Source organism: Sminthopsis crassicaudata, chromosome 3 (assembly GCF_048593235.1).
Source record: "Sminthopsis crassicaudata isolate SCR6 chromosome 3, ASM4859323v1, whole genome shotgun sequence".
NCBI lineage: Eukaryota > Metazoa > Chordata > Mammalia > Dasyuromorphia > Dasyuridae > Sminthopsis > Sminthopsis crassicaudata.
The window spans coordinates 391,033,876-392,187,308 of NC_133619.1; the positions used below are offsets into that span (position 1 = coordinate 391,033,876).

Sequence of the window (1,153,433 nt, forward strand, 5' to 3'; positions counted from 1 at the left end):
AAGGAAGAGAATTCCATTGCAACCATTGACATCAATATCTAGGAAGTTCTCTATAACCAATAGTACTCCATAGAAAATTAAGTCCTACCTTTATCCTTCTTCCCTCTGGCTTCTTAATGATCCAGTATTCCACTTTGAAACATGCCTACTTTTTATTAAGAATATATTGTTTTCATAAATTGTAGTCATATATAGTTGCATTCACATAGTTATTCATAAGTATCATTGCATTGTACAATATCATTGTATTCATACATAGCAATCAGTAATTACAACAATCAGTAGTAAATAACTATTTATTCAACTCTTATCTGTGTACCAAATATTGTGATATGTGCTGGGGATACATAGGAAAGCATAAACCTGGTCTCTGTCCTTGAGGAGCTTGCATTTTAATTGAAGATACAAAAAATACACATATAGGGGGAGGTGATGTGTGAATGGAAGACAGTCTCAGAAACACTAATAATAAGAGTGAGAGGAGAAATAGGAAAAGCTAAATAAAAGATTTTATATTTGATTATTGTTGTAGAAGGAAGCAATGAATTTATGTCTATGCATAAGGATATTAACCATCTTAGACACTGGTTTAAAATCAACCAAAAAATCCCCTCTTGTACCATATTTCCCACTGTGTCCTATTTAGTACTTTGTATAAACAAATTCTTTTTTAAGTTCAGTTTCTACCCATTTCAAACATTATAATACATTTTATAAAGTTTGCCTAAACTGTTGCTTGGGACAATTAGATGGTGCAGTAGACAGAGCAATGGGTCTAGAGTCCAGGAAGGCTTGAGTTCAAATCCAGCTTTAGACACTTGCAAGTCACTTACCTCTATTTACCTCCACTCCCTTATCTATAAAATGAGCATGAGAAGGAAATGGTGATCCATTCTAGTATCTTTGCCAAAACAACCTAAATGAGGTCACAAAGAGTCAGACCCAACTAAACAACAACAAAAACTATTGCTATTTTGATGACACCATCAAGTTCATTATATTCTTGATGCTAATAATAATACATCTTTATCCTTGTTCTCATGTTACTTCATACCTCTGCTTTGCTTCCCTGACTGGATTATCAACTCTTTGAGGGCAGGGAACATATGGTCTATTCCTTCACACTCTCAATATCATGCAAAAAAGTGCTTTGCACATAGAAACTGCTCAGTAAATGATTTTTTTTCAAATTTTGGTTTGGTTTAAAACATTTTTTAACAAGTTGGTCTTCTGTATTAGGGAAATCAGTTTTGGAGATAATGTAGTTATTTCACTTGGCATAAGATTTCCATCACAGGCAGCCCATTCAGTTTTGAGAAAGTGTAAACATCTTGATCTGAGCAGGAAATTCAAATTTGGTTAGAAAATGTTAATGCAAAATAAACACAGCAATAAAGATATCATTATTGCAGGGCAAATCTATGGAGACTCTGAAAATCCCCCAATCATATAACAGCATAATTTCAAAATAATTTTAATGAGCATCTGTAGGGATTGTTATAATGCTTTTTTTTTCTAAAGATTTTGTAACATGACATGAATTCCCCACTGAAGTGAACTTCATGTTAGTATCCAATTCAAAACATTACAAAAACGATATTATTGCCTAACATCTGTCTTATCATTTGATGATTCTGTTGTAAGATTATGATTAGAGAAGTTATTTCAGCAGAAGGCAACAGAGACACTGATGTTGCCATTATCTTCAGAATATTTTTCCTGTTTGCTTCTCACTCTTCAGACTTATGGTTACCAAGTTGAAGAATCATAAATCTGGAAAAAAAAAAAAACCCAAGAGGTCATTTCATCCATTCCATCTATTCCTCTGTTTTCAGATTCACACCTCAACCAATCCAGAGATGATTGTCCAGTATCCAAACATTCTAGTCAATAATTCAGACTGAAATTCTAGGACTGGTGAAAGGAATGATTCTCCACTGAACCTTTCATATTAGGAAATAAATATAACTTTCCCCTCGTCCAAAAAAAGTCTTAGTTAAATTAATTGGCCCTCATATGATTGGACATAATCTGTTTACCAGTATAACAATAAAAATCCCTAATCTAACCCTCAGAAGACAGAGAAAAAGCTGATCAGTCATGATGTGACTTTTTCTCTACATTTAAACAAATTTCTGAGAAAATCCTGTTAAGTAGACCAGATTTCCTGTTTCAATCTCTGTCTGTCTCTCTCTCTCTGTCACTCTGTTTCTCCCTCCCTCTCTCCCTCTTTTTTTCCTTGTTTCCCTCTTCCTTTACCTTCCCCTTCCCCCCCCCCAATCACACACAGGGATAGATAAGAATATCCCTGGAAAAATATAGATTAACTTCTGAAAGACTGATGGCATGTACATGTGGACCATTCCCTCAAGTAATAAGGACCAAGAGCATCTACTGGATTCAGAGACTGCTAGAAGGCCATTCTATCACTTCCTCTTAACTCTACTCCTCACCAGAAAACAAAAAAATCATGCTTGATGATAATTACTTGAGGTCCATCAGGACTTGGAAACTCCAAATCAGTGACCTCTTCTACTCCAGTCTTGGTCTTCTCAGGTGTTACAATACCCCTTCATGGGAGAAACAGATGACTCAGTTGTTCCAAAGAGGTTGGGCTGTTCAAATTAATTCCTAAAAGTAATCCCATGACATAATTGCAGAAGGGGTACTAACTAGTTCTTGTAGAACATTTTCTTGACAGGAATTCACTACAACAATGAAATTCCAGGTTTGGTCTTTACTCTCTTTTATAAACGAAAAAGCTTATGATGAGAAAAAACATCATATAATTTACCCAAGAACCCAGAAGTTAACCATATTTTTTTTTTTTTGGTCATCATTATATCTCTCCCGCCACCCCATACTAATCACATTAGATTATATACTTTTCATGTAACTAGGGAAGAAAACAAAATAATAACTTAAAAAAAGATTACATACTTCTTTAGGTTCATCTAGACACATCTGTTTTTGTATCCCCAGTACCTGAAACAGGATCTAGCATATACATGGAATTGGTAATTTTGTCCTTATAAAAAGCCCCCAAGAGGAAAATTCCCTTTACAGATGCAGCCTGTCTATGACTTAGCAAATAAATCCTGGGAAGTTGCCTGAGGCATGTAAAGGTTTAATGACTTACTCAGGAGCACATAGTTTAGTAAATGTCCTCTATATGAGAAAGCATCTATCCAACCCTGTTTCTATCCAAACTCACTCAATCTCTGATTCCCCAAACTATGTCTTTTTGCTTATAATTTAATTCTAATTATCCAGCACATACTAAAAGTATAGTAAATCTATTCTAATCACAGAGTGGGTGCTTAAGTACTCTGCTGTCCTTGATTCAAGTACACTTTTTCAGAGTAAAGGATTGGACCTGGAATCAGAGACTCATCTTCCTGCGTTCAAATCTGATCTCTGATACTTATTAGCTGTGTGATTCTGGGTAAATCACCTAACTCTGTTTAATCTCAGTTCCTCATCTGAAAAATGAGATGGGAGAAGGAAATAGCAAATTATTCTACTATCTCTGTCAAGAAAATTCCAAATAAAGCTACAAAGAATCAGTCACAACATAAATAAGTGAACAACAATCCAGCACAAAGTGGATGTTTACTATTATATAAATGAGAGAGAGAGAGAGAGAGAGAGAGAGAGAGAGAGAGAGAGAGAGAGACAGACACCAAGAAATGGAGACAAAAGAGTCATCCTGGTCTTTGTGATTCCACTCTTCTCAGCTCTTGGCACTTAATAAAGGAAGCTTGAATTGGAGCACTGTTAAAGTGGCTGAGCTGGCCCCAAATTCAGAAGATGTAACTCTTAGTCATCAAGGTCATATCTAAAGCTTAGTAACACTTCCTAGAAGGAGAATTTCTTAGGATTTATAGCCATATGGAAGACCTCCAAATAATTTATAAAGGAAATAATTGTCTGCTGCTCTTCTCTGCTTAGTCTGACTTTTAAAAAATACTTATGGAGCTCCAGGTGAGACCTAGTTGTTTTGTTGAGTCATTTTAGTCTAACTCTCCAAATTTTTTATTTTGGGTTTTCTTGGCAAAGATACTGGGAGTGGTTTACTGTTTCCTTCTCGAGCTCATTTTACAGATGAGGAAACTGAGACAAGCAAGGTTAAATAACTTGCCCAGGCTCATACAGATACTAAGTGTCTCAAGCCAAATTTGAACTAAGGTCCTCCTAATTCCATACTCATCATTCTATCCACTGAGCCATTTCATCCAGGGCCATCTAAATGAGCTAGAGAAGGAAACAGCAAGCCACTCCTGTATCTCTGCCAAAGAATCAGACATGACTGAAACAAACGGAGGTTAAAGTATAAACCACAAAACACAGGGCCATGCACCGTGGCATAGACTATGCAGTCTTTTTTTAGATATGACTAAATCTCTTATAAAAGCATTAAAAATTAATGCACTAATGTACTATTAGAATTTTGCTGTTCATTATAGTAAATGATGCTTTGTTTGAAATTTTTAAATAAAAATAATTTCTTCAAACTTCCCAACACTTTTCATCTAAGCCAATAAGAACCCTTGAAATCATATCAGCATAGGAGAAAACTCAGATGGAAAAAAGGTTTTTTTTAATGCAAATCAGTATAGAAATTTCACAAAAACACAGTAAAAATCCAAACCAAAGTGCAACTATGGTTATTATTTTATTTTCTGAAAGAAAAATTGAACTAAGAATGGTGGTACAAAGGATCATCAATCTCCTCATAGGAAAAATGGCACATCCTGAGATGCTGCCGTATTGATAGGTATTATAAATCAGTCTTGTTTTGCTCAATCATTTCAGAAAATAATAGATTTTATCCCATAGGCTTTCTAGAGACCAAAATGCTCATGACTACAAAGAGCTCTGTGTGTGTGTGTGTGTGTGTGTGTGTGTATGATTTTAATCCAGATCTGTTTCCACTGGCATAGTAAGCTACAAATAGGATATATATTTTGTTAAAACACACACATATACATATATGTAAATATGTGGATTAAAAACTCCAGGTCTAGCACTATCTACTGCACCACCTAGCTATCTATATAGATGTGTATTTATATATCTACATACATTGACAGACATATAGATGTATACACACACACATCTATATAGAAAGGTAGATAGCACACCAGACCTGTAGTCAAGAAGATATGAATTCATACCCTTACTATCTGTATGATTCTGAACAACTTACTGGACCCCTATCTCCCTCACTTTTTTCATCTATAAAATAGGTTAATAATAGTATCTACCTCCCAGGTTGTAGGAATCAAGTGAAATAATATTAGTAAAGCACTTAGCACAGAGCCTACTACACAGCAAGTGCTATATAAATGTAGCTTTATATAAATTAATAATAATGAAATTAATAATAATTTACATATAGATCTGTTATTTGGGGCCTATATATGGACCTTCCCCACATGGAAATCCCACCTACTTAATGCAGATTAGGAATTGTTCCATAATATTTTTATCTCAGTGACTTGTCTGAGGTATTGAAAGTTCAAGTGACCTGCTATTTTCAATCATTTGCTAATCACGAAAGCTCTAAACCTAGCTCTTCTTAACCACCAGCTTGGTCCTCTGTTCATAATGCCATGCTGCCCATGATGAGATATGTGTATTTGCATATGTAGTTATTATTGTACATTCATGATAGATAGTTTCCATATACATATGTATGATATCTACCTACATGTCTATATAAGTATCTATATAACAATCATATTCTGTATATTCTATAAAAGGTTTTACAAAGTACTTTGTAAAGTTAATTCATATTTATACATGCATATACATATATTTGAATATGAGGGACAGGAGAGAAAATTTATCAAACAGATACAATTGAAAAGCATATTCTTCAGAGAAAATAAACTCCAGGTCTAAGTCTAAAGCACAAAAAGTGAATTCTAGTCTTTAGCAGTTACTGTAGTTAATGTTTTAGTTCTTTTTTTTTTCATTTGAAAATGAAACATTACTTAAAAGTATGTACCCAATCATTGGCATAAGTAAGGAGAAAGGAAATGGAAAGCCTATGACATAACTTGATTCAAATACTATGTTGACTTTAAAAATCAATTTTAATGGCCTAAATCCATAACCAGAGGGTTCATGGAATTATAAATTTACATGACTTTCAGGCAGTGGTTTCCAAATTGTGCTGTATATATTCCAGTGGGTATGGAAAGCAATTCCCTGAGGGACTGAAGAAAATGTTAAAACAAAGGAGAGCAACATAGGGAAAACCTCAGCTGGTTTTCTTCCCCCTATTTATGCCAGAATAGGAAAGCAGGCTCTCCATTAACAAATATTTATTGAGAACTTTCTATGGGTGAGACCCTTTGGACCGACAAGCAGGAGGCATTCATTCACCATGATCCCTGTCTTTCACATCTCCCTTTCACGCAGTAACAAAGCATATGTTATATCCCTTGATCCTATGCTTCAAGGACCCTCAGGGGGACCCTAATTGCAAGAAGAACAGGTAAATTCTGCTTCCTAGGAGCAAGGACTCTTCCAGGATCAGAAAAGAAGATATGTGAAATATATGCTCTAGTATAGACAGGAATCTGCAGCTAAGGGCAATCCAGGAGAAGGAAAATGGTTCCCAAAGATGCAAGCATCTTGATGTTCTCCTGGGGCTTTCATTCTATCTTATCCCCAGGATGACGAGGGAGGCTCACTGATCTAGGAAGGGGTGAAATTAGGAATGCCCAAACAAAATCAATAAAAGCAGGAAGCACAAAAAGATTAAAAAAAAAAAAAAAAAAAAAAAAAAAAGGTTAACTGCTGCTATAGTGTGTTTCAGGAAGGTTGCTCCCAAAGCAACAGTTCAAATAGTTCAATCACATATAGAAGACAGTATCTTTATGGACCATCTTTTTCAGCTATAATAGAATTAAATATTGAAGATAGAACCAAATATAAACACCTCTATACCATACAGTTTTAAACTAAGATTTTCAAAAGTAATGAAATAAATGCACATTTAATATATATTGTATCACTTGCTGTCTAGGGCAGAGGGTAGAAGGGAAGGAAGGAAAACATTAGAACACAACATTTTGTAAGAGTAAATGTTGAAAATTATTTATGTATATATTTTGAAAATAAAAAGCTTTAATTAAAAAAGCAATGAAATATATTCATTGACTTTGTTTTCACTAGTTATGTACATATATGCATATGTATGTATATATATGTATATATATACATATATATATATATATATAATTTTAATGAGAGCAGGGTTCTTTATGCCATCAATCCCCAAGAATGTAACTATTAAAAAGATTTCAATATTATTTATTTCATTTTAATCTTTTAAAAAATATTTGCATATGCTTTAGAATTTATTATATTAGTTTGGCATATGCAATTTACAAATATATACATATTGGTGATGCTTAATCAAAAATGTTTTACTAATGAGAGTACATATTTTAAAAGATTTGGGAGAGTGATTTAGAGGACCGAAGGTAAAGCATGCCTCTTGCCTCTTGTCAGAAGCAGTGGACTATGAGTGAGGCATCAATACAAAAATATATAGCAATTCTTGTAATTGCAAAGAATTGGAAAGTAAATTTTTAGAGGATAGATGACCAAATTATGATATATTAAGATAATGGAACACTATTGAACTGTAAGAAATTATGGGGCAGCTAGACAGCATAGTGGATAAAGCACTATCCCTGAAGTCAGGAGGACCTGAGTTCAAATCCGGCCTCAGACACCTAACACTTCCTAGCTGTGTGATGCTGGGCAAGTCACTTACCCTCCATTGCCTCAGCAAAAAATAAAAAATAAAAAGTTTAAAAAATTATGAAAGAGACAATTGCTTTGAAATCTGGGAAAACTGTGTGAACTGATTCAGAGTGAAATAAACAGGAGAAGATTTATACAATACAACCATGTGATAAAAACAAAGACTTTGAAAGACTTAAAATCTCTGAAGAATAGAATGACCAACCATGATGCCAGAGAACTAATGAAGAAACATTATTCATCTACTCACAGAAAACGTTTAATTTGGTTTGTTTTCCAATGTTGTGGTGGATTGAGGATGGAGAACTAATTTTTATTAATTAAAAAATGAATTAAAAAGAAGTGGAAGTAATGTTTTAAAAGAGCATTGAAAAAGAATAATGGATATAGGCCTAGAGGGGATCTCCAAAGTCATCTAATTGGATCTCTCATTTAATAAATTAGGAAACTGAGCCCAGAGAATTGAGCCCAATGTAACATGGTTGCTGTCCTTCATGCCTGAAAAGACAAAAATGACATTATTATGTTGGGATAAAGGTAAAGTGTGTCTAACTATGGCTGATCAGACTAAAAGAAGCGTGAAAGGATCCACCATAGATAGAAATACAAATATTCATATGAACATTTGGAGTGGAAATTATCTAAATTTGTGCATCTTTTAGGCAACAGCAATTCTGTTTTGCTCATAGACATCACCATGTTTGATGCTGGTTAGTCCTATGCCAATATCTCCTATGTCTCACAATTCTCAAGAGTGTCCATTTGATGCTTCTTCTGACATCCACATGGATTCTTGCTTTATGTGAGTTCTTCAAAAAATAATATTTTAGGCAACCATATGTTTGGCTTTTGAACAAGAGTTGGGTTCTCTGCAAAATAATTTGAATTTGAATCTCAGTTCAGCTCAAGAAAGGACCTCAGTGGCAATACTTTACTTTGCCAGGTGATCTTCAGAATCTTCTTAAGACAATCAAATGGAAATGATTCAGTTTCCTGGCATGGAACTGGTACACCATCCTGGATTCACAAGCATGAAGCAATGAGGTCAGCATAATAGCTCTGTAGAGATATTTATTTGGTAGACAGCCTAATACTTCTTCTCTACCACTGTTTCTTTTGATGCCTGAACTAACTCTGGTAATGCATACATCAATATCATCCTATGTATAAATCTTTGGAAAGTATACTGCCAGTGAATTTATCCACAGCATTCAAAATAATCTCCATTTGATGAATCCAATGGTTCCTCTTAAAGTTGGTGCAGTTCTGGCCCTTCTGTATTCTTGGTGTAAATTGTCAGGGGAAAATTAGTATAAATAGAAGGGCAGTGATCCATAGTCTGTTGTATCTCAGCTTCAGAGAATGCATTGAGTACTCGATCATCTGCCAACAAAAAGTCACACACCAACTCTTCCTCTACTTTGGTCTTGGCTTGCAGCCTTTTCATTAATCTTCTTGAAATTCTTGACCTTTTGTTCTTCCAGATGAATTTTGTTGTTATTTTTTCTAGGTCAGTAAAATCGTTTCTTGAGAGTTTGATTGGTATTATTTGCTCAAACTATCCAAGAGCATTTGATATTTTTTTTCAATTCTTCTGGGATTATAGGGAAGTAAACACTATATTACCATTACCCAACCCTTTTTGAAGCCACACTGACTCTCAAGTAGACAACTATCTTCCAAGAGAAGGATCACTCTATTAAGGAGGGCTCTGTCAAAAAAAAAAAAAAAGATTGCCAACAAATATTAAGAGAAATACCCTCCTGTGATTGTCATGGAATTATCTATTTCCTTTGTCTTTATAGAGATGAATAGTGGAAGTATCATTGAACTCCTGTGGGATAATCTCCTCTTGCCATGTAAACTGGAACATTTCAGTCACCTTTTGTATGAACATTGGACCTGATAACTTGTAAATCTCAGTTTGGATAGAATCAACACCAGTCACTTTGCCACCCAAGAGGAACCTAATGGCATTCAAAATTTCTTCTCCAATTAGAAGTTCATCTAGAAAGGGATTAAATTCAACCTGAGACTTCAGCATTGCTTGATGATGGTCTGTTGCAAACACTATGAAAATGTTTAGCCCATCATCCAGAATCATGTCCTTATCACTAATCAATATGGATCCATCAGCACTGAGTAGTTGAGATATGCCATAGGTGTTTGACCCATAAATTGCCTTCAAAACTTCATAGAAGCATTTTAGATATTACTATCAGAATAAAACTGAATTTTTACTTCTACCTTGTCACTTCACTTGTGCTTTAAATGCTTCCTATTTAGTAACAGACAGAAAATTCTGCTGGTATACCCTATGGAGTTGTTGGGGATTTTTTGTTTGTTTGTTTTCTTAGCAGCTCCTGAATTTCCCCATCATTTTTATCAATCCAGATGTTTGCAAATATTCTGGTCCAGCTGAGTAAAAGCAATGCTTTAAATCAAATCTCTGAAAGATGCCCACTCTTTTTTTCTGCTACATTGTAGTCAGCTTTCCCTGCAAGTTACCAACAAACTATTCAACCAGAGGGAATGTAAACTGTTGCCATTAAGCCTTCTGAAAGTCATCTTGTGTAGGGACTGCTACTTTTGTTCGATGTGAATGGTTAGCTTGGACAGGATAAGTCTATGTTCAGTCCAGCATTCAGTACCTTTGTTATTCTCACATGCTACTGTTTCTTCTCCTTATAATGGCATAGTCTATTAAATGTTGATGTTTGCTGTGAGGGTGCATCCATGAAGTTTTATTTCATTTAAGTAAATAGAAGAGAGTGTTGGTAATGAAAAGGGCATGAGATGCACAAATCTTCAGTAATAAGTGATCATTGCTGTTGTACCTGACTCTCCCTACCATGTATAATAATTTGTGTCTCCTCTGGCATTAAAATCACCCAAAAGTGCAAGCTTGTTCTCTTTCAATATATTGATGATTAGGTCTCGATGTTACATTAAATATTTCTTTGACTTCATCAGGGTTCATCATGATGAGAGTTTATGCACTGATGATGGTAGCATGGTGCTTTCCTGCAAGTGGAAATCACATTTTCACGATCCTGACATTAATTCCTTTTATGAGGCATATAAGTTCATTGACTAGATTAGTTTTGATTGCAAAACCAACACCAGCTTCACAGCACTTCTCATCACTGTGGCCATTCCAGAAAAAATGTATCCATCATCAACTTCAGTAAGCTGGTCTTCTTTTGCCAGCCTTGTTTCACTCAGGACTGCTATTTTGATGCAATACTTGCTGAGTTCTCTCAGAAGAGCTGTTCATCGTTCAGGTCCACAGAATTTTTATTGTTCATGAACATGAGCACATTTCACGTACCAATGATGAATGAAATCATCAAATAAAAATTTTTATACCTTTTTTGTGTTTCAACTTCAAGATAGGATCCCCTCCTGCCATAGTAATCAGGCCAGGGTTAGATTAGGTGAAGCAGACAATGTTTATAGCATCTTCCTCATCCCAGGAGGTGAGCAGTGCAGTCCTTTAAAAAGGCTTCCCAGATACCCAGGCAGCTGTCAAATCCCACTGCTACTTCAATCCAATTGACCTTATGACTTGGGCCACCTGTGTCCAGGATTTGACTATAGCTGCCAGTGTATTCTGCACCTGTTGCTTTCTCACTTGCCTGTCATCACAAGACTTTGAGATAGGTAAAAAAAAACATGGTAAAACAGTATGGGTTATGTCTTTTGACTCAAACATAAATTGGATTAAAGTGAGGTAGAATCACACAAAGTTGTCAGCCTCGCTTTCTGTTCCCGAATCATTTCATGTCCAGTCACAAGATGAAAGTCACGATGACTAGAAATGGCTCAGAATACAGTTCATGACCTCGGCATCTTTGATATCTAATTGAGTTCTAAGTACTCCCCAGCTTCTGTTTCCTTTATGTTCATGGTCCATTGGAACAAATTGTTCATATACAGTTATTCTACTAAGAAAATATTAATATACTTCAGGTAGATACCTCCTAATTCACCAACGTACTACTTACATAAGGAGTAAGGAGTAATTCAAACCAATGGTTTGAAGCATATCAATTACTCTTAACCTGGTTTAAGCCAGTCTGCCAAATGGTTTCTCAGAGTGTAGCCACTGCACATGCTAAGGCTGTTTAAAGTCACAGGTTGAAGTTGAGTGGCAAGTGGACATCAAAGGAAAACAAACCTGAAAAAAAAAAAGGCTCAGCAGTCCTTACACGAGGGATACCAGTCCTCTGTGAACATACATACATCTTGTAATTTCCACATAGGTTGTCAAGTAACAGAGAAAGCTCTTCTGGCTTCAAATCCAAAATTCTGTCTCTGAGTACCTGGTTACCATCTAGAACCAAAAATGCAATTGCAACATGCAAAGAAGAAGTTTACAGCTAATGTCTCAAAAATAAACTGCGTGCTTTTGGGGCATCAAAAACAAAATTAGAAAATCCTGGCATATGAGATACCAAGCTGGGCAGGATGGGAAGGGCTGCCAGTATTTAAATCATTTAACCTCAGTTTCCTCATCTGAACAATAGAGATAATAAATAGCAGCTATGTCCCAGATTGTTGTGAGAATAAAAATGAGATAATCTTTGTAAATTGTTTTGCAAACTTTAAAGCATTAAAATGGCATTATTATTATCATTCTTACCTATCTAGAAGCTGCAGGTGGATAGCTGGCACCAGATCATGGCCTACATATGGAAGATACAAATCAAAATCTAGATGAAAAAGAAACTGAAATTGGGTACCCAAGAGGGGACAGAAAAAACATCAAATTTGCTCCAGTTTGAGGGCAGTTTTTGCCTGTACTGGATATAAGGTTTAGATTCAAAAGCCACCCAAATACTGCCACTATTTGAGCTTCAGATATTCTAAGGCCACATAAGCCACCTTTAGAAATATTTTTTTAAGGAAGAGAAATGACTCAGTATTACTTAGGCTACTCAGAGGCATGAACAGAATCTCAAACCAGTGGACTCAAGGACATCCACACAGAGAGTGAGGAAATTGTTATAAAATGAAAGCAGATCATCACAAAAGCATCTGGGTTATTTGTCCAATAACCAAGTTGATAGTTAGCAACTCAGAGATGATGATCAAGGTAGCCACTCCTGTGGTCCAATGATTCTAGCTGGCACACAGCTAAGATTTGCCTTTGTGGAGAGATGTCACTCAAATAATAGCATGTATATATATATATATATTTATATATATATATATATATTTATATATATATATATATATACACACACACACATATATACGTATATATATGTATATACATACATATACGTATATATGTATATATATATACATATATATGTTGAAATACATACATTGAATTGTATTTCAACATATAACACTATAGAAATTGCACCTGTCTGTAACTAAGCAATGTCTAATTCTATGATAATAATCATAAAATCATATTTAGAGCTATAAACATACCTTTAAGATCATCTAGTCCAATATCTTACTTTTCAGATCAGGAAAATGATATCCAGAGAGCAAGTATCTCATCCAGGTAGTTCCTTCCCCTATACCCTAGCAAGGAGGTTAGGGGCCAGCCTGGGGCAAATGTCTAAATTTCAGGAGATGCATGAATAGCAGCTTGATGCAACTTCTGGGGGAGATGGGGTTGGCAGCCTCAAGGAATAAGGAAACTAGACAAGAGCTGCTGATTATGCTGCTAAGAAAAAAATAATGGATTGAAAATAGCCTTTTAAATTGAAAAACAAGAGAGAAAGCTAGGTGTTCTCTGCAACAGCAGTAATAGAAGGGGAAAATAAGCATTTATTAAACACCTATTCTGTGCTAGGTACTGTGCCTCACCAAAACCCCAGAAAAGATAGGTGCTATTATGATCCCCAGTTTACAGTTGAGGAAACTAAAGCAGGCAGGAATTAAGTGACTTGCATAGGATCATATAGCTAGTTAAGTGTATGAGGCCAAATTGGAATTCAGATCTTCCTGATCCCAGATGCAGTGCTTGTAGAAGCAGTATTTGGGGCAGAGGTAGAGGCAGGAGTGGGGGAGAATTGGAAAAAAGCAAAACAGATGCCCCTCTACCAAAGTCCCCAAGTCTTTTTCCTGAATTTTTCACTGAGTAACTGTGATTAGTATTATAGTGTGAATAGGAAGGGATGGTACTGACCTAGATGCTGAGAAGGTTTCACTAAAGGGGCTATTTCAACTATCCTATCTTGATTATGTCTGCCGCAATAGAACTGTTGCTGCTGTTACTTTGCTGTTGTTTGTTGTTAAATGCTTTACCTTATTGCTTACAAAGAAACGTGGCCAAATATTGATGCTCCCAGGAGCTTAGACTGGATTGGGACTGATCCATAAGGTTTATTCAGAGAGAAGAACTAACAGGATTGAGCCCAAATCTGTGAATGATTTTTTTGCATATACATTTGACAACCAAAATCTTTCTTTCATGACTAAAAGGAACCCTGGGAGATTGAGATCTGAACTTGGAGTAGATACACCCAAGTTCTAATCCTACCCCCTTAAAACTTGTTAAATTATTATTATTATTATTATTATTATTATTTTGTATTTTGCAGGGAGGAGATGGGGTTAAGTGACTTGCCCAGGATCACACAGCTAGTTAGCTAATCTGAGGTCACCTTTGAACCCAGGTCCTCCTTACTTCAGGAGTAGTACTCTATCCACTGTGCCACTTAGCTGTCTTCCCTTTTTTTCCTCATTCATAAAACAAAAAGGCTGAATTTGGTGGTCTCTAAAGTCCCTTACAGTTCTAAATCCATGATCCCTTGAGACAGGAATTGGTTTTGTATACATCAATACAAGTGGGTTATGTGCAAAAGGAAGAATTTCTTGATAGTGAGAATCAGTAAATACTGAAATGATTTCCAAAATCGCTTATTTTCTTGACTAGAGAGGTGAAAATGGGGGGAGGTAGATTTAAAACAAAGATGAGGTTTTTCATGTGTTTGGAATGATGGGTAAGATATGATTATACTGAAGACAGGATAATATGTTAATATTCTTTCTGGTCTTGGTATTGCAGAGACCATAATTACATAATTAGTCTAATAAAATCTCTCTCCTTAAAGGTAGTGGGCAAAAGATAATCTGCATAGTTGATACAAATTACAACAACCCTTAAGATTTCTAATTGTGGCCCATGTAGGAAAGAAGGCAAATTGTGCTATTCCACACAACAAGTGCCAGTTGCAAATCCTGAGCACTATGTGTTTTAAATAGCCAGTCTATGTGCAAAAAAATAGTGTGTACCATTTCCTACAAGGAATATAAATACATCTTCAAGTAAAGAGGTCACAAACTCTCAGTTTATTGCATGCCTTGAAAAATGGCTTTTGGAGGAAGGGAAGAGACAACTGTATGATGGGTGTGAAGGTGCATGCTTCCTGTTGTGCAATCATATTTTTTCCTGCTCCTAAAATGTAGCAATAAGATTGCCCTCATTTCTTTAGGGTTGGCTATCTCAAATGAGGGCACTTTTTTTTTTTTTGACAAGAAGCCTTACCCTAAAGATCTGTATACTTCCAGCTGTTGACCTTCCTCAGCTGTACCATCAAAAAGGAGTATTTTCCCAGGCCTGTATTTGATTTCAACACTCAATTATTTTCTCCAACCTCACCCACATGCCAGTACACGTCCAATAAAGTGTTGAAATTTTTTCTCTTTAGCTGTAAACACAGTACAAATCCAACTCCCACATAAACAATATCTGCTGCAAAATCATGTAGCACCCACATATTTGTTTAATGAAACAAGGCCCCAAATGGAAAAGTTACAATTGCATTTAAAGTTTAGATGCCTAGGGACAATTTTGATAGTGTTTAGAGGTTGATAATTGTGGGGAACAGGAGAAATGAAAGATAAATATTGGCAGTGACTGAAAGAAAATGAAAAGGCTGTATTAGAAACTGTGAGCAATGAACAATAAAGGGTATGATGTAAAAGACCAAGGATTTCATGAGTATTTAATGTATGGGTACACATTATACTCAAATGCCAGGTGCCTCCTGCTATTCATAAGCACAACCACTTAAGAAAAGAAGTAGTAAGTTGTATAACTGGAAAAGAATCCTAGAATAGCCTTGCATTCACAAAACTTTCTTCTAAGTCAGGGGTTTATACTTAACCTTTTTAAAGTCTTATACCTTTTTCTGAGCCTATCTCTTCTCAACATAATGGTTTTAATGCAAAAATAAAATACACAATGTCTTACAAAGGAAATCAGTTTTATTCAAATTCATGGAACATAGGTTAAGAATTCTTATTCTCATGCCAAGTACTCTTAGAGCTTGGGGACTTCTAGGAAGAAAAAGCTAATATAATAATAATGTCAGATCACTTTTAAATATATTTTAAGATTTGCAAAGCACTTAAAAGTTTTCTCATTTTATCCTCACAACAACCCCGGGAAGCAACTGCTATTATGGCATTTTCAGATGAAAAAAAAAAAAAAAACCGAGGTAGATATGGTTCAAATGATTTTTCCCAGGGTTAAACAGTCGAAGGCAGATTTGAATGCAGACTTCAAGTTCAGCGGGCTAGTGTTCTATCCACTCAACACCAAGGATAACTTGTTTTCAGTGACTCAAAAAAAAATACATGGGAAAGATCATATGAGAGTAAAGGAAATTAAAACATTTATTAAGTCTCTGTTATATGCTAAGCTTTGGACTGATTCAGTGTTGGGAATATAAACACAAAATTAAAGTGGTCCCTCAATTTTCCTACAATGAAGTTTCCACTGTCACTTCTTCCCTTCCTAGCCCATTCATTAAAGCCCAATAGTTTCTAAAACCTGTAGGATCAAATAGATCCTCTGTTATTTGCAATCTAATCTCATCTACTTTGTCTCTACTTTATTCAGTGTTCCTATACCATGACACCTGCACTTAAATATTTTAATAGTCACTTCTCAGGAATATTTCATCCATAATCCCTGCCTCCCCCACCTCTTTTATACCAAAGTCTTCTGTTTCACCTCGATAGCTCATTCTTAGCTACCATCCACCACTGGCTTTCTTTGTTCCTGCTGCATTGTATATTACTGGAGAAAAGCTATGAAATCCAGGTGATTTTGTCCTTTATATTACTACCAATTTATTGTGTGTAATTTCAGTTGAGTCTTTTCAGTTGCTCAACAAACAATGATAATGATGATGATAATAGCATTTCTATGCAGTGCTTTAAATTTTGCAAAACATATTATAAATTATCTCCTTTGATCCTCCCAACAACCTGTAAGATAGGTGCTACTGTCACACCCATTTTATAGAAGAGAAAACTGAAGGTAAGAAGTAAACCTTGCCCAGGTTCACAAAATCACTAAGTCCGAGTCAAGATTTGAATTCTTATCAACTTCTCTCATTCCGACCATGATTGTTCCAAATTTTTCCTTATTTCTCGTGGCCTTAACCTTACACTTAGAGCATATGACTTAGCCAATTATTTCACTAAAAAGGTAAAAATCATGTTACTTGAACTTCTTCAATGACTTTCTTTGCTTTAAACCTCAAAGCTCTTCAGCATCATGACTTACTCTTTTTTTCCTCCAGATTCAGATCTGGGTTCCACAAGTCAGTCTTTTTACCTGTTCCCTTCATTCCATATTGCTTTACACTTCTAGAACATCATTCCCCTAAAATCATCTCACTCCTCTCACGTCTACTCAAGTTTTCCTTCACTAATAATGATTCCTTCCAACTTGCCTACAAACATGTCATCCCCTCAAACCCTCCAAAATACCTTTCTTTGACCCATCTACCCTTTCCAAATGCCATCCCCTCTCTCTTTTCCTTCACTGTCCAAATTCCTGAAAACACTTTCTACAACCTCACCACTCATTGTCTTCTCACACCTATATAATTTATCTTCTATCCAGGAGTGTGCAGGAGCCAGTTCATAGTGACTCAGGAGTCAGTATGGTTGTAAAATTTTCAGTATGAGCAATTATGCCTCAGAAATCAGCAAATATTACAGATAAGTGTTTGATTTATTGTTTTTTGATTGTCTCAACTTTTAAAAAATGACAGAAAAAATGTTAAAAATGCAGGTCACACTTAAAAGAATATGGGATGTACTTTTGCCCCCAAAGACCTGATAGTTAAACATTCACTAGCAAATTCTTGCTTCTACCCCCCATCACTCTACTACTGCTCAAAGGTAACCAATAAACTTCTAATTATCAATTTAGATTTTTTTTCTTTGTTATTTTCATTCACTTTGGCATATCTGTAGTATTTGGCATTTTAGCCTTCCCCTTTGTGTATACTCTGTCTTCCTTTAGATTTAGAAGGAAAACAATTTCCTGGTTTTCTTTCTCCACCTCTAATCACCCTTTTATGTCTCCTTGACTCACTGCATGATCTCTTTCCAACCCTTTAAGGTGCACATTCCCCAAGTGTTAGCTCTTGGCCCTACCTACTGTCCCTTCATAATCCCACTCACTCCCATGACTTCAACTCTCACTTGAACAAAAATGGCATTGAAATTTATGTATCAATTGCCAAGTCCACCTCCTCAATTTAGTTTGTATTCACCCCCTTTCTCTCTACTTATATTACAACCCTAATTTAGATTCTCACAACCTTTCACCTGGATTAATGCAACAACCTCCAATTGTTCTCCAAGAATTTATTGCCTTCCCTCCCCAGTGTATCCTCCATTCACCTGCCAAAATGATATTCCTTTTGTTTTCTGAAATTTAAAAATATTTTCCCAATTATATTTAATAATAATTTTTAACATTTAGATGTTTTGTTTTATTTTTTATTTTGAGTTCTAAATTTTCTCCCTCTCTTATCTCTTTTACCCCTTCCTTGAAAAAGCAAGCAATTTAATAGACTATATTTGTACAATCTTGCAAAACATATTTCCATTGTAGTCATGTTATGAAAGACAAGACAAACCAGGAAAAAATAAAGAAGAAAGATAAAGATTTAAAAGTATGCTCTAATCTGCATTCAGATGCTATTATTTCATACTCTGAAGGTGGATAGCATTTTTCAACAAATGTCCTTCAGAATTGTTTTGGATCACTGTATTGCTGAGAATAGCTAAGTCATTCACAGTTCATCATTTTACAATATTGCAGTTTATGTGTACATGTTCTCCTAGTTCTGCTCTCTTTATTTTGCATCAGTTAATATAACTCTTCCTAAGTTTTTTTTCTAACATTATCCTGCTCATAATTTCTTATAGCACAATAATATTTCATCACAGTCATATAACGCAGCTTATTCAACCACCCCCCAATCAATGGACATACTCTCAATTTTCAGTATGTGCCCTCATAACCTCTGCCTCTTGGAACCCCTAGTTCACTTTAAGACCCAGCTTCTATAACCTCCTCCAGGGACTTTCCTTATTTTCCGAGGAATTAATACCTAATACCTTGTTTTTATTTTGTCTATCTCCTGTGTTGCTTTTTTTTAATCCATGAATTTATTCTATTCCCACAGGAGCATGACTTAATTGAGGTCAGGTACTGTATTGCTTTTTATGTCTATATTCTCTGTGCCTAAAACAATGCCAAGCACATAAGAGGTGCTTAAAATGTTGTTCTGGTTGCTGTCTTGTTCCCAAACCAGTCTCTAATTCTGTATACATCAGCCTGGCTTATCTCTAGAAGTTTTTTGTTTGATGAACCTTGATGGCATAAACATGAATTTTTGGCATTCTGGGAAATATTGTTTTCCTTTGTGGTGAACATATTCTTCACTTCCCACTCACTCCCTCAATCCTGTTGAAAATAAACTAGGAAAGAAAAAAAATGCAAGGAAGGACTTCTTTATATCTATTCTTGTATTTACATGTTCACTAGCACCTATACAGAATTAAAAAATGAAATTCACTCAGTCCGTAAACATTTTCTAATTGGCTAGTATAACATAATAAATGATTATTGAATTGAATTCTATTCATTTGTCTTGTTTAAAATAGGACATACATATTTAACCTATATTCAATTACTTACTGTCTGGGGAGGGGAAGAAAAATTTGAAACACAAGATTTTGCAAGGGTGAATGCTGAAAATTATCTTTGTATTTTGAAAAATAAAAAACTATTATTATAAAAAAATAAACATCTTGAAAAAATATGAAATACTCCAGATATCTGCAGGTGCTTCACAGGCATGTGCTGCAAATGAGGTGGTGTCATTTCCTTTTTTTTTTTTCTTTTTTTGATGAGACAATTGGGGTTAAGTGACCCAAGGTCACATAGCTAGTATATCTTAAATGTCTGAGGTCAAATTTGAAATCAGGTTCTCCTGAATTTAAGACTGATGCTCTATTCACTGTACCATCTAACTGCTTCAGTGTCATTTATTTTCACAAGTCTGACCATCCAAAATTAGGTATTTGTCTGGCACCCCCTAGAGCAAAGCTTTTTAAACTGTAAGTCACAACTGAATGTGAGAGGTTACAAAATTATTATTATTATTATTATTATTATTATTATTATTATTATTATTATTATTATTATTATCAATAAATGTTTGTATACCTACCTTAAATACCTAATATACTTAGGATCACATAAAAACTTGGGTAAGGTGGTCAGGAGTGGAAAAAGTTTAACGAGCTCTTCTCTAGAGCAGTGATGTTGAACTTAAACAAAAACAGATAACTGGGGACTGAATATTGACTTAGAAAAACATGAATTAACATTATCTGTGTTGTATTATATTTTTATTTTATTAACATTTCCCAATTACATTTTGATCTGGTTGAACAGCACAGAAGTTTTGTGAGTGGCCATAGTCTATAGGCTTTGATTTTGACACCTCTGCTCTAAAATAACCTGTATTTTTCCAGCGTAGAAGATTATGGCAGAAAAGAAAGAATAGTGGACTGGTAATCCTCCCTTCACCCCATCACCACCAATTACCAATCCCTGCAAATTCTTCCTAGCAATTTAGAATCATGAGAATTTGGACTATTTGTTCTGTGAAGTTGTTTTGACCCTGCCCAGGAAACTCAAGTATTCAGTTCCCTAAACTTCCCCCCCTGCCATCATCACCAAGAGATTAGAAGGAAAAGAGCATGGAATTAGTAACCAAGACTATGAAAGCCAGACTAGATGATTGGAGTCCATATGCCAGAATAAGACAGAAGTGTAACATGCCCTCCTAGCAGTTACTATTACCAGTCTGTCCTAGGCCCAACAGAGTACCTTTGACCACTTACCTTTGCAGTGTCAACTCTACCCGGCTTGCCTTCTCTGAGGCCTTCAAAGGTCTCTGACCACGATTTCTTGAATCTATAGTTTAATAACCAATAACATGCTCAAGAACAGCCATGTGTAAACTTAAAAGCCTTTATTATACCTACTCACCTAATGCCTTGACTTAATTCCCTGACTTGTTAACTCCCTAGTGAACACCTGGTCTGAAGACCCATGTGTTCACTACCAAACTCCTTACCTCTTGGCTATCCATCAGCTTGGCTCAGCTACCCCAGGCTAGGGAGCCAGGTTAAAGAGAGAGACTTGCTGCCTGCAGTGGGCTTATAAAGAACTTGTGAGGTCATACACACAGCCAATCAGCAAGAGAGCCGTCACCCATTACGAAGCTATTCATTATGGCCAGGATCCTACCCACAGGATCCTACCCACAGGGTAATCCTATATCCACAGAAATTACTTCTGGACAACTCAATCTCCTGTTGCACTGTGGCCGCCCATTTAAAGGACCCTTACACAGAAGGAATTATGGAAGTAACTTTTTTTTTTTTTTTTTTAATGAGCTAGGTATCTAGAGCAAGGGAATCAGGCACATAATGGAGGCACAAATCAAGATAGAAGAAATTCATATGTATCAAAAAGCAAGCTAAAGTCCAGGAAGAATATAAGAATTTATTTCTTTGAAATAAATTTTATTTGAAATGTATATGCATATGTATATATGTGAATATGTGTGTATAATCACATTTATATTTATAAAGATTATGGGGGAAATTAAGAGGAAAGAAAGAGAAAATAATTTTTTTCATTAAAAAATAAATCAATCTTCTTTTAAAAATTCAGGTAGTTAACACCACTTTCCTTCCTTAACCTTCTCTAACTCATGGAGAGAGAGTTGGCATATAAAAGAGTAAGAAAACTAGGCAAAAAGTTTAGGCTCCAACAAAATGGAGATCCTGATAAATTCAATCAAATTCTGTTCCAACAAAAAAGCTTCTTTAAAATTAAGGTAACTCCTTACCTTATTATAGACCCAGGCCTTGAGATTCATAACCCACAAATGAGATGATATTGTGGGTGCTCCTGGACAGGGGAAAAGAAGGAAAAGACACCTCAAATCAATATTCTCCTAAAAACTGAGGAACATACAGCCTCATCTTTCTAATGCTTTTGACATCTGGACATTAGCCTTCAGCAGATAGAGGCAAGGCATCCAAGCCAGTAATTAATAACCAGCAAGAAGTTAGCCAAGAGTAGAAAGAACTCCTAACTTTCTGAAGGACAATGGGTTAGAGATTTCATTTCAAGTTTTTTGCTAAATCAAAAGTCTATTTGATTAAGCTTTATCAAATACTGGATAAATATATTCAGCCAAGTCATAAAAATAAGTACTGGTCCATTTAACTCAATATTTAAAGATGTTAGAAAATTTAATAAACATAGGAAATAATCTTTTAAAAAACAACTTATGCACTCAGTTTCTTCTTATAATTCTATTTTTGATCAGTTTACATGAGTATCTCTTTTGTAAGAACATTGAGGACAATTGCTGACACAGGAAACAGTGAGACTAAATCAGTCCCTCAGTCAACAAACATTTATTAATGCTTTACTAAGTGGGTAAAACCAGGAATAGCATAGCTAAGAATGGGTGGGCCCTATGCAAAATGTATGATATTGGGTAATCTGATGATTCTGAAAAAAAAATTGCATTTAACATTTCCCATTTGAACTTGGAGAAAAAAGAGGATCTATTAGATATGTAATAGCATAGACAAAGAAAAGGCTATAGGCAAGATATTATGTAATTACAATAGAGAAGTGACATCTGGACCCAGTATTCTGGATGATTGGTGCAGAAGCATATGGGGTAAAAGTTACCCATAACTGATTGAGATAGAAATTTAGCTAGACAAGACAACTGTACTGCAAACCATCTGAAAGTAAGGTTATGGGTTCTTTCACACACCCAAACATGGTGGCATAAGGTGTACACCCAAAAGATTTACTCCTGCCTTCTTGCAACATTCACATCATATCTTCCTTATAATTATTGGGCTATTACACACTGACTTTGTCTAGGATTGCAACCAATATCAACTTGCATGTGCTTTTATGATTCATCACGTTAAAGGCTTAAAAATCCATGGCTAAAGGAGGTAATACATGAATAAAAAAAGAAAATGTGTATTTCTCAAGAATGTTCCTGCAGAATCTCAAACAAGTTAATTGGAAATGACAAATAGTCCCATACCACTCTGGGACCAATTTAGGGTTAGGGTCTGAAAAGACCTGTTCCAGACATCCTGTTAATGTAATGTTAATGGTACTACAGGCCTATGACAAGTAGAGAAAAAGAAAGAAAAGAGCAAAGAGAGGGGGGAGACATACAGACAGACAGTGACAGACACAGAGACAGAGACAGAAACAGAAAGAGACAGACACAGAGACAGAGACCAAGAGACACAGAGAAGGAGAACGGGAGGGAGAGAAAGAGGAAGGAAAAAGTAAAACAAAGGCTAATCCTGATACTCAAAGTAATATTTGTTTTCATTAATATTTTTCTACCTGAATTTTTAATTATATATTTAAAGTTCTTCCTTAGGTAGAAATCACCTAAAGGTAACCCCTTTTCCTTACAGATCATATCAAAACAAACTTGCTGAAATTGATGGGGATAGTATTTCTTAAGCTACTTTGGTAAAAGTTTAATTTCATATAGATTGCAAAATATATCTGAAATAAAAATTAAATGTCTTCCATGTTAATGAAATATGAGATGCCTTTCCATTCAAATATTTAACTTAGACATGAAATTCATTTGATTTTTTGTTTTTGTTTTCTACCACTACCACATACACACACCACCACCCAACGCCCCAAAGCTTACAACACAATTTCCAATTAACCACAATACTTTGAAAGAATAATGAAATACTTTTTTTTCACATTCACTGGGGGAAAAAACCGATTAGTTTTGACTTAAGGTCATACAACTCAAAAGAGTCATGACCCTAAATCTTGATGTTTCTCACACAATTTTTACCTGTAGGTATAGAATAATGTCCGCTGTGTGAAGTTTCTAAAGCATTTTACATGCATTATCTGATAAGATCCCCAATGTAATGTGACCACTATACATATTTTTCCCTTTTCTGACTCTTATAAGAATGATCCTTTTCCCTCTCATCTCTAACATGAAGGGAACAGATCATTTGATATCCTGTTTAGTTCTAGGGTTATGATACCTTTATCCCTAATCTGAAGATGAGAGAACCGACTCTGACAGGGTTAGGAGTTACCCTTGGACATGCTAGTGTCTGAAGCAAAAGTCTAATCTAAATCTCCATTATATAAAGAGAATGAGTTAAATTTGTGCTGACTCCAAGTCATATCCTAAAAATGTGTTTGTTGAATAAAAACCCATCTGAGTTAGTTTATTGGCATTTGCCTCTCTCTACTAGAAGTGAAACATAGAAATAAAGTCCAATTAATTGAAAATTTTGGTTAATTGAGGGCTTATTGTACTATAGGGAGAAAACAGACTGAAAAATGAAAATATGGATTAGGTAAGAAATCAGGAAGATCTATCCTTAAATACCTTTTAAGCCAGTTCTATAGACATACGCATGTCTTAAATTTCAAATGCTCAAGATGTCAATTTTTTTTTCCCTTAATTATCTGATGGAACAATCTTCAGGCTCTACAAAGTCCTGAGGCAATTTGATTCAAATACACGTGACCTGTGTCTAGTGAACGAAAGCCAGTTTCATGAAATATTTAAGTATTATTTTCTACCTTGAAAAGCAGCATGACATAGCAGAGAGTGGGAAAATTTGGGACTTGGGAAGACTTGGTTTCTAATCCTAACTTTGACAAATTTAAGTATAAATATAATAGATACATCATTTAACTTCTTGATGGTATAAAGCATAAAATTTGTTTGGGGAACTATATATTTTATGTGTGTTCAGGATAATTCTTCATATGTGGCACACCATACCTCTGAATAATCTAGTTCCCTGAGTTGAACCTCAAAAAAAATTATTTTAACAACCTACTTGCATATTCAAATCAGAATGCTTGACAATAGATTTAGTTGTTTTTTAAAAAACTGACCATAGTTATACCAGGGAAAGAAAAAGAAAGAATAAGAGAAAATAGAGCAAACGTTCGGGGTGGGGAGTGGAGAGGGGATAACCTTCTCAGGTACACTTCTGTTTGGGCTCAAATGATTCACTTTGTTAGTCAGCTAAACAGATTAGATAGCCAACTACTTAAACATGAATAAATTGGAGATTGCAAAGCTCTTGTTTGGATGGATCCTGTACTACTTCATCAGTGACAAGATTCAACTTTTCACCTTTAATGATCCAAATAAAAGGAGAGGGAGGAATGGAACCCTTCCATTTGTTTTCTTAACACCAAAGGCAGACTTCCATACTATATATTGAGTCATTCTTCAGAAAAAGATTCTTTAGAGATGAAGCCTTTGGGATATCTTCCTTCCCCTTCCAACCATTCCACCCCCATTCCACATGAAGAAAGTAAGAAGTAAAAATGTGAACCCTAGATATGTTTTCCCCTCCTTATCAAGACTATGGCATTGAACAAATAGACAGCTTCTATCTAGCATTATAGAAAGGATAGCTCACCTAAGTCCTTTTTATGTTCATTTTGATTTTGTGTTTAACTAGGGACCATAGTGAATCGAAAGCTGGACCTGGAGTCAAAGACCTGAGTTCAAATTTGACCTTAGACATTTGCTATGTGACCCTGGGACTTACCTCCCAGGGTTGTAGCAAGACCACATAATAGACACACAATCAATAATTCTTTACTTCCTTGCTTGCTTGTATTATAGACTACAGCAATAAGCTGGGTCTGGAATTTGATACTACAGAATCTCAGAAATGGAAGGTAATTCTGAAAACAATTAGTGCAACATGCACCTGAATGAGAATCCCTTCTTCAACTTACCTGAAAGATAGTAATACAGTCTTTGCCTCTAGTTTTCTCATTCTACTCCAAGGGGAATTTATTCTACTTTTGTATAAATTTAATTATTAGGATGTTTTTCCTAACCTCAAGCCTAAATTTGTATATTTGGAAATCCTATACATTACTACAAGTTTTGCTCTCTGGAGACAAGCAGAATAAATTTCATTCTTTAGTGTGTCAACCCTTAGTCATCTGTTCTCTGGGAGAAAGAGAACATGAATGGACTGGATCTACCTTCTGTAATTGCATAGCTCATCCAATATTCCCAATTTCTCACAGTCATAATGGTCTGTTGTTAGGATTACTAAGTGAGAACTGAGGTTGTCTGGATAGTGACAAGGTGAGAATTCAGGTTTTCTGGACAATTACAAGGTGAGAACTCAGGTTGACTTGATAGAGGGGGCAAGCTCATTGGCTAGGGTGGTTCTTCCCAGAAGCCCTTGCATTATCCCACGCCCATTCTCTGGGAGAATAAAAGAGAGGACTCTCAGAGAAAGAAGAAGACTCTCTGCATTACATCAGGCCTGACGGGGCTCTCTGCAGGAAGGGAAGTCACTTCTAAGGACAAGAGTTAACAGCAACTGCCTGGAGACAACGGTTCATTACAGGAAGAAGAATCTGTCTGAGAGATTGTAGTAGACACAGCAGATCTCTTCCCAGAGAGCGATCCAGCAGCTTCTGGAGACGACAGCTCGTTACAATTGGCGCCCAACGTGGGGCAAGGACATTTGCTTATCCTGACAAGAAGAGCTAGTCCAGACCTTTGCAATTTGGCGCCCGAACAGGGACAGACACAGTCCTGATTCCAGTGGAAAAGCTTCCAATCTAGATCTCAGTCTCTCTGACCCAGAACCGTGAGTAACGAGGAAACTTTGTTAAAGATTAAGTGAGCGTGCTAATAGATAAATAAGGAACTTAACTTGTTAAGGGCTAAACCAGGAATCTCTTATAGCTGAAATGGGGCAGATGTTAGCTATATTCAATCCCTGGACCTCAGCCGACTCAACCTCAGCCCCAGACGCAACCTCAGCTCCATTCAGGAGTGGTACTATAGAGAGTATAATCAAGATAATTGAGGAGCAGAGTTTACTTGTAACCTGGGTACAGATTGCTAAACTCTTGGCTGCATTAAGACGCACATCCCCTTGGTTCTTAGAGGAAGAAAAGATAGATGTAGATAAATGGAAGCTAGTGGGATATGAAATGAAAGAATTTCAAGCAAAAAATGGGCCTCGTTCAATTTCTGCAGAAGTATTTTATATCTACAACATAGTTCAATTAGCCTTAAACTATCAAGCAAGTTGTAGGAGAAGGAAAAGTTCTAAAAATGAACAGAGGAGGAAGTGTGAGGAAAAAAGGAAAGATCAAGATCTTTCCCTAGAGCAAGAGGATTTAAATGAGGAATTATGGTATGATTCTCTTGAAGAAGCTTCAACCCTGCCTAGAGAACAGATTATTGACAGGCCCACATCAACCCCAGCTTCAGAGATGGAGGAAGAAAGAGGGGAAGAGGCAGAAACACAAACTGAATTGCCTGTGAAGAAGCCTAAGCCTATGACAAGATTAGAAAAAGCATTGGTTAAAGCTAAGAGAGAAGGACAGGATATAAGTGATTTTATACATGCATATCCTGTGATTGAAAATACTGACTCTGTAGGTAAAAAAAGGAGAAGATATGCACCTTTAGATTTGAATACAATTAAGGATTTGAAAAAAGGTTGTACCCTTTATGGGGCTACATCAGCTTATGTCAAAATGTTACTAGATGGTTTGTCTTATGAAGTCCTAACCCCGAATGATTGGAAATCCATAGCAAGGACATGTCTGGAGCCTGGAGAAAATTTATTATGGCTTGCGGAATTTCATGAATTATGTAAAATTCAAGTCAGATGCAATTTGGAAATAGGAGTTAACACACAATTCACTTTTGAGCACTTAGCTGGTGAAGGTCAATATGGAGAGAATTCGGAACAGATTAATTATACTATGACAATATATGAACAAATTGCTAAGGCTGCAATAAAAGCTTGGGGTGTCCTTCCTGGACAGAAAGATCGTGGAGAGGCTTTCACTAAAATACAGCAAGGTCCCAATGAACCTTTTGCAGATTTTGTGGGACGTTTGCAAACTGCTGTCAAAAGAACTATTGGAGAAAATTCAGCTACAGAAATAATGACCAGACATCTGGCTAAGGAAAATGCCAATGAGATTTGCAAAAGAATTATATGGGGATTAGACAAAGATGCTCCTTTAGAGGAGATCATAAGACGCTGTGCTACAGTGGGAACAAATGCTTTTTACACCCGGACAATGATGAATGTGGAAAGACAGGGTCCCTCCTGGCAAGGGCCTTCTAGAGAAACTCGGCGATGTTTTCAATGTGGAAAAATTGGGCATCTAAGAGCTCAGTGTAGATATGGAGATACAGTGAGAAGACAGGGTGAGAGAAGACCTAAAACTCCATGTCCAAAATGTCACAAGGGCCTCCACTGGGCCTCCGAATGTAGATTGACACAGGGAAATGACAGGTGGGGCCCAGCTTCAGCCCCCCAAGTGGGGCATGATGGCAGCCGAGGTTACATCCAGAGAATTTTAAGACATGATCAATCAGCCAAAAGGCAATCAGATGGAAGAAAGGGATTGAAATTAGGAAAAATAGAGTTGTGTGCAGTAGAGACTACCGAGATACTCCCTGGAGAAGTGAAATCTGTTCCTGTTGAGCCTATGGATCCTTTGCCTCCAGGCACAGTAGGCTTGACCATTTCACCTTCTGAGAGTGCCTACAAAACAGTGTCCATCCATACACTGATGTGGGAGACTGGAGAACGTGTATCTAATATCCCAGTCACTAACACAGGCAGACAACGTGTGATTTATCAACCAGGAGAAGTAGTAGCATCAGGCTTATTGTTACGGACCCCTAATAAGCAACCTAGTGATAGTCGCCTAGATTTTGACTCCAATGAACAAAATCCAGGAATATATTGGACAGCAGCTGTGACAGCTGACCGACCTATGCTTACTATTTATATAAACGGAATACCATTTGAAGGATTGGTAGACACGGGTGCAGATCGTACAGTTATTAGAGGTGCCAATTGGCCCGGTCACTGGCCAAAGATTAAAGCAGACACCTATATGTCTGGGGTGGGAGGATCAATAGCAGCAGAAGTTAGTGCTAGACCTTTGAGATGGGTATTTGAAGGAGAAACAGGAGCTTTTACTCCTTTTGTGGTTGAAAAAATCCCCATCAATCTGTGGGGAAGAGACATTTTACAGCAGATAGGATTACAAATAAGCACTTCGGCTTTTTAGGCAGGGCTGCTGTTGAAGGCCTACCTGCACTTTCACCAGTTCCTATTCAGTGGAAGACTGATTCACCAGTGTGGGTAGAACAGTGGCCCTTAAGAAGTGATAAAATTCAGGCCTTATTAGACATAGTGCAAGAACAACTTGACCAAGGACACTTGCGGCCTTCTCTAAGTCCTTGGAATTCCCCAGTATTTGTGGTGAAAAAGAAATCTGGAAAATGGAGGATGATAACTGATCTAAGAAGAGTAAATGAACAGATGGAAACTATGGGAACTCTTCAGCCTGGACTTCCATCTCCTACTCAGTTGCCAAGAGAATGGCCTCTATGGGTTATAGACATTAAGGATTGTTTCTATTCTATTCCTCTAGATAAGGAGGATATGAAAAGATTTGCTTTTTCAGTGCCTAGTGTTAATTTGGCTGAGCCTTATAAAAGATATGAATGGACAGTTTTGCCACAGGGAATGAAAAACAGCCCTACTATGTGCCAAATGTATGTTGCAGCTGCTCTTGCTCCAGTAAGAAAAGCCTTTCCAAAAGTAATATTGTTACATTATATGGATGATATTTTGGGATGTGCACCTGAGGAACAAATGTTAGAGGCATGTCTACAAAGGACCATGGAAACATTAAAGTACTACAAACTGCATATAGCTACAGAAAAAATTCAAAGACATGCTCCTTTTCAATATTTAGGATATGAAGTATATCCTAAGGTGCTTACAGTACAAAAGCTTTCTTTAAGAACAGAGAAGTTGAACACCTTAAATGACTTTCAAAAATTAATAGGAGATATCCAATGGATGCGTCCAGTGTTAGGCTTAACTACCAATCAACTACAACCTCTCTATGACATTTTAAGGGGAGACAGTGCTTTAAATTCACCACGCCAGCTTACAAAAGAAGCACAAAAGGCTTTGAGAGAAGTTGAACTGGCTTTATCCAATGTGGTTGAAAGAGTCACTCAAAAACCCTTGGAAATATCAGTTTTTGCTACAAAAGAGGCACCCACAGCAGTCCTTCATCAAGGAGACAGAGTGATTGAGTGGGTGAACCTCCCAGCACAACCAGAACAAAGCCTTACACCTTACCCAGTGCTTGTGGCTAGGATTTTATTAAAGGCTATTAAGAGAGTAACACAATTATCTGGGATAAGTCCTGAAAAAATATACACATTCTATACTAACGCACAGATTAATGTATGCTGTGAGACCATCCCAGAATGGCAAATTTTATTGGCCACCGCTCCAAATTTTGCACATGGATCTCCATTAAAGATTACCCGGCTACTACATAATTGGCGATGGATTTTTGAAGAAAAGGTTTCTAAGGTTCCTCTTAAAGGACCAACAATCTTTACAGATGCCTCCAAAGAAAATATTTGTGCCATATACTCTCATGATTTAACCATAAAGAGAGTAATCAGGACTCCTTTTCAATCCACTCAACAGAATGAATTATTTGCTATCATGCTAGCTCTCACTTATTACCCAGGAGACGTAAATATAATTACTGATTCAGCCTATTCAGTAGGTGTAGTACAAAGAATTGCCACAGCCCAAATAAAATTTGCAGCCTCCAATATTTATCAGCTCTTTAAGGAACTTCAAGAGCAAGTGAGAAAACATCCAGGCAAGATTTATATCTTGCATGTCCACTCACATAGTGGACTTCCAGGTCCCATTTTTGATGGAAATTCAAAGGCAGATAGCCTTCTAACCATGTTAGCCAGTAGTCCTTTATTTCAGGAAGCACAAGAATCTCATTCTAAATATCATCAGGCTGCTCGAGCTTTACGTTTACAATTTGGAATCACAAGAGAGGAAGCTAGGAGCATAGTAAAAAGCTGTACAGCTTGTCTTCCTTTCCATGCTCCTACACTCCCTCCAGGGAAGAATCCTCGTGGTTTGAGACCCAATGAAATCTGGCAAATGGATGTGACCCATTATAAATCTTTTGGTCGTCTATCTTTTATTCATGTCGTGGTAGACACCTTTTCAGGATTCACATTTGCAATGCCAGCAGCAAAAGAGACAGCCCGAGTGGTCACTGAATTCCTTATACAAGCTTTTGCAATTATGGGTGTGCCACAAGCAATAAAAACAGACAATGGACCTGCATATACGTCCAAACATTTTACACACTTTTGTGCACAGTATAAGATTTTACATACCACGGGCATACCCTTTAATCCTCAAGGGCAGGCAATAGTAGAGAGAAGAAACAGAGATATTAAGACACTCCTCCAAAAACAAAAGAAAGGGGGAGCCACAGGTAGCCCTAGGGAACTTCTAAATTTAGTTCTCTATACCATTAATTTTCTAATTTTTGACAAAGATGCACTGGCTCCAGCAGACAGGTTTTATAACCCACCAGAAGGGCAGTGTCCAGTGAGAGCATCTCCACTGTCCTTAGATAATCGCCAGGTGATGTGGAGAGATCCAGAAAGTGGTGAATGGAAGGGACCAGATAGGTTAACTGCCTGGGAGAGAGGGTTTGCTTGTATTTCTTCAGCAGGAGAAGGAATCAGATGGGTACCAACGAGTCATATTCGCCTTGTCCATCAGAGAGAGACAGAAAAAGAGAAAGACCTCAAAATAAAGGAGAAGATCTAAGAAACATCTGACACTGAAAGAGCATGGATAATAAGAAGACTGTTAAAGAACTTTAAAAACCAGCAGGAATCATTGGACTTCCTCACACAAGATGAGACTAATGGACAATGGACTTATGGACATTTATAAATTTTCAATTTATGATTATTTGATTATGATTATGTTATATACTTCTAGCATGTGTTACATTACTATGTTACTATGTGCTTATGTAATTTATGTAATTATCTGTAATACTTCCCATATTGATGGATTTATGTTCCAAGGTCATTTATGTAATTATCTGTAATATTTCCCATATTGATGGATTTATGTTTCAAGGTCATGACTGTCCTATGTTCTAAATCAAAAGAAAGGGGGAGATGTTAGGATTACTAAGTGAGAACTGAGGTTGTCTGGATAGTGACAAGGTGAGAATTCAGGTTTTCTGGACAATTACAAGGTGAGAACTCAGGTTGACTTGATAGAGGGGGCAAGCTCATTGGCTAGGGTGGTTCTTCCCAGAAGCCCTTGCATTATCCCACGCCCATTCTCTGGGAGAATAAAAGAGAGGACTCTCAGAGAAAGAAGAAGACTCTCTGCATTACATCAGGCCTGACGGGGCTCTCTGCAGGAAGGGAAGTCACTTCTAAGGACAAGAGTTAACAGCAACTGCCTGGAGACAACGGTTCATTACAGGAAGAAGAATCTGTCTGAGAGATTGTAGTAGACACAGCAGATCTCTTCCCAGAGAGCGATCCAGCAGCTTCTGGAGACGACAGCTCGTTACAATTGGCGCCCAACGTGGGGCAAGGACATTTGCTTATCCTGACAAGAAGAGCTAGTCCAGACCTTTGCAGTCTGTCTTCTTATCATTAACATTCTATTGAAAATACTATGTGGATAAGTCATGAAATACCATGGTCCCTTAAAAATGAACTAAAAAGAATTCACTTGGCAATGAGAAGACTGGAGCTGTTTCCCAGTGGGCTTTACTACAGGGGAAAAAAAGGTATAACAATATTACAAAAGACATGAACAGGGAAAGTAGACTGGTCATATAGGGAGAATAAGAGAGAATATGTAGTCAGAACAATGGTATTCATGGTTATTAAAAAAATGAGCAAAAAAATTTACAAAAAGTTGGATAAAATCTCTATGAAGATGTTCTAGGAGGGAAAAACATTAATACGAAGAGATGAGAAGACAAGAAAAAAATTATTCTCTATCCATAAAAGGATACTTCCTGCTGATGAAATTACAAGTCAAAAACCAGTAAGAAAGAACAGTTGGGGAGAAAAAAATCAGTTTGCAGTAGGCTGTAGCTGCACTAGTATTATTTTTATTTGTTGATTTATCTAGCTCACATCATTTTGGTTTTCCATATATCAGGATCATTTTGCAAGGTGAGAATCTCTCTAGCCTCTTTCCCATATCTTTACATAGCATATAATACTCCACTTTGAAAGCTGAAAGAAGGACCTCCTTGGGTTCTTTCCTACATGGAAAGAGAATTAAGCAAAATTTCCATATCAGATATACAAAGAGAATATTTATTATCTATAAATTCACATGTAGTATATAATAAGAGGATAGACTAGGTCTCTTTTTAGTGGTTTAGCCATTAAACCTCTTCCTGGACTCTTTGGACTTCTGAAGCTTAAGGATTGGTACTTTGTCCCCAGTGATATAAATTTGTCATGTGCAATTGAGTATATCCATATTAACATTCCTTGATCTCATTATTGTTTTAAGGTGGGAGCATCTAAGAGCCAGTAGGAATTAGATTATACTACCTACTTTCATCAAACCAATAACTAATACATTCTCATTAGGTGTATTAGCTCATAAGGATGATTTCCGAGAGTGAGATCATAGCATCAGCTAATATTGATTGGTCATATGTGTTACAGCCTGTCTCCTGTGTTGTGCATCTCTCAAGTAGTTTAATAAAGAATTATCATCAGAAAGCATGCATTAAATGAATTGAATATCTCAATCCTAACTGCGGAGTATTAATGCAAGAGGCAGTAAACAGAAGATGATAATCAACTATTATCTGGCTCTTATTTACTAGCTACCAAGAGGTAAGAATAATAACAATAATAGCAATAAAAGATAATCTTATGATAGCTATCTTAATTATATTAATACTTTATCACCAAAAAAATAAGATTGTTGTTAGACATTCGTAAACAAGCTAATAAACAGGTCAAAAACCTACAGAGATACTTTTGGAATGAGAAAACACTTCACCAAGAAATAATAGTAAAGAAATACCTCTAGACTTGTCTAATGTAGTTGAAATAGGTTTACCTCCAAATGAAATTTATAAAGTGGCTAAAACTCAAGGGTGGAATTAAAACACCCTCAAAAGGTAACATCGACATGAAGTCAGCCAACAATACACTGAGGAAAAAAATCAAAGATAAAATGGCTATAATGCAGGGTTTAGTTTGGTTTTGTTGTTTTCATTTAAGTGAAGTTTATGATGGCAATTCATTTCCACTGGAAATTACATAACATATCCTTAAGGCACTCAGTCTTAGTAATCAATGAAGTTCATGCAAGGAAATGGCAAAAACTTTGCAGCACATCACCATAATTACTGAATTCCTAATTAGACAGGAATTAGCTGATAGCTAGCATTACACAAAGAAGCTCACTACCTTTTATAGGCAGATCAACTCCAAATCCCAATACTTCAGCTACAGACAAGGACAAAATACTCTTTAAAATTGGCAAATGATAAACTATCCTAGAATTGAACTATTACCAGAGACTAAATTATTGCTCGCAAACAGCTGGATATAACATTGATCCATAAAAATTTAAGAATGGCCTTTTATAGACTTAACCATACCAAATATTCAAAATCTTTAAGCTATATTGAACAAAGTTCCTTAAAAAATATAGAGATTTAAAAGGAGAAATCAAAATCATTTGGGAATAGGATGAGATAAATTCTAATAGTCCTGTATGATATTAGAAGTATACCAAGGATATATTCAAAGCCCAAAATATCATCCATAACATATAGGTTAAAAAAAAAAAAAAAAACAGTGACATCAGCCAGCATGATATGCATTGAGTGTACAGTAGATACTTCATATACCCTGAGACCACTATAGTAGCTGAAGCCTTTCCAGAAACTCTAAAATGCTGACAAATTGGTCTCCACCCATACCACTGTTTGGGTTAGTCAATATAGTGCATTTGCTCCTAAAAAGGGAAGTTACAGGCTTGCCCTACTTGAAACAGTCATGATATTTAACCTGACACTGGAGCAAGTGTTACTCCCTTCATGTTGGTTCTATAGAAACTCAAGATACTGTGGAACAAATCAGAAATACCAATACATACTTAAAACACTTCAGTGCATATAACTCCTAAGGTGGTCAAAGCACAAGTATATATGAAATGATCTAAAGATATGAATGTTTTCTTTAGGCACAATTACTGTATCATAACAAAGCTGGAACCATTTTTCTAATTATGGGCCAAATCTACCACATCTCTTTGTGTCAACATTGACCTCATACAACAAAATATCACATCAGGCAAATGAGGATAATCACAAGAAATAACTTCATCTCAAAATCCAGATTAAATTAAATTAGACTTAATCAAGGAGTTATTAAAATGTAAAGAGGGAAAGGTTGAAAAAATTGGACATTAAAAATTTTCATATAACACGAAATCTAGAATTTTTACCTAAAAGCAAAACAGATTTTAGGAATCCCAAGATTTAAATAAGTTGGAGAAAAAATGGACATACTTAGACTGGAATTTGAAAAGATTCTGTGAGCTTTATGGCACCAATCCAATGAGCAAAGCAACTATTCCATATTGAAGTAATTTTAAGAAGCTAGCATTTGTTATATCCATCATAAATAAACACATTATTCTACAATCTTTGACAGAAAGTCAATTTCAGTATCTACATACAACAATAGATGCAACAGATGTTACTATTTTAAAAACCATGGAAAGAAAAGTGGAACTATGAGATGTTACTATAATAATCATAGAAGGAAGAGTGGAACTATGAAAGAATCTAGGTATCAAATCTCATTATTGTGGAAATGATAAGAAAATTTATTGAATATCTGAGGAAAGGTATTTCAAAACTACCTCAATATCTAGGTGATATGTGCAAAAGAAAATCTGAACACAGTAATGGTCAATTAAAGGCAAATAGATATTTACATAAAGGATAAATAGATGGGAGAAGAAATATGTGAAAAGGAATATAGAAAACAAAAGTATTAGAAAATCCATATTCCTTTAATTAGCAATTGAAAACAAAATCAAAAGATTAAAGTAAAACAGTAGTGCAAGGAACAATATTTTAAATTTGTAACAATCAAAAACTACAGTGGCTTGAAATACAAATAAATCAGAGAGAGAGAGAGAGAGAGAGAGAGCCAAAAAAGAAAATAAATGAAGAAGGATATAAAAAGTTCTAGTTATCTATATGTGGTCATAAGAAGGCCAACACAATGAAAATATGTGTTAAATCAAATGCAGAACAGGAAACTTGTGCACCATTAATGTAAGGAACAAAATAACAGGTATATCAAAGGAAGGACCCAAAAGTCTAGCATTGCTACAAAATGGAAGGCATTTTGAAATATGCCTCAAAGTTGTCAAATTGTGCATACACTTTGGCTCAGAGATATTACTACTCAGCTAACAACTCCAAAGAGATCAAAAAAAGAGGAAAAGGAACTCATGTAAACAAGTATCACTTTTTCTAATGGCAAAGAACTGGAAGCTAAGAGAGTACCCATCAATTGGCGAATGACTGAGTAAATTATAGTATGTGAATGTAATGGAATATCATTTTGACATAAGAAATTATGAAAGATATTGTTTTAGAGAAGTCTGGAAAGACTAGGTAGAATGAATGAACAGAATCAAGAGAAACATTTACACAACACCATTTTAATGACAAAACAACTTTAAAAGATTTTAAAACATTGAGCAACCACAATTCCAGACAACCAGTGATAAAGCATTCTACTTACCTTCTGACAGAAAGCTGAAGCATACAAGATGCAAAATAAAATATATATTTCTGGCATGGGCAAGATGGAAATTTGTTCTGCTTAACTATGCATATATTTATAGGTTTTCTCTTTCTTTTTTCCCAGTGGGACAAAGAAAAAAATGCTTCTTAATAAAAATAATTATTTTTTTTAAAAGAAAGGCAACAATGTTTTTTAAAACCCATACTTACCAAATGTTTCACAGTAGCACATGAAGTATTAGCAAAGCACCATACTAGCTTCCTCTCATTTATACAGTCCATCTTTTTCTTTAACAGAAGACTTCACAAATAAATTAATCAATCAACAACCATTTAGATGCTTATTATGTTCCAGATACCATTTTTGGTACTGGAGATACAAAAGTAAAAAAAAAAAAAACAGCCCCTGTCCTCAAGGAGCTTATATTCAGAGGGCTGAGGGCATGTACATAAAATGGAAATTACATAAAATTACATAAAATGGAAATGTACATAAAATGGAAAATGCCAAAAAAAATTACTTGACAAATATTTGGTAAGAAAGAAATTATCAATTAGAGGAATTAGGAGAGGCTTCAGATGTAGAAGATATATGTTTCTTAAGCAGATTTTTGAAAAGAAAACAAAATTCTATAAGATGGAATTAAGGTGAGAAAACATTTCAGGCATAGATAAATGCCAGTGCAAAGTCTAAAAACAGTAGCTGGAGGGTCCTCTATAAAAATCAATAAGAAGGATAATCTGATTCTCAAATCAAAAGACAAGATCATCAGTGACTCTTACAAAAATAGGTCAATTACATGTTTGGGTACTTTAAAGTATATATAAAAGAAATACAGTTTATAAATTTATAGATTTTAAAGAAATAGATAAACTAAAGAGAACTAAACTAAATTAAAGTAGAACTAAAAAAAAAACAAGATATTACATAAAATAGAAGAAAATAGTGTGCCAAAAAGGCTCAGAAATAATTTGATAATTATTTAATAAGTCATTTCAGTTCAGGATAATAATTATATTAGTTTTATTGATCATAAAGCCTTTCATTTGGGTTCTACACTAATATCTGATTCACATAGTGAAAACAGATAATACATGAACCAAGCAAAATGATAATGTCCAAAAGGAAAACTCATGAAAATATGCTACTGACACAATAATGTCAAGAGCTATTGAAATGAACCATGGCATCTTTCAGGGAAGTGGTATAAACCTCTGATGGTTCTGCCTATCCTGAAATCAATTATTACAAATCCTGAACAAAACTAAGAATAGTTTCCAGGTCAAAAAGGGAGTATTCCAAAACAATTTATCAATTATTTAATGTAAATGGATCAAGCTAAATGGCTCAAAAAAAAAGACACATATTAAGACATCTCCTAGAGGAATTTTCTCCCAATTTTAGCAGATCCAAATGAAATTCTGATAAGTATAAAAGTCTTAACATACGCCCAGAATTGAAAGGTAATGGCTTTGTGCTTGAATCTAGAGGCTTAATTGAACCAAAGAACAAAAGTGATATTTACAAATACATTGGTCTCCTTCATATAAGATACATCATACACAAACTTATTAAGTTTAAAGTCAAGACACTTATTGGCATCCTGAAATCAAAGTAAATTGAAACAAAAAAATCTCATTTAATTTAACAAATTTTACAAAACATAGGAGAAGTTTAATGTTTCCTTATCAAAAAGGAACAAAAGTAAATAAATTTTCTTGGAGTTACAGATAAAAAATGACAAAAATATTTTTTTATCTTTGTACTATATTTTTTTACATAAGCAGACATTAATTTACCAAGCAATGATAAAGACTGGCAATATATATATATATATATATATATATATATATATATATATATATATATATATATATATATATATATATATATATATATATATATACATGACATTGTATTTGCTAAGTGTAACTAAAGTGATTTGCTTTAGGATGTTGACTATAAAACACATATCCCATCACTTGCCTATTCTTATCCTTTCTACCTCCACAACATCTCTTATATTCCCTTCTCTCTCCTCTCACATAACCACATCACCCAAGTTCAATCGTTTATTACTATTTGCTTGGACAATTAAAACAATCTCCTAATTGATCTCCATACAACCTATTCTCCACACAGGATTTTACTAAATTATAGGCCATGATAATGTCACTCCCCCACAAAATAAACTCTATTGACTTCCTATTGCTTCAAATATAAATACTCTAATTGACATTTAAATCTCTTTACTACCCAGCCCTAACCTACTTTCCCAGGATTATTATACATTACTACCATTTATGTTTAGCCAAAATGGCTTTATTACTATTCTTAATACATGACATATTTATATGAGTCTATACATTACCTCCCCAGACAATTCCTCTACACACCCAACCTTCAAACCAAAACTACTTCTTAATGAAGCCCAGCCAAAACTTCTCTCTGATATCTTCTCTAACTGCCTTCCTTGTGCCTTTTAAAGCCATTTATCACATTTGTCCCTTGTATTCATACCTGTCTCTCTTCAGATCTTTATGTGATTCTATCTTATTTCTCCTAGTTTATTAGGGCTTAAGGATCAGGGAGCACAGCTTATACTTCTCTCAAACCTCCACAGCATCTAGCTCACTGCTAGTAGGTGTTCAATAAATAGCTGCTAAAAGGAAGACCACAAGATACAGCAGAAATAGTACTGAACTTGGAGTCAGAATATTTGACTTCACATTCCAACACCAATAATGATTAACTATTTCAAAGAATAATGACTACATATCCCATTTCAGAGTATTATTCTTTGCTTTTTCTGAAAGTATTTTAAATAGTTGATGGTGACAATTAAACAGAGAAAGTCCCTGACTGAAAAAAACAGTAATATCTTTAACCATATAACTGAAAATTGATACAATTAGCTTTATAGCTTTCTTTCTTTTCTTTTTTTTTCTCTGAGCCAATTGGGGTTAAGTGACTTGCCCAGGGCCATATAGCCAAGAAGTATTAAGTGACTGAGGTCAAAATTGAAATCAGGTCCCCCTGACTTTAGGGCTGGTGCTCTTTCCACTATACTAACTAGCTGCCCCTAGTTTTATATTTTTCATTTGAAAATACCATCTGAAATGTGAATGAAGTGGGCTTCTTGTAATAACACCACCTCAAAAAAATGATTTCTTTCTATGATATCATACCCTCACTTTTTGCTAGGTCTCAGAATTGAACTTTGGGCATTGACAAACATTCTATAACAGAGTATGGATTTCATAGTGTGATCAACTAAAAATAGGCAAATCCTCCTCTCAGATTCTAATAACTATCATCAAATGATTTAGCCATTACATGCTATTTTTTTACTCTTCTCAGACATTCAAAAAAAAAATTATTAGGAACTCAAACACAATGGAGCCAATTACCATTTGGAATTTACTCTCTTATTTGGTGTTGTTCATCCATTATTTTTTAAGAGAATCAATGATATCACAGGAATGACTTGAAGTGAATTGCATTTGAATGAGGCAGAGTTGAAATGCCAAAATAAAAGTCAAGACAACTTACAATAGCTTGAAATGCAGGAGATCACCTTGGAGTTTTCAATGTCTCACCAAGCTCTAAGTGCTTTATAGTGCCTGCTTCCCACTGTCTTCATGGCCTCCCTCCCCGCCCCCCCCCCCAAAAAAATATGGTACATTAATGTATTAACTAACATAATGCTGACTCAACTGGAAATTGCCAGTCACCCAGTTTTAGTACTTACAACAATCCAGAAATTTTCTTGGATCCATCTATTAAAGAGTTATGTAATTCAGAAAGTCTTGATCAATCAGCCATAGCCAGAAACCCAGTTAGTACCTAATCCAGTTGATATTCATGAAGTAGATTTCCTATTTATATATAGGAATACTGATGATTTATGTGGATTTACTTTATATCTTGCTATTTTGCTAAAATTATTTTCAATTTACTTTTTAGTTCAATCTTTGGTATTTTCCAATTTTAACATCATACTATGATCTAGTTTAAACCTTTCATGTGTTAGATGAGGCACAGGTAGGATTTGAACACAGATCCCTAATTACTAAGTCAGTGTTTCTTCCATTGTATCATAAAACATTGCCTTCAAAAGCACAAAAAAATTCATGTATCTAAAAATAAACCTCAGATGGACAATGTCATCTTGTGTTTTCTTCTAATTACAACTTAGACTTCATTAAACACTTCAAAATATATATATATATATTAAGGGTACCTGATAATCACCCTACTTCAACAATTCCATGCTAAGCACTGGACATTACTGAAGTAAATAAGTCGTTGTCCTCTAAAAGGTCACAATCTAATAGCCTCCTCTCTCCACCCCCCCCCAAAAAACAAGAAAAAAGAAGTTTTCCTTCCCCCCCTAAAAAAATATGTAATACAGTTTTTGGCTTTGTTGTTTTCAATGTTTTAAAAAGTAAGGAAGAAGAAATGAATTAGGCATGAGTTTTAGTGTAAATGATTGGGTAAGAGAGGTTAAAATGGGGGGCAGAAAGGGAATATAGGATTTTTTAAATTACAGATTCTAAACCCATATAATAGGAAACTGTTTTGAGGTTTGACTTGATTAAAGTAGACTGTGAATTTCCACTATAATTGATAAATAATCATAATGCACAACAGCAGAACTGGGGACTTCACCTGTCCCCACATAATTATCACCCCTCCCTTGAACTTTTCTTCAGTCGGTCAACAATTGACAGCTATACAATAGCCTGCTGCAGCAGTTAAGTGATATAGTGGGTAGAGTGCTGGATCTGGTCTAAGCTCAAATTCAGCCTCAGATATTTATTAGCTGTATGACCCTGGTCAAGTCACACTGTCTTCCCTCAGTTTCCTAAATCATAAAATGGTTAAGGAACTGTAAAATCATAAAACCTATTTCATAGGATTGCTGTGAGGATAAAATGAGATAATATTTGTAAACTGTTTATCACAACACCCAGCACATAACAGCCTCTAATAAATGCTTGTTTCTTTTCTTCTTTTCCTTCCCTCATTCCATTAAGGCACTGTGATATGGATTGGGGATATAAAGAAAAGTAAAAACCAGTACATGCTCATTCTAATGAGAGAACAACATGAAAACAATATGTTCTAACAAGATATGTACAGGATAAATTGAGGATAATAAAAGAGTGATCTGGAAAGATTTCCTATAGAAAGTGGCTTTTAGCTGTGACTTAAAGAAAGCCAAAGAATAAAGAAACAGAGATGAGTGAGAGTTTTCCAAGTCTTACAGAAAGCCGATGAAATCGCATGGAGTTCAGAAGAGGGGTTCTTGTGTGAAGAATAGTAAGGGTGTTATTTCATCATATAGTACATGAAGGAAAGTAAGATATAAGAAGACTGGAAAGGTAAGAAGGGGTCAGAGTCTGAAAAATGTTAAAAATGAAGTATTTTATATTTGATCCTAGAGGTAATAGGGAGCCACTGGAGTTTATTGAATAGAGGGGTGATATGGTCAGGGTGTAAGCCTTTTTTCCCTTCTTCATCATAAATTTCTCAGGAAGTCCGCATTTTACTAAACCTTACCCTCTATCAGTAAACTACAAAAACTATTAGATCTGCCAAAAAGCCTGAGTATTTTTGTCTGTGCTCCTGTCAAGGAGTATGTCATTGTCTAATTGTGTGCTTTCCCCCAGAGGCTCCTGATAAGGGATTTTGAGAGGTGCAAACAGAAGGAACAGCTTCACACCCTCTAGCTCCAAGTCCCCTGCTAACTGAGCAGGGGGCTCTGGAATACTGCAAGGAGTGGAGGAGGCAGAGGGGGGGATGGATTCCTACAGCTGTTATCAGATCTTCTTTTATCAGGATTCTAGGGTTCCTGAGCATCTCTCATAGAGGGATGGCAAGGGATAAGGAATGAGGTTCTTTGAAGGATTTTAAAAGAAAGAATTTAGAGAATGTTGTTTATATACAACCATCATTTTGGGACAGTGGATACCACCTTGATTGGTTTCCTTTTAGGGCCTTCTTTTTCTCTTTTCCCAAAGATGAAGAAGTAACATCCACAGAATCCCAACTAGCAAGAGAAAATCTAATTTCTGCCACTTACTTGAGGTCTCCAGGAGTGGCAGTTTCTGACTTTAATTCCAGTGTTATTTTTTTTCCAGTGTTCTGTCTTCAAACATGAACATTTAAAAGATATCTACTTCTTCAAATTTGAAATTAATAGTCATTGTTTTAAAGTATCCTGTCTTCCTGTATCTAAAATGACTGTTAGCCTGAACATAGGAGGGGGCATGGCTCTAACAGTGTGGTCTCTCCTTCCCTCCTTCCTTCCTTCCCTTCCCTCCTTCTTCTTCTTTCCCTCTTTCCACCCTTCCCTCCCGCCCCCCCCATCTCTCTCTGTCTCCCTCTGTTTCCCTTTGTCTCCTTCTCTGTCTCTCCCTCTGTGTTTGTGTGTCTGTCTGTCTGTCTGTGTGTGTGTCTATGTCTCTCTCTGGCTCTCTCTCTCTCTGTGTCTCTACTTCAGTCTCTCTCTCTGTGTGTCTCTACCTCAGCCTCTCTCTCCGTCTCTTCTCTCTTTTCTCTATCTCAATCTCCACTTCTTTCTTTCTTTCTTTCTTTCTTTCTTTCTTTCTTTCTTTCTTTCTTTCTTTCTTTCTTTCTTTCTTTCTCTTTCTTTTTTTCTTTCTTTCTTTCTGTCTTTCTTTCTGTCTTTCTTTCTTTCTGTCTTTCTTTTTCTTTCTTTTGTGAGACAATGTAGGATGGGGAAATGGGGGAAATTAAGTGACTTGCCCAGAGTCACAAAGCTAGTAAATGACTGAGGCCAAACTTAAACTAAGGTCCTCCTCACTCCAGGATCAGAGTCACCACCTAGATGGTCCCTCAGACTGCATTCTAAAACAAAATAAAAATAACTGTTTTTATCAGCCACATCTTCACTTAGGGTCATCCTTGGACAAAACTGGCAAGTTTTGTTTATTATTGTTTGTTATTGACCTTCTTCTATCCCCTTTGAGCCCCCTACTACCTTCCTGATATTAGATGAGGGGGAAAAAGTCCTACTGAGACTTCCACTGGTTGTCATTGTTTTCTTCTTACAGATCTTTATCCTTTTTATTTTCTTATTTACTCTAAGTTACCAAGCCCACAGGCCCTCACCACTGCTATCATGTATCATTGTAAAAGAAGATGAGCCAAAGAGGGCAATTCCCTATTACATATATACTGAGCAGACGATGTTTATTTTTTCCAATTTCTCAAATGGAAAAGTTTAAATATGGTAGCACTGGCTTCCTTTGCTTATACCTTTCAAAAAATCTACACATCTGGAATTATGTAATTAGTTCTCAGAACCATATTTCATAAAGGACTTTAATGGGCTGGAGTAATTGCAATGGGTAGGAAGAGGAGAGGAAGTAAAGGGAGATGAGGAAATTAGCCAAGATGGTAATAGAGAAATTTTTTTTTTAATCTCAAATTAGATCCAATTAGATCAAATAATTATGTATTAAGTATCTAATTTGATCCAGTAATGGTACATTAAGTGCCTTCTACATACAAGAAACACAGTTCCAATAGCAAAAAAAGTCCCTGCCTTCAAAAAACGTACATATATATATATATATATATATATGCTACATAAAGTGATATTGAAAGAACTACAAATCATTTTGTTTTGTTTTGTTTTGTTTTGCAGTGGTAGGATTATCCTCATGTATTTAAAAGAGGGGTGAGGGAGTAGATGCCCATCAATTAGGGAATGAAAGTCATAATATTATTCTTCTATAAAAATGATAAAAAGATTAATTTTAGAAAGGCCTGGGAAGATTTATATAAACTGATGCTGAGAACCAGTAATACATTATAGTTACAGCAAGATTGTGCAATGATCACCTATGAAAGACTTGGTTCTTTTCAGAAGTTCAATGATCCAAGGAAATCTCAATAAATTTTGGATAAATAATACCATCTTCATCCAAAGAGAAAATAATGGAGACTGAATATAAATCAACATATGCTATGTTCTCTTTTTTTTTTCTTTTTTCTTTTTTTTTCCTCATTTTCCCTTTTGTTATGATTTTTTTTCCAACATGATTCATATAGAAATGCATATTTTAAAAATGAATGTGCATGTACAACCAGAAAAAAATAAAACAATAAAAAATAGGGGTGGGGTGGGGATTCTAACCACCTGTCTGAATACTGTGGAGGAGACAATAAAGGCCAGGCTGGATGACCTTTGAATTCCTTTCCAATTCTAAGAGTACAGACTTACATGATCCTATCTAGAATTATCCCATTGAATACCTAATTAAATTCTTTCTTTCTTGTCTCTGGTTGCTAAATAAAATAGTGATATAGAGAATAAAGGAAGAAATTATATCAGTAAGAGAAGAGAAATAGTTGCCTAATTGTCAAAAGTAAGTTCCTGATTTTTTTTCTTGCCAGTTACCATTGATCTCCCCAAATTTAGACAAATGCAAAGAAAGAACAGGCGATGCATGGATTTCATTTTGAAGCTTGATATATATTGGGGGATAGTCACCTCCATAATTTATGGGACCCAAGAAAATTTTTACACGTTTTAAAATCTTAATTGCTAGGATAAAATTTAAAACATTTATCAAGAGGTTGAATTGGAAATATTTACTGATAGGAATAGCATCTAGGTTTCTGGCTATTATATTGTGATCATCTCTCAACCATCTCACCTGCCTGGCAGATTGCTTTGCTTTAAAATAAAAAGAAACATTACCACATGTCTATTTTAAGTATCCTGAGACTTAATTTCTGAAATCTTCTGTTCTTGAATTCTATAATAAATCCATTCAAAGATGCACATGTGCATTAAGAAGCAGACAAAAGATCCCCATTTTCTTTTCTCCCCAAAAAGCATTCTTTCAAAGCAAGAAGAAAAAATTAAAAGAATCTCAGCAAACTTTCTAACACACAGGTCCTAGGAGCACCACATAGTAGGTGCTTCCTTAATATTTGCTGGTGATATCTGGGGTTAGTAAAGAAAAGATAACTCCTTTTATTAGAAAATAATAATCCTTAACCTCAAGTTCACTAAGCTTAAGAAGTTTCTTCTTTCTGTCACTCTCTCAACAGAATAAGAATGAGCATCTTATAACATGAAGACATGAAAGAATGCAGTGATCTAGAAATTTCTACTTTTTTATTGTTTTTATGCCTTAATCTATTTCAGATTCAAATGGTGCCCTCTTGGTTATAGTTTCTGTTCTGCCATGGTATACCTCTTTCCTCTTCAGAGTCTCCAGAATCCAAAGAATGTATGTATAAAGTAAACAAATTCAGGATGCAGGTTATTTATATTGCTATAAATCAATTAACAAAAATTGCCTACATTTTAACAGTTAACTCCTAAGCAGTGCCCTTTAAGTAATAACTATTCTTGTGTTTTACACCTCTTTGCTCCCTGTCTGGAATGCCTTCCTTCATATTCATTGTCTATTAAGATCCTACTCAACTCACTGGACTCAGTTTGATTTTCCTTCTCCTGAAAATCTTCCCTGACTCTCTTAACCTAATGTGAGCTATCCTTTCTGTATGTATTTAGGACTAACAACACTCATCTGAAAATTAATCTTATATTATTACAACATTTTTTCTATTATTTTCTTGAAGTGCTACTTAAATATTATGCTTTTATTTAACTTTTTACCTATTTACATGTCATCTCCCCATCTTTTGGATCCAGATGATGCTGGAGGGGAAAGTAAGGCAAGTGAGTTTGCAGAGCCCTATCTTACTTAAATCCAATTCACTTGCATGTCATGGCATAACCTCCCTGATGTTATGATCCTTTTCCAGAATGAAGGACAAACAACAACAACAATAGCATAAGTACCTATATGGCTCCCTCCATTTCATACTATAGGTAGGAAGAAGGCTTTCAAAAAATACAGATCACTAATATGCTTTCTCCTCTCACCTTTCCTTTCCACTTAATATCTCCTAACACTCTTTACCTTGTAAAGAGATACCATAGTGGACAGAGTGTTAGATCTGGTACAATTGAAAACTTTTAGAAGCTTTAAGAACACCAAGAGTTTTGAGTCCCATGTATTCTGCAAACTTTAGAGTACTATATTATGAGTTTATGTTATATAATATATTAGATTATTTGACATATCATGCCTATATTATATTACAAGCCTATATCATTAAGTTGTTAGCTCTTTAGTAGTAGTAGTAGTAGTAGTAGTAGTAGTAGTAGTAGTAGTAGTAGTAGTAGTAGTAGTAGTAGTAATAGCAGCAGTAGCAGCAGCAGAAAGCTAGCTAGAAGGAGCTATTGCCAGGACTCTGATTTGTAATTTTTTTGTCTTTTTTAGTTCTTTGCCTTGGCATTTTAACCTACTCCTACACCTTTATATATCACTTCTACATAGCTAACTATCTCTAGTATATAAATATCAATACCTAGTCCTAACATCTTAATATCTAGCCCATCCCAACTATCTGTTGGGTATTTCTGTTTATACATCTATCAGAACTCCGGTTTCAATGAGTATAAAATTGTGTTCATCAAATTCCCCCAACTCTCCAAAACCAGCTCTTTTTCCTAACTTCCTTATTTCTATTAATGGAACCATAATTCTCTCAATCACCAAGACTTGAAAAGTCAGTGTCATATGTGACTCCTCCCTCTCCCAAGCCCTCTCTTCAACCTCAAATCACTTGCCAAGTCTTGTTGGTACTATATACCCTTTCTCCTATATGCTTTCTTATTACCATTGCAGCATACCATTTTAGATCCTAATTATCTCTCACCTAACTGGTCTTCCCACCTACAATTTCTCCCTGATCCAACCCATCCTACACATTATTATCAGAGTAATCCTCCTAAAGTATAGCTCTGATTATGTCATTATCTGACTCAAAAACCTTCAGGGTTTCTCCAGTACCCTATAGAATAAAGTCCAAATTGCTCAGCCTGCCATGCCTTATCCTCAACTATCTTTTATTTTAATTGCCTGTTATTCCTGTCCACCAAGTCAATAATCCAACCAAACTAGCTTTCAAGGTTCAACTCCACTGCTTTCTCTTCCAGGAAATTGTCCTTAATTCTCCAGACCAAAAGTAACTAATTACTTCTTGCTCTCAACTAAGAACTGAGAGGTAGCCTGCAGTGAATAAATCTAGTCATAGACTTAAAGGCAAGGAGACCTGAGTTCAAATCTTAGTTTTGACATAATAGATTTATGGTAATGGATGAGTTATTTAGTTTTTCTAAGCCTTAATTTCCCAATTTGTTAGACATTGTATTCATTTAAACTGTTCAGTATGGTGGTTTTCTCCTATCTGTCATAGACATCTGGAACACAGGAACTACGTTTTGTTTATATTTAGAGAGTCTATATAGCATAGTGGGGAAAAAAACACTGAATTTAGAGTCAAGAGAGAACTTGATGTGAATACTGCTTTGGACACTCATATAAGACCAGAGGCAAATCATTTAAAGTCTGTGAACTGAGGAAGCCAAGATGCCACAGTAGCAGGAAGCAGTATAGAAAAGAGCTCTTCCTTCCCCCAAAAATTCTTCCCCAAATAGATCTAGAAAATACACCAGATTGCCCTCAGCCTTAGTTTCCACATATGAAAAATGGGGATAATAATATCACCTCCCTCATAGGGTTGTTTTAAGAATCCAAAGAGATAACATGTGCAAAGTATACTATATGAACATTACCTATTAGTTATTCTAAGCCTCCAATGGACTTTATATTTTACTCATAGTTATTTGTATATCTGTTTCTTCTCTTCCTTCTATATTGAACTATAATATTCATGAAGACAAATATCATCTTTTTCTTTGCATCCTGGGCATTTAATAATTTCTTTCATAATTCTATGATTTCTAGAAGGAGAAAGCAAGATAAGGCTGGAAAAAAATGGGATCAAAGCAAATCATGTGGGCTAAAAATAATTTTTAAAGACCAAAGGGTTTTGAAATTTATTTTACAAAGTTGATTCCTATTGTGTCCTATCTTCTGCCACCCACAATGCAAGAGCTTTTTAAAAAATACAATCCTTATAATATGATTTATAAAAGCTCTATTACTCTGTGGGAGATTTGAAATTGGCATTGGAAACTAGTCTTGCTTCTAAACTTGGCAAGTCATTATTCTTCATTGGACCTCAGTTTATTCCTGTGAAAAAGTAAAATGAGAGAATTGGGCTGAGAGATAACTAAGATTTTTCTAGTTCCGACAGTCTATGATTATGAATTGATACCTTAAATCCTCCTCAGTCATTTCTTCATTCAGCTGACTACACTTCAGATAACATGCCCATTTTCACACCATGATACCTATTTCTTCTCCCTCCATATAGCTCTCCTTTATGTATGAAATTTCTCCAAAACAACATAAGCACTTTGAGAGCAGGGACTATTCTCCTTGCTTGTTTTTGTAGTGCAATGCTCAGCCCTGTGCCTGAGAAGTAATCACTTAACAAATTTTGTATCTATATAATTCAAGTTCTGATCTTTCTTTTTATACCTTCTCTCTAACATTATACAGGTTCTAGATTTCAAGAAACAACATTTACCATCTCTATCATAGGTCTCATTCATTAAGTAATACTAATAGGACTACTTTAAGATTTACACAGAGTTCTATTCACCACTATCCTGTGATGATGAATAAACTGAGGCTCGAGATTTTCCCAAGGTCACCTAATTATTAAGTATCAGTTAAGACAATAGTGCCAGCCATCACGTTACAGGATTTGACATAAAGAAAACTACAGTGATACATGAGGCCTAAACATTTTGCATATATTAATAATGACTTATATCACCTCAAGAATGATCATTCATGTCTTGCTATCTTCTTTATTATTAATGAACTAAATGACCTTATTTAAGACAGGCAACAGTGAATGGCAAGGAGATAAATATTTTACATTTTGCATTCATCGTCTACTCTTCATGCAGACAAATTTCACCTTATAAATATCTCATGTTATTTATTCAATTACTTCATTACATACACACTTTCCCACCTGAATGCATATAGGTAGGACAGCACACATTGTTCTCTTTGTATTGTACTTGAAGCTCAGAACACTGAGGAATCATTTGAACACACTCTCCTCTGACAGCTTTACCAGTATAATAGTACACATTGGAGAAAAGGTTCACTGTGTACTGACATAGCAACATTAGCTCAACTTTCAAAATTTGGGATACAATTAAGTTCTATCAGTTAATACTAGCTTTTCCCCTGGTCATAGGGGATAGAGAGCTGAACCCCAAATCAGAAAAATTCTACCTCCAATGCTTATTAATTAGGCAACCACAGGCAAGTCACTTACTCTTTCTGAACCTCAGTTTCTTCATTTTTAAGAGAGTAATAATATCTAATTCACAGAGTTCTGGTAAAGATGAATTATCATAATAAATACATTTTGTCTCCTGTGAAGCACTATATAAATTTCAGTTATCATTGTCATCATCATAATCAAAATGTACATTTCCTCTCTTTCTTATAAATCCAAACAACAAAGGCACTAGCTAGAAACTTCATATCACTTATGTTCTGCAACAGTACTTCACAAACTTAATTTGACCATAGAACATCTTGAGCTTTAAGATATACTGACAGAAACAAAAAATGCTGGAGATGATGAGATTAAGGAATACTCAAGGGAAGAAGGACAGAGGAGAATAGGATTTTTTAAGAGGAAATTTGGACAATTTTCATAGAGGTATTCCTATTGTATATAGAGGTAGTATAATAATAATAATAATTATACATATATATATATATATATATATATATATATATATATATATATATATATATATATATATAGGGAATATGAGGCCTAGCTTTGAGTTCTGCCTTCCATAATTATTCTCTGTATTGTTACTGTTTTTATTGTTAGGTCATTTCCGTCATGTCTGATTCTTCCTGACTATGCATATTGTAAAGAGACTTATAGACTCAGAGGTCTCTCTCAGACAGTCAGGAGTCACATTGCCCTTTGATATCACAGGGTGGTCTTTCAGAGAGCTACCCAACCCACTTTTTAGACATGAAAATACCACTAATATAGATACAGTTCACAGAGCTACTATTCCTATTGCACAAAATACCCAGTTGCTCTATAGGATATAGGGAGCTGCTATTAAATTCATTATTATTATTATTTTTTTTTTTTGGCAGCTAGGTGGTTCTGTAGATAGAGTGCTAGGCCTGGAGCCAGGAAGACCTGAGACCTGAAACGCTCACTAGCTATGCAATCCAGGGAAAAATCACTTAATCTCAGTTTTCCTTAATCCACTAGAGAAGGAAATGGCAAACCACTCCAGTATCTTTGTCAAGAAAATCCCATGGGCAGTATAGTTCATGGGGTCATGAAGAGTTGGACACAACTGAAAAGCAACAGACCCATTTAATCCAATCCTCCTGTTCCGAGCCTAGTAGAGTGTTTGGGATGAGACAGAAGCTACCTAAATGCATGCTAACTTATCTCATCATTCATAGCTAGTGTTCTAAGAAAGGTGAAACAAGGATAACCCACTTCTCCTTAGCAGGGCTCATCTCCATAGTGTTTCCATTTAAATGATTTGCATATTCTTCAACCTCAGGTAGACTTCATAGGATTGTATGCTATCACATGACAGACCAGTTTTAAGACTAGAAATATGTAACTGAAATGCATGAGAAAGCTGATAATTCAGGTAGAGTGCAGTAGAATCAATTCACTATACCCATGTTTTCTACACAAGAAGAGAGTCAGCTATTTGATTTCTGTTCCTCCCTTTTTTAGCAAGGTATATTTTAAATAGCTTTATACTCTACCAGTAGCCTCAATCTTTCATTTAAGTATTAAGGAGCAGAGACAAGACAAAGGGATCTGTCCATAGTTCTTTGCTTTAAGTGTGCCATATGCTGTTTCCTTTCAAATACTCCAGAGTACTTCAAATCAGTCCTTTTTGATGCATGATATTTTAACTCCTTTCTCTATATGTAATACATAGCTCTCCCCCAATCCTGGAATGTACCCTCTCGTCACCTCTAACTCTTAGAACTCCTTCTATCTTCTATTCTTCTAGTAGCTTCCTTCTATCCTCAGCTCAAATACTACTTTCTATATGAAATGACATCTGTCATCCCATTGCCTTGGATTTATGTATTTATTTTGAGTATGTTCACATATGCATATGCATATTCCCTCCAAATAGAATGTAAACTTGGAAGTCGGGGATTGTTTCATTTTTTTTCTTATCCTCAGTGTCCAGCATTTGGTAGGTATCTAATAAATGTATTTTTGATCAGTGGTATAATAGGATATAGTTCAGGTGCAAATACCATCAGATGATTCAGTTGATACAACTTCCCCAGATTCACATGAAGCCAAAAGACTGGGGCTGGGGCTGAGGCTGACAGGTCTTTAATGCCTCCCTCCCACTTCATATTTAATTTAGCTAATGGGAACCAATTCCAGAATGTCTCTACATATACCAGAGTCCCTCCTTTATATGTTATCACATATTATACACCTTTAAATGTAAATAACATATTTACATGTTACATCTTGGAAACAAGCTCCTTAGAGTCCTCCACAGGGAAAGAATATATCAAGCAAGCAAGTTAATGAGATCTGCACAAGCACCAGACCTCTATTAGAAATATTAGCTTGAGTCTCTCCTTGCCTCAATTTCCTCATTTAGGGAATTGTAAGAATCCACTTATCAGTGGATTATAGATCTAAAGCAAAAGAAATTGTATATCATCCCATCTAATATTCTCCTTCCTAAGAAAAATTGAACTTGATCACTTTCTAGCCCAAGAAAGAAAAGACAAAAAAAATTATATGAACCTCTAATTGGTTCTTAGAACTTGTCATATGAGTTTTAGTAATTAAAGATTTGGTTTTTAGTATTTTTAGATTGTTTTTGTAAACAGAATTGTTCTCTTAGGCCACAAAAAATTAGCTTCTCAGGGTGACTAATTCCTAGGTCAAGCACTGGGAATCTCTTATCTTAATGAAATTTTGAACAAGGAAATCAGGATTTATCTACAGTAAATATCCCTGAGGTCAGGAAGACTAGGGATTATAATCTAAAGAAGGCTATGGCAACAAAAGATACCAACAGAAAGCATATTTCCTCTTAGATGGCTTGAACTAAAGTAGACAGAAACCAGTAGAAAAAAAAAAAAAGAAGAAGAAGAAGAAGAAGAAGAAGAAAAATAGAGCTAGAGGATATAGAGCAATAATTATAATAATAATTCACATTTATATATTAAGATTTACAAAGCACATTATTTCATTTGATAAGAGGGGAAAGCTTCCCTGTCTCTTTCTTTTTCAGGCATTGGGTTTTGTTGTTTGTTTTTTTAATATCAGTCATTTCTACATATCAATTTCTCCCACTTACCCAATAAACCTTCCGTTATAACAAAGAAAAGGAAAAAAAAATTAAAACAAAAGGATACAGTTACCAGGTTTGCCAGCAAAGACAATATTCCTCCCCCATAGTCCCTCATCTCTGCTAAAGGAAGGGGTAGGTACATTGCTTCATTTTTTTTTCCTTTGGGGCTTCTTTATCCTTCCCACCTCCCCAAATATTGCTACCACTGACAAATTGAAATCTAAGTACTTCAATACTCTCAAGAAAGAATGAGAAATGTGTAGCTCCTAGTAAGAAAGGAATCCACAAGCAAATTCCCTTTTCTATATCCCCTGCCTTCTTTCCTGTGGATGATCTAACATGATTATTCTTTTCACTGGATAGAGAGGTAAACATTTCTTTGTCAGGTATCCACCCAAGATTGACTCACAAATGCTCTGTTTATAACTGCTGATTAACAGTATTGATTATGAACAGATTTTGCAGGTGATTTACAATTGTTTGGCCTAAGATTCCCTGAGCAAAGCATGGAAAAACCATAAAATTTGGGCTATATATTTATCACATCTTAGTAAGCTAATCATGGTAACAAAAAAATCCTACCTTGTCGAAAAGGATTGGTTTAATGGACTTGGGAAGTCCATGCTTAGCTGCAGGCTTCCTTCCTAGCTTCCTGTCCCTGCCTAGACACCAGTCAAGTCAAATTCTTTAAGGGAGGGGTTGGAAGGAGTCCAGATCAAAGTATTTAATTGGCAGTTTCTCTCTCTTTTGAAGGCTTTTTAAAAGTCACTATGCAAAAGTCAGCTTTGCTTTGGGTCTCACTAAACACTGCCTTACCTCCAAGGCTGTTGCTAGGATATAGAGGCTATCACAGCACCTTAGATACATAAAAGGAAGGAAAAGATTGCTCCCTTCCATTTCATCTCTTCCTTATGAAGTCATTCCTATTTTTGTTTTCTGTCTTTCTCAAGGTCAAACTGAGAAGAAAGAAGGGAATTACCAGATTGTGTATTGACAAAGAACAAGGACAACAATGTGACCAAAAGTAATAGAAGATGCCAGTGGCCATCAATCTGACTTAACAGACATGCTCTTTAAAACATACCAGCACCAGGAAGTGGGAGTGCCACAGTCTCCCAAGGCCTGAGGTTTACACATTAGTCACTCCTTTTAATTTAACCACAGAAATCCCTATTAAAATTAATTTGGAGGAGAGGTGGAGAGTTAAACATATCAAGACATTATCCCCTATTAACACTTTAGCTTGATTTAGTTGCTTATACAGAGTATCCCAAAAGTCTCTAATTATCAATCTTCCGGTATCAAGGCCTTCAAGAGAATGAAAATAAGCAGTAATATAAACGTCAGGATGGGAAAGTAAGGCAAAATAAGAGCAAAGGATGAAATACTGATGGAGAAGTCAGAGGAGAATTGCCTTGTACAAAGATAGGGCAGTATACAGATACTAGGTATCTGAGGAAGAGAGTAATCAGAAGCCTATGGGGGAAGAAAAAAAAAAAAAGAAATAGAAACTCATCTATCCAAACCCCTTTATTTCAGAACTAAGGAAAGCAAGATCATAAATTTATAACCAAAAGTGACCTTATAGAACGATTGAGTCAATGCCACATTTAGACCCAATGTTCACCCTGAATTAAGAACATTCTGGCATTAGAATTGAGCCTCTCATACCTTCTTCCTTCTCTAAAAGTCATGGCTTTTTCCTTTGTTCTAAGTGAAAAATGTATATCCAATTCACAGCAGATCAGGGTGTTAAAGGAAAACATCCCAAAGAGCATAATCAAGTACCTGGCCGTACTCATAGATATGGTACTTCTCATAAGAGACTTCCAGGTACTTTTGTTAGTATGTATTCCTCTCAAAGCCCCATCAAGGATACATTGAGAGTCCTCAGGAGAAGCCTGTATGTATTGCTAAAGATCAATGGATCATAGGAAGAAATCTTAATCCTTTAATCTAACACTCTCCTTTTACAGTTAAGAAAGCTGAAGTCAGGTAAGCTAAGTGACTTCTTGTCCAATATCATACAGGTAGTATCAGAGAAAAAATTTGAATCCAAATCTTTTAATTCCAGAGTTTTTGACTCCATACTTTGCCATTTATATTCCCATTATACCATATTATCTCCACTAAGATGTCAAAAGAGACTAAATAGAATCTCTGGGGATCAATGACAAGAGCCTGTTATTATTGTTCCATAGTTTCAGTCAAAATGATTCTTCGTGATCCCTTTTGGGGCTTTCTTGGCAAAGATGCTAGAGTGATTTGTCATTTCCTCTCCAATTCATTTTACATATAAGTAAACTGAGGCAAACAGGATGAAATGGCTTGCCTAGGGTCACACAATTAGGAAATGCCTGAGACCAGAGTTGAATCTTCCTGACACCAGTATCAGCACTCTATTCACTGCACCATCTAGCTGCTAGAAATTGATAAGTACAAAGAAACAAGTTAAAGCAGAAAAATTACAAGCTTAACCAAAGTGGGATAGATCCATTTACTAATCTCTTAGATCTAGGCAAATTAACACTAAACAATTCAACATAGTACAGTGAGAGGTATGTTTATACTTCCACCAACCACTACCGTCTTCCTTACTTGTGGCATATAGAAGGTACATCTTTCCTAAGTATCACCTTGGGAAGGTGGAGGGTAATAGAAGACAAATAGAAATCACTATGCTTTTCTTTATAAATGAAGATTGGACTTCAAGGGTAAATGAGGAGTCAAGCTCAGGCTTTTGAAAGAGGCTCTCTCAAGTAATTAGCTGGTTACAACTGAACTAAAGAAAGAGGAACTTATATTGACAATGGAACTCAAAACCATGTTGTCTGAGCATAGAATGAACTGGCAATATTTAGCTTAAGAGGAGAAGATTTAAGAAGTTGGCACAAGGGAATGAGAAATGACTAATGATATCTGTCTTTAAGTATGAAGATCTCTCATATGGAAGAGAGATTTTATTTCTTCTACTTGACTCCAGAGGTTAAAATTGAGATCAATAGCCAAAAGCTTCAAAAAAGGTAGATTTGAGTTCAATATAAGGAAGAACCTCCTAATAATAATCACTCCTTCTGAAAACAGAATTGACTGCTACATAAAGAAATGTTCAAGCTAAATGACCATTTTCTGGGAAGTCCTAGAAATGATTTATAATAAAATCATTGAGATTACCTTTTAAGAAACCTTTCAAAAGTAAGATTTTCTATCTAGCCATCCTAAGCATTGACACAGATGTCAAAAAGAACCTAGAGTCTATCTGAACAGCACATCAATTTACATAGATTTGGTCAATTAGCCATTTATTGGGCCTAGCATAGCTGCATGACTTAATGGATCATTGACTCCTAAGAGTGAAGATGTATCTAGCGCCAGCTCAGTAGCTTTGGGCACAGTGTTGATTCTTTGGGCTTTCCCTGTCTACAAAGAAGTAATAATGATACCTTCTCCTGTTTCCCTTGCAGGGAAATAGGAATGATGAGTTGCACAATGTCTGGAAAACACTTTGAATTCCTCAGAATGAAGGCTTATAAATATAGGCTATGATTATCATCATAATCATCATTATTACTTCTATTAAATATATCCATCTGATTTTAGGGAGCTTTCACCAAACACCAATAGAAAGAAGGTGATTACCCTCTGGAATCTAACTATTTGTTAGTAAGCTAGAAGCCTACTGAAATAGACAATGCACAGAGTAGCCTACCCCCTCTGAAAATATTTCTCCAATGAACCGTGTAGTAAAAGTATGGTGGGGAGGGACTACAACGCTTTACTGTCCCTGGTAACACATCTGGCCTGCTTGGTATATTGTAGTCTCTCAAGAACCATAGAAAGATCAGCAACCCTTCAGCACTTTGACCACACCAAGACTCAAAGACCAGATCTCTTTTATTCACAAGACTGGAAGAATAGCTGCCAATAACAACCACATCACTGAAACCTTTCCAAAACCTCAAAACAAAGCTCTATGGTTTTAATTAATTTGTTTTCAGAAACTACAATAACAAGACCCTTCAAATGAATGCATACTCTTAAGAGTATGAGACTTAGAAAGGACTTTAGAAAGTATAGCTTCCAATGTATACACTTCCCATAGATTTCCCAGGAGCTTATCTTGAGTTTACTCTTTAATTTCTTTTTTATGACTAGGTCATAAGTCAGGGGTTAGTAATCTATCTCATAAGCTAAAAATGATCATTCAACCATATCCCTCCCTAATCCAATAAATATTTATCTATCATCAAATGTAATAAAGGCACTGTACTAGGCATCAAGTTACAAAGCCAAAATTAACAAAATTTCATAGAGTCATCAAGTCAAAGTAAACAAGTACTTATTTTTTAGTATTGTTTATTTTTATATTTTCAATTACATGTAAACAAAAAATTTAAGATTTGTTTTTCTTTTTTAATTTGAGTTCCAAATTCTCTCCATTTCTCCCTCTCCTTGAAAAGACAAGCAATGTGACAAAGATTATACATGTGCGATCCTGCAAAACATTTTCATGTTAGCCATGTTGCAAAAGAAGACAGAGGAAGAAGAAGGAAGAGAAAGAGGAGAAGGAGGAGGAGGAGGAGGAGAAAAAGGGGAAGAAGAAGAAAGTTAAAAAGTAATAAACATTACAGGAGGAAGAAAAGAAGAAGGAGAAAAAGAAAGAAGAGAGGAGAAGAAGAGGAAGAGGAGGAGAAGGAGGAAAAGGAGGAGTTAAAAAATAATAAAAATGTACTTACTAAGTACTGTGCTAAGTTCTGGGGATACAAGAAAAGGCAGAAAACAACTTCAGTTCTCACAGAATTCATAGTCTAATGGAGAGACAACATGCAAACAACTTCATACAAACCTGATCTATATATTATAAATAAGAGAAAATATCAGAGGGAAGACACTAGCATTAAAGGAGGTTGGAAAAACTTCTTACAGAAGGTGGGATTCTATCTGCAACTTAAAAGAAGCCAAAAAAGCTCAGAGAAGGCAGGAGGCCTTTTAGGCATGGGAGAGAGCAAGTAAAAATGCATTAAGTTGAGAGAGAGCATATCTTGTGCAAGAAATAGTAAGAAGGCCAAGTGTCACTGGGTCATAGAGTTTGAGTAGGAGAGTAAAGTCCAACACTAACTAGGAAAACATTAAAATAGGAAGATACCTTACATATTACCTAATTCAATTCTTTCCTTTTGAAAGCATATGAGAGAGAGAGAATATGTGGGGGGGAAGAGGAAAAAATAAGATGACTCATCCTTTTGAAAGCTTTCATAAGCCCCTTGCATCAGGAGTTGACAGTGAAGGCACACTGTCCCATACTAACTGGGAATTAGCACAGGTCAGGGCACACACTCCCTACAAAACTGCTATCAGGAATCACCATCCTTTCCCTGGAAGTACATCAGAAGGAAACTTGGCATACCACTTTTAAAAGATGGTTAGTAATTGTCATTTCTACTTATCACCCCAGTCTCAGAATCCCAGGAAGTAGAATAGCCCTTATGCCTTCAGGTTCTTATACAATAGCATTCAGCACAGTTGGTTGCCTTCATCATAGAAATTATGTAGGGGCTGAAAACTTTAAAAGTTATAGATCAAAGAAAAGCCTCTGTTTTTATAATGATTTCTCTTTTCAACTCTTGATTCTAGAAAAAAGGGAGAAAAGTAGAGCTTAAATTATTTTCTAGTATCTCAAGCAATGCTGTGGCAAAAGGAGAATGGAATTTTTTTTAAAGCACCATAGGAAATTACCTGGATTGCACAAGGACTTTTGTTTTTGTTTGAATTTAAATGCCCTAAAATATTCAAACCAAAAGTGGGAGAAGGGACTGGTAGTTCACAAAGTTAGTTGTATTACTGGTCAAAAATGTTTTGTACCCAGGTTTTGGTTATTTAGTGGCCTATTCATAAAAACACAAACAGGTATCTTATGTGGCCAACATTATGTCATGCATTTTCAAGTGATAAAAATGGTTACACAAGTTGGGTCTTTGAGGTTGTCGTCACTTTTCTTATCTGCTTTTTTCTTTATGTAACTAAGCAAGTGCAGGAAATCTAGCACCTCATACAAACATGCACACATGAGGTAAAGGTAGGGGCTGGTAATTCTACCATACCAATGAAGGTAATGGTGAAAGTGTTTGTTAGTGTAAGATTTTGGAAAAGTTAAGTATACACTTCACCTCTTCACCAATATTTAGTTATACATCTGTTCAATTAAAATAGCAGCAGATTCTGTCACAATTTACTACATTCTCTGTAAAGCAGTATGATTCAACTGGATTTTTTGTTTACATTCTCTTTAACATACTTTATTTATCTATTAGAAGTATTAGAACAGTACCTTTCATGAAAAGCCCCTGCCTACAAACACAATAAAAGAATTCATTAAAACAATAACATTAAAACAGGACAACAACAATAAGAATGAATCCAAGAGCTGGACCATATAACTACACATCTTGGATGGCCATTTCAATCGGTCAGTAAGAATTTCTTAAGCAACAATTATGTGACAGTGCTATGGTAGTCACTGGGAATATGAAGCCAAAAGAGATTGCCCTCAGAGATTACATTTCAGTGGGCAAGGCACTACACTTTAACCTCAGAGATATTAAGTAAGGAAATTATCTTTTTTTTTTTTTAAATTCCTCTATTCATCTAAATTGCACATGGTGTCATCTGTCTCCTCACTTGCAATCACTCCATGTATCCAAACTTTTGTCAGATCTTGTCATTTCTACCTTCATATCATCTCTCAAATCTCTCTGTCTCTCTGTCTCTCTCTCCAGTTACATAGTCACTATTTTGGTACAGGGTCTCCTCCTCATCTCTCACCTGAATTATAACAATACCCTCCTAGTTCATCACTCATGCAGTGAGAGAACTCCAGTTTATCCCTTAGCTGCCAATGGGATTTTCCAAAAGTCCAGATCTGACCACATCATGCCCCTTCTCAATTAACTTCAGTAGATCACATGCTTGACTTACACTTTTATAACCTAGCCTTGTCTTAATATTTGAGTTTTCTTAAACTTCACTCCTCCCTTTTAACTCTATTTTCCAACATAGCAGTCTTCTTGCTAATTTTCACCTATGTCTAGAATAATCTCCTTTTTCACCTCTGCCTCCTATCTTCTCTAGCTTCTTCCAAGACTTAAGGTAAAAGGCACTTTCTGTCCTTCCCCTAGCTGTTCTCTCTTAGGTTACCTTCCATTTACAAGGCATATTTCTGATAGTTATGTGGTTATTTATATACTGCCTTCACCATTAGAATATGAGCACATAATACAGTTGACTGACTGACTTCTCATCCTCAACCAAAAAACAATAAATAAATCAAAGTCAAGACAAAAAAAAAAAAATCTGATCTTGATTTTGAGAGATGCAAGCCAATAAGAACTTTCAGAGAAACTATCTTTTACTATCTAATTTCCAAAATGTAAATGATCACGCTGAAAATTTAACAATCTATTCTCCTAAGTCCATTTGAACTGGCACTAGCACACACTTCTGCCTTTACTCTAGCTAGATCAGACTCACTGATGTCTGAGTAGGCAACCTGTTCATAATATTCCCTTACCTGGAATATTCCTCCTTTTCCCACTCATGCCTAACTAAATCCTACCCATTTTTGAGGCTCAGTTTGAGGTACTCTGTGGAAGCTTCCCCAATTCCTCTCAGCTTAAAGAAGTTGCTAGCCAAAACCAGGAAATCATTGTACACAGCAACAACAAGATTATATGAGATCAATTCTAATGGACATGACTTTTCTCAACAATTAGATGATTCAGATCAGTTCCAATGATCTTATGATGAAGAGAGGCATCTACACCCAGAAAGAGGATTGTGGGAACTGAGTGTGGCTCACAACAGTCTTTTTGCTCTTTTCGTTGTTGTTTGCTTGCATTTTGTTTTCTTTCTCATCTTTTTTTCTTTTTTATATGATTTTTCTTGTGCAACATAAGATTTGTGGAAATATGTTTAGAAGAACTGCACATGTTTCACAAATATTGGATTACTTGCCTTCTAGGGGAGGAGATGGGAGGAAGGGAGGGAAAAAAAATTTGAAACACAAAGTTTTGCAAAGGTGACCGCTGAAAATTATTCATGCATATGTTTTGAAAATAAAAAGCTTTAATTTAAATAAAATAACTCTGAACTCCCTCTCCCAAACTCTGGACTCCCTTGCTATACATTTCATCCATCTTCTAAATATAAACTCTAGAGTAAAGAGATCTCCTTCACTACCTAGTATTTACCTATATACAGTAGGTGATAATGATGAAAAGAAAACTTTTCAAATTGTACAACTTAAGTGCTTACGGTGAGATTTTATTTTATTTTGTTTTTTAGAATAAGTCTATTGATACTTCCTAAATTCCTCTATCTTGTGGGTATTTCTTTAAGAACTGATAAGAATAGTACATATTAGAAAAAAATGATTGCCTTCTTACAAAATTATTATATGTGAAATCTTGATAAACAATTAAACTATTCTCAGTCACCAGGGACTGAGATACTTGACCCTCCCTGTCCTGTACCTAAGCATATGATTTGAACCACCTTTAGTCCTAAGGGAGTCTGTTGTTGTTTTTTCTTTCTTTCTTTCTTTAAGTAAGATTCAGTGATTTAACTTATAACCTCATCAAAACATAATACAGTTTTTAAGATTAATTAGGGATGTTACATTTCACCATACCTTTGCACTGTCCCCAAAACTCCTGATACAAGTTTTCTGGTCAAATGATCAGTGGGAAGGCATGGCTACAGTCTATGTAAAAAAGATGCAGGTATTTTGGTAGATTGAAAACCCAATGAAAATCAACAGTGTGACTTGATGGCTAAAAAAGCTCATGTAATTTTAAGTTGCTTTGGGAGAAGCATAGTATCCAAAAATGAAGTAAGTCAACTCTTCTAAATTATAGAGGAGTTGCAATCTGGCTAGGTGGAAGGATGTCCCTCTTCAAGAATTCATTACTACACTAAAACAAAATTCTTTCCTAAATCAGCACATTAGTAACTGGTCCTTGTTTAAAATTGTAAGCTCCATTAACACAGGAACTGTCTTATTGCTCTTTTTTTTTTTCCCCCAACCATGCATCCCCATATTAGGAACACAATTTCAACACTTTTTAAAAATATAAACTATTAACAATAATCACACCTCTGCATGTCTGTTTTACTTTATATTTGAATTAGTACTGAGGTTAAAAACGACTTATCAGATGCTTTTCACAGAACAGTTTCCATATGTATCAAAAGGCAGACAGCAATGTCTATGGGAAAGGAGGGGAAGGGGAACTGAGAAAAGAAATGGGCATAAGAAGGAATTATTGGAAAAGCTTAAAAATAAACTTTATCTCCTTTATGTTTTCATCCTGGACAAGCTTGGCCTTTCTCCTTCTACCTCCACCTACAGAAATGTACACACTAGCAACTAACCTGGTGACCACACCCTCAATACTAATGTCAGCTATTTGCATGGCAGTCAGAAGCCAGAAGAGGAAGGGCAGATTCCCGAGTTCCAGTTTCAAAGCTGTTCTCTGTTTACACCTGTGAGCAGCTCACCAGGCCAGCTCTGCACGTGGAGAAACTGCTGGGAGGGAGGAAAGGAAAAAAAAAAAAAAAAAGCAACTTAGAAGGGGAGGTCCACACCTTCTTCCAAGTTGGATTGTTGATTTAGAAAAATAAAGTTAAGAAGTGATCTGTGGAGTCAAGGGCAAAACCAAAGAAGGGCCTTTAGCCAATTTGTTGCCAACTACTGCAGCTGCTGGGAAATGAAGAGACCAACCCCCTTCTTTCCTTTTTTTATGATTCCAGCTAGAGAGTTGGTGCAGTTAATTACTTTATGATAACATTCCCTCTTTTCCATTTCTGCATCTCAGGAATTTTATAAATTCATGTTATATGCAGCCCAAAGCTCCCTGAAAACTAATTTTATAAGGACATAAATCCATCCAAATTCCAGCTTACTTATAAATAGCTTTGTTATTGATGGTATGTAGCAAACAAACAGATATCTGTTCACAATATGTTCTTACATTGTTCTGCCCTTTCCCTAACTGTTCCCTTTTATCTCCTCTTATTCCACTATTCTTTTTCTTCCTCCCTACCCATTTCTGCAATAAGATATTTTCTATCCCTGCCTGATCTTACCCCATTACCTATTTGCCTATACCTATCTCTCAAGACTAGCTGTAGTCTTTCTTAGGTACTCATAAGACAGATTTTTCCTCCTAAAGTAGAGAGACCTAGACCACAGCTGTGATTTAAAAAAAAAAAAAAAAAAAAAAAAGACAAGACACAAGCATTTCAGATACATAATAACAATCCAATCTGGCTAGGAAATGTTTCTATCTACAAGAACCTTGCCCTTCCCCTCTTAATAAACAATGTGACCAGGAATGTCATTTATCCCAGCCTCAATTTCCTCATCAGTAAAATTTCAAATACTTAATTGATGAATAGCAATCCAACCAGACTAGAAATAAAGATTGTATCTTCTAGAGCCTGGCTCTTACTCTTAATATCAGTGTGAACAGGAATGGGTCATTTATCTAAACTTCAGTTTTCCTATCAGTAAAATGGAGATTATGATACTTAACATAATCTACTCCACAGGGTTGCTTTGAGAGAAACTACTTATAAACCTTAAAAGGATAACCGTTAAATGGGAATATTTGTGATTGCTCCTATTTGCAGGATAGATTTCTTAGAAGTTGGGATTAGGTCTTAGTTTTGTAACCCCCCTCCCCTTTCATTTCCTAGTGTAGTGTATTTAGGGGGAAAATAGCATTAAACTACTATTTGGTGATTTGAAACACAAAAGAGAAAAAATGCTTGGCTCCTACCTTTAGTTAAGGTACAAAATGCTTAGGAAAGCATCATAGGGGATAAAGTGCTGGGCCTAAATCTGAGTTCAATCCCAGTCTGATTTTAGCTATGTGACAGTGCAAGATTGTCTGCCTCAGATTTTTCAAGTGTAAAATGGGAATCATAATAGCACCTATCTCCCAGGGTTGTTGTGAGGATTAAATGAGATAATTTTTGTATAGTGTTTAGCATAGGGCCTGGCACATTGTAGGTGCTAAATAAATATTTATCTCCTCCTTTTCTTATTTCCTTTTCTCCATACTTGTTCATGGATACAACATAATGTAACAGAAAGATCTCTAATTTTGGAATTCAAGGACTCATCATTTGGAAATCAAGTCTCATCCTTACAATTTACCAAATATGTGACTTAATTTATGTCCTTTGAACTTTCTGCACCTCAGTTCCCTCATTTATAAAAATGAAAGGATTGGATTTCACATACTATCTAGAATATAGTAGGTGTTTAATAAATGTTGATTAAGTGATAGATAATCTCTAAATACCTCTTCTGATTTTAAGTTTACAATCATAAAGCAAATGGAGAATAGCTCTATAGTAATACACAAAGTACCCCAAAAGTCTTTGTGCAGTTTCAAAGTTCAACAAAGCTGTACTAAAACTTTTGGAACACTTAGTATAATCAAGTAAGTCTTACTGTGACCTGCATTTAGGTTTTGATATGAATAGTCAGGGAATTCAAACCTCTGAGACAATTAATCACTAATCTTTTCACTGGGGTCTCTACTATATACAAGATGTTATTAAACACAGAGAGGAGATGCAAAAATCTGCCCTCCTCATGGAGTTTAGAATCTAGTTGGAAAGGCAAAACATAATTCATGAGCAAGAATTAGTGGTCTATAATGTATTGTTATGACAGATATTCAGAGTAAATTATATCTGCCTCCAGAAATGGTACCCCAAACCTGCCACTCATAACCTTTTAAAGGACTATATGGTCTCAGGAGGATGGAAACTGTGGATGGCTCTTTTTAAAATTCATTTTCATAATAAACAATTAAGTATAAGTTATGAAGTGCTCCATGACCAAAAATGGTGCCCCCTTTAATTAGGAAAGCCATCACCACACACAATCTCCAATCTAAAGATTAGGCTCATCAGCTAATCAGTATATAGTGACATTGAGCATATGCATAATTTTCATTATTACTGAAAATTTAAAATCCTATTAGTGAGTGAAGATTCCTGTAAGGTTTGAAGTCAGCCATTGTAAAGGATCCTCCATGAATCGGTGTCCTAATTGCTATGAAAATAATCAATTCAGCACTTAACAATTTAATCACAAGATGTTTATTTTTAGATTCTTACCCTTAACTATGCTCAGAGAACTGTCTGTCATATTTCCCTTATTTTTTTCCAGGAGTTGATACATATTGGAATAAAAATGAACCCAGAAAATGTCAGTAAACAATTCTTAAAGGAAAACCTTCTCTTCCTCCCCAAAATGATTCTTATAATAACTAGAAACACAAACACAGATATCATTATATTTTAGTAATTGTCATAGTGACAATGCAATTCTAGACAGCTGAATACAATATTTTAAAAAATATTTTCATGCATTAAAATATTTTAAATGTCATTAGAATCCTCCAGTCGCTCAGAAAGGGACAGTCAGTACACTTCATGTTATAGTGACTCCAAGGATAAAGAAACTCAGACTTTTTGAAGTTTTCACATTAATATAATCTATATGTGTAAATATAGGCAGCAAGTTTTACAGCTCAAAGATTTGTAGCCCTGGAAGACATTCCCACAATAGATGAAAAATTCTCAACTTCATTAACTTTCAGAGCTCATAAACTGCTTTGAGCTCCTTCTAAAAAGATGCTATATAAACACAAAGTATTATTATTAGATGGCATTGGAATTTATTAACAGCTTATTTAACTGTTTGTGTCATATCTTAGCATGTCATTTTTGTCCTGACTTGTGCATATCTATATATAAGGCTAAAAATAAAACATTTGATTTTACTGGTCCCAAGAATGGTTTTCCAATTTTAAAAAATTTAATTAAAATGTAGTCAACTCTCAATTTTCCACAAGTGAATTTTCCATTTTGTGGCCTATTTGCTGCATGCAATATGGAACTTCTTTGCCTTAAGAAGAAATGCACTGAATTGGTTCCCTTCAGTCCAGTATCCCATCTCCAAAAATGAAATTAACAGGGCATTTTTTTAGATCCATTGTTTTAGCATATACATATTAGGGATATATATCCAAAGCTTCTATATTTTCCCTAAGCTTATTTTGAAGCTATCATTTATGAATTTATCTGAAGAAGCCCTTCTATTAAAATTATTACTCCGGATATGAAATAGTATTTTATTTTCCGATCAAACATTCAATAAATATTTATAGATAAATGCTACTATGTACATGCAGGGTACTGACTAAGTATTAGAAACAGAAACACAATTACTGTTCTCAAGGGTACTACAAGGGACTCAATTTGGAGATATTAGCTAGATAGATGGAAATAAATAGTATATTGTAGGTGCTCAATAAATGATGCAATTTACCAAAATCAAACGAAATGATAAGTAACACCAGAGTTCAGAGAAGAAGAAAAAAAATCACTGTTTGTGGAAAGATCCATGGAGATATATCTTGAGATAAGCTTTAAAGAATGGGTAGATTTCTGATGCATAGGGAAGAAGAGATCATTCCAGGCAAGGGGAGTTCTACTTAAGAAGCACAGAGGAAGGAATGTGCAAAGTATGTTTGGGAAATGATGCATAAATCACTGCTAAAGTAATGAAGTTTGTGTAGGGGATTGGGGAGAGAAAGTTCGAAAGGTAAATTGGAGTGAGATTGTAGAAGGATATGGAGAGTTATAAAGAGTTTGAACATTATCCTGTAGATTTTTAGCAATCACAGGATCCAGAATATCTCACCATGACTTTGACTATTACTTTCTCTATGATAGCAATCCTGAGTCACCAAAAAGCACTATAACAAATAAGATCACATGATTATAGATTCAGAGTTAAAAGAGGCCACAGTAGTCATATAATCCAGCTCCTTCATTTTATTATTGCTAGTTAAAAGCATTCATAGGGCAGTTAATTGGCATGGTGGATAAAGCACTGGGCTTGGAATCCAAAGATATCATTTTCATGAATTCAGATTTGACCTCAGACACTTACTAGAGGTGACTCCGGACAAACATGAACTGTTTGCCTCAGTTTCTCCTCTGTAAAATGAACTCAAGAATTTCCTCAAGAAGGAAATGGCAAACTATTCCAGTATCTTTTCCAAGAAAACTTCAAAATGGAGTTTTAAAGAGCCAGACATGAGTAAAATGAACAACAAATAAGCATTAATATGAGACCAAAAATAATCATTTTTGGATACCAAATCATTATTGCTTGTACAGCCAAAAGAAAACTGTACAGGACTAGATTGGAAAATTAGACAATTTTTTTCCTATGTGTACTAGACTAGTGAACTCTGACAAATTCCTTCACTTCTCTGAAGCTTAGTTTCAACACCTGTACAATGGACTTAATGATACTTGGTAAGACTTGTAGAGAAAGTGTTGCATAAGCCTTAAAAGTTATTCATAAGTGTTACATTATTATTATATGATAGCTTCCTTTAAATATCTAAAAAAAACCTAAGTTGTCTTTTCTGTGGGCTGAAATTTAAATATTACTCAAAATTATTTGTTTTCCATACCTTTCATCTTCCTAGTCACACTCTAGCTTGTCAATGCCCTTTTATAAAAGTGGTGCCCAGTATTGAACAAAATTTTCCATATGTGACTGGAACAGAAGAGAATGGAGTTATTAACTCCTTAGAGTTCTGCCTGCCACTTTGAGCACTCCATTTCTTACAACTTATGGAGCACCTCCAAGGAAATGACGATTCTGTTCAGTAAAAATCACGAACAACTTTTGCCTTTAGATAGCATCCTTTTCCAAAATATTATTTCCCATCAACCCTTGTGCAATTCCTATCTAAGACTTCTTTCCTCATCTGTAATACAGGAATTATATTGACCTACTTTCCTGGGCTATTTGAAGGCATAGCTAATAAAAGTTGTTGTGAAGCACTGTCCAGATATAACATGTTCTATAAATGCTTTATGTTCAGTAAGCAACATGGATGAACATATCATGTCTGAGGTTTAAGAGTCATCCCTCAAGTGCTTTTATATTAAAAGATATGATTTCCCCCCTTTTTATTTGATAAATTCTCCCTAGCCCTCTTTCCTCAATCATTACAGTTTGGAAGCACCAACCTGAGTTTCCAAAGCCTTCTCTTCTATTGTCGCTTGGGGAGTTTTGGTTATGTTGCTTTGTTTTGTTTTTCTGTGATCAACAGAGCAGAGATGATTCAAATTTCTCCACAAGTGAGAGTTTATGGGACTGTAGAGAGTTAAGAATGCAATATGACCTCATTTGGTGGGGGAGGGGATAATTTTATTTAGTTTATGAGTATACATCCGTGTGTGTGTGAGAGTGTGTGTGTGTGTGTGTGTGTGTGTGTGCGCGCGCTCGAGCGTGCGCCATTTGTGTGTATGTTTTCCCCATATAGGCTTCTGTGGGTGTGTTTAGCTGGAGGTCAGATTGCTCACAGCTCTGCATTGGTGACAGCTTCTGAAGGCAGATCTGGACATACAAACAATGAATTCAATATGCTTTTTCACATAGACAAGTCAGAAAGAGTTGAACTGATGAACAGTCCCAGGTTGCCAAGCATTTCATATTAGAATGTCTATAGCTTCCCCAAAAGTGTTTAGCATGGTTAATTTTTCCCCCATTACTGATATTAATAATGATAGCACTTAGCATTTCTAAAACACTTTTCATCTTCAAAGCACTTTATGAACATTACCTAATTAACTAACATTTACTAATGTTAATTAAAGTTGCCCTAGGCTCACAAATCTGGAGAACTTTTAAGGAAAAAGAAGGAAAAAAAAGAGAAAGAAAGAAAGAAAAACAGAAACAAGAGGAAGAAAAGCTTGCTAGCCAGGCAGGTTTTCCAAGTTTTCTCAGATTGAATTTTGATTCTCATTACCACAGATTTTAAACAGTCCTTGAGATAACCTTAATAGGCTTTGCTTGCTTGCCAGTAGTTAAATATTGATGAATAGTATAGCAAAGGGCAAGACCTAAGACAAGGAAAATCTTCATTCTTAAGTTGTCTCTAGTAATAGGGGAGTTTAAATACCAATTGAATCTGTTTTCTTTCAATTGAAGAACTCCAAGACACTAGGCCACAAAAATCACTTTTCAAAATCTACCACCCCAATGCAGGTACATGTACACACACACACACACACACACACACACACACACACACACACACACTCTGCCCAGTGGCGTCAGAATTCTGACTCCCTGCCTTTAAGTGCAGTGAGGTCAGTATTCTAACTCTAGAGTCTGTTTAGCTACTATCTCAGACATTTTAATGTATCTATTGAATTTCCTTTTTATTAACCTTAGCAAAAAAAAAAAAAAATCAGTAATATTATATCCCAAGATCAAATAAAACATCCTGTTTCCATAATTCCTAGACAGAAAAGCCATATAATCAAATGAATCCATTTTGTTGCTTATTTCTGAACATTATACTTATCTGAATTCATATTTGGAAGAGAAAGAGGGAGGCAGAGTCTAGGGCCTCTTAAAAGTCACAGTTTTCATTCTCAAAATGACTGAACAAAATATACAGCTATGCTTGACTGGAAGCTATCGCCAAGACTTTGTTCTAGTCAGAACACGTCCATGTTCAGTTCTGAAGTGTTCACTTTAGGAACTTGCAAGTTTAGAATGTTATCATGAATAGTGCTGCAGTCTTACATAGTCTCCTCTTAAAATGTTGGTTTTGAATAGGGTGTATGTGGAAAACCCGATAATAATGGCCAGATTTATCTTCCCCAACTCCGCCTCCAAACCAAGCAGCTTACATTGGTGCTATGGTGTCTCTACATTTTCATCCATAAAATAGATCTTCATTACATTATAGTAAAATCATTTATACATGCATGTTTCCCTCTAGATTTAGTTACTTTAAAAGTCTCTTTGGCCTGAAAGTGATCTAATCTTCACTCCTCAGTGATTCTCAGAAAGGAAACCTCTACTATAGCAGGGTTGGCGGTGGTTACTCACAGAAGCCTATTATTGATTAGCTGAAATAATGTGTGCAGTTTATCTCTGCTGAATTTGATCTTTTCACTGGGCCCCCAACCTCTATGTAATGAGAGCCTGCAGGCTAGTGCTTGGAGAATATTTATCCACTGAAGTCACTTCCATGTGCCTATTACCAATATGTCTGACTATAAAGATATCACTCCATTGTTTCTCCCTGAAGAGTGAATATTGGTTATAATAAAAGATATAAGAGAGAAAGCTCAAGTCAGGATCCAAAAGCCAATGAAAAAGATGTTCCCCACAATACTACTCTCAGCTCCAAACAGTTGGAACTTTTTTTTCCTAAATATAATTTTTCAGCTTTTACTTTTCAAAGAAAACATATCACATTCAATTCATTGTTCTTTTAAAGGTGGGGTAAGGAAAAGGTATTATTCTAAAATAGATCCAATTCAGCACTTGGAAAATGTCCAATAATTTACAGAAGATACACATAAGTTATGAAGAATTCAACATGCCAAATTAGGATTGTGATGATCCCTTAGGCCCCTTCCTAATATGCCCCTTCAGAAATGTAATAAATAAAAGAACCACAGGAGAAATCAAAAGGGAGCATATTTTTGAAGGGAACCTTAATAAAACTTCCTTTCCTTGAGTCTGATGCCAGGTGCCACTTTTATTTGATGGCTTGAAGCAGAATCACCTAATGACCTGGAATGATCACAGAAGTATTTCTTTATTTTGCCTTCTGCCACTGAGGTTCTATTGCTCCTAATTGCATTTTGTGAAAGCTCCCTCCATGATGAATATAGAGTTGGAGGGAGGGAAGGAGGCTGGGAAGCTTTCTGTGCTACCTTAATCCTTCACTGAGATTTATTCTCCACTGATGAAAAACTCATTTTCTAACCCCACCTGCTTGCTGAATCTGAAATCTGTGTTACACTCCTGATAATTGCTCTACATAATTCCAATTTCAAATTGCATAAAATCTGTCCAAGCTACAAAAAGCTTTACCAGTCATAACACAGTGAAAGTTCCTCTCAAATATTCTTCCAAGGGCAGCAAATGAAAACATTCTTTACATATCACATAAGAAATTAAATGATGCCTGTTGTTGAGTTATTTTAGTCCTGTCTACCTCTTTATGACCTCTTTTGGGGTTTTCTTGGCAAAGTTAATGGAGTGTTTGCCATTTTCTTCTACAGCCCATTTTGCAGATGAGGAACTGAGGCAAACAAGAATAAATGACTTGCTCAGGGTCACACTTCTGTGTAAGTAAGTACTTCTGAAGTTGAATTTGAACTCAGGTCTTCCTGAATTCAGTGGTCTATCTACTTCACCACCTCACTGCCCATTTGATGCCTGAAAGCATTTAAAGAATTTCTGTGTCCAAAAGTGTGATGAATCAAATAAAAATTCCATGGAATTTGAGATTGATTTTGTGGACATTCAAGATGGTATCTATTATACAATACACTTGTCTTTAATGTTTAAAATGACATAGTTGTCATAACTATTTAATCACTTCTGAAAATGTTCTCCCTTTCACTGTCATGATTTTATAAAAGAATCAAGTGTATCATCAAAAATTGTTCCTTTTGTTTGTTGATTTATTTTTGCTTTTATAGATGCATGAGGAAGTAAAGGTTTTCAGATTAGGGGCTGAACATTGCAAAATATGGTGCCTTTTTTGGATAAACATGGCGAGAAGGGCCAAAAACCTAAATGTAGAGGAGTACATAGGTTCCTGCATTTTTCTTTTTTCTTTTGGTTCTAATTTATGGAATGAATCAAGCATTTATATAACATAATATAATAAAAAAGATGATCATACATGAAACTGCAAATCGACTTTGCACAACTTGTCATTCCTTTCAAACATACCTCAAAATTATCATGAAATTAGGTTTTTTCTTCCTTCCCCTTACCCTATTGTAGAGATTGTTATTAGATTCAAATAGGTATATATGGGTATGTGTGTGTATGTGTGTGTGTGTATTTACACATGTACATGTAAAATTATTTTACATATAGTTTGAGTTACTAGTTCTTTTTCTAGATGCAGATAGCATCTTTCATCATATATCCTTTATTTGGACTATGTATTTATTAATTAGTTTTATATAGACAAATGGCTGAAAGTCATTCTTAAAACAATATTGCTATTGCTATATACAATATTCCCTATATTCTGATCATTTCACTTTTCATTATTCCATGTGAGTCTTTCCATGTTTTTCTAAGATCATTGAGTTAATTATTTCTTATAGCACAACAGTATTATGTCACAATCTTATACCACAATTTCTTCAACCATTGTTCACACAGGGCCCTTCACCTCCTATGTGAATCCTTCCTGATTGTCTCAATTTTACTTCCCTCTTCCTTCCCAAATTATCTTGTTTTTATTTATCTATGTGAGCGCAACACACTGTAGCAATATTAGAGATCTATCTTCAAGTCCCACCTGACACATGCTGATTATGTGAACATGAGCAAAACATTTAATGTACTGGGTTTATAGACAACTCTGTAAGACTACAGTATTTAAACTGCAGAGAAGATGCCTACCTGCTTTAATAAAGGAAAATTCCTCATCTGGGAATTTCCATTATGTGCTATGGATGTATTATATTCCTCAGTTTCATGTTCCTTGAAGTCAAGAGCTATTTTCTTAGTTTTTTTTTTTTTTGTTTGTTTGTTTTGTTTTGTTTTTGTTTGTTTTTTTTTGTTCCAGCAACTTCCACATAATAGATGTTGAATAAATGTTTGCTAAGTTGAATTAAGTTGAAATCTAGTCTTCGTTCTAACCTTAACTTGTCATGTGACCTTCAGCATATCATTTGACTTTTCAGCAATCCAGTTTCTTCATCCTAGTAAAATTGGAGGGTTGCCCTAGGACATTAAATCTCTATCCAGCTCTAAAAGATCTTATCTTTGATAGAAAGTTGATCCCAGTTCCTAGGCTATATAAATTTGGGATTAGAGGTTCAAGGGGAAGAGAAACATCAAGCTTTTATTCAGAAACTGGATTTTTCCATAACAGACAAAAGAAAGAGGCCATTTCATTTTCAGGGAATAACTAGATATTATGTCATTTTGTAATGATCTTCCTTAAAGATGACTACATCACAGACATTTGCCAATTATGGTTAACTAACATAACATCAAAAAAAAATAATAAAACAATCCATAACATTGTGAAATGAGGCAACCTTGAAGATTGAGTTTCATGTTTCGCAAATGGCCTAAATTAGAAAATCTCTATAATAGCTGCAAAGTTTCATTTGTATGTTCTGAACATATCTGTTAAAAAAAAAAATGTGTATCTGTTCAAATTGGAGCTATTCCTAGCACAATGGTGTGAAGTAACCCAGGGCTAAATAGGACTGATCACTGCAAACTCTCAAAAATCTCAGGAACACAAATGATAACTTCATGGTAGGTCTTGTGATAATAGTTTTTCAAGATTAAAACATAGTCTCAGTGTTCTCCTGGCAAGTGTAAATGCATGAAACAAGCCCAATGAATATAAGAAGCAACAATGTGTTGCATTTGAAAGAATGTGATTTTTAGTTCTAGCTAACATTTGGCTGGAAATTAAAATCCACTTTCCAGAGGCTACTGTTATTCTCTTCTCCCTTGTTAGGATGACCATAAATTGATCAATGGATCATGATCATGGTGATAAGAATTAGTCTCTCTCTAACATTTTTTTAAAATAGCCAAAAAAAAAAAAAAAAAAAAAAACACCTTTGTGTACTGTACTCTTCATTCATACAAATACCCTTACTTACCAAGTTTCTTATTGATCTAGAACCCAAACAAGAACAAATGTCCAAATGTCATGAAAACTAATTATTATTACTATCAGAGGAATCTAGTAAAAGCCAGAAGTTAAAATGATAATAAGCTAAAATTAGGAAGACATATTGGCCAGATGGTCTTTCCCTGTCTCTTGTTATGCTTGCAAATAAGAAATGCCAGAAAGACTAGAGTCCCACAAGTTTCATAATGGAGCTGCTAGTGTTTCAGCAACACACCCGTGCAACTGCTATCAAGCAATCTTTGCTAAGTGCTTATCTCTGAACAATTTTTTTGGAAGACAAAAGTTTATTATGGTATTTGGATGGATTTTCATTGGGAGAAGGGTGTTTTTGTTTTATTCGGCACCTGAGTTGATACCAGTCTATGGACCTCCTGGTGTGGAAACTCCGTCCCATATAACTTCATCTTAGAAGACTTGTCTAGACTTGAATCAAAGTTCTGCTACCTTTTCCCAATATGACTTCATCCAAGTTGCCCAACCTCTCTGGGTCTGTTTTCTCATTTGTAAAAGGAAGAGTTTGAACCAGATGACCTCTTATATCCTTTACATCTCTAAATCTATGATCCTTTAAGTTATAAATAGAAGATAATAGGTTCATAGAATGTTAAAGGTGGAAAAGAATTCAAAGACCAGCTAGTACTAACTCAATGGTATATGGATTTGTTCTATGATTTCCCTAACTGTAGGGAATAAAAACAGGCATTTATTCTCTGCTAGAACTTACCTAGTAAGAGTGGGCCATTTACTAAAATAGACTCATGAATTTAGGGATGTCTTTTTTAGAGTGGTTTTAAGTATTAAGTATTTAAGTATTAAGCCAAAACCTTCCTCTTCTAACTTCTACTACTGGTTCTTGTTTGTCCCTCAGGCACAATGGAATGAGCCCTCCAAATAGGTGAAGGCAAAGATTGTATTTTCTCTTAGTCTTTTCTTCTCCAGGCTAAATATTCTCAGTTCCTTCAATTAAAACTAAGAAATTATTTCAGGTTCTTGTCTGAACCCACTCCAATTTGGCAATGTTTTCCCTAAAAGTATCAATATATTCCAATTGTAGCCTGAGGGGGTAGAAAGTACTACTCTCTTTCTGGATACTATACCACCTTTTAATAAAATTTATGATTTCATTAGTTGTTCTGGAGATTATTTTTGATGGGGAGCTACCACAAAATATTCAACTCAAATGTTTGATGTCCATTAAACTGAAAAATCAAGTGCACATGGTTTCTAAACCACTTCTAAATGTATTCAATATCATTTTGTTCAATTGAGCCAAGCATTTGTCTGTTGAGAGATTTTACTAACTTAGATACTAACTTTGGAATATAATTTACAAATCACTATAATTTAGGATTTAATAGGCCAAGAGGGCAGAGAAGGGTTCCATTTCCGTATAGGTCCTTTTCTTCATTTTTTTTCCAAATAAAACAATTCTTCACCTAGGCTAATTTTGTGAACCAACATTATATTGAAGTTGGAACTAGAATGAGAGTCTGAATGAGTATTGGATGCCATTGACAGACATTATTTGTTTGGATTTTTAAGATACAGTAATATAGTAATAGTTTTCTTATATAGGGAATATTCCAGTACTAACTTCTTAGTCAGAAGTTTCATTATCAAAGATAGAACTGATAGGAGAAGAATCAGAAAGTATTAAAAAGTATCAGAAAAGAAGGTTTATGTTAGAAAATAATATTAAATAATAACTAATATAACATTCAACTTGACATTAGACCTAAAATATGTTTCTTGGAACAGAAGATGATGAAGGGTTAAATTTAGGGGAGAGATGTCCTATCCTGCAAATAAAGAAAAGATGGGAGAGAAAAAGAATCTGCTTCTGAGACTTCAGGTTTTAGACAAGGCTGTGGCAGGGAATAAATATTCTTTTCCCAAAGTTGCTCCCCTAGAAAAATATTATAGCTACATTATAACAAGCTTGCATTTCATTCCCTGCTTCCCTGGGGGATCAGGCAGCTGACTCAGGAACAGAGATCAATGGACAGTGTCTTCTCACAGTCCCTGGTCAAGCCATTCTAAAGTAATTAAGCAGGTTTACTTCTAATTTAAAGTCAATCTTTACTTCCAATAGCCACTTCATAGCTCCAACCACCATTGTCTGTCTGTCTGTCTCTGTCTTTCTCTGTCTCTCTGTCTCTCTCTCTCTCTCTCACACACACACACACACACACACACACACACACACACACACACACACACACCCTTCCCCCCCCCCAGCTTTCCAGTGCTAGAAATTCCCTTTGTAGGAAATATAATAAGTTCATCATTAGAACATAAACTCTTTGAGGTCAAGGTGTATGTTTCTATTCATCTTCTCACTCCCATTCAGCTCAGCACCTTATTGTAGAATCAGAATGAGAAAAGTTTCATTCCATAATTAAATATAAAAGGCTTAACATACAAATACCTCATTGAAACAATACACTAATTGAAACTCTTTCATGCTACAGTGTATAAATTAATGGTGTTCAACACTTAGGAGAATAAGAGAAGGACTGAAGAGGATGAGAAGGGCATCAGACAACTAAAGCAAGAGGAAGGAGAAAAGATTCTAAGGAATGAAATCCAAGATTCTACAGTGTTATGTAGATTTTTCTTTCTTTTTTCCTTTTTTTTTTCTCTTGTTATATTCTATTGGATTAAGATAAATAGTAGTTGGGAGCAATTTTAGTCATATGCAGGAGCCACTTTTGGTTTTTCTATCACATAGCTTCTGTGTTGCACAAATGAAACTGAAACAATGAGCTACCAAATATCAGAAAGAGTAGAGCTTTTTTTTTTTTGTTTGTTTCCCTCAACACCTCAACCTTTCTGCTTCACATGTTATGTAAGGTCTCAAGAAACTCTATGTAACATGCCTTAAGAGGCTTATTGTTTTTCAAAGTCTGTAATAGTTTATATATAGATCTTTAGAATTTTTAAGCAGAAATTTGAGGTCTTTTTTGCTTTTCTTTGAATTCTCAGCACTTAACATAGTACCTAGTACATAATAGTCAATTAATAAATGCTTGACATTAACTTATCAAGAATTTTATTCCCAAATCTTTTCTTAATGGAAATATTACTGACATTCCAAAAAAAGAAAAGAAAATCTACTTCCATTCAACCCCTCCCAACTACCTTCCTAGTTCTTCTAGTTATTAAGCCCAGCAAAAGGAAGAACAATTTCCAATGGGACAATTTTAAGGAGAAGATTGTGAAGGCTACGTTTTGGAGAAAAGTGGAACAATCAAAATGCACCTTTCTTCTTGAAACACAAATGGCTACCAGCAGATAGCAATCTCAAGTGGTACTTTTCTATAAATCACTCTAATTTAAACACCCATGGTTTGCAACTCCCTTGGCTGGGGCAGGCAAAAAAAGGTTACAGCTTCACTGAAGGCACCTTTGAATATCAGTTGGTGGGAGGCCCAGATGGAAATTAGGTAATGCACACCTGATCTGTCAGGCACCAATTACTATCTTGTTCATCACTTGCCATGGTATACTGTGTTCAGTACAATTCCCAGAAACTATATCATAGCAACAAATAACACAGCTTCCAAAAGCAGAGAGAGGAAAAAAAAAAAACCTGCAGTCACTGTCAGCTAAGCATGAGTTTGAGCATGTATAAGTACATGCGAAGTACAGCCTTTTAATCTCAAGCCATATCTTCTCTTAAGCTATTTAAAGCTTGGGTTTTGTTCAATATGAGATGTTGCCACAGTAAAGAAAATGTCAACTTCTCTCACAGCAGTTGAGAAAGAAAATAGGTCTCCTGTCTAGCTCCCAGGAATCCGTTCCCTCATGACGACAAGAAACATTTTTTGAAATATCATATACACTAATACATTCATTGGCCTCATATGATGGCCACATATTTTTCCTTCTAGTTGGAACCTTTTTCCATGCTTTCAGTTAAAAACATAAGGCGCAAGCAGCTCAGGCTTTGTTCTTTATCATGCAAATAAGCTGTCAAAAATGGGGAAGAGTAAGCTGGCCATCTAGCCCCTCAATTCCTAACCATATTCATTTTCTATGACCAGTCCATTGCCAACCTACTGGTCTTCTGCTAATTAAATTTAATTCTAGTCACAAGTCACTAGTTGATGGCTTAGCTATCACTGGGACCACTGAGTCCTCTGGCCCAAACCACTGATTACCTTTTGGCCAGTTGGCAAAATAGAAGCACTATCACTCCTCTTATTCAATCATCTTCAGGCTAGTGGTGTGAAAAGACTGTAGTAGACAGAGGATTTGGGTTTCAAATTCCCATCCTGCTATTCACTACTTGTAAAGACACTAAACCTGTCTGAGACTTTTTTCCTCATCTGTAAATGAATAGAGTATATTAAATGGCCTCCAAGTTCCCTTCAGACTCTAAGGCTATAATAAATTCTCATCTGTAGTATCACTGAACATCTATGATATGTAAGTGGACAGGTTTCCTTCTACAAAAGCCAGGTCACACAGTTTCTAAAGGGTAATACTCAAGATCTCCAGGCAGCAAGGATGGGTTTTAAAGAAAGGTTAAGATTCTTCTTTGGTCAGCCTACTCCTAGGGCAATTTCTAGATAGGACTTGTTAATGATTTATTCTATCTAAGAACTATGTGATTGGTACCTTCTCCCTCTTTTTATATTGCCACCACCATAATTAGGAAGCAGAGAGATTGAGCCTGCTCTTCATTTTTTTGTCTATTTCAAAGGCCATCAGGTCTTCCCAAAAAATTCAAAACCTAGAGATCAACTTTCTTTCCCATAACTAGACAACAGAAATAGTCTTCCATTATCCTGCTTCAGAAATCTTCCCAGCATAGTAAACCTTCCATATCCTTTATCCTAGTGGCCCCTTCCATGCCACAATGGGGCACTGAAATAAAACTTTAAGTATTGGGTGACAATTATGAGACTTGAAAATCATGAAATACGACAAAGTACCTGTAATCTTAATGAAACAATTTCCCAACTTCAACTTATGAGATTCCTATATGAGGGGAATATATGAGCATAGGACATTATATTCAGGTAGTCATTCAATAAACATTTAATAGAGACAAGTATTTTGCCAGACACTTGATATACAAAGAAATGAAACATTCCTTCCACTCATTCCATTCACAATTCATTCCACTTATATTCCCACTAAAAGGATACAGTATATAAAGAGACAGTAGTGAATCCATCAACCAACTAGTACTTTTGAGGGCATACTATGTACTAAGCATTGGAGATACAATGATAAAAACAAAATAGCTCCTGCCCTCAAGGAGTTTACTTTGTCCTAGAGGGATACTTCTACACAAATGAGTAAATGCAAAGAATCTACAAAATAAAAACTAATTTTTGGACAGGAGAAGCATTAAAATTTTCAGCTTGAGCTGAGTCTTGAAGAAAGCTCCTTTTTATTAGAGATGAAATGAAAGTGCATTCTTAGGATATAGGACAGTCTGGACAATGACAGAGAGGCCAGGGATAAAGTGACACAGAGAACAAATCCATTTTGGATAGAATGGAGGGTACATGAAGAGGAATAACATGAACTACATCTGGAAAAGTAAGCTAGAGGCTGAATGTGAAGACCTCTAAACAGAGGATTTAGGTTTTTATCCTAGAAGTAATAAAGATTAAAAAGTAATAAGATTCATCCACATGGCAATGGTATGATCAGACCTGTGCTATCTGAAAGTTACTTTGACAGACATGTGAAGAATGGGTTGATATAAGGAAGACACTAAAAGCAAGTTAAGAAGCTATTCCAGTATATCAAGCAAAGGGTGATGAGAGCCTAAGGAATGTTTATGGCTAGATGGGTGGCAATATGGATGTAGATTCAAGAAATTCATGGATATAAAACTGATAAAGACTTGAAAATTTATTGGATATGGCAAATAGGGGTAAATAAATAGCTAAGAATAACTTTGAGGCTACAGATCTGGAGGTATAGAAAGATGATGTATTGGAAAAATTAAGAGGAGAAAGAATGGAAATGAGAACAACTATAGATATGTGGAGCTTTCAATAATAACCAGATATTCAGGCAGAGATGGTTAGAAAACAGTTGCTGGTGTAGGACCAAGATTAGGAAAGAGAAGAGAGCTAAACTCTCTTTTTGTAGATACAAAAGTTATATGCACAGAGATGATAAGAAATTAATAAAGCTGATTAGATTACTAGTACAGAAGTTATACAAAGGAGAAATAAACTCAGAGCCTGGAGGCTATTCACACTTGGAGATCAGGATATTGATTATGCATAAACTATTAAAGAAGACTAAGATGAAGCAAAGACAGAAATCAGAGAAACCCATAGAGATAAGTGGCACAAAAAGCAAGAAAAAAAGTTTCCACCAAAAAAAGAGTTGGCCAACATATGTCGAAAGCACATGGGGAATAAGAAAGATTAGGACTGAGGACAATTGATTTAGCAATATAGAGAGAACCTTAGAAAAAAGCAGTTTCTGTTGAGTGATAGGTTCAGAAACCAAGCTATGAGACACTAAAAAAAGTGACTGGTAGGTGGGGCAGGAGAAATAGCAAGTATAAATAGCTGAGTGGTGCAATGGATAGAGTGCTATAGCTAGGGTCAAGAAGACAGAAGTTCAAATCTGGCCTCATATATCAACTGTGTGACTCTGGGCAAGTCACTTAATCCCGAGTTTCCTCATTTTACAAAGGAGGAATATAGAAATACCTAATTCCCAAGGCTGTTGTGATGAGAAAATGAGATAATATTTGTAAGTTGTCTTATAAAATTTAAAGGCATTATGTAAAATATCGATTATAAACAATTTCATATCTCTATTTCATAACTAATAAGCAAATTCAGGAAATACAATGTGATGTAAGGAAATGGAAACCTTGCGTTTAAAAAAAAATCATTTTACTTATGCTGAGGTAATTGGGATTAAGTGACTTGCCCAGGGTCATACTGCTAGGAAGTGGCAAGTGTCTGAGACCAGATTTGAACTTGGGTCCTCAACTTCAGGGCTGGCTCTCTATCCACTGTGCCACCTAACTACCCCTGAAATCTTGCATTTTTTAAATCCAAAGTGTATTCAGATCATTTGTGGCTTAAAAACCATTTTCTAACAAAAGGGTTTGGCAACTGTCAATGTTGTAAAATTACCCATGCATATATCTGGTAAATAAAAACTTATAAAAAAAATAAAAAGCTTTAATAAAATAAATTTTAAAAAAAATTTTCTGTGTTGAAGAGAACTAGTTCTAACACTATGATCAGCCAAAGATGCTACTCTCTTGCTCCTAAATGATAAACCCTCATACCTAACTTGTTAAAATGTAATTTAATTTGATTTGTATACTATGTTGACATTATAATGCTTTGTACTGGCTAAGAAGTCTTGTATGTATGGGAGGCTCAGAATGAGTTTAAATGTCATGCATACAGGTATAATGGTCCTTAGACTGATTTAGCTATAGTTACTAGTGTGTTCCAACTACAGTTATAATGCTAATAATAATGATGATTCTTATGATCACTTATAAAAAGTCAAGATGAATATTCAAATGTAGGAGACTTTTTAAAAAATTAATGACTGGAGCTAAACACATCTTTAGCACAGCTCTGATTCTATTAGCCTCTTGATTCTCAAGCCCTAAATTCTAGTTTTACTCATATGTCCATGGATAATCTCTTAATGAGATCTATTTTTGAGATGTATTTCTAAATCTTATTATTTATGGTATAATCTTACATGGATCTCCAGGTAAGGCTCCAAAACAGTCTTTTTACCTCCAAAAGTATCGCATAAAAGTTGAAATCACAACAATGTGGGTCCTCATCTTCCCCTATTCCCAGGCTCACTAAGTCAAATGAGAGAACAGAAGTATAGGGCAACAGCTAGTATTCTTAGAAATCACACATATAGTACCATGAAGCAATTCTAAAGACATGTGAAAGAAGGAGAGCTTATTAAATTATTTCAGCCTGGCTGCTGGAACATGTGCTGGTTTTGTGTCTGGCTGAGCATAGCCCAACAGATGAGAATAGGCCAACAGCCTGAAAAAAATTAGGTTACAGGCAAGGAGTCATTTTAATAATCCAGCCCAAAAGCCAGGCTAATTCCAAATCCAGGGATCTTTCCCCCACCCTACATACTGTATCCTGTCTCTAGAATTGTGACTATGGGAAAGATCCTCAGATAAGGTGAAAGGAGGACTTGGTGACTTCAAAGAGTCCTTCTAAAACAATCTATGATTCAATGATTCTAACCATGGAAATAGGACAGCTAAGTAGTGTAATAGTTAGAATACCATGCCTGAAGGCAGGGTGACTACTCTTCATGAGTTCAAATCTGTTTTCAAACAATTGTCAGATGTATGATCCTAGATAACTCACTTAACTCTGTTTGCATCAGTTTCCTCATCTGTAAAATGTTCTGGAGAAAGAAATGGCAAACATCCAGTATCTCTGCCAAGAAAAACGCAAATGGGGTCACAAAGAGTTGTAGACAACTAAAAACAACTGAAAAGCACTCAAAAGGGTAATATATATAAAACGTTCTCTTTATCAGAGCCTGACAGACTAATGTTTCATATGAATAGTGAGGGGAGAGGGCAAAGGATTTAGTTGGGTCTTTATCTTGGAAATTCAAATTTAAACTATGAAAATAAATCTGTACTACATTATGTTTCATAAAATTTAGATCATAAATACAATGAGCTAATTCTTAGAATGGGTTTGTGGAAACATAATTTTTCAACAAAACTATATGATAAGTACTGCATAACATTCTTCCTTTCATATATGACATTTATAGGGAAACTATAACCTGTCAATTTTATAAAATAAAAAAAAATTCAAGGTCTCATCAGGTTTCCCAAATTAATACATACATTATTCTTTCTTGAAATAACTAGTAATAATGAGACTGACAACAATGTCAACTGATAGGCAGAAATAAATGTTAATAGTAAATAATAGGAGGTTTGAGTGACTAATCTGATAAGTGGTCAGTTCATTATTAAATATATTCAAATTATGATCACTTTTGCTTTCCTATACAGCACTAATACTGCTATTTTTTTGGGGGGGAATGAATTGTCAAAGAAGAAAGAACCCCACCATAGAAACATACTATGGGAACAGGGGAAGACTGGAATTTATCTTCAGAGGAGGACAATGAAGTTAAAAAAAAAAAAAAAAAAAAAAAAAAAAAAGCTTCTACCCCAAAGAGTAATATGAAATGGTTCCCTGAGAGATAAATTATAGAAGTCAAAAAATAATTTAAAATCAAATGAGAACATTTGAGAAATGAGAAAATAAAAACCATCCAAGAAAAATATTATGAAAAAAAGTTAGTCAACTAGAAAAGGAGATACAGAGTCTCAAAAGATGAAAATAACTCTTTGAAAATTAGAATTGAGTAAGGGGAAGCCAGTGAAGCTGTAAAAAACCAAGAATTTACAAAACAGATTATAAAGAATAAAAAGTACAACAGAATATGAAATATAAGAAAAACAACAGATCTGGATAACAGATCAAGAAGAGAAAATATAAAAATAATTGGACTGCCTGAAAGTTGTGATCAAAAAAATGGTCATTGACACAATAATGCAAGAATTAATCCAAGAAAATTGTCCCGGAATGATAGAACATGAAGGGAAAGTAGAAACAGAAAAAATCTACTTATCACAACCTCAAAGATATCCTTTGTGAAAAACATATAGGAATATTAATGCCAAATTCCAAAAACCTCAGATCAAAGAGAAAATTTTGCAAGAAACAAGAAAAAAAAAAAAAAGAAAACTACAATTAGAATAGTAATTTATCAGCAGCCACATAAAAGACCACAAATCCTGGAATCATATCTACCAATAATCAAAAGCACTGGGCCTGTGGCCCAAAATATCATATCCAGCAAAATTAATTATAATACTGAATGAGAAAGAATGGACATTCAACAAACTTGCAGATTTTCCAGAGTTTCTATCAAACAAACCCAAACAATATATTTAACATATAAGAGCCAATATCAAAGATTAATTTCAAGGAACTCAATAGGGACAAACTTTATATTTTTTAACATGGAAAATGTATAACATATGTTTAAGACTGACATCAACAATAGGGCAGCTCAAAAGAAAGATTGGGGCAGAGTAATTATACCATATAAATGAGGTACAGAGGAAGAATAGACACAGAGGCATTAGAGGGGGAATTCCTCATAGTTCTGAAAACTTACATTGGACTGGGCTAAATAAGCATCACTACATACATACTATGAAAGGTAAAGCACCTTCCAAATCTATAAAGAAATAAGGGGAGAGGGATAAATAAATAGGGACGCAAAGGGTGAGGGAAAACAAGGGAGGGATCCATAGGTGGAGAAGAGATTAAGTATTAGCAAATGAGGAGCAGGATTAAAGCAAAGGGTCAGCAGAGATAGGAATTATACTTGTAGGAGTGTGTGTGTGTGTGTGTGTGTGTGTGTGTGTGTGTGTATCTACACATGTATATATAAATATATTCTTCCTTAACCACAACCTTCTTGGGAGTGGGGGAATGGAAAGAGGGAAAAGAATAAAGTAAAAAAAAAAAAAAAAGTGAGGCATAGAACAAAAGAACTATTTACAAGGAAGTAAAGAAAAGATGGACACTTGTGAATATAATTTTTTTTTCTACTTCTACATATACACACACACACACCCTTTCTTGAACTGATATTTGTTGTTATATTTTGAATCCTCCCTGATGTTCTGGCTGAGCACATGACAATGTTCTTTTTTGTTTTCTTTTATTTTGTTTTGTATTCCTTTCCTGTTTTTCTTTTTCCTTGTTCTGTTTCTTTAAATAAAATTAATTTTTAAAAAATAAAAAAGGCCTATGAAGGACTCCTTAAGTATAAGAAAGGAACAAAAAGCAGAGTTTTGAAGATAATTTCCAGCATTAGCTATATCTTCCAATAGCACTACTGAGAAGTAGAGAGAATAATTTCATGTGTTTATTGTTTAATTTTAAAAAAGCATTTGTCTCAGTAGAACAAAATGTAAACATAAAGACTCTCCTCAAAGTGTATCATATGCATACTACTAAGATTGCACAATATTCATACCATGTATGACTACAGAGAACTTTGTCTGATCCACTGAGTATCAATATTAATCAGACCATATGCAGAGGAAAATATGGTCAGCAAACCTGTTTACTACTGTTGTGGAAGATTTCCTACATAAAATCTAACTAGGGGATTCTCTATTAATGAAGATTCTCCAGGTAGTCAAAGATGACACTGTGCTGATTATATCAAGTCCAAAATATTATAAGACTTTTTCAATGAGATCTATAGTCACTCAAAAGATATCAAGTTAATCATAAGGACAAGAAAAAAATTGAATGCAATTGCCCAAATAATTATATGAACTTTGTATAATTCATTAGTACATAGGCTATTTAGGATTTAACCCATTATTTGAGTTTATCAGTAAATGTATCTTGAATACCTAGGTACATGCAATATAACAGATAATGAACAGGGTCCAGAATTATGACAAGTAAATTATGTTGGTTGATTATATACCGTTTCCTTCCAGAGTTACAGGACAAATAAATTGTGTCCATTTGTTATATACAGGCCCCTTCTCTGCTACCAAAAAAAAAAATTAAAAATTAAAAGCTCTACCAGATTCTACAAGTTACATTAGATATACTTCTTTTCTCAGATAAACCTCTTCACTTGCTCTCTTCTCACCCTTTTCCTAACCTCCTGAAATCTGATCATTCAATACAATTATCTTCTCCAGAATTACAAACGATCTCTTAATTGCCAAATCTAATGACCTTTTCTCAGTCTTCATTCTTTTTTTTTTACCCTCTCTGAAGCATCTTATATTATTGTCCATCTTCTCTTTCTGTATTCTCCCCCCTAGGAGTTTTTGTGACATGTTCTTTCTCAGCTCTTCTCACCTGGCTACCCACTCTCTCCTCAGTATTTTTCCTTAATGCCCATTAATACTGAGAGTTCTCCAAGATTATGGAAATTCTTATCTTGTATCTCTTTACTTTTCACATGGTCTTTAATGATTATACTTATACAAATGATTCCCAGATCTATATTTTGAATTCTAGCCTGAACTTTAGTCCCACATCATTAATTGCCGTGATAATTAGAACTGGATTTCCTTTGAGCATCTTAAACTCAACATGTGTAAAACAGAACTCACTCCTTCCCCAAAAATATACCCATTTTCCATTTTCCAAACTTCCTTTTTCTATTGGGGGGGTGCAACAACTCTTCTGTCAACCATGTTAGTAAAGTCCATCTCATACTTGACTCTCCATCCTTATTCTCAATCATCTTATAATTAAATTATTTGAGAGCTATTTGACAACATTTATTGCTTTTTTCTTCACAAAATCTCTCAGCTGCATCACCTTCTTACAACCCACAGTCTCCACCCCAGTTGAAGTCCTCTTCATTTCTCATCTTGATTAATGGAATAACCTTCAAATTTATGTTCTTGCCTCAATCCCTACTCCAATCCATCCATCCATCCTATTCACTATCAACAAAATGGTCTTCTAAAGTGCAGCACACACTCTCTCTCTGTGTCTGTCTCTCTGTCTCTCTCTCTTCTCCCCTTCCCTCTCCCCCCCAAAATGTAGCAATAAATATTTTCACTTTCTTTTGTCACTTCATAAATCTGTGCTTTGCCCACTGGAGACATTCAGTAAATCCTGTTAACTGATTTCTCTAGTTTCTTCTCAGAATGACCATTACATAGGGCTAGGCTCCTCAGTTATTCAACATTCAGGCAAAATAATTATTGATAAACTTCTAAACTTTAACTATATGGGGTCAAAAATATATGGACTATTACTTTTTTAGACAATAAAAATCCCCCAGTGAATCACACACACAGACCACATAAGGGCAGCAACAAAAAAACCCAGGAACAAAAAGTACCACTCAACATTTAACTACCTCTGAATCATTCTGAAACACTCCAACAACTTCTCCATAGAAATTGACTATTTCCCAACACAGTAACATCCTCTTTTCCTCTAATTAATTAAGTTCCCTATCTCACTAGCAGAGTACTTTGTTGATCTTTTTTTATTGTCAAATGGGGGGAGAAGGTAAAGAATACAACTGGTTTCAACTACTGCCCACTGATCCAAGTTTTCACCTCTCCAAAAAGGACAAGAGGTCTTTTTATCTACCTTTATCTACCTTTTTCATGCGCTTCCTATACTCACTCACACCTAACACACACACACACACACACACACACACACACACACACACACGACACACACCAGAAAAAACCTTATCATTCAGGTTTCAAAATCTCATTCTCATCTGAAGAGTCTGGGATTCTGAACACTTCTGATTAAGGCATCACATTGTCCCCAGTAATTCATGTGGCTTGATAATGTCTTCCAAAGCACAGACAGTTTCTACCATAACAATCTGTTTACTTTTCTTTTCAAGCAACACACATAGGCACCTCAAGCGTTCAGTTGTGTTTAGGGATGATTTTTCCTTATTTATAATTAGCATGGCATACATAGATAGGAAGGGAAGAAGGAAGGGAGGAAAGTAGGTAGAGAGACAGACAAACGAACTAATTCTTCTTTTCTACAAATCACACAGAGTTGCTGGTCTGGCATAGCCTAGAATTTCTTCTCCCAACAATTATCAAATTAATCAATCTTCAAGCAAGCTTTCTCCAGGCCCTGCATAGCACATAAGTGGTGTTCAGTAATGCCAAGTTTATACTAAGTAAGACTGGTGTTAATTCAAGTCACTAGGAGGTGAGTTTAAACCCCCACACTTCAGTAATTTTATTACAGCCTTACTTAGCCTTGATAATGAGTAGCTCCCTGGGACTATCTACATAACAGAACTAAAGGAGGGACTTCAGAAGCCTGGAAATAAGTGAGTGGCCCCCACACAAACCTAGCCAAGATTGGAAATTAGAGCAGTCCTTCAGCCTAAAGAGGAGGCAAATCATTTCTTCTTGCTGTTGCTTCCTCACATGGAAAAGGAGTCACTTCACGGGAAGACTGCATAAGTTCAATTAATTAACATGCATCAAAAACACAAACTGCAAACCACTTTTACTCAGCTGCCATGTAGCAAATTGGCCAGTAGTCACTATTGTTTGGTTGGTAGACATTTCTCCAGCCCCTCCATGCCTCCTTTTTGCCTACCCCCCACCCCTTCCCTGAATTCTCCACTTTCCTCCCCCCAAACACAAATACACAGGCACACAAGCACCCACTCACGTCCTGGATTTTAGTTTCCTATTTTAATTTTTTTTCTTGGCTTTGCTGGCAACTGTTGCAGCCTCATGTTTCTATACTCAAATGCCCACTAAAATTTCCATTCACCACAAAAGATCCCAAGCATCCATGCCAAAAAAGCACATGTCCGACTTGCGGATACCCAGCCAAATGATTCTACATCAAACTCTGTTTTACTTTCCCTGCTCCACAGTACCTTCTGTGACTAGACAAAAGATGATGGAAACTTCATTCGAGTACATCAGGCTCTGCCAGGCATATTTCCATCTGTCCTATTGAAGACTGCCAAAAAACATTTTTTGAGTTGTTTTTGTTTTTTCACAAAGTTAGTCAATCTAAAATCTTCTCAGACAGAAGTTATTTGAGGACTAGGAAGTGTTGTGCATCCTACCTTGATTGACTACTTGGACTCCACAAGGCACACCTGACAGAAATAGAAGGAGTAAAAGCAGCTGATTCTCACACAGTGCTAAGAAATGGGTTATATGAAGATACTTTAGAGATGGGGGTAGGGAGAACTTGGAGGAGTGCCCCAGAAAAAAGGTTGGTGTTGCCTGAGTGAGGAACAATGATTCAATTCAATTCAACACATTTATTATACTGTCTGCTATGCACAAGATATTATGCTAAGCTCAAAGATGGAAAACACAGTTCCTTCCCTCAGGGAGCTTGTCATCTCATAGGAGAAACAGAACCCATACACAAATGGGTAGGGAGTAGAATTCCTTTAGGAAAAAAAAACCATTATTAAAAAGAATTCTGAATTTTGAATAAGTAGCAGAAATTGAAACTAAGACACAAGAAAATGATGCTGAGAAAAGAAGGCTAAGGCCAAGTGATAAAAGTAATATTTCCCCAAAAAGTGCTGATTCTCTAAGAAAGAAAGAGGAAAATACTCTTTTATCCATTATGGACAAGAATAAATAAACGTTAAATCTCCCAAGAAAAACAGTGAAGACTATAAAAGTGCCAATGTGAGGGGTGACCCTCTCCTGTACAAGAGATGATAGACCAAAAATAAAGTTTTCTTCGGCTTTTCTCAGCTTGCTGCTGTACTGCTGATCCATGCCAAATCAATCTTTCTGTCACTCCTACTTTTCATTTTCCCTGAAGATTACTAACTATTTCTAGAAATACCCTTGGTATTCTATAAAACCTTTATTTTTAATCGCTTTTTCTTATTTTTCAGACAGATAAAACAGGGGATAGAGTACCAGGCCTAAAATCAGGAAATTCAAATTCAGTCTCAGACATGTATTAGTTCTATGAGTCTGGGCAGATCATTTAATCTCCTCCTCAGATTCTGATATTTGGTAATGATAATAATAGTGCCTACTTCATATGTTAATATGAGGATCAAATTAAATAATAATTGCAAAACACTTAGCATATATGTATACATATATATATATATAATAGGTGTTATATAGGTAAGGTTAATATACATAAGCTTTTTTTTTTCTTGAATATGTGAGGGGTCAGTGGTAGATACTTCAGTCAGTTAACAAACACTGAGGCATTACTTAACAGTAGGCCCCAAACTTAAATACTAAAACCAAGATTTTCAAAAACAAGGGTCCTTCACTCAAATCTAATTTTAATCAGGAAAGCCAGAGCACAAAATAGTTGAGGAAGTGAACTGGCAAAGCCCACTGGAGAGTCAGTCTGTACAAGTCAGAAAAGTTCTAAACAATTTGAATCCAGGAAAACTGAGTGGAGGTCCATTCCCCACCCCAGAGAACAAAATCATATGAGGTTAATTAAGTTCCCTTGCTTAAAAAAGTGTAAATAAGCATTTACATCTACTGTCTCTATTTCCCACCCCAATCCATTCTTTAATTTCCCTATGATTTAGCTTTCTTTCTCATTACTGAAAGTAAATTCATCTTTCATTCAGCCAACTTTGTCTAGTATCTACTAAGGGTGAAATATTGTATATGATGCTGAAGAAGATAAAGGGATGAAAAAGAATCCTTGAGTTCATGCAACTTAAAATGGATCACCACCTAATGACCAATATATCAGTTGGTCCTCATTCTTTTTGCTCTTTCCATAGTATTTGATCTTGTTGGCCATTATCTTTTTGAATGTCTATCTTTTTTGTCCCCTTTGACAAAAGATTATCCAAATCTTTCCTGGATTTCTGTTTTATTTCATTTCCTTTTTCTGCCCATTCAATATAAGGGAGCTATGAAGCTCATCTTTTTTTTTCTCTATACATTTTCTGTCTCAGGAAACACATTGACTGTCACAGCTGCAAATACTATCTCCTAATAATTCCAAATTTATATCTCTCTTGAGTCCTAACCTCCCATCTCCACCAAATTTGTAAAGTGTCCATGTAGATGTCCATGGACATATAAAATGTAAAAAAAAAATGAACTCAACATGGTCCCTCTCCATCAAATTGACTTCTCATTTCAACTGATTGATCAATTAATAGAGTCAACTAAGTAATAAGTACTAGGTTAAATCTGAGGATAATGAAGAAGAACAAAACAGCTTCTGCTCTCCAATAACCTACCTAATCTTTCCTAAATTCCTTATTACTATTAAGGATAACTTCCTTGTCTCAGGATCAAAATCTCAAGGTCATCTTCTTCACCCTTATCTCCCATATCCAATTAGTCCCAAGTTGTACCTCAATTAGAGGTGCCCCCCACTGCTTCTGGCCTATGCCTATGATAATCCACATTTCATACCACCACAGAGTGAACTTTCTAAAATTGTTCTTTGATCTTATCATTCCCTAGTCAAAAATACCCATAGGAAAAAGTCCATATATTTCTTTAGCAAGGCCATTTACTATCTGGCACCAACCTACCTTGCCAAATTTCTAATCCTCCTCTCTATGAATTCTTAGTCTTACCCAGGCTGGTATTGTGATTGTCTAACTCCCTTCTGTGCCCTTCATCTTCCCCTTAATTTTGTAAAGATCTTGTTTATGTCAACTATGTTTCTTTTTTCATGATACATTTCTTGTTTGGACATCACTTCCACCTCTGCATGTGAAAAACCCCTCTTTATCCTTCCAGACCAACCTTAAGGCTCACAATTCCCTGAATTGTTTGCTGACCGTACAAATTCACAATGCCTCCCTTCAAATTCCTGCAGCTTTTAATGTTGATAACATTAGTTTGACACCTAATTACATAATGATTTAGGATGGTTTTTATTTTTAGCTATTTTGCTTTTCACATGTATTTTTTTTTTCTCTCTCCAAATAGATTTTAAGCCCTTGATCTCTACTGTTGCTTCCATGTCTTTATAACTTCCATAAAGGCCTAGTATAGTGTTTTGTAAACAGTAAATATCTGTATTTGAATGAATGAAATGAACGAATAGGATTGAGGGGCTACACATCTGGTTCCCATTTTCCTGCTATCTTACCAGCGCCTCAATGCAATAGTCTTTCAAACAGACTACATAAATTTGCTTGGAGTCTTTTGCCAATTTCTCCTGATAAGAAGAAATAAGCTTCCTCACTTCCTAGTTGTTGGTAGCCACTTGATTTCTGTCAACCATAATCATCGGCTCATGATGAAACTCTCTTTCTTAGCACTTCATCTCACCTCATCTGTTATGTGGGATCTCTAATCCATGCCCTCTTCAGGATCAGCTTTGTATCTCTATAAGAAAATGAAATTTTATCATTCTTCTCTACTGTTTACTTCTTTAATATGACCTGGTATACTAGACTTCAAAATCTCCATGTTTAAAGGGTTGTGAGGGTAATAAAATTGTTGCTAAACAAGAAAGATTGGCAGGACATTAAAATTGTTGCTGCTTTTGTCCACCAGCAAAATTTTCTCAGTCCCTAAGGAGATGATTTCCTCTCTGTTTACTGATTAGTTTAAAACACATATATTCTGACATCCTGCCTGATGCTGGGGGCAAATCTAGGAAGTGTCCTAGATTTAGAGCTGGAAGAATTGCTTGAGTCCCAGCTTGGGCACTTGTGATATAGGGAAAGTTACCATCCCCCTTTGGATAAAGTTTCAATCCGACAATTTGGCACATATTAAATACAAGGTTACTGGAATTGATTATTAAATTATTAGTTTGAACACACATCTCAGATATCGGCAAATGCTACAAATCAGAGCTTGATTTATTACTTTGTTGATTATCCAAACTGAAGAAAGTGATGAAGAAAATGTTACTAATACAGATTAAATTCAAAAGTGTATTTTGCCAATTTTTTCCCTGAGAGTTTTGTTAAATATTTACTAGCTAATTGTTGAAGATAAAATAAAACAAAGCTCCCAGTGCCCTTGAGGAATTTTCAATCTATTTAGGGAATACAGGTAGGAAAAATTGGTTATTCAGGTAATTGAAAAAGAAGAAAATACTAACAATGGAGAAGGGATTGGACTAGATCTCTAGGATCATTTCCAGATCTAACATTCTATGACCTCATAATTAGAATTATAACCCCATATTTTAGTTTACTGTTATCAAATAGTTTGTGGTACAGCTAGCTGGTATAGAATCATGAAGATCTGAGTTCAAATTCAATCTCAGACACTTACTAGCTGTAACCAGAGTAAGTTACCTAATATCTGTTTATTCAGTGTCCTTATCTACAGAATGGAAACAATAACAGTACTTCAGTTCTAAATTGTTATGAGGATCAAATGAGATAATAACTGTTAAATGCCTGACACATACATAGTAAGATTGACATAAATGTTGTTATTGTTAACTTTGGTTCCAATCTTGCCTTAGCATTTTACTACTTATAAGATTTAGAACATGTCACTTTCTGATTTCTCCTGTTTTCTCCTCTATAGAGTGAGATTTGACTAGATAATATCTATGATCTCTTCCAAATTTAATCTTATATCCTTCCTTCTTAACCTTCAGATTTATAAGGCCTTTTTTGACTTTTCTTGATTTTCTTTGGCCTTGACCTTCACACAAGCAAAAATAATTGCACCAGGACCTCATTGAAAAAGTTAGCTTGACAGCAAGTCAGGATGACTATATCCCATAATCTCCAACAAAATTATCCCTTCAGTCTAGTCTACTCTTGTACTTTAATCATCTAGGTTTTATATATCTCTCCATTTTTCCTAGTCTACCAGTTTACTCTTTTGAAACATTCTATGACTAACTATAGTTATTCCTTCCATATAGAGTGGGTTAGGGGATGGCACCATGATCTGAAAAATCCACATAAAATTTTTTAGTTCTCCCTTCATACCAGAGAAGAAGTCTGAATGATTATGATATTAAAAGATAAAATTTCGGTATTATACAATATTATATATATATATATATATATATATATATATATATATATATATATATATATATATATATATATATATATATATGTATATATTATTGATTTCTAAGTTTCCAAACTTTTTCTGTCATCTACTGGCCTTCAAGTGTCTTCTATGGATTTCTCAGAACTTTCCCAAAATTCCCATTTAATTTCTTGTTCTGACCCATAATATATCCAGATTACAATGGGGAAAGTTGTGATGTTGAAAGGATAACTGTTCAACCCTCTATCATGTCTTTGAAGACAGATGATTAACAAGCATTTATTAAGCATCTGGTTACTCTGGACATTTTAGAAAATGGAGGTTCCAAAAGGAAATGCTAGACAAAGGAAGGGGCTGAAAGGATGGCATGAAGCTCCAGGTTATGAAAGCTACTATGGCTTGGTGGAGAAATAATTCTGGAGAGTCACACCAGAGAGTAATGAAGTAAAAAAGTCAGACAGAAAGAAAAATCCCATGTGTGCCAAAATGTTCATTCACTTAAACATTTTTGAAGTTTAGAAGGGATGACAGTGAAGGCTGAAATTAAATCAAGGAAGGCTTCATGAAGGAAATGAAATTTGGGCCAGAGTGATAGTTTTTGTGACCTAAACACAGAGAGAAATAAAAACATAATAAAAGAAGAAAAGACCTTTGTATATTAGACCAGTCTACAAATCATTGACTTTGATTTGTATTTGTAACTGCCAATGGCCATTATGTGGCTTGGGAGAAGCTACAACTTCTTCCTCTTTCCATTTCCTTCTCTTTAAAATAGGATTATCTGCTTTGCCTCTCTCCTTATGGGGAAGCTGTTAGGATAAATGAGCAAAGGTTTGTGCTTATGAAGCATCTTTCTTCAGAGAACTTAGAGTACTTTGCAAAGCATACTTATTAATATTCATATAGTGGTTTATATGTTTTTCAACCTTACATTTGCAAGTTGTGTATCTATATCCAGCAAAGCTTCTAATTCTTCACTAACTCCTTTTCAATATCATTCTTTTGTTTATATTAAAAAGTAAAAATGTTCTGCTTAAAGATGTTTGTGTTTCTATTGCTCAGAGTCAATAATATCATGTTTCTTGCATTTTTACCACAAAAGAAATTTGTGCAAGTATATCAACTACAATGATACTCCCAAGAGTGAATGAAGATATGAACTTATGTGACTATCTATAAATCTGGTGAATTTTGTTCATAAAGCTTTGAATTTTCCAGAATCACAGATGTGTTTGCTAATTATAAACATGCTAAGCAAAACCCTAAAATTGTGTAAAGTTAGATAGATATTTATGTAGATATTTATGTATTTACCATATATTTATGTATATATGTGACTATATTTACTTACATATATATATTAAAAATCAGCATGGTACAGTTGAAAGAGCTCTGGCCTTGAAGCAATATCCTTCTCCTAATGCTTACTATCTCTATGAGCTTAGTCAAGTCACTTGGACCTTACTTCTCTAGTCTATAAAATGAAGTATTTCAACTAGATAGCTTTTGAGGCCTCATCTAACTCTGAATCTCTGATCTTATGGTTTTGTGGAAATCATTGAATTTTCAAGATGGCAAGGGATGCTGAATTCTGAGTCACAATTTCTACTTTTTGGCACCTACTAGTTATATGTCAGTGAGTAAGTTTATCTGTCATTTCAAACTTCAGTTTCCAGCTATGGTTTGTGGATAGTAATGTATTTGGAGTCAGGAAAAACTGGGTTTAAATCTAAGAAAACAGGAAAAGATAATAATGAATGTTGGAGGTAATGTGGGAAAAAGCATGACACTAATGCATTGTTGGTAGAGTTGTGAAGTGATCCAACCATCCCGCAGACCAAATTAGAACTATGCCCAAGGGGCTATCCAGCAGTGTCCTACTAGGTCTCTATCCCAAAGAGATCATAAAAGAGGGGAAAGGGCTCACATGTGCAAAAATGTTTATAGCAGCCCTTTTTGTAGTGGTTAAAAAACTGGAAATTGAATGGATGCCCATCAGTTGGGGAATGGCTGAATAAAATATGCGTGTGATAGAATATTATTGTTCTATACAAAATGATGAATAAGCTGATTTCAGAAAAGCCTGAAAAAACCTACATGAACTGATACTAAGTGAAATGAAGAGAAGCAAGAGAACATTGTACATAAAAACAACAAAATCATGTGACAATCAACTGCAATGGACTTGGCTCTTTTTCAACAATGAGGTGATTCAAAGCAATTCCAATAGACTTATGATAGAAAGTTCCACCCACATTCAGAAAGAGAACTATGGAGACTGAACATGGATCACAGTATACTATTTTCATCCTTTTTGTTGTTATTTGTTTTTTTTTTCTTTCTCGTATTTTTTTTCCTTTTTGATCTGATTTTTTTTTTTTGCACAATATGACAAATATAGACACTGTTTACAAGAATTACACATGTTTAACCTATATCAGATTGCTTGCTATCTTGGAAAGGGGAAGGGAGGAGGAGGAGAGAGAAAAATTTGGAACACAAAATCTTACAAAAATGAATGTTGAAAACTATATGCACATGTATTAAGAAAAATAAAATACTATTTTTTTTAATCTTGCCTAAGTCACTTACCAACTATATGAACCCAAGGGCAAATCATTTAAAGTCTCCCAATTTCAATTTCCTCACAAGTAAGGAAATAGTTCAGTCATTATGTTTGTGTATAAATGTATATATGTGTGTGTGTGTGCACGCGTGTGCATATGTATGTGTGTATATATTACTCCCATAAATCTTAAAGTGCTATACAAATAGGAGATGTTATTATTAGTACTAATGCCATAAGTCTTACAAGGTTATTATGGAGAGAACACTTTGTAAACTTTGAAACATTAGATGACTATGAACTGCTATTTTTACCTAATTGACCATTCCCCCCCCCCCAGGCTGGGGTTTAGTGACTTGCCCAGGGTCACACAGCTAGGAAGTGTTAAGTGCCTGAGACCAAATTTGAACTCAGGTCCTCCTGAATTCAAGGCTGGTGCCCTATCCACTGCACCACCTAGCTTCCCCCCTAATTGACAAGTATTATGAAGAAAACATTTTGTAAATGGAATGGTGCTCTCTACAAATTTGAGCTATTGTGGGATTTGGAATCAAAAGTCCACGTTTAACTCCCAGATCTCCCTTTTCTACCTGTGTGAGCCTCTCTGGACCACGGTTTTCTCATCTATAAAATGAAAGGGGTTAGATGATCTTTAAAGTTCTTTAGCTCCAAATATATGGTCTGTTTTCAGTCAATAAACATTTATTAAAGGCCTACTGTGTGGTAGGCACTGTGCTAAGGACAGGGAATCCAGAGAAAGGTCTCACAACCTAATAGAGGAGGCAGCATTCAAATTAGCTACAATTACAAATAGAAATAAGCTGTATACAGATTAAATTAGAAATAACCAACAGAAGAAGAGTATTAAAATTAAGAGGGATTTGGAAAAGCTTCCTTTAGAAAGTAGAGTTTTAGCTAAGACAAGAAGAAGCCAGAAGACAGAGATGAGGAGGGAGAACATTCCATTCCTCAGGAAGAGCCGATGAAAATGCTCCAGAGTTGGAAGATGGAACATTTTATTTATGGAACAGCAAAGAGGTCCCACTTTAAAGCTGAGGAAACTGAGGTCCAGAAAGAAGTTAAGCATTTTATATAAGTACATTAAGCAATTTGGAAGTAGAACCAGGTCAAGAACTCAAATCTGCTGACTCTGGTCTAGCGCCCCAGCCCAGTATGGTGCTGCCTTCCCCTCTGCTCCATTTGCACACTAGCCAACAAGAACTGGCTAAAGTCCTTAAACTGAGAGGTAGTAAGAAGGCTGCCTACTCATATCACTCTACCTGTTTGGCTCTGGGCCAATATCACAAAACAAAGCTTCTTGCAGCAACTGAGAAGAAACAATTTGCATAACTTACAGCTATGTTAGAGTGGGGCTCTTCACGCTGTCTCGGAGCAGCATACGTCTTGAGCTTTAAATAGCCAAACCCTGACATAGATTTAAGAGAAGGGCTCTGAAGACTGTTACATAAAGCTGAATACTTAGTATCACCATAGAAAAAGTGCAAGGTCCTCTTTCTTTACAAGCTCACAGGAAATGACCTTAGTTAAATAGCTAATTGAAGAAATTTCAGAGTGACATTGTCTCCAGATGAGGCTAGCCTCAATCATAGGGTATAATTTGCTGTTACTTGAGGGTCCCACTTGCCCTAAATTATATCCTCTCCCAACAGTCTGACTGGGGATTGCTCATCTCTCATCCTTGAAGTGAAATTTCCATCGAAAAAATCACTTCTTTGAATGAGACTACAGAAGTCAAAGCATTGTCTCCAGAAGGCTATTGTTAAACTGAAAACCTGATAATAATAGCAACAGTCAATAAATATGGTTCTTTACAGTAAACAAAAATCTTTTTAATTTCCTTATGTCTCATGAATGATGCAGGGAAGAGCTGAAACATTGTCATTTGGAAGCATACCTGGAGTTCTTTACAGACTCAAGGAATTTTAGTAGCAAAATAACTTACCCAGTTGCTTTGTTCCTCTACAGAGGAAGTTTCATTCCCTTTCTCCCTTAGTAACCCTCTAGAGGACATCCTTCTGAAGGTTGACATGCAGAATCGAACTTGTTCTGTATGGTTTGAGGTTTTGTAAAGCAATAAGGCTGTAAGTGCTATAATTATTAACCATCAGAATGAAATGGAAATGCTAGGCTACGTATTATATTCTGTATGTCATAGCACAAAGAAGGTAACTATAGTAAAGGAAAATGCCATTTCCATACAGTTCTTTATGCCAGTGTCTCTCTGACATAGACATCAACCAGGGGCTTTCAAAAAACCTATACTTGCTCCTTGTGACAGTTTCAAAACTGACAGCATTAGGCTCTCCCAGTGACCACAGATTTTCTCTTATTCTTGGTTCTCAATCACCTTTCATTGTTAGTATCTCATTATCTTCTTGACCCTCTCTCTCTTCAACTTTCATCTTAAACTCCTAACCCCAATCTTCAACAAAAAACATAATTCAGGTAATAAGAGGAATTTGTATAGGATTTTTTATATAAATAAAGAAAAGTTATGAGGAAAATAGGCATGAGGGAAGGGGAAGATACTTATATTAGGGGCACAGCTACCTCCAAACGAATCAGTGCCACAAGTTAGATATAAGCCAAAATAAAACGTGGTTATTTCTGAAGTAATCAAAAGAACAGAGGCTACTATCATCATTTCCTATATTCTTAGCATATTTAACTTCTCTACTTTTTTTTTAGAAAAGAAAATAAGACGGATTAACAGGATCTAAGAGACTTCCAGGGTGAATTTGCTGCTTGATGAAAAAATTTAAGAATCCTTGTTCAGTGAAAACTGAAGAGGCAGTACTTTGGCATCTGAAGCTAATATAGATTTTATAAAATATACAAATTTATGACTGCCTGTTTAAAATGTCAAGGAATAAAGATCACAAACACACACCTCAAATGTAAACCCATAATTTAAACAAAGCCCTATTATGGCATGGCATAGTAGCAGTGATATGACTTAGACTGCTTTACAATCTAAATGAAAAGTCAGCTTTAGCTAAAAGCATCAAAATCATAATAATGAAATGTTACCACTGAGTCAGAAAGCACTTTTTCTCCTCAAAAAGACAGATGCATTAAAATTTAATTACTGTCTCCTGATTCTCTACCTCCAGACAGTCTCCTTACTCAATTGTCATTCTGGAAAGATATGCCCAAAGTCATCAGAGAATGTACAAAGTAGATTCAGGAAAGATACTAGGGTTCACACTGACACAGGAGTAGAATGTATTTTAAGGGCTCTTCAAAGAAACTTCCAATAAGCTTCACCACTTACAGAAGTAAGAAACCTAGCTGGCTAACATAAAAGAAATGTTAGAACAAGATAATCCCTGTCTAAATAGTATTATGCAAGAAGACAAAACTTCTATGTACACACACACACACACATACACACACACACACACACACACACACACACACACACAAATGTTTTAGAAGCCCCAATTCTTTGCTTATTTTTATTGCCTTTGAATAGGTTATGCACATTTGGCTTTTGAAAGTTTCTGAAATAAATGTGTGGTGTTCCATCAGACAGTACATTGATCCAAGACTTTTTCCCTAGGTTAGGTAGGTAGCAATTCTTTTCTGGAGTGTGAAAGCCTCGCAGCAGCAGCAACACAGCATATCTCATCTCTAATTTATGACTGACTAACTGAAACTCCTCACTGTCAGCAAACTGTGCAGTGTTTACTGGTTTGACAGCGTACACACATATGGTAGAAGCCAGATGGACCTTTCTCCCCCAGCTTTGAGCAAAGGGTGCCTCATTAGGATTGGGATTCAGCAGATCTCCAAGATCTTTAAGCAAGGTTTTCCAGACTAAAGACGGAAAAACAGCAAGCTAGGGGGAAAGAGAGAGGAAGAACTCTCAAAATGAATAGAACAAGACAAAATTGGATGGACTTCCTCTTGTATTCCTCAGCAACATTCTGAAGGCTATCAATTTTAAAAAGATGGAAACTATATTTCATCAAAAACCCCAAGTGGTTCTTTCCAAAAGAGAAATCTGAAATAGACTTTGTACTTCCTCTGCTCAGGAAAAAAAAAAAAAGTTAGGGAAAATACATTAATGGGTTAAGCTTCTAAAGCTCATCTCAGGATTGGGAAATAATATTCAAGAAGGGTGCCAACAAACTTTGAAAGGAAACTGTAGTGACTCATGCACTTACAAAATCTAGAAAGAAGAACTTTTCTAGAACTATGGAATGACCAGAGAACCATGAAGGGATAGAAAATAGAAAAAATTCTTTATGGTTCAAAAGTCAATTAAAAGCCTATACTCTAAGACCAGTGGTCCTAGGACTAATGGTATTGAATTCAAATAGAAACTAGAGGCAACTATTCCATAAATAACTATCCTTGCAGGCTGCATATTGACTTCGTTTTAAAACATTCTATTAAGTATTTTTTATTGTATTTTTATTTGGTTAACTATTTTCCAATTAGATTTTAGTTTAGTTCAGGTATATTGCAGAGTATTGTGGGCTGACTATGGCCAGTCGGCCATGTTTTACACCTCTGCTCTAGACAAGCTTTAGTTGTATTATAAATTGTTGGGGAGGGGATGGTTCATAATGTCTATTGTCTCTACCTTTGCAATATGTATGGTAGCTTCCTGTCTTTCTATGGTAAGAAAAAAATTGCCAGAACCAGAGAGGTTAAATGATTGATCCAAAGTTCACATAGCTTGCTATTGGTTGAGCTAGGATTAGAAGGAGATTTCCTAAATCTTTACTCGGGCCTCTTTATATTCCAACATGCTCATCAAAAATATATTGACCCCCAACTTCCTCTTAAATCATCAGTCAAAAGGTGTTCTTTAATTTTTCAACAGGCGATTCTCCTCCCTCACCCTTTTTTTTTTCTGGGAAAGATCTAAAGTTTTTATTTGTTGCCCTCCCAGCTGTTAAGCCTAGTTAGTATAAGGGTTCTTCCAGAAATCTTTTTGCTCTTCCTTAGAAACAATTTGGGCAGGAGTTCTATACTGAATAACCCAAAATCTTCAGTGCAAAAAGGAGCTTTGTGACTAGAAGGGTGTTGGCAAAGGAACTGAGGAATGATGGGTTCTCAATAAGGGAAGGCCTCTCACCAAACTCTAAAAGTAACAAACTAGTCTGTGTTTCAGGTTTCACACTCTGTAACTCTTAATTCACAGTTTTTTCTCAACCTGACCCATCTGGATTTTCTGAAAGAAAGTCTTGCTTAGATCTTAGATGCATCTTTAGAAAGTTCAAAAGCCTCTTTGGATCTTAAGGGTTCATCTTCTAATCCTGCAATTAGAATATATTAAGAATTCTTAACCAGGGATCTATGAGCTGTTTTATATATATATATATATATATATATATATATATATATATATATATATATATATATATATATATATATATATATATATGACAGAGAGAGAGAGACAAAGACAGAGACACAGAGAGAAACACAGAGAGAGAGACAAAGAGAGAGAAACTGAAAGATAGAGAGAGAGAAGAAAAGAGAGACACAGAGACAGAGAGAGACAGAGACAGAGAGAGACACAGAGAGACAGAAAGAGACAGAGACAGAGAGAGAAAGAGAGACAGAGACACAGAGAGACACAGAGACAGAGAGAGACAGAGACAGAGACAGAGAGAGAGAAAGAGAGACACAGAGAGAGAGAGAGACAGAGAGACAGAGAGAGACAGAGTGACAGAGAGAGAGAGACAGAGACAGAGACAGAGAGAGAGGAAGGAAGGGAGAAAGAGAGGGAGGGAGAGAGGGAAAGAGAGATCATTGTATTTCAATGAAATAAATATTCTCTATAATCCTGTGTATTTTATTCATTTAAAAACATCCTTTTGAGAAGAGGTTCTGAAAGTTTCACCAGAAAGTCAAAGGTGTCCAAAACAGATGCAAAAATGTTAAGAACCCCTGGTCTGTGCTGACTGAACACAATAGAGTTTCTTTTCCCTGAAGGGAAACAGACAACTACTATGTGTATTGCAACAGAAATATTATAGATGCCATGAACAGTTTTTTCAACAATTTATAATGTAGCTAAAGCTGATCCAGAGTACAGGCTTTTAATTGAATGTTGGAAGATAAAGTATCTTTTCTATCCTCTGTCCCTCTATGAAAAGTAATTTAATCTAATGCTTATTGTCAACATAGTGCAATTTCCAATTTCAGCCATAAGACTTTTTTGCTTTCTTTTGAAATGTTCTCTCTCAAAGTGACTGAGGAGAATACTCAAGGGTAAACCAAAGAGAATTGTGGTATTTTTTTTTATTCCTGTTCTCTTTCCTCCTTGCTAATGGGAACCTTTCATCTGATTTGAAACAGGGTGCTGATTGTGAGTAAAATTTCATGGGACAAAAGCTCAGATTGCAACGAAATAGCCATTCACCAAAGAGCAACCAAATAGAAGAATTCATTGATGGATTCTAACAAACAAGGTTAGGCTAGAGGTTGGATAGGAGGAAGGGCTGAGGCTTGGGTTCCCCTCCTCTCATATATTCATTGTAACGAATGAGGTAGTTCAAGAATGTCTTTTTGTCAGATATGATGCTCCAGGATCTACAGATAATGTGCACCAAAATGGGAGGAATGAGTGATGAAACTGTTGCAAATCTAGGCTAGAACTATATATATCTGAGCTATACACTAAAATTATCACCCCCCAAAAAAAAATAAAATCAGAGATATTGATATAATTTTTTTCCCATTCAAGTCATACTTAAATTCTTTATTATGGCATCTAGGAGACCCTGATTTCTTAACAGCTACCAGAATTGAGCTGAAGTTCTGGTAAATTTTATCATTCTAAAACCATCTGAGCCCAGCGATGAATGTTCAAGGACCAGCCTAGCTAAGTGCAAAGAAGATCATCTCCAGGTTAGTCTGAGGATGATAAATTGTTGGCACAATAGCAATTCTCAAAGGCCGTCTACTGAGTTATAAAGGGATTACAATTTACCTCAGTGAGGTAATCCTGGAGTGTAATCCTTCCAGTGGAAGGAATATTCACTCCAAGGAAAATATACTTCTTGAAATCAGATAATAGGACGCTAGATTTGAAGCTGAAAGGGATCTAGGAGGCCCAACATACATTCCATTGCACCATAAGTACTGAAATAAATTTAAAATTATACTTTTTGAAGTATTTTTGTTTGTTTTCTCATTCAGTCCTCACATCCACCTGGTAAAATAGTCAAAAGGTATTATCTCCATTTTACATATGAGGAATCAGAGACCTAAGAAATTAAGTGACAAGTGACTGATCCTGAGGGTCACATCATTAGCTAGTGGTTGAACCAAAATGAGAACCCAGGCATCCTGAATTCTTTCCTCTTTGCAGTCCACCAGACTGCCTGTGCTGAGAAAATAATACAAACTGCAAGGCTTAAAGTCTAACATAATGCTAATGGAATTCAATGACAGAGGATCAAAAGCAGGATATTTACAGTATGATTATGGACATCTGAAACATAGTGAAAAGAGTTCACTGAGGCTAAACTTCCCTGCTCAGCAAACCAGCTTTCAATGTATCTGTGGTTTACACCTTAGACAGCCCCAATCCCTGAGAATGGAAATGAAGAGAAAATGCAAATTCTGATGTGTGTTACATCCAGAGTAAATGCAAAGGCAAATTAAGAATTAAAGACAAATGCAAATCACTTTGCACATAAAAGAAACCTATGCAAAAGGAGAGGAATGAAAAGGCTATGACAGTTATAGATGGATCTCTGAAGAGGAGCAAAGTGGTTGTACATCCAAATTCAAGAGTTTTTTTAAATGGTTAGAAGAATGAGAACAGCTGCTGGGGGTGGGGGGGGGAGAAGACAGCGGGGAGAGAAAAGGCAGAAACTGCTGTTAACAGTAAACCAAGCTACAGAGCAAAGCTGTGAATCTCATCCTTTTTGTCAAGGTGAGGACAAAAAAGCAACACAGAATAGCCAAGAGTTCTCTTACTAGGAATATTGTGACAGCCATTAGAGATTATGGGGTTCTGGACTACAACTTTAAGAGCCAGGATCAGCAAAACTCTTTAACCCTAACCAAAGTGAGTCACTGCCAGACCTGGGGGATTGTGGAGATGAGAGGAAAGGTGGGCAAGGAAGAAAAACAGAAAGTGGAGAAATGGAAGATGAAAGGGAGAAGGGACAGAGACTTAGAGAGTCCTCAAATTTTAAGAATAGGAAAAAATTTATAAATTATGTCATCCAATCTCTGTATTTTACAGATGTGGAAACAGAGGCCCTCAGAAGCAAAGTGACTTACCAGTTAGTCATAGAGCCAAAAGTAGAATCTAGGTCTCCTACTTCCCAATACAGGGAACTTCTGATTCCACTAATAACACCAGTAAAGCTCTTTAAGTATTTTGCAAATATTGTTTCATTTGATCCTGGGGAGGGAGGAAGCTATTAGTATCCCTATTTTACAAATGAGGAAACTGAGGTCCACAAAAGTTAATTGACTTGCTCAAGATCACAGTGCTGGTGTGTGTGTGTGTATGTGGCCAGATTTTAACTCAACTCTTCCTGACTCCAGATCCACATCACTTAGAACTTAGCACAAGCCTTTATGTATAGTAAGTACTTAATAGAGCAGCTAAGTGGCTCAATAGACAGAACCCAGGGTCTACAGGCAGAAAAATTACCTTTCTGAGTTGTAATCTAGACTCAGATACTTGTCTGAGTGACCATGGATAAGTCACTTAACCTTGTTTTCCTCAGTTTCCTCACCTGTAAAATGAGCTGGAGAAGAAAGTGGCAAACCATTCTTGTATCTTTGCCAAGAAAACCTCAAATTAGGCCACAAAGAGCTGAGCACAACTGAAACAAAAAGTACTTAATAAATGCTTATTGAATGAATGAACATTAATCAAAAAAAGATAGAATACCCACAAAATAATTGCCATAGGTGCACTTACTGGCACAGAACTATCATCACTCACTTCTTTACTAGAATTAACTATGCTAACCTACTCATTTTCTTTAGAGTACAATGGAAAGACTGATTTGGAATCAGAAGGTTTGTTCCTACTCCTACCATTTATTATCTACATGCAGGTACTTTAATTTCTGTGGTCTTCCATTTCCTTATGTGTAAATTGAGGCAGTTGTATTAGATGGCCTTTCAGGTCCTGCCAGTTCTAAATTTGTGATTCTATGACAAAGGTTTGATGATTTATGGTCAAGTTTACATAGTGTACCAGCAGAGAATTGTTGGACTAGATGATTTTAACATCATCTTCACTATGCAACAGTATTGTTTAAACCAACCTAGACCTAAAATTAAGTAAAATGTCAGAGACAAAGAATATCTATGAGATTATACCATATAAACAATCCTCTTAGTAGGAAATTTGCAGATGATGCATAGCATTTCTTCTCTGTACAGAACATTGACTTGTGTCTCCTTTTCTTACCTACCAGTAGTTTGGGTAAAATTATGAAAAGCAGGCTCTATAGATACCTTTGCTTTCTGAAGCTACTTCTTAGACCAAGCTCCAATCTGAATTTTTGACTACATCACCAACATAATTGACACCTTAGTTATGCCTAGTCTTATCAAAAATAATGTTTTCTAAAAAGTCAGATTCAACCTAAAAAAATTAATCATGCTTCTACTTGTATTTTGGGTATGGCTAATGTGGAAATTTGTTTTGCTTGACAATGCATGTTTATTACAAGAGATTTTTTTTTCTTTTAAATTGGAGGAGTGAGAAAAAAACAAATGCTTATTAATTGAAAAATAAAATTTAAATTAAAAAAATTAAAATTAATCATGAATGACACAGAGTGAAAGAATTTCAAAGCCTGCGTCTCTAGCAGATAGCAACATGTCTTTCAGGGTTGGTTTATTTATTTAATAGAGAGAGACGCCTTTTTTTGTTGTTGTTGTTCCTCTCCTGAAGCTATTAAAAAAACCAGTTTCAGGAATTATCCAAGAAATAAAATTCAAATTGTTTTTGAGACAGTCAATCCCTGAAGAATGTCCATACAATGAGCTAAGCAGCCTGAAGAGGAGGGGTTGTAACCTAAAACCTGCAGGAATGCAGTTTGGTTTAAGGTCCTTACCTGTTCCTTTCTCCCTAACAAAATCCGGGAACTGAAGAGAATAAAAGTGGTGAATGTTATATAAATAGTGTATGACATTTGCAAAGTTTAAGAAGGGTCTCTTTACTCCTTTGCTTCTTTTCCCAGGTATTATATTTAAGCAATGAACCCCAAGGCTTTAGTATTCAGATACCAGACTTCAGGTCAGATTACTGATGATACTCAGGTAGATCAGGAATTTCCACCCTGTTTGTTCCTTAGAGGGAAGCAGGGCCTTAACCAGCCACATTTTGCACAGGCATTTGCCCCAGAGCAGGTTGATATGGCATTATGCTTGAAAGTCCAGAGCACTAACTACTTAGCTACTTTGAACAAAGGAAAGTACAGTTTGCCTTCAGATTTCATGTGGACCACCAAGACAATTTGTAAATAGTGCTGCTTAAAACTTGTCCAACTGTCCATGAAGACTTCTCATTAGCTGCTACTCTCTCGAGGGGGTGGAATAGAAGAAAAAAATGGGGACAAGATGCTCTTATTTCCAACTTTGTGAATAGAACTCAGTGTTTGAGGGTAAGGTGGGTTAGGGGTTAGGTTTCCTAAACAATAGAGACAGACTCTAAAGAGAGGTCATCTAATCCATCCCCCTGTCTGAAAGTATTTATAACAGAAAAGTTTTCATTTATCTAGCCTTTGCAGAGATCCATAACCATTATAATTATACTCCTGAGACCCAGTTCTTCTTAGTACCTGTACTCCATTCTGGTCCCTACAATTTGAGGCTGTACTTTTGTGCCTAATAACATCTCGGGTTTTCTATGGAATAGATGGGGAAATTGTGACAACGATCCTTAGCTTATGTATGGGGGGGGGGTGGCAAGAGGGAGTGGGTGGGAAGGAGGGAGAATAACTTATAATTTACTGTATCTGCTATTAATCACAGACTTAAGACCTCAAAGGTCATCTGATCCAGCCGTACAAGTCCATGTCTAAAACCCCAGGGAAAATCTCTCTGACTAATAGTAAGCCAGCTTTTTTTTTGTTTGTTTTTTTAACATTCCCTCACCTTTCTACCTATTAGAATCTCTAGCTTCCTTAAAGTGGCTAATCTAGGCTTGTAATTTCATTGGTACAGGGAACTCCCAGGTGAGAACATTTCCCCTGACAATTCAGGTCAGCATCTCCTCTATAACATATTTTTAAAATTTTACCTACAAAATGAGTGACTTACCCAGGATCCCATGGTAAGAATGTGTAAGAGACAACTTTTGAACCTGAGTCTTCTTGGCTTCAAGGCCAAATCTCAAACCAATAACTCAAAAGCCACTTTCTTCAGAAGGCATTTTCCATCTGCCCCAGTTACTAAGGCTTTCCTCCTTTAGAATATACTTTCCCTTTACTCTGTATGTGTTTGAATATTAAGTCCTTTAATAGTAGTGACTGTTTTTATTTTATTTTATATTCCCAGTACTTAGTAACATATTTGACATAAAATAAGTGCTTAATAGGTGCTGGTTGATTAGTTGATTAGAAACTTACTATATTTGGAGGAAACCCATTCCATTTTGGACAGCCCTAATTATTTAAAAAGTGTTCTTAATACTAACCCAAAATCTATATTTGGGTTTAGGATTTCTATCTATTTGTCTTACTTCTGGCTTCTAGAGGTTAAATTTAATCCCTCTTTCAAATTACAGTCTTTCAGATATTGGAAGACAGCTAATAAGTCCCTGTAGATTTTTTTTTTCCCTCTAGACTAAAATATGGTTCCCTACAGGACATGTTTTCAAGTTCCCACAAGACTTTGATTACCCCCTTTTAACTTTCTCCTCTTTATCAATTTTCTTCTTAAAGCATGAATCTTCAAACTTTTCACATACTTGTTTTAGATATCAATTCTAGTAACAAAACCTAAGATCATATTGGCATGTTAGTAGTAACAATCTGTTGTTGACTCATCCAAGGCTTGTAATCAATTAAATTATCTATACATTTTTCATGTGATTTGCTAAATCAGTTCTCCCTCTTAGTCCTGATACAATTATATTTTATCTAAAATATAAGACTTTGCATTTTTTAATCCATTTAAAATTTCCTTTTGTTATATTTATCCTGTTGGTCCACCCTCTCTGGATCTTTTAAAATCCTGATTTTGCCATCTAACATTAGCTAAACTTCTCAGCTTTGTGATCTTAAAATTTTGACAATGATAGTATCTGTCTATATTCAAGTCATTGTTAAAATTTTTGAAAAGAACAGAACAGAGGACAAATCTCTTTGGCATGCCACTAAGAATTCATTAATCAAGACACTTTGATTAGGACCATTCAACCAGCTATGAATCCATATAATAAATCACTCATCATCCAACCCACATTTCTCCTTCTTATCCACAAGGATATCATGAGTGAACACCATCAAATGTCTTATTGAGGGACAAGATTTAGACAATCAGGCAACAAGTATTTATTAAGCATTCACCATGTACTAAGATATTCACTGAGAATAAAAGAAAGGTACAAACAGGGTTCCTATCTTCAAGGAGTTCACAGTTCTAATAGAGACCACATGCAAAATAATAATATATAAATAATATAATAATAAGAATATATAAATGCCGCTGAGGAGAAGGAGGAAAGGCAATGGTAATAATATATGCAGTATAAATTCTCAGAGGGAAGACACCACATTTTCAGACTTTCTCCATCTAGTAACATCATCAAATAAAAAAATGAGATTATTTTCATATGATTTGTTCAGAGTGAACCCATGCTGGATCCTTCTAATTATGATATCCTTTCCTTGGTCAGTGCAGTAAAGGAGATTAGCAGGTTACAGATCTATACTGCCATGTCATTAAGCGAATGAATACACTATGGAGGGAAACTCAAATACAAAGCAAGAGAGAACCAGAGAAACATCAAGAGATAATATTTCTGAGCCAGGTTCAGAGTCAGAAAACCTGACTACCAGAAGCTAACAAATCCAGCAGTTAAAACAGGGAAGACAGGAACATATAGTCAGAGATTTACATGTCAGGACTCAAAAGGCAAAGGGAATCAAACTGAAACAGGAAGAGAAAACAACACAGGAGGTAGCCAGTCAGATGACAATTTGCTTCACTCAGGAATCTGCTGGAAGTAGCATCATTTTGTGACTAGTGACATGTTAACCACACCCCCTACTTAACTGAAGACATTGCAGCTGTGGGCTCAGACACTAATCACCATTTCCCTTTCTAAGTACTAACAAACCAACTGTTTAATAATCTCTTCTAAAATTTTGCTGGGCTCAATGTCAGGCTCACCCATAGGATCTACTTTTTTCTCCTTTTTGAAAATGGGAGAACATTTGCCCATCTTCTGCCACATCTCTCTTTCTCCTTGTTTTTTTTTCAGTGCTCATCAAAAGCAATTCAGCAACTCTATCTACAAAGTTCTTTCAGTTATCTTGGGATGTAATTCATCTGGGTCAGGAGACTCGAACTCATTAAAGCAGCTATTTGCTCTCACTGTCTCCGACACTTATCATGGACTTCGGTTCCCTCTTCTGCATGTTTGTTCTTTTATTTCCAGTTCATTTTCTTTTTCCAGATCATTCTCCTCATTAAGGAAGACTGAAGCAATTGCACTGGTTTACTCCTTTAAAAACTCAATTACAAACAGCCCATAAAGGCAAGCCTTTTTCTTCTGTTCTCTTGGTTTCCTTCAAAGTTCATCTCAAATCCCACATTCCTCATGAAATATTTCTAGACCTCCCTTAATGTTAGTCCTTTTCCTCTGTAGATTATCTCCAAATTATTCTGTATATTTCTTTTACATAGTTGCCTTCATATTGTCTCCCCTTTCAGACTGTGGATTCCTGAGAGCAGAAACTATTAGGAAGATTTTTTTTTTACTTTATTTATAACTCCCAATGTTTAGCATAGTGCCCAGTACATAGTAGGTTTTTAATACTTGTTGATTTGATTTTATTTGACTTCTTGAGGGAAAGAATTGTCTTGGTCTAAATTTCTATCCCCATCTGTAAACAAAGTTCTGGTCACTGACTGACTGCTCTGAAAAAGTAAACCAATGGTTCTCTATCTAGAAATAAGCAAGACCAATGCATTAGGTGTATCTGATATCACTTGATAGCACTTTCCCATTCCCTACTGTGAGTACTAACTACATTCTTTTTTTTCTTTGCTTCTTTCTTTTACTCTTTCCTTCCCTACCACTTTTATCTCTCACTTTCTCCTTTTTCTCCTTGATGGCAGTAACATTCATAGATCTGTGTGGAGTATGAGTGGAACATGCTGCTGAGGGAAGGAGGAAAGGCAATGGTAATGCACTCTCGAGGTATGCCCATCTAATACACAATCTATGCTCTCCTATGGTAGCAACCATAAATGTCTCCTAGGCCTGCAAGTGGCAATCTGATGTAAAAAATGTTATTGGACAAAAGGCAGATAAATTCAGGTTTCAGTGACCATTCTTGATTCCAGAGAACAGAAAGTAAAAGTGTACTTTCCTCTTCTCAAGTGAAAAGTTAAGAATGGGAGAAGGGAAGACTGTAGGTGAAGATTAGTACCTGTACAGTATGACAAGATTAATTTGTTGATTAGATTTTACTTAACATTTTCTTTGTTATAAGGGAGGATTTGGTAGTGCAAAGATTGTAATGCAAAAAAGACACTAAGCTATTAAAAAGAAATTAGTTTTTACCTTCCTCCTTGTTCTTATATGAACAGGTCTTATCATTTGGTGATCAAGTAAGTTATGACAGTATTCCAGGTGAAATTAATCCAAAAGGTCCCTTCCAGTTTAAATCATATGATCCTTTAAGAAATTAAAGTTGGTATCTGTAACAGCCACAAGATATTCAACCAAGTACTCTCTCCTTTGGGAAGTAGTTGGGCTGAACGCCTAAGCAAGCAAATGTCCCTTCAATTATCATGACTTCTATTCTTTACCCACCATTAGCTAGCTATGAGACAGTTACATAATGGTACTAGAGCCTATTAATGCTATCAATACAAACAGACCATCCTTCCCAACTTTCCAATACAATTCTGCAGAAGCCGGTAAAAAGAGCAGGCATAAACCTTGACTTCAATAAATGTATTCCCTGAAGACAAAATCTACCCATTGTACCAGAATACCAGGACTAGTCTAAGGTTCCTAAGCTATAACATCTCTCATCCTGGTAAATGTAAATGATAAATTACATTTTATTTATATTTTCTATTTAAATTGCCCTTTATGACACAAGTTACATGCTTTTTCCCACTTGATGGTCATCATAACTATGTGAGCTAAGGTCTCTTAACCATTTTTGTTTCATGAACTCCCTTGGCAGCCTGGTGAAGACTATTAACCTATGGATTCCTTCTCAGGATAATGTTTTAAAATATCTAAGTTTACATAGGAAATAAATTATAACATATTGAAATATAATTATCAAAATATCTTTAAAACAAGTTCAGATCAGATTAAAAACATCTGCTGTTATAGACACCATTACACCCATTTTCCTGAAGAGAAAAAAGTTTAGAGGTATTAAATGATTTGCCCAGGTTACACAGCTACTAAGTATTAGAGAAATTATTTGAACCATGAGACATTCTGACTCTAAGCCCAGTACTCTTTCCACTCTGGCAAGAAAATTATCCTACACCAAAGAAAAAAAAAGTCAGAGGCTTAGGTTCACTTTATTTATTTTGGCATCTGACACTTGTCAAAGTGAATAAACAAATGTGTGTTGTGATCAGAGCACCACAATTTGTTTTCCCTTGGAGTGGGGTGATACTCTCAATTCTGAAATCTCTGGAGGAAAGACCCCAAATTAATATATTAAATGGAATCATTCAGTGACTTTCCTAATTACAGTAACTTATTTGCAAAATTTGTCTGCATGGGTGTCCTGTTCAACACAAAGCCCAGGGTAAATGGACCCTAACTTTCAGGCATCTGGAACTCTTTGAAGTTCTTTCCTCAATATTCATTTCTTAGTGCAGCTAAATTCATTCTAGGAACTTACATGGAATTCTATCGTATCTTGATCATCCCATGTCTTTTTGTCTCAAGTGCCTCCTACTTCTCCAATAATTGTTGTAAAAGAACATTCCTTTGAAACTTAGTTTCTTTTAACTTTCCTGAAAGTTCATAAACTCTAATCTCAACACTAATACACAATCTATGCTCTCCTATTGTAGCAACCATAAATGTCTCCTAGACCTACAAGTGGCAATCTGATGTAAAAAAAAAGTTATTGGACAAAAGGCAGATAAATTCAGGTTTCAGTGACCATTCTTGATTCCAGAGAACAGAAAGTAAAAGTGTACTTTCCTCTTCTCAAGTGAAAAGTTAAGAATGGGAGAAGGGAAGACTGTAGGTGAAGATTAGTACCTGTACAGTAAGACAAGATGAATTTGTTGGTTAGATTTTACTTAACATTATCTTTGTTATTAGGGAGGATTTGATAGTGCAAAGGTGGTAATACAAAAAAGACAACACTGAGTTATATACGACTGTTTTTTCCCTAGTCAAAATGAAAGGAGATCAAGTTTTGGTTTGGTTTTCATGTTCAATCTTATTGCTAACAGCACTTCACACACACACACACACACACACACTCTATCTTAAAACAAAATCAATCTTAACTCACTATGATTTTTTTATATAAATACATGCCAACAATGTAGCCTTTTAAAGAAGGATGTTGAATGTACAAAAAATTCAAAGTACTAAAATTAAAAAACATTTAGGATACACTGCTCTAATGAATTCAGGGATAGAAATTAAAATCTCTGAACTGAAGCTGCTGCAATCCATATTTACATTTCCAAGATGACTCACCTTTGAATTGTCACTAATTTACATATTTCACCTATTCTTTCAAATCATGAGGTCAAGAAATGTCTTTCTTACTTCTTAATACATTGCTCAGCATATTAGCCTTAATACATTGTTTTAGCTTATTGGCTTCAGAGACACTTAGTAATTCCAAAAAGGGTGGGATATAGTAGATATCTTTCCAATCTGTCTGTATGCCTAGATCACAGTTTCTAATCTATAAACTTGTCCCACCTTTTTGCATCTTGCAAAAAGAGCCACCAATCTATAATCTCACTTATACAAGTTTCCCTTCTTATAAAACCTCACAGGCTGTTCTAAGTAACTTTGACTACAAATTATTTTTAAAATAAGATGTTTGGGTCAATGAATATACAAATGGCTCATACCCCATACCATTGGGGTTCAGACATGTTCTCAATCATTAAAAAGTTCTCTTCTGTCCCTAGGGCACAAGGAAGATAGGGAGGAAAGGATCCTAATATCATAAATCTAGAGCTGGAAAGAACCATATAGTCCAACCTGCTGAGTTTACAGATGATGAAAGGAGACTGAGTGCCCAAGATCATAGAGGCAAAGTCTGAAACAGCTCAAATGCAAGTAAGGAATGGAATGGAAGGAGAAGCATTTAAACCATACTCATTCTTAGCACCTCAAAAAAAAAAAAAAAAGAAAAGAAATCATTCCAAGTGCTTACAAATTCAGTTGTCAAACCATTTCATAATTATTTTAGAAATTCTAGTCTTCTTCAGATTCCTGCCTCTACCACATCATTCTTGTGAGAAAGTATTCTTGTAGAATTAAACTTCTTGTCTTTTAAAGAGTCAATTTTGAAACCAAAATACCTATAATACAATGTTGCTGGTCCAAAACCATACTGGGATTTAAGGGAGAGGAGAGTAGCTTGGGAGGAAAAGGAGAAAGGAAAATGATTGGGTGTGGAATTTTGAATATATTGCAAGATATTTTTCAATGTATGCTTTGCTTTTTCCAAACTTTTCTTTTTCTTATTTTTAATAACAAATTAGAGATATTTATTCTGGACAGGGAAGGGAGAAGAGATACACTGAGAAATGTAGGTGATGTGAAACTATAGGTTATCTATAAAAATTTACTTTTAAAAAAATACAAGATTAGTAAGGGAAATTTTGATGAGAACCAGAAGCTCACCAGCCATTAACTCTTTAGACACCGAAAGCTAGCAACTTTCCAACTACTTTTACCTTCTTTCAGTCTATGAAAGTGTCTCTACCATCATTCTTTCAAAGAAAGGGCTTTTTGAGAACAATAGATCATGAAAAAATTGGGATTTCCCACATCACGATGAGTACTATCTTACTCATCTGATTCCACAGAGCTAATGAAGTACATAGGCACTCCCTTCCCAAAACTACCAAAGGAAACACAAAACCTCACAGGTAAATATAAATTTTCCTATAGAAAAAAAAATACAGTACCTAGGATGGACAAAAATGATACCTCAAGCATGGAAGGACCAGGTTTATTCTAAACAGTCAAAACCTTTAAAAAGAATATATCCCAAGAATGAAGTGACTAGTTATCATGAAAATAGATTAAATTACACATATGGCCATCATCCACTGAGAATCTACTGTGTGCAACACAACAATGAAGTGACCAAGTGCCAATCAAATGAATAACAGTATGTCTCTTTCACCTTATTAGACACTCCAATTCTTTTAAAATGCAGAGTCTAGGTGCCAAGTAATAAACAAGGACTTTCCTGATCTTCTGTTAACATTATTTCCTTCCTGATATTGCTTATTATTACTTTGTATGTGCTTTGTAATTTCTTATCTGTGTAGAATTGCTTCACTTGCCCCTAGTAGAAAGCAGTTCCTTTTTTCATTTCTATCCTTTTTCCTAGAGTCTAACATGATATATTGTGATAGTAGATATTTAGTTCATTTTATTGAATCAAATAAGACTCAGACCCGTACAACATTAAATTAAATGTAGAAAATCATACATTCTGAAATAGAGAGTAACCCACGAGCTGAGAGAAAGGAAGGTCTCCTGCAGGAAGATCAAGGAAGTTTTCATGGAGAAGTTTCCATTTGATCTGGATCTGGAAGCATACATAGGCTAGGAAGAGATTTGAAGAAGGGGTCTTGGGAAAGAAAAAAAATTGGCTTCAGAAAATGGATGGAGGTGGGAGGCTGTGGCACAGAAAACATGTTTAAAGAATAGCAGATTATTAAGCGTGACTACACCCAGGAGTTTTTTTTTTGTTTTGGGTTTTGTTTGTTTTGGGGTTTTTTGAGGCTGGGGTTAAATGACTTGCCCAGGGTCACACAGCTAGGAAGTGTTAAGTATCTGAGATCAGATTTGAACTTGGGTCCTCCTGAATTCAAGGCTGGTGCTCTATCCACTGCGCCACCTAACTGCCCCACACGAAGAGTTCTTAATTAACTTTTTATGTGTGTTATGGAATACTGATAATGTAGTGAAGACTATGAACCATCATCTCAGAAAAATGTTTTAAATTCAGAAAGAATACTTAATAGTAAAAGAAAGTCAATTATATCAAAAAACAAAAAAACAAAAAAACAAGTTCACTGAAACCTGGTTAAAAACCACTGGTTACAGAGCTTAGAATACATGAAAGGATTTAAGATAAGGCTTGAAAGGAAGATGTGGTCATACAACTATAAAGAGTTTGGACTGTTTTCCAGCTAGCAATAGGAAAGCCATTGAAAATCTGAGCAAGGAAATGACATGGAGTTGTGATTTAATATTGTTAGAACTTTATTCTCAAAGAAGACCAATGTTATCAGGGGAATGACGTCTTGACTTGCATGTGAATCGGATTTAAGTGAAGCAGTATAGAGCAAAATCATCAGTCTAAGTCTCTTCTCCAGAGTCCTCTGGGTCTAGTGGCAAGACATAGGTAAGAAGAACTGGATTTGGCCTCTATTTAGTGGGAAATGTTGACCTTTTTAAGCTAAAGTCTTTCCCAGGTGTCAGTATGTCTGAGGCAACACCAATTCAATGATGAAAGGCTAGGTAGGAATTGAGGCAAAAGATGGCCTAGTTTGTTTGCTCAAAAGAATCAGTCTGGGAGGGGAAGACTTCTGGCCAGAACAAAAATAATTGATACTTAAACTCAAAATATGGATCCATCAAAAAAAAATGAGCAAGTGAAGCTGAAGATCTTTTATTGGCTAATCAGTGAGAGTTGGAGGGGAGGGATTTGTGTTTAAAAAATGTGACTTAATAAGATTATGGCAGAATCACTGTTGAGAATAGAGTAATTGGAGGAAAGACTGAAGATCAAGTAAGGCTTGATGGGAAAGAAGGCTATGGGAAAAAAATCTACCTGATAGATTGTAAAGAAATGAAACCATGTGTTAAAAATGGAAATAGAAAGGATGCACAAGAAGCTGGAGATTTGACAGGGCTAGGCAGCTGAGTGTGTGAAGAAGGCAAAAGGAGAGGGAAAAGTCAAAGATGACTTTGAATTTTCTAGTTAGATAACTATTTCTCCCAACAGCCCTATAATCTTTCTAGAGAAATTAAGAAGAGGAATAAGTTCAAGTGGAAGTTTGAGTTCCATTTGAATCATACATATATCATTAGGATGTCCAGATGGAAATGTCCAGTAGTAAAATGGAATTGTGGTCCTAGAGCCTAAGAAAGAGGTCAGATATTGACATGGAACTATCTGCAGAGAGGCAATAGTTGAAGCCATGGGACTGGATAAAATCATTAAAGGAGAGGACCAAAGATAAAGTCCATGGGATGTTTAAATTTAAAGCATGGAAATAAGAGAAAATATTAAGAATGAAAGGACAATGGGAGGAGAAATTGAGAATACAGAACAGAAAAATGGGAAATGAGAATACACACAAAACCTTAGAAAGTAGAGTTTCAAAAGTAATTAATGTCAAATATTACCAAAAGAATAACAATAATAATTTGCATTAATGTAGCACTTTAAAGTTTACAACATAATGTACAAGAACCTTTTTCTATTTCTTCCTATTCAGTTTTGCCTTTTTTCAATTCTGCCTGATTTTCTAATATGTGAAGATCTTTTTGAATGCTGACTATGTTTTTGAATCCAATGTTTTGAATTTGTGTTATTTCAGAATTTAATAAACATGCCAACTAATGTCTGTAATTCATTGACCAAAAACTATTAGTCAGGTAGAAGAAGCACAGAATCCTGGAGTACTCTACTAGAGACTTCCTTCCATTTAGATAGCAAATATTTCATGACCACTCTTTGGATTCAGCCATTCAAACAATTCTGAATCTTCCTATGCCACATTTCCAGACCCCTCAGGAATGATCTTTTCTTGATGAAACCCTGTTGGACCTTCATGATAACCATTTCCTTCTCTAATATGTTCACTAACCATTTCTTCCTTCCTTTATCCTTTCCTTCCTTCCTTCCTTCCTTCCTTCCTTTTTTCTTCCTTTTTTCCTTCCTTCCTTCCTTCTTTCCTTCCTTTCTTCCTTCCTTTTTTCTTCCTTTTTTCCTTCCTTCCTTCCTTCTTTCCTTCCTTCCTTCCTTCCTTCCTTTTTTCTTCCTTTTTTCCTTCCTTCCTTTTTTCCTTCCTTCCTTCCTTCTTTCCTTCTTTTCTTCCTTCCTTTTTTCTTCCTTCCTTCCTTCTTTCCTTCCTTCCTTCCTTCCTTTTTCTTCCTTTTTTCCTTCCTTCCTTCTTTCCTTCCTTCCTTCCTTCCTTCCTTTTTCTTCCTTTTTTCCTTCCTTCCTTCCTTTTTCCCTTTCTTCCTTCCTCCCTTCCTTCTTTCTTCACTTTGAGTTATGACTCTTGGTATATCTTCTTCATTTCTAAATATAATCTCTTCCCCTGTTCTAATTTTGGAAAAGAAAGAAAGAAACAGGCAGAGAGACACAGACAAACAGAGACAGAGACAGAGAGAAGGAGAGAGGGAGAGAGGGAGAGAGAAAAGGAAAGAGAGAGGGAGGAAGAAAGGAAGTCTGTTCAACAAAATTAACCAATATGTCAACTGAGTGTCATGGTACATGCAATGTCCATAGTGTTCCACATTTTCAAGGAGTGGCAAGAATACTATTCCTTTAACATGTTTTAGAATTTTTCTAGGAATCAAAAATGAAGCTTTTGCCTATAATTTAAAGATCATTTATTCCCTTTTTCCCTAATGAGAACATTTGCCTTTCTCCAGTCCTATAGCAACACTACCCTTCTATCTTCCAAATATTCCTTGAAATAGCTCAACAATCTCATCTTCAGATTCATCTCATTCTCTAGAGGATAGTTCTGAATCTAATGATTTGAATTTCTCAAGAACTGCTAAGTGTTAACTTATTATCTCTCTCTACTTATCTTTGAATTCACATTTCTATTAACCATTTTTGTTCTATCCTTATCAAGCTAAAGATTATCCTTCTTGATAGAGAAAAATGGAGCTTAATAAAAATGAGCAGTTCTTCCTTCTCTCTTTTGCTTGCTATCAGTGTCTCTTCTAACTCAAGTATAGGCCTCTTTTTTTTTTCTTTTTCTCTGAGTGTGTGTAAACCACTTTTTGTTATCCTTAACTTCCCTCAATTTCCCTGACAGCCTCAGTTCATTCTGTGTTTTAACTTAGTTCAAGGAGGAAATGTCAGGCTAGATGTAAATTCCCATCAGCCAAAGACCAAACAGAAGATGTAATCCAGAGTTGTTGGGTTTTTTTTTTTTCATTTTTTACTGTTTCTCATAGATGACAATCTATCTCTTCTCTCTATGCCTTTGCCCTCATCTTACATTTGTTTACAGGATAGGAGAAGGCAACCAGAAATGCTACATATTTTGCTATTATAGAAGGTATTTTATGTTCTAGCATCTGTTTCCATCAAGACATTCAAATCTATTGGCAAGCTTCCTCAGTCAGTAGATAAGTAGGGAAGTAGCAGGGAAGGGCAGTTTAACTGAATCTTTCTTAGGACTCTATGGGAAGTTACTTTAATTACTCATTGATTATGGAGTCCTGACTCCAAACTACTTCATCCTTGAAAAATAAAAAAGGTCATAGTGTTTCTACCACCACTATTCCTCCCCAGGGTAACTTGGGTCTGCCAAACTATCAGGCTTAGCCATTCCCACCAGTCTGGCTGACCACTGGGTCCAGCCTCCCTACATGCTAGAACTGGCCCAGGCTATGAGTGAGACAGCTGTGGCAATACTACCTTCTTCCAAGTTAATAAATAGAGCCAAATGTCCCTTTTTCATCCACTGCAGGCCCAAATTCCCACCCTTTTGTTGTGGTAACAATTGCTTTAGGATGACCAACCTATTGAAATCTTGAGCTTCTGCATTTTTCAAAGCTTTTACCATAATGTATATTTTGGCCACCACTATGACCCAAATGTGAAAGAAAGTAGTGATGAATTCAAATCAGTTTAATTAAACAAGCATTTATTAAGAAATGATTATTTGCAAGACACTCTACTAGGGGCTAAGATCATAAAAACAAATGGAATAATCCTTATCCTCAAGGAGCTTGCATTCTAATGACATCTAAGACCACAGTTACATAAATTTAGAGCTAGAATGGACTTTTGAGATTACTTAACATACTACTCCCCATAAACTTTTCAATTGTCTAATCCAAGACCCCTAGAGATGAAGTGACTTGCCTGGGGTTACATAGAAAAAAAAATGATAAAAATAAGATTTGAACCCAGATTCCCTGGCTATGATCTATTTAAATGGAAACCAAAGCATTAGCTCTGCTCCTCTCTATAGAACCAGTCAATTTCAGCAAGAATAGCTGCTAGATATATTACCTGAGCCAACTACATGGTGCAGTGGATAGAGTGCAATAGTCATAAAGACCTAAGTTCAAATGCAACCTCCACGATTTCCTTACTATATAACCTTGGGCATGTTATTTAACTCTGCCTCAGTTTCCTCATCTGAAAAATGAGCTGGAGAAAGAAATAGCAAACCATGTCAGTATCTCTGCCAAGAAAACTCCATGTGGGGACAAAGAATCAAATGTGACTAATTAACTCAACAGCAACATGTTAACTCTAGCAAGACTGAGTCTCAGAACCAACAATAAACTATAATAAAAAGTTGGGTTTGGGGCAGCTAGGTGGCGCAGTAGATAGAGCACCAGCCCTGAATTCAGGAGGACCGCAGTTCAAATCTCAGATGTTTAACACTTCCTAGCTGTGTGACCCTGGGCAAGTCACTTAACCCCAGCCTCAGGGGGAAAAAAAAAAAGTTGGGTTCACAAAGTCCTAGGAAAATCTTCAGTTTTATCTGAAAGCTGATAAGCTAATATCTCCAGTATAGTCTAGCTATATGTTTAATAGCGATCTGCATAGATTTCTGAAGCCAGTAACAACTTTTAACTTTGTATTTCCAATGGGAAGCTTCATATCTATGGCCAGAAGTTCCCTGGTACAGTTTGATATGTGATTTTTATTTTCTTCAGTCCTTATTGTGCTGACTTAATAAAATGATCCAATAATCTTTTCATGCCTATTCATTTATGCACTTCTCAAACACAGGCATCCTAGGTGACTGACTTAAGAACTTTAAATGTTCATAACATTCCAATTGATATGAATATAGCCCCAAATTAACTTCCAGTCTTCTTGTTGATTCCTCAAGGATATCATATAAAATTGCTTGGATTAATATGGATCTGTTATACAGCTTTATTTTATTCCTTTGATGATAGGAAATGGTAAGCACCTTTACTCAACTGGCTAATACATGAAATTTAATTATTTTCACTAGAAAAACTCAGCATCTGCCAATGTCTAGTCTAAAGAAAATAAACAATCTACTTTTGGGGAATGTGAGAAAACACAATGTATTCAAATTGTTGGTGTAGTTGTGAAATGATCCAACCATTCTGGAGAGCAATTTGGAACTATGCCCAAAGGGCTATCAAACTGTGCATACCCTTTAATCCAGCAGTGTTTCTACTGATTTTATATCCCAAAGAGATCTTAAAGGAGGGAAAAGAACCCATATGTGTAAAAATGTTTGTGACAACCCTTTCTGTACTGGCAAGAAACTGGAAACTGAGTGCATGCTCATCAGCTTGAGAATGGATGAATAAGTTATGGTCTATGAATGTTATGGAATATTATTGTCCTATAAGAAATTATCAGCAGGATGATTTCAGTGAGACCTGGAGAGACTTACATGAACTGATGCTAAGTGAAATGAGCAGAACCAGGAGATCATTGTAAATACAACAACAAGATTATACAATGATCTATTCTGATGGATATGGCTCTTTTCAAGAATGAGATGATTCAGACTAGTCCCAATGATCTTGTGATGAAAAGAGCCATCTATACTCAGAAAGAGGGCTGTAGAAACTGACTGTGGATCACAACATAGAATTTTTACTCTCTTTGTTGTTGTTTGCTTGCATGTTATTTTCTCATTTTTTTTCTTTTTGACTTGATTTTTCTTGTGCAGCAAGAATATGTATAAATAAATAAATATAATGCATATATTGGATTTAACACATATTTTTGCCATATTTAACATATATTGGATAACTTGTTTTCTAGGGGAGTGGGTGAAGGTAAGGGGAGGGGAAATTAAATACAAGGATTTGCAAGGGTTAATGCTGAAAAATTATCCATGCATATCTTCTGAAAATTAAAAAGCTTTAATAAAAATGTTTTTAAAAAAGAAAAGAAAAGAAACAATCTAGAAAGATGAACAAATATAATTAAGAGGTCTTGGTTTTATTTCCTTTTCTGGTCAACAAGCACTTTTTAATCACACTACTATATGCCAGACACTAAGTGCTGGAGGACACAAAGACTCTCAAAAATTCCCTGTACCATATTATAAAGTTCACTTGTGATTCTGAAAGAATAAAGATTGTGATGTTGAATAAATCATTATTCCAAAAGTATTGTCTCTTGTCAATGATGGAGAGCACAATAATTTTCAGAGTCAATGTTCTTACAAAAAAACTTTGTATTTAAGGGTGTTAATTATGATGCATTTCTCAGAGTTCTAAGACAAAAGTAGAAATGACCCTTGCCCTCACCTTAAAACTTCAATAAGAATGTCAATCTAACCTTGAGGAACTGCTGTTGGTCTATAAGGATGGCAAAACTCTGCCTTTTTATGTACCAGGATATTTTGTTGATACTGGATTAATCCTTAGGGACCTTAGCCTCTAATGAGAGAGGGCTGTACTCCTCTTTTGGTTATTAAATGTACCACCACTCTCCCAAACAATTCAGGATGATTATAATTATAGCTTAGATTATAACTTGTGACTAGGGTTGTCCCAAAAAGAGGAATAAAAAAGTATTCAGTATACACTATGAATCAATTATGGGAGTAATTATGGGGGTAATTTATTCCTATAAACAAAAGAAATTCTAAGCTTAAAAGATAAACAGCATGCACCAAACAGGATTTAGTAACTTTAATCTATAACTATTTTTACAATTTGCTGAGAAGCTGATACTTAAATCTCATTAGAATACAAACAGTTTGTGGGACGGTTACTTAGGAATTTTACATTTCACTGCTATTCTATATTGTCCAAATAACTACTGGAAATTGTCTGAAATTAAAGCATTCTACCTTAATTAGATCAATCCTCTTATCAATAGACATTATCTCCAAGCAACAACTGTTGGAGACTTCTCTTCCCTTATAGTCATTCAATTCCAACCCAATGGGACCTCATGACCTCTAATATTCAAAAGTTGTTTCCAAGTCTGAATATGTCCATCTCAGGATAGGTACCTATTCACCTCACTCATAAGACCAGGAAAGAACAAAAATGAAAGAGGCCATCCAAATCCAGGCTCAGACTGCCTAGGAGATTTTAAATATCATGTGCTTACAACACTTAAAATCCTCGAATTATATTATAAAATTGTAATCATCTTTTAAAACTATTTGATACCAGATTTTTTAAAAATAAATCAATGCTAGATAAATAAAAATTGAACAGTTGAACTTAATGACATAGTGTCCCAACTACTACCCAAGGACATAACTCCTTGGGGTAATAACTTCCTATTTAATAAGAACTGCTAAAAAAGTTGGAAAGCCATATGGCATAAATTAGGTTTAAACCAACAACTTATATCATTTTCTACAAGTTCAAAACTGATGTAACCTAAAAATCAAAGTAGATGGCATTAAAAAATAGAAGAGAATAAGATCAAGATTAGATATTTAAACTATATAGGGAGATAATTTAAATATCTAAGATCAAGTGCTATTCCCAAAGGAAAAAGTGGTCAAAGAACATGAACAAACAATTCCTATTATAAACTATTAACAACTATATCAAAGTTTACTTCAATTCGCTAATCATGAGAAAACTACAAATCAAAGAAAACTCTGAAGTTTCAATATACAGTTAGTAAAATTGGCAGTTGACCAAGAATAAAAATAGTCAACATGGCAAAGGTGTCAGTGAGACAGGTTTACTAGTTCTCAATAGTGGAACTGTGAATTGGTCCAACCATTCTGAAAAGCAATTCAGAATTATGCTAAATAAGAGATCCCACTGGTATGTCTATAATCCAACAAGGTCAAAAAAAAAGAAAGTTCCAAAATATTCAGTCTCAGGACAAAAGGCTAAAACTGACAGGTAAAATGTAATAAGGTTTAATGTAAAGCCTTATGTTTAGGTTTAAAGAATAAATAATTGCATAAGAACAAAATGAAAGAAATCTAACAACAATAATTCAAGTAAAAGAAAATTTGGGGCATTATGAGGTCTCAGTTGACTATTAGCTTGGTGATGGAACATAACAAAGGAAAGCATTGGGAAAGACAAGATTGGTTGAGGATGGTTGGAGGGGAAAACCATAGCAAGAAGACTGCAAGAATTACTATGATACCATGGTTTCCAGATAGAAAAGAGAAGGTAGAAGGAGCTACAAATAGGGTCCTAGTTTCTAGGTGATCAGAAAAGTATAGTTCAAGAGAGGAAATAGTTGATATAAAGAAGAGCATATATGAAAGAGCACTCTGAAGTTCATGTTTAATTCTGGGTGTATAAATTAATTAAAATCATTTATTAAGCATTTACTCTATGTGAAACACCATGCTAATTGTGGAAAATATAAATAGAAAAAGCTATATGGAACCCCCTCTTAGGTCTTTTTGGAAGAGATAACAGATAAAAGAAATTTCAACTGTATAACTAATGGAAAAAGGAAATCATAAGGATACAGTAATGGTGTGTTATGCAAGGCCCAAAGGTCATTAATATAACAGTGTTGGGGGAACTGCAGAACAAAGAAGCAGAGTTGATGGTAAGACCTTATGATCCTTTATCTCATCAGAAGAAATGAGCTTTTGGCTTCCATCTTATATAAATGCTACGAGCAGTTAAGCAAAAAAGAGATAGGTCACCCTTGATAGCAGTTTTCTTTCAGTTTGTTCATCTTGATGGATTGTAAGATGGTCCAAGACTTAACATGGGGTGGGGGGGGGGGCAGTGAGAGGAGACTGCAGAGAAGTAAAGACATCCCCAGTGGAAATAGCTCTTCCAACTGCATAGCCTTTCCAGATTATTTGAATGGGCATTAATGTGCACTGAGAAAGGGAATCAAGCTACTTCTAAGATTGGAACTACATCACATAAAAAACATCCAAAATTTGGAGAAGAAAAGACTTAGGTCTTAATGCAAAAGACTGTCACTAGGAAGAGGGATTAGACTTATTCTGAATAGCTTTAGAGAATAGTTCTACAATTTATGAGTGGAAGATATAAAGATGCAGCTTTTAGGTCAATGTTATAACAATTTTCTAAATTAGAAGTATCTAAATGGGATGGTATGCAGTGAGTTTCAAGTTACTCACGTATTTAAGCAGAGATTTAAATTGTTAAAGTAAAAGATGACCTAGTTAGGGATAGGACATTGAAGCAAATATTCCCAAAGATCCAAATAGTTGTAAGATGCTATAATTCATGAGGTCCAAGAGCTTCACAATTTTTAGGTTTTTCAATATGCTTTTTTGAATCTTAAAGAAAAGTTCCTATCCATCAATCACTAGATCTTTATTAGGTGATTTGTGCCCGGGGTTATGGTAAGTACTATAGAAAGAGGGGAAAGATGTGGGGTGACAGTATCCTGTCTGTGTCATTTTTAGACACTTCTAATTTTCTTTTCCTGAGTTAAAATCTGGCCTCAGACACTTAGTAATTGTATGTCCCTGAATTTAAGTCACATAACCCTATTTGTTCAGTTCCTCATCTATAAAATAAGCAGGAGAAGGAAATGGCATCTATCCCAGTATCTTTGCTAGGAATATGGTCAAGAAGAGTCAGACAGGATTAAAACATCTGAATGACAACAATATCTAATTTAGAAAGTTATCCTAATATAGATCCAAGGTTTGTCTCTCTAAATCTTCTACTCAGTGATACTGGAACTGTCCTCCAGACCTCTGCAGAGTAAGCAATCCTTTTTTCAAATAGCCCTTTCACACCAAGATCCCTCTAAGTCTTCACCTCTCCAGATTGCCTTTCTACTAAACCATAAGTTCATTTTCTGTTAAGGAAGAGACTAAGCCATTAGCATAAATTATCATGAAGTTCCATGGAATAAAAAGATGGTACTCACTAGGATATCAGGTAACAATTCCAAATGTGTTTCTTTCTCAAAGAGGGTCCTTCATGGGAAGCCAAAGGTCCTATCTTAGGGATATATGAATTAAGGGAGATACACAAATTTTATGTACAAGATATGAAAGATAATATGAGATTATTAATTGGAAGAAAACACCTAAGAACTATTTATCAGGGACACTGAACACAGATCAGAAAGCAAAAAGTCAAGAATAGATTTTCTTCCCTAAGGGTTTTTTATTCATCAACACAAACCAGAGACTGACATTTCTCTCCCTCAGCCCAAAAGATGTAGTATTTAAGATCAGTGATGAATAACTCCACAGTCTCTAGAATATGAATAGGGCCTGGATCCAGCCATAGAAAAATGCAATGTTTAAGAGCAGTGATAGAATAACTAAAGTTTCTAGAATCTGAACAGGGCCTGAATCCAGCCATGGAAAGACACTGATGGAGCCACTATTGCAATACATATACTCTAAACTGTATTGGTCCAAGGATACCATGTAGCTTAGTCTTTATGTATGTCATGAATGAATTATGTTGCACTATATTTATGTAATATATTAATTCAATTTTAGCATTCCCTGAAATTCTGTTGGCCATGAAATACTATTTCAGTCAAAAATATGTTGCTTAATAAAATTAAATAACATTACTCAAACTTGCACAAGATAATTAATTTAAATTCCTCCTATGATCTCCAGGTGAGAAGAAATGATTTTTTTATTTTAAATGACAAATTCTAATTTCATGAATAGATAAAATGTATATTAACTTAAATATGAGTAATTTCCAGTTTATGGGAATATTTTAAATTTAAAAGTTGTTAATAAAATGAATTTCAAATCAAGGTCATGAAGACCCTCAAAAAATAACAAATAAGTCGTATCTAGAAAATGCACATTCATATTAACAGTTACAAATATTCAATCAATCAACAAGGAAGAAAGGAAGAGACTAGGACCTGAACTTAACATAGGTGGGAATGAGATCCAAGAAATGCCTCATGGAAATAATTTTAAGGTAAGCTTTGAAGGAAACTAAAAATTCTAAACAGCACTTAACACAGGGCTTAGTAATAGTGAATAAAAGATGGAGGCATATATTCTGAACCTGAGTACACACAACCTGTGCAAAAATATGGAGAATAGAGATAAAACACATGCAAATGAGCAAGGAAATGTATACAGTTCCCCAAATGATCTGAATTGGTCATTTAGGTAGATTCAAGTTTCCTGTTTAAGTTCAAATATCCCTGTTTTACTTTAATGATTTATGTGTAAACTAGAACAAAACACTAAATATTGATAATTTTTCCTTTGAAAAGTAAAAAGAAAAAAATTTCCATATAAGCAGCCCTAGGTACTAGGTATTTGATAAAGATAATGTAATTTCCATCCTTTCATTTCTGCAAATGAATCCATTATTATTAAAATGTAAAGAAATTAATGCATTTTAAGTTAAATCAATATACATTTGCTATAACTGACATACAATCCATTTTGAATTGAACACAGTGTTTTTGAAAACTAATAAATCTTTGCAATTTAGGAGCCTTAAACTGTTGGCTCAGAACTATATGTAGTGGTTATTAAACATATATGGGCAGTGATAAGAATAATAGAATTCTTTCAGGAGTCTGACTATGCACAAGTAGTTATAAATGTCAGAATGAGATGGAGATAGAAGCAGAAGGACAGTCTCAGATCTTAGGGATTCCTGTTACTTGAAAGGTCAGCCTGACTCTATTCAACTATCTCATAAGAAATTAAATTTTCTCTTGTCTCTCTTTATTAAATTTTATTTTATTAGAAATTTTTGGATTCAATCTATCAGTCAAAATCTATAATTTTGCATTTTAATTTTGTCATGCAATCATCATTTAATGAGTCTAATACTCTGTTTCTGGTAGAAGCACAGAGAACATTTAAGCTCCCATAATATCCACCTCATAAAGTCAGGGACACATGCTAAAAATAATCTTACTTTTCCTTAATAACCCATAAAACATTCAACTAGAAGGGATTTTGTAGATAAAATCTATTTCAAACTTCTTATTTTTGTTTCTAGCTGAAGAAAATGACCCAAAAACAGAAAGGTTCTAGAATCAAGGGCAGATTTAGAATCAGAATTTAGGACTCCTGACTTCTATTTTCTTTTAGGTCATGCTTTGAAAAGGGGAATGTAGTAATATAAATATTTATAATGAGAGAGAGAGAGAGAGAGAGAGAGAGAGAGAGAGAGAGAGAGAGAGAGAGAGAGAGAGAGAGAGAGAGAGAAGAGAGAAAGAGAGAGAGAGAGAGAGAGAGACTGGAAGGCAAGCAGGCAGTCAGACAGACAAACATAAAGACATACAGAAGAGAGAGACAGAAAGAAAAAGGAGGGAAAGATAAAGGGAGAAAGAGAGAAATCCTTCAGTTCAATAAGTTTCTTCATCATCCCATTCCTCAAAGACAAACTCATATCACAGAACAATAGGACAGAGCAGTTGAAAGTTTTCTCAGAAGTCATCCTAAAGGTAAAATCTATATTTAATTTAGAGTTTGAGCTACAATGCCCCCCAACAAGTGGCCATGCAGCCTCTGCTTAAATATTTCCATTCAAGAAGAACTTACTATGTCCCAAGATAGCCAATTCAACTTTGGGAAAATTCCAATTGTTTTTGTCTTCTTATACCCAAATATCATTTGGTTCTCTGCACTTTCTATTGATCCTAGATCTACCCTCTGAAATAAAACAAAACAAATCCAGTCACTTTTCCTTACAGCAGATCATTCAATAATGATGATAGTTATTATCCCCTCTGCTCAAATCTTCTCTTGTTTCTCTTTATTCAACTCTATTTTGTTAGACATTTTTGGATTCAATCTACCACTCTATCATTATGCATTTTAATTTTGTCATGCAATCAATGAACTATTCTCCCTGACTCACATCACCTACAAATATAATGTTGTTTGTCCTTCATTCTCAAAGAGGATCGTGGCATTAGTGACATGCAAGTGAATTGGATTTAAGGGAGGGAGGGCTGTGTAAGATCACATTTCTCATTTTCTACTCTGGAAACATCTGGGTCCAATAGCAAGATAGAGAACAGGATGACTGGAGATGGTCCTGGATGCAATGAGAGACTTTGGCTTTTTTAAGTGAAGATATTTAACATGACTCACTTGACTAAATCCAACACTCAATCAGTGATTAAGACCAAGTAAGAAATGAGGAGAGAATGGCTCCTTTTACCTAGTCTAAAAACAACATCATTCTGGGAGGGGAAGACCATCAGAGTTTCTGGGCAAAATAGAATATTGCTAAATAGCAATGGAAAATAGATAATAGCAAATGAGTAGCTAGTTGTGAAGTGGATAGATTGGTATGCCTGGAGTCTAGAAGCTCAGAATTCAAATCTGCCCTCAAACACTCCTGTGTGACCCTGAGCAGGTCACTACTTGCTTTCTTCCTCAGTTTCACCCAATGTAAAATGGACATAATAATGGGACTTACTATCCAGGATTGTTATGAGAAGAAACTAATAAGAAGATGGGAAGAATAGCTCACTGATTAGATGACAGAATTAAGATCTCCAAAGATCCCTCTTTCTATTGCCCCTAATCATTTACTGCCCTTACCGAAGGATAGATATCATCAGCAAGAAAAATCAAGATTTTCTCAGCTCTTCTATTCTAATGAGAGAGAAGCTTCCAGCAGATAACCAAGTAGTTGATGTCTTTTATCTTTCTTATGTCTTGCCTCCACTCCAGTTTTAAAATCAGCTTCAGAAATTCCTTTTTATTCCATCCAGTTCCTCTTTTGGTTGGCCAAGTTTTGTAAAATCCACTCACCATAATATAACTTCTGTTTCCTCTTTCTGTCAACCCAAGTACTCTCTACCAAGCTTTACCTCTCAGGCTTCTGAATTATACAATGGAATTTAATTTAATCTTTTTGAATAAAATTTGCCTTCTACCAAGGTACTCAATCCTGGGTCATATTTCACCAAGTTTCCAATTATAGGCACAAAGTCATATTTATCTCCATTGTGTTAGCATACTAAAATTGGATACTAAAATTATAGAAATGTTGCAAACTGTGTTGGTGTATACCAATGAAATTATAAACCCTCAACCTTGCAAATGCAGTAGAAAGACCTGCATTTAAATCTTACTTCTGAGGCTGACTACCTGAAAAACCTTTGAATAAGTTATTTGCCTTCCCTGGGTCTCAGTTTCCTCAACTGTAAAATGGTAGAATTGGGCTAGATGTCTTCTGGGTTCCATTCAAGTCCTAGGATTGTGATCCTAATTAAAGATTTTTTTCCATTTAATTTATTGCTCATATTCTGTATAATTTGTAAAGATACTTGAGTAGTATTAGTTATTATTTTTGCATATTGTCTCCTATGAATAACTAGGCATTTCAAATACTTTTTTGTCCTCATTTTGCTCCAATAAAAGAATTGATAGATACTGTACATAACAAATACCAAATAAGTTTAGAAAGAATAAAATTACCATATGTCGATGCAGAGATCAGAGGTGGGCAGATGGGACATATTGAGGATGTTAGTTATTCCTAAACTATATGCCTGACAATAGAGATATCATCAACTCATCAGAGCTAATATAAGAAATTTTTAATGAACAAGAAGAAATAATGTTAATGAGAACATGGTATGCAATTAAGAAGATTTAATCCTGAATTATTTAAACAAGCTCTTGAAAAGAAAAAGTGGAAAATTGATCACAAAAATGACATTGACTACAGCTATAATAATTTTACCCACAAGTTAAACAATATAAATTGCTTGCTACAAGTATTCTTAAAGAGCCGAGAAATCACCTTAAAAACATTTGGCTTATTAGAGAAAGATGGCTGCCAAAGGCAAAGCCAAACTTTAAATTCTAGTTATTATTATTATTATTACTACTGTTATTATATAAATTCACCTATAAAATCTTATGATGATGGATGGTAGATAATATCATTTCATAAAATATAGACCTTTAGTGAAAGGTAATACAGGTCTAAAGAAAGTTTGGCAAGATGTCCAGCTAAGCAAAATTATCTAAAGGACATTCAAGAATAAAAAAGGAAAAAAGAGTTCAATTTTAAAAATTGAAATTATCTGCTAGAATTAATGTAGCAAACACTTTTCTCCATCAAGGAAGGTAACACCTTCATATGTGGACCACAGTCTCCTAGTTCCTGAGGTGCTTAGAGGGAAGATAAAGATGGCACTAAAAAGAATAAAGACAGGAAAGGCAGGTGTGTGAAATCAAATTGAGAGAAGAAATACATGTTGGAGGCAATGCAATTATGAGGGCATTAAAGAACCAGTTTACAAAGTATCTAAAGACAGAAAAGGTACTGAAGTCTAGAACCAAAAAAAAAAATAAAATAAAATAAAAAATTGCTTAATGATACAAAAAATGAAAGGACCTGAGAAAATATCAAGTACACATGCTAATGTCCTGTCTAAACACAGGCCTTGTGAATTCAAGTTATCTGTACATAAACTGAGGACATTGTCTATAAGGAAATTAGTAGGGAGTAAATAGGGCATACCAAATAATAATCAATAATGCACACACATATATGTACACAGTATACATTTGTATCCCTTCCACATCACAGGGGTTAGGGGCATGATACCCCATAAAATTTTTTGTCTTTCTTTTGTACCAAGAAATCTTATATTTTTTCTTTTTCTTTTATGAGATAATAATAATATACAAAGCTCTGCATAAATTTTATGAATTTCTGGATTTCTAAACTTTTTTTAGCAATATCACTGGCCTTTGCATGTGATCTGTGTCTTCTGAAAAACTCCCAAAACATCATAATGTGGAAAAAATCATAATGTGGAAGGCAAAATTGTATGTGTCTGTCTATCTATCTATCTATCTATCTGTCTGTCTGTCTATCCATCCATCCATTTATCTGGATGGATGGATGTACATACTTACACATATATATAAACATATATATGTATGTATATAGATATATATGATAGATATAGTTTCACAGTTGGCTAAAAGATGATGGATAAGAATAAATCAACTAAAAAGGCACATTGTGTCCCTTCCATACTCAACAAACTTTAAGGGCTTCTTTTTTCCTCTAGAATAAAATATAAACTCCTCTGTTTAGCTTTTAAAGACCTTTACAATCTTGCCCAAACCCATTTTTCCAGTCTCATTATGCTTTACATCCCTCCCACACTCTGAGATCCAGCCAAATTGGTCTTTTCTCTGTATTATACACAATATTCATTTTCTACCCTGGGTGCCTTTATACTTGCTGCTAGGTGGCTCAGTGAATAGAGCACCAGACTTGGAGTTAGGAATATTTGAATTTAAATGTAGCTTCATACTCTTTATAGCTTTGTGACCCTGGCCAAGTCTGATAACTTCTATTTGCCTCAGTTTCCTTATATATAAAATGAGGACAATAATAGCACTTACCCTACAGTGTTGTTGTGAGAATCAAATGAGATAATAATTACAAAGTACTTAACACAGGACCTGGCACATGGTAAATAAGTGCTATATAAATATTAGCTATTATATTATTATTTTTTGTTCCCTGGCTAGAATATATTCTTTCCTCACCTCCATTTCAGAGAATCTCCTTCTTCCATATATATATATATATATATATATGTTTAACTTATATTTACCTTATATTTAACTACTTTGCTTCTTTTCCCTTTTCTTTATGTTTATTCTGAAACATAGAACACTTGATAGAATATATATTATATATATATATATATGTATTTATGAATATCTTACATCTGGTAAATATACCATACACATGCAAATATACATCCTTGTTGTCTCTCCTATAAAACGTAAATTCTTTGAGTTTAAATTTTTTTCATGTTTCTGAACACAGAGGAGTTAAATGATTGATTTTTGATTGATTGATTTGATTTTTGTTATCATGGAAATCAGTCATTTCAGACATGTTTGACTCTTCATAGCCTCCTTTGGGGTGTTCTTGGCAAATATACTGGGGTAACTTTCCATTTCCTTCATCAGCTCATTTTATAGTTGAGGAAATTAAGGCAAATGGGCTTAAGTGACTTGCCCAAGGTCACACAGCTAAGAAGTGTCTGAGGCCAGATTTGAAGTCAGGAAAATCAGTCTTCCTAACTCTAGCACCAGCATTCTATCTGCTGTAACATCTATCTACCCATTGATTGAATGTTAAACCCAACTGTATTTATTGTTAATTATAAAAAAGCATTTGACTCAGAAAAACAAAATACCACCTTACAGACTCAAAGCAATGTGTCTCTTAGCCATTGTTAATGATCATGAGAGATTTCTTTGAAGATGTAATAGCAGAAATAACCTTGCTCAAGGATACTATGTTAATATCAAGAGGCATAAAACAAGGATATGTTTATTCAACAAAAAATATTACCACAATGATGGAAGTGATCCAGCCTAGTGTCTAAATCTAAGAGGAAATCCTCATAGTGAGGCCTTCCATATGCTTATGTCTTGAGACAACATTGTGTTAATAGCATCAAGCCCTAATATATTACAAAGTCTCCTAGAGGAGATATATAATTACTTAAAGGAATTTGGCCTACAACCCACATAGAAAAGACAAAATGAAAAAAAAGATTATCTAAACTGCCTAAGTTTTAACTTGCACCTGAAGGGATACCCTGTAGAGTTTACTCAATACTGTGCACATCTGAGATAGACAATTTAAACGGATAATAAGCTGAGTTTAGAATTGAAAAGGAGAAGAAAAGAAGGATGGATTAGTCTAGAAAAAATGTTGAGCATTTTTTCTGACCCTAACCTTCCTACAAAAGCAAAGATCTATCTTCTAAATACAAATATTTTACTGCTATTGCTTTATAGCATCAAGACTTGAAATACCATTGGCCCCAAAGAATTAAAGTTAAGCACCACACAAAGCTCAATGGAAAGGTAATTGGTAAATATAAGAAAACTGCAATATATAACTAACAAGGATTTCCAAAGTAAAGCAAGAATAAATAATTTCATCAAAGAATTATATAAATGAAAAAAGAGGATGGTCTGATCAATCACTGGCAAAGGAAGAGAGGATAAATAAACTACAATGCTACTAATAGGACACTCGATTTCAGGAGAAAGCAAGGAGGGCCTTCAGCTTATTTGCTGGATAAACCCCCAATGGAGAACTTTTCAGAGAAGTTAGGGTGCAGTACAGAATGAACAGGCAGAGATAACTTTTGAGCTGCATCATTTAAGGAACATCCAAATCAGTAGAATCACAGATCCACTAAGTCATCTTTTTAGATAGTGCCTACAAAACTCTGATTTCAGACATTATTGAATTTAACTAATTTGCTCTTTTGTCTTCTATTTTTAATTTGAAGCCTTGACCAGAATCACAAGTCTTCAGGAAAATTTGCTTCTTCCCAGAACTACTTCTCTGGCCAAAAGCCTGTCTTAAGGCCTGGACCAGAAATCCAAAACTTGTTACTCTGTATCATCTTCTTAAGCAACTATTTTTATGCCATATTTTCCTTTGTTTTTCTAAAGTGCTTATTTATTATCATATCAATATGGACTATAGATAGAGGTTTCTTAGTTAGAAAGACCAATTCTAGCTGTTGAATCTGTTCTACACTCTAACCTCCTGAAACATATTTGAATTTTGTACTGCTTCCCCAAATTTTTCCTTTCCTGTTTTATTTAAATTATTTCTCCATTCTTTTTCCTTTAAAGAAAAACTTGTTGTTCAGTCTTTTCAGTTGTGACTTACTTTTGTGACCCCATTTGGGGTTTTCTTGGCAAACCTATTGGAATGGTTTTCCGTTTCCTTCTCCAGCTTATTTAACAGATGAAACTGAAGCAAGAATGACTAGCTCAGAGTCACACAGCTAGTAAGCATCTGAAGTAGGATTTGAAATCAGAAAGATGCCTTCTTGACTCTAGGCTCAGAGATCTATCCACTGTGGCAGTTAGACATTCATGCATAAAGTCTGGAGTAGACAGTAGAGAAGAGTTCTTGCAGCCCTTTTATCTTTGCTCTTAGTAGAGAGTTGAACCTCCATTTTTGTGCACACATTGTTGTAAATTGATTCTGGAATAAACGCAAGCATATTATAATCTCTTCAAGTCTCTAGAACATTTATATTGCTTTCCATACCTTTCTGAAATGGAGATTCTCAGATTTCAACTAACTCTCATAGTGGCTGTGACAAATTGCTTGTTTGCTGCACCTGTTCACTATTCAAAGGGCTCTGGTGTCAGGGACTGCTGAGGAAAGATTTGGTTTTGTTTTCAAATATACCTATCTATTGTTCTCTTGTTATCTGCCTTTGCTTGCCCAGATATATCTGATCTTCAGCTAACTAATTCTTCCCAATACCTTAATACCATCAGTAATTTTGCTCGACTCTTTTCTGGAAAAAAGTCTTTTGAAGAAATTCAACATCTTTATTAATTCACCATATGTTTATGAAATACTTATTTTATGCCAGACAATGTGCAAGGTACTAGAAGTTCAAAGACAGGTACTTCCTAATTCTTCCCTTCTTTTTTTCTCACTACTAGACAGACATTTTTGTCTGATTTTCACTGTGCAGCCATCGATCATTCATATTCTGCCATGCTGTGAAGGAGGGACAGAGGGTCACCAAGAAGGCTGAGAATTATGTGATCCCAATAAGCCATCATCATCTAATCCTATCCTTTCCTTTGACAGATGCAGAATTTGTATGTATAAATGTTCTACTAATTTATTCCATGAGCTTATTCATATTTTCTATAATACCATTTCTCAAAATGGAGAGTTTTTTAAATTATCTATTAGCTGATTTAAACAAAATTGCCTCCTTCAAATTCCAAGGAGTTCCCCCCACCCCGGTTTTAACATTCAGAGTTTGGAAAACAAATCCCTATTCACACTCTTCAAAATCTTCACATTATAGACTTCAATCCTATCCCTTTCTCAGCCTTCATCTTTCTTATGATTTGATCCAAACTGGAGACTTCTGAGGGTTTGAAATGTTTGGAAGCCTTCTCTTTCATTTCTAGCCAAGACAAAAATAGAGAATGACATTTTGCTCTCAAGAAACAAAGTCTATTTTCTTAGTAGTTGAGACTACTACATTAGATGGATCTAACAGATCAAGGCTAGAAGTTTTCTCAGAGGAGATAGCCTAGCACCAGACCCCAGTACAACTCCAGCATGGCTTCTGTCTCTGAAAGACTACTCTCTAAGACAAGATCAGCAGTCTCTCATACATGCGATGCCAAGTTGCTGCCTCCTGTTTCTCTAGTGTAAGTGGGGAAGGAATTCTGCCAGAGTAGACAACAAGAACTCATAGACAAGAAGTCCCTGTGTTCAAAAATATCTGCATCTCACACTCTCCTAATTAGAGACTTGTCATCATCCTTACCATCATCACCTCCTCTTCTTCCAGGCTTCCCCCCCCCTCCCCCTCTCTCTTTGCCCCATAGCCAATCAGTTTGCCAAATATTGTCATTTCTGCCTCTAAATCATCTCTAATTCAACTCCTCACAATTTAGGTTGTCATCATCTCTTACACAGATTAACATAATACCCTCCGAATTGGTCTCCCAGCCATGGCTTTCCCCAACTTCAATTCATCCTCCACACAGCTGCCAGGTTGATTTGTCTTTTTAAAATTTCTTTTTAGTGGCAACTGTATATGTGTAAATTAAGGGTATTTGCTGGTAAGTATCTCAAGCCAGATTTGAACTAAGGTCCTCCAGGGATGGTGCTCTAGCCACTCTTCCACCTTGCTGCCCTTAAATGGATTTTCCTAAAACTCAAATCTGATTCTCTCTCCTCTCTCTCTCTCTCTCTCTCTCTCACTCCTCTCTCGTCTCTCTCTCTCTCTCTCTCTCCTCTCTATCATCGTTCTCAGACACTCTCTCTCATCTCTCCTCTCTCTCTCTCTTCTCTCTCTCTCTTCTTGTCCTCTATCAACCTGTCTCCTCTCGTCTCCTCTCTCTCCTCTCTCTTCTCTCTCCTCTCTCTCTTCTCTCTCATCTCTGTCACTGTCTCTCTCTCTCTCTCTCTCTCCCTCTGTCACTGTCTCTCTCTCTCTCTCTCTCTCTCTCTCTCTCTCTCTCTCTCTCTCTCTCTCTCTCTCTCTGTCACTGTCTCTCTCTCTCTCTCTCTCTGTCACTGTCTCTCTCTCTCTCTCTCTCTCTCTCTCTCTGTCACTGTCTCTCTCTCTCTCTCTCTCTCTCTGTCACTGTCTCTCTCTCTCTCTCTCTCTGTCACTGTCTCTCTCTCTCTCTCTCTGTCACTGTCTCTCTCTCTCTCTCTCTCTCTCTCTCTCTCTCTCTCTCTCTCTCTCTCTCTGTATATACAGAGAGAGAGAGAGAGATGTATATATATATATATATGTATATATACATATATAGATAGATAGATATAGATATAGATAGATAGATAGATATAGATATAGATAGATAGATAGATAGTGCCTACCATGGTATCTGAAATATATTAAGTCTTTAATAAATATTTATTGACTGATTCTTCATCTTCCTCATAATCAATTAGAATTATATATAGGAACATGGCATGATGGGATAGGAATCAGGAAAGGGTCAGTTCCAGTCCTTCTGTTACTAATTGGCTGAGTAAGCATGAGTAGTTCACTTTAATTCCTTCATTTCAATTTTCTCGCCTATAAAATGAGGATATTATAGCACCCAACTCACATGGTTGTGTTGTTGGGAGGTTCATTTACCTTCAGCTATTGTTATATATTTAAAATTGCAAGGGCTTTTCAAGTTTTTCTATCAGAGGTTTTAAACATATGACTCCAAGCCAGTTGGCCCACAAAACTCCAGAGGGGAGGCTGAATCAAATTAAAATGTAATTGGGAAATGTTTAACAAAACAAATAAAAATACAATACAGCCTGGATAATGCTAATTTTGTAGTTTTCTAAGTCACTCTGAAGCTTGCATGGGGTCCATTTGTATTTGAGCTTGACACTGTTTTAGATCAATAAGTTTAGACACTTATTTGAAAGTTGAGGAAATTGAACCCAACCCATCCCCAAATGCAATAATTTTCCCAAGCTCCTATAGGAAGTGAGGTAGGATTTGAACATGAGCCATCTTACTCCGAGGTCAGTTCTCTTTCTATTACACAAGAATTCTTAAACTGGATTTTGTGAATTTGTTAAATAGATATATAGATACACATATCTATATATACATGTGTGTACACATGTATGTATATATGTATTTATACAATGCATATATCCATGCACATATGTTTATCTATTTAATAACTGTATTTCAATGTAATTGCTTTCCATTGTGAACCTGTGTTTTATTTTGTGCAATTAATAAACATTTTTTCTCAGGAATCCATAGATCAAATGAGATAATATACTTCCTTAGCACAGTATTTAACACATAGTAGGGAATACATAAATCCTTCCTTTTTCTTATAGGTTTCTGAGGGATTCATGACACTTACACAAATTAAGAACCTCTCCCTTACATACATTCTACTTATACTCATCCAACCCAAATAAATAAAATATCCAAATTCTGCACTACAGATTGTTTGTTCTAGCCTTCTAGTATAATGATTGTATTCCTTTCCCTTCTACAAGCATTTTTTTAAAGATTTTACTCATAAATGAATTTTCTGATCACCTTTCATAATAGCTTTAATGTTTCCATAATAACTTCCCACATTATATAATTCCAATGCTTAGGAGCAATATGGAGTAACATAGAAAACATTGGATTTGTAATCAAAAAGACCAGGGTTCAAAATCCATTTTAGGTACATAATCTCGTGTAAATCATTTAATCTCTTTAAGTATCAATGTCCTCATGCATAAAATGGGAATGACATTCCTACCTAATTCACAAATTTATTGTGAGGAAAAAAAATCAGATTAATGTTATTCATTATAGATGTCAAGACCAGTAAGACATATCAATTATAAAGAAATTTTCTGACACTGATGTGGCTGAAGACAATAATAACCTGATCTAGTACTATACAGAAATCTGCATTCAGTCTGCCCCAGATTGTGGTGCTTTTAACTTTGTCACCAAAATTGTAATCACTTAAATCATGCCAGTTAAAATAGGAAGAGGAGAAAGAAGGGATGGAAGAAGTAGCACTTAATAAATGCTTATTGAATTAAATGGATTCCATATTATATCCAGTAGTCTTTATTTTCATTGCCTGATGCCTAATTTTAATGATGTGACCCACCTCATGATTTAAGACACTACTGTTATATGAATTGCATTCTGATTATTTCAAATACAACTGTCCTTCAAAAGATTATATTCTCTTGTTCTTTAAGGATAGTCCAGGAAGGCTACAAATATGCTACTATGATCCTCTTCCTTTTCTGAAACTATCACACAGAACTCTGTGGTAAGGTTACTGAACTTGATGTCAGAAACCTAAGTACTATATCATCTGCCTCTCTTCTACTTACTTCATTCTAAACAATTCCATAGAAGTCTTCATATATGTTTCTCAGGATTTCTCATAATATTCTGCCATATTCATATATAGCATTTTCTTTGTCCTTCCAGTCAATCAACTAGCATTTTATTTTTATGAAAGCTTTTTATTTTCAAAACATATGCAATAGATAATTTTCAACATTCACCTTTTGTACAACCTTGTGTTCCAATTTTTTTCCCTTTCCTTCCCCCCAACTTCTCTGTAAATGGCAAGTAATCTAATATTTAAACATGTGCAATTCTTCTATACATATTTCCACATCTATCATGCTGCACAAGAAAAATTAGATCAAAAAGAAAAAAATGAGAAAGAAAACAATATGCAAGCAAACAACAATAAAAAGGTGAAGATACTATGTTGTGATCCTCACTCAGTTCCTAAAGTCCTCTCTCTGAATGCAGATGGCTCTCTTCATCACAAGATCATTGGAACTGGCCTGAATCACCTCACTTCAAGAAGCATTTTCTAAAGAACCTACAATATGTGTCAGGTATATGTCAGGTAATGTGTCTGATGACTTAGAGATACGAAAAAGGTTATTATTATAATTATTATCAAGTGATGGGCACCCATTTTGTTATAAAAGGCTTTTTCCCTTATGTTTAATATAATATATTGGAGAATCAGGGATCCAGAGGTGGATGGGACATCAGAGTCATGTAATTTAAACTTCTGCTTTTTCAGATGAAGAAACCAAAGCCTGGAGAGTTAAGTATTTTTGCTCAGATATCAATAATATTAGAAATTTCTTGAGAATAATTTCACCATTTCAAAGGAAATTGGATTTAGAATAGAAGATAAAGATACATTCATTTGGGAAGCTATTTTAATTCAACATACACTCTGACACTTTGGAAGGAGGTTGTCACTGAAGCAAATTCTAATTATGCATGGACCTATAGGGCAAATGATTGATTTAATGACTTCACACACTGTTTACAATCCATCAACTCATCATGTTTTTGTAAACTCTTTTAAATCTTGTTTCACAAAAGGAAGGAGAGCAGTAGAGCTAGTGTGATAGAAAGAGTTGGTAAATGTTATCTGAAAACATCCACCCAAGATCTGTATATACTCAAAACTAACTCTGGGGCCATTTTTCTCATTTCTGTTCTGCTTTCCCTGACCTCCTTCTTTCATTCCCTTACCAAAGAGTTTCAAACAACAATTCTATATTTCTGCCAGTTTCATGTTACTATTTATGCAATTCAAAATCGAACTGAAATTCTAACTGGTCTGAAAATTGAAGTGTCTCTAAAATACACATTAATACAGAGAGAAAAAATTGAAGAGAAGGAGAAAAACCAGAATATTACCTTTTCTCTAATCATCACAACAACACAGTATAGTCCTGAACCTGGGGTAGAAAAGATCTGGACCCAAATCCCATCTCTGGCTTTTGCCAAATGTATAACCACAGACAAACCATTTTAATCTCTCTCACTTTCTGAATATTCGCTAAGAAAAAAGTCATAAATTATTTTGGGGGATTGTGATCTATGTTGGTGGAGAGATTTATCACACTGGGATTTCCAGTATCAATTAAAGCACAAGTCCTAGTTATATTATCACTATATGACACTATTACAAGTCTTCAATTTTTCTGGACTCTCCTCAGGTCAATAAGATTCTAAGAAGCACTCAAGGAAGGAGAATGAAGATTTTTCTGAGTAAAAAGGAATTATGGGACATATAGCTGAAAGGGATTAGAGGTCAGAGTTCTTTTTTTGACAAGTTTTACTAGACTGGTAAACTAGAAGAATGATATAGATACGGTTTTCCTAAATCTTCGTGGAACACTTGTTAAAATCTTATCCATATTCTTATATACACACTCAATAAAATGTAGAGGCTAATTCTATGGTCAAATATAAATTCCAATTTATATTGCAATAAATATAATCCCAATTTATATGCAAACAGTTGTTTGCATCCTGGCCCCTTTCTACTTTTCCAGCCTTCTTATGTGTTACTCACCTAGAGATTCACAAAGATGTAATTATTCTGGAATAAACAGACAAATAATAAGGCAGATGATAGAAAGATTTATAACAATTTCTGCCAAAGCATTGGCTGCTCCTCCCCCCAAAAAAACTCTGGAATTCATAATTTGGAATTTGGAAAGAAGAAACTAACTAGAGATTGGCCCTTAGACAGAATAGATGATTTGCAGGTAAGGGTTATTGTTGGACGTTGGGGACTTCCAAAGGAAAACAAGGAAAGAAGGGAGAAATGGTAAAAGCTAGTGTTGATATTAACTGCAGTTTACTTTAAAATCAAGAAAAATCACCTCTATATACATGTAGAAACTGGAAAGTGTGACTGTAAGTTTTTCTCAAAGCATTCCCTCTAGTAGCAGTGACACTGAGAGGAATCCCTGCCATACTTCTGCTTATTTGGAGATTTAAAAAATTCTCTTAAAGAATACAGTTTCTAGATTTAATATTATTTCTCATAAACCACCTGTGGTTGACTCTGTTCTTATGTTGCCCGGTGACTGTTTGCTTGCAGTAAGATGGTACCATGGAAGCCCTTTAAAAGCCTATACCTTTCCTAGTTAAAGGATGGAGGCTCAATTGCCCACCCATTGATAGAGCTTTGCTCTCTGAGGACATAAATAAAATCATTTCATAACTATCCTTTTAAATGAAGAATGATTAGGAATGCAAATTATCTTTAATATAACTACTCAAAAGACAATAAATAACCAATGTTATAAATAAGTAGGTGAATTAACAGGTAAGGGATAAATACATATTATTTTTGTTGATAGATATTAAGTGCTTATTATGTACCAAACTGTATTAAAGAGCTAAAGATAAAAATATAAACAAGCAAGCTCATCCTTGCCTGTAAGAAACAGAGATTCTACCAGAGGAAGATTATAAATTAAGGAGCATCCTTGGGAAGGAGAGGAAAGGTACCCTCTCAAGTCAATGCAGCAATCAAAGAAAAGTAGGTAAATTTCAGAAAGAATATAATAGAGAATGAGATAATATGTAGCTGAGGTCCCTACAAAAAATGGTAGTTTGGAATAAATTTGAGGAATTTATATTCTCATTGGTATGCACCAATACAGATTGCAACACTTCCATAATTTTAACACCCAGTTTTAGTATACTAGCATGAAGGGGATAAATATGACCTTGAGCCCATAAGTGGAAACTTGGTGAAATGTGCCCCAAGACTGAGTATCTTGGTGAAAGGCAAACTTTACACAGATTCCACTGTGTAATCCAGAAGTTTGAGAGGTGAAGCTGGGTAGGAAGCACTTGAATTAAGGTTGACAGAGAAAGGAAACAGCAGTCATATTGTGGTGAGTGAATATTACAAAGCCTGGCCAACTAGAAAGAGGAACTAAATGAAAGAAAGAGGAATCTCCAAAGGTGATTTTAAAATTGTCATGGAGGCAAAACATAGGAAAGAGAACTACTTGGTTATCTTCTAGAAGTTTCTCTTTGTTTAGACTAGAACAGCTGAGAAAGTTTTGATTTTTCATGCTTATGATATCCTTCAACAAGTACAAGAAGTGATGAGAGAAAGAGAGAGAGAGAAAGAGAGAGACAGAGACAGAGACAGAGACAGAGAGACAGAGAGAGAGACAGAGAGAGACAGAGACAGAGACAGAGAGAGAAAGAGAGACACAGAGAGAGAGACACACACAGAGACACACAGAGAGAGACACACAGAGAGAGAGACAAAGAGAGACAGAGAGAAAGACAGAGAGAGAGAGAGAGAGAGAGAGAGAGAGAGAGAGAGAGAAAGAAAAAAAGAGAGAGAGAGAGAAAGGGAGAGAGAGAGATCCTTAGGGATCTTAATTTTGTCATCTAGTCAGTGAGTTGTTCCTTCCGGTTTCTTATCATTTTTTTCTCATAACAATACTGGCAGGTAGGTCCTATTATTAGGCCCATTTTATAGTTAATGAACTGTAAACTGAGGAAGAAAGTCCTCCCTCACTTAGATACAACTCTCTTGTGTGTCCTCCCTGATATCATGGTTCTCTTCCACAAAGGACAAACAACAAGAAGTATTTATTTAGCATATTGCCCAGCATATAACTTAATGAATGCATGCTGACTGACTGCCTAATTGACTGATAATAGTACAATTAGTTGGAACTAGAACTGGTTGAATGGGCAGATCCCAAAGAGAATTGATGGATTGAAGTCAACTTAAAAGAAGAAGATCTCGCTTAGAAGATTCCATTTCTCTGTACTTGGCTTTATGCTGTAGAAATTTTTAAGCCCTAAAATAAAGAGGCATGCCCCACCAAATTTGTAAAAGGACAATCCAAAGCTTGGATAAATACTTAACAAACAGGGAGGCAAAATCGTATCCAAAGAGATTTTGCAGAATCAAATAGGACAAAATTTAATAGGGCTAAATGTAAAGTCTCGCAACAGTATTCCTTGTTGTTTGCCCTTTCTTATTAAAAAGACCAGTAACATCAGGAAGGTGATGTCTTGACTTGCAAGTGAATCGGACTTAAGTGAGGAAGGGCTGTGCAAAGTAAGCAGCCTCATTTTCTCCTCCAGAGCCATCTGGGCCCAGTAGCAAAACATAGATCATAAAGATGGCCCTGAATACAGTGGGAGATCTTGGTCTTTTTTAAGTTAAGGCCATTCCCAGGTCTCCATTTGTCTGAGTCAACACCCATTCAGTGATCAACAATAGTATTCAACAAGTTTCAGTAACAAGAAGGGAAGACATGGCTAGTGAGCAAGTTATTCAAAAAAAGATATGAGGTTTTGACCACAATCTCATTGTAAGTCAATGGTGTAATATCACAGCCAAGAAAGGGAATGCGATTTTCAGATGATTTAAAAGAAGTATCATGACAAGTCCTAGGAAAGTGCTAGTTACATTGTTCTCAGTACCTGTCAGATCACTGCTGAAATACTGCGTTCAGTTTTTAGGTTCTATATTTTTAGGAAGGACCTAAATAAGTTGGGTAGTGTTCAAAGAAAAGCAATCAAAATAATAATTTTTATTATTTATTATGATATTTATAATAATATAATAGTTATTGTTATTGTCATATCACTTTTATTATGTTTCAAGTCCACTATATTATGTACTTTGCAACTGTTATCTCATTTGATCCTCACAACAACTATGGGAGGTATATTATTAGCCCCATTTTATGGAAAAGGAAACTGAGGGAAAGAATAAGTGACTTGCCCTGATTCACACAAGTAGTAAGTGTCAAAGAGACTAGAATTCATGCTCAGAGGAGCAATGGATTGAAGGAACTAGTAATATTTAGCCTAGAACAAAGATGACAAGGTAACAAGGTAATAGATCTGTTGTCTTCAAGTATTTCAAGAACCATCATGTAAAAAGGAATAAATGTGTTTTGCTTGACCCCAGAAGATGGAATTAGGAATAATGGGTAGAAGTTGCAAATAGGCCAAATTAGGCTTTAGATTTAGAAAATCTTGCTAATAATTCAAGTTGTCCAAAAACATTGGGTTGTTTATGGATAGAGGAGGTCTTTCCCTAGTAGAAATCTTCTAGCAGAAGCTAGAAAACAACCTGGCATGTATGTGGTGGAAAGGATTCCCTATTGGGTAAAGGTTGGTATGGATGACCTCTGACAGAATGCTGGAGTTAGCTCCTACCAATTAGTGAAAGTTAATTGCTAAATTTTCAGTAAAGCCATTTATATCTCAATAGGCAAATGCTACAAATCAGAGCTTGACTTATGGTTTTGTCAGAACTTCAGAAAGTACTGGATAAATAAAATGTTAATAATGCTGATTAAATTTGAAAGTGTGTCCTTTTTTTTTTCACTCCCAGAGTGGCAGTCACTAAACATTTACCAGAAGTCTCTCTACCTTGATCCTGAGATTCTGTAATAGTACAATTTCTTCAATTATATAGATGAGGAAACCAGTTTCACAAGGAGGAAATGACTTCCCAAACTCACATAGTTACTATTTAGCAGACCTGATATCCAAATACAGGTCTTCAGGCCCCAAATTTACTGCTCTTCCCACTATACCATAGTGTTATACAGTCAATTCAATGCCTAAGACCTTTGACTCTAGCTAAAAATTCCTTCTCCCCAAATCCTCCCTGAATTCAGGAATGAGAGGGAAGGAGCTGGAAATAGACATGACCTTTATGGATCTTTGGGGACTATCAACAAGATTGCAAATACTGGCTAGCACTGTGCAATATTTATATAAATTCTATAGTTCTAAATTAGCATAAGGTTAAAGCATCATACAGACACAGTTCCCAACCACAAGTACTTAGCCTGTGACCACTTCTACTTTCTGCTAGGCCCTAAAGTCTAATTTTGCTCTAAATACAAATTCTTATCTTTTAAAAACATTCCCAAAGGTAAAAATGATTATTCATGCACGTATAAAAAAATCACTAATTGCTTTCTTCAGTTTTTTGCCTGGGTCAAATAGATTTTTCCTGTGGGCCTTCATGGCCTCTTGACAAGTAAATTTAGAAGAAAAGTATAACCAATCTTCTGGGTGGCCACTTGCTATTCCCCACATACAATAATGTCTCCCTCCCCCCTGCCTTTGCTCAGATTATCCCTCAAATTTGGAATTTTCTCTGACTTTATCTCTTGAATTCAATTCAAAGCTCAATTAAGGAGGCTCTCCTACAAAAGGCTTTTGCTGATCTTTTCCTCTCATCAACCACCCACCCTTTATTAGTATAATTTTCACTACAATTATTTTGTATTTATTTTCTACATTTCTATATTTGTATTTATTTCTATATTACCATGTTATTCTATATTATTATTGTTATATGTTATATAATACATCACCTATACTATATATTATATAACATTGGGCAATTATATATTATTACAATTATAATTGCTATAATATTCTATATTAACATATTTATGTTAGTGTAGTTCCCCACTTCTAGCAGATTATAAACTCCTAGAGGGTAAAGACTGCTTTCTTTGCTATCTTGTTTTGGTATCCCCACCACTTAGCACAGGGACAGGAACAGAATAAATGCTTCTAGAATTGAATAGTCCCTCAAGGCAGGGAATTGGCTTTAAATGATCTCTCGAGGTCTCTACCAACCCAATTACAATTCCTTAAGAGCCTTTATTGTGTTGTGGCTAAGAGGAAGAAAGTGATAGTGGACTAAAGAAAAACATTTAGCTTTCACCTCAGGAAGAACTTCCCAATAGCATAGAAACTAAAAATGGGAATGTGCCTTTCTTGAAAATCTGACTACAACAAATATGTCAGATATGTAGTCTAACTTGGCATCAGAAAGCTAGACCAGATGAATCTTACTTAGAATGACAGTTGTTTATCTTTCGTTCTTGAAGACCATCATGACATCAGAGATGTGATGTCAAGACATACAAGTAAATTGGATTTCAAGGAAGGAAGGCTCTACTAAGTCACCTCATTATTTTCTCCGGAGCATCTGGGTAAAGTGGCCAGAGAGAGATCAGGACAACTGGAGATGGACCTGATACAGTGGGAGAGCTTGACTTTTTGGTCTTTTAACAGGTTTCAGTTTGACTGAGACAACCATCCATTCAGTAATTAAGGCTTTTGAATGGCAAATGTACCCTTACCAAAAGACTACTTTATGGAAAATCAAGTGTTCATGTCAGAAAAAGTAATCCAAGGACACCCTCAAGGTCTCTCTTTAGAATTTTAGAATTAGTTGCATGATATGGAAGACACTGGCACAGGAACACCAAGCATGGTGTGCCCTCATCAGAGAAAGTGCTGTGCTCTAAGAGAAAAGCAGAATTGGAGAAGCTCAGAAGAAATGTGAGATATACAAAATCTATCCCAAATGTTCATAAACACTATTTGTGCCCAATCTATGGCAAAGCATTCTAAGTTCCTATTGGTCTGGTCAGCCACGATCAGCCACAATCATCACTTGACTAACATAGTGATATCATTTTTGGACCTCTAAGAAAATAAGGGACAATCACCAACCAAGCAATTAAGGCTAGGTAAAGAAGGTTAAGCAAAGAATAGCCTCTGGGAGGGAAAGTCCTTCAGGGTTTCTGGCCAAAACAATTACTTCTCACTTTCTCTCAGAATCAAACAGGACCCAAAGAGCAAGTAGGCTTGGGCTGGGACTTACCGTTGGTCAGTCTCTGAAAGCCAAAGTGATTTGAATTTAAAGCAAGGTCCTTAAGAAAGAAATTTAGCCCTTGAACCCCAATATATTTTGTGAGATTTCAGCGCTCAAAATTTGCATTCCTATGGGCAGAGTTGGGAAGGATCTGTCTAGTTCAAACCTCCCATTGTATAAATGAGAAAACTGAGGCTGAGAGATAATGTAAGATTTAACTTTTCTTTTCACACCAAGGCTAATTGTCTTTCCCTTACATCGTGTTTCATCTGTACTTCTCTATACTACTTCACTTAGTGATCTTGTCAGCTCCCACAATTTAATTACCATCCCTATCCGATGAGTCTCAAATTTACCTTTCCTTGCCCTAGTTTCACATCTCCAACTGCCTTTCAGACATATAGTAGACATCTTAAATTCAATTATGTTCAAAACAGAATTTATTCCCTTTCCCCTTAAACTTTTCTCTGTACTACTTTTTACATTGCTCCTGAGGACACCACCATTTCCCAGTTCCTTAGGCTCACACTGAGGTCATCCTGGATTGCTTATTATCTATCATCCCTCATATCCAAGCTGTTGCCAAGATCTGCGATTTCATTTTTGCAACATCTCTCAGATATGTTTCCATCTTTCCTCTGACATTGTCACCACCCTGATACAGACTCTCTTCATCTCATATCTGGACTATTATAATAGCCTGCTAGGATCTTCCTGCCTCAAGTTTCTTCCCACTCCAATCTAGACTCCATTGAACCACTAAATGATTTTCAGAAAGCACAGGTCAGACCATTTCACCCCACCCCCCAACTCAATAAATTCAAATGGCTCCCTATTAATTCTCTCTGGTATTCAAAACCCTTCATAACCTATCCGCTTCTGTCACCTTTTGCCCGAATATGTACTTTTCAATCTACTGATACTGGCCTTTAGGAAAAAGATACCTGGTCTCTTAGTTCCTGGCACTTCCTCCAACTGCTCCCAAATGCCTGGAATGCTCTTCCTCCTCAAATCTGCCTATGGTCTTCCTTGGTTTCATTGAAGTTAAACCCCTATATTTTGCAAGAAGGCTAAGCAACCCCACTTAATCCTAGTGATTTTCTTCAGTTGATTGCTTCCTATTTATCCTATCACTTATTTGTATATATTTATTTTCATATTAGCTGTCTGTCCCATTAGCTTGTCAACTTCAAGAATTGTCTCTAGTCTCTTTTTGTATCCCTAGTTCTTATCACAGTGCCTAGCATACAAAATGTTTATTCTTGTTTATTCTTTGTATCCTCAGACCTAAGATGTTCAAATAGTAATTTTAATTTTCTGACTACATCTATTTAGGTGGTGATTTTAGATAGATTTTTTTTCCATTGTAATCACAAAACACAAAACAGGTTCAGTATACAAATTTCCTCAATCCACTGGAGACCGAGTCCTGACTTACCTTTCTAAATTCATTTTTTCCTTCTTGGAACCATGAAATGAATTCTTTGCTTGAATGAATATTCCCAGCATATGTTGTTGTTTTGTTTTATTTTTTACCCTTTGCTATTTCAGTTTGTAAATTTTGTCCTTAACATGTTCAAACTGCGTGCTTACTTTCAGAGCTAAATCAATTATAAAAGGTTCAGCTTGATCACTTCAAACCACAATTTTGCAAAAAGCCTTTGCCCCAAACTCTTAACTTAATCAGGCCCCTAAGCCTTAGAACCACCAGAAGTGCTTACTCTCCTTTCATTGGCCTATTGAGTTTAACAAGATTTCTTGGATCATTACTACATCTATGTTCAACAAATATGATATAAGTCAAAGAAATGACAAATTTCTATAGCCCTTTAAGGCTTATAAAACTCCTTGTTTTTCAGTCTTTTCAGTCATGACTAGCTCATAATGACCTGATCTGAGGTTTTCTTGGCAAAGATATTGGAATGGTTTGCCATTTCCTTCTCTAGCTCATTTTACAGATGAGGAAACTGAGGCAAACAAGGTTAAGTGACTTAAGGTCACATGGCTAGTACACATCTGAGGCTGCATTTGAACTACTATCTTCCTGACTTCAGGCCCAGTACTCTGTCAACCTAGCTGCATCTCCAAAGCTCCTCACAATGCTCCTTTGAAGTAGTTAGTGAACAATTATCTGCATCCTACAAATGATAAAAGATTATGATATTTATGATGGGAATATCTAATATTTTGGAAACCTGGGTCTCAGTTCCTACAGCAATATAAACTTTAGGTTACAATGCATAGGTGTATGTGTATGTACATATATGTGTATATATAATATTTATTATAATCAAGGAACAAAAACAGAAAAAAAGACAATGACATTGCTCCCCAGGGATTAATTTTGTTCTTCTGTTTTTCCCCCTTCTGTTTATTTGCATGGAGTACTAAAAAAAAATATCCCCAAACTAAGAAAATGACTAGCCTAGTGTTCAGAGAGCTCTTGGAAGCTTATTGTAAGGGCAGCTTACAAATTGATGCTAATACAGTGCAGTTTAGCAATTAGACATTAAACAGGGAGCCATGAGGAATTTCTAACACTAAATCAAAGTGAAAATTCTGACTGAGATGTTACCCTTGGTGAATACAACATAAAGGCTGAAAAAACAGACTTAAGCCTGTAGGCACTATTTAGCTAGAGAGTCCCCTGAATCTAGGATATCTGTGAATTAGAAGATGCCCCATTACTTTATTAGATAAAATTCTATTCTGTATGTACAGAGTGGTTTCTGTCATTTTTCCATGTGCTCATTTGATGTTATCTGCTCCCTCTTAGTCCCCGCACTCCGCACTCTCTCACCAGGTTAACCTACTTAGTGTTTATCAAAAGCAGTTTATTTGTTCCCACCTGCAGATCACGCTTTTACTGGTTCTTATTCAAACAGAAAGCTGGAGGAGTAATCCCAGCTTTGATACCTCTTTGTCACTAGCAGTTTATGTCAGCTTTCTAGCTTTCATAATGTCCAACCTTCTTGAATGCCAGAACTTTTAAAGGATTCCTGACTGCTTGTCTGGCTTCCGACCCACTGCCATGCCTTGACCTCTGCTACTGATATATCTCTTGTCTTCTTGCCTGACTTCTGACCACCTGCTCCATCTTCATTGCCAGTGTCTAGACATGCCTCAGTGTCCAATTGTTCCTGGGTCTAAATACTTCCTATCTTCTTACCAGGCATAACCTGACTTTTTTAATTCAATAAGTTAAATTCAACAAATATTAAGCACCTACTATGTGCAAGTCATTACACTAGGTTCTAGTTCCCTGCCCTTATTCCATTCTCTGCCACAACCAATGGTCCTGGAATGACAAAAATCAATGGATATCAACTATTGATTTGGTTATATTTCTTTGGTTATATACTTTGGTTACACTATACCATTTTGACTTTCTTTTTCATATAAAAAAGTTTAATGAAGGCGATATGTTTTGAAAAGATTTTAACAGGTTTTTAAGACACAGAACTTCTTGCGTGTGTGTGTACATGCATGCCTTGCAAAGTTAATTCAAGGCACATTAAATACTTGCATTGCATTTATCCATTGATGGGCTCAATAGCAAGATTATCCCTGCTATCAGGATTTTGTTAAAACACATACATACACACACACACACACACACACGCACGCGCTTGTGTTATACTCCTCAATCACTGCATCCATACTGAGTTCTACTTCAAAGATATGCATGTTTTAATGGATTTAGGTTGAATGAATTAAAAAAGAAAAAAATTGAAAAATAATCTGTATGACTAGTGCAATAGGATTTCAGCAGGCAGCAAAAAATGAAGTTAATGCATTTAAAATTATCATTTTTGCCCATGACATAATCAATTTCTAAAATTAGATTTGCTTAACCAGTGTACTCAATCACCTTAAAAAAAAACAGTTGTTAGATTTTTTGGGAGGGGGTGTTTTGTTCTGTTTTTTGTTTTGTTTTGTTTTGTTTTGGCAGAGAAACAAGCTTTTTAAAAAATCAAGAAGCAAGTTTTTCTACAGCCATAATTTTCCCAGATTTAAACTTTCTTAACTTGTCAAATGATATGCGTATTTCCTTACAATGTGTCCTGACAACTAGACTTAGAAAAGGGTCTTTCTGTCTCCCCCAATCAATATTTGTCTTGCCCTTATCTTGGAAAAGAGTATATGTGCTGAGGCCCTTGTCAAAAATAGAATGCAATTGTTCACTTTGACCATCACATAAACACATAAAGTTCAAAGATAATGATCTTAGGGAGACAGAGAACAAGCAACCAACATTAGCTCACTAGTTAGCCTTTCAATAAATAGTAATTGCTTCACTAAGGTAGTTATCCCAGTCATTATATAAATATACCTATTGGAAAATAGTGACAGAAAATGTTTGTATATTACTTCTTTTCCTTGCTATTTAAAGGTATTCCAATAAAAATAGGATCTTTGTTCCTTTGTAGTCCATCTGTTCTGCATCTCTTGATGTACCTGAATTCATCTTATATCTTAAACACCTTCATAGCAACCAAGGCAGGAAATAAAGAGCAAACCCTTGATAGACAAAAATTCAATGTTCATTCATGTGTTTTAAAATATAGAAGAAATGCTTTTAAAACAAACTATTTAAAAAAACATTATCCATGATAAATTATTGACTTCAGTACTGTTCATCCAAAGACTTTAGATAAATATAGTGTTTCAGAAAGAAGTCAAATTCTGGGAGATTTCTTCAAAAGACAAGAAGAATTTAAATTCTCTCCAAAGCAAATTTAAAAAGTATTGGTCTTCCCAGAAAGTAAGTCTAGCTAGATTAAACTATTTTATAATGTAATATGAACTCTCCATTGACCTGGCCACTGATGCACTCTATATTTACTTTGCTTCTGAATTTGGCACTACTAAAACTTACAGTGCTCCAGAGAACTTTATAAACTTTTGTTCTTCACCTCTCTCTAAGGTGGGAGACTAGAAATTGACTCTAGAAATACTCAGCTCATAGACAACCCCAGGAACAAAGGCATTTTGAGTATAATGTTCTGTTATCTATCAGGGACTGACAGCAATAGTTCATTTTATAAAATCTTCTTTAATTCTTATCATTTAACCTCAATGACTTTTTAATTGACTCTGAATGATGATAGGAAGATAAAAGACCTCATAACTAATCTCATAAGCCACCTCGAGCCTCAACTTAGAGCTTTGTTTGCAAACTTCACACTACATATAGCAGCTCTGAGAATTTCTAATCACCCAAGAACGCATAAGCTATAAAGTAAAAAGGGTTTAGGAATTTTTGAAATCCTGGACCCTGAAGGGCTAATGTTTCTGATTGCTTTAGAAATGTTGGAATTGTTGCAAAGCTAACAATGTACTATGTTGGGGTTGACAAGGACTGACAGTTGATACTCAGAGGTACTTTATTATATTGTCTTTTTCTATCTCTCTAAATGCAACTGACCTCTCTTTATTCAATAAATACCTTCTAACTACATCAGTCCCTCTTTAAAAATTCACTATCACATGTACAGAAAAAATTTAAAATACATAAGCAATAATTAAAATGTAAGTATGTCCTTGGGGCAGAAAATGGCTATCTCCATTAAGAATTTCAAAGCTAACAAATATAGCTATAATAAGCCATTAAACCACATTGTAACCAACAAACATAGGTATGAATCATTGTGTCATGTATGAGCACAGGGACCTGCCTGGCAGAGAAGCCCAGAAAGTAACCTGAACAGGTTAAAATTAACTCAGTAAGTAATAGGATCCGAGAGGGTGACAGGCATAAGCACGTAGAAAGAAATAGATAAGCTATGGGACAGCTGAATTGTACAAGCTGCTTTCCTGAGATGAGAAACCCAGGATGAAACCAATTTAGGGGTAGAAGCCTGAGTTTGGTGCATACAATGAACTTTGGAACTCAGGCATGACTTTATTTTGAAGGTATAACGTATTTCCAGTTGGAGAAACTAGAAAAAAAATAGAAAATGGAAGTCCACTTTGAATTGAAACAAAGACAAAACTGAGCTAGAATCCTTACTCAGTTAGAAAGTGTTGTTAGTTAAAACATTTGGAAAAACAATGACTTTTTTTCATGGAGCTTTTTTTGAATTCTAATTCTCTCCCTGGCTCCCGCCCTTCTCCCAATCATTGAGAGGGCAAATAATATTCATTCTGCATGAGAAGTCAGTGAAAATATATTATATTAGGCATATTTCAAAAACAAAAATTAAAAACAAGAAAAAAAACTTAAAGTGAAAAAATATGCTTCATTCTGTACTCAGAAATCATCAATTCTTTCTCTGGAGCTAGACAACATTTTTCAAAATGAGTCCTTCAGGATTGTCTTCAACCACTGTATAGATCAGAATAGCTAAGTCTTTTATAGTTGATCATCATTTCAATATTGCTTTTGCCATGTACCATATTCTCCTGGTTCTGCTCATTTCACTTTGCATCAGTTCATATAAGTCTTTTTTTTTTTTTCTGAGGCAATTGAAGTTAAGTGACTTGCCCAGCCAGGATGTGTTAAGTGTCTGAGATCTGATCTGAACTCAGGTCCTCCTGACTTCAGGGCTGGTGCTCTAACCATTACACCACCTAGTTGCTCCTCATATAAGTCTTTAAACTAACTTCTAATTACTCTTATAATTCTATCCCCATCATTCCTTCAATTTATGAAAGACAATTTAAAAATTATCATACTGTAAATAAGCCAATCATTTTGTATTTACTGAAAAGCTATTCTTTATTCAGAAGACTTGATACAAGCACTATAGTAAAAGAATGGGAAAAAATGGGGAAAAAAATGGGCCCTGCCCTGAAGAAGGTTTTACTTTAGATGGGGAGATAGTCTTTTTTTTTTAATAGTAATCTAAACAATAGTAATTTATATTAAACTGTATGTGAGTAAATTAAATTATATGTTTATTATAGTTCAGAATAGTGTAGTTCAGCGTGGGGGCTAAAAAAAGCAAGGAAATCTACCCTAATGTAGATGTAATGTAATGGGACTTGATCAGGGATTTACTTCAATATAAGTGAGAATGAGTGAGAAGGAAAAGAAACTTTACAAGTGAATGTAGCTCCAGAAAATAGTTGGAATGAGTTTGATGTGTCTATAGGACAGTGAAAAGACTGGACTGACCAGTGTGTCAAGTTCAAGTTGGGAATAGTAGTTGATGACTGAATAGGCTGGAACTAGAGGATGCAGGAGTTTGAAAGCCAAACAACAGGATCATTTAAATTTATCGTACTGAAAACCAGGAAGCATTAAAGGTTTGGGAGACTTGACAATGGTGATATTGAAGGGAAACTAGAGTCACTATTAGTCACTTCCTTGCATTGGAGAGTAAGAGAAAAAGCACCATCAAGAAGATAAGCTAGGAGGTAACTGAAAATGATTTGAAGCTATGAGATACTTTTTTTAAACATGTATTTTAATTTTCCCCTAATTACATGATAAAACAATTTTAACATTGAGTTTTGAAGTTTTAGATTCCAAATTCTTTCCTTTCCTCTCTTTCCCTCCCCCTCCTTGAGATAGTAAGCAATCAGATATTGGCTATATATGTGCAATCATGTAAAACATTTCCATAACAGATATTTTATACAAGAACACTTGAATAAAAGAAAAATGAAAGAAAGAAAATGAAAAATTGCCATGCTTCAGTCTATATTCAACAATATTAGCTCTTTCTCTGGAGGCAAATAGTATAATTCATCACTAGTCTTTTGGGATTGCCTTGGATCATTATATTGCTGAAAAAGCCAAGTCATTCACAGTTTTTCAGCAATGTTGCTGTTACTGGTTATAACATTCACCTGATTCTGTTCACTGCATCACATCATGTAAGTCTTTCCAGATTCTTCTGAAATCATCCTGATTGTCATGTCTTTTAACAATAATATTCCATTGCAATCATATGCTACAGCTTATTCAGCAATTACCCAATCAATGAGAATCCCTTTGATTTCCAATTCTTAGCTATCACAAAAAAGCTTCTACAAATATTTTTGTACAACTAGATCCTTTGTAGTGAGACATTTTAAAGGAATAGGATTTGACAACTGAGTGAATAAGGTTCCAGCATCATTTTAGATATTTTGTGCTAGCAATACAATCTCTCAAAGCCTCAATTTTCTCCTCTGTGAAATGGAGAGAATAATAGCCCTGAGTTCATAAGACTCATTGGATGAGAATCAAATGAGTTGATGTGAAAAGAAGTTTGCAAACTTCAAGTGCTATACAAATCTTATTTATTGTTATTTTCATTATGTACAAAAACAAATTAATGTTTAGAAAAAGGAAGTAAACTGCCTAAGAAGTCATAGTAAATTAGTTGAAGAGTATAGTACTAGTATCTGAGCATCTGAACTTCTTCCCAGTCTAGTATTTTTTCTTATTTTAGAATGCCTTTTCATTTGGTTGTATCTATTAGAAGCAAATTGTTCATCAAAATGGAGTGTGTGTGTGTTTCTGTATGTGGATGTATAAAGTCTTACTGTAATAGTACATATCTATGTACTCTGAACTAATTTATCTTTCTCAAGAGGTTGGGGGATAAAAACTGAATTTTCATTTGAAAAAACATTTTAATTAAAAAAACTGACTCAGAAATTTTTATGGAATATTTGCTATCAAATGATATAGCCAAGTTTTAACTTGTGAGCAAAGAGTAGATGTTCTTCTGATTTTTCTTCTTCTGTAAAGTACTTGAAACTCTTTCATGCTGGAGTGCCCAACCCCAGGGCAAGATGGGACTAGAATAAACATTTTCACATAAACAGTACTAACCATGTTCACAATCATTTGCTCAGCAGGAAATCAAGTGAGTGAGGGCAGAAATGGTAGGCAGTCTGAATGCACAATTTGGGAAGAATGCATTTGAACCATTTCTCATGTGGGTCTGCAATATTTGGATTCTAAATGGCATCTTACCAACCTGTAAGTCTCAATAATTGCTTGATTTTCAAATACTGCTCTCATAGTTGCTATGCCTACCTAAAGATGGCTTTTGCCATATGAGCTTGAGGTTCTGAGAAAAACATGAAATAGTTTTCCTTTCGAAAATGTCCATATCTCAGTACCAGTGTTTCTGAATGTTTATATTGTCAAGAGGGAAGCACTAGTAATAAAACCCTTGGTTGCACAGAGGTGCCTTCTTGCACAGGCTGTTCCAGAGATCGTCAGTTTTATTTAATGGCTTAACGACTTCAAAATTGCTCATTGTTCAGCTGCTCCTAAGCCTGACTGATCTCAGCTTTTAATATGCCTTGTCTAATTTTTAGGCCCATCAATTCATACAAGGAGCTCATCACTACACTGAAATGCTAATACTTGTCACATTCTTCAACTGCCTCTGAAAGACCTTGTTTCTGTGTTCATAAATCTCTTTAACATTTCAAGTTTTTTATTTTCTTGTCCATTGATTCAAAGATAGAAGGAAGATATAAGGGCCTTCTTCTCTAATTCATTTATAGGAGAAGGACCTCTTTTAATACAAGAAAGAAAGATTTTTAAAAGGGAAGGAAGGAAGGAAGGAAGGAAGGAAGGAAGGAAGGAAGGAAGGAAGGAAGGAAGGAAGGAAGGAAGGAAGGAAGGAAGGAAGGAAGGAAGGAAGGAAGGAAGGAAGGAAGGAAGGAAGGAAGGAAGGAAGGAAGGGAGGGAGGGAGGAAGGGAGGGAAGGAGGGAAAGAGGAAGGAAGGAAGGAAGGAAGGAAGGAAGGAAGGAAGGAAGGAAGGAAAATGAGATGTCTACTCTTGTTGGTCTGAATGTCTGTTTCTTTTAAAATATTACCAGTCTTTGAGAGCAAAAGGAAAGTCATAACTATATAGATAGAGAGATTTTGATTTTTATACTTTATCTCCTCTTAATTACTCTTCTTTTTCCTGATCTGTAACTATAGTCTTTCCTAAGGATTATTCCTTGGACTACATCTGTCCATCTATATTCTGTTCCTCAAAGACTTCTATTTTCATGGCTCCTGATATTACCTTGAGGCTATTTCTTTCAAGGACTTATTGTTTAATGGACATCAATACTCCGTACCTGAATTTCGATTCATCCCTAAGTTACAGTCCTAGAGAGTTGCCTGGCAGGGGAAGATTGAGTAACTTGCCATGAAATATGGAAATCTTCCCTTTGTCCATCACACAACATTCCACTGTTCTTCCCTGTGTCTTTGCCCTAGCTATCCCTCATATTTGGAATTCATTATTCCCTCATAAAATCCCTTTCTCTATTTTAGCTGAAGCACCATCTTTCACATGGAAGTTTTCTTGACCTTGGCAAATTGTCTTTGCTTCCAAAATACTATGTATATATTTTTATTAATTCAGTTTATGTCTACACATATATTTTATGTGTACATGCATATATGTATGTGTGTGTATATGTTGTCCTCTTCATTATAATATATGTCCTTGTGAATAGAAATTGGTTCATTCCTTGCACTTATATCCTTAGCACCAAGTATAATGCTGGGCACATAGTAGACAATAAATACTTGTTCATAACTTGTTTGAAATGTCAGAAGCAGAATTTGAACCCAATTTAAATTGCTTATAAAATTGTGATATAGAAATAAGCACGACCAGTATTTGGGTACTCACCAGAAAAGCAAGGATTAAGACTTCAATCTTATCATTACAAAGAGGCATAGAGGTCACGAGGGTAAACAACACAGAAAATATAAAGAAAAGAAGAGAAGGGTTTCCAGAGGGGAATGGCATAGGGATAGGGTTAACATGATAGAGAAAGGCAGGCAGTGAAGAGAAAAGGATGGAAGGGAGAAGAGGCACCAAGAGTAAGCCACAGTACCATGGATTAGAGCTAGTACCACTCAGCAGCATGGACCCATTAAAGATGAAAAAGAGTGGGGGGTGGGGAGCAGAAGTTTAGGGTCTCATTTCATAGGGTTTTCAAGGGAGACAGATTAACCCCTTAGCCATACCATGTTGGAGTTAATTCATTAATATATCCATAACTTCTCAAAATTGTCAGTAAAACTTAAAGTTAATGTATCCAAATCATCTCAAATGTATCAGCATTACTTGCTGTCCTGCTGGTCTTAATGCAGATGTTTGGAGGTTATCTGAGGTTTTTCAAATCACAGGATCAAAAGGCTATGACAGCAAGACCTAGATGGCTTTCCCTGATTTAGCATATATTCTCAGGAATAATATGGTTAAAATATGACACTTTGCAAATTATGTTCCTTTATTCTTTGGAACAGTTTGTATGTGATTTCTAGGTTCCCCTTTGCAACCTTACTTTCTACTACTGTTACTTTATACTGGCAAATTATAAATACACTTACTATACTAGTTAGAATTGGGAGGAGGGGATACAGATGAGATTTTATCACATAAATCTTCCTGACTTCAAGTCCAACTCTCACTCTACTTCTTCCCACTTATTTTCTTCTATGCTAATGATTCCTGGATGTATATCTCAACTTCTCCTTTTTTTATGAGCCCAATTTCACACTCTTTTGGAACATGTTCAGTCACTAGGGGAAAAAGGGTAGGAGGAAGAAGTTTCCTCTGAAAATCCTCTGATTGATTTCTGAGTCAGAAGAGCTAAAGACACAATGGGTTTTTTTTATTTTATTTAATATTTCCCCCCAGTTACATTCAAAACAATTTTTTTTACATTTGTTTTTAAAATTTTTGAATTCTATGTTCTCTCCCTTATCCTCACCCATAATTAAGAAACCACATGTGAAGTTATGCAAAACATTTCCATAAAATTCAAGTTGTGAAAGAAACCATAAATAATAATAAAAACAAAACCCCTCAAAAATTAAGTTAAACAGAGTCAGAGACAGACAAAGAGAGAGAGAGAGAGAGACAGAGACAGAGAGAGAGAGAGAGAGAGAGAGAGAGAGAGAGAGAGACAGAGAGACAGAGAGACAGAGAGACAGAGAGACAGAGACAGAGACAGACACACACACACACACACACACACACACACACAGAATGCTTCAATCTGTATTCAGACACGATCAGTTCCTTCTCTGGGTAGGAATTTTCATCATAAGTCCATCAGAGTAGTCATGAATAATTATACTACTATGAATAGCAAAGTTATTTACAGCTGGTCATCCCAGAACATTGATATTATTTTCTGTACAATACATTTCACTTTGATTCATAGAGGACTTTCCAGAGGGTTTTTTTTTCTGAGAGCATCATGCTCTTCCCATAGAACAATAATGTTCCATCACAAACACATACCACAGTTTATTAAGCCATTTCCCCAAATGATAAGCATCCTCTCAATTTCCAATTTTTTGCCTTGAGAAGAAAGCTGCTATGAATATTTTTGTACATATTGATCAATTTCCTTTTTCCCCCCAATTTCTTTTGGTATTCATACCTAGTAGTGGTGTTGTTAAGTCAAAGGATATTGGGCATAGAACATTTTTTTTAGTATTTATCAATTGGGGCATGGCTCTTATTTGTTTTTAATTTCTCTTAAACTTCTCTCCAAGAGAAATGAGGCCTTATCAGAGAAACTTGCTTCAAATTTATTTTAATTACTATGAATAATATTTCCCCTCTATTTATTCGTTCTCTCCTTTCACCCTGTCCTTTCTCAAAAGTGTTTTGGTACTGATCATTCCCTCCCCCAATATGTCTTCTCTGTTATCACCCTCCCTCCTTCCTGTACCCCATTCCCCTCTTATTTTCTTGAAGTATAAAGCAGATGTTTATACCCCTATTGAGTATATTATTTACTTTTTGAGCCAATTATCAAGAGTGTAAGGTTTATTCACTCTCTCCTTTCCCTCTTTCCCCTCCACTGTAAAAGCTCTTTCTTGCCTCTTTTTAAATGGCAGATAATTTTTAAATTTTATTATTATAGCTTTTTATTTACAAAACATATGCATGAGTAATTTTTCAACATTTACCCTTGCAAAACCTTCTGTTCCAACTTTTCTCTTTCTTCCCCTAGATGGCAGGTAGTCCAATACATGAAAGTATATGTTAAATCCAATATATGTATACATATTTATACAATTATCTTGCATGGCAGATAATTTGCATCATTCCACTTCTCCCTTTCCCTTTCTCTCAGTACATTCCTCTCTCACTCCTTAATTTCATCATTTTTGAAAAAGATTTTATCCCTTCATATTCAACTCACACCTGTGCCCTCTTCTAATTGCCATAATAATGAAAAAGTTCTAATGAGTTACAAGTATTATCCTCCCATATAGGAATGTAAACAGATAAATCTTATTAAGTCCCTTATGATATCACTTTCTGGGTTACCTCCTTGTGATTCTCTAGAGTCCTTTATTTGAAAGTTAAATTTTCTACCCAGCTCTGGTCTTTCAGCACAAATGCTTGAAAATCCCCTATTTCATTGAACTTACACTTTACAACATGAAGGATTATAATCAATTTTGCTCAGTAGATGATTCTTGGTTCTAGGTAATCTTAGCTCCATTGATCTCCAGAATATCATATTCCAAACCCTCTGGTCCTTTAATGTAAAAGCTCCTAAATCTTGTGTTATCCTGACTGTGGCTTCGCTATACTTGAATTGTTTCTTTCTGATTGCTTGTAGCATTTTCTCTTTGACCTGGGAGTTCCAGAATTTGGCTATGATATTCCTGGGAGTTTTCATTTTGGGATTTCTTTCAGAAAGTGATTAGTGGATTTTTTCAATTTCTATTTTACCTTCTGATTCTAGAATATCACAACAGTTTTCTGTTGAGGGACAGGTCAATTCTCCAAGAGCCTCCACAGCTGTGGATCATAACATCTGAAGGAGTTGCAGGGCAGCCTTTGTTGACACAGGTGTTGAAGACAGGGTATGAGATAAATTGGAGGCAGAGGGAAAAGGAGAGAGGTCAAACAATGCAATGGTCTCTCAGTGAGAGAGGTCAGAGAACAGCAACTGCTTCTCAGTCTCCTTGTATCGCCCTTTCACAAGAGGAGATCCATTCTGGGTTGGATCTCCAGCAGCCATTGTCAGGTGGCTCCCTTGTATTCCAAGAGCTCTCCCATGTATGCCAACAGTTTTCCTTGAAAATTTCTTGAAAGATGATGTCCAGACTCTTTTTTTTTTAAATCATGACTTTGAGGTAGACCAACAATTTTTCAATTATCTGTCCTAGATCTATTTTCCAGGTCAGTTGTTTTTCCAATAAGATATTTCACAATTTTTTTCTTTTTTGGGGGGGGGTTGTATTATTGTGTCTTGATTTTTCATAAAGTCATTAGCTTCCATTTGCTCAATTCTATTTTTAAGGAATTATTTTCCTCAGTGAACTTTTGTATCTCATTTTCCATTTAGCTAATTTTGCTTTTAAGGCATTCTTCTCATTAGCTTTTTGTATTTTCTTTGTACCACTTTCAATTCTTTTCCTAATTTTTCCTCTATCTCTCTTACTTGATTTTCAAAATCCTTTTTGAGCTCTTCCATGGTCTGAATCACATTCTTATTTTTCTTGGAGGTTTTGGATATAGAGCTTTGATTTTATCTTTTTCTGAATGCAAATCTTCCTTGTCACCATAATAGCTTTCAATGGTCAGGAATTTTTTGTTGTTGTCTACTCATTTTTCTAGCCTATTACTCAGCTTTTAATTCTTTGTTAAATTAGGGCTCTGGTTCTGGGGTGGAGGGTACATTGTACCAAGTTTTAGGGGTTCTATGCAGCTATTTTCAGAGATCCTTCTAAGAATCTGACCACAAGTCCTCTTTTCTGCCCTGGAGCTTTGAGGAGTGTCATGCCCCACTGTAGCTGTAAGATCTAATTGCTAAAGTGTAGCTGGGGCCCCAAGCTGTGCTGGCAAGGTCTATACTGTTACTTCACTGGACTCCCACCCCGTTGCCATAGACCCACTTCGCTGACCTTCCAAGTCTTCTCTGGTGTCTCCAGGCCGAGAGGTCCAGAAACTTCCAACCCTGCTGCTGATTCAGACGTCCCTCCTCACTCATGCTGGGGCTCTAGGCCCAGGCTGGGTCTGAGTTGACACAGCCTGCATTGGAATTGCATGTTGAGCTCCATCCCTGGTTCCACAGACCTGTTCTGCTGACCTTCCTGGTCCTTTTTGGTGTCTTCAGATTGAGAGGGCTAGAAGCCAGCAGTACTGCCATTGATTCAGATGTCTGGAGCTGGCCAGGGCTGGGGTTGGGTCCACTGTACTGGCTTGGACTGGACTCCCAACCTGATATCTCAGATCTTTCTACTGACCTTCTAAATTGCTTTTGACTGGAAAATGTTCCGCTCCGCTTTTTTGGCTGTTCCAGTGTTCTAAAATTTGTTTAGTCAATATTTAAAAGAATTTGGAGCAGTTTGGGGGAGAGGTTGGGCGAGTTCCTGCCTTTACTCCACCATCTTGTCTCTGCCTCTCCAATGAATTTTTTTAAAAGAAGAAATAAGTTCTCTTTCCTCACTGAAACTTCAAAGGTAACAAGATACTATTTCAGCAATGACTCTTTGCTATCCTGGCAGTTGGTGGTAGATGTCATTCCTTATGTGGAGCATGAGTTCAACTAGCATGGGTATTGGCACTTTGCCTTTTCTTCTGTTGTATTTCCTTCTTTTTAAATCAGATTTTCTAGCATCAAAAGCTTGGGACAAATTGGAACAGTATAAGCTGGCACCTCCTGCATCCCAGGCACCTGTGCAGCAAGAGGGAGAAATTACAGGAATGTATTAGTAGAAAGGAAAATTAAACGTTGGATCCAGAAAGATCCACTGCAGAAAAAGTGAAGTTGACTTTTGATAGGATTGTAGAGGTAAAATATTAAATAACTAGTTGCCTTGAAAAAAAGTTTCACATCCCAAAGAGGCTTAGATAATAGCCTCCCAGATGATTGTGCTAATAATAATCATTCAGCTACTAAATTCTGTTCAGGTCAGTCAGTAATGCATAATATGATTCTCTTTTGCTTATCATGACTTTCTTCAATTAAGAATGGGTCACATGTCCTGCCCCAGATAAGTTTTGGTACACTGAATACCTATTTCACTTTCCTTCTTCTTGAGGACACTCTAGATTAGTGCCCAAAATAGATTTGTCTCTGGAGTAGTCAACTTAAGAGTGATGAGCCAATAAATGTGAAGCTAGGGGACCCAATCCCCTGCAGAGAGGTCAGGATTTCATAGACAAACCTGGACAAATCTTGATTGTTAGGTTCTTACTAAGTGCTAAGACGGTACTTGACAATTTTCTAGTTCCGGCCTTTCCTGGTAATTTGACTTGTGAATTCCTGGGGAACAGCTTGCGTGCTTGGGAGGAGCAAGCTCATTGGTTGAAGTGGTTCTTCCCAGAAGCCCTTGCATTATCCCAGGCCCATTTTCTGGGAGGATAAAGAGGGCAGCTCTGGAGGGAAAAAGTCAGTCTCTGCTTTAGACCAGGCTTGACGCAGCTCTCTGCAGGAAGGGAAGTCACTTCTCTGGATGAGAGTTAACGGCAACTGTCTGGAGACAACGGTTCTCTACAGGAAGAAGAATCTGTCCGAGAGATTTGAGTTAACACAGCAGATCTCCTCCCAGAGAGCGATCAGCAGCTTCTGGAGACGACAGCACATTACACTTGATTACAGATAAAGGGCAATAATTGGTGAGAGTTGCTGTTGGTCTTGCTCAGCCAAATGGTTGCTACTATGCCATATTTCCAGCTGTTATATACATGAGTTATCATATTCCCAATACACATGTTCAAAATCAAACATCCTCTTCCCAACTCTACTTCCAAACCAATCCTTCTTTCTAATTTCTTTATTTCAATAAATTACACAAATATATTCCCAACCATGGAATCTTGAAATCTTAGTCTCACTATATGCATGCTTTTTAAATCCTAAATTCATCAACCAACAAACATATTGTTAGTTCCCTTGTGCTAGTTTCATATTATTCCCATTATAATTAGTGTTATTGTTTTTGATAGTGGATTATGTTTAATTTTTTATTACAAAGGATGTTATAATGAGGTAGTGAGAACACAAGATCACTGGGATCTGTTGTTAGGGATCTAATTCTGGATCTCTACTTAACGTTTCTGTGACCTTAAGCAATTACTCTTTCTATGTCTGTGCCTCAATTACTTGGCCTATAGGGTATATGGGGTGCTCAGGGAGGACTAGCACCTCTGGGATAGGGGCTTCCTGAGCCCTTTTCAAGGCTTTTCCTTTACTTTTGGTCTAATCTTTTACTCAACTTTCACCTGTAGATCTGAGAAGCTATAGCATATGCAGTGACTTCTCATCCTGGGAAAAATCAGGTGAACAGATTAGGAAAGTAAAGGGATATTTATCCCAAATAGAAAAAGACTTTCTCTGACAGAATGGATGGATGAGAGCAATTTGTCCTAAAAGCCATGAAAGTAACAGAAGCAATCTCTATGGAGCAGAGGACTTAGACATCAAAGACCAAAGTCATTCACTGAATCTCAGACCATCACTAGTCATCCTGACTTTTGTCTTGTCACTAGATTTGGATAGCTCTGGAAGGGAGAGTAAAGCTGATAATTTTGTACATCTTTGCCTCACTTAAATTTAATTGTGCACAAGTCATCAACCCATGATATCACTGATCCTCTTCATAATGAAGGATGAACAATGAATCTCACTGGAAATTGGGTTGCTTGGACTACATTATCTATGATGCATCTGTACATATTAGTTCTGAAACTGCCTTTATCAAATTGCATAATCTTCTGTAGGTTCCTTTGTCTCTATGAAATTCAGTTTCCTCATCTACACAGTGAGAGGATTGGACTACATGAACACTAAGGTCTCTTCTGGCATATATACAAAAATGTTAGAGCAGTAAGGCTTCTTACACATCATCTAGTCTAATATTCTCTTTTTTACAAATAGGGAAATATTCTGAGTTTCAACTTATTTGCTCCATTTCACAGGCTCCTACTTAGTCAAAGCTTGTATGACTTTAAGCCTAGATTAATGCAACAACCTCCTCGCTGGCCTTCCTGACTCAATCTTTTCCATTTTCAATCCATCTAAGAGACTACTACCAGATACTCTTTTTAAAATTATAGTTTTATCATGTCACTTCTTTGTTCAGTGAATCTCTGTTTCTCAGTTCATCAAGTTTAGGCTAAATTTCAAGAGTTCCTCATAATCTAGCCCCACCCTACCTACCAATCAAACCTTATCTCTCACTGCTGCACGGCATATTCTCTCAACTGAAATATACAGTCATATCATTAAATACCTACCCCATTCCCTAAGAGATGTTGAAATATAGATTGTCACAAAATGAAAAATTGTTTGATGAAGAAATAAGGAAAAAAGGAATTCACCTCCACATATTTATGGGATATTACTACGTGCTTAAAAATCGAATAATTAGTAGGAGGGCATAAAATTATTCCAAAAAGAGTTTAATAATAATAATAATAATAATAATGACAACAACCAACTATATAGAGTGCTTTAAAGGTTTTGAAGTATTTTTATATCTTATTTCATCATATTCTCACAACAACCCCATAGAATAAGTGTTGTCATCATTATTTCCATTTTAGAGATAAGAAAACGGGCTCAAAAGTTACTTGTCTTGTCACTTAAGCTAATATGTGTGGAGCTAGCTGTACCTGAGTTCAATCCCATCATTCTATCCACTATGTTGAACTAACATTTTCCCTAGTTGACTCAGCTTCTGTCGTTTCATATTGCTAAAGTTACACTTATTCCTTCCATTATAATGGTTCCCTATCACCTCCAAGATTAAATATAAAATCCTTTTTAAAAAATCAGATCAATTATAAATTTTTTTAACTTTCAAAGCCCTCCAAAACCTGGACCCTTCCTACCTTTTCAGTCTTCTAAGACCTTGAAGACCTACCTTCCCCATATTCTATGATCCAGTGACTCTGGGTTTCCTTGTTACTCCTTGAATAAGACAATTCATTTCCTGGATATTCTCATTGACCCATTCCTGGAATATTTTCTTCTTCATCTCTGCCTCCTGGCTTTTCTGGCTTCTTTCAAAGCTACCTAAAGTCTCATCTGCAAGAAGGCTTTCCGTATCCCCCCTTCATGCTAGTTACTTCCCTCTGTTGATTATCTCCAATTTGTCTTGTATATATCGCATTAGTACCTTGCTATTGCATGTTTGATCCCCTTATATGATTTCCTTAAGTACAGAGACTGTTTTTTGCTTTTCTTTATATCTGCAACACTTAGCATAGTGCCCAATTCATAGTAGATACTTCATAAATTCTGGTTGACTAATTGATTGACTTTCCCAAGAGAGTGTCACTTACTAGAATACCCTCCAATAAATACAGTTTTATACTACTTACAAAACTGTAATGAAAGCTTATGAATCTTTACTTGTACAAGATTAAGTAGTAATAGGCAGTTTTCCCAATCCATTCTCCTTTATATCAGGTCTATGCTCATCACTGCTACCATATATAGTCAAGGAGAACTGAATTTCAAGGTTGACTCTATCATTTATTGACTAGATAACCTCAGAGAAGTCCTTTTTATCCCTTTAATATTCTGTGTACCTTCATCTATAAGAGGGAAAAAATAATATTTGTACTTCTCAAGATTTTTGTGAGGTAACTATAAATTACTATGAAAATGTGAAGATGATGATTATCATCAATGGTAATCCTTGGCAATTAATTATAATTAATTGACATCCTAAGTAATTATCAACCATCACAGATCATGGTATCCCTGAGGAACTTACCTGAAATATAGAATGTGGTATCATTCTGAACTATATGGGTTAGGCTGTAGCCTAATAGAAGCACTGTACTATCTTACACTCCAAGTGCTTGTTATCTTTAATAACACCTGTTATGATTGGGGCCCTTTGCAAAAAATTAATGCTAATTCAAAATTGGGCAGTGTTTCTTATAATTTACCTCTGAGAAGAATGTGGACTGAGTAATAAATACATTTTATTAATAGAAAACCAGGCTAGAATTATATTCCAACTCCAACATTTCCCTGATCTGTGTCACCATTCAGAAAGCTATACCTCTAGGAAGAATTATGTAAAATATGTTTTAACAAATGATTGGAGTATTTGGAGAAAAGTCCTCCAAAAGCAAGTTGAAGGGAAAGTAGCCAAATAGGCAAAGGTTGATATCAGTATTCTCATTTTCCCTTTCTGTACACTTTTTTTCTCTTTCAATAACCCCTTTGCAATCATTAGGCCTTAAGTCAGGAAGATTCATCTTCCTGAGTTCAAATATAGCCTTAGAAAATCAATAGTTGTGTTACATAACCTTGTTTGCCTCAGTTTCCTCATCTGTAAAATGAACCAGAGAAGGAAATGACAAACTCTCCAGAATCTTTGCCAAGAAAACATCCAAATGGAATCATGAAGAATTGGACATGACTGAATCATGCAATCATGGGCATTTTGTGTTGCCCAAAGGACAAGGTAGAATAGAGGCCATAGTGTTGTACTATAATTCAGAGCTCAGTTCTGTTGAGCTAATTGGATGACCATAACAAAAGGCTTCATTTCTATGTGTCTTTTTCCTCATCTATAAAATGAGAAGAGAGAAAAGATACCTAACTTTGGAATTTTAAATTATGTAAAATATTAGCAGGATTAGACTTGTTCTGCTTGGATATATAAGCAGGATTAGGAACAATAAATGGAAATTACAAGGAAGCAAATTAAGGCTTGATTTAAAGAAAAACTTCCTAACATATAAAACTGTACAAAAATGAAATGTGTTGATTCCTCATTCACTGGAGATCTTCAGAGACTGAATGACCAAAGGACAGGTATTTGTTGGATGAGTTGGCCTCCCAGTACTGAGATCCTCCCAGTAGTGCAGTTTTCTAATTCTGTGATGATTTTTGTGATCTTTTGCAACTCTGACATTCTGTGATATTCCCTCACACATTAAATTAGTAACTTAACCTTTCCCAGAGTATAAGCATTTTAAAAGTGGGCAGCAGGCAAAAGATAAAAATAAAAAAGGAATGAATTTCTAATAGTAAAGGATGAACCAAAACTCTCACAAATTAAAATATTTTGACAACTGACTATTTGTTTTACTTACTGATCAGTTTGCTCTTGTACCTAGATCCTTAGAAAACTATATAAACCTCACTGGTTCTTAGATCGGAGAATTTTATTTGGTTCTTATTCATCCTTTGGATGTCTATGCTCAGAATTATGCCACTTAGACATAAATCAAAACACTAGCTCTTCTTGATTTCCTATCCAGGTTCCCCTTTTTCCTTATCTTCTGTGAAGAGAAAGGTAATCTTAAAATAAACTCCCCTAATGCATTTTCATGAGAAGCTCTGAGATCAGCATACAGCATTCAAAATGGAGGGTGAGATAGGTTTGATGCACCATATGGAAGGTTATCTTGTAAATTCTTACATTGCCCCTGGCAGTAGCATGTTTTCTCAAAAGTTTCAGCAACTTTGAAGTACAAGAAATAAACAAAATATTCATTAATGATTAATGCTAATTGGGGAGGCAAATGTGTATTTGGGGGGCAACCAGAGTTTACAAATCCAGAGTTTTAAATAAATCAACCATAAGAGACCATAAGAGAAAGGAGGCAGTAGAACCAATAAAACTTGGGGAGTAGACCTAAAATCAACTGTTATTAATATAGTACAATGGAAAAGCATAGGATTAAAAATTTGAAGATGTGGGTTTGAAATCCTTGATGTGCCACTGAATGTCTACATGACTACAGTAAAGTCACTTCATTTGTCTGTACCATATTTTCCTTATTTATTACATCAACATTTCTCATATATATATATATATATATATATATATATATATCCCCTTTTCTCCATACACACAGTCCCCACATTAGTACAGGCCATCATCACCTCATACCAGGGCTATTGTTATAGCCTTCTGTTGATTTCCCTCCCTCAAATCCATTCCCCACTTAGCTCCCAAAGTGATCGTCCTAAACTGCAGATAAGACCTTGTCACTTCCCGTCCCTCCAATTAATAAACTCCAATGCTCCCTATTATCACCAGGAAGCTCTGCTTGGTCTTTAAAGCCCATAACAACCTGGTACCTCTTTATCTTTCTAGTCTTCATACACTTTACTTTCTCATACATATTCTATGATCCAGCCATTCTGGCAGCCTTATTGTTCTTGAACACAATACTTTGTCTTTTGACTTCAAGACTTTTCATTTGCTGTCCCACTTTACCCCTAAACATGTTTAGAATGTTCTGCCCTCTGCCCTCTGCCCTCTATCTCCTAGCTTCCCTGGTTTCCTTCAATACTCAACTCAAAGCTCACTATTATAAATACCCAAATTAACTACAAAAGACATATGAAGGAAGACGCTACGCGCATCCAGAGAAAGAACTGATAAATACAAGTACGTATAGAATGATTTTACATAGATATAGATATAAATATAGAGAGAGAGATACATGTGTATATACATAATTTGTTTGTATACATAAGACTAAAATAGATTTTTCTATCCCCTTAAGAAATTAAAAAGTTTGAGAGTAAAATTGTACTTTATACTCTTATTTATAATTGATAGTGTACTATCATTGTACTATCAGTTCCAACCAATTCCAAGATGTTTTTGCTTAACTATTTATAAAGGGATAATGCAATATAATAAACTTTGCAAACAGCAAAACACTATATTGACGTGAGCAGTATACTATTAATCAAACAAGCCAGATTTTATTAAAACTTACTATGTGCTAGCACTGTATTAGTCACTAGGGATGCAAAGGCAAAAGTCAAACAATTTCTGATATATCCTAGGTAGACAATATGTATATCTATTTACCAAATAAATATGAGGTAATTTTTGAGGAGCAGTGAGGATTTTTAAAGATTCATCAAGAAAGACCTCATGAAAAAGTAGTGCTTAACTTTAGCTTCTGTGAAGAGAAAGGTAAACTAAACTAAATTGGGTTGTATACTAGCTTGAGAAGTAGGGGGAGGAAGGGAGAAAGGGATAAAATTTAAAACTCAAAACTTTTAAAAAGTGTTTTAAATATTGTTTTAACATGAAAATAATTAAATCTTATTTAAAAACAAAGAGAGAGAAGTAGAGAAGGAAGGAAGGAAGGAAGGAAGGAAGGAAGGAAGGAAGGAAGGAAGGAACGAACGAACGAACGAACGAACGAACGAACAAAGGAACGAACGAAGGAAAATAAAAGCAGTGCTTAAGTTGATAACAACAGAAACCAGAGAATTTTGAGGCAGAGTTTGGGAAAGAATGCACTGCAAGAAAAGGGGACAGCCTTTGCAAAAGCACAATTAGGAACAATGTTGGACCATTAATGGTTGGATCATAGAGGTTATGAAAAGGAGAAACACATAAGAGAATGCCTGAAAAGATAGGTTAGAAATAAATTATAAGGGCTTCAAAGGCCAAACAGAGGAGTTTGTATTTGTTCCTAGAATCCAAAAGGAATCATTGGAGCTTCTTGAGTTTGGAAGTGGTTCAGTTAAATCTGCAGAGATTAGGTACCATTTTATATTTTTGTTCATACCATGGATTGTAATAGCAAAGACAAACTTTATGCAAGTAAAAAGTAAATATCAAATTGTTTTAACCATATGCTGTATAAGTAGTTTTCTAGCAATTTGAGGGGCTGCATAAAAATATTGTAGTGATTTAAGAAAAACAGAGATCAACAGTTAGGACTCCCAGATCATATTTCAGCTCTTTAGAAGCCCATAAATCAATAGATTTAGGACATTTCAGAGAGTGAGTTTAAATAAAGTATACAAATTTTAATGACAGGCAGAAAAAAATCGATGTTGGCAAAAGACTCTGGACGACGAGGATCAAGATTTTTAAAGTTGTATTGTGAGTTCAAGCCAATAATAATCTATACCTAATTTTAACCCACAAATTAGATCTAGAAATGTCTATTTTAAACATGCATCAACTACTGTCTATGTTAAGCATTTCTTATTACTTAAAGAGCTTAATTCTTTCTTCTTACTACTTGCCTGATTCTCCCACTACAGAGAGGAAATAACCATCAACACCCTTGAAGGGAGGCTATCAACATCTTTCTGTGAATTTACACAACAGGAAATTTTCTAAGGCCCTGCTTCATTCTCCTTCTTTTTAAAAGTGATATATAAGATCTATATACATCAGCACAGTATTTATACGTTATCCTGGCCCAAAATTCCCAAAGGAAACATAGCCAAGGTGAGTCAGGGACAAAGCAATTCATTCCTTCAAAGGGGATGCCACTGATGATTCATTTCCATGTGCTCAAACTATTGGTCCAAATTCCATTGTCCTACCAATCCTTCAAAGTTCAGTTCAAATAAAAATACTCCCACACACAATCCCTCTATAAATAGTGAGCACCTTTCTTCTCTTTATTGCCTGAACTACACAAATTAGTATTTGATCATATACATTGTCATATTATACTCTCTTTTTTCCCAGTATATATAAACCTTGTATTTCAGACTGTATATAAATTCTTTGAGGGCAAATGCATCTCATTTTTATTCACTGTGATTCCATATCACCTAATACAGTTCTGGATACATAATAGGTACTCACTTATGCTAATTGGCCTGACTAGTGCAGTAAAGTATTTGCTATACTGATTCTCAAATGAAAGCAGTTATGCCTCTGTATCAATAGGGTTAAGGAGTATGAATGAGCATTCTCCAGATGTTTTTCTACAGCACATTCTGACCCCATATAAATAGTACTCTGATGGGAAGAAGACAGTTGGGCCAAAGAGAACAGTGATAAACGATTCAGAACAGCAAGGCTCCTTAGAGATTACCTAGTCGGAAACCCACGTTTTACGGATCAAGAGCCTAAAGATAAAAATGGTAAATGGATTCTACTTGTTTGATTTTTGATCACAGGAATGTAACAAACCAAATAGTATCTTAATATTTAAACCAATAACAAATCCCCAGAAGCTCCCCAGTGGCAGTGACAGGAGCATTTGACTTGAGTGGGAATCCCTGGAGTCATTGACACTAATTCTACTTCTTGTTTGGAGGAACTTGAAAAAAGTCCCTTTCTTCCTGAGGAAGTCTTAGCTTTCTCGATTATAAAATGAGATTATTTGACTTGTTTGTCTCTAAGATCCTTTGAAGCTCTACCATTCTATGTTGTTGTTCAGTCATGTCTGACTTTTTATGATTCCATGGACCCCCCAAACTGGGGTTTTCTTGGCAATGATAGGGGAGTGCTTTACCATTTCCTTCTCCGGTAGGTTAAAGCAAACAGGATTAAGTTACTTGCCTGGGGTCATACAGCTAATACACATTTGAACTCAGGTTTTTCTTATCTACTGAGCCACCTATCTGAAAGTGAAGTGACTTGCCAAAGGCTAGTTAATATCTAAGTTAGTGACTATTAAAGGCAGAATTTGAACTCAGGTCTTCCATTCCAAGCCCCAAAGTTCTATACATTGTAAACACCGTGCTAAGCACTTTATAAATATTATCTTATTTAATCCTCATAACAATCCAGAGAGGTAAATGCTGTTCTCATCCCCATTTTAGGTCAAACCAATCAAACCAGTCTAAACTTTGAAGGAGAGAAAAAAAAAAAAGGAGAATTTCATCTAATAAAGACACAGCTGGAAATACAAGGAGGAAGCAAGTGATAGAGAAGAAAATCTGAGACTTTCTGTAATAATGATAAAACGAAAGGTGAAGAGAAAAGGAAAAGAAGAGAATAGCACAAGAGGTGCTCATTTACATTCAATCAAAGCAACATTAAGATAATAATAATCTTTCTCTCCCCAGTCCTATACACTTTCTAAGGTTGTATGTTTTCAATTTGTGTTATTTCTTTCATAATATTCATAGACTTCAAGGCTGTTCTTGATTCACTTTAACTAATTATCTCCTGGTTAACGTTAGACAAAAAAGGAGGGGGACTACAATGTAATTTTCCCATACCTGAACCCTTTCCACTTGCCCACATCCCCCTGGAAGCAATTAACTTTGGGGGTGAGGAGGTGTATAGTGGAGGGTTCTTTCTTTTACATGTCTATCTTTACTGTAAAAAACTAAATATGGAACTAAGAAAGTAGGATGGGGTGAGGAAAGGAATTGAAAATATCAGTAACCTTTTGTTGACAGCCTATGATGTAGAAAGTAAGATAAACTGACCGGCCATACACAATCAGTATTGTGCCAGTAACAAGGAGTACTTTTAACTTAATCTCACAAAGAGTACAATTTACTAGTTTTTTTTGTAAATTTTCAATAGCCAATTCTACTGCCATCAGTAGTATAAATACAATGTCACAGGCACACAAAGTGTAGAGTTACTTCAGTCATTTTGGAATATCATTAATACATTTATAACTAACCTCTACTATAAAATTGAGAAACTATTCTTATCTCTTTGATCAGTCATTTACAGAATCTCTTCTATGTATCTAACTGTGCCCTTTTGTGTCTAATATTAGTTTTATCTGGTAATGAATTCATCAGACTATAAGCTCTTTAAGGGCAGGAACTTTTTTTTCATCAACTTGTGTCTCTTCTTTCACTTAATACCCTACAATGCTAAATGCTAAATGAATGTTTGTTGAATTGAATGAAATTGAGTCATGCTGGTGAAATCCCCAAATAAAACTCAAGTATTTTTTAAATGCTTGTTACTTTACTGAATCTATTAAACAAATGATTTCTGTTCCCTAGTAATCCTCAATCTAAGTAATCACAGTAAAAAGAAATTTATAATCATTGAATTCTAGAGCTAAACGACAATAAAAATCCTCTAGAAAACGTGTCCATTCACAGATGAGAAAACTGAAGTCCAAATGGATTATAAGTTGCCAAAATTCACACAGCTTATTAGTGGAGAGTGAAAACAGGGATCCATCCATGTCCCCTGGCACCTGCTACAGAGTTCTTTCCACTACACAATGTTTGTTTCCCCAAAGATTCGTTTAATATAACCACAAATTTAAAAAGTAAGAGGGAGGAATTACCAAGTCATTTGTATTTGTGACACAATTTCAGAAAAGATAAAATAATAAATACTTGAAATATCATTTCCTTTGAGTTATTGAAAGGTTTGTATTTTTCACACTTTAATAGCATTTTTATCACCCCCATCATCCTTATTAATATTTTTTGAACACCAGTAATAGCAAAGAATCCTTATTAGGGTTTTTGGAGAATGGTAAAGATGCAATCCCTTAATGAATTTTCCATTTAGGAAAAGATGAGACAGAAAATAATATATGCAAATTAATAATTGAAATGGTGTCCATAAGAATTATTTCCAAGGATGGAGATATGCTGAAAAAACTTTTTTTTTAATTCAACTTGGCAGAGATTTGTAGAGGAAGTGTTCTGTGCTCTGAAGAAGAGAAAGAGGGACATGAAATGGTTTCTATATGGAATATGGGAAGAAGTTTCAAGAGGGCTTTAGTTATGGATAGTGTAGGTGAGCATATAGTAGTGGCTGAGACTTGCTCCAACCCTGTCACTAAATAGCTTTCACGAGGGCAGTTCACTTAACTTTTGAGGGCCTCAGTTTTCTCATCTTTAATTTGAAGACTTTAAATTGAAGACTAAGGAATCTCTAAAGACTCTTCTAAGCCTAAATGCTATTTTCCTGTGAATAGGGGATAGAAGCATAACAGCTTAACGTTTGTGTATGGCTTAAGTAACCAAGCAACAAATATTCACTAAGTGTCTACTCTGTGTCAGATACTGGGGATACAAAGACAAAAGAGAAAAATCTGCCCTCAACGAGCTTTCTTTCTAATGGAGAGACATTGTACATACATACAAGGTTGGTACAAGGAATCCTGGGAGAAGGTAGCACTAGCAGCTCTTCACTTTCCAAATCTTGATGAGAGAAATTGGAGTTGGAGCCAGAAAACCTATGTTCCCTTACATCTTATTTGTGTGACTTTGGGCCAGTCCCTTAGCCATTTTATGCCCCAGTTTTCTCACCTGTGAAATGAAGACAAAAATACTCAATAAGATTTTTATCAGTCATCAGTTGAGAGTTGTTCACTACAGCCTATTCCCATAAGACTAGAGAACAGAAACAGTATTATTTTTGGTAGGACGATTGACATTATAAGGAATAATCAAATAAGTATTTATAGAATTATTAATACCTGGATATTTAACAAATACTAATTAACTAATGAATGACTTGCAACATAGCACTTTTATTTTTAATAAGTTCCAGAACCTTTAGTTCAAAACAAAACTATTTCTAATTTGCATGCTATTTGGCATAAATTTGCATATCATACTTCAGAAATCATATCTTAAAATATATAAAATAATATGCAATCTAGCGTAATTGCATGCTAACCCAATATAGAAGAAATATGTAATTCATTTTAATCTTGTACCAAATTGGGAAATAAATACCTATCATTGTAGGACAAGGTATATATGATGAACCAGAGGTAAAAACATAAAGCAGGTAAAGGGTGCCTTCAACCTCTCTAACTTGCTGGCACCGTAACCCATTCACCTTCTTAGGCTCAGTTCCCAAAGGATTTAGCTCTCTGCTCAATTAATTCATTGAATCCTCTCTTCTGCTGTAGCCTTTAGGCATTAGCTGATAATTCCCTCTCAGGGGTATTTACATTTTAATATAAAGAGCTGGAAAATTAAGAACCCCCTAAAATTACAAAAGAATTAACGTTTAGAGGAAGACTTTCTGGCATCTATGCTGCTTTATTTTGAGACAAATAGGAAGCAAGATTTTTTTGTGGCTGTAAATTTTTTTTTTTTTTTTTTTGTGGCTTAGAATTAGAAAGACCCAGATTTGGGTATCTCTGACAGAGATATTCAACTACATGATCGTGGGCAAGTCACTTAACTTCTCTATAGGCTGGGCAACAATCTAAGCAGAAAAATTTTAGAGTTCTACATCTGTTGAGGAAATTTACATGGTGAGACTTTCCAAGCTGGATAAAGTCACAAATCTGGATTCCTTCCTCCCCGCCTCCCTCCAAAATGAGCAAGAAACTCTGCCCAACAATTTCCAAATTACATAGGCACTCATTCAATTCAATGATACTACTTTGCTAATTTCTTTCCCCAACATCTCACCACAACTACCAGAGAAATTTTCCAAAAATTTTGTCAGAGGCTCAAGAAGTTTTATTTTCAAACCATGAACCTGTCCTCTTTGCCCTGGAAATAAAGAGCACTGAAGAACCCCTAAAAATAAATAAACCCTATATTGTTCTGGACAGCATCTCCCAGTTTGCACACAGAAAGCAAGAAATGATGCACATCTGGGCCATTCTCAGAAAGCTTCAGAAGGACCCCATAATCACCAAATCAGAGGCTACAGAGAATAGGGTAAAGGGCAAAGTTCATGTCTTGCTGAGTGGAGGATAGCATAGTAAGATTTGGGTTAGAGAGGCTCTGCTAACAACTATGAGTGTCAACATTCCAGGGGCAGGCTGGACAGCTTCTTCAGGAGTCTAGATAGATTTCATCTTTGACACAAAGTGGAAAATTACGTTATCTCTGTAGTCGATTGAGCTGTTGACAGAAGACAACTGTTGGTTGTTGCCATCTCTCTCTCTCTCTTTTTAAAAGAACTTGCTAAGCTTATTACTGGAAAGAGCTTTATTCCATAGATTATTCCATATGCCCAAATATAACAGTTACACTGGCACATTTGAACTCCTGATTTCAAAAAATCTACATGGAGATAGATACATTTGAGCAACCCTTGTGTCACATCCTGTTCTCTCAATCCGGTTTTTGACATTTTCAGAAGACTCCTTCAAAGGGCTAAATAAACGGGGCCAGAACTCAGCCTTTTTCCCTTTAAACCCTCTGTCTCTCCTTCTAACATGTTCTTCATCAAAAATGCGCTAGAAAACAGTCTAGTGCACTTAGAAGGTGTCATTTTTCAGTTTCTCACTGAAATGCAGGTTGGCAAATAGGTTAATTTTAACTTCACAGATTGCAAGGTGTGTGAATAGAACAGCTATATGGAGAACAAAATAGAGCTGAGAAGAAAGAGAGGCTTTGAACTACTAACTGGCATTATTTCAAAGGTCAAAGAGGGGACTAGAGGCCATTGCTTCCTGTTCCAAGATTATAAGAGCTCACTTAGGATGATCAGTTGAGGAAAATGTAAAGAAAGAAAGGAATATCAGAGTTTCTAATTGGTCCACTGATCCAGGCCATAAACCTCTAACAAATGCACTTTCTTCCCAAAAGTCAAAATAGCTGATTTTTTTTTTTTTAACAGAAAGCAAAGAGTAGTTGAAAGAATAATCGCCCGAGAGTCATCAGAACTGGATTCTGGTCCCAGAGCTATCATTAATTAGCTGGAAGACATCAAGAAATTTATTTTAGCCCTGTGAACAACCATGTATTTTTCTAAAAAACTAAAATCTCACTAGATCTCACTAGATGTCCAGTGAGACCAAACCACAAAATGCATAAGAGGGAGAAAAATGTATTAAGTGAAAAAATAATAACTTGGAATCAGATTGTAAGACTTTAATTGCTAAGGAGAAAAGTTTGCATTTGATCCTCGAAACAATAGGGAACTACTAGAGAGTCCTGAGCAAAGAAAGGGAATGAACATTTTTTTAGAACTTAATGTGCCAGGCTTAAGTGTTAAATGCACGATCTTCATAACAAACAGGCAAGGTAGAAACTTTTATTATCCCCTCTTTACAGATAAAGAAACTGAGGCAAAAGAGATTAAATAACTTGCTTAAGATAACAATTTTTAAGTGGCCACGGCTGGATTAGAATTCAGACAAAAAAAAAAAAAAAAAGAATTTAATCAGAACTAAACTTTAGGAATGTCACATTGACAACTTTTTAGAGATTGAATTGCAGAAGAAAGAGACTGGAGACATTGAGATTATTGTAATTGTCAATATAATTCTATAATCTAGACTCAGAATTAAGTATTTATGGATTATCCAGCCTTTACCACACTTTTAACTATCCATTAATTAAATTTTTTAGGAAAGTTAACAATAATGGTCAAACAAATTATGATGTATAAGTCCAACAGGTTTTTATTATTATCAATAGCTTTATAAAAATTAAGTTCATAATCTTTCCTTAAAATAGGCAAGTTCAAAGGAATAATAGGAAACCTAAATTAGCCTCTCTGGCACCTGACTAGCAATTTTGAAATAAGGATTTATGGAGAAAGTAACCTAAATGAATAGGTAGAAGTAATTTAAAAATATATATTTGCTACCTGGTTCTTTGGATTATTCCCTGAACTTCATAAACATAGGTAATTAAGCTAGCTATAATTTAACTATGTTTTCCCTTGCTCTTTTACCTACCTAATTCATCTGATCAAGGATTACATTTCTGATCTTAGATGAACAAAGTCATTCTGTGTGAACCATAACTGGTTCTGCAAGTCACATTTGATGAGTGCCTTCCCTTCAAAGACCAAAACAATTAGAGCTTACATTTTAGATGAAATAAAATTTTAAGGCCAGGTATGCATGAGACCAATAATTCATTTCTGGGCCTCTTTAGTGACTTGTTCATTCCTGCTGTGCACCTATCCAAAGGGAATTTCTTTATTCCCATTGGTAAAACTTACTAGAAGAGTCCCTCAGGAAGATGCCAGATTCTTTCCCATGAAAGGGCTAGAGAGTTTTACTCATTTCAAGAGTTAATCTTTTTGTATTACCCTAGTATATGCCTTCTTGTTTAATAGAAGAATTAAAAATACAACATAAAACTTGCACCAGTTATGCTAATATATTACAACTGAACAACATTGTATTTATTATTATTTAAATTGCCCTAGACCTTTAACACTTCTAGATAGTTCCATCATAACTCAAGTGTCCTCAGCCCCAATTGCCTTGTGGCTGCATTTCCTATCATTCTTATTGGACATAAGGAATGAAGGAATGAGAAAAGTTTAAAAAAGAAAGTCACTCCAAAGTTTCACATGCAAGTGGATAGAAGGATGACTCCACTTATTCATTTGTTCTTTCATGGAAACAAGAGGGTACATTGGACAAAACACTTTGTTTCTAATCCCAGGTGAGTCATTTATTCTCTAAGCAAGTTGACTTAACCTTTTCAAGCTTCAGTTCTTTCATTTATATTAAAATTTGGGACTACATGATCTACAAAATCCCTTCCAACACTAAAATCTTACTCATTCTACAAGTGTTTTAAAATAGGAAAGATGGAAGGCAGGGCTTTCAGTTCTAATCTGACTCTGTCCCATTTATGCCATTTAATGTTTCCTCTCCCAGATCTGACATTCCATGGTATTCTGTATGTTCTAACAATATTTACATCTAAGCAACAGATCAAGAATCAAAAGCCTGGAAGAGCCTATGAAAGTATCCAGTCTATTCCTCTCATCATTTTGTTCCTTAATCAATCAACCAATAAATAAACATTTATTAAGAGCCAGTCACAGTACTAAGTACTAGGGATATAAAAAGGGACAAAGATAATCCTTGCCCTCAAGAAGTTCATGTTCTAATATCACTTTGAAAAGATAATTTTTCAAACCTCTCCATATAAGGAAGAATTTAAGAAGATCTTGAGATTAAAATGGAAAACCTGAAGATTATCTTTTGCCTAAATTTGTCAAGCAAATAGAATGAAGGTGGAGAGAGTTTCCTTGGAGAATCACAACTGGGGAGAGGCACAAAAAAGAGAAGGGAAAGAAATATTTCTTGTCATTGTTGTTATTTTCTAATTAGAATTGTGATTCCTTAAGTGTAAAGACTGGTAAAAAAGTTCTTCTCCTAGAGCAGATCATCACTTCTGCAGCCTTAGAGCATTGCACTGAAATGTTAAGTAATTGGCTTAGAATCACACATTCAGTGTGCACTAAAAGCATAAACCCAAATATTGCTGATTCTCTAAGACCAGCCCTCTATTTGTTATGTCTGCCTGTCTTGCATCTCATTGAAGCTTCTTTCATAAAATTCCCATGCTTTCAAATTTAACTTGAAATAGGCTGGTGTTATTCTAGGGACTGACCCCAGGTCCAATGTTAATTAAACAAAGCCTTTTCTAGGTATCAAAGTGTACTGAGCTACTGAGTGTGCCCCATACAAAGTCCCTGTTGGCAATTGAGAACTTCTTAGGAAGCATGGCCAAGGACAGAATGGTAGTGTGGATGGCAAGGGTGGGGAGAAGGAGGCAGATTAGAAGTATTAAGATTTGAGTTTAAATATACCCGATACTGGTTTTATATCCCTGGCATTGTTCTTCATGTAGGGAAAAGAGAAGAACAAATTGGTTTTAGCTACTGAAAGATGGGCTAACTTTAGGAGGGATTAAATCATCAAGTTCATTTGGGAGCTTTATTTGCCCCACTTGAAAAATTAAAGCAATAAACCCTGCTTATTTTCTATGTGAGAAAGTAGGATGATGAGACCCCTTCCACATTCCTTGTTCTTTTGAAAAAGAAGGAACATCCATGTAATTTAATATTAAGTAATATGTAAAGTACCAGAGAAATTAGCTAACTCATGTAAAAGAATCTTTATTAAATGTCTACTAAATACTTAGAATTGTGCTAGATAGTATAAGAGATACAGAAAAGATTAAGACCTAAACTTTGTTCTCAAGATACTTATCTCACATGTGAAATAGCTGAAGAATTCTATGAATTGTCCATGAAATTCAATATTAAGTAGTGATGAATGATTTATATAATGGTCAGTGAGATATGATCTCTACAAATTATAAGACTTCTGAGACTCAATGACAGTGACCATGAAGACCAAAGTCTTTAAAGAGACCAGAGGATTTAAATTCGGCCTTGAGTAATGGCTGAGATTTGAATATGGGAAAAGGAAAGGAAACAATATTCCTCATAGGGAACAACAAGAATAAAAGTATAAAACCTAGAATCATACTGGCAAATTGTGGGAACCTGACAGAAAATTTCTATGGAAAAGTTATTAGAGAGGTGGTTGGACAGGTAAAATGTAGCCTTGAATATGATAGTCTTAAGAACCTTAACTTCAATTATCCTATGTTCTTGATTCATGTAGATCCATGTGAGCATCATAGAATTTTTAAACTGGTAAATATCAGCTATTTGGATCACCTCATTTTACACATAAGGAAACTAAAGCCCAAATATTTGATAAGGTCATGCAGCTAATTAAGTAGACTTGGGACTAGAATGCATATCTCTTGACTCCCAACCTAGTATTATTTCCATTATGGCATGATGGTCATGAATTCATACCCAACCTTCTGTACCTGTGTAATTTTTAATCTCTATAGAACAGTGTTGGATTGAGTGACTCCAATGCCCTTTTCAGCACTAAATCAAGAATTCCAAAGTAGAAGTTCTATTCTGTTTTAGAAGTTCTGGTTCGGGTAAATTATCCTGATAAATTACATAAGTAGAGACTGAAAGCAATTAATCTGAAGACAAACACAATGATCTTAGAGGAACATGATAAAGACTTGGATTAGGATGATGGTAAAAGAATTAAAAAATACAGAAGAATCCAAGAAATGTTGTAAAAGAAGAACCAACAAGACCTGTGAACCAATTGGATGTGGGTTGTAAAGGAAATAGATTATTCACAATTTGATTCTGGAAAGCCCCATAGAATTATAGCAATTCAGGCTTCGAACATCATCTATAGTAGGAGTCTTAACAGAGGAGTCTGTGAACTTTTTTTATAACTATATTTCAAAATAGTTGGGTTTTCTTTGCAGTCCTACATGTTTTGTATTGTACATTTAAAAATAATATTCTCAGAAGGAATTCATAGGCTTTCATCACATTCTCAAAGGGTCCTATGACACAAAAACGGTTAAGAGCTCCTGAACTAGCAACCCCCTCATTTTGTAGATTGAACCAAGAAAGGTAATATAACTAAGTATTGGCAGAAATGAGTCTGTATATTTAAAAAATTTAGAGCTCTATGTCAAATATCTTCTGATACTATATTTTATATGAAGTGTTGTTAAAGACTATTGGGTTTTATTCTTCTGAATGTGAAGCTACCATACGGGGAGGAGGGAAGGAAAGGTTTAATATTTGATAACGAGAACTATGCCAAAAACAAAATCAAACCTATTGGAAAAGAAAGGTATAAATTAGGTTCCAATACTGAGAAGAGGTAGGGGAGGAGAAGAAAAAAGGAAGAAAGGAAGGGGAAGAGGAAAGGGAGAAGAAAAGGAGGAATAAGAAGAGGAGAAGGTCAAGATGATGATGATGACAAAGACAACAATGCTGATGAAGGCCAGAGAGGACAGCACTGGCAATTAAAGCTTAAAATCCAATTGAACCAAACCTGTTCCACATGTTTATCTGCATTTTCATGTCTTCAAAAATCTTCCTGAAGAGATGAAATTCATGACATATTTCTCTGTATTTCTCGGTTTTTCCAAGTATTATTTCTCAATATTCTTGTATTATCCTTTTTGCATTTTAAATGTACAGTATAACTGCTGAAAAACAATGAAACATGCAAATAAGGATCCTGAAAATGTTCTTTGAAAGGTAGTGTAAAAGGCACTCAATTTCTCTTAATGTACTACATTATCTTTTAAATATACTTTTCTTTGCTTTTTCTTCCTTCCACCTGCCTCTGTCATTCTGCCTGCAAAGCTAAATACCCCAATAGAATTTTTTGTGGAAAAAAGACACTTTTACAATTTGAGTTATTCATTTTAAAGCCTAAGATTTTAATGTTCTTTTAAGAAAAACTGGCAGATACTTCTGTGACACTTTCCCACCATTCCTATTTAATAGCTATCTAACATCAAGTTGGTATAGCTGCATTGCAGATAGAGCATGGTTCTATTCTATTATAGGACATGATTCTGCTACAGGACATCCCTAGATAAAAGTTATTTTCCCAATGAAAACTATGTCTAGTTAAAATAAATCTCCTTAAATTGGATCATAGTCAGTTGGATTTTTTTAACCATTCTGATCAACATTTTGGATTGCCAAAAGGTCAGTTTGATTATACAAAACTTAAATAATTTCTAAGGTAGTAGATAGAAATAGCATTAATAGCTCCTCAAATGTAGGAGAAGTGATTAATTTCTCTTTCCATCCTAAGTACTTAAAATATGGAGGTGACCCCATTTATGGTTTTCTCGGCAAAGATACTGGAATGGTTTGCTATTTCCTTCTCCAATTTATTTTATAGATATGGAAATTGAGGCAAACAGGTTCACACAACTAGTAAATGTCTGAAATCAGATTTGAACTCATGAAGATGAGTCTTCCTGATTACAAGCTCAGTTGCCAAAATCATGGAGGATATAGAGAGCAGAATTCAAATGGAAGAGATTTCCTTTAGTTGGTGAGGTCCTTCATGATTCAATCATACAGCACCATTAAAAGGTTGCACAATTTTTAAATGAACCTTCATTTCAAAAAGATTTTTTTTAAAAATTTAAGTACTACTAATTTCCTAAAGGCAATCCAACCTGTTCCATTAAACAAACCTTCTGTTCTATTCTGAGCCCAATATATTGTCCATCTTCCCCATCTGTCCTACACTGATGGATGAGCAGTATGGATTGTTTATCCAGTTATTTATCACAGTCTAGACAATAGTCTTCATCCACTTAGTATCTGCTTTATAGATAGTTAAGCCAAAAATATTTTGAGTGATTGTGCTTCTCATTTAGGTGTCTTCAATGTACTTGGATTTGACATAGTCAGTATAGTGTCATCTCTAAGCAGCTGGAGGATCTCACTAACTAAAGGAAATGTCTCCCATTTGGACTCTGTTCTCTACATCCTTCAATTTTGGCCAACAACATTGGCATGAATATTTCTCCCTGTTTTATGCCTTGATTGATATTAATAATCAGATTGTCTAAGAAAAATATGTGTCTAGGTCATATATTTAGGGAATCATGTCATTTTGATGTATTCCATAATAATTTTTGTGCCTTTTCCCAAATGTTTGAAATTCTTCACTCTTGCTGGGAATTGATCCTTCAACATGCTCAAAATTATGTCACCTTACCCAAGGACATCTTGTGACTTGTTCTCATATAACTATTCTCATTTTGTTTTCTTTAGTTCCAGAACTGCTTTCTTATTTAGGATACATTAGAATCTATGGTCTTACTACCCAGGTATAGTGATTATAATGAAACTTAAGAAAGGAGTTTGTTATAGAATTTTTTTTACAGATCTTTTCCAATTTTTTTTCTGTTTCTTTTTGTTTTTTTTTGTTTTTTTTTATATTTATTTTTTTTTATTATATATATATATATATATTTTATAATATTATCCCTTGTATTCATTTTTCCAAATTACCCCCCCTCCCTCTATTCCCTCCCCCCGACGACAGGCAATACCATACATTTTACATGTGTTACAATATAGTCTAGGTACAATACATGTGTGCGAATATCATTTTCTTGTTGCACAATAAACATTAGAATCCGAAGGTACATGCAACCTGGGCAGACAGATATTAGTGCTAACAATTTTCATTCCCCTCCCAGTGTTTCTTCTCTGGGTGCAGCTACCCCTGTCCATCATTGATCAACTGGAAGTGAGTTGGATCTTCTTTATGTTGAAGATTTCCACTTCCATCAGAATACATCCCCATACAGTATTGTTGTTGAAGTGTACAGTGATCTTCTGGTTCTGCTCATTTCACTCAGCATCAGTTGATTTAAGTCTCTCCAGGCCTCTCTGTATTCCTCCTGCTGGTCATTTCTTACCGAGCAATAATATTCCACAACCTTCATATACCACAATTTACCCAACCATTCTCCAACCGATGGACATCCATTCATCTTCCAGTTTCTAGCTACAACAAAAAGAGCTGCCACAAACATTTTGGCACATATATGTCTCTTTCCGCTCTTTTCTGTTTCTTTTTGGCCCAATGTCATCCGTAAACGTATTCTTGATAATTTGATTTAGTTGGATCTGCTTCAAACTTTATTTTGTTTTTCTTTTCATTGCATCTTTTAGTGCTTATAAAACAGTATTGTTTATAATATTTAAACCTCATACTTCATAATATTTCACAAAGGAGTTTATATTGCTATTGCCTGCTATCTCTCTCTACTTGGAAAAAATACTGCTAACTTGAAAACACTTAGCTAAGATGATTTCTAGACTCTTTTGTCTCCTTTTGATGAAAAATTTCTATCAATTAAAATTCTTTGTTTCATACTTTGTACTTCTATCCTGATTGTCTAGAATAGTGCCTAAAATATGACTTAATAAACATGTGTTGATTGATTGGTTGGTTAGCTTTGGTAAACTGCCATAGTCTTTTTTTTAATCTGTTCTTTTATTAATTTCCCTTATTTTTGGCATAAACTATTAGTTTGTTTATGTAGAAGACATGACACTTTTCTCAATCTATTTGTTTCTACTTTTATTATTTATCCTAATTTATTATTAATTTGGATTCTTTAATAAGTTAGTATTGGGGCAGTAGAAATGACTCTCACCAGATGACAGGTCATTTCCTTTCTTTAAAACATGAAAAGCAATTTTTTGTGATACTATTTGTTGTTTTTCATTTCCTACACCTCAGAAACTCTCTTCTAAAGGAAAGCAATCCCCATATGTGGATGGAAGGTTTCTATAGTTTGGCCTCTCTTATTTATTACTCCTGAAATATAATCTTTGATATGTTTTCCCCAGCTTCCCATATGTTAATCTTTATTTTTAAGTTACTTGGTAATAATATGTCTTAATTTAATTTTAAGGTCTAATTGATTTTTTAAAAATAGAATTCTCTTCTCATTCTATGTATTAGATGTAAGTACATAAACAGCAACTGCACTTGATAAGTACAATGACCAGGATTTTATTAAGCATCTAATAAATGTAATCTTATTGATTGATTGATATTCATATTCTTTTTGCCTTTGCTTAAAAAAGTATTGCATCAAAAGACATCATTACTCATTAAATTATGTTTCTTCTGATTTTTATGAACTCAAATCTTTTTTTTTTTGCCTCCCCAAGAAAAACCAATAGAGCAATCCTTTCATTTAGCCATGATTTCTGTCCTTTGATTTCATTCGTAGCAAGAATGTCAACATTAGTATTATTCAATCCCTATACTTTTATATACTCTCATTAATCACTGGATGCAAGTCTCAACTTTAGTATTAATAGCTAAATTAATGCTTGTAGACATACTAGAAATTGTAAAAATTTTAGTATCCATTGTTCCCTTTTCTGCTACTCTACTACCATCAGAACACACATGGATAGGGACCACAGAAATCTAAAGGCATTTTACATTTTTATTTCATGGGATGCATAGCCAAATAATTCATCAACAAGTGGTGATTAATCTCCTCATTCTTAGCTATATGGATCCCCAGAAAGCTGGCATAATCTATGTCAAGGGATATATTCATATACAATATGGTAGAACTTCATAAATTTTGGCTCATAGATTTTCCACTGGAATGGACCTAAGAATTCATCTACTCAGAGAGACAGAGAGAGAGAGAGAAGAGAGAGAGAGAGAGAGAGAGAGAGAGAGAGAGAGAGAGAGAGAGAGAGAGAGAGAGAGAGAGAGAGAGAAAGAGAGAGAGAGAGAGAAAGAGAAAGAGAGAGAGAAAGAGAGTAGGAAAGAAAGAGTAAGACAGAAATAGAGAAAGAAAAGAAGGAAAGAGAAAGAAAGAAAGGGAAGGAGGGAGGGAAAAAAAGAGGGAGGAAAGGAAGAAAAATAGGGAGGGAGGAAAGGAAGGAAAGAAAAAGATAAATAGTATGCTTCGATCTATATTCAGATAATATAAATTCTTTCCCTGGAGAGAAAGGGAGGTGAATAACCTGTTTCATCATGAGTCCTTTGGGATTGTTTTTCATCATATTACTGAAAATAGCTGTCATTCATAGATCTTTTTTGTACAATCTTACTGTAACCATGTCAATGTTCTCCTGGTTCTGCTCATTTCATTTTGTATCAGTTTATGCAAGTCTTTATAGGTTTTTCTGAAATCATCTCACTGGTTATTTCTTACAGCACAATAATATTTCATCACAATCATATATTACAACTAGACATTCCCTAATTGTTGGACATCTCTTCAATTTCCAATTCTTTACCATCACAAAAAAGCCTATATAAATATTTTTGTACATGTAGGTCCTGTTCCCCTTTTGTAAAAATCTCTTTGGGATTTTAAACCCAGCAGTGGTATTGCTGGATCAAAGACTATACACAATTTTATAGCCCTTTAGGCATCGTTCCAAATTGTTCTCCAGAATAACAACAAGCATTTATTAAGCAAGTACTATGTTCCAAGTTCTTGGCTAAGCACTCAAAATACAATGAAAATGGGTGGGGGGAGGGTGAATTCTTGCTCTTAAGGATATCACAGCCAAATCGGGGAGACAAAGTGAAAACAACTATGTACTAAAAAGCTACATATAGGATACATTTAAAATAATCAACATAGAAGAGATGTTAGCACTAGGAGGATTGAGAAATTCCTTCTTGCAGAAAATAAGACTAACAAATGAAGAAATCTAATAGGAGGAAATAAAAGGGAGAATTCCAGACATGGATGACAGCCAAGAAAAAGGCCCTAGGTGAAGCTATAGAATATCTTGAGAGGAAGAGCAAGGAAGACAGTGTTATTGCTAGGTACATAAGTAAAAAAGGGGAGAGGAGATTAAGGTGGAAGTATTTGAATAACAAATAGAGGATGCTGCATTCACTTCTGAGAATGGGAAGCTTTGGAATTCATTGAACCACATGCAACAGCCCAGAGAAGAGATGGTTTGTGCTGACTGAGAAAGTGGGATAGTCTTCAAGAATATAAGATCTTAACAGTTAAAGCTACCTGAAAATGGACTGGGCTGCCCTGGGAGGTAGTAGATTTACCTTTGTTAGTTGTTCTAGAAAAAAAGCTGGATTACTCTTGAAAGGGATGTTGTAGAGCAGAAACATCAAATTCAAATAAAACAGTTGTCACTAAATGATACATAAGGATCCCTCTGGGCAGCATATTAACTTAGTTTTAAAGTGTAATTTATGTTTTCTTGTATTCCTACTTATTTTGTTAAATATTTCAAATTTTTACTTTAGTCTGGTTCAGGCTGCAGTTAAGAATGTTGTGGGCCAACTGGGGCCTGTATGTTTGACACCTTCATTGTAGAAGTCCTTCTTTCATTGCTGAGATCCCTTCTAGTTTGGAAATTTCTAGTAGGAAATTCTGTCCTACAATGTATAGGAAGATATCTCATTTTATTTGGTGTTTATGAAATTCAATTTTTTTTTTCTGAGACAATTGGGGTTAAGTGACATGCCCAGGGTCATACAGTCAGGATGTGTTAAGTGTCTGAGACCAAATTTGAACTCAGGTCTTCCTGATTCCAGGACCAGCATTCCATCCACTTCGCCATCTAGCTGCCCCTCAAAGTTTTTTTAAATGAAACTCAAATCAAATAGATTTGATAAGAGATGGGCTCTTCATGAATAGTAAAAATCACATACACACACACACACACACACACACACACACACACACACACACACCTTAATTCAGCCACAGAAAGCAAAGAAGGGAGAAAATTTCTTAGCCTAAATATTTGAACCTTGGCTGCTGATAGATCTTCAATTCCTATGATCCAATGATTTTTTAAATGACCAATCATAAGGACCTTATCTTCTCCTTTGGGGAGTGTGGCCATCTCAAACTGACATTTCAAATGCCTGAAGACAGGAAGGGAGGGGTTTAGCTAGAGGTCACTGCTCCAGGGTTGACTAGATCAAAATGCAATGTTATCTGGTTCCCAGGTTCTGTTGGAGATCCTCCAAGTTGTCAGTAGCTCCACCTACACAAAACTATTAACTTTATACATAGAAGCAGAGCTAAAATACAGTGTATAGGTACATATGAAAAGGTATAACCTTTGTCTGGGTTGTCTTAAGTCATAAGAAATTAAACTATTAAATGAGCTAAATGAGCTTAAGTCCTGAGTCCAGAACTTTCTCACATATGTAAAAAATCTGATTCTCCCTCTTTCCTGCTAACTTCTATCAGCTTACATCCCTGTCTATAAACAAACCTTTTCCTAAGCACCCCTAGCTACCTAAGAATGAAATCATTGTCTAAATTACTCAGATCCTAACTCTCCTTTTGATAGATAAATCTTAGATAGATAAATAAATCTATCAACAAGTATTTATTAAGCTCCTCCAAAGTACCAGGCACTGTGCCAGTCATTGGAATTAGGAAAACAAAAGTGAAAGATTTCCTGCTCTTGATTAGTTTACCTTCTAGTAAGAGAGGGGAGACTACATATGTGTGTGTGTTTCCATATGAATATATATAAATACACATACATATATATATTTATATATACTATATAGAAATAGAACATGGCCACATATAGTACAATTCATTGGGATACAGAACTAAAAAAATTTAATAGAATATTTGAATACTTAATTACAAAGTAAAGATGTTTTTATCCATCAAACTAAAGAAATTAAAAGTTAGCTAATCTTATTTTTTTATTAAGAACTAAAATTTTTAAATGTGAATCACAGAATATATTTTTTTCACACACAGGGTATGCAATAAGCCCACCTATGATATATGTGACACAACTAGTATTCAAGTCCCAGGAGGCAGTCTCATGTACACCATGAGTACACCATGTGTGAAGAACAGTATGAAGGTCGATTTGGCTAAACCTTAGTGTGTCCAGGCCAAAATTTGTGAAAGATATATTCCTCTTCTGTCTTCTGCCTCTCTTTATATCCCTAGAACTTAATACAGTGCCTGGCACATAGTATACAAGTAGCTTGATAAATGTGTGTGTTGTTGTTGTTGTTGTTTTTTATTAATTACCTAAATGACTGACTAAACAGCAATTCTATATTGATGCAAGTATAGTGCATGGAAAAAATGGTAGATTTAGAAAGGGGATCTCAATTCAAATTTTCTTCTTACTCATGTTAACTCTTGACTATAAAATCATGGTGTTGTACTAGGTGTCCTCTAAAATCCTTTCTCACTCTAAATATATGTTTCCATGATTCAACTTCTAAGAAATTCTCTTCTTTCTTATAACTTGCTGCTATATATTCTATTCTCCCTTTAGCCTTTCATCAGATACGTGTCAGAAGATTTTAGTCTACTGTCCATCCAGGTCCTAGAGACCTTCTTTCTGAAGTTCATCAGCACATGATTCTATTGACTTAAGTTTGTATTAAATGTACAGCAAGTGAGATTCTGACCTCAAGAATATCTAAAAGAATAGAATTAATGCTAACTTCTCTCTTCATGGTTTTCCTTATCTTGAAAACGGGCATTATTTGATCTTGTTATTCATTTTACCTAAGACTATTTTTTCTTCTTTTCAAAATCAGATCTCTCAGTTGAATGACTCTCCACTTGTATACCCATCCCAATCAATCAAATCTCTTTCACCTCACTTACACCTCTACTATTACTGAACTAAATGATTTCTTAATCATCTTAATGATCCCCTAATTTCAAATCCCATTGCTATTTTCTCAAGCTGTTCCACCCATTTAGAATTCCCTTCCTGTATTTATCTATTGACATCCAATCACTTTTTTATCTTTCTCAATTGTTTTTAATTTTTTCAAATGCATATAAAGATAGTTTTCAACATTCCTTTTTGTAAGACTTTTTGTTCCCATTTTTTTCACCCTCTTTTCCTAGTCTCCTTCCTCTTCAAGACAGCAAATAATTTAGGTTAAACATGTGCAATCCTTTTAAACATTTCCATAACAGAATCAGCTACATCCAGAAAAGGAACACTGGGAAATGAGTGTAAACTGTGAGCTTTTTGTTGTTGTTGTTGTTGTTTGTTTTTTTGTTTTTCTTCCCAGATTATTTTTACTTTCCGAATACAATTCTTCCGTTGCAACAACAACAACAACAAAGTTCGGTTCTGCACATATATATTGTACCTAGGATATACTATAAGATATTTAATATGTATGGGAATGCCTGCCATCTAGGGGAGGGGGTGGAGGGAAGGAGGGGAAAAATTCGCAACCGAAGGGAGTACAAGGGATAATGTTGTTAAAAAAAAAAAATTAAATTACCTATGCATATGTACTGTCAAAAAAATGTTATAATTATAAAAATTAATTTAAAAAATAAATAAATAAATAATTTTAAAAATAAAATAAAATAAAAAAATAAACATTTCCATATTTGTCATGTTGTCCAAAAAAAAAAAAATCAAACCAAAAGGGAAAAAGCCATGAGAAAGAAAAAACAAACCAAAAAACTATGCTTCAACCCAGTCAGTCTTCATAATTTCCTCTCTCTGGATTCTATCCCAAATCTATTGGAATTGTCAGTATTGCTGGAAAGAATCAAGTTCATCATAATCTTGTTTTTACTATGTACAGTGTTCTCTTGGTTCTGCTCATTTCACTCAATATCACTTCATTTAAGTCTTTTCTGAAATCAACCTGCTTAATCTTCCTCAAAACAATTTTCACAATGACTTAAACTTGCTAAACAATCAAGAACTATTTGTTCAATTAATTAGCTTATTAAGAGTGGGGGTTTAATATCAATGTATTATTGTCTGTTATATTTATAGTATAATGTAGTTTTATTATATAATGTTAACATAATTAATATAAGAGAGGGTTTTTGCTGTCATGGACAGTAATTAGTATAGGTATATTCCTTTACATAGCAAATGTAGTTGTAATTCTAGATTCCTCTTCTTATGCTCTTGAAAAGTCGCTTGCAAATTAAGTTTTTGAAAATCAAATCATATATTAAATTAACTGGAAGACCTGCCTGCTATTAAAGGGAATGATGACTTAAGTTTTTTGGCAAATGTAAAGAATTCCTATACAAAATGAATAATTAATCTCTAACGTGTCTATTTTATAAATCAGGATTTTTGCATGGTACTTTGTTTCCTCTAAAAGGCACACATTTATTCATTTCTCTTTTTATCATTTTTTATATCCTAGTCAATTAAAAGAAAAATTCATACTTGCCTACAACCTGATTTCTTTAGCATCTAGATTCTAGGCTAATTTCTTTCAAACCCGGGATATACTGGTTCCTTGCAAATTTATGTCATTGTATAATATGAACAGAAAGTCCATATGAAAAACTAAGGTACAAAAATGTGAAAATGGAGATTTCACATAGAAATGTTCCTTATTCAAGAATAGAAATATGTTCCCATTATGATTCTAAATAGTATGTGATCTGAACCAAACATAAGACACAAACTCACTCACATCTGGGTTCAGCCACGCACTATTTACCAGTTGGCTCAGCTGGGCAGAATCATTTTTCCGGCTGCATGCAGAGTCATAGGGTGGAAATCTGATTAGCCCTCCATTTAATAGAGCCCAAAGCTATTAATAATAAATCCATGGGAAATAGTTTAATTAAAAACTTGAAACTATTGTCAGACAAAAATCACCTAATATAAAAATAATTTACAATGCACATCCTAATTAATAATTTACCTCCTAGGGTAAAAAATTATCAAAAGTAATTACAATAAGAGCATAATATTTCTTTAAAAAAGATAATAGGATAATACTAAGGAGCTAAAGTAATCCCTAAGCAACAAGTTCAGTTACTGGCTCCATCATATTTTGTTTAAAAATATAAATTATTTAAAAAGTAATATATTTTTAAAATATAATAATAAAATATAGTGATTACATAATATTGTTCAGAAAATTAAATATATGGCTTTAAAAGTAAAGCAAATCTTAAACATGTTTTTTGCATAGTTCCATATTAGAAGGATATATATATATATATATATTTATTTATATATTAATTTTAGGAGATTTAGGAAAGAATGATCAAATGATTAGGGCTTAGATAAACTATTTAAGTTGACAAATTAAGTCACATTAAGTTACTAACCTGAAACTTCTCTCTGATTAAGCCATAGGCAGCAAGGGAGACTACACAATGAAAAATAGACAGCTTTTCCTAAAGAAGGCTAGAAAAGAGAGTTTTAGGTTGATCAAAGAGCTTTAACACAAGAGATGTTTAGAGTCACTATTCCCATTTTGGAGCATTCAGATAATAGATGGAAAACCACTTCTTTCCCAATGTGTTTTAATGAATAGATTACAGGCTTTAAAGTCAGGAAGACCCATATTTAACATTCAGTCTTTATATGACAATAAGCAAGTCACTTCACTCCTTTGAGACTCAGTTTCTGTAAGAATAAAATGGGAAAAATAATGCCCATTGTACACATGCCACAGGGTTGCTAGGAGATTCAAAAGAGATAACTGAGAATAAGAAAGATCTGAAATCCCATTTCTCCACAAGTTTTTGATTAGTAAAGAGGAAGAATCACCAGATAAACAGAACTATTACCTCACATGATGGTATTTGAAGTAATCTGTCCAAGAAAATAGCTCAAAGTGAGGGAAAGTGTTAGTACTAGATTCTACCAAGGAGGACAAACAAAAGTCATTCCATTGTCATTTTCCCAAACTTAAACTTTCAGAGAAAAAAAATGGCTGCTATTGAAAAAAAGGAAAAAAAAAAAAAAAAAAAACAACACAGTTCTCTAAGCCTTGTTTTCAGAGCATAAAAATGAAAACTGTAACTGGAGAACTGGACAGGAAATGTTCCTGTGTCTCATGCCTACAGATGCATTTAGTGTCATTTTGAGAGATTAGTCAGATGAATGAAAGGTTGGGCTATGTACACAGAAGCCATTGACTTGTGGAAGGGGGATGTAGCTGCATGGTACAGTGTAATAACACTGGGTTAAGACTAAAAGAAATTTGGATTCTAGTCCCTGATCTTCCAGGAAGTATTAGTGTGACTTTGAGCCAATTTTCTTACTTTTCTATTTCAGCTTCTTCATCTTTAAGATATAGGTGTTGAATTAGATCTTCAAATACTTTCATGGAAGCTCTAAATATCTATGATTCAAGGAAAAAGGGGAGAGAGAAGAAAATGGAGACGAAAGGGAGGGAAGGAAGGAGGGAAAGAAGGAAGGAAAGAAGGAAGGAAGGAAGGAAAGAAGGAAGGAAGGAAGGAAGGAAGAAGGAAGGAAGGAAGGAAGGAAGGAAGGAAGGAAGAAGGAAGGAAGAAGGAAGGAAGGAAGGAAGAAGGAAGGAAGGAAGGAAGGAAGGAAGGAAGGAAGGAAGGAAGGAAGGAAGGAAGGAAGGAAGGAAGGAAGGAAGGAAGGAAGGAAGGAAGGAAGGAAGGAAGGAAGGAAGGAAGGAAGAAGGAAGGAAGGAAGGAAGGAAGGAGGAAGGAAGGAAGGAAGGAAGGAAGGAAGGAAGGAAGGAAGGAAGGAAGGAAGGAAGGAAGGAAGGAAGGAAGGAAGGAAGGAAGGAAGGAAGGAAAAGAAAAAAATTATTTTATATCCACAAAGCCAAAAGATACTTTCTTTATTAACCATACCACTCTTTCTTACTCTGAAACTGAGAGAAACTTGATAAAGCACATATGTCCTAACTTTCATTTTGGTAGCACTTTCCTCTTTGCTCTCCCCTTTCTCTTTATCTCATTTCTTCACTCTATTTCCTTTTTTTTTCACCAACTTTCTATTTGCCTCCGAGTATGGTCAGCACTCATTAATTATACATTAAGACATTGCTTAACCCCACTAATGGTTCTCATTGTTAAAAAATTTTTCCAATCCCTGACCTGGAGATGTAAATATTCACTATTGATAAGGTTATAGACATGTCAACAATTTCTTATACAAATATTTTCCCTTTTTTGCTGTTGTCGTTTCTACATTGAGTAGACAAAATTCTTACTCTGAAGCCCCCTTGTGATTTGAGCATGATCCTGGGCTCCAAAAGATAATGCCAACAAACTTTTAATATCAATTGTCCTAGTACCAGCTTTGCTGAATTCTTTTAAATTCTGATAAGCTCACTACCAGAATATAGGGTACCAAGAAATGAACTGGGAGGAGAGAGGGACACCTCAACCTAATACACACCTCTCGCTAAAGAATAGAAGGTTGCTGATTTATATTAGTAAAGCTAATACCCAAATGGATAAAATCTGAATATCAATATTGAGAAGGCTGACTTTAAGAATCTTTTCATAAAAAAGAAAAGAGGCCCATTACACACAAAACTTTTAAAACTTCGTGATACTAGACATGTGCAGACATACATCTTATAGGAACTTAAAGGGCAAGGCTCATAGACATAGTTGGCTTTGCCCCAGGATTTAACTCAATAGCATTACTTATATAAACCTTGATTTCTCAACCACATGGACAGCTGAATCACACTGTACCCATATTACACCTGCCAACATTCTTTGCTGAATAACAACTACATTTAATAGTGTGCAGCAATTCGGAGAAGTTGGGGGGGAAGGGCTCCTTGATAATCTGAGTACACAAGAGGCAGCATCTTTCTTGTAAGATTAGTCAGATGTAGGGGAGGTTGGGCAGCCTTTCAAAATTAGAACTGAACATGACAGATAGTGGCTAGCATCAGGTGGGAAAAGTTACACAATGTTCTGGGAGTCTGGCGCTGATACAGTGCTGGCTAAGCTGGTACACTCAGCCGGTGCAGGATGCTACCAGGACATTCAAATCAAGCTCTCTTTCTACAGTAACAAAAAGGACATAATGTGATGCTGGTTTCACAAATCAAACTTCTATTAAAATTAAATCTCATTTATAAGGCCAAGATAACTTAGCCTTAATTAAAAAAAACAACAACAGCAAAATCTCAGTTTCCCTCCTCATCTATCTTGTTTTAGTCTTCTAGGCAAAGGAAGCAGTAACATGAAATTATCACACTCCATTGCAAGCCCCGCATTGTTTGTTACTCTCCTGAACTAAGGTGATAGGCATCAAAATATCAGCATAACACTATAACCCCTAAAAATGTTAAGAAGTAAATTATGATAGCATTTCATCAAATTCTCTACATACTCCTGTGGCATTTTGCTATGATAGATTGGAATCATGGCTAGATCTAGTTGGAGATTTAGTAGAAGAGTCACCAAAAAGAATTCTTCAGACAGAACCATTCCTTGTTGAAGAATAGAGAAGGGGAAAAGAGGAGAGGACAGGACAGGACAGAAGAGGAGAAGTCAGAACAGGATAGAAAAGGAGAGGACAGGAGAGGACAGAACAGGACAGGAGTGTAGAGAAGAGGACAGGATAGGACAGAAGAGGACAACACAGGAAAGAACTGTAGAAAAGAGGACAAGACAGAAAAGAACAGGGCAGGACAGGATAGAAGAGGACAGGACAAGACAAAAGAGTTCAGGAAAGGACAGGACAGAAGAGAACAGGACAGGACAGGACAGGATAGGACAGAAGAGGAAAGGACAGGGGAGAAGAGGAGAGGATAGGACAGGATTGTAGAGGAGAGGAGAGGACAGGACAGGACAGAAGAGGACAGGACAAGACAGAAAAGAAGAGGAGAGGTCAGAATAGGATAGAAAAGGAGAGGACAAGATAGGACAGAAAAGGAGAGGACAGGAGAGGACAGGATTGTAGAGAAGAAGACAAAACAGGATTGTAGATAAGAGGACAGGACAGAAGAGGACAGGGCAGGACAGAAGAGCAGAGGATAGGAAAAGACAGAAGAAGAGAGGACAGGATAGGATAGGAAAGGACAGGACGGGACAGGACAGAAAAGGACAGAAGAGAACAGCAGAGGACAGGGAGAGGTATTTAGTCTGGGGGCATTCTGCCTAGCTTTTGGCTAGCTACCTAAAAATATTTCAGCTGTCCCTATCAAGAAAAAGGTTTAGACTATCCTAGCAGATAGGGTTTGAGATGGGCAATTAGTGTCTTTGCAGAGATGATGTCCAGAAATTGGTAATAGGGAGCAATCCTCAGAAATAACTACATGTCTATTGCCAACAAAGCAAAATCCAGTTAAATGGGTATATTTCTCTGCTGGTGTCCACTGGTCACAGAGTGACTACTCAGCTGAGCATTGTTCTATTAGTCTTATAGCAGAAAATATGCCAAGGGGATGCCACATTCAGCAGAAACGAGATCTAGTAAGAGCTGCAGGTTAATTCTACCAGAAGACTACAGTGTTCCACATACATAAGCCTCCATGCATGTGCTGTGACCACATATATTCCCTGAGTGGACACTTTTCCTAATCACAGAATTATGTTTTATGATAGAATGAGATACTGGCTTATTGGAAATATTCTAATGAAATTTTTCATACAATACTATTTCACTAAAACACTGCTTTGAATTTACTCTGTCCTATGGATGACTTTAAAAAACAACTTTTAAAGAATAACATAGGTATCAGCTTATGAGCTATGGTATTGAGTGGATACAGACCCACAGGATACCTTAAATCTAGGAGAGTCCCATGTGTGAAATAGAAGTATGCTAGATGCACTTAGTCTCAACCTAGGATAAGAATTAAAATCAACATCTGAATTTATGCCCAAGGAGGGAATTTGAGTGAGTCAGCAACGTCTCAACCCTCTAGAATTATCCATCATCCAGATACTTCACCTCTCATCATTTGACCACCCAATTCCAACCAAACATACCTGTCCCTAGATCCTGCATTGTTTGGAGCACTGGGTGAAATTATAGTTAGAAAACTTTCTCTTCTTCCACCCCAAAACTATGTGATTCACAGTAGAAGACAATCTTAACAAAAACTCCTTTCTGCTGATATTATTCCCAGTTTTTTCAATCCGCAACCCACTTCCACTCCTCTCAAATTTCTATTGCCCTCCACTCTTCTACTATAAATGAACCTGCTTAATTGTTTACCAAACTCCTCTTCCCATTAGGCCTGCTTCTTCCACATACTATTCCATTTTCTTGTACTCACAGGAACTTGGATCCATCTCCAGAAATCCTGTCCATATTATATATATATATATATATATATATATATATATATATATATATATATATATATATATATATATATATATATATATATATATAGGGCCAATCAATCAATCAATAAATATTTAAGTGATTTCCATGTATCAAGTACTGGGATTATAAAAACAAAAAGTCTTTGTTTTAAAAGACTTTCCCTTCTCATGGGAGGAGGGGGAGAGAGAGAGAGAGAGAGAGAGAGAGAGAGAGAGAGAGAGAGAGAGAGACAGAGAGAGAGAGAGAGAGAGAGACAGAGAGAGAGAGAGAGAGAGAGAGAGAGAGAGAGAGAGACACAGAGAGAGAGAGACAAAGAGACACAGAGAGAGACAGAGAGAGACTGTGAGAGGCAGAGAGAGAAAGAGAGACAGAGAGAGAGACAGAGAGATAGACAGACACACAGACAGACAGAGACAGACAGAGAGAGAGAGAGAAACAGAGAGAGAGAGACAGAGACAGAGAGACAGAGAGAGACAGAGAGAGAGAGAAAGAGAGAGAGAGAGAGACAGAGAAAGAGAGAGAGAGACAGAGACAGACAGAGAGAGAGAGAGAGAGAGAGACAGAGAAAGAGAGAGAGACAGAGAGAGAGACAGAGAGAGAGTGACAGAGAAAGAGAAACAGACAGAGAGAGAGAGAGAGAGACAGAGAGAGACAGACAGTCAGAGAGAGACAGACAAACAGAGACAGACAGAGAGAGAGAGAGAGAGAGTTGGATGGACAGACAGACAAACAGACAGATAGATGAAAACTAAGCATACATATATATATAAGTAGGTAGATAGATGATGAGCAGGAAGATTTCAGAGAAAACTGGAAAACCTTACATGAAGTGATACTGAATGAAGTGAGCAGGACCAGGAAAACATTATACACAATAACAGCAATGTTGTGCAATGATCCACTGTTAAGTTCTTACTAAGTGCTAATGAGATAATGAGATATTAGGTTCTTACTAAGTGCTAAGTCCGTACTTGACAATTCTCTAGTTCCGGCCTTTACTGGCAGTTTTACTTCTATGACCTCCTGGGGAGGAGCTTGCATGCTTAGGAGGAACAAGTTCATTGGTTGAAGTAATTTTTCCCAGAAGCCCTTGCGTTATCCCATGCCCATTCTCTGGGAGGATAAAAAAGTGCAGCACGTGAGAGATGGAGAGTCTTGTCTGGGCCAGACTTGAGACAGCTCTCTGGGGGAAAGAAGAGTCTCTACTCTGGACCAGAGTTGCGGCAACTGTCTGGAGACAAGGGCTCTCTACAGGAAGAAGAATCTGTCCAAGAGATTTGAGTTGAGACAGCAGATCTCCCAGAGAGCCATGGGCAGTTTCTGGAGACAACAGCACGTTACATATTGGTGTCCACAACGTGGGGCAAGGACTTTTGCTTATCGTGACAAGGACTTATTCTGAGCCCTTCAGAGGAGCTAGACTGGACCATCGCAATCCACCATGATTAATTTAGTTCTCAGCAACACAATAATCTAAGACAATTCCAGAACTCATGATTGAAAATATAAAGAACTGATAGACTCTGAATATAGATCAAAGCATATTATTTTCACTTTATTTTTTTCATAGATTTTTTTCCTTTTGTTCCGTTTTGTTTTGTTTTGCTTTGTTTTTTACAATGTAATCAGTGTTTGGCATAGTTGCACATATTTAATCTATATCAAGTTGCTTGCTGTCCTAGGGAGGAGAGAGGGAAAAGGGAGAAGAGAGAGAAAGGGGGAAAAGTTGGAATCCAAAATCTTATAAAGAAATGAATGTTAGAAATTCTCTTTACATAAAATTGGAAAAAACAAAATACCATTAAAATAATTCCTTGAAAAACCTATATGTGCAAAAATATCAGTATTTCTATGGTGGCAAAAAAATTAGAAACTGAGCAGATGCCCATCAATTGGGGAATGGCTGAACAAGTTATGGTATATGATTGTGAGGAAACACTATCATGCTAAAAGAAATGAGGGGGGTGGTGTTTTCAGAAAGATTAGGAAACATTTATTTGAAATGATGTAAAAATGAAGTTAGCAAAACCAGGTTTAAATTTTACACCTTCACAGCAATATTATATGATAATCAACTGAGAATAATTTAGCCATTTTAAACAATACAATGATCCAAAATGATTCTGATGGACTTATAATGGATGATGCTATCCACCTCCAGAGAAAGAACTGATAAAGTCTGAATGTAGTTCAAAGTATACTCTTCTTTTTTACTTTTTAAATTTTCATTTGTTTTTCTATTCTGGTCTGTGTTTTCTTTTGCAACATAGTTAATATGGAAATATTTTTGCATGACTGCACATGTAAAATCAATATCAAATTGTTCACCTCATGAAGGGGGGAAGGGAGGGAGGGAGAGGATTTGGATTCAACATTTTCAAAAGCAAACGTTCAAAATGTTACTACATGTAATCAGAAAAATATTTTTTAACAAAAAAGACTCAGCTCAACTGTTAACTCCTCAAAAGACCTTTCTTAGTCCCTTAGCTGCTACAGCCAGAACTTCTAAAGTTGTTTTCCTCTTTGTGTTTGTAGTGTATAATCTAATCTATCTATAGGTCCTTTATATAGAATATATATGTATTTTATATATATATATACATACATACATTCATTCATTTACACTTTGAGTCAGAGATTTTTTTTTCATCTGTATATTTCCAACTCTTATCATGTGTCACAAATGGCAAACACTTAATAAATGCCTTCTTTATGGTTGATTGGAGAATTAAATCTATGCAGAAATATCTAATCTCTGCTTAAAATAAATAACAAAAAGTAGAGACACTAGGAAATAGAAAGACAGGAGATCTATCACATCTCTCATTCTTTTATAAAAAATAGTCCTATGACAAAATATCCCTCCACTGCTCAAAATCATGTATTGGTTACTGCACTATAATGCTTGACTGGGTCAATATAATGTATTAAATTTCATTTACATATCTATATTCTCTCTTGTGAACAAAATTAAACAAAAATATAGACTGAAGCATGGTGTGTTTTTTTTTCTGATCAAGATAGCAATTTATAAAGAGGGCATGGACCTAGTAATAAAGTAGATCAATAATTAAATCCAATAGCCAAACGACTTCAAGGCTTTTATATTTTGTGGAGAGTACAGAACAAAAAATAGGACATGGTGATGAGGAAGAAGTTGTAATTGGCTACAAAAGTTTATCCTGAATGGCAAAATTAATATGACTGGTTACAGAGCTGAGGAATCAGGGACAATATGAATAGTTGGAAATTGTGAATGAAGGGTTAGCAATAATTCTCTCCTTTACTTCTGTGACTAAGAAATGTTCATTGTTTGACAGTTTACTACTTGCAAGGTAAGAGATAATAGACCAGACTTCTTTGTTCAGCAAACCAGATGTGCTTGAAGGATAGTTTGGTGATATAAAGATATTAGACGAAATTTCTTGGAATTCAGTTGCATTCCTCAAGAATGATAGATTTCCTTAAGACAAGAAGAAAACAGTGATTAACATATTTCTCAATTTAATTCATTACAGTCCAGATGAATTTCTGAATTACATTCAGAGACAAAGAATCATCCCTTAGTCAGTTAGAGGGTAAAATCACTCAATTGTAAACAGAATCAATTAAAAATAATACAGAATCAATATGATCATTTTACTCCCTGTAATCTACTACTCTTTCCAACTAATAAAGCAAAAAAATAACAAAAATGTAATTACAAACACATATAGTTAAACAATAAAAATTCTCCCACTGGCCATATCCAAAAATAGAGGCTGGCCCAGTCCCTACTCCTTGTTCGTCAGGAGGTGATTCATCTTGAATCATCTAAAACTTTGACTGGATATTTTGTTGATAAGTATTTCAAAGTCTTTATAATATTGCTATTATACATTGTTCTGCTGGTTCTAGTTACCTCACTTTGCATCAGTTCATATAAGTCACACCATGTTTCTTTGAAATTATTCCCTTCATAATTTCTTAGTAGTACTATAATATTAGTATATAATTACATTATATAATAATATGATAAATAATAGTATTCAAATACATACATATACTATTATTTATATAGATATAATTTTTATGTAGATAATATGTGTGTGCATATATATCATATAGTCTTGATTTCTTTACCTTCTGGAACATAAATTGTCTGATCTGGGTTCTCGATTTGTGGAAATTCACTAATCTGGATTAGCTCTCTTGTGGACTTGGGATTTTATTCATTGAAACAGGAAGTGCAATTTTAGACAGTGATTTTTCACTAGCCAATGGAGGATTAAAATGCACCATAATGCAAGAACACATGACCTATAGAAAGTTTTCATTTGTCAGTAATTAAAGTTTCATAGATGAAAACATGTGACTCTTATGAGTATGAGCAATGAAGAAAATCAAAATCAGCAACCACTGAAGAGATCGATTCACAAATCATCTTGGAGGTCCAGAGAGCTGCCAAATAGAAGCACCTAAATAAGGAAATCAATGAATTCATTTCAGCAAATAGATATGTTTTTTCCAACACAAAATGACTATTAATATTTTTCTCATCTATGTGGAATTAGAGCCTAATAAATCAAAGATATATAGTTCCCTCTCAGTAATAATTTTACCCCATGGGTATAAGATTATTTTCTTTCCCTCTATCTTCACACTCTAATGATCAGGATCAGTACTGATGATTCAACTGAAAATACATGGCACTTGGACTTGATATGGGAATTTATATTTAAAGAACTATTTTGTGGACATACATCACCCTTTCACCTGACCAGAGCTCAAATTAACTATCATGGTGGGAAAGACACCCCACCATCTGTGATTTTAATGAAAGAAGATACCAGCTCCTAAGAAGCAGCTAATACTCCCTAGAGCAGCTGTGCACTGTCTCCAAAGAGAATTATGGGAGATGCACTGCATGCATGGCATTACTTATACGAATTTGATTAGATACAGTATAGCAACCCAAAAATGTGGACTAAGAACACCATCATGTCAGAAGTTAGAATTCCTATCATATTCACAGCTACACATACATTCTGGATTCCAAGAGCAATAAGCTCCCTCCTCACCTGTTTATCTAATTTCAACAGAAATGATGATAAATTATTTTGTATACTGTAACCAGATGACATAATATAGATTTTTTTTAAAAAAAGGAATTAGTGTTTGAGCATAAGAGTCATAATTCTTGCCTGCCCCACCCACCCACTACCCCAAAGAGGGTTTCTCCTTAACTCCTGAAATTCCATTCCTTTCAATTCACCAAACTTATATAAGGTATATCCAGGCAGAGCTGGGGAAGGCATAATACTTAATATCAGAATTAAGGAATGGAAGAAGGGGAGGGCTGCAACTATCTCTTTTAAAAACTATATGTCTAGAAATGAACCAAAGGAGAAAGAAATATAACCAGATTTAAAAAAATAAAAATGTTCCAAATATTTTAATGGGAATATTATTAAAAGCTACTTGTGGATAGCTAGCCAAGAAATTTAAGAGGTGGAGGGGACCTTGAAGATTATTTACTCCAGAGGTTTTTCACCTGGAGTCCAGGGACATATTGATGTTGTTTTTTTGAGATACTGATAAATGTATTCCAGTATAATTGGTTTCTTTTGCAAGCCTATTTTGTCTTATGCATTTAAAAGTGTTATTCTGGGAAGGAGTTTATATGCTGCACAAGACTGCCACAAAGGACCATGACACAAAAAAGGTTAAGAATCCTTGATCTAATCCCAACATGTTAACTAATTGACAAATAAGGAAACTGAAGCCTGAGAGTTCTCACAGCTAGTTAGAAGCAGAACTGGGATCTGAGACCTAAGTTTTCTGATCTTAGGCTAGTTGACTTCAAGTTTCTTTGCAATGTTTAACTAAGTTGCCCAATAACCTTGTGACAAAGGGCTTTCTCTGTATTAGGGGAAAGCCATAAGTTATAAGTGAAAAAAAAAGAGGCAAGTCTCTCATATTAGAGGACCAATTACATCACTAAAAGAAAGAATGCAAATCTTCCTAATTTGCACGATACAAGAAGAAGCAGATGTGCAAACACAGATCCTTTGAGATGTAATTGAAGATGCACAGAGTATTTCTCGAATTGGAATCCAACTCAAGATGTACAAGCAATCTTCTTCCAGGATTGTGACACTTTCTCAAAATGACAAATGTGTTGACATAAAGCCATAAACACAACTGACCAGCATTTTCTAAGATGATTTTTACTCCTTAATGCCTTGAAATAACAAACACTATTTTAAAAAAATTTAAAAATAACTTGCAGTGCAGTATTTACTTGTTCCTGTTGAGAACGAAGAACAGAAATAGCCACTTAAGGAGTCTCTGGCATAAGAACAGTGTGCTATATTTTAAAATAAAATCATGACCAATTCTCTGCTATCGAAAATGAACTCTGTGAAACACTTGCAAATCAAGAAAATGCAAATGAAGGAGGAGCTTTCACTCCAGCAAAGATAGAAAAATGAAATTTTTATCTGTGGATATTCTTTGGAAGTGGAGAACTGCACTCCTGCAAGGATGTGGAATATATTATCTATGTATATACAGGTCTATAATAAAGTTGAGAATTAATATTTAACAGCTTTGCTTTGCAGGGGACTTAAAGTGAGTGCCCTGTGATGAGAATTTCTTTTAAGTGTCACACATATCAAAAACAAATCAAAGTTTTAACTTAAAAATCAAAATAAATATGTATGTAATATGGGACACATGTTGGCTAATTAAAGTTAGCAAACAAGAAACAAATTACCATCTTCACTGATGGTAATAATTTACTTTCACTATCCCATTTTTGTGTAGCCGATAAAGGGAACCATCCATAATATATTGGTGTTCTAAATTTTTAAAAAGGTAAAAAATTATAAGAAATTCCTTCATACCGATTCTGACTTCATTACTTATCCTGGTTGGTCCACTTCCTGTCATGGCACAACCTCAAAGGATTCTATTTATGCCTATGAAATAAATAATACACGGAACCCTTTATGAAGGCAACATAAACTGTACCACTAAAAATGTCTTCTTATGTTATCAAAAGGACTTGGCCTAGGACAGCAGAACTCAGTAAACAGCTGGTCACATGGCTTACACAAATTAAGCTAAGAGGTCATGTTGTAAGGACAGAGAGAGCCTGAAAAAGCTCTAGGAAGACATCGGAAACTGAACCAATAACTAAAATACTACTATGAGCTCATGCTTCATTTTGGTACACACAAGCAGTAAAGAGAATTTTGGTACTATTTTAGATACAACTATGCAAGGATGGTGAGCTTGCTGTCTACAAAGAAGCTTATCTTTTATAAGTCTCTGAACAACTTTCAGAAGAATTTGGTCCTATGAAATATCATATGAGGAAAATGAGTGCTTGTCCTAAATCGTAATGCTGGTGGTATTTTAATATAAATCATCCCTAGAGATTTAAAATTCTTAAAAGTAAGTCCTCCCTTCTATAACATTCCTAAGCAACATTCTAACCTTAAAAAAAAAAAAAACTAGTATACTCATAGGCAAAAAAAAATTTTTTTGAATGTCAGAAAATTTTTCAAAGAGCTGATAACTATTATGTTGAGCAATAAATCAACAAGTACTCATAAGTACTTACTACAAGACAGACAAGAGAGTTGGGTGTACAAACACAAAAATAAAATAGTTTCTAACCTCAATGAGCTTACAATTCTATCAAGTGAGATAATGTGCATATGTGCATGTACATACAAAATCAATATAAAATCATTTTGAGTGTGAAGGTATTAGAAGATGGGAAGATCATGGAAGACTTAATGATGGCAATAAACCAACACTAGATCGACTGAGAAAATTTAAAATTATCAATTAATTATTCCAGTGTAGACAACATCCTAAATATACTAAGATTAATATATGCAGTCACTTCAGTTGGCACAATGACAAGAGCATGGACCTGGAATCAGGAAGATTTGAGGTCATATCTCACTTACCCCTATTTGCCTCTCTTTCCCCATATATAAAGTGGGGATTATAATAGTATCCATCCAGCAAGGTTGTTGTGAGGATCAGATGATATAATATTTGTAAATCCCATAGCAAGCTTTAAAGATTTGTATAAAATGCTAGCTAATAGCAATAGTAGTAGTAGTAGTAGTAGTAGTAGTAGTAGTAGTAGTAGTAGTAGTAGTAGTAGTAGTAGTAATAGTAGTAGAAGCAGCAGCAAGTATTAGTGGTACCAGTGATGACAGATGGTGATGATATTATTGATAGTAGTAGTAGTGATGGTGGTAGATATCTGGATAGTTGGTCATAAAATGAAGAGAAAGACAAATTATTGAATAACAATACTTTTAGTGAATTATAGTACTTGTCATTAAAAACAGAGAAGCATTATGGCATGGTAGATAAGGAGCAAGCTCCTACCATATACTAAATATAGAACTCTAGGTCATTTAGCATGTCAGGGTCCCCAGACAATTCTCTAAGGCTATAAGTTGCAGAACCTCAATAGATCTACATTTTAAAATGGAATTTCCTTATTGAAAATTCCTTATTAATGAAATCACAGATCTTCCCTCTTGACCTCCCTCAGAAGGTATGCTAGAGTCAGTGTTGAACAACACACCTTGGAAATTATCAAAGGCCAAATCAGGGCTAAATGTATTGTTTGGGGTTTTTGCCAACACTTAAGAAAGAGATATACAAAATGTTTGTGCTGATGAAACTTAAAAGTTTATAAATATACTTTTTTGTAAAGCAATGGCATTATAATCTGCCCAGGGTCATACAGCTAGTAAGTGGCAAATGTCTGAGGTCATATTTGAATTCAGGTCCTCCCAATTCCAGGATAAGTGTTCTATCCATTGCACCACTTAGTTACCCTAAATATATATCTTTTTCAAAGCATGAGTTGTCAAATATTTACCTGCAAATCTCTGTTCTCATCACCTCTCCCACCAAAAGACATTGTAGTCCTTAAATCTTTCACCTCTTTAGGATAGCAAGTACTGATAGACAACAGCTTCAAAATCTAATATGACTTCTATGAGACACAACCTCAATACCCTATGTTTTGAAACTTAATCTCTAAGTATCTGGCCAAGGTTGGGTTCAATCCAAAAAGTTTTAACTAAAACTAGCAAGAGATAAAGGAAGGAACTCAAGAAGAAATTATCCCTTTCCTAAGGTGTTCCTTAACCTTTTTTCTTTACCCAAAGATGTGCCATTGAGTCACTGTTGCTTCTAGAATCTCAATGAATAACCTGGGATAAAAGTGTCAAATTTCAAGCTGTTAATTCAGAAATTATAGCCTCTTCAGTGAATCATTCTTACCAGGGTAATCCTACCTTGAACATCTCCAGATCAAGTGAGGAAAATATGTATAGTTCAATGAACAGAATAGAAAGCTGAAAGTAGATCTAACTTTATAGCCATGGCTCTGACACAAATACACACAGATATATATCTGTGTATGTATGTGTGTGTATATATATATACATATATATGCACACACATGTATACATGTGTGTATGTGTAATCTCTGGCAACTTCTTAACCTCAATTTCTTCATCTATGGGGATATATATCTCTAAAAGACCTTCCAAATCCAAACTTCTATGATTTTAACCTTAGTTTCCCCTTCTGCAGAAGGGAATGATAATTCCTACCTTATATATTTCACCTGGCTGCTTTTGAGATCAAATATGACAATAATGTTAAGATGCTTTGAAATTAGAATGTGGAAAAGAACTTGGCATCTTGAAATAGAGTCTGGCTTGGGCTTTGAGCAAATGGCTGAATTGCTAAGATTTCAGGGAAATTCAGTAATAGGTAGGACATTATCATTGAGTAGTTTAGAGTACCCTAGAAATTACCTCCAATATCTCATTTTGTTCATTAATGCATGTAAATGAAATTTGCTTAATAATTTGTACTCTCAGTGCATTTCAAATACTAGTTCATTGCTTTTTTTCTGAGGGAAAGGGAAAAATCTGCAATTTTATTGATGCTTCACTCTTGTCACTAAAAACTATGAAAGAAAAACTATTACAATAATACCATTCTAGATTTTGTACAATGACTAAATAAGAAAATAGATCCTTTTCTAAAAGTACATACAGCTCAATAGAGAACTGCGAGATAAACTGAAATATGACAATGCCCAGGAATTATTAAATATATGGAAAATATATGAATTGCAATGATAAGAAGAAACTTAAATTGTTGGTATATTGCATTTATATTATTGTTATCATGTGTATATATGTTGCAATTCTCCCCTAGATTTTATATTTCATAAGGGAAGAGCTATCCATTCTTTATCTTGTGTCAGATTCAGCTCCTAGGACAATACTCTGCACAAAAAATTTACTTGATAGAGACATATTAGTCTTAATTGTACTCTCACATCCCTATTAGCTTCAATTGCTTTTTTTCCTCTAGATGCCTGGTCATTGGGGAAGTAATGAGGAGAGAAGGTTGATAACTATGATAGGAGCACACAATCCTAGTTGAGGAACCCTGGGCTTATAGCTTGAAGGGAAGAGAATCTCAAAGACATAGCAAGTGTCTTGGCATTCCATTCACCAGCATATGACTGTAGGCTGTAAGGCTCTCTGGTAGTGCCTGTAGAGGAGCACAGACAAAAACCAGATCCAGAATCAGCTGAGGAGACTGATGGTATCAATACTGGGTATAAGCCAGGACCAATGTTTAGGAAGCATGAGAAAGTGACTTGGAGCTATAGCTTTTGTTAACTAGTGCATGTCACCCTGTCCAATAAGAGAAAAGGCTGCAATACTTATAAGTTTAGATAGTGTGCCATGTCTCATAGCATAACTGAGAGAAGGGCACATTATATGATAATGACCTTCTTTGTCAAATCATCTGTATCTGCTGTAATTAAAAGATAGGATTCCAACCTAAATGGATTTTTCTGTCTTTTAGAGATAGAATTAGGAAGAAGTGTTATGTGCTATGATTTTTATCTATCATTTTCTTAATTTTTGCCACACTTTCAACTAATCTAATGAAATTATTTTAAACTATGATCATTGAGATATGAATGCTTGAAACAATAACCTGGGTCTAGAAATTATAGGAGGGGGTGATAGATGGAGTGGAGCGATAAGCTAGCAGATACTTCCATGCTGAGATCCCAGAGCATGACAGTATGGGATGGAATGGTAAGTGATTGGCATTCACTTGCTTATGAGCCTAACTGCTGACAGCATCAAACCTGTTACATTAATAAATGTTAACTGAACTGAAAAGAATTGAAACAAGGAAAGTATCATGTAGGGAATGACATTTGAGAAGTATTTTGAAGTACAGAAGGGAAATGACTTGGCAGAGACAGGAGATAATGTTCCAAGATAGAACAACAAAGTTTTCCCGATTGCAGCAGATGAGGACAGGCAGAAGAGAGAAGAGATAAAGAATATCAGGAAAGATTTAGGGTAAGAATAAGAAGATAAGGAAAAATTAAATAATAACAACTTGCATTTTATGGAGAGTTTTATACTTTTAAAAAATACTTTTCCTATGGATTATCTCATTTGGTCCTTGCAGTCCCAGGAAGTAAAGAAACAAAATATTTTGATTTTACAATTGAAGAGGTTGAGCCCCATAATCAAGGTCATACCTCATTAAATGACAGAACCAAGACTCAAACCCAAGTTAGTTCTGATCCCAAGTCCAAGGCTTATCTAATACTGTCAAGTAATGATAGCAGAAGGAAAATCTGGAAGTGATAATGAGTTTCCTTTTAGGACTGGTGCTTGGGGGTCATTAAGCACTGGAAGAGGTGGTCAAGGATGAAATGGGAGAAGCAAGCTATCTAGAAGTGACAGAATTTGGAAGGAACACAAGAGGAAGTGGGTAAAATGAAAGATTTATTAATGATAGAATGGGAATTCCTGCAGCTCAATGAAAGGAGCAGGTAAAGGTGAATTAAACCATGAGAAAAGGTAAGGTTGACACTGATAAAATTGGAAATGTATTTGAGGGGTCTGAGTGGGAGTACACTCAGAGAGCCAGTCCTGTGTCAGTATTTGTATGCAGAGATTAAAAGAGTAAGAGGCAGAAGATTACTAGCCACAAGGTTTTTGACTGGGGCACCTACCCTGAAGAATCCAGAGAATGGCACAGATTGTATCAGTTCTGTTCTAAATGTGAGGGAACAAGGTAGAGTAGGTTTGCTATTAATGTTTCTATCTTTAAATAAATCAAGATGAAGCAAGAGGTCTGGGACCTGAATCCTTGGTCCTGGACAGGTGTAACGTGCTGTTGTCTCCAGAAGCTGCCAATCGCTCTCTGGGAGGAGATCTGCTGTGTCAACTCAAATCTCTCAGACAGATTCTTCTTCCTGTAGAGAACTGTCTCCAGACAGTTGCCGCCAACTCTGGTCCAGAGTAGTGACTTCCCTCTTTTATCCTCCCAGAGAATGGGCGTGGGATAATGCAAGGGCTTCTGGAAAAAATTACTTCAACCAATGAACTTGCTCCCCCTAAGCATGTAAGCTCCTCCCCAGGAGTTCAAAAGTAAAACTGCCAGTAAAGGCTGGAACTAGAGAATTGTCAAGTACCGACTTAGCACTTAGTAAGAACCTAATATCTCATTATCTCATTAGCACTTAGTAAGAACCTAACATCTCCCCCTTTCTTTTGATTTAGAACATAGGGTGGTCATGACCTTGAAACATAAATCCATCAATATGGGAGACATTACATATAATTACATAGACTACATAAACACATAGTAACATAGTAACATAACATGCTAGAAGTATGTAACAAATAACATGATCAAATAATCATAAATTAAAAATTTATAAATGTCCATAAGTCCATTGTCCATTAGTCTCATCTTGTGTTAGGAAATCCAATGATTCCTGCTGGTTTTTAAAGTTCTTTAACAGTCTTCTTATTAGCCATGCTCTTTCAGGGTCAGATGTTTCTAAGATTTTTCTCCTTTGTTTTGAGGTCTTTCTCTTTTTCTGTCTCTCTCTGATGGACAAGGCGAATACGACTCGTTGGCACCCATCTGATTCCTTCTCCATCTGAAGAAATACAAGCAAACCCTCTCTCCCAGGCAGTTAACCTATCTAATTTCCTTCTATTTACCACTTTCTAAATCTCTTCTCATCATCTGGCAATTACATTGGAGTTGTTTGTACTGGACACAGCCCTGTTGGTTTAAAAGGTCTGTATTCTCCCCAAGTGTAATCCATTTTTGCAATCTGATTGCCTTTTGGCTGACTTATCAGGTAATCCCTTTCTGCCATGTGATTGATTTTCTGCTGGTTGATCAAATCAGAGTCCTGACCTTCTAAAGGCTCTTTGAGTATAACATCAGCTGCCATCATGCCCCAAGTCTTTTTTGCCTGGGGCCCTGGACCTGGGCCCCTCATCTCCGTTTCCCTGAATTAGTCTATACTCTGATGCCCAATGGAGTCCTCTGTTGCATTTTGGACATGGGGTTTTAGGTCTTCTTTCACCCTGTCTTCTCACTGTATCTCCATATTTATACTGAGCTCTTAGAAGTCCAATTTTTCCACATTGGAAACATCAATGAGTTTCTCTAGAAGTCCCTTGCCAGGAGGGACCCTGTCTTTCCACGTTCATCATCGTCCGGGTGTAAAAAGCATTTGTTCCCATTGTAGCACAGCGTCTTATGATCTCCTCTAAAGAAGCATCTTTGTCTAATCCCCATATAATTCTTTTGCAAATCTCATTGGCATTTTCCTTAGCCAGATGTCTGGTCATTATTTCTGTAGCTGCATTTTCTCCAATAGTTCTTTTGACAGCAGTTTGCAAACGTCCCACAAAATCTGCAAAAGTTCATTGGGACCTTGCTGTATTTTAGTGAAAGCCTCTCCCCGATCTTTCTGTCCAGGGAGGACACCCCAAGCTTTTATTGCAGCCTTAGCAATTTGCTCATATATTGTCATGGTATAATTAATCTGTTCTAAATTCTCTCCATAACAACCTTCACCAGCTAAGTACTCAAAAGTGAATTGTGTGTTAACTCCTATTTCCAAATTGCATCTGACTTGGATTTTACATAATTCATGAAACTCCGCAAGCCATAACAAATTTTCTCCAGGTTCTAGGCATGTCCTTGCTATGGATTTCCAATCATTCGGGGTTAGGACTTCATAAGACAAACCATCTAGTAATATTTTAACATAAGCCGATGTAGCCCCAGAAAGGGTACAACCTTTTTTCAAATCTTTAATTTTATTCAAATCTAAGGGTGCATATCTTATCCTTTTTTGACCTACAGAGTCAATATCTTCAATTACAGGATATGCATGTATAAAATCACTTATATCCTGTCCTCCTCTCTTAGCTTTAACCAATGCTTTTTCTAATCTTGTCATAGGCTTAGGCTGCTTCACAGGCAATTCTGTTTGTGTTTCTGCCTCTTCCCCTCCTCCTTCTTGCTCCACCCCTGAAGGGTTAGTTGAGGGAGGAGATGGGAAATGCTCCTGTTGCTCAGAATTGTACTTAACTTCATTGTTATCTGGTTCATCCTTTTCACCTAGTTTAGTTGACACTTTCCCATTTTGCTCCTTCTTTTCTTCCTTTAGAATAACATTTTTTAAAGCCATTTGGATTAAATTGTAGATATGAAGTGAATCTTTGGAAATTGAGTCTGGTCTGGAACCAAAGGGCAAAATGTCACAAGGGCAATTGTAGTGTTCACCTAATTGCTTTCCTACTAATTCCCATTCATCTGGATCCAATTCTTCTTCCAGAGAAAAACAAGGACATATGACCTTCACAGTTTTTAAAAGTTCAGTAATCTCCTCCAAAATTATAATCAATCCTTGGCTTTTCATAACCTTGATGATGCTCTCTAAACACTTTCCTTGAACAGAAGGTGTTTGCCCCATTTCACTATAAGAGATTGCTAGTTTAGCCCTTAACAAGTTAAGTTCCTTATTTGTCTATTAGAACGCTCACTTAATCTTTAAGAAACTTTCCTTCTTACTCACGGTTCTGGGTCAGAGAGACTGAGATCTGGATCAGAGGCTTTTCCACTGGAATCAGGATCGTGTCATGTCTCTGTACAGGCTCCAAATTGCCATGGTCCAGTCTAGCTCCTCTGAAGGGCTCAGAATAAGTCCTTAAATGCGAAGGTCTGGGCCAGCTCTACTGAAGGGCTCAGAATAAGTCCTTGTCAGGATAAGCAAAAGTCCTTGCCCCATGTTGTGGATGCCAATTTGTAACGGGCTGTTGTCTCCAGAAGCTGCCGATCGCTCTCTGGGAGGAGATCTGCTGTGTCAACTCAAATCTCTCAGACAGATTCTTCTTCCTGTAGAGAACTGTTGTCTCCAGACAGTTGCCGCCAACTCTGGTCCAGAGTAGTGACTTCCCTCTTTTATCCTCTCAGAGAATGGGCATGGGATAACTCAAGGGCTTCTGGGAAAAGTTACTTCAACCATGAACTTGCTCCTCCTAAGCATGCAAGCTCTTCCCCAGAAATTCACAAGTAAAACTGCCAGTAAAGGCCCGAACTAGAGAATTGTCAAGTACCGATTTAGCACTTAGTAAGAACCTAATATCTCATTATCTCATTAGCACTTAGTAAGAACCTAACAGACAGGATACTTAATTTTGGTGAAGGCTGATTATTGAAGATATTGATCTTGGAGTTGTGTGATTTGGTATCTAAGGCATTATCATAAGGCATTTGGTATCTAAGGCATTATCATAAGGCATTTGGTATTAAGTTCCTTAATGAAACAAGTGGTAAAATTCGATTTCATGATTTACAAAGTAACTCCAGGATATGGGAGCTTGATATGTGAATTAACTTAAGCCAGATAGAAGAACTTCACACAGTATGACACCTTAAGTATATCTCAGACAGGCAAGCAAGGCTGGGGGGGAGGGGAGGGAATGACTTATGATATCACAAAGTTGGGGTCAAAAGGGCCAGAAAATGGGCAGAGGAGACCAATGCTGAAAGTCAAATGGCTCTAAGGCGATTAAAGCATCTCTTTGACCATTCCTATATATGAAATTTTTAAAATGCTAGGATATACATGAAATAAAAAAATCTGTCAGCAACAGCTATAGGAAAAGACCTATAAAGAAGATTGGAGTTTTCTAGTTTGGAGCTATGAGACATGCAAAGTGGCAATAGAGTACAAAGGTATACTTTGTTACCTCTGCACCAGGAAAGGAGATCCTGAGTCAGGCTAGCAACCATACTGCAAACCATTTTGATGGTGGCAAACAGTGATGGAGGCCTGGGGTTGGGATCTAGGAAATAGACACTAAACAAAGAGAATGCAGATCCCAGAGATAAGGAAGGCAGCTAATGGTAGACTGATCCTAGAACCTTTAATAATGGTATATGAAATAGGACTTGATGCCAGAAGGCTTGCCGGGTCATGGGAACTGAAGAAGTGATATTCCTCGACAGTGTGAGTTCTCTCTCTCTCTGTCTCTCTCTGTCTCTCTCTCTCTCTCTGTCTCTCTCTCTGTCTCTCTCTCTGTCTCTCTCCCTGTCTCTCTGTCTCTCTCTTTCTCTTTCTCTCTTTCTCTCTCTCTCTCTCTCTCTCTCTCTCTCTCTCTCTCTCTCTCTCTGTCTCTCTGTCTCTCTCTATCTCTCTCTTTCTTTCTCTGTCTCTCTCTCTCTCTGTCTCTCTCTCTTTCTTTTTCTCTCTCTCTGTCTCCCTTTTTTTCTTTTTCTCTCTCATCATTCTTTTAATTTTGTTTCTTTTTTAAAAAACTTTAATGCATTTTTATTTATTTTATTTGATATTTCCCAATTACACATTTGAAAAATTAACATTTTTTAAATTTGAGTTCCAAATTCTCTCTCTTCTTATCTTTCCCCCATCCCTTGAGATGATAAGAAAATATATATATATCAGTTATGCATGTGAAGTAATGAAAAACATATATCTATATTTGCCATATGGCAAAAACAAAAATACACACACAAATTAAAACCAAGAAAAATAAAGAAAGTTTAAAAAGTGTGGTTGGCCATGTTAAAGCCTTAGTCACCTCAATTATTTTGTAAGATCTGGGTCTTGAGATATTTTAAACACATTCTGTTATTGAGAGGAAAACTTTTGAGTGAAGATGAAATGAATAAGAGATTTTATTGAGAAATGTTCTATACTGAACCCAGTCTCTGAGAAAACAAATTGAGTAACAGTAATGAAACACAGGTTACATATAGGATCATATAAGATGGCCAAAAAAATTTTAGTAGCTTAAATTTGCGCTATAAGATATGGGACATCCTATATTGTAGAGCAAGGTGACTAAGAGGTTGTGTCCAAGCCAACTTCCCCTTACTACCTCAAAATGATAAAAAAAAAAAAAAATACCAAATAGCATTCAAAGCAAAACCAAAAATATGAAAAAGGAAATAAATCTATGTATAGAAATCCTACAGGAAAAAAAAAAATCCACTGGAGTCATCTGTGCTCTTCACTCACTGTTCCCTAATCTAGATCTTCCTCTCTAAGCCATGTCATGTGTATGACCATACAATGACCATACAAAACACCAGAAATCTCCTAAGTGGCAAAGATTTAGCAAGATTCTGCCACTCCACTGAGAAGAGATCTATGAACTCACATGTCCCCATAAAATTATCTTTGAACAGAAGTAATTACATATAAGCATTCCTGTTGAGAAAAGTGGAACTGAATGAATTTTTTTGAAATATGAATGAAATGAACAAAATAAATTTAAGAAAGGTAAATACATCTGAACTTACAGAAAAGGCTAAGTGATGTTCTAATGCTTATATTCTGAAAAGAAGAAGAAAAGATTATTATCCTTTCATAGAATCCTCCCCTCACTCCCATTTAAGAGCCAATGATAGAACAAAGACAACTTCTGAGTTTGAGTGTCAAAAAAAATAATAATAGCAAAAAAAGAAATACCCTCTGGAGGATATAGGAAGAAAGAAAAAGGAAGAAGACCAGGGGACTTTTTTCTTTCTACTGTCACATTACAGCACACAGTAATTCGAAAACAGAGGTGAGGAATAGGGAAAGGCCTCTCTGCTAGAAATGGTATCAGGAATCTGAAGGAAAGAAAGAAACCAAAGCAAATTAAAATCTTATTAATAACAGGAAAAAAGTGAATAGAGAGTATCAGTAATTACCAACCAATATCTCTACAAGATCTATTATATTCATCTATACATTAATAATTGAGGGAATCCTCAATGAAGCTACTACTAGGGAACAAGTTATATTCCACAATGGACCATATTCTTACCATTTCACAATTAACTTAAAGATTTAGAGAATATAAGAGCATGTTGTGCCTATTTATTATTTGTTGGTTATGAAAAAGCATCTGATTTGGCAGAACAAAACTCTGCCTCATGGGATCTTTAATAGTGTCTCCTATCTATAGTTCATTTAGTATTCCTTATAAGATTTAATAATAGAAATAATAAAATAGTATATCTGGAAGTCAACCTACCAAAATATACTTAATATCTAGATATACACAATTATAAAATGTTTGTTTTTGTTTTTAAACAAAAAATAATGTGGTCAGACCTGTGCCTTATCAAGATTAATGTGAGGAATTTATTGGAAAGGAATGAGCCTGGATGCAGAGAAACCATGTAATTAGGAGATTTTTCAAGTTTGCTTTCTCCTCGTATCAAGAATGGTGTTTGCCTCTTTTATATCCCCAATATTTAGTTTGGGGCCTGGCACATGATAGATACACAATACATACTTGTTGCCTGTTTGAATGATTGTATAATGGAAAGACTGGAGGTGATAAGAAGAAAGAATTCCCCTGAGTGATACAGGGTCTGCTATGTGACAATCATCTGAACTCAGTTCAGATATGCTCATTACTAGAAGGTTGGCTACTAGGGAATGACTTCAAAATATCTACTAAGGAATAGAGATGTGATTTTTGGAAAATTCTTGATATATTAAAATAACAATTTTAAAGAATAGCATCTTGCATTTTATTTCAAATAGGTAAAATCCCATTTTAATGAGTTCTGTTTCATTCAGCCTTTTTCCTATCCCAATGGATAGCCTGCAGAAACAAGGCTTTGCTGATTTGGTTTCAATAAAATCTATTAAAGGGGGAAAATTCTGTAGAACAGATGTGTTCATAAGGCTCCATCCATTAAGCAATCAAGCTATTTAATGAAAACATTGTTTCTTTGGTTCAATATTTATTCTTTTCCTTGTAACTGTATTTTTATTTGTAGGTCTCAGGGGTTGAAAGTAGAATACATGGGCTAGGACTGAGGCATCTAACTCAGTCTTGCCTAAGAACAGTTGAGATAAGAGAGATAGATATAGGACAGGGTTCAAATTTCAGATGTAATTACAGTAGGAGGCAGAAATAAAGGTAATATGCCTCTTCTTTTTGGTTGTTATTGTCTTCAATATTCTTCTCTCCACATGGCTCACATCACATGGCAGCTCTAAAAACAATCATCTAACCCACACCCATCTCCAAAATGATATCATTTGCAAATTATGTGCAGAGAATAAAGCTTTTGCTTTATTTAAACAAACAAAAAATAAAGAATAAAACTTCCACACTCTCCAGTGAAAGGTTTTCATTAAAGCATAATTTGAATTTAATGAAACAATTTGGTCATCTCATCCTGTTCATTAAAATGAGATTTTACCTGCAAATAAAAATAGCAATTAAAAAAAAACTTATATTATGAATGCTTCTTGGTAATGAAATCAAATATGGTAAGTTTTATTGGTGTTTACAAGCAGTTATGAATACCATAGTATGGTTTATTTTCCAATACAGAACTCTACAGAGCCTGATATCATGAGGAAAATACTATATTTGGTAATCAGAAGACTGATGCAATAAAATAAAGGATTTGGACTGGATGGTTTCCAAGGTCTCTTCCAGCTCAAAAGCTAGGATTCTATAATCCTATGAACTATAATCATTGAAGAGCCCCTAGGCTGAAGTGCTTCACCCCCTACCCATAAACAATGGGCTCCACTTAGTTTGAGTCCAAGTTGAATCCCAGGGGAGCCTGGACTCTAAAAGGAGACTAAAAGGGTATGAAGAAGAGCCTCATTCATCTCCATGACATTTAGATTTCAACTGGTGCTGAGAGTATTGACTGGTTGACCTCAAGCAAATCACTTGCCCTATCTGAGCTCCAGTTGCTCCAATTGAAAGATAGAGAGAGAGCTTTTTTCAGGGCTTACCTCATATTTTGTTGGGAGAATGAATGGCATGATGTAGGCAAAACGCTTTGGTTCTGTAAAAATTTTACTCTTATTAAGAGGCATTGTGGTTTACAATGGAAAGAGCATTGAACTTGGGAATCAGAACACCTAAGTGTAAGTCCTGCTTTCAGCATTTACTATCTGTATGTCCATAGGATTGAGGAGTAAAACAATCCTCTAGTTGATCAATAACATTTATATATATATATATATATATACACATACATATGTGAGTATGTATGTGTATGTATATATGTTTGCATGCATATGTTTGTGTATATACACACACAGAGAAACTTAGTGCTTCCACCAAAGGAGCTTAAAAGAGAACAAGGAAATTTGGGCACAAATGGCATTTCTGACTTTAGCTGAGGGTAAACAATCCACAAGACCTGTAATCCTGAACTTATAGAAGATACTAGACTTGAAGCAGACTTTTAGGCAGAGTTCTAGAGAAGAAACTACACAAAATCAAGCAAAAATCAATGTAGGAAGTAACCTTTGAGAATGTTGTAAAATGTTGGTTTTTTAAAATTATATAACCAGATATTGGAAGTGAGGGTTTTCTCCCTCATAGAAGAATGCTAATTTCTGAATTGCTTAAGAATTGTGCCATATAAACTTTGCCTTAGTATAAAACATTGGGGAGAAGGCACTTACAAAAGTTATGCTGAAAGAATGATTTCAGAAAGGCCTGGAGATCCTTACATGAACTGATGCTAAATGAAGTAAGTAGAATCAACAAAACATTGTACACAGCAACAACAAGATTACACAATGATCAATTCTGATGGTGGTGGCTCTTTTCAATAGTGAGATGATTCAGGCTAGTTCCAATAGACTTGTAATGGAGAGAGCCATCTGCCCCCAGAAAGAGCACTGTGGGGACTGAATGGGGATCACAACATAATATTTTTATCTTTTTTGTTGTTATTTGCTTGATTTTTGTTTTCTTTCTCATTTGGTTTCCTTTTTGGTCCATTTTTTCCTGTGTAGCACCATAATTGTGAAAATGTGTTTAGAATAATTGCACATGTTCAATACATTGGATTACTTGCTATCAAGAGAAGGGATAGAAGGAAGGAAGGGAGAAAAAATTTAAAACAAAAGGTTTTGCAAGGGTGAATGATGGAAAACTATCTTTGCATATATTTTGAAAATAAAAAGCTATTTTTTAAAGATTATGCTGCAAAGATAACTGTATAAATATTTATACATATATTATGTTTAACATATACCTTAACATATTTAACATATATTGGACTGCCTGACATCTAGGAGAGGGGATGGGAGGAAGGAGGGAAAAAATTGGAATAGAAGGTTTTACAAGGGTCAATGCTGAAAAATTACCCATGCATATGTTTTGTAAATAAAAAGCTACTTGAAAAAAAAGATTATGCTGGAACTTCTTTCAAGTCACTATGGCATATAACAAAAGTATTGCAATTGATTTGCTGGGGATATAAAATATAAAATATATAACTAGGTAAGGAGAGAGTTTATTGTAGGGAGGTTGGTCAAGATATTGTAGTTTAAATGACATACATACATACATATCAGATTAGTTGATGTGACGTCATCACAGAAAATTAAGAGGCAGAGAAGTTTCACTGATTGAATTAGGAGAGTTAGCCAATGCCCTGGTGACCCTTAAAAAAATTTTGCCAGCTCTGAATCTTCATCAAGAAGAACCCTAGTCCTCAATATGATGTGTAGAAGACCCATAGAGTTGGAGGAGGGAAAGCTATAAAGGGTCCCAGTGAACCAGAAGAACAGAAATAAAGGTGGAAGACCACCATGAAAAACCAGTACCAGGATTCAGGATTAAGGCTGTGTGAGTAAAATAGCCACAAGGTTTTTCTTAAATCCTATAGCTGCTAATGCTTCACATAAAAATTACCTTATATTTTTGAATATTTTGTATAAAATTTTATGTGTGTATATATTTACATAAATACATCCCTATGTATATTTGTGTATATATACACAAATACATCTAAATGTATATATATGTATGTATGTATGTATGTATAATGTGTGTGTGTAGCATGTGCTACCTCCCTTCCCTAGCCTGTAAGCTCCTTGACAGCAGGAGCTATTTAATCTCTATCATTTTATTTCCAGGACCTTACATAGTGCCTGGCACACAGTAGGTATTTAATGAATATTTATGCTAATTAATTCCTACTACTTTAAACATTTCAATTATTTTATTTAATTTATACAAGTTGTCTTTCTGATGTCATTAGTTCTCTTTGAGAACAAAGGATGTGTAACAAGTTAATGCTCCACTATAATCCTAATTTGCTTCATATTGCTTGTACTGATTATATTGGGTATTCAAAGACTATACTCATGGGATGCAAATTCTGTCACACTTCATCAATTGTAGTGACTTCAAGTATGGGTCCAAAAACAAATATATAATTGTCATCTGAGAAAAGGTCAGCTCAGTTAAGAAAGGTTCAACACTAAGCTGGACCCAGGGGAATGAATTTTTAAGCTAAGAAATGTAGAAAATGCTTTGAAACCATAAAACCTATATAAATTTGGTCTATCATCATCATTACTACCACTACTACTACTATTACTATTACCATTAAGAAAAAGAGGAGTTGCAAACTTCATTATTGGTGGAGAGAATGTACACATTAATAAAATCAGGGATTTTTGAAATATTGGAACATATAAGTTAATATACAACAGAGAGAATAAGCAATCAAAATTTTATCTCAAAAGGCACTTGTATAGCCAAGTCCTGAGGAGAGTTTAGTGTAGCAAACTGTCATCAAGTTGTAGGATCTAGAGAAAGAGGAGAACTCAGGGACCATTTAATCCTCATTTTACATGACAATTGGCTATTTGTCAAGCATCACTTTTGTAGTAAACACTGGAGTTGAGTTTTGAAACTAGCTCACTCTAGTCCCCATGCTTGTTGCCTCCAGAGTTCTCAGACATTCTTCCATGAGTAAATTAGTAGAATGAGTCTATTAGTGTGGATTGTAACTTTGGAAAGCAGACAGAGCCTGACCCTAAGGGAATGTGTGGGACAGAAAAGTACTCAATTTGGAAGAAGGTGAACTCTAAACCTAAAAAGCAGGAGAACTCTAAACCTAAATTCTATTACTTCAAAGCTAGCAATTCCTTTTTATGGACATAACTGTTATCTTCTAATAAGATGAGTTAACATACCTACTCATTGGCTTATTTTGTATATTAGAAAAAAATTACACCTGTATACAGCCAGGCCCAGATTAATGTCAATAATGAATTCCCCTGAAGTGGTAGAATATATTCGAATTAGCACTATATGTAACATATGGTAATTGGTTCCAGTGCAATGGAAATATTCTGTATTAACTGGAATAATGTGTCCACTTGAGGGGATTCATTATTCACCCTAATGGGGATCCAGATGTACCAATAAAAATCACACCCAGCTGGTGGGCCACTGTTTCTGAACTCTGACTGAATCAAAATACCTCATTTTACATATGAGGAAACTGAGGCCCAGTGTGATTTGCCCAAGGTCATACAGCTGGATTCTAATAGCTATTTTCCATCAAGAGTTTAGTTGTATGAGTTTGTAAGATTAGTTCACTATTCTTTCTCTAACTCTGAGGCCATTATTCCTTGCCTGGGGTTCTTAGATATCTAAACAGTCATATGTTAGATATTAGCTCTGAATTTTCCTTCTGAAGATTTTTAAGTGAGATTGATTATAGGTTACATTGAATGTGAGGAGAAAAAGTAGAGAGAAGAAGAGAAGACAAACATGACAGATGTGAGAGAAAATTAGAAAAGGAGGGAAAGGGGAAGAGAGGAAGAAAGAGAAGAGGGAGAGAGAGAGAGAGAGAGAGAGAGAGAGAGAGAGAGAGAGAGAGAGAGAGAGAGAGAGAGAGACAGAGACAGAGAGACAGAGACAGAGAGAGACAGAGAGACAGAGACAGACAGAGAGACAGACAGAGAGACAGAGACAGAGAGAGAGACACAGAGAGACAGAGAAAGAGAGAGAGACAGAGACAGAGAGAGAGAAGAAGAGAAAAGGAAAAGGAAAAGAAAAAGGGGAAGAAAGGAAAAGGGAGAAAAGGAAAGACAGAGAGGAAGAAGGGGGTAATACAGAGGGTGGAGGGAAAGAGAGAGAATCAGAGAATTGGGAAAGGGAGGAAAAAAGAAAACATTCTATTAAATTTTAGGGTTTGAGGCAGAATGCCAATTCTTGAGTTCCCGCCAGTTTTCCAGAATTATACTTCTTTTAACATCCTTTTGAGCTTTATAAAAATAGTTCCAGAAGAAGCATATATTTTAATATTAAGCACAACTCTGAACCCAGAATTCAGAAGACTTATTTAGTTTAAGAATGTCACCATTGTCATCATTATAATTTTCATCATCGTCCAAAAGACTAAGTCCAAATCTGTGACAATGACACTATGTATACTAAACTCTCTTTGGTCCTGTTTATAAGAATAATAATACACCACACAATTTCTAAAAACAAGTCAAATAAACAAATATCTATTGAATATCTTCTGTGAAAATACTTGAAGTCAGGAGACTTCCCAATCAGATATGAATCCCTGCTCTAGCACTATTAGCTGAGTGTATCTGCATAAGACATTTAACATCTCTGAGACTCAGTCCTCATCTGTAAAAGGAAACCTTACACTTTGCATACTCTAAAGTGTTATTTAAATGGTCACTGTTAACTATTATCTCAATAGTCTGCCAGCATACAATCAAGGCCAATGACATGCTCCCTGTTCTCAAGAAGATTAACACACATTCAATAATTAGCTAATGCTATTAAGGTGGAATATAGTGTTAAACTATGTGGCACATTGGTGTTCAACATGAGTTCAGATAAGGGGAAGTCAACTGAAACAAACAAAAAGTTAACTACAAGGTAGCTTGGGAGAGAAGGCATAAAGAGTTGGGAGACTTGAGAAAGCTTCATACAGAAGGAGATGCACCTTTAAAATGAGAGGATTGATTCTGGAGCCTCTGAGATCCATTCCAGTTTTAGATCTATGATTTTGTCCAATCCCCTCATTTTATAGAAAAAGAAACTCAGTCTCAGAGTTTCACACGTAACTTATCTAAGATCACACAGGTAAGTAGCAGTCAGGTCCTCTACTCAGTACAGTGCCTTGTCTACCACAAAGTAGTTCACTGTAGAGATGTGAAAATTCAGAATGCATATCAAGTAAAGTGACTTTACTCTTTGATATAATGAATCACTGGTGGACTTTGAAAATTCAGCCAAAATTTCATTTTTCTCAAAGGCCTTTAAGAAATACTAGATTGGTTCTCTTACTACAAATCAAAAAATATAAGGTGAATAAATATTCTTTGCCAAGATTTTCTCCTAATATGTAATTTACTTTATATATTATAAATGCATCCATATACATTTATAACTTCTCCCTTAATTCAAGAAACATAAGTACCTGATTTAATAATCATAACATTATTCTATTCCTCAACAACACCTACATATTTTAAAAGGAAGTCAATTACAAAGAGAAATAGGGGCTAAAGATGTCCTATACTTAATAACTTGGTGATGGATGAAGAGAAAGGAGTCCTGAGACTGAAGTTCCTGGCCCACCATTTACAAGTCACATTACATTAGCTACACTGAGTCTCTGTTCACTCATTTTCCTAAGAGAATGATAGTGCCCTGCCTATATCGCTATGTAATTGTGAAAGTTAAATGAGGCAATATGAAATATCACAAATATAAGGTGCTATAACTATTGCCTCCCAAATAGGCTTTTATTTGCAAAGATAAAGCCGGAAATAAGGGAGTGCTTCTTCACTAGAAACATAGCCAGTTAGGTAGCTTAATGCAGAGAGCACCAAATCTGTGGTTACGAAGGCCTGAAGTCAAATTTGGTCTGAAATACTTACTAGTTGTGTGACCCTGAGCAGAGCACTTAAACTCCTACTGCCTCAGTTTCCTTGTCAGTAAAACAGAGATGATCATAGATAGCACTTACTTCCTAGTGATTTTGACCTGAAGCCTATTTTTGAGTAGTCCTGAAGCTAAGAATGGTTATATTTCAAAATAAAGTTTGTATTTAAAAACATAAAACTACCTATTTGGCACTCCACTCTTAGTTTTTTGACCATCCTGTTAATTAATCAAATATTTTATATGCGATATGGAACTAGGAGTTGAGTGCAACACTTACAGGGAGTCAAAATGGACATCTCTAATATTTCTTTCCTATTTTCTCCAAGGCATATTTGAAGTTCTACCAAGAAAGGAAGCATGAAGTTGGGACTGACAGTCACAAATCTGCTAGAGAGGAGTGTACTGGACTAGAATTATATCTATCTGCTTTCTTAAATATTATTAGTCTAGAGGATGCAGTTTTCAGGTTCAAGACAACTCTTTTTTTTTAATTGCTACCTTCTGTTTTTTTTTTATATTTTTCTGAACTTTAATGAGTTTATTTTCTCCACTTACATGTAAACAATTTTTTACATTTGTTTTAAAATTTTTAATATCCATAGTCTCTCACTTCCTCCCCAGCCCCTTAACCCCATTGAGAAGGCACATATAAAGTTATGCAAAACAGTTCCATAAAAGTCATGCTGTAAAAGAAAACAAATTCCCCTCTCCAAAATAAATAAACTCAAGAAAAATAAAATTTAAAAAAGGTATGCTTCTGTCTATATTCAGACATAATCAATTCTTTTTATCATAACTCTTTCAAAGTAGTCCCAGCTCATTCTATTGTTGATCAACCCACAATATTGCTATTACCTCATATACAATACATATCTTTTTGCTTTATTTCATGGAGGACTTTCCAGGTTTTTTTGAGACCAGTCTGTCAAACCAATCTCTTAATCGCTATTTCTCAATAGGAAAAGATCTCAAAACTCTATATCCAAGAATTGGCTTTCTTCCTACCAATACCAGTTCCAGAGTCACCACTATATAAGCAAATATCAAAGAAACTAATTTACCCAAATTGAGGAGAAGAGATGTGCCAGAGAAAGTATACCTAAGAAAATATGTTCCAGATAATACATTGAAGAAGCACTCCCATTAGAAGGAAAGTATGTCAGTTCAACTAGGAGAATTGCGTATTTTATAAAAGGGAAAAATTCCTCAAAGCCAATATTGTAGCAAGTTGAGGATAGCAGTGTAATGGAGACTGCCAATTAATCTCACATTGAGTTTTTCAAAGAGTCTTTTTCTCTTTTACGCAAACTGAAATAGGGTTTTTATCATCCATCTTCTCTCTCAAAACTGGAAATCAGCAGCCTTCAAAGACTGAAGAGACTAAATTCTCTTCCACTTTTGCTCTTTATCTTCTAAATCTGCACTTCACATAGATGCAGGATATTGATATCCACCAAGGAGGAGAGAATTTCACACCAGTGAGTTTTGGGGTTCAGCTTACATGTGTAATGCATATATGCATATCTAAATACATATATATGTATCTTTTTTTCAAAGAAATTTCATTTGAGAAGTGTAGCTTATATTCAGTAGAGGCCTATATTCAAGCAAATTTATTTAAGTACTAAATTTTGTGGGACTGATTATAAGTACAAATGTTTGTTTTTTCTCATTTGTCCTTTTCTGTCAGCTATATTAAATTTACAGTTGTCAAAGGAATAAACCTATTATAGTGGGAACAAACAAGAAAAGAATTTTCAGCAGACATAGTGTAAATGAAATATTGGAGGACTTGATTTGTCTAAAATTATTTCCTACTTAGCTGTGAGGTAATCAAACATTATTTTGTATTTATTGTTATTTTATTTATTTATTATTTTATTAAATTCCCTCTTTTATACAATTTATCTTAGTTCTATTGCATTACTAGGAACAAAACTGGATCCTTAGAGCAGACCTGCTTAAAATGCTATTGTGCCATTTGTAGATTATATCAGATTGCTATTGAAAAACAATAACACAAAGAATAACTCACTGGGGAAAATTTTTTAAATTGTTTCAAATTTTATTATTTCACTTTATATTTCAAATTTTACTCCCATCTCCTTAACTAATGATAATATTATTAAGGTCAAACTTAATTTAATAGTTTGAAATCTTTCTATAATTATAGTGATCCAAATTTAAAATACTTGATATTCATTGCAAAGAGTAGGATTTGAGTCTTATGACAGGCTACAGAGTTTTTTCTGTCTGCAGACATTGTCCAGTGCTTCAAGTAAGCTTTTTAGTCTCTATAAATTTCTATTGTGTGCCTGTGGACACTTAACTTGTTCATGGGTATCCCAGAAAAGGCTATCTTGGGGAGCCTCTGGTTCAAACTACGTTGTGAATAAGAATTGTGAATTCTTCTTGCTTCTGATATTTACTCTTTGTGATCCTGGACAGCAACTTTATTACACACACACACACACACACACACACACACACACACACACACACACGCGCGCACACACACACACACACACACAAACACACACACACACACACACACACACCCCTACAGGCCTCAGTTTCCTCAGCTATAAGTTAAGAGAGTTAGGTGATGACTTCTGCCTTCCAATTTTAGATCTATTGATACTTTAATCCAAAATTCTGTTCAAAATCACAACTCATCAGCTCCCACCAAAGAATTTAACATTTCTAGTCAGTCAGAAGACACACTTAGTTTAAAGCACAGGCATTTAATAAAACTTCAAAAAAAAAAAGCAGCAATAAAATATTTCTTTCAAAGAACTTTCCCACAAATATACATATCATCAGGAGGTAGCATAGTTATTCATAGAGAACACATGTAGAGAATCATATAATTAGGTAACACATTTGATCAGAACAAATGTGGAGGAATAATTCATGCCTCCAATGCTGCAGGATCTCGGATATCTTCTTGTGATGTCATAACACTTTTTCCCAGCAGATCAGTCTCTCATGGATCTTGTATGTCAGTCAGTTGTCCTGTCTCTCTGATGCATATATGACTTCCCAGAAATATTATTGAGCTACAAGAAATAAGGAGCAAGATATTTTCAGGAAAAAAAATCTGGAAAACTTACATGAACTGATATAAAATGAAGTGAGCAAAACCATTAGAATATTGTATACAGTAACAACAATCAATAACAATATGATGATTAACAGTGAATGACTTACCTCTTCTCAGCAATACAATGATCCAAGACAATTCCAAAGGACTTATTATGAAAAATGCCATTCACCTCCAGAGAAAGAACTGAATGAGTCTGAATTCAGATTAAAGGATACTTTTAAAACTTTTTAAAATTTTTTTTGGATTTTTCCCCTTTAGTCTAAGCTTTTTTTCACAACATAATATTAAAATCTATTTTACAGGACAACACATGTATAAATTATATCAAATTGCTTATTTACTGACGGAGGAGGGAGAAGAGAGAGGGAAAGAGAATTTGGAATCCAAAATTGTTAAAAAAGAATGGTAATTGCTTTTACATGTACTTGAAAATAATTATTTAAAAAAATCTTATTTCTTCAAGACCTAATTCAAATGCTGCCTCTTCCATGAGATTCTCCTTGATAACCCCAAGCCCTCCCTCTTCTCAAACCTCACATAACCTTTTATCTAGAGCCCAGTTCCTTAACCTGTGGGTCACAACTTCATTTGGGGTCTCATAACTGAATGTAGAGCCACAAAACTATGATTTGTTATCAGTAAATGTTCGGTGTGCACACCTATTATACACTAATATCCCTGGAGTCATGTAAAAATTTGTCTGGCAAAAAATGGTTAAGACTGGAAAAAGTATAAGAATCCCTGATTTAGACTACTCTCATCTATTGTCATTTATAATGTTACACATTAGAATTATTAGTATAAATTATTTTAACCTCCTATCAGATTGTAAATTCATAAGAAAAAGGACTATGTCATGTCTATTCTGGTATCTTCCCAGTTGCTTAGCATAGTGCTTTGTAAATATTAGGTGCTTAATATAGTTTTATTGAATTGAAATGAGTTCACTGAATATTTATGCAATTGAATTAATGTATAAATGAAAAGGCATCTTTAAATACTTTCTGAGTTCCCACTATGTTAAAAATTGGGGATATAAATATAAAAGTAAGATAGTTCTTATCCTCGAAGAACTTATATTTTAATAAAGACAAAATAACATGGGACAATGGTGACTTGAGCATAGCATTTTGTTTTTTAAGAAATAATAGCGATAAGCAGACCCTGTTTAGTCACAATAGAGATATATATTTATTTGGTTGTGGTTTTAACTGGAAAGTGAGGAAAGAGCATACACAAATGGCAGCAGGGCAGATGACAAAATTCAGTGTTACAGAGTGTACAGAACTCGGAGGTACTATGCTGAATGCTAGAAATCAAAGATAAAATAAAGTATCATACTTTCTCTGAAGGAGTTTACAAACTGATTGAGAGAGATTTAACATGTACACTAAAAGTTATTATATAAGAAAGAACTTAAATGCAGATTGAAAGATTAAATTACCATGGGAAGTTTGAGGAGGAAAAATTTACTCCTGAGCAGGGACTTAAGAAAGAGTAAGATTTCAAGAGTCATGACCCAGTTGATAAATGATCAAAAGATAAGATCTGTGCCCAAAAGGCTATAAATTCATGCATATCCTTTGACCTAACAACATCACTACTAGGCACAAATAGCAAAAGAGATTCAAAAAAGGAAAATGACCTATGTGGATAAAAATACTCATAGCAGCTCTCTTCTCAGGGAAAAAAATAAAATGAAAATTGAGGGGATGCCAATCAATTGGGCAATAGCTCAATAAACTGTGATGGAATATTGTTCTATGGGAAATGATGAGCAGGATGATCTCAGGAAAAAAAAAAAAAAAAAAGGAAAAAAAAAAAAGAAGAGCCCTGAAAGTCTACCATGAACTCAAGCAAAGTGAAATGCACTGTATACAAAGTAATAGCAATAGTTCTGGGATGACCAACTGTAAATTATTTTGCTATTCTCAGTAGTACAATCATCCACAACTTACTCTGAAGAATTTATGATAAAAAAATCCTATCCATAGCCAGAAAAGGAGCTGATTTTGGCTGAATACAGTTGAAACATTCTCTTTTTCTCTATCTCTCTTTTTTAATTTAATTTTTCATGAGGGTTTTTATTTTCATTAGGGTAAGAGACTTATGTTTTCTTTCACAACTTGACTTTTACAGAAATATTTTACATGACTTCACATATGTTTTCTTAATTGTGAGTGGGGATAAGGGAGAGAACCTAGAACTCAAAAATTTTAAAAACAAATGTAAGAAATGTGTTTTGAATGTAACTGGGGAAAATATTAAATAAATAAATCAAATTTAAAAAAAAAAAAAAAGAGTAAGATTTCAACAGGTTGAATGAATGGGGAGTTAGTGGGAAACCCAGTATAATAATTGGATAGTGCCGAGTTAACAAAGGCTAACGAGGGAAGGATAAGAACAGATTTTATGATTGGCACAATGAATGATCAAGTACAGTGCTCCTATATTTTAAGGGGATTTTAAAAGATTTTTTTTTATTTAAAAGATTTTAAAATCTACTAGAGGAGAAAATATATGCATAAAATATATGCATATCCATCAATGATACAAGACAATATGTGAGAGATTCTATAAAAGTAGCACAAAAAGAAGCTACATTTTGGATAATGAGATGATGTCCAAGTAAAATGATCAAGAAGGCTTCATATAGAAGATGCAATTTCTTGAAAACATAATCAGGATTTCAATAGACAAGAGATTAGGAAAAGAGAGGGAATTTCATGCAATCATAGAAACTCCCAAGTAGTCCATATCACACCTGAATAGAAACCTCTTTTATAATATACCTTATAGGTGATCATGTGATCTCTACTTTTAAATCTCCAATGATAGTAAAAATCCCACTTCTTGATGGAGTCTTTCAAACTTTGGAGAAGCCCTCATAGTTTTTCCTTCTATTGTTCCAAAATCTTTCTTTCTATGTCTTTCTCATTTTCCTAGGGGCTAAGAGATTTTCAAACTCCTGGGCTAGGAAGATCAAGTCTAATACTGCCACAAAATAGCTAGCATTTGACATGCATGTTCCTGTGACAAATCTTTCTCTTGGCAGAATATTTCCAGTTTTTCAAATAATCATCATAGAACATGGTCTCCAGGCCCCCAATCATCCTATTCACTCCCCTCTGGGTTTTCTATAGTTTATCCCTTTCAGATATGGATCTGGGTATCCAGATTGATCATCACACTCCAGGTATAGTCTTAAGACTTCAAAGTACAGTAGAATTATCATCTTTAGTATTTTAGATACATCTCATAATGCAGCCTCAAATTATCTCAGTGCTTGATGGCCATTCTTACTCTTGATTCAAACTGTTTGCAAAGAGGTGTATGATTGGAAAAAGAAATTGACTAGTCAAGTGCAAAAGCAACATACAGAATATCTATAATAAAAGAGAACCAAAGAATATTGAATGGACTTTCTGTGGAGGATTTATAGAAGTTCATAGACAGGAGTTGCCCACTATTAGAAGGTGAGGATCTGCCATAATCCGTATTACCTGCCTCAGTGGGATCTTAGAGCCATTAAAGTATTCATTTCTAAGAAGTCACTTAAAAATCTCAGATTTTTTTCATGAAAAACCAATGTCTAGTCACAGCTCTCCCATCCTATACATTATTGATTTTTAAAAATTTTATGTTTATTTCTTCTCAATTTAATCTTATTAGATTCTGCTCATCATTCTGACTGCCCAGATCCTTTTTAAAAAATTATTTTGGATGCTGATAATACATTAGCAGTTCCTTCCGATTTTTTAAATCTGAAAATTTGTTAAACCTTACTTCCAAATAGTTTTTCTATTTCATGTTAAATGTGTGGAATAATGGCCTAATCAATGTAGTTGTTTAAAGATTCAAACCCCATGGAATTGGTGAGAACTCTAATTAAATAGGAAATCATTGTGTGGTTTATTTTTGCTACATATGTGTTTATGGGTTGGCTGTTTAGCTGATTAACTTCTAGGAGTTTTATGATATGGAAAAATTAAATGTTAGATTGTATACATGATAAAGACAAAATACCCATTGAAAAATAACTGATAAACATGGTTTTCATGCTTCCAGCTATTTTAATAACAAAAGTATTAAATGGTAAAAGGCCAGTCAGAACACAACCACTCCTTTATTGTTCTCCATCCTGGTCAGCATCCATATATTGTTACTCTTTGGGATAGATTATTCAGTCAATTATTTGGGGTTTTTTCCCTTTTTTTTTTTTTTAGCAATATTTTATCACTTCCCAATGATTCTCATCAGCTCAGTCCTGAACCCTCCCTTACAGCAGAGAAGTAGAGTTAAACCAAATAAATCAGCATATTGGTCATGTCTCACAATGTCTGTCTGATTCTACATCTATAGTGTACCACTTCTCTTAAGAGAAGAGTCTCATTTTATAGTGTCATCCAAACTCCTGATTGGTCACTGCATTCATCAGAAACCTCTCATTCATCTAATACTTAAGGTGCAACAAGAAAATGGTATTTACACACATATATTGTATCTGGGTTATATTGTAACATATGTAAAATGTATGGGATTGCCTGTCATCAGGGGGAGGGTGTGGAGGGAGGGGAGGGATAATTTGGAAAAATGAATACAAGGGATAATATTATAAAAAAAATTACTCATGCATATATACTGTGGGGAAAAATTCTAAATAAAATAAAATAAAATAAGAAACCTCTCATTCAACTATTCCTTCATATTCTGAACCCAGAAACCAATGCAAAAATTTCATTGTTCATCCCCAGCTGCCTCCTCCTTTATTCCTGTACTCCTCAACCCTATTTCCCCAGTGTCTCACTCCAGATCCATCTGCCCATTTTACTGTGTTCTTTGGAATACTTACTCTACAACTAATAAATTTACTTTCATCTTACATGTTTTTCTTTCTAATTCTTTCCAGCTTATGGTATTTACCAAGACCTAGCTCCTTCTTGGTGACACTTCATCTTTGTCCATCTTTTTTTAAGACCCACTGTATATCAATATGGTGACATATCAATATATTACTGTAAGGAAATTATACAATTATAGAACAATTAAGAGCTAAGTGTCATGCTTTTTTATAAATGCAAATAATAACAAGTAGAAGAAATATTCCTTTCAACAATGTAAGGATAGAATTTTGGTAGAATCTGAACTTCTTGTGGGCAGGAGTTTTGTTTGTTTCAATTTCCTCATTTATAAAATGGGTTGGAAAAGGAAATGGCAAACAACTGTAGTAGCATTGCCAAGAAAACCTCAAATGGGATCACAAAGAGCTGAACACAATTAAAATGATTGAACAGCACACCAGTGCTGTCCATGAAGTTTTCTTGGCAAAGATGTCTAAGTGGTTTGCCATTTCCTTCTCTAATGGATTATAGCAAATAGTGGCTAAGTAATTTGCCCAAGAAAGTATCTGAGGTCAAATTTGAACTCAAGTCTTGCTGACTCCAGGCCCAGTACTGTATTTACTGAGTTACCTAGCTCCCTTTCCCAGCATAGGTGTCTGATAATGCTTTCTGAATTACATTGAAAGGATAACATTTGGGAAATCATGCATTGCTTTCAACAACCCAAGCAGCTCTCTGCTGTTAAAACCACTTTTTTTTTTCCTGCCAGTTATATTATATTATAGATCATGGAATACAATGAAAAATCAAAACTGCAGGTGATCTAAAGGACAATAACAAGGTGCATAATAACAATCAATAAATAGGCTACAACATATTTCCTGTGATACTTTCGTTGCAAGAAGAAGCACAAGAAACATCACCAGAAAAGTCAGAGGGTCCTTTTATGCAGCATGATCAAAAAGTAAAAGGCGTGGGGCAGCCAGATGGCCCAGAAGTCAGGAGGACCTGAGTTCAAATCTGGTCTCAAGTACTTAACACTGCCTAGCTGTGAGACCCTGGACAAGTCACTTAACCCCAATTGCCTCAGCAAAAAAAAAATTAAAAAATAAAAGACAAAGAGATAAGGTATTATACTGGTATCTATGAAATATTAGAAGAGTTAGGGATGACATGATGGTATACTTAGAGAACCCCAAAGACTCTGCTAAAAAGCTATTAGAAATAATTCAGAATTTTAGCAAAGTCGCAGGATACAAAATAAATCCACATAAATCCTCAGGATTTTTATACATTACCAACACAATCCAACAGCAAGAGATACAAAGAGAAATTCCATTCAAAATAACAGTCGATAGTATCAAATATTTGGGAATATATCTACCAAAGGAGAGTCAGGAATTATATGAGCAAAATTACAAAACACTTGCCACAAAAATAAAGTCAGATTTAAATAATTGGAAAGACATTCAATGTTCTTGGATAGGCCGAGCGAATATAATAAAGATGACAATACTCCCCAAACTAATCTATTTATTTAGTGCTATACCAATCAGACTCCCAAGAAACTATTTTAATGACCTAGAAAAAATAACAACAAAATTCATATGGAAGAATAAAACGTCGAGAATTGCAAGGGAACTAATGAAAAAAAAGTCAGAGGAAGGTGGTCTAAGTGTACCTGATTTAAAGCTATATTATAAAGCAACAGTCACCAAAACCATTTGGTATTGGCTAAGAAATAGACTAGTTGATCAGTGGCATAGGTTAGGTTCACAGGACAAGATAGTGAATAAAAATAGCAATCTAATCTTTGACAAACCCAAAGATCCCAAATTTTGGGATAAGAATTCATTATTTGACAAAAACTGCTGGGAAAACTGGAAATTAGTATGGCAGAAACTAGGCATGGACCCACATTTAACACCACATACTAAGATTAGATCAAAATGGGTCCAAGATTTAGGCATAAAGAACGAAATCATAAATAAATTGGAGGAACATGGGATGGTTTACCTCTCAGACTTGTGGAGGAGGAAGGAGTTTGTGTCCAAGGGAGAACTAGAGACCATTATTGATCACAAAATAGAACATTTTGATTACACCAAATTAAAAAGTTTCTGCACAAACAAAACTAATGCAAACAAGATTAGAAGGGAAGTAACAAATTGGGAAAACATTTTTACAGTTAAAGGTTCTGATAAAGGCCTCATCTCCAAAATATACAGAGAATTGACTATAATTTATAAGAAATCAAGCCATTCTCCAATTGACAAATGGTCAAAGGATATGAACAGACAATTTTCAGATGATGAAATTAAAACTATTTCCACTCATATGAAAGAGTGTTCCAAATCACTATTGATCAGAGAAATGCAAATTAAGACAACTCTGAGGTATCATTACACACCTGTCAGATTGGCTAAAATGACAGGAACAAATAACGATGAATGTTGGAGGGGTTGTGAGAAAACTGGGACACTGATGCATTGTTGGTGGAGTTGTGAAAGAATCCAACCATTCTGGAGAGCAATCTGGAATTATGCCCAAAAAGTTATCAAAATGTGCATACCCTTTGACCCAGCCATACTACTACTGGGCTTATACCCCAAGGAACTACTAGAGAAGGGAAAGGGACCTGTATGTGCCAAAATGTTTGTGGCAGCCCTTTTCATAGTGGCTAGAAGCTGGAAGATGAATGGATGTCCATCAATTGGAGAATGGTTGGGTAAACTATGGTATATGAATGTTATGGAATATTACTGTTCTATAAGAAATGACCAACAGGAGAAATACAGAGAGGCTTGGAGAGACTTACATCAACTGATGCTGAGTGAAACGAGCAGAACCAGAAGATCATTATACACTTCAACAATGATACTGTACGAGGATGTATGCTGATGGAAGTGGATTTCTTCAACATAGAGAAGAGCTAATCCAATTCCAATTGATTAATGATGGACAGAACCAGCTATATCCAGAAAAGGACTGGGAAATGAATGTAAACTGTTATTTTTACCTTCTGAATCCAATTCTTCCTGTGCAACAAAAAATTTGGTTCTACACACATATATTGTATCTAAATTATACTGTAATATATTTAACATATATAAGACTGCTTGCCATCTGGGGGAGGGGGTTGGGGGAGGAAGGGAAAAAATCTGAATAGAAGTAAGTACAAGGGATAATGTTGTAAAAAATTACCCATGCATATGTACTGTCAAAAAATGTTATAATTATAAAATAAAATTAAAAAAAAAAAAAAAAAAAAAAAAAAAAGAAGAGTTAGGAAAAGGTTTTCAGTTGATTTAGTAGATTTGTTAAGTATAATGTATGGAAGAATCTGAATTAGAATCACACAAGATAAGGAGGTATAGGTATATTATGATCTGCATTGGAGAACACAATGATAAACATATTCGTAATTCATTAGATTGGGTCTTACAATGAAGCACATATACCTGCTTCCTCTCACTACAAAGGAGGAGGGACTGTTAAAGATGATTACTGCATACTCTGATAGATATGCACCCTTGAGTTGGTTAGTTTTGCTCATCTGTCTTTGTTATAAGAGAAAGGGTACTAAGAAGTAGACCAAATATTAGGAAATTACTTTGTTGTAAAAAAAAAAAAAAAAAAAAAAAGCATCAGTAAAACTTCTCCAAGAAATGTAAATATCCTTAAATAATAGTATTTATTGATCCTCTGACCAATCAAATTTTTAAAGTGTTTGTCTCTTTCACTTAATGTGTTCAGGCCTAAAGCAATATATTCATCTTCTGCAGCCAAGATTAGCCTTTCTGACACTTCTAAGTAGTTCTCCTAGCCTTCTATTTACCTAGGCACAAATTCTTGGTCCTCACATTCATTCTCTGGACACCATTCCTGCCTTTGTAGTAGTTAGAGACAGATCCTTGGCCTTCTGTCTACTCATTGTATGTGTATTCCTTGGCCTCCTATCTATCTGCAGATAGATTCCTGGGCCTCTGCCTTTATTCTATTATATGGATCAGCAATCCTCACCTACATCACCTTCCTCTCTTCTCCAAAATCTGTGATCAATTCAACTTGACCACTGTGCACATTTCCCCTTTGCTTTATCATCTAGAGAGTAATACCATTCTTAATTCAAATAATTCAATGATTTAAAAAAATTAAACACTGATAAGAGAGAAAGATATTTCTTAAAGAAAGTAGCAATATAGATGAGTCCTAGAGAGAAGGAGATAGATAGGTGGGAGGCTGAGCTAGGTTGTAAAGGGGTGGGGGGTGGGGGGGTAATAGATTTGTATCTATTTCCTCTTTTCTTTTTTCTTTCTCTTATTCTTGATGAAATTAGTATTTTTCATATTAATCTCCACCCAATAATAATCTCTCATTAGACATTTATCCACTAATGACTTTACTTCCAAAACACGTGGCTTTTCAATCTTAAACCCTAACAGAAACAGAAGTATAGCCCTCAGTTTAATTCCCTTTTACCTAATTACTTGCAGACTACTCCCAGACTACACCCGAAGTCACAAGTACTAATATCCTGGTTCAGGTTCTATTTGGCCAACAGGTTCACAGACTCTAAAGCAGCCTAGCCTCCCATATTGTTCCAACCATTTTTATTCATTCACGTAATCCATTAACACTGTCTTTATTAAAGGATTCCTTCCCCTTATGTCATTTCAAGCAGTTATCCCTTATGTTATAACACTGCTTGGAGGCTTTTCCAGCCCTTTATTTCCCTTTATCATCTCCTTCTAAGCATAGGTACTTATCATATTGTTTACTTTTCCTCCCAAGTTGTGCATATTTAAATCTTTTAATTACTTTTTATACATTAACTCTCTTATCATTCAATTACAATCCTTCCATAGCTTAATAATGTTTATGGATTCCTAAAAATGATCACAGAATTTTTTAAAAGTAGAATCTCATCTAATATCTATATTATCTATATCTATTAATTATCTATAAAAATTAATAGTGAAAACCCTATAATAATAATTATATCAAATTATATATAACAGGATAATATAGATAATATAACATCCATATTATCCTATTATATTATAATATTTCTAAAGTTAATAATAACTAGTATTTATATAGAATCTACTAGGTGCCAGACATTGTGCTAAGTACTTTACAAATATTATCTTATTTAACACTCACAATAACCCTCCATCATTATCCCCATTTTGTAGTTGGAAAAACTGAGGTAAACAAAGATTAAGTGACTTACCTGTGGATGCCCACCTAGTAATAATCAAAAGACCAGATTTTATATAAAGGCCTTCCTCCTTTCAAGGCACATTGAATCAAATTTCTGCATTCTCCACAAGGTTACTGTGAAGAGCAAATGAGATGGGAGGAATGGAGTAGTAGCAGTGTTACCAAAATGAAAAAAAAAAAAAAAATACTAACAGAAGAAAAATGTTTGAACCATTTGTCAAATGCATAGAAGAGAAAATCAGAAGAAAATATAGACAGGCAAGACAGCTTTAAAAACTGCATGTTTATTAGAGTTTTAAAAGGAAAAGCTCACTGTTCATAATGTAGACCAGAAATGTCTTCATGTGTATTGCACTTTTTCTTTTCTACTTTATACATATGGACATATCATCTTATTTGGTGTCAGTTAAGTTCAGAATTTAAAAAAAGAAAGAAGAGCAAATGAGACAAGGTCAGTAAAACACTTGGCAGATATCAGAATGAGAGAAATAAATGCCAGTTTTGTATAAATATTTAATTTGGTTTGTTTTTTGTCACAGGTAAACTTGTCTTTTCTTGAAAATTCGAGGGATATTTTTGGGTTTCCCTCTATTTCATAAGTTATATGCCACCATCAAGAGCCTGAATACTGATTAGTTAATGAATAATGTAAAAAAGTGATTAGAAAAATACAGAATATTAGCTTCAAAAATCAACATACCTATCAAAGAAAGAACAATTTTTCCAATGTCGTCAGGATAGTAGCAGGTATATTATCACAACAGGAAGCAAACTTGGCTGTCAGGCTGATGAAAAATAATTACAATTGTCAGACGCTGAGCTGAGGAGATTGTGGGAAGTGGATCATTCCAAATTTCTCACAAGTGTTGACTTTGGGTTAAAGTCTCTACACTATCTTTAATACTCCAGAATCCAACTTTGGTTTCCAAAACTTGTTATTACCACTTTGTAGCCTGCCAATGGGAGATGTTCCAGTGAGTTTTTGTGTTTGTTTGGGTTTGATTTATTTGAAAGCCCATTATTGCCTTGTACAGATTTCTAGGTCATTGCTTTGGGGGTGGGGGTGCTCACTCATGTGATTAAACCCCACCCTTTGGAAAGACCTCTATCCCAGTCATCCAAAATAATTTCATAATTCTCCTTAGATTGAGGGTTTGGGGATTTGGGGACCACATAAGTCTTTGCTTGGCTGGTGAGAATGATTTTTTTCCAAGTTGAAAAGAATGTTCTTAAAGTGTTTGAAACATAATTATGACACTCTCCTGTCAATGTGAAAATTTCCAATAGACCAAGTACCTTTATTTTGCTCTTACCTAAAGGGTAGGCACTGTGGGCCTGCTACTTATTTGTTATGTACATGCCCTGTGGAGTTCATATTAGTGCAGCACTCTCTTTGAAGTCAGCGTTTTTTGAAGCCTCTGGAAGCTCTGGGCTTAGATAAGCTCCGCAGGGCAATACAAGAGACAGACCCAGGATAATTTGTACAACAGCCCACAGCTTTACCATTTCACACTGTAATTTTGCCAGATCTTATAAGCTAAGCAGGTTTGGCCCTAGTCATTAGTAAGATGGGCAGGCTCCGGGGAAAATCCATGTACTGCAGAAACTATTATTAAAACTATTATTGGACATTTACCTAGAGCCAAAAATATAGAGGGTTCATCACAATAATTAGAAGGCACAGTGAGACAACATTTCTGTAACCCACAGGAGGCGTATCCCAAACTAGTGATTTTTTTCCCCTAGAGAAGAATGGAAATGGAAGGCACTGGTCACCTAAGATGTATTTCTAGACTCCAAATAGGACAAGTTCTGATTGTATCACTCTTAATTTCCCACTTGATGAATCCGAATTTTCAGTGAGAACCCCAGACCTAACGAGTCTTTCATAAAGCCTTATTTTGCCAAGTTGACATGGGACTAGACTAGAGGAGTGAGGAAAAGAGATGGGACAACATCACCAATAAATTCCAAGGGAGATGTGCCCTTAAATAATCATGTTACCAGTAATATACCTGTGGATAGTCAAGAATTCACTGTGACAATTAAATGTTTTGGGGTTTTTTTTGTTTTTGTTTTTTGTTTTGTTTTTTGTTTTTTGTTTTTTTTACAAGGAGCTTGGGGCATGTTAGAAAAGTTAACTGGCTCTAATTTCTAGTTATAGTAAGATAGGTCTGTATTCTAGGATTATTGCTTGAAAAATAAAAAAAACACCAGTTGCTAGTATTCTTTCTTTCTTTTGAAATAATTTTATGGTATTTTGTACATGTTTATGGTTATATATTGCTTCACTATTACTTCCTCTCCCTTTCTGTTCCAGCAGAGCAAAATTTTTGAGGGTAGATATTTTTCCTTCCTTTCTTCTTTTCTTCATTTCTCTCTTTACTTCTTTTTCTTTCTCTCTTTTTTCCTTTCTTCCTTTGTTTTTTCTTTCTCTTTTTCCCTTTTGTTCTTCCTCCTCTCTTCCTTTCTTTCTCTTTTTCTTTTCTTTTTTCTTTTCTTCTTCCTTCCTTTAGCCTTTCTTTTCCTGTCTCTCTTTTCCTATCTCTCTCTTCCTCCCTCCCTAACTTCCCCCTCTTTCTTGTCTTTATATTCCCATAATCTAGGATAGTGTCTTGCACATGATCACAATAATTTCTTAAACTGAAATGAAACAGGTAACACTCCCCCAAAACCTATGAGAAGCTTTCCCTATTCACCATATCTAAGTTGTAAAAAATTGTTTTAAATGTAAATCATCTTATGACTTGTTCTTTCCATTCTGCACATGAGGAAATGAGGACCTAAAAAGAAGAAGGAAATGACAATGATATGTGCCTCCTGCCTCCTACTCCTGAGTCCTCTTAACCAGTCTATGCTTATGCTTACAGTCAGGGCTGGCACAGAATAGTAAGAAAATCAATCCACAAGCTGCAGGTACAAAGCAGTGTTTGGAAGATCTATAATCATGTTACATAAAATGAGGTTTATATAAAGTTGACAGAATGTGCTGATGTGAGCCATTTACAGTTCAGTTGTAACAGAGTTGTCTGGCATACAGTTAGTTTATCTGAGAGATGATGTACTTCGAGTTCTGCTATTGAATCTGATTTAGAATAACAGTTTGAAAGAAACTCAATTTCCACTTTTTAAAATTCTACATCCAATCAGTTCCTAAGTCCAGCTGATTCTACCTTTGAAATATTTCTGGATTTGTGACCCCCCCCCTGCTTTTTTTTTCCTATTCTTACTTGCCTTTCCTCTAATATAAGACTCATTACCATTGACCTGAACTAATGAAATAGTCTATTAATTGATGGCTCCATCTCCAAATTCTCCCTTTTCTAACCTATGTTTTAGATTTCCCTCACATTAATCTGTTTTATTCATAGATTTGATCATGTCAGGCTTCTGTTCAAAATTCATCAATGAGCGTAAAGTATAATCACCTACCTTAGAGTTTAAGTCTCTCCACAGCTTGAGTAACTCCTTAGCTTTTCAGTTTTATCTCACACAGACTTTCCCTCTGTAAATTATAATCCAGCCAATCTAAATTACTGACCATCACTTGTAAACACTCAGTTCTTTCTCACATGTGTGCTTTTGTTCAGGTTCTTCTCAGTTTCCAAAATACCATTCCCATTTTTCTCTTCACTCACCTTCACATATATCATTTGAAATCTTGTTCTTCCTGGATATCTTCAACAAAGAAAAGAGCTAATCCAATTCCAATTGATCAATGATGGACAGAATCAGCTACACCCAGAGAAGAAACACTGGGAAATGAGTGTAAACTGTGAGCATTTTTTTGTTTTTCTCCCCAGGTTATTTTTACCTTCTGAATCCAATTCTTCCTTTGCAACAACAACAACAACAACAAAATTCGGTTCTGCACATATATATTGTATCTAGGTTATACTATAGCATATTTAATATGTATGGGAATGCCTGCCATCTAGGGAGGGGTGGAGGGAAGGAGGGGAAAATTCGAAACAGAAGGGAGTACAAGAGATAATGTTGTAAAAAAATTACCTATGCATATGTACTGTCAAAAAATGTTATAAATCTTGTTCTTCCAAAGCCCACTTTAAAAACCATCTCCTCCATTAAGTCTTCCCTGATTCATCCAGTGAAAAATGATCTTTCCTTTCTTTGACCTGGAAAAGCATGAAGAACTTCTCTTAGACTCTTACTATCCTCCATTCTAAACTATAATTATTTCATATTTGTTTTATTGAATTTCATATTTTCATGTAATTCATATCTTCTCCTATTAGATTGTAATTCCATGAGAGCAGGAACCATGTCTTAATCAGTCATCCCTTCTAATGACTAGCTTTAATACATGATTATAGGATGAAAAACGCAATGGAATTTAGTTGAATCATTACTATGGGTCTTTCTCTAGATCAAGGGTTCTTAACCTTTTCTAGACCCCTGCCAAAGATTATTTTATGAAAATTAAGGAAATGCTAAATTTTAATTAGAGGTTAATGAAAATAAAGATGACATTATTTTCCCATCTGAGTTCATGGACCTTCCAAAATTTATCTATGTTTTTCTTAGGAGTACTCTTGGACCCCAGATTAAGAATCTTTGCTTAAAGATACTGAGGAAAATACATAGGAAGCAGAAGACAAGTTCTTTGCCTTTAAAGAACTCACAATCTAGTTATGTGGCTAGCATGAAATGGATTTTTACAATAAGTTAAATCAAATGCTAAGCCATTTTCATCATCCATAGGCAGCTTCTCTCATAAAAGTTCACTAGAACATAATTTGTCAGTTTTTACCATGCTTCAAGTATGCCCCAGCTGTTTGCTTTCTGAATTCCTACCACGCAATATACTGAGTACTGAATTATTTTTAACAGAAGCTCATGAAACAAAAATACAAAATATTGCTTAGTCCTATGTGACCATTGTAGTGATATGGGACAAAAAGGGAAGAGGGGGATGCTAAGGCTTTAAAACATTTATACATATCCATTCAATTCTTGATATGCTGAAGATGAGAACCTTGTCCAACAAATGGAGGTACTACTGAAGGAAGTGAGTCATAATGATCTTTGTATTACAATATAAGTGGAATGAAAGGAGAGAAGAAAGTGATGAATAGTAATTGGAAGCACGGGCTCCTTTTTACTCTTTCCTCTCCCCTCCCCCATTTATGGATAACAAATGGCAAACTTGTTTTTATCAGGTCTTATCAAAGAGAATAAGAATTATTAATTCAAGCAACACGGGCATTATGAGTTTCAGGAGTGCTCAGGAGGAGCCAAGACAAAAAGACCACCATGAAGACAACCTAACTTATGCTCTGATGTCTGGGATAAAAAACAAGAAAAGAAATTCTAAGAACTGAATAAGACCATCTAAATGAAATCAATATATGTTTAAAAAATCAGTGAGCATAGGTGAGGAAGATGGAGAAAAATGTGTTGGAAAGTTTAGCATGGGATCTAGAAACAAAAAAGGTCAAAGTATTATAGATTATACAGAAGCCTTGTGGTATATATATATATATATATATATATATATATATATATATATATATATATATATATATATATATATATACATATAAGCATGTATTAAGATTAATAAGATGTGTTAAGAGAGGACTAGCACTTCTGATATGAGCGCTTGTTGAACTCTTTTCAGGGCTGCTAATTCACCTTTGGTGTCCAACTGGTCACCTCTCACCTGTGGCTCCGAGAAGCATGTGCAGTGGCTGTACTCCAGTACGCTTGTATCAGCAGAGGTTCTGAATGTTTTTGAGAGAACCCAACAGGCTGTTGGTGAGGTAGGTACCCCAAACACATGAAGACTTCCTTAGGCAGGATGTGCAGATGAGACCAATTTGTTCCAACAGAAGCTGAAGGAATCTTAGAGTTTAGTCAGACATCAAAGACATCAAGGTCATTCACTACATCCCCAACCATTGCCAATCATCTTCACTTTTGCCTTGCCACTACGCTTTGATGATCCTGGAAGAGAGAGTGAGGCTGACAAGTTTGTGCAACAATGTCTCATTTATATCCAATTCACACACAAGTCAAGAAACCACCCTGTGATGTCACAGGTCCTCTTCAAAAACAAATTACAAAACAACTATGTATACACACACACACCCATACACACACGAATCTGGTTAAATTTAATTCCCATGTATTTCATATATTTCATCATTGTAAACATTTTGAAATATTCATGTGTGTGTTTATCATATATTTGTGTACATGTGTATATATCATGTTAGTATACATACATGTTGTTATGTGTATGTTCATGCCTGTATGTAACACGAATATTTTAAGAATGAAGTTTGATAATTACAAAATGCATTAAATATGAGGGAGTTAACCAAGCAAGACCCAAAGAGTATTTAGATAAAATATGAGAATCTTTAGAGAAATAAAAGAAGCCCTAAATAATTGGAGGATATTCAATATTCTTGGCAGGACTTTATCAATATAATAAAAATGATTATACTAGCTGAATTAATTTATGGATTTAATCCTATACCAATTTAGCTGCCAAGAGACTACTTTGTAGCTAAATAAGAATGCAATTCTTTTGGGAAAAGAATCAAGAATTAGAAAGAAAACAATTTTTAAAATAAGAATGATAGGTCATTGCATTATCAGATCTCAAATTTATCTTATACAGTGGTAATCATAAAAAAAATTTTATACTGATTTAAAAATTAAAAAGTAGATCAGTTGAACAAAGTGGATGAGCAACATCTGGAAATGGACAACACTATTCTGCTAAGACTATAAGCAACTGTGAAGGGAGGGGCTCTTTATTCAACAAGAACTTTTAGGAAAACTGGAAACTAATTTTGTAGAAAATTATTTGAGACTAACATTTTATACTGTATAAGTCCCAAATGGAAAAGAAGTCTAAATATAAAGGATCATATCATATGAATATTAGAGAATAGAAGATTATCACAAATATAGTCAGTGGGGAAATTCATAAACAGACAAGAAATAAAGAGTATCATAAATAAAATACACTATTTAGGTTACATAAAATAAAAAAGTTTTTTTCATAAATGAAATCAAAAGGTTTTGTTGTAAATAGAATAAGAGTAGAGTATAGATTGAGAGTAAGGAGGAAATGTTTGTATAGAAGACCTTTGATAAAAATCTAATATCCAAAATCTAAAGTGATTGACATAAAATTGTTAGGACCTATTCTCTAGTAGATAAATGGTCAAAATAGATGAATAGCTTTCAAAAGAAGAAATCAAGAGGGAGAAGAAAGTAAGAAGAGGAAAAAAATAAAAAGGAAAAGAAAGAGGAGAAGGGAAAGAAGTGTAAGGAGGAGAATATCTAACTTTTAACATTTATAAAGCACATTCCAAATATCTTGTTTTATCTTCCTATCTAGAAGGTAGGTGCTATGATTAGCCCTATTTTACAGTTGAGGAAATTGAGGCAGAAAGAGGTTGCTTTGCTTATGGCCATACAGTTACTTATTAAGTATCTGAGCCTGAGTTTGAACTCAGGACTTCCTGACTCCAACTCTATCTTCTGGAAATAATATAGTCCAAAAAGCAATGGATTTGAAGTCAGGGGACCTATATTCAAGTCCTAATGATATCACTTATTACCTGTGTGATTCTAGATTCCCCAGAGCTTCAATTTTATCATCTATAAAAAGAAAGAAGTTAGAATAGATATTCTCTAAAATTCCTTCTAGAGCTAAAGATATCAGCATAACAAAAATTGCTCTAAATCACAGAAAATAGAAATACAATTTAAGATAAATCTGAGGTTTCACCTAATCCCCATTTAGAGATAAGATAGAGAATTGTGGGAAGATATAAACACTAAAATAATGTTGGTAGAAGCTGTCGATTTGGTCTAACTTCTGGAGAACAATTTGAGATGATGTGAGATCCATTACTAAGGTTTTTTTTACAATCAAAACCAATGATTCCACTACTGCACTTATACTCCCATGGAGAGCAAAGTTATAAAGAAAAGTCTTGTACAATACAAATATTTTTAGTAGCAAAAATCTGGAAATGAAGAATGTACTACTCATAAGCTAGGTAGTAGCTAAACAAATTGTAGTATATAAGTATAACAAAAATTAATATGCTGTAACAAACAATGAATGTAAAAAATTTAGAAAAACATGGGAAGAATACTATGAATTAAGGCAGTACAAACAAAATAGAACCTTAGGGACAAAATGTACAACTATAATAATATAAATGAAAACAACACTAAAAGCCAAGAGAAATGAGAGCAAGTATAAAATACAACTTGTCAATTCTAGATGACTAATGTTAAAACACACTTCCTTCCTTTCCTTTAAGAGACGATAAACTCAAGTGCAGAATGATTCATTCTGCATTAATAATCACTACATTAGATGTTCTTGTTTAACTTTTTTTTCAGCCCTGTTACTGTGAAGGAAGGGAGAAGTACCTATGTCAAAACAAAATGCATCTATCAATATTTTTTAAAGGAGAGAAATGGGAGGTATTGAACATGGAATATACCAAATAACATCACAAATATTAAATGAACTACATTTTAACATATCAGAAGATGACTAGTTATCAGTCCAATAATAATTTCTCAATTAGCTCTCTGTGTACAGAAAGTCTTAGACTTGTTAGAAGAACTTAGGCAAACCCTGGGCCTGGAATCAAGATAACTTGAGTGCAAATCTAGCCTCGGACATTTACTAGCTAAGTGATCTTGAGGAAGACATTTAACCTCTATCTATCTTTTTTCGATTTTATTTCCCAGAGTTCTCATGAGGATCAAACGAAATGATATTTGTAAAGCATTTAGCACAGCCCTTGACATATAATAGGTGTTTAATAAATAACTATTCCCTTCCTCTTTTTCCCTTATTAGAGGGGAAGTATTGAACATAATTTAATTTAATATATAAAAATCAATGTTAGTTGATTAAAATCATTATCAAATTGGCTGAAATAAATAAAATAAAATAGAATTTTAAAAGGTCAATCCTAAACTATTTCAATTCCCCCTCAAAAAAAAAAAAGGGGGAGAGGAGGGAGATAAATTAGATGAAGAAGAGACAAAAGCATTTTGTTGTGGAAGTGACATAATTCTTAGGTTACTAAAACAGTCGATTTTCAAGGGACAAATATACATACAAGCTGACTACTATTATTTCCTATGGAAAGTTTTTTTTAAGTTTTTAAAAAATCCTGAATTTAATGAAAATCAAATAAAATTACCACTTCCATGTATTAGTAATACAGAAAAACAATTGTACATGAAATTGCACATTTCTAACTTCCAGAGAGAGAACTGTGGGAACAGGAGTTTGGATCACAGCATAGCATTTTCACTCTTTTTGTTGTTGTTTGCTTGCATTTTGTTCTTTCTTATTTTTTCCCTTTTTGATCTGATTTTTCTTATGCATCAAGATAATATATACATATGTTGGATTTAACATGTTTAACATATATTGGATTATTTGTCATTTAGGGTAGGGGGAAAGGGGGAAATTTGGAACACAAGGTTTTGCAAGAGTAAGGGTCTATGTTAAAAAATTATCCATGCATGTGTTTTGAAAATAAAAAGTTTTAATATATAAAAAAGAAAAAGCTCCAATTAAGGAATGTGTTGTGTGCCAATTTAGCCATTACCAAAGTTTGTATAATGACCCCACTGAGTTCCCTCATCTACAAAATGAGGAAAAAATACCATCAGCCTGATCTACTTCATGAGGCTTTTGAGACAATCCAATGGAATAATGAATATGTAAATGCTTTTAAGGTCTTAAGTATTGTGGATATATGAAAAAAATAACAATTTTATCTTTTTCTCTTTTGTTTTATTCTACATTTAAGTTCTAAATAGATTGATACACTGAGAAAAATTTTAAAAAACAGAATTGTACATGCAATTGAAAATCTCTAACTCAAATGTTCACAATAGAGCAATCTATGGAAAGAAAATACTATAACAAAGAGGTCAAGAAAGCCTAGAAACTATCATTCCGACCAGCAAAAACTTCCTCTCCTTTCCAATGAGAAAAAAAGTATCAGAAAAGAATATCAGGTTTTATGAGCTTATGCTATAAATTGACTTATAAAATCTTAAGGAAGAAGATGAGAGAGAAAAGAAGCAATATTGCTTCAGGAAAAAATACCAATGGAAAAGAAAAAATAACAAGTTTTCAGAAAGCTTAGAGAGATTCAATTAATTCAAATACTCCTCAGAGTATTTAAAATGAAATTGACAATGGAAGAAAGACTAAAAGAGAAACTGAAAAAAGATGAGTAAAATCTATCAAAATTTTCCTACTAAACTCCTTTCTCCAATAGTGAGAGAAGAGTTTCTATATTGATCTCAAGCATGATATTTTCTGTTGAACTGCATGAAAAAGTTGAAATGACAGTGTAAAAATCAAAGATAGGAGAAGCAGCAGCTCAGTGTTAGAGATAACACAAATTTGAGGTAACTAAAAGAATGATTATCAATATATTTGAAATAGAGGAGTATAATAAAGTTTTTGTAAATATCACAGACTGTAATATATTATATTTTTCACACATCAGTTGACATCATTTTGAATATATTTTTTCCCTTTTTTGTAAAATCATTGCTTAGCACAATACCTGACACTCTTGTTGACCAACTGACTGGAGAGACAATGGAGTGGGCTCAGAGTTGAATAGGAATGTGAGAATGACCTAAATTTTTTTTTCCTGGACCTGTGATTTCATCAATGTAAGGAGAGCCCAGTAATAAAATTTCTAAAGCAAGGAAGATCAATACGTTCTTTTCAACTTAAAAGTTTATGAGTTGTTATATAACATGTGGATGTTAACTGTCTTCCCAGAATCCTACAGCTAATTTGTGTCAGAGGCATGGGACATGAAGCCAAGTCTTCCTGGCTCTGAGGAGGCTCACTACTATTCCACACTGCCTGGTCTAGTGGGAAGACTGACTGCTGTGTTACATTATCATTTCTAGGCAGATAATTCCCAGATCTAGCCATTCAGTCTTTCAAGTCTGCATCTCCAATTGTCTTTTGAGTATCTTGTGTGCATCTCAAATTCAAAAATGTCTCAAAACAAGGCTTGTTATCTCCTTCCTCTGTTGCCATATTTTCCTATTTCTCCCAAGGATATCACTATCCTCCTGGTGAATATGGCTCACAACTTTTATGCCATCCCATACTCTCTGTTTACTCAACCTACATTTTCAATCAGCTGCAAAATCTTGTTTCTACCTTCACATTATCTCTTCACTGTGTCCCTTTCTCTATACTCCTATAAAGATTCCACACTCACAACAACACTGATAACCTCTTGCCTGCACTGTTGCAATAGCCATTTACCTGACCTCACTCCCTCATCTCTCTTCATGCAATGTATCTTCCATTCAGTTGTCAAAATAATTTTGTTAAACTATGGTCTAACCATGTCACTCTACTGCTCAGGAGGCTACAGTGGCTCCCTATTAATACCAGGATCGAATATACACTTCTGTTTGTTATTTAAATCTTTTACGACCTGAACCTGTAGTGTCTCTTACTTCTTTTCTTCTCAACTCTATTCTAACCCCCTCTGTAACTTGGCTTCTTACCTTATCATGCCATCTTCTTGTACTTAACGCTCCTATTTGCATTGCCCTTCCAGTTACACTGGCCTCTGCTATTTCTCTGAACTTGATCTCTTCTATGCCACCTGTTTCTCATGCCTGAGATGTGCTGTCCCCTCACCTTTGCCTCTCAGTTTTCCTGACTTCTTTCAAGACTCAGCTCAAATCTCAAATTCTTCAGATCTTTCCTAGTACCTTCCCCTCTCATATTACTTTCAATTTGCTCTATATGTATCTTTTTTAAATTAAATTTTATTTTTAAAATTTGTATTTTATCATTTGAGTTATTTTTAAATTTATTTTTTATTTATGGGAAAAAGTATTTCCATAACATAGTATAATAAAAAAAATTGCACATGAAACCACAAATCTATTGTGTACAACTTGCAACCTTTCTGAAAATTCAACCTGACAATACCTCTACAGGTGCTGCATCTTCTTTTTCCTTAAGTCTTAAAAAAAGAAGTTCTTTTAGAGATCATTATTGATCACAAAATAGAAAATTTTGATTACATCAAATTAAAAAGGTTTTGCACAAACAAAACTAATGCAAACAAGATTAGAAGGGAAGTAACAAATTGGGAAAACATTTTTACAGTTAAAGGTTCTGATAAAGGCCTCATCTTTATAAGAAATCAAGCCATTCTCCAATTGATAAATGGTCAAAGGATATGAACAGACAATTTTCAGATGATGAAATTGAAACTATTTCCACTCATATGAAAAAAGTGTTCCAAATCACTATTGATCAGAGAAATGCAAATTAAGACAACTCTGAGATACCACTACATACCTGTCAGATTGGCTAAGATGACAGGAACAAATAATGATGAATGTTGGGGGAGATGTGGAAAAACTGGGACACTGATGCATTGTTGGTGGAGTTGTGAAAGAATCCAGCCATTCTAGAGAGCAATTTGGAACTATGCCCAAAAAGTTATCAAACTGTGCATACCCTTTGACCCAGCAGTGCTACTACTGGGCTTATATCCCAAGGAAATACTAGAGAGGGGAGGGGGACCTGTATGTGCCAAAATGTTTATGGCAGCCCTTTTTGTAGTGGCTAAAACCTGGAAAATGAATGGATGTCCATCAATTGGAGAATGGTTGGGTAAATTATGGTATATTTTCCTTTGCGACAACAACAACAAAATTCGGCTCTGCACATTTATATTGTACCTAGGATATACTATAAGATATTTAATATGTATGGGAATGCCTTCCATCTAGGGGAGGGGACGGAGGGAAGGAGGGGGAAAATTTGGAACAGAAGGGAGTACAAGGGATAATGTTGTAAAAAAAAAAAAAAAAAAAAATTACCTGTGCATATGTAATGTCAAAAAAAAAAAGTTAGAATTATAAAATTAATTTTAAAAAAATCCTTGACATTGTCAACTGATTCAACGTTAAAAATAGGCATTGTTTTGCAAATAGAAATTACATTGAAGAAGATACATTACTATCTGTCTTGGACAGTACCCTAAGAACCCCTAAGTCTTTTTCATCTGATCTATTGCGGAAACCTCCAGTATGTGTTGTCTTCCCCCATTCAACAGTAGCTCTTCGAGAATAGGAACTATTTTGATTTTCTATTTCCACCTCTAGTGATTAACACAGCGTTTTGCCTTTAACAAGCATTTTGAAATGCTTTTAAATTCATTCATCTGGATAACTAGAACTATAATATTCCAATTGGGTAAAGCTGGAATTGCCCACCAAATAGGTTGGAGCCAATCCCACATATCAATGTTAGACAAAATTTAAATCTTTTTGTCATATTAGATATCAGATAAACATTTCTACAAAGAATCAGCACATGTAGTAATCACAATTCCAGGTATTATATGCAATTGATATATTTGAAGAGATTCCTATCATTGTCATTAGATAACCTGTACTCATTTTCCTTATTCTCCAAAAAGAATTTGAAAAATATTCTGAGTCTGTATCATGTATTTTAGACTTATGATAACTGACCAAAAAATGAACATACATACATACATTATATATGTATATGTGTGTATTTCTATACAAATACATTTGTACCTCAGCACTCCTCTGCTTTGAACCTCATCAAATTTAGCATTTAACTTTTCTTGGTCTTCATACTTGGTTGTCTTGATTGAGTGTACTGCCCAGCCTCATGGTGGCTGCTATTGCCCTCTGTTTTGAGCAGCTTCTCCCAAAGAAGGTGGAGATGTGCAGATTGGCCAAGTTGGAGCCCATGATGCTGAGGCTGTGCACATCAGCAGGCCGGCTGTAGGCAGTGCCTATAGAATGATGTTGCTGCAGTGAAGTCTCCTAGCACTCAAAACCATAGTACTGGAAGGAGCATGCAGCATGCTCAGCAGGAGGACTAGAGTGGCGAGAGCAGCAGCAGGAACTCAGTCTGAGGCAGAGGCAGTGGAGAACCCAGGATTCCGACAGCTCCAAGCCCCAGATGGCAGCTAGAGCCCTGAGCCCCCCACCTCCCAAGGAAGCTTGGACTATGTGGAGTTGAGGGAAAGTATAAAGGTTAAGGTTACTCTCAGAGATTGAATTGGGTCAAGAAGGGAGGAGCCCAGATGGTCTGGACTAGCTGTTTTCTCCACAGTTGGTAACCTTACTTGCTTCTTTGGGAATTTGGTTGGGGAGAGATGGTTAGGTTACTAACTGGACATGTACTCCTTATGGAAAAAATTCCAGTAATTGTTTTCACCACTTGTCATAGCCTTTAGAACCAATTAACAAGTACCAAGGTACTATTATACATATATACACACATATATATGTGTATAATACATATATTTTATTTTAATTAATATTATATATGTATACATATATATATGTAATATATATATATATATATATATATATATATATATATATATATATATATATATATATATATATATATATATATATATATATATCACAGGAAAATGCCAAGAAGAAAATTTTGTTTTCAGAAATAATTATTTTTGAATCAAAAATATAAGGAGGGAAGAAAAGTAGTACATACATTGATTCGAAACTCCTTTAATGTAATAATTTCATTTGAGATCCATGTCTATGCTTACTTTCATATAGGGTGGTACAAATTCATATAGATGAATTTGAACAATACATACATGCCAGGCATATAAGCCACAACTTTACTTGGAGGAAATCTATAGGATTACAACCACACCAGAGTGGGACTGGAATATTGAATAAATGACTACTCTTAACAAAGTACTGAGGACTATGGAGAAGAGTGTTGCACACATTGTTAGATATGATCACTGCATTGGTTGCTTTTGCATAACTATTTTTCCCTAATACAAAGAAAAGTAGAACTTGGGGTAATGCATAGGATTAAGTATAGTTATTTCTAGAAATGATTGTGATATTAATGTAGGGGAAGCACACAATGGAGCATCCTCAGAGTTTCCATTTCTAATTCTAGGGAACCTCATGGAAGGTTTAGAGGGATTCTAGCTATATCTGACTCACTCAGTCTTATGCTTTTTGGGATGATAGAATCTCTTCACTGTCTTGAGAGCCAAGGGAATGACTCAAGGAAGTACAGAAGGATTAGCCCACCCCCTTAGCTTGCCCTACCTTCTTGATTGCAAAGAACTAGAAAATTGATTCTCCTAAAGCTCAAGTTTGACTATATCATTCTTCGTATTCAAATCATTTCCAATAGTTCTCTATCATCTTCTGCATTAAGCAAAAATTATTCTATCTGGCTTGAGTGCCCTCTATAACCTGGCCCCTTCCTACTTTACAAATCTTCTTAAACCTTATACCCTCTCTTTCCTTACTATTCCCCTTCATTCTCATACAAGTCACCTTGCTATTTCTAGACCTACACATTCTATCTCCCAACTCCATACATTTTCACTGGCTGTCTCCCAAACCAGAAACCTCCTCTCCCCTTATCTCCACCTCCTGGCTTCCCAGACTCTCTTTGTGTTTTAGCTAAAGTCACAACTTCTGCAAGAAGACTTTTTCCCATTATCCCAAATAATAAGGCTTTCCCTCTTTTAATTTTCTCTAATTTTTCTTCTGTTTATATTGTTTTAATGTTGTTTCATTAGATAGGAAAACGCCTATTAAATTACTTTTCACCTTTTTCACATTTCTAGGGCTTAACACAGTGTTTGACACATAGTAGGACTTAATCAATACTGGGTGGGGAAAAGGTATGTGATCCTCTTCTCCCTCCTCAACTTTCCTACAATTGTGAGCACATGTCATACAAAGCCTATGTTCTGCCTATGCAAGGCTAAGCCTGGGATTGGGCTACCTCCTTTGTATTCGTTTTGTGATTTTAGTTCAACACATGTGCATAGATGCATAGAGGTAACCTAATGATTTTAAGAAATACAGAAGAAACATGATGACAGAAATACCACAGTGACTTCTCCAGCACTTTTCAGAGAAAACTACAATTGGCAAGAGGTTGGGACCAAACCCAGCTATTTTACCAGCAGACACATAATAGGAGAATTTTAGAGAGCCAAGGTGAAATGGAAAATGCCTAATTAGCAGTCCTACAAACTGCTTGTGTTCTGATGAGGTTTAAGGATCAGTATCCCAGCAGATTGTAGCATCAATTATAAGTTAAGTTACTGAATCCTGTTTTAAGTTTGTTTTTGTCAGATATGTACTTGTGAATGCCCTGTGTTTAGTATTCCTTTTGTGTTTAGAATTGCCAATTCCTATCTGATTATTATTGTTCAACGAGAACCTTTTTTTACTCTCAGCTTTTTGAAGGAAATAAATAGGACATCAAGATAGAGATCTTAATGAACTAAAGAGGGCAAGGACAAGGAATCTAACCCTTCTTTTTAGAGGTCAGGTTCACCAGAATTGAATCTGGTCCATAAGCTTGGGCCTCCAACTAGAAAAAGAGAATGTATAATATACCAACCCTGTGGATCTAGAAGTAGTTCCTCCAGGTTTGATTTTTCTTTTAAAGAAAGTCTAAATCATGTGCTCTTTCACAGCAGGGAAAGACAGCTCAGTCAGTTCACATGAATTTTCTTTTTTGTGCAGTATTTAATTTTCTTCTTTCTCCCAACCTTCCTTATTCAGCGATAAATGCAATAAAAAATGAGCAGAAATTGAAGACGACTGGCAGGTTTTCCCAGGGAACATGAGAATGTGAGAAAAACTGAATATTGAAGGGTAGTGGCCTTTATAAGTACTTTCTTGAAGTCATTTCTTTATTGCCTCAGATTAATCATATTGCTTGGAATTACTGACTCGCAAATAAATACAATTAAAAAAACATTTTCTTTTATATAGAAAACAGATGGGTGCTTGTTTTCTAATAAAGTAAAAATGGTGACAGAATGAAAAAGGAAAAGGAAGGGAATCTCTCCAAAACCCACAAAATTTTAATTGCTTCTTCCTCCCCAAGAGTACCAAGAGATCCTTTTTTTTTTTTTTTTGCCCTCACATACTAAGAATTTAGCTGTTCAGCTTCTACTAGTTAACAGGAATCACATGGCTTAATGCCTGTGCATCCCATTGAAAAGCATCCCTCAGAGAGGGTAAAACTGTAAACCAGCCATTTAAAATCATGAGATTGTTGTTTAAGGCCTTTTTAAAAGCCTCCTATAGAAAATTCCTTGTCCATTATCATGGGAAACAAAAAGTAAGTGACAACCACTGCTACTAAATGACAATCCTACAAAGCAAAGGCTTTATTCCGTCCATGTGAAGAGGACAACATCAAGAGGAATGTTCCATTTGAATGGTCCATTGCTCGGCTGATATTTCAAATTCACATTAGCTCTAGTGAGCTCTTCTTTCTAAACTTGAGACTATAAATCAAGATAATTGATTTCACATAGATCATCAAACACACACATACAAATACATACATGTCTCAATTTTATTAACTCAGAAAAGCAGTTCAGTCAACTACTAATATCTAATGCACAGTGAAATGTGTCTTAGAATTATTACTTCCGTATTTTATGTAAGAAATGTGTTTGCTATTAAACCTATCTCTTCTATTAGATTGTAAGATTTTCAGGGACAAAGATTTCGATTCCTGCTTTTCATATGTCTTTCCCTGAAGCATACATCCTTAATTTAATTAAACTTAAATGTTGGCTAATTAAAACTTGTTTATAAATATTATCTCATTAATAATGCTATTTATATGTGCTATTATTACAATTTACAGATGAGGAAACTGAGGCAGACAGAAGTTAAGTGATTTTCATGTCCAAAGTCACATAGCTAAATGAACTCTAAGTCTTTCATATTCATCCATGGTTTCACATAGGTGCTATCTGCTATTATAAATATAACATTTTTAATCTTAAAAAAAAAATCTATCAAGGAGACTGTTAACATAGCTCTTCATGTAGAAGAAAAGAAGATATTTCCCTTCCACCACACCCCTCTTCCCCCATTACATCAATAAAAATATTAGGAATATTGTTAGTGAGGTTTTGCCTGTGGTCTAAAAGAGATAGAATGGGGGGCAGAAGTTTGGGGATTTTTTTTCCCTGAAAGTGAACCAAACAAGCAGAAGATACAGAGAATTGTGAAAGATGGCTAGAGTTATATCCTGCAGAGTCTATGGAGAGTGTGGTGTTTACTTTTTAAGCTAATCTTGATGGGGGGCTGTCCAAACAGAAAGTGTTTTTTGAAAAATCAGATGAGATGAAAACAGAACCCCAACCTGGGAAAAATCATCAAGAATGCCAAAGAGTAAAAACTGAGCTCTCTTTCCTCCTTTCCCTTTATTTGTTGGCAAGAAAAGTTGCCAAAGCTTAAGATCACATGTGGCAAACTTTTTTGAGACAATTTTCTAATTGGGAGAGTGTGAATTCCTAGTGGGAGCAGGATAAGAAGCATGTCAATGCTTTTGTGAAAGGATGGTGCTGCTGTAGATGCCAATGTATTATTTTTAAAAGTACTTGGGGGGGGGGAATTATCCATCTGCCCTTTTTTGAAGGAATTCAATAGTTTAGAAATTTCTAGGTAGTTTTTTCCCTGAGTTCACAGGATTGTTATACATTGACTTGACTATCTAAATGTGAAACTTAGGCATTCAATTAGGAAACTAAGTGAGAAAATTTTATGAGTAACAGAATTGTGTTTTTTTAATAAAATAACCATTTATTGCCTTCCAGTATATTTTAACTTAATATTGTATGTCTTCCTTGACATCTAGTTAAAGAAATAGTTTTATCTAGCTGAAATTGATGAAATCTAAAATGTATAATTAATGAGCTCCTCTGCAGAAGAGTGGAAAATTAACTTTATTTCTCTTGGAAAAGGTGTTATTCTCATGAATAACCAAATTACTCTAAGACATTGGAAGTGGTTTAATTTAATAGTCTTAGAGAATCCAAAGAATTTTGAATCTTTGATTTTGATTATTTTCTATTCAAAGGAGAGGGTGGGTTATCATCAGCCCATGAACTGTCCTCTAAATTAAGAAAAGAAAGGCCCTCAGAGGCAGTGATCTGGGCTTATACTCTCTTTTTGGTCAAAGGTACCTACTAATTTTAGGTTGCATAGTGGATAGAGTGCTAGACTTAAGAAGAACTGAGTTCAAATCCTGCCTTAGAAACTTACTCATGGTTATGTGATCCTGAACAAATCACTTAATTGCTCTCTGCCTCAGTTTTCTTATATGTAAAATGGGGATAATAATAGTATTTATCTTCTAGGATTGTTGTGACTATTAATAAGATAGTATTTACTTAAGTAATGTTTATAAACAACAAAGCATTAAATAAATGCTAGCTGTAACTATTTTTAGGAAGTTATACATGCATGGGTGAATAAATGTTATATTTCATTTATAGATTTCTTCCACTACATTCTTTTTTGGACATCTTTGTGATTCACAGGGGCAAGGCAAGAAGTCTGTTCCATGATATTCCTACAGATTTTGATAGGTTGAATAAAATAAGTCAAAAAATTACAGGGCTCAAACAGTAGTAAATATCAGTAATAAACAAAATAATAGTAAACATTTATCAAAAGATAATAACATTGGAAAATTCTTGGTGGGCAAACAAAATCTAAGGAATCCCTCTTACCTCAGTCCAGTATTTGGTCTTCAGCTATTCTTTGGTCTAAACTACTTAACATCTCTGCCTATTCTTCACCACCATGGCTACCCTTGGTACCCAAAGCACTAGACAGGGTACCAGCCTTGACACTACTGTGATCACATTTGCCAAGGAGGTCACAGATAAAGGGGAAATCCTTCCTATAATTTTATAGCAACTTTTTGTAGTAGCAAAAACGCTGGAAGCAAAGCATTTAACTATCATTTAGTGACAGAATAAATTTTGACACATAAATGTAATGGAATATTATTATGCTGTAAGAAAAGATGAATATAAAGAATTGAAAAAAATTTAAGAAGACTTTTATAAACTGTTGACAAGTGAAGTAAGTAAAATAATGAAAACAGTTTGCACAATTGCTACAAATATAAAAGGGAACAAATTAAAAGATACCAGAACTTAGGTCAATGTAGTTATGAACTGCCTAGCACACTATTTGTGAAATATGCCTTCCTCCTTTTAACAAAAGTATCATAGATTATAGGTTCAGAAACAGGAAAATGTTTTTAAACATTTTACCTTGCTTGGCTTAACCATATATCTGTTACAAAGGAGGATTCTTCTGGGAGAAAGAAAGTCATTGGTAAGTGATAACAAAAAAGCATCAATAAAAATTTTCATTTAAGAATTGTTCCAATTGTGGTCATTTTTAGGACTTTGGAAAATAGCAATGAATTTCTCATTTTCTCCTCCCTCTCATTTTTACAAAAATGAAATCTAATTAAAGTAAGTTTCTTTTGAAGGAAAATAAAAAAGATAGAGATGTCACAAAACACCAAAAGATATGTGTACAAAAGAAATGGAGATTTGTTGCTAGGCAACCTATCACTACTCCTTAGACCTATCGGTACCCATCCTTATATGTAGACTGTAAACATATGTATATGTTTAGGATATGAACATTGGGGTTTTCTTAGTTAAGTAAATCTCGTTCTTCTCTACTCACTACCCACAATTCCTGTTATATAGTCCTCAAAATGATTAAGCTCCACTTAATCCCCAAAATGAAGGTACATGGGTGAAGACCTGAATCTACTGTACCTTAGAGATAGCCTTGCTTAGCACCAGCTAAGCACTCTGAGGAGGCATTGCTGGGCCCTCCACAGCTGAAAAGGAAAGGAAATATATAGAAAAGAAATATATGTGTATGTGTCTGTATGTTTACATATGTATGTGTGTGGGTCTATGGGTCTATGTGTATATATACGCATACATATATACATATATGTGTATGTATGTATGTGTGTATTGCTCTTGTTGTTTGTCCATTCTTGAAGATGATCAGGAAAGTGATGTCATGGACATGCAAGTGAGCTGTACTTAAGTGATGGTGGGCTGTACAAAATCATCAGTCTGACTTTCTCCTCCAGAGCTAACTAGGTCAATGACAAGATATAGAGCAGGATGTCTGGAGATGGCCTGGGATGTAAGGAGACACCTTGGCTTTTTTAGGCTAAAATCTTTAACAGGTCTCAGTTTGACTGAGGCAATGCTCCATCAGTGATTAAGACTAGGTAAAAAATGAGGCAAAGAATAGCCTCTTTTACCTAGTCAAAAAAAAAAAAAATCAACCTGGGAAGGAAAGACTCTCAGGGTTTCTGGCCAAAACAAAAATAACTTCTATTTGCATTCACTCTGACTCAATCAAGGCTAAAACAATGACAAACTGGGACTTTGCCTGGCACTTATTGTTGGTCAATCAATAAAAGCCAGAGTAATTTGGGTATAAGGCAGTCCTTAAGAAAGAAATCCAGCCTGTACGTCTCTAGATATCTCAGAAGGGTTCAGTTATCCAAAAAAAATTCTATTCCTTAGGGTAGAGCACCTACAGCTAGGGTATGATACCCTATGAGGGAGGAAGGGAAGGAGAGAGGAAGGGAGGAAAGGAGGGAGGAGGAAGGAAGGAAGGAAGGGAGGAAGGGAGGGAGGAAGTGAGGGAGGAAGGAAGGAAAGAAGGGAGGGAGGGAGAGAAGGAGGGAGAGAGGGAAGGAAAGAGGAAGGAAGGAACTTGAATGGGACAAAAAATGATAACTTTAAGTAGATTTTGCTATTAGGACTTTTGTTAACTCTCTAATAAAGGGAATATAAAATAAATCACTGGATGTATGTCTTATTATTTACAGGTTTTTAAATCATTTTATAATCTCTATCAAAATGACCAAACCTTCAACAAGTAAAGAGTGATTTAAAATGAAATTCCATTAGATTGTAAGATCCTTAAGTATTGGTCGGGGACTATTTTCTGCCTCTTTTTGTATCCCCAATACTTAAGACAGTGCCTAACACATAGAAGGTGTTTAATAAATGTTTTTTGATTGAATGAATTCCACAAGTAAAAAAATTATCATTATAAACAGTTTAGGAAAATGCATTTTTACCTTTGATTTTATTTTACAAAAAAAGAGGTGACATGTTCTCTTGTTGATTCATTCAGGCATCTGACATTCATCTTTTTGTTGGTAGCTATTTTATTGTCATTAAGAAGGCATTTGATAATAGCAAAACAGTTTCATCTACTTATGAAACTAATATTTGAGCTGGACTCAAGATTTACTTTAAAAGAAATCTTCAATCTTCAGCTACTAATGGCTAATTTCCAGGTTCCATTTAGAAGATAATAATAATAATTTTTACCAAGTTTGTTAAGTAAATTACACCTTAAGTAAAATATATTGAACAAAGTAACACAATAATGATGAAAAACCACTTTATCCTGAATGATTAAAAAAAAAAAAACTATTGAGGTTGAAAAGGTAGGTGCCAGGCATTTGCCAATTATACTGACTGCTGAATCGTATTAGAACAGAGTTTCAAATTCTCAATATCTTTTTCTTTTGTTTGTTTTGTGAGGCAATTGGGATTAAGTGATTTGGCCAGGGTCATCCAGCTAGAAATATTAAAGTGTCCAGATCAGTTTTGAACTTAGATCCTCCTGACTTCAGGGCCAGTGGTTTATTGATTGTCCCATCTAGTTATCCCTCAATATCTTTTTCAAAAAACCCTCTTTTACACATCTTTTTTCCAGTCTTAGATATAATCTTCACTTCTACTCTCTTTTCTCTGTTCCTTTGACTAGCTGGAGACAACTATTATAAAATAATTTGGCGCACCACTAACTTAGAACAGTTTTCTCATTTATTTATTTTTATCTCCATCATTTTATCAATATACACTGAAAATAACATTTATTGATCTCCATATTATGCTTCTTAATTCCATTTTTTCTTTTTAAAATGTTTGTCACTAAATTATATGACTTCCTAGAATTATTTTTTTTTTAAAGACGGTATAAGTAAAAATGATTCCATTTGCCAATCAGACCAAAACTGGGAATTCTGGTGAATTGGGTACCTTTTGTTGATGGATTTCTTTTGGATGAGACAAATTGTTTAAGTTAGGTACAAATGGGCTAAGAAACTACTTGAAGAAGGGAGAGAGGCAAACAGAATATTCAATGATAAGATAAGAGTATATCACCATGTTGGTGTTGCCTGGCATAAAGCCAGACTAGGTTTGACAGGGAAAGGAATGTTCCTCCTAAATGTTAGCACAGTGGGACAAAGTCCTCATTAAAAGTCCTTAGTTATTTTTCTGCTCTATGAATTGCACATGCGGTAGAAGGTAGGCTTTCTAGAGGCAAAGGTCTATACGAAAATAAAATAGCCTTAGAAATTCTTTAGTTCTTCATTAAAGAAAGCACAATAAAAATAACCTTATAGAAAGTCCCATTCTGACTTCCAAAAAAAAAGAAATACCTCATTTAGATGGTACAGTCCAATTCCATGATAGACTCAAGCTAACTTAGCTTGTAAGCTAATGGAGCTTAGAAAACAGATAAGATCTAGTTTCACAACAGAAGTGAAACCCTTTGTAAGAAGTGAAATTATCTGAAATAGTAGCCATCATGATTGGGAAAGGCAGGGCAAATATTCATTTGAATCAAAAAATTCAAACTGCAAATTCCCATTGCATTTGTCTCTTTCCCTAAATCTTCCTGTGTACAACATCAAGCATAATTTCAAAAGGCTTACCCATTTCTAATGCATAGCGTGAGAGTAAAATGATAAAACACTCCAACTTCAGATTGGAGAGGCTGACTCATTGCAGTGCCTTTAGCAAGTCACAATCCTTCTGCCTCATCTGTTTGTTCATTTATATTATGAGATAGTCAATTACTGGTTTTCATTCTTGAGTCTGGATAAGCATAAGGTCTAGGGCAAAGAGGGTAAGATCCTTAATGGCTCTCTTCTGTCTCACTTCCCACACTTGACTGGATAGCTAGCTGACTGATGCAATCAAGACATGGATGAAAGTGTCTTTGTTATCTTTTCTCCCTGTGTCTGTATGCCCTTGTACGTTGAATAGCCAACACGCTTTGTTTTGTCTTTTAGAAAAGTCACTCTATGTGCCAAATACAGATTAGGGGGGAAACAATTTAACTCTTTTAAGGAAATCACTTTCTCCCCAGAAATTAGTTCTAGAAGGTATAAAGGACTTCTTTTTGCGGGGGTAGAGGAGGGAATTCTTGGTTCTCAGTAGCTATTATTTGGGGCAACCTTCCTGCCTCGTTAAAAGCCTCCTGGATGACTTGAATTCATACTGATCTCACCTTATTTAGATGAACACCGGTCATCCCTTTGTTAATAAGATGTACTATCTCATTTGGTCTTCACAACAACTCTGGGAAGGAGGTGCTATTTTAATCCCTTTTTTATAGACGAGGAAATTCAGGCAAAGGTTAAAGCTGTAATACAGCTAGTGTTTGAGGCAGGATTTGAACTTACTTCCAAGTCTTTCTGACTCCAGACCCAGTGTGCCACCTGGCTACCCAAAGCTTTGTGCTCCCCTGTCCTAATTTCTAATGATTTCTACTATACTATTTGGATTCCTATGCTAGTGTATGTAGAGCACGCTAAATGAAGAGTCTGAGCCTTTACCGGGATGTCCCTCAGACCCGGGGTGCTTTCCCTCCTCACTACCTCCTGATGGCCTCCAGGTTCTTTAAGGCTTAGTTCTACAACTCTTTCTTGATTTCTCCATTTGCTATTATTTATCCATCTCTCTCCCTCATCATTACTTTGCATTTATTGTATATGTGTATTATAGCTCTTTAGGGGAAGCAGTATTTTATGTTTGTCTCTGCATTCTCTGTATCTAACGCACAAATCAGTGCTTATTGAATTAACTTTTTAACTGGGCTCAGATCTAGGTTCACATTTAGACTCTAACTTGTTATAAAATTAGGGCAATCATTAATCCACGAGATTAGGCAACTCTCTAAGAGTCCCTTTTACAATATAAAAAAAGGTAGCCTAAGAATTGGTATAGACAGTTTCCACTCCCATAAAATGAATTAGTCAGCAAGCAATATAATACAATGTAATATAATATGATACATTTATTAAGTGTCTACTAGTTTCAAGCACTGTGTTAAATGCTGGGGATAAAAATAAGTAAAAGAAAGACAGCCCCTGACCTCAAGGAGTTTACAGTCTCATGGAGGAATGTGGTCATGCAGTCATTTCAGTTCTATTCAACTCTTTGTGACTCTACTTGGGGTTTTCTTGGCAAAGATACTGGAATGGTTTGTCATTTCTTTTTTCATCTCATTTTACAAATTAGAAAACTGAAACAAACAGGGTTAAGTGACTTACCCAGGATCACACTGCTACTAGTGTCTGAAGTCAGATCAGGCACTCTTATACACTGTGCCACTTAGTTGCCCCAATTGGAGAATACAAAAAAAAAAAAAAAAAAAAGCTGGAAAGGAGGAAACAGGAGTTATCTTATTCTGTGGAGTTTAATCCAAGCAGAGCAGCAAATAGAAAATGGAGGGTGAGCTAGAAAATCTAATCTAAATCCAGTGCTATATATAAGACAGTTTCCGGCCCTCCAATTGGAGAGGAACAAAGGGAGGTTCAAAGGTGTTGAATAGCCAAAGCTTGATTGAGTTAATGATATGATAATGACCAAAGAGATAATCAGTTTATCCCGGGAGGGATCTCTTATTCTATGGATTTGAAACCCAGCAGAGTAGCAAAAGGAAAGTGGAATATTTATTGGGCACTTAATAAAAGCTAGGCATTTCTATACTGGAGAAAGAAATGACAAATCATTCCTATATCCTTGCCCCCCCCCAAAAAAAAAAATAGCTAATATGGTTTATGGAACCATGAAAAATTGGACACAACTAAATGACTGAACAACAAGAAATATGCTTGATACACTGTTAAGGGGTGGGGGGAAAAACAAAAAAAAATCAAAAAATAGACATTGTTCTTAAGGAGATTCTGAAGGAAGATAACATCTAAGTTTCTACAAGAAATATATGAGAACATGTGAAAGTTATCTGAAAGGAAAAGGCATCAGCAGAGATGAACTAGGAAGAACTAGAAAAAATGTTCCTGCAAAAGATGAAACTGTGAGCTGAGTCTTGAAGGAAAGTCAGGGAAATCAAGAGGCAATGTGATGAGGCATAGTTCTGGTATGGAGGAAAGCAAGACCGTAAAGTTGCAAAGTTCCGATTTTGAGGCTAGATCTAAGAGAGTATAGGAAAAGGAGAAAGGTTGTCTGGGTAATGTATAAGAAGTCTGGAAAGTTAGAAATTACCTAAATTATTTGCTTATAATGATAATCTCTAGTACACTACCTTGTCTATGAATTAACTGATTTTTATAATTATATTTTCCCAGTTAGATTGTAAATTCATGCTGTTTTCCAGACTTTCAAACTGTCTCTGTTTCTTCTTTGGTATTGTCTCTAATTGTTTTGGTAGCAGTAGAAAGAGTACTTTTGGAATCTGAGAATCTAGGTTCAAATAATGGCTCCGCCATTTATTGGTTTGGGCAAGGCACTTTACATCTGAGCCTCAGATTGCCCTTTAAAAGGTATATAATACTTGCTATACCTACTTCATAGGGTTTGGGGAGGGAAAGTATATGTAACAAAATTTAGGGAGGGAAATAATTGATACATTAAAATATGTTATGTGATAGTAGTAGGCACAAATGATTGATTCATTAAGAACTGAGTTTTGGGGATTGAGAAGAGGGATAGAAAACAAGTCTAACAAACAATACTTTCTCCTCTTACACACATCAAACCTTAGCATAATTCAGGCCATATAGCTCATTTAGAAGAGATGATGGTTGAAAATGAGCACATTTTCTAGCATTTTCCGGTGTCACTACAGTCCTGCTCAATTATATACAATTCTACCAACATTTAAGTTCTGACTACATATAAGATATTTAAGTAGTTCTTTTTTTTTTTTTTTTTTTTTTTTTTTTAATCATCAGTGCTTGAAGTAACACCAGGCATATTATAGGCTTTAACCAGTTTGTGTGGATTGATTGATAACTGCACTACAAGGTACTTGTTGGAATGTAGAGGCAAAAACAAAAGTAAAAATTCCAAATCTTCAAAGTATTTATATTTTGATCCCTACCACGTACATTTTCATTTTGACAAAAGTATCAGTGCTTTAATTCAAAGAAATAAGTTGATATTTGGGGAGTTCTGGCTAGGTTGACTGAAGGAGACCTTAGAAATGGAAAAGGACTTAATCAAATAAGGGAATTGAGTATTCTGCCACTTACAAGGAGCCTTCCAGCTAAATCATATCACTATGTATTTATTAAGGTTTTACTACTTGTGAAGTACTATGCTATGATCCATTTAAATAGAAAATATAGAAAATAAGAATAGAAATAATATCTTCTTTATACAAATGGAAAGGAATTTTGATTGAATTTTCCTGAGGATATATGGAAAAATTAAATGTACTAAAAATGTTAAATGGAAATATTATTGAAACCAGATCCCATATTAGTTTCCTGCATTCAGAATTTTACTGACTGACACCCTCCTTCAAAACTCCTTCCCTCTAGGCACTGAAGTAAATTGGATAAAACTTTTTTTTTCCCCCTTAGGACAAAGACATAATAAAACTTTATGAAAGAATCTTTGAAAAGGTATTTGTTAAGCACTCATCATATGTCCCCTCCCTTCAACAGACTTCCATTCTAATTCTTTCCACTTAGGGTTTGCATTTTAACACAAGTGTTCTTGCTAAAGTGGTAACTTTAAAGTAGTAAAGTAAATTGCTAGGAGAGAGAGAGAGACTTGCCCATTTTGCCAGGTAATAAGGTTAATCCTATGTGGCCTTAAAGCACTTAGTGTGATAAAAGCAAGAAAAATTCTTGTGGAAAAAAAAGTAATTTAGGAGGTAAACATAATAAATGGAATAATTTATGGAAATAAGTGTCAAGGTTAGAGTTTTCTGAGTAATTAGTTTGTAATTGCATAAAAGTTATATTGAAGCAAGCCAGCTACCTAATATAAAAAGTACAGCTATTGAATAAAAAAGTGAAATTTGGTTTAAAATTGTGGTAAAGGGATAAACAACTTAATAGAAGAAAGCTCTCTAACAGTCAGTAGGTTTTGTTTTGAGTAAAATAAAGAGATTTGAGAATAAAAATCACCTGGCTTATCATCATCTTTTTGGGGGGTAGGGGAGATAAGCAAGGAGTAATATAAAGGACTAAAATGAAAGCCTTTTTGATGAACAATGTAAAATATGATGAAGAAATAAGGGCCAGTCATTAAGAAAAAATATGTATTTGCTCATCCATGCCAAACTTCCAGCTCTAACTTCCAACTCTAGCAGAATTAGTCTACAGATATTCTAAATAAGCTGGAAGCAGAAGAATTTGTATTTAGATACATAAGAACACAAATTTAGATCAGAAGGTCTCTTTCTATAACCTCACTACTTAGCACAGTGCCTGGCACATAATGGATGCTGGATGAATGTTTATTGGCTGATCTCAAAGGTCATATGACCCAAACCCTTCATTTTATGGATCAATCAATAAGCATTTATTGAGAACCTACTATGTTCCAGTCAATGGTAGCCAGATGGCACAGAGGATACAGCAGTGAGTTTAGAATCAAGAGCATTCATTGTCATGAGTTTAAATCTGGTCTCAGACACACACTAGCAAGTCACTTAACCCTATTTGCCTCAATTTCTTCATCTATAAAATGAGCTAGAGAAAGAAATGGAAAACAACTCCAGTATTTTTATCAAGAAAGTGCCAAAATGGGAATCACAAAGGGTAGGACACAACTCCACAACAACACATGTCAGACACTATGCTAAGCACTGGGTATACAGAAAGGGGCAAAAACAATCCCTGCCCTCAGGGAGTTTGCAATCTAATGGGATAAGAAGACCTTAAGAAGGTAAGTGACTTGTCCTTGATAACACAGCTACTTCCGTAATGATTAAACAGGATTGTAAAGCATCCTTTTACTCCAAAATCAGTATTTATTCTACTGCACCATTTATTTTTCAGTTTCTACCTAGTAGTCAAAGGTTCCCCTTGCAGCAGTTGGCATAGCAACATTTATAATAAGAAACTTACATATGTTTTACCCCGCTGAAGAAAACCTATGCATTGACCATTAGATTCCAGGAAAAGCAAGAGTTTCAAGACAGAGATATTTGTAAGTCTTTTAACACAATGCCTGGCACATAGTAGGCACTTAATACATCTTTGTTCTCTTTCCTCTACTTCTAGTCATCTGCAACTATCACAGACCCCTTCAATTATCACTATGAATAGTTGCCTCCCAACCTTGTTGGCAGTCCCACTAAGCCATTAAAAAATTTTCAATGTTAATAATTAGAAGGAACCCTTAACTAGAATAATTTATACATGGATAGGAGTATTCAGGGAACTATACAGAACAATCATTAAACTGGCCAAGAATATAGATATAAAGGCACAAATGTCTCTAATTTCAAAGATTCCACTATATTCCTAGATATAAAATTAATCACTTATTCTCCTTTTAACTATGAATCTAGATATAAATGCATTAAAATTAAGGATTTAAATAATGACATATAGGGTAGCTAAGTGACTCCACCTCAAATCACAAAAATTCATCTTCCTGAACGCAAATCTGTCCTCAAGCAAAACACTTAACCTTCTTTGCCTCAGTTTCCTCATTTATAAAATGAACTGGAGAAGGAAGGAAATCCAAATCTCTCCACTATATTTGCCAAGAAAACCCCAATTAGAGTCACAGGTTCAGTGATGGTTGAAAATGACTCATCACCAACTTTCATTATCAAGACCACTGGAAAAAAAAATTAGATAAAGAATCAACCATCATGTGTTCATGTATAATATAATTCATATGAATCATGCCACACTTAAAATAAAGGGATTTTCTGCCCCAAAAGAGCCTGTTTTGAAATTATTTGTTTCTTTGTTAAAATGACTTTCAGCAAGGCCTCATTTCTTTATCTTTCCTCATTTTCTATGAAAAGTTCAAAACAAAACTAGTCTATTCATTTATAGGTATTAAAACAACCAGACAACCAATTGTTAATTATAGAATTAAATAAAACAGCATATGCCTCCATTCAATTCCATTGTTGTATAAAAATGAGTAGAATTTGTACTGTTTTGGCATCCTTGTCAATTTCTGTTTTAACAAACCCATGACCACCTGTAATTAATAACTACTATGTCTTTAAAAAAATCTGGTTAGATCAACTTAGTACCTTCTTTGCAGTCACAAAGTCTTCTATTCAAGTCAAATATAGTAAAAGAAAACTCCAAGCTCTTTATAATTGACAAGAATAGAAATACATGAAAAAGCTTCCAAAAGAAAGAGACTGAAAGCTTCTTTTGCAAGCTTATTTTTTTATTTTATTTATTCTTAACATTCTTTTTTTAAATTTTAACTTCCAAATTGTCTTTCTTCCTCCCACCCCTCTTCCATCCAACCAATATAATATCAATTATATGCAGAAAACCATTTTTGCAACAAATTGTAATGCAACTTCTACTGATTCACCAATGCCCAGTCTCTCACAAATGTTCTGCATGTATTCTATTTAATCTCTTCAGGCTTCAGGGATAGTCCTCTATTTAATTTCTTTGGTTTCAGAGATAGTCAAAAAGACCTGCAAAATTCCAAAGGAATTCACTTTTTTCTGTAGCAGGAAAATGAAAAGCCTGATAACCACATGTCAAAATTGCAAAGGTCACTTATCATTATTGGACTTTGCTTCCCCCTTTGTGTTTCCTTCTTATAATTATCTACCCACAGACTATGGGCTAAACCAGACTATGCTACACTCAGAGGTACAGCCTTGTATCTGGGTTGTTATGTGTATTTTATGAGAAGTATGAGAAATTGGGTTTCCACAGATATTTTTGGAACAGGATAAGGGGGGAGGTCTTGTTAAGACATCTCCAATCACCTGTGAGTTAAGGAACTGGTTATACAACTAAATTCTTGACAAAGGGGGTTTAGCGATAAATTGACCTGAACCAGCTATGGACAGTGACAAGGCATAAGACTTTTTGAATGGAGTGTAATCCAACCTAATTACTGTTCAGATAATAAATTCGATTGATTGTGACTTTAATTGTAATCCAACCTAATTACTATTCAGATAATAAATTCTATTGATTGTAACTTTAATTGTAATCCAACCTAATTGCTATTCCTTCTGACCAATTGTAATTTTGTAATCCAACCAAATGGCTATCCTGATGCTGAATCCGATCAATTGTAACCAACCTTGACTGTAAATGTGACCAATACAAACCTTGAAGGGAGGAGTAAAGAACCTAGCTACCAGTATAAAGTTTACTCCCTCCAAGTACAGGGTGGGTCTAATCTATAAGTACATCCATTTCTCATAAGAATTGCTGAATAAAGAATTCTTCTCTCACTCCCAACATAAGTTGTAACACTAGTCCTGGACCAGCTTGCAACCGGGGAAGCAGTGGGCAGCAGCGGGCAGCAGCAGCTTGAACCGGGTTTACTCCCCAATCCTACTGAGTTTCACGGAGTCCTTTTATAGCAATATGAAGGGAAGCAAGAGTGAAAGAAGAGAAATTCTCCCCAGTCATTGCTGTTCAGTCATTAAGTTGATTCTGACTCTTCCAGACCCTATATTGGCCATGGGGTTTTCTTGGCAAAGTGTAAAGGGCTGAAACTCTGAATAGGTGCACTGGCATCAGACAACTGAGCACTTAAGGCTAATTATCTATTGGACAATACTCTATTAGCATATGCTTGGAAAATGGCCCTTCCCACTATTCTGTGCTGGCTTGATCTTTTGATGTATACAGATAATCATAGGAGGGATTAGGGGGTGGAGTGAGACTTTGGAGGATAATGAGGAGAAGAGAGGTTGTGGAGAGCCTGTGGCAGTCTTGTCCATCCCCTTCACTTCTCCCCCTAAAGACCAAGGACTTTTGCTTATCCTGACTCTGGCTGATTCTGGGGCCTCTAGGGGGCTAAACCCACCTTCACAGCAAAGGTACTAAAATGGTTTGCCATTTTATCTTTCAGTGGATTAAGGCAGAGAGTTTAAGTGATTGCTTAGGGTCACACAGCTAGTAAGTGGCTGAAGCGGGATTTGAAGTCAGGACTTCCAGACTCAAGGTCCAGTGTTCTAGCTACTGAACTTAACAGTCTCCAGGTCCACTTCCAAAGGTCACATGAGCATATAAAAGAAGCTTTTTATCTTCTACTGTATGGAACTGCAGCTCCTTATTGGCCATGGAGCTTCTTCATAAAAATGTAGTTTCTCTAATGCTACAAATGGACAAATGGGGATCCTGAAAGGGGTAGGGAAGAGAATGGGTCCATTTTTTAAATCCTCTATTTTTTGGACTTGCACCTGAAATTTTCTCTAAACAATACCATATCATGGAAAGAGAATGGAACAAAGGATGTTTTTGTAACTAGGTTTTGGTTGTGTTAGATAAATGCAGAGTGGAAGTTTACATATTTATGTGGGTGTAATGATGTAATTTAATTCCAGAAAACTCATACATTTACAAGTTGGTGTTGGGATATGTATACATTCCTAAGCACTGAAACTAGCAATTCATTTATACAAATTTATAAAAGGTGTTACCAGTGGGGGGAAAAAATATTTTCACTTTCATGGGGAAAAGAAAATCTTTAAAATGAAAACAAAGGTGAAATATTTTATATTTTGGACAATCACTTGTAACTTTAATACTTAATACACTAAACTATACCTTTCTGAGTTAGAAGAGCAGAACTCTTTTTCCTCCAAGTCACAACATGGAGATTTTAAGTATGTGGCTTCATTTTTGCTTCCTTCACAGATTATCCAAATTACTGTATTTACTGTGCCCAGACTAGAAGATTAAGATTAAAATTAAGATTCAGAAGATTAAATAATACCTAACATTTATATAGTGTTTACTGGGTGCCAGGCATTGTGTTAAGTGCTCCACTAATTATTATCTCATTTGAGCCTGAACAACAACTCTGGACAGTATTGTAAGTATCCAACTCCTCCCTATCTCACTTCCATTAGCAGATTCCTCCCAGACTTTCCAATTTAAAGAGAATGTCTATATCCCACTCAGTGCAGCCCTACTGACTTCCTTTCTGTACAAGAAGATTCAAATAAAAAGAGGTAATGAAAGAATGAAAAATAGCATGCTTCAGTCTATGCAATCAATACTAGTAAGAACTAGTATTAAGAAATAGGACTTTCTCTATTGTAGCCAAAGTAGGCTGCCACCCCCTTCTCCCCCACCCCACATACACTCTTTTTAGTTCCCTTTTATGTGCTGTTTTCCCCCATTAGAATATAAACACTTTGCGGGTAAAACTGTCTTTCTTTCTACCTCTATGTGTATTCTCAGTGCTTGGCACAAAACTAGACACTTAATAAGCACTTAAATGCCTCTTGATTGATCTGTCAAAATCTGATTTAGATAATTTGAACCTGATTTCAGATTTGACCTTAACCCCTAACTAGCTGTGTGACTCCAGGCAAGTCTCTTAACCTGTGTTTCCTCATGTGCAAAGGAAGGGGGATAATAACTGCCTCCCAGGTTTGGACAAATACATAATTGATTTTAAGTTGGAAAAGATCTTAGAAGCCATGAAGTCCAATCCCATTTGACAGATGAAAGTGAGAGTCAAAAAAAAATTACTTCCTCAGAAATTTTAATTTCTTTCTCCAAAAAAGAAAGCAAAAATGTTAAAAATTAAAATAAAAGACATTCCCAGGTTCAGAGTCATAAGCCATATTCCAAATAAATGAAGATTAAAAATAACAGAGATAAAATGAGAAAAACTTTTTTAAAAATCTTTCCAAACCTTCAAGGGTTATAAATATTACTATTATTATTTTCACTTAAAAACTAATTGCTGCTTCTTGGTGGCAAGAACTACTTTGGTAGTATAGTGCTGTAGTGTCAAATTCTGTGACCTGCCTGCAGGTCACATATTGACTTTAGAAAATTATAAATTACCATTATCTTAGTAGAACTGTATTTTCATATGCTTTTGTTAAAGATTTCCCTATAACATTTTAATTTCATTTAAACATATGGGACTTTAGCCGGGATGGGGTGGGGAGATCACAAGTTTGACACTTCTGGCCAATCAATAAATAATCATTTATTAGCCATCTACTAAATGCCAGGCTCTGTGCTAAGCCTTAGGATATAAAAAGAGTCAAAACAAAATCTCTGCCTTTAAAGAGCTCACAATCTAATGGATAAGTACAATTCTAAGATTACTCTATGAAGTACAATGCTATGTACAATACTATGAAGGTTATTCTATAAATTTATATTATCAAAAAGCAAAAACTTAAGGAGAATCATTCTTTAATGACTTGGAAGAACAGTTTAGCATGCAGCTATTTTAAAGTTGGACAACTAGATGATAAAGTGGATAGAGTGCTGAGCCCGAAATCTGGAAGACTCATCTTCCTGAATTCAAATTCAAGTTCATACATTTACTAGCTGTCACTTACCCCTATTTGCCTCAATTTTCTGGAAAATGTGTTGGTGAAGAAAATGGCAAACCACTTCAATATCTTTGTTAAGAAAACCCAACTGGGTTCACAAAGAGTTGGACACAACAAAAAACTAACCGAACAGCAACAATTTTAAGGCTAAGACATAGTATCTTCTATAACTCCAAAGTCCTATCTTTATTATCACTATTCAATTGCAATATTGGTTGTAATTGTGCCATGGTTATATCAGGATGCTGAAATTGAGATGGTCCTTGAATTTAAGTATAAAATCTGAGCATTTTACTAATAAATCCACTTGGGAAAAAAAGAGTTGTATCCAAGTCAAAGATTGTTTTTGTTTTGTTATTCGGTTTTTATATTTTTGAGTTTCTCTCTGTCTGTGTGTGTATATGTGTAAGCAAGATCTTCTTGAAACTTCTGAAACCATAATACATGGGTAGAGTGTTGCTTTCTTCAGTTTTATATATATTTACATATATATATGTATATCCTGCTCTGTGTAGGAAACCTTGAGCATTTTTACTCCATCATTAGCTTTCCCACTATTCATAGATAAAACATATTATCTATAAATTCAATACACCCAACTATTGAATATCTCAGCCCCTGTGTCTTTTGAATTAGTCTTTCCATTTGTTTCAGTCTTGGCTTAATGAAACAATTGCCATTAGCTACGTGACTGAACAATTGGGGAGGGAGGGAGGGAGGGAGGGAGGAAGGAAGGAAGGAAGAAAGAAAGAAAGAAAGAAAGAAAGAAAGAAAGAAAGAAAGAAAGAAAGAAAGAAAGAAAGAAAGAAAGAAAGAAAGAAAGAAAGAAAGAAAGAAAGAAAGAAAGAAAGAAAGAAAGAAAGAAAGAAAGAAAGAAAGAAAGAAAGAAAGAAAGAAAGAAAGAAAGAAAGAAAGAAAAGAAAGAAAAGAAAGAAAGAAAGAAAGAAAGAAAGAAAGAAAGAAAGAAAGAAAGAAAGAAAGAAAGAAAGAAAGAAAGAAAGAAAGAAAGAAAGAAAGAAAGAAAGAAAGAAAGAATGTAATGAGGGAAAGGAAAGGGGGAACCCCATTTCTCGGCGCATAGATAATCCCATGAGGCTCAGTGTCCCCTGTAAAATGAATTTTCAGGCCCGAAAACCTAGATTGATAAATAAAAGATTTATTGTAGAAATTGGAAGTAAAGCTCAGTTAGAAAGATGCCAGGGACAGAGGTGGCCACTGGATGGGCAGGAACCCTTACGTGGCCGGAAGGATACCATGTGTTGGATGGGAGGGCTCCTGCAATGAGGGCGGTCCGGCTCACCTCTTTTATACCCAAAAGATGATGGGCGGTACCCAGTTCTGGCGGGCTTTTCAGTTATCCCAGATCAGGTGAGGGCTGGGGGAAGCTAAGCTGAGAGTGGGGCGCCCGGATATTCAAAGGGTGCCTTTGACCAGGATTTGTGAATCAAGGTCAGTCATGGGTTGGGCAATTAGGGATCTTAAAGGGACCCCAACCCTCATCAAAAGTATGAAAGAAAGAAAGAATGAAAGTATGAAAGAAAGAAAGTATGAAAGAAAACTTCAGCAATATGATCTAAGGTGACTTCAAGTTTTAATATTCTATAATTCTATTTCCAGTTTTCTCTTTCCTCATCTGCTCAGGAAAAGAATTCGAACCTATTCTCACAAACAATGTGATTGAAAAAAACTTCCTCACACCAACACAGCATCTTGTTTCTCCCTCACAATGTAGATGAGGGAAATACATCACAGGAATAATAGTTATTATTATATCTGACATCTTAAGAAATTCAAATTGCATTAGAAAAGTACTATTCATTTTCATATCTGCAATAAGTAGGTAGAGGTTAGACATTATCTTCATATTACTAATAAGAATATTGAAGAACTTGGAAGCTGTTAGGTGGCTGATTCAAAGCTACACCATAAATCATCAGATTAGCCATCCACAGACTTCCAGTGAGTGCTTTATCAACTTGATCTTTTTAGGGGAATAAACTCTAATGGCAAGTTTCTAAGAAGCTAAAAGAGAAAAAGAAATTCAATGAAATATAATTCCTTTGTTAAATATGCTTAATGGGTTCTTTCAAACTTGATCTTTTGTTGCAAACAATGAAATTTTAGCATTTAGGCAGCATTTTTAATCCACAAAGCACTTTTCAAATGTTAACTAATTAACCCTCACAACCCCTTTTAGAATAAGAGAAAAGGATTTTATTTCATACTTCTGCTCCTTTATGTGGTTATATGCTTCATATAAAGTACATATGAAATACTTTATTTTTTGATTCATCAGGTTATTAGTAACACTGATGAAAAAGACTTGTTTTTTCTAATTGTCTTTGTGTGTAAGACTATAGAAACTTATTGAAAATATTGGTGAAATCTTCTAAGAATTTTATGGAAATAAAACAATATTATAGGATTTGAGCCCCTGTTAATATTATATTTTAGTGTGACATAGTATAAACCGAAAGAATAACAAGCTAATATGATTAATTGGAATATATCTTATTCTTACATGAAAAAAAAGACTTTTTAAAAGTATTTTTTCTAAGTTTATCAAAAAACTCTCACCTGGACCATTAAGTATAAAACTTTAAAATTGCAATTATTTACCAAAACAGCATGTCCCATTGCCAATTAGGTGTGCTAATTCATACCAATGGCTTGTAGACTTAAAGGTTTCACAAAATATAAAACAGGCAATGCCTTCATTATGCCACATTTTAGCTCATACAAAGAGTCGAAATGGCTAAATTGAAGTATGCTTCATAGAACATGCATGAAGATGGGCCTGCAAGGACCATCCAATGGAACATGAGCTGAATTTCTACAGCAGCTCCTGAGAATATGTATTGATCAATGTTGAAGGATTATGTATTTTTGGGATGCTGAGAAATCACTTTATTGGTTCCTTCTTAAATATTTCTGCATCAGGAGGTTTGGCCCCTGAGAGAGGAAAAACCCACTCTGTGAAGCTTAAAGGGAGTGACCCTACCTCTGGCAATCTCTCTTCCCAAATGCCTTGCCTTAGGACTTCTGGAGACTCTAGAGACAGAGGATTGGAGGTGCAGCTTGTCTAGAAATGACAAATTACTTACATAGGGCAGCTAGCATATGTGCAGGCCTAGATGAGCTTAAAACGATAGGTCAAAATCTTAGCTACTTTGTGGTTCTTTCCTGAATATAAGTAATGAGGGAAATGAAAGGGGGAACCCCATTTCTCGGCACATAGATAATCCCATGAGGCGCAGTGTCCCTTGTAAAATTAATTTACAAGCCCGAAAACCTAGATTGATAAATAAAAGGTGTATCGTAGGAATTTGGAAGTAAAGCTCAGTTAGAAAGATACCAGGGCCAAAGGTGGCCAGGACACCCAGGAGCAGTAAAAAACAGGGGGGCAAGGGAACATGGATTCAGGAAAAGACTACATTCAGGTCTCACTCCACACTGGGGAAAGAGAACCAACTCTGAATCTTAGGTGTAGGAGAGAGAAGACATGGTTAAAACTCAGAAATAAAGACCTTTAAGAGTAAGGGAAGGAATCATCAGTGGTTCTTATCATCATTGGACTTGGCCAAAGTCCAGTCATCTTAAGGTCCATGTATGAGGTGTAAGAATGCAGCTCACCAACACAAGTAATTGTTATAGGTTTTATGTTGAGCAGGAGTGGTTCCTGCTATCTGGATTAGTTTAGTCAGTCAACAAAATTTATGACAGATGGAGACATGTTAGGGATTGGCTTGAAGTAGTTGTTAAATATATAGACATATAAAAGAGAAGGAATCTTCTAGTTTCAAGTATGAAAGTTTATAGAAAAATAGATGGTGGGGGTCATAGGATCATTGATTTCGAGTTGGAGTCTTTGAGTCCAATGCCCCCATTTCACAGATAAAAGGAATTCACTTAAAATAGGTAATGAGAGTTAGAAGTGAACGCTCTATCCTCTCACTCTGAATCCCATGATATTTTTACTGATGGCATGTGGAAGTGGTGAGTCTAGAATGGAGGTAGTCTGCTTAAAATGAGTTCAGAGAACCTTTCCCCCCCTCATCCCCAAACAGAGAGAATTTCTGGACTATCACACTGATGTAAACTGAAGATCATTTTTTGGGGTAGAAATTATGTAAACTGTGTCTCCTTTCATCTTTGGGGAGAGAAGGGTTGGAAAGGAACCTTTGTGGGGAAAGGATCTCAAAACCTGGGAGGGCCACACCTTTCCCAAACAACACCCTTTCCGAGATAAGTAATCTCATTCAATTAGAAATTTCGGCCAAGGGCATAATCTATTGAACTGGAGATTTGTCCTTCTAACTGCTCGCAGCTAGGAGGCCTGGGCAAACCCCGATAAAGTTTCACAAGGCTAATAAGAGACGATTCTGAACCCTGAATCTTTGCTATTTCCTAATCAGGAGCTATTTGCTCACTGATGAAGATATTTTCTTCTCAGTGTAAACCCATCTTTTGCAAAATCATCCTAACTGCATTTTTTTGTCCACTAAGAAAGCTCTCTTCTTAGCAAGCTATCTTCTTAGTGCAAATAAATCCCCCTTTGCCACAAACTTCAAGTTTGTGAATTCTTTTGCAAGGAATCTGGGACATTGATCAGAGGGGACCTCTTACCCTCTTGTCTCTTGCACCCCATCAATACTGAGGTACAATATAAAATGTTTGGGTACAATTCTTAATATATTCTCAATGATTCAATATATAAGTATATGAAGTGACCTCATTTTGGGGGGAATGTTTTAGACTCGGTAACATCTACAATACTTACTAGCAAACCATATGTAAGAGGGGAAACATGCTTTTTGCATCCCTGAAGACTTGCTGTTTAGCTGATGAATACTCATGTTTCTCTTCTGCTTTAAAACAGGCCTAAACTACTAGTCTTATTTTGAGATTCATGGAGTAAAGATTTGTCTGCTGGCCTAGAAACCCCAAGTAATCAGCCCTAAGTGTTTAACCTTTTCGTGAGGCTCACATTTGTCCAAGGGTTACCTGATCCTGCTTTTCTCACGCTGAGCCTAATTGTCTTATTGTTGGGTGAGTATAGAATTCTACTCCCATTGTTCTTACTGTGGCCAGGAATTTTACTCAGCAAATCTAAGTACCCTACAGCATTTCAAAGGCTCAGAGAATTTGGTGATTTCAGTATAGAAGGGGGCAACCTACAGATTTTTTTAGACCTTTATTTGGATGCTCTATATGTTTCAGAGATCACTGAAGAAAAATGTGAGTTCTCTACCTTGTAGGGAACCAGAGGAATTTTATAGTATTAAACTTCCTCTGTGAGTTTGAGGTGCTTAGAGGAAGTAGGAGAGGAATCAATCAATAAACATTTATTAAGTTCCTACTATATTCCAGACATTGTGCCAAGTGCTAAGTATACAAAAGAGGCAAAACCCAGTCTCTGCCTGCAAGGAACTTACAATCTAATGGAGGAAGACAACATCTAAACAAATATGTACAAAGAAGCTATGTGGAAGATAAATAGGAAATAATTTAAAAATAGAGGGCCCTGGGAAGATGGGACATTATTTGAAATTTTAAAAATTCTCCACTCTCCACAACCTCTACCACCACTCCAGTCAAACTTGCTTTATACACATCAAACTACATATGTTTGGTTTCTAACCAGAGGATTAGAGGGTAACTGCCAGTTGACCTCAGATCTTTTTCAGGGAGGGGACAATTTAATTATTTTATTAACAAGACCAACAGGTTATTACACTAAAAAGGATGTTCGTTTGGCCATCTTTTTTAGATCAAAGTCAATCATAACAAAGACAAATACTTCATCAAGGGTTTTTTGAGTCTTACAAGGGGAGATAATGTGAAAGAAAATGGAAAAATGAATAGTGCTTGACAAAAATCAAAGGGGGCAATCCTCTTTGATAATATTGACAAAATCAAAGAGGGTGGTCCCCTTTGATAAGCAGATCTTACAGATAAAAGACCAAAGGGAAAAGGGGGAAAAGTAGATGTCTCCCTTCCTCTAGAAACATCTTACACAGTCCTATGGCTCTGGTGTGGTCTGTTCTTCAGCCCAGGTTACTTGTAGAAGCTTCCTACAAAATTTGAGCCAAGATCTTAAAAACATAGGGGAGAGCTCCAACTGTCCTAGGGAATTCCTTTGAAATGGGAATCTAAATTTTATCTTATTTAATTAATTAATTAACAAAATCTTATTTTTTCTTTATTATCTTTGAGTTGGGGAAGATTACTTCTAGTACCAAGAGAGTTTTGTTTTGGTTTTGGCTTTTGAGATTCAGTCTCACCTGTCTCACTCAGTCTGGACCATTGCCAGAACCCATTGATGATTATCAGGGAAACTAGTCTGCTCAGTTTTTGACCTGACCAATTATCTCTTCCTTAGGAAATCTGATAGTTCCTTGTACCTGGGAGTTCATCATATTGCTATGGACAACTGATCAACTTAGCCCACTGAAGCTCAGAAATCCCAGGGATATTTCAGCCTTAAACTACATAGTAGCAGGAGATCATGCATTGTAATGCTGGAGAAACTGAGGCAAGATAGAGATTAGAGAGGTTTTTTTTTTTTAATATTTTATTTGGATTTCTGAAAGGGAGAGATTTTCTGGGATCAAAAGGATCCTTTTTTGGTCTCAGGGCTGAATCAGACTTTAGTCTCCAAGAATCCAGCAGCCAAGGTGAGATTCCCATGAAATATATACTCATATATATATATATACGTGACTCTAAGCTGGGGTAGACAAAGGTTGGGAGGAGAGAAGGAGGGTTTGGAGTCTAAACTCTGGTGAGGAAGAATTTCCAAGAAGGGGACCATCAATCTGGTACTGCAAGGTTGGGGGTAGAACCATAAATTCTTACAAATTGGGAGGATTTTTTTTAGGAGGTGTGCTGGAGGGCTGGAATTCTGAAAAGGTGTACTTGAATCTAAAACAGCAGAATACTTAAGGCTAAGTACCTACTCAGTGTGAGATAATGTGAGATAAACCATTCTAAAGATGATATGGTGATATGATGACTTTCCTCATGATTGGAGCTGAATATGTTGTGGTGAGATAATCTTAGACCAGGATTGGAGGGCTGAGGGAGAGGGTCAGACTTTCTGCTGCAGAACTTTTAGGAGAAAAGACTTCAGGCTTAGGCTCTAGATTGGAGGATTCCTCTTGGATGAGTCTTGCAGCAGCTTGCCTGCCTCCTTTACTTCTCCTAAAGACCAAGGACTTTGACTGATCCTGACTCTGACTGATCCTGAGGTCCTTTAGAGAGCTAGACCAGACATTACTTCCAACTAGAGCCATGAAGTCTGAAACTTAGAGATGTAGAGGATACCAATTAGGCATCTGAGATAGGACATCTGGAGTCTTATCTTTTGGAAGGTCAGATCTCCACAGCCCTAATTCTCTCGGTCCTAATGAACAGAAAAGGAGGATTGCAACCAGGGGAATTGAGACAGAACAAATTAGGGAAACTGAGGAAGGACAATTTAGGGAAACTGAGGCAGAACAATAAAAGGGAACTGTGGCACAACAGCATCACCATGCCTAGCTATGAAATGTTTTTTAAATGTCTTTATTTGCTGAAGCTATGTAATTGTATTTAAGGGCAATTTTGATTTTTCCTTTATACATGTCAGAGTATAAAATCTTTACTCTTTTGATACAATTCCTTGTGCAGGACAGGAGTATTAAATAAAGAAATTTAAAAAAAAAACAATGCTTCTATATCTCCACCATACCAGAGAACTTTTCTAGATTACAGATATGAATAATGTGTTCAAAATGCACCCCAGCTGATTTGCCAAGGATAGTCATTTTTTTTAAAGGGAAGTGGAGACCAGTCCTTATGAGCATGCTCTGCCTGAGGCATTCTCTCCTTGTGAACTTTGGAACACGCACAGCATTCTAGCACTATTTCCTGTCCATTTACCATGTTTGAAAATTGGGATTTAGGGTTGACTGCTGAACCAGAACTGGGTGTGCATACAAAGGGTTGCAGTGATTTAACCTTAGTCTTTTTCTTTCCTGACTGCACTGGAGTGAGTAGAATGAAATCCTCTGGGTAGAGGATGAGTAACAACAGGCTCTCTCTCATCAAGAGTAAGAAAGACACATGAACGCATAGGCTGGCTCTTGCTTCTCTGTGGTTTCTATTTCTTATTTTTAGATGAAGGAATATTAGAGAAAACTGATACCTTGTGAGCTTTGAAAGGTCAGTTTGAACCCCCAGAGGTTCAGGAACTAGATTCTGTACCAGAGAGAAACCTGTGAAATCCAGCCAAACAAAGCAGCTGTGATATCACTTTCTGGAGTGTTTTCATCCGTAAGCTATGAATTTCATTCAGGAATGCAATTGGTGGGGCAAATGCTTTACAGCAACTACTTCAAGTTTGAGCCTACTGTTCTCAGGAACTAAGAAAGTTATAGGAAGGTATTCCTTGTTTAAAGGGAAGTTTTATATTTTGGTTTTTGCTTATCTTCTCAAGAAATATCCTTGTTGTAAAAGCTAATTGATGTTCATTGTTATATGACATTATGTGCCAATTAATGATATTAATAATATTTAGGAACTATTAACAGATACTGGTGATTGCTACTGGGGAGAACATACTAGAATTGCAGCTTGAAGTAGCATTAGAAAAATACCCTATTGCCCTGGAGGAGTAATTTTTTTTCCTGAGGCTACTGGGGTTAAGTGACTTGCCCAGGGTCACACAGTTAGGAAATGTCAAGTGTTTGAGATCATATTTGAACTCAGGTCCTCCTGACTTCAGAGCTGATGCTCTATCCACTGCGCCACCTAGCTACCCCAAGGAGTATCTTTAGAGGGAAAAATGTAGCTAATGTTGCCTGGGAGACCAAATTCATCAGTAGGACTTGGAATAAGAAATAAGGACCCTCAGAGTTTATAACTATCACACATAATTTCAAACAAAATAACTTTTATGTTTATATTAATTTTGAAATTAATAATTCACTAATGATGTTAATCACACAAAATTCTTAAGAAGTTTTTTAATTTCTTAATTTGGGGAGATTATTAACATCCTTCAAACAATTATTTTACCTAATTTAAAGTTCCATGTGTAAATTTCTTCACTAGTAATTTTAAAGAGAACTATGTCAAGGGGGTGAAAAATAGTTTTTATGTCAGTTCACTTGAGTTAAATATACATATTGACTATGTGGACAAATTATTTAAGCTTCTAGTGCCCATGGACAGTTGTAAGAATTTAGGTTGCACTATGGTTCTAAATCTTTATCAATGCTTTCTCTGATAAAACCCAGTATTAATGCCTTGTCTTAAAGTGGATATAACTAGATTCTTTTTTTTTTTTTTTTTTTTTTTTTTTGCTAAGGCAATGGGGGTTAAGCCACTTGTCCAGGGTCACACAGCTAGGATGTGTTAAGATCAGATTTGAACTCAGGCCCTCCTGACTTCAGGGCTGGTGTTCTATCCACTGTGACTCCTAGCTGCCCCCAGATATGACTAAATTCTTGAAGCAAAAGGCAGAACATCCTCCCAAGTTTGAAAATGGGCCTAGTGGCAAAAATAAATATATGTAATTAAAAAACTAGTAGAGAGGCTTATTACCAGGTTGGTTGCAAAATAATGACTTTATTTGTCCTAATAAATCTGGATGACCTTCTACTAAGTTATAAAAATGTTGTGATTTGCATACATAGAAGAGTACATATATGCATGAAGCTATAAGTCATTGAAGTTATTTTAAATGTCTCAAAATAGCCATATGTACTTACTCATAACATATACGTACTTAAAATCAAGTGGACTCCAAGTTATATGCCAGATGGGGCTCAAGTCTAACTAAAATTTATAAACATCATGCTGCCTGGGAGAATGCAACAAATTCAAAATGCCTAACAGCTATTTTAAAATGTCAATTATAAATGTAAGGAAAGTTTTTGACGAAAATTGAAAAGTTTTCCTAAATATCCTGATAGAGAGAAGTAAAAGAATTATCTAAGCAAGCCAGTAACAGAATACAAACAGAATGATAAAATTACAAAGCCATAAGATGAAAGTGACTGGAAGAGCATCCAAGACAGGTTAGTGCTACTTTGAGCCAGTTAAAAAGAGAGCCAGCTACGATGAAAGAACCCAGTTCTCTGGAACTTCTTTGTGGTTCAAATGTGGTTCAAAGAAGGGGACAGAAGAAGGTGGTGATGGGAGATAGTAGGGATGGGATGGGGAGGAGTCTCTCATTTCCCCTATTAGCAATGGCATCTTATAGAAAATACATGGTATCATCTGGTAGAATAAAGTACAGATTCAGGAGTCATGGCAACAAAAGGAATCAAGAATCTAGCATCTGGAACTGAATCTCACTTTAGAGCTAACAGACAGAGGTCTCTGGCATTTCCGAGGAAGAGTTCCTTCCTAAGCATAATTGACTAAACAGTAACCCCAAGATAGACCTGCCCAGGCTTGAAAGCAACCTTCTAAGCCCAAGAGATTCCAAGATCCTGAGTCCTTGGGGGATATTTACTGCATTTTAGGAAGATTTCCTGGCAACCACTTCAGTGCTATTAAAGTATATGACCATTGGCTGGAGAATGAGCTTAATCCTTAGTCTAGATGGCTAAAAGATGTGGACTTTACAAAATTTAGGTGAAAAGCTCAGTGGCAAGACATAAGTTAAGGTAACTGGCAATGGCTTGGGATACAGTAGGAAGCTTTGGCATTTTTAAGCTAAGATCTTTCCCATGTCCCAATTTATCTGAAGCAGCAGCCACTAGTTAAAGGCTAGGTAAGGACTGAGACAAAGAATGCCTCGTTTGCCTTCATAAGAGAATCGGTATAAGAGTCTTGCCACTGGACTTGGTGACTGAAGGAGACAGTAAGAATAATGCCTTTGTACAGCTTTGCCTCACTTAAACCCAATTCACTTCATCCTTTTGATGTGATTGGTCCTCTTAGAGGACAAACGTTAAACAACAACAGGTGAAAATTAAAATGCCTAATTTGTAATCTTGCAAACTACTTCACTTAAGTTTCAACCTCTTATAAGAGTATAACAGCTTATTTTTTGCTGCTTTTTAAAGTCTTTGTCATTGTGTACTTGTGAGAGCCTTTTAAATTTACCAAGTCCTTTATATGTAGAAAATAAATACTTTCCCATAACTAATTAACATTGTAGAACATTGTAATGCATTTCTGTCTCTACCCACTAGGCCTGTGCTAGACTCTAGATGTGAATCAAACTGTAAATTTCAAGCATATCCTTCCTGAGAATACTGGGATAAGGATATTCTGAACCAAAAAGTTAACTATATACAAATAAGGTATACACATAATAAATTAGAAATAATCACAAAGAGAAACTACTAGTATTAAAGGAAAATCAGTATGTTGTAGACTGTGAGATTTTAGCTAAGACTTAAAGGAAGCTATAGAGGGCAGTTGCAGGTACAAATAAAGGAGGGCATTGTAGTCAAGAATAGCCAGTGAAAATTTCTGCAGTTGGGAGATGGAGTTTATTGTTGAAAGAACAACTCAGAAGCCTGTGTCACTACATCAAAGAGTAGGTATGGGGATATAAGCTTGGGAAGGTGAGGGGAAGGGAGTTATGAAGGGTTTTGAATGCCAAACAGGATTTTATATTGATCATGGAGGTGAAAAAATCCCACTGGAGTTTAGTAGTAGGCTAATAAGAGGTTAAATGGTGAAATCTAGGCTTTAGGAAGGTTACTTGGCTAGCTGAATGGATTATAGACTTGTGGAAGGAAGACCAAGGCCTGTCCTAGGATATTGGCTGCATCTTAGGAGAGAAAGGGAGAGAAGCAGGAGACATTATAAAGGTAAAATTGACAGGCCTTGGCAACAATTGGAAAAGGGAAATAAGAGATAGTGAGGAGATAAGGATAATATCTAAATTGTGAGCCTGACTGACTGGGAAGATAATAGTACCTTCAACATTCATGGGGCAGTCTGGAAGAAGAGAGTGTTTGGGGAAAAGCCAATATGAAACATCAAGTTTGGGATATTCAATAAGCAATTGAAGATGTGAGATTAGAGATCAGCAAAGAAATTAGGGCTGGATAAATAGATTTTTAGAAAAATCAGCATAGATATATAATTGAATCCATGGGAACTGATGAAATCACCAAATAAAATAGTATAGAGAGGGAAAAGGGCTCAGGAGATATTTTTACCTTTAGCTTATGTAACCTGAATGAAGATCCAGCAAAAGAGCATGAACCTGATACCTGACCCCTAACACTTGGGTTATAATAGGAACTTATTATATTTTCAAACTTTCAAACTCTGAATTTGGAATGTAATTTATATATTTAATAATTTGTATTTCTATGTAATGACATAATGTCTACTAAGAACAAGAGAGACAAAATTATTTCATTCTTCCTTAGGGACTGAGTAGATATCTCAAGATCCTTGTCTAACCATTAAAAAATGTCCCAAATCCCTAGAAATTAGAGAAATGAAAATAAAAGGAACTGTGAAGTTGGCAAAGGTGACAAAAAAAAGGTGATGTCAAATGTTTGAGGGCTGCAGGAAAATAGTGTCACTAATTCATGGTTTGGTTCAGCCAGTCTGGAAAACAGTGTATAACTGAGGACCCACAGTTACTAAATTATGCATACTCTTTGACCAAGAATAACACGACTAGGCCCATCTCTAAAGAGAGCAAGGAATCAAGAAAAAGTCCTATCCATACAAAAATATTTAGAGATGGCAAGTAGCTAGAAACTAAAGGGATGCCCATTAATTAGGAAAATAGATAAGCAAATTATATTATGTGGATGTGAAGAGGAAGATTTCAGAGAAACCTAGAAAGACTTATATGAAATGAGATAGAGTACAGTGAACACAACCAGAAAAAAATTATAATATTATAAAAATAAATAATTTTTAATGCTTAAGAATTCTAATCAATGCAATGATTAGTGTTTACTCTAGAGAACCTATAATGAAGAATGCTTCATATCATTCTTCATATACTAAATATGCAGAATGAGATATACATTTTCTAATATGAATAATTAGGAGCACTTATTTAGCTTGATTATGTGTATATAGATTTGATTTGGGGCCATGGGGAAGAGACAAGAGGCAGGAAGAAGAGAAAAAAATCTTGTTAATTGAAAAAATGAAAGATGAAAAATAATATATTTCCATCTAGCTCCTAACCATCCCACCCCCTCTCTTCAAAAAGAGCATCAGATAAAAAATCCTGTGAAGTCCTAAAAATTATCCATTAATATTATTTGTTAAAAAAGAAGTATGATTTTCTGAATCTTTAAAATTATTGAAATTCTATTATCTCATTTTCAATCTGGAGGCTTTAAAATTTCTAGCATTATGGTTAATGATAAAGCAAGTTTAAGTTTAGGATTAAGAAATCCAGTGTGAAAATGCTTTTTCTAAATTTCAATTAGATTAATATTAGTTTTATTAGGCCTCCCGTTTCTATGGTCCACAGACAACTCATTTCTCTGCTACAATGAAGAAGATTATTACTAAGTTTAGAGGTCTGTTTTGAGATGGAAGCAAGAAAATTTAGCAGATGATTTGGCCATATCTAAATTCACCTTTAAAAAATAGACATTTCTTTTTTCACATTCTACAGCTTCCTCTTCTACTTCAATAATAATAAACCATTAGTAGCTATTAGTTAAATGTTAAGTGTTGTACAAAGGCAACAAAACCAGCCTTGCATGATAATCATCAACCTCCCAAACCTAACTGTACCTCTGTATGAGCTGCAAATGCATAAACTACAAAACAGACAACTCTTTCATTTTAGAAGGCAGAAACTTAGCTCAAATCCAAATTTGGTGATTTGTGTTTTAAATTTCCACCAAATCAGGATACATTATCTTCTAATTTGTGAATAAATCCTGTGGTTTCCCTAGAGAAATGTTATTCAATCATTTTCTAGTCAAATCCAGCTCTCCATGACCCATTTGGAGTTTTCTTAGCAAAAGGTACTGGAAGGAAGGTCACCTTCTCCAGCTCATTTTACAGATGAGGAAACCAAGGCAACCAGGATTAAGAAAACTGACCAGAGTCACACAGCTGGTAAGTAACTGAGGTCAAATGTGACCTCAGGTCTTCCTGATTATAGGCCTGATGCCCTATACCCTGCACCACTTAGCTGCCCACCCCCCCATTCCCCTTAGAGAATTATTATATTTTAATGATTTATCACAATCCTGGTCTTCAAAAAGAAATGGCATTCAGTAAAACTGCCTTGAATATTTATAGAAGTCAGGTAGTTCCAAATTCCAAACTGGATGGGGTTCTGAATTGTTATGCAGTGAAATAGGGGGTATACTGTGGAGGAGAGCTATAGAGAGAATAACAGGGTAAAATATCTACTATCTTTTACTATAAGCCAGAATGACAGAAGACATACTGAGGAAAGCATATAAAAAGTTGAACCATGATGAATCTGTGGTGAAACACTGGTGCTTTAAAAAAACAAAAAGTCCTACTACCAATTATCCTTTGTTATAAGAGCATAGCAAGAACCATATAGACACTACAACATAATATTAGTTTGCTTGCTATTGATCCAGTCATTGGCAGAATAATACTTAGTTCTCTTCTTCACAATATTAGGAAAGTAAAGATTTAGAAATAATTTGGAAAAAAAGGTCATCAAGATAATAAAAGGTTTAGAAACTATGCTTACATGATTATTTAGTCTAAGGAAGGAAAAACGGAAAGCTTACCCAGAAGTGTTAAAAGTACATGAATGGTTATTAACAATGACCAATTATCATGCTCCATTTTCGCTAAGGATCAATGGTTTCCTATACATTTATCCCTTCCAAAACAATTAAAGCATAGTAATTGAACTCCTACTACATGCAAAGCACTGGAAATATAATATTGAAAAGGGAGAGTACTCATGTGTGGTATGAGCCTAGTGTGTCTCTTCACCTGTAAAATAAAGATAATATGAGCACTATGTCTATCACAAGGAAAAGAATTTCCAAATTTTAAAGCACTATATAAATGAGTTGCTATTCTTATAAAAGGTAAAACACAAGATAAGGAGTAATGAGAGGTAAAGGAGGGGTCCACTTATATTGCTCTAGGAATGTTTAAAGTAAAAGTAGAACAATTTGAGTTGGGAGAAATTAAGGAGGACCTGACTCTTAAAGGAAGATAAAGAGTTCTGAAAAAAAGTGACTAAGAAGAATTATGTAAATATTGTGAATGGTCTGTATGGCTGTCCAGAAGAAGGAAATGGCATGCTCCCTTCAGAAATCAACTAATAGTCAAGTTTGGCTAAACCATAGAGTACTTTAAAGAGAAGAAAATTATAGAGGTAGCTTTGAACTAGATTATATAGATGACACATTTGCTTGAAGACTTCAGAAAAGAGGAACTGAGGATGTCACAAGGCAACCAACTTCAAATTTGGATAACTTTCATCTTTGGGAAACTTTTCCTTTTATTGACACTAAAGTCAATTCTCTATAATTTCCATATTAACTCTGTTCTTTAAAGTCAGGTAAGTCTAATCCCTCCACATGACAGCCTTGAAAATAGATGGAGATAGCTAATATGTCTTCCCTTAGTTCTGTCCCAAATCTTCCCTTCCCCAGCCAAAATATCTTCAGTCTAGCAATTCCTCCTATCAAAAACCAAATGGCTCCTCTCATCTATTTGCCCTCATGTGGACACTCTTTAATGGCTTTTCTAAAACAAGGTGTCTTTCACTTAACATAGAACTTTAAATATAGTTTGCCTGGGGCAGAGTAGAGCTACTGTTATCCCCATTCAATCAATTAAGAATTTAAATACTCAATATATACCAGTTATTGAGGTATCCAAACAAAAAGTGAGTCAGTTCTTCAAGTAGTTCACATTTTGCTAGAGGGAAAGGAGAGGAATTATCCAAGGAATTTGGTCTAGGCAGTAATAGAGATTGTCAGTGGAACTATAGGACAATAGGTTGTCGTGTGCTCTTGAAAAAACTTTAGATGATATTAACATTTTTGGATGCCATGTTATACTTTTGACACATATTAGTCTTGCAGCTTACTAAAAAACACCAGGGCAACTAGTATCTACCTATGTTTCCAAAGCTGATTTTAAAAAATAAAATAAGCTTCCATATGTCTTTATCTGTAAATAAGTTTTATAATAAATGAACTAAATTACCTGTGAGCTCAAGTCATCAGGCCCAAATTAACTAAATTGGTATGTTAAAAAACAGATAGATGTGATAGCTAAGTCACTATCAGTGACCTTAGAAACACCTTGGATAATAGGAATAAATCCTCAGGATGAACAGAGGGAAAACATCCTAATTTTCAAAAAGAGAGTAGACAGTGGAATTTGTATCTCAGTGAGCTTGACTGGAAAAAAATTCTAGAATATATTATTAAAGAGATGAACAAGAGACAGGATGCCATAATACAGTATCTAACATCAACAGGAACTGTTTTCACATTCCACTTCTGGCTTATTAGCTCTGTGACCATGGGTGAGTCACTTAATCTATCTAAATCTTAGATGCTTATCTAACACTTATCTACTATGGAACAGATTGTTTGCTAACTGCCTCAGTGGTGTTCCCACACTGAAAAATCACAGATCTTTAATATATTAGTAAACATCTAGAAAAGGAAATAGCAATCATAAAGATCATAGCTCTATTAAAAACAGGTCATGCTAGACTAAATTCATTTCCTATTTTTTTTTTATTAGAATTACTAGACTAGTAGACCAAAGTGTTGTATTTAGTTTGCTTGGATTTTTGTAAAGTATTTCCCTATCATATTCTCATATGTAAAATGGAGATATATTGATTAGATAATAGTAAAATTAAGGGGATTTAGAACTAGTTAAATGGTCACATCCAAAGAGTATTAATTAATCAAAAAGTATTTTTTTATTTAGGAAAGCTAGAAAAGGAGACATAAGGACAGGAGAGAAAACTGACTAGGTTAAAACAGGGAAGAAACATAGTTAGACCTATGTATTAGGAAACTTTTAATGAACTTAAATTCTTTTTTTGGAGGTGACATGTACATATATAAATATGTGAAAAATAAATACAAAGCAAATATAAGGTACATACTTAAATACAAAATAGTGAGGAAGGATACACAGATAGAGAGACTAGGAAAAATATCATGCATAAGGATTTCTCATAATTGCATAATGAAACAAGTGAGGGATTGTATGAATTGGAGGTGAGGAGGAAATGTATTCTACAGAGATGGGAGATATTCTGTTTGTGAAGAGCAGAGAGACCTCCAATTTGACTTGTTTCACAGAGTGAATGGTAAGTCTCAATGTACAATCAGAGTTAAAAGATATAGAGTCAAAGTTGTGAAAGACTTTAAAAGTCAAACAGAAGGTTTTATTTTTTATTCTATAGATTATATGGTCTATAGACTAGAAATTTTTGAATAAGGAAATGACACATATAATAAGGTCTTAGGGATCAATGTAATGCTGGAGAAACTGAGGCAAGAGAGAGATTAGATAGTATTTAATAATTTATTAAATGGGTGAGATTTACTGGGATCAAATGGATCCACGGTTTGGTCCCAGAGCTGAATGAGTCTATCATCTCCAAGAATCCAGCAAACAATGTGAGTTCTCAATGACATATATATACATTGCTCAGACTTAGGAGGTAGACTGAGGCAGGAGCAGAGTTTGGGTTCTGAGAGCAGGAACAGGACTTTGACAGGGTGGGGTGAGCCTCTGGACAGAGAGATAATATAATAGGGGGAGGCACCCCAGACATGGGGAGAAACATCTTGATAAGACAGTATCTGACATTCCAGTGGCTTGGGCTGGGGAGAGGCATTCTGATATTCTAAAACATAAGATCTTTTATTCTTATCAAATATTCTGAGAAAGAGCAAGGAGGTTTTTGCAGAACTGAACTTTGAGAAGCAGAGAAACTGAGTCAGGACTGAGTCAGGATAATTAGGGAAACTGAGTCAGGACAATAAAAAAAGAACTGTGGCATAACATCATCTGTGCTTAGGGGGAGGGAAATGGATGATGAACAAGAAAAAAGGAAATAGCAATTTTACAGAGAGGAAGAAACCCAGGAGACAATAGTGTCATGAAAGTAAAGAGAGAAGAATTCATTTGGAATATAGTCTGGCATAATAGTATGTTAAAGTTGGAACTAAAAGATTTGGATTCAAATTCTGCCTCTGGCATGGAGTAGCTTTGTGATCATGGACAACCTAATTAAACTCTTTTAGACAATTTTCTCATGTATACATGTACATACATATATGTACATAATAAAAATGATACTAGTAATACCTGCCTCATAGGATCCTTGTGAGGCTCAAATGGAATAACATATATAAAATGTTTTGCAAACTTTAAAGTGCTATACAAATGTCAAGTATTATTGAGGAGGTATTCATCAATTGAGGAATGGCTGAGCAAGTTGATTGTAATGGAACACTAAATGATCAGAATGATTTCAGAAAAATCTGGAACTGATGCAAAGTGAAGTGAGCAGAACCAGGAGAACATTGTATATAGTAATAGCAATATTGTATGATGATTGATTGTGAATAACTTAGCTATTCTCAACAATACAATGATCCAAAACAATTTCAGATGATAAAAATGTTATCCACCTTCAGAAAAAGAAAGATGGAGTCAGAATGCACTTCAAAGAATATTATTTTTCATGTTTTTTTAAAGGCATTGGTTTTCTTTCACAATACAACTAATATGAAATTATGTTTTACCTGATTGCGCATGCATAATCTATATCAAATTGCTTACCATCTCAGGGAAAGGAAGCAAAGAGGAAAAGAATCTAGAACTCAAATTTTTAAAAGTGTGAAAATTACTTTTACTTATAATTTGGAAAAATAAAATATTATTCCAAAAATGTCTATCATTATCTAGGAGGAGTGGATAGTCAACAGTGTCAAAAGCTGAAAGGAGGTCAAAAATGAAGACTTAGAAAAGTTGATTTAGCAATTAAGCCTCATTGGCAATTGTTAAGAGAGCAATTTTAGTAGAATAGTGTGGTCAGAAGTCAAGTTCTTCAGGATCAAGGAGTAAATAAACATTAAAGCAGTAAAAACAAGTAAAAACAAGAATATATGACAGTTAAAGGGGAAAGATGTTGGATGGAAGTGTCAGGGAAGGGTTTTTTATTTTTTTATTTTTTTTAAAAGATTGGAAAGACTTAGAATTGTCTGTAGTTAACTATGAAAGAACCAGTAGATGATCAAGTATTGGCAATGAATGGGGAGGAAGGATGATATGTGGGGCAAACTTCTGCAATACTTATAGTATAGGTTTGTAGAAGTCAAATCCTTTGAGAGTAAAACTTTCACGGATCATTGAAAATTTTCCAATGCTGGGGGATAGAAAGGTCGAAAGAGGTACATTTTTAGTCTATATAAAGCACTGCTTTCAACTGTAGCTTCTACCAACTCTGCACCCTATCTCATTCGAATTTTATGTCCCCCTTCTGCTACCACAACAATACTCAACCCAGTTGGCATTTAATAATTATGTATTGAATTTGATTGAAATCTGCATTTCTGGAACCCACTATGGATGAATCTCAATGTCTAAGGTTATATATTAGCATCCTAATTGAAGATCTTTTTGGGTAAGATTCCTATATTTCTATATAGCATATTTCTTGGCTTTAAATGCTAAACTCTTTGAGAGCAGACACTTGTTATCTGTGATATGACCATAGTTTCTAGTATAAAGCTTTTTTAACTTTTGTATTTGACCCCTTTGACAGTCTGATAAAGCCTGTGAAATTCTCAGAATAATATTTTTAAGATAAGAAAAAAAAAAAGCTCAAACAGGTAGCTTGTGTTTATGGCTCACAGCAAAGTGGGAGTCAAGGTCATCATATCCCCACTTGACCCTCCAGATAGTTCATAATCATCTTCATATCTTGAAGCCATTAGGAAGAGAATAGCTGAAGGGCATTTTGCCCTCTTTGTTATAACTAATAAGTTACAGCTCAGCAGACAATCAGGTGACTCAACCCAGCAATGAATTATACATAGTTGGAAGCCAATCCCCCCAGAGTTCCTTCATTGTAAACTGGAAGCAGCCAGAGGAGATGCATGAGCTTTGTTGGGATGGAAAAAGATGGACTTTATTATACATATGAGGACAATTCATTTAGTGGCTCAGTGGGTAGTGTGGAGTTGGAAAGATCTAAGTTCAAATCCAGACTCAGACACTTAGCAGTGTCTGCTATGTCATTAGGAAAGTTGCTTAAACTGAGGAATGTCTGCCTCAGTTTCCTCATTCATAAAATAGGTAAAATATTAACACCTACCTTCCAGGGCTGTCATGAGGATAAAATGACATATTTGCAAAGTGCTTTATGAACCTTAAAATGTTATATAAATGTGTGCTTCAATTATTATTTCTGTTATTGTTATTAAGAAACAGACTCAGAGAAATCAGTTGTTATACTCAAGATCACGTATTTTCATAAGTACTGGAATCTTGTTGACCAATTCCTTATTATATATTATTATTATCTTTTGAATTTATGAATACATTTTTTGTGATACAACAGACATTTCCCAACAAACAGTTAAATAAACCCCCTTAGAAAGAACATGTCTATTTTTTTAAAGGTCCATTTTAAAATCAAAGAGATGCTTTCTTTAATTTTTACACATGGTAGTAAACTTGGCCACCATATCTCATTAGAATTTTGTTAAATTTTTAAATTAACTTCATTTACATTGATTTAGCCATAGTTTACAACTTTTCTTTGGCTTCAATTTTTTCACTCTGTATCACTTCATAAAAATCTTCTATTTCTCTGAATTCCTCATATTCATCATTCATTAAGATGAATCTATATTGTACATATTATTGCTATTTGTGTATATCTACATAGATTATATCTATGTAGATATACACACATATCAACAATGCTCTATCCACTGAACAATCTAGTTGCCTCACGTGAGTTTAGGTGGTCTATAAAATTTTTACCATTCTTGGCACTGCAAAATGTTCAAAAATGAGAATTGATATGATTTTACTAATGGAAATGACATTGAAAAATAGGTTTTATCATTGGTTTTGCCATTTTTTTCTAAGGGCCATGAGACCTTTCCATCCAAACTTGAAACCTTCCACATGTATTGTTTCTCCCATTAAAATGTGAGCTTCTAGAAAGTAGGAACAATATTTCTTTTTAGAAAATAATTTTTGCATCTTCCAAGCTTAGTATAATATTTTGTACATGGTAAACACAAAATAAAAACTTTATTTATGAAAAATAGTATGACATGACAGTCAAGAAAGTCAAAGAAAGAGAGGTATAATTTATAGAATTCTTCTTAAATAGCTTTGAGTCATGTAGTATTAGTTTCGAAAGAAATGAAGTTAATGATCATCAAGATGGCAATAAAGTAAGTTACAGTGGGTATTGTGAGATCGTAATACATTACAAATAAAAAACTATCCAGGAGAAGTCATGTAAAAGATATCATCAGAAAAATGTTTACCTGAAGGAAGATATGATGGGCTAGCTACATAGTAAGATTAAGGAACAACAAATGGATATTCCAAGTGCTTGGTTGGCATCCATGCAAAATACACACACACACATACAATAGCATAATGTAACATATATTGAATTAATTAAATCATGAATGAATGGATTAAATTATCATATTGCTTCTTCCTAATGAATGAGGTCACTAGATATTTTTTATTATGAAGATGAATATTTTTTCTGAAGAAATAGACATAAGATAATAACAATTCACGTTTATCTTTCGTTTTAAATTTTGCAATATGCTTTCTTTCCCAAAACTCTCAAGTATCATAATTCCTGGTTTTACAAATGAGAAAACTAAGTTTTAGCACTTCAGTGATTTTGTCTGAAGTCCCAACATTAGTAAATAGCAGAGCCAGGAAAAGAATCCAGGAATTGTGATTTCAAATCCAGAAATCTCCTTGCTATGTATAGCACCCTGCTATACACATAAGTGCTATATTGTGCTTTATTAGAAAAGCAGAGTGCAAGAATCATTCTTTGCTCTGAGGCCTCCACAAGAGCTACAACTTCTACATACAAAAGGAATCTCTTAACACCAAAGCTGCGAATGAAGAAACATGAGTTGCAGTGTCTATTGGTCTAGGGGGCCTCTGAGACTATTTCATAATTCCAACACTGCCATCATTATTATCATAGTCACCACCACATAGTCTACTACCACTTTTCTGAAGGAACTCATCTCTGATGGTAAATTTAGAGGAAAAGACAACATTTGATATTCATATTAGATGCATTTTGGATTTATATTCTATAATTTCAACAAAATTCCAAGATAAAAAGTTACTTTGTTTCCTATTTGTGGGCAGTCCAACCAGGAAGTTAGTAGAATGCCCAGTCAGGAAGATGAATTCAAATCTGCCCACATAAACTTATTAGTTATATGATCCTGGGAAAGTTATTTGACCTCTGTTTCCTCAGTTTGTTCATCTGTAAAATGGGGATAATAATAGTATCTACCTCCCAGCATTATTGTGAGGATAAAATGAGATATTTGTAAAGTGCTTTGTGAACTCTAAAATACTATATAAATGTTAGCTACATTTATTATTATTTTTTGATCAAATGGGAAGATAATTATAGCATGTTTAGCACAGTGCTTAGTGCATAGTAAGTGCTATATGAATGTTAATGTCATTATTGAAATTATTATTCATATTCAATATTTCATATTTTCTAAAAGTCAGAAGTATAAAAATTATTTTTGTTAGCTTTCCAAAAACAAAAGAAACAACAAAAGTAAAGAAGTCCCTCTCTTTGTAATAGAACCAAATGCATTCTTAAATAGCACTGCCATGCTGTTGTCTGTACTTATAATGCTCTCTCCCTTTCCGCTCTACCTCCAACCCTCTGGAGATCAGAGAGTTGCTCTTAAACTTTGTAGACAATAAGAAAAAGACAAGTTTTCTCCATTAGGGTCTTTTGCATAGACTCTTAGTCCTAGTTCATTTGCCAAACAAAGGCACCTCTTCACTGTGCTTTAAACATAAAGAAACAATCTTTAGGGGGCAACTAGATGGGGCAGTGAATAGAGCACCAGCCCTGAGACACCTAGCTGTGTGACCCTGGGTAAGTCACTTAAGCCCAATTGCCTCAGGGGGAAAAAACCAAAACCAAACAAACAAACAAAAAACAATCTCTAAATACCTATGCAAGCTTGCTTTGAATCTGGGTCAAAACCCACCCATTCCAATGTATACTTCTAAGAGCACACATCTTTAGGATGGAGACCTCTTCCCCCATTCCCCTTACCCCCCACCCCCCTGCATCTTATATATTTAAAATTCAAACAAACAAGTTTGGAAACAAATTTCTGTTTCATAGCTGGTGAGGAGAATATAATGCTCAATAGATCCCTACAATTGTATGGGTTTTGGAGGCAGTAGTTTTTGTTAAGAAATAAATGTGCCCACAATGTTAATTGTCCATGACTTCCTAGAATTAAACCTCATTAAAAAAAATTTTTTAAGAAGACATAAACAAACATCTTTAGAATAAAGGATAACCACTGAAAATTGATTAGACTTCAGGTATACTGGTAAAATTAACTTTGTAAAGTTTCAATCATTTTACACCAAATTTGACATAAAATCAAAATTGTGACTTATAGTCTTATTTCCAGATATAAAAAGGATTAATGAGCAAAAAAAGGAAACACTGTAGCTCATTCAAAACAAGAGATAACTAAAGATTCTGAATGTCTGTGGTTCTATGCTGTTACTTTTATTTTAGATAGGTGAGTAAATTGTGAGCATATCATTACCTGTGATCATATTCTTAATCATGTCACTTATAACTTTAATTTCTGTTACTTCAATGCTATTAGATAATAATGTAGACCATTATACTTGTTCAATATCAAGTGAGGGTGCTAAACTTTCCGGTAGGTATACATATGTGTTTCATCTTGTATTGTACTTTCATATGGAATATATTGTAAAAATTTGGTAGAAGGGAAGATAACTAATATAATATGTATGAATGTACAATATCTTGAGAACCGAGCTAAGCTAATGATCTCTTTATTAAAATACAAAAACTACTTTTTTTCTTAATTCAGCTTTTAAAAAAATGTGCTCATTATTTTTCATAATTAAAGTTTAATGACTTTAAGCATTTTGAAAAGGCATATTTTTGAGTTCTATTGAAAATCCAAAAGAAGCTAAAAATGATGTTGGTTAGTATTATGCAGTAGTCACCCCAAAACATTACAGCTGTTTTACATATAGAACAGTTGGAAACTGTTTGAAAAAGCTTGTCAACTACTTCATTGCAACTTTTCCAGTGATCTTATGTAAGGTACTAAAACTGGGTTACAAGACAGACTGTCTGGTATTTTCACCAAATTTTTAAGAGACAAAAAAAAAAAAAAAAAATTATCTCACCTCAGTATCTAGTCTAATTTCACATTGAGCCTTTTGAATTAGTTAATGCATTCAAAAGTTGCTAAAGTTTCTTATATAAAAATATGATTGATTGTTACTGTGACAGTAATTGCATTTTAGCAAAAGTAACCATTATAGTAATTTTCTTCAAGGAAGAGAATTCTAACTAACTAAAGTAGTTAGTTACTTCCTAACACATTAACTTTGAAGATTTAACATAAAAAAAAAATACTTAATAATGGAAGTACAGATGAAGTATTATGAAATGGTGTGCAATATTTGTAAAATTCCTTCCAGGGAGGTTCATAATTGAGTATAGAAATAGTAGTAACAATTAGATGAAACAAAATATATGCTAGGTCTTAAGAACTATATATATATTTTTTACAGATGGATTACTTAACCAAAACTCTACCTTCAATATTGTTGAATATTCCTGGTTGTAGATTTGTTGTTGTTGTTGTTCTTGCTCAGTTTTCTTTATTGTTTTTGTTTTTGGCAAAAGGGAATGTAGAGATCTAATATTTAATAATATATTTGATTTTTTAAAACTAATGTGCACAAATGTTTTAATTAAATCCTTAAATCAAGTCATACCTTTAGAAATATAGTCTTCCTAAAGGAACTGTGTGAAAATACTGTTCCAGAAAAAAAAAGAAAGAAAAGAAAAAAAGATTTAACATGAAACATCTGATATACATAGGCAGGGTAAGGCAGCACATAGCACTAGTTAGTACTATGATGTATTTCATGTTAAATCACAAATGAAACAGCATTAGCATTTAATTTCATGTATTCCTCTGCACATCTGAATACCAATTAGAAACTAAAATAGAATGTGTGTATGGTACTGAATGTATTGAAAAAATCTTATTCAGTTTTCTTAAGACATCAGTAATTTAACATGAATTGCATTCTGAGGAAAATAGCATTGTTACCTTTTTTAATTTTCTCTCCAAAATTTCTCTTTATTATTAACATGAGTGTTTTAAGGCAGTTCAATCATTTCAAAATAGGTCACATACAACCAAAAAAAAAGTTAGAATAATTTGTAATTTCATTTTGAAATATTTCAGCAAACATTGTATAGACAATAGATCCACCTTACAAAATACATATTATTATAGGCAAACAGCCAATGTAAACTTGTGTAAAATATATGTGATAATTTAGGACATCCTATAACCAGAAGTGTCAAGTCTAATTCTTAACTTTCAAAGGTTCAAAGAACATAATAAACTTGAGTTCTATTAGCTGCCCTCCTCAAAACTCCCTCTTTGCCCCATTTCCTTTCTCCTCTGTACCTTTGTCTCTGTTTCTTCTTCACTATGACTTTTTTTTAATGGTCCACAGAGCCACAGAAATTAGATTTATTATGGAGGATGAGACAGCATCAAATTTATACTCCATAGTTTCTATGACTGTCTATTCAATTAATCATGTAAGTTGGCCCTTGAACTTATTTGATATTTTTGGTCACCATTTCAAAAAGAAAATCCCTGGTCACATACTCATATTTCTTCAATTCAAGCTTGCTTATTTCCTTCAGGCTTCTTATCCTCATATTTCCCCATTGCTGCTTTCTCAAAGCTTCCACATAAATTGTTCCCCTTTCCATTTGCAGCTTTTCTCTTATTTGAATTTAACAATCCAAATGACTTTTAATAAAACAATCCAAGAGACATGAATATCAAATATTTCAAAAATATGGGTAGACTATAATTGGGGAATGGCTAAACTGTAATTTATGTGGAATATGAGGATGTGATGGAATACTATTGTGCAATAAAATATTATTAACAGGAAGATTTCAGAAAAAAAAAACTGAAAAGACTTGTATAAGTTGGGGCAGCTAGTTAGATAAAGCATCAGCCCTGAAGTCAGGAAGACTTGAATTCAAACACTTCCTAGCTGTGTGATTCTGAGCATGTCGCTTAACCCCAAATGCCTCAGCAAAAAAAGAAGAAAGAAGAAGAAGAAAAGACTTGTATAACATGATGCAAAGTGAAATGAGTAGAAGTAGGAAAACATTGTGGATAGTATCAGCAACATTGTGTAATGATCATCAACTATGAGTGATTCAGCTCTTCTCAGCAATGCAATGATACAAGATAAGTACAAAGTCATGAAGGAAAAGGCTATCTACATCTAGATAGAAAACTGAAAAACTGAATTTAGTATACTTTTTTCACTTACTTTTTTTTGTTTTGATCTGTTTCTTCTTTCACAACTGTGACTAATATGAAAATGTGTTTTACATGATGGCACACAAAAATCAAATTGCCTGCCGCTTTAGGAAGAGGGGAGAGGAGAGAGAAAAATTTAGAACTCAAAATCTTGTAAAAATGAATACTAAAAATTGTCTTTATATGTAATTGAATTAAAAAATACTATTGAAAAAAGTTAATGGGCATAGAAACTATCTTTTGTTAAGAGGTTTCATCCTTAGAGAGAATCACTATATTCTAATATCTGCTAATGGGTATGTTCTGCTGATGTTTAATCACATTTATTCTCCAAATAAGAAAGAAAAACAAAAATCCTGTTACAAACATCAATAGTAAAACAAAATAAATTTCTACACTGACCATGTCAAAAAAAAAAAAAAAAAAAAAAAAAAAAAAAAAAGGAGTCATGTTGCATTCTGAGTCATTTCCCTAACAAGAAGTGAGCAGCACTATCCATCATTAGTTATCTGGAATAGTGGTTGATCATTACATTGATCAGAATTCCTAAGCTTTTCAAAGTTGTTTGACTCTACAGAATTGTTTTCTTTTTAGATTATTTTCCTGATTCTTCACATTTTACTCTGCATCAGTTCATATGTATCTTTTAAGGCTTCTCTCAAACTATCCCTTTCATTATATTTTATAGTACAGTAACAATTCATCACATTTATATATGATAACTTGTTCAGTCATTCCCTAATTGATGACTATCCTGTTTCCAATTCTTTGCACTATAGGAGAAGCTATACATATCTTATACAAGTAAGAATTTGTTTTATATAAACCTAATCTTTCCTTTGATCTATTCTCCTTCTACTCTCCCTTTTATCTTTCCCCCTTTCCTTATATTTCTTGTTGAGCACAATATATTTCTGAATCCAAACCTTATATGTGTGTATTCTTTCTTCTTTTGACAAGTTCATAGGAGAATGAGTTCAAATGCAACCATTCCTCCTGTCTTCCTTGTTTGTATAAGACTAATGCTTACAAATATGATGATGTGAGATAATTGTCTAAAACCTTCCTTTTCTCTCTACTCTCTCTCTCTCTCTCTCTCTCTCTATATATATATATATATATATATATATAGATAGATAGATAGATAGATAGATAGATAGATAGATAGATATATGTATATATCTATCTATATATATATCATATGTTTGTATTCTCCTCCCCTTCCATTATTTTTCCACGTTTTCCCCCAGGAATTAAATTTCTTCTATGACCTCTGATGATAATAGGTTTCAGATTAGACACATGAATCACCTCCCTATATTACAATGCAAACAATTTATCCTTTTTTAGTCACTTCAGTCATTTGCCTTTTTTATATCTTTTCACAGGAATGCTTAAAAATATTTATTTCATTAAAAATTCATTTTTCCTTGTAGGATTACATTTTCATTTTGCTAGGGAAGTCATTCTTGGTAGTAAGCCCATAATCCTTTGTTTTCTTGATATTGTATTCCAAGCTCTCTGTTCCTTTATTGGGGAAGCTGCTAAGTTATATGTGAGCCTGACTACTTGGTACTTTAATGTTGTCTGGATAGAAGGCTCGGCCTAGAGTTAGAAGATATGAATTAAAAATCTGTTGAGGGCCACAGGTAGTGGGGATATCTGGTGAGACATTAAACCCTTTAGTTTAGTAAAGAACCGCTGACATGTCTGGTTTGGCTCCCCATTTCCAACTAAGGGCACCTCGGCCTTCCTGAGAAGTCAGGAGGCATGACAACCTGTGTTGTACTTGAAGCAGAGTTATGTTGATGTAACAAGGAAACATCTACACCTAAAAGCAAGTTGTATATGTGATTGTGCGTGTACAATACCCTATAGTTAGCACATGCCCTATAGTTATATAGTGTGTTACATAAGCATAAGTTATATAAGACTAAAGATTTCTTTGAATAAATGGACTCCCTACTTGACTACCCTCCTGAGTCCCACCTCTTCACTCCTCACCCAAGATCAATGCTTGGGCTGGTACAAAATCCTCCATGAGCAAATCTGGACAAAAATCCAATCTTAGACATTTACTGTGTGACTCTCAGCAAGTCACTTAATATAGTGTTCTTAGTGGTTTTCTGGAGGTCTTGGAGCAGCCTTCCTTTCAGTTCAGTAATCACCAAGAGAATAGCCAGGTGTTAAAGTCCAAATCCTTTATTATCTCCTTTATAATCTAGTTTCCTTGCCTGAGGCTTCAGCTAGCTTTCTTAGAGGGCTTCCAGAAGCTTGGTTTCAGTGGAGAAGTGCAGGAGGTCAGGCCAACCACCAACAAGGCTGATGAAGATGTAATGAATGTCTCTTGACTCTAAGAGCTTGAGCTCCCACCTCCAGTCCTCTTGTCTTCTCTGGCTCTATCTCTGAGCCTCTCACTCCCCTAGGAGAGTCACCAAGAGCCTGAGGGAAGGTGGAATGAACGTATCTCTGGGTCCCTTCTGACCCTTCTGAGTTTGTCTCTGGCTCTGACTCTGGCTGAGTTTATCATAGCTTTAGATGCTCTCTTATAATTACATTATCATAGATGTGAATCTTGTAGAACTATATTAAGTACTAAATATATGTACTGAATTAGAGAACTATTAAGTACTATGCTAAACTAGATAATCATTGTCTTTATCAATTCCACTGAGTTAGCACCTTGTAAGAATCCTTGTTTCAGAGTTCTGGCCCATAACAACTTAAGTTCCATTTGCTTCAGTTTCAGTATATGTGAAATAAATATAATAATAATAGCACTTATTAGAGAGTTAAATAAAATAATATTTGTAAAAATATATAGTACTAGTAAAATGCTCGGCATGTAACAGTCACTATAAAAATGCTTATTAATTTCCCTCTTTTACAAAGAAATTCTGGATTTGGATTTCTGGGAATTTTGAATTTTTTTTGAGTTTGTGACTGGCAGACTCTTTCCATTTTATTCTCTGATTTTAAAAGATCTGAGCAGTTTTCTTTTGTGAATTTTTTATATAAACTGCCTAGGATCTTTTTTTGGTTCAGTGATATTTACATTTTCTTTCCTTGATCTGTTTTTTAGTCAGATATTTTTCCTTTGAGAAACTTTCTTTTTTTCTGCATATTCACTTTGCTTTAATATTACTTGTTGTCTAATAAAATCATTAGCTTCTATTTTGTCTATCCTGATTTTTACAGATTTTATTGTGTGGGCAAGATTTTATGCTGCTTCTTCCAAGCTGTTACTTCTTCCAGCAAATTTTCCCCATAGTTATCATTTCTTTTCCAATTCCTTTACATGGCTCTGGATCCTTATTTTGCCTTTGGGTATAGCCTTGATCTTCTTTCAGTCCCAAAGAACGCTTCATTGGGTGTGTTCCTGAACAGAATCTGTCCCTAGTGTCCACAGATCTCATGTCCCTGTGCTGAACTAGGATGGAAAAATGACTCACTGTCATTTTATGGGGTTTCCTAATCAAGATTCTGCCTGATAATTTAAAATATATGTATGGAAGAGTCTTGGGATATGATGGGGACATTGAAGAGAGCTTGCTGAACTTCTTTCTATTCTGCCATCTTGGTTCAGGGGTATCTTTCTGAAGGTCTACATCTAGTACCATGAAGCAAATATATATTTGAAGATGGTTTAAGAGGCTAAAAAAATTTATTTTTGGTCAAGTTAACATGTTTTACTGTCACACTGAGTGTTGTTCCTTCTTGGTTCTTGGTTAGTAAATTTTTTATAATGCAAATCCCTTCATTAGATGTAAACAATAAAGACAAAGAAGAGAATTGGGAGAAATGAGAGGTAGTCATAAGGCCACCAGAGGTTTTTTATCAGACCAATGGCAAAAATATGCCAGAGTTTTTAAAGACCAGAATCTATAAGATGATCAAATCCAATTAATTTGTGTCTAGGTAATAATAATTACTTTAAAAAGAAAAACTGTAGACAATGTTTTCAGAAACTCCTCTTTTATTCTTGTTCTCTTCAAACCATTTGTTCAACGACATTACCTCATTCACTGTTGCATAATAGATCAGACCAGTTTTAAGAAGATATTCTCCCTTGAATTACTGTGCAAAGATTAAGAGTCAAAAAGGACTTTGAAGATTTTTGTAATCTAAGAGTTCCTAACCTTTTGTGTACCACAGAACTTTTAATTAGAATGAGGAATCCTACAAACTATTCTTGGAATTCTGTTTATATAGACTCACAAAGGAAAACCAAACATAATGAAATACAGTTATCAAAATTAAAATAAAAAAAACCCAGTTAATAGAGCCAGGTTAAGAAACTCTTACTATTAGTCCAACGTGCTCATTTTACAGATAAAGAAACTGAGACTCAGAGAGGTGAAGTAATTATAATAAGTTATATATATATATGTATATATATATATATGTACTATATATACTATTATATATAATAATATACTATAATCTATATTATATAATATATAAGTAATAAGTTTTATATATATATATATGTTTATATATCTAACTTGTATTATATATATATGACCATATAGATATAATTTTAAAAGGTTTTCTTAGCTCTTTAAGAAGTGAACACCATCTCTGATAATTTATTTGCAAACTTTCAGAATAGCTAGTCTAATCTTTACACTCAATAGGTGCTAATTAAATGTTATTTTTTATTATAGCTTTTTATTTACAAGATATATGCATGAGTAATTTTACAACACTGACAATTGCCAAACCTTTTGTTCTAATTTTTCCCCTCCTTCCTGCCACCCCCCTTCCCCAGATGGCAGGTTGACCAATACATGTTACATATGTTAAAGTATAAATTAAATACAATATATGTACACATGTTCAAACAGTTATTTTGCTGTACAAAAAGAATCAGACTTTGAAATAGTGTACAATTAGGCTGTGAAGGAAATCAAAAATGCAGGCAGACAAAAATAGGGGTATTGGGAATTCTATGTAGTGGTTCACACTCATTTCCCTGAGTTCTTTTGCTGGGTGTAACTGGTTCAGTTCATTACTGCTCTATTGGAACTGATTTGGTTCCATCTCATTGTTGAAGATGGCCACATCCATTAAAATTGATCATCATATAGTAGTGTTGTTGAAGTATATAATGATCTCCTGGTCCTGATCATTTCACTCAGCATCATCAGTTCATGTAAGTTTCTCCAGGCTTTTCTGAAATCATCCTGCTGGTCATTTCTTACAGAACAATAATATTCCATAATATTCATATACCACTATTTATTCAGCCATTCTCCAATTGAGGGGCATCCACTCACTTTCCAGTTTCTGGCCACTACAAAGAGGGTTGCCACAAACATTCTTGCACATACAGGTCCCTTTCCCTTCTTTAGTATTTCCTTGGGATATAAGCCCAGTAGTAACACTGCTGGATCAAAGGGTATGCACAGTTTGATAACTTTTTGAGCATAGTTCCAAATCATTCTCCAGAATGGCTGGATGTATTCACAATTCCACCGACAATGTATCAGCGTCCTTGTTTTCCCACATTCCCTCCAACATTTTGCATTATCTTTTCCTGTCATTCTAGCTAATCTGACAGGTGTGTAGTAGTATCTTAGAGTTGTCTTAATTTGCATTTCTCTGATTAAAAATGACTTGGGGCATCTTTTCATATAGCTAGAAATAGTTTCAATTTCTTCATCTGAGAATTGTCTATTCATATCCTTTGTAAATGTCATTATTCTTAAGAAAAGATCCAAAATTATATTGCTTGTAGATCAGTTTAAATAGGTTTCCCAAAAAATTATGTCCAAAACAGCAGCTTAGTTCAGAATATCCATTTGAACATCAGATTGAACAAATATAAAACAACCCGTTGGGTACCCTTAAATGCAAGTTCTGACATAGGTAATTAAAATTCTCAAAACTTGTGAAAGTCATAATAATTAAACTATCCATATGAACAAAAACACTAAGTTTTAAAATTATATTCGTTTTTTTGACTGGAAAAAAACTAAACTAAATGGGATAACTAATCTCTTTACCTGAGAGTCTAAGAATTTTCAGTAACTACAAATTATAATTTCTATAAGAAAATACACAAGAAGCCAGGTAGAGGACTGAGAAGTTAGAAAAGTCAAGGAGAAGGACAAATGATAGGTAAAATAACTCTACATTGAAAACTCTATGTCTCCATATCCCTTGTGTGCGTGCACACACACACACACACACACACACACACACACACACACACACAGACGGTCAGGGCAAAAGGAGTATGTGTGTTTTGGGGATGCGGGTAATGTCTGACTTGCATTGATTGTCCTGATTCTAGATTGGGCTACAAGATGAACGGAATCAGATTTTTGTTTTTGTTTTTTAAGGAAAAGCCATGGTCTTCTCAGTACCATTACTGGATATGGTTTGCTATGCTCTACAAACTACAACACAGTAGACTGTCTGCCTGCTATGAAAGTAGACAGCTGCTTGTTCCCTTCTGCTGGCCATGTGGAGAAAGTTGGAGTTGGCAACATTTTATGTTCTTTTCCTGAGTCATCTTTCCCTAGAAACCTGCAGACATTCCTGCAAGATGCAAATCTCACTACAATTATCATTATTTAAAATGACTGATAACTACTTAGAGCCAAAAAAAAAATGCAAAAGTTATAGCACATACTAGACTCTGGGGAAGGCCTACAAGGACGAATCTGAGTGTTGTCGTGCAACTGTAAATAGGCAGCAGCTAACAATGTGATAAGTGGGTAAAACTGCCTCAACACTTATCAAGGCTAATTTCCAGGAAGAATCATAAAGGAATGTGGTTTAATTTGAGAATATTAACTCTTTCCTACAAGGTTTTATGTAAACCAAGATAAGTGATCCAGGCCAGTGATGGATTATGCTATGGTTGTCTTCCTGCTAGCAGTACTGACCAACTATATGTTTATTAAATACAACTTGATCTTGCTTGAGAAGACTATGAGAGGACTCTGAAGTTCACTTCTTTATTATTTGGCTTATGAAAGATGATAAAGAGTTCTTAGGTTGTAAGAAATCAGGAATAAAAATTTTTTGTGGAGGTGTAGAATAATCAAAACTAGTCAGTAAGCTATTGAGTATGAGAACCTTTCACAAAAGAAAAATGGAAGAAGAAACTGACCAATTGGATTTAAAGAATAAGTATGGGGCTTAGAAATTTCTGAGGAAGAAATAGCATCTTATGTTCTGGAATGATAAGTGTGAAGATATATTATTGGGAGGGTGGAAATAAGCCTACTCTATGCCAGGCACTGTGCTAAGTGTTTTACAGATATTCTTTTATTTGATCCAGAAGAGAGAGGTAAGTTTCTACTGGAAATTATGATAAGGCATAAAGAACTTGTGAGATGTCCAATGAAGTATATTGTTTTCTTGAGGTATAACTATGGAATATGGAATTATGGAGAGTTTGTTGAAACTTATTAAATCTTATGGCTGCTATTCACTCTAAAATAAGCTTTTTTTTTTCAATTGGAAAATATTTTCCTTCCTATCTGGGGAAAATATAAAAGCAAAATTCTTGTAACAAATATGCAATCAAGAAAAACAAATTCCCACATTGATCATGTCAGAAAATTTGTTTCATTCTACATTTTCAGTTCATGACTTCTTTGTCAGGACATGAGTAGCATGCTTTGTTGGTTGTATTTGGTCAATTTTTTGATAAAAGATCTTTACAATGTTATTGTTATAGTATAAATAGGTCTTATAAAGTATACATTTCATCTCCACTTTATATCAATGCATACAAGACTCTCCAGGTCTCAGGTCACTTGCTTTTATTCTTTTTTTACAAAATAATTATATTTCATTGCATTCATATATAGTAATTGATTCAGCAGTTCTACAATGGGCGCGCAATTTCTTAGTTTCTTGGTCTTTGCTACTGTAAAATTCACTACTATATACGTGTATATGTGTGTCTATTTTTTTCCTTTAATCTATTTGGGTTATAGGCCAAATAGTGGAATTCCTGAATCAAAAGGCATACAAAGTTTAAGAACTTTGGCTGCAAATTAATTTCTGTAATGGCTGGACCAATTTATAGATTCTTCCAACAGTGTTTCAATATAATGCAACCTTTTTCAAAAGATTAATTTGGGGATGATTTATTCCTCTGGAACAAACCTGGATCTCTAATAACAATGGAATTATGAGCAGGAAACCAAAAGTTTTTTGGAGGGAGGGAGAGGTTATACAGGCAGGGTTTTTATATCTTTTTATAATTGAAAACTAGAATTTTGAAAAAGAAAAGAAGATATAGGAAATAGACACCTGGCTATTGTGAGAGTTCTATATTTTTCCTTCATAGAGCAAGGACAGGATAAACCTCAGACCAACAACCTCAGACAAGAGTTTACTTAGCATAAGCTGTGTCCAAGTCTCATCAATATGTGTTATTCCTTAAAGCAAGATCAATTCATATAAATTCATTTAGCATTACCCTGAGGTGAGACCAGGTATCCATTACAACTTACAGTTTATCAGTTGTATGGTGCCAGTTGAAACTTTCTGGGTTTGATTTAAGTAGGTAAACCTGTAGCACAGAGCCTGGAACATGGAGGCCATTTAATAAATGTTTACTTACTCACTGACTAGTAGCCAAGATGTTCTCATGAAGGTAGAGCATGTCACTAGCACACATTCAGAGTGTGGCAAAGCATGGTCAGAGTCAGAAAGTACTATATGTAGGAGAAATCTGGTCCAAAGCAAGTGACTATGAAAGGACTAGTGAAAAACTAGTGCCTGCATTCAGGTTGTAAACAATTGATAATGAGGGAAACAATCGGAAAATAAATTTGGCAAAGATTTACTGAATTTGATGTTCTGTTGTAGTAATAATGTGATCATTGCCCTCTAACTTCCTCAATTCACCTCAGCTGGATAGTTCCCACAAATACTACCCTGATTGTTTTCCATGACAACAATCTTTCTTAAGTGACTAAAGATACTATAGACTTGAACAGAATCTGCTAAATTTTATCTTTTATTCCCAATGTTTCTAATTTATGTAATTCCTTTTATCTTAAATTTCTAATATGCTTTAAATTAATCATTGTGATGGATTATTTAAGTTTCAGATAGACATAAAAGCATAAAAGAACTCACAGGTTCTCAAGATATTTTAAAATTTTGTGTGTATATATGTATACACACATACATTGGTAAAAAGTTAAGATGGAAGAGAATTTGGGTTTGTAGAAACTATCAGTTCAACATTAATGCTGCCAAATGCAAGTTTTTCAACCAAATTTATGTCATATTGAATACTGACATTATCTTTGCTCAAAAAAGGTTAGTTTTCAATAATAATAGATAAAATCTATATAATTTATTATATTTATTTTGCTTGTTATATTGCCTTTTCATCGTACTACTATTATTATGTGGTGTTTTCATTTTCCCAACAGCAGAATACAAAGTATAACTTGTGATGCACCCAACATTTGAAGATTCAAAAAATTCATGTTAACTCCTACTACAGTACTGAGATTTGGGATGACAGTTGGAACTGTCTAGTTACTAGCAGTAAAAGGTGTTAATATCCTAGAATACACCTAAAATACATGAGCTAGCTCAATATAATTTAAAGTTAGTCTTCTCAATTGAATTTGAGAGATATGTGTATTTGAATTTGGCAGAAATTTAGCTGTCTGAGTATACAGGCAGGAGGCAATTGGATAACCCTTCCCCAAAGTTAGCAAGATATTATTTAAAAGTAAAACATTTGCATCTCCATTTGCTAGTCAAAAGTATGCTCTCATCAAACTCAATATATACTAATTTTTTTAAAAAAATTACATGTCTATAGATAAATGATTACATTCTTCAAAAAGTTAAAAATAGGCAAAGGGAAAGAACTAGTAGCCAAGTCAAGGAAAGTCACACTTAAGAACCAAACCAAATAGATGAGACAAACTATTCTAAAAATCAAGAAAGGAGGTCTCTGTTAGTGAAGGAATGATAAGAAATTACAGAAATGAGTGGTTTTGTGACAAACATGTTTACAATGTACTTCTGCTCTGTAAACACAAATTATAACATGAAAGTAATAATTATTTGAATCTCTTTTTTGGTATAGATATTTTAAAAGAAATATATGATTAGAAAAGAAAATGGAGTGACCATATGGCAAAAGCAAGATAAAGAGAAAGATAACATTCTACATAATCCACTTATATCTTTATGATAATAAGAGAAAACAAAACAACATTCCAGGATATCGGGTCCTGTTGAACACCATAAATCCTTTCATATTTACTTGCTGCTCTTTTCTGCATCCTGTGTTTTTTTCTCATTCTTAAAAGTTTGGTGATCAAAACTGAATATGATATTTTAATCAAGTTCTGACTAATGAAAACTACTTGATTACTTATCATCTTCTATTTTGAATCCTAACCATCATTCAGTATGGTAGTAATCCTCTTTAATTCTATCATCTGCATTTGATCAGGATGCTGTCTATGTCCTTGTATCTAAGTGTAACATTTTCCACTTGTCCCTATTAATTCTATGCTATTTAAAGTAGTACCCTTTAAAATATTAATTTATCAATTCTACTCAACAAGATATGGAAAAAAGTGACAAAAGATAGATAGTCATGGCTCCCTCTTCATTGTTGGAAGGATTGATGAGATTAGAGATCCATTTGGCTGTTTATGAATATAATTTCTCTCATTTTACAATCACACGGTAAAAATTAAGTTTATGAGCTTTGGGAATGTGTATTCAAACAAAAAAAAAAATTAAGACTTTAGTCATAGGGGTGGAGTACCTAGTAAACTCCAAGGTGAGAGTAGGAGAATGGGAAGAATTTAATCCAGGGTGTGAATGAGGAAGAGTAGCTTCTGATACATTCCTACTTTAAACAATTATTCTTTTTTAATGAGGTATTAAACTCAACTATTAGTATTCTCCAGAAAGACTTTAAGGTCTCTTAGTGCTCTTTAAATTCATATATCTTGTAACCCAAGTTCCAACCACCTCATCTTATTTACAGCTCTGATGAAAACTAGTTAATTTGAAGCATTTTAAGAAGTGTCATTCAGTGTGCCAGTAATCCTCTTCAATTCTATTATCTGCATTTGATCAAGATAATGGCTATGCCTTTGTATCTAAGTGTAACACCTTCCACTTGTCCCTATTAATTCTATACTATTTAAAGTAGGAACCCCTTAAATATTAATTTATCAATTCTACCCAACATTTATCAAGTAGGTCCTATGTATATAGAATGTGTTTACTTGTTTATTTAATAATTGTCATTTAATAATTTATAAATAAATAAAATATTTAATAATAATTGCCATTATTGTTTATATACTTTTTGAGTATGCTGGGGTTACAAAGATGAAAAATAACAATTCCTGCCCTCAAAAAGAAAAAGAATATTTTTACTCAAATATATATCATGAGACAGAATATGGTAAAGACAAAGAAAAAAATTTAAACAAAGTGTTCAGGAAAAATGTTTAAGAGAGATCACATTTACATAAAGAAATCAGTACTTGAACTGGGGAAAAATTTGAAGGAAAAAAAAATTCCTTCCTGGCCGCTAGTGTTGCACTAACTTTCAGACTTTTTGTATTATGCCCTTCTTACCCTGGAAGTTGACCCTGTTTACTCTGTTCTGCAGCCCTTTGATTTAGTAGATTCTCCCCATATCCTCCCAGAACCATTTTAAAGAAAATACATAGTCTAGCTATATCTTCATTCCTCTGAGTTTCTTTCTTGACTCTCCAGATTTTCTCTACTCTTTCCCTGTATGGTTTCCTTCTCCCTTCCCCTCCCTGGTTTTTAAACTCCCTTTTATATGTCATTTTCCCCCTTTAGAATGTAAGCTCCTTGAAAGCATGTATTTCTTTCTGCTTGCATTTATCACTTTAGCACAGGAAGTGGACAGAGTAAATGTTTAACATATTATAGCTTCTGGCTTGACTTGATTTTACAGAAAAGAAAAATTACAAATTCCTCAGTCTAGAATATAAGACTCTCCACAATCTGACTTTCATCTACCTTTCCAGTCTTATTTTATACTATTTCCCTTCATGAACTCTTATGTTCCAGACAATCGAAACTGTTGGAGAATTGTCTCCTGACAACAAACCACACATGACATGCCCCATATCTGGAAGGCACTCCTTTCTCATCTCCATCTTTATGAACGTGGGAAATAGACCTCAGAATTGGCCCTTTTAGGACAGATAATAATTGTTACATTCCTCTTACTAGGTTAACATGAAGGTATTATTGTAACTTCATCTATAATCCTTGTCTACCTATTTACGCAATGGTAGTAAAGTCACTTTTATATTTTCATGTTTATTTGTCTTTATTTACCTTTGCAATACAATATTAGTTCCTGTTGCAAATGTTGCCATTGCACACTTATTCAAACCCTAATTTTTCGGGATTACATATCTAAATTTCTTTCCAGAGGTTTCATGAACTGATTACATAAAATATCATGATGTAAAAATTTATCATAACTATGATAAGGAAAAGAAAATATTATAGCAATTCTTGTCTCTAGGCAAAGAATGAGAAATTAAGGGGATGTCTATTAATTGGGGAATGGCTGAACAAATGATGACATGTGATTATAATGGAATACTATTGTGCTATAAGAAATCATGAGTAGGATGCCCTCAGAAAAACCAGGAAATGCTTCTATGAGCTTATGCAAAGTAAAATGTACTGTGTATAAAGTAACAGCAATATTTCAAGATGATCAGTTGTGGATGACTTGGCTATTCTCAGCAATACAATGATTCACAGTAACTCTGAAGAAAATGAAAAATGTTCTCCATACCCAAAGAAAGAACTATTGTGTCTGAATACAGATTGAAGCATTTTTCTTTATTTTATTCTTGAGGCTTTTTGGTGGGGAAAAGGAAGGAATCTATGTTTTCTTTCATAACATGACTTTTATGGAAACATTTTGCATAACTTCACATGTGCCTTCTCAATGGGGGTAGGGTGAAGAGGGAGGAAGGTAGAGAATCTGGAACTCAAATTTTATAAACAAATGTTTAAAAATCGTTTTACATGTAACTGGGGAGAAATATTAAATTAAAAGAAAGTATATATCTATATAGAAGCATTCCATTCAGCATCTGATTCAAAAGTCAGCTTATTCTAATACTTGATTTTTTGAGGAGGGAGTAGTTGAATGAGAAATAGAAGAACAATTTGGTAATTGAAAGTCCTCATGCATCTTTCACTTTTATTGTGGCATAAGGTCTACTTTGTAAAGTCTATACTTTTAAGGTACACTCTGGCATAACGTAGAGAGGAAAGTGGTCTTTCTGGATTAGATAAAATAGAGGAATTAGCATATATACAGGGGCAAAAATTATTTTATTAATTTTGAAGAGATAAATAATTCCTTTTCCTTGGACTATCTGGACTTTTTGACATTTAATTCATCTGGATCATTATGGCAAACCACTTTTCTCACCAACACTTTTTGGTTATGTTTAGTACTGTTAGAACTAGAGGAAGTAAAATGTCCTGTATATTTACTATTATACTGATTTTTTTAATTAGAAGGAGAGTTGAGTTTTGTTTTTGTTTTTGTTTTTTGTAAGACGTGAGGTGAGGGAAGTAAATGTTTTACTTCCTCTAGTTCTAACAGTACTAGACATAACTTACAGGACATAAGTATCACGGAACAATTAATATCTAATTTTTTAACCTTAACTTTTCAACCAATTCCAATTTTATATAATTTTCATGTCATTTAGCACATATCTTTCCATTTTCCCACAATATCATAAGAGACCTTGCCAAATAGTTAGTGAAAGCTAGATAATCATTCCCTTGATTTATCAACTTAGTAATCTCATCAAAAAAAGGAATTAAGTTAGTGTGTCATGTCCTATCCTTGATTTATGATCACTACTTTTTTTCTTTAGAATTACTTTCTAAAATTTTGCTGAGAATTGAAGGCAAAACCATAGACCTTTGATTTGCAAATTCCATTCTCTTTTCTTCTTTTTAAAAACTGATCCAGTCTTCTGGTACCCCTTTTATTCTTCTGGATTTCTTCTACTATGCCCTTCAGTTATGTCATTCTGAATCAGCAGAGTTTTCCAAATGACTGAGTCTAGAAGCAATATGGCCATGTCTAGAAGTTTACTGTAGCTTAGGTCCAAATTCAGGTTAGAAACTTGCAAAATCCAGACCAGGGAGAGAGTAAGCAAATTTTGGAAATACAAAACTTTGCTTATTCTAGGCATGAGCTGTTCTTGAGAATCTAAAATGATACAATATTCAATATCACAAGAAAGAAACCTAAAACATTCCTTCCAGAAGTACATAGAACCTTAACATAAAGTAGAAAGTAGTAAGTAGGCTGGAAAAATGAGCAAACAAAGAAAATTCCACCATAAAAAGTTAGTATTTTGATAGCGACACTTAAGAAACAAACACAGAAGAGAATGATTTCAAAATATCTATAAGCAAAGCTTCAAAGAAAAACAGCTTGGCATAAATTCAACTAGAAGAAGCTTGAAACAGTTAAAGTGTCTTTATAAATAAAATGAGAACACTAAAGGAAAATATCTGGAAAATAAATGAAAGCTACTGAAAAAATTAAAACACCTTATGACAAGAAGTACAAAATTTTACCCAAGTAACAAACTTCCTAAAAATCGGAACGAACCAAACAGAAGCCAATAACCTCATGACACAATGAGAAATAGTAAAAGAAAACCAAAAGATTAAAAAAAAAAACAGAAGAAAATGTAAAGTATTTTAGCAAATATAATTGCCTTAGAAAATAGAATGAGGAGAGAAATTTTAAGAATCACTGCATTAAAAATGGGAGAAGCTCAGAATAACAAGTTGGGAGGCCCAGCACTGCTCAGATCTACACTAATATGCACCCCACCTAGGTTCATACTGTGTTCCACTACAGTTACCCCAGAGTTTCGTGATAGTGGTAATCATCATTCTATCCCTTTCTATCTTGAAGCCAGCCTGTCACCTAGCCTGATAAGAATGTCTGAACAGAAGGCCTTAACCCTTTCCACCTAAATGTCCCTCAACTAGCAACCTGCAAATTATCAGGTAGATATTCAATATACAATTAATTACTTTGTTGTTCAAATATGTAAAATTGGGAGGAAACTATTATGAACAGAAGACTCAAAATTTATTTTCCAAAAAGCTTTCTTCAATGACTTTAACACTGAAAAGCCTCTATATGTCCATATTTCATCAATAGGAGATTAAAAAAGGATTGAGCAAAAATTGTGAAGAAATTTAGGTGAAAAGGAGCTTTTCAATGACTGCTCCTAAACAGAAAGAAAGGGCCAGGCCAGCAAAGACACTTTGCTACAGAGGTTTGTTAGAAAACATTCTTGTCGCCTTTTGGGGCAGAGCCAAGATTGTGGAGAACAGAAACGACTCTCTGTAATGTCCTCTAAGCTTCTCTCAAACCAACAGCAGATTAAGCCTCTAAACTGGTTTTGAAGTAAAAGAATCCACAAATATTTGAAGTACAACACATTTCTAGAAGAAGATACCTTGGAAAAACTTCATAATAGGTCTGTTTCAATCAGGTAGGGGGACAGTCTGCCAAACCCAGACCACAGCATAAGGAGACCAGGGCAAGAAACTGGAAAATATATTGCAAGCAGCCAGAAAGAAACAATTTAAATACCAAGGAGCCGCAATTAGGATTATCCAGAATCTAGTAGCTTCCACCTTAAAGGATCGAAGGGCCTGAAATCTAATATTCTGAAAAGCAAAGGAACTGGGATTACAGCCAAGAATAAAATATCCAGCTAAAATGAGCATTATCTTTCAGGGAAGAAGATGAACATTCAATGATATAAGTGAATTTCACTTATTTCTAATGAAAAGACCAGAACTGAACAAAAAATTTAATCTCCAAACACAGGTCTCAAGAGAAGCATAAAAAAGTAAAAAGGAAAGAACTCTTGAGAACTATATTTCTGTTATGGGTATACTTAGAGAATGCGGGTATAATTTGATTTTATTATGACAATATGAAAAAGAAACTAGAGGTAGAAAGGGAAGCATATTAGAAGAGAAAAAGGAAGTAAAATAAGGGAAATTACATCTCACAAAGAGGCAGATAAAACCTATCATAATTGAAGGAAAGAAGGGAGGGAGATGAGCATTGTATGAATCTTACTCTCGTCAGATTTGGCTCTAAAAGAGATTATCAGATATATTTGGTATCATAAAGAAACTTGTCTCATGTTATAAGAAAGTAGGAGGGAAAGGGAGAAAAGAAAGGGAAAGATTAATGTAAGGGAAAACAAGAATTAGGAGAAAGATATAAAAAGGGGGAGGGGCTCAAAAGGGGGAGGACTGTTTGAAGGAGGTAGTCATAAAAGCAAAATACTAGGGAGAAGGGAAGGGGGATAGGAAAGAGAAAAGCATAACCTAGGATAAATAAGATGTCAGGAAATACAGAATTAGTTATTTTAACTCTGAATGTGAATGGAATGAACTCCTCCATAAAATGGAAGTGGATAGCAGACTGGATTAAAAACCAGAATCCTACAATATGTTATTTACAAGAAATGCATTAAAAGCATAGTGATACATACAGGGGTATGGGGTAGCAATCCTTATCTCAGATCAAGTAAAATCAGAGATAGATCTAATTAAAGGAGATTAAAAAAGGAAACTATGTCTTACTAAAGGATATCATAGATAATGAAGCAATATCAGTACTAAACATATATGTATCAAGTGGTATAGCATGGAAATTCCTAGAGGAGAAGTTAAGAGAGATGCAAGAAGAAACAGCAAAACTGTACTAGTGGGAGATCTCAACCTTGCTCTCTCACAACTAGATGAATCTAACACAAAATAAATAAGAAGTTAAGGAGGTAAACAAAATGTTACAAAAGTTAGGTATGATAGATCTTTGAAGAAAATTAAATGAAAACAGAGTTTACTTTTTTTTTCTCAGCGGTTCATGGAACTTATACAAAAATTGACCATATGTTAGGGCATAAAAACCTCAAAATCAAATGCAGAAAGGCAGAAATAGTAAATGCATTTTTTGATATCATGTTGTAATAAAAATCACATGCAATATAAGGCCAGGAGAAAATAGGCCAATAAAGTCATTGGAAACTAAATAATCTCATCCTAAAGAATGAATGGGTGAAACAGTAAATCATAGACACAATCAATAATTTCATCCAAAAAAATAACAATAATGAGAGCATACCAAAATTTGTGGGATGGACAAAAAAAAAAAAAAAAAGAATAGAGAAATTCCAGTAAAAAAAATAATTGTCAATAGTTTAAAATATTTGGGAATCTATCTGCCAAGAGAAAGTCAGGAACTATATAAGCAAAACTACAAAACACTTTCCACACAAATAAAGTCAGATGTAAACATTGGAAAAATATCAAGTGCTCAAAAAGTTATCAAACTGTGCATACCCTTTGACCCTGCAGTGTTTCTGCTGGGCTCATAAGAGATCTTAAAGGAGGGAAATGGACCCACATGTGCAAAAATGTTTGTGGCAGCCTTTTTTGTAGTGGCAAGAGACTAGAAACTGAATGGATGCCCATCAATTGCAGAATGGCTGAATAAATTATGGTCTATGAGTGTTATGGAATATTATTATTCTGTAAGAAATGACCAGCAGGATGATTTCAGAGAGGCCTGGAGAGATTTACATGAACTAATGCTAAGTGAAATGAGCAGAACCAGGAGATTATTATACACAGCAACAAGACTATATAATGATCAATTCTGAGGCTCTCTTTAATAATAAGATGATTCAAACCAGTTCCAATTATTCAGTGATGAAGAAAGCCACTTACACCCAGAGAGAGGCCCTGTGGGAACTGAGTGTGGACCACAACATAACACTTTCTGTTGATGTTTGCTTGCATTTTGTTTTCCTTCTCAGATTTTTTTTTTCCTTTCTTGATCTGATTTTTCTTGTGCAGCAAGATAACTGTATAAATATGTATACATATATTGGATTTAACATATTTTAATATATTTAACATGTATTGGACTACCTGCCATCTAGGGAAGGCGTTTGGGGGAAGGAGGGACAAATTTGGAACAGAAAGTTTCGCAAGGGTCAATGTTGAAACCCATGAGTGTGTTTTGTAAATAAAAAGCTTTAATTAAAAAAAAGGGAACTATTCTTGTCAACCACAGAAAATCATAAGAGCAAAATCTATTGTAAATTAAAATTTTTAAAAATGTTTTGAGTTTTTTTGCTCTTTTTCAGCATTTTTCTTACAAAGGTTAAGTAAGAAAATGAAAATAAATTTGATTTAATGTTAGAGGTCACTAAAATTCATATTAAGTATCTTTAGTATATGCTAAAGATAGGAACAGTTTATCAATTCTAATATTTTGCTTTATATGATTTTGAACAAATTGCAATATATTTTGGTACTCTGCATATATTGAATAGACCAGTGATTTTCATCATACACACACACGTAAAGAATTGTATTTCTTAACAAATGGCAACATTTTGGGCTTCATCTGAACTCTTCATGAAATAACAACTGCCTATACTTACAAAGAATATTTTGAATTGAACTAGCTTGGTTTCTTTCAGAGGCAATTAGTACATGGATTTGAAAGAAAATTGTATTTTCAGGAAAGACAATTGTGGGTTTAAGAAATGCCTAAAAAGATTTTTAAATGGTCCTTTTTTTAAAATGGCCAAAAAAAAAAAAAAAAAAAAAAAAAGAATCATTGGATCTTCTAAGAGTCATCATACTGTAAGAAATTTGAAAAGAAAACTACAGAGATATCTTCAAACTAGAGGCTAAAGAGGAAATAAGAAGTGACACTTCAACTTAACTCTAATATGATTTGTTAAAGGAGGGAAAAACATATACAGTTGAGTATATTTTTCACTTAATAAGGAAACTGGAGAAAGAAAGAGAAATAAGAGGGAAGATAGATTAAAGGAGGCTTTAAAGGCTTCAGTAAAACAAAGTCTACCTAAAGATGTATGGAAATATTTGCAGCTCTTTTTTGATGTGATAAAGAATTAGAATTTGAAGAAGCACTCATTGATTATGATATAGCTCAATAAGTTAATTAATCAATAAATTATGGAATAAATTCCAAAAATATTGGAATATTATCGTAGTACAAGAAATAAGAGGATAATTTCAAAGAAACCTGGGAAGACTTGTATTTTTCTCCAAACTATTTTTATATGTTTTCTTCTTCTTCCCTTGTCTCTATCCCTTTTTGCCTCTGCCTACTACCTATCTTTATTTATTTTCCTTCTCATTCCTCCTTTTCCCTTGGACTCCTTTCCCTCTTATTTTCCTGTTGGATAAAATTATTATATCCCATATTGTAATACTATAACCAATTGTTATTGTTTTTCTTTCTTTTAACCAGTTCAAATTAGAGTGGTGTTCAAATGTCATCCATTATTCCAACCACTGCACTTTACATTGTATAAACTCCTCTTCAGTATCCCATTTTATGTAAAATAATTTTCTCCATATTTCTTATCCCTTTTCCCCTTTTTCCAATGCATTCCCCTCCTTTACCCTTCTCTTAATCTATTGAGATCATTCAAACATCATAAAATCAAAACCAGGCTCTTTGTTTAATTATAATCCCTCTAAGATCCCTGCTAGTAATGAAGTTTGCAGCATTATATAAATCAATTCCCCATATAAGAATGTAAACACTTTAATCTTATTTAGCTCTGTATGATTTCTTATTCATATGTACCTTTTTATGCTTTTCTTGATTCCTCTGCATGTCAAATTTTTTACTCAGGAATACTTTAGAAGTCTTCTTATTTCATTAATGGAAAATTCTAAATTCTTTTACTACTGAAATATCTTATTCCTTTAGACTGATGGCTGCTGAATTTTGCATGATATTATGGCTCCTTAGTACTTAAATTCTTTCTTCTTGCCTACTTGTAACATTTTATTTCTTTGACCTGAGAATTCTGGATTTTAGCTATAATATTCTCAAGTGTTTTTATTTTGAGTTTTCTTTCATCAGGTAACAAATGGATTCTTTCAATGTTTACTTTATCCTTTGGTTTTAAGATATCTGGGCAGTTAGTTTCCTTTCATGATTGTTATATGATTTTTCTTTTACTATTTATTTTTTTAAAAAGGCGATGTCTAAGTTCTTTTTGTTGTTGTTGTTCATGACTTTCAGACAATCCAATGATTCTTAAATTATTTCTCCTTGAGCTGTTTTCAAGGTCAGTTGTTTTTCCTATTAGGTAGTTTACATTATCTTCTATTTTTTCAGGGTTTTGACTTTGTTTTATTATTTCTTGATGTCACACGTAATTGTTAGCTTCTATTTGGCTAATTCTAATCTTTACAGAATCATTTTCTTCAGTAAGATTTTACATCTCTTCTTCCAAATTCCTGATGTTCTTTTCATATCTTTATTCCATAGCTCTCATTTGGTTTAAAAATCATGTTTAACTCTTAAATAACTCTTCTAAAAATTCATGCTGGATTTGTGTACAAACTTTTTCTTTGAATTTGTATGTAGACATTTTCAAGTCATTCTCTCCACAATTTGTGTTTTAAGCTTCCTGTCAACACAGTAGCTCTTAATGGCTGAATTCCTTTTTTATTCATTCATCCTTTCAGTCTTTTTCTTGAATTTGACTTTGTTAGTGCTAAACTCTGCATGTGTCTTGAGGCAGAGCAGGGGGGAATATCTGATATGAAATTCTGTCTCTTTACAACTTTCTGCTATTTTTGCAAACTTTCAGATCTCGCAAAATGGTATGATCCAGGGACAGAATTATTTACCATTCTCATAATTTTAACTCTGCAAATTCTGACCTAGGGTTTGTTTTGTTTTGTACTTGGTTGAGAATTATAGTAAGCTACTGCTGGACTCAGTTACTGTTAGTTCATTGTGGGGTTTTACAGACTAGAGCAACTGATCTGCTGGCTCCTTTTTGGGCTGGGATGGTATGCTTTGTTTCTGGAACTAGAGCCCATTGCTATATTTCACAAACTTGTTCCTTATTCAGCAGCTGTGACCTGGAATTAAGTAGGCCACTGTGCTGTCAAATAACACCCATTCCTGCCTCCAGCTCTAGTTAAGAGGCCTGGGAACTCCTTCTGCCCTAATGCTTCCTATTCTAGTGCCTTACCTAGACACTTTTTCTGTCCCACAATATTAAAATGCTCCAAGTTATGCATGCTCTGGCCATTTTCCCATCCCCAGAATCTGCAGATCTATTTGTTCCCCTACGCTTCCTTGGGCTAGAAAAATGACTCACTGTGAATCATTTTTCAATGGCTTTGCTGATCAGAATTCAAATTTGTGTATTTTCCAGATCATTATGGAGAAAGGATAGTGATGAGTTACACTCAGTTGCTTCTTTTCACCCTACTCTCTTGACTTCAGTCAACCTGGGAAGAATTACATCAGTGATACAGAATGAAGTGGGTAGAATTAGGAGAAAAATATATACAACAATGGTAATATAAACATATATATGACATGGTCAATGTAAAAATCTGTTTTGCTTGTGTGGTATCTACGTGCTTGTGTGTTTGTGTGTATTTTTATTTTTGTAACAATTTGTTACATATATTTGTAACAAGGGCTTTATTTTTCTTGTGTTCTTAATTGGTGGTAGGAAATGGAAAAGACAAAAGGACTTACTGATTGGGAAAAAATAACTTTATAAAAGTAACTTTCTATTGTTAAGAATCAGATGCAGAATATAATTTCTTTTCCTTTCTCCCCTTTTTTGGATGTCACTAGCTTTTGAAGGATGAAATTATCATTATGGAACATTAAAATTTATTAGTTGCTCTCTTCTATGAAAGTGAGAGAGAACAAAGACAAAGAGAGATAGAGACAGATACAGAACGAGACAGACAGAGACAAAAAACAGGAGCAAAGAAGACAGAGACAGACAGAGAGAGATAAAGATGGAGAGAGATACACAGAGAGACAGACAGAAAAAGAGAGAAGAGGAGAGAGAGAGAGAGAGAGAGAGAGAGAGAGAGAGACAGAGAGAGAGACAGAGAGAGAGACAGAGACAGAGACAGAGACAAAGCGAGAGAGAGAGCCAGAGACTCACAGAGACAGAGAGACAGAGGGAGACAGAAAGACCACACACACACACACACACACACACACACACACACACAGTGACACAGAGACAAAGAAAAAGAGAGACAGAGAGATAGATAGACAGACAAACCAGCACAGATACAAACACACATAGAAATTCTATCAAATCCCTAGATAATTGAAGAAACCTGTCAAAACTTTCTTGTCAGGACTGTGGCATATTTCCTGAACTTTCAACTACTTTTGCTTTTTTGACCAGTTTTTCTATAGTAAATTCCAATGACAAAATTATTTATGTTTCTGTCTCAATTAATTTTTACTCAAATTCTTTCCATCATGCCTCCTTGCTGTTATCCCTGGATTATTTTACAAGTGTATGTATACTTACAACATAATAGAATTCCATTCCTTTTAAATCTCTTTCCTTTTTAATAACTATAGAGAGCCATATTTCAATTATGGGTCTCATTCCATCAAGTGATACCTATGATATTAAATTTGTCTCATTGTTAGCATTTCAAATTCATCTTATTTTTGCCTATAGCTTTTGTAGAGTTTATCTCCTAAGAACTTCTGGTTATCCCAGTTGCTAATTCTTTTCATACAATGTAAGCTATTCAGTGTTTATCTTCATGCACATACATAGGCAGCTTCTCTTTAGTTTAGAGTTCAGGTATTATTAGGGTAATGGAGTATATTATTTCCTCCTATAACTCAGTTATACAGTCGCAAGATTCAGACATAGAAGATGAGGTTTTAATGTGGCAACAAGGCATTAAACTAACTGTAAAATTGCTGCCATGCCTTTATGGGATATGAAGAAGTTCCTTGAATGAAACCAAAGGAAACAATGTGATTGACTGAGCAAACAAATTAGCCACCCCCTGGGGGTTTTAAATCACTTATTCTTGGGGAGTTAGAGGTATACTGTATTAAGCCAAACGTTAAGGAAGAAGCAGACCCCTTAAAAGAAATCACTCTTGGCATGAAGGACAAGATCTTTTTTCTTTCCCCTACCCTCCACCAGGCATGTAACTTGAAGCAGAGTTACGCAATTAAAAGATGCATGCACACTCCATACAGAGATAGATAGTCACTCAAGGAAGGAAGCAACTTTAAACATTCTTACTTTTGTCAGCAGGGAAGACAGCTATGAAGATGAGCAAACTCTAGGAACCTAGCTGTACAACCCTTCCAAGAGAGATTATGTATCTGAGGGGAGTAACCTCTAAAAAGAGAAAAAGAACTTCTAAGCTATATACTATCCAAATCATACAGATGCAGTATCAATATTATTTCATACATACATGAAATGTCTCTGGCACATCTATATTCTATATGTGAATACCATTTAATTCTATATATGTGAATACCATTTAATTCTAAGTTTGAACCTACTTTTCCGGAAAACATTGTGTATATTTGTGAGAGTGCCCAAGGTTTTTAGAGGTAATTGTTTTGCAGCTACTATTTTTACTATGCAATTTTAGTGATGCTTTTGACAAAGGATGATTTGTGATTACTCTCTGTTAATGGGAAGTATGTCCATAGAGATCTGTGAATATTAGAAGTGGTTCCTCATAGGGAACCTATGGGAATAGCAATTGTATTCTGGAAGTCCCACCCATAAGTACAAGTTTCATGGATGACTGCAGAGGAGATGCTGCAATATGACAAGTAGTTTGCAATTATTAGGATCAAAAGATAATAGTAAATGTGCAAATTTAATATGTATTAAACATATAACTATATACATATATGTAGATATAGGTGATGAGAGATGTTTTTCTTTGAGTAACCTGAAAGTAGGGAAATATGGTGGCTCTTCCTACTTCCCTCCTCTAACCTTATTTTATCTTATTTTGCTATTTGTCCAAGCCTTCACTTATTTGTTTTATGTAGACCTAGTTTGCAATCAAACTGGAAAAAATGAATAGATCCATCACTTAGCTTTGTAAAAACATATTTCTGTGCTTTTAAAATTAATTGTTTTGCACAAATTTGTTTAGGCCTTAACATTGTCTTTTCCCTAATGAAAAGGTGAATGACAATTTCTAGCACATTCTCCTATTCTAATTGAAGGAAATAGGTCTCTTTGGTTGCATAGGTCTTCTGGATGTGGCATGCTCTATTTAGTGCTCTGTTTACTGCTTGAAGGGACAATTAATATGCTTATTACTTTAGAAACAGCATGGCTCATTGGACTAATTTTTGACTCAGGAGTTTCAAATTATAATACCAAGTCTGCTGCTGATTTAGTTTGTATCTTTGGGCAAACTACTTAGCTTCTCTGTTTACTCACCTGTAAAACAGGGCTAAAATACTTATTTGTAGAGCTAAATAATGACTAACATACTTTGCACATAAAAAGAACTATACTGCAGATTTTATGGATATTAATTATTCTTAATAGATAAAAATATTATAAGTATTTTTTCCAAAAAGACCAGATTCTGTTTTTGATTAAAATTTTCAGGTCAAAGGAAAAATGAAATATAATCAAGAACATTTAAGTTTGGTTTTTTTTTATTTTCATGCTTAAACTTGTGAGATAATTCATTATAGCTAAACTTTAGGAAAAAATGAAGTTAAAGCCATTGTAGAAGGGAAATATATACAAAGAAGGCATGATTCTTAGAAACTGTTCAAATAAATTTTTTAAAAATCAATACTTATATGATTAAAATACAAAAAACTTTTGTGTGAATATTTTAAAAGCTAGCAAATGTTTAAATCATATATTAGTCTGGATTTGTTAATAACATATAGCTTTAACTCACACAACCTATGAACTTTTCTGAAATATTGTATATAGATTAACTTCTTTATAAAAAATAACTTTATAAATGATAAGGATGAAAGAAGATAAAAGAAAATGATATGAGAGTTTCAAGGAAAGATAATTTCTGACTGCATTTGGGAGAAATCAAGAAAACTTCACAGAAAAAGGAACATTTAAGGTAGGTCTTGCAGTATTTATAGAATTGTAGTAGTCAGGGATACAAAGGAGACATTCTAGGTACAAGGAGTAGTATAGGCAAAGGCACAAAAGTAAATAATCTTCAGATGTGCTCATGGAAGAGTAAATAGTCTAGCTTTGGCAAAGCTATTGAGTATATGAAGGGGGATAGTGAGAAATCAAACTGGAAACTTAGATCCAGATTATCATTGACCTCAAAATCCAAGCTGGACAGTTTAGGCTTTATTGAATAGAAATGATGAAAAACTATTACAGGTTTCTTAGTAATAAAGGCATATGATTAAAGATATATATGCCTTAGGAAATTTAGTCTGGTAATGATGTGAAGAATAGATTGAAGGGACCTAAGCACGGAGTTACAGAAATTGATCAAGATTATTGCAATAATCTTGGGAGGAAGTAATATGGGTCTGGACTAATGCAGTAGCAGTGGCAGTGGGAAGAGAGATCAATAGGACTTAATAAACTATTTGCCAAGAACATTGAAAGAATGAAAAAGGACATTGAGATGTTAGTATTAGGGTTGAGAATATAGTGGTGCTATGGAGCACTTTGAGAAGGGGGAGCTAAATAATTTGTCTTTGATATATTGAAATTTAGTTTCTGATGTCCAAAAAGTGGTCAGATATGTTTGGTATTCAGGAAAAAAGTAAGAAAAAGAGTTTAAGGATCATTTGCATTGAGTGTATGAATTAGATTATGGGAATAATTATCACCAAGAAAAAGGATACACAGAAGAAAGAGAAGTCCTTGGGAAAATATCTAAAGTAGCTTAGGAATTTGGGAAATGAACTAAATGGAGGACACAGAAAAGAGATCAGAGAGGTGGAGAGAAAAATGCAGAAATTAGTATATTTTGAGATGTGTAGAGTACAAGGGATTTTTCAAAGAATTAAGAAATAACTTGGCTTAGTCTGGAGTCAGGTTTTATCAACAGTGGCTATCTACCCCATAATCTAATTGGCTCCAATCAATTTCCTATTTTTTTCCTACTGACCATAGATAAATATAGACTAATAGGTTCTTTTTCAAGGAGGTTCCTTATTCTGTTTTAACTGAGTATATATAGTTAAGAACGCAGTGTGATACAATATTAAAAACCCTAGAATTTGAATCAAGAAACCTGGAATCTGTTACTACCTGCATGATCTTAGGCAAGTTGCTTAACCCCTTTGTATATCATTTGCTTCATCTGAAAATTGAAGTCCCTTCCAGTCTAACATTTTATTGGTATTAGTTGTGTTTATCATCTGTCAAATGTCCAGTCATCTACATCATGAGGTATTATCAACCATGTATTAGTGATACTAAGAATATTAGAAAGAAGGATGTAGTCCATTTATCTATCAATTTATTGAGTGATAACTATGTGTTAGGTACTAGGTATGCTAAATGCTGGGGATACAAAGAGAAAAGTGAAAGCCCCTGTCCTCTAGGAAGGAATAACAACATGCTTGGATCAACTGCTCTGCTTCCAAGTCAGCCCTTGAAGCCATGTCCAGGAAACAATACTTGTGCATATATGGCAACTTCTTATACAACAGTCACAGTCCCTGCTTCAATAGCTATAGTTACTAAAGACTGAAAAATGAACATTTTTACTACTAAATCGTTGGCATTGTAGAGAACTTCAACATTAGAAGCAGATATTGTTTTTGTCAGTGGAAGTGACACTAATAAAGACTCATAATCTCATAGTTTGCCACTGTACATTTTATGTGCCTTCCAAGGTAACTTTTCCATTTGTCTTGAAGCCAGTCTCTTATATGTCTTGTCTCTGCTTCAAATGAGCTTCCTGAGAGCAAGAAAGGTTGTGCTTTTCAGTTTGTATCCTCAGAGCTTAGCATAATACTTTATATACATAAAATGAATAAAAGTTTTAGAAAGTAGTCAAGTGTCAAATGTTTAAAAGAAATCAAAGGCAATAAAAAATGAAAAATGAACCATTGGATTTGGTGACAAGGGGCTCACTAGCACATTTGAAGTCAGCAGAGGAATGAACTGAAGAAAAATTTCTGAGGTTTGGGGGAATGGGCATGTAAAGAATGGAGTATAGTTCAGTTTAAGTTGAGGAATGGAAAGATGAATGGGAAATAGCTCAAGCAGGTAAAAGGGGGGTTGGAACAAGGGAAAAAGTCTCTCAGTCTAGTTTCAGAGAAATATAGCATAATACCATTTGTCCACAATATTGATAGTAAAGTCAAGACTATAAGTTAATACCCATGTAGATTTGTGATTTAAGAAAAATATATACTTCAGGAGAATAGAAGGGTATTACATTCACCTAGTTTCCCCTTTCACCTGTTTTTTATTTCTATTGTAGGAATCTGTCAGTCTTTCCTATTTAACTACTACTGGCTCTTTTAGTCATTTTGCTTGATATTATCCTGGATTCACATGTAGAGGTGAAAACATGAATGATTGAACAGTACAGAGACCAAAAGGCAAAACAGAATTTCAAACTGAAACTGAGATACAACTACCATAAAATTTTTTAATGGAGTGAAGGTATTTTGGTCATTAAATGAATATCAAGTCCTAAGAACATGGATAGATGGTAACATTGGATTTGAACTAGAAAACCAAACAGTAATACATAAAGACCTATACCTTGTTCTTATCAGTTTATGTCCCTACATAGGCCAAAGACCTTCCTGAATATCTCTGGAGCAAAAGTTCAGGCAATATCACATACTGACATCACATTTTTAAAAAAACACTAAAAAACATATATAGATTCCTAAACTGTTGCAGATCAGCCAACTCCTGAGCTTTGGGCTTCATGAAAACCCACAATTTAAGACACAAAAATTTTAAAGAGAGTTTAAGGAATTACAAGGAGTATTAAGGACTTCTAGAAGCTGAAGAAATGGACAACTAATTAAAGGATAAGTTTAACAGCTGCAAGACTGAGTAGTTTAATGGAAGAAAATGACAAAACAACATGGAAACAAAAAAGGAAGTATGCCTATCTTGATAGGGAATGGATGGGGAAAAAATGGAAAATTAGTGAACCATAAATAAAACATTAATTAATAATGTAGTGCACTTTATCCAAATAATTTTGTTTTTATTGTAAAGAAACCATTAAAACTATTAACTATAATTGCATGTAGGAATTAGAAGGTAACATTTCTCTAATCGGTTAGTTTTTCCACAACAGAATGACTTATCATGTAAAGATTTATCCAATATGAAGAAATGGGTGATGAGTCAATGTAATTAATAAAAAAAAAATCATGAAGCACATATCATAACACTACCATATTTGGTACTGGAAATATAAATATAAATGTGAAATTAGATAGTCACTTTCTTTCAAGAAATTATAATCCAGAATGAGAAGAAACATGGAGGAAAATAATAAAAAAAGAAATTAACAAATACAAAGGTGAACAAATAAAATATTATGCTAACTTCTGAGGATACAAACAGAAAATACAAAGAAACAAATACTGACAGAGGGAGATCAGAAAGAGCTTCACAGAAAAAACAGGACTAGGATTATGTTTTAAAAGATGGAAGGATTTCAACAGATAGAGATGGTAAGGGAGAGAGACAGAGGAGGCTGCAAAATGTAAAAGGAAAGAAGCACAAGAAAATAGAATAAAAATGAATGTTGGCTAGAATGTAGAGTACATGTAATGTAGAGTGCATGTAATAGGAGATATGATTGGAGAACATAATTTAGAATCAGGTTGAATTTTTTAGCAGATGACCTTGCCTCATAATTTCCTGTGAATGTTCATGCCATCATCTATCATGAACTCCCTTCCTTCTCTTCTTTTATACTTTAAAGGAATTTTATTGTGGTTCCTCCTAGACTTTGCTATTATCCATTTTCTTCCTATTATCCTCAAACTTTCTTCTCTTATATTTTCTTCCTTTAGTTTTAAGCATGATCAGGTCTCCAGGATCCCAGAAAACCATCCCTCTATGCTGCTATCACCTCAGGCTATTATCCTTTTTTTTTCTTCCTCTTCTACACCAACAAGTTTCTTTCTCTTTCTTTTTAAGTAGGCTACACTTGCAGCTCCATTTCATAAAACATCCATCCCCTAACCATCTATAATCTGATTTCTCTATCACTCTACTATTTTGATGGAAGAAGCATTTAATATTCATCCCATTTATTTTGGGGATAAAATTAAATTCGTTCTTTTCAATGAGTAAAAATTCACTATCTCTCCTTCCTACTCCTCCCATAACCATAAAGAAAGAAAGAAAAACAAACAAACAAAAAAAGAAAAACCACAGTCAAGCAAAACAAATGTCTATATTGGCTATGTCCAAAAATAGGTCTCATGTTATATTCTGAGTCTTTCACTTTGCTATTAGCTGGTGAATAGAATGTTTCATCATTAGTCTTCTGGAATCATGGTTGATCATTAAACTGATCATAGTTCTTAAGTCTTTCAAACATGTTTGACTTTATTATTGTCCTTATATAACTTGTTCTCTTGGTTCCATTTACTTGATATTGCATAAATTCATGTAAGTCTTGGCAGAGTTCTGTGAAATCATTCCTTTGATCTTTTCTTATAGCACAACAGTATTTTATCTTTTATATACCATTACTTGTTTAGACATTCCCCAGTTGAATATCCCCTCAAATTCTAATTCTTTGCCACCTCACATATCTTTAGAGCTTTTTAAAAGACCTAATCTTTCCCTTCTCCCCCTTCTCTATTGAGTCTAATATATTTCTGTTGAGATATATATGTTGAGTTGGATATATACTGTTGAGTGAAATATATTTCGGCATATAAATAAGTATGTATATTATTCCGTGTTTTGAACAGTTCACATTAGAGTGAAAATGAAGTATTAACTACTTCCAGACCTTTCCTCCTTGCTTGTATGGACTTCTGTTTGAGCACCTCAATTATGAGATAATTTTCCTTAGCCTTCTTTCCTCTATACTTCCCATTGTTCATTTAAGATCAAGATATAACAGAAATACTCCCAAGTCTTTTGTCAAATTAGACTCCTTTTATGACCTCTGATGATGGTGCTCATAGGAGACAAATGTATCATCTTCTCATATTAGAATGTAAGTTCAACCCTTAGGATCTTATGATTGTTCTTACAGGTTTACTTTTTTTTTTTTTAACGTTTCTCTTAATTTTGTTTGAACCTTAAAGTTTCTATGCAGTTCTTGCCTTTTCATTTAGAGTACTTAGAAGTCTTCCACTAAAGCCTTTTTTTCTTCTGTAGAAAATACTCAGTTTTGAGGCTTGGAGAGACTTACATCAACTGATGCTGAGTGAAATGAATAGAACCAGAAGATCGCTGTACACTTCAATGCTATATGAAGATATATTATGATGGAAGTGGATATCTTCAACATAAAGAAGATCCAACTCACTTCCAGTTGATCAATGATGGACAGAAATAACTACACCCAGAGAAGGAACACTGGGATGTGAATGTAAATTGTTAGCACTACTATCTACCCAGGTTACTTATACCTTCGGAATCTAATACTTAATGTGCAACAAGAAAATGGTATTTACACACATATATTGTATCTAGGTTTTACTGTAACACATGTAAAATGTATGGGATTGCCTGTCATCGGGTGGAGGGAATGAAGGGAGGGGGGAATAATTTGAAAAAATGAATACAAGGGATAATATTATAAAAAAATACTCATGCATATATACTGTGAAAAAAAAATTCCAAATTAAAAAAAAAAAGAATAAAGGACTTGTTTAAGAAAAAAAAAAGAAAATACTCAGTTTTGCTAGGTAAGTTATTATTGGTTATAAAAATTTATCTTTTACCTTTAGAATACCATATTCCAAATTCTTTGATGCTTTATAGTGGTGGCTGCTAAATAAGTGTGATTCTTCAGGCTCCTCAGTACCTGAATTCTTTCTCAACTGCACTATTTTTTTTTCCCCTTTGGCCTGGAAGCTTTGGATTTTGGTTATGTTCCTGCAAGTTTTCATTCTGGAGTTTTCTTTCAGGACATGACTATTAGATTTTTTTTTCTATTTCTATCTACTCTGTCCTATGATTTTAATGATTACTTGCATGATATTTAGAATTTTTGGTCTTTTATTTGGAACCTTTATTCTTAAATTTTCTCATTTCAATCTGTTTTCCAGGCTAGTTATTTTTGCTAAGAGATATCTTATATATTTCCTTCTACTTTTTCTAGTCTTTTGACTTTTAAAATTTCTTATGGTCTTACAGTCCATTCTAATTTTATTTCTATTTCACAGATGTCTCATGGTCCATTTTAATTTTCAGGGAATCTGTTACTTGAAGTTTTGTACCTTTTCTGACAAACTAATAATTCCCTTTCCAATTCTTTATTTCATTACTAATTTCTTTTCCAATTTTTCCCTCTAGTGCCTTCATTTCATTTATAAAAATGTTAATTTTTGAATTTTAGTTTTTCCTAGGAATTCTAGATGAAATGTATGCTTAAGGTTTTTTTTTTTAAATATATGTATGTTCTTATACATATATACATATATGCATATATATATTAAGACTTTGGAGATATTTAGGAATCTTTCTCTTCTGCTGTGCTTTTTTCAGTGTTTTGGGTTTGGATATGAGCAATAGGAGTGTGGACTTGCCTCTGTTGGAGTCCATCACTCTTAACCTGGTTCAGTGACAGAACTATAGGCTTCCCTTTGGTTTCTTGCCCTGATCATTCCTTCAGACTTCATTAGTTCAAATTTAAGACTATGCTCTACTCTTTGTTTTCAGAACCACACAATTATTTGCTTTTGAATTTGTTCCTTATTTAGCACACAGTTTAGGGCCTTACTTTGGAATACCTCTGAGCACAGATTGCCTCCTCAGACTACTGTGGATCTCTAAGTTGAAAGTGAGTAGTGAGCAATGGAACTGCCATTTGGTAGTTTTCCACATCCTACCTGAGATACTGGTGCCCCTGTATGGATCTAGGCCCTTATCTTGCCCTGGAATGCTTCATGTTATATCTCACTACTAGTTAGATTCCATCTTTAGTACTCATAAACTTTTCCAACTTTTTTTGGTGATTGTTTTCCAATTTAGTGAATCTATTCTCACAAGATGGTTGACATATTACTGATAGGCATCTACATTAAGAGGAAGATAAAGCAGTGGAACTTAAATCCAAAATGGATTGGTAATTAGGCAGGAGAGAATAATGCCATGTAAGTCACTATAACCTGGAGAGGATCATATGGAGGGGGTGCAATAAAGGAGATTCAGAGAACCAATGAATTTTTTGAACAGGGGATCAAAATGTTCATAACTATTCCTTGAGAAAAAAAATATTCTGGTAATCAATCCACAAATTTCTCTTCTGACTCTTCCAGGCTTTTTTTTGACATTGTTATTCAGCTGCTTTCTCACCTTGGAATTTGGGCCCTTCTCACTGTGGAATATAGCTCCAGAATTTTGTTTTCTTTCTCATTGGCAAGTTCTTTCCAAAGAAGACCCCTTTAAGGGGATGTGTCCCCACTTCATTCCTCTCCATGCTCTGCTTTTGACTCTCCTAGACTTTGACACTTCAGCATCATTCACCCACAGCCAGTAACTTCAACAGAGATGATACTATGAGTATTTTCAGTCAACTGGAAGAGACAGGTTTGATTGCAAGGTGTTCAGGAATGTATAGGTGGAGAAAGAGGAAGTCACTGTTTAACAGTCAGTGAATGGGAGGAGAAATATAAACCTTAAGAGGAAATTAAGGTCAAGGGAAGGTGTATTTACCATAGAAAAGGGCAAGAAGTCGGTTTTTTCACTTTTGTCTCTCCACTCCCTACTTCTAGAATAACACTATACAATAAAAAATACTAAAATGCTCAGACCACAGATAGTCCTGTTGAAAAGATTTTCAAACATTGGCAAGTTCAAGTGTTTAATAACAGCTGTAATTTATGCAGAGGCTTACAAAACACCTTACCGACACATTATTTGCCACTTTCACACAACCAGCAAAGAGCAGAAACAGAATTGCAGCTCCTTAGGAAGCAGTCATCCTCATTCTGCTTTCAGCCAAGTATTAGAATATCTACTAGACACTGTGCAATTCAAATAGTAAGAGCATGAGGATGGATAGGAGTAAAAATACGGAAAGGGTTGTGTATCCAATTTGCACACCAAGAGGATTTAGATTACTCTTGGCCATAAAGGTTGTGAAATTCTAGCGTGCTTAACCAGAAGAGACTCCCCGCCTCCGATTTTTTTTTTCTTTTATTTAAACACACGAGAATAAGTCTGAGATGCATCACGGCCGGGGGTACATGGCACACCTGCCAGCGCTCAATAGCGGTCGGGTTGATTGCAGGAGAGGTTCATTCCACCCCTTAAAAAGCAGTCTGACACCTGGCAAAAACACCCGAGAGAGGCCTCCAGGAAGGGCGCGAGATCTGAGGGGGTTGCCATCGGGTCCTCCGATCTCTGGGTCGGGCAAAACCAGGCCCACCCCGAGAGGTAGGGCGTCCAGACCCCACAATTAGTCCAAGACACCGCCCCCTTGGGTTCCTACAGTAGATGGCAGGCATGGGGAACGGGGAGGCAATGGGCCTCATCTATAGCATCTAGGGTGGGGAGACACAGGAATAGCCTGCCGGCAGAAGGACTACTGGGCCACTTCCCCCTCCGCAGCACCAACTGCAGCAAACAGGTCAGGGGTCGAGGGGCGCCCGTGCTTCAGTCTCGCGGGATCTTCCCATAGACCAACGGCGTCGAGACGTCGCGGTATTTGAATGAGGCGGGGGAGGGGGAAAGAGAAAGGGAGGAGAGGATAGGGGTGCAGAGGGGGGCGAGCCCGTTCCACTCCTTCCCCCTCGTCAGTCCGGCGGAGCCCCGCCCCCCTCCACTGCACCGCCCCATCCACCGTCCCGCCCCTCACCCTCCCCTCGCCTTGCTTTCCGCACGTCCTCCTTCGCCACCTCCCTTTCCTAACCATCACAGTCTCCTTCCCGGCCCAGACACGCGCGTCTGCCGCGCCCGGCCGCCACCGGCCGTTCCTCGCTCGCTCCTTGCTTTCCTGCTTTTTGCCGGAACCGGAAGTTTGGGGGGCGGGGCGCCAAAGGGGAGGCCGGGGGACCGAAAAAACTCGGCCGATCTCCGAGCCGAAGCCCTGGACACGGCCGCCGCCGCCACCGCCGCCGCAGCAGCCACAGCCGCCACCGCTGCCACCGCGACCACAACCCATTGCTACAACTGCCGTTGCCGCCGCCGCTGCAGGCGTTTCGTCCAGAGGCTTCCCGGACTTTGGGCGTCCGGGTTGAAGGTCGGTCCGGACATCGGACTGGAGTCCACGATCGCCGGACTGTCCAGGCGGCAGCCGCCGCCGCCGCCGCCGCCTCCCGCTTCTCCTCCTCCGCCTCCTCCTCCTCCGCCTCCTCCTCCTCCTTCTCCTCCTTCTCCTCCTCCTGCTTCTCCGCCTCCTCCCCTCCGCTGGCGTTTTGTTCAGCGAGCTATGAGAGGGGAGACGAGTTGACAGAGAATTTGACAGTGATTTAAATTTGCTTTTGTCGGTGGTGCCTTTTTTGTTTTTTAATTATTAAAAGCATTTTTTTTTTTTTTGGAGCCTGTGTGTGTGGTGCTGGGATTTTTTTGTTTTTTGTTTTTTGTTTTTTGTTTTTTTTTTTTTTGTTTCTGGTATTGCCTTTTGTTGTGATTGTTGTTGCTGGTGTCGCCCACCCCGTGGAGCGTTTCGATCGAGGGAGCTCCGACTATGCCTTATGACGGTTGATTGGACACCGGGGGGTTTGGCTCCGAGGAAGACCCAGGGCACTGGAGATCTCGCCAGAACTTGCTACGGATTCCCCGGTGCCTCGGGAAAATGGGAGCCGCTGCAAAGTTGGCGTTTGCTGTCTTTCTTATCTCTTGTTCTTCAGGTAGGTTGGAGTTGGACGAGTGTGGTGGTGGTGGTGGTGGCGGCTTCTTGTTGTCGGGTCGTTTTGCTTCGGTGGAGATTGGTGAGGTTCCCCCTCAAAAAAAAAAACCCAAAACCTTTTCACACACACCCCCCCCCCCCCCCGGTTGATTATGATCTTGAAACCTCCATGATTTTTTTTTTTTTAATCGGTTCGAGTAGCTTGGTTTGCTGACATGAGTGAAAGCTCTATTTGTCGGAGTGAGAAAGTAAATGGTCTGTGACCATATTGTTGGATGACAGCTTCTGTGGGGTTTCAATTAAGCCGCAAATACCGCAGGTGACATTTTATGTAAATATCTGAAACCTGGTAAGGCGGATTCCAAAATATGTAGCTTCATTTGAAATGGAATTCTCAAAACGGATGCTTTTAAATTAATGCATCTTTCGTAAACATTATTGTAGCAATTTGTCGACTGTTACTTAATTTTGATAGTATAAGAAACATTCATCTGTAATCAATAATCATATTATTTCAACTGGGTCACGCATCTTCTTAAACTTTAGTGTCCAGCAGCGTTAAAAAAAAATTGTTCTGGGAGTAATTAACTAGTACTGTATGCAGAGGATGTATTTGATCTCTGTGTTATGGTAATGTGCTGGGTTTTCGAATATCCTTTGTAAATATAGATTTTGCTCACTTATCGAAGGCTTCCGGTTTTAAAACTCTTGCTTAGAGAGATTGTTTTCTTAGAAAGAAAATTGCTTATGTAAAATAACCTATGGTCAAAAAATTGAATTCTTTGGTGCCAATGTTTTAATATTGATAGCAGTGTTTGGAAGATGAGCTAGCTATTTTTCTATTTGAAATTTTGATTTTCAGAGAATGCTTTATAGTTGCAACCAGTGGTTGGAAAAGATGTCTAGTCTTAAACATTCGAAAATCTGTTAACGCTGTACTACTAAACAGCTGAAAGTGTGCATTCATATACAGTATATATGAAATAGATTAAGTATACTTTAAAATATATTGATTTGTTTACCATACAGCTATTACTTAGTTGCATAGGTTGTAAAGTGAAAAGACTATTACATATCTTTAATTTGACAGTTGGATTTTTGTGGCCAGATCTTAATCTTACTTGCCATAGGGGGGTGGTAGTCATTTCTTTGTGTGTCTCTGTCTCTGTGTGTCTCTCTCTGTCTCTGTCTCCCCATCTCTCTCTCCCTTTCTCTCTGTCTCCCTGTGTCTCTCTGTCTTTCTCTTTCTCCCTCTCTCCCCCTTCACACACACAACCTTTGAATTCTATAGGATTTTGCTGAATGGTACATTTCCTTGTGGTTAATAAATGGATAAAGTCTAGTCTTATGTCTGTAGTGGTATTGATCAGTTCCGGGTGGGCTGAATGTGCTGTGAAATGGCGATCATTGCCAGAGATTAACCAAAAGAATCATGTCTGTTTAAATGGAAGAAGGAACGTGCTTAAGGCAGGCTGACAGCTCTTTTTGTGCATGATTTGGGAGGGAAGATGAACAATAGCATGGCTTAAAAAATATGAAGGCCTGGATAACATTAAATCTTTTGCTCTTGCTTGCAAAGTGCTTTAATGTTGTGATTTTTATTTTCCCCAGTACTCCTATTCTATCCTCATATGCTCTGGCTGGTGTGTTCCTCTTGTTCTTAGGAATCTTCTTTTGAGCCCCCTTTTCAGGTCCTCCTGCCTTCAAGGAGGAGGAGCATGATTGCCTCTAACTGCCCAAGGAATTGTGGACATTACTCCATTCCAAACCCACCTGAGTCATACTAATTGGTGAACAAGGTTGTTCTTGAGCAGACATAAGGCATTACTTCTGGAATAAAGAGGCTTGCTGTATAGCTCTTGCAGCTTTCTCCACTTAGCTTGGGAGCAAGAGAAGACAAATTGAGCAACGATTTTCCTGTAAGATCATTTTCACTAGGCCAGCAGGTAAATAGCCATAATTCTGCTGCTGTAGAAGGTTTCATTTACATAAAACTGGTAGGAAAAAAAGAAAATAAATATTGCATAGCTTAAAAAATTCTAAAGATCTAATCTGTTAGTAACATTTGAGCAATTTTATAACTTAAAATAGTAGATTTTTAAAGGATTTCTTTTATCAAGTAGATGTGCTCTCTGAGTTTTTTATTGTGTTGCCCCTATTGTTGATTTTTATCTTTGGTATAAAATGTATCATTATTGAAATATTTGTGATTATTTTTCTTCTTAAAAACTTGTTTTTAAGATTCATCTTTCTGGGGTAATATATATTCTATAAGTTATTTCTTTTTAAAAAAATAATGAGTAAGAAAGAAGAAAAGTTTTATTCTATATTAGGTTTTCTGTTAAGACATTTTCTTAAGTCTCACAAACTTTCTTATTTAATTTCTTTAAATATTTACTTATTTATACTTGGAGGTCAGGCTTTGTAGAGTCAATTTATAGATAAGTCTGTATAACTTTTAATTTATTATTTTAGTCTCCTAAGAGATATCTTAGGTACTTAGAATCATCTTAGAATGCCCTTCATAATCTCCTTGGTTTTGAATGTTTTAGTCCGTGTGCTTTTTTATCTTCCAAAATGTGACAAAACAAAAATGTGATTGTCACCTCATCCTTAACATTTTATTTCATATTTCTTTCCAGAAATTTTTAAAATATCAGGATGATTATAATTGTGTTCTAAGGATCTTAGTTTATCATAAGTTTTTACATTATAATAATATTTGAAATATATTGAAATAAATTGAAAACTAGGATTTCCTTGAACAAGAAATCTATTAGCTACCTTTGATAAAACAAGAAATAAAAACGTTGTATTAGCAAGTATTTTCATTTAGTTCAGGTAGGCATTTCAAGATTTTTTTTTTTTTTCCCTATAACAGTAAATCCTTCCATTTGTTAAAGAGTAGATTATTTGAAATGCTTTATTATATTCTGGGAGCCAGAATCTTTGAATATTATATCTACACAAATTCAAACTGTTTATCCAGAGACATCCAATTCAGATGCAAAGAAACACTTTAATTTTCTCTGGTTTATAGAATTCTCCCAACCTTAAAAAAAAAAAAAAAAAAAAAAAAAAAAAAAAAAAGAAACAAAAAACAACTTATTTTGCCAGTGAATGAAATCCTGTGTGTGTGTGTGTGTGTGTGTGTGTGTGTGTGTGTGTGTGTGTGTGTGTGTGTGTTAGGGAGAGAGAGAGAGAGAGAGAGAGAGAGAGAGAGAGAGAGAGAGAGAGAGAATCTATAAGTAGATTGTTTGGGTAATAGCTAGTCAACTTTTTATAGGAAAACTTTTCATCTTTCCATCATCTTTTCTTGAATGATTTCATCCAAACATACTAGAAAATGAACTCTTAATTCATTATGTGATTAAGATTCTCTATCATACATTATGATGACCACCATAAATATAGTGTATGGTTTTTGTTTTGTTTTGTTTTGTTTTAATTAAGATAGAATACTTGTGAATGCCTTTATCAAGAGTTAAATATATTGTTATGTTTGCTCTAGACCTGTATCTCATGCGGGGGTAGTCAACTTAAAGGATTCATTTCTATGTTCTTGTTGAGATGTCTTGAGGTTTTTGATTTTTGTATGTTTTTATTTTTAATATGATGGCTGTAAGTTTTGCAGTTGGATTGGGTTAATTACCACTATTTAGTATTCCATTGTAGCGTTTTATAGAAGACAATTTAAAATTCAGTTTTTTTCGAAAGAATACTTTAAGTCTTAGGACTTAAGACCTTTAACAAATATTGCACATATATGTTGTTTTCTTTGTGTGTGTGCTGCCTAGAATTATTAGCAACATTTGGAATTACATTGAATAAACCTCTGATAAATGCCCTTGCTCTTTAGAAGGATAAGATTTAGTCATAATTAGTGGTGCTTGTACTTTGTGGGAGAACTTTCATTTTTTAGGAAATCTTAACTAACCATATTGCATATTTAGTAAGTACCCTCAGAAGAAAATCCTGAAGTAACTTCTTAAAAAAGGTGTGCTTGTCTTATTTTGATACCTTAATTACAGCTTCTCAGCAATGTTGTCTTAATATTGCTGATGATTTTTCAAATAAACTTGACTGGAAAAAATTTAATTGGTGAGATGAATGGAGAGTATAGGACTAAATACTTTGATTTGATCCCAGTCTTGATGCTGACAAGTTCCATTGTTGTAGGCAAATCACTTTTCTAGGCCTCAGTTTCTAATATTACATGAAGAGGTTGAACTAGATACTCTTTCAGTTCTGAAATTCTGTGGTCCTTATTATATATGAGGATCTGGATACTTGTGATTCTTTTTGTCTTTTTTTCTTATTTTAAGATTCTTGCTTTTATTGGTGGAACACTCTTGACTTTTTATCATAGATCTGGGTCTTAAATTTGCCTTTTTATTCTTTTACTGATGTGAGTGGGTAATCTTTTGTCTTGTCTTTCTTTAGAAGTTGGTTTAAATTGTAGTAGAGCCAAGTTGTTGGAGAGCACTCTAGCAGTGTCCCTTTGTATACTTTCTTCATTGTCTCCTGTTCCCCCCCCCACTCTTAATCCCTTTTTCTTCTTCCCCCCCTCCCTTTTTTTCCTTTTTTGTATCTATTTTATCAATGTCTCAGATTGGCCAGACCCACCAAGGCTTATCTCCACTGGTAACTTCCCTCCAAAAAAGTCTTGACACTTAATTTAACAGATTAAAGCAGATTGAATTAATATAATTGAAAATTGACTACTTTCCAATTGTTCTTTCATCAAATCATTCTTTGGTCTTTGGAATGACATATGCATTCATACATACAAACTTGAGAATAGTATTTCTTACCCCTAATTGAATAGCTTGAACATCTCTCAGTAATCTTTTAGTGTATTTTGTGTATGTGTGTGTGTGTGCGCGAGCGCGTGTGTATGTGTAAAAATGTGTGTGTGTGTATATATAAATAAAATTCCTTTCTTAAGATTTCATTTAATTCTTCTGTGACATTTAAAAACTAAATTGTCTTTTAATGTTCAATGGTTCTTTCTTTTTATAGCCCAAATCTGCTTAGTGAGCATGCACATTACATTTGAAGTCCTGTGTGGCAGATTTCACTTTGTTAGGTTTTAAATGTGACGTCTAGACAAAGCATTGATTTCAGCTTGAAGACTGAACCTGAAGATGCCAGTAGTATATTTAGATGTGAGGAGTAGAAATGAAGAAAATAAGAGAATAACTTGGGGAAAAAATTCTCAAGATTGATCTTTCCTTTTTTTTCCAAGTTTAAGTTTCTCTTGACCACTTTAAACATTTAGTAATAATAACTCACATGTGTGACCCATCTAAGGCATATAATAGTCAGATTTCATTTAGTACAATAACTTGGAATTTATTATAGATATAGTGGATGTCCTCAGATTTGAAGTAAGGATTTTAGTAGGCACGACTGGATTGATGATATGTATAAATAAGGGCTTCTTATCTTGTGTTTTCAGCTGATTCTTATGAAAGCAAAAGCACTGATGACAAAAAGGTATTACAGAAAGAGTATTATTGCATTGGGAGTGAAGATATAGAACTCCTAGTCTTGTTTCTGATAGTAACCATAAACTTGGATCAAATTATTTAATTTCTCTTGGCCTCAATTGCAGACAGGGATCCTATATTATTTTCTTTACTTTCAGTATTCTGTATGGTTCTTTGTCAGCTGAATGAATGAATGAAAGGGATTGGAACTGGATGGTCTCAAAGGTTTTTCTAGCTCAAAAATCCTATGATTATATGTTTTGAGTATACAGTAGACACTTTACTAAGAAAGATTTGGTCCTAAAGTTTTCAATATCTTTAACTCTCTTCATTGTTTGCCCCATATGTTGTTTCTTATCCTTAGAAAGTATAAAGTCCCTTCCATGAAGAAATTCTTTTTACAGTAGCCTTGTGTGTCATGTAGCTTCTGTGTGAACAATTCCAGTGAACTCATAAAGCAGTCTATCTCACTGCTGGATGATTTTACTGCTTTGAAATTCTTTCCTTTACTGTGCTGAAATATGCCTTCCTAGAATTTCAACCTATTGGTCCTGCATCTGTCTAGATTACATAAAATAAGTCTCTCTTTTTTTCCTCATCATACTCCCTCAAATAAGGTAAGGTATCTACTATTTCAATTGAAATCTTTTCTATGTTGGAACAGCCTTGATTTCATCAGCTGTTAATGTAATTTGGCTTCCAAGTCTCTCTTTTTGAAGAATTAGTATGGGGCAGTGGAAGAAGTGGTAGGATTTGGCACCGGTGTACCTGAGGTCATAACGTAGGTCATCACGGAGCATTGCTACTTGAACACTACCTGCATGACTGAAGACAAGTCACTTTGGAGTAGTTAGTCTAATTCATACCTAAAACATACCTTCTATAGTATCTCTGACAGAGAGTGGTCAATGAACTCTTCATGCAGCTCTGTAGCATTACTGTACAAAACATTCTATTCCATTTTTGGGTTCTAATTTGTTGGTAATTTTTTTTTTTCTTATATTGACTAAGTTATAAATCTGCCTCTCTGCTTCTAATATTTTATTCTTCTGAGCCAAGCAGAACAAGTGATATTCCTTAAGGTATTAGAAGATAACTGGCATGGCCCACTTAATCTTTTGTTTTGCAGTCTAAACATTTCTAGTTTCTTCAGTTGATTTTTAAATGTCAGGATTGTGCATTACCTAACCACTCTGGTCATGCCTATGTCAATGTTCTTTGTAAATTGTGATATCTCCAATTGAGTTTAGATGTTAGAAGAGATAGTTTACTTAAATCAGCCCCTACATAGTCAAAAATTGAATAAGGGCCAAATCTCAGAAGGTAAAAAAAGATTCCTTGATAGCCACAGGGTTAAATTTCTTTTCCTATCAGGACATGTTTGTCCTACACAAATACATGCTTCTGTAACTATTTGTTATCTGGAAACAGTTTTTAAAGAAACATTTTTGGTGGTATAGTGTTAGCCACACTCTCAACTTTTCCTGGATCTTCCTATACGTTTGTTAGGAGCAGTAAAAGGACATTGAGTTAGCTAGGTATGGTATAGTAGATACAGTGCTGGTCCTGGAGTCAGGAAGTTTCATCTTCTCAAATTGAAGTCTTTCTGAAAACTTCCTAGCTGTGTGACCTTGAGAGAATCACTTAATCCTGTTTGCCTCATTTTTCTGATCTGTAAAATGAACTGGAGAAGGGAATGGCAAACCAGTATCTTTGCTAAGAAGACTCCGAATAGGATCTGGAAGAGTCAGACACAACTGAAAAAAGCATATATTGTTTTTCAAAGTTCAATTCTAAGCATTCCACACCCCTCCCCCCCAGGGGCCTTAGTTTGAATTTTTCTTTAAAGATTTGATTTGAGAAATCCTAAGGGAATATTGTTTTTCTTTATTTTGGGGTAGTCATAATCTCTTCCTCTTCTTTCTCCTTCCTTCCATTTCCCTCCTTCTCTTTCCCTCCTTCCTTCTCTGTTTTCCATCCTCTTTTCTTTCCTCCCTTTTCTTTTCTCCCTCCCTTTTTCTCTCTTCCCTCCTCCTTTTCTTTTCTCTTTTCTCCTCCTTTCTTTTTCCTCTTTTTCCCTCCTCCCTTTTCCCTTTCTTTTCCCTTCTCGCTCCTCTCTCCTCCTTCCTCCTCCTTTCTTGTCCTTCCATATTCTCCTTCCTTTTTCTTCCCTCTTCTTCCTCTTTTTTTTTTTTTTAAAAACTTACTTGCTTAGCTTTTGTCTTTATTACTTTAAAAATCTTTTTTAAAAATAGGCTTAAATTTGACTTTTTATAATCATTCTCATCAGGGAAAACAACCTACTTGATAAAGCCTATTCTCATTTACAAAAAGTTGCTGATGTATAATAGTTATATTAAAGCAGAAGTAGATTGAGATTCTTGAGTCATTTAACTCATTGTCTTTGTGGGTTGGGGGAAAGCAAAGGAGTCTTAAGAAAAAATTTATTGATTATTATTTAGAAATACTTAGTGCTCAGAGTGGTTGATTTAGAAGTGCAAGTTCACTTTTCTTGTTTTACTAGTGAAGAAACTAAGGTTCAGAGAGCTTAAGTGATTTGCCCAACATCCTACAGATAGTTAAGTGACAAAGAGAAGATTCATACTCAGGCCATTTGATTTGAAATTCAGTGCTCTAAACTGGACTGCCTCTTTTTTTTTTTTAAATTAATTTTATAATTATAACATTTTTTGACAGTACATATGCGTAAGTAATTTTTTTACATTATCTCTTGTACTCCCTTCTGTTCCTAATTTTTCCCTCCTTTCCTCCACCCCCTCCCCTAGATGGCAGGCATTCCCATACATATTAAATACGTTGTAGTATAACCTAGATACAATATGTGTGTGCAGAACCGAATTTTGTTGTTGTTGTTACTGCAAAGGAAGAATTGGATTCGGAAGGTAAAAATAACTTGGGAAGAAAACAAAAAATGCAAACAGTTTACACTCATTTTCCAGTGTTCCTTCTCTGGGTGTAGCTGATTCTGTCTGTCCATCATTGATCAATTGGAACTGGATTAGATCTTCTCTGTGTTGAAGATATCCACTTCCATCAGAATACATCCTCATACAGTATTGTTGTTGAAGTGTATGTATAATGATCTCCTAGTTCTGCTCATTTCACTCAGCATCAGTTGATGTCTCTCTAAGCCTCTCTGTAGTCATCCTGCTGGTCATTTCTTACAGAACAATAATATTCCATAACATACATATACCACAATTTACCCAACCATTCTCCAATTGGCATTCATTCATTTTTCAGTTTCTAGCCACTACAAAAAGGGCTGCCACAAACATTTTGACACATACAGGTCCCTTTCCCTTCTTTAGTATTTCCTTGGGATATAAGCCCAGTAGTAGTATGGCTGGTTCAAAGGGTATGCACATTTTGATAACTTTTGGGGCATAATTCCAGATTGCTCTCCAGAATGGTTGGATTCTTTCACAACTCCATCAGCAATGCATCAGTGTCAACTGGACTGCCTTTTAAAAAATATTATTAATCACATAAAAAGCAGAGTTTCTGCTTTATATTGTAGGCTTTGTCAGTTACCAAAATTAAGACAGTGAATATAGTTAAAGTTACATATTAAGATATATGTACACATTAATAAGGAAATTTTCAGTATATTCCCTGGGGAAACACTTGCAAGATAAGGATAAGCTTTACAATGAGAAAGAATGTGTCCTGGTAGATGGATAAGAATTGTTTTAATTTCAGCAGACCTGTGTGGATAAAAGGGAAAGAAAGTTGAGTCAGGAAAATAAAAGAAAGTATTTACAATATATGAAGACTATATTGCACAGCACTGGTTATTTAATGGAATCTGAACTATTGAATAGCATTGAGGGAAAAAAAATATGATTAGAAGCCCTTAGTATAATGATAACTCAATTAGTTTGTTCACATTAACAGGTAGGTAGTTCCTGTATTTTTCATTTCTTAGGAAATCTCTTTGAGGCTAAATGATTTGTACAGGGTCATCAAACTAGTTACAAAGTTAGCATCCAAGCCTAAATTGTTAAGGACCATGTCTTAAGGTGAAGGGGCAGGTTCTCTGAGAGCCTCCATACCTATGAATCATAACCTCTGAAGGAGTTGCAAGGCAGCCTTTGCTGATGCAGATGTTCCTTCTGGATGGGGAATGAAATAAATTGGAGGCAAGAGGGAAGAGAAGAAAGGTCAGATAATGCAACTACCTCTTGGTGGAGAAGTCAGAGAACAGTAACTGTGTCTCAGTTTCCTTGAATTATCATCATCCTCTTGTCACATGAAGAGATCCATCCTACAGGTCCGAGTTAGACCTCCAGCAGCCACTGGCAGTTGGCTCCCATATCACAACACTAACTTTTCTGATTACACTTTTTACACTTTATCACTCCCTGAAACAGTAGCTGTGATTAAAGAGAGGTCTTAACTGATTTTAGAATTCATATAATGAACACTTATATGAAGTTAGAAGAGGCATATGAGGAAAATGCTGTTTCTCTTCATTGCAAATTTGAAGTGCTAATGAAATTTATGGTATGTAGACAGTGTGGCATTAAATAATTCAAAAATTATAGGTGAGATTTTGGGACCTCCATATAAAGTTTTGAAAGAATCTATACTGTTTTAGGAATCTAGATAGTATAGAAAATAAGAGGGTTGAGTTTAGAGGTAAAAACACTTGAGTCCAAATATTGCTTCAGATAATTACTAGCTGTAGCCAAGTAACTTCCGTCTGCCTTGGTTTCTTTTTCTACAAAATGAAGATAATAATTGCACTTAATCTCCCAGAATTGCTTGAGAATCAAATCAGATATTTCTTAAGTGCTTTACAGACTTTAAAGCACCATATACATGTTGGCTATCATCATCATTACTAGTAATAGTTCTAAAAGTGAAGAAAGAAAAGAGCTTTGTAGAACGTATGAGAAGCATGAAAATGTCTTCCCCCCCCTCACCCCCCTGAGGCTGGGGTTAAGTGACTTGCCCAGGGTCACACAGCTAGGAAGTGTTAAGTGTCTGAGACCTGATTTGAACTCAGGTCGTCCTGAATTCAAGGCTGGTGCTCTTTCCACTGCACCACCTAGTTGCCCCCATGAAAATGTCTTATAGACAATTTGAGAGTTGATTTTGGGTATGAATAAATTAAAATAGATTTCGGAATAATCTGTGTGTATACCTTTGTAGGGTCATAGATTAGAGTTGAAATGGGCCATAGAGATTATTGAGTTCAATTTTCTCACTTTGCAGATGATGAAACTGAGCCACAGAGAGGTTAAATGACCTGTCCAGCCAGGATCACATAAACTGCTAAGTGTATAAAGTGGGATTTGAACCTAAGTCTTCCTGAAGTCTTCCTGAAGTTCAATGTTATATTAAAGTTGTTTTTTAAACCATCAGAAGAGGGAGGATATTTTTGAGTAGTGATTGAGAAAAATATATATGGGAAAAGGGATGGATAAATAGTACATATTGGAAATGCTTCTGTTGTGATATTTCTTTTTGTTATAGAATTCAAAGTATAATGATTCAACATACTTTTAAAGTTTTCAGTCATTGCTAAATCCTCTATGTGTTCATCATGTAGATTGTAGTCTTTGTATTATTGCTTTATATGTGGTCTTTGTATATATTGTTTTATATATATTTAGAGACTTTTCTGTGCTACATTTTCTGACATTGATTCTTAGAGACCTTTCCATTTCAAAGTAAACATAACTTTTTTAAAGAGAATAACATTTTTTTAAAAAGTACAGTCATAAGGGAACCATTTTATCCTCTACAATACCTTTCATGAAAAAGGAGAGAAAATGTTTTTTATTGATGGATAGATCTTTAAGGTCCAGTTATTTATTTCTTAAAAACAGTTACATTTAAAATATTTTAAAATTTGGTAGTTTTATTTTGTATAGCTTAGAGTAAGAATTTTTTTCATTAATGGATATTTTCAGGTTTTTATTTTTTCCATTTGGGGCTCATATTCAGAAAAGTCTGTTAATTTTTACAGGGAGACCCATTTTAAAGCATAGTATAAATTTTTTTTTTTTTTTGGTAAAGTTTTTGTAGTAAAGATAATGATCCACAGGATCAAAGTTGAGAAGGACAGTTTCTATTTAGTTCAGTTTGTACAGAAAGACAATTCTTACTATACATCCAACAAGTCATAATCTGTTTGCTTGAAGTGATCCTTTGCTTTAAGACCTTCTATGAAGGATAACCTACTACCTTCCAAAGCATTCCATTCCATTTTGGTCATTTTAGAGCTTTTAAAGAAATTTTTCTTTTATTAAGCCTAAATTTGTTGCTTTGCACCTTTTGCTAATTGTTCATAGTTGTGCTTTCTAGAGTGAAATAGCAAAAGGGTGATCACTATTCTGTGTTGTCAAGCTTTCCAATACTTAAAAACATTTATCTTGTCTCATCTGAGCCTTTTTTTTTTTTTTTTTTTTTTTTTGCTAAGACAATTGGGGTTAAGTAACTTGACTAGGGTCTCATAACTAGGAAGTATTAAATGCCTGAGGCTGGATTTGAACTCAAGTCCTCCTGACTTCAGGACTGGTGTTTATCCTTTGTGACATCTAGCTGCCCCTGAGCCTTTTCTTTAGTTCCTTCTACTCATCCTCATATAGCAGGGACTTGAAACCCTTTATTATTCTGTTAACTTTCCTCTGGACATGTATACAGTTAATCAATATTCTTCAGAAAATTTGGTACCCCTAAATCCATACAGTACTCCACATGACTGATTAGGTCAGTATACTGTGGAATTATCACTTCCTTTTTCATGAACCTAGACTCTTTTAACGTAATCTAAGACTGTAGTAGCCTTTTTTGTCTGCTCTGTTACACTGTTGACTAAATGAATTTGCTGTCTGCTAAAATGTTCACTAAAAATATCTTTTTGAGGTGATCTGCTGAGGTATTTGCAAAGTTTATTTCTTGAGCTCAAGTGAAAGACTTTAACATTTGTGTCTTTAAATTTTCATCTTACTAGGTTCAGGTCAGTGTTGATTATATTATCATAGTTATCACAAATATTCCTTCATATTTTCCTCCCAGAGAACCATCCCATATAACAAATAATATTTTTAGAAGGAAAAAAAAAGGCAGTAAAACTAAGTAATATGTAGAAAAAGCCAACATGTAATGTGTAATACTTCCATCTCCATGAAGGAGTGGGTTGGAGATATTTTTTCATATCTCTTCATTGAAGACTATTTGATCATTTTAATTTTGTTACATTTACCTTCTCTTTTTTTGGTGTGTAGTTCTTTCCATTTACATTATTTTAGTTATTTAGTTTTATTTATTAATTTAGTTAAGTATTTTTTTCTTAACTCTACTTACTTTGTTCTCTTATTAGTTCATAGAGATCTTTATATGATTCTCTGTATTTATCACATGCATCATTTCTTATAGCACAGTAATATTTCATTGTATTCTTGTACTATAATTTGTTTAATCATTTCTCAGTTGACGGGCAAATTATTAGACGATTTACTCTGTTTTGAATTCTTAGGTCTCATAAAAACTCATGCTATAACAGTTTTGAAATGTATGGAAATTTTCTTTTTAGTTATGGCTTCATTGGGGTCTTAAGTCCAAGAATGGAGGCTTTGCTACAAAGGATATGGGCATATTAGTCATTTTATTTGTATAATTCTAAATTGCTTTCCAAGATGGTTGGTTGTACCATTTCATAGTCCTACCAACAATAGTAAATACCACAATCCCTCTGGCATTTATTGTTGCCAATTGTGTAATTTTTTTCCCATTTATAGGATGTGAGATGAAACCTCAAACTTGTTTTGATTTGCATTTCTCTTATGATGAATAATTTGGAGCATTCTTTCATGTGGTTTTAAATACTTTGTAATTCTTTTTTTGAGAATTGTTTGTTTATGTCCTTTGACCATTTATCTATTAGAGAATGACTATTAGTCTTATTTTGTGTGTGTGTTTTATTAATTGATGCTATATCTTGAATACCAAACCCATATCAGAGAAGTGATAGAAATATTTTTCCCCATTTGACCACTTCCTTTCTTGTAGAGGGCAGCAGACAAATTGCTATCTGGGGCCCTCTACACCTTCTTAAATAAGTTTGTTTTGGCTATGAAAAGCTTTTCAGTTTCAAGTAATCATAATTATCTATTTTGTCTTTTGTAATTACCTTTATCTCTCTTTTACTTAAAATATATCTCCTGTCTATAGCTGTGAGGACTATATGATCTATTTCTCTTCTAATTCATTCAGGGATTTTTGAATCCTATCAAATTGTACTATTTGTCATCTCCCATTTCTTCAGAATCTTTTCCATAAATCATTGAATTTGGATTTTTCTTACTATAATACAGATGATAACTTCTTTTTGGACTTCATATCTTCCCAGAAATCTTTCATCAGGATGAATTCATTTGAGGTAGCAATTGCTTTCCTCTAGATCTCTTCATTCTCTTAGGTATGTAGTATGGGTGGTCTGTTGTCAACTATCTAGAGATACTGCTACAAAACCAGCCTATTTCCTTTTGCAGGTTCATCTTCATTTCTAGTCATACATTTCTCTACTGCTGTCTACTCATTTGTTTCTCACTTGTTTATTAACATTAATAACATTAATTCTTTGGAGATTAAGGAAGTACATATGTTGGAAACCGGTCTTTATTTTTTTATTTTTTTAAGAAGAACTTGTGATCAGCCAAAATGAAATAATCTATTTTAGTTGGAAGGTAATAATCATTTGAAAGTACCATATTCCTCACAGCTAACAGAGAACATGGTCCCTATGAAAGCATCCTTTTATAGTTTTATTGCTTGATCATATATTTGGAAATATCCTAAGATATTTAAAAGACTTTCAAAATGTTTGTCAAAATGACTTTCAAAACTGTTAAATCATTGCATTCTGTCAAAAGACTTAACTTTTGCCAACAAGTATTGACTATTTAAGTACTGAAAACATATTTTATCAAACTGAAAGCTTCAGTTGTCAGAAATAGGTGGTTGAAAGACCAATGGTTTGAGTCAGGAGACTTTAGTTTTGGACCTGATTCTACTGGTAACTATGTGACTTTGAGCAGATTACTCAACTTTAATGGACTTCATTTTCCTAATTGCTGATGTGGCAGTTATAGCCCTCTCTAGCTTTAAAAATGTTGTGATCTAATTCTAAGCTCTGCTCTAATTCGTTGATAGCTCTCCAGTAGATCTATGATATAAATGCAACTGTAGGCTCATTTTTCCGACAGGGATACTGAGATTTAGAGAGGTTACTAATGTCTTGCTCAGAGCCACACAGCTGATGTTTGATGTTTGAGTTTGATGTTTTAACCCAAGCATTCCTTACTCCGAGCCCGTGTTCTATTTACTGTGACCCTGTTTCACAATAACACTCAGGAAAACACCAATGGATGCTTATAGCTATATATCTTGCAAACAGCCTTAAATTCAGTGCTTTAGATAGAACAGAACAAAATAAAATGAAGACACAATTTTATTTTAGCCAGCAGCATATGCTGATGTATATTACTCTGGTTTATTAAAGTATTCTTATTTTCCTTTAAAACCTGGGTTTTACTTTTTTTTTCCCAACATACTGTTATAAGGTTTTAAAAAACTTGATTAATAATTTGTAAATGATAAAAGAATTCAGAATTTTTTTAAAGAATTTGACATTTAACACTACAGAGTTGGGGGAGAGTACATCTTTGGATGAATAATTTCTAATTTACTACCTAATTTTGTTCCATGGCTACAATTTTCCTCCCTTCTTCAGTTTGAAAATTGTTATCCTCAACATTATCACTACTAAGAATGGGGGAAGTTATTTATACCCCCTTGTCCTGCTGGTGGGTAAGTAGCATTGGCTTCAGATAATATGTTATTTTTTATTTATGAAATATTGATCATACAACCAAAATAATCAAGTTAAACTATTGAAATGGCGAGAACAAATTATGCAAGAAAAAATCAAACAAATGGCACATTTAGAACTTCTGTTTATATTAAAATTATTTTCTGAATTCTAGACAGAACTAGCTTTCTTTATCCTCATAGTTACAGTAAGGGGCACAAATGTCAACTATTAAGAATTTCTGTAGCACTTTTTGGCTTTAATATCTATTAAAACTTAAAATTATTGTCAGTTTGTGACTGATGAATAGAGTATGTTAATGTTTTACATTTAAGGCAGGACTTCATCCTGACTTACAAAAGTGCATTTTATTAAAATGGTATCTAGGAGAAATGTAAAGTTGAAGGCCCGAAATAAAGTTGCAAAACTCCTGTCATCCTTGTGCACAAAAGTTACATGATTACTTCTGTAGAGGCTATATTGCATCATTAGTGTATTATAGCTAACCTTAGATTTTCATTAGAACATAAGAATTTTTGAAATCCCTATCTTTCCAAGTAATGATGAAAAGTTACTTAAGCCCTGTTTACCTCTTTGTATTCTGTAGAATACACTAGTAAACAGATCTCTTGGTGGGGCCAATTTTTCTGGCTTTTTTCTTTGTTTGTTCTTTAAGTTAGCCAGGGATATTTGCAAAAAATGTAAGTAAATGGAGGTTGCCTATCTGAACTGATAGGTGACTAAGATGATTTAAATATCCCTTGCTTCCATTCCTTTCTTTGGGCTTTCAGTAAAACTGAAGTTTTCAACATCTCCTCCTTAGGTGATTATAACTGGTATCCTTTAAATCAATCAAAAAACCATTTAAGTACCTATTATGTGGCAGACATTGTGCTAAGTACTGGGATTACAAAGAGTTTGAAAAAGATAGTCCCTTACCATGATGAGCTTATAATGGGGAAGACAACATAATAACAATTATATACAAAACTCTAGCTACATACAGGATAATTGTTTAGTTGTTTCAGTCATGTCTGATTCTAAATGATCTCATCTGGAATTTTTTTTTGGCAAAGATACTGGAATAGTGTGCCATTTTCTTCTCCAACTCATTTTACAGACAAGGAAACTGAGGCAAAAGGGTTAAGTGGTTTGCCCAGGGTCACATAGCTAGTAAGTGTCTGAGGCCAGATTTGAACTCAGGAAGATGAATCTCTCTGACCCCAGGCCTGGCACTCTACACCATCTAGCTACCTCATACAGCATAACTAGGAAATAATTTAAAAAGGAAAGGCATAGAATTAAGAGAGATTAGAGAAGGCTTCCTGTTAAAAGTAGGATTTTAGTTGACACTTAAAGGAAATTAGGGAGGCTAGTAGTCAGAATGGAGGAAGGAGATCAATCCAAGCTTGAGGGAAAGCTAGAGAAAATACTGCTAGCTGAGAGATGAGGTGTCATCTCATTTGATGACCAATCAGGTCATCAATTTTGAACAACCAGGAGGTCAGTGTTACTGGACTTGAGTATGTGTGGGGGAATAGGGCAAATAGATAAGAAGGAGCTAGGTTATGAAGGTCCTTAAATGCCCAAGAGACCATTTTGCAATAAGAAGGCACCATAGTCTCCTTTAATCTATTTATAATAGACTCTTAATTAGTTTCCTTGACTCATGTCTTTCTGTTTTCCAGTCCTTCCTGCACACATCTGCCAAAGTGATATTCTTAAATTGCACCTTGGATAATGTCACTCTTCTACTCGAAAAGCTTGGTGTTTTTAGGATATACAAACTCTGCCCTTACAACCTTTATCAATCAGGTTCCAGCCTACCTTTCCTGCCTCATTTCTTCTTCACAACTTTTGTGTTCCTGTCAGATTGACCTTGCTATTTGTTAGTGTTGTCCACGACAATTCATCCTGTCTCATGATTTTGTGTGGGGTATCTGCCCCTCTATGCCTGGAATGTGCTTCCACCAAACTTTTCCACTTAGAAATGTCTAGGTCTCTTTAAAGCTCTAGTCAAAAGCCTTGATAAGGCCATTCTTGATTCTTGCCATGTTAGTTGCCCACACACACTTTCACATATAACTTTTTTCCAATAGAATATAACTTCTTGAAGACAGGGATTATTTGCTTTTAGCATGTATTCCCAGTATCCTGCTCTTTTTCTGATATAAAATAAGATGCCCATGATGGATGCTTATTGATAAGCCCTGATTGCCCAATGGACAAATCAGGTGGAAGCTAGAACAGAAGCCTAAATCAAGTGTTAGAACATCTTGAAAAAGATAATTCTGCTGATCCTTACCTCCAAAGAATAGGTGAGTGGATATAAAAGATCAGAAGAGCCTTAGGTAGACAGAATTTAGTTATAATGGGTTTTAATGTTACATATATTTTTACTATTTTATTTGTCTTTATTGCTTTGAATCCATAAATGATGTTTTTGACATATGGTCTATAAATCCATAGCTTCTAAATGTTCCCTTTCATTAAATAAAGTCAGAGGACTTTCTGAGCCTCTCTCATACCCTCAGTACCAGTTATTAAATTCAGCCTTAAAAATAGCGCTTGATTGGTAAAATTCATGAAGATTGAAAGTGCAACAATTTACCAGCCAAAGATAATCTGGAAGATTGCCAGAAAAGGTTTCTCCTGAGTGGCGGGAACAGACCAGAACAAACAGGGATAGAACCAGAGGCTAGCATATTGAGCAGACCAGATGGGGATGGCCTCTATGGTTAGAAAATTTACAGAGATGACTCTGCCATAGGCTGGTTGCGAAGCAGTAGACCAGCAGAGAAATTAAAGCCAAAGGTAGAGGGTACTCTAAAAAAATGCCAGAACCTAACGGGATCTGATTATACCCACCCAAAACCAGAAGTGACTCAGCACAGACCACAACACAGCTGTGCAGTGGAATTCTGCAGCCCAGGGCTCTAGCAGGACAGTCACTAATCTGCACAATAGGGGGGCTTGGCCTGGGGCAATAGAATTTCTACAGCACAACTGTGCTTTCCTGGGCAAAAACACTGCTGGGTGCCTTAAAACAACCGCTAATACCCACAATGGGCTTTAGCTTGAGGCAATGATACTTTTGTTGCTCATCCTCTAGCCCCAGGGCAGTTGCTAATTCGCATAGCAGGGTTCTTTGCTGGGCACTTCTGCAGCTCAGCCATGATACCCAGATCTGAGTCACTTCTGGTGGGGAACTTTTCCCAGAGCACTCCCACAACTCGTGGCCCTTTGCAGCCTGTTGGTGGGACAGCTACTGTCCATATACCTATCCCTGCTTTGCAGAGGAAGCTGGTAACCTCCTTGCCCTGAAGGCAGACCCTAAAGGCTTTTTTAAAAATGAGTAAAAAAATCAAAAGGACGATTGATAGGTTCTATACAGAAAGAGAGCAGGTTTTCAATCCTGAGAAGACTAATATCAGTCTTCAGACAAAACTGCAAAGGAGGATGTAACCTGGTCCCCATCACACAAGGCTCTCTTAGAAGAAAGTATAAAAAATTTAAAAAGAGAGCTAGAAGAAAAATGGGGAAAGGAAAGAGAAGCTATGCAAAAGAGTAACAACTTCCTGAAATGTGAATTGGAAAAGGTAAGAACTTCCAGGAAAGTAGGATTTCTGAAAAAGAAAATAACTTAGTAAAAAAAAATAATAATTAGTGAAATGGAAAAAAAAATTCCATAGAGCAAAACAACTCATTTTAAAACTCAATTGGACATATTCAAAAAAAAGTTAAAAAAAGCTAATGAAAAAAATGACTCATTAAAAATCAGAACTGAACAAATAGAAATGAATGATTTGTTGAGACAGCAAGACTCAGTCAAGCAAAACCTAAAAAATGAAAAATTAGAAAAAAATGTTAAATATCTAATTGGAAAACAACAGACCTGGACAATAGATCTAGGAAAGATAATCTGAGGATTATTGGACTTCCAGAAAATTATGATGAAAAAAAGAGCCTAGATACTATTGTACAGGAAATCATCAAAGAGAACTGCCCAGATGTAATAGAATCAGAAGGTAAAATAGACATTGAAAGAATTCATCAAATACCTTCTGAAAAATACCCTAAAATAAAAACTCCAAGGAATATTGTGGTCAAATTTTAGAATTATCAAGACTAAGGAAAAATATTACAAGCAGCCAGAAAAAAAAAAAAATTAGATACCAAGGTGCCACAGTAAGGATCATTCAAGATCTGGCTGCTTCCACAGTAAAGGATCGAAGGGCCTGGAATCTGCCAAGAATAAACTACCTGGCTAATCTGAGCATTTTCTTCAGTGGAAGAAGATGCACATTTAATGAAACAGATGAATTCCATTTGTTTCTAAGGAAAAAAAAAAACAGATCTAAACAAAAATTTTGATCTCCAACCATAGGACTCTAGAAAAGCAGAAAAAGGTAAAAAGAACTTTTGAGAACTTTTTCTGTTGTGGATATACATAAAGAGTACATGTATAATTTATTTTACTGATATAACATTAATGGAAAGGGGAGAGTGTCAGAAAAAGGGAAAAGGGGAGATAAAAAGAGGGAAACTACATCCCATGAAGAGGCAAAAGAAACCTATCATATCTGAGAGAATTTAAGAGAGGGGGAGGAACATTGTGTGAATCGTACTCTCATCAGAATTGGCTCAAAGAGAAAATAATTGATAATTTATCAAATGCTTTTTCTGCCTCCATTCCTATTAAAAACACTTGAGAGCATAGGAATAAATGGACTTTTCCTTAAAGTAATCAGTAGCATCTATTTAAAACCATTAGTAAACATCATTTGTAATGGAGATAAACTGGAACCATTCCCAATAAGATCAGGAGTGAAACAAGGTTGCCCACTATCACCATTACTATTCAATATTATATTAGAAATGCTAGCTTTGGCAATAAGAGTTGAGAAATTGATTAAAGGAATTAGAGTAGGTAATGAGGAAACTAAATTATCACTCTTTGCTGATGATATGATGGTATACTTAGAAAACCCCAGAGATTCTACTAAAAAGCTATAAGAAATAATCTTATTTCTTATTATTTTTTATCCGCACCTTTAGCAAAGTTACAGGATATAAAATAAATCCACAGAAGTCATCAGCATTCTTATGTATCACTAACAAAATCCAACACTTAGGGTTACAAAGAGAAATTCCATTTAAAGTAATTACCAATAGTATAAAATATTTAGGAATCTATCTGCCAAAGGAAAATAAGGAACTATGAGCAAAACTACAAAATACTTTCCACACAAATATAGTCAGATCTAACCAATTGGAAAAATATTAAATGCTCTTGGATAGGACGAGCAAATATAATAAAGGTGACAATACTACCTAAACTAATCTATTTATTTAGCGCTATACCAGACTCCCCAAAACTATTTTAATGACCTAGAAAAAAATAACAAAGTTCATATGGAAAAACAAAAGGTCAAGAATTTCAAGGGAATTAATGAAAAAAAATTAAATTAAGGTGGCCTAGCTGTACCAGATCTAAAATTATATTATAAAGCAGCAGTTACCAAAACCATTTGATATTGGCTAAGAAATAGACTAGTTGATCAAAGGAATGAGTTGGGTTCAAAGGACAAAATAGTCAATAACTTTAATAATCTGGTGTTTGACAAACCCAAAGACCTCCGCTTTTGGGATAAGAACTCAAATGTTTGACAAAAATTGCTGGAAATATTGGAAATTAGTATGGCAGAAACTAGGCATTGACCTACACTTAACACCATACACCAAGATAAGGTCAAAATGGAGTCATGACCTAGGCATAAAGAATGAGATTATAAATAAATTAGAAGAACATAGTAGACCTGTGGAAGAGGAAGGAATTTATGGCCAAAGAAGAACTAGAGATCATTATTGGTCACTAAAAATAGAAAATTTTGATTACATCAAATTGAAAAGATTTTGTACAAACAAAACTAATGCAGACGATTAGAAGGGAAGCAATAAACTGGAAAAAAACATTTTTACAGTCAAAGGTTCTGATAAAGGCCTTATTTTCAAAATATATAGACAATTGACTCTTAATTTATAAGAAATCAAGCCATTCTCCAATTGATAAATTGTCAAAGGATATGAACAGATAATTCTCAGATGAAGAAATTGAAACTATTTCTAGCCATGTGAAAAGATGTTCCAAATCATTATTAATCAGAGAAATGCAAATTAAGACAAGTCTGAGATACCACTGTACATCTATCAGATTGGCTAGAATGACAGGGAAAGATAATGTGGAATATTGGAGTGGATGTGGGAAAACTGGGACACTGATTGATACATTGTTGGTGGAATTGTGAATATATTCAGCCATTCTGGAGAGCAATTTGGAACTACGCTCAAAAAGTTATCAAACTGCATACCCTTTGATCCAGCAGTGTTACTATTGGGCTTATATCCCAAAGAGATCTTAAAGAAGGGAAAGGGACCTGTATGTGCAAGAATGTTTGTGGCAGCCCTCTTTGTAGTGGCCAGAAACTGGAAATTGAGTGGATGCTCACCAATTGAAGAATGGCTGAATAAGTTGTGGTATATGAATATTATGGAATATTATTGTTCTATAAGAAATGACCAACAGGATGATTTCATAAAGGCCTGGAGAGACTTACATGAACTGATGCTGAGTGAAATGAGTAGGACCAGGAGATTGTTGTATACTTCAACAATAATACTATATGATGATCAATTTTAATGGACATGGCTCTCTTCAACAATGAGATGAACCAAATCAGTTCCATTAGAGCAGTAATGAACTGAACCAGCTATACCCAGAGGAAAAACTCTGGGAGATGACTATGAACCACTACATAGAATTCCCAATCTCTCTATTTTTCTCTGCCTGCATTTTTGATTTCCTTCATAGGCTAATTGTACACTATTTCAAAGTCCAATTCTTTATGTACAAGGAAATAACTGTATGGTCATGTATGTGTGTGTGTGTGTGTGTAGATAGATAGATAGATAGATAGATATAGTATTTAACTTATACTTTAACATATTTAATATGTATTGGTCAACCTGCCATATGGGGGAGGGAGTCAGGGGAGAGAAGGGAAAAGTTGGAACAAAAGGTTTTGCAACTGTCAATGCTGAAAAATTACCCATGCATATATATTGTAAATAAAAAAACTGTAAAATAAATAATAAACTCAGAATTGTAGCTGTTTTTTTGGTTTTTTTCCCCCTTGAGGCTGGGGTTAAGTGACTTGCTCAGGGTCACACAGCTAGGAAGTGTTAAGTGTCTGAGAACAGATTTTAACTTGGGTCCTCCTAGATCCAAGGCTGGTGCTCTATCCACTGCACCACCTAGCTGCCCCTTGTAGATGTTTTTTAAGCTACAGTAATCTTAAATGTACAGAAAAAAACTTAACTTTGAGTTGTATTTTTACTATTCATAAGGTAAAATCTTGTTGAGTTCCATATGTAGAGAAAAGCAACCCAATGCTCACAGTTGTACTTTCATATCTCACAGTTGTACTTTCATATCTCTGAGTAGCTGAAGAGTAAATGAGTTACTTATAGAGATAGTACTCAATTTCTAGCTAGGGCCTGTTAGAAAGAAGAGGAGAAAAGAAAGACAAGTTTTTGTTGATGTAACATGGTTTGCTCTTACATTTACAAATAGCATCATCTGAGAAATAATATGTGAAGAAAGTTCACTACCCTAAGAATGAGTTAAAGTACAGGTAGTACACACCTCAGATTGGCTAAGATAACAGGACAAGATAATGATGAATATTGGAGGGGATGTGGGAAAACTGGGACACTAATACAGTGTTAGTGGAATTGTGAACTGATCCAGAACTATGCCCAAAGGGCTATCAAAATGTGCCTGCTCTTTGATCCAGCAGTGTTTCTACTGGGCTTATATTCCAAAGAGATCTTAAGGAGGGAAAGGGACCCACATGTGCAAAAATGTTTGTGGCAGCCCGTTTTGTAGTGGCAAGGAACTGGAAACTGAGTGGATGCCCAGCGGTTGGAGAATGGCTTAATAAGTTATAGTATATGAATGTTATGGAATATTATTGTTCAGTAAGAAGCAATCAGCAGGATGATTTCAGAGAAACCTGGAGAGTCATGAACTGATGAAAATGAGCAGAACCAGGAGAGCATTGTACAGGGCAGTAACAAGATTATAGGAAGATCAATTCTGATGGATATGGCTCTTTTCAATATGATTCAGGCCAGTTCCAATGATCTTGTGATGAACAGAGCCATCTGCACCCGGGGAGAGGTCTATGGGAACTGAGCATGGGCCACCACATCGCATTTTCACTCTTTTTGTTGTTGTTTGATTGCATTTTATTTTTTCTCGTTTTTTCCTTTTTGAGTTGATTTTTTCTTGTACAGTTAAGATAATTGTATAAATATGTATGCATATATTGGACTTAATATATTTTTCCCATGTTTAACATATTTTGAATTACTTGCCACTTAGGGGAGAGGGTGGAGAAAAGGAGGGAGGGAATTTGGAACACAAATTTTTGGAAGCAATAATTTTGAAAAATTATCCATGCATATGTTTTGAAAATAAAAAGCTTTAATAGAAATAAATAAAGTACAGGTAGTAATTAGATGGTGAAAAGAGGAATCAAATAAACTACACTAAAACTTCTGATTCAGAATTTATGTAATTCAGGTGTGATTTGAGCAAAGCTTTATTATTTTTATACAATTTATTAAAAAAAGAAATAGTGGATAATATAAATAAAATTATTAATCCGGTGAATGTTTACTTAAGAAAACTATCTGGTTTCTTTTTATTTATTTATTATTAATTTTTATAATTATAACATTTTCTTTGACAGTACATATGCATAGGTAAATTTTTTTTTTTTTTAAACAACATTATCCCTTGTACTCCCTTCTGTTCTGAGTTTTTCCCCTCCTTCCCTCCACCTCCTCCCCTAGATGGCAGGCATTCCCATACATAGTAAATATCTTATAGTATATCCTAGGTACAATATATATATGTGCAGAACCAAATTCTGTTGTTGTTGTTGTTGCAAAGGAAGGATTGTATTCGGAAGGTAAGAATAATCTGAGAAGAGAAACAAAACAAAACAAAAAAAAAAACCAATGCTCACAGTTTACACTCATTTCCCAGTGTTCCTTTTCTGGATGTACCTGATTCTGCCCATCATTGATCAATTGGAATTGGATTAGCTCTTCTCTAGATTGAAGATATCCACTTCCATCAGAATACATCCTCATACAGTATCATTGTTAAAGTGTATAATGATCCCCTAGTTCTACTCGTTTCACTCAGCATCAGTTGATGTAAGTCTCTCCAAGCCTCTCTGTATTCCTCTTGTTGGTCATTTCTTACAGAACAATAATATTCCATAACATTCATATACCATAATTTACCCAGCTATTCTCCAATTGATGGACATCCATTCATCTTCCAATTTCTAGCCACTATGAAAAGGGCTGCCACAAACATTTTGGCACATACAGGTCCCTTTCCCTTCTTTAGTATTTCCTTGGGATATAAGCCCAGTAGTAGTATGGCTGGGTCAAAGGGTATGCACATTTTGATAACGTTTTGGGCTTAATTCCAGATTGCTCTCCAGAATGGTTGGATTCTTTCACAACTCCACCAACAATGCATGTGTCCCAGTTTTCCCACAGCCCCTCCAACATTCATCATTATTTGTTCCTGTCATCTTAGCCAATCTGACAGGTGTGTAATGATATCTCAGAGTTGTCTTAATTTGTATTTCTCTGATCAATAGTGATTTGGAACATTCTTTCATATGAGTGGAAATAGTTTTAATTTCATCATCTGAAAATTGTCTGTTCATATCCTTTGACCATTTATCAATTGGAGAATGGCTTGATTTCTTATAAATTAAAGTCAATTCTCTGTATATTTTGGAGATGAGGCCTTTATCAGAACCTTTAACTGTAATAATGTTTTCCCAATTTGTTACTTCCCTTCTAATCTTGTTTGTATTAGTTTTGTTTGTGCAGAAACTTTTAATTTGGTGTAATCAAAATGTTCTATTTTGTGATCAGTAATGGTCTCTAGTTCTCCCTTGGACACAAACTCCTTCCTCCTCCACAAGTCTGAGAGGTAAACCATCCTATGTTCCTCCAATTTATTGATGATTTCGTTCTTTATGCCTAAATCTTGGACCCATTTTGATCTTATCTTAGTATGTGGTGTTAAATGTGGGTCCGTGCCTAGTTTCTGCCATACTAATTTCCAGTTTTCCAGCAGTTTTTGTCAAATAATGAATTCTTATCCCAAAAGTTGGGATGTTTGGGTTTGCCAAACACTAGATTGCTATTTTTATTCACTATCTTGCCCTGTGAACCTAACCTATGCCACTGATCAGTCTATTTCTTAGCCAATACCAAATGGTTTTGGTGACTGTTGCTTTATAATATAGTTCTAGATCAGGTACAGCTAGACCACCTTCATTTAATTTTTTTTTCATTATTTCCCTTGAAATTCTCGACCTTTTGTTGTTCCATATGAATTCTGTTGTTATTTTTTCTAGGTCATTAAAATAGTTTCTTGGGAGTCTGATTGGTATAGCACTAAATAAATAGATTAGTGTAGGGAGTATTGTCATCTTAATTATATTCTCTCGGCCTATCCAACAGCACTGAATGTCTTTCCAATTATTTAAATCTGACTTTATTTTTGTGGCAAGTGTATCGTAATTTTGCTTATATAATTCCTGACTTTCCTTTGGTAGATATATTCCCAAATATTTTATACTATCGCATAATATAAATAAAATTATTAATCCGGTGAATGTTTACTTAAGAAAACTATCTGGTTTCAAGGATTTTAGAAACATTGGCTTGCCTGCAAACAGAGCAGATACAGTTTACTCAGAGTTCTTTTCTGAAACTTAATTTTTAAATCTGGTTGTTTGGAACCTCAAATAAATTTTTCAGTGTAAAATGTCTCTTGGTTAATTTTACATTCTAACTCACAGAAAACCATATTTGATCCATTATGTATCTGAATTTAATAGTTCTGTAAATGTTTACTACCTTGTGTAACAGTTTTCATAGCACAATGCATTGTATTTCAATCAAGGATGGCAAAACATCTATTTCTGAAGTACTGAAAGAGCAAAAAAAAAAGCATTAATTACTTTTTTGCTAAACACTGGGTGAAGTGCTGGATATTATGAATAGAAAACAGGTATGGGCCATATTCTGAAAGAGCTTATATTCTAAGAGGGGCTTTCACATATAGGTTTCAGAGATGATGGAAAGGCCGGTGGTCCTTATGGTATAGATAAAAAACAAATAGTCATAAGTCTTCTTTAGTACAAATTCCACTGACAAAACAGTTTCTCTCTTTGTTGTTGAATCATTTGTTAGTGTGTGTAACTTTAATAAGTATGTTCTTTTCCAGGACATAGCTGTGGCATCTGAGGAGGCAAGAGCTGTAGCTCCTGTGTGTTATGTCCCCCTAGACTTTTTCCTCTTTTTAGTGATCATGGGGCTGGATTGGAAAAAGATTGCTGCTATTAAGAAGGAGGACTGCTATTCCTATGGCTCTTAACATTTGTATCCTACATTGCTTTCAAGGGAAGATAATGGTTAAGGAAGTGACTGTGATTTGACCTACTTGCCACCTGTTCTTCCTTAGAATGTCTTGTGGCTTTAACTAAACTGGCTTGTTTGCTCTATTGGTGGCATTTGGTTGGCAGTTGGAAGTGGTAATGACAGTGATGGTGGGTTCCTTTTTCTCAAGGTTTTCTCACTTAAATGGTAGTTGTGAGAACCCAGGTTGAAATCAGTACTAGGGACCACGGGTGGGGAGGAGAGTGCATAAGGCTCTTGGACTATGGTTCTTGCACTATCAGTCTCATCCCACCATTCCCATTCCCACTTTATAGGATGTTAGTAGTCAAGTGATGGAAGAGGTCTAGTCATAGAATATAGAGCTATAGGGATACTAGTTTCTCTTCAGGAACGTTTTTTGATCCAAGGCTGATAGTCCTACTCTCCTTTATTTCCTCCTTTTTATTGGCTTCAGAGATTTATCTGCCTACATTACCTTCTACTTCAGTCATTCTTGTATTTAATCAGAAATCAGAATTTCTCTTCTGTATTTACTGTGAAACAGAATGCAGATTTAGGTTTTTCTTCTATTATTTCTATCACTAGAAAAAGCACATGGTTCCTTTGAAACATCTAAGGATTTTTACTGCTTGTAAAAACTAGAAACTGAGACTTTAATCTATATTTCAGACGAAAACCATGACTGTGACATGTTAGCTATCCTGAGCTTTTTCTAAGATGGACTGAATGATGAATTGTAGGTATGCTGAATAAATAGACACTGGGAATGAGGAATTTCTCAAGTATCAGAGAGAGAAAAGAGAACTTAGCTAACCCTTTATGACCTGAGTGAATAACAAAAACAAAAATAGCATTAATAGCCAGCTTTTTATAAAGTCCTTTAAAGTTTGAAAAATGCTTTACAAATAGTATATCCTTTCTTTCTTTCTTTCTTTCTTTCTTTCTTTCTTTCTTTCTTTCTTTCTTTCTTTCTTTCTTTCTTTCTTTCTTTCTTTCTTTCTTTCTTTCTTTCTTTCTTTCTTTCTTTCTTTCTTTCTTTCTTTCTTTCTTTCTTTCTTTCTTTCTTTCAACTTTAGAAGGTAGCTACTTTTATTATCATCTCTAGTTTTATAGATAAAGAAGTAGGACTTGATTGGGATCAGAAATTGAACTCAGTCAGGTTTTCCTGTCTCCAAGTTAAGTGTTTTATCTAGGTTCCTCAGTCGGGTAATTTTCATGTATACAGTGATCTTCCCTGCCTATGTTGGTGATTTTGCTGTGCTAATAGGAAACCATTCTTGTTATTAAGACATGATTTTTAGTGAGCAGTATAGTTGATCTAGTTCTAATTCAATATATGAAAGTAAAATAAAATTGAATTTCTTTAAAGCTGACTTGTACAAATTCATTCCCTTTCAACTTGACCCAGCCACATCTTTAAATGATGTTCCTCTACCTTTTCATTATCAAATTTCAAGAAAGTAAAGTCTGTACTTTACATTTATTTCCATATTATGCATTAACTCTTTAACTTCATGTAATTTGGTTTCAGACCCTCTTTCAAAAGTCACCAAATTGAAAGGCCTCTCTGCTGAATTTACCACTTTTGACCAGTCTCTTCGGATGTTTTCTTCTTTCTGGGCTGCTAGTGTATGACTCTTTCCTAACTTGTCATTTTAGTCTCCTTTCCTGTTTTTCAGCTTCCATTGTACCTCACATGAGTGTTCCCTTTATACTGTCTTGGCCCTAACTTTCCCATTGGTTTTTTCATTTATCATTTCTATCCAAGTGATTCCTTAAGTATCTCTATGTATATGCAGATGTGTACTACCTTTAGAAATGCAGTCTTATATATTTCCAGTCACTTATTCAGCTTCTTGGATACTTTAAACTTTGTTCATCTCCAAACTGAATTTATCTTCTTTCTCCCTCTACACTCTCACTGTTTTAATGTTGTCCAATTATCCAGGTTGATCTTTGACTCTTTCTTTTCTTTTGTCTCATCTAATGACTTGCCATGTACTGTCTGTAAGTTTTAGCTCTCTTAAGATCTCTTTCACCAGTTCCTTCAGTTTAGTGCCATTTTAGGGCTCTATCTCTTCTTAAACTGAACTATTGTACCAACCTCCTAAGTGGACTTCTGTAATCTATCCTTCCCACATCTGACTTCCCAAAAAATTCTCTAAAGAAAAGATTTTGCCATGAAACTCCCTTGTTCAAAAATTTTCATGTACTTATCTTGCTGCCATAGGATAGATTATCAACTTCTTCGCTTGGCATTTAGAGCCCTTAATAATTTGTTTCCAGCCTACCCTTTCCAATTTATTTTACATTACTACCTTTATTCCAGGAAAACTACAGTCTCAACTCAACATGCTGTTTCCTGTCTTCATATATTTATATTGTCCATTTGCTCTACAGGAAATGTACTCCTTTCCTATATTTGCCTTTCAAAATCATTCTTTTACCCTTCAAATATCAATTCATATGCCACTCTCTCCACAAAGCCTTTGTAAGTTATTATCAATTGAAAGCGCCTCTTCTCTTCTCTTTTTCCTTGTTTCCCTAGAACTATTTGGTTCTCTCTTTTGCTCTAATCAATTCTCTCCTATAGCATATTAGTTAGTTTGTTATTTCATTTCCTCAGTATAATATAAGTACATTGAGGGTAGAATTTACCCTTACCCTCTACCAAGGTCATCATTTATTTACTTGTTTATTTATTTATCTATTATCTATTTGTTTTGTTTTGAATTTTATTTTTAAATTTTATTCTCAATTATATGTAAAAGACAATTTTTAACATTCATTAAAATTTTTTTTGACTTCCAAATTATCTCCAAATTATCTCCTTTCTTCCCTCACTACCCTTTCCCTAAGTTTTTTAATATTGGATATATATATACACAATCATATAGAACACATTTTCCTATTAGTCATGTTGTGTGTGTGTGGATGGGCAAAAAGAAAAGAACCATGAAAAAAAAAAAAGTGAGAATAATATGCATCAATTTGCATTCACACTCTATCATTTCTTTTTCTGGATTTGGATAGCCATTTTCTATCATGCATCCTTTGGAATTGTCTTGGATTACTGTATAGCTAAGAAGAGCTAAGTCTGTCATAACTGATCATTATACCTTGCAGCTGTTACTGTGTGTAATGTCCTCCTGTTTCTGCTCACTTCCTTAGCCTCATTTTATGTAAGTCTTTTCAGGTTTTTCTGAAATCTGCCTGCTTTTCTTATAGCACAGTAATATTCCATTACATTGATGTATAACTTGTTCATCTGTTCCCTAATTAAATGATGGACATCACTTCAATTACCAGTATTTTGCTATAACAGAGCTGCTACTAATATTTTTGTATTTGTAGGTCCTTTTCGTCTTTTTTGTAACATCTGGGATACAGACATAGTAGTGGTGGTATTTGCTGAATCAAAAGGATATGTACAGTTGGGTTGTTCTTTGGGCATAGTTCCATGCTTTACAAAATGGTTGGTTCAGTTCACAGTTCCACAAGCAGTTGCATGAGTATCCCAGTTTTCTCATATCCTCTCTTAATATTTATCATTTTGCTTTTCTATCATATTAACTGATAGGTATGAAGTGTACTTCAGATTTGTTTTAATTTGCATTTCTCTAATTAGTGATTTAGAACATTTCTTCATATCAGATGGATTTAATTTCTTTATCTGAAAGCTTTCTGTTCATACCCTTTGAACATTTATTATTTTTGGAATACCTTATTTTCTTATAGATTTGATTCACCTTTCTATATATTTGAGAAATGAAGTCTTTATCAGACACTTACTATAAAAATTGTTTCCCAGTTTTATTTTTTCTTTTTAACATTGGTTGCATTGGTTTTGTTTATACAAAAACTTTTTTCACTTAATATAATAAAAAATATCCATTTTAGATTTTGTAATTTCTTTTGTTTGGTCATAAATTCTTCCCTTCTTCATAGATCTTTATGTTTAAATCATATATTCATTTAGACCTTATTTTGACATATGCTATATTATGTTGGTATAAATCTAGTTTCTTTCATATTAAGTACTCAATAAATGCATATTAATTGATGGTCTGTAACCAAAAAATTTAAACTTTTACCAGGAGAAAACTAATTGAAAGTATAAGCAGGGTAAAATCTTAGCCTCACTCTTGTCTGCTTGGCTAGGAGAGATGGCTTATAGCCCTGGGCTATGCACTAGGAAGATATCAGTTTGCCTTTGTCCAAGAGTGTCTTTCTGTCCATTGCACCTGAGGTGAAAGATCAGCTAGCTGGCCTTGCAGAGACTGAATAGCTGTAGCCTTGCAGATTGTTGTGGTCTGGTGCTCAGTGACCATGGCACCAGTAGAAACAATTAATTGGTTGCCCAGCAAAGACGCATAACATTTGAAAAGTACCTACTGAAGAGAGAAATAGATCATCAGAAGACCCTGGTGACTCTGCAATATTGCAAATTGTGTTTGAGGTGGAAATTGAGTTGGCCACATGTGTGTCCATGTGTCCCTACATGTGTCCCTTGATCACTTGAATTCTTTATGTATGTCCCTTCTCAGTGTACATTCCTGGATGATATGTTTTACCTGTATATGTGCACGCCTTTGGTTATTTGGTAGTTAAGTAACTTTATGGAAGAGAGTACTTCCTGTATGCATGTCTTCTTGTTTGTTAAGCTATTTGGTTAAATGGATTTTTTATTTAAAATAATATGTCCTCTGAGTTGAATGATAAAAAATAAATTAGTGGAGACTCATGGACTATGATTTTAGGTGAATACTGATCAACAAATTGTGTCAATCGTAGAGGATGTAGGGGGCAGCAGTAATGTGTAATGAATTATATTAAAAGTTATAAAATGATTCCTTAAACTTGTATCCTGCTTGACATTTTTCAGAGTGACTTTCACATTTCATTTCATCATCAAATTATCCTGTGAGGTAGGTTGGCAAACTATTATTCCCAATTTTTTATATATTATAAAACTAAGGTCCAGAAGGTTTGTGAGTTGCTGTAGATTATATGCTTAGTAAAATTCCAGGTCTTTACATTTCTGGTCTGTTGCTTTTCCTACCATTTCATATTGATTTTGGGATCTGGAAAATAGAAGAATATTAAAACCATCGATGACCCCAAATTGAAAATATTCTACCTCTTACGTCAGCAATTGATAGTATATGTTACACAATTGAGATTTTATATTGTTTGTCCAGTTGAAAGAAACTGATTGCTGTGTAAAAATTTGTTAAAAACAATATTTCTAGAATTTAAGATTTAACACTCCTCTCCTCCCCCCCACTGTGAGGGTAGTACCTAAATTAATTAATGCAGATTTTTTTCTTTGCAGCTTCTTACTTGGGTTTACAAGAACTTGGGTATACATTTTCCTTTAAGTTGCTTAAGTTTATTCACATAGATGCAGTTGTGGGTTTTGTTTTGTTTGCTTTTGTTTTTAAGATAGCACCAACCTTAGACCCTGATACCTACTCTTGTGACATCTTTCTACTTCTAAGGTTTAGTGATGATAGAGAATAATTTTAATGACTTCACTCCTTTTTTATGTTCTTGGAATATTTTCTTGTGTGTTTTTGGATTGTTTAAATATAAAAACAGAGCCCAGGATTGCCAGATATTGTTCCATCGTTATCTATGGGATATGAGTATCAGTAGAACAGGGCTACTCAGTTAGTTACCAGAATTCATTTGGATTCAACAAATACTTATCATGGGCTTAAAATATACTAGTGATATAAAGTTAAAAATGAATAGTCATGCATTTAAGGAGCATTGGGAACTTGACTAGAGAAGAGCAATCATTTGGTAGGATCACTTTGACAGGCAAGTATTTTTATTTTTGAATTAGATCAGCTCTCAACCATTTTTTGTGTCATGGACCCCTTTGACATTCTGAGAAAACCAATAGGCTTTCTCAGAATAATGCTTTTATAATTCAAAAAATAAATGCATATAATTATCAAAAAAAATCAAATGAAATGCATTATCAAAATATTAAAAATGAAGAGTTCACAGACCCCATGTTAAGAAGTTCTAAATTACATGAAGGCATAGATTATTAAATTTTAAGAAAAACACAGAGCTGCAAAACTAGCAAATATGTCAGATTTTGCCACAATAAGCAAGATGAATTAGAGCACCTAATGAAAAGAAGCAAATTTGACTCATAAATGAGGCTCTGCATGAGTTTGTATATTATTCAAATGTAAGAAGATAAGTAAAACGAATAAGGGGTAGCATTTTCTTTCAATTTTTATTGATGACTTAAGTCACCTTCATTTCTCAGTATATTCTTTTCTCTTTTTCTGTTTAGAGAGCCATCCCAAATGAATAGAAAATAGAAAAACAAAATTAATTCAGCAAATGTAATCAGCACGTCAAGCAAGATCAACATTATATGCAATGTTCCATATTCCTAGTTTCCTACCTATGCAAAAAAAAAAAAAAAAAAAAAAAAAAGAGGTGCATTCTTATTTTTTGTTTATTTTCTTTTCAGGGATAAACTTGGTTTTCATAATTAATAAAGCATTGAGTTTTTTTTTATCCCTCCTCCCACTTCAATTGTTCTTTTGTGTATATTGTTTTCTTGATTCTGTGACTTTACTTTGTATTAGTTCATATGATTTTTTCCCTTTAATCTTCATATTCACCATTTCTTAAAATTCAGTAATGCATCTGTATTCTGTCACATTCATGTAGTAAAATTTATTTAGCCATTCCTTGGTTGATAGGCATTTATTTTTTTCCCAGTCTTTTGATGCTCAAAAAAAAAAGATGCTGCTGGGATATCTTGATTTATATGACACTCTCCATCCCCAACTTCCCTCTTTAACCTCTTTTGGATGTGTATATCTTGCAGCATCTCTGGTTCAAAATGCAGAATAACTTTTAAAAGCTGTGCTCTTGTTTGAAGAAATCCAGGAATCAGTGAATAAAACTCAATGGAGGAATAAACAAATGCTTTTGATATTAGAATATATTATAAACCAACAGAGTTTTATTTATTGTCAGCTATATGCTAGGTACTGTATTAATCATGGGGGATATCAATGGGAAAACAAAAAAGTCCTTGCTCTCAGGTACCTTAGCGTTCACTTAGAGAAAGCAACATATACTTAACTCAGTATTCTTCACTTTGAATCTCTGAGCTTATTTTGAAATAGTTATACAAGTATTTCAGTGTAATAGATTTCCTATAATACTGTATATTTTGCATTTTAAATATCTTATTCTAGTAAGGGATCTATAGGCATCAGTAAGATGCCAAATGGACCATGACACCAAAAAAGATCAAAAACTCCTGACATAACAACTAAAAGTAATTTGCAGGTGTTGAGGATGGGAGTAGGAAGGCATTAATATAGATTGGAGATTAGGAAGGGCTTCGTGTAAATGGTTGATTTAGTTGAGTTTTGACTGGAAAAAGAGTTAAGAATTACAAGTGAGGAAGAAGTATGAGGCACAGCAGGAGGAATTTTGTAGGTCAGGTACAGGAAATAGACCAGTTTGACTGGACAACAGAGTACACGAAGGGGAATAATATGTAATAAGCCAGAAAAGATAGACTGGAATTAGATTACAAGGATATTTAAATGCCAAGAGGAGTAGTTTGTGTTTTACCTTAGAAAGAATAGGGATCTACTAGAGCTTTTTGAGCAGGTGAGTGACATGGTCCAAGTTATGCCTTAGGAATATTTCACTTTGGCAGCTATGTAGAAGTGGAAGATGGATTCAAAAAGGGAGACTTGAAGTGGAGAAATCAATTAGTAGCCTATTGCCTGCAGGACGTTAATTCTGGAAAAGATGATTAGGCCCTGATGAACCAGGATAGTTACCATGTGAGTAGGCAGAAGAGAAGGGATATGAGAGATGTTGGAGAAGTGATAGAATTTGACAACTGATTTATATTGGATATGGGGAATGATTAAAGAACACCATTTGCACAGAATAAGGAAATAGATAAGTCTAGCTGACAAATCACACACATGGTTCTGGGATAATAATTGGAGATTCCACTTATCCAGACATGTGCTGGAGCTCTCTTTCTGTCAAAAGCAGAGGAGCTAAAAACTTTTTGGCTTACCATATTGATAATTTCTTACTTTAAAGGTAGAGGAGCTAATAAAATGGAATTTCATATCATATTTCAAGTGAGAGATAATATATACGAAGTACTTTGCTAATAAAATTAGTAATAGCTAACATTTATGTTGTCCTTACGTAAAGCACTGTGCTAAATGTTTTCTAATTATTATCTCATGCCAGCTTCACAACAATATGTAATTTAAGTGTTATTATCCCCAGTTTTCAGATGAGGAAGCTGGGACAAATAGGTGAAATGATTTATGCAGGAGGACGACACAGCTAATAAATGTCTGTTGATTTGAATGCAGGTCTTCCTGACTCCAAACTCAGAACTCTGCTTACCAAGCTGCCTATATAAAATGCCATATTATCTTTGTTTATTACTCTCTCTTTCTCTTTCTCTTTTTTTGGATCTTATTCTCATCAATAGGGAAGAATTGCTTCCTTAGATAGAAATAATGGGAACCTTGCAGGATAGTAAGCAGACCATTTCAGAGTTTGTAATAGAAACAGAGATAAAGGTCAAACATAGTATGATATATTCCTTAAATTTAGAGAGAGCAGATTTCAAAGCCTTGAGAGAATGTCTAGGACCCTAGGGACTAAAATTCTACAGGAGAAGTCAACCTAGAAGGCATGGGAAGCTAACAAGACTGAAAATTTTACGAGAAGATTGGTTATGATGAAAAAAAATTGGAGTTAATTAGTTTCTCTCCCCCCCCACTCCCCCAAGGACATGTCCAAAAGATGGAAAGAAGAGCAGGTAATGGGGTGTGTGTGTGTGTGTGTGTGTGTGTGTGTGTGTGTGTGTGTGTGTGTGTGTGTGTATCACAGAATTGTAAGAATAATGGTATGAGAGTGCAAAAAGGCTCAGAATAAGTTGAAGTTAGTAAGGAAAAGAAAGGACCACAAAAGAAGGCATTTAAAAAAGATTACATTGGAGAAAAGAGGAGAACCAAGAAAGGAATAAGTATGATTGATGCACAGGGTAAATGAGATAACTGACAATAGTAAGAAGACAGAGCTGTTCTGCTCTTATTTTTGCTTATTTTCTTTGCCAAGAAGAGTGACCTTTGAACTGGAAATGACAGAACAAAAATGGCTGATGGAAAGTTGACATACAAAGTAAGTGAGGAACTAAATATGAGAGCACTTATTTGCTGCTGATGGATTCAAGTCTCTTGGCTCAGTAAAGTACACCTTTGGGCACAAAAAGAACTAGTATAGATGTGATTATGGAAATCATTATTGGGGATATTTGAAAGAATTTGGAGAACGGAAGAATTGCTTCAGGACTGAAGAAGGGCACATGTCCTAATTTCAGAAAAAGAAATAGAAAGAAACCAGTTTTGACTTCCATTTCTTAGAATGTTCTATAATGTATCTTATGATAGGAGTAATAATTATCAGCATTTCCCAACAATATGTATGCAGTTAGGCCCATTCCCCACTTTTTTCCCCTACTCATTATGAATTAGGTCCACACCTTCTTATCCTTCTTCCATTTAAAGAGATTTTTTTGCCTCCAAAGTAGATAAAGCTGTCCCTGGGATCTGATTTGTCCTCTTCTTTCAACTAATTATTTATATGCTTAGAATTTATCTTAGTGCCTGGCATGTAGTAAATGCTTATTGATTTGACCTTAAGCATTTTATTATTTGCTTAATCAAGGATCTTATATTTTGTTAGAGGGAGTTATATATAAAGAAATGGTGAACAGGGAAGATTATTTTGGTCTGGAAAGTTATGAAGATAGAGAATGAATATTAAGGCAGTCTTTTGATAGTACTATTGCCTTTGAAAAAAGCATTCCCTTTCCTGAAATAATGTTATGTTGATTACAGCTCTTAGAACAAGAGATAGAAAAGGGGCCAATTGTGAGGCATGTTATAAAATGGGTAGGATGAAGATGAGGCCATGTGATGATAAGTCAAGTGCCTTAGCTCATATGACTATGATCTCAGGAGACCCGATTTAAGTAATGGAATAGTAGGAGCACCAGGGTAGAACAGTGGCCAGTTTGAAGATGAGGATACATGGATCAAAAATCTAGAGTACATAGTGAAAGAACTTGAAGCAGTGACACTATAAATATTGGTTGAAGTAACTCTGAATAGTTAACTTGTAGGGGAAAAAAAAAACAATTTTGGATAATATAGTTAACAAGAATAAATGGCAGATTTTATGTCATAAAGAAATGATTGCCAAAATAAGAATGTGCTAATTTGTAAAGTGATTGAGTTTCATTAATAGAAGTCTTAGAGTGCAGGTTGAGTGACACTTATTGGAGATGTAGAAAGGATTTTTTTTCTAGTAGGTATTGAACTACATCAATTTCAAGAACCCTTCCAACTCGAATATTTCTGGTGTGAAAAGAGTTCATCCTTTCATCAAAATGAAAGTTTCATTTTGGTCCTACAGGTCAGAATAGGGTAAGAGTATTGCTCTAGAAGAGTTAAAAAGTCAGGAAGGATTAGTCATTGGTTTAATAAGGCTGATGATAGGTGAGGTTCTGAGAAATCAAAATTGAGTATAGTGATACTAACAAGTATGAAAGAGAAGTGACTCCAAATCCTGAGGCTGATTCTGTTCCTCTTAGTCTGTTTTTGGTCCACAGATGTTAATTGTAATCACACATGGTTATTAGCACACTGCAAGCAAAACTCAGTTTTTGATTAGGAAAACAATGCTGTCCCCAGAACGCTGAAGAATAGAGGCAAATTTGATTTTGTTGGTGTTCATTCATTTCAATGTTGTGTGACTCTTCATGACCTCATTTAGGGGTTTTCTTGCCAAAGATATTGGTGTGGTTTGCCATTTTCTTCTCCAGCTCATTTACTAGATGAGGAAGTGAGACAAATAGTTAAGTGACTTGTCCAGAGTCACACAGTGAGGCTGGATTTGTCAATCTAATTGGAACAAATTCATGTTTTTTTAAGACTGAATTTTTTTTTTAAGTTAACATACACATTTTGAAAACGAAACATGTGACTGGTTTCTGCCTTATTTTTATATTGCTTGTTTTTCTTGAATGCTTATTTAGTCATTAGACTACAGTTAGAAGAAAACAATAAATGAGCAGAACAAAAAGAAAAGAGAACACTCTTACTTTGCTGTTTTGCTTAGAGCCCTGGTAGGGACTAAGCACCACTGAAAATCCTTCTGCATTTAAATAGACAAAGCAGTGCTATGATGATGACAAGACAACAGTGACTAGCAACAACAAACAAGGCATATTAATACAGCTTCAGTGTTTCTAAAATGCTTTTCCTCTGAGAGAGGATGTACAAGTATGATGTTACATTTCTATTGAAAAAATATATTCAGAAACATTCAGTAACCTGTCCAGAATCATCATCATCCAGCAGCTTTGACTCCAGGTCTCTAGCTTTCAGTTTAGAAGGTCTGAGGGCTTCCTTGCTTGGTCTCTGCCAGGGCTCTGGGGATGAGGAAGGCAGGCTCTGCTCTGTCTAGATTGGAAGCTTCAGTGTATTGCAATAACTGTAGTGGTTCTCTCCTAATGTTCTACAATACCCCCCACCATCACCTCACCACCCCGTCTCTCTCCTAAATGGTGGGTGCCATGCAGATGTGATCTGTCTTATGCAAATTTGTCTCTCCTTTAGGGCCTACCACATTTCTGGAGGAAGCAGGCAAATTCATGTTTTCAAAACTAACTTTACAGCAGAACTGACTGTATTATTGTTTTTTAACACATTATGAAACTGAGGCTAAAATAGATTGATTTAGGTCTTTTTGACTCCAAGTCTAATTCTCTATTTACTGTGCTACCTGGCTGCCATATCCTTGTACTAGGCACTGAGTTAGGGGTTGGAAAGAGAAAGTAAAAAATAAAACAGTTCCTGGCTTCAATGAACTAATATTCTACTGGATCCAGTCATTACTATTTTGGATAGTTTGTGTGTTCAATCCTTGCCTGTATAATTATATTTGAGGTGGAATTAATAAGGGCGACCTATTTCTGAGAAAAAAAAAACTTTTTCAATGGAAATTTGCTTTTGGAAAAAAGAAAAAAAAATTTTTAAATGCATTTAAAAGGTCTTTGAAGAACCAAAATAAATATTGCATAATTAAATAGTTAAAACTTATTTGACCTATTGAAAACTGCTTCTTTTGTTATTCAGAACTTTATCTACTTGTTATATCCCCTTTAAAAAATAATGGTTATTTGTTTTATATTTATCTCTGTTGTTTCCTAGTGTATCCTTGTCATCTCTTGTCTCCAGCTGTCCCTCAGAATAAGAAAGAAGGAAAAACAGCCAAACTAAATTAATATCAAAAAGAACAAGATCTTCTCATTTTCTTTCTTTGAGGCCATGTCTAATTATTATAATTTCAGGATATTTGATTTTGATTTATTTTGCCTTTTTTCATTTACCTTATTGTTGTCTTCATGATTATTAATTTTCTGGTTCTTCACTTTGTTATCAGATCATGTAGGTCTGACAATGCTTTGTATCTCATTTCTTTAATTGTCATCTATTATAGGCATACACCATAGCTTGTTTCACCATTCCATAATTATGGGTATTTTGTGTTTTCAATTTTCTGATGTAAAATGTGTTTGCATAAATATTTTGGTCTAAATGGGGCCTTTTTTCATTGAGCTTCTTTTGGTGTATACTTAACAGTGAAATCTCTAGTTCCTAGAGTATAGACTTTTATTTACCTTGACATAATTGCAAATTATGCTTTCTGAAGTAATGAGAACAACCAACAGCTCCACCATCTATATATTAATGTTCCTGACTTTCCAGAATCCTTCCAATACTGACTGGGTGAAACTTCAAAGTTAATTTGATTTGTTTCTTTTATTCAGTTTTGACATCATTTTTTTTTTTAATGTGATTGTTGATAGTGTTTTATTCTTTTGACCATTTACCTGATTGTCTTTTGGTCTTATATATTTTTTGTTAATTGGCGTGTGTGTGTGTGTGTGTGTGTGTGTCTGTGTATGTGTATTTCTTGCTTATATTAGGCATTTATCAAACTTAGCAATACAGTATTTTCTTTTCCAATATTTTCTTCTCTTCTTTTTCTGTTTTGATTAATTTTTATGCAGAATAAACCCTTCAAAATCAACAGCATAGAAGAATATTATATAATAGTACATATAAGAATATATATATAATGTGTGTATATACATATAAAAGAATATTAAAAATCCAAGGGTAATTTTAGAAAGGGAAGATTTGTTCAAAATAGTTCCTAACTGCATGCAATATCTGGGAGTCATTCTACCAATGCATAATTGATATTTATATAGATAGAATTACAAGATAATCCTTAAAGAAAGAAAGAACAATTTTAAAGAATTTGGAGGGCATAATCTATATATAGGGTTGTACTAAAGTAACAGAAAGGACACTATTACTGAAATTTAACTCACAGATTTAGTGCTATACCAATCAAATACTCAGAGGGGATTATTTACATAGCTAAAAAATTTTTTTTTCTTTGAATGCACAAAGTTTTTAGAATATTAAGAGAAAAAAATGAAATATAAGGAACAAAAGGGAAATAGTACTTCTAGAATTCAAACTATATTCTATAACAATAATAACAAAAACTACTAATTATTAAAATTTTTTTAAATAGCAGATTAGTGGATCACACTAGACTAAGAAGAATCAGAAATATATAATCTTATTAACTTGATAGTTGATAAATCTTAAAACTTAAGATAGAGCTTACTAATTCACCAGAATTGCTTTAGAAATTGGAAAGCAGTTTGGCAGAAATTTGACTTGGACCGCCAAGTTTATACTGTATACTACAAACTCAAAATAGATTGATCACCTCAATTTAAATTTAATATCCTAAAACAGAAAATAATTAGAAGGGAACCAGATCAGGTGCTTTTCTGTGGCTTGGGGTTTAGGAGTTGGGATGGCAAATTCTTAAGTAAGAAGTGCAAGTAAATATAAAAGATAAATAATTCTAAATAGATGAAAAAGAAAAGATTTTGTATTATCACAAAATTATATTAAAGAATATTCAATATACATTGAATATGTTTTATTTACTAAGGTATGGAAACACATATTTGAATTTAGAAAAATGTCAGCCAGAATTAAATTTTTATCTAAACTAGTATGTTAACAATGAAAAATTAACAAGTAGTATAAAAGACTAGTAATGTCTAGCATATCATTTGAAGTTTTGTGAAGCATTGTACATTAGCAGATTCATCTGATGCTGTTGACAATCATAGAAAGGGGATTCTACAATTAGAAATGGGGAGCTAAGTAATCAATAACAGGTGAGATTTGAAGTCAGTACTCTCCTGACTTGGTCTTGTTAGAATCTGCATCTTTTTTTTTTGTCCCTCAATTTGATTGCCAACATTAATAGTTTATCATTTTGGGGATAGGAAATGGAAAATCATTGAGGATTTTTTTTGAGTAGATAAATATGATTACTACTAGTAGTAGTGCCAGCTTATGTTACATAAATATTAATTGTTAATGAAGCAATTATGGAGAACATTGTCTTTTTAAAAAATGATGAATTCAGCATTTGGTAAACACTTCTTATATATGAGGTACTATGCTGGGCATTGGAGAGAGAAAAACAAAAATGAAATAATCCCTGCTTACAGATGATGAGCTTACATTCTATTGAAGGAGGCAAACATATATGTACATAAGAACATAGAAAATACATACAATATAATTTTCAGAGGGAGATACTCAGAGCTGAGGTGTTCTTCTGGAAGCATTTTTTTTTTCTCTACACCCTGGCCTTTTCTCTTTAACCTTTCCAGATGCCCTCTTCAGTCTATCCTCCGATCTGAAGATCTTACTTCAAATTAAACTCTTTTCTCTTTTCTTGTTAAAATCTCATGACCTTATCCTCCATTGTCTCCTTTACTTCAGTTTGTAATGAAGAGAAGGCCCTTTTCCTTGTCACCTCTGATGGAAATATTTACTATGTGTAAAGTTTTTACACATATGCTTTATCCCATCCTATCCCATCTCTTTGAATTGATTGTTCTTATCTCTCTTCTCACTTCCTTTCTTTCCTGAGGCCTGCAGACATGTCTTGGTTTTCCCTATCACCTGATCCTACCATTCTTCCTATCTTGCCATCCTGGTCAACAAGGTTATGATTAATGCAAATTAGAAGGATGGGAAATCCAATTTAATACAAATTATAAAATTATAGCAGTCATTTTAATGTGAACCAGAATTCAGGTAATGCAAGTTAGTCAGAAATGCTGTTATCAGTGTGTGCTTGTCTATCATATATCAATGTAATATGCAGCTGTATACCATATTTCCATAGGTTTAATTTTTTTCAGAGCTCCTAACAAAATGGACAAATGGAAGAATATTTCAAATGGAAATGGAGACAACAACAAAAAAAGAAATTTGCTATTAAATTTGAACAAAAAATTTATGTAGATCTATGACTTGAATGTGGTCAAAATAGGAAAAGATGTCTTAATATTTGAATCTATAACATGGAAGAATATAAAACAAACAGAAAAAAAGGAAAAAGCCAAAGTTGAATTGTCTTTTTGCGGTTTGCAAACAGTTATTAGTAGAAGTGTTATAGTATGTAATGGAATGTCTTTTAGTTGTATGGATTGAAGATTGCAATAAAAAATGCTTTTCTCTCAGTGGAACAGCCATTAAAACTAAAGGTTCAATTCTTTTCAACTCAGTGAAAGAATGTGGAAATGAAATTGGTAATGAAAATTTTACTAAAAGTAGTGTTTGATTTCTTTGATGACTTTAAAATTTTAATTCAGTTATATAGCATTAAAGTTACTAGAGAGATGGCCAATGCGGATGAGGTCAACTAAATATCTTGATATTTAGAAGAAAATAATTTCAAAAAGATCAGTATACTGATCAAGAAAATTTTAATGTTGATGAAACAATCTTATTCTGGAAAAGAAAGCCTTCTAGAACTTATATTTTTAAGAAAGAAAAAACTTAACATGGATTTAAAATGCCAGCTCTTTTAGTGGGAGGTAACAGAGAAGGAGTTTTTAAATGAAAACCAGTGTTTATTCATTGGTCTTGAAATCCTGTAATGCTGAGAGGCTACAACCATTGATTACTTCCATTTTTTTGGTAGTTTGGTGAGAAACCATGGGTGACTTAAATAGTTTTTAAAGATAAGTTTTCAGACTATTAGTCCAGCTGTTGAAAAATATTATGAGAACAGTAATATTGCTTTTAAAGCATTACTGATTTTATTTAATGCCCAGATCATTCAACTATATTTTGTTCATTGTGTAAGAATGTAAGCATGAAAATTTGCTGAGACATATTTTTGCTAAAAACAAAATTTGCTAATGAACATACCAGCATATATTAATTTATTTTTTTTTTAAAGAAAGAGAAGACAGTTCAGTCTATGATGGTAAAATAAAAATGACATTTTGGTCACATTGTCAGTATATGCTTATGTTGGGTACAATATTAGTTGATTTTAAATTTTGCTTTGTATAAATATTCTGTTGGCTTTAAAAATTAACTTGACTCTAAAATATTTTTCTTATCCTTTACTGTTATTTTTCATTGCATATTTCCATTTCTAATTTTTACATACAATATTAACAATATTGTGAATTCAAATAATTATAATTATTATTATAATGATGATATAGCACTTACTGTATGCCATTAATTATTTTGTAAACACTTAAAAATGATTAGCTAGTTGGTCTTCACAACAGTTTTGTAGTTCCTGTTATTATTTCCATTTTAAAGATGAGGAAACTAAGAGAAACAGTTGTTTAGTGACTTTCCCAAAGTTATACAGTTAGTTTGATTTGAACTAAAACCTTCCTTATTGCATGCTCTATGCTCTGTATACCAAACCACCTAGTTTCCTTACTTCATAAGATTAATTAATTGCACTAATTTGGAACTGCCTTTATTTCTTTCATCCTTCATAGTCATGTTCCTAGTAAAAGCTGTTACTATATTTTCCAAAAGTGAACTTTCTGAAGTCCCAGAGATCTCTTTTTAAAATTAATTTTATTTTTAGTTTCTAAAAATCTTTCTCTTTCTCACTGCCTGTCACTACGTTGAGAAACAAAAATAACCCTTCACACCACATTAGACACACATATAGTCAAATAAGCAAATAAACCTCATTGTCCATATCCAGAAAGAATATCATTTGATCCACACCCTGATTCCATCACTTTTCTTTTAAGAGGTTAACATATTTGATCATGATGAACCTTCTGGAAGAGTAGATGGTCATTACATAATCTTTCATAGATATATATTTTATAATATTGTATTAACTATTCTCGTGACTGCTCACTTCATTGCATCACTTCCTATAAGTCTTCACAAGTTTGTTTGAAATTGTTACTTTGATCATTTCTTAGAACACAGTAGTATTTCATCACATACATCTGTCATAACATATTCAGTAATTCTCCAATTGGTATGCACCCTTATAGTTTTCATTTCTTTACCACTGTTAAAAAACACTGCCATAAAAATCCTTTTCCTTTTATATGTTGGGTAAAAGACAAAATTAAAAATGTAAATCTAAGGTTGCCTTTCGATCACTTAATAGTAAAATTAGACATTGAGTAAATATTTTCCATCAGATCAAAACTCTTATTTTCTAAAGCTGTAGAACCTTGAGAAAAATGACCATAGTTTTAGTCCTGATCTACTAAATTTGAATTAAAAATTAATCATGGATTCATCAACTTTAGAGCTGGAAAGAACTTCAGAAGCTCTTATATTGCCCTGTCATCCCTCAGTTGAAGAAATGGAGGCAGTAAATATCAAAGATGACATTTAAACTCATGCCCTCTGATTTTTCAACTGTCAGCACTATGTTGTGTATATCCCGTTCCCACACCAGAATTATCCTTGATCCCAAATTCTTTTTCACAGGACTATCAGATTAATTTTTTAAAAATTGTTTTTGTTATAATAATTCTGTTAAGTTGTATAAAGTATATAACTATATAAGATGTATAAAGTGTGTAAGATATGTTTTTAACTTTCAAGTCAAATCTTTATTAAGAAATCTTCTATCCCAGTGAAATATTTTCCTTACTGGCCCCAGCTAAGGCATTTTCATTGATGTTTTTGTGCCTTTATTTATTTTGAAATTCTCCTGAATTCCATTCCTCATTGCTTACCCAGATCAAGTCCTTCTTCTTCCATGAAGTCTTTCCAGACATTTGCCTTCCCAGACATCTGCTTCTGTTCTTTTCCTGCCCTAACCAAATGATCCATTTGAATTTTTAGATTATATTTTTATCACCTGGCCTCTGGAAGACTAAACTATTACTTAGTATTAATAATTTCTACATGCTTGACATAATGTAATGTTACTTTGTTAAACATCACAGTTAGCTATGAGTTTAACATTTCTTATTACCTGAAAATTCTACATAAAGTTTTTTGATATATTATTAGTCTATGGATAATGAATTATCCCTCGTCGCTCAATGCTGAATAAATGCCAATGATCTTAATATGACCCAAGTTAATTGTTAAATAGCTTTCAGTTCCACTATACTGGTTACTTTTCTTTACAATATATGGTGTATTATTAGTTGGTCCGGGGAGTCATTTAATTCATATCTCTTTGAGGGATGATTTCATTTTAGTTATCCTACAGTTGTTGGAGAATTTCTAAAGGAGATATCATGGCTTTTATCTCTTAATAGAAAATTCATCAGAATAGCTAACATTGTATAATAGGTATATATACACAAACATAGAGCATCAGCATGAGTCATTGCCTTTACCTCAAAAGATTTTCACATAGTGAAATAAATCAATAACCTTCCTTTTTAAAACAAATTAAGGCAAAAAAAATTTTAAGGTAATCTAGGGATCATTTCCCGAAACTTGTCTTAAGTAAGAAGGGAAAAAATCCATATAGAATCTTTTAAAACTAATTTTATTATAATCATTATTTGAATGATCTACTGTGAAATTTAGAAGCACAGGTTTTGGTTTTTGTTTTGTCCTTTTAATAGGTTTGGGTGCTTAAAGTAATGTTGATAGAAATGCAGGAAAGCAGTTCTCTCATAATACTGTTGATAGAGTACAATTTCCAATTGTGCTAAATAATTAACTAAAATGCCCATATTCTTTCACCCAGAAATCCCATAAGAATCAAGGAGATCGATTTGGAAAAGGGTCTTATTTAGACAACACTATTGTATCATCTTTTGTGGTAACCAAGATTTATAAAGTAGATAATTTATCAGAACCAAGACCAGAGGGTCCCATGATTTATAGGCAGCCTTTTGTCATGAATTTTTCAGCTGACAATCCTTCTAGCAAAAAATACAAAACTGTCCTTAGTCCGGGCATCCTTTTTTGTTTTTGCAGGGATAGTCTCAGCTTGACTTAGAAAGTGGGACAAGATGCTGAGGATGATTTTATGGAAGTCCATAACTTTGAACTTGACCTTTGAAATCCTTGTATGTAGATCAAGTGGACTATGTCAGTCTTAACATTTTTGTTATACATTAAACCAGAAGCATAAGATAAATACCAATAAATTTTAGGGTTGGGTAGCAACTGTTGGAATCAGGAAAGATCTTTTAAAGTAAGTAACACTTCATTTGGGACCCAGTTTAAGAGGAAGTAAGAGTAAGCCAGACATGGGGTGATAGCCTATGCAATTAGGATGTTAGAATGTATGTGTTAACTTTTGATTACAGTTAGCAAATTAGAAGAAATTCTTTATTCATATTAAGAGACAAGTTGATCATCATATAATATTTCTTTTACTGTATATATTCTCCTTGTTCTTCCCATTTCACTTTGCATCATTTTAAATGTCTTCCTACATTTTTTCTGAAACCATCCTGCTTGGTATTTTTTAGAGCACAATAGTATTCCTTCACAATCATGAATCACAACTTGTTGAGCCATTCCCCAACTAATTGATGGGCATCCTCTCAATTTTCAATTTTTTGCTACCACAAAAGAACTTCTAGAAACATTTTATAGTATTGGAGCTTTTATCACCAGACCTCCTTCTCTCCCTTCCCCAGCCATTTTTTGGGGGGATAGATCTAGCAATGATATTGCTGGGTCAAAGGATATGCATAGTTTTCTAGCCTCTTAGGCACATTTCCAAATTGTTCTCCAGAATGGTTGGATCAGTTTACAGCTCCCCCAACAATACATTAGTGTCCCAGGTTTTCCATGTTCCTTCTAACATTTGTCATTTTTATTTTCTGTTACATTGACTAATCTGATAGATATGAGATATTCAAGTGGTTTTGAGTTTTCATTGCTCCAATCATTAGTGATATAGAAGATCTTGTATGACTCTAGACAGCTTTGAGTACTGAAAATGCCTGTTCATATCTGTTGAGCATTTATCTATCAGGGAATTGCTCGTATTGTTAGAAATTTTACTTGGTTTTCAATATATTTGAGAAATGAGGCCTTTATGAGAAACACCGACTATAAATTTTTTTTCTACAATTTTATGCTTTTGGAGACTTTTGACTTGAGCTTTGAAGAAAGTTAGTGACTCTAAGAGTCAGAAATGAGAAGTATCTGCATTCTAGGGATGGAATACAGCCGGTACAAAAGTATAGAAAAGGAATATCATGTATAAGGAGCAGCAAGAAGGTCATTATAACTAGATCAAATGTCTAGCACAGAATGTGTTATGCATCTGGAAAGGTAGTTTGGAAGAAGGTTATTAAACACTAAAGGAGTTGTAGTTAATGTGGCATTTATTGATGGGGAGTAACTTGCTATTAGATCTGTGCTTTAGGAATCTTTATTTTGGCAGCTTTGCAAAGGGATAATATGAATGGCTCAAGGTTGCTGAAGTAGGAAGATCAATTAGCATATATTGCAGTAGTCCAGGTGAAAGGTTGAGAAGTCTGAAGTACATTGACAGCCAAGTGAGTAGAAAGAAAGATTCGAATATAAGAGATGGTTAAAAGTTAGAATCAATAAGACTTGGTATCTGTTAGGATATATGAGGTGAGAGAACATGAAGATTGGGAATGACTCCTAAGTTCTGAATCTTAGTGACTCAGATGATAATGCCTTGGAGAAAAATAGTCAAGGTTGAAAGATGGTTGAATTTGGGAAGGGAAAAATGAGATCAGTTTTAGACAAGTTGAGTTAGAAATTACTGTGACACATCTAGTTCAGTATGGACTCTTCCTCCCTTCTCCCCCCTTCCCTTTTAAAAACCAATCATATGCGTTATTTGCAGCCTCATTGTATTTTTTCATTCAATTTTATTTTCAATTCCAAATTTTCTTCCTGTCCTACTCTTTCCCAACCTATTGAGAAGACAAGAAATACAAAGCCCATTACAAATGTAGTCAAATGAAAACAGATTTCTGTATTAGCCGTTTTTAAAAAATCAAGTAAACATGCTTTTATTTCTATTCTAGAGTCCATCAATTCTCATATCTGAAGGTGGATAGCTTACAATTTAATGAGAAATGACTCCAAACAAGAGGAAGCTGAAAAGCAGAGGTTGGGAGGCATCATGGCATTCTAGGTAGAATTTCATTAAAAGAAGACTCCCTTGGTATGAGAAAATTGGCAGCAGGAACAATTGTTTTTAGTGGCATATTGTAGTGTAGAGAAAAGAATGATAGACTTTGAATCAAGAGAAAGTAAGGTTCAAATCCTATCATGTTTATGATCTAGGAATATCAGTAAATTGTTTAATGTTTTTTTTTTTTTTTTGCCTCACATTCCACATCAGTCAGATTGATTTAATTATATCTGTAGCATCTGCTTCACAGAACTGTTGTGAAGATAAAATAGGTTATGTAGATAAAGTGCACTTTGAAAACTTTAAAGTGTTGCATAAACATCAACTATAATTATTACCAAGATGGCATTGGTTTTAGGAATGGTTTATGGGAAAAAGATAAATAGCACCTCTGTACTGCTTTGGATCTGAGTACTCAGATTATCGAGGGAATATATGCAAAGCAAATACAGGAAAATTTTGGAATGGAGCCATTAGGAGTTAGGAGTTTCTAAAAAAAAGTCATCATGTAGTTTGCATCTGAGCTGAAGTTGTGTTTGTGTGTGTATGCATGCATATGCACATGCATTTAAGGTGAGGGTATTTTAATACGGGACAAAAATCATGGCATTGTCACTAATGCATTATTTAATCTTAAATCACTTCGCTTCGTGGGCCAAATTTTCCTCATTTGCAAAGAGAAAGAGTTAGGCTAGATTATTTATCTGGTTCTTCTAGACTTAAAATTCTATTGTACTGATATTTGAAAGTAAGAGCACAGGTACAGGCATGTTTTAGAGGGGTAAAATGCAGAAAGTGAAATCTGTAGGCCACTGCTTGCTGACAGAAAGCTTTTTACATACTTCAAACTTTTTTTGTTGTTGTTTTTTCTTCTTCCCTTGGAAGTCCCTAGCTGTAGAAAAATAGAAACCAGCTTACCATTAATAGGTAAAATGAATAAAATCTTGGAGATTATCACAGAGCAAAATGAACAGTTAGACATTTACTTGTTATGCACACATGTATTGGCTGTTGCCTCCTTATATTTACCCACTCTCTTTTCTGGTTTATTTCTTCCTTTGTAAACCCAACTTTTCTGCTTTATTCTGCCACCTCTTATACTCTTTCTCAATATGATTATTTTAAAATTTTAATTTATTTCAATTAATAGGCATTTGATTTTTTTTTTTTCTCCCTCCCACCTTTTCCTTTCATTCCCTAAAGGATAACAAAACTCTTGTAACATATGTGCATGGCTAAGCAAAACAGATTTCTGCATTGACTATATAAATATGATCAGAAAATGCAGCAAATTTTATAAAAGGTAGGGTATATAACTGCATCTGAATAAATGTAAATTTGGTGTTACAAAATTTTTATATGTACACATACATGTCTGTTTCTTTAGCTTTTGTTTCATGAATTAAAAAAAAAAAACACTTTTTTTTGATAACTTGAGAGACTAAGATTTTGAATTAGATCCTAATTTTAATTTTCAGCATTTACACATTTTCCTACTGAGTTAGGACTGACTTCAGTTTGTTCTTATTCCAAAAACCAAAAGTGTTTTTTTTTGGTGTACTTGAAGGCAGGTGTGTTTAGTGACACCATAATTTATATACTTTTTTACTCTGGGATTCCTTTAGCACCCATTGCCTTCTGGGATCTCCATTCTGAGTATAGACTCAGGAGACCGCATTCCTCTTTATTTCTCTCCTGATTGTGCCTGATCTTACTATATCATTCCTATCCACTTGTTGCATTTCTGCTTCCTTTACATGTAGCTGTGTGACACTGGACAAGTAAGTCAGTTGTTATGTTTCAGTTTTTTCCTCTTGTAAAATAGGTATAAAAATAACATTTTGCAAATCTTAAGCTATGTAAATGCTAGCTATTATTATTATATGTTGTCATTCCTCCACTGAAATATAAACTCCTTGAGAGCAGGGACTGTTGTTTTGCTGACACGGAGAAAAATGCTTCTTTTCTTCCTGCCTGCCTGAGGAAGAAGAAAAAGTCTTGCTTGTGTATTCCACCTGTAAAAACTAGTCATCAGAATCTTTGAAAGTATAAGATACCAATAAGTTGGCTTACTCAACTGCTTAATTCAATTAGCAGCCCTGTAGTTATAGGGTATAATTAATCTCTCTCCCCATCTTACAAGGTATGAAAACAGGTATCCTTTAAAGCTGTTAGTTCTTATTTTGAATTCTCTTTGTTATTATAAACTATACTGATATTTGGGTTTAATAAAGTGTGGAAAGGGATAACAAATAGAACTACTCAGTTTGTTGAGAGTATTACCCTGGCCCAGAAAAAAAAATGCTAACTTGTGGTTTAGTAGTTTTCTCTTAGGAATAGTAATTGATCCTATCAAAAAATAAAATACCTGGTACACAACTTTTAAAACTAATTTCAGTAACTTCATTGGCCTACAAGTTTCCTGATTCTAGTTTTAAACTAGAATACAGTAATATAAAAAAAGTCTTATAATTATGTTACAGTTTTGTGGATCTTTGTTATTTAAGAGCTTGATGGCTATAATGATGAATGTGTAGAAGGATATGGAGGATGTGTTGGCATATTTTTCAAGGTGAGCTATCAAAGCCACAAAGATCTTGTCAAAATATTTAATTTATTGGGCAAAAACATTTACTTGGTTGACTTTTTGTAAGAATCAAGCAACTTAAAAAAAAAAAAAAAGTCTTATTTACCTGAAATTGTATTTATGTGTGTGTGTGTGTGTGTGTGTGTGTGTGTGTGTGTGTGTGTGTGTGTGTATGAAATGTAGTTGTGTTAGAAGAAAAGGCCCTTTTTACTGTTTGGCACAACAGAACTTTTTTGATTTTTGTGCTTCATGATAGCATTTTGGAAAATAGTTGAACTTTTACATGTCCCAAGTAAATGACCAATTAGTAGTTTAATTAAGCATAGTTTATGCACAATCTAAAAGTGCTATTTCAAGTGACAGCTTCTCTAGGTTTGTATAGAGAAGATTTGTGAACTAAATGAAATTAATGTGCTTTACAGATATTTTACATGCATTAAAGGCTTTCTACAGCAATGGCTTAGACTATTTCTAGCTGTGATCCTTGATTAAAACTGGTAGTGTTAGCCTTTACCATGTTGCTTTTTTAAACTTCTGAAAACTGATTGGCTATATGTTAATCAGAATACCTACTACAGGAAAAACTGCTATAGTGAAGTTCTATATTTTCTCTGGTAATAGAAAACAAAAGTTATTTTAACAGTTTTTAGAAAAATTTCATTGTTCTTTTCTGATCATAGAAGTCTAAAACTGTCATTCAGATGCAATTAAGAATGTCATTTAAATAAATAGCATTTAAGTGCATACTATGTAGTCTTAAAGAGGATATCCAAATGGATAATATTCTGCTTTCAAGGAGGCTTTGCTTGGAAGACATAATAAGCATATACAAGAAAAGGTCCCCTTTGGGGCAGATAAAGGCAGAAAGACTGAGTATAGCAATGGGGCTTGATGGTGACTTGCATGGGACCTTAGGTCTTATTATTGGATAAGAATATAGTGCCCAAATACTTGAAGGGTTATAGAGGCAACAAATATGGCAAGAAAAATATCTGGTGGTTTTCCATCTCACTTAATTTTACCTCCATCTCTTCCAAACACTGTAAGCAGTCTTGTGGTGCTTCCATTTAGGTCCATCTTCTAAGATGAGATTGAACAGGCAAAGAGAAATCCAGTTAGAAAGAAGTGTGAAAGCTTAGGAATAAAGAAATTTTCCTTTTTTGTGTATGTGTGTTTTAAAACAGGTTGATTAATTATAAATCTTGACATTGTTGTATATATTCCAATTATTCACCTTCAAAAGCTTTATTTTTTTTCTGTTCTTTAAATTTTTATAAAAAAAATTATTTTCAATTCCAAATTCTCTCCTTCTTAACTCCCTCTTCTCTCACTGAGAAGGCAAGAAATATGATACCCATTATACATATGAAGTCATGCAAAACATTTCCTCATAAGCCATGTTCTGGGGAAAAAACCCAAACAAAACAAGAATTATAAATTAAGAAAAAATGCTATTATATAGCATTCTTGAGCTCATCTCTCTTCAGATGGATAGCATTTTATCTCATGAATTCTTTGGACATCACTTCATATACTTTACAGGGTTTTTAGAAGTAGATGGACTAAAAGAACATTTTATTTTAACTGAAATAAATATTGACTATTCTGAGGTGTTCCTTTTTCACTAACTTCTAACTGAAATTTAGTTATGAAAGTAGACAACAGTCTCCATATTGATATATCTTAAAAAGTAAGATTTAACTTTAACTTGCCCTATTTTAAATATATTGTCTTATTTATGTGTTAACAAAGAAACACATCAGTTTTTAATATAATTTAATCCCTTTTAAATATAATTGATTTCCATTGTAGTCCTATTTATTTTATTTTGCGCAGTTAAAAACATTTCTAAAAAGTTCAAAAAATAAAGTGTTTTCTATCATAAACTAAGAACCCCTGTTTTAAAAATGAGAGATTTTAAATTTATTTTGGTAAGGATTCCAGAATTAGAATTTATGTAGATCTCCAACTTTAATTTTGCTTTACCAGATAGAATGTACATCAGCAAAAAATAATAATTCTGTCATTATTTATGTATAAACTCCACAATGTAGAAATTTTTGGAAAGAATTAGAATATCTTGGACTTAAGAGCTTGCTTTTTCAATGGAATATAAGCATCACATAGGCAGTTTCTTTCTTTTTTTTAATGTAGATGTAAGGTATGAGGTGGACAAGTAAGACCCTGAATATATTATCTAAAAGGAAAGTCTTATTTCAATTTTTGCTTCTTAGAAACAGAAGAAAAGAGTAATTTTTTAAAAGGAAAAGTTATTAAATCTAGGGAAAAAGCTATTTGTAGTCATTTAAAATCCACTACAAAAGTTGAAAGTTATTTTTCTTTTTACATATTTTCCTTTTGTGACTTCTTTTTGACTCCTTTCAATTTTTGTCTTTTTGGATTTGTACTTAGTTTCTACCCCAGGAGGATGTTTTAAGTCCAGCCCCAATTTTTTTTTTTTTTTTTTTTTTTTTTTTTAACTTAGAGGCACTTCCAGTCATCCATCACATTTTCAGTACTCTTCATTTGGATTGCAGTGGAACTTAAAAACTAGAATAGAAAAAAGGCAGAAAAGGTAGACCTTGTGACTATCAATATGAAATCCGTGGCAGATCCATTTTCTTGAACCCTTAAAATTCATTAACATACCTAATCCCTTTAATTCAAACTTTGTTTGAGAAACACTATTCTGAAGTGTTAATTGTCTCCTTTCATATATATAGTGACTGGAATTAATGATATTTGACTTGCTGTCTTCTCTAGTGTTACTTAACTACAAATTCACTTTCATGTTATCAAGTTAGAATATTGCTTAATTGCTTATAAAGCTAAGAGCTTTGTATTAATGCATGTGTAGGAAATTATTAGGAATTTTTTCTGTTTCTTTAACCTTAATGTCTTCTAGACCAGGAACAGTTTAGGGTGTTCCATAATGTGGATCAGTGCTCATTAGTGAGTGTTGGAAAAAATTATCCCTTTTGGACAACTCTTTTAATTTTGTTGTAATCAAATTTTTTATGCCCTTCTATTTTCATTCAGGAAATTTCCAAAGGTCCCATTTTTCTCTCAAGCAGTATCATAATTTTAGTCTTCAAAAAAAATCATATTGATAAAGTATTACTAGGGGAAAACATACTTGAAAATTTCTACTTTTGTCCAGTGCTCTTGATGTTCATATAGTTTTTGACTTTATATTTAAAATGTCTTAAACATTACTTTCCCTTTATTGAAATTTAAAGCTAGCTTTTTTATCTTTCTGCCTTTGTTAGAAAGTTTAAAATTTACAGCTATTTTCTTGGTAGCTGATGTTTCTATTAGATTAACTTCAAATGTGAAATGGAGTATTCTCAGGCCTAAATATGTGGAAAGAAGAGTTTCCTTGAATCACCTATGTTGTAGTGCACCAACAAAATGTTCCCTATCTTTTTCTTGAAACTACTATTCTATTGAAAATTATATGAAAAACAAGACTTTTGGTCTCCATGTTAGAATAGTATAAGGGGTGTCTTAAAAGAATAATTCATTTCTACCATTTTGCTCTTAAAACGAATAGAACTTTGAAAGGTCACCTATTGTTCTAAGAACAGTTCTTTTACAAGAAAAACAGACAAGAACTTGATCATTAATTCTGTTCCAGTGTAAAATAAGACATTTTAGTAAATTTAACAAACTCAACAAGCATTTATTAAGCACCTGTCACATGTCATGCTCTGTGTTAAGCACTGGTAATACATAAAGGCAAAAAACGGTCCTCTAGGAACTCATGGTTGAATGTGGAAAATAATTATGTATAGACTATATATATGAGTATATACACACACACATACACAAATATATATATATATATATATAAAATAAGTTGGCAATAATTTCAGAGGGAAGGTACTAAGATTATTGATGTCAGAGAAAGGTTTCTTGCAGAAAGTAGAATTTTAGCTTAGAACTAAAGCAAGTTAAGAGGTGAAAATGAGGAGGGAAAGAGTTTCAGGTTAAGGAGTACAGATAGTGCTCCATGCCTGGAGTCTGGAGAAAGTAAACTGTCTGGGAAGAACAGCAGAGAAGCTAAGTGTCTCTGGATATAAGGATTATGTGCTGGGAACATGGGAGATAGGAGGTATAGGGCATAGGAGTAAGAAGACTGGAAGGATAGAGAAAGGGGAGCTTTTAAAAGCCAAAGAATTTTATATTTGATCTTGTGCCAATAGAGAACTACCATCTTTATTAAACAGAGAGAATGATATAGTTAGACTTGGGTTTTAGAAAGATCACTTTGACAAGACTGTCAAATAAGAAAATCATTGCAATAGGTGATGAGGGACTGGACCAAAATGGTGGCATTTGCAAAGTTGCTACAGGGATGCATGCTGATGTTATGAAGATAGAAACAAAAGAAGTTGTCAAATGATTGGATATTTGGAATGGAGAGAGAGTGAGAATTTGAAAATGATATCCAGGTTTTGAGTAATAGGAAGGATGATGGTAACTTTGACAATAATAGGGGAATTTGGAAATAGGAAGGTTTTAGAGGGGGGGAGATCTGTATTTTCTAAATGTTTTTCACACTCAGGGAGTTTTTGATGCTTATTGTGTTTGTCTATTCCAATGCAAATTTAAAAAAAATTGTCTCCTTATTTTAACTTTCTGTTACTTTCTCTTCCCTACATAGAATGCCAAATAATTATTTTCTAAGAAATGTTTCTATTCTGAATGGAGTTTGTTTTTTTTTAGGGGGGGTGGTGGAGGGAATTAAGTGAAGAGAGATAAAGATGGAAGAAGAGTGATAATGAAGTGATTGATAATTACTTAATGAGATTACTAATTTACAACTAGTTAGTCAGTATCCTTGTTGCTAGAAATGATGTATCCTTCCTTAGATGTTCTCAGCACTTTTTTTGGATCTCTACTTTGCCCATATTACATTCTACTTTGTACCATATTTATTAGACTGTCAGTTGTTAGGATTAGGGAGTACAATTTTCATCTCTGTATCTCTAAAACCTAGTATGGTATCTCGGACACTGGAAAGGCTTAATAAATGAATATTTGAATTGCATTTTGGAAGACATTTTTGCTTACAGAAAAATACAGATCAGCTCACTCATCATACAGAGTGATAATTTTATTTTTAAAGTCCAACTAACAAAGAATTATGAATATGAAGAATTAGGAAAAATTAAGATTTATTTGAAATGATGTAGTGAAGAAAGCAGAACAAAAGAATGAATGATACACACCATGTCTATAACATCTAGAGACAACAACAAATACTACATTATTACTATATTTTCAAAACTCATTTCTGTTAACAATTTATGTTTTTTATCATTTCCACAGATGTATGTGAAAATTGTTTCATGTAAAAGCAAAATGTGTCACTAAATTTAATGAAAATAAGCAAAAGAGGAGATTATCAGCTATAATTTTATTAAAATTTGAATTTGGATTTATTAATTTTTGGATCATAAATTTATATTGACAGTGAAATTGAAATAAATAATTTTAACACACAAGAGTCATACTATACATGCTACATATTACACAATCTGCATTACCATTTTTCCTAAATTTTGGTTGACTTTTATCTGCTTCAGTAGAATTGAATTATGCCAAATTTAGAGAGACATCATCTTGGACACCCATTTTGCACAAGACATTTTTAAGATTTCTCAACACCTTGATTTTTGTAACTAATGTTTTTCAAAGACAGTAAGTTCTGTTGTATGTTCCTAAAAATCAGCTATATATGCAAAATCTCAAGAAAAAAATCACAACAGTTATAGAGAAACTGAAGTTAGGAGTAGAATGTTCAAAATCTTCCATCAGTGACATGTTTGAAAAAAAAAAAGTCTAATAAAAAGAGTAGCATAGTTTTATACATGCTAAATGATTAAGAAATATATAAATATTAAATATGTAGGAGTACTTGTGTCCTTGATTTTCTGCCTGGTCTGTACTGGCCAGAAAAGTTCAGTTTAATATAGGTAAGAGGGTACAAGTGTACCATGAAGTAGAAAGTGAGGGGATAGAAGAAGGACATTGCCTACAGGTTCCACTGTCCTAGAAAATCATCATTTTACTCTGAAAAAAAGATGTGAACTTTACTTGTAGAAGTAAGCATTAGAAAGATTGAAGTTTGTGAGTTATTGTCTAGTACTGTGGTATTCTATGTTTTTTTGATGTCGAAATTGAGCACAAGCAAACACTGGACTCTTATTGGACTAGAAGAAATCTTTTAATAACTGTCCACTCTGGGGAAAATGCTAGAAAGTATATGTTTTCCTCTAGATGTGATGTTCAGTTTGGTAGAATCTAGCTGTTAATATCACCATGGAGAACTTTTATTTTTCAAAATTAAATTAATTTTTCAGTGAACAGAAATAATTGTCTTTATCTTTCCACTTAACTAGAGGGAAAAAAAATCAAAATCACTGTGACAAATACAGTCAAGAAGAACAAATTCCTACATTGATTTAGTTTAAAAAGGTCTCAATCTATATTCCTGAGTTTATTTCTTTTCTTAGAATTTAGGCAGCATACTCCATCTAGGGTCCTTTGGAATCATGTATGAACATTGCTTTAATTCCAATTCTAAAGTGTTTCATAATTGTTTGTCTACTGTAAGTTGTTCCGATGATTTTGCTCACTTCAAAGTGCATCACTTTATACAGGTCCTCACATTTTTCTTTTTTTTTTTTTTTAATTTTTTATTTTATAATTATAACATTTTTTTGACAGTACATATGCATGGGTAATTTTTTACAACATTATCCCTTGCACTTACTTCTATTCAGATTTTTTCCCTTCCTCCCCCAATCCCCTCCCCCAGATGGCAAGCAGTCTTATATATGTTAAATATATTACAGTATATTCTAGATACAATATATGTGTGTAGAACCGAATTTTTTGTTGCACAGGAAGAATTGGATTCAGAAGGTAAAAATAACAGTTTACATTCATTTCCCAGTGTTCCTTTTCTGGATGTAGCTGGTTCTGTCCATCATTAATCAATTGGAATTGGATTAGCTCTTCTCTATGTTGAAGAAATCCACTTCCATCAGCATACATCCTCGTACAGTATCATTGTTGACGTGTATAATGATCTTCTGGTTCTGCTCGTTTCACTCAGCATCAGTTGATGTAAGTCTCTCCAAGCCTCTCTGTATTTCTCCTGTTGGTCATTTCTTATAGAACAATAATATTCCATAACATTCATATACCATAGTTTACCCAACCATTCTCCAATTGATGGACATCCATTCATCTTCCAGCTTCTAGCCACTATGAAAAGGGCTGCCACAAACATTTTGGCACATACAGGTCCCTTTCCCTTCTTTAGTAGTTCCTTGGGGTATAAGCCCAGTAGTAGTATGGCTGGGTCAAAGGGTATGCACATTTTGATAACTTTTTGGGCATAATTCCAGATTGCTCTCCAGAATGGTTGGATTCTTTCACAACTCCACCAACAATGCATCAGTGTCCCAGTTTTCCCACAGCCCCTCCAACATTCATCGTTATTTGTTCCTGTCATCTTAGCCAATCTGACAGGTGTGTAATGATACCTCAGAGTTGTCTTAATTTGCATTTCTCTGATCAATAGTGATTTGGAACACTCATATGAGTGGAAATAGTTTTAATTTCATCATCTGAAAATTGTCTGTTCATATCCTTTGACCATTTATCAATTGGAGAATGGCTTGATTTCTTATAAATTAAAGTCAATTCTCTGTATATTTTGGAGATGAGGCCTTTATCAGAACCTTTAACTGTAAAAATGTTTTCCCAATTTGTTACTTCCCTTCTAATCTTGTTTGCATTAGTTTTGTTTGTGCAGAAACTTTTTAATTTGGTGTAATCAAAATTTTCTATTTTGTGATCAATAATGGTCTCTAGTTCTCCCTTGGACACAAACTCCTTCCTCCTCCACAAGTCTGAGAGGTAAACCATCCCATGTTCCTCCAATTTATTTATGATTTCGTTCTTTATGCCTAAATCTTGGACCCATTTTGATCTAATCTTAGTATGTGGTGTTAAATGTGGGTCCATGCCTAGTTTCTGCCATACTAATTTCCAGTTTTCCCAGCAGTTTTTGTCAAATAATGAATTCTTATCCCAAAATTTGGGATCTTTGGGTTTGTCAAAGATTAGATTGCTATTTTTATTCACTATCTTGCCCTGTGAACCTAACCTATGCCACTGATCAACTAGTCTATTTCTTAGCCAATACCAAATGGTTTTGGTGACTGTTGCTTTATAATATAGCTTTAAATCAGGTACACTTAGACCACCTTCCTCTGACTTTTTTTTTCATTAGTTCCCTTGAAATTCTCGACCTTTTATTCTTCCATATGAATTTTGTTGTTATTTTTTCTAGGTCATTAAAATAGTTTCTTGGGAGTCTGATTGGTATAGCACTAAATAAATAGATTAGTTTGGGGAGTATTGTCATCTTTATTATATTCGCTCGACCTATCCAAGAACACTGAATGTCTTTCCAATTATTTAAATCTGACTTTATTTTTGTGGCAAGTGTTTTGTAATTTTGCTCATATAATTCCTGACTCTCCTTTGGTAGATATATTCCCAAATATTTTATACTATCGACTGTTATTTTGAATGGAATTTCTCTTTGTATCTCTTGCTGTTGGATTGTGTTGGTAATGCATAAAAATCCTGAGGATTTATGTGGATTTATTTTGTATCCTGCGACTTTGCTAAAATTCTGAATTATTTCTAATAGCTTTTTAGCAGAGTCTTTGGGGTTCTCTAAGTATACCATCATGTCATCTGCGAAAAGTGATAATTTGATTTCTTCATTTCCTACTCTAATTCCTTGGATCTCTTTCTCGGCTCTTATTGCCAAGGCTAGAGTTTCTAGTACTATATTGAATAGTAATGGTGATAGTGGGCAACCTTGTTTCACTCCTGATCTTACAGGGAAAGGTTCTAGTTTATCACCATTACATATGATGTTTACTGAAGGTTTTAAATATATGCTCCTTATTATTTTAAGGAATAGTCCCTTTATTCCTATACTCTCAAGCGTTTTTAGTAGGAATGAATGGATGTTGGATTTTATCAAATGCCTTTTCTGCATCTATTGAGATGATCATATGGTTTTTATTAATTTGATTATTAATATGGTCAATTATACTAATAGTTTTCCTAATATTAAACCAGCCCTGCATTCCTGGTATAAATCCCACTTGGTCATAGTGTATTATCCTGGGGATGATTTTCTGAAGTCTGTTTGCTAATATCTTATTTAAGATTTTAGCATCAATATTCATTAAGGATATTGGTCTATAGTTTTCTTTCTCAGTTTTCGATCTACCTGGTTTAGGTATCAGTACCATGTCTGTGTCATAGAAGGAATTTGGTAGGACTCCTTCAATCCCTATTTTTTCAAATAGTTTACATAGCATTGGAGTTAGTTGTTCTTTAAATGTTTGGTAGAATTCACCTGTAAATCCATCTGGTCCTGGGGACTTTTTCTTAGGAAGTTGGTTAATAGCTTGGTCTATTTCTTTTTCTGAGATGGGACTATTTAGACTACTTACTTCTTCCTCTGTTAATCTGGGCAAGCTATATTTTTGAAGGTATTCTTCCATTTCATTTAAGTTATCGAATTTATCGGCATAAAGTTGAGCAAAGTAGCTCCTAACTATTGTTCTAATTTCCTCTTCATTAGTGGTGAGTTCAACCTTTTCATTTTCAAGACTATCAGTTTGCTTTTTCTCTTTCCTTTTTTTAATCAGGTTTACTAAGGGTTTGTCTATTTTGTTGGTTGTTTCATCATAGAACCAACTCTTAGTTTTATTAATTAATTCAATAGTTTTTTTACTTTCAATTTTATTAATCTCACCTTTTATTTTTTGAATTTCAAGTTTTGTGTTTGTCTGGGGGTTTTTAATTTGTTCCTTTTCTAGCAATTTTAGTTGTAAGCCCAATTCGTTGGCCCTCTCTCTATTTTATGCAAGTAGGCCTGTAGAGATATAAAACTTCCCCTTATTACTGCTTTGGCTGTATCCCACACATTTTGGTATGATGTCTCATTATTGTCATTTTCTTGTGTGAAGTTATTAATTATGTCTATGATTTGCTGTTTTACCCAATCATTCTTTAGTATAAGATTATTTAGTTTCCAATTATTTTTTGGTCTATTTTCCCCTGGCTTTTTATTAAATGTTATTTTGATTGCATTATGATCTGAAAAGGATGCATTTACTATTTCTGCCTTACTGCATTTGATTTTGAGGTTTTTATGCCCTAGTATATGATCACTTTTTGTATAGGTTCCATGAACTGCTGAGAAGAAAGTATATTCCTTTCTGTCTCCATTTAGCTTTCGCCAAAGATCTATCATATTAAACTTTTCTAGTATTCTATTTACCTCTTTGACTTCTTTCTTATTTATTTTGTGGTTTGATTTATCTAATTCTGAGAGTGTAAGGTTGAGATCTCCCGCTATTATAGTTTTGCTATCTATTTCCTCTTGCAGCTCTCTTAATTTCTCTTTTAAGAATTTAGATGCTGCACCACTTGGTGCATACATGTTTAATATTGATACTGCTTCACTATTGATGCTGCCCTTTAGCAGGATATAATGCCCTTCCTTATCTCTTTTAATTAGATCAATTTTTGTTTTTGCTTGATGTGAGATGAGGATGGCTACTCCTGCTTTTTTGGTTTTGCCTGAAGCATAATAGATTCTGCTCCACTCTTTTACTTTTAGTTTGAATGTCTCACCCTGTTTCAGGTGTGTTTCCTGTAAACAACATATAGTAGGATTCTGACTTTTAATCCAGTCTGCTAACTGCTTCCTCTTTATGAGGCAGTTTGCCCCATTCACATTTATGGTTAGAAGGACTAATTCTATATTGCTTGCCATCCTATTAACCCCTGCTTATGCTTTTCCCCTTTCCTTCCCTTTTACCCTCCTATCCAGTATTAAACTGGTGAACACCACTTGCTTTTCACAGCCCTCCCTTTTTAGGATCCCTCCCCCACCTTAAAGATCCTTCCCTTATTTTACCCCTTTCCTCGAAATTACTGTATTCCCTTCCCCTTAGCTTACTCCTTGCCTTTCACTTTTCAATGAAGTGAAAGAAGTTTCACCATAAATCGAATATGTCTATTGATACACGCTATGTTCATCTCCCTCCTTTCTTTCTCTCAGATATAATAGGTTACCTTTGCCTCTTCATGAGATGTAGTACCACCACTTTACACTTTTTTATGATATAATCTCCTTTCCACCTCTAGTTTCTAAGACAAATTATACCTATGTTCTTTACATATTTTTTTGACAGAAGTATAGTTCTCAAGATTTCTTTTTACCTTTTTAGAAATCTCTTGAGTTCTGTATTTGAAGATCAAACCTTTTATGTAGGTCTGGTTTTTTCATCAAAAATAGATGGAATTCATTTATTTCGTTAAATGTCCATCTTCTTCCCTGGAAAACGATGCTCATTCTTGCTGGGTAAGTTATTCTTGGCTGCATACCAAGTTCCTTAGCCTTTCGGAATATCATGTTCCAGCCCCTGCGTTCTTTTAATGTGGACGCTGCTAGATCCTGGGTTATCCTTATTGTGGATCCTCCATATCTGAATTGTTTTTTTCTAGCAGCTTCCAGTATCTTTTCCTTTGTCTGATGGTTCTTGAACTTGGCCACTATATTTCTTGGCGTTTTGATTTTAGGGTCCCTTTCAGTAGGTGATCGATGAATTTTTTCAATGTTTATTTTACCCTCTGTTTCCAGAATGTCTGGGCAGTTCTCTTTGATAATTTCCTCGAAAATGGTGTCCAATCTCTTTTTTTCCTCCCATTTTTCAGGGAGTCCGATTATTCTCAAATTGTCTCTCCTGGATCTGTTTTCCAGGTCTGTTTTCTTTCTGGTAAGGTACTTGACATTCTTTTCAATTGTTTCATTTCTCTGGTTTTGCTTGACTACCTCTTGGTTTCTCCTTGAGTCATTCATTTCTACTTGTTCCAGTCTAATTTTCAATGATGTATTTTCTTCACTCACTTTTTTTATATCTCTTTGTAATTGTCCAATTGAGTTTTTATCTTCTATGGAATTTTTTTCCATTTTATCCATTTTATTTTTTAGAGAGCTGATTTCTTTTTCCAGCTCACTAATCCTGTTTTCCTTGGAGTTGTTTACCTTTTCCAGCTCACTAATCTTGTTTCTCAATGATTTGATTTCTTTATCCACTCTGTCTTTGAATGCATGGGATGACTTCTCCAGGCTCTCTTGCCAAGCTTCCCTTTCCTTTTCCCATTTCTCTTCCAGCTCTCTTGTGAGAGCCTTTTTGATTTCCTCTATGAGGTTCTTTTGTAATGAGGAGCAGCTTATATCCCTCCCAGGGGATACATCTGGGGACAGTCTGTTCCTAGTCTCCTCAGCATTTGAAGTCTGCTCCCTCTCCACACAGAAGCTGTCAATGGTTAGAGCCCTTTTGAATTTTTTGTTCATTTTGTCAGAGTAGGAATCGAAGAAAACAAACTGACAAGAGAAACAATTGGTCTGTTTTGCAGGGGATGGGGCTGGATGGTATTAATGGGCTTCCTCTACAGACTGGGGGTAGGGCAGCAGAGAGCCACTAACAGAACAGCAATGACTGTACTGAGTCTGCGCTCTGAGGCTCCGAGAACGCACCGAGTCAGTCCAGGTGGGGGTTGGGGGTGGCCGGGCTCTGAGAGATGCTGGCTTTCTGGGGTTTTAATCTTCACCTCCGGTGTTTACACCCTCTCCACGCTCCTGGCTTGCTGCCAAGACGGCAAAAGCCCTTTCACAGAAACGGCAGAGATCACACCCCTCCCCCTCTGGTCTGAGCTGTGTGAGCTGCCTGTCTTGCTCTGGCTGCCTGCCCTCAGTCTGCGCCCAGTCTGATTGACCCTCCCCCGAGCAAACACAGACCTTTTCTGGCGACTTTCAAGGATGTCTTCTCTTGGTGATTATTTGTGGATTTCTTTCTGGGTCAAGCATTAAGTCAGAGGCTTGTCATGAAGTAAGTTCTGAGAGAAAGCGAGGAGCTCAAGCAGCTGTCTGCCTCCACGCCGCCATCTTGGCCAGAAGTCAAATTAGAGTCGGCATGAGCCTGGTCCTCACATTTTTCAATGAAATTTTCCTTTTCATCATTTCTTACAGCATAGTAGTATGTTCTATCACATTCATATTCCATAATTTGTTCAGTCATCCCTATGAGGGTTACTCGAACATACTTATAAAACAATTTTTACGTAAAAGATAACATCATAAACAAATTAGGATAACATGGAAGAAATATCAAAAAAGACTATGATAAATAGGAGACAGGTTCACAGGTGGTTGAAAAGAACATTTTGATTACTTAAAATTAAATGTTTTTTGTATAAATAAAACCAATTCAACTACAATAAGGGAATCAGGAAGTTGGGGGGGAATCTAAACCCCAACAAGTTCAAAAAAAGAGGAAAAGGATACATATGTACAAAAACATTGTAACTTTTTTCAGAGTGGCAAAAAGTGAATCCTGAGGTAGTACCCATCAATTGGAAAATGACTGAATAAGTTATGATGAAATGCTGTAGTATAATAAGAAATAATAAAGATGGCAAAATATAACACTTATTCTTTTTGGGGGTGGAGTGGAGGGTGAAGAGAAGCAAAGAAGTTAAGTGACTTGCTTAGAGTCACACAGCTAGCAAGAATCTGAAACCTGATTTGAAATCAGGAAGATAAGTCTTACTGTAGCCAGGTCTAGCACCCTAGCCAATGTAGTTAGCTGCCTAGAATATACAGATATATTAATACTTTACATGTCTTTATTTTATACTTTACAACTTTGCTGAGATTATTAATGCTTCAAATAAATTTTTAGTTAACTGGATAGTGTTTTCTAAATAAACCATTTGCAAATGGAGATAATTTTGTTTCTTCTTTGACTATGCTTATTCTTTCTGCTTCTTTTTCTTATTACTATAGCTAACATTTTTGACACTTATCATAGTAGTGCTAATAGACATCCTTTGTTTGCTCCTAATCTTATTGTAAAAGTTTCTGTTTTCTATTCATTCATTCTGTATTACAATACTGACTTTGGTTTTTTAATGGATAATACTTATTTTAAGGAAAGCTCTGTTTCTTTCTACAATTTCTAGTGTTTTTTAAGAAGAATATGGCTGTCATATTTTGTCAAAAAAAATTTCTGTAGTTTTCCTAGTTTTAAAGTAGCTTCTCATTCTTGATATAACTTCAGTTTGGTATAGTATATAATCTTTGTGATATGTTGCCGTAATCTTCTTGATAATATTTTATTTAGAATGTTTGTATCAGTGTTAATTGAGGATATTGTTCTTTAGTTTTCCTTTCTACTTTTGACTCTCTTTGCCTTAAGTATCAAGACCATATTTTTGTCATATTAGGAAATTGGTAGGATCCCTTATTTTCCTTTTTTTTTTTTTTGTCTCCCCAAACAAGTTTATATAATATTGCAACTAATTGTTCTATAAATATTTGGTACAATTTGCTTGTAAATCCTTCTGGTTCTGGGGTTTTTTCCTTTGGGAGTTATTTTTTAGCTTGTTCAGTTCTTCTTTCTAAGATATAATAATGTGAGTATTCTGTTTCTTGTTCTTTTATATCTCCTAATAATTTTCAAAATTTCTTTATTGGTTGTGAATTTATCTTTTTATTTTTCACACTGATGATTTTTTTTAAATTAAATTTTTTAAAAAGAAAATTTGTTAATGATTTTTCTTTTTTAAAAAAATTCAGCTTTTTTTTTTTTTTTAAACTTTCACTTTTGTTAATCTCTTCATTTCCAGAATTTCTATTTTGGTATTAAAATAGTTTAGATGCTAAAATTTTAGCTGGTACTTGAAGGAAGTTAGGGTGAAAATATATGTTGTGTTATGAAAAGAAGGAAGGCCAATATGGGGGAATATAAAGTATAAGAAGATTGTGAATATATGAGAAAGGAGAAATTATGAAGGGCTTTGAATGCCAGACAGGATTTTATATTTAATCTTGATTAGGGAGCCACTGGAGTTTATTGTTTGGGGAAGGATGGGGTAATCTGATCTGTGCTTTAGGAATATCACTTTGACTGCTGAGTCAAATGACCAATGATGGTCTGCAGTGGAAAGGGTCTTGGGGCAGGAAGACCATCAGGTTAGAGTGAGGAGAGCCTTGTGGTTGGAAGACCACCTGGCTAATGTAATACAAATCCAGATGTAAGATGATGAGACACCCTATACCAGGATAGTGGCAGTAACAGAAGAGAGAAGGAGATATATGCTGGAGATGTTATGAAGGTAAAGTTGATAGGCCTTTGTAACAGATTGGATATGGGAATGTCAGGGAGAGAGACAAAGACAGAGAAAATATAGATTTGATTATGTTAAATATCTTAAACTCAAACTATGCAAAAGTAGACTTATCTTTCCCCAACCTCTCTTCTTTGTAGCTTTGTATCACCATCCTTTTAATCACCCAGGTTTATAAAAAAAAACCTAGGTATCATCTTTATTGTTGTGAAAGGTGTGATTATGAGTCATTGGGAGGATAATGGTGCCTTTGTGTAATGGGGAAATCAGGAAGAAGGGATTGTTGGGGATGGAAATTAGAAAAAAGGGATGTTGTGTTTTAAGATATCTAAGGGATCTTCAGATGCCTAATTAGCAATTTGAGATATAAACTGGAGGTCTGTAGGGAGGTTTTGGCTGTCAGTAGTAAGTATTTATTAAGTACCTACTATATTCTAGGCACTGTGCTAAGCACTTGGGATTTATTTAAAAAAAAAAAAAGGACAAATTCATTCCCTGCCATCAAAGATCTCAGAATTCAGTGGAAGAGACGACACGCAAATATGAACAAACAAGCTATATGATAAATGATGATGATAATAATAACTAATATTTATATAGTGCTGTATATCAGATTCTGCATTGAGTTTTACAATTATTAACTCACTTGATCCCTACTTGGGAGGCTGGTGCTATTATCATTCCCATATGGAGAGGTGAAATGACTTGCTCAGGATCACACAGGTAATGGTGTCTGAGGCTAGGTTTTTCTGATTCCAAAGGGGGGAAAAATTAAGGAGGATTGAAAAATACAAATTGGAGAAGATAGGATTTGTAGTTGGGTTATAAACAAAGCCAGGAAGCCAGGATCTAGAGATGAGGAAGGAAAACATTTCAGGTATAAGGAAGAATGTAAGATATCTATTGAGCATCTATGACTGAAAGGCAGTTTGGAGGGATAAGAGTGTAGGTCAACAGAAAGTTTAGGGCAGGATGGGTAGATCTGAGAAGAATCAACATAGAGATGAGAATTCAATCCTTAGGAGCTGGTAAGATCACAAGTGCAGTAATATAGAATATATGGAGGGAGAACAGAAGAAATCCCAAGATACCCTGTAAGACATAGAAGAGAAACATGGAGTCTAGAAGAGTATCCAGCAAAGGAGGCAGAGAAGCAGGGGGAGAAGAGGTAGGAGGAGAACCAGAAGAGAATGGTGTCCTGAAAACCTAGAGAGAAGAAAACATCAAGGAAAAGAGGGTTCTCAACAGTGTCAGAGGCTGCAAAGAGAGAAGTCAAGGAGAATGAGGATTGAGAAAGGGTGATTGGATTTAGGAATTGGATCATTGATAACTTTGGAGAAAACCGTTTTGAGGGAATGATATGGTTGGAAGCTGTATTGAAAGAATTTAAGAAGACAAAGGAGATAAGGTGGAACTAGCATTTTTGAGGGATTTAACCATAAAGGATAGAAGAGATTTAGGATAGCAGGGATGACCTCAGTATGGAGAGACATAGGCATGTCTATAGGCAAAAGGGAAAGGCATTAGACAGAGGATGAAAATAAGTGATAGAATGGAAATGACAAAGGGGGGGCATGTATTGGATGAAACAAAGTAGATTGGGATTATTTGAGCAGGTAGAGGAGTTAGTCTTGGGAGGAACTAAGACCACTTATTCATATGAGATGGGTGAAAAAATAAATGGTGACAGAATAAATATGAATGATGTGAGATAGAAGGAAGAAGAGGAAGAAGGGCAAAGTAGGAACTCCTGTCTGTAAAATATGAGATAAGATTCTCAGTTGAGACAATGGGGGGAGTAAGATGAAGGGATGAAAGGTTTAGAAGAACCTCTGTGGGATATGGGAGTTGATGGAAGAGAGAAGTGGGGTTGAGTTGTAACTTTCAGGGAAAAGGGGTTCGGAATCACTGTAATTTGTAGGCTAGGATCAAGTGTGACAATATTCATCATTCAATAAAGGCACCACTCCTCTTCTCAGAGGATGTTAGAGATTGGACTAGTAATAGTGAAGGGCTAGTTAAGATAAATTTGTAATTGTAATTGATCCTTTCACAATGGTTTCATTTTTTTTTTTTAACCCTCATTCAGCAACACATATATGGGAGTGAAGGTGGATGCCACGATTAATCTAAGGCTGAAGCTTGGCAAGACACAGTCAATAATGTAAGAGGGTTAAGTACTCAAGAGAAGAGACTTTGTACAAATGGGAAAAAGAGGAGTGACTAGACTGGGGAAATGATGGCCTGAAAGGGAACTGAGGGGTAAAGAGTCTGAAGATCATGTTATGATCAAAGCATAAAATTTTGTAATTAAGGAAAGAAGAGAAGAGATTCAAAGGGCAATAGGTTTTGGTCCTATAAGGGGATTTTGAAATTTTTGAACATTAAGGTAGTACCTTTATAGTAATGAAAAGATTCAAGGATATGAATGTCTTTGGATGCATGAGGTGGAGGAGTAGATAATGGGAAGTGAGTAGGTTGAAGAATTGAATGGTTAGGATTCTTGAGGAAGAGTCAGTGTATATGCTGAAATTCTCAACCCAAGTTTGAGGGCAGGATTTGGGGAAGAGGGAAAATTTGTGAGACTCTATTGAACTCATTGAAGAAGGAATGATCTAGAAATCTGTCAACTGATATCAAGATTTTGATTGTGTAGTATATATGAATTGCATATATACCTTATAGGAGGAGAAGTTACTGAGTGATGGTGGTAGAGGCAGAGGGAGAGTGAAGACTATTATTACAACTATCTTGCCTCAACTAGTTAGCCAAGGGAAATGAATGAAGGGATAGTTGATTTTGGAAAGAATGGTCAGGGAGGCTGTGTAATCAATGAATCTAGATTTCAGTAACAGATGGAAAGACTGGAAAATAAAAAGATGGAGAATGAAAGGAAGTTTTTTACTTACGGAACAAGCATTTCAGAGGGCACAGTAGAAAGTAGATGGGGTTAAGTTGGAACTTTCAGGGAAAGGGTTGAGGATGACCTATAGGGATTCAGAATACACTGGAATGTATAGGGTGTGACCAAGAATGAAGATATTCATCATTCGGTAGGACATACCACTCCTCTTCTCAGAGGATATTGTAGACTGAGCTTGAGATAAGTAGCACGTGAAGGAGATGACATATTTGCAGATGAGAAGTCCCATTTTCACCACTACTCATTTTTTATCTTATTCCTAATTCTCTCTTGTGTGACCTCTAACCCCTCAGTGTTTTCTCAAGCCCACAACTATATTTTTAACTATGTTCTTTCTCTAAAACAGTCAATCAACTCAATTCTACACAGTCTACTTTTCAATTCTGGTTTTGTTGTTGTTGTTGTTGGGTTGTTTTTTTGCCAGTCAAGCCTCCAACATGAGTTACTTAAACCTTCTGTCTTTACCATTTCTATTCCCTTATTGGAAAATTCAGGTGAAAGAAAGCATGCTTTTTTTGCTGACTGGTTCTAGTACGTATTTATGTTCTCTCTCCTCAATTCCTTGTGACAGTCATTTTATTCCCATTTGATTCTGTTAGCTAAGACCTTTTGTATTTTGCAGAAAAAAAGCATTTCTTATGTTTGAACATTAAAAATAATCCATTAATCCTAGTTGGGGGAGGGAAGGAGGTTGAACTCTTTCTGGCTAAATAAAATATTTAATAAGTAATATCATTAAATGCTATTGGGCAGATTAAGTGTCACATATACCATCATGTACCTCTTCATTTTTATTGTGATTTGACATAATTTCAAAAATGAATGTCACAAAATGAGGTTGCCCAGAAATGTTCTCTCATAAGACTTAAACAGAAAATTTGAGTTTATTTTGTACCTTTCTTTTGAAGAGTTCAAGTAACTGTACTGTAACTTTTTAGTCAATGGATATTTAAAAACAGTCATGTGAGCAAAATTAGGCTAAATGGAGATATCAGCAATAGAGAATAGAATAGAGTAAGTTTTTCTAAAAGAAAATGATATAATCTCAAATGATATAAATAGAATCCTATAGACTTGAGTGATTAATTAGGAGCCAGTACCTACCTTGGGATATCAGCTATGCTATCCTTCTATCTTTGTGGCTTGGGAAAATTGCTTCATATTTTTAAAAGTCAGGGGTTTTTATCTGTAAGATGAAAGTGTTGTAGTAACAAGATTATGTGTTGATCAACTGGGATGGTCTTGGATCTTTTCAACAAGGAGGTGATTCAAGACAATTCCAATAGACTTGTGGTGGAAAGTGCCATTCATATCCAGAAAGCACTTATGGAGTTTGAATGTGGATCAAAGCAGAGTTATTGTTTGTTTTTTTCATTATTGTATTCACTCTCCCCCCCCTCCCCCTTTCTGAAAAATCAGAAAAAAGTCTGATTTTTCTTGCTCATCACGATGAATATGGAAATCTGTTTGGAAAAATTGAGCATGTTTAATTATAATTATAATTATAAATTGCTTGCTTTGGGGGAAGGGAAAGATGGAGAGGATGGAAGAAAAATTTGGAGTACAAGGTTTTGCAAAGGTAAATGTTGAAAACTCTTTGCATGTATTTGGAAAAATAAAATAGTATTTTAAAAAATGGAATTGTTGGATTAAATGATCTCTGAGTTCTAGAATCTATAATCTTATATTTTCAAGTGGACAAATAGTCAGATGCAGATAAAATAGTTTTTTTTTTTTTGAAGTAGTTTATATCCTCCCTTATACTATAGGAAATTACACCCCTCTGACACATTTCCTTTAAATTGTTTTTACCTTTCTCTGAGGAGTCAGTGAAACCATCTGAAATCACTATTTCTTATCAACCTAATGTTCTCAGCCTTATTTTCATTTTTGTTGACTAGAGACCTGAGGCTGGCAAACCCTGTATGCACATTGTGTTATTCTTGCCAACTATTGTTACCAATAGCCTGTGGATAGATTCTAGTTAAAGTGATATTGGAGTAAGAGGATTTTATATAGATACAAATTTTAGATAATACACAGAAGGACCTCAAAAGACTATTGACTTGAAATTAAAACTCCAGCTGTAAATTAGATATGGAGAGTGCAGTTTTTAGTTGAGAACAGTAGTTGCATTACTTAAGAGTGCTTCAGAGGATGAAGGTTTGAGAAAGATTGTTAGTTTATTATCTCATATTATCTTACCCTTTGTACCTTATATGTAATCAACAAATATTTGTTGATGGCATTTAATGAAGTCCCTCTGAAGAATTGTGGGAATGTAGCTCTTTGTCCTTTTCCTATATTTGCCCAGCTCTTTAATCCCTTCTGTTTTAGGTAGTGGAAATTGGAATTAAGGAAGCATAGAGGCAAGAATTGTGTCTGCCTTAAATTTGGAGGGTACGCTTTTCTGTTTCCCTGGGCAAGTCGTTTAACTCTGTTTGCCTCAGTTTCCTCATGTGTAAAATAGAAAAGGAAATTGGAAACCACTCTGATTCCTTTTGAGGTTTTCTTAGCAAAGTTATCATGAAGAGTCAGGCATGAAAGTGACTGAATGATAATAAATTTAGTACTTGTCTAAATTTAGAGGTCCCTTAATCCTTAAGTAAAATGAGGGAGCTGGATCATATGTAGTAAGTCTTCAGATCCTAATCTTTTTTGGTAAAGATGTTAATGTGTGGTCACAATATCACATATAAAATAAGTAATCCATATATGTTGGTTGGAACTTTTGGAAGTATTTACAATGGTGAATGAAATTTTGCTAAGGAAAATTAGGGAGAACAGTAGGTGGAAAGTGTTCTGGACTTGAGGGCAAGAGGACCAGAATTCAGATCCAATACGTACTAGTTTTGTGACCCTGAGCAAGTCACTTGAACCTCTCTCTGTGAATTTTAAATACTTTGCAAATCTTTTTTTTTTTTTGGCTGGGGCAATTGGGTTTAAGTGACTTGCCCAGTGTCACAGCTAGGAAGTGTTAAGTGTCTGTGGCCATATTTGAAATCAGGTCCTCCTGCCTTCAGGGCTGGTGTTCTATCCATTGAGCCACCTAACTGCCTCACAAATCTTGAAGTATTATATAAATGTGATGATGATGATAATATTGAAGTTGCTGCCGCTGCCATCTGGCCAACTAATGGCAATCTCTGCTTAGACCCAAAATAATACTAACAAGCTAGTTTACTTAGTGGCTATATCAGGACCCCCTTGGGGTTAAGAAGTAAGGATCCATTTCTGGACTTACTTGCTTATCTGCCTTTCTTCTTCTGAGTATTCTTGATCATATCTAAGAATCAATCTGCATTGGAAAGTCACATAATGTGCGGTATTATCATACATGAGAGACCATGTGGCACTTCCCCCAACCACCAAGCTAAGTGATTATTTTGTAATCACTATACTTGTTCTGAGTTACACAGGTCATACCTGTATAACCAGGTGATATGATGCAAACTGACAACAACATAGTGGGTGATTTTGCACATAGCTGCCCTTCCTCCACACCAAATTCAGATAATTGAGGAAATCTGGACTCAGGATGAGTAGTTGTGATTTGGGATGAAAGAGAAAAGAATATTAATATATGATTATTCTAGGGTAGCATACTCAGTTTCATGTCAGCAAATAATTTTTGAAACATATAAATTACTGTCATATATATACATAGATATGTAATTTTTAATATATAATTAAAAATTTAAAAATTATTCTCAATTAGTTATTTATAATACTCTTAAAGTTTTGAAATTCTCTTCCTACCTCCCACTTCTTTCCTACCCAGTGAAAAGGCAATATATCAACTATATATGTGAAATCATGCAAAACAGTTCCATATTACCCATATTAAAAAAAAAAAAGAAAAAGAAAAAGAAAGAATGTGAGAAAAATATATTTGCACTCAGTTCACCAGTTCTCTCTCTAGAGGAAGATGGCATTTTCTTTATCATGAGACCTTTGGAATTGTCTTGGATCATTATATTAATCAGAGTAGCCAAGTCTTTCATGGTTGATCATCATTACATTGATTACATCATTACAACATTGCTGTTGCTTTGTACAATGATTTCCCAGTTCTTCTATTTAATGGGTATGCTCACTTTCTTCATATTCACATTTGTGATTTACTGGTTTTTTACCTTCATCCCATTTTCTTTTGTTTCTTTTTTTCTCTATCTTTTTACCCTGTCCCTCCTCAAAAAACTGCTTTTCTTCTAGATACTTTCTCTCTTAATTTCTTTCTTTCTTTCTTTCTTTTTTAACACTGCCCTTTTCTCTTATCCTTTTCCTTTCTCACTTGCCTCTAGGATAAGTTAAATTTCTAGACTATTGTGTGTGTGTGTGCATATGTATTCCTCCCTGTTTGAAACAATTTTGATGAGAGTGAGGTTCTTTTTCTCCACCATAAAATTCTTCCTTGCCTGACTCATGATAGAAAAAAATTTTCATTTTACTCATTTCTTCTCTATCCCTTTACTTAATCCATCCCTCTTTCTTACCACTTCCTTTTTTTGTTTTGTTTTGTTTTGTTTTTGTTTTTGGAGATAATTCTAATATAATTGACTCACATTCATGTCCTCAATCTATGTTAAAGTCCTTTAAATTATCCTAACAATGATGAATTTCTTAGGGGTTAACACGTATCATCTTCCCACATAAAAATATAAAGTTTTACTTTATTGAAATCCTTATGATTATGTTTTCCTGTTTACTTTTTTTATGCTTCTCTTGTGTCTTGTGTTTGAATGTTAAATTTTCTAGTCAGCTCTGGGTTTTTCATCAGGAATGCTTGAAAATCCTTTATTGCATTAAATATGCATTTTTCCTATGAAGGATTATATTCAGTTTTGTTGAGTAAGTGATTCTTGGTTGTAATCCCAGGTCTTTGCCTTCTAGAATATCATATTTCAAGTATTTTACATCCTTAATTTGGGAGCTGCTAATTTTTGTGTGATTCTGACTGTGGCTTCACAGTATTTGAATGGTTTCTTTCTGACTGCTTGATGTATTTTGGCCTTTATTTGGGAGCTCTGAAAGTTAGCTATAATGAAATTTTCATTTTGGAATCTCTTTTAGGAGGTGATTGGTGGATTCATTTAATTTCTATTCTACCCTCTGGATGTGAGATATTGGGGTGGTTTTTCTTGATAATTTCTTGAAATATGTGCTCTAGATTCTTTGATCATAACTTTTAGGTAGTCTAATAATTCTTAAATTATCTCTTCTCAATCTGTTTTTCAAGTTATTTTTCCATTGAAAATAGTTCACATTTTCTTTTTAAAATTTTTTTTTGCCTTTGTTTTATTGTTTCTTGATGTTTCATTGAACCATTAGCTTTCACTTATCCAATTCTAATTTTTGAGAAATTGTTTTCTTCAATAACTTTTGAGCTTCTTTTTCCATTTGGTCAATTATGTTTTTTGTGTAGTTCTTTTCTTTAGCGAATTTTTAAATATCCTTTTCCATTTGACCCATTCTGCTTTTTAAGGGGTTCATTAAATTTTTGTGACTCATTTGTCATTAGGCCAAATATGTTTTTACAGGTGTTCTTTTTCTTAATTTTTTTTTTTTTTTTGCCTCTTATCAAAGTATTAATTCTCTTCTAATTTTTCTTGCATCATTCTCCTTTCTTTTCCTAATTTCCTCCCTAGCACTCTTATTTCTTTCTTTAACTGTTCCAGGAATTCTTGTTGGGTTTAGGTAGAATTAGCATTTTTCTTTAAGGCATTTTTTTTTTTGTAGCTGTTTTCACAATATTGTCTTCTCTGAATTTATGTCTTGGTCTTTTCTGTCACTGTAATAGTAGCTTTTAATGATCAAATTCTTTTCTTGTCATTTGCTCATTCTTCTATATTTTTCCTTGACATAGAGTTTTAGATTAAAGTTGGGCTCACCTGGGTGGAGGAGTGATGGTATTGTCCTAAGCTTCAGACTTTTGTACTGTTTTCGGATCTAGTTCTAGAGGTCTGCAAGTTTTTGGTGCTGGGAGAGATTTGATCTTTGTTCAACTATTCTATGTTCTCTCAGATATTTATTTCTGATCTTCTGTTGCCACAAGTCTAGTATTCCACTTTACCTTGGAACTGTGATCATGGTCCCTGGCTCCCTTGTGATGACCTTCCAGCAATTTTTCTTCATCACCAAACATTGTTTAAGAAAGGAAACAAATAAAATATTGACTTACAATAAATAAGCAAAATCCACCCACAGTATATTGAATTTTTATCATTCTATAAATCAATAGGCATTTACTAAATGCCTACTAAATGCCAAGCATGTTCTTATGTTTTCTTCTGTGGCAGGAATTTTTAACTTCTTTTTTGATCCCTTTGGAAATCTGGTAAAGTGCATGGAGTCCTCAGAATTAATATTTTATTGACAATATTTATGATAGAAGGAAATGCAAAAAAAAATTTAGAAATTAGTGAAAATAAGTGTTTGTTTTGTTGTTTTTTTTTCTTCCAAGTTCATAGGCTACTTGAGTCCACAGACCCCAAGTTAGGACTTTCTGCTTTCAAAGTCATTGAATACATTATTCTCTAAGAGAGGCAGTATTGTTTGTATATAGACAATTGAATATGAACATTTAATTACTAAAAGATTAAAATATTCAAATTTATTTATAATTAGAAATTAAATAAATTTGGGGAAGACTGAAAAAAAAATAGAATGGATAAATTATAATTAAATAATTCCAGTAGGCAAAAAGAAATATTAGAGCAAAGTCAAAAGATTAAAAAAATCAGGAGAAAATATTAAATTTCTACTACTCATTTGAAAAACAATCAAGGAAAAGTAATTGAAAAATGATGACTTTTCACAGGTTTAGTTTGAGAAAATTTTGAGGGGAGCTGGCTTTTCAGCACCTGCTTGAATAAAGTTATATATTTGGTATCACTGAGGTGTAGAAAGTGGGGTAAAAAGAGATGCCATTCAAGATATATAAAACATTTTGGAAGAAGATTGTTATTCTCTTGGGTTATTTAAGTTCAGGTTAAGATAATGTAAAAAGTAGGAAAATATATCTCTCCTACACTCAACCCAGCAAATATCTAAAAAAGTCCCCAAATAGAATAGTAATTAACAAACTTAAGGAGAAATAGAAATGAAGTTGTCCAGCTAATCCAAACTACACCAAAAATGGGTCTGACTGGCCAAATGAGTCTTGCCAAGGAAACTGGATGGAACTTTTGTAAATGAGCCTGAAAATTCAGGAATGAGAAATGGTAGTAAAAGGGAAATTGGTATAAGTTTCAGCAAATGGGAATGAAGCATGTGGATATTTTTAAAAAGAGCACTCCAAGGGATTATAAACTAGTGTGAGCTTCTGAGCCAGGCCTTGTAGGGGATTACGCAAGGAGAGAGCACTTAGTGATGGCCTTCTTGAAGCACTAGGCGTCCTGAAAAGAAGACAGGATCAACTCAACACCTATGTACTCTCTTTGTTGGGGGTCTTTTAGGAGGCTGCAGAACACTATGATCTCCAAAATTGAACAGGAGTCTTTCAGACCCACAGTAGGAGAGGAAACCAACTCTTAGTGAGAATTTTCACAGAGAAAGAAGAGAAGGGCATAACCCAACATCAAGAGTAATCGACTAGAAGACCAGGGGTTGAGGCAGAGGGTGGCACCTAGTACCAGTCATCCCATTCAAAGAAGCAGCCGCACCAGCATTTAGACTAAAGAGGCAACAGAGCCAAACAAGGCCTATCCTATCTATGGAACTGTATGTATGTATGGAACTGGCAAAAATTTCCAAAACAAAAAGTGGGGTTGACATTATGAGTAAACAGAAGAAAACATCAGGTACAAAAAAAAAAAAAAAAAAAAAAAAAAAAAAAGCCTATGAGATAATTGTAAGCCCAATAGAAAAGAAGAAACTAATTCTGCAATATGAACAGGCAAGGACTGAGAGAAAAAAATTATGAGTTGGCCAAAAGAATTACAAGAATGTCTAGGAGAAATGAACTTGGAGAAGAAGATATAAAAGAAAAGAAAAATGAAATCAGGATTCTGGAAGAAAAGAAATTATAAGTGCAAACACAAGACTTAATACTAGAAGGAACAATTGAAAAGAGCTAGGTGATTAAGAAATATATGCATTCCCAAAGAGAGGAAGGAAGAAGGTGGTGGAGAAAATGATGTAGCTGCCTTAATTGGGTCTACTGCAAATATTTGTTTGTTACACGACCTCAAATGGTAGGCAATCTTACTAAATCTTTCTAATCACTTTACTATCTCACTTCCCACAGTAGCTCTTCTAAACCTTTTCTTCCTTGTATAAATCTTCATAAATATAAAATTTGGCCTCATATAGTTTATAAAAGCCACAAAATGAGTTCATTTTGTCATAAGCTCCTTCTTCTCTCTTCTTCATCTTTAATGCTGGTGCTTTCCCTCTGTTGATTATCTCTAATTTATCCTGTGTATACCTTGTTATTATATTACCTTATATTACCTTATAATACCTTATATTACCTTTTCCATTATAACATTATATCTTTGAGGACTGGGACTGTCATATAGTAATTAAATGTTGTTTCCTCCATTAGACTGTGAGCTTTTTGACTGAAGAAACTGTCTTTTGCCTTCCTTTGTATCTCCAGAGGTTAGCTCAGTGTCTGGCACACAGTAAGTGCTTAATAAATGCTAGGTGACAGACCCTAAAACAACTTGATTTTCTTTTTTATCTCTTCCATTTGTGACCTTTTGTTCCGATGAAATCTGTTGTCTGATTCCATAAAGTAAACTCTTTGGTAATTTAATTGTAATGGTATTTTATATATAATTAATTTTGTTAATATTACCATTTTATTATATTTACAATCCAGTCGTGAGCCATTTAATCTCTTCCAAATATTTTAGTCTATCTGAATTTCTGTAAAAAGGGTTTTGGAGATATAGTCATTGAAAATACTTTTAAAGTTTTTTGTAAACCAGCTGCTTTATAGTTATTTTGAAAGGAATTTCTAGATAAATTCTTATGATTTGGGAGGATGCTGGTACTGTCAATAGTAATAGGGAAGTGAAGAGAGGGAAACAGTTTGGTGTGGGATTGGGAAGTAGAGGTGAAAAGATGATGAGTTCAGTTTTGGAAATGTTGAGTTTAAGATGTCTAGTTTGAGACATTCAGTAAGCAGTTGGAGATGCAAAAAAATTTAAAATATTGCTCGGTGCTCAGTAATTGTAAAATAGAACCAAAAAAGAGACATAAAATTTTTTGAACTAAAATTTTACTCTTACTAAAGACATTAGAAAACTGAAAATTATGTTGGCAGTGAATATTTATGGCTAAGTGTTCTATCATTTTAAAGTAGATAAAATGTAATAGTTGTTATTCATTAAGACAAAGAGAGTTGCATATAGGACATGTATGTACAGTAGTAGCTTATTTCCCTGATCTTTGTATTGAACTAGGCTCAAAGAATCATACTTTTAAAATTGAAAGGGAATATAGAGGCCACCCAATCCAACTGTTTTCATTTTACAGATTTGAAAATTTAGCATTGTAGAGTGTAATGTTCTTGGGTTTGGTTTTCTGAAGGTTTGTGGGGCAGCCTTCCTTTCAGCAGATTAATCACCCCAAGAATAGTCAGGTGTTGAAGTCCAAAAGTCTTTATTGTCTCCTTCACCTGGTGCTCAACTAGCTTTCTAGTGGCCTTCAGAGGTGACATGGTTTCCGTAGAGAAAATGCAGGAGGATAGGCTACCACAGTGCTGGGAGATGAAGTGAGTCTGAGTCCAAGGATTTGTACTTCAGCCTCCAATCCTTTGTCTTCTGTGCCCTTTGAATCTGGCTGAGGGGCTCCCAGTTTATATGCTCTACACTGAGTATAAACCAATCATTATATCACTAGGAAACCATTATTTGTTGTAAGATTAAATCAATCATACTGAATTTAGAGAACTATTAATCATCATGCTAAACTAGATAACCATTGTCTCATCAATTCCACTGACTTAATATCTTATAAGAATCCTTGTTTCAGAGTTCTGGCCCATAACAGTAGAGTTTAAGTGATTTGCCCAAAATTATATAAGTAACAGGAAACTTTGGCTGGGAAGAAGGAAATAGTTTCTCCAGACAGATTTCTATAGAACCATGAATAGAATACATGTGTTCTAATTCCACTATAGTCCAGGATATGTTTCCCAAGCAAATGATGAAGTCATTATTTAAATAAAAATTTTTTTATTATCAGCTATTTTTGTTCTCTTCAGCTTTTTTTCCCTTCCCCCCAAATAAAATTCTCTATAAGTATTCATAATTAATCTATACAAATTCTTGTTAATCATATTAAAAATGTTTCTTACTCAGCATATTTAAATTTAGTCCATTATTTCTGTTAGGAAGTGGATAGTATGTAATAAAACATTTATTAATAAAATTAATACATTAATGAAAGCCAGCTACTATACTAAGGCCTTGGTGTCCAAATATGTAAGCAACCTTTTAAGGAAATTGTAGTCTATATGTCGGATTACTTGCTGTCTAGGAGAGGGTGATTGGGAGAAGGGAGGGAGAAAAGTTTAGATCATAAGAGTTTTGCAAGAATAAATGTTGAAAACTATCTTTGCATGTATTTTGAAAAAAAAAGCTTTTAAAATAATTTATATTTTAGTAATCGATTAATAATTTAATAATTTTAAATAAAAAATTTAAAGGATATTATAGTTTAATAATGGAAAATAATCTATAGATGGGTGTGATGGCCAGGGTGTTTTGATCTGAATAGTTACAGGGATGATAAGTGGAGATGCCGTTAGGCTGAGTGAAGTGGTATGCCATAAAGATGATTGTAGAACAGCTGAGAATGGGTCGGGGGGAGGCTATTTAAGGAGAACTGTCATCACTCAGTAGTTTAGGACTCCTAGGATAAGATTTGGAGAATTGACTGGAGGATGTGCCTCAAATGAAATGGCATGACATAAAGATGGCCAGAACATTGTGCATATAGCCATTTTTTGGCTTCCTATGGTATAGCAGCATAATGTGCTTGGAGATTTAATTTTATTTTTAAAATAGTAATATCTTTTACTCATTAATTTGCAAATTGTCCATCCAAATTTTCTTCTCCCTACTCCCAAATCCAAAAAACCATTTTCTCATAGCAAAGCTTCAACTAGTAAGAAGGGTAAAGGCATTTCAGCAAAACTGAGAAGCTTATTAATCAATTCTGAAAGTATTTGTATTCTTTTGTCCCCCTTGGTCATAAAAATGAGCGAGAAGTTTTTGGGTTTTTTTTTTTTTCACTTTATTTTTCACTGATATTTTTAGTGAAAACTCAAGAAGAAACAAAAAATTTGAACAAATAGAAAAAATGATTTTAATTAAATGTGGAAGAAAGTAGAAACAAGTAAGAAAGATAATCTTATCTTTTTGTCATTTAAAATTATTTTTAAAATGAGAAAATTAGAAAAGAAATAAGTGGATATTGTATGTATTTTTTCCTAATAAAATGATTATATCTGATGCCAGTAGTATGTCATGGGGCCTAGACTTTCTGTTTGCCTCTTACCTAATATATTTTTAAAATTGTCTTTAAAAGATATTTAAGAAAGTATTTTTGGACCTTTAAAAGTTAATAAAAAGCATTTCTTGGGGAAATTGGTGGAATAAGCATATGCTATATGAACATATGAAACATGAAAAATAATAAAAGCTTCTAAGTTTTAAAAAACTAAACTTTATATTCTCTTGGCTCTCATTTCATTTGCATGTTGGAGAATGGATGGGTGATATTAACTCATATTTAGTTTTCTTGGTCCTCTATCTAGAAGGCTGAATTACAGTTTTAGAATTCTAGGACTTGCACAGGTAGTCACTTTTCACAGTTTCCTGGTTAGGTAATTTTCATGAGCTTGGCCATTGACTAGAGAAATCCCATTACTCCTTCCCAGCCCTTCCCCCATTGAGAGGAAAAAGAAAACTTATCATCTTCAACTGAAACAATGTATTGCAACAAATTGAATGCAGTAGCAGATATGAGGATCTCTCTGTTTTCTATTAAGCTAGACATTAAAGAGAGAAGCAAAAAATATGCAAAGCAATGTCACTCTTTGAAAATGTTTTTTAATAAATTTATATTAAGATGCATTAGATTTATTATTTTTATTTTTAAGTGAATAAAATATTTTTTCAAAAATTTATGTTTTAATAGCTAGTACAATAGATATTTAGAGCTATCACATACAAAAAAGTCTTTGAGGTACTCAAATTTTTAAGAGTGTAAAAGATGTTACAGTATTAATTTTATTTAATTCTTTTTCTTTTTTAAATGGCAAAGGGGTTTTGATACCTCAAAGTTTGAGAACTACTGCTTTATAATTATAATTATACAATATGTAATATATGATTTATTTTACATTAATTTTTAAGTTTTTTTTAAATTCAAATTCTTTCCCTTTCACTCCTCCCTTATCCATTGAGAAGGCAAGTAATATGATATCAATTATCTATGCATGAAGTCATGCAAAACATATTTCTATATTAGTTGAGTTGTCAAAAAAAAGAAAAGAAAAAGAAAGTGAAAAAAAAGTATTCTTTTAGGTAACAATGCAGTGCATATTGGTTACTTGACTCCTATTAGAATAGTGATAGTAACTAGCCCATTGCAATTTTTTTCTTCCTTTAATATTGATTATTCTCCCTTCCCTCCCCCCCCAGCTCATAAAAAGATGTTTTACTTTTAAGGAAGACATTATTTCTGTACTGATTAATAATAATGATCTCAGTCATTTAAGTATAGATTATTGGGGGAGCTAGGTGATGCATTGGATAGAGTACCAGCCCTGAATTCAGGAGGACTCGAGTTCAAATCTGGTCTCAGACACTTAATACTTCCTAGCTGTGTGACCCTGGGCAAGTCACTTAGCCCCAATTGCCGCAGCACAGAAAAGGAAGGGAGGGAGGGAGGAGGAAAGAGAGAGAGAGAGATTGAGAGATTGGTACAGGGTTGTGTCAATGTATGCTGACTAAAGAATAGAAATAGGAAAAAGGATGGGAGTAGGAAGTGAACCTACATATCTTAAAATATGAATAAGAAGACTTTGAATACTTATTTTAAATAAGATACTAATTTCTGATGCTAATAGTTAATTTTTTATTTTATTTTTTATTCTTGGCAGGTGCTATACTTGGCAGATCAGAAACGCAGGAATGCATCTTCTATAATGCTAATTGGGAAAAAGATAGAACGAATCGTACTGGTGTTGAACCTTGTTATGGTGACAAAGATAAACGACGACACTGCTTTGCAACGTGGAAAAATATTTCTGGCTCTATTGAAATAGTAAAACAAGGTTGTTGGTTGGATGATATTAACTGTTATGATAGGTAAGTAAGCAAAAGTCTATTTATGTGAAGCTCTAAAATAATTTTTATTGAGTAGTTGTTACAAAGGAATATCAATACAAAGAATTTTTAATGAGTTGCTATATTTCTATAACATTTCCTTTTGTTCTTAAGATAAAAATAGTAATTGTATTTTTAAAGATCAATAAAGAGTTTACATCTTCAATATGTTTTAAATCAACACCTAAGTAGCAAGTGCAATTAATACCTATACCTAGAATCACTTCCACCCAAAGTTGTCAGCATAATGAAATTATTTTTGTCCATTTTCAAGGAAAATAGATTTTCCAATTGCTCCAAAGATTTCTTTGCCCAACCTGTATGGGAGAGAAAAGTATTAGAAATCTCACTTTTTCTTTTTTTTTTGTTTTGTTCTTCAAATGTCCTGAAGTAACTAATCTTACTCTATTTTATTTTTTTCAATAGAGTTCTTTGTTTTCTTTCCCAAGAAACATTTTAACTCAATATTAGAAATTATATTACAAAACCATCTTATTTAAAAAGCCATTTCATTAAATGAACTTATATCAAATATTTCAGGTTGGAGTAGAGTGACTTTAGTGGTTGGGTTTCTCACTGAAGGGAAGATACTGTTGCTAATTTCCATAGGTATTTTATATTTACTGGTGAGAATTAGTCCTTTGATTTTTATGAGGGCAATGCTAAGGAGATTAAAGGATCCTGGGGAAAAAAAAAAAGAAATAAAGAAAATCTTTAGTTAGTTTACCTTACATTTCAGAACTTAAAAAGTGCTGCATCATCATGTAACTAGTACAAACTAGTCCCTGTTAACAGCCATCATTTAGCCACCACAGATCAGATCTTAGCCATATATCATTAATAATGAACAGCTCTGTCCAAAAGTATAAATACATTTATACTTGGTCTCTAAATTCGTCTTATTTTTCTATCTCTTTGGCCATGTGGCCTTGTTAGAAAAGTGATAGGAACTCGTAATAAAGATTGAAGCATTTTTTTTTTCATTTTGGAATATGCTAATGTGAAAATAGGTTTTGTATGACTTCATATTTGTCATTAATTTTGTATTTTTTGCCTTCTCATTGGATGGATGGGGGAATATAGAACTAAAAATAAAATACAATGGAATGGAATAAATCTAGTTTTTAATAGGTGTTAAGTTTATTGAGAAACAGCTAATGAATCAGAAAGTATTCAAGTTACAAGTTATCATTGATGCCTAAATACAGATTGAGATTTTTGGTAAAAAGCTTTTCTTTTCACCTTTGAGTGCCTTCTGATTGAAGAGTTGGGGTATTGTCAAGCATTTTTTAAACATCTATAATCCAGGGCACTGTGCTTGGTCCTGATCAAAAAAGTATATTACAAAGAAGAGAACATAGCTTGGAGGAATCTGCCATCTGAGACTTAAATCTTGAAGAACTCTAGACTAGAGATGTCAAACTTCTGTCCCAGCTCCTGAATCGGATTTCTGTGTAATTGGAAACGCTTAAACGAAATAAGTAAAAATACAATGTAACATAGATAATGTTAATTTGTGTTTTGTGTGTTTTTTTTTTTTTTTTTTTTTTTTGTTGTTTTGTTTTGTTTTTTTGTTTTGTTTTGTTTTGTTTTAAGTCAACCTACTGCCCACAGGTATGTGTTTCTATTTGAGTTTGAAATCTCTGCTTTAGATGGTCATAGATCTGGTGCTCAAAGGAGCCTCCAAAACCACTGACTCCCTCATTTTAAGATGAGAAAAATGAGGCTAAAAGAGGTTAATGACTTGCCTAAGGTCATATAGGTAGCTTTAAGCCTCTGTGGTGGTGGAATGGGGAGGATGCTAAGCCAGGTTTCCTTACTAATGAGGGAATTCCAAATGAGGAGGAAAGGATTTAGTCTGTAGAGACTTTTGTGGAATCACAAAGACTCTCCAACTTAAATTTAAATACAAATACACTAAAGATAGCAACTAAGCCAGATAACAAAGGGGTAATATAAGATGGCATAGTGCTGTAAAAACTGTCGGGAAGGTTAAAAATCAAAATGAGTTAAGCATTGAGGACAACAAAAGGATTTAGATTATTTCATTTGTAGTAGGATAGAAAAGAGCATCCAAGTATGAGAGGACCTTTAATGAGGGTTGGACAGGATAATGATTGCATACTATTTAGGTGGGGCTGAGCTGCTCAGTTCATGTTTTACTTCTGTGTTCTCTGCTAGAAATAATGACCCTTGCCCTGGAAATGACTAAGAAAGAGTTTATACCCAAGATAAGTAAGACTATAGTAAGAAAATACCTAGCTAGCTTTCCTTGATGAATTCAGGTTGCCTGACCCAAATGAATTACATCTTGAGTAATAAAAGAACAGACAGATTTGATTGTGCAGTCACTGTCAGTGAAATTTGAAAAATCATTGAAAATGGGAATCATGCCATAAAATTGAAGGAGTGTGGGGAGAAAACAGTATCTGCAAACTATAGATCCTTGTTAACTTGACTTTACTTCCTGGGAAAATTCGAGAATGGCTCATTAAAGACATGCTTGGTGAACAGCCATGTTTACAGAGAACTAGCATGGCTTTATCAGGAGTACTTATGCCTCACTACCCTCATTTCCCTTTTTGATAGATTTCTAAAATAGTAGATGAGGAAGATACTGTGGGATATAGTTTGCCTATAAATTATTTCATACTAATTTTGTGAAGAAAGTTGAAGAATTTGGATTAGATGACAATTCAGTTAGGTGGATTTAAAAGTGTTTAGATAGTCTTACTAAAAGTGTTGTTGTAATGTGCTAGTGGTCAGCATGTGGAATGTTTCTGATGTAGTACTCTAGTAATCTTTGCTGGGCCTTGTGCTGGTTTACCTTTTTATCAGCCATTTGGATAAAGGCACGGATAGTAGTATTCTCATAAAATTTGTAGGCGATAAATCTGGGAAGGATAGCAAATACACTAGATAAGAGTTGAAAAAGACTTGTAGGCTTAGGACTGAATCTCTTTCATAACATAAAATTCAAAAGGGATAAATGTCTTAATGTTAAGTTTAAAAAAAAAAAAACCAACTTCACAAGTACAAGTTGAGAAAGATATTGTTGACTAGTAGTTGTCCTGAAAAAAACAAATCTGTGGATTTTAGTGGATTGCAAGCTCAATATATGTCAATAGGAAGACATCTGGGCCAAATCCTAGTGCAGCTTTGGGCTTGATGAACAGAGACATCTTCTAGGAGTGAAGAGCCCACCTGTACCATTGTCCTTCTCAGACCTTCTATGTTGTTCAGCAACAAAGCTTAACAAGGAAATTGATGAACTAGAAAATGTCCAGAAGATAGAAGTAGGGAAAGGTGAAGAGCTTTTAGGACCTGGGGATATTTAATCTGGAGATGAAAAGGGACAGTGTAAACAAATGTCTTCACGAATTTTAAGAGTTGGCATCTTAGAGATCAGACTTGTTGTTGGCCTCAGAGGTCAGAATCAGAAGCAGTAGGTAGGTGCAAAAGGTCCAAATTACACTTTTTGTCAAGAAAAATTTCTTGACAATTAGGATATTCCCAAAGTAGAATATCTAGCTCAAGCAGAAGTTAAACCACAGCTTGTAAGCCTTCTCAATTGGTTGGCCATTCCTGAAGGACCATTTTGGAAATTGTTGATACTAAGAGAATCATAAAATATTAAAAGCTTAGCCCATTCATTGAAAGTCAGCTATGATATCTACAGTGAGCAGTTTAGTGACACAATATTCCTTAGACTTCTTTCTGGGAAAAAGTTGAACACTTTTGAGTTTTATAGTTTTTAAAAGTTTGTGTCTTTTTTTTCCCCTAAAATTGTAGTTTATTGGGTGTAGGAAACTCCTGATACAAAGCTTCTTGTAGTCTTAGAGAAGTTAATCTAGTGCTTTGCCCAGGATGACACAGCTTTAGTATGGCAGAGGTAAGGACTTAAACCCAGGTCTTCTAGTTCAAAAGGTAGCTCTCTGCCCCTGTCTTGCTACTTCTTATCTTAAGTATTAGCTTGTCTAAATAAGTTAAAATTGAATAGGACTACAGGAAAAAGCAAGAAAAGAAAGGGATTAAAAAATGCACAAAAATAAGTAGCCAAAGAATAAAACATCAATTTAAATTGAGGAAAAGTAATTTTCATTAAAACTGGTCATTGATAAGCAGTTGGAGACTTAAGTATAAATACTATAGGGGAAGTTTTGTTATAATTCTACAACTTATATGTTTGTTTAGTAATAATCTACATTCACCTTTTCTATAGATGAACATAGGTGTCACCTTTTTATTATCATTTGATTCTGCTAAAATTTATGGAGATTTTCTTTCAAAAAAATGTATGAGCTTTAGAATTGAATGTACATCTAGTTGTGAATTCAACATTTTATACAAATGAGAAGATTACAGATTATTTAAAAATATATATATCTTAAATTTATTTGCTAAATGTTTGGTTTAAAATAAGTAAAAAAATACTCAGTAATTTCAGTGTTTTGTGCTGTTCTATGCAGATCTGATATTGAAGGCCTAGCTTTATTTTATTACTTGGGTTTATTTCAGTAGAGTCCATGTGCTATATCTTAATGTTTGTGTATAAAACATCTTGTACTTTCATATATACCTCTGTTTTATATAGAATTCTCCAAAAGACAGAATGCTTCTTTAGTTATATATTTATATAATTGAGTGATATCTGCATGTTTATTACCCCAACACTGTCCCATGTGTTTAGGGAATGTAAACCTGCTACTGTAAAAATGACAGATCACATTCCAAAGCCCAACACAACTGAGTTTTGGTATCTAATGTTTCCTTCCCATTAACTTGAATTGTAGAATTGGTAGTGTGCTGTTTTTTTTCTTGACAGGTGGAAAAGGGAATTTAATTTCATATAATCTTTTAGAGTAAGATATTCTTAGAACATCCTGAATACTTAGACATTGTCATACTCAAGGATTTCAAATGATCCATCTTTTTCATTAATGTTGCCTTTCCCGTTACTAGCTTTATATTACCGTCCCTCACCATCTTAGAAGACCTTTATGTTTTGTTATTGCCAACAACCTGGTATTCAACCTTCTTTTAAGAAATCTTTCTGATTTTAGCTTAGTTTTAAGGAATCAGACTATAATCTTTTTGCAGGACATCAAGTTAATAAAACCTTTCAGGGGTTGTACTTCCTTGATTACCCGGAATTGAATTTATACCACAGTGAGGTATCTCAAAAATTTTTAAATACTACTTAATAGGAGGATACTTTCTCACAACTTCATAACTTAAAAAACAAGAGAAAGTAAAATTTTTAGATCATTCTAATAATGAGTTATTAGAAAATCATTCAAAGAAGCAAGAAACTAAATTTTAAAGAACTAAAGGTAGAAATGTCTGTTGATCAGAAAAGATCCAGGAACACAATGCTATTTAATTTTTGCTAAATAAATTAATGGACCATAATCAATAAAAGTATTTTAAAAAGTTTTCAGTAGTATTTTATTTCCTAAATACATGCAAAAATAGTTTTCAACATTCATCTTTGCAAAAGTTTGTGTTTCATATTTTTCTCCCTCCTTTTCCATTTTTTCTCTCCCCAAGACAGCAGGCATCTGATATAGGATAAACATATTCAATTCTTCTAAACATATTTCCATATTTGTCATATTGTACAAGAAAAGTCAGATCAAAAGGGGAAAAAAAACCATGAGAAAAAAAAACAAACAAGCAAACAAACAACAATCACCAAAAAATATGAAAATATGATACTTTGATCCACATTCTGTCTTCATAGTTCTTTTTCTCTGGATGATGCAGATGGTACTTTCTACCATAAGTCAGTTGGAATTGCCTTCAATCACTATATTGTTGAAAAGAGTCAAGTTCATCACAGTTGATCATTATATAATCTTGCTGCTATATATAATGTTCTCCTGGTTCTTCTCACTACAGTTAGCTTTTGTAAAATCAGTCTGCTCATCATTTCTTATAGAATAATAATATTCCATTGCATTCATATACCATAGCTAATTTAGCCATTCTTTAGCTTTTGGACATCTGCTTAATTTCTAGTTCTTTGGCATGCAAAAAAAGATTAGATTTAACATAAATATATTAATTAATTTAATACTGACAATTTTTCTGTAAAACTTTTTGTAGTGTATGAGTCAAAAAGCTGCAATTCTAATTCTTTCTTTTTTCTCTTTGTTATAGGAATGATTGTGTTGAAAAAAAGGACAACCCTGAAGTTTATTTCTGTTGCTGTGAAGGAAACATGTGTAATGAAAGGTTTTTCTATTTTCCAGAGATGGAGATTACAATACGTAAGTTAGCAGGGGGAAAGAAAGTCTAATCAACCAATTAAAATTTACTCTTTATAATATTGATTGTGGTAGGTAAGATTTATATATAGTCCTTTTTTTTTTAATTAGTTTTTGAGCCTTCAGTAAATATCAATTCAGAGTTTTATATATCAATTTTAAATGTGATTATTTTTCATACACAGCAACTTCCAATCCAGTTACACCGAAGCCACCCTTATTCAGCACCTTGCTGTATTCATTGGTACCTATCATGCTAATTGCAGGAATTGTGCTACTTTCATTTTGGATGTATAGGCATCACAAGTTGGCATACCCTCCTGTACTTGTTCCAACCCAAGTAAGTTATTCTGTTATGCTTATTTTTATGCTGCTTCTATATGTTAACGTTTTGTTTGGTTTGGTTTTGTTTGCTTATTGCCTAGTTGTTTGTTTTGTATGAAAGGTTTTTTCTAGAATTTAAAAAAAATTGGAAGTCTGATTCTCTTTCTCACTAAATATGGGTAAATGTAGAAAAATCCAGTAGCTTAATGAAAACTTTTGGGTCACTTAAAGCAGTTCACTGTTTTGAGTTAGCTTATAGAGTTATATTTTCATGGAGATTTTGGTTATGAATTTGTTGTATCAAAATCCTTTTTTCCTAGAATCTGAGGTTGAATGGATGGTGACAAAGTTGGGAATGGGACAGTATTCCAGTTCTTCTGTGGAGAATTTTATTTTTGTTCGTTTTATCAGTTTGGAAGCTGTAAAAATAATACTAGAATGCATCCTATTAGGTTTCTTCCTTTTTGCCCTGTCATTCATAGGAAGCAAAAGTGGGAGTGGGGTCAACATTCCAATTCTTTTTTCCCTTATCTCCTATTGAACTTCTTTGTCAAGCAGCTTCCTCAGAACTCACTACACCACTTTTCTTGATAGAGTTTGTTACCTAGAAGTAGAACCAATAAAAAAGGCTAGAGCTTATAGTATGAGCTTTTTTGGGGGGGAAAGCATACAAATTTCAGAAAACGTACCTATAAGCATTTTATTTTAAGAAAGAACATTAAAATAATGCTGAGGTGTGGTGGTGAGTTTTTTTGTTTGTTTTTGGTTAGGGGGCATTTACCTAGAGTAAAGAGTAAGAGTCCTTCCTTAAAGTGCATCTTTTTTTGTTTATTTGTTTTTGTTGGCTCTAATTCTAATTGAATTTTAATTCTCATAGTATCTCTCAAACCTTTTTAATGGTAGTTGACTTTCTGAGTGTCACTGATAGTTTAATTTTGGTTGATCATATTATACAAATTAGATTCTTCTTACCTTGGATCATAAGAACATATGGTACTGTGTAACACAAGTATGTTACTATGGACCAGAAAGTTGAATGTTTGGTTGTATTTATTCCAGACTTCTCAAAATTCTAGGCTATTTTTTTTTCTTTTGATTTAAAAAATCAAATTAACTTGTCTTTCTTAAGTCTTGCTTTATCTTTATCTCTGTCATATCTATAGAATTACTGTCTCAAACTTGTCGAAAGAAATGATTATCTTATCATTTTAAGGTCAAAGTAAATTCTTGTCCTGAATATTTATTTACAGAATATATTTCTTTCAAGTGGTTTAAAGTTTCTGTTTTTTTTTTGTTGTTGTTGTTGTTGTTTTTTGCATTAGTTCCCTTAATCCCTTAATCCACATAAGATTTTACAAAGGACATAGATAAAAATGTCCATAAAGTAGTATTGAGTTCCTAAACTTTATAGCTAAGATTTTAGGTATAGTAGAAACAATTGGTTTGTCATTATAGAATTTTATATTTGTATTGCAAATTGATCCAACCAGCATTTATTAGATACATTTTTTTTTTTTTTGGCTAAATTCTTTGAATATCAAATTTAAGTAAGCCCTGGTTCTTTCCCTCATGAAGCTTATAGTCTAGCAGGGAGAATAAGTTACAAACATATATAATTAATTCATTACATTATGTGCCAAGTGCATTAGAAAGCTGCAAAACAAAGAATTATTTGAAGTTTGATGTGTTTTTTGATTAGGGGCAGAGCAAGAGAAAAGGAGAGGAACAGTCAGGGAAGAATTTATGAAGGAGATGACATTTGAACTAGGCTTTTAAGAGTAGGTAGCAATTCAGTAAGTGAAGAAATGGAGTCTGGAACAACCAATCAAACATTCAACTCTCTGGGCCATAGTAACATACTTGTGTTACACAGTACCATAGGTTCTTGTGATCCAAGATAAGGAAAACCTAATTTGTTTAATATGATCAAACAAAATTAAGCTATCAGTGACTTTCTTATAAGTGATACTCAGAAAGGCAACTACCACTAAAAAGGTTTGAGAAGACAGTATTAGAAGGCATAGAGAAGAGTGTGATTAAAGGCTGGCAAATGGGAAGATAAGCACAAAACTCATAGAAAGGAGCAAAAGCAGATCAGATAGTTGAGCATATAAAGTATGATGTAATGCTCTTGAGAAAAACCACAGTAGTTTCTTTCTAATAGCAACCTTGGGGAACTAGGTAGTGCAAATATTATTAGCTCAAAATCATTCATGGAGAACCTATAGACAACTGTCTCTATAAGATGTGGATTATTTGCCCCCATGACTTTTACTTTAATATATTCATTTCATTTATCTGTTACTGTATTGATTCCTTATTTTGAATCCTTATAAATTGGATACTTTATTGAGAAAGAGGAAATAAGTCAGATTTTATGAATTATGTTTAAGTTGACAGTCTCATTGCTCTCTTGTTACTGTTTTGTGAAAGAGTAATGCTGCCACCAAACATAAATTAACCACTTAGCCATCACAGATACAGTGTAGGGCATGTTTTAAATATTCTTTGTGCTTTTATAAACATGGAGCTCTCCAGAAATTATTTTTATTTTATTTATGCAAAGTTAGGTGATCTTCTATTTCAGAAAACATGTTTTTATTCCATTTCACATAATGTTTGTTCCTGTTATCTCAAGTTATTTCCCCTATAGGATGATAGGGCCATTTATAGTATTTACCATCTTTGAGAGTTTTCAAGAAAGTTTGTTTTTTGCTCTAGTCTCATCAGTTCCTTAAGATGTTGTGAAATTCTCTTCCTGAAAGTACTTCTAACACTATATTTAGTATTTATGGAATGCTTATTATGTGTATTGAACTTTACTAATTTTGGGGCTAAATTTTACAGAAGATAATTTTCTTATCTTTAATGATTTAAATATGAAATTGAATGAATTAATGCTAATATACATAGAATTAAAGTGGAATCTAAAACAGAGTAGAGACACAGAAGGCACAGCTATACTTGAAAAAAAATAGCTTTTTATTGTTCAAAATATGTGCAGATAGTTTTCTATCACACTTGTGAAACCTTTTGTTCCAAACTTTTCTCCTTCCCCAGTCCTCCATCCCCTAGACAGCAAGTAATACAATATAGTTTAAACATGGGGAGTTCTAAACATTTTTTGTCATGTTGTTCAAGAAATCAAGGGAGTTGGAGGATAAGAGAAAAAAAACAAGTAAACAAATAACAACAAAAAAGGTGAAAATACTATGCCTTGATTTACATTCAGTCTCCACAGTTCTCTCTCTCCATGAGGAAGGCTCTTTCTATCACAAATCTGTTGGAATTACCCTTAATCACCTCATTGTTGAAAACAGCCAAGTCCATCACAGTTGATCATTATATAATCTTATTGCTGCTGTATGTAATGTTCTCCTGGTTCTACTCACTTCACTCAACATCAGTTCATATTAGTTTCTCTATGCCTTTCTGAAATCATCCTGTTTATTGTTTCTTATAGAACAATAATATTTTATAACATTCATATACCATAACTTATTCAGCCATCCCCCAACTGAAGGACATCCACTCAGGTTCCAGTTCCTTGCCACCCCCAAAAGGACTCACAGCTATTTTTAATATAAATTAATTCTTTAAAACAATGATTTTCAAATTGGGGGTCAAGGAGATATGAGAAGATTATTAAAATATGTGTAAATATTCATATGCATGTAAAAATGTGTACATATGTATATTTATACATACCCACACCTATATCCATGTATATGTATATTTAGATCCCAGGGTTTCGAGACTGCTGGTTGTAGTGCTTTTTGAACTATAGCTGATTTTATTTTGTCACAAAGTACTTTGTTTCCCTTGAAGTAAACAATGTTTTTTGTGATGGGTAAGTGAGGGAGGAACTGAATTTTTTGTAGGGGAGAGGGGATGGAGCAGTGTGAAAGGGTACAAGGAAACATGGAATAAAATACTTTACTTAGTTCATTGCAAGGTGAAGTGACTCAATGGAAGGAGCTTTGGATATAGAATCAGAGAATGGGGCTTTTTTTTTTTTTTTTTTTTTTTTTTGGTCTGCCTTAATTTGTTACCTTAAGGAAGTTTTTGTATATCTCAGTCTGAGTTCCTTTGTGTGTAAAATTAAAGATTTGATGACTTCTAAGGTCTTTTGTTGCTCAAAATCTGTAAGTCTCTGTTTTTTTGAGAAATTGACTCTGTGTAGCTAATAGTTTGCATTTTGAACACTTTTACTCCATCTTCCTATATTAAAAATTCAGCATTAACATCTGATGTCAAATAGAGAATAAAGTTCTTTAATGTTGGATACAAATATAATCTCTATGAGGCTTTTTGTTTCTTCTGGAGACCTACATGGGAATCCAGATTGCTTCCGTGAAAGATTCATATTAGTAGTAAGCAAATGGATTTTGGTCCCCAGAAATTGCTTGTTTTACAGTGGCAGGAATATAACTTTAAGGATTGTTCCTAAAACAAATGTTTTAATTTCATCTTAATAAATGATCTTATACTGTTGACATATGAATGTTTTCTTTCTTGAAAGCCATTCCAATCAAGTGGGTTTTGTTTGTTTTTGTTTATGATTAAGTGTAATACAATGTCTAGGGTTTTCTCCAAATAAGACTAATAAAGATGTTGGAATTTTCTTACCTAATTTTTTTGTGTTGTTTTGAAGCTCTGAAATGGACAAATTCCAATCCTTCTGATTAAAAAATATATATTTTTGACCCCTTAGATTACTATATACTGGGAAATCCATGATGATCTTTGAAACTTCTTTTATCCATTGAACTTTTGTCCATGGACAATACATAAAATAACCACACACCAAGAGTACAGAAGGAAATGGTTAATTTTTAATTGGTAACAAATTACATTCTTGCTTTTTTCTACCCTATTTATGTGTGAATGTATGAGTAGCTTTTTACTCAGTCACTTCTACTAAAGAATCTGCTATGGTTTGTGCAGAAATGGACTCTTCAGCAGACTGAGTTTGCTCAATTACGAAGGAAGCTTTAATTCAGGACTCAGATGTAATTTTTTGAGGGTGAAGACAGTTGAGATAAAATGACTTGCTCAGGGTCATATGTTTCTGAATGTCTGAGGCATATTGACTCCAGGGGTTGCTGCTTTTTCTACTTTGTCAACTAGCTGCCCCAGGACTCAAAAGTAGTTTCTAAAGCACTGAGTTAAAGAACAACTAAAAGGATTTTAAAAAGTTGTTTTAAAAAAAATAACTTGAATTTATTTCTTTCCCCATCAGACCTGCACAGACCCTGTTTGCTTGGTTATTAATGAAATAGGTTTATGGATTTTGCCTTTGGGGTCTTTGTGTCTTGCCATCCTATGTTATGAATATGGGAAAGCTGTACTCTTTATTTTTTTTTTCTGGACCCATCTGGTTTTTCTCCCTATGTGTGTTGTTCCTTTCAGATCCATTTCCTCTGTTACTTTGGGACTAAACAAATTAATGTTAATTTTTAACTGATTATATTCCTGTTTGTAAAATGCCAAGGATCACTTAGATTTTTTTTTTTAATTTAATAATTTCCAAAGGAAATCCAAAGAATTTATCATCTCATCCTTGGGGTGAATTATAGGAACACCCTGCTTCAGCTTTTTTGGTTCATAAATAGAATATGAGGAAGGAGAGTATAAATACTTTAATACAAAGATTTTAGATTTTCATTGATATTGGAGAGGTTAGTTATATGTTTAAGAAGAATTTACTAATAGAGTAAGATAGCATTGGGAGATATCTAGACTCTGGGGAGCTAACTTCACAGCACTTTGGTTGAGGTAAGAATATGATATGCTAAGATAACATTGGAAGTATTTTATTAAAGAATTATTTATACATTAAATTGATTTAAAAGGGCACCTACATTTGTTTTGATATCTTAGAGATGCATATTAAAATTCTTATGTTTCTTCTTTTGTCCATGAACTATATTGTGCAGGGAAGTTTTTTTCATTGACGTGCCTTATTTCAGTAAATGATTGTGGGAGCATTTTATGAAAAAAGAATAGAGGTCTAAGGGAAGAGTTGTACATTGAATTAACAGTAGTTTTGGTGAGTATGTGGTAGTTTACAAACAGGCATAAATAATTTTACTAGTCCACAAAGATGTATTTACATCTTTCTCTTTTTAATAACCTGACTTGTATAACTAATGATGAAATACAAATTCTCCATTGCATTCTATCATAAATTTAATGGTCTATATATAAGGCAATAGATAAACAAATTCTTAATAAATATTCAGTTATCATATCTTTAACATCATCAACTATTTGTTTTAGTTAACCTTTTTGTTCACTTTAGAGTATGATTTTAAACAAATAATGGTCAGCTATAATTTTCGATTAGAAATTAGCTACGTAGGGATGCAATTTTAATAATCATAGGTTTGCTTATTTCCCTTAAATATAATAGGTTCTTCATTATTATCTTCCCAAACACATAGAATTTAAATTTGGCAGGAAATTTGTAGGTCATTTGTTGAACCAATACCTGAGTACAAAGATTTTTTTAGTCATCTAAACCTGTCTTGCTCAGTTTGTATCTTTGAGTTTCCAGTTCTTTAACACTAGTACTTCCTTTCTCTTTTCTGCATTTTGAAACTGTTAAAATGTTCCTATCTTTTTTTGTATTTCCCCTCCCTCCCAAATCATATGGATCATTTATCATAAGATATCCTCTGGAAATTATGATTTCATAGGAGACATGTTCCACAAATGAAACTCCAGCATCCTTTCTGGCAGATAACTTGGTTCTTCATCTCCTTCCTTCTTTATCCCCAGAACATTTGAGGTTGTGGTTAATAACCAGGGTACCCAGGCTGTTTCTGCTGCTATATTTGAAATACACTTGTTACTGAACATACTGCCTCTTGAATTGGACTTTATGAAATTGGATGGTTAGATGGATGGATCAATGGGTAGTTGGAAGCTGATGAGGGCCATCATCTAAAGGAGAAAGGAAATTCTCAGGTCATCAGTTAAGTCAGTAAATTGACTTAGGTTCTTCCACAGGAGGAAGAAAGGATGACTGATTTGGAGTGAGAGAGGGGGAAAAGATCTTGCTTCATTTCCACATTTGTAGCAGTCTCATTCCCCCTATTTTTCCAGGGGATATACACAATCCATTCAATTTGAACTTCTAATGGAGACTGTAAAAGAGGTACTTACTCTCTGTCTTGGAGTCTACTTCAAGCTTTATTATTGTTCTTAGATTGATATATCATTGTTCTCCCTATTACCTGACCTGCCTGCCTGAAAATAGAATTATGACTAAAAACAATAATATAAATGAGGTTTATTATCTTGTTGGTTTATCCTTATTTGTAGTCTTCCTTCCTCAACTGAGCCTTTGTACCAGAAGCAATCTCTGCTCTTTGCTGGGCTTTTAGATGAAATAGTTGACCCTTTGCTAAGTTTGACTTGAGTCACCTGGGTTTCTAGGGTGAACTTAGGGTTTGGTCCCCCTTGGGTTATTGAGGGTCAGAGCACTGGACTTAGAGCTTTTTATGGCATCTCAGGATAGAGTTTCAGAAACCTCATAAATGCAATTCCAACATCCTCTCTTATAGATTCCTGATGGCCTCATTGATTTCTTGGATGAGGCTTCCATTTTTGCAGCCTCCAGTCATAGAGACTTGGAACTGTACATATCTCTGGCTCATCTCTTTACTAACTGGGAGGTTGCCAGTTTTTTTCCCCCTCCTATGCTAGTTCTAGTGGCTCTTTTCCTCTTGCTCAAAGGCCTTGGCTAATTTTGTACAATTCTTGGATGGATGGCAACTATAACAAGTTGCTCTTTGGATTTCTTGATCATTATTTTGCGTAGAGCAACTTTTAAGTTTTTGCTGGAATAGCAGTTGGGTAATTGAATAACCAGCTTCTACTTAGGCAACCATCTTGTTATTTATGTTTTATATTTATTCTCCATTTTGTTATTTTTGTTTTATATTTATTCTTCATTATCTATTAATTTATAAAGACATGATTCCCTTTAGACTTATATTATTGTCATTTTTGTTTATGACATTAGAATTTTGTTCATGAAAGCATTTTCCTTAATTTCCCCTTTATATAATTTCAGGTTTATAGGATCCTACCTGTTCTTTCTCTGGACTCTTAAACATTTAATCTCCCAGAATCGGGGATTGTAGAATAATACATAGATTTAAAATTGGAAGGACTTTCAGTGATTTTTCATCTATACCTTTTATCTTACAGGAGGAAACTAAGGCACAGTAGGATAAAATATTTGCTTCAATTTTATCTATATCAAGAACTCTAATATGTAATAGTCATTTCCTTCCAACGTTCCTATTATTTCTGCTCTGATGACCAGTTTCTCTTTAGTGATCAGAATAAGATCAAAGTAGTTTCCTTGATATCCCTTCTTCTGTCTTTGGAAGAATAAGGATTTCATTAAGGCAAGTTAGTTACCTAATTGACTTTTAGTACTTAGTACTTTAGTAACTGTCCTGAAATTTTGAGAATGTATTCCCCTAGCAATTAAAATAAATCATTGAAAATATCAAAATCTGTTTTATATATATGAAATAGCTTTCGTATGTTTCCTTTCAGTTTCAGTTTACTTGATGGTTTTGATTAAGCAGCAGTATCTTTTAAAGAAATCCTTAACGTCCTTAAAGTTCTTCATCAAAATATGGTTAGGTGCTTGGAACCTCAGTGTAATCTTAGAAATGATAAGACAGGATTAAATTAAAAATCTATTAAAGGAATCTAGAAAAGGTGTTAAATAAAAAGGAGTAGGAGTTGATAATAATTTTGAGATATAATACTTGGATAGAATTTAAATTAGTGTGGTGCAATAGAATGCTGTATTTGAAATAAGAAAGTTCTGCATATAAATCTTGCCACAGATACATCTAAAATATGTGACTTTGGCAAGACACTTAATCTTTCCAGGCCTCAGGTTCCACATTTGCAAAATGAGAGAGTTTAACTTAATGATAACTTAGGTTCCTTCCATATCTAAATTCATGATCCTATTCAGGTATCTGAAAATATCAATTTTGATGGATCTGTTAGCAAGTTGTACTTGTGTAGCCAAACTTGAGTATTTGTTTCCTTTAACTATACCTTCTTTATAAATTTATCACTTGTAGATGAAAATTACATAAGTAACAAAAGAAATATACTTCCTCTAGTGTAGATTGTAATCTATATTTTCTAGTTTCATGTAACACTTATCTAAACCCTTCTTTTTCTAGTTCTTCACTGTGGGTTCAATTGAAGTGTGTTAAGTGCATTATCCAAGATTTTTTGGCATAATGTAGATACCAGTGAAGTTTATTGTCCTGCAATTGCCTGGTCCATTTATCTTTTGATTTATACATCATTTCTGGCGGATGACATTCTTTACTTCTTAGTCAAGCAATCAATAACTATTTATTAAACTCTTACTATGTGCTTAGCATTGTGCTACAGAGTCAGAAATGAAACAGCTCCTGCATTGAAAGGACAATAAGTAAGCATAATGTTTAAGTAAGCATATATAAATATACATGAATTTGGATTGAATTGATATTGTGGATGAGGAAACTTTCTCTACCAGTACAAATGAGGATCTTCTCTAGAACTTGGGGAGTTGCCTAATACACTGAAAGAATAAGTGATTTGCTAAGGATAACTTATCCAGAGTGTGTCAGCAAGTAGACTTAATTAAACTCAGGGCTTCTTGACTCCTAAGAATAACTGACTATACTGTGTCTATCTTGTTGCTATATACAAAATAGATGATGAGTACAAGTTAAATTTTGTGACAGGGAAGATCATTGGTATCTGGCAACACTGTTGCAACCTTCATGTAGAAGCTAAACTTCTTCAGAATTTTGAAGGAAATGGGATTCTAAGAAATTGAAGTAACGTTTTAAGTGCATGATACTTAGTTTATGATATGGGTAATAGTTAAGGAACAGAGAAGAGATAGAATATCTTATGTGAAGAATGGCAAAAAGTCCAGTTTAGCTATTTTATATAAGTATAAGATCAGGTTGTGAAAAAGTTGGTATCTTTGATAGAAACAGGAAAGTTTGAAGAGTAATGGACTTTTGCAAAAGATAATGGAGTTTTGTTTTAGAATTGTTGAATTTGAATTGGGTATGAGATATTCTCTTCAAATAATATATTAGTAGTTGATCACGTGGGGCAAGAGCTCCAGAGAGACCAAAGTTACAGATATAGACTTAGTAATATTTTGAATAGAGATGACAATTAAACTCATGGGAATTGGAGAAGACATAAAGTGACAAGGTTAGAAGATAGAATATGGATAAGCCAACAAAAGAGATTGAGGAGCTATTGGATAGGAGAACCAAGAGAGCATTATCATCAAAACCTATAGGGAATGGTGGTCTGCATGTTGCAGAAACTTCAGAAACAATAAAGAATTACCAAAAAGGGGGCAGCTAGGTGGCGCAGTGGATAGAGCACCAGCCCTGAATTCAGGAAGACTTGAGTTCAAATTTGGTCTCAGACACTTAACACTTCCTAGCTGTGTGACCCTAGGCAAGTCACTTAACCTCAGCCTCGGGGGGGGGGGGGGTAAAAAAAAAAAAAAAGAATTACCCCAAATCATCAGATTTAGCAGTGAAAAGACCACTGTTAGCTTTGGACAAAGTAGTTTCAGTTGAATGAGGTAGAAACCTACCTAATTCATAAATTGCTACTCATTCATAGCCTCTCTTGCCTTTTGGGTTAATTGAAACTTTAATTCTTCTGAAGTTGTGGTTCTTCATGACTCATACCATACAGTATAGAAGGATAGTTATGCTAAAATAATGTGCTTTGGTTCTGGAAAAAGCAAGGAGTCATTAAGCTTAATGCTTAATTTCCCAAAGCAATTCAATACTCTGTTTTCTTTTTTAGATAAGGTCTAAGACAGATCAACATCTGTCTGTTATTATCTAGGTATCCTCTGTGTCTAATACTGTGCATGTAACATAATAGGTTCTCAGTAAATGTGTGAATTGGTTTGAATCTTAGTGTTTTCCCAAGACATTTGTATTGTTGAATCAAATATATGCATTGTCTATCCTATTTTGATATTTGATAGGTTGTTTTTTTTTTGTTTTTTGGGTTTTTTTTGCTCCATCATACATTCTTCAGTGGATGAAAAATAATTCTCTTATTTTCATGGTAATATGGATACTGTAATTATTTACACTGATGTGATTATTGATTCAAATATAGACAGCTCCAGATATTGAAAGTATCCAAAAGCCAGCAGCTTTGGATGCAGTCTGTAATTGTTCTCTTTAAGTGGAGAATTTATGATTTAAAATGACCTCTTAGGAGCTATATGAAACTCTAATAGTTTTTTGTTTTTGTTTTTTGCTGAGGCGATTGGAGTTAATAAGTAACTTGTCCAGGGTCTCACACAGCTGGGAAGTGTTAAGTGTGTGAGGTCAGATTTTAACTCGGGTCCTTCTGACTTCAGGGTTGTTGCTGTATCCCCTGCACTACCTAGCTGCCCCAACTCTAGTAGTTTTTTAAGTAAAAGGAGGGAATCTCTTAAATCTGTCTTTATGATTTAAAAAATGCCTTCTTTTAGATGCAAATAGTAATGAAAGTGATATGTTATGAGAACATCTGGAAGAAACCAACAAAAAAGTGATATAGAGTAGTGATGATAAATATGAGTAGAACATTATTCAACTTGGGAAAAAGTAAAATTCCAAAATAAACATGTATTTTTCGGTACAATAAGTGCATACTTACTGTTGTATATATACTATCCTTTCTAAATTCAGAAAGACTTATCATGAGAAGATTAGCTGACAATTTTTTTTTTTTTTTTTTTTAAGGCCATAGCTCAGGAAACATTAATGTGTGGAAAGATTTTTATGCTGTCTTGTTAGAAGATACCATCTTGAATATCTATAGTCTTTAGAAGAATTAATGAATTTACCAAAATGTTTTTTTTTTTTTTCCTTTAAAAAGATCATCCAAATATAGAGGCATTCTATATTCTCACCAGTTTTCCCACTTTTCCCATATTGTTTGAGAAGGGGGGAATGGAAGAGATTGGAGGGAGTAGAGAGTTTTCAATGAGGAAATTTCTTTCTTTTTTTTTTTTTTTTTTAATTCATTTTTCCAAATTATCCCCTCCACTCCCTCCCCCCGATGACAGGTAATCCCATACATTTTACATGTGTTACAATATAACCTAGATACAGTATATGTGTGTAAATACCATTTTCTTGTTGCACATTAATTATTAGCTTCTGAAGGTATAAGTAACCTGGGTAGATAGACAGTAGTGCTAACAATTTACATTCACTTCCCAGTGTTCCTTCTCTGGGTGTAGTTATTTCTGTCCATCATTGATCAACTGGAAGTGAGTTGGATCTTCTTTATGTTGAAGATTTCCACTTCCATCAGAATACATCCTCATACAGTGTTGTTGTTGAAGTGTATAGTGATCTTCTGGTTCTGCTCATTTCACTCAGCATCAGTTGATGTAAGTCTCTCCAGGCCTCTCTGTATTCCTCCTGCTGGTCATTTCTTACAGAGCAATAATATTCCATAACCTTCATATACCATAATTTACCCAACCATTCTCCAATTGATGGACATCCATTCAACTTCCAGTTTCTAGCTATAACAAAAAGAGCTGTCACAAACATTTTGGCACATACAGGTCCCTTTCCCCTCCTCAGTATTTCTTTGGGATATAATCCTAATAACAGCAATGCTGGGTCAAAGGGTATGCACAGTTTGATAACTTTTTGGGCATAGTTCCAAATTGCTCTCCAGAATGGCTGGATTCTTTCACAACTCCACCAACAATGTATCAGTGTCCCAGTTTTCCCACATCCCCTCCAACATTCATCATTATTTGTTCCTGTCATCTTAGCCAATCTGACAGGTGTGTAGTGGTATCTCAGAGTTGTCTTAATTTGCATTTCTCTGATCAGTAGTGATTTGGAACACTCTCATCTGAGTGGATATAGTTTCAATTTCATCATCTGAGAATTGTCTGTTCATATCCTTTGACCATTTATCAATTGGAGAATGGTTTGGTTTCCTATAAATTAGGGTCAGTTCTCTATATATTTTGGAAATGAGACCTTTGTCAGAACCTTTACTTTTAAAAATATTTTCCCAGTTTGTTACTTCCCTTCTAATCTTGTTTGCATTAGTATTGTTTGTACAGAAACTTTTTAGTTTGATGTAATCAAAATCTTCTATTTTGTGATCAATAATGATCTCTAGTTCTCCTCTGGTCATAAATTCCTTCCTCCTCCACAGGTCTGAGAGGTAGACTATTCTCTGTTCCTCTAATCTATTTATTATCTTCAATGAGGAAATTTCTATTTCATTATAGATTGCAAGTCTGCTAAGTTATGGTAGAGGAATGTCTGGAGCACCGAGAGGTTACTTGAACTCCCTAGATTCACACAATCCTTTTCAGAGACAGGACTCTGTCCAAGTTTTCCAGAATCTGAGGACATCTCTCTGTTGAGTACACCTCCTTAGCATATTGCCAGTGTACTTCTGTTGTATTTGGTTATCATCATCTTTGAATTTGGTTATTTGTCATCTAGAAGGTTAATTTTCTTGGTTTGCTTTAGTCAAGTCAGTCAGCAATCATTTATCAAGCAGCATCACACTAAGCACTAGGGTTGCAAAGAAAGGCAGAAACATTATCCTTTCTCTGAAAGAGCTAATGGTCTAATTGAGGAGACAACATGCAAAAAACTATGTACATAAAAATATATGCAGTGTGGATAAAAAGTAATTTCAGAGGAATGACTTTATGTTTTTACTTTAAATTTGTTTAATACAACATGTAGCTGTACATTCTAGGTACATTATTTCTTTTCTATAGCATTGTTCTTTTCAGGTTTCATACAAGCAGAATTTCATTTTAATATTCAAGTTTAGATAACAAGGCTATTTTTTTCTCACGATCTACATATAACAGTACTTTGCTTATGTGGATTCAGCAAAATTTGCCTCTAGTTCATTTGTTAGTCAGTATTATTGAACAAAACTACTGTCCTTTTATGCTAAGATTTATTGATGATACCTGTATTTGAATACAATGATATTTTTTTTCCTTGAACACATGCTTGACCCAAGAATTTTTAAAAGCTTTGTTCAATCTTGTTATGGCATATCCAAGGGTACAGTATAAATTTTGCTATGGAGCTGATGAAGTAGCTTGATTCCAGAACTCAGCTAAATAGATTATGATTACTGGATGAATTTCAAATGATCTAGAAGTAATGTGATGACTGGGATCTAGAAAGAAGACAAGAAAAAAAAAATTAAGCATACGGTAGTGATATAGATGAATAAAACCCTAAATTTGGTGATATTCTTTTTTTTTTTTTTTAAGTTTACATTTTATACATATCTTTAAAACTAGAAACAGTCATCTATATATGTTTTAGTTTTTCACAGCATACTTTTAGTTCAGGTTTTATATACATGGAGCCTACATTTCTGAATATTTGAATTTTGTGAGCTATATCAATTTTTTAGGTGACAAAACAATGGAGATTTTGTTCTTAGAGGTTTTAATGCTTTTGTCTAAATGGTTGTGTCATTAATAAATGATTTTAGATTTTAGAAGTTCTTATCTATGTGTTATCTCCCTGCCGATGGCCTGGCATCAATTCCATGTATATGCCTCAACATGTAAGAGCAATTTCATTTTTTGTCTTTGCACTTTAGGACTTGGATCATACTTAGTGTTTAATAAATACTTATTGATTAACTGTTTAGAAGCAGTGTTTTTTGTAAGAAAGATTTATGGTTAGAAAAAGAAATGAGCTAGTCATGTGGCAATTTTGAGCAATAATGAATGGATAGACAACCAACTTGCTAGTAGCCATGTGATATCAAAAGATCTATGAGGAGACCTTTGTCACTTTGGTTTAAATTTTTGTGAAATATTTAAAATTCCTTGCTAGATGTGGTCAGGGCAATAAATTTAAGACAGGCCTATTTTGTATTTCTATTTTCTGCATGCTTTCTTCTTCCCCACAAAATAAAATCTTACATTCACTTCACAGTTACAATGCCATTTGTGTGTATGCGTGTATACATGCATGCATGCGCAATATCCAGCTTTTCTGCTTTCTTCACCATCTGTACCAAAGAGAAATCAGTAAATTCAGAAAGTCAGGAAGCATTCTGTGATTCTGTGACCCATTCTTCTTATCCCAGTAGTGACAGGATATTCTGGTTAGGAAATTAGGTCCAACCATGAAATAGTGACTTAAGATGTCCAAATTTAGTTTTTCTTTCTTCTTCTCACTATTATAGAAATGTACAGTTTATTGCTGTTTAGTTATATTATGTGATAGGTATTCTGCAAACATTCTTTTACTGGTAACTTAAAGCTTTTGGATAAAGCAATGCTGCCATCTGGTGTTGAAAAACAAAGAAAAAAGCTTAATTCCTTTAAAAATTATTGAATTATAATAACACTTATTTTAGTGTATTTCTGGAACATGTTAGGAAAATTAGCAGTAATAACATTATAAGATGAAGATAAATACTTATTTTGATATTTAAAATATCAAATTTTTTGGTTCAGGTATTTTTGAGTGTAGAAAATTTTCACAGTGCTCCTATTATTATCCAAGAATCTTTTTTGCTATAACTAATTCCTCTGAGAGTAAACTTAATTATTATTCCTTAAAGGACCAAAAAAATCTTGCAAAACTTGAATCATTATTAACTTTTTATAAATCCAACATTTTCCTTCCTTTTCTTTCATAATTGATGTGTCGTTTTTCATTTCATTTTGAATATAAATCGTAATTTCTTTTGCCTGTGTTTTTTCTTCACAAGCACGCCTTTCATATAATGATAGAGGTAAGATTCATTATTTGTTTGTGTTATGGTTGTGACTTTTTTTTGTTAATACATACTTAAACATTTTGTTCTGAGATATTTGTTGCTTTCTTGTGTATCTTTCATCATTTAAAAATTGTAAGTTTATTTTTACTGCACAACTTTTAGTGCTTAAATCATAGTTAATTTTACCAAATATTTTTGCCTTTAAGAGTTTACCAAAATTTTTCATATTTATAGTATCATGTAGAAACCATTAATCAAAGAAAATAAAAGTTAATGTTCCAGTCTTTCTTTCCTCAAAATCTTATTGGCTACTTTTGAGGAGCTTAATTATCCAGATTCAAGTTTTTAGCATGTCATTGATCACTCATTTTTAAAATGCTGTCTCTTTGATTTAGCATCATATCATAGATTGTTGACTTAAAGCTAAAAGGGACCAATTAAGAATTTGTGGTGATTAGTTTTGGATATTTTGCTATTTATTTTAAATTCAACCTTAAATAGAGAAGCTACAATGTAGTAAAGACTCACATCATAATATGTACATCAAATGAAGAGGTGATAATTATTTATTCCTTTAGTAGAAAAATACTTAACAGAAAAATTATCTCATGTTTTTCACAAGCAGAGCTTTATTTATAGTGGACTAGGTGGATCTGGAAGAAAGACATATTTAGAGGTATCCATTTTTGATCTTGAAAATGACAAAAATTTCACATGGTAATTTAGAACCCAGATAGGGAATTTATAGTGATTCATAGGATTTAGATCTGTGCTCTTAGATATTTTTTATCTGTATCCATTTTATGAGGAAATTGATAGCTCTCAGAAGAGAAATGACCATTTAAGACTTTACAGATATCATATAACAGAGAAGATACTGGAACCCAAGTATTGGGTTTGTATTATAAGCACTATGATAATATTGTTGATGTTGAGAGCTTTTCTAAAAGAAGAAAAAGTATTTTTTTGTATGGCTGGATTAAACTATGTTTCAAGTGCTGAATGCTATTGGCAGGTACACATGTTAATTCCGAATTTGATTGAGTTTAAGTTTTTTTTTTTTCCAAGATTATTTTTAAAAGTATAGGTGTACATTTGTGTGTACCAGTATAGACTTCTATTTTTAGTTGTAGGGAGACGTGTTTTTTCCAGGTGGAACCTTTTTCTTTTGTAGATACATAACAAAATAATGGTTCTCTGAATTTATGAAAGGCCTCTTTCAATGTCTTGATGCCATATCTAAAATCCCAAAGTTTTTAGTTATAAATTGATAAACTTGATGGTACTCAAGAACATTTCATATAATAATGCTCCAAAGAGCACCAATGGCTCAAAAGAATTTTAGGGCTTAAAAATATCTTCTAAAGCTCATTTTGTTTAACTTCTTTTGTTTTGAAGTTTTCTTCAAAACTACGGTCCAATGAGGTTGAATGAGCCAGTGGTCTTGCAGAAATTAATGCATTTTCTCTTTCTCTTTTCTCAGTCTAGGATATACAGTTAATATTAATACGTAGAGAAATAGAATTAATCATTTAAAGAGTACTGAGAGGTCTCTTGACCTCTTAGATACTTATCCACTGACTTACTCCCATCCATACCACATTCCAGAAGGGATGGATTTTCCAGAATATTTACATGTTAAAAATACATATGATCAGTGTTATATATTTTTTCTCTAAGTATTGCATAATTATTTATTTTTAGCCTTTAAACCTGGGTTTGGAACGTTAACGAATCTTGAAAGTTTAGCAAGAAATGGTGGAGGGAGAAGGGGCTCTTTAGCAAAATTTTCTTTTTAAATACAAAAACTGAAAATCATTTTGTTTCTTAAAAATAGAAAATGGGAAAAGTTTAATAACACAAGAAATTTGTGGTAATAGAAAAACTTTTGTGTTGTAAGGGTAAATTAAATCCCTTTGAAATTTTGTTTCAACCAATATCTTACCCTTAACATCTTCAAAAAATACCTAGTAGATCTTGTTAAAGATATAGTCATTAGCTAATTTTATACATATAAACTATAGTGAGTAGAAAACTCAGTGTTTAACTTCAGATCTTTCAGACTCTTTCTCCATCATATACCACCAAAATATTTGGTGTTTTCTTTAATTTCTTTTGTGTTTTCTTAATTTCTTAATTAAGTCTCTTTGTGTTTTCTTTAATTTCTATAATTCTCATAATCTAATCATGGTTTCTTTTTTAATTCATCCATATTTTAATATTTCAAGATCTGTTATTTCAGGGGTGTGATAACTTTCTTCATATCTTAATGTCACCATGAATTAGGAATTAGTTTTTTGTTGTTGTTGTCATTACTTATTGGGCAACAATGATTCCTTCCAAACTTAAGTTGGCCAATCCTTAGGCCAACATAATGTTTTATCAGACCTGTACTTGAAGCCTTTCTATTAATTTGCCAGAATTTGTGTTGTGTTGGTAAAACTTTTGAAAGCTTAGCCTAACCTAGTCCATATCACGTGAGCAGAGGAATCCATTCCTAAAGGAGAAAAGTCTTAAACTTAGTATACTTAGTCCTTTCACACATTAAACTTTTATATGTGCCTTGCAGTTGTTTGTACTTAATTTTGTTTTTGTACATACATGAACCCTAAAGACTGCCAATGTTCTATTTTCTTCTTCTCTAGAAATCATATTTATTGAGAAACTTTTTACCTGACTTGCATGTTCATTGATGCTTTTGAATTTAAAATAATGCTATCTTCTGTTCTGGTAACCATATGTACTGGAGTGGGAAAGAAAAGAAAAAGTTAATTTATCCAATCTATGAAATAATTAGATTAAAAAGAATCACAAAAATTCTTTCAATTTATTCTCTTGCCTTAGAGTAGGACTTCATTTAAAGTATCTTGGATAAATAATTGTTTGCTTTTGGTTCAGGAAAGCAAATATTAAACTTTTCTGATAAAATCCAATTCACAATTTGGATTTCTAATTTGTGTCATGTAGTATACAATTGCTTTAGGTTGCCATTCAATGCTATTCGTTAGTTATCTCTTTGACCCCTCTATCTAGCTCATATCCCCTTTATCATTAATTTTGCCTTGCTCTTTCTTACATCAAAAGTAAAGAACTAATTCATATATTATGAAACTTTTGTTAAGGATATCCTCCTTTGGTCTTCTCTTTTTGGGGAACTAAATTACTGTATTACTTAATTTTTGCCTTATATTGCTCTTAATCTAATTTTTTAATCATTTCAGTGGCTTTTCTCTGGCTCTTTTCTAAGTTTCCCACTTAATTGCAGATACCAAAGTAAGGAAAATATCGTATCAAGGCATACTTTGGAATAAAGGAAGATTCCCAGGTGATCCAAAGTTGGCCTTGAAGTTAATTTTAAGGGTTCATATCTTGCTTCTGATACATATTGGTTCTGTGACCATGGTTCACTTAACTGCCTAGTGCTCTAAACAACTCTTTATAAGTTGAGAAAGGATGCTGATCTATATTGGTAGAGATCATTCCTCACCTGGGCATTCCCTAAAAGTACAGTTCCCTATCACTGTTATTTGTATAGAATGTTTCTCCTAGTATTCATGAATTACTTTGTGTGGGTGTGCTCTCTCCACTAATCACACTGATTAGTGGATAATCTTAATGAGTGATTACTATGGAAAATTTTCATCACGTGGTAGCTAGACTGCTAGGGATTGAGCCTCCTGGTCCTAGGAGGACAGACATACAATTTCTCTTTTGAACCCATACTCAAAACTTATTCATATTCAACTTGGTTATAATTTTCTATTATGTACATCTTTTGATTGAATGTTTAAAAAAACCCCTCCTCATAATAGTGGTGTAATGCTAGATTTGGCATCAGTGAGACTTGCTTCATATTCCTGGTCTGGCACTTTGTATCCAGGTGGCTATGGGTAAGCCAAATGACAACCTTTTTGGCTCTATAAAATAAGTCTTGTAATACCTCTAGTATCTCACAAGATTGTTGTAGTATTCAAATTAGATAATGCACATAAAGTACTGTGTAAGCCTTAAACATTTATATAAGCATCATTTATTAAGTCCCATTCTGATATTTCAAGGTGACATCAAGATGGTTTCTTGTAGGTTCTGCCAGTGAGTACAATTTCTTATAAGTTCTCCGCTTTGTTTTGAAGGCTTCAGAAATGGTCCTAGCAACATACTTTTACATGCTTTCCAAAGATCAACTTATCTAGTTAAGAAGAATCTTATCACCAGTGTTCTGGCCACGTGGTGATGAATTCCTTGGTCTTGGCAATTGATGAAATAAAGAAAACTACAAAATGACCTGTAGTCTTCTTTGATAGCAGTGGAGGCAGAAAAGCCATAGGGGCAGGGAAGTAGTTGCTAATAATACAATTTTTAAACTGTCTGAAGAAATTAATATAATTGTTAGTTACTTACTCTAAATCTGTGACTTTTATCTAGTGACCAGTGAAGCTACAAATTGAATCATATCAATCAATGTAGGTATCCTATCATATCAGTCTTGATTGTAAAGGAAATCTGAAGACAAAAGAAACTTGCAACTAAAGGGGAGGATGAGTCAGATCCTCATTGGAGATTCAAATAAATAAATTGGTAGAATAGTTTAGATGTTAGTCAACAAACATTTGTTAAGCACTTGCTGTGTGTGATGAGCAGCTGTGTGTGATGGCACAGTGAATAGAACTCTGGGCCTGTAGTCAGGAAGACTCAATTTCTTGAGTTAAATATAGCCTCATATATGTACTAACTCTATGACCCTGCGCAAGTCACTTAATCCTATTTATCTCAATTTCCCCATCTGTAAAATGAACTGCACAAGGAAAGGGCAAACCATTTCAATATCTTTGCCAAGAAAAACCCAAATAGTCAATAAAGGTTTGAACAGGACTGAAAAATGACTAAGCAACAAATATCAAATATGTTATGAGATCCTGTTTTCAATACTGGAAATACAGAGAAAGACAAAAATAATACCTAACTTTAATGAAATAATTAACTAGGTATGTACAAAATATGTACAGAGTAGTTGGAAGATAGTCTCAACCAAAAGGCACTAGCAGCTGGGAGGGGACTGGAAAAGTCCTGGTAGAAGAAGGAATTTCAACTGAATCTTGATTGAAAGTTAGAGAAACCAAGAAGTAGAATTGAGAAAGGAGAATCAATCAGCTAATAAACATTTATTAAGCACCTGACATGTACCAAGTACCTTGCTTAGTGCTGTGCTAAGTAAGCAAAAGAAATTATCTTTTCTCAAGGACTTCCCTGATAATGGAAGGGATAATAAGAAAATAAATATGTAAACAAGATAAATCAGGAAAATTTAAAAAAAGAAAAGCCCTAGAATTGAGAGTAGGAAATATTTCCTATAGAAAATGAATCTTTAGTTGGGATTTTAAGGAAGCTGGGGAAGCCAAAGGTGAAGCTAAGGAGAAAAAGCATTCTAAGTGTGGGAAGGATGTAAAGGTTGTGGTGGTGATGGGACAGCCAGAAAAAAAAATGCTTGGAGCCAAGAGATGAACTATCTTGTTTGGAGAACAGCAAGGATGTAAATAGCATTGAATGGAAGAGTATATAGTAGAAAAAAGTTGGAAAGGTAAGAGAGGACTAATTTATGAATGGGTTTGAATGCCAAGTAGAGGATTTTCTATTTGATCCTGGAGGTGGATAGCGAGCTTTTGGAGTTTACTGAATGAGTGGCAGGGGAAAAGATGATATGGTTGGACTTATGTTTTAATATAATCACTTTAATGACTGATTAGTTGATGGATTAAATTGGGGAAAAAGTTAAAGCAAGCAGTTGTTGTTGTAGACCACATGTAAGATGATAAAGGTTTGTAACCAGAATGGTGGAGTGTCCAGAGAAAGGGATGAATATGAGATAATCAATAAGCTTTGGCAGCAGATTGGATTGTAGGAGATGAGAGATAGTAAGGAGTCAAGGATTAATCCTAGATTTCAAGTCTGAGGGACTGGAAGGAAGATAGAAGTAAAAGAGAGTGGATGATTTAAGAGAAAAGTTAATGAGTTACCCTTAATTATAGGAGACTTAGAAGGTTCAGAGGGTTTGGGGGAAAGATAATAAATACTATTTTAGACATGCTGGCTTTATTATACTGGATACCTAGTTTGAGATGTTTAAAGGTAGTTTGAGATAGGAAGTTGAAGGTCAGTAGGGAAGTTAAAGTGGAATAGATTAATTTGAGAATCATCAGATCAGAGATGCTGATTAAATCCATGGGAGTTGAGATCACTAAATGAAGTACTGTAGAGGGACGAGAGCAGAGGTTCCTCCCAAGACAGAACCCTGTGGAAAACTTTACTATGGTTAGAGGTGTGATCTGGATGAGGATGGAGCAAAGGAAACTGAGAAAGATTCATAAGGTAGAAGCAGAACCGAGGAAAACAATGTTCCCCAAATTTAGAAGAGAATATTAAGAAGAGAATCATGCTCAATGTCGAAGATTAGAGAGGGAAAGGGAAAGAAGAGCGAGTGTCAGAGACTATGAATAGCTTGATAAATTCCTCAGAATTAAATTGGCATATACCATAATGCATTTTGCCTTTGAGCAAAGCCAGTCTAGGCACAGGGAAAGGCAGCAAAAAACTTTTGTGGAAAATATATTTCAGGTGTAATAAGTGAAAGATGTAAAAGATTTGAAGATGGTACAGAAGGCTCATACTACATTTCATGAATATTTTTCTTTTTCTTTTTTTTTTTTTTAATTTTTTTTTTAATTTTTTTTATTATATATATATATATATATATTTTATAATATTATCCCTTGTATTCATTTTTCCAAATTACCCCCCCTCCCTTATTCCCTCCCCCCGACGACAGGCAATACCATACATTTTACATGTGTTACAATATAGTCTAAGTACAATACATGTGTGTGAATATCATTTTCTTGTTGCACAATAAACATTAGAATCCGAAGGAAGGTACATGCAACCTGGGCAGACAGATATTAGTGCTAACAATTTACATTCCCCTCCCAGTGTTTCTTCTCTGGGTGTATCTACCTCTGTCCATCATTGATCAACTGGAAGTGAGTTGGATCTTCTTTATGTTGAAGATTTCCACTTCCATCAGAATACATCCTCATACAGTATCGTTGTTGAAGTATACAGTGATCTTCTGGTTCTGCTCATTTCACTCAGCATCAGTTGATTTAAGTCTCTCCAACCCTCTCTGTATTCCTCCTGCTGGTCATTTCTTACTGAGCAATAATATTCCATAACTTTCATATACCACAATTTACCCAACCATTCTCCAACTGATGGACATCCATTCATCTTCCAGTTTCTAGCTACAACAAAAAGAGCTGCCACAAACATTTTGGCACATATATGTCTCTTTCCGCTCTTTAGTATTTCTTTGGGATATAATCCCAGTAGTAGCGCTGCTGGGTCAAAGGGTATGCACAGTTTGATAACTTTTTGGGCATAATTCCAGATTGCTCTCCAGAATGGCTGGATTCTTTCACAACTCCACCAGCAATGTATTAGTGTCCCAATTTCCCCACATCCCCTCCAACATTTGTCATTATTTGTTCCTGTCATCTTAGCCAATCTGACAGGTGTGTAGTGGTATCTCAGAGTGGTCTTAATTTGCATTTCTCTGATCAGTAGTGATTTGGAACACTCTTTCATGTGAGTGGATATAGTTTCAATTTCTTCCTCTGAGAATTGTCTGTTCATATCCTTTGACCATTTATCAATTGGAGAATGGTTTGGTTTCTTATAAATTATGGTCAGTTCTCTATATATTTTGGAAATGAGACCTTTGTCAGAACCTTTGTTTTTAAAAATATTTTCCCAATTTGTTACTTCCCTTCTAATCTTGTTTGCATTAGTATTATTTGTACAGAAACTTTTTAGTTTGATGTAATCAAAATCTTCTATTTTGTGATCAATAATGATCTCTAGTTCTCCTCTGGTCATAAATTCCTTCCTCCTCCACAAGTCTGAGAGGTAGATTATCCTCTGTTCCTCTAATCTATTTATTATCTCCCTCTTTATGCCTAAATCATGGACCCATTTTGATCTTATCTTGGTATATGGTGTTAAGTGTGGATCCATATCTAATTTCTGCCATACTAATTTCCAGTTTTCCCAACAGTTTTTTCCGAATAATGAATTTTTATCCCTAATGTTGGAATCTTTGGGTTTGTCAAAGATTAGATTGCTATAGATGTACCCTTTTTTGTCCTTTGTATCTAATCTGTTCCACTGATCTACCGGTCTATTTCTTAGCCAATACCAAATGGTTTTGGTGACTGCTGCTATATAATATAGCTTTAGATCAGGTACACTTAGACCACCTTCCTCTGAGTTTTTTTTCATTAGTTCCCTTGCAATTCTTGACCTTTTATTCTTCCATATGAATTTTGTTGTTATTTTTTCTAGGTCATTAAAATAGTTTCTTGGGAGTCTGATTGGTATAGCACTAAATAAATAGATTAGTTTGGGGAGTATTGTCATCTTTATTATATTCGCTCGGCCTATCCAAGAGCACTGAATGTCTTTCCAATTATTTAAATCTGATTTTATTTTTGTGGCAAGTGTTTTGTAATTTTTCTCATATAATTCCTGACTTTTCTTTGGTAGATAATATTTTTCTTTAAGAAGAGTGTTTGGAAAAACTGTACAGGATAAGAATCAGATAAACACAAACAAATTTATTATCTTTTGACAAATAGGAAATGATCATCGATCTATTTATGGTCACCCCACTGATTAGTTAAAGATCGAAATCAGTACCAAGGAAGAAGAAAGAATAAATATGGAGGCTAAAAAATAATGTGTGAGAAAATTCAGGAAATTTCAACATGACCTATTTAAACAAGATACAAATGATAAAAAAAAAAAGTAAAATAGGTAAAAGGGTGGATATTGAAACGCTATTCTTATTTTCTAGTGAAGTTTAATCAGTATAATTCACTTGACACAATTAGCAAACTACAAGAACCTAGGAACTGCCTCAGCCTGTAAACATTTGATCTCTGCCAGGCAGAGAGATTTGGTACCCACAGGCAATACCAATTTAGAATACACATTTGTTTGTAAAATTTTACAGAAAGTTATGGAAGATTATGAGCAGTCTCGCTTCATAAGACATTGAGAATCAGTAGAGAGAAAAACAAGTTGTCAGAAAACTTGGCAAGAGGTCCAACTAAGGCAGATAATCCAGAAGGCATTTAAGGATGAAATTGGAAAGGGTGCAATGCATAGACAAAAAGTATAAAAGCACTTGTCAAGATTTCTGAAATAAAATTTCTTCATCAATGGCAGTAGAACTACCACATTTGAACTCATATCTCTGATAAAATCTTAGCATCATTGTAAGGAAGTGGAAACAACCCTTACCAAAATAAATATGAGAAGAGTAGCTGTGCTGGACCAAGTGTATGCAAAGGAAATCCTTTCTAGGGGCAATAGAAATGTAAGGGTATTTTTGACAGGTTGATTCTGGGGAAAGATAACTAGTTGCTTAGGCAAAAATCTCATTTTCCTTCCATTATTAAATAAGACTGAGGAAATAATAATAACTACTTGATTCATTTGCCTTTTTTCCCATCTCTCCAAAAACTTTTTGAGAACAATCTAACATGATTTGGAGGCATCTTTGAACATCTGAGAGGGGATCTTTAAACATATAAGAAATAGGCTTTTGCAAATTATAGTCTCTGGTAAACTGCTTTATTAGTATAGAAATGTACTTTACTAAAGTGTAGAAAGAGTACAAAAAATACTGTACTTACTGTTTTTGGATTACTTAAGAAAGCATTTGACTTGGTAGAACAATGCCATCTTTAAAAAGACCTTCTTCCAGCCTGACATCTCCCACATGTTACAATTCCAACAAAATAGCTTGAAAGATGTAACAGATAAATTTATTTAATCTGATTATTATTATCAAATGAGACATAATCTGGGGAATTTTATCTTTCCTAATGTGTACTATTGTCATAGAGAATGTTCAGTTCCAAAGCTAAAAAGATCCCTATAAATGAGAGCTTCCAGATGTTTCTATTCTCAGATAATCTTAGGCTGATGCATCAGATCTGGAAACTTTGCAGAGCTCATTAAGGGAGACCCATAATAACTTCGATAGCATTTGTTTAGCAACTATAAACGTACTTTGATATGGCAGAACAAAATGTTTTATAAGCTCTCTAATGGAATGAATGTCTTCAATGCACATTTTGGAGTCAATGTGATATTTCCTGAGAATTCTAACATTAAAAGATGACTTTGTTCAATGAATTTGTCTATTAATATAAAGAAAGGTATGAAATAGGGAAATAAGCTAGCCATAGATATTTGTCATTGTTATAGAAGATGTTGAGCATGGATTCTGTGTGGAGGAGAAGGATTCTTTGTGAGTTTGGGCAATGGTTAGCTGGAGAGTTCATGAAGTTTGTCTCCTAGATTGGCAATATTGATAGATAATGTGTTGGGAACAAAATTGAATGCTAGAAAAACAATATTCTGAATTGCCTTTGGGAAATGTCCCAGTACTTTTAATGACTAGATTTCTCCCTAAAACAACAGTTCTTTTTAATATTGATGTTCTTTTGGTAATTCTATATGACTGTGAATCAGAAAGAAAGCCGTTAAGATGCAGTTAATCAAAGGACTGTGGAACTATATGAGTAGGCTTCAACCTATTACTAATGAAGAATTATATCAAAGAAGTAAGGTAAGGGATGCTCTCAGAGACTTACATGATCGGAAAAGGAGATGAGTCATTGACGTGACAAAAATGAAAATTATTGAAGAAAACCTCTAAATATTTTGGTGGAATCCCTACATAGGATTTATGGGAAGATGTGGACAAAAAAAAGAAATGAGGCAAGAATGTATGAATGAGTTGTTTAGTGATAGAAGCAGTATCTACACGATGGCACTATCGATTTACCAAAGTACATTTTTACTAACAATCTTTTTGATGGTTGTAGTACAGTAATGTTCCTCACTTTGTAAAGGAAGAAATTGAATTCTTAGTATTTAAATTATTTGCCCTGATGACATAGTTGTCTTCAAGCCTTTTCCCTTGTGAAAAAAAGGACTTTTAAAAGCTAAGATGAAATTGTGGAATAGGAATGAAAGACAACATTCATGATTACTTTATTTATACTCATAGCATTCCTTTTTTTTTTTTTTTTTTTTTTTTTTTTTTTAAATCTACTAAATTAGATCTAAGGCTTACTAGGCATTCTAGCATAAAAGGTAGAAGTTGAGCAAAGTCCTTTGAGAGGCAGCTACAAATTACTAATAATTTCTTATTCTTTGTACTTTTAATATTAAGTATTAAGTATCATAAATTGGACAAAACCTGTTAGTACAAAATTCCTTAATATATTCTCACATAGAAGGTGTTTTTCTTTGAAATTTTATTTTATTGCAAAGAATTTTTCCATGTTCTTTTATTTTTACTTTTTGACTTTAGCTCCAGTATAAAATGATCTTATGAAAACTTGTCACTTAAAATTTTAGGTTGCCTTCTATGTTGTGATGACTGGAAGTCATTATTAATTGAGGAATCTACTTCTGAATATTTCTGTAAAATTTTAATTAATGCCATCTCTGCATTCTTTTGTCACATTACTATTTTTAATTAATACATCTCTATTTTCTTCTATATTTTCAAAGTTTAACATTATGCTATGTTGATTATTCAGACTATTTTATATATATATATATATATATATATATATATATTTATTATTATTTTTTTTTTTTTTAGGATCCAGGACCACCCCCACCCTCTCCTCTACTAGGCTTGAAGCCTCTACAGTTATTAGAAATAAAAGCAAGGGGAAGATTTGGTTGTGTCTGGAAAGCTCAGTTACTCAATGAGTATGTAGCTGTTAAGATATTTCCAATACAGGTATGTTAATTTTCATTTTCAATCCTACATATGTCATATTTAAATACATATGACTGCAAAATAGCCTGTGCAACTCAGAAGTGATATGGAAAGAGAAAAGTTTTAACTTACAAGGTAGTTCTGCTCCAATTGCTGAAGGTTCTTGTTGATTATTCTTTTTTCTGTTTCCCTATCTAGAAAATGGAACTAGCAGTGCCAGTCCTCTGTTCTTTATAGTGGAAAGAAACTTATAAAGATTTGGTTTTTTTAGTTCTCCACTAATAAAAAGTGCTAAGTGAAAGTGATGCCCCCAATATATCTTGTTGTCTTGGTAATTAGATTTCTCTTCCAATGAGATGTGTAATTATAGTCCAGAAAAGCAAACAATTTAGAGAAGAGAGTAGGTTGGCTTTCAGGGAAATAGCCATTTTGAATTTAAATGTCAGGCTAAAATTTAATTCAACAAATCCTCTTAAAAATGCCTACCATGTGCATGGATGCTTGTAAGGGATGTCAAGAGAAATAAAATACCTCTACTGTTTATTTATCCTTTTATTCTTTATCCACAAAGCAAATGATCCTTACACAATCATTCAGCCTTAGATTCTTCTGTTAGTGATAGAATATGGCGACTCTCCCACACTCTCTCTATATAACACTCTCCCACAGCCTCTAATAAAAATTGCTCCTAGACTTGATGCATTATGCTGAAACTCATGACTTATCACCACTAGAATCTTCTCTTTGTTATTTCATTCAAAAATTGATGATCATAAATAGTCAATTCAGAAATAAATTTTTGAGTGCCTACTGTGTGATTTACTCAGTTACATCATTGACTAGGGCATACGCTGATAGATCATTGTGCTTGGTGATGCTGTCTTGGGTATAGGAGAGAATGAACACTAATTCTCAAGAACAGGGAAAGAATTTGGAATGGCATTATGACTTTGTCAGGTTCAGTAAAGGTAGTGGATGTCAAGTTTGCCAATTATGTTGCTAGCCATAATTTGGGATGGATATATTTTTTGTTCATTATCTGTTTTAAATCAGAGTATCCCAAAGCCTTAGTATTTAACATTTTAAAGCTAAGTTGTTAAAAATTAAAATACTAAGACCTTTGGGACACTTTGAATTTCTGTTCTTTAAGAAAGATTATTCTAAATCAGGAATGGTTAAGTTCCAGCCCTCATGCTAGTAAGTAACAAATAGACCTTCTAAAATTATGTAGAAATAGGTACTGAAATCCCAAATTTTTCTTGGGTCTGGATTGATAGGAATATATCATAATGTTCATTTCTAGAGTGTCTTAACACGTAACACACACGCATCAGAAATTACTGATAATATCTTGTTTTAACTTCAAATCAGAAAACCCATATTAAACTTCTGCTAGGTGTCAGTTACTATATTAAGGACTGGGAATACAAGGACAGAGATGAAACATTCCTGTCATGAAGGAACTACAATTTATTCCCCTTTTGAGTATCAAACATATAAAGCTTTTTACCAATGCATAATTGTAACAATTAAATATTTCTGATCACTTATAAACTCTGCATCTTAATTATAGTAATTATAGCATTTTACAGGTACTCAAAGTACAATAATCCTACCATTGTCAGGGTTTTGGTCATCTTTTTGAAAGAGAAACTTTTTCAATGCTAGCTCAATTTATTTTGGAACTTGTCCCAGAATCATTTAGCTTAGCAAACATACACATCCCTACCTTTTGTATCAAATATTTTTTTCTCTTTCAGGACAAACAGTCATGGCAAAATGAATATGAAGTATATAGTCTTCCTGGAATGAAACATGAAAACATATTGCAGTTTATTGGTGCAGAAAAACGAGGCACCAGTGTTGATGTTGATCTCTGGCTAATCACTGCATTTCATGAAAAAGTAAGTATTTCCACTGATTCACTTTTACATCCACAAGGAGAAATACTACCCACTTCCTGTAAATACATTTTTAGACTGTACTACTTCTGTGAAATAGACTGTAAAAATTTCTTTGGAGCTCAGGCATTAGACAGTGTTTAGGAGCTATAAAACCACTATTTCTGTTCTTCACATGTAGACATTCTCAAAATGGAAGTATGGCAGATGATTTCCTAAAATTCATTTGAAAAAAGCTAATATTCTAATATTTTACATAATTAAATTTTAATGAATTTTATTAAATAAGGAAAAAAAGGCAGTTGCTGTATGTACAGTAGAACATAAAAGAATATTCAAAATATAAAGCAATAAGTTTACAATTTCAAAAATGCCTAAATAATAAATACTATTCTTGGTGTTCAAAGCTGTCCATCTTTTCTTTGCTTGAACATTTTCTTTTATTATCTGCTATGTACTTTTTGCTTTATTCTTCCTTCCTTCCTTCTTATTTCCTCTCTCCCATCCCCTAGAAGGCTACAATTAAGGCTGATATATTTTATTTATGTAGATTGATAGATTTACACAAATATGTACACAATACAAATGCATATACGAGTGTGTGTGTAAATATATATATATATATATGTATATATATTCATATACACATATATAAGACTATACTATTCTTATTTGTACTTGTCCTCTGTTTCTGTAATAGTGGATAGCATCTTCCTATTTATAAATCCAAATCTTTCCATATTTTTCTAAATCCACCAGCTCATTTCATATACCACAGCAACATTCTAACCTAATACTGTCTAGTAATTTAAGTAGTCTAAAACAATATTGATTAATATGGATGACACATAGTATATTTTCCCTATTTCTCTCCTTTGATTACATCTATTTTAACTTTATCAGAAGTCATGATTACTATCCCTTTTTTTACATAATAAGTTCTACTCCTGTTCTGTATTTTCTGTTTGTGTGTCTTACATTTTCATAGAATTTGCTGAAAGCAACATATTGTTATATTCCAATTCTTAATCTACTCTCCATGTCCATTTTATGGGTAAATTCATCTAATTTCACATTCTAAACTATAATTACTTGTTTTTTTTTCCTCCTTCCTATTTTCCTCACTATCCTTCTCACACTACTCCTATCCCTCCTGACTCCTTTACTTTACTTCTACCCCCTATCTTGTCTTCCTTTTTCTCTCCTCCCCAACCCTATCTTCTTGCCTTCTTCTTTCTAAATTTCTAAAGTTTTTATGTCCTTCTAGATATATGTTGCTCCCTTTTTGACCTGTTCCATATGAAAGAAGGATTTCAGCACTACCTCACCTCCCTCCAGTTTTGTATCTGTTTTTCTGTATGAGATATTTTTGCTCCTTTATTTCTTTCCCTTTACAGTTGTATGTGTGTGTAGTCTATCTGTCTGTCTGTCTGTCTGTTGTAGAATGTCCTCATTATATGCAATCATATGCAGTTCAATCCAAACCTTTCAAACTATCCAGGTAAAAATGACAGTCATAAAAAAAACTGATATTTTCTTTTATAAGAAGTAAACAATTTGATCATGAGCCCCTTAAAATTGGTACTTAATGTTTATATTTCTCCTAGATGTTATATGTTGAGTTTTCCTTTTTGCTATATTGCTTTTATCACAAGTATCTGAAAGTCTTTCAGTTCATTAAATGTCCTTTTTTTCCATTAAGTATAATACTAAATTTTGCTGGGTAAATTACATTTGTTCATAACTCCAACTCCTTTGCTTTACAAAATATAGTATTCCAAGACCAATGGTCCTGAAATGCAATACCTAGTAAGTTGTGTTATCCTTATTGTAGCTCCATAATCAAATGTTTCTTGATGCTTCCAATATTTTTAAATAGTCTGAATATTCTTAACTTGTTTTTTCTTGATCTATTCTTTAGATCAATTTTTCTGATAAGATGCTTCACAATCTCTTCTATTTTTTTCATTCATTTGATTTTTAGTTTTCCTTTATCCAATTCTAATTTTTCTTTTTAAAATTTTTTTTCAAAAACATTATTCAATATTATCCCCATTTGCATTCAAAAGTTTTTTTACATTTGTTTTTAAGATTTTTGAGTTCTAGATTCTCTCTTATTCCCACCAACAATTAAGAAAACACATGTGAAATTATATAATAGATTTCCATAAAAGTCAAGTAGTAAAAGAAAAGAAAATGTACATCTGCCATCCTAATGAAAATAAAAACCCTCAAGAAAAATTAAGTTAAAAATGGAGAGAGTAATAGAGAATGCAGTTCCTTCTCTAGATATGGATAAGATTTTTTATCATAAGTCCTTCAAAGTGTAGGTGTGGATGATTGTACTACTGAGAACAATAAAGTCATTTTACAACTGGTCATCCCAGAACATTGCTATTACTTTGTATAAAGTATATTTCACTTTATTCATGGAGGACTTTCCGAGTACATTTTTTTTTCCAGAGTACATCCTGCTCATCATTTTCCAGAGAACATATTCCAGAGAAGTAATATTTCATAATGAAATTTTTTTTTACAATCCCTATTGCTAATTGTATTCCTCCCATTTATTTTCTTTTGCCCTGTCCCTCCTCAAAAGTGTTTTGCTACTGATCACTCCTTCCCCCAGTATGCCCTATCTTTTATCACTCTTGACCCTTCCCATATGTAATTCCCTTTCTATTTTCCTGCAGAGTAACTTAGCTTTCTCTATACCCCTATTGACTGTGTATGTCATTTCCTATCTGAGTCAGTTCTAATGAAAGTAAGGTTCATTCAGTCACCCTCTCTTACCCTTCTTTCTTCCCATTATAAAAGCTTTTTCTTGCCTTTTTTTTTTTTATGGCAGATAATTTGTGTCATTCCACTTTTCTCTTTCCCTTTTCCCAAGTATTTTTCTCTTTCAACCACTAATTTCATAATTTTTTTAAAAAAAAAGATATTATCCATTCATATTCAACTCACACCAGTGCCCTCTGTTGTGTGTGTGTATATATGCCCCTTCTAACTGCCATAATAATGAGAACTTTTTTCCCCCTGAGGCATTTGAGGTTAAGTGACTTGCCCAGGGTCACACAGCTAGGAAGTATTAAAGTATCTGAGATCAAATTTGAACTCACTTCCTCCTGACTTCAGGGCTGGTGCTCTATCCATTGCGCCACCTAGCTGCCTCATAATGAGGACATTCTAATGAGTGACAAGTATTATCTTCCCATGTAGGAATGTAAACAGATAAACCTTATTAAGTCCCTTATGATATCACTTTCCTGATTACTTCCTTATGCTTCTCCAGAGTCCTATATTTGAAACTCACACCTGAAAATCCTCTGTTTCATTGAATAATCATCTTTTCCTCTGAAGAATTATACTCAGTTTTGCTGGATAGGTGATTCTTGGTTGCAATTTCCATTGCTCTTCATAATATATTGCAAGCCCTCCGGTCCTTAAATGTAGAAGCTGCTAAATCTTGTGTTATTTTGACTATGGTTCCACTATACTTGAATTGTTTCTTTCTGGATGCTTGCAATATTTTCTCCTTGATCTGTGAATTTAAATATAATATTCCTGGGAGATATTATATTGTATTTACTCACCACTTTCAGAAGGTGAATGGGGGAATTCTTTCCATTTCTATTTTACTTTTTGGTTCTAGAATATCAGATCAGTTTTCCTTGACAGTTTTTTTGAAAATAGTTAACTAGGAAAAGCTTATGAGGAAAATCATTCCTTAAAAAATAAAATTGAGCAAATGGAAGCTAATGACTTTGTGAGAAATGAAGATACCATAAAGCAAAACCAAAAAAAATAAAAATATAGAAAAAACTGTGAAATACCTCATTGGAAATTATTTTCCTCATAAGCAGGAAAGTTAACTAATTTTGCTTTTTAAGGCATTCTTCTCCTCATTAGTTTTTTTGTATTTCCTTTTGCACCTCTCTCAAGTTTTTCCCTAATTTTTCCTCTAGCTGTCTTGATTTTCCATGGTCTTCCATGCTCTGGAAGTCTAAGTCTTATTTTTCTTGGAGGCTTTGGATGTAGGAGCTTTAACTTTGCTATTACCTTCTGCGTGTATGCTTTGATCCTCCTTGTCATCATGATAACTTTCAATGGTCAGAAATTTTTTTTGTTTTTTGCTCATTTTCCTAACCTAAGTGCTGGGGAAGCAAAGAGAAACAGAAGCAATCTTTGCCTCAAGGAGAACACAGTCTGTTTATTGGGGAAAAAAAAAAAAAAACTTTTGACTCAATCATTACAAATACCATAACTGATGGTATTTCTTCTCAGCTTTACTACATGTATAATAGGGAAGATATTATCTATTCTACTCATAAAGCTTCTGAGATAACTAAGAAAAATTACATTAGCAAAATTGTTCACTCTCCAGTGGTGAACTGTTATATTCTGTGATATTGTTTCCTACTCTATAAATGGGCTTGTTCTTTTCATTCAAGAATTGTATAATTCTCTCCAGAAAATATATTTTTAAAAAAGTTCTTCAATATTATTACAACATAACATATCAAAACCACTAGAGGCATTCAAGATTATCTAGTTAGCTCCCTTTTTTTTACAGATGAGGAAACTGAGGTCCTGGTTATTATATAAGTAATTAATGGCATATCTGGGTTTATAAACCTGGACCTTTCACTGTGTATGCAACATTCTTTTCACCATTCTTGATTTTATATTTTTGGTTCCTTTGCCTTAACATTTTAGGTATACCTTATCATTGCAAGTAATAGTAAGAATTTTTATTATTCTGTAATCATCTACTCAAAAATATATTATAACTATTTTGTTTATACCCATTCTTAGAAGAAATTGGTAGCGTTCTTATATGATGTCAGGTGTAGCTTGTCCTTTCACTGGGGCAGATCGTACCTCTTTGATGTCTTATATGACTGTCTTTCTGAGTTGTGGCTGAAAATATTAATCACTTGGTGACTGTCCTTCTAGTAACAAGGCTTTCCTAACTTTATTAGTTTGATATTCAAATAATAGACATGGTGTCCCCAGATCAGTATTTAAAACCTTTCCAGTTTGGTTAGGCACTCTGCTGACATGGGTTCTGTGATACCTCCATACTATAGTGAGGCATCAAAGTAGAACTAGACTGGATGTCCTCGTATACAAAATTTAGGAATCCTTGTATCCCCAGGTTTAGGCCAAATGATGGAAGAAGGTAGGTAGAAATTTGAGATGTTTCAAACCATGCTAAAAGGATAACTTTCTAGATATTGTTTGTTGAAATTACTTACAAGGTGTTCCCCTTTTTCTACTTCTCAAGGAAAAAATTGGAGAATGTTTTCATTTTGTAATAGAAAAGTAAGAAGGAGAGATAACAGATAGGAATAACCTGACTTTTGCACTGGTATCACAAAATCTTGCAAGATGAGAAGCCTGGAAATGGGGTTGGGGAGAGGGATTATCCACATAATTGAGATCATAAATTCATATCCATATTTATGTATCTCTTATATTTTTATTTTTTTTTCCTCTTTAAGGGTTCACTAACTGATTTTCTCAAGGCTAATGTGGTCTCTTGGAATGAATTGTGCCATATTGCTGAAACTATGGCCAGAGGATTGGCATATTTACATGAGGATATACCTGGTTTAAAAGATGGCCACAAACCTGCTATATCACACAGGTAGATAAGGCTATGTTATTTTTAAGTAGTTTAGAGCCTTGTAATATTTTTAAACTTCACCTTTAGATCAAATATACCTTTTCCAATTTTGCAATTGGCATTATCAATGCCAGGAGGCATTTGTTTTATATTTGCTTTTTAGGTTGGTTCTCACATTTTGTATCTTGTAGTAAGTATTTTGAGTAACTATACATTAGCATTGTTAATGAATTTCACTTTCTTAATCATTCTTACAGAAATCAGATAAATTAATGTGTATTTGCTTTGTCAAAGAAAAAGAAGGTAGGAATTGGTATTTTAGATTAAAAATATAAATTGAGAATGAAATTCATTTAAGAAAGGAGATTGTAAGTACTTCATATTAATTTCCTGATAGTATAAACATTTCTCCAGCCAAGAATCAAGAACAGAACAGAGTAAACAAATAGTGTATCTTTAATAAATTACTTTTTTAGAAAAGAAAGAATACTTTGACCTAAGAACTATTCCTGTTACATGTTAAACAGTTAACTTGTCTTCAAATCTGATGTTCAGTTTATTTTATTTACAGTTGTGCTAAGTCAAAAGTATTTGGAAAAGCCTGAGTTCAGATCTTGCCATTGATGCTTAAAACCTGTGTGATCTTGGGGAAGTCATTTGGCTTTTCTGGGCTTTAATTTGTTGATCTTTAAAATGGAAGGGTTGAACTAGATTATCTCTGAGATACCTTGCAGTTTTGTATCTATAATTCTGTCATAGGCTTCCATAGATGTTGTCTTAATGTTTTGCTGTCCCACTTGATATTCCATGATCATAGCTCCTCTTAACTCCTTTAAGCTATTCAAGGAGTAAATCTCTAGGGTATATCACCTGAAACCATGTTTGTTTTATGTTTCTCTCTAGTTTTTCTATTTCTTCTCTCTATATATTTCAATCTATCTTTTGCAAATATATGTGACTTTATCCTTATCCTCCTAGTGTACTTACATAGATGCATGTGACTAAGGGATTATAGGTACACTGAGTTGAAAACAGAAAAGAATTTAGAGGTCATTTAGTTCAGCCCTCTCCTTTTAGACTCAGAATAGATATTAGAGATAGGGAGCTACAAGTGAATCTGGTTGCCAGTGAATCTATTAGAGCTTTGCAGAATACCTGAGTTGATAAACTTAACTTAGTTTGTGAGTAAAATAAAAAAATCACAAGAAACTAGAACTTGGAATTAAACTCTTAGGGAAGAGGAAGACAAGAGTAACCATAGTGGGGTAATATCTTGAAAGATTATAGAAATCCAAAATGAATTTGCTGTAACTATTTCCAATTTTTCTCTCCCAGTGGTAATTTTTGGTTGTTTACATGAATATTTATTTAAACATGAACCTTGAATATAATAATGGAGGAATACACTTATTCTAATCCAGGAGCTCTAGGGGATGGGGAGTGAGAATAGCATAGATAATACAGACAGTACAAGTGTTTTTGTTTTTAGACACTTTGATTCTTATTACAAAAGCCTTTAAGGAAGGCTTTCATTTAACTGTTCGGTTTAAGAATAGGAATTTACAATTAACTTGTTACTTATTATCAAATTAAGCTTTATTTCATCTCTACAAATTTTGGTATTTTCTAATTTTATATTTAATACTCCTATTATTTTCATGGTCAGGTAACTTGTTTTAACTAATTTCAAGTAACTTGCTTATCTTTTATTTTAAAGGGACATCAAAAGCAAAAATGTGTTGTTGAAAAACAATCTTACAGCTTGTATTGCTGATTTTGGTTTGGCATTAAAATTTGAGGCAGGGAAGTCTGCTGGTGATACCCATGGACAGGTGAGAAAAATGACAAAATATATTTTACAGTAATTACATAAATTGGATGCCTCTTTTTTTTTTTTTTTTTTTTTTAATAAGATGCCTTGGGAACTTGTAAACTTGTATCTTTTTTTTTTCCAGTGACCTTACATAGTTATTTTTATTAGTCTTTAGAATAAGATGGATCTACTTTAAAAATCATGCAGTAAGCTTTTCAAGCCATAGCTTTTTAAAAATATAGTTGTTACAGCCCTTCATTTGTTTAAGCAATCACCCAAAATATTTGGTTCTGGTTAATCAATCAACAAACAAACATTTATTAAGTGCCTGCTATATGCCAGGTTCTATATTAATACTAGTTAAGACACAGAGAGATTGATTAGTAGAACAAATTTTATATATAATGTTCAAAAAGCAAACAGATATTATTGGGGAAACTGAAAAGCAGTTTGGCAGTAACTAGTAACTATCACACTATATATCAAGATAAGCTGCATCAAGATATACTTAGACATTAGGAGTGATGTCATAAACAATCTAGATCCAGGGAGAAATTAATCTGTCAAATCAATGAAGAGGGAGGGGAGAATTCATAACCAAACAGGAGATGGAGAAGGTCAGAGAAGGTAAAATGGATAATTCTGATTATATAAAAAAGTTTTTTACACAAACAAAACCAAAGCAAATAAAATTGGGGGGGGAAAGCAGTAAATGGGAGCGGGGCAGGGAAACTAAATGCTGCCACAAGTTTCCCTGATAAAAGCTTCATTGATGAAAGGTAGAAAATTTATAAGAATAGATTATTCATTCCCCAATTGATAAATGATCAGAAGTTATGAACAAGCAGTTTTCAGAGAAAGAATCTAAATGCTCAATAGGATTATGCAAAAATGCTTTAAATCACTAACAATTAAGGAAATGAAAATTAAAACATCTCTGATGCTTTATTTCACATTTCATTTTGTAAAAATTGAGGTAGGGGGAATGACATGCTTGATGAACTGGTTGTAGGAAAACTAATATGTTAATTCATTATTGGTAAAGTTGTTAATTGGTTTAGCCATTTTGGAAAGCAATTTTGATATATTTGTTTTGCTTGCCTATGCATATTTGTTTTGCTTTTCTTGCTTCTCATTAGAGAAGAAAAGGAAGCAGGTAGGAAGAACAGAAGGAAAATATTCATCTTGAAATTTTTTCTAAAAGAATGACTATGCCTAATTAAATCATAGAATAGCTCCATTGTTGACCTCTACTCCCTTCCCTTTACCTTCTTCCTCTACTAAGTAAAATTAGAATGATAAGTTTTATAATTTGGGCTTTGGTTTAATGGATCTTTTGGATGGTGAATTAGATATCTAAAAATATTTCATTTTATTCAGCTCGTTCATACTAGTAAATGCATGATTTGTATATTGCAGCTACTTTTATGCTTTGGGAAATAATCGTATTTCTTTCAAAAATTTACCAATGAAGAATTTGTTACAGTAATGCTTAAATTAAGACATTTAGTTTCTCTCAATTCCATATTGGGTAGTAAGCTTTGCTCTGTCCAATATCAGGATAAGGAAAACACCAATAGTTTGCATTCATATAATAATTTATGGCTTATAAAGTACTTCACTATGGAAAAAAACAACAACAACATAAGGCATTATTGTTTTGCTTTTATTAATGCCCTTCATTTTTTGGTATTACATTCATTTCCAAATATATTATTTCTTTCCTGCCAGTGAGCTTTTTCTTTTAAGAAATGTTTTGAAATATTAAAAACATAAAACAAAACCCACAATAGCTCATCAAAACCAATTCCCAATCAGCTTCTTCTGCAGTATAATCAACATTCCTTTCCTATTAGGCCCTTATCACTCTTCAGTGAAGGGAAGGAGTTAAACTTTGTCAGTATAACTTAGTGTATGTATATATTGTTATCCCCATTTTGCAGTTGAGAAAACTGAGGTAAAAGGTAAGGTGCTAGCCCATAGTTGCATAGAACATTAAATATTTGAGCTGAGATTTAAATCTTAGCTTCAAACCAACATTCTTTCAACTTATCCTATACTTCCTTTCTAGGAAACTGAGATGATCAGAAATTCAATGATAGGGACTTAACATAATTTTAGGAGTTCTTGACCAATCATGAAGTGTTACCAATGAAAATTCAAAAGCATTAATGAACAAATGCTGTTTGTTTTCCATATCTTTTCCAGGTTGGTACCCGAAGGTATATGGCTCCAGAAGTTTTAGAGGGTGCTATAAACTTTCAAAGGGATGCATTTTTGAGAATAGATATGTATGCCATGGGATTAGTCCTGTGGGAACTTGCCTCTCGTTGCACTGCTGCAGATGGTAAGCAAAAGTTTTGTCTGTCTCTTTAAAGAAGGCAGTATAAAATATGTGGACTAAGATATAATATTATTCACTTTATTGCTGCTTTCCTCAGAATTTAAGTTTCTTAAGGATATATATATGTTGTATATGTATACAAAATATAAATTTTTTTTTTTTTTTTTTTTTTTTTGCTTTATGGAGCCCAAGTTTCCCTATCTTGCCCAAGATGGATATGGCCACTCAGTGGACTTGATCCTCTTGTCACCTGGTCTGGTCCATCCCTATTTAGGCATTTTGGTGGCTTCTTGCTCCTGGGGACTTGACATAATCATCATATGGATGCTGAACATAGTATGGACATCCTGTGGATATCCAATAAACTTAGCACACTAGTTTAGAGCTCCTGAGCTGAAGTGATCCACCAATCTCAGCCTTCTTCAGTAACAGGGATTATAGGCATGCACCACCATACCTGAATAATAAACATAAATACAGACAGATATTGAGTGTGTGTGTGTGTGTGTGTGTGTGTGTGTGTGTGTGTGTGTGTGTGTGTGTGTGTGTGTGTGTGTGTGTGTGTGTGTGTATACACACACACATATATATGTATGTGTGGGAGGGGGGAGAGAAAGAGAGGTAGAAAGAGAGAAAGACAGGGAGAGGGAGTGAGACAGAGAGAGAGAGAGAAAGAGAGAGGGAGAGGAAGTGTGAGAGAAAAATATGGAAGGAGGAAAAAATTAAATATGCAGTAGTTTCAGGCTTTATGCAGAAGACAGTACCTAAGCTACATTTTAAGAGGATGTGATGAAGAGGTCACATGACCCTTTTCCTTAGATTAAATGCCTATATAAAAGTCTCTTGAAATCTAATAACCAAGCAAAAGAAATGTTAGTGTTGGTCAAAGGATCCATACTAGAAGTTTATTGTTTAGTTTACTCTTCCTGCCATTTGAAACACTTTGTAAAATGATTTTAATGGTTTGGGGTGGTTTTTCTCTTTGTTTTTTGGACACTGCCATTTTAAATATATAACTTAAATGGACTACTCTGATGCTTCCTTTTGGAATAAAAGTGGCTTTATGTTCTTGAAGGCCATACCAGTAGAGCATAAATATTTGCACATTGTACTATGCTAGAAAGATTTCAAACATGGTCTTGGTAACAGAACTAATGTTTTGTTTATTTTTTTTTTTTTAAGACCAGCTTAGAATATCTTGGAGAGAGGCACATCTTCAGAAGGTTAGACACATCTCTAGGAGGTTGGCCACCTGGTGATTAAACTTCTTTTGGGGTATGATAGCCTGTAAAACAAAGAAAAAATGAAATGGAAATGGCTCCCACTTTGCTTCTATAGTGACAGTGTCAGAATGGTTAGAAAGGAAACAAAGTTCTAAAAATTACTAGTTATTTTGTACCAACAACAAACTTTAATTTGTACTCTTTAAGTATTTTAAATACAAAATTCTTGTCTCTTGACCAACAAGTGATATATTTCTGGAGGAAGAGAAACATATCAAAACCTTGACATTCTTTATGTAATTGAAAGCATTAGAAAGAAGTTTTAGTTAAAGTATAAAGTTTAGTTAATTAAAGTAACTAAAGTTACTTTAGTTATAAAGTACTCCAAGGAGTACTTATGTACTCCCTAGAAAACAAAGACAGGAGTTGAAATGAGTTTTATTATGGATCCCAAAGTTACAAGATAATTGCTCGATATATATCACAGGTTATATGCCAATATGTTTTCTGAGTACTAAGTGGTAGAGAAATTATACATAACATTTTATAAGACCCACTAAATCAAATTAACATGCACATTGATATTTTGTAACTTTAGTACAAAGGTAGGAAAAGAGAGGATGATGATAAATGGATGGATATGTATGATCAGGTGAAAGAAATAGAAGATTAAAGATTTGTAGGTCATAGTGAAGTTTCATGCTTCAATGTAATAAACAATGGAAAAGAATTGATGAGTAGTGGATGTGGCAAGCACCAAATAATACCAGAAATTATAATTACATTTAAACATATAGGAAAAAGATATAATATGGAACCCTAAATCAACCACTGATTGTTAGACAGGAAAGAAGGAGGTATACGTAAATAAGAATAAAGATAGTAATCAAAATATGGCATGCAATTAGGAAGCTTTAACTTTGAATTATTTAAACAAGTGACTGAAAGTAAAAAACTTAGAAATGATCAACAGAAATTAGCATTGACACCAACTATAATAATTTATCCAGAAGTTAGATTGTTTTAAATGAATTACTGGAATAAGAAAACCCAAAAGGTCTAGAAAATGCTTTTGTAAACATTTGATTTACCAAAGGAAGAGAGATAGTTTCCAAGGGTGCCACTGGATGAGAATATAAAATTATCTATAAAACTCATGAAGGTGATTATAAACAAACAATTGAAGATAAAAACCAGTGTAAAAGAAAAAAAAAAAAGCCAACTTGATAAAATGTCCAACTGTTAATTAAAGTAATTCCAAGTGAACTGAAGGCTAAAAATGGAAACCGGGAAGTAAACAGAAGAAAAATGGAAAAAAAAATTTAAAAAAACTATTATAATAAATCCACCTCTCTGTCAAGGACAGTGAAACTACCATACTTGGTCCCTAATGCCAGTCTCTGATTATTACAAAAGAAGTAGGAATAGCATCAAAGAGAATCAATGAGGAAGAACAACTAAAATGGATGTACAGAATGTATGTACAGAAGAGATCTATACTGGTGGTGATACAAGTATGAGGGCATTGAGGGACCAATTTACAAGCTGTCTAAAGGAGGGGACAATACCAAAACTATAAAAAAAAAAAAATTCTCAGATTTTATTTATAATTGAGAGAATAGCTTCTAATCTATGTGCCTACTCTCTCCCATCTCTGTAACGATTTTTGGGAGAGTCATCCACACATCCAATCAGGGCCATTTTGATGAGGAATTAGTAAGGAATAAATTGTTCAGTTGTTTAGTTGTCTGACTTTTTGTGACCTTGTGGACCATAGCATACCAGGTCCTCATGTCCTCTACTATCTCTTGAAGTGTATCTGAACTTATTTTTGTTACTTCCATGACATTAACTATCCATCCTATCCTCTGCCATACTCTTTTGCCTTCAGTCTTTTCTAACATCAGGGTCTTTTCCAAAGAACCTTGTCTTCTCATTTTTTTTCCAAAGTGTTTAACCTTCATCTTCTGTATTGTCCTGAATAATCTGAATGCATTTCTTTAAGTATTGACTGGTTTGATCTCCTTTTTATGAAAGAGAGTCTAAGAAGTCTTCTCCAGTAGCACAATCAAAAGCATCAGTTCTGCAATTCTCAGCTATCTTTCAGCTATCTTTAGGGTACAATTTTTACAACCATAAATTACTACTGGAAAAACCATTAACTTTGACAAAACATACCTTTGTTGGCAGGGGGATATCTTTGCTTTTGCTGTGTTGCCCAGATTTACCATAGTTTTCCTTACATCTTAATTTCAGTGACTATTGATCTTTGAACCAAAAAATATAAAGTTTGACAGTGCTTCCATTTCTTCTATATAGTAGGAAGTGAAGGGACCACTTGCCATGATCTTTATTTTGTTTTGTTTTTTAAATGTTAAGCCTCAAGCCAGGTTTTATACTCTTCATCAAGAAGCTTCTTAATTCTTCCCTTTTTATCATCAGTGGTATTGTCTGTATATTTTAATCCTGGTTTTTGATTCATCCAGCCTGGCATTTTGCATGATATACTCTGCATACAAGTTAAATATTAAGGTGGCAATATGCAGCTTTGGCGTACTCCTTTTTTGATTTTTAACTTAGTCAATTATTGCATTTTGTAGTTCTCACTCTTGCTTCTTGACCTGCATACAGGTTCCTCAGGAAACCAGCAAGATGATCTGGTACTTTAATCTCTTTTAGGACTTGCTACGTTTTGTTGTGATCTAGATTTTAGTATAGTTAATGAAGCAAAAATAAAATGTTTTTTTCTGAAACTTCCTTTCTTTCTCCATAATCCAACAAATATTGACAACTTGGTCTCTAGTTCCTCTGCCTCTCTGAAAACCGGCTTGCACTTCTGGTAATTTCAATTGAATTACTGAAGCCTAGCTTGTAGAATCTTATAACCTTACTGATGTGTCAGATGTTTGGTAATTTGAACATTGCCCTTCTTTAGGCTTGAAACATAATAAATTGATCTCTTCCAATCCAGTGATTGCTGTTGAATTTCCAAATTTGCTGACATATTGAGTGTAGCACTTTAATATCTTTTAGGATTTTAAATAACTCAAGTAGGAATTCTATAACTTCTACTAATTATTAGCAGTGCTTCATTAGGTCCACATGAATTCATTCTGTAACTACACCATCATGATTATTGATGATGTTAAGATCTTTTTATACAGTTCTGTATATTTTATATACATAACTTCTTATTCTCTTCTATTTCTTTTGTTTCTACCTTTTTTGTCTTTTACTGTGCCCAGTTTTTCTGCATACAATGTTCTCTTTATATCTCTTTTTCAAAAAGATCTCTTTCCCATTTTGTTGTTTTGTTTGTTTTCTTTTTCTTTGCAGCACTCATTTAAGAAAAGCACTTTATTTCTCCTTGCTATTCTCTGGAATTCTGCATTCAGTTGAGTATAACTTTCATTTCCTTCTTTCCTTAGCCTCATCAAACAGCTATTTTGCTTTCTTGTTCTTCTTTTTCTTTGGAATGTTTTTTGTTCATGTCTCCTGTATGATACTGTGAACCTCTGCATCATTATGTTCAGTAATGAACTGCATCTTTACCATCTCACAGTTGACCAAAAGGATGTAAGATCCTATTGTGCAAGCTATATTTGTTGATTGTGAAAAAAAATTTAACTCTATGGCTGCTTTACAGCAAGATTTCATTCATGATCCCTTGGAAATTGCAACAATATAAATAACCTTGTCCAAAGATTTTCTAATAATGAACATCACGAGAGGCATAAAACAAGGAGGTGAATATATGTTCATTGAAAGTACTTGATCTAGCTTAGAGTCCAGATGGAGAAGGAATTTCCTGTGAAGAATGAGCTCCCTCAGATGTTTTTTGGGGGGTATGGGAGAGAGCTGACATATTGATTTTGTTAAACTCAAAGATAATTCAGGACTGGTGGATCATTCAAAAGATGTTTGGCCCATTTATCTACAAGGAACAGACCAAGTAGTTGAAGAAATTCAATTGCCCCAGATTTCAACATGTGTCTGAATGGTTATCACTAAAAGGTTTGTCTAATAATGTGTGAATCTGTGGTAATTCAAATGGATAAGGAACTGGACCCAGAATTGAACAGGTGAAAAAAGACAGCTCAGGACCCTGCATGGAGGAGCCTTGGGAATGATATTGCTTCCAAAAGAATACCCTTAGCTATCAGCCTGGTAGAGATTAAGCCTAGCAACTGTTCCTGCTGGTGTCATGGCCACATCTATTGAAGATGCATAAAAATGGTTCTTGTCATCCAAGTCAATGGCACCGTTAAACAGTTCAGCATCAGAAAATATAATTTTGTCAGTGGAAATGATATTAAGGAAAAAGCATTACCATATGATTTGCTGCTATACCCTAAGGACCACAGAATTTTCCTTGTGATTTGCGGCTGAATCTTCTGTATAGCTTATCTTTATTTGAATCTGAGTTCCTTGATAGCAGGAACTTTTTTTATTTCTATCATTAGCTAGCTGAGTGACTGCTTAGGATAGGAAACAGCCCTATTCCAGATCCCAGACTTCCCATAACTCCAAAGGCTTATTTTTAAAAATAAAAACATTCTACCTGTATTATGGAAAGGAGACTTGTAATAACAATCACTACCTTCAAAGAGCTAAAGGTGAGTCCACAGAGAGGGGAAATGGAAAAGTACATAGTATGGATGAGAAATATATATTCAATGAGGAACTCCCAGGAACAGCTATAAAGTTATTATGGAATTGTATTACAGAGAAAGTAGGCCAGTCATGTTATGAGACTGAAAGATGACCATTATCCAGTGTGAAGAGAGAATGAGGAAAGCCATGGAATAGATCCTGTGACAGACTTCTAGAAGACATGAATTTATGAGTCACATAGGTTGGATAGGCCTCGATGGATGGCTGTCTGCATTGTTAATAGATCACAAACTTGTGAAATGTTAAGTTTATGGATACAGTTGAAAGTGCTGGATATAATTATCTCTATTGCTCCATTTCTCAGAATATATGCTATATTATCTACATATAATATAGATATATGGGAAAACAGCTATGCAAACAAAGTACAGGCTTCATTTCCCAACCATATATAAACTTAGCTTAATATGTGGGTTAACAGCTTGATTTTTAAATATCCTATAAGAAATTCATTAATTTTTTTTTTTAAATTGCATTTCTGGGGCAGCTAGATGGCGCAGAGCACCAGCCCTGAAATTAAGAGGAGCTGAGTTCAAATTTGACCTCAGACATTTAACACTTCCTAGCTGTGTGACCTTGAGCAAGTCACTTAACCCCAATTGCCTCAGCAAAAACAAACAAACAAATAAATAAAATTGCATTTCTAAGCTACAATAATAAAAATATGATACTAAGACTAAGCAACTTCAGACTGAGGCTCCATAGCTATCATTGAGGGGGAGCAATCATTGTGGAGAAAAGGCTCACTTGTTTTAACACCTTCAATACCAGCTGATGACCAATCAACTACTGTGATTGATCAGAGAAGCCCTAAAACCAACCTTAGTCTACTTGTCCTACAGCCTAGACCCCACAGCCAGGGAAGTAAAGTAACTACTGTAGAGCAAGGACCCTTCAATCCCACTAATCTTTACTAGTTATTAGGCAAGCCCAAGGAGTTGCAGACACAAGGAAGTATATACTAGGCAAGTCAAACAACTGCTACCATTTTAGCTACCATCCCCCCCTTAAACCCAGATGAAAATAACTCAGCATCCTAAATCAAAGAACCTTGAGAATAATAGTGCTCTATATAATTTGGCCAATAATTTAATATTTGTCCAAATGCCATACTGTCTGGCGGATAAACCCCAAGAATAATAGTTTCTCCAGACTAGTGGTCATGGTTCCAGCTAGCCCTTGAGAGTCATTCTGGTCCTGTGCTATCTCTTTGCCTGTGCAAAAACCACAGGAACTGAAAACTCAGATGAAAAACTTTCCTCATCAAAGTCTTTGGCACTGCCAAAATGGTTCACATAGAAATGAGTGATTATTTGTAGAAGTGACATTTGATAAAATTATTATTATTGTTTCTTTTGCTGCTTTATCTAGATCATATAAGCTTTCTAAGTTGTTGTCTACCCCATTAGAATGCGAATTGTTTGAAAACAAGCACTAGCCTGCTTTTCTACATGTGTCCTCAGAGCTTAACCAGGGTTTTGCACAAAATTGCACGTTGCACATAAGTAAACCTTTAATAAATGATTTTTACTTAATTCTGTGTGTGTGTATATATATATATATATATATATATATATATATATATATATATATATATATATATAAGATATGGTCAGTTCCAGTTACTACTTTTTAATGAAAAGAATATTGACAAAATAGCTTTCAGAGAGGAATGTGACCAAAATGGCAAAGATTCTGGAAAAGGTTGAAGGGGACATATCTTTTGAGGAAGAATTGAGGAATCTGGGAATGTTTTCCTGGAATAAGGAAGATTATGATAAGAGATACAATAGTAATCTTTACACATTTAAAGGTCTGTTATGAAGGAGTAAACTTATTCTGTATAGCTTTAGAGAACAGAAATAGGATGAATAGTTGGAATGTATGGGGAAGCAAATTTCAAATAATTATAAGGGAAAAACTCCATAATAGGAATGTCATACAGCAAAGTAGATTGTCCTGTCATGTATTAAGTTTCCTATGACTGAATGTGGTCAAGTTTAAGTAGCAGTTGGATGGCTACCGGTGATACTGTGGAAGTCTTCCATTAGTAAATTGGAAGCAATAGCTTTCATTTCTATGCACTGTAGAGTAGGGTAAATATCCCCTTTTAGATTAGGAAAACAAACTCAGCAGTGAAGTGATTCTATGGGCTTTAGAAGCTAGAAGTAACATTATAGATAAACTAAGGGCTAGACAGAGCTTTCCCAAGGTCATATTGGTATGATTAAAACTCACTCAGAGCTAGATATCTTTTTAGATTCCTTTTATCAAATAAGATTCTGTGATTATATCAGTCTTGTAGATATTTGTTTAAACTTCTAGATGAGATGCATGTCCAAATTATGTGTACATTTTGTTACTAAGATTACTCCTTGTCATGTTGTACGATTTTAATCCTAATGCTTTTTGTTTTAGAATACTTGAGGGCTTGTTATTGAATGTTTACTATTGATTAAAAATAGTGTCCAAAAATAGGTTTTTTTGTTTTTAAACAAGCACTTGAAAGATATAATTTAGGTGATTTTTGAATGTTACTTTTTTTTTTTTTTTAAATATAGATTCTTGTAGGGTTTTGTGTGAAGGCTAAGATGTAGAGTTGTAAAGCCTGATTAATGTTGAAGAGGGTCAAGCTAATTTTAGTCCAAATACTTTCATGCCAGAAAACTCTCTATTGATATCTTGGTGTAAATGGGGGTCCAGCTGAGGTATTATTACCCTTAACTAATTATCTTTGTGTCAATAACGTACAAAAGTAAAGTAATTTCTGATAAATAAAAATGAATAGGACATGAGCTCAAGTCTTAAGAGAATGTGAGTGGATGGCAAAATTTATGCCATAAAAATTATAACTAGAGTGATTTCCAAACCTATATGTTTAATCCTGACTTTGTCCCGAGTTCCAGGCCAACATCCTAACCTATATAAAGGACATTTCCCCACCCGAATGTACCACTGGCATGTCTAAAAACTAAGTTTGTTATTTTTCTTCCTAAATAAATTTGCTCTTCTAAATTATGTGTCAGTGGTATCACTATTTTCTTAGTTTTCCTTATTTTGAAACATTGGCTTGTCTTTGGTTTTATTTTTCATCTGTAACAAAACTGTAACATTTCTTCTCTGTTCACAATGCTACCACCCTAGTACCTGTCATCCATCTGGACCACTACAATAATCTCCTGAGAGGTCTTTTCATCTCCACTCTCTTCAAACTCTAAACAACTCAGTATTACATACATCTTTAATATGCAGAGATGTAATAATGTTAACCATTTACTCAAAAAACAAACTAAAAAGTTTTGAGTTCTTCATAAATTTTCAATTAAGTTTATAATCTTTAGCTAGTTTTCAAGGCCCATCATAATCATCCTATATTTCTAGCTTCCCTCAGTTATCTTTTTGCTTTTGCTAATGCTGCTCCTTATGCCTTGAAATTCCTTTTCTTTTTGTATTCTCTTTTACATGACTTAATTTTTTTTATCATGAACTTTTTCCAGCAAGTCTGACCCCCTTCTTAGAATATTTTAAATATCTTAAATGAAGCACACAGGATAACAAAAGAAACCATTTATTCTGAAATGTATTTGTCAAAGTTATTAAAAACAAACAAACAAACAAAAAACACAAATTCACAGACCCTGAGTTGACATATTACTTTAAAGTATAATTAAAATGCTTTTCTCTTTATGATGCCTTCTTAGATTTTTATTTTAACTCCTCCATCTATAACTCATATAGCATTTTCTTTGCAATGCTCAAAAGCATTTAGTTACATAATACACATTATAATTTAGTTATCATCCCCTGTTAAAATCTTAGCTCAATACCTCATCATGGGGTTGAGAGGATCATGGATTCTACAAAGATTCTGCCAATGGGACAAAAACAATGGTCATCCTACCTAGCTAGAAGTGTTTAAAATAGGGGCCCGATGATGGATTGATGAAGTTACATATCTTTTAAGTCTAAGCTAATTATGTTGTATCTCCTAAGTTAAGACAATGTCTTAACTTAAAATTTTCTCTCTCTCTCCCAGCACCAATATACATAATAGATGCCTAATGTATATAACTGACATTTCATTCTGTTTAATGCTAGTTTCCTTGTGAGAGATCTACTTGTTTGCCCACTTCTCATGTAATTATCTCCTGTCACTGAAGGAGTTCCTTGTAACAGTTAAAAGGATGATACAGAATGTGTTAAAAGTTTGTATCTTTTTTTTTTTTTTTAATAGAAGTCAGCATGACTTAAAATAACCTTGTTTTAAAAATTGCAGGTCCCGTGGATGAGTACATGTTGCCATTTGAAGAGGAAATTGGCCAGCATCCATCCCTTGAAGATATGCAGGAAGTTGTTGTGCATAAAAAAAAGAGACCTATTTTAAGGGAGTGTTGGCAGAAACATGCTGTAAGTTTCTGAAGTGAAATTGACTTAAAATTTCAATAAAATCCATTTTCTCAAGATTTTTATTTGTGAACATTTTTAAGAAAAAGTTATTTTGATACTGTATCATCAGTAATGGAGTACTGGCAACCAAGTGGCTGGAATGGGCCTGGAGAAACTGTAATAGCTTATTACCATGATATTCTGATCTTGTCTCTTTAAGATAGAAAAAAGTGAGTTTCTTTGTTGAATGATTTTTTTGTTCAGTACTGTACTTGGAAGGTAGGGACTATATAGCAAGCAGTCTTTAAAGTTCCCTTGCAGAGAGACTTAAATGAGTTTTTAACCCTAAAATGTAAAAGGTTTAATGGTCAGCCATCTCTGGTTTTTATTTTGTGTCTTGCTGAGGTACAGGATCATAAAAGCCTTGTTCTCAAACTCTAGATCTGGATGTTTGCTCTTGACATATTTCACAGGTCAGCTTTGGCAACTAAATAAAATGTTCCTGATCATTTGGTTCCATAGATAGAGCAAATATTTAGTGTGGCACTTCTGTGGTACAGATTCTGTAAAGTATATTGACAAATTAAATCTTGGATTATTTTGAAATTAGAAGAATGATGTTATACCGAATTTTTTTTTTTTTCTTTTTTAGGGAATGGCAATGCTCTGTGAAACAATAGAAGAATGTTGGGATCATGATGCAGAAGCCAGGTTATCAGCTGGCTGTGTAGGAGAAAGGATAATTCAAATGCAAAGACTAACAAATATTATCACAACAGAAGACATTGTGACTGTGGTCACTATGGTGACAAATGTTGACTTTCCTCCCAAAGAATCCAGTCTATGATAATTACATTGGTTGTTCACACTGAGAAACAGGACTCAGAACTAGAGCTGCTAAGCTAATGAGACTGCTTACAGTTTAAAATGTTTTCTGTGTGAAACAGTGGTGAGTCTTTTGGGAATGGTGGTAAGGAGTCCCTCTTTTAAAATGTGGATCCAAAAGAACTACTGCATTCCCTACATAGACTTGAAGGACATATGACCAAGAGAAGAGGCAAACTCAATCAAGAAACTTTTCAGATGTAAATGAAGAATGTGGCCCTCCATGGATCATATGGACCTGTCTAATCAAGCATTTAAAAACTGACATAAAATTTCTTAATGTCTGTCAGAAGACACTAATTCCTTAAATGAACTACTGCTATTTTTTTTAAATCAAAAACTTTTCATTTCAGATTTTAAAAAGGGTAACTTGTTTTTATTGCATTTGCTGTTGTGTTTATATCAATGACTATTGTAATGCCAATATGACACAGCTTGTGAATGTTTAGTGTGCTGCTGTTCTGTGTACATAAACAGTCATCAAAGTGGGATACAGTAAAGAGGCTTCCAAGCATTACTTTAACCTCCCTCAACAAGGTATACCTCAGTTCCACGGTTGCTAAATTATGATTGAAAACACTAACAAAATTTGAATAATAAATCAATCCATGTTTTGTAAAGATGTATTACAAATTCACTGTGTTATTTAAATAAAACAAAAGGGTAAGCTATGCTTTGTGCCAACAGGAAGTGGCCATTCCTAAAGCAGTGTTGTAAAGCCTTTTCTTGTGCTAGCTCATGTTTTTTAAAAAAGTGCTGTTTTTTGAAATGAAAATCTTAATATCATTTCCCAACCTCCCATCTCTTTCTTCTTGTTTTTAGTTTAAAGCTTCTCTTACCTCCAGTTCCCAAAATAATACATATACTTATTTTACTTAAATACTATTTAGGTTTGCTGTGTCTGAGGAATATTTGAAAATGTAAAGCATGATTTTTTTAAAGTGTTTTTTAAGTGAGCTGTGACACTGGAAAGCTCTTAGTTTTCTTATTAATTTTTTAAAAATAGACTTTCCTATTTATGTATGTACAGTCTTAGTGTATTTTCTTTCATCTAACAGTATGCAGTGTATTCTGTATCACTGTTTCAAGGATCACCTCAGGAAGCTTCATTACCCAGAATTCCTCACTCTCTGCTTTGAGACTTAAAACTAGGTACACTTTTGCTTGGTGCCATCTTGTCAGAGTAATATATGATGTCTGTGATGTAAAAGATTACCTAGAATAAGTTATACATTTTAGACACAGATTTCAGATATTACTGCTAAAAAAAAAAATCAGGGATAACAAGCTTAGAAGTTCAAATATGCAATGAATTTATAGGTAACCAATGTTGATAGGTAGCATGGCCTAACAAAACAAATAAAACAATATTCAAATTATTTTCAAAAATAATTCCAAAATTAAGGTAATTATACATGGCTAATTATAGCTAAAACAAACAAACAAAAAAACCAAACCAGGATTGTTAATAAATAGGTGCCAAAGTAACTTTTCATAGGAAAATGATTGGGTTGCTTATAAAGGCTAAATTCAAATACAGTGGTTTCTAAAATCTCTAAATCACTAACCAGTGCTAGCCAGTATTATAGTTTTGTCAGGCCTTTTTAAAATCATGCATTAATTTTATAAAGGAGTTTTTTTAAATGTCACTATCAGGAGCTCACTGTGAATGTGTTATATTCAGATGGTTATTTAAGATCACACAGTATAGTTCATTTTACATATGATTTGCACTTAATCTCTGGGAACAATAACAAATTATTTATGAGACTTAGGTTAACATACTCTAAGCAGGGAGGGGAAGAAGGGTAATAGCAATGTTGTATTTAACATCCCATCCAGAATCATTCTGTTTGTTGTTTGTCCTCATCATTTGGGTTTCATTGTAGCTATAAAATGCCCATTTTAATGTTGAATACATCTGTTTTAGCAAAGCAAACTGCTTGGGCTCCCCTCCTGATTTCTTGATATGAATTTTGTTTTGCTTCCATGTTCTGACAGAAATCAAGAAGGGAACCCGTTGAGGAAATTTTGAATACATGATGGAAATGTTTCCACTTTTTAAAGATTATTTCTACTTGTTTTCACTATTTAGCCCTCTTTTTAAAAACAAACAAAAAACAACCACACCCTAACCACAACAAAAAACCAAGGGGTATTATGAATGTTTGGCTTATGTGAGCACTAGAGGTAAATTTTTATAAAACTCATTGCAAAAATATATGTTTTTCTCTTCATGGTAGAAAAGAAACAAACCCTGTTTTTAGAACTCCTGGATATTGTACTTAACTGTAGTTAGCCAATTTTATGACTTGTATCCTTTTGAAAACTATGTTGGTAGTAAAATACTTTTATAACTAGTGAAGTAAGAATGCTTCAGTGACTTGTCCTGATTCCTAGTCATGTTAAGACTTTGTTTTGCAGGGCATTTTGTGTTTGGTTTACAGTCAGTATAGAAGTGGGCAAGCTAACAGAAGGAAAGTCTGGGAGCTTGGCCTAGGAATACAGGAAAAAAAAAAAAAAAGGAATATTGAAGAGAATTAAAATTATGACCTTTGTTGTGGGGTTTTTTTTGTGACCCTGATAACTTTTTTCCTCATGTATATGGTGCTCCTCATGGCTCATCTTGTATTTTGCCTTTCTGATACCAAGTCAGACTTGCTGCTCTAACTTATATTCTTTACCTTGCCCAGATCTACGAAAGAGGATTGCTGTATGACCAACTGCCATAGGACTGATGGATTAACCAGTGTTTGGCTTTACTGGAAGTCTATGCCCTGCACAGCTCTTGTATGTATTTAGATGCTAGGCAGTTTTTTAGCATGTGAAGTGTGATTACTATTTGAACGTTTATTACAAGTACCTTATGAATTCCAGAACAGAGACTGTGCCTCATAATTGTTGATCCTTGAATTTGCACTATCCTTTACGGTGACATTAAAAAAAAAAAAAAATCAAGAAAGAAATGGGAGTATCTTACTAATTTCTTGGAAATTCACAAACAAATTCCATTGTGCATGGAATGTTTAAAAAGTCACTCATTTTCTAACCCCTGCCACTCCAACAAAATAACTTCTAAATTTATCCCAAAATAATGGTAGGGAAATATATTCTGACTAGGTTCATTAGACTAAATTGATTGCTATTTACGAAAAATGTTTCACCACTAATTTTTCCACTTTTTTTTTTTTTTTTTTTTTTTTTTTTTTTTACTTTTTAGCAAATTACTTTCTAGGAACATTTGGTATAATATGCATAAAATTATTAACTGATTTATGGGCAAAATGATACAAGTAGCATCCTTGATTGAACATCATTTACCTCAGATATCCAACCAGCAGTACGTTTTTTATGCAGTCTCGATCCATATACTATTTGTTACCTCTCAAAATATTGGTAAGCAATTATTTGAGCTTTACTCTGTATTTCTTGTCAGTGTTTTGGGCACAGGTTGTTGTACTACTGTCAAACTGTACTTGCTATTTTTCTGCAAGTATATAGCAAAAAATACAAAAAAAAAAAAAAAAAAAAAAGCCCCACAAACCCCACCCTGGATAAAAGTGATTGTTAAATATTGTAAAAAAATAAAATGTATGCTATCCCCACTCCACTTCCTCCAAAGTTAAATAAAAATAAGTGACTACTGTATGATTTGCATATGCAGTTTTTTTTTCCCCCCTTTTAGCTGTATGTGCTTCTTAGAAGCAGCTTCAATATAATACTGATAAGCTCTTGGTATCATATTTCATAAAGATGTTTCAGCATTCAGATTTTGTAGAGGCAGGTGGGAGGGATTTAAGTGGGGAGAGATCATATTTATCAACCCCTTTCTTCATATCTTCTTTATCTACTCTTTCCCTCAAAACCCACCGTTTTTAGCTCAGCTGTCCTGATGATTCTTTTTCTCCTAAGGTAGAAGCCATTGAATCTGGCATAGGTCAAGTATTCTTTTTTAGTTTAGAAATAGAAGTATTATTTAGGGATTTTGGCTATCAGAATTGTAATATAAACACTTTGGTCAGTAGAAATGCACAAAGACTGGGTATTGTGGAGGAATTGTATGGAGGAATCCTATACCTACTAAACTACTCTACTTATTAAACTGTAGGGCAATGAGACTAAGATATAAAATGTTTTGTTCTGTTGTTGCAATACAGGATGTTACTCTGGCTTTTAGTTGTCTCAAGGATTAGATTTAGAAGTAGACGGGACTTTAGCATTAAGTTTGCCTCCCCTCATTTGACAAAGGTTTGCTTAACATCTATTGATAACTTTCTTCACCTTCTGAAATTCCTCAGCATTAAGCAAAATGAAAACTTAGCTATAGGAAAATAGAACTTGAAAGGATTCACTCATTTCATAGATAAAGGGACCACCCCCCCCATAAGCCAGAGATTTTTCTAGGGCCACAAATGGCTAGTGAGATTCCCGACCAGAATACAGGCCTGCTAATTTGTACACTGTTCTTCACCAATTACTGTCAATGACTAGCATTCTATGCATGTTTTCTAAAATCAGCCAGGGAGGGACCTAAGTTTATAGATATAGTGAATATTTAAAAATATAAAAAAGAGCATAAAGGATATTACCACCTTTTTTTTTTTTTTTAAACTTTCTCTTTGATTTCACTTGCTTGATTTTACTGTAGAAACAATAAGGACAGTGAGATCTTGTGTTCTCTAAATGGCAACTTTGGAATATAGGATTAAGCTCATAAAGTTTTTATATTGATATGAAAGGAGGCAAATGAGTCAAAAGCTATTGATCTCTCATTTCACCTTTCTTGAATATTAACCTTCCCGCCCCCCCCCCCCCCCCCCCGCCAATTTTCTGAAATTCCTATTCTTTGGGTACCTTGAAAACTTGTCCTTAACATCACCTACACTGTGTTTACTATTTAAAAGTAAAACTAAACCTTTTGCAATGAATAGCCCAAAATACTATCCATTTTGCCTGTCAAAATTTTACAAATTTCAAATAACTTTGTGAAGTAACTTTCTCTGATCATTAGTATCAAATGAAGTATATAAAATGAGGAGATACATATGATACATACATATGATGCTTGCCAAAAAGTGTTTGCTGTCATCACCAAAACTTAATGGAGATTTCCTATGGATTGTGAAGTGTTCTTGATATATTCCTGGTTTGTAGCTGAAATCATAATGACTGCATCAAATCCCAACCCTAAGAAAATCTGTAATCGTGAAGAGATTTACTTCACAGCTTATACAAGAAAAAACCAAGCAAATGAAGAATGCCTATTCATATTAAAATATGCAGTTGGATAAATCACATGTTCTTTAGTATATATGTTTTTGGATATGTTTTTTGCAGGTAGTCATATTTGCTTCCATGTTTAATCAAGAAGAAAGGACATGAATTTAGTTAGAAAACTGTAAAAAAAAAAAAAAAAAAAAAAAAAAATTCCAAACTTCTCCCTGAAAAAAAAAAAAGCCTGTTTTCAATTTTCTGATGATATTGTGTAACTTAAATCATACAACTTGAGTATCCAAAAAAATAAAACTGCTGCTGCTTTAATCTGAAGCACAATGGATATAAACATAGTGATTGTGAGCAGGCTGAACAATACATTACAGCAAAGAAACTCTATTGGAGACTGGTAAAAAGGATGATTAAAGAAATGATTAGAGGCAGCTAAGATAGCATAGTGGTTTGAGTACTGGCCCTGGAGTCAGGAGGACCTAAGTACAAATCTATCTCAGACACTTAACGCTTTCTAGCTATGTGATCCCGTCCAAGTCACTTAACCCAATTGTCTCATACACATACAAAAAAGAAACACACACACACTATATATATATATGGTTGTTATGGTGAGAGTAAGTGAAACTACTTATTAGATATTAGAACTTAAGACAGATCCTTGCATGTTGGGTATATGACTCAGAGGACATGATGAAAATACAGTCTTGCTATTTGTTTAGATGTTCAAAGAAGTCAGACTTCTCTTTTTCTTTCTTTCCTGTAATCTTTAATGCAGGAATTAAATCATATACATAATACCCATACTGATTCATGAACTGTCCAATTTGCAATTCAAGGCCACGTGCACATTTTACTTGATTTTAATCCAACTCTTCTAAGAAGTGAAAGCAATGGGAGAAGCAACTATATTGGACCAGGTAGTATAAAAGATCTTGTATAGTTTTAATTCATATACCTTAACAAATAGGCTCTGCAGAAATATATGCAGAATAAAACAGCACATGGACGCAAATATTTCTGACTGAAAAGTCTGTTTTATACAACTGAAAGATTTCTAGAGGCGAGAAATTAAATTATGTGAACATACACAATGTATGAACAAATCAGCTTTTTCCATTGTTCTTAATAGCTCATTTTCAATTTATTAACTACTGCATATGATGAAAGTAAACTTCAGTGCATTATTTTTAATAAAGCAATATTTTCAGTATAAAAGTCTTTCTTCTCTGTGGTCTTGAGGAGTAATCACTGAAAAGGACAGACCAGCTTAAATTCCTGACAGACTAGATATGATATTGCATTTTAATAGCTATACTGAAATTGATAACTTTCATAGTTGGTTTTTAACTTTTTTAGTCTAGAAATACTACTATTTTGTTTGATTAAATGTGTATATGAATTATTGTACCTTATTTCATAGGAACAAAGAGGAGAAAACTGAAAGTATGTTATGCCAATACACTTATAGATAATCCAAAGAAATAAGGATGAAACTTTAAAGGGTTAACAGAATAGTATATCTATCTAGTGATCATTAGCATATTTTAAAATTCAAAATAGATTTTTGACTAACTTAAAGTCTTAACATGTTCTCCTAGTACCTTTTGGAGCAATCTGGATTCAGAATATGTTATATATACCAAAGCATCAGGAAGAATGCGGGTTCAAATTCCACCTCTGACACCTACCAGCTTACTAGCCATGGGCAGGACAATCCTCATTTACAGTATATTAAAGAATTGTTTTGGAAACTACTAAACTTAACAGATCTAAATTATCATCTCTAATTCTGTTAACTCACTGAAGCACAATATGGGAAGTTCAATATTTCAGAAAACTGCCTTCATATTACTAGGGTTGTTGTGAACATCAAATGAGATTTTACTTATACAAAACACTTAGCACAGTACCTGGCACAAAGGCAGTTTCTCTATTCTCTTTCCTTATTTAGAAACATGAATGGCTCCTAGGGAAGCTATCATCCATCATTCTCCACTTGAGGTTAAGAAAAAATGATAGAAACGTTGTGTGTATTTGACATAACACAAAGGCAACTCAGCAGAGTTATTCTAAATGCCAGATATTAGTTCCATTATTTATTATGAGGAATGTGTACAGCAACACTAGTAAAGGAAAAAAAAATTGTCTTGTGGTTAAAGGACAATCAGATTTGATAAGATGATTAAGTTTTATTCTTTATAACTAAAAACATGTTTCTTAAGTGAACATAAACATGTACCAAGTCAAACAGAATCACAAACTTTGAACAACAAAAACATGGCAGACAAAATTCAAAAGTTCAGTAAGTCAAATGCATAAAAATTACTTATGAACTCAACGTTAAGTATTTAAGAAACAAGTCAAATTTCTATTCTTTTATATTTTAAAGAGGAGCTTACTGAATTAAAGACTACATATAGAACACATCTTATATGATATTTTCTATAAGAAACTTTACAAGTCATAATGCTTTATTAAAACTTGTACAATGTTGAGATCTCTCAGCTTTAAAGGAAACATAATTTGATTTATCTGGATACTTAAATTGTTGGTGAGATTCACAACCAGCTCAGTGAAGAAGCTGCCCACTGCCTAACATCCGTAGGGCAGTTTGGGTACTTTTGAAGAGCATCCATAATTTGATTATTGTCCAAAAGCAATTTCACCAGTTGGTATTCTCTCTGTGTATTTACTGATGTTCTCTCCATCACTTTTACTAATTCTAGTTGTTGTAAGTGTTCAAATGCCTAAAGGGAGAGAAATATTTCAAGTTAAAACCAAAATTAATCAGCAAACATTGCTATTTTTTGGTTCTATGGGTAATACAATTTGCTTGATATCCTGACTCAAGAATATCTCTAGAATTAAAGAGGCTTATTATTAACTTTTGTACTGATTTGTACTGCATGACAAAAATCTCATGTCTTACCTTTTATCAAAAAGGAAATTATTAATCGTTATTAATATCCAGTAAATTCTATTTACTAATACTGAACTCATACTGAAATGTTTCATCTATAACTAGAATAATAAATGTGAAAGGGTACTGGCAAAGAGTTTTATTAGTTTGCTTTTTTGGGAAAGAGAGGTTGTAAAGTGGAAGTTTACTGGTGGCATACCAAGCCTGTTCTATATAATTTCTAGGGATAAGAATAATTTCATTTAATGGAGGACTGGAAGGAATAATTTTTCATCTATCTATCTCCTTCAAACAAGTTCTCCACTTTGTTGGAGGATAAGCTGGGAAAAAACTGAGGGAACCAGTAAAGTACATGCTTATGTGCTTAAGATAGCCACTCCCTCTTTTTTTTGCTTAATTTCAGCCTTCTGCTTCAAGAGTCCCACATATCTTCTTTGTGTTTTCATACATTTGTTATTCTACATAAAAAATACTTTAGAATGTATTTCTTACAATCTGATATCTTGGAATTCATCCTTATGTCTTTTATTATTTTGTATTTGTTTAGAATCAATCAGTAAGCATTTATTCAGTAGCAACTGTTTTTGTAGGTACTGTTTGACATTCTGGAGATATAAAGCCAAAATACTTGAAAGGTTTTGACCGTACTACTGCAACAGACAAATGTACAAATATAAGTACATCTAACACGCATGCACAAGAGCGCATGCGTGCACAAACACACACACACACATATCCTTTTATTTAAGAAATCTATCAAGATAAATGTCAAAAACAATTAAAAACACTCTCCCTGCTCGCTCTTCACTCAACTTTTACATTTTAACTTAGGGCTTTTTTGGTAGATACACTCTATATCATTGTTTTAAAACAATATTGGTGGGATAATGAGGTTAACACATTCTACTTGCTGTCCTAATCTAAAAACTTCTTTGGTAGTGACCTGAGAGCACTTGCCACACAGTCTTTTGAATGAAACTCAATTTACCTGTAATTCCATTTTGCCTTGCTACTCTCTCAAGAGACCTGTACATTGCTAGCCCAGGAGAGTAAAAAATTACCCAAAAGCTTTCAACCTAAGCTAATGTATAAGTATATTAATATTACATCTTAATGAATTTTCTACCCTAAAACACTGGCTTCTTAAATTAGCTACTTGAAGTGACAAAAATGAATCTTGAATTAGAAGTGAAGAAACCTGATAGTTTATACCAAAAGACTAAATTCCAAGACTGTATGTACCTACAATTAGACAGCAGAGGGCACCATACCTCCACAAAAGAAAATGATTTACATGATTCTATTACAATTATACAATATTCTCACTTTAGCTTGTCTAAAAGAAATTTTCTGGTGATTATTTCATGAAACAAACCTCATGTGAAAAAGTTCTCTCAGCACACATTTTTTGTAGAAAATTGAACAAAAACAAATCTTACCTTCATAACAACAGGTTTTTCAAAATTATAAACTGAATGGGCCTTCCTTTGGATAAACTTCTGAAATTCTGCAATAAAATAAATGAGGTTATTAAGTATGCTTTGGTTAAAAAAAAAAAAAAAGTAAAAGAAAACTGACAAGTCCTAACAAAACTATCAAAATATCTTACCATTATATACCATTTGAAAATTAAAAGGCTCATCCTGATAAATGTCATTTAAATGTTTCATTGCTATAAGAAGACAGATTTCTAATACTGAAAGACCTAAAATGAAAAAGAAGCAAAATATAAATTGTTATTCAATCATGTGGACCATAGCATTTCAATATTGTCCAATGGGGTTTTCTTGGCAAAGAAACTGGATTCAGCGCATTCAGTAGATAGAAATAAGCACTATGCTATTATTGTCCAAATTCATATAAAAGATATAATTAGTAGATAATAAATACAGAGCTGGAAGGAACTTTCAAGGCCATCTAGTCCAATCCCCTTTTACAAATGAAGAAAATTAAAAGTACCCCACACCCAAAGGTCACACAGATAAACTTTCAGAGATGTGATTTGGTTTGATCACAGAAGTCTTGCTCCACAGCCAATGTATTTTCCATTGACGATAAAAGTAATTTCTATAAGACCATCAATCCTACTCATTTTTCTATAAGTCATACTAAATAAAATGAGTAAAGAAAAGCTTTAAATTGCTTTCATTAAAGAGGGCTTCAGTTTGATTTCATATAAACCACTTATAAGCTGAAATATAATTTCATATCACAAGCACAAAAAAGTTAGCCATCTTACCATGTACAATATTTGCTTTAGAGTCCATACTACACAAATGATTTGCCTCTATCAGGTCTGTTGGAATAATAAATGGACGAGATGACGTTATGTGACTTAAAGCAAGCATCTAAGGAAAAAAATGGGAATTAGAAAAAACAAATTACTTAAGTGTGGGAACTTTGCTGAAAACAATAAGCACCAGTTCTTATTTTGGAGCCTTATTCCTAATGAAAGATTAAAAATAAATGGCTAGGATAACTATTCTCAGATTTCATTCCCTATCAAAGTGTTTCTAACCATAGATAATTTTTTAAAAGACACTAAAAAACAAGAGTTGCTTATGAAGTCTAGAACCACTTAATTTATGTATTTTCCTAAAACACAAGTACATTTTTACCAAGGGCTGTGGAGAGGGTCAAGGGAAGAACAAACAGAAAAGACAACTAAGCAAAGATTTTGTTTCCAGCTTCAAAATCCCTCACAGAAACTCGAAGTTCTTATTTGTGGTCTAAAACCCATACAAATTCAATTTCTCTACTCTGAGTTTTATGTATGCAAGAACTCATTTAGTTATTTGACAAGTGTATACTAATAATCTCCATAAAGGTGCTATGCCATGGAAGCCATGAAGCCTATAAAAATGAAATAGTTCTCGCCCTTATGAAAAACTTAAATCTATTAGTAAAAATAAATTACACAACAACTATAAATCAAAAGAGAATGTGGCAAACTTCAGAGTGTTACAAAGTTTGTGAGCTGGGACAGGCACAGTGGATAGAGCACCAACCTGGAGTCAGGAAGACCAGAGTTCAAATCTAGCCTCAGACATTTGATATTAGCAGTGTGATTCTGAGCAAATGCCTCACTCCACCCTCCAAAAAGTTCATTTGTTATTTTTTTTTTTTTTGCTATTTTAATGGCTTGGGTTTTGGCTGACAGCTCTCCCCTATGCCCCCAATTTCTTTTCCATAGTTTTCAACAATTTGTCCCCATTATTGGTTTCTTCTCTGTTGCCTACAAACATCATTCTCCCCTATTCTTAAAAAAAGCAAAAACAAAAACAAGAATCCTTGGGTATCACTGTCCTGTATCTCTTCCCTTTTTTCTCCCCAGCCAAATTCATAGAAAAGACTCACCTCTACTCTCATTTTCTTTTTCAAACCTTTATATTTCTGGCTTTTGACCTCCATCATTGAACTGAAATTTGTTCTCCCTAAACTGAAAAAATTAATTTATAGTCTTTCCTCATTTTCATCTTTTTTAACCTCTGCAGTATGTAACATCTGAACCACTTCTCTCTCAATTCTCTTTCCTCTCTGGGTTATTTTGACAATGTTCTCTTGGTTTTCCTATCTGAATGACAACTTCTCATTCAACTGTATTAGAATACCCGTATCCCATCTTAGTATCAGGTAAAATACTCCAAAGCTCTATCTAAACCAGGGGTTCTCAGCCAGATGCGGCCTGCTGGGTTATGGCAAATAGGCTGAAGGGCGGAGACAGTGTGAGTTTTTGTTTTTACTATAGTTTGGTCCTCCAACAGTCTGAGGGAAGTGAACTGGCCCCCTATTTAAAAAGTTTGAGAACCACTGGTCTAAACCCTTTTCTATCTCTATTTTTTCTTGAAATCACCAATCCCTTGGGTTAAATTATTTTCTCTATGATGACAGCTCAAATATAAGGAGATAAAGCCTTTATCTCCTTCCTGAGCTTCACATAACTTTTGGCTATTTCGACCATAGGTCTGTAGCCCACATTTTAAAAACTCAGATCAGAACTCATTGGCTCACTCCATTATCTCATCCTTCTCCCAAACTACTATTTGTTGAAGACAAAAATTTCCCCACTTCAATTTTTTTAACTGCAGCTATCTGATTTCGCCAAAGCATCAAACACGTGTGTTTTGGGATGTGCTCATACTTAGCCCTGTACTGCCTTTCCAAAAATCTTTTACAGTACTCTTCTTAACAGTATCACAGAAGATATCATTTCTCTTCCACATCAAGGCTTTTTTACTGCTTATATCTTCCATGTCTGTAATGTAATCCTTAGTTTCCCTCAAAGTTCATCTCAGTCATGGGATTCTACATGAATTTTTCCCAGCTATCAGCAGTTTTCCTCCTACCCCATTTCTTCACTTGGAATGTATTTTTTATCTGTGTTGCCTACTCCAAATAGAATACGAGGGTTCAAGGACAAGAACTGTTTCCTTTTTGTCTTTATTATCTTTACCATCTAGCACTCTTTAGGATATATCAATAACAATAAATGTTTATAAAATTATGTGTCTTGTTTTGTCATTAAGAAAATTGGCAATTATTATTTTTCTACACTTTTATAACCTTTACCTCCATCAGATAACCTGAGTATCAATTCCTCATACCTCAAACATATTGCCTATGGCTATTCTCTCTTCCTATTTGATTTGTTGTCTCTTTATGGTAAAAATTTTTTTACATCAGTTTATTGAAATAATTTGTATTTATGTCCAAATGTTTATCCATTTCTCATTTTCTGTCAACATCTCATTTAAATAGGTTAGTTTTTATTTGTTTTAACATCTTTTTCTCATTTCAATAGATTCTGAAATATAACTGGAAATTGTTTTTATGGTGGCATTTAAAAAAAACTGCTTATGACAAGCAGTGCAATGACATCAAAAAAGCATCCCATGATGTATTTATGCTTGTCTTTAATGCTAAAACAAATTCCACCATCTCACTAATTTGCCTCTTCAAAAAAACAAAACAAAATACACACACACACACAAAACAAACAAACAAAAAAAACTTTCAGTCATTCTTTTACTTAGCTGCAACCCAAAGCATCAATGTCTATATTGATATGATTTAATAGACAGGGCCTCACATTTTGAGTGCCAAGAATGAAATATTTCAACACTAACTATAAATTCTATGATTCTTAGCAAACCTGGTCCTCTTCTTTGACACCCTGCCATGTGTCTTAGAAGTAGAGAAGCACAGAACTGCAGTTTGATGATTTTTGAATTGTCATGATCAAAGAATTTATCACCAACTGAGCAGCCTACTGCTCAGTATGCTCACCATACTAAGCTAGGTTGGCTCTGTCTAGCTTGGTAGTCTGGTAGATTGGCTTCACGAGCGCAATACTCTTGAGATCTCTGGAATGCTTCTGACTATGTAGTTGCCTGCCTTCAAACTCCAGAAAAAAAGAGAAGGCCCTCAATCTGTGGTGATTCTACAGTTCCTGGAGGGAAAGGAAGAAAACAGAGTCCTTTCCATATCGGAACTATGGAAGGAGATAATATTTTTAAAAACCATCTGCATAAAGGTAAGAGTTAAGTCTTGAGCACTGGGGAGTGGGGGGAGAGAAATAAAAGGGATGAAAGAAAGAAGAAAAAGGAGGAATGAAAGGATGGAAAGGGAAAGAAAAGAGGGCAAAGAATAAAATCAAGGAAAAATACCTACATCAAGAGGTGAAAGAAAGGGTATGAAATGAATGAAATAATGAAACAATGAAAGAAGTAACAAATATAAAAGAATTAAGTTTAACCTCAGAAAAAAGGAAAGATAATTCTTTGTGTGACAAAAATATAGTATGGATAAAGATAAACATTTTATTATGAGGGGGTGACAATTAAGTTGGAAAAAAAAACAAGTAGATTTGGGAATAAGTTACTTTCATTATCTATTAATGTTCCTCATAAATAAAAGTACTTCAAATCTGTGGATGCAACAGGGAACTACAAAACAGTTTCTTTAGAATTCTATTATTGTATAAGAAAGAGTGGGAAAGAGAGGGAAGGAGGGAGGGAAGAAAGATGAACATATCCAAAAAGAAAAAGATCTTGCTGAAGAAACATCGAAAAGGGATGACCAATGCATTTGGGGGAAAAAACTCAGAGCTCATGATTTAAACCACAGGCATCAATCTTGCTGCCCGATATAATATGATTGAGAAATATTTAATAGAATAAATAATAAGAGAAGTCAAAATGTTGTGAACCCTGTTGCTTTAAGTCTGGAAGATGAGAGGGTTCAGAAGGAAAGATGAGTTCAGTTTTAGACATGATGACTTTGAGATGTCTCTAGGACAATGAGTTTGAAATGTCTAATTCGGCTGCAATATGGCTACCTTAGTAGCATCCCATTTCATCTCCTGTCACCTCTTTCCCTATTCAAATCTATCTTCCACTCAAGATGCCAAAGAAATTTACCCAATGTGCAAATCTGATCATGCAATCACACAACTCAACAAACTTTGCCATCTCTTTGACAAACTTTTCATAATCTGGTACCTTCTTATCTTTCCAGATACACTGCTGCCCAAACTATAATTTGGGCCACACTGACTTCATGTACAATCTTCATTCTTCCATTTCCATTCCTTTACACTTGTTAACTCACATGCTTGAAATGTATTCTAAGTATCCCTCCACTTTGAATCTAGTTTCTTTCATGCCTCAGGTCATGTTTCAACTTCTACAAAAAAGCTTTCTTCCCAGCTTTCCATTCTCATTTGCTAATGTTTCCTTTCCCAAATCACAGTGTACTGGTTTTATTGTTATGTACTGTCTCCAGCAATAGAATGTAACCTCCTAGAAAGAATTTATCTCACATTTGTCTTTATCTTCAGTGCTTAGTAAAACATCTGGCACTAAATAGCTACTTAATAATGAATGCTAGCTGATCAACCCAAACAACATTATTCTCCTAACTAGATCTGAAATTATTCCCTTTCTCCAATCCTTTCAAAAATTCAAAAACCCAAATAAATAAAATTTCTGAAATGCAAGTAGGAGTGGACAGACATGTGAGAAGAGAATTGGGGACAGAGGTCACCTAAGGAAGAGATACTGTCAGAATCAGGAAGGTGGGGATCAGCTATTTTAAAAGCTGCAGAAAAGTCAAGTGGGATAAAGATAAGAAAATAGGCCATTAGATTTGAGTCAGAATTAATCTGATGAAGGTATAACTTTCTCTTCCAAATATACTGTAGTGTAACATCTTCATTGCTGTTCTCTCTGACCTCTAATATCTTGCTTTTAAAAATTCTTCCTCCTGCTTTCTCAATTCATTTTATACAAAAATGGCATTGTCAGATATCATGGTAATAACTACACGTACTGATACTTTATGTGTGAATCAATATTACACACATTTGCTCTCTTTGAGTAACTCATGTTACTTCATGCCTCTCCAATTGCATTCCCTCCTTATATTCAGTGCTAGGAAGTGAAAAGAATTAGAATAATTAATCTAAGTGTCTTTTTAATAGATCAACCATAGACCGTAATTGTTCTTATTTAACCCAGGTTTTAGAATAAAAGACAACAGGGCATTATAATATAAAAGAAATGACTCTGATGAAATTAAAAAGATTTTGCACAAACAAAATTGATGCAACCAAGATTAAAAGGAGAAAGAAAATTGGGAAACAAAATTTTTGTAGCAATTGTCTGTGGTAAAGGCCTCATTTTTCAAATGTATAGAGAATTATATAGAAGAATACAATTCATTATCCAAATGATAAATGGTCAAAAGACTTGAAAAGGCAGTTTTCAGATGAAGAAATCAAAGGTATCTATAGTCATATGAAAAAATGTTCTTATCACTACTAATTAGATAAAAGCAAATTACAACACTGCAATACCATCTTATATCTTTCAGATTGGCTACTATGACAGAAAAGAGAAATAATAATGGAGAAGATGTGGGAAAACTGGACACTAATGCACTCTTGGTGGAGTTGTGAGTTGATCCAACCATTCTGGAGAGCAAAGCCTAAAGGACAACTAAACTATAAATACCCTTTGATTTAGGCAATACTGTTGTGCCACAGTTCTCTTATTATCCTGACTCAGTTTTCCTAAATTGTCCCTGAATTGTTCGGCTCAATCCTGTAAAACCATCCCTTCCCTCTCCTATCAGAATATTTGATAAGGATAAAAAATCTTACATTTTAGAACATCAGAATGCCTCTTCCCATCCCAATCTATCAGATGTCTTATCAAGATGCCGCCCCTCATATCATCCCCACCTCCCCCCCATCCTTTCAGAGTCCCATTCCCTCTCTAAGCACCCCGACTCTGCCCCTGCCTCAGTCTACCCCCTGTGTCTGAGCCCCGTGTTTATATATATACATATATATAATATATATATATATATATATATATATATATATATATATATATATATATATATATATATATATATATATGTCATTGAGAACTCACACTATTAGCTGGACTCTTGGAGATGGATAGTCTCATTCAGCCCTGGGACCAAACCATGGATCCATTTGGTTCCAGTAAATCTCTCCCTTTCAAATAAAATATTAAACACTCTAATTTCTATCTTGTCTCAGTTTCTCTGGCATTACAATACCACTACTGGATCTGTATCCCAAAGAGATGATAAAAAGGGGGAAAGAACCTACATTAAAAAAAAAAAAAAAAATTATAGCAGCTCCCTTTATGGTAGCAAAGAATTGGAAATTGAAGCAATGCCCATCAAGTGGGGAATGATTGAACAAATTATGGAACACTATTGTAGTATAAGAATAATAAGAAGGTGGATTTCAGAAAAACCTGGAAAGACTTAAATGAATTGATGCTGGATGAAGTGAGCAGAACAAGAACAACACTGTACACATTAACAATACCACTTTATGATGGTCAAGGATAATCCAAGGCAATTCCAAGAGATGATGAAAAACTTATGATGGAAAGAATTATAGAATCTGAATGCAGATTAAAACATACTTTTTTAAACTTTTCTTTCTTGTAGATTTTTCCTTTTGTTCTGATTCTTCTTTCACAACATTACTAATGTAAAAAAATGTACAAACATGTTTAATATGACTGTACGTGTATACCAGATTGCTAGTTTCTTGGGAAGGATGAAGGTGGAGGGGAAAAAAAAAAAGGAAAATAAAATTAAGTGAGGGAGAAAAATAAACAATGAGTGACAATTCCAGAAAAATCTGGAAAGGCTTATATGAACTGAGGCAAAATGAAGTAGAACAGAACCAGAAAAACAAGTCACAGTAGTAGTAACTGTGAATAACACCTCTTCTCATTAGTACAGGGAGATCTAAGACAATTCCAAAGTACTTAAAATGAGAAATGTTATCCATATACAGAAAAAAAAATAACTGATGAAATCTGAATGCAAATCAAAGCATACTAATTTCACTTATCTTCTTCATGGTTTTTTCCTTTTCCTTTTGTTTCCTCTTTCACAGCATGAGTAATATGGAAATGTTTTCTATGTGCACATAAATAGCTTGTTTAAAATTCTTACCCTTTTAGGGAAGAAGAGGGATCAGAGAGATTTGAAATTTGAAATGCAAAGATATGTTTTTAAATGAATTAAAATTTTTCTTAACAAGTAGGAAAAATAAAATAATATTTAAGACAAAATGGGCAAAGACTTTAAGATATATAGCCCAGTCAAAGCAGAACTTTATTATAAATTAGTTCAATGACTTTAAAGTTTTCTGGCAGAAATGTAGATCACACAAACTTAAGTTCTCAGATTATCTGAGACCTTAAAAGGTTGGAAGTGCTCCTTTAAATAAAACTGATAATGTTTTAGCAAGAGGTTTAAAAATTTCTGTTATTTTACTAAACTAAGAAAATCTGGCAGCATATTGGTTAGAGGAACAAACTTTGAATCAGGATTTCAAGTTCTGCTTGTGACTATGATTCAAGTTATTTAAGTTTTTAGTGATTCCAGATAATTTTCTAAGATTACAAGATAAAGACAAGCTGCCAATATGAAGAGGTTTCCCCAGTGGTTTTCAACACTAAGGAAATCACAAGGCCAAACCAATGAACTTTTTACTAACCATTTTCTAATACTTACAAAAGTTAACTTTAAGAACTAACATATGCAGGAAAAAAAATACATCCCGATGAAAATGTGGCTGCTGCTAGTGTATTCTATTACTATATACTAGTGTATGCTAGTGTATTTTAAAAGCAAATGATTTTTTTTTTTCACTCTAATGGTACATACAAAGCAGACCTTGGGGATAAGGACTATTTTTTTTTTTTTTTTTTTTGAGTGCTGTCTTCTCTATCAGGAAGACCTAGAGCTAAAGTTTTGCTTGTCGTCTTGGGCAAGTCACTAACCTCTCCTCTTGGAACTAACTCACTGCATATGTCTAGAACTTTTAGTTGAAGAACAAGTGCTGATCTACATTAGGAGTTTCTTCACTTCAATCTCTACTACAAATGAAATCACAGGTTTTCTTGAAGAAAAAAAATTCTCCGTATTCAGAGCTGGGACTAAGGTTATAGGCTACACAGGAAAAACTTGTTGCTTAGGAAAAACTACTACAAAATAATATATTTTTTAAAAAGGCAATTTTAATAAATACATACTTTTAATGCCAGAAAATGCCACTGCAAGTGAAGTAAGTATATATTTTGTGATGTTAGCCAATCACCAAGCATTTATTAAAAGCTCATTCTCTGCCAAATGTTGGGGTACAAAGAAAGGTAAAAGACATATAGTCCTTGCCCTTGAAGAAAACATACTCTAAAATTATTAAGTAAAGTGTATTAGAAAGAAAGCTCAAAGCTTCCAGCTGACAATCTCAAATAGGGTATTAAATATTCAGATGCAAAAAGTTGTAATTTCATAATTTAAAAAATGGGAAGGGAAATTTTCATCAATAAATTATCTTACCATCAAAACAGTATCTCTTCATACTAGTTCTCTCTCCATTAAATTATACTTAACACATAGTGATTAGTGTTAGACTTGGAATCAGGGAGACCTGGATTCAACTCCAACTCTGACACTTACTTGCTTTTGTGGCTATAAACAAGTCTCTTAAACAAGTCATTAGACTCTTTCCAAGTCCGTTTCCTCATGTATAAAATAAAGTGAGAGGAGTTAAAAACTGATGGCCTCTAAAGCCCACTCAAACTCTATGATATTTTTATATATGAAGCATTATGAATGGGCCCTATGATATAGAAGATTTTAAACACCAGAAGTCCCCTTCGCAGAAGACATTTGAAATCTTGATAAAGACTTGCACATCTATAATCAATTCCATAGTTTTTTCAAAGTTATTTTTTTTTAATTCTTCCTTCCTTTAAATCACTTCAACACAATTTTATTTTCAAAAGAAAGCAAAACAATTACTAAGTAAGGTCTTTTCTATATTCTTGAGGGCATTTTGCTATTTTTACAAGTTAAATTCTAAACAACTTCATGATACTAATTTAATCAGACTTTTCAAAGGACACTAAAATCATGTAGGAATAAATGGAAGAGTTCTTTTTAATGCCTGAAATTGAGATGTTTTCATTGTTTTTATCCAAAAGAACTACCTCAAATAAATAATAGTAATAGAAAAGACTTTTCTATACATTCACTTCTATAGTAAAGATATTATACTTAGTTCTAATATGCCAGAAAAAAAAAAAAAAGGAACATAAAAAGGAAAAAGCAAAACATCCAAAACTTTTTGTGGAAAAAAAAAAAAATGACTGAAATATACTATTATCATTTCAATGATAGTAGGAAAATTGTTAGGATTGGGACCCTTTAAGGGCTGTGAAACAGATATTTAACTAACTTTTCACGAGCAATACAGCTATTCTCCCAAAATACCAAAATTTGTTAAATGAACTGATAAAAACTGATCCACAAGGCAGCAAAATCTTATTAAAGCCTTCAGAGATTTGAGATTTCTAATGTTTGTTTGCCAATTAGTAACTGCATGGAGAAAACATATTTTGTCCTTAAAAATGGGGATAAGAGAGTTCAAAATAGTGTAAGAAGCCAATAAAGAAGACACATAGATAATATATTTTGGGGAAAAAGACTTAAAACAATGAATTAAAGAGCTTCATATTTTCAAAAGTTATTTTCCATATTAATTTTTCTCCTTAGAATGATTGAATATTCTTAGAAAAAGAAAGTAGCTTTGTCAGAAAAGTCTCTATATTTTAAAATACTTGGAAAAATGTTTCCAAAATCCAATAATTTGTGAAATAAAGTAATAAAAAAATAATACATAATTCCATAAAGACAAAAGCAACAATACAAATGAATACAAACCAATAACATATGCAATGATCGGAGGTCTTTACTGGCATGGAAATGTTTCAGCAGAACATCTTTCACATTCTTATCTTCTGAGAGACCCTAAAGTAAAATAAAAACGGAAGCTGATATCACCTACAGTTGAAGATTTGAAACATAACAGGGTCATGCCAAGATGTATGGCTGACAACATTAACGAACAGTAATTTCTTAGTAAATAAAAACTGGTGGGTTTTTCTTTTTTAGGGAAACTAAATACTACAATGAAAATGAAACAAAACTTCAATGTCTACTTTTTCATGAATGTGTCAAAGAAACAAACTAAACACTGATAATTCCTTTTATAAATAAAACAAAAATTAATATTTTGCGATTCAAAAGGGCTTAAGTATACATGCCAGCCTCTAATTCATTGCTTCAGAGAATTTGGAAATGATGATTGTTTCATTATGAACCATCAGAAGGACTAAAAAATTTCTTTGAATGATAATTAAATTTACAGTTTAGATCATGGAAACAGGATGTTTGCTCCTTAAAAATCTTTTTCCTTAAATTTTACTGTTTTATTGTATACAATGTCAAAATATATTGACATTTAAGTTATATAAGACTTATAAGGTTGACAACATGATAGACTTCCTGTTTAGACAAGTATTTTTTTTAACCATTTGATTGTTACTTGAATAGAAAATGCACTTAAATGTTTTTTTGATGTGTATTTATTATTTTAGCTGGATGGTTAATAAGATGAGTTAGCACTTTCTAGTTTGGCTATGAGATCTTCTTTTCTAATATAAAGCACTTTGCACAATGCTAGTAACATATGGGATGCAATCTGCACTGCTAGGGAGAGTTAATTAATGCACATTAATAAGATGATGATGATGGCTAACATTTATATAGTGATTACTATGTGCCTGGCACTGCATTATACACTTTACCAGTGATTATCTCATCTGATTCATAAAACAACCTTTGAAGGTAGGTGTTTTTTTATTATTTTCATTTTGTAGTTGAGAAAACTTAAGGCAAATAGAAGTTAAGTATTTTTGCCTAAGTCTGAGGCCAAATTTCAATTGAGACATTCTTGAATCTAGGCCTAGTACTCTATGGACTGCGTCATCTAAATTCATTGAAGCATTTATGAGATATAATGTAGTATGATACTTATGTTGAGAGATTAAAAGCCAATTTTGCTATTGGCTCCCTTCCTCTCCCAAAAAATCATTTAAAAATTGATGATCCTTAATTAAATAAACATGATTATTTTAATGATTCTTTCCAAACAATGATTCATCAGTTACAGTTCGTGAACCTAACAATTATTTAATTCCAAAACCTTGTCATCTTTGTCACCTGACTAGAAAATGCTAACATCACAAAAGTTTTAAAGAAAGAAAGTTGTGTAACCCAAGAATTAGTGATAAAAATAAAATGGTTTTTAAAAGAAGGCAACTGGAATAGGAATGGTTGTGAGTCAGAATGTTTGTTAAGGGAAGAGAAATGAAAGGAAAGTAAAGGGTGTAGGTAACATGACAAAATGGAATGATTCAATAACTATAACCTTTAGTTTAGGTAAAGTTGACTCTGGCAGGTGGTTTCTTGTCAGTATTTTCAGTTATTTATTTGAAAAATAACATTAATAGTCCTAAAATTTGGAATTCTCTCTAATTTTTCAGAATTGGGTTTATAATGTGATAATAAACTAGGATTGAAAACCTTTTAATTATTTTCAATCTTGGTCCTCCTTTACATACAGTTCCATTTTCAACTGAATTTACAATCCATTTATCTTTTTTTTAAACTTAATTTTCAAAACATTTACATAATTTTCAATTTTTTCTCTCCTTTCTTCCCCCAACTCCCTCCATGCTATATGTTAAACATGCTGCAGTCCACTATCAGCTACCATTCTCTGCAACTCATTACTATTTCCTGTAATCATTACATCTGAAATAATTAGAAAAAAGAAAATGTATTCAAATCAGCAAAATTTAGGACTTAACTTTTTTAGAGTAATAAAGGACTTGGAGATCATCTAGTCTCTTACTACTCATAGTGCAGGTGAGAAAAATGAGGTTCTGAGAAATCAACCCTCTTGCCTAAAAGGAAGGTAATCAAATGTAAGACTGAAAGAAAGGTTTTGGAAATGTAGTATTAAATTACTGAGGAACTACTTTAAGAGTGTAGATAAACCCTATTCTTTCAATCCCTGGTAAAGGCATCTGGTGGCAAGAATTTGGCCTCACTTAACAGCTGTGTGATATTGGGCAAATCATTAAACTCCATATGCCTGAGTTTCTTCAGCTCTAAAATGTAAAGAGTAATATCACATACCTCACAGGGTTGTTGTGAGAAAGAAATGAGATCATATTTGCAAAGAATGCCAAGCACAATGACAGGCATATAATAGCCACTAAATTAAATGTTTATTCTCTTCCCTTATTTTTTTAACTTATCTCAAATGTTATTTGATATTTAGATCTTGCTTACAAAATGAAAAAGCTCAAAGCCCAAAGCATACGGTAGAGTTCACAAGTACAAGTTGATGTTATTTACAAATGTATATAATCTGAATTAGTTTATAATACAAATATTCCTGTATCCATAAAGAGAAATAAATTACAATCATTCACCTATGAAACTGATGAGATTATGTATATATATATATTCCATCATCCAATCCATGTATACAAATGTATTTTTCCTTAAGATGCTACTAATTTAAAACAAACAAACAAAAAACACCAAGGCAATTAAATTCACTAGCTATTGCATATATAACCCAATAATAAAACAGCACTTTAAAGAGAAATATGCAATTTAATATTTCAACTCCCTTTGTAAGCAAACAATATTTATTCCATTTTATATCACAGTAACATTAGAAGTACTGTGCAAGTTTTAATTGCTTTCTAAAATTTATAAAACCAATCTCCATATTACTGCCTTTATTTAAAAGTACCTGAACTGTTTCATTCCATTTCTCAGTAAAATGCTTGTCTGGAAATGCTTCAGGTAGTGTTAATTGTTCTTTAAATATTTTAAGATATTGTGAGAAACTAAAGGAATTCATTAAATGTATCTGCCGGTGAGAAAATCGTGACTTCACTCTTTTTTCCAGGAGTTCAAGAATATCCTTTAAAAAGTAACAATAACATTCATGTCATAAAGTGTTTATAAATGTCATATTGAAAGAAATATTTAAATTGTTAAGATACAATTTGCAAAATTCACTGAACAACAGAAATACATATGTCAAGACAAGAGAACAATAAAAATCAATGGCATTTACAATTTTAATGCAATCTTGTCAAAAAAATTACTCTCTGAGGTTCTTAGTGATTTTCATCGTCACAGCCTCTCACTTTGGATATATTTACAGCTTTATTCACAGCCCATCTTTACCACTCTAACACTTCAGTGACTGCTGAATATACATTCAAAATTTCAATATGAGTAAGACATTCTTACCCAACTACTTTTCAATCAGAGAGTTATAAAATTAAAACAAATGCTTATCTTCTTTCATGCATATCTCAGTAAGACTAAAGACTCTCATGGATATGTCTCATCACCTGCCATCTTGGGATAGAGCTCCTATATAGACTTAAAAACAACCTTATTATATATAGTCAACAGATATATAAAAGATAGAAGTTTCCCAGAGGAGGAGAGATAGCAATGTCTGCTGTCTTTAGTCTTCATGGAACTGTATAGGAAATGGTCCTTATATTCAATATTCATCCTTGGCAAATTCTCAATTACCTCCTCATTTTTTTCTCTTCTTATAATTTCTCCTATGCCCTACTCTACCAATAGTCACACTACCATTTGTCTTCCTGTTCTATTTTGCCATCTGGAATACTTATTCTATTAAAAACAAAAAAATCCTCCTCTTTTTTAAACTCTTTTCACTTTTTTGTGCTAACAGAATCCTGCCCAAAGCAAAAGGCAACACTTTTCTCTACAAAACCGATTATTCTTTCTCTCATGCCATCTCAAACACTGAACCAGGAAGAACATGCATAATCCTCAAGCCTTAATCCCATTTCCAGACTATTCTCTGTCAGTACTGTTCAGCAATCTCTGGTCTCCAAGTTCAGCAACTTCCTAAAATTCCATGAGTATTATCTTCACTCTACCTAAGTCACAAATGGATTGTCTTTTCTCAGGCTATAACATTTATTTATTAAATAAATAACAAACAAATAGTTTGTTTTTTCATTTTATAATTATATATATTTTTTGACAGTACATATGCATGGGTAATTTTTTTTTTAACATTATCCCTTGTACTCACTTTTCCAAATTTTTCCCCTCCCTCTCTCTTCCCCTCCCCTAGATGACAGGCAATCCCATACATATTAAATGTGTTACAGTATATCCTAGATACAATATATGTGTGTAAAACCGAATTTCTTGTTGCACGATAAGAATTGGATTCAGAAGGTAAAAGTAACCTGGGTAAAAAAGACAATAGTGCAAACAGTTTATACTCAATTCCCAGTGTTCCTTCTCTGGGTGAGGCTATAACATTTAAATGATATATCACTCTTCCTAAAGCTATTCTTCACTATGGCCTCTATTTCCTATACTTTTTTCCTAATCTATTATCCTCTGATAGTCCTTCTTTCCTTACTCTTGAAACTCATTAACTAGTTCAGCTGGAGCTTTGGGATATTCTTAAATCTACTGACTCTGTCTTATAGCCAGTCCCACCTTTTCAAAGACCCATACCATCTGTCTTCTTGGTTGCTATTTATGGGGTAGGTAGGTGGCACAATTTAGCACTCTGGGCCTGGCTCAGGAGACAACAGCATTACCTCCTCCTAGTGTTAAGGTGAGGTTCAGGTGCCATAATAATTATACTTGGCAGAGATTATATAAATATTAGGGATGATGATGATGATTATGATCATGATATACGTATAAAGACACCTGGAAAAAGTCATACAATTATGCAGTTAAATTTGTTATCTAAACTCAAATTGACTTTCACTGATACCCATAACTCCTTTAATTCTTCCTTCATGGACATTATCACAATCTATACTAGTAGCTATTCCAAATTGCCTCTTTTCTCAGGTTGTCTCATATGTAAAATAGAAATAATAATTGTACCTGTCCTACAAGGTTGCTAAGAGGATCAAGTAAGGTTATATATGTTGAAATTTTGTAAAACTTAAAAAGCACTACTACTCGTACTACTATTATTACTACTATTACTAGTACTACTCTTCTTCTTCATTATTATTATTATTATTTCACTGTACCAGCTGTTCCAATCTCTATCTTTGGGGAAATATACTATATTAGATTATCATTCTTGTTTATAATTGATATATGTCCATGAAATCTGTGAAAAAGTAACAGCTGTTGAGCTGAAGTGAGGAAAATTGCTCACTGGGGACAATGAAAGTCCTTCCTTTTTCAAATGAACATTATAAGTGCTTATCTATATTGGTCAATGCATAAAAAGTACCTATTATTTTGATAAACAACTTTGTCATATGGGATATTTTGATTCTGTATTTTTTTTCCCCAAGTTTAGTTATCTGATGTATAGCCTTGACATTAGGAGAAAATGGTACTCCAAGTATCCAAGGATGAGATTATACCAACATTATTAAGTTAGGCTATTTATGTTAAGTTTTAAAAGAACTGACCTACCAATCTACATGTAAGACCAATAACAGCAACAGGAGTCTGTGCTGACTGAGAAATATCAAAAAGGTTATAGAGGAGTGTTTGGTTTTTATGATGTGCAAAGAGATCAAATTCATCCAGAATGAAGATCACAGGACAACTGGTAGTCCGGTCACCTAAGATTAAACCAGAGTTTAAAATGGAAAGATAAGTACATAAAACTTCTTTACATTTCCAAACTATTCATTAAAGGAATTTATAAACACATTTTAAAGGTCAATGAAAAACCATTAAAAAATGTTCCTGCAATGAACCAATAATAAACATACTATCAAAATTGGTGGCAAATATTTTGTTAAATAGTACCTTATTTTAAATTTAGAAGACAGATGTAGTTTTATTAATAGCTGTGTAGAAATCCATACTTTGATTTTTAAATATTGAGGTTATCTCTCAACTCAAAAAGAGGTGTGGGAGGCACCAATGTATGGATTATTGCATGTATTTTCAAACATTATTAATATGTATGATTTTGCTAAACTGCCCTTTTCTTTTTTTAAAGTTTTGTTATAAGAGATGGTTCACCAGGTAGAAGGAGCAAAATATATTTGATAATAAATGTAATGTAAAAATAAAAGCTATCAAAAGAAATGCACACACATATGTAGATATAAGTGTCTTGAGAAAATTGTCTCAATTTATCTTCCAAGCTGCATCTTATTGTTGCTTGTAATTACCTTTTTTTAAAGCTTCCAGAAGAAAAGAAAGATTTTCAGCAAAGGTTCCCTATAAGTGTTAAAAAAAAAAAAAAAAAAAAAAGATGAGAAGTCTAAAGAAAAGGTAAGAGAGAGAATATATCCCCTTAGACTTAATATATCTTTTTAATATGTCTGAAGAGACAGTCTGAAGTAATTGGTTAACACCAATAGAATATAATGAACCTTAACTTTCAACCAATTCCATAAAAAGACATAGAACATCATCATTTTGCATATATTAACTGGCTTGGTTAAAAACAATTATACAATGACATGATTAATTAGTTTTTTTAAAAGAAGTTAATTCAAGTCATTTTAGTGTTAACATCTCATCTGAAAAGAAGTGCTATGAAATGTGAAAGTTCTAGAAGTTCCCCTCTTCATCCTTGTAAATGGTAATATGTGACATTCTGGGGAATTTTGTAATTTTTCCTAAGCAAACCACATACTGAAAGAAACTGGTTAGAAGTCTAAGTGTTTTACAAACTTAAACTCTGTTCTTTACTTCATCAATATTGTTCCAAAATCTTGGCTCATTCTATACTTTGTGTAGACATGTCAGTATATTTCATACTCATTACTCATTAAAGCCAAACTATCTTGCTAGAGGATTGGCCGTGGCTTTCAAATAAGTTATAAGATGAAGAACTTTCTTCAAATATTAATCCTCAAATAGTATTTTCTCCTTAAAATATGTAATGAGTAATTTGTACAGGAAATCAAATATCTATTTGTATTTGGCTTATACCCAAAATATTTTTGCATGCCATTTCAGTATCATAGATAGGAATAAAAAGATGAGCAGATGTCTTATCCAGTTGCTGCAGTTTGTGGGTGGAGGCCTTGTTAATATATTCCTTTTTATCCTTTTAAAAGTTCATTAGTCTTTACTTCATTTATGTTGCTTAATTTAAAGAACCACAGCAAACAACTTTAAATTCCAGCAGAGGTAGGTGGGAAAGAGGAAAAATAAGTTCACTTCCTCTTTTCCTAACGAATATTACTGATAATAGAACAAATTATTAGCATTTCAGCTTTCCTTTTCCTTGCCATGATGAATGAGGTTGTAATAAGTAAGAAAACCAAACAAAAGGCAAAGAACAGTAAGGAGAAAGAAAATGAATAATCACTAACTGATCTACTTCTAAAGAATGAATAAAACTGATTATGCAACAATATAAAATTTTTTCACATACATTATTTAGTGTCAAATATGTATTTTAAGTCAAAATAATAATGAAATACAATCCCTATGTTTCCCAAATACATCAGATTTCTTAAATTTAAGCCTGTGGTAGTTTTGTTTTTTGATTTTTTAATAAAATAACAAATTTTATCTCATGTTAATTATTTCAAAATTACACCTCTACTCCTAAAATATTGACTGGCAGATGACTGATTTATCTAAAAGCAATTACAGGATGGATCATTTTTTTTTCAGTTAGATTTTCTGGAAGATTCTTGATTCAAATTAATTTAACTTTAAACTTTTTAATCTCCCAACAGTTTCCTACTTTGTCCAAAACCCAGAAATTAAAGATAAAAAGAAAAGCCACCAACAATGCTTAGTATTGAAGGCCTATATAAAAAAAAAAAAAACTTTTTTAGGAGATTATCTAAATATATTTTGTTGATATGCAAACTGAGGCCCAGAGAGATGGCTTTCCTGAGGCCATATTATCAATGTAATGTATATTTAAGCCAAAGTTTTGTAAATATTCTAGTTGCTATGTTAAAATAGAAATTTCATTAAAAAAAAAAAAAAAAAAAAAAAAAAAAAAAAAAACACAAATTCAGAGTTTTAATATCAAATATGTAGATGTGTCTATAATAATTGGCCAGAAGCAAAACCCAATTTGTAAACCCACCTCTAAACATCATAAATACACAGCGGAAATTCTACTTGAATATATTAAATTGCTACTTACAAAAATTTTATCGCCAACTACATTTTCCAGACATAATTGTTTTGTGATTTCCTTCAGAGCAATTTTATCATTGGTCTGCAGTAATCCTGAAATAAAATATTATTTTTTTAAAAGTTGCATTTCCTGGTTGTGTGAACCTAGGCAAGTAATTTAGCTCCAATTGCCTGGGGGGGGGGGGGGGGGGGAAATTGCACTTAATGTGGTACTTTTAAAAAATGATTAAAACCCAAGTTTTTAATGTTATTTAGCTGTCAGAAAAAAAAATTAATTTAAATAGTTTTTCTAACCTCTTCTTTTTATCAACAGTAAAAGCATTTGAGGTCTCTTCCAGTTCTAGATCTGATACAATTAAAGAAGTGAGATAAATATAGCAATTATTCCTAAAACACAGGTCTTAAACAATTTTCCTCTCTGCTTAATAAAATCTAGTGGCTCCTCATAATCTCTAGAATGAAATATGAACTCCTCTGTTTGGCATTAAAGCCATTTACAACTTAACATAAACCTATCTTTCAATCTTTATTATAAATTACTATCTTTCCTACATACCATTTCACCTCATAGTAATTTTCCTGAAGTAAGCCATACCATATTTTACTCCCTAGTCTCCTGCTTCACTTCCAATTTCTCAGAATCTTGAGGATCTTTCAGAGTTCAGTTCAACACCATTTCCAATATAAAGTCTCTCCTGAGCACAGCAGCTGCAAGTCTTTTATCCATCCATCCAATCTACCTACCTTCCTACCCACCTTAGATATACCCTTCTTTGAAAGTTGTTTTCCTTGAATACAATGTAAACTCCTTGGGTGCAAGGACGATTTCATTTTTGTCTCTCTATCTCCAGGACTTATCACAGGGTCAAGCACTTAGTAAATGTTTGTTGATGGAATTATTGATGTGCAACAAGGAGTTTTGTGTTTCAGGTTTTCCTCATTTATCTCATATTTTCTTGCTTAAGAAACGTTATAGTATGGACAAGTTGGTAAGGCAAATCTTGGAATTGTTTATAAAATCTGGAGTTCTAAATTATAACTATAAATACAAATTTACTACATAATAATCATACACTTACCATTTAGGTGAACTTGCAAAACATTTTCTCTCACTTGTTTTATTTCCATGAGTTCTTCCAAAGCTTGATTTAATATCTACCCCCCAAAAAACCCAAAAGAATCAGTACTTTACAAAATTTCTTGAACAAGATGACAGAATTAATGAGGTCTAAATATATAGGTTTATAAGACTAGTGTTATGAAGGCATACACATCCCATTTTCTAGTTTTAAAACTTCCTGATCAGCTAGCTTTCCATATTTTTAAGATGGCAACATATTTTATACTTAATATCTCACTTGACCCTGAAAACGGGCATATAAGGTAGATATTCCATATCACAATCCCCATTTTACAAATTAAAACAGTAAGCTGAGAGGTTAAATGACTTGGTCATTGTCACACAGCTAAAAAAAAGCAAAAGGCAGGATTCTGACCTTGGTCTCTGCAGACTCTTAAGTTTTTTATTCTTTATATAACAACTAGTGTTTGGGGTGGGGGGGAGGGGGGGAGGAAGAAGGGGGAAAGAAAGTCCTATAAGACAGGTTTAAATGCTCTGAAGAAAAAAAGATCAGTGGTTCTATAAACTCAAATCTAATCATATTTTTTTTAACTTCTATGGTATCAAATTACATTGCAGTCAATTTAAAGACAGAAAATATGTACTCGGAAAATTTTCAGCTACAAAACCATTAGAATGAATATCATCAGAATATAAACATTTATACAATATAGGCTTTATCATTAAATCCTAGCTCAAATTTTGTTTAATTTAGACATAACCTATTATTCTTAAATTCCTTCTCAAAGACCTATTCTGGAATAAATTCCTTCTCAAAGACCTATTCTGGAAGTGCAATATTACCCTGAATTTTGAAGGCTGCATCACTATGGTGGGTTCTACCAAACTAGAAAGGCTTTATGACTGGCCCAACGAAGGATTTCATGTCTCTTATCCAAGAACTAGCCTACTAGTTAAATTCAGAGAAGCTTCTCAGAAGTCTGCCTACAGCTACTTTCTTCTAGTATGTCTTGAGATAAAGTGAATAAAGATATAATGAAAAGAAAATTAAGTGGACTTGAAATCAACAAAACTCAAATGAAGACTAGGCTCTCTGCTCTCCTCTGTGATCATACACAAATCATGTTAGTTCTTTGACTTCTGTAAAATCAGGGACTAAACCTAAGTTCTTTCCAGCTTCAATTGCTATGATTCTATGAGTATTAAATTAGAAGAGCTATTGTCTGTATAGATACAGGGATTATTCATGCTGAAAAAATCCTTGATTCTTTTAAGATCATAACAAAACCATCTTTTGTACAAACAAACCTGTCCATTTCTCTCTATCCTTCCAGGACCAGGTTTAAAATACTATCACTTCCATTAAGTGACTATGTGCGTCTCGTATTATTCTTTCATATTATACAATGTTATATACCATGACTTCTTAAATTTTTTCCATTCGTGACCTCTTTTCTCCCAAAGAAATTTTTTCACCTTCCAATCTTGAATCTGAGCTGAAATGTTTCTGGCAGCGTTTGTGCATGTGCACAACAAAGTTCACATTGTTGTATGTTCAGAACCAAGTCTGCAGTGAAGTCATACAATGCAATATGGACAAGCACTGCCAGAACATCTTGGATTCATTACACAAATGATTTTGAATTAATTTTGGGTTGATGCATTCACAAACATTTTATCTTTATCATATCCATATTTTTCACCATTCCTATATTCAATTATGTGACTCCATGTAGGATTCATGTTAATAAGCTTTATCTTATGCTATCTTTTAACATTTCCTCAACTAACCTATGAGCTCCATAAAAGCAGGAGGTACAGCTTATTCTTTTGTAGACAAAAGTCTCATTTTCAATAAACAAGAGTTGAATTAGTGGGAAAATATTAAGAGATGCTGAAAAGATAAACTAAAATGCTGATCTTACTTCATGAGTTGATGCCAACTAAATAAAGTTTGTGTTAAAGATATCTGAGCTTACAGCACAAAATGATCATCAGCTGAAATTATCTGTTTTCATGACATAAAGAAAAATAAAAAAGGCTCATAGCAATGTAAACTGCTAACATCAGAAAAGATCTCTGTGAGTGGATTATAAGCTATGGAATATTTTACCTAATCAGAAAAGCTTTTGCTATTGGTCCAGAAACAGACAAAGTATGCAGTGTGAGAATCAATCTAGAATGTACAGTAAATTGATCACAAGGAAATTCTTTCCCCCCATGGTGAGCCACAAAACAGATGTGAGAATACCAACTGTTTCTACTATGGCAGAAGACGCTAATAATCACATAACTATTATACTGTCTACAAATGTATAGGCAATGTGGCTATTGATCAATAAGTATACTCCCAGAAGAACTGCACCATATCCAAAGTGATTCCAATTATAGAAATTGCTCCAGAAGACAATAAGAAGCTACACCTAATGGAGAATCAGTTTATAAATTCTCCTAGTGAAAGGAAATAAAGGTGTCTGGTTTAAGTGTAGCAAGACTGATCACTACAAAAGATTCTGGGTTCCTATGCCTTGTAATGTCTATGATTTTTGGGGAGGGAGGGAGAAAGGGGTTGGAAAGTAGAGAGGGGAGGCAGAGATGTAGAACTATAATTTCATCTTTGTGGAAACTTACATTGTAAAAATTTCCTCCACCACAAAAAAATCAGCAATTCTTTAATTTTACTGGAAACTTAAGTCCAAGTTATGTCTCTCTGATGTTAGAATACATTATCATTCCTCAGTTGCCATCATTACTGAGACTGAGTCCAGTCCATTAGATCTTTCAGATTCCTGAAGATAAACTGTCACGCCATCCCAACACACTAGTAAAGTATATTTTTTGAGCCCAATTGCAAGATTTTGTTTGTCTCTAATGTCATCACATCAGAAAAATCTCAATGTTCTAGGTTATCTAAATCTTTTTGAATACTAGTTTCCCCTAATTTGTCATATGTTAATCTGATTAGCATACCTTTTTCTGATTTGCATCACATAAAATAGCATAGAGTTTCTAGAATTCTCCAATAGAAACCCTTGTAAAAAAGCTGATATTGAACCATCAATGATTATTTTTTGTTCTAGAAAGTAAGGTCCCTACTATCCTTCCTATTTATCGTTAATTAGCAACATTACATTATCCCCTTTTCATTCTACCTTCAGTCCTCCCAATATTGTTAGGCACAAAAAAGAGAAGCAGATTTAAAGTGCCCACAGTTCTACTCTTTCTGTAATCACTAAATATCATCATTCCAATTTTGCTTCCTCCAAACAGTTAAAAAAAAAAAATCCATACTTATATATAACTTTCCTTATTAACCTTAACTGGTTAGCTCTAACAACCCTGGTACTATTTTTTTTAATAGTTTTTATTTATCAGATATATGCATGGGTAATTTTACAACATTGACAATTGCCAAACCTTTTGTTCTAATTTTTCTCCTCCTTCCCCCTGACCCAGATGGCAGGTTACCTGGTACTATTTTTATAGGACCATGCTGTATTTCTCTATTATTCTCTTTCACTGCCCATGTATTCGACCCTAATAACAAATCTTACAAACTTAAAATGGATGGCAAGTTCCCTGTATGCCACCTCAATTCTCTTTAAAACAATTGCCTCTTTTCATTCTCAAATATATTATTTCATATTATGAATTCAAAAATTAATTCTTGAGCACTTCCTACTCTTTCTGATCTGATTTCCTCTAAATATTTTTCAGTCTATAACATTTAAGCTTATCTTTTTTTTTTTTTTTTAACTCTTTGGGATTTCATAGTCTCAAATTTAAGATGCATATCAGAATATTTGTCTAGTGATCTTTTTTTGTTCTATCACAAATTCATGGCTGTGTTTGTCTCTGCTAAGAATTGATCTCCTTATTTTTCCCAGGTAGAAACCACAATAGCCATTCTTAGTCCTGATCACCATGGAAGCCTTGACCTGTTTAATTTCTGACCTTTGTATATTTGTCCCCTCCTCTGAGAATTCAACATTTTGGCAAAGAACATTTAATCGGTTTAGAGCACTGAGGGTTAGAGCTCCCAAGTTCAAGCGATCCACTAACCCCAGCTTCCTTGGTAATGGAGATTATAGGGATATGTCACCATAACCAGCTCACAAATTCTAAAAAATATTTTGATTACTGTCTGACTACTGGTCAGGATGCTATTACTATAGATGATTAAGAGCTAAATGTAAATTATTCATATATTGCAAACATATGTAATATGCATAGATTAAGACAAGTAAATTATATAAGCTAAATAAAGTGAAAATATAATTAAATGCTCACAATTATAAAATGTATTATTAATGCAGAATGGCTAAGGCGAAATCAGTCCTTCAAAAATGACCATGCCACAACTTGCAATAAGATTTGTGGGCACAATGACCACGTGATCATAAAAAATCCTTTAATTTGCTGTAGAAGTAAAAGAAGTAAAAGAATCTGTTAAACACAAACTATTTGTATACAACACATGTATTTTGTGAATACAAAGAAAAAGAATGACTTTGAGCTGTCTCCCAGTCAATCAGATGGAATAGGAGTATTAGCTATGTATTGAATTCCACCATAGGGGAAATGAATACATATACAACTTTGTCTCATTATGTTAATTCTTCCCTGACTTAAGGAAAATTAATTATAAAATAAGAATACCCAATCCACTTAGTTTGCTCACTATAGGAAGGAGTAAATATAAAGCGAACTTTATGAGAACTCTATGAAGAAAAAAAAGCAATTTAAAGACTAGATGAAGGGAGATACTACTTTGCCATGTGTTTTCTATATGTATGCCTCAATATGATTACATTCAAGTTAGAACTCACTCTCCCCTGAGCCCTCAGTGGAGAAGAAAGTGCCTTCAGTGAGAAGGGCTGGGGGAAAATATTTTTAATCAATAGTTCTTGACATACTTTCTGGCTATTAATGGAGAGCTCACTGGCTGGGGGGTTTGAGATTAACTGGCAGGGAAACTCCAATTTTATAAAGTTACAATTGAATTATAGAAGGAGTAATTACCTGCTCTATGAGGACTCAATTTGCCAATGCTAGCAAATATTGAAGAAAGTCATCCAGAGGGGGGGCACACAAACAAGAACACAATTCCAAATAAAAAATAGCAGAACATCTATTGAATGCTGTTAAATCTGGAAATTTAACCATAGATCAATACTTCCTATTATTAAGAACTTTTATGATTTTATATAGCAAGCTTTCTTAGACACACTTGGCAATGAAGTAAATAAGCTATGCAGTTAACTACTTAAAAGTTTTAATTAAGTGAAGATATAACTTAACACTGGTTTTTATTTGGGATTCTGTTCATTCATCACTGCTGCTTTAAAAACACTTTTTTTAAAAAACACAGATTTGTTTTAAGATTTTGCTTTTAGTTTTACTTTATTTTTGTCAGTGAAAGAGAAAATAACAAAATCCCACTGTAGCTTGATCTAAAATGAAAGCAGATTGATATGACTCATTTGCTTTTCTATATTAGTATTTTGTTATATGACTTAAAAGGTTTAATTATATGTTTGAATTCTTTACTAAATTTTTTAATAACATATACAAATTAATATCCATTAATACTGAAGGATTTCAAGTTACTTTTATATAACCTAAAATTTAATAATCAAAGAGTAAACCATCTTTTGTAGTTGGTAAAATCACGAAGCTTAAGGACACAATCTACTCAGTAAAATAATTTAAAGAGCCATAAAGAGTGCAATTTTACTAATAAAAAACTTGGAAATGCCCCTAACATAAATCTATTTTCCTGTTTCACACACATTTACATTTCTATTTTTATGATTTTATCCATTTTTATTGCAGGTTAATGAATTCAAACATTTATCATGCAGAGCAGAAATGTTCTATTTTTAAAAAAAAACAAATAATCTTTTTTGAAGATTCTGATACACACACACACACACGTCCATATCTATAAATGTCAGTACATATTTACATATAAAATACAGACACTATGCTAAGTGCTAGGGATACAAAGAAATGTAAAGAACATTCCCAGTACTCCATCTTCAAGAGTCACAATTTGACATGAGGGAAAATATGCAAATAAGAGGTTGGGGGGAGAGGGAAAGGGAGGAAGAAAGAGAGAAACAGAGAAAGACAGAGACAGACAGAGGGAGAGAATATATAGAAAAAAGTCACAAATGAGTATAATAAAAGAAACTGGTCAAGTCTTCATGTAAAAGGTGGTGTTTTAGCTAAGAATTGAAGGAAGCAAGGGAAAAAATCAAAAGGCAAAAATGAGGAGGGGGAGCATTTATGCATAGAAGACGGCCAGTAAAAATGCCTGGGATTTGGAAATGGAACTCTGATTCAAGGAATAGCAAGAAGGTTAATGTCATCAGATCAAAGAGTACATGGAAAGGAGTAAAGTGCAAGACTGAAATGGTAAAGAACAGGGGAGTGGAGAACAATGAGATGAGTAAAGATAAGCAAGGAATGGGATACTATGTTATCAAGGATTATGAAGATCAGAAGAGTCTATATTTGAAAACGAATTTGAAATGGGTAGCAAGGTGACAAAGTCAGACCTGCACTTTAGGAAAATCATGTTGGCAAGCTAATTGGATTGGGGGCAATCATGTGACAAGCATGCCAAACAACAAGCTATTATTATAGTTTTGGTGTGATGAGATGAAGAATGGCAACAAAGTTGTGGCAGTTATCAGAGGAGAGAACCAAGTTGTATTTGAGAGATGTTGTAAAGGTGAAACCACTAGCCTTTGGAAATAGATTGGATATGGGGGAATGAGGAATGAAAGAAAGTAAGGAGGCGTCCAGGTTGTAATCCTGAGCTATTGGAAGAATGGTGATATCCTTTACAGAAATAGGAAAGTTTAGAAAGGAGAAGGGTCTGGAGGGAAAGATAATTAATGTTTTAAACATGTTGGGTTTAATATGTCCACAGGATCTTAATGTCTTCTGAAATCTGTCCAAATCTAAAATATATATTTTTAATATAACCACTTCTTTTTCAGAATAATCTTATTTTTATAAAAACATGAAATGCTTTACAAATTTGCAAGTCATATTTGCACAGGGGCCACACTAATTTTTTCTACATCATTATAATTTCAGTTTATGTGCTACTGTTATGAGTAATTCTGAGCTTTTCAAATGACCAGGTTTATAATTATGCAAAAATGATATAGCATATGCAAGGACCCTCTCTGGAAAGTGTAAAGTAGTGAAGAATAAGGGAAAGACTTGGTTAAGGACCTGGAAAAATATCTTGTCATACATTTACCACAAGAGTTCAGTCCTTTACCATCTGCTATCTATCTACATCTAGACTGTAACATCCTTCCTACTCTCCCTAATTCAAGTCTCTATTCACTTCAGGCGATATTGGAGCCAAAATGGTTTTCTTTAAGGGAAAAAGTGACCATGTGATTCTTTTTCTCAGTCAACTCCAATGGCTCCCTCACTATGATGTTAGCTTTGTGAGAATAGACTGCTGCACTCATTTTGTGTAATTCCATCCAGTGCCTCGGAAAGTTTCTAGTGCACTAGAGACATTTAATAATAACAATAATAATTAGATCACAAAAAAGTTAGTGAATAAATGTTTTTTAAATGATTAAATTATGGTTTCAACAAATTATAAATATGTAGACAAAAACTTGCCTGTTATAAAACTAAACTTCCAATTGGACTCAGGCTAAACTACTAATATCATAATTCTGCATCTGCTAAACAAGATTTTTCACAATGCAAAATGTTTAGTTCTTGAAACTCTACTATACTGGGTCAGCTAGGTGGCACAGTGGATAGAGCACTAGCCTTGAATTCAGGAGGACCCGCGTTCAAATCTGGTCTCAGACACTTAGCACTTCCTAGCTGTGTGACGCTGGGTAAGTCACTTAACCCCAGCCTCAGGAAAACAAACAAACAAAAAAATCACTCTACTATATTTATCTCCAGACTATTTTCCTTAATGAAGAGATCCTATTCTTTGCTAACAAACAACTCAACAAATACTTAATAGATAAGTTACCAAGAGTGTAACAGAATGAAACACTGTGTTAGATATAAGTACAAACTATTGATTCTTACTCTTGAGATGCTTCAAACTTTCATTACAATTCAACTTTATGTCTAATAAGGAAAAAAGGGGCAGAAAAAATTCTAAACAGAAACCTTAGAAATTTCATTACTCAGCATATACCCAAAGGAGGTTACGGAAAAAAGACTCTATATATGTTAATTATTAGAATTAAACCCAACACTTTTTGTGATAGAATTTTAGTGGCAAAAAAATGGAAAAAGTAAATGTCCTTTGAATGAGCAATAGCTGAACAAATTATTGTAGAAGAATGTAATGGAATATTACATTATAAGAAATAAAAAGAAAGGCAAAAAAAGACTCAGGAACTGATAAAGCAGAGACAGGAAAACAATATACAAAATAACTTTAACAATTACAAATGAAGACAACCACCATGAAATAAGTGATATTTATTATCACTAACTTATAAACAAGCTTGTTCCAAATTAAGGATTTTTAAGAAAGTCTTCTGCAGGGCTGGAACTGGAAAAGGAGGTGGTTCACATGCATGGAGTTCTGAATAAAATGTCAGGCTTTTTTAATATTATAAATTCAACTGAATCCTTTTAATTTCTATTTATCAATTCTATTAATATCATCTGAACTACACACAGAATGTTAAATCTAATTCCCTTTCCATTTAACAATCTTTATTTAAAATGAAATTTTTTTACTTTCAGGTCCAAATTCTTTCCCTCCATCACTAATAATGCAAGAAAAATATAGTTCATTACTAATATGTATGGTCATGTAGAAGAAAGTCCAAAAAAAAAAAGAAAGAAAAAAGAAAATCTGCATTCGGAATCTGAGACAATGTTTTAATAAGAATCCTTTGGAATTGTGATTGTGTCCATCAGACTTCTTAAGCTTTTGGAGTTCACTTTTTATACAAAACATTCTCCTGGTTCTGTTTAATACACTTTATTTCAGTTTATACAAGTCTCCCAATGTTTTTTTCTGGTAGTTTTCCCTTCAACAATTCTTAAAACCTTAATAATATTGTGTCACATTCAAATAACAAAAACTTGTTTAGTTATTCTTCAGTTTGTGGGTATCCTTCTCAGTTTCTAATTCTTGGTTACTACAAAAAAAAAAAAAAAAAAAAAAAAACTGCTATAATTTTATAAATGAATAATGCCATGAATAACTTTTGTTGTTTTTGAGTTATAGGCCTAGCAGAGTTATCACTTGAGTCAAAGGGATAAGCTATTTAAGTAACTTTTTGAGCACAGTTTCAAATTGTGTTCCAGAATGCTTAGACCAGTTCCAAGGTGAATTTTAAAAGTCATCATGCCTCTCATTACTTTCTCTGTGAACAAAAGATAACTTGCCACATTCCCTCAAATATAATTTCTGGATTTCTAGCCAGTCTATCCTCCCTTTTCTTAACCTGCTACAGGTTTCCATTTTAGTCTAAAACTTTAGCCTCACAAAATAAGGATTATATTCCAGATATGCTGTGTCTAGTGAAAAGTACATACAATGAAACTTTTCAACCCCCAAGTAGGACAATGTTTTTTAAACAATCTGTGAACTCTTCTTTCTCCCAAGTTCAATCTATCACAGAATGACTAAGGGACTGAACTCCTTGAGGAAATAGAAAAAATGACCTGAAGGCTGCTATATAATAGCCTCTACTATTTGGACTAGGTGGAAAGTTTTCATACTGTGAGCTTCAAAAAAGAGATGTTAAATATTAACATTTATAAAGGAAAAGTCAAGAAGTGGCAATGAGATCAGGAAATATCCACCCACCTAGTAAATACTAGAGTATCTGGATAACGGTATAGACAGTAATAAAAAAGATATAGTGTCAAGAGGGCAAAGCTAGGTCTCACAGAGCACTGGTATATGTAAGGACTGAGAAAAAATGATGAAGGGAAAGCTTGTATACTATGGAATGGGAATTCCAAAAAACAGTGGAAAGCCTGCAAAGCATGAAAGTGGTACTAAAAGTCAACATAATCTATTCCCACTTGTCTTCTCCCACAAATTACAACTCAGTCATCTATATCTAGTCATGCCATCACTTCTAGCATTTTCCTTTTCTTCAATAACTCTCTTCCCACACATGCTTAAATCTACATTTAGAGATTCAGAACCACCTGGATGTCTTCTTGATTTTCTGGTATACCATGTATCCAAATAAATTTCTAAGGTTTATTGATTCTGTCTCTACATCTTTCATACTCCACTTTCTAATAACATAGGATCAGTCTTAATTTAGGCCTCTATGATCACTCAACTGGACCTGTGATATCAAAACACAATTACTTCTAGAGAGAGAATACATATTACTTCTCTCATTGGTATATGTATCACATACTTCTATGCTTTAATCATATTAAAAAAAAAAAAAAAAAAAGTAAATACCACTCTTGGCCAGACACTGCACTAGTCAGTACAATAACTGTCTAAATAGCAAAAAGGAACACTGGAACCAAAAAGTCCCCTTTATTTGGTCATTACTAGGTTTCAGGGATATAAAATACAAGTTTTCATTAGGATTAAGACTATATGCGACAGCACAATAGCACCATCTAGGAAAAAAACTGACAATAACATTTTTTTTCTGGATCTAGGAAAAGATATGTACTATTTTCACATAACACATTTCACATCCCATGATGGGGTGGGGGTATGGCAGAGGGATAATAGTAAAAGGTAGGGAGAAGAGCAAATTTAGAAATATGAATGTAACAAAATGATAGAGACAAGAAAATTAATGCTCTTTACTTACTGGGGAACAACACCTTGAACAAACAGTAGAGATGAGCAGAATAAACATTTATATAGTGCCTATTACAATGGTAAATACAGTAAACAGATTTTCACTGACTTCCATGTAATAAACTGGCCAAATAAAGACATTAAGCTTAAGATATACATTTATACAATTTTTCAAAATATTTTCCCACCAATTCCATGAAACCAGTAGAATTTTATTAAATAAAGGCCTATTAAGCAGAACTAGAATTTGAATCCAGGCTTCCTAATCAAAACTCCACTATTTTTCTGCTATATTATACTCCTATTTTTTGCTTCTTGTCAAATGGATAGATCTTTTTTAAAGTACTTTCTGAATTGTTCATATAGCATAATTTGGATTACCAAGGAAGTCTAAAAGAACTAAACAAATAGGAAATAGGGAGAAAAAAAAAGATTGCTTTCTGAAATTATTTTCTACTATTCTAATAGAAATGAGCTAACAAGTTAAGCCTTGGGATTGAATATAACAATATTAAACAATAAGAGTTAAGAACAATGAGCTAAATGACCTAAACCATAGGCAAAAAAGTAGTGAAGGACTCTTTCTTATTCCAGAAAGTACAGGGGCAAGGAACCAGGATTCCGTAGAAGGAAACAGGCTCAAATAAGACTACACAACAAACAAATTAGGAATAAGAAGGAATTATCCAGACTATCATAAAAACTGGGAAGAAATCAAAGTTGTAAAGGAAAGAAGACCATGAAAACTATAATTAGTTTGGATTTGTTATTATATGGACAAAATGAGATTTTAAAGTTGCAATTTTTGTAGTGGCAAGAAACTGGAAAGTGAATGGATGCCCATCAATTGGAAAATGGCTAATAAATTATGTTGTATGAATGTTATAGATTATTGTTCTGTAAGAAATGACCAGCAGGATGATTTTAGAGAGGCCCGGAGAGACTTACATGAACTGATGCTAAGTGAAACGAGCAGAACCAGGAGATCATTACACATGGCAACAACTAGATTATAAGATGATCAGTCCTGATGGACGTGGCTCTCTTCAACAATGAGATGATTCAAACCAGTTCCAATTATTCAGTCATGAAGAGAGCCATCTACAATACAGAGAAAGGACCATGGAAACTAAGTGTGGTTCACAGCATTGCATTTTCACTCTTTTTGTTGTAGTTTACTTGCATTTTATTTTGCTTCTCTGTCTCTCTCTCTCTCCTTTTTTTTTTTTTACTGGTCTAATTTGATTTTTCTTGTGCGGCATGATAATTATATATATATATATATATATATATATATGTATATATATATATATATATATATATATATATATATATACATATATATATATATATATATATATATATGCATATACTGGATTCAACATTATTTCTACCATGTTTAACATATATTGGACTACTTGGCATCTAGGGGAGAGTATGGGGGAAGGGAGGAAAAATTAGAACACAAGATTTTACAAGGGCTAATGTTGAAGAATTGTTCACACATGTTTTGAAAAATAAAAAGCTTAAATAAAGAAAAAAAATAAAGTTGAAAGTTTATGTGGAAGATATCATAATAGAAGTTTCACAATGATAAAATAAGAGCACTAGATCTTTTGTTTCCCTTGCACATGCCACACATAATAATAATAATAATGACATCTCAAATTTATATAGTGTTTTAAAGGTTTACAAAACAATTTTCTTCCTAACAACCCTTTAGCTAGTTAATAAAAGTAATATTACAATTATCTGAGATCCACTTTATTAGAAAGGACCATGGACTCTTTAATAAAGTGTCATTGGCTTATTATTCTCTACAAGGGGATAAGAGTCTAAAGTACTAGAACAGCTATCTTATAGCTTCTAGATCCTAATTAGTACAAAAAAAAGAGTAATAGTTGAATTCAAATTCCAGCTACATATTTCTGGTGTGTTGAAACAAATTACTATACTTTACATAATTATAACCTTCAACTAGTAAGAATTTGAATATATATAATGCCTTTATGAGTTTCAATATTGGTATTACTTGGACCTCACTACAGAAGAAAGTAGATGTTTAAGAAAGATGCTATGGAGATAGAATAATAAGGATGTCACTGAACAGATCTGTGAAGTAAGAAATTGAGGAGCTGAGGTGACTGAAATTTCAAACCTAAATGCCTTTCTAAGCATTTGGTAGTACTGTGAACAAAAACGTAGGAAGGTGGAGAGTTGGATATAAAGCCTATTTCTGTTCTAGATATGTATATGGCTATCATAAAATATTCTTGTTTGAATAAGGAACAAAAAATATGAATTAATTTAAAGAATCACGGGAAGTTATATATAAACTTCTGCAAAGCCCATAGAATAATACTTACAAAAACCATATTATGTAAATAAAAATAATACTGATAAACAACAAAGTTCTTATCAGAAACAATGACCAATGTTGGTCTGTATGTTGAATCCAAAGTAGGGCATCTACTGAAAGTTTGAAAGTACACTGTGTATATCTATTCTTGGATTTCATTGTTACAAACCCAAGTCCTTATTGGTGTGCATCCCATGAACAGTCAGGCCAATAGACAATTAGCTCAAAGCAAAGAAGTTTAATCGAATTGAACTTATATAAATTATTCCTCTCATAAAACAGAGATGCATTTTCCCACTAATACACAATCTGTAGAAAGAATGGGCACATACATAAGAATAGAATAGCACTGAAAAGGCAGAAGAGAACATATATACTCCCTATCCATTTTCCCTTAAGAGCTCCAGGGAAACTACTTAGTAGCTTTTCTTATAGCCAGTAGGAAAAGAAGAAAAATAAACCCCCATTCCCCTACACTAGAGACTCTGATCTATAAATGAATTCTCCAATTAAATATATTTAAAGATCACCTACTAAGGGACACTTTCTAACTCAAAGTTTCTACACTTCCTAAACTGGTAACACTTCATTCTTTTTGTGACTATATTTGGGTGTATTAACTACATCATTTTAGGAAATCACCTGTCTAGACCAAAAACAGGAAAAAACATCATATCTTGGAAGAATCCTTAAGTCATATAAACTCTAAAACACAATTTCCAATTTTAAAAATGAAAATTACTCACTTTTATTACATTATTTAAACTTTCAACATTTAAAGAATTTTTAAGATTCAAGTAGATCATTTAGAAAGTGCCACTTATTGAAGCCCACATTATTAGATTTTATAAATATGTAGATAAGAAAGAAAAAAAAAAAAAGCAAGAAGCAAGATTTGTTAAACAAAAGATTCAGAGACAATAGATTACCTTCAGTCTTCTTGTTATAACTTTTCTTTCTCAATAACAATGGTTTCTCTGAACAAAACCTCCCATCTTTAGACTATGAGCATGACTGCTAGATGTCCCTGATATATGGGATACTCTCTTTCCTTGTCTCAACATTCTGAATTCCCTGGTTTCCTTCAAACTCCAGCCAAAATCTTACCATCTAGAGGAAGATTGTCCTTGTCTCCCCCTCCCTATGATTGCTCTTTTCAATTTATCCTACACACAAAGCTTGTTTGTATGCTGTCTCCTTCATTACACATTACTGCCACAGCACAGTGCATTACACAAGGGGACCTTTATGAAAATTCTTGATTTATGCAGCATAAGTAAAATATGGTACCTGTCTTTAATTATCCTCAGTTACTAAGCAGGAATATAATGACTTTTAAAATCAGGCTACAGTTGAGATTTTCCTTCAAGAATAATATCAAAATTTGAAAGACAAAGTAAAAGAAATTTTTAATTTAAAAATTAGTTATTATCAAAATTCAAATTTATGTTTGTTACCTGGAACCCAGTACACTGTGTCCCACTGATTCCATATTATATATAAATGGTGGATAGTTTCCAGGCCATTCTATAGAATGCTATTTAATACCTATTTTAGCAAAAGTATCATACATTTCAAAGGAAAAACATTAAGATTGTTGTTAGAAAGTTAAAAAAGAAAAACAAGCAAAATGAAAGAGATACAAAAACAAATTTAATCATAAGATAAGAAATGATGAAATCGGAGGCGAGTCATAGTTGAGTCTAAAGAGTAATGAAAAGATGACAGTATTAAGACCTAAAGGAGTCCTGTTTCTCCACAAGCACCCCAGTAAAGCTCTAAAGATGCACCAGAAAGAACTGTAATAAGGGAAATATGTATACATTCTAAGACTCCAGAGAAAATGCTATAGTACTGCTAGATAGAGATAAGCCAAGGTTGGCAGAGGCAAAGCACATAGGCAGGGTAGACTGGGAACATGGGACAAGGCCAAACCAATACCTAGACCCAAGAAGCAAAATATCTATCTAACCAGTTTAGGCCCACATGTTATGTATACACATGTGTATAAATAAATATATTTCTATATATTTATGTGTATATGTGTGTGTGTATACACACACATCCACAATACAGAACATGGCTTAAATGGAATAGTCCAATGCAAACACAAATAACCAATTTCAATTTAATAAACATTATTAATAATCTATGATGTACTGAGAACAAGAAATATGAAAAAGAGGTAAAAGACAGTCCCTGGACTCAATTAATTTACAATCTAATGGGAAAAGACATCATGCAAACAAATATATACAAGACAAGTTATATACAACCTAAACAGGAAATAATTAAAATAAGGAAAGTACTGGAATAAAGAGGAAGTAGGGAAGATTTCCTGAAAGGCAGGATTTTAGTTGGGACTTAAAAGTAGGTACAGACATTAACAGTTGGAAGTTAAGGAAGTAAAGTGTTTCAAGCTTGGAGAAGAGCCAAAAAATATCTGGAGTTCAACAAAACATAAATAGAAGAATTATCAGCATAAAGATGGTAATTAAATCCATGGGAATTGATAAGATTACCAAAGAAGGGGAAGAGAAAGAGAACATTGGAACAGAGCCTTGAGAGGGCTATCTACAGACAGATGGTATGATCTGGAAGAGGATCCAGAAAAGGAAACAGAGAAGGGGCAATGAGATAGGAAGGAAGAAATCAGGAGAAAGGAGAGGTGTTCTGAAAACCTACAAAAGAGAATATCAAGGAACAGAACATGAACAATACTGTCAAAAGTTGCAAAGAGATCAAAGAGAATAAAGACGGGGGGAAAAAGGCCACTGGACTTGGAAATTAGGAGAGCATCAGTAACTTTGGAAAGAGAAGTTTCAGTGGAATAATATCAGAAGTCACATTATAAAGGAATAAGAAGAGAGTGAGAAGGGGAAAGCACAGGTATCTACTGGAAATGCTTTTTGGGGAGTTTAGCTACAAAGGACAGAAGAAAACTAGGATAACAGATGGAAATATAAAGACATAAGCTATGTTTGTAAACAGCACAATAGAAGAAGAGATGGAAAGAGCAGGAATGTTTGAAGAGACATTTTGTTAAAGACAGGATAGTATGGAATAAAAAAATGATAGCAATTAAATATTTGCAAGTCATGTAGTGTAAAACTTTCAAAGTATCAATTTATCAAAACAGGACAATGTATCAAAAGTTGAGGAAGTAAGATATGCTCATATATAAGAAGCTCCAATCTATGGACTGGGAAGAAAAAACTCAAATCAATATTTACCATAGTCTTTCCTGATCCTCTTGGTCCAATAATTAATGCAGAGTTACTTTCTCCATGAATAGCTGTTCGTTTTAGCAGTTCAATTAAATGCCTGAAATTATAAAAGATAAAAATAAAGACCTATCAAGTGTGTGTGTGTGTGTGTGTATATACATATACATATATGTATATACACACACACACATTTAAAAAAAAAAAAAAACACACACTCATAAACCCCAAACAATTTAAATGGAAATGTAATTTTAGCCTCAATACTTCTTATACTAAACAGAGGGAGGAAAAGTAGTATTAAAGTTCTTAGCAGTGACCAAGACAAGAAAATTTTGATTTCTTCTAATCAAAAGTATAAAAATAAGTCATGTGTAAGGCTACCAATGCTTGTCTTACTTGTATTGTGCTTGGACTCCAAAAAGGTTACCCTTGGGAATCTGATGACAAAATCTTTCACGTAAAATTCTCTGCACCTATAAAATAGCAGGGAAAGTTAAAATATAGTTTTGTCTGCAAATAAAATTTTGAAATATACTGAGAAAATGAGTACCAGAATTAGGTACCAATAATTCTATTTTTAGCCATAAGCAAGTCAATAACCCTCTATAAACTTATTTATTTAATTTGCAAAATAGTGTAAATGATTGGTAAAATTTGCTATTTTAAAATACTGTGATGTACTTTACACTTCCAAACCTTCCTAATTTCCAATAAACCTGCGCTAATAATCATGACGCTAGTTCCCCCTTTTCTGAACTTAGTCTAAAATTTTGATGTTCTAACAGATACATTATGGAAATCCCTGAGGCAGAAGTACAAAATGATAAAATCAAAAAGAGAAACAATATTCTTTCCATTCAAACATTATCAACCAAATGAATATGGCTGGCAATGTAGAGGTAGACTACAAAGTTATGCTGGTATAAATTAATCACTGAATATATGACTTTGCTTTACAAACACATTAGTATGCCAACCACATGTCTATGAAACTATAAAATAGTTTCATAGTTTAAAAAAGAGCATATTACATCCTTATACAGTTTAAATTTATCAAGATGAATGACCACTCATCTAATATTCCATGCAAAGAGGCCAATAAAGTTCAAGCCTGGTCCAAGGTAAGATTTTTTTATTCCATTCCAGTCAATACTATCATCAATAATCAGTGTACGAAAAGAAAGGAGACTTTCCAAGACTGATCAGTGGCAAGGGCACAAAAGGCATTTTTTAATTTTTTAATTTTTTTAAAATTAAATTTTTTAAAATAGATTTTGGCAATTAGAGCTGCATGCATGCACGTGCGCGCGCGCACACACACACACACACACACACACACACACACACACACGAGAATAAAACAATTGAGTTTCAGAACTAGACTCCAATCCCTCACCCAATGTAAAACTTTTCAATTTTCAGTTATAAGGAGCTGAGGATAAAAATATTATCACTAGTTAATAATAATGATAAAAAAAAATCACTAAAAACGTTTTACCAAATTTTTAAATTAAAATTTAATTATCAATTCACTTTTAAACCACATTTTTCTAACATATTTACAAGCCTCTCCCTCCCAGAGAAGTATTTTTTTGTAACCAAAATAAAAGGGATTAGGGGAAGGGGAATTTAGTTTGATATAACTGATTAGGAAATTATCAAACCCTGACAGTATGCAGATTTCCACATCTATACTCCCCATACTTAGGTACAGAAAGTGGGAAAGTACTTTTGTTCTTTAATCCTTTGGATTTAAATTTAGTAATTATAATTTCACAGAACAGAGTTTTAATTTCTTTTCATTTATGTTATTTAACCATTGTGTATAATATTTTCATGGTTCTCATTACTTGAGTGCATCAACAATTCATACAAATTTTCCCAAGCTTCTCTGTATTAAATCATGTTAATAATTTTCCCCCAATATGTATTCTGTTAAAATTGATGTTCTACAATTTGTTTTAACTTCCCTTATGAATGGGGAAATGCTATTCCAGTTATTTAATTACATAAAATTATGACTTAAAAAAAAATTAATCTTCTTGGAAGTATGTGCCTAATAGTGAAATGTTAGACTCAAAGAATATGCACATTTTAAGCACTTTCTTTGCAATTAAAATTCCAAATTGCTTTCCAGGATGACTACACATAAGCAATTTCTAATCTCTATATATTACCAACAAAACTTCCATTTTAGGAAGAAAATTTATGATAAAAGTGTGTCAAAGTAATTTAAAAGATCATGTTCATTTAATAAAAGGGATAGAGAAAGGGACTACAGAAATAATAATAATAGCTAGCATTTATGTAATACTTTAAGACTTCCAAACCTCTTAAAAATCACATTTTATCCTTACAATAACTCTGGAAAGTAGGTACTATTATTATTCGTTTAAAGATGAGGAAACTGAAGAAGAGATTAAGTGATCTGTCCAGAATTGAACAGCTTAATCTCTATGGAACAATTAGAACTCAGTTCTTCTGGACTCCAAGGTTCAGCATTCTAACTACAATGCCAATTACTTGCCTCTGAATGACTCTGAGAATAGGGAAAGAATTATGATTTGACTGGCACAAGTAAGAAACTCTCTCTACCAATGCACATCAGTCCTTTCTCTGAAACATAATCTCAGAGAATTTCCTGGGATTCAACAAGTTGCCCAGGTTCAAATAATCAGTATTTATCAGAGGTAGGTCTTGATCAATCTGGCTTTACTATTATTCGCTATTAACTCTGCCAGGACATGTTGGTTTAAAAACACACACACACACACACACATGCAAATGCAATTTATAATTATATACAGTTCAAATGCTGAAAAAATAAATTTATTCTATATAAACTCTGCTTTGTTTATAATGAGTGAAAAATTATGCAATATTAATGACTGTCTCTTTCTGCCCTCTGGCTTATCTTTCTTTAGTTAACTGTCATTTGGATGCAAAATCTATTCGAGATCACCTCCAATGTATCCTAACATTCATTCCATCACAGGAAATTCAATCTCCCTTCACCAGATCCTTGCATTCTGTCCTCAGGAACAATTATTTCCTATGTTGCTCTTTCCTTAACTCTGATGCTCTTTTAGTAATCATGCTATTTCATTATAAACTTTCTTAACTAAACTTCTCCACTATGGCTATCTTTATTTATAATATAATTACTCCTTAATCTAGCCTACCAATAATTTTATGTTCTAACCATAGTAGTAGAAGTGTTCTCTAAGGTCACTAATAATCTCCTATAAGACAAACTTTAGAATTAGAAACCTTAGAAATCATGTATTCATTCCCTTAATTTTCAGATCAAGAAATTGAAGCCCAAAGACCAAACAAGAAAAACTGAGATTTGAACCAGGTTCTTTGACTTTAAATCAAGGGCTCTTTTTATAATACCATGGCATACCTGTTGTGCCACAGTCACCTCTAATTGTTCTGCCTCAGTTTCCCTAAATTGTCCTGCCTCGGTTTCCCCAATTGTCCTGCCTCAGTCTCCCCAAATGTTCTGCCTCAGGTTCCCAAATGTTCTGCCTCAGTTTCCCTAAATGTTTTGTCTCAGTTCCCACTGATAGCAACCCCCCTTTTCTGCTCATTAGAACTGAGAGAATTAGGGCTGTGGAGATCTGGCATTCCAAAAGATAAAACTCCAGACGTCCTATCTCAGATACCTAATTGGTATCTCTAAGTTTCAGACTTCCTGGTTCTAGTTGGACACCTAAATCTTCCAATTTTTAAGAATTTATGTTCCTACCTCCCAAACTGTCAGAACGGTACTGATGGTCCCTGTCTGAAGATTCCTGCTCACCAAACTCCACCCCCCTTTGTAGACCAGAGCTTAGCGCCATATACATGTCATTGAGTACTCACATTCCATGCTGGATGCTTTGAAATATGAGTGAGCCCTTGGGACAACATACCCCCAGCACAATCTCTCCCTCTCAGAAATCCAACTAAAATATTAAAAATTATCTAATCTCTATCTTGCCTCAGTTTCTCCAGCATTGCATACCCATCAGTCATTTTGACTTTTCCATAGTATGAGAGTACTGAAAAAAAGACCTTCCTTCTCCAATCCAATCCAAAAAGCACTTATTATGCAACTAAGTTGTTCCATCACCCTGTTAAGGATCAGGAACACTATTAAAAAAAAAAAAAAAAAAAAAAAGCCCCTGCCCTTAACAAGCTTTCAATTTAAAGAGGAAGAAAAGACAAAAAGCAGGGAGAAAAGCAGGAGAGTGAATTGGTTACTTAATCTCTCACACCCTAAAATTCTTAGCACAGTGGAGAGAGAGAGCCCTAGGCCTGCAGTTGGAAAGACTTGAATTCCAATTCTGCTTCAGACAATTTCTAGCTATGTAACAAAGAGCATCTCATTTCATGGCTACCTTATCTTTCTTAATTGTGAAATGGAGACAAAAATAATCGCAAATTACTGCTCAAGGTTGTTTTGAGTATCAAATACTATGTTTAGAAAGTGCTTAGCATATGGCCTCATACAAAATAGGTATTTAATAAATGGCTGTTCCTTCATTAAACATGAATGTATTGGAATGCTCTGCCTTAGACACTCTTCTCAAACTATACTATCTCACTTGGTTATTTATCTCAGTTTCCTCAATGGTTAAGTACTTTAAACTCAACACATATAAAACTGAATTCAGTTCCCCAAACCTGCTAATCCTCTCAATTCCCCTCTACTGAGGATATCACAGTCTTCTACTGCCCATACTATGGTAGCAAACTCATTCTCACTGACCCCTTAAGATTCAAATGTTGTCAAATGCTCATTTATACCTTCACAGCATCTTTCATAAAAGTCCCCTTTCTCTCTGATATAGCTGCCATTCTAATATAGGTATCTATCTATCTACCTATTTATATCTATAGATATATATATATATATAGATATATCTACATAGAAGTATTTATATAGATATATCTACATATAATATATATAGGTATCTGATATAGGCACCTCTGATGAGGTGTTGTCATCACCTCATGCCTGGACTACAACAATCTACAGTTTGTTTTATTGTTTTAGGCCTCTTCTTATAATGGTCTATCTCACACTCAGCTGCCCAAATGATATTGCTAAAGCAAAAAACCATCCTAGAGTCTACCTTTTTGCATCACAGCTAAAAAAACTTCAAATGAACTGTTTATGCTCAAAATTTTTCAATTTGTTGCCTCCTAACATCTTCTAAATTTTTTGCAGCTTTTGACGTTATCCATCAACTGAAATTGCTCTCTCCCAAGTTTCCAAAATAGTACTTTCTCATTCTTTATCCGTTAGAACCTTTCTGTAGCATTTGACAACTATGGATCACCTTGTCCTCCTGGAAAATCTCTCCTCTAAAGTTTTTCTTTACTTTATCTTGGTTGTTCTACCTCCATTCTAAGCTCCTTCTAAGTTTACTTTCATGGAATTTTTATCCACATAATATTCAATAAATGTGGATGTTTTCCAAGTTTTTGTTCTAGGCCTTTTTCTATCTCTACTATCATTTAGTGTTATCTCATTAATCCTAAAAAGGGTTCATTATAAATTCTATAGCAATGATTCCCAGAAGTATATGGCAATAACATTATAAATATTGATAAGCATCTACTATGTGCCAAGCACTGTGCTGAATACCTAACAAATATAACATTTGATGCTCACAACAATCCAATAGGTGCTATTGTCATCACCCTCTTTTCACAGATGAAAAAACTGAGGAAAAGGAAGATTAAATAATTTGGGTAGGAATACACAGTAAGTATGTGAGGCCTGATTTGAATTATAGTTTTCCTTTCTCTAGGTCCAGCATTCTATCCCCTGCATCATCTGCTGATCCAGGTTACATTCATGCATCACCAACCATCAATTAGAAATTTTAAACTAAATATCCCATAAGTAGAACTCACAATTAACAAGTCTAAAACAGAACTCATCTTTTACTCCTTAGTGAACCATTTCAATTCTACAGTCTTCGTCTCTTGAATTCCCACCCATTATCATATCTCATATCACCAATTATACCTAGCTAAATAGCAGCCTCCAATCACTCCCACCATAGTGCTAAAAAGGCAAAGTCTTTAAATATTTAATAAAGTAAAGTCCTCTAAAGAATGCATATTATTTCTATGCATGTGCTTCTGATTGAAGGTAAAGAATTCCTGATCAATTCACTATCTTACTCTCCTTATTTGATTTTCCAAAATGCTTTTTCATCCCTCCTCAAATTTCCTTTGGTTCTCAATTTAGTTCTCATCTTGTCTCCTAAATTGAGAACTGTGATTCATAATGTGCAAAAAATTTTTCTTTACATTCAGCCTGAGTTTCTTCTTTTCCTCTCTTCATCTCATGTCACCCATATGCCTTCTGCCAACATTTCCTTCTTCACATGATGAGATATTTACTCTTCAACAAAGGGATATCATTTACCTGCTCAAGTAATCTCATTCTATCTCCAACAAATTTCACTGTCATCCCCACTCTCACTTTCAATCTCTCCCTGTTTATGGGATTCCCTACTACCTACAAAAATTCCTGTAATGTGCTGTTGTCTCCAGAAGCTGCCAATTGCTCTCTGGGAGGAGATCTACTGTGTCAACTCAAATCTCTTGGACAGATTCTTCTTCCTGTAGAGAGCCGACTTCCCTTCCTGCAGAGAGCAGCCTCAAGTCTGGTCCAGAAACAACTCCCTTTTTCCTCCAGAGCTGCCCTCTTTATCCTCCCAGAGAATGGGCGTGGGATAATGCAAGGGCTTCTGGGAAGAATTACTTCAACCAATGAACTTGCTCCTCCTAAGCATGCAAGCTCTTCCCCAGGAAAAGCCAGAACTAGAGAATTGTCAAGTACAGACTTAGCACTTAGTAAGAACCTAATATCTCATTATCTCATTAGCACTTAGTAAGAACCTAACAAATTCCCATGTCTCTCCTTCAGAAAAAAGCCCTTATTTGATCCTTCTAATCTTGCCACAATCCTATATTTCTTATGGCTATTATGTCTAAATGCCTGGAAAAGCTCAGCTACAATAGATGCCTCTATTTTCTCTCCTCACACTCTTAATAATCTCATACAATCCAGTTTTCAATCTTATTCCACCAAAACTATTCTCTCCAAAGGTACCAATGATCTCTTAATTGTCAAATCCAATAGCCTTTCCTTAATCCTCATTACCTGGCAGGCTCTAGCACTTTTGATCACTTCTTCTTTGTTACTCTCTTCTCTACAGAGTTTTGGGAAACTCCTCTCCTGGTTCTCTGCCTATGTGACCAGTCCGTCCTCCTGTCTCCATTGCTGGATCCTGGTCCAAATCACATCATCCAGCCACAAGTATCTCAACAAGATTCTGTCCTTGGCGCTTTCCTGTTTTCCCTGTATACTATTTCTCTTGGTGAACCCATCAGCTCCTATGATTTTAATTATCACCTCTACACTGAAAACTCTTAAATCTACTTATCCTGCCTCAACTTCTCTGCTACTTCTAATGTTGCAAATAAAAATATTTTCCCAACAAGAATGCTCAGTAGTTATCTTAACATATTCAAAATATAACTTACCTCACCTTCTAATTTCCCAATTAATGTATACAGCAATACCATCTTATATGTGTGTAAAGTGGGAGAGATGTTAATGGCAGTTTGAATCTGCAAATATCTTAAAAAGGATAATGGGACAAATTTTTTAGGATGAAAAAATGTAGACATCACTATGACTAGATAGCAATTTCCATGAAAATAATTTTTTGAGTTTTAATGAATTAGAAACTCAGTCATAATTTGGTCATAAATTAGCCAAAAAGGCTAAATTCTTACTAGCTTAAATACTTTGATTCAGTCTTGCTTTATATTCTAAATTATATTCTTTCAGCTAATATTCTATATAACTTTACAATATTCTTTTGAGTGCCACATATCTGCGTACACATAATTTCTCTTAATGGAGTATCCAACATCACTTAAAAGGATGTTACAAATTTAAGTTTATCAAAAGATGTTATTAAGTGTATACTAATCTCAATACATATACTAACCTGTGAAATACACTCTCCATGTTTTAGATTGCTGTTTTTCGATTTACGACTGCTCATTTCAACAATTCAGTTCTGTAAAAGAAAAAAGAAAGCAAAATATAGTGTAACAAGTATGATATATTCTATTGTCCCTGTTTTGTTCTATCATTAAAACCTGGGGCTAACTCGCCTAGGTTAAGAGTTAGAATATTAGTTCTTGAGGACTGGGAGTACTTTCATTTTTGTCTGAGACTTCATATGTAATACAGTGTCTAAATTAATTGTCAAAAAGTGGCAAGTCAAAAAGGCTTGTTTACTGATCACTTAGTTCTCTAGGGGAAAAAAGGACAAAGATGTTTACTGTAAAAATTATAAAGAAATAGAGAAATATTTAAAATAAAGGGAAAGTTTACAGTAGTATAAAAGAGACATTTTTATTAATATATTTTGTTTTCATAAAACAAATTTTTATTTCAAGTTAGTTCTTTAAAAAATTAAAAATCTATTTTTTCTTTCTCCATCTTCCCCCTTCAGCAGAAGTACTTCTAAAAAGTATGCATAAGCAAGCAAAACACATTTTTGTATCTGGCATGTATTCCAAGCATACACACATCACTCTATACTCAAGTCCATTCTTGTTTTGTAAAAGAAAGGTAACATGCTTCATTCATCATGGGTATAATATTCCTGGCTAACATATTACTAGGTATGGCTTCCCTTCATTGATTTCAATTGCTGGGTAGGAGTAGGCAGTGTGTGAATGAATACTCATGTATACTATATTAATGTTTACACATTTGTGTTATAATTTTTACTTTAATATGTAGATGTTTTAAAAGATGATTACTGGTTGCTACAAATAGTAGTCAACAAATCATTTTTTAAAGCTTTATCATTCATTAAATTGTTTATTTCAAATTGTCTTTATTTGCAAATTATTCTTCAGCTTCTCAAATTCCTTTTCACTTTTTCAAAAACATAACTGTTGGGTTCTGGAAGGCAGAAGTAGGTATGGTGAATAATGAACTATTTTAAAAACTTTAATTTAAAGATTTGATTAAGCCACTGAGAGTTTTCTTTTCTTTTTTTTTTTAATTAAAATTTTTTATTTTCTAAACATATGCATGACTAATTTTTCAATATTGATCCTCACATAGCCTTGTGTTCCAAAATTTCCCTTCTTTCCCTCATTCCCTTCCCCTAGATAGCAAGTAATCCAATATATGTTATATATGTTAAAATGTGAAATCCAATATATGTAAACATATTTGCTCAATTATTTTGCTGTACAAGAAAGATCAGATCAAAAAGAAAGAAAATGAATAAGAAAACAAAAAGCAAACGAACAAACAACAACAAAAATAGTGAGAATGTTTTGTTATGATCCACACTCAGTTTCCCCCAATCCTCTCTCTGGATATAGATGGCTCTCTTGTAGAAAGATTTTTTTTTTAAATTTTAATAGTTTTTATTTACCATATATATGCATGGGTAATTTTACAACATTGACAATTGCCAAACCTTTTGTTCTAATTTCCTCCCCTTTACCCCCCCCCCAGATGACAGGTTGACCAATATATGTTAAATATGTTAGAGTGTAAATTAAATACAATATATGTATATAGGCCCAAACAGTTGTTTTGCTATACAAAAAGAATCGGATTTTGAAATAGTGTACAATTAACCTGTGAAGGAAATCCAAAATGCAAGCGGACAAAATTAGAGGGATTGGAAATTCTATGTAGTGGTTCAGTCATCTCCCAGAGTTCTTTCACTGGGTATAGTTCATTACTGCTCTATTGGAACCGATTTGGTTCATCTCATTGTTGAAAATGGCCACATCCATCAGAATTGATCATCATATAGTATTGTTGTTGAAGTATACAACAATTTCGTGGTCCTGCTCATTTCACTCAGCATTAGTTCATGTAATGAACAGGACTTTATGAAATCATCCGTTGGTCATTTCTTACAGAACAATAATATTCCATAATATTCATATACCACAATTTATTCAGCCAATCTCCAATTGATGGGCATCCACATAGTTTCCAGTTTCGGGTCACCACAAAGAGGGCCGCCACAAACATTTTTACACATAAGATCTCTTTGGGATACAAACCCAGTAGCAATACTGCTGGGTCAAAGGGTATGCACAGTTTGGTAACTTTTTGAGCATAGGTCTAAATTGCTCTCCAGAATGGCTGGATGTATTTGTAGGAAGATTATTGAAACTGACCTCAATCATCTCACTGTTGGAAAGAACCATGTCCATCAGAGTTGATTATCGTATAATCTTATTGTTGCCATATATAATGATATCCTGGTTCTGCTCATTTCACTTAGCTTATTAGCTCACTTAGTTCATGTAAATCTCTTCAAGCCTCTTTGATCATGTCTTATATAATAATAATATTCCATAACATTCATATATTGTGACTACCAAGTTAGCACCCTGGATACTTTAGAATCAGCAGGAGTCAGGATAAGCAAAAGTCTTTATTCTTGGTCTTTAGCAGTAGAAGTGAAGAAAATGGCTCTTAGGATCTTAGGTAGTGGAGATCTACCTCACCTCTCCTTCTCTGCCCAGCGTGAGTCTGGCTAGTCTCTCTCCACCTCCCAATCCAACCCACAATTCTCTGTATATACCAAATGATTGGGCCAGCACAGAATAGTGGGAAGGGCCATTTTCCAAGCATATTCTTTTTTTTTTAATTTAGAATTTTTTTTTCACAGTATATATGCATGAGCAATTTTTCTCCACATTATCCCTTGTATTCCTCCCTCCAAATTATCTCCCCCCTTCCTCTACTCCCTCCCCCCGATGACAGGCAATCCCATACATTCTACATGTGTTACAATAAAACCTAGATACAATATATGTGTGCAAATACCATTTTCTTGTTGCACATCAAGTACTAGACTCCGAAGGTACAAGTAACCTGGGTAGAAAGACAGTAGTGCTAACAATTTACATTCACTTCCCAGTGTTCCCTCTCTAGGCGCAGTTATTTCTGTCCATCATTAATCAACTGGAAGTGAGCTGGATCCTCTCTATGTTGAACATATCCACCTCCATCAGAACACATCCTCATACAGCACTGAGGTGTACAGCGATCTTCTGGTTCTATTCATTTCACTCAGTATCAGTTGATGTAAGTCTCTCCAAGCCTCTCTGTATTCCTCCTGCTGGTCATTTCTTACAGAGCAATAATATTCCATAATCTTCATATACCATAATTTATCCAACCATTCTCCAATTGATGGGCATCCATTCAACTTCCAGTTTCTAGCTGCAACAAAAAGAGCTGCCACAAACATTTTGGCACATACAGGTCCCTTTCCCTTCTTTAGTAATTCTTTGGGATATAATCCCAATAGCAGCAATGCTGGGTCAAAGGGTATGCACAGTTTGATAACTTTTTGGGCATAGTTCCAAATTGCTCTCCAGAATGGCTGGATTCTTTCACAACTCCACCAACAATGTATCAGTGTCCCAGTTTTCCCACATCCCCTCCAACATTCATCATTGTTTGTTCCTGTCATCTTAGTCAATCTGACAGGTGTGTAGTGGTATCTCAGAGTTGTCTTAATTTGCATTTCTCTGATCAGTAGTGATTTGGAACACTCTCATCTGAGTGGATATAGTTTCAATTTCATCATCTGAGAATTGTCTGTTCATATCCTTTGACCATTTATCAATTGGAGAATGGTTTGATTTCTTATAAATTAGGGTCAGTTCTCTATATATTTTGGAAATGAGACCTTTGTCAAAACCTTTAACTTTAAAAATATTTTCCCAATTTGTTACTTCCCTTCTAATCTTGTTTGCATTAGTATTGTTTGTACAGAAACTTTTTAGTTTGATGTAATCAAAATCTTCTATTTTGTGATCAATAATGATCTCTAGTTCTCCTCTGGTCATAAATTCCTTCCTCCTCCACAGGTCTGAGAGGTAGACTATCCTCTGTTCCTCTAATCTATTTATTATCTCATTCTTTATGCCTAAGTCATGGACCCATTTTGATCTTATCTTGGTATATGGTGTTAGGTGTGGATCCATATCTAATTTCTGCCATACTAATTTCCAGTTTTCCCAACAGTTTTTTCCAAATAATGAATTTTTATCCCTAATGTATCTTTGGGTTTGTCAAAGATTAGATTGCTATAGATGTACCCTTTTTTGTCCTTTGTATCTAATCTGTTCCACTGATCTACCAGTCTCTTTCTTAGCCAATACCATATGGTTTTGGTGACTGCTGCTATATAATATAGCCAAGCATATTCTTATAGAGTATTGTCCAATGGGGGTAATTAACCTCAAGTGCTGGATTGTCTGACCTCAGTGCACTGACTTGAGTTTCAGCCCTTTACAATATACCATTAACTTATTCAGCCATTCTTCAACTGTTGGGCATCAACTCGTAACTGACACCTTTCAAATAAAGGAGACTATCTAGTATAAATACTGACACTTTTACAGATTTACAGAACAATGAGATTGTCTAACTAAATAGCTGAAAAGTTATGTTTGTTTTTGGAACTCCAAAAGATTATAAAAAGAAATAGAAGTAAATATTTTAAATTCACTAAATTTTAAATCTAATGGCTAAATTTAATATCTCAAATTCTAGTATCTCTAGACATACTAATTTAATACTTAGAAAATGTAGTCTTTCAGGTCAAAAAATAATACTTTTTCAAAATTTCTCAAACTGATAACTTCCTACTTACTACTTAATAAGTGACTTTTCTTTCACATAATATATTATTTTTTAAAATGATGTATTTCCACTACTGATCAGAGAAATGCAAATTAAGACAACTCTGAGATACCACTACACACCTGTCAGATTGGCTAAGATGACAGGAACAAATAATGATGAATATTGGAGGGGATGTGGGAAAACTGGGACACTGATACATTGTTGGTGGAGTTGTGAAAGAATCCAGCCAGTCTGGAGAGCAATTTGGAACTATGCCCAAAAAGTTGTCAAACTGTGCATACCCTTTGACCCAGCATTGCTGTTATTGGAATTATATCCCAAAGAAATACTAAAGAGTGGAAAGGGACCTGTATGTGCCAAAATGTTTGTGGCAGCTCTTTTTGTTGTAGCTAGAAACTGGAAGTTGAATGGATGTCCATCAATTGGAGAATGGTTGGGTAAATTGTGGCATATGAAGGTTATAGAATATTATTGCTCTGTAAGAAATGACCAGCAGGAGGAATACAGAGAGGCTTGGAGAGACTTAAATCAACTGATGCTGAGTGAAATGAGCAGAACCAGAAGATCACTATACACTTCAACAACAATACTGTATGAGGATGTATTCTGATGGAAGTGGAAATCTTCAACATAAAGAAGATCCAACTCACTTCCAGTTGATCAATGATGGACAGAAATAACTATACCCAGAGAAGGAACACTGGGAAGCGAATGTAAATTGTTAGCACTACTGTCTATCTACCCAGGTTACTTATACCTTCGGAAGCTAATAATTAATGTGCAACAAGAAAATGGTATTTACACACATATATTGTATCTAGATTATATTGTAACACATGTAAAATGTATGGGATTACCTGCCATGGGGGGGAGGGAGTGGAGGGAGGGAGGGGATAATTTGGAAAAATGAATAAAAAAAAAAAATAAAATAAAATAAAAATAATAAAATGACGTATTTCCTTCAACTAAGATATCAAGATTGAAAAATTTTATAAATGTACTTTAAATAAAACCCCAGACTTGAAACTAAACCAATTTAAAAATACTTTTTAAAGTAGACGAAGAAAATAATATTTTTTTAAAAAATAATTAGCAAGTAGCCAAACTACAAGCAAGTAGTCAAAATTCCTTAAGCAAATCTCTTGCCTTCTTCCATGTTCTAGTCACAGTGCTATCAATTCAATGCTAGAGTATATCACTTTGCATATATCTAAACATATACCATTCAAATTCTAGGGCTTCTCTAGAATTATAGCATCTTTCATCATAAACTCAGATGTAAATCTGCAAGGAACCCAACAACACTCCCCCTTCCCCCATTTTCCTGATGAAGAAATAAGAGAATTAAAGTGTTAAGGTATATGCTTGGAATTGAATTTCTCTCACACTATACACGAACTCTAAAACACACAGATCCTTTTATTTTTAACCCACACACTTGGAACTCATTATAGATACTAGTTTTGTTCAACACATGTACGTTCCTAGAGCAAGGACATGAGAGTCTTTTACTATAATTCTTGATGTAACTTAGTATAAAACAAGGACTAATAATCTGAAACTTTCCAGTATTAAAAATGTGTGCAATTATCAAAATTACATTGAAAAATGCCATGTCACTCCATCTCCTCTGAGTGAAATGTTAGCTTCTGTTGCCTTTCCCAATTCCAGATTCTGTTGTGTTGGGGGGGAAAAATGAAATGTGTTCAATTTGTGTATAATAATAAAACTAAGCTATAACCCAAAGAAAATTTAAGTAAATAATAGTCTGAGGTTGATTGAAATCAACAGAGGCTGACAACCTCTTACTCTGATCCTCACAAGAGTTTCTAGCATATTAAGTCAAAAAAGACAAAGGAGACATGTATCACAAGAAAGAAAGAGACTTGATATTATAGCTATAAAAAGGCTTAGATAATGGCTACAAAATTTCAAATTTTACACTCTTAAGTAACATAGGATTAAGTGCTAAGGGCATTTATTGGGTGGGACAGACTAAACCAAGTAATTTGGTGAAAGAAAAGTCAAAAATTATAGGATCCAAAATCAAGGGGAAAGGCATCTCAGAGGTTAGATAGTTCATATATTTCATCTTAGATTTGACCAAACCAACGTCCAAAAAATCAAGTGATATACCCCAAGTTACATAGATAGCAAGCTTCACAGATGGGATCTCAAACTAAGTCTTCTAACTCTAGGGCAAAATGTTTTTATTGTCATCAAGGAGCCCCGTAAGGAAAAAATTTAAGAAGCCTTAATCTATTTGATTAAATATCCATTTGCAACTCTTGCCCTCACCTCCACAAGTCTATACCATTGGTTTTTCTGGAGCGTTTTTTTTGAATTCTAATTCTACCTCCTCTGCTTTCCAGAATATCAAGTCCTCTAATCCTTTATTATAGAAGCTGCTAAATCTATTGTGATCCTGACTATGTTTCCTTTGTATTTGAATGTTTTTTGTTGTTGTTGTTGTTGTTTTTTCAATTGGAAGCTTTCAGCATTCCCCCTTAACCTAGGAGTTGCGGAATTTGGCTACAATATTCCTAGGAGATTTTGTTTTTTCAAGTAGGTTGTTAATTCTTAATTTACCTGTTTTCCAGTCAGTTTTTTTTTTGTTGGTTTTTTTTTTGCTGATAAAATATTTCACTTTTTTTTTTCATTCTTTCTATTTTTATTAGTTTCTTGATTTCTCATGAAGTCCTTAGCTTCCACATGGCCAAACCTAAATTTTAAGTACTTGTTTTTTAAAATATTTTGTACCTTTTACCATTTGTCCAATTGTTTTTTTCTAAAAAATTAAGTTCTTCAGTATATTTTGTGACTCTTCTAGAAAACTATTAATTTTCTTGCTTTGCTCTCAATTCTTTCCCTTACTTTTCCTCTACTTATTACTTATTTCTTAAAATGATTTTTGCTCCTTTCTTAAACTCTTCCAGGAATTCTGGTTGGTCATTGTGTCCAATATACATTTTTCTTTAAGATTTTGCTTGTAAGGTTTTCCATGTTATTGTCTTCTGGATTTATTTCGAGCTTCTTTCCATTCACAAAAGCTTTTTGTGGGTAGGTTCTTTTTGTTGTTGTTCATTTTCCAACTCTATTTCTGTACTTTGAACTTTGTATAGGAGTTGGGTTCCATTCATCTCTCCTTGTAGGAAGGGAAATTCACTATCACTTTTTCCTCAGGATTTTTTTTTTTTCCAGCTAGTTCTGAATAATCTGTAAGTTTTCCATGTTTCCAGGGTGATGTGATCTGGAGAGAGGTATGATTACTGCTCTCCTATACTCTGAATATTGATCCTTATGCACAAAGGTCCCATGCTTGCTTGTAACACCAAGTTTTAGTATTCTTCTCTATCCTGGAATCCAGATAATGATTCAGAACCCCTGCTTTCTACTACAGAAATATAACCTAGAACTAAATAATGGGTAACAACCTGCCAAACAGCACCTGGTTCTTCATTCAATGTCTGCAAAAAGATCAAATGGGATTTTTTTTTAAATCAGGTGTCCAATGTCCTTATGTTCTCTGGATGGTGAGAGATCTTAGCACTGCTGCTGTTGACCTTGCTGCCTTCAAGCTCGTTTTTTACACAGTGCTGTGCTCTCAACCAGCCCACACCCTCCTGAAACAAACTTAGTTGTTATAAGGCAAGGTATTACCTCACTAGATAAGAGTACCAGAGAGGGTTATGTTCAGAAAAATAATATAATGCAGAAACAAAATACATCAATCACAATTTAAAATGAAGGGAAAAGATATCAATTACATATATATTCATACTGTGTACAGGATGGTTGCAAATGGAGAAAACCCAATTTCTAATTGCTAAGGTATAAGTATTATAGGTATACACATGAATAACAGTAAGATACAAGAGAAATTACAGGTTTAAAAAGTCCACTAGGAACTTCTAACTTTTGTGTGAAGTCCAGATGTGCAATGAACTTCTGGGTAAAGAGGTTTCTAGAGTAGTGGAGAAAAAAAATAATTAGGAAAGTTAGGAGGAATGGAATGGAAAAAGTGACTGGTTCCCAAGCCCTTGATAATTACAAGGAAATAAAAAATATATATATTTCAAAGAGGAACTTACAGGGAACCTTAGATAATATGCTGACTTTTTTTTTTTAAAAGTAAGCCTCCTTAATATTAAAATAATATGATAAAAACAAAACAAACATACAAAAAACTAGAAGAATAGCAGATTTTCTCTCTCTCACAGCAGGGGGTAGGAGATATATTCTTAACCAAACAAGGGACAGTCAATCACAAAAGATAAAATGATTAACTTTAATATATGAAATTGAAAATCTTCTGAAGAAACAAAATACAACTAGGATAAGAAGGGAAGTAATCATATGAGAAAAATAAATCTGTCTCAATCTAAGCTCCACATATGTTAATATAAGATGATATATAATTAATACATTAAAGAATTAAAATTAAGAAATTAGATTAAGAAAATTAAAATTATAATTAAAGATATCAAAATTAAGAAATTAAGAAATAAGCTTAAGAAATAAATAAAATTAATCATTCCCAATAGTTAAATGGTCAAAGCATATCAAAGTCTCAAATGATTAATTGCCAATAACTAAATTGAAAGAATGCTCTAAAACACTAATAAAAGAAATGTAAATAAAAGTAACCCTCAAGTTTCACCTAGTATCTTGTAAATTGGCAAAGATGAAAAAAATGGGAAAAGTCATTGGAAACATTCACAGGCATTGTTGGTACAGCTATTTGAATCAGCAGTCATTTGAAAAAGCAGCCTGCAATTACATAAATAACGTGATCCAGAGATTCCACTATTTATACTCTAAGGAGGACACTAATCAGAAGCAAAGTTCTCATTTGCATCTAAATATTTATAACAAGTTGTTTTTTTTTTTTGAGGCAATTGGGGCTAAGTGACTTGCCCAGGGTCACACAGCTAGTAAGTATTAATTGTCTGAGACCACATTTGAATTCAGGCCTCCTGACTTCCGGGCTGGTGTTCTATCCACTGCCCCACCTAGTTGCCCCATAACTTTTTTTTATAAAACTGGAAACAAAAAGATATTCACTGGGGAACAAACAACTTTTGATACATAAGTGTCAAAAAAAAAAAAAAAAGTCATAGAATATGTAGAACTTTCTATGTTGCTTTATATTTATCATAGTAATCATATAAGAGAAACATGGAAAGATCTATGTGAAATGATACAGAATAATGCAGGGCTAAGAAAACAATATACATAAAGACTACAACAAAAACAAAAATCAAAGAGCAGGCATTACTCAAAAAAAAAAAAGAAAGAAAAAAAATTAGAAGACATTCCCACTCTACTACTTAGCAGAATTGTAAGGAAAAATGCTAAACTAGAAAAGTGCCAATAATTAGAAAAACACAAATTAAAACTCTGAGGTTCCATTAAAAAAAGAAAAAGGTTAAAACTACTTTGGAGCTACAAGAAAACAAGTCATTGATGTACAACTGGTGGAAATTGTAAACTGATACAGCCCTCCTGGAAAGAATTTAGAAAATATTCTTCCCAAATTAACAAACTGTATTTATTCTTAGATCTAGTAATACCACTATAAGGCCTGTGCTACAAAGAAAACAAAGAAAAAATACCCTAGATATTCAAAAAACTTACAACAACTCTTATTTTAGTGGCAAAGAACTGGACAATTAAATAAGAAGGGTTTCCATGACTTAGGGAATGATTTAACAAAATAGGGTATATAAACATGAATAAAAATTAATTTTATGCTATATTGCTGTGGTATTAAAAAAACCAAAGATCTTCAAAAATATGGGAAGACTTTTTTTTTTTTTTTTTAAAGAAACTGGAGGAATGAGCCATTCTGGAGAATGATTTGGAACTATGCTCAAAAAGTTATCAAACTGTGCATACTCTGACCCAGCAGTGTTACTACTAGGCTTATGTCTCAAAGAGATCTTAAAGAAGGGAATGGGACCTGTATGTGCAAGAATGTTTGTGGCAGCCCTCTTTGTAGTGGGCAGAAACTGGAAGCTACGTGGATGCCCATCAATTGGAGAATGGCTGAATAAATTGTGGTATATGAATATTATGGAATATTATTGTCCTGTAAGAGATGACTAACAGGATGATTTCAGAAAGGCCTGGAGAGACTTACATGAACTAATGCTGAGTGAAATAAGCAAGACCAGGAGATCACTATATACTTCAACAACAATACTATATGATGATAAATTCTGATGGACGTGGTCCTCTTCAACAATGTGATGAACCAAATCAGTTCCAATAGAGCAATAATGAATTGAACCAGCTATACCCAGCAAAAGAACTCTGGGAGATGACTATGAACCACTACATAGAATTCCCAATTCCTCTATTTTTGTCTGCCTGAATTTCTGATTTCCTTCACAGGCTAATTGTACACTATTTCAAAATCCGATTTAGACCAACATAATATAGCATATATCAAGATAAGGTCTAAATGGATATATGATTCAAACATAAAGGGTCTAACACCATAATTAAATTAGGACAAAGAAGAGTTTACCTGTCAGATCTATGAAGAAGGGAAGAATTTATGACCAAATAAGAGAAATTATAAAATCTAAAATGGATATTTTTATTATATTACGTTATTATATTATATTTTTCCTTGACTCAGTTTCCAGTTTCTGGCCACTACAAAGAGGGCTGCCACAAACATTCTTACACATACAAGTCCCTTTCCTTTCTTTAAAATCTCTTTGGGATATAAGCCCAGTAGTAACACTGCTGGATCAAAGGGTATACATAGTTTGATAACTTTTTGAGCATAGTTCCAAATCATTCTTCAGAATGGCTAGATGTATTCACAATTCCACCAAAAATGTAAGTTCCAGTTTTCCCACATCCCCTCCAACATTCTGCATTATCTTTCTCTGTCATTCTAGCCAATCTGACAGGTGTGTGGTGGTATCTCAGAGTTGTCTTAATTTGCATTTCTTGGATCAATAATGATTTAGAGAACCTTTTCATATGACTAGAAAGTTTGAATTTCATCTGAAAATTGTTCATATCCTTTGACCATTTATCAATTGGAGAATGGCTTGAATTCTCAAAAATTTGAGTCAATTCTCTATATATTTTAGAAATTAGGCCTTTATCAGAACCTTTGAATGCAAAAATATTTTCCCAGTTTATTGCTTCCCTTCTAATCTACAAATTGCATTTAATAAAAATATTGATTGTAAGAAAGCAGTATTTTTAATACAAAAACCTTTTAACTTAATATAATCAAAATTATCTATTTTGTGATCAATAATGAATTCCAGTTTTTCTTTGATCACATATTCCTTCTTCCTCCACAGAACTAAGAGATAAACTATCCTATGTTCTTCTAATTTGTTTATAATACCATTCTTCATGTCTAGATTATGAACCCATTATACACAGCAACAAGAAGACTATATGATGATCAATTCTCACAGATATGGCTCTCTTCAACAATGAGATGATTCAGATCAGTTTCACTTGTGCAATGATGAAGAGAACCATTTACACCCAGAGGGAACAATGGGAACAAAGGGTGGAATACAGCATTGCATTCTCACTCTCTGCCATTATTTGCTTGCATTTTGTTTCTTTTTTCTTTCTTTTTGATCTGATTTTTCTTGTGCAACTAGATGGTTGTATGAATATGTAAACAAATATTGGATCTGGCATGAATTGGCCTGCCTGCTGGGTGGGGGAGGGATGGGGGTAAGAAGGGGAAAATTTTGGCAGGGAGTTATGCAGGGGTCAAAGTTGAAAAAATTATCCACACATATACTTTGTGAACAAAAAGACTTAATAAAGAAAAAAAAATAATGAACCCATTTCAACCTTATCTTGGTATAGAGTGTTAGGTGAGGGTCAATGCCTAGTTTCTGTCATATTGGTTAAGGAACTCACATTCTAACTGTCTATTAAACAACCATGTACAAACAAACTATCTGCAAGGTAAAATTCATAAGAATGAATTATCCTTAAGGAAGACTGGTGACAAATAATACTGAGATTTAAAATCTTTTTCATTATTATTTCAAAGACAATTAAGCTGAAGTTGTTAAAAGTTTAAGTAACATGTCCATGATCAGACAACTAATAAATTAATGGGCTCATAGGATCATTAATTCTAGAGCTGCAAGAGAGTTCATAGGAAATCTTGTGTAAATTTCTCACTTGCAGTCAAGGAAGGGGAAAGCCCGGAGAAATTAAGTCTCCAAAGTCATACAGATAAGAAAGAAAAATAGAATTTGAACCCAGATTCAATTACTCCAGGGACAGTATCTCAGGTTGAACCAGATGTTCTGGCTTGTGTTTTAATTCAAATCTGAAATATAATTCCACCTCCTACAAGAAGATGCCTTTCTTGATCTTGCTCAATGATAGTACCCTCCATTTGAGATTATTTCCAATTTACCCTAATACAGCCTATAAAACTATGTAGTTGTCTAGATGCTGATTCCATCATTAGATTGTAAGAAGCTCTTTGAAGATAGGGATTGTTTTTTTGTTTTTTTTCTGTATACTCAGCACTTAGCAAAGGGTTCATGAAAAACTTTTAATAAATGATTACTCTTGTTGCTGAACTCAATTCCAAACCTCTTTCTATGGAACCACATTGTTTTGTACACTTTCTAAAATACAGATGTATATATTTCAAAATATATGAGGATATTGAAAAAGTGGACAATGGTTTTTTTTTTTGCCATTCTATCTTTTAGGACAGTTTTGGAGATTCTACCATACTAACTTGTCCAGATATCAAACTTTGGAACTGAAAAATAATTTAGCATGGAATACCTTCATAAGGTTTTTAAATATCATAAAATGACAAAGTAGTAAGTCTTTTAGATTTCCAAATAGTTCAATATTCTTTTTGAATATTCATAGTGAAATTCCACACATCAAGATGCTATATAAATTTAGATGATTATCTATAAACTTTATGCTTAAAAAGCTACAGGATGAGATCTAAATGACTTCTAGCCACATGATAATTTTAAATTGCCTTTACTAAAACTATAGAAAACTATCTATGATAATTACAAATTGCATTTAATAAAAATATTGATTGTAAGAAGGAAGCATTTTTCCCCCCCACTTCCACCTCCAAATTTATTATCTTTGGACTAAATGGAATAGTTGGTATTCAGGAGAGAAATTCAAGAAGGGTTTGAGTGATGAAGGAAAGTTTTGTGGAGGTGCCAACCTTGTCAAATCAACATCCTCTTCTTCTGCAAGACACTTTTATCCTCTCTACTTTGCTTCCAATTGTGGTGCCTGCCATGCAAATGCAAGTTAACCTGACATATCAAATGTGGCCGCTAAATATGGAAATAAATAAATAAAAGCAACACACACACACACACACACACACACACACACACACACACACACACACATAAAAAATAAACATATCCCAATAATGAATTCCAAAAATTGAAATTCTAATCCCTCTCTTGCATAATGACTTTTGAAGTACTTCTTTCTCTACAGCTAAAATAGAGTAATTTGAACAAGAAGGAAGTACATTTCTTGAGTCTGCTTTTCATCTAGTATAAAAGGAACCAGTTTAAATATAGGGTTTGTTGTTTTGTTGTTGTTTTTTTAAGATTTCACCATAGGCACAACCCCCAAAACGAATGTTATATTTTTAAAAGTCCATTAAGTCATAGACCTTTAAAAAATAAGGAAGTCTTAGAATTCCAAGAAATAGGTTTGCATAAAACTACTCCAGATAACTTTTTATTTAGGCAAGTTTTATGGATTTTATGCATTATTTCTACACAACAAAGGTACTTCTTATTCTATATTTATTGAATCTGAATGTCAACTATTACAATTATAAGGAAATTAGACCACAGTACTCAACGATTTTAAATCTAAATACATTTATGCTTGAAATGTCAGTTAAGGGGGTGAGGGGGGAGGAATCAACCATCTTTCTAATAGCCATACTACAATCCCTTTGATCGCTACTTTATTCACAATCATAAGAATGAAAGGAATACCAGAGAAATGATCTAGATAATCTCTTTATTTCTGATATGGCAAAGGAGATAAAGACAGTTCAATGACATATAGAGAATCTGTAGCAATTTCCTACCATCTTAGATTAGTTGAAATCTGTATCTACATATAAGCTGTCTATAGCTATCCTTTCCTGCATAAATTTTTGGAATCCTTTTTACCCTATACTAAAAAGAAAAGGAAGAATATTTTCTTTTGATCATTACATTACCGTTTATTACACTTAGCCTTTTCTCTTATAGTAACTAGGTGGCACAAGACAGAACACTGATAGGGCCAGAAAGTCTTGAATTCAAATCTTACCTGAGACACTTTATTTGGCGGGTGATCCAGGTTGTCAATGCCTGCCTCAGTTTCCTTATTTCCAAAAAGGGAATAATAAGAGTACTACTTCCCAGGGTTGGTGTGAGAATCAAATAAGATAGAGTGCTTTGCTGAGTGACTGGCACATAGCAAGCACAAAATAAAAATGTTAGTTATTGTTATTTAGTACAAATTCATTATATTTTTGTTAACAATACACTACAGATGTCAAGTGTTCTCATTTCTACCTTTGTAACTTCCCTTATATATGCCCTTCTTTTCTCTAAAACTGCTACCACTCTTGTATAAATTCTCATTTCATACTTAGACTATATCAACAGTCTGTTATTTGATTTCCTAGCCTTATTTTCTCCTCATTCCAGTCAATCCTTAACTCTTCTATCAAACTGACTTTCTAAAATCCAAGTTAGACTTGCACATCCCTACCCAATGGCTCAATATTACCTCTAGGTTCAAATATAAAATCATCTATATGGCATTCAAAAACTTTCATAACTTGGTCCTGTCCTACATTTCCAGGCTTTTAAAATTGTACTCCCCTTCATAAACTTTTCAATTCAGAGATAACTGGCCTTGCAATTCCTCAAATATGACAATCTATCAATTCCCAGATAGAAAGTCTCTCCTACAAAAAGCCTTTCTCAGGGCTCCTTAGTGCTATTGCTTTACCTTTGAAATTATTTTCAACTTAACCTGGCAATTGATGGCATGGTACCTTAAGACTGAGCACCCTGAGATGTAGATTGTGTTTTGTCTCTTGTTGTATTCACAACGGCTTAACACGCTCTGGCACATGGTGGGTACCTGATTACTTGACTTGCTGTCCTTTCTATCTGGTCCTCTATGTAGCAGGTATAAGAAAAAAAGCAGAAAGCACTGAAAGGAAGAAAGCCTGATGAGATCATTGTGAACACAAATGGAGTTCCCTAAGGAATTTAGATTTTTTTAAATACACACACACAACAGAAAATCAAAACAGAGCAGATGACAATGAACAAACTCAAGACTGTGGAACAGTTATATGAAAATTATAATAGGAATGTTAAAGTTCACAGTATAGTGAAGTTGACAAGGAAAACAATGAAATACAAAAAGGACTTTTTAAAAAGCTATATTGGAGAATAGAGACACAAAAAATGGTAATGGAACATTATTGGTTTGGATGGACCTTACAACTAGAGCCATATAAGAAATTGAGATGTAAGACACTGAATTCCTGTGTCATTAGAAGTCTTCAAGTTAATGCTGATTATGTGTTATTTTATAAAACAGGGATTCTTTTTCAGGTTTGACAATGTCTTGTGAGATCAAACCCTGTTATCATCTCTTCACTCCCCTGATTTGTTGTTCAAATTCTGTGCTAAAGTTTACAACCAACTCTAAAAATATCCTCTCTTCTATTCTTCACTTAAATCTTTCTCACTTCCCAAGCTTATCTCAAGCTTTCCATCCTCCCTGTTGATTCCAGAGCACAGGTATTTCTATTATTTCTAACTCCTTTCTACTTAATGTATGTTCTTAATGATTAGAATTTTTTACACCAGACTTCAGTTACTTCATATTTAAAATTGCAAGATCAGAGCAGATGACCCCAAATTTCTCTACAAAATTAAAGTTCTAGGATGCTTATGGTTTTTTGGGGTTTTTTTTGTAACCCTCAGTATTTTATTAAATCATTATTTTTACAATTCTAAGTCAGACTCCAAAATTTTCCATTATAAACTATAGTGTTAGTCACTGAATTAAATATTTTTTTTCAATAGATACATTAACTTCCTGAATACAAAGACTGTGACTTTAGGATTTATATTCCAAGTGAAGGGCACACACTGCCTGATATATTCTACAGCAAGTGATTGAGAGAATTATTGACTAAAGGGAAAATATGATTAAAGGTAGACGTCTTAAGAATTCCCATTCTTCAAAAAGAACTAAGGTATACACAGTCATTTTGAAGGAAAAGAATTTTTTCATAGAACCGATTATCCAAGTTAAAAATGATACTACTGAAATGCTACCTGTCTTCAGGAATCTTTAAAGTCAGAAACCTTAAGTTACAAGAGACAAATGCTACTAACTGAAAGAAAACCTTGTTAAGTTAAACAAAGATGCAACAAGCAACAAATTTTCCCCCCTTTTAAAAAGCGAAGCAGGAAAAACATTCCCCAGATATGCATAAATGCAATGCTTAGATAAAATTTAAAATAGCTTCAAAGATATATTTGCCAGATTTATCCATGTTTCTAATGCAATTTAAAGTGTTAACATTTCAAAAGGAAATGACCAGTTAGATCTTTGCCTCTCAGAGAATAGGCATTCAAGTTAAATTTTGACATTTATAGCCAAATCTTCTGTGAAACCAAATAAAATCTGTTAGCAGAAAATGTTTGTTTTGCCTTGTTATAAGATGAGAGTGGGACACAATTCTGCGATATGCAACTGAGATAATGGTTCAAATTATGCCTGTCTATTACTATTACTACTTCATAAGGGTTTCCTCTTACCTCTAGGAATAAATATAAACTTCTTTGTAAACTCCTCTGCTTGGCATCTAAATGCTTTTAAAACTTCCATTCAACCTACTCGTATCCAGACTTAGAATATACCCTAAATTTCAGTCAAAATAGCCTTCTTATTCTTCACACATTTCCATCCAGACTTCTTGTATTCTTCAATCTCTTTCAAAGGTCACCTTCCATATTTCTTTATCTACCAACATCTGAAACCACTGAAAGGACTCGGCATTTACTTTGTGTATATGCATATGTGTATATATGTACCTCTTCTCTCCACATACACAAACGAGCATATTAGCTCTTCTAACAGAATAAAAACTCTCTAAGGGCATACTGTCTGCAATCTCAGCCTTTGATACAGTGGCTAGTACATGGCAAATGTTTAATAAAGACTTGCTGTCTAATTGTTTTTAGACTTTGATTACAAGATGGTGGTGAAATAGTTCTTAAGGTTCTCTGGACTTACGTGAGATTGTTGAAATCATAGTAAATAAATCCTAAATTGTTTCCTGAGGAAAAAAATGATGTTAAGTTCAATAACCTATTAAATATTAGAATTGGACCCACTATACCCTATTGCCTTAGAGCCTACCAATCTATTCACTACTTCAAGATGCCTCTTAGCTATATCATTAACTATAGACAAAATAATTTTCTGAAACCCCTGTCAATAAAAAATAAGTTACTGATACAAAGTTTACTCAGAAAGAAGTTCATAAAATGGATTAAAGTACCAAATTCAATCTTTCCTGAAGAGTGTGTATACACACCCATACCCACACCCACACAAACTTGCAAAATCTTGTTAAAAAAACAAAACAAAACAAAACAAAACCCTTACTACAGTAGAAGGAACTTATTTTGTGTTTTTAGAAATAGTAATAATATTCTACCTTGGAAAAGTTCATTTCTAACAAAAGGCCTTTCTAAGGGAAATGAATTAACAATGATAACTAAACTCAACTCTTATCAAGAAAAGAACATTGCTTTGACCATACACCTGAAGCAATTGGCACTAAGCACACAAGAAGGGAAGTGCCAGCTTTTATTCAGAAAAGATCTTTGCTCTGTATCTCTTATTGATTCCCTGAGGGGAATGGTCTAGGAAGAAATAAGACAATAACCTGACCCATAACTGTATTCTTAAATATTTTGGTTTTCTTCTTAGGGATTCCTATAAAAATTAGCTAAAATTGTTTTGGGGTAGAATCATGTCATGGAGGATAGCCAGTTTGGATATTCTCTCTCCAAATTCAAATCCAAAAAATGCTTGGATAGTAGATCAATGTTAAGCTAAATAAAACCATTTCTGGCAAATATGAACCTAAAAATAGCACAATATTGGTATTAATATCTTTTTCTTTGTCACACTCTTATTTTCAGGGAAAAGTCAAATATATAACAACTTCATTTGATTTGTTTATAGTATAGTACCAATAATATTTCTTAATAATTTTTGCATATAGCAAAGGGCTACAAAGTGTAAGAACTTAACATTAATTGAATGCTCATAAATACTAAAACCTGACATATACAGGACTACATCTGCAGGACTGACATCTAAATGGACTATAACATTTACAGTATTATTTTTAAATTTGGTAACATGCCTCATTTTGACCAAAGACTGGAAAGGAAGAGAATAGACTAGCATATAGAATAGATTAACATATGGAATTTGGTATAGAGAAAATTTTAGTCCAATTATTTGATTGTGCACTCAATGTAACCTCTAAAGCTGAGAAATAACAAAATGTGAATTGGTTCTCTGCTGCTTGTGCTAATTTTGGCCTAATGATTAATACCAAGAAGACACAAGTCCTCCATTAGTTAACACTACATCATTCATATGTGTGTAACCACCAGTTATAGCAAATAGTGAAGTTCTGAATGCTGTGGATAATTTATCTTACCTTAACAGTATACTTTCCGGGGATGTCCACATTGATAATGAGATTGACATACACACTGGTGGAGCTAGCTGTTTTGGGGAAGCTCTGAAGGCAAGTATAGGAGAGGAGAGGTATTAGACTGACTATCAAACTGAATGTCTTACAGAGCCACTGTGTTGACCTCATCGTTGTACGCCTGTGAAACCTGAGTAGTATTATCAGTACCATGCCAGTAAACTGAATTACTTCCATTTGAATTGCCTAAGGAAGATTCTGAAGATGACATGGCAGGATAAAGTACCAAACACAGAGGTCCTTTTTCTAACTAAACTGCCAAGCATTCCAACTCTCCTGCAGAGAAACTTTGTAATGTTCTCTTTTGTTGGGTTTTCCTGGGTGTCTCTGGAAGCAGCCTTCTTTTCAGTTCAGTAATCACCAAGAGATCAGCCAGGTGTTAAAAGTCCAAATCCTTTATCTTTTTCAAAGTCTTGTCTCCTTTAATGGAGCCCGGTTAGCTTTCTTAGAGGTCTATCTCTCTCCTTGATTCCGAGATTTCTGCCCTTTGAATCTTTCCAAATGAATCCTGGCTGAGGTTCCTAGCTTATATGCTCTACACTGAGTATAAACCAATCATTATATCACTAGGAAACCATTTGTTTTAAGATTAAATCAATCATACTGAACCATGCTAAACTAGATAACTATTGTCTCTATCAATTCCACTGACTTAGCACTTAGCATCTTGTATCAAGTTCAGAGTTCTAGCCCATAACACAAGTCCATTGGGTTAGACACATTGTTCAAATATACACATATATTTTAATGGAGAACTCACACAGGGCAAACATTCACAAGAGGGTCAGAATAAGAGATACTAGGTCACTTTCAAGGTCTTTCTCTTAGAAATGGGATGCACTAGCACAGGACTGTCCAGCATGGTGTGCTCTCATCAGAAAAGGTGCTCTATGAAAAAAGCAAAATTGAGTAGCTCAGAAGAAATGTGAGATGTACCAAGTTCATAGGGGCTCTCTGTGACTGCCATGTAGCCTAGCAATTCAAATTCATATTGTTCTGATCAGCCACAGTTGGACACACTCTGACCCATTCCTAACACATGGTGATGTCATTTAGGTCCTTTTCCAGAAGGAAGTACAATAGTAAAACTATCACACATCTCATTATCTTGTTTCATTCCCTCTCCTCCTCAAAAAAACACACATTTCAATTTTCTAGAATAGACTCCAATTTTTTTTTGTTGTTGTTATTACACAGCATTTTTCTGGGAGGGGGGAAGCATACCTCTTCTTAAAAAAATAAATTTGTATATATTATCTATGTATTATACATATTATTTATAAATGAGATACCCACAAAGATGATGTGTGGAATAGCAAATAGAGAGCTGGATTCAAGCCCTGTTCCTGACATGCTACTATGTGTAGCCTTAAAAAGTCAACTGATGTCTCTTCAGTGCTGTAAGGGCAGTGATATCAAATAGAAACAGGGACACCTAAACCACACAGAAGGAACTCTATGGGCTAAATATTTACTTCATTTTAAAAATAAAATATCTGTTTTATTGGATTTTTACTTCTTTTGTAAAATACTTCCCAGTTACATTTTAATTTGGTTCAAACTGTTTGATTGCTTTTGCTCTAGGCAACTCTTTGAAACTACAAGTGGCAAAGAAGGTAAAGACCTGCATTGGTAAAAGGAAGTTATCTTATCAGAGCCAATGATACCAATAATATAAGAAAACTAAGTATCTCCATTCTCTATATGTGTGCTACGGCACTAATAATTATGTACATCATGGAATTTATAAAAACAGAAATTTAAAAGAATGAGATAAAGATAAAATACTATTTAATACTATCTAGATCAATAGATATGGATATAAACATTAGGGAGCCACTGAAGTCTACTATCCAGGGTTTGACAGAGCTAGACATATACTTTAGTGAAAGTTGCTTTTGAAAGCGGTGAAAGACAAACTGAAATGGAAAGAGCCTTGAAGGAAAAAGAGCAACAAGGAGGCTAAGGCAATAGTCTAAGCAAACGAATATGAGGACCTGAACTAGTTATGACTGTGTGAGTAGAGAGGGAGCCAGATATAAGAGATACTGAGAAAGAGCTCAGAGAGTTTGGCAACTGAATGGATATGTAGATACAGGGTGAGAGAAAGTGAGGAGTTTGAAGACTATTAGAGAATTAGGCAACTGAAAGAACTGTGGTGCCACACAAATTGCAGTAAACTAACACCTCACACAATATAAAAAGATAAGCAACAAAGTATATTGTTTACATTATAAACAACTGAGATCAAGGAAAAAAAAAGTTTTCCTTCAGATTTATGGAGAGAGAAAAATGAATAAGAGGATCACATAAAAGAAAACAGACAATTTTGACAACATAAAATTAAAGAGTTTTGGCATAAAAAAAACTATGCTGCTAAAATAGAAAGGAAAAGTTAAAGGGGGGAGAGGGTTTGAAGCAGATTTCTTTAATAAAAGTCCATTTTCAAGAACTCTAAGAATCTGATTCAAAATTATAAGAATAGGAATCATTTCCCATTATACAAATGGTCAATGTATATAAACAAGCAATTTTCAAAGGAAGAAATTCAAATTCTGAACAGTCATATAAAACAAAAATTCCAAATTAGGGAAATGCAAATTAAAACCAATTCCTTTGCAGAGGACAAAAAAAGAAAAAATGGCCACTGTATGATAAGCACATTGATACAACTCTTGTACTGGTAAAAAAAAAAAAACAAAAAAACAAAACAAAACAAAAAAAACTGGTCATTATCATGGAACACAGGACCCCAAAGGATTGCCTGCTGTAGCCTTTATTTGAATGGTTATGGAATTTTTCTAGAGCATCTTAACAACTACCTATAGGTAGTTAGGAACATAAATGGCTCAAGGAGGCTGAATAAACTGGCTCAGATCAGGGTTCCTATAAAGAGCAACTAGATTATGTAGAGGATAAACCATTGGCCCTGGGGTCAGGAAGACCTGAGCTTTAAATCCAGCCTCTAACTCTTAACACTTGTGTGACTCTGGGGCTAGTCACTTAATCTTTGTCTTGCTAAGAAAAGACAAAAAAAAAGGACAACTGGAGCAAGCCCAGCAGGAGAGGGGCCCAAGTGGGAGAGTGTTCATAAGGATAGGTATGGCTGGGCTGGCAATAATGTCCATTACTGGCTAATACATCTAAGAATTCCCAAACTTTATCTAAATGGTGAATTACATACCCCACAACGTGATATCATGTGTCTATTGAAATCAATGGGTTTTACCGTAAGAATCCAGGAACAGAACATTGCACTCTGCTGCAAATCTACTCCTTTTAATGTAAATAAACAACTTTCCTCAATTTTGGCTCTGAAACTCATCTAATAAAACAAGAATATTTGGAGTGCTAAAGTTACTGGTTTAGAGGGACAAATAAGATTTGTAAAATTCTTTGCAACCATAAAGTACTCTATGAGCACTTATAGAGTGCTACATAATTAGCCACTTATAATCATATAATAGGAATGAATCACAAACATTTATAAAGCACCAAAATACAAGGAACTGTCCAAGGTGCTAAAGACACTTAAATATTTCCTGCCCTTGAGGAGCTCACATTCTACTAGAATAGCATACAACATCCTGTAAAATATTAACCAAAAAACATTTATAAAGTGCCTACCATGTGCCAAACACTATTACAAGCACTGTGAATACAAAAAAGAGGGGAGAAAACAGTTCCTGTTTTCAAGGAGCTTATAATCTTAAGGGTGGAGACAACATGCAAAAATATACAAGTTATACATAGGACAAAAAGGAAATAATTAATAAAGAAATAAAATTAAAGTGGTTTGAAGAAATCTTCCTGTTAAAGTTGAGATTTTAATTGGGATGTAAAAGGAGGAGTCTGAAAGAGAAGGGAGACAGGGAGAGCAATACAAGGATCAGAGAGAAAACATCTGAAACAGATGGAGTAACCTGTTTTGAGTCAGGGAATTTGAGTCAAAATCTTGGCTCTGTTACTTATCAGCACTATGATGATATTGTACAAAAGATTTAACTTCTCTGAGTCTTAGCTCTTTGGATTAAGGATTATTTTATTTATTGTATTTGTATCCCTAGGATCTAGTACAGTATTCTGAACATAGCAGCACTTTATTCCTTGTTGATTGTTTGATTTCTACATGATTTGATATGTGAAATGAGGTGATAGGAGAAAAAGACTGAATTAAATAATTTCTTGAGTCCCTTTCAAATCTTCAGCTACTTTCCTACTTGATTAGTATAATTAAATGGATCCCTGATTTCATCAAAATAAGCAATTCCACAACTACAGCTCATACTCCCCTTACATACCTCATATAGGTTTTCTGTATATTGTTCAAAAATTTTGAATTGAAGGTCCATCCAAAGGACTGTTGTACTTAACTCAAATTCTTTTAACATATCAAGGCTGAAATATGCTCCCAGAGAACGATTATAATTTAGACAAGAGAACATTACAATTACCTAGCAATATTCATTCATTTTTCTTATTTTCCAGGAAAGAACAACTCATTTCTTTTTTCAGTCATCTAGATCTCAACTATCAATTTAGAATTGGCCCAACCCTGTCATATACAATTAAGATCCTAGTAGAAAAGGCCCCAGCAGAGCCTTTGTTAGTTCCTGTGTAGGCAATTTACCACAGGGAACAGAAAAATAGGATGCAGTTGCCTAATCATCCAGGTGCAGGGGGCTTGGGATGTGGTAAACAGGATGCAACTGTCTACTCAGCCAGGTACAGGCCATTTGGGTTGTGCTTAATGTTTCAAAATCTGTAGCCCCAGCAGAGCTTTATTCGTTTTCAAAGTCTTAATCAGTCCACAACAAATGGTTGAAGAGTAACTCTTCGCCCTCACTCCCAGGAGACAATCATTTTCCTATAAATATCCCTCACAAGCAACTTTGTCTGACCAATCAGTTCTTTGATGTTGTTTGGTTCAATCTGCTTTTATTACAATAAAGCCCCCTTTTTTGAAAAACAAGTCCAACCTCTGGGTAATTCTTCCCTATCCAATCTGCGATTCCCATCCATAATGGAAAGTGAAGAGACCAACCCCACAGAGGTGGGATTTGAACCCATCTTCTAACTCCAAATCTACCACTTTTTCTTTTGTACCATATTGTCTCTTGTAGCCCTTTTCCAGTACAAGTCATCATTAGTAATAACTGCAATCCGTTCACAACTATTATGCTTTTTCTCAAATTTTGATCCTTCCAATGTTATCCATAGCCAAATATCACTACCAAAATAATCGGCATTAGAGATCCATTATGTTGCAATACAATTACTGTTTCATGAACCTAGACAAGAGGAAATGTTTGAACAAAAAATGAATGCTGCTTCTCTACCAAAACCTACAAAGAGTAACATACAATATCCCTTTATAAGTCAAGGACTGGCTCTGCAGGAAAACAAAAGAATGAAAGCTGCTGTTTTTACAAAGGAACTCAATAGTAAACAAACAAGAAAAAAACATGTTTCCTGGACATCTACATATCCTTCACTTATTAACTCTGTCCAAGATTCATAGCTAATCACCAGGCATCAACTCTGTGACATGGTTACCTAGCAATCTTATTTTGGATCCAAAGCAGCATTTTCTTCTGGACTTCATAATTATCCTTTCTCTACTATGTTTTATCCTGGAACTTCCCTTAGCGCCTAGGGACTCAAGAACCATTGCACTTTCTTTGCTTCAGACATGACTCTCATAATACGATGGTCACTTTAAATCAAATAACCTTTGTTATAACTCAATCTTAAAGGGGTAAGCTTTGAGTATTAATGATTTAAAGTTTTGATGAATTAAAAATAAGAAAACAACCAACTTTGAAAATAATTAGATGCTGTAACAACAGATGAACTCCTAAATGGCATCTGCAATGCACGTAGAAGATTTTATTTCACAAAAACTTCATGTTACATTTTTTTGGGTTTTGTTTTGGGAAAAATTACTCCCGTAATGGTGATGTTAACCTTTTAGAAAATAAGTATCCTTAGAGGTTTTTTTAAAAAATATCTCCATCAAATTATTTTTTTTAATGGAGAAAAAAGCAGTACTATGCAATTTTGCACAAGAAGCTTCCCCTGCTTATTCAACCACATTAGCTTCTAGTAGAGATTAAAAGTGGCCTTTGAAACAAGTACTTAATAGCATCCTTCCTCTTCCCTCCCCGTCTAAATTTTCAGCATTTCATTTAAGTCTGGAAACAAATTTAATGTAAAGCCCAAAGACATCAATCAAACCATCAGGAATAAATCCTCCTTTTGTTTTTGTTTTTGATTCTCAACATGTACATTTTACTTCCCTAAATTTTTAATGATGCTGAAGGAACATCATCCCTTCTTTCTAGTCTATCCCTAGGTTTCCTTAAAACGCTATCTCAATTCCAGTTATTTATCGTTATTATAGCTACACAGTCTCATCCCTGACTTCAGAAGGGAAAACGTAGGAGTAGGAGTTCCATGAGCACCAGGCCAGGAAAAAGACGCGAGGCCCCCTCCCCCAACAGGGACCAGATGGAGACGGTGGGGGCGACCAAGGGTAACGAGGAATGGCGCAGAGAATAAATACTTGAAGTGCTGTACCTCAGGGTAAAAGGCATACACGCCTGCATCAGGTTTCCCCAGCCTGTCCTTCCAAGACAGTTTCTCCCTCACGTTACACTCCCTCGGCTAGGATGGACTTGGGGTCCATTCCCCACCCCCTCCGCCCGCCTCAGGACATTCACCTGAAGCCATCATCTCCCTCTCAAAGCATAGTTCTTCCGCCACAACGCGCCGCAGCTTAGCCGCGCCGATGGCAGCCTCCACAACCGTCAGCGGGAGAAGGCCTCTGCGGTGGAAGTGGGGGGCTGGATGGTCCCGCCGAGGTCCGTCCGGCCTAGCAAGACACCTATTTCCCCTCCTCCTCGTTTTTCCTTCCTCATCTGGTCTCCAGTCACCAGAAGGGCGGTGGAATCGTGCATACCTCGCTCCTCTCCCTCCATCGGCCTAGACTCATTGCGTTCACCGGTTATCTCAGTACTTACCGGGGAGCAAAGATAGTGCGTCCCTAGGCGGCAGCGGCGTCTGCTTCTCCGCAGCCAGACGACTTAGCCCCAGCTTTAGCCAAAACCAGCCCACAATCAATCCCGGCATGCTCCGCTCCGCGCTAGAGCCTCCCAGTTCACTGCCCGCCCCTTTCTCTCATCACACGTGATTCCCTCTACTCCTTGCCCGCCCACTTCCGCTCATCAGCCCTTCTGGAGGTGGGAGGGGTAAACTGAGCAGTTCAACTTCCTCCTCCTCCTTCTTTACCTCCTCCTCCTTCTGCTCCTCCTCCTCCTCTTCCTCCTCGCCTCTCCCCCTCCCTCCCCTTTCCCCGTTATCCCTTACCCCCGTCCTTCCCTCCAACACCTTCCGGGTCATAGGCGCCGAGGTGCCCTCTGGGTAACCATCTCATTTCCTCCCCTCCCCCTCCTTCTGCCCTCGACCAACCAGCCTCCCGTCAGGGAGGGACATGCGCAGTGAGAACCTCCCATCTCTTCTAACAGAACCCCCCTCCCCCCCAAACCAGAGAGACCCCAGCAGCAGCAGCAGCTGATGATGAAGAGAGAGGCAGAGGCTAAGGGGGGGCACCTTTTATTTCTATTTTTAAAGGGACAGAACACTCATTTTACCCCACTTCAACCTTGAATTGCGAAGGGGGGAGGCGATTGAGTTCCTTCCCCCACCCTCCACCCCTGAGCTCAGAGAGGGGAATTGAGCCTGAGAGAAGGAGTTTCTTCTTCTTCTTCTAACCCCCCCTTACCACTCCTGCCCCCCTCCTTCTCTCTCCTCAGCCCCCTCCACCCCCTCTCTCTTTGGCCGTGAGAGGAGGAGAGAAAGAGACCAAAAGCCTCTTAGCAACACAGCCCCTTCTCTGCTGCTGCTGCTGCTGCTAAAGCTGCTGCTAAAGCTGCTGCTGCTGCTAAAGCTGCTGCTGCTAAAGCTGCTGCTGCTGCTGTTAAAGCTGCTGCTGCTATTGCTGCTCCTGCTGCTGCTGTTGCTTGGCCCTGGCTGGAGACATCTCACTACACCCAGGAGCAGCCACTTCCCCCAGCTTTCCTCTTCTCCTTCTCCTCCTCCTTCTTCTCCTCCTCCTCCTCCTCTCCTCCTCCTCCTCCTCTCCTCCTCCTCTTCCACTCCCCCCCCTTTATTACCCTTTGTGTCATCCTCCACAGCTCCAGGGAAGGGACTCAAAAGTGGGGGGCAGGAAAGGTAAGTGTGTCTGTGGGGGCTTCATTGCCTCCCTCTGGCTCTGACTTTCACTTCGGGGCAACAGTAGCACCAAACCACATACGCAGTGGAGATCGGGGGGTGAAGTGGGGGGCGTAGGTGGTGGTGCTGGGAGATGGGGGGGGAACTGAAGAAGGGGATGGACTAGAAAGTGTGTGAGAGGGGTGGGATGCCCATCTCCCTCTTGTTAGTCAGGAAAAGGACACTTTTATTTTTATTTGTTGTTTGTAAAAGTGGTTTCTCCCCTTCATCTGGCAGATTATTGTATCTCTGCTACAGTGGGGTAATACAGAAAACAAACCCCTTCCTGCAATGGGGCTTGGAGGGAGGAAGGGAGTGGGGGGGGGGAAGAGAGAGAGAGAGAGAGAGAGAGAGAGAGAGAGAGAGAGAGAGAGAGAGAGAGAGAGAGAGAGAGAGAGAGAGAAACTGACTTTTTAGATCTGTCACTTTAAAAAGAATTCAGTTGCAGAACCTTTTTTTTTCTTTTTTGCCCAGGAAAACACACTGGGTTTAATTCTGAGTGGGGAAATGTCATAGTATGGATTGTATTAGAACTACTTTGCCCATTTATAGACGTGAGTGTTTTCCCCTTCTTGCCCTGTATCTGATTTGGATATTGACTACAGTTTTGGAATAGACTTTTTGGTATTTTTGGTTTGTGGTTGAAATTTCAGTTTTTATTTCTTTTTGTTTCTCAGAGATATACATTTCCCTTCTAAAGCATTAAAGATACTTGATAATAGAAGTGGTAGGGCATGGTCTATCTTTTATCCTTTACTTTTTAGCTAATTGGGTCCATATATCACTATATAAAGTTTAATGCTCAAAAGGCAAAGTTTAAATAATAGCTATGTTTTCTTTTTCCACATCCATTTCTGATGGAATTCGTTTTCTGTAAGGCTTGAATTATAACTACCATTTAATTAAGTTGTGTATTCTACTCCTTTTAAGATAGCAGAAACAAGTCACCTCCACTTGAAAACTTTTGTTATTTTGATTTCAAGTAAAGCCAAGCTTTTCCATCAGTAGTTTGCTGGATTGAGTATCACTTTCAGTTTTAACTGAATTATTTATTTACTCTTGTAAATTGCGATGAATTTTTTATTTCTTGGGGTAGTGAACCTATTTGCTTATTACATATAAAAGAAAGATTTTTGAAAGATGCTTTTGAGAGTCAAGGAAATCAAAGTGTTAAGAGTCATGGTGTCAGACAAAAAACAGCAAATGTATGTATTAAGCTTAAAGCTTATTCAGCCATTATTTTTATTTAAAGAATACCATTTTGTATTTTTAAAAATAATCTTTCTTCACTGATGTTCCTTAAAATTGGGTGAGTGCTTTCATTTCAGATGCTAGAAAGTATATTTCTGAACGCTAGTATGTAGGCCTTTTGGTAAGGCTTGAATTAGAAAATGGGATTCAGTTTCTCATACTTGCATGTTCTTTATCCTTTATTTGAAGAGGGATATACATGTACATATACACACACAAATCCTTTCTTTGTAAATGCATTGGTATCTCTGATCCCATAATTTATGTCAGCAAAAAATATTCTTCTGTAAAGCAGCAATTTTGTGATCAGACTAGCAATATGAAAACAGCAATTTGATCAGCTTGTAAAGGATAGAGAAATAAATCTAGGATGATATGTAACATAAATATTATGAATAAATGATTAGAGAAATAAATATAACTAGCAAGTTTTAATTTTAATCTTGTGTTTTTAAAATTATTAAATCAAAGGAAATTATATTAGTGTTGTGTACATAGGTACAGAAACTTGCTCTGTAAAATTGTAATTAACAACTTGTGCAAAAGTAGTCATTTACATGCAAGAAAAAAAGCTGTTGAAATAAACATAGGATTCTATTTTCTGTTCTCTTGTTACAAATTAGTATAGTCCTCTTTTCTTTATTTGTGGTGATATTACTATATTTCATATGTAAGCAGAAACCTGTGTCGTGTTCAAGTTTATTCCTCTAACATTAATATCTCTTCAGGTCCAGCTATGATTTTCTATCCTCTAGAAAGAACCAGAGCAACCTGTAACTTATGAGACATGGGGTGGCACTTTAGTGAAGAAATCAATTTAAAGTGAAGAAAATGGTGTAGATAACTGGGGTGGTTCACAATAGTTGCCTAGTGGGCATCAAAGTAAAACTTCTTAAATTTGTGTCTTGAGTACAATACCTTTTATTTGCCCTGTTCAATTTGGTCTCTGAAAACCTCCCCCAGTATTTTGTGTAGATTCCTATTTGAGTAACCCTTTGTGAGCTGTTTATTCCAAACTTCCCAAATTGAAGCAGATTGATATTTGATAATATTATTGGTGGTAGTTCTATTATATTTAGGGAAAAGTAGTTGTACTTTTAGTATCATAGAAATATAATAGTTACTCATTTATGTAGTGCTTTAAGATTTACCGAAAACTTTCCACACAGCATTGTGAGAGAATAATAATATTATTAACCCCATTTTACAGATGAGGAAACTGAGATGCAGAGAAACTAATCCACATAACAAAGGTCAGGTAACTAATAGGACTCAAATCCAAAATTTCTGACTCAAACACACACACACACACACTATCTCTGTCTCTCTCTGTGTCTCTCTCTCTCTCTCTCTCTCTCTCTCTCTCTCTCTCTCTCTCTCTCTCTCTCTCTCTCTCTCTCTCTCTCTCTCTCTCTTCCTCCTTTTCCCCCCTCCCCCTTTGGTTATAATTTAGCCTCTATACTTTTCTCCATACAGCTCCAATTTTACAAATGTATCCACTGAGTCCCAGAATGATTCAGTAAATTGGTCCAAGGTCATACTGAATTCAATGGCAAAATCAGGACTACAACTTACTTTCAACAAATGACCTTAACACAAGATCACATTGCCTTATTTAAGTTTGTATAACTTTTTCAATTTTTATCAAATATTACATTTGGAGGGTTGATCTTTACAAAAAATCAAGAAATTAGATGTGAAAACATGGAATTTCTATGAGAAAGTTAGAGCAAAAATAAAACTTACTGTGTCATCACAATAAACAATGCATTTCTATCTTAATTTAAGTAATTTGGAATAGATTTTTCTACTTAATAAATTGAATAATCAAATAATCAAAGGGTTTATCGCTTTCATTTGAGAATCAGTTCATTTTCCTTCCAAATTTGCTCTTTACCCCTCTATTTTAATCAACCAGTCTGTTTTCCTTCCACCATTGTATTAAAAATCCATAACTGACTTTTTGCAATAATTTATAAGACTGAAAATTAAAATGCTATGTCTTTAGGTGTGCTTCTCCCTTTCCCCTCTCCCTAGATTTTTATTCATGCTGTCCATTTTAATAATAGCATAAAATATCCTTAAGGAATTTTTACATAAATTATAGGATATTAATAGATAATGATTATTGATCCAACTTGGAAAAAATGTTCTAGAAAATTCTGATTTGGAACTAATTCAGTTGACTTTATAATTTTATAAGGTGATGAATACAATGATAGTTCTTGGGAGTTATGCCCCAGTTATGCAAAGTAGCAGTTATTTTAGAGGTCTTTTTTCTCCCTAGAGGGTTTTGTGTCGTTGTTTGTTTTTGGAGCTAGAGTGGACATTTCTCATAGTATGAACTTCACACTTTGCATTGGATATGAAGACCCACTTCTAATCATCTGTTGGACATACCTTAAGTGTGCCAGAAAACCCCTGCTGTTAGGTGGGAAAAGCATGTGTTTAGAAGAGTATTACTCTATGTTATTAAAATACTATGATTTTTATGAATTTTCCACTTAATACAGTAGCCTGGGCATTTCCATTGCTCCCTTTGGACAATGAAAATAGTCTTCATTTCTAGTTCTCTAGAACTAATCACAATGATGTTAATAATTTTATACTATACTATACCAATACTATACCAGAATGGTTTAAAATGATTTTTTTTTAATTGAAAAAGTAAACTAGAAAACTTTTCTCAGGAGTGAAATTGCTGATATCAACTCATATTTAGCAGTTTGTTTCACATAATGATTTAACATTTTATTTTCATGAAATTCTTATATATTTTGCTTTTGGGTGTTTTCCTCTACTGATTTTACCTGGCAGTAAACCATTTCTTAAGTATGATTTAATTAAGTAGTGCTATGCCCTATTTTGGAATTTTTATTAAAGCATATTGGATGTCTGCTAGAATTGGTAGCTAAGCTTTTCAATTCTAACTAAGGCCTTTAAAATGGTTATATGATGGTGTTTATATAACTTTGAGAAAATTACTTGATAATAAGTCCATAGTGGATGTCCAAGGAACAGTGAATGTCATACCATTTCATATCATGGTTAATACTTCTGGTGGAATTGCCCATTAGATAACAAAAGAATTAAATTCATGTTATTCCCTTTTATGGTATTCCTTTTTCAAGTGTTTTCTTCTGGGGTCCATAAACTTGCTTTTAAACTATTTTGTTAACTATATTTTAATATAATTGGTTTCATTTGTTATCTGATATATCTTATCTTTCACATATTCTAAAACATTATTCTTTGAAAGGGTCAGTAGGTTTCATCAGACCTTTGAAGATTGCCATATTAAAAAGGTCAAAACTCCCTGTTTGAGAACAATATCTGAGGCATAAGTTGTGTACTTTTATGGAGACAAGTAAATATCTACTCTATTTTTCTGTTTTCAAGTGACTTAATATTGCACAATTCTAAGACTATCAAAACTTTCATCTTTACCCTTGGAAAAATGCTTTTTATTTGCTAATTTAATTTAATAATAAAGTATAATTAGTAGTAATTAATAAATCACTTTAATAAAAATATATCTTTATAATAGTGAGAAATGATATTTTTTTCTATGAAGTACATCAGACCAGAATACAATTGATTTGCTTTTATATGCTTTTTATGGAAGTGAAGATATCCTAACGGTGCCTTAAGAGAAATTACCAGGCCTTCAACAACACATATATTTGAATTTTTTATAATTTCACATATCAAATGGTTTAGAAATTCTGTTGTTTGATCCATTATTTCCTATTTTAAAACAAAGCATTTGAGATTTTGATTGTAGCAAATTAATCTTTACCATCCTCTTAGAAAATAAGCTAAAAATAGCCAAGAAGTGCCTAGTAGGTGTGCATGTGTTTTAATGCCTTGGTTTTCATTTTGAATGTTCTATTGCATCTATACGATTAACTTTAAGGCTTCTTTCTATTTCTTCTGATGTTTCTATTCCTTCTTCTTTGCAGGAAAAAAAGTTATTATCTTGGAGTGACTATAGTATTTGGAAAACAATCTTTGACTTATTCACTAAGTGTTCATATTAACCCAGCTAACTAGAACACACAACTAAAACTGGACTTTTCCACCTCTGTGGTGGGGGCAGGGGAGAGAGATAAATCACAAGAAGACAAACAATGGACTTTCAAACAAGCTTGGGCCAAATCTCCTACAACTTTACTATTATGCTATTAAAACTAATTGATAATGATGACCCAATGGTTTTTGCAGCCTTTTAAATTATAAAATATAAATCTCTCTTTAAAACTCTTAAAGTGTTTATTAAGATAGTTTGTATAGAATGTAAGTTGTTTGAGGGAAGGGAATGTTTTGTTTTTATTTTCATTTCTCCTGATCCCAGCCCAGTGTCTTGCTTATAAGAGATACTGAGTAAATACTGTTGTATTGATTTGTATTTTATTTTACCGAATACAGTTTGTAGTGAATTATGTGAGGAAATAAATACTGTTAAATAAAAGATTACACTAAAAAAATTACAAATCCAACATTTTAAATTTTTATATTGTTATATTTTGTATTTATATTACCTTTATTTCCAAATATGTCCTTTTCCCCTCTATGGGGAGCATAACAAAAAATAAAATAAAAAAGAGAGGAAAATATACAGTTCATAAAAAATAAACAAACAAACCTTAAGTAATAATATAATAGAAAAAAATCTATTTTCCCACTTGTCCTTAAGGGCCAAGTTTGATCTCTATAGATTGTTTGGTTTTATTGTTGTTGTTATTTTGTCATCTATATAAGTATAGTCATACTGAAAATAACAGGTTGACTTATTAAAAGGAAAAAAAAAGAATAAGGCTGAAACAAAAAAAAAAAGCTTTAAAAATTAATCCTCAATTAATCTAGAAATTAATTGTTCAACTACCCCTATTTCATGAACTTGTAATTATTTGCAGTGATGGTAAATTCTGTGGTCTCCTAGATCTGTAAGCTATAATATATTAGGCCTTTTGGTTTGTGAAGTCTAATTAAAGCAGTGTAAGAATCAGAAAAACAAATATTAAAGAATTTTGTGAATAACATTCTTTCACAAAAGACTAAGTGATATTGATGTACCAGATCAAAAGGTGAATGTAACAGAGGAAAAACCTTAACCTTTTACTATTATTTATTATTTATTTATTACTTGTTCTTTCTAGTTGTTTTATAAATTATTCTCTTCCCTTGAACAGACTAGTTGATAGATATGTATACCTGTCCTTACCTCTGTTTTTCTCTGAAGTGCAATAATGATTTTCTACCAGTATCAGGAATTAATAGATGGTCCTATGTTGCAAACATTTCTTAACCTAACATTTTATTTTGACAATAATAAAAGGGCTGCCATTTCAATTAGAAACCTATAACATTGTGTTTATTATTTTAATTCCAAGGTTGTTGGTTTTACTTAAATATCTAATGAAGATTAGTAGATCATATCTACCTTGATGAGTCTGATAATCTGATGATAAGTTTAACCTGTTAGATGCATAATATTAATAAACATGATAACTAGAGTTGAATAAGTATTTCATATTGTGGAGGGAAAGAAATATAATTTGAAAACTGCTGTCCTTTTTTGTGACAAACTGATTATAAGGGTGTTATGTCAGAAGAATTTTTTTTATTATTTGTAAAATTAAAAGAATATCGCAAAGAATATTAAATTACATTGAAATCTATACAGGATCAGACACATACTGCAATCATTCCAGGATTTGTTATTTTAGAATTATTTTAAAAATACTTTTCCCTTTCTTAAGATTTGTTAAATAGGAATTTTTGCTGAAGGGTTTGGTAGCCATTTTGGAGACTGTAATCTAGTTAAAAGGTTTGTTTATGCTTTCCATCCTTGTTCTGCTGATGGTATTAGAATACAGGCCAGAGCCAGACATGTAACTGTTTATAATGTTCAAACTTCAATTAAAGCTGTAGCATTCAGTTTATGATATATCAGGATGTTCATAAAGCTACAGCTAATTGTCAAAAATGATAGGGCTGTTTTATGCATAGATGTAGGATTTTTCCAGCTTTGCCACTCCCTTAACAAATGTTTTTTCTGTTCTGTTTTTACCTTTTATATTTAAGCTCAAACTCATTTCAGAGAATTCTAATTCAGAGACTTGTATTTTAACAAAATATAGGCAGTATTGACCCATAATTAATAGTGTTTTTAAAATAATAATTTATTAGTCAGAAAGTAGCATGACCACTTTAGTTACTGAAATCGAAATTACAGTCTAATAGATTTGACATTGATAAGCTTATATTATATTCTTGATTATTTATTTTGATTTGCAGTTTGAAAAATACATTATAATATCACATTTCAGAATACAGCAACAGTTGTTACATTTAAGAACTTTAATCTATTTGAGAATGTTGTGGAAAGAAAAACAGGTTTTTCTAACCCTGTGTAATAATAGGTTTGCTGTGCATTTTGGGGATTGATGCTACTGTTGATGTGATTTCTATGTTTTTTAATTGGTAAATTGACTCAAAAAAATTTTAAAGCCAGTTTCTGTTGTTTATTGATTATAATATCATTAACATAGAGCTATAAGGAACTTTAGTGGCCATATAATCTGACATCCATTTTACAGATGAGGAGACTGAGGCCCAGGAGCATTAATTTGCCCAGAGTCATATAAGCAGGGAGGATAAAAAGTAGGATTTTAATAGAAATTTTCTAAGTCAAGAACCAGTGCCATGTCCAAGGCTAGTTCTGTCTTTCATAAAAGCTTATGTTATGAGTCAATAAATGAATTTAATGGGCAAAAGTTTTTTTCCCCCATTAACAATTGATGACTTTGCTATTAATTATATTTGACTTTTTAATATTAATGATAATAACATTAATAAAACATAATTTTAATGAAATAACATTTCATTCATTATTTAATGTAATAACATTTATTTTTATTTACTTTTTCAAAAGTGATTTATTTTACATATACAATATATATGTGTGCATATATACACACATATATATGCATGTCTATTGAGTGGCTGGGTGGCACAATAGATGAAGCTCTTGGCCTGGAGTCAGAAAGACCTGAATTCAGATTTTCCAAACTTTTTAGCTGTTGACCCTGAATAAATTACTTAATACTGTTTGCCTCATCTATTAAATTTGCTGCAGAAGGAAATGGCAAACTACTCCAATATCTTTGCCAAGAAAACCTCAAAAGAGGTCATGAAAATCAGACATGACTGAAAACAACTAAACAACATAAAATATTAGGCATGTTGATTTTCATTAAATTTTATACCAACAAGCAAATACAAAAACTATTCTGGGAAATAGGAGAAACTTCATTGAAATATAGGTGAACGTTTTTGTTGTTTGCTTGCTTTTTTTCTTAATCATTTTTTCCCTTTTTGATCTGACTTTTCTTGTGCAGCATGATAAATGTGAAAATATGTATAGAAAAATTGCACATGTTTAATTTATATTGGATTACTTGCTTCTAAGAGAGGGGTAAGGGAGGAGTGGGAGAAAGAAGAAAGAAAAATTTGGAACACAAAGGTTTGCAAGAGCAAATGTTGAAAACTATCCTGTACTTTGAAAATAAAAAAGCTATTATTTAAAAAAAAAAAAAAAAAAAAGGAATATAGGTGAAGATTTGGCAAAAAGGTTACTTTTAAAAGGTATTACAAGGCTCTAAATACTGAAACAACTGTCCATTTTCTCTGGGCCATTAGACTTTTTGAAAAATAAAAAATCATATTGGAGAATGAAGATTAGAAATGAACTATGAAAAAAGTGAAAAGTGAGTATTGTTCCAATTTTCAGCCCTGCCTGACTTCATAAGATGTTGAAAACGTAGCCTAATATATACCTGGAAAATGGGCATAGTAATATCCATGGTATGTATCTCACTGGGTTGTTATAAAGATTAAATGATATCCCACACTTCTGCAGGATATTATACAGACCTTTAAAGCACTAGATACATGTCAAATGTGATTATCATCACTTTAAACAAGCTATAGTGTTGGCCAAAAAGTCAGCATGGCTTTGTCAAGAATCAAGAGGGTCAGTCTTATAAAGTGAAAGCCTAGATTTGAGAGGGATTATTATGTTAATAATGGATATTTGTCTAATGACTTAAAGGTTTACAAAATGCCTTTATTGTATCTCATTTTATCCTCATGAAATCTATTAGGTAGATACTCTGCCTAATTACCATATTGTGAATGCAGAAAGAAGCTTAGAGGGTTTTGGTCATTGTCACAGAGCTATAATAAGTATCAGGTGGAATTGGAGAGTGTGTCTTGACCTTGCTTTTTATATTTGATCACATTATCCTTGATGGTATGTTGATAATCAATACTTTTTCAATACATCACTGAATCTGGTCCCATCAATGTTGATAATCCTTTTAGTGATGTAGATTTCAGCTTGTCCACACCTTGTCTGTCTGATTCTTGTCTGTGGCTTCATAGGAAAAAACAGGGGTTCAGTTATAACAAGGGGAAAAGTGGTAGGTAGAAGATATTACACAGCTATTAGATGAACATGTGTGTTCTCCACCAACTAACCTATCTCTTGCTCCCACTCTGTGCCTGGACCACTTTATTTTCTAGTTATATATTTCTCTTTGTTGGATCTTCCTACAACCTGTCATGGGACTCTGCACTGCCTTTTGGGTAGCCCACGATTTTAATTCTTTAGAGAATGGTTGTCGATGAGTTGAAGCTGTTCAATGTAGTATCACCAGTAGAATATTGATGGTATGACTTTTTTTAAGGAATATGTTAACATATTGCTTGAGAAAAAAAAATTACTAAATAAAAGGATAGGAAGAACACCTAGACTAGATTCGAGTACACTGTGCTGAAGGTGATATGAGTTAAGCAAGTTGAGGATTTATCAGTTCTCAGAAAAAAAAGAGCAGGACAGACCTACTTTTCCCCTCTCTGTAAAATCTTGAGAATAATTACATGCACAGTGTACATATATAATATACAAGGATATCTTTGATAAAATATGAAAATGGAGCAGGCAGTGTTTTGTATATGATTTTATACAGCAAGACACATCTAATCATATAATTGACTAAAAGGGCTAGAAAATATTAACTATAAAAATATTTTTGACTTAAAAAGTCAAATAATGTCTTCATGTTTACTTCTTATCATATATCTCCTATTCATATATTAAAATCACGTAAGAGTGCCCAAAAGACATAGTAATAAAAAATAACTATTTGATTGCCTCTGATTATTGGCATAAAATATGTAGGCATGTGTTTGCTGTTGTCATCCAGGGTATATAGTGCATTGTCACTATAAATAGTTAGGTCCTCTAGATGTTTCTGTTTGCTATGTTTTCCACAACTAGAGCATCTTTGGTTTATTTGCAATGACAGTCATTTCAATTGTGTGCAGCAAATTTTAAAAAGATTTACCTTTCTTTGAGGAGAGAGAATATAGACATGGAAAATGCAGTGTTTTTAAAGCAACATATAAACATGTATTTAATGTTAAAAAAAAAAATAAGAATTTAAATATCCTGAGCAAGAGAACAGTAAAAAATTGTATGGCGTTAACTCTAGAAAGCTAAAAGGACATGAGAGTTCATCAAAATCTAGACAATAGAAATGAAAGAATTGGGCACAAAAAAAATAGTTCAAATAAAAGAAATTTTATGTATCAATGGGATAGTACTTAAGAAGAAAAAATTCGAAATAAAGTAAATTTTCATTTGGGAAGTAAGGAAACAGAGGGAAAGTATTTACTGATATTATCTTACACTCTTTAGCACTTAACACTTTTCTAAGATCTTCCACAGACTAGTTGTTTTTCAGGGCAATCAATTTGAGGGGAGAAAACCATCTTCAAAAATATAATATAGTAAATAGTTATATATAATTTTAATTTGAAATGAAATCAAACAAAAGGAGTTAGTTGTTATTTTAAAATAAGAAATATTTTCTTGAATTGTTTAAATTTGTAAATAAAAGCTAGCATTTATATAATGTAAAATAAGTGGACAATAATAGCTAGGTACTGATATAATATTATGGAGATAAATACTATTATTGTCCCCATTTTATAGCTAAGAAAACAGAGGCTGAAAGGTAAAGTTCCCTAAGGTCACACAGCAAATGAGTGGCTGAAATTAGATTAGAATTGATATCTGACTCCAATTTTAGTAGTTTAGGCACTTTTATCATCTAGCTGACTAAAAGTGGGGTAATAGACATTAACATAATAGTATGTCCAGTTCTGAGTATTACAACTAAAGATGAGTCACAAATATTATTAAGACAAATGAAAATAAAGTTTGAGAGGAAAGTTTAAATTGATGGTTTATTAAGCTTTAGGGAAGTTTGAGGAAATTTTCAATACATTGTTAAATACAGGAAGATCCTTTCTTAAAGAGAATAGCCAGCTGCTTTCAGTTTTCACCAAAATAGTCTATATGAAAATATGTTTAAGTAACAACACGAAAAGCTTAAGTTTGATCAAATTAACAGTATAATTTTATTAAGATTTATTAGTCATCAAAATGGATAATAGAAATGTTAACAGATTTTTTCTTTCACTTTTTTTTAAAATATAAATTTTCATGATTATAACATTATAATTCATTGAATTATATTTAAAGAGAAGAGGAAATAAATTAATTTCCTTTTGTAGTCTCCCTTTTTGTTCTCAATTTTAAATTTGACATCATTGTTTTGCTTAAGGACATGATTTATTGAATTTCTCTTGAAGACAATCTCTAATGGTCAAATAGATGAAATAGTGGATAGAGTTATCAATTTTGGAGTCAAGAAAAACCAAATTCATTTCTCTCACACTTACTAGCAGTATTGCCCTGGCCAAGTCACTTAACCTTTCTTTCTCAGCCTATTCACTCATCTGTAAAATGGAAATAATAATAGTACCCATCTCTTCAGGTTATTTTAAGGATCAAATGAAATAACATGTAAATTATTTTGCAAAGCCTTTAAAAACTGCTTAATTGTTATTTATTGTTATTATTGCTGTTTTCTACCCAGTAGATCATGCCAGTGTAATCTACAAATATCCTTGGATGTGTCAGGAATCTAGGGTCTTCTTTCTTCCTGTTATCAATATTTTACTAAAATGGTACAAAGTAAAGAAACAATAATAATGTAGCCAAAATTTATAGAGAGTTTGAAGGTTTGCAAAACACTTTGCAAATATCTCATCTTAATATTATGCCCATTTTACACATGAAGAACCGTTCTGAGTCTACCAGCATTTAAATGACTTGTCTGGAATAACAGTACATTGCTGAGGCAGAATTTAAACTTAGATCTTATTGGTTCCAAGTCCAGCTTTTTATCCCTGATACAACTTTGCTATCCATAGTTACACATTTGTAAACATGTACTATACGGAAAAATCCACTATACAATAAACATTAACTATTTCCATGTACAAGTTCAGCTAACATTATTTCACTGCCCTTCTAGTCAAGGCTGGGAGCCAAAACAGATACAACCATAACATTCCATTGTGTCAATCAGCAGTCAGTCAACAAGCATTTTATTAAGTGCCAGATACTGCTCTCAAAGAGTTCACAGTCTAATTTTGATTTTGAAATGCTTTAAAGGGTGCAAAGCCAAATGCTATGTGGGGGTCTGAGGGCAAAGGTCATCACTAACTGGAAAAGTTCAGCTTCTTCTAGGAGGTAGCATTTGAATTAGGCCTCACAAATGGGGAGGGGAAAAAATCCCAAGCATGGAGAACATGTGAGCAAAGGCATGGAGATGGCATAGAGCACTTCAGAAGCAGGTGAGCTCAGGTTGGCTCAAGTGTAGAATGTCTAAACTTTTTGTAACATGGAATAAACTTAGAAAGGAAGAGTGCCTTCTGAAATGGAGAGGGTCTTGAATATCAGGAAGAGCCAATTGAACTTTAGTGGGCATTAGAGAACTACTGAATATCTTTGAAGGATTTTGTTTTTCCTTACTGTTGAGTGAAAAAGCCTGTTTCCCAGCATTAGTAGCCTCCTTTACTACAAAATTCATTGCTACCAGTCAGTGTTTGTTCTTCTGCCCTGTTTCATAACATCCAAAGAAGCAGAAGTCTCATCTTAGTGAGGAGATGAGTGTTGTTTATCATTACATAAGTCATTACATAAGCCTTTGCTTACAGTTGTCCAGGCCACCATTGCTTTTGGCTCTACTGTTCTCTGCTCTAATCAACTGATAATAACCCTATTCAATGAGATCCCTTAATCTCTGTGGATTAAAATAATCATTTATTGAGGTAGAAAACTCCTTTATATTTCATGTTAATGTCTCTTCAAATATGTTGACATATTTGTCTTTCTCTCAACTCCTAGATCTCCATATCCATTCCATTTTAGCAACTCATAGAGAGTCCAACATTAGATTTTTTCTGCTCTCCATACAAAGCTCAGAAAGATGAGGTCTGAATTTTCCTTCACTGATCATATCTATATATTCTGGCACCTTTCCTGTTGTCTCACTCCTCTTAAACCAATTATTCTTCATCCTTACTGTACCTTTTCATTCTTCAACCTTCCCTTTTCTCTCAAAGCTCTACTTGTTCTCTGGCTTTCTTTCCTCCTTCCAGGCTTGATAAGTAATGAATTCAGCTGTGGAACATCCTCTATCTTGAGCTCCTTGTCCTTTCTTGTTTCTGTTTTGCTATGAATTTTGAGTTGTCTATATTTGAAAGCTACTGAATGCTATTGGAGAAAATTACATCTGGTCCACTACAAATTATATGATCTAATCTTAACTGGACCTTAAATGTAAGACAGCCCTTTTATTTTTCCCCAATTAATTATGCTCCTTGCAGCAATTGTTTCAAACCTTTTCGTCTCTCTTTGAATCCTTGAACCTATTCTTTTTCTAGACCTGTAACAGATCATAACAATTCCTACTTTATTGATAAAATTGATTCTGACTGTCATAAGCTTTTTTCTCCTTTTTATTAAATTGAATATTAAGTATTACAGGACTAGAGACAGGTATATGTCTTAATTTTCCAGAAAGGGAGGAAGGTATAGCTGTTAAAGAAATGGCTACTTTTGTTCAACTCTTGGACAAAATTTTAAAAAAAGAAAAAAATTGTGTGTGTGTGTGTGTGTGTGTGTGTGTGTGTGTGTGTGTGTGTGTATACACACGTACATATTCATTTTGGCATTTATTTTTTGAAAATTAAATTTGTTTTTTTCTGTCCTTTCTTTCCATTGAAATGGCAAGCAATATGATATCACTTATACATATGAAATCATACAAAATGTTTCCATATTAGCCATGTTACCCAAAAAAGAAAATGAAAATGAAAAACCATTATGCTTCATTATGCACTCAAGAGTTCATCAGCTGTCTTTGGAGATAGTATTTTTCATCATGAGTCATTCAGAGCTGTATTGGGTCATTGTATTGATCAGAGTTGCTAAAGTCCATAACCTCTTCTCCTTTAATTTAAATCTTGTTACCCTTCCATTTCTCCATTTTCTTCTGCCATAGCTAATCTGTGTGCCTCTGATCCCATCATTCTCTGTCTTCTCTAGAAGCTTTTCCCACTGAAAATTCTTTTGCATCTTCAGTTTCTCTTTATCCTAGCTACTCCCCCATTGTCTATGCTTAGTCTATACTTAAAGAAAACCTTCACTTGACCCTGCTTTATCTTTTAGCTATTATCTTTATAGGCCCCTTTATTATGAATATCAAACTCCTAGGAATAATTGTCTAGACTTTCCATTTCTCCATTATTCATTCCTGGCACAATGATTTTTAATGTTTTCTATCCCCACATCTTTATTGGAGCTTATTCCTAATAAGTTAAATGTTAAATGTCCTAACATTTTCTTAGTTCTAATTTTCCTTAGCCTTTGCAGCCTTTACTGTAAACTATCATGTATTGTGCTATGTAAGTTACTTTGGATAAAGTAACATAAATGTATTTGAAAAAAGTTATACATATATATATATGTGTATATATATGTATGTATATATGTATTGGAAAAAAAACTTTTAATATGTGCCCCTTTTCTGTGATCACTTATTTTTCATGCTTTGTCACTGAGTTCATTGACATACATTCCCTGATTTTTCATTAATCACATAAAAATTCATCACTTTTATTACATTATTAGTTGTACCTTAACAAACTCCCATTTTTTTTTTACAAAGCTAGCCTTGATTATTTCTTAAATTTTTCCCCATTTTTATTCTCTTTGTAACACATACCAAATAAAATAGCATATCTGGATTTGTTGTAGAATAGTAGAAAATTGTACACGAAAGTATGTAATTTTAGCATATTTTAAATTAGTTTGTAATTTCTTCCGACCTTTCTGTTAAGCCTTTTTTTAAAGTTTGTTGGAGACCATGTTTCTATAGCCTTCTCATTCTCCTTCTTTTCTTAAAATGAGAAGAAAACAACAAAACTCTTATAATAAAACATCTATTAAGTATCTGCTTATGACCAAACACTGTGCTAAAAGTTGGGGATACAATGAATAAAAAGAGAGGTAGTCCTGGCCTCTTTTAAGAACTTAATACTCTAACTGGGAAAGGGAGACGACATATGTGCAAAGGAGGCAAGAAAGTCGAGGGGGAAAGGGGGTGTACCAGCATGGAAGCATCTTGTTCCATGAAGTTGACATCAGGCAGATCAGCAGGTAGAGTAGAATGAGCTAAAAGTCCAGTATCTGCCCCTAGTGTATCTTTAACCCAGTCAGAGGATGGGGTTAAGCTGAAGAGGGTAGTTTCAGTCAAGCCTTTTTACTTGGCAGTGTGGTAATGAGAGGAGATAGAGGAGTATTCTGGATGGGGCATCTTGTTCCTTAAAGCTAAAACCAAACAGAGGAGGAGAGGAGAAATGGAGCAAAAACAGAGAAACAAACAGAAAAATATATTTGCCATATCCAAAAATGTATGTCTTATTCTGCATTGGGACCATTCCCCTTTTATAAGGGACTGTTTGTTAAGATATAATTAATAGCTACTCTGGAATTGTGGTTGGCCATTGCATTGGTCAGAATCCCTAAAATTCTAAACATAATTGTCTTTCTAATGTTGTTACTAAATAAATTGTTCTGATTCTGTTTATTTCAGAACACTTCTCAAATCTGTCCAGGTTTCTCTGAAAATGTCCCTTTTGTCATTTTATCACTATCATTCCAGACCATAATTTGTTCATTGGGTACCTTAAAGTGTATCAATCTCACTTTAGTGAATTTGAAAGCATATTGCTTTCTAGAATGGCTGGATCGAGTCAGAGCTCTATCAGTGGTGGGTTAATATGCTTATTTTACCAGTCTCTCCAGCAATAGTCATTTTCATTTTTAAGTTAACTTTGCCAATCTGAGAGAGATTTGTTCTTCACCAATTATTAGTGATTTTGAGATTTTTTTTTGTTGTTGTTGTTCTTATCTGTTGATAGTTTGGATTTTATCCTTTAAAAACTGCTCTTCAGTGTTTTCACTTTGTCTTTTGGGGAATGACTTTTGTTAACAATTTGAGTCACTTTCTTATAGTTGTAAGAAATGAGACCTTTATCAAAAAAAATCTGCAAAGTTTCCCCTCCCCCAATTGTTTCCCTTCTAATTTTAGCTGCATTTGTTTGTGTGTGTGTGTGTGTGTGTGTGTGTGTGTGTGTGTGTGTGTGTGTGTGTAAAAACTTTTTAATTTTATATAGTGAAAATTGTCAGTTTTCTATTATGTAATCCTCAATAACTTGCATGGTCATGAATTCTTCCTCTATACACATGTGAAAAGGTAATTTCTTCCTTTGTTCTTAAGATTTTTTAATGATATGATTGACTTTTTTATACTTAAATTATGTATTAATGTTGAACTTTTTTATATACATATTATGAGATGTTGAACTCTATTTGGTTTCTGTCAGACTTCTTTTCAGTTTCCCCAAGAGTTCCCTTCCATTTGTCCCTTCCCTTCCCAATAAGACTTTAACTCTATAGCTGGGGTCTTTGCATGTATCACTCATTTAATGTGCTTCTGTGTTCGTTTTATTCTGTTAAAACAACTGATATCTCTTCTATAGACATGTTATCTTTAAAATCAGAACTAAATAATTTTGGTGGTTACTGATCTGTAGTATAGTTTAATATTTGATATTGCTGGCCTCCTTTGTTCTCACAACATTTGAGTTGAGAGAAAGGGATATATGTGAGAAATATTGTAAAAATAGAAATGACATGATGTGGTAATTGATTAGATATAGGTTGGAGGAGTAAGAAGTTTGGATGACACTGAGGTTATAAACTGTGTAAATGAAAGGATTTTGGTTCACTGGACAGTAATAAGGAAATTTATAAGATATGGGGATTGGGAGAAAAGAATGAGTTCTGTTTGGACATAAAGATTTAAATGCCTACAAATAGAAATAGGAAAATATAGATGATAGGGCTAAACAAAAAGTTCATTTTCTAAATAGCCTTATAAAACTTTAAAAATATCTTAAGCCAATTTAAACTATAAAATAATTAGGAAGTGCTGTTTTTCCTTTTAAGTTTTGTACCTGGTAAAAAGTATGGGTTATTAATGAGGCTCAGTAACAGATATTTTCATTTTATGTTCTGTACAGGGAACTGCGCCTAAATCAAAGTTTACTCCACTTATTTTGGAATTACTGTCTTTATTATTTGTCCTAATTAATTTCCTATAGTGCTTGAGGTAAATTTTGTATCATTGTGTATAAGCAACATATAAATATAAAAATCTAATTTCCCTACAATCAGAAGTTGCTCGAGATCTCTTGGCTAGCACATATCAGAGACTACATTCAAACCGATGTTTTTCTTACTAAATAGAATACTGAATAAGAAAATAATGAAGAATTGTGCCTAGCTTTTGATACTCACCAAATATGTACTCCCAACCATACAATTTCTCTGTAAGAAGATAATAATAACTTGTATTACCTCTAGTACAGATTTATAAACATCAAATGATAGTTCTGTTTAAAGTATCTTGCAGATTTTCAAGTACCATTTAAGTATAAGTATCAGTATTTAAGTATAAATATCAGTATAAGTATGTAAAAGATTAAATATATACTTTTTTCCTCTAAGATTTGAACTTTTTTTTTTTTTTTTTTTTTTTCTTTTTGATGGGGATAATTGTAGCATTCTGGTTGGTTTTTCTGGAGGTCTCTAGATCAGTCTTCCTTTCAGAAGAGTAATCACCACAAGAATAGCCAGGGATAAAGTCCAAATTCTTTATTATCTCCTTCACAGTCTAGTTTCCTTGCCTGGGGCCCAGGCTAGCTTTCTTGAAATCCTCCAGAATGTGTCTTCCTTTCTGTGGGGGACCCCTGAGGACTACCACCAGGGTCTCTGTCTTGAAGTCTGGCTCAGTCCAAAAGCCAGTCTCTATCTGTCCCTGGCTAATTATATGCAGTATACTGAATATAAACCAATCATTATATCATTAGGGAACCATTATTTGTTGTAAGATGAAATCAACAATACTGAACTAGAGAACTATTAATCACCATGATAAATTAGATAACCACTGTCTTATCACTGACTTAACACACCTTGTAAGAATCCTTGTTTCAAGTAGAGAATTCTGGCCCATTACAGAGAGTGGAGTGTGGGGTGCTCATAAATGTTTTAAGAGGATTTATTTTAATAGAGAGTTGTACAAGGATAATGTCTTTAAATTTATACCAAAAGTACAAATGACTTTTAAAAATTAATTTTATAATTATAACATTTTTTTTGACATTACATATGCACAGGTAATTTTTTTTTTTTTTACAACATTATCCCTTCTGTTCCGAATTTTTCCCCTCCTGCCCTCCCCCCCTCCCCTAGATGGCAGGCATTCCCATATATATTAAATATCTTATAGTATATCTTAGGTACAATATATATGTGCAGAACCGAATTTTGTTGTTGTTGTTATTGCAAAGGAAGAATTGTATTCAGAAGGTAAAAATAATCTGGAGAGAAAAACAAAAAATGGTAACAGTTTACATTCATTTCCCAGTATTCCTTTTCTGAGTGTAGCTGATTCTGTCCATCATTGATCAATTGGAATTGGATTAGCTCTTCTCTATGTTGAAGATATCCACTTCCATCAGAATCCATCCTCATACAGTATCATTGTTGAAGTATATAATGATCTCCTAGTTCTGCTCATTTCACTCAGCATCAGTTGATGTAAGTCTCTCCAAGCCTCTCTATATTCATTCTGCTGGTCATTTCTTACAGAACAATAATATTCCATAACATTCATATACCATAATTTACCCAACCACTCTCCAGTTGATGGGCATCCGTTCATTTTCCAGTTTCTAGCCACTAAAAAAAAAGGGCTACCGCAAACATTTTGGCACATACAGGTCCCTTTCCCTTCTTTAGTATTTCCTTGGGATATAAGCCCAGTAGTAGCACTGCTGGATCAAAAGGTATGTACAGTTTGATAACTTTTTGGGCATAATTCCAGATTGCTCTCCAGAATGGCTGGATTCTTTCACAACTCCACCAACAATACATCAGTGTCCCAGTTTTCCCACAGCCCCTCCAACATTCATCGTTATTTGTTCCTGTCATCTTAGCCAATCTGACAGGTGTGTAGTGGTATCAGAGTTGTCTTAATTTGCATTTCTCTGATCAATAATGATTTGGAACACTCTTTCATATGAGTAGAAATAGTTTCAATTTCATCATCTGAAAATTGTCTGTTCATATCCTTTGACCATTTATCAATTGGAGAATGGCTTGATTTCTTATAAATTAGAGTCAATTCTCTATATATTTTGGAGATGAGGCCTTTATCAGAACCTTTAACTGTAAAAAATGTTTTCCCAATTTGTTACTTCCCTTCTAATCTTGTTTGCATTAGTTTTGTTTGTGTAAAAGCTTCTTAATTTGATGTAATCAAAATTTTCCATTTTGTGATCAATAATGATCTCTAGTTCTCCTTTGGTCACAAATTCCTTCCTACTCCAAAAGTCTGAGAGGTAAACTATCCTATGTTCCTCTAATTTATTTATGATCTCGTTCTTTATCTCTAAATCTTGGACCCATTTTGATCTTATCTTAGTATGTGGTGTTAAATCTGGGCGCATGCCTACTTTCTGCCATACTAATTTCCAATTTTCCCAGCAGTTGTTGTCAAATAATGAATTCTTACCCCAAAAGTTGGAATCTTTGGTTTGTCAAAGACTAAATTGCTATTTTTATTCACTATCTTGCCCTGTGAACCTAACCTATTCACTGATTAACTGGTCTATTTCTTAGCCAATACCAAATGGTTTTGGTGACTGCTGCTTTATAATATAGTTCTAGATCAGGTACAGCTAGACCACTTTCATTTGATTTTTTTTTTTTTTTCTTTTTTACACATTACTTCCCTTGAAATTCTCAACCTTTTGTTCTTCTATCTGAATTTTGTTGTTATTTTTTCTAGGTCATTAAAGTAGTTTCTTGGGAGTCTGATTGGTATAGCACTAAATAAATACATTAGTTTAGGGAGTATTGTCATCTTAATTATATTCCCTCGGCCTATCCAAGAGCACTTAATGTCTTTCCAATTATTTAAATCTGACTTTATTTTTGTGGCAAGTGTTTTGTAATTTTGCTCATATATTTCCTAACTTTCCTTTGGTAGATATATTCTCAAATATTTTATACTCTCGACAGTTGTTTTGAATAGAACTTCTCTTTGTATCTCTTGCTCTTGGATTGTGTTGGTAATGTATAAAAATGCTGAGGATTTATGTGGATTTATTTTATATCCTGCAACTTTGCTAAAGTTCTGGATTATTTCTAATAACTTTTTAGCAGAGTCTTTGGGGTTCTCTAAGTATACCATCATATCATCTGCATAGAGTGATAGTTTGATTTCCTCATTTCCTACTCTAATTCCTTGAATCTCTTTCTCGGCTCTTAATGCCGAGGCTAGTGTTTCTAGTACAATATTGAATGGTAATGGTGATAGTGGGCAACCTTGTTTCACTCCAGATCTTACTGGGAAAGGTTCCAGTTTATCACCATTACATATGATGTTTACTGACAGTTTTAAATTTATGCTCCTGATTATTTTAAGGAATACACCATTTGTTCCTATACTCTCAAGTGTTTTTAGTAGGAATGGATGTTGGATTTTATGAAATGCTTGTTCTGCATCTGTTGAGATGATCATATGGTTTTTGTTAATTTGGTTATTGATATAGTCGATTATGCTAATAGTTTTCCTAATATTGAACCAGCCCTTCATTCCTGGTATAAATCCCACTTGGTCTTTATATATTATCCTGGGGATGATTTTCTGTAGTCTTTTTGCTAATATTTTCTTTAAGATTTTAGCATCAATATTCATTAGGGAATTTGGTCTATAATTTTCTTTCTCTGTTTTCAGCCTACCTGGTTTAGGTATCAGTACCATGTCTGTGTCATAAAAGGATTTTGATAGGACTCCTTCAATCCCTATTTTTTCAAATAATTTATATAGCATTGGAGTTAGTTGTTCTTTAAATGTTTGGTAGAATTCACATGTAAATCCATCTGGTCCTGGGGATTTTTTTCTTAGGGAGTTGGTTAATAGCTTGTTCTATTTCTTTTTCTGAAATGGGACTCCTTAGACCATTTACTTCTTCCTCTGTAAATCTGGGCAAACTATATTTTTGAAGGTATTCTTCCATTTCATTTAAGTTGTCAAATTTATTGGCATAAAGTTCAGCAAAGTAGCTTCTAAATATTGTTCTAATTTCCTCTTCATTAGTGGCGAGTTCTCCCTTTTCATTTTTAAGACTAACAATTTGCTTTTCCTCTTTCCTTTTTTTAATCAGATTTACTAAGTGTTTGTCTATTTTGTTGGTTGTTTCATCATAGAACCAACTCTTAGTTTTATTAATTAAATCAATAGTTTTTTTTACTTTTAATTTTATTAATCTCACCTTTTATTTTTAGAATTTCAAGTTTCGTGTTTGTCTGGAGGTTTTTAATTTGTTCCTTTTCTAGCATTTTTCATTGTAAGCCTAACTCATTGACCTTATCTTTCTCTATTTTATGCAAGTAGGCCTCTAGAGATATAAAACATCCCCTTATTACTGCTTTGGCTGTATCCCACACATTTTGGTATGATGTCTCATTATTGTCAGTTTCTTGGGTGAAGTTATTAATTATGTCTATGATTTGCTGTTTCACCCAGTCATTCTTTAGTATGAGATTATTTAGTTTCCAATTATTTTTTGGTCTATTTTCCCCTGGAATGTCATTTTCATTGCATTGTGGTCTGAAAAGGATGCATTTACTATTTCTGCCTTACTGCATTTGATTTTGAGGTTTTTATATCCTATTATATGATCAGTTTTTTTATAGGTTCCATGAACTACTGAGAAGAAAGTGTACTCCTTTCTGTCTCCATTTAGCTTTCGCCAAAGATCTATCATATTAGACTTTTCTAGTATTACCTCTTTGACTTCTTTCTTATTTATTTTGTGCTTTGATTTATCTAATTCTGAGAGTGCAAGGTTGAGATCTCCCACTATTATAGTTTTGCTGTCTATTTCTTTTTGCAGCTCTCTTAATTTCTCTTTTAAGAATTTAGATTCTGCACTACTTGGTGCCTGTATGTTTAATATTGATACTGCTTCATTATCTATGCTACCCTTTAGCAGGATATAATGCCCTTCTTTATCTCTTTTAATTAGATCAATTTTTGTTTTTGCTTGATCTGAGATGAGGATGGCTACCCCTGCTTTTTTTGCTTTACCTGAAGCATAGTAGATTCTGCTCCACCCTTTTACCTTTATTCTGAGTGTATCACCCTATTTCAGGTATGTTTCCTATAAACAACATATAATAGGATTCTGACTTTTAATCCAGTCTGCTAACTGCTTCCTCTTTATGGAGGAGTTTAAGCCATTCACATTTATGGTTAGAATGAGGAATTCTATATTGCTTGCCATCCTGCTAACCCCTGCTTATGCTTTTCTAATTTCCTTCCCTCTTACCCCCCTCCCCAGTATTAAATTTGTGAGCACCACTTGTTTTTCACAGCCCTCCCTTTTTAGTATCCTTCCCCTACCTTAAAGTTCCTCTTCCTATTTTACCCCTTTTTCTCACAATTTCTGTATTCCCTTCCCCTTAGCTTACTCCTTCCCTCTCACTTTTCAGTGAAGTGGAAGAAGTTTCACCATAAATTGAATATGTCTATTGATACACACTATGTTCATTCCCCTCCTTTCTTTCTCTCAGATATAATAGGTTACCTTTGCCTCTTCATGAGATGTAGTACCACCACTTTACCCTTTTGTATGATATAATTTCATTTTCACCTCTAGTTTCTAGGACAAATCATAAATGTGTTCTTTACATATCTTTATGGCAGAAATATAGTTCTCAAGATTTCTTTTTACCTTTTTAGTAATCTCTTGAGTTCTGTATTTGAAGATCAAACATTTTGTGTAGATCTGGTTTTTTCATCAAGAATAGATGGAATTCATTTAATTCGTTAAATGTCCATCTTCTTCCCTGGAAAACGATGCTCATTTTTGCTGGGTAAGTTATTCCTGGCTGCATACCAAGTTCCTTAGCCTTTCGGAATATCATATTCCAGGCCCTTCGTTCCTTTAATGTAGACTCTGCTAGATCCTGCGTTATCTTTATCGTGACTCCTCCATGTCTGAATTGCTTTTTTCTAGCAGCTTCCAAAATTTTTTCCTTCATCTGATGGTTCTTGAACTTGGCCACTATATTTCTTGGTGTTTTGATTTTAAGGTCCCTTTCAGTAGGTGAAAGATGAATTTTTTCAATGTCTATTTTACTCTCTGTTTCCAAAATGTCTGAGCAGTTCTTTTTGATAATTTCCTGGAAAATAGTGTCCAGGCTCTTTTTTTCCTCACATTTTTCAGGGAGTCCAATTATTCTCAAATTGTCTCTCCTGGGTCTATTTTCCAGGGCTGTTGTCTTTCCAATAAGGTACTTGGCATTCTTTTCAATTGTTTCGTTTTTCTGGTTTTGCTTGACTACTTCTTGGTTTCTCCTTGAGTCATTCATTTCTACTTGTTCAAGTCTAATTTTCAATGATGTATTTTCTTCACTCACTTTTTCAATATCTTTTTGTAATTGTCCAATTGAGTTTTTAAGTGAATTTTTTTCTGCTTTGGAATTTTTTTCCATTTCATGCATTTTATTTTTTAGAGAGCTGTTTTCTTTTTCCAGCTCACTAATCCTGTTTTCCTTGGAGTTGTTTACCTTTTCTAATTCACTAATTTTATTTCTCAATGATTTGTTTTTTTCTTTATCCACTCTGTCTTTAAATGTGTGGGATGACTTCTTCAGACTCTCTTGCCAAGCTTCCCTTTCCTTTTCCCATTTCTCTTCTAGCTTTCTTGTGAGAGCCTTTTTGATTTCCTGTATGAGATTCTTTTGTATTGAGGAGTAGCTCATATCCCCCTTAGGGGATTCCTCTGGAGACAATCTGCTTTTAGTGTCCTCAGTATTTGAAGTCTGCTCTCTCTCCATACAGAAGCTGTCAATGGTTAGAGCCCTTTTAAAGTTTTTGTTCATTTGTCAGCGGAATTGAAGAAAACAAATTGACAAGAGAAACAACTGGTCTGTTTCTGGGGGTGGGGATGGGGCTGGATTATGTTACCAGGCTTCATCTACAGACTGCGGGAGACAGCAGCGAGGCACTAACAGGACAGCGATGGCTGCTCTGGGTCTGCACTCTTAGGCTCTAAGAACTTCTGAGTTACTCACTCCAGGTGGGGGTTGGGGGTGGCTGAGGCCCCGAGAGACACTAGCTTTCCAGGGTTTTATTCTTCACCTCCGGTATTTACACTCTCTCTCCTGCTCATGGCTTGCTGCCAAGACGGATTATCCACACTGGGGTAAACGTTTTTTCACAGAAACAGAAGAGATTGACCCCTCCGCCCTGAGCTGTGTGAGCTGCCTGTCACCCTCTCACTCCTGTCCTCCGCCTGGGCCCAGTCTGTTTGTCCCTCCCCTGAGCAAACACAGACCTTTTCTGGTGAATTTCAAGGATGTCTTTTATTGGTGATTATTTGTGGATTTCTTTTCTGGTCAAGCATTAACTCCAAGGCTTGCCATGAAGTAAGTCCTGAGAGAAAATGAGGAGCTCAAGCCACCTGTCTGCCTCCATGCTGCCATCTTGGCCGGAATTCCACAAATGACTTTTAATTACTTAAGTGGAATAAAGGCCATCAATTCTCAGTTCTTTACCCATATTTCACTAGTGTCTTAAGAATCTGTTACTAAGAATTGGTACGTTGTGTGTGTGTGTGTGTGTGTGTGTGTGTGTGTTTAAATATAAAAGCAGTACCCATCATTACCAACAGGAAAAATATTGTGTTTTAAAACTTAATTTGCATGTTCATTGTTTGAATATTGAAATATTATATTCATACAGAAATCATACTTAATGAATTTTTTGATACAAGAATCACTTTAAATTGGGCAGGAAATACTTTTTATTGCTCATTTTTAATCTTGGACCTGATTTTTTTGTTTATTTGACAAAACTTTGAATTTTACATGTTGCAGGTATATCACTAGGACTACTTTACTTTTTAAGAATAATTAAAATCTTTTTTTTTTAGGTTTATTGTTGGAACAAAGATAGTAAAAGAGATGGGAGAGGTTTTCTTGTAGCAAATGAATGCTTTAAATTAGGTAAGGTGTGGGAGAGAAGGGAGAGGCAAATCTTTATGTATACTCTTAAGAGAATAAGTTTTTCTTAGGTGGTCTCACCTGTGAACTATGAAAGAGAAAAGGCAATAAGGAAAGTCTTTCAAAATTTTGTATGTGATGAAAGAAGATAGTAGTGAATAAATATTAGATCAGAGAAGCCAACATTGATGGTGTACTTGGCCTGAGACATTTGGCTTCTGAGAGAACAGCATTCTAGAGTTTAGAAAAGCATGACTTATTTGTATTTTTGTAAGAAATTGAAAAATAATGTCAGAAATGCTAGTTCTTTAGTTCCAGAAGTGAAAAGGTGATGTGTCCTGCTTTCTAGAGCCCCCAAATTGGGGGTGACAAAACCTACTGTTGCTTTCTAGAGCCCCCATGCCAGGGTGATTAAACTATACCTTCCTAGTGGAGAAGTGATGAGGAGGGACTCCCAAGGATTATGGAAAAATGGAGTCAGTTTATTTCAAGGACTTTCCCCTTCATATAATGTAACAAAAACAACTCTGAGCAGTAGATCCACATAAACAATTTGCTATTATATGAAGTTTGCTACCTGGTATCATTCTTCCACCTGCTATCACTCTGTTTCAGTCACAACACAGCCCCCTGAATTCTCAGGGAGGCCAAGAGCCCTTAGGAGAGATGGGGAACCAAAACAGACATTGTCAACAGGTTCCCTCTGGGCTGAAGGGTCTTATACTTTACCCAGAGTTTCCCCTGCTGACTGTGACCCTTTACAAAAAGGGATTAGTAAATTGTATATTTTGGAGTTAAACACTTTTAAGCATTAACCTACTGAAAATGTCATTCCCTTCCCACTTTAGAATCATCGAATTGGAAAAAATCTCAGAGATAATCTTAATTTTTTAAGGTAGTGGTTATTCAATTATGACTTCTAGATCCTTCCACAAAATTCTTGTGTCAGTTTATGGCAAGCATGTAAATATGACAAACAGCCAAGTACATTTTAAAAATATATATATGAAAACCAGTAATGTTTTATGTTCATATTTTAACACATCAAGTTTTCTTAAGTGGTATACAACCCTATAAATATAAAATGTACATACTTGTATGTGTATTTTAACTATTCATTCTTCATTCCCTTGCTTCTTGAATTTTTGTGTTCCTAGATTTCTGTACTGATTAAGGACATGAAAAGTTACCATGCTTATCCACTTACAAGCTGAAAGGACACAAACATAGCTATAATACAATACATGCTGTTGCCTAATATTTATTTTAGCTAGATGCAAACAAAGCATTAGGTAAGAGGGAAAAATTACCTTTCTATGAGGGGATTTTAAGAATGACTTACTAGAGTGACCTTTGAGTTGGGCTTACCTATGAAGAAGAGTACTGAGAAAGTGACAGAAAAGAGGGAATATAGTATAAGCCAAGGTGCAGAGGTGAGGAAAGGTCCAAAACCTGTTTGGGAAGCAAAATGTAGTTTATGTTTGGTGTGATTCTTTACATAGAAGATAAAAGGGAGGTTAATAAGGGTAAAAGCTAGTGAGCCTTGAGTATTGGTTTTGAAAAAGTTGCTGTTTATTCCATAGGCAATAGGGAGCCACTAAAGGTTTTCAGAAAGATATTTAAGAGATAACATGACATAAGGAAGAGTTTAGGATAACAATCAAATTTTGAGCATCAAAATTATCAAAAAGAGGGCTTTTAGGTAAAAGATAAAATTGCTTCTCAGCATACTTTCTTTGAAGTGATGTGTCCATGTGTAATACATAATCCATCTGTGGTTAGTTGGGAGATCTAAGTTTGGAAATGAAAAGAGAATTCAGGACTAGAGACATATATTTCAGTGTCATTTTCATAAAGGGAAGAATTCGATGCAATGGCAGAGAATAAGATTGCCGGGGAAAGACTATAAAGTAGAGAAGAGGGCTAGGATTTTACTGACTGTGTCATGGAATGTAAAATCCTGTAAGTAGTGAAGAGATAAGGTAGGCAAAACAATAGGCCTTACTGGATATTTTCAATAGTAATTCCTACAATAATATGCCTACATTTTTCAAAGTTAACAAAGATGAGACTAAAGTGGCAAATTTGTTCTGACAGTGAAGTGATTACTTAATATGCTACAAATGAAGTCAGTTTGAATGGGAATGTCAGATTTTCACGTGGGCATGTTTTAACTTCATCACCATCTTTGCAAGCTGTAGTAAATATTAAATGAGTTATATAATAATTTAAAAGCTTGATTATTTGAATGTAAAGTCTCTAAACTTTCTATTTCTCAAAATCATTCATTTTGGTACTTTAACAAATGGATGCAACTTCAGCTTTTAAAAAGTTGCAGTAACTTTCTAAAAGTTAATATACCTATATACATACATATATATGTATGTACATATATACATATATATATATATATATATTTGTTTGTAACTTTAGCAAAGTCTAAATTTTATTTACCTAAATATTTTATTGTCTCATTTTTTAGAAGTGAAATGTCACATCATAATAGATATACTTAACCAGTTGGAAGGTAAAAATGCTCTGTAATAATTAAAGCTAATATAGTCAAAAGACCATAGGGACAACTGAAGATGAAATACAGAAATATAAAATCAAAACTTAAGACCTGAAAATTAAATACACTTCATTTAAGGCCTTTCTCTTATTCTTGGAATATACTCTTTTCTCAGCTATACCTTTTAGAATCCTCTCTTTGCTTTCTTATATTGCCAAGCTACCCCTTTTAAGCCATTTCTAATTTTTCTAGGTGTTACTGGTCTCCTCTGACAAAATTTGTTATCTTCCATATTTATTTTGTATGTACTCACCTATGTACAGATAGTATCCTTTGATAGAATATAAACATGTTGGAAATAGGGACTGGTATTATTAATTAATAATTGATTGAATGTATTAAAAAACAAAACAGTCCAAATACTCTGCTGACGTCCTTGTGTCTTGAGAAATCTATAAAGGTCTCCATCTTCTACTTTTGTTTGAGGAACTTTTGAACTGATTTGATCCAAATGGATGACAATAATTGAGGAAAAATATTCAGCTTGCTGAGATCACAGACACAGTCAAGTAAATAGACCCATTATAAATAGTTATTAAGAGCCTATGTGCCCTGCATTAAACTAAGGATTTGGGATACACATTAAAAAAGAGCAGTTCTTGCACTTCAGTAACTTGCAGTCTAATTGGGTTAGACAGTATATAAAAGGAATGCTGAAAAGGAAGAGACAGAGGGTATTTGGTACAGGGGAATGACGATGACAAAGTCAAAACCAAGAATGGCAGCTGGTGACAAATGAGTAGATAGCTAGGATTTTGAACCCTGCAGTATTTTGTTCTACTCTTCAATCAGAGGGATAGAAACAATCAAAGATACTAATGAAGTATTAGTACCAAAACTGAAGCAATTTCCATGATGATTTTCCTCGTACTTATGGGGAAGTAAAAGGAGAAGAAAAGCCGGGTTATAATGATAGGGATGGTTTTGTAGCATAGAAAGAACAGAAAGTCTGGTAGCAATTGAAGAGATGATTGAAATTTTGAATCCTCTACAAAGAGAAGCTGCATGAAGTTATAAATGATCTTACCAACAAATAAATATATTTTAGATTATTTTTATATGAATGAGATTTATTATAATTTATTTTTTAAAATTTACGTGTTTTTTTATTTTTTTTTTTAAGAAACAGGGCATGGAGTGTACAATTGGAGCAGGGTAAAGAAAAAGGAGAGTGGGGCAGCTAGGTGGCCCAGTGGATAGAGCACCCAGCCCTGAATTCAGGAGGACCTGAGTTCAAATCTGGTCTCAGACACTTAACACTTTCTAGCTGTGTGACCCTGGGCAAGTCACTTAACCCCAGCCTCAAAAAAAAAAAAAAGAAAGAAAGAAAGAAAGAAAGAAAGAAAGAAAGAAAGAAAGAAAGAAAGAAAGAAAGAAAGAAAGAAAGAAAGAACGAAAGAAAGAACGAAAGAAAGAAAGAAAGAAAGAAAGAAAGAAAGAAAGAAAGAAAGAAAAGAAAAGAAAAGAAAAGAAAAGAAAAGGGAGAGTATTGCTCCATAAAGTTAAGCAACAATTGCCTTAAAGAATGAGAAGTGTGATAAGAAGTCAGTGAAAACTGAAATATTGGGAAAGTAGGAAGCAGAAATGATGTCTCTGAATCCAAAGTAGAAAAGATTTATCCATTGGAGAAGATGAACAGTTTTTAACACTGCACAAGACCAAGAGGATTATTAAGACTAAATAAAATCTATGGATCTTAGCAATAAGAGTATCATTGATCTGTGTGATAATAGTTTCAGTAAAGTATTAGGAGCAGCAGTCCACGTGCAAAGAATAAGGCAATCGTAGACATTGAAAATAGATAACTTTTTCCAGGAGTGAAAGGGCAAAGGATAAGATTATGGGTAAAATATGACTGTCAAGTGATGATTTCTTTGTTTACTTTTGCTTGTTCTTTTAGTTTCAGGGATATGAGTATAGCCTAATGAATAGAGGCATGGACTTGAAGTCAGAAAGCCCTGAAGTCAAATGTTTCTCAGTTACTTACTAGGTGCATAACATACTTCAATCTTTTATTCATTCTTAGCTTTAGTTTCCTCATATGTAAAATTAAGGGGGGTTGGATTCTACTGCTTCCAAAGTCTTTACCATCTCTAAATATATTTTTCTGCAGTCAAGGTTCAAATTCTAGTTTTGCTCCTTTTTTTTTTTTTTTTTTTTTTTTTTTTTGTGATTCCCCAGTAGATAAGGGTTCTAACATGTTTTGAGTTTTAGTTTCCTCATTTATAAAATTGTATAATATCTCTTGTGTGGACCAGTCCTACAAGATTGTTATAAGGTCTTTATAAGGGATTTTTAAAATTTTAAAGCATTGTATAAATGATTATTGTAGTCAATATTATGGTTATTAGTGGTAGTGTGAACTAATGAATAGCGAGTTAGGCCTGAAGGCAGGCAGAGCTTTTTGGTGCATGCTGATTATGTGATTCTGGGCTAGTCACTCAAAGTCTCAGTGCCTCAAATAATTCTAGGACTATGAATGACAGCTGTTGGTCTTCATTAGTAGAAAGAATTTTCTCATTGGGAGTTTACTACAGAGGATATAAGCTAGCTCAAGATATTTAAAGAGGTAGAAGCGATTCACCTAAACCAACTTTTCTTCTCAAGTACACCAACATCTTCCAGCTAATCCAAGTTTATAGTCTCAGGATAATTCTAAACTCCTCTTTTACCCCCATATCCAACTTCTTATCAGATGTTCTCTTTTCTACCGTCATACTCTCATCAATTCATTTCTTTCCATTAACATAACATCAACCCTAGTTTAGCCTCTTTATCAACTTTAATCTAGAATATTGCAATAGTTTGGTCACCTTGTCTCTAATCTCTCTGTATTCCCATCCATTCTCCACAAACCTGCCAGCCTGGTTTTCCTAAAGCAGAGATCAATTTGTATCCCCAGTTCTTATCACAGTGCATGACACATAGCAAATACTCAATAAGTGTTGATTTCCTTTTAGAATTTAAACATTTTCATCCTTGTTTAGTTCTTTATATTTACTAATTCATTTTTTACCTTTTTTTTTTTTTTTTTTTTTTTAATCTTTTACTTTGGAGTATTTCGAAATGGTTGTTATTTAACAGAGGCTTATTATGAACAATTCAATTGTAATGTAAGAGTATTCTCATTTTTTTTTTTTTCTGGGTACGTTATACTTGGTAGTAAGCCTATATATTTTGCCTTTTTGTATATTATATTTTAAGCTTTCTACTTCTATATGGTGAAGCCTCTAATAAATTTTGTATTATTGTGTTGCACGAATTTTTTCTCTCTGGCTGCTTGTAGTGTTTTTTTGTTTTTTGTTTTTTGTTCATTTGTTTGTTTAGTTTTTTAACCTGGAAACTTTGAGTCTTTTGTTTCTAGAATTTTTCATTTTAGAATTTTTTTTTTCAGGAGATGACATTTCTTTTTTATTTCCCCTCCCTACTTTTTTCGCTTACTCTAAGATTTGGTCAGTATTATTTCTTGAGTTCTTGAAATATGATTTCAAAGCTCTTTTTCTCAGGTGATTCAGTTTAAAGTATCTTTCCTTGGTCTGTTCTCTAAACTAGTTATTTTTTATTTGGATTTCCTTAAATTTTTTCCTATTTTTTTCACCTTTTAGACTTTTTTATTTTTGTTGTTATTTAATGGAGTCATTGATGTCTATTTAGTTTATTTTAATTTTCAAGTACTCCATTTTCCCAAGTAAGATTTTATGATTCTTGATGTAAAGCATTCTTTTTCCAATGTTAGTGTTTCTTTCATTTTCATTTCTTTCTTTCTAAGGCACTAGGGCTTTCTTCTCACTTAGAAAATAATTTTAAATGTTTTTTAAACCTCTTGTTCTGAATTCGAGTTAAATTTGTGTTCAGTGGCCCTTCTTCCTTCTCTCTCCCCTCTTCCCCTCCCCCCACCATGTTTCACAGTCATTATATTCCTTTGGGTTTGTTTCTTAGCATTCCTTTTCAACATAATTACTGTTTATGGTAGAATTCTTATTTCCTTCCTAACTTTGGAATTTGTATTAGGGCCAGGCAATGAGCACTTTGGGAAAGTATGTCTGGACATGCTTGAATTCTGCTGCTTTTTTCTTTTTCTTGTGTTTTAACTCACAGAGACTCCTCTGTTTGATGAGCATCTGTCAGTTCTCAGTGGGCTCAAAGTGGATGGAGCCAAGGCTAAGGCTTCTTCCTCTTTTAATGATCAGAGCTTGTCATTGTTTCAAGTTCTTTAGATAGCTCTTGATTCTAGGTTTAATTCTGCAGTGGCAGCTAGATAAAATTGTACTTGAAGTCAGGAAGACCTGAGACTCTTACTAGTTATATGACCCTGGACAAGTAACCTACTTCCCTCAGGTGTTAAATGGGAATAATAATAGCACCTAATTCCCAGAGTTGTTATGAGGATTAAATGAGATATTTGCAAAGTGTTTGACATATATAGTAGACACTTAATAAATGTTCTTTATCTTCCATCTGTCTCTTTTTATCTCTCCTTCCTCCAGATTATAGGCTTCCCTTTATTCTGAGACCATTGTCCTGATTGTTCCTTGGCTTTGGGACTAGAAATGAGAAGCCATTCTACTCCTGGGATCAGAGCCACATAACTTCTGTTAGTTGCTTAGGTAGGGTTTTTATCTCTTATGCTAAACTATTGACTTCCTTCCAAGTCTTTCCTCCATCTTTCTCAAAATTGTTTTCTAGTTCTTTTCTCCAGAGCTTTCCTTTCATTCATAAGTTCTAATCTTTTTTTTTTTTTTCTTTTAAACACCTGCCATATTTCTTAAAGGAATATTTATTAAACGTGTGTCCAACTGTGATTGTTTTGGGTTGTTTTTGTGGTTTTTTTTTTTTGGTGAAACTTTGCTTGTAAATGTTTTATAGTTGTTTTCTTCTTTACCTTTGTCTATGGGACATCCCTATCACCATAATAGCTTTGTGTTTATTTTTTCATTCAGTGTTCTTGAAGTAAGACTTTGTGCTATGACCAGGTTCTAAGCATTTCTTGAGGAAATGATCTGTTTTGTATTCCATGTGCAGAGCTTCAGCTTTTTCAAATATTGAGTGCTGTGTTCTTGAAGGATCTTGGGTATCTCAATCTGAGAACCTGGAAGCTTTCAGTGAACCCAGATCTACTTGATTCAGGATGAAGTCTGATTTCTACCTTCCTTTTCTAAGTTTGGGTCTGGGCAACATCTAACAGACTATTGCTGGCCCTAGCCACTTTCAGCTAACTTAAAACTTATACAGTCAGTGACAGAACTATTAATTTCACTCCTGAATCCTCCACTCCTTTCTCTGCCTCCTTTCCTGGTTATTCACCAGCAGGGCTCTTCAGATTCAGTCACACTGATACTGTTTCCTTCTGTTTCTTCTCCATGTTCAGTTTACAACCCTTAGCCTCCAATACTACTCTTATTCCCTGTATGCCCTGTCTTGTTATCCCCTAGGGTTAGGTTTTTCTCCTCAGTCCACATTGGATCTCTGATCCAACTCTGGAGTACAAGCAACAGAACAACTGTCAGTTGGTGTATATTCCTGTTCCCATTACCATCTCTAATCTAGATTTTTTTTTTTTTTTTTTTTGCCTTAGACTGTTTAGTATTTTTTGGCTTCCCCAGACCTGTGTCTCCCAATAATGAACCAATCAGAAAAAATAATTCCTTGTAACTTTTTTCATTTACTGTCCAAATAAAGATGTGGTCTCATGCTTTTTTTTTTTTTTTTTTTTTTTGGATTTTTGTTGGACTTATCAGTTACTAAGAAAGAGAATCCAGACTTTCTTACTTGTTTCTACTCCACCAATTTGTCTAGCCTCCCTCTCACTATTCCTCACACATCCTTCTCTATCCCCTGTCTCTGGGTCTTTGGAATAACTAGTCCAGAATGCATCCTTTCTCAACTCAACACTTGCTTTCACTTGTTTCCAATAAGAATAAAAGCAAGGCATCAGATTCAAAGGAAAGCTTTTGATCTCCCACCTGATGCTGGTGCTCTTTTACTTATTACTTTTACACCACCAGAAAAATCCTTTGTGTTTACTTTGTATGACGGTCTGTACTTAAATATGCATACATTGATTGCCATGGTAAGCTATAATCTCCTTAAGGCATGGGCAGTTTTATTTGTGTCTCTCTTTCCCCATCTACCTAGATAATACCTGGAACCTAAAGAGCACTTGACAAATGCTTATTAACTGAATTTGGATCAAGGCATAGATTTTAAAAAAATAATTTCTGTAATGAATTAAAGATAACTTTTCTTCTGTTATTGAAAGGAAGGAGGAGGGAATGGCTAATGATCTAGTACTGGAAGTTTGGGGGAATAAAGAAAGAGGTAAACAAAGGTCATCATTTTAAAGATAGCATTTTACTTTAGTAAAAAGTTGTAGATTGTCCTCTTCTGTAAGTGTGCTTAAACCAATTCCTTCATAAAGTTGTTGTGAGGCAAGTATTTTGCAAATCTTAAAGAGCCATTTATGAGTTTATTAATAAGATAATTATGATGCATGTAGTTATTGAGTTTAAGAGAATGGAAAAGGTTGCTAGGGGAATAAGATGGAGAGTAAACTTACAAGAAGGTTGTTGAAGAAGGATAGAAGCAGAGATGAAGTTATCTATCATACTTTGGTGGGGATGGGGAAGAATCTTTGTTTTTAATGACTTTTACTAGTTAATATAGAGCAGAAAAATTTGATGGTAAGGTTTACCTAGGGATAATTATTCTAAGATTGGAAATGGAAAATAAAGAGATAAGAAATTGTAGGGCATAGCTAGTAACATTTAATAATATCAGTTTATGGGGTACAAGGTTGGGTGCAGAGATAATATCACATAAATGTTACCTATAATGGTGCAAAGTCACCCTGTAGTGGTTCTACTCCTTCCTTCCAACAACACCCCTGGGATTTGTACTTTTATCCTCTCTCCAGGCTCTTCTCTCTTTAAGTCCTTATAATTACTGCTTCATTAATTGGATCTGTATATACACTGAATTGTTTTCATGTGCCCTATTCATTACTGCTTTATCTCTGTGTTTGAAGAGACCCATCTGGACCCCCATATTGAGGCAGTTTTAATCACCAAAAGTCACTAGCAACCCCAAGGCTACATTGCATTGTCCAAGGGTATCACCAAAAATACCATGTGATTGGAATCAAGGATTATTTGAGTTGAGAAGGTTGAAGAATCATGTGTTGAGATTGAGAAGTATTGAAGAATCATAAAAATGAATATGAAAACCCCCAAGAGTGATGGTAGAGAATGGAGTAACACTAAGATCAGAATGCTTAATATTCTAAGAAAGGTAGTTTAGATGACCCGAGGGGGTGGGGGAGTGGAAGAGAAGGAGGAAACTATGGAAGAGGAATGGAAATAATGGTAGTAGAAACAGGTTGCTTAGATGAAGCCAGAGGAAAGCTTTTTGAAGAGTAGTTATAGAATTTTACCAAGTGATAAGGAGCAGTAGAGTATTCATCCCTCTTCTTGGCTATAATGAGTAGGAGAAGGATACTAGTCTCCAATGTAGACATTTGCAAAGAGTGAGATAGTCTCAGGTTGGATCCAGATTTAGGTTAAAAGTAAGGGAATGGGAAGAAAAGTACATAAGGAAATTTGTTGAGAAGGTAGGAATGCGGCATTCCAAAGGTCATTGAAAAGGGATAATAGGGGCATTTGCAGCCAAAGCTATGAAATAAAAATTGGAATTCATACAGTGAGACCTCAGTTGGGCTAGTGTACTTAATCTTAAAAACAGATAATAGGCACAATCTAGAAGTAGAATTAATATCTTGTCATTCTTTTATTGCTGAGTGAAATATTTCAAAAATTGGTGATTTGGAGGGAATTTGTTGAATGGTTTTTGGAGCCAAAAAGGATTAATATCCCTTTTTCATGAAGATTTAATTTTGGATTATTAGAGAATTTATTAGAGCACTTTTATTTTTTCCCTTCCTAACTCTCCTTCCAAGTTTCCCTTATTTTTTGAGGGGGAGAAGATTTGGTCCTGTTTCTTCTCCCTCCTCCCAGTTCATATATTCATAGAAATTAAGAAGCTGATAACAGGAAACTTGCTATTAATATGCCAGCAACTTAAACAGGTCTGGTAGACTATCATCCCTTATGGAAATGTGAAGGAATTATATGATTAAATTGGGAGGCATCTGGTCATTGAGAGGGAAAAGATTGACCCTACTCCTAGAATAGTCAAGCTTCAAGAATTGGAGGCTTGGAGTTGAGCAAAGCTTCTTAAACTGTGGGTTTGTAACTGAATATGGGGGGCATGAAAATTTAGCAGAAGTAAAAGGTGTCAAATATTCTGCCAAAATTTATTTGTTTAAGTAAACATAAACAAGCACATCCATTTCATTAGTGTACAAATTTGCCTTTGTCTTTAATAAATGATAAAATTATATGTATACCAAAGATTTTTAAAATAAAAATGTAAAATGATAATTTAAATAAAACTTTAAAATAATTTAAAATAAATTTATTTATTATCAGTAAATATTTTATCTGTTTACCTATTTTACATATCTATATATTTGAGATCATATAAAAATTTCTCTTAGCAAAAGGGGATCTCAAATGGAACAAGTTTTAAGGAGACCTAGGGAAGGAATAGCTTTGTGAATATTGATCCTTGCCTTTAAGAGAGGGCCAATGGAGCTTGGTAATAGTACTTAATTTTATCTGGCAGCAGTTTTTTTGGATTAAGAAATTGAAGCCCATCCTACAAGGAGACCCACTTTATACAGTGACATTGAAACAGAGATAAGTCACATTCCACTTAGGAAGCAGCTTCAGGAATTAAAGCCAGCTCTATCTCATCCTCTGTCAGCTATAAACAAAGGTATCTAGGGTTAGGTACTACCTATGACAGGTACTGTTTTGTGACCTTGTTCTTCTGATCTCTTAGTTCTCTTGAATGAGATGTATTAAAGACAAATAGAAACAGGGCCACTAAATTGTATATAAGGATCCCTATGTAGTACATTGACTTAGGAAACCACATAGTTACATTTTCTGTCTTCTACTGTATTATTTATTTATTTTGTTAAGTGTTTTCCAGTTATATTTGAATCTGATTTAGCTACACTCTGGAGTGTTGCTGGCTGAATTGGGGTAGAATTTTGATATCTTTGCTATAGGCATCCCTTTAAGACTGTAAATTACAGAAAAGGTCCAATCTATATTAGTATATAATCCATATTAGTATATGGAACTTGAGAGTTCTCTTGACCAATGAAATAAAGATCTAGGAATATCTTAATTTGTTTAAGGCTTATAAAGTACTTTACATATATCATTTTATTTAATCCCATGATAACCCATTTCTCTTTTTTTTCCTTTTTTTATTAATTTTTATAATTATAACATTTTTTAACAATACATATGCATAGGTAGTTTTTATTTTATTTAATTTACATTATCCCTTGTACTCCCTTCTAGTTACGAATTTTTCCCCTCTTTCCCTCCACCCCCTCCCCTAGATGGCAGGCATTCCCATACATATTAAATATCTTATAGAATATCCTAGGTACAATATATATGTGCAGAACCGAACTTTTTTGTTGTTGTTATTGCAAAGGAAGAATTGTATTCAGAAGGTAAAAATAATCTGGGAAGAAAAACAAACAAACAAAAAAAATGCTCACAATTTACACTCATTTCCCAGTATTCCTTTTCTGGATGTAGCTGATTCTGTCCATCATTGATCAATTGGAATTGGATTAGCTCTTCTCTATGTTGAAGATATTCACTTCCATCAGAATCCATCCTCATACAGTATCATTGTTGAAGTGTAAATGATCTCCTAGTTCTGCTCGTTTCACTCAGCATCAGTTGATGTAAGTCTCTCCAAGCCTCTCTGTATTCCTCCTGTTGGTCATTTCTTACAGAACAATAATATTCCAAAACATTCATATACCAAAATTTACCCAACCATTCTCCAATTGATGGACATCCATTCATCTTCCAGTTTCTAGCCACTACAAAAAGAGCTGTCACAAACATTTTGGCACATACAGGTCCCTTTCCCTTCTTTAGGATTTCCTTGGGATGTAAGCCTAGTAGTAGCATTGCTAGTTCAAAGGGTATGCACATCTTTTTTGTTTTTTGTTTTTTTGTTTTAAGAAAAACTTTTTTTGTTGTTAATTTTATAATTATACATTTTTGACAGTATATATGCATGAGTAATTTTTTTTATAACATTATCCTTTGTATTCATTTTTTCCATATTTTCCCCTCTTCTCCCTCCCCTAGATGACAGGCAATCTCATACATTTTACATGTGTTACAGTATAACCTAGATATAATATATGTGTGTAAATCCAATTTTCTTGTTGCACATTAAGTATCGATAACCCATTTCTAGTAGGAACTACTATTCTTTCTTACAAGTAAGGAAATTAAGGCTTAGATAAAATGATTTGCTTGCCCATACTTACAGAAATCCTAAGAATTAAAGGTAAATTTCAGCCAAAGGGCTTTATTGATTTAAATTAGGCAAAGTCAGGGAGGAATTTGAAAAGGTTGGTCAAATCAAATTTGAAATTTTTTGTGTTATTTCATAGGACACTTTATTCTTTATTAAACAGATAATAACTAATTGACTATATTTAACAATTTTATCAGTTGGATTCAAACATTGTTAATGAATGCTTGATATTCTTCTTTATGACTATATTGGTTGCCAAAAGTTTTTGGAATTTTCTTTTGTGAAATTTTAAAAGTTGGTTAAATATTATTTGTAGGGTTTTTTTTCCCCCTCAGTATGAACACTCAACATTATTATTAAAAACGATTATGGTAGTGATGTTAGTAAGAGAAATAGGACATATATACATGAGAGATTGTCATAAAAGTTTAGAAATGTCAAGATTTAGCAACTGATTGGATGTGGGGAATGAAAGAGAATGAGTAATCAAGGAGAATCAGCAATCAAAGAGCTGCCAAGACAACAAACAAGAGACAGGAATATCACTGTTGCTTTTTTGGAAAAAAGTGCAGAAGAAGGTAAAGTTTAAGACATGACAGCTAAGTGATCTGGTAGACAGTACTGGGCCTAAAGAAGGTTAGATCGAAATTCAAATCTAAACTCAGATACTTACTAGCATTGATCCTGAGCGATTTATTTACTCTCTATTTGCCTTAGTCCACTGGTGATGGAAATGACAAAGTACTCACATATCTTTACAAAAGAAAACCCAATGGACAGTATTAATGTGCTATGGTCTATAGCATCACAAAAAGTCAGACACAAATGACTGACTAAATAACCACAATAGGGCTTAGGATAAAAGATACCAAGTTTAGTTTTGGACATATCAAGTTCAAGATCTCTTCGGAACACTCAGTTTCAGCTATCCAGTAAGAAATTGATTGGTGAGTTCAGGAAAGAGACTGAGGCTAGACAAATATATCTGGGGTCATATACACATAGAGAGAGTAATTAAATCTACAGATAATGATGGAGTTAGCATGAAAGAGAATATAGAGAAGCGCACCTAGGATAGAACCCTAAGAAGCATCTATAGTTAGGGAATTGATATAGGTAATAAACTAGAAAAAGATTGAAAACCAGCATTCAGGCAGGCAGGTTAGCTAGGGCATAATAATGCCATTAAAAACTAAAAGAGGAGAGTTTCAAAGATTAAATAAAGGATGACAAATAGCATAAAATGTAGAAGTGAGATGGGTCAAGAAAGTTTCAGACTAAGAAAAGACAATAAATCTGGCAATTCAAAGGAAGGAAAAACAAAATCTTTCATACAAAGATGCGTATTCAATTAAAGAAAATACCCAAATTGTTCATTTCTGAAAATGGAGATCTCATTTTTGACATTGAATCCATCATCTCTTTGTAAAGAGGATTGATCCTCTGGAATTGTGGATGGTCATTTCATTGATCAGAGTTGTTAAGTCTTTAAGAATTGTTTCTCTTAATATTATTATTGTTGATGAATGTTGGAGGGGATGTGGGAAAACTGGGACACTAATACATTGTTGGTGGAGTTGGGAAAGAATCCGGCCATTCTGGAGAGCAATTTGGAACTACGCCCAAAAAGTTATCAAACTGTGCATACCCTTTGATCCAGCATTGCTGCTATTGGGCTTACGTCCCAAAGAAATACTGAGGAGGGGAAAGGGACCGGTATGTGCCAAAATGTTTGTGGCAGCCCTTTTCATAGTGGCTAGAAACTGGAAGATGAATGTATGTCCATCAATTGGAGAATGGTTGGGTAAATTATGGTATATGAAGGTTATGGAATATTATTGCTCTGTAAGAAATGACCAGCAGGAGGAATACAGAGAGGCTTGGAGTGACTTAAATCAACTGATGCTGAGTGAAATGAATAGAACCAGAAGATTGCTGGTCACTTCAATGTTATATGAAGATGTATTCTGATGGAAGTGGATATCTTCAACATAAAGAAGATCAACTCACTTCCAGTTGATCAATGATGGACAGAAACAACTACACCCTGAGAAGTGTGAAGTGAATGTAAATTGTTAGCACCATTATCTATCTACCCAGGTTACTTACACCTTTGGAATCTAATACTTACTGTGCAACAAGAAAATGGGACTTACATACATATAGTGTATCTAGGTTATATTGTAACACATGTAAAATGTATGGAATTGCCTGTCATCTAGGGGAGGGAGTAGAGGGAGGGAGGGAGGGGATAATTTGGAAAAGTTAATAATACAAGGGATAATGTTATAAAAAAAATTACTCATGCATATATACTGTCAAAAAAAAACTTATAAATAAAATAAAAAAATATTATTGTTACATAATTTTTTCTTTGGGGTTGTCTTTCAGAATTTTCTTTTTCTTCTGATTCTTCTCACTTCACTTAGCATCACTTCATATAGTCTTCCTAGGCTTTTCTCGAAGTCCTTTTCATCACAGCACAATATTATTCCATTATATTCATTTTTTATAACTTGTTCAGACATTCTAAATTTGATGGGAGCATTCTTTTTTTAATTATTATAGCTTTTTATTTGCAAGATATATGCATTGACAATTGCAAGCCTTTTGTTCCAAATTTTTCCCTTCTTCCCCCCACCCTCTCCCCCAGATGGCACATTGACCAATACATGTTACTTATGTTAAAGTATAAATTAAATATTATATATATATATATATATACACACGTGCCCAAACAGTTATTTTGCTGAACAAAAAGAATCGTACAATTAGCCTGTGAAGGAAATCAAAAATGCAGGCGGACAAAAATAGGGGTATTGAGAATTCTATGTAGTGGTTCATAGTCATCTTCCAGAGTTCTTTTGCAGGGTGTTCAGTTCAGTTCATTACTGCTCTATTGGAATTGATTTTGTTCATCTCATTGTTGAAGATGGCCACATCCATCAGAATTTATCATCATATAGTATTGTTGTTGAAGTATACAACGATCTCCTGGTCCTGCTCATTTCACTCAGCTCATGTAAGTCTCTCCAGGCCTTTCTGAAATCATCCTGTTGGTCATTTCTTACAGAACAATAATATTCTATAACATTCATAGACCACAATTTATTCAGCCATTCTCCAATTGATGGGCATCCACGTAGTTTCCAGTTTCTGGCCACTGCAAAGAGGGCTGCCACAAACATTCTTGCACATACAGGTCCCTTTCCCTTCTTTTAAGATCTCTCTGAGATACAAACCCAGTAGCAACACTGCTGGGTCAAAGGGTATGCACAATTTGATAACTTTTTTTTTTTTTTGGCATAAATATTTTTATTGAATTTATGTCTCTTATATAATGCTGAGTTAAAAGTAACTCAATGCCATAATTATAATAAATGTTCTTTGATTTTGAGAATTTTTAAATGACATGATTTTTTTTATTTATTTAGAATTTTTTCCCACAGTATATATGCATGAGTAATTTTTTTTATAATATTATCCCTTGTATTCATTTTTCCAAATTATCCCCTCCTCCCTCTACTCCTTTCCCCCGATGACAGGCAATCCCATACATTTTACATGTGTTACAATATAACCTAGATACACTATATGTGTGTAAATACCATTTTCTTGTTGCACATTAAGTATTCGATTCCGAAGGTATAAGTAACCTGGGTAGATAGACAGTAGTGCTAACAATTTACATTCACTTCCCAGTGTTCCTTCTCTAGGTGTAGTTATTTCTGTCCATCATTGATCAACTGGAAGTGAGTTGGATCTTCTTTATGTTGAAGATATCTACTTCTATCAGAATACATCTTCATACAACATTGAAGTGTACAGCAATCTTCTGGTTCTATTCATTTCACTCAGCATCAGTTGATTTAAGTCTCTCCAAACCTCAGTTTCTAGCTACAACTAAAAGAGCTGCCACAAACATTTTGGCACATACAGGTCCCTTTCCGCTCTTTAGTATTTCTTTGGGATATAAGCCTAATAACAGCAATGCTGGGTCAAAGGGTATGCACAGTTTGATAACTTTTTGGGCATAGTTCCAAATCACTGTCCAAAACGGCTGGATGTATTCATAATTCCACCAACAATGTATCAGTGTCCATGGGAGCATTCTTAACCCAGACCTGTGCCACTCCAAAGGCACATGTTTATAGATATAGATATAGATATAAATATATAGATATATATAGATATAGATACATATATATACAGATATAGATATATAGATATAGATAAGTACTTTACCTCTAGCTTACACAGTAGATAAAACACTGGACCTGAATTCAGGAAGACTTGGATTCAAATGTGACTTCAGACAGTTTCTAGTTATGGGACCCTGAAAAAGTCATTTAATCTCTGTGTGCCTCAGTTTCCTCATCTGTAATGTAAACTGTAAGTAATGATAGCACTTACTTCCTAGGGTGGTTGTGAGAATTAAATGAGATAATTCTAAAGTACTTAACCCAATGCCTGGGAAATAATAAGCATGATATAAATGTTAGCTATTATTATTGTTATTAACCTTATTATCATCATCATCAGTATAAGCATAGTAGCAGTATCAATGGGTCAGGGGATATTCAGTTTAGTAACTCCAAGAGGATTGTTCCAAATTGCTTTCCAGAATAGCTGAAGCAACTTACAACTCCACCCAATAATGTAGTTATATCTGTTTTCCCGCAATCCCTCCAATGATCATTATTTTAGTATTTTGTCATCTTTGATATGTCATGAAGAAAAACCTCAAAGTTGCTTTAATTAGCATTTTGATAATTAGTGATTTTTGAGCATTTTTTTTTCATAGCTAAGTTTTCTTTGAGAACTGCCTGAAATCCTTTGACTATGTTCCAGTTGAGTAAATTGGTAACTTTGCTGTTTTTCTTGACTAGTTTGGATGTCTGATTGCAAGGATTTTAGGACTTTTTTTTTTTTTTTCTCCTGAGGCAATTGGGTTTAAGTGACTTGCCCAGGGTCACATAACTAGGAAAAGTTAAGTGTCTGAGACCAGATTTGAACTTGGATCTTCCTGACTTAAGGGCTGGTGCTCTATCCACTGTGGCACCTAGCTGATTTTTAAAGGAGAAAAAGTGGAAGTAGCTAGCAAAGGTGCACTTTTTTTCAAATAATTTTGCTGTAAAAGGGAAGAGATAATGGGAAGATAAGTTGAATAATAGGAGGATCTAATAAGGGTTTTTAAAGGATATGGGAGACTTGCCTGAGTTTGGGAACAAGAAAACTTGAAGATTTGAGAGGAGGGACAATTGTGGATGTACTCTATTTGAGAAAGATGAGCGGGAATGGGATCACATATCCATTCCTTGTCAAATACGAGGGAAAGGAAGAAAAGTGTTAAGTAAATAGCAAAGGTTTTTGATGGGTAGAGAATGGAGAATAGCTATTCAACAGGAAAGAAAGCTCATATCAGAATCAATTTTGATAAATAGAGACCAGGACCAAAGTGAAGAGTAGGGGTGAAGGGGGATGGGGAAGAGGTAAAAGACTTGAGAAGGGAAGAAATGTTTTCGAATAACTTCTCCCAGAATTGAGATAGGAAATCTGGAAGGAATAAAACAATTGCCTAGCTTTACTGAGGACATTGGAGAGTAGATAAAATGAATTTGTAATAGACTCAATCAGCAAGATTTTGCTACTTCATCCAGTTGGTTTCAGCACATAAAAACAGGCAGTGGCAGATGGTGAGAGTAATTCAGATCAAAGGTTTGACCAAAGAGAATTTGGGATATGATAGGGAGACCAGAGTTAGACTTTTAGAGTTAAAATAGCTATTGGATTAAGTAAGAATGGTGATGCCCTTGAGGACTGGGGCAGTGTTTTTGCCTTTTTGTTTTTTCCAAAAAGCTTAATACAGTGTCTCATATCTTCCATGATAGTGGTTGACTGACTTTACATCCTTTTGATGGTTTTTTTTTCTATGCTTTTGGTGAATATAGCATATAATACAGAAATACAGAATGCAGATTTTCCTTCTTTGTATATATATTAGTTGTAGTTGTCCTTTTATGAAAAGAAAAGGGAAAGGAATGCAGTATAAGTAAATGCTTCTCATTAAAGAGAATATAGAATTTAAATTTGGACATTTCTTGTTCTTTGATATGAGTTATAAAATAATTTTGAATTAATCGTTTATTGTAGCACTTTGTGTTTTGCTAAATGCTTCAGATTCTTTATTCCTTAAGATAGTACTGGGAATGTAAATATCCCTGTTCTTTCCAGCAAAGAAACTGAGGCATAAAGAAAAAGTTCAGAGCATTCATTATAAAGGGTAGTACAATGAGTCATACAAAAAGCTAAATTTAGAATCCAAAATACTTTGAGTGCCAGTACATTGAGCCAAGCTATTTCCAACCCCTAAAATGGATTGAAACAGCCAGCTTGCAAGTTATCAGAATAATATTTGTAGATATTTTATCATGTTCCTCCAAAAATTCATCTGAATATGGTGGAGAAAAATAAATTTCTCAGTTGAATGTTTCATGTGGTTTGGCATTTTATTCACCCAGCTGATTTAATGAAAATATATGGTTTCAAATGGCATTAAGACTAATGGTATTAAGACTACTGTCCATCTAGATATTTATGTCTGTTACAGAGGACCTTATCCAATTTTTCATTCAAATGACAGTTTGTTTCTTTTTTTTGTATTGATTTCCCATTAACTTTAAAATGATCGTTTTATATCCTTTCTAAAGAGAATTCTCTTTTTAAAAAGAGTTTTCTACATTTTGTTGTTTTAAACTGCTTGCTGCCTTCAATGGGAAGTCTGGTACTAAAACAAGTGTATTAAATTTTCAAAATTATGTTCTATATTACTATAATAGCTAATTATTATTTAGGAGTAAATATTTTTTTCCATTTAGTGAAGTTTGACAGTATTCCATTCTGTGTTAAATGATTTGTTTGAACACCTATGCAGTTCTTTATTTTTAATTTTGTTGAGACACTCTTCACTTATTTCACATTAAATTACATAAGGATGCAGCTATTACTACAAATTAAATTTAATAGGATGCATTTTAAAATGCATTGTTAAAAATGTTTTTCTCAATATAGATTCCAATAAAGTAAATGCATTTTTAAAATCCTATAGTAAATAAATAAATCTTAATCCTTTGACCTACATTCAAAATTTTATGGATTTTTTTTTTTTTTACTGAATATTGAATTAGTCTCCCCTTTACATCTTGTTATTGGTATAGAAAAAAAAAAGAAAGAAAGAAAGAGAGAGAGAGAGAATCCTCTCCCACATTTTCTGGAGTAGCTCCCTTTGCTCCTGAGAATAGACTCACAGTAGTCATCTTTCTTATCTTAAGATGTTTGGGAAAAGAAACCAGCCTTGGTAGCTAAAGATAGTTTCAGGAAAATCACTGATGGGTTTGTAGTGATAAAATCATTATAGCTCTGCTCTTCTTGATACTTCTCACAGATTAGGGTGTATGCCCTTCCTTGTTCCCTGCAAGTGTTGCTTCTTTTTTGCTTTTCCTTTGCGAAGATGGTATGAGTACTAGAATAAGTTGATTTAATTTTGGAGACAAAGGACTTTTACCTGTTAATAGTACAAAATAACTATTTCCTGGTGTTAAACTACTGAGAAACAACTTTAGAATGAAACTACTTAAAATGGCAGAGAAGAAGTATAAAGAGCTGGGAGAAATTTGAGAAATGAGTCAAAAGAAAAAAATAATAAAGCTTTTAGAACAGTGCCCATTGGAAGTAAAAATTATGAAATAGAATTATGCCTAGTGGTGCTATGTACATATTAGCTTTGTTAGCTAAATGTGACATGGAAAAGAGATCAGAATTAATATTTCCCACTATTTATTGGACCCTTCAAACAGAGAATATACAATTCTATTTAAATGATAGCACGATTACAGAATTTTAGAAAATATTATTAATTAGGGAACAGATTTTTCTTTTGGTGTAAGTGAAATAATTATTAATGGAAATAGTGAGGAGATAATTTAGACTATATTAAGGATAGCATTTTTAAAAATCAAGGAATAAGTGAGGGGCAGCTAGGTGGCATAGTAGATAGAGCATCAGCCCTAAAGTGAGGAAGACCTGAGTTCAAATATGGCACTTAACACATCTTGGTTGTGTGACTTTGGGTAAGTTGCTAAACCCCAATTGCCTCAGCAAAAAAAAGGAAAAAAGAAAGAAAGAAAAAGTAAAAGAAATGAATGAGACAAACTTATGACTAAAAGGTGTTAAGAGGTGAGAAATCATCAGTAAAGCTTCAGGAAATTTAGATATTTAAAATTTTTGAGAATATTATTTTAGATGCAATTTTTCAACATTCAGTATTTGATTTTGTTTTTGTGCTTATTTTTCACATTGTTGTAACTCCCAATACTTTCATTTTATTCACACACCCTGTTCTTCCTCAGTAAAATTTTTCTTTTTAACAAGAAAGTCAGCACATTTATTATGTGAAAATATAGACTTCATCCCATACCTTTAGTTCACTACTTTCCTGTAGAGAAATAGGTGTCACTGTATTCTGTCACTGCATTGTTGTATTCACTATGCCTGTTTGTTCTCTTGAGCATTGGTTCATATGTGTCTTCTGCAGTTTATATGAATTCATATCCATCATTTCTTATAGTGTAATGATACTTCATTCACACATTACAATATTTTCAATCCTTTCCCAGTTTATTGACCACAACATGTTTTCCAGTTTTTTGCTATTATAAATGGGGTTTAGATCATGACCTACTGGACAATATATTCACTGGGTGAATACCACATGTGAAAATGTTCATCTCTTCCCAAAGTCTACATAGAGTTAGATAATTAAATGGAAGGCCTTATTTCATAATTCTTCATCCCTTCCACGGATGCGGATTAGAAAAGAAACTTTGAAACTGGAGTTGGCAGTTGCACTCCCCACCTACTTTCCTTTTGTTCCCTCAAGGGACAGGCCCAGCCAGAGATGGAAGGCTTGAGGTCAAGGGAAAATTGTTTCATTTTGCACCATGTTTGCATTTCTCTTATTAGTGATTTGGAGCATTCTTTTACTTCATGAGCAGTTTGCCCTACCTTTTTAGAAAACTGTTTTCTCATATTCATTCTCTTCTTATCTATGAAGGAATTGTTCTTACTTTTACATATTTTTGCAGATTTGCTCTCAAAAAGATCTCATTTTAAGAGTAGAGACATATAAATCTCTATATACAATAAATAAGCAATATATGTGAAGAAAGTATTAGCATATGGGGAGACCAGAAAAAGCCCACTTTTCCTGGTGGGATCTCAAAACAATATTCTTAAATCATCATATCAGAAATAGTCAGTATAGCCGATTATCTATGCTTTATTTCACATGCTGTATTAGTCATCCTCACTGTCAAAGTCAACTCCTACACCTTTGACTTAGATCCTACATCCTGTGAAGCTATGTTGTACTAATTGATGAAACCTACTCTTTTTTATCTTAATCTCTTAGCTTATTCCCCTCTACCTGATCATAATCACAGGTCTTAAAAACATACATCAAAAAAATCTTTCTTTGGCCCTTTGATTCTGTCATTTGATTTAGTGAAAATTAAGTTCTTCCTGCCATGTTCTGTCTTCCCCTTTTCTAGAAAGTTCTGTGCTTACTGATCACACATGTGTATTTTTTACCAAACAATTAGGAAATTTCTCTTTCATGCTTATTGAATTGAATTAAACTCAGCAGACTTTTAAAGGAGCTAGAGATTCCAGAAAACAGAGAGCATCTCAGCCATAGAGTATAGCCTCTACAAAGGGCTGGTGGTAGGAGACTGATTTGTATATAGAAAACAATAAGAGGCTGGGCTCACTGGAACATAGATTGCAGGAGGATAATGAGTAATGTGTCATTAAAGACAGATTGGAGTCACTTTGTGAAGTGTTTTAAATATCACATAAATATAAATAGGAGTTTATATTTGTTCCTACAGGCTTTAGAGCTCTATTGAAGCTTCTTTTTTTCCCCCCCCTCATAGAAACTTCTTAAATAGTAATGTGGTCAAAACTTTAGTTGAGGAATATCACTTTGGTAAGGGAATGTAGAAATGAAATAAAAAAGAGATATCAGAGGCAAGAAGACTATTTCAGTATTTGAGAAATAAAGGTGAGAACTAACAATGTAGAATGTAGCTGTGGAAATAGAATTCATATAAGGAATTCTTTAATCTCTTTTGCTGAAACTAGGAATTAGTCTTTCAGATGAAAGGTCTGATCAAGTCAGCCCTCTTCCCCCAAATATTCCCTCACTACAAAATAAAATATAAACTTCTTATCCGGGTATTCAAGGCCTTCTACAATGTCTCCAATCTTGCTTTTTACTTGTGTTTCACAATGATTCCTTTCAGGTACTTTGTGTCCCAGCTAAGCTGGACTATTATCTTGTCTTTTATTTACTTCTTTTCTTGTCTTTTATTTGCTTTCATTTGTATTTTCACATGATGTTCCTGATCTATGGAATGAATTTGCTTCACTATCTCAACCTCTTAATATCTTTTTTTTTTTTTTTTTTTTTTTTTTAGAGCCAGTTTAAGTGCTGTCTCTTCTATGAAAAACAATCTGATACCTTCAACTGGATGTAATACCACTCTCCCAAAATCTCATCCATCTTTTCAGCATTTCCTGTAGATTTATTGTAATAGAACTTTTGTATAGTTGTTTGTATATGTGACATACCTTGGCTAGAGGGCAGGGATTTTAAGAACATAGATTTAATGCTAGGAGAGTCCTTAGAGGCCATCTTGTTCAACCTCATTTCACAGATGAAGAAACAAAGGCCTACAAAGATTAGGTTCAGGGTTGCACAGTGGCAAGAGGTGGGATTCAAAGCTAGGCTTTTTGCCTTCTAATTTGTGCCATTACCACTGTTATCATGCTAAGGTGGCTTTATTTCATTTTACTCAAATAACTGAACATGGTTCTGCCCATCTTTAAGAGTAGAGGGTAGGTACTTAAGAAAATGTTTAAATTGAATTTTAGCCTTTTGAATTAAATTCTTATTTACAGAATGATGCTGTAAAGATTTCTCTTAAAAAGGAAACTAAAAATTTATTATTACTATTAAATATTTGTAAGACCATTATTTTCCCTAGACAAAATAGCAAAGCTTAATTTAGAACACTTTCATTGCTAATGATATTATATTCATTGCATTAGAACACTATAACTGTATATAGTATAATGAAATCCATAGTAAAGTAAAACAGAATGAACTAACAATTCACACTGGAAAAACAAAGTAGATGAAACATTGTTAGAAATATCCATCTAGTTTAAAAAACTGTTCAAATTTTTTTTTGTTTTTTTTAAAACATATTCAAATTAGATTTATTAAAAGATATTCTGTAGAACCAATTGAAATCTTAGGACTTTTGAGAGAAGGGATGCTCCTTTTCTATCCAAGTTGGCATCCAGTTTGAAGTGGAAATATAGCAGTTTTTGATGGCTTATCAACTTTCCTTTCTTGTCTATTAAAAGCCTCATTTTTTATGCATTTTAGGGATTTTCTTCCTTTTTCAAGGGTTTCATAATGGTGATTGATGGGGTCCAAGGACTTAAATGTTACTCTCTGCTTGTAGTGCAGTCTCTATTTATTTTTAAGCACTTTTAGTGGTTGAGTGGTTGAGTAGAATCCATAGGATTGGAATTGGCCCATTTACTCAAGAATGGCTAATGAAAAGGATATGGATGATCCCATAGGCAATGAAGCCATATGGACCCAGGTATTCAGGTGATTTCATTAATATATATTTTAGAAAAGTGCTGAAGATAATACTGACTTCAGATTCCTTAAAAGTACTATATTCTATATGCTATATTATATGATTATATGCTATATATGATTTCCTATATTTAAATGCATCTAGCTTCCCTATTCACTTTTGAGTTCAATTCAGTTCATTGTGTTTCTGTATACTTTATGTACATTTATGAACTTACTCATATTATCTTTTTGTTATAATCTGGGTCAAAGAAAGTCTTTATCTACTTGCTTTTTCCATAGTGTATTGCTAAGCTACTCTCTTTTGAGTAGCCATAGATCTCATTGAGGAAGCTTTATAATTTTCAAGCTTGATAATCATTACAGTATCATCTCTAAAATAAAATATTTAAAGAACCTCACCATTTATAGGGACTCTGTCTCTAATTAGAGAATGAGCTCCTTGAAATCAAGAATTATCACTTTATTTATGTCCTCAGTCTTTGACATATTATAAGCTTTGAATGCTCTTTCATTCATTCATTTTGACTTTGTACAGAATATTTTCTTTTAAATTACAGAACCTAATTGAGAAACATGTTTCTCATTTTATGTTGATATTCAGCTGATATTTGAATAAAATGAAATTATTTAATAATCCAGCAAAAAATCATATGATGATTAGATATGTGGACAAGACTCCATATTGGAAGAGAGCCACATTTTTGTTATATAAAATGATTGTTATAATCAAATAATCAGCATAGTTTCATTTTATAGCTTCTATACTTTTCAATCAATTTCAGATAATACAAAGCAATTATCAGTGATAACTTAGACATGAGATGTGATGAAAAACTCATCAAGCTTACTCTACCTGTGACCAGAAGACTGATATGTCATATAGGAAGAGTGAGGTATAATCAATGGATAGCTAGAACATTGTCTTTGTTTACAAGAAAAGTCTAGAGGACTACTTTAAAGGCATGAGAAGATATGTAGAATTTATGGAATGAAAAGTGATGGCAAATTTGCAGTATATATTGATAGAGGAATGATATGGATCCATAGAAATAAGTGAAAAGACAGCCTATAGCAGGAAACAGTGAAGATTGAGAATACATGAGCAGAATTTAATCCTGTAGTCAAATAAATAATTTGTTACATTCTATTTATATCAGGATAATCTGTATAATATTCTTCTGTTGCATTGGAATTCAGTATGGTAAGTAGTTGAGGGAAAGTATTATTATTTTTCTACTGCCAAACCAAATTTTTATATAGTATTTTCTTCACAGTTAATTTTTCAAATATCTGCCATTTACTTCAATGTTAACTATTTTCTTCGGTACTATATTTTTAAATTATTATCACACACATACATTAAAAGAAGATTATCCTGCATATCATGCCCCAATATCCAGTACTCCTTTTGTCCTATCCCTAGTAGAAATTACCATTTTTTTCTCATTTCTTCTTTCTATTTCCCACTTCCCAACTGATCAAGTATTAAAAACTGGAAGAAATTATGCCCATAGGCTCTCTGGTATCTAGGTGACACCATAGAACAAGAACTAGACCTGGAGTTAAAACCTGAGTTATAATTTAGTTGTAGAGACTATTTTGTGACCCTGAGTAAATTGCTTAACCCATCTATTTAAATTTCTTTATTAGTAAGATAAATTTGTAAAATTGTAAAAATTTGTAAAATGAGACATGCTTAGCACTGTGACTGGCACATAGTAGGTACTTAATAAAGACTTGTTTTCTTCTCTTTTCTGGGATGACCTGCTAAATTAGCAGTTATTAGGAAAAGTGGTCAACAGTGAGTAATTGGCTCTATATAATTGATAAAGTGGAATGAATAAAAAGTTGAGCACCTGAAAGTAGAGTCATGTTATCCTTTTCCTAACAAGTCCTAGGAAATGGTCTTAGATATTCATAGTTATTTTTTTTTTTACATCATCCTTCTTGAAGGTAGAAAACTAGGGTATGAGTATTATAAATTATGTCTTTTGATTTTCCTTTAATTTTCCTATCCTGTTCACCCCTAAAAACCCTATCAACTGAATCTGAATGCCTAAATAAGGTTTATTTTCATAGCTATCTTTTAAGTAGTCATAAATTTTCAAGACAGAAGAACTAATTCTAAACTTCCAACAAAAATCCCTTCTATTTCCTAATAAATGAAATTGCATAAAAATACATCATTTATTCTTCCCTAATTTTATAAAAGGGCTTAAAGTAGAAATGTTTTGAACAGGTTGAAAATCTTTTGTCATCTGTAACATAAGAGAATTGGATGAATGATTTCTCCAATTCCTTAACTGGATATTTCATGTGAAATCAACAGGTATAAATTGACTGACAGATTATTTCCTATTTTCAGAATGGATGTGGTATTAGAGAACAGAATAGCGGTGGGAGCTCAAAAGAATCAGAAAAAATGCTTAGGACACTGAAGATTAATTTCAATTACACAGTTTCTTTCTCTTTTAAAATTAACGTTTTTTTTTTTATTTACAAAATATATGCATGCGTAATTTTTTAACACTGAGCCTTGCAAAGCCTTTTGTTCCAAAATTTTCCCTCTTTCCCCCAGCCCCCTCCCTTAGATGGCAGGTAGTCCAATATACCTTAAATATGTTAAAAATATGTAAAATCCAGTATATGTATACATATTTATACAAATATCTTGCTACACAAGAAAAATAGGATCAAGAAGAAAAAAAAAAAAAAAAACCGGGAAAGAAAAGAAAATGCAAGCAAACCACAACAAAAAGTAAAAATGCTATGTTGTGGTCCACATTCAGCTCCCACGGTCCTTTCTTTGGGTGTAGATGGCTTTCTTCATCACTATACAATTGCAATTGATTTGAATCATCTCATTGTTGAAGAGAGCCACATCCATCAGAATTGATCATCATATAATATTGTTGTTGCCATGTATAATGATCTCCTGGTTCTGCTCATTTCACTTAACATCAGTTCATGTCAATCTCTCCAGGCCCCTCTGAAATTATCCTGCTGGCCATTTCTTATAGAACAGTTATTCCATAACATTCATATAACATAATTTATTCAGCCATTCTCCAATTGATGGGCATCTATTCAGTTTCCAGTTTCTTGCCACTATAAAGAGGGCTGCCACAAACATTTTTGCACATTTCTCCCCTTTATGATCTTTTTGGAATATAAGCCCAGTAGTAACACTTTTGGGTCAAAGGGTATGCACAGTTTGATAATTTTTTGAGCATAGTTCCAAATTGTTCTACAGAAAGGCTGTATCCGTTCACACCTTTCTACTAACAATGCATCAGTGTCCCAGTTTTCCCAGATCCCCTCCAACATTTATCATTATCTTTTCCTGTCATCTTAACCACTCTGCTAGATGTGTAGTAGTATCTCAGAGTTGTCTTAATTTTCATTTCTCTGATCAATAGTGATTTGTAGCACCTTTTCATATGACTACAAATAGCTTCAATTTCTTCATCTGAAAATTGTCTATTCATATCCCTTGGAGATTTATCAATTGAAGAGTGGCTTGAATTCTTACAAATTTGAGTCAGTTCTCTTTATCTTTTAGAAATGAGGCCTTTATCAGAACTTGTGAATGTAAAAATAATTTCCCAGTTTTACTTCCTTTCTAAACTTATCTGCATTAGTTTTGTCTGTACAAAAATTTTTAACTTAATATAATCAAAATTATATATTTGGTGATCAGTAATGATCTCTAGCTCTTCTTTAGTTACTAATTCCTTCCTCCTCCACAGATCTGAGAAGTAAACTATCCTATATTCATCTTAATTTGTTTATAATATCATTCTTTATGTCTTGATCATGAACCCATTTTTGACCATATCTTGGTATATGGTGTTAGATCAGTGACTAGTTTCTGCCATACTACTTTCCAATTTTCCCAGCAGTTTTTGTCAAATAGTGAATTCTTATCCCAAAAGCTGGCATCTTTGGATTTGTCAAACACTAGATTGCTATTGTCTTTGACTATTTTGTTCTGTGAACCTAACCTATTCTACTGATCACCTGCTCTATTTCTTAACCAGTACATCAAATGGTTTGATGACCATTGCTTTATAATATAGTTTTAGGTCTGATACAACTAAACAACCTTCATTTGCTTCTTCTTCTTCTTTTTTTTTCCCCCATTAAGTCCCTTGAAATTCTTGACCTTTTATTCTTCCAGATGAATTATCTTGTTATTTCTAGGTCAGTAAAATATTTCTTGGGAGTTTGATTGGTATAGCACTAAATATATTTTAGTTTAGATAGTATTGTCATCTTTATTATATTTGCTCAACCTATCCACTTGATATTTTTCCATTTGACTATTTATGTGGAAAGTGTTTTATAGTTTTGTTCATATAGTTCCTGACTTTCCCTTGGCAGATAGATTCCCAAATATTTTGTACTATTAACAGTTATTTTAAATGGAATTTTTCTTTGTATCTCTTGCTGTTGAGTTTTGTTAGTGATGTATAAAAATGCTGATAATTTTTGTGTATTTATTTTGCATCCTGCAACTTTGCTAAGGTTATGAATTATTTCTAATAGTTTTTTTAATTGATTCCCTAGGGTTCTGTAAATATACCATCATATCATCTACAAAGATTGATAATTTGGTTTGCTCATTACCTACTTTAAGTCCTTTAATCTATTTTTCTTCTCTATTTGCCAAAGCCAGCATTTCTAATACACTGCTGAATAGTAATGGTGATAGTGGGCAACCTTGTTTCACCCCTGATCTTATTGGGAATGGTTCCAGTTTATCACTATTTCATATGATGCTTGCTGATGGTTTAAATAGATGTTACTGGATATTTTAAGGGAAAATCCATTTATTCCTGTACTCTAGTGTTTTTAATAGGAATAGATGTTAGATTTTATCAAATGCTTTTTCTACATCTATTGAGACAATAATATGATTTTTGTTAATTTGGTTATTGATAAAGTCAATTATGCTAATAGTTTTCCTAATATTGAACCAGTCCTGCATTCCTAGTATAAATCCTACTTGATTATGGTATATTATCTCGGGAATGATTTTTCTGTAATCTCTTTGCTAATATTTTATTTAATATTTTTGCATCGATATTCACTACGGAGATTGTTCTATAATTTTCTGTTTTCATCCAACTTGGTTTAGGTATCAGTACCATTTCTGTGTCATAAAAGGAATTTGGTAGGAGTTCTTCATTCCCTATTTTTTCAAATAGTTTATATAATATTGGAGTTAATTGTTCTTTAAATGTTTGGTAATATTCACATATAAATCCATCTGGTCTTGAGAATATTTTGTTAGGAAGTTGATTAATAGCTTGTTCTATTTCTTTTTATAAAGTGGGAGTATTTAATTAATTTATTTCTTCTTCTGTTAATCTGAGCAATATATAATTTTGTAGGTATTCCTCCATTTTGCTTGGGTTATCAAGTTTATTGGCATAAAAGTGGGCAAAATAACTCCTAATTATTGCTAATTTCCTCTTTATTGGTGCCAAGTCCTCCCTTTTCATTTTTGAGTCTAACAATTTGATTTTCCTCGTTCCTTTTTCTACTCAAATTAACTAAAAGTTTATCTGTTTTGTTGGATTTTTTCATAAAACCAACTCTAGTTTTATTTATTCACTAGTTTTTTGTTGTTTTTTTTTTTTACTTTCAATTTTATTAATCTTCACTTTTATTTTAGAACTTCAAGTTTGGTATTTGATTGGAGTTTTTAATTTATTCTTTTTCTAGCTTTTTTAGTTGCAAGCCCAGTTCATTGATCTTCTCTTTATTTTATGCAAGTAAGCATCTAGTGATACAAAATTTCCCCTTATTACCGCTTTGGCTACATACCACAAGTTTTAGTATGTTGTCTCATTGTCATTCTCTTGAATGAAATTATTGATTGTATCTATGATTTGCTGTTTTACCCATTCATTCTTTAGGATGAGATTATTTAGTTTCCAATTACCTTTTGGTCTATTTTCCCCTGGTCTTTTATTGAATGTAATTTTTGTTGCATTGTGATCTGAAAAAAAAAAATGCATTTACTATTTCTGCCTTTCTGCATTTGATTTTGAGGTCTTTATGTCTTAATATATGGTCAGTTTTTGTATAGGTTCCATGAACTGCGAAGAAGAAAGTGTACTCCTTTCCATCTCCATTCAGTTTTCTCCAAAGATCTATCATATCTAACTTTTCTAGTATTCTATTTACCTCTTTAACTTCTTTCTTATTTATTTTGTGGTTTGATATATCTAGATCTGAAAGAGGAAGGTTGAGATCTCCCGCTATTATAGTTTTACTATCTATTTTTCTTGCAACTCTCTTAACTTCTCACTTAGGAATTTAGATGCTACACCACTAGGTGCATGTATGTTTAATATTGATATTGCTTCATTATCTGTGGTACCCTTTAGCAAGTTATAATTTCTTTCCTTATCTCTTTTAATTAGATCAGTTTTTGTTTTGTTTGATCTAAGATCAGAATGACTACCCCTGCTTTTTTTTTTACTTCACCTGAAGCATAATAGATTCTGCTCCAGTCTTTTACCTTTTACCTTTTACCTTTACTCTGTATGTTTCTCTTTGCTTTAAATGTGTTTCTTGTAAACAACATAGTGTAGAATTCTGGCTTTAAATACAGTCGGCTATCCACTTGCAGTTTATGGGAGAGTTCACCTCATTCACATTTACATTTAAAACTACTAAATCTGTATTTCCTGCCATCTTATTAACCCCAAATAAGACTTTTCTCTTTCCTTTTGCTTTTTCCCTTCATCCCAGCATTTTATTTATGATCACTACTTGCATCAAGCAGTCCTTCCCCTTTAAGAGACCCTTCCCTTTCTTATACCTTTCCATTACTATTTCTGTTTTCCCTTCTATTTAGCCTAGCCTATCCAATTTTGCCTTTCCTCTCCCATTTTTCTATAAGATGAGAGAAGTTTCTGGGTGAAATCAAATATATTTAATATTCTTTTTTTGAGCCAGATCTAATGAGAGTAAGATTCACACAATATTCATCACACTCCCATCTTTCCCTCAATTATATTAGGTTTTCTTTGCCTCTTCCTGAGATGTAATTTCCCTCATTTTACCTTTACTTTCCCCCTTTTTTTTTTCCTGTTACAATCCCCTATCTACCTCTAGTTTATTTTTTATAATAGTAAAATCATATTATACATGTTTTCTCCATGTATACTCATAACAGAAATAGTTCTCAAAAGTTTTTCTTTCTTTTTACCTTTTTATGCTTCTCTTGAATTCTATATTTGGAGGTCAATTTTTTTTTTTTTTTTTTTTTTTTTGCTTAGCTTGGTCTTTTCTTCAAAAATAAATGGAATTCTCCAGTTTCATTGAATTTCCATCTTCCCTAAAAGAAAATGCTCAGTTTAGCAAGGTAATTTATTCTTGGCTGTATTCCAAGTTCCTTTGCCATTTGGAATTTCAGTTTCCAGGCCCTGCTATCCTTTAAAATGGAAGCTGCTAGGTCCTGGATAATCCTTATTGTGCCTCCTTGATATTTGAATTTTTTTTCCTGCCATCTTGTAGCCCCCTGGACTACACAGTGTCAGTCAGTAAACATTAATTAAGCATCCTCTATGTGCTAGGCACTGTGCTAAGCCCTAGGCATGCAAAAAGAGCCAACTGACCTCCCCCCCCTTTTTTTCAACTGACACTCTTATCCTCAAAGAGCTTACAGTTTAACAAAGAAAGGAGGGAGACATGCAAGACATGAGTATGTGGTGGATGTTAGTTTGGAAAACTACGAAAAGAATAGATTATGGACAACTCTGAATGCCAAAGAGCATTTTGTATTTGATTCTAGATGTCATAAAGAGCTTTGTTGAATAGAGAGGTGACATGATTGAACCTACATTTTAAGTAAATCACTTTGGTGGTGAAATGGAGAGTTGATTGGATTGGAGAGGTACATGAAGCAGGCAAACCCACCCAACAGCAGGTCATTCCAGCAGTCTCAGCATGAATTAATAAAGGTCTACACCAAAGTATGAGAGGAGAGAAAAGAAGGATATATTTAAGAGATATTGCAAAGGTGAGATTCGGAGGGCTTGACTACAGAATGATTATGGAAGGAGATTGGGTATGTGAGAGAGATAATGAAGAATCCAAGACGATTCCTAAGGTTGAAAAGGGAGTATGGGTGATAGTCTTTATGGTAATTTGGAAGATTAATTCCATTTTGGATAAGTTGAGTTTAAAATGTCTTCTGGACATGTAGTTTAAGATGTCTGAAAAACATATATGAGATTGGAGGTTAGCAGAGAGATTAGGACAGAAGAAGTAGACTTGAAAAATATCAGCATATTAGAGATGGTAATTAAATCCATGGAAGCTGATGAAATCAAGTAAAGTAGTAAAGAGCAAGATAAGAAGACCTACAGTAGAATCCCAAGGGCCAGTTCTATTTACATTCAGCTTTGCTAGATAAATTAGATATATACAAACTGTTTGGCAAAGTTCTGTATGAATTAAACAATATTGAAGCACTGTGATTTGAGGGTTTGAGATACAAGTATAAAGTATTATATTTTTTTTTATGATAATGAATAATAACTTTCCTTTATGAGTCTGAAAGCAAATAGTGTCATTTTCTGTTCAGTAGACAGTTTGCTGTGGTAACAGAGCTGTGCATATTTTTTGCTTTAATTTTCTAAATTTCATAATAGTCATCAACAATTACTATCTGTTGAAGTTCAAAGAACTGCTTTCCCATGGCTTTACTAATTACAATTATCCTGACCCCTGTTGGTGATTTTCCTGACTATGATTTAAGAGTGTGGCTATATTTTTTTGGAATTGCATCCTCCTTAAATGACCAATGAGAAGCCCATGGCAATATGTGAAGGAAAAATTGTTTACTATTCATTGAAAAAAATTCACAGTCCTTTATAAGCTTTAGGAGCCTTACATGCTAGAACCAAGCAATCTTTTTTTAATGAGTATGCTCAGATACTCAGCCTTTATTCAAAACACTCAGCCTTTAAAGAACAAGGACTTTTTCTTCCCTTTAAACTAAATGATTAAAAAAAAAAATTAAACAGAAAATTTTTTGCTAAATAATCCCTTCAAATTTGGAAAGGAGAAAAGTTAGTTTTGAAGTTACCATATTCAAGTACATGGAATAAGAAAAACCCTGGCTTTTATTAAATCCTTTGGAAATACAATTGTAACATCTCTGAAATATCTTTGTCAGCATTTGATAATAGTAAAGATTGTATTGAGGCCAAAATGCTAAATGAAGAAGAGAACACTGTATCAGCATCAGGTAAATCTTTTTTGAAGTTCCAAATATGTCACCCATTAAATTTTTACATGTCTGAAAAAATTAACTTGTTCTTTCTTTAATACAATGAAATTGTCAGCAGTAATGCCTTTAATGTTAAAGAACACCAGAATATCAAAAATATAGTTATGTCAAGTTCACTCTCTCATTGTAGTACCATATTATCTTCCATGTCATTTGAGATTTTATGTTCAGAAAAATTTGGTTGACTAACCTTTCATTGATAATCCTCTCTTAATTTTTCTGGGATGGCCTTTAGATTCTCATTATTGGTTACAATGCTACTCTTTTCACAGATGCATGTGTTTAAAGATATATGTTCATGTTGGCTAAAGCTTTAAAAAGTAATTTCCATAAATTAAAATATTATTGTCGTATTAGTCTTTGGTGTACATTTTATTATTTTTTTTAATAACATTCTCATCCATTCTTTCTTTGAAGTAAGTTTACATTAGTAGTGTAAAAAGGTAAATAAAAACTACTGGCTTCATTAGTAAAAGAAAAGGTGCATAAAAAATGCTCATGCTTCCTGTGATTATTAAAGTACTTCAAATAAACAAATGGTCTTTTTTTTAGTATAGTCATTTTTGCAATTTAATATATTTTAACTAATAACTTCAGCATAACTTTTTTTTTTTCTAAAAGGAAAGTCATTCTTGCTCAAAGGTAATATTTACTGATTGTTGAATTTAACTTGTGTTTCCCTTTGATTTTTACTTTTCAGGTTACTTAAAACTAGTTTTTTTTTGTTTGTTTTGTTTTGTTTTTGTTTTTTTTTGTGGTTGTTACATTACATTTAGAAGTCCAATTGAGAAAATGACTTTCTTTTAAATTGATTTTATAAGTATAGTTGATTTAGACTGATGATTTCCCTAAATGTTTGAAATTGAATCAGTTAGCAAATTCCTTTTTAACATTTTGGAAAAAATTTCAGAAGAGGGAGAATTGCATGCTTGGTAGTTAAATAAAGTGTTGAGCTTCATTTGGATAGCTTCCACCAAGTGGACTGGGAAAATTCCTATGAGAGCAGAAAAGTAGGCAGAAATGTTGCTGTTCTCCCTCTCCATTGTCCTGCCAAAAAAAGTAAAAAATTCAGGTTTCCCCATAAGTTAGTGAAAAAATTCCTTTGGAATTATCTGTCCTATAGTACAAATAAAAGGCAAAACTTATTTTAGTTCTCTTCACCCCCTTTTAAAATTATTACTTATCTTTTAAATTGGAACTTATTTTGTGTTCAGAAAAAAAGATATTTCAAGTTTTCTAGGGATTTAAATCATTTGCTATTTCTATTACAAGGGATCTGTGATCTCCTCTATATGGTTATGTCTTCTAAAGATGCAGTTTACAACCTGTCTGACGCTTTCCATTCTGTGCTGGTTGTACCTGTATCCTCCTACAAATTTGTCATAGGATATCTACCCAGTATTCTGGGACTCTTCTCAATATTCTAGTCACATTAGGTAGATATTAGATGATTCATACAGGCTAGTTTTTTGGTAGTTCGTCTTTCAAATGATATAACTGATTCATGTGGTTTTGTTGTCATTTTTTTTTTTATTATCATTTTGTTTTCCCATTGCTTTGATAATATTCTTTAAGCAAAGGCTTCTTAAATTTTTTCTACTTTTCACCCGATAAATTTTTATGCAAGATATATGGATATATAAAATAAGTATAAAAATCTAACATTTACTGATAATAAATCATAAAGAAATTTATTTTAAAACAATTCTTTGCTATACATATAATTTTTAAATTTATGAAAGACAAATTTGCATTTTGATGAGATGGATGTGCTTATTTATTTTTACATAAAAAATTAAATCTTGGAGGAATATTTGATGTCTTTTATTGTTGCCAAATTTTTTGCTACCCCCACATTCAAATTCATCACTCCATATGGGATCATGACCTATAGTTTAAGAAGCTTTGCTTTATACCACCTCTCCTGCATAATTCCTTAATTTATAATGTTTTATAATCTGTCCATAGCTACTTTGTGTCTCTTGTCCTTTGAGTTTCAGTGTCACTTTTTTGAAGACTAGCTATGCAATATCATGGTGATAATGATGATGTTATAAAGGTAAACTTTGTTTTAGGGAGTAATTTGTAGTCATTAAGAGAACTTTGTTGTTTCCTAAAGACATAGTAACTTGTTTTAGTAATAAATTTTTTTTCTCTTTGTGTAATGAACTCATACCAGTAGTCATTTGAAGTATGTATGATAGATATCTATATTTCCAAACATGTACCACAGATTTTTATTTTTTTTTAATTTTAGAACTATTATGGTATAGATAATAGGCTTTTCTTCATACACTTAGGCATCTATAGAAAATTTTTGAGAACAATCTGTACGCATATAAAAAGAATCCTCATTGTAGCTATTGGAAACATACATAATTTATCACAAGGAGCATCCTGCAGTAATTACAGTTTTATAATCACACAATTTGCACACAATATAAAGCATTCTGGATACTAGATTTTTTTTTTTTACCCATGAAATAAATTATTTGATCTGATAGGGCAGAAAACTGCCTCAAAGGCTGTCCTTCAAATAGTTGTCTTGTAGACATTTTAAATAATCATGCAGAATACATTGGAAGAACTAAATGGAGATAATTTTGTTTATTCCTTCAATTATTAGTAGAAACCAAGACATAAAACCAGATGTATAGTTGCCACAGGTATTTTTCGTTCATAAAATAATTTCAGAGCATAGTCAAAATTGAAGAGGGATAAATGGTGATCTACTCCAAAGTCACTTGTTTGCAAAATTCATTTTGCTAATTGTATCAGGCCATGCATCATTGCAAAGCACCCTAAATGAGATTTATAGTAATTGAAAAAAATTTGGCCTAAATTCCATCCAAGAAATATGCTGCCTATTAATGTAAAAACACAATAACCTGCACTGAATGATAGGTTATAGTGGTTCTAAATAGTATGTTGTAGAACCCTGCTGTTTTGTGTAATATGGGAGTAGTATGAAAATTCTGGTGGCAATGAATCATATAGAATCTCCCTCCCTTCCCCCTTTCCCCCACACACCCAATAAGCAGAGGAGATGAGGTCCTGAGAGTATTTTGCCAGATTTTGTGCTATTTTCCATCTCTAACCAACAGTCAAGCCAGGTATGCAAAAGTAAGCAGTTTGGGGAAAGAAACCTTCCCCATCACTATTCTCCACTGTCTCACTAATCTGGAAGTCATTAATTCTACCCCTCTTTTCTGCCTTCCTGCCTTTTCTGTTCCTCCACATATCCTCTTGCCTAAAAAGAAAAAATGTAAAGAAAATTATGAGGAAGATTTCTGCCCACTTCTGTTTATTTAGGTTTTTACATATTTATCCTCTGGTCTATCTATTTCCTAACTTTGACTTTGGCTCATATAACCATTCTAAATATGTAGTCCCAAAATTAAGGATTCTGTCCATTTTTAGCAGCATTTTACGGCCAAATTAGTTTAGGAAATGCAATTTCATAGCAATGAAATTCTGTTAATATAGTCCACCTCACTCAAATCAGGTCTTTTTTGACAAGGATGATTTTTTTTTAATGTGATGAAAACTATATATATATAATTACTTATGTGTTTATTGTAAAGTTTATTTTTGCTTTACTTTCAATTGAAATAAAGATAGTTATTTTGAACATCATTGTTCTTGTCTTCATCTTTGTCATTGCAATTTCTCATTTTCCAATAATATATTATCTTTACTACCACCCATTCCATTTGAAAAATAGAATTATCTCCAGAAGATTGTATTTCATACATAGATATTTATTTTTTTTTTTTTAACCTAGAGTAGGGGCATGTATTCCTAAAAGACAATTGAAATACTTTCTCCAGTACTAATGGAATCATCTTGAACTGTACTTAAGTTTTTGACATTCCATATTTGGGGGAAAGTGCATTCTGTATTAATACTAACATATTATATATATAGCACATTGCCAGATTCTATAGGAATTACAGGGCAGAAAATATAAGATATATTTCCTTTCCACAAGAAGTTTTCATTCTAGTTGAAATAAGGCGTAAACATCAAACAACTAAATTATAAAACTGCCAAAAATAATCAAGAATGGTAAGCTCCTTGAGGGCAATGACTTTTTTTCCTCTCTTTTTGTCTCCTCGGTGCTTAGCACAGCACTTGGTACAAGTGCTTTTAGAGTATAATAAAAGAGTTGTTATTATAGACCAAGAAAAAAAGAAAACTGTGATAGTGGAGATAAATTCTGATAGATATGTATAGGTGAAATGTGCTTTCAGGTCTCTACTTGCCAAGAATCATAATGAAAAAGTTCTGAATATGGTGTTGCTGAGTTTGAATCCTGGTCTAGTATGCTCCCATTAAGTCCCTTATAGCTTCCAAATCTCTGCATTTATTTTTAAGATAATCTGTTCCACTTAACTCATTTTAACTAGCGTTTATAACAGCCAGTCGTGAAAATTACATATTTATTCCAGAGCTTCTAATTCTTTCGTGTCATCCGTCTTACTTTATTGCCCCCATATCTTCAGGCCAATGCTTGAAAAATTAAATATAAGTATCTTCACAATGCAAAAGTTCGGATATATTATGGAATTTAAGAAAATCAGATTAATTGATAGTGTGTTGTGAGCCATTCTTAGCCAGAAAAACAGGACATATTCTTGCCTTAGAAGGAGCTTGCATTATTAAAGACCACAAAATGTATAATTGCAGATGTGAAAAGAGACAAGAGTAAAGAAATCTTTCCACTTTTTTTTTTCCCTCTTTGACTTAACAAATATAGAGATGCTAGAATTGAGGGAATAGATATACTCATTAAAACTTTATAAATATTGGCTCATTTGAGCTGAAGTAGCATCATGGATCCTAAATTTTGAAGATTATATGAAGTATCTTTTCCCAAACTCCAAAAACAAACTAGAAAAATCTCCCAACTCAGTTTTTTAAGGAAGGTATTTCTTGAAGCAGCACAATAAAGAGATCTAAGACTATCAACTACCAGTTACCCTAGGGCACCCTCTCTTCAAGAGGTTCTGTAAGGCCCCACATTTTCCCTAGGAGATTGGAGAAACATGTTCCATCATTTTTTAACTATTACTGTTTTATAAAGACTTAAAAAAAACCTATAGTGGAGTACAAGGCTCACATTTGAAAAATAGTCTTATTCTTAGGGAAATAAAAAAGCTCAGTATCAACTTGATAAGCCCTCCAGCAAAATTTGACCTTGATAATTAAAAATAATATTATTATTTGTACAGTGTGTCAAAATTTATAAATTCTTTGCCATTTCCTCACTTGATTCACATAATCACTTATAAGGACACAAATGTTATTGTTTAGCTGTCAAAATTGAAGCTCGGAGATGGACAAAATCATACAGCTTTTAAATATCATCTTACTACAAGTACTATTTGGGGGGGGGTTCTTTCTTTACTCTTCTGCCTCTAATTTGTTTTTAATTTTTGGGAACAAACTTTATTTGATATTATAGATAGCATGGGAAAACACCACCACTCATCTCCTAAGAGATCACAGTGAAGAGTATACATAACTATTTCTCATTTCTTACCCTTAGATCTGGACTTGAAGAAATTTAAGTCTAAGAAATAAAACAATTCATGTCTTTTAACTTTTAACCTTTTCTAATAAGCTGCCTTCCTTTTTCTCACACTTATATACATTGGACATATCACAGGAGTGGATATTTATGAAAAGGAGATCAATAAATTTTATTACTTTTTGCTTGGGGCTCGTAAAATACTGAAGTTTTGAATTTGGTTTAACTCTTACTTGATTTCCTTCAGTTAATAAAAATAATATATTACTAAGGTAGAATAATTGATTTTTAGTACAAAGGAAAACACTACAAGAAAGCTGCTCAAGGACCTTTTGTAGAAAACAGCATAGACAGAACTACTGAAGAAAAAAGTATTTTCACATAAATAAATTAAAAACAGTACTGATCTGAAACATTATGGAATGTTAATATTTATCAGAACTGTTTAGTCATTTAAAAATCATAATACATTCTGTGTACTTTTGAGGTGTTTTCTTTTTTCAAGGAAATATGGAAAATAGTGTCAATTAAACCAGTTCAATTTACAAATATGACTTTTAAAACCTTATTTTAAAAATCTAATTTAGAGAGTTTATATAACTAGTGACTCCTCTACTCAAAATGAGGCAAAGTACCTTTCTAGTCAAATTCATTTTTTGTTGACCATTTCTTTTCACTGTTCTTTTAGTTAAGGGAATTCTCTTTACCTTAGGTTTTAGGTGATAATCTGCCTTTCTAGTAATGTCAGAATCATTCCTAGATGCATCTACTCATATTGGAATTCTTCATTCTGCTTTTCCGGATTTTGATCAGAAGGACAGAGGATAGAGAGCTGTTTAGAGTGGGAAAAGGCTGTTGGTACACATAGAATTTGGTCACAGTCAAACTATTAATATAGATTAACAATGAGCAAATGAATTAGAGTCCTACTTGTAATATTCTTATGAAAGAGAATTATTAATTTAAGACATAGAAAGCTATGATCTTGGATATAACAGTTGAGAAAGTCCCTATTAGATTTATATAGTTCATAGGTAATTGTGAAATTCTCAGGAGAAATATCAATCTAATCTTGTATGGAGAATGTGTTGAGGGAATTGAAAGGAGGTAATATGGATAGGCTAGAAGGCAGAGTTACTTTGGGTTTTAAAATTTATAGATAATTTTAAAATAATTTTGGTACAAAACCTTTTTTAAGTTTCCTTTACAGATCTAGTAATTTTGATTATTTATAATAAACACAGAAATTTTTTGCTTGTGCTCTGGGAAGTTACCTTGTGTCACCTACAATCCCTCAAGGCCTACCCTATGTGAACCCTTAAATTGTGATCCAGCTACAGCCACAGGGCTATCCTTGCCTGGATACCTTCCATTTCTCCCATTTTCTTACAACCACAAAGCTTCATGACACCCTCAAGCCACTCTACCTAAATACCTGAGAACAGTGACAATCATATGTGAACACATTTTTCTGTGATTATATATACTTCCACCCCATCATACCAACCCTATTCCAGTGATTCTAACTCCCTGCTTGCCCTTGTTCAAGTGTCATCTTCTATTCTTCACTCACTCCTTCCCAACTCAGCCTCTCAATCTCCTCTAAAGCAACCTAGCACTTCTGCTGTTCTCTGAATGGCTGCTTCCAAAATAAAAAACTGAATTTCATCTTAAACTTTTTCTATATTACTCCATCTTGTACTTTCTGAAACCAGGCTCCCTCCTAATGATAGCTTCCTTGGTTATCCTTTCCAGAACTGATGACACTTTCACTCATATCCCCTAAATCATTAATTTTGGTGGGGAAGTTGTAGGTTTTTCCTTAATCCTCCCCCATTGTTACTTCCAGGTTTTCCATCTATTACCATCTCCCAGTAACTTCTGCTTCTTTGAGGTTTATTTAATACTTAATCAAGATTTTGGTAGTTATTATTTGCTGAAGGACATCATTTGCCTTCTTCAATGATTGGGTGCCTGGTTCAGTCCTTCTCTGTTCCTCAATATGATGATAATCCTTCAAATGCTCTAAACTCCCAAATTCTCATTTTATAGTCCTTGATCTACTGTTCAAAACACCACAGCTATACACAAAGATAATAATACTTTTGATATTTTGATCACCTACAAATTCATTATTTCATGTTCATAAACTCTGAAATTGTTTCTCCTTCTGTCTTGTAATTCCCAACTCTGTTCTTCATCCATCTCTACTACTCATTATTTTATAGGCTATCATCCCTACAGTGACTACTACTTTTCTCCCTTATCTTAAATTCTTTGAATCAGTTCAACTTTGAATTCCCTTCTTCCCTCAAATCTCTTGCCCCTTTATTCTGTTGAAAGTGTTGGTCTTCAAAGCTCAACCTTGACTTACTCCTACTATCCATTACCTTTGTTCCTAATCACATGCTACTGATTAAAGCTGGAGAGGGTCATGAAAAGAGACTAATTCAGTCCACTACAGGTTTATTACTTAATTCGAATTGAACCCTCACAGCAACAAAGGTCTCATATGTCCCTAATCAGTTCACTCTCCACCTCACTTTGCCTTCACAGTTGCTATCCCATACTTTTCATCCCCTCATCAAGCTTCCCACGGTTATTCCTCCTTTACACTTTCAGTGGAAAACCTGTCTTCTCCTATATTTTACTGAAAATTTTGAGACCTTTTTTTCTTTCTCACTTTTTTTCCCTTTTGTTCTGATTTTTCTTTTTTTTTTTTTTCTAATTTTATAATTATAACATTTTTTGACAGTACATATGCATAGGTAATTTTTTACAACATTATCCCTTGTACTCCTTTCTGTTCCGAATTTTCCCCTCCTTCCCTCCACCCCCTCACCTAGATGGCAGGCATTCCCATACATATTAAATATGTTATAGTATATCCTAGGTACAATATATATGTACAGAACCGAATTTTGTTATTGTTGTTGTTGTTGTTGCAAAGGAAGATTTGGATTCAGAAGATAAAAATGACCTAGGGAGAAAAACAAAAAATGCTAACAGTTTACATTCATTTCCCAGTGTTTCTTCTCTGGGTGTACCTGATTCTATCCATCATTGATCAATTGGAAGATATCCACTTCCATCAGAATACATCCTCATATAGTATTGTTATTGAAGTGTATAATGATCTACTAATTCTGCTCATTTCACTCAGCATCAGTTGATGTAAGTCTCTCCAAGCCTCTCTGTATTCATCCTGCTGGTTATTTCTTACAAAGCAATAATATTCCATAACATTCACATACCACAACTTACCAACCATTTTCCAATTGATGGACATCTATTCATTTTCCAATTTTTAGCCACTACAAAAATGGCTGGCACAAACATTTTGGCACATACAGGTCCCTTTCCCTTCTTTAGTATTTCCTTGGGTTAATAGCCCAGTAGTAGCACTGCTGGATCAAAGAGTATGCACAGTTTGATAATTTTGGGGGCATAATTCCAGATTGCTCTCCAGAATGGTTGGATTCTTTCACAACTCCACCAACAATGCGTCAATGTCCCAGTTTTTCCACATCCCCTCCAACATTCATCATTATTTGTTCCTGTCATCTTAGCCAATCTGACAGGTGTGTAGTGGTATCTCAGAGTTGTCTTAATTTGCACTTCTCTGATCCATAGTGATTTGGAACACTCTTTCATATGAGTAGAAGTAGTTTCAATTTCATTATCTGAAAATTGTCTGTTCATATCCTTTGACCATTTATCAATTGGAGAATGGCTTGATTTCTTGTAAATTAGAATCAATTCTCTGTATATTTTGGACATGAGGACTTTTATCATTTATAAAAATGTTTTCCCAATTTGTTACTTCCCTTCTAATCTTGTTTACATTAGTTTTGTTTGTGTAAAAGCTTTTTAATTTGATGTAATCAAGAATTTGTATTTTGTGATCAATAATGATCTCTAGTTCTCCTTTGGTCACAAATTCCTTCCTCCTCCACAAGTCTGAGAGGTAAACTATCCTATGTTCCTGAAATTTATTTGTGATCTTGTTCTTTATGCCTAAATCATGGTCCCATTTTGATTTTATCTTAGTATGTGATGTTAAATTTGGGTCCATGCCTAGTTTCTGCCACACTAATTTCCAGTTTTCCCAGCAGTTTTTGTCAAATAATGAATTCTTATCCCCAAAGTTGGGATCTTTGGGTTTGTCAAACACTAGATTGCTATTTTTATTCACTATCTTGTCCTGTGAACCTAACCTATTCCACTGATCAAGTAGTCTATTTCTTAGCCAACACCAAATGGTTTTGGTGACTGCTGCTTTATAATATCATTCTAGGTCAGGTACAGCTAGACCACCTTCAATTGATTTTTTTTTTCCATTAATTCCCTTGAAATTCTCGACCTTTTGTTCTTCCATATAAATTTTGTTATTTTTTCTAGGTCATTAAAATAGTTTCTTGGGAGTCTGATTGGTATAGCACTAAATAAATACATTAGTTTAGGGAGTATTGTCATCTTCATTATATTCACTCGGCCTATCCAAGAGCACTTAATGTCTTTCCAATTATTTAAATCTGACTTTAATTTTGTGGCAATGTTTTGTAATTTTGCTCATATAATTCTGATTTTCCTTGGGTAGATGGATTGTTTGTTTTTCTTCCCAGATTATTTTTACCTTCTGAATACAATTCTAACTTTGCAACAATAACAACAAAATTCAGTTCTGCACATATATATTGTACCTAGGATATACTATAAGATATTTAATATGTATGGGAATGCCTGCCATCTAGGGGAGGGGGTGGTGGAGAGAAGGAGGAGAAAAATTAGGAACAGAAGGGGGTAAAAGGGATCATGTTGTAAAAAAAAAAATTACTTATGCATATGTACTGTCAAAAAAAAGTTATAATTATAAAAATTAATTTAAAAAAAATAAAAACCAACAACAATCACACACACACACACACAAAGACTAAAAGTTTGCTTTTTCTCTTTCCTTTTTTTAATCAGATTTACTAAGGGTTTGTCTATTTTGTTGGTTTTTTCATAGAACCAACTCTTAGTTTTATTAATTATTTCAATAGTTTTCTTAATTTCAATTTTATTAACATCACCTTTTATTTTTAGAATTTCAAGTTTCGTGTTTGTCTGGAGGTTTTTAATTTGTTCCTTTTCTAGCATTTTTCGTTGTAAGCCTAACTCATTGACCTTATCTTTCTCTATTTTATGCAAGTAGGCCTCTAGAGATATAAAACATCCCCTTATTACTGCTTTGGCTGTATCCCACACATTTTGGTATGATGTCTCATTATTGTCAGTTTCTTGGGTGAAGTTATTAATTATGTCTATGATTTGCTGTTTCACCCAGTCATTCTTTAGTATGAGATTATTTAGTTTCCAATTATTTTTTGGTCTATTTTCCCCTGGAATGTCATTTTCATTGCATTGTGGTCTGAAAAGGATGCATTTACTATTTCTGCCTTACTGCATTTGATTTTGAGGTTTTTATATCCTATTATATGATCAGTTTTTTTATAGGTTCCATGAACTACTGAGAAGAAAGTGTACTCCTTTCTGTCTCCATTTAGCTTTCGCCAAAGATCTATCATATCAGACTTTTCTAGTATTCTGTTTACCTCTTTGACTTCTTTCTTATTTATTTTGTGCTTTGATTTATCTAATTCTGAGAGTGCAAGGTTGAGATCTCCCACTATTATAGTTTTGCTGTCTATTTCTTTTTGCAGCTCTCTTAATTTCTCTTTTAAGAATTTAGATTCTGCACTACTTGGTGCCTGTATGTTTAATATTGATACTGCTTCATTATCTATGCTACCCTTTAGCAGGATATAATGCCCTTCTTTATCTCTTTTAATTAGATCAATTTTTGTTTTTGCTTGATCTGAGATGAGGATGGCTACCCCTGCTTTTTTTGCTTTACCTGAAGCATAGTAGATTCTGCTCCACCCTTTTACCTTTATTCTGAGTGTATCACCCTATTTCAGGTATGTTTCCTATAAACAACATATAATAGGATTCTGGCTTTTAATCCAGTCTGCTAACTGCTTCCTCTTTATGGAGGAGTTTAAGCCATTCACATTTATGGTTAGAATGAGGAATTCTATATTGCTTGCTATCCTGTTAACCCCTGCTTATGCTTTTCTCCTTTCCTTCCCTCTTACCCCTCTCCCCAGTATTAAAATTGTGAGCACCACTTGCTTTTCACAGCCCTCCCTTTTTAGTATCCCTCCCCCACCTTAAAGTTCCTCTTCCTATTTTACCCCTTTTTCTCACAATTTCTGTATTCCCTTCCCCTTATCTTACTCCTTCCCTCCCACTTTTCAATGAAGTGGAAGAAATTTCACCATAAATTGAATATGTCTATTGATAACACACTATGGTCATCCCCCTCCTTTCTTTCTCTCAGATATAATAGGTTACCTTTGCCTCTTTATGAGATGTAGTACCACCACTTTACCCTTTTGTGTGATATAATTTCCTTTCCACCTCTAGTTTCTAGGACAAATTATAAATGTATTCTTTACATATCTTTATGGCAGAAATATAGTTCTCAAGATTTCTTTTTACCTTTTTAGTAATCTCTTGAGTTCTGTATTTGAAGATCAAACATTTTGTGTAGATCTGGTTTTTTCATCAAGAATAGATGGAATTCATTTAATTCGTTAAATGTCCATCTTCTTCCCTGGAAAATGATTCTAATTTTGCTGGTTAAGTTATTCCTGGCTGCATACCAAGTTCCTTAGCCTTTCGGAATATCATATTCCAGGCCCTTCGTTCCTTTAATGTGGACACTGCTAGATCCTGGGTTATCCTTATCGTGACTCCTCCATGTCTGAATTGCTTTTTTCTAGCAGCTTCCAAAATTTTTTCCTTCATCTGATGGTTCTTGAACTTGGCCACGATATTTCTTGGTGTTTTGATTTTAGGGTCCCTTTCAGTAGGTGATAGATGAATTTTTTCAATGTCTATTTTACTCTCTGTTTCCAAAATATCTGAGCAGTTCTCTTTGATAATTTCCTGGAAAATAGTGTCCAGGCTCTTTTTTTCCTCACATTTTTCAGGGAGTCCAATTATTCTCAAATTGTCTCTCATGGGTCTGTTTTCCAGGTCTGTTGTCTTCCCTATAAGGTACTTGACATTCTTTTCTGTTGCTTCATTTTTCTGGTTTTGCTTGACTACTTCTTGGTTCTCCTTGAGTCATTCAGTTCTACTTGTTCGATTCTAATTTTCAATGATGTATTTTCTTCACTCACTTTTTTTTATATCTTTTTGTAATTGTCCAATTGAGTTTTTAAGTGAGTTTTTTTCTGCTATGGAATTTTTTTCCATTTCATCCATTTTATTTTTTAGAGAGCTGTTTTCTTTTTCCAACTCACTAATTTTATTTCTCAATGATTTGATTTCTTCATCCACACTAGATGACTTCTCTATACTCTCTTGCCAAGCTTCCTTTTCCTTTTCCCATTTCTCTTCTAGCTCTCTTGTGAGAGCCTTTTTGATTTCCTCTCTGAGATTCTTTTGTATTGAGGAGCAGCTCATATCCCCCTTAGGGGATTCCTCTGGAGACAATCTGCTTTTAGTCTTCTCAGTGTTTGAAGTCTGCTCTCTCGCTAGCTTTCTTGGGTTTTATTCTTTACTTCTTGTGTTTACACCTTCTCTGCTGCTCTTGGCTTGCTGCCAAGAGGGCATATCCACACTGGGGTAAAGGTCGTTCCACAGACCGTGAAGAGATCGACTCCTCCCCACTCCGGTCTGAGCTGTGTGAGCTGCCAGCCTCTCTTTGGCTTCTTGCCCTCAGCCTGCGCCCAGTCCTCTACCCCGAGCAAACACAGACCTTTTCTGGAGAATTTCAAGGATGTCTTCTGTTGGTGATTATTTGTGGGTTGTTTTTTTTTCCGGTCAAGCATTAATTCCAAGGCTTGTCATGAAGTAAATTCTGAGAGAGAAAATGCAGAGCTGAAGCAGCTGTTTGCCGCCTCTCCGCCATCTTTGCCGGAAGTCTGATCTGATTTTTCTTGTGCAGCATGATAAATGTGGAAATGTGTTTAAAAGAACTGCACATATTTAACCTATATTGGATTACTTGCTGTCTAGGAGAGGAAGGGAGAGAGAAAATTTTGAAAATAAGGTTTTGCAAGAGTGAATGTTGAAAATTATCTTTGAATATATTTTGAAAATAAAAAAGCTATTTTAAAAAAATATATATTGAGGCCTTTTGTAGAAAGCTCCTCCTTTTTCCCTGTTTCTTATCATCACTCAGGTGCCTTCTGCCAATCTCTTCAGCCCAATCTCACAGAAAAGTAAGTCTTTTCATTGCAAAGGCAAACACTCTATATTCACAAAAGATGCCATTCCATCCCATTTCATCCAGCAACCTTTTTGATTCTTATTCTCTCACTAATTTTAGTCTTACCTTTTCTACTTAACATCTAATATGTGCCTGTGACTCTTGCATTGTCAAAAAACTTTCAGTTGATGGAAACTACATGGATGAACATCAATTGGATAATGGCTGAATAAATTGTGGTATATAAATGTTATGGAATATTATTGTTCCGTAAGAAATGGCCAACAGGATGATTTCAGAAAGACCTGGAGAGACTTACATGAAGTGATGCTGAGTGAAATGAGCAGGACCAGGAGAAAATTATATACTTCAACAACAATACTATATGATGATCAATTCTGATGGATGTGGCCATTTTCAACAAGGAGATGAACCAAATCAGTCCCAATAGAGCAGTAATGAACTGAACCAGTTACACCCTGCAAAAGAACTCTGGAAGATGACTATGAACCACTACATAGAATTCCCAATACCCCTATTTTTGTCTGCCTGCATTTTTGATTTCCTTCACAGGCTAATTGTACACGATTTCAACGTCCCATTCTTTTTGTACAGCAAAACAACTGTTAGGATGTGTGTGTGTGTGTGTGTGTGTGTGTATATATGTGTGTGTGTGTGTGTGTGTGTATGTATATATATATTGTATTTAATTCATACTTTAACATATTTAACATGTATTGGTCAATCTGCCATGGGAGGGGAGGGGAAAAATTAGAACAAAAGGTTTGGCAATTGTCAGTGTTGTAAAATTACCCTTGCATATATCTGGTAAATAAAAACTGTTAAAATAAAAAACAAAAATAAAACAAAAACAAACTTTCAGTTGAGTCTCCCATCTCCTCTAGCTATTATCCAAACTCTCCTGTCTTGGTAAGGATGGCTAAATTCCTTCAGAAAGCCATTTGAAATAATTGCCTGTACTTCTTTCTAGGCTGGTTTCCAACCTCATCATTCACCTGAAACTATTATCTTCAAAGGTATTAATGATCTCTTAATTTCCAAATCTAATGGCCTTTTCTCTTTCTTTATCCTTCTTGACCACTCTACACTCATGATATAACTAATCACAAACTCTTCTTGATAATTTCTTTTTTCTAGTTTTTTATGACATTGCTTTTTTCCTCCTACTCATCTAGACATTTCTCTTCAGTTTTTGCAGGATTGTCATCAAGTTCACACTTATTAACTGAGCTTTCTCCAAGTCTTCTTCTTCACTTGGTATGATCTCATTAACTCTCATTTAGATTCTCAGATGTATTTTCCCTTTCATTTTCTTTCCTCTAATCTCTAGTTTTGCATTTCTATATCTTAAAATCTCAAAACTGCATGTTCTGTAGACATTTTCAGTGTCACATGTCCAAAGTCAAACTCATCTTTTTCCCAAAAAACTTGCAGCCTTCTAAGCTTTTACCCTACTGTCAAGGGCACTTTCATGCTCCTTGATACCCACTCTAGCAATCAAGGTTGTCACCTTTTCTCTATTCTCTCTCACCATTCATATTCAATCATTTGTCTAGGCTCTTCATTTCTCCCTTTGTAGCTTTTGTCCTGTCCTGTCTCCTCAGACACTGCCACCTCACACTTTGACTTTTTACAACACTGCCAAGTGTCTCCTTGATCTAAATACCTCCCAAGTCTGATACATTCAGCACCCAACTACAAATTTAATCTTATTTAATCAAATTTAAGGATACTCCTTTTTTCAACAAAGTCTTTAGTAGCTATAATTACCTCCAATTTCAAATATCAAATCCACCATTTGGCTTTTAACGTCCTTCAAGATTTGATCCCTTTTGGCCTTTGGAGTCTTCTTGGACTCTGTGATCCATGGATGCTGATGTGTTTGTTCTTTTTACAGGGCCATCTCCTAACTTAAGTTTTCATTGGCTGCCCTCCATGTTTTTCCTCCTCATTTCTGCTTCCTCTCTTCATTTAAGTTTTAGCTAAATTTTCAACTTCTATCAAAAAAAAATTTAATGCTTTTCATCAACAATTATCTTGTAATTATTATTCTGAATGTATCTTGTTATATAGCTGTCTGTATGTTACCTCTTTTTTTATGCTTTGAGCTTCTTGAAAGCTGGGACTGTTCTTGCTTTTGCTTTCTTCCTCCCCCTCCCTTCCTCCCACCCTCCTTCCCTCCCTCCCTCTTTACTTTCTTCCCTCCCTTCCTTTTTTCCTTCCTTCCTTCCTTCCTACCTCCCTTCCTCCCTGCCTCACTCCCTATGCCCCTTTCTTCATTCCTCCCTCCCTCTTTCCCTCTTTCCTTCCTTTCTCCCTCCATCTCTCCCTCCTTCCTTCCTTCTCTTTCTTTTCTATCCCAATTATTTAGCTCAAAGCCTGAAAAGCATAGTAGGTACTTAATAAATGTCACTTGACTTTTTATATAATTATCAGGTTTCATATATTTTAAAACTATAATTCCTTCACACAGTAATTACAAATTTAACAATCTTTTGTTTTGAAAGATTTTTCCTTTCTTTTTAAATGGTTATTATAAACTATCAAATTAATAAAATCTTTTTTTTTTTTTTTTGCCTTTGAGAAAGAGAAGGAACTATTAATCTCCTAAAAGATAAAAGAAATTGCTATAATTCCTTAACTAAGTTTGTACTACTATAGTTTTAGGTTTTTATAGAATGCATTTATTTGGAGGAATAGAAGAAGAGATTGTCAGAAGTGAAGAAAAATAGGGTAAAAATCCCCCAGATTTATTCATTTTAATTTAACCAATTTAGAATTGCATGTAGTTCATCACAATTTTTTTGAGCAATCTCTGCCAGCAATATCTGCTTCTTCATTTTTAGTATTTTCTCAGAATACAGAAAGCTGGAAATTTTCCTTGGATTTAGATCTTTCCGTTTTATATGTTAGTTTATTTCTTGATTTGGTTATGACTATATTCAGAGAATCATATTGCTGAAGGTGGGAGAATCCGAATCAATCAGGAAGGGGGGAAAAAAGATTGGAAGCTATATTGTTCCATAAAACACCTACTTCTGAATTGTTTCTAGAATTCTTGATAATGTGTTTTTTTGCAGTGCTTTAAAAAGTAAGCATTGTGATCCTGTATATTTGTTAGTTATTTTGTAACCTAGTAAAATGGCTAATAGGTAAAGAAGTTCAAATTCAAAGTGTCTTTACATCTTGTGTCCAAGAAATTTGGAACTGCATGAATTGGCTGACCAGAAAATTCTTTCCATTTCTTAATAAAATCTTTCAATTTCCTTTCTTTTTTTTTTTTTTTTGAAGTTATCTAGAACAATCAACCAACTCGAATATTTTAGAGATTTAAGCATATTTATATTATTTGATAAGGAATGTAATAACAGTAATAGTAACTAGCATTTAAATAGTTTTTTAAAGTTTGGGAAATGCTTTAAAATAATTTTATTTTATCCTCGCCCCCATATTCATATATTCAAATCATAGCTTTCCCAACTCATCTAATTCTTTAAAGAGTTTTGTTGGGTTTTTTTGTTTTGTTTTGTTTTAAATACTGCTGCATGTATATATTTATCTGAGGATGTGTATTGGCCAGCACATTATTATAATTAGATGAAATAACATGAAAATATTTTCAAAGCACTGTGATCTTGATGATATAGAAGTAACAGCTGAGACATGACTTCTGAATAAAGAACACTGGAAATGGCTATTTGTAATTCCTTCATCATTGTTCTCAGAAGGATTTTATTTTTTTAATTTTTTTTTTTATTTTTTTCTTATATACAAAAATATAACTATTTATTTGCAAATTTAGGAATGAAATCATTTCATATTTTAACAGCTTTTTGTATCTGTTTTTTAAAATTCAATTTTATTTTCAGTTTTGAATTATCTCTCTCTCCCTTTTCCCCCATCTACTGAGAAGGAAAGAAAAATGAAATCCATTACAAATACGTATACTAATATAAAATAAATCCTTGTATTAGCAATATCCAAAAATAAGAAGGGAAAAGAAAGAGGAGAACATATGCTTCACTTTGCATTCTGAGTCTGTCAGTTCTCATTCTGGAGATGGATAATGTAGTTCTCTTTCTGGAGGTAGATAGTGAATTCTTTGGAATTGTGGTTTTTCATTGTGTTGATCAGAGTCGCTAAGTATTTCAAGTTGATTATTTTTAAAAATATTGCTGATGTCCACAATGTTCTGGTTCTGCTCACTTTACTTTCCATCAGTTCACACAAGTGTTCCCATGTTTTTCTGAAACCATCCCTTTCGCCATTTATACAGCAAAATACTAGTATAACAGACATTTCATAGTTGATTGGCATCCCTTATTAACTCTGTGTGTGTTTCATCTCTTTGGAATAAAGACCTACTATCAGTATCAATGGGTCAAAAGACATGCATAATTTAATATTTGGAGGGGAGCATAGTTCCAAATAATTTTTTAGCACAACTAAATTATTTCCCAGATTCATCAAAAGTCATATTCAAGTACTAACAAAATTATGTTGGTGGGCCTTATATTTTATGTAAAATACCTAAAATTAAATTTTTTATTGTATTGTTACTTAGGACTATGATTCCTTTGGTATAGCATGCTGCCCCATAACTAACTGCAACTTAGTCTTAGAAATTTGCTAGGGCATAACTCTCATTCATTGTCATAGACAGTACTTAAACACAACTTTTCCTTAGTCTCAGACCTGCTCTGATTTATATATACCATAAAATTTGCTGATATTTACAGTTTGAAGTATAGTTTTAAGAGACCAGATTCACATAATTTTTTAAAGCTCACATTCCAGTAAAGAACTTTTTATCCCTCTCCATTGTAGGTTATTAAGCCAGTACTATGTTCCAGCTTTCTTGGTATTTATTTTTTGTCATTTGACCAAGCATTGCTTTAAGTCCCTTGTGTTTCTAGCTTTGACAAAAACACTTAAAATAATCTGACAGTTCATTCCACTCCATTTATAATCATTTAAGACTTAGTCAACAGGATAGGAGCATGTTCATTAACCTTTAGATCTGAAATCAAGAAGGAGTAGCCTTACAAACTCACAGAAGCATTTGGTCATTTATTTGTTTCTTATAAAAATAACACTGCCTCCTTAGGGAAGGAGTTGTACATGATGTTCTTGCATTTTGAGAGTAATATCATTTATGAATTGCTTATGCTCTGTGCACAGTAATTATAATTATCTGTTGAACATTTGTATAAAATATTCATCGAATTGTAAAGTTTTAAAATCATGTGAATGGAATGAATGATTAAATAAAACATTAATGTTTGCTACATGCAAAGCACTGTGCTAACGACAGGTGTTAAAAAATAGAAAAGTAAAACAATTCCTGCTTTCAAGAACAGTTCTCTATTGGGAGAGAGAATATTTATCAAAGATTTTAGCTGCAAGTAAGTGGAAAGGTTCTGTGGTCTTTAAGGTACATTGGCAAAAGAAATGGGAATGACTCTTATTTCAGTGTTATTTTCACTAGCGAACTGCTATCAGATTCCAATGTCAAACCATTTAGCATTGCCAAAGACTTTGATGACTAGAATTTTTCTTCTGTGTATCTTCAGTAACTGTAGCTATTACATACATCATAATATTTGCCTATCATCTTAGGATGATAACTAAGGGTATTTGCCTAGAAGTGTTAATTCCCAAGGGATCAAGGTTTTGGACCATGTTGATGGTGACCTAAGTTGTTCTGCAAGTGCTAAGAAGGAACTTTTTCTGCCTACCCTATACAAGAGAAACAGCTCATTTATCTTTCTTGTAGAAATCTGAGGTAAGAACTCACTATTTGTCAAAAATTGCTGGTAAAACACGAAAATAATGTGGCAGAAACTAGACATTGACGAACATCCACACACCCAAAATAAGATCATTTGGGGTTCATGGTTTAGACATAAAGGGTGGTTCTATAAGCAAATTAGGAGAACAAAGGACAGTTTACCTTTAGATCTATGGAGAAGGAAGGAATTTATGACCACAGAACTGTAAGATGAAAATGGATAATTTTAATTACATTAAATTTAAAAGAGTGTATACAATCAAAAGCAATACAGCCAAGATTAGAAGGGAAAAAAATTTTATAGCCACTGTTTTTGAGAAAGGCCTCAAGAGAATAGACTTAAAATTTATAAGAATATAAGCCATTCCCCAACTAATGAATGGTCAAAGGATATGAACAGACAATTTTCAGATGAAGAAATTAAAGTGTTTTCTACTGATGAAAAAGTCCTCTAAGTCATTTTTGAATTAGAGAAATACAAATTAAGACAACTGTAACTAACATGAGAGGAAAACATAATGATAAATGTTAGAATAGATATGGGAAAACTGGGATACTAATACATTGACGGTGCAGTTGTGAAATGATCCAACCATTCAGGAGAGTAATTTGAAACTGTGCTCAAAGAACTATGAAATTGTGCATACCCTTTGATCCAGTAATGTGTCTACTGGGCCTGTATCTCAAAGTGATCATAAAAGAGGGGAAAGGACTCATACGTGCAAAAATGTTTGTAGTAGCCCTTTTTGTAGTGGCAAGGAATTAGAAACAGTTGGAGAATGTATGAGTAAGTTATGGTATATTAATATAATGGAATATTATTGTCCTATAAGAAATAATGAGCAGGCTGATTTTAGAAAAACCTGGAGTTATTTGAACTGATGCTAAGTAAGGAAGCAGAACTGAAGGAACATTGTACACAGTAACCACAATATTATGTGATGATCAACTGTGAAGGACTTGGCTCTTTTTCAACAATGAGGCAATTACAATTGAAATTAAGGTGGTTTCAATAAATGTGGGATGCAAAGTGCCATTGGCATTCAGAGGGAGAACTATAGAGACTGAATATGGATCAAAGCATGCTATTTTCATCTTTTTGTTATTGTTGGGGTTTTTTTTGGGGGGGTGGGTTTTTTTTGTTTTTGTTTCTTTTTTTTTAGAATAATTGCACATGTTAGGCTATGTTGGATTACTTGTTTTTTAGGGGAGGGTATGGAAGGGAAGGAGGGAGAAAAATTTGGAACACAAGGTTTGGTACTGATGAATGTTGAAAATTCTCTTTTCATGTATCTGGAAAAATAAAATACTATTTTTTCTTAAAGAGGAAAAAGGAATTTACAACTAAGTTTTTTGGTTTTTTGTTTCTGTTTTCCTTTCCCTCTTCTCCCCCTCAAGCCCCCACAAGATGATCTATGGATTCTTTCAATCAGTATTTTGTTTTCTTTATTCAGACAGTAGAGGGAAGGGACTTGAAGACAGCCTTATATCAAGTGATTTCTAATTTTTCATGCTTGAAATTACCCCAAAAACTTGGTCTCCCTTGGTTCCTGTTTCTTAGTTTTCTGACTAGACTGAATGGGCTTTAGGAAAAGTGGAGGGAACAATATTGATCATAGTTTCTGCCAAGCTAAAGTTCCCTTATCTTAAGCCTCACCATACAGGAAAAAATTGCAGTTTCTTCTTCCTTTTTATGTAACCTGGGTACTTTGATTGTTTGCTACTGATTCCAGCAGGATTATGGGGCAAGGGAAGCAGGATGGCATATGCCAACAGAGACTCCAGCAGGAAGAGTCTTTGGTGGATCCCAAAGTAGAAGGTCGTGGATTGGTTTGTGTACTTTCCTGGAGTGATAAAACTGATCAGAAAGACATATTGAGCTATATTAGGGATTATTTTTTTCTAATATTAATTCATAAGACTTTTACTTTGTTAAACTACTTGCATTCTTGCCTATGAAATCGCCATAATTGTTCTCTCTAGCCCATGATTTATCTTCTGCAGGTTTTTTTTCAGAATAAGTACAATGTCTAGTCTTCTGTCTGTTTGGTCATGTGGCTCAGACTTTCAGACGTGCTATTACTGATGTTAGTGTATGTACAGTGTGTGTGTGTGTGTGTGTGTGTGTGTGTGTGTGTGTGTGTGTGTATAACTCCATTATTTCTACAAGTTTGTATTGGGAGCTTTAGGTTTATTTGTTTTTTTAAGAAATTAATTAATTCATGAATATGACCTTATTAATGTGTTCATATCTTCTTTGCTAAGTGTGTCAGATCTCTCATGTGAACTTATCACAACATCCATCAGTTAAAGAAATACATTTTTATATTAAGAGTAGAACTGTTTATCAAATCCATTTTATAATTTGCTGATCACATTCACTTCCATTTTTATTATTTTTTAATCTAAATATTATTTTCTTTAATTCTTCTTTCAGCAAAAACATAATAAAATTTTAAAGATAAAAAATATAGCATATTTTCCAATTCACTTTGTTCCTCAATATCTTCTCTTTACAATCTTCCCTCCATGCAACTGCTGAAACAATATGACAAGGAACAAGTCTGACCATGCCTGCTGCCTTTCAGTTTCTAATAGGATCAAAATAGGATCTTTGGCATTTAAAGCCATAAATCTTTCCAGTGCTTAGCACAATACCTAACATATGGTAAACACTTGATAAATGCTTATTGGTTGATTGATTCTCCTCCTATGTCTGGCCTATCTTTGTAGATAATTCTAGAATTACACATTAACCCCGTTCATGAATTATACGTTCAAGCCATACTGGTCTCTGCTTGGCATTTCTCACACAGGACATTCTGCCCTCATGTTTGTTCCTTTTCAGGTCTCTCTTGTCTGGCTGTCATCTACTTTTCTTAGAATCTCAGTGCCTTCAGAGTTGTTTCAGTGCCATCTTCTACACAAATCCTTCTATGATCTCTCCAGCTACTAATAACTTTTATTCCCCACACCTGTCTTATGTTTTTATTCTATTTTATTATGGATATTTACTTATATGTATAGTTTTTCCTTGTAGAATATAAGCTTCTTGAGATTTGGAACTTGTTTCTATATTTCTACTACCTGCTATAGTGCTTAATCATTAATAGATGCTTATGGATTGATTGATATACATTTAAAATGGTATTACCATTTTAATGGTGATATGTGCAAGCAGTAGTATCTGCGTTATAATGAATCCAAGTTCATGACAGTAACAGCCTTTAACATAATTTTTAAAAATATAGTTACAGCCTTCTATTTTTGGGTACTTATATAAATAATATAATAAATATAAATTTGTTTCATTAATCTCACTGTTTTAATGCCATTTGCTCTAACATTATTATGCTACAAGAAACAAAACTTGGGCTTTTTATGTCATGCGTATTTCTATTAAAAATAAATGGAGTTTATATAGTTTGAACTTTGCACTTATTGTAAACTGGCAAAAGTTCAATTTAAACCATTTTTCTTTTATTTTAAACTCTTTTTGCTTGCTTCATCAGATTCATTAGCCTTTGTTGATCTACTAGCTTTGATTAGAACTTGTAGCCTCTCTGAGGGTACAATATTCTCATGAAAAGAGTAATGATACTTAGCCTTTATTATTTAGCACATAATAATAGTCATGTTAATATGTCAAATTATATAATATAGTCATGTTAATAATGGAATTTTAATTGTTACTTTCAGATTATCTGAAGGACTTGGGATAGTATTTTTAAAAAACTAAATGGAATACCAGTGATTTTTTTTTTTGGGGGGGGGGATTTCTTGGAAATGTGTATGTACTTATTTTTATAAATACTTGTTTATAGATAATGTAATAAGTAAATAAGATGACATTATAGGTAATACAACAGATATAGGAATAAGGTAGTGAGTACTTGTTAGACGAGTTAAATAAGAATGTTCTTCATCCCACCTTTAAATTAGTAATATGTGACTATGGGTCAATCACTAATTCTGTCATTGACTATATATTCTCTTTTGATGGAAGGAATTTACAGTATTGTTACTAATGTGCATGTTATTTTACATATTGAGAGGGTAGTAGAATGTGATAGAAATTATAATGGACTTGTCTACAAGTGGGTCCAATCTATAATATCTATAACACAATCTATTCAACTCTAAAATGGAGGTGTAATAATAATTTGAAACTACCTATAAAAAAAGCTGTTGTAAAGAAAATTATTTGTAAATCTTAAAATTCTTCATAAATGTTGGTAGTAGTTTGTGTTTGAATGCATTTATGAAATGGCTAGACTTTTAATGCATTCCTACCCATTTGATTTTAGAGTAAATGCTGCTTCTGTTAGATGTATTCAAGATTTTTTTAAATACACCCCTACCCCCTTTGAAATTAAAATTAGTTAGCTGTTATCTTATTTGGTTTTTTTCTTTTTGGTGTTCATATGAAAGCAAGTGTGTGATAATTGGGAGACCTTCAGAAGTTTTTCTATATGTCTTCTATAGGGAATACTCCTGGTACTAATATTCAACAATCATTGCCAGCTGTTAAGCTAGTTAAAAATTTGTGAGAGAAATCTCTGAGAGATAGCCTTGGTGACCTTTGCAACAATCACTTAAAAAATGGCAATCCTCCATCATTGTATGATTTATTCAGCCTGAAAAACCTACACTTTAGAATACTTGAATGTGCTTACTGCTGCTTTCTTGGAATATTTTGCATCATATCAGTAAAGATTTCAAATTCTAGATATTCTGAATTCTTTGTTTCTTATGCTTCTAAAATTTTAAAAACTTTCACAGGTATTTTACTTTATTCTCACAACAATCTAATAATATCAAATTTAAAAGGGAGATGGATCATTGTCCCTACATTATAGATATGAGAACTGATTTTGACAAAATAATTTATGGAAGTCCATGAAAAATCTTCTCATTCCCAGTTCTGTAGTTTTTCTTTATTGTGTCAACTGTATAGTTTGGCTGTTGATGTAGTTAGTATTTTTTTAAACATGTCATTTTTCATTAATATAAAAAAGTATTGGGGGCATGGTTTTTATGGGACTATGTTGGAAATACATGTTCTCTGTTAATTCACTCTTTTTTCCAGAGTTCTTTTGCCATTGTCAATTGAATTAAAGGAGGAAAAACTAAGCTCTTGGCATATTTTAGGTGCTGAGAAAATGGTTGTTGACTAATCTGTAGAATGATCATATATAAAAATAGTGGCCTAACTACTTTCCTCTCCTCTCCTCTTAGTTAACTAGTTAACATGATAATGAGTTGTTTAAGCCTTAAAATATAGGGAAAGATGTAGATTAAATTATATGGAATGAAGTATTATTATTAAATGTATTTTGAATTAAAAGATGCTACAGAAAATGGTAGGATATCCCTTTGAGAACTATTAACATTTAAGAAAATTAATGAAATTCATGGGAATAAATAATTTCACCAACAGTATCTTCTTAGTCTTATCTATCAATATAGACTTTCACATGAATCTCTTTAAAATGTGAAGTCTATATTGAAGGTTAACAAGATTTTGTTCAAAAATTTAGTGCTGAATTCAAAAATGTAAAACAAATAACCATAACATGTAAGTAGATTACATATATATTTTTCTGCAAAAGCCTGAAATTCAGTTATTCTACACATTAGATAAATACTGTTAAATATTGGACAAGTAGCTAGAAGTGTATATGCTGTAGTGACTGTTTGCTCATTTAAAGAATAGTTATCCTCAAAATTTTTGTAGTACTTATCCCGTATCTCTCCATTGCATTTATTTCATTCTCTTCCCTATTATAATTATCTATGTTACACATTAATCAATTTAAAAAATACCTTTATTCCTTTGTAAGCTATAAAGAGGTCTATTATTTTTATAAGTTCCTGGAGAACAAAATGTATTGCATCCATTTTTGTATTCCTAGTATAAAACACAATACCTTCTATACAATAGAAATTAGTAAGATTTTGTTGAATTGGATTTTGTTAGTAATAACAATTAAATCCATTTTAGTTAACTAAGCCTCTTTTCCTTGTAAACAGATAGCATGTTTGGAGTAGAGTTTGCAGTGTAGGCATAATAGATACAAAAAATATATGGAATAAAATATTAAAGGATTAATGACCAATGTAATGAGATATAATATATCATATAGAGTAGCACTACCTTCAAAATGAGTTACATAATTTTGTTATTTCAAATAAAACACTAATTTACAAATCTGACCAAATACAAATTTTGACATAAATCAGGAACAAAGTCCAAAGTTACAATAAACTTTATTTTCATCTTAATTGACATGAAGCCAACATCCATGTTTTCTGTAATATTATTGAGCAATGAGCCAAAAGATAAATCAAGTTGTATAACTTCTGGGCAAATTATTATTTTAAATAGAATTTGTCTGGATCTACAATATATCTTGTTTCTTCTATAAAATCAAGTGATTCCTAATCTGGTTTATTCACATGTTAAGTTTTAATGTTGTGATGAGAAAGAGGTTCAACATGCCTAGGAAATTTCAGTAGTCTATGATTTTTCATATTTGAAGAGATAAAAATTACTATAAAAACTTCAAAAGTTGTGCTACTCTCTTGTTCAGTGGTCCTCAAACTTTTTTAAATAGGGGGCCAGTTCACTGTCCTTCAGACTATTAGAGGTCCAGACTATATTAAAAACAAAAGCTCACACTCTGTCTCCGCCTCTCAGCCCATTTGCCATAACCTGTCGGGCCGCATAAACGTCCTCAGTGGGCCATAGTTTGAGAACCCCTGCATCTTGATCATCACAACTGTCTTCAGTCATTGTTACCATATTCATGTATGAATGTCAAATCAACAATATATATACATAGTTTTTCCTTTTCCTTTGTAAATATTTCCAAGAAATATTTAGTGATTGACATAGGAATAGTGCTCCTTTAATATATTTTTATTGGTGATGTGGGAATAATAAGTAATATTTGTGGATTCACTTTATATTTGTCATTATGATATCATATTTTTAATCCATGCTATTGGATTGCATTGTAATAAATATTTACAGCAATTAAATTGCCCCTCCCCATTGAATTAAGGTTGAAATAGATTTGTATTATGCCAAAGTCTTCAATGATAAAACATACTTTGAGGAAGCTTGAATTTATTTTTATACATACACAGACATGGACACATGTTTTTAAGTTCCAGTTGTCTAACTCTGTGACCCCATTTGGGGGGCTCTGGGCAAAGATACTGAAATAGTCTGACATTTCCTGTACCATCACTTTCAAAGATGCCTCAGAAAAATGAAGCAAACAAGATTAAGTGACTTGTCTAGAGTCACACAGCTAGTCATTGTTTAAGGCGAGATTTGAATCAGCTTACAATAATATTTAGCTTTATGTGTATATGTAAAGAAACATACATACACACACATCGATGTATAGTATTATATTTGTAAAGACCTTTTTGCTATTACATTGCCCCTCACATTGGGAAGCTAGTGAAAATCATTTTCTTAAGTTTGTAGTTTTCATTAGTACAATGATATCTAAACCACAGATGCTAGATCTTTGGCAGTAATAGCAACCTTATTTACTTGTCTTACAGTCTGTCAGATATTTGAATATACTTATGCCTTTCCCTTAGTCTTTTGTTTTTTCAACCATTTCTCATATTTATAATTGAGGTTATTTCAATTCAGGTCAACCTGAATGCATTTTAATTTGTCAAAGTGCCTTTTAAAAAAGAATGGCATGGGGCAGCTAGATAGATAGTGCAGTAGATAAAACACAGGCGCTGGAGTCAAGAGGACCTGAGTTCAAATCCAGCCTTAAAAACTTAACACTTCCTCGCTGTGTCTCTAGGCAAGTCACTTAACCCCAATTGTCACAATAAAAAAAAAAATTGTCACAATAAAAAAAAAAAAAATGTTTCCAGACTCTAGGACACAATACACAATAGGTATTCTGACCTGCCTCTTGACATCTAGATATGGTTTTCATATTAATGCAACTTAAGCCTCAAATAATATTTTCAGTACCACATTATTGATACAAGGTATATCTTAAGCTTGTGGCCAGGTAAAACCTGCAGATTCAAGCTAGGTTTCCCTTTTGCCTTCATTTTATTTTGTGCATATGTCTAATTCAGTATGAGGTATCCATCAAGTTAAGGCCTACTGGTTAAAGGCACTAGCTATCTCCCAGAGACATCACTTCTGTAGATTTGTGAAGTGGCTTTGCAAACCTTAAACTTTTGTGTAAATATTATCATCATTATTGCCAGTTCATATTAACACAATGCTTCTTCTGTGAATTCACCACTATTTACATTTCTTATCTGCAGGGATATCTTTGGAAGCTTTTATTTTAGATACTTTGCTAAAATAATGTTGTTTTGTTTTAATCTCCATTTTAACTAGGAGACCATTGTATACAATAACAGAAATATTTTATCAATAATGAACTATGAAAGTTTTAGCTCCTTTGATCAAAACTATTATCTATAGCAGTTCCAAAGGACTTATGATGAAAAATTCTATCCTCCTCTAGAAAGAGCATATTTTCTTTCATTTTTCTTATTTTTCTTGCTTTCCCTTCCACAATATATCTAATGTGTAAATGTTTTGCATGACTTCACAAATATAATGGGTATCTTTTTTTTTTTTTTTTGCCTTCTCAGTGGGTGGGGGAAGGATAAAAGGAAGGGAGAGAATTCAGAACTGGAAATAAAAATTTCAAGTAAATAAATGCATTGCTGTTTCTAAGGATAATCACATGTCAGCTTTCCCCCAGTTTCTTTTAAAGTTGTTTCATCTGGAGAGTTCTCACCACTACTACCAGCACAGTTTTCCATGGCAAGTATATCTCCACTCACCAAAGTAATTCTTTAATACAATGTCAAAATTCATTATCACATGATGGATCTCACATTGATTTTTATCATGAAATATTGCCTGAGAATCATATTACTAGTGGTACTTGTTATATAACATTGCCAATATTTTCAATAAATTAGTAAATGACAATAAAAGTGTGTAATGCCAGAGAAACTGAGGCAAGATAGAGATTAGAGAATTATAATAATTTAATTTATTGGAGAGTAAATCAATTGACTGGATAGGACTCTCATCTCCAAGTATCCAGTATTGAATTTGGGGTATAGAAATTCTTTTTTGGGTGACAGAAACAATGACATAATGGGGAGCGGATGGGGATGACAAATGGGGAGGCACTGGAAATGGGAAAGTTATCTGATATTCTAATGGGGTAAAGTATCTGATATTTTAATAGATTGGAATGGAGAGCAGCATCTGATATTCTAAAATATAAGATCTTTTAGCCTTACCAATTATTCTGATGATCAAGAGGGAAGAGTAGTATGATAGCCTGAGGTTTGGGGCAGAATAACTGAGGTAAGGTAATTTAAGGAGACTGTAGCATTACAAGTATGGATGAAATTTTACTACTATTTCAGTCCCAAAACTGCTATATACTTAAAAACAATAACTAAAATATATGACAAAAAATGATATGTATAAATTGGAGAAATATTATAAAAGTTTAAATATCTTCTCACAATTAGGCACATATGGAAATCTAAGTACATAATAAATTAAGTTCATTTTGAAGCTTTTAAAAATATTCATTTAAATTTAGAAGGATATTTTCTCCAAGATCTTGATTTGATCATTCATCTTCCTTATATAAAATCCAATTTCTGTCATTTTGGAAAATTTGTTACAGTGTTCGTGATATTAGCTGTCTTCAAGGAAATACTTATATATGTGTGTATGTATACCCACATATATGCATATGTACTAAACATATATGTGCATATGTTTAAATAAATAGATGTCTCTATATAAAATTGAGGCTGGACCTGTGATTTCATAAGTAGGAATTCCCAGTTGAATAAACTAGTGTTGACAATGCATACTACAACTGTTTAAAATTTAATTTCTTTTTTCTCTTATTTTTATTAAAGCTTTTTATTTTCAAAATATATGCATAGATTATTTTCAACATTCATCCTTACAAAACATTGTGTTCCAAAAAATTTTCCCCTTCCTCCCCCACCCCCTTCCATATATGGTAAATAATCCAGTATATGTTAAACATGCAATTCTTCTATGCCTATTTCCACAATCATCAAGGTGCACAAGAAAGATTAAATCAAAAAAAGAGAAACAAGACAAAATGCAAACAAACAACAACAGAAAGACTAAAAATACTGTGTTGTGATCCACACTCAGTCCCCACAGTCTTCTCTCTGGGTACAGATGACTCTCTCCATCAATTGGAATTGGCCAATTGACACGTCATACTGTTGAAAAAAGAGCCATGACCATCATACTTGATTATCACATAATCCTCTTGTTGCTGTGTACAGTGTTCTCTTGGTTCTGCTCACTCGACTTAGCACGAGTTCATGTAAGTCTCTGTAGGCCTTTCTGAAAGCACCCTTGCTTGTTTTTCTTACAGAAAAATAATATTCCATAATAGTCATATGCTATAACTTATTCAGCCATTCTCCAACTGATAGGCATCCACTCAGTTTCCAATGCTTTGCTACTACAAAAAGGGCTGTGACAAACATAAAATTTACTTTCTTAAGAGTTACCTAGAGCACTAAGAGGTTAGGTGAATTGCACAAGATTACAGATTCTGTATTTGTCACAGATCAAGCCAATTTTTTATCAGTTATGCCATGATCCATGTCTCAAATGTCCATTCATACACACACACACACACACACACACACACACACACACACACACACACACACACACCCCACATATACACACACACATATCTTCTCCCTTTTAAGGACCATGTCAGTTTGTTTTTTACTAATAAAAAAAATAAATAAATTTGATGTTTTCAAAAATTTTTTCCTTCATCTGTAAACATTTCTTCACAGTTCCAATTAGACTTTGCATTCTTTTCTATAATCTCTAGTAGGTTTACTATACCCTACAAAATGGCCCTATATTTTAAATTGTTAAGATTGAATAGGCAACGTTTTTCCATATATTTTCTCTATATAGCTTATTGCACAAATAAATCTTTGTTATTTTTAAAGTAAAAAATGCTGCCAAGTAAATCCAGGTGTTATAGTCATACAAACCAAGAATTTTTTTTTTTAGAAGCTATCTTTAGTTGAGTAATAATTAACATGTAAAATTTATTAATTTGTTTTTGCATCTCTGAACATTCAATCTTTGCATAAAACATTAAAGACTGTAATGGTGATGGGTATACAGCTAAAAGGATGTAAGAAGGGGTGCTTGCCACCATGGCTGGATATTAAAAGAGGGACATGTCCACAGATTTACTAATTACCACAAATGGAAATGACTCTTTGACTACATCAATACAACATTACTCATCTGATATTTGGACTATTAAAACTGAATCTTGGACTCTTATGCCCTTTTCTTATGCCCTTTTTCTAGTTTGTGAGTTCTAGTTTTTTAATTTCCTTTGAGTGAGAGACCATTTTCTGCTTTTGCTCCTTTGATCATTATGACTCCTATACCTGGCTCATATTGTAATTCTTACCCTAATCTTGATAACAAGATTCACTCATATCTTTACTACTTCTTTTAAACCAGTGAGAATTTAGTTTTTATCATGGGCCATCAAGGTATAGTAAAAATAATACTAGATGTGAAGTCAAAGAATCTGAGTTTAAAACTGCTATTTATTAGTTTATGTGATGATGTAATGTCTCTGAGACTCAGTTTTTTCATCTGTAAAATGAGAAACTAACCAATCCATTGATCCTACTATTGGGCATAAAACTACAAACAAGTCAACTAAGGAAAACTACATAAACCTACAAAATACTACAAGCAACACTTTTATCATAATGACAACAACAACAACAACAAAAAAAACTACATGGGAAAATGAGTGCTCAACAATTGGAGAACAGCAGCACATTTTGGAATATTATTGTAATAAACAGTGAATATTAGGAATTCAAACAAATATAGAACGGCTTTTTATAAAATCATACAAAGAAAGAGAATAGAACAAGGAAAAGAGTATATTATGTTAAAGTAAATCAAAAAGCAAATGAACTCAGATTAAAAAGATAACCAGAATTAGGGGCAGCTGAGTGGCAGTGAATTGAGAACTGCATGTGGAATCTGGATGGCTTGCATAGATGAAGGTCTAACTCCAAATAATTAGAAGCTTTGTCATCCTAGTCTTAATCTCACTTAATCTGTCTGCCTCAAAACCTTCCTTTGTGAAATAGCAACTTCCTAACAGGGTTGTTGTGAAATTAAAATAAGCTAATTATATAAAATACCTATAAACCTTAATTGTTATTGAAATGTTAGCCATTATTATATTGCTGTTATTTTTCCTACTGTTGTTCCCACAAGTGCCCTTATTTCTTACGAAAGAGATGTGCAGAACTACGGATATATTAAATGGTATATGTGCTTTTGGATATTTATTTGGGTAGTTTTATGAAGTGTGGTTTTGTTGTTGTTGTTGTTGTTATAGAGAATTAAGTGTAGTGATTGTTAAAGCAGGGGTGGAATAATAAATATGAAGGTGTTGGCCCTGATAATCTTAAAAAAAAATTTTCTTGAACTAAAAATTTGATCCTGTTAATATGATAGTAAAGTCAACTTTGTATTTTAACAATTAAAAGCATGGAATTTTAAATATCAGAAATAACTTTGGATCATGCTTCCAGAAAGTATCAGAAGCTGAAAGAATTTTATAGTAATTTAGATAGCATGATATATTTGTCTTTTTCTTATGGTTCATAGCTTACCTACAGACAAAGTGTGTAAGCATTTTCTTTTTTAAAAGTAAAATTAATAGTAGTATTCAAAGAATGCCTCTGCATTGTCTAGATGAAATGGGAGACTGAAGTATTCTTTAAATAAAAAAGAAGGAATTTATTGTGAAAATAAGTAAAAGGATCTTAACAGGCTAAAGAGAATTCTTATATACTTTAAGAGCTTTTAGAATAGGAAAAAGAAAAAGAACAACCACTGAACATTGGTAGTTAAGAAAGCTTTCTAAAGAGGAAGAGGATATAACTTTGAAAAGGAATTTGCTCTTTGTCATCTAAAATGATTATGTCAATTCTATTGGTATTGTCAGAAGAGAGAGCACTCAGTAAAAGACCTCAAGAATGGAATACTATATTGAGAAAATGAAAAAAATGGAGAACTGGAACTAGTTTAGGGGAGCAAATTAATTTTTCTTTTGTTTTCAGTTGAAGTGATTGTAAGGAAAGCTAGGTGGCAGTTTATAGGAGACTTTTGGAGAAAATGCATTTCTGAATTTAGAAACTTAGAACAAGAAGCAAGTATGTCTGTGGCTTATTGACTTAAGTTTTTTTTTTTTTCTCTTTTGTGAAGTGTATTTTACAAATTGTCTTTTCAATATTTTATTTCCCCGTGTTCTGCTTTGATCATTCTAAGTAAGACTGGGAAAGGGAAATAAAAGGATAATCCTGAGGTCTGATATTCATTATACTAGCAGACACACTAAACACTTAATAAATATTTTTCACTTAGTTGATTCATTTAGCCTTCCTAAACTCACTGTTCTTTTACTCATGGGTGTCTCAGCATTGTCCTTTTATTAGTTATATAGAGTTTTGCTAATTAGAAGAATCAAAGAAGAGCTTGAAATTAAATAAATATGTACCTTAAGTACATTTGTAAGACTTAAGTACCATTGTACCTTACTTCTCTTTTTCTTTTTTTAAAATTAATTTTATAATTATAATTTCTTTAACAGTATATATGCATGGGTAATTTTTTTTTACAACATTATCCCTTTTATTCATTTTTTAAAATTTTCTCCTCCCTCCCCTAGATGACAGTCAATGCCATACATATTAAATGTGTTATAATATAACCTAGATACAATATATGGGTGTAAAACCAAATTTCTTGTTGCATGGTAAGAATTGGATTCTGAAGATATAAGTAACCTGGGTAGAAAGACAATGGTGCAAACATTTTACACTCAATTCCCAGTGTTCCTTCTCTGGGTGTAGTTGTTTCTGTCCATCATTGATCAACTGGAATTGAATTAGATCTTCTTTATGTTGAAGATATCCACTTAAATCAGAATATATCTTCATACAGTATCAATGTTGAAGTGTATAGTGATCTTCTGGTTCTGCTCATTTCACTCAGCATCAGTTCATGTTAGTCTCTCCAAGCCTCTCTGTATTCATCCTGCTGTTCCTTTCTTACAGAGCAGTAGTATTCCATAACATTCATATACCATAATTTGCCCAACCATTCTCCAATTGATGGGCATCCATTCATTTTGCAGTTTCTAGCCACTACAAAAAAAGCTGCCACAAACATTTTGGCACATACAGGTCCCTTTCCCTTCTTTAGTATTTCTTTGGGATATAAACCCAGTAGTAGCACTTGTGGATCAAAGAATATGCACAGTTTGATAACTTTTTGGGCATAGTTCCAAATTGCTCTCCAAAATGGCTAGATTCTTTCACAACTCCACCAACAATGCATCAGTGTCCCAGTTTTCCCACATCCCCTCCAACATTCATCATTTTTTCCTGTCATCTTAGCCAATCTGACAGGAGTGTAGTGGTATCTCAGAATGGTCTTAATTTGCATTTCTTTGATCAATAGTGATTTGGAACACTTTCATATGAGTGGAAATAGTTTCACTTTCATCATCTGAAAATTGTCTGTTTATATCCTTTGACCATTTATCAATTGGAGAATGGCTTGATTTCTTATAAATTAGAATCAATTCTCTGTATATTTTGGACATGAGGCCTTTATCAGAACCTTTAACTATAAAAATGTTTTCCCAATTTGTTACTTCCCTTCTAATCTTGTTTGCATTAGTTTTGTTTGTACAAAAGCCTTTTAATTTGATGTACTAAAAATCCTCTGTTTTGTGACCAATAATGATCTCTAGTTCTCCTTTGGTCATAAATTCCTTCCTCTTCCAAAAGTCTGAGAGGTAAACTATCCTATGTTCCTCTAATCTATTTATGATCTCATTCTTTATGCCTAAATCATAGACCCATTTTGATTTTATCTTGGTATATGGTGTTGTGTGGGTCCATATATAATTTCTGCCATACTAATTTCCAGTTTTCCCAACAGTTTTTTTTTTTTCTTCAAATAATGAATTCTTATCCCAAAAGTTGGGCTCTTTGGGTTTGTCAAACACTAGGTTGCTATAGTTGTACACTATTTTGTCCTGTGAACCTAATCTGTTCCACTGATCAACTAGTCTATTTTTTACTCAATACCAAATGGTTTTGGTGACTGCTGCTTTATAGTATAGTTTTAGATCAGGTACAGCTAGGCCACCTTCATCTGATTTTTTTTTTTCATTAATTCCCTTGAAATTCTCGACCTTTTGTTCTTCCATATGAATTTTGTTATAATTTTTTCTAGGTCATTTAAATAGTTTCTTGGGAATCTGATTGGTATAGCACTATATAAATAAATTAGTTTAGGGAGTATTATCATCTTGATTATATTTGCTCGGCCTATCCAAGAGCACTTAAGGTCTTTCCAATTATTTAAATCTAATTTTATTTTTGCGGCAAGTGTTTTGTAATTTTGCTCATATAATTCTGATTTTTCTTTGGTAGATGGATTCCCAAATATTTTATACTCTTGACAGTTGTTTTGAATAGAATTTCTCTTTGTATCTCTTGCTGTTGCATTTTGTTGGTGATGTATAAAAATGCTGAGGATTTATGTGGATTTATTTTGTATCCAGCAACTTTGCTAAAGTTGTAAATTATTTCTAATAACTTTTTATTATAATCTCTGGGGTTCTCTAAGTATACCATCATATCATCTGCAAAGAGTGATAGTTTGATTTCTTCATTAACTACTCTTATTCCTTTAATCTTTTTCTTGACTCTTATTGCCGAGGCTAGCATTTCTAATACAATATTGAATAGTAATGGTGATAGTGGGCAACCTTATTTCACTCCTGATCTTACTGGGAAAGGTTCCAGTTTATCCCCATTACATATGATGCTTACTGACAGTTTTAAATATGTGCTCCTGACTATTTTAAGGAATAGTTTTGTAGGACTGCTTCATTCCCTATTTTTTTTCAAATAGTTTATATAACATTGGGGCTAATTGTTCTTTAAATGTTTGTAGAATTCACCTGTAAATCCATCTGGTTCTGGGGATTTTTTCTTAGGGAGTTGATTAATAGCTTGTTCTATTTCTTTTTCTGAAATGGGACTATTTAAGCAATTTTCTTCCTCCTCTATTAATCTAGGAAGCCTATATTTTTGGAGGTAGTCATCCATTTCACTTAAGTTATCAAATTTATTGGCATAAAGTTGGGCAAAGTAACTCCTTATTATTGCTCTAAGTTCCTCTTCTTTGGTGGAAAGATCCCCCTTTCCATTTTTAAGACTAACAATTTGATTTTCCTCTTTCCTTTTTCTGATCAGATTTACTTTGGCTTTTTCATAAAACCAACTCTTAGTTTTATTAATTCAATAGGTTTTTTTTTTACTTTCAATATTATTGATTTCTCCTTTTAATTTTAGAATTTCAATTTTAGTATTTGGTTGGGATGGGTTAATTTGGTCTTTTTCTAGATTTTTAAGTTGCAATCCCAATTCATTGATTTTCTCTTTCTCTATTCAAGTAAGCCTCTAAAGTTATAAAATTTCCCCTTATTACTGTTTTCACTGCATCCCACAAATTTTGGTATGATGTCTCATCGTTGTCATTATCTTGGGTGAAATTATTGTTTCTATAATTTGCTGTTTCATCCAATCATTCTTTAAGATGAGATTATTTAGTTTCCAATTACTTTTTGGTCATTTTACGCCTAACTTCTTGTGGAATGTAGTTTTTATTGCATTGTGATCTGAGAAGAAAACGTTTACTATTTCTGCTTTCCTGCATTTAATTTTGAGATCTTTATGCCCTAATATATGGTCAATTTTTGTATAGGTTCCATGAACTGCTGAGAAGAAAGTATACTCCTTTCTATCACCATTCAGTTTTCTCCAAAGATCTATCATACCTAATTTTTCTAATGTTCTATTTACCTCCTTCATTTCTTTCTTATTTGTTTTGTGGCTTGATTTATCTAGTTCTGAGAGTGCAAGGTTGAGATCTCCCACTATTATAGTTTTGCTGTCTATTTCTTCTTGCAACTCTCTTAACTTCTCCTTTAGGAAGTTAGATGCTATACCATTTGGTGCATATATGTTTAGTATTGATATGGCTTCATTGTCTATGCTACCTTTTAGCAGGATATAGTTTAGTTCCTTATCTTTTAATTAGATCAATTTCTGCTTTTGCTTGATCTGAGATAAGGATGGCTACCCCTGCTTTTTTGGCTTCACTTGAAGCATAATAGATACTGCTCCAGCCTTTTACCTTTAATCTGTAAGTATCTCCCTGCTTTAAATGTGTTTTCTGTAAGCAACATATTGTAGGGTTCTGACTTTTTGATCCAGTTTGCTATCTGCCTCCGCTTAATGGGAGAGTTCATCCCATTCACATTTATAGTTAAAGTTATTAATTCTATATTTCCTGCCATCATATTATCCCCAGATTATGCTTTTTTTCCCTTGTCCCCCCTGAACCCCTTCCTTGATATTAAACTTATGGGCCCCACTTGTATCATGCAGCCCTCCCTTTTTTAGTATCCCTCCCTCCTTCTTTTAAGTCGCTTCCCCTTTCTTGTACCCTTCCCTTATTACTCTTTACCTTTTCCCTTTTCCTCTCCCCCCTTTTTATGAGGTTATAGAGAATTCTCTGAAAATCAAATATATTATTAACTCTTTGAACCTACTCTGATGAGAGTAAGATTCACACAATGTTCCTGCCCCTCTCTAAATTCCCTCAGATATGGTAAATTTTCTTTGCCTCTTCCTGGGATATAGTTTCCCTCTTTTTTATCTCCCCTTTTCCTGTTTTCTTATACTATCTCCTTTCCCTTTCTACTTCCCTTTTTTTCTTATGTTATATCAGTAAAATCAAATTATCCACGTGGACTTTCTGTATATCCACAACAGAAATACACTTCTCAAGAGTTCCTTTTACCTTTTTCTGCTTTTCTTGAGCCTTGTGGTTGGAGGTCAAATTTTTTGGTTAAGTCTGGTTAATTCCTTAGAAACAAATGGAATTCCTCTCTTTCATTAAATGACCATCTTCTTCCATGGAAGAAAATGCTAAACTTAGCTGGGTAGTTTATTCTTGGCTGCATTCCAAGTTCTTTTGCCATTTGGAATATCAGATTCGAGGCCCTTCAGTCCTTTAATGTGGATGCAGTCAGATCTTGAGTGACCCTTATTGTGGCACCTCGATATTTGAATCGTTTTTTTCCTGGCTGCTTGCAATATTTTTTCCTTAGTCTGATAGGTCTGCAGCTTGGCCACAATATTCCGTGGAGTTTTGTTTTTGTTTTTTAGGGTCTTTTTCAGAAGGGTGTTCGATGAATTCTTTCAATGCCTCTTTCCCCTTCTGTTTCTATTATCTCTGGGCAGTTCTCTTTGATGATTTCCTGTAAAATAGAATCTAGGCTCTTTTTTTTTTTATTTTTATTTTTATTTTTATTTTTTATAAATTTCAGGAAGTCCAATGATCCTCACATTATCTCTCCTAGATCTATTTTCCAGGTCTATCAATTTTCCTAGTAAATATTTGACGTTATTCTCCAGCTTTTCTTTTTTTTTTTTTTGTTTTGCTTGACTGATTCTTGGTGTCTCAATGAATCATTCATTTCTATTTGTTCAGTCCTAATTTTTAATGAGTTATTTTTTTTCTTCACACATTTTTTAGCTCTTTAGTGAGATATTTTCTTTTTCTAATTCGCAAATCCTATTTTCTTGGGAATTCTTTATCTTTTCCAATTCAAAAATCCTTTTCCAGTTCACAAATTTTGATTCCCTGTACTTCCTGTGAATTTTTTATCTTTTCCAATTCAAATTTCAGGATGTTGTTACTCTCTAGCATAGCTTCCTTTCCCCATTTTTCTTCAAACTCTCTTAACTTTTTAATAGTCTCTTCTAGGAGAGAGTTATATGATGGAGGGCAGGTATCATTCCCCTTCAAGGTATTATCTGGAGGCTGTCTGCTGTTAGCCTCCTTGGAGTTGGAAACCCTCTCTTTCTTTGTATAGAAGCTGTCAAACGTTCTCTTCAATTTCTTACTCATTTTTAAAAACCTGTGGGGTCTGCTTTCTGAGTGAGGGGTTACCAGCTTCCTCTACAGAACAGAGATATGGAAGGCAGTTGTCTTGTGAACAGGCTGCAAATGTACGAGGATGCTCTGGGAGAGAGTTCCCCTCCCCCCCACCAGAAGTGATTCAGAGCCTGGCTGTGAGTATGCCCAGTGAAGAATCCCTACTGTGTAGCCTAGTGACTATCCTGAGGCTAGAGGCTGAACAGTGAAAGCATCATAACCCCTGGCCAAAGCCCCCTTTTTCCCCCTTCCCCCCCCTCCCCGTGGATATTAGAAGCTGACTGGTGAATAACCCCCAGCATAGACAAGAAATGTCTCTGCCCCAGGAAGCACAGTTACTGCTGTGGGAGTTTCGCTGCTGTGAAAGTTCCACTGCCTCAGGCCGAGCCCCCCACTGTGAGATTACAGGCTGCCCCAGGCTGTGTCCCATTGCCTTGCAGGTTCTTAACTGCCCCAAGGAAAATCCCCGAAAGCAAAAAGTGTGCCACAATCTGTGCTGAGTCACTTCAGGTTTGGGGTAGGTATAGGCAGTTTATGGTAGTTTCTTTTTTTAAGTGCCTTGACTTCTCTGCTTGTCTATTGTTTTGCAAGCAGAGTGAAGCTATCAGCCTGCCAGAGTCCTCTGTCTCGCTTTTCTAACTCCAGAGGCCTCCCCAGCCAGATCAGCACAGTAAGCTAGCCTTTAGTCTATCACTGTCTGTGCCGGTCTTTTTCCCCCAACCCTTCATTACAGACCTTTTCTGACGAAGTCCCAGATTCTCTTCAGCTGGTAAGTTGTTGTATTTCTAAACTTCGTGATTTTTACCAGTACAGTGCTATTTTTGAGGCTGAATTAAATAATTGATATTGAGGGTAAGAAAGAGCTTAGAAATTCAAGTGTATCTTCCCCACCATCTTGGCTCCCGTCCCGAGAAGTGTTTTGTAATTGTGTTCATATAGTTTCTGAGTTTGTCTTGGAAGGTAGATACCCAAATATTTTATTTTGCATTTCTCTTTCTTTATCTTGCTGCTGGGCTTTGTAAAGAATATATAGAAATGCTGGTGATTTGTATAGATTTATTTTATATATTGCAACTTAACTAATTATTTCCATTAGGTTTTTGGATGATTTTCTAGGATCACTAAGTATACCATCATATTACCTGCAAAGAATGATAGTTTTATTTCCTCACTACCTATCCCAATTCCTATAATTTTTTTTTCTTTCTTATAGCTAAAGCTAATATTTGTGGTACAGTGTTGAATAATAATGTATATCCTTGTTTCACCTCTGATCTTATTGAGAAGGCATCTAGATTTTCTGCATTACAAATAATGCCTGCTGTATATTTTATATATTAATTATTTTAAGGATGGGTCCCTTTATCCCTATGCTTTCTGGTGTTTTGTTTTATTCTGTTTTGGGAGGCAAATAGGGTTAAGTGACTTGCTCAGGATCACACAGCTGGAAGCATTAAGTGTCTGAGACTGAATTTGAACTCAGACCCTCCTGACTTCAAGTCGGGTGCTCTATCCACTGTGCCATCCAGCTACCCCCTCTTTAGTGTTTTTAATATGAATGAGTGCTGTATTTTGTCACAAGCTTTTGACATATGATTTCTCTTGGTTTGGTTATTGTTATGGTAACTTATGGTAAAAGTTTTCCTGATATTGAACCAGCCCGGCATTCCTGGTATAAATCCCACTTGGTCATAGTGTATTATCCTGCTGATACGTTGTTATGATCTCTTTGCTAATATTTTAGTTAAAATGTTTGCATCAATATTCTTTAGGGCAAATGGTTTATAATTTTCTTTCTCTGTTTTGGCTCTTCCTGGTTTAGTTATCAATACCATATGATACCATATCAGTACCATAGAAGGAATTTAGCAGTACTCCTTCTTTATCTTCCCAAATAGTTTACATGGTATCAAAATTAATTGTTCTTTAAAGATTTGGTTGAATGCACTTAAAAATCCTTCTAGTCCTGGAGATTTTTTCTTTTTTTTTTTTTTTTTTAATTTTTATTTTATAATTATAACATTTTTTTGACAGTACATATGCATGGGTAATTTTTTACAACATTATCCCTTGCACTTACTTCTATTCAGATTTTTTCCCTTCCTCCCCCAACCCCCTCCCCCAGATGGCAAGCAGTCTTTTATATGTTAAATATATTACAGTATATTCTAGATACAATATATGTGTGTAGAACCGAATTTTTTGTTGCACAGGAAGAATTGGATTCAGAAGGTAAAAATAACAGTTTACATTCATTTCCCAGTGTTCCTTTTCTGGATGTAGCTGGTTCTGTCCATCATTAATCAATTGGAATTGGATTAGCTCTTCTCTATGTTGAAGAAATCCACTTCCATCAGCATACATCCTCGTACAGTATCATTGTTGAAGTGTATAATGATCTTCTGGTTCTGCTCGTTTCACTCAGCATCAGTTGATGTAAGTCTCCTGGAGATTTTTTCTTAAGAAGTTCATTAATGGCTTCCTGTTCTATTAATCTAGGCAATTTTTATTTTTGTAAATATTCATCTATATTGAGATGATTCAAACCAGTTCCAGTTGCTCAGTGATGAAGAGCCATCTACACTCAAAGAGAGGACTGGGGGAATTGAGTGTGGTTCATAACATAGCATTTGCATTCTTTTTGTTGTTGTTTGCTTGCATTTTATTTTGCTTCTCTTTGCAACAAGATAATTGTATAAATATGTATACATATATTGGATTTAACATATATTTCTACCTTGTTTAACATATATTGGGCTACTTGCTATCTACGGGAGGGTGTGGAAGAAGGGGTGGAAATTGGAACACAGGGTTTTGCAAGGGCTAATGTTGAAGAATTGTCCATGAATATGCTTTGACAAATAAAAGGCTTTAATTTAAATATATATATTCATCTATTTTGATTAGATTGTCAGGTTTCCTGACATACAGTTGGGCAAAATAGCTCATAATTATTGGTTAAATTTCTTTTTCATTGGTGGTAAGTTCAACTTTTTCATTTTTGATGCTGGTGATTTGGTTTTTTCTTTTCCGTTTCTAATCAACTTAACCAAAGTTTTGTCTATTTTGTTGATTTTTTTTTTAATAAAACCACATCTTAATTTTATTAATTCAGAAGTTTCAATTTTTTAATCTCCTCTTTGAGTTTCAGAATTTTTAATTTTCTAATTAATAGGGTTTAATTTGTTCTTCTTCTTTCTAGCTATTTTAGTTGCATGCCTAATTCATTCATTTCCTCTTTCTCTAAAATTTCCCCTAATAACTTCTATGGCATATCCCATAAGTTTCGATATCTTCTCTCACTATTGTCATTCTTTTGGATGAAATTATGGATTATTTCTATGATATGTTGTTTAATCACTCATTATTTATAATTAGATTACTTATTTTTTTTTTAGTGTATTTTTCCCTGGCCCTTTATTGAATGAATTTTTTATTGCATCATAATCTGTAAAGGAGCCATTTACTATATCTGCCTTTCTGCATTTGATTGTGAGGTTTTTATGCCCTAATAACGGTGTCAGTTTTTGTGTTGGTGCCATGTACTACTTAGAAAAAAGTATATTTCTTTCTGTCTCAATTCAGTTTTCTCCAGAGGTGTATCATAGCTTGGTTTCCTAGGATTATATTAACCTTTCTATTTTTTTCTTGTTTATTTTGTGGTTAGATTTATCTGATTCTGAGAGGGTAAGTTTGAGGTCTCCCACTAATATAGTTTTGCTGTATACTTTTTCTTGTAGCTGGTTTAATATCTTCTCTAGAGATTTGTATGGTCTACCACTTGGTGCATATACAGTTAGTATTGTTACTACTTTTTTGTTTATTGTATCCTTTATCTAGGAGTACATTCTTCCCTTATCTCTTTTAATCAGATCTATTTTAACTTTTGCTTTATCTGAGCTCAGAATTGCCACTCCTGCTTTTTTTTAAACTTCAGCTTAAGCATTACAAATTCTGTTCTAGCCTTTTACCTTACTGGCTGTTTCTCTGTGTCAAATGTGTTTCTTGTGTAAACACCACATTTTAGGATTCGGTTTTTTAATTCACTTTGCTTTTTGCTTCTGTTTTATATGAGTGTTCATCCCATTTACATTTATGATTACTAGTTTTTTACTTCCCTTGATCCTATTTTCTTCTCTTTATATACTTTTCTTGTCTATACCTTGTCCTTAATATCATTTTATTTTTTGGCCTACCCTACCCACTATCTTATCTTCTATCTACCCTCCCCCCCTTGCCCTTTTCTCCTAGTGTTTCTGCCTTCCCTTTTTTTCCCTCCTACTTCTTTGTAGGATTAGACAAATTTCTATACCCAATTGAATGATTAAGTTATTCCCTCTTTGAGTCAAAAACTGATGAGATCAAGTAATCAGACAATGCTTATCCTCCTCCCATTTTTCACTACATTTTAACAGTTCTTTTGTGCCTTTTCAAGTGATATAATTTGTCCCATTGCACTTCCCCTTTCTTCTTCCTCCAGTACAGATCTTTTTCCACCCCTTAATTTCTTTTTCTTTCCAATCATCACATCAGAGTTCATTCACAACCACATCTTCTGTCCATGAAATGCTCCCCACCCTCACCCTTTGGCTACTCCAGTAACAGATACAGTTTTCTAGAGTTACAGATATCATTTTTCCATCTAGGTATATAAACAGTTTAATCTTTAAATTTATATTTTCCCTCTGTTTACTTTTCCATGCTTCTTTTGAGTCCTGTGTTTAAAGATCAAAATTTCCTTTTAGTTTTGTTGAGGTTGTTATGGTTGTTGTTTTTAATAGAAATGATGAGGTCTCTTATTTCATTGAAGATCCATCTCCTCCCCTGAAAGATATTGCTCAGTCTTTCTTGGTACTTAATTCTTGGTTGTAACTCCAGATCCCTTGCCTTCCAGAATATGGTTTTCCAAGTCCCTCCAATCCTTTATTTTAGAAGCTGCTAGATCCTGGGAAATCCTGACTGTGACTTTTCGATGCTAGAATTGTTTTTTTCTGACAGTTTGCAGTATTTTTTTCCTTTGAGATTATTGTTCCATAGTTTTGCAATAATGTTTCTTGGGTTTTTTTCTTGTGATTCAGAGGTGATTAATGGATTGTTTTAATTCATTCAATGCTGTTTTCCCCCTCTATTTTTAGAATATCAAGGTAGTTTTCCTTGGTCATCTCTTAACAAATGGTCTCAAAGCTTTTTTTTTTTTTTTTGGGGGGGGGGGTTGTTTGCCTTCAGGTAAATTGTCTCTCCTGGATCTCTTTTCTAGGTAAGGTGTTTTTCCAATGAGGTATTACACATTTTCTTCTATTTTTTTCATTCTTTTTAGGTTGTTTGACTGATTCTTGATGTTTCATAGAGTCATTAGCTTTCATTTGCCCCATTCTAGTTTTTAATGTAGACAGTTGTTCTCTTTTTCCATTTTGCCAAATCTTTTTTTCAAAGTTGTTTTCTTCAGACAATTATTTTATTTCTATTTCCAAACTTTCTTGCAATATTTTCATTTCCTTTCCTCATTTTTCTTTTGTCTTTTAAGATCATTTTTAAATTCTTGCAAGAGAGCCTTGAAGACCAATTCATTCACCTTTCAGTCTGGCTTTGGTCTTAGTGGGGGAAGTGCAGGAGGCCAGGCCAGCCACCAGGAACCTAACTGAAGGTGAAATGAATTTCTGCCTCCTTGGCTAGGAGAGCTTCTAGCATGCTTGTCTTTTCTAGATCTCAGTCCCTACTTATATGCTTCACACTGAATATCATCCAATCATTATATCTCTAGAAAACCATTATTTGTTGTAGGATTAAATCAATCATACTGAACCATGCTAATCTAGATAACCATTGTCTCATCAATTCTACTTAGTTAGTACCTTGCAAGTATGCTTGTTTCAAGTTTAGAGTTCTGGCCCATAACATACCTGCAATGTATTTTTTGAGTAATTTAAGACATTTCTTCTGAGTATAATCAGGGTTAGAAGTAGCAGCATAGCTCATGAGAAACATTGCAAAATTAGCCTTAAATTAAAACTTGGAATATGGGACAATTAAGAAAAGTAATTTAAAAGGCTTCATAGACATTGCCTAAGTCTGAGAAATAAAATTGGATCACTCCTATAGGCTCTGGTCAAATTTCCTAATCATTGATAAAGGGAAAATAGCATTCTATAGAAGGAATTTGCTACATCAGAAAATACTATTCCTTACACAGAATCTTTTCCAATCTTTAATTCCCTAGAATAAGCAGAGCAACTATTTATCTAAGAAACATTGTCTAAAATACCTAGAAATTCAAGAATTAGAGTAATTGACCCATTTATTTTATGAATTTTCTGGATCATACATTGCCTATTAAATGATAGAACTGGTTTCAATCAACTCTTTTATCCATTCAGACTATATTTAATATTTCTATAGCTAATTCATTTTCTTGATATGCCTCATAAATATGGTAAAGTCTCAATGTTACCCATATATCACTTATTTTATCTAAAGGGTTAACTTTTTACATTACATGATTGATAATAAGTTACACACTAGAGATTGATTGAGACAGGACTCTAGTATCTTTAGTTTTAGTAGAATACCAGATGAGATTTTTATACTTAATACTTTTTTGTTCTAGTTTTAAACCAACAAAAAATATCCCAATGAAAACAATAAAATTCATAATAGCTTATCTTATTGATTAAACTCCCTGTATTCAGTAGTTAAAAACTTAAGCCTTGATTATGAAAGGACTATCTTTTAAAGTATGATATTCATGAAGAAAAATATGCTAAATCAACTTACCTGTAGCCAGACATAAGATTCCTAATTGCTATACAATATCTAAAGATCCTCAATATGTATTTTACCTTTGACCTGGAATACTATTTCAACATAAGCACTAGGCCTTTGTTGAAATAATGTTACTAATCATAATTTGATATTGGAATGGGTCTTTTTCTCAACTTATTGGGTTATCTCAGAAGTGAAAGGTAGGGAAAAACTTATTTCACAAATATATGGGAACAGAGGACTAAAGTGTAAATGGACAATTGCAGAACCAATAAGTTAGAAAGGTAACCAATAGATATTGTAATGGTTTTGAATTTTAATTAAAGGTATTATGAATTAAAGCCTTTCCAAATTCAGGAAGTTTAACAGCTGGAAGGAGATTGTTTTTCCTTAGTCTGATGATAGCATTGCATTTCCTCTTTGAATTTAGTCACAATGTCAGACCTTCCCTCTGAAAAATAGTCTCTATATCATTAATGTGTTCCACTGTCTCAGCATTAATAATATATATTCTTTCCTTAACCTCCTACAATCTGACTTAAAATTTCCATCATTCTGTGAAAACTGTTCTTTCAAAGGTTACAGTGATCTCTCATGATCATTAAATCCTATTTTTCAGGACTCGAATTTTTGACTTTTCTTCAGCACTTGAGACTTGGACAATTAATTCTGACTGGAAATTGTGTGCTCCCTTGTCTCAAAGATAATTTACTCTCCTGGAGAGGTAAGAACTATTGGCATTATTCCTCTTTAGTCTTCACTGTTTTCTTGTGAACCTATTTAGGTTAGTTTTCCCAAAAAGTAAGATTTAATAAGGACTTGAATCTACCTCAAGGCCAAAAACATTGTTTTTGGACATAAATAAGATAATATTTTTAAAACACTTTAATGCAATGCCAAACATATAGTAGCCACTAAATGAATGTCTTTTCTTCCATCCCACAAAATAGATAAAGGAAGATAGGTACATGTCAGTGCTATTTGCCACTGGCATGGAAGAAATTAATGCAGTTCTCGTTGAGGAATGATTCCCTGTAGATGTCTAAGTCCTTAAGTTGTTCCTGTTTGTGAATGACATTATTTGAACTAGTTGCATCAAAGCACACAATGTGGCAAAAGTCTTCAAGATGAGATCTGTAATCAATCAAGAGTTTGGCCTTACTGTCCACACAGGAAAGGCCAGTTGGATGATAAACCAAAATTTCTCAGTTGCAACCTGGGGGAAATTCACAAGCATTGGTGGGACAACCTGTAGAGCTTATCCATTAGAATGTAACATTTCTGGCATATGGATACATAATGAGTTGGACCCAGAGTTGAAAGCGAAATTGAGGCCAGATTGCCTTCAGTACTTTTCAGAACTCCTATAATGACCCCCATGCTGCCCCTGGAAGTAAAATGACATTCTTTTATTATAAGCAGTCTTTTACTTCTATTATTCCATGAGAGCAAAATATGGAATTTTTCAATATATATTGAATTTAAGGTAAAATAAAACATACACAGCCAAAAATTTAAAAGATGGTTTCATAGGGTTAAAATATGAAACCTTTTTCTGGCTTTAAAGAATTCCCCAATGTCAGGAATTTTATATCAAGAGTACAGTTTTGGAGTTAAGCAAAGGTGCATCAAATATTAGCTTTATCCAGACTCCTCCCTGGTCACAGCATCTGTATAGCTTTTATAAGGATTCCTAAAGTAGCCTCAGCTTAAACTATTTTTTCTGATGTTACTGACATCTATGCTTCTGGAAGCATGAGACCTAGGCATTAAATAAATCATAAATTTTAAATGTAAGATTGGAAGGGACCTTAAAGTCTGAATCCAATCCTCTCATTGTTGGAAACAACTCCAAGTAATGAGGTTTAGATTTGGGGTACCCAAATGAAATTAGAGTTACTGGTGGTCAGGGAGTTAAATAAGGTCTCAATGAGGTCTAGTGGCAGTACAAGGGTACGGATTTCTAGGATTCCCTTCTGGTGGAGCTAGAATCCCCTGTAAATGAATTTACACACCTGAAAACCTAGATTGATAAAAGAGGTTTATTATGGGGATTGGACGGAAGGTTAAAGTCTAGTCTAGTTAAGGAAATAGGTGAGAGTAAAGAGGAGTACTGGAAACCATATTCCAGAGGACAGAGGCTCCTTGGGTTGCCAAGCATGGCAAAGAGAGGGTTTTAGTTTGGCTCTTTTATAATAGGGGTTTTTGGCTACAAGCTGAAGGGAGCTGGGGGGGGGGGTGGACTCCCAGGTCAGCTCCTCCATAGGTTTCAGCTAGGGTTAGAATGTGAATTGAATTCAATGTATTTCAGAACTGAGCCATCTCCACCCAAATAACAAAGATGAAACTGTTTGTGCTTGGGATGGAGTCCCCTCACTGAGGCAGAGATGAACAAGGTTTTCTGTAATGTTCTTCTCTAAAGTGTATTGTTCTCTGGGAGCAGGTCTCTTTGCGGGGGGGCTTCTGGAGGCAGCCTTAGTTTCAATTCATTGTAATCACAAGGGCAGCCAGGGATTAAAAATCCAAATCCTTTATTGTCTCTTCCAAAATCTTATCTTCTTCACTTGGGGCTCAGCTAGTTTTCTGGAGGCTTTCCAGATCTTGGTTTCAGTGTTCTACACAGGACAGCCCTGCCACCACTTCTCTGTCTTCCTCAGTTCTGCCGAACTTGTGAATCTCCTCAAGTGAATCCTGGCTTGTGAATCTCCCGGAGTCAATCCTGTTGAGGCTCCCAGCTTATATATGATCTCTTAAAAATGTGAATCTTATGGAACTGTTTAAGTGCTAAGTACACCTAGAGAACTGTTAAGCACCCTGCTAAACAACCATTGTCTCTATCAGTTCCACTGTCTTAGTACTTTGTAAGAATCTTAACATCTCCCACTTTCTTTTGATTTAGAACATAGGTGGTTGGGACATCCCTCAAGGAAATGAGAACCCCCAAAAATAAGGTGATCATCCCTTCTCTGATTCCTCAAAAAAAAGGGGTGAAAACACCATAAAAGGAGGTGATCGTGCCCTCCCTGATGTCTCAGGAAGGGAGATGAAAACACCAAAGGAAATGGGAAATCAAATCAGATTAGCAGGTTTCTGAAGGGGCTCACTTAAAACAGGTATACATAAATCCATCAATATGGGAGGTTTTACACATAATTACATAAGCACATAATAATATAACAAAGCCTAGTATTGATGTAACAAATAACATGAATCAACATGAGGAATTATACATTTCCATAAGTCCTAGAAATAGTCCAAAAGGAATCTATTGCCTGTTAGTTCATGTGACAGGAACCCAATAATTCCTGTAAGCTTCAAAGTCCTGCAATAGGCTTATCTTGTGTTAGGGAATCCAATGATTCCAGCTGGTTTTCAAGTCCTGCAACAGTCTCATCTTGTGTTAAGGAATCCAATTATTCCTCCAGATTTTGTTCTTAGGTCTTCTCCTTTGTTTCCAGATTTTTCTCTTTTTCTGTCTGTCTCCAGGTGCTCGTTGCCACCCATCTGTTTCATTCTCCATCTGTAGGAATATAAGCAAACCCTCTCTCCCAGGCAGTTAACCTATCTAGTCCGTTCTATTTACTATTTTCTAGATCTCTCCTCATCACCTGGCAATTACATTGGAGCTGTTTGCACTGGACACAGCCCTGTTGGTTTAAAAAAACCTGTATTCTCCCCAATTACAGTCCCTTTTGGCTGACAGATCACATCAGACCTTCTAAAGACTCTCTGGGTATAAACTCAGCTTCCATCATGCCCCACCTGTCTTTTGTATGGTATCTTGGAACTGGGTTCTGCCTCTCATTTCCCTGGGTCAATCTACATTCTAAGGCCCAGTGGAAGCCCTTGTGGCATTTTGGACATAGGGTTTTGCGTTTTATTCTCTCACCCTATCCTCTCACTTTATCTCTATATCTACACTGGGCTCTCAGATGTCCTGTTTTTCCAAACTGAAAACATTGACGAGTTTTTCTCTATAAGTCCCTTGCCAAGAGAGGGACCCTGTCTTCCCATGTTCATCATAGTCTGGGTGTAATAAGCATTTGTGCCCACTGTGGCACAGCATCTTATGATCTCCTCTAAAGGTTCATCTTTTTGTAGTCCTCATATAATTCTTCTGCAAACCTCATTGGCATTTTCCTTAGCCAGTTGTCTGTTCATAATTCTTGTAGCTGCATTTTCTCCAATAGTTTTTGTGACAGCTGTTTGCAAATGTCCCACAAAATCTGCAAAGGGTTCATTGGGACCTTGCTCCATTTTTGTGAAGGCTTTACTTCCATCTTTCTCTGAAAGAGAATCCCAAGTTTTTGTTGCAGCAGTAGCAATCTGTTCATAAGCTGTTGTGGGGTAATTAATCTGTTCTGAATTCTCTCCATACTGACCTTCTTTGGCTAGTTGGTCAAAAGTAATTTGTACATTAATTCCTGTTTGCCTATTGTGTTGGGCTTGAATCCTACATAATTCATGATACTCCAAAAGCCACAACAAGTTTTGTCTAGGTTCTAAACATGCCCTTGCTATGGATTTCAGTCACTGGAGGGTTAGGATTTCATAAGCCAAACTATCTAGTAACATCTTAACATAAGATGATATAAGGATTTTCAAGTCCTTAATTTTTTCCAGATCAAAAGGAGTGTATCTTCTTTTTTGACCCGAAGAGTCAAACTCTTCAATCACAGGGTAGGCATCTATAAAATCAGATATATTCTGTCCTTCATTTTTTGCCTTGACCAGTGCTTTTTGTAATCTTGTCACAGGCTGCTTAATAGGTGATTCTATTTAAGTCACTGCCTCTCCCCCTCCTCCTTCTCCCTCCACCCAATAAGGGTTAATTGAGGGAAATAGGTCAGGGGAGGGGGAATGACCTAATTTCTCCTTCTATGAAGTATCACACTCAAAATTGTACTTAACTCCATTCTTATCAGATTCTTCATCTTTTTCACCTAGTTTAATTGGCACCTCCCCCTCTTGCTCTGTCTTCTTTTTCCTTATTCTATAACTTATATAATTTCCCCAGTTGTATTAGTCATATGTATAAAGTGTTTCTTTGGAAATTGAGTCAGGTCCATTATCGTTGTTGTATTGACATAGTTGCCCTCCTACTAATTTCCACTTGTCTGGATTCAATTCTTTTTCCATAGAGAACCAAGGTGATATGTACTGTACAGTTTCTAAAAGTTAAATGATCTGCTCCCAAATTATAATCAAACCTTCGCTTTTCATAAATCTGACAATGCGCTCTACACATTGTCCTTGAAGAGGAAAAGCAGGCTGTTTTCTAAACATCTGTCCCATTTTAGCTGAAGCACTAGTTTAGCCCTTTAACAAAGTTTCCTTATTGTACTCACCCTAATTTCTGGGTAGAGGACACTTTTCCACTGAAATCAGGATCTTGTCTGTCCCATGTTCAGGCACCAAAATGTAATGTTCTTCTCTAAAGTGTATTGTTCTCTGGGAGCAAGTTTCTTGGGGGGCTTCTGGAGGCAGCCTTAGTTTCAATTCAGTGTAATCACAAGTGCAGCCAGGGATTAAAAGTTCAAATCCTTTATTGTCTCCTTCAAAATCTTATCTTCTTCACTTGGGGCTCAGCTAGTTTTCTGGAGGCTTTCCAGATCTTGGTTTCAGTGTTCTACACAGGACAGCCCTGCCACCACTTTTCTGTCTTACTCAGTTCTGCTGAACTTGTGAATCTCCTCCACTGAATCCTGGCTTGTGAATCTCCCGGAGTCAATCCTGTTGAGGCTCCTAGTTTATATATACTCTTTTAAAAGTGTGAATTTTGTGGAACTGTTTAAGTACTAAGTACATCTAGAGAACTGTTAAGCACTCTGCTAAACAACCATTGTCTCTATCAATTCCACTGACTTAGCACCTTGTAAGAATTCTAACAGTTTTTTTCTTTAGGCATTTTTCAGAGTTTTGGGGTTCTCTCTTCATTCCTCCCTCAAGCAGTCAAAACTTAAATTCATTTAAAGTAAAAAGACTTGGGGCAGTGTCCCTTATTAAGAACAGAATTGAAGGAGATTTTCTCCTTCAAGGATTTTCAGAGTCCTGGGGTCCCTTCTTCACAAGGAAGGTAAATTAACTTGCTCACATTGTTAGTAAGTGATCAGGAAGACCTCAGGTTTTTTGGCTTCAAGTCTAGTATATCCACTATACAATTGTGTGAGATGTAGAGTTGAAATAATACTTTTCTCAAACACTATATTATGTTCTACTTAGGAATGTGATATGTCTGTAAACAAATTTCTGTTAGATGCATACAAATAATTTTTAAAAGAAATGTTAATCATTTAAGTAATGAACAGTGGCACCTTATTTATTCTTTGAAGGAAACTGGATTTTAGAGAGTAAAAGTTTAGAGCAGATACAGTCTAGATATAATGGAAGGTAGACTATTGTTTTGGGTAAAGAGCTAGCAGGCTTCTTTGACTAGAAGGTACATGCCTGGAGAGTATTTGAAATGAAATGAAATTTGATTTAAAAAGTAGGTGGGATCCATATTGTAAAGGACCTTAAATGTAAAGATGAGGACTTTCTCCCCCCCCCACCCCAAAATGCAACAAGAAAAATATTTTAGTGTAGGTAATAGCATTAATTCTTTGTTTTAGAAAATCATTTAAACTTCATTCAGCAAATAACAATTCCAGACTTTATCTCATTCTTTCTGTTATCCAATCTTTTGAATAATTTCAATCCATTTCTGCAAACCTCCATTCATTGGTGCTAGGACTGTTTCTCTCCACTCCATTAATACCTGAGAAAACAAATTCCTTTCTCTGATTAGCCATAATATCCCCTTGGTTTAAGTTTAAATTGCTGTATTGAGTACACTCAACAGTTCTAACTCCAAATACAGAATTTCCCAGAAAATGCCAATCAGGAAGGAAAAAAAAAGCTCAACCAAGAATAATAAGATTAAATTACAGTGTTACTTCTTTATTCTGTCCCTAGTTTTTGTTGGATAAAGTTAGACTTTCAAAAGAAATTCTTAAGGGGGTACTACTAAGAGGAAATCAAAATAAGAAAAAATACTGAGCAGAGAAGCTAATGAGTTCAAGTAGAAAGGTTTCCTTAAGTATTTAACTACAGATTAGCAAATAATCCTTATTCTTATTGTTCACCTTAAAAGTCCACAAGACCCCTTAAAGTAAAATAGCTATATCTTTCATCCTGCTATAGTTAACATATTACTAGATCTTATTCTTTTTACTCTGATTAGCTCTACTAATCTTTCTCTTTTGTTAGTATCTGAAAAGTCTTGAGTTTTTTACTTAAATCTTCCATATTTTCTCCCTAATTTTATTCCTTGATTCTAAAGTATAAAATATTTACAAGGTTTAGCTTTTAAATTATGATTAAAATGCTATGCTAATTTTAAACTTTCTGAGTCTGGTACAATATGAGACTCTAAGCTAATGAATAAGATTATGACTTTTAAATCAAGATTTGTGCAGCAACTTTAGTCTGCATACATAGATGATGTGGGAATTTGTTTTTCATGACTATGCATATTTGTGACTTTTTTTCTTACATTCTCAGTGACTAGAAGGGGGGATGGGTGGAAGAGAATTTGGAAGCAAAAATTAAATTAAATTTTAAAAATTGTTTAATGTAGAAAAGATGATTCCTTATTATTTATACTATGTTAGCTATTGTGTATGCTTGATTCCTGACAAGTAAGAAGGTTATTACAGCAGTTCTATAAAATATGATACTAACATGACAGAGCACATAGGGAAAAAAAAGCAAGTAGAAATGTATAATATGTGTTTGTCAGGATATCTTTTGTTTTCTCACAAAAAGGATAAGTGTAGTATTCTAGGATAAGTCTAATACTTGGTCATTATTCTGTGGTTTCCCATGAAAAACATCCCATGGCATTTTTCATTTGGGATTAGTTTGATAAATCAAAGTTGTTGTCTTTTTCTATATCTTTGATTACACCAAAAAAAGAAAGAAAAATAACATGTTTTAAATAACATCTTTAAAGAGTTTTTCTGATTTTCTGATTTCTAATTAATCTCATATTTTAGAAGACAGTTTTATGTAGTGATTTAATATACTCAATGTAGTCAAATGTAAAGTTCTGTTTCTTGCTTCATTATTAATATTAGATGAGTCATTTAACTCTTTACATATTTCTTAGAAGGTTTGAGTTATTTAGAAGTTGAAGAAAAATCTTCTTGTGTTGTTGAGTTAGTGAAAGTAATAGAAGTGATATTCGTAGAAACTCCTGAAATAAAAGGTTGTTTTGATCCAATTTCCTATCAAGAAAAAAATAACTTTCCATATCAGAATTTGGAATTATGGCTACTTAAAGAGCACTTTTTATTTTAAAAAGTCAAGATGCATATAATTATGAAAGAGAATTTCAAAATCAAGACAAAAAAAACCAAACAAACCTAAGGTAATCTTGACAGGCTTTTTGTTTTGTTTTGTTTTTAATTCGAGCAAATTTTCAATAATTTTGAGATCTATTTGTTTTGGAGCAAAATTCTGATTCCAACAGAATGTAACTTAATCTTAAGTTATCTAAGACCTGTTTCAATACTATTGCCATCATTTACAATATATTAATGAATAGATACATTGTAATTTGATAAACTTTTATTGATAGCTCACTTGAACTGTAATGAATACTATAAGAGATATAGAAATCTGGAAGTCGGCCTGATGTGGTTAGTGGTAGTGCAGAGTTGAGGTGGTCAGTACAGGTTCAACATGAAAGAATTCACGAACTTGAAAAGTTTGACTGGCAAAAGGGAAGTTTTATTGGCACTAAGAAGTCAGTCCTGACAGAGAGATAAAGGTGTTGACATTGAGAAGAGGGTGTCTCTTCTCAGAGATCAGGGGTCCTGGTAGGCAGCTGTGCCACTTCGGACCTCTGCAAATTATGAGTTTAAAATTGCCTTTTTTATAAAAGATTGATAATTCAGATTGATATTGATATAGTTGATAAGAGATAATTGAATGAAATTCCTTCCAAGTTGTCACTTCCCCCAGGCCTAGATTTCCAGTAGAATGAGACCACTTAAGTTTGAGCTAAGTAGGAGTGGTCCTTGACTCAACTCAATAGAGGATGCAACTAGTTCTCCCAAGATAACAGAATGAAACCACTTTTTCTTGATTCCCTGAGGCAGGCCTCTCCAAGAGGAGAGTTTCTCCTCTCTAGAGTCAGAGGACAGTTTCAGGGTCCCCCCCATCAAGCCTTTTTATTTTTATTTTCAAGTAGTCAGTAGTATTAGCCAGCACTGTAGAGTAGTTTGGGTTCCTAGATGATGATGGATATATACTTATGCCCTTTGGAATTGTGGGTAAAGCGACCCTGGGTGCTCATATTCCCACCTCATACATTGTTATGGGCCAGAACTTGAAACAAGGTGCTTAGTTCACACCTTTAAAGGAGTTCACACCTTAATTCACACATTAGACTTCACATCTTTAGAGAGCACATAAAAGGAGGAAAGGACAAGCCCACTCATAGACTTCCAGGAGATTCACAACTAGGCTTGGCTTCTGGAAGAGTCATAAGCCCACAGAAACCCATAAGCCCACTCTCTGGGAGGCGGAGTCAAGATTCATTCCCACTTCCACCTTTGTGCTGGCTGGAGACATTGGGAAAACAAGAGGCTGAAGCTGGCAGAGACAAAGGACTAGCATTTGTTCTCTCAGAACCAACGAGAGAGATAACCCTTTAAGAAAGCTAACCGGGCCTAGGAAAAGAGACAAGACTTTGAAGGAGAAAATAAAGGATCTGGATTTTAACTCCTGGCTGCATTTGGAATTAATGAACTGAACTGAAACCAAGGCTGCCTCCACAAGCTCCCCAAGAGATCTCCCAGAGAACGATTCTATTTTAGAGAAAAGAACATTACAATACATACATTTCTAGTCAGAGAACCTGATCTTCAAGACTCTGATCTGGGGCGTCCACATCTGAATACTGCTGCATTTGCACTCACTATTACCACTCATGTTCATTTTCAGAGTTCCCATTTTGAGTCTCTGAACAATCTGAAATTTCCTTCAAGGCTTTCACTTCAAGGCCTTGCAAGGTGATATTTGTCAATGTTCTATATTGGTGTTAATGATATACGTCTTAAGAGCGTTCATGGTGGCTCTCCTGGTAATTTCTTTTCCTTTAGTCTGCATTTCCTGTATGACTTTTTGTGCAACTCTGATGTGAAAGTCACTATGATTTTTTCAGTGGATTTCTTGATCAAGGTTCCAGTTTATCCCCATTACATATGATGCTTACTGACAGTCTTAAATATATGCTCCTGATTATTTTAAGGAATAGTCCATTTATTCCTATACTCTCAAGTGTTTTTAGTAGGCATGGATGTTGTATTTTATCAAATACTTTTTCTGCATCTATTGAGATGATCATATGGTTTTTATTAATTTGATTATTAATATGGTCAATTATATTAATAATTTTCCTAATATTAAACCAGCCCTGCATTTCTGGTATAAATCCTACTCGATCATAGTGTATTATCCTGGGGATGATTTTCTGAAGTCTTTTTGCTAATATCTTATTTAAGATTTTAGCATCAATATTCATTAAGGAGATTGGTCTATTGTTTTCTTCCTCAGTTTTTAATCTACCTGGTTTAGGTATCAGTACCATGTCTGTGTCATAAAAGGAGTTTGGTAGGACTCCTTCATCTCCTATTTTTTCAAATGGTTTATATAACATTGGGGCTAATTGTTCTTTAAATGTTTGGTAGAATTCACCTGTAAATCCATCTGGTCTTGGGGATTTTTTCTTAGGGAGTTGATTAATAGCTTGTTCTATTTCTTTTTCTGAAATGGGACTATTTAAGCAGTTTACCTCCTCCTCTGTTAATCTAGGAAGCCTATATTTTTGGAGGTAGTCATCCATTTCACTTAAGTTATTAAATTTATTGGCATAAAGTTGGGCCTTATTATTTCCCTTATTATTTCTCTAATTTCCTCTTCATTGGTGGAAAGATCCCCCTTTCTATTTTTAAGACTAACAATTTGATTTTCCTCTTTCCTTTTTCTGATCAGATTTACCAAAGTTTTATCTATTTTATTGGCTTTTTCATAAAACCAACTCTTGGTTTTATTTATTCAATAGTTTTTCAATGTTATTGATTTCTCCTTTTAATTTTAGTATTTCAAATTTAGTTTTTGGTTGGGGGGTTTTAATTTGGTCTTTTTCTAGCTTTTTAAGTTGCAGGCCCAATTCATTAATCTTCTCTTTCTCTATTTTGTTCAAATAAGCCTCTAAAGATATAAAATTTCCCTTATTACCTCTTTAGCTGCATCCCACATATTTTGGTATGATGTCTCATCGTTGTCATTATCTTGGGTGAAATTATTAATTGTTCCTATAATTTGCTGATTCATCCAGTCATTCTTTAAGATGAGATTATTCAGTTTCCAATTACTTTTTGGTCTATTTACCCCTAACTTCTTATTGAATGTAGTTATTATTGCATTGTGATCTGAGAAGAAGGCATTTACTATTTCTGCCTTCCTGCATTTAATTTTGAGATCTTTATGTACTAATATATGGTCAATTTTTGTATAGGTTCCATAAACTGCTGAGAAGAAAGTATACTCCTTTCTATCACCATTCAGTTTTCTCCAAAGATCTATCATACCTAATTTTTCTAATGTTCTATTTACCTCCTTAATTTCTTTCTTATTTGTTTTGTGGTTTGATTTATCTAGTCCTGAGGGTGCAAGGTTGAGATCTCCTATTATTATAGTTTTACTGTCTATTTCTTCTTGCAACTCTCTTAACTTTTCCTTTAGGAAGTTAGATGCTATACCACTTGGTGCATATATGTTTAGTATTGATATGGCTTCATTGTCTATGCTACCTTTTAGCAGGATATAGTTTAGTTCCTTATCTTTTAATTAGATCAATTTCTGCTTTTGCATGATCTGAGATAAGGATAGCTACCCCTGCTTTTTTGGCTTTACCTGAAGCATAATAGAGTCTGCTCCAACCTTTTATCTTTAATATCTGTTTTTATGTAATCATAGAATTTATTTCTTCTTTTGCTTATCCATTCTTTTTATTATTTTTATTTTTTTAACTTGGAAGCTTTCATTTTAAACTATGACATTTAGAATGTTTTCTTTGGAAATTTCTTTTAGGAGGAAAACACTGGAGTCTTTCTCTTTTTATTTTGTTCTATTTTCTAATATATCTGGGTAATATTTTATAATTTCTTGAAATATGATACAAAAAATGAACATTTTTTGTTTAAATATAATTTGTAGGAAACCTAGTGACTCTTAAATTTATCTTTTCTTTGCCTACTTTCCAGATTTGTTGGTTTTGGTAACTCTTCTTTTTTAATCTTTTAATTTTGTTCTAGTATTAATTATTGCTTCATGGAATGATTGATTTCATATTGTTCAATTCTATTTATCATCATACTTTTTTTTTATTTTTATCTCAAACTCACATTACATTTTCAATTCTTTGTTGTGGTTTTCATAATCTTTTATATTCACTTTTATAAGTCCTAGACAAACCACTTTTTTTTTTCTTTTGAAGCTTTGCTTATAGTTAATGAAGGTTTATTTTCTTTATTTCTTGGGCATCTCTTAACCAAATCCAAAATGTTTCTTCATCAGTTTCAGTGTTTTCTTCTGTTTACTCATTTGTAGCTTTAATTATTAGATTGGGCTTTGTACTTATGTGCTGAAAGTGTTAGATGGTTTGGGTATGCCTTTTTTCCATGCCTTTTTTTAACTTGGCCTTTCTGTAGTCATTACTGCTGTTTTTCACATAAATAGGGAGGGCGACATTATCACACCTTTATCCTTAATCCAACTACTGTCTCGATTTTCTGATACTGTTGCGTCTTAATGCCTCATTAAGTCTTTTTCTCTAAAATTTAATCTTGCAATCAACATTTGGGAGCTGTTTCTTTTTCAGATCAAACTGGGTGTATTGTCTTCCTTGAGTTGGCATTCAGGCTTTGAATTGTTCCTCTCATATGTAGTTATACCTTTTCCTATTCAACAACTTAGAAGTTTTGATTTTGTCTCCAACTTATATTCTTAAAATCAAGGACTTAGGTCTGGTTTCAGGATACCAATTTATTGTAGCTTATACTGTCTTGTGACCCCCTTACATCACCATTTTAGAATACTTCAGATCTATTTGTTAAAGATAGCATTGGTTTTCCTCATGGAACTCCTCTCCCAGCTTCTGCCTTCTGGCTTGTTTACTGGACTTTATGCTAAACTCCTTGATATAACACTTCTTTGAGCCTTTACCTGCCAGCCCATTTACCTGAAGTGATTTCTCTGCTGGCGCCTTTTTTCCAACAACTGTTATTTGTGACTTGCTTGCTGAAATAATCATTGACTTCTCTAATACTTTTCCTTTACCTTTTCTTTGGCTTCTGGCTTTCTTTTTATGCATTTTTAGACTGGATGGAAGAGCTTATTTCTGTCTTTTTGCATTTATCTTCATTATCAGTCTACTACCATTCACATTGCCATCTTAATTAGTAGTGTTCTTCCTATATACATGTCCATGTCTTTTAGTTGGCTCTTTTCATGTCTGTACCAGAATCTGTTTGTCTATTGTGTACCTTTAGGTTTCCTTTGGTATCTGTCATTGTGCTTCTTATATATGTTATTTTATGATTTGCATCCATATCATGTCAATGGAAACATAATAATAAAAAGACTTTTATGACCATATTCATTATCATAGGAAATACTGAAATTTTCTAGATATAATCTAATAAATATTGCCCACCAATTCATCACTTCTTTTATTAAAATTTTGTTTGAAAAAGTGAATACCTGTCACAAACATTTTTCTCCAAAACACCTTGCTATGTATTCTGTACTCCACAGATGGTTGAACGAAGTAATCTCCGTTGTAGAAACTGTCTTGGTCACTTTTATATTTTTGACATCAACCAATAAAACACTCAATCTGAGGAGAGAAGTTGGCATCTAATTTCAGAGTGAAGTGCATAAAATAACAAAACAATAAATAGACTGACTAAAACAACATGAATGAACAGAATTTTTAAAAATCTGAATGCTATATAGTTATAATGAACTAATTTGAAATTAGAAATGAGGAAAAGTACTTTGTTCTTTTTTATTGTTGTTGTTTATTGTTGTTGATGTTGATAGGACATCTTGGATGTGGAATTTTCCATATACTGTTAGACTGATTTTTTTCTGAATTAAACACACACACAATTCATGTCGTTACTTTTTTCTGGTAAGAAAAAAATAATAGACCAAATTGCCTTGCAAAAATATACATGCTTTTTGTATTAAAAACATTGAATATTCAGAATTTGTAGAATCATGGAATGATTTGTGTGAATTGATGATTAAGAGATAGAGAATAAGGTCAGGAAGACAAACAAAATTTATAGAAGTAAAAAGATTACTCTAGCTAAGGTGAATGTTAAAATTTTGTGCTTTCTTTCTGCATTACTTCAGGCAAATTCTTTACTCTCTTTTGTCAAAAGAGGCAACCTGGGGATAAACTAAATCATCCTGAGGCTTATTCTAATTCTAGCTCTATGATCCTATGATCTGCCTCTACAACATAGCAACATAATAATAATCACTAATTTGGTACTGTAATGTTTACAAAGAACTTTGTGTCTATTTCATTTTATTCTCACAACAATCCTTTGAAGTAAGTACTGTTCTACCCATTTTAAAGATGAGGAAATTGAGAATGAAAGAGTATGTGTAAGTGTAGGGTCAATAGAACTAAGATGTGTCTGAGTCAAAATTTAAACTCAAGTCATCTTACTCTATTCTTGCACTATGCCATCTAATTTCACTGATAAAAGCGAGATGACACCAGATTAATTACAGTGACTATTCTTGGCCCTAGAAATCAATCACATATTGAAATGAATTTCCTTCTACTTCACAGTGCATTGTGGTAGGAAATAATTACAAATACAAGGAATGAGATGGTTTATGATCTCAAGTAGCTTAAATCTTATCAGGAAAACAAATGCATAAGTGCATACCAGATATAAAAATAAAAGTTAGAGAGAATAGGGAGCCATTGGAATTTATTGAGTAAGGGAGTGATTTGATTGTATCTGGGATTTTGGATAGTCACTGACAGCTATCCCTATAAGATTATCTGGAAAGACAAATTTGAAAACTTAAGGACCTACACCAGTGTGATGGCTGAATGAATTGTGAGAAAGGGTTACATGGTAGAATTACTGTTAAGGTAAATTGTCAAGATTTGGCAATTGATTGAATATGGGCTAAGGGACAGTTAAAAAATAAATAAAAGGCAAAAGGAACCATTCACAGTTTATGTAGTTGGAAGACAGAATAATGTTAGCATCCTGGATAGATTGGTGTAGTAATTATTCTGTTATATTCATGTTCTACAATTTGTTTAGCCATTTGCTGATGGATACACTATTGGATGGCCTTTTTTTTTCTACAACAAAACAACCTGTTACAAATGTTTCTGTACTTATAAATGCTTTATCTAGGTTTTAGATCATTTGGGGATATGTGCTTCTTGGTAAATATAAATCAAAGGAATATGAGTAGTTTAATGACTTTGAACATTCCAATTCTAATTGATACATCTCAAGTGAAGTGGTGTTTTTCTTTATCAATTCACACAACTATTTTGTTGTTGTTTGTTTGGGTTTTTTTTTAATCTTTGTCAATTTAATGAGTGTGTGAATTGGAACTTCAAGTTTAATTGCATTTTTCTTATTAGTGAGTTGGGGCATATTATTAATATAGTCATTTGGTAGCATAAACATCATTCTAAGTGCTAAGTATACAAGAAAAGAAGTAAAATTGTCTCAGTACTTAAGATACTTAACTTTCTTTTTTTTATTTTAATAGTTTTTATTTAGCAGATATATGCATGGGTAATTTTACAATATTGACAATTGCCAAACCTTTTGTTCTAATTTTTCCCCTCCTCCCACCCCCAAGATGGCAGGTTGACCAATACATGTTAAATATGTTAGAGTATAAATTAAATACAATATATGTATACATACATGTCCAAACAGTTGTTTTGCTGTACAAAAAGAATCAGACTTTGAAATAGTATACAATTAGCCTGTGACAGAAATCCGAAATGCAAGCGGACAAAATTAGAGGGATTGGGAATTCTATGTAGTGGTTCATAGTCATCTCCCAGTGTTCTTTCACTGGGTGTAGCTGGTTCAGTTCATCACTGCTCCATTGGAATTGATTTGGTTCATCTCATTGTTGAAAATGACCACATCCATCAGAATTAGTCATCATATAGTATTGTTGAAGTGTACAACAATCTCCTGATTCTGCTCATTTCACTCAGCATCAGTTCATGCAAGTCTCTCCAGACCTTTCTGAAATCATCCTGTTGGTCATTTCTTACAGAACAATAATATTCCATAACATTTATATACCATAACTTATTCATCCATTCTCCAATTGATGGGCATCCATTCATTTTCCAGTTTCTGGCCACCACAAAAAGGGCTGCCACAAACATTCTTGCACATACAGGTCCCTTTCCCTTCTTTAAGATCTCTTTGGGATACAAACCCCAGTAGTAACACTGCTGGACCAAAAGGTATGCACAGTTTGATAACTTTTTGAGCATAGTTCCAAATCATTCCCTAGAATGGCTGGATGTATTCACAACTCTACCAACAATGAAGATACTTAACTTTTAATGGTGGAGACAGCATATAGAGATGCATATATAGAGATATGTGTATGTATATATAAAAAAGTATGTACAAAATATATGAAATGAATTTTTGATAATTTTGGAGAAAGGGGCACAGTGTTTAGAAAGTGGGATTGGGAAAGACTTCATGTAAAACTCATGTAAAAAAAAATCAAATAAAATTGTCTAAGCTGAGTTTTGAAGGAATTTAGAGAATTCAAGAAGTGTTGGTAAGAAAACGAAACATAGCTGGGGTGCTATATGTAAAAAAATAGAACATTATCATTGGCTGCAGGGCAGAGTATAGAAAATCACTTTGATATGGATATCAGGCTCTTATTAAAATTTTTCTCCTCCCCCCAAAAAATTCCCTTTACTTTTTCCCTTCTAATTCTAAGTACACATATTAATTTTCTTTATGCAAAAGATTTTCTTTTTTTCTCATTGAAATTATATGTTTTATCTTCTATAATCCCTTATTTCATTAAGAATTCTTTTAGCTAACCATTTCCCAATGTTCTCTGAGACAAAGCTTGATTAATATATAACCTAGCATTCAGTTTCATTTCATTATTTTTTTTGGCTTGCATTATTTGAACAGTGCAAATTGTTTTCATGGTTCTGCAAACTTCATTCTGTTATCAGTTCAAAAAGTTATTTTGTGTTCATTCTTCTATAAATTCTACATAATCATCATGGCTTATATTCATATACTATTTAGCCATTCCCTAATTGATAGTCCTACTTTTCTTTTCTATTATTCACCACAGAAAGTGTTGCTTTATGCTCGTCCCCTTTTGGTGGGAATTTGGGGGGTTTGAGGTCTTTGTTTTCCCTAAAACATGACTAATATGGAAACATGTACACGTATGTTGCAATCTACATCAAATTGCCTTCTTAGTGAGAAGGGAGAGAAGGAGGAGGGAAGGATAGAATGATAGAATGTGGAGTTCAGAATCATTTAAAATGAATGTTAAAAATTGTTTTTACATGTATTTGGGGAAAATATTAAATAAAATTCTGTTGTAATTTTTGGTTATTTCTTTAACTTCCTTTGGGCACATATATAAGAACAGGATTTCTTAGTCAAGAAAAGCGCTATTTTACACAAATTGTATTGTAATTAATAAATGATTTAGAATATACATAAACTACAGCTTTACCAATAAGGTCTTAATATACTTATATTTCAGCAACACAGATTATTTCCATTTTTCATTATATTTGCAAATTTGTTAGGTAGAAAACTTGGTATGGAATTATCATTGCTTTCATTAGAGTCTCAGCAACAAACATGTAAGCCTCAGAACCACTCTAGTGGCAGCACACACGCCAGTGTGAACTGGCATCTGCTCCTGTGAGGGCTTTAACTCACAGCCATTGCTACTACAGGTTCAGAAAAGAAAGTTCTTTGCAGCCCAAGTCTTTGGACTATCAGAAACTGATATGATTTTATCAGTATAAATAACTTAAATAAGATGTATTTCCATCTATCTTACTAGTGTATGTTCTCCATTTGAATTGTACCTACAACTCCTTAGATGTGCTGAAAGCAGACTTATCTTTTGTATGGGTATCCACAGAGTTTAGCACTGTGCTAAACACAGAGTAAGTGCTTAATATAGAGTTTAAAAACAAACAAACAAACATAAATTTAATATGTGTTTTCAACCTCTACTGACCCTCCACATGCTCTTTTGTGTAATGTTTGGGCCAGTTTTCTGGAAAACCTCTGGAATGGCCTTGGTCTCAGTGGAGGAGTGCAGAAGGCAGGAGAGTCACCAGGAGGGTGGTCAGAGATAGAATATCTCATTTCCAGTCCTTCTTAGCCCTTATATACCTTAGTACAATTACATCATTACAGCATATTGAACATATGTGAACTGGAGAACCATCATCTCATCAATTCCATTGAATTAACACTTGTTTCACATATACTTCTCCAGAGTTCTGGCCCTCTATACTTTTGCTTATTTATAAGTGTTTCATTAAATTCTTTTTTTTTCTCTTTTTTTCACTTTTGTTATTCTTAGCTCTCTTTACCTCTTATTTAATCAGGCAGAAACAATTCTTGTTTGTGTCTGAAAACATTTTCATTTTGTGCCTACAGTTTGTCAGATCTCCATAGGCATATTTAATCATCATTTTTAATCAAATAATGATTGGTGATTAAATTAATCTGAGTTTAAATACTTCAAATTTGTTGATTTTTATAAACTAGTTCACTTTATTCTGTGTCAGTTCATACAAAAATTTCCAGATTATTCAGATTCACTCCCTCTCATTATATATTTTGGTACATAATATTTTTACATTAATATGCCACATTTGTTCAATCACTCCCTTGCTCATCTATCTGTCTTTTGACTAGATCAATTAGATTGCTGCTTTTTAGTATGACTTGAGTACCGGAAGTGCTATTTTGCTTTCATTCTTACTTTTAAAAAAAGTATTTCCCTTGAAAAATAAACCTTTCTAGATTATTCCTCTAAATGAATGATATTTTGTTTAGCTTTGTCATATCTTTGATAATTTTATTGGTATTGAACTAAATCATTAAACTAGCATAGTTTTAATAAATACTTTTTATCATATTGGCATAGACTAAGCTGTTGTTCATGTCTTTAAAGAGTGTCTATAAGAGCAATTTGTCTATATTTTATCTATCTATATATTTATTTACATGAAATTATATTAAGAGGTGACTAATTCTCTTTCTATACTGTTTAGGATTTTTAGCTTAGATGTCTATTATCATACTTTGTCAAAGACTTTATATATCAATATATAATGTGATTCAAAGTGACTGTTATGGAAATATTTTGCAAAACTTCCCATATGCCTTCTCATTGAGGTTGGGTTGGGGAGGGAGGAGGAAGAGAGTTTGGAACAAGAAAGTTTTAAAAATAAATGTTAAAAAATTTAATTGCTGAGACATTTTTAATGTTTCTATGGTGATTTAGTTTGTTTTTTCTAATTTGAAATCATCCTTGAATCCCTATCATTAGACCTATTTGGTCACGGTCATTTGGGTATGTCTCTGTATTCTTTTTCCTAGGATATTATTATTGTAAATATAAGTATTATTTACTGATGTTGATTCTCATCTTTCTTTGCTTTGTTTCCTCTAGTTTAGGAGTTAGGACTATATACATAAAAGAAATTTCGATGCATTTTTTTTTCTAAATGTGGAAATAATTTGCACATTGCAAATATTAATTGCTCTCTAAATATTTGATAGAATTCAACTGTTAAATATTTCTGGATTGGGTACTTTTTTTCTTTGCAATTCCTTTTGAAACATTCAGTTTTACTTTTGGAATTTTGGTTTAAGATTTCTTTTTCATATTATCCTAATTAGGGTGTTTTATATTTTGTAGATAATTATTTCCTCTACATTCTTAAACTTTTAAAAAAAATTTATAATTGAATTAATTTTGAATTTAATTTTTTAATTCTTTATAACTCCTTTTGTAACGAGTATGAATTCCTGAGTTTTTGAGATTATTGAATGCTTTAATTATGAATTTACATGATGTTTTAAAACTTTCTGTAGTGCTTCTGTCTTCTCATGTTGTGGATTCATCTTTAATTATTCTACATCTGAGAAACAGCTTCTTTTTCTGAAGTTTTTGGCTTAAGAAGAACTATTTCTTCCTCTTACCAGTTATCTGATCCCTATGTTTGAAATGCTACTTATACATACACAGAACTACTGAAAATTTACAAAGGCATTTTCCAGTACAAAGTAGCTGAAACTGATCAATGAATAGGAACAGAAAATTTACCAGGGGAAAAGCAAATTATTGTTATAGAAAATTATATAGCAAATTATGGTTATAGAAACCTATCAAATCAATAAACAAAGCAGTATAGTATCCTTCACCTTATATTGATAATTTTTTTTCCAAAATTATTCACTTTACTGACCTAAATGTGCCTGTATTCAAGTCACATTTGCATGCCTAATTTTCCTTTTTCTGTATTTAATGGGTTGTAATTGTCAAAAAACAACTTATGCTTTTTTTTCCTATCATGTCTCCTATAAATATTTACACTTAAGTATATTAATTCTAAAATATAATATATCAGGAAAACTTTTCAGTCATTCCCTTTAAGTCTCTATCAGCATTCTGTTTTCTCATGTATGTTCATAATATGTACTCTGTTATTATTCCTCCTTTTTTGTTGTTTTGCAATATTCAGAATCTACCTAGATTTCTTCATATTTTCATGCTGACCTATCTTAATTTTATTATTGTTCCAATTTTTAAAACCATTGTACTATTGCACAACATTTTGGATTTTCCCAATTTTATATAATTACAAATAATGCTCATGAGACTTATTCAAAATTACAAATTCTTATGCATACATGTGTGTTTGGCTAGATTATTTTTCACTTGGGCTTTTGAGACATATTTCTAATCATTCAATTTTTCACTAAAAGAGTATAATTATTTTTAAATAGATTCTACTTTTTCAGTTCTGTGATCACTGTATAAATGTACATATTTCTCCCTGACTTAATATTCCTTTGCTTAAAGGTTTTTTGTTGTTGTTGTTGTTGTTGTTGTTGTTGTTTACATATGTATGAAGTAGCATCTCAGTTTGAATTTATATTGCTATGTTCATGTATTTGAGAGAATTTTTTTATAAAATAACAATAGTTTGTTTCTCCTCTTTGGAAAATTTTGTTTCTATTCATTGATTAAATTCAGGTATTTTGTATTGGAAAATACCTTTGTAAATTTTCAGTTGGGGTGTGTGTGTGTGTGTGTGTGTGTGTGTGTGTGTGTGTGTGTGTGTGTCTGTCTGTCTGTCTGTCTCATTGATGGGCTAAGAAAAAAGATTAAGGCCCTCTTGGTCATTGTTTGGGTGCTGATGATGCTTATCAGTAATCACAGGGAAATTGTAAATAGTTATTGTTTCTGTTTTGGTCAGAAACCCTGAGCTTCTTCCATACTTGTAGTTTTTTTGTTTTGTTTAACTTTTTCTTACCTACCCTTAATCACTGATTAGGCTTTACCTGTCTAGCTGGAATTTGTTAAAAACCTTAACTTTAAAAAGTCAAGATCTCTACCTGCCAAGACAAACCCAAGAATTTTATGAACACAATTACAAAACACTTCTCATACAAATAAAGGCAGATCTAAACAATTGGAAAAATATCAGTTGTTCATAGTTACCCTGAGCTAACATAATAAAAATGACAATTCTGTCTAAAATGGATTACTTGTTTAGTGCCATACGAATCAAACTGCCAAAATATTATTTTATAGAACTAGAAAAAATAATAACAAAAATCATCTGTGAGAACAAAAGGCTAAAGATATCAAGGGAATGAAAAAATAATACAAAAGATGGTGGCTTAGGAGTACCAAACCTAAAACTATATTATAAAGCAGCAGTCATCAAAACCATTTGGTACTGGCAAAGAAATAGAGTGGTAGATCAGTAGAATAGGTAGTACATATGACACAATAATCAGTGCTTATAATAATTTTTGATAAAACCTCAAATTAGAGTTTCTGGAATAAGAATTCAGTAATTGACCAAAATTGCTAGGAAAACTGGAAAATAATATCTGAAACTTGGCATAGATCCATCACACCCCATACAAAAATGAAGTGAAAATGGATGCAAGATTTGGGCATAAAGGATGATACCATGAACAGATTTGGAAAACAAGGGATAATTTATCTATCAGATCTTTGGAGAAGGGAGAAATTTATGATCAAAGAACAAGTAGGGAATATTATAAAAGATAAAATGAACAACTTTGATTACATTAAATTAAAAAGGGTTTGCACAAAAAAAAAAAAACAGAAACAAGATTAAAAAAGAAGTACAAAGCTGGGAAAAAATAATTAACAGCTAGTGTTTCTGATAAAAGTTTCATTTCTAAAATATATAAAGAACTGTATTAAATTTATAAGAATACAAATCATTCCCCAGTTGATAAATATTCAAAGAATATGCACAGACAATTTTCAGATGTCAAAATGAATAGTCATATGAAAAAATGCTTTAACTGATTAGAGAAATGCAAATTAAAACAACTCTGAGGTAGGTAGGTAGTGCCTCACATATCTCATATTGGCTAAGATGACAGGAAAAGAAAATAATAAATTTTGGAGGGGATGTGGGAAAACTGGGACACTAATGCATTGTTGATGGAATTGTGAAATAATCCAACCATTCTGGAGAGCAATCTGGAGCTATGCCCAAAGGGCTTATCTTTTGACCTAGCTGTGCCATTACTGGGTCTGTATTCCAAGGAAATAATAAAGAAGAGAAAAGGACATAGCTTTTTTTTGTGGTTGCAAAGAATTGGAAAAGGAGCAGATGCCTATCAATTGGGTAATGGTTAATGAACATGTTGGGGTATATGAAGGTAATAGAATATTATTCCATAAAAAATGATGTCCAAGTTGATTTTAGATAGGCCTGGACATTTTACATGAACTGATGCTGAGCAAAACAAGAACCACCAGGAATATATTGTACACAATAACAGCCAGAATGTGTGATGATCAATAATTGAAAGGCTTGGTTTTTCTCAGTGGTTCAGTGATCCAAAGCAGTCCCAATAGACTTTGGACAGAAAATGCCATCTGCATCAGAAAAAGAAGTAAGGAGACTGAATGTAAATCAACACATGCTATATTTACTTCTTTTTTTTTTTTTTAATCTCTCCCATGGTTTTTCCCTTTTTGCTATGATTTTTCTCTCCCAGCATGATTCATTTAAAAAAAAAAAAAAAATTGTGCTAAAAATAAATAAATAATTTGGAGAAACAAGCAAATAAAGTCAGTCTTGCATTGCATCCAGAGCCATCTTCAATTGTCCTGATTTAAACTTTGCCACTGGATCTAGATGTGAAGCTTGAGTATAGCCCTCTCTCATAAATTCAGTTCCTTTTGCATGTCATGTATGAAATCACTTCTCTGATGTCATGGTCAACTTTGAGAAGGAAGGACAAACAACTGATCAGATCAAGGAAAATGGATGTGAAAAGTCAGCAATGAATTAAAGTATTCAATCCTCCGGAGGCAGGGAAAGCAATTGAATCTAAAGAAAGCTAACTGAAGGCTTAAATAGAGGTGAAATGAATCTCTAATAATAAATATTAGGTAAGGTATAAAATATGGAAATAACATATGATTTCTATAGTATATGTGGTTTAGGATTTCCAGAAGAGAGTCTTGAAGTGAATAGTGCAATCTTCCAGAAACTCCTCTTTACTGATTACATGATATTGATTAAATACAGTCCCAAGCCATTTAAAAACCAGTGATTACTCGAGGGAGCCCTTATTATGCATATAACAAAGAACGCTTTTTAATTTTTTTTAAGAAAGAAAAAGAAGTGAAAAATTTATCAAACCAATTATTGTATTCAAGATAGTATTATATATGCAGAGTTTCACATTGCTGGACCCATACTACCAAAAGGAATCAGGAAATATGTCTTCTCATAACTCCTTTGAGTCTAAATTTGTTCTTTATTATTTTGGAATGTTCATCTTGTATTGTTTATAGTGTTGTTTTGTTTTTTCATTTACTTTGCTGCTTTAATTGTATATGTTATTTACCTGTTTCTGACTATTTCACTTTGCATCAGTTTTTATAAATCTTTACATGTCTCCCTGCAATCATTCTGTTCCTTCTTAGAACTAAAAGACTTTTGAGGTCCTCCTTTTGAGGACCTTAAAAAACAAACCTTAATATAACAAAAATGATTACACATTTCATAGAGTACAAGAAAACCACATAGCAGTGAAAACAGTAAAAACAACAACAATAACAAAAAACAACATGTATCAAATTGAAGGTTTTGGTATCTACAATATATAGATAACTGATAGAAATAATATAAGCTCCAAAACTACATATGATTAAATGATATGAACAGACATTTTGCAGAAGAATGATAAAGTATTAATGACCATATATAAATAAATGCTCAAATCACTTATACAGAAATTCAAACCAAACTACTCTGAAGTTTCATCTCACAGTCACCAAATTTGCAGACGTAAGAAAAGATAAAAATAGTCAATAGGACGAAGTTAGAGATAGATGGGTACACTAATGCATTATTTGTGTAACTGTGAGTTGATGCAATGATTCTGAAACAAATAAACTTTTTAAAAGCCTGTCTCTTCATAATTTTTCCTATTTTTCCATGTTTTGTGTTGTTCAGTCATGTCTTCTAACTCTTCATGATCTCATGAACTACAACATATCACATATTTCTTCCACCACCTTTTGCATAATGATTTAGCTAGTCAAACCGGACAAAAAGAATTTAAGCCCGACTCCCCGAAATTAAGTGAGCTATTGTAGAACAGTTAACAGAACGAACTCGTCTATGTGGCAAAATAATCTGTTCAGGTTTCATGTTCATTCTTTCCATGATAGTATCCATCTCCTTTTGCCTTCACCTTTTCATTTTGCCTTCATTCTTTCCCAAAATCACAGTCATTTTCATTGACTTCCATCTTCTCATTATGTGGCCAAAATATTTAAGCATCGTCTGTGGTATTTGACCTCTCAACGAATAGTCTGAAATAATTTCTTTAAGTATTGACTGATTAGATCTCCTTGCTGTCCAAAGAACTCTAAAAAAATATTATCCAGCCCCACATTTCAAAAGTGTCAGTTCTGCAGCATTCAGCTTTCTTTATTTTGTCAATTCTTATATTGCTACTGGAAAAACCATAGCTTTGGCAATATGAACCTTTGTTGGCAAAGCAATATCTGCATTTTAGTATGCTGTCATACTTTGCTTTCAAGGAGTATGAATCTTTTACTGTCATGACTGCAAACACCATCTACAGTGATCTTTGTTCCCAAGAATATAAAATCTGATACCAAACTAGCTACCAAGACCTTAGGGTTTTTTTTTGTGTGTGTGTGTGTGTGTGTGTGTGTGTGTGTGTGTGTGTGTGTGTGTGTGTGTGTGTGTGTTTTATGTTGTTTATGTTAAGCTTGAAAGCTAGCTTTTTCACCTTCCTCTTTCTCTTTCATCAAAAGGCTTCTCGATTTCTGTTTACCTTCTGCCATCAGAGTGCTATCTATATATTTGAAATTGTTGATATTTTTCCTAGGCTACATTAATAACAACTTTTTATTCATCAGCCTAGAATTTTATACAATGTACTACTCCACATGTAAGTAGAATAAATAAGGTGACAGTATACAACTATGATATATTACTTTTCCAGAATCAATCAATTGTTTTATTCTAACTTGCTTTGTGGCCCACATGCAGGTTCTTCAGGAGACAAGTAAAATGATTTGGTATTCTCATGTCTTTGAGGACTTGTCACATTTTGTGGTGACTCATATTCAAAAGCTTATACTATAGTCAATGAAGTAAAAGTAGATGTTTTTCTGAAACTCCCTTGCTTCCTCCATAATCTAACAAATGTTGACAATTTGGTTTCTAATTTCTCTGCTTATTCAAAAACGAACTTAATAATTCCTAGCTCAGTTGCTCAGTTATTTGAATATTAATTGGTATTGCTCTTTTTTAGGATTGAGACAGAAAGCAATTTTTTTTCCAGTCCATGATCACCTTTGAGTTTTCCAAATTTGCCAACTTACTGAGTAATATACTTTAAAAGCATCTTTTAGGATTTTGAATAGCTTATCTGGAATTCCATTACTTCTACTAATTATAGTTTTGTTAGCAATGCTTCCTAAAACCCTCCTGATTTCATTCTCTGCATGTTGGGCTGTAAATTAATTATATTCTCACAGGTTATTGCTGATGTTAAGATTTTATATAGTTTTGTTTATTCTTACTCCCCCTTTTTTTTTGTCTTCTGCTTTTGTTAAGTCTAAAACATTTTTGATTTTTAATTGTGTGCATTTTACAACAAATTGTTCCCCAATATCCAATTTTCTTGGATTGTCCATTGCTTGCCATTCCTTTGGATTTTGCATTCACTGAAATGTAAGTTTTGCTTTCCCATTTACCTTTCACTTTCTTCTCTTTATTTGTAAAGTCTCATCAGACAATCATTTTGCTTTCTAGTTTTTCTTTTTCTTTGGGATGTTTTTTGGTGATAACCTTCTGTAAAATATTGTGACCCTCTGTCCATAGTTTTTCAGACACTACATTATCAGATTTTATCCCTTAAATATATTTACCACCTCCACTTCATAAGTATAAGGGATGCAATAAAAAGCTCATAATTTAATCCATAATCAATTCCAGGTCTTGCTTCAACTGATTATGAAAAGCCTTTCCACCTTTAGCTTCAAAGTATATATAATTAGTCTATTGTTGACCAATCTGGTGCTGTCCATGAAGAGTCACTTTTTGAGTTGTTGAAAAGAGTTTTTGCTATGACCAGCAAGTTATCTATACAAAATTCCATTGGTCTCTGCCCTGCTTCATTTCTTTGGGCTTCTAAAACCAACCTTGCCTATTAGAGCACTTCTCTTTTAATTTTTTATTTTGCCTTTTAATCCCCTGTGATGAATGTGACAATTTTTTTTTTGGCCTCTCATTTCTATTTTCATTGTGGGCCTTCATGGACTGGTTACTTTTGGCCTTTTGGTATCAGTGGTTCGAGAATCAGCTTGCATTCTGTGATATTGAATGGTTTTCATTGTATTCAAGCAGATATCATTCTATTATTTTTGAGATTATACACCAGCAATGCTATTCTCAGTGTGTTATTGACTATAAAGGCTATTCCCTTTCTTCTAAGATATTTCTTAACCACAGAATTATAAGTAGGGATAACTTGAATTAAATTCACCCATACCTAAACATTTAACTTCACTGATACCTGAGATATCAATGTTTAATCTTTCTATCTCCTGCTTGATCACATCCAGTTTACCTTGGTTCATAGATCTTACTTTCCAGGTTCCTATGTGATAGTGATCTTTACAGCATCTTACTCTCCTTTCATCTCTAAATGCATCAGTAGTTCAATTTCCTTTCAGCTTTGGTTCAGGTGCTTCCTTAGTGCTGGAGCTAATTATAGTTGTTCTCCACTCTTCCCCTATAAGTCTATTGAACACTTTCCAATTTGAAGGATTTTAAAAGATGTCCATTGAGGTTTCTTGACACAAAGGTATTGAAACAATTTCTATTTTTTTTCTCCCATAGAGAAAACAAATTTTGGTTTTAATTCTCCAGTATGACCTGTTTGTCTCACATGTCATAGGATAGCTCATATATGCAAGCCTGTCCACCTTGACAAAAAGTGTTGGGAATCTCTTCAACAATGAGATGATTGAAACCAGTTCCAGTTGTTCAGTGATAAAGAGAGTCATCTACACCCAGAAAGAACTATGGGAATTTGGTGTGGACCCCAACATAGCATTTTCATTCTTTCATTGTTTGCTTGCATTTTTGTTTTCCTCCTCAGGTTTTTTTTTTTTCTTTCTAGATCAGATTTTTCTTGTGCAGTAAGATAACGTCATAAGTATATATACATATATTGGATTTAACATATATTTTAACATATTTAACATATATTGGACTACCTGCTATCTAGGAAAGGGAGTGGGGAGAAAGAGGGGAAAATTTGGAACAGAAGGTTTTGCAAGGGTCAATGTTGAAAAATTACCCATGCATATGTTTTGTAAATAAAAAGCTATAATAATAAAAAGTAATTTTTTAAGAAAGAAAAATGAGAAAGATAAAATTTACTTAAAATTTTAAAATTAGATGTCGGGAATGGAGGGGATTCCACAAAACTTTATTAAAATATTATCTGGTAAAAGTGACATTTTTTTTGGCATTTCTGCTTTTTTATTACATTGTCTAGGGAATATTGCTGCATTTTTATATTCAAAATGTCTAAATTCGAGCATCTAATTCAAAACAGCAAATTCCTTTACAATTACTTAGATCTTTATTTTGGTAGTATAGTTTATTAATTGTTCCATGTAAGTCCTATCTTTTTCCTGAATAATAAATATAATTGCCTAATGTTTGCTCATTTGGTGCAATGAGGTTTTTTGTTTCTTATTTACTACTTAAATCTAAATCCTTTTTTTCCCCCTTTTTGTTTGCAATTGGAAAAAAAATGGTTGAGATAAATGTTAGACCTAAATATACCTACAAAATAGTAAGAATACTAATTATTATTATTAAATCAATGTTGATCTCTATGGGACAAAATCATGTAATGGATAGAAAGCTATACTCCTCTCGAGGAAGACCACTTTCAAGTCCAAACCATGACAGTCAGTGGTGCCCTTAAGCAAACCATGCCTCTTCTTTGAATAGCTAATAAGTCACTGACCTGAACTGATACAGTAAATTTCCCAACCAGAGAGCTCCCTAAATATAAATAAATATTTTTTTACTAACAAATACTAATACATTTCAATATTTTGATATATTTTTTGCAATACATCTTTAAAAATCCCTTACTTAATCAGACTGTCCCTGCTAGTATTTATTCCCCTTCCTTTTTGATAGTAAATTTAAGAAAGCTATCTAAAATATCTATATCTACTTCCTCTTTTCTTATTCTGTTCTAAACAGTAGTATGTCTTCTGATTTCATCATTCATTTGGAATCACTCTTTCCTAAGTTACCAACATGCTCTTAAATGTCAGTCCTTATTGTCTGCAGCCTTTGACATCTGTCTGTCTCTCTCTTTAATACTTCCTATTTCCTCTCTTTGTATCTTTGCTCTCTCCTGGCTCTCTACCTAAAGGGTTTTTCTTTGTCTTTGACAAAGCCCTCTAACTTTGGATGCTGTTTAAGGACATATCTTGGGTCCTTTTGTCCTCTTCACTTCGTACTACCTCGTTGGTGATTTCATCCACTTCCATAGATGTCATGCTATATTTCACATTGTCTTTTATTTTTATCATTTTTTTATAAGTCTTTGTGTTTTTTCAATTTATATTAATTTTGTTTCTGCTATCTTAAACTTTATAATCTTCATCCACTAAAATTAGCTATTATTTATTTTACCTCTTTTTGATTACATTAATAGATAATTTTATTATATTAAGATAAAATCAATAGATTGCTGTTTTGCATAATTAAATATTCAATTTTAATAATAATGTTATTATTTTTTACTTAAATGATCCTGTTGTAAAGCATTATTAGTAAAGGATTTTGCATACCTGATATAAATTCCAATTGGTCATAACAAATAATTTTTGAAGATGTTGCGAATTACCTATTTACCAATATTTTATTGAATAATTTTCGTCAAAAAATGTTCATTACTAACATTAATCCATAGTTACCTATTTAAGTCTTACATTTGCCATCTTTTAGTCATAAAATCACACTTGATTCATAAATAGGAATATACCATTCTTTCCTGATTTTTAAAAAAAATTTATGTAAAATATTCTTTTTTCCTTTGATGTCTTAAAAGTCTTCAGTTAATTTTCACCTGTGTAATTTTGGACAAGACCTTTTAATCTGTGTCTTAGTTTCCTCATCTTTAATATCATAACAACCCTCCAAATCTTATCCCTATATTTATTTGAGCTGTCTTTCTACCTTTTTAAATATAAGCACATCATTTGTTAACCAACAACCTATTTTCATTTTCCTGATAATATCAGATTTGTCAGTTATGTTTACAACCTTGTGGATTGTACATTCACATATTTATAGATACGTCATTTAAATTCTAAAATATATTACCGTTAAGCTATGTAAAATAATATTATTGTTTCTAATTTGTTCGTCATCATAGTGGTATAAATTTGTTTTTAACACTGCTTTAGCTATATTCCATTAATATGTTATAACAATAATAATGTTATATTCATGTTTTTTTATTTCTTGTATAATCTGCTATAATTGTTTTCTTAATCAAAAAAATCGTTATTTTTTATATCGACTGAATTTTTGATCATATTAATAATCTGTTTTTAGTTGCATATCCTGAAACCTCATACATGAATTATTATTTAAAATTTCTGCTACTATGCATTTTCCTAAGACTTTGCTATGACCTAGAAGGTGATCATTTTTAGTGAATGTTACATGTTTGTTGGAGCAGGGGAGGAGAATTAATTATGTGATCTTTTGTTTTGTGTTTTTTTTCATTAAGTACAACTCCATGTATCCATTGAATCTAGTTCATCCTGTTCAAATATACTACTTCTTATCTTTTTTCTTAGTTCATTATGTTCCACTTGTGTATGATTTGAAATTCCCAGATTATTACTAATTTTTTAATAATTCTTCAAAGTTACAATTCTTTTTTATTAATTTAATTCTTATATTATTTGTAGTATATATTTTAAAAGAAAAAATAGAATGAGTAGTAGAAAAAGGGCTTGTTCCTCTTGAAATCAACCTAGGTTGAACAGGGCTTCAAATGTTTCCTCTAAATGAAACTAACTTTATAACTGAGGGCAAATTCTTATTTAACCACTCAAGTGCCTAAATCCTCTCTAGAATATCAGGTAGTATCTGTACAGAGATGGGGAAAGTTTCCATATGGCAGTTTCCCCCCACATAATGAAATGAGAGGTCTGGATTTGATTTTTTTCAGTGTTCATAATTGATGGAATTAACAAAACCACCTTTTTTGGTGGTGCTTTTAATTTTCGTCATTTAAAAAAGAAATTTCTCTAGTTTGAATTTCATTTTATCAGATATTTTTTGTACTTCTATATTTTTTATCTAATGTGAATTATAATTCCTCTACTTAAATCTATACATGTTTTAGCATTGATTTTTTGCACACATTTTTAAGATTAATTTTAAAAATTATTTCTAGTCCTAAGCCAAAACTTTAAAAACATGAGAAAAAAAGTACTAATTTTAAATTTCGGTTCAAATACATATAAAAAAAAAATCATGTTTTCCTCACTCTCTTATGAAGTAGTAGTCCTAACAATGACTTTTCTCCATATTCACCTATCTTTTTAACTTACACATAATTGTAAAGCACGTTTTACTTTTTCATTTTTTCATTATTCATTTCTCTGTTGCCATACTTGTTGTTCTAAATCAACTTTATAACTCAATATTTTAACCATTATAAGATGAGTTATTCTGTATCATCTTATAGAAAAATTATCTGCTATTAAAGCAGCTAAAGCACTATTTAAAAACACAGTTAAGTTCATAAGTTTCTTGTGCTACTTCAACTAAGATTTTTTTAAAACATTATTTAGCTTGATTTACATATTATTCACATCTCTCTGGGGTTTTTATGTATGTTTTTTTTTTTAAATAATTCTTAACTTAGAAATTGAGAATGAGCCCTTTTTCCACTACCCATTCTATTTTTCTTTTAAAATATATACTACAAATAATACATGTATAATAAGAGTGTGAATAAAACTTTTAAAATATCTTTGGTCATTTTTTTTGATACAATTTTATTGCTTCTTGGTAAGTGATTATGTCTTTCTTTTTTTTTAGCAGCTTGAAAGATTTTTATCATCCCAGTTTTGAAGTCTTGAAGATCATGTGCTTGGGTGAGTTGAATTTGGAGTTTCTTCTTGTTACAGATCTCTTAATCTTGTTTATTTCCAGAAAATTGTTTGGTTAGTTTCTTTAATTGTTTTTAAGATTTTGCATATTTCCCAAAATATAGTGATAGATTTTTTTCTTCAGTATTTTCAAGGAAACTTGAAGCCTTTTCCCTGTGTTTGTCACCAGCATTTAAGTTACTTTGAGCTTTGATTTGTTTTTTGTTTTTCAAATTTATTTCATTTTCTTGTATAATAATCTTGCCAACTAAAAGACTCTTTGGTATTTTAGAAATCTCTAATTTTTTTTTCTATTCTGCTACTTTTCATCATGATTTTTCTTTCTTTTTTTTTTATTTTTAATAACTGTGTTTATTTCTACTAAAAAAAAAAAAAGGTTTAGCAATCACATTTCTTATCTTAGTTGTAAATATCTGTTGTATATGATATGTCTCTCCTGAGGGACTGAGTTGTTTAAAAGGGGGGGGGGGGCATTTTCTAGCCAATTGTATTCTCGGGGTCAGGAACTGTTTAACTGTTTTCCAGCTTGTTTTGTAATTCTGTTCAGTGGCCCATATAGTGTTCCTCTCATGATTAACATTCTTTAAATTTAGTTTTCTTGAGCCTTTCTGTTAAGGTAAAATAACCTTCTTTCTAAGAGTGAAATCACAAAAAATTCAAGTCAGGTACATCATAAATATTTTCAATAAATACTTAACCCAACTTTGTCAATGTAAAACAATATGGAAACCAATTATAATAAATATTGTTGATTTAATTTTTGTTGCTTTTATAAAATTTCTTTTTAACATTTACTTTTAAAAGTAATTAGATTATAACCTCAATCATTTAGATTGAAAATTCATTATGGACAAGAGACTTATTTTTCAAGTTTATATCACTTGGTGATACCAAATACAATGCTGGAATTATGTTATAAACTTATTTAACTTTCTTTTGAAGTCCATACTTATTAATGTAATTCTGGTACATATTTTTCACAAAGTCTCATTTAAAAAAAATTTTTTTTAATTATTTTTCCCTAGTTACATTTTTTTTTGGTTTGTTTTTTCATATTTCCATATGAATTATGTTGGGAGAGAAAAATCAGAACAAAAGAAAAAACTATGAGGAAAAAAAATAACAGGAAAAAAAGTGTACATATCATATATTGATTGATATTCAATCTCCATAGTTCTCTTTCTGGATGCAGATGACACTTTCTATCCAAAGTTTATTAGGATTGCCTTGGATCACTGAACTGCTGAGAAGAACCAAATCTTTCATAATTGATTATCACACATTCTTACTGTTACTCTGTACAGTATACTTCTGGTTACAGTATATTTCACTCAGCATCAGTTTGTGTAAATCTTTCCACGCCTTTCTAATATCAGCCTGGTCATAATTTTTTAATAGAATAATAATATTCCACTATCTTCATCTATCATAACTTATTCAGCCATTTCCCAACTGGTGGGTATCCACTCATTTTCCAATTCTTTGCTATCACAAAAAGAGCTGCTCCAAACATTTTTACACATGTGGGTACTTTTCAGATACAGATCAAGTAATGGCACTGCTGGATCAAAGACTGTGCACAGTTTTACTGCCTTTGAGCATAAGTGCCAAATTACTCTACAGAATGGTTGGATCATTTCACAACTCCATCAATGATGCATTAGTGTCCCAGTTTTCTTACATCGCATCTAATATTTATCATTATCTTTTCCTGGCATCTTAACCAATCTGCAAGGTGTGAGGCAGTACCTCAAAGTTGTCTTAAATTTCTCAAATTTCTCAAATCAGTGCATTTTTTCATGTGATTATAGATGGCTTTAATTTCTTCATCTGGCAATTGTCTTTATATCCTTTGACCATTTATCAATTGGGGAATGACTTGTATTCTTATACATTTGATTCAGCTTGTCATGTTTTAGAAATTAGGCCTTTATCAGAAACACTGACTATAAAACATTTTCTCCCAGCTTTGTGCTTCCTTTTAAATCTTGTTTCTGTTGGTTTTGTTTGTTAAAAATAATAATAATAATTTAATCTAAATTGTCTATTTTGCATTTCATAATGTTCTCTAGTTCTTTGGTCATAAATTCCTCCCTTCTCCAACACTCTCATAGGTAAATTATCTCTTGCTCTCCTAATATGTTTATAGTATCACTCTTTATACTTAAATTATGTACCCATTTTGACTTTATTTTTGTATGGTGTGTGAGATGTAGGTCTATGCCAAGTTTCTGACATGTTATTTCTCCAGTTTTCCCAGGAATTATTCTTTTTTTTTTTTTTTTTTTTTTTTTTTTTTTTTTTTTTGGTAATGGGGAGAAGCTAGATGCATTCATTCCCAATAAGACCAGGATACCAATTACCACCACTATCATTCACAAAAATAGTGAGTTCTTGTTAGGTTCTTACTAAGTGCTAATGAGATAATGAGATATTAGGTTCTTACTAAGTGCTAAGTCGGTACTTGACAATTCTCTAGTTTCTGGCCTTTACTGGGAGTTTTTACTTGTGAATTCCTGGGGAAGAGGAAGTTCATTGGTTGAAGTAATTTTTCCCAGAAGCCCTTGCATTTTCCCACGCCCATTCTCTGGGAGGATAAAAGAGGGAAGTCACTACTCTGGACGAGAGTTAATGGCAACTGTCTGGAGACAACGGTTCTCTATGAGAAGAAGAATCTGCCCTAAAGATTTGAGTTGACACAACAGATCTCCTCCCAGAGAGCAGTTGGCAGCTTCTGGAGACAACAGCATATTACAAATTGGCTTCTACAACATTGGGCAAGGACTTTTGCTTATCCTGACAAGGACTTATTCTGAGCCCTTCAGTAGAGCTGGCCCAGACCTTCGCATTTAAGGACTTATTCTGAGCCCTTCAGAGGAGCTAGACTGGACCATGGCAATTTGGCGCCCAAACAGGGACATGACACGATTCTGATTCCAGTGGAAAAGCCTTCGATCCAGATCTCAGTCTCTCTGACCCAGAACCGTGAATAACAAGGAAAGTTTGTTAAAGATTACGTGAGCGTTCTAATAGACAAATAAAGAACTTAACTTGTTAAGGGCTAAACTAGCAATCTCTTATAGTGAAATGGGGCAAACACCTTCTGTTCAAGGAAAATGTTTAGAGAGCATCATCAAGGTTATGAAAAGCCAAGGATTGATTATAATTTTGGAGGATATTACTGAATTTTTAAAAACTGTGAAGGTCATATGTCCTTGTTTTTCTCTGGAAGAAGAATTGGATCCAGATGAATGGGAATTAGTAGGAAAGCAATTATGTGAACACTACAATTCCAGACCAAACTCAATTTCCAAAGACACATTTCATACCTACAATTTAATCCAAATGGCTTTAAAAATTGTTATTCTAAAGGAAGAGAAGAAGGAGCAAAATGGGGAAGTGTCAACTAAACTAGGTGAAAAGGATGAATCAAATAACAATGAAGTTAAGTACAATTCTGAGCAATAGGAGCATTTCTCATCTCCTCCCTCAATTAACCCTCCGGGGGGGTGGAGCAAGAAGGAGGAGGGGAAGAGGCAGAAACACAAACAGAATTGCCTGTGAAGCAGCCTAAGCCTATGACAAGATTAGAAAAAGCATTGGTTAAAGCTAAGAGAGGAGGACAGGATATAAGTGATTTTATACATGCATATCCTATGATTGAAGAGATTGATTCTGTAGTTCAAAAAAGGATAAGATATGCACCTTTAGATTTGAATAAAATTAAAGATTTGAAAAAAGGTTGTACCCTTTATGGGGCTACATCGGCTTATGTTAAAATGTTACTAGGTGGTTTGTCTTATGAAGTCCTAATCCCAATGATTGGAAATCCATAGCAAGGACATGCCTAGAACCTGGAGAAAATTTGTTATGGCTTGCAGAGTTTCATGAATTATGTAAAATCCAAGTCAGATGCAACTTGGAAATAGGAGTTAACACACAATTCACTTTTGAGCACTTAGCTAGTGAAGGTCGGTATGGAGAGAATTCAGAACAGATTAATTATACCATGACAATATATGAGCAAATTGCTAAGGCTGCAATAAAAGCTTGGGGTGTCCTCCCTGGACAGAAAGATCAGGGAGAGGCTTTCACTAAAATAGAGCAAGGTCCCAATGAACCTTTTGCAGATTTTGTGGGATGTTTGCAAACTGCTGTCAAAAGAACTATTGAAGAAAATGCAGCTACAGAAGTAATGACCAGACATCTGGCTAAGGAAAATGCCAATGAGATTTGCAAAAGAATTATATGGGGATTAGACAAAGATGCTCCTTTAGAGGAGATCATAAGATTCTGTGCTACAGTGGGAACAAATGCTTTTTACACCCTGACTATGATGAACATGGAAAGACAGGGTCCCTCCTGGCAAGGGACTTCTAGAGAAACTCGGCGATGTTTTCAGTGTGGAAAAATTGGACATCTAAACTCAGTGTAGGTATGGAGATACAGTGAGAAGACAGGGTGAGAGAAGACCTAAAACCCCATGTCCAAAATGCAACAGAGGACTCCATTGGGCATCAGAGTGTAGAATAATTCAGGGAAACGAGATGAGGGGCCCAGGTCCAGGGCCCCAGGCAAAAAAAGACCTGGGGCATGATGGCAGCTGATGTTACACCCAAAGAGCCTTTAGAAGGTCAGGACTCTGATTTGATCAACCAGCAGAAAAGTAATCACATGGCAGAAAGGGATTACCTGATAAGTCAGTCAAAAGGCAATCAGATTGCAAAAATGGATTACACTTGGGGAGAATACAGGCCCTTTAAACCAACAGGGCTGTGTCCAGTGCAAACAACTCCAATGTAATTGCCAGATGATGAGAAGAGATTTAGAAAGCTGTAAATAGAAGGAAACCAGATAGGTTAACTGGGGGAGAGGGTTTGCTTGTATTTCTTCAGCAGGAGAAGGAATCAGATGGGTGCCAATGAGTCATATTCGCCTTGTCCATCAGAGAGAGACAGAAAAAAGAGAAAGACCTCAAAACAAAGGAGAAAATCTAAGAAACATCTGACCCTGAAAGAGCATGGCTAATAAGAAGACTGTTAAAGAACTTTAAAAACCAGCAGGAATCATTGGATTTCCTAACACAAGAAGCTGGAGTTTGGGGACTGACCTTTCTTGAAGTCCTTCCAATCTCTCTTGAGGTGTGGAGAATGGTTTCATTCCATCTGACTTTGTCCATATGCTTGTGGTTTTTGACAGGAAACTGGGAAAGTGGGATCAACTTCCTGACTTCACCCCGCCATCTTGACTCTGCCCTAGGAACTCCACAAAATCTCATTTACTTTCATAAGTTATAAATTAGACTGCTTTCTTTAAAAATCCCACTTCATTTTTATTATTTTAGCTTAGGCCACCTATGTGCATTTAATATTTTTCCAATTGTTTAGATCTAATTTTGTGTGAGAAATATTTTATAATTGTGTTCATATAGTTCTTGGGTTGTCTTTACAGGTAGACACCCAAATATTTTATTCTGAATATACAGTTATCTTAAATGGAATTTCCCTTTTTATCTTTTGCTGCCGACCCTTGTTACTAACAAATAGAAATGCTGATAACTCTTTATATCTATTTAAATTTAAATTTAATTTAATAAAATGATAAGTGGCTGAAATTTCATTTATTGGCAAAACACTCGGAGTAATCCTCTTTTTCATGTTATCTATATGCCTCAGGACCTCACTTTCAAATATTACTTCTTCCCAATTCTCAACTAGGAAGTTTTATAAAAACTTATAATTTAAGCTAAATGGCCAGTAGGGATATAATACTGACCAGATTTTTATTGTTTAGTTTTTTAGGTTTTTTTTATTTTCCTGTTTTCTAACCTTGACTTTTATTTTGATTTTGTGTGTGTGTGTCTGTACACAAAATCAATTTTGCACATAACTGACAAAAAAATTCATTAAAAAACTTTCATCAAACTCATGCTTTATACTTAGTAAGATAAATAAATGTTTCTCTTGAAGAAATATCTAGCAAAATTTGAGAATTGCTTGATATCCAGCACATTTAAGTCCAGATTTCTTAACTTGGTACTCAGAATCCTTCATAACTTTGCCCCAGCCTATTTAATGATTTTTATACTCTTCTGTTACCCAATGTAGATATTGCTTCACACTAGTAAATGTAGTTTCTCTAAATTCTTTCTCCTTACATGTAACCCTTTGTTATTCTACTTCACAGTTAATATACATTCATATACAAATACATCTACAAACACAATTTTTATTTATCTCTTATCTCTTCACTCTTCCAATTCTCTGTGAAGACCTTTCATATATTCTGCTTTTTGAATCCCATCCAATCTTCAACAATCTTTTTCTATGAAGCTGCCTTTGTATATTTCAAAGCCTGATAATCTCTACTAATTGTAGTGCTTATAGAACAGCCATGGAGCTTAGTACTTCCAATCAGTTTTAAAGGACTGAAAAAGGACCTTAATGATCATATAGTCCAACACCTTCATTTTACATATTGAGGAAAATAACATTAAAAAGAGGTTGTAAGTTTCTAAAAGTAAAACAGAAATTATCCAAATTAGAGTAGGAAACAATGTCCTCTGAATAAATGAAATCTGTTCATCACTACCATAGTTCATGATGTCTTCATTAATTTACACTTCTTTGTTCTTCATAATGTATGTCCAAATTCTTACCTTGCCAACAAAATTATATATTTTTCTATAACTAGCAACTTTTTTTGTAACAATTTTATATTCTATACCTCTACGGGCCTTTCCATTTCTAAATTCTATGTTCTCATACCAACAGTGCCTACACAATTTTAAGTATGTAGTATTTCAGCCTATTGATCAATAATTAAATTCCTGCTAAGTTTCAAGTGCTAGGCATAGCATCACCTAGCAGTGCTTGACTGCGAAAGGGTCACTCTGGCACTGTTCCAAGTCCCTGCTCAGGCACCAGTTGTTGCAGCCATCTTTTAAGAACTCAAAATACATGAGCCCTTTGATTTCAGAGGCGAGATAAATGAGGTGGGAGACCTCCAGCTTATTAAGCCATACAAGCTCATTGATATGCTTTTTTGCAAGCGTGATCAGCATAAGAACAGTAGACAATCTCCAATCACCATTCAGAGAAACAGCTCATGGGCTTTGCATTTGCATGGTATCTGCCAATGGGAGGAGAGTCAATCCAGCAATTCAGTAAATCTCACAGGCAAGAGCTTTTGTTCAGGCATCCCTCTTCCTGAATCACTTACTGTGACTCTTAGGTTCACACACCTATTCCCATGATCATAAATCATTGCTTCTTGCTCAACAAGGGTGTTCCTGCAACATGACAGAAGACTTATTGGGCACCAAAGGTGGAGATGGCCTTGGTAGTCCTTCTTGGTAGAGTCCCATAACTTAGCAGCAAAGCCCAGAGGTTTTTTTTTGTTGTTGTTGTTTGTTTTTTTGTTTTTTGGCTGTTGTTGCATAGGTAATTAAGATGAATACAGGGCACAGAAAAAGAGAAGAGAATTGTTGTCCTTCTTTCTTGAAGATGACCAAAATGACTTCTCTACATTGGAGTCAAGTTAGTGTGTCTGACTATGGCTGATCAGACCAATACAAGCTCAAAATGCTCTGCTACAGATTGAACACAAATAGTCCCTATAAATATTTGGGATAGATTTTCTAACTTCGTGCATCTTGTGTTTCTTCTGAACCAATTCAATTCTATTTTACTCATAGAAGACAGCACTTTCTGTAATAAAGGCACACATTGTTGGGCAGTTCTGTGCCAGTGTCTCCTATGTCATATAATCAGTTCTAAAGTTCTTAAGAGAGACTTTGCAAGTGTCCTTGTATTGCTTTTTTCTTTTTTTCTTTTCTTTTATTTTCTTTTTTTTTTTTTTTTTTGACCAAATTGAACCATTATACAACTGGCAACAATGGAGCAGAAAAGGAGTAGATGGCTTTAAGAGATTTGGTGTAGAGCACTGCATTTACTCTTCTGGGTCAGAACACTTGCAAAAATTATGACTGGTTTTTGAAAATGATGAGGAGATTCAGAAGCTGCTATGGGGAAAAAAAAAAGAAATCTACAGGATATACCTGCAGGATAGTTCATCCATCTTTAAGAAAGTAGCATTCAGTTTCATCAAAAGTAAAAAATAAACAAAGCTTAAGAGTGTTGCAGGATTCCTTACTCAGTATAAAGACAGGTGAAATTCAGTTTTATGCTGGAAACAAGAATTCAAAGCACTTTTATGATGCTCTAAAAGCTATTTATGGTTCAAAGACTTATGCTACATATCAACTACTTAATGCTGACAGAACTACATTGATGAGTAATAAGGACATGATCCTATAGAGATGGACAGAATATTTCCATAGTGTTCTCAACAGATCATCAATCAGTATTGAAGCCACTGAAATGACTACCTCAAGTTGAAATCAATTACTCCCTAACTGAAGCTCTAAAGAAAGAGGAGATTTCATGAAGTCATTTGCCTCACTCTCTCTCCCAGAATTATCACTATACAGTGTTAGGACAAAGAAAATTGGTGCTGACTCAAGATGCAGTAGAAAACCTAACTGTTGTATCTTCAGTCTAACTAAACTCTAATATGTTACTAAAAGATTTATTACAGAATATTACAGAATTCTTTATAATAGAATATCCATTCCCTTTTCAAAGATCATCTTAATGTATAAGTACATTTTTCTAATAAAGATCTTGTTTAGATGGGAAAGAATTACAAGTTAACCATTACATACTTTTTTCAACACCTTTTTTTGGGGGGGGGGGGCAAAGTAGTAGCATTATGCTTTTTAAAAAACTAAATTATATTGTTCTGTGTTACCATTCTTTGTTTCATTTACCTTGAAAAGTGATCCCTCAGTACTCTCCATACTGGGTCATTATTCTAGTGTGCACCTCCCCAGTGTATAATTGGTCTGAGTCTTTTTCTGGAACTATTTGATAATTACATGTTTTGATGCTTTTTTTAACAGTATTTTTCATAGTAATGATACTTTTTTTGCATTTTTTATATAAATCCAACTTGGCCACAATGAATAATTTATTGTATACATTGTTGTAATCTTTTTAACAGGATTTTCTTAAAATATTTTTGAATTAATACAAAATTGGCCTATAATTTGTCTTTGCATTATCCTTCCCTCATTTGGGTATTATAACAATATTTAATAAAAAGAATCAGGTAGATTAGTTTCTCAATATTTGAGAATAATTTCTATATTATTAATATTAATTCTTCTTTAAAAGCTTAATTTTAAAAAATGTTACTGCCTAAATAGGAGGTATTCTTTTTATCTCCTCTTTGTTAGATCTTTTACACACAGTTCTTTTACTTCCCTTGCATTAAGATCTACGTTAAGATTTCTATTCTGGCTATTTTATATTTTTGAAGGTAATCTGTATTTTTTCTGTTTTCAGTTTTGTTGACATCTCTGTAGAATAGGTTCTAAAAATTCCCTTTCTTGTATTTTATTGTGATTTCATCTTATTAATTTGTTCTTATGTTTATTAGATTTTTCTGAACTTTTAAATTGACTATAGGCTTATCAGTCTTATTTTCATTGTAAAGAAACATTGTAGTTTTTATTATCTTGATTTTCAATTTATCTGTTTCTCCTGGTCTTGATAGCTTCACTTCTGTGCTTGTTCTAAATTTACTTATTGGCATTCTATTTTTTTTACAATACTTGTATTTAATTCCTTAATCTTCACTTGTTCTGTTTTGTTTCTGTTTTGTAGGGATCTAATTTTTTTTTTAAACTGCTTTAGCAAATCCCAAAAATTTGCTATGTTGTTTCATTATAATTTTCTTTTACATAATTCATTGTTTTTATAATTTATAAAAATTTAACTTGTTTTACTTTTTTAAAAATCTATTTTCTCTTCCTTATACCTGCTAAGTCTTTTTCATTCAGTCATTTCTTATCACCTTTTTTGTCGAGATCTTGTAGAATTACATTTAGTCATTATATTTATCATGTTTTTTAAGTCTTTTAAGTTGTTTTTATTTAAAATATTGTTATAATATGAATTGTTCTGATTGTACTCTCTTTATACTGGCTAAGTGCTTTTATTTACACCAAAATAATTTTTTTATTATTCATGTAATATAATTCATTCAGCCATTCTTCATTTGTTGGACATCTAATTAGTTTTTAGTTATTTGCCATCTGTGGCAACAGCTACATTTAGATTAATTAATGGCTCAGAGGATAGGGTTCTAGGCCTAGAGTTAGGATGTCTTTCTTACTAGCTGTGTGACTACTATTGTGACCATAGACAATTCATTTAACCTCTATTTTGCCTCAATTTCCTGAATTATTATTATTATTTTTTAATGGGGATATTACACCTGTCTTACTGGATTGTTATGAGGATCAACTGAGATAACACTTGAAGAAAGTATTTAGCCAGTTATATAGTAAACAATATATAAATATATAAAAATCCTGTTCCCTTTTCTGTTACATATTGGTCCATTTCCTCTTTATTCGATCTTTCCAGTATTTGCCAAATAGTGGTATCCTTGGGTCAAAGAGCATATGCAATTAGTAATTTAAGAGATGTGTATCCAAATTAACAGCTCAACCAAGAGTTTGTTAATTTTCTTGTTTTCCTGAAACTCCTCTACCTTAATATTGGTGATTTTTCTTTTTTGTTATCTTTACCAATCAATTGGATATGAGGTAGAATATTAGAGTTATTTTAACTTGAATTTCTCTAATTATTAGTGACTTAGGCTATACTTAGAATATTTTTTCATTTGCCTGTTGATGATAGTTGGGATTTTTCGATTCTCTTCATGATGCTTTGAATTAAAGAGTGGCTAACTTTCTCATAAATTTTAATCAAGTCCTTACATGATTTGCAAATGAGAACCTTATCAAAAAAATGCTATAAAAACCATTTTCCCCTTTATCTTTTCCCTCTAATTTTAGCTATGTGTTTTTTGTGTATATGATATAAGAATTTTAAACTTTTATGTAATCAAATTTTTCCATTTTCTTTGCTATGGAAGTAATTTCTTCTTTATGCCTGTAATTTGTTTATTTCAACATACTAAGCTATATTATTATTTGGTACTGTATTGAATAAATAAATTTAGATAGTATTATTATTTCAGGGTGGGAGGTAGGAACAGCTAGGTGGCAGCAAGGGCCTGGAGTCAGGAAGACTCCTTTTCCTTTTTTGAAATCTTACTATACTTTATAGCTTATGAACCTGGTCAAGTCACTTAACTCTTTTTGCTTTAGTTTCCTCATCTGTGAAATTATGTGGAGAAGAAAAATGGCAAATCACTCTGTTATCTTTGCTAAGAAGGCCCCAAATTGGGTCACAGAGAACTAGAAACAACCAAAACAATTAAAAAAACAGCATTGTCATTTTAATATATTGAGATAGACTCTCAAGTATTTTGTTTACTAAAATTATTGTATCTTTTAGTTTTAAATTGATTCTAGCATTCTCTAAACTAATCATCATATCTGCAAAAGGTGATAATTTTATTTCATCTTGGATTATACTTATTTCTTCTATTGCTCTTATTGCTATAATCAACATTTCTACCTTAATTTTGGATAGTAATGAACAGCCATGCCTATCCTTCTGATCTTTATGGAAAATACCCTTTAGTTTAGTCCCATGCTGACTTTCTTTACATTTACCATGTTAAGGAAAGCTTCATTTATTGCTATTTTGTAATTTTTTAAAAACAGGAATGGGTTTTCTATGCTTAAAGCTTTTTGCTACATCTGGTTTTTTTAATCATATGAATTTTATTGTTCTTGTTGTTAACGTAGCCTAATTATATTAATGGTTTCCCTAATATTCAACTAGCCTACTGTTCTTGTGTAAGTTCAGTCTTGTAATAATAATGGATAATCTTTTTGATATATTTTTGTCTATTGGTAATATTTTATTTAATATTTCATTTAGATTATCAATTTTTATTGTCATTTAATTGGACAGAATATTTTCTTTTAATTGCCTTTTTAGCTTTATGAATTCTTGGGAGCCTACTGCTTTTTATTTCTAATATTGTGAATTAAATTTTCCTCTTAAAACAATGATCAAATAGTAGATCTATTTTGTTGCATTGTTAATAACTCCTGATTTTATGAATTCCATTTTCAGACTTGTTTTATCTTATTTTCAATTTTTAAAATCTTTTTGATTTACAGAGTTTCTGATTTATGTTTTGTTGTTATTACTTGTTGATTTTGTTGAATTTTTCTGGAATTTTTTAATGCCAGAATTGTTCATTTGTATTTCCTACACTTTTATTTTAACAGTATAAAATTTTCCTCAAGGATTGCATTTTACTTCATTCAAAAATTATTGGTATATCATTTCATTATTGTCTTCTTTATCAAAATAACTTTTTTATTTTGTATTTATTTTTAAATCACTTATTAGGATTTCATTATTACCTTTGTCGCTTTTATTTGGGCTCTCTGAACTATTATTTTTATCCTTTGTTTTTATAGGGTGTGTTTAAAATTTTAAATTTCATTCATTTATTTATAGTTTACCCATGCTTTAAAATTTCTGTCAATGTAAGTTACATGAGAAAAGGAACAAAAAAGTTCCTAAATCATTAAAAAATTCCAAACAAATGAATAATGATATATATATGTCACAATTTGTAAAGTGAATGGATTAAGTAATCTAATAAAATGAAGAAATAATAAATTGTGTCAATGTGTTGTTTGCAAAAACATAACCTAAAATATGACCACACACACCCCTAGCCTGAAAAGTTTACTATGTGTCAGGTGAATTAGAAAAAGAAATAACAGAAGTTTAGTCATGCCATCTGACATCAAAAATAAAACTTCATAACAGAGAAATAAATAAGGAAATTACAGTGTACTGGAGGGAAAGACATAAACTACAAACACACAACAATTTTAATATTTAAATTAAATATTTATTTAGTTTACAAGAGCACAGGATAGTAAAAAAATATTATTAAGGGTATTAAATGTTTTCCTGTTTTGGACAAATTAGCTAAAAGAAAAAAGATTTTTTTAAATTGCTGATGAATCTAAAGAGCTTAAACACTTAATTTTCTGAATGTGATTGTTAAATACTCTATTTCTTAGCCTCATTTAGATTTTTATAAAAATGCGCCATGGGATTAGGTCACAGAAATTTTACAATTAAATATAAATAGATCTTTAAGGCTATTAGAATATAAAAATTTTAAACTCTTTAGGGAGCATAAATAAAAGAAAAAGCCAAATTAATTTTAAAATAATGAGGTGGCCAAACTCCTTAGAAATAACTTATGATAGAAACAAACTCATAGAAATAATTTATAATTATGTGAAAGATAATGATTATCATGCAACCACATACCAAAATCAATCCTCAAGAGAAAATTATATCCTTCCCATACATCATTAGCAAAATGAGAAGGTGGAACATTAATGAACTGAATATGGATTGTAAAAATAAAAATGCCAAGAAATAAACCCCCAAAACAAAACAAAACAAAAAAAGTGAAAGCTTTGGAGAAACAATTAAATTTGAAGGAGTCTATAGACATGATAACCAAAATGAAAAGCTGATTCTTTGAAAAGGCCAATAAATTTCATCAATCTTTGAGGTTTAAAAAGAGGGGAGCAGAAAAATGAATTAAGAAAATAGGAAATTAATAAAGTATGTCACAACAGAACCAAAAGAAATTTTTAAAAATTATAACATATTATACAGTTATATTCTGACCCAATTGAGAACATAAAAAAAATACAGACATAACTTCAAAAATATAAAATAAGCATATTTATAGAAAACCAAGTGACCAATATCAGGTAAGGAAATACCCACTTGTAAAGGTTCTACCAAAGTACAAGCTCTTGCTCCTGAGTCATAAAATGATTCTTTAAAACGTTTTTTTAAAAAAATTATTGCTGTTACTGAAGTACTCTTCTATGCCTCATTGATGAGACAAATATAATCTTAATACCAAAATATAAAACCTAAAAAATAACATTAATGAACACTTAATTGAATTTTTTATGTAATGTTCTGAGAAATATATGACAGCATGTGTTCAATTTATTATTCATTATGACCAAGTTATATTTATACCAGCAATGCAAAGAAGTATCAGCATTATAAAAAAAAATGACATTGTAATATTTAAAAGAAGAAAGATCCCAAACCTCATGATTTTGTTAGGGATATCATTTACCAAATTACGGTACTCATTGGTTTAAAAAAAACCCAGCATAGACATAAATGGAACTGTTTTTAATATCATAAAGTATATCTCTCTAGAAGTACCACTTCATATCTCTCATATTGGCTAAGATGACAGGAAAATTTAATGACAAATGTTGGAGGGAATGTGGGAAAACCGGGACACTAAAGTTTTGTTGGTAGAGTTGTAAAACTAACCATTCTGCAGAGCAATTTGGAACTATGCCCAAAGGGCCACAGAACTGTGCAGACCCTTTGACCCAGCAGTGCCATTACCGGGTCTGTATCCCAAGGAAATCATAAAATGGAGGGAAAAGGACCCACATGTACAAAACTGTTTGGAGCAGATCTGTTTATGGTGGTAGAGAATTAGAAAATTAGTAGATGCCCATCAATTGGGAAATGGTAAATAAGTTGTGATATATAAAGATAATGGAATATTATTGTTCTATTAAAAAATTATCAACAGACTGATTTTAGAAAGGCCTGGAAAAATTTACATGAACCTAAAGCTGAATGAAAAAAGCAGAACCAGCAATATATTGTACAGAGCAACAGCAAGAATGTGTGATAATCAGTTATGAGCTTTCCATGGTTCAGTGATCCAAGGCAATTCTAATTAACTTTGGTTAGAAAATGCCATCAGCATCCAGAAAGAAACTATGTAAATTGAATATAAATCAATATATGCCATATGCATTTTTTCTGTTATTTTTCTCTCATGGTTTTTCCTTTTGTTCTGATTTTTCTCTCCCAACATAATTTATAAAGAAATGTGTATTTTAAAAAATTAATATAGTGCATAATAAAAAAAAAAGAATTGAAAGCAAGCACTGTTTGAAACTAGTACAGTCATAAAGCAAGAATCCTAACTATACATAGTATAATCTGATATAGTTCTACAACCACTAAGTATAGGAATAAGAAAGAGAAAGAAATAAAAGATATGAAGAAATTTTTTTCTTCAGAGATTTTAATCTTATTTTTCTTAAACCTTCTTTAATTTTTTTTGTGTTTACCCTTGAAGTAGACCTCATATCTTTCTTAGCCTCCTCCTATTACTTTTCCCATCTCTATTCTTATTTTGTGGGAAAAAATTGTCCTGATCTGTTTGCTAGTCCCCTGTTCTTCCTGGCTGATGAAGCTCTATACAATATTAACACCTTTACCAAGTTCTTTCTACCAATGTTCAAATCTTTTCTACCTTCTTAGCTGGCTGGGCAGAATTAATATCTACTTTTAGTTGCACCCTAAGATTGAGTTTAGGGTAAGGACAGTGTGGATCCATGGAGAGTTCAGCTGCAGAAGGCAAAATGTCCAGTGATTCTCTGAGGACAAATTGTTCTCTGTGCAAGTAAAACACCTGGAGCAACAATAAAGAGATGGATGCTTCCTAAGTGCCAGGAATGAGATTTTTTCACTTTTTCTTATATTGTTACTTGTTAGGCTTTTTGTTTTCCTAGCCTAACATAGAAATTATTTTTAACCACATAATTCATTTTATTAGGGTCTTTAACTGAGTTAATGGCAACTGGGGGGAAATGATTTTTCTGGGCTTGTCATGTGACATTTTTGCCATGCAACGTGATAACTTTTGTTATCAAATCTTGATCATTTTAAAAAAAATTTTTTAAACATGCTCTTCCTCTGCAGCAACTTCAGGATGATATTTTTTTAACCTAACCCCATAAAGACCACCACACTATAAATTGCTCCATTGTTCTCTTCCTTTTTTAAAAAATACATATAAAGCCAATTTTTCCCAACTCTTTTATTTACCTCTCATAGAAATTTATGAGTCATCCTTCATTTTAACTTCATTTTCCTTTTATCTTCTGTTTTCATTCATATAGAGATTGGTAGAGTAGCATTGGGTTCTTTCACTTCTCTGTTTAGCAGTTGGACCTTAGATAAAGTTCTCACAGAGTACCAAAAAATAGCTTTATGTTTATAAACTACCTAAAAACTCAGAGACTATAAGAAGCCTATTCCCTCATTTTCCTCATAATGACACTAGAAGATTAAGTGTGACCCAGAAGTAGACAGTTCAAGATCTCTACTCCATTTTTCTTTCATGGATTGTCATGGTGAAAAAAAAAATCATTACCCACTAACACATCTTCTAGTATTGTACTTCTGTACCTAAATTCTCCTCTGGAAGCCTTTGTAGTCTGTCTCATGGTCCATACTTATTGCTTCTTAGACATGCGAGAACATTCAGGTCTTTGTACTCTGTTAGCAGAAATCTTCAAGTACCAAAAATCATGATTAAAGCTTCAGCATAAGAATGTGTAAGCTATCAAAGTATTTGCTGAATTCGAGTGATTGTGCTAACCTCTGTTAGTAAAAAGAGAGTTATGATTCTTATCATATTCCATATAGTTTATGGTTCTGTAGAAGAGAAACAGCAATATCTGAAATATAAGAAGAGAAGAAAAGTTAGGGAAGAATTGTAATGAGGAATTTGAGAAAGGAAAGGTAACTCTGAACTGGCCTGGGGAGGAGCTGGTGGTTGGAAGAAGTGGGTTATTGTTAGTTCAAGTATGGCTTCTTCGAAATATCATCTAACTTCTGCCTCAGATTTTAGGCATGTAACAAAATTTGAGTACTAATGGTGAAAAATTAGGATTCAGACAAGCCAGTGGGAGGCATTTAATGAAAGAAACAGAAATGCATGCTTTGCCTAATTAACCTCATTGAGGAGCCACTGAAAAGTTTCTTTAGAAAGCAGATTATGTAGTGGAAGGGGACCACTCAGAACTGTTATAGAAAATGGGTTAAAAACAAGAAGGCTGTTTCTTTTTCTTTCTTTTTTTTATTGTTATAACTTTTTATTGACAGAACATATGCTTGGGGAATTTTTTACATTATCCCTTGCACTCACTTCTGTTCCTACTTTTCCCTTCCCTCCCTCCACCCCCTCCCCTAAATGGCAAGCAGTCTTATACATGTTAATTATGTTATAGTATATCCTAGATACAGTATATGTGTGCAGAACCAAACAGTTCTCTTGTTGCATAGGAAGAATTTGATTTAGAAGGTAAAAATAACTTGGGAAGAAAAACAAAAGTGCAGTTTACACTCATTTCCCAGTGTTCCTTTTCTGGGTGTGGCCTATTCTGTCCATCATTGATCAATTGGAACTGAATTAGATTTTCTCTTTGTGGAAGATATCCACTTCCATCAGACTACATCCTTATACAGTATTGTTGTTGAAGTGTATAATGATCTCCTGGTTCTGCTCATTTCACTCAGCAGCAGTTCATGTAAGTCTCTCCAAGCCTCTCTGTATTCATCCTGCTGGTCATTTCTTACAAAACAATAATATTCCATAACATTCATATACCATAATTTACCCAATCATTCTCCAATTGATGGACATCCATTCATTTTCCAGTTTCTAGCCACTACAAAAAGGGCTGCCACAAACATTTTGGCACATACAGGTCCCTTTCCCAAGAAGGCTGTTTCTGAAGTTGTAGTCCCAACAAGAAAGTAACTCAGGCTTGAACAGACTATATGAAATAGAAATAGTAAATAGAAAACATGAAAGCTAGTGTATTGTAGAGTAGAAAGGAAGTGGCAGCTAATAGGATGTCTAAGATGAGGCAGGCAGAAGAATAAAATATTTTTTTCAAGAAATGTAACTCAAACTATAGCAGTGATAGTTGTAAGGAGATTTGGGGCAAGATAACAGACAGCAGTCTTCAGTGAAAAATTATTTATATAGCAAAATCTGAAATTTAAGAATGAAATTTATATTCAATAAGCAGAAAATAAAATTAGTACCTAAAAAGAAATATTCATTTATCTTTTTCCTACTTGCATAACATGAAAATAACTAACTACCTTCTCTCCTTTAAAAAAATCACATTTGGATGGTGACTAAGCATGAGACATTGCCCAAAGAGAAAGTTATAAGGAAATGAAATATAAAAAATTTGACTGAAATAAGGCTCTTAATCTATGGTTAGTCCAATGAAAATAGCCTAATAGATTTTTTTTTAATTTATCAGTTACTCAGGGACTATTTTAAAAGATATTCTAGATTTTGTTATCTTAGACAAATTCATTTTTAACTTTTTTTCTTTATCTCATTCACTTAGATGCAAAAGAATGAATTTGTGCCTATAGAAATTATTTTTCCACCTAAATGGATTTTTTCTTTTACCTACATAGATTTTTAAAAATGTGTGTATACGTATGTTTATGTTAAGATAAAATTTGTTAAAATCATATAGATTAAATGCCATTCTTTATTGCAAAACAACAATTATGATACATATCCTGCTCTTACCCTAACAACTTATGGCTAATGCATATAAGTCCAGTATACTTAGACACTTACATCCATATTTCAGGATACTTTTTGGATTCTGTTAACTGACAGATAAATGTTATTAAAGTCAATAAAAAGGGATGAAATTAAGACTACTTTGATAAAATGGAAACATCTAGTAGATTTTTAAATGCATTTTACTGATATTCTTAACTTTTTATATCATAGTACCCTCCCCTCTCAGAACTCTGTACCATGTCTGAAAACACATCCTGTCTTTTGCAGTAGTCTACCACCTCTCTATGGAAACAAGGTATCCTTCATTATCAGATTAGGCCTCTACATTGATAAAATTTTTGCAGTCTTTCAGTATTTTCCTTTTGATTTTCTGTTCTTTCTTAAATTGTTCTATTTGTTCTGTCTAGTTTTCTACATTAGTTATAACAGTCATTCTCAAGTTTTTGTGATTTTTTTTTTGTACGCACTTAATTTTTTTTTTACATATCCAAACTCTCCTTTCCCCTCCCACTTCCTCTGCAAAACAAAACCCATTACAAATATTTGTAATTATGAAAACTAATGTGCCTCATTAGCCATACTTAACCATTTTGATTTCACCTTCATTTGCCTTTTTGTTTCTTTTTTGTCCTGTGTTTGAATGTCAAATTTTCTTTATAGCTTGCTATTTTCATTGGAAATGCTTGAACATCTTTTCTTTCATTAAATGTATATTTCCGTCATAAGAATGTATTCAGATTTTGCTAGATATATTATTGTTGACTATAATCCAAGATCCTTCATTTTTCAAAATATCATATTTTATCATATTTTGTATGATCCTTATTGTGATACTTAGTTCTTACATAGCTCTTGCTTTTCTTTTTTAAGGTTTTTTTTTTTTTCTTTTAAAAAAAATCTTCAGAAGTTACAGGGTTCAAGGAAGCTGTGTCTACTGCCCTCCTGGACAGATTTTTAAAGTGGAGCTTAATTAATACTTTTATAAAAATCTTGTCCAACAAAGCAATGATGGTCTTAATTTAGGGATTATATGATTTGAAAGATCATATCTTGTGAATTAGAATTTTTGTGAACATAAAACTAGATTATGGCAAGTGACTGGATAAACAGATGAAAGAGAAGTGTTTTAAAATAACAATTGTGAGCCTCAGGGACTGTGAAGATGTTATTGTTGAGAAATTCAGAAGAGAAGCATGATTCAGGAGGAGCATTAATTAATTATTTTTTAGACAATTTAAGTTGGAGATGCCTAGTATTGTGGGATATTCAATAAAATAGGTGGTGATAGTAGTAGTAATAGTAGTAGCAATAGTTGTGTGTGTGTGTGTGTGTGTGTGTGTGTGTGTGTGTGTTCTATAATTGATTAGTCACCACATGTGTGTGTGTCAGTACCAAAAGTAATTTGAACATCCTATTAAAAATATTAATTGGTTAGTAAGGTAAGCTTATAAATCAGGAGATATACCTGAGATCATTTGCACTGAAATAATTTGAGTCTATAGTAGCTGATGACATATCCAGATAAGAGAAGGCAAGGTCCTGGGAGAGAAGAAAGAGAGCTCAATACAAAGCCTTGGAATACATTTATAGTTAGTGGATGTGACCTGGATAAACTTTATGCAGAGAACTTTATCAGACTTTTAGAAGAAGAACCTAGAGAAAGTAATGAAAGAACCTAGAGAAGGTAATGAAACAATTACCTAGAGGAAAAGAAAATGTCTGAAAGGAAAAAAAAATAGTAGATTGCCTTAGAGGAGTCAAGAAAAAACAAAGATTTAGAAAAGTCATTGAACTATTGGTAGCAGGAGAGATCAGTTTCAGTTGAATGGTTAGTTTGGGAGCCAGAATGCAAAAGGTTTAGAAAGAGAGTAAGAGTAGAGGTGAATAAATGTAATGCTGGAGAAACTGAGGCATGATAAAAGATTAATATTTAATTTATTTAAAAGGGAAAGATTTACTGGGACCAAATGGATCCATGTTTTGGTCCCAGGGCTGAATGAGATTTTGTCTCCAAGAATCCAGCAAGCAATGTGAGTTCTCAATGACATATATACACTTGGCTCAGACACAGGGGGTAGACTGAGGCAAGGGCTGAGTCAGGGTGCTGAGAGCTGGAATGGGACTCTGACAGGGTTGGGGTGAGCCTCCAGAGATGAGAGGGAGGAATCCCTGAGATGGAGAAAGGCATCTTAATAAGACTGTATCTGACATTCTGATAGCTTGGGATGGGGAGAGGCATTCTGATATTCTAAAACAGAAGATCTTTTATCCTTATCAAATATTCTGATAAAGAGGGAGGGGTGATTTTGCAGGACTGAACTTTAAGTTGACAATTATAAACTGAAGCAGAACAGTTAGAGAAACTGAGTCAGGATTGGGTCAAGATAATTAGGGAAACTGAGTCAGGACAATAAAAGAGAACTGTGGCATAACATATCATATTAACATATCAGTAATTGCCATTTTTTAATTTAGTATTTCTCAGTTTTTACTGAATTTTCTAAGTAAGCAGTAGCTAGATTCTCTTAATCTATATTGATGAGTTTAACATATTTAAAATACTATATATCATTCATTTATTCATTGATTTATATGAATAATACAAATACTATTACTATAAGTAAAGATACTTCATATTCAACATAATAATTGAAGTTCTTCATTTTTTGGTAGATTTTTCCCCTTTAGTTTACTAGCAAGGTTAAAATTGCCTTATGTAATATACTCAGGATATTTTTGATTAGGAAATCTTACTGCAGCATTACTTGTAAGTTGTGCTTAGAATTTTTGAACCAGAAATTAATTTTAGAGATCATTCTATTCTACCTGTGTTATTTTGCTCACATGGAAACTGAGTAGGAAGCATTTTTATTACTATTTTCCTAAAGCAGGACTTATGAATGTGATGTTTTCATTTAGAACTTTTAAGATCAAAGGTAAGTTGGACTTAGACATTCCATGTATGAAGAGAATGAAAGAGATTTCTTTTCATAAGTAAACATTTCTGATACATACATACATACATATCTAGAGATATGCATATATACAGACACATAAACACTTTTTTTTTTTAAACAAATCAGTGTTACGATATAATGAAAACCTGGGTTCATCATAGCTGTTTTTTCTATCCTCATCTTCTGTCACAGCTCCTGGATTTAATTAAGGACTTCTTAAAGGCATGATCCATTAAAATGTGAGACAGCACTCTTTGATTCTTTTTTTCCTCAGGAGTAAGTCATTATAAATATATTGAGTAGAAAAATGTTGTTACATCAGGTGTCAGGAGTGAATTTAGATGGGCAGATCTGTACTTATAGAAAATTACTGTGGCGGCCTTTTTGAGGAAGGCATGGAGTGGAGAGAGACTAGAGGCAAGGAGACCAATTAGACAGCTCTTAAAATAATTTAGGGCTGAGGAGCTAAGTGCCTGAACTAAGATAGTAGCTTTGTGAATAGAGAAACATTATCAGATACTAGATATATTGTAGAATTCATAATGGCAGGATTTGGCAACTGACTAGATTTGTGGGATAAAGATAAATCATTACTCAAGAATAATGCCAAGGTTACACACCTACAAAATTGAAAGAATGCTTAAACTTTCAACAGAATTGGGGAATTTTGGAAGAGGAAAGTATGCTTCAAACAAGATATAGTTGAAGTCATCATTTTTCTATTTTAATTCAACAGCCAGACTAGAAATGAAGCAAAAGTGGTAGATTGTGAGAATAATCCAGAATTGAAGTTTGGCAGGAAATGACTACTGATAGAACAAGGAGGTATGGGATTTGAAAGTATAGTGACAAGTTGAATTGGCTATCATGTCAGCATTGGAAGGTAAGGGAAGTAAAATTAAGAGAGGGGATAATGGATGAGAAAATACAGAGAAAGTACAGAGATGTACAGATTTAAAATCTTGATGAAGATAAAGATTGGTTTTGGGAGAAATAAAGCAAGAGGAGGGACAATACATGAATAAGAAATGAGGGCTAGCATAGCATAGCACTAGCTTCCTTATGTGGAGACATTAAAAAGGAATTCACTAAGATGAATATTGGGATCATGGGATCATCAGAGTCTTGAAGAGAAGCGATAGTAGATATTTCACTTGCCTGGCACATGCTACCTCTTGTCTCAGCCTCAAGGCCACTTGTTGTTTCTAATCATAAGATCCATTGCTTGCAATCATCTGTATGTGTGAATGAAGTGATAGTAACCAGTTGTTTGTCCTTTGTGCTGGAATAGGATCAAAGTGACATTACTGTGTTGGCATCAAGGTACAATGTGTCCAACTGTTCAGACTAATACAAACTCAGAAAGTTGTACCACAGTTTAGACACAATTAGTCCAAAGGAATATTTAGAATAGAGATGTCTCTAAATTTGTACATCTCATTTTTTTCTTTTGAGTCACTGCAATTCTGCTTTGCTTATAGAGTACAGTACAGACATATCATGCTAAGTGATCCTGTCCCAGTGTCTCCCATGTCTCACAGTTGAGTCCAAAGATCTTCAGAGATGGCTTGAGGATGTCCTTGCATCACTATCTCTAACCTCCATATGAGCATTTGTCTTCTGTGCATTGTCTATACAGTAATCTATTAGACGAACCTATGTTTAGCATTTGAACAATTTAAGCAAGCCCATCAGAGATGCATTTTCTGTAGCAGAGTTTGAGTACTTGTAGTTTAGTTTGAGAAAGGACCTCATTGTACAGTAACTTATCTTGCTAAATGACCTTCAGAATCTTCCAAATGGAAGTGATTGTCCAGATTTCATAGACTTAGAACAATGAGGCCAGAACAACTCTGTAAACCTTCAGTTAATAGCTCTCTTCTCCCACACTTTCCTTTGGAATCTCCAAAACACTGAGTTGTCTTAAACATGACATGTATCAATTTCATCATCTGTGTATATATACCTGGAAAGTATAGTGCCAAGGAAAAATGAACTTATCTGCAGAATTCAAAATTTCTTCATTTGCTATATCCAATGGATCCATATATGGATAATGTAGTACTGGCTAGTGAAAATTTCTGTTTTCTTGGTGCTAATAGTCAGGCCAAAGGTAACAAAGAATTGATCCATATTGTGTTGCATCTCAGCCTAAAAGGATGCATTGAGTACATAATCATTTGTAAACAGAAAAATAACACACTACCTCTTCCTGTATTTTGGTCTTAGCTTATAGCTTTTTCAAATTAAATAACTTGCCAACAGTGAGGTAGTTGATATTAATGCCATTTTCATCCTCATCTAACAGCATTGCTGAAAGCATTTTGCTAAAAACATGGAGAACAAATACATAGCCCCTGTTTCACTCCATTGATGACTAAGAGGGCATCGTCTATTATCTATAACCTTTTTAAGCCTAGTATCATAAAAATTACTTACAATAATGTTGAACTTCTCTAGGCAACTAAGTTTTGTTATAATCTTCCATAAGCCCCCATAATTAGTAGGATCAAAGGCCTTGGTCAGATCAACAAATACTGAATACAGACTTCTGTTCTGCTCCTGGCATATCTCCTGGAATTATCAAGCAGCAAAAACCATGTTTCTCAGCTTTCTTGAAACTACAATAGCTCTCAGGTAGATGACCATCTTTCAGGTAAAGGATCAGCCAGCCTATATTAAGGAGGACTCTAGCAAGAATCCTGCTGGTCATCGCCAATTTGAACCTTCCTCTCTTATGATTGTCACATTACAACCTATTTCCTTTTCCTTTATAGAGATGGACAAAGGAAATGTCTTCAAACTCCTGGAAAATAACCTCCTCTTGTCATATAACCCAGAAAATTTCAGTCAGCTTTTGTATGAGCAACACATCCCCTAGCTTGTAAAGCTTAGCTGGAATAGAAACAACACCTGGGGTTTTGCCACATAAGAGGAGTCAAAGAGGCTTCAAAACCTCTTCTTCAATTGGCTTTTTGTTAGCATGTGATTAATTTCAACCCCAGATAGCCAGTTAGTGGCTTCTTCATATCTGTTGAGAACACTATGGAAGTATTCAACCCATCTCTCCAGAATCATGTCCTAATCATTGAGGAGGATGGCTCCATTGGTGGTGCATTGTTGAGATGCACCATGGACTTTTGGTCCATAAATAGCCTTCAAGGCATCACCCCAAAAGCACTTTGGATTATTAATATCAGCATAAAATTAATTTCATCTTTCTTTTTAATGAGCCAAGAATTCTCCATGTATCCTAAGTTTCATTTTCATTTTACTTTCAATGGAGTTAAGCACTGCTACATTCTTAGAAGTGGACAGACTATTCTGTTGGTAAACCTTGTGAAATTCTTATTCTTTCATTTGAAAGCTTCTGAATTTTCACAGAATTTTTGTCAAACCAGATTTGATGTTTATAAATGTTTTCCGAGATGAATAAATAACAGTGCTGTATACCAAATCTCTGAAAGCTGCTCACTCCTTTTCTGCTCCTCTGTTGCCAGCCTTGTGTAGGCTTAGCTTGTCCTTCAGATGTGCAATGAACAGTTCCTCAGAGAAGCTCACTGATCTTTTGACATTAAATCTTCTGGTAATCATCTTACCTTAGAGCCATCACTTTTGTTGAATACATTTGTTTAGGTTGGACAAATCTGTTGTTTGTGCCAAACATCAACTTCATTACTCTTACATCCTGTCTCTTTTCTCCTTACAATAACATCATTTATTAAATACCAATGTTTGCTTTGAGGGTACATCCACAGTTTTATTAGGTAGAGGTAAATAGAAGACAATGTTGATGATGAGAAGGTTGTTAGACACACAAATCTTCTATAATAAGTAACCATGCTATTTCTATTTCTAATTCCAGTACTCCCATGTACTCCCACAGTAAGTCTGTGTTTACTGTAGCATTAAAGTCATCCAAAATTACAAGCTTGCCTTCTTTTGGCACATCAATGATATGAGAATCCAAGTCTTCATGAAATTTTTCTTTGACTCCATAAGTATTCATCATGTTGGGAGTTCATATCTTTTTAAGAGGCTTGCAGGCTTGTTGACTATATCAATTTTGATTGGAAAGCTTATACCAGCTTCACAGCATTCCCTATCACTGTAAACCTCTCCAGGAAAACATTTATTTGATATTTATGACATCAATAGCTGACCTTCATTTGCCAGCCTTGTTTTATTCAGGATTGCTATTTAGATGTAATACCTGCTAAATTCTCTTGCAATAAGAGCTGTTTGTCTTTCATGTCTACTGAATTTCTCATTGTCCATTAGAGTTTTTCCATAAGCATTCTATGTGCTTTTGATGAAGTTTTATAAGTCCCAGAAGTTTTTGTAAATTTTTTTGTGTTTTCATTTCAAGATAAAATTGTTGTCTGGTAAGCAGGTCAGGATTAGGTTAGGTGAAATAGATAATTTTTAGGGCACATTTTATAGCCCTTTTCTTACTCCAGAAGGTTAAGTGAGGTCCTTAAAAAAGGCAAAAGGCTGCTCAGACACCCAGCTGCTTACCAAGTCCCACTGCCACATTAGTCCAGTAAGAAAACAACCCTATGGCCTGAGTTGTGTTGTGGATTGTGATTACAGCCCCCATTGTATTGCACCTACAGCTTCATCACTTGCCTGTCACATATGACTTTGGGGTAAGTAAAAAATAGTAAAACGATATGAGTGATGTCATTTGATTTGCTCAAAAGATTTCAGAATCTTCCAAACAGTTCAAATGGAAGTGATTGTCCAGGTTTCACAAGCATTATACAACAATAAGGTCAGCACAATTCTGTAAACCCTCGTTTAGGATAGACTTTATCCCTTCGTGAATCATAGGAGTCCAGTGGCAAGACAAAAGTCATGATGACTGGGCATGGCTTAGGATGAAAGTGGATGATGTTGGCATCTTGTTACGGCCATCTTGATTGAAAGCTCAAAGTATATGAGCCCTTTGATCTCAGAAGCGAGATATATGAGGCAGGAGGGAGACTTATAGAGTGTGAAAAGAACTCCAGTTTATTATGCCATATAGCCTTGTTGATAAATATTTTTGCAAGCATGATCAGTGCGTGAACAGTAGTCAATCCCCAATCACCATTCAGAGAAGCAGCTCATGGGCTTTGCATTTGCATGGTATCTGCCAATAGGAGGAGCACCAATCCAGCCTTGTAGCAACCTGCTCACAGGCAAGAGGCCCTGTCAAGGCATCCCTGCTTATGAGCAACTATGTTGTGACCCTCAGACCAAACCTTTCCCAGTTGTGCATCACTACTCCTTGCTCAACAGGGTGTTTCTGCAACGTGGCAGAAAACTGCACCAAAGGTAGAGGTAGCTTCTGTACTTCCTCTCTGTAGGTTCCCATACCCTAGCAGCATCTTAGATTGTAATTAAACTCTAAGCCCTCCACAGCACCTGTTTCTACTTCTTTAATGACCCATTGGAATAAATTGTTTTATCTACCCATTGTGCTGAAGGAAGTCTTCACGTGCTTGGGTAGACATCTCAGCCCTCATCCCCCAACTCATTTTAGCTTGTCAGTTACCCTCAAACCGTGTTACCTAATCTATTGAAATGGTTTGCCACAGTGTGACCACTGTATGTGCTATAGTTTCTTTGAGCCATAGATGAGAAATGGTAGGTAGATAGCAAAGGTAGATGAGCAGCCCTGAAAAAGTCAGTAGGCTTCCCTTGATCACCTGTACATGTCTATAGTGTCTACCGGTTCTTTAATCTACTTACTTCCCATGACTTAATACTCAGCTTTGTAAGCTGTACTACAAAGTGGAATGATCATATCTTTGATATTTCCATTACCTTTGAATTTTCCATATCTCTTACTAAGAACTCAAAATTTTCAGAAATTTTCTCCTCCTAAAACTTAAATCTGTGTTCTCTCTATGCCTGTCTTCCCTCCTTCCATCAATACTTACCTCATACTACCAAACTTGTTCTGCCTTTACTACTCTTTCTTTACAAATTGAACCCTTTATTTAAACCTTTCAATTTTATATTATCTAGTACTCTCCAATCCCTTGCTGTCTATTAGACTATAGCCATGATGACTATTGTTGTCATCATTGGTCTCTTCCTTCAACTCCTCACAGCAGTGCTAAACTAGTCTGTTATAAATTTGTTATTTAATATCAGTTCTCCCCTTATGTAGTAAAGCAATTCTTTAACTCCTCCTATTTTATCCTTTATTTCATTTAACTAAAACGGCTGTTCCAAACCACTTTTCTCAGGCCTGTTGTTTCCATTGTTTTCCCACCCTCTTATTTGAAGGCTTTGCCACCTACCTTACCAATAAAATTTAGGCCAGTTTCCATATATTGTCTCTTTTTCCCTTTTTATCTTAAAACCTTTTAATATGTAACACTATCTCTTTTTCTTTAGTCTTCAATAAGAGGTAAATCTTCAGTAAATCTATATATCCTTTATAAGGATCCTCTCCCATTTCCTCCAACAGTTTACCCTTTTAATGATACCTCCATTTTCATTCTCTCACAGCCTACTGTTTCTTCCCAGGTACCTATAAACATGCCTAAATCTTCTTTATCTTGAAACAAAACAAAATCTTCTCACATATTACGGTCTCTTTATCACCTCTTAGCAAATTTCATATCTCTTCTCTCAAAGCAACATGTTATTTTCCAAAAGCACAGATCTGACCGTGTTAACCATCCAAATTCAATAGGCTCTGGTTAACTTTGTGATCTATCTTTCTCCATTCTTTTCAATTTCATTATAAAAGTACATTTCATACACTCTACAACTTAGTCTAATTTTCATGTAGTTTCTTGTACATAATATTCCATCTTCTATCAACCTTGGTACTACTGACTGGCTCCCATACTTAGAATGTTTTCTCTCCTCCTTTCCATCTTTTAGAATTCCTAGTTTTCTTGAAAGGTCATATGAAGTAACACCTGCATGAGTTCTTTCCTAATCCCTCTTGCTTATAGTACGGTGTACTTTTCCTAAAGTTGCACCTTAGTCTTCCAGTACTCATTTGGCAACCTTCTCTTCTTTGACGTGTAATAAATCTAATTTTTCTACCCACTTTAAATTATGGTGACTATAGGGTACTTATTCCCAGGGCATTCTGCCAAGTTTGTTGAAGAATTTAGCAACTGACTTGTTACCTTCCTCTATCAATTTTTGCCTTTGATTGTTTTTTTTTGTTTGTTTGTTTGTTTTGTTTTGTTTCTCTTCCCAGATTATTTTTACCTTGCGAATACAATTCTTCCTTTGCAACAACAACAAGAACAAAATTCGGTTCTGCACATATATATTGTACCTAGGATATACTATAAGATATTTAATATGTATGGAAATGCCTGCCATCTAGGGGAGGGGGTGCAGGGAAGGAGGGGAAAAACCCGGAACAGAGGGGAGTACAAGGGATAATGTTGTTAAAAAAAAAAATTACCTATGCATATGTACTGTCAAAGAAAATGTTATAATTATAAAAATTAATAAAAAACAAAATTAAAAAAAGAAAAAAGAAAAACCCTCAAGGTTTCAAGCCAAATTATATATATATTTTTTTTTTTTTTTTGCCTTTGTACTAGATTATTTGAATAGTTACAAAATCCCCTCACTTCTACTTCTTAAGGATTCTAATTACCCCTCAGATATACATATCAATTTCAAAATGTCTGATCATTTCTGGACTTATAAAAAGAATGCATATAAATTCTTCCTTTTCATTAAAGGTCTTTTCTTCCCCCCTTCTTTCCCCCATTGTATTATGCTCGTTTGCTTTTTAAGTTCTTTATATTTTGTCTCTTGGAATACTCTATTCTGCACTCTTCTTTTCTTTATCATGTAAACAACTAAATCTTATGTAATTCTGATTTTGACTCCTTTTTAATTAAAATCTTTATTTTTGACTGCTTACAATATATTTTCTTTGATCTAGAAATTTTGTATTTGGCTATTGTGTATCTAGTTTTGATTTTTTTTTCTTCCAGGTATTTTTTAATCTTGCAGTTTTGTAATAAAAATACTTTTTTTCTAAGTCTCTCCTTGAATTTGTTGGGGCTTAATACCCTCTATTGGGTTTTATCCCTTGAGGTTTCATCAATCCTCATATGTCCCCCTCACCTCTGTTTTCTCAACAAGGGGTTTTTTATCAAATGCAAACCATACTCCTGGATGATTTTATATTCCTAGACAGTGTGGGTAGATCCAGTTTATTTACTTCTGAATTCAGTTAAGTCTTAGCCTACCTTAAACTGGGCTGCTACTGAAGAAATTGTTTATCCTTATCTCTTCCTGTGGCTCAGGACAGGCTGTCTTGATATTGGATTTGGTCATAGGTTTACCTGAATGCTAGGTTCAGCATAAGCCCCCTAACTACTAGATCAGCTTAATTTGCCTAGCTGGACAGGCTGCTTAGATCCTGGTCTGACACTGCTTTCTCTTTTGTCAGAGATCTTGACTTGTTCCTTATCACTGTGACTGGGGATTCTGGGTCACTCTATACTGGACCCTAATTTTACCTTATCATTTGCTATGCAATTGTCAGAATGTGTTTTGCCTTGTTGCCTACTCTGATTTGTGTCTCAGAGTTTTCCTGCAATTCTGGCATTCTTTTCTTCAGTTCTGCACATGCAAGAATAATTTGATTTTTTGTGTTCTTTTGATCATTATTTTTGTTGTTAAAGTTTTACCTATGGTATTTTAGAAGAATCTGTGATCTTCTATTTTCTTAAATGCTACCATTTGCCCATAATATATTTGAGGCAGATTATACAAGATTTATCTACTGCATTTCACAAATGAGGGCATTAATTCAAAAAGCTGAATAAACTTTTTCAAAGTGACTAAATCAGGGTTTCTCAGAGCCATGATTCCATGATTCCATCTAAGACCTCTGACTCCAAGCTCTGGTCTCTAAGAGATTCATTTGGAAGTCTCCTTTTAAAATGCAAAAGCCTCCTAGTGAATTGCTTTAATCAAGTAATCATATTTATATGTAGCTGAATAACATTCAGAAAATGGGAGTTTTGATTAGAGTTTTGAGTAGAGGAAAGACTTTGAAGGCTTAGGGATAGAGTAAGAGTGAAAAAAAGAATGTGGGGGAGTCAGAGGACACTGAGAGTAAGCAAGGCCTGGAAAGTAGGGATAGTCAAGGGTTTGAAGGAGTAGTGAGTAGTTAAACTTCCAGTTTGAGTGGTTGCAAATTTTAATTTCTTCCACTACAGTCTTTCTGGGATGGGAGACAGACTGATAAAGGAGAAAGAGCTCTGGGTTTAGTTAAAATAGGTTTGATTTCTAGCTCTGCCATTTTATGAAAGGTTGTATATTGACTTCTCTGAGAGTTTCCATTGTGAAGTCTATACCTACATTTCCCCTTTAGTATATTTTCTTATCTCTATAGCTCTGTAATTCCAATGTAATTCCAATGATGCAAAAGGAAGAGAGAAAAGGCAGAAATAGAAACTCATATATATGTATTCTTTTCTTCCTCAACCCAATATCCCCAAACAAACAAGGACCAAATGTGGCTTAGTCTTGTTTAAGTCCTGATTAACTCTGATTGAATGTAAATAGTAATCATTTCTGCTTTGGCCAGAAACCCTGAGGGTCTTCCCCTACCAAACTCATTCATTTGTTTGTTTTGTTTGGTTGGTTGGTTGAGGATTGTTTTGGACTAGGTGAAAGAAGAGATTCTTTGGCTCAATTGCTACCTAGTCTTAAACACTGACTGAGTGCAGCCTCAGGCAAACTGAGATCTCTAGAAGACACTTCAGCTCAACAAGGCCTAAGTCTCCCACTGTACCCAAGGCCATCTCTAGTCATCCTGATCTTACCTTGCCACTGGACCCAGGTGGCTCAGGAGAGGAAAGTGAGATAGGTAACCTTGCACAGCCTTCCTCACTTAAATGCAATTTACTTGTATGTCATGGCATCCCCTTCCTGATGTCATGGTGCTCTTCCAGAAGGAAGGACAAATAACCCTGACATTGATGGAGGCACAAATGATGAGGCTAGTTGTTGAGAAATAGGGTGAGGAATCCCCTCTGGTTGGAGCTGGTCCAATGGTAAAGAATTTGCAAACCCAAAAACTGTATGGCAAAAGAGATTTATGGTTGACAGGGATAAGCCAGCTTTGCTGTGAAGACAGACTTCTCAGTAGGTAAGATCCTGTCAGAAAAATAACAGAGGTTAACAATGAGTAGAGAATATTTTCATAGTGGGCAAGAGTCCTGGCAGGCAGCTTTGCCAAGAAGAGAGCTTCTTCTAAAGCAAATTCCTGTTTCAAACTTCTTCAAAGATGTGGGATTCAGAGTTGTCTTTTATTAGCTGCCTGAGGCTCGGCTTCCATTCAAAATTGAATGAGAATTCAGTTGTTCACAATCCCAGGCTTAGATGTATAATAGAAAAAAGATCACTTATCTTAGAAGTTTACTGGGAGTGGTCCCAGACTAATCTTCAACTCAAGATGGTATGACCACATCTCTGGCCAGATCTCTTAACTGCCCTGAAGGGGGTCTCTGTTAGAGGAGATATTCTGGGTTCACCCTCATCATTTGGCCAGTTTCAGGGTTCACCTCCATCAACATCCCTCTGTCCTTCATTGTAAATCTTCCACTATAAATGTAGTTTATTATTTCAAGACTATTAGATTATATTCCTTATGTGTTTCAAAGGTCCATGTGTAGGATGGAATTACAAAAAAAAAAAAAAGTACACTTCCCCCTTCTTTTGATTTTTTTTAAATTCATTGAATAAACTGGAATAGTCAGTGATGCTGTCTGCTTCCTGTGGGTCACATGACTCCCTGAAGTTCAGCCATACAGGCTTTGCTCTTTCTGCCCTAGAGTCCTCTGAGAATAGGGATCATGAGACTTAGGCCTATGGTCTGAACCATTCCAACTCATAGTCTTTTTGAGAAATATTCATTTACTTCATTCATTCCCTCTTATTAATATTCATCTGAAGAGTTCTCATACCAATCCTAATACATCTCTTCTGCTAAGGTTTCTGTGTTAACCTCACTCTGCAGTTAGATTTTTCTTTATTCAATATCTATGGGAATCCACCCTTGTACACTCAAGACCAGCATTCTTATGTCAGCAGAGGTCTTTACTGAAACCATTTTAGCAAAAAAAAAAGAATTTTTAACTACCCCTAATAATTGGTTATATCATGCAAGGCAGACAAGTGGGTAGGACAACAAGCAAAAACCAAAGGACTTGTTCCCACCAAACCATTACCACTAGGATGCATTAAAGAGGGAAGACCAAGGAAGACCAAGTTTGTACAGGGGCATGAGCTATTTTCCTAATTATGTTTAGTAATTTCCTTTACTGCTTTCCCATTATCAATTTTCATACTGCAAGTTGACAAATTTAATTTCTACAGAACCCATCTTCTGTTAAGAGATAATCTAGCACTAATCTGTACTGTAATATGGCTTCCCTAATCTATATTGTATTATGCTTCCATGGATCTGATAGTAGGTCCAAAGCATTGATGGTTTGGTTAGTGATAATTTCAACTACAGCTTGTAACCTTAATAACTGGTTCAGAATATGATACACACACACACACACACACACACACACACACACACACACACACACAGTTCTATACCTCCAATTCCCATCCTGGGCTCAAATGGCCAGTCCATATGTCTGTATTATCCTTGCAGGTGGCCAGGTATACCCCCAATCCATTTTCATCTCCTGTTTTAGTGAGAAATATATCTGTACTGCTTTTACTTCTCTTTAAATCACCATATAATTAGATACCTATGTGGCCTTCCAACCTTGGTAAAAAGAAAAACTTGGGCCAAATTAATCCTATATAAACAGGACCCCATCCAATTGACAGGGAGGTATGTGTAGGCAATCAGAACCCAAACCCAATAATGCCCCTTTAAGGCAGGCTGCTTATAATTGAAAAGTCAGTATATACCTCCCATTAACATTTGGGTAGTATCATTGGTCCTCAAAACCTGGGGGTCATCCCACAATTCCACTCTCTTTTGAGAGGTTACATTGTCACAGCTGCTGCTTCACTTTCCAAGTGTCTTCGTCAGCCTCTCTTCTGTCCTAATCACATTATATGTGCTCCAAAATGAAGTAAAATATTGGCCCAGAAAAGTTAAATTAATTCCAGCCCCAGTCAATGGATATGTAAAAGGTAGATCAAATTCTATTTAACAGGAATGGAAGGTCATTATTTGTTGTGCATTTAATAGTCTTGACCAAGGGAATTCCCATGATGTGGTGTTGGAATTACAATTTCTTGGGGAGAGACAGGAGTCCCCTAGGGAAGAAGGTATGGCATGTACAAATGAAAAAGGCCGAAAGCAGATACAATCAATAAAAGAATAAGAATGACAAGAATTAAATAACACAATAGTTCCAACCCCAATTCCTCATAGGTTATGGAGAGGTCATCCAGTGAGGGGATTGCATTGGATATGCAGTTTCAAGTCATTGGACTGCTCTGGGTAAACAGTCCATTCAGCCGGAGGGTCTCTGGTCCTTTCAATCTGGTGTGGTGTGTCCAACCTGGCTGTTGAGAACTTACTGCAGTATCCGATATCAGGAGCACCTAGAACAAGCCTTCCCAGATTGAGATCAGCTTCTCCTCCTTCCATGTCTGGATCAGGACCTAATCTCCTAGGTTGAATTTGTGTATAGGAAATCCTAGAGAGGGGGTAGGGGGTACCTGAGCAAAAATACTTTCAAATCGGATTCCATGCAGATGTTTAGCCAAAGCAGCTACATAACCCCTTAGCTTTATTCTCTAAGATGGGTTTTTTTTTAGGGAGCCCTGGATATAGATGCTCACATAAAAGCTCATCAAGGGTTAACCCAGTGTCCCTATGAGATTTGTCTTATTCTTGCCAATGGCAAGCATTTGGTCCAGGGCAGCTGGGTATCAAGAGCCAGTTTAGTTAATTGTCTCTTGATTTACTGATTAATTCTTTTGACCTTACTGGAGGAAGGAGTGTGCCAAAAGGATGTGAAACTCCCAAGAAATTTCTAAGGCTTACATGAGAGATTTGAATATCTTAACAATGAAATGCATTCCCTGATCTATTACTTTTCTGGAGCTTCCTTCTCTCTTGAAGAACTTCTAATCTCTGAAGATTCTGAGGAAAAGACACTTGTGGATGGAGGAGATAATCTTTCTGAGAACCTTTCACTTACTATGGGCTTACTCTCTGGGGAAGCACATTTAATGTCAGAATATTCTGTGGATGAAATGCTTATGGGTGAAGACAAACACTATGAGAACCTTTCAATTACTACCCTCTTGGGGATACACACCTACTCTCAGAACTCAGAGGAAAAGACAATGGTGGTAGAAGACACTTTCTCTGGCAACAATAGAAAGTCTATTCTTTCCATCATCCTATATCTAGGGATTATCCCTTCCAATATGATTTTGTTGACTGCAGAAGCAGAAGCTTGAGGTAAGGGGGAAGGCTTCCACTCACAAGGTCAGGTGGTCCACTATGACCAGCAAATATTTGAGACAGCCTATTGGTGGCAGGTCAGTAAAGTCTACTTGGATGTTCTGAAAAGGTCTAAGCCCCGGAGACCTCCCTCCTGTTGGAGTATGGTGCTGGGCTGTCTTATTTGTCCTTCGACAAACAAGGCAACCATTCACCAGCTGGTGACACAGACTGGGTCAGGACTGCATCACACAGATTTGAATATCCTTGATGCAAGTATTGCAAGACCTGCCTCATTCCTGCTTTGGTCAGTACTTCTCAACCATCGGGGAGGAACCATCAGCCTTACTTGTGTAAGGGTTCCAAGATTCTGAGGTACTCTGGAAAATAGGATGGAGAAAGCAGACTCAGAAGTAAAGTGGGGATTAGAACATTTGTTGGTCAGATTCTCCGTCTCCACTTTTCTCAATTCTTCATCGACAAGGGGATGATTGCTTCTGGCCTCTAAAAGAATCCCTTGGATGGTGTCCTCAAACATGTATAATAGCTACAGATTCTGACAACGATAAATTATCTAGAACCTGTGACAGCAGAGTGGTAGGTGCTAATTCTTTTCCTTTACTATTCACCTCAATCCCTGTGATCCCAGGAAGTTTAATCTCCTAACAGTGGCCTGGCTGACCACCTCTCTCTTTTTCCCAGTTATTAACAAGTCATCTATATATTGAAGTACTCTGATCCCTGGGTAGAAGTCAAAGTCTGAAAAACTCTTCAAAGTCTTCCAAGAGTTTTTCCAGGACTTGCCTAAGCAAGTTTATGAGATTCTGTGTAGCCCTGTGGTAAGTGACACCAACTACTGCTATTTCCTTTCAGTATTGGGATCTTCCCACTCAAAGGCAAATGTATCCTGGCTGTCTGGGTTGTACAGGCAGTTCCAAAAGACATCCTTTAGGTCTGCCACACTAAACTCAAGTACTGTCTTCCAAAGTCTTTCCAAAAATAGTGTAGGGATCTGGAACTACTGGATGAGAGGGCAATACTATTTTAACGATTTCTCTTAAATCTTGTGCCATCTCATATTTCCCATCTTGGGATGTTGAATGGGAAATGCAGGTAAATCCTGACAAGGAGCCTCTCTATTACTAACTTCATTCCTTTTCTTCTCTCAAAAGAGACAGGGTACTGTTTTTTTCTCATAGTCTTTGGATCCCTCAATGTGATTCTGATAGTAACAAAGCTGTCTAATTTCCCAGGATTGGAGCTGGCCTAGACTCTAGGATCAATTTCATTTTCTTCTGCCTCTTTCATCAGACTCAATCTGGTAGGAACTGAGAGGAGAAGCCCCTTAGGTATCAAGCTGATAGACAATTTAGTTACTAGATCTCTTCCCAATAGATTAATCTCTGCTTCTGGAACAAAGGATAACTATCTTATTACTTGAGTATCTTGATACTTTATTTCTCTGATTTAATCCCATCCCTTGAGGTAGATGTGTGATTTATGTCCTAATGACCTTGCTGCTCCTAAATCTATCAGGAATTCCAATTCTTTGCCTTTGGGTCCCACACCTATATTTATCACGGAACTTCCCTAATTTTCAGGTTCTCTTAGGGAATACAGATTCTGCTCCTGCTCCCATTGAAGGCAAAAGTTTCCTTCCTTTCCACACCCCCAATAGGTTAAAGGTTTCCCCTTGTGGCCTCCTAAGTTCTGGAATAGGCTTTTCCAGTTTTGCCTACTGGATGATGGTGCACTTCCCTTAGGAGGGGGGCCTTCCTCTTGCTCTGCCGATGTTTAACTCTTTGCTGTCCTCCCATTGATTGATTAACTTCCCTATTTGTATTAACATCTTACTTAACTTTTTGCTTCTGCTTCTCATCATCTCTTCTCACATGTTTTGGTTGCCTCCTCCAATGGATCTCCTAATGGTCTATGATTTCCTCTCTTTAACTTCCTTCTTATGTCTGACCATGTGTTTCTTACAAAGTGTACCCACAGCATAGACTTGGCCAATTAGAGGGATCCAGACTTGAGTATGTGTGGTACAGAAATAGTGAGGGAACACCATTTAATAAAAAAGCTGGAGAGATCTCTAGAGTAAAGCAAAGTTTATTGTACATTCTCTAGAGAAGGGCATCCCACCCTTCAAGCAGACAATTGAAGAGAGGGAGTGCCTCCTGTGGGCACAACAACACCTTTAATCCCTAAGGCAAAACACCCCCTCCCACCACTGACTCTCATTCTCATTGGCTGAGAGGCTTACATTCTAAACTCGAGATCTACCCAGGAAATTGAACTTGACCAATAAGTACATAGTTGCCCATATTTGACTGAAATAGGGAGGAGATTGTGTCTTGGGAGGATAGCCGGAAGGGAACTCAATTATGCCTTTGAATCAATGCTCAAAGTCCTTCAGGCCTACTCAAACTCTGAAGTAGATGAAGCCTTGCTCTATTTTCACAACTGTCTTGAAAGATCTCACCTCATCTCATTCAAGTATTTTCATATACTTTCTTTCATTTTCTCTAAGAACTCAAAAGGGGATTCCTCCTTTCCTGGCATTATGTCGAATGCTTTCTTCAGGTTCTGTAGTTTGGGCACTGCCCTCTTAATTGCTATAATTATTAAATCCCTTAGGTTTTGCATGTGATCTTGATGAACCTTATTGTTATGGTCCCCATTATTATGAATGAGGGATCCTGATTGGTGTGTTTTTGATCAACTGGTATTATCTTAATTACCTTTCCTGGACTTTGTAAGAATTTTGTTACTAAAATACAGAAAGGCTAATAACCTATGATAATTTTTTTTATCCTGTTAATTATGACAAACTATTTTTATTTCAATTAACCTTTGTTGAACTTCTTTTAAAAATAATCCTAGTATATACACAAAAGAAAATAATATTATTTCTTGTCCTAATGCTCTATCTTCTATTTCTAAGATTATATTTTTTTAAAAGTGGATATTTTTACATTCTTACTGGGTAAGTTCTAAGATTTTTTTACGCTGCAAATAATGCTAGCTCTAGTGCTGTTGTTAAACAGTTGTTTAAGTTTGACTGTTCATGACTCCATTTGGGGTTTTCTTAGCAAACATACTAGAATGGTTCAGCATTTCCTACTCCCACTAATTTTACAGCTTAGGAAACTGGGAACAAACAGCATTAAATAACTTGCTCAGGGTCATACAGCTTCTAAATATCTGACGCCATATTTGAATTCACTAAGATGCATCTTCTTGATGCCAGAGCCATCACTCAGCTTTGTTCCATTTAGCACTTAGCTCCACTAGCTTCATGAGATTTATTCGTCTGGTATTAATTGGCCAACATATATTTGCAGTTAAATTATTAAGAAAGATAATCTGTTTGCCTATTAATAGCCATATGAAAAATGTGCCAAAATAATAGTGAATATTGAAGCAATTCTAGCTACCAGAATGGAAAAGTGGAAGAGGTATTTTAGATATTGGAGGAACTGTTGGAAAATTGTTACACTATTAGTGGAGGCTTTATTTGTTTTAGTCACACAAGAAACCACTTTGGAACACTGTCCCAGTTGATAAATTGTGCATACCCCATGACTTAGCAGTACTTATATATAACTAGGGCTATACACCAAAGACATCAAAGAAAGACTTAAGAACTGTGATCAATATAATAATTAATGATAATTCTAGAAGAACCATAATGAAAAATGCAGCTCACCTACTGATAAAAAAGTATTGGACTAATGTGGAAATGAGTACATATTCTTCTTTGTGGGTATATGGAAATGAGTACATATCCTTCTTTGTGGGTAATGTGAGAATTCAATTTGATTTACTTTGCTTTTTTGTAAATTTTTTTTTTTTTTAAACTGGAGGTGAGCCAGGAGTGAGGAAAAAAAAAATGCTTGACAATTTAAAAATATATATACTTGCAGTTTTAAATAACTAGTTTTCATCATTTTACTTTCCCCTCATCATTTTACTTTCCCCTCTGCTTCTGATACTTCAGGATAATTTTCTTATTTCTTGTATTATTGCATCAAAATTCTTTTTTTAATCATAGTTTCCTGGTCTCCTAATTTTGCTGGCATAGATTAAAGCTAGAAAATACCTTATCCAGGAATATGATCCAAATTCTGAATCAGACTGATAAAAACTTGAAGGTCACAAAGTTTTAATGACTGTCTTAATGTCACATAAATATCAAGTGGCTGAAGATTTTAGTTCAGATCATCTGAATCCAAATACAACAAAATTTCAACCATATCATTTTTAATCTCAATAAAGTTTAAATTGGTTTTTAAATTCTTTAGTGTCATTTCTTCTATTCTTCAGCTAATCATAGGCCAAAGATATTTGTGTAGGCAAAAGTTTTAATATAGCCACTGCTTAAAACATTTTATTATTAATCTAAAAACATTTAAGGGAATATAATAGCTATTTGAATATCAACATAAGGATGCTTACCAATGTTGGCATTCTGGATCTATCTTTAAAATGGTCTGTATTTTTTAAATCCATTTTTAATTAATTTTAGTGCACATTGCTTTATGAATCATGTTGGGAGAAAAAATCAGAACAAAAGGGAAAAACCATGGGAGAGTTAAAAAAAAAAAAAAAAACCAACAAAAAGAAGTGAACATAGCATGTATTGATTTACATTCAATCTTCTACTCCATAATATAATATCTTAAATATTCCTGAGGAGGTATGCTCTTCTTCCTCCATTCCCTTTCTGCTATACCAGTCACTTAAGAAGCTAGATTACTATAGGTGGTGACTATTGTGTCAAATGTATCTAATCTATTCCATTGATCCACCACTCTTTTAGATTCTTAGCCAGTACCAAATTGTTTTTAATAATCCACTTATAAAAAGTAATTTCATTAGAAGTCATTATGCCTTTTTCCATGGGTACAGTTAATTAATCTTAGTTTAATTACAGCTGTCAGTTGTCATCAAAAACATTTCTTATCTTTGTGTAATATAATAGGTGTCTCCTGCCTTCAAGGAGTTTAAATTGTAAAAGCAAAAGGAATCTGCAGGAAGAAAGATGTGGGCAAGGAAGAAAGAAAGAGATTAAGCACATAACTGAATTAAAAGTGTTTCCATTAAGTGGAAGGTATGTAAAATAGTTAATATTTTGGGCTTTCTGAAATTCTCATATCACAAAAAATAATTCCAGTCTCCAGAAACAGTTGCAATTAATTTCCTAGACATTATTTCAGAAGTTATATGAAGGATGGAAGAATAATATGGATAGGGAAAAAAGTCTTAAAATACAATGTTCCCTAAAAATGTTCTCTGAGGTTGTTATAGGATACATGGGAAAAGAAAGCTTCATGTTGAATTTTCTGAATATAATAAAAGTTATCATCAGAGCACAAGAACCGAGCTAGGGTAACTGAGTGAAGATTTTGAAATGAATGAGCCATTATTTCCAAAGCATTTTTTTTTTTCTTTGTAAAAGTGTTACTAGATAATATGAATGCCATCAAAGATGCTTTTTCTTCTTCTATCATTCATACATGATATTTAAATTTTAATATTTGATTATAGATATTGATGTATTCAGTTTCTTTGAATCAATTTTTATCATCTCACTTTTTCAGGTTTAAAAAATATATAAGCATAAAGGAAAACATTTTTTAAAACTTTTTTTTTCCTTTATCAAGTTACACAAGCATCTAGTGACACACCTAGCAACAAAATTTAAGTCACCAGATTTTTAGTGAACTACTACACTGATGCCCTCCATTACCTATATCATAAATATTCCTGACCAGGTATGCTCTTCTTCCTCCATTCCGTTTCTGCTATACCAATCACTTAAGAAGCTGTGATCTGGAGTTCTAAAAAGTAATCTTTGACCCAATGGAGCATTGTTTGTTAATAACATCTATAATGTATCTGATTATAAAGCACATGGAGGAAAAAGAAAATAAGTATACAGTGTGTGTTTATGTTAATTGATCCCAGTTCCTCTGTCCAGGAATATGATATTTTCTTGATTTTTTTTTTCCCCCTGAGGTAATGGGGGTTAAGTGACTTAGCTAAGAAATGTTAAGTGTCTGAGATCAGATTTGAAGTCAGGTCGTCTTCCTGATTTAAGGAATGGTGCTCTATCCACTGCACCACCTAGCAGCCCCATCTTTAATTTTTTTTTAATAAATATTTTATTCAGAACATATTTTTGAAACTGGTTTGGAAAGTTTAGTTATAAAAGGTCTGAAAATCTTATTTATTTAGCATTCACTGATTTTTGCTTAGCGTTTTAACTTTTCTTATATGACTTATTTTCTTAGTTTGCTTAGGTTTTATACTCTAGTTCAAGCACTTACTAAGATAATTATATAAAGTATGTTGGACAAAAACTTGATTTAGGAAAAGTCATTTCATCCTTATCTGAGTCTTTATGATATCACTTGGGATTTTCTTGGCAAAGATATTGCTGTGGTTCACCATCTTCTCAAATTCATTTAACAAATAGAGAAACTGAGGCAAGCAGGGTTAAGTGACTTGCCCAGGGTCACACGGTTAATAAGGGTCTGAGTATCCTAATTCCAAGTTTGTCACTATCACTGAGCCACCTAGAAGTCTAAAATTTCTGTTCATTTTCAAAAATTCTTAATATTAAAAAGGTACTATCGGTCATCCTATTCGTCATTTTCAGTATTTCAACATAAGTATTTCATGCCAGGAAATGTTCTAGACAGAATGCTCAGACAAAAATGAAACAGTCTCTGCCCTCAAGGTTCTCATTCTACTGAGAGTTAACAGCATATACACAGATAAATGAATTAAAATATATAGAAAGTTAATACTAATAGCTGGTAGAATATGAAAGGCCTCTTGAAGAAGGTGGCACTATTGGAGGTCCATCCAACTTGAAGGTTGTTAACTTTTGAAGGACAGAAGGGATCCTAAGAAGGAAAAATGGGCACCAAAAAAGCCTGTACAAATGTACACAGTTAAGATGGCATGGCATGTCCTGACACTATTCAATAGTAAACGTAACAAGTGCTCATGTTAGAAAGGGACTGTGTTTCCACAAGTTAATTTGTAAATCAGCTATTTTGGCTAGCACTAGTTTTCCTATTAAACTGCATTAGATTGATTTTTCTTACACTAGTAGTGGGGTCCACAAGGAAAGATTTTGTACTCTTTACTCAGTAGTTAAACAGTTAATAGGCCTGCCAGAGTAAGATACTAGTAAGGCCTGAGGAAATTATGTTAGAGTATTTAATGGTTGCATAACATTTGAGACAGTATATATTGAATGCAGTGACAGTGACTTTGATCTCCTAGTAGTGGCCTTTATTATTTGCAATACTTGGAGAAGACACAAAACCAGAGGTGTTTAAGAGTGGCCTAGAGAAATCTGAGACCTTGCCTCATGACTAGATCTCTGGTGTTCTGGTGGCGGGGTCTGTTGTAACCTTAGTTCTCAGATCTCAGTTTATTATAAAATGCAGGTTTTGGAATAGTTATTTTGACGTCCCCTGGTACGCTCTATTTATGATCCTGTTGTCTGTTTAAAAAAAAATTTGAAACAGCATATTTTAACCTGCTTAAAAAAGTCCTCCTGATAATGAGTTTTGTTGGCTATTGAACAAATTGTATGAAATGTAAAAATATAATACCCTTTGGTTAATTTTCCAAAAATAGTTGTTTGACATGAATGAAAATAAAGTTTTAGTAATTTAAATAAAAACTCTTTACATAATGGGTAATGGGATAGTAGAATTAATATCATGATTAAATAAATATAGGCATGATATTCTTGATTCTCAATCTTTATGTCTTTGTGTCTTGTTGACAGCTATGAAAAGCAAATATAAGAGTATGCTGAACTTAGAACTAATCTTTTGACTATCATAGAATATTCAACCAAAATGTTAAGAACTGTGAGAGTCTATTCAATTACATTGCTTTCACCAAAAGTATCATTATTAACAATAATTATATCTCCTCTATTTGAAAGTTAGCTTCTTATGTGCGGATTGTTTAATTATTTTTATAAGTGTCTCAATACTTTGCACATAGTAGGCACTTAATCCTTTTTATTGTTTGATTTGTAGCAGAAAGGATTATGGATTTAGTCCTTCAGTTCCAATCCATGCTTTGCTAATGCTTAATGACTAGTATGTATAAAGGCATTTAAGGTTTGCAGCATGCTTCACACACACACATTTCACTGGACCTTAAGACAAAACTGTGAGTTAGGAGCTTTTATTATCCCCATCTTACAAGAGAAAACTGAGGCTAAAATAGATTGTCAGGATGCCACTTTGTGTCTGAGACAAGATTGAACTTGTGGCTTCCTGACTGAGTCTAACACACTGTCCACTGCCTGTCATTCTGTGTGATATTGAGCCACATAGAAAGGCTTAGATTTGAGACCTTGAGCAGTATACAGTGGATAGATAATGGTTTTTGAAGCCATTAAGATCTGTGTTCAAAATCTTTCTTGTGATATTTATTGATTCTGTACTAAACCTCCATGTGCCTCTAGACAATCCTCTAAAACAATTAGATGTGTAGAAGATAATTGTCAGAGTTTATTCATCTGGGAATTCCCAATTTTTAACAGTTGTTTTTAAAAGTATAACCCTTTCCCCAGAACACTGTTTTTAAAGGAATAAAATGAAATATATAGAATTACAAAGGAAACATGTCAAATTAAATTTTAAAAATATTTTTCCCATCCCAATTTATGGAATTCCTGAAATTTATCAATGAGATTCTTGAATCCCATGTTTAAAACCCTTGCCTGATGAAATCACTCTTCTAGTCCCTAAGCTTATATTTTCTCTCTACTAAGCACGGCTTTATTACCTTCTTATCAGTCATTCATTAGTCATTCATTACATTCTTTAATGTAACAGTTCACAGTTTTGTTTTGTTTTTTTAGAATTTTTATTCATGCCCTTTAACCATTTTAGTTTGATAGTCAATATCTAACTATCAATCCACTTACTATATGCTAGGCATTGTGATAAATACTGCTGGTAAAGATTTCTTTTTCCTCAGTCATTCTATTTCCCTTTTCCAAACTACACTGACTTTGTGCAGAAGCTTTTCAGTTTCTATAATCCAGATTATCTATACTTTCTTTCACAATTGCCACTTTGTCTTGTTTGGTTAAAAATTCTTCTCCTATATATACTTATAAAAGGTAGGTAATTTGCTTCTTCTTAAAATTCAGGCTACATATTCATCTTAAATTTATTGTAAAGTATGGGATAAGATATTTGTTTAAACCTAATTTCTGACCACCTACTTCTCAATTTCCCCATCAATTATTATCAAATATATAACTTTTTTGCTAAGTAATTTCTATTTTGGGGTTTTATTGAATACAGGATTATATAGTTCCATTATTTGCTATTATTCCTTGTCTATCCCATTGAATTCTGTATTTTTTAACCAATATGAAATAATTTTAATGGTTGCTGTTTCATAATAGTTGGAGACCTAGAAGCTATTTTCCTTCTTTTTTTTTTTCATTATTTTCCTTCATATTCTATTTCTCCAAATTAAATTTATTATTTTATCTATCTCTAAAAAATATCACTTTGGTGGTTTCATTGCTATTATGTTAATGTTGTAAATTAAATTGTCATAATTATATTTGTAGGGTCCCGTCATGAGCACAGAATATTTCTGCAACTCCCTAAGTGGTTCTTTCTGGAACATTTTATAATTGAATCTATACAAGTTTTGAATATGTTGTGATAGATTTGCAATTTCCTTACCTATTGCTACCTTTTGGATTTTGCTGTTATAAAGAAAAGCTTTTGATTCGGGAGCTATTTTATATCCTACAACTTGACTATCTTTGTTAAAATTTTTTTGCTAATTTATTCAATAAATCCTCATATCACCAGCAAAGGAAAATAGTTTTCTTTCTTTTTTGCCTATCTTTACACCATTGATTTCTTCATCTTGTCTTGCTGTTACTAGCAAGTGCTAGTAATACAATGATTCCATATAACTGAGCAATAGTGAAGATCTTTGCTTAATTGTATTTATTGGGAAATCTTTTGGTGTACTCCCAGTGCATCTGATGCTTACTTTTAGTTTTAGATAAGATTTTTTTTATGGTAGTAGATCAATAAGCATTTTTAAGCACTTATTGTGTGCTCTATGTTAAGCACTAAGGACAGTACCTGCTCTTGAAAAGCTCACAACTTAATGAGGAGACAAGTTTTATACAGAATGAATAAGAATCAACTGAAGGAAAGGCCCTAGAATTAAGAGGGATTGGAAAAGGCTTCATTAATAATATGGTCTTTTAGCTGGATCTTGAAGCAAGCCCAGAGACAGAAATTAAGAGGGAAGGCATTCCAGGCATCTGAAAAAATGGTGTACAGCCCAGAAACGGAATGTTTTGTTCATGAAATAGCAGGGAGGCCACAATTTCTGTTACAAAGAGTTTGTGATAGGAAGATGTCAGAAGACTAGAAAAGTAACTGGAAAAAACTATATGATGAAAAGCTTTATATTTGACCCTAGAGGTGACAGGAAGCCCCTGGATCTTGGAAAATGAGACAGATGACTTAGGCTTTAGGAAAATCACTTTAGCAGCTCAATAGAGGAGGAACTGGAGTAGGGAGAAATTTGTCCTGGGAAGACCAACCACTAGGCTATTGCAGTGAGAAGACAAAATAATGCACCAAGTAGAAGAAAGGGACATATTTATATTGCAAAAGCAAATTCCACAGACCCCAAAAATGGATTGGATGTGGGAAATAAGTTATAGTGAAAAGTTGTAGATAAACTAAGCAGAAGCAGGAGAACACTTTGCACATGAACACTGCCAAGGTTTATTTCTGATGGATTTGGCTCTCTTCAACATGGGATAATTCAAACCATTTCCAGTTGTTTAGTGATGAAGAGAGCCATCTATCTACATCCAGAGAAAGAACCATGGGAACAGAGTGTGGAATACAGCATGGCATTCTCACTCTCTCTTGTTATTTGCTTGCATTTTGTTTTCTTTCTCAATTTTTCTTTTTTATTCCTTCTTGATCTTATTTTTCTTATGCAGCAAGATAACTGTATAAATATGTATACATATATTGGATTTAACATATATGTCAACATATTTAACATGTATTGGACTAGCTGCCAGCTATAGGAGGTGGTGAGGGGAAGGTGGGGAAAATTTGGAACAAAAGGTTTTGCAAGAGTCAATGCTGGAAAAATTATCCATGCATATGCTTTGTAAATAAAAAGCTTTAATATAAAAAAAAAGCTACTTCCAAGGAAAATCACTATGGAAAACCTTAATATCTCTGATCAATTCAGTGACTAACTATGATTCCAGAATACCTTCTTCCTAATGGAAAATCAGTAAGAATCAAGGTAGAATGAGACATACATTTTTTGACATGGATGATGTGAGAATTCATTTTGGATGACTCCAAAAAAAAGATCTATCTGTGCTTATTTGCAGTGTTGGTCAAAGACTTTTTATCGGTTGAAATATGTTTTTGTTTTTAATGTGATTAATGATGTTGATTTTTTTCCTAATGTTGAACCACCCTGGCATCTTTCAAATAATCCAATTGATTACAATGAAAAATTTCTCATATATCTCTTATGTTTTCATAATTTTAAAATATTGAATAAGTGGATGATTCTGGGAAGATGGCAGAGTAGGTTAGTAAATTTCAAGCTCTCTCGATTTCCCCAACAAATAGAAAAAAATTGTGCCTCAGGGTGAACATAGACTGATGAAAGATCAAGACTTGGGGCAGAATAGGAGTTCTTCTGGCATAACCCAAAAATATCAGAAGACCCCAGATCCAGGATTAATCACTGTGTTCAGATAACTTCAGACTAACTCCATAAAAACACCAAGTGGGAACCCTTGGAGCCAGCTGGGTCTGGGTGACATCTCAGCAGGAACCATAAAAACTTTCACCTCCCAGACAACTTATGTATTTGGAAAGACTGAGTCAGTTTCAGCAGGTAAGGAATGCCAGACCCAACTGTGCAGCAGAGTTGCAGCCTTGGGTGAGAAGGAACCAGCATATCCATGAGTGCAGAAGTGGGGGGGGGCAGGGATGCTGGTAGCTGTGGGAATCTGCAGGAGGATAGAACTTTTGGTTTGGGTTTCCAGGTCAGAGGGGTGAGCCTAACGTGAAGCTAAAGACACCATCCTCTCATCCCATGATTAGAGTTGTTTATACTAATACTTCTCATTAAAAAAAAAAAAAAAAAAAAACCATGAACCAGCAAATAAGAAAGAACATAATTATAGCAACTTGATGTGGGAATAGGGAAGGCCAGAGTTCTTCAGAGGACTCAAAAATTTAAAAAAAAAAAAAAAAAAAAAAAAAACTTTTACTACAAAAGAGTAATGTGAAATGGATCCCTGCCCAGAGAGAGTTTATAAAAGAACTCAAAAGAGAATTTAAAAATGAAATGAGAGACATTGAGGAAAAACTGGAAAAAAAATTTTTTTAAACCATTCAAGAAAAAAAAAAGTATGAAAAAAAAGTTTAACCAACTAGAAAAGGATATACAAAGTTTTCAAGATTAAAAAAAAATGCTTTGAAAATTAGAATTGTACAAGGGGAAATCAGTGAAGCTTTAAAAGACCAAAAAATAACAAAACAGAACATAAAGAATGAAAAAATTGAACAAAATGTGAAACACCTTATAAGAAAAATAACATCTGGAGAACAGATCAAGAAGAAATAATATAAGAGTAATTGAAGTTTCTGAAAGTGTGACCAAAAAAAGAACTTTAACACAATAAGGCAAGAAATAATCTAAGAAAATTGTCCTAGAGTGATAGAACAGAATGGTAAAATAGAAATAGAAAAAATCCATTGATCACTGCCTCGAAGAGATCTTATGTAGAAAATATGTAGGAATACTATTGCCAAATTTCAAAACCCTCAGATCAAAGAGAAAATTCTGCAAAAGAATTAAAAAAAAAAAAGTTCAAATATGCTGAAGTTAGGATTGTATAGGATTTGTCAGCAACACAATAAAAGACTGTTGGTACTAGAATCATATGTATGGGTAATCAAAGGAATTATCCCTGTGGCCAAAAAAAGTATATCATATCCAGCAAAAATTATCCTTAATATTGGATGGAAAAAAAATTCAGTGATCTTGCAGATTTTCAGAATTTTGTCTCAACCAAATCTGAATTTAACATGAGAGCTAGTATCAAAGATCAGTTTCAAGAAATTTAACATGGACAATTTTTTTGTTGTTGTTTTTTACGTGCAAATGTATACCATATGTTTAAGATTGACATTGGTAGTTCAAAAGAAAGATTGTAGAAGAGCTGAGTATAATCTGACTTTAAAAAGCAAAACTGCCTCAAAAACTCATTTGTATAATGAGGTGGAGAGGAAGAATAAACATAGAGGCATTGGTGGGGAAGAGTGCTTATAGTTCTGAAAACCTCACATCAGGAATAGGTTAAGTAGGTAACACTACAAATATACTATAAAGGGTATAGCATGCTTCAATAGCTATAAAGAAATAAAGGGAAGAGAGATGGTGGAGGAGAGAAGCGAAGGATGGAGGAAGAAGACAAGGAAGGGATCCTTAGGTTGGGAGAGGTTAGGAAATAGCAAAACAAGTTAAGCAGATTTAAGCAGAAATTAGCAGGAATAGGAAAGATATGCACCAACACTACAACAAGGATTAAGAGTAGAATTTGTTGGGTGTGGGGGGGAAGGAAGGTTTAGTAACCATTGATGTAGACAAAGTCAAAATTAAAGATTTTATCGAGAGAAATCTACATTATATGTAATACATTATTTTATATGAATGTTTACATATGGGTAAATGCATGTGTGTGTGTCTGAGTATATGATATGTTGCATGTTACTCTATGTACATAGGCATATGTATATGTTTGTGGGTCTATGGATAGGTGTGAATATATATATATTGGGGAGAGTGAGAGTGGTGGAGGTGGTATAACATGTGTGTGTGTGTGTGTGTGTGTATATATATATATATATATATATATATATATATATATATCTGTGCTTAACCATAGTCTGATTGGAGAAGGTAGAAGAGGGGAAGGAATGAAAAGAGGGTAAAAAAAATAAAGTTTAAAAAGTGTGCAGCACGGAACAAAAGGACAGCCTATGAGGGAACAAAGAAAAAATGGCCACTCATGAATATAATTTCTTCAACTATTTCTTGAATTGGTAATTTATTGTTTTTTATTTTGAATCCTCCCTGATGTTCTGCTATTCACATAATAATATTCTGTTGTGTTTTGTTTTGTTTTATTTTCCTTTCCTGATTTTCTTCTTTCTATTCTGTTTCTTTTAAATAAACAGAAAATTAGAAAAAAAAATTGAATGAACATTTATAAATAATATATTGGCCTAAAAACAACTGTTTGGACATGTATGTATATTGTATTTAATTTAACATATTTAACATGTATTAGTCAATCTGCCATCTGGGGGGGTCAGGGGGGGGAAGGAGGAGAAAAATTAGAACAAAAGGTTTGTCAATTGTCAATGTTGTAAAATTACCCATGCATATATTTGGTAAATAAAAACTATTAAAAATAATTTGATAAGAAAAAATAATAATAATATAATGGCCTTCCCCAATTGAAGTGCTAAATGTTTCTGGGTTTATTAATATGACATTTGTCTCATAAAAAGAATTTGAAAAAATGTAATATATTTTAAAATATCTTAAGGTTATTGGTATTAATTTTTCTCTAAAAGTTTCATAAAGTTCTCCTGTAAATCCATCAGGCTCGAGTTGTGGGGGTTTTTTTCCTTTCATATTTCCTTTATACATAATTATATCTTAATTTAGCATTTGGTATTCATTTAGTTTAAGAATTTCATATTTTTACAGTAGAAGGTAAAACTCTTACATTTGATTTACATAGAATTTTGCAATATAGGAGTCGATAAATTTTTTTCCCAGCTCTGCTTCTTCTAATTTCATTTTCATTTTAAGTTGATTTTTATGCCTTCTTCCTTTTAAATCAGTTTAGTCAAAGTATTGTCAATTTCATTAATCTTTTCAAAGAACCAACTTTAGGTTGTTTTTTAATCAGTTCTATACTTTTTTGGTTTCTCATTTATCTAATTTTCAAGATTACATCTTATATGATTATTTTAATTTTATTTATATGTTAGGTTTATACATTTGACTATTTTGATTTTATTTATATGTTAGGTTTATAATTTTTAAAATGTATATTTAAATTAATCTTTTTTTTTTTTTTTTGCTTCCTAATGTGTAATTTGGGGATTTAATCTTTTTTTCTCAGAAATCTGTGTTAGTTTCAACCCACAAATTTTGGAATGCTATGTCTTAATCATTGTCTCACATAATTTTTAATTTTTTTCTATAATTTTTGAGCTACTTATTAGATTTCAATATTAAGCCTTTATTTAGATGAGTATCATTCCTAAATTACTGTTTTTATTACTCTATAGTCTATAGTTTTTTTGTTTTATCTCTGCCTTTTTGCATATTTTTTGAGTTCCTAGTTTTTGAAGATTATGTATGGTGCTCAAAAAAAAATTGTATACTTCTTAATGTTCTTATTCAAAAGGAACTATAAGTCTTTTAGCTCTGATTTTTCAGAAATTTTTTCAATTCTCTATTTTTCTTATTTTTCAAAACTCTTCCTTTAGATTTGTCTAACTGACAGATAGATGATTGTTAAAATCTCCTTTTATTAACATATTACTATTTGGGAGAGGATAGGGTGTTGGTGCAAGTCAATTAAGTTTTCCTTTATCAATTTAGATACTATGTCATTTAAATTCTAAGTACTATTGCTTTGCTCCCTGGTTCTCAGTGTAATTTCCCCTATTTTAGTTTTTTGTTTTGGCTTTATCTAATAACATGATTGCATTCTAATTTTTTGTCTTTAACTGAGACATATAGTAAATTTTATTCCTGCTGCTTATTTTTATTCCAACTTTTTAGTTATGTTCCTTCTAAACATTGAAGCATTGAGCTATAGGGTATTGTTTTCTCCTCCAATCTTTCTTTTTGTTTTCATTTTATCCATTCATATTTAAAATTTATTTTCCTCCATTTGTGGCTCTGGCATTATGTCTTTTCTAGAAAAAAAGATCTGTTTTGTTTCTCTTCCACTTTTCAGTAAGCACTTTGTCCCTTAAATTAGTTTTGCCCAATCGGCTTTTAGGCATGAACTTTGTTACTCTTCAATTCTCCTTCTCATTTGTCATCTATTTACTTAATTTTGGAGTCTTCCTCAACTTAATGATTTATTTTTCTTCCTTTTACTCAATTAAGTGGTTAATTCAGATTTTCATCCTGTATAGCTTCTTTTTTTTGTTAATATTGATTTTCTTTTTCTCTCTCCTAAGATTGATTTCTTTAACTTGTTCTATTCATGAATTCACTTCTCCCTCTTCTAAACAGCTTCTGTGTTAATTGCCTTGCCCCACACCTCCAATTTATTTTTTCTAGGTGCTTTCACTCTTTGAAGATTGAATTCATGAGAGAAGTAATGTGGTTCTATTACCCATGGTAAAAAAAAAATTGCTCTGTCTCAAATCATTGATCCATTTCTGCTCATTTCCCTTCCAGTGATCAGATTCTTTCATATTTACCATTCAGTTTCTTTCCTGGGCCTATCCCCTCTCACTCTTCTGTGTTGTGCATCTAGGTGACACAGTGGATAGAGTACTGATTTTGGAATCATGGACCTATGTTCAAAGCTATCTTCAAACACTTAACTTATGACTCTAGACCAATCATATAACCTCTGACTGTCATCAGTTCCTTAATTGTAAAATGAGAATATGAAACACCTACTTCACAGGATTACTATAAGACATAAAACAAGGTATTTGTTTAAAAAAAAATGAGCAGAGTTTGTGATCTTCACACATTTCTTCTTCTTATGAGATGATTATATTTGAAATTTATGCTAAATTTATTTGATATCTTGCTAGTCATGTGAATGTAAATTTGTCAGCAATTTTGATCTTTCTTGAGTTGGTCATATTGATTTTCACTTTTACATACCAAGTTATGATACAAGTTTTGATAAGAATAGATATCATCACTGATTTTATAACTGAAAGAGATCTTTGACATCCTTACTACAGCCATCCCATTTTACTAATAAGTAAATGGAGTCCTTGCACATTGGGATTTGTCTTCCCCTCAGCTGAATTGTCTCTATATTACAGTTTAATAATCTGTGAAATATGCAAATTAAGTATTATTGCATTGCATATGAAGAAATAGACTAAAGTGACATAATCAAAATGTTATAGGTAGTAAATAGAAGAACAAGCCCTGAGTCTCAGGTTTCTTTTTGAACCTAGCACTTATATTATACTGAGCTCTCTCTCCCATACTGTGACAGAGTTGCTTGATTTTAAGTTATGCTTACAGTCATAATAAGTCGTTTTTTGTGTCTTAATAGAATGTTTTGGTTACTCATAAAAGTATTTATTTTGACATTTTCCTATCTTTTTCTACCTCTGTGATCAAAATATATTTGTGTATTCATGTAGTTCATTTATGTCATTCTTTTATCTACTTTATCTTAATTTATTGAAATCACCAGTTTCATAAAAATATAACCTTAATTTGTCATCCTTCAGAAATTAACCTAAAATTTACTTTTTCGTTGTACCATTCCCATGGTATAAACAAAATTTCAAGTCAGGTATGTTCACTTAATTTGTATTTTCAAATATCTTGTTATGACCTATTACATAAAGATAAAATTGATACTTTATTGAATCAATGAATGAAAATATTTTTATTAGATCCTGATTAGGTATAAAATTCTATCTTAAGCATTGCAGATACAAATAGGAAAATAGAGATAATCCTTGCTTTCAAGCAGCTCACATACTAATTGGAATTTCAATAGCAAGTCTAGTGAAAAGGTTCCATGCTACCATGATAATACTATATATATAGTTATAAGACTAATATCTAGGGTTTCCCGAAAGCATGGATCAATGTATCTCTTCACTTGCTTCCCTATCACCCACAAAAAAAGCCTGAGTTAGGCCTATTCTTTCTCTTCCCTTCCACCTCCAGGGGTGAGGGAAGAGATTTCCCTGAAAGGAGAGGAGAGTATCTCTGGGCACTGATTGGCCCCTATTTTCCTTGACATAGATTCTCAGTTACCTAAGAGACATAAAAAGTCTCATACCCGTAAAGATTTGGCCTTTCACAGTTAGTGGGTACTGGAAACCTCCTGAGTCACAGTTCCTTAACCTGTTCCATAAAGACAAGAGAAGCCACTTCTGTCCAAGGTGAAACAAAATGCCATTGTAACTCTGATATACATCTTTATTATTGTATAAGGGCAAAGCAAACCACTTTTTATTAACTGTCCAATGAGTTTCAAGTTTTATTTTATTTTTGGGTAGAAGGAAGGGGAGAATAAAGTAAAAAGTATACAGCAGAGAACAAAAGAAAACCTAGAAGAAGGAAAAGATAGAAAACTATATAGTAATTATGATTGGTTTTCTTGACATGGAAATTCATTGCTTTTTAATGAATTCTAATGGCAATAATTTTTTTTTCCTTATTAAGATGATGGGATTTGAGTGACCCCACCCCAACCCTCAACATAGGTGATCTAAATACTATAAATACTATAATTTTCAAGTCTTTTCTCCTTTTCCATGACTCTTGAATGAATAGATGAATGGGGGGAAATGAAAACATTTATTTTTATTTTAATCTTTTACTCTGTGCCAGTCACTAGAAATTAATCTCAAGGAACTTATATTTTAATAAGAGAAGACTACACATATAAAGGAGTAAATTTTAAGAAAATGTTGGAATCTGGGAAGTCACAGAAATTGTCATTTTTTGGAATCCAGCCATGCTTATTCATCTGAAAACTATAAAAAGGGATGGTAGGGGGTAGAACATGGTTAGGAGCATGGCATCAAGATGATCAGAAATAAGCACTTTGATTTCTCTGGCTCAGATTAATTGAAGGGGAGGTGGAAAGTTAGGGTGGAAGCAGGAAAACATGCCATAGAAATCTCTAGAGTGCAGCAGGCAGTTTGGTGGCTCTGAATTCAAGTAGATATGAAAATATTAGTTTCCTACTAAGTGGAGTTGTCTAGTATTAAAAGCCATTTTGTATCTCTCTACTTCACAGATTGCCATAGCCAAAAAGTTTGAGTAAGCAATCAGCTTTTTTATTCATGATGAGCTTCTCTCATATTTAGCTTGTGATTTATAGGGATTGTATCAGAGGCTTTTTTTCTTTTACATTTAAAATTAAACATTAAATAAAGAGCATTTCTATATACACAGCAGAAATTTTTAAAAGGCCTCTTCATGAAACAGTGAATTTCCATTTCATATCACTTTTTTTTAAATGTATAGGAAATTCCACACATTACTTTCAAAACTGTCCTGATGTCTGTGCTTATTTTTGAACTTGCATATGTTCTTTTCTGTATATTTTTTAAAATGTTCCAGTGACTTCTTTTTTCATATAGTTATTACTAATTCTTCCTCTCCCACCTACCTATCATTTAAAAAAATATAAAGAAATGGGAGAAGGAATACTTCTATTAAAAAAGCACAATCAAATAAAATGAAATGACACAGTAACCATGTCCCCACAACATGCCTTTTTCTTCTTTCTCTCAAGAAAAGGAATAATAAATATTAAGGAATAAATCATAATAGAGTTTCTAGAGACAATGTTGAATGAACATTGCATAGATCTGAGTTCTGGTGTCTTTCCAAGATAATTTTCTTTACATTGTTGTTCTTGTATAAATTGTATTCTTTGTTCTGCTCATTTCACAATACCTAGAATACTGCCCCGCTCTCCCCAATCTTAGAGTTAAGTTCCTGTCTGAATCTTTGATTCAGAAAGTACTGGTTCTCTAGGACCCTCAAAGGTATCACATAACAGCAGACTAGAGACCTCATAGCCCTAGAAAGTCTGTATTGATCCTCTGATCTAAGGACCCTGTTGTCAGTTTACCATCTTAAGAATTTCTTAATCGAGCCCTATTATACCTTTTTATGCTTTAAATAAAAGAAATACAAAAATGACTAAAAAGCTTAGTTGGGATGTAGCTTCATAAAAAATAATGATTTATCAAGCAAAGACTAGGATATACTAAAGTTAAAATTGTAAATTAATAAAGCTTATCAAGAAAATAATTCTTTAATGAATTATATGATTGAGTTTCTGTGACAGAAATTCTAAGTCTCTTCTAAAGTAAAATACTTTAAAATTGTCTACATGAAAGACTATTTTGTTTTTTTAAGAATATTTTCAAATGATTACCTTTGTGTAATTTTGGAACACCTAGAATCAACCCATACATAAGATTTGTGGATCAGAATTTCTAGAAGAATCAAGTAGTTATGGATGAAATAATATATAACAAACTTTCTTTGAACATGGCTGCCAGAACAGGAGGTTGTCTAATCAGCTCCCCACACCAGCTTCAGCAAAACCACATAGTTCATCCAGGACATATGACTAAGAGTTTGGACTATTTGAAAAGAAGGAAATATGTACCACAGGTATAGCAATTATAGGTATCTTCACAGGACAAGAAACCAAGAAGCTACATGTAGTGACAGTCTGATTAATATTAGAGAATAATTCCCTGTTGCCCATCATTCCTCCCCACCACAATCTGTATTTCAGCAGATCATATAAATTAATCCACATGCTTGAGCATGGGACCAGTTTAAAAAGTTTTCTGCTACTGTAGTCTTTGCCATCACATGTATCCTTTGCCCAGTTATATGTAAAGCAAGGGAAGAGCAACCCTTTGATTAGGGAACTCCAAGATGGCAAACTCTGTGTGCATGCCTACAAAAGTGGAAAACACTGACTCAGCCGAATAAGGGTATTTAGAAATGGAAGGAATAGAACAAGAGTGTAGGGCCTTAACAAAAGTGAGGGAAGGAGGAGAACTGGATTTCAACTTGGATCAATCATGTTCATACAAAGATTACTTGGACAAGGACAGAGACTAGGAGGAAAAAAAGAATTCCTTAATCTGGGAGGAAGCTCAAATAGCTTTGAGCTTCGGCTTCATTATCAAAACTTGAGGAAACAGAAAATGAATGACAAAATTATTTAAGGGGAAAGGATCTCAGTAAGGAAAAAAAAACTTCAGTTAAAAACCTTGAGCATAAAAAGAAAAAGCTATCTAGAAACTGCAGACATCTCTAAAGAAATATTGAGAGGTAAGAAATTGAGTCAGTATCCAACAAAACACAGAACCCCATATGTTCTCCAAAGATTATTGGACCACAATAGGATGTTTCAGAATGGTTCAAGAGAAAATTCAGAGTTGTGAGAGAAGAGGTGAGGGAATAGCAGTTAAGCTTCATGGCCTACCCAGCATAATTAGCAGAATAGAAAAACTTGATTTCATAATGGTTATTCTAGCCAAAAGAAAGTAAGAGGGCACAGGTCGAAAATACAGATTTTCTAAAGTGAAGACCATTTGGGAAAAAGATTCAAAAGAACACACAATCTGTCTACAAATAAAGTACATTGATCTCGAAGGCAGGATATACTATAATTTTTAAATAATTTAACATCAAAACTTGAAAATAACCTTAAAATAGTTTTTATTAAATATAGGTTAATAAGATGCTTGATATATTAGAAACAATCTAGTTTGTCTAGTAGGCATTAGTTTCTCATTCTTTTGGAGCAGATTTGTCAATCTGGATGTCTTTCTTAAAGAAAACTGGTGCACTTTACTACTACTATTCCTATCCTATCTCCTTTTACTTTATAAGAAAAGAAATGTGAATGATGCATATCTGCTGCATGTTTGGAAAGTGTAACAGATACGCACTTAGCTCCTCTAGACATTAGTAACATTGAAGAAATCACTTGATTTTTCTTGACTTCATTTTCCTTATCTGTAAAAATGGGGCAGTTGCACTAGCCAGCTTTCAAACTCTCCCACATGTAAGAACTTTTCCTTCAACTTTTTTTTTCCTTTCTGGCCAAAAAATTTTCTCTTTTTTTCCTCACTTAATAGTTTTTTTGATTTTTTTTTTCTCCCTTTTTTTTTTTCAATTACCTGTAAAATAGTTTTCAACATTCCTTTTTATAAGGTTTTGAGTACAAATTTTTCTCACTTTCTTTCCCTTCACCCTCACCAAGACAGCAAGCAATCCAATATAAGCTGTACATATACAATCACATTAAACATATTCCCTTATTAGTCATGTTATAAAAGAAGAATCAGACCAAAAAGAAAAAATATGAGAAAAAAAGAACAAAAAATTTTTCAGAGTGAACAATGCCTTGACCTCCATTCAGTCTCCATAATTCTTTCTCTGAATATGAATGGCATTTTCTTTCTTTTTTTTTAGGCATTTTTAAAATTAATTTTTATAATTATAACATTTTCTTTAGCAGTACATATGCATAGGTAATTTTTTTTTTACAACATTATCCCTTGTACTCCCTTCTGTTCCAAGTTTTTCCCCTCCTTCCTTCTACCCCCTCCCCTGGATGGCGGGCATTCCCATACATATTAAAATAAGTACGATATATATGTGCAGAACCGAATTTTGTTGTTGTTGCAGAGGAAGGATTGTATTCACAAGGTAAAAATAATCTGGGAAGAGAAACAAAACAAAAACAAAAAAAACCAATGCTCACAGTTTACACTCATTTTCCAGTGTTCTTTTTCTGAATGTAGCTGATTCTGTCCATCATTGATCAATTGGAATTCTCTATGTTGAAGATATCCACTTCCATCAGAATACATCCTCATACAGTATCATTGTTGAAGTGTATAATGATCTGCTTGTTTCACTCAGCATCAGTTGATGTTAAGTCTCTCCAAGCCTCTCTGTATTCCTCTTGTTGATCATTTCTTACAGAACAATAATATTCCATAACATTCATATACCATAATTTACCCAACATTCTCCAATTGATGGACATCCATTCATTTTCCAGCTTTTAGCCACTATGAAAAGGGCTGCCACAAACATTTTGGCACATACAGGTCCCTTTCCCTTCTTTAGTATTTCCTTGGGATATAAGCCCAGTAGTAGTATGGCTGGGTCAAAGGGTATGCACATTTTGATAACTTATTGGGCATAATTCCAGATTGCTCTCCAGAATGGTTGGATTCTTTCACAACTCCAACAACAATGCATCAGTGTCCCAGTTTTCCCACAGACCCTCCAACATTCATCGTTATTTATGGATGGCATTTTCAATCGCAAGTCTTTTGGAATTGAAGTCTTTTGGAATATCTTGGATCACTGAAGCTAAGTCTATCATAGTTGATTGTCACACAATATTGCTATTACTGTGTACAGTTCTGATTCTGCTCATTTCAATAAGCATCATCAGTTCATTTAAATCTTTCCAGTATTTTTATGAAATCTTATAGAAATTTCTTATAGAACTATAGTATTCTGCTAATTCATATACCATACCTTGTTCAGCCATTCCCTAATTGATGGGTATGCCCCCAATTTCCAGTTTTTGATGCCACAAAAAGCGGTTGTAACTATTTTTGTACATGTGGGTACTTTTCAGGGGGGGTTTTATGATCTTTTTGGAATAGTTACCTAATAGTGATATTACTGGATCAAAATCTATGCTTAGTTTTATAGCCTTTTGGGCATAGTTCCAAATTGCTCTCCAGAATGGTTGTATCAGTTCACAGCAATGCATTAGTGTCCAAGTTTTTCCACATCTCTTCCAATATTTATCATTTTCCTTTTCTGTCATCTTCAACCAATCAAATAGGTTTGAGATAGTATCTCACGTTTATTTTAATTTGCATTTCTGTAATCAATAGTGATTTACAGCATTTTTTCACATGACTATAGATTAAAACTTCCTGGTATATCCTTTGACCTTATAGCAAGTGGAGAATACCTTGTATTCTTATGAATTTGATTCATTTCTCTATGTATTTTAGAAATGAGGCCTTTATCAGAAACAGCCAGCAGTTTTTCAAGAGAAATCTTTTATATGTAAAGACAAGAATGTTATTTTTGATTGGAAAATAAAGTTGTACCTGTTTATAAGAATTTTAAAATCTAAAATGTTAACATCCTACTTCATGTTCTTCTTAGTGCATTATATAGATGTTTCTATGACTGTGCCTTCTAAATTCAAGAAAAATAATTCTAGCCCTTTTTTTCCTCTTTTTAAAATTGTACTATATGTATAATGTGAAATAAAAAATAGATCTGCACAGCTTATATGTTTGGGGACAGGTGTTTTATCTTTGCTAAGCAAAATAAAAAAAGATTTAAAACTCAGAAACAATAAGAGGACATTATTTTAGATATATCTGAAGTTTCAGGTTAATTTTTTTAGTCATAGAAATGAAAATTAATTGGGGTTGGTTTGGTTGAATTTTTTGTTCTGTTAAGAGTTATATTGGTTGTCTCTTTTGAAGGCAATGAAAATTATTATATATTTTTTCCTAAAGTCAGTAGCATGGTTTGTTGGGAATTCTTCAAAAGTCCAAGTCTCAATTCAGATGTTTATTAGCTATGTGCTTTCAATTTTCTGAGCTTTTGTTTCCTCTTTTTGTAAAATGGTGATAATAATAAATATCCTATTGATTTCCAAGGCATCTGTCAGGAAAACTCTTTGTAAACTCTGAAACATAAATAAATGAATTGTTATTGTCATTTTTGTAGTTCAGCATATTACACAGCCTATTTGCCATACATAAATCAGGTTGTTTGCTATTTTATGGACATGCTTTTTTAAGCCCTTTCCTAAGTTATTGTAAATGAAGGGTGTAGAAAATTATCCCTTAAAACTTAAATCATAAAATGAGGGGTTTCATGAAGTCATGTAGATCATCTGATAGACAGATTGCATATAATCCTTACTAGATTGGAGTACATGAAAGAGTTATTAAGTACAGTAGGTGATTGTTTGAATGAAAAATTGATTATTTTTCTGATAAAATAATTACTGGTTATATTAGTACTTCACGAATTTAGTCTTTGTGGGAAATTAAAATTTAATCCAACTACATAAACTTGGCTAGTTTTGAAAGACATACTTTTTAAAAAGTGAGTGTTAATGCTTTTTTGTAGCACAACAGAAACTGTGATAGTTTCAAAATTTCACTTAGAATTCTTTTATCTGCATCCAAACTTAAAAGTATACTCTGTCTTGTGACGTTGTCCAAAATATTTTCATGTGGCTTGTTAGGACGTGATTTATAATTTTGAAGGATCACTAAAGGTCAGAATTAGAAAAGACTTACAGAACCTTCATAGTGGTTATTCATTGCTTTAATACTTCAAATAAAGAGAAATCCTCTATCTTCCAAGGCAGATTTCCATTTTTCAAATGATATGAATTCAAGTCCTTTGCTATTCTGGATTCTCTTCTATTTATCACTGTCCTTCAAAAGATATGGCATTGAGAATTGAACACAGTATTTCAGATGTCTCTGACTAATGCAGAATCATAACAAAATTATTACCTTCTTAGGTAATTTATTGTCTTATCTTTATTACTATAGCTATAATTCAGATTACTTTTGTTTGCTGATTTTTCCCACTTTCAATTCATATTGAGCTCACCATCCACTAAAATCCTTAGAATTTTTTCATGTTGAACTTTCAAACCATGCTTGGCCCATCAAGTTGTTTAGTTCATCTTTTTAGTCATTCTAACTCTAAGTCTTTAAATTTATTTGTATTAAATTTTATTCTTCTATTAGGCCTGGTGTTCTTTACTAAGATATTTTTAAATCTTGACTTTGTCATCTTGTGCGTTCAATAATTTGTGTCATGAATAAATTTGAGAAATATGTATGTATAGGATATTTTATTTTTTTAATCAATTTTTTTTTGAACTCCATAGCAGTAAAAATGAACAACTAGTATAAAAAGAACAGAAAAATAGCTGTGAGCCTCTATTATTTACATTTTTAATTAATGTATTTAACACCATAACAAAACTGATCTGCTTTGCTTTACTATCACCTTCTGAATTTCCTTCTGCACTTCTTTTGTATTTTAAAATGTTTTATCCACACTTCTTTTTTAAAAAGCATTTTTGCTACCTACCAACTCCCCCAGACTCCCTTCCCCTTAGAAGCCTTCCTTTCTGAAAAATAATATATAGCCAAGCAAAACAAGTTCACATACAATGCATCTACATTCCATTGTCTTAGTCAAGAGTTGGGAAACATGCTGATTTAATCTTCTAAAAGCATGATTAATACCAGGATCAAAGTATTTTCATTTTTGTAATAATTAAATTTTAGTAAATTTTATTTAAGCTTTCTCTTATTATTATAGATAGTTGACTTAGAGCAGTGATATGAAACTCAAATTGAAATGGGGCCACAAAACTATGCCAAAAGATTTTTACTTGCATATAATTTAGAAAACTACATAATAACATTACCTTGTCCTATTATATTTTTGTCAATTTTTTTTTGTTTAGGCCACCATTTGTTCTGAATATTGCTGAGGGAAGCATGTTTGACAGCTCTCATTAATAATTTTTTTTTAATTGTAGTTAATAGTTTGCATTTCTTTTTTTGAGAACTTGCTGATCCTGTCTTTGACCATTCGAATGCTGGAGAATGTTTCTTCTTTTTTTTTTTTTTTTAATCAAATTACTATATACTTACTATCTCAGATCTTTATTAGAGAGTTTTGTTGCAAAGATTTTTCCATTAACTTTTTCTCTTTAAATTTTAATTGCACTTATTTTTTTATGTAGAAAAAGTTTATGAAGTTATGTAATCCATTGTTAGCCTCTTTGTCTCTTATAGACAATCAAGGATGTACTTCTTATACTTTGCTCTAAATAATTTCAACTTCAATTTTTGTTTGTTAATTATACAACTTTTTATTTTTAGGTCATATCTTGATATGCAACTCAAGATGCACAGTGTTATTCCAAAGCTCATTTCTACCAGGCTGCTTTCTCATTTCACCAGCATTTATGTGCTTAGCCCTAGTAATTGGAATGCTTGGTTTTATCAATTACTATATAACTGTGATCACTTACACTTATTCTTCGATTTTGTGCCTCTTATCTTTTCTACTGGTTATCTTTATTTTTTTTCCATTAGAACCAAATAGTTTTAAAGATTACTGCTTTCTAGAAGGTATTGATAATATGCACTCCCATTTTCTTAACATTTTGTTATTTTTGTTCTTTTCTGCTTCTGCCAAATGAATTTTGTCCTTTTTTTTTTTCTTTTTTCTAGTTCTGATAAGTATTCCTTGGTACTTTGATATGACATGGAAATCTCTAAATAAAGTCCTTTTCCTTATTTAAGCACAGCCCAACCACAGGTGATTAAAATCACCCCAATTTTTTAAGTTTTTCATTGTTTTCGTAGAGTGTTTTCCAGTTGTATTGCCTTTTCCTTTAATCATGTCATTGGTCATTAATAAAAATGTTGATCAGCATTAACCAGTTAATTAGCAAGCACAGATTCTCTGGGATATTCCATTAGATATACTCCTACTTTTAATGGAATCATTATTGGCTCTGTTTTTTCTTCTTACCATCTGTCCATCATTTCTATAAGAATACCATAATGGATTTTACCAGTATCTTTAATAAAATAGAGTATTTTATATGTAAATCATTCTCTTGATCTACTACAATATTAGTAGCCATTTCAAGGGGGGGAAAAGTTATTTGGTCAAAGTCTGGATCTAGAATAGTGTCTATTGATCAAATTACAGGAAAAGTAAATTCTGTTCAGGGGAGATGGTTCTAGATCTGGAATAAACCCTAGATCTAGTAGTTAGACAAATGCTGTAAAGTCCAGAAAGGTTAAATGATTTGTCCAGGATAAAATAGAAGGTTATTAAATAAAAGAACTGGGATTCAAATCTGGGTAATCTCACTCCATATCTAGTTCTCTTTCTCTTATGTTCTTCTTTGTGTGAAGCTGCAATCTTTCACCTACATTTTTGTACAGAACATCTTATACTAGGTAAATTTAAAAAAGGAAAAAAAACCTTTATTTTTCCCCAGATTTGTTAAAGAAAATAGTGGATAGTTATAGAATTTATTTACATGGGAAAATATATTTACTCTCAAATTAATTGTGAACTTTTATGTTTTTCCTTTAGGAGCTCACAGAGAATGTTACTTCCTGGGTGTATGAAGCAGATGTGTAAAATTTTATTGCTTATAAACAAAAACTCTCAAATATAGCCAGCCCAGGTAGGTAATAATTCTAGTTTAATAAATTATGACCTAAAATTTTTAGGCTTATTTTCATTTGGTATGGCTACCATATCTTTATGGCTTCACATTCAAACACATCGTTTTTCTCTTTAACTTGAGAGGAAGTAGGTACCAAGTAAGTGACATATTAATATGCAGAAATGAAATAGGTGAAAATAATAAATTAAAAGTAAATAATCTCTCTTTGAAAATTCCTGTCACCTTTTTTTCCCCTTTCATTTTACACTTAGCCATTCCAAGCTCTTAGCTTTTTTTCAGTATGATTTTCAGATTTTAGCTTTAAGTTCAACAAGGTATTCTGAGATTTCAGGTTCATGGAGAGTCAGATATGGAAAGAATTGAATCTTTCCCCCTTTTCTTGATGTTTTAATAAGAAAAATATTTTAAAATATAATCCATTTTAACCTTTTAATTGGTAGAGTTATACTCTGATATTTTTGGCTCATTACATTCTTTACTATTATCATCATCAAAAACTTCTAACTAAAAATTTAATAAAATAAGTCTCAATCATTTCTATTTCTTATCCCTACCTAGTTATTTTGAATTGATATTTGACACTATTTTCACAAATGTTTTTTTTTTTATTTTATCTCTTTTGTCTTTGTGGCTTCCTAAAACTTTCAGATAAAGAACATTTCAAATTATATTTGAAATTCAATTATTTGAATTTAAGCAGGTCTCTTTTCAGAGACCTGCTTATCATTCTAATTCATAGTGAGATAGAAAAAGAAAAGTATTTCATTGTCCTTTGGGAAAATGATGTCTATCATGATTATATAGATGATTAGTTAATGCAAATCTATTTTTAATATTTCAAACCCATTCATCATTGGTTCCCTTCTGAATGTTTCTGCCAAAAATAAAGAGCACATTGTATGATTAAGATTTTTTTAATATTATCAAATGGTATGGAAATCTTAACAAGAAGTCAAAAAGCATTATTAATCTTTTATTATATGTTGGTCACTGTCTCAAACTATGGAAATACAAATAGAAGACAACGAAAGATATTCCTTACCTTCAAAGACCTTACTTTCTCATGGGGAAATACAACACATAAAAGTAGGAAAGAAGGAGAAAAGGGACAGAAGCATCATAGAAAGGTCTGGAAAGTACAGCCGAGAGTGAATAAATGCTAATCTGAGTGTTCTTTTTCAAATGGAAGTTGTAGGAGAAAATAGCTAATCAGGAAGAAGTTCAGCCATGAAGGGAAATTCATGAAAAGTTCTTAGGCAGATTAAATTGTAGCATGAAAAAATTTCTTTGACATGTATAGTAGAAGTACAAGTATTTTTATAAGCTAAGATATTAGATAATTACTGCATTTTGCAAATTTACTGAAATAAACTAAAAGTTTCTTATAAAAACTGGGATCCTTGAAACCAAAAGATGAGTGGTCAAACAAAAAGCATATCTTTAGGAGATTACTTTTTTTTGTCACCATTAAAAATATATATCCAGTAGTCCTTGTTTCCCTGTGAAAATAGCCATCATTTGATCACATTCATGACTCTCTATTTGAAATTAATCTTTTATTCTAGTAGCAAATATTGAATGTCAGAAGTAAATCTATTTTTGAAAGAAAAAAACCAAAACTGGTTCTTTGTTCATATTACAACGTGAGATGTGGAGGCTTGACTATTAAAACATACTAAACCTTTTCCCATTTTGACTTTTGTCACTGCTGTCACATTCTCTGCCTCAGTCTTCTCTGTGTCTACTGAGTCCTTCCCTAAAGCCTTCAAAAATGTCCATGTCTCCATCTTTAAAAAGCCTTCACTAGACCTGGTCACTCAGATTATCATCCTATAGTTCTTCCTTTTTTTCAGTCACATTTCTATCAAAAACTTTTTATTCTATTTCTTTATTTCCTTTCTTTTTATTCCTCAGTCCTTTTCAGTCTGTCTTCCGTTTTTATCCTTCAGCTGTAACTGCTAATCTGTGAATTACAAAATCTGAAAGTTTTGTCTTAGTTCTCTCATATTTTTTTCTTTTTCATTTCCTGCTGTTGAATACCCTCTTTTCCTTCTGTTCTCCTCTCTAGGTTTTCATGTTACTACTTCCTTCTGGTCCTCTTACCTTTCTTGCCTCTTTTCCTAACTCCTCATTTTGTGTCCACTTATGGCTACATTCAAGTCTTTGTCCTAGACCCTTTTCACTTTCCACATCTTTTCTCTTAATGATTTCATCAGCTTTCATGGTTTTTAAGCATCTTCTCTCTTCAGTTAACTCCCAGATCTACATTTTTTCCCCAACCTTTTTCCTGAATTTCATTCCTGAATCACTTACATTACATTACATTACATCACATTACAGCTCAAATTTTATTGTGTCTAAAACAAAAATTGCCATCTTTCCTTACTTTCAAATCTACCCCCTTCCAAAATTTTCTCTGTCATAGGTACCTCCATTCTTCCAATCTCTAGTAAATCACCCTCAATGGCATAATTGATTCCTCTCTATTTCACATTGCATATTTAGAAACTGCTATTTCTACCTCTATAACATCTCTCATCAATACCTTTAAATCACCTTAATTCAAACTCTTCTTGTCTAGATTATTGAACTTGCATCGTTATTGGGCTTCATGCTTCGAGTTTCTCTTTGGTCTAGTTTATCATTCATATAACTTCCAAAAATACAAATCTGACAATCTCATCCCATACTCAATAAACTCTAGAGGCATTCTTTTGTTTTGAGCATAAAATATAAACTCTTTTGATTAACTTTTTGAACTTTTGATAACTTCTCTCTAATCTATCTTTCCAGACTTTTCCAGACTTCTCTTCCATACTTTATAGATCTTTACACATGATAACTTTTGTCTCTCATCTCCCATCTTATACTTTTTGCCCCCAAATCTGTAATGTACATCTTTCTCACTTCTTCTTAGAATTCCTATGTTCTTTCAAAATGCAATTCAAGCACCACTTTCTACATTTAGCTTTTCCTCATTTCCCTTCCCCCAGTTGCTTGTGTAATTCCTCCATAGTTATATTTAAAAACCTTTGTATTTATTTTTTAATTTATTCCACATATGTAATGTAAATCTTCTATCACACACACACACACATATATATATATATATATGTATTTGTATTATATGTCATATGTACGTATTTTGTGTGTCTGTATATCTTTATTTGTATATTGTCTCCCTCAATAGAATGTGAAATCTATGAGAGTAGGAATTGTTTTGCCTTTGTCTCCCCCCAGTCTTATAGTAGGTACTTAATCATTGTTTTTTGATTGACTTATAATTTGATTTTTCTAATGGCATCTTTTATAATGCATCTCCTATGCATTAATTAATTGGTTGAATGCTAATCATGCAGCCCTGTAGGTGACTTGTAACTAGATCATCAAACTTGATTTACTACTATTCACAACACTTGATGATTATTGTTGTTTTACTTTTAAGGTAGCATTTTTGTCTGCTGCATCAATTTTTTTTATATAATTAAGAAGACTAAGGGCATTGCAAATGTGCATTTCAATGAACTTTGTGACTAAAAATGTCATCTGTGAAGTGTTTTTTCATTAATTCTATCTGTTACTTTTTAATAGATGTGAGAAAATATTTATATTAATTTTTGGTTACAGGTATTTTGTCCTTCACCTTTTTTTTTGTTGATAGATTTTTTTTTTCCTAAGCCCTTTTGTCCTTCCCAATTATAGGCACTTTAACAATTTTTCAGTGCTTTACACACAGACCTCCTTTAATTTAAATATAATTGGTATACTATAATTGATTTAGTCTACTATACTTCCTATCTTAGTATTCATTTTTGCTATTTTAAAATATGCTATCTTTCCCATAATTGATGGGAGAACAAAAGTGGTAAGAGAAATCTTTAAGATGTTTTTCCATATATTGTCATTTTCCCCAACTTGAAGTTCAACATAAAAATGGATACTTTTGCAACTTTTCAATTCCTCATTCTACTCTTTTTTTTAGATTGATAAAAGAGGTTTATTATGGGGTTTGGAAGTAAGGTTAAAGTCTAGTTAGTAAAAGGTGTTAAAGAGAAGAGGGCACCGGAAACAGGATTCCAGTGAGCAGAGATCCTTGGCATGCCAAACTAAGGCTGCCATGTTTAGAACTTCTGCCCTTCATTGTACTCTCTTAATTGGCCCATTTCTCCATTCCACTGTAGTTACTCAAAGAAATGGACATTCCCTTGATCTTGACCTCACCCTGAAATGTTTTATTTCTATGTTCATGAATTCCTAGATGTCATTCTCTGATTATAATGTTATATCATGCCATCTTTCTTTACACCTTTGGGACTCTTGATCCTGTTCATTATGACCTTTCATCACTTTATCCCTCAGTTCTTTCCCAGACCTTGACCCTCCAGTCCCATTGTTCTCCTTTGCAAATTATCTGATTACCTCGAGCAATCAGTTCAGTTCTACTCTCTATTCTACATTCAAATCTCTTATTTCTTTATCCTGTTACCAGTCATACTGTGTAATTCTCAACCTCCCTTCTATTTTATTGTATATATGTGCTGTTGAACATAATTAAAAGATCATAAACCTATATTTTTGTGCTATTTCAGATTTGCATTTTTTTTTTTTTATTCTGAAGTGGGCCCTCAATGCCCACTTCTCTTCCTTCCTAATCTATTAAATTATCCCTCTCTCCTTAATGGCTTTTCCAGACTTTATCCTTCCTTTTTTGTATTTCATTGTAAAAATTGAGGCAGTCATCTTACAGCACCCTCTCCCAACTATGTCCTTTCCTAGACAAGGCAAACCCATCTATCTGCACCCTTAATTCCAACCCCATACTTCTCTGGCAGATTGCTCCTCACTATCATTTCCATTCTTCATTTATCCATAATTCTCTATTCACAAGACCCTTCCCTGTTTCCTAAGTCCATATCTCCTCCCAGTTTTTTTTTTTTTAATAAATAGTTAATAGCATCTGCCAACTATCATCCTATATCTCTTTTTACTTTCTAGGAAAAGTACCTCTACTTTCTCTCCTTTTACCTTCTTTTTAACCTTCTGCAGTCTGTTCTCTTCAGAGTTGCTATGATTTCTTACTTGCATTATGGTCTTTGCTCATTTCTAATCCTTCAGTCTGTTCATCACCATCTTCCACTGTTCTTCTCCATGAATATGTTTTCAGATATTTAATCTTAGCTTGGCTTCTGATCTCTGGTGCCATGTCATCATCTGTCTTTTCTGAATATTCATATGTATTCTAGTGTGGAAGACTTTCTATTCCTTAAAAATATCATCAATCACCCTCTCTAGTTTTCCTTATATTATTTCCTGTGTCTGAATTATCTCCCCATTTCTATTTCTTCCTGTTAAAGTCTTTCAAGACTCAGTTACAATGACATCTCTTACATGAAGTCTAGTGAGTGCCTTCACTACTTTTGTGAATGCCTTTATTAATGCCCACTCAGCATTCACTCCTGCCAGTCTCTCCTCACTCCCAGGCCCTCAGAGAAATCTCTGGTCAGTGTCTTTTGCAGCACTTAAACCAATTTTACCTAGCTTACCTCTGTCTGAGGTCTTCAGAGATCTCTGGCCATCATTTCATAGGAACGATGGTTTAACACAATAGAGCGCTTTATTGTGTAAACCATGTGCAACAGCTTTTATTCACGTGTTCACATCCTGCCTAGCTGACTTCTGCTGATTCTCTGGGAACTCCTGATGAACTCCAGGGTCAAAGAGGACCTGCTTAAAATAGGGTCTATGAGGTCATATACACAGCTAATCAGAGAAGGAGACACCTCCCATTAACAATGGGATCTCAATGTAATTAGAGTTCCCTACCACCAGGCGGTCCCAGCTTATTCATAGAAACCACTTCAGGGGATCTCAGGCATTATTTGCCTGTTTACTTCCTGACTGCACAGTGCCTGACTCCTCCTCCAACCCTTACACTACCCTTACTCTTAAAAAAAACCCCACTAATTTAACAAATACAAAATAAAATGAGCATTGTTTATAAAATTGCTATCTCTTATATAGAGCTTGCTTTCTTTTTAATTGGTTAAATAATAAATTCAACAGCTTTCAATGTTAATATAATTTTTCTGTGATACTCTCTGGCCTTTATCTTCTCATTTTTTTGGAGGAGATCCTAGCTCTAGTCATCCTTTTCATCTCACCTTCTTCCCACAATTGACACACAAAAAAACCAAATTTTCCAAGAAATACATACCCTCAAGCAAAACAAATTCTCACATTAGCCATGTCCATGAATGTATTCTTCATTTTTCATCCAGCGTCCATCACTTTTCTTTCAGAAGTGGGTGGAATACTACATCATCTGTACTCTAGAATCATGATTAGTCATAGTGAATCAGAGTTCTTTTTAATAATATTATTCATTATTTTTTAATTTAATAGAAAACTAAAAACAAAACACAACAAAGCAGAACAATATCAATTGCCTAGCAGAATGTCAGGAAGGATTCAAAATATAACAATGGATTTCAAGTTTAAAAAAGAATATATAGTAGTAAGAGAAATTATGAGTGTCCATCTTTTCTTTACTGTCTTATAGGGTTTATCTTGGTTTTCTCCTGTGCACTTTAGTCACCTTCTCTACCTTCTCCAAGCAGGCTATAGTTAATTACAGCTATATTGGATAGATTCACAAACATGTGCACACATATGTGTTCATACCTAGCCACAGACCCACAAACATATACATATACAATCATTTATAGAGCAACATGTGTGTATATATAGATATAGATATAGATACATAAACTCAAACACATATATATGGACACATTTTCCCATATGAAAACATGCATCTAAAACAATACTGACACATATTTTAAATTTCTCTCTTAATTGACTCTTCAAGCTTGTAGAATCTTAAGATCAATGTCTACTAATAACACTTTTTTTCTAATACATTTGACTTCTGATCTATCTTAGTGTTTATGTACATTTTCTCTTTCCTATCTCTGTAGTCTTATACTTTAATTATGCTCCTTAACTTGCCTTGCTATTGCTTAACCTCTCCCCACCTATCGATCTCTCCCTTATCTTCTCCTTCCCCACCACTTTTGCATTCTCCTCTGCCTTTTCTTGTCCCCTTACTTCTTCATTTATTTTGGAGGCTGCTATACCATTCATGGTATAAATGTAATGTTGCTTATTTACCCACTCTCTATGTGAGTCGGTTTTTGGAACTACAAGCCCTCCTCCCTTCTCTAACGCTTATGTGTCTCTGCTTATTCTGCATTTTATTTGTATGAATCTTCTTTTGAGCTTCCCAATTCCTGATGTCAGCTATAAATGTATAATATACATTTCCATGTAGAAAACAATTTGTTCATGTTAAGTTAGTTAAAATTAATCTTGGATATTGGCTCTAAGATGGTAAATTTTCTACTGAGTTCTGGTTTGCTTATTAGAAAATCCTGAAAATCTGCAAGTTCATTGAATGTCCTTTTTTAAATTGAATATTATAATCTTGTTTATGATATTTTTGGCTGCAGGCCTTTGATTGCCAGTAGATGTGATTCCAAGACCTGCGGTCTTTTATTATGGCTGCTAATAAATCCTATATGATTCTAATTGTAGCTCTAGCATATTTGAATTGCTTTTTTCTTGTTTCTTGCAAATTTTTCTGTTTTTGATCTGGGGATTTAAAAATGTGGCAATAATATTTCTACATTTTTTCACAAAGGATCTTTTTTGAGGTGTAGTGATCAATGGATTTTTCTGTTTCTACTTTTTCCTCATAACTTATCACTTCAGCACAATTTTCTTAGATTATTTCTTGCATTATTGTATCAAGGTTATTTTTTTGGTCACAGCTTTCAGGTAGTCCAATTATTCTTATATTTTCTCTTCTTCATTGGTCCTCCAGATCTGTTGTTTTTCTTATGTTTCACATTCTATTCTCTTTTTTGATGCTTTCTATTGTTTTGTTATTTCTTGGTCACAAATCTTCACTGACTTCCCCTCCACAATTCTAATTTTCAAAGAGATATTTTGTTTTTAATATTCTGCATCTCCTTTTCTAGTGGGATAACTTTTTTTTTATAATCTTTTTTCTTGGATGGTTTTTGTTTTGCTTTGTTTTTGTTTTTTGGGGGGTTTTTTTTGATGGTTTTTTTTTTTTTTTTTAATTTTTTCCTCCGTGTCGCTCATTTGATTTTTATATTGTCTTTTGAGTTCTTCTATAAATTCTCTCTGGATAAAAAACCATTTAATGTTTATTCTTTGGGGTCGAAGAAGCTCTTTTTACTTCAGTGACTTCCTCTGAAGGTCTTCCCTACTCCCATAGTATGATTAGGTTATTTCTTCTTTGCTAGTTCATTTCTTTTCTTCTTTTTTTTTTTTTTTCTTTTTTCTTTTTAATGAGAAGTATTAGTGTAAATAACTCTAATCATAGAGTGGAGGGATAGTAACTCTAACTTCACTTCAGTTTTCCACTCTGACTTGGCATCTCAAATCAAAAGCTTCCTGCTCCTACAGGTGTCCACAACCAGCAGTATCTTTGTCTTCCTGCCTCTGTACTCATCCGGTGCTGCACCAATGGGCCTGGCATTCGAGGTTCCCTCAATCTTCCTCCTTTTAGATTCCTACTCCCTGAGCAGTCCAGGAAGTGAAAGTTTCTGAGATCCCTTCTGAAGCTCCAGCCACACCTAGTAGCTCCTGGGATCCCCACTTGCTGTTTCCATGGAGCTAATCTATCTTCACACAGATTATTCCCAGCCTGAGGTCTTTCTTTGCTGTACCAAGAGGTACAAGAGGGTCCAGAAGGCTCTTCTCAAAAGTATTGTTACTGACTACTCCCTTCTCCAACATGCTCTTTCTTCTATCATCCTGTCCCCTTCCCTTCCAACTTTCCTGCAAGGTAAATTAGATATTGAATGTAAGTGTTATTTTCTCTTTGAGCCAATTCTCATGAGAACAAACATTCCTCTCTCACCTTTTAATTTTATTTTTTTACATATTATCTTTTCATATTCAACTCATACCTGTCCTCTATCTACATATACTCCTGTCACAATATTAGCAAAGTTCTTATGAGTTACAAGGATTATCCTCTCATGTAGGAATGTAAACAGACAAACCTTAATAAGTTATGATATAACACTTTCTTGATTACCTTCTTATGTGTCTCCTGAATACTGTATTTGAAAATCAAATTTTCTATTCAGCTCTGCCCTTTTCATCACAAATGCTTGAAAGTTCTCTGTTTCATTGAATATCTACATTTTATCTTGAAGGATTATAGTTTTGCTGGGTAGATAATTCTTAGTTCTAATACAGCTCATTGCTCTCTGAAATATCATATTATAAACCCTTTAATGAAGAAGCTGCTAAATCTTGCATTACTGATTTCTCTATTACTATGTGATAACCTAAATATTTTCATTCTGAATGCTTATAAGATTTTCTTCTTGTCCTGGGAGTTCTGGAATTTGACTATATTATTTCTGAGAGTTTTCATCTTGGAATCACTGGATTCTTTTAATTTCTATTTTACTCTTTGGTTCTAGAATATCAGGATATTTTTTCTTGGCAATTTCTTTTTTTTGTTTTGTTTTGTTTTCATCTGTGAATGTTTATTGTACCCATAGTAAAGAACTACATATTTGCTGCATAGTATTAGTGGAAATACTGATTTGAAAGGCTCTGGTCAATTACTAATCAGTCAGTTATTAAATATTTGTTAAACATTTATTATGTGCCAGTTACTATACTAACTTCTTTTTTTTTTTCTTAATAGGGTTTATTTACAAAACATATGCATCGATAATTTTTCAACCTTGACTTTTGCAAAGCCTTCTGTTCCAAATTTTCTCTTCCTTCCCCTCACCCCCTCCCCTAGATGGCAGGTAGTTCAATATATGTCAAATATGTTAAAATATATGTTAAATTCAATATATGTATGCATATTTATTCAGTTATCTTGCTGCACAAGAAAAATCTGATCTAGAAAGAAAGAAAAAAGCCTGAAAAGGAAAACAAATATGCAAGTAAACAGAGAGTGGAAATGCTCTATTGTGTTCGACATTGTTCACATGATTGTCTCTCTGGGCATGTGGAGTTGGAATTGATTTGAAACCTTTCATTGTTGAAGAGAGCCACTCCCATCAGAATTGATCTGCATATAGTCTTGTTGTTGCTGTGTATATTGATCTCCTGGTTCTGCTCATTTCACTTAGCATCAGTTCATGTAAGTCTCTCCAGGCCTCTCTGAAATCATCCTGCTGGTCATTTTTTACAGAAAATTAACATTCCATAACATACATAAACCATAATTTTATTCAAGCATTCTCCAATTGATGGGCATCCATGCAATTTCCAATTTCTAGCCACTATAAAGAGGACTGCCACAAACATTTGTGTACATGTGGGTCCCTTTCCCTTCTTTAAGATCTCTTTGGGATATAAGCTCAGTAGTAACATTGCTGGATCAAAGGGTATATACAGTTTGATAACTTTTTGAGCATAGTTCCAAATTACTCTCCAAAATGATGGGATTCGTTACAATTCCACCAATAATGTATCAGTGTCCCAGTTTTCCCATCTCCCCTCCAACATTCATTATTACCTTCTCCTGTCATCTTATCCAATCTAAGAGGTATGTAGTGGAATCTCAGAATTGAGCTAATTTGCATTTTTCTAATCAATAGTGATTTGAAGCATCTTTTCATATGACTAGAACTAGTTTCAATTTCTTCTTCTGAAAATTGTCTGTTCATATCCTTTGACCATGTATCAATTGGAGAATGGCTTGATTTCTTATAAAAATTAGATTCAATTCTCTATATATTTTGGAAATGAGGCCTTTAGCAGAACTTTTGAATGTAAAGATGTTTTCCTAGTTTATTGCTTCCCTTCTAATGTTGTCTGTATTAGTTTTGTTTGTACAAAAACTTTTTAACTAAATATAATCAAAATTATGTATTTTGTGATCAGTAGTGATCTCTAGTTCTTTGGTCACAAATTCTTTCCTCCACCACAGGTCTGAGAGGAAAACTATCCTATGTTCTTCTAATTTATTTATAATATCATTCTTTATGTCTAGATCATGAACCCATTTTGACCTTATCTTGGTATATGATGTTAAGTGGGGGTCAATGCCTAGTTCCTGCCATACTAGTTTCCAATTTTCCCAGTAATTTTTGTCAAATAATGAATTCTTATCCCAAAAATTGCGATACTTTAAACCCTTTTAAAAGGGGTTTGTCAAACACTAGGTTGCTATAGCTATTGACTATTTTGTCCTATGAACCTAACCTATTCCACTGATCAATTACTCTTTTTCTTAGCCCAATACCAATGGTTTTGATGACCACTGCTTTATAATATAGTTTTAGAACTAGTACAGCTAGTCCACCTTTATTTGATTTTTTTTTTCATTAGTTCCCTTGAAATTCTTGACCTTTTGTTCTTCCAAATGAATTTTTTTGGTTATTTCTAGGTTAGTAAAATAGTTTCTTGGAAGTTTGATTGGCATAGCATTAAATAAATAGATTACTTTAGGTAGTATTGTCATCTTTATTATATTCATTCTACCTATCCAAGGTCAGATCTGACTTTGTGTGGAAAATGTTTTGTAATTTTGCTTATATAGTTCCTGACTTTCTCTTAGCAGATAGGTTTCCAAATACTATTGACATTTATTTGGTTTTTTTTGTTTGTTTGTTTGTGGGGGGTTTTTTTGAGGCTGGGGTTAAGTGACTTGGCCAGGGTCACACAGCTAGGATGTGTTAAGTGTCTGAGACCAGATTTGAACTCGGGTCTTCCTGAATTCAAGGCTGGTGCTCTATACACTACACCACCTAGCTGCCCCAATTGACATTTATTTGAAATGGAATTTCTTTTTGTATCTCTTCCTGTTGGATTTTGTTAGTGATGTATAAAAATGATTTATGTGGATTTATTTTGTGCCCTGCAACTTTGCTAAAGTTGTGGATTATTTCTAATAGCATTTAGTTGATTCTCTGGGGTTCTCTAAATATACCATCATATCATCTGCAAAGAGTTATAATTTGATTTCCTCCTTATCTACTCTAACTCCTTTAATCTCTTTCTCAACTCTTATTGTTGAGGCTAACTTTTGTAATACAATATTGAATAATAATGGTGATAGTGAGCAACCTTGTTTCACCCCTGATCTTACTGGGAATGGTTCCAGTTTATCCCCATTACATATGATGCTTACTGATGATTTTAAATAGATGCTACTTACTATTTTAAGGAAAAGTCCATTTATTCCTATACTCTCTAGTGTTTTTAATAGGAATTGGTGTTAGATTTATCAAATGCTTTTTCTGCATCTATTGAGATAATCATATGCTTTTTGTTAATTTGGTTATTGATATAGTCAATTATGCTAATAATTTTCCTAATATTGAACCAGCCCTGCATTCCTGGTATAAATACAAATCCTAATTGGTTATAGTGTATTATCCAGGGTATGATTTTCTGTAATCTCTTTGCTAATATTTTATTTAAGATTTTTGCATCAATATTCATTAGGGAGATTAGTCTATAATTTTCTTTCTCTGTTTTTGTCCTACCTGGTTTAGGTATCAGTACCATGTCTGTGTATTTATTATTATCATAGTGTATTATTATTACCAAAGGAATTTGTTAGGAGTCCTTCATTCCCTATTTTTTCAAATACTTTATATAGTATTGGAGTTAATTGTTCTTTAAATGTTTGGTAGAATTCATGGTAAATCCATCTGGTCCTGAGGATTTTTTCTTAGAGAGCTGATTAATAGCTTATTCTATATCTTTTTCTAAAATGGGACTATTTAAGTAATTTACATCCAAACTATATTTTTGTAAGTATTCCTTCATTTCACTTAGATTATCAAATGTTTAACTCCTAATTATTGCTCTAATTTCCTCTCCTTTAGAGGAAAGTTTTCCCTTTTCATTTTTAAGACTAACAATTTAATTTTCGTCTTTCCTTTTTCTAATCAAATTTACTAATTTTATCTAATATTTATCTATATTATGTATAATATAGATATCTAAATATAAAATATATTTAATTATTTAAATTATCTATTTCCCCCCCCCCGAGGCTAGGGAAGTGTTTTATTTATTAATTCAATAGTTTGTTTTTTTTTTACTTTCAATTTTACTTTCAATTTTATTAATCTCTCCATTATTGTTATTCTCTTGGATGAAATTAATTGTGTTTGCTGTTTCATCCATTCATTCTTTAGGATGAGATTATTTAGTTTCCAATTACTTTTTGGTCTATTTTCATCTGACTTTTTATTGAATGTAATTTTTAATGCATCATGATCTGAAAAAAATGCACTTAGTATTTCTGCCTTTCTGCATCTGATTTTGAGGCCTTTATATCCTAATATATGGTAAAATTTTGTATAGGTTCCATGAACTGCCAAAAAGAATGTGTATTCTTTTCTGTCTCCATTCAGTTTTCTCCAAAAATCTATCATACCTAACTTTTCTAGTATTCTATTTACCTCTTTAACTTCTTTCTTATTTATTTTATGGTTTGATTTATCTAGTTCTGAAAGAGCAAAGTTGAGATATCTTGCACTATTATAGTTTTGCTTTCTATTTCTTCTTATAATTCTCTTAACTTCCCCTTTATGAATTTCCATGTTATATCACTTGGTGCGTATTTAGTATTGATATTACTTCATTATCTATGGTATCTTTTAGCAAGATATAGTTTCCTTCCTTATTTCTTTTAAGTAGATCATGTTTTCCTTTTGCTTGATCTGAGATCAAGATGGCTACCTCTGCTTTTTTTACTCCACTTGAAACATAATAGATTCTGCTCCAGCCTTTTACCTTTACTTTGTATGTATCACTTTGCTTTAAATTTTTTTTTTTTTTTTTTTTTTCTCTGAAAACAACATATTTGTAGGATTCTGGCTTTTAATCCAGTCTGCTATTTACTTCCTCTTTATGGGAGAGTTTACCCCATTCACATTTACAGTTAGAACTCCTAATTCTGTATTTCCCGCCCTTTTATTATCCCCAGATTATACTTTTCTCTTTCCTTTTCCCCTTTCTCTCCTCCCCAGTATTTAACTTATGAGTACCACTTGCCTCAGGCAACCTTCTCCCTTTAGTATCCCTCCCCTTTTCTTATATCTTTCCTTTACTATTTCTATATTCCCTTCTGTTTAGCCCACACCTTCCCTTTTCTCCTTTCCCCTCCCACTTTTCAATAAGGTAAGAGAAGTCTTTTTTAAACCAAATATGTCTAATATTTTCTCTTTGAGCCAAATATGATGAAAGTAAGATTCACACAGTGTTTATTCCCCTCCCTTTCACTCAAATAGGTTTCCTTTGCCTCTTTGTGAGATGTAATTTCCCTCCTGTTTTTTTTTTTCCTTTTTTCCCTTTTTTCCACCTCTAGTTTCTTTTTTATATTATAACAGTAAATTAGACTCTATATGAATTCTCAATGCATACCCATAAGAGAAATACAATTCTTAAAAGTTCTTTTCTTTTTGCCTTTTTTTTTTTTTTTCGCTTCTCTTGAGTTTTATATTTGGAGTTCAATTTTTTTGTTTAGCTCTGGTCTTTTCATCAGAAATAAATGGAATTCACCTGTTTCATTGAATGCCCATCTTCTTCCCTAGAAGATAATACGCAGTTTATCAAAGTAGTTTATTCTTGGCTGCATTCCAATTCCTTTGCCTTTCAGAATATCAGATTCCAGGCCCTTTGATCCTTTAATCTGGAAGTTGTTAGATCCTAGATAATTCTTATTGTGGCTCCTCAGTATTTGAATTGTTTTTTTCTGGCTGCTTGTAGTTTTTTTTTTTTTTTTCCTCGGTTTGATAGTTCTGAAATTTAGCCATGATATTCCTTGGAGTTTTGATTTTGGGGTCTTTTTCCAGAGGTGTTTGGTGAATTATTTCAATTGCCTATTTTACCTTTTGATTCTATAACACCATGGCAGTTCTCTTTGATGATTTCCTGAAAAATAGTTTCTAGACTCTTTTTTTCATCATGGTTTTCAGAGAGTCCAATAATCCTTAGATTATCTCTCCTACATCTATTTTCCAGATCAGTTGTTTTCACAAGTGGGTATTTTACATTTTTTTTCCTTTTTTCTTTCTTTTTTTTTTTTTTTTTTTTTTTTTTTGGTTTTACTTGACTGATTATTGATGTCTCATCAAATCATTCATTTCCATTTGTTCAATTCTGATTTTTAGTGAACTATTTTAATTTACTTTTTTTTTTTAATTTGTCCAATTGAGTTTTTAAATGAGTTATTTTGTTCTATGGAAATTTTTTTTCATTTCACAAAAAATTTTAAGGAGTTATTTTCTTTTTCAATTTCACAAATTCTATTTTCCTGGTAATTATTTATCTTTTCCATTTCACAAATTCTGTTTTTCAGAGAGTTTTCTTCTTCCACTTTGTCAAATCTATCTTTTAATGAATTATATGCCTTTTCCAAACCCTCTTGCAAAGTTTTTTTGTTGTTTTTTTTTTTCCCCTTTCCCTATTTTCCTTCTAGCTCTCTTTTGAGATTCTTTTTAATTTCTTCTAAGAGAGCCTTGTGTGATGGGAACCAGGTTATATCACCCTTTGTAACTTCATCTGGAGACAGTTTGCATTTAGTCTCCTCAAGGTTTGAAATGTTCTTCTCTTTCCCATAGAAAGTATCTATAGTTAGAGTTCTCTTTCCCTTTTTTTTACTCATTTAAAAAAAATTTAGTATCTGCTTTTAGTGCAAGGGAGGTTTTCCAAGTTTCCTCTACAAGTGTCAGTGAAGTGGCAGTGGCTATGCTGGGTCTGTGCTGACTCACTCCCAGTGCTGCTGGGTGGGTATGGCCAAGTTCCATGAGACTCTGGCATTTTGGGATTCACTCTTTACCCTCTGCATTTGTGTTGGATGTTTTATAACTTCTCTGCTGATCTACTGGCTTTCAGCCAGGGCAGAGTGGCCAACACTGCTGTAGATTCCACCTCATAGATTCTGTGGAGGGTCTGTACCACCTTGTAGAGACCACATCCCGCCCTGCGTCAGCACAGTGTGTGCTGGCATCTGTGCTCTGCCTGCCTGCCTGCACCTGACCCCCGGCCCCCTCCCATGTCCCACCATAACAGATCTTTTCTGGTGATCTTCAAAATTATCTTCTGCTGGTAATTTGCTGTACTCCCAATATTCATGGATTCTGCTGGTCCAGAGCTAATTCAGAGGCTGAATTTCATAATTAGTGTGAGGATAGTAGGAGAGCTCAGAAAGAAACGTGTGTCCTCTCTGCCATCTTGGCTTTATCCCACTCTGATAATTAATTGAAATATGATGTCTACTCTCTTTTTTGATCATCATTTTCTGGTAGACCAATAATTTTTAAATTATTTCTTCTGGATCTATTTTCTAGGTCAGTGGTTTTCCCATGAGATATTTTCATATTTGTTTTCTATTTTTTCATTCTTTTTGCTTGGTTTTTATTGTTTCTTTATTTCTCATAAAATCATTAGCTTCCATTTGCTCAGTTCTAATATTCAGGGAATTGCTTTCCTCAGTCAACTTTTATACCTCCTTTTCACATTTGGCCAATTTTGTTTTTTAAGACATTCTTCTCCTCATTAGCTTTTTTATATTTTCTTTTGCACTGCTCTCAATTCTCTTCCCAGTTTTTTTTTTTCTCTCTCTCTTGATTTTCAGAATCCCTTTTGAGCTCTTCCATGTCTGAGATCAATTCTTATTTTTCTTGAAGGCTTGACTTTGTTATCTTTTGTTGTGTGTTTTGATCGTCTTTGTCACCCTAATAACTTTCCATGGTCAGAATCTTTTTCTTTTCATTCCAGTCTTCTACTTGGCTTGTAATTCTTTATTAGACTAGGGGTCTGTTTCCACAAGCGCTCTTTTCTACCTTGCAACTGTGAGGAGTGTCCCCGCTCCAATGTGGCTATTAGTAAAAGGATCTCCTGTGAGCTGAAGCTTCAGGAAGCTGCTGGTGCCACCACCACCCAGATCCACTCCTGGTTTGCTGATAGACCTTTCCTGATGACCTTCCACGTCATCTTTAGTGTCTTTGGGCTGAGAGGTCTAGAGACTGCCAGTATTGCTGCTGATTCAGAGACTCCAAGGTTGGTTCCTGCTTTGCTGGTGACACAGACCTTTCTTGCTGACCTTCTAAGTTGTCTTCAGCTGGAAGACACTCTAAAATTTGTGTAGAGTCATATTTAAAGGATTTTGTGGGAGTTTGGGGGACAGATAGGTGAGTTCCCACCTTTAGCCCACCATCTTGGTTCTCTTCCTCTTTAATTATTCTTTATGGCACAATCTGTTACTTTCACATTATCATTACATATCCCCTTATTCTTCACTTAATATGGATAACCCTTAGTTTCCAGTCATTTACCTCTACAAAAAGAGTTGATATACATATTTTTGATACATGGACATTTTCTTCATGTTTTTCTTTCTTTGAAATACAGTCTCATATTTTCCCTTATTCTTTCCTCTCTTCCAAACCACCAGTCCCCCCCCAGCAAAAAGTATTCTCTCCTCTAACTATAAGTATGGAACTGTCGTGTTGGGATTTTTGTATCTTACAACAGTCATTGTTCTGGATCATAGAAATCGTTGCACCTTAGGGATATAGAAATGACCACCTATTTAAAAGAAAGAAGAGAAAAACAAAAACATGCAAACTACCTCCTGGTAGATTATTCTCTAGTTTGCTGCCCCTATCTAGAAACAATAGGACTAACATTCTATGAGCCATAATGAATGTTTTTCAATACCAGTGATTTCTCTGTCCCCTTCCAAACTTTTCTGAGAAGATATTACAAAGTAATGACTGTTTTAACAGGAATTGGTAATTTAAGAGTATGGTAAGGGACTATGTGCTATCCTTTTATGTCTTTCTATTCGGATCATTGCTTCAGAAGATGGTTCAGAAGAAAAGTGTCTCTGTTCCATATTAGCAAAATTCCTGACAGTGTGTCTCTTTAATCAGGTAAGAGGATGGACCAAGATACTTAAATTTGTAATTCAGTGGCAAGTGATTTGAATTTGCTGTTGAATTCACTGATCTGATGTCTCCAAGTATAGTTTTTGCGTGTCCTATCCCCAATCCCAATAACCACAGACAGGTATAACTGAAATATACATTCATATTTATGGAAATTTTAGCTTTTTTATACTGTTATTCTTATTCCTTGTAAATTATAATTGAGGACGTCTTATTTATCTTAATCTCCAAATTTAATATATTTCTCACAATAGATGATTTATACAATTTTTTTTTAATATTTAAAGGTGATTAATAGAGAGGAAGTTTGGTGAATAGAGTGAAAGATAGCACTCCATGAAATCAGGTCTTCCATCTGGCAGACCCTTATCCAGGTAGATAACTACCTAAGATTATGAATGATAAAGAGGTTCTCAATTTTTCTAATTGCCAATTCCTTGTCCAATGATATCATAGATCCACCTCCCCCAAGCAGATTAGTGTAACAAGAGAGAAACATTTTGCAAAAAGAAAATATTTCACTTCTATTTATTGCTTTTAATTAGTAAAATATTATATTCAGAATCAGAAATATCTCATTGAGCCTCTGCCAAATTTCAGTGCACTTGGCTAGGAACTCAAGTCACACAAAAAAAGTTTAAGCTCTCAGAAGGCCTACTTTGTTGTTATACACTTGCATATAAATAATGGCTCACATTTCCTTAGCACTTTTAAGGATTACAAAATGTTTTTCTTCCAGCAGCTTTATGAGCCAAGTATTTTATTATTATCTCCATTTTTAGAGATGAATATGATTTGAAGAGTTGATTTGTATAGGGTCAAATGGCTAATAACTATCTTTTTTAATATAACTTATCTTTTTTTATTAATTTTAATTAATTTTTACAAAAATTTTATGCATAGGTAATTTTCCAGCATTGACAATTGTAAAACCTTTTGTTTCAACTTTCCCCCTCCTTCCCTGCACCCCTTCCCCAAGATGGCAGGTTGACCAATACATGTTAAATATGTATAACTTATCTTTTAAAGTACTGGATTTAACTTTGGAAATTTAAATGTGATTTAACATTGTGGTTTGGTGAAAAAATGTTTTGAAATGATGTTCCAAGTCCTGATTCCATATTCCAGGTCTTATGCTTATCTTTTTATCAAACTTGAGTTCATTTAACCTCTGTGGGCTTCAGTATCTTCATCTGTAAAACGGACATATTGATCTAAGGTCCTTTATAATTTGAAATTCTATGATCTTATAAAATATTTTGGGAGTATCATAAAAACAAGATCACTTCTTAGTAACTCTAAAGTAGCAATAGAAATGCTATAAAACGATAAAGAAACTTCTTAGAAACTCTTAACAAAATTAAAACCAAAAAGATAATGAAAAAACCAAAGAGATTGATAAAATACAAAATATGCTGCAGTAAGAGAAGTAGTAAAAGGTGGAAGAAAATGTTAAAAGAAAGATATACAAAAACAGTTTCAAAGTTACAGCCATAAGAAGTTAAGAGGTGACAAAAGTTATGAATGTTGGATAGAAAGCGTGCATAATGTAAAAGTTGATAGAAGAAATTAAATTGATTTTAAAAAATGAGATTGATAAAGCTACATGTAGCTAAAGAATCTTCAGAGCATAGATAAAATTCAAAGGTATGGCTATAACTCAAAACTATGAAAATGTCAAGTTGTATCAAGAGAGGAAAGGAGTAGAATGGCAGAAAATACTGCAACTGGAAAAATATTAGAAAACAATCTAGATGAAAATGGCATTCTGTACAGAAAAATTATTTACAAAACCTAAGAAAGGAGAAACTCAAGTCAGTTCATCTAGCATATCTTAGTTTTGAATTTTGATGTTTAAGCCAAAAAATCAAAAAAAACCAAAAAACACTTTCTCACTTTTAAAATAAATACAATTTGTTTTTTCCCCCTGCAAAACCCAGAAATGGACAAAGACTTTGGATGATATTAAAAACTAACTTTTTAACTTCATAGTTATCAATCTAAGAATAATTTTCCAATGTATCATAAAACCCTAGTTTGAATATAAAAAGTAGACACATAGAAACCAAGAAAATCCTAAAGAATTAATCTTCAGTATTGAGACTTAGACACATCAGAAAATAAGCTATTGAGAAAAATGGATCATTTTTATTATGATTAGTCTAAAATATTTCATTAACACTCACTTTTAAAATAGAAATGCTATCAATTTTGTTAAAAAATAAGTTATAAAAATTGGGGGGCAAAAAAGAGTAAAAATTTAAATGAATATAATTCAAAAGGTTTTAATTTTTGTAATTATGAATTTAATTGCCCAACAGAAATATCATATTAAGAAAAAGAATGATTGCCTAAAAAAGTAGACATGTGTTTTGTGTAAATATATATATATATATATATATATATATATATATATATATATATATATATATATATATATATGTATATATACGCACACATATAGGAATTGATATATAATTTATCACATTAGTAAAAAAAAATGTGTCCCCATTTAAACTTTTTATTTTCATCTATGATAATTTTCTTCTTTTTCTGTTTTTTGGCATTTGTCACTAACTTCTTACTTGCATTTTGTTCCCCAAATAGAAACCCTCTGTCAAAATAAATAGTATATTCACTGATTAGAATACTGCTGTATTTCAATATTATTTTCCTTTACATGTTTTATGATCATTATACATATATATATATATATATATATATTGTTTGCCTGGTTCTGCTCACTTTGAAACTCTTACAAGTTTAACTGCCTTTTAAGGGGGATAAAAAAAAAGATTATAAATTAAGATTTACTTTCTTTGCTTAAAAAAAAAAATCTAAGCAGAAATTGTTAACAATTAAGTGTATAAAATACTGAAGGTGCTTTAATGTTGTTATATTAATCCAGTGCTTGAAAAAATGAAGTGAAAGAAATTCTTAAACATTTATATATGTGTTTTTAGTTCTTCATTGAAAAAAATCCATAGTTTTGGGAGATTCAAGGTCTGTGTCTTCATTCACTTCAAGGTATATTTTTTGACTAATGTAGTCAACCTCTTTTTTATCCTAGATACCAATTTTGTGAACCTATTCACTGATGTTTCAAAATGACACGGGATAGATATTTCATCCTCAAGTTTATTTTATCTGATACTGTTAAATGAACTACAAAATGTATTGAGGGTATCCTTAATTAAAATAGGAGATTGGAGCAAGAAGTTGTTCAAAATAGTTTTTACATTTCACCATATCATCACATTCAAAGTAAAATTTCAGGCTACAGAATTTGTTTCTGGTTCTGTTATCTGAAACTAATATTGTATTTGTTTGAGCAAAATGGATTAAAGACTCTTCTCCATAACTTTGTCATATGGATATGCTGAATATATATAGAATTCCTTCATAGTTACAGTAACAAAAATAACTTAGAAAATATATGTTACAAAAACATGTTTTCTTAATAGAGGTCATATAGAAGAATTCCCTATATCCAGGTCCTCCATTAAATTCTGTTTATATATCAGGAGTTCTCAACCTTTTCTGTGTCATGAACCCCATTTAACAGTCCAGTGAAGTTTATGGACTCCTTTTCTGAATAATGTTTTGTTGGAAATGCTAAATATGAGTTAAAGGTTGCTAAAAATAACAATGTAATTTTTTATCATCAAAGTTCATGGACTCCCCCCCCAATTTATCTCATTAGATATGATATTATGTCCATTCTGTCAACCCCAGAACATTATATATCAATAATAATGCAGAAAAATTTAGCCTAGAAAAATGCACAAGGAAAACTACATAGATGAAAAATAGCGGCACACAAGGAGAATGGACAAGTTCATTGTGGTCTCATGTAAGCTACAGATTATTACCAGTTTTTACTCAAGCAATGAAATAAAATTCATCATTCAGAAAGCATATAATCACAAAGGGAACTAAACTTGCCAGTTAAATAAAAATGAAAGACAGTTGTTGGTTGGCCCAATAGTTAATTGGTGTGTATTTGTATTTGTATGGATATAATTGTATACACACACACACACACACACACACACACACACACACACACACATATCCCTGCTTCCGGTTAAAATAGCTTCCTAAAGCATGTAGAGGAGCCCAGGTCTGACATACATTCCAGTCAAATATAGCCAAAAAGGAACAAGACTGATCAATAATCAGGAATACCAAAGAAAAATGGCAATAAATTCCTTCATCTAGATGAGCACTGTTTAAGATAGCAGCCAGAAATCTGTGAGTCCTCAGAGAAAGGGAGGGAAAAAATCATCTTGAATTGTAATTAACAGCTACAAGTCTATAGGTACTTTTAAGTAGAACAAGCCAGGTAACTTCAAATTAACTCAAAATAATAGAGCCAGAACCACCTTGGATCCCTCTGAAGCAGGAACAATATCTCTAAGGAATATCAATGCAAAAAGATTGAATAAAATTTACCAAAGAGGCTGTAGAAACATTTTTAAAATGTTACTTTATGACCAGGTTGGATTTATAGGTAGTATACAAGGTTCGTTCAGTATTAATGTAAAAACTATGAAAAAACTATGCCTATAACATATCATATTAATAACAAAACAATAAAAATCCCATTATTATATCACCAGAAACATAAGAGGCTTTGAACAAAATACCACATTCTTTCATGTTTTTTGGAATAAAATTTTATTGATACCTTTTGTTTTGTATGTCACTAACATTTCCCACTGTATCTCTCTTCACTCTCCCAGGAAATCATCTCTTATAATAAAGAATTTTAAAAGTAGAATAAAAATATTTCATAAAACTAACATCAAAGAAAAGCCAACATTATATGCAATGTTTGACACCCACAGTGCTTCACTCAAAATAATGAAAGATGGTCCTATATTTCCTTTTTTTGTTGAGGGCAAATCATCTGGGTTTAAAACCTTCATGTCATACTTCACTCCTTACTTACACTGACCCCATATATATAATTTCTTTGCAAATCTTGTCATTTTTCTCTTCACAATATTTCTTGTTTATGCTCTTTTCTCTTCACCTGTATGGATCCTTAACATCTCATTGGTAATGTTTGCAATAAACTTCTAATTTTGTCTCCTCCTGTAGCTAGTTCCAATCTGTCCTTTAGGTAGTTTTACATAAAAGTGACTTTCCTAAAGCAGAAGTTTAACAATGTCATTCTCTCTACTCAGTAATTTCCAGTGATCTGCCCTAGCTTCCAGGAATAAATCTCTCCTATTTGGGATTTAACCCATTGTACAACATATTTCTTTCCTATCTTTCCACTCTTAACATCCCTTTCACATATTCTGTGATCTAGTTACACTGGCCTTTTTGCTGTTTCTCTATCAAAACACTTCTAACACATTACTTGGTGTTTATTGTCCCCCATAACTAGAAAGAACACTCTTTTCTCAAATTCTCTTCCTCTCTTCCCTGGATTTCTTAAGAAGTCAGCTCATATTATGCCTTCTGAAAGAAGCTTTTCCCACTCTCTTCTGTAGCCATTGCCTTCCTTATGAGATTATCTTTAATGTGCTTTCTAAATATATCTAGAGATACAGATTTTTTTTTATATTTATATGTATGTATTGGTGTTTTGTGTATATGTTGATATAAATATACTTCATATATGATTTTATATATGTGTTGATGTATATACATCATGTATATCATACACATACGTACACATTTTGTACATAGTCATCTGCATTTTATCTCTCACATTATAGTGTGACCTCTTTGATGGAAGATGCTATCTCTTCATTTTTTTTCCATTATCAGCACTACAATGCTATCAGGCATATAATATTTATTAAATACTTGTTGAAGAACTGTAAAGTAAAACTTTAGGGGTGTATTAATTTGCAGTTTTTATTATTTATGAATTAAAGGGATTTTGCTTTAATTTGCAGTTCTTGGAACTGCATTATTTGTTCTTGGAACTTTCATTATTTGTATATTGGCTAATTCATCAAATACTGTTAAAACATGTAACAACATATGACTTATTTAGAACAAAGAAATTGAATGAACGTGTCAATAAATTCTTCTTAAAGAAATCAATGAGAATATTCTGTAGTCATGACTGGGCCATGCTAATATAATAAAAATGCCAATGTTACCATAAACATTTTTCAGAGTTAGTATGATACTAATTAAATTACCAAAGATATATTTTATGAAGCTAGATTGGAATTGAGATGGCTAGGCATTGTGCTAAGTACATTACAAGTACTATCCCAAGTAATCTTAATAAAAACACTATTATTTTACAATTGAGAAAACTGAGTTACACAGCTGCTCAGTGTCTTGAGGCCCTATTTGAACAGTAACCTTCCTAACTCCAGACCCAGCTCTCTATCCACTGTGCCAGATAAGAAATAATGATAATAGTTAACATTCATAACACACTTTAAGATTCATGAAATACTTTTATGCACTATTTCATAATTTAATACTTGATACTGAGACTAAGAAGTTAGGTGACTTGCTAAGGGTCACATGACTAATAGTTATTTTAGGCAAGATTCAGATTTTAGACTCCAAATCTAGCACTCCATGTATTATGTTGAGATGCCTAGAATATCAAAGAAAATGCTGGAAAATGGTAAAATTGAAGGAAGAAAAAGCGTGCTGGACTTTAAAGTATATTAGAGAGTAACAATCATTAAAGCAATTTAGTACTAACACCCCAAAAAGAAAATCAAATCTACAAAATGGACTGGATAAGAAGAAAGAAAAGCAATTGAACCCAATAAACTAATATTCAATATGTCTCATAACATTTAAATCTCTTAGTAAAGGATTCCTTATTTTGTGAAAGCTCTTGGAATAACTAGAAGTCAGTCTTACCAAAATTAGATTCAAATCAACATTACATAACTTGCAGTGAATTCAAAATAGAATCTTTGTCAAAAGAGATAAACTGACAATTTGCAAAAGATGATTCATAATTTACCATGTGAATGTTCCAAATCACTCAATAAAAGATTCAAAATAGAACACCAATTTAAATATATTTTTAAAACACCAAAGATATGAAAAATTGGACCTTTTCTTAACATGTGAATAGTATCATTCTAAATCTTGTAGTTAGCATTATCTATAATGAAGAAATGATAAAGGGCTTTCAAATATGATCAGAGGTAAAGCAAGGATGTTCATGGTTATTTCATATATTTTTAGCATTGCTAGCGAGAAAAATAAAGAAAGCAAAAATAAGTTGAGTGAACTAGCATAGACAAAGAAAAAACAATTACTGTTTTTGTAGATGCGGTGTTTTATTTATTACACCTTACTAAACTGAAAACTAAAACTAAAAAAAAAAAATCAATTCCCAACTTAAGTAAAATAGCAAGAAGTATAAAATAACCTCATAGAAATCATCAGTGTTTTCAGTTAAAAACAGAATGAGTTGGGGGGGGGGGGGAAGGAGAAAGTTTACATTCAAAATAACTACATATACCTTGGAGTTCATTTACTTAGAAATAATAATGTGGATACAACTACTAAATATATACTTTATAGAAATAAAGTAAGACAAATAATTGAAGATTTTTTAATTGCCCATCCTTAGGCTATGCCAGTATAATCAAAATGACTAATTAAATTAAGAGATGCAGTGCCATACCAGTCAAACTACAAAAAGCAAACTCTGTAGAGCTAGATAAAATTGTAATAAAATATATCTGGAGGGGAAAAGATCAAGAATTTCAAAAGAAGAAGAAAATTAATTAGGACTGAAAGAAGCCTAGCAGTAACATTGCTCAAGCTACTGTAAAGTAATAATCATCAGAATTCTTTCATACTGGTAAATAAATAAAATAGTTGATGAATGGATAAGATTAAATACATCAGACCCAGATGATCAATCTTGATCCTAGAAAAGCAATGGGATATTCTTTCTCCCTATTTTTAAATTTTTTTTATTTTTTTTATTTTTTTTTTATTTTTTGTAGAAATACAGGTTCCTTAATATAAATGATCATTGGCGATGTCCGATACAGTTGTTGTATTAATTGGTTTTGCCTAACTTTTTTTTTTTTCCATCATATGGGCAAGTTCATGTAGTTGAGTGAGGAAAATATATATAAAAATGATTATGATGCAACAAAGAAATTAATGCTACCTTCAAAAAAAAAGATTTGCTCTTTAAAAAAAAAAAAGGAAATTGAATAAGTTTAGGAGGAAGCAGGAATAATAAAGACTCGTGTTATTTCAAATCAAAAATCATACTGTAAGGATCTGTCAAAGAGAAGACTAGTAGCAGCATGATTTGTAAACCCCTGCCAAGAAATACAGAAGTTTTTTATACAATCAAAAACAATAATAGAGAGGGGTCTGTTGCTTTCTAGAGACATGTTTCCAAGAACTGATACAAAATCATTTATAACTTGTAAAATCAAGGACAGGTTATTATAACCCACTTTTCATGATAAACCTTAATAGAATGAATGATAGAAGGCACTAACAGGTAATTAAGTTTTGGTCAATAATGGAGATCATAGAAGTGCATGGAATTTTTATCATTTCTGCCATTAAAGACACGGAATTTTAGAAGATAAAAAGCAAATTTGGAGAGTTGATATCTATTTAAGATTATAACATTAATAGAATGATTGGTTTTGAATTTCTAGGTCATGGCTTAAAATGCAGAAATACCAAGCTCTTGGCCAATGAAAGTGTATCTGGCAAGTACTAATAAGAAGATACTTGACTAATGTCAAAATATCAAAAGGACTTAAAACTGAATAAGAAGTAGGTGGTCAAAATCTGCCTCTATTATATCCATCAAGCCAGGTTAGGTAGAGAACAGTAACTATGTAGGAAAAACAGAAGTAGATGTAAAATCCAAAAATTCACAGGAGGCAAAAAAAAAATCCAAATCCTAATCCTGTATATGCTTATTCACAAACGCACAAAATATGGGCAAAATGAACTGAACATAAGGAGAGTGATTTGACTTAACAGTTTTCACTAAAAATTAGATTTTTCATAAACTAGGACTCCTCTATGAATATTTTATCAGAATGAATAAAAATAATTGTATTTTATTCAGAATGATGAGGAAAAGTTAAAAGGCCAATGAAGTAGGATGGCTTTTTGTATTAAAAAAAAATAATAATATTCCAAGGAGATGATTGACAAGAAAACTCACATACACCAAAATATTTATAACAGTAGAACTAGAAACACAGTAAATTCTCATTAATTGGAGAATAAACAAATTATGGCATATGAAAATAATGAAGTATTTACTATTTTAAAAAGAATGACAAGTAAAATGGAACTTAGAAAGAAAGCAAAAAATAGTGATACAACAATGTAAATGGAAAGAACAACTGTCACAAATCAATCAAAAGTATATGTTGGAAAATTATAAAGAGGAAGCCAGACCCCCACCCATCTGAAAAGGTGGTGGAATTTTTCAATATAAAAACAAAATCAAGTCAAAAAAGCAAAAAGATCTGCTTCTGTAAGAAAATCTATGAAAATAGAGGGGATAAATCTAGTGGAAATTATTTGAGATATAATCAGAGGAAGCAATTTTGTAATGTCATTGAGGACCTGGGGAAATAATCCTGGCATATCATTTATAAACTTAAATACCTATATATCCTTAAGTCAAAGTAGAGTGCCTAATGATTTCTTGATGTTTTCTCTTAATGTTCATTTTATCATAAAAAATAAATAAATAAAAGAGCCAATGGAAAGTAACTTTGTTCTGATCCAATTCTCTTAACAATGGAGAAGAAATGGTGAGTGGTACAAATGATGGAAATTTTGGGAAGAAGTGATCACACTATGTTGCAGTTTATTTCAGAAAAGGGAAAGAAAGTCAAGAATTATTACATGGGTTCTCAATTTTGGGAAAATAAATTGGAAAGGGTTCAGAGAAAAAATGGTATATCCTAAATAAAATACCACAGGAAAAGTCAGCCTAAAAGAGTTTGAGTAAGGAGCAAAAGGGGAATTGTTAGAAGAGATTGCTGTGCTATTGGGAACTGCAAAAAGGTGATGGCTTTGAGTAGAGAGCAGGGAAGAGAAAAACATTGTGGAACTAGAAAATGCAAGAATTATCAGCTTATTAGATACATGAGAGGGGCAAGGAAGGGACAATTAGGGAAGAAACTGAGAATACAAACCTAAGAGTTGAAAAAAAGGCCCTTCTGTAGAAATAGAAGGGTTTGGATGAAAGATAGATTTCTGGGTAGAAGAGGTTATGTTTTGAATATGTTCAGTTTGAGATGTGTCCCAATCATCTTGATTGAAATAACCAAACACAGTTGGTGATGTGGGACTAAATCTCAGGAGCAAAACTGGAGCTAGACATGTACAAGCTCTAAGTTGTCTTCATATAATTGATTATAAATCAACTGGAGCTAATAAGATAACCAAGAGAAAATTAGTAGAGAGAAAATGCTACAAGATAGGGATGTCCTTGTGGAATACTCACATTTAGGGGATTTGGATAATGTCATAACAAAGGAGAATAAGTAGATAAATAAGTGGGAGGAGTACAAAAAGAATATTTGAAAGAATATCCAGGAGAGAGTTAATCAACAGATAGGATATAAAATTTAAATAGAAATGAATTTCCTAGTGGCTATATAGTAGTTTAGAAAACCACAAATTAGCATCTTTTTTCTAGTATTAGTATCTTTTTTCATCTGGTTTTTAAGAACTCAGGAGTTTTTGGTTTGGGGTTTTTTGTTTGTTTTTGCTGAGGCAATTGGGATTAAGTGACTTGCCCAGGGTCACACAGCTAAGAAGTGTTATGTGTCACATTTGAATTCAGGGCCAGTGCTCTATCCACTGTACCAACTAACTACCCCTAGAACTCAGGAATTTTGCAGACCATTTTCATGTGTCTGGAGTTTGACAATTCTAGTCAGCTGTAATAAATGCAACACAAAGATCAAGTAAGTCTAAGAAAAGACTATTAGATTTAACAGTTAATAGATCACTGTCTGTGATTTCTTGTTTGTATTTCTTGGTTAAGATGACAAAATGAAAGTTACTAGAAGAGCTCAATCCTTCCAAAATACTCCAGTAAAGTTCTAAAAATGCACCAGAAAAAAACAACATTAGGGCAACCAGAGAAGCAGCTACAAAATCATCCATTCTATCCAAGAAAAATGCCAAAAGCATTTTTGGGGAAGCAGAAGCCTTCAGTCAGAACAGGCCCAAATTTCAGGCACTCCTACAGTAGACACAGTGACTGAAAAGACTCCCATGGTGCTCATAAAAACAGTTCCAAAGCAGGCTGTGAGAGCCACAATATAAGAGCCAAAAGAGCACCTCGGAAGCACAAACACTAGGGATTTTACAGGAGCCTGTCAAGTAGCTGAATCGACAGTGTCTAATTGTTGCCTGTAAGGATCACATGAAAGGCTGGACCCAACTCTCTATCAGGCAGTATGCCAGAAAGAGACTGAGATCAAGCAGAACCTAAAACCTAAGCTCAAATGTCAGAAGAGAGAACTAGAAGGTAGGATGCCTTCTTGCAGAGCCTAGAGTTAGCCACTGTAGCCTATATGGCAGAGATAGTTTTCATCTAGATCATAAGAGGGAACAATCAATGAACAAAGTCATAGGTTCAGACCTAAGCACAAAGGTGTAATTCTGAAACAGGTTAATTATATCAATTGAGAAAGATGAATTTGGTAAATAGTATGAATTAAAGAAATACAAGAAATTAACTTTGAGGTAAAGAGAAATTCTACATTAAATTCGGAAGGGAAAAAGAAAAATCCCTTGGCCCTAAAGACTGTGTATAAGACTAATATAAATCAAGCCAAGATTAAAAAACTAAAGTACAATTGAAATGACTTTTGGAGGAAGAAATTAGAATGAAAATAAAGTGCTTAGAACAGAAAATGGAAAGTCTTAACCCAAAACTAATGAAAGAAAAAAAAATAATACTAATAAGGAAAACAAGCCAAGTAGTACCAGATCTCAAATTATACTGCAAGGGGAGTAATCATCAAAATCACAGTAAAGTTAGAGTAATTGATTATACTTCAAACATAAAAGAAGCAGGCAAATATAGTAACATTTCAATAAACCAAAAAAATTCCATGTACTGTGTTGAGCAGTCATTCAACAAAAACTACTATTAAAAAAAAAAAATCCAAACTGAAAAGCGGCATGCATGAGGTTACTTTTAGACTAAGATCTCACACTACTTTATTAATAAGCTCCAAATTGACAGATCACCAAGATATAAAAGGTAACATATTTAAGTTACAGGATCAAGAAAGAAAATAAGTTTTTCAGTTATGAATGGGAAAAAGTTTTTGAGCAGTGAAATGATTTTTTAAAATTTTTATCCATATGACTTTTTTATTAATTTTTATAATTATAACATTTTCTTTGACAGTACATATGCATAGGTAAATTTTTTTTTTACAACATTATCCCTTGTACTCCCTTCTGTTCTGAGTTTTTCCCCTCCTTCCCTCCACCCCCTCCCCTAGATGGCAGGCATTCCCATACATATTAAATATCTTATAGTATATCCTAGGTACAATATATATGTGCAGAACCGAATTTTGTTATTGTTGTTGTTGCAAAGGAAGGATTGTATTCGCAAGGTAAAAATAATCTGGGAAGGGAAACAAAACAAAACAAAAACAATGCTCTCAGTTTACACTCATTTCCCAGTATTCCTTTTCTGGATGTAGCTGATTCTGTCCATCATTGATCAATTGGAATTGGATTAGCTCTTCTCTATGTTGAAGATATCCACTTCCATCAGAATACATCCTCATACAGTATCATTGTTGAAGTATATAATGATCCCCTAATTCTACTCGTTTCACTCAGCATCAGTTGATAAAAGTCTCTTCAAGCCTCTCTGTATTCCTCCAGTTGGTCATTTCTTACAGAACAATAATATTCCATAACATTCATATACCATAATTTACCCAACCATTCTCCAATTGATGGACATCCATTCATTTTCCAGCTTCTAGCCACTATGAAAAGGGCTGCCACAAATGTTTTGGCATATACAGGTCCCTTTCCCTTCTTTAGTATTTCCTTGGGATATAAGCCCAGTAGTAGCACGAACAGTGAAATGATAAAGAAGATCACAGAAAGGGGGGAAAGAATTTTGATTGACATTGTGTTAGAAGAGTAGTGGCCTCAGATTCAGCTTGTGACACATTTTTTACACAGCAAAGTATGGATTTATTTTATTTGTGCTTATTTGTTACAAGAATTATACTTTATTCCCTTCTATTGGAAGGACACTGTAGAAAGATAGGAGCTAGTGGTGGTGTTCCCAAAAATGAAAAGAGGATAGTTGATTCAAATTTTAAATGTACAGCAGACAATAGAAGGAATTTCAGATGGAAACACAGGCAAACAGGACAGCTTTGAAAGTAATATGTTTAATTATATGCTTTTTAAAAAATTAAACAATACTTAATATTCACAGTTTTGCTTCTAATATTCATTTTCTGTTCTACCTGTAAATAGAAATATTCTCCCCCCACCTTTTTTTTTTTAATTTGGAATTTTTTTTAATTTAAAAAAAATTGTTCAAGTTAGTTGACTCCTTGAAAAAAATAAAATCAAGCAAGAGGGAAGGACTTGGATCATTATCATTAGTTTTCCCAACAAGTAGGAAAACAGGAATGAAAGACTATACTTGGGAAGAAGTAACAAAAAAAGTGGGTACAATTTCCAATAATTAGGGTGAACAAGAAGAGGATACAAACATGAAGAGGAGAATATAAGAGAGTACATCTCATTACCCCAGTCTTACTTGGACCAGGCTAAGCAGAGTTGAATATGGATGTACATACATAATTTGCCTTAGAAAACAGATAGAAGCCTTGATAGATGGCTTTTAAGAGGAAAGTTAAAGAAAGAGGAGAATAATCTAACATCAAAAGAAGAAAAATATAAGAACCAGTGATCAAGATCTGAACAAAGAGGGAAAAGGAATTCATGCCATTTCAATTATGGTAACTGATTCACAGGTTTTTTGTTTTGTTTTGTTTTGTTTTTTTGGTAAAGGGTTTTGGAGGACCAATTGGGAAAATAGTATAAGAGGATGCATGTATTAAATGAACTTATAAAATGGAAGAAGGTAGCAAAATTAATAAGAAACCAGAATCTTAACAGTTTGGGTTTTTTGTTTTGTTTTCCCCTGCCTAACCCTTCTAGGATTTGTTTTGATATTTTGTTTTTGTTTTTTGTTTTGGTGGGGGAGAAGATTTTCTTGGTTTGTTTTTAAAGCAGAGATTTAATATCACCTCAAACAAAGCTTCAGTAAAAATTGGCATGATTAAAAAGATAAAGCAGCTAAGCTATATTGTTTATGTCATCATAAATAATGAAATAAAGGCAGTGCCTAATCTCTGATTGGTGAAATACTTAAATACTAAAGGATATTTTTACCCTTTACTAGTTTAATTTCAAGAATGAATAGGAAGTAAAACTAGAAGTGTTGAAAGACCTTAATATGTATCCTTTTCAGTTGTAGAAAAGAATATGAGTAGAATTGAGAAAAGTTAGATATAATTATCCCATGTTAATTAATGAAGGAGACTCAAAAGAACTCCGTTTTATGTTTTACATGACTCCTTTCCAAAATTGCTCATGTCTCAGAGCATGAAGATCCCATGAACAAATGGAATAAAGTAGAAACAAAACTTTTCTATGACTGACCACAAAGCAATAAACATTGATCACTAAATTGTCTTTAATGAAAAGATTCTAGTTTAAATGGAAACTGAATAATTCAGGCCTAAAGATTAGATGGATTTTTTAAAAAAATCTTTGAAAAATACTTAATTTCATCTTAGTGATAACACTAAGATAACATATCAGAAGTATTCAGTAAAAGCAATCTTGATCAACATTTATATGTGCAAATTCTTTAATGAAAAAGGAGAAAGAAATGAATTACACAACTAAGAAACATGAAAAACAACAATCAAAAGCCTTAAGATAATAGCAAAATAAAAATTGTTAAAATCAAGACATAAAATTGAAAACAAAAAATTTAATGGGTAAATAACTTCTTAAAAACTAATAAAATAGTTAATTGGTTTTATCAGAGCAAAATGTCTAATTGTCAAAATAGTCGCAACAGATAAAGAAGAAAAAAGAAAATTAAAAAAATAACCAATAATTTGCCTCAGTTTCTCATCTGTAAAAAAAGCTGGAGAAGGAAATGTAAATCATCTTAGTATGTTTTCCAAGAAAACCCCAAATGAGTGTTACAAAGTTGGACACAACTGAACAACCTTGAGGAACATGAAAAGAAATTAAAATTTTAAATAGCCTGTTATCAAAGAAACTACATAAGCCATAGATGAATTCCCAACAGGAAACTCCGGATAAGGTAGATTTTAAAAGTGAGTTCCACCAACTTTTAAAGAGCAACTACTTCAAATTTTGCATAATTTTTTTATAAAAATAAGAAAAGAAATGCCAAATTTCTATCTGTGGAACAAATATGTTCTTGATACCTAAACCAAAGAGAAGTATCAGAAAAAAAAATTTAAAACAATATCTAATGAATTATTTTTTAAAATATTAGTAGTTAACACCAACAAATTAAAAAATGTTACTATAATTGAATATTTTTGAATATAATTCAATATGAATAATTTATTATTGGTTTATACTTGAAATATAGGATTGTTTCAGTGTTAGAAAATTATAAAAATAATAAATTATATTAATAACAATATTTATATCATTAGATACAGGAAGTCTTGAAAAATTAATATCTAAGTTGAGAACACTAGAAAACAGAATAAATGGACATATCCTTAGTATGATAATGTATACTTATCTAAAACAAAAAGCAGTCATTTATCTATAATAAGTAACTCAAATCATGTCCTGTTACTTAACAGTAAAAGTAAAGAAAACCATTGTTAACAAATATTTGAAATAGATCTGGACACTCTAGCTATTGCAGTTACACTAGAAAATTGAGAGAGAATGAAGGACAAATAATCAGTGAGGAGGAGTAGTACTTGTCCACTGGGAACACGACTGATCAGTTTGAGTTGGACAATGCTGTTCTCTTCCCCCTTTAATATTTTGTCTAAAACCAACTATTAATTCTTACATTTTTCTATCTAAAAGTTCCCCACTTAGGTCAGAAGCACATATACTTAGAGTAAAAAGTGATTAAACCAACCCTTCCTTTACTGTATTTCTAGGAATCTATCAGTTGTGTCACTTATATTTGTATTGATCTCTAAAGTTTATCTTTACAATTATATTGTTTACATAGCAGTGATTCTTCCATCTCTTTTTTTCTGTTTGTATCCTTAATTTTTTAGTTCTCATCTTACTGCTGTAAACTATTATTGCTATTACTTTTTCAAATAATAGTAGAAATGGCATGCGTCTCTTCAGCTTATTGGGACAACTTCCCTGGTTTTTTCAAAGCTGACTCTTGGTTTTAAATATCCTTTAAAAAATACACACACACACACACACACACACACACACACACACACACACACACACACACACACACACACAGAGGAAATAAGTTTTGTTCCTTTGGTTTGTTTCTTGTTTTATTTATTTTCTAACTTTTTAATTATATACCAAGTTTATTAGTCTTCCTTTTTGTTAAATACACATGTTCACAAATAAAAATGTTCCACTAATGGCTTACTTAGCTGCATATCATTAATTTTGGATTAATTGTATCACACTTCCAGTTGTATTTAATATGATTTTTTTTGTCTACAAATACATAATAATATAAAGACCTCCAAGTACCTGGCCCTGGGTCATGATGGAAAATTCCAGAGAAGTACAGAAACAAGGTAGCTCATGGAAGTGGTGAGAAAAACTGTTAAGATCTGACTCTTTAAATGAAAGTCATGGAATCAATGGCACTTCCCTCTAGTCATAGTGTTCATTCACAGGGCCAGAAGTTTCTGATAAAATATGAGCAACATTCAGATTCAGTGTTGTAATATTTCCCATTGATAACTTATTTAACTCTTACAGATATTTTTGTGTCATTCCTGTTTGTCCCTACTTTTCTATTTCCAAGAATCTTATGTTCTCATCAATATTGATACCTACTTATGGTGTAAATTACAACCAATGTGCAGCTTTTCAATCTTAATACTCCTTTTTTAAAAAATATATGACTAAGGTTCTTTTTCATTATTTAGTTTTTTAGGAAACTTTTACATTAATCTTTTAATTGCAGAGCAAAGTTTTAATAAATTAAAAAGTTAATTATCTAGAATGAAAATCATTCTTGTTCCTTTGATTACTGAAAGAATTTATGTGAAGAAAATTAACTTTTGATTTAATGTGTATTATTATGTATATATACTATCATAACTTTCTGTTTGTTAAATTTCCTTTGATCATATTTAAACTTGATTTTCATCTTTTTCAACAAATATTTGTAGACTATCATGGCTTCATCAATTTTATAATTAACATTGATTATTTTCATTATTGTATTTTTAATCAAGATTATTTCTGATAATAGTCTATGTCGTTATTTTGGTTTTTTTTTAATTTGGTGCTATTAAAATAATTGAGATAATATGACTGATTTAAAAATTTAATATAAACCTTTTGTACTTAATGTGAATTATAAATACTGTGTGGTTATCATAAAGTTGCATATTATTTACTTGGTTTTAGTGATTTATTTTTAAAAAAAAAACTCTTGGAGGTCTTGGATTTCTTTTCCATTTTGAAGTAAAGTTTTCTTATTGCACTTAAGATTACCATCTTTTGACATGAGCTCATTCTCATTGATTTATAAGCAGGCTACTCTTCCCTTCTCTACTTTTTGAGTGATCAGTAAATTTACAAGTTCCTTGTTTAGGAACTTTTTTTAAAAAATCAATCAAAACACAATACCCACCTTTGCCTACTAAAAGAAAGTCATAATCTTGGCATAGCTCTTTTGAAATGTCATTGCCCCACTTATAAGATTGAAAGTGATCCACTGTTTAACAAATAAATATGTTTTAGATAGAAATTAGATTTTGATAAAGTGAAATCAATCTTTGCAGATTTGTTTGAAATTAGAAGTAGGACATTTATTTTGTACAGCAATTTTTACGCTGATAGAATAACAAAAATTTGTTAATGTGATAAAATTCAGAAACTAGTAGATTTTTAAATGCCAGCAAAGGAACTTATTAGATTGAGCAAATCAGCATTTTAGTATATGTATTGCCAAAATGAAATTATTCTATCTTCATGCTGTAGTTTTAAGAAAAATACAAATTGCCCAAGAAAAGTATGTAAATTGAATACCAAAACTAGTTATTATTAGTAATATGAGTAAGGATTGAGAAAATCATTTCAATTTATAAGTTTAAATTTTTCATATGAATCTTAAGTTGTACTTTGCTACTACATGTGGTATTAGTTTTGTTCTCTCGAAAGTTTCCGTCAGGCCTATTTTAATTTTGCTTCATTTTTTTAATGCCATAAAACCTCTTGGCTTTTTATAGTTGTTTTTTTTTGTTGTTGTTGTTGTTGTTGTTGTTTTAATGTACAATAGAAGACTGCAGTATTCCACTCAATATAAACTTTAGCTAGCCTGCTGAAGAAATTTTCTCCTTTTTAATGCATGTTTGATTAGTAGTGATCTGCCAGAGGAAAAGCTCATTCTACAGATCTGTATGCCTGATTCATTAAGCAGTTTAAATTATAAACTTTAGTGGGTGTATAATACTTCATCCCACAACATATAGAGCATCAGAAACAGGACAAATACAAATATTTTAGAATACCAAAAAGAAATTGTTTTGTTTTGCATAGAGGTAGACTTATTCTATCCCATTACCTTTTTTCCCCTTTATTTTCCTTTTTCTTTACACTTGACATTTTTTCTACCTTTGGTTTGAAATGTCTGGCTACCTAAATTGACTTTCTGAAATGGATTCCAGTTAATTTCTTGTAAGTATCTTCCCTTTTATGTTTTCTCTTTTACCAAAAATCATACCTTAATATATCTATGTCGAGACATTTATGTTTTGCTTCATCTGGATTTGAAAGGAACTTCGACTCTGGAAGGGAATAAGGAAGAAAAATGTTTTTATTGCAGTTTTTAGCAATTAAGGCCCTTAATTTCTCAATTCTTTACCACTTGAAAATAATTAGGTATTAAAAACTAGTTCAATGCTCTTAGATACTAAGCCCCTTAATTATGAGTTCTTTTCACATATTTTCTTTATTGTAGATTTTCATTTGGGATATCCAAAGAGTTTCTGAAACTTCCTGAACCTTTTTCAACATAGAGATTTAGAATGTTCTATGTGGCATTCATAAATGAAAACTTTTCATTTTTTTTCACTTGGATTCTATTTTGCTTATTTGTTTCATGTAAGTAAATTTTATTAAAAAGAAGGGTGACATCTTACAGTGTATGTCTCATCTTGTCCCTGTAGTTATCTACCTGCCTGAAGAGATCGACGTGCCTCACCATTAGCTTTCTAACATCACAAATTGTTTGATTGAAATTCTGAAGTCTGTCTTATTGTGGTTATTGAGTAAATAGAGAAATACAAAATTAAACACTGAGACTTAACTGCACACCCAGGAAAAATGATAAAGATTACCAAAAAAAAAAAAAAAATGCTAGGAGTAAACGTTGAATAGACAATCGTGATACTAACTTTTGATAGCGCTATCAATTGATCCCACCATTCTGGAAAACAATGTAGGAGTATATTTTGTTTAAAATAACCATAATGGTTGTATCTTTAATTCATATCCTACTGCCATACTTCATTGCAAGAAGATCAGATTCTGAAAGAAGTATCGCAATGACACCCTTTATAATGTTATTTACAGTAGCACTTCCTGTGCTAGCATAGAACTGGAAACCACATTGATGGCCGTCAGTTACTTGGATGGCTAACAAATTATGGTAAATTTCTGTTATAAACTGATAATATGAAGAGTGGAAAGAAAAGCATAGGCTTTATGAACTGATATAAACTAAAATAAGCATAACTAAGAAAATAATAGATATAATAACTTAGAAAATAGAATAATAACAATAATATATAGAATGTTAATGCTGTGTGATTATAGTAATGTTACCTGTTCTTGAAGAAAAGATAAGAAATTGCCTTTTGTTCCAGCAGTGTGATGGTAAATGTTTAAGAGCAGATTTTCTGGAAAGTACCATGACCCACTTTTAATTTAATCTACATTATTACCAATTTCTTGGTTGAGAATCCAGGCCACCAATGGTGACCAAGTCTGTCTTTTTCCTTTCTCACCGACTGTCTCCAAGGAGAAGAGAATCAGGTTATGAGAGTCAGAGCAGAGGGTTGAGGGCATAAGAGCCATTTTCTAACCATCCTTTCATCCCAACTCCATATGTTCATACACACACACACACACACACACACACACTTACTTATTGGACCAAGATGGGAAGTAGTACAGAAGAGGATTATATTTTGTCTTAAAGGTTGTACCGATAGGGAAATATGGAGTTGGAAATACTAACATGTTGTGAGGATTCATTTGAAATGAGTTCAGCCAAGATAGTCAGACAGCCATTGGAGTAGAATTCCCTACTCAAACTGTGTTGCTAGGAATAGCTGCTGTCAAAGCCTAAATCTGGAACACAGCAGAGCTGGAACAATATTATATCATTAGAGGAGCAGTTAGGGCCATGCTAGTAAGTGACCTAAATGAACACCAGACCTACATTTTGGGGGAGTGTTGGCTGAAGGAACTACATGACTATGAAGAAACCACTATCATTGTTAGACTGGTGGGCCACAAAAGTTACTTGAGCAATGTTAGAGGGGTGCTCACCAATGAGGTTCTCATGTTTGCTGAAAACGATGGATTCCTATTTATTGAGACCCCAGATTTTGAGTTGACCTTCAAAACTTCCCTCAAAAAGATTTTCACCACAGTTTCCAAGCACTGGAAAACAGTACCAATGCCAGTGCAGTCACTCTAGGCAGTGCCCAATCTGGTCAAGAGCTGGCATCTGAGGAGAAGATGACTTGCTCTGTTGGCTTCTGAAGTCAGCCAGTGACCTGAGCATTTTGACTTGAAATCTCTCCTACATGACCTGAATTTCTTATAATTCTGTTCTTAATTCTTAGTCCTAAAAGATGTTTCCTTCAACTGTACCCTTAGTTGTATATCCAACAATGGCAGATAGAGGGACCTGAATGTCTCAGAAATTTGATGATCTGTGGCTGGTCACTTTCTTAGAGTGTTAGGAGAGTTTCTTTGGTGTTAGGGGAGTTTCTTTGGTCTAATTCCATATCCCTTCCTTGACACTCATGTAAATCCCTTGTCTTTTATCCTCTACACAAGATTAATCCACTTCTGAGATATTTCTATGTTCTTTGAAAAGATCACCTGGCCCCAAATACCCTGATCTCCCTCACCCAAGAATGCAAGATTCTATTATACTTTTTTCTTCTATTCCCCTGAAACTTCTCCAGTAATGCTTCTCACTTCCATCCCACTAGATACCACAAATAAAACTGTTTTGTGACAAAGGCAAAAACAATTTCTCCATCATTATCTTAAGTCTAGATAATTGGCAAAGCACTACATCAAGATTTGACTTGTAATATTTGCAGATTCCAAGATATAAATGCTCACAGTGAAAATTTAACAGTATGCTAGATAGTATGAGCTGGCTCCAACATACCTCTGCTTAAATATCATAAAGAAGTAATATTAGTTTGCCTCCCAAAACCAGTATTACTATTAAAAAATGTTTAGAAGCTTTCCAAATATTTAAAAGTTATGTTCTTTTTAAAAAAAATTTAATAGTTTTCTGTTTTTCCCAATATATGCAAAAATAGTTTTCAATATTCACCTTTGCAAAATCTTATGTTCCAAATTTTTCTCCTTCCCTATTCCCATAGATAGCAAGCAACCCAATATAGAGCAAACATGTGCACTTCTTCTAAATATATTTCCATATTCACCATGCTCCCCAAGAAAAATCATATCAAAAGGTGAAAGGAAAAAAAAAAACAGAAGAAAAACAACAACAAAAGTGAAAATACTATGTTATGGTACTAACACCCCATATTGTCTTATCTTTCAGTCTGGTAATAAAAAAAATTTTTGAAAATATTATGAATATTTCCAAAATCACATAATAAAAATTATGCTTTATATTCAACATCCATATTTATCTATCAATAAAATAGGCATCATTCACATCATCATCTTTTATATACATATATATATATCTTCATAATATCATGAAAGGTAAGGGATAACTTTAAAGATAATATTTTGATCTCTAAAGATGCAGTGCAGTACAACTTTAAAAAGAACTTAAAAGAGATATGTAATTAGTTGGGTCCCATGTTGAAGAATTGTACCCTGTCTTCAAAAGATAGATGAGAAATGGCAAACTTGGGTCATTCTGTGCTTTATAAAAACAAGGTAGCAGACATAATCCTTTGATCTTATACTTTATGAATTCATACAGCTGTTTTGCTTTAGTGATAGCAATACTTTTATTTCATTCATACTGACATCTGGAAATAATTGTCACTTCCAATTTGCAAGATAAGTATGTGCAATCAGCTCTATAATTAATAATAGTCTTATAGTTTCTTGGGGCGCTGGAGGAGAAAAAAGAGGCTGATTCTAGTTACCATTTATATGTTGCCCATTTTGTGCTAGGTACTGTGTTATTATTATCCCTAATTTTTTTTAACAGTTGAGGAACCTGAAGCAAACAGAGGTGAAGTGATTTGTCAAGGATCACACAGATATTATCTGAGACCAGATTTGCACTTATGTCTTCCTGACTCCAAGTCCAGCAATCTATCCACTGTGCCACGTAGCTGCCCTCTTGAGGATAAGTGACCTTCCCAACATCACATAGCAGAATGTGCCAGGTGGGACTTGAATTAAGATCTTTACTGATTTTGAGAATAGCTATTTATTTACTCAGATACCTGTCTTAGATTTATAATATGCTGCCAAGCTAGCTGATCTTTATTATTTTGAAATTGTAATATTATAGCTCTCCACTAAAGTTGTATTCTTATGTATTCTTATGCTTCATTCTGATATGGAAGTGAAAACCTGAGTTTTCAAATGGTTTACCAATATGATTCAAGCAATAGCAGGTTCTCCCATTTGTAAAGACTTAGAATATATGCCTGGTAATAGACTATGTCTATCCTCAGAGGAGTAGCCAATGTAAATATAAAGCTGCTTATAACTAGGATTGCCTGAGGGTGATGTATTATATTTGTATTTGTTTTGGTCATATCATCTTTCAAAGATGTTCTCCTAAATTACAAAGGTATATATAATAGATTGAAATCAGGCCTCATAGCTACAAAGACACGTCCCAGCTCTAAGATAGATGATCTGGATCCTTGTAGTAGGGGCCAAAGCTGGAAAATTCCAGTCAGAATGACTACATAGGTTACATGGAGTGATTGAATGGATCTTAAAAGACCATGGGAAGCTGCATTCAAGAAAAGAACTGCTTCAATGAAGTACTGTGATTTTGAAGGCTTTTATTATGTCACATCAAAAAGAACAGTGCTTGCCTAAGGAAAGGGGCTGTGATCTATACTTGTATGAGAATATTACTGAAGTAAAAAAGTAAGAAAATGTAGACAACCTTAATCATATAGAAGACCAGTATAATAAATTTAGGTTTGTATAATTTATAAATTAAGGAACTCTAATACTAAAAGCTTTAATGAATATTTAGGTTGTCTTAGCTATTTATTCTTCCCACTCTTAATTTGTTTATTGTTATATTCAAACAAATGCACTTTTAAAATTTTAATTTTTAAGTTATTCCGTCAATAATGTCTTACTTCCAGATCTGCCATTCAGTCTCTATGGAAGATTTATTTGCTTCCTTCAGATTTTTTTAATATGCTTGTATCATTCTAATACTCTGATATTTATCACATTCTTACTTTTTCTTTCCTTCTGACTTATAAATATGACAACAACAGTATTTTCAAGATTTTTGAAACATTTTTTTCTGGCATCAAGAAAAAATTATATAATTTATGTAAGCTACCTCCACTTTTCATAGAGAAATTAGGAAGAAAAAATACTATTTTTGGAACTTTAAATAATTTGGCATCAGAAATTCAAGATCATGATAAACTATTTACATTTCTTCATTATTATGAAATATTATTTAATGAATGAAAGTATTAGCAAGGTTTTATGCCAGAAATTATAATGTTTGTGGTTTTTTGGTTTAAACTTCCTCCTGAGGAGAAACCCATTCTATTTCTGTCTTGTTGAGAAGTATTAGTAGTATGTAGTAGAAAAATCATTGAAAGGGAGATCTGAGCTCTAATTCTGGCTCCACCTACTAATTGTTAAATTCTGAACAACTCCCTTAACTTCTCTGTAATTCTTTTTGCTTACCTGTAAAATGATGCAATTGAATTAGATGACCTTCAAGACATCTTCTGAGCCATAAAATCCTGTGCATCCAATGTCTGTGCATCTAATGTCTGAGAATAGTTTTGTTTAAATAAGGTTCCCTAGAAATGCATAAATAAATGAAAGTTATCCAATTCAGTACTATTATTCATTTTTTATTTCTTTTGAACAGGACCAAGGGAACATATACCAGAAGCCAAAAACACGGATTATTTCCCTTCTCTCAAATTCATAGAAACCTGACATTTCTTCAGTTTTTTCAAACAAAAAGGAAGGGTCAGTTCATCCTATATTCACAGATTCCAGCTGTCACATCAACTCATAAGGCAAGTAGTGAAAAATAAATCTGAATGAAATATTAATTAAAATTTAGTAAAAAATTTAAGGTATATTTTAACAACAAATAAAAATATTTTAAAATATAATCTTGTAAATTTATTAAAACATGACTTCAATGTTTAATGTATTAAATAAACCCTAACTAAATTTCACTATGTCACATATAATGACACTGTGCTAGATTTATTTTGAAACTATGTTGATTATTAGGAGATGCAGAGGGTCTCATTGAACACCTAAACATCAGATATAATTTTAATAATGTGAACTGGCCACTAATATTTGTAAATTGGATTCAAACTAATTAGAAATTCCTTTGTTGCATTATCTTTTTTACTCCAAATACTATCAAAATAGAAAACATAAGATTTTTTTTTTCTTTTAAACTTAAGAATCACTTCTATCAGAGTATTCTATTTATGAAATAACAATGGCATGGCATTCTAGAACTTTTTCTTGACTGTTTATAACTTTTCTGAATTGATGAAAAAGTTAAAACCCTTTTCTTATAAGCCACTTTTATGTAATGCTGCATCAGCAGCTTCCACTAAACTTTTAGTTAATTCATGGCAGCTTGTATTACTCCTAGGAGAGCAGTCAGGTGAGGATCATAGGCCATAGATTTGCCTTCAACATTTAGATTAATTACAATACCCTTTAAGAAAAATGTAACTTAGAAAAACTAGGAGTGGTTTTTTTAAGATACTTAACAAAGATTGCCTTTTTCTCTCCAAATGCAAAATCAAGGTTTTAAAATATAAATGTGAATGAATTAAAACCATATTATTCTAAAATAATTCCAAAGAATTACAAATAGAGATAGTGAATACATATTTTAAAATTTTTAGTTATAAAACATTTATATTATAAGTTTAGTTGACTAGAATTCACATAAAAAGGAAAAGAAGAGAATGGAATATTCCTGGCATATACAATTTCTCAGTAGAACCCAGTCTCCTTTCTTCTTTAACTCTAATATGGAGAATTACATCTAATTACATTTGAAATGCACTATAAGACTGATCACCAAAATAAAAGAGGGGAAAAGCAGCCAAATGTCTCTTTATCTTATATTTAATTAACATATTATCATTTAATTATTGGGTTATATTTTACCACCACTTCATCCTTCTATCTCACTATATTTTTATAGGTATACACTTAACCTTTCTGAAGTCTTCCTAATAAATATTTGTCAAGACTTCCAGAAAAACAAATCTTCCTTCTTGTGCGGCAGTTCTGTTCTCATTTTCCAGAGATACTTTCTGATAACTTTTGAATAAAAGCTCTTCTCCAACTTGTAGCTCTTTTATCATCAGTCTTAAGCCTTCTCTAATAGCCTCAGTCACTTTGACTTTCCTTAATATCTTCTTTATTCAGTTACATATTAATCATGGTATGACATTCTTCTGCATTCTGTTTTCTATATTATTTATGAGTAGCTTAATTAAATGATTAGTTAATTAAATTACAGTAAATTCCCAGAATAGAGGAAATATTATAGTCCTCAAACCTTGAAGATATCAGATGAACAAATAGTATATTTCTTTTCATGTTAATGCATTATTAACAAGTATTATCTACTTAGGTCCTTAGATCTTTTTCAGTTAATACTGCAAATAGCTGGGGCAGCTAGGTGGCGCAGTGGATAGAGCACCAGGCCTGAATTCAGGAGGACCCAAGTTCAAATCTGGTCTCAGACACTTAACACTTCCTAGCTGTGTGACCCTGGGCAAGTCACTTAACCCCAGCCTCAGGAAAAAAAAAAATTAAAAAATTAAAAAAAAATACTGCAAATAGCCTTGTTTTAAATTAATGTAATTTGTATTTCCTTATGAATGTATCACCCTATATTTGTCCTGTTTAATTAAAGAAGTGTATTTTCTATACTTTTTAGGTTTAAAATCTAAGAGAAGAATTTAGTTTCATGCACTTTACTTAGGATAACTTCCCTAATTTGCCACAAACATTTAGAATTCTAATACAGTGTTATTGGTTTCTCTGTGTATCGAATTAGGAGGCTATTTATGAGCAGTGAATATACTTATTGCACATTGTATCAATAGCTACAAATGTCAAAGAAAAAAAAAAAAAAAAAGCACAACTAAGTGGTACATTGAATAGAGCACTTGCCCTGGAAGATAGAAGGGTCTGAGGTCAAATCCTTCCTCAGACACTCAAGTACTTCTGATCCTGGGCAAGTCACTTAACTCCATTGCCTTAAAAAAGTTATAGATGATTCTCACATCTACCTATCCTGAAGATATTAAGTCTTGGCTAATCTCCAATCTTGCATCTCCAACTGTCTTTCAGACATCTCATCTCAAACCAGATGCCCAGTAGATGTCTTAAATGCAATATGTCTAGACTCAGAGCAAGCTCATAATCTTTTCCCCTAAACACTTCCCTTCCCCTTTCCTGTTACTGTAAAAGGCAGCATCATCCTCTCAGTCCCATAGGCTCACAGTTTACCAGTCATCCTAAACTACTCAGTATTTTTTTCTTCATCCTCCATTTCAAATCTGTTGCCAAAGTTTATAAATTTCACCTTTGCAACATCTTTCATAAACATCTTCGACAATGCTACACTCTGGTGCAGGCCCTCATCACCTCAAATCTTGACTAGTATAGTGGCCTCCTGCTATGTTTGCCTGCCACAAGTCTTTCCACTTTCCAAACCATCCTCTATTTAGCCACTACAGTGATTTTTCTGAAGTGCTGGTCTAATCATTTCATCCTCCCTGTAAACTCCATTGTCTCCCTGTTGTTTCCAGTATTAAATACAAAATAGTCTGTTTTGTATTCCATAATCTAACTCCTACCTATCTTTCTAGTCTTCTTATATTTTATTTCCCAAAACTCATATTCCTCAGACCAGTGACACTGGCCTCCTACTTGTTCCATTAAAAAGAGACTCTATCTTTCCATCACCCATCATTTTCTGACTGTCCCCCTTCCCTAGATGCTCTTCCTCTTCCATTCCAACTACTGGCCTCTCTTTAAGTCCCAACTAAAATCCTACCTTCAGGAAGCTTTCCCATTTTCCTCTTAATTCTAGTACCTTCCATCTATTATTTCCTATTTTTCCTATATATAGTTTACTTTACATATATTTTACATATCACATATTACATTACATATATTTGTTTGTATGGCTGTCTTCCCCATTAGATTGCAAGCTTCCCTGAAGACAAAAACTGTCTTTTGCCACTTTTTATATCTTCAGCTCTTAGCACAATCCCTAGCACGTAATAGGAACTTAATCAATGTTGATTGATTGATGCGCCTTGACATACAAAAATCCATATTTTAAAAATAGGCATGAGTAAAACAAAAGATTATCTTTATACAATAGTTCAACACAGGTTTCTTAAGGCTAGCTTTCTTCATTCATTTAAAATATTTTATTCATTTAAAATTCTTTAAAGAATATTTTATTATTGTTTCAATCTATCACAATAATTTTACACTGAAAGTCAAAATAGGATTTTGAAATGTTCTCCTTTTCTCAAATGGAGTGATAATTCTCACCCAGTTTTACATAGCACTTTTTTTACAACAGTTCTGTGAATAAGCAAGTTTTACTTATAATGAACTGATATTACTATTACATATTAATATAATATTACATATTATTAGTATTACATGTATCTTCACTGTGTAAATTTTACTAGCAAGCTAAAAATTGATTTTATATTCCTAAGCAATTAATATTAATATATTTATAATTATTAAAATTGATTTAAAATTGATTAAAATTGATTAAAAATCAAGTAGTATTAACCTCTTAAGTCCCTATTGTTTCTATTATACTCAGAGTACCATGATAACACAAAGATTTTCATTAGGCAAACAGCTATGAAAAATGGCGTTTTTTCCTCAAGGAAAGAAGGAAGTCTCAATGGGCACATTTCTTTATGAAGTAGCTTCAGTGTTTCTTTTTTGTTTTCCATTACAGACTGTTTCTTGGTAACATTTTTCCAAACTGCATTATAGTTATAGTCACCATTAAAATTATGAAGCAGAGGAGGATAATGGGCACTTATTACTGACGTTTTTCTCATTGTTTGAGATGGTATTCAAAAAATAGAAGGGTTGTACTTTTATGATTGAAATCTCATACCCCTTTTTCACTTAACAACTGAAATAGTGTAGTCTAAAGATAGTGTTGTCTTGGATAGTGTAAGAGTGACACCTGGAAAAGGGAGTAAGCTTTTTAAGTGAAAGTGGCTGTGTAATTTTCCCCCTGTTCTACTTAACTGAAGACAAATGATATAGTCACCAAAAGCTAAATATTTAAAAGTAAATATAATATTGTATTATTTTTTAGTGTTTCTTTGAAGCCTTCTGATTTTTTTCCTATGAAAACCCCCACATATAAATCTCCTTTTCAGCAAAGAAATTCAGTTACACTGAACAAACTACCACAGTAACATCATCCAACAAACAGCATTTACAATATTTAATTCAACATTTATTAAGGATCTATTATGTGCCTGGTTCTTCTTCTTTTTTTTTTAACAGTCTTCTGGTTTCATTGGTTTACATTCTTTTCCATTTATCAGAATCATGTTTTAGTCAATTAATTTTTTTCAACCAAGGTATACAGTTCTAAAAGTGCTTTTGAAAAATATTATACTTAGAAATATTTAAATACTTAAAATGAGGCAGGTAGTGTCAGAGTAGAAAGTGCATTGGGCCTGTAATTAGGAAGACATGAACTCAAATCAAGCCTTAAACATTAGTTGTGTGACTTTTAACAGGTCATTGTTTGCCTTGATTTCCTCAGTTGTAAAAATGGGGATAACAAAAGGACCTATCTCACAAAATTGTTTTTAAAGATCAAATGAGATAATATTTGTAAAATATTTGCACAGTACCTAGCACATAGTAGGCCCTTCCTTCCTTCCTTCCTTCCTTCTCTCTTCCTTCTTAAAATGAATCAGCTTTCTTTTTTGTAAATATTACAATTATGATGCATAATTATGCCTATTCATATAGAAACTTATTAATCAAGTAGACAAAGGACCCTATTCAGGTCTCTAATTCATAATATAGATTGTCATATACCTTATAACTCACACACGTGCACACACAAACACAAATCCATTAATATCTGAGATTGAAAGCTGCACTTTCAAATTAATTTTATCTCACTTGAGGAGCAACATATAGTATCAGAAATTAAAATAAAAAGACTCCAAGTAGTACATGATTTTTATTTTTAAATAGTCATATATTCAAAGATCTTTAATTATATTAGTGACTTTGAAAGAATTAAACATGCAAATGAATATGTAGAGTAATTTAGATTAGAAAGCATGCATATTATTTACAGAATATTACTTAATTTTATAGCATGTGAAGAATGACAAACAAATAATGGCTAAACTTTAAAATGTTAGCAGATTATGGTTTTATATGGTTTTTATGGGAATTATACTTTTATTTATAGTATATTTTCCCAATACAAATACTATACTTTTCCCCTAAAACTTGTCTGCAGGAGCTTGTCTTATGCACTCACTCAGAATCTTTTATGTCCCTCTTCTTTTACTCTCCTATGGAAGTCCCATATATTACCATTACTCATTCTTCCTTTCTATCATAACTTTTTTCTATCAATTTTTTAAAAATTGATAGATTAATAATACATCTAGAGTAGTGTCCCTTAACATGGCTGGACGAATAGCTTATCACTCTGAATAATCTGATTCACTCTTTCATAGCTATCCAACTTTTGAAATAATTTTTAAATTTGACGATTTAGGGTGCTTTTCACCATAAATCTACTACACCTATTAGATTAGCTGTATTGCCTGAACAAAATTCACATGTTTTCACTAACTCCAAGCATGATATGAATCCTCAGACTGATGTAGCAGCCAGGAAAAAAAAGAGAGAGAGAGAGAGATTTTTATTTATATTGAAAGTTTCAAAAGAAGTAAAGAACTTAGAATATTATGTTTGTTTTTGGGTAACAGTCTTACGAAGCCAATGATAAGCTACAGAGTAACCAAACAAAAGCAACCAAATGGGAGAGGCCTCAAGTCATTATTTAGTTGTAACTCTCAGAGTAGAAAGCAAGGCTCTCTCTCTATGTATGTATGTATGTCTTAGCTGTCTTCAAGAATGTAAGGACTCATATGTAGAAGAGGGATTATATTTTACCCCAGAGAATAAAATTAACAACATTAAGTACAAATTGTTAAAAGGGAAATTTAGGTTTAATTTCATGGGAAAAAAAGAAAATCTTTCTAATAATTAGAGCTCTCCAGAAGTGCAGTGGCCTGCTTCAGCAAGTAAGGGTCTTTCCCTCTCCTGAAGCATAGGTATGTTATTATTTTTTTTATTATTATTTTATTTTTCTGTTCTGACATAGATTATATAGCAGATGCTCACTGAGGTCTCTTCCAATTCTCAGCCATAGTGCTTTTCTTTCAAAGACCTCATTTTAAAGAAATAATAATACAGATGAAACTGAGACAGACACAGATGTCTTGCCTAGGATTTGTACTCAGGTCCTCTTGATTCCAAGCCCAGCAGCCTATGTGCTGTGCCACATAGGTACTTCATACAACACATATTGTTGACTGGTCAGCTAAATTTGAATTCACACTAGGTTACTTAGAAAATGGAAAGAGTGATTACTGAAAAAAAAAAATTTTTTTCCCTAAGGCAGGGGTTAAGTGACTTGCCCAGGGTCACACAGCTAGGAAGTGTTAGGTGTCTGAGATCACATTTGAATTCCTCCTGAATTCAAGGCTGGTGCTCTATCCACGGCGCCACCTAGCTACCCCTAACTGAAAATTTTAGAATTGGCATTGATGAAATGAAAATTATGAGAACCCTGGAGAAAAGTTATGATTGTATTTTAAGAATATCTGATGAAGAGAAAAGCAAGTTATAACGAATCAGAATTTTTGATAAATTCAGAGAAAGAATAGTTAGGAGCTCATAGACTAGAATTGTCTGAAGATTATCAGCAGAAAGAATGAAAAATTCTTCAGAATAAAATTTGACTGAGCATAATACTCTACCTATCCTGCTAGGTCTATTTATAGGGAAGTTAAGCCATTTAGACTTTTTAAATGTATCAAAGAAATGTATCAAATGTATCAAAGGTCAAAGAAAGCTCATGAAATGGGAGATGAATATAAAAGCATTGCACAGTTTCTGGAGAAGAATGTCAGAAGGTTCGTTTCCTGGTCATGCCAATGTGTATTTATACCAGGGTAAGACACTACCAAGATAGTAGCAATATACATACAGGGCAGGGCATATGTATGCCTGCCCTTGTGATTCCCATGCCCAAGGAGTCCCTTCTTTGAAGAGCAACTTTTCCCCTCCTCCCTACCCTCTTAGAAGTCCCATGTTTTTTCTCTAGATGTCTCCATGTAGCTTTCCCACTGAGACTTGGGTTAAGTGCTGATCCCTTCCCACCTCTCTGCTCTCTGCTAGCATTTCTGCTGGTCTTCTTTCAGTTGCTGTTTCCCCTCTATTGCCCTTTCCTATTTGCCTCTAGTTGTGTCTCACGCTGCCATCTGCTGGTCAGTCTACTGGACTGTGGCCATGACTGTTAAGAGACTAAGATATAAATTTAGGGTTTCAGGTACTTTTTAATAAATGTTTTATCAGTGCTTAAAAAAAATTGCTGTCACCTAGCAATTACTCCCCCAGAAACCTCCTCCCTTATTTAAAAAAATTTACAACAAAACAGACTAGCACACTGTTCACTGAAATATACCTTTTATATCTAATATTTAATTCAATACCCTTCTATCAGAACTAGAGAAATATGTTTCATTATCACCAGTCATGTCTGGTACTGTGACTCCTTAGGTATGTTGTTTTTAAATTGTTTCTCATCTGCTGTTGCTCAAGATTTTTCATATGCACTCACACTTTTGTTGTGTAGAATGTCATTTTGACTTCTTTCATGGCCCTGAGCTAATTAATAGGGGTCTCCTGTGCTCTCCATTGAACAGAACTGTATAAGAATTTGACAGCGATATGATGAACAAATTCCTCTCAAGCCTCCTCCTTTTCCACTCACTCCTCCCACATCTTGAGCCTCTTCCCTACCCGGAACAGGAATTTATAGAACCCAATTGTAACAAATCATACTTGAATTATTTCTTTCTAGCTGCTTGAATTATTATTATTATTATTATTATTATTTTATCTAAGAGCTCAGGATTTAACCTGTAATGTTTGTTTGTTGTTTTTGCTGAGGTATTTGGGGTTAAGTGACTTGCTCAGGTTCACACAGCCAGGAAGAGTTAAGTGTCTGAGGTAAGATTTGAATTCAGACCCTCCTGACTAAAAGGCTGGTGCTCTATCCACTGTGCCACCTAGCTGTCCCATCTGAAATGTTTCTGGAAGTCTTTCTGCACTGATTTCTTTCAGAAGGTAACCAATATAGTCTTTCCTTTTCTATTTTACCTTTTGGTACTAGGAATTTTCTTTTATGATTTCTTGAAAGAGGATATCTAGGTTCTTTTTTTGGTCATGGCTTTCATGTAGTCCAGTGATTCTTAAATTATCTTCCCTTGTGATTTGTTTCCCAGGTCAATTGTTTTGCTTGTAAACAACACACATTTTCTGGGTTTTTGAACCTTTTGACTTTAACATAATATATCTTGATATATCATGGAGTCATTAGTTTTTGTTTGATTCATTTTAATTTTAGGCAGTTGTTTCTTTTAGTAAGAATTAGTACCTGTTGCTCCAAGCTAGTAATTCTTTTTATGTATATTTCTTCCAAGGTTCCCATTTCTTTTCCCACTTTTTTTCTCTTTGCTGCCATTGTTGTTTTTTTTAAATAATTTTTAATCTTTTTTTTTCCAGATTAGAATTGTGTCCAAGCTGCATTTTACTTGGAAGCTGTTCGTGTAAATGGTTTTGAGTTATTCTATTATTCTGTGGTTTTTGTCTTGAGCTTTCCTGTTACCTTAATTGTCAATAATGGGCTTTTTGTTTTTTCTCATTCTTCTAGTCTACTTCTTGAATTTGACTTTGGGTTTTAGGGCTGGGCTAGATATACTTGAGCTGGGAAATGAAGGTGGGGAGGTAAGTGGATACCTGGTCTTGAGCTGTTTATTTTTTTATGTTCCTCTGCCAATTTCACAGCTGAGCTAGAGACCTGTTAGTTTTGAGTACACTCAATATATCTAGGGTAAAGTCTGCTCATTGGCTTCCCAATCTGAGCTCTGTAATTTTCATACAGTTTTGGATTCAACCAGTATTAGATTAGTGAGGAACTCTCCAGGATCAGAACAACTCAGTTGCAGACTCTTCATTGTCTTTGGGCTGGAGGTAAGAAAGGACCTCTTCCTCTGCTCTTGGAGTCAGAGCACACAGCTCCCATGAGTCCTAAGTTTATTTCTTTCTCAGTACAAAGATAAGGCAATCACTCTTCTTTACCATTATCCTCTCCCCAATCCATGCTTGGACTTGTGACCCATATCCAGGGCAGGTCACAAGAGCTTCCAGGTGACAAAACATTCTTATATAGATGCTTCCTATCCTAGAGACCAGTCTTAGCCCTCTTTCAGTCCCTAAATAGATTTCAAAGTGGATAGATAAACAGAGCAAATCCTGGTCTCATTCTTGAACTTTGGTCCCTTATCACCAGCTGTCCATCAGAAATTCCGAATTGGATGTCCCACAATTGTGTAAAACTCCATATGTCCATAGTGGAATCCAAAAATAAATCTTTTCCCAAAAATATCTACTCTACCTCTACAAAATGCAATTTCTATGAAGGATACTATGAGTTACCCTGGTGAGTGATCCAGAATCATGCTGGTTTCTGCACTTTTTTTCATATCTTCACATTTCTAATCAGTCCTCAAATCTTGGTATTTCAGTATCCTCAATTTATACCTGTAGGAAGGACCATACATAAGACAAAACAGAAATCTCCAGTCCCTTCATTTCCTCAACTTCCTCAAAGCCATATAACTGCCTCCATGTATCCTATTTTTAGCCTTTTCTCTACCTAGCTACCACCCTAGGTCAGACCATCATAACATTTGATCAGGTCAATACCTCCTAATTGGTCTTCCCTACCTCTGAAGAAGAAAATAGATGTGAATAATATTGTCAGAGGACAGTTTCATGTTATAGAGATTTTATTTTTTCCTGTTATATAAAAATAGCAAGAATTTAGTATTGAATGACTTTAATATCAGTGCATTCTACTTTAAAACTTTGTTGTATTAAATATTTAAGCTTATATAATAAGTTGTGATATTATTATTAATATAATAATAAAATATAATAACATTTTACCTAATGATATATAAAATTCTAAATCTGGTGTTGTTAATAGCCTCTGATTATAGTGTCTTATCAGAGAAATAAGAATGTCAAACATGAAGATATGTCATTTTGAATATACTTAAATTGTTTACTAATAAACAAGATAATTATAAATGAAGTGGGGGGCATGTGTGACTGCTACCAAACATTACAAGTTTAATAAAGCAAGTTGCAACATGTGATTTCACAGTGCTTTTTAGAAGTTCTAGTTTTAATGGGAAGAGAATCCAAGAGTTACAAGTCAAGTTCATTTTCATTTGAAAACTGATAAGCTGTCATTGAAACCTATGATTAGAATTGCAGAAAAAACTAGTCATATCAAAAGACAATTCTGCCTTTTAGGATGTGCTTCTAGTGCAACATAAACAAGACAAGTAGTGAATTCAAGAGGAGATGTTTGAGGGTATTAGAAACAAATTAAGGTTCATTTGGAGCTGGATATTGAAACAAGTTGGAAATTTTAATGGCTGTGCTTTTAGGCTTCAAATAAGGAATGATTTCATCAGTCTGATACTCTGTCTATTGTCAGATTATAATATAGTTATGCTGTCTCATTCTGTTTTCCTATACAAGCACCATATAAATCCACTGACTTTCTCTTTTTTTTTCTATTCAAATTGGCCCAGCTCATTGTCTTTAGGTGTTTGGTGTGTGTGTGTGTGTGTGTGTGTGTGTGTGTGTGTGTGTAATATATATTATTATATTATATTTATATATTATGTTTTATTTTTATATTTTATATTATATTATATATAATATTACATATAACATAAAACATAAATAATATATATTAATGGACCAATAAATTGGACTGACCTTCCAACTACATATCACATTCTATAAACATTCTTCATCTATTTAATATTTTTATGTTTATAAGATTAGATCAGATTCTTAAGGGCTTACAAATCTCATTAGGAGACTATAATATTCTTATACCTGATAAAATCAGCATAGTATCATCAGCCAACATGAGCATTTAAAACCTAGAAAATCTCTTTTTCATTTGGACTTTATTTATGAACTTCCCCAATGAAAGTGTCAGAGATTTTCAATGGGCATATACTCAATCACTGATTATACATGATCAGTGCATCCTTAAAGTAAATTATCTGTTATATGTTTAATGTAAGCTTGTATTCTCTTAAAATATTCAGGGAAGAAAAACCTTATTAGAGAAAGATATTTAAAGTTCTTTTTTTTCTTTTGTTCTACTAAACCAAATCTTTTTTTTTTAATCAATAAACTATTGAAGCTCATCTTCTTTAGGTTTTGCAGTAATTTCCATAAAAATAGATATGTAATATACCTACTTATTATTGTCTCATTTTCATCAACTGTATGTAATATCTTTGCAGATATTAGGCCTCATTTTCCTCATCAGTAAAAATTATCTCAGAGGAACCTTTTAGCTCTAAACCTATGATATTAAACTTTATAATTTTATTTTTTTCCTTTTTTATTAATTTTGTAATTATAACTTTTTTTGACAGTACATATGCATGGGTAATTTTTTACAACATTATCCCTTGCACTCACTTCTGTTCCGAATTTTCCCCTTCTTCCCTCTACCTCCTCCCCTAGATGGCAGGCAGTCCCATATATGTTAAATATGTTATAGTATATCCTAGATACAATATATGTGTGCAGAACCAAATTTCTTGTTGCACAGGAAGAATTGGATTCAGAAGGTAAACTGGGAAGAAAAACAAAAATCCAAACAGTTTACACTCATTCACCCTTCTCTGGGTGTAGCTGATTCTGTCCATCATTGATCAATTGGAACTGAATTAGATCTTCTCTTTGTTGAAGATTTCCACTTCAATCATCAGAATACATCCTCATACAGATTGTTGTTGAAGTGTATAATGATCTCCTGGTTCTGCTCATTTCACTCAGCAGCAGTTCATGTAAGTCTCTCCAAGCCTCTCTGTATTTATCCTGCTGGACATTTCTTATAGAACAATAATGTTCCATAAGATTCACATACCATAATTTACCCAACCATTCTCCAATCGATGGGCATCCATTCATTTTCCAGTTTCTAGCCACTACGAAAAGGGCTGCCACAAACATTTTGTCACATATAGGTCCCTTTCCCTTCTTTAGTATTTCTTTTGGATATAAGCCCAATAGCAGCAATGCTGGATCAAAGGGTATGCACAATTTGATAACTTTTGGGGCATAATTCCAGATTTCTCTCCAAAATGATTGGATTCTTTCATAACTCCACCAACAGTGCATCAATGTCCCAGTTTTCCCACAGCCCCTCCAACATTCATTGTTATTTGTTCCTGTCATCTTAGCCAATCTGACAGGTGTGTAGTGATATCTCAGAGTTGTCTTAATTTGCATTTCTCTGATCAATAGTGATTTGGAACACTCTTTCATATGAGTGGAAATAGTTACAATTTCATCATCTGAAAATTGTCTGTTCATATCCTTTGACCATTTATCAATTGGAGAATGGCTTGATTTCTTATAAATTAGAGTCAGTTCTCTATATATTTTGGAAATGAGGCATTTATCAGAATTTTTAACTGTAAAAATATTTTCCCAGTTTGTTACTTCCCTTCTAATCTTGTTTGCATTAGTTTTGTTTGTACAAAAGCTTTTTAATTTGATGTAATCAAAATGTTCTATTTTGTGATCAATAATGATCTCTAGTTCTCCTTTGGTCACAAATTCCTTCCTCCTCCACAAGTCTGAGAGGTAAACTATCCTCTGTTCCTCTAATTTATTTATGATCTTCTTTATGCCTAAATCATGGACCCATTTTGATCTTATCTTGTTATGTGGTGTTAAGTGTGGGTCCATGCCTAATTTCTACCAATACTAGTTTCCAGTTTTCCCAGCAATTTTTGTCTAATAATGAATTCTTATCCCAAAAGTTGGGAACTTTGGGTTTGTCAAACACTATATTGCTATAGTTATTCACTAATTTGTCCTGTGAACCTAACCTATTCACTGATTAACTGGTCTATTTCTTAGCCAATACCAAATGGTTTTGGTGACTGCTGCTTTATAATATAGTTTTAGATCAGGTACAGCTAAGCCACCTTCACTTGACTTTTTTTTTTTATTATTTCCCTTGAAATTATTGACCTTTTAAAATTCTTCCATATCAATTTTATTGTTATTTTTTCTAGGTCATTAAAATAGTTTCTTGGGAGTCTGATTGGTATAGCACTAAATAAATAGATTAGTTTAGGGAGTATTGTCATCTTAATTATATTCACTGGGCCTATCCAAGAGCACTGAATGTCTTTCCAATTATTTAAATCTGACTTTATTTTTGTGGCAAGTGTTTTGTAATTTTGCTCATATAATTCCTGACTTTCCTTTGGTAGATAGAGTCCCAAATACTTTATACTATAGACAGTTATTTTGAATGGAATTTCTCTTTGTATCTTTTGCTGTTGGATTTTATTGGTGATGTATAAAAATGCTGAGGATTTATGTGGATTTATCTTGTATCCTGCACCAAGTCATTTCTTTACAGCAGAATTTACAAAAGAAAGGGGGAAAGCATCTTAGCAAAACTAACCAACTTATCAGCTATGTTTTATAGGAAGGAAGGAAGATGCACTTTCTAACCCTTCTCTAAGGACTAATTGCTCATCATCATTTTCAGTTTTCTTTGTTAATTCCATTTACAATGGCATGTGCATTGTTTATAATGTCTCCCTATTTCTATTTATCTCCATTTCCCATATTTTACTATTGGGACATACCATTACATTTATTTAGCAAATTATATTTGTTTATTCCATAATCAGTAATCATTTACTTTATTTCAAGCTCTCTACTATGTCAAAAAATACAGCCATGAAAATTTTGGGATGAATGAAACAATTTTTATCTTTGACCTCCTTGATGCCTCTTAATGAGATTCCTGGGTCAAAGGGAACTGACACTTTGTAATGCTGGAGAAAATGATGCAAGATGGAGATTAGAGAGTATTTAATAATTTATTTAAAAGGGAGAGATGTACTGGGACCAAATGGATCCATAGTTTGATCCCAGGGCTGAATGAGACTATTGTCTCCAAGAATCCAGCCAACAATGTGAGTTCTCAATGACATATATACACATGGCGCAGATGCAGGGGGTAGACTGAGGCAAGAATGGAGTCAGGGTGCAGAGAGTGGGAACGGGACTGACAGGGAGGGGTAAGCCACTGGAGATGGGATGACATAGGATATGAGATGACATAATCAGGGAGAGGCACCCTAGACCTTTGGAGAGGCATTTTGATAAGAGGGTATCTGATATTCTGATAGCTTTGGATGGGGAGAGGCATTCTGATATTCTAAACCATAAGATCTTTTATCCTTATCAAATATTCTGATAAAGAGGGAGGGGTGGTTTTGCTGGACTGATCTGACAATTATAAACTGAAGCAGAACAATTAGGGGAAATGAGTCAGGAAAATTAGAGAAACTGAGTCAGGACAATACAAGAGAACTGTGGCATAACAATTTTTATCATAATTTCAAATTCTTTTCCAGAATTATTGAATGAATGCAATTTTTTCCTGCATTCTCCTGATATCTTCAAAGTTATTTCCACCTTTTGTCCTTTGCACATTTCCTGAATGTAAGGTTAAAACATAGGAGTTATTTTTTATGTATAGTTTTCTTATTAATGACTTGAACTAGTCCTTCATATACTTTTTGGTAGTTTATAATTGTTTTGAGAACTCTTTATTCACATTCTACAAATTTTTTTCATTCAAGTTTTCCTTTTAGTAGATGCATTGATTTTGTTCATATAATGTCTTTTCAATTTTGTGTCTGTTTTGTATAGTTTGTACCACTTTATTATATCTTAGCTTAGGAAAATGGAATAGAATTTTGGAATGCAAATATTGCCAGTTAGATAATAAAAATAAGTTATTAACTCAAACTAGTTATGTCTTCTGAATCTTAGCACTGTATTTCTTATTGTTCAGTTGGACTCTTCATTACTGCATTTGGGGTTTTCTTGGCAAAGATATTGAAGTGCTTTGCCATTTCCTTCTCCAGCTCATTAAACAGATTGGGATTCTGAGGGAAACAGGGTTAAGTAATTTGTCCACTGTAACATAATCGGTAAATGGTTAAGGCCAATTTGAACTCAGGCCTTCCTAATTTCAGGCCTTCCTGATTTCAGGCCTTACACTCTATCTACTGTGCCACCTAGCTGCCCAGCATTTTACTAAGTCATTACAAAAAAGTATCTAGTAGTAAAACCAACAAGTTGATATTTCCTTCATTAGTGTTTCAGTTTCCTTTCATTTCTTTAAAGAATAAGATTACCCTGCCAGAAAATCTTTCCAAACATGAAAAAAGCAAGATTCTAAACAAAGAAAATAATATTGTGCTGGAACTCTATCTTCCCAGAAATAAGCCAGAGTCAGGAGTCAGGATCACTAAACGTCTTTATTCTTCATCTTTTACCGTTACCCTCCAACGCCAGGTCACTAGTGCAAGAGAGCATGAGTTCCACCACCCAAGTTTGTCCTCCTCCTCCCACACTTCCCTCTCTTTGTCTCACCAATCAAGTCAGCACAGAACAGCTGGGGAGGGTCAACCTTCAAACAAGTTAATAGGGAACTGTCCAATTGGCAATTAGTCTCACGTGCTTCATTATCCAAGTGCATTGCTCAGTTCTAGCCCTTTATAATATTGTAATATTCATTAACTAATAAAACTTGTTATAGCTATCTCTCAAGCAGACATGCTTGCCACTGTAGCTCAACGGGATAAACAGGTGTCAAAGGGCAGGGGAGAAACTTTCTCAAGATTCTCCTGAGCAATTGTGTACATGTGAATGATTTTATTATTTATTTTTTTATTGTTGTCTTAATGCATATATATTATGTTTTTGCCCTTGCATTTACTTTATATGTTGACTTAAATTTTTAAAGGAAAAAAATGAATTAATTTTTTAATTAGCATACATTTATCAAATGCTATTTTTTTTTTTTTTTGGCTGAAGCAATTGGGGTTAAGTGATTTGCCCAGGGTCACACAGATAGGAAATGTTAAGTATCTTCGGAAGGATTTAAATTTAGATCCTCCTGACTCCAGGGCTGATGCTCTATTTACTGCACCACCTAGCTACCCCAACAAATGCTACTTTTAAAAATTAAGTATATCAGAACACTTTTGTGCCATGTAAAATATTTTATTTCATTAATTTCTATCTCTTAATTTATTAATTTTGAGCACTTTTTTCTCAAGTGATTTTCTCAGTTGATATTCTCACTTTCAGATTTAATAATTATTTCTATTTTCAGTAATTATAGCAGTATTTATTATTGTTAATAGTAAAAGATAAATTATGTCATTACTTTGTTCCTGGACAAGCTTCTTATTTGGACTTCTTGCTGCCAGTATCTTACTATAACAGTACATTTTACATAATGATTCTACATTAATTTTCTTAAGATACAGCTTTGATCATCTTACTCACCTGTTCAAGGACCTTCAAAACAATCTGAAATAGAAATAGAAATCCTTGAAATAATCGATTAATAATTGCATTGTACTCTGCTGTGGTCAGGATTTCTCCCACATTCTCCAAATATCGGATGTTGAATTCAGTTCATTTCTGGGATTTAAGCAATGATGAGCTTTGAGTTCATGTTTATATGAGATCTTTTAAGGAAGATAGGAATATTGGCTTGAAGGAAGCTCTCTTCTGCTTTCCCATTTGCTCTAGAGGTCATCTGGGGTTCCTTCTGATTCTGAAATTTTGTCATTCTATGGCTTCCTGATGTCTATGGGACAAATTCAGATTGTTTCATCTGGAAATTAAGTCCTGTGATAGACTGGTTCAAATATTTTTTTTTCTGATATTATTTCTCCTTTTCCATTAGTCACTTTAGTTGATCTATCCCTGAAAATATACTTTGTGCTTTTCTGTCTGTATGGTATTTAATTCATCCTACCTGAAAGTCCTCTTTCAACTGTGAAATCCTACCTGTTCTTCAGTCTACTTTTCATCTTCTATCTTCTTTGAATCAAATACTGGATCACCAAGAGCCCATGGCAAATGGTCCTTCTTTTGAATTTCAGGAGCACTTACTCCCTGTATCACTTCTTTGGTTGCTTACATTTTACTGTTGTTCTCAGTTTTATTTGTGCAGTTCTTCTGTATTCAAATAGTTTGTCTGTTATTAGAGAATAAGCCCTTCATCTTTTGCTTTTCATACTCTGCCCTTTTATACTTTCTTAATAACCTCAATTATTTGAAACTGCAATTGCCATCTCTTTCTTCCTACTTTTGTTTACCAGTAGATTCATTTACTCTGCCTTTTCTCTCCTTAAACCCTGAAAACAGAAACAATCTACTCCCTAAATACTCTATCTTTCTAATTTAAGTCAGTGAAGATCATTTGTTTTTTTTAGGGATACCTGTTTCTTCTCTTTTAAAAGGTTACATACAATTTCTTACAGATTTGTCTCTTTATAGATTTCTCTTGATTTTCCATTTTCCATTCAGATTCCTATTGCAGTTCCTATTCAGGTCAAGTCTTTTATCAGAAATGTTTAATAATCCTCCATTCAATTAAAGATCCTTTTTTGGGGGGGAGGGGTTGATTTGAGAATTCTACTCAACTTTGTAAAATAAATTGCTCTTTTTCATAAACTTCAAATTTTTGCTTTTTGCAGTATTGTATTCCAATATCTCCTCTTATTTTTGGTAGAAGTTATCAAGGCTTTTTTGAGAACCCTCCTATCTTACTACCCACATATAGCAAGACTGCTGGTCACTCTTTTCAAAGGCCTTTCTCTGATTTGTTTGTATGCTATGGCACTGGATTTGCTGGCAGCCTCCTTTCTTGTTGCCCAGAGGATGCTATCTGACTTTTTTGTGCAATTCTTAGAGAGAAGAATTGAATTTCTGTGGTTTATCATTAAATTTATAGCTAGCACTTACAGAGTTCTTTAGGGCTTATAAAAGAAAGATCCTTAAAAATGTTATCTCATTTTATTCTCACAACATCCCTGATATATAGACACTATTGCCATGCCCATTTTAACCAAAAGGAAACTGAGATACATAGAGATTTAGAAGTTAAGTCGACTTGCTGAGGATTTTGCAAGTGTTAGGTCTTCCTGACCTCAGGTCCTGTGCTCTATCCACTGCATCTGCCTTTCTTGATGATTATTCACTGGGATATGAACTTTAGGGTTTTGCTGATATAGATATATAGGAAGTGAGTTGTCTGTCTCAGGCATTCAGCTTGACTGAAAGAAAGGAAATGTATTTCAATTACTTATTGTATGTCAGGTGCTATGTAAGTGCTAGAATACAAAAAAAAAAAAGTAGGACAGAAGATTCTGGGAAGATGACAGAGTAGGTCAGCAAATTTAATGCTTTCCAGTTTTCTCCCACAAACAGAACATATTTGTACCTTGTGGCGAATATGGACCGGTAAAAAATCAAGAATACTTGGTGCAGAACAGGGATCCTCTTGGTATAATCCAAGAAGATCCAAAGAAAGCCCCCAGACCTGTATTTAACTCATGTGGCATGCAGACACCTCCAGATTAGCTCCACAGAAACACCAAGAGGGGACCCCAGAAACTACCTGAGTATAGCTGAAGCATCAACAGGAGCCATAGAAATTTTCATCTCCTGAATTATTTGTAGAGTTGGACTTTAAGTCTGGGAATGAAATGGGTTGTGGTCCCTTTAAGAAACTGCATTTGTGATTCCTTTCAGATTGATTTGTGATTCCTTTCTGATTCCCACCCCCTCCTGGCTGGCGTTATCAATCCAGGATGCCAGGGCCTTTGATTCATAAATCCTGGTCAAAAGCATTCCTTTGAATTTCAGTAGAAGATCCAGGATTGTCCCAGCCCCCATTGGATCTGAGCCAACTTGGCCTCTCCCAGCTCCCATTCTAATGATCTGCTTGAATTTCCCAACCCCCACCAAACAAATTCTAATCCTACCTGAAACCAAGTGAGGAACCAATTTGGGACTCCATCCATAGGCCCCCTTTACTTAATCTCTCATTATAAAAAGAGCCAAAGTAAAATCCTCTCTTTGCAGAGGTTCCAAACATGCCAGCTATGCCATGCTTGGCATCCCAAGAAGCCTCTGCCCACTGGAATACTCTTTTCCAGTGCCGTTTTCTCTTTACCCTCACCTATTTTCTAACCAAATGTTAATCTTATTTCCAATCCCCGTAATCAATCTAGGTTTTTGAGTCTGTAAATTCCTTTTCAGAGAACCTCTGGGTCGCCAGAAGGGAGCTCCCAAAACTCCCTACTCTTGCACCAAAACTACCTTGAACCCCGAACCTGCCACTAGACCTCATTTAACTTCCTGACCACCAGAAACCTCATTGGGAAGACTGAGGGAACCTCCGCTGATTAGCAATACCAGAACCAGCTGTGCTGCAGAGACTCTGCAGAGGAGGAACCAGCTGTGCTGCAGAGACTCTGCAGAGGAGGAACCAGCATTGAGAGCCGAGGCAGTGGGGCAGAGACATGGGCTGTGGGCAGTTGCAAGAGTGGGGAGCTTTTGGTTTGGAGTTCCTGGTCAGAGGGGAGAGTTGAAGTGAAGCCAGAAACATTATCCCCCGTTAATCCACAATTAGAGATGCTCACTCCAGTATTTCTCATTTTTAAAAAAATGAACTGACAAAGGCAAACAACTCAGATCCTAAGCATACAAACTTACCATAGGAATAGGGATTCATCTTCAGAAGACACTGAAATTTAAAAAAAAAAAAGCTTCTTTCACATAAACGAGTATATTAAATGACTTCCTACCCAGAGAGAATTTATAGAAGAACTCAGAAAAGAATTTAAAAATCAAATGAGATACATTGGGGAAACACTGAAAAAAAAAAATCTGAGAAGTTATATATGTATGTATATAATAGATTTCTGTGCTTAACTATAGCCTGCTTGGGAAGGTGGGGGATGTCAGGAAAGGGGGAAAATAAATTTTAGAAGAAAAAAAAAATCAACTAAAGTGTAGGCATACAAACATACAAATGCAAGAGTTCCTGTCTCACAAGGCTTATATATTCTAATAGTAAAAGAAAACATATATAGAGGAGTAGTAGCAATGAAGGGCTATTTTCATCTAATACATCTAGGAAATGGTGAGTACAATTTACTTTTCAGGAATAAGTAGGGTTGATTTTATTACTGTTTCTAAAACTTGGCATAACAAAATAAGAGTAGGAGATGGGGTATGTGGAGAGCTGGAATCACACATTCTTATGATAAGTCAGGGTCTGGTCTAGCTATGGAAAACTCAACAGTGAGGAGCCCAGGACAGGAGCTGCAGGAACACATTAGAGGGAGATACAATCTACAGCTAGGAAGTATGGTATAGATGCCAGAGATAGAAAGTACCTCATCACTTTTGATGGCTTCAAATCATCTGGTTCAAGATTCTAAAAGTACTGGCAGGTAGAATTGTCAAGTCATTATCAGTGACCAAAAATAAATGAAAAGGGGAGAGTCTTCCGGTATGACTTGAGAAGGACAGATGTCCCAGTTTTGAAAATAGAAAAGGAAATGGAGTTGACAAAATCCAGACATGCCAGTGGATGGGACTTCAACTCACTGAGATAATTTATCTAGATTTTACTCCAATATTTGGTAATGGAGCTCATACTATTTTTGTAGAAAATATGGAATGATTTAGACAAAGCAACAATATAAAATGGTGTATTGAAAACTAACTGAATATCTGGTCTCTAAAAGTAATAATGAATGTTTCAATTTCAGTTTGGTAAGAGGCCTCTAATGGAGTGCCTCAAGGATATGTGCTATTTAACATTTTTATCAGTAATTTTATTATGAGTATAAATGATGATCATTCAATAAATTAGCTTTTTTAAGTATATAGAATATGCTATGTACTGTACTATGCAATGTGAATACAAAGACAAATAAATGAAATAATCCTTGTAGTTGAGAAGTTCATATTCTGTTGGTGGAGATAACGTGTACATATATAAAAATTTGCAAAAGAAATTCAAGGCTCAGGGTAATTTTTTTTTAAATTTTTATTTTATTTTATAATTATAACATTTTTTTGACAGTACATATGCATGGGTAATTTTTTACAACATTATCCCTTGCACGCCCTTCTATTCAGATTTTTTCCCTTCCTCCCCCAACCCCCTCCCCCAGATGGCAAGCAGTCTTATATATGTTAAATATATTACAGTATATTCTAGATACAATATATGTGTGTAGAACCGAATTTTTTGTTGCACAGGAAGAATTGGATTCAGAAGGTAAAAATAACAGTTTACACTCATTTCCCAGTGTTCCTTTTCTGGATGTAGCTGATTCTGTCCATCATTAATCAATTGGAATTGGATTAGCTCTTCTCTATGTTGAAGAAATCCACTTCCATCAGCATACATCCTCGTACAGTATCATTGTTGAAGTGTATAATGATCTTCTGGTTCTGCTCGTTTCACTCAGCATCAGTTGATGTAAGTCTCTCCAAGCCTCTCTGTATTTCTCCTGTTGGTCATTTCTTATAGAACAATAATATTCCATAACATTCATATACCATAGTTTACCCAACCATTCTCCAATTGATGGACATCCATTCATCTTCCAGCTTCTAGCCACTATGATCATCTGAAAATTGTCTGTTCATATCCTTTGACCATTTATCAATTGGAGAATGGCTTGATTTCTTATAAATTAAAGTCAATTCTCTGTATATTTTGTTATTTCTCAGGGTAATTTTTAGTGGGAGATGGAAGCAGCTATGGGACTCAAGAAAGGCTTCTTTGAGCCGAGCTTTGAAGAAAACTTAAGGATTCTCTGCGGCTGGAGAGAAGAGGGAGAGCATTCTAGGTGTGAAAGACAGCTTGTACAGAGAATCTAAAGCTAGAGATAAAATGATTATGTGCAAGGAGCAGAGAAAACCATTCTGAGTGCCAGAATGATTGAAAAAGAGGAGGAATATATAAAAAGTCTAGAAAGATAGGCTGATCCTTAATTGTTAAAGGCATTCGTGCCAAAGAAAAAGGCCAGTTTTTGGTCCAGGAGGGATAGAGAAGGGGATAGAGAGTTAATGGCAGATCTGTGCTTTAGGAATACCTCTTTGACAGTTCAGTTAATGAGATGTTGATAAGAAATATGGCTGAGATTCTGCAAGACTGGAAGGATCCAAAAATCTTGATAAGACAGAGTATCAGACTGGTTTTAATAAGATGAAAATCAAGAAATCCTTAAAGTTCCACACATTGGCTCAAAAAAATCAGTTTCATAAGTACAGGATAGCGAAGACAAGATTGGAAGTTTGTATGAAAGAAATTTGGGACTTTAGTGAACTGCAAAAAATATAAATCAGCTGTGTTCAGTGCCTACTAGAAAATGAACATGGCTTTGAGCTTCTTTAAAAGAGGCATAGTTCCCAGAAGTAAAGATATAATTGGTCTGCACTGGCAAGACCACATTTATAGCATTACATTATATTTTTAAGGACTTGAAGGGCAAACAATTTTATGAAAGTATTAGGAGACTAGGATGAAGGAACTGGAATGTTAAGAAAACACTAAGTAGTATGAGAACTCTCTCTCTTCAAGCCTTTAAAGTATTGTCATTTGGAAGTAACTAGCCTTTTTTTTCCGGCCTAAGAACAAAACCAGGAGTAATGGTTAGAAGTTTAAAAAAGGCATTTATATTTGTTAGGAATAATCTCCTAATAGAGTTATAAAAAATGGAATGTGCTACCTCAGGAGTCAATGTGATGGATATATGGACCAAATGATGCTGTACTTGTTTGAGATGCTGTTGAAGTTTGGTTTGGACTAGGTAGCTATGGAGATCCCGTCCAGCTTGAAAGCTATTATTTTTGTGAAATGATATCATTACTTTCAAAGGACTTACTTGCTTATCTCAACAATACTTCTAGCACAGTACCTTGTACATATTAAGCAATCAATAAATATTTATTGAACTAATTATACACTTCATTTAGTAATACATAGTATATTCCTAAAGATGACCACAGTGCTCTACGCAGTAACTAAAATTGATTTGGTTTTTTTTCTTGTGTTTATAATGCCTACATTTAAATGGTTTATTTTTCAAGATTTTTAAAGTAATGATTTTCATTTTCTAACACTTTTTAAATGTCAGATGTGCTTAAGATGGAAACTGTAAGAGTGATTACTGTGGATATAGATTGTAGAAAATGAAACTGGTCATTTCACTCAATGAATGTTAGAAAGTCTTCTATAATAATTCTAATTTAGAAAGGTTCTTGGGAGTATGATATCATAAGGGTAGGTTTAGAATAGTCTTTTGAAATCATATAATTCATTCTCCCTTTTTTAATTCTTTTGTTGTATTAATGATTTTTAAAAAAATTTTAGCAGTTATTTTCCAAAATGCCCTCCTTTATAACAAAGAAAATGTTAAACAAAATCAATCAACTTGACAGCTGTATTTGACCAAATGAGAAAAATTCTGTGGCATGGCCCTATTTTTCTGTACAGATAAATAAGAATGACATTTCATTATGTTTTACTATACTGTATTGGTCATTATATTTACTCAGGGTCCAGTTTCCTGTCAGTGTTACTTTCATTTTCATTAATGTAGTCATTTTAAGTATTATTCTTCCCATTCTGCTTACTTCCTTTTCAGAACATTCATACAAGTCTTCTGTTCTTTTCTGAATTCCTCATATTCATCATTTCTATTACATGCATATACCAGAGATTTTTGACCACCAATTTATCCTTCAATTGATGGGCACTTACATTGTTTCCATTGTTTGCTATCATTTAAAAATGCCTACATTAACATTTTACTATGTATGTCTTTTCTGTCTTTGTTTTCCTTGCAGTACAGTAAGATCACTGATGCAAAAAATATAAACAGTTTAGTGATTTTTCTCACAAAAATCCAAATTAGTTTGGAATGTTTGGACCAAGGCATAGGTCCAGGAGCTATATATTTTTGTAACTGCCTTTCCATTTACCCTCTACCACTGACTACTTCAGTCTTCCAACATCTTTTCTATTTTGATTAGTATAGGGTGAAATTTCAATATTAAATTGTTTTTCTTATTATTACTGAGTTGGAGCTTGTTATCATATTGTCATTGATAATTGTAATTCTCCCTTTCCAGATTCTTCAAATCCTTTGACTGTCTATCTGTAGAGGAATAACTTTTGTTCTTAAATATTTGTATCATTTCCCTTCAGATACAATATCATGTTACAGGATCTTTAAAAGTTTTCTAATTGAGGTGTTTTTCCCCTTTCTTCTTACTTTAATTTTCTTTATACAAAAGATTTTTAGTTTTATAGAGCTCAAATTATCTATTTTATGTTTTGTGTTCAACTCTAGCTTGTTTGGTAAATCTCTTTTAATTGTTTTTAATAATGTGACCATGTATAATTATATCATTGTAGATTTATTATTTATGTAAACTTAGGTGGTTCAAAATGATGGTTTAACTTCATGCCTGCCAAATTGCATTTTGATTTTTTTCCTCAATTTTTGTTGAATAAGGAATTTTTTCTTCCAGTAGTTTGAACTCTTTCAGCATCCTTGTTTTAAAGAAGAGTGAATTGAGGCTTGTCCATGTTCACACAGGGACCAAGTTCACTGAGAGTATATTCCAAATTGTAAATCCTGTTTATAAAATTTTGATATGATGAAAGTCAACACAAGAAGATATTTTAACTCCTAAAAATCTGACACATTTATGTTTTTTATAGGACACAAAATTATCCCCTGGTATTTCTCCAAGTTGGCCATGATAACCTAAAGTGACTCATACTCCACATACTCCATGAGGATGATCCTTTTTCTACTATTCCTTCTCAAATGCTTCTCAATCCACCTAGATAATTACTATTTGAGGCATTCAAGAATGCAATGAATGTAAAAATTCATAGACTATGTAAACCATTATTTTTCTTAACTACTTTATGCCTTTCCAATTTTAATATGTAACTGCAGAAATTTCTGGTCTTAGTTTTAAAGTCTTATTAAAAATGTGTCATATTTTATAAGACATGAAGTGAATTGTGCTTTTTCTTCAGATGCCCCTAATGTGTAGGGGTAATGAAACAATAGGGGAGGGAATATGTACTTGTAGAAATGAGAAGAGAGAGAGAATGAGGAATGATTCTTTTATAGACCATGTTAATTGTTTTTATATTTGTTAATTTGTTAATTGTTTTACTATACTTAATTTCTTTATTGTGTCATTATTGAACTTCTTGCCAATAGCTTATTTCTGTTTTATAAATAAAAAGTAATAAATAGTTCAAAGTCTTAGTGAAATTTTCTAAATTTGAAAAAATATCCTTAAATGAATGTGTACTTTTTTTGTTTTGACCTTTTTTTTTGTATACAGGAAAAAGAGATGCTCTCTTACTATATAGGCCAGGAATTATAAAGATATTATAAAACATTTGAGAGATTTGATCTCCCTGGTGAGCAGTGGACCTTGGAAGATTGGTTTGGGTTCATCAGTTCCTTTCCTGAGGTAAGTATAGAATTCTTTTCTCTCTGTCTCTTTCCCTCTCTCTCTCTCTCTTTCTCCCCTTGCATTTTGAACATATATATTTGTCCTCTTTCTCAGAATACATTTGATTTTCAGTTAATATAAAAGACATTTGACTACTGCAGTTAAAAAAAAAAAGATGTTATCAAATAGACAAAAATATTATTCAATTAATTCTATAGTCACTTGTTACAATCCTTTATGCCAGTTATATGCTGAAGACTCTACCTAAATCTTTGACTTCCATTGGTGGTAACAATATAGCAGATATCAGAATGTGTCATTAAAGAAGGACACAGTTCCACCAAAAATAATAATTAAATATATGCCTCTATTTTAAACACATTTAATTAATTTAAAATTTCAATTTGTATCAACAAAAGTAATGCCTGTATCATGGATCACAAAGTTAATAGCACACTTTTGTTTAGTACCTAATGATACGTAAATAAGTGCTATATTCCACTAAAAACCCAGTTTTCTTTTCCACCTATTATATATAATGTGGCATTATATTTGTATGCTGTATATTATTATACAAATATAATGCCACATTATATATGTAGCATACTTATAAACCTTGAAAAAACATTAGCTGTTAGACTTCCAAATGAGTTACTATGACTATTTCCTCAAATCTTTTAAGTTAAATTAAAATATAAGAATAATATTGACTTTTCAAAATATAACAGATATTTTAGTGCATTTTCTCACTTAAAATAACTTGGCATTCCTGATTTCAAATGTTATAGAGAATTAATATTTTATAGTGTGAAAGATATTGGTCATGATGACAAGTTTTAAGTTTTCAGTAGGGTTCCATAATATAAATCAGTGCTAAGACATAAAGATAGGCTATAATCTAAGTCTCAAGAATAGTTTAACATTTCTGCTTATTATTATATAAATTTTCAGTTCCAGAGAATTCTGCTTTTCATGTCATTTTGTTTTGTAATTCATCAAATAGCATGTGTAATCATGAAAGATCAAAATCTTTTGTAGACACAGGCAATATAATCTTTGAATTGGGAGTGTAAAGATTGGAGCAGATTTTCAACCCTTGTCACAGAGCTTTGTCCTAGATTTAGTGTCTGAAAGACATCATAGGATATAAACTAGATATGTAGAAAATAATACATTGCAATCCAAAAAGGACAGAATAGTGATAGATGTGGTTTTTCTTCAGTTAACTAGATTGGACATAAAACAAAGAAAGAAGAAAAGTAAATGATAAAGGAGAGATTGAAATCAAAAACTGAGTTATGTAGTTTGATTTTAATTTTTTAAATTAATTTTTTAATTAATTAAAATTATTTAATTTTTATATTTGCAAAGGACCTTAGGGATCAACTGTTCATTTTGCTGAATTGAGGATATAGTAGATTAACTTCTATACTTGGAGTCAGGGAGATCACATTTTGAATTCTGTCTCTGTATAACCATGGGCAGGTCACTCAATCTCTCAGTTTCATTTGTAAAAATGCTAAGTTGCACTCAATAGCCTCTCAGATCAGTCACTTCTGCTCTAACTTTGTCATCCTGTGTTTCTATGAATTAAAGATATTGCCATAGTTAGAATTAAAGCTCGTGTCTTCACATTCCCAAACCAGTGTTCTTTTCCCTTACAATTAGGACTTTCAAAAAATATCTCTATAAAATGAGTACTTAAAGGTCAGGAAAAAATAAGTCTTGTTCCTAGATTTTGGTTTTCTCTCTCCATTTCTTAATAATAGATCTCTGCTCTATATCTAATCCAAAGAACTATCCTATATGATAGATAATGAAAAAGAAAAAAAAAATTAAGCAAAACTAAAATATCAGTCAAGTCAAGTAGTATACACAGTGTTCTCATCCATTGTTCTGCATATCTACAAAGAAAGATTGTGTATTCTCATATCTGTTTTGAGGGGGCAGACTTGGTCATTATCATTTCATGGCATTGTTTCTATTTTGTTGTTACTTTTCTTTTCACTTACATTATTGTCATTTTGAATGTTATTTTATTCTCTTCAGCATATTGCACTTTGCATCAATTTAAGTCTTCCTGTACTTTTCCATATTCTTTATATTCATTATTTCTTATATGGCAGTCATTGCAATTACGTTCATCTAATTTATTCATTGTCTAATTGAGGAAGCAAATGATAGCTAAGTCAAGCCACCAAATGCTTTTGTACCCATGAGCCTAAGAATGGTTCTTATAATTTTTTAAATGGCCTTTTGGCTAAACTTTGTCAACCCTTGGCCTGGTTGATGGAAATCAACTTTGTTTCCATATGAGAGAGAGAGACAGAAAGACACACATGCGCGCGCGCACGCACACACACATACACACACACACACACACACACACACACACACACAAAGAGAGAGAGAGAGAGAGAGAGTGCCTTTATTAAATTTTTACTCTGAGCCAAGCTCTGTACTGTGTCAGGAAACATGCAATTAATTAAGCTAAACAGTCTTGTGCCTTTAAAAGCTTATGGTTCTAATGGGAAAGAAGTAGAGAGCTAGTAATACGATGAAGTGGGGTGCTATATTCACTTTAATATTGCATGGAAATGGCAAATAAATACCTGAATCCTGGAAACAGGAGGCAAAAATCACCTGTCAGAATGGTGTGTGATTCTAAATTATTGATCCAACTGAAGAGGATGTGCCATGGAGATGGCCAAAAATTTAGAGACCTAAACTTGGCAAGATAAGGCAAACGTCATTCATGGGTGGTTCCAGAGGAGTCTAAATGCTGCTATAAATTTTTTGTTGTTTGAGAGACTTTTCCCCCTCATTTTTGATCTCTTGTTGGTACAGAATTGGATAAAGTTTCTGGGCATTCATTATTATTTATCTTAATTTGTTACTTTTTAGCTTAATTCTGAATTCCTTATAGAATTAGTGAGTCAATTCACAACTCCACAAATAATGTATTATTGTGTTTTCTTTCCATAATTCCTTTAACATTGACTAGTCCTGTCTTTTAGTATCTTTGCTAGTTTGCCCTATGTAAGGTGAAACCTCATGGATGTTTTGATTTTCAGAAACATTTTATGCAATTATTAATAGTTTGTTATTCTTATTTTGGGAACTGTTTGTTCTATCATATGACAACTTATTTATTAAAAATGACTTTTGACTGAATATGCTGAATTAGCTGCATATAAATAAATAGCAATATACAAATAAAATAGCAATATACAAAGTAAATTCACAAAAATCAGTAGCATTTTTCCATAGCAGTAACAAAATCTAGGGGGAAATAATAGAAAAAGATGTCCTACTCCAAACAGCCATAACATGCATAAAATACTTGGGAGTGTCAGTCTACCAAGAAATACTCAAGATTTGTATAAATACATTTGCAGAACACCAAAAGAAATAGCTACTTAAATAATAGGACTGATATTCTGTTCTTAAAACTGGACTGTACCAGTACAATAAAAATGACAACTGAACCTTTTACCATATACATTTAGTGCTGTATGTAGCAGACTTCTTATGAGACTACTTTTGTAGTTCTAGATAAATAATATCAAAATCCACTCAGAGGAGCAAGTCTAGAATCTCAAAGATACTAATGAAGATAAATAATTATAGTGGAAGCAGACTACTGTTTCAAAATCTCAAATATTATTCCAAAGAAGTGATGTCAAACTCAAATAGAAGCTATTCCTGCATAGATATGCAGATTGCATATTGACATAGAAAATCACAAGTTAATATTTTCTATGTTATATTGTATTTTATTTATTTTATTAAACATTTCCCAAAAACATTTTAATCTGGTTAGGTAGCCCTGCTGTGAGTAAAGGTATCTACTCTAAAGCATTAATCCTTAAAATTATCTGGTACTGCATTAAAAATATTAAAATAAATCATTGGAAGAGACTAAAGAATTTTAAAAATTGAACTCAACCTAATGTTTCATACACCTGAGAACATAAATTACTCAGGAGTAAAATCCCTATTTATCAAGAATTGATGGAAAAATTAGAAATTCTTACTAAAACAGTTGGAAAAAATTAGTCTTCAAAAAACATCTCATGCCATGTGACCAAAAATTCAATGAATATGCAATTTAAATATTAAAGGTCATACCTTAAAACAATTGGAGAATTAGATAAGGCATATCACAGAGATAGTCACAAGATAAAATAGATCCATTTAGAGTTATATAAAGTTAAATAGCTTTTACACCAATATAATCAGTGGATGAAGAAAGAAAGTTATAGGTTACAGGAGAAAAAAAAATTGTTTCAAATGTCTCTAATATCCAGGATATATTACTATTACTTTTAGCTTTTTGTACTATTGAATTAGACAAAGTTATGGGCAAGGAGAAGAGAGTTTCAGAAGTTAATATTAGAAATAAAGCTCTAAAGAGATTTACAGAACAGATAGAATTTTTTTTTTATGAACATAAATTGGAAAAAGTTATAGGATCAATAAGTGTGTGATTTCAGGAGATTTTGTTTTATCCTCTTTTCCTCCTTACTAAATATTTGAATTAACATTTGTAAATGTTTATATTTATAAATGAAAAAGTCATGATAGAGTTTTTGGTATTAAAATACTTCTTTATAAATTTCAATAGAAAACAGCTGATGAAGCAGATTAACATTCATTATTCCTTCTGCTAATTCTCTTAAAGATATATGTGAATTAAACAAACACCGAAATTGTAGAAAGAAATTGGTTTTTATAAATTTTCAAGTTATTTAATTCCAAATAACAATCACAGTTTTAGCTGCGAGCTTTTCTAGGAGGTTGTGAATAATTATTGGGTAAAATTATAGGCCCCCAGGCAAAGCCTTAGGACAATAGTCACTTCATCCTAGTCAGTGATCCTCAGGGCCTCATAATGGCCCTTTAGATTGTATGATATTTAAATTTTAGGAGGTCATCAATCCTATATTTGTCAGTTTACTATTGAGGAATCTCAGAATTCTAAAACTCACATTGGGAAGACAATGTTTTATTAAAATTAGAATAGTTGGAGACTTCTTAGATCTAAGTGTTATTCTATTCTGAGGGATTATTTAACTTGAGCAAGTGACTTGACAAAGTTTTTTAAAAGGAAATAAATTATTTTTTCATTCATTCCTAAAAATGATTGGAAATGCACAGGCACATAAACACAAGCACAGCAACACCAAGAAAATAACAATTTTTGTTTAGCTCTGTCAGAGGTACAATCCAAGTTCTGAGAGTCTGATGAAAATGCTAACAGATCTAAAAGTAATTTCAGCTTTGGGATTCTTTTGTATTACCTTTCTACAGATTTATGTTTGGAGGAATTACATTTCCCCTACAGTGATATAAAATGAAAGTATAGTGAACATATTTGTGTCAGTAATTTTTAATTTAAATCCAATTCTATATTTTTTGGGGGGAAGGGAAATATCTGATTGCTCATCTTGTTTTCAACTTCTTTTTAAGTATATTACAGCCTTCCTCTTTAGGGTGAGTCCTTTGTTTGAATTTTTTTCAGTAAATAATCACTCAAGAAGTATTTATTAAATAATTGTGTACCAGACACTATTCTGAATACTAAAGATTCAAAGAAAAAATCCATAACAGGTCTTTTCCTCTAAAACTTTGCATGTACACATAAAGGTTCTTATGTCTTTAAACATCATACATACAAAGTAGATTAAAGTCCTTTGTTTGAATTTTTTTCAGTAAATAATCACTCAAGAAGTATTTATTAAATAATTGTGTACCAGACACTATTCTGAATACTAAAGATTCAAAGAAAAAATCCATAACAGGTCTTTTCCTCTAAAATTTTGCATGTACACATAAAGGTTCTTATGTCTTTAAACATCATACATACAAAGTAGATTAAATGTATACATAGAAAGGAGGCACCAACACTAGAGGAGACCAGGAAAATTTACTTATAGGTGGCACCTGAGCTGACTGTTGACATCCTAAATTCATTATGTCCAGAATTGAATTAATTATCTTTCCTCAAAACACCTCCCTTCTACATTTCCCTATTCCTGCCAAAGGTACCACCATCCTTTCAGTCCACTTTTATAATCTCAGTATAAATCCCAATTCTTTATTCTCCATTATCATGAAAATACTCATCTCCTCAATCTTGCAAGACTCTTTACCCAAGTTCATATTGAAACCCTTTTCTTTAACTCACCCAGTCATCACTCTAGATCAGCCCCCATTGCTTCTTACCTAGGTGATTACAAGAACCTTTTTTTTTCCTTCCTGTGGAGTCTGGATCTTCCAATATTGCCCATGCTGGAAGTATAGTCATTGGTAAGCTCAAAAGCTTTGTCTGCGCTCTCTTTCTGACCTGGGATGATTCATGCTTCCCTCCTCTGTCCCTAGGAGAGTAACTGGTTTGGTGCCAGATTTAATGCAGATACCAGATTGGCTGAATCCACTGTAGCTCAGAGCTCATGAGCTCAAGTGATCCACCAGATGATAGGCTTTTCTTATTAGTACAGTGATTACAGATATACACCATTCCTTTCTAATTGGTTTCCCAACTCAAATATCATGATTCCAATCCATACTACACAACCCTGCCAAAGTAATTCTCTTTAGATGTGACTATATGACTTCCCTATTCAGTCAACTGCAGTCATTTTCTATTATCTCTAAAAATTGAATGTGAACTGTTGTTTGTTTTTTTAAGGCTCCAGAGCCTTAAAAACCTGATCCCAAATTATCTTTCTAGCACCATTCAATCATTAAGTATTAAATGCCTTACTTAATGCTCAGGCCTTTTTCTCAGTCTTCAGTAACTTTGATTATAGCACCTGTAAGAGCAGTTTCTGGGCTACGCTGTGCAGAGGATGTATTCTAACAGGATGAAGGCCACTGGAAGCATTGCCTGCCATTCTCAATGTATAAGATGCTGGGCTTTTCTCCATCAAATCTGAGGGAAATAGTCATTAAAAATGGTAGTTTTAATGGTAGTTTTATTTGCTTAGCTCTGTATCCTCCTGTCTCTCCCTTATAATGCTTTCCTGTCCTGTCAGTGACAATTAGTGGGAACGGCTGGCCTCTTCCCCACAGAATTTGCTTTCTTGTATCTCGTGTCACTTTCAAAGCTCCATTCATTGCCTAACAGCCCATTAGTCACTGGGGTAATGAAGAGGTGGCCCTCCTTCCTGCTATGATTTGTCCCTTTATACTGGTTTTGGAAATTGGGCTTAGAAGCAGGTCTGGCTATTAGAGAAGCATGACTAATCTCAGGGTGTCTGGGCTCAGGGTTCGGAGCTATCTCCATCAGGGTCTCAAGGGGAGATCGGGGTCATGGTGCTGTTTGTTTTGACCAACTCAACACATGAATGTCGAGATAGTAGAGGAGGACTGAGGCCAGAGTCTTAGGAATACCAACAGTGACTGACAACATGGGTGAAGACCCAACAAAGGAGAGTGACAAGAAACAAATGGGCAAGAAGAGAACTGAGATCAGTCAGAAAACCTGGAGAGAAGAGCATATACAGGAGGGGAAGGCAGTCAACAGAGCCAAATGTTAGAATCAATTTCAACAAGGCCTGAGAAAGGCCATTAGATATGGCAGTCAGAGGCGCTGGTAATCTTGGAGAGACCAAGGACTCGGCTTCTGCCAGAGAAGCCTCTATGTTGCCCTCCTCTGGGCCCAGCATCTCTTCTGGGAGGGTAGTTCCTAGGACCATGTTCCTTTCTACAACTCTAGTCCCAATTGCCAGGATTACTCTTCTCATCAGTGCATAGTATATCGCCTTGGCTGCCAGAGGTCCTGCTGCCTTTCCCTCATGTATGGATTGTCTCCCACAAGGACACTGTGATTATGCCCAAAGGCAAAGGTGGACATTTCCCACTCTAGCCCTAGTATACGTATAAGGTACTCTCCACCAGCTGTTCCCAGATATGATTGACCTTAGCTTAGTAAGCTAACTTAATGAAGCCGACCTCCAAGAGGATGGTCATTGTCTGCCACTGAGTGCCAACTCTGCATTAATAGCTTTTTGTCACTAATATTAACATCTCATTACTTGTGGTTACCTGCTGGTCTGAGTCAAATGCCAGTCAGGAGACAACTTCTGTTTCCACTTAAATGGAAGCACCAATCCATTCTGACTCTAAAACTCCCAGTCACTGCTATATTGCAGACATGCTTCTCTTCACCTAGGCCAGTTTCTTACTATTCAAGATAACATCAGTGTGGAATTAACTTATGATGCCCTTGAACTTGCCCCATAAAGGTCAAGAAGATAATAATGTGCATTCTACAAGATTCAGGATCCTGCTGATCCCCTCCTGGCATCCTCCACCCAGCAGAACCATACCACCTTTGTTTTTATATTGACAGGCATAGCACAGTACCTATCACTTGGTAAGCATATTATTGTGCTTAATAATTGATTTATTGATCCTGGCACTGCTAAATACTCTGCTCACCTAGAGCAGAAAAATTATTTTGCACAGAATCACTAAATATCCTTTATCTTGCTGAGTATTCTTTGCTACTTCCTTTGGCAAAGAACTGCTTCTCTTGAAAAGCTGTGACATTCTTCTCTTATGAGCACCTTAAATCCATTTGGAATGAATAGTTTTACAAACAGTATAGGCCCATCCAAAAATTGCCTATAATATGTTTACCTGTGATAAATATTCTCCTAATTTCAAAACCTGTAAGTAAATGATGATTTCATTTTTTCCCTCAAATTATGTATTAAGTGGGACAGTTTACAACTAAAAAAAAACTCATCCTTAACAAAATGAGTTCATAATTACTTTAGTATATGAAAGATTTCTCTATAGTTTCAGATGGTTGAAAACTAAAACTATATCCATCTTGGTGAAATAAATATTTTTAGTGTAACAGATTGTACAAATCTTTATGATAATAGGAATAATTTCTCTATCAAAGTTTTATCTTTATAAGTCATTCAGAGGTACCTTACTATAATGTTGATTATGTTCCCTTCTCCCAATTTTCTCTTCAATATATTCCTAATTCTTCATTGTCAAGATTAGGATATACCATTACGGAGTGGGTATTTATTTCCTGATTAGTTTTAACTAATTGGGAGAGAATTATTCTTAAATTTGCATAATTGATTCAAGAAAAATAATTCTCATGAAAATCTGAAAATAAATGCAAGAACCATTGTGCATCTTCTGTAATAAAAATACATCCCAACCTCTATGGGTCTTAAGTTGTGAGATAGATGATTAAACAGATTGTGTTTTCAAATGTTACTATGGGTGCCTATAGCTACCATTTTTCTCTATGGAAACAATAGCTTCTAATCAGTATCCAATGTAGCATTCATTAGCAAATTGCTTGGTATTTTTTTGCTGCTACTGTTGACATATTAGTGTTTATTTTTACTATAGTCTCTTTTATCTGAACCTGCCTATTTATTTTGTCTTATGTGACAAGACAGTTAAAGTTATAGCAGTTAAAAAACAAAACCTTGTCTTAATGACAGTGAAATTTTATTGATCATCCTCCTAAGGGAGGGTGATTCCATTTTTATGGCAGCAGGTACATTTTAATCCAAAAATATTATTCTCCCCCAATCATGTTACACATTTTATACATAAATTTGGAAATAAGATATTATGTTTCTTGTTGACTTTACAAAAATCAGCCTACTTTTTATTATTTTCTATTTTGCAGCATTCAAAAGTCCACCTGACCTAGATATTAGAAAGATGGTAGAATGTGTTGCATTACTATTATTTACTTTGAAGTCTTAGAAACATTCTAGCTCCATAAAGTAGAATTCTATTCAGCAGTACTGTTTTTAAAGGTTTTTAAATGTCTCTAAAAGTATATATAGTTGGTATTGATCTGATGTTATAAGCAAAATGTTAAGTAAAATAAGTTAAATAAAATTACAGTTGAATAAAAATCAAACAACTACAACTTGTAAAAAACATAGTCATAGCAAAATAATCATGGTTTTATTTTAGATAAAGCTATTTCAGATTCATTGTGCATTTTGTTGTTGTTTTCCTTCTGTTTATGGTTATAAGAATATTATTTGTTTATCAGACCTAATCATGATATAATCCCTCAATTGATATTTACTGATTTGGGATTGAGATTATATCTTTGGGTTTTTTTTTTTAATTTTTTATTGCAGACCCTTTGTCATGAAAATTCATTGAACAAGAGAAAATAAATTTTATTACTTGTTATTTATGCATATCAAATATCAAAGGAAACATAGAAGTTCTTCAGATTTTCATACATTGAATTATATACCTGTAGAAATGAAGTTGCTTTGTTCCATGTAATAAATACTTCTCTGAATAGGTGGCAGTCTTCTAAGAAAGGAAAGGATATAGCTCATTTTCTCCTTATATTAGTAGGAATTAGGAGGGAAAAGCATCTAAAATTCTTAAGCCTCAGTTGAAAAGGAGTTTGTTTGAGATTTGCAAATCTTATTAGCATTCATGCCCTCCTTAAATCTAAGATTTGCAATCTGACTGGGTTCAAATTGTATAAATCATCTTAACATTTGGGAACGTAGCCTGAATTGGGCCACATAGGAGCTGAGAACACACTCTAGAACACACAACTGATTCAATGTTCAAAACTATATTCTAAAACTCACTTCGTTTATAATCAAGTTCCTTTTTGGTAGCCACAGTAAATGAAGTAGGTATTGAGATGCAAGGTTATTAATCTAGGAAACAGTGTGGTAATAAGAATATTGTGCCAAAGTCTTAATCCTGACTGCTTCTCATTGGAAATCCAACGTTGGGCAGATTACTTCTCTTTTCAGAGCCTTGCTTCCTTATCTGTAAAATGCACAAGTTGATTATATGATCTAGGAGATCCCTTTTGGTACTAAAAATACTCCATCAATACTTTTAAGGCATTCAAGTAGTTACAGAATTGTATCTCACTTAGTAAAGGACTTATTGTTAGAAAGGTAATTTTCAAATAGCATTTTCTCTCAAATGTCCATGTTTAATGATTTTCCTTATATAATATTCATGTTAAAAATCTTAATTTGACTACCTTAAACTCAACTAAAGTTAGCAAAAAAAAAAAAGGAAAATTACAAATGCAGGAAGAGCTATGTGAAAGTAGATTGTACTGTTGGTGGAGCTCTGAATTGGTCCAATGATTCTGAAAAGCAGTTTAGAACTATGTTCAAAAAGCTATGCATGCCCTTTGACCCAGTGATGCCACTACTAAATTTATTTACCAAAGAGATCAAAGAAAGAAGAAAAGGACCTATGTGTGAACTATAATATTTATAACAACTCTTTTTGTGGTGACAAAGAACTGGAAACTGAAAATGTGTCCATTAATTCAGAATGGCAGAATAAATTATGGAATGTGTGCTGCAAGATATGATGAGTGGTTTCAGAACAAATTGAGAATACTTATATGAACTATTACAAAATGAAATGAAGAGAAATTTATATAAACACTCATATAAAGACAAACAACTTTGAAGGACTTAGGAGATCTGATCAACACGGTAGAATCACCTATAGTACTATAGGACTCATGGTAGAACACACTCTCTACCTCTGAGGTGGTAGACTCAATACACATACACTCAGCTAAATAAATGTATATGTATACACTTATGTATATCCATACAAGGCATATGAATAATGTTGGAATTTGTTTTGCTAGATTACACATATTTGTAAGTTTTGGCTTCTTTTGCTTTTTTAATGGATGGGGAGGGGAAGTAGGAAGGAGAAAATTTGGAACTTAAAATTGAATTTTTAAAATCTTAATATAACATCAAACTTTAGATGAAATCCTGAAAGCATTATTTTCATAATTTTATATTATATAAACTATTAAGTCTAAGGCAAGTTGGCTTTAGAAAGTCTTTTTCAATATAACTTTTTATTGATTGGTAAGTAATTATAATTTTAATGAGTTGTGTTTTTGTTTTTGTTTTGTTTTGTTTTTGTCTTTGATCAGACAACGTTTTTAGATCCAAGAAGACCTGGGTTCATACTGAAACTTGCTTATTTTCAGACCCTGGACAAGTAATTTAACTCTCAGTACCCTAAACTACATTCTAGTATTACAAATTGTAGAGAAGTGTTTTGCCTGCATTAGTAGAGGTACTTCCTAACCTGGGAACTCCTTACACCTACAAAATCACAGGCCAAATATTTGTCCTCTCTTTGTATGAATATTTATATGCTTACACATACATACATCTGCATTGTATATTCATATATGCACGTAAGCTTGTTTGCATATGCATGTATCTACTTATATAACTATTTCTGTGTATGTATATGTATGTGCTTGTAACATTTTACATCAATCAGTCATTTAAGTCAGTCATACATTGATTATGCTCCTACTGTGTACCAGACACTGTGCTAAACAAAGCCAAAAGACACACCCTATGCTTGAGGAGCTCACATCTAATGAGCAAGCCAGCATGCTCCCCCATTAACATATTATCAGGATTTGTACAGGATAAGTTGAAGCTAACCAACAGAGAGATGGCACTATAATTATGAAGGAATGGGAAAAGCTTCCTGAAGAAAGTGGGATTTTATCTAGGACATGAAGGAATACAACAAGGAAGACAGGAGGAAGGAGAGCATTCCAAGCATGAGGGACAGCCTGAAAATGCCTAGAGTCAAGAGATGGAGTGCCTTATTCTAGGAACGGCAAGGAAACTAGTGTTACCACATCAAACAGTACATAGTGGACAGAAAAATGTGAGAAGACTAGAAGGGAGAACAAGACTAGGTTATGGAGGGCTTTGAACATCAAACAAAAGATTTTATTTTTGATCCTGGAGATAATAGAGAGGGAATAGAATTAGTTGTGAGTGTATGTGTGCATGTATGTACATGAGTACATATGTGTGTGTGTATGGAGATATGTATATATACACATACCTATGAAATCTCTCTTGGGGGGAAAAAAAGTGTATCTCGTTTTCTTGAAGATTTTTGTTTAAATGAATGATTTATTTATAGATGTGAATAAAAATGATACTTTAAAAATACGAATACAGTGAAATCTATAGATAGAAACAAATTTTACTGTAATGATTCAAATCCCAAAATATATGTAAAAACAAAATATTCTGGGTAGAAGATGTACTACAGTTCTGAATTTCATACCATACTCTCTACTTAGAGTGACTGAATTACAAAGCATATTAGGAAAATTAATGAACCTCACAGAGAATATAATGGTTTTATATTTGTAAGCTATTTGGAGTTCTCTATATTAAAGTCAAAATGTGAATTCAAGGTATTAATATTTTAAATGGCTGCATTTAGAAACATACATAGATATCAGTTTTGGGTAGGTAGAAATATCTCCATCTCCTATTGTGTTTTGCCTAATTCTGATTTATCAAAAATTGTCACCAATACTATTTTTTCCTGTGGGATGCACAATAAATCAATATAATCACTCTAGAAAAAAACTTTTCATGAACTTACAGAAATCAGTATTAAATAAAGTGAAGATCTTTTTTTATTATTATAGCTTTTTATTTACAAGATATATGCATGGGTAATTTTTCAGCATTGACAGTTGCAAAACCCTTTGTTCCAGCTTTCCCCCTTTTTCCCCCACTATCTTCCCCAGATGGCTGGTTGACCAATATATGTTAAATATGCTAAAGTATATGTTAAATACAATATATTTATACATGTCCATACAGTTGTTTTGCTGTACAAAAAGAATCAGACTTTGAAATAGTGTACAATTAACCTATGAAGGAAATCAAAAATGCAGGCGGACAAAAATAAAGGAACTGGGAATTCTATGTAGTGGTTCACACTCATTTCCCTGAGTTCTTTTGCTGGCTGTAGCTGGTTCAATTCATTACTGCTCTATTGGAACTGATTTGATTCATCTCATTGTCGGAGAGGGCCACGTCCATTAGACTTGATCATCATATAGTATTGTTGCTGAAGTATATAATGAACTCCTGGTCTTGCTCATTTCACTCAGCACCAGTTCATGTAAGTCTCTCCAGGCCTTTCTGAAATCATCCTGCTGGTCACTTCTTACAGAACAATAATATTCTCTAACATTCACATACTATAATTTATTCAGCCGTTCTCCTATTGATGGGCATCCACGTGGTTTCCAGTTTCTGGCCACTACGAAAAGAGCTGCCACAAACATTCTTGCACATACAGGTCCCTTTCCCTTCTTTAGTATGTCTTTGGGATATAAGCCCAGTAGTAGCACTGCTGGATCAAAGGGTATGCACAGTTTGATAACTTTTTGAGCAAAGTTCCAAATCGCTCTCCAGAATGGCTGGATGTATTCACAATTCCACCAACAATGTATCAGTGTCCCAGTTTTCCCACATCCCCTCCAACATTCATCATTATTTATTCCTGTCATCTTAGCCAATCTGACAGGTGTGTAGTGGTATCTCAGAGTTGTCTTAATTTGCATTTCTCTAATTAATAATGACTTGGAGCATCTTTTAATATGGCTAGAAATAGTCTCAATTTCTTTGTCTGAGAATTGTCTGTACATATCCTTTGAACATTTATCAGTTGGAGAATAGTTTGATTTCTTATAAATTAGAGTCAATTCTCTATATATTTTGGAAATGAGGCCTTTATCAGAACCTTTGACTTTAAAAATGTTTTCCCAGTTTATTGCTTCCTTTCTAATCTTGTCTGCATTATTTTTCTTTGTACAAAAACTTTTCAATTTGATATAATCAAAATTTTCTATTTTGTGATCAATAATGATCCTCTAGTTCTTTTTATTAATTTTTAATTTTATTATTTTTTTAATTTTATAATTATATCTTTTTTGATAGTATATATGCATGAGTAATTTTTTATAACATTATCCCTTGTATTCATTTTTCCAAATTTTCCCCTCCCTCCCCTAGATGACAGGCAATCTCATACATTTTACATGTGTTACAATATAACCTAGATACAATATATGTGTGTAAATACCATTTTCTTGTTGCACACTAAGTATTAGATTCCGAAGGTATAAGTAACCTGGATAGATAGACAGTAGTGCTAACAATTTACATTCACTTCCCAGTGTTCCTTCTCTGGGTGTAGTTGTTTCTGTCCGTCATTGATCAACTGGAAGTGAGTTGGATCTTCTTTATGTTGAAGATATCCACTTCCATCAGAATATATCTTCATACAACATTGTTGTTGAAGTGTACAGCGATCTTCTGGTTCTGCTCATTTCACTCAGTATCAGTTGATGTAAGTCTCTCCAAGCCTCTCTGTATTCGTCCTGCTGGTCATTTCTTACAGAGCAATAATATTCTATAACCTTCATATACCATAATTTACCCAACCATCCTCCAATTGATGGACATCCATTCATCTTCCAGTTTCTAGCCACTACGAAAAGAGCTGCCACAAACATTTTGGCACCTACAGGTCCCTTTCCCCTTCTCAGTATTTCTTTGGGATATAAGCCCAATAGCAGCAATGCTGGATCAAAGGGTATGCACAGTTTGATAACTTTTTGGGCATAATTCCAGATTGCTCTCCAGAATGGTTGGATTCTTTCACAACTCCACCAACAATGTATCAGTGTCCCAGTTTTCCCACATCCCCTCCAACATTCATCATTATTTGTTCCTGTCATCTTAGCCAATCTGACAGGTGTGTAGTGGTATCTCAGAGTTGTCTTAATTTGCATTTCTCTGATCAGTAGTGATTTGGAACACTCTTTCATATGAGTGGAAATAGTTACAATTTCATCATCTGAAAATTGTCTGTTCATATCCTTTGACCATTTATCAATTGGAGAATGGTTTGATTTCTTATAAATTAGGGTCAGTTCTCTAGATATTTTGGACATGAGACCTTTATCAGAACCTTTAACTGTAAAAATATTTTCTCAATTTGTTACTTCCCTTCTAATCTTGTTTACATTAGTTTACATTAGAAACTTTTTAGTTTGATGTAATCAAAATCTTCTATTTTGTGATCGATAATGATCTCTAGTTCTCCTTTGGTCACAAATTCCTTCCTCCTCCACAAGTCTGAGAGGTAAACTATTCTCTGTTCCTCTAATCTATTTATGATCTCATTTTTTATGCCTAAATCATGGACCCATTTTGATCTTATCTTGGTATATGGTGTTAAGTGTGGATCCATATCTAATTTCTGCCATCCTCTAGTTCTTCTTTGGTCATAAATTCCTTCCTCTTCCACAGACAGGTCTGAGAGGTAAATTATCCTATGTTCTTTCAAGGGGAAGATCTTTTTAAAATAAATTACTCTCTATTAGATTGTTTTGTTTTGTTTTTTACTTCTTTTATTACATAGCTCAAATACTATTTTTTTTTTAAAAATGTAAAATTATTTCCATTATATCTATAATTTAGATTATTTTGTCTGATTTTTTTTCCCCCCCTGAGGCTGGGGTTAAGTGACTTGCCCAGGGTCACACAGCTAGGAACTCGGGTCCTCCTGAATTGAGGGCTGGTGCTCTATCCACTGCGCCACCTAGCTGCCCAAATTTAGACTGTTTTGAGTATATCATAGATGATTTTTAAAAATCTGTTATAGTTAAGATGCTCCTTACATTTGTATTCTATAACTTTATAGAAATGTAAGGGGTTTTTTTACATTTCTAAGTTATACAAATTTGACTCTTGGGAGTACTATATTACATTTTTCCTGAAAAGCAGTCGTTTTTAGTTCAAAGTGAGTTGGTGGCAATACTCTCCAAAAGGGGGGAAGATTATTATGATTAAAATTAACATTTCCATCATGCTTTAAGTTTTACAAAACACTTTATATATATTATCCCATCTGATTCTCAAAACAGCCCTTTCAGATAAATACTACTAATATCCTCATTTAACAAATGAGAAAATTGAGGCTGAGTGTTAAATGATTTACCAGTTGTTATACATGTAGTACATGTATGAAATAATATTTAAAATTTACCTTTTTCTGACTCCAAAGCCTACTTCAAGTTTAACTTTTAAAAACATTTATGACAAAGAACTAAGGTTGGGAGACAAATGATACTACCACTAAAGAAGTGATCTAGGGGGGAAAAAACCTCTTACCTTCCTAAAATATAATCATTTTTATTAGAACATAAGTCTAAATTAAAACAGGAAACCCAGAATTTCAAGAATTTTTAGTAGTCTAGAACTAGTATAGGAAGTCATGTCTTCATATGTATGTGTACATATTGCTAGCATCTTTTTTAACCAAAATTTTAAAATCATTTTAATATGTATAAATAAAAATTGTATTAGCATTGATACTTTAAAAATGTAAATGTAGTATTAGAGAGTTATTCGAAAGAAGCAGTGTTTTGTTTCTAAGTGAAAAAAGTAACTTTTTTTTTTCCTAATTGAACTAAAGCTTCATACAAAATTGAACTAGACTTCACTAAAATATGTACCAGGTCAGAAATTTATTGGTGGTCACCTCTTTGTGACTATTTAGTTCCTATTAGTAATTTGCCACAGATACCTTTTTTTTACAGAAATTAAATACCAGAGCTCTTATTCACATTATAAGATTCAGCTCTGTTACTGACCTAGATTTTTTTTTAACTCATTTAGACATTTTTGGAGATAGAATAGCTGTCTCACACAAAGATATGAAGCCAGAATTTTATTGTAAAATATTAAAAGGAAAAAAGCTCTCATTCTTCTTGTGTTTTCATAATCAGAAATAAGGTTACATTATATCAACAACCAGCAGATGGAGAAAATGAACACACTAGGAAGCCAGGCTATAAATATCAGCTAATTCTGAAGCCTCAAGATGGTAGGGATTTCTCTAAAGCTTACTCAAAGTGCCTGATCTTTCAGGAAGAAATTACATTATGCTATTTTCCAGTTTTTGATGGAAAAGGAGGACATACCATTTCAATTGGGGAACTGTCTATTATGACAGTTTATTGACATTATCATATTTAGTACTATTAAACTTTTTTTCCTTGGGATTATTCTCTTCATTCTTGGTCTCTTATCAAAATGAATGCAGTAGAATGCCTTAGGCCATTTGTAACAAAATTTTTCTCCATTGGAATTATGATTATCATATATAATCAACCACCTTTCACCTATCCTCCTAAAATTCAGTAGATTAAGTCAACCTTTTGAATAATTCTTTGTTTTGATTTTTTTAATTACCTTTTGGTAAATCTTCTGACATAACCATAATTCTTTGGTTTTATTGGTGGAGTATTCCATTTTTTAGGAATGAAAACTCTACGTCCAAAATTTTGATCATTCTATAATCCAAATAATCTTTGTGATTAAATAGGTATAGAGAACTTTTATTTCATAAATTCCCTCTAAGATATAAATTAGCTTACAGCATTACCTATGGTGCTGAGAAGTTGTGAGTACACATGGTGACACAGATAATGTATGTCAGATAAAAGACTTGAATCTATACCTTCTAATTGAAGAGCTGACTTTCAATCCACTATGCAACATGCTTACTTCATCTTAAAGGACTTCATATCATATGCGCTTTGGGTTGATTTCATTCTAAGATAATCATGGAGAAAAGGGTATTCTGTGAGATGATACTAACTAATTCTCCCAAGAACCCTCTTATAACATAGGTGGTATTATTCCCATTGGACAAATGATAAAACTAAAATTCAAACATTAACCAATTTGCCCTGGGCCACCCAAATAATGGTTAGTCAAATTACATCTCTCTTCATTCCAAGTTCAAAATTCTTTCAACTCAAGTAATACTGGCTCAACTAAATTGCAATGTCTGAGCTAGCTCTCTGGAGGGCTTCAGGATCAGTCAGAGTCAGGATCAGTGAGGAGGGGAAGTGAAGGAGGCAGGCAAACTGCCACATAGTTCATCTAAGATGGATCCTGCACTCTGGAGTCTGGAGCCTGAAGTCTTCCCTCCTGAGCACACTGTAGCAGAGAGACTCTGACCCTCTCCCTCAGCCTTCCAATCCTTCCCTAGGATTACCTCACAATACATTCAGCAGGTGCCAATGGTGAGCAGAGCTATCACATCACCATATCATCTAATTATATTTTATTTATATATATATATATAATATATTTACATAATTATATTATATATAATATATTTGCATAATTATATATATTATAGAATCATTTTCTCACATTGAGCAGGTACTTAGCTTTAAGTGCTCTGCTATCTTAGATTCAAGTATACCTTTTCAGAGTTCCAGCCCTCTACACTAAATAAACATGAAACTTTTTCAAAAAAAACATTAACAATTTTTAATAGTTTAGAATTTCTATTGATACTGTGTTTAGCTTTGACTATGTCTTTAGAATTAAGTTTATTTTCTCCACTATCTGCAAAATGTAGATGATATGTTTTGTAATTCACTATTGTATTTTACAGGCATATTAAAATTAAATGAAAGAACAAAATATCATGTTAAGGAAAGGGGGAGAACATATCTTTCTACTCCCTTTCTAGAATCTCCAAGTATATTTGTTTAATTCTATTCATTCCTAGAGAATCATTTAACTGCTACCCTAGCTTAAAATCCAAGCTACATTTTGATTTAAGAAGACAATTTTCACTATAGACTTTCAGCAATTATATATAATAGATAGATAGATAGATATACATACATACATACATACATACATACATACATACATACATACATACAGGCTATGTGCTATGCTAAGCTCAGGGGATACAAAGAAAGGCAAAGACAGTCCCCTCAAGGAGCTCACATTCTAATGGGGGAGATAACATGCAAACAGTTATATACATACAAAACCTATGTAGAATACTTTGGAGAAGATTACAGGTGAAGAGACACTAACCCTAAAGGAGACTGAAAAAAATTACACATAGGGTAGAATTGTAGCTGGAATTCAAAGGAAGCCAGAAGACCAAAATGAAGTAGGAAAGTTTTCCAGGCATGAAGAAAAGCCAGAGGTTGAGATTATGTGATTGAATGCCTTAATAAAAAAAAAAAAAAAAAAAAACAGCCAAGGGGGCCAGTGTCACTGGATCATAGAATGCCAAGATCCAGGGGAGGAATAAAGTATAAGACTGGAAAGATAAGAAAGAACCAGCTCGTGAAGAACTTTAAAAACCAAACTAGGGCTTTTATATATGAAGTTGGGGGTGAAAGGGACAGCACAAAGATTATTGAGTAAGAAAGGATTATGGCCACACATCTTCAGGAAGATCATTTGGTCAGATGGGCTGGATTGAGGAAAAATGAGAGAGGCTTTCTCCTAGCAATTGTCTAGGGAATCACTGAGTCAGGAAGCCAGTTAGAAAGCTAGTGCAGTAGTTCAGACATGAGATATGAGACAACCAAAGTGCTCTCTGTATGTAAGAGAAAGGGAGAGATAAGTCAGAGAAGTGAAGCTAGGAATGACAAAACTTGGTAGCATGATTGAATAGAGGGAGTGAAGTGAGTTGATGATACTTAGCCATATTACTAACTTGGGCAACCCCTGACACCCTTGACAATAATAGGGAATAGTAAGCTTGTGGAAAGAGGGCAAGAAATAATAAGTTCTATTTTGGACCTGCTTATTTTGAGATATCCAAAAGATAGGTGTTGATGCCATACCTTAAGTTAGATTTGAGAATCATCTGCATAGGAATAATGACTGAACACATAGGAATTCATGAGATTTTTTTAGCAATCACAAACTGGTATGTACTTTGGGAAAAAAAATTATGAGTACATTCCCAACCCCCCAATACTGTGGGGGCATATTTCCCCTAAACCACCTCCATCTCTAGGGAGAGTGGGCTCAGACTTAGCACAGTTTCCACATAGCATTGGTCCACCAAGTGCTGAGCTGGATGCAAATCCAAGCATGAATTGAACACCTGGAATCCTGGATTCCTTGCAAGGCCTTCATTGCAACTTCCTTCACCAGAATGAAATAATAAAATGTCAAGGCAGCAAAGAACTAAGAACCATATTTGTAGGGAAGATGTTGGCCTCAGATGAATAGAAGGCCTAAGGCCTCTCCTTTTTCAGCACTATCTGCCACTGGACACCATGTAACAGAATAAAAGAAAGCTGAAGAGAAGTCAAACTAAGAGAAATGCGTGTGCCATCTAATATTTTATGAAGATGCCTTCATTTCCATTTCTTCTACTGAAGCCAAAGAGCCAACTAATAAACATGGTCTTAACAAACTGGAATCAATTATAGAATGAGTATGTGTCTCCATCATGTCTCCTGACTCTTCCAGGAGTGAGTTCCTAGTCTCTTCCATATGGATAATTGCATCAGTGGCAATCTGTACTTACATGTTATGCCTTTACCTAAAAAGAAAAGGTTTTATTTCCTCTTCAGAAAGCTTTTTTTCCCCTTTGTCCCCAGTACATGACTGCAAGATAGAATTGAATTCAACAAAATACATGTGGCACTTTTAAGGAACTTAGAAAAAAATGCAGTTTTTATTACATTCAAGATAGAGAAAACCTGACCTGAAATTTTTCCATGCTTAATTTTGTTTTATTTGTTTGGACTGGGGTTGCTTTCTTCCTTCATAGAGAATAATCACATCAGTAGAAAGCTTTTGGCAGACCCTGGTTACACTTAAGTTCATCTGCCAAAAGATCCAACTTAATAAACACTGAAGAATCTCTTTTCTAGTATGCCCCTTTTCTTGGCATTACCATCAGAGAGCATGTATCTTCCTGATCCTGATGAAATCTAATGAAAATGGAAGAAGATCTCAATCTAATGAAGAAACTTATTAAATTCTTAGAATTTTCATCTGTTGAGGAAAAAATAATGCTTTCTGAAGCCTCTTTTTGTCATCAGTCCAAATATTTTTGTATTTCTTTCTTAATATATAATACATAATAAAACTCTTATAAACTCACCAAAATCATCATAATAAAGGTATTCTGATTTATGTAATATACCAGATTTAGGTTTACATTTGACCTTTCTTAATTTTTATTTCCTATTTTCCATGTTGATTTGATGGTGGTAGTAATTATAGTGATAAGTAACTTTGCAGGCTCAAGCATTGCATGCCCTGAGGAGAACCTCATATAGCAAGAAAAATCTAACCAAGACAATGCTTTATTATAAAAATGGAGTCAATATTTGAAATAGTTTTATTTTAATTTTCCAGGATACCCTGATCAGTCATCAGTCACTTCCCTAAATCTCTAAGGAGGGAAAGGGGATGAGCAGTAGAACTTGCCCTGTAATCCATGGCAAGAGATTGGGGGAGACAATATGCAAACAGGTATATACACACAAAACATATGTAGCCCATGGTAACAAAGGGATTGTTAATTTCTCTTTCTTTGATGTTATTATCTATACCCTTCTCTTCACTTCTAGAATGTCTTCTGGACAGTTGTAAAAATAGCTTCCTAAGTGGTCTTCCTGCTTCCAATCTGTCCTTTCTAATTGATCTTCCACAGAGCTACATGAATAACAGTAATAAATATGTCAGACATTCCTGCAATTCTTAATCACCATTTAAAAGTGAAAGCCAAAAGGATGAAGTGGAAATGAGTCAAAGAACAAAATCAATAATTCAGCATCAATCAAAAACTGTATCATCTATTAAAGATTGAGAAACAAATTTAAAAAGCAAGAAAACACCTTAATAAATATGTGGGAAATTTCAGATCTCTGTTGTTAAAAGAAGGTAAAAACAGTAAAAGTCTATTAGATTAAATATAAAATAAAAAGGCATACTATACTATTAATTTAATGAATATTACATCAAAGTAACGGAATGGGGATAGACTGGCACTGAGTGAATGCTTCTCCAAATAGAAATCAGTTACTTGTTTATGTACTTTTTAGCAAGCACTCATAGCTTGCATTACTAAAACAAACCTGTAAACAATTTCAAGAAACAGCATACTGACTAAGGTGCAAAAAGGAGTGCCAAAATCTCCTACAGATATAAAGAACAGCTTATTTTTGATTCAGTGATTAATTTAGTAAGCCACACAAAAGTACCATAACATTTGCATTGCCTTTATTGATTATTTCAAACCTTTGACTAAGTTCTGCACTCATGGCTTTGTCATATATTGTAGATATCTCAAATAGATTCAAAAACTGAATTATTTCATGTTCACATGGAAAACTACTCTTGTTTTTTAAACATGACACAAACACAATGTTGAGAAAAACCGTTGTATAAAATATGACCCTTTCTGGTTCTGCCTAATCTGGAAACTATCGTCATTATTCCTGAAATATTCCTGACATATATGGAATATATCATAACCTTCCACTGAAAAGTACATTAAATATTAGCTACTTTATTCCTAGAAAATACTTTCAGGGATATCAAATGTATACCACAAAAGATTGGAGACTTTTGAGCTTAAATTTGGAGACCAAGTTGACTCAGAAGAAGAAGGTAATAATAACTTTTTGGTCTTCTCCGTGCAAGATATGTGGACTATTGTGACCACAAAGAAAGCTTTAGCTATATCTATTTAGAGACTGACTGGCATCCTACAGTTCAATCTTAAAAGAAATCACCTATTTAATTCTAGTACCTTAAATTAATGACAATAGATCTAGACAGTATCAGAACCTACAGAAACTCATACAGTGTTGATGAAACACAGAGCTAATCACCCCCAAGGGATCCACAAAAAGATTCCTTGTCAAGGAAAAGAGAGAAAATTGAGGTTCTCAGAATACATGATAGAGAGATTAAAAATTAAATACTTTTAAAACTAATAGACCTGGCTTCAGAAAACAGTATTAAAGGTTAATAACACTTAACATATTGCTGAATGTGTTGAATGCAGCCAAAAGTGATTTGTAAACATGCAGAGTCTACAAACCAGCTAAAATCCTATAGTCAAAAGATCCTTCATAAATATCAACCACATGAATATAACAATGTGTAGACAGACATCAAACAGATGTCTGAGTCATACAGTTTTATTATAAATGGGATTTTAATAGCAATTCAGAATCAGGTTATTGCCATTAAGAATTACCCTCCCAAAAATTACTGAGGCAAATTATACAATTCAATAAGAACTCCAGCATATAAATTATAAAAAAAAAAAAATTGTTCATCTATTGGCTACTAGAAACACACAATCAAGTAGCTAGAATTATATACTAAAACATCATTGTTGTTTACAAACTGATAAGCAACTCCAAAATATCCTTGTTACGGCAGCAAACATACTATTTTAGAACCAGAGAATTAAGACAGGATTTTTGTGATCTGTAAAATTCATCTGTAAAAATTTAACAACAACATTTTCAATAGTTTTTGTCATGGCAAATGACATTAAAAGCTTTCAGAATATCAAGACATAATCATTTCCCAAAAAATATAGAGAACGGAGCTAAATTTATAAAAATAAAAGTCATTTCCCAATTAATAAATGTTCAAAAAATGTGAACAGGCTGTTTTCAGAGAAAAAAATAAGTTCTTTCAGTAGTTAATTTAAAAAAGGGTTCTACATTATTAGTAATTAAAGAAGTGTAAATTAAAACAACTCTGAGGTACCACTTCACACCTATCAGATTTGCTAAGATGACAGAAAAGGAAAATGACAAATGCTTAATGTAGGAAAACAGGTACACTAACATACGGTTGATGGAACTATGAACTAGTTTGTGGTTCTGAAAGACAATTGGCAACCATGCTCATGAGGATATAAAAACTCAGCAATACCACTAGTAGGTTTGTACTTCGAGGACATCAAAAGGAAAGAAAAAACGAACCATGTGTGCAAAAATATTTATAGCAGCTCTTACGGTGGCAAAAAATTAGAAACTGAAGGAATTCTCAAATTAGAGAATACTAAAGTTGTGGTATATTATTAGGATAGATTCTGATAATATGTGGAATTACATCTTTCAAACAATCTTATAGAATTCTAATAATTGGTAAGATATACATTGTTGAAACAAAATGCTTAAAGTAACATTTTGCATTATTGAATCAGATGGTTTAAAAACCAATAGTCACATCAGAGGGATTTTGCATTTCTGATATCTCCAGTCATGGAAAAAAATATTTGTGAAGCCTGCTTGTTCTTGTCTTATACTTTCATTGTAAGTACGTTTGTAGATTAGCCTTGGGAAAAATCTCATAGAAATTAGAATGTAAGAATAGTAGTTTATGGTTTGGTTTGGTTTGGTTTTGAGGCATTATTGGTTAAGTGACTAGCCCATGGTAACACAGGTTGAGACCCGCTTGACTCTTGGACTGGTTCTCTACCCATTGATTCACCTAGATACCCAGGAATGATGATTAATAATTATCAATATTTTCTCATTTCCCTTTTTTTCTTTCTAAAATGTTTGTCATTCTCTTTCATATATCTTAAAATTTAATCCTGGATAATTCCTTGAATTATGTTGTATCAGACTTCTTTCGTGTGTATTTGGACTAGTCTAGCTGTTTTTGCCATCTTTGTTTCTCATACTATTGCTTTTTCTCATGCAGAAATTGTGATTTTAGAGTCTAACTATGTTACTACCATTGTCAGTGATGGGGAAAATAGTTTATTACAGAAATTTTAACAGACTCTTTTCCATTTTCTTCTGTTTTTTTGTCTTTTCCAGTTTCAAATACCTCAGGTTAATCTGGTTCGATTGGACCTTTTAGCATATGGTAAACTACAAAAATGGAAAATAATTTTTGCTTATAAGTTAGAGTTTTGAGAATTTATTTTGTAGGACTTCTAATTCATGTTAAAAGATCAGTGCTATGTCAAAACAAAATGTATGACAACACAAAAGGAAGAAAATGAAAGAAGAGGTTGGGATTGGGTGACTTCTGAGGGCCCTTCTAATTCTAGTTGTTAGCAAATTTTTTTTCACGTTAATTACTCTTTGTAAGTCAGGTCTTCTCAGTAATGGCTACATTGTTTACTTGTAAAACAAATTTTACTATTGAAAAAATATAGATAAGCCAGTACTTATATAACATCCAAAACTGGGAAAGCACTTCAAAATAGGTAGGCTGTTTTATATATTTATATATATATATATATAGATATAGATATAGATATGTATATACATATATATAGATATATATGTATATACATATATATAGATATAGATATAGATGTATAGATATAGTCAGATCAGCATACTAAGATTGCTTTAATGTTGAGTAGAGGATGGAGCATAGCAGGGAGATCAATCAGAAGGCTACTACAGCAGAGTATGAGATGAGGAGGGCATTGCCAGGGTAGTGGCAGTGTTAAAGTATAGAAAAAGATACATTATGAAGGTAAACTAGGACCTGACAACAAATTGAATATGGGGGAACCAGTAAAAGAAACTGAGGAGTCAAGGATAACAAATGGAATATTTTGATGAAATTTTTTTCCTTAAAATCTGTGATCATTAAATTTCTGACATCAATGTGCTCCTCCTTTATAAGAAAAATTATAACTATATGTGATCAAACTATGTATTTACTAGATTACTAATTGATAAAGATATAGGATATTACAACATCGTTTACAGTTAAGATAATCACTCAAGGACAAAATCCCTTTTCCCCATTAACACTGACCAAAAAAAAAAAAAAAAAAAAAAGATAGAAAGAGGCAGAATCATAGGAATTGCTAAGGAATATCTATTATCATGACATATACTAATTTTCAGATATCCCAGAAATTTTCTCTTATTTTTGGCACAGTATTTAAATGATAAGATTTTTTAAACAAATAGAACCATATATATATATATATATATATATATATATATATATATATATATATATATATATATATATATATATATATCATCCTATATTCAGCAAACTCCAAAGGCTCCCTCTTATCTCGAGGTACCAGATATAAAGTCCTCTATTTAGTATCCAGAGGTCCTTCATAACCCAATCCCCCTCCTACCTTCCCAATTTTATCCTTATTCCTTTATCCTTATTCCTTCCCACTTACTCTGCAGTTTAATAACACTGACCTCCCACACAAACTACTCCATCTCCTGACTTCAAGCCTGTAATGCTCTCCCTCTTCATGTTATATGCCCAGAAATGAGTTCACTGGGACAAATGATATGAAAAATTTATTAGCTTTTACCTCATAATTCCAAATTATTTTTAAAAATTGTTGGGCTAATGTACACCTCAGGTCTCACTTAAGGAACCATGCTTTTTTTTTTTAACTTAAATTTTTTTAAATTTTATAATTATAAATTTTTATGACCATATATATACATGAGTAATTTTTTTATAACATTATCCCTTGTATTCATTTTTTCAAATTTTCCCCTCCCTCCCTCCCTCTACTCCCTCCCCAGGCAATCCTTTTTACATGTGTTACAGTATAACCTAGATACAATATATGTGTGTAAATCCAATTTTCTTGTACATTAAGTATTAGGTTCCAAAGGTATAAGTAACCTGGGTAGAAAGACAATAGTGCTAACAATTTACATTCATTTCCCAGTGTTCCTTCTCTGGGTGTAGTTTCTGTCCATCATTGATCAACTGGAAGTGAGTTGGATCTTCTCTATGTTGAAGATATCCACTTCCATCAGAATACATCTTCATACAGCATTGTTGTTGAAGTGTACAGCGATCTTCTGGTTCTGCTCATTTCACTCAGGATCAGTTGATGTAAGTCTCTCTAAACCTCTCTCTATTCGTCCTGCTGGTCATTTCTTACAGAGCAATAATATTCCATAACCTTCATATACCATAATTTACCCAACCATCCTCCAATTGATGGACATCCATTCATCTTCCAGTTTCTAGCCACTACGAAAAGGGCTGCCACAAACATTTTGGCACCTACAGGTCCCTTTCCCCTCTTTAGTATCTCTTTGGGATATAAGCCCAATAGCAGCAATGCTGGATCAAAGGGTATGCACAGTTTGATAACTTTTTGGGCATAATTCCAGATTGCTCTCCAGAATGGTTGGATTCTTTCACAACTCCACCAACAATGTATCAGTGTCCCAGTTTTCCCACATCCCCTCCAACATTCATCATTATTTGTTCCTGTCATCTTAGCCAATCTGACAGGTGTGTAGTGGTATCTCAGAGTTGTCTTAATTTGCATTTCTCTGATCAGTAGTGATTTGGAACACTCTTTCATATGAGTGGATATAATTTCAATTTCATCATCTGAGAATTGTCTGTTCATATCCTTTGACCATTTATCAATTGGAGAATGGTTTGATTTCTTATAAATTAGGGTCAGTTCTCTAGATATTTTGGACATGAGACTTTTATCAGAACCTTTAACTGTAAAAATATTTTCCCAATTTGTTACTTCTCTTCTAATCTTGTTTGCATTAGTATTGTTTATACAGAAACTTTTTAGTTTGATGTAATCAAAATTTTCTATTTTGTGATCGATAATGATCTCTAATTCTCCTCTGGTCATAAATTCTTAAGGAACCATACTTAAGAGCATTTCCAACATGGACTCTTTCCATCTATTAGAAATCTACTAATTTGCCTGGGTGTGAGATAAAACTTCAAATTGTTTAATTTACACTTTTTTTCTTTCCTTCTCAAATCTTTCTTGACAAAATTACCAAATTAATATTCCTAAAATATGCAGCATCTTACATAAATCATTAAATTGATTCTTATTTCTGATAAAATCTATTCCAATCCTGCTAGTTCTTACTTCCCTCTCTAATCTTTGTTTGATCTTGTCTTGTCTGACTCTTCGTGACCCCATTTGGGATTTTGTTGGCAAAGAAACTGGTATGCTTTGCCATTTCCTTCTCTAGTTCATTTTATAGATGAGGAAAGTAAGGCAAACAGGATTAACTGATTTGCATAGGTAGTCACACAGCTAGTATTTGAGGCCTATCCTTGTACCTCCCTACCATTTTCAATCTTATCTAATTTTTTTCCCTTTTATATGCTCTATTATAATAAAAACTGACCTTTCAACTACGCATTACACTCTACATCCCAGATCTATGCTTTTGCACAAATGTTCACCCATATCAGTAATGAACTACTTAATTTGAGGCACATCCCAAGTGCCAAGAGGCACATCCGCAAATCCTTTCCAATTTCCTCTGATCATTAACACTCTCTCCCCCTTAAATTACTTTTTATTATTTAGTGTGTTTTGTTTTCTTACTCATAATGCCTCTTTTATCACACTCTTCAATAGAATGTAATGACCATGAAGATAGGGGTGATTTTCTTTATTCCTTCCCTAGCACCTACGAAAATTTCATTCACTGAATATTAATCATATTATAAAATTTTCTAAACTTAACTGTATTCTTAAGTTTAAGGAACATTTTATCCAGGGTTATTGATAATTTGCATCATGGCCCTTAAAAATAGGTTTTTCTTCTTTGTGAAAATAGTGATAAAACTTGATTCAGAGAAAAGAACCTGTGGGATTTCTTCTTTATAGTCATGTGAGATAGTGATTCTGCAATATAGTACATACTGCCAAACATGTTTGATATGGAAACTGGCTTTGCTAGTATTTTTTTATATATTCCAAAGAGTAGTTTACTAATTGAAAAGGAACACTGTATTTAGAATATATAAAAATAAGATTTTTAAGCTTAGCAAGTGTTAACTAAATATTAGCTTATTATTTTTAATCTTTTCTTGCGAATTGCAAATAGATACTTTTCCTATATCTTTTTTGTTTGACAAATTTGCAAGTCAAATGCCATGATTAACTTGGAAGAATAAGAAGGAATGATTTATTCCTGTTTTGTTCTAATCACAGTTAAACTTTGTTATTCTTTTTGTATTCTTTTTCATTCAAAGTTCAACAAACACTGAGCTGAACAAATACTTTCTGCATAGCACTATACTGATGATGTAAGAACTCAAAGAGTTTTCAAAAGCCTATTACATGGGGCAGCTAGATGGTGCAGTGGATAGAGCACCAATCCTGAAGTCAGGAGGACCTGAGTCCAAATGTGATCTCAGTTAACTTGACCCTTCCTAGTTGTGTGACCCTGGGCAAGTCACTTAACCCCAATTACCTCAGGGGAGAAAAAAAAGCCTAGCACAGGATATGTGCAGAAATAAATGTAATGAAAGTAGTATATGAAAGTTCATGAGTTTACAAAGTGCTATGAAAATTGCCCAGAAGCAATTCTATCTAACTTGTCAGTGTCATATGAAACATAATCAGATTATACCTACTACTATATGTGTAAGAAATTGCTTTAGATATTAAATGTGAATTTCTAGGTACAAACTACCCCTTGCAGTTCAGTGTCCTCCACAATCTTAAGGAGCATATTTTCTATTGCATCATCAATACCATTGGTAAAATTTTATCAAACAGCAGGTGTAACTTACTGTGGGGAATAATGAAATCTTTGATAATTTTAATCAGAAGATTTCTATGGAAATTATGCGAGTGAACTAGACTTGTAAGTTCCAGGAAATCATAGTTTATTAGATGCTGATACCTACTATCCCTGAAAATTTTCTATCCAGATGTTTTTAGGGATAAATCAATTTTACTATTTCCTTTCATGTTGTGAGCCCCTTGTGCTCTCTGTCAATATAAATAAATTTTAAAAGCATATATTAAGCACTTACTGTGCTAAACCTGGATATACAAATAAAAGTAAGAGTTTCTTCCCTCAAGGAGTTTATATTCTAATTTGGAGAGTCCACATATGTAGGAGGTGGGGTACAAAGCTAATGACAATGCCTTGTGGATAAAAGACTACCTGCTTCTTTACAGTTGAAGTGTCCCACATGCTACCTTTCTTCAAGGGCAATCCAGTCTTGGGGTAGTTTATGTGGGAAAAGAAGAAAAAAGAGAAAAGAAAGTTTAACATCCAAACCTTGAAAAGAACTTTGTAGTTTGGGAACTTTATTAAGAGAATAGTAGTACATGTTGCTAACATGGTAGCAATTGGAATAAAAGTACCCATTTTCCCATTATTTTAAATATATTTAAAAGAATTTCCCCACTGTCTAGAAATGAGCTATTATGCTGCCAATTTAGGAATGAGTCTGGAAACCCTCTTTAAGTAACTATCTTGTATTTCCTTTTGTAATATACTATGTGGGGACAAAAATATAGATAAGTGTAATGAATCAGCTTTTTTGTCTAACTATTCTCATTAATTTGTACATATTTCTATTCCTTATAAATGATAGCATATATTATAAGAATAAAATTATTTCATATGTTAAATCCTTACTCTTTAGAGTACAGATAAAATAATAAAATTAGTTTAATGACATTCAGTTTCCTGATAAATTTCAAAGTTGACCTAAATTATTGCTACTTTTTCATATTAACCTCTAAAATTACTTTTTCTAAGAATTGATGTATGCAAATCCAAAATGGGAAATTTACATTCAATTTCTTCATGTTAAACAAATTTAAAAATTAAACTATCATTTATTTATTTTACCATTTAAGAAGCTGTATTTCAAACATTAGGACCTGATTATATTTCCTAGAAATAGCTTTAAAGTAAAAGAAATTACCTAGTTCATTAGGCTAGTATCAATTTTTATAACTTTAAAATTTAAAAAATCTTAAATATCATACTTTACATTTCACTTTTCTAAATAACATTAATACAAAGATTTGCCTTATTTTCTTTTTTTTCCTTCTCAAAACAAGGGCCAATAATATGCTAGGCTTTTTTTATATCAATAACTTTAAAAATATCTTGGATGAGCATTGCTTGATATTTCAGCTATGAAATAGTAACTGCTGTCATGAAAATTAAAAATGTAGTTTTTCATATGAAGCATACCTTACTGATTATTTGCATTTTGCCCTAATTTTGTATGTAGAAATAAGTTAAATGAGATAACGTGGTTATTTGCAAAAGCTAAGAAAGAATATATCCAGTCAACAAGAGAAAAACTCAAGAATTTTGTGAGATTTAAATATCTGTCCCTCACTTCTTACTGTTGCTTTCTAAATTTTATTGAGTTTATCAGGTTGACTTAATATTATCCAAAATTTTTAAAATAATTGTTTTTGTCTCTCTTGCATAAAATCACATTCAATAACAAACATGTTAATTGATAACTAATATCTATTTCTTACCATAATGCTTTTTATTGAATATAACAAGTTATTTAATTTCTCCATGTTTAAAACAAGAATAGAGGGAAAATTAATTAAATTGGAAAGAAAATAGTATAATGCAAGGTAATTATATTTCTTTACTGACTTACACATTTTGCAACTATTGGAAGGCCATTGTATCTTAGAATTCCCAATCTTCCCAATCTGCTACTGAATCTTTTAAATTTGTTCTTTAGAAGACCTAATATATGCTGAAAATCAGAGAAAAAAGGCTTATATTTTAAATTACACTTATAAAGCAACATATTTAATCAATTATTAAGCATTTATTAAATACCTACTATGCACTAGGAACTGATGTAGGCACTAGTGATATAAACTGAATGAATATATCATGGAGCCTACTTTCTAATGGAAAACCAGTTTATGTGAAAGGATTTTCTGCATATATATGTATGGGTTTTTTATTTTGATATATATAATATATCAAATATATTATTTTGATATATGATATTGTTTGGGAGGGAGGATACTAGCAGTTTGAAGAAATCAAGGGCTTTATGTAGAAGCTACATGTCAAAGGAAGAGAAAGCTTCTATGAAGCAAAAGAAAGAAGGAAGGCATTCCAGGTATTTGGGGTAAGCAAAGCAGAAGCATAGAAATAGGAAATGTGATCACCCAAGAAACTAGAACTAGAGAGTGAGAAGTTGAAGATTATCCCAAGGTTACAATTTCGGGAGACTGGAAGAATGTTGGTGTCTTAGAAATAGAGAAGTTTGGAAGAAGGAAGATAGTGAGTTCATTCTTAGACTTTTTTTTTATTTTGAGATGTCTTTGGACATCCATTTTGAAATAGCCAATTGTTAACTGATGATACAGGTGTGTAGAATAAAAATTGAGGTAGGATATATAGATCTGTGAATCATTTGCATTGAAGGGATAGTTAAACCCTTGAGAGCTAATTAGATTACAAGAGAGAGAGAGAGAGAGACAGAGACAGACAGAGACAGACAGAGACAGACAGAGAGAGCCAGAAGATTAGGGAAGAAGAGGACCCTAAAATCTTAGGGAACATTCATTTTTAGAAAGTGTAACATGGAGGGCAGCTAGGTTGCACAGTGGATAGAGCACCAGCCTTGAATTCAGAAGGATCCGAATTCAAATCTGGTCTCAGACACTTAATACTTCCTAGCTGTGTGACCCTAGGCAAGTCACTTAACCCCGGGGGGGGGGGGGGGAGTGTAACATGAATGATGAGCCAACTAAGGAAACTAGAAGTAGTCAGATGGTTAGTAGGAAAACCAGGAGAGGGTATTGTTTACAAAAATTCAGAAAAGAGAAAGTAGCCAGCAGGAGAAATTTGTAAACTATTTCAGAAGAGGTCAGTAGGTTAAGAATATGTATTGAATAAGCTCATCAGCACTTTTTAATAAATCAAATGATAGAAGAGGGAAAATTGAAATTGTTTCTTTTTTTTTTCATTTTTCTTAGCATAATCCAGGTTGTTTATTAAAAGATATTTTCTAAGAGTTTTAGAAATGTTGCTTATTTGCTATATAGTAAATTAAAGAATTTAAGAACAATTTTTGTGGAATGGGAACAATCCCACATCTATAAATAGATTTGTATTTGTCATGTGACTGTTCTATAGCATACATGCAAAATGAACAGGTTTCATTTGTAATCTAGCTATATTTTTGACACTGTCTTAGAAAACTCAGACAGATTCAATGACTTATATTTCCATTGAGTGCTAGGATTTTTAGCATAAATTGGGCTATTTGAATATAATTTATACTGTGTATGTATTTTTTAAATTTTAAAATGCTTCTTTCTCAATATATTCCATTTTATAGTTAAAGAATTTTGAGAAATACCAAAACAAAAAATGGTTATCTTATCAGCAAACAGCATCCATTGACAATATTTCTGACTGGTTTTAGGAAGTATTGTAAGTAAGAATTAATAGAAGCTTTCATTCATTTTAAAAATAAGAGTATTTCTTCAGATATTGTGTATTTTGTCTCTGTGTAAGAGCTTAAAGGCAAATGAATTTGTTGAAAAAGGTGCCACATAAGAGCAAATGTTTATAAATATTTATATTAAAAATCATTGAAATAATATTTATCTCTAGGTTTTGTCTTTATTTATTAAGTGACTTAACTATATAACATTTACTTTGGAAAAACATTCATATTGGCCTATGCATGAATGCATCTACTTTTGTTTTTGTTCACCATAACCTATGTACTACTCACACAAAAAAAAACATATGAAGGATTTATTTATTTATTGTTGCCCCATTCTACCTGCTTTGTAAATTCCATTCATTTTTAGTAATATGGACAGAGTTCATATTAACTAAGAGGCAGCATAGCATCTTAGAAAGAGCTCTGTACTTGAGATCAGAGGTCCTAGTCTAAGTATAACCATCAACACTAAATATCTAAACCATAGGCAAGTCCTTTCACTTTAATGAAGCTCAAAACCAGATTCTTCCTTTGTAAAATGGGGATAATAATGCTCATAATGCCTGCCTTGTACTACTGTTTTGAAGAAATAATTTTGTAAATTATAAAGCTCGATAATTGTAAGATGTTACATCATTAAAGGGCAAAATATTCCCTCTACAAGTACAGATCACAATCTATCCATTCAAAGCAGAGTAACCAGAGCTGGAGTCATATATAGAAGTCTGTTTGTATTCCCCTTTATTCACTTGCTAAGTGATTATAGGTTGGTCCCTTAAACTTTCTGAGTTTCACTATTCTCCCCGACAAATTGAGGATGTCAAGCCTTATAAAACTTATCACACCTGGTTATTATAGTGAATATTTAATGAAATATTTGTAGAGTTTTACAAATCACAAAGTGCATAAGAATGGCATCTATTATTTTCTTCCATAGATCAACTAAGTATCAGCCATTATGTTGGACACTTTCTTCTATGTCTTTTTATATTTCATGACCGTGATTAGAACTTATTATTGGTTATCTGTCTATGTCAGAAGTATCAAATATGTAGCCCAGAGGCCATATGTGCCCACAACTTTCCCAGGTTCAGCAAATCAGATTAAATATAATTGGGAAATATTTACCAACCACATATCATAATTCATAAAATCAACATTTTTTAAATTTATTTTTTATTTGTAGATTATTAAGCAGCTAAGTGATGCAGTGGATAGAGGGTCAGGCCTAAAATCAGGAAGACTCATCTTCTAGATTCCAAATCCAGCCTTAGATGCTTACCCTGAGCAAGCCTTTTAACCCTGTTTGCCTCAATTTTCTCCTCTGTAAAATGAGCTGGAAAAGGAAACAACAAATCACTCTAGGATCTCTGCCAAGAAAGTCCCAAATAGGGTCACAAAGATTCAGACACAGCTGAAAAAATGACTGAACACAATATACACAGATCTTTTAAATAAATGTGTTCTCATTGTGTAGAACCATTGATATCATGGGGTTTGATACAATATTTTCCTAAAGCTGAAATGATTTTCCTAAAGTTCAGGTTACTCTCATAATTAATAAACTCTAGTGGTTCCTGAGGATCAAATATTAATTCATGTTTCTCTTTTAAAGTCCTCCATAATCTGGCCATAATCTGCTTTTCCATCTTTAGTGTATGTTATTGCCCTTCACACACTCTGCATCTTTCTGAATTGTCCCTCTTATTGTTTTTGCCTATAACATTCCATCTCACCTTTGCACTGGATTTCTTCAAAGGCTAGGAAGCATTACCTTTTTACCTCCAAGACTTAAAATACCTTGTAGCCTTCAAAACTTAGTTCAGGTACCACCTTCAATATAAAATCTTTCCTAATTCTGCTAACTCCTAAATTAAGGTCACCCACTGTTAGGATTACTAAGTGAGAACTCAGGTTGTCTGGACAGTGACAAGGTGAGAATTCAGGTTTTCTGGACAATTACAAGGTGAGAACTCAGGTTGACTTGATAAGAGGGGGCAAGCTCATTGGCTGGGGTGGTTCTTCCCAGAAGCCCTTGCATTATCCCACGCCCATTCTCTGGGAGAATAAAAGAGAGGACTCTCAGAGAAAGAGAGAGACTCTCTGCATTGCATCAGGCCTGACGGGGCTCTCTGCAGGAAGGGAAGTCACTTCTTTGGACAAGAGTTAACAGCAACTGCCTGGAGACAACGGTTCGTTACAGGAAGAAGAATCTGTCGGAGAGATTTGAGTAGTAGACACAGCAGATCTCTTCCCAGAGAGCGATCCAGCAGCTTCTGGAGACGATAGCTCGCTACATTTGGCGTCCACACGTGGGGCAAGGACTTTTGCTTATCCTGACAAGAGGAGCTAGACCAGACCTTCGCAATTTGGCGCCCGAACAGGGACAGACACGGTCCTGATTCCAGTGGAAAAGCTTCTGATCTAGATCTCAGTCTCTCTGACCCAGAACCGTGAGTAACGAGGAAACTTTGTTAAAGATTAAGTGAGCGTGCTAATAGATAAATAAGGAACTTAACTTGTTAAGGGCTAAACCAGGAATCTCTTATAGCTGAAATGGGGCAGATGTTAGCTATATTCAATCCCTGGACCTCAGCCGACTCATCCCCAGCCCCAGAAGCAACCTCAGCTCCACCCCCATTCAGGAGTGGTACTATAGAGAGTATAATCAAGATAATTGAGGAGCAGAGTTTACTTGTAACCTGGGTACAGATTGCTAAACTCTTGGCTGCATTAAGACGCACATCCCCTTGGTTCTTAGAGGAAGAAAAGATAGATGTAGATAAATGGAAGCTAGTGGGATATGAAATGAAAGAATTTCAAGCAAAAAATGGGCCTCGTTCAATTTCTGCAGAAGTATTTTATATCTACAACATAGTTCAATTAGCCTTAAACTATCAAGCAAGTTGTAGGAGAAGGAAAAGTTCTAAAAATGGACAGAGGAGGAAGTGTGAGGAAAAAAGGAAAGATCAAGATCTTTCCCTAGACCAAGAGGATTTAAATGAGGAATTGTGGTATGATTCTCTTGAAGAAGCTTCAACCCTGCCTAGAGAACAGATTATTGACAGGCCCGCATCAACCCCACCTTCAGAGATGGAGGAAGAAAGAGGGGAAGAGGCAGAAACACAAACAGAATTGCCTGTGAAGAAGCCTAAGCCTATGACAAGATTAGAAAAAGCATTGGTTAAAGCTAAGAGAGAAGGACAGGATATAAGTGATTTTATACATGCATATCCTGTGATTGAAAATACTGACTCTGTAGGTAAAAAAATGAGAAGATATGCACCTTTAGATTTGAATAAAATTAAGGATTTGAAAAAAGGTTGTACCCTTTATGGGACTACATCAGCTTATGTCAAAATGTTACTAGATGGTTTGTCTTATGAAGTCCTAACCCCGAATGATTGGAAATCCATAGCAAGGATATGCCTGGAACCTGGAGAAAATTTATTATGGCTTTCGGAATTTCATGAATTATGTAAAATTCAAGTCAGATGCAATTTGGAAATAGGAGTTAACACACAATTCACTTTTGAGCACTTGGCTGGTGAAGGTCGGTATGGAGAGAATTCGGAACAGATTCATTATACCATGACAATATATGAACAAATTGCCAAGGCTGCAATAAAAGCTTGGGGTGTCCTCCCTGGACAGAAAGATCGTGGAGAGGCTTTCACTAAAATAGAGCAAGGTCCCAATGAACCTTTTGCAGATTTTGTGGGACGTTTGCAAACTGCTGTCAAAAGAACTATTGGAGAAAATTCAGCTACAGAAATAATGACCAGACATCTGGCTAAGGAAAATGCCAATGAGATTTGCAAAAGAATTATATGGGGATTAGACAAAGATGCTCCTTTAGAGGAGATCATAAGACGCTGTGCTACAGTGGGAACAAATGCTTTTTACACCCGGACAATGATGAATGTGGAAAGGCAGGGTCCCTCCTGGCAAGGGACTTCTAGAGAAACTCGGCGATGTTTTCAATGTGGAAAAATTGGACATCTAAGAGCTCAGTGTAGGTATGGAGATACAGTGAGAAGACAGGGTGAAAGAAGACCTAAAACCCCATGTCCAAAATGCAACAGAGGACTCCATTGGGCATCAGAGTGTAGAATAATTCAGGGAAATGGGATGAGGGGCCCAGGTCCAGGGCCCCAGGCAAAAAAGACTTGGGGCATGATGGCAGCTGATGTTACACCCAAAGAACCTTTAGAAGGCCAGGACTCTGATTTAATCAATCAGCAGAGAAGCAATCACATGGCAGAAAGGGATTACCTGATAAGTCAGTCAAAAGGCAATCAGATTGCAAAAATGGATTACACTTGGGGAGAATACAGGCCTTTTAAACCAACAGGGCTGTGCCCAGTGCAAACAACTCCAATGTAATTGTCAGATGATGAGAAGAGATTTAGAAAGTGGTAAATAGAAGGATAGATTAACTGCCTGGGAGAGAGGGTTTGCTTGTATTTCTTCAGCAGGAGAAGGAATCAGATGGGTGCCAACGAGTCATATTCGCCTTGTCCATCAGAGAGAGACAGAAAAAGAGAAAGATCTCAAAATAAAGGAGAAGATCTAAGAAACATCTGACACTGAAAGAGCCATTGGACTTCCTCACACAAGATGAGACTAATGGACAATGGACTTATGGACATTTATAAATTTTCAATTTATGATTATGTTATATACTTCTAGCATGTGTTATGTTACTATGTTACTATGTGCTTATGTAATTCATGTAATTATCTGTAATACTTCCCATATTGATGGATTTATGTTTCAAGGTCATGACTGTCCTATGTTCTAAATCAAAAGAAAGGGGGAGATGTTAGGATTACTAAGTGAGAACTCAGGTTGTCTGGACAGTGACAAGGTGAGAATTCAGGTTTTCTGGACAATTACAAGGTGAGAACTCAGGTTGACTTGATAAGAGGGGGCAAGCTCATTGGCTGGGGTGGTTCTTCCCAGAAGCCCTTGCATTATCCCACGCCCATTCTCTGGGAGAATAAAAGAGAGGACTCTCAGAGAAAGAGAGAGACTCTCTGCATTGCATCAGGCCTGACGGGGCTCTCTGCAGGAAGGGAAGTCACTTCTTTGGACAAGAGTTAACAGCAACTGCCTGGAGACAACGGTTCGTTACAGGAAGAAGAATCTGTCGGAGAGATTTGAGTAGTAGACACAGCAGATCTCTTCCCAGAGAGCGATCCAGCAGCTTCTGGAGACGACAGCTCGTTACAACCCACTACAATAATCAGAATAAATTCAAATGCTTTAAAAATGGAGAGACTTGAAAAATTGCTCCTACCTATTCCAATTCCTTCATTTGACCATTTCATATCTCCCTAAATAAATGATTATGAGTTAACCCAGAGTTCTTTACTATAGTCAAAACATATATCTAAAAAGGATTTATTAAAGGCTCTTCTCTGCTGCTGATTGAGACCTCAGGAGAGCTGGAGATAGAAGTAGAGTGCACAAGTCCTTCAAATCCATATCTGAACTGGGTTGGTAATGGATGTTCTAGTCCTCAAGCTAGTTTCACAGTTTTTCTTTTCATACAGGAAAAGTTCCATCTCTAGCATGTTAGATATGTTCCACATATCAGGAGCTCTAGAATAGTGATTTGTAGAAAGTAATATAACTTCTGCCTGTGCTTCCAAATCTATTCCATGGGATTTAACCACAGAAAGTGGTTAAAGGAAATAAGATTTTAAGATTGTAATATTTACTAGTTTACTCAAAGTTAGGTAACAACAGGAATGTAGTGTAGCTTATAAAGCTACATGCTATGGGCCCATTTAAAGCCTACAATATTCTATCACATTAATATGGTCATGAATCATAACAGGGAATTCAAGAATGCCAGGGAGGATGGCCTCAGGATATTTTCTCAAGTGAGAATTAAAGACTTTAATTATTGATATAGCTACATATAAATGTATGTATGAATATATATGTGAATGTCCTTTCTTGTAGCAAACACTACTGATTCATTTATAGTCTACAGAATGAAGATGAGATAGTTGGAGGATTCTAAGACGTAACCATATCTTTATATATATAAAAAGAGTCATAGAACCAACATAATGGACAATATGAAAATAAAGTACAACAATCATAACTTAGTAAGACTTTACACTGGAAAAATGGTGCCTTTCCCCTGCCCCTACAAAAAAAAAAAAAAAAACACCTGTATTTTTTGTGCGTATTGTAATATGCATATGCCTGTGTGTACATACATATGTTCCTACATACCTGGTATCTCCCTTGATAAAATGTTAATTCCTTGAGCATTAATTTTAATTTTTGTCTTTCTATCCCCTGTTTATAGCATGATATGTGTTACATAGTAGGTGCTTAATAAAGGCTTTTTGATTGTCATCTGCAAACTGTAGTGTTTTCAGTATCTCACTAATCTATAGAAAATTTTACATTTATTTTAACCTTGTCAAGTATATCCTTTTAGAAGTAAACACCCTTTGCAAGTCTGTTCATGTGAGCAAATGTAGCTCTGTAGTTACAATTCTCAAGGAATCTGGCATAATCTTACTATGTTGCATTTGTGACTTTTTCCAAAGTAAGATAAATGCTTTTTTAGTAACCTGAAAACACAACTGGTGCTTGTTGCTGATAAATATTTAACAACTGGCTCTCAAAAAAATGCATATACAATATACTTTAACATAGGTTTAGTTAAACACATACTTTGATTTTTCTCAGAGAAATATCTGCCCTTATTCATTTTTAGATATCTAAATGCAGACTATATCTCTATTTTGCATAGTATCTTGCATATTGCAGAAGCTAAGCTTAACATGGTATGATGTGGTAATATAATATGACATAATAGTATACAACATTTAATATTGCTACTTCTTAAAATAACTTTTCTGACTTCAGGTCTTCTAGAACTTACTAGTTTATCTGATAGAACTCAAGGATTGAAGACAAAGGCTACAAACTATATTATTCCATCTTTCACTTAGTGAGGCTTTAACAAAATCCACATTATTTCCTTTAAATTAATAAGAGAACTATAAAAAATCTTTATTGTAGAAGTTAAGTATCATCTAATTAATTTGAAATATATGTATTCTTATCTATCCTATTCACTTTGAAAGTATCTAGCATCTGATCAGGGTCTATGCAATTTGGGAAAAGTACTTATTTGCCCCTAAGACAGTAATCTACCAAGATATTCAAAGAAATAAAATATCTTTCAAATCTGGTTACATAACTAAGGGAAATTATCTTTTTAACCATATTAACCTCTTAAAATGAAATCTGTTTGAAAAGAAAACACATGTACATTACATTAAATATGTGTACATTTACTTAAATATGTGTTTATATTATACATATATTTTATGTACACATACACATATATGATATATGCATTGACTCTGAGAATATTAAAATTAACTTTCAAATAAATGAAAATTTCATTTATTTTTAAGGAAACTTTTCTCTCCAATGGTGAAGTACCAATTGGTGATTCATTGCATTCAGCAGTTTTTACAACGGGGGAAATATGAGAAGACCCTTGCATGATAAGAACATGATTATGTACTGTAATAGCAGCAAGAAGGTTAGTTTGAATTCTAGCCTGGGTTCAGATTTTGATTCTGACATTTGGCAAGGTCTTTGTGACCATGAGCAAGTCCCTAATTCTCTGAACCTCACTTTTCATCTATAATATGAAGGAATTACCTTGTTTTTTAAATCCCTGTGGTGCCTTTCAGCTCTAAATTTGCAATTCTAAAACTTAGCAGGAAAGTTCAGAACAGTAGTAGAAAACTCTGTTATTCCTGCCTAATATCCTAAAAAAACAACATAATGATTGACAGTTTTCTTTTCCAAAAACATGAGTCAACATCTGTAGGTTTATGTCATCTGCGCATTTTAGCAACAGTGAATATTTTTAACTAGATTGAAACAAGGATCCTGCATCTGATTTTCTTGAAATCTATGTGTTTAGCAATCAACATTTGTAAGTTACCTCAAATTAAGGTAACCGTATATTTTAAATTTTCCCAAGACAACCTTAGGTTTTGTTTAGACAAAAATGCTTTAGAACATTAATTGGTCTCCACTTAATCTAAGTTTAGAATTTCTTCCATAGAATATAAATGAACCAATTTTAAAACAGAAAGCCTTTTGCTATGTCAGAAAACCAAGTTAAAGTTTACAAAAAAACAACAACAAAAAAAAAAACCCACCTAGATCATGGTTACACATTTTAGACAGGCGTTTTAGCACTCCTCATCATGAAACTTCATAATATATCCTTGTTTTTATTATTTAGAGATTATTATTCACTTATCTCTACTTTTTATTTTAGATCTCTAATGGTCCAGGCCTTTGTAAATAGCATGACACATATCTGGATCAACTAGCTTGCATGGTTGTTTTTTTTTTCTCTGCATTTTCTCAAAGCAAATGAAATTTATAGTTTGGCACTCATTAAACTATTTCTCTGTATTTCATGAAAACAAAAAAGATAAAGCTTTCTTTATTATTTTACAAGTACAAATCTCTCATTTTCCAACCCCAAGGAAAAAATGTTCATATAGTAAAAATACATCTCATTAAAACTTTCTATTCATTTTTATGGGGAAACTCGGGACTTTTTAGGGCTCCATCCCCAGAATTACCCATTTGTATCAAAATAGTCCCAGACATACATAAGAATAGCTCTTTAAGTTGATAGCTTTTACCAAAAAAGAGACATACCAAATGAGTGTGGAGGTGGAAAGAAGAAAGAAGTGATATGAGCTAGTCTCTGGCTACAGGTGAGGTAGACTGTGAAGGGTGAGTATTGTAAAGAGCAAAAAAGTACTACTAGATTTACAAGATTTTCAGCTTTTTCATCTAATTATGAAGAATTTAATATCTTTCACATTATAAATTCCCTTTCAGTATTCTTCAGCATCTGAGTATTCTTGTCTTCAAAGTAATTGGTCCTTGACAATCTATAGAATAAAAAAATTTGTGTTGTTCTTGTTCAGTCATTCAGACATGTCTAAGTCTTCATGACTCCATAGAACACAGCATGCCAGGTCCCTCTATCTTTCATTATCCCACTAAGTATATCCAGCTTTCCATCTGATCCTCTATTATCCCTTTTTTTCCTTTTTGACTTCAGTCTCTCCCAATAACAGGGTCTTTTCCATTGAGTCCCATCTTATGTAGCCCAAGTATTTAGGCTTTGGATCCAGTATTTGTCATTCCAGTGAATACTCTGAATTAATTTTTTTAAGTATTGGTTGATTTGATCTCCTTGCTGTCCAAAAAGACTCTCAAAAGTCTCCTATAGCACTGTAATTTGAAAGTGTTATTTTTGAAGGTCTCAGGCTTTCCACATAGTCCACCTCTCAGTCCACCTTTCACAGCTATACATTGTTAATAGAAAAACCATAGTTTTGACTACATGAATCTTTGTCAGCAATGTGATATCTCTGCTTTTTAACATGCTGACCAGATTTACCATAGCTTTCCTTCCAAGCAGCAAACATCTTTAAATTTCATGGCAACAATCACCATGTGCATTGTTGAACGCAAGAATATAAAATCTGACACTGTTTCCATTTCTTCTCCTTCTTTTTGTAGGAAGTGATGGGACCAGTGTACCATGATCTTAGTTGTTTTTTCTTTGATTTTTTTCCCCCCTGTGGCTAGGGGTTAAGTGACTTGCTCAGGGTCACACAGTTAGGAAGTGTTAAGTGTCTGAGACCAGATTTGAACTCCTCCTGAATTCAGGGCTGGTGCTCTCTATCCACTGCGCCACCTAAGCTGCCCCCTTTTCTTTGATGTTTAAGCTCTATTCCAACTTTTATACTCTTTCATTTTCATCAGAAGGTTCTTAATTCTTATTCACTTTTTTCCATCTGAACGGTGCATAAATATATCTGAGATTGTTAATATTTCACTGGACAACATTAATTACAGCTTTTGATTCATCCAACCTGTTATTTCATATAATGTATTCTGTATATTAGCTTAAATAAATAAGGTGCCAGTATTCAGCCTTGCCATAATTCCTTTTCCAATCTCAAACCAATCATTCCATTTTCCTTTCAGGTTCCTCAGGAGATCAGTAATATAATCTAATATTCCTATCTCTCTGAGACTTTGCTACATTTTGTTGTGATTCACACAAGTCAAAGGCTAAATGAAACAGAAACAGAAATAAAAATTGGATCATTTCTAATCCAGTGGCTACAGTTGAGATTTCAAGATTTTCTGTCCTAATGAGTGCAGCCTTGTTTTTTAGAATTTAAGTAACTTAACTGGAATTTCATAACTTCTACTAGCTTTATTGTTAGCTATTCTTCCTAAGGCCCATTTAACTTCATTTCCCAGAAAATCTGACTGTAAATCAGTAACCGCGCCATTTAATTATCAGTGGTATTAAGATCTTTCTTATGTGGTGGGTTCTTCTGTTAAGTTCCTACCATTTTTGTCTTTTATCATGGTCATTTTTACATGAAACATTTCCTTGATATCTCTAATTGTCTTGATTCCTTTCTCATTCTGTTGTTTTCTATTTCTTTGCATTGCTCATTTAAGAAAACCTTATCTCTCCTTGCTAATCTTTGGAATTCTATATTCAGTGAGTACATCTTTCCCCTCCTCTCTCCTTTACCTTTTGCTTTCCTTTTCCCTTCACCTATTTACAACACCTCATCAGAGAGCCTAAAAAAATCTTTAAAAACAAGTGTGTTTGAAAGAGTAACAATTTTTCTCTTTTAGGTGAGATAACAATAATATATAGAGAGATCTAAAGCATTGTTTATTTGTACTTAACAAATTCTGAACAATTTGTTTAAAACTTCAGAATTTAGCCTTCTATCATGGAACACTTTATCTACTGGATAATGAAGAGAGTAAGAAAAAGCCTTTTTGAAAATACGGAGCCCAAAAATAAAATTTAAAAAAAAAACTAATGAACAGGACTTGGTGAATGGGATTCGAGAAAGGGAGAATCTGCTTGACTTAGAGAACAAAAAAGAAGATGAAGAGACATGTAAGTAGATAAAATAAGACAAAAATAATTATTAAACAAAATCCTAAATGTAAAAAGATAACAAGCAAGAAGAGGGGATGATAGGTGGGGTCAAGAGATCCAGTAGTTAGGGAGACCAAAAGACTAAAGTAGCCAAAAAAAAACATAATACTGTATTTCCAGTAGAAGACAGGGAAATTTAGTAATTGGGGAAGGGGGGGTGGGAATTTAGACAAGAAAATTTCATCCTAATTCATAATTTTGAATATAAATGGATTAAACAATCCAATAAAATGAAAATGAGTGACAAGTTAGATTTTTAAAAATCTAAAATCTGTTGCTTACAAAATACAAAAAGCAAAGACATATATAGAATAAAGCTGAGTGTATGGAAGAAAATTTACCATGTATCAAGTAAATTCAAAAAAGCAGAAATTGCCATCATGCTCAAACAAAACACAAACATTAAAAAATATAAAAAGCAATAAACAGGGAAATTAAATTATGTTGAAAGGAACCAAAGCCAACAAATTAATATCAGTAATGAACTTAAAACCAATACCAGTAATGAACTTAGTTGTTCCAAATGTCTTAGTATCCAAATTCATAAGGAAACCACCTGAGCTTCAAGAAGACATAGACAATAATACAATAGTAACAGGAGACTTCATTATCCCCCTTTCAGTTTTAGATAAATTTAACAGGAAAATAAAAAGAAAAATATGAAACTGAAAAAATTTCTGGAAAAGCTAGTATTTTTTTAAAATTTTATCTTCTTTAGGGGACAATAAAACAATAAACATTTTTCTCTGTATCACATAGAAATTTTGCAAAACCTGGCTATATACTAAGGGACAGAGATGTTGCAAGCAAAAGTATATAGGTGGAAATAGTTATTATATCATTTATATTCCATAATGAAAAAAAGAAAAGGAATTGGCTCAGGGATCATAAGCAAAAAAAAAAAAAAATAGATTTAGATGGACATTTGAAAATGAAATCTTAAATAAAGGGTGGATCAAAGAATAGATCATGAAAATAATATTTGTGTAAAAACAAAAATTTTAATGAATAAACAACATACTAGATTTTTCAGTATACTGCTAAAAGCAGTCCTCAAGGAAAATCATATTTTTACAACCATACATTAACAAAATTGAAAAAGAAGATTAATGAACTGAATGTGCCTTTTAAAAATTATCAACAAACAAATCTAAAATAAGCTCAAAAGTAGAGATATTAAAAATAACAGGGAAAATGGATAAATTGGTGGTCAAAAAAATCTAAAAGATGGTTCTTTCAAAAGACTGATAAAACTAATAAATCCTTAGCTAATTTGATTAAAAAGAAGAGAACAGAAAATCAAATTAACAAAATAGCAAATGAGCAAGATGAAATTATAGCCAAAGGAGAAATAAAAAGAATAACTGGAACATCCATTATATAATTATATGCTAACAAAATTAAAAATATAAAAGAAGTAGAGGAATACCTTGAAAAAGATAAAATAATTAAAACTCTCAGAAGTCCAGGTAAAGATTTTAAGTAACCCAATTTCAGAAAAGGAAATAGTTGTAAATTTGAAGAAATTATGGTTTTTATAATCAGGTCAGTCTGTATTACTATATATAGAGTTAAATTTATGTTCACTTTATTTCTATGAACATTAAGAAGACCAATAAATAGAAATAAAATCATATAAGCAGTCTTAAAGGAAAAGACCAGGACCCAGTGAATTAGTATAAGCAGTATATCATAATGGTTTCTTAGAGAAGAAAATTTACCTAATCATCTGGATAATGATACTATCCTTGAAGGTTTACTCATAGTTGTTTGATATTATCAAATGGGCTATTGGCTAGGATATTGCATTGCTATGTAAAAAACAAGTCCTTATCAGAAACCTATAAATCATTTTAAAGGGTTATCCTCACCACCCCAACGTAACAGTCCTTCTGAATGAAAATTAAATATAAGATGTATGATGGAAAGGGACATTAATATCTTTTATCTTATAAAATCATAACATTAAATAATAAATCTGACCTTTATTGATTTGCTGTTTTTATCAGTCTCAATCTAATTGTTATAGCTATGTTGTCAATTTTTCAAACTTTCTCTGTCATTTTCATCATGTTCAGCTTGCCATTCTAAGCAAGTCCATCTGTCTCTGAATTGATTCATCCTTTGTTTTTCCCCAGATTTGTGATTTCTTTAATGTAAAGAGCTCCCTCTGAGGCTAGAAAGGCTCTCTACCAGGGTAAACACACTATAGTTCTTCACCTCATCCCAGTGCACCTGACATGTTATGGCTGTCTAGTTAGCACTACCCATACTTTGAAGAGTATTGACCATCTTCAGAAAGAGGCATGAAGAAGGAAGCTTCCATTATTGCTGATTCTTTATAAACACTATGTTTGGTATAATTAATAGTATTATAATAGTGGATGTAATACTAATACAAATACAAAATACACTATTTGTAGGTTCTAGAAGGTACCTCATTTTTTAGATGAAGAAAGCATTTGTGAGTTGCCAAGTATTATAGATATTTGAATTAAAAAAATAATTTGAAGGCTTTCTGACTCCTAATCCAAATATTTTCCACTAACCTGAGCTGTATATGGAGAAATAAATAACTATATACTGTGTTGTATAAAAGAACAATCTAGTTTCCCTTTAACATTTAGGTAAGGTAAGATAAATTTTTATTTCTACTTTTGTTAGACAAGGTCAGTTTTGCTTTGATATTCAACTACAATTTTAAATTTTAGAGAGAACATTTACAATGGAATCTCAATGAGATAGTGGTTTAGTTGCAAATACTAGGTTGTTTATGAATTGCTGGTAAAGAGAATAAGTGTATTAACATCAAAAATGTTATGTCTCAGTTTGTATTTTTGCTAAATAAAATTTAATTTAAATTATTTATTATAATACCCCATAGTATGTTTTGTAAGGTTAATGCACAAATGTTAATATGAAACTTCTCAAATGGCTCTCTGATATGAAATGTTTTCTCAAACAGAAGGACATTACCAGAATTGATGAGAATAATTGGTTTATAAAGTTGTAAACTGTGAATTAACTAATTTCAATTATATAATCATTCTGGTTCTTTTAAATTTTTATCTTTGCTAATTGCATAGTATAGTTAAATCATATTTATATTTCCAAGATTTTAATGAAGAACCATCACTGCAAACAGGTTTACAGATTTTATTTCTTTATTTTGATATTGTAGTCGGGACCTCTTATAGGGACTCATAGTGAGAAAACTCCTTCCACCAAAACATTGGCAAATGCTTTACATTTTGTCATTTTAAAGCTATTTAAAATGTCACTTTAAAGACACTTTAAATGACAAAATACACTTGAATATTAAGACATTGGTGACTTGCTTAGCCATATAGTCAGTATGTATAAAAAACATTACTTGAACCCAGGTCATCTAAACCAGATCGTTATACCTCAAGTCCAGTACTTCTTCACCTATGGCTATTTGTCTCTCTATATACTTTGCCTAAAGTTCAAATAATATGATTATTAGCTATCTGATTCATGATCAGGAATCAGATTTCTGATCTTGAGATCAGAATAAGATCATGAATTTATAATTTAATTAAAAATAATTGTTATAGTAGTAAGCATTTGTTAAATATATAACATGTGTGTATATTATATAGTATATATTATAAATATAAATACATTAACAAATACATATTTGTTAATTATATCTTGATCTAGTTAGGGAGGACACAAAAGTAAATGAAACAGTTCCTGCTTTTGGAGAGCTTACATTCTCTTTGGGGAAGAAAATATTTATATAGGATTTGCATAGAGTTAGTTACTTCTCCCAACCCATACTCAATAAGGCAGACTGGTCTCTGAATGCAAAGCTACTGCTCTGTCTCTCTTCATCTAGGAATATACTTGAGTGGCTGTAGAATACTTTTAATGCTGTTACTCTGAACCCCCTCTGTATTATATGTTCTTAGAAGGCAAAAACCATGCTTTATGTTTTGTCCACACTTTTTAAAGAGCTGAGCTCATAAGGAGAATTCAATTAATTAATACGCAATTGGTTCAGCTTTATTGCCAGCTATGTACAAAATTCTATACAGAGTATATTAAAAAAAATAAATAAATTTAAATAAGAAACAGTTCCTTCCTGAGAAGAATCTCAACAATTTTAGTGATACTAATTTTTGATAGCCAGAATCACTGTTTTTTGCATATATCACCTGAAATTCATACTTCATAAAACTTCTGTACAAATGTCCTCATATAATCAGAATCTGTAACTTGTATTTTATTTCTTTTAATCCTGCTATCCATATTTGCACACAAATGTAATCTCTGATCTATATGTCATTGTTCTTTAATATGATTTGTAGATTTGCTTATCTAGTTGCTAAATCATCATTTTCTATTTCAGGCTTTAGATAGGCACTATATATCTTCCTGGAGAAACTTAATAATTAATGTTATATCACTTTATGGATCTCAAATGTAAAAGGTCTAACAAAATGTGACCTCAGACCTAAAGGATATTGCTAGTTGGAGTGAACAGCCTGTGCCTCCTTATAGGGAAAAATGCTCTTTGGAAATTTTATTAAGAGATAAATAGATTATTTTCCATAATAATCCTTTATTAACTGAAGATTCATAGAGTAGATGACCTAAATTTTCTTCTAAAATCTGTGTTATGTGTAATATAAATAGTTTGTCTAATATAATTTTATCAGGATTATGGAATCACAGAACTTCAGAGTTGTTAGAAAGCTTAGTTACCATTCAGTCTGAAATATGAAATACCTAAAAAGAATCTCATCTATAGAATATCCAGCAAGTTCATAGAGCTCATCTTTTCTTAAACACCTGTGTTAAAGATAAGTTCATTACCTACCAATGAAATCTGTTTCACTTTCAGTTAACTTTCAGTTAACATAAAACTTAAATTTACCTTTCTGCAGAGCATGCATTGCTTCTTGTCATAACCTCTAATATAAAACAGAGTAAATCAAATACCTCTTCTTCTTGAGAGCCCTCATATATTTGAAGGTGGGTATTAAGCAACTATCAAGTCCCCCATTAATCCCAGCTGCTTCCAACTACACATTCCCATTTCTTCAATTGATCCCTATCTTCTAGTTGCCTTCCCCTGGATGTTTTTCAGCTTATCAATATCTTTCCTTAATCACAGTTCCTGGAGCAGTATTCTGTAGTACAAAATACTACAGATATGTATTATGTTCAGCTTTCTAGAGCCCCAAGTTGGGGGTGACAAAATGTGCCATGCTTTCTAGATCCCCCACATCGAGGTCATTAAAACATACTGTCTTAGTGGAGGAGTGATGAGGTAAGACTCCTAAGGATGGTGGGAAAATGGAGTCTGATTAAAATATGAAGTCTGTTTATTCCAAATTCTCTCACTCTTATATACCCTCATATAACCAAAGCAACACTGCATACGTAGGATCACATACACAACTTGCTATTGTATGTACCTTGCCACCTGGTATCACTCTGCTTAAATCTCAACATAGGTTGTCACCACCCCTGACTTCTCAGGAAGGCCCGGAGCCTTTAGAGGAGATAGGGAGCTGAACCAGACATTGTTAGCAGGTTCCCTCTGGGTTGAAGGGTCTTATATCTCACTCAGAGTTCCCCCACCATCTGTAGCCCTCTATAGACATCTATTCAAAACAAGGTTATTGCCTCATTACTCCTAAAAGTTGTATCTCAGCACAAGATTGCATTAGCACTTTTGACTCATTGAATTTTCATACAACTAAAATTTGTCTTTTTTTTAACATCTTATTTTATTTTTGATTCTAAATTTTCTCCCTCCCACCTCTTCTAATCCATTATAAATATACATAGTCAAATAAAACAAACTCTCACATTAGCCATCATGTACTTAATATATAGTATAGGTATATGTACACACACACACACACACACACACACGTTCTGTGTAGAGATAAAGAGCATATATTTTGCATTCTTGAATCCTCTGAAATTATGGTTCCTAAGTCTTCCAGAATTTTTGTTCTGATATTGTTATTATATCAATTGTTTTCTCGATTCTATTTACTTCTGTGTTTTGTGAAGTCAAATTTTTCCAGAAATATCCCTTTCATTTCTTATAGCACAATAATATTCTATCACATTCATATACTATATCTTATTTGGCTTCATAGGCTTCTTCATTAGATAATTTCTTCGCCACTCTGAAAAGAAACTACTATAAAAAATTGTGTACCCATCGGTGAGGAAAAGGAAGGAAATGAAAATTTATATAGTGCCTATTATAATATATGCCAGGCACTGTGCTCAATGCCATTTACTAATATCTTTTTGTTCTAAAAATACTCTATGAGGTGGGCATTATTATTCATATTTTATAGTTGAAGAACCTTAGACAAATAAGCCCAAATTAAGTACCCAAAGTCACCCAGCTATGAGGCCATGTTTGTATCCAGATCATCCTCACGCTAAGACTGCTATTCCATCCACTGTACGTTATGTGGATCCTATTCAATCAGTCACTGAATATTTCAGTGCTTACTATGTGCCAGGCACTGTGTCAAGCTTTCCTTTCCTCAAAGGGGCATCATTAAGTCTTGCAGTTGGACCAGAAAATCTTTAAAAAAAAAAAAAAGTCTAGGGCAGAGGGGGTCTGAAAGAAGATCTCCTTTGGAAAAGGGAATCCATAGGCAGGGAATACTAAGGAAGTAGGAGTTTTAGAGTTGATGTGATCTTGAAGACATGACTGTCTTCCCTTAAATGGAAGATCTAGGAGGAGCTTTTCTCTGATGTACACCTTTTCCCCTTTACAAGCAGAAGGTTTACTAAAGAGGTGTGAGCTTAAACTGATGAGATCATATAGGAAAATTAATTTCAGGAGATAGTGATGACATTGAGAAGAACATAAATAAAATGATCTCTTTGAGACAGTCATAGCAATAGTATCATTAAGTCAAAGTCTATGCATAGTTTATTCCTTTGGGTTCAGGGTTCTAAATTGCTTTCTAGAATGACTGGACCATTTTACATTTGTACTAATAGTACATTAATGAACCCATTTTACCATATCCTCTTAAGCATTTGTCATTTTCCTTTTTTTGTCAACTATACCAATACTATACCTCAGAATTGTTTTGATATGTACTTCTCTGATTATTAGAGATTTAGAGCATTTTTCATATGAATATTAATACACTGCCTATCCTTTGACCTGTCATCAACTGAGAATGGCTGTTATTCCTATAAATATATATGAATTCCTTTTACACCCTTGAAATGACATCTTTTTCAAAGAAACTTGCTACAAAGAAATTTTTTCAAATTTTCTGCTTCACTTCTAATTTAACCTATATTGATTTTGTTTCTGTAAAAACTTTTAAATTTTATGTTATCAAAAACTGCACTTTACCTTCTGGGAACTCTTCTATCTCATTTTTACTCATGAGCTCTTCCCTCATCCATAGATCTAGCAGATACTTTCCCACTTCTCTAATTTGTTTATGATATAACCTTTCATGTTTAAATCATGTGTCTATTTGGAACTTGTTTATGATATATGGTATGAAATGTTATTGACCTCTCCTTAGTTTTTGCCAGACTCTTCTAGTTTTCCCTACAAAAAAATTGTAGAAATTGTAGGACAATGAGTTTTTAATCTTAATATCTGATATCCTTGATCTTATCAATCATTAGTTTACTGGGCTCTTTTGCTTCTGTAAATTGTGTTTCTATTCTGTTCTTTTGACCAACTTCTCTATTTCTTACCCATTACCAAACTGTTTAGTGTAGTATGTGATCTTTTTATTATATAGTATATGATCTGTTTCTGTAGTATAATATGAATATGGTATGTGATTTGTTAACTGGTAGGCACTCATTTCCTTTTTTTTTTTTTTTTTTTCCATTAATTCCCTTGATATTCTTGACCTTTTTTTTTTCCTTCAAGTGAATTGTGTTAATATTTTTTCTCTTTCTCTAAAGCAATTCTTTGGTAGTTTGCTGTAGTACTCAATAAGCAAATTAATTTAGATAATGTCACTCATAAAGTTTATATTCCTGTTTCTTTTTTTGTGTTCACGTAATTTTTTTGTTTGTTTACATACCAAATTTGCCAAATTTGTCTTGGCATTTAGATTTACTTTTATTTTAAGTGGAATTTCTCTGTCTCTTCCTGCTGGATTTTGTTGCTAACATATAGAAATACTGATAATTTGTATGTATTTATTTTATATCCTACAACTTTATTGAAGTTGTTAACTATTTGAATTGGTTTTTAATTGATTGTCTAAGATTCTCTCAGTAGCCATCATATTATCTGCAAAACATGATAATTCTTGCTTTGCCCCTATCTTATTGGAATCACTTCTAGATTATTGCCACTGCAGATAAATGTTGCACTATTAAATTATTGATGTTATTATATTATAAATGTTTGTTCTTGGCTTGAAGCCGTTATTTATAACCATTCCTCTCCATCATATCTAGATCAGTTTTCAGTCCACTTTGCAATTGTGTTCTGGAATTGAATAATAGGTAATGGAGATGCCGGATAGTGCCAATTCCTGATTCTAAAGTTCAGGGAATCCCTAGAATCTCTGTTTCAGTGTTTCCCTCTTTACCAATATTCTTTCAGTATTTGGCATATAGGTCATTTCTGACCAGACTCTACTTGTAGTGAATGCAGACCTTTTTTGTCTCCCTAAGCCACTTTGTGCCAGAAAATGACTTTTTCTTGCATTATCTTATCAGAATTCATTTTGGTACTTTTTAAATATTTTTCTTGCAGAGATTTGGTGGGGAACTTGATACTGCTTTCTGATATTCTACCATATTAACTTCACTTCCAAAAAGTCAATCCCTATATCTTTTTCATATGTAATACTATCTAAACATGCCTTGTACTTTTTAAAGACAGGTATATGATAACTTGAATTTTCTCCTCATTCAATTGTCCTACTTAAAATACCTTTTTTGATTCTGATTCTGTCATCTACTATGTTATCCAGCCAACCATTTGTCATCTGCAAATTTAGTAAGTCTTCCATCACTTACATCATCACTCTCCTCAAAGTCTAACTCATCCATGGAATTTGTGGGGAACTGGCATGAGGAATACTAACAAGAATGATGGATACTGGGGATTTAATATGGCTTTAGTCTGTTATGGTAATTTAAGGACTGTCAGAAATTGTGAAATAATGGAAAAGTAGGTCTTGCACCCAAGTTAGTGTGATGCAGCCTCTCCTGAGAGTGAATGAAAAGTTTAAGTGGCTAGACTATCCCTCCTCAAAACTTTTGTAATAATGAGCTGTACATAATCATAGAATTAATGGCATTCTTTTATACTCTGGTACCATAGGAAGCATTACAAATAAGGAAATATACACAAGTATACATTAAAACTAAAGTCAAAGAGTTCTAGTGTATCCTGTCAAATATGAAGAAGGAAATGTAAGAATACATGTGGCTGTTAAAAATGTTTACTTAACTCAAACTTATTAATGTCTGAAATGACTTTGAAAAAGAGAGGCACACTTGGACTGGAATTTCGGAAAGGTGTTTATACTTTGATAGCAAGAATCCACTGTGCACACCAACTATTCATAAATTTAAAAGTTCTAAAGAACTGACATTTTCATCATCATGAACAAACAAATTCTTCACAATATAATTATCAGCTAAATCTGAAAATCTTTTGGGACCTGCACACTAAAGTATATACATGGGCAGCTAGAAGGCACAGTAAACAGAGCACCAGTCCTGAAGTCAGACAGACCTGAGTTCAAATACAGCCTCAGACACTTAACATTTACTAACTATGTAACTCTGAGCAAATAACCCCAATTGCCTCACAAAAAAATTTTTTTAAGTACATACAGTGTTCCTTTTCTGGATGCAGCTAATTCTGTCCATCATTAATCAATTGGAATTGGATTAGCTCTTCTCTATGTTGAAGATATCCACTTCCATCAGCATACATCCTCATACAGTATCATTGTTGAAGTGCATAATGATCTTCTGGTTCTGCTCGTTTCACTTAGCATCAGTTGATGTAAGTCTCTCCAAGCCTCTCTGTATTTCTCCTGTTGGTCATTTCTTACAGAACAATAATATTCCATAACATTCATATACCATAATTTACCCAACCACTGGGAAATGAGTGTAAACTGTTATTTTTACCTTCTGAATCCAATTCTTCCTGTACAACAAGGAATTCGGTTCTACACACATATATTGTATCTAGAATATACTGTAATATATTTAACATGTATAAGACTGCCTGCCATCTGGGGGAGGGGGTTGGGGGAGAAAAAAAAAATAAAGTACATACAGTAGTTTTTGCTATAGGAGGGAATGTGGAGCTATCCCACATAGAGGATCAAATGAGGTTAATATTTGTAAAAAGTGATTAGCTCCTTCCTGGCTCAAAAAGGACACTATAAATGCTTACTTTTCCCTAAGAAGAAATATTTTTCCTAAAGACAAGACATTCTTATGACCATGTGAGTATGTTATACTTGCTACCCCTGTAGAACTGAAGTAAAAGAACCTTTGAAGATCTAGAATAAGGCATTAGAAGAATACATCATATCTGACTTGATCACACAATAGAAAGTATAAGCTCCATTTTAATCAATTAAAAGAAATAAAAAAGGAATGTAGAATGGAATCTGAAAAAAAATTACATCTGAAATCTAGATATTTTGTATCTCAGAGCATCTAGGAAGCAAAAGTTTGAATGATAGAAGACAAAGCAGCCCTAAAGTGAGTGAGAGAGAGAGAGAGAGAGAAACATTCAACATCAAATTAAAAATGTATCCTTCATTAAAAAAAAACAAACAAGAGAGAAACCCTGAAGAAAGAAGCATATAATTAAGTTCTAAGTCACTGATTTAGTCATGAGAAGAACATAAAAATGAAAGTTAGATTAAACACAAACTAAAAGGATGTTGTGTTTTTCATTAATAAATGATAAAATAGTTGAGAGGTGAATGAAACTTTAGAAAATGGTAAAATTATGGGGCAGCTAGGTGGTGCAGTAGATAGAGCAACTGACTCTGGAATCAGAAGAACTCACGTTTAAATCTAGCCTCAAACACGTATTAATTGTGTGATCCTGGGCAAGTCATTTAACCCTAGTTGCAAGAAAGAAGGAAAGAAAGAAAGGAGTGAGATTGATTTGCAAGAAAGAACTCTCATTTTATAGTATTTTTTAATTTTTAAATTTAGCACACATTTATTATCTTTCTCACCAAATTCTCTACTGAGATGAAATCTCTCCTTCCCCTCCCCCCAAAAAAGCATAAGTAAGCAAAATAAATTACCATATTGGCTTTGTGTTCAAAAATATACGTACCATTCTTCATCTTGAGTCTATTCTCTCTCTGGCAGGAGGATAGTAGGCTTCATATTCATTTCTCTGGAAATGTAGTCTGTCACTACATGGATCGGTGTTTTTGATCAAACTGTCAGCTTTTATTTATAATTTTGTTAATATATAAATTGTTCTCTTTTTTCTACTCATCACTTTGTTACATTCTTCCAGATTACTTTGAAACCTTCCATTTCATTATTTTTATGGTATAATACTATAGAAATGTTCTAATACATTCATATGTAATAATATGTTCAGCTTTCTTCAATGAATGGGCAATCCATTCCATAATTTTTAGTTTTTCTTCTCTACAAGAAGACCTACTGTAAATATATATATATATATATATATATATATATATATATATATATATATATATATATATATATATATATATATATATATATATATATATATAGGTTCTTTCCTTTCCTTTGATCTTTTAGATTATAAGATTAGTAATACTATCACTAAGTGAAAAGGGTATTCATGGCTTACTGACTTTTGTGGAATTATTTCCAGTTGCTTTCCAGAATGGCTAGCACCTCTCAGCTTATTAGTGGGTCATTTTTCCCCTCCAGAAATTTTCATTTCCCCTTTTTGTCATCTTTTCCAATTCTAGGTGTTAAGATTTACTTTAATTTCTGCTTTTCTAATCATCTGTTAGAATTTTATATTTATGATCACTTTTTTTTTAAACTTCCTAGATCCAAACTTGTATTTTCCTCTTTTCAGTTCAAAATTCCCTCCTTCCACATCCTTTCCTACCCATTGAAAGGCGAGAAATATGATATCCATTTCACATAAGGAAGTCAAGCAAAAGCATTTCCACATTAGACCTTTTCCCCATCCCCCACCCACAAAGAAGCAAGAAAAATAAAAGAAATAATAATATGATTCAATCTGTATTCTGAGACCATCAATCTGTTGTCTTTGTAGAAGTAGATAGCATTTTCATCATGAGTACTTTGAAACTTTAGTGGATCACTCTATTAATAAATGACAAAAATTAGTTAATTATAATATTGCTGTCACTATGTTCTCCTGGTTCTACTCATCAATTGTATCAATTTATATAAGTTTTCTCAGGTTTTTTGAAACTATCCCCTTTCATCATTTCTTACAGCACATCCAAATACCATACCCTCTTCAGCCATTCCCTAATTTCTTTTCTCAACTTAACTTTTTTTTCTTCTCATCTTCTACCTCTTAACCACCACAAAAAAAGTGCTATACATTTTTTTTATACATGTAGGCCCTTTTGCTTTGAACATGTATATTCTTTTACAATTTATCTATTAGGAAACGTCTTATTCCTATGAATTTAGACCAGTTCTTTATGTATTTGAAACTGAGCTATGCAAGATAATAGTATAAATATTTTTTAATATATTGGATTTAACATATATTTCTACTGTGTTTAACATATTTTGGACTACTTGCCATCTAGGGGAAGGGGTGGGGGAAGAGAGGGAATTGGAACACAAGGTTTTGCAAGGCTTAATGTTGAATAATTGTCCACACATATATTTTTAAAAATAAAAAGCTTTAATAAAGGGGAGGGGAAAAAAAACTAAACCATAATCAGAGAGACATGATGCAAAGATTCTCCCCCCAAGTTACCTGTTTTTCTTGTTTTTTAAAATTTACTTCTGTAATTCACTTCTTAATTTTTGCAATCTACTTTCTTATCTCATCATTCAGATTATTCTCCCTATAATCTTTATGTACCTCTTGGCCTTTTCTCAATCCTTATCCTTCTTGGCCTCAACAATTTTTGGCACCGTAGACCACAGTCTTTTCCTTAATTTGTTTTTTTTTTTTCCCTCTACCACCTTCATCAGCCCACTCCCACTATTGCTTTGGGAAAAAGCTAAAAAGGAGAAAAATCTTTTGTAACAAATATTTAATGTCCAGCAAAACAGACTTGTTTTAGAATTGGCCGTTATCAAACATGACTCATTCTACATACTTAGATGCTTCTCTGTCAAGAATTCTTCATCATTATATCCCAGGAATCATGGTTGCTTGTTACACTTTCTTAAGTCTTGAAAAATTATACATCTTGTACCAGGAGCAGGATCCCTGCTTGAATCAGGAGTTTCCTGTTCCCCCAGAACAGTGTTACCACGCCGTGCTTCATCTCCATACCAGTTGCTTGCCTCTTTTCCAGTCTTGCCACACCTTACAAATCTAGAACTTTCTACTTCTATCCTTCTACCTGAGCCCAGGAAGGATTCTGTTCCAAGGCCACCCAAATGTTTGATGGCGATTCCTTACCTTTAATTTCAGGAGTGTGAGAAGACCCGGCACTCACTACTAGGTCACCCTCTAACTTGCTTTCTCCCAGTATGTTACTATGATACTGCCTAGTCTTCAATATCACTTTTCTGAGATTCTTGCCTCATATTTTGTTTAATTTTTAAAAGAGGCCATTTATAGATATCTCCCTTTTTCCTCATCATTTCATACCACTCAGATGCTTTCCCCTGATATCTTCTTCAACAGTCTCATATAAAAAGCTAGCCTGCATTCTTGCTAAGGTTTTGCAAATCCCTCTTTATAAACAACGGATGCCAATTCATCTCATCATTATCCACAGACTTCTCCCTCTATAATCCTCATGCTATTACTAAACTTCCATCTCTTCCCTCCTACTGACTCTTTCTACAGCCTTAAAAAAGAAGGCTGCCCTAACTTCAGAAAATGCTTGATTAACTATCATTCTATATTTCTCCTTCCTTGAAGTCACCTGCAATAGTGACTCAACTTCCTTTTCTCTCACTTCCTAAATTTTTATAATCTGACTTTTAACTTCATAATTCAAGTGAAATGACTCTTCCTATAATTACTAATGCTCTTTTAATCGTCTTAGCTAATGACCTCATCCTCCCAGACCTCTCTGTAGCCTTTAACACTGTTGATCCCCCTCTTTTCTTTTATATCCCTTTCTCTCTAGATTTGACTCTGCTTTCTCCTGATTCTACTTATACCTTCTTGGCTACTCCCTCAATCTACTTTTGCTAGATTTTCATCTAAGCCATACTTATAATGTCCCTCAGGGCATTGTCCTGCATCCTCTTCTCTTTTCCACCTGTCCTATTTTGTTTGTTCTCTTCGCTCTCATGGATTCTGTTACCATCTCAGCACCAGTTCTAATTTCTCTCCTAATTCCCACATCTTCAGCTGGCTCTTAGACATCTTAAACTCAATATGCCTAAAAAACAAACTCATGATCTTCTCCCCAGAACTTTCCCTTCTTCCCAGCTCAGGACTCCACTATCTTCTCAATCATCCAAACTCATGACCTAGGTTACATCTTCATTTCCACATCCTCTTTCTCCTTATAAGCTGTCAAGCCCCATCCATCCTTTTCAATATCTCTTATACATGTACCCCACTCGTCTTACACTAGTGCTATTACAGTAGATTTCTTGTTGTCTTCTCTGTCAAAAGTTTCTGACCACCCCACTCTATCCTCTACTTGCGTAACCATATCATTCCCCAATCATCTTAATGGTGCTTTTTGGATATAACTTTTTAAAAATATCTTCCTATCACTACTTTGAAAAATTAGTTTGTTTTTAGCTTTTCTAAAAATTCAGCAAAGCTCATTGTAAAAATGAGCTTTGCTTTTATATTACTTAAGTTCCAAAGATAATGTTGTTTGATTCTTTTATGGCTACATTTACTTGTTCTAATTATTATCTTATTTATCTAATTAATATCTCTTGGAAGCAATTTAATAAATAAAAACTGATAATTCACCAATAAGGTATGACATTAACACATTTTGCTAGAAGTCTACTGAATTTTTAGAAATTAACACCATTCAGAAATCAATGCCTCAATAAAGAAAGAAACTTTCTAAGGTCCTGTTTTAGATTTCCAATATCTTTCATCTAATTTGTTTTAATAATCTTTTATTGAGCTTATAACTTGACTCTCATTGATAAATAGTATGTTCTAATTTCACAGGTATATGTGAAATTTTATATTTGTCTTGTCAAAGGTTTGAGATAATTAGGTATTTTAATATAATAACAATTATAATCAAAGCATATTATTATTCTACATGATAAAGATACAAACAAGTCCCTCAGCTGTAAATCTGAAAATTGAGGCAAGATTTTACAATTATAGAGCAATATGCCTGGATTCAGGAAAATCTGAGTTCAAATGTGACCTCATACTTGCTGTCTATGATCCTGGGCATGTCACTGTTGACTCAGTTTCTTTATGTGTAAAATGGGTATAATAGCAGTTTATACTTTTCAAGGTTGTTTGTGATGATCAAATTAGATATTTGTAAACCATTTAGTACACTGCCTGGCACATAATAGGCACTATATAAATACTAGCTTTTGCTTATTCAAGTGTTGATGATCTAGTTTGTGAATTGTATAGGCTGTTTGATTTTCATTTTCTTTCTTACTTTTTTGATGACTTTATTGTCTATTCATTCCTCAGCCAGAGAATGTGCAGGAAAAGTAAAAGGAGAAAAAAAACAGATGAGTCACTTCTGTCACATTTTAGTAGCTCTAAAAGGAAGCGGTTTCCTGGCAAAGGTAGTTAAAATTAATGATGAAAATGTTTCCAAGTTAACTCAAAGTTAGCTGTAATGTTTGTATCAACTTCTGTATACAAGTGTAACTGTGTGTATCCGTACCAAATTTACTTTTCGTAACTTTATATAAGAATAATTAGCAAATATTTTCTTAATATTTGCATGTGTACATATAAAAAGACAGTTGGGGGTTTTTTTGTTTGTTTTTTATTTTTTTTAATGAACTCTTGCCCTCAGAGAGGCTTACAAATCACCGGAGAGACAAAACAATCATACATGATATTTACCACTATTTTATCTATTTTATTATTTAAAAGTTGCGAATCCCTATCTATATCACCATTATATATTTTATCAGTTTTGCCATCTTTCATCTTCTCCCTCCAAAATTGGTCTCTCTATTTAATGAATCCAGATGCATCTTCATTTACATTATAACTGTGTGTATTGTTCACCTGGTTTTGCTTTATTCATTCCATATCCTTTCCAATAAGTCCATTTTTTTTATAAAATCATTATGGTATTCATGATTTCTTAAGATGTTCTAATATTCAATTATATTTCTGCCACAATTCATTAAATAAATGAAGAATATATTATTTATTTCCAGTTTAGTATTACTACTAGAAAAAGTACTGCTATCGGTATTTTTTATTCATGAGACCTTTTTGTCTTTGACCGCTGAAGAAGTAGATTGACTGGATTAAAGATTTGAAACAACCAAATAACTTTTTGTTCACAAGATTCCAAATTTTTTTTCTAAGAGAATTTAACTAGTACATACTTCCACAAAAACTCTACATCATTATGTCTCTATCTCATTCATTGTACCATAACCTCCTTAGCAGTGCTCTTCTCAGTCTTTCATAATTTTGGACACTTTGATGCACTTGGAGCAATGTCAGGTTCATCTGAATTTGCAGTTTTCTTGTTCGATTACAATTTTCTTTTTTTTTTTTTATTCAGAGAATTTTTACACAATCATTGATACTTTGCAGCTCAAATGCTCCATGTCAAAAACAACTCATTACCTTTGCCCCAAACTTTTTTATTTTCTTATTTCCCTCTTCTGAGAAACACCATCATGCTTTTTATTTACCTCAGCTCACAGTCTCAGAGTTGTCTCATCTCCCCTTTTTCCCTTGCCCCTCATATCTAATCATTTAATAAGCCTTGTCAATTTTGTGTCTACTGTTTATATCCCATCATTCCTCTTTTCCTATTCCCTATTCCTCTTCTCACCTACTCTAATTCACCTCTTGCCTGGGCTATGGCAGTAGCCTCTGAATTGTTTCTCTGCTTCCAGTCTCCCTATTTCTAATATGTTCTCCATGTAACTGCCACAGATAATCCTGAAGCTCAAGTCTGACCTTGTTGCTCCATTACTAAAGGAATTTAGCTGCCCTTTCCATTGGCATCAATAGGTTTCCAGACTTGTTACATAGTATTTTCCTTTCCAGCCATACTAGTACTCTTGATGATTATGACCAATATTCCATCTCACATATTTGTTCCTTTGCACAGGTTGTGCCAAGTCTGGAATGAATTCTTTCCTTTTCTCTGCATCATAGAAGCTCTCAGTTGTTTTGACATTTAGTTCAAGAACTCTCCCCTACAGAAAGTTTACCCTATACTTCAACTTCCTTTATATGTACTTTCTTTTGCTTCTTATACATCATGGCTGTGTGACCCCTGAGCAAATCATAATCTCGAGCAACTCTGTAAGAGACTCTATAAGTTGAAGAACAGGTATTGATAAAGGTAGTTTACTAGACCAAATCAGAGGTCACATGATCATTATCTAGAAGACGCTAGTCTTCCACATAAGTCTTACTAATTCCAAGGCCATTGTTTTGTCCACTAGGCCATGCAGCTTCTATCAGTATTTTTTATAGATTTATCATCCAGATGTCTTCATGCTCTTTTCCCCAAAGGATATAAGTTCCTATAGAGCAGGGATTAGTTCATTTTTGTGTTTGTATTTGTAGGACCTAGCTCACAGTAGATGTTTAACACATGCTTTTGAATTCTTCACTAGAAAACTCTGTATTCTTATCTGTTGAAGAGTGACTCCTCATCTGATATTTGAGTCATGTCCTGTACATTTTAGATATCAAACTTATCATATAACTGCTTAATACAGAGATTTTTCCTATTCATTAACTTTTCCTTTTATTCTAGTTACATGATTTTCTATCTTTAGTGGTTTTTAAATTTTATATAATCTTTTTTTATTTTTATGGTCACCACTTGTTTACTTATTAATTCTTCCTCTAACCTTGATTATGAAAAGCACCTCCTTCCATTCTCCTGACTTGTTAAAGATGTGGTTTTTGTTTTTTTGTTTTTTTACTTTAGACAGCTTATCTATTGAAGCTCATTGTGGTGTATTGTGAATATTGCTACTCTCAACTTACCTTTTTCAAAACTACTTTTTGTGCTTCCCACCAGTTTTTTTTTTTTTAATGGATTCTTTCCCCCAGCATTTTTGTGTTTGGGGTTTATATGAAATCAGGTTATCATATGCCTTTGTTTTAGGTCTTGCTTTTATGTACTATGTTCTGCCAATGTGCTTATCTATTTTTAATCAGTAGCAAATCGTTTTGCTGATTACTACTGTGTAATATAGCTTGAAATTTTATGTAGTTTGAAATCTGATTATGTTTGTCTGTCTTCATCCCTATTTTTTTCCTTTATTTTCTTTGAGATTTTATACTTCTTGTTTGTTGCTCCAATATATTTTATGTATTCCAATTTTTATTCTGAATGGAATCTCACCTTATATTGTTTGCTCCAGGGTCTGAAGTCATCCCTCTAATCACTATGCTCTGTTGGCAGGCTATTTTGGAATAATTGATAATATTGGTTAAAAAGAAATAATAATTTCCCAATTTGTATATGAAGCCCTAGTTTACTTAGAAAATTCTATAGAATCCTTAAGAACCTGAAATGGTTTAATAAAGCGCGAATTCAAAATGAATCCACATAGCTAGGAGCAAACAATGTAAGGTAAGATTCCATTCAAAGAGTCCTTGTTTTATTTTTTGATATGTATGTTAAGTAGGATGTTATTCTTTAGCCTCCATTTAAAAATGTATCTTTTCTCTACTTTCACACTATTATTTAACATTTTTGCTGTTAGCAGTCATTATAAATGGGCCTAATATTTATTTTTTACATTAATTTATAATTTCTTTGTGTTCAAGAACATGACCAATTTGTTTAAAGCTTCCATATAAATTTCTTATTTAATATTGTCATGTTTAAATAGTCTTGTCTTTCAGATCCAATGTTTCCAAACATCTGTTGAGCTCTTTGGGTTTTTTTAAAATTTATCTTTATTATATTTTTGCCCTGCTCTGGAAGAGGAATATTAAAGTCTTTTAATTATTGATTTGCTTTCAGAATCCTTTTGCAGTTTAACTACCTTTCCTCTAAGAGCTTTGCCTCTGTCATTTGGTTTACATGTATTAAATAATGGTGTTGTTTTCTTTTCTGTGAAGTCTTTAAACAGAGTTCCTTTCATTTTATAAATACAGTTAATCCATCCCGTGTTTAAGGGTATAATTTTTATATTCATATTTTCTTCCTTTTAATTCTTTAATTTAATTTTCTCCACTTTTAATTAAGCATTTGATCACTGTAATTTATTTTTCTTATGTTTATTTGGGCCTAATGTTTTCCCATAAATTCTCTTTCTCTCTCTTCTTGACTTTACCTTCTTCAATTCTTCAATTTATTCAAAATTCTTCAAATTCACTTTTGATATCTTTCTTATCTTTCCATATCCTTCCCATCTCCTGTATTTTAACCCTTTTCTTTCCCAACCAGTACAGAATTGTCCATTCTCTACCACTTACTTTCTTAATTTAAATAGCATTATTTTTGATACGACATTCCAAGTCATGTAAATTTACTTTTTCACCTTCCTTACTTGTTTCTTTTGCTTGGCTATCCATGGATTTTGCACTTAAATGTTCTTTCTTTATTTTCTCTATATCTCTGATAGAAGGCAAGGCTTCTAGAAGACAGAAAGAAGCCTTGTTCATTGCTCCAGCTCACCTATGTATTAATGTAAGTTGGAAATCTCATCCTGCTCCTTCCTTTTCCCTTTTCCTTAAAATTCTCCCCCTCTCTCTCTCTCTCTCTCTCTCTCTCTCTCTCTCTCTCTCTCTCTCTCCCTCTCTCTCTCCCCCCTCTCACTCTCTTTCCTTCCCTATCTTTCTGTCTCTCTCTGTGTGTCTGTCTGTCTGTCTCTCAGTCTCTCTGCCTGTCTGTCTGTCTCTGTCTCTCTCCAGACAGGTCTAGAGACTAAAAAATAATACATCCTTTTCTCTCTCAAAGCCAGGTTAAGAAAGGATGTGGCTTTGTTCTCCCTACTCCTTATCTCCCATACCTCCAGTAATGATAATTCAATTCTTATCTTCTCCTCATTAGACATTTGGAATTTTCTCCTTTTGTTCCATCACTCACTGGCTAATGTGAAAATTTAAAAACAACTGAAAGCAAACAGACATGTCTTGCCATAAAAACATGAGATTTTTGTTTTACTTGTTTAGTGTTTGATGGTTAACAGCCCTTTTTTATAACTCCTTTTTAAAATGTTTTCATGTAAATTGCCAAGCTCTCTATTCTTTGAACAACTCAAATGTGCGCTTCTTTCTGAACATTTTATTGACAATTAGGCTCATCTTTTTTTATTATATGTTATTTTGAAAATCAAACTGACTTCCTTAAAAAATTTTTATTTCAAATTACACTTTTCTTCTTTAATTTTCATAAATGAAAAGTAGCCCTGAATTGATTTTTGTTGGTAATTGAAACTTTTTCTCTTAGTTTCTTAAAGTTTTTGTTCTTTATACTTCAAAATCTATAATTTAACCTTTGTGTTTCTTGAAGTTAAAGTAGGTATTTCTATTGAAAACCTGTGAATTTGATCTGTACTTTGTCCTCTGTTTCTAAGGCAATTTTCATTCATTATTTCCTTACAATGTGATATACAGTTCAAATTCTTTCTCTTCCAACCAATCTATCTTGCTCTATTTCTAGCTAAAAGTAATCTCTCTTACCTCAGATTTTCATATGCTTTGCCTGTATCTTTCCTTTCCCATTATCACATTCTGCTTTTTTGTCACTCTTTTGTACATGAGATAAATCCAATAAGTTCTTTAAAGAGCAAAAACTGTCATTTTTCATCTTCATATTCCCATTAACTATCAACATATTACTCATTGCAAATATTTGATAACCATTTGTTATATTAAATTTGTAATATTCTGTCAATTATTATCATCATCATTATTTTTTTCCATGTTGTGAGTGCAGTGAGAGTAATTAGGTGAGTTCTCCAGGAGATGAATCTTGGACTTGATGTTAATTGAAATGCTAGTCTCATACTGGTGAAAAGTAAGGAAGAGATCACATTCCATAAATGTAACTATATGGATAGAGACATGGATGTAGGAATTAAACTGTTATGTGAAAAGTGCAGCCTTTATATAAGTTTAACTGGAGTAAATGGATGAAATTGGGAAACAATAAAGCAAAATTAGATATTCTTTTCTAAAATAGGAAGAAGTATGCTAAAAATAAGTGTTCATTTAACAATTCTATTATAGAATTCACACAGTTATTCCTTATCAAAAAATAGAGTTTTCATACTTATATATGTTTCAGGTTGCATTGTTGGCGTTGTGAAGATATGAAAGAATCAGAAGAAAGAATCTACAACACTTTGAATATAGAACAGAAAATAAAGTTGAAAGAATGTGGCATATAAAGTGGGGTAATACTAGGAAATATTAACTAGCTGAAATTTGTCAAAATAAGACTTTCAACTAATACAGAATTTATTAGGCTTCAAGTTTTTGAGACATGCTGTTGAATTAGAAACCTTACTTCCCTCCAACCCCTTTGAGGAAATATGATTTTCCTAATTTGGAAGCACTCATTTTTACACATGTAGTCTGTCCTTAGAAATATATACATGGGAAGTTTAAAAGTCAGCTTTTTAATGTAGATTATAATGGGCAACTGACTTAACAATGGCAGATTTCAAGGACTTGGTTCCAAACTGAGCTAAAGTTTCCCAATGCACTTTGTACAGACTGCAAAAAACTGTACTGAATTGGCCTATTATTGAAGGTCATGATGCCATGTAATATAAGGATATCATCTTACTGTTGATATCTCTGAGGAGTCCCAAGCAGACACAGAAAATGAATGGAGGAAAGGAGTGTGACGGAGGGGACAAGGACGGAGGCCTGCCAGTACAAGTTCCTGTGGGCTGGCAACGTCGGGTGGATCAAAATGGAGTACTTTACATTAGGTGAGCATTGTTCTCATAATTCTTACCTTCTCGTTTGAGTGAAACATAATTGCTTTTGTACATATTTGAGCAAAATTGTCATTAACAAAATTTATATTCTGAACAAATTATTATCCAAGCAACACATTTATTGTGTCTACTATGTACCAGGCACTATGCTAGGTGTTTACAACATATAAATAAAATTTTCTCTCCTAAAAATATTCAAATGTTTTCATTTCATTTTATAGATCCAGAGCTATAAGGGGCCTGCAAGGCCAGCAAATGAGGAAGGTGCAGCCCAGGGAGGCTAAGTGCTTACCTAAGGCCACTCAAGTAGTAATGGCCCAAAAAGGAATTTAAACCTAGATTCCAAGACAACAGAACTTGGACTTTTTCCACTGTAATTGTGTCATTATATTTGTCATTGTAGTTTCCCTGTAGTTTTGTCATTTAAATTTCTTCAGATTATTAATTTGGGTTATTTTTATTTTCAATATTTTTGAAAGTGTATAAACATCAATGCTACAATATATATATTACATAATCATTTGGTGACAACATTATGATTTTGGTAATTTTTGAGTAATTTTTCTGTTGTTATATTGAGCAATTTCATCTCTAATAGGTCATATTAGTGACTGAACCTCTTAATGATGCTCAAAATTTCCCCCCAAAAAAATTTCTTTATTGCTCTTATATAGTTTTTATCAACTCCTTTGTAATAGAAAAAAAAAATCATGTTATCATGTTTGATATAATACTTACATTTTATTTAAACAAGTAAAGTTCAAATTACATTTTGATTTATTGTGTTAGGCAATTAAGAGGTAGAACTATGTGATAATTGCAGATTGGCAGTAATTATTACAGTAATTTATTAAGTAGTTTAAAAATATAAATAAATATTTTTAGTATGTCTATAAAAAGATTTTTTTTGTTATAGACCTCTGATTCATCTCCCAGTTTATAAAATCCTTTTAATGATAACACAGACTAGCAATTCATGTGTAAAACAGTCTCCAAGAGTTATCTGGGGTACTAAGAGATTGAGTGATAAAGGCAATCTGTATCAGAGGCAGCCCTAGAACTCAGGTTTTGTTGATTCTATTTATCTATCTGCCTTTCATAAATAGATTTATGTAATAGACTTAAAACTTTATTTTTGAGATACCTATGGTTTTTACTCTAAAGTATGAAAGTCAAGGCACCTTTGCTGATTCGCAGAGGGGAAATTAAATTTCTGTATTGGTATGAGTGGTTAAACTAGTATCTGCCAAGCTTTCAAATATGAACACATAATCCTGTTAAAACAGACTTCAAGAGATTGTCTCAATTCTATTTTCATACTTGAAGTTTTGTGATGTCACTTGCTTCTTGAGGCATATCATTAGTTGGGACTTGGAAATCTTTGTTTCATAGAAAAATTTATGTCACAGTAGGAAGTTTTGGCAAACGAATTTGTAATTTGTAATAATTTATAGTAAAAACCCAAAGGAGAGAATGTTGTCCTTCACTTAGATGGTAGATATGTTGGGTAAGGACACAAAATATGTTTTAAATTTTTCAGTTGACTATATGTAGCCACTCTATCATCAATCAAAAGTATTTGATATGAATTTTCAGGATAACAAGATAGGAAGAACCGTGGTGTTTTCAAATCAGTACTTAACTTTTTAAATATAACCAATCAACAAGCACTTATTTAGTATGTACTATATGCTAGATTCTAAAAATATAAATACTAAATTTAAAAATTGCTGTTTTTAAGGCATTTACAATAAACCTATTCAATTTTTGTTTTGTTTTTGTTTTTCCAAGGCTGGGGTTAAGTGACTTGCCCATGGTCACACAGCTAGGAAGTGTTAAGTGTCTGAGACCAGATTTGAACTCGGGTCTTCCTGAATTCAAGGCTGGTGCTCTATCCACTGCACCACCTAGCTGCCCCTATTCAATTTTTAATAGTAGCCTTTGAAGTCTAAATTACTTTACATTTTCTCTGCCTTACGCATACATATATATGTAGATGTGTGGATGTGTATTTACATATGCATATTTATATATGCATGTCAGCTTTTTAATTTGCTAAATGCTGAAAAATAAAATGTTAACTTTTAAGAGTCCATTAGTCATCATATTTCATATTTTTTGAATCATTGATGGAAGTCAGTTTTCATGTATATTTTATAATGGTTATATTGATTTGATTTTTACAGTTCTATAAACCAATCTTTTTAAAAAATTATAATCATTACCTCTTTATTATAGAAGATAAATATGAGAGTGAGACTGAACAAATTTTCCTGGATGAAAAAAATTAAAAGAAGGGATTTTAAGCTAGCATTTGCCAATGTGGTTTTGATGTGTTTTTTTGGTTTTTTTAGACAACTCTTTTTTGTGCTCAGAAAAGATTTAGATGCCTGATTTTATTATAATTTATAAGTTATATCTTCTGCCCTACTCTGACCTGAGGTTGGCATTGATTTTCTACATTAAATATTCCACCTGCTTCTGATCTTATGCTATGTCTGTGGTACTGGCTCTGTAACTATGTTTACATTAATAATTACTATCTCAAGTTAATTAAAAAGCTACAACTGTAGGGAGAAAATTCCCACTGTCTAATTGAGAGGAAGTGTTTCTGAATAGCTAGAACAGAGTTCTAAAAAATAATTTAGGAATCTTGTTCTTGTTTAGGAAATTTGACTTTACAGTTATTTTCTTCTTAAATCTAATCTTTAATTATAAAATATCAGTGATGCTTCTTTTGGCATGCTGCTTTTAAATTTTTATGTGAAAAGTTAATAATTTAAAGTAAATCAACCAGAATTTATCTATGTTTTTCCTGTGCAGTCAGTAATGACAAATGTTACTCATTTGGTATGAATTGCCATTCACCCTGGGCAAGTGGATGCTTGGCTGTCAGTAAGGTTAAGGTCCTTTTAGGTTATACATAGGTAGATTGTGTGATATTCAGTAAAGTATTCATCTACAAAGCATTTGGTTTTTCATCTACAGAAAATCTGGATGCATTTTTATAGATACAAAGAACACAGTATCGCCAAATAAAGAATTAATACTATATAAAAAAGAATGGAGAAATTAGCTTTAAAATCACATAAATTGAAACAGGTAGTTTGTGGGAAAGTTTATCTGAAATGGAAGCAGAATGTCTTAAGATCAATATACAATTGTTTAATGAAATCTATATTAATCATTGAGTTAGAAAGTTTCAATTGCTATTAATTCCATGAATAAATAAACTTTAACTCTTTTAAGCCATCTGAGCTAGACACACTTGGAATATGATCAGGACATAGTGCTTTCAGAGAAATAAAATCAGGACATTCAATAGACTTTGGAGGATACAAAAAAATTCCAGTTTTATTTGGTTTACTGACTTTACTCCAGAGCTTCAAGGGAGGAACTTGTAATTCCAACTTTGGCAAACTTATTTAAGAAATATCTTAGTTCAAAATAAGGAACTACAGTTTTACAGGCTATAATTTAGTGGCTACCATAATTTTGACAAAATCAAATGCTTTTCCTTAGTCGGAAAATATTATACTTATAAAAGAGAGTTAAGACTGGAAGTTTTACTTTTTTCATATAATGTATGCAGTTGAAATTATTTCCTGATTTTTTTAATATTTTTACAGTCCCAGTGGGTCTTTGTTATCTTGCTTGGAGCAGGTTAAAACATACCTGCTTACTGATGGAACATGCAAGTGTGGCTTGGAATGTCCTCTTATTCTTCCCAAGGTAACAATTTCACAATAGGTCTCTCAGTATTTTTTTTTCTCCAGATTTTATGCTTTATTTTTTCTCATATGGCATGTTACTTTACTTTATTCTTTGAATTATATATATTTAAAATATTTACTTAATAAATCTTTAAAGTTTTCTCATATTTTAGAGTGCTTAAAGGGACATGGAAATTGTTTGAACTAAAGTTTATTTTTTCTATAGTTTTCTAACAAGTAATCTAATAAAACCCAAAAGATATTAATATATAAATATATATATATACTCTTAGATACTTTGATCAAAATGATTATATGCCTTGTTTATTACAGCCATCAATATTCTCAGTTTAGTTTTTTTAGCAAAACAATTTGTTGTATTCTTTTAACTGTTCAAGTCTGCTGTGCTATTTTTAGAGATGATGGTGGCAGATCTAACAGATTTTTCTGAAATCACAGAGCAGAGCTATCTTATAGCCAGAAGGTGAAACTGTTTTTACTAATTGTGCAATGTAAAAAGAAAAAAAAAAAAAAGATAGTGTTAATCGACATTGAAATTTACTATAAAAGTGCAGAGTAGTAGTTTTAGGGTGTATGTGTGTTGTTTGGTTTTTTAAATGTATTATAATTTTAATTGTAGTCTGTTAAGCTCTTTTCAGAAACTAAAACTTGGAGAGAATCTAAAATATTGCTGTTTTGTTAGGTAGTTATCTGGAAAAGCAGCTAATTTGCCACTAAAGCTCTGAGTTCCACAGTAATATTTGTTATGGCATATAAAATTACTTTTCTGATATTTAAGAATAAAAGAAAGTTTTATTTATATTTGTAGGCTTGATTGTATCCAAGCATTTTACTTCCCAAGAAGGGGGTTGGGAAGAGTGAGAGGGTATCCACAGGGAGAAATAATGTCACATATATTCTAAACTAAAATTTTATTCTTTTAAGGTATTTAATTTTGATCCTGGAGCTGCTGTGAAACAGAGAACTGCAGAAGATGTTAAAGCAGATGAAGATGTCACAAAGCTATGCATACATAAAAGGAAAATCATTGCAGTGGCAACACTGCATAAGAGCATGGAAGCCCCTCATCCTTCCCTAGTCCTTACCAGTCCTGGAGGAGGAACAAGTATGTGATATGAATATGTATTGATGAAAATTTTTTTTTCTTCTTTAGAGAGAGAATCCATAAAAGTAGTTTTGCAGTTCCATTATTTGTTGCACTTCTCACACATAATAAAAATTGTCCAAAAAATTTTATATATTCACACATCCCATACTAAATAAGTTATATATGGGGGGAGTGTCTGTGACTCTGTGTGTGTGTGTGTGTGTGTGTGTGTGTGTGTGTGTGTGTGTGTGTGTGTGTGTGTGTGTGTGAAATGCAAATAGTAAATATAATCTTAAGAACCATCTATGGTCATTGATTTCCTACCTCTCAATTAGTTAATCTCTTAAGTAAACCAGGCAAAATAAAATATATTCATTAGTATTGATGACGTAACATGATTCAGACAAAATTAAACTGACATATCAGGTACTATCAAAAAGTCAATTGTGGGACTATTGAAAGATTAGGAAAGAGGCCGGCCAATATCTCATACCTACCTCCAAAGAGAAAGACCTCAAAATGCATAGAAATGATCATCACAAATTAGATTGGGAAGCAGAATTAGTTAGGAGCTAAATCCTCATTCTAAAATGATTCCAAACCTAAATATACCATTCTTTTTCTCTTGCTACCTCGATCCTATAAAAATCACACATCAGAGAGTCAAAGGGAAGTGCTGCTTTGATTCCATCATGTATTGAGTGTCCAGTTATCCCTTCCATATTAGGGGTTGTAAGGGTATAGAACTCGTATAATCTGGGAAACTTGTGTAAAATGTCTTTGTCCCTTTCTTCACACCAGAAAAGAAGTCTGAATTTTTTTCTTTTTCTTTTATGGAGTGTTTACAGTACCTTATTATAAAATTTGGGTTGAATATATATAATACTACTCACATATTTTATGCATTTCTAAGTTTCTAAACTTTTTCTGTGCTATCTGCTGGCCTTCGTGTGTTGCCTGCTTAATCTGCAAAACTCCCCCCAAATTCCCATTTAATTTTTTATGCTGTCTTGTGATATATCAGAACGACAATGGGGAAAGTTGCATTTTGGAAGAAATAACTGTATTCTGTTTAGCCCAAGGGGAAAGAAGACATACATGTCATAGAGAAATGATTAAATAACAATTGTCCAGCTGCTGGAATGAGCAGTACATATGGAAATGCTGTTATATTCTAAAAGTTGAAAGAATGTATAGCTCAGTGTATAACTGAATAGTCAAAAAAGTTGTTATGGAAGAGTGGTATATGACCCAGCCCTGGAAAGAAAGGAAGATTTTAGGTAAGGTGGAAGGAAAGAATTTCCAGGCAAGAGAAACTGCATGAGCCAAGCCTTGGAGTCAGAAATAAAAAAGTGCTGCTAAGTGGTCAACTAGAAGAAAAGTTGACCAAGATTGAAATGACAACTGGAATGTATGGGTACTTTTTAAACCCTAATTTCATAAGTTGTTAGACTTCATAGAAGAGAGCTTCTTTTTTTTATATATGACTGTTTTCATATACTGATAGATATACAAGATCGTGTTGTATGTGTTTGTGGGGTTTTTTTTTTTGTTTTGTTTTTTGTTTTTGTGTGTGTGTGTACACTTCTGAAAATTAACAGAAATTTTTGCTTGTCTTTTTTTCCTTTTAACATCAGGTGCAACTCCAATAGTAACTTCACGGGCAGCAACTCCAAGATCAATGAGAACTAAATCACATGAAGGAATTACAAATTCTGTTATGCCAGAATGTAAGAATCCTTTCAAGTTAATGATTGGAACATCTAATACCATGGGAAGGCTTTATGTTCAAGAGCTGACTGGAAGCCAGCAACAAGAACTTCATTCTGCCTATCCTAGGCAGAGATTGGGCAGCAGCGAACATGGTCAGAAATCTCCATATCGTGGCAGTCATGGTGGACTTCCTAGTCCAGCTTCATCAGGATCCCAGATATATGGAGATGGCTCCATCTCTCCTAGGACTGACCCACTTGGAAGCCCTGATGTTTTCACAAGGAGTAATACTGGTTTTCATGGAGCTCCTAATTCTAGTCCTATTCACATGAATAGGACTCCTCTTTCTCCACCCTCAGTAATGCTACATGGTTCTCCTATACAGTCATCCTGTGCAATGGCTGGAAGGACTAATATACCTCTTTCCCCAACCTTGACTACAAAGAGTCCAGTAATGAAAAAACCAATGTGTAATTTTTCAGCTAATATGGAAATACCACGAGCAATGTTCCACCACAAACCACCCCAAGGACCACCTCCCCCTCCACCACCTTCTTGTGCTCTTCAGAAAAAGCCATTAACATCAGAAAAAGATCCACTTGGCATTCTTGACCCAATCCCTAGTAAACCGGTAAATCAGAACCCTGTTCTCATTAATGCTACCAATTTCCATTCAAATGTCCACTCTCAGGTACCTGTGATGAATGTAAGCATGCCTCCTGCTGTTGTTCCTTTGCCAAGTAATCTCCCTTTGCCAACTGTTAAACCCGGTCACATGAATCATGGCAGTCATGTTCAAAGAGTTCAGCACTCAGCTTCAACCTCCCTGTCTCCTTCACCAGTGACCTCCCCCGTACATATGATAGGAACTGGAATTGGAAGGATTGAGGCATCACCCCAAAGATCACGTTCATCTTCCACATCATCAGATCATGGGAATTTCATGATGCCCCCAGTAGGACCGCAGTCTACCTGCGGTGGCATTAAATGTCCACCCCGGTCACCACGGTCAACAATAGGGTCCCCAAGACCATCAATGCCATCAAGCCCTTCCACCAAGCCTGATGGACTTCATCAGTACAAGGACATCCCCAACCCATTAATTGCTGGAATGAGTAATGTATTAAATGCTCCAAGCAATGCAGCTTTTCCTGCTGCATCTGCTGGAAGTGGACCTTTAAAGAGTCAGCCTGGTTTGCTGGGAATGCCTTTAAATCAGATTTTGAACCAGCACAATGCTGCCTCCTTTCCAGCAAGTAGTTTACTCTCAGCAGCAGCCAAAGCACAGCTAGCAAATCAAAACAAACTTGCTGGTAACAACAATAGCAGCAGTAGCAATTCTGGAGCTGTTGCCAATAGTGGCAACACTGAAGGACATAGCACTTTAAATACCATGTTCCCTCCTACTGCCAACATGCTTCTACCAACAAGTGAAGGGCAAAGTGGCCGAGCAGCACTAAGGGATAAACTGATGTCTCAGCAGAAAGAATCCATGAGGAAAAGAAAGCAGCCGACTACTACTGTGTTGAGTTTGCTTAGACAGTCTCATATGGATAGTCCTGCAGTTCCTAAACCTGGTCCTGACTTGATAAGGAAGCAAAGTCAAGGTTCATTTCCCATCAATTCCATGTCTCAGTTACTGCAATCCATGAGTTGTCAAAGCTCACATGTGAGCAGCAATAGTTCCACTGGTTGTGGGAGCTCCAATCCTGCTTTGCCTTGCTCTGCTAACCAGCTGCATTTCACAGACACCAATATAAACTCCAGTGTTCTTCAGAATTCATTGACTCAGAACTTACCTTTAAGAGGGGAAGCCATGCACTGCCAGAATGCAAATACCAACTTCATGCATGATAGCAGCCCAGGGCCAAATCACCATCTTGCAGGCTTAATTAATCAAATTCAGGCTAGTGGGAATTGTGGAATGCTCAGTCAGCCAGGCATGGCTTTAGGAAATTCTTTACACCCAAACCCACCTCAGTCAAGGATTTCAGCATCATCCACTTCAATGATACCAAACAGCATTGTTAGCAGCTGTAATCAAACAAGTTCTGATGCAGGTATGGTTTCATTTTAAAATGGTACACAATGGTGTACAAGAGTTTTCTACTACTTTTTGACCTATACCTAAACACTTTGTTATAAAAATGAATCTTTACTCATTTCAAAGACATTTTGGTATTTTTATTATTTGTGATTTAATTTCACAGAGATCTAAATATTTGTTTAAAAATGCTAGACAAGATACCATGTTAATAATAATAATAATAAATATTAATAGGTTTTGTAATACTCTAAAGTTTACAAAATGTTTTACATACCTTATCCCATTAGAGTTTGATGACAACCCTATGTTGGTCAGGGTTTGGGTTGATTTTATTTTTTTAAGTAATCTATATTGATTTTATATAAGTTCCAAATTGCTAAAATTCAAAAGGAAAATAAGTAAGGCAAGGCTTTCATTTTATTCATCCTAACATAAAAACCTCCTTCACTATAGAGAGAGATATTTCAAATAATTGTAGTTCATCCTGAAAAATTCAGAGAGTGAAATAGCTTTATATTTCTGATAATGAAAAAAAGCAGATAGATAAATAAATGAATACAAAAGATGATGAGAGGCTGTAGAAATTCCTTATCTTTTTCTTATGCTAGTTTACTATCCTTTATCCTCACTTTTCTCAGAAAACTTGCAGAGCATATTGGCTACTGATGTTATTTTTAAATGAAAAAACTTCACGGTTTCCATTATAATGAAAAAAAAAATAATGGAAAGGACTTATTTTTTTTAAAGTAGACATCATGCTTAGTAAAACAAAAATAAATAGCAATAATGAACCAAGATTTTGTTTTTGCAGTGCAGTCTTAAAAAGTAATGATATAAATGAAGGATCACTGTTAACTATTTAAATTAAAGATAAAATCAACCCAAGAAATCAATGAATTCATGCAAACCTCTTAAAACCTTAAAAGTGTTGTAAAGAAGCAAAATTAACAACAAGGATATTCAAGATTTATAGTGGGCAAGATATCTAAGATATGCTTGTGTATATATACAAATACACATACAAACACACACACATTCACCCCGAGTCTTTTTATGTTTTTTTTTTTTTATTTTATAGTATAATCACTGAATCATCTACAAGACAACTTGCCATTTCATTGTTATTTTCTCTTAGTATTTTTACTTCTCAGGTTTTATATTTAATTAATATTTTATTGAACTGATTTTCATCATTGCAAAAACAAAACAATGGTTTTAGATAAACAACTGTATATGGGAATCAATGATGCCATTACTATTTTGGAAAATATGTATATGTGTATTTATATTTACATTTCGCCATCTTGGAAAAGTGTCATCAGTTACTTATATTTGTTGTTACTATTGAAATTAGTTGTTTTTCCCCTAGTATTGCAAGATATGCCACCATCCATTGCACTCAACTGTATAGTTTGTTGTTGTACAGATTTTAAAAGAAGATGTGCTCAAAATCCTCTTGTGTTTAGCTCAAGTAGAATATAAGATTCAGGAAATATCTAAACATATAATAATCAATTTTATATTCTTGGTTTCTAGTAGCACATGAAATTTAGTCTTTGATGAGTTACAGTGTGAAAACCCTAAAGGGTTCTTGTCTAAGGCTCGTATCCTTTTGGAGATAACTGTAGTAGAGCTACACAATTGAAAAATTAGCCCTATACATGTAATATAGGTTGCAGTTACCTAAAGTCACTGACTCCAATTAAAACTGTACAGATAAACTAAACATACATTTCATTATTTATATCTGCATTGGTTAGTTCTTTGGGGGCACTAATTTTTTTCACTTTATCATTTCACCTTCTTAGTTTTTGTGTACTTTTGTTAATTCTTCACTATTTTGGTTTCTTTAATATATAAAACCATTTTCATATGTAGTTTTTTTGTTGTTGTTGTTGCATCTATCTCCTTTTTTTGTTTCTTATTTGAACTTTTTCTGAAAAATATCTGACAGAAGTGGTGATTCACACAAGGTGTCAAACCACACGTTAAAAATCAATGAATAAAAGAATTTTTTTTAGTTCAGGAATAAGCAAAAAAACACAAAAATAAAAATTACATTAATAAATCAAAGCAAATGTCAATGAGCAGAAAGCATTTTTATTATATTGTTAATAGATTTTAAAAGATAAATCTAATAAACTGACTTATTATTTGTGGACCTAAAGTAGATAATATTATGAAAGTAAATATATTTAATTACTAACAATTTTTTAAACAAGCCATATTTGGTAAAGGTTTCATATGTCATGATCTTTTCATTTATAGTAAAACTCATTGTGCTTACTTAAAATACTGTCATTGTACATAATTAGCTTAAGCACACGTATAAAGTGTGCTAGGCTGAATTCTAAAAACACCAAAAGAGCTAGTACTACAGTTCATAGGATCAAGATTTACATCTAGAAGGAGCTTTAGTGGTTAGCTGGCCCAAGTCCTGGTTTTATAGATGGGGAAACTGTGAACTAGAGATCTGAATTGACTTGGCCAAGGTCCTGCAGATAGGCACAGTTGGGATTTGAAGCCAGGGCCTCCTACTCCAAATCCAGCACCAGACTGACTTAATAAAATCATTTAGAAACATTGTTAAACAATTAATAAATACAAAGAAAGATTAAAATCACCCTGCCCTTAATGAGTTCATGTTTTGATGGAGTAGGTTGTATGTAAATAACTAAGCATATACAAAATGCATACAGAGTGGTTAGGAGGCAGTGTCAGAGGGAGAAGCACTGACACCAGCAGAACAGGCCTCCAAGGGAGACAGCCTGAAACTTGAGGCCCACTTTTAGCTTCTGGCAAACTGCCAGGCTTTTACCATTCATCCCTGACCTATAGTGTGGTAGGTTTAACAATGATTGAAAAGGGAGTTTGGGGGTAAGATCAATAATAGTTATACTATAACATATATATATATATATATATATATATATATATATATATATATATATATATATATATATATATATATATATATATATATATATATATATATATATGTATATATGTATATATGTATATGTATATGTATATATATGTATATATGTATATATGTATATATGTATATGTATATGTGTGTGTGTGTATATGGTTATGTCTTTATATATACTAGAACTTCTAGGAATTGACTACGTGTCCATTCATCTTGTGTGGGTAAATTATCACTGGCCCATGGCACCTAAGTGAAGGGTGTCACGTGTAAGATGACCCTTGAATGATGTGATTCTGCAGATGGTAAAAGAAAAATCATGCATGCCAAGTAAATATAAAAGCTTTAAAAGATCTTGGAGGAGAGGGGGGGATAGAAGGGGGGAAACTGGTCCAATCTACTGCTTTAAGGACACTAACTAGGTTCCATTAAGTAATTTAAATTTTGTTCATTAGACTCGCAGTCTAGTACTTTTTCTATTTACTACATTACTGACTTTCATAAACTAGTAAAGATTTTGGATCTGAATAATCTTGGGACAGAGAGCTCTGGAGAAAACACATACTTAGGGAGTTAGAGACTCTATCCTCCCTTTCTCTGTGGGTGATTTATTCTGTGGACTCCATTTGTTTTAGTTATCACCACTGTGGGAATCATTCTCAAAATTATACATCTCCAGACCCAGTCTTTTCTCCCATTTCAGGCCTTTCTTTCCAAAGGCCAATGATGATAAACCCCAAGGCCTTTTTGTGGTTCTGAATTTCATTCTATGCTTAGTCTCACTTCTTTATTGTTAGAAAAAAGTGAAAAGAAACCAATATTTATATTTGACTTTAATGTTCTTAATTCATTCACTTTCAGAATACTTCCATGAGGGAGAAGGAATTAGTTGCCTTTTCTTTTCTCAGATAAGGAGACAAAGACATAGAGGGGTTAAATAAAAATTTGGGTGTGAGCTTGCTGACCTTAATTTAGCTTCTATTAAGGAAAGACTGTAACTTCACATAGTGATAACTTTTTATTTATTCACATCTAGATTTTATTCAATGAAAGGAAGTTATTGAAGCAACTGGGATTTATTGATTAATAATTACTGTTGAAAATATTTGCACTAAGACCAAACAGTACCTGTAGTTTATCCCTTATCTGAGTTAAGAATTAAATCTCCTCATTGTTTAATCAAACACTGAAATTATATTTAATTTTATGGATATAAACTCTAGTGACAACCTTTGGAAACAGAGGCTATGTTTCAAAGTACTACAAAAGAAGCTATTCTTCCTTTACCCTGAGGCATACCTTTTTTTTTTTTTTTTCAGTTGCTGATGTTTTACTCCAACAAACTGTCAAATTGGTGCCCTGAATTAATGTAAAATTTATTTCAGTCACGTCAGTTTTTAAGGACCTTAAAATGATACTAGTTTCTTATTTCCCATATATCTTTCTACTGTGCTTAAATATGTTTAAACATTGTCATTAGGGAGATTTTTCTGTAATGTATACTTATAAGATAAAATCGATTGTGTTATTTTAGTCCATTCTACCTTATAGAAATATCTTCTAGACATTGGGCAGTGCCAGAAGTTTTTAATTTAAGTAGTTTTGGGGTATAAGGCTTTTCCTATTATTGTCACATGCTTTAAAAGACACTAAGATCAGCAGCCAGAAAAATAAAGTTTCTTGTTTCATTTGTATAACAACTAAAACAGTAACCTGACTGAGAAAAATCAGACTTTTTCTGAGAATCAGGTTTCTTTATTTCTGGTCTCTTCTACCTCCTTTTCTTTATCTCTTCCATTCATCTATTTTCCTAAGCGTAGACCTTAGTTCTTTTTCTAGAAATAAGCTAGCCATCTTTTTAATGATCTACAAAGGGCATTATCATATTAAGAATGTTTTTTAAAGGAATTACCAATGTAATTAGGGAAGCTAGATGTTACAGAGGATAGAGTGCTGCGTCTGAAGTCAGAAAGACTCATCTTCCTCAGTTCAAATCTGGTCTTAGACTCTTTCTAGCCATGTGACCCTGACAAAGTCACTTAGCTTTGTTTGCTTTAATTTCTTTATCTATAAAAATGAAATGGAGAAGGAAATGGCAAAACTACTCCAGCATCTTTACCAAGAAAACCCCAAATGGGGTCTGGAAGAGTTGGATCTGATTGAAACAACTAAACCTGTAAGTATAGCCTATTTTAAGAGCAGCATTTAAAAAACCCTCTTTATAAAACCAAAAAAAGTGGTTATAAACAAGATAGTTATTCTTTAAATGTTGAGTTGAGGGTGTATTTCTTGGTTTACCTATAGGTTACTAATTGATTAACACAGAGGTTGGAGTCAGAGAATGTTAAATAGAAGCAGACATAACTTCCAAAGAAGGAACAAAATTATTCATAAAATTACATTTATTTTACTTTTCTAGTTATATATTAGTATATGAAAAGGGGTATGCTTTTTAGTTTGATCCTTCCAAGTATCCTGCTTTAAATCCCTGTTTTAATAGGTGATTAAAAGAGAAATCTAGAAGTTTCCCTGCTATCCTTTTCCAGAGTGCATTGTGATATAATTCCTAAGTTTGACATTTAATATTGCCTGACCTAAGAGAAATCACTTTGTAGTTATCCCTTCCACATTTCAACTATTCCCATTGCAGTTTTAACATATCACAGGTTGACATAAGAAGTTCTTTGGGACTTTTGTGGCATCTGCAGATAACTCAGAACTGTGTAAAATATATAGTACTATATACGATAAACCCAAATTTTACAATAAGGCATTATAAACACCCCATGAAAGAAAAAGAAAAAATTCAGACTTCTCTAGTAGAGAGAGAGGGTCAAAAATTTTTACAGATCTTTCAGTTTGGGGGGACCCTGCACCCCTACTCCCCACAATGTGAAAGGAATAACTGTACTCCTATGAATCTCAGTTTTCTTTTCTGTATAATAAAAGAATTGAACTAGATGACACTAAATCTTCCAAATCTAAATCTGTGATCCTGTGAAATCACATGAAGCCTTATTAAATGCCCTTTAATCATTTCTTAAAACTTAACCATGTAGTTGGTGACATTTGCTGGTGGATCTTTTTTCACTTTATGGCAATTTGATGCAATAGAAAGAATACTGATTTGGAGCAAGAGGATCTAGGTTTGAATCCTGACTCTATGAGCATAAGTCAATCCTTTAACTTCATTGGGCCTCAGTGTCATTATATGTACATTGGCTGACATATAGTAGGACTTTATAAATACTTGTTAGTTGGTTGATTGATCATAAAGTGAAGTAGTTGGATTAGAAGATCTCTGAGATGTCTTCCCTTCCTAAATATATGAGCCTAGGAAACTGTCTCCCAGAGCCCACATTTACCATTTGTTAAGTAGCATGCTACTGCTGGTTTATACAAAATATTGTTGTAAATTTTCTTTTCTGAAGACTTATTTCAATAAATTAATCAACATTTATTAAATATCTACCATGCCAGGAGCTATGTATAGTGCTTCAGTTGCAAAAGGAGAAAACAGATAGTCCTGTCCTCAAAGAGCTAAAATCTAATAGGAGAGATGACATACAAAAAGATGTCAATCCAAGTGAGGCTATCTATATAACTGCCGTATAAGTGTATCCTCTTTTAAGAACAGCACAGGGGCGGCTAGATGCCTCAATGGGTAGAGCACCAGCCCTGAAGTCAGGAGCCCTGAGCTCAAATCTGGTCTCAGATACTTAATACTTCCTACTTGTGTGACCCTCGGCAAGTCACTTAACCCCAACTGCCTCAGCAAAAAAATAAATAAATAAATAACAGCACAATTAAAACCCATACTTATTTTATTATAGCTTTTTATTGACAGTATATATGCATGAGTAATTTTTGCAACATTGTCCCTTGCACTCACTTTTGTTCCGAATTTTCCGCTCCTTCTCTCCACCCCCTTCCTTAGATTGCAGGCAGTACTATACCACATGTTAAATGTATTATAGTATATCCTAGATACAATATATGTGTGCAGAACCGAATTTCTTGTTGCACAAGAAGAATTGGATTCAGAAGGTAAAAATAACCTGGGAAGAAAAACAAAAATGCAAGTAGTCCACATTCATTTCCCAGTGTTCCTACTCTGGGTGTAGCCAATTCTGTCCATCATTGATCAATTGGAACTGAATTGGATCTTCTAATTGTCAAAGATACCACTTTCATCAGAATATGTCCTCATACAGTATTGTTAAAAAATCTATACTTATAAAATAGATACAATAACTATGAGTTAAGGTGTATTTCTTTGCCTATAGATTATTAACTGATTGATAGAGTTTGAGGTCCAAGGAAGTTAAATAGAAAAGGGGGGTATAACTTCCACTGGAAGAACAGTCACAAGAATTATTTATGCAAATTCTATCAAAAAATTTATTAAGTTCCTTGCATATGTGAGGTACTATGCTAAGCACTAGGGACACAAAGAAGCAAAAGACAGTCCATGCTCTCAAACTTATAATCTAATAAGGGATACAACCTGAAAACAAATGTCAATCAAAGTGAAGTTAGAATTTTATAGAGGTTATATAATAGATGTAGACTATCTAACTATATATATGCATATATATGTATGTATATATATATATATATATATATGAGAAACCTATATAGGACATATAAATATGTATAGATATAGGTATATAAAAATACAGGATAAATAGGAAAAATTGACAAGAAAGACACTGAAATTACACTTATCAGTTAGAACCCTGAGTGGAGGAGAAATTCGAAAATACTCTCCCTCTTTTGCTCCAACTACTGATCTCTCTGGCTTCCCTTATGTGTCCAGTTAAAATCTTACCTTTTCCAATTCCTAAGTATATATTAATTAATTTGCATCAAGTAAATAGCAGCCATCTCTAAAGATTAGATACTATACAAAAAAGTTTTCTAAAACATAGAATGAAAAGACTATTTAGCTATACCAGACCATGATCTTAAAAAAAAAATTGTAACATCAAATGAAAATGTTCAAAAAGAAACAATCTCTCCATAAAGTGGCAGTTCAAAATAAATTTGATGAAAAAAATACCCAACCATTAATTGTATGTAGTTATTAAAATTCATTCTAATTAATACATTTTTTGTTAAACTGATGGTAATGATGAATAAGTGGTTTCAGGAATTCACAAGTGGATGATTCACCAGTTGAACTTATCTCTGTGTTTTGTTTTGAGCTTTGTAAAACATTCTCTTAAAACCCAGATTTTTCTCTTTTATGATTTTCTAACCATTCATTTTCCTGGCTTTACAGGAGAGTTAAATATCATTTTCTCCAACACTGATATGAAATTCAGATAAGCCAATTAATTAGTAGCAATAAAACCCCTTTTGTCACCACTGTTTTTTGGAGGTTTTTTTTTTTAACTTTTTTTTTTTTTTTTTTTTTTTTTTTACTTTTTTTGCAGAGGCAGTTGGGATTATGTGACTTGCCCAGAGTCACAGAGCTAGGAAGTGTTAAATGTCTGGGGTCACATTTGAACTCAGGTCGTCCTGATTTCAGGGCTGATGATCAATCCACTGCACCATCTAGCTGCCTTTGTCATCAGCATTTAGAGTAAGCTTTATCAAAATTAGTGAAATCACAAAAGATAGGAATGAGACGTCCTTAGTGATTTATAATTATAGTGGGTTGAATCAGCTCTGACCCATTCAAGTCAGTCGGTCAAAAAGTATTAAGTACTTACTATTGCACCACGGGGTGGGGTGTGGGGTAAGAGGAGGAACCATGTAAACAAGTGGGGAATAGGAGGAATATGTCTGGCATCAAGAACACCTCTTGTAGAATGTCCCTAGGGAAACCAGGATGCAAGATTAAAGAACCCAGGACTTTCCAGCCAACCACTGCAAAGTCATGGAATGCTGTGTTTGAGGAACTGCTAATGTTAACTATATTGTAGAATATACAATTGCAGAAGGATATAAGGTACAAGAAAGGTAGAAAAGGGTGACAATATGAAGGGCCCTTTTTTTATTTGCAAGGTAATTGGAATTAAGTGACTGCCTACTGCCATACAGCTAGGAAGTGTTAAGTGTCAGAGGCCCAATTTTAATTCAAGTCCTCTCCACTCCAGAGGAGCTGCTCTATGTACTGAGCCATTGAGTTGCCCTTAATGAAGTGCTTTTTGAAAGCCGAATAGGATTTTATATTTAATTCTGGGAGTAATGGAGGAGCCACAGAAACATTTAATACAGGAGTAACATGGTCAGACCTGTGGAAAAATCACTTTGACAACTGCCTAGAATCTGGACTGGGTTGAAGAGATTCTCAAGGAAGGGAGACCAATCAGAAGGTGATTGCAGTAGAGTAGGTGATGACAGGCCTGCAGCAGGCAGGATGGAGAAATGTATGAAAGTAAAAAGGAGACGTATCAGATTGTCTCTAGAATGAGGAATTGAGGAGGACTCCTGCTGGGGTTACAGAAGGGTTTGGAGGAAAGAGTGAATTCTGCTGTTTTGGGTATGGTGAGATTTTGAGGCCTTCTCATTAGAGATGTAAGACAGGGAGTCAGGAGGGCTAAATCTTTAGGGCTAGATAAGTAAATAGGAGAACCATCTGCATAAAATTGATAATTTAAGCCAAGGGAACTAATGAGATCACCAAGTGGAGTTCTAAAAAAGGAGAGGGCCCATATGCGAACTTTGCAGTGCACCCAAAGTTAGAGCATGGTACCTAGAGTAAAATTCAGAAAATAAGCAGAATAATAGCAGCCAGGAATATAGGAGAACAACCCGGAGAGAGCAAATTTCATGAAAACTTCAAGATCAGCATTGTGACAAGCTAAGGATGAAAATTGAGCTGTTGGTTGCCTCCTGTTATTCTTTTTTTTTCCTTAGTGTCTAACTCTTTGAGACCCCATTTAGGAGTTTTCTGCTAATAAGCCCTTGTGAACTTCTTTGCATCTCTCACTCACTGTTCCTTTGGGATAAACAATATGTCCAATTCCTCCTCTCCATGGCAGCCCTTCAAATGAATGTATTATCCTTCATATCCATTAGCAGTAACTTAAGTATTATAAAGGTGGGGATATTGTGGTTGTGATTCAGTAATTTGTCAGTTATATCCAGGTCTTCATGACCCTGCTTGGGGTCTTTCTTTCTTCACAAAAATTCTGGAGTGGTTTGCCATTTCCTTCTCCAAATAAAGAAACTGAGGCAAGCAGAATTAAGTAACTTGCCCAGGGTCACACAGCTAGTAAATGTCTCAGAGCAGATTTGAATTCAGGTCTTCTTGACTTAGTGCTCTATCCACTGTGCTGCCTGGCTGCCCCTACAGTCATAGATAGGAAAATAATTTTAAGTAATGATAGTGGCCAGATTAAAGGTAAAGAAAACATGTTTGCAGACTAGTATAAATTACTTTCAATTAGACGATGAAATTTTTGAAAAGATAAATTACCTTAAAAAGTATTTGCATAAATGGTACTATGAAATATATTTGACTCAACTACTGTACCCCATTACTTAATGACTGTAAGTGATCCGCTAAATGAGCAGGTGAGATATGTAAATATTTAAGACTTATGACATCAGTAAATATAAGACAGAAATCTGCCTCAGTGATTATATTTCCCCTAATCTCATTCCTTTAGTAGTTTTGGCTGGAAAATTTTCTAAGTAGTATGAAAAATTGCTTCTCCCTGGAATCCTAAATATGGTGGTTTGTTGGTATCAAATAAAAGATGAATAAAATAACCTTTGTGAAAAATCTTCATAGATAAAACTTTATCCAAATACTTGAATCACTGTGGGTTTTTTTTTTAACTTTAAAATAAAGGCACTGTGTAAATTTAAAAATTATTTTAGGACATATAAAAATAACTGCCAATAAATGATTTTATTGTCTCATTTTAAAAGATGATTTCCAAATGCAGTGTTGGGGAATGCATATTTATTAAAGACATAGTAAACTTTAATGTACAATAAATGTTTTAAATGTTTATTCTTTAATAAGTCAAAATTAATGTTTAAGGAACTCTAAACACATGCCAGCATTCAGTGGTTCTCTGAAAAATGCCCAGTGTGACTAGAATTACTTGATTTAATAATTCAGAAATATGTATATATGTGTGGGAAAGATTATTTTCCTTTTTTAAAGTCATCTACTTTGTACTTTAAAAAAAACCTCATTATTACTTGTGAATTTAATGTCTTTCCCTGCCTTGTTTCCTCTAGAGTCCTTTTGTAAAAAACACTTTGGGTATCCCTGTTCTTTGCCACTGTTTCCTAAGTCCTTGAACAACAACAACAAATATATATATATATACTCTTGAATTATCCATTTTTATTGACCCTTTAAGACACAACAAATATTTTAATCTGTTTAATATTTGCTCAACCTTATTCTTCTTTTGAAAACAGAAGTAACCAAACAATATAATTTAAAAATACTGAGGTTTAGGTTATAATTCAATGGAAAAAATATATAAACTTACTTAAAATAAACACATAACAACTGTTATGTGTTTGTTTTATCTATGGTATTTAAATTATGGAAAATACAGGGCTTTTATGGATGACTCTTTAGAAGATTAGTACAACATGTTTTACTGTAATGCTTATGAAATTATATTTATAATTATTCAAAGCAACTTTTTAGTTTAAAATATGAAGTCACTAGCATTACTTTAACACCTATATAACTAATCAATAAGTATTTATTAAGATAATAAAGGATATATAGTAAACTCCATTAAATCTGAGTTTTTAAGGTAAGCCAGTTTGAATTACTTAAATCTGTCATTTTGTCAGCCCAATTTTCCTAAAAAATATTTTTAGCAATAATCTAATTAAATAAATGGAATAAATTCAGGAGACAGAAGTTTGAAATAATTTATTTGAAACTATTTTAGCATCTAAAGAATGTTAGAAAAAAATATGCTATTTTCTGATTCACAATATCAGATGCATGACCCTTTCCTATCCAACTAAAACTTTCCTACTAATTAATAAAAATTGAAGATGGGATATGGGTTCAGGGGGCATAAGATAGACATATTGTAACAAAATCAAAGGGGGAAAATGCATGTTAAAATTTTGTGAGACATTCTTCCTTCTTTCATACTCCTTTTAGTGTCAAAGTTAAATAACAAATGCACAGCTTTTCACAAGTTTGCCTGAACCTATCAGATAAACTACTTAGCTACTGGGAAGGGAAAAAAAAACAAAACACCTGATGTATTCGTTAAGAAATTAAATCATGTTATATCCAAATATACATGGTAATTTAGAATGCTAACAAAATTCTGCCTTTTCATAAAATATGCTTGAAATTAGCAATCTTAATGTGAAAAGTCCTTTAAGATGTGCCCTTTGAATAGTTTCAAAGAGCAAAAGTAACCTTATTGTCATCATTACAGAGTTCACATTGATGAGATTTTACTACACTGGATTATTAGAGATGGTTCTCATGCATAAGCCTTATTGTCCCTTCTCCTTTAATAGTCATAACTAATTTTGATTGGTTTTGTATTTTAGGAGGTTCAGGACCATCATCGTCCATAGCCATAGCTGGCACCAACCAACCCGCCATCACAAAGACAACATCTGTTCTTCAGGACGGTGTGATAGTTACCACTGCTGCAGGAACCCCGTTGCAGAGTCAGCTGCCCATTGGGGGCGATTTTCCTTTTGTTGGCCAGGAGCATGCACTTCATTTTCCACAAAACAGCCCTTCAAACAACAATCTTCCGCACCCTTTGAACCCCAGCCTCCTCAGTTCTCTACCTATCTCTCTTCCAGTGAATCAGCAGCATCTCCTAAACCAGAATCTATTAAATATCCTGCAGCCTTCAGCAGGAGAAGGCAAGTCTGAGGTCAACCTCAACCCTTTAGGTTTTCTCAACCCGAATGTAAACGCTGCTTTAGCTTTTCTCTCCGCTGACGTGGACGGGCAGGTATTGCAACCTGTTCATTTTCAGCTCTTAGCTGCCCTGCTTCAGAACCAAGCCCAAGCAGCTGCCATGCTTCCCCTGCCATCTTTCAATTTGACCATCTCAGATCTGTTGCAACAGCAAAATAACCCTTTACCCTCATTAACCCAGATGACAACCCCACCAGACCATTTGCCAAGCAGTCAGTCAGACAGCAACAGAGCTGAGACCCTTTTAACCAACCCCCTGGGGAACCCTTTATCAAGCTTTTCAGGCAGTGACACTACTTCTAACCCCCTGCTCCTCCCCGCTGTCACTGGGGCCTCAGGATTAATGGCCTTGAATCCCCAGCTGTTGGGAGGTGTCCTGAACTCAGCATCGGGCAACACCGCTAATCATCCAGAGGTTTCCATAGCAACCTCCTCCCAGGCAACCACTACCACAACCACTACATCATCAGCAGTGGCAGCACTGACTGTCTCAACACTTGGTGGGACAGCAGTGGTGTCAATGGCAGAAACATTGCTGAACATATCTAATAATGCTGGGAATACACCTGGTCCAACTAAACTCAACAGTAACTCTGTGGTGCCACAGCTACTTAACCCTCTACTGGGGACAGGTCTGCTTGGTAAGTTAAATGTTTTCACAGATTTTTACAAAAGACATTTTTAATTCTAATTTATCCTTTTTAAAAACTCCATTTTGTCACACCTAGTATAAGTCATGTTTTTGTTTTGTCACAGATAGCTTACAGACTAAAAACTAAAACACGCAAGTGTAACCACATTTTAAAATTACTTTTTCCCCTCCCTAATTCCAGCAATATTTAAATATCATTTTTGAATTTATTTTCTTTTGTCTAATAATTTTGATACCACCTAAATATAAACCAACCAAGAATCAATAGTCATATAACTATTGTTTTCAAATACTAAAACACAGATGCATTTTAACAGTCCTTGATTTTGCTTGTATTTATTGTGGCATCACAGGGTTAGTACGAGTCCTGCATTTTAAACTGGGATAGTTTGAAGGCATCTCTCCCAAAGGAACATAAAATAAGTAAAAATTAAGTATACAGCCTGCAAAATCACATATAAAGCACCCAAATTACACACTTGCACAAGTTCAAGGTAACTAACTGCCTCAATAGATGCTGCCACTAGCTTTCTTCAAAGATTTTTCTTTTCCATGTCGTTTTTTTAATGATTCATGTAGATATATCCCTCAAAACAAAAAGAAGTATTAGCAGTTTCAGATTTCTAGATAAGCAATTTGCATTTAATCATAATTCTGTTTTTGACTTTGAAATCAGATTCATTGAATCTACTTGTTGAATAAGCTAAAAAAAAAAAAAAAAAAAAAGCATTACAGAGTCACTATTTTAAAGATTGGATGTCCTATCATATCCAAGGTAGAAGTCCTGTTTACTGATCAGCATTGCAGCTTGACCTATTCCATTTTCAACTTGGTACTGTTATCCTCCCCAACCTATCACTCTCAGTGTCCCCAGTAACTAAGCTTAAAAGCATATGCTACCAAGCTCAGTTAAAATCACCATTTTCCAAGCTGTAGGAAAATTCTTAAAATCTTGACCTCAATCAATTTCAAGTTAGGTTAATTTGGGGTATTTAAAGTAAGTTTTAAAATAGATTAGCAATTTAATGTGCAGTCTTCTTTTTTTATTATACTGTATTATGGAAATGCTTGTTTTATTCCATAAATTAAAAGTAAATAAAATTTACTTACTGGGGCAGCTAGGTGGTGCAGTGGATAGAGCACCAGCCTTGAATTCAGGAGGACCGAGTTCAAATCTAGTCTCAAACACTTAACACGTCCTAGCTGTGTGACCCTGGGCAAGTCACTTAACCCCAGCCTCGTGGGGGGGGGGGAAATATATATATATATATATATATATATATATATATATAAAATATACTTACTAAATAATTCCCGCCTGATTACATAATAACTAATTTTAAAATATAATCATAAAGAAAAGCTTTTCCCTACTGTGATGCTAGCTCACCTTAAAAAAAATTCTAAATAACTTTTTTTTTAATTTTCCTACTAAAAATACAGATTTCTAAATTGTTTGATTTTGTTTGGCATCAATTAAAGATTGGGGCTTTACCGATGAACTTGATAAGCAAAACATTGATAAGCACAAGTACATTTTCATGTGAGCACAAATTGACATGTAGCTTAATGTTTTCATAGTTAAATTGAAAAGCAGTTTAATGTTTTTATATTTTTTTAAAAACTTTTAAATACAACATCCAAAAATTTGAGGAAGTTTTAAAAATTCCTCCAAATTTTTACAAGTTTTGATCAAATGTAAGATTAAAAGAAAGGGTGATCTAAAGTAGTGCCTATAAGATGTGAATATCATGTGCAATCATCCCTTATATCTTTCTGAGAGTTGAGAGGGGGCAAAAAAATTGATTACCTGTGTAATTCCAGCATTTAGTATTTGATTCAGGAATGGCTCTGGTCGCAAACATAAACTTAAGAATTTTTCCATAAATCACGTTTGACTTACATCTTTGTGTTTTTGAAACTACAGGTGACATGTCATCAATAAACAATACTTTGAATAACCATCAACTGACTCATCTACAGTCACTATTAAACAGCAATCAAATGTTTCCTTCAAATCAGCAACAGCAGCAACTTCTCCATGGCTACCAGAATCTTCAGACATTTCAAGGACAACCCACACTTCCTGGTTCAGGCAACAGCTCAAATCCTATGGCTTGTCTGTTTCAAAACTTTCAGGTACCTTATAGTTGCTTTCTAGTTATTTGATAACAATAGTAGTATAGTGTAGTTGGTGGAGTGGGGTGGGCAGATGAGGAGGGATGCAGAGGTTTAGCAGTAAGAGTAGTAATCGTAGTAGCAGCAGTAAAATTCTTTAACCCAGATTTTACAGGATTTTTCAAATCACAAAGTCCTTTCCTAAATATCTCTGAGAACAGGCCATGTATATCCTCATTTTATATGTATATGTCTATGGTCATGTATATGTCCTCATTTTACCAAGCCAAAAAGAAATTCAGCATGGTTAAATGATTTCCTCAAAGTCCAGTGAATAGCAGAGCTAAGGTCTTGAATTCCAAGGCCCATAGTCTAAACTGGATTCTGCTGCCTTTCCTTCCTTGATAATTTTAATAAGAAATAATGTTTGTGATTAAACAATTAAATGTGTTATTTCCTTTTATTAAAATAATTGCTCTGTTAGAAACTATAATGAGATGCTGATATACAATTATAAAGTATGATAATAAAGAAATATTTGTAATCAAAGTAAATAATATTGACATTCAAAAAAGTAAAATCAAAATATTTGGAAATATGCAATATAATGAACAATTGCATTGTAGTTAAAAATAAGCCACTCAAAAATCACAATTTACAAATATTTCAGTTTGATTCTTTTCTATATTATGGAAGAGAACAAGAAATCTAAACTCACAGAGGAATCATCCATTATGGATATAAAATTGGAAAAATATCCTTAACCTTCCCTCCTTCCCTCCTTCCCTAACAGCTTTAAGATTGTTCTCCAAATTCTGCATTAACTAGTTCTCTACACCAACTAGTAATTTAGGTTTCTTGCCCATAAAGCAAAACAGGAAAATTTTATTGTTTTGTGCTTGAGGGAGCATCAGCTTTAGGGGGAAATGAAGAGAAAAGTTTTGAATTAAGTGATAAAAAAGTTTTGTATGAATTGGATTATTAGTTGTTTTTTCTAAGTCTTCCAAGTAAAAATCAGGTTCTTGATCTGATTTTTTTTTTTAAATAAAGATTTTTGGAAAAACTTATCTTTTCTTATGCTTTCCTTATAACTTCTTAACAGCACAAGAAATTGATCACAATAAATCTGTGATAATACAGAATGACTCACATACTTTCACACAATTTGTCAGCTCTTACCAGAATAGTTGGGAATATTGTGATGTGTATTTCATGTTATTTTTATCTGAAGACCTTAGAATTGCCAGCAATAGGGGAATAGTGATGTTTCACTATTTTAAAAAAATTCAACCAACCTAGCATTTTAGTGAATTAACATTTGTTTAAAATTTCCTCTTCTGTTTTTGAATTTGAATTTGAACAGTGCTGCCTTTGTTCTTTCCCTCTAAAAATCCTTAATCAAAAAGTATATAATAGTTTTTAGAACAATCACAAAAACATTTTGTATTTATTTCCCTCAAAGTTGATCTCTGTTGAGATGTCAGTAGGAATTAAAACATTAACATCTTTAAAAAACCCAAAATAAACCTGATCTCATTTATTATTATATTATTTATTGTAATAACATAAAATATTATTGCTTTCTACATTATTTTAGGAATCTATTATCACTGTTTCCTTCATTTTTACATCTTTATTATCAATTAAAATGTGAAAATGTATTCTCTCAATGAAGACCCCACTATTTCTCTCTCACTGTTTGTTTTGTATGTTTCTTTAAGGTGAGAATGCAGGAAGATGCAGCTCTCCTAAACAAAAGAATGAGCACTCAAAGTGGTCTGACAGCACTTCCTGAGAATTCTAACACTACACTTCCTCCTTTCCAAGATACAGCTTGCGAGTTGCAACAGAGAACTGAGCCAACACTAGGACAACAGGCAAAGGATAGCCTCAATGTGACTGGTCAGGGTGATGCTTCCGTAGATGCAATTTACAAAGCAGTTGTAGATGCTGCAAGCAAAGGAATGCAAGTTGTCATCACCACTGCAGTTAGCAGTACAACTCAGATTAGCCCCATTCCAGCTTTGAGTGCCATGAGTGCCTTCACTGCCTCAATTGGTGACCCATTAAATCTCTCTAGTGCTGTCAGTGCAGTAATTCATGGAAGAAACATTGGTGGCATAGATCATGACAGTAGGCTAAGGAATGTAAGAGGGACTCGCCTCCCCAAAAATCTGGAACATGGGAAGAATGCAAGCGAGGGTGATGGATTTGAATATTTCAAATCAGCAGGTTGCAATACACCTAAAAAACTGTGGGAAGATGAGCAGAGTCCTGGTGGAGAGATAAACAGATGGAAATGTGAGGAGTTTTTAGATCACTCAACCCATATCCATAGTAGTCCTTGTCATGAAAGGCCCAATAATGTCTCCACACTGCCATTACTTACAGGAGAACAGCATCCAATTCTGTTACCACAAAGAAACTGTCAAGGGGATAAAATGTTGGAAGAAAACTTCAGGTATAACAACTACAAAAGAACTATGATGAGTTTTAAGGAGAGACTGGAGAACACTGTGGAAAGATGTGCACATATTAATGGAAATAGGCCTCAACAGAGCAGGGGGTTTGGAGAATTGCTGAGTGCTTCAAAGCAAGATCTAGTCATGGAGGAGCAATCTCCAACTTCCTCAAATAGCTTGGAAAGTTCTCTAGTTAAAGACTATATCCATTTTAATGGAGATTTTAATGCCAAAAGCATTAATGGGTGTGTGCCTAGCCCTTCGGACGCTAAAAGCATTAGTAGTGAAGATGACCTAAGGAACCCAGAGTCCCCTTCTTCAAATGAGTTAATACATTATAGACCAAGGACGTTTAATGTTGGCGACTTGGTCTGGGGCCAAATCAAAGGACTAACTTCATGGCCTGGCAAATTAGTACGAGAAGAAGAAGTTCACAATTCATGTCAACAAAACACTGAGGAAGGGAAGGTATACCAATCTCTCTATGTTATACTTATTGTCAATGCCAGCCTTGTTTATCAATCAATTGTTGCTTGATGTCACTTTTATGGTCGGTTTTATAGCAGTTGAAATTGTGTTTCTTCTTCTCCATGAAATTGGAGTATAAATGAAGAGGTGATTATAATGACCAAAATGACAGTGAGGGGTAAAATAAATAGCATTTCTAGAACTGAGAAGGTTCAAGGAGCCTCCCCCCTGGGATTCTAATTATGTATGTATACCTAACTCTTTGACATCCACCTGAACCTGGGTGTTATGCAAAGAGACTGGAGGAAAAGTAGGTTTTAATGTCAGTATTAAGAAGCTTTTGGAGATCCAAAAATATTGTGCCCTCCCCAGTTTCATAAGGTAGTCAACTTTATTGCCAGTCTCTCCAATTTTTTTCTAGCATGACATATAGAGCAGAAGAGAGGAGTTAAATATTATACTGGAGGTATTTTCTATGTTCTGAATGGTATCTCTTTATAGGAAAAATCTGATCCCTTCCTAACATATGGAAGTATTTAGAGTTGTAGTCTGGTTCTGATTCACTCGATTCAATCATATAAATTAAATGAAAACGCCTTCCTGAGCTGCTGTTCAATTTAGAAGAAATTAGTATGAGACCTCAGACCTTTTTTTCCCACATGTGAAAGCATTGATTCACTTTGTTAAGTTTTAAAATGAGCTTAAAAACTGGTAGGGAAAAATTTATATTTCCTACTAGAAACAGGTAATGGTACAGGTGCCACGTGTATGATGGAAAAATATATTTAAATATATATCTAAATCTTGCAAGAAGTTTTTATGGATATGAAAAGAATTGCTATTACATCTTTTTCTTAAATTCATGGCATAAAACTAACTCAGCCCAATTCAGATTTATGATTCACGTAGATTTGGTGGCAGAAAACCAGAAATATTTCATCCTCGCAATTAGTCTGTCTCTAAAATCCTGACAAATAATTGAATGTTTTACAAATAAGAGATAACTAAAATACACCTCTTAGGACAATGTGTGGTAATGATGGCTCTAGCTTTGATAAGAAGATAATTCAATATTTTAGTTTGCAAAACATTTTATTTTCCAGTCCCTCTGAGACTTGAGAATCCATTCTTTAAGCTGAAAAACCCAAACGTTTTTTATTCTCCAGTCTGTACAGTAAATAACTGTACAACTAAAAAGGACTTTTGTCATACAAATAGAATCATTACAAACAAAAGATTTAGAACAAAACATGTTGCTGTCATTGTATGATAAGTCTTTAGTATAAATGAATGATTTCAGAAAAAAAAAAAAAGTATAAGAAATACTACAGCTTTTGCTCTCCCCCTAAAACCCATTTTTTCATTCATAGATGTCTTTCTTAAGTAATATTCTTTCTTCTCTACAAAACAAATGTTTGTTTGTTTGTTTTTTTACTCTTTAATGTGTTTAATGTATTCAAACATTGGACCTAGCTCTCAGATTTACTTGCATTTGCAAACTTGTAGTCAGACTTGAAGCATTTGCAGATGTTAAGGGAAATGAACTTTTCAGGGACATCATCAATTGAACTTTAAAAAAAATCATTTGATAAATGGTATTCTAGAAATGTTTGTCATCATGTTAGTAAGCAATTCAATCAATACTAATACTAGAATAATATTGTCTTCATAAAATAATTTAATAACAAATCATTATAATATTTAATAATTTGCTTTTGCAACAAATATATTCCTCCAAAATGGTAACTATAATATTTATAGATTTTAATATTTACATTAATTTACATTATAATTTCTGACAGTGATTCCCAAGGAAAAGCTTTTTGTTCCACTATGATAAAAATATAGCAAAACTTTTTCAAGCACATACTTAGAAGTAACTGATGGCCTGAGTTCAAATCCAGCAATGAACCATTTTAACCTCCATCTGCCTCAGTTTCTTAACATATAAAATATGGATCCCTCCCAGGATTTTTGTGAGGATCAAATGAAATAGCATTTATTTTTAAAGCACCTAACAGTACCTAACAAATTGTAGGCTATATATAAATGCTTATTCTCTTCCCTTTCTCACCATTTAAAAGAAAATTATAATTTATGTCCAAATATTTATCATTTAAATCAAATATTTATCCATTATTAAAAGAACAGAATAAAGCATTTTATAATGTTCAACAATACCATGATTTTTATAAATAATAAGATATTCTCGGACATTCTCCTTCCTTTTGCAGGTTAAAAAAATAAGTATTACTGCCCAACAAACATTCAATAAATTTATTTTATCTTTGAACTTGTAACTATTGCTACTTCCTATTAAACGTTACCAAAAAAACTTACCTCTAAATTCACCATTTGTCCCCTCCCATTCTTTGCCAGAATGCCAGGTAAAGTGATACCTGCTGAGCTTAATGATGACTTTCATCAAAGTTCTTCTAACTAGATATAAAAACTTTTAAATCAACAAACCTCAGCAGTAATGGGAATGATAATAATTAGAAATGAAACACTCTATTAAACTTACTCCAAAAACTTTTCACTCATGACTTTGTTTGTAAATTCTGGTTTAAAGTGAAAAATTAAAGGAATCCTTTTATAGTGAAAAATCCTTTTATAGTGAAATATATCTATTTCTATGTTTTTATAACCTGGTAGAATTCCATTTTTAAACATCTAATATTCATTGGTTAACAGATATTTATTGAATATTTAAAATGCACTAAGAACTCTTTTAAGTATTGTAGGAGTTTTCATTTCCAAGGCCTCAATCCATATTAATATTGCTTTGCTGATGAGATACAATTGCAATCAAACTAGAAATCTTAAATAATGACTTCTTTTAAGAAGTCTTAGCATCACAAAGTTTACAGGATGTAAAACTTAAAGGGCATTTCATTTTGGTAAGATATACACACACACAAACATATATGTATATATGTTTGTGTGTATATATATATATATATATATATATATATATATATATATATATATATATATATATATATACATACACATATATATATATATATAAATAAAGTACCTGTACAATAGTAAATATTCTTACAATTTAACATGGTTTTATAAATGTTATGTTGAAAGAGTTGGGGGTTTTGGAGAAATGTAGTTGGTAACATTGAAATGTTTTATTGAGGTTTTATGAAAGATTCTTATAAGGCTAGAATGAAGAAAATTATAAAAGACTGGATTATTAAGAAGAGCTTTTTCCCCATCTAAACTTGTGATTTCTTTTCTATCTATCGCCTTTTTTCCAGCAATACAGATATGTAACTTGACTTGTTAGAAAATTGCCTGGGGAAGTGAGAGGTCACACAGTTAGGTTTGTCCAAAATAGTTTTTGGCCTCATCTTGAGTCCTTCTGACTCAGAGGTTGCTGCCGTGCCACTTTGACCTTTAGAAAGAATCACCCAGACTCCATCTACTTTATTCCTATTCATTTTCTTAACAGGCTCTTATATAGCTGAAGCACCATATCAATATTAGCTATATTTCCTACAGAAAAGAGAGAACAGGAGTTATATCTATAAGCCTATCAAATACCACTGAATAGAACAAATGTGTTGTAATAGTTAAAATTGCTAGTTGATACCTAAAGAGCACTACATCTATCTTAGTATTTCTCCAGGTTTTCAAATTGTATTGGTAGTCTCAGGTCTGTCTGAGGGAGCTTGCCAATCTTCTTGATATGCTCTCCAGATATTGAGAGCACCATACTGCATTAAGGGTAACATTAGATTTTAATGTTAAGTGTAGTTAAGTGTATCATTTTCCTAAACATTGAGCTTTTAGAACTCGCCATATTTCCTAACAATAGGATTTTTAACACGTCACTTTATCATATTTTAAAATTATGTTATTTGTGGGTAAATTTCATAGTTCATAACAACACCTCTTCTGACTTTTCTGAAGAAAAAAAATGTCATATACTCACTCACCATCTTGGGAATCTTCCAACATTATGTAACTATAAAAGATTATTTCACTTTAGTACTTACAAACATACACAATTTAATCGGTGTAGATCCTTTTTCCACACTTTAGAGGATTTTCATGAGATAACTTTGTCAAAGGAAAAATAGCCACCTTTTGGTGATATGATTCTCTGTACTTAACTGAAATAGTCATTAGATTGCAGACATACAATCTATTGCTCAGCATACATTTGGTACCTTTACCATTTAGTAAAATTTTTAAACTCCGGAATAGTTTTTGAGAAGCCAGTGTCACTTTCATATGATGATGTAGCTTCAGAATAGAGGTTGAGTGGAAAATAGTGTTGCTTTACAAATTATTATTTTAAAAAAGAATATTTTGCTTTCTCTATTTGAATCATTTTTTCACTATTTTGTGTGGGCTTTTTGGTCCCCAAGTTGATCCTAAATTGATATATATATTTCTACTAAAGCCAAATTGAACAAAATGAGAATAGAAGAGTTAGAGGTTGAGATTGAACAGTGTGTTAAATTGTTTATTTGGAATACAATTTGGTCTGTTTGATTGGTTGGACAATTAGAGACAATTAATTGGTACTGAGAAATATATCTTTCATGTATTTGTAATAGTGCTTGAAATTAATAATCTTTCTTAAAACGTTCATCTTATTTAGTCCTTTCTTTTTATATTCTATTTTAACTGTTTCCCCTGATAAAGCTCATGATTATTTTTACTAGGCAGAGATTAAACTATCAGCAGAGTTCACAATTGTAGATAAACATTGTCTCATCATAATTAAACTCCCTATTGAAGTAGGTTTTAGACCCTTTTTTAGCCAATTCAGAGATTCTTGTGTTGACAATATAAAGAACATAACCTGAGAATTCAGCTGACCTCATTCAAGGAACAGCTCACTTAAAAACTGTGATAGCGATCTTAAATATGAAAGTTGTATAATGAGTAATGGTTCAAGATCATGGTTTATAAAAACACGGTTGCTATGTCTTAATTACTGATCATGATTTCTTTATTAGCATATCTATGTTGAAAAATAATATCTTTTTGGTGTGTTTATGGGAAAAATATTTACATTTGTTTATGGGTATGTAAATGATTTTTTCCCTAACTGCCATCAAGTAATCTCTGAACTCAGAAACCAAGCAGACTCTTTGGAATAATATTGCATCAACTAACAATGGAAATGTAGTTTTCCGATGATTTGGATATAATTTCATTTAAAGTGGCAATACTCAGAATGTGAAGTACTATGCCAACAGGATCTCCTTGAACAGAAGAGTCAAAGAAAAAGACTAGAGTGGAAAGTTTAGATATCAAGAGTAATAGCAAAATGAAAAAGAAAGAAATTAAGAACAAACAAAGATTGGAAATCTTATTTGTGCTGAGTTGAAAAATTAGCATTCATTAATAGTCATTTTCTGAGGCAATGAGTGCTTACTCTTCAGCTCAGTTTCTCTATTTGTTGTTTCTACTTTCCTACCTCCTGATTATTTCTTAATCCTCACACCTAATAATACTCAGTGCTCTAGTCTGGACTTTGTGACTTAATATGTTCCCATAAATTCGACTATCATCTCCATATGAATGACTCCTAGATCTCTCTATCTAATTCTGAGCTCCAATACCAACTGCCTCCTTGATGTCCTTGCTTGTACATTCCGCTGAAATTTCACACTCAGCATGTCTAAGAGAACTTCTTTCAATTCTCCCAAGCCAAAGATGGTTTTTTACCTTTCTTTTTAATCCTTAGGGCTTAGTGCATTACCTAGTGCATACTAAGCACTTAATAAATACTTGCTGACTAAAAATAAGCCGATTCCTCATCACTTCTTTTTCTATCAAAGGCACTACCATTTCCCCCATAACCTAGGGTCAGGGCCTTGCAATTTTCTTCTACCCTTCATGGCCCTTCACCCTCAGTCTCCAGCCATTTGCTAAGCCTTTTGAGTTTCATCTTCATTACTGATGTTTCTTCTCTCTGTCTCCCTTTACTCATGCTGCAATTCCCATCATAAAGGTCAGGGGTATCAAAATCAAACAGAAACTGGGATTACTAAAAGCATACATAAAGATGCCCATGAGGCAGCCTATTGACTTAGAAAACCATGAGTTAACATTATCTATATCTTGTTATATATTTTTTATTTATTTGTTAAATATTTTCCAGTTATAGTTTCATTTGCTTCCGACAACACTCAGGACTACTATTAGTCACATGTTTGACACCTCTGGTCTAGGTCCTCATCACCCCCTGCCTAGACTAGTACTAGAATCCCTATTTGATCTTCCAGTGCCTAGTCTCTGCCTTTTTCAGTCCTCTGTGTATGTACATTTCTAAAATACAGGTATGATCAGGTCGCACCTCTGCTCAAGAGAAAAGGCTTCCCATTTTCATGTAGGATAAAGTACAATGTCCTATTTAACATTTAAAACATTTCATAGTCTAGCTTGTTTTTCCAGATTGCTTACATAGTATTTTCCCCATGAACCACTTGATGTACCTATAGTCTATCTTTTATCTTCTACCTGCAGGCCTTAGCAGGTGCTATCCCCATGCCTGGAATGCTCTCCCTTTTCACCTCTACATCTTGGAGTCCATTATTCACTTCAAGGCAGCATTCAAGTGCTTCCTCCTTTAAGAGGCCTTTCTTGTCTTCCCTATTTATGGGGTAGCTCCACCCCAATCACTGTGTATTTTTGTAACATATATATCATACTTAGAAAGGAAAGGGGAAAGCATTTATTAAGCATCTACTGTATTCCAATAACTGTGCTAAGTAGTTTACAAATATTAAGAGATGTGCTATTATTGTCCTCATTTATTATTTATTATTGTCCTTTATTAGATAGAGTGCATGACCTGGAATCAAAAAGAATTAAGTTCAAATGTATCCCCAGACACTCATTCCCTGTGTGACCCTGGGCAAGTCATTTAACCTCTATCTTAATTTCCTTAATCTTAAAAAAAAAAAAAAGAAAAAAAAGTGGAAATAATAATAGCATCTACCTCCCAGGGTTATTGTGAGGATAATATGAAATCATATTTGTAAGAAGTGCTTAGCATTGTGCCTAGAACATACTGTGCACTTAATAAATGCTTGTTCTCTTCCCATTTCTCTTCCCTACATTTACTTATCTATAAACAGGGATACCATCTGTTAACTCCTTAAAGTCAGGCAAAGTCTTGATTTTATGTGTATCTCCAGTGCCTAGCAACTAGACTTATGAAATGCATGTTGATCAGTTGGTATTTTCTTCAGTATAGATCTGGCCCACAGAATTAAAAGGTTTTAGAGATAAAAAGAACTTTGTTGTTGTTGTTTGGTCCTTTCAGTTTGGTCCAGCTCTTTGTGATCTCATTTGGATTTTCTTGGCAAAGATAATGGAATGATTTGCCATTCCCTTCTCAAACTCATTTTACAGATAAGGAACTAAGGCAGACAGGCTTATATGAATGACTTGCCTCAGAGTCACACTGCTATATGTCTTTGACCAGGTTTGAACTCAGAAAGGTGAGTCTTCCTGATTCCAGGACAAACACTCTCCAGTGAACCTTATAAATGTTTATAATGCAGAAACTGAGGCCAAGTGAAGTAAAAGTCATGCACATAAATCCTTAGTATGTATTATCTGGAAATAGAACTTAGATTTCCTAATTTTTTAGTTAGGAAACTAACTAAACTTTTAGTTTATTGTTTTTTCTTCTATAGCTTGGAGTCAGGTTATCTAAGGAACAACTCAGGCCACTTTTCAGAAGGTGTTGCTTTGAATGTATTGCTTCCCTTGCTTTCCTTTCAGTTCAAATTTGTAAAATTGTTTCATTGAAAATGACAAGAATTTTGGTAATTTTGGAGGTATATGACTGTGATAAAAGTAAAAGCTTTAGAAATAGAGTAAGTTCCATCTTTTTCCATTAAATGATACCATGTGAAGATCTGAATTCAAGTCCGTCCTTGGATATTTATTTACTAGCTATTACCCCAACAAGTTATTTTAACCTCTTTTTTGCCTCAGTTTTTTCATTTATAAAATGGGAATAAAATAATACTTCCTATGTCCAAGGGTCATTGTGAGAATTAAATGAAATATTTTTTAAATCACTTAAGCATAGTGCCTGGCACATAAGTAGGAGCTGGATAAAGATGTATTTCTTCCTTCCCTTTCTCCTGATTAGAAAACAAAATTAATGGCTTCATGACAAAAAAAAAAAAAAAAGTACCATATGATATTTCAGTCACATTTAATCTCTATATGGCAACTCTTATCAAAGTAAAATACCTCCAAAATTTTAAGATTTCTCCATAAATTATGAATAGGCAAAGCATAATTTATCCATTTTCTTCTAGCATATGTTTTGCTTACAGAGAGCAAATTAAAAAAATTTACAAGATGTAACCTGTAATAAGACTATAATTTAATAAGTTGTTTCACCATGTATTATCATGAAACCCTAAAAAGTTAACTCAGTTTCCAGATCCAGTAATGTGTGCCCTGAGAGCACATACACATCTTACTGCTCTGCCACAGTGTTTAATCTAGATTACAATAGCGAATCTAGATTCATTACCCCACTGATCAATCCAAAACAGAAATCACAATAAAGAATCATTAAGTAAAAAGAATGCATTTCTTATGAGGAAGTTTTAAAATTAAAAAGTGTACAAATATTTTATGTCTATGTAGATTAGAGACACATCAAAGAATAGGCACATGAAATATAAATTCAGAAATGAAATATCCTTTCAGCTTGCCCACCAAAAGCCAGCACCCCAAAGCAAGCATTTCAGACTTCTAATGGGCAAAAGCAATGGTATAGAGTTGTCATTACTCATGTAAAAAGCCGCATATTTAATCAGAGGCAGTCCTTAATTTGGAAACAAGTTAAGATCTAAAAATGCCCTTGTTTTTATTCAGAAAGAAGATTGCATTTTTTCTGTAGAAACAGTGCTATATAAGTGCTGCTAAGATTCTGAGGCCAGTCTCCTTAATACATAATGGGGCTGAAGTTTACATATAGGACAGTGGTGCAGCTTCAGAACCAGGAAGACCTGGTTTCCATCTTATCTCTCAGACACAAGGCATTTAACTTCTCAGTACTGTAGACCACTCTCTCTAGCTCCCAGTGGCAGAGGAAGCACTACTTGCAAGAGTAAAAGAAGTTTGCCTCCTTCAACATAACAACTCTCGTCCCCATCCCCTCAGGACTCAGAGCACTACCAAATGGCCCTTCCATCCATAGGCATATTGCTGTGGGAAAGCATCCCCAGAATCCCCACATGGACCCTCCATGGCAGTGGAGGTGAAGTTCCTACCAGAGCTTGGGAAGGCCGCTCGTCACCACCGTGGCCTGGAGCAGGTGGCCACCAGGGAGAAGGGAGCGCAAGGCAAGAGCGGGGCCTGCAGGAGGACAGGGCTATATAGAGAGCAGAGTGGGCGGGCCTCTAGAGGGCAGGGTACCAGAGCCCTGTGGGAAGGCTGAGGAGGACGCCTGTTGCTGCTAGCCAGGTCCCTCCCCCTGGGCAGCCGCTGGTGTGTGGATACAAAGCTGGGCCTGGAGTTTGAAATCCACATACTTGTGTGACAAGCCACTCTACCTTCCTTTGCCTCAGTTTCCTCAGCTGTAGAATGGGGATTTTACTAGGAACTACCCTACCTGGTGGGGTTATCATGAGGGTAGAATGAGGTCATATTTGTAACAGCCCTTAGCGCAGTGTCTGGCACATAGAGATGCTATGTCAGTGCTTATTCCCTGCTCTAGTCCACTCACTACTCTTTTATGCTTGAAGCAAGTAAGTGACCCTTTCGAGGTTTTTCTACTTTTAATAAACCAAAGAAAAACACAAAGCTAAAAGACTCCCTTTTGTGATTCCCCCAGTCTCCTTTTTTTTCCCATTTAAGCCCTGTAAGTAAACATAAAATCACATATAAATGGCAGATATTTGAATGCCCAGAAACAGTAAAAGTGATGTATCTTTCAGAAGAAAATGAAAATTAGTCTTTCCTGTATGTTTGATCATTGGAACTACAGCCTACGGTGAAAATTGGGGAGCAAGGGTCTTGGAATAGGGACAATGAGAAGATGGAGTAGTCTGTCAATATTGCCCCAAAGATTAAAAATACTGAGGCTGGTTCATGAGCCACTGCCCGCTAAAGCTTACCCAGGACCCATCTAGAGTCAAGCAAAAAGAAGGGGGGGAGTAGAAGACACAGCTTTTATGGATATGGTATTAATGGCATTGGTTAACAATGATCCTCAAGCAAAGGGGGGAGGACTAGAAAAAAATCTGGTTGTGTAAGGTAGTCAATAAGAAAGGAGAGTTTCTGCGGCCAAAGACTTATTTCTAATTAACTTTTCTTAGGTAACAGAGGTCTGATCATTTGCCTAATACCTGCTCTTCTAGTTAAGATTTTGTGAAAGTATTTGGTTCCTAAGAGTTTTGCTAGTTACCTTGACTACTTAATTTCACATTAACGTGTTTTATGTTAAAAAAAAAAAAAATCTTGATATACTGGGCTAAGGAACTGGGGAAAAATACTGTTTCCGGGTTTTGTTTTTTTAATATCACACTTTCTGGTTTTTTTAATAAGTTTATTTTCACTTTTCTGAGCTCAATTAATCATCTCTAAAATTAATCATTGCCCTCTTCTTTCAGGTATATTAATGTGCTCCCATGTAAAAATGCAGTATTTAGTAGATTATATTTTGCAGTCTAGTTAAAAGGTAAACTATCTTTTTAAAAAATAATATCTTACAACCTGTAATGAAACATGCTAATCATCTTTTTTTGACAGAGAAGTGATAAAATAATATGCACAATGAGACATATATTTGAATGTGGCCAATAAGGGGATTTTTTTTTTTTTGCCTGACTGAACTTATTTCTCACAAGGGTTTTCTTTTCTTTTCAGTAGCAGGGAGGAGGTGGAAGGGAAAAAACATGATGCTGGATAATTGAAAAATAAAACTTTCTTTTAAAAAGAAAAAAAAATGATACCTCATAATATTTACCTCCTAGCATAAAAAGATATTGTTATTCTAAAAATAAGTCCTGATTTGTATTCTTCTTATGTTCAAGGAACTGCAGCATTATTGGTACAATTCCTTCTAACAAATTAAATGTTGCCATCAGATTCTTTGTGACTTTTAAGCAAAATATTCATTATGACAATGTGCAAAAGTTGCATATAAATCAAGAAATTTTTATCAAGAAGGTAGTATTCAGATCCCCAAAAATTGTTCAAAAGTTATAGAAAGCTATATTTGTATGATGTATTTTTCTTTATCATTAGTCAAAAATTTTAGAAAATAAACTATTACCCTTCAATTCTGTAAAATATGGAATGACATGATTAACTTGAGTGATTTCATCCTAGCATAGCCTTTTAAATTTAAAGTCTAATGTGATTGCTTTCATTTACTGTTACATGTATTGTTTCAACAGACTGAGGAGATGTTCCTTTTTTTTAAGCTATATTCTCCAGTTCCACCAGTATCTAAAATAGTCATTTTAATCAAATTCAGAAATTGTTACATGTACTTCACATACACACGTGTCCCTTGAAGGCAGGGGCTGTTTTGTTTATATCCCTAGTATCCTGAGTATTGCTTTACATGTTGTCACAATAAATATTTGTGTAATTAAATTTGTTGGTATAAATATCTGTATTCTAGTTATATCATGGTTGTGTCAATTATACAAGGCAGCATTTCCATTCATTCAAAAAGAATGTCAGCTAAAAAAAATACATCAAGGTCATCTAAAGCATCTCTTCATTTTATAAACAACCTACCTAATTTTTTTAGTGACTTATCTTTCATTACACAGATTTCTAATTGTTCTCAGTGTGTGTTTCCCCATTCTATCTCTCTCTTTCTCTCTTCTTCCTTCCTAATCTATTTCTTTTGAGTCTGTCATTGGATAGTAATTCAGATAAATAAATTTATTGGAATGACACCCTAAAATAAAAGTAAAATAAATTGTGAGTCAAGTGAATGCTCTTAAGTACATGGACTTTCTGACTCCAATTTGGACTACTTCCTTCCTGGATCTTATCCAGGTACCAAATGGTTCCATATTCAAAAGCATAGAACATGTGAGCATAGAACATTTAAATTTCAACCAAGTAAATAACAATCTATTTGCCCAAGATTTTACTGTCATTTCATTGGATCAATTTCTCAATGCTGGCTTTTCTGAAATTGTTAGGATACATTTAAACATGGGGAGTTCTTTGTCATCTAGGCATTAATTGCTAAAACTTGGTAGATGAGGCATCTTCTAGTGCCTTTGAAATACTCCTATTAAATATGTGAAATCTTTGGAGTCCATTGAGATAAAATATAGAAATTTTAAATTGAAAAACACTCCTATTCTTTTTCCCTATCTTTAAGACAGAAATTCTCAGACTTTCATCTCACAAAGCCCTTTTTAAAATTATTGATTTCTATTGATTTTACCATATTCAAAAAATTAAAATTGATGATTTTTCTAGATTTATGTATTCATTTAATAATCTTAAGAGTAAACTCATTATACACTAAGATGTTTTTTTCTGAAAAATCACTGTTTTCAAAAAAAAAAAATTAGTGAGAAGAATGGCTATTGTTTTGTCTATTTTTACAAATCTCTTTAATGTTTAGCTTAACAGAAAACTGATAGGTTCTTGTTCCTGCTTCTTTATGTTCTTCTCATTGAAGAATATGAAGAAAATATGGCCACCTTACAAATCTATAGTTGGAAAAGGAATGAGTGTTTTCATAAGGAAATAACATCTTAGTATTATTATAAAAATAATTTTACCTTTGCAGAGCCTTCCCTTCAAAGAATCTCAGGGATTCCCAGAAGCCTGCAGACCATCCTTTGAGAACTACTATTTTAGAAAAAGCACCAAAGCTATCCACTCCATCTCCTAAAAGTACAAAACTTTTCCTCAAGTTTCTCATATTTGTTTTCAACAAGTCATTTAAGGAGCCATGGCAGGTTTAAATGCCTTATCTTGTGGATGGTTTAAAAAAATAAAAAGTAATGTTCATCATAACCAGTTTTCTGTTTATTTAGTACTAGCTATCATATCCAAGTTGATGAAAAGCCTACCAAGATACTATTAATAAGCAATATCTTCACATATATAATGTTATTTATACTTTGTCCCAGTTTACCAGTAATGTAGAATCAAACTAGATTTTAAGCCAAAAAGCTCAAAAAGAGGATGTTTAATGTCTTTGTATCCCTGAGGCCTACTGTTTGTTGTCTTTGACCAAATGGATAAAAACAAGAAGGAACTCTACTTGGTATCATTTGATGTTTGTGGATTAATTTTCCTCTCAAATGGATTATTTTCTAAGTGTTACAGTTTACATTTATATTTTAATTATAACATTTTTTTGACAGTACATATGAATAGGTATTTTTTTTTTACAACATTATCCCTTGTACTCCCTTCTGTTCCGAATTTTTCCCCTCCTTCACTCCACCCCCTGCCCTAGATAGCAGGCCTTCCCATACATATTAAATATCTTATAGTATATGCTTGGTACAATATATATGTGCAGAACTGAATTTTGTTGTTGTTATTGTTGCAAAGGAAGAATTGTATTTGGAAGGTAAAAATAATCTGGGAAGAAAAAAAAAATTGCTCACAGTTTACATTTATATTCTCTTTACAGTTTCATGTCCAAATGTTCTTTCATTTCAGTCATTGTTCATACTTGGAGTTACTGAAGCAGGAATATCTGGTTGAATGCTAACAGCAGTGTTTTACAGTGCCCTGTGGGTGAAAGAACTGCATGTTCAGCAGTAAAGTAAAAGCAGTGCTTAATAATTGCAGGTCTGGGTAATGTGGTTTGATCTTCATACATTCACTTAGGTGGAGCCTGAGAAGTTGAAGACACTAACAGAAGGTTTAGAAGCCTACAGTAGAGCCCGGAAAAGAAACAGAAAGTAAGCACAATTTTTTTCTACTTTTCAAAAATATTATTTGCTGATTCTTTCCCAAAGACACAAAGAAATGCCACCAAGTTTATCATGTTACAGCATGCATATGTTCCTTAATTATCTTTGAAGAATGTCAGGAATTATAAGCAAACATCATTAGCCATTAAATGTTACCTTCTCATTTTAACTATTTGTGTTCAAAATTATGTGTTTTTTAACAAATTTTCTCTTGATTAATTGAGGGAAACAAAAAGGTTTATGTATAAATGTAAATTGTAATCTAAGTTAACAAGTCAGTATAAATTGAGAGGCAGAATTCTCCAAAATAGAATGTGTAGAATTGAAAACAAATTTGGAAGCTAGTAGTCACAATTATACTAATAAATATTTGTGATTTCTACAGAGTTTAATGTTTTAATCATCTTTCCTTGGCATTATTATTATCAATAACAGCAGAGGCAGAAACGATTGTACAAAGATGAATCCAAAGTGTTTTCTGGATATTTGTAGCCTGAATTATTATAGGACAAGTAGAATGCTTGGGGCACCATCTCTACCTTGGCATAATGGATTTTTTTTTTGGATTGTGTATCAATTCTGATTTAATTTTAAAAGTAGAGTATCATAAATAAGTGTTTGACATAGCAGACAGAGTCCCAGACTTGGAATCAAGAAGTCCTGAGTTCACATCCTGCTTCAGACACTTACTAACTACACGACAATAGAAAAATCACAGTGTCTTTTTACAGGGTTGCAATAGTGTATGTAAATATCTTTATAAACTTTAAGGAACCATGTAAATGTTAACTTTTTTTTATTATTTACTTAGATATTGCAAAACCAATTTTGTAAAAATCAAAGTTGGCATACCTCATTAGTTGATAACACACTAGATTTATATTCATCAGTGATAACTATTCTGTACAGCAGAACAGTTTTCCAAAAGCATATACATTGCAGTCTTACTATCATGATTTTAAAATAATAGAGTTGGTTCATCAGATTTTCCAAAGTAGAACTCCAGTGTCTGGAAATGTATGTTGAATGTATATCTCTATGCTCCATTCCTATTGCTTCCACCCTAGAAAAGACTAATCCTTTTTCTGACAGAATCCTTTCAGCACTTTATCTCTAGGTCTTACATTGCCACTTCCGCACTATCCACTTCAGAAACATGTGGACCACACCAGTAACTTGTCACTCCGCCCTCCTTCTGTTCAGCCTCGCCCAGGATGACCTTCCTCAAAGCCCCCTGACCTCCTCAGGTCTGTTGCAGCTACTACTAGCCTGGTATCAGATCTAATTAGGGCCCTTGCCATGCCAAAAAATTTCTCTTCTTCCATTTTCTATCTTAGACAAATAATCAGACTCCATAGGGACCCCAGGGGTGATGCTTCTGAGCTTCTCCACAATTGGAGAGGATGAATACTCACAAGGTGATACAATGTAGTAGAAAAATCACAGAATTTAGAGTCAAAGGCAAGGCCCCAAATTCCGCCCCTACCACTTAAGTTTTAGGAGAATCACCTTCTCTGTGTTTCCTCACATGTAAATATAGAATGTTGGTCTACATAAAATCTCTTCTAGCTCAAGATCTGTGATTTTATGATCCTTCTGGCTCTAAATTTATGGTCTTATGAACTAGTCAGTATCTGCTAATTATTTTAAAGGAACTCTCTTGGAGTTGCCTATCATCAATAATAGACAATTTTACAACTGGTTCTACAGAGATGGGAAAAACCCCATTGCCTCTAGTAGGGGAGGATGCTGAAGATAGAATCTGAAGACATAATTCTTAATGGCAGGTAGATCTGGATCCAGGCCAGGACCTCAGGATTTTCCCCAGCCTATTAAGGAGTAGGGTTCTATCTTCAAGATCTTATTTAGTTTCACATAGATAAAGGTTCTCTAATCCTTATGAGCTAGTTCAGGCTTGGAAATTAGTTCTCCAGAATATGGCATGGTTAGTCAATCAGCATTTATTAAGTGCTTTCTATTTTTAGACACTCTGCTGATCTCTAGAGATTAAAGTGCAAGTCTCTGCCCTCAAGACGTTTGACATTTAGTGGAGGAAACAGCATGTAAATAATTAGAGCCATACAAGACCCATAAAGAGCAAAAGTCTAAGAGGGGAAACCATCCCTAACACCTGGAAAGCCTAGGAGAAACTTCTGGCAGGAGGTGGAATCTGAACTGATTCTCATAGGGAGCTGGAGAGAAACTAAGAAGCAGACAGGGTGGGGTGAGCATACAGACCCCAGGGAGATCCAGGACTTTATAGCCTAGGGATGAGAAGTCATAGGATGAACAACAAGCCAGTGTTGCTGAATTAAGCTCATAAAGAGGAACTAAGTATTTAAAAAAAAAAAAAAAAAAAAAAGACTGGGTAGGGGTGAAGAGAGTAAGAATGAGCAACATTATAAAGAGCTTTAAATGCCAAACAGAAGACTTCATATTTGATCCTGTAGGTCATTGAGAGCCATTGAAGTTGATTAAATTTGGGGGCCCTGGTGATGACTTGTCCAGAAGTACACTTCAGAAAAATCACTTTCTCAGATAAATGGGGGCTGGATTAGAGCAGGAAGATTAGAAGATTATTATAATAGTCCAGTGAAAGAGGGGCAGGGATCTGAACTGGGATGGTAGCTATGTGAGAGAGGGATAGGAGCCAAGGAAACTTGAGGAAAGCAGCCAGAGAGGCAGAAGGAGAACCAGAAGGAAGGATTGCCGTGAAAATCTAAAGAAAAGAAAGTACCCGAGAGAGACTAATGGGTAGTATCACGTTTCAGAGAGGTCAAGAAGGAAAAGGATAAGAAAGGGCCAGTAGATAAGAAAGGGCTGGTGTTTTAGATGTAGCAGGGACTATCCTGGCCACCAGGGTCTGAAAGTTAGGTGGGTTACATTTTACCTCTTCCCCACGAGTCTCCAGTACCATAGTGGGAATAGGATTATCAAGGCTTTCTGCCATTACTTCCATCACCCATCAGTGCTGTTCCCCTAATTATAGAAGTACTCCTAAACCCCATTTCTAATTAATCATTCAATAGGTTAATCTTTAAAAAGGAATATTTGCTGAAAAGGAATAATAAGAACTAGTATACAAATGTGCCCCAACATCTGAGTAGGAAAAGGGAATTAGAATTAGATTCATAGCTTAGTTTCAGAGACATCTCAAATTCCGAATCCAGAGCCTCTCCTAGACTTGATAGCTGGCCATCCTGGCTTCTCAGAGCTTCCCTGCTGGGCTAGCTGCAACATCCAACTTGGAATTCTGACTGCAAGGTCACCAGTAATTAGATTCCAAGTTCAGTGGGGAGTCTTCCTCCCTAAATGTAGAGCTGAAAAGTTCAGACAGTACAAAGAGAGTAGGGAAAGGTAACACTTTTATCAGGTCAGCTCATAGTGTCCGAGCTTTGAGTGAACAAAGACCTTATCATTTCTAGCTGCCACGGAAATAAGAATGAATGTCCCGGTCTGGCAATTTTAAAAGATACAACCTGTTCTGAGTTCCTTCCATCTAGTATCTTCCCCCGAGAAGTCTATTTCTGATATTTCTCAGAGTGGCTGTCTCCATTTTTAGGTGATCTGGGCATGTTCAAAACAAAGCTAGTTGCAAAAAGATCATTGGTGACTTCAGAGAGCTCAGTTTTAATTGAGTGAGACTGGTAACCAGATCACAAAGAATTATAAAGAGAAGTGAGAGAAAAGGAAGTAGAAATGTTAAGGACAGAGAGCTTTTTCAATGAATTTGACCATGAAAAGAGATGGAGACTAGCTAGTAGGGATGTTAGCATACAGTGAGAAGTTTTTAAGAAATGGGGAGACATGAGGGTCTTCAATAGTTTTTGTCCAAGGGGAATGTTTTTGAACTTATGAGCTTGGGACGCTATAGTTATACTCCTTATCATGGACAGATTATCTCTTTATAAAACATAAACAGCTAGCAAATCAGTTGGTAACTACAATGAAATCCTGTGCCATTATATCAAATATTTTAGAAGAGTTCAAGTGGGTTATTTTTATGAACCACATATAGGTTGCAAAATAGACTTTATAAAGGTATGAAAAAATAGTAATGTGATTAATTGCCTGCTATACTCTGACTAACGTGGAATTTTCTATGCACAGCTGATAAAAATGACAAATTCTGATAAATTTATATAATACTTGGATGAAAAAGAAAAAATTATAAAACATCTGTAAACAGTTTTGCAAAGAGATATTAATTATAGAATATTCATTGAGCAAATATTTTCATGTAAAAATTCATTGTGATAGGGGCAGCTAGGTGGTGCAGTGGATAGAGAACCAACCTTGAATTCAGGAGGACCCGAGCTCAAATCTGATCTCAGAAACTTAAACCCCGGGCAAGTCACTTAACCCCAGCTCAGGGGGGGGAAAAAAAATTCATTGTGATTGTCTTCGATATTTCACTGCAGAATAAGTTGTCAAGTGTGATAACTTACCATTCAAAAAAAAGTTGGTAATACAGGAATGAAATAAATACTGGCAGGTAATCCTGAATTTTTTTATAATATACATACATGTACATATATACATATATTTTGTATATGCACGTTTTATATATATACACATATATGTACATATATATTATTGCATATGTTGTTTATTGCATTGTGCACGTATGTATATATACATACATCAACAAGCATACATATTTATACATACTCTTACTGATTATGTAAATTGCAGAACCCAGAAAAGAGAAATTTCCTCAGGAAATTGTAGATATTTAATTAAATAAATTAGGGTAGGTAAAAAAGATGCCATAGAGTAGTAAAATGTGAAAGAAATGATAATTTGTCGTTTTATTTTATACATTAATTCTACTTTTTAAATTAAAAATTGAAATAAAAGTAACATTTTATTTTTTAGTTTTCTTCTACTTTAAGATCTGTTATAAGTAGTCATCTTTAAGTTTGCAAAATAAGTCTGCCATCCAGATTTCTCATTAAGAATATGGATACTTAATGAGTTAAATAGCTAATTTCCCAGTTAGTTAATTCCTGACTCTAAGATTCAGTATGTTTATATTTAGGAAATATGAAATATCTTAGAATCATAAAGTTATGTATTTTATAGATGAAAAAGGCTTTTTAGATCATTTAGTCTAATCCTTCAATTTTATAGATGAGAAAACTGAATCCCTGAAAAGTAATTTGCCCAAAGTCTAACAGATAAGAAGCCAGGTCTTCTGAGGCCTTTTAGTAGGATGCTCAAGAAAGAAACATCATCATAGAGTGAAAAGACCAGTAGATTTGGAATTAGAGGAATTTGGCCATTGACAGGCACTGTTACATTTCAGCTTTGTAACCCCAAATAAGACACTTTACCTCTCCAGATCTCAGTTTTCTCATCTGTAAAATGAGCAGTAGAACTCTATCATCACATGACTGGAATTCATTTTTCTATCCCACTGTGTGTACTGCTTCTGTTCATAGCCTAAATTCACTACTGGCAAAAACCAAGTATAAACAATAAAAGAGGCCATGGTTTCATTGCAAAATCAGCAACTGATAGTTCAGAATATAAAATTTTCTTAGATGTGCCTACTTTCACTGATGAATCCAGTCAACAACCCAGGTTTTTTTCCTAATCAAATTCTACTTCTGTTTGTTTAGTTCTGCATGAAGTAGTCATTGAGATTCTAAAATCATTTAGGGTAAAGCTGTATGTAATTTCTCTCCCCACTCCTTATACAATTCACAAATCTATACCTGATTTCTTTATTAGCAGAGATAAGAATGTGTAATAGCATATTCAATGAGAATGAAAAATGGCAATTATCTCTACTAATAATTAGAAACATGATTATATAAAAATGCCTAGTGGTTAATCAAGTAGGTTTTAGAGTGTCCATTAGTAAAAATGTTTATTATTAAATGTCAGCAGGGAACAGAAAATAGCAGAAGACACACTCCAGGGAAACTCTCTTGAGTTTCAAGGCTAAATTTTTACTAATCTTTTATTTCATATGCCCTTAATTTCTATTCTAAATTCTCTAGTGACTATACTTTTCTTTTACCTGACCTGTAAAAATAGTCTCTTCTACTTTGACAAGAAACCCTTTCTTTATTTCTTAGTCACTTGATTTTCCAGAGTACGAGTCCTTTCTGTAAGCCCACATAGTCTTCTCCCTCTGTTAGCTTTTTAATTTTTTAAGGAATAAAATAATGTTTTTAAGTTTTCAATTAATTGTTGCTATTCTATTTCCATCCATGCATTACAACCAGTAGTATTGTTAGAATCCTTAATAGAAATGTTCTTGAATTCCAGCGTATTCTAAATTTAGTATTTCATGATTTCTTTTTTGTTGTTATTTCTAAACATAATATACAGTAGATTTCCTCCTTATATATTATGATATTGGCTTTGATTGGCTGGCAAAACAATCTGTGTTACAGATAAGTAAAATTATATATAACATGACATATATATGTATATATTACACAAAGTAATAAAGAAATTTCAAGAAGAATGGTGACAATAGGGGGAATTAGGAAAGGCCTTGGGTGTATGAAGGGATGTCTGAACTGGCTCCTGAAGGACAGTAAGGTTTTTATAATTCATGGTTGAGAAGAGAGCATTTCAGCCATGGGAGTCATCTCCTCTGTTTCAGAGGCATGGAATGACCTTGTGTGAAGGGAACAACTAGCAACAAATTAAAGTTTAATTAACAGTTGTAAACTGGAGTAACGTGAACTGTAACTGGACAGACAAATGGTGGCCAAATTGTGGAGGACTTTAAATGGCAGGCTGAGGAGTTGGTACTTTATCCTAGAACCACTAAAGAGTCTTTTTTTCAAGATGATTTTTTTTCAAATAAGAGGTAACATATTGATGTTTTATAAATATTAATTTTATAGCTTTATGAAAATAGATCCAAGAGGGAAGAGCAAGACCAGTAATGAGGACCTGAACTGCAAGTCAGTATGATGTGGAGAGGAGGAGATTTATGTGAGCAGCAATATGAAGGTGGAATCAACCAGACTTGGCAATTGGTTGGATATGGAGGGAAGAATAAAGGCTGAGGTCGTGAGTCTGTTTGAGTATAAAGATGCTTTCAGTAGTACTGGAAAGTTTGAAGAAACTAGAAAACATTGAGACAGAGTTGCCCGGCAGACTCAGATGCAGGGTAGAAAGATGAGACCTGGATATAGAGAGTAGGGGACTGCCTAAATAAATACCAGCAGAACCCCTGGTAGCTAATGTAGCAGAGGGCCTAAGCGAGAGCTTTGAGGAGTGCCCACACAATAACCCCAGGAAAAGGAAAAGAGGATTGGGTGAAGAAGGAACTCACCAAGGGAGGGACAGAACCAAGAGAAAGTGAAAAAGACAAGTCCAAGGGGACAGGGTGATTGACTTTTTTCGGCCACATCTCTCTGCCAGCTCACTGAGTCTGCAGTCCACTACAACTCCAGGTCTTTTTAAGGACTACCACTATCTTACTGCTTGCTTGCTGGAGCCTTACAAGATATTTGTGACCCCTTAACTCTTCTCCATTTTATTTGCTAGCCCTCCCAGATTTATGTCATCTGTTGTTTTCTGGGTCTTTTATCCAAAGTCATTGATAAAAACGTCCCTAAGGTGCACAGCAGAGCTTGTGGTATTGCATCATCTTTAATATCATTTCTGCCGAGGAAATAGTCTATTTCTAATGTTAAGCCATTTGACAGTGCCAAGGATCCTAATGGTGAGGACTGGGTTTTCCTCTGCTTCTGAGGAAACTGGGGCTGAACTGCAGAGGCATTTGGCAGCACACCTCCACAAGGTTTGACTGCCTAGATGATGGCTGCAAGGGGAAGACTGAGGACCCAGCTGGTAGTCCAAGAGGCTCAGGGGTGGGCCTGTATGTGCTCAGCTGAGGCCAGTCCTCGGGAATTAGAGCAAGCATTCAGCATCTTTCCAGCATGATGCAGACCACATGAAAGCTTGTGCACCACTCCTAGAAACCCAGAAAGGGCTGGAGGAGGATTGTCAAACCATAAAAATCATGGCTGACTGGTTAACTTTAAAAACTTATGGTGTACTTTATATGCAGTGTCTCATAATGGCATTTTATAGTACCATAGGTCATTGTCTTCGTTTTACAAATGAGGAAGTTCGAGAGTGGAACTCCTCACCCACAGCTACATCCTGAGGGAGCATCAGAAGTGAGATGCCTACCCAGCTCTCTTGTTGAGGACTTGTCTGATGTTCAGGGCCAATAATAGAAAAACATTGGCAGAGAAACCAAACACTTAAATCTGTTCCTGCTTCAAATAAAAGATTTTGATTTATAATCCATTGATTTATAGTATAAGAAATACACCTTAATTTTTGTTTGAGATCTAGATCTAGGTAGCAATCAATTCTTGTTCTCTTTGTATCTGACAGAACAATCTCCTTTGATCTTTGATAGAATCATATAATTGAATTTGAAAGGGAATTAAATAGCATCCTAGGCCAATTATTTGGAGGCAAAGAGTCTATCCTTTTAACTTAATTCCTATACATTATTCATTCTTTTGGTGCATGTCATCATACACATATTTGGCCACCAATACCTCTGAATGATAGTTATGGTCCATGAGATCATATATCAGAATTAATTTGTGCTTTAACTAAGTCCATCATTACGAAATTTCCTTTTTAATCCAATATCTGTGGCATTCTGTGATTTTTCACATAGAAAAAAAATTAATACCAAAAATTAAATGAAACAATTCCTTATAATTTGTTAACTGGCATATCATTATATATATAAAGGTATACATTTTAATAAGGTTAGACATCTCCCCCCAATAAGAAAAACATGGCCTTTTAAAAAATATATGTAAGACTAAGGAGAATGAAGTTTGGTGTATAAGAAACAAGTTGGGGAGATGGGAGAAAGGGAGAGAAGTCAGCTTTTCCCTCCTCTGTGGGACATTCTTTCATATACCTAGCTGTCTCCTTCCTTCAAATGTTTTAGGACCCTTTGCATTTCTTTTTTTCCTCCATTTCCTACCTTATATCTTATATTTTATATATATCTTTGCTTCTCCCTCCCCCCAATAGCATAAGTCCATTGAAAGCAGAAACTTTGATTTTTGTCTGTACATTTGTGCCTTTCACAAAGCAGGCAGTGAGTCAATATTGAATCATTTCATTAAATTGTTGAATGGACACTGCCTGCCTTTGTAATGGAAAGTGCATAGAAATTTAAAGTTAAAAAGCTAAGTACAATTCTCTATTTTTAACTTTGCTAATTACTTCCTGTGTGATCTTAGGTAAGTCATATAACCTCTTTAGACCTCATCTGGAAGAGGGAAATGGGGAGATAGAGAGTTGGACCAGATGGTCACTGATGTACATTCTAGCTCTAAATCTCTGATTTTAATTATGAAGGTATTTGACTGTCACTACAAGGTAGCATCAGAGTTAGTAAAATAGGATAGCCAGGAAGAGCCCCAAATTTTTGAATGATCATTTCCAAAGTAACAATTATTGATCATTGTCAACCTGGAGACGCCTTTAGTGGTGGACTTCAGAACACTGCTTTCTTCCATATTCTACTCAATACTTTTATGGATAACAGAAATATAGATATATCTGGCATATTTATCAAATCTTCAGTTGGCACAGAAATGGGATAATAGACAATGTGTTGAAAGAAAGAAACAATCCTAAAAGGCTTAAAGTGAAATTTAATAATGATAAATATAAAATCTTATACCAAGTTAAGTATAAGATTACAAGACATGACTTAGATCATATGAAAAGAACTTACGAGTCTTGATTGACAATAAACTCAATGAAATCAATGGTCTATATTTTAAACTTCTTGAGTACAGGGTTGATATCATATTTATTTTTTGCCTTCCCTCGGTGCTTAACGCTGTGTAGTTCGTGTGTATTATGCTTACTGTTTGTTGAATAAATTAATAATTTGGTTAATAAATGAGCAGTATAAGCTAATATGATCTTAGAGTTCATTTATTTAGAATGTTGTTCAGTTATAGATGTCACCTTTTTAAAAAAGGCATTAGCAAACAGGAATGGGTCCAAAGAACTATGACTAGATATTTGAAGTGATTAGAAAATTTGTTGTATGAAAAAGTACTGGGGAAACTAGATACTTTTGGCCTAGAGAAAGCTAGAACAAGAAAAACAAGGTAGTCACCATGGATTAGTTAAAATGCTTACCTGTGGAAGATGGATTCAAGTCATTTTGTACAACTTCAAAGGGTAGAATTGGGGCCTGTAGTTTGAAGTTATATAGAAGAATGTTTCAATTAAATAGAAGGAAGAATTATAAACTTAAAATATCTAGTAATAGAGTAAGCTATTTATGAAGTAGAAGTCTCCCCATCACTAAATCTAATCACCAGTTTTTAGGGAGGTGATAGACTTAAATGCAGTCTTCTGTTTGGTCTTCAAAGCCTTCAAAACCTATTCTTCTCTGTCTTTCCAGTCTTCTGATATTTAGTTATCCCCACTTACTCTGTGATCCACTGATACTGACTTCCTTGAACTCCTCAAGCTAAGCACTCCATCTGCTGACTATTTTCACTGACTGTCCCCCATTCCTTAAATTCTCCCCTCTTGTTCTCTACTTCACAGCTTCCTTCAAATTCCAGCTAAAACCTCATCTACAAGAATCCCAACACTCCTCCACACACACACTCAATGCCATTGTCTACTTTCTATTGATTATCTATATATATATCTTGTTTTCACATGGTTGTTTACATATTGTTTCCCCCATTGGACTTTAAATTCCTTGAGAGTAGGAGAACAAATTGCCCATCTTTACACGGTTGCCAACATACAGAAGGTAATTAATAAGTGTTTACTGCTTAACTAAATTGTACTCTACTCCTATTTCCATGAACTGGCTAGTAATTCCCAAAATGTCAAACCACAAAGCTTGGTTTTCTACAAAGCTGGTTGTCTTCAGAACTCAACTGCCAGACAATTCTCTCATACTTCCTTAATCATCTCTCTTCTCAGCTGCCAGAGATCCCATTCCTTGAAGCTGCTTCCCATTTTTAATATTGCCCTTTGTGTCTGTGTCTATTTGAGAGTCTCTCTCTTAACTCCTTACCTGGGATTTGGCCACTGAAGGAGAGGAGAAATAGTCCCTTCCCTTATCCATAATGGATAGGAAGAGATCACATTCTACAAAATTGTACCCTGCTTGGGATATCTCAAACTGAAACTGTCAGATTTGACAAGCTTAGCTTTTTTAAAGGCACACCAGGGCCATCCCCAGTCTTTATTCAGCCTAACTAACCTTCCAATTGAGTCAAATAATTCAATGCTTCATAAAGGGCTGTCAGGATGTAGACTTACAGGTTTAGCATATTGATATCAGTTTACTTCCGTTAAATGCACCTTTCCTTCTGTAATTATGTCAACTGTCTGGTGGCTGGAGTCCAAATTCTACACACACACTATACAAGAACATATGAAAAAGCATGAAAATAGAGTCAAGGTAAACTGTAGAGAGGAAGACAGCAGCCACACAGGAGGAGGACCAGGAAAAACTCTTGAGCTGAGTTTTGAATGAAACCCGGGATTCTAAAAGAGATGGATGTGAGCAGAAAGCTCTCAAGGCATAGAAGCTGCCAGGCAAGGGCGCAGAGGGAGTACATAAAGTGTAGTGTAGAAAGAGCTGACCAGTATGGAAGACAACAAAGTGAATAGAGGGGAATGACGTCTAAGAAGTTTGTGTCCAGAAGAGCTTAGGTACAGCTCTATTAGATGCTAGAAATAATAGGGAAACCACTACAATGAAAAGAGACTGGGAGACCTACTAGGAAAAGATTACCATAATCCACAATTCAAATGAAGGGGCAGGAGGCCTGGACTAGGGTGGGGACAGCTTGATGAATTAGAATGATGTTGTAGGAATAGAGATGAACAGAGCTGGTAATAATGGATTTGTGGGGTGAGGGAGAGTGAGAAGTTGGGGGTGATGTTCGCTTGTTACTTTGGGACATCTGACTTAAAACTGAAGTATCTTTGGCTATATGTGTTTTCTGCCACCTTAGAATGCAAGATTCTCGAGAGCAGGGATTGTCTGTTTTTCTTTTTGTATCCCCAGTGCTTAGAGCACGGCCTTGTACAGGAAAAGCATTTTATTTTTTTTATTTTTTTTTTTTGAAGAAGCACTTTAAAATGTTTTTTCTTTAATCATTTGTGATACTAAAGTTGGAAAACTAACATTATTTTGGTGCCAGTGTCCTTGATGGTACAAAAGGGGAGTGGTTTGAGGCAGGGGAGTGGGGAAAGAAGGAATGAATTCCATTTGGGAACATGCCTTTGAGATGCCTATGGAACAGCTAGGTCAAAAAGAAAAAGGAAAAAAAGAAAAGAACATATGCAAATTTAACTGGAATTCTAATTTTGATCTTTAAAAGAATTAAATCACCCAAGGAAAACATAGGGACGGTATTCAATGAATGCCCCAGTGGGAACTGACTACTGCTAAGATGAATTGTCTTAGTGAAGCTGTTTGTGTGAATGGCGATTTCTTTCAGGACAACACATGCAGTGTTGCAGTTAGGGAAAGAGAGCTCCCTAGTGGCCAAAACCTGCAATTCAGCTCATCTGCCCTTTATTAAATTGATTGAAATAATCATTCAGCTGAGCAGAATGGACCAGTCAGCTTCTTCGGAAAGTCAAAGGACCGGCTCTGTAGGCAAGGCTGAGCGGGGCCTGCTCTGCAAGAAGAACTTAGCTCAATATTTCTTCTCAAAAAGCATCATAAATTGAGGGAGAAAAATCTTAATGGGGGAGACTATCTTGTGAAGATGCCTGTATTTTACATAGTATAATGCTGAGTATTTCCTGGTCAAAGAGTACAATGAAACCTTATCTCCCCACTCTTAATATCCACTTCTTCTCCCTAGTGAGATTGTTTGTGATCTTGATGTCATAAAGTCTGAAAATGAACAGTGGTAAAATCAGAGAGAAATGTGTCAAATATATATGGTATTTTTCCCCTTAATTTTAGAAGTGGAAAGCTAAACAACCATTTAGAAGCTGCTATTCATGAGGCCATGAGTGAACTGGACAAAATATCTGGGAATGTAAGTGACTTTTTTTACATTCTATTGTATTTCTTTGAAAAAAAGAAGGGTGTTTTCAGTAATATTTCTATAATGATGCTATCTGGTGATCCGCTATATAATTTCCTAAGTAAATTAGAAATTGAAAAAATAACTATCATCAGGAAACATTAAAAATAATTTGAAAAGATGTATGTGTTAAACTGTACATTTGTTCCCAGAAAATATTTTTCTGTGATAAGTCCTTTTAAAGTCTAAATAACAAAACATTGAAACTCAGCTAGTAATGCCTTGCTTTAATTTGCCCCCAATGACAAATATGACACTTGTTATTGTTTTCATAAAATATAATTAAATATTAATTTTATAAACATTCATAGAATAATATCTAATTGAAAAAGCAGTCATAGTTTCTTAGATTTAGGTTCCCTAAATAGCTTAGAGTTAGTCAGAGGTCTGTCTCCTCTACTCCCCTTCAATTTTATACATGAAGACTATAGATGTAACCCTAAGGTTACACAGATATAAGTAGCAGAGCCAGGATTTCTAAATAGATGGTTAAGAATCATTAGGTCTTTAAGTTCTTTTCTACTGTGATATTTAAAGGAAAAAAGTACTTTGACATAAAATTATTTAACATAAAATACTTTGACATAAAAATGTAATAAAATTTAATCTTCAGTAGTAAGTAGTGAACTTTTAATATTATTTTTATACATATTCAAAGCATGTATACACAGAAAGTAGTATTAGACAGAAAAATGCAGGATTTACTTGAGTTCAAGTCATGGCTCTTCTCCTTATTATTTGTGTGATCCTAAATAAGTCACTTAATCTCTGTAGACCTCAACTTCCTTATTTATAATATTAGATTGGTTAGTTGTATTAGTTGATGTCAGTGATTTAAATCCATAATTTTTTTTTCTGTTTGTAATCTGAACACTTAGCACAGTCTTTGAAGTGTTTGACAAATGCTTTTTCATTCATTCATATAATCCTAAGTAGGAGAGAAATTAAATTCATTTTTATATGGATCACATCTTCTCTAATGTATAAATTATACAAATTAATAGAAATCTTAAATATGAATTTGAAAAGCCTTTAAATATCTTGATTATCTAGGATTGTTAAACATCGAAAGGTAACTTTTTTTCCTGTTGACTGACTGAGAAGTTTGTTCATAAACTATTTTATGTTCTAACCTGCTTAAATCCTAATATCCTAAGGGTTATTAAAAATTTTATAATAACTATATCTGCATATCCTATAGATAATTTTGTTCCTATTTTAAAATAAGATTTTCAGTTAGCATTCCCTTAAGGGAAGATAGAAGAGAACAATAATTTATTAAGTGCTATATATGCTTTGTGGCAGATATCGTGTTAAGCACCTCACAAATATTATTTGATCCTTAACAATAATCCTGGGATTATTATTATCCCCATTTACAGTTGAGGAAACTGAACCAAACAGAAGTTAAATGGCTTGTCCAGGGCTACACAGTGAGTAAGTGTTTGAGGGCATATTTAAATCCAGCTCTTTTGGACTCCAGGCCAAGCACTATAGTGTGCCACTAAGCTGCCCAAAGGAAAAACCAGTGGCTTGAAAATGAGGGGAAAGTAAGAAGCATGGCTAACCCAGAATTTCCTAGGATCACAGACTCAAAGCCAGAAGAGATCTCAGGGCCATCGGGTCCAGTCCCTTCATTTAACAGACTAGGAATCTGAGGTTCAAAGAGACTAATTGGACTAGTCACATAGCTGGTAAACGACAGAAGTGGTATTTGAACTCTGACTTCAAGTCCATGACTCTTTCCCCTTTGTTGTGAGGCCCTGACTGTAGTAGAATGCAGATGATTTAGCCAGAATACAATTAGTGCAAAATACTTTCATTCTTTGCCTTGGACGAAAGGTTATTGGTCATCAGTACAAATACTTTTGTCTTCATGACATTTTCAAGTTAGGCCAATGAGCTTTTATTAATCATTTATACGCAAGGCACTGAACTAGATGCTAGAAATACAGACACAAGTTAAACCTGGACAGTTTTCACTGTCACTCAAGTCCATAGTTGTAGAGTTGGATTCAGGGATATAGTTAGGATATAGTACTGCACTGAGCAGTAAATCAGCAGGTAGCAAAGTCTAAATAGAATTCCATTCCCTTCATAGTTCCTTTTTCTCCTCTAAAGTCATTGCATCCAGATTTCTAGAATTATCAACTGTATTGCCAGCAAAGTATTAACTAAGGTCACCTTCCAAGTCCATCCAATGACAGGAAGTTAAATGACTTGATAAAGCTTGTCCATTTCATTGTTGAATATCACTCATAGTTAATTTTTTTTAGTTGTTCAGTCACAACCAACTCCGTATGATCCCATTTTTATGAGATTTTCCAGCCAAAGATTCTGGAGGGGATTGCCTTTTCCCTCTCCAAGTTCTCCCTTAGGCTGACCCAATGTCTGCCCACTTGTAACTTCTCACTTCTTTAGTATTGGTTGTGTCCTTGGAAGAATACATGAGAGAGCAAAATGGAACAATGAAAAGAGCACTGGGTTGGAATCTGGTCTTCCCATTTCTAACAAGCATCATGACTTTGGCCAAATCACTTTATCCTCTGAGCCTCATTTTTCTTAATCTATAAAGTAAGAGAATTAGACTAAATGATCTCCTAAGCCCCTCCTAGGTCTAAAATCCTATGAACTTAAGTCTCCTATTCCATATATATTAAGCCTCCCTTCCATATACAATAACCCTTCCAATATTTGGTGATAGTGATTATGTGGCTCCCTGAGTCTTATCTCCAAGTGAAACTTCCCTAATTCCTTCAAAAAGGCCCAATGTTCTATGTCTTATGACACGTGGATTTTTTTTTTTAACTGTATTTTAACCGTATTAACCGTAATGAAGGTCGAAAGCCTCTGGCCTCTGGGCCTACCATTCGCCCACACTGCCCCTTCCCTGGGGCTTTTGTGCAGGAGACTCTGACTCCGAGCTTTGGTCCCCTTCACGTGCACCCACGAGGTACCACTTCAGCAGCAGTTCATACCCTGCCCGTGCTCAGTCTGGCAGGAAGTGCAACAACATTTTCCTTGCCAGTCTTAGTATTCAAAGATGAGTGGGCCATTGACTGCTCCTCCAGCCTCCACAGTCCCAGATCCACTGACAGATGGTGGCGGCATTCTGCTTTACATCCTCGTCGTTCTAATTAGTGAACCACCTTTCCCTGGGTTGCTGTGTGTTTATTCCTTAATAAACCTTGGCCTTTCTCAGCAGTTACAGTATGTAAGATGAAGCAATAAAAAAATAAAGCATTTTCACTTACTAAATTTATGCATTCTCCACACTGAAACAGAATCATTAGTCTGTTGATCTCTAGAGGTGAAAATGCCTACCTACAACTGAAGGCATTCTTATGTCCTAAATTCATTCAGAGAATAGCAGCATATTGTGTTTACGCTATTAATCCTCTGTTCAGCCCTTCGTTTTTCTGCTGTTCTGAGATTCATTCTGGGGTTCCATTGGCTGTGAGCACAACTGTTACTTTAGGGAAATCACAGGCTCATAGGAAGTCAACATTGGTCACCCGACCCTGTCCTTCCAGTTTACAGAGGAGAAAATGAGAGGCAGACAGGTTAATTGACTTGCCCAGGGTCACACAGAATTGGGACCATTGACCATAGGCCATCAGATATTGAGAAAGAGAACTTATCCCTGAGAGAGCCGAGTGTGCTGATGAGTGAACAAAAACCCCAACCTGGGCCCATTACTGTCAAATGGGCCTTTTTCCAAAATCAAATGGTATTTATGACCTCTTAAGTTTTTCTTATTTCCTCATTTTCAGGTTCACCAAATCCCACAGGGAGATAGACAAGTGAAGCCTCCAAAACCCAAGAGGAGGAAGATTTCCAGATAACATTGAATGTCTCTGTTGATGGTCCAGTATTTATCAAAAGGAACGTGCACATATATCTGCCGATAGGTATTGGTATAACAGTGACTATATCAGTATCTAGGGCAAGGCAGATAGCTGTCACCACTACCGGGTGCTAAATGAAACAGTGGTACCATTTTTCTCTGATCAGGAAGGATTACTGAGTGCTGGATAAGCTAATCAAAATCCTTGGAAGATGACAATAACAAGGCATCAAGTGATTACTGAAAACCTTTTTTCTATAATACTAAAATTGTGATTATAAGAAATAGTCCAAATGTTTCTGAGAAATTTTCATTGTGTATATAGATAATACAGAATTTCATGGTGATATCTGAATTGTAAATATTGTACGATATTGTCATGTACAAGCGTACCTGATGCACACTTTATCTTTTATTGTACAAAAAAATAGTGTACAAAATTCTTTGGTTTCTATTGAGTACACATACCAGAGACTACCAGTGTAAAGTGATAAATAAAAATACAGCCTAAATGCTTTTATATGATAATGTAAAAGATGCTGTTTTTGTATTTAACAGCAGAGAAAAGGCATGATTATGTAATACCTTAATTATGACATACACTTCACACCACTGAGTGTTCATTTATATTGTCTGTTTAGAATGAACCTTGCCTGGAAGTACTGTACTCCATTTCGGGTCTCTGTAGGAGAGTGCAACCTTGCAGATTCCTAAGGGGATGTGGGCTCACAGGTCTAAATTAAGAATTCAAAAACTGCAACCATTTGTTGCATATTTTTTTTACCTAAGTTTTAAAGTAGAATAGGTTTTATAAAAAAAAAAATCTTAGATGGACTATTTTATTCAGCCATTTCTGTAGTTAAAATTTCATAGCCACCTATTGAACTACATCACTTATATGATACACTACCATTGACTCTCAAAACTACATTTATTAGCATACATTATCTGACCTGATAAAACATCCTGTTTACATACATGGAGGCAAGGGCTCCATTTTGAAATCATTATCCACTAAAGACAAAATACATTTTGATTTTTATAGTAACAAAAACATACATATGTCATCAAAATGATTTTCATATCCATCCTACAGTATTACTAAACCAGTCATTAAGGTGGCTTACAAAATTATTAGCAATGGTAATTTTTTATCAGTATTATGTAACATATCAGATTTATTTTATTTAAAGAATTATTTATACCATTAACAGATTCTTATATATATTAATGTGGCTGAAATGTGCAGGTTAAATCTATTAACCAAATTATTTATATTATATTAAGTAAAAAATGTGAAACACAAATGTAGAGAGGAAATAATACACTACAAATATACAAACCTAAAACTGTGAGCCATTGTAAAGTACAAGAAAATTAATAAGAAATGTAGCACAACATAATTTTCTGTCTTCTTCACATTTTTTGTGGTGGTGGTACAACCCCATCTCCCAGGCAGCAGAGCATAAGTTTCACTCCTCCAGCCTGGACCAGGTTCAAGGCCTATTGAATCAGGGTCCTAAGGTTCTACTCTTCCTTAATTCTTGGAACCACCATGTTTTCTCCACCAAAACACATGATCCCATTAAGAGCCATGATTTACATGATACTCTTGTTTTAGCTAGAAGAGCAAATGAGTATGTAGCATGTTCAGATGTTAACACCCATGCTGCTGTGAGCATGGAGATAATTGATCACTGAGCATCCATAGGAATCCTCCCTGCTCATCTTCCCACATCTATCTCAGATCCCATGCTCTTTCTTTCTGTAATGCCAAGGAGTTCCACTGATCCAAGAAATAAGAGTCCCACGGTCATTTCTGAACCTGGACTCCTCGGGCCACAGCACACAGCACTACCACTGGGTTGACTTTTGGTGTCTCACATAGCCTAGCTCTTCATTTTTTTCCCTCAAATCCCTCCCCCCTCTCCCTTTTCCCTTCCCCACTTCCTCAAACCTGATGGAATGCAATTAGCTACACTAAGCTACAGTGGCCTGGAGGCAGGAATCCTTCCTTCTCTTGGGTAGGTTCATTTTGTCTTTTATGTAATGGCAGGGAGCCTTGCCATGATCCTTCATGCAAACTCATGTGAAGTGATTCTTTGTGTAGTTTAGTTGACACTTTTTGTTACAAGTTGATGTGTTTGTTATGTTTAAAGTTAATGTTGTCCATTTTCCGTACCAGCCTGCTTTTCTGCTGTTTTGTCTTTCACGGATGTTTTTATTCACAGATTCACATGTGTGTGTGTGTGGATGCGTGTAGCTGTGTGGGAGTGTGGGTGCCTGTGTGAATGTTTATATTTAGGTTTTTTTGTTGTTTTTTTTTAAAGCTTTGTTTTTCTGTCCTAAAACTGAGTTTGTATTGACCAATCCTTTTTTTTTTTTAAACATTTTAAATTAATTAGGTTTGTACTTTCTCACCAATGTATACTTTACATTAGTAGACTATGTAAAGTATTTTTGTGCACTTAATTTCATTGGTTAGTAATGGCATTGATGTGGGTGCTAGGAGTAGTTTGTTTCAGTCCATACAGGTTTTTTTTTTTTTCCTCTCTTAGAGTTTTTATGGTTTTATGTAAGTAGTTAATGTAAATATTGTGAGCATTACAGGTCATGCAGTGCTGTAACATTTTTTAAAATGTTGCACCTACTTTACAATTAAAAAAACTGGTCACTCATACTTGAATTTTGCCCATAGAGCCATTTCTTTCTCTCTGCACTGAAGCATACTATTAATTTTTGATGGAGACAAGCTCTCCTTACTTAGAATATTTTTTTGCCTAATAGCAGCTCCTTTTTTTTTTTAAACTAAAGATGGAACTGATATAAAACAAAAACTTTTTTATCCCTTTGAAGAAAGTAGCATATCCTTCTGGAAAAAGGAATGTGACTATGATTATAGGGGTTACATCCCCAAGAAGCTTGAGTTTAAGAGCTAAATTAATTGTTAACAAAAGTGCTAATTAATTGTTAGATTTTTCTGAACAAGGAAGAATCAAACAGCTTTTTGCCTTCCAACTCTGGATTTTCTAGTTACTAAGTTACTAGTTAAAGGTATGTTTGAATGGATTTTTTCTTGTCCACCACTTTTCAGTTCCAGAATGAAGATACTAGATTAAAACAAGCACCTGCAATGTGAAAAGTGCATGCACATTTCCTCATGAAGTCATGGACCTCTTTTTACCCTGTTTGCTTCAAAAACCCAATTTTGTATTATTTATGAACTGAATTTTTTCTTATGTTGTCACCAACACATCATTAACATTCAAACATGTTAATATAGGTAGAAGCTGGAAACTACCTATGAGTAACACCATTAGTAATGGTTTCCCTTCTCACCCTTCCCCTCCAAAATACAATTCCTTCTGAGTGTTAATATGGACAATGAAACCTCCCCAAAACCATTGCCCTTTCTGATTCCTATTCTTTGTGGATCATTCTATCAGATCCCCATTCACATTTATGGTTTTTCCAAACTTTTAGTGCTTTCTTAAAAGTCACAAATAATTGTAGAGTGAAATTAAAGATTCCGAAAGGGTTTTGTTTTTGCTTTTTCAAAGAAAGAAGAGGTAATAGAACACACTAACAATCTATTACTCTATCCTTGCATTGCCTACTTCTGTCAATCTTGTAAAACATTCAAGAGCCACAGCACAAACAATACATCACTTGACTTGATTTTTCAGATGTTAAAAAAAAGTTGTCAGAATTTGAATCCTAATCTAATTTCCTATTTGTTTTCTTCTTTTTGTAATATATTATTAGCCAAAGAGTTGAGAACAACAATAATGCCTATTTGTTAACATCCCAAAAGGGAATATTAAATCAATGAGCCAAGAGGCATTATATAAAGCTCAATACAAATCCTTGATAACAGTAAGAAGTCTGTTATAGAAATATATATATATATATCAAAATTATCATCTTCAAGTATTTTAAAATCTGTTTATAATATTCATTTTTATTTTCAAATATGTGGCTATGTGGTCACATGCACACTATGTGTGTCCTCAAAAAATCCTTTTGAAAACTGGAAATGATTGATCAAATAGATTATTTATAATGTAGATGTAGAGATTTCTATAAATTGCAAAATTTGTTCCCAGATGGTTTCATAATACACAAATGCATTTTATAATAATATGCATTTGTATATTTAGTATAAATATAGTATTGTCTTTTTAGGAGAGTGATTTGTAATAGCTACATTTCAAATGCCCAAAATGTCCAAAAGTGTCCAAAAGAACAACACACTTTTACAGAAAATCATGTAAAAGCTTTTATTATGAAAAACAAATGCATTTTAAAATTAACTGAAACCCTTTTTATGTTCAAGAAAATATTTATTAATAATCTGCAAAAATGGGAATATTTTGGTACCAGAAATTAATCCTCAGAAATAAGATACCAAATAGAATCCTTCACAATTTTTTTTCTCTCAAGTTGTTCCTTCCCTATCTCATCTAACTTTAAAGAGAAAATCCTCCTCAGCTTTTTAGTTACATTTGACTTCTACACACTTGGAAAGTACTCTTCAGATTAATAAGACCTGAATAATGCAAGTGAAGGTGACTGATGAGTAGCATCTTAAAAGATTCAGTTTTAAGCAGAGGACAGGTAACTTACATCTGGAAACAGTGATATTTTGCAACCTGTCAACAGAAATCTTAACTCTTTGAGGAAGTACTAACGATACATATATCTCTGTGGTTGAGAGTATCCTACATTAGAGCCACGTGAATAACAACCAACCTTGATGTTTCCAATAACAAAATCCAATTGAATCATGCCTGAGAAAATTCCAGGCAATGACTCAAAGGTGAGTTTTCTGACTACACGTGGCTGAAAATCTGAGAGAAGACTTGAAAGATGACTTTGGATGCTAAAAGAAGATTCAGGTACTGTCAAATTTTCCAAACGAATATGCTTTCCTTTTGGGATGAGAAATTTAATTGGTTTATAAGATTCATGAATAATTTTCAAAAATTCTTGGATAGTAGACTAAGAAAAAATCTTCACTTCAAATATCAGATTTTAAAATATGCATTATTTCGCATAACTCAAGAAGTGAAAAAAAAAAGCATTTCAGTGCTCATCAAAATTCTTTATACATGTGTTCAGTTAGTTCCAAGGGAACATATAGATATTTCCAAGAAATTGAATTTCATGTTTCATCCATTAGCAGGACATGGGGTGGGGTGAGGAAGCAATTTTGCCTTGATAAAAAGTTAGAAGATTCTTAATATTTCTCAAATGTTATATCCCTTTATGAAGCAGTTAAAAAGCAAGGTATAAAAATTAAAATATATAGCATATATAGTAGTCATGATGTAACATTCCCATTTATAAGTTATCATCTTGTACTTAGGAGGAGGGACCCAGAATTTTGAAGACCATATTTAAAGAGCATTCTTTAAATGCTAGAAAACAGAATCTAGGTAGAAATGATAAAGCAACTAGTATTATTTGGTCTCAAGTAATGTCATCCATCAAAATGCAGCTATATCCTAAATTGGATATGAGAAGGTCCAACCAATAATTTTATAATTGCTATTCAGACATCATTAGCCATCCTTTATTGGATGTATGTGTGTGTATGTGTATATACATACATACATACATACATATATATGTAGGATTTGTTTGTGATTTTGATGACTTGCAGACAGGCTTTAAGTATATTAATCATTAAGGGGTAAATAGAATATATTTGTTCCATTTTCATTATAAGAGCAGCAGAAGCATCTTAGCTCCAAATGTTATACAAGGAATACATGAAGTCAGGATAAGTAATTGGACAAATCAAACCCAAGTATACACTAAAGTAATCTGTACTGGAAGTTACTTAGTGTTGAAAACATTAACAAATTGATTTATAAGACTGTTCAATGAGAAGATACTCCCCCTCCAAAAAAAAAAAAAAGTTGGATGAAATACAAAAGATGATGTTGCTATCCAGAAAAAAAGGTTAAGAATGTCAGTAACTAACACTGTGTCTACTTTATAATCTTTTAAAATCTATGATAATGAACCTACACATTTTGTCTTTGATTTAAAAAATTGTTTTAAAGAGTTCACCAGGCTTTTGCCAAAAAATTTCACAGTTAGACAACATCTTTACAGCCACACAATTAACTAACAGGTGCAGAGAACACAAAATTCCATTTTTGTTTTTGTTTATATGATACTATTAGTAGAGCAAGACAGATGCAGCCTTTAAAAATTCTGTTTCAATAAGATTTGTTAAAATTCTTGGTAAATGCAATTAGAAAAATAGCTTCACTCCACAATCCTCTAAATATTAACCCTAAGGAAGTTATAAAATAGGAGATTTATGCTTGCCAAAAGTGTTTGCAGTCATCATGGAGGATATTTAGTCCAAATGGAAGAGGAATTTCCTCTCAGTGGTGAAGTCCTCCAGATGTTCTTATTTTATAAATGATACTGTACTAGTGTCCTCAAGTGCGGGAATATTAGAAGCGCTCTTCAGTGAGATCTGGGATTATTCAAAAGAAACTAGTTTAATTGTACAGAAAATATCCAGTGGAGGAAAAATACCTGTTATCCTTAATATGACATGCATTTGGAGGGCTAGTCCAGTAAGCTAGTTCATCAATTTCTTTGTTTAGTTAGTTATTGTCAAGCATTAGAGATGAGCCCAAGAGTGAATAGGAAGAAGTCAGGCTTGTATTTGTAAAACTGCTCTGACTTTTAGCAAATCTAAACTCCTTGAAAGTAGGGAACGTTTCATTCTTAGAATTTATATGGATTTTGCTCAGTGTATGCCCCCCCCAAAAAAAAAATGCTTGTTGATAAGCTGCTCACAAACAAACAAACAAACAAACAAAAACCCATCTTCTGCTGGAGTACTGTGGTTGAATATTGGCATTTTAGTCTCTGAATAATCCGAATTGCAAGTGAGCAATGTAAAGGAGGGATGTAAACCCCAACCAATATCAAAATAGTGACTACCATTGTAGTAAAAAAACAACTTTTCCCTAGAACAGTGTTTTGCAAACAATAGACACTCAAAAAATATTGAAAATAAAGACAGTACAGAAGGAAATGAACTTTATTGCTTGTGAAAGAGTTACACTTTGGAAAAAAAAAAACTTTTTGGCAGTGAAAGTTATTAGACATTAGGAAGAGTCACCAATGAAATTATTTTCCTTATAAGATTATGGATATGGGATAGCAATTCATCCATCTTAGTATCAATAAGACAAGTCAAGGAAATACCTTCCTGGTTTTTCTCTATTATTCAAAATGTTCTTCAACCATAATTAAGTTTTTCTTTACATTATCCTAAGGTAAAAGGCAATATATTTCCCTTTTGGGGCAGCTAGGTGGCAGAATGGATTGAGAACTGGGCTTGAAATTAAAAAGGCTCATCCTCATGAGTTCAAACCTGGCCTCAGAACTTACTAGCTATGTGGTGCTTCACTTAACCTTGTTTGCCTCAGAAGGAAATGACAAACTACTTCAGTATCTTTGCCAAGAAAACCAGAAATAGAGTCATAAAGAGTCATATATGGCTAGAATGACTCAACAAATTTCATTTGACATGTCCCCCCCAAAAAATTTAAAGGATTTGCTTAATAGCCATCAGAATAACAAAATCTACAGGGATAAAATTCAAGAGCTTTTAAGTTATTCTTAACATTTTTAACTATAAGAACTCCTTTTAACATAAGATTTTGTAGAGCCCCATAACACAGTATGTTATTAATATGTGCTATCATTTGCAAATCACCAGGATAAAGTGCTAAGGAGTTTAGAGGAGGCAAAGTTTACTTCTGTTAGAGTCTTCATGGTAGAGATGATTTTTAAGTTTCCCTCTGAAGGATGAACAAGAGTTTCACAATCTCCAGCTTCAATCAAATGTGATAATATATGTAAAAATCACTTTGTGCCTGGCGTATCATAGGTGCTACATAAATGCTTATTCCTTTCCCTTCTTCAACTAAAATTTTAAATAAATGGCTTTCTTGGTTAAACAGATAGTTTTTTTTAAATTCTTAATAACTTTATAGTATTGCACCACTCCCCTTCTCACCCAAGTGTTATTTGGAATTGGTTATTTTAAAAATCAATGTGCATATTAGTAATATTTGATTGTAGATTGGATTTCTCAGACACAAAGCTTTTGGTTGAATAGACTTAAATTGAGGGTGGGGGTGGGGCAGACCTCCAAGAATTAGAAGAAATAAAAGCTTTGAAGTAAATCATTAAGTCATTTAATAGTCTTCAAAAGCTAGAAAGGACTGTTTTCTCCTTTCATATTTGTTTCATGGATTCCTTCCAAACAAGGGAATACCACAGAGGAATTATATATATTTTGTTCTGGAAGAGGAACATGGTGCCTTTAAAGAAAACCACCAGAGAATTGTTCATGACAGCTATAAATGAAGTCTGCCCATAATGACTCTTCACCATTTGTCAGCACCTGTCACTTTCTCTAAATATAGATGATAAAAGGTGTCCTTCCAGACTTTAAAAAGAAACTAATCTATATCCTATAGAGTTGGAATACATTTTATAATAAGGAGACACACACACCTACAGATACACATACTGTATGTATATGTGTGTATACGTAAATATTTGCGTATATAAGTACATGTACATATACATATATATTTTGGGGAAAGATCCATACATGTTATATGAAATTACCAAAAATGGTATGAGAGATACCATTAGCAAAAACTTTCTCCCCAAATGCAAATTAGCAATTCCTATATAATTTAAGAGATTTGTAGAGAGATTACTGTCTCTACATGGTCCAGGGCCACTATTTGTCAGATGCTGGCGTTAAGAACAAATCTTCCTAACTCCAGCCAGCTCTCTATTTACCACACTATAATATCTTCAAATAATTTAACAAATCCTCCACCATTTTCCTGGTATTTACAGCCCATGAAGGTCAAGCCGTGCAACTTCATTGGTCACAGACTCTCCTGGAGTCATAGCAACCATAGGACCCAGGATAGAGGAGATTTTCTAAATCTTGAATGCAAAATGCAAGTCTGCATTCCTTTCAAAGAAGGTTCCAAAACAGATCAGTTGGACTACCCTGTATAAAGGAAAGTACAAGAAGGGATAGTCAGAAGAAATTCAAAAGAAAATAACTCAATGACTGAACACATTTTAGAATATGAATTTAATAGTAAATTATTATACTGTAAGAAATGATAAATGATAAATTCCCAGAAACCTGGGAAGATACATGAATTGATACAAAGTGAAATGAGTAGAACTAAGCAAACAATTTACACAGTGTTGTGCCCACGTTAATACCCTGGATATCTTAGAATCAGCTGGAGTCAGGATAAGCAAAAGTCTTTATTCTTGGCCTTTTGGGATCACCATCAGGGGATTAGATACAGGAATCTACACAACTCCTTTCTCTCTATCCACTGCTCAAGAAAGATCCTGCTTCTCCTACTCCACCCTCTGATCTCCCCTCCCTTTCTTTGTCCACACCCACAGATCAAGCCAGCACAGAGTTGAGTAGGGTCATCCTCCAAGCATAAGTTAATAGAGAATTGTCCAATTGGTGATTAGCCTCAAGTGCTAGGTTATCTTGCATTAAGTGCATCTGCTCAGTTTTAGCCCTTTACAACACAGTAACAACACTGTAAAGACAACTTTGAAAAATTTAAAAATTGATCAATGGAATGGCCAACCCCATCAGTCCAGTTGACTGATATCAAAGCATGCAACCCATTTGCTAAAAGAGAAATGATGGACTCAAAATGCAGAATAAAACATATTTTGGGATATGGCCAATGTGAGAATTTGTTTTGCTTAACCATGCATATTTATTGCAAAGGTTTTTCTTCTTAATGCTGAGGGTGGGGGAGGAGAAGAGGAGAAGGTTGAAGAGAATAAAAAATGTATGCTTGTTAAAAAAAAAAAAAAAAAAAAATCCCTAGGGACCATCAGTGGTGCTTTTCTTTGTATAATGGCCAAGAGGAGCCAGAAACCTGAAGTTTGAAAGGTCAATGTGAATAAGCCATGGGAGTTACCCAGGGATGAAAAAAGGCTAAGCACACAATCGAGAAGCCTGCTACATCCACAGCTAAGGCTCCTCAAAAATGGCATCTAAATAAAAGATTGTGAAGAATGTGAAAGTCTTCACCTAAACTTGGTGGGAAGTGCTAAGTTGCTTATTAGTTCAATAATTAAACCATTAGTTGTAATCATTAAAATTAATAAGTAACCATTAAAATTAATAACAACTGACATATATAACACTTCATTATCTCAGGTAGAGTGAACTAAGCATTCCTAAAGAATCTTAATTTTTTTCCCCTGAGGCAGTTGGGGTTAAGCGACTTGCCCAGGGTCACACAGCTAGGAAGTGTTTAAGTATCTGAGGCCAGATTTGGACTCAGGTCCTCCTGACTTCAGGGATGAAGAATCTTAATTTCTAATGTTGAGCCTGTGTTATCTAGGAAAGAAAGGACTTTTCTGATCATGCTAGAAAACAAAAGGAAAACTACCTATGAAACCTCAAACCTGAGATCCTTTAAAATAAGCACGTGAGCTCAGATGTAAACTTTTTGTGTTCCATCACTTCAGTTCTGTCCAACTCTTATGATCACATTTGCGATTTTCTTGGCAAACATACTGAAGGGATTTGCCTTTCCTCCTTCAGCTCATTTTACAGATGAGGTAACTGAGGCAAATAGGGTTAAGTGACTCACACAGAGTAATAACACTAGTAAATGTTTGAGACCAGATTTGGACTCAGGAAATTGAGTCTTCCTAACTTCAGGCCCAGTACCACCTGGCTACTCCCAAATGAAACTCAACCTCCCCAGTCCTTTAAAATCAAAGCTGGTGTCCAGATACAACCTAATGATGGGCATTTTCTTATCCTTCCTCTCCCTCAGTTTCCTTACCTGTGAAATAAGAGACCAGATAAGGTAATTTAGAGCTCCAAAGCTGTATTCCTAATCTGAAACCATGCCCTTGAGAACAGAGATGTGCTTAGAACAGTGCCTTTGCTTTATCCAGTAGTGTAAGTCATTTTCCTCAATACTGACATGCATTCAATAGGATTAGCTAGATGGGCACTAACTACCTCCCCAGAGTACATTGGGCAAAGTCCCAATAATTACAGATTGTTCCAGATTTTGTCTATTCTCAAAGAGGACCAAGATGACACCATTATGTTAGAGACAAGTTAGTATATCCAATTGTGGATGATGAGACCAATGCAAGCTCAGAATGTTTGAACATTTAGGGTAGCTTCTCTTACTGTGCACATCTGGCATTTCCTCTGGGCTAATTCAATTCTGCTTGCTGGTAGAGCACAGACCTTCTCTGTGAGGGTATGCTATGATGCAGTCCTGTATTATTGTCTCCCGTGTCATACAATCAATTCTAAAGTTCTTGAGACTAGAAAGTATCCTTGTCTCACTTTTTCTGACCACCTTGGGAGCTCTTGCCCTGTGTGAGTCCTCCATAAAATAGGTTTTTTGGCATTCAAACAATGTGGCCAACCCACTGGAATTGTGCTCTCCCAAATAGAGTGAGAATGTTTGGCAATTTGAGAAAGAACCTCATGGTCTAGATTTATCCTGCAGGTAATCTTCAGAATCTCCTTAATATGATTTAAATGGAAAGGATTCTATTTCCTGGCAAAGTGCTAGTATACTGTCCAGGTTTCACAGAAGTACAATGAGGTCGGCACAACGCTCTGTAGATATTCAGTTTGGTAGCTGGTTTAATACCTCTCCTCTCCCACGCTTTCCTTTGCAGCCTCCCAAACCCTAAAAAATGCAAAAAAAGTTAAGTACCCCATGATGACAACAAGCTAAACATCCCATTAATATCTGGGATAGATAGAGTTTAGGCATTACTGATCCTATTTCAGATAAAACTTGAAGAATTAAAGCAATTTAATAGTGGAAGCAAATTTAAAACCCAGGACCCTGAGCAATTTAGTGACCTTTTCTTCTACAACTCTTCAATTTATGATCTTTCATACATCTTCTACAACTCTTAAATACATGATCAATCTGTAAATTGCCAAGTCTTGGTTTTTCATTCTCCTGGTCAGACTTCCAGAATAATTTGTCTTTCCAACCTCCCATTCCATTGAAGATTCTGTGCAAAAAGTAGTATTAACATTAAAAACCCAGGGGCGGCATGAGTGATTAGTATTTTGGCCTCAGTCCCTAAACTTTCCACTGTCACAAGTGAATTGTTAAAGAAAGATCAAATCTGATGTTAGAAATTCATATTCATTAATGATCTGAGAACTAGAGGGAAAAAATCCAATTCTGAAATAAAGGAAAATGATTTCCTAATCTTACTTTTTTTTTCAATTGAGAATCTGATAGCATATACATTTCTGTTTATAAATTCAAAAGTAGCCATTTAGAAACCTCTGTTATAAAACAGGAACTGAGGGATCTAATCCCCTGATATATAAGGAATTTATAAGTTAAGGAAACTGATGCCCACAGAATTGACTTGCTCAACAAGGTCACCACTGGGGAGGTAATTCAATAAACATTTATTAAGTACCAGTTCCTTTTTTCTCCCACTTTTTCTTTCTACATGCCTCTAATTCTTATCTTTCTCTGTTTTGTGTCTCTTTATCTCTCTGTCTCTCTCCATCTGTCCTCCTAATTTCTCACTCATTCTTTTTCTACTCCTTCTTCTTCCTCCCTTTCCAAGACCTTGGGCCTACTAGTGGTATTCATGGCCTCAGCTGAACCTAGATAAAAATGCTGCTTTGTTTTCAAAAGATCCTCAATGAGCAATGAGAAAATCCTTAGCATTTTGTAGAGAGATCCCTGAATTTATGGAAGCTCCCAACGTCAAGCCAGCCACCTCTAAAAAGCTTCAGAAATCCTGTGATTAGTGTATATCATATAGCTCAAAAGCAATGAACCTGGAACTGCTTCTTCATATAACAAAGATAAGTCTATGTTTAATTTTTCTTTACACTCTCACTGTTAAAGGTAAAAAGGACCAACCATAGACAAAACTGTAAATCAGAGAAATTGTCTTCAATATCCCTAGTCTCTTCTTTCTGCCTCTTATCACTACCCCCCTCCCCCCCTAAGTGACAACTTTTCTCTATCTTTCAAGTGTCTAATCTTCTCTGGTTCTCTAATATTGCCCCTCATCAAAGTAAGAAGCATGCTGATATCTGTCTAACAAGAGGTACAAAGCTCAAAGATAAGTGAATTCTTCCGAGTTTACTTCAGGTGAATCAACAGAAGGCCTGACCCACTCCTTTCCCCATGGATTCCCAGATCCAAATGTAAAGGGTTCAGCCTAGATCCTTCTTAAAGCGAGAAGGTGATATGCTCTGACACATTTATTCCAGAGAATTTATCATAATTGCTTATCATGTGGAAATTATATCCCAGCTGGGACGGAAATCTCTTCAGATTGGCTGAGGGGCTCCATAAAAGATCAGGAAGCTGGTTGAAATCAGAGATACCCTGGCAGTATAGAGGAGAGAGAATTCCAATTAAACCTCTGAGAAGGAATTTCTTGGAAGTGGAAGAAAGCATGACTCAACCCCTTCCTCTCATCACAGGGCCAGGGGAAGACTTCATGAACTCTTAAAGGCTATGGGATTTGAATCTTTTCATCAGTGCCCTCTAAGTTTCTCTGGAAAAGCAGTAACTGACATCAGGATCTGCACTGGGACAGACAAAAGGAAAAGAGGAAAGTCCCCAGCATGAAAGCTACACCATACTTAAGGAGAACATGTTGAGGACTCCAATAAAAGAACTCTCAGAAAGTGTGAACCACACTTTGCCACATAAGTTCTCTGAATATGAGAGCACTTTTCTTTATGTGGCAAAGTGTGTTATAGACTTTTTAAGGAGAAGGCTGATGTTTGAATCAACTGATCTTACTATATCACTTTAATAAATAGAACTTTCTAAAAACTCTAGCTGGCACTCAATATCAGCTGTTAATCATGGCGGTTATCTCATGCCATAGCACTAGAAAAACTATTCCAATATATTAAGATATTCCAATCATTCCAAGTTAACCCTAGAGCATTGAAGAGCAATGTAAATCACCTTTCCCTGGGAACTTGACTGGTCAGTGGCAGTTAGGATAAGGACCCTCAAGTCTATCTTCAGCATATAGTGATTTTCCTGAGGCTCACAGGGTTCATTTCCAGATCCAAAAAGCTGGAAGAGACATGAAAGAGAATCTCCCTAAGGAGACCCTCACAGCAGTCACTTCCAGGGAATTGAAACTTACTACTTCTAAGCCCACATCACTTTCAAGCAGCCCTAATTTTTTTGTGGATTTTTCTACATATTGAGCACCAAAATCTGTCTCCCTATCACAGTTTTTCGGTTATTTCCTCTGGAAAGTGTGATCATTATTCCTTTAAATATTTAAAGATTGCTTTCAGTACCACTGAGGCCTTAGTATCCTCTCAATGCTATACCTACTGATAAGACGTATTCTCAAGGACAAATTAACCAACTCAATTGAAGGAATGGTTTTACCTGGGAACCAATAGATCTAGAATCCAATCTTGGCTCTCACCACTAACTGGTTGTGTAACTCACTTGTCCAAGCTTTGGTTGCTTCATTTGTAATAATAATTGATCTTCATCACTTAAAAAGAGCTCAGCCTCAAGCTTGAAGTAGATTATCTCATTTAAGCTTGCAAACCTACAAGGCACGTATTAAGTGTTCTTGTTATCCACATTTTACAGAAGAAACTGAGGTTAGGTGAGTAGGAAAGGATTCTAGATCTCTAGCCAGAGAACCAGGTTTCTAATCCTATCTCTGCTATTTGTGATGATAATTTTGATAGCCCCTACTCACATTAATCAGTATTGATTCAGTTTATTATGATTTGATGAGTATCAGTGATTGTGTTAGTGAATTAAGCAGAATAGGATTAAGTTTAAGATAGCTATGTATGTTAATACTGTTAGGATAGGAATTATGAATGATTAATCCATGTATTGATTATTATATTATTTATATTTATAAGTTAGATTCATATTGTTAAAAAATGTAAAAAGAATGTAATTGCTGTACTAGCCCACCATGCAACATGCTATAAGAAGGTTCATTTACTGATACAATATCCCCTCATCCCTATGAATCACTACCATCTTGTGATCTTTGCTTTGTGACCTTTCCCTCAAACCCACCATTTCCTTGAATTGTAGGATACTGTTGTCAAACATTAAGGGCTTCTGACTTGTAGAAGGCCCTTAGACATTGCTGAAAGGGTCTTATGACCTTTGGAAAGCCCTTGCTGAGGTGTCCTGGAGCTAATGACCTGTGCAAGATCTCACAATCTGTTAAGGGTTTGTTGATAAAATAGTTATGACCGATGGACACTTATATAATTCCCCACTTCTATTCACTGATTAATACTTCCTTCTATTTTTAGTACTCTACCAAGTTTATAAAGGTAGCTTGAATCCAAGGGGAGAAACCCTATCCTGAAGATCTTGGACCCAATTAATTAGGAATCAACAATATCCTTAATAAATTGAATATATCTGGAGCTCTATCTTAATTGCTTTTCTTACAGATTGGAATTTTCTGGCTCAAACACTTTGGAAAATCATTCAATCTCTCTGAGACTCAGTTTGTCCATCTGTAAAATGACTAGATGATCAGAATCTATTTTTAAATATGTGATATGGAATCCTATTACTGGAAGTATCAGGTATTTGACTTGAAAATGAGCCTTCCTACTTTCAAATCCAATGCTCTAACTACTATGCTTTGTAAAATGAAGATAAAATAAGTAGGATCTTCCCCTTCTGCCTAATTCCATTATGACTAATTTGGGGATTTCAGAATTCAACAATCGAGAAAGAAATGAATAATATTGACTACCATGGGTAATATTCCTCTGATGCTCCTGAGACTAAAATTCTGAAACTCTTACATTTGTAATAAGTATGTCCCCTTCTCTCTTCAAAATGTGCTGGGTATTCTGACAAGGCTTCATGATTTCAGAGGGCTAAGGGTAGACCTGAAACCAGCAGCTTAGATTGTAGATAAATATCAGAAACAAAATGGTATCACTTCTCTTTTTCCAATTTCCTTTTCTTTATCTCTTTCCTTTTTCATAATGTTATGAAACTTGGGTCTAGTTATCAGTACAAAGAGAAACTGGGTATATTGAAAGAAAGAGATTTAACTTTTCCAGAAACCACAAGTGTGGTCTTTAGGTTTTCTTTTTTAGGTGATTGTTTGTTGTTGCTGTTCATCCTTAGTTCTCAGAGGACCAATTACATCATAAGAGTGATGTCTTGACTTTTGTGCTAATTGGATTTGAGTAAGCAAAGTGGTGCAAAGTTGTCAGCCTTACCTTCTCCTCCAGAGTCATCAAGACAAAGTCATGACTGCAAGCATGGCCCAGGTGGAGTAGATGACCTTGACCTTTCTAAATTAAGATCTTTCCTAGACCTCGATTTGTCTGACTCAATGCCATTCAATAGTTAAGGGTTAGGTAAGAAGTAAGACAAAAGATGGCCTAATTTACTAAGGCAAAAATATTAGTCTGGGAGAAGAAAATAGCTATATTTCACCAGCAGGCAACTAGAAAACAGTGGTCTAAGGTTCAGGACAGAGCCAGGACTAGAGTTTATAGGTACAGGATCAAATGAAATAATATTTGTAAAGCAGTCATCACAGTACTTAAAAATATTTGTTTCTTTCCTCTCCCTCACATCTCAGCCCCTCTCACCATTCTCCCCACACACACTCATAATTTGCTCAAGGTTACTCAGCTCATTAGTCTACTGCTTTTTCAGTTAAACCACATTTCTCGAAATGTAGGAGTGGAGGGAGGACAGAAGTTTGCCAGGTCCCTCAAATTGTTTAAATACACACACTGAGTTGGAGAATTTCAACTAAAATGGATGACCAAGGTAGTTAGAATCCCACTCATCATTATAAAAGGAAAAGGAAAATCAAAATGGAGAACTGGAAGGGAATTGCTAGTCCAACAGATTATTCCCAACTTCACAGCCTCTCAAAGGCTCTCTCTCATACACCCATTCAAAGTCTAAAGGGAGAAAAAGCTTATCCCTTACAACTTTATCAATTATCCCTTACAACTTTATCAAGTGGACAGAGTGGATTCACTCAATGATAGGCTCTTTTCTTCCCAAAGGTAGAAGAAAAGTAGAAATGAAGGGAGCTTTAGCAAGGCCATTTTTCAAAAGCAATTATCAAACTATTTGATATTAATTGAAAAGTAGATCAGTGGAACAGAGTAGAAAAGCTCACAGCATCAAAATATCAAAATATAAAGGGAATCTGCCAAGTCCCAGACTATGTGGGACTATCCCAAACTTTCTAATCTATCCCACCTTACATTTGCTTCAGTTTTAGCCTAAGCCATTAATGACTTGACAACTGCTTCTTCCCTCCTGTCCCCAGATGACAATGTTAATTCAAGCTGAATTTGGGATTTTTCTACTAGAGCTCTCTGGATCCAATCCATCAATCCATTTTTTTACTTCAATCAGGATGGGATTGTGATATGCCTCATCTCCTTCACATGCCCTTGCCAGAGGATAGTAGATAGATGCTATTCTTGTACAGGAACACCTGCATTCAAATACTACTTAAGAACTATGTAGCTCTAGATAAACCATCGTCAGTTTCCCCATCTCTGAAATGGGGTCAATGAATAATATCTACCTCTCAGAATTGTTGTGAAGATCAAATAATCTATGTAAAGTGTTTTTTTTTTAACCTTATAAGATAAACAAGAATCACAATTTAGAGCTGCAAGGGACTTATAAATTGTCTAAAAAGAGTTCACATTTTTATATTCCAGTGAAATCCAGTTCAGATACCTCATTGTAACTTAGAGAAGAAGCAAAGTTTTTCTCCTCCTCTTCCTCCTCTTCCTTTTCTTCCTCCTCCTCCTCCTTCAATTGTTATTGATCAATCTTTTGTTTTTATATCACCGTCATTTCTAAATATTGACCACTGGATCTCTTTACCCATTCTCACCATGCATTGACCTGTGTTCTTGAAGAGTATGCTCTTTCAGATCAGAAGACCTCGGTGCAAAATCCACCACTGAACTTACTAGCTTGTGTGATGGTGAGCAGTCACTTAACTTCCCAGGATCCAGAGAGATTAAGTTTTCTCAATAGTCATGAGGGGCTTGGACTAGATGACTTCATTAGATCTACAGTTTCCATCATCCTTAAGTCTTACTAAACTGAAAATGCTTTGACTGTGTGCCAGATGAGGGACAAATTGTCACCCAAAGACTGTCTTACCTAAAATCAGAGAGGCTCATCTGCATTTTTAGTTTCAGTCTTAGGCATTTTTTCAGAAACTGCAACTCCCAAGGACTTTCTAAGGCGTAGAGCTTTTTCAATATTAGTCAGTGGAAAAATTTATCACAACAATGAAATCATAAGTCTGACATTTTAAAGGAGAATTTCTCTGATGTTTTATGGTTTACCAAGAATTTTTCTTACAATAGCTCTGTGGGAGCTATAGTTTTTCACTTTATAGATGAGGTAATTGAAGTGTGACAAGGTAATGTGACTTATCCAATATATGATGTACACAGTAGATCATAGAATCTGGATTTGAATTCCAGACCATTCATTGTCAGCGATATTTTCACTATCCCAAGCAGATACATTAAAATGGTTTCTATTATCTCAAAATCACAATATTGTGGTATCATAGTTTTAGACATTAGAAGTTGTGATGTGCCCAGGATCACACAGCTAGAATGTCTGAGGCAAGATTTGAAACTAGATTTTCCTGACCCCAATTCAAGTGATCTATCTTATAGTAATTGAGTATTATTACTTGAGACACAGTTAATTCCCAAAGTGCAAAAAAAGTCACATTTCCCTACAAGAATACAGGTTTGTTTGATTCAAGAGGAAGGGAAAGCTCAATAGCATAGGCTGCTGCTTGTAATGGTGAGATTTTGAAGGATAGCCTAAGGGGATCCTTGATGCCTAAGTTAAGGGATAGGGATGAAGGAAAATGGAGGGAGGGACATTGAAAACAGTCATCATCACAACTTTTTTTTTTGCCTAGGGCTAGACCTGTACCTCTTTTTGACATAGGATGTCTCAGGATTTTATTATTCATATGATCTTTTTTTTTTAATGGGTGCCAAAAGAGAATGAATTCTCTCCTTTAAGAAGAGAAAGTTCTATAAAAAATAAATAAATGAAAATTTAAAAACAAAACCAAAAAAAAGGAAGGAGAGTTATAACATCTTCTCAGTCATCCAGCATTGCAAATTACTTAGTCTCTACAGAAAAATAGACTCATTAACCACCTTTCATACCATGGAATTCATGTACAGCAAAGTACAGAATATTTTGTTCTCTGACCCAGTGACCTAGTGGATAGCACACTGGACCTAAAGTCACAAGGTCATGATTCAAATCCAGCCTCAGGCAGCAGCTGTCTTTGTAACCATGGGCAAGTCACTTAATCCTCTACCTGACTTAGTTTCCTCATCTGTAAAACGGGAACAATAAGAATTACTGTGAAGATAAAATGAAATAATATTTTAAAAGCTCTTTACAAATCTGAAATGTCTATGTAAATTTTATTATTGTTACCTTTTCATAGATATAATTTGTGGAGAAAATTCTAAAATAAGATTTAAGAAAAAGCATGATAGTATAGCCTCTCCCTGAACAAGAAGTGGCATAAATGGCACTGTCTAGGATATGTATGACTGGAAAAAGGAAGCAGGGATGGTCATATACTAAGTATGTGAGTGGCCTGAGTACCACATTAGAATAGTATACCAATAGGGGCAGCTAGGTGGCGCAGTGGATAGAGCACCTTCCTTGAATTCAGGAGGCCCCTAGTTCAAATTTGGCCTCAGACACTTAACACTTCCTAGCTGTGTGACCCTGGGCAAGCCACTTAACCCCAATTGCCTCAGCAAAATAATAATAATAATAATAATAATAATAATAATAATAGAAAAAGAATAGTATACCAACTCAGAGCAGGCCTTCAAGAGGGGGATGGATTCTGTATGGGGGATTTTTGTAAAGATACAAGTTAAAACAGGGCAGCGAGGGGACTGGAGCCAGGAAGTTAAAATCCATCCTCCGACATTAGCTGTGTGACCCTGGCCGAGTCACTTAACCCTGTATTTCTCATCTGTAAAATGAACCGAAGTAGGAAATGGCAAACTACTCCAGTATCTTTGCCAAGAAAATCCCAAATGGGGTCATAAAGAGTCAGACATGACTAAACAACAATGAACAAGGATTGCCCGGTATGAGAAGACACAGTGATTAATATTATCTGCTCCAGTGAAGGGAGTACCCACAGCAGGGATCACAGATCACTGAAGCATACATGAGAGGGTGGCGTAGAATTAGGCTTAACTAGTGAGTGCAATAAAATGGAAAGATACTTCTTTATTAATACCTCTTTAGAAACCAAGTCAAGTCACCAAACATTAAGTACTTAATTTGTGCCCATCCCCTGCTATGTGCCTGGCCTCTGGGAATGCACAGAAGCTCTCCCCCTGCCTTATCCCACCCACCAACCCCAAAGTTCTGGGTTTAAATCGCTATTTTATGGCTTACCAGTTGTTTGATTTTAGGGTAGTCATTTAATTTTTCCCTAACTTTCATTTCCTCACCTGTAAAAATAGGTGGAAGAATACTTGAGTTTGCCATATCACTGTGCTAAGAAAGATGAGCTACTAGTGTTATTAATCATGGAAGGTTTCATGAAAAAAAAATATCTTGGACTGTTCCTTCCATAACAAATTGTTTCAGAGAGGAAAGATGAAGTACTTTCAAAACACATTTATTAATACCGTCCTGTATGGTAATAGTAATAATAGCTAGCATTTATAGAGCACTTTAAGGTTTTCAAAGTGCTTTCCATATGTTATATGCCATGCCCTGTACTAAAAGCTAGCAACATAATACCAGTCTTTTTGTGTTTCTAATTTTCAGAAAAAAATGCCTTTAGGAAATGCCTAAAATTAGAGTTGTGTACATCTGGTGCATGGCCTTCTCAACTCCAAAGGGACCAGCAAGGGCAGTGCATCCCTACAGCCATCCAGCAACATAGATTATGGACCTTATGGGTGTATGGGTGCAGACCATACTCTGTGTTACAGACAGATAAAACGGAACTAACCTTTGAAGACATTTTATAATCTAATGGTTGAAACAGAAAAAAGACCAAAACAAGGGGAGGGAGAGAAGAGAGTGGGGGGAGAACACAGAAAAAACATGCAAAGGTGGGTTTTTTTCTTTTTTTAATCTTTATTGAGGAGAAAACATTTCATTTCCATGGCCCGTGCCACCTAATTTCCATTTTTCTTACATTTAAATACAACCAGTTTCAAACAGAGGTCCAAAGTGGTTTTCTCACATGCACAACATATGTTCATTACATGACCATGTTAATCATTTGGGGGTTGAGGAAATTGGAAAGAAGCCTTGGTAACACAGAGGGAGATTTGCTCTCAGCTGGGGGTGAGAGGTGGGTGAGTGAGGGGGAGGCTGATTGTTATCGAGGCCCTTTGCAATTGTACTTTGTACTTTCCAAAGAATTTTTACAGGCTTTATCTCATTTGATCTCATAGAAACTGAAGCTATCAAACAAATGAAACTAAGCTAACTTCCAAATGAGAATCCTGTTTTTCAAGTATGAATAAAAATCAGATTCAAAAGCTGGGCAATCCTTCATCTTGAAGAAGGCAAGGAAAAAAGTGGCCACTGACAGTGGAGATCTTCCACATTAGTTGCCTCAGTTAAGGGCAAGGCCCTTTCTCTGCAGGAACCTCAAATGGAGTCTGTCCACAGTGGGCTGTTGTGGTGCTGGTGCTGATGGTGGTGATGGGGTCGGGGTAAGTGGCTGAGTAAAAAAAATGTACAGCTCAAATCACTTGCAATAAAAAAAATTTAAAAATAAAAAAAAAAATCACTTGAAATAAAGTCTTATTGCATAGGAGCAAAGGTTGAGAATTGAAAAGGACCAGAGGCGCCATCTAGTCCAACCCAATCATTTTACAGATGAGGAACCTGAAACCCATTAATATGAAGTCAGTTGTGTCAAAGGTCACACAAATAGAAAGTGGCAGGTTAGGATTGGAACCCATAAAAGTTGTTTCCACTGAACCTCTGTTAGTATTCAGTAAGACACTCTGTATATTCACTACTAGGCAGGAGGAGGAGATTGCAGGCCACATCTCCACAAGAATCATTCCCTTCAATGCCAGCCCTGGGGGCCCAAGAGAGAAGCACTACTTTGGGGTGCTACTAGTGCTATTACACAAAGCTTGTGGTAATGGGGATTGGGGCCAGCCCTATTTCCACAAGTGTTGCTCCCCTGGACAGTGGCTGAGGGGGCCAGGCTAGAATTAATTTCTGGGGGGAGCTAACTATTGAGCACTTAATCTGGAGCTACCTTGAAGAAGACATCAAGGGCAGTAGTGGGAGCAGTAGTGGTGGTGATAGTGGAAGTGGTTTGGTCTGCCTACTATAAACCTCACCCTCAGGATACTGAACTGATCTTTAAAGGATGCTGAGAAGTACAATTAAGGTAGAGTTTGTTCAGGAGACAGGACATCTTATGGGAACCAGATATGGCACATCAAGTTTAAGGATAATTAGCATCCCATTTAAGCTGGAAAATGAAGTACAAGAAAGTGAATTATGGGAAATGAGGCCAGAAAGGAAAGTTGGAGCCAGATTATGAAAGGCTATAAATGCCAGGCTGAAGAGTTTTTATTTTATCCTAGAAGCAACAAGGGATTGTTGAACATTTTTTTTAGTATTGGAGCGACATGGCTGTATCTGTGAATAGGAGGCTTATTTTGGTAGTTGTGTGAAGGATGAATTAGAAAAGGGAGAACCCGGAAGTAGATGTACCAATTAGGAAGCTACTGCAATAGTCCAAGAGGGAGACTATGAGGCTGGAAGAGTGGATGAAAAGGGACAGATTGCAGCGAGGTTGTGAAGGGAGAATTGACAGGACAGTGACTGATGGATTAGGTTTGGGGTACAGGGGGATGAGTGAGAAGGAAATGAGTGGTGAGTGAGTGAGAAGGGATGAGTGAGAAGGAAAAGGGAAGGATGATTCTAGGATTTTTAATCTTCCTCAAAATTCCCAAATGCCACCTTCTACAAGAGGACTTTGTCCCCCTATTGCTAATGACATTATCTCAGATATATTTTCTGTATCTTATATGTACATAGTTGCTTGCATATTGTCACACACCCCCCTTAAAGTGTTATATCCTCAAAGGTAGGAACAGTAAGTGGCACCCCCTTGCTCCTCTCCTTTGGAAGGGACTATTGTACCTTTCATTCCCCCCTTCCTGTGGTCTCCTGCTTTTATTGAACTGTCAAAAATATATAAACCTCTGTAGTACTGTGAACTCTCTGGGTTCCATAGGCATGTTCATTTCCCTTGTAATGAACCTGATTTTCACATAAGTCTCTCGAGGTTATGATTGCCTCAAATCATACTGTGTTTTCCAATCAACTGTGTTACAATGATTATTGAACCCATGGGATAGAATGAGTTCACCAAGCAAGTGAGGGAGGAGAGGAGAAGCTGAAGAACAGAGCCTTTGAGGAGTCATGCTTAAGGGGATAGCAATGGATGACAAAACAGTTAAAGAAATGGAAAAGTAAGTAATGGTCAGTGGTTGGTGAGCCAGAGAGAAGTGTCAGCGAAGCCAACAGATGAAAGAAAATTTCTCCAAGATGTAGTCATTAGTATCCACAGGTAGCAGAAATTTCCAAGAGAATGAGAATTAAGAAAGAACCATTGGGTAGATCTGTTAAGGAATTACTAAAGGAGTAGCAAAAAAAGTATAATGAGATTCCCTACTGCATCCAGCTCCTGCACACAAATCTAGAAAATGTTCTAAACCTTGTGGGAAATTCTAAGGAAAAATAAAAGTGAGTCATTTTTATTTTCACCTTAAGGCTACAAAGGGATATCACGGAATCTGTGGACACAGGAGGACAAGGTCTAGTCAAGAGTACACTGTGCAGAGCATTCTACTGTAGGAGAGACTGTGCACCAGGCTTAGCATACAGCATAAATACAGCATAGAAAGTACAAAAACAAGTGCCAACTGCTGAATCTATCACTGATTTTCCAGTTTGGGGTCAGAGATCCAGGTCAAACTGAGGGGGAGACCTGAGACTAAGAGTAATGTTCCAGGGTGAGGAATGGTCTCCAGGCCTAGCCTGTGCCCTGAGCTAAATATAAGGGCCAAAGCAAACAGCAGCTGTGGGGCTCCATGCAAGGTTTCACTTTTTTTTTTCTCAGTCTAGTCTGAAACTTAAAGAGGAATAAATAGGATGGGAATCCTAGACCAAAGAAGAAGCTACAGTTATCTCACTCAGACCCTTACAACTAGTTGATAGTGGAGTAGCAATCTACTGGTAGTACAGCCAGGACAAGTCCACAGTATCATTCAATCCAAAACTCAGGTCAGAAACTTGTAAAGCTCAGATTAGTGGGATAGATGGTGCCCTGGATATGAACCCTTTGGGAGAACTGAAAGCCATCAGATCTCCAACCTGATCTGTCCCTAAGATCCTGGAATAATTCAACACTCAATACCCTAAAAAAACAAAACAAAAACCTAGCAACAGTCATTCCCTCCGGAAGTGCTCAGAACATAAATTCTGAAGTCAGGAAATAGACTGGAAGAATGAGCAAATAAAAAAATAATCCCACCATTAAAAAAAAAACAAAAACCAAAACTATTGTCATGACAGATGCTTAAGACACCAAGGCAGAATAAGAGAATAACTCCAATCATCTATAAACAAAGCTTCAAAAGAAAACATAGTTTGGTCACAAGTTCAACTAGAAATCCTGCAGGAGGTGAAGCAAGAATTCTTTTTTAAAAGAGTTTTTCAATGTCTTTATACATGAAATGGGAGTGCTAAAAGGAAAAGAAATGGGGGAAAAATAAAATCTACACAAGAAAGAAGTAAAAAGGGAATTATCATCTTGGAATAAGAAATACAAAATCTTGCCCAAGCAACTAATACTCTGAAAATTAGAATGGACCACATAGAACCTAATGTCTCCATGAGACAGCAAGAAATATTAAAATAAGATGAAAAGACTGGAAAAATAGAAGAAAATGTAAGCTAAGCTATCTGATAAGAAAAAAACAATTGACCTATAAAACATGTACAATAATTGATAATTGAATTATCTCTGCTAGATATAGATGACATAGATATAACTATAAGTAATGGAAACCAGCCCTGTACACATACATATACACATTATAGAGGGCAATATCATCCTCCCAATCCCTCGGGTTCACAACCTCACATTCCCATTTCAACTGCCACTAAATCTGCCGCCTAAAGTCTCTCTCCCCACTCTTATTTATCCTCCTGATTGATTGTCCACTAAAAAGTGATTTTTCCTAGAGATCAGGTCTGAAGAAGTCACCTGCCTTTTCAGTAAACTCAAGTAGTATCCTGTCTCCTCCAGACTCAAATACCCTTAACAATCTAGCCCCCTCCTATCTTTCCAGTTTTCTTACACTTTTTTCTGTTGTTCAGTCACATTTGACGTTTCATGGTCACTTTAGAGGTTTTCCTGGTAAAAATACTGGAGTAATTTGCCATTTCCTTCTCAAGACCATTTGACAGACACAGAAACAGGATGAAGTAAGTTGCCCAGAATCACACAGTCAGTAACTATCTAAGGTCAGATTTCTTGGCTTCCAGCATTTCCCCTGGCTATCTCCTAGACATGCTCTCCCTCCACATCTCTGTCTCTTCTTGCTTCCTTTAAGTCCCATCTAATACTCCTTGTTCTGCAGGAAGTCTTTCCCAACTTCTCTTAATTCTACGGTTTTCCCTCTGTTAAGTTTTTTTTTTTTTTTTCTTCTTCTTTTTTTCCTCCAGTTAACTCTCCATTAGCAGCTGCACTTGATTCATCATGCTTCACTGGATATTAGCTGATCACCTAACATCTGGTCACCATGCTTTTTGACTCAGTTTTTGATACCCAACACTTTCTTTACTCCCTGTTTTGCTTCTGCCTTTTGGCTGAATGGAAAGTAGAACAATGGTTGTGATCCTTTTTTTCTGGAAGAGGACCAAAATGACATCATTATGTTAGAGTCAAGTTTACAATGTGTCTGATGTGGCAGATCAGACCAGTATGACCTTGGGATGCTCTGCCACAGATTGGGCACAAATAGTCCTTATGAACATTTGCAATGGATTCTCTGAATTTAGTTCTACTACATTGAGCTCTTAAGAGAGAGCTTAGGAATGAGTGTTCTTGTATCACTTTTTTTCTGACCACACATGAGCGCTTGCCCTGTGTGAGTTCTCCATAAAATAGTCTTTTAGATATTTCTTTGGCATTCAAACAACATGTCCAGTCCACTAGAGTTTTGTCCTCTGCAACAGTTTGAACACTTGGCAGTTCAGCCTGAGAAAGGACTTGGGGCTTGGGGCTTTATCTTGGCAAGTGATCTTCAGAAACTTCCTAAAACAATTCAAATGGAAGCGATTCAATTTCCTGGGGTGGTGCTGGTATTGCTGTCCAGGTTTCACAGGTATATAACAATGAGGTCAGCACGAGATTTGGTAGACTTTCTATTTGGTAATTAGTCTAATATAGAAGTATTAAAGTAAACTCCTCCCAAAGCCTTGGAGTTTTCAGAACTTTCCCAGTCACTCTCCATTTTCCATCAGCAATTCTGCTTGGTTTTGATTTTATGAAATATGTCCTGGGGCCTAGTAGTACCTCGGATGGCCCCGTCCTACCTTTCCTCCTCCTTCTCTTCCCTCGGGGGAGTCTTTCTCCCTTAAATAGTAAACTATGTGAGTGAAGGGACTATTTTCTGCCTTTTATTTGTACCTCAGGGCTAATTTACCAAATTCACTGGTAGTCCCTTAATTTATTGAATTGTAGATCATTGTTTGTTGTTTTCTAGATTATGATTTCCTTGAGGGCAGGGACTTGCTTTTTGTAGCCCCAGGGCTTAGTACAATGCCTGGCATTTATTAGGTGCTTAATAAATGTTTATTGAGTGAATGAGATTAGAATAATTGTTTTTCTTGTTTTCTAAAGGAGAGAGAAGACAGTAGGAGGAGGGAAAAGATATTTTCATTGATTGAAAAAAAATAATTTAAAAATAAATCATTCATAATCTTTAATTAAGTACTTTTTCGTAGAATGGCAAGATTGATAAATCAGAATGCAAAAAAGTGAAGAATTAATGTGAGTTTGGCAGAAATTTGGCAAAAGGGAGGAGGAAAAAAGAGGATAATGGTTTCAAGTTTTGTTTTGTTTGATTTTGTTTTTAAAGAATGAGAATAGCCTGAACATATTTATAAGCTGTAGAGGAGTCTGGGAGAGCCAGTAGATAGAAAAGGAGAGGGAAAGGAGGAGAATGATTTATGGAGAAAGCTGCAGGAAGAGTTAGGAAGGAAAGGGATTGGGGACGACACACATAAAAGCTTTGGTAAGGAGAGTTACCTATTCAGTCAGACACTGAAGCAAAAGTTAAATAGAGGAATTTCTTGAGGTCTGGAGTCTAGGAGATGAGGAAATTAAAGATGGATGGTCTCAATTTTCTCAGTAAGAAGTAATCTTTAGCAGCAATGGGCCCTTATCCACCAGTATACTGACAAAACAGTTGAAGGTTCTGTTTTCTCAGCTGAAGATTTTTGTTTTCTCACTTGGTAAAGGTAAGCAACATCCTCAGTGAGGTTGAAGGGGTACAGAGTGGGTGCTAGCCTCCTCTTCAAATGGCTGTAAGTGTCCAAGAATCTCCCTTCCTCTTCCAAAATGTAATGATATTACCTTCCATATTAAGGACATGCCTATAACAGCTCTTTTGAAGTATTAAGGTAAGCCACTGGAGCACTCCGATTTCATTTCCCTCTTCTGTTCCTACTGCCCAGCCAGCAGTTCATCCATCAGAATGTACTTATTGAACCTCCACTACTTATAAGACACTGCTCTGGGGGGGATGCTTTTTTCCCCATCAGTGCTAGTTAGGAAAACAATTTGATTAAACTACAGGAAATTCTTGGGATTCCTTGACTTGCAATTCAGTCACAAATATCCAGTGTCAAAGTTAGTTCCCTCTCTTATCAGAGTGAGGTTGGGAATATTGTTTCTGCGTCCTAGTGATACAGAACATTTGGTATAACATTGTTCTATACATGAAATTATTAAATGTGTTTTAAAAAATCTTACTGAAAACATAGCAGCTCTAGCTCCTGCTATTTTGGCTTATTTATACTTCCATCCCCACCAGTTCCCTGCTCCAACAACTGCTATCTTTAAAAAGCTAGTATTTCTTAGTAGTTTGTCTTAATAGAAGGGAGGTATTAGCTATCATTCCCTTCCTTCCCCCTCCCCCCTCCCCCAGGAGCCTTAGAATAATACTCTTAAGTTTCCCTTCTTTCATTTGGCCTAGGAAGAGCAAAAAAAGAGGATTTGTTGCAAGCTCTAATTCTTTCCCTCCAACTGGAAGCAGAGAAGTTGAAGATGCAATTAGATGAACTGTTAGAAGCATGGCTGAATATCTCTGATTCTGCAGCAAAACACAGACGACAATTAATCACAAAATATTAGGAACCTATTATGTGCCAGGCACTCTGCTAAGTCCTGGGAAGACAACATGCAAACAAAAATATATAAAGAAAGTTATCTCCAGGATACATAGGAAATAATTAACAAAGGAACAACAGACACAAGAATTAAATTGAATGAGGCCTTCAGTAAGAGGAGGTGAAATATTAAATGACTTATAGGACACTGGGGAAATCAGTGGTCAGAGCAGAAAATTCTATAGGAAGGAGAAAATTCCAGGCTGTGAGATAGAGAGTCAGAATGCCCAGATCCAAGAGTCTTATTTCTGGGATAGCCACAGGGCTGGATCAAAGAGTTCAGAGTATTTTGTTTTTTATCCTGAGGGCAATAGGGAGCCACCGGAGTTAATAGAATAAGAATAGGGAGAGACTGAACAGACCTTTTGCCTTAAAAAAATCACTTTTGTAGCAGAATGATATGGATAAAAAGCATCCAAAAGCCAAATTAGCCTAAAATGGGATTATACCCTTCCTTTGTTTCAGGCTAAGGCCTTGAGGAGACTCACCGTGGATATTTCTTCCCAACCCTCCTTCTGGCAAGAACAGCCACAAATTCTTCTAGAGTAAGCTTTTCCAACAACCACGTTTCTGTGCCTCACCCTGTTCCTCAACAGTTGACCTTCAGCTTTCACACGTTCTCATCCTTCATAGTCCTTAGCTTGCTACTTAAACATTAAAGCAAAATTTATATGAAACAGAGAAGGGTTTAGTGGCAATGGGATGGTACCTGGAGTCAGGGATAGGGAGGGATATGGGAGGAAAAGCATACTGAAAGGAATAGGGACAAAGAGATCTGAGGACATCTCTCACACATGGGTTTCTAGAAAAGTTTCCCCAAGTTCAATGGGTCCAGTGTCAAAGTTAGTTCCATCTCTTATCAGAATGAGATTGGGGATATTGTTTCTATACCCTAACGAGACAGACTATTTAGTATAATACTGTGCTATACATGAAATTACTCCATCAGTTTTAACTCAAAACTATGGTAATCAATATTGTTTTAGACCCTTTAAAATAAATAGGTATTATAAGGTTGGAAGATAGCTGTGGTGTTGAAAATGAACTGGTAGATTTAGAAAAATATGAAAAGACTTGGACTTATGTAGGATGATGTTATCTACATTCAGAAAAATAGGTAAAACACTTATATTACAGTCTTATGAGTATGTTGATGAATGTTTGTGACTGTATATGTATATATATTTTTATGATTATAAACATCTATATTTATGCACTTATGTGTATAAATGTACACAGATACATGTTATATATGTGTATATCTATATCTATATATCTGTATACCTATATCTATCTATCCATCTATCTAGATATATATAGCTATACATGTATATGTATGTATATCTGTGCTTAACTATACCCTTCTTGGAGATGGTGGGGAGAGGAAAAAGAAAAAAGAATAAAGAAAATATGCACAGTAGAGTACAAAAGAAAACCTACAAGGAAGCAAAAAGATAACTGAACACAATGTATAGTATTTATTACATAAGGAAATGGAAAGAAAATGTATTGTTTTCCCCTTTGAATCCTCTCTTATGTTCTGCTCTGCACATGGCAAATTTTTTTTTCTTTTTCTATTTTGTATTTAAGTTTTAAATACATAAATAAAATAAAAAACAAACAAGTATAGCTCTTCAGATACTACTATGTGTTGATTTTTCTACCCAACCAGAAGACTATAAATTCCTTGAGAGTAGAGATTGTAGTTTGCCATTCTTTGTATCTCTAGCACTTAGCACAGTGCTAAGCATGTAGTAGGTGCTTAAGTAATGCTCGCTAACTTAACTTGAGGGCCCAATTAAAGCACAGATATTTGACAAGCAGTAAGAGAAGAAACAAATGTTCTCCATTTCCTCCTCCATATCCAGGGCATATGCTCTCACACTTTGACGTACTACCAATGATAAGAGTGGACATACCTATAAAACATTTGTGATTAGGGCATATTTGGGAAGGAGGCATCTCACAGCTCTCATGCTGCAAAGTCCCATGTGTTTTCTGTTGCTGTCCCCATGCTGTTCTCACTGGGCCAGTACACTGCCAAGCTAAATGTCTTTGCTATTCCCTACTGGATGTGATATGTCTGTTAATCTTGGCAGTGGATAGAGTTGGGGGCCTGGAATCAGTTCCTACCTCAAAGGTTTATTGTGAGAATCAAGTATTTAGCATAGTACCTGATTTATAGTGGACTTTTGCTAAATGCTTTTCTCATTCTTACCTCTCTCTCTTTTTCCTTGTATCTGGAAGCCCTCTATGAGCTGAGAGGTTTAACTTCTACTTTTTAGCAAGGGTGATCAGTCATTCAACTGGGTAAAAGTAGCTTTCTCTCCATAAAAAGAAAAAAGCCTGTCTGTCAGCTCCCAGAAACTTAGCTTCCAGAAGCCAAACCCTTTGGGAAGACAGAACATCGATCCAATTAATTAGAAACTACACATTTTTAGTTTGTCTTTTGAACTTCCTCCTCCTAGCAGGACTGATGTCTCTGAAACCAAACCTCTACTTGCTTCATAAATTCTTGCTTAGAAAATCCTCATGATTCTGATTTAGCCTCTTTTTGGGGTCTTGTGCTGGGCTGGGTTCTGACAAAGAAAGCCTGGGAGAGCTTTATTGGTCTGAGGCCCCTAAGATTCTTTGGATATTGCCATACAAATTAATGGAACTTCCTGGGAGATTTATTTCAGAGCATCTTTCTTCCTTTAATCCAAATTCCCCCAACTGTCACCTAAACAAAGCTTCTCAAGCTTTGAGCTCTGAGTCCTGTGTTGCCTCCGATTGTAGCAATAGAGGTGGTTTGTTTCCAAGAGCTAAATAGATTCTGAAAACAGAAATGATGAAGGAATGGTGGAAGGGGTCTTGGGTTATGTTCCTCAAAAGTGATTTATGTGACTTTGGGGCATAGGAAAGCAGCTAGTCAACTTTACTGATGAGGAGAGTGGTCCAGGAATATATTCTCCCATAAACACAGCTCATGCTCTTCCCCCACCAAAAATCAGAGAGACTGGAGCCATATCCCCATTTTGCCATATTGTAGGTTTTTTTTTTTTCTTAATAGATTTGTCAAGGGGAGTTCATGCTATAAAGAGCTAAGGGAAGAAAATATGGAATAAGGACAAAAAAAGAAAGTTGGGGAGAGATGAAACATCTATAGAATACCTGCTTTATGCCAGATACTGTGCTAAGCACTCTGAAGCTGTTCCTATCTTATTTTGCAATTGAGGAAATTGAAACAAGCAGATTAAATGCCTTGTCCAAATTCACCTAGCTGGTAGCTGAGGTCACATTTGAATTTAGGACTTGTTGATTCTACACCTAGCACTGTATCCACTGTACTACCAGCTATCTCTGAGTATTTTCTGTTTTAAAAGAAGTTATCATAAGGAACTTACTAGACAAATTTTAAGTAAAAGTTATTGTACTTGTTACCTAAAGGTGTCCAGTTAGTGCCCACTTGAGGTAAACACTAGGAATACAAAGAAAGTAAAAAAACAGTCCATCACCTTGAAGAGCTTACAATCTAATGGGGGGAGACAACACGCAAATCATAAGTATGAACAAATAATAGACAGGATAAGGAAATAATTAATAAGAAAAAGGCACTAGAGTTATGAAGATTTGGGAAAGATTTCATATAGAAGGTTGGATTTTAGCTGGGACTTAAAGAAAGTCAGGGAATCCAGTGTGCTGAGATTAAACATTAAACATTCCACTCTCACTGGTACATGGTACTGGTATCCTATGAGTACGTAGGGGCTATAAGATATAAGAACACTGAAGGGTTTTAAACACCAGAGAATTTTGTATTTGATGCTGGATGAAGGTAGCAGAGAAACAGTAGAGTTTATTGAGGAAAGGGATGATATAACAATAACTAAGCTTCAGGAAAATCACTTTAGTAGCTGAATGGAGGACAAATTAGGATGGAGAAAGATTTGAAGTAGGTAGAGCCTATAGCAGCCTATTGCAAAGCTTCTTAAACTTTGGTTTGGGATCGCATAATTGAATATGGGAGTCATGAGAAATTTGGCAACAGGAAAAGGTTTCTGAAAGCAACAACCAGAAATTAATTCAAAATCAAACATGTCATGAATCTGAGGTATTTCTGGCAGTGCTTGCCTGTTTTGCATCATACAACTTTACTGCAGCCGTGGTTCTGAATTCACAACATACACACATTTCTTAGGCAAAAAGGGGTCATGAGTGGAAAAAGTTTAAGAAGTCCTGTCCTATTGCAAGGCTAAATCGGAGGTGTTGAGGGCCCATACTGGAGTGATGGCAGTGTCCAAAGAGAGGGCATTTATTCAAGAGATGCCACAAATTGTCAACAAAGCTGTCAACAGATTGAATGCAAAGGTAAGGGGCAGGGAAGAGTTGAAGATGACACTTAGGTTATGAGCTTGAGGGATGGGAAGGATGATGGTAGCCTCAATAGTAATAGGAAAGCTTGGGTGTGCATAGGGCTTAGGGGGAAAGATAATGAGTTCAATTTAGGACAAGTTGAGTTTAGGATGTCTACTAGACATCCAGTTTAAAGGCAGCTGGAGATGTGAGATTGGAGGTCAGCAAGGAGATCTGGGCTGGTAAACAGATTTGACACTCTTCAGCAGAGAGATAATTGAATCCATAAGTGAAATAGTCTAGAGGACCCAAAACAGAGTTATATGGAATACCCATGGTTAGTACATACAACCTAAAGGAAGATTCAGCAAAAGTACCAGAGGAGTGGTCAGACATGAGGGGGACCACGAAAGAGTGGTGCCCCCCAAACTCAGAAAAGAGTATTCAGGCAGAGAGGAGCAAGTTTCATAGGTTACTGAGAAGTCAACAAGCATTTATTAAATGCTTATTGTGTGAAAGCTACTGTGGTATCCTCTAGGGATACAATGATATTTAAGACTCTCCAGGAACATAAATTTAACAAGAGATAAGAGAGAAAGGAAGGACGAATAGAAAAGAGAGTCACATAAGTGCAAAGGAATGATCTGGGAGAAATCTGAGGTGAGATAGCATTCCTACCCACAAGCAGAGATGTTCCTAGAAAGATGGCCCAGAGTAAATGTTAAAAAAAAGAAGAGACTTAATCAATATGGTTGGCACACTGGGTAAAGTGCTGGCCCTTAAAAGGACCCACATGTGCACAAATGTTTGTGGCAGCCCTTTCTGTAGTGACAAGAAACTGGAAACTGAGTAGATTCCCATCAGGTAGAGAATGCCTGAATAAATTATGGTATATGAATGCTACGGAATATTATTGTTCCATCAGGATAATTTCTCTCTCTTTTTTTTAAGATTTTTTAAAATTATAACTTTTTATTGACAGTACATATGCCTGGGTAATTTTTTACATTATCCCTTGCACTCACTTCTGTTCCAACTCTTCCCCTCCCTCCCTCCACCCCCTCCCCTAGATGGCAAGCAGTCTTATACATGTTAAATATATTATAGTATATCCTAGATACAATATTGTTAGGATTCTTTTTTTTTAATAGTTTTTATTTACCAGATATATGCATGGGCAATTTTACAACATTGACAATTACCAAAACTTTTGTTCTCATTTTTCCCCTCCTTCCCCCGCCCCAGGTGGCAGGTTGACCAATACATGTTCAATATATTAAAGTATAAATTAAATACAATATATGTATACATGACCAAACAGTTGTTTTGCTGTCCAAAAAGAATCGGACTTTGAAATAGTGTACAATTAGCCTGTGAAGGAAATCCCAAATGCAGGCAGACAAAATTAGAGGGATTGGAAATTCTACATAGCAGTTCATAGTCATCTCCCAGCGTTCTTTCCCTGGGCGTAGCTGGTTCAGTTCATTACTGCTCTATTGGAACGGATTTGGTTCATCTCATTGTTGAAGAGAGTCACATCCATCAGAATTGATCATCCTATAGTATTGTTGTTGAAGTATATAATGATGATCTGGTCCTGCTCATTTCACTCAGCATCAGTTCATGTAAGTCTCTCCAGGCCTTTATGAAATCATCCTGCTGGTCATTTTTTACAGAACAATAATATTCCATAATATTCATAAACCACAATTTATTTAGCCATTCTCCAATTGATGGGCATCCACTCAGTTTCCAGTTTCTGGCCACTACAAAGAGGGCTGCCACAAACATTTTGGCACATACAGGTCCCTTTCCCTTCTTTAAGATCTCTTTGGGATATAAGCCCAGTAGTAACACTGCTGGGTCAAAGGATATGCACAGTTTGATAACTTTTTGAGCATAATTCCAAAACCTTTAAAGGAGTTTGCTCATTGGTTCACACATTAGACTTCACATCTATAGAGAGCATATAAAAGGATAAGCTCTGGGAGAAAGATTCAGAGTCAGGATTCAGTCAAGGGGAGAACTTCAGGGAAGCTGGAGGAGATTCAGAGCCAAAATTTCAGTGGGGAGATTTGCAAGTCCAGGAGATTTACAAGTCTAAAGGAAAAACCTGCTCATGGACTTTGGGAGATTCACAACTAGGATTGACTTCCAGGAGATTCACAAGGCAAAAACCCACAATCCCACACTCTTGGAGGCAGAGTCTGATTCATTCTCTCTTCAACCTTTGTGCTGGCTAGAGACATTCGGACAAGAGCTCTCGGGAAACAAAGAGAAAGATGAGCTTTTTAAAAAGCTAACTGGGCCCAAGAAAAGATTCAGGATTTTGAAGGACACAATAAAGGATTTGGATTTTAACTCCTGGCTGCATTTTGGGATTATTGAACTGAACCGAAAGGAAGGCTGCCTCCAGAAGCTTCACAAGAAACCTGCTCACAGAGAACGATTACAATCTAGAGAAACAGAACATTACACAATATATGTGTGCAGAACCAAACAGTTCTCTTGTTGCACAGGAAGAATTGGATTCAGGAAGTAAAATTAACCTTGGAAGAAAAACAAAAATGCAAACTACACTCATTTCCCAGTGTTCCTTCTCTGGTTATAGCTGATTCTGTCCATCATTGATCAATTGGAACTGAATTAGATCTTCTCTTTGTTGAAGATATCCACTTCCATCAGAATACATCCTCATACAGTATTATTGTTGAAGTATATAATGATCTCTTAGTTCTGCTTGTTTCACTCGGCATCAGTTGATGTAAATCTCTCCAAGCCTCTCTGTATTCCTCCTGCTGGTCATTTCTTACAGAACAATAATATTCCATAACATTCATATACCACATTTTATTCAGCCATTCTCCAATTGATGGACATCCATTCATCTTCCAGTTTCTAGCCACTACAAAAAGAGCTGCCACAAACATTTTGGCACATACTTTCCGTTCTTTTCTTTCCTTTCTTTAGTATCTCTTTGGGATATAAGCCCAGTAGTAGCACCAGGAAGATTTCAGAAAGACCTGGAGAGACTTACATGAACTTGATGGGGGAACTTCGAAACTGTCCTTGACTTTTGGGGTGAGCCCTGAAACTCTCCTGACAGGAACCCACCCTTGGGACAGTTAAGTGGTTTTATTAAAATTGGTCCAGGATCACTTCCTACTTAGCTCAAACTTAAGTGGTCTCATTTAACTGGAAATCTAGGCCGGTGGGCAGTGATATTGAAATAATTTCATTCAATTGAAATTTCAGTCTCAGATTTCCTATTAAAGGGCAATTTTGGGGCTCATTTCTTTGCAGAGGCCTAAAAGCAGGAATCATGCCATACCAAGGGGCCTCTCTTTGGCATAGCTGCCTTCCAGGACCCTTGCCTGCTGTGAAGACTTCCTCTTCTCAGTGTTAACCCCTCTGCATTATCCTTATCCTCCTTATCTCTCTGCCTCTAGAACCTTATCTTTTGGTTACCAAATCACATCAAACTGATGCTAAGTGAAGGAAAGCATTGTACTTGGCAACCACAATTATTAGTTCTAATGGACGTGGCTCTTTTCAACAGCGAGGTGATTCAGGCCAGTTCCAATGGTCTTGTGATGAAGAGAGCCATTTGTACCCAGAGAGAGGATGGTAAAGACTGAGAGTGGATCACACCATAGTATTTTCAATTTTTTGTTATTGTTTATTTGCTTTTTGTTTTCTTTCACATTTTTTTCTTTGTGATCTGATTTTTCTTGTGCAGCATGATAAATGTGGAAATATGTATAGAAGAATTGCACATGTTTAACATATATTGGATTACTTGCCTTGTGGAGAGAGGGTGAAGGGAAGAAAGGGGGAAAAAAAACAGAACACAAGATTTTGCAATATTGAAAACTATGCAGATGTTTTGAAAATAAAAAGCTTTATTAAGAAAATTGACTATCAGTCAGGAAGGGCTTCAAATCTGAATTCAAATGTGACCTCATTATAATCAGATCAAAAAGGAAAAAAACAACTCTGAATTTATGATCCAGGCATAGAGAAGAACAAAAACCAAAGCAGGGAGATAAGAGACAGGACAAGAACATGGTATGAGGGATGAGTATAGCTTGGCTAGACTGCAGAAAGCCTCAAAGGAATAGTATGAGATAAGATTGGAGCTGTAAGTTGGAACTAGATTACAGAGGACTTGTTTATGTAACCTTGATGTGCTATAAAGAGTACAAATACCTGAATTTTAGAAGAATAAAGGAAAAAGAAAGAAAAGAAGAAAGAGAAGGAAGGAAGGAAGGAAGGAAGGAAGGAAGGAAGGAAGGAAGGAAGGAAGGAAGGAAGGAAGGAAGGAAGGAAGGAAGGAAGGAAGGAAGGAAGGAAGGAAGGAAGGAAGGAAGGAAGGAAGGAAAGAAGGAAAGGAGGAAAGGAGGAAGGAAGGAAGGAAAGAAGGAAAGGAGGAAGGAAGGGAGAAAAGAAGGAAAGGAGAAAAGGAGAAAGGGAGGGAGGGAGGAAAGGAGGAAGGGAGGAAGGGAGAAAGGGAGGAAGGAAGGAAGGAAGAGAGGAAGGAAGGGAGGAAAGGAGGAAGGAAGGGAGGAAGGGAGGAAGAAAGGGAAGCAGGCAAGGATGGAGGGAGGGAGAAAAGGAAAAAAGCAAAATCCCACAAAACAAGCTATGAAACTAGGGAAATATGAAGTACTGGCTGAATCAACCTTGGATTTGAAGAAATAGTTAAACCACTGGTTACCTAAGTTACTTAAAGTGACAAAGCTAAGATCCTGTTCTCTACTCCTGTGCTCTGTTTTCTGGCCACATTTGAAAGCCAACACTGTTTTATTTGCAGGCCTTTGGTCAAAAGACTTTCTGAGCAAAAGAATGTGGGTAGCCAAGACAAATCAAATACCCTCAGAAGAGAATCAGTTCAAAATGGGTGACACTACTGACCAACTTTCAGAAAGGCCTGTCTGAATACTGTCACAGCCATGTTTTCAATGAAAAGTTGGAGTGGGGATATTGTCTCTTAGAAGGAGACAGAGAGGACAGGACACTGGTATAAGACTACTTCAGAGGAAAGCTATCACTCTGAGAAGGAAAAGGAAGGTGGAGAGACATGGGGGAAGGGGAGATTCAAAGTTATCTGCTTCTTAACTAGGTGCTGAGCTTTATTTTTTCTTCTCTTCTGAAAGACTTCAAAGGGACTAGTGTCATCTAAATTCAGCACCTTGGGGCAAAGCTCTGATTGCCTCGACCTAGTTGTAGAGTGGTAGGGCAGCAAATTGGCCACACTCCCTACTTTGCAGAGCAGCTGTTTGATCTTTGCAACTAGGACATATACAGAAAACAGTGTTAGTATCCTTACTGGCAAGCACAGTAATAGGAGAAATAAATATACTTCCTGTCAATCTACTTTTATATGCTCGATGTATAATTGAAAAGAACTGTATTTAGATCAAGTTTGAATCCTGGATGCTATTGACTGACTTACTTGTGTGGGACTTTAGGCAATTCACATTCTCAGCTGGGAAATAAGGTACAAAGAGCCCTGGCTCTTTTTGGTCTCAGTTTTCTCATCTATAAAATGAGAGAATTAGATTAATTGACTTCTGAGAGCTCTTCCAGCTCTTAGTCTAAGAAATCACACTCCTTCTCAGTAAAATGACATGAGGTATATTAAATTATCACAAGGGTCCCTTCTAGCTCTAAAAGCATATGAAAAGGAAATAGTGAAAAGCTCAGTTTTTGGAATAGTTATTTCACCTCATCTCTTGGTAGAAGTAGAAGACTCCCCTAATAGGTAATAGCTAACAGTGCTTTAAAGTCTGTTAAGCACTCTGCAAATATTATCTCACTTTATTCTCACAACTATCCTGGGAGGTAGATATTAACATTATCCCCATTTTACAGATGGGGAAACTGCGGCCCAGTTAATATAACCAGTGTCTGAGATTGGATTCAGATTCAAGTCTCTCTGACTCAGGATCCAGCACTCTATCTGTTGTACTCTCAGTTTCCTTTAATTATACAGAGAGTGAATGGTCTGCACTCTGCCTCTTGGTACTGCCCTCTGAGATGCTGCTGAGCTTAAATGTGGCCTCTGTACAGGGCTTTAAAAGTAGCAGGAAGGATGTCTCTGTAGTAGCAGATGGTGAAGTTAATGAAGATTTAATGACCTAACCACAGGAAGAGGTCCCTCTGAAAGGGGAAGAACCCCAGCTCTCAGTTACCCAAGTCAATTTATGGGGAACCATTTACTGACATCTTGAACTTTCTTATTTACAGAGAAAGGAGGGTAAGCCTTTGGGGTTCAGAAAACTCCAATAGTGTGAACCCACAAAACATAATTTCCTGGTGAGACAAGCTTGCTCCTGCTGCTTCCTTCCCCCTGCCCATCCTTTCTGCTCCCTCCAAATTAACACTCAGGTTGTCTCATGAGTCATCAGATGAATGACCTCCTAGGATGTTAGATGTGGAAGAGGCTTTAGAAGCAAGAGGCAGCAGGACATAATCGAAAAAGCAAAGCAACCCAGCATAGGTGTAAAGCATGCTGCCTCTGTACTCATTCAAATCCCACTTTGGATGATGTGACCTTAGGCAACATCACTTAACCCCCATTGAGGCTCAGTATCCTTATTTGTAAAATGAGACAAGTGAACTAGATGGCCTCTGAGACCCCTCTCAGCTTCAGATCTATTTTCTTATGATCTTTTGTGGAGAGCTAGAATAGAATCCTGCCTGCTTCAAGAACTCACTAGCTAGGCGCTTACAGGCAAGTTACTTAATCTGGACTTTATTAAATAGTGGTAGTAATAGTGTACTTCCCATTTCCCATTTTTGTGGTAGGAGGAAAGTGGTTTATTAGCCTTAAAGCACAGTTTAAATGTTAGTTATCCTTCAAAAAACATTTACTAAGCACCTACTACATGCCACACATTATACAAAGGGCTGAGGATACAAGTATGAAGAATGAAATAATTACTACTCAAAAAGAGCATACATTCTGAGGGAAGCAAAAGTGCACTTGTAAAATTGTAAATTATATTGTAAAACATTATATAATATTGTAAAATATATGACATAAATGTAAAGTGAGCTATTACAAATATATACAAAGAAGTTAAAAGTAGTTTGGGAGGGAAACACTAGCAGCTGGGGGTATCCAAGAAAGTTTCATGCAGGAGGTCATGCCTGTACTGCATCTCACAGAAAGAGAAATACTCTATGAGATAGTGATAAGGAAGAAATGCCTTCTAGGCATGGAGGAGAGCCAGTATGTGATTGAATAGATGGATAGATGGGTAAATAGAGATAGACAGACAATGGATGGATGGATGGATGGATAGATAGATAGATAGATAGATAGATAGATAGATAGACAGACAGACAGATAGACAGTGTATGGATGGATAGGTAGATAGATAGAAGAAAGAGGGAAAGAAGGAAAGAAAAAAGGAAAGAAGGAAGAAAAAAAGAAAGTTGAATGGATGGAGTAGAGAGATAGAGTAGAGAGGACAGAAAATAATCTAAAAGGGCAAGACATTACAAGCTGAGATGATCAAAAAAGACCTCCAGCAGAAGGTGGGAGTTTGCTCTGAGTCTTGAAGAAAATCAAGGAATCACATGAACTGTTACAGGCAGAAGGAAACAGAATCAGGAAAACATAAATAGTAACAGCAATATTGTACAATCATCAATGGTGATTGACTTAGCTATTCTCAGACAATTCCAAAGGACTCATGATGAAAAATGCCACTTCCAGAGGGAGAACTGATGGAGTCTGAATGCAGATCAAAGCAAACTATTTTTCATTTTATTTCTTTTTTGTGTTTGTTTTTTGACTATTTTCTTTCACAATATGACTAATATGGAATTGTGTTTTGCATAATTGCAAGGTATAACATTAAATTGCCCACTGTCTCAGGGAGGGGGGTAGGGAAAAAGAGAGAATTTGGAACTCAAAAATTTTAAAAATGAATGGTAAAAATTTGTTTTTGCATGCAATTGGGAAAAACAAAATATTATTAAAGATCTTTTTTAAAAGAAAAGAAATCCAGAGTCAGAGATGACAGGGCAGAGCATTCCTGATATAAGGGACAATTACAGTACAAAGGCCTGAATGAAATTAAGTGAGAAAGTATTATTTTTGAGGTGAAGCAGCAATTAGATCAGTGCAACTGCTTTGCAAAATTCATGGAAAGAAATAAGGCAAGAAATAATACAAGGTAAGAAGGCCTGGATTATGGGAGATTTAAGTACCAAACAAGAAACATTTCTATTTGCTCCTTGAGAAATAATTCCCTAATTTAGCAAAGAAATAGCACAGTCAGCCCAATGCTTTAGAAAAATCATCATGGGGATATATAGGTGGTGCAGTGGATAGAGCACCAGCCACAGAGTCAGGAGAACTTGAGTTCATATATAACCTCAGACACTGGACACTCTCTGTGTGATCCTGGTCAAATCACTTAATTCCTATTACCTCACCACAAAAAAAGAAAGAAAGAAAAGAAAAATTATTATGGCACCTAAGTGGAAGATGGATTGGAGTGGACGAGATTGGAAACAGATCAGATAAAAGGCTATAAAAGTAGTCCAGTATTCTTAGAAAATATTTTATAATCAGTCCTTTCATTATACAGATGAGAAAACTAAGGCTGATGACTGGCACAACTCAGTTTCTTAGCTCCTGGAATTCATTCTCAGAGGCATTCCTTCATACAGGTAAAGCAATACCTTCTTGCTGTAGGAAGACAATCTAGTGCAGGGGATAGAGTTCTGATTTTGATTCAGAAACCATGGGTTCGATCCCATTTTGTGTTCTTACTATCAGTACAACTATAGGGAAGTCACTAAGACTCAATCTCCTGTTTGTTAAGGGGGAAAAAAAAGAGAGAGAGAGAGACGTGTTGGTCTAGATGCTTTCTGAAGTTTGTTCGAGCTAAAGATCCAAGATCCTGTGCTGCTGAATGTCCCTGTCACCATAGTAACCAATGACATCACAGAAACATCAGTCCAGGAGAAACTAGAGCAGCTCAAGTGGTTGCAGCTCTCTGGGTGTTGATCCTCATTGGCATCTGTGATGCAGAAACAGCAAATGAATATCTTGTTTGGCTCATGTAAACTCACATCATTTCCTCCTCTCTGGGAAAGGCAATGATGCCCAGGAGGAGGGCGCTGCTTTGATCCATTGCCAGAGAAGATTTTGCATTTACTTCAAAATCACTAATGCTAGAAAGAATGCTGTTTGGAGAAACTCAGGGCCCTTGGTGGCCTCAATTCTGATATTTTAAATGATAGAGGTGTATCTCATGGAGCTTGGGGACACAGGAACAAAAATGGAACTGCAAGGTCGGCTGATTCACGCCACAATTAATGCCAAAGTGGAGGAAGGGAAAGGCAGCCAACCTCCCTCCCTCTTTCCCCTCATGAAACAAAATGCCTTATACATGTACCAGGATCCTTCTTGCCTGTAAAATTCTCTTCTTCCTTTCTATCCCCTCACACCACCTGGCCCCTTTCCCCTCAGACTTCCAGGTTTTCAGGATGCATTCCTCATAAAAGGCCCATGTCCTGGGTACTTCAAAGTATTGATTGGACCTGACATAGGGAGGAGCGTATTGAACTTGGCATTAGGAAGTCCTTCCCCATCCCAGGCACTTGTTAGCTGTATGACCATGGATGAGATGATTAACTTTTTTGAGCCATAGATTCTTCATCAATACTTCCATTCATAGTCTTGCTACAAGGTTCAAATAAAATAACATATGTTAAGCTCTTTACAAATAACTGCTACGCATAAACCAGTTATTATCATTATTATAAGGAAACCAAGTCACCTTAGTTGGGTGACTATTGGTAAGTCAATTTATTCTCTGAGTCTTAGCTTTCTTAATTGCAAACTGGGGAGAAACAGCATGGTATAGTACAGAAAATGAGAATCTTAGAATCAAGAAGATCTGGGTTCACATTTTTGATGTGTTCTAGTGGGACGCTGGGAAAGTCACTTAATTCTAAGGGCCCAATTGGCAAGGATGACAAAAGCTGGGAATAGTATTGGAGGGATTGTCAGAGAACAGACATACTGGTACATTATTGGTGAAACTAAATCAGTACATTTTGGAAAGAAATTTGGAATTATGCAAATAAAGTGACTAAAAAAATCAATACTTTCTGATCCAGAGATTTTATTCCTGGATATATAAATACCTCAAGTAGGTAATTCACAAGAAGCAACACTACATATATACCAATGTATTAATAGCAGCATTTTTCATGATTGCAAAGAAGGGAAAACAAAGTACATGCCCATTCATTGAAGAATAGCAAAACAAATGCTACATAAATGTAATAGAATACTAATTTTAAGGAATTGTTATGTCATAAACACAGAAAAACATAGAAAGATTGACACATATTGATGCTGCATGAAGTAAGCAGAGCCAAGAAAACAACATACATAATGATTTCAACAATGTAAAAATGAAGAATTATCCATACAACTATCAGAATTAAATGTAAAAGTAAATTATAAATTACAAATGTATAAATTATAAGGAATAGACATCGCTTGAAAGAAGAGACATGTGAAGATACCCTTACCCCATACCTTTACAGAGGTGGTAGTTATACTATGTATATATAAGTGTTGTTCATTGTTTATAAATTCAGACATTTTCCATGTATTGATCAGTTGTACTGATTTTTTTCCCTTCCTCTTTTTTATCTTTAAAAACTGCTATTTTAGGGGAAGGCTTTTTAATGAGGGAGGGGAATGATTTCGGGAAAATTATGGTCGTGTAAAAAACAAAAAACATCATTTTTTAAAAAGTGCATGAGAAAATTATCAGGAATTATATTATAAACAGAAAAACATTTAAAATAATTATCAAAATTTTCTAAGTGCTCTAGGAAGCTCTCTAGACTCTAAATTAGTAACATCATAATAATGTTACCTAATATTTATATTATGCTTATTATGTGCTAGGTACTGCACTAGGCTGTTTTTTTTTTGTTTTTTTTTTTAACATTTTTATTTATTTATTTTTTTTCTCCTGAGGCTGGGTTAAGTGACTTGCCCAGGGTCACACAGCTAGGAATTTCAGGGCTGCTGCTCTATCCACTGGGCCACCTAGCTGCCCTCTGCACTAGGCTGTTTTACAATTATTATTACTTAATTCTCACAACAACCCTGGGGTGCATTTCCCCATCAAAATACTTATAATCAGAACTTACTTTATTATTCTGATGATTGCCCAGACTTAAGAAATTGATGAAGGAAAAACTAATGTAGATTAAAATTTTAAATGTATCATGAGGATATTTTCCCCCAGAGAGTTGGTTGTTAAACATTTACTGGACCACTCCTGAACATAACTAGAGTTAAAGGTCTATGTTTGAGAAACACAAAAATATCCTAGAGTTTGGAAACACTTGGCTTTCTTAAGAAGTGTTGAAATGTATGGTTTTAGAGAAAACTGAAAAGATCTTAATTGATGCAGAGTGAAGTGAGCAGAACAGTGACAATTTCTATGATAACTATGACATTGTAAAGAAAAATAACTTTCAAACATTTAATAGCTGTAATCAGAATGACTAATCAAAATGATGAAGAAAGAATGTTACATCCTGAGAGAGAATTGTTGGAATAAATATGCATGATGCAAAACAAAAGTTTTTTCTTTATTTTTCTTAGTTGAAAAAATTAATACTAAAAAAACCAAAAAACACTTGACTAGGTAGAACCATGGTCAGGCCCTGAAATCACTTTCAACTAACTGGTTGTTTCCATTCTTTAAAGAAAAATATTACATTAATTGGATAATATTATTTAAATCCACAGTTAAATTTATTAAATAGTAAATGCTGACCTTGCTTATTAAGTTAAAATAGTTTTGGACTAACCACAAAAAGCAATTTAATATAGAGATGATTCCTTGAGTTGCTGTTCTGTTTCTGGAAATATTGGTTTTGATTTTTTTAAAACTCAGGTAGCTCTAAAAGAAAAATGGTATGTGTGGGCAGAGGAGGGGGTGGAGATTTATGAAAAAGAATGTTTCCTGATTGTTCTCTGTGATTTTACCAACAAAAAAACTAATGGTTAATGTTCATGACTAGAAGTTGTTTTTACCCTTATCTTTTGGCTGAAATGTTTTTAAAGTAACCCTTTATTTTATGAAATAAAGGAAAATAATTTCACACTCATAGCAAATTATGAAAAAAAGAAACATTTCTATGTTTGTCCACTCCCATACTGAAAATCATTTATTAAAAAAGATATTGTAGTCAAAGGCATACCAGGGAAGTATTTTTAACAACTGAGGACAAACACAAACCCTTTTTCTGACTAAAAACAGCCCTTTTGAAATTTTCTTCAGCCCCTGTACATTGTTTGCAATGGTAAAGCTTTTGTCACTAAGGGGAAAAGGTACTGGGAAGCAGCTAGAAATCACAGAGTCTCAGAGCTGAAAATGACCTGAAAGGACATCTAGTCCAATCCTGGACAGGAATCCCTTCTATAGAAATACTGGCAAATGGTCATCCAGGTTCTGGATTCAAAACCCATTGGTTAGGGAACACCCCTTAAATTGTGCATATATACTATATGTTTTATATATATAGGCTATACTTGACTTGGCTATACTTATGGGCATATCACTTAACACTACTTGCCTTAGTATTTTTACCAAGAAAACCCCAAATGGTATCGTGAAGAGTAGGACATGATTAAACAAACACAAAATGGAAATTATCCTAGCACCTTTTTTACATTGATAAAGTGAGATAATGAATCTAACGTACTGTGTAAACCTTAAAATCATATATAAAATGAAAGTTCATATTATTACCATAAGACTCAGCTCAGAGTAATTGTTAGAGTAGATGGGAGTGTGGGAAGCAGGTGGGCACTGGCCAGTGGGAGGACTATTCCTTGAGCATATGCAGAGTTTTCCTATTACATGCCCTCCTAGAAGATGAGTACACCACGTGGTGCAATGGATAATCAAATTTTTCCTTAAATAGCAGCTGGGGACTCTAGGCAAGTCCCTGAACTATGTCTCAGTTTCCTCATTTGCAAACTAGTAATGAAGACAATAACAGTAATAATACAGGTAATATACCCATATAAGTAACACATGTAACCTCATAATATACACATATAAGATATATATGTGTGTGTGTGTGATATGCACATATAAGTAACATACCCATCCTCAAAGGTGATATTCACATATAAATACCATACCATCTTCAGAGGTGATATTCACATATAAGTAACATACCCATCCTCAAAGGTGATATTCACATATAAATACCATACCATCTTCAGAGGTGATATTCACATATAAGTAACAAACCCATCCTCAAAGGTGATGTTCATATATAAGTAATATACCCACTCTCAGAAGAAACATGCACATATTATCTCATAGATAAATACTTCACAGAACTGAGAAAACCCAAATAAGCATTATGGAACTTTTGCATACCTTAAAAGCATAGTGCAAATACTGGTTGTTAATGAATAGATTCTGTTCTTTGGATGGGTATTCTATCTCTACTCAACTGCAAGCTTTTTTGGATTGGTGGCTGAAACAGGAGTGGATGAGCACATAAGAGAACCACCCCTCCCCCCCTTTCCACTTGGCTACATTTGAGTGCTCTGAGTGGGAGAGAGAGAATAAAGACGGCTCCCCATCTCAATAAGAAGCCCCAAATACCTGGCCTTTTGTTGCTTCTGTATCTCTTTGGTACATTATTTTCTGCCTTGAGTGAAAGAATAATGGATATGGATTGGGCCTGACCAGGAGCTTCTAAAAGTCACAAGAGCCACCAGATGTCCAGGAACTGGAGTTCAGGCTAGAATTTGTGGGAGGCAAATCCAGTCCACCAGCATATCCCCAATGAGCAACCAAGACCCTTCCTGGCAGAGGATTGTCCCCAAAGCTCTGGAAAAAGCACCTGACTCCAAATCCTGCTTCCTATGTAACCTTGGATATCAGGAAAGTGAATCTCAGTTCATCTGTAAATGAAGGGGTTGGACTAGATTGGAGATTTGTGCCAGATTTGTGATTCAATTCCATTTAAAACCTTATTAACACCAATCCCTGTACATATAATACACTGAGGATACAAATAAGAAAAAAATAGTCCCTGCCCCCAAAGAGCTTATAATCTAATGGGGGAGGACAACACACAAAAGGGGAGAGTATCCACCTCGGGAATATCTTGTTCCATGAATCTGAAAACAAGAAAACCTACAGATGGAAAGTGGAGTGAGATCCACTTTGGGGATTTATTTCCCAAAATTTTATTTCCCCTTTCTATGTAGATGGTCTGTAGTATATTCCACTAGTCTCCCTTTTGACCTTTATGTTTGCATTATCCTTCTCCTTTCTCCTTAGTTATAGAGATATCCTCATGTGAGTTTACTTTATTAATGTATAATCACTCTTTACTTTTTTTCATGTGTCTATATTTAATATTCATGTAGTCAGAGCCATAGAAAACACCAAGTTCTAGTAATACTTATGAGTTCAAATTTCCCCTCTTATATTAGGACTTTGGGCATCTTTGTATACTTATTTAGAGACATGGATTTTATTTACCACTGGTTCCTTTACTAGATTTCATCTCCTGTTAATTCTGCTTTGCTGCTATTTCTCATCTCTTTTTGTTGTTGTTATTCTATATAGTATATAACTTTGAGGATATATATAAGCAGTGTTCTCTCTCCTGCATCCTTTTTATTCTAAAACCTTTTTTTTAAATTTTGTTTTTTATTAATTTTTACAATTATAACATTTTCTTTGACAGTACATATGCATAGGTAATTTTTTTTTTTACAACATTATCCCTTGTACTCCCTTCTGTTCCGAGTTTTTCCTCTCCTTCCCTCCACACCCTCCCCTAGATGGCAGGCATTCCCATACATATTAAATATCTTATAGTATATCCTAGGTACAATATATGTGTGCAGAACGGAATTTTGTTGTTGTTGTTGTTGCAAAGGAAGGATTGTAGTCGAAAGGTAAAAATAATCTGGGAAGAGAAACAAAACAAAACAAAACAAACAAAAAAAAAAAAAACAGTGCTCACAGTTTACTCATTTCCCAGTGTTACTTTTCTGGGTGTAGCTGATTCTGTCCATCATTGATCAATTGGAATTGGATTAGCTCTTCTCTATGTTGAAGATATCCACTTCCATCAGAATACATCCTCATACAGTATCATTGTTGAAGTGTATAATGATCCCCTAGTTCTACTCGTTTCACTCAGCATGAGTTGATGTAAGTCTCTCCAAGCTTCTCTGTATTCCTCCAGTTGGTCATTTCTTACAGAACAATATTATTCCATAGCATTCATATACCATAATTTACCCAACCATTCTCCAGTTGATGGACATTCATTCATTTTCCAGTTTCTAGCCACTATGAAAAGGGCTGCCACAAACATTTTGGCACATACAGGTCCCTTTCCCTTCTTTAGTATTTCCTTGGGATATAATCCCAGTAGTAGCACTGCTGGGTCAAAGGGTATGCACATTTTGATAACTTTTGGGGCATAATTCCAGATTGCTCTCCAGAATGGTTGGATTCTTTCACAACTCCACCAACAATGCATCAGTGTCCCAGTTTTCCCACAGCCCCTCCAACATTCATTGTTATTTGTTCCTGTCATCTTAGCCAATCTGACAGGTGTGTAATGATATCTCAGAGTTGTCTTAATTTGCATTTCTCTGATCAATAGTGATTTGTTCTAAAACCTTTTTAATTAGATTTGCAAAAAACATGACAAATCTATTATTGACAGCCTTTGTTAAATGTACTCTATCACTGGCAAAGAATGTATCAACCCTATACTGTATTCTAAACTGTGATCCAGAAATCTAAATCCTTCTCAAAACCCACAGCTAATTGTTTTCCATTCTGGTCATCCCAGCATCTAGTGTCATTTCCTATAAGGTCATCATCTATCTTGCATTTATCTTGTATCTGATTATTATCTCCCCATTAAGATGCAAGTTCTTTGATGACAGATACTGTTCTTTTTCTTTGCAACCCTTCCATTTAGCATAGTGAAGGGCATATACTAACTGTTGAATGAATGTTTGTTGACTAATCATTGACTGATTAGTTTTTTGCTTCTTTATCCCTTGACTTCAATGGGCAGCAGTGAGAGCACAGTCTATATCCTTAATAATATTCCCTCATAATATTGGCAATAATTTTTAAGTTATTTCTGGAAGTGTCATTTGTGCCCATGTAAATTTCAAGGAGCAGTTGCCATCTGTTTTAATGAGTCTGAAGAGGTTTCCTCTTTTATCTTGGCTACATGCCTCAGGAAAACAACAAACTTCCTCTCTATTGTTATCCATAAAAACTTGCCTCAGTTCCCTTGAGCAGGGAATCACCAGCTGCCACTATTGTTACTCAGTCTCTTATTAGATCTTTTAATCTGTCAATAAGCATTTTTTATACACTGGGTTGTGTATAGGGGAGGGGGGGTCAGGAGGACTAGCCCCTCTGGTGTGAGGGCTTGCTAAACCTTTTTCAGGGCTGCTCACTTATTTCTGGTGTCCACTTTTCACCCTGTGGCTCCAAGAAGCTGTAGCATGCACAATGGACACACTCTGGTAAAACTCTCTGGGCAGATGGACTAAAGCAGGAAGAAGGTAACCACCAGGTCTCAAAGCCATAGAGGAATTAGGGCAATGTCTGCCTCAAGCATATGAAGCCATACCCTGAAGAAATGGGTGGATCAGAATGTTTGGTCAGAAATTGGGGACGTCAAGTTGAGTATGTAGTTGTAGGCAGATACTTCAGGTAAATTAGCTGAGTGAAACATGTATAATGGATATCATATTGTGTGCCTTCTTAATAGGTAGGGGAGGTAATGGAAGGAGAGAAAAATTGAAAATCAAAAATTTAAAGATAAATGTTAAAAACCTTTAAATAAACAAAGCACATATTAAAAATTAACTGAGTAAAAACAGGAGTCATTGAAAGAGACATGGATGAGTAATCACAGTAAAGGGCAGTGAGTGAGTGAGTGAGAAGGAAAAGTACAATACAATTTTGGCTGGCTAGACAGTTGTTGACCTGATGACTTTTATAAACTATTTGCAAGTTGCTTTAGAAGACAGTAGCATTCTCATTCATTTCATACTTAAACAGGACTTATAGAAAGATTCAAAAGACACCAAGCAACTCCTTTGCCCAGTTTTCTCTTTGAATCTGCATGTTCCCTGGAATTCTCTCTTGAGTCATTCCTTAAGAGCCATCTGGATATAGATGCATTTGTTGATGTTCTGTCATTTTTGTGTCCAACTCTTTGTGACTCAATTTAGATTTTTTTTTTTTGGGGGGGGGGAGGCAAAGATACTGGGATAGCTTGCTATCACCTTCTCCAGCTGATTTTACAGAAGAGGAACCTGAAGCAAACATGATTAAATGACCCAGCTATTAAGAGTTTGAAGTTAGATTTGAATTCATGAACATGAGTCTTCCTGATTCCCAAGCTTAGTGCTTTAGCTATTGTTCTTATGTACATTTAAAATGGGACAAAGTATCATCCTACCCATGAAATATATAGCACTTCAGCAGACTGATATCTTAACAGTGATTAGCTGGCTACTTTACTCATTCATTACTTTCACCTAGCCAAGAGAGGAGTTGTGACAAACTGGGAAACAGGACAGGCAAATAGTGATGTAGGAACACAAGACACTGTATGGCCCCTACCTAAGTACCACAGAGAGGAGAGTCAATGAATACAAAGGCACTGAAATTGGGGTAGGAATGGGGCTGGAAAGAATGAGAACTGCCAACTCATTTCCCCATCTATCTTTGGGTTTTCTGCCTTTATAGTTTGTGTATAGAACAAATTTAAAACTACCAATATGACAATATCACTCCAATATCTACAGCACTCATTAGCTTTAGAGAGCAGACATAAATGTCATGTGAACATTTAAACTTCAGAACTGGTAAATGTTAGAAATTAATGTTTGATTTATTGTTTTGTTAATTTTCTAGACTTAAGAAAGTGATGGAAAAAATAATGCAAATTAAACTTAAAAGTGTACAATTGATACAATTTATTTCCAGTTGTTTATACATCATACCAGCACACCTCTGATCCTACACTTTGGTGTTTATGAGATTAATAAAAATAGTTAAGAGGAATTGGAAGTCAGAAGAGAAGGCAAGGGTAAAAATAGAGAAAAATACTAGTAACCTAATGAGCTAGTTTTGTGGAAACTCATTAATAAAATAGAACTGAAGCTGTTGTGTTCTGAAGTTCTGGAATGTAGATGGAAAGAAGCACTGATTTTGAATCACTGAAATGCAAAACACCTGTGAACTTTCACTTATGGAAAGATATTAATTTTAGATAATAATTTTAACGGGACTTTTCTAACTTATTCTCCAGAAAGTGGCCACAAAGCAAGATTTAAGAATTTGCCTAAGTTGTTTAGATTCCTCTCCCTTTCCCCTCTGCTTTTTTTTCATTGCTTTTTCCAGAAGGAGAAATCAGATTATTTAGGCAGACTTTGCTAATTAAGGAAAGGTGGGAGAGCCTGATCTTCCCATTCTAGGCTGGAGGTGAAGTTTGTACAACTTTGTGGAGAGCAACTTCAATGAGTTTTGGGACTTAAGGAAGAATGCCGGTACTCCATGTTCTAAATTGTAGTATGGCTACCTTGTAAGAGTCTGGGGCATCCTTGTGTACTCCATGGAAATGCACCAGCTTCCAGTGATGCTTTCTCCCACCATGAAGGCAGTGGTCTTCACTAACCCCACTATTCCATCTGATCCTCACTCCCTTCCCAATCTTCACTTTATTCTGGAATAGATAAAGGGTTATCTTGAATGGTGATTTGAGATGGAATAATGACTACCCAGAATCATTTACTTTCTTCTGTACCTTTACTTCTGAAATCTTTGGTTCATAAAAAATGCTTTAGAAAATATTGTATGGGACACTTAACCTGAGCATGAACATGTTTTGGAATAAAATCCCATCTCTAAATGCCACACCACTCCTCCTGACCTTCTCAGGTAGACTTCTCTCCACCTGTTTCTTCCCTTTGCTCTGTTCTTAACCTGTGGTACCTAAGCATGTGTGGAACATCCTCAGATAATGAAGAGGCTTACTAAGCTCCTGAAGGTTGCAGAGATGAGTCATTGAACAGGAGTTGGGGGAGGAAGTGGGAGGAACTCAAAAGAGATTAACTCAATTTAGTTTAAAATCAAATCCTTTATGTTCAGTTTTTTCAGTTACATCTGATTCTTCATGACCCCATTTGGGGTTTTCTTCTTTAAAAATAATGGAGAGATTTGTAATTTCTTAATCCAACTCATTTTAGAATTGAGGTAAGATAGTTATATGATGATATTTTAATTGGAATCCTATTTTATTCCAGTGTTAATCAGTTTTATACGATTCCATAGGGGCAGCAAGTATAGGTTTTGACTGTAGGCCTCAGAGCTGTGAACTGTGAAAAGCAAGTTCACTTGCTTGATCCTTGAAGCTAATTAGAAGACTTCCACTCTTTCTTTTTTGTCTTGTTATGATGACTAAGCCTAGTGTGACAGACGTAACTCAATTACATAGAAAGTTCCTCTCCTATTTTTGTTATTCCTCTCTTTCTTATCATCCTTCTATTGTCCTACCTGGGAAGGTAACCTTGAGCACTTCACCAACACGTGGCGCTTATTGCTGGCAGGAAGCCTACCTTTCTACCAGCCCAAGGGTGTGCTCATCAAGATCTCTTGAAAGATCAGGATAGGTCTATTAGGATCTGCTCATTAGCCTGTCAACCAATGTAAATGAAAAGATTACTGATATGAAGGTGATTTCTGAGTAACCAAAAGATCATTGAAGATCCCCTGATAATAGATAATAAAACATACCATGGCAAAAAGATGAAAGACTACTGGGGTCTAACATTATATACCTCGTCAGTTTCAAATATTTTTGCTTAAGTGCTTTTCTTTGTCCCAAAAGGGGTACAATGAGGAGAGGGAAGAAATATTCCCACTCCAACCATGAAATGGCTGTATATAAAGATCAATAAAACAAATTAAAAATAAAGGCTACAGGCTAGCTTACAGGCTAGGACTTTTGTGGGGACCCCAAAAGATGTGTTCAATAAGTTATATTCTAATGTAGTTAAGACTCTGAACTTACATACCCATTATCCTTCTACTCAAAAGGTTCTTCTTGAATTAGTCATTCTTTATTCTTTCATGTCCCTTAAATCACTTATTCCATCGCTTCCCTTGACTTGATGATTCTACCTCCACCACATGTCTCCAATTGCTCCCTTTCTTTATACTTGTACAAATACCATCTGAGTTGAGGTCCTCATTACTTTTCTCCCAGAAGATGATAACACTGTCCTAATTTTTCTTCTTGCCTTAAGTCTTTCCCTTCTCTCATCTTTCTTTTACACAAACTGTGAAAGTGGTTTTTCTAAAGTATGAACCTGTACTTTCAACATCAAGGTGATTCAGGTCAGTTCCAATGGTCTTGTGATGAGGAGAGTCATCTGCACCCAGAGAGAGGACTGTGGGGACTGAATATGGATCACAACATAGTATTTTCACTTTTTTTGTTGTTGTTTGCTTGCTTTTTGTTTTCTTTCTCATCTGATTTTTCTTGTGTGGCAGGATAATTGTGAAAATATGTATAGACGAATTGGGCATGTTAAATATATAATGGATTACTTGCCATCTAGGAGGTAGGGGGAAAGGATAGAGGAAAAAAATTGGAACACAAGGTTTTGCAAGGGTGAATGTTGAAAATTATTTATGCATGTGTTTTGAAAAAATTTGTAAATAAATAAAGCATGAGCCTGAGCACATTATTCCCTTGTCCAACAAACTTCAAAGCCTCCCAACTACAGAATCATGGAATTTGAGAGTTGAAAGACAACTTGGTGGCCATCTAAAATACCTAATTATAGCTTGCATGCCACCTCCCTTCCCATCCATCTGACCCCTACCTCTTTCTTCTCTTCTCCAAGATAAACAATCCCAGTTCATCCAGCTGATGGTTAATGACATAGACCCCAAATCCTTCATGATCTAGAATGCCCTACTTTGGAAGTCTTCTGTGATAACCAGGACTGGACACAATACTTCAGATGATATTTTGATATAATAGAGTTTAGTGAGGTCATCACCTTCCTATTCCTGGAAACTATGCCTTTTCTAATGCAACCCAAGAGATCCTCTGCTGTTTTGTTTTTTGGTTTTTTGGCTACCACATCACATCACTAACTCATATAGAAGTTACACTTCACCCAAAGCCCCAGATTTTTTTGTAGCATGGCAGCAATCTAACCACATCTCCCTTACCTTACTTCCACAATTTCCTCTGCCAGGCATTTAAAAACCCTTCACAACCTTCCTTCAGCCTACTTTCCATCTTATCACACACCACTTCCTGTCATATATTCCACCAAACTTATTTTCCTCTGTGTCTTGCACATGACCCTTTAGCTGATAGGTCTCCAGCACTTTAGCACAGTGCTTGGCCCTTTATTAATGTTTATTGATTGATTGAAAAATTGGCTTTCTTGCTGTTCCTCATCCAGGAATGACATCTCCTATCTCAGTGCCTTTGCTTCAGGCTGCCTACCATGTCTGGACTGTACTACTTCAAATCTCTAATTTCCTTTAAATCTCAGTTTGCCATCCCCTGCAGGAGACATCCTGATCCTGCTAACAACTAATACCTCCCTGCCTGCATGGGTACAAATATACACTTTGGAGGTGTACATACAACATGATACATTGGAAAACAAGCTGGATTTGAAGCCAGGGAATTTGGATGGAAATCCTGGTTTTTCCACTTATCACTATAAGGTAAAAGTCTAAAGTTATCTAAGCTCTCTTGGTGTCAATTCCTTATCTATAAAATAAGAGAATTGTTCTAGAAAGCATCTGTGAGACCCTTCAGCTCAAATGACCTTATTACCTCAGAATATAAATTCCCTAAGAGAAGGGATTGTTTCAATAACTGACATATAGTAAGTGCTTAATGAATGCTTATTGATTGATGGTTGACATATGGTAAATATTTAATAAATGTTTGTTAAAACAAAACAAAACCAAAAATTGACTATTGATTGAATTGATTGATGGTTGATCCCACTACCAAGATGGGAATTGGAGTTAGAAAAGAGAGGGTCTAATTTCATCCTCTCTGGCTACTTCCATAGGGGTAATGGAAAAACCAACTTCCATCATCTTTGGATGTAGGGCACAGACATGCATTATCCTAGAAGCTTATGAAGTTATCATTAAATTCCTGAGAAAGAGGTAGATAGCTATGTTTCTTTCTGTTGTTGTTTTTTTGGTAGGCAATCATGGTTAAGTGACTTAACCAGGATCACATAGCTAGTAAGTGTCTGAGGCTGGATTAGAACTCAGGGTCCTTCTGACTTCAGGACTGGTGCTGTATCAGTCTTGATAGCTATGTTTTGGATTGATTTGAATGAATCTTGATCTAAAGCAGCAGGATTCACAAAATGACTCAGTAATATTCTTTCTAAATTTGTTATTCTATAATAAGTGGAACAATAGAGTTTTCCCAAAATATTTTATATTGATAAAATAACACTTTACCTTTCCAAAGCATATTCACACAAAATCATTTAATTTCACAATCTTCCTGTAAAATGGCAGAGTAAGAAGTATTATCCCTATTTGACAAACCACTGGCATGTGGCAAATACTAAATATCAGAATGAACAAGGGAATAAATAAGTGACTGGCCCACAGTCACCCAGCACCAGAACTAAATCCCAAATGTTCTGATTGCAGCCACTCCCTCTCTGATGTTCCATCCTTAAAAGCACTTTATCTGATACAATTAGAAGATGAGTACTGAGGCTCTAACCTGTGCAGTATGTAGTAACAGATTGAGAAGAAAAAGGGCAGGTCAAAATGGAAGTCTGATTACCAACTTCAGGTTTGCTTCAAGGCAGTTTACAACCTACATCACTAAAGCTTTACCAGCCAGAGCAGTTTCTCACCATAGGTGAAAAGACCAGGGCTTACTCTATGTGTTGGCCATAGAGCAAAAGAGAGAAGGAAAAGAGAGGGAAGAGAATGAGCATTTATATAGTGTCTACTATGTTCCTGATACTGTGCTGAATGTTGTTGGGGTTTTTTGTTTTGTTTTGTTTTGTTTTTTAAACAAAGACTATCTCATTTTATCTTAACAACAACTCCACAAGGTAGGTATTATCCCCATTTTTCAGTAGAGGAAACTGAAAAATCACAGAAGGAGAAATCTTCACCTTCCCCTATCCAATTCTCTGATTGGATGTTGTTGAGCCCCTTGAGAACAAGAGATGGGGGAAGAGGACGAAGATGGGAAATTGATGGTAGACAAGGATGACATTTCTCTCTTCTGAAGGATGGGGACAGAGGAGACTGATCAAGGCATGTGGGAATGTTATAGGTTGCCTGTTTCTTCCAAGGAGAACAGAGCACATCCGTCCTTCAAAGTGGTTCTCTGAGGAATGCTCACTTAATTCCACCATGACCTCCCCAAAGAATCTTGGAAAGGTTTCTACGATAATAAGCCTTTTCTCGGGTCCACAGAGAATCAGGATTCGAAAAATGGTGACTCTTTGCAACTTTAATTTGGCATCCTGCCCTTTACCCAATATTTAGCCAAGATTTCAACTTGCTTTGCACAGCAACTAGTTTTCTGCCACCAATAGAAATATGCTTAATAAACACTACAACAAGCTAATCAGATGCATTGCAATTGTGACTTCTGTTCACAATCTCCTTGACATACTTTGCCTTCCACTGAGACTTTCTTCCTTATGTTCCCTTCCTTCTCCCTCTCATACACACATTTATATAAATGTATGGACATATGTACATGTAGTGTGTATATATGTATACACATATCTATTTACATTTGTGTGTTTTTTCTGTAAAGATTGTACTTGGGAGAAGATAGATAAGCTCCCCCAGAAATCCCTTTGTCTTTCCTTGAGATGCTCAATCTCTTTAAATAGTTAACCCTTTGATAGCAAGTAAACTTGTCTGATACTAAGTGGTCCCCATTCACATCATCTAAAGGCAATGGCTGATTCTGTTCAGTCCATGAACATGGACTATATATACTCTTGGAACTGACCTGCCTGGATGGGGTTAAAACCACCCCATTTTGGCTCTGGTCCGTTGAGTGGAACTTTTTGATTGAATTAAACAATCAGAATTGAGTGTGAATGGGGCTTGAACACTTCCTTGAATCAATCAAAGCTATTGTTTGAGAGATTGGGTCACTCCCTAAGCAATTTGTGTAAAAGGAAGAAGTTTTTTACTGAGCATCTGGATTTAGGAGGCTGGAGCAAGCATGACATATCCAGTATATCTCTGAGGAGCAAAGAAGGAACACAGAGGCAGAGAAAAAAGATAGTGAGGAGAGTTACTGATTCTATAGGCTTAAAAGAATGGAAGATGCAAGTTCACAGATATCCCCAAAAAAGGCCATTTCTTTCCTCCAAATTCCTCTCTGTCTATAGACACTACAATATAATCTGTTGTTTCATTACCCAAATATTTCAGGTAAATTGAATTTTGCCTTGACCACAAATAGGTCAGGAATTAACTAAAGATAGATAATGATAATTATGATAGAAAATTACAATTTTTAAAGGGGAAGGGAAGGATATATAATAGATCAGAAAATGACAACAAGAAAGACACTAAGAAGAATTTTACCCCAGAACAGACTTGGTCCCTGAAGAAAGGCTTGTGCATCCATATGACCTTTCTAGGGAGCCTTACAGATTTATGAGTAAGGATTCTAAAGATTCCTAGGGGGAAGTGAAACTCTTAGGGTGAATTACTTATTTTGGGAGTGGGTTTGAGGTAATAAACTAACATTTATTAAGTACCTTATGTATACGCCAAACATATTTTAATCACTATTACAAATATTATCCAGTTTGATCCTCATAAGTATCCTATTATGATCCCCATTTTACAGTTGAGAAAACTGAGGCAGATTCAGTGACTAATCTAGGGTTACTTAGCTAGTATCTGAGATAAGATTTTAATTCAGACTCCAGGCCTATTATATCACCTACCAATTCTGATGTTTTCTTCTTGTGGAGCATAAAATTAAGGATGTTAACCCAAATAGTTACTTTGTCCAGTGGATTTATAATCCCATAGTCCAGGTATGATTCACTGGAGAGGAAAGCCGAATTGTCTTAACTATATATGGACTTGACTGAACATCTTTGCAAGTTTTTTTGTCACATTAAAAACAAAAAAAGTCTTTCCAACATTCAATGGAATATTAGCTGCTTTTCTGGAAGTTGAGGTCCCCTTTATTCTTGTTATGGAAACCTAGACACAAACCAAATTTTGATTTTCCTAGAGGATACCCTGGATTGAGGTCACAAGAGAAAGAGTATGATTGATGTAGAAGTCTAAAACTAGACTGCATCAAGTCAGAGTTTGGATTCTGGGCCTTGGATTTCATTCAAAGTATGTTGGAGCCAGCTCCAAACAGGTTTGAATCATTTGTTAAATGTTCAATCTGAACATTCTACCTTGGAAACTGGCAAATATTACAAATTAGGGCATGATTTACTGTTCATTTGGTTTGTCTAGTCCTAGTGTCAATCATAGCAGGCCCACAAGCACAGGCTTGTGCTGCAGCAACCAGATTAAAATGTAATTTGGAAATATTTAATGGAATAAATAAAAATACAACAAAACATAACATTACATTTTAAAATTCAGTCAATATGTAGCCTAGTGGATCCTTAGGTACAGATTAGTTGCCCCCATTTTCATTTGAGTTTGACACCATAGATCTAGCTTGAAGAAAGTGAAAAAGAAACTGTTAATAATGCAAATTAAATTTAAAAGTGTATTTTGACTTTCCAGAATCAGTTGTTAAATATTTACCAGCCCAAATCTGATTTCATAACTTTTATCTTTCAGTCTTGCTTGGTTTTCATGTTTTCTTCTCTTTTCCTTTCCCTCTATTTGCTTAGGCAGAATTATACTTACTTTTCAAAACATCCTTATTTATTTGTTTGTTTGTTTATTTTTAATATTGCTTTTTTTTGGCATTCCAATCCTTTCCCTCCCTTGAGCTCCTTCCTAACCCAGTGAGCAGGTAACAATGTGATATTAATTATACATGTGAAATTATAAATTCCAAATTAGCCATGCCACAAAAAATAAAAAACAATAGACAAAAGTATACTTCAATTTACACTCAGAATTCATCAGTTCTTTTTCTGAAGGTTTTTTCAATTTTTTTCATTAGTCCTTTAGAATTGGCTGGGATTGTTTTATTGATAAAAATAGCTAAGACTTTCAGATTTGATCATCATTACAATATTGCTATTACAGTATATAATAAGTACTGTTTCTCTTCACTTCACTTTGCATCAGTTCATACTCTTTCCAGGTTGCTCTGAAGCCATCCTACTTATAATTTCTAGGTTTTATTTTAATATTTCATTTCATTAAATATTTCCTAATTCTGTGTAAAAAATTCAGCAATTTTTAAAAATTTTGAGTTCCAAATTCTTTCCTTCCCTCCTATTTCTCCCTCCTTGATAAACTGAGCAATTTGATATCAATTCTAGGTGAAGAGTCATGCAAAACATTTCCATATTAGCCCTGTTATAGAAGAAAACACAAACAAAATAAAACAATAGAAAGAGAGTTAAAAAGTATGTTTCAAGCACCTTTCAGGATACATTAGTTCTTTCCCTGAAGGTGGATAGTATCTTTCATCATAGATCCTCTGGATCATTGTCTTGATCAGAGTAGTTAAGACTTTTATAGTTGATTATCATTATGATATTGCTCTTGCTGTGTATAGTGTTCTCCAGGTTCTGCTCACGCCACTTTACATAAATTCATATATATCTTCCCAGGTTTTTCTGAAACCATCCTATTTGTCATTTCTTATAGCATAGTACTATTTCATTACAATCACGTATCACATCTTGTTCAATCATCCCCTAATTGATGGGCACCCTCTTAATTTCCAATTCTTTGCAACCATAAAAGAGGTGCTATAAATACTTTTGTATATATATATATATATATATATATATATATATATATATATATATATATATATATATATATATATATATATAAAAGTTCTTTTCCTTTTCTTTTGATCTCTTTGGAATATAGACCTAATAATTATTAGACCAAAGAGTATATACAGTTTTATAGCCTTTTGGGAATAGTTACAAATTGTTCTCCAGAATTATTGGATCAGTTCACAAGTCCACCAGCAGTTCATCAGTATGCCTATTTTTCTACATCTCTTCAGCATTTGTCATTTCTGATAGGTGTGAGAGTTGTTTTAGTTTACATTTCTTTATCAGTAATCATTTAGAGTATTTTTTTTTCATTTGACTATAGATGGTTTTGATTTCTTTTTTTGAAAACTGCTTCTTCATGTCTTTTGAACATTTATCAATTGGGTTTTATCTTTATAAAATGACTCAGTTCCCTATATATTTGAGAAATTGGGGGTTTTATCAGGAGAAGAACTTGTTCTAATTTTATATATATATACATATATATATATATATATATATATATATACATATATAAAACTTCATTGTCTATGGTACCTTTGAGCAAAAAAGAGTTTACCTGATTATATCTTTTAATTAAGTCTATTTTTCTTTTGCTTTGTTTGAGATAATGATTTCCATCTCTGCCTTTTTAAATTCTAACTCTAGGAGTGCATAGTCTTGCTTATATTGCCAATTGTGTGATTGATCTGGCTTCTGCTAACTGTCTGATATCTCAACTTCTCTATGCTTTCTCAATTCTTCCTAAGTTGAATATGTCTCTCTCCACAAGTTTCCTCTTCCTTAATGCCCCTATTCGCCAACATCCTCTTTACATCAGCTGCAAGGCTCACCATATTGACCAAATGATATATTGATATATGGAAATAAGGTTGCTTTATCCAGAAATAATCATTTTTCAATTGAATTCAATTCATCAAACCATGTGTAAACTCCAATTAAGTTGTCAGATCCTGTATTAGGTGCTAAAGATATAAAACCAAAAACTAAACAGTTCTTACTTTCAAGAAGCGTACTCTCTACTGGGAAGTAAAGAGTATACATAAATATAATACAAGATGAATGGGGAAGGGGGAAATGATGCTATCCATACCATGTTTCTTATTGTAGAAAGAATTTTATAGAGATTTTCATTCCTTGACTTGACAAAAAGTTTGAATTAAAAGTCATTAAGGTGCTATGCAGAGTAGGCTCCTAAGTGTGGGGGTAGTTTGACCCTCTCTACTCATGTCTAAACACTATTCTCCGAAAGACTTAAATATTCTTGTCCCCTCCCCTTTAATCTCTTGAGAGGGTGGAGTGTTTGGGGGGAAAGGTATCCTAAAGTGATATTTAATATGGGAAGGAAAAGGAAGAAGAAAGATGACCAATAACATCAGAGAAATCCTTTTTTGGTTGATTTTTGAAGGAAGGAACATTTTTTAAAAAATTAAGTTGATTGAAACAAATTAGGGGTTGTGGAAATTTAAAGTAGGATAGATTTATCTTTTCTGTTTATTTTTGAGATAGAAGGAAGCTATGCTTTCACTTATTTAAAAATATTTTAATGATCTTCTCTTTTTTCTAAACATCACTGTAACTTCTCAATGACCCTGCACCCACCAATAATATCTTCCCTTGTAACAAATCCAATCAAGCAAGACAAACCTACATATTGGCCAAGTTTGAAAATATATGTCTCACCCTGCTTGTCTAGATGAACCACCTCTCTGTTAGAAGATGGGAAGTATGCTTCATGAACCTAGATGAATTTTTAAGACTGTTCTTTAGGAAAACTTTTCTATCTTGAAGGATGGACCAGATGATCTCTAGTAACACTTTGAATTATAACATGCTGTAATAGATTTTTCTTCTCATCATGCTTTTCTGATAAGGATAGCCAAGTAAATACATTTGGGGAGGGGGTTGTTTGTGTTTTTTTTTTTATTTGCTTTTGAAGGAGAAGAAATATTATGCTATTTCTCCTTTGACTTCTGGGCGATTACCACCAGTCTTGCCTGTTCCTTTCTTCCTTCTCTTCCTCCTACCTGGACTAAAGTGTAAATCAAGCTCCCTAATTTTGTGGGAAGGGGTTATTTCCAAATATTTCTCTACCATATGTCTGAAATTTCTTTAATAGAGAACAAAGGCTTTCCTTCTCCAATTAAATATAAGGCTTAGAATGTATATATTTTGGCAGATTCGTGACATTAAAAAATTTAAACTAAAGTATAATATTTAAAGTATAAATGACTAATCTTGGGCACCTAGGTGGCACAATGGATATAGTGCCAGACTTGGAACCAGGAAGTCTAATCTTGAGTTCAAATCCATCCTCAGACACTTAGTAGCTGTGTGACCCTAATCACATAACCCTGTTTGTCTCAATTTCCTCATCTGTAATATGAGTTGGAGAAGGAAATGGCAAACTATACCAGTATCTTTGCCAAGATAACTCTAAACAGTGTCATGGAGAGTCAGACATCACTAAAAGTACTGAACGGCAATAAATGATTAATGCTAACTACTTCCCCAAAATTAGAGTTGAGAATAAGGATGGGGAGATTACTTGTGAAAGAGGATGCTGTAGTCAACAAAAGCAAATTTTGGGCATCTGTATAGTTTGCCTTGAGAGAGTCTGAGAGAATCTTGATAAATCTGAGAAATCTGGCAAGCCTATCACTGTTGGTGCTCTCCAGTACATCCTATCAAAAGGTAGGGCTATAGGAAGAAACAAAGATAAGCAAAAGTTAAGGAATTCTAGGCTGGAGACTGATTGAGTAGGTCTTAAAAGCAGAGAGAAGGACAGAACTGCTTATTCCTGACAAAGAAACAAAAGAATTTTTTTTAATTGGATAAATGGTGCCCAGATAGTTCAGTAATGGATACTTTAAATAAAATACTATGACAGGAATAATATAGCCTCTGTTAAGTTACCATAAAAGTAGCCATGAGTGGATTCCTCTCATTAAGAGACAATCATATTATACTGTGTGACCAAGAAATATAACCCCCCTGGTGAAACTGATGTCATTCCAAAGTTTGATATAGGTCTCTCTTTTGTTCTCTAGTACATTTGCCCTTACTTCCTCCCCAATATTTACAAGAATGGGTACTATTCAGGCCAACCCAAAGCACAGTCCTATCTGTAGCCCTTTGGAACCATGATCTTTCATCATGGTCTTTTGAGAAACTGATGATCCATGTTTACAGCTCATGAATTTTTTGATGGTGTTAATATGAAATCAATTTTCAAGAAGACATCAGTGATAGATGCCAAGGTTAACATGAGGGAATAAATGGCTATGTCTATAAAGCTATTAACCAACCATGTTCATTATGGGTGATTACTTTTTTTTTCGATGACAATTATAGGGAAATGAATAACATGCTGAAGGAATTAATAATAGATGTTTTAGATGTCATCCCAAGACAGAAAATTAGAACAAAATACATCATTGGTCTAAACTTCTTCCACGGAACATCACCATGATGGACGTTCTTTTTCTTGGCAAATAAAGTACCTTTATTTCCCTGAGGTAAGTCATCCATCTTCTTTTAAACTTAATTCATTGAACTTCCTGTGCCCTGGTTTCCAGCTTCTTTTTGACCCCGAATTCTTTGGAACTGTGTTTTTTTTTTTTTTTTTTTTTTTTTCTCTTCTGCGTAGTACTACTCAGAGAATTAATCAATATAACCATTCATTTGGACAGCCTTCACGTTTCCTTTTGATTATGGTCATCTCTCGTTTTCTAAGAACAAGATAATTTCCCATATTTATATTCCAGTGAAATCTTTATATCTTTTTTAAAATTTAATTATAGTTTTTATTTACCAGATATATGCATGGGTAATTTTACAACATTGACAATTGCCAAACCTTTTGTTCCAATTTTTCCCCTCCTTCCCCCTCTCCCCAGATGGCAGGTTGACCAACACACGTTAAATATGTCAAAGTATAAATTAAGTACAATATATGTATACTTGTCCAAACAATTGTTTTGCTGTACAAAAAGAATAGGACTTTGAGATAGTGTACAATTAGCCTGTGAAGGAAATAAAAAAATAGAGGGATTGGGAGAAATATTTATATCTTTCTGATCGCTTTGGTGATGGACAGAACATACTTTGTGGGTCAAAAAGCTGGGTGTGTTTGAAAGGGGCTGGTATATTAAACCTTTTTTTCAAGGCCCCATTGCTCTACCTCATTTTCTTGAAAAATGGTAAAAGAATGAAAAGATATTTAAATTTCTGGTTCCATAGTTTCTGAGTAGACACTCATCAGAGTAAAGATAATATACAGGATGATAGTCAGAATCCAAAGAGATCTTGACAGGCTACAAAACTGGGCTGAATCTAATGAGATGAAATGTAATATGTATAAACGTAAAATCTAGTATTTGGACCACTTTGGAAGTACAAAATTGCTGGAACTCTATCTTTCCAGAAATCAGCAAGAGTCAGGATCACTAAACGTCTTTATTCTAGATCTTTACCATCGCCTCCAACGCCAGGTCACGAGTGCAAGTGAGCGTGAGTTCCACCACCCAAGTTTCTCTTGCTCCTCCCACACAAGTCACTTCCCTCTCTTTGTCTCACCAATCAAGTCAGCACAGAACAGCTGGGGAGGGTCAACCTTAAACAAGTTAATAGGGAACCGTCCAATTGGCAATTAGTCTCACGTGCTTCATCATCCAAGTGCATTGCTCAGTTCTAGCCCTTTACACAAAATGGAGGAGATAATCTTAATCTAAAAAACATCAGACAATAGCTGTTCTGAAAAGACATCAGGGGGAGAAATTCTGCTAGATTCTGGCTAATCATATTATGTGCTTTACTGCCTAACATTTTTATAAAGGTCAAATATGATAAATGTGAAGAACAAGGACAACCTTGAAGGAGTAAGGAAAAGTCAAGGAACATGTAATCTGAGTAGCAAACCCTGGTTAGAAGGGGACAGAAGTTTGTTGATGCTAGATAGCAATCCCCAGTCCATCAATCATGCTAACTGTATGTACATAAACCACTTATCTTTTTTGGTATTTCCTGATAACAATACATTTTTTTTCACATACCTACTATTTCCCTAACTGCACTTCTAATGAACATCTTAATTCCTGTAATTCAGAGGGCCTATGAAAACATTTGATTTAGGAAAACTGATTTCCATATTCTAGAAGTCAAAATCCTTTAAAAGAAGAAAAGATTAAGGGGTAGTTTCCCAAGGACAACCCTATGGCACTGTATGCTATGTACAAAACATGGTAGAGTAGGAGTTAGCATTTTTCCCCAGCTCACTTAAAATATCTTTCCCACAACAACCTAGAAAAGGTACCAAGCCAAATTTTGATCAGGAAAGCCAAGTAGAAGTCACAATAATAATTTTTCTTTTTTTTAAAATTATGTTATTTTATTTTAACAAATACATGGAAAGATAGTTTTCAACATTCACCTTTGCAAAACCTTATCTTCCAAATTTTTATTCCCTCTCCCTCCCTCCCCAAGATGGCATGCAATCTGATTTAGGTTAAACATGTGCAATTCTTCTAAACATATTTCCATATTTGTCATGCTGTGAAAAAATATTAAAAATGAAAAAAATGAGAAAGAAAAAAACCCAAATACTGTGCTTTGAAATACATTCAGTCTCCATAGTCTTCTTTCTGGATGTGGATGGCATTTTCCATCATGAGTTTATTGGAATTGCCTTGAATCACTTCATTGTTGAAAAGAGTCAAGTCCACCACAGTTGATCATCACATAATCTTGCTATTGTGTACAATAATTCGGATCTGCTCACTTCACTCAGCATCAGTTCATGTAAGTCTTTTGAGGCCTTTCTGAAATCAGCCTGCTCATTATTTCTTATAGGCCAATAATATTCCATTATATTAATATGTCATAACTTCTTCAGCCATTCCCCAACTGATGGGCATCCACTCAGTTCCTAGTTTCTTGCCATTATGAAAAGGGCTGCCACAAACATTTTGCACATGTGGGTCCCTTTCCCTCCTTTAAGATCTTTTCAAGATATAATCCCCGTAGAAACACTGCTGGATCAAAAGGTATGCACATTTTGATAGCCCTTTGATACTAGGTAAAACATAGAGAGATTGTTCAGTGGAATGGATTAGGTATATGATATAGAGAAATAAATAAACACAGTAATACAGTGTTTGATAAACCCAAAGATCCCAGATATTAGGGCAAGAACTCACTATCTGAAAAAAACTGAAAGTTTTTGCACTCAAAACTTAAAAGAACTAAAATTAGAAGAAAAGCTGTCCACCAACCATATAGTGACTCATTTTTCAAGTCCAAGCTTGTACTCAAATGGCAGTGGTGGGGAGTATTCCAACATCCAGGAATGATTAAAAGATTGAGACTGAATATTACAGTTGAAAGCAACAGGGCAGAAAGAGATCTCAGAGAACTCCTGAATCAGTGTTGGGAACTGATTCCAGTTTAGAAGGTCTATCACCTGTATCAGCTGTATCACTTCCAAGTTCCTAGTTCCAAGATTGAGAAAAGAAGTTGACAGTAAGTGAGATGCTAGCTATTTATGGAGCAAGAAACAAGTTCCAAAAATGCTAAGCTCAATTTGGGAATGGGAGGAGAGATTATGTGAAAAGAAATATAAACACCTAAATATTGGAGAAATATTAACTGCTTATAGGTAGGCTGGGACAATATAATAAAAATAACAATATTACTTAAGTTAATTTTTTATTCAGTGCCCTACTAATCAGACTCTCAAAAAATTAGAGATATAGAAAAAAAGTAATAGCAAAATTCATCTAGAGGAACAAAAAAGTCAAGAATATCAAAGAAATTAATGAAAAAATAAGAAGGAAGGAGGACTAATAGTAGTACCAGATCTTAAACTATACTTCAAAATATATCAAAACAATTTGATACTAGGTAAAACATAGAGAGGTTGTTCAGTGGAATGGATTAGGTATATGATATACAGAAATAAATAAACACAGTAATACAGTGTATGATAAACCCAAAGGTCCCAGCTACTAGGGCAAGAAGTCACTATCTGAAAAAGAACTGAAAGTTTTTGCACTCAAAACTTAAAAGAACTAAAATTAGAAGAAAAGCAGGAAACTGGGAAATAACTTTGCTGCAATTTTTTCTAATTAAGTCTCATTTTTGAAATATGTAGGGAACTGAGGCAAATTCACAAGAAGAGCTAATCCTCAATTGACAAATGATCAAAGAATACATTTTTTTTATCTTTTGTTTTTGAAGAAAATCAATGACATCACGGAGTAATGTCTTGATTTATATGAGAATTGGATTTAAATGAGGCAGAATCCCACAAAGTTATCCGCTTCACTCTTTCTTCCAGTCATTGAAGTCCAGTGGAAAGACCAAGGTCAGAATGACTGTCAATGGCCTAAGCTACTATTGATGACCTTGAGTTTTCAATGTCTAATCAAGCTCTGAGTTTCCAGAGTGCTTCAGCTGTTTTCATGGCCCTGGGAACAAATTGTTCTCATCTACCCATTCTGCCGGAGGAGTCTTCATATGCTTGGGGAGACATCCCCCATCTCTCCAACAGATTTGAGGATTGTTAATTATCTTTAATCCAGGTTAGCCTGAGACAGGAGGTTGTAGGAACAAGGAAGTATAAGAATAGGAAACACAGATGTGTGTGGAACAAAGAGCAAGAAGAGACTCAATCAGGACATTGTGTGTTAGGCCACTGGGGGTGACAGAATGGGAAATACAAAAATCTGATAAGAATTGTAAAGCACTTAACACAGTACCTGGCACAGTACATATAAAAGCACTGTTATTATTTATGCACTGTTAAAGCTGTGAACTAGTCAATAAATCTGGAAAGCCATTTGAAATTGTATCCAAAAGACATTGCTTAGTTATGAATCCTCCTTCAGCTTTCTGAAAGCTACCTTCTCCCATTCTCTTCAAACTTCTTAATATTAAGTCAACTGTCCATTCGGACCTCATGATATTCTATGGTATTCATGTATATCTAAATCTATTTTCTGCAAACCACTTTCCAATTTTCTTAATTCTTACCAATCACTTTCCCCAAGATTTACTAAAAAGTGATAATCAGGATCCAAAAAGTTTCTTGTATTATACATTCAGATTGTTAGAATCCCATTAGACTGATAAAGACTATCTTTCTTATCTTCATCCACCTAGAGGACTTGATAGTATCTAATGCTGAAAATTGCTACTTGAGATAGGGGGCAGTGGTATGCTAATGGTGTTACCTTGTTACTTTGTTATCATCTTGGAAAACTAAAAGATCTTGGAGCTGAGGCGATAATCTGAGACAGGAGGCTGTAGGAGCAAGGAAATATAAGAATAGGAAGCCCTGATATGTGTAGTGGGGGAACAAAGAGGAAAAAGAAGAGAACATACAATGGTATGTTAGACCACTGCGGGGTGACAGAATGGAAAATACAAAAACCTGAAACTCCAAAACTTTATTTATTTATTCATTTATCTATCTATCTATCTATCCTTTATCCTTTAATTTATTTATTGTATGGAAGCAATTTATATATGAATGATTTGACTGAACAGAGGAATAGACACATTTATTTTGGCTAAAATATCTTCATTCTAGAGATAACTTTGGTATTTTTCCCTAGACAATTTGCCCTGAGTCAGGTAGCAGAAAAAACACTAGATTTGGAATCAGAAACCTGGCTTCAAATCTACACTCTGCCACACTACCCCTGAGCAGTTAGGTGGCTTAATGGATAGAGCAGAAAGTGATCAGGAAGACCTGAGTTCAAATCTTTAGACACTTCCTAGCTGTGTGATGCTGGGCAAGAAGCCTCAGTTTCTCATTTGCAAAATGAGCTGGAGAAAAAAATAGCAGACCATTGCAGTATCTTTACCAAGAAAACCCCAAATGAGATCATAAAAAATAAGCCAAGATTAAAACAACTGAACAACACCCCCCCCTTATAATTCTCCGCAAGTCTCTTCACTTTGATTCTATAAACAATTATTAAATGCCTATTATGTGCCAGACATTGTGCTATGAGCTGGAGACACACAAATGAGGAAAAAGTCCTTCCCCTGAAGGGGTTTACAAGGAAACTTTATGGGGGGTGGGAAGAAGGAAACAGAAGTAAAGTACTGGAATTAAGAGTGGGTAAGGAAGACTTCCTATAGAAGACAGGGTGGGCAGTACTTGGAGCAAAGACGGCAGCGTTCATGGCGACAGCCAGAGAGAACAACCACTGCTAACAGATACTGTCTTATTCAAGGAACAGCCAGGAGGCCAGGGTCCTGGACTGAAGAGTTCATGTTGGGGAGTAAGGTATAAGAAGTCTGGAGAGAGCTAAGTTATGAAGGGCTATGAATACTAAACAGCATTTTGTATTTGATCTTGGAGGAAATAGAAAGCCACTGGACTTTATTGGAGGGTGGGTAGAGCATAATCATAATTTTTTTTAGAAAAATCACTGACTGGAGAATAGATTGGAGTAGGTAGAGATGAGATCTTTTTTCATACATAATATGAAGGGTTCTGGACTTGTTCTTCACTTGTTTTTAGTTGTGTTTAAATCTTCATTACCCTATTTGAGGTTTTGAGTGATTTACCATTTCCTTCTCTAGCACATTTTACAGATGAGGAAACTGATGCAAACTAAGTTAAATGACTTGCCCAGTGTCACACAACTAGTAAATGTCTGTAACCTCTAAGGAACTTAACTCTAAATAAATATTTCTAATCCTTCTAAAGTAATTACTGATAACAATTTAAAATTTTGTGCCCTAATATTTATATTAAGGGCAGCTGTCTACTTAACTACTTGTCTACTAAAATATCTTTATTTAAAGGAATGTATTACAGAATCCATGATGTTTGTGTGAGGTGAGACATGTTAAGCCAGGGCCCCTTGTCTTGTAATTCAGATTTATATGACCCAAGCAATTGTCTCAACTTGTAAGACTGGTCCAGTCTAAAACGAATTGTTTGGCCTGGATTAGTCTATATCCTGGATTTCATTGCTCCCCTTTAATCCACCCAAACCAGACTATTTGGTAACTTTCATTTTCCTGTGCCTCTCACCCCACCCCGCAATTGCCTTCAGGTAAATCACATTGTTTGCATTCCTGTGCCTTACAGGGTACTTCAAGAAACAATATAACCTCAAATCAAATTATGGTGGGGAAAAAAACGAGACTAAAACATCTTGAAAACTCAGATGAAAAACTGGTGACAAAATTCAACTGCTACATTGTTAAAAGTCTAGGAAAAATAACTTCAGTTTTCTGAACCTGTGGTCCCTGAGGCAGAAAGATCACAGAGGATCATGGCTCTCTAGACCAAGAATGGAGCTTAAAGGCCGTCTAGTCCAACCCCTTCTTTTTGAAGATGAGCAAAGACTTTAAGACCTAGTGAGGTGATTAAGTGGCCCAAGATACTCTGCTGCAAATCCAGTATTAGTTTCATTGAGCCTCAATGGATGTTTAATGGACCCTTTCCAGAGACAGCAGAAGAATGTTTAGCTCTGAAATTAGAAACTCTTAAGATATGAAGAAACTGGGGCACATTTTAGAAGGGATTGCTTACATTTCTGGTTCATAATATCCTCATTCCACAAAATCTGGGAAAATCCCTACTCAACTCCACCTGGTAAACTGATACCAACTACTTTTGCAAGCATGTAGTTTTCAACACAAAAGGAGGATATACATTTTATTGAAAGAATAGGGAACACAAAACAGAACCTTAGAAAACAAATTGAAAACCTCCAATAAATATCTGCCAAAGATTGAGATAAACCTCTAGTTACCTTCATTTCTACACATGCAGATTTAAAAAAAAAAAAAAAAGAAAGAAAAAAAAAAAGGAAAAGGACTTATTTGTACAAAAAAAAAAAATTATAGTAGCTCTTTCAAAGAGTTGCCCATTAATTGGGGAATGACTAAACAAGCTGTGGTATATGATTGTAATGGAATATTATTGTGCTTAAGAAATGGCAAGCAGGGCGATTTCAGAAAAACCTGGAAAAACTTAACATGAACTGATGCATAGTGAAGTGAATAGAACTAAGAAAACATTGTACACAGTAACAGCAATATTGTTCTACGAAAAACTGTGACTGATTTAGCTATAGTCAGCAATACAATGATCGTAGATAATCCCAAAGGACTAATAATGAAGCATACTGTTTCCAGAGAAAGAACTGATATTGACTGGAGACTGAAATATGCTATTTTCCTCTTTTTCTTTCTTTCTTTCCTCCCTCCCTCCCTCTCTCTCTCTCTCTCTCTCTCTCTCTCTCTCTCTCTCTCTCTCTCTCTCTCTCTCTCTCTCTCTTTCTTTCTCTTTCTTTCTTTCTTTCTTTCTTTCTTTCTTTCTTTCTTTCTTTCTTTCTTTCTTTCTTCCTTCCTTTCTTCCTTTCTTTCTTTCTTTCTTTCTTTCTTTCTTTCTTTCTTTCTTTCTTTCTTTCTTTCTTTCTTTCTTTCTTTCTTTCTTTCTTTCTTTCTTTCTTTCTTTCTTTCTTTCTTTCTTTCTTTCTTTCTTTCTTTCTTTCTTTCTTTCTTTCTTTCTTTCTCTTTCTTTCTCCCTTCCTCTTTTCCTTCCTTCCTTCCTTCCTGGAAATGTACATAATTGTACATATATAACCTATATCTGAATGGTTATCCTCTTTGGAAGGGGTGTCAGGGGGAAAGGATATAATTTGAAATTCAAAACTTTAAAATGTTTTTTGAAAAAATTAAAAAAGAAATGTTAGCTATTAAATAATAGATAAATATGCAGTTCTCCTCTTGCTATCCTTTTCTTGACTATGGTCTCTGGTGCTACTATTTGCTCACTCTGTGTTGATTGAATAGAGCTAGTGATATAGGCAAAAGGCTCATGGAAAGCAAAGTTACTGTTCTCAGGCCAGAACCATGGAGCATTTCAACTTTACTATAATGTTTTCAGTTGAATGTTCAGGATATTTTAGCCTAATTTTTTTTCATCATAATTTGAATTTGAAACTGTATTGTTCCAGGTAAGATGCCAAGTTCACATTTTTTTAGTCTAGCCATTTCCAGATATTGATCTGTTTTGGCTCCTTCTATAGTTCTCAGTTACTCCTAGCAGGTTTCTCCAGGTTATTTGTGTCTTTCTCATTCTATCCTGATTCCTGTAGTTTTCAGTTATTTTCAATAGGTGTCACTTGGTGATGTTTCTCATTCTAGTTTGGCTTCTTTTGCAATTACTTATTGCTCCCATCAGGTCTCATCTGGTATCTGTGACTTTCTCATTCTCATTTTTCTCCTTCTGCAGTTCCCAGTTACTCCCAGAAAGTATCTCCAGATATTCATGGATTTATCATTCAAGATTGGCTCTTTTTAACCAGAAGATCATTATACACTTCAACAATGATACTGTACGAGGATGTATGCTGATGGAAGTGGATTTCTTCAACATAGAGAAGAGCTAATCCAATTCCAATAGATTAATGATGGACAGAACCAGCTACATCCAGAAAAGGAACACTGGGAAATGAATGTAAACTGTTATTTTTACCTTCTGAATCCAATTCTTCCTGTGCAACAAAAAATTCGGTTCTACACACATATATTGTATGTAAATTGTACTGTAATATATTTAACATATATAAGACTGCTAGCCATCTGGGGGAGGGGGTTGGGGGAGGAAGGGAAAAAATCTGAATAGAAGTAAGTGCAAGGGATAATGTTGTAAAAAATTACCCATGCATATGTAATGTCAAAAATGTTATAATTATAAAATAAAATTAAAAATTTAAAAAAAAAAAAAAAAAAAAAAAAAGATTGGCTCTTTTTGCAGCAATTAGTTACTTCCACCAGATGTCTCCAGATATTCATGAATTTTTCACTTTAATTCGTCTCCTTCTGCAGTTCCCAGTTACTCCCAGAAGGTGTCTCCAGGTATTCATGGCTTTCTCATTCCAGCCTGGTTACTTCTGCAGTTCCCAGTTACTCCCAGCAGGTGTCTCCAGGCTGGGCTTTCTCAATCTAGCTTGGCTGTTTTTGTAGTTTACAGCTGCTGTCAAAAGGGTCCCCAAATGAGACTCTTCCTCATCCGCACAGATGTATAACTTCTCTTGAGACAAAACTATCTGTCCTTGAATGGCAAAGGGAAAAGCCTCTGTTGTTCTTCTAGACAGATTGCAAATACAGTTCTACTAAAGCAAAGTAGTACTAGACCAACGCTTCTCTCTTAACAAGTTTATTATATTATTTTTGCCACAACTACTATCAGCCCACAGCCCAGAACAGGGTCTCTTATTCTTTCCCAAGTTCAAGCAAACTCACATGAAAAATTTTAGTTTTACCACAAGAAAACAATCAAAAGTGAAAGTTGTAAAATTAAAAAGAACAAGTATTAAGATGTGAAAAAAACATTCTCCCCTTTTTGCAAAGGATGAGCAGTATTCCTTGCCTTTGGGATATTGCATCTATTGTCAGATTTAAATATATATATATATGTATTTATACATATATATACACACACATAGAGAGAGAGAGATAGGTTTTGCTGATTTTTTTCTCCATCTTTTTTTCTTTTTAAAAAAATATTGTTTGTTACATGAGATGACTGAGAAGGGAAAGGGAGAGGAGTAGATATAGGGAGAATTTAAATAATGGAAAAACAAAAGACATAAGACAGGTACATGATAGAATGATTAAGCACTGGGCTTGAAATCAGGAAGATTTCATGAGTTCAAATCCAGTCTCAGGCACTTATGAGCTTTGTGATTAGGGCAAGTCACTTCACCTTGTTTGCCTCAATTTCCTCATCTGAAAAATGAGCTAGAGGGGAGAAAAATGGTAGTATCTTTGCCAAGAAAACCTCAAAAATAAGGTCACAAAGAGTTTGCTGTAATTGTACAACAAAAAGAAAAGATACCACTTAAATCAATTTTTAAAAAATTATAGTTTCAAATATAGTGTTCATAAAACTTGATATCCTTTTCTTTGTGACACCTGGCAGGTGTATTTTCCATCTCCTGGAATACTTTTTGAAGAACTAAGAAAGTAGTATCTTAATTGCTCAATTAATGAAATCATTCCATTTTGTCAACAATCAGAATGGGAGGGGGCCTGGGAACCAGGTACTATCCCAGCCCCTCCTCTTCACATAAACAAGTATGCTCAAGAGGCTATTGTGTCACTAAGGGAGTCATGTTGTCCCAAGAGCAACTAAGGTGAAGCCAAATTTCAATTATCCATGTTCATAGGGAACAGAGAAAGCACAGAGGACTGAAAAATCTGTAATTAATATCCAAATTTAATTTAATGGATGTTTCAGCTTTCTACTCAATCAAACCTTTCACTAGAGAAAACAGTGAGAAATAAGTGAGAGAGGAATTTGAGTCTGGAATTCATTCTTTACCCAGATTGTGTTTAGGTGGAGGTGATCATTAGCCAAGAAATGACAGCCATGGCATAATGGAAACTTGCTCTGGATTGAACCCTGACTTTGAATCCTAACTCCACTTCTTAGGATGTGTAGGACTTTGGGCACTTAACCTCTCTAGGTCTCAATTTTCACATGTAAATGATTAAATAAGAAATCCTAGAGTTCAAAAATCAATAGCCTATGAACATTAAAAACCAAAAAGCCTATATAATTTCCAAAGTATATAATAACAAACCCCAAGGAAATTAAGAATAAACTGGAAAAAACATTGATTCCTTTTTAATTAAAAAAAAAAAAAAAACTTTAAATAGGCTAAGGTGCTAGAGTAATGGGAAGGTATGAGTAATCAATTACTTCTCATCTACTTTTTCCTAACCCTAGCCCTTCTACTATTTCCCTGATCCTCATCCTTGCTTCCTCCTACTCAGGGCTTTTCAATTCTCCCCATCTATCACTGAGTCCAATTTTCTCCACAGGGCCTTCTCCTCCCTCCCCTTATCAAAACCTAACTGTTGTGCATCCCTTTCCTTCATAGGAGAAAATAATTTCTTTGTTTCAGTTATTATAGGCTCCCCTGATCATAAATAAGAACCATTTATAGTTCTTATGAAACATCAGACTATTTCCAATTGTTATTTTAATTGTTACTTTATTATATTTGATTGTTTCAATTCTCTTCCCTTTGCATGTGTTATATCAAGAGCTTGAGGCACAGTGGGACAGATTAAGAAGGGAAAGGGAAAATACAGGTGTAGTGCATCATGGAACACTTTCTCATTATCTCCTACTACATGGGGACAGATGCAAAGGGAAGTAAATATTTGTAATTCTTTGGAGAATATTTAGGAAGAGTGTCAGATTTGTTGTATATCAGTTGTTGGTTGGGGAGCTATGTAGCATATAGCAGTGGTTCTCAAAGTGTGGTCCAAAGAATACTGGGGGGGGTCTCTGAAACCCTTTCAGAGGATCTACAAATTCAAAATTAGTTTTTATTTCTAATATGGTAAATATCTACAAACATAATTCATATAAACAAAAACTCTTTGGACAGATTCTCAATAACTTTTATTAGTATAAAAATACTAGAACAAAAGTTGAGAAGTCAGTAACTATGTTTGTGTGTGTCTGTGTGTGCATGCCCCTGTTCTGGGTGTGTTTTCACACAAGTAAATGAGAAAGAATTGTATGTTCCAGGAGTGTTTGCACAAAATTAGAAACTCAAAATCAACATGGATAACTACGAGAAGGATGCTTATCAGTCTGGCAGTACATTGTGACTTTGTATAAGAGCAGGAGAGAGACTTAACTATACAGAGTTCAGCTTGTGTTTGGTTCTGAGGCCTCCTTCCCCTTGAAGTTTATACAAAAAGAAGGGAGTTATGATGAAAAGCTGTTAAGATTAGATTCTTTCCAGATTCTTTTATTGGAAGCATTAGTTTTTGAGCCTGGACCTCACATATTGTCCAAGCTGCCACTCCCAATTTCTAATTTTACATCCAATTAACCAGGAGGCCATCCACCCTCAAAAGACCTATGGATAGATTTCTGGGACCTAGATGGGAGAGGGGAAGGAATTGCATTTTTATTTTCACAAACTTCTAACTGAACTTAACGTTCTCTTCCATTATTTAAAAACATTATTCTGAGAATGGGTCCATAGGCTTCACCAAACTGCCAAAGGGATCCAATATAAAAACGGTTTAGAAAACCTATTTTACATAAACTTAGTTCCAGAATATAGAGGAGCTGTGATCTATATATGTAGATCGAATGCCCATTCCAAAGAAATCACACAACATATGTGCAGGAGACTTTCATTACTCATCTTCATTTTCTCTAAATATATATATATATATTTATTTATTCTAATAAAACTAGTCTTATTCTGCATTCAGGATATTTCTACATTTCTTCTTTCATGCCCAGGACTTTCAAACAGGCCATCACCACCAATCTAGAATTCTCTTTTCTAAACTAGCTCCTCCAAGGTTTAGCTCAAGTGTCATAAAAAATCAGGATTCTCTCAGTTGTTAGTGCATCCCACTATGATTGTATTTGTTTTGTATATACTTATCTATGAGTTTTTCCTCCAATTAGTAGAGAAACTCATTGAGACCAGAGACTGCTTTTGTCTCTTTTTCTGAGAGCCTTATAAATTGCTCTACATGTAGAAAGTGCTGAATGAATACTTGTTGAACTGAATTTTTAAAATTTGAAACTCCACATCCCAGCATTCATCCCTTCATTTTGGTCAACTGCTCACTGATTTATAGTATTATTATTCCAAGAGTTATAAGTATTAAATGTTCAGGTGACCCAGCTGATCCTTTGATGTGTAGAGACAGGATTTCACCAAATATAGAGTTGCCTCAAACAAGAATCCTTGAATAAGCCAGACTCTTTTAGTGATTACAAGTCAGTCAGCAGTATATATAGATTTCCATACAAAAGAATGCAACACTTGGTATCCTTGAACTAGGTGTAAGTGAGATAGAAGAAGAGCTTAGCTTCAGAGTGCCCAAATACTCCTTATCCTCTCTTCCTCCCTCCCCACTTTCCTGATGCTCTTTCCAGCCATCTAGTGTTTTCACATTGGCTTTTGGTTTCCCAATCCCTGAGTACTGCAGCATCCCAGCTAGATCTACTCTCTTCCAATAGTGACCCCATTATGACCCTCTTTCTCCATCTTTTCCCAAATAAAATTCACCTTTTGAATACCTTCTTTTTGGAGGGAGTAGACTTCTCCCCACTAACAGTGACTTCTCTTGGAAAGAATCCCATACATTCATTTTCACGAGAGGTAACCCACTGAGTTGCTTCCCCCAAAGGGTTGGCATTTTAATCCACAACAATTTCTTACTCTCTCAAAGGAACAACTCTCTAATGGCAGAATTTCAGACATTAGGGATAAACTTCTGAAAAAAAAAAACAGAGTATTTGATTATTTGGTAGAGGTAGCTTCATCTGGACCCTGACATGTTCTAAACCAGAACTTAAACATTTTCCCTTTTCGAATGAGAAATTTTTATGTAATCTTGGGTATATAAAATATGTATACAAATCATTTTCTGATATGATAATAAATCATAATTTTGTGATCACCATATTCAGTTAAAAGACCCCCATATGGGGTCATGATGAAGTTGTGGGGTCTAGACTATCCTGGAGAGGCAGTATAATATAATGGATATTCTGCTGAAGTTAGGAACATTTGAGTTCAAATTATGCCCCTATTAATTGAGTGACTATTGGTAAGCCACAATCTCCCTGAGCCTCAGTTTTCTCATCTGTAAAATGGGGTTGATAATTTCTGTTGTTCCTACTTCATAGGATGGTGAAACTCAAATGATATTGTATAAAGTACTTTGGAAACCTTAAAGTGTTATATAAATGTCAGCTGTTATGATTATTTGTAAGACCGAGGCAGTTGGGGAATAATGAATGAAGAGGTGACTTCTTTGTCAGGAAGACTGAGTTCAAATTCCTACCAGCAGTGGAACACTGGGAAAGTCACTTAGCTTTTTAGTATTCCAGTTAACTCCCTTTTATGATGTGTAAAAGACATGTTTATTTGCTTTGATAAAGGGAAGATCCTCCTTCTTTATGTCTATGAAATCATAGATCTGGTTTAAAAAAAAAAAAAAAAAGTCAGACCAGTCCTGAATATTTATTTACAATTTATGGCCAAATCCTGAGTGATTAAAGCCCAGTTGGGGAGGAGGAGGAGTGGGGAGGATTTGAGGTTCTCTTCTGCCCCAGTACTAAATGTGATGTTACCTTTGCCCTTCACCATTCTTTTATTCTTTTTTAATCATTTAACTATAATAATAATAGCTATCATTTATATAGCATTTTAAAGTTTGTAAATATCTTTAGAGATATTATTTTATTTGAAACTATTAACAAACCCTAGTATGTATGTACTATGACTAGATCCATTTTGCAGAGGAGGAAACTGAGTCTTCCAGATTAAGTGATTGGCTCTGACATCATTCAAAGTAAAATGTTGAAAGCAGGATTTGAACTTGGGTCTTCCTGATTAAAAAGAGCTGTGTTTTTTCGACTGTGCCATCTAGCTGACTATATGAGGTAAATCTCATTTTCAGGTCTATCCTCTCCATTTTCAACCTTGAGATATCCCAGGGCAATGAGGCAGTGAACTAGTGAAAATACCCTCACCTCCCCTTCCCCCTCTTCTCCTCCACCCCCACCATTACTGATACAGCCATTCACAGACACACACTGGAAGCCCAAAGCATTTGATCTGGCCTTAATGGTGGGCAATAGCATCTCCATGGTGAGGACGGCTCAGGTTTCAGGGCTTGGTTCTCACATCAAGCCAGGGAGGGATGGGGAAGCAACACAGCTGTGAGCCATTAACAAATAATCAAAGGGCAGCATTAAGAAGGAACAGGTCAGGAAGGGAACCTTCCTTGGGCTTGTGGGAAATTCACATTCCAGTGCAGAGTAAGTCCCAAGGACATTGGATGAAACAGCTGAGTGGGGAGCCCTCTGTGGGAGCTCAGCAAATGCTGAGCAGACATACTTATAATAACTAGATATTTGTTAAACAGGTCAGATGAAATTCTAGTATCTTCTATCCCAAAACAGAAACATCACCACCCGTTGGTATATTAAAAACTGAAGAGGAGCCAAAAAAAGGGCTGGATTTCTCAAATCTAAGCTGGTCCCTCTTAACCCAACTACAAAACTAAAAACTAAAAATTAATTCACCCCTTTTTTTGCCTGATACAGCTCTATTTCCACTACGGTCAAGGCAAAGGAAGCCTTTGCTGGGATTCCCCCTTCTGGATTGCCTAGCACTCCCACCCCAGCTTCTTTTAAGAGGGAGGCAAATTCCTGTAAGGATCTGAAGAAATAGCAGGCCCAGAAGAGGGGGAAGGGCTGATCTCTGTGGGGGCAGGGAGCGGATCTGGATTCAATCCTAGAGTGGCCACCTAGGCAGAAAGGGCAGGAGGAACTGGAGCCCTGAGTTGAAATTCTATAAGAGGCTTGGTCAGAATAGAAACCATAGGCTTGAGAGCTGGAAAGGATTTTAGGGAACATTTTGTTGAACCTCCTCATTTTACAGAGAAAAAAAACTGAGGTACAGAGATGCTCTTAGCTACGATCAATTCTTGTTTTAAAGCAGGATTCTTAACCTGGGGTTTGTGAATTAATTTTTAAAAATTTAATAATGATTTCAATATAATTAGTTTGCTTTGAATTTATTTATTTTATATTAAATTTATATTTAATATTTATTTTATACTAAATTTTATTTATCAATATTTGGTAGAGACACTGATTAATAATTTAATATGTAATATATTTTAAAATAAAATGTTTTATTCATTTAAAAATATTCTGAGGTGACATTCACAGGTTTTACCAGATGACCAAAGAGCTCCATAAAGTGGAAAAGGTTAAAAATGCTTGATTTGAAGGGATTTTGTTGCTAAAATAACCAAATCACAAATTCTCAGGCTTGAGCTTGATGAAACTAACTGTGGGTGACTCTAAATCTAGTGGCCCTCAGGAGGAGAAAGCAGAGGAGGAAGAGCTGAGAATAAGGAATTCAGAATGGTAGTAACAGGCTTCCTGGCTGACATGGCCCTTGACCTTCTGTCATTACTGAGTCCTCTGGCTCCCCACTAGAAAAATGGAGATAATGATCCCCAGCTATTTGGGGCTATTTGATTGATTCTTGATGGCTAAGTGGTTGGCAATCCTGAGATGAAACCAATCTGAAATAGTTTATTAAGCAAGTATAAAAAGGAAACACAGTTTAGTAGGAAGAGCAATCAATAAGTTTCAGTCAGGGGACTTAGCTATATAACAAGCTAGCTGTGCAGTCTTGGAGGAAAATCATTTATTTTCTCTAAGCTTTTCTCCCTATTTGGCTGTAACTTACATTTCCAATCTAATCTCCTCCTACTCCCCTTCACAAACCCTCCCTGGCTAGATCCAGGTTGATCTAGTCAGACTTTTTATAGGTACTGTCCATTCAGATATTACCAACCCTTTTTTCTCCACTTCTATCATTTCTATGAATCATTTAAGGCTCGGAACAAATGAAGATAGTTGGAGGGGAAGATTGCTAGTCTTAGGTAGGTCTAGGACCCAGAAATTGGTAAACTGAAACAAAAATTGAATTCAAAGGCTATCATCTGGATGAGCCAAAGAGTTGGAAAAAACATGGGAGAGCTACAACTGCTGCACTTAGCCTGAATTTTAGCAAATTCTGTTGTAACAGATCTGCATATTATGTCCATGTTCCTTCTGCTGTTACGGGTTTTTTTTGTTTGTTTGTTTGTTTGTTTTTTTGTTTTTTAACAGAGGGATAGAAGTGATTCAATTCAAATTCAACAATGTGTTTTAAATGCCCAATGTCTTTCAGCTTATGACCATTCTGGCCACAGTTATTAGAAGAAACTGCCCCTACTCTGCCCTCTTTCATCTCCCAATCTAGGAAGATAAAAGAAGCTACAACTAAAAAGAGAGAAAGTCCCTTAACCCATGTGCTGGCTGGGATAAGAAGCATCTTTAACTATGTTACCTTTCTGACCACCAACCTCAGCAGCCTCCTTTCTCTCATGACCTTAACTGGAAGGGATCATCAAAACCATCAAGTTCAATCCTATCACTTTAGAGATGATAAAACTTAGGCACAAAGACCTTAAATGATTTCTTCAGAATCACACAGTAAGTGTCTGACTCAGGATTTGAATTCAGATCTTCCTGATTCTAAGAATATAGTCATTTACTATTCATGCTGCTTCTCAAAAACACACAAAAATCCATGATTCCCTTGTCTTATGGCTGGCAAATACCTACTTCTGCTTTCCTAGACACTGTGTTTCAGAATCATCTTCTGAGGCAAAAACCCTATTCCTCTGCTATTTCTTTCTGCACAGTCATACCTATCAGACTCACCCCATTCCTCAGTCACTGGCCTTCTTACGTGTGTCCTCCCACTGTGGCCCTTTCATCATCTTAATCTTAACATTTTTTTTCCATCTCTTGGTACAAATGTAAAGCTGATTTCTTGATCAGGATCCTCTTCGACGCTAATTTCTCCTTTTCCTCCTTGACGCTGGAGTTAATCAAGTCCCTCAGCTTCCATGACCATCCTACTTAATCTACCTATCCACAAGAGTGGTTATATTATAGATCTCAAAATCACTCAAAGAGTTACATTTCCGGGGGCAGCTAGGTGGCACAGTGGATAGAGCACCAGCCTTGAATTCAGGAGGACCCGACTTCAAATCTGGTCTCAGACACTTAACGCGTCCTAGCTGTGTGACCCTGGGCAAGTCACTTAATACCAGCCTCAGAAAAAGAACAAAAGAGAAAAAAAAAAAAAGAGTTACATTTCCATGATCGTGAACTCTGAAATTTCCTTCTCATTGCAACTTTCTATCCTTCTACCTAAATACCTAGTTTTCTCTGAAATTTGTCCTCATGGTGACTTTTAGTCTCTCTTTATTTCCTAATTCTCTTAGTCTGTCACCTTTGCTAATTTTCCTCTCCTAAAAGCCTTGATTCTTTTATTAAATAAGTCAGAAAACTACTGTTTTCCACCCTTGAAGGCTTTATTCTTCTGTCTTGCTGTTATATTACCAGTCATAACTAATGAACATTACTGGGGAAAAAAAAATCACACAACCCGGTTGATTAGATACAATTCAAATTCATGTTAAGAAAAATTCACCTGGATTGTCACCAATGTACTGCAATCTTTCCATCATTTCAGATTCTCTCTTTCTCCTTTCTCCCCAAATCTCTCTTGATTTGTCTCTCCCCCTCCCTTCCTCTCCTTCACTTTCTCATGCCTTTCCTCCTTTTCCTGTCTCTTCTCCTTCTGTCTCTCTGTCTCTCTCCCCCCTTCCTCCCTCTCACCTCTCTCTCCTCTTTTTCCTTCCTTTCCTTTATTTTCACCTCTGACCTCTTCTTTCTTCTTTCCCTCTCCTTTTCCCTCTCCCTCTCCTTTTTCCTCTCCTTCTCCCTCTTCTTCTCCTTCTCCCTTTCCCTCTCTCTCCCTCTCTCCTTCTCTTTTCCTTCCCCTCTTCATGTCCATTCTCTGTCTCTGTCTTTGGCTGTCTCTCTCTCCCTCCCTCCCCCTCCCTGCACCCCCATCTCTGTCTCTTTTTCTCTCTCTGTCTGTATGTCTCTCTCCTTCCCTCCCTCCACCCTCTCCCTGCCCTTTTCTCTCTCATTCTCTTTCTGTCTCTTACTCTTTGTCTTTCTCTCTCTCTTTCTCTTTGTCTTCTCTTTGTCTTTCTCTCTCTTTCTCTTTGTCTTTCTCTCTCTCTTTCTCTTTTTCTTTCTCTCTCCTTTCCCCCCTTGTCCTCTGTCCTCTTTTCTCTTTCTTTTTTCCTCTCCTTTATTTTCTTCCCATCGTCATCTACATTTTGTCTTTCTCTTTAAACCCTAGTGACACCCTGTCCCTCCCAGCAAAAAATTTTGTCTCCTATTTAACCAAGAAAATGGAGGCTATCACTTTGAGTTTCTTTGTTTTTTTCTACTCCAAATAACTCTTTCACGTGTTCATGTATTTTATCCTTCTTTGTTCCTTTCAGAGGATAAAATTTCCTTACCCTTGCCAAAACTAATCTCTGTGTGTCCCTTCAACCCTCAGTTCTTTAGAAGCTCGTTCCATCTATCATTTCCCCAACCTTTTATCTTCAGTTTTTCTTTATCAACTTCCCTCTTCCCAGACGTCCATAAACTTGTTCTGGTCTCTCCTATCTTTAAGAATCTTTTACTTGACTTTGTCACTCCTTTAAGCTATAACCCTCATCTCTCCTCTTCAGTAGCAAAATCCTAGAAAAAAAAATCATCTTTTCTCATTGCCTCCATATCTCCACTGCTCACTCCCTTTTCAGCTTAGCTTGCCAATTTAGACACTTCATTGAAACTACTGTCTCAAGGATAATCAATGATTTTTTAATTGCTGTATATAATGGTATTTACCAGTCCTTATATGTGTTCACTTTTAATATTTGATTCTATTGACTACACCTTAGGACCACATATTTATTTAGAGACAGAAAGGATCTTAGAGATCTATAATCCAATTGCCTATTGTTTCCCAGAAGGGAAAATAAAGGACTAGGGAAGATAAATAACTTTCTCCCAAAACCACACAAATTATATAAACTGGGATTTGAACGTGGGTCCTCTGACTTCAAATCCACCATTCTTTCCATGTTTTCACACTACCTCCTTAGAGATATTTTTTGATTTCATGCTTTAGAAAGGCATTGATAACTCTTAAAATTGAACTACTCCTTTTAATTATCTAATTGTTAATTGTCTTCAAAGTGTGTTGTGCTCAGAGTTTGTCTTTTGTTCTCTTTTTTTCTTTATAGACTGTCCCAACAGTTTTAGTAAAGTTTTAAGATTCTCATTGTTCAATCATTTCAGTCATGTCCAACTCTTCATGACGCCATTTGGGGTTTTCTTGGAAAAAAATACTAGACTGGCTTGTTATTTCCTTCTTCAGCTCATTCTACAGATAAGGAAACTGAGACAGAGTGAAATGAATTGCTCAAGATTACACAGCTAGTAAAAGTCTAAGGCCAGATTTGAATGCAGGAAGATGAGTTTTACTAATTCCAGGCCTGGTGCTTTATCCATTGTACCACCTAGCTGACCTCAGTTTTAAGCTATTAAATTTTAAATTCTCTCTTTTATTCATTTTATCTGTTCCCACAGGTTTAGCTCACATTTCAATATAGATCAACAGTGTCAAATACAAATAGAGGCAGGGTTACTAAGTATATAAAGATAAAGATATCCATAGGCACCATGTTAATTTAGAAAACCACATATTAATCTCATCTATGTTCTATTGAATTTTTATTTATTTTGTTAACTATTTATCTATTACTTTTATTTATTTATTTTATTTTCAATAGTATTTTATTTTTCCAAATATATGGAAAGGTAGTTTTCCACATTCATTTTTGTAAGACGTGTTCCAAATGTTTCTTCCTCTCTCCCTTACTTCCCTTTCCCTAAGATAGCATAAGTTAAATATGTATAATTTTTTTTATTTAGAATTTTTTTCCCACAGTATATATGCATGAGTAATTTTTTTATAATGTTATCCCTTGTATTCATTTTTCCAAATTATCCCCCCCCTCCCTCCACTCCCTCCCCCCATGACAGACAATCCCATACATTTTACATGTGTTTAAATATGTATAATTCTTTTAAACATATTTCCTTATGTATCATATTGTACAAGAAAAATCAGACTAAAAGGGAAAAAATACAAGAAAGAAAAAAAGCAAACAACCCCCCCCCCAAAAATGGTGAAAATACTATGCTTTGACCCACATTCAGTCTCCATGGTTCTCTCTCTGGATGCAGATGGCTCTCTCCATCACAAGTCTATTGGAATTACCTTGAATCATCTCATTGTTGAGAAGAGCCACATCCATCACAATTGGTCATACACAATCTTCTTGCTGCTGTGTACAATGTTCTCTTGATTCTTCTCACTCAGCATCAGTTCTGATCATTTTTATAGAATAATCATCTTCTTCCCCATTACTTTCAAATAAAGTTCAGACCTACTTGAGCATGTTGCAGGCTTCCATGTATTTGACCCTTCTGATGTAAAGGACTTGTTAGCCCTTTGTACATAGTTTCAAATTGTTCTTCAGAACAGTTGGATCAGTTCACAACTCCTCAGACAATTATACTCACTCTTTTAATAAGCTTAGCAGCTCAAAGATTTAATTACAATTGCTGTGCTGATCACTCTCAGTTGTGTACATGTAGCCATAGTCTCTATCCTCAGCTTGGATCCTATTAGACATTTATAATAGAACTGAATATTTCATGAATGAAATGAAAAATGCTATCCACCTCCAGAGAAAGAACTAATGGAATCTGAATGCAGATTGAAGCATGTTATTTTTCATTTTAAATTTTTTTCTTGTTTTTTGGTCTGTCTTTTTTCACAACATGACTAATATGGAAATATGTTTTATATGATTTGCATATATAACCTCTTTCACACTGCTCACTGTCTAGAGGAGGGGACAAAAAAAAGAAGGAAGAGAGAGGATTTAAAATTCAATTTTTTTTTTTTTTTTATTGCTAAGGTAATTGGGGTTAAGTGACTTGCCCAGGGTTATACAGCTAAGAAGTGTTAAACAAATAAAGTACATTTGAACTCAGGTCCTCCTGACTTCAGGGCTGGTGCTCTATCCACTGTACCATCTAGCTGATCCTAGAATTCAAATTTTAAAAAATAGGTGACACATATATTGTATCTAGGTTATATTGTAACACATGTAAAATGTATGGGATTACCTGCCATCGGGGGGAGGGAGTGGAGGGAGGGAGGGGATAATTTGGAAAAATGAATAAAAAAAAATAGGTGTGAGAAATTATCTTTATGCATAATTGGGAAAAATAAAATATTATTTAAAAATAAACAAACAAACAACAAAGAAGTACTAGATGTCTCGGAAGCATCCCAAACTTAACCATGGGCTAAACAAAATTCTTTATACTCCATTCTCAAATCTCCCTCCTTGTAAACTTCTCTAATTCTCTCAAAGGTATCACTGTCCTTCCAGAGCTTTGCAACCTCAGTCTTTTATTTTTTACTCCCCAGTGGCCCATAGATCCAAATAGTCATCAAATTTTTCCAATTCTATCTTCAAGTTAAACTTTTATCATATTTCTCCTGGAAAAATCATAATAACATCTTAATTCCAACCCTCCCCACCTAGCCCTCCACTCAGCTGTCAAAATGATTTTCCTAAAAAGAGATCTTTGTCGATCTTGTACTCAATAAATTTTGGTAGTTCCCTATTATTTATAAAATCAAGTATAAATTCCTTTGTGTTTGACATTAAACAAAACCAAACCTATAAAACCTAGCTTAAAACAACTTTTCTAGCCTTAGACAGTAGTGCTTGCTATGTTCTGAGTATATAGTAAGTACCGAAAATACAAGAGAGCAAAAAATAATCTCCCTGCCTAGAGGAGGGAAACAACATGTAAATAACCCAAAGAAAGAAGCTATATGCAGGATAAATAGGAAATAATCAGCAGAAGAAGGCACTAGAAGATTGGGAAAGGCTTCCTGTTGAAAGTGGGATTTTAGTTGGGACTTGAAAGAAAGCCAGGAAGCAGAAATGGGGAGGGAGAGCCTTTCAGGCATGGAAGACAGTCAGTGAAAATGCTTGGAGTAGAAAAATGGAACATCCAGAGGCCAGTGTCACTAGATTAAGAAATACTTCATAGTAATGGGTGGGAGAGAGGAGGATTGTTGTTTGTCCTTCCTTCTAGAAGAGGACCATGACTTCTGAGAGGGGATGTCATAACTTACAAGTGAATTAGTTTTAAGAGAGGGAGGCTGTGCAAGGTCACCTGTCTCACTCTGTCCTCCAGAACCATCTGGGTCCAGATTTAGATCAGGATGACTGGAAATGGTTCTGGATGCAGTGGGAGATCTTGGGCTTTTTAAGGTCTTCAAAAGGTCTCAGTTTGATTGAAGTCCACTCAGTGATTAAGGCTGGGTAAGAAATGAATCAGAGAATGGCCTCTTTTACTTATTTAAAAAAATCAATCTGGGAGGGCAAGACCCTCATGGTTTCTGACTGAAAAATAAACAATTACTATTTACATTCACTCTGAGCCAATCAGAGTCAATAACCAAGTCAACCAAGTGGGGCTTGACCTGGAGCCTATTGTTGATCAATCAGAGAGCTAGAATGATTTGAGTTTAAGGCATGATCCTAACCCTTAAACTCCAAGATGTCTTGAGGGATTTCCATAATAAAAATTTACATTCTTTAATTCCTTTAATCATGAATTTAAAAGTACATCAGAATAATGAGTGTAAGGGAAGGGAAGGAAGACAATAATGTATTAGAAGCCTCATTACACATTCCTCTTTGAATGGTCAAACCTGATGTTATACATTCCTTATAAACAGCATTCCATCTCTATGCCTTGACACTCTTGTCTCTTGCCTGGAGAATGGGTTCATCAGTTAGGGAAATAGAGGTGTCAGATGAATAGGGTGATCTAGGATGAGAACTGGCAGCATAGGGACAGCAAGACAGAAGGGTAAGCATAGAGTATGGACTGCAAATCGTAGGGTAGATCACCTTTCTTTTTTTAAGACAAGTCTGTCAGAGGTACATGATTAAATATACAAGCATCCACTTAGAATGATACCCTAAAATTTATTTATGGTCCCTTTTGACATCATGTCCATGTCCATGTCCATGGACATCAGATTAAGAACCCCTGCTCTATTTTTCCTTTCATGGCTTTCCATCTTCTTCTTGACCCCTTAAGGGGGTTTTGCCAAGATTTTCTCTTTGACACTTTCTCTTGTCTCTCTAAACTTTTGCACTTGGCCATCTTCTTTATTCCCATGGCTTTGAATATTATCACTATGTAGGTGGCTTTCACTCACTCAATGATAATTTACTAAGCACCTTCTATGTATAAGGTACTATGCTAGGAGCTAGCAATATTATTAGAAAGAATAAAACAATCCCTGCTATCAAGGAGCTTGCAATCTAATGAGAAAAGTGACAAACATATACATGTAAAATAAATATAAAGAGATAAATACAAAATAAACAGAAAGTAATTTGAGACAGTATTAATAGTTGGAAGGATGAGGAGAGCGCTACATGAAGAGGGATGATGATTGAGCTAAGTTCTAAGAGAGAGAGAGAGAGAGAGAGAGAGAGAGAGAGAGAGAGAGAGAGAGAGAGAGAGAGAGAGAGAGAGAGAGAGGAGACTCTCTAAAGAAGAGGTGAGGAGAAACTACATTTTAGGGAAAAGAGACATACCATATACAAAGGGATGGAGGTAGGAGATGGAGTGTCATATGTGAAGACAGAGATAAGGCCAGTCTGTCTGACTGGCAGAGTACAGGATGAGAAGGAATATCCAGTGAAAATGGAAAACTAGCTTGGGACTAGGTTGTGAAGAGCTTTAAAAGCAAAACACTCAATCGATGTCCTTAGTCCCTTTTCTAAGTCCTAGACCCACATCTTCAGGAACCCTGAATATGAAAAAAATACTTATAGCAGCTCTTTTTGTGATGGTAAAGAACCATAACCTGAAATGACACCTATGTATTAGGAAACAGCTTAGCAAACTGTGATGAATACACACATACATACTTATGTACACACATACATCTATAGATACAGATGTATGTTCATATGTGTGAGAGGAATACAAGTGTGCTATAAGAAATGATGAAGGGCAAGTGGTCAAATAGGAAAAAATTCTTTGCATCAAATTTATCTGACAAGGGTTTGCGTACAAGACATACAAACAATTAGATAAATGGCTAAAGGATGTTAATAGTTTTTAAAAAAAGAATTGCAGAGTATTCACAATTACATGGGAAAAAAATGATCCATATCCTGATAATTAAAGAAACACAAATCAAAATGATCCTAAGGTTTTACTTCACACCATGCAAATTGTCAAAAATAACAAAAGATGGTAAAAGTCAATATTGGAGGGATGAGCATACTAATATATGGTTAGTGGAGCTGTGAATTGGAAAGCAATTTGAAATCATGGAGATCAAAAATAAAGTGAATAAAATCCATATTCTTTGAACTGGAGACTCTATTACTGAGCTTATACCTCAATGAAACCATTAATAAGAAAAAAGTCCCTATAGAATTCCAAAATATTTATAGCAGTTTTTTGTGATAGCAAAAAACTGGAAACAAAATAGATGCCGTGTATATATATATATATATATATATATATATATATATATATATAATGAATACATAGAAGCATGGAAAGATCTGTATGAATCAATGCAGAGTTAACAGAACAATTTAAAAAATTAAAAGTAAATATAACAGGACTTGAATGAAAAGATATGAGAAGACACCCTTCCTCATCCCTTCATGGAAGTTGGACGTCCACAAATGTTCACATGGCAAAAGTTTTTGGACTCTTTCAATGTATCAATCATTTGGGCTGACTTTTTTTTCTTTTTACTTTTCAAAAAATTTTATTCATCATATGGGATGGGTCTCTGGAAGAGGGAGAGAGAAGGGATACATAGAAAACAATGGTAATATAAGAAACATAAAATATCATTAAAATTTTATTTTTTAAAAATGATTACAGGGATGGGTTCAGAGAAGCTTGTATGAAATGATAAAGAATGAAATGAGCAGAACCAGCAGAACAATTTATACAATAATAACAATATTGTAAAGACAAAAAAACTTTCAGACTTAGGAATTCTGATCAAAGCAAAATAATGAGCTATAATTCCAGAAAACACATATTACCTACCTCCTGATAGAGAGGTGATGGATGCAGAGTGCAGATTAAGATACACTGATTAATTTGGGAATTGGTTTTGCTTGACCATTCATATGGTCAAGATGAATTTCTCATTTATTATCAGTAAATGTTTGCTTGACCACACATATTTGTAACAGTGCTTTCTCAGTGCTAGGAAAGTAAGGGAGAAGTGGGAGGTAAAGAAGGTGGAATTTTGAAAAAAATATATAATTTTTTTTTAAAAGCATGCTACATACTTCTTAAATGAGAGGTGAGGTACTGTAGATGCAGAATAACACTCAAACTTTCAGACCTAGCAAATGTAGGAATTTGATTTGCTTAACTGTGCATATTTACATAAAACTAGGCATATGCAAAAAGGGCTTTTGTTTTTCTTTATTGTTTTCCAAAAGAGGGAAGGAAAGAATAAAAATAAAGTGAGATGGCAGAGCAGAACCTCAGAAGAGAAACATTTAAACAGATTTTGGAGTCACCTGCAAAGAATATAAAGCTATGGGAAAGAATGACATAATTGAGGGCAAGAAATCAGAAAAGAAAACATAAAACAGACTCTTGGAGAACACCCCTATTTAGCAAGTAGGAAGAAGAACTAGGAAGGGAGAATTCAAACATCCAGAGAGGTAGAAGAACCACAAGAGAAAGATGTCACAGAAAGTTTAAGAAAGATCAGGGTTGCAAAAGGCAGTTATTGTTCTTGGTGGTGGTGTTTGCCCTTCCTTCTGGAACAGGACCATGACCCAGGAAGGGGATGCCATGACATGCAAGAGAATTGGATTTAAGGGAGGGAGTGATGTGCAAGGTCACCTGCCTCACTTTCCCCTCCAGAGCCAGTGGCCAGATATAGATCAAGACAACTGGAGATAGTCCCAGGTTCAGTGGATGCAATAGCAAAAGGCTATTGAAAGAAACACACATGGGTATATGAATATTATGGAATATTACTGTTCTGTAAAAAATGACCAACAGGATAATTTCAGAAAGGCCTGGAGAGACTTACATGAACTGATGCTGAGTGAAATGAGTAGGACCAGGAAATCATTATATACTTCCACAACAATACTATATAATGATCAATTCTGATGGATGTGGCCCTCTTCAACAATGAGATGAACCAAATCCGTTCCAATAGAGCAGTAATGAACTGAACCAGCTACACACAACGAAAGAACTCTGGGAGATAACTATGAACTACTACATAGAATTCCCAATTCCTCTATTTTTGTTCGCCTGCATTTTGGATTTCCTTCACAGGCTAATTGTACACTATTTCAAAGTCTGATTCTTTTTGGACAGCAAAACAACTGTTTGCACATGTGTACATATATTGTACTTAATTTATACTTTAACATATTTTACATGTATTGGTCAACCTGCTATCTGGGGTGGGGGAAGGAGGAGAAAAATTAGAACAAAAGGTTTGGCAATTGTCAGTGTTGTAAAATTACCCATGTATATATATATATATATATATATATATATATATATATATATATATATATATATATATATATGGTAAATGAAAACTATAAAAAAAGAAAGAAACACACATGGATAAATAAAGGATCTCTGCTTTTATCTGCTTGAGAAATTTCTGATGTGAAATTCCCTATACTAATTCAGCCAACAACCTTGGATTTAGCAGATAAGTACAAGGGTATTGCTTGAGGTACATGGAACTTTTGACCTGACTATTAAATATTACAGGTAGAATTTGAATAGAAGTCTTCCTGATTCTAAGTGCCTTTCTGTGAGATACTTTCTAGTCCCCCCATGCTTCAAATTTCCATTTCACCTGCTGTACCTTCATGCTGATTACATATGCCTATATGCCTATAGGAACAAGAGGAGACGAAGAAAGGCTTCTGATCAAATGACATCAATAATAATGAAAATCCAAGCAAAGGGTGGAGCTGATTATTCTAGAAGAGAGTTTCTGACCAGTTATGCCTTTGTTTTCATGCCTTTTTGTCCTTGGGAAGCCCATTAAATAAGAAGCTTTCCCAGATTTGGTAGTGGGTACATTCACTGGGCATTTGGCCATCTGCATTGATGAAAATAGTTGCTAAATCACAAGGAAATAAGTGCTTTTTAAACTATTCTTAAAAATATTCCCTGTGGGGACAATTTTGTTGAGGCCTGCTTTTAAGCAGATTAAAGGCATTGTGTGTATGTGTGTAAAAATGTCACCTTTGCAGCCTGCCATCCACCACACCTTTGTAATATTTGGTGGTATTTCTCAGTTTCACCACACATCTTGATTCTGTTAGTGCTAATAGGTGCAAAGTGGCTATTCTGTGGGAGTAGCAGGAGGAAACAAAACTCTGAGCTTTCCCCAAGCTCCTTGTTCTCCATCTATTACAGAGGAAGGAGGAGAGAAGAAGGGGATCCTCAAACTGGGAAATCTTATAGAACAAAACTGCTTAAACTGTGGGTCTTGACCCCCCTCCCAGGGTCACATTATTGAATGTGGAGGGAGTCATAAAATATTTGGCAACAGTAAAAGGTACCAAATATTCCCCCGAGGTTTAATTCTTTATGCTAAAAAATCCCACATCCATCTTATTTATGCAAATCTGCTTTTGTCTTTGATAAATGATAAAATCATATGTATACCAAAGAATTGTTTTAAGATGAATTTCTCATTTATTATCAGTAAATGTTTGATTTGTATATCTATTTTATATATCTATATGTCTGGAATCACATAAAAATTTCTTGGAGGAAAAGAGGTCACGAGTGGAAAAAGTTTAAGCAGCTTTGTTGTAGAAGATCAGAAAAAGACCTGAGGAAATTAAGGTATCTCAGTGGCTTTATTTCTTCATTTTAAAACCAGTTATTCTAAATCATAAAATATAAAATAATCCACTGGAGGAAAAGCTTGCAATATAGAATTCCACCTGTTCCTGTCACAAAAGAAAAAGGGAAAAGGAGGATGGAATGATCAAGGAAAGAGTGGGTAGTATTGGAGAGCTGCTACCTAGCTAAATAGAGGCCCTCTGAGATGAACTATTTGCCAACAGATGACTTAGTAAAAAGAAGACCCTCATGTGAGCAAAACTATGGTGAACAAGTAACTTTTACACTGAGAAATACTTATGTAGAAACAGAAAGAGAAAAGACAGAGAAAGAAAGAGAAAACAGACAAAATATCAACCCATCTCCAAAAGAGGCCGTTTTTTGCTTTAAACCTATGCTTTGATGTCAACAAATGAATAAGAGCATGTGAGCTTGAATCTTGCTTCTACTGCTTACTTCTTTCATGATCATCACCATTGTGTGATTCAGTTTCTCCTTCTGTAGAAGAGTTCCCTTAAGTACTATGATTTCCTATATCTCCATCTTCACAACTCTATGTCTTTTAGTCCCAAAAGAATTCAAGCTTTGTAAAAATTAAAGAGTTGTAAATATGGAAACTATGGCTTCCTTCCACCAGCTTTTATGATTTCAGGCTGATGAAGAGAATAATAATGAACTGAGATCAAGAAAATACAAGATTTGAATCAGATGGCTGGGATATGAATCCCAACTCTGATTTTAGTGGGAAAAGTATTGCTTGCGAACCTGGAATCATAGCCCAGCTATTCCTCTTATTAGCTTTGTGACCTAAAGCAAATTATTTGACTTCTCCAGAATTTCAATTTCCTCATATGCAAAATAAAGGGAATGGACTAGATCAGCAGTGTCAAATATGTGGCCCATGACTTCAGTGTTATTGGTAAATAGCAAAATAAAAATACAATAAGGCAAGATAATATTAATATGTGGTTCTTGAAGTCAATATGAAGACCACAGGGATCCCTAAGAATGGTTTTGTGGCCCCTGCTTTTATTTAATACCACTGAACCAGATGACTTCTAAGGTCCCTTTCAGCTTAAATCTATTATCCTCTAATATCCCTTTCAGCTCGAAATCTATTATCCTATGTCTTTTATGCCTTGGTTAAATCAGCCTCAGTCTCTTAGTAGTTTCTTTCTTATCTATGAAGTGAGGCAGATGAATAAAAGAACTCCAGGTTCCTGTGTAGCCCTATGATCCAAAGAAAAGAAATCCTGAAATTATGTCACAGACTCCTTGTAAGGAAAGTCACATATCAGCTTCAAAGAGCTGTGCTGTTTTTCTTGTTTAGCTGGGACCCCATTTGGGATTTTCTCAGCAAAGCTAATGGGGTGGTTTGCTATTTCCTTTTCCAACTCATTTGATAGACAAGGAAACTGAGGCAAAGAAGGTTAAGTGACTTGTCCAGGGTCACACAGCTAGCAAATGTCTGAAGTCAGATTTGAACTCAGGCAGATGAGTTTGGCACTCTATTCACTGAGCCGTGTGGCTGCCCTGGTGAAAGAACTATAGAAAGAGTTATCTTCATAGTGAATGACGGGTATGAAATTGCTGAGGAAAATTTGATAGGTTATTGAAAGTGTGTGTATGCTAAGTCTTTGGAGATTTAGATAGAAAACTAGCTTATTCATCCTACTGAGTTCTCCCATGCACACTTAGGTTGAGAACAACAATGCAGCAAAAGGATCTGTTTTTAATCCTTCCTTTTAAGACCATATAAGTTATTTCAGCACTCAATCTTAATATCACAGACTGAGGACTGGCAGATATCTGAGAGAGCATCTTGTTTTAACTTTTTCATTTTGTAAATAAGGGAATTGAGACCCAGAGATGGTTGACTTGCCTAAAATCATATTGGTGACCAAATCTTCAATCTTCTAAGGCTAGAATCCTCTCATCCTCCAAAGCCTTTCCAACCACAATGCTATTTTCCCTTTGTTCATTCTTCAAATGGTTACCCTGAGAAGTAGATGCTATTACAATTCAGATTTTTAAAAAATTACTTGAACAAAAACCCAAATAACTGAAATTACCCTTGGCAGCAAGAGGATGTGTGAACACTACTTATTGTACTTGTTGATCTCTCCCCATATGTTTCTGTTCACTTTTATATGGAAGCATGTATGCACTGTCATTTTAAGGAACTAATAAATTTGATAAGGAGACCAGATATATTGCAGAGATGCAGAAAGGGAAAAGGAACATTTTTGAAGCTGATAAAAGCTTCTTTTCTGCTAGAGCTGTCTCTTACTATAAATGTCAAAATGCAATGTAAGGGGAAAATGTTTATGGCAAAATGGAAAGAGGACTCAAGTTCAAAGCCCTCCTCTAATGCTTACTTCACTGTATGACTCTGGGCAAGTAACAACTTCTGTGAGACTCAGTTTTCTTATTTGTAAAATGAAGGATTTGGACTAAAAGGCCTCAGAGATTCTTTTCACATTTTGATCCTATGTTGAATTATATTCTTCTTTTTAAAAGTTAATTAATTAATTAAATGTTGGGAGACAATTAATTAGGGTTAAATGATCTGCCCCAAAACAAATAGAAAGCAAGTATCTGAGGCCAGATTTGAAGTCAGGTTCTCCTGACACCAGAGCCACTTTACCACCTACTGCCCTCTAAGCTACATTCTTCTTCTTCTTCTTCTTCTTCTTCTTCTTCTTCTTCTTCTTCTTCTTCTTCTTCTTCTTCTTCTTCTTCTTCTTCTTCTTCTTCTTCTTCTTCTTCTTCTTCTTCTTCTTCTTCTTCTTCTTCTTCTTCTTCTTCTTCTTCTTCTTCTTCTTCTTCTTCTTCTTCTTCTTCTTCTTCTTCTTTTTTTTTTTATCACAATTTTCAAGAATTTATGTTTTTTAGGTTCTTTCTATGGGAACCCTTGGGACACAGGAAAGTCTTCTATAATCCATGATTCCTGCCAGTAAGTAGTTTATACATCTGCTAGGGTTCAGTCAGGCAAGTGACCCAACAAGACAGAATCAGAACCAAACCCACTGAACAGAGAAACCAAAGTCCTTTCCCTCACTTGCCACCACTCTGCCATTTGCAGAGACCATTTTTGACTTAGGAAAGGCAGAAAATTTTCTTAGCTATGGGATTCTTGACTCTGCTGCTGCTATTGCAGATTTTGCAGAGTCATTCAGCACTAGCTCTTCTGGAAAACACTAGGAATCCCTCAAGGTAGGCTTTCTCTAGTCCCTCCCAAATCATTCTGCCAGTGTAAAATTGGTGAGCCACATTAAAAAAAAAGCAGAAAAATCTCAAAAGATTTACATGAATTGATGCTGAGTGACGTGACCAGAACTAGGACATCATTGCACACAATAATATCAACACTGTGCTATGATCAACTTTGAGAGACTTTGTTCTCAGCAATACAATGATTTAAGGTTACAAAAGATTCATGATGGAAAATGCTATCCATATCCAAAGAACTATGAAGTCTTACAGCAAATCAAAGCAAACCATTTTTGCTTTGTTTTGTTTTTTTATTTCTTATTTATTTATCTTTTGTTCTAATTTTTTCCCCGCAACATGTCTAGTGTGGAAATATGTTCAATATGATTGAAATGTATAACATATCAGATTGTTTGCTGTCTGGGAAGGGGGACAGGAGGGAGAGAGAGAGAGGAAAAAATGGAAATCAAAATCTTATAAAAGTAAATATTGAAAGCTAAAAAATAAATAAATAAGGAAAAAACAGGTAGACATCCAACATGTCAGTTTACTAGTCAGTTTTATAATACTTTCTTCCTATCTTGACCTCAGCTCTTCCTCTCCTCCCTCCCAAAAAATTATGCAAGTGTGAGTTTTCCACAAGGGACCATGAAATTTAGAGGTGGTTACTAGGCACAAGTCCAAGGGCCTTCTGGGAATGGTTCACCTTGAACATGGGCCATTGACTAGCAGGGAGGGATGAGCTAGGAACAATTAGATTCTGTTTGAACTTACTATGGTGAAAACTTGTCTTAGTTTCCTGTTCCCAAACCATTCTGGCTTGGTGATTTGCCATGTTCCCATTGTGTCAGATCACAAAAAGAACACAGTTAAAGTTTCAGATAGGATTGTAAGAGAGTTTGGTAACATTAAGTCTTTTAATCAATTCACTACTCCCCTTCCCACAAAATACAAGCATCCATTCCTTGCCCTAGTATGGGAGGGAAAGATGGTCAGGACCTCATCTGCTGGGTTGGTCTACAATCTTATCTTACTTCAGTATCTCATCCATCACTAAAAGATCTGGGTTCTCTCGAAGAGGTGAAAGAAGGATCACACACCTTATTTGCTCCTGTCAGGAATTTGTACACATCAAAGGGTTTTCTGCTTTTCCATTTCCCCTTCCATCCCCTATGGGAAAAGGAGACAATAGAGAGAATAACTCTAAAGAACCCCCAAAGTAGATTACTTCTGAGAACTAGAGAGAGGAAAGAAGAATCACATTTGTGATTGAGCTGGTATACTGGGAATTGGTAATCTCAGATATTTCTAGCACCAAATTGCCTGCTAGCAGTGTTTTGGGTTTCACTTGTGCTTACAAAGTGTTGGGGCTCCCTTTTTTCATTCCACCTGTTGTTGTTTGCAATAACTTGGTATCTCTGTTAGAACACTCCAGTGTCCCAGTAGTAAGCCTCAGGTATTCACTCAGTCAATCCAAAACCAGATTCTGTATGAGGCTCTGGGAATCCAAAGACCAAAAAAATAAAGAAAGAAAGAAACAATTCATATTCTAAAATTAACTAGATACTATTTAACTATAATCACTGCATTTTTAAAAATTGTTTACTTTTGTCTGTACCTGTGATTTTATTGGCATAGGGCACTCCCACTGAAAAAATTCCCTTTACCATTGCTGATCAGTAGATGTTCTGGAGGTTACATCCTGAGGTGATGAAAAGTAAAGTAACTTGCCTAGGACCAAACAGTCATTTGGCAGAGCCAAGGCTTGAACCCAGATTTTAGAGATCTTGTTTGTCTTTATATCCTCTTCACCAGGGTGCCAAATACACAGGTAGATACACTCCAATTTGTTACCTGAACAGATTAAAATATAATTAGTAAAAAAATTTTTCAACTGGCTTCAAAGCTTTATTTTCTATGTTCATAACTGAAGTGCAACATTTTTAATACATGTAAAATCTCACAGCATGAAACCATCATTTTTCTTTATTGCAGTCCTAAATCACATTTTCATAACAGCTTTCCCCTTTCCCCCATATATAGGAAACTCTTCTCTACTAAAGTATAAAAGGATTTCCTTATATTCAATATTTTGTGGTGCAAAGAAATTTTGCTGGATAAAATAGGTAGCAAATTGAGAAATATTTAACAAAATAAATAAAAATATAATAGAACATAGGTAATGTTAGCATGTGATTTTCTAAGTCAGTGTGTGTGTTCCCTTATGTATAGTTTAATGGTCCCTATTTCTGAGTCTAATACCTCTGCTATATTACAAGTTTTTTCTATTTTCTCTCAACCCTCAATTCCACATGAAATTCTTTTAGCTGCATTAAATGGGGCAATAGAAGATGATAAGTAGAGCAGTGTACCTGAAGTCAAGAAGATCTGACTTCAAATGCAGTCTCACATACAAGTTGAGTGGGTGTAAAATGGGAATAATAATAAGACCATCTCCCAGGTTTTTTTTTTTTTTTGAGAAGACAAAATGAGATAATATTTATAAAGTGCTTTGCAAACATCAAAGTGATATACAAAGGCTAGCTTTTAGAGAACTGATTAGTTCAAACTAATCTGTAGTTAAATAGTACCCAGTTCATTTTAGAATAAGGAATTTATTTTAGTTTATTTTGGGGGTCTTTGGATTCTCAGAGCCTCACACAGAACCTGACACTGGATTGATTGATGGAGTGCTTGAGGCTTACTACTGGATCAGTGGAGTATTCTAACAGAGATATCAAATTACCACAAATAACATCAATAGATGGACTGTGCGCCTGTGGGCAAGTCTTTTAACCTATTTGAGTCTCAGTTTCACCATCTGTAAAATTGGAATAAACCTCACAGGTTTATTAGAATAAAATGAGATTTTATGCATACAAACCTTAAAGGGCTCTATGTAAATATGAACTATTATTATTATTGTTAAGCCTACACTGTCTCATCAGCTTATGTAGACTTTTGAGATATTTCTTGGCAAGATATTTCGCGGAGTTGGATGATGGTAATCATGTAAAGTTATAAGTGACAGGCAAATTCTCTAGTGTCTTGGTAGTGAGATAACTCGTTCCTAACCCATATTCTTGTTTGTTAAGAATGAGTCCAAATATTTTTATTTGGAATTGCAGGAATATCTTCTCTATTACAACTTCCTGGGGTTATGGGCAATCCTCTAGAGTGCAGAATAAGACACATTTTCAGAAGCAACCAATGACAGAATTGCTTAACAATACATAATTGTTGTAAGAGTTTTGTTTTTGTTTTTAGTTTGTGGGTGGGTGAAAAAAAAGGACTGAAAATAAAACAGTCAAAAAGAAAAAAAAGAAGTAAAATAAGGTCATTGAAGCATTTTTAGAATGTACAGTAGAAAAATGAAGGAACCATTCTGGAGAGCAATTTGGAACTATGCCCAAAAAGTTGTCAAACTGTGCATACCCTTTGACCCAGCATTGCTGCTATTGGGCTTATATCCCAAAGAAATACTAAAGAGTGGAAAGGGACCTGTATGTGCCAAAATGTTTGTGGCAGCCCTTTTCATAGTGGCTAGAAGCTGGAAGATGAATGGATGTCCATCAATTGGAGAATGGTTGGGTAAATTGTGGTATATGAAGGTTATGGAATATTATTGCTCTGTAAGAAATGACCAGCAGGAGGAATACAGAGAGGCTTGGAGAGACTTAAATCAACTGTTGCTAAGTGAAATGAGCAGAACCAGAAGATCACTATACACTTCAACAACAATACTGTATGAGGATATATTCTGATGGAAGTGGAAATCTTCAACATAAAGAAGAGCCAACTCACTTCCAGTTGATCAATGATGGACAGAAATAACCATACCCAGAGAAGGAACGCTGGGAAGCGAATGTAAATTGTTAGCACTACTGTCTATTTACCCAGGTTACTTATACCTTCAGAAGCTAATACTTAATGTGCAACAAGAAAATGGTATTTACACACATATATTGTATCTAGGTTATATTGTAACACATGTAAAATGTATGGGATTACCTGTCATGGGGGGAGGGAGTGGAGGGAGGGAGGGGATAATTTGGAAAAATGAATAAAAAAAAAAAAAGAAAAATGAAGGAAGGTCAAAAAGACTTAATTGGAATTAACAGTTATATGTACAATTCTTCCCCTCCCCACAGATATGAAAATACTCATTTTATTTGGTGTTTGTTAAATTCAGGACAAAATAAACCACTGGATGAAACATATTCCCAATATTTTAGTTAATGTTGTACCCTGGACAAAGATTTTGCTTCTGATTCCATATTTATAGTTATAACTAGGAGGGGAAAAATCATAGGAAAATAGATGTCAAGTTGGAAGCATCTTAAGAGGTCACCAAATACAATCCTTCCAATTTACAGATGAAGAAACAGACTCAGAGAACTTACCTGATTTTCCCAAGGTCACACAGTAACATAACCAAGAGACTCTCAATGTTTTTCCTCATCCCTGACATGAGCAGTGCATAACAAAGATTGAATTTGAACTTAGAGTCAACACTCTTTCCACTGTACCATGTTGTCTTCCAAGTCCCTTATTTGGAAGTCCAGAGTAAGTGAAAGGACTGACGGTACAAGATGAAAATGGCTTGTTAGTGGCAATCACAACTAAAATTCAGATCTACTGACTGTCTTAAAAAGGCAAACAAGATTGGGAAGATTCCATAGTGTAGGAAAGAAAAAAAATAGGGATAGAGCGTTGCTGACTATTTAAAAACCAATTGATGATAAAGATTTTAAAAAATATATAGATACAAAATATTTTTTTAATTTAAAAATTTTTAAAACAAATATTACAAATAATTTATCATGTTGCAAGACCATATTTTGAGACTAAGATGAGGAAACTGGTAAAAAAAAAAAAAAAAAAAAAAAAAAAAAAAGAGGATCTATGTAAATTTCAAGAGAAAAGGAGGTGGGAGCAATATATTGTCTAAGTCCAGTAGGATCAAATGGTGAACTACTAGGTATATTTCTTTTCATTGGAATAAGATTGAATAAACTAGAAAATGCAGTAGTTTGAATAGATATGGAGATTAATGAAGACAGTAGAAGAGCTTTTTTTCCTCTTGAAAGGAAAAAAAAATCATGTAAGTTGAAAATTTGTGAAAAATTATGCCCATTAAAATTCCCTCTAGGTGCTAAATCTTTTTTTTTTTTTTCACTCCCTTTCAATCTCCCTGTGTTCATGATAACTTGGCTCCCTCCAAAAGATTCCCTCCATGGCTAAGTACTCCAGGATAGCAGGCTCTTTCATAAGCCAGGATGAGAAGCAGGCTTCACTGCTCTTCTTCTCTGCTGCCATCACTCAGCAATCTCTTTTCTTTTGAAGTTCACTCCATCTGTTTGGATCACCTAGTCCAGAGCCAGGTTGCTGTCATCTTCAGGTCTCCAGGTCTTGTTCCCTAGATGTTTAAGAAGTTCAGTTCCTGGATCAATATCTTCCTCTTTACCCCAACCCCTACCTTTAGATTGTGGAACTTCAGTATACATGTGGTTAGCCAATCTTGGGTTGTTGTTGTTGTTTGTTTGTTGTTTTTTTTTTTCACTCACATATTTTTAAAACTTTTTTTCTAGTTCCCCTTAATAATTTGTAATGGGTTCTAGATGAGTCACATCCAGTCTGAACTTTATAATCCTTTGGGCTCTACTAATTTTCAATTCTTTAGATAATGTAAGTTCAAAGTTTTATAATTATTCATTATACTTATATAAGTGAATATAATATAAGTACAGGATTAATATGGATCAAATGAGATAATATTTATAAAGTGCTTATCACAATGCTTGATATAAAGTAGGTGCTTAATAAATGTGTGTTCCAAACACACTCTAACAATACCTATCCCTGCCTACCTAGACTGTCTAATTTTCGTCCTTGAAATTCTCTCCAAAGTCTACTAAAGAGTGGGAATGGGGATCCTTGTTTCCTCTGGAAAAGTATGACAATATTAAAGTACACAGGCTGTTTACTCATTATTCATTGCTTTCATTATGTGATCATCTGGTCTTTTTCACTCCCACATTTCTTTTATGACTTCATCCCCTTAAGGCATGAAGTATTTAAGAAAATCAATTCAATAATTCATTCAGTAAACATTAATTAAGAGCCTACCACATGCCCAAAACTATGCTAAGTCCTGAAGACATAAATGAGAAAAAAGTTGGCATCTGTACTCAAGGAACTTACAATCTAACAAGGGAAGACAACATGTGAAAGGAAGCTAAAAAGTTTAATGCGGTGATCACTAGGTACACCTGGTATGGAAATGTGATGTTTTATGGAGTCCAAACCAAAACTCTCTATAAAGGAAAACTTTGGGAGCTACAATAAGAATGGAAAGAAGATCTAAGGGACGGAGATGTTGAGTATCCAAAACTGAGCTAGAAAACAATGATGATGAGATTTTTAAGTCATCAACTTATCTTAGGTGGATCATGGAAGTTCTCAGATCTAACCAAAGAGATTTCCTGACAGAAAGTGGAAAAACTGGTACATCAAGTCCTTTGAGTTGATACTGACAACTGCAGGAAGGAATCCCTTTTCAAATGAGTAAGAAAGTTTTAAAAAGAGTTTTCCTGTGCATAGGTTGAGTAGACACTGGACATTCTATAATTGTGGCATACTGTAAAAAGCATTGTGGAAATTTATATTTTTTACAAGTCTGTCTAGAAGAAAAATTCTTTGCCAATAATGATATAAAATTATTAAAAAATGAAATGAGTGACAATTATATAAAAATAAATAAAATACAACTAGAATAAAAAAACTTTGAACTAGAAAAATATTTTTATTAAACAATTCATAAAAGTGTTACACTCAAAATATAAAGAAAACTCAAAAAGTCATGAGACAAATATTTGTGGCTTAATAAATAAGAAGTTACAGGATATGAATGATTTCCTTTTTTAAATTTTATTATTATTTTTAGTTCTAAATTCTCCGACTCTCCACCCCTACTCATTTGTAAGGTGAACTATAATATTCATTATGCATATGAAGTTATGTAATGCATATTTCTTCAATGGTCATGTTCCATCCACATCAAAAGAAGAAGAAGAAGAAGGAAGAAGAAGAAGAAGAAGAAGAAGAAGAAGAAGAAGAAGAAGAAGAAGAAGAAGAAGAAGAAGAAGAAGAAGAAGAAGAAGAAGAAGAAGAAGAAGAAGAAGAAGAAGAAGAAGAAGAAGAAGAAGGAAGAGGAGGAGGAGGAAGAGGAGGAGGAGGAGGAGGAGGAGGAGGAGGAGAAGAAGAAAGAAGAAGGAGAAGAGGAAGAAAGAAGAGGAAGAAAGAAGAAGAAGAAAGAAGAAGAAGAAGAAAGAAAAAGAAAGGAAAAAATTAGCTAACAAAAAGAAAAAATAAGCTAAATTTTGTAGTCTGAATCTATTGGTTTTCTATCTGGAGATGCATAATATTTTTCATAATGAATCCTTTGGAATCATTGTATTGATCAGAGGTACTTTTTCAAAGTTAGTTTGTTTTTTAATATTGATACTACTGTTATACATTGTTCTCCTGCTTCTGCTCATTTCACTTTGCTTTAGTTCATATGCCTTCCCAGGCTTTTCTGAAATCATCCCCTTCATAACTTCTTTTTTTTAAATTTATTTTTATTGCATACACAAAAATTTTAAATAATAATAGTTTTTATTTACCAGATATTTGCATGGGTAATTTTACAACATTGACAATTGCCAAACCATTTGTTTCAATTTTTCCCCTCCTTCCCCCACCCCCAGGTCAACCAATACATGTTAAATATGTTAGAGTATAAATTAAATACAATATATGTATACATGACCAAACAGAAAATTTTAAATAATTAAAAAATTTTTTGAGTTCCAAATTCTCTCCCTCCTTCTCCATTTCCTCCTCTTTGAGAAAGCAAGCAATTTGGTATCAATTGATATATATGAAGTCATATAAATTTTTTTTAATATTATGTAATTTAAAATATCCATTCTACCTCCTGTGAACTTTCTAATTCTTGTTTGATTTTGAACTCTTCCCCTATTCATAGGTCTGATATATAATATGAAGTAATACAAAATATATTTACATATTAGCAATGTTGCAAAAGAAAATATAGATAAAAAATAAAAACAAGAAAAATAAAGTTTTTTTTAAAGTATGCTTCAATCTGCACTTAGAGTTCATCAGTTTTTTCTCTAGAGGTGGATAGCATGATCACTTGTCTTAGATCATTGTCTTGATCAGAGTAACTGAGTCTTTCATAAATATCATCCTTACAATATTCTGTTAATAGTATACAATATTCTCCTGGTTCTGTTCATTCTCTTCACTTTGCATGAGTTCATATAAATCTTCCAAGACTTTTTGGTTTGTCATTTCTTATAGTACAATAGTATTCCATTATAATCATGTCCACAACTATTTAACCATTCCCCAAGTGAGGGACATTACCTCAGTTTCCAATTCTTTATCACCACAAAAAAAAAAAATTAGCTCTATAAATATTTTTGTATAAATAGCTCCTTTTCTCTTTGGGAAGATCTTTTTGAGATATAGGCCTAATAGTGATAATAATAGGTTAAAGTGTATGCATAGTTTTACAACCTTTTGGATATAAATATAGTTTTAAATTGTTCTCCAGAATGGTGGGACTAGCTGACAGCTCCTGTTTATGTGTCCCTAGTTTCCTACATTACTTCTACAATTGTCATTTTCAATTTATGTTATCTTAAACAGTCTGATGAGTGAGAGGCAATACTTCAGAATTGCTTTAATTTGTATTTCTCTCATTATTATTGATTTAGAACATTTTTTCATATGACTGTTGATAGCCTTTATTTCTTCTGAAAAAATGAGTTCTATTTATCAGCTGAGGAATAGCTCATATTTTAATAAATTTAGCTCAGTTCCCCATAGACTTGAGAAATAAAACCTGTATCAGAGAAATCTGAGGCAAAATTTCCCCCAGTTCCTGATTTTTCTTCTAAATTTTGCTGCTCTGGGGTTTATTGAGCAAAATTTTTTAATATTATGTAATTTAAAATATCCATTCTACCTCCTGTGAACTTTCTAATTCTTGTTTGATTTTGAACTCTTCCCCTATTCATAGGTCTGACAGGTAATTTTTTTCATCCCCTCCTTATTGACTTATGATATATCACCCTCTCTAATGCAAATTATGTATCATTTTGAGCTTCATGAACATTTTCCAAAAAGAGGAACACAAGCTATCCAGAATTACCTAAAAGAGTATGCATAAAAATTACTTGAAAGAACAATTCTGAGATCATTTTATATTCATCAGATTGGCAAAGATCAAAAAGTGCATTGTCATCTTCAGGTCTCCAAGCCTTGCTCCCTACATCTTGATAATGAGTCTGTGATGGGGGGAAACAGGTACTCTAGTTTATTACTTCTGGAGTTGTGAATTGTATGAAGCAATGAAAAAGCAATATAGAACCACACACAAAAAAATTATAAAATTGCTTATATCCTTTTACTATTATGATGATGATTAAAAAGGTTCAAAAGACATAGTTTCTAGATAATTTAATCATTTTGTTAATAAGGCACAGCCATTTCTTTTAGATCAAAGATCCCTAATGGCTGTGGGGTCATACTTTCATATACTCTTTGAAGAGTAGGTGTTTCTGGAGGATGGCAATCAACTTGGATTAGTTAATACCATGGAAGGTTTGGGCTACATTGAAATGAAGATATTGAGGTACATGACCTAGGTCATTTAAATCTTAGTCAAAGAAACATCACTTGTCTTGATAATAGGGAGAATCTTTTATCTGACCTGTCTGAGCAAAAACAATAAGCAGAAATATACCCATTAGCCCAAACTTAGAATTTACTTTACTATCTAATTAGATCTTGGCCTGGGTAGATCTTTAAGAAAAATTTCCCACACTAGTTCATTTCTTAGATGAGGAAGTAGAAAAGAGAAAAAACTGACCCTAATACAATAACTAACTATTAAATATGAGCAAAATATTCATTTCTTATACCATGTAATCCTATAACAATGTACATAGTCAAAGATTAATCTCAACTCTGTCTACATGAAAATAACCATACCAGTTTGTAGCAGCCCTTTTCATAGTGACAAGGAACTGGAAACTGAGTGGATACCCTTCAGTTGGAAGAATGACTGAATAAGTTATGGTATATGAATATATATGTTGTTGTGCTATTAGAAATGATGAGCAGGCTGATTTCAGAAAAGCCTGGAAAGACTTACGTGAGCTGATGCTAAGTGAAGTGAGTAGAACCAAGAAAACATTGTACACAGCAACAGCAAGATTATTTAATGATCAATTCTGATGAACTTCGATCTTTTCAACAGTGAGATGATTCAAGACAATTCTAATAGATTCATGATAAAAAGAGCCATCTACATCCAGAGAGAGAGCTATGGAGACTAGATGTGGATTACAACATAGTATTTTCACCTTTTTGTTGTTGTTGTTCTTTCCTCGGTTTTTTTCTCATTTTTTTCCCTTTTTGATCTGATTTTTCTTGTGCAACATGGTAAATGTGGAAATATGTTTAGAAGAATTGTATATATTTAGCCTATATTGGATTATGTACTGTCCAGAGGAGCAGAGAGGGACAAAAATTTGAAACACAAGAATTTGCAAGGATAAATATTGAAAACTATCTGCATATATTTTGAAAAATAAAATATCTATTGTTATTTTAAAAAAATAATCATACCAGATCTACTTGTTCTAGCACAAAGTTGGAAAGGAAAGATGGGATTAAAATTGGGAAATGGTTGGATAAATTGTAGTCCATGAATATAATAAAAGTTGTTCCACTTCAAGGAATGACAAATGTGAAGAGTTCAAAGAAATATGAGAAAGTATATGAAGTGGCTCAGAATGAAGAAAGGAGCTCCTCAGACATAATATAATGATCATGGAGATGGCTAACATATAGCACTTTAAGAGTTACAAAGTACTTTATGGATATTGTCTCATTTGGTTATCACAACAACAGTAATAATAGCTAATATGTATGTAGCATTTACTATATCTCAGACCTTATGCTAAGTGCTTTACAAATCTTACTTGATCCTCACAACATCCCTCATAACAAGATCCTTTTACAGTTGAGGAAATTGAGTCAGGCAACAATGAAGTGACTTGTTCAGGTTCACTGGTGACTTAGTAAATATCAGAGACGAAATTATACACACTAACTACATCTTTGTAACAGAAGACAAAAATAAATGGTCATAGAACATTAAACAAAGGGAACTATAATAGTGTGTATTATCCAAATTAAAATGCTCAACTTTCCTTATAAGGTCAATTATAAAAGTATACTATCATATGTTGCATTAGTTGTAATCCATCTTATATGTAGTTTTGTTTATTTTTGGGAAAAAAATTCCACTTTGGGAGAGTTTGTTTGAGTGTTTATATTTGTTTTTTGTTTTAAAGTAAAAATTTATCAATTTTTAAAAATCATTAGATTTGGAATCAGGGAAATTGGGTTAAATCCTAACTCTGCTACAAGGTTATCTGCATAACCTTGGATGGATAAGTCCTTTAACTTCTTGAACTTCACTTTATTTATCTAAAAGATTAGGAGGATAATGTATAAAGTCCCTTTTAGATAAAAAAAAAAATCTATGATTTTTATCTTATGAACACTGTTCCCTATCACCTCTGCATTCTGCCCATTGAGCTACCCTAAAAAGGAGCTCTTTTTAGAGACCCTTCTGGGTTTCTACTAACCTCACTGGCTCAAATAGGTTTCTGAAGTATTTCTTTGTTCTCCAAAGTTGGGAAAGAAGCACATCTTCATAAGGATTTAACTTCTCCCTCTTTGCTTTCTGCTGCTTCCTCTTTCATCATATTCCTGTTGCCAGAGAGAAAATACCATCTTTTTAACAGCTCTCTTGTTTAATGAGCAGCCCACACCAAAGTACTTATTTGACATCCCCCCAGGCATCTTTAAAATTATGCTTTTAAATGGAATAAAGGGGTCTCCTCAATGGAAACTTAATGTCTTTCCATTGGTAATAAAGAATCATATCAAAAACATTTCAGCCACAACTAAATGTTTAATGCAGAATAAGTCTTCACAAGAGTACTTCCGATGAGGCTTCTAAAGTTTATCTCATCTGTCTGGGTAGAGAGAGGAAAGGAGATCCAGAGAAGAAAGCACACTTTAGACAGGAAGGCACATTTTTCTCAGGTCTCCACTATCAAAGTAAAGGGAAGGATCAGAACAATAGCCTCCATAATTCAGATTAAAATCTTGCTCTTTGGGCTTGGGTTACTCTAATTGAAAACAAGGTGATATACCTAAAGTGGCCATATGTCAACTTCAATCTAGTCAGAGAAGAGTATTGCCTATACAACATGATTTATGGTATGCCAAAAAAACCTCTTCTGTCCAGAAAATGGGGAAGATTTAAAAGGGTTACCCCTTGATTGGGTTCCATAGTAATGGACCTACAAAGCAGCATGATGGCCCTGGTACGGTAAAAAAGTCATGGTCTAAGCCTACTAGAAGGGAAAGCAACAGGTAAATTTTATCTAGCGCTTAGCAAAGGACTTTTGTTGTTGTTTTTGTTTTGTTCTTTTTTAAAATAGTATTTTATTTTTCCAATTACATATAAAATAGCTTTCAACATTCATCTTTGTGAGATTTTTTAATTACAATTTTTTTCTTCCTCCCTTACCTGCCCCCTTATGCATGTACAATCATATCAAATATTTTCATATTAATCATATTGGGAAAGAAAAATCAGAACAAAAGGGAAAAAACATAAGAAAGAAAAAAAATACAAATCATACAAAAAAGGTGAAAATAATATGCTTTGATCTGCATTCAGGACCCATAGTTCTTTCTCTGTATACAGATAGCATTTTCCATCCCAAGTCTATAGGAAAGTATTTTTATAGAGTTTCTCATGCTCTTATTGCAGTTGATATGGAAAGGTATGGGTTATACAATAATATAATTCATGGATTTGGAACTAGTTGAATGTCTGGACACAAAATTGTCATTAATGAACCAAACATCTATATATATCTATGCAGAGAAATCTCCCAGGGATTTGTGCTTAATTCTGAGGTATTTCACATTTCTATCAATTACTTGGATTGGCATAAATGCTTTGTTTATGTTATTTGCAGATGATGTAAAATTAGTTAACACATTGGAGCCTAGTATTTTGGAATATATCTAATAAAATGAAATTTAATAAACATAATAGATAAAAAATCAGCTGAATAATTGCAGAATGGGAGAGACATGGATAGGTATAGTTCAATGTAAAACGATTAAGATGAAATAAACATAATGGTTTTCCTAGGATTATACACTTTGTAAATGTCTGAGGTAAAATTTGAACTCAAGGCTTTTTGTCTCCAAGTGTACAATTCTATCCACCATACTCCCTACTTACTTTATCTTGTTACAACACATATGTTTACTTCTGGGTGCCACGTGTTAGGAAGGACATTGTTAAACTGGAGAGAATAAAGAGCAAAAAGATCAGGGTCCTCAAAATCATATTCTTTGTGGATTTGTTAAAAATACTAGAGATACTTACCCTAGATTCTGAGAGACCATAATAGCATATGTAAAATAAGACTAATCAATAGCAACTACTTTACAGGTATACATGATACATTTTTAAGTTTAATCAACATTATTAACATCTTTTACCATTACTTTCTTAAGCCTAGGCGGTAAATAAAACAACAAATCAAATGCTTATTTGTAGCCCTCACTGCTTTCCAATGTGCAAACCACAGAAAATTTAACAATTAATTAGCAAACTAGTAGGAGCTGGCTCCAGCACAGCCCTGCCTCAAAAGAAAGTAGGAACATTGGATGGATATTAAAGAGAGGCAGATTTAAGTTTGATGCCAGGAAATACTTCCTAACATCTAAAGGTATCCCAAGATGGAATGAGTTGCTTCAGTATGTAGTGGATTTTCCCTAGGAGGAGATTACCAGGCAGAGGCAGAATGGGACCCGTTCTGCTATAAAGTGGACTTTTATTCAGGCGTGGATAGGACCAGATAGTCTCCATTGTAATTTTATATATTTTATTTTAGTTATTTAAAAACATTATTCTGCCAATAATGATAGCTCCTTTGAACTGATTTCTAGTCCCTGGATTCTGTATTTCTGTGATACTCCCCTATAAATATTCCACATTCTACCTGAATTTTACTGGTCTTTCCTCCTCAAACATGCAATGGGTTTTGTTGGTTTTGTGCCTTTGCTCACATTGTTCTTTGGGCCTGGAATTACTTTCTTTGCCCTTTTTTCCATCTTCATTCATTGAAATTCTGCCCATATTCAACTCTTTCCACCTTTCCCATGAAGGATTTCTCAAGTAAGAATGTTTCCTTTGATATCCCCAAGTAACCCTAATTCTCCAAAGGCTACTTGTTTGATTGTCAGGTATAATGGAGAATAGATTATTGTTCTGGTAGGGTCATGGATGGACTAGCTGACTTCGTCCAACTCTGAGATTCTGGGATTCTTGGATTTTTTCAAGGAAGGCACATTTGTTATTCACTGGGTATATTTGAGAAGGCTTCATAGGGCTGAATTTGAACTGGGATTTAAAAGAAGATAGGAATTCAACAGTCAAAGAAGAGGAGGGAAGGGAATGGGATGTTATAATTGCAAGAAGAGTAGCTATATTTGGCAGTTTCCCAGTGAATCTTTTAAACACATCAAATAAATTGACAGTACTTAAAAGATATATAGGCAGCAGGCAGGGCAACTAGGTGGTGCAGTGGATAGAATACCAGGCCTGGAGGAGGAAAAGCTCCAAATCTGGCCTCCAACACTCACTGGCTGTGTGACCCTGGCCAAATCATCTTATCCTGCTTGTCTCTCGGTTTTCTCATGTGTAAAGTGATCTGGAGAAGGAAATGGAAAATCCTTTCAGCATCTTTGCCCCCCAAAAAAATCCCAAATGAGGTCATGATATAACTGAAGAACAACAATATAGGCAATAGATCTGCCTATGAATCTCATAGAACTTTTTTTTTGAGTCATGGACCTTTTTGACAGTCTGGTAAAGCTATGGACCCCTTCTCAGAATAATGTTTTTAAATGACTAAAATAAAATATATAATATTACAATAAGACCAAATATATATGTGCATACATATATAACAATATATGTGTACAGATGTATGTGAATATGGACATGTATTCCCTGTCTCTGACTCTAGTCACCACTGCTTTTTCTTGCTAGGGTTGACTTGCTCAGTTCCCACGCTTGTCCTTTCATTCTCTTGTTGTTGGTGGGTACTCAGCCAGTCTCCTCTGCTTGCCCTGCTCACCCATCCCTCTAGTCCTAAATACTTCACAGAGTTTAAAGGAAAAGTAGGATTTTAACAGACAAAGAGAAGAAGGGTATAGAATGGTTGCAGAGTAACAGCCAGGTAGCTGAAATGGACATTAATTACATACCAATTAGCTGAGTCTTAACCACGTATAGAATCAGGCCCTGACAATTATGAGTACCTTTGGCAGCATCTTAAATAAAGGATTAACCAATTTTAATTTTAAAGTTTTGTTGATCTCTTTAGTTGTGTATGACTTCATGATCTCATTTGGGCTTCTCTTGGCAAAGGTACTGGAGTGGTTTCTCATTTCCTTCTTTAAATAATTTTTACAGATGAGGAAACTGAGGCAAATAGAGTTGAGTTGTTTGACCAAGGTCACACAGGTAGTAGGTGACTGAGACCAGATTTGAACTCTGGAAGATGAATCTCCCTGACTCAAATCTAGCACTCTAATTGTGTCATCTAGCAGCTCCAATTTTAAGATCAGAACAGGGAAAATAACATTTTATTCCATAAATGTAATAAATATATTTTAAAAAATATTTTGCTCTACATAGTGGAGAGAATGTTGGAAGAACAGGAAACAAGCAAAAGAGAATAGAGCAGAGGGTTAAAAAAGGCAGAAGAGGAATGAAGGAGAAATAATGACCAGTTATAGGAAGCTCCCACTGCCTTCTCTGCTCCTACTTTTGAGCTGAAAAAAATACGGACCTTGAATCCCCTATACTTTGTGCGTGCGAGGGGGGAGGGTTTCTAATCTTACCTGAGTTGCCAGGATCAAATAGCAATCTTTTCACTCATTTCCCAAAATCTTTCTTATTTAGGTGGTTGAGATAGAAAGAAAAACAAGAAAAGAGATGAGAGTCACAGAGAAAGGTAAAGAAATGGAACCAAATTTATTGAGTCTCACATGTACCAAGCACTGTATTAAACACTTAGCAAATATTATCCCATTTGATCCTCACAAAAACCCTGGGAAGTAGAGGCTGTTATTTTAGAGCAGAAGAAACTGAGGCAGACGGGTTAAGTAACTTCCTCAAAGTCATAGTAGTATCTGGGGCAGGAGTTGAATGTTGATCTTCCTCATTCCAAATCTAGAGTTTTGTAGATTAGAGCATTGGGTAGATAATCATTTTCCCTGTCTCTGGAGTCAATTAGCTATTTAATAGGATGAGTCCATCAAGGAACTAGAGACTCTTCAGAAACAGAAGACAATAAAAACAATGACCTCTACAATGGACCCTGTTCATCACTTTCTCCTTCTTAATACTATCTTCTCACTAAGTTTTTTAAAAAATACTTTCTCCTTTTTTTCCTTGGTCTCAGTCTCTTTTATCAAGTTAATGGGTATCATTAACTATGTATGCATGGCCTCCTACTCTGGGCCTTCTTTTCTCCCACTATACTTTTTCTCTTGGCAACCACATCAGCTCCCATGGATCCGATTATAATTTCTGTGATGATAATTTTCAGATCTTCTTATGTGTAATCTTTCTCCTCACCTCCAGTCTCAAATCTTCAACTGCTTATTGGAATTTGGAATTGGCTCTCCCATAGACTTTTTTAAAAATTTTTATTATAGGTTTTTATTTACAAGATATATGCATGGGCAATTTTTCAGCATTGATCCTTGCAAAACCTTCTGTTCCAACTTTTTCCCTCCTTCCCCCCAATCCCCTCCCCTAGATGGCAGGTAGACCAATACATGTTAAATATGTTAAAGTATATGTTAAACACAATATATGTGTACATATCCATACAGTTATTTTGCTGAACAAGAAAAATCAGACATTAAAAATAAATAAAAATAATATGAGAAGGAAATAAAAAAATTCAAGCTGTCCCATAGACTTTTAAACTGCATATATGCCTACCTGAATTTCTTAACTTTGCCCACAAACTCTCCCCTCTTCTGAATATCCTTATTATTGTCAAGCTCACCAGTCGCTCAAGCTCACTACCTAGATGTCGTTCTTGACTCCTTACTCTCACCCACCACAACCCCCCACATTCAGCCTGTTGCCAAGGCCTGTCTGATTTACCTTCATAGCATTTCTCATATATGTCTCCTTCTCTCCTTTGATACTGCTGCCATCATGTTGGCATCCTCTGTTACATAGATGCTATGTAATTCTTAGTTATTGTTGTTATTATTATTAGTATTATTATATTTTCTCCATTAGATTATTAACTTCTTGAGAGTAAGAACTATCTTTTGCTTTTGTGTCCCTAGTAGTTAGCACAATTCCTGGAACATAGTTGGTGCTTAATAAATTTTATGGACCAACTGCTTTGCTCTTCCTTTCCCCTTTATAGGTAGAGCCTTGGGAAATATTCTGAATCCTCCCCTGATGGGGAAAAGTATACTAGGGTCTCTATCTCCCATCAAATCAGCAATGCCCTTCATCTATCTCCTCTCCCAACCAATTAAATCTTTAAAAGTTGATTTGTAGGTATATTTCTGGATTGAACATGGGTTATTGCTTTGTTGGCAAAGCTTGCCCCAGGCACTAAAATTGCTAGGTAAGGTTCTAATGTGCATTATCTCACTTGATCAAGATATGCCAGAGCAGGAAAGTTTCTCCACAATAGAACAAGCTGTCCTTCTCCCACAGATGAATTTGCCCCAGGCTCAATAATTCTTAGTTAAGACTGCTGAATGGCTGCCCTTTGAAATTCTTATACTACTCTTTATGTCAGAACTTTCAGATTTACTAAATGAAAAAACTAGCAGCCAACCAAGGAAGGAATTATCTTCTGTCTATAGGAATAATCAAAGCTTTATTATTTCCCACTGAAAAGAGCTCATAGGAAGGGAAATTATATACTCTCATTTTTTATAAATTGATTTTTCCCAACACAGGTAACTTTCCCATGTTTTCCTATCTTGTGTAGCTCTTATTCAAATTTTCCAATAATCTATAGAGAATTTTACCCACCTCTTTTAAAAAAATTTATTTAATATTTTTTGCAGTTATATTCAAAATAATTTTTTTTAACATTTGTTTTTAAAATTTTTGAGTTCTAGGTTGTCCTCCTTATCTTTACCCACAATTAAGAAACCACATGTGAAGTTATGCAAAACCTTGCCCTAAAAGTCAAGTTGTGAAAGAAAAAAGCAATTTTTAATTTAATTCTCTCACTCTAATGAAAATAAAAAACCCTTGAGAAAAACTAAGTTTAAAAAAGAGAGAGAGAGAGAGCCAAAGAAAGAGAGAATGTGTTAATCTATATTCAGACACAGTTCTTTCTCTGGGTATGGATAGGATTTTTCATCATAAATTTTTCAGAATAGTTGTGGATCATTGTATTGCTGAGAATAACAAAATCATTGACAGCTGGTCATCCCAAAATATTGCTATTACTTTGTAAACAATAGCTTTCACTTTGCTTGAGTTCATGGAAGGACTTTCCAGGTTGTTGTCCTGTTTTTTTTTTTCCTGAGAACATCCTGCTTATAATTTCCCATAGAACAATAATATCCCATCACAAACACATACCACACTTAATTGAACCATTCTCTAATTGATGGGAAACCCCTCGATTTCCAATATGTTAGCCCTAAGTAGAGAGCTGCTAGGAGTATTATTTGTACATAGATCATTTTTCTTTTTTTTAAATCTCTTTTGGTATTCATGTCTAGTAGTGATGTTGTTAGGTCAAAGGATACACATGAATTTAAAGCCCTTTGCTACCCACCTCTTAATAGAGCTTCCTTTTATTAAATTGTAGATAGCAATTGACCAATTTGGCTGTCCTTTTATTGTTTTTTTTTATTTTCCCTACATTTAAATTCAAATTCAGCAAACATTTATTATGCTCCTACTATGTTCCAGGCATTGTGCTAAGTGCTGAGGATACAAATAGGAAAAAAAGAGACAGTTCTTGCCTTCAAGGAGCTTACAATTCAAAGGGGAAGACAACACATAAAAGGAACTAGAAAGAGGGAGAGAGTGCCACTAGGGGGCTCCATGTTCCTTGGAGTTTAAACCAAGGTGAGAGGTAGATGGAAAGTGGAGAGTGAGAAGTTTAAAGTTCTACCTTCCAGTGCTCCAATCAGAGGGAAGAGGAGGAGGATGGAGTTGGAAAGGTTTTGAGCATCCAAAGCTGCTAAACAGCATGGGATTTCAGCTTATCCAGGGAAGGGCATTGTATTTTTTTTTTTTTTTTTTTGGAGTTTAAACTAAGCAGAGATTCAGATGGAATGAAAAATAGGTTCCTGGGACAAAAGATTTAGAACCAAAGTGATCTTTAAAATCATCAATTCCAACTGCTTTCCTTGACTTTATTTTTAAAAAGTGTAATTCATCTGAGGAGTATGGTTCATGGGAGTGATTCCACTATCACTGATGATGAAAATAGATCATTATACACCCACTGACAAATCGGCTCCCTTTCATGACTGACTGTTCATTGTCTTCCTTCTAGCTTTCTCTACAATACTGAGAAAATGTGACATAACCAGGTTTTATGTTAATTTTTCCTTTTTTCAACTGGGGTTTGCTGTTTTGTATAATCATAGTACAATTATACTCATAATTTTATATCCCTTCTTTAATGTTTTTCAAATGTGCTCATCCTCTAAATTGGTGATCTCTGTGGCTGTCATGTCTCTTTATTTAGCAAGAAGACTCTTATTGCTGAAGCAATTTTTAAGCTCTTTCAGCCTCCTCATTGTAATGATTTTCACATGTTAAACTTCTCTAGGAAATGATGATTTAATTCAGAGATTGTTTTATTCCCTATTTTATGATTCTCTGGAAGAAAATAATCATAATGGTTGAGATTTCTGAATAGTCTACAAGCCTTTGGTCTCTCTTGTTTCTTGATCCTAAAACACATTTTCTTTTTTTTTTTTTAACTTCTTTTTTTTTTAGACCATACTTACGATTCTAGATCTCATGATTCTGGATAGAACAAGGTTTCTTAAGTTTTTTTCCCACTCTGGAGTCCTTTTTACCCCAAAATTTTTTATGTAACTCCAGGTATGTGGATATGCAAGTCAAACATTTACTGGTAATAAATCAAAAAGAAATTAATTTCAAAACATTTCTTTGGTATAGATACAATTTTACTATTTATTAAAGATAAAAGCAAATTTGCATACTAATGAGATGGATTTGCTTGTTTGTTTTTATATAAATAATTGAATTTTGGCAGATTATTTAACAATTTTTACTGTTGACAAGTTTTTTGTGACCTCTCACATTCAATTATGTGTCCCCCACAGTTTAAGAAACTTAGAGACAACTATTCCACTGAGATGGCTAAGCACTGAGATTACATCTTCCCTGGGGCATATGAGAAGCTGAAAGTCAGCCAGTATGTGTCAGAGGTAGCAATTATTGACTCTTGAGGAATATCTTTGTCCACACTGACTTTTCCTTTTTCCTTCCTTACTTTCTTTTTGAAGGAATTTCAGGATTACATATTTTTATTTAATATTTTGTCCCCTCCCCACCATTATATGTAAAAAAAATTTTTAATTCATTTAAAAAATATGAATTCCAAATTCTTATGTTACTTTTCTCCCCATCCCTCTCATTGAGAAAGCAAACAATTTGCAGGTTATATATGTGCAGTCGTACAAAATAGGGTTTTTAAAAAATTATTTATTTAATTAATTTTTACAAAAATTTTATGCGTAGGTATTTTTTTTTTTAGCATTGACAATTGCAAAACCTTTTGTTTTAACCTTTCCCCTCCTTCCCCCCACCCCTTCCCCCAGAAGGCAGGTTGACCAATACATGTTAAATATGTTAAAATAAAAGTTAAATACAATATATGTATACATGTCCAAACAGTTATTTTGCTGTACAAAAAGAATCAGACTTTGAAACAGTGTACAATTAACCTGTGAAGGAAATAAAAAATGTAGGCAGACAAAAATATAGGGATTGGGAATTCTATGTAGTGGTTCATAGTCAACTCCCCGAGTTCTTTCGCTGGGTGTAGCTGGTTCACTTCATTACTGCTCTATTGGAACTGATTTGGTTCATCTCATTGTTGGAGAGGGCTTCGTCCATCAGAATTGATCAGCATATAGTATTGTTGTTGAAGTATATAATGATCTCCTGGTCCTGCTCACTTCACTCAACATCATTTCATGTAAGTCTCTCCAGGCCTTTCTGAAATTATCCTGTTGGTCATTTCTCACAGAACAATAATATTCCATAATATTCATATACTACAATTTATTCAGCCATTCTCTAATTGCTGGGCATCCACTCAACAAAACATGTTTCAATATTGGTCATGTTGTGAAAGAAAACACAGAAAAAAAAAACAAGAAAAAAATGGTTAAAAGAAAGTATTCTTCTATATTCAGAATCCATCAGTTTTTTCTCTGGAAAAGGATAACATTTTTCATCCTACATCCTTTGGAATTGTCTTGAATTATTGTAGTGCTGAGAATAACTAAATCATTCAGAGCTGATACCATATGCTGTTACTGAGTTCATTGTTCTGGTTTTCCTCACTTCATTCTGCATCAGTTCATGCAATTATTTTCAGGTTTTTCTGAGGGCACTCAGCTCATCATTTCTTATTATAGACAGGTGTAGCAATTAGGATGTCAGACAAAGCAAAGACAAAATACTCCTAATTGAACTGAATAATCAGGGATATTACATTTTGCTAAAAAGGTACCATAAACAGTGAAGTAATACCAAAAGTTTACAATATTTCTTAAATATATACTGAATGTAGAATTGAGTCACATTTATTAAAAATGAGTCATTCCCCAATTGATAAATGATCAAAGGATATAAATAGGCAACTTTCAAAGGAAGACATCCAAGTTATCTACAGTCATATGAAAAAGATACTTGAAATCACTACTGATTAGAGAAAGGCAAAGTAAAACAACTCAGAAGTACCACCTCCCATGTATCCCTCACATGTACCAGAAATGAAAAAGGACAGAAGAGATGAGGGGTAAATAGATACACTAATGAAACTGTTAGTGGAATAGTGAATTGGTTTAACCATTCTGGAGAACAATTTGCAAACAGTCCCAAAAAGCTGTGTAACTGGGAATGTCTTTTGGGACATATGGTGATCTAGTAATATTTTGCTGTAAGAAATGAAGAAGGGGGTGATTTCAGAAAAAAACAAACAAACATGGCAGAACCTACATGAATTGACATAAAATAAAATAACAATAATCATTATATATAGTAATTGCAATGTTTTAATGATGATCATCTGTGAAAATCTGTGGCTAGTCTGATCAATGTAATGATCTAAGATAATCTCAAAAGATTCATAATGAAAAAAATGCTATTTACTTCCATAAAGAGAGAACTGCTGAACTTTGAGTGCAAACTGAAGTATAATTTTCTTATTTTTCTTGCTTTTAAAAATAGGCTAATGTGGAAATATGTTTTGAATTATTTCACTTTCTAATTGATATATTGCTTGCCTTCTCAGTGGGCATGGAAGGGAACAGGAAGTAAAGAATTTGGAATTCAAACTTAAAAATCAAATATTGTTTAAAATAAATAAACAAAAAGAAACAATCAAAAAGCAATATTTTTTTTTTCAATCATTCAGTTATGTCTAGTTTGTCATGACTTTCTGAACTATGGTATACCAATGTTATTCCTGGGGTTTTCTTGGCAAAGATACTAGTGTGCTTTGCCATTTCTCTTGCCAGTAAATTAAGATAAGCAGAGGTTAAGTGACTTACCCCAGGCTCACACAGCTAATAATTGTCTAAGAATTCAGGACTTCCTGACTCCAGATCCATTGATGTAACCACTAAAGTACTTACCTATGACATGACAATGTATTACCAGTCTCTAAATTGTATGGCAGAAATTCCAAGTATTGGGGAAGTTTGGAGAAGAGATCACTGAACTTGAGTAGCTGGAGATTTAATTGAAAGCATTATAGTTGTCCTTCATTCCAGGCTTGTTACAGTCAGTCAATAAATATTTATTAAACATCTACTCTGTATCAAGTACCTTACTAAATACTGGGGATACAACAATCTTAGATAAAGTTCTGCCTTCTGAAATAAGCTTTGCAACCATCCTCTTTAGCCTTAGTAGCTTCTTGCATATGTTTTATTTGTACATTTTGTTTGCATGTTTCTCCCCCATTAGATAGTGCTTTTTGAGAACAGGGACTATTTTTTTTTTCCTTTCTAATACTAATACTTAACAGTGCTTGACACATTTGTTGTTGTTCAGTCACGAATGACTCTTCCTGACCCCATTTGGGATTTTCTTGGCAGATTTACTGGAGTGATTTACTATTTCCTGTTCTAGCTCATTTTACAGATGAGTAAACTGAGGCAAGCAAGGGTAAGTGACTTGCCTGGGGAAACAGCTATTTGAATTCAGAAAGATGAGTCAAGCCTGTTATATTAAACACTGTACCAACTAAGCACCTGCTTGGTATATGGTAAATATCTATCTATCTATCTATCTATCTATCTATTTATCTATACATATATAAATATATATTTGTACATATATTTATTTTAAAAGGTTAGTTCATTTACTAATTAGATCAACAAGCATATATTTAAGAGCTTACTATATGCTAGGCAAGTGCCGTGGATTAATAATAATAATTATTATAGTAGCTAGCATTTATGTAATCCTTTAAGGTTTACAAAGTGCTTTATATTTATTATCTCATTTGATACTCACAACAATCCAGTAATAGGTCCTATTATGATTTCTGTTTTACAGATGAAAAGAGTTTAACTGAGAGAAGTTAAATGACTTGTCCGAGGACCAAGGCTAGGAAGTTTGAGGTAAGGTCTAGACTCTGGCCTTCCCTGGTCTTCCCAACTGCAAGTCCGGCATTCTATTATTACTTTACTTACCTACCTAAAATAAAAGCAAAAACATGGTTCCTATCTCGTTAGGGCACTAACTTTCTACATCCTCTTTGTCAATAGTGATTTTTCCCTTTTTGGTGGTCTTACCCATTCCAGCCAGTTTACTCACATTTTCTTTCTCATAATACAAGATAGTAAACAATCAGTTTGTTAGGATAGTGAACATTTGGCTTGTTGAGACTAAAGAGGCAGCTTTTTGGGTCTTCGCTCCAACTTGGCCTGTCCTGGCGGAGAATGGCTAATGAAGCATCAACTAACCTGTCTGTCTCTCCCCATTCAGAAGCATGATAACACACATTTCTGACCTGAGGCAGGAGTCGCAGAGTTTTCCTCCTTATGCTTTCCAACAGGAATCCTGTGCCCAAGTACTCAGCTCCTTAGGCATAGCTCAGTAAAGTCTTCCCCATTCATCTTCTCTGTTGCCCCAGGGCACCTGCTGGCAGCTTTAAGCTTCCTTTAGTTTGGTTAGACCAAGAATATCACTTGGTCCTTAGTGATCCATTGTGATTTAGCAGATGTTTTGTTATTTTATTTCTGGTTTTTGTCTTATTCAATCTTTTTTTTTTTTTTTTTTTTTTTTTTAATGGAAAGCATCATCACAAGGGGAGCAGAGTGTCAGTCTGGTGGATAGCCCCTGCACTGAAAAAAGGAAATTAGGTCCCTATTTTCTGCTGCTTAGCTTCATAGTGGTTTTTTTAATACTAAAGACAAGCCACAAGATTTTAATCTCAGAAGACTCTTCCTAAAGGCAGCCTATAGGGAAAGTGGAAACCCTGCCTCCATCACATCCCTTGGGAATTAAGCTCAATTATGAGCTCAAAGTATTCCTCCAGCAACTAGTAACACCTCACATCCAAAAATAAATCAAGAAAATCACTCGAAGTACTGTTTTCTTATGTAGAGAATTATTCAGATTTTATAAGGAGACTCTCATGAATTAAAAACCATGCTCTCTAATCTGCTTAATTTTCTGATTGGCCAAATTTCTCAGCCAACCTGAACATTTATGCAATGCTTATACCTGCAAGGCATTGTGTTAGATATGGAGATACAGAGATTAAAAGTGAAAATAGTCCCTCGTCTCAAAGACTTTCCACACTGGGGGGAAACAGAGGGAGAAGTATGGAGACTAAGAAGGCAAACAACAGAAATACAAATAAGTAAATGCAATTTACGTACAAAATAATGAAAAGTAGTCTCCAAGGCTTATGAGAGTATCAGGAAAGGGCCAGTGAGGAAGGTGATCCCTGATCTATACTTTGGAAGAAGCTAAGGATTCTACAAGGTGAAGATGAGAAAAGAATGAAGTCACAAAGGCCAGGACACTGCAGATGGAATATTGTGTATAGGAACTGCTAGTAGGAATGGTGATCAAATGGCTGTGACTGAATTTTTTTAAAACGTCTTAGTTGAAGGGATAAATAAATGACCCTAATCAAATTCAAATAATACTAATATGAACTTTAAGGTTTGTAAAGTGCTTTACGAATATCCTCACAACAATCCTGAGAGGTAATTGCTATTATTATTCCATTTTACATGTGAGGAAACTGAGACTTGAGGTTAAGTGACTTTCCCAGGATCATACAGCTAAGTGTTATCTGAGATAGAATTTGAATTGGGTCTTCCTGATTCCAAGTCCAGCATTCTACCCACTACAGCTTGTTACCTCTCCCAATAGTCTCATTTAATTCAGCTAAGAGAAAGGGCATTATTATTAATAATAGTTATCTCTATTCTATTAATTATAACATATTTGTATAGCATTTTATTGCTACAAAGCACTTTGTATGATTCTCATTTGACCCTCTCAACAACCCAGAGAATTATATGGCATTATCATTCCAATCTTACTTATGAAGAAACTGAGGCTTAAATAGGCCAAAAGCAATTCCTTGTAAGGTTATGCAAAGTTACATATCAGAGGAATTGATAGCAACTGGGATGGGCCCAAGTGATGGAGCTCTAGGCCAGACTCTCTATAGTAATATTCACCTTTCATGCCCCCATCTCCTCTGAGTTATAAGTGCAGTAGTTTTTTTTTTTCTATCCACTATTAAAATTACCTTCATATTGGCCTTTTGAAAAACTAGGAATTCCAAATCCTTTTTGTGTCTCTGATCATTAAAGCTTATAGACTCTTTCTCAAAATAATGTTTTTAAATGAATAAAAAAATAAGATTGCAAAGGAAATATTACATTGAAATACAATTGTTAAAAGTTTTTTTAATGTGTTTTATGGGGCTCAAGTTAAAAACCCTTGTAAATAAACATCTATCTCTTCTGCATATGAAATTTAACAACCAAATTGGGAGTTGAATTTGGGCTATCCAAATACAGAAATTCAAATATTTGTGATTAGCCAAACTGCATCTTGGGCAAAATCATTTGGAACATAGACTTGGAGATCCAGAGAAAGATGTGAGGGAAGGGGAAATGTACATTGCCAAAGATAATAATTCCATTTCAAATTCATCATCTTGGGTGAAAGTAATGTCCCCAAGAGGTAAATGCTGTTCATTCCCCTGGAGTAAAACAAGAGAAGATGGGCAGATGGTAATTACTCCTATGGATGCTCCTATGTACCTTTAAGTCAAATTCCATTTTCCCACACTAATTCTGCACATGTAAATAAAAAGCTGGCCTCAGAACTAGGAAGATCTGAATTCAAGTCTTACCTAGGACACATACTGGCTACTTGACTCTAAATTAATCTTTCAGAATTCTAGTCAACTCTCCATCACCATCAGATGCCAAGAAGGTCATATGTTTGCCTTAGTACTCTCCTGGAACTTTTTACACCACTGAAATCACAGGCCACAATGGAAGGGAGGCCTCAGGAGTAACCCTAGTTTGATCTTCAATATAATTTTCTCCTAGTTTCCTTTCAAACTGATTTGAACTCTGAAACTGAACTTCACTCTCAATCCTACCTTCTCCACAAAGAGATTATAATTAGGTTTGTGCATTTGGTTGTCTCTTTATCAATCAAGGACTTTTCAGACACTGGATTAGGAGACCAAAATATTCTTTTGCTACCAGCAAGAAATTAGTTGGGCCTGGCCAACTCCTGTGAGTAGAATAATTGAGTAATTATGGAATCGCAAGAGAGGACATTTTTTTCTGACTCTGGATTTTTGAACACATTACCCAAGGCTAAACATCCTGTCCTGAAAAATGGCAGTTGAGAAGCAGATACAAAATCTCTGACTTTCTAATCTATTGCTTTATCATCTGTTATAAGAGAGAAAAGACAAATTGGTTGGACAATCCGAAAATAGTTTGAAATTATGTGATCAAAATTCCTAAATTATTCATACCTACTAATCTCACTATTGGGTTTATATCCTCAAGGGGAGCAAAGACAGAAAGAAAGGCCTAATATATACCAAAATATTCATAGAAGCATTATGGTGATAGTAGAACACTAGAAGCAAAGAAGATATCCAATGTTGTAGGAAATTTTAACTGTGAATAAATTTTAGTAGGGTGTGAGAAATAACTTTATCAGACTTGGGAAGGGTAAAGTTAAAAGTCTTTAATTATATAACTGCAGAGGTGGGTGTCTTATAGAATAGGAATGCTTGGAATCACTACTTGTGCTTTTTTATACCCGAAATGCAAGTCTCTCCCTTGGTGCCCCATTAGTTGAGTACCAGAGGTTACAATCTATTACAAGTACATAATCCCTCTATATGAGTACAAATGTCTACCCCTGATTACACTGTTACTCCTTTCTTAATGTTCACCTTATTTTGATGTAATTTAGTCCTTCCCCTGATTCCCTATTGGCTGAATACTATACCATCTGAAGAGTCTTATTCCCCCAGATGAGTCCAAGTCTCCTCCTCACATCATTACATCCATCCTCTTCATGTGTAAGTGGTTCTTCACACTGATTATAATAGTGTTTCTTATTCTAAATCCCACACCCCTGATTACATTTCCCTTTAAAAAAATATTTCTTTGTTTTATGTCCTAGCATCCTAGCTTCCATTTCTTAGGTTTCAATTTTCTAATTTAAGTTTCATTTCTTTGTATTCTTCTAATTTAATTTTCATAACTCTATGGAAACTAACCCCTTCCCCAATTCTCATAAGAGGAATATAATGCTACATTTTTGTATCCTAAGAATGTATGGATATGAGAAATTAAGGAAAAAACACAGGAAAACTTATATGAATGCTGAGGAAGTAAGCAGAATTAGAACATAATTATGATAATATTATAAATTCAAAATCATTATTAATTTATAGAAAGGAAACTGAGTTTTGAGTAAATAATAGCCAATCTTGGTTCCAGAGGATTTGATGACAAAAATATATTCTTCTTTCCAATAAAGAGGCAGAGAATTATGTTTACAAGATGTTGAAGATGTTGTGAGGATTTGGTCACATTGTTTTGTTTAACTTTGTTTCAGGTAATCAGGTGGCACAGTGGATAGAGCACTGGGATGGGTATCAAAAAGACCAAAGTTCAAATCTAGCCAAATATCCTTAATAGCTGTGTAATCCATAGCAAGTTGCTTAACTTTGTTTATAAACTGGAGATACTAATAGCCCTTACTTCCCAGGATTGTTGTGAGGATCAAATAAAATAATAATTGTAAAGTCTTTAGCATGGCCCTTGACATACAGTAAGTGCTATACAAATATTAGTTACTATTAACTCTTTATTGTTACTGCTATAAGATGAAGTCTGTGAGAGGGGAAGCATTTTAGAAAAGACTATGATGTATAATGTGGAAACAAAAAGTACTAATAAAATTAAATCTGCTCTCCCCCCATATACACAAAGGCAATTAATATACTTACTAAATTTAATTAAGCTAACAAGAGATTTGCCTTTCAAAAAAAATTATTCCATCTTTACCAAGGTTTCACAGACCTTTTCTCATTCAACAGTGAAAACTGGTATAAAAGTTTTATGCTATTATAATTATATAATATTGCATATTATATAATTAATATTAATAAATATAAATTTATATGTCTTATATAAATATATTATATAAATAATTAATTATATAATATTATAATTACAATAAAAGTATTATGCTATTCTACTATTCTATTCTACTAATAGTATACTATTATACTCTTCCAGCTAGCCTCATCTCTGAGTGAGGATGGATATGAGACCTGCCTCATAGTGGAACTGAGTATCTTCTGGGACATAGATTGATTTCCCTTAAGCCCTATAATTGGAAGCTTCCTGTTCAATTTAAGATCCAAAATACAAAAATTATTCTGTAAAACTAAGAGGTGCCAGACACAGAAGATGGGATCAAAAAGAGGAATCAGCACCATAATCAGGGGTTGAGGAAGGAAAGTAAAGAGGCTTGGTCTAGATATCAAGTCAAAGGCTTCCATAATGGAATAATTTGGGGAGCTGAGTTCCACAGAGAATTTACACAGTCCATTTCACTGTTTGCTGATGACACACAAGGTTTTAATGACTATTTGGCTATTTAGCCTTCCTTAAATTGGTTGCATTTGATATCAGTGGCTGCTACTTTATTCTCTATGGACATGGTCATCTTGGAAGGGCAGTAAATAGGGGGTGGATTAATCCTGTAGACTATAATTAGCATCAGAGGATCAGCCCCTGATCTGTATCGTGGTACATATATCAAAAACATATTTTCCCCAAATTGATCCATCTTCTTGACAAGGCTTGGTAGGCTTTAGCATATCTTTTTTCCCATTAAAATACATACTGATCCCTCAGGTGACTGTAACCAATTAGACCACCTTCTCAAAGTTCTATTTTCCAAGTTTTCAGCAACTGACATAATCAATTCAGGAGATTTGGACCCCAGGACTGTCCATAGTTCTGCCAAAACTTCAACTTAGGAAACTTGGATTGGAAAGATTGCCTCCCTTTGGGCCATTCCTCCTGGGATTACTTTTTAAATTAAGAGAGAAAATATCTTGTCAAATTCATTTATCATCACAATTCTATAATATGGAGCAGTAGAAAAAGATTTCTTTTACCTCTCTATCCAGGAGACCAGTGTTACTGGCTATTTAATAATAAGCCCTTTATTGCTCATATCTGTCCTTGAGATAAGTTCTTGGTTGGATTGAAAGTGATAATTTTCCCTCTACAGTTAATATGACCCTCAGTATCACTGCCCCTGAGCATGACTATATGTAATGGGAATGGCTAGATTTCAGGGGTAAGAAGGTTAAGATGGGATAAAACTCCCTCCAAATTCCATGATTACTTTTCTGAGGTCTAAAAAATTTATGATACCCTGCTCACACTGCCTTCTGGCAGAGGCTCCTCCTCTAACTATATATCAACACTCTGTAGACAGACTGAAACCAGCTTTGACAGCCCTGTACTCAGACAATCAGAAAACTGGCCATCTTATTTCTTATTTGAATCTAAAGATTGCAAGAAAGAAAGAAAAAATCTGGTGAAGTTATGGGACTAGCACTCTGAATAGGATTCAACTGGAGTCATCCAAAGACTTAATTAATTCAAATCTTTTTCAAAACAATTTTTCTGTTAAGAAGTGTCTTACAATAAAAATAGCTCTTTATTGTGGTTCAGGAGAAAGAATTCTTGTTATGGAATAAGTGTGAAAATTCCTACTATGACCTTCATCACCTATGGAATCTCTGACATGTCACTGTTCTAGCCATCAGTTTCTACATATTAAAAAAAATTGGGCAGGGGGTAGAATATGTAATCTTTAAGATCCCTTTTCAGCTTTGTATATCTAGAAACATAAACTCAGAGCTGAGAGGGACTTCAGAACCATTATTTTACAGGTGAGGACCTTGAAGATTAGGAGACTTAATCAACTAATTAATGAGCATAAGTTGAACAAGTGATAGAGCAAGGCCTAGAATCCAGGTCTTCTGACCCCCAGATCCATTACTCATTCTACTCAGCATGATGCCATTGAACAATAGAACATTTTGGAGACTTCGGGTCCATGTTTTAGGAGGAATAATTCCTACATATTTGTTATTGAAGATGTGACTTCTCTAAGAAGAGTCTGAGGAGCACAAATCTCCATGAATGATGAGACAAGTTTGTTCTTACAATGACCCTTTAATGGTTTTCTACATTTTTAAATATTCTGGTACCCTCCATCAATTTTGCCTATTCTAAATCACCTAACACTGGAAAAGGACCCAGAAGATTTCTTGCCAACAGAATTTCTTAAATCCTGATCCTACCAGTAGGAACCACATCTCTGCAGTCTATGCATGATACAGATTAACAGCTCCTTTGGGATGTACTCATAGGATAGACTATCCAATCTTGAAAAAAAGAAATTCTAACTCACTTGAATCATAATTAGCCTACTGAATATTCTCTCAAAACCCTATCCACAGGTCAATGATTGACAAATGAAGTTGTTTTTAGCATACGCTAAAAGGCTCAGGATAAGGGGAAAACACCAAATCTATAGTAATTAACACTGGATCAATGAGAGGATAAGACTTGATAGAGCTCTAAATTGGTCCAATCATTCTAGATAACAATTTAGAATTACTCAAGAAAGCTACTAAACCATTTATACTCCTTGACCTTGAAAGAGAATTAGCTCCTACAAAAGGCAGACAAAAAACAAGTTTATATATGTATATGTAAAATACTATCTATAATATATAACATCACTTAATATTATACCTAACATATAAAAAACCTATTATGCATATATATTTGATATAATATACAATGTATCTATATCAGATAATATATAATATATATATTAGGTAATATGTAATATATAATTACATGTAACATATAATTATATGTGATGTATAGTATGATATATATTATTCACAATAGTCCTTTTTATGTTAGCCAAAAAACTTCCATAAAATAGCTAAACAAATTTTGAAATATGAATATAATGGGTTATTTTTGTATCCTTTGAAATGACAAATTGAGAAATTCAGAGAAATGTGAAATTTGTATAAACTGATGTGGAGTGAAGCAAACAGAACTAGGAAAGTAACATATACGATGCATACAGTAATGTAAATGAAAATATTAAAAACAAAGAATAATAATAAATCATTGTATTGATAAATCTTGGCCATGGAAAAGAATTAAGGAAATGTACCTTTTTTTTTTTCTTTTTGTTTAATTTAATATTTTTATTTTTTTTCCAGTTACATGTAAAACGTTGGACTTTCTTACATAAAAAACCCCCAAAAAACTTGAGCTCCAGATTCTCGCCTAAAATATATTGCTTTCTATTCCTTTCAAAGGTAAGCAACTATGGGTGTTGTATGTGATATCAGATGTAGTTGCCATGACAGTGAGGCTTTTTAGCTATTTTTTGTTATACGGAAAAGCTCATAAGATGATGATGGATCAGACTTAAAATATTTGAAAATAATGTTCTTCTGCAAGAGAAGATGGAGATGGAGAGGCAATGGAAGAGACATATTATTTCTGAAATCATAATCAACCTATTATAAGCAATAATTTCATTTGCTGTTATTCAATTATTTCAGTTGTGTCCTATTCTTCAAGGTCTCATTTGCCCCCCCCCTTTTTTTTTTGGCAAAGATATTGCAATGATTTGCCATCTACTTCTCCAGCTTATTTTGCAAATGACAAAACTGAGGCAAACAAGGTTAAATGATTTGCCTAGGATTACACAGCTAGGAAGTATTTGGGGTCAGATTTTAACTCAAATCTTTTTGACTTGAAGCCTCATGCTCTATCCACTGCATCACCTAGCTGCCCAGAATAATATAGAAAATGCTATACATACATATAAAATAAATATAAAAATAAATCACAGTAGAATGAAAACAAAAGGGCACTACTAAAACTTTTTTAAGTGTAATGGATTCTGAGAAATATGTCTCTACCACATTTCAACATTCCTCATACTTTGTAGATCCATTACCCTCCAGTGACTTCTAGACAGTATTAAAATGCTACAAAAGAGAGAAAAACCAATAAATATTTGCTGCATTAAAAAAAATTCTCTTTTATCAACTTTTCATTGTGGGGAGGAAGTGAACTATCTTGATCAGGATGGCTACTGTTACTAAGAAGGTGATTTACCCCTGGGACAGAAGAGGATCTGTGATGAAGTCTAAAATTATCACCACCTAGGAAAAGAAAGACGTAGACATGTAACAAGTCTTACAGCCTATCCCACTAGATCTTTGGTCTACTAGATATACTGGCCAACATTAGATCAAAGTTGTAGGGATCAATAGATGCGGTTCACTGGATTAAGGTATATAAAAGCTTATTGAATCCATTGCTATTCCCTCATGACAGAGGTTAAGAGTTGTCCATTAAGTCTTACTAGGAGGAGTGGATATGTATGAGTGGAGACAAAGAGTAATCTTCCTTCAAGAAAGTTGTATCTGTTTGGAAGAAGTACCACTGAGTGGACTGATTTTAATAAATGTGATTGAAGTTTATTACTACAAAGTAGTTGGTACAAGGTCCTGTCCATATTTGATGTACTAAGGATCCAAATTTGGACTTTTATCCATGGCAAATATACAATGTCTTTAGACAATTATCTTTAGACAGAGATAATAGTGAAACAGAAGTTCTTGAGAAAAAAATCCAGCAGACTTGGCTTTACTTGAGCTTGGAAGGAAATGAAATGTCATATATTCGGAATGACAATTAATCCCTTTTGATTGAGACATAGAATATATGAAAGAGTAATATGCAATAAGCCTAGAAAGGCAGGCAATAGCTAGACTATGAAGGTTTTGAAAAAACAGCCAGGAGAATTTGAATTTTATCTTAAAGGCAGTAGGGAGACATTGAAACTTCTTGATTAGGCAAATGACATGGTCAACTCTGTATTTTAGGACTGTCAATTTGACAGCTATGTGAAAGAGATCTTAACTATGTATTCCTTAAAAGTCTTTTCTGCAAGTTAGACAATCAGAAATATTTGTACATTATCCTAGTTTCCTTAGAAATACCTTTTTTTTTGAGTCAAATTTGTTACACAAGAAATATCTCATTGAACACTTTTTTTTTGTCTTTCAGCAAATCATAATTAAAAACATTGTCTACTGTGTTTCTCAATGCCATTCAGAAACTCAATATGTCCAAAACATAACACATCATATTTCCTCCAAAATCTGACCCTCCTTCAAAATTCACTATTGTTTCTTAGGTCCCTACTATTCTGTAGTCACCTAGATTTAAGTATTCTTAAAGTCATTCTTGAGTTTTTCCATTTCCCTTTCCTTTTCTTTTTCCCTTTCCCTTTCCCTTTCCCTTTCCCTTTCCCTTTCCCTTTCTCTTTCCAAACTTCTCTTGTCTCTTGCCCTATATCCAACCTGTTATTAATTCTACTTCCACAATCCCTTCCCATCGGTCATTTTCTCTCCACCTATATAGATACTAGCTTTCTTTAAAATCTTCATAACTTCTGATCTGGACATTTGCAACTAGCCTGTTCCACACAGCTGTTATCTTGATATTAGTAAAATATGTCCAACTAAGTCACTCCCATTTGTCCTTTGGATAAAATACAAAATCCTCAGCCTGGCATTCAAAGTCTTCCATAATCTAGTTCCAAACTGCTTTTTTACAGTTATATTTCCTCCTATTACATTTCACATATTGTCTTTCCTGTCAAACTGGCCTGTAACTCTCCCAACTCCTACTTCGGTAAGTTTATCTAAGTTGTTGTCTAGTTGACTCTTTGAAACCCTAGCTTTCTTCAAGTGCGGAAGTCATTTCTGATCCACCCAGTTCATGTGCTTCCTACCTTTTGAAATTACATTGTATTACTTTATGCTTACTTTGTTGGTATCTCTCTAGTAGAAAGGAAACTTCTTAACATTGTGCAATGATCAGCTATGACGACTTAGCTCTTCTTAGCAATACAATTATCCAAGACAATCCCAAAAGACCCATGACATCCAGATAAAGAACTGATGGAGTCTGAAGGCAGAGACAAGTATACTGTTTTCATTTTCTTTATTTTTTATTGGTGTTTTTTTTCTCCTTTGATCTGTTTGTGCTTTTACAACATATCTAATATGGAGATATATTTTACACAATTATACATATATATATACACTATTTCAAATGGCCTGGTTAAGGAGGGGAAGGGCAGGAAGAAAACTTGAACTCAAAATTTTGTTAAAGAATAAAAAAATTTTTTAAAAAGTAAGCTTCTTGAGAGCAGACACCTTTAATTTTTATTCTTTTCTTCTAGCACCTAATGTATAATAGTGGTTTAATAAATGTTTGTAGAATTAAAATGAGAACATTTCTTTTTTTCAGAATCAGTTGATAGTTTTCTCATTTTAGACAATAAATAAGAATTTGCCGGAAACAGTGAGTATATTGTTGAAGATTGGGAAGTCTTGGGGAAAAAATGAAAACTATAGGTACATAGATGATATATTTTCATTGCTTCTGTGCTTTGAGAGGGTCAAAATATTATCCAGAGCAAGCTGACTGTGTCTTGAGCTTGGTGTAACAATAATCCTTCACACTCAGGATATCAACCGCAGGCAAAGCACGAGATCTAATGAGGCATTTAGCTCTTCCTATTTTCCAGGGCCTATTTTCACATATTCACAATCCCTGTTCCTTGTCATGGACAGATACTACAATTCTGTTCTCCTTACAGAAGTCTTGTTCTGTATGACCCCAAGACTTGAGACAATACTGTTCCCACAGGGCCCATAGGAACAGTAACTCAAGACTAAGAATAATTGTGGTATAAATAATTGTGGTATATAAGGTATGTGGTATATATGTAATAAATAAGATATGCTTTTTTTTCCTATCAAGTTAAACCCTTCTTCCTGAGGGGAGAGAGAAGAACTTCTGTTTGCAAACATCATTTTCCTCACTCTGAAATTAGTCAAACTTCTGTTTGTGTCCTGATTCTCTGTCTCTAACCTGAGCTTTTTCAGCTCTGGCCACCCACAGATCAGAACCTAGTTCTGGTCCAGTTAACACAGGACAAGGATACATAAGAGAAAAGCTGATTTGGGAGGTGAACAGTTAGTTAAGAGACAGAATTGAAAATAAAATTTGCAATGCTGGATAATACATTAAAAATATAAGATGAAGTAGCCAGGGATGAAGAAGAAAAGCTTTAAGAATGTGTTTCCCTTTTATCTTGCAAATCTAATTTTAAAAAGAAACCTTAAGCTAAAAAAGATGAGGAGAAAACTTCTCAAGTATATCTACCATGTTACACACCAAAAGGAGAAATTGTAATGTAATAATAATAGCCCCATTAAATAATGTCTTAAAGTTTTAAAAAAGTACTTTTATATATGTATTGTTTCACACAATCTTTACAACAAACCCATAGATATTTTTATTAAACCCATTTTACCAATGAGGAAATAGGCTAAGGGGAAAAAAAATTATGTGATTTATTCAGTCATACAGATAGCAAATGTCTGAGACAAGATTCAAACACAAATTAAAGAAGATCCATTAGGAAAATCCACAACCTCAAAAGTCAAAAGTTAAGCCATTAAGAAATCTTAACTACAGATCTCACAGCAGGAAGTTAAGTGTGAAATCAGAGGTGTAACCAAGATTTAGTTAGATGAGATCCATGACTAGAATATGACTCTGGATAGGTATACTTTATTCAAAAGAAATGAAACAAGCAAATTGGAGGAGAGTGACATTATATATAAAGAAATATATCTATGTGACAAAATCTAGGAATTAGAAGGAAAAAGCACAGTGGAGAGCATCTGAGTGAAAATCAGTGAAGAGGAAAACAAAATTAATTTTGTTATCAGAGACTAAAGAAAGAGCCCCTGGAGAAAAGAGGAACTAGACGAAGATTTCAGGAAATATTACACACCTGGTACAGAAACATGATAGAACAATGCTGAAGGACTTCAATTATTCAGATATCTTGATGAATAATTGCCAAAAAGCAAAGTATCAAACTACTTGACTTGTCTTCATGATAAAATTATCCTTCTAAAGGTGGAAGAACTAATATGGAGGAATTCTGTATCTGATTCTCAGGAAAAAAAAAAAACTGGTTGTTGAATTAGAAGCTTTAAAAACTTTGAGGGAAAGTGGTCACTATCTCCTAAAATTTATTGGGGGGGTATAAAATCAAACATATTCTGACATATACTGTAGGTTTTAGGAGAGCAGATTTCAAAAAGACTGAAGATTCTATAGGGAAAGTCATCTCAGGACAGATGGGAAACTCAAGGATGAAATTCTGAAGGCAAAAAAGAACACAATTCTGATGAAGAATAATGGGAGTTATCAGAAGAGAATAATAGAGATGCATGGAAAACTCATCAACAAACTAAGATTTTAGAAGTTTATGTACAAAAGATAGAAGAGAAGGTTCTGTAATATGAATACAATAGCATTAAATAATCCTGTAAGAATTTCATAAATTCTAAAGCTCAGACCAATCTAAGGCTGAAAAAAATAGCTAAAAGACCAGAGATATTTTTTAAAAGTTATATTTGAAAAAAAAAGAAGATAAAAGAAAGGATAGTATTATAGATGAGATAAATGGAATTATTATAACAAGCAAAAGAGAGAAGGCTGAATTTTTTTATTTTTAAATTTATTCTGTTTTCTGCCAAAACAAAACAAAACAACAACAACAACAAAACAACTTTTGAATTGGGAAAGAATGGGCCAAAAGATAGTCTAGAGGGAGCTGTTGCCCAGAATAAGTAAAGAGATAGGGACTACAGAGATTTGATGAATTAAAGTCACATGGTCCAGATGAACTATGTCTTTGGGTACTGAAAGAGACAGAAAATGTGGCTACAATACAGAAATCAGTGTTATTTTAAAGACTTGGAGAACAGAAGAGGTACCATAGTACTGGGGGACACATATTCTAATTTTCAAAAAGAGAAAAAAACTGAATCTTCAGACAAGAGGATAATTAGCTTGACTTCAATCCTTGGGAAAATTATCAAGCATATTATTAAAGGAATGATTAATGAATGTATAGATAAGAAAGCAGTGATTACAACAAGCTTCATCAAGAACAGGTCATGCCAGATCAACATCATTTCTCTTTTGACAGTTCTCTTACTGAACTAGTAGATCAAGGAAATTCTGAAGTTTACTTAGATTTTAGGAAAGCTTTATTCTTGTAGAAAAGATGGAGAGGTATGACCTAGATGGTACAGATAGTTTTGGAATTTGTTGAATGACCAAGTTCAAAGAGCAAATATTGTTAGTTTCATGTCAGTTTGGAAATAGATATTCAGTCAAGTAGATATTCAGTCAAGTAGACTCAGGATTTGTGCTATTTAACATTTTTATCAATGATTTAGAAAAAAGTATGGATGGCATGCTTACTAAACTTATATGCTAGAAAGGCTAGAAAGGATAACATTGAATAAAAGACTTAGGAGCTAAAAAGATCATGACAGGCTAGAAAACTGAACAGAAGCAAAAATTTAATAGTCATATATGTAAAGGGGCAGTTAAGTGGCACAGAGGATAGAATTCCAGGCCTGAGTCATAAAGATTCATCTTTGTGAGTTAAAATTTGGCCCCAGACATTTACTAGTTGCGTGACCCCAGGCAAATCACTTAACCCCGCCTACCTAGCTTTCTCATCTATAAAATGAATTGGAGAAAGAAATGGCAAATTGCTTCAGTATTTTGCCAAGGAAAACTTCAAAAGGGGTCAGAAAGAGTTGGATACAAATGAAAAATGACTGAACAACATAAATATCTTATACCTCTATTTAAGAAATATATTTTGTAAAAACAAGATGGTGGAAATATGTCTGGATGACAATTCATTTCAAAGACATATGGGGATTCTAGTGGGTTGTAAGCTCTGAGTCAGCAGTAATGATATAGAAGGAAAAAAAAAAAGCCAATGTAACTGGAGTATTAAGAGAATCTTAATTTCGAGGAATGGTGAGGTAATAGTCCTACTGTATTCTGCCCTGGTCAGACCAATCCTTCAGTATAATGTTCAGTTCTGCATACTAATTTTTATGAAAGACAATAAGCTAGAAAACACTCAGAGGAGGTGAACCAAGACTTTCCTGATCACCTGTAATTCTAGTGCCTTCCTTTTGTTGATTATTTCTAACTGATCTGTATCTAGTTTGTACATCGTTATTTGCATGTGATCTCCCCCATTAGACTTTGAGCTCCTAGAGAACCAGAACTATCTTTTGTCTTTCTTGGAATCCTTGGTCCTTAGCACAATGGCATACCCATAGGTGCTTAATAAATGCTGGCTACTAGGTAACTGGAATACATGGTTAGCTTGGAAAAGTAAAAGGGTGGGACTACAGGGGAAGGAGCTGGCACATGGATAGCTGGCTTTGAGAATATGAAAGAGTTTTATTAGACTTGTTTGGATTGGTCCTAGAGGGATGAAGTAGGAACTATGGGTGGAAGTTGCTAAGGAGACAATTTAGATTTAATGCATAGATAACTTTCAAACAATTAAGCTATCCAAATGTAGAATAGGTTGCCCGTGGAGATAGCATTTCCTCCTCTCCAGAGATTATCAAGCAAAGGCTAAATGCCAACAAGCAGAGTATGATAGATGAAGATTCTTTTTCTGAGTATGAATTATCTTCTTATTATATGTTCTTGGTTCTTGAAATGGATCATGATGCCATATCATGCAAGTGAGTTGGATTTAAGTGAGGGAGGGCTGTGCAAGGTCCCTTGCCTCCTTCCCCGCCTCAAACTATTTGGCTCCAAGGCCAGATAAAGATCAGGATAACTGGAGATGGCCCTGTCTGCAATGGGAGACCTTGGCCTCTCTAAGCTAAGATTTTAATAGGTCTCAGTTTGACTGAGGCCACACTCATTGAGTGATGAAGGCTAGGTAGCAACTAAGACAAAGAATGGACTCTTTCACCTGGTCAAAAAAAAAATCAAATAAACACATCTGGAGGAGAAGACTCTCAGGGTTTCTGGCCAAAACAGAAATGAGTTATCTTAGGAGACTTCTAAAGTATCTTACATAGCACAAAGCCTGGCACCCTTAATGCTTATTAATTGATTGAAATGCTTCTTGACTGATTGAACATGTTTCTCTTTGAATCAATTGCCAGGAAACTCAAGAGTTTAATTCAGTGCTAAACTCCAGGACTCGTTTTATCTAGGTTTCTCAGCAACATCTATCTCTTTGCTTTTCTTAATTGGTTTTGTTCTGTTTTTATTTTTCTGTTTCATATTGTGGTTAATTTTATAAACTGCCTCAAATCCTTTTTTGGAAGTAGGCAAAGTATAAACCGTAAAGAAATATTCAGCTACTGATAATTGAAGGAGATGCTTGGCCTTACCTCAAAAGGGTCTGTTATGACAAGAGATGTTGATATTCTAACATGGGAACCAAATCAGGAAGCCTCAATCCTCCCCACCAGTGTTCCCTCAACTGTAGAAGCCTCCTTCCACTTGAAGAGAACAGAAAAGATTATCTCTTTTACAAAGTGCCTATTGATACAGGCAAAAGAGAAAGGGACAAGCCCTTCAGAACTTCATTCTTTCCCCATCAAGTCTTATGGCTAAGTTTCTTGTTCAATTCCTTTCAGCAATTTAATTTAATTTTTAATTAAATTGAACCAAATCGATACATTATTTACCCAGTACTTAAGACTGAATTCTGTCAGCCTCTTTTACCATAATTAGAAATTTAAGAACATAAAGACAATGGACCATTATTCCATTTTTCAAATACTTTTCTGGCCAAAAGACTTTCCAATCCTCTAGCTATACTTCTCTCCTTATTCCCTATGGCATTCCCTTGCTCACAGAGCTTTTAACCTTTGTTTCACTTATAGAAAGAACCTTTATGTGGAGCTTATGCTCAGAGGTATAAGTATAACTTTTCTAAATGATATCTCACAGGGTCTGTACTAAAATAACTCACACAGGTTCCCCTGAGGCAAAAAATTACCTTTTATTTTTGTTGGTGTTATAGATCAGAGAGGAAATTATATCTATGTACTTTAGCTATCAGCAAAGTATTGGATTTTTTCAGTGAGCTTAGGTGGTGGTGGGGAAAACATTGTCACCTCAGCTTTGTTCCTCAGGGTTTTGGAAGCTGGTTCGGAAGTATCCTTCCCGAAGCAAAGGAGGGAGACAAGAAAAAGTGGGTTGGTTGGAAAGAATGAGCCAAAACTGTAAGCAGAGTTTTCTGAAAGATTCAATACATGATATAAAATTTTTTTCTGCCTATTAGAATCTACTCTCTCCGGAAGTATTTCCACTCCCATGCTGCTATTTTGTTCTTTCTTTACCTGTGCTGTCAATAACAATTTTTTCTCACTGAATAAGTAATGCCTATGAAAGACAAAGAGGGAAAGATTGAGAGAGCTCATCTCTTTTATAGTTTAAAAAAGAGACCTGGATAAATAGGAGAGCAGATTGCTGGGAAATGCAGGAAGTAGATGTATCTAAGCAACTTCTAAGGAAGGACTCTGTGTCCACACTTGTTGAATATCAGTTAGGTGGTGAGGTGGAGGATAAGAATGAACAGGATGTCTTACTCCTATTCTGAAAAAAAAAAACAAACTCATTTGATCCTTCCACCCCTAGAAACTGTCATTCCTTTTTTTTTTTTTTGACCTTTGTAGCTAAATTCCTCCAAAAAGCTGTTTGTAAATAGGTGCTTCCACTTTCTCTCCTGATACTCTTCTTTTTTATTATTATTTATTTTAAATTTCCAATAGTATTTTATTTTTCCAAATATAAAAATAGAGTTATTTTCTTTAACATTTAATTTGTGTTCCAAATTTTTTCTTCCTTCCTCCAGTATCTCCTCTCTCCCCAACACAGTTAAGTTATCTGATATAGGTTAAATATGTTCACTTCTTTTAAAATATTTCTATATTTGTCTTGCTGTACAAGAAAAATTAGACCAAAGGGGGGAAAACATGAGAAACAAACAAACAAGCAAGCAAAAAAAGGTGAAAATATTATGGTCCCATCTATATTTAGTCTCCATAGTTCTTTTTCTGGATGTGGATGACATTTTTCCATCCAAAGTCTATTGGAATTGCCTTGAATCACCTCATTGTTGAAAAGAGCTAAGTCTATCAAAGTTGATCATCGCATTATCTTGTTACTGTGTACAATGTTCTCTTAGTTCTGTTCTGTAAGGAGCCTTTAAATGGGCTGCACCACAGCGCATCATTGAGGCCCGGAAGTAATTTCTGTGGATATTAGGACTGCCCTTGGGCGGGATCCTGGCCATATTGAGATAGCTTCGTAATGGGTGACTCTCTCGCTGATTGGCTGTGTGTGTGACCTCACAGGCCCTTTAAAAGCCCACTGCAGGCAGCAGTCGCCCTCTTTAACCTGGCGTTCTTCACCCTGGCTTCCTAGCCTGGGTGGCCAAGCCAAGATGGATAGCCAAAAGAGGTAAGGGTTTTGGTAGTGAACACGTGGGTCTTCTGACCAGGTGTTCACTCGGGAACCAACAAGTCAGGGCATCAGTCAGGGCATTATGTGAGTAGGTATAATAAAGGCTTTTAAGATTACACGTGGCTGTTCTTGAGTGGGCTACCGGTTATTAAGCTATAGATTCAAGAGATTGTGGCCAGAGACCTTAGAAGGCCTCAGAGGAGGCGAGCCGGGTAGAGTTCACACTGCAGAGGACAGTGGTCAAAGGTACTCTGGTGGGTCTAGGACAGACTAGTAATTGTAACTGCCAGGAGAGCACGTTACACTGTTCATTTCACTTTTCTGAAATCAGCTTAATCATCATTTCTTACAGAACGATAATATCCTACTACATTCATATACTACAACTTATTCAGCCATTCCCTGCCTGAGGAGCTTCCACTCAATTTCCAGTTCCTTGACAGTTTTGCACATGTGAATCCTTTTCCTTTCTTATGATTTCTTTGGTATACAAACCTATTAACTGACATTTTCTTCTTAAGTTATTATATTCTAGCTTCTGACCTTATTCCACTGAAACGACTCTCTCCAAAGTTACTAATGCCAAATTTACTTAATTAATTGTTAATTGTCAATTAATTAATTAATTGTTACTTAATTGCTAAATCCAGTGGCCATTTTTCAGTCCCCATTCTCCTTGACCTCTCTGACTATTGATCTCTTTTCCTTGATATTTTCTTCTCTCTAGGATTTTGGGACACTCTTCTATCCTGGTTCTCCTTCCAGCTCTCTGATCACTCCTTAGTGTCCTTGTTGGATCCCCCTCTACTCACACCCTCTAGCTGTAAGCAACCCTTGAAGTTCTTTCTGAGCTATCTTAATCTTCTATAATATTTCATTAAGTGAGCTTATAAGCTCTCATGGATTTAATTACCATCTCTATGTTGATTATTCTCAAACCTACATTTCCTGCCCTAATCTCTATTGACCATGTTGCATCTCCAACTACTTTTCAGACATCTCAAACTGGATATCCAATAGACATCTTAAACTCAACATGCTCAAAATAGAACATTCTTCCCTTAAACGCTCCCTGCCTGCTACCTTTCCTATTAATGTAGGGGGCAACAGCATATTCTCAATTCCTCAAGCTCACAATCTAGAAGTTATTCTGGATTCCACTCTTTCTCACTCCCCATTCCCTTCTTCCCTCTGACACTTCTGCCACTCTAATATAGATCCTCATCATTTCATGCTGAGACCATTGCAATAGCCCACTGGTGAGTCTGAATGCTTCAAGTATTTCCCCTTCCCAATCTATTCTTCATACTGCCACTAAAGTGATTATTTATTTTATTACTCAATAAACTCTACTGGTTTCCTATTTACACCAGGAATTAATACAAAATTACTTGCACTCAAAGGCCTTCGTAACTCTACCTCTCCTACTGTTCCAGATTTCTTTATACCCCACACCTCATTCCATATTCCTCAATCCAGTGACACTGGCCTTCCAAATCTTCCACAAACAAGACATTCCATCTCTCAACTCTAAATATTCTCACTGGATGTCCTCCACACTTGGAACATTGTCCCTTCTACTCTCTAACCTACTTAATTTTAAGTCTCAATGAAATCCCATCTTCTACTGCTTTTTCTCTTTCAGTTATTTCCCATTTATCCTGTATGTAGTTTGCTTTATATGTTATATTTTTATATGTTAGTTTGCATGCTGTATCCTTCTGTTAGACTGCAAACAGTAGGGACTATCATTTATCCCTGTATCCCTTGTACTCAGCACATAGTAAGCACTTAATAAATACTTATTGATTAAGGGTGAATTTAGATTCAGGTTTTCTTGACTCCAAACCATGAAGAAAATTAAGCTTGAAACTAAGACTGGAAGGAAATGAGAAGGGTGCATTCTATTCACGGAAAACCATCAGTTAAAAAACAACAACAACAACAACAACAACAACTAGACACAAGTTGTAGAAAGTGTTGTATAAGTGTGGAACAGCAAGTACACCAGCAGGACCTGATTGGGCTATAGAGTATGGGGAGGGAAGCAACCTATAAGAATCCTGGAAAGATAGAAAGAAGTCAAGTTGTAAAGAAGGTTGAAGATTGAGGAAGCTGTTAGCAGATAACATTTTTTGCTAGGATTACCAGGTATGTAGTTAGACACATTCTTGCCCCATATAAGATGATACCCCAGACATGAACTAAAAGACAGGAAAATAAGAGACTCATGGTTCTAATTCTTTATCATAATCCCGCCTCATCAGTTAAGTTTCAGGAAAAGGAAAAGGGATTAGTTGGATAAGAAGAAAGTAGGAAGTTTAGAAGTTATAAGGACAGAAGAAGAAGCACAAGAAGAAGAGAAGGAATAAAGAAATAAGGTAGAAGATCATTTGTTGAAGGAAATTTGAAGAAGAATGGAATGAGTTGATGGTTGTGAGTGTAGAGAGGTCAAAGTAAAATAAAGGACAGGAAATTGGGGATTTAAGAACATAAAGAAGGAATTCAGTGGGCATAAGTGAGTGAAAAGTGATCTTGTTGGAAAGATTTTTTTTTTTTTTAAGACACAGGGTGGTCAGGTGAGTAGTGAATCTTAACAAAGAGAAGATTGTTTGATCTACTTTTATAATCATTCTCTCCCAAACTTTTCATCTCGATAGAAAGATGCTAAGCATTTTTCCTGGCAATGTGCTCCTTCCCAGATGGTCCCATGACAGGAACCATTGTGTAGTCAGGGACCCTCCGAATCCCAGGGAATACAGCTGCTGTAATTCTGTCTGTCCTCAATAGTTACTATTCTCATGTCATTGCAGGAAAGTAGGCAAGGTTTCCCCTGAGAGCTAAGATAAGTTCAAAGGAAAGGCAAGGGGATATTAGAGATACATTTAAATGCATCTTTAGTGATGCTTTTTGTCAGAAATATCCTGTATGGCAGTACCTTGAACTCTATGGACTCAAGGATAAATAGAGTAAAATTCTTTTACAGAGTTAATGTGAAGGGGCAGGATTCATTCTTACCCATCTCAGAAATTCTGCCATTCACGGAGGGCTTTTACTATGTTTTAGAAAATGTTTTTAAAAACTTGCTCTGCTCTTGAACATATCCAAATCCACATTACAATGCAATAATAGGGTTCTCCTGTAAGAATCATCCAGCATATTAGAGACTTTTGCACAACAAATGCTCATCAAGTAATTGGTACCACAAAAGCAACTCACTCTTGCTCTATTGCTTCTTTGGAGAGATGGAAAGAAATATGGGTTCATATAAATATACTATATTGCCATGCATGTAGTGCTTGAATATTCTCTATTTATGGAGGGGAGAAAAGTTGCAGATTACGTAAAATCTGAAGTGATTTGTTTAATTTTAGAATGTCATTAGGCCAATGCATTAATATAAACATATATAATTGATTGTGCCATGTATACACATGCATATATCTACACATGCATGCAAGTGTACATTGTACCACATGATCACATTTGTGTTCATGCATGTGGCACATATCCATGTAATGTATCCATGTAATGATACAGCTGTTGTATTTTGCATGAATGCATTGTGTCATGTGTATAAGGCATGCATCTGTATGCAGCCATATGATTTATATGAGTATCTATAGCATGCATGTGTGTTTATTAATATTCATATGTTTGTACATTTGCGTATGCTATGTTTGTGCATACATATATGTATGTATTTATTTGTATGTGGCAAATGTCTCGGTCCTAGAGGAGCAGAAGAAAGACTAGTGAAATTGAAGCCACATGACATGATTTTTAATCAAAGTTTACTACTTTCTATCTGTCTGATCTAAGTAGTAAGTCTTCATCTTTATGAGCCTCAGTTTTCTTATCTGTAAAACAAGGAGCTTGAACTAGACACTACAGAAGGTCCTTCTGTTCTCAATCTGTGCTTCTGTGATTTTGACAGGCTCCACACAATCTCTGTGCTTGGGACCATCATTGATGTCCCTGTTCACCCTCCCCCCCCACCCAGGGTGGTAGTGGGGGTCACTTTAGCACTGATATCTAGAAGGGCAGGGATGCTGCCAGAGATCTCAAGAACTGGTCCTTGCTTACCCAAATAGTGGGAAAATCATTCAGTGGCACAAAGTGCTGAGCTACCATTGAGCTATGGCCTGTGCAGTGGTAAGGTACAGACCCAGGCCTCCTAGTCTCAGTCTCCATAGGTCCTGGGAGGCAGGAACAAGGGACTTATCTGAGGCCTAATGAAGAGGGCATTTATTTTAAATAGTCATTGTATGAGCAGAATTAGATTCTTTTTAAATGGTGACAAAGTAAAGAGATAAAAGATAAGCTGAATCAAGATAAGGAGCAAGGGTTGAGCAATCAAATAGCCTAGACCAATTCAGTGCAAAATCTGTGACTTTTTTCTTTCTTTTTTTTTTTTTCTTCCTTCCTTTCTACTCCCTTTTCCCCTCCCTCCCTCCTTTCCTTCTTTCCTCTCTCCTTCTCTCCTTCCCTCCCTCCTTCTCTCCTTTCCTCCCTCTTTCCCTCCTTTCCTCCCTCTTTCTTTCTTTCTCTTTCTTTCTTTCTTTCTTTCTTTCTTTCTTTCTTTCTTTCTTTCTTTCTTTCTTTCTTTCTTTCTTTCTTTCTTTCTTTCTTTCTTTCTTTCTTTCTTTCTTTCTTTCTTTCTTTCTTTCCTTCCATTCTTCCTTCCCTCCTTCCTTTCTTTTCTTCTATCCTTCCTTCTTTCTTTTCGTCTTCCTTTCTTTCTTTTTTAACTGCTAAGCCCATAACCTTTTAAACTGACTTCTCACCCATATGATCTCCTGAGGTCTGGACCCCTAACCCTGTTCTTCCTCACTATGATCTCTACTTCTTCTCCCACTCATTTATTTCCCTAGATATCACTTAGGCTTTGGTTGTATTCTTTTTCCTTTTCTTCTGGACCTTTTGTTGAACAACTCAGTTCTCACTATCATCCTTCCTTGATTCCCTAGCCCCTTTGTCTTAATGTAGATAATACAGGTCCCAGCTTTGCCAAAGCATAACACTAAATTACTTTCACCATCCATTTTTTTTCACTCTCATTTATGTGTATTGAATTGGGGAGGAAAGAATCACATAACTGTGATTATCAAAATTTTTTATCTAAGATCAACAGGGTGCTCATTTCAGCTACATGAACATCTTTTCTTCCCTGGGTTCATTATCCTATTGTCCACAGTAGTTATTTCAAACTTTATCATCCCTTTTTAAATTTCTCAACACAATTCCAAACCTCTACTCAGCTCCCACCTGAAGACCTCATGTTATACTTTATTGAAAATTATATCAATAAAAAAACTAAGGCCAATCTAAAAGAGTTTCACTCCTTCCTCCTCTCACATCACTCAGATATTATATTCTACTATTTCTTCCTCTGAGAGGAAGAGGTGGTTTTTCTTCAGCAAATTGCCCCTTGTTATTCATTCTGCTGTCTTTCTGTCTCTCTCTTTCTATCTGTCTCTATGACTCTGTCTCTGTCTCTCTGTCTCTGTCTCTCTGTCTCTCTCTCTCTCTCTCTGTGACTCTGTCTCTTTCTATCTCTCTCGATCTCTCTCTTCCCCCCTCTCCTTCCCTCCTTTCCTCCTTCCTTCTCTTCCTCCCAGTCTATCTCTCTCTGGATATGTATGTGTGTGGAGGTGTCTGTCTCTGTCTCTGTCTTCATCTGTTTTTGTCTCTGTGTCTGTCTCTTTGTCTCTGTGTCTCTATATCTCTGTCTCTTTCTCTCTTCTCTGTTGTCTATCTCTCTCTGTGTGTCTATGTCTGTCTCTCTGTCTCTCTGTCTCTGTCTTTCTCTGTTTCTCATTTCTTTCCAGTTACTGGCTCTTTCTCTACTCCCTAAAAATGTACCCATGTTTCCCCTGCCTTTTTCCTTTCCCCTTTTCTCAATTGATCTATTTATTGTCCTACATCTCTTCTCCCTTTCAAGTCTAAACTCCTTGTGAAAGCCATCTATAACCAGTGAGTTACTTGTTTCTAAACCCTCCACAATCTGGTTTCTGACCTCATTATTCATTCAATTGAAACCTCCTTCTCCAAAGTTATAAATGATCTCCTAACTGCCAGCTCTAATGGCCTTTTCTCAATCTTGATCCTCCTTGACTGTTCTGAGCCACATTTGACACTGTCAGTCTTTGCTTTCTTCCAGATACTCTCATTTCTGTAGGCTTTTATGACACTGCTCTCTCCTGGTTCTACCTTCTATTGGTCTCTCTCTCTTTCTGTATGAGTGTATATAAACATATATGCATATATACACATATATTCATATACATATGAAAAATGTCATAAAGATACAAACGAGAAGGTTTGGCAATAGAGTGGATATTTAGGGTAACAATGAGGAGTCTAGGATGACACCAAAGTTAGAGGCCTGGATGCACCAACCCCAAAATTGTGTGCAAAAAAGCCACATCTCTGGATGTGGCTTCTCAACATTTATCAAGTTATAGAGCCATGACTTCACATGAGCAGAACTTTGTAATGCCTTCAGATGACCAGGAAGCTGTGTCAAGGGAGACAGTGGCCACTGAAGTCTCAGGAACAGCTTTGTTCCCCTTTAGGAAAAACTATTTTGTACTCTGGGTGAAACTAGAGAGCTCCTGATTAATAATAACAAGAATCAGCAGGATTTCAAAATTGGTAAACTTTATGTACATATATTACCTCATTTGTTATTTCATTGTCTTTTTCTTCACATTACACCCTCTACCATGGGTGGCCCAAGCACCTTCTTAAGCTCATTTCTCTTTTTGCTTTATATGATTTTACTCGTAATTTCTTAATGAAGGTTCTTAAATCAATATACCCAGCTTTGATCTCTCTTCGGAGCTATGGTCATGAATCTCCAATGGATTCTTAAACATCTTGAAATGGATGTCCCATAGATATCTCAAATTCAACATATCATAAATTGAAATTGCTCAATTTCTTATTCTCTCCCTCTCTCCAACTTCCCTTTTTCCCAACTTCCTAACTATTACCAATGAATTTATAATCATCTTCCCAGTCATCTAGAACTGTCACCTTAGACTCCTCATTCTTACCCCACATATCCAGTCTGTTGCCAAATCTTCTCATTTCTATCTTCATGACATTTTTCATATTTATATGTATGGCTATATATACACACATACATTCATACATAGGTGCATATATATGCATGTGTATATGTATATCTCCTTCCTCCTCTCCACTCATACAGCTACAACCTTAGTTCAGGCTATTACTACTTTTTTGCCTGGCCTACTGATCTCTCCCCACTCTAATCCATCCTTCATTCAGATACCAAAGTGATTTTTTCTATACTGTATTCTGATAGTTACTCTCTCTCTTTGTCTCTGTCTCAGTGTCTCTCTCTCTGTCTCTCTCTGTCTCTCTGTGTCTCTCTGTCTCTCTCGCTTTCTCTCTCTGTCTCTGTCTCTCTGTCTCTCTGTCTCTCTCTCTCTCTCTCACACACACACACACACACACACACACACACTTTAAGTTCTAGTGACACTCTGTCAGTCAGTTCTCAGTCAACAATAATTTATTGAATATTTACGTACATGCCAGGCATTGTGCTGGCAGCTAGTTGGACTGTGCCTGGAGTTAGAAGCACCTGAGTGTCAGCATCAGACACATACTAGCTTATAACCCTGGGCAAGTCACTTAACCCTGTTTGTCTCAGTGTCCTCATCTGTAAAATAAGCTGGAGAAGGAAATGGAAAACACTCCCGTGTCCTGTCTGAAGTTTACTTCAGTGAAAACCAGAAATGAAGTGACAAAGTCACATATAACTGAAACCATTGAAAAACAGCCAACAGTCATTATAATAAGGGTTACAAAGAAAACCCAAAGCAGCATTTCAGAGGAGACTACATGAAAATAACTATAAAAACTACGCACATGCAAGATGAATATAATGTTAATGGGAAGCTGTCTTTGAGGGAAGGTACAAGCCGTGGGGGGAGGATCAGTAAAGCCCTCTTAAAAATGGTGAAATATGAACTGAGACTTTTAAAAAAGCCAGGAATGTTAAGGTGCAAAGGTGAGAAGAGTACTTCAGCCAGTGAAAAATTGGGATTTAGAAGTTGTAATAGAACTAACACATAAACTACTCTTAACCTCCAGGACTCAACATAAAGCTTCTCTGTTTGCCATTTTAAATGCTTCATTGCCTGACCTCTTCCTACTTACTTTGACAATCTTATGCTTTCCTTCCCTCTACATATTCTATTTTCCAGCTACACTGACTGATAGTAGTTTTTTGAATCTCTCACCCCATCTCTATCTCCATCTGCAGCTCCATTTTATCACCTGTCTGCTTGGTTCATCATGTCTCACTCAGAATAAGCACATCACTTGAAATTTCATCACCATGCTGATTGGCTCCATTTTTGACACTCAGTTCTCTCAGATGTTTCCCTACTCTGATTGGAGGGCTGGAGAATGGAGCAATAAATTTCTTCAAAGCCTTCCTTAATCTTAACCCCTCCTCCCAAATCCCTATCTTGAAGCATCCTACTGCTTTTCCAGTTACCAGGTTTATAGCCTAGGAGCCAACTTTTCATTATCTCTTAACTACCAGACCCTACATTCCACCCATCATATCCAGTTATGTGCCAAGTCTCCTTTATTTCACCTCCTCAGCACTTTTCTCTTTACTCACAACATAACCATCCTAGGTGAGACTCTCCTCACCTCTTAGACTACCAAAAAAACTTTCTAATGAGTCTTCCCCACTCTGATCCATTTTCCACATTTCTGATATAAAATATCAATTTGATATTCCTAAGATATAAATTTGGCCACATCCCTTCCTTGCTTAAGAATAATCATTTATTAAGCAACATTATTATTGCAATTATTGCAACAGAAGAGTAGTTCCTCCATTTGTCATTTATAATCTCTCATGAACTGGCTCAAGATGATCATTCCAGCAGGATTACACATTACTCTCCACTCACCCCTATGTGTTCCAGCAAACTGGTCTACTTATACCTCCCCCTCCTTCCATCTCTTGCCTCTATGTTTTTGCAAGATCAATATCCCATGCCTGGAATGTTTCCCTTCTTTTCTCTGCTTTGGGAATCCCTGCCTGATTCAGCTTGGAACCTCAGGGCTCAGCTCAAGTATCATCTCACCTGAAGACTCCTGACAGCCCAAACAGTTCGCATCTCATTCCTATTCTTCAAATCATTGTATATTTATTTCATATATATCATGTATGTACTTCTCAGTGAACATAATGAAATCTTATGTTTGGTTTTAAAGCCCTTCATAACCTGCCTTGCCACCTTTTCTAGTCTTTTTATATATTACATGTCCCTCCCTATTTCCTCAAGTATATTGACACTGGATTTTTTGGAAAAAATGATATCCTGCCCCCAACTGAGCATTTCTTTTTTAAATAGCTTTTTATTTTTCAAAATTCATGTAAGATAATTTTTTTAACATTCACCTTTGCAAAACATTGTGTTCCAATTTTTTCTCCTATCTTCCTCCCCTTCCCCCTCCCCTAGACAGTAAGTAATTCAATATAGGTAACACATATACAATCCTTCTAAACATATTTCCACATTTATCATGCTGCATGAAAAAATCAGATGAAAAAGGAAAAAATGAGAAAGAAAAAAAAACAACAGCGACAGCAACAAAAAGGTGAAAATCATGTAGTGATTCACATTCAGTCTCCATAATCCTCTCTGAATGTGAATGCCTCTCTCCATCATAAGTCTATCAGAATTATCTTGAATACCTCATTGTTGAAAAGAACCAAATCCATGGAAGCTGATTATCACATAATCTTTGTTATTACTGTATGTAATGTTTTCTTGGTTCTACTCACTTAGCATCAGTTCATGTAAATCTTTTCAGGCTTTTCTGAAATTAGCCTGCCTGATCATCATTTGTTATAGAACAATAATATTCCGTTATATTCATATACCATAACTTATTCAGACAATTCCCCAAATGATGGGCATCCACTTCATTTCCTTGCCATTACAAAACAGGCTTGTACAAACATTTTTGTATATGTGAGTCCTTTCCCCTCTTTTATGATCTCTTTGGGATGCAGACATAGTAAGAGACACTGCTAGATCAAAGACACTGAACAGTTTGATAGCTCTTTGGGCATAGTTCCAAATTGTTTTCCAGAATGGTAGGATTAGGAATCTGGGCCTTTCCATTGTACCCTCATATCTAGAATACTCTTTCTCTTCGTCTCAATCAGTTGTTATCTCTGACTTGCTTCAAGTCTCAGCTAAAATTCAGCCTTCTATAGGAAGGCTTTCCAGAGTCTCCTTAATTCTAGTTTTTTTTTTTTTTTTTTTTAAATTAAATTTTAATTTTTTTTTTCCCTGAGGCTGGGGTTAAGTGACTTGCCCAGGGTCACACAGCTAGGAAGTGTTAAGTGTCTGAGACCAGATTTGAACTTGGGTCCTCCTGAATTCACTAAATATTATCTATCCACTGTGCCACCTAGCTGCCCTTAATTCTCCTTAATTCTAGTGCCTTTCCTCTGAGGATCTCCAATTTATTTAGTAAGTATTTTACTGTATAACTATTTGCATATTGCTTCCCTAAGACTGTGGGCTCCTCAAAGATAAGATATGTTTCTTACCTTTCTTAGCACAATGCCGGGCACATAGGTGCTTAATAAATGTTTATTGAATGACTATGAACATAATGCATCCTAGTCATAGAATGTAAGCTCTCTGAAGGTCATCCTGGACTCTGTCCTCCCTCATTTCCCATATTCATTAGATTGAGAGCAGGACATCTTTTGCCACTCTTTGAATTCTCAGTACTTATTTAACACAATGCATGCCATGTAGAAGGTGCTGAATAAATGATTTTTAAATTTCATGAATAAACATTTAATTATCAAGTCTCCTTTATTTGATCTCTTCAATATCTCTCTGCTTTGTTGGGTTTCTAGCTCCCAAACCTAGCCTGGCATATAGCAAATGCTTAATAAATGTTCATTGAATCCAGCTCTTGCCAATCTTCAGGATATAAAACATCTTGTAATTCTACAATATGGAATTATTCTTTTATAATTATGGAAGAATATACAATTCCTTATTGTGAAAACTCTCAGAGTTAGAATTTTATTACTGTGATATTAATCATATTCTATCCATTGACATAGAATTAATAGATAAGTCCTAGGAAGTTGCCTGAGAAACAAAGAGTTAAGTCATTTATAGTTATTAAGTGCCTGAGGTAGAATTTGAACCCAAGTACTCTATCTGTGATGCCTAGTTTCTTTTGTGATGATATAAATAGTTTGAAAATTGCTTTCTTTAAAAAGCTTTACATGTAATTGAATTTTAAATTCAAATAAATGAGTGTACTCATTTAATAATCTGAAATACTTTATTACTTGTAATTAATTACATGAAACAATAATCTTAAGATAATATTTAGCTATGCTCAGTTATGTGTGTGGAAAATCTGGGTGAGAAAACGAACCTTTTAAAAATTATTGGAATATAACTTTTCTCTTTTTATCCTAAGTAGTTAGCACATTGCTTGCACATAGTAAGCACTTATTAAATGCTTTATTTATTTATTCATTTTACATGAGAGTCTTTCAGATATTTGAAGAGAGCTATCATGTTCCCTCTAAGTATTCCCTTCCCTATCCCTATTTCCTTTCCCCCACTCTGTGTATAGCATGGTTTGGAATTGTCTTTCTAGTCCCCTTATTATATTATAAAGGAATCTAGCTTTTTTAAATTTTAGAAATGGTGATTTGGAAAAGATGAATTTGCATCCTAGAAAAAGAATTGGATTTGTACTAAGAAATACTGCCTCTGTCACTTATTGACTGTGGAACTTTGGGCAACCTTTAACTCTTTTGGGCCTCAGGTTGCTGTTCATCTGTAAAATGAATGGGGTGGCTGTGGACCAGATGGTCTCTAAGATCGCTTCCAGCTAAATGATACTATGGCCATATCAAATAAGCTAAAAAGACACCAATTCTTCTGTCTTCTGTAGAGGCAACGGCTAAATAATAATATAGTTAGATAGATTCAGCATAATGGAAAGGATGGACATCCCCCTACTCCCTATGTAATGATTAATTGCTCAGCATTCATCATCAATGAAGAGTGAGATGTCACAGTTTCCCAGGGCTCTCGTCCCTGCCACCATTCTGTTTTCTGTTTTGCATCTTTAGATCCACTGAGTGGAACGAAGGCATTTGTGTCAGGCTTATCAAATTGGGGGATGACTCAAAATGAGAATGAATAACTAATGTGTTGGATGAAAGAATTGAGATCTAAAAATATCTCAAGAGGCTAGAATGATGGGCTGAATCTAATAAGTTGGATTTAATATAGATTCATGTAGGACTTTAATCCTGCACTTATTTTCAGAAAACCAATGGCACAGGTATAGGATATGGAAGATATGGCGGGATAAGTTTTTTTTTTTTTAAAGTTCATGTTAAATGCAACACAATATTAATAAAAATATTGTTTGTCACATTTTTAACTTTTTTGCTTTCTTTTGTGCATTTTTTTACATGAAAATGGCCTGGGGGTTTTAGGGAACTACAATTCAACATAAGGCAGTGGACATAAAGGCTAATCCAAGTTTCAAACAAGGGAGCTGGCGGGTCCCACGACATTTCACTCTAGTCAGATCCCATCTGGAGTATCAAATTAAAATCTGGGCATGATGTTTTAGGAGAGACATTGAGAAACCAAAGTGCAGCCAGAAAAGGGGGACCAAGATTAAAAGACCGTTCCAAACCATGCCGAACAAGGAGGGGGGAAGGAAAAAGGGATAGGGAACTTAGAGGGAACATGATAGCTCTCTTCAAGTATCTGAAAAACTCAAGTAAAATGAATGGATGAACAAAGCATTTATTAAGTGTTTGCTATGTGAAAAGGAATGTGTTAAATACTAAGAATACAATGAGAAAAGAAGACAATATTGGTTCCCAATAAGGTCTCATTCTAAAGAGGGATAAACACCTAGAGTTTTCAGGTGCAAATTTTATCAGCTAAGCAAATAATTCTGCTTGGCTCCAGAGTTCAGAACTAGGAGTTTAGGGAGAAAGTTACAAAGAAGCACAAGGCTTAGGAAGAGAATCTGAGTATAATTAGAGCTAGACAAAAGGAGAATAGGGTCTTTGAGGAAGTAGAGGTTAGATAACTGCTCTTTAGGAGTAAATAGAATCTTGGGGCTTGGGGCCAGGAAGAACTGAGTTCAAATTAAACCTGGCAAGCCACTTAACCTCTGTCTGCCTCAATTTCACCACTGGTAAAATGGGTGAAATAATAGTATCTATCTCACAGGGCTGTTTTGAGGATCAAATGAAATATTTGTAAAAGTGCTTAATACAATGTCTGGCATTATATACACATAAAGACACACACACACAGACACCCGGGAGTTCATTGAAGATTTTATATGTGAATGAAAGAGTAGCTCTCAGTTTTATCTACAATCCTAACCCCGTCTGAACCTAGACAGAAGAATTATTAACATCTGCTTAGCCAGATAGTGACCTTACTTGAACTCTAAATAGCAGAACACCCTTATCTCTAATAATTGTCTCTAGGTAGTTTACCCTAAGGGTGATCTAGATTAAAGGTACCATCCTAACTAGACTCTTTGAAGTCTTTGTTCCGAGGGAGCCAGTAAAGCCTTTCCCATACCCGAAAGGCTCTTGTTTCCCTGGATTTCTACCTAGGCTTTCCCAGAGGCAGGAAATATGAGCTTAACCCCATTCAATAAAAGTTCTTTTGCTACTTCTGTGGTGCTCACTGTGCTGGTGCTCCTATGATTCAAACTCAGGCCCTTATTGTGTTATGGAATTCCTATGTTTAATAAATGTTTATTTTACTGAATTGAATTGAATTCAGGTACACGTTGGACTGTATGATCTCTGAGGTCTTTCCTACCTCTGACAGTAAGTGATTCTGTGATCTTAACAATAAAACATTGCTAGCTTAAGCTAGAAGAGGGCTCTTTACAGCCACCTTTTTTTTTGGGGGGGGGGGGGAAGAAGAGAAAATGTTCTTTTTTTTTTTTTTTTTTTGGTAGTCATCTAATGGTTTAAATCAATAGTCCAGTAGTTGGGCTTGACAATATAGTAGGCTTTAATTTATTGTCAATATGGCCAATAGCTCTGAATTAACCACAATTAGCTTAAGCCTTAATCTCTTCATCTGTAAAATTGGAATCACTGAAGTGCTATGCAGAAGAAGTCTGATGGTGTGATTGAGCCAGATGTTGTTCAGGTCAGGAAGAACCATATACTGATATATACTGATAGTGTGAATTTAGGTAAGCCACTTGGACTTTTAATGATCCATTCAACTGCAACTACAAGTTGCAAAATTATTGCTTATATACTTAGGTTCAAGACCAGTCTCTCATACATACTGACTGTACAATTTCAGGCAAGTCACAACTTCTCACTGCCCCTTTTTACTTTCTAAGAACATTAGCTGCAGAGAAGATTCTGACTTCCATTGGTAAAAGGGACTTTCTCATCCCTAAGTTCCCTATATCCATGAAACCCAGTCCTGATTCCCACAGTCTGCAAAAGGGGGTGGGGAAATTAAGAAGATTATTAGTTACTGTCTTCACAGAAAGGGAAATATTTTCCTTGCAGATATGCTTTGATACCTTCTTCATGTTTAAAAATGAAAGCATAAAATTTCAAAGACTTCATTCACATGCAATTTATTTATTTATCTATCTGTTCTCTTTTCAGTTAATACCACCACCTTGAGCTTGGGGGATTTGTAACTTGGAGGTAGATGTTCTAAAACTAAAGCATTTCAAAAACTGTCCCTGTCCCTCTTCTGGTGCTGATTAAGGGATGTGAAAAAGAAACCATTTGCTATTTACAAGACATTTCAACTAAAGAAGGATGTTATAGTTGGTAGTTTGGGGTTTTTTGAGGTGATATTATATTTTTTCCTAGACACAATAAGTTCTTTCTAACTGATCTGAGACCCTCAAAGAATGTACAGGAGAAAAGGGGCTTGGTTTTAATTCCCAAGGACCTGAAAACCTGATCAGGAATCAGCTAGGAAAGGTAATCTATAGCCAATAAACAGTTTCAAAAGAGTCAGTCTGGTATGTATAATAAAAGCTATGCTTCAGAGTTAGGAATGCCTATATTTAAGGTTGCCCCTGGGCAAATCACCTTCTCAGTGCACCCAGGCAGTTCTCTAAAATTGTACATTACAGAATTCCTGTTTCTTTAGTGGAGGGAGACTCCACACTCAGATTTTTGGCAGAGGCCATGATAGGGTGAGGTGAAATTGTGCCAAAAATTTTCAGAATCAAATGCTCTAAGGCCTGCAAGAAGCCCTGGGTGTCCATTATAATAAATGAGTATTCTAACTCTTTAAATCCTACTTCTTTTAGGATGATTTCTAGGCCTAATAACAAGAGATCTTAGTATATTGCTCCACCGATCTGGAAAGTTTTTTGAGGACTTACCCTCTTTAAAAAATAAAATAATGATAATGATGACAAAAGTTCCTTTTTTATCATGAACTTAACATGATCAACAATATCCCCAAGATGCAAAGAACAAAAGAAAAGAGCATTATACATAAATCAGAAACCTATGATATAGTTTTTAAAAGTATATATTAAATGTATATTAAACTTACAATGTAGTAATAAAAGTGGCCTGTTTTGTGTCCCTTTCTGAACTTATTTCTGTTTTGTTCTAGACTTTCTTTGTACATTTTATTGTTTTATTCATACCCTCTTCAAAAAAAAGTCTCCCTTTGTTACAACAAAGTATAGTCAAGCAGAACATATCAACACATTACTTATATCTGAAAATTTTCATTCTTTATTATCAGTCACCTTTCTGCTCAGCAAAGGAAAACATACTTTATTATCAGACTCTCAAATTCATAGTTGATCTTCTTGAGAGAAAGAACTGTCTTTTGTTCTTTTTGTGTGCCCAGGACCAAGCACGACACCTGGCATGTAGGAAGACCTTAAAAATGTTGAATGATTGATAGGAATTCTGAAGGTTTTCAAAGTTGCTTTCCTTTCCATTATTTTAGGCATCTTCTAAACTCTTCTGGTTCTAGTTCATTTTATTGTGCATCTTTCAAAGTGGCTCAGTGAGTAGAAAGCTGGACCTGAAATCAGAAATACCTAAATTCTAATCTAATCTCAACCCTTATTACCTGTGTGACCCTGGGAAGACCTCTGTCTGCCTTGATTTCCTTAACTGTAAAATGGGGAAATCAGGAATACCTAAGTTCAAATCTAACCTCAACCTTTATTATCTGTTTGACACTGGACAAACCTCTGTCTGTCTTAGTTTCCTTAACTGTAAAATGGGTGCAATAATATTATCTACCTCTCAGGGTTATTGTGAGAATCAAATGAGATATTAGTAAAATATTAGTTATTAGATATTATTAGTAATTAGATATTAGTAAAGCACAATGCCTGGCTCACAGAAGCACTAAATAAATGGTTTCCCCCATCCCCTTAGTTTTCATTTATCATAATATAATAACATTCTATTAAATTTATAGAGAGAAATTTCTTCAGTCATTCTCCAACTGGAGGGTCTTTTTATTTCCAGTTCCTTGCTACAATAAAAAAAATTCTGTTAAAATGTTTTTCTACACATATACAGGTCCTTTCCTTCTGTTCCTGATCTTTTAAAAGTATCTATCTAATAGTAGTATCAATAAATCAAAAGATATGTACAGTTTAGTGACTTTGGAGTGTAGTTGCAAGTTGTTTTCCAGGACATTTTTACAATTCTATCAGCCCATATTAGTGTGCCAGTCTCCTGTGAATCCTCCAACAATGGCCATTTTCATTTTTGCCAATTTGATGACTATAAGGTAGAGCCTTAGAGCTGTTTTAATTTCTATTTCTATTATTAGTGATCTGACACAATCTTTCATATGGTTGTTGATTGTGCTCATGTTTCCTCATTTAAAAATTGCCTATTCATCTCTTTTGACCTATTAAGGAATGGCTTTTTTTTAAAAATATTCCTTATTATATATTATTATTATTATATATTCCTTGCACAGAGTTTCCAAAAGTCAAAAACTCTTAGAGAACTAATAACTCTGTCACCCTGATCAAACTTTTAGCTCCATTAAATCCTTTTTCCTACATATAACAACCTGAACATACTTGTCCTACTTGAAAACACATAAATATTCAAACTTATTCAGGAGCTTTGTCATAAAATGTGAAAGAATGGGCTTATTTGATATTGATCTTCCAGTTTGTATCTATGTTCCATCTCTCTCTGTCTCTCTGTCAATGTTTTGTACACCTCAGATTTTTAAACCATGGGTTAAACTGAATGCAAGGGTTGTAAAAATTATGATTTATTATTATTAAATGTGTTTTGTATGCTGATTGTGTATGCCTATATGTATATCATGTATAAATTTCTCAGGTGAAAAGAGGTCATGAGAGGAAAAAGTTTAAGAAACTTTGTTCTACACTGAGTGCAATTTTGACCTAAAAAAAAGAACTGGTCACTTTAAGTAAGTTTTCCCTTTATTCTCCATTTATTACATCACTATAATATTCCATTAAATTTATATAACACTATTTGTTCAGTCATTTTCCAACTAAAGGCTTCTTACTCTATTTCCAGTTCTTTGCTACAATAAAAGTCTTAAAAATGTTTTTATACATATACAAGTCCTTTCCTTCCGTCTCTGAGTTCTTTGAAGTATTTACCCAGTCATGGTATCAATAAATCAAAGGATATATACAATTTAATGACTTTGGGAGTATAGTTCCAAAAAGATTTTGCTAAAAAGATTCACTAGTCCACCCCAATCCCATTTTGCAGAAGAGGAAATTGAGATTTGGAGAAGTTGTCATTTGTCCACCATTTGACTTAATTTACAGGGTTCCATGGCACTTTTTTTTTTCTGGCTTGAACCCGTGATAGAATTGCTACAGGAAAATTTCTCCATTACTTCAGATCAGCAACTTTCAGTATTAAATTCCTGGAACAGAGTGATAAAATAATTCTTCCAGGATCACATAGCCACTCTATCACAGGCTGGGTTTCCATGGCACAATGACTCATAAAATTAACCATGATGATGATGAAGAACTTAAGATCCAGTAGAATGTTAACTGTCTAGGACAAGAACTATAAGTGTAGTTTCTTGTACATACTAGGTGTTTAATAAATGTTTGCCCAATTGGACTGACCCAAACTTGAGATTTGTAATCCTGAATTAATGAATATCTATGGTTAACTCAGTTAGAAATAGCTGTTATTTTATCTTTCCAAGAGAATGCTGTCTCTAGGGACCATAATCAATATTGTATTTCAGCAAAGGGCAATAATACCCATGCTCATCCTTTAATCCTTCCCCTGTGATTTCACACTCCCCTTTTTTTAGATGACAGAGACTAATTTCCCCACAGAGTTCACCAGGATTTCCCTACTGCTGGATAGAATTTTCTGATCAATGGCAAGGAGAAAAAATGGTTCTTGGTGGGGAAAGAAGCTCTCCAGGGACCTGTGATTCTAATGAATTCTATTTCCCAAAGGTTGGTGATAATATTATTGAGATACAGACAGCTAGAAGAAATAAGCAAGAAAGGAGGGAGATGGAGAAAAAAATACAGAAAAGATAGAGACTTCCATAATTTACACTGGTGTTTGTATGGGGGGGTACATTCCTAAAAGATAATATAACTCCAGTCAGCAATCTGAAATCAAAACTTTAGTTCTTGTCTAGATGAGTAATAACTTACTCCATAAATCAGGAACTGCCTTTTGCTCACTTGCCACACTAAAAGACTAATTAATAGAGGCGGCCTCTTCCTTTGTTTATTTTGGTGATACCCTGCCTCAGGCTTTAAGGGTTTTTCCTTCCTTTATAACTAGAAGCCACATCCTGACTGCTATCGATAAAAAGTATTCTCCCTCTCAAAGGGAGAATCTGTATGACCGCATTCCATCATTTTATTTTATTATTTTGGTCACAATTCCTCCTGGAAGGAAGTGTATTTCCTCATTAATCCCTATATCAGTGGTTTCTATAATGAGTTTTCCAAGGATCAATCTATTCAAAAGTAGGGAATAAGAATTATTCATTTATACTACAAATTTATTTTTTTGTATTTTCAATTTATTTTTGTTTATAAACACATACATATAATATGTGTCTGTGCATGTATATGGGTGTGTGGTGTGTGTGTGTGTGTGTGTGTGTTTTTCTTTTGATAGATTGGATCTCCTTATAACTCCTAAACTGTATAAAGTATAAAGTATAAAGGATATTCTTAATCCTAATTCCACTACTGATTAACAGAGTAGCTTTGACCTATTTAATTTCCAGCCTGCATCGGTTCTTCCATCTTTGGGCAAGTTGTTGGCTCTGTTCTTGTGGGCTACCATATTGAATTTAGGACACCGGATTGTCATAATCTGTTGCAGCAAACATCTCTCAAACTATGGGAATCTATTCAACAGCCTCCAACATTCAGGTAGCTGGGATTACCATGCACTACTAAATATTTACTTTGTAGAAGGTTAGGTGGAAGGTATAAGTGGAGTTTTTTGGACATGATCAATTTGGGGGATTTATTTTGCTTGATTATGCATATTTATTACAAGGGGATTGTTTTTCTTTCTTTTTTAAGTGGGTGGGAAAGGAAATGGATCTTTTTTTTTTTTTTTTAGCAGAAAAACAAACAAATAAGATACATTAGATTTGTTTCTACCCTTAATAAGATTAAAATGCATTTGTACAAAATATATATGCTCTTTGCCTATGCTTGCAAAAATATATTAGTTTGTTCTTAGATAAAATTTATCTTAGATTCAATTAATGATTGCTACTAGCATAAAATATAATTCTCGTACCTCAAAGCAAGACTTAATGAATAGACTTCTTTATTCTATCTTGGGATGGATGGCATTTATTTCAGTGGAGAGAAAAACGGTAGCTGATGGGTTAATAAATATTCTGACCCTTGATACCTCTCTGCTCCCTTTTCCCAGATGTCCCATGCAAATTACAATCCTAAATGTGAATTACAATTAGACATGCTAGAGTAATAGAAAACTTAATACTTAGAATTGGCTGCTAGTTCCTGTTCTGCCTCTGGTTTGTCCTACAATCTTAGGCAAGGTTTTAGCCTCAGTTTACTCAACTATAAAATGAGAAGATTGGGCCATATGATTCTAAAGTCCCTTCTAGATCTAACATTTTGGATTTCTGTAATCTCCAACCAGATAAAGATCCCATGGATAGACCATTGGGCCTAGAATCAGGAAGACTTAATTTTTTAAAATTAATTTTATAATTGTAAATTTTTTGACAGTACATATGCATGAGTAATTTTTTTATAACGTTATCCCTTGTATTCATTTTTCCAAATTTTCCCCTCCCTCCCTCTACTCCCTCCCCTTGATGACAGGCAATCCTATACATATTAAATGTGTTGCAGTATAACCTAGATACAATATATGTGTGTAAATACCATTTTCTTGTTGCACATTAAGTATTAGATTCCGAAGGTATAAGTAACCTGGGTAGAAGACAGTAGTGCTAACAATTTACTTTCACTTCCCAGTGTTCCTTCTCTGGGTGTAGTTATTTCTGTCCATCATTGATCAACTGGAAGTGAGTTGGATCTTCTTTATGTTGAAGATATCCAAGGAAGACTTAAATTTAAATCTTGCCTCTGATACATTTGTTAAATGTGTGACCATTTCATTTCTGAAAGCCCCAGTTTCATCAACTGCACAATAAGAACATTAATAGCAAGGTTGGTTTGAGAAGCAATTGAGATAATATTTTTTAAAAGTGCTTAGTATATAGCAGGTGCTTAATAAATGCTTGTTTCCTTCATCCTTATAGGCCTTATAGACAATCAAACATCAAACTTTCAAGATGTTTAGAGATTTTAACTAAAGTGAAGTAAATATAAATATAATTGTGGTGTTTTATGAAGCCTTAGGGATCTCTTATGACTTTTGGTAGGAAACTTATTGAATTAGTAGGACTGGTTACATCATAAAATTTATTATTGTGAACTCTGTGATCTATGTGAAGGCATTTATGAAACTGTCATGGCAGTGACTGAGGTTATCACAGAATATTCTGGTGCCTTAAGGATGATCTCTGGTTCCTAGGAAATTTGGGGTCTACATGAGGGATCATAGTCAAGGATGCCAGCCCTGTTTGGGAAAAGAGCCCTGAGAAATGTGGCAGAACCTTAACAAACAATAACTAGGATAGGATAGAAGTTTTCTAACCATTCTCTATCCTTATCTTCCTGGGTTTTGTTTTTGTTTTTTTTTGTTTTTTTTTTGTATTTGGCTTATTTATTTAATATTTTCTCCAGTTACATTTAAAACAACTTTTTAACATTTGTTTTTTAAAATAATAATAGCTTTTTATTTTTCAAAATACATGCAAAGATAATTTTCAACATTGCATAACCTTTCTCCCTCCCACCCCACTTCTTCCTTCCCCTAGACAGCAAGCAATCCAATATATATCTTTATTTTCCTAATGTTTATCTGGATATTATCATCTGCCCTTTTTCTCTCTATCTTCCTTCATTACCATCACTCCCAAGGTATTTGCCACAATCCTTAGATAATGTCTTCAGATTATTTAAATAGTAAATAAAAATATTTGAAAGCAGCTTACAGAAATGGCTTGGCTCACTATGCCTAGTTCTGAAGATGTGCATTCATAGGGGATGATTTTTTAAACACTTTGGGCATAAACATCACAATATATTAAATGCCCTCCACAATATGCCCTCCAACTTATCTTTCCAGTTTCCCCTCCCACTCTTTTCATGCTCCATCCAAAGTAGACCCCATATCTACTTTATAATTCTGTTCTGTAGTCTCCCATCTCTCTGCATTTGGCTAGGCCATTCCCTAGATCTTTTAAGAATTTTCCATCTGTTTGTTGAAATCCTCTTTGTTCAAGGTCTAACTCAGGGACTACCAGCTCAATGACGTTTCCTCTAGTCTCTTTGACTGGGAGTGGTGGTTATGGTATAATATTTTCTCCCTAAATCCGTCATTTCATTCTATTTAGCCTGATCTGTTGCACATCATATTTGAATATATAATCATTTGTGGAATTATCTTAATCTCTTTCTTTCCCAGTTCCTATAGCACCAGCTATGTGCCAGATAGCGTACTAAGCACTTAAAATATTATCTCATTCTCTTCTCATACCAACTTTGGGAGGTAGGGGCTATTATTCTCCCCATTGTACAGTTGAGGAAACTGAGGCTGGCAGAGATGAAATGGTCACAAAGCTAGTAAATGTGTCTGAGGCAGAATTTAAGAGTCGGTAGGACAGGGACTATCTCTTTCTTTGTCCTGACATACCTCCTATCTGCCACTGTACTAAACAGTGTAGGTAACTGGGTTGCACTGAAATAACTTGGCAGTTTGATCACATATTCTGCTTCTTGTTTTACCTTTTTCCCCTCTCATCCCCCACTTGCCCATTTCAAGAAAGAGAAATAAAAAGGAGAGGAAAGAGGCAGATTAGAGATTAGAGTTGGAAAAAAAGCCCAAGGGTAAGAAAAAGGGGCACAGGTAAAGGAAAATGGGAGGAATTAGAAGAGGAGAGAAAGAAGAAAGGTAGAAATACCATAGGTGAAGAGGGTATTAAACTACTAAAACCATAGTTTGGCCTGTATCATATGCCTTTAGTGAACTGAAATCTTGAAAATAAACATAATAGCTTTTTTGTTTTCAAAATACATGCATACATGCAAAAGTAGTTTTCAACATTTAACCTTGCAAAATCTTGTGTTCCAAATTTTTCTCCTTCTCTTCCCCTCACCTTTCTCCCCTAGACAGCAAGTAATTCAATAGAGGGTAAACATGTGCAGCAATTCTTCTAAATATATTTTGATACTTAACATGCTTCAGAAGAAAATTCAAATCAAAAAGGAAAAAAAATGAAAAGAAAAAAAAGCAAGCAAACAACAAAAAGGTGAAAATAATATGTTGTGATCTACATTTTAAAAAAATTAGTTTCTCCCCTCCCACTTTTTAAAATGGGGGTAATAGTCTAAGGGAGATGCGGGAAAAGAAGGAGAAAAAAAATGGAACACAGGGTTTCGCAGGGGTGAATGTTGAAAACCATCTATGCATATATTTTGAAAATAAAAAAAAAAACTTTAAAAAAAGAATTAAAAAAAATAAAATGGGGGAAATAAAGATAGAAGGATAGAGAAAAGGCAAACTTCACCTATTCACTTTTTTGCCTAAGGCCAATCTTGTCTTCCTTACAGAGCAAAGAGTGCTGACAAAGATCAAGTCAATAAAAAAATAATTACAAGTCATTTGTGTCATTACCCTCTAATGAAATAGAAACCTTTAATGAGCACAACCCTGATGGTATTTGTAATCATAAGTACTTACCAAGGTTGAAAACTGGTAAATAGTATTTGGAATTGTCTCACTTTCTAAATATTCTAGATACCAGCTCACATATTTAAGTGAGATTCAGATTATTAGAAGGATCCCCTTTTCCTTAAAGTAAAGCTGATTTGAATATCTGGGGAATGGGATCCCTTACTTTTCTTGTGGGTCCAGCTCAGGTTAAATACTATTTCTAAATTAAATGATGCTAAATGAAGCGAATAGAACGAGGAGAATATTATACACAACAACAGCAAGATTATATGATGATCAACTATGATAGACTTAGCTCTTCTCAGCAATACATTGATCCAAGACAATTCTAATAGATAGACTTGGGGTAGAAATGACATCTGCATTCAGAGAGCAAGCTATGGAGACTGAGTACAGATTGAAGCATATTATTTTCATTTTTAAAAATTTGTTGCCTTTTCTTTCATGAGGGTTTTTCTTTTTCTTCTGATTTTTCTTTCACAACATTACTAATTTGGAAATATGTTTAAAATGATTGTACACATATCTATATTCAATTGATTGCTGTCTTGAAGAGAAGAGGTAAGAGAGAGAGGGGAAAAAAAGAAAATTTGGAGCTCGAAATTTTATGAAAATGAATGTTGAGATGGACAGAAATAACTACACCCAGAGAAGGAACACTGGGAAGTGAATGTAAATTGTTAGCACTACTGTCTAATCTACCTAGGTTACTTATACCTTCGGAATCTAATACTTAACGTGCAACAAGAAAATGGCATTTATTCACATATATTGTATCTAGGTTTTATTGTAACACATGTAAAATGTATGGGATTGCCTGTCATAGGGGGGAGGGAGTGGAGGGAGGGGGGGATAATTTGGAAAAATGAATACAAGGGATAATATTATAAAAAAATACTCATGCATATATACTGTGAAAAAATTCTAAATAAAAGAAAAAAAAGAAAATGAATGTTGAAAGCTACTTTTACATGCAATTGGAAAAACAAAATACTATTTAAAATAAAATAAAATACTGTTTCTATTTCATGCATCGAAATCCTCGATGGGAGAACTTCCTGAAATGGCTTCTAAGCTTTTGCACTGGATGGCATAAAGCAGGATAATCTAAAGGCTACTCCCTGACAGATTCCTGATAGCATCTCTTTATTGTCTTTGAATTATTTATTGCTATATATCAAGAGATCTAGGTGCCAAGGGAATATGGAATAATTAGTTCCCCAGTGTCACCACCTTCAGCCCAGGGAAACACACTAAAAGATTATAACTTATCTAAGAGATTTACTTATCTGGAGATTTATCACTCCATCTGCATCATACACATACACATCTGATTTGATGATTGTTGGGAATAAGCAACTGAACCCTTATAGAACTATACAAATCCATGATGTTCCAAAAAGTCAAGAATTCCATAGTTAATCAGTCAATAGGCATTTATTAAAAGCCTACGAGGTATCAGACACTATGCTAACAAGATACAAAGATAACTCTCCCTTTCCAAAAACAAAGACACCATAAAACAAAAAAACTCATGGTCCCTGTTGTCAAAGAACTCACAAGTTAATGGATGAAACAATATGCAAATAACTATATATAAATAAGACATATATATATATATATATACACATTTATATATATAGAGAGAGAGGTGGGGAGAGGAGAGGGGAAGGGAAGGAGAGAGAGGGAAAGAGAGAAAGAGAGAGAAAGAGAGAGAAAGAGTCCAACGTATGAAAAGGTTTTTTATTATTATTATTATAGCTTTTTATTTACAAGATATATGCATAGGTAATTTTACAGCACTGACAATTGCCAAGCCTTTTGTTCCAATTTTTCCCTTCCTTCCCCCCACCCCCTTCCCCAGATGGCAGGTTGACCAATACATATGTTAAAATATAAGTTAAATACAATATATGTAAACATGTCCAAACAGTTATTTTGCTGTCCAAAAAGAATCGGATTTTGAGATAGTGTACAATTAGTCTGTGAAGGAAATAAAAAATGCAAGTGGACAAAAATAGGGGTATTGGGAATTCTATATAGTGGTGATATGAAAGGTTTTAAAGCCAAACTGAGGCTTTTATATTTTTTAACCTGGTTGTTAAAGGACATATTTGGAGTTTGTAGGATAAGAGTAATATGATCATAATAGAATGACCACTATAGTAATTATCTTTTGCTAAATATCAAGAAATTACTTTGGATACATATTTTAATAGAAAAGGCTAAATTGATTTTTGTTTTTAAGGAGAAACTACAAAGTGGTATAAGAGAAAACTCAAGACAGCAAGTTGGGAGTTTTAGTTCTTATTTCATTTTTGCCACTAAATAGCTGAGGGGCCTTAAACAAATCACTTTATTCTTTCTAGGCCCTAATTTCTCTATCTATAAAATCAAATGGTTGGACCATATGATGTTTAAGTCATAATCCATATCTATGATTCAACTCTTGGACTGAGCCATTCATTCAGTACTTAGCTCTTTTTAAAAAACAATTATACTTTAACATTCATTTTTTAAAAATTTTGATTATCCACTTCTCTCCCTTTCCTTATCTCTTCCTCTACCCATTAAGAGGAAAAGTAGTACGACATCAATTATGCATATGAAGTCAGCAAAACATTTCCACATTAGCCATGTTGCAAAAAAAAAAAAAAAAAAAAAAAAAAGCAAGAAAAATAAATTAAGTAAAACAAAAAGAATGTTTCAGTCTACATTCAGAGTTCATCATTCCACTCTAGATTTTTCTTCATGAGTCCTTTGGAATTGTCTTGGATCATGAAATTGATTGAAGTAGTTAAGTCTTTCATAGCTAATCATCCTTACATTATTGCTGTTTTCATGTACAACGTTTTCCTGGTTCTACTCTCTGCACTCTGCCTTGATTCATATAAGTCTTCCAGGTTATTCTGAAACCATTCTGCTTGTCATTTAATATAATAATAGTATTCTGTCACAATCAAATGTAAAAAAATTGTCAGTCATTTCAGTCTTTGTCTCTTGACTGTTGTACATATAATGGTCCCTGAGAGCTCTACAGCTGGGCATTTCTTCTCATTATCTTATTGAAGTTATAAATGCCTCTATTTGGAGACCAGAGGGACTTAGATCTTCAGAATGGGTTGGAAATACACACAAAGAAAAGAAAAGCACTAAAAAAGGAGTTTTGTAGATAAGAGCACAATAATATAACTAAAATGAAAATACATATACATATATGGCCTTATTTAATATGGAGGGATTTTTTGGTCATTCCCCCATAGGGTTAAACTGTCTTAATTGTTGTTTTAGTGCAAAGGGAGTAAGGAAGATTTGAGAATAAATATTCTTTCAAATACTAGCTATTTGATCCTAGAAAAGTATTTTTTTGAGCCTCAGATCTTCATTTGTAAAATGAAGAAGTTTGATTTAATGGCCTCTAGGATCCCAACCAGTTCTAAATCTATAATCCTATGAGTGTAAGAATTGTAGCAACTTTATGAAAGATTGCTCCAAAGCACTAATAATCAGAAAAGCAAATGGGAAAAACTTTGAAGTTTCATCTCAATACAGCAAATTGGCTAAAATGACAAAGACAATGTTAAGCAATGTTGAAGTGGTCATGGAAAGATAGACATATTAATCCATGGCTGAATTAGTCCAACCATTATGGAAAACAATTGAAATTTATGCTTTTAAAATAAGTTGGCATGTCTATACTCTTTGATACAGTAATCCCATGGATAGGCAGATAACTCAAAGTTTTTAAAGAGAGAAAGAAAATCCCATATATGTCAAAAATTTATAGTGACACTCAGAAACACAGAACTGGAAGCAAAACAGGTATTCCTTGATTGGCTAAACAAAATGTGGTCTATAAATGGAATGAAATATTGTAGTATTGTAAAAAAATCAGAACTATGAAAAATACAGAGAACCATTGGGCTATTTTTGTATATGTATATCAGCACAACTCTTTCAAATAACTTAGAAAACATACCAGACCAAATCCTTATTTCCCAATAATAATAATATCATAGTGTATCATTTTTCCTGCCCAGAGCAACTTGGGTTGACAGACAAAGATATCTGCTAACACTGGGGTCAGAGTAGTGAAGAGTACACAGGGGCAATAAGACTAGAAAAGAAAATAAAAGGAATAAACGTAGGCAAAAAGGAAATAAAATCATCATTTTTTAATAGATGATAAGATGAACCCTAGAGAGTCAACGGAAAACTAATTGAAATAATGAACAACTTCACCTAAGTTGCAGTATGTAAAATAAATCTAAACAAATTATTTGCACTTCTAAATTTTGCTCACAAAATCTAGCAGGAAAAGATAGAACAATTCCACTTAAAATAGCTATAGACAGAATAAAATATTTGGGAGTTTCCCTGAAAATACATACATAGGAACCTGTGAACACAATTACTAAATACTTCATAAAATACATATTTAAATAATTGGAAAAATATTAACTAGGCTGGCCCAATGTAATGAAATAATAATACTAAATTAATTTACCTATTCAGTGCTATGGGTTATACCAATCAAACTACCAAATAATTACTTTAAAGGGCAAGAAAAAATATATAAAATTCATCTGGAGAAACAAGAGGTCAAGAATATCAGGGGAATCAATGAAAACAAATTGGAAGAAAGGGCTATTAGCAGTACCAAATCTAAAATTATATTACACAGTTTTAATCTTCAAAACAATTTGGGACAGAGTGAGAAATAGATAGGCACTGACTGGTGGAATAAACTAAATATACACTATATGGAAACAAAGTAATCTAGTGTTGGTTAAACCTTAAGATTCTAGCTATTGGGGTAAAAAGTTATTCCTCAACAAAAACTATTGGGAACTGAGTCAAATTGATAAGTAAAGGAGCCACCCCCCAATTGATAGTAAGAGGATATAAATAGTTTTATGAAGAAGAAAGCAAAATTATCAATAGCCACATAAAAATTCCCTAAATCTCTAATAAACAGAGAAATGCAAATTAAAGCAACTCTGAAAAACCACCTACATCCATTAGATTGACTAAGATAACAAAAAAGGAAAATTACAAATGATGGAGAGGCTGTGGGAAAACAGGTACACTAATTTACTCTTGATGAGGCTGTCAACTAGTCCAACTGTTCTGGAAAGCAATTTAGAAGTGGGTCCCCAAAGCTACTTTAAACCGTGCATCCCTTTTGACCTAGACATTCTTTTATTAAGTCTATCGCCCAAAAGATTAAGATGAAAAGAACCCACGTGTAAAAAATATTTATAGCAACTCTGTGGTGGCAGAGAACTGGAAACTGGAGAGATGCCTATCATTTAGGGAAAGGCTATGCAGTTTATGGTATATGAATGTGATAGCATACTATTATGCTATTAAAAAAAGTGAAGGAGATGGTTTCGAAAATCCTGGGAAGATTTCTATAAATTAATGCAGCGAAAGGAAGAGAACAAAGAGAGCAACTATACAATAACAATGATTTTGTAGGACTGAGAACTTAGATTAAAACATATTTTCTTTCCTTTACTTCTTTCTTTTCTTCTTTCTTTCCTTCCTTTCTTCCTTTCTTCCCTTCTTTTGTATGTGTCTAATGCAGAAATATATTTTGCATAACTATACATATTTGTAATGGGATTTGTTTTTCTTGCCTTTTAAGTGGGGGAAGGGGATAGGATGAGAGAGGGGACTTAGAACTTAAAATAAAGGTGAATTAAAAAAAAAGAAACATATGTGTTTATGCAAAGTAAAGGAAGCTTAACCACAAAACCAATATTCTCAATGACTACAATAATTAGAGTAGAAAGAATGCTTTGTAATTTCCAATAATCAAGCTTGACTCCAAAGGAAAAAGGAGAAAATTCACCTCTCTCTCTTCCTCTCAGAGGAAGGGGCTTATGGTCTGGAACACTGAATATGCTGTCATCCTAGATTAAGGTGTTGATTTGCCTTGCCAAAATGATTTTTTAAAATTCTTTATTATAAGAGATGTCTTGCTGGTGGAGGAGCAGAGAGGGATATATTTAGAAATGAAGATAATGAAATAAATGTTATAAAATTCATTAGTTATTTTGTCACATATGAATATAAACTAATTACTTTATAGTCACCCTGCATTCATAATTATAGTACAGTGGAAAAGGTATTGGCTTTGAAGTCAGAAAGACCTGGGTTTAAGTCCTTCCTTAGTACACTTATATTAGTTGTGTGACTGTGATTACACCACTTAACTCTCTATATTTCTGATATCTCTGTTTTCTCTTCTGCCAAAGTGTGTGTGTGTGTGTGTGTGTGCGCGCGTGCATGCACATGCATATTCAGTAACTTCTAATTTCCTTTCCAACTTTAAATCTATCATCCTATTACATCAAAATATACTCAACATGGTCATTATCTGAATTCTTTAATTCAGAAAGTACTTCAGCTCTTGCAGTACTCAGGGTCATCATTACTGAACATTATCCTTATATAACCAATTCTGGTTATTTGAGTTTTTTAGGTTCTGGATAAATGGGCGTTTGCTATGCCAATATATTGTGTTTGAATATAGTCTGTCAAACAGAGATAAAGGTCCCTTCCATTACAGGGAGGAAAATCTGAACCTTTATCACTATAGACAAATACAATTTTCTGGACCATTGAGCAGTCTATTGCCTGTAATGGAAGAGCATCCTTTCAAATAGTCTAGGCTAGGCCAAGGAAAGTGAGTTGAAGATTGTCAGTAAGGCTTTAAAAAGGGAAGAGGCATAGGAGAGGAAGATAAGTGAACATAATAGGTTGTGTTATTTAATTAGTTTTAAAATTACATTCTTGGGTATTTAACAGAGATTTCCCCAAGTGAACCAAGCTCATTGAAAAATTATCATGTCTGAATAAGCCTATTGTATTTCAATACCTGTCCAACAAGGCTTCTAAATAAGAGTATATCCCTTTCTATAGGTTCTTGGGGGTCAGAATTTGAGGCAAGATATAATGTAAAAAGCCCTGAATGGAGGGCAGAGACCATAGAGCAGATTATGGCAGTGACCCTCAGTCTGACAGTGATTTTGTCATGTGATGAGATCTTGTCACCTGGAAAAAAACAAAAGGCATGCATTTTTCAAAACTTTACAAAAGGAAGAAGCTTGAATTTCAAAAAATTGAGAAAAAGTAGTAGAGAAAGAACTCTTGCATTTGATCATTAAAAAAGATTAAAAGGGTAATAAAAAGCTGGCTTTAGAAATGCAATGACTGGGACCACATAGTATAGAAAGAATATAAATGTTAGATATATCTCAGAAACTAGTTCTAAACAACCCTTTAAATTAGTAGGAAACTCAGCCCTTTATTTTTACAGTATTGTACCCAAGGTAGAGGAAGGAAGTAGACTCTGAGAGAGACATGAAAAACGGTATTGTCTCCCAAGAGGGACACTGGGGCAGCTAGATGGCACAGTGGATAGAGAGCCAGCTCCTGAAGTCAGGAAGGAACTGAGTTCAAATCTGATCTCAAACACTTAACACTTACGGAATATTAGAGAGAATATAATTTGCCCATGGACACAAAGCAAGTTAGTCTCAGAGGCAGGTTTCAAATTTAGGTTTCCTTAATTCTGAGTCCTGTATTCCATCTATTATACATGATAGCTAGATAGACTGACACAGACATACATAGACACATAGATATTTAGATACAGAGTTAGATAATTCTTCCTTTTCTTCAATTATTTAATGTCTAATACTTCCCAAACTAGATCATGCCGTCTCTACGGGAAAGTCTCTTCTTCCTTATTCTCCATAATATTTAAAATGGTAGTAGTCATTATGATGTGAATCCAATTCAAGTAACATTTTAAAAACCTGTTTAGAGTAAAATATTGGGTCTTGAAGTCAGAAGGCCTGAGTCCATTTCTGTAATTACTGCTCAGTTAGTTTTTTTCTACAGACAGCCGGGTAATATAGTGGATAAACTGTTGGACTTGGAATCAAGAAGTCATGCATTCAAATGTGGCCTCAGACACTAAAGGAAAAACAAGAAATTTACATAATAACTTTACTATATACTTAAAAAGAACAGCAAGTTGTACATAATAAATGTGCAATTTCATTTACAGTCTTCTTTTTAAAAATTAAACTATGTTATGGAAATGCTTGTTCTATTTCATAAATTAAAAATAAAATAAATAAAAATTTAAAAATTAGTTACATGATCCTGGGCAACTTCTTTGTGTCTTAATTTCCCAATATGTAAAATGGAGATAATAATAGTATTTTCCTCTCACAATTGTAATGAAGATAAAATGAGATAATATTTGTAAAATGCTTAGTAAATCTAAAAGGATTATATAAATATTAGCTATCATTATTATTATTTCTGGTTTCTCATCTATAAAATAAGGCTAATAATACTTATGTCACTGGGGCAGCTAGGTAGTGTAGTAGATAGAGCACCAGCCCTGAAGTCAAAAGGACCTGAGTTCAAATCTGACCTCAGACTCTTAACACTTCCTAGCTGTGTGACTCTGGGCAAGTCACTTAATCCCAATTGCCTCAGCAAAAAATAAAATAAAATTCTTTAAAAAAAATACTTATAAAAAAATTAAAAAAAATACTTACGTCACCTTTGTTGTGATTAAAGTGATTTGTAAATCTTAAAATTCTACGTAAGTGAAAGTTATCATCATAACATCACAACATAAGTGCTTAACCTATCTATGGAGTAAATGGACTCAAATACTTCGGATATTTGTTGATGATATTTTAATCCACTAACCTTTTTTTGCAGAGTGCTGAAGTCCAATTTCTTTTAAGAAATCTCTGCAAAGACTATCCTACCAAAAGAAGATGTATTGTTGTTCAATAATGTCCAACTCTTCATGACCCTATTTGGGATTTTCTTGGCAAAGACATTGGAATAGTTTGCCCTTTCTTTTTCCAGCTCATTTTACAGATGAGGAAACTGAGGCAAAGAAAGTTAAATGAATTTCCCAGGATCACACAGCCATGTCTGAGGCCGTATTTGAACTAAGGTCTTCCTGACTCTGAGCCCAGTGCTCTATCCACTGAGTTGGGGGGGGGGGAGTTAGGAGGGATGTCGGGACTAATAGTACATTCTTTTTTTGAAGAGACAAGTAACTCTGAATGTTGAATGTTGTATATACTGTCACATACAGTAGATGTGTCAGTTTTTCTAAACTGTTTTTTAATCTTTATTACAAGGCTCACTGGGTAGAGAAGATGAGAAGGATATTTTGGGAAATAAACATGATGTAAATGCAAAAGGCATAAAAATTACTGTAGCCTGTAGGAATATAATTTTTCTCTCACCCCCTATAGTGCTCATCATCTGTGCCAATCATTTTGACCCTTAAATATATATTGGCTTCTCTTGTTATTTAACCATTTTATGTGTGTGAGTGGGTTTTGTCTTTACAGGAGAATACAAGGTCCCTTGGGACAAGAGCTTACATCACCCTTCTGTTTCCTATAACACTAACTATAGTGCTATAATGAATCAGAATATTAACTTACTGACTGGAAGCTTTATTTTTAAAATAATATTGTATTTTTATCCTAGTTACATGCAGACAATTTTTAACATTCTTTTAAAAAAATTTTTAGTTTCAAATTGTGTCTCTCCTTCCCTCATCACAATCCCATCCACCCACCCAAGATCAGTAAGCAATTTGATAGAAATTATGCATGTTCTATGTAACATGTATTGGTCAATCTGCTATCTGGGGGAGAGAGTGGGGGGAAGGAGGGGAAAAATTGGAACAAAAGATTTTGCAATTGTCAGTGCTGTAAAATTACCCATGCATATATCTGGTAAATAAAAAGCCATAATAAAAAAAAGAAATTATACATGTTCAATCAAGCAAAAAAAAATTGTTGTATTTCGACTGGAAACTTTAAAAAGCCATTGTGAAGATGGCTCTATCGGGTCACTTTCAACAACTTTGATACCATGATTCAGCTGCCTTCTCTCTCGACCACTGCAGCCCCTTCTCCCTTTAGTGAGTTTTTTCCAGAGCTTTCATTTTAATGAAGGGCCCAAATCAGTCATCATTCATTCTCCAGACTTGACCACCATGCCTCTGTCCAGCTACCTTCCCTTCTGTTCTTCAGCTCCCACTGATGACAGTTGTCAAAGACTACAGTCTTTCTCCATTGGAATGCAAGAACTGGTTTTTTCCCCCCTTCTTTACATTTGTATCCCCAGGGTGTGGCACCTTTCCCAGCACTTGGTAAATAAATGCTTATGAAAAGATTTGACTTAACCTTAGAACTCATCTTAGAACTAGAATTATAATACTCTTAATAGCCTAACCTCAGAAATTCTATTCTCTGACTACAATTTCTTTCCTTTCCACCTCTTTCACTCTATTAAACCTGTTTGTTTCCACATCTTACAATGACTAGAGCTCTAGTCCTGGACTCAGGAAGACCTGAGTTCTAGCTCTGACACGATTTCTTAAACTTTTTCCACTTGGGATCTCTTTTTGCTCGAGAAATTTTTATGTGACACCAGCTATATAAGTGTATAAAATAGGTATACAATTCAAATACTTACTGGTAATAAATCATAAAGAAATTTATTTTAAAACAATTATTTGGCATATATGTATAATCTTGCTAATTACTAAAGATGAAAGCAAAATTTGCATACTAATGAGATGGATGTGCTTATTTATTTTTACATAAAGAATTAAATCTTGGAGAAATATCTGATAAATTTTGCGGTTGCCAAAATTTTCACTATTCCCACATTCAATTACATGACCCCATATAGGATCATGACGCAGTTTAAGAAGCTTTGAGCTATGTGACCCCAGACAAATCATTTAACCTGTTTTTGTTGGTATCCTAATGTGTAAAATAGGAATAATAGCTCCCAGAATTGTTATGAGAATCAAATGAGATAATCACAGAGCATTTACTAGAGTGCCTGGCACATAATAAGTGCTAATATAAATGTTAACTACCATAATTATTCTCCAAACCATCATCTCCCTTCTCCATGTGCTAGCATCCTTAGCCATCTTTAACCTTATGATGAGCTACTCCAATAAATGTTGCTACTCCTCTAAAATTCCTTGCTTCCCTTGGCTTTCTGCTCTTCTTGTTCTGATCACCTTAGCCATAGAAGTAATTAATTCTTATCTTTTAATTTCCCCGAGGTCCCAGGCATTTCTGAGAAATGTCATAACATTGACCTGATCTTATCCATCATAAATTCATCTCGGTTGAGTTGTCAAGGCTGCCCAGCAATCTTTTCATTTGACATTTATTTACTAATTTTTTTATATTGCCCAATAATTGCTATCCTTGCACTTTTCCAATCTCCTTAAAATCCTAACTACTCCTGTCTCTATGTTCTTAATAAATGACCTTTCTTCCTACTTTCAGTAGGTTCTGTCTTCCCCATATCAAAACTCTTGTGTGTCTTTTCCCTTTCCACCTAGGTCAGGGAAAAAATATCTCTCTTTTTACCTCTTACCTCCTTAACCCTTTCTTCTTTTCCCTTTGTGCCATCCTCTCATTCTTATTTTAGTATCCTACTCTGTGAGGAATCCTTTCTGCCTCACAAATCTTTTATTTTTCCCTCTCCAACTGATTACTTCCCCTCTGCCAAAAATCCCATCTTTCAGTCCTTTCTGGACCATACAAAGGCAATTCCTATGGGTCAGGTGACTTGAATTCATCAAGAGCCAGTAGGTGTTCTCCTATTATCTTCTTTCTTATCTTGGCTATCAACTCCCTGTTAGTCATTTTTGTCCTGTCATTCTCAATATAAAAGTCATTTTCTTTCAAAGGGAAAATAGGCATTCAGCAACCTTACCTTCTCTCTCTTGTCAGTTATCGTCCTATCCCCCTCAGGTAAAGGCCCTATTCCTTCTTTGATCCTCCTTTTTGTCTTTTTCTCAATTTAGCTTAAAAAGAAAAAAAACACCTTTTTTATTGTCTTTAGCATCTCTTGCCAACCTCAGTTCATTCTGAGGTTTAGAGTTTCTTACACTATTTTTTCAGGACTATGACACACTCATATTCATTCTTTGCTATCTGGTCTTATTTCTATGTTTTCTATGTTTATAAAACCCAAGTTGCTTTCTTAGCTCCCTTTGAATCTACATTGATCTCTGAGCACAAATTCTATTTTTCCCCTCATTACTGGAATAACTTCTCTTTGTGTCTTCAGAATTTCTTTCTTGAGCATTTTCCTCGCTGGTAATGGGCTGACTTTTCCTGAAGCATTTTGGTACAAGAAACCCTACGTTTTTTTTTTTTTTTTTTGTTGTTGTTGTTGTTGTTGTTGTTGTTGTTGTTGTTGTTGTTGTTTTCCCCTGTACTTTTTAATCTATTCTCTCAAGCATTAGAGTTCATGTCAGACTGTTCTCAGATTTTTTCTATTCTATCACAAAATTTAGGATGGAGTGATCACTTTCTCCCAAGGTTCCTTTCCCACAACTAGAAACCAGTTTCTCCTTTATTATATTCTTTTCTTCTTTGACTTCTTCACCAAGTTCTCTCTCACTCTAATTATTCCTTTTTTCTTCTCTTTTCTAATCCTCTTAATAGCAGCATTGCCCAAGGCTTTATCCTTGATTCTACTCCCTCTAAATACTTTCTCCTTTTCATCCACCCTAATGGCTTCAAGAGTTTCTCTCTGTGAATAAATTCTGCAGCTCAGTCCTTCTCTGCATTTTCCCTCACAGTTGCAATAGTCCTCTAATGGGTTTATGGGTTTACTCATCTCTAGTCCTCCTCACCCCCGCCAATCTATCTTTCACAGCAGTCAGATTAATCTTTCTAATGTACAAATCTAATCACTTTATTCTCCTTTTCAAAAATCTTCAGTAGACACCCATTACTTACTAAGGTTAAACTTTAATTTCTCACTCAAGGTGCTCTGTACTCAATGTAATTATGTGGTTTTTTTTCCTTACTATACCTGTCTAGTATTCGATGCTTCAGGTAAACTGGACTGCTCATTGTTCCTCAAATATTTCTCATGATTTTTTCAGGTCTATTCTTTTGTCCTAGTCCTAAAATACTTCTCCCTCCTAAAATTCTCTCCTTCATTTATTCTTGTTGAAATCCTGTTGGTACAGCCTCATTTCCCTGGTTTTGTTTTTCTTTTAGCTTTCTTCTCCTTGGATTTTCAGATCAAAGTGTTATGATTTTGGGGTCAGGAGAAAGAAGTTTTGAAGAGAGGCATTTCTCCATTCTGTCAATCCTCAGGAATGGAAAATGGTGGCTTGTAGGAGAAGCTTTTGATGAGCAGCCTGTACTCACCCAGATAAATCTGAGAATTCAGTCCCTGACTGCCTTCTTCTTTGGCTTCTCTGGTTCTTTTCTGAGCATAGGTGATTGACTTGAATTCAGATGATGGATATTTCTAGCTTTGTGGGTTACCTTATGACTAATCCTAAATTCCAGAATTTTAAAATTCTGGAATCAGGCCCTGCTCTCAGTCTCCAGAAGGAAAAGGTTTCTTTAAAATTCATGATTTTTTTGGAGAAAAACCACTCTGTAGCTTAAAGATTAAAGCCAAGACAGACCAGGAGATCTTGACAACCTTCTTTTATCATATTGTGACTTACTCAGATAGTGTCTTTACTTTCTGAGCTGAGTTTAATGAGCATAGGGGCTATTTTAATCTGTTCATGAGTTCTTGTGGGTCCTTTCATCTTTGCATTTCATGTGGTAGAAATAAAGAAATACCTGTAATGAAAAAAAAGAATCTTACTCATTCTTCAAAACAGCTCCAGTACTATCTCTTAAATGCTATTTCGTCTCTCCCCCAACTTCCTCAGAGAGATAGGAGCCTAAGGGAGCCGAGCATGACATATACTGTCAGATTTAGTCGCTTGTTTTTTGCTTAACTGGTTTTCTTTGGCTCATTGGGTAGGTGGGGTGATAGTAGAGTATCTGGAAATGCCTGTGGCACATAAAAAGAAAAGACATCAAAAGTGATAATTTTAAAAACTAACTGCTAATTTTTTCATAAAGCCTTCTCTGATCTCCCCAGATAAAAATAACCTTTCCTTCTTCAGAACTCTTATAATACTTTAAATCTCTTTTGTGTTCTTAAAATGCTGTATTCATCACCAGTCTTCTTGACTGTTGGATTTCATTGACTCTGGAAGAGAGAAGTAGATGACTTTGTGAAATTCTGCTTCATGTAAATCCAATTCATGGGCAAAGTCAAGAAATAACCCTATGATATCATAGACCTTACAATGGGTGGACAAAAAACATAAAGGTTTGTTCTTAAGTTATTAATTTTACATTACTTATCTCCTCTACCAGTCCCTTAGGAGATTGTTTTATTTACCTTTGTACTTCTTTCAGAATCTAATACAACTCTCTACACATAATAAGTGCTCAAAAAATGTTTAAGTGAATGAAGGAAGAAAGGAGGAAGATCCTAGTTTGTCCTTTTCTGAATGTTGCAAAGCTCTGGAAAGAGAAGAATTGCTTGAATCTATGTGGCACTTAATGTGGCTGAGCTGGGACCCTTGGAAGCTGAAGGATCATTGTAGGTACCCATTACACTGAAAATGGTTTTATGCTGGGAAAAAAAAATAGGCTAGTACTTTATTAGAATAAGGTGTTTTACTCCATGCCTCATTAATAAACCCCGACAACATTCATGTGCTCATCTGGTTATTGTTACTAATTATGTTAATTATATATTTTGGGAGAAAGAGCAGAGGAAATGTGGCTCCTCTAGTTTATTTTACTAACTTGCAGAACTTTTATCTCCCTATCCCAATGAAATCCAATAAATCTCAAAAAATTATTCCCTTCAATGTTCAATATTATCAGTAGAATATGAATCAGTCAGATTTTGTTTGTTTGCTTTTCAAAGGGAAAATAGGATAACAGATGCAGTGCTAGATCTGAAGTCAGGAGATTTAGGTTCAATTTTATAGAATCCCCCCCCCATACACTTTCTAGTTTCCCCTTTTATATACTGTTTTTCTTCATTAGACTGTAAGCTCTTTGAAGAAAGAACTGCCTTGCTTGCTTGAGTTTTTATCCCCAGCACTTAAAGTTCCAGTGGTCCTCAAACTTTTTAAATAGGGAGCCAGTTCACTGTCCCTCAGACTGTGGGAGGGCCGGACTGCAGTAAAAACACAAACTCACACTCTGTCTCCGCCCCTCAGCCCGTTTGCCATAACCTGGAGGGCCACATAAATATCCTCAGCTCGGCCTCGGCCGCATCTGGCTCGGGGGCCATAGTTTGAAAATCCCTGAGTCTTAAACCAATACTTGGTAATTAGTCAATAACCTTTTATTAAGTGCCTTCTATGTGCCAGGCACTGGGAATAACAGAAAGGAAAGTAAAAGTCATTCCCAGTTCTCAAGGAGGTCACATTGTTTAATGGGGGAAGATAACATGCAAACAACTCCATATAAACAAGACACATAGAGCATAAATTGGAAATACTGAAATCAATAAAGGAAAAGCATTTGCAATAAGGGGGAATTGGAAAGACATATAGTAAGTGCTTAATAAATGTTTTCTCTGGCTATCTACCTATCATAATTCCTCGCTTATTAAAGACAATAATAGTGTTGCTATCCAAGTGAATGAATATAATTGAGTGGACAGAGGCATTGAACTGCCAGCCTGTTGTCCTTCTTATCAGTGCCAGAGCAAAGGCTGGTCAGCAGCTATGAAGAGGCTCCTGTAGAGACCCCCACCTCTTGTCATTCTGATACCACTGTTGGGACCCTCTCCATCTTTAAGATCCAGATAGGAGGCCTATGGGGATGAAGGTAACTCATGTTACCAGAGTATATCCCTACAGCCACACATTCCCGCTCAGGAGCCTTTGGTTAATCTCCCAATCTATGTCTGTCTAGATGCCTGGAATGCATTTATATCTCTACTTTCTACATTCTGTATATGCAAACACTGACTTGTAGTTTGAAGTTATAGCCACTGTACAGAGTCTGTGACCATTTGTGGTTCTTCCACTTGATTTCACAAACTGCTCTAAAAAAAAAGAAAAAAAAAAAAAAGTCATCCTGTCCCTGTATGCTAATAAACCAAAATGGTTTTTTCTGATTTTGGGGTTTCCACTTTTTTTTTTTTTTTTTTTGGTACAAACTCTTATCTTCCCCAAGAGTATTCATATTACTTTAAAGGAAAAAGGTTAGAAATGAATGGATTCTCCTTTAACCTTCCTCCACAAGTCCTTTTTACTCCTCCCACCCTAGTCCCACTTCCTTTACACACAATTCATTTGCTTGGGAATACCTTTGGTGAAGACATTTTCGCATTCTTCACAAATGAAAATGAGCAATTCACTTCTGCACTAAGACACATTCAGTCCTTCAGTGAGTTTCTCATTTACTAATGAATGACTTCCTTTGGGAAAAGCCAACAAAGCCAAACCAATGAATTCCCTTGTGAATTATTCTCCTTACTGAGCATGCAGTGCAGGAAAAGTGTTTTTAGAACTAGAGCCTGTGTAGACATGGGTTCAAATACCACCCCTGGAACCTGCTGTGTGACCAGATGTGGCAAGTCAATTTACTTCTTGGAGCCTTGATTTTCTCTTCTGTAAAACTGGAATGTTACCCTTAGAATTCAGCTGATTCAGCGGACTGTTTGGAGAATCAAATGAGATAGTAACTCATGATCTAGCACCTATATAAATTGTCAATTGTTACCTTAAGAAAAGTGAGGATGAATCAGAAAACTTCTTCATTCCCATGGAAAGGTCATTTTTTAAGCTATAATTTTTTCATATCCTTTAGTAAAACTATTAACCCCAGGTTTATATATGATAGTAAAGCAATTTTCCCTACGTTTTTAGAGATTTTATTTTTAGAGATTTTTATTTTAGCATCTATTTTAGAGATCTCATTGGCCCTTCCCTTTTTCCACAAAATTTTCTACCATTATACTCCTTTTCTCCAGATTCAGGTTTTCATAAAAAACTAATGTGAAAAAAACGTAAAATATGTTTATTTGGAAATGGATAAAAATAGAAAAGTATTATATGAGGAGAGTTTCAGAAACATCAGAGAATGGGACACAGGAAAATGGCAGTTTTGATATGTGACTTCTAGATTTGCTTTTGTAGGATGGCCTTGTATTGGAGGGCTTTGGGGAGCACCCTAGACAGCCAGCAATAAGGATAAGGGCACTAGATTCTGGAGGGCGAGGAAGGAAAGAGAACTATCTAAAGGAGAAAAGAAGGCTATGAATCAAAAAAAAAACTGGTGGTGGGGGGGGAGCATCAGAGACAAAACTTCTTTAGTTTTCACATTTTTATTCTTAGATTTCATAGATGAGAAAAATGTTTTAAAGCTTAGAAGGTATCTCCCTCATAAAAAATTCAATTTTTTATTCTATTTTTTACCTTTCTTTTTCTTTTTACCTTTTCCTCTACTTCTCTCTCCTACTTATTAAAAAAGGCAAGAAAGATAAAACACTTTACGAATGTGAATGTGAATGTGAATGTGAATATGAACGTGAATGGTTGGAAGGAAGAAAGAAAGAATGAGAAAAAGAAAGAAAGAGAGAAAGAAAAAGGAAAGAAAAAAAGAAAAAAAGAGATAGTATTTTTCAAAATTGTTAATTGATCTTTATGTTGATCAGAAATTCTTCAATCTTCCAAAAATTGTCTTTATAATACTATTGTTTGTATTGATTAGTTTTTCTGATTTCTTTTCTGTTTCTTTCCACTTTGCATCAGTGTTCACATAAAATCTACCTAGGTTTTTTTTCTCTGAAAACCATTCCCTTCATTATTTTCTTTAGAGCACAATAGTATTCCATCCTATGTACAATCATTTGTTATATACATTCTTTTTTTAAAATTTAATTTAATTTTATTTTTTTATTCATTTTTCCAAATTATCCCCTCTCTCCCTCCACTCCCTCCCCCCCATGACAGGTAATCCCATACATTTTTACATGTGTTTACAGTATAAACCTAGATACAATATATGTGTGTAAAATACCATTTTCTTGTTGCACATTAATTATTAGCTTCCGAAGGTATAAGTAACCTGGGTACATAGACAGTAGTGCTAACAGTTTACATTCACTTCCCAGTGTTCCTTCTCTGGGTGTAGTTGTTTCTGTCCATCATTGATCAACTGGAAGTGAGTTGGATCTTCTTTATGTTGAAGATTTCCACTTCCATCAGAATATATCCTCATACAGTATTGTTGTTGAAGTGTATAGTGATCTTCTGGTTCTGCTCATTTCACTCAGCAACAGTTGATTTAAGTCTCTCCAAGCCTCTCTGTATTCCTCCTGCTGGTCATTTCTTACAGAGCAATAATATTCCGTAACCTTCATATACCACAATTTACCCAACCATTCTCCAACTGATGGACATCCATTCATCTTCCAGTTTCTAGCTACAACAAAAAGAGCTGCCACAAACATTTTGGCACATACTGGTCCCTTTCCCCTCCTCGGTATTTCTTTGGGATATAGGCCCAATAGCAGCAATGCTGGGTCAAAGGGTATGCACAGTTTGATAACTTTTGGGGCATAGGTCCAAATTGCTCTCCAGAATGGCTGGATTCTTTCACAACTCCACCAACAATGTATCAGTGTCACAGCTTTCCCACATCCCCTCCAACATTTGTCATTATTTGTTCCTGTCATCTTAGCCAATCTGACAGGTGTGTAGTGGTATCTCAGAGGTGTCTTAATTTGCATTTCTCTGATCAGTAGTGATTTGGAACACTCTTTCATATGAGTGGATATAGTTTCAATTTCATCATCTGAGAATTGCCTGTTCATAACCTTTGACCATTTATCAATTGGGGAATGGTTTGATTTCTTATAAATTAAGTCAGTTCTCTATATATTTTGGAAATGAGACCTTTATCAGAACCTTTAACTGTAAAAATATTTTCCCAATTTGTTACTTCCCTTCTAATCTTGTTTGCATTAGTATTGTTTGTACAGAAACTTTTTAGTTTGATGTAATCAAAATCTTCTATTTTGTGATCAATAATGATCTCTAGTTCTCCTCTGGTCATAAATTCCTTCCTCCTCCACAGGTCTGAGAGGTAGACTATTCTCTGTTCCTCTAATCTTTTTATGATCTCATTCTTTATGCCTAAGTCATGGACCCATTTTGATCTTATCTTGGTATGTTATATACATTCTTTCTGGAGGAAGTCTCTGAAGTCATGTCAAATCTTTTCATTTCACAAATGAGGAAGCTGAAGTCCACAGAGGTCAAGGCAGCAGGAAAAAGATTGTGCCCAAGAGCACATAACCAGTTAGTGGTGGAGCAAGGACTATAACCTAGATTTCCTGATGCTCAGTCTAGTGCTCTAGCTTCCACACCACGATGTTTCTGTTTGTAAAGTTCCTTTTCTTCATATAGATTGATCCCATATATTGTTGTGAGGAAAGTATTTTGTAAACCTGAAAGCACAATAGAAATGTGAACTTTTCTAGATAGAAACAGACGTACACAGAGGCATATATAACTAGTTCGTGGATTCCCAACCTTGTCTTGCATTCTACTTTGATTGATAACCCCAGCAGGACTAAAGCATGAACCTCATAATGAAGTGAGACAGGAAGCAATGACTGATTGTTGTTGTTGTGTTTTTTAATATATATTTATTTTTAAAAATCCTTTCCAAGACTGAATGTGGATAAAAGCATAATGCTTTCACTTTTTTGCTGCTATTATTGTCTGTTTACTTGGTTATTTTTTTCTTTCTTGTGTTTTTTTTCCCTTTTGATCTAACATTTCTTCTGCAGCATGACAAATGTGGAAATATGTTTAGAAGAATTGCTCATGTTTTATTTACATTGATTGGATTACATGCTGTCTAATGATGAGGGGAAAGGAAGGGAAAAATTGAAAACAAAGTTTTGCAAGGATGAATGTTGAAAACTACTTTCGCATATATTTTGAAAAATAAAAAACTACTGTTATGATTTAAAAAAAAAGAAAAAATCCTTTCCAAGCCTACAGACCCTCTGAAACTTATCCATTGGCTCCTTAAGGGTCTATGGCCTTAGATTAAGAACTCTTGCTCTAGTAGAAGGAAGCCACATCACTCTCAAGTGATAAACCTACTAATCACCTCAAGAGTGTTGATTCAAAAGTAGTTTAGTCTGGAGGAGCAGAATGACTTGTTTGTCATTGTCATTGTCAGCCTGGTAATAATGGGTTGAATGTTAGATTTGGAATGAAAGGAACTGTATTCAAATTGTGCGTCTGCTGCTCACTATCCATGTGATATTGGTTTTTGTTTATTGTTTCTTGATGTCTCAAAAAGTTATTAGTTTCCCTCTGCATATTCAATTTTTAAGGACTATTTTTTTCAGTGAATTTTGTTTTTCCTTTTCCATTTAGCCAATTATACTTTTCAAGGCATTCTTCTCCTCACTGAAATTTTTTGTATCTCTTTTACCATTTGGCCTATTCTTTTTTTAAGGTGTCATTTTCTTCAGTGACCATTTTGTTTTTACCAAGCTTTTGATTAGTTTTTCATAATTTTCTTGCATCATTCACATTTCTCTTCCCAGGTTTCCTTTACCTCTCTTATTTGATTTTTAAAATCCTTGTTGAGCTCTTCCATGGCCAGAACAAATTCATATTTTTCTTTGAGATAGATGTAGCAGTTTTGATTTTGTTGTCTTCTTCTGAGTATGTTTTTGGATTTTCCTTGTTATCATAGTTACTTTCTATTGTCAGAATTTTTGCTGTTGTTTGCTCATTTCCCCAGTCCATTTCTTGACTGCATGGGATTCTGCTTCCAGGTTGGAGGACTCACTTTCCAAAGACTCAGGTTTTTTTGTGTACCTGCTTTCAGGAGCTAATTCTAGGAATCTGTAAACTTTCAGTTTTTCCAAGGCAGTATTAAGGAGAGTTATGTTTACAATTCCTCTCTTGGTCTGGGCTCTGATTTGTGAGTGATCATAAGCACCCTTTTCTGCCCTGGAACTATGACCATGGTCCCTCCTCCACTGTAGCTGTAAGCTCTGATGTGTTAGTGCTCCTCCTTACCCTCAGACTGCCATCCAGCACTGTGAACCTGACTAGCATGAGCAATGCAACAGAGTTCTGCCCCATTGTCAACAAAGAGACCCCTATAATCTCCTTTTGACCAATAGCCCAATGCCCTTGTTCAGTCTCTAAGCTGAGGGCTCTGGAAGAAGTCGCTGTTGCTGCTGATTCAGTTTATCCTGGTTTCCTGGGATCCACTGCAATGGTGATGCTTGCCTTGCTCTGCACTTCACTTTCACATGGGTGCAACGGATCTTTTCTGATGAACTTTCTAAGTTGTTTTAGACTGAAAATATTTTTCTTTTCTTTTTTTTTTTTTTTTGATTTTTTTTGAAAATATTTTTCACCCCATCCTTTTGTGTGTTTTGCTGCTCTAGAATTTGATTTGAGGCATTATTTAAAAGTACTTAGAAAAGAATTTGAAGAGATTTCAGGTGGGTCCTTGCCTTTTTCCTGCCATCTTGGCTTCTCCTATGTGACCTTGGACAAGTGGATGTTTCTTTGGGGCTCAATATTCTTATTTATCAAATGAAGTCAAATTAGTTGATCTACTTAATTCCTCCTGACTCTAAGCCCTAGACTTTTTTCAACTTCATTCAACCTGTCTTCATTTAACTTCAAAATGTTAATGAAATGAAAAAAAATCAAGCTGAATAGGCAAAGAAAAATAATTATAGGGCTTTCCTTCACTTAATTTAAATACAAAACCAAAAAAATTCCATCTGTTTAGGGCAGTGGTCCTCAAACTTTTTAACTAGGGGGCCAGTTCACTGTCCCTCAGACTGGTGGAGGACCGGACTATAGTAAAAACAAAAACTCACACTCTGTCTCCGCCCCTCAGCCCATTTGCCATAATCCATAACCCGGCAGCCCCATAAACGTCCTCAGCAGCCGCATCTGGCCCGCGGGCCACAGTTTGAGAACCCCTGGTTTAGGGTAACACTACCCAAAAAGAAGCCAAGAAGGAATAACGATGCTTGGGAAAGTAGTTCATTGTTCCACCACAAAAAATTTATTTTTAATAAATCATCTTAGGAATAGAATTTAACTATACTTGTTGTGAGAATCAAATGAGATCGTGTTGATAAGGTTTTACATACACACTAACTATTGGAAAATCTAGCTTCATTTGATTTGAGGAGGATAAAGCACCTTTTAAGTTCTTACTTGGCTGTAACCTCCTGGAGGTAAGACAGGGCATCTTATATTATTTCACTTTATATTGGGGCTCTGCACAAACTAGGCACTTGTTAAAGCCTGGATGAATTAATTTTGCCTTTCAATTCTCTTTAAACTATTACAGAGTATCAACTGACAGGCCATATTGGTTTTTACTCCTTGGTGATGTATAAATGAACTGAGCTGTTCTGTCCAGAGAGCTAGCTTCTCAGGAATCTCATGTTTGTCAATGAGTGGGAAAAAGGATTTCAAATTGAAGATTTTTCATGGAAGACAGAGAAAGACTAAGTAAGTATAAATACATTTTTCCTTGCTTGTGTTTTTCTTCTAAGTATCATGCTCTTTTATTTCAAAGTCATTCATCATCTTGGCTCACAGTAGGCACTTAATAAATCCTTCCTTGTTTGATTCATTTATTATTGTGCTGCAGGTCAAACCAAACGAAAAGTAAGTAAAGAACATTTAAAGTATATGTGGACCAGAGTTGTACAGTTTGTGGTAAAATTAGAATGGCATAATGTAATGTGGTATAATGGCAGTCAAGGATGAAGCTACTTCTCCATAGAGGGAGTTTGTTAATCTAGATCTATTAGTCTAAAAACCACCATGTGATGAATTTCTCTATGAGTACAAAATAAAAACCTTGGGATCACAGATTGAGAGTGTATATAGAGCATTTAGAACAAAGAAGGAAACTTAGAGATCATAATTTCTAATTCTCATTTTACAAATTAGCAAACAGCCACAGAGAGGTTAAATATATGTTACCCAGCATCACAGAGTAAACGTTTGAAGCAAGATTTAAATCCAGGTATTCCAAGGATAATTCCAAGTACAATTAGGGTTATTCATCAGTCCATGTTTCATGAGTTTTCTGTGCACCTTACTATGGAAACTGCATAGCTACTTTGGACAGTTCAGTCAATCCAAATACTTTTATTAGCATGTTATAATTGATTCCCCAAAGATAAGACATTTTCTCATCATTGTAGCTATTCCCTTCTTTCCAAAAAGTTGATTTTAATATGATAAATAGCTTAATAATGAAGAACTGTTCCCTAAAAATATTATTTTCAACATGTTCAAGTTTTGGCTGAATCCTTAGAGAAAGAAAAAAAAGGTTATGAATGGAAAATGTTTCAACCATCAATGCATATAACTAGTTTCTTTGGGGAATGTGAAAAAGAAATGATTGAGATATGATAACATGCTTAATTCTGAGAATTAGCCAGTGAGAAGACTTAGAGGCTACTTAGATAATATCTGACTTTTCTCCCTTCCTTCTTCCTTTTTCCTTTCTTTTTCTTCTCCATTTTTCTTTTCTTTTTCTTTCTTTTTTCCTTTTTTTTTCTTTACAAAACCCCCATTGAATCAACTGGACAGAAGTTCCATTCACTTCAATGGGAGTTTTCAGGCAAAAGGAGAAAGGAGGATTTCATAACCTTTAAAAAGCCTCAGAAGCCATTCATAGATTTCCTAGCATTCTCTGCACTTTTTCTGTGGTCAGGATACTAAGCCTGTCTCTTCACTATCTTTATTGTCCCTTTTAGGGACTACCCTTACAGCTGAGTTTCCTGAGCCACATACATAGCTTTTGAGGTATAGATGTGAATCCATTTAAATCTTTCTTGAAAGGGAAAACTGGGCACCAACCCCAGTGACGGACCTAAAGGGAGAAGCAGATGGGCCTAGAAACATAGAATAACTCAGTTAAGAACACAGGACTGTCTTCTCTCCCTATTTAATTATACTTTCTTGAGTCCTCATACATACTATTCTTGCTGCAAGTTAGTCATGCTACTGCTCTAATCCAACTAGGAAAAACTCAAATATGAAAGTATTTCTCTGCATTCAAAATACAAAATGAATGTCTCTGATTATTCTTTCAAGCCCTTTCCAGTACCACTTTTTCCTTATTTCCTAACTGCCTTCTTTTCCAATATAATATTCCATTTTCCTATAATATTTGTCAATCATTTTAAAACTTCAACCCTAGCCCTTTCTGCTGTTAGTAGGATTAGATGCTGACACCTGGCCAGGACCCCCCAGTAGAAATTCTCTGCTTTCTGCACAATGAATGACGTGTTATAATATTTCTTTATTTATTTTTAATTTGTGGAATGAAACAAGAATTTCTATAACAGAGTATAGTAAAAAGATGATAGCACATGAAACTGCAAATCTATGTAGAATTTACTGTTCCTCTGAAATATATAAAAAGTTATCATATGAATTTCTCTCATTTTCACTTATTTCTTCCCTCCCCCACCCTTGACATGGAGATAGCTACTATTAGACACATTCGCATATGTACATATATGCACATATGTGTAAGAATTATTCTATTCATACTTCTATTTATCATTTATTTCTCTGAAAGCAGATTGAGTTTTCCTTCATATGTCCTTTATAATACAATTAATTTGAGCATTTGTAATCGTCAAAATGATTTATTTGTTCAAAGTTACTTAAAACAATATTGCTGTCACTCTATACAATGTGCTCTTGGTTCCACTCATTTCACTCATCTTTATTTTGTGCAAGCCTTTCCATGTTTTTCTAAGATTATTATGTTCATCATTTCTTATTACACAGTAGTATTCCAACATGAAAAACAGACTCACGGTATATTTTCCCCCTTCTGTATTATGTATGTAGAAAAACTCTGATGAGCTCTTTTCTCTTTTAATGTGTGTGTGTGTGTGTGTGTGTGTGTGTGTGTGTGTGTGTGTGTGTTTTAAAGGTTTTCTTTGCCTTCATGACAGCCAAGGACTAACTTATTTTTTCAGGTAACCAATCCAAATCCTACATAAGATCCTGATTTAAACTCTTATGAAAACTAAAGAAATAGACCAAACATAAAGAGCCAGAGGGACTGATTTCCAATGCCCTTTGATAGCCTTCAGGCTATGTCTGCCCCGCTTTTCCACCTAAATTCTAATGAACTGGCCTAAACTTGAAAATACAAAACAAGGGTGAATTTCCATGGAAAACTAGAGGGAAGGAGAGGTTTCCACATCCAATACTGTTATTCCTTTTTTTTTTTTTTTTTTTTTTTTTTTTTCTTTTCTTAATTCTTACTAGAGCTTTTCTCCTAAGTCTGAGGCTCTTGGAGATTAGAGATAACATCAAAATTGGGAGAAGATAGACTTATAAAAAAATATAATTTCAGAGACTCTATAGATGGCTTCTGTCCCTTCCCAAACCTCTACTCCACAAAAATGCAAATATCTTTTCAATTAGATTTGTTCAAGGTGCTGATTCCTAACACAAATTCATTCTAATGACTAGAGCCAAATAAGGGTTTTTGTTTGTTTGTTTTAATCCATGGTTAAACAAGTACCTTACAACTTGAATAGGGATTTGCACTTTGGTTTGAATATGCTTATTAGTATTAAAGGCAGAATGGAGAAAGCAGAAGTGATGTTAATATCCAAATAGGGACCTAGCCGTGCTAAGAGACAAGAAGAGAATGTTAGAAGACAAAGAAAGAAAAATCATAGGGATTTCCCCAGTCTCTTATATGGTGGTAGCCCCATTAAAGGAACCGGGCATTCTGCCATGGGCATGAGAAAAAAGGCCGAGAGTTAAAGAGCCCAGAAACTTATAATTTTGACCAAGATTTGGTTAGAAATGGTTTTTATCCATAGCACCTAGCATTTTAAATGCTTTAAGGTGAAACTGCTGCACTGAGGATTTTGTTATACCTCAGCAATTCAATTCTAGGCTGGTTCCTAGTCTATCATGTGATACGCACTTAATGAAGGCTAGCTGAATTGAATAAAATTAATAATCATAAAACATGGCAAACTGAAGAGTATCAAGTACCCTTTCTCTTGTTAAATAATCCTTCAGTCAATAAATAAACACATTAAGCCAGATACTAAACTCTATGTTAGGGAAATTAAGAAAAAATAACCCCAGGGAGGTTCATTAGAGGGGACAATAAGTATGCATACAGGTATATAACAGTATATACTAAATAAAGTGAAGGGAAGGGAAGGAAAGGAAAGCACTGGCAGATAGGGAGACTAAGAAAAGCTTTATTTAAAAGGTGGCTTGAGTTAAACTTGGAAGAAAACTAAGAATTTTAAGAAATAGAAGTATGAAAAAAGTGCTTTGTAGTCAAGGGAGATGGTCAAAGTAAAGCGTAGAGATGGGGGATGGAGTGTCATATATCAGATACAGTAAGAGGACTAGTGTGGCGAGTTCAGAGTGAATATGCAGGGGAGAAATATATTATAAAGCTGGAAAGATAGCTCAAAGCTAGGTTATGAAGGATTGTAAATGCTAAACAGAGGAGTTTGATGGTATAATGGGAAATCACTAAAGTTTGCTAAGGAGTAGGGTGACATGATCAGACCTTCACTTCGGGGAAGATACTTTGGCAGCAAAAGCATAAAACTCAAATAGAAACAGTGTCCACTAAACCATCCATACCTATGGCTGAAGGCTGCTTCTTGACTTAGAAAACCACATGGTAATATTATATATGTTGAATTATGTTTTTGTTTATTCTATTAAATATTTCATAATTGCATTTTAATCTGGTTCCAGCTTCCTGGCCAATGCAGTCCTGGGGTTTGACAATTAATTAATTTCAAAGACATTCAATTTTATTTCCTCTCATTCTGTAAATCTTTATCTTGTACACAAGAATAGCACAAGAGACTATCAAAGGCTTTGCTCAAATCTAGGTGAACTATAGTGTTAGCTAGGTAGAACGCTGGATAGAGCATTGGGAACATTTCATGTCTGATTTCAGATACTTGCTGTATGACCCTGGGAAAATCACTTAACCCCATTTGCCTCAGTTTCCTCATCAGTAAAATGAGTTGGAGTAGGAGATGGCAAACCACTCCAGTACCTTTGTCATGAAAATCTCAAAATGAGGTCATGGAGAGTCAGATCCAACTGCGGAATAAAAAGATGAATTATAACTATTCTATCCTGATGATTTTACTAACTGTAGAAGAAAAAAAATAAGATCAATCTGACATGACTTGTTCTTGATGGAACCATGCTGGTTATTTTATAATCACCACTTTGTTTTCTAGTTATTCATTAACCAACTGTGGAAGGAGCAATCCTAGATTTTTTTTCAAGAAATTGAAATCAAGTTCACTGGTCCATAGTTTGCTCTTTCCTCTTTTGAAAATCAGGACAATATTTTCTTTTCTCTAGGCATGTGGTATCTCTCCCATTCTCCACAATATTTCTAAAAAAATTTTCCTCCTGTTCATACGAACTGCAGCATAACATTAAGATAGTATCTTTACCCAAAAGTCTTTCCCTAAAAGAATAGTCAAAGGATATGATAAAAATAGTGAAAGAATTGTTGTTGTTCAGTCATGTCTAATTCTTCATGATCCCATTTAGGTTTTCCTGGAAAAGATATTGGAATGGTTTGCCATTTCTTTCTCCAACTAATTTGACAGATGAGGAAATTGAGGCAAACAGGGTTAAAGTGACTTGCTCAGGATCATACAGCTAATAAGTATCTGAAGTCAGATTTGAACTGGGAAGAAGAATCTTTCTGCTTCCAGGATCAGCTCTCTATCAAGTGCTTTACCACCTAAATGCTCCTAAAGAAGTACAAACCATTAAAAAACCATATTTAAGAAGACTCCAGATAACTATTAATAAGAGAAAGGCAAATCAAAAGAACCCTGAGGTTTTAATTCACACCTGGCAAATTGGCAAAGTTGTAAGACTGTGTTTAAGGTTAGAGGAGTTATAGAAGACAAGAATATAAATACATTGGTGGATTTAGGAATTGGTATAACTATCCTGGAAAGCAATTTGGAATTAAGTGAAGTGACTAATAATAATAAACATTTATGTATTATGTACAAACAATTTTGTGATCTCTTTAGGATATAGGCCCAGTAGAGACAATGCTGGATCAAAGAATATGCAGTTTGATAGCCCTTTGGGCATAGTCCCAAATTGCTCTCCAGAATGGTTGGATCAGTTCACAACTTCACCAATAATGTATGTGTCCAATTTTCCCACATATCCTCCAATATCTATCATTATCTTTTCCTGTCAACTTAGCCAATCTGAGAGGTGTGTAGTGGTACCTCAGAGTTGTCTTAATTTGGATTTCTCTAATCAGTAGTGATTTAGATCATTTTTTTCATATGACTAGAAATGATTTTAATTTTAATTTAATTTCTTAATCTGAAAATTGTTCATATCTTTTGACCATTTCTCAATTGGGGAATGACTTGTATTATTATAAATTTGAGTCAATTCTCTATATATTTTGGAAATAAGGCCTTTATCAGAACCCTTGGATGTAAATTTTCCCCCAGTTTTTTGCTTCCCTTCTAATCTTGTCTGCATTAGTTTTGATTATACAAAACCTTTTTAATTTAATATAATCACAGTTATCCATTTTGCATTTGATAAAGTTCTCTAGTTCTTCTTTGGACATACATTTCTTCCTTCTTCACAGATCTGAGATTTTCTTACCTTTTGAAAAAATTTTTTTTGCTGCAAGGAATGACTCTTTTTTTTTCATGTTTGCACCTCTTTTTTTCCTTTTCTTTTTTTTAAATTAAAGCTTTTATGCTTTAGTAATTTTTAAACATTGATCCTTACAAAATTTTCTATTCCAAATTTTTTCCTCCTTCCCCTAGATGACAGGTAGTCCAATGTTAAATATGTTAAAATATATGTTAAATCCAATATATGTATACATATTTATACAGTTATCTTGCTGCACAAGAAAAATCAGATCTAGAAAAAAAAAGTCTGAAAAGGAATGCAAACAAACATCAATAGAAAGAGTGAAAATGCTATGTTGTGGTCTATGCTCAGTTCCCATAATGCTCTCTCTGGGTGTAGATGGCTCTCTTCATCACTGAATAATTGGAACTGGTTTGAATCATCTAATTATTAAAGAGAGCCCCGTCCATCAGAATTGATCATTGTATAGTCTTGTGGTTGCCATGTATAATGATATCCTGGTTCTGCTCATTTCACCTACCATCAATTCATGTAAGTCTCTCCAGGCTCTCTAAAATCATTCTGTTGGTCATTTCTTACAGAACAATAATATTCCATAACATTCATATACCACATTTTATTCAGCCATTCTCCAACTGATGGGCATCCACTTAGTTTCCAGTTTCTAGCTACAACAAAAAGAGCTGCCACAAACATTTTAGCACATACAGGTCCCTTTCCCCTCCTCAGTATTTCTTTGGAATATAAGCCCAATAGCAGCAATGCTGGGTCAAAGGGTATACACAGTTTGATAACTTTTTGAGCATAGTTCCAAATTGCTCTCCAGAATGGTTGGATTCGTTCACAGTTCCACCAACAGTGTATCAGTGAATTGAATTCTTATAAATGTGAGTTAATTCTCTATATATTTTAGAAATGAGGCCTTTATCAGAACCTTTGACTATAAAAATGTTTTCCCAGTTTATTGCTTCCTGCAAGGAATGACTCTCAAAAATGAAGGAGGGATAATTTATAAGAAATCAAGCTATTCTCCAATTGATAAATAGTCAAAGGATATGAACAGACAATTCTCAGATGAAGAAATTGAAACTATTTCTAGCCATATGAAAAAATGCTCCAAGTCATTATTAATCAGAGAAATGCAAATTAAGACAACTCTGAGACCACTACATACCTGTCAGACTGGCTAGAATGACAGGGAAAGATAATACAGAATGTTGGAGGGGATGTGGGAAAACTGGGACACTAATACATTGTTGGTGGAATTGTGAATACATCCAGCCATTCTGGAGAGCAATTTGGAACTATGCTCAAAAAATTATCAAACTGTGTATACCCTTTGATCCAGCAGTGCTGCTACTGGGTTTATATCCCAAAGAGATAAAGAAGGGAAAGAGACCTGTATGTTTGTGGCAGCCTTCTATGTAGTGGACAAAAATTGGAAACTGAGTGAATGCTCATCAATTGGAGAAATGTAGAATAAATTGTGGTATATGAATGTTATGGAATATTATTGTTCTGTAAGAAATGACCAACAGGATGATTTCAGAAAGGCCTGGAGAGACTGAATGAACTGATGCTGAGTGAAATGAGTAGGACCAGGAAATCATTATATACTTCCACAACAATACTATATAATGATCAATTCTGATGGATGTGGCCCTCTTCAACAATGAGATGAACCAAATCAGTTCTAATAGAGCAGTAATGAACTGAACCAGCTACACCCAGCGAAAGAACTCTGGGAAATGAGTGTGAACTACTACATGGAATTCCCAATCCCTCTATTTCTGTCTGCCTGCATTTTTTATTTCTTTCACAGGCTAATTGTACACTATTTCAAAGTCCGATTCTTTTTGTACAGCAAAATAACTGCATGGACATGTATATGTATGTTGTATTTAACTTATACTTTAACATAGTTAATTAACATGTGTTGGTCAACCTGCCATCTCGGGGAAGGGGTGGAGGGATGGAGGGGAAAAATTGGAACAAAAAATTGCAATTGTCAATGCTGAAAAATTACCCATGCTTATATCTTGTAAATAAAAAGCTATAATAAAAAAAATGGAGGAGGGAGACAGAAAAAGAGGGACATTTAGGTGATATAAAAATATGAGCTAAAATCTATTTTAAACTACTGGAAAAATATGTAATATCTTACTTAAAACAAAGTGATCTGAATGCTGATTGAATGAAGGATTTTTTTTTTAGAGAATGAAATGCCTAAAGAACACAAGCTACTGCAAAAACGGTTCCCTGTGTATGACCCACAGGGTAGCCTTGAGCTCTTTCCAAATTTATACTGCAGCCTGAACATACCATTTTAGAGTGCAAGAAGAAATATGGTAGATTATATATATGAAATTGTCCAGAAAGCAAAAGCGTGAATGAAAGTGGAAAAGAAAAAGGTAGAGATAATAGAGTATTATCAAAGTTTAGTTCTGGTTATAGTGACTTTATCTCCATTAAAAAGTGTTTTCCCTGGTTTTAAAGTAAGTCCTTTGATCCTGATTGTATAGTATGATAGTTGGAACAAACTAAGTGTTTAATGAATGTTTATTGTCTGCCTCAGAAGAAAACTGAAATTTTCATTCAGACCCCCAAAAGAGTATAATACCTCTGAGAAGTGGTCATCCAGACTTTCCTTAAAGACTTCCATCGAAAGGGAACTCATTATCTTTCAAACCAATCCAGATATAGCACTGGAAGACTCAGCTTGATGAGCTCAAATCCAGTTTCAGACACTAGCAGCTGTGTGATCCTGGTCAAGTCATTTTACTTTGTTTGCCTCAAATTTTCATCTATAAAATGAGCTGAAGAAGGAAATGCTAAACCTCTCCAGTATCTGCCCAAAAACACCAAAAATGGGACCACGAAGAGTCACTCATAATTGAAATGACTCAATAAAAATTGTTGGGAAATTCTTAACTGAGATCAGGCCTAAATTTTCCACTTTGCAGTTTTGCAACTTGCACTCATTGCTTTTAGTTTTATCCTCAGAAATTAGAGAGAAAAGATCTGGCCTTTGTTCAACATGATAATTCTTTAATAACTTGAATACAACTATCATGTCTCATCTGAGTCGTCTCCAAGCTAACCATCCCATTCAGTTCCTTCAACTGATATTCTTATGGAATGGATTCAATATCCTTCACCAATTTGGTTACCTTTCTCTAGATGCTCTCTAGTTTTCACAATGTCTTTCCTAAAGTGGGAACCTTGGCACAGAATGTAGTATTCTAGATATGGTCTGAGCAAGGTAGAGTAGAGGAGAGGGAGGAGTGTAGTTATCATCTCTTTATTCTAGGACCTTATGCCTCTCTTAAGGCATTTTAGAATCATATCAATAGTCTTGGTTACCACATCACACATTGTGTTATCATATTAAATTTGTGGTTCACTAAGATCCTCATATCTTTTTCAGATCAACTGTAGACTAATTGTGCCTCCTCAATTTTGTAGTTTTGGAAGCAGTTTTTTGAAACCAAGTTTAAGATTTTATACTGAGCCCTACTGAATTTTATCTTGTTAGAATCAACCTGTCATGACTTTTTTGTATCTTAATTATACCATACCATGTGTTACTTGTCCTTTCCAGGTTTGTGTCATCTGCAAATTTGATAAAGATGTCATCAGTGTCTTTATCCAAGTTATTTATTAAAATTTTAAGTAGCACAACTTCAAGGATAGATACTATATATGAAAACCATTCTCATCTGCTCAGCTGTTTTTTTTTTAACTCAAAACAGTGTCTCCTAGCTTAATGCTTCTTCTTATTAGTAAGAGTTGGCCCCAAAAAGATAAATCCTATTCTTAAAATATGATTTCTCACCCTTGAAGATTCTCCAAACAATATGCAAGGGGCTCCAAAGATAATTCCTTTAATGTTTTCAGGCTATAGCAGCATCATTGAAATAAGAATATACTCTCCCAAAGTATGAATTTTAAATGACAACATCAATTTAGAGCAGGGTTTCACAGATACCTACAGTAGTCTTTCTATTGAAGCTCTTCTCTGAATGTTTAAAAATGCACAAAATAGAATGTGTAGATTAAAAATAGAAACACATAGAATAGAAATTTACAAAGGAAACCAAATTTTCCCCAAGTTTATAGATCCCCAGGAATCTGTTCATGGACATTTAAGAGTCTGTAGAACCTTTGATATTCTTATTATTGTATTGTTGTATAGTTCTGGTATATTGGTTAAAATATTAGTCACAATACTTATGGTCCTAGCATATACCCGTAATGTCACAATTTTAGCTTTTATCAGGTTCTAGTTGTAGAAATAGTTGTTTTGGATAATTCTAGTGAATATATGATCTATGATGAACATGAAGATATAAAGTCATCACAGACTATTTCCAAAGAATGTCAATTGTGCTTAGATCCAGAGAACCCAGTAGATACAGAGAGAGGGAGAACACAAAAGCTTTTGCTGAGGTCCCTTTTCCCTCTAGCAAAAAATCAATGAACTACCAAAACACTCTCTGTGTTTTTCTTTTTTGTCTCTGTTTCTCTCTTTGTGTGTTTCTTTATGTGTGTGTATATCTATCTGTCTTTGTCTCTCTCTGGGTCTTTGTCTCTGTCTCTTTCTCTGTGTCTCTCTGTTTCTCTGTCTCTCTCTTTCTCTCCTACCTTCCTTCCCTCCCTCCTCCACTCTTCTCTCTCTCTCTCTCTCTCTCTCTCTCTCTCTCTCTCTCTCTCTCTCTCTCTCTCTCTCTCTCTCTCTCTCTCTGTCTCTCTCTCTGTCTCTCTCTCACACACACACACACTCTCTCTCTCCCCTCTCTCTGTCTCTCTCTGTCTCTCTCTCTGTCTCTCTCTCTCTCCTTTCTCTCTCTGTCTCTCTCTGTCTCTCTCTCTCTCTCTGTCTCTCTCTCTCTCTCTCTCTCTCTCTCTCTCTCTGTCTCTCTTTCTCTCTCGATATCTATCTCTCTGTCTCTCTCTCTCATACACACACACACACATATATACACACAGAGAAATATACATACACACCAGAAGACTCAAAACTACCAAAGCCATGTTAAATCACAGCAAGAAGGTAAGCTTCTTTCCTTTGTTCAGGTGCTATAGGTTGTTGTTGTTGTTTGTTTTTTTTTTTAATCACTCAGTATCAAACACATCAGCAAAAGGGCATCGCTTCTCCCTCTGAATATGCTGCCTATGGGCAACCTGTGTGGAATGCAAGGATTAGAACACTCAACTGGTACCAATGGCCACACTTGCCTGCTTCCTTCCCACTGTTTCCTCTCCTCCACTGTCTTAACATGCCACAGTTGAATATGGAATATGAACTAATATAAGAAACAATAATTAGTGAATTTATTTAGTAGGATCTCTTTGTACTTCTATGCAATCAGGGTTAAGTTATCAGGGTTAAGTTATTTACTCAGTATCACACGGCTAGTAAGTATCTGAGGCCAAATTTGAACTTAATCTTCCTGCCTTTTTATACATTTAAAATAAGGCAAAAGGGACCTGTCACTAGTCAATATGTTCATATATTAACATCCATTAATCAGTTTGTGTTGCTTAAGATAACAAATAATTATAAGTTAGAATAAAACAGAACTTTATGCACAAAATTAGTAATCATCTTTTTTCCTACTAAAGATATTGGATTCCTATTCAGTTTCTTCAATAATGATAGCTGGCATTTATGTAGGACTTTATGGTTAGCAAAATGCTTTATGAATACTATTTCCTTTGATTCCCCACAATAATCCTTTGAGGTAAATATTGTTTTTAGTCCCTATTTTACAGATGAGAGAATTGAGACAAAGTTTAACTGACTAGATGAAGATCACATAGCTAGTCTGAAGTCAAATTCGAATATTGGTCTTCTTGACTCCATGCCCAAGGCTCTATCCATAATTGTATCCTTGTCCTTTGTTTTTGCAGATGCTGTTGCTATTCTTAAGAGATTGTTAAAAAAAAACAACAACAAACAAACAGCAACATATGTGGAATTAGCATTTTTTTTCATACTGTTGTTCAGTTGTGACCTCACTTGGAGTGTTCTCTGGAGATACTGGAAAGGTTTGCCTTTTCCTTCTCTAGCTCATTTTATAGATGAGGAAACTGAGGCAAAAAGAGTTAAGTGACTTGCCCAGAGTGCTCTAATTTATTAACTTGCATATGCATATTTTCAATGATCTATAGCTTGATTTTTATGTATAGTCCCTACACAGGTGAAAATTTTAACCTTTCTTTGTATTAATATAAGTTTTTCATCACTTCCTCCAAATGAAAAATACTGACCATAATCCTCTCCAGATATAACTAGATTGGTCAATGGACAATGTACAAGCACAGTTCATTGTAGACACAAACCTAAACCTTTCCAGCTTTTTAGGACTTACTGGAACTTGTTGGCATACTATTTTGAGAAACTAAGGTGCCATCCACACCATGATGAATCAGTGAGATTTTTAATCATCTCTCCTAAGTTGTAGTTGTCCCAACAAAGAGCAGTGTTATAAATATGGCCTGATTAGGGCAGACTACTGTCTATAAAGGAAGAAGATTGGACTAGAAGGCCTCTGAGGTCCCTTTCAGCTCTAAAGCTAGGATCCAATTTTCCTAAAATTATTGTTTTCCTTGATTTAGACATTGTACAGAATTCTAATGGTTCAGGATAAGATGGCATCAGCTTTCTTAATAACCATATCACACAATTCTCTCTTATGAATTCATTTCTTTCGATGGAAATTCAGGACTATATGGTTATTTTTGCAACATTGCCTCTTTCTAGTTTCATCTAAATGTCTAGGTCAGATCATATCATATCCTGATTCTGTTATCCCTCCTGGATCACTGTCTTCTAGAAGTTGGGGGCTGCTGTTTGCCATTGATTATCAAGCAATTAACAGGACTCCCAGGAAAAGAACCTCCTAGGTAAAGTGGTATGATCAAATTAGTGATCTGTGAGGGTAAACAATTGTTTAGGGTCAAGCCAGAATTCATGGAATATTCAAATCCAAGGATGAGACAGGAATCTGGAAGTTTTCACAGCACTCATCCAGTCCAGAGAAAGCAGCACAGAGTAGGGTGAAGGGAACATATGAGGAAGGAAGCAATTTGTGGGGGAGCAGTTTATTTCATGTAAATTCTCTGTTCCATATAGCCTTCCTTTATGGCTGTATCTACTTTGTTTGAGTATGTCACAGTCATCCTAGATAAATCACTCCTTCATGTACATTAACCCCCTCAACTTTATGTTATCCACAAATGATAAGCACATCTATGTCTTCCTCCAAGTTGTTGACAAAAAGGGCAGGGTCAAGGACAGACACACCTTGAAATATACCTTTGTTTTTGCAGATGCTATTGTAACCTCCTTCCAGATTGACTTTGAGCCAGTAATCAAATTCAAGTTTCAGTTTTTCAACCAGATAAGAAGTCATCATGCCAGACTATCATTTAGTCCACATTACTTCCATTTTGTCTAGAAACCTTACATGAAAGATTTCAAATTCCCCACTAAAATAAAAAAAAAACTTGTATTTAATATTTATAGTTATTATATTTGTATTTATTTATATTGATATATTTAAACGTATATACATGATGTTACTGCAATCTGTCCATTTCCTAATTAATACAAAAGGTAAATAAGTTGTTTAGACTGATTTGTTCTTAATAAATCCCTTCTTACTTGTAAAAAGTACCAGCATTCTTCCTGAAGGCATACAAACTATTGGCTTAATCATCTCTCCTTAAAATATACTGGGATTCACCATCAAACTCAAGCCATTGTTTCTGGAATCCTTGTTTTCTTACTTCGTGACAATTGTCATGATCCTTCTCTCTTTCTAGTTTTCATGCATCTTTTATATTCTCTATGACTTATAAAAGGTTCTTGACAATAGTTTGACAAATCACATATGCCTTTTCTCAGTGTCTTTGGAGAAAATTAACCTAGGCTTGTCCTTTTTGTTCTCTTTCCCTAATTTGGGCTTCATTCCCATCATTAAAATGTTTTCTCTCTCCTTTCCATCTTGATGATTTTTCCTTATGGGAAAAAGGAATCAAGTAATCCTAATTTCTCTCTACTAAATTTGTGTTACTTTTTTTTTTTTTTCAATAATAGGCCTATCTTGTCCTTCTTCCTCCAAACACAGTTTTAAGATCCCTTTGCGTTTTTGTCATCCCTCTTTAGAAGTCTGAGTTTATGGGAGCTTTAGACTAGTTGATCCTGTTCTTAAGATCTATGCTACTTTTTGTATTTATCTTTGGCTATGCACCATTAGTTTTACCTTTTTTTTTTTTTTTTTTTTTGGTTATTACATAGTGCCAAACTTTAAACCCAAGTTCATTTGAAAATTTTCTATGTAGTTACAATTGGACTCCATAGATCATTTCCAGCTTTCTTCCTAGAATTAGCCATGATACAAGTCAGATTTTCAATTTCCAGAGTTTTTCAAGACTTCCATGATGACGCCTTTAAAGTTTTGGCCTAAAAAGATTTTATTTTATTTTTTGCTCAAATTTTAACACACTGGAAAAGAAGGGAAGTGTTAAACTAAGTCCCAAGTACACCAGTCTCTTGTTTTTTTTTTTTTTTTTTCTTACAAACTCAAGATGTCATAATGTCCTTTGCTGAAGGAAGGGATTTTATCTTTTCCCTCTCACCAATTACTTCTTTCTTGTAGAATAAAAGTCCAAAATTGCTATTTCCCACATTGCTTCTACTTACTGAATGAAAATAATTTTGCCCACAATTCTAGTCAATAATGTCTCAGATACTCTGCTTTTAACAAAGTTGGATGTCTTATAGATAGATGCTTGGATAGTCGAAATCTCCTATCATTATAATAATTTCTTCTCTTCAAATTTGTTCATTTCTGTTAAGTTTAGCCCCCAATCGGGTTAGATATCAAACTCCCTGATCTGGTTTTCTAGCCTTGAGGACTGAGAGAAACAATACAGGCACAGTATGAGTGATGTGCCAAGGAGAGAAAAGTGTGTAGGTGGGAGAAAATATGTGTTGATAGTACCATACAATAAGACATTTAAATTGCTTTTATCCACAATAAGTGAATAGTTTCAACCTGAAATGGAGGGGGTGGGGTTGCTTTTCCAGGCATCAAAGAAACTAATTGAAATGGTGGAGGAGCTAGCAAGAATTAACAGTTAGTTATCCTAAAGGTGAGGGCTAGAGAAGGAGCCAGCTAACTAAAAAGACAGGGGAAACCAGAACTAATTAGACTTCAAAATTATAACAAAATAATTGGGTAACATGATTCTGCATCTCTTAACTTTTCTAATCTCTATTCATTTTGTACTCCTATAATTGTTCGAGAACAGTGTTGTGTAGTGGAAAGAGAACTGGTTTTGGAATCAAAAAGACCTAAGTTCAGATTCTGGTGTTCCTTTTTACTACCTCTGTGGTTTTGGTGAAGTTACATGACCTGTAGGTCTTAACTTTCTTTTCTGTAAAGTTAGAAGGTGAGACTAGATGACCTGAATCCCCTTATAGTTCCAGTTCTTATGCACCTATCAAATGGTTGATTTTTCAACTTTGCCGCAGAAGAATGAGGGATAGAATGGAATGAGGGGAGAGAGACAAGGGAAGAATACTGAAGGAAGGGTGAACAAGTACATATTCCCTGAGTTTGGGGCTTTGGAGAAAAAAATCCACCTTGGGAGTTTAGCTGCAGAAAATTACTTAAGAAAAAGGATAAAGGAAACTGACCTAAGATACTTTCTGTTTTAAGGCTAACTTGGGAATATTAATTTTCCCATAACTTACATAGAATTTAAAGATTTTCATTGGTGACACTCTGATGAATCTGTGATCTCACTGATGTGGGTACTCTATCTGCAGAGGTATAAATAGGAACCCACCCCAACTTCCCATATATCATCAAATTAAACTGCTTTACGTGGTATTCTAGCCTAGGAAACTCAACGGATAGAAGAGCATTTGGCCTAGAATCAGGAAGATCTAAATTCAAATCTGGCCTCAGACACTTACTAATCCTGAGCAAGTCCGATTCTCTCAGTTTTTTTCCTTCCTCCCTGCTTCCCTCCCTCCCTTCCTTCCTTTCTTTTGTGAGGCACCTGGATCATACAATTAGGAAGTGTTAAGTGTCTAAGGCTGGATCTGAACTTGGGCCCTTCTGACTTCAGGACTGACTTCAGGATACTCTATCCACTGTGCTATGCAGCGGTTCTTAGTTTTCTTAACTGTAAAATGAATATAATAATAACATCTCATGCTTTATAGAGAGGATCAAATGACATATTTATAAAACTGTTAAGCACAATGACTAGCACACAGTAGGAAACTATATAATTGCTCAGTCCCTCCCCTGCTCACAAATATAGTGACATAAAAAGATATCTTATGTATCTTTTAAGAAACTAACAGATGGAAGATATTGTCAATGAGCTATAAATCTCCCAGCCAGGGTCAAGGACTTCTGAGTGGTAGAAGTAGTTAAACATCTTTAAGTTTAGGAATATACAATTAAGAATTTTGCTCTCACTTCTTGTATTCTGATCTCATATTGTTCACTTGTGTTTAAAATCATAAGTACTAAGATAAGGCAAAATTTGTAACTGTTATCACATTTGGACAAGTAAAATAACCAAATAAAAGTAAAGAGTTCCTTTTACTTATTCATTGTTATCAGATATAATATGGTTCTCCTACATTCTAATGTTATGGCCCAATACTCCCATCTGGAACAAGGCACACTTCCTCTGGGGATGGAGAATTGAGATTAACTGCTGGAGATCAGATATGTGGCTTTAAGCTGAATGTGTGACACATGCCCTTATCACTCAGACCCTCTTTTCAATGTCCTCTTTGTCTAGTCTCAAAAGCAATAAAAGAGCCACATAAAACACGTGGGTAATATAAACATGCTGCATGGACTCCTGATGACCTCCTTCAAGGGCAGCCAGGTTTTACATACCAAACACAGAGGGAGACAGGAAGCACAACGTTAAACAACTCTTTCAAGTCTTACCTGGCAAAATATTTGCTCCCATACTGTCTCTTGCACATTGTTGATGAATGATGCCCAAATCCTGCTCTTCTGATGTCTGTACACAATCCCCATCTAAATAGTCTCTTTAACTCAAGTATGAGCAGAAGCTATCAGAGTTCATTCCCAAAGTGCAAATCTCAGCTTTGCTCTTCTCCTCTTATACATTTCTCAGCCCTAAATATATTTTTGTTATTAATTAACCTCATTAATAATAATTTCTCTTTTTTCATGTTTCAGTTTCCATGGATGATTCTCAACTGCCTAGAAGTTGGAAACCAGGCACAATTTGCTCTTTCTTATATTGGCTCCACAAACAGCTGTCATAAAGTCTTACACCTGTTCCAAGGGATCTCAAGACCTATGTCATCACATAGCAGCTAACCATCAGACCCTGCTGACTCAAAGATCTGGAGAACTGAAGATTATAAATTTGTAAAACATTGATCATAATACTCACATTCTCACTTTAGATTGCTTCATGCTTTTGTTTGATATTTAAAATTTTAATGTCTCTCATCCCAATTCCTCTTGATTCAGTTGCTGATCAGTCATGCAGAAGAATATTACTGACTTCTTCTGAACTTATATTGTTCATATGTGTTCAAAACCAAGAGCAATAAAGATTAGACTAATTTATTAGGTACTAGTCACTAGTTAGTTAGAAGAGTGTCTCAATTTGTAAGTTACTTTTCCCATTGTTCTAGAAATAGAAAATATGCATTGTGAATAGAAGATGGATTATCAAGTGATAACACTGGTTCTACCAACCATGCCTTAAGTCTTATACCACAGTCATATTATGTCATATGTACAGAAAGGGAGTTGAAACAAAAGTAAGGATTTTTAATGTATGTAATGGTTCATAAATTTAGAACTAAAAAGGACCTAAAATCGTCTAATTCAAACACATGCTAGTCACTTTTTTAAAATATAAGTTACTGTGTTTCCTTTAAACTAACTTGGTTACATGTGCTGGCTATTCAGGAAAAAAACCGATTGATTTGATTTTGTAAAATTAAGATTTAGAACAATTGGGCTGATATTCTGCTAGATTTTTGTATTTGGATTAATTAGTAACAGTGAATGCTGGGAACTGCTGACCTACAGTATCCTTTTTAGCCCAACTATAGCATTACAGAGGATTTTACTGCTCTATGATGTAGGGCTGTACTGTTATATGTACTTGTGTGGAGCAATTTCATACATATACTTGAAGTTCAGCAAAGTGATAAAAGTAATATCATAAATAGAGATCCAATATTGAGCCCTATTCAAAGAAGTTCAACTCTTAAAAGTTCCCTTATGAAGTCCTTCATTTTCTGTTTCTTGTCTCCTATGGTTCTCCTAAATAAGGTAAAAAGAATCCTAAATTATCTTTCTTGCTTGACTTAATGAATATCTAAAAGTGGATTGCAAGAATCATAAAGGTCAGCTAGATGGCACAGTAGATAGTATATAGGTCTAGAATCAGAAAAACATCTCCCCATGTTCAAATCTGGCCTAGCAATTTTCTGATCTTCAAAATGAACTAGAAAAGGAAATAGCAAACCACACCAGTATCTTTACCAAAAAAGCTTCAAATGGGGTCATGAAGAGTTGGATATGTCTGAACAACAACTAAGACTTATAAATCCAATATTTTAAAACACTCCAATAAACTTGATTTTTAAAAGCTCCTTTTAGTTTGTTTAAAGGGCTATCAGGATTAAATGATAGAAACAAGATTTTTTTGTTTCTTTTTTTAAGTGATAATGAAATTTTAAGAAACTAGTGGCTTAATCCAGCTCAACAGTCTATTTTAAAATGTAACTATATTTTTATAGTTCAAACATCTTTTGATAATGCCTTAGCAAAACGACAACTTATTTTTAACAATAGGAAAATTTGCAGGCCTTTATTTCTTAAGGTAGACAAGGTACTCTTTCCTGCTGGTATTAATGCAAGCTGCTGATTGACACTTAAAAAGCAAGTATTCTAACTTTTATGGGGGAAGGGACATAAATTAATCATAGAGCAGCCTAAGGATTGCTCTTTCATGTCCCTGTTACATCATATGTGTTATTAATCCATTCAGAGTTCCATTTGTCAGAGCATAGAATGTTAAGTATTACTATTTATAAAAGTAGAGTTTTCTCATGATGTTCCCCACCAAAAAAGGGGATTTTTATCCTCTTGTCTGCAGATTTCTTCTGGGTGGAGAGTTAACTTTGAAATCAATAGGAATCTGTCTGTCATGGAGGGGACCAAATGGTTTTGGTACAGACATGGACAGACAATCATCTTTATATAAAAAAGGGTTCTTAGATTAGAAGGATTTCC

The 1,153,433-nt window shown here is 34.2% G+C and overlaps 3 protein-coding genes, 2 long non-coding RNA genes, 1 other non-coding gene and 1 pseudogene across 41 annotated transcripts; 3 read left to right on the plus strand and 4 right to left on the minus strand.

The window, feature by feature from the left end:
- Window positions 1-341: 341 nt before the first annotated feature.
- On the minus strand, window positions 342-54,044 carry LOC141559578 (uncharacterized). The gene is made up of 4 exons (XR_012487498.1): window positions 53,887-54,044; window positions 21,996-22,057; window positions 20,980-21,052; window positions 342-1,773 (listed from the first exon to the last, which is right to left on the minus strand). It is a non-coding gene; the product is annotated as an uncharacterized LOC141559578 (long non-coding RNA).
- A 172,858-nt stretch (window positions 54,045-226,902) lies between these two features.
- On the minus strand, window positions 226,903-243,307 carry LOC141559579 (uncharacterized). The gene is made up of 5 exons (XR_012487499.1): window positions 243,016-243,307; window positions 241,344-241,468; window positions 238,033-238,117; window positions 237,343-237,446; window positions 226,903-227,218 (listed from the first exon to the last, which is right to left on the minus strand). It is a non-coding gene; the product is annotated as an uncharacterized LOC141559579 (long non-coding RNA).
- Window positions 243,308-332,543: 89,236 nt separating this feature from the next.
- On the plus strand, window positions 332,544-474,211 carry ACVR2A (activin A receptor type 2A). Of its 3 annotated transcripts, none has more exons than XM_074302119.1 (11): window positions 332,544-333,377; window positions 415,823-416,030; window positions 422,211-422,320; window positions 422,503-422,657; window positions 450,213-450,356; window positions 452,096-452,239; window positions 457,741-457,886; window positions 459,583-459,697; window positions 461,887-462,025; window positions 472,196-472,326; window positions 472,958-474,211. In XM_074302119.1, the coding sequence occupies exons 1-11, from the start codon at window positions 333,323-333,325 to the stop codon at window positions 473,150-473,152; spliced, it is 1,542 nt and encodes a 513-aa protein (XP_074158220.1). In that variant the 5' UTR covers window positions 332,544-333,322; the 3' UTR covers window positions 473,153-474,211. The 3 variants fall into 3 exon arrangements, with proteins under 3 accessions (XP_074158220.1, XP_074158221.1, XP_074158222.1); XM_074302121.1 differs by lacking the exon at window positions 332,544-333,377 and adding an exon at window positions 335,189-335,322; XM_074302120.1 differs by lacking the exons at window positions 472,196-472,326; window positions 472,958-474,211 and adding an exon at window positions 463,205-463,482 and having other exon boundaries at window positions 332,575-333,377.
- A 6,275-nt stretch (window positions 474,212-480,486) lies between these two features.
- On the minus strand, window positions 480,487-554,348 carry ORC4 (origin recognition complex subunit 4). 11 transcript variants are annotated; one of them, XM_074302130.1, is made up of 16 exons: window positions 554,015-554,112; window positions 527,442-527,513; window positions 519,811-519,887; window positions 519,421-519,511; window positions 514,777-514,929; window positions 503,017-503,092; window positions 501,945-502,030; window positions 499,996-500,044; window positions 499,283-499,434; window positions 496,575-496,748; window positions 495,616-495,711; window positions 493,625-493,711; window positions 483,579-483,687; window positions 482,949-483,044; window positions 482,779-482,846; window positions 480,589-481,166 (listed from the first exon to the last, which is right to left on the minus strand). In XM_074302130.1, the coding sequence occupies exons 5-16, from the start codon at window positions 514,816-514,818 to the stop codon at window positions 480,978-480,980; spliced, it is 1,224 nt and encodes a 407-aa protein (XP_074158231.1). In that variant the 5' UTR covers window positions 514,819-514,929; window positions 519,421-519,511; window positions 519,811-519,887; window positions 527,442-527,513; window positions 554,015-554,112; the 3' UTR covers window positions 480,589-480,977. The 11 variants fall into 11 exon arrangements, with proteins under 11 accessions (XP_074158230.1, XP_074158232.1, XP_074158231.1 ...); XM_074302122.1 differs by lacking the exon at window positions 514,777-514,929 and having other exon boundaries at window positions 554,015-554,348; XM_074302133.1 differs by lacking the exon at window positions 495,616-495,711.
- Window positions 510,046-510,152, minus strand: LOC141565204 (U6 spliceosomal RNA). The gene has a single exon (XR_012488888.1). It is a non-coding gene; the product is annotated as a U6 spliceosomal RNA (small nuclear RNA).
- Window positions 554,349-554,438: 90 nt separating the features above from the next.
- Window positions 554,439-950,224, plus strand: MBD5 (methyl-CpG binding domain protein 5). 24 transcript variants are annotated; one of them, XM_074302145.1, is made up of 19 exons: window positions 554,440-555,224; window positions 661,365-661,469; window positions 692,832-692,887; window positions 732,756-732,884; window positions 755,861-755,954; window positions 793,152-793,294; window positions 796,638-796,818; window positions 798,522-798,675; window positions 824,381-824,512; window positions 891,064-891,715; window positions 895,354-895,456; window positions 896,383-896,563; window positions 898,183-900,318; window positions 912,742-913,767; window positions 915,706-915,917; window positions 917,618-918,826; window positions 932,663-932,736; window positions 945,734-945,809; window positions 949,631-950,224. In XM_074302145.1, exons 10-19 carry the CDS (start codon window positions 891,606-891,608, stop codon window positions 949,700-949,702), a joined length of 5,199 nt encoding a protein of 1,732 aa, XP_074158246.1. In that variant the 5' UTR covers window positions 554,440-555,224; window positions 661,365-661,469; window positions 692,832-692,887; window positions 732,756-732,884; window positions 755,861-755,954; window positions 793,152-793,294; window positions 796,638-796,818; window positions 798,522-798,675; window positions 824,381-824,512; window positions 891,064-891,605; the 3' UTR covers window positions 949,703-950,224. The 24 variants fall into 24 exon arrangements, with proteins under 24 accessions (XP_074158259.1, XP_074158246.1, XP_074158238.1 ...); XM_074302137.1 differs by lacking the exons at window positions 732,756-732,884; window positions 793,152-793,294 and adding exons at window positions 851,879-852,048; window positions 869,246-869,434; XM_074302135.1 differs by lacking the exons at window positions 732,756-732,884; window positions 793,152-793,294 and adding exons at window positions 851,879-852,048; window positions 889,397-889,461.
- On the plus strand, window positions 793,301-796,613 carry LOC141562118 (ras-related protein Rab-25 pseudogene; annotated as a pseudogene).
- Window positions 950,225-1,153,433: the final 203,209 nt, after the last annotated feature.

Coding starts and splice junctions, on each gene's coding strand:
- ACVR2A (XM_074302119.1), top strand. CDS start 333,323: ATGGGAGCCGCTGCAAAGTTGGCGTTTGCTGTCTTTCTTATCTCTTGT. Junction 416,031..422,210: donor GATATTAACTGTTATGATAG/GTAAGTAAGCAA, acceptor TCTTTGTTATAG/GAATGATTGTGTTGAAAAAA. Junction 450,357..452,095: donor TTAAGATATTTCCAATACAG/GTATGTTAATTT, acceptor TTTCTCTTTCAG/GACAAACAGTCATGGCAAAA.
- ORC4 (XM_074302122.1), bottom strand. CDS start 527,498: ATGAGCAGTCGTAAATCGAAAAACAGCAATCTAAAACATGGAGAGTGT. Junction 503,093..519,420: donor GAGGATCAGGAAAGACTATG/GTAAATATTGAT, acceptor TTTGGGGGGTAG/ATATTAAATCAAGCTTTGGA. Junction 493,712..495,615: donor TCCTTTATTACTCTAAAAAA/GTTAAGTCCTAA, acceptor ATTTTACTTTAG/GGTCTCTCAGAAGATAAGAA.
- MBD5 (XM_074302143.1), top strand. CDS start 891,606: ATGAATGGAGGAAAGGAGTGTGACGGAGGGGACAAGGACGGAGGCCTG. Junction 895,457..896,382: donor GTCCTCTTATTCTTCCCAAG/GTAACAATTTCA, acceptor TATTCTTTTAAG/GTATTTAATTTTGATCCTGG. Junction 932,737..945,733: donor GCCCGGAAAAGAAACAGAAA/GTAAGCACAATT, acceptor CCTTAATTTTAG/AAGTGGAAAGCTAAACAACC.